The sequence below is a fragment of the Schistocerca gregaria genome, chromosome 6, assembly GCF_023897955.1.
Source record: "Schistocerca gregaria isolate iqSchGreg1 chromosome 6, iqSchGreg1.2, whole genome shotgun sequence".
Lineage (NCBI taxonomy): Eukaryota > Metazoa > Arthropoda > Insecta > Orthoptera > Acrididae > Schistocerca > Schistocerca gregaria.
In genome coordinates, this window is record NC_064925.1 from 245,915,700 (window position 1) to 247,069,132 (window position 1,153,433).

Here is a 1,153,433-nt window from a genome sequence, read left to right on the forward strand (position 1 = left end):
AGGGGTAAAATATCCCAGAAGTAAAATAGTTCTCCATTTGGATCTCTGGGTGGGGGCTACTCAAGAGGACATGGTTATCAGGAGAAAGAAGACTGGCGTTCTACAGATCACAGAGTGGAATGTCAGATCGCTTATTAGGCAGGTAGGCTAGAATATTTAAAAGGGCAAATGGACAGGTTAATGTTAGATGCAGTGGGAATTGGTGAAGTTCGGTGGCAGGAGGAACAAGACTTCTGGCCAGATGAATACAGTGTCATAAATGCAAAAGCAAATAAGTGTAATGCACGAGTAGGTTTAATAATGGATAAAAAATAGGAGGATGGATAAGCTACTATGAACAGCATAGTGAACACATTACTATATCCAAGATAGACATGAAGCCCACACCTACCACAGTAGCACAAGTTTATGTTCCAACTAGCTCTGCAAATGGTGAAAAGACTGAAAAAATGTATGCTGCGATAAACGAACTTATTCATATACTTAGGGAGAAGAAAATTTAATAGTCACAGGGCACTGGAATTCGATAGTAGGAAAAGGAAGAGAAGGAAAGGTATTAGGTGAATATGGACTGGGTATAAGAAACGAAAGAGGTAACCTTCTTGTAGAATTTTGCACAGAGCATAACTTAATTATAGCTAACACTCGGTTTAAGAATTATGAAAGAATGATGTATACGTGGAAGACACCTGCAGATACTGGAAGATCTCAGATAGATTATACAATGGTATGACAGACACTTAGGAACCATGTTTTAACTTGCAAGAGATTTCCAGGGGCAGATGTTGTCTCTGACCACAATTTATTGGTTATGAACTGTAGATTCAAACTGAAGAAACTGCAAAAAGGTAGGAATTTAAGGAGATGGGACCTGGGTAAACTGAAAGAACCAGTGGTTGTAGAGAGTTACAGGGAGAGTATTAGGGAAATCTTGACAAGAACAGGAGAATGGAATACAGTAGAAGAAGAATGGGTACATCTACTACATCTACATCTACATGACTACTCTGCAATTCACATTTAAGTGCTTGGCAGAGGGTTCATCGAACCACAATCATACTATCTCTCTACTATTCCACTCCCTAACAACGCGCGGGAAAAACGAACACCTAAACCTTTCTGTTCGAGCTCTGATTTCTCTTATTTTATTTTGAACGATCATTCCTACCTATGTAGGTTGAGCTCAACAAAATATTTTCGCATTCTGAAAAGAAAGTTGGTGACTGAAATTTCGTAAAAAGATCTCGCCGCGACGAAAAACGTCTTTGCTGTAATGACTTCCATCTCAATTCACGTATCATATCTGCCACGCTCTCTCCCCTATTACGTGATAATACAAAACGAGCTGCCCTTTTTTGCACCCTTTCCATGTCCTCCGTCAATCCCACCTGGTAAGGATCCCACACCGCGCAGCAATATTCTAACAGAGGACGAACGAGTGTAGTGTAAGCTGTCTCTTTAGTGGACTTGTTGCGTCTTCTAAGTGTCCTGCCAATGAAACGCAATCTTTGGCTCGCCTTCCTCACAATATTATCTATGTGGTATTCCCAAATGAAGGTGTTTGTAATTTTAACACCCAGGTTCTTAGTTGAATTGACAGCCTTGAGAATTGTACTATTTATCGAGTAATCGAATTCCAACGGATTTCTTTTGGAACTCATGTGGATCACCTCACACTTTTCGTTATTTAGCGTCAACTGCCACCTGCCACCCCATACAGCAATCTTTTCTAAATCGCTTTGCAACTGATACTGGTCTTCGGATGACCTTACTAGACGTTAAATTACAGCATCATCTGCGAACAACCTAAGAGAACTGCTCAGATTGTAACCCAGGTCATTTATATAGATCAGGAACAGCAGAGGTCCCAGGACGCTTCCCTGGGGAACACCTGATATCACTTCAGTTTTACTCGATGATTTGCCGTCTATTACTACGAACTGCGATCATCCTGACAGTAAATCACGAATCCAGTTGCACAACTGAGACGATACCCCATAGGCCTGCAGCTTGATTAGAAGTCGCTTGTGAGGAACGGTGTCAAAAGCTTTCCGGAAATCTAGAAATACGGAATCAATTTGAGATCCCCTGTCGATAGCAGCCATTACTTCGTGCGAATAAAGAGCTAGCTGCGTTGTACAAGAGCGATGTTTTCTGAAACCATGTTGATTACGTATAAATAGATCGTTCCCTTCGAGGTGATTCATAATGTTTGAATACAGTATATGCTCCAAAACCCTACTGCAAACCGACGTCAATGATATAGGTCTGCAGTTAGATGGATTACTCCTACTACCCTTCTTAAACACTGGTGGGACCTGCGCAATTTTCCAATCTGTAGGTACAGATCTATTGGTGAGCGAGCGGTTGTATATGAGTGCTAAGTAGGGAGCTATAGTATCAGCGTAATCTGAAAGGAACCTAATCGGTATACAATCTGGACCTGAAGACTTGCCCTTATCAAGCGATTTGAGTTGCTTCACAACCCCTAAGGTATCTACTTCTAAGAAACTCATGCTAGCAGCTGTTCGTGTTTCAAATTCTGGAATATTCCATTCGTCTTCCCTGGTGAAGGAATTTCGGAAAACTGCGTTCAATAACTCCTCTTTAGCGGCACAGTCGTCGGTAACAGTACCATCGGCACTGCACAGTGAAGGTATTGACTGCATCTTGCCGCTTGTGTACTTTACATACTACCAGAATTTCTTCGGAATCCAGTGTCCCTGCCTCCCAGAGTACGCCCCCTCGATAGTATTTATGCAAGCAGTGAAAATAAATAAATCCTACTAACCCTGTACTCAGGTTGCGTAACACAACAGTCATCTCTCGGCCCTGCGCAGGGCCATGAAGAACTACAATCCGTGACGTAGTCCTCCCAGGCTCGGTATTGTGAAATACATTTTTAACATAACTGCACGTGCTAAGGCCAGTACATTACGCGTGCTGCATCTTGAACAATGTCATACGCGGTAAACCATTCGAATGTAATATTTCGCTGACGACAAAATTTTGAGCAGTTGTCATATATGGCCATTTTTTTCCCCAAACGGTGAGGCAAATGCTCACTTCTGTTTTCGGTTACGCTTCATTCTCTTTTGCTTTCTAGTGCAGTCACGTAACATTTGTGTTACCTTATTCCTCAATTCTTCTCCCATCTCTTCTCTTACGTTCATTTCTGCCATGGTCCACAATCTAAAGTTACCAGCCTGTAATATATCTCCACTATTCTACTAGTCATAATAAATATAAATACTATTTTTTAATATATTTCAGTGTCAGTTCTATCTGTAATTGGGAATACAGCGTTAAACTTTTTCGTTCATCAGTGAACCATTACTCGAGTCGATCTGAAATGATTAATGAATAACATTCGCACATTCTGTGCTATTCATAACTGTTTCGTTGTGGAACCTATTAAAGGCATCTCGCATCGAAATGCGTGCCAAATTTCGCGCGTCTGTAAATTTTAGCCAATCTTCGGGATTTCGCGTTCTTCTGAACTTCGCATGCTTTTTCCGTTGCCTCTGCAACAGCGTTCGGACCTGTTTTGTGTACCACGGGGGATCCGTTCCATCTCTAACCAATTTATGAGGTATGAATCTCTCAATTTCTGTTGCTACTATATCTTTGAATTTGAGCCACATCTCGTCTACATTTGCATAGTCAGTTCGGAAGGAATGGAAATTGTCTTTTAGGAAGGCTGCTAGTGACACTTTATCCGCTTTTTTAAATAAAATTATTTTGCGTTTGTTTCTGATGGATTTGGAAGAAATGGTATTGAACCTAGCTACAACGACCTTGCGATCACTAATCCCTGTACCAGGCATGATGCTCTCTATCAGCTCTGGATTGTTTGTGGCTAAGAGGTCAAGTGGGTTTTCGCAACCATTTACAATTCGCGTGGGTTCGTGGACTAACTGCTCGAAATAATTTTCGGAGAAAGCATTTAGGACCATCTCGGAAGATGTTTTCTGCCTACCACCGGTTTTGAACAAGTATTTTTGCCAACATATCGAGGGAAGGTTGAAGTCCCCACTAACTATGACCATATGAGTGGGGTATTTAGGTTCGAGAGATGAAATCGTGTAGACAGTAGAGGACCAAGTAGGTAAAAAGACGAGGATTAGTAGAAATCTTTGGGTAACTGAAGAGATATTGAATTTAACTGATGAAAAGAGTAAATATAAAAATGCACTAAAAGAAGCAGGCAAAAAGGAGTACAAGCTTTTCATAAATGAGATTGGCAAAAGTGCAAAATAGCAAATCATTGACAGCTAGAAGACAAATGTAAGGAAGTAAAGGCATATATCACTAGAGATAAGATAGATACTGCCTACAGGAAAATTAAAGGGACCTTTAGAGAAGAGAAAACCACCCATATGAACATCAAGAGCTCAAATGAAAACTAGTTCTAAGTAAATAAGGGAAAGCAGAAAGATGGAAGGAATATATAGAAGATCTATGTACATGAGGTCAATGTTATGGAAATTGGAGAGGACTTAGAGGAATATGAGAAGGGAGATATGGTATTGCATGAAGAATTTGACTAGGCACTAAAAGACTTAAGTCAAAACAAGGCCCTGGGAGTAAACAAGATTCCATTAGAACTAGTTTAGCCTTGAGTGAGCCAGCCATTACTAAACACTACCATCTGGAGAGCAAGACTTCAAGAAGAATATAATAATTCCAGTTCCAAAAAAATCAGGTATTGACCGATGTGAAAATTACCGAACTATCAGTTTAATACGACACTGATGCAAACACTAACACGATTTCCTTACAGACGAATGGAAAAACTGGTAGAAGCTGACCTCAGGGAAGATCAATTTGGGTTCTATAGAAATGCTGGTACTTGCAAGGCAATACTGGCCCTACAACGTATCTTAGAAGACAAATTAAGGAAAGGCAAACCTACGTTTCTAGCATTTGCACACATAGAGAAAGCTTTTAACAATGTTGACTGGAACATTTTTTCCTATTTCCGAGATCTTCCTAAACGCTTTCTCCGAAAATTATTTCGAGCAGTTAGTCCACAAACCCACGCGAATTGTAAATGGTTGCGAAAACACACTTGACCTCTTAGCCACAATCAATCCAGAGCTGATAGAGAGCAGGGGTCAAATACAGGAAACCAAATTCTACTGACAATTTGTACAGAAATCAGATGACAGTTATAAGAGTCGAGGTGCATGAAAGGGAAGCATTGGTTGAGAAGGGAGTGAGACAGGGTTGTGGCCTATTGAAAATGTTATTCAGACTGTATATTGAGCAAGCAGTAAAGGAAACAAAAGAAAAATTTGGAATAGGAATTAAAATCTATGGAGAAGAAATAAAAACTTTGAGGTTTGCTAACAACATTTTAATTCTGTCAGAGACAGCAAAGGACTTGGAAGAGCACTTGAGCAGATTGGACAGTGTCTTGAAAGGAGGATATAAGATGAACATCAACAAAAGCATAACAAAGATAATGGATGGTAGTCGAATTAAATCAGGCGATGCTGAAGGAATTAGATTATAAAATGAGACACTTAAAGTGGTAGATGAGTCTCTTCTTTGTGGAGTAAAATAACTAATGATGGTCGAAGTAGAGAGGATGTAAAATGTAGACTGGCTGTGGGAAGGAAAGCATTTCTGAAGAAGAGAAATTTGTTGACATCGAGTATAAATTCAAGTGCCAGGAAGTTTTCTCTGGAAGAATTTGTACGGATTATAGTCATGTATGGAAATAGAAAAGAAGAGAATAAAAGCTTTTGAAATATGTTTGCTACAGAAGAATGCTGAAGATAAGAGGGGTATATCACATAACTAATGAGGAGGTACTGAATAGAATTGGTGAGAAGAGAAATTTGTGACACAACTTGACTAGAATAAGGGATTTGTTGGTAGGACACATTTGGAGGCATCAAGAGATCACCAATTTATTACTGGGGGGAAGCATGGAGGGTAAAAATCGTAGAGGAAGACTAAGAGATAAATACACTAAGCAGATTCAGGATGATTTAGGTTGCAATAGTTGCAGTAGTTGCAGTAGTTGCTAGACCTCCCCCCATGAACCATGGACCTTGCCGTTGGTGGGGAGGCTTGCGTGCCTCAGCGATACAGATGGCCGTACCGTAGGTGCAACCACAACGGAGGGGTATCTGTTGAGAGGCCAGACAAACGTGTGGTTCCTGAAGAGGGGCAGCAGCCTTTTCAGTAGTTGCAGGGGCAACAGTCTGGATGATTGACTGATCTGGCCTTGCAACATTAACCAAAACGGCTTTGCTGTGCTGGTACTGCGAACGGCTGAAAGCAAGGGGAAACTACAGCCGTAATTTTTCCCGAGGACATGCACCTTTACTGTATGATTAGCATGGAAAGCTGCATCAAACCAGTCTCAGGACTGAAGACAACAACAACAACATAGTTGCTAGGAGATGAAGAAGCTTGCACAGGGTAGAGTAACATGGAAAGCTTCATCAAACCAGTCTCAGGACTGAAGACCATAACAACAACAACATGTGTAGTTCATACATGTATATCTTGTAGGCATTTGTTTCAATAACTGGGAATATTGGTCAAAGATTGTAATGCATTTATTCACTCATGAACTTTGTAGTCAACAATCAACTACAATTTGAGAGCAATAGAAATAGTCACCAATATAATATAATAATGATCTGCACTTTCTTGTGACAAATCTTGCTTTAGTTCAGAAAGGAATGCAATAGGTGTTTTGATAACCTTATCACTCAAGTACAATATCAGAAAAAAGGAAAAAGTGTTTTCAAATGTAGTGTATATTATAGTTTCTTGAACAGAAATACTTAGTTGTATGCTGGATGTCTCTCCAAAAGGTCGCCAGGCGCATTTTCTATAATCTTCCGCCAGATATTTACAATTACTGTTGTGCAATCTGTAGCTGGACTCAACCTAAAAAAAATACTGCCAATCGTGTCTTTAATGTAACACTAAATTACGATGGAAAGCATCCATTTGTTTCCTGTTATGAAGAAAATTATTTTTAAGTTGTAACTTTATTTTCTCATTCAGTAGAGTAGTTCCAAATTAGACTAGTGCAATATTGATTGCTACCACCATGCAGCAGCACTTCTCAATCAGTGTTAGAGTATGGGTTATTCTTTGTGTTTTGCTATTCCTATTCATGCATACCTCCAAAAGGAATATAGCACTAGACTAATTTGGGATCGCTCTGTCAAATGTGCTCATAAAATTCCTCTTTAAAAATCATATTGTTTGCAATAAGAAACAAAGCGACGTTGTCTGTCGACAGCAGGATTAGCACGAAGGAGAGGATGAGCATTATTTCTGCGAGCTGATTCCAACAACATACTGCAAAAACAAAATTGTAAATATCTTCCGAAATATCAGAGAAAACGCGCCTGCCTTAAGAGACACTATACAGAGGATCAGGTGTTTAAAACTCTTTTTGGAAATATCTGGAAATCTAGAAATCGCATTAAAATGGTTGTAATAGAAGTTATTTGTCTTGAAGGGGGACATCCAATGGCAAAAGTCACAACCATCATTGCCCCTGCCCCTGTGGTGTGAGAGGGGGTCAATTTTCATACCCCAAACAGGCACCCATAATTTTTTGTTGTGGATTCAGAGCCTCCAGAAATAATGAGATAACCACTGTATTTTACTTTTTTCATTGCATGATAGATAGATAAAAATCAAAATTGTTGGAAATGATAATATCTCCAGAAATACACATCAGACTGAGATCTCAGGAGGTTATTCTGAACTCCTTAATGAGAAACCATTTATGTATAACAAAAACACTTGAATCTCCAGAACATAATATACTACGTTTTTCCATATTACTGGTGTAATTTTTTCGCAGATGTTGCTGAAATTTAGAGCACTTCATTGTTTAGCAATGAAATAAAAACTACTTTTAGCGTTATAGCTACAGTCATACTCCAAACAGTGGAACTACTTCCTTGAAACTACAAGTGTTACAACTTCAGAGAGAGTTGGACAAGTGACAGTGATGCATGATTAGTCTGTGCTTCACCAAAGGTAATTTCAGTCGTAAATAGTGTATTGCAGAAAAAGTCATCATTTCAAAAAATTGTTCAAATGGCTCTGAGCACTATGGGACTTAACATCTTAGGTCAGAAGTCCCCTAGAACTTAGAACTACTTAAACCTAACTAACCTAAGGACATCACACACACACATACCTGAGGCAGGATTCGAACCTGCGACCGTAGCAGCCTCGCGGTTCCGGACTGTAGCGCCAGAACCGCATGGCCACCGCGGCCGGCAATCATTTCAAATATTTGCTTGTTGTTTAACAGATTTTAACACATTTTGCTTCCTATAAGTTCCAGTACCATCGTTCACACAACAGAAACAATGCTAAATACAACAGTTAAGTATTTTTTCCTGAAGTATCCGAATCTCCTTTGGTGGGCAGGTGGGTGGGGGGGACAGGCACAGGCAGAAGTTTATTTTTAATGCTTCACTATATATATATATATATATATATATATATATATATATATATATATATATATATAGGTTGTCTCACCTAATGGTGCCACCTCAGATATCTCTGGAACAACAATAGATATTCAAAACCGGTTTTCAACAGCATGAACATATGGCAGGGCTTAGGAAACCAAGTAGTATGCGAATTTTTCAACACAGACAAGTGTATTTTTAAATGGACTTCCCATATTATTTCGTATGCAATCAATAGCATGAAAAGTAGCAATAATAATGGCCTTGGTTGCATCGCAATACGTCAATTACATTCCGAGAAATTGCGAAGCAAAGCTGACGCTTGAAATAAGTGCAGTGCACAGCTAGCACACGTCCTGAGACTGAAGCATGCACCTCACGCTGCCTGTATCAGCGGCGCACACAATGGGAAGGTATGTGCAACACTCAAAAAAAAAAAAAAAAGCAAGTAACATCTCCAGCCCAAAGTTACGTCATACTTCATTCGGATTGTAAATGTATGTTTATTCTAGCAAAATGACAACTAGAGCTACAATTAGAATTAACACACTTGAATCCACTTTGCTAAACACATTTAGTACAGAAACTGTATTGTTGTGCATTATATCCAGCATAGAAAATACACCCACACCTTGACCAATGAAACTGTGTCATATTAACATATGTTCGAAGTGCCCTGTGTTTGCATCAATACACTTTTGCAAACAGTTAACTAGAGAGTGTTGCACAGATTGTAGAGTTTCTACAGATATTGCTGCACGTGCCACAGTAATGGGATGTTGCATATCCTCTACTGTCATTGGGGGTCCTTGATACACTCTGTCTGTCACTGCGCCCCAGAGAAAGAAGTCAAATGGCATCAAATCGGGGACTGTGCTGGCCGTTGCACAGTACCTTCCTTGGAAATGTCGCATCTAGAACATCTCTGGCAACATTTCGTTGTGTGTGGGACATCCATCACGTTGGAACCCCATTGAAAGACGAGTTTCCAATCCTAGATCCTCCATGAGAACCGCTAGTGTGTGTTGAAGAAATGATGCATATCGCTGTCCATTAAATGTTCCACAGTAAAAATAGGGACCTGCAATGCATTTAGCTATGATACTGCACCAAACATTGACACACCACTGTCGTTGATGAGCAATTCGGCGAATCCAGTGGGGTTTTTGCACCGACCAATAATGTATGTTCTGCAGATTCACATTACTATGATTTGTAAATGGAGCCTCATCCGTAAACAACCTACTGCTTAGCAATACTGGATTACCTTGCAAATGCTGAAGTGCAGAAAGACAGAATGAAATACGAGATTCAAAGTCATTCCCGTACAGTGAGATATGGAACGTATGAAACCAATGCCGATGCAAGATTCTGCACACACTACTGTGGCTTATTCCTACACCTCGTGCAATTTCTCGTACACCCACCTGAGGATTGTGCGCTACAGCGGCCAGTACTGCAATTTCGTTTCCGTTGTCAGTCGCTGGCGTTGTACGTTGACTTTTTGTGCGACCCCAGCATCCTTTTTACGTGAGTGTCTTGCAGATGTTGCCAATGGGTCGACGTGATGGACACCGCCGATCTGGGTAGCGTGCAGCATACATTGTCACATCTGAGGTTGCATTTCTGTGACATTCGCCACTAATTAAAATAATATCTAGTTTTTCTTCATTACTGAAGACCTCCATATCGACTAGATGATGGTAAATGTAACAAGCCACAAGGAAACAGGTTTTAATGTGGAAGTGTATGTGAATTACGTTACAGTATGAGAGCAGTTCAGCAGACCAGATTAGGAGACACTTGTACACTAAAGGTAGAGCGTGCCGTGGTGATATTCGTACGTTTATGGCTGGATACAAGCGCCAGTGCAAGCAACCCCTGCTCTGAGCACAGTACTACATGCAATACATTATGTCAGAAATGTGACGCCTTTGCTATCCTTTACAAGCCACATATTTCAGAACTTATGAGGTTTAGAAACGTGAAACCATGTGTGTTACTACTGACTGTACCTCTAGTTGTCATTTTGCAACAATATTGAAATATGTTTTTGTGGTTTATAAGTGTAATGAAAGACCATTTCTTAGTCTTCCTTAACAGTACTGAAAAATATTTATAAATTGGAACCTATGTATCTATTTGTCTACATATCTATTCTCAGTTTCTTAGTATAATCTTCTAATTAGGTAACGAAATTCAGAATCTAATATGATATCAAGGTCATCTTTCACTTTATAACTTCTATGCAACTCCCACAGCAAAATTCTATCCAAATGTGTGTCTGTTCATCTATCATACAAGGTGTTTATGACTAATTAGGTTTTTAGGCATAATATTGTTTATCAATTTTCTGCTTTAATTTCAATGACCTTGGATAAATTATATTGATCAATAAATCAGTATGATACTTTAGTGCTCCAACTTTGGTATCTTTACTAAATAGCCTGGTTATTACATCCAATAATCATTCAATCTATGCTTACAATGCATACAATAGAAATATAATTAACAGAACAATAGTTCAGATATTAAGAATAAACTGTGGTTTTTGTATGCAACAGCGTTCATACTATACTCTTTGCCTATATAAAATACATAATACAAAATGGTATTGAGAAAGCAATAAATTCACTGCCGCAAATGAATGTTTGTAAAACGCTCTTGGGCCTCTGCATTACAGAACACCTTCATTTCCAGCACACCACGGTAATTATCTTTGGCAAACAGCAGCAGTCCTAAACACTGTAAATGTGATCTTCTACCAGCATGCTGGATGAATTGGTTTATTATTATAAAACAGGAACTACTATCTCAGACATTGATACGTTTTAGTTTAAATAAATTTTCTGTGATTCAGTTCTTTAATAGCTTACTTTCTTAACAAGATTATGGGAACAAAAACTCTCCATGTGCAATTTAAGGCTTCTCTATCATTCGTCCAACAGATAACTGATATGATCCAACATCCATAGTATGTGTGACGATGTATGATAAGAATTGGATGATGACGTTCTATCTTCATCTCCTTAACAATTCGAGATGGAAAAAGGGAATTTTGGTAAGTATTTTGGCTGCAAGAAATGAGTCTACTCACATATCACGGAACCACCACTTTCAGTGATGTTAAAAAGAATGCCTTTTGCACACAAATCTTTAACCATGTCCATCCAGTCCTTTGTAAGGTCAACTTTTGTTTTTTGTCTGATGAGGCCCATGTCTTTGTCGCCATCCAGAATCGACTCAGAACGCTTTTCATGATTGACAAGGTAGTGGATGAACGTGAAAAGTCACTACTTTTGTTTTGACTCCATGTAAGTCACAGAATACTTCCAAATTTTTAATCTATGGATCCAGAATCCTAGGGACATAATGACAGAGGATAGAAACTACGTCATTTCAATACTTCTTCCCTATTATTTCAGAATAGACATAAAATACTACTTTACTTTCTGAGAGTCAATGTGTGTTAAAGAAATCTAGAGAAATGTAAGAATACAGAATCTAAGAGTAATAGTATTGAATAAAAAGTTCTTGGGTTTCAGGCTGCATCAAGTGATTAAAATTACATGAGCTTTGCACCACACTCCTTGGGCATTGTCAAGTGGTATGACTGCCAGTGGGCTGCAGATACCCCCTTATATACACTAGTTGCCGCCTTTGATGTCACTGGTGCCTGCAGCATCACCATGGGCATACATTGTCACAGCGTTGGATGTGCCCAATTCAACCACGCGATCACTGGATACACTCCATGTTAATATGCAGGCCACCATCTGCATTTGGGGTATTACCGGTTATCCTTGTTTCAATGACTTCTTTAATTATACAGTCCCAGGAACTGTTATAGCGAACCATGGCGGATGTTTCGTCAAATTTTATCCAGTGTCCGTTTCCTAAAGCATGCTCAGGAAACGTGCTCTGCTAAAGCATATTTGTGAAGGTAGCGAATGCGATAAAACGTCTCACGCTCTGTCCTGTATTATTTCATACTGTGTACCGTTTGTCTAACATGAGACTGGCCACCCTTGCGAGGTGTGTTCTAGACCTCTAGTATTTTGAGACATGCTGTATCTTTAACTGGTCTTAGTAACTGAGATCTTTGTCGAAACCCTGAAGTTCGATTTGATCTTGTGTCTTTTTAGTAGATGGTTAATTTTGCCTGACGAGAAGCACAGAATGACAAGAAAGAAAGTTTCTTTTTCTGCTCTTCGTCAGTTGTCTTATTGTAAGTCTTGCTTGAAATAACTTCATTTATTCAATGAACGTTATAGCTGTTGTTCCTGAAGACTTTGGGTAGTTGCCTCAGCTCATGAGAAAGGTTATCAGTGTCTGATATCACTGTTACACAATGCGTGAAACGAGCCATATTTTCACGAAAGCAAAGTTGCCAGCACCCAACATGACCAGGACTGAGTGCAGTGGCCTATGAGTACTACGAAATGATGAAAACATTGTGGTCCTTCCTGCTGACAAGGGGAATGCACCGTTATTATGGAATACGCAGACTATGCACTACTGAACGACAATATTTATTGGAAAGTCCCACACGACCCAATATCAATGAGAAGAAGACAAGCACCTAAACTTCTTAAGTGCTCTTCGGTGGAAGACAGTGTGGTCAACAATCTTCTTCCACAGCCATCTAGTCCACTTTAGTCCACTTACTGATCATGCTTTACTGAAGCCACACAAGGACGGGACGCCATTCCGCCTCAACAAATCATCCACTGGTTCAGCGACATAAAAGCTGGCGAAGGAATTGGTCAGTCTCTTCGCTCCAAAAGCGAGACGCTGCAAACATCATATTAAAAATCCAGCACACTTAATCAGCCAAATAACCGTTCTTCACCTAGTGAGGGTGACATATGGTCCTGTGGTGTCACCTTCCGAATGAGCCATTCAAAAACTCTTTGAACCTGATATCCCCATTCTTTGCAAGTGATGTAGTCAAACTATTCAGCCACCCTCTTACGTCTTCTTACCTTGTGTACAACGGCCAGTATTACGATCAGATGGACAGCGTTGCAGTGGGTAGCTGATTAGCCCCAGCTTTTCCAAACCTCTTCATGACTGATTTTCAGAATATTGCCTTAGACATGGTTCCATTAAAGCCTAGTTGTTTCTTTCGACACTTTGACGACATGTTCGTCATTTGACCCCATTGATGTGAGAAAGTTGAAGAGTTCTTGGAACCCATCAGTGGCATTAACAATAATATCCAGTTTATCTTGGGGGTAGACAAAGATGCCTTTCCTCGACGTCCAGGTCCACCGCAAAAAAAAAAAAAAAAAATGGGTGCCTTAGCCACAGCGTCTATAGAACACACCTCCACCCCGATCTGTACTTGCACACCATGAGACATCATCACCTAGCACAGGAGCGCATTGTTTTGCAAAAACATTGGTGCATCGAGCAAGACAGATATCAGAAGCTGATGACTTACCCCATGAGCTGAGTCACCTACGCAAAGTCTTTGGACACAACGACTATAGTGTTCATCAAATAAATGAAGCAATTTCAAGCAAGATTTATAATAAGTGCACCGACGAGAAACGGGAGAAAAAACTTCCTTTCTTGCCATTCTGTGGCTGTGCGTCAAGCAAGATAAACCATCTGTTGAAAATACACAAGAGCAAATCGATATTCAGGTTTCTGACAGAAATCTGTCAATAACCGCGACCTTTTAAGGAAGAAGTAGGTCTCAGAATATCTAAGTTCTACAAGATACTTTGCAGGTGTGTGGACTTAGAAAACTATATGTGCTCCTTTAGTTTCAGTTTACACTCCTATTCCTTAATTATCCTCGATTTCGCACTAAAATCTTATATGTTCCTTATTAGAACAACTTCTGATTGATTTTTCTCTTCCATTGTTAAATTTGAAGACTCCTCACATTTCTCCTTAACTTGTCTTTATTACATGGTTTCGTTACCAGTGTTAACCTAGTCCTCCTTCCTTTACTTCCACACATTTATTTATTTTAGTATTCGAAGTCCTTATATTTTCGTTCTGATCCTCATAAATAATACTCTAATTTAGCTTTACCCAAAGTTGTCGATTATTCACATTTATCTGCATTTTCCCGTTTGTAATGTCAAATAGGACATCATAAGTGACTAACCAATCCATCCCTAAGAGAACTGGTACATTAAGCATAATACCACCAACACGGCTTGTAAAACGATTCCTGAAATAGTGAAGTTCAAAAGAACTTCATGCCCTCCCAAGGACTTCTATTCTTTTCCCACATTTCCTTGGAAAAAAAAAACTTGTCTGACCGCCTGTATCTAAAATAAAACCGATAGTTTGATCTTTTATTAATGTGAATATTTTCCAAACTTATTCTTCTTTCTCGTACAACAATTGTTCATTAAAAGGTTGTTATCCTTGATATCCTATAGGATCCTCTTCGTGCACCATTAACTTCTCTCCAGTTGGATGTCTTAGTTTAAGGTTTAACCTTTGCTCTATGAAAATAACCCAACTGATCTAATAATTTCAGTGTGGTTGGAGCAGAGTCAACCTTTTACCAACTAATGTCTCTCTCACATTATCTTTTAAATGTATGATGAGAACTTCTATCAAGTGTCCTTCATTTACTGGTTCATCAAGGCAAAAGGTTGGTTGAGGTGATATTCTACAAAATTTCGATACCCATCCCAATCCTCACTGTGTCTCTGTCTAACATTAGGCTTTAAAAGCATGACTAAACTAATCAGTAGTGGAGAACCGATTTAAATACAACATAGCATACTGCAAGGCATCTTCTTGCCGGTGACTAATGATAAACATTATGCTTTTAGTGTTATCCAATACAAAAGGAATGTTTCTTGGAACGACTGCAAAAAATAACAGGATGTACTGAACCCCTAAGTTTAAAATGAGGAAAATGTTCACCACTTTTCTTCATGCCTAATATTACTTCTTCTATCAAACTCCATCTACCATCTGTAGTGATTCGAGAATTTCAACGTAAATTCTGGAACCACTCGACCTTCTGCCGCATCGAACACGTGATGTTTTAAAGATCAGTGTGAGGAAGAGAGCCTATTAACGGCGCAACACATGTCTTTGTGTGCAGGATGGACATTGGCCATGGGAGGACAGGAGTTGCGTCAGACGAGCGACGCCGCCAAGTGTTTGCCGCTTGTGTCATAGACCCTTCATGGAGGTTGCAAAGAGTAACTACGTATTATTCCTTGGTGGTGTTATAGACAATTGAAACGAGATGTGTCTAGAGACACTTACTTAATCTGCTACATTTACATCCATGTCCATACTCCGCAGCCACCTGACGGTGCGTGGCGGGGGGTACCTTGAGTACCTCTATCGGTTCTCTCTTCTATTCCAGTCTCTTATTGTTCGTGGGAAGAAAGATTGTCGGTATGCCTCTGTGTGGGCTCTAATCTCTCTGATTTTATCCTCTGGGCGAACAAGTGTACTGTAACATTCTTCCATTGTTTTTGGACTGCATTTCCTTAGGATTCTTCCAATGAATCTCAGTCTAGCATCTGCTTTACCGACGATTAATTTTATATGGTCATTCCATTTTAAATTACACCTAATGCCTACTCCCAGATAATTTTTGGAATTAACTGCTTACAGCTGCTGACCTGCTATAATGTAGCTAAATGATAAAGGATCTTTGTTTTGTAGCACATTACACTTGTCTACATTGAGATTCAATTGCCATTCACTGCAACATGTGTCAATTCGTTGCAGATCCTCTTGCATTTCAGTATAATTTTCCATTGTTACAACCTCTCGATACACCACAGCATCATCTGCAAAAAGCCTCAGTGAACTTCTGATGTCATCCACAAGGTCAATAATGTATACTGTGAGTAGCAACGGTCCTATGACACTTCTCTGCGGCACACCTGAAATCACTCTTACTTCGGAAGACTTCTCTCCATTGGGAATGAGATACTGCGTTCTGTTATCTAGGAACTCTTCAATCCAATCACACAATTGGTCTGATAGTCCATATGCTCTTACTTTGTTCATTAAACGACTGTGGGGAACTGTATCGAATGCCTTGCGGAAGTCAAGAAACATGGCATCTACCTGGGAACCCATGTCTATGGCCCTTTGAGTCTTGTGGACGAATAGCGCGAGCTGCGTTTCACACGATCGTCTTTTTCGAAACCCATGCTGATTCCTACAGAGTAGATTTCTAGTCTCCAGAAAAGTCATTATACTCGAACATAATATGTTTTCCAAAATTAGACAACTGATCGACGTTAGAGATATAGGTCTATAGTTCTGCACATCTGTTCGACGTCTCATCTTGAAAATGGGGGTGACCTGTGCCCTTTCCCAATCTTTTGGAATGCTACACTCTTCTAGAGACCTACAATACATGGCTGCAAGAAGGGGGGCAAGTTCCTTTGTGTACTCTGTGTAAAATCGAACTGGTATCCCATCTTGGTGTTGGACTTGCTAGAAGCAAGACTTGTTTTTGAATTTTGGTGGCTATTAAATCCACCACATTGTAATTAAAGTTAATAGTACCTAGCGGCTTTCGACGTAGGTGACTTGCAAGAGTTTGTATAATTATATGAAATTGTGGAAATGAAAATATACCTGAGCTGAACTAAAAGTATGAGTGTACCGAGTCATTTCTAGTGAGAGAGAGAGACAGCATTTTTTTAGTTCCTCTAACCAGCATTATTACTTCGGAGAAGAAGTTGTGGAGATTGACACAGCTGCTTATCCAGAGAAGAGGATCGGCTAAACGTTTCAAGTTTCTTACCTGCAGTAAGAAAAGTGCGAAATTCGCAATTCAGGTTTGCACCGGTTCTCTTGTCACCAAAACTGTTTGAACATGGCAACTTATGTGATCAGAACTCGAAGGAAGAGGAATTTTGAAACAAAAGCAAGATAAAAAGATATTATGAGTTACCATAGCAACCAGTAGTAGTAAGACAGGGAAATTGTTTTGCAGAGTGGGATTCTGCATGGACAGTGAAAACAGGTGGAAATTAATAAATACCATACAAGAAAAGATGCGAGGAAAATCTCAACAGTTTAGACTAAGAAGAGTTACGACGAGATCTATTCGACGATGGAGATCCAGTGTGGAGAGTAAGCAGCCCTCACACACATTGTGGGGGAATGGATCCCGTAACCACCAACTAACGCCAATGGCGCCAGCTGCTGCTCATTGGTGCTGACTACAAATCCGTTCAACAGCATCAACGCTGAAACCAACCTTCGACACTGCCGGCGCCCATGCCGTTCAATGGCGCTGATTCCACACCGGCTCACCGATGCAGCATAAAACTCTATGCTGGATGAATGAAAGACAATAATTATTTAAGTGTGAAGTTAAGGACATGATTCAATACTAGACTGTCAGTATAGTTATTATATTCAGAAGTGAATTTATTTTAATGGTCACTAGATCTAAAAGTAAGGGGTATATGGATAATACTCAAAAAACTGGGGAAACATCAGAACCAGCCATGGCCATGACACCAATGCAACGTAAAACTCTACACTGGGTAAGTGAAAGACAATGATTATTTAAGTGTGAAGTTAAGGACACAGTTCAATACTAGACTGTTAGTATAGTTGTTATACTCAGAAGTGAATTTATTTTAATGGTCATTAGATCTAAAAGTAAGGGGAATGTAGATAATACTCAAAAAAACTCGGGAAACATCAGAACCAGCCATGGCCATGACAGTGAGAAAAGAAATGCCAGGCTGGACTGAGGTCGCAAATTTAATTAAAGCACTAAGTCTTAAATTAGACTCATTGAGTACTGAAGTATATGCTAGATTAGATGAACAGAAGGCGGATTCAGCTGCTATAAGAAAGGAACTAAGTGCTACTTTAAGTGAAAAACTAGAAGCACAGAGTGACGTTTTAAAGGCTAAGTTCAATGTCTTAAATGATAAAGTGGAGAGTTTGCAATTAGATTTAAAAAATGAATTAAGTAATTCCCTGACTATCCATGTAAACCAAATGTTCACTGACTTTAGTCAGACACATAGTAACCAATTTCAGGACTTAGATAAAGAAAATTAGAATTTGATATTGAAGATAAATATACTAATGTAGAATCTTAACTTGGCGAAAAGTTAGGATCATTTCAAAGCATATGCAGTGTTACGTTCGATGCTGTAAAGCATAGGTTGGGCACAGTTGTTATGCTGCTACTTTGCCCTATAGTTACAGACAGTCATGATATGCATCTTTGGCAAAGTTATCTTGCCTATACATCAATGTACATATTTGCCAAGACTACATCCAGTATATACATTTTTTCAATCGACAATTTGTAGAGTCAAAATTTATTTTAAGTACATAGCCTTTATGTACAGCTCTTTGTTTCATAAGCCCATCAACCATATGAGATCATAAAAAGGAACAAGAAAGCTATGTGCCACCATCACTCTGTGCATAGACTTCTTTATGGCAAACAGATTTTATCCTCTTCAGGTGTTGGCATTATGTGGATCCACTATTGTGCCCTACTTTAATTAACCACTCATCATTTGAGGCTGGAAGTAATAGTAGCTTTCTCACATGTTTACTTCAGTGGTTCCAGTTGGGTACTGTTTATCTAGAAAAATATCTACAATTAAAGGGTAACTTCTGCTGCATGACCACGATTATTACAAATACAAATACCTATTTGTAAATTACTCAAGGAATTTTGAGTACTTTTCTCAACAAGAATCCTAAAATCACCCATCCGCAATTACAGCAATCACAGTATTAATCACAGTATTATCTCAGAGATGCCATTACAGACACTAAAATCGCAATTATTCATCCTCATGGTATGCTGACCACCTAGATACACATATATGCATATATCCCAAACATCCTAATTCCTGGAGCACACAAACAGTATCACTAGTTAATATGAATGGAACCAATGATTATAAAGGAACCTAAGTGCCAATTATCAATGTCTGGTCTAACTACAGCACTTAATACACATTGTTGTAAGCTATTAATCAATTCTTAATATCCCTGAAATCAACAATTGCCAACATACACTTTCTGCTTATCATGACATAGTAAAAATGATCAGAATTCAATGAACTGTAGCGCAACTACTGATAATTAATGTTAACCTTCGACATAGAAAAATCTGTCAAATACGTTCTTAACTAATTATCCAAAAACTATTTCTCTGAATAGACTCAACTGAACAGTTGAATAATGACCATCAGTATGACAGCTCACCAGTTAGTCCTCCACTGCTTGGTGCTCAGGTGGTTTGTTCAAGGTCTGGTACACCAATGACCATTTGCTCCATGTTAAAACCATATAGGAACCATTCAACAAACAAACCTACATGCTACCTTTACTTTTAACAATAACTTCCTTAGATTCCACAGCTGGGTGCTGTTGCATCTATTACGAACTACAGTGCTTTTAAAGATCTACCATCTTTACTGCAGATTGTTACTGCTGGCAGTGAAAGCAAGTTGCACCATCATTGGCCACTTGCTATGACAATATTAGTGGCGAATCTCACAGCATCAGTACTACACCATTTTTTTAAAAACAAATGCATATAAGCAAAGCTTTGTATTAACATAATTTTGTATCTTCAACTTATCTCTGTCTACTAATTCAGTTGCTAATATTACAAGTTAAGATGATGTAACTCTTCATGATAACAATTAAAACTTTATTATTACTTTCTGACCTGTTACAGATCGCATTCAGGAGGGGTCAGGTTCTACCACAATTGGCTGTCCCTATGTAGGTTTTCCATGGCTTTCCCAAGTTGCTAAAGTGGATGCTGGGGTAATTCCATTCATAAAACCATGGCCAGTGTTCTGCCATATCCCCACCTAATACTATCCTATTTATATATGTTTCACATATGTATATATTTTTTCTGTATGTACCTGACATATCTGACACTGTTATGTTGAATGGTCTAAGGATGAATACATAATTAAATAAGTAAATTACCAATAACTTCTGTTCCTCTCATTCATAGGAAGACAACACCTACTTAATGTTCTAATGCAATGTGGATGAAGAGCATACATATTAAATACAAGAAAATAGCGTTTTTAGATCCAATCAGGAGTCTAATGAAGAAAATATTGAAGTTGAATCCTGCAGACCTGTTACACTTCTTCCCAGCCCAATCAAAGTATTAGGAAAAGTAGTAAGGCACAGTCTTCAATACTGGTCTGAAAACTAAGGCTGTCTACAAGAAACACAAATTGAATTTCGATAGGGACTGAATACCAGCAAAACCCTGATGCTTCTAAGTGCAGATGCACCGAAGTACTTTAACAGAAACAACTATATTGTGGCTTTCTTTACAGGTCTGCAGAGTGGCTGCAGTAACATGTCTCTACCAAAAATAGCTAGTAAACTAAGTGCCTAGGGCATCAGGATTAACCCAACTCTTTTCTGTCCAAAAGGCAAATATTTATAAAAGTAGCTCATTGTTTTTGGACCAAGGAAAATCACAATGTTTGAATATGTTTTTGCTGCTGTCTAACATCCATATAATTGATCTATGTGAACTGGTGGATGGTAAAATTAGATTACTCCAATACGCTGATGATACTGTATACATATTTATACAGAAAGTGTGATATTAGATGCCTGTTTGGTGGTTTACGATACAGTCATGGTCAAGCTACAGTCGTGGCTGATAAGTAATGGGGTAATAATACTGCTGAATAAAACTACGATGTTAACCTTCCCTAGGTATCTATTCTCTAATATAAAGGATGTATTCACGAGCCCAAACACCCTTCCAATTAAAATGTAGTTAAATACCTGGAATGAACTTTGCTAGTAAACTAACCAGTAAGAGCTGTAACAGATAAATGCAAACGATCGTTAAGTATAATAATAGGCGTCACAGGACTAAAGCAGAGGGTACATTCATTTGTATTTGCATATTTTTGAACCAGTAGTTCGACTGACTTTTACTGAGGTAGTATCTGCTATGACTCAGCAAACCTCAATATCTTCTCGAAATTTGACAGAACATAGTACAAAATGCAGTGGATATGTATAGGGATGACGAGCTCCACATCAACAAATACCCCGTCACTGGGAAAAATTAAAACCGCTGTTTCACTTGAAGAGATTGTTCATAGCAGCCTAATTTATATTTAGGCAGATCAGAAGGTCAACACTTTAAGAGAAGAAACAGAAACTTAGGATTGACCCCTCCTTTGACCATTAATCACCAAAAGAAAATGATAAGCGCTGATGAAATGTTATATCATGAGAACCTGTTTCATTTGTCTATAGAGATACTGACATATAAGGATGACACAATAGAGTACATTAACTTCACAGAACATATAAATAGTGTACACAATTATGTATGAGTATTGGCAGCACTGACAACCACACATACAGGCAGTCCATAAAGCTCATCTGGTAGAGTTTGTACGTATATAGACATAAGAAAGCGAAGTAATGGGACTGCTTTCAGCTGCCTAAAAATATTATGACTGCTTAACTGACTACCATATTAACAACCCTTACATCCAGGGTGAAGAACGCAGATGAAAGAATCACAATATGTCTAGATTCATATTTAGCTACTGATGTGAAGCCATAACAACCATCTGGAGTACAAAATTCTGAAGCAGTTCCTCTGGTTACAAGACATGCACAAATCCTTTACGACTATGTAGATGAAACGGACACGACTGTCTTAATGGCAGTGAATTCACAGATAGACCTACTGAAGATAGTAAAAAACTGGACCATAACGAAGACAAAAGAATTCTGTATTCTGACCTAACCACTCTACTCAAGAGCAGCAAAGACAATTGAAAGAAGAAAAAAATATCGTTACTATCTAGAGGCAGGCATGTATCTGAAATAATATACAAAATACTGGTTCATGAGGAGGAGTATTTCACGAGGATTAAATATAATAATTACTTGGGTTAAGTTTAAGCATAGCTGTTTTGGGCTACACTTACACAGAACTGATAGAAAAGACACCCTCCAGTTATTAATTGTGAGAAGTGGAAGGTATTGATCACATTGTAAAAAGGTGCACTCTGTACTAAACGAAACAGACAACCTTTTCAATCAGCTTTACAGTGTAGGTGTTGAGAGTCCCCTAACGATCATCACTCTTTGAGCGATGGAAGATTTAAGAATCTTCAAAGTAATTGCACAATTTCTCGGTGATGTGATGTCTCAATATAGCGCCAGGTGGGCCAGCTTCAGAAGAAACCCTTTGTAAAGCACAGACTTACTGCAAAGTCTACATGAATCAACACATGAAGTAGAGGTCTCCTGAAGACAAGAATCCAGCAATATTGAGAATGGAACATGTATAGCTAAACTACTTGTGCTGTTTTCACAACTGTTCAGCTGTCCTTATTTGGAGCTTCAGAATATATGTAAATTATAGAAAAGTTTATTCATATTGAAACATATTAAAGGTTAGTTGAAATGTTGTTCCAGGAGAGATAATTTTGTATTTGTTGATGGCTGTGTGGGTCACAACACAAAAGCTGAATAAATTTACAAAACTATTGTTGTAACATTGAATTATAATGTAACAAACATGTGTGTACAGTTTATCACGAGGAAGACAAATAAAGTATTCAAGGGTAGTTCAGATCGATTGTAATCAAAATCTCCACTGGGAAGGGATAAGGATCTCACGAATCAGTTTTGAGGCTGAAAAAATTGCAGTAACCTGCACAGAGAGCGAAATCTACAGCAGGGCTATTTCAGGGTAGTGCAGAAACTATTGTAGAGAATCCTTCGTTTAAAATAGGCTTTATCTTCTATGACTTACTGCAAGTTTGTTTCTATCATTTGCAGCTACAGTGACACAACCCCATAAGTGTATGTTACAACTGCCTCCAACTACATAAGTAATTAAATGGAAATTGCTTAAATAAGTGGGCCAAAACGCTGCTACAGATTCGAAATGGTGGTGGAGGCATGAGGGGGGACTGTATGCAGAGATGATGCAGAAATCAACTGCAGTAGTCGTTACTGTGATTAATATTGTCTGTGGAGCTGTAAATCGCAAGTTTAAATGTACCTTTTGGCGAGAAATCCTTCAGTCATCGAAGTTATCTGCTGAGTTTTTACAAATTTTCATACACAATTTTTTTCATTTTTGAGATGATTGTAGGCCTGTGGGAAACAAGTAATAGCCAGTGTCAATATTCATTGTATTTCCTAGCATATATCTGAACTTCTGGGGCTTCAAATTGGGCTCCAAAGGTTTTAAATTGCTGAATAATTAAGTTGTTACTTTGATAACTATCAATTGCAAGCTTGTTCATTTATCCATGTATACCATTTGTGACCTGTGAACAAGATTTTGTCACTGATGAAATGGAGCTGCGTATGGTGGATATGTGTAAGCCAGGATCCTGAGAATTTGCATTTATTTCAGCATTGTGTGGGATTGTAATCGACCAGTCTGTGCCAAGGTAATTCAGTAGGTTAGGGAAATTGCTTTGTTGGATGTACACTCAATTATGATGTACTTCTTGGGGTATAACAAAAGTTTATTTGGTGTTGAGGTGTGGTGTGCCTGTTCTGTTCCTCTTGTTGACTGACGTTAGCTAGAGCTCACTTCGACAATGGAGATTTGTTGAGTTACTATCTTTCTATTCACAATTTTCAATTCTTTATTGTTGCTTTGGGCTTTCATTAATATCATGGCATCCTGTTTCACATATGGAAACCTGTAGATTCTTGTTTGCATTTATCGGTTGTCGTCTGGACGCCTGCAGTAGGCTTGATTCATGCTCATGGCCGTTTTTTACAGAAGTGTTTTTCACATATGCTATGAGCTGTATCTTTCTTACAGTTTGTACCTCTTTAGCTTCATAAAAGAGTGTATGTTCTCTTTACAGGTAACATACTCGCACAGAAGTTCCTACCACCTACCACAATACACACATTAATACAATGAAAGACACCTGGCCAGTGTAGATATTCATGTCGTTCGTGAGCTTTTACTCACAAGTCACAGTTGCCATTACCATCTATCATCACACTTTACTTATGGTAAAGTAAAGAAGAAAGCGCAACCTACAGTCTAGAAGCCCTGTGATGATTAACGGTTGTGCACAATATTTACACTTCTCCAGGAAAATCTACAGTAGTGGAAGTCAGTATAAAGGCGTGGATATTTGTAGGAAAATTAATATTATTATTTGTAATACTTGCACGCAGTGTATATGCAGTAGTATGACACCCAATATACTAACAGATGCAGTCAAATGGTATTGCATTTGACGCCGGTATTACACTATAAAACTACACATTAACGATTCAAGTGATAGAGTGCGGTACTCAGTATAAAGGTAGTCAGCCCTGATAAGTGTTAGTGTGTGTGTACATGCCTTCTGTGCTGATAGGAAACAGATGCCATTAGTCACAGTGCCTATTCTGTACATAAGCCATGACTGTGACATAGTAACATGGAAAACAGTTATCATTTGATAAAAAAGGAAAAATCGGTGCATATCTACCCAAGATGTGGAAAGAACAGAAAATATGTGCAAAGTGGAAAATTATCTGAGGCGTTGAAATGGCTACTTTTGATTAAAGTGAGAAGCACAACCGTTATTATTCTCAACTTGTTACTGATTTAAGTTTCCAATAACTGCCAGACGTTTATGACAAATTTTGCCAAATGAAAACACTTTGCATTGAAGAAACGACAAACAGGTTCGATTGGAGTTTGCTGCATGATAAATGTTATGTACTAGAGAATCGGATAAAGCGTGCTTCATTTGATGAGAATAATATTAATGGTTCAGATGGATTTCAGTATAGTTGCCATGGTCTGAGGACAGAGCAACATGTAAGAATCAGAAGAAATGTTGGTAGTGAAAGTGTTATGATTTGGGTAGCGTTCTGCACTAGAGGTAAATCATACATTTCTTGGTTGAACACTAGAATGAAATCTAATATGAACACTGAGACGCTAGAGACAGAATAGATTAGAATGTGTGAGGACCTACGGGGCGAAATGTTAAAGTTCCAACAATATAACACATTTGTGCAGATATCGATGTCTTTTCCTGACCTTCAAGTAACATGAATTTGAACTCCGTGGAAAACCTTTGGGGAATACTTGCAAGGCGTGTTTATGTCAATGGATGAATGTCAATTTGAGGCCGTATGTGAGCTAAAACAGAGATGTGAGAAGAATGGGTGACAATTTCACTGCAAGAACTGTAAACCCTATGAAAATCGATGCTGAAAAGAGTGTTTGAGGTAATGAGGAAGGACAGGGGTTGGACAAAGCACTAAGAATGAATGACACAACAGGATATATCAATTTTCATCCAGGAAATGCGAACGTCTTATTTTGTCGCTCGTTTTATGAAAGAGACTATGAAATTCCTCAATGATTATTCATGTCTTAGACGTATCTACTACTTTCGTAATAAATTCGATACATGTATGCTTCAGATATTGTACATAACCCTGCCCTTACACTAATTTCACTACTGTTCCTATACGTGTCCGGCATTTTGACAAACCAAGTTTATCTTAGAGCCACAGTCTAATATGTGGTAGAGCCTACATACCTAGATCACGTGACTGAGTGAAAAAAGGATTTTATTTAGAAATGTTTTGTAGTTTAATGTTGACTCATCCAATTCATTTATGTAACTTGGTTGTATTCGAAGAAGAAGAAGAAGATACAGCTTTTCCCCCTTTCATTTCGATTGTCGGTTTGACTATACATCGATAAGTCGATCGAGGCCTAAAGTGTTTGTTACTGTCAGTTCGTCAGAGCTTATTACGTTATTAGTTTATGTTTGATCGAAGTTGACGGTGTGTGGTATTAGCGGGTAATTAGTTACAATCTCCCGTCATCATATTTTGTTGGTAAGTTTTAAACAAGAGTTTAAGCGTGGTATTCATTAAATATATTTTTACCCTAATGTACACTTGTAAGTTGTTGACATCTGATGGTAGGAGTAAACATGTTAACAGTCTGAAACATAGGCATTAAATTGCGACTGTAATTGAAAGTTGTGGAGGAGATGAAAATATATTTAACAGCTGAAATAACGATAGGTGGGTTCTGCAGATCGTGGCGTCGATTATGCATGGGACGTATTGAAGGAATGTGAGAAGGCGTTGTTGTAAACTCATAAAAAATTGAACATTTGTTTTTAAAAGTAGGAAACCTTTCATCCAGGATGTATTTTGTCATGTTAGCTATAGTTGTGCAGAATATTTTTGGTGCGGCATTTAATGTTGAAGTTAGGTCCAATGCATTGTGCAGTCCGGTATCTCACGTTGGAAGGTGACAATTGTGTTGTAGTAACAGGTCGACCTCTATTGCAACTATATGTACTTGAAGTGTGGTCTTAATTTTTCAGTCAGTTTTGGTTGTGTTGCGCACATGTTGTGCTTTTATTGGCTACAGAAATCGTCCTGCAGAAAATATTTTTCGGTACTGTTACATCAAAATGTTAGCAAGACAACGAAGTATTAATTTTGAAGCATATATCCAAAATGGTGGTTGCTTGTATGTGAGAAACAAAATAATTTTAATGACTCCTCGGATATGTTTGTAATTATTGTGTGTTAAGATGTGTTTATAAAGAATGTTAACTGCTTTCCCTACTTGAAATACCACAAATTTAATGTTATAATTTATTTTACTAGCCTGAGTTCACATTTCAACTGTTGAGATTATTATTATTTATTTTTTTATTGAAGGGCTATGTAACATTTTTGATTCCTTCCCCTTGAAAGTATTATTGGAAAAATTTGGAATGTGTATCGAGATGGGCTAATGCGTTATACTGCAAGCTCCCAGTCACCTCCCTCTTGAAATGTTGGTAGTGGTGACAGTCAGTTCTGTAATGTCACTAAAGGTGTACATTGAGTTGAAAGGTGTTAACTTGGTTGTGCTGGTGAAACCAATGTATTTCTCTGTTGAATAGAGGTTCTGGTAACAGATTGACCTGTATGACAGGCTAATGTTTGAATGCAGTTTTCATCATAACAGCAAAAACTGGAAGGTAAATTTCGAAAATTTTTATTAAATGATGGACCAGAGACAGAATATTTTGATTCATATTATGTAGGCCAACATACATTGGGCATAAACTATGAAAAGAGCAAGGGAGGTTCACTAAGTGACTTTTATCGAAATGATGTATCACACACTGAATGTCATCTTAGTTTGTTTGTGAAGCTGGTGTAAAATTTTGTTTCTGAGGGGCTGTCAGAAGCTACATGCTTATTTTCAGTAGAAGCTACTTAACAGGATGATAGATGTGCACTCTATTCTTGGGTTTAGCTAAGATATATTTGTTCTTTACATTAATTATTTACAATAGGAAGAAGCAGCATTGTTCAGTTCACGTAAATGCTCTAAGAAAGCCTCAAAGCACATGATTATAAAGAGAATTCAAATTGTACAAAGATTGCGTGATTAGGTTTCATTGAAGACTTGTTATGTTCTATGTAGTAATGCCAGGCTTAGTGTTAAAGGGAATTCATTGGCCTTTAATTATTTTAAATGAAATAGGCTTCATCTTTGCTGCATAACAGAAATTGTTGTATATAGAGAATCACAATGGGTGATTTTGTGTAAAACTAAGCCTGAGATTTTTTAAAATTTTACTTTTAATTAAAGTTGTCATCGTTTTCTGAATCTATTAAAGTAAAATGTTACGTCTCTGGAACATTATTGAAGTTATAGCATTGTTGAGATATTATAGTTAAACTGTCAGAGGAGGTTAGAGATCAGTAAGTTTGCTTTTTATATTTCAGTTTAGGTTGTTGCTATTGTTATTGTGTCAACTGTTAAGTTTTAGTAGCTGAACCTTTTGAACAGTCTTCAGTTTTTAAAGAAAAGTAATATATTAAGTAAGCAGCCAATTTACAAGAGTGGCAGTGTATTTAGTATCCCACCTGCAATGAAGAAACATAAAGTTTGGCCTGTAACTCAGAAATTGTAGCAGTAGTGTTTGTTTTGTATTAGGGGGGAGTAAACCCAATAAAAAAAATCTAGTGACCTATAAAGCAGTGTTTAATGTACAAACTATCGTCTATAAATATTGGAAGTAATTGTCTCACAATTATCCAACTGTTTAACAGTTCATGCCATTTTAAGTAATGTGGGGTTGTATAACTTTTGCCTTAATGAATTGTACTTATATTGATTTATTATTTATTCAGAGGATGAGAAAAACAGTGTCAGCTGCAAATATGGGAAAACTTTGAGGGAAGTTACAGAAAGATGCCAGCAAATAACACTCCAGTAAAGAGGACAGAATAAAAGCAGATGGGAAAACATGAAGATAAAGGTATCCTGTGGAATGTTTTTAATTGAACATAAGGCTACTGTGCCATAAAAGGGAGCAAAACAGATTTTATTAGTAAAGAAGAAAACTTCATCTAGTAAATTTACTTGTGATAATCTGCTTAAAATGCAAAACATTTTCACAGTTGATGATATGAGAAGGCAATCGAGCAATACGAAGAATGTAAAGTCTATTGCAGGCCCAGTGACTTGGAAGTGGGTTAGTTTCCAGAAACATTGCCTGAATTTGACAGTAAAGGAAGTTTTTTAAATCTGGATTTGAAATAGTTTTTCAAGTTACATCCAGTGTAAATTCTCTCATCTTTAAGGTTCTGAGGTTTGTGATGAGCAGTAATGTGTTGAAGATCTGCAGGCCCATGATCAGTTACAGTGCCAGCACCAGTTGTGAAAAAGGTTGTGCCAAGAACATTTATTTTGTTGGATTTTCAGACTGTGATAAGCAAATCTGCCAAATACACATACCCTGGAAATGCAGAGAAAACTGTTGAACAGAATTGTGTGTATGATATTTGTAGGAAATGAGAAGTTAATAAGAAGGCTGTATCCTACATAGAGTTTGAACAAGTTCTTGCTGTTCTTACCAATCTATGTATTGTACACATTAGAAACTTTTTATATAATGAAGTTTCAGGAAATTTAGACTTTTTTGAAAGAGGGTTGAGAAGTCATCTGCATTTAGTTTCTTTAGTGGTGGTTTCTTAAAATTAAAATAGTTTGGTACACAGGGCTTCAAACCAATACTGTACTGAAATGTATCATATTTATAGGTAACAAAACTTTTAATTAGGTTATTTAATTAGGAAGGGAGGTCTAGACATGTTATGGGTAAAACTTTATAAAGGGCTGTCGGGGAAATCTAAGATGGCTGAATAGCCGAATTGTGAATCAGTGTTTCATGTGATTTGTGTGTGTGTTTTAAATTAAATCATGAGGTTGGGGAGGTTGATGGGTGAAGATAAGTGATATCATTTTATTGTTGAAAGTAACAACACATTCACTCATGATCATACATGCATAGGTGTTGCCAGCATCTGCATATCTGTGGCCCATTGTAAATTTTAGCCAATGTTACATGCTGATTCGTCTGTAAATGAATACAGTAAAATTGATTTTAGTTTATAAAAACTGACACTGGGTGACACGAGTGACACCTATGAAAATTCCTTGTCCCACCTGTGACAATCTTAGATTGAAATTTTTATAAGTAAATAGTAATAATGTAACATATATTCATATTTCATCACATAGAGATTTAAAAATTAGGTTGTTTTGAAGACTCAGCATTTTGCAAACCATTTCTTTTTAGCCAGACATGTTTCAACATCTGTGTCATATTCTGTAGGTCAAATTTTTATTTCTTAAAATTACATCAATAAAGGAACTGAATTTTACTGTACATTGGTTTTTGTGCCCCCCCACCCCCCCTTTTTTAATAGCATGTCTTGCGCAAAATTTTTCGTCCTATTGTGTGTCTCTGGCTGATGTCTCGATCAACTGCTACTCGGTGCACCGTTTCCACACAGTTCTTCCCAGAATTTTTGCTCAGTACTTCATCTCACATGCACTTTCACAAAATGTGGTGAAATGTGATCTGAGTACACCCTTCTGACTCCATACCCAGTGAGAGGTGTTATAATAATGCAGTTCATTTAGCGATGTAATTTTAAGAAACAAAAATTTGACCCACAGAAGATGACACACAGATTTCAAAACATGAATGGTTAAATACAAAAAAAGAAAAAGAAAACGTTTGCACGAAACTGATTTCCAAAACAATCCAATTTGTAAATCGCAAACACGGAAAAACATAAAGGACCTTCAGACCTTAGTAAAATGAGTCTCACTTAGAGATTTGTTTTAACAGAGTGGATTCAGTGTTTTAAAAACACGTACATAATTCACAGAGCTCATGTATAATGCTGGTCGACGTTCACTGCTGCTCTAGAGATGGCAGTGCTCCCTAGGGCCAGTGCATTAGGTGTAGTCCATATCAATTCATGCAGGTTAGGAAAAAATCATACATTCATAGCTTTCTTTGTTATTGGATGTAGCAATTGTTAAAATGAAGAACTAAGTAAGGAATACATATTTTTTGCTTTCTGCAGAAAAGTTTCTGCTCAGAGGTACAGCCCTCCACAGATGACACTGTGCATATCCTTTTGAAGACGCGAATTTTTGAAAAATTTTAGAATGCTGTATCTCTGGAACTATTCTAGATATTTTTTTTTTTTTTTTTTTTTTTATTTGAAAGATAATTGCTTTATGATTACAAAGAAATCTTCCATTTGGACTTGTCTGTCAAAGTTCTTTTCCTCTAAGGTTCTAAGCTTTTTATTATTTAAGGAAAAATATTTATTTTTCAAAAATGCCAATACATAAAATTTTGATTTTTTGTCAGTTAGTACCATATAGTTCTACATTCCCTGAAAAGGACAGCTTCAACTTTAAGTCAAACAGGTTTTATAAACAATGGAAATTTTTGCCGTACATAGAACCTGTTTTATTTCCACATTATCACATAATAGGCTCTTAAAATCAAAACCTAGCCTTATTTGTTGTTGTTGTTGTTGTTGTCTTCAGTCCTGAGACTGGTTTGATGCAGCTCTCCATGCTACTCTATCCTGTGCAAGCTTCTTCATCTCCCAGTACCTACTGCAACCTACATCCTTCTGAATCTGTTTAGTGTACTCATCTCTCGGTCTCCCTCTACGATTTTTACCCTCCACACTGCCCTCCAATGCTAAATTTGTGATCCCTTGATGCCTCAAAACATGTCCTACCAACCGATCCCTTCTTCTAGTCAAGTTGTGCCACAAACTTCTCTTCTCCCCAATCCTATTCAATACCTCCTCATTAGTTACGTGATCTATCCACCTTATCTTCAGTATTCTTCTGTAGCACCACATTTCGAAAGCTTCTATTCTCTTCTTGTCCAAACTAGTTATCGTCCATGTTTCACTTCCATACATGGCTACACTCCAAACAAATATTTTCAGAAATGACTTCCTGACACTTAAATCTATATTCGATGTTAACAAATTTCTCTTCTTCAGAAACGCTTTCCTTGCCATTGCCAGTCTACATTTTATATCCTCTCTACTTCGACCATCGTCAGTTATTTTACTTCCTAAATAGCAAAACTCCTTTACTACTTTAAGTGTCTCATTTCCTAATCTAATTCCCTCAGCATCACCCGACTTAATTCGACTACATTCCATTATCCTCGTTTTGCTTTTGTTGATGTTCATCTTATATCCTCCTTTCAAGACACTGTCCATTCCGTTCAACTGCTCTTCCAAGTCCTTTGCTGTCTCTGACAGAATTACAATGTCATCGGCGAATCTCAAAGTTTTTGCTTCGTCTCCATGGATTTTAATACCTACTCCAAATTTTTCTTTTGTTTCCTTTACTGCTTGCTCAATATACAGATTGAATAACATCGGGGAGAGACTACAACCCTGTCTCACTCCTTTCCCAACCACTGCTTCCCTTTCATGCCCCTCGACTCTTATGACTGCCATCTGGTTTCTGTACAAATTGTAAATAGCCTTTCGCTCCCTGTATTTTACCCCTGCCGCCTTTAGAATTTGAAAAAGAGTATTCCAGTCAACATTGTCAAAAGCTTTCTCTAAGTCTACAAATGCTAGAAACGTAGGTTTGCCTTTTCTTAATCTTTCTTCTAAGATAAGTCGTAAGGTCAGTATTGCCTCACGTGTTCCAACATTTCGACGGAATCCAAACTGATCCTCCCCGAGGTCCGCATCTACCAGTTTTTCCATTCGTCTGTAAAGAATTCGCGTTAGTATTTTGCAGCTGTGATTTATTAAACTGATAGTTCGGTAATTTTCACATCTGTCAGCACCTGCTTTCTTTGGGATTGGAATTATTATATTCTTCTTGAAGTCTGAGGGTATTTCGCCTGTCTCATACATCTTGCTCACCAGCTGGTAGAGTTTTGTCATGACTGGCTCTCCCAAGGCCGTCAGTAGTTCTAATGGAATGTTGTCTACTCCCGGGGCCTTGTTTCGACTCAGGTCTTTCACTGCTCTATCAAACTCTTCACGCAGTATCGTATCACCCATTTCGTCTTCATCTACATCCTCTTCCATTTCCATAATATTGTCCTCAAGTACATCACCCTTGTATAAACCTTCTATATACTCCTTCCACCTTTCTGCCTTCCCTTCTTTGCTTAGAACTGGGTTTCCATCTGAGCTCTTGATATTCATACACGTGGTTCTCTTCTCTCCAAAGGTCTCTTTAATTTTCCTGTAGGCAGTATCTATCTTACCGCTAGTGAGATAAGCTTCTACATCCTTACATTTGTCCTCTAGCCATCCCTGTTTAGCCATTTTGCACTTCCTGTCGATCTCATTTTTGAGACGTTTGTATTCCTTTTTGCCTGCTTCATTTACTGCATTTTTATATTTTCTCCTTTCATCAATTAAATTCAATATTTCTTCTGTTACCCAAAGATTTCTAGCAGCCCTCGTCTTTTTACCTACTTTATTCTGTGCTCCCTTCACTACTTCATCCCTCAGAGCTACCCATTCTTCTTCTACTAGCCTTATTTAACATTATTTTAGTTTTGAAAGATGAGTAAGAGACTCATTTTTCAAGTATTTTAATTGGTTCCAAAATGCATGTGAAAGGTCCAAAGACTTAAAGGTTTCAACTTGTACAACTTCTGTGCAGTCTGTTTTTCACTGAAATTAGCCAGTCAATGGCTAAAAATGTGTTGCACTGCTTCAGTATCTTCCTTTGATATAGAGTGATGCCTTCCTGTTGAACGAATAGAAACTGGAGCACTTACAGCCTTCAAATCATTTGCTGTTTTTCAACTGGAAACAGCTGTCCATGTGGTAGCATAAAGTTCACTACAATTTCATTTAACTCATAACTGGTGTCAATAATCTCTGTAATCCACCAGTCACTGTCATCCACACACACCACAAACATCCTCCTTTTCAGGTCGTGAATCTGAATATTATCATGCTGTTTCTGAGGTGTTGGCCGAATGAACGAAATTTCTCCTTTTTTGTTCTTTAAAGTGCATGAGATATGAGTTCGCCCATCACTTTAAATCCAAAAATGTCTTCTGAATTCCTTAGACAGGAGTAGTTTGTTTGGACCGTTCTCCTTTTTTCTGCTCATGGAATTCATCGATTTCTTCTTTTGACAAAAGAATGAGGGCTGTGGATGTGCAAGATTTCACGACCTTGTAAAATCCTCAGCATTCTGAATCACAGCTTTATTTCATCTGGAAAGACCGTTTTGTAGCATGGTGCTTCGGCAAGCCGCCTACGCCATCACAAGGCCCATTCCAGAGACCAGTAGCACTGTGTACACAGTCTGTTGGCACAAGTGACTTACTCAATTCAAACAGCTGGTAATGATTTTTAAAATGACAAGGAATGCTATCAGAAATAATGATGATCTTCTCTGTCCCTGTTTGCAGTTGAAGAATTTTGGGCATTGCTTGCAAAGCATGTGCTGATTCCTGTCCTGTGTCATCACTTATAACTCCAACACTTGTGGTCTTGTTTTGAAAAGATGTCACTCCAGCAAAAATTGGATCCTGGTCATTATTCCAATCCTTGTACTTCTTGTGGGAGAATTGCAGACCAGTTCTCAGCAAAATTACAGTGAAGCACTAAACATAGGCCTAGTTCTTCAGCCTGTACAATCCCCTTCACTGCTACAACGTGTTGTTGTTGCAGTTCTTTAGAAGCTGGTGTGTTACTGCTATCATTGACCGTTTACTAAGTTCATCAATGAAAGGGTCAGAAGCAACAGTTTTCTTAATTGGTTTATTTTCCTCCTGTGTTGCACACGTAATTTCTGCAGAGTTATCTGCTATGTCTTCCAGGCCAAGTGTCTGTAAAGACAGTCCTCCCTTTCCAGGGCAGTCATCACATTCTTGAAACAAGCAAGTGTCTCACTTTACATCACAGACTACCAATGACTTCAAATGTCCAGCCAAGGTGTCATATGTCACATGCTCCAGTAAGTTCTTCAAAGTTACCACATGAAAGTTCAAAATTCGTGCAGTACACACATAGACAGACATCTCTAGGTAGGTGTAGAACTACCCACTTAAGTTGTAGTGCATAATCCTCCAATATGTGGAGTTGTATAGTTGCTCTTATAAATTGCAAAAGTTTCTTTAATACTGAGAGTCGTGTATCTCTTCACTTTCACAACTTTTAGATCTTCAACTGTCACAGTTATAGTGTCTTTCTTGTTGGCACTCTGGTGAGAACAGTCCCATTTATCTTCCAGATAAAATGACTGCACTATTTGAACTTGAGCTGCTTTTACAGGATGACCGTAATAGGGATCTGGTTTTTCAAAGACTCCATTGACAGACCTCACATTTCTTGATTTGTCATGCACTTTGATACAGATAGAACATAGTTCAAAATTGTTTTCTTTTAAAACGTCTATGGAGTAATAGTTATAATTTACACCTTTTCACTATAGGATGCACAATATTCAACAGCCGAATTGATATTTGCGAAAAATTCCTGGCAGGAGGTGCAAGAGCGCTTTGGTCTATTTTCTTCCGAAGATGGAATTTCTATGTTGAAGAGTGTGGTCAGCTTTGCTGTAGTGTATTCATCCATAACTTAAAAAATAATTTCTCTGTGCTTTCTTGATGCATAGAGCTTATGACTCGACTTCAATGAACATGGTTTCTTAACAGGACTAACACCTGTCTCTGTAGTTGACTGATTCAGGATATTTAATTCTTCCTCTATTGGTGCAAAATCTACATCATCTACACCATGGGAGGCTTCACCTTGTTCAGATACTATCATTGTTGTTGTTATGTCAAAACATTTAGAACACAAAAAGTTGTCACTGGAAATATCTTCACTTTGAAACAGTCATCAAATAAAACAATTATTCCCAACCTGAAGGAAGTCTGTTTTTTGTTTGTCTTATGTATCACTCTTCAGATAGCTTCTGTGATGTAGGATAAGACCTCCCAGTTGCTGTGGTAAGTTAAAGCACTGAAAGTTTCCTTAAAACATGTTTAATTGGTATCCAAACTTTGTCACTAGTAAATTTCTTGAATCATGTTCTTGGGCCAGTAGGGCGGTAAAAATGCACAAAAACATCATTGTTTTCCAAACTTATCTTTCAACCTCTGTCCATCATACACACATGCCACTATGCCATTCAGCATTAAAGACGGAGATGTAATTTTACATAGCATCAAACTAAGTTTTCTGCAATGCCAAGGAATTTGTAGAAATGGCTTGTTCCTTTTATTGCTATACAGTTTTCAAAGCTAGATTGAAGTGTTGTTTTCATATGCAGAACCACTTCTTCTTTCTTGATCAGAAAATAGGTAATGCCTTTAATATTATCCTTGCAAGAGACATACATGTCCTGTACTGCGAGAATTTGGTCTGTGGTTGGTCTTTGTAGGCTAGCTTTACTTACTTCACATTTTGTTGTACCTCCTACTCCATGACATGTATTTTTACCTTGGCAGGATGCAAAAATGTGCCATTCAGCCTCCAACCCATAGTCTACTTTGTGGTTGCACAGATTTGAAAAATTATTTTTGTTCTTATACTGACTACCACTTCCATCTGAAAAGTATATCAGCTTCTCAACTTTGGAAAAAATTTCTTTTATGTAATTTATTACATATTTTTTGAAACACATGTACAGCCAAAGTGTTGTCCTCCAAGTAGTCACTTAGAATGCAAATTGAAGAAATGGAAACTTCGACTTTCTCATTTTTAAAGTAGAGAATAAATGGGTGCACTGTTGCTTGGTCATTGACCCAGTGGTACCCTTGTATTTCATCCTGAATCACAAATGTAAAATTTTCTGCAAAATCAAGTAGCACTATGCATTCAGTTTCATGAAGTTGTCCTTTTTTTCTTTCAAAAACTTACTTTGGATTTTAGAAACATAGTGGTGACTTTTGAGTTTTTGTGAGTTATCCATTAAGTATTCAAAGTACTCTTACTGAGATTTAACCACTGTTGTCATTTCTGCCCTGTCAGTTGTGACCCACTGTTTGAAGGTAATATTGTCTGGCATTTCCTCCTTGTATTCATGAAACAATTCAATAAGGGTTTCCTTACCAACTCATCACACAGTCATAACTGTTAGTATCACAGACCATTAAATCTGGTAACTCTTTAGTTAAGATCATGGAGTTTTGCACCAACAATCATCAGTTTGACATTTTGATCATATAAACAAACAAATATGAAGTGTGTCCCTGAAGATCCAGCCAAAATACACCAGTTAGGGAGGAGGTCACAACATTTTGACATTCCAATTTTACATTCAGGATGAGAATTTTTGGAAGCTACATAAAGTTCATTTAAATTTGACAGCACTAGTCGTTTCTATTTATAACAATTCTTTTGCTATCTTTGCAACCTGGGCACAATCTACTGTTTTCATTATCTTCAAAAAAACTGCTGGATCTTTTTAATTTTTTCTTCATTTATACCTTCATTTCCTAAAACTGGAAGAATGTCCTGCTCTTTCACTAATTTTCGGGTTAGTTTAACCAAATGATGAGAAATGTTGAATTCGTGAACTATTTTTTCTCTTGACCATGAGTCAGGGAGCAAACTTAAAATTTTAACACTTTCCTCTTTAGATGTCACTGGACATTTAATTTTTTAATTTTTGTATTAAGCTCAAATATTAAGTGTCAGATGATGCTCGTGGTAGGTTTTCTTCTTCCTTAGAAATAATGTTTGTATCTGTATTATTAAAGCATAATCCCAAGTCTTTTCTAATTTTGTCTGAAATTTGTTATACCTTATTTTCAATAGCTGCTTTTTTCCTCTGCTACTTAATTTTATTATTTTTGAAACAGGAGATAAGTCTAACTTGGAGCAAGCAAAATCCAATATGCTAACAGCTTCCTCATTAGGAATATAAATGTCATTAACAAGGTTACATGATTCTGGTTCTGGATTCACAGCAAATATGTCTGAGTAACAATTTGGGCACAGGGAATTTCCAGGAATAACATTAAGTTTCACTTGGGAAGCTGTTTTACTCACATGACAAGGACAAATGTTCAAGTTTTATTTCCCTCAAACCTTTAGTAATAGGCTTTTGATTAACTTTAAGTGGATCACAGCATTTTCTTCCAAAAATGTGGTTGTACTTCAGAATATTTTTCTTCTCATGATACTCACACACTGACGTTACAAAAGAACTCACTTGAAATTTAAACAAAGTTTGTCTAACTTCATCAAAGTCATTGACATTTTTCAAGTTTCTTGAAACTGAACCATAAACTGTTTTGTGGCACACTTCAATTGCTGCCTGTCCAACATAGCATTGTTCATCCATGTTATTGCATTCCAGTTAATCTCTCAAAATTAATTACAAATTATACACAGAACAAAGCACATAACACATTCTACACTGTCGATGAAGTGTGTACATTCACTCTAACAGAAGTTTCAGAACGGATTGGCTACAGCAATGTCACACCCAACAATAGTGTACTTCTTTATTGACAATAAACCTAAACATAAATGGCCATTTTTATTACCATGGAACAATAGTGAAAGCTCCTATTGTTTAATATTGCATTATTAAAAATAAATAAATGGATATTGGGTGATCGTGTTAACTAAATATATGCCAAAATTAAATTTTATTAAAATGAAACAATAAACCATTTAAATAGGCAACAGCCATAAGATCAGTTGTAATGTGAATTATTTCATCATTTTCAAAAATTCATATCTTTGTTCACAGTCAGATATCAATGTTGAAATTTCTGCAGTATGTTGCTATCATATAGGCGTACAAACAGCACAAAAATCGTATTTTTAAATTCAGTTCCACCTGAGATAACTAACCCCAAAGTCTACAAAAATAAAAATTTTCAAATTTCAGAAATTAATAAAAAAAACTTAAGGAAAAATTTGTAAGTGTTCTTGCTCTATATGAGACTAGTAGTGTATGGTATCTAACTATAGAAAAAAGACACTCACTCCTTGTTTGTTATTTTTTTGCCTAAAAAAGCAGATTTTTGAAAATTTGGATACCAAACTTTGAAGGTCATTTTGACTGGTTATTTTTGAATTTAGGGTATTTTGTGTAATAGAAAATGTTGTAGAGGACACTTTTCTATAAACGATCATGTCAGTTGCAATGTTGTACTTAACCCAGTGCAAAGATGTTCAAATTTTTGCTAATGTCTCCAGACTGAAAAATTGTCGTGCACCTACAAATAAAAATGCCACCATCCAGTAAAGGTGCAAGATAAATTATTTTAAAAACTGTTTTGAACTTCTCAAATATAGGGTAATCACATATAAAAAAAATTAAACATTTAAAAATGGTCAAGCAACCATCACTGGCCCTTTTCATATGGATTGACCGTTTTGTCAGTTCAGAAGTAGACTGAGAGTGTTTCGTTTATGCGTCTTCACGTCCGTCCCTCTTATGCTGTCTCAATACTGTCCACCACCGTGGCATCTGTTTGCCACTGGCACCTTGTACACTAGCCTGCTTGAGAGTCTGTATGCAGAAGTTGCCGAAATACTGCTGTCCTACCTCCGCGACTTTCACCTCGGCATATATGCATTGCCGTTCGTCTGCCATGCATGACCACCCATCCTATCCCTCCTTCTTCAATGACTCCTTTTTTCTGCTACCTCTTGGAGTTCATTTTCGGCTCTTGCTCTGGCGGCTTACCTTTACACTACCAGAAACTTTCCCATTATGAACCTTTCACCACCTTGGCTTCATGTGCCGGCCTGTGTTCACCTTGGCCTTCATTCCCTTCCAAAGGACACTACTTCAGCCTCACTCTTATCATCTTCAGTTTCACGACCTTTGCATGGACCTTCGTCTTTACGTTCACTGATGGCTCTTGAACTGACTGTGGTGTCAGATGTGCCTTGGTCGTTGGCACCTGTTTTTCGGCATCTGCTTCCAGAAGACTGCTCATTATTTACAGCAGAGCTCTTCGCCCTGTATCAGGCCACACAGAACATCCAATGACATAGGCATTACAATTGTCATCTGTTCAGACTCTCACAGTACCCTTCAAAGCATTTATGTGCTGTACACTGCCCATCCCTTAGTGCAACGGGTCCAGGAAAACTCCCACTCGCTAACTCTTGATGGAGCCCTGTAATGTTTATGTGGATTCCCAGTCATTTCGGTCTGACAGCAAAACAAGGCTGCTGACACTTGTGCCAAGACTGCTGTCCTTGTACCTCAGCCTGCTAGTTCTTACTGTCCCTCTGACGATATCTATGTTGCTATCTATCAGCAGGAGATATCACTATGGCATCACAACTGGTCCCCCCTTCGTGGGAACAAGCTTCGGGCTATTAAGCCTCTCCCAGTGGCTTGGATGACCACCTCTTGGCTCTCTCACCACGAGATCATTTTAACTAGGTTGCCTATTGGGCACTGTCTTTAGCCATCACCATTTATTAAGTGGTGCTCCCCCATCACTTTGTGCATACTATGCTTAACTTCTGGTTGTCCACCATTTACCAACGGAATGCCCTTTTGTTAACTGTGTATGTTCCTGTTTGTGTTTGTCATCTTAGAGGTCAGCCATTTTAGCGAACAATGTATGAGCTGTTAACCACATTTTACTTTTAATCCGTCATAGCAATATGGCGAAGGCCATTTAATTTTTAGTTCTGGGCTTCCTTTTCTCTATGGCATATTTTGTAGACCTTCTCCAGACCCTGTTTTTAGCTGTCTTCTCTTCCATCGATTGATCTGTAGTTGTTTTTAGCTCCTCTTTTTGTCTTCATGTTCTATCGGTTTTGACATGGGCATGTATGACACTAGTTGTTTTTGCGCACTAAAACAAAAGAAATGCCAGCAATGACATTGGGCCACTTATAAGTGGGGTAGTGTTTGCAGGGTAGTCCCACATCCAAAATCGCTGTGTACAGTCACAGATGGTGCAGTATGGCACAGAGAAGACATCTACAAACAGTCTGCTGTGGATGGCCATAGGAGGAATGGGAGCAGGATATTCGCAAACTGATGTGGCCCAATGGCTTAATGTGAATTGTTCTTCTGTTTCTGGGATGAGATAACCAAAACTGTATCCCGGACAGGGCTGACTACATGTGACATGAGAACGAATGGGCCATTGTTGGCTTGTAAGGGCACGGCAGTACCGCCTTACTACCGCACTGCAACAGGCATCTTACCTTGCAGCATTCCTTGGACATGCCCCTGTATCGAGGCAAATGGTGTACAAAAGGCTTCAGCAGAGTGGCCTTTATTGTTGGAGACCTGCTGTCTGTTCACCTCTGGTGTGTCTTCTCAGAAGGGAACGTCTAGATTTGAGTCTTCAACATGCCTCCTGGATGGTCGAATGGTAGGCCAATGTTCTTTTCACAGATGAGTCCCTATTTGGTCTGGAGAGTGATACTCGGCGGATTCGAATCTGGAGGGCTTGTGGAACACGATTTCAGACCCAAACATTGTGAAGAGAGACGTGTATCGAGAAGAATCTGTAATGGTTTGGGTAGGGATTATGTTGACCACTCGAACACTTCTTAATGAAATTGTATGAGTGAATCAGCAAGATTTAGCTGCTGTCAGGTACTCTGAGGAGAATTTGAGATTTCATGCACAGTTGTTGCAAGGTGTTGCGGGCCCAGACTTCATATTGATGGACTATAATGCTCAACCTCATAGAGCACGAGTGGTTGATGTTTTCTGGGAAACCGAAGATATTTGCACATATGGGGTGACCTGCTCGCTCTCGAGATTTGAATCCCCTAGAGCATGTCTGGTATGCACTAGGGAGATGGGTTGCATCACATCAGCATCCAACTACTATCAAACACGTGTGAGCAGCTCTGCATGAAGAATGGATGTTATTTTTGCCTCAAAATGAGATTGATGACACCATTCAAAGCATGTCCCATTATTTTCAGGCCTGTACTGGTGCCAGAAGTGGTCACATCACATACTTAACACATTAACCCGTTGTCAGAACGTGTGTGCAAATCTGTTAAGTTGGGGAAAAAACTAAGAACATTATTGTCTACTGTTATGCATGTTGCAGTTGATTATGTTCTGTTGTATTCTTTACATGGTTTCTACTTTACTGTAACCTGTTTGTACTTTTTTGTGGCAAAACAAATTCAATCTTGCAAAGTTTCGATTTGTTGCTTTAATTTTGGACACTGGTGTGTATGATCTAGTTCAACATAATCTAATTTTTTCGAGTGCATTATCCAAAGAACCATTGCTTCAGTTAAGACACATAGGTTCTTTTTGTTTTGAGCTTGTTTGTGATGGTTTCTGTTGATGTAATAACTGGGATGCTGTACTGCTTGTGTCCTGTTCTTTCTGATTTTTGAAGTTGTATTGTTGTTCAATCAAAATAGTAAAGTCATAACAAATAATTATACAGTTGCACTTCCATATATCTTCATTGCTGTTTCTTATCTTTCAGATGGGTGACTACAGTTATGGCGGATGAGGAGAAGGTCCTCAGATCTTTGAAAGCTACAAACAGTGCTTTTCTTAGGTTCATTAACAGCACTGAACGCAAAGTTGATGTTGTGTGGATGAACTACCAGGGTCAACATGTGAAGTTCAAAACCCTATTACCAGGCACGTTCTTTGATGCAAACACTTATGAGTCACATCCATGGCTTTTCATTGATGCAGATACTCGTGACAGACTAGTTGTAAAATCAAAAGATGTGTATTTACCAGAACCATGGTTCAAACAGTATGAAAGGATACCCATTCCTATAGCTGCACTGCCCATGAGGATTGAAAGAACCAAAGTATACATTACAATACCTGTCTTTCCTCTGCGACAGAGGGCTCTTCAGATTGTAAGAGATATGCTTCAGAGGCCAGAAGATGCCTTCAAGCTTGAAATTCCAACAACACTGCAGAAGCAGCTGGCAAGAATGGTTAGGGAGTGTTCACAAACACGCTTGAATTGCAACCCACCATAATATTTATATAAGATGCTATGTCTTTTTATATGTTTTTGTGCAGATTAAGTTATCCTTCAGTTAAGTTGTAATTTGCATAGGAGCTAATTGTCTGTGATCGTTAGGGTACTGATGAAGTTAGCCAAAATGACAGCAAATTATGACAGCAGGGATGAGGAGGGAGGTGCACATAATATGTGGTGCTCTACATGCAAGTCATATGGACTTGTTTTCATGGTAAAAATAAATAATTTTTATCTCTTAAGTGACTACTCCAGATAATGGAGTTATACTTCCGAATTTGCTAGCAATAGTGGGAAAAAATAATTTTTTCAACACATTTTGATGGAAGCAGCAGAATATATTATTGTTTTCTTTTTGAATCTTTTTGTGCTTTCATTATTCATCCGTATAGAGAAATGTTAATCAAGAAGTTTGACATTTGTATTTGTTTAATGTGCACAGTTAAAGAATGTAACATAAAGGAAAATAATGTGACTTTATTTGTCAAGTTAGATGTGAATTATGAAACAGTGTCATATATTTTGTGTGTTGATAGTTGAATGAAAATTGTTGAAATTAATAATAAACAATGAACAATAGTTTTGAAAACCTGTTTTATTTTGTCTCAAGATACCACACTTCTGAGAATTTGCTTCTGTTCAATGGTGATTTATTTATTGCTTGTTGTATTTTATTTGAATTGTGTTGACTGGAGCAAAATTAAATATCTATAAACTCTATCCCGTGCTATATTGCAATTTAACTTAGATACAAAACAGAAAATTTTGATACTTTAGGTTTCTACAATGCTCACACATTGAAAATTTGCCCAAAATGGTTGTAAATATTTGTTGGAGTATTTCTCAGCTCAACTGTTATATTGGAACCAGTCAAAGGAGTGTGCATACAACATGTTCAAAAAGCGTAAACATACCTTTGCCAGTGACCTGATATTAATTACAAGAAAGAATACATCATGTAAGACATGCCCTGATGAATGAAAATATTATGACCATCTGCTTAATAATGTTTTAGTTCACTTTTGAAACACAATGCAGCAGTGATTCTGCAGAACATGGATATGACAATTCCTTGTTAGGTTTCTGGATGTATGTGGCACCAGGTGTTTGTACACAGGACACCAGATTTCCATGCATTACAGACCACTGTTTTGTGGAACCAGACTGGTGCATGATAATGTGTCCCAGAAATGTTCCATCAGGTTCAGATCGGGTGAATTTGGTCACAGCGATTGTGGTGCTTTTGGCTCCTACCACAGGTCCCATGAAAGGCCAAATGAATATTCCCTTATTAGCATAATACTGTCCCCATTGGCCTATGTCTGTGGCATAGTGCACGTTTTGAACAGCAGTCAACTCTGGCAGCCCAGACCTGAGCTGCTGGACATTACGGTCATGTGTGCATGAGGGTGAGTGCTTGCTTATGTGTATGAAAGGTGTACGTGTCTCTCTATTTCTCTCCTACTGATGAAGGCCGTGGCCGAAAGCTTTATGTAAGTGTCTTTTTAATTATGCCTGCCTGTGACTTAACACATCTTTTTTATGGTAAGTAACAGTCTCTTTTCATACATTGTTGCCCTTATTTTAAGTCGACTTACATCAGTGGATTTCTCCATTTGTGGCCCATATTGTCACTAGAATGATTCCAATTCCTCTCTGCTCTGCTTGGTTACTTTCCTGACCATGTTGCATGCCCACATCTGCACCAGGAGGCATTCCATCTCATTGTGGCAGTAGTAATAATGTTTTGCTGATCAGTGTCAGTTCAAACGTCATATTGGTTTCGGTATAGACCATTTCTTGTGAAGTACATTGTGGCCCATTGGATAGCTTGAGTAATGTAACAACGAACATTTCAGTAAAATTCTTCTGGGTATGTGATCATGTCATATGTGATATAATGGCTGGATGCCCTAGTGTATTTTGTTGGTGCTTGGTAACTCATACATTAACAATGAGAGTACACCGAAATGACAATGTTAACAGTCAGCAGAGTAAACTTCCCAAGCTTCAAATAACTTTAAAGGCAAATGGCTGCTGCCCAAATACCACAAAGAAAACTGTATCAACAAGGAATGAGATCCAGGGCATACAGGAAGGACCACCACAGCAAATTTTCTGCCATGTGTAAGAGATGTTTGCGAGTGTGGACAAGATTCTAGAACACTGGTGAATAAAACCTCTGTACTACTGCACTAATAAAAGAAGACTTACTGGGTTCCAATAAAGATGCTCCACACAAGGTTCATATGCCATTAGTATATCAACTTACCTGTAATTGTGGACTGTTCTGTATTGGTGGGATGTATGCATCATATACATACAGGTTAAGGAGCATGAGAGATACATATGACTTGGTCCTAATTCTACATTGACAGTGGCAGAACATGAAGAGAAGTGTGGCAGATCCATAAAATTTAAAAAAGTCTGTATATTAGCTGGGCAGCCACTACTAGCAGAAAAGTTAGAGTCTTTAGAGATACTGAAGTGGCTGACCAACATGAAATGTGCAGAGGGCTTCCCTGCCCTTGCTGCTTTGGTTACCAGATATGAGCCAGCCACTAGGAGGGTTGTCATAGTGCAAACACCTCAATAAAGGCTACAGGGAGTGCTGACAGGTATGTTGCCACTGGCCACTATGTAACTAGCACTGGAATTTTCCACTGGATTCACTGACAACAATCAACATTTATACCAAATATCCTCAGCAATAAGTATCTGATATATCTATCACTGTCATACATAGTATGTTAGGACCCCCAGACATTCTCAAACAATATCTAAAAAGCAGTTGCTTTTAAGCAAATGTAGTCAGTCTGAAAGTTTCATGCAGTAGCAAGTTACATGTTGGCAGTTTTATCAGTCACATGCAAACAGGCTCAACTCTTCTGCCAGAAGGAGCCACTGGCTCCAAACTTTTGTAAACGTTAAACCCTTCTATGCATGCGCGTGCACATGTGCCACTGCCTATTTTTACCTATCCGTTTACACTAATTTGTTATTGTGTAAGATTTATGACAATATCAAGCTGCAATCAATACAGGTGCTTACAATATTTTGCAAACCAAGCAAAGAAAATACTGGAATGTCTCTCGAAGGTAGTCTGTGTAACAAAAGATCACTGATTTGACTGAATCCCATTTTTACTTTCAAAATTATTGTTGGGTGGGCGAAAGACAACTGTCCCATAAAATATTTAAAAGTCCAACATGGAACCTACTTTGTTAATGAGAACTGTCCGTCACAGAAAACGCTGGACACTTGTTATTTTGAAGCACCAGTTGATTCTGCCAAATGTGTGCACCTGCGCATCTCCAACATGCCCTGCCCCAGAATTTCACTGTGTCATTATGTTTGAGTGAGTTAGAGGAGCATACATGTTTCATGATCTGTTGGAGGAGCACAAAATGGTGCTCATAATAAATCAGTGTATGTCCATTGTTGAGTATTATGTAAAACACAGTTCATGGAAAGCATTGAATGGTTTGTGCACGTGCATGAGGCTAGAAATGTTTTGATAAAACTTCCAGTAATCTCTGCACTGTAAAACTTAGAGGTAAAATGGCACAAAACGGGCTCTGTAGTGAATAAAAGCTGATACCTATCCAAAAAGTGTTTGGACACATGAAAACATTTGTCGAGTGCAGGGAAGCATGGAACAAAGTTCGACACATTCTCAGTACTGTTTCCTGTGCAAGTGGGAATTGAGAGATGGTTGTTTCCAAACACTATTAAAATGGACCTGCATCTCTATCCTTACAAATTTACTACTACTACACGCGATTTAAAGTGTACAGATGAACCTTTACGTGTGGAGTTTTGCTACTGGTTTGCGAATGAAGGGGAATTGATACATTTAGAACTTCAGTTTTTCACTTCTCCAGATGAGGCACAGTTCTGCCCCTGAGGGTATGTGAACTCTCAGAGGATGCACCATTATGCATCTGAAAATTCTCATCAGTACTTCGAAGACCATAGCACAACCTCAAGATTGGTTTTTGGTGCACAACGTCTGGTGTCCACATCATAACACGATTCCTTCACTAAACTGTTTATACTAGATGGTATATCCAGAAACTGTTTAATCCGTATGTGGATGAACTCTCGGAAGATGAATGACAGCATGGATACTTTCAGCAAGGTGGAGCTACAGCACGCTCTGCCTTGATGAACTCGCTCAAAATTTCATTGAGGAGAGGATGCTCAACAGAGGTAATGCAATCTTGTGGCCATCTCGATTGCCTGATCCCTCCCCCTGTTATTTCTACCTGTGGAGAAAATTGATCAGGTGTACTCCTATACCCTTCACTCATACTAAAAGACAGAGCTCCTCATAATTTGATAAATCTGTCATAGCACTGAACCAACAACATTGGGGACCGTTTCCAGTGTCTAGTGTGATGTTGACTAACAAGGGTCAATCCTGCATCAGTCTTACTCTATTTTTTTCTTCTTTGGGACAGATTTATTTTGCCCATCCTATGTAAGATCTTCACATTCTACCAACTATTGCATTGTTGTGCTCATTTAGCTTCATAATTAGAACTGAGTGAAGTTGCACAGCAGGAAAAACCATGGACTAATATTTGAGCAGAGTGGGTTATACTCTCAATATGGCATATTTTGTGTTTTCCTTAAATCACTGCATTTGAATGCCAGAATTGCTCCTTGAATTGCACTGTGTGTAATTCTTGTCTTGCAACACTGGAACTAATGCCCTGTCTTTAATTTTCATCATGTGAACACAGTATTAAACATGCAATTCCACCTTCCTCCTCCATCCTCCTCTGTCCCTTTGGAAAGAGATTTGAAATGGATTGTGAACTGTTACTTACGTCTGGTCCTAGTACTGAGGAAGCTCCATAACTACTTTTGGTGTGTATGTAGGAGATACATTCTACTGTTAATGGCGATACAGCAAATTTGTTATACAATTCATGCAGTTGCATCTTTATTTCCTTCAATTACTTGTAGAACTTAAAAGTATTTTCTTAGACGATTGTACACAGGTGAGTAAAAAAAACCTAAGATCCTTGCAACACTTTATTAGCTTTTTTTTCCCCTGTGACAGTGACATAGAGGTGCTCATCTACCTATAGTGGTGTACAGATCAAGAGAGGCATTGGGCATCACAATATGGTTTACTGTCAAAATCTTGAAAGTATATATTCTTAGAAGAGTTGAGGAATATATTGCTTTTATGTATGTCTCGAAAAGAAAAAGGAGGTAAAATTAGAGATTCTAGCTCACATGGAGGCTTATCAGAAACCATTCTTCTTGCATATCATTTGAAAGGGGAAATGGAATTTGGGGGGAGGGGGGGATGAATTGTCTGTAATGCAGCACATAGATGTTTACAATTTGATTGGTGTGAGCAAGATTGCTATGTCTGCTATTATTGTGACTTGTGTAGTGTGTCTTCTCTACCGAACAAATACTTCCTTATACACGGAATATTCATATTATTTTGTATTTTCATCATCTAATATCAGTTTGTTTATTGGAGGGAGAAGGAAGGGAGGTCTACATCTACATGGTTATTGTGCAACTCACACTTAAATGCCTGGCAGAGGGTTCATCGAACCATTTTCATACCACTTCTCTACCAATCCACTCTCAAATCCAGCTTTAGCCAGCTTTCTGTTCCTATAACGATTTCAGCTTCAATGCTTTCTATCAGCGATTGAATCTTTGGTACTTTTCCAACACAGCTACGACAATTTACAACTACAATACCGCCTGTCACTTGGTCGACTCTCTTCGTTTCTGTGCCCTGTACTCTTTGAGACTGGAGCCCTTTTTGATCTTTCCTGAGACTGTCTAACCTAAAAAAACTGCCCAGTCCACACCACACAGCCCCTGGTACCCGTGTAGCCGCCTTCTGTCTGTAGTGAACACCTGACCTATTTAGCGAAGCCCGAAACCCCACCCACCCTGTGGTGCAAGTTGAGGAATCTGCAGCCTACACGGCCGCGAATCCTTCTGAGCCTCTGATTCAGACCCTCCACTCGACTCTGTACCAAAGGTCTACAATCGGTCCTGTCGATGATGCTGCAGATGATGAGTCCTGCCTTCATCTCGCTAGAAAGAGTGGCAGTCTTCACCAGTTCAGACAGCCACCAAAAACCAGAGAGAATCTCCTCCGATCCATAGCAACACACGTAATTAGTGCCGACATGAGCCACCAGCTGCAGTTGGGTGCACCCTGTGCCCTTCATGGCATCCGGAAGGTCCCTTTCCACTTCTTGGATGACTACCTCCAGTATGCAAACAGAGTGCACATTGGCTTTCTTCCAGCAGCTGCCTTATCTCTAAGGGGCTCCATCACCTGCCTAACATTGATAAAATTGATGGTGTGGAAGAATGCAGTTGAGAATTTAAAGCAGACAGGTAGCGTCAGTGTTGAATTATTTTAGAGATTACATTAAATCAGTGTTATGGAAGATTTGTGCAAGTTTGACCAGCCAAACAACTGTTTTTTCTTAGCATTAAAGTTTACCTTGCACTATATTTGTTTCACAACATTTTTATGTGGGCACAGTCATTGGCCCCACTCAACACCTATGTTGTATCATATCCTCAGAAACCGAAAACTCAATCCCAAATTTATTAACTTTACTCTAGGGCTCTCTGAATTCCCTAAAAATCCACATCAAGAGCACCCAAACAGTAGTTTGTGGTGGACGGGGGTGGACCTGTGGGTATGGAGTATTTTTAATATTTTGGAAGATGAATAGTGAGTTGTAAGTAGCCATAAAAAAGTTCCAGCTCCACCCCTGTTAAAAACGTTCATAATACCAAATTTTAAATCATTTTCTTGAAAGAAAAACGTCTGACTGCGTTACATTTTTTTCTTTCCGTAAGAACTTAATAATTTGGGGGCAGGGGCTCTGTTGTATTCATATATGCTCTGCAAACCATCACAAAGTGCTTTGAAGAGGCTACTTTCCTTTATACCACATTCAGCATTTACATGTTGAATGTGGGAACTGCTTAAATGCCTTTTTGCATGTTGTAATTAGCCTTATCTTTGTGGTTTCTATGGTGGTGGTATGTGTAAGACTGTAGTATATTCCTAAATTTCTCAATAGTACTTATTCTTGGCACTATGCATGTAGACTTTGACAGGGTAATTGTTGCATGTCTTCAAGAGTCTGCCTGTTCAGGTTTTCCAGCATTTCTGTGATGCTTCCTATCATTCAAACAAATCTGTGGCCATGCTGTCATCATTTGTATGTGTTCTGTGTGCACTGTTAGCTCTATTTGATATGGGTCACACACACTTGAGCAATGTTCTCAGATGAGTCTGGCAAGTGTTTTGTAAACAGTGTCCTCTGTAGAGAAACTACATTTTCCGCATGACCTACCAATAAAGTGAAGTCTGCTATCTGCTTTACCTGTGATTCAGCCTGTGTTATTATTTTGGACCATATCCCCACAAATCGCCACACCCTGGTAATTGGATTGTTGTAATTGATTTTGTTGTCGTAGGATACTACATTTTTGTGTACTTAATGCTTTGTGTACTTTATCTGGAAAGATCAGCAGACCCCTATGGAATAATGGCATCCAGTGAATTTCATTCTCTTGACATGTTAAAGATGGCCTATGTCTTCATAAGCGAGCTGTAGATTGCATTCCATGTGAACTATCAGCAACACATCCGACTAAAACAGTCAAGCAAATCAGCTGTTGCTGAAACTACCTCGAATGTAATTGTGAAATGAGGAGACCAGTATTGTGGAGCAAATGACTAGCTTTTGGGACAGCAACATTAAGGAGCCTATTGAAATAAAGATATCAGCAAACCTAATAAACAGGGATGTAGAATTTAACTTAAATAATATGTACGGTCCATCACTTAAGTTATTAACCATCATATCAATCAGAGTTGGAAAACGCTATGGGAAATTGTTTTTTTTTTAATTGAGTATCAGTGCATGTTCTGTAAAACAAAAGAGCAAGGCACAATGGGTGCCGAGAATCGAATTCAGCTATAGATAGCGGGCATGAGACTAACAATAGCTAACAGTGTGATTGGTCTCCAGACAGCAGGTACACATAATAGCAAGGCTCACAGCTCCTGCTAACGACAGCTTTGTTGGTCATGGAAACACTATGCAGAAAATGGAAACAACAACTGAACTGAATACCTGGGATCACTCTTATTACGTGCACAGTTTTTTTCAGGCAGTACTTCACTACATATAACTGCCTTTGAGTCTGAGGTTACTATTAATATCATCTTTCAGGTCATTAATGGTACGATGTGTATAGCAAGGATCTGAACACACTTCCCTGGGGACATACCTAAAGTAACTTCAGCTTTTGAATACTCTCCATGTGAGATAGTATGCCGTGCCTTTCCTAGCAGGAAATCTCAATCCATTCACAAATTTCATTTGGCACCCTATATGATCATACTTTTGTTAATGAGTCTTGGTGTGGTAGTGAGCCGAAGGTGCATACACCTGTTTGGCTTGATCCCTGCCTTTCAGGATAACTTTTGAGAAAAGTGGGTGTTGAGCTCCACAAAGTATTCATTTCAGAAACTCAGCATACAGAAAAAGGCAAAATTCCAACCAAGAAAATGCTAATATTTTTGTGGGTACCATTTTAGGTGGGTGTCCAGGAGAGGAGAATGACTGCAGTATGAGTGAGGACTAGAGAAAATAGTTGCCTGCTCTCTGTCAGTTTGATTGCCATGCCCCCCATTACTGAAGAGAACAGTATGCAGAACATGATGTAAGATTAGGTTCAGTTGAACCAATGGTTTTAATAAGGTATGTAGTCATTTGGCTTCTTGAATTATAACTCAATAAGACATAACACTCTAGCTCATATATTGTGTAGAGGAAGAAAGTTTTAGTGTGTTGCACTCCCTATTTGCTACACACACATTCATATATTTTTGTGTTTTGGTGACCAGCGCTGTATCACAGCAGATGACGGGCAAGTGCTGTATATAGCATATTGCCCATTTTTAAAGTTACTCTTGGTGTAAAAACATATGGCTTTTAATGTGGTTTACAGTGGTTCATTATTTGTTTGTACTTTAAGTGACCACAAAAGTATTAAGCTTTTGCTCTTTGTGGTTATGTCATCTGTTGCTCAAGAGTGCAATCATCTTGAAGGGCATTAAAGATCTACTTGTGATATTAATATATGATTTTTTTTTATCACACTACCTACAAGTGATTTAGACTTTGGTTTATTTTGATAACTTTTAGTATATTTTGATGACTTTTGGAATAACTATTTGCAATAAGAGGAGAATGAGGGCAGCACTGAACATTGTTGCTAATTGGGACAGCATAGTGGTGAAGATGGGACTCTTGTTCAAGATGATGAGTGATCAAATCCTGTCCGGCCCTCCAGATGAAGTATTTGTGTGATTTCTCTAAATCACTCGACAGATGCCGGTATGGTTCCTTTGAAACAAAGAAGACCAGTCTCCTTCCTCAATCTGAGCTTGTGCTCCATCCCTATGATCCTCATCTGTGGGATGTAAAATTTTTACCTTAATTGAAACTCACTGACAGATTAAACTGTATGCCCAGAACTTTGCCTCTCATGGGAAATGTTCTTACAGACTTTATATGGGGCCAGATCAGGAGCAGATTTCACAGCCTCAGTTTTGCCAGTACCTATCTCCTCTTCTCCAAATATCAGAGAAGCTCACACACACACACACACACACACACACACACACACACACACACACACACACACACGCCTGGACTGAAATTTCTAGAAGAAAGAACCTTGCAAAGAAATTACTGTGGCACATTATAGGTCATTGTCCTGAGAATGGAATTTTCACTCTACAATGGAGTGTGCACTGGTTTTGAAAGGCCAAAAGATTAGAACTATGTACTAGCACTGGCACTCAAAACCTTGACTGTTGTGGACAATAATCCTGCTGAAGCAGTTCTCCAGGCAAAGCTCAATGACCTACCCTCTCCCCCCACCCCCCCTCCAGCTTCAGTTTTATTATTAAATCTTTACTGCTTTCTAAACTTGAAGCTGTGGAATGGAAAAAGTTGCTTAGGAGACTGTAGCTATGGAGGCTGTTCCTTTGCAGACAATTTCTGAGGACATGTTTGCTACGGAGACAGTTGCTATCGAAACAATTCCTATGGATATTTTTGGATACATTTGCTATGGAGATTGTTCCTATAGAGACATTTATTTTCGAGATAGTTGCTTGGGAGAAGGTATCTATGGAAGTGGTTCTGTGATGAAGCAGGTTGGCTCCCATTATCCTACTTTGTATGCACTCCTATTCATGTATTAACTTTCAGTAAGATTTTTCTTTCAAAATTCCAATTTTAAAGTTCCTACATTAAACACACAGTATGCAAATAATCAAAATTGTAGAAAGAAATTCCCCTCACAAAACTTTACTATTATTATTCAGTTTGTTGTTCTGATTATAATGAACTATTTAGTTTCATCAGAAATGATGGCAATCAAAAGTTATTAGAATTAAGTTTTGGGCATCTAGTCCTAGGCAAAATCTTACGTGCTCATACATAGATTCAGACGGAGAGGCTAATTCCAAATTAAAAGACTATTTTTCCTGTTTTCAGTAGCATATATGCATTATCCCAGGCTTCATTAGTTCAAAATTAAAGATTTCACATGGTTTGAATTTTCAGCGTGAATTATAGCCAAACTACTGTACATTTCAGGGATAAGTTAATGTATTTTTGATTGCCTGGTTTTTCTGAATTCAGTGACACCCATATTGATGAGCAAGAGCTCCTAATTAAAATTAGTAAATTTTTAATTTACAAGATGTATCCCATGGTCGTGGACCTAGAATTTCCACTGCATAGGCATAAATTGTAGTTGAAGTCATAAACGATGATGGTCGAGTTTAGGCTTGTTCTGCTCTCCTACATCAGCATTCCCCGACAGCCAGTGAGCATTCAGTAGTGTTCGAAGCAGTCTGCTGTGAATTTCATAGATAATAAAAATGTTAAATGTGATTATAATGTGTTATTTAGTGAATTTTTGTTCCATTTGTTGCGAGTTGTGATGTTCGATGGTGGTGGTTGGCGAAAAATTCTGCGCAAGCAACTGAGAGACAATTTGTAGGATACACACTTTGATCAAGCTCAAAGCACTTGCATGAGCATACTGCAACTGACACTTGAAACTGACAATAACACAGTCCTTATCCACACCTTGACCTGCACGAATTGCCACCATTTGTGAATCAGACTATAGTTGTGCATATTTTAATAGATGGTGCTCATGATGAATATGATAAATAATATGCAAACAAAATTGAATGACAGACTCTATAGCCAATAAAAGATGACATTTTTAACTTATAGAATGTATAAACTGCTGTAAATTAACAATGTTCGTTAACATCATGGAGCTGATCGTTACAAGGCCAGCAATTGTGCTATTTCAGTCAGCCTGTTCTAAGTCTTTGTTTAGTATTGTTCTAGCTTCGGTATTAGCTTGGAACCAGTTTCGTATCAAGTCCAGCCTCGGGGCCCATTTGTGCTTTTTCTATCTTTGGTTTAATTAAAACTGAGCAGGCATATTTAATCGATATGAGCAGTGTCTAATAAAATATACAATTCTGGTTCAGTTTGAAGACAGTGGTAATTGTTTTGTGACATATGAGGTCTGTTCAAAAAATTCCAGAAATTTCTCCACACATTTTTTCTGTGCTTATCTTTCACTTATTGTGCATGGTCTCCTTTGAAATCCTCTTCTCCACAATTGATAAACCTGTCCCTATGCATTTCCACTTCTGGAAGCAGCCTTAGTATGCCTCTTGCTGGATCACCTGAGTTGTCGCATGCAAATTTTCTTTTATCACGTCTATCGTGGCAAATCTTCATTCTTTTAATGGGTTTTTCAACTTTGGAATAAAAGAAATGTCTGCAGGGGCCAGGTCTACATCTATGTCTACATGATTACTCTGCTATACACAATAAAGTGCCTGGCAGAGGGTTCAATGAACCACTTTCAATCTGTCTCTATACCGTTCCACTCTTGAACGGCATGCGGGAAAAATGAGCACTTAAATTTTTCTGTGTGAGTCCTGGTTCTATTATTTCATCATGATGATCATTTCTTCCTGTGTAGGTGGGTGCCAAAAGAATGTTTTCGCATTTGGAGGAGAAAATTGCTGATTGAAATTTCATGGAAAATCCTGTCGCAATGAAAAATGCCTTTGTTTTATTGATTGCCATTCCAATTCACATATCATGTCTGTGGCACTATCTCCCCTATTTCATGGTAATACAAAATGAGCCGCCCTTCTTTGTACTTTTTCGATGTCATCCGTCAGTCCCACCTGATGCGGATCCCACACTGTACAGCAATACTACAGAATAGGGCAGCCAAGTGTGGTGTAAGCAGTCTCTTCAGTGGACCTGTTGCACCTTCTAAGTGTTCTGCCAATGAATCACAGTCTTTGGTTTGCTCTACCCACAACATCATCTATGTGATCACCCCAATTTAGGTTATTTGTAATTGCAATCTGTAAGCATTTAGTTGAATTTACAGCCTTCAGATTTGTGTGACATTGCTTAATCGAAATTTAGTCGATTTCTTTTACTACTTATGTGAATAACTTCATACTTTTCTTTATTCAGGGTCAATTGCCACTTTTCACACCATACAGATATCTTATCTAAATCATTTTGGTCATTTGATGACTTTACAAGACTGTAAATGACAGAATCATTTGCAACAATCTAAGAAGGCTACTCAGATTGTCTCCTATATCATTAATATAGATCAGGGACAATAGAGGCCTATAACACTTCCTTGGGGAACGCCAGATATTATGTCTGTTTTACTCAAAGGCTTTCCATCTATTACTATGAACTGTGACATTTCTGACAGGAAATCACAAATCCAGTCGCATAACTGAGACGGTATTCCATAGGCACACAGTTTGGTTAGAAGACGCTTATAAGGAATGGTGTCTAAAGCCTTCTGGAAATCCAAAAATATGGAATCAATTTGACATCCCCTGTCGATAGCACTCATAATTTCGTGTTTATAAAGAGCTAGTTGTGTTTCGCAAGAACAATATTTTCTGAATCCGTGCTGACTATGGGTCAATAAATCTTTTTTTTTTCAAGGTACTTCATAATGTTCGAATACAGTATGTGTTCCAAAACACTACTGCAGATCGACATTAGTGATTTGGGCCTGTAATAAACGGATTACTCCTACTTCCTTTTTGGGTATTGGTGTGACTTGAGCAATTTTCCAGTCTTTAGGTACGGATCTTTTTGGGAGTGAGCATTTGTATATAACTGCTAAATATGGAGCTATTGTATCAGCATATATGGAAAGAACCTTGACTGGTATACAATCTGGACCAGAACCCTTGCCTTTATTAAGTGATTTAAGCTGCTTTGTGACACCGAGGATATCTACTTCTATGTTTCTCATCTTGGCAGTTGTTCTTGACTCGAATTCAGGAATATTTACTTCGTCTTCTTTGGTGAAGGAGTTTCGGGAAACCATGTTTAATAACTCTGCTTTAGTAGCACTGTCATCAGTAACTTCATCGCTGTTATTGTGCAGTTAAGGTATTGATTGCATCTTGTCACTGTGTGCTTTATGTATGATCAGAATCTCTTTGGGTTTTCTGCCATATTTCAAGACAGAGTTTTGTTATGGAAATTATTAAAAGCATCTCACATGGAAGTACACGCTGTATTTTGAACTTCTGTAAAACTTTGCAAGTATTGGTGATTTTGTGTTCTTTTAAATTTGGCATGCTTTTTTCGCTGCTTCTGCAACAGCGATCTGACCCATTTTGTATACCATGGGGGATCAGTACCATCACTTCTTAGTTTATGTGGTATATGTCTCTCAATTACTGTCAATACTATCTCTTTGAAATCATTCCACAACTTTTCTACGCTTACATGATCAGATCGGAAGGAGTGCAGCTGTCTCTTAAAAAGGCGTTAAGTGCATTTTTATCAGCTTTTTAAATAGATATACTTTACATTTCTTTTTGATGGTTGTAAGAGTTACAGTATTCAGCCTAGCAGCTACTGCCTTGTGGTCGCTAATACCTGGATTCATCATGGTAGTCACTATTTGTCCAGGATTATTTGTGGCTAAGAGGTCAAGTATGCTTTCACAACCATTTACACTTTGAGTGGGCTCATGAACCAATTGTTCAAAATAATTTTCTGAGAAAGCATTCAGTACAATTTCGGATGACGTTTTATGCGTGCTGCTGGCTTTAAACATATAATTTTTCCAGTATATCGAGGGTAGATTGAAGTCTCCACTGACTATAACTGTATGAGTGGGGTACCTATTTGAAATGAGACTCAAGTTTTCTTTCAACTGTTCAGCAACTATATCTTCTGAATTGTGGGGTTGGTAAAACAATCCAATTAATAGTTTAGTCCGATTGTCAGGTATAACATCTAACCATACTATTTCGCAGGAACTGTTTACTTCCGTTTCACTATAAGGCGAACTACTTCTGACAGCAATAAATACTCCACCACCGACTGTATTTAATATATCCTTTCTGAACACTGTTAGATCATTTGAAAAAATTTCAGCTGAACTTCTTTCTGGCTTTAGCCATCTTTCTGTACCTATAACTATTTGAGCTTCAGTGCTTTGTATTAGGGCGTGGAGCTCTGGTTTTTTCCCACCACAGCTACAACAATTTACAACTACAATACTGTCATTTCTACAACTAAATTCAACTAACTTACTGTTTTACATGTCCCATTTTAGACGGATGCTCTTTCTGTGGTTCCCTGAGACCCACTAACCTATAAAACCGCCCAGTCCCTTCCCTCAGTCCCCGCTACCCTAATAGCCGCTTACTGTGTGTAGTGGACTCCTGACCTATTAAGCAGAACCCAGAAACCCACCACCCAATGGCTCAAGCCAAGGAATCTGCAGCCTACACGGTCACAGCACCACCTGAGCCTCTGATTCAGACCCTCCACTCGGCTCTGCACCAAAAGAACACAGTTGTTTCTATCAACGGTGCTGCAGATGGTGAGCTTCACCTTAATTTCACAAGCAAGACTAGCAGTCTTTACCATTTCCGCTAGCTGCCCGAAACCAGAGAGAGTCTCTTCCAATCCAAAGCAATACATGTCATTGGTACCTACATGAGCCACCTGCAGTTGGTAGCATCCTGTACTCTTCATGGCATCTGGAAGCAACCTTTCTACATCCAAAATAACTCTGTCCGGTATGCACAAGGAGTGCACACTGGCTTCCTTCCCCTCCTTGGCAGCCATATTCCTAAGGGGCCCCACTATGTGCCTAATGTTGGAGCTCCCAACTACCAGCAAACCCACCGTCTGTGAATGCTCAGACCTTGCGGTTTAATGAAAATAATAATAATAATAATAATAATAATAATAATAATAAAAGAAATATATTTATTATGTAACAATGTGAATGGATGAAAATGGGGAAGAAATGGCTTTAAATATTTATGTTATTTACTCTTTCAGTACGAACTTTGTTGTAGAACCCCTTAGTTACGTGTGCTAATAAAAATTAATTTAGACAGCATTAAGCACATTTAAAATTACGTGAACCTTAGCAACCCTCTCATGCTGATAAATTCAAACTAACTGATTAATAACATTTATTTGAAACTTATTTAAATTAAATTTTTTCACGTATTTCAGCCTTGGCACACATTTTATAGATGCAGTGGATTTTTAAATATTTACTGAATTCTTTCCCGGCATTAGCTATGGAACACAAGACTGTCTCTGTTAGCATAAAATGGTTAAATATTGCCAAGCCGACCTGAACGTTTAATTATCATTGACAAAACTTACTTCACTATATGTTTAAGTTATTTGCTTTAGAAATTGAAAGAACCAACAGATTAACAACTTCAACGTTAATTATCCGCCTTTGAATGCACAAATGTAAAACCAGTAATAAATTCAGTCAGCCTCAGGATCGCTGTAAAAGAAAAATATTTCGTAATTCACTGCTAATTTTACCTGCTCCCGATTTACGGGTTTGGTTAATTTTATAGCGGAACAATTTTTTAAATGTGCCACCGCTGCAAATCGTTCAGTCGTGGCACAGCCCAGCAACACCAATGATAATCACTAAAAGTTCTGAAAATTCTTTAAAGAAACATTATAAATGACATGGGCAAGCTAATTTACATTAGTAATACACAATTTTGATAAATTATAATGTATTTAGACCATAACAATAATTAAAATTACACACCTTTATAATTTCTCCTCTAATGGCGGCTAAAGGTAGATACAGACAAACAAAGTCTACTCATTCATATAATGCTATGTCACAGGTTCCTCTCTCTCTCAGTTCTAGAGGAAGACGAGAAAGAATACACATTATGTAGCGCTATTTATATTATTGCTGATTGTGAATGTCACTTTGTAATCTTACAACATTATTTTCCTCTGTGGCTATATTTTATATTTTTTCATCGCAGATATTAACATAATTCGTAATTACATTATGAGTATAGAAATATTACAATCGTAAATACATCAAGAATATTATTACAGAAAATATTACAATAATAACCAACGACCTTTACACAAAATTAAATAACATTTTTTGTTAAACAATTACAGTACATACGAATTGCTTCATAGCGGTGTACATAGTACAATTAAATGTCATTTCATTTTATTAATGGTGTGTGTGCTGCCAGAGAATGTTACAGTGGGCCAAGAAGCTTCCTCTGGAACAGGGTGGATGACTGCATCCGGTTAAGAGACATCGTCAGCCACAGATAACGCCTGAAACCTGTTTATGAAATGAACTGGGAAGGCTTTACGATCGGCTCCTTGGAAAGTTTTTCGCTGCCTGCCAGACTTTGGAATGATCCCCCACTGGACCACGGGTGAGGGGTCAACCTCAGTGCAGGCAGTACCCGTGGTGGCCACAGCAATGGACCAATCGGGGGACAGTTGGGTCGTCCTTGACGTCCCTTGCATCCCTGTGTCCGACCCCCCACAATGATGCCCCTTTGCAGCAGCTTCATGCAGTGCGATGGAAGCCAACGCAGCCTGGAGCTGTGCGCAAAGTGTCACCAACTCGGCTCGCATCTGTACTCAGCAATCAGGTCTGGAGAGTACGGAGGATGAGGCAACACAGTGATTTCTTATTTGTGCAGTAGTCATTCACTAACAGGGCAATCATGTTGTTGACGTTATCATTTCATTGACATTCCTGACATGCGCTTCATTGATAGACATTGAAGGGCATCCTGAATGAGGGTCATCTTTAACTTCTGTGCAGCCATTATTAAGCCATGTGAACCATTTGCAACATCTATTACAGCTTAAGCACTCATCACCATAGGCTTTTTGCATGATTTGGTGGTCTCTGTAAAGGTTTTCTTGAGTTTCATGCAAAATTAACACAGACTCATTGCTCCTCAAACTCTGCCATCTCAAAGTTCGCAAACTTTGTGACATAATGATCTACTCAATACAGCATTGAACAATAACTAACACACATACAACAATGAAACTTATGGCAGTTACACATTATACATGGGGTGTGCAGGGATGCCAACTGCATTTCGCTCCAAGACATTTTAGGTGTGAGATTATGAATGTTCCAGAATTTTTTGAACAGACCTTCATATTTACTTAATTAAGAGTGAAGCAACCTCAGAGCACCACACAAGTGCTGCATGAGATCTAATCTTCACCAACAGGATCTAGGTGAAGCAATTAAAGACTGGTGAAATTACATTTCAGACTTCCAAATGAGACTTCTCGCTCTTTTTTAGTTGAAGATCCCACATCTTATTTCAGAAGGTCACTTAGTGAAAGTGTGTGGCTGCTGAAGAAGACCATTACAACAGAAGTAATGTTACAGTTCCTGTAGACATTGTTACTATGGACAAGGTCACTTTTGAGATGGCTGGTGTCAGGGCAGTTGCGATGGAGATGGTTGTTGTGGAGATAGGTATGCACTGTGCCTAGATATCCTTATTGATTTATGTTATATGGACATGAAGCTGTTGCCTAAGGCAAGTTTCTGTACCTAATTTTTGTCTCCTAAGGCTGGAGACATCATTAGAGGCTGTAAAGACTTGGAATGTTGTATAAAACTCAAATGACTATCTGTATCTTTATACCCTCTGTTGGTGTCCCCATCATAGGAAGACAAAATGTTAGGCACAAAAACGTGCCTATGGCCTAATGTCCATGCAACAAAAGATCAGCCAGAATGCAAATACCAGATATGAGAACCTGCAATGACCTGGATGGCTCTGTCAGTAAGAATGTCTCCTGAGAAAGGCAAGAGTCTGGGTTTGAGACCTAATTTGGTACAGTTTTTATCTGTCAGGAAGCTTCAAAAATAGTGCGCACTCCACTGCAGAGTGGAAAGATTTATTCTTAAGCTTCCCCCTTTTTTGGAAGTCAGTGACAAAACCAATCTACACTCCTGGAAATGGAAAACAGAACACATTGACACCAGTGTGTCAGACCCACCATACTTGCTCTGGACATTGCGAGAGGGCTGTACAAGCAATGATCACACGCACGGCACAGCGGACACACCAGGAACCGCAGTGTTGGCCGTCGAATGGCGCTAGCTGCGTAGCATTTGTGCACCGCCGCCGTCAGTGTCAGCCAGTTTGCCGTGGCATACGGAGCTCCATCGCAGTCTTTAACACTGGTAGCATGCCGCGACAGCGTGGACGTGAACCGTATGTGCAGTTGACGGACTTTGAGCGAGGGCGTATAGTGGGCATGCGGGAGGCTGGGTGGACGTACCGCCGAATTGCTCAACACGTGGGGCATGAGGTCTCCACAGTACATCGATGTTGTCGCCAGTGGTCGGCGGAAGGTGCACGTGCCCGTCGACCTGGGACCGGACCGCAGCGACGCACGGATGCACGCCAAGACCGTAGGATCCTACACAGTGCCGTAGGGGACCGCACCGCCACTTCCCAGCAAATTAGGGACACTGTTGCTCCTGGGGTATCGGCGAGGACCATTCGCAACCGTCTCCATGAAGTTGGGCTACGGTCCCGCACACCGTTAGGCCGTCTTCCACTCACGCCCCAACATCGTGCAGCCCGCCTCCAGTGGTGTCGCAACAGGCGTGAATGGAGGGACGAATGGAGACGTGTCGTCTTCAGCGATGAGAATCGCTTCTGCCTTGGTGCCAATGATGGTCGTATGCGTGTTTGGCGCCATGCAGGTGAGCGCCACAATCAGGACTGCATACGACCGAGGCACACAGGGCCAACACCCGGCATCATGGTGTGGGGAGCGATCTCCTACACTGGCCGTACACCTCTGGTGATCGTCGAGGGGACACTGAATAGTGCACGGTAGATCCAAACCGTCATCGAACCCATCGTTCTACCATTTCTAGACCGGCAAGGGAACTTGCTGTTCCAACAGGACAATGCACGTCCGCATGTATCCCGTGCCACCCAACGTGCTCTAGAAGGTGTAAGTCAACTACTCTGGCCAGCAAGATCTCCGAATCTGTCCCCCATTGAACATGTTTGGGACTGGATGAAGCGTCGTCTCACGCGGTCTGCACGTCCAGCACGAACGCTGGTCCAACTGAGGCGCCAGGTGGAAATGGCATGGCAAGCCATTCCACAGGGCTACATGTAGCATCTCTACGATCGTCTCCATGGGAGAATAGCAGCCTGCATTGCTGCGAAAGGTGGATATACACTGTACTAGTGCCGACATTGTGCATGCTCTGTTGCCTGTGTCTATGTGCCTGTGGATCTATCAGTGTGATCATGTGATGTATCTGACCCCAGGAATGTGTCAATAAAGTTTCCCCTTCCTGGGACAATGAATTCACGGTGTTCTTATTTCAATTTCCAGGAGTGTATTTGCTAGTCTTCAACTAGGAACTACAAAACAGCATTTTGTGGACAGTACTTTATCCATTTTGCCATCATAGCACATCTCACAGACTGCTACATCACTATTTACAAGGGTGATTTGAAAAGTTCTTGGAATCCCACAAGAGGTCAGCACCAGCACGAGTTGTTCACTTGATATTCATGGGACTGTTGCCTGTAAACATGTGCAATGTCAGTGCTCTTGGAAAAGAGCTGTGGCAGTGACGTGGCTCTGATGTTGTTCCCACAGTATTTTGCCAAGATGTAAAAAATCAAGATTTGAGAAGTGATTAGGTAATTCCCAAGAATAATTGCCTATCAAAGTCGTGGGGTCCAAATGATACATATCAAACGTGCGATTCAAAATCTATCATGTAATTGGAGGTGGGCATTATGATCAATTATTTATGATCGTCATTCTCTTAGTTGCTCTAAGTTACATACCTCCATGGATTATTTGTGAGTTGCTAGGGAAACCGAGGTGATTCATGTCGGTAGGGATTGGGATAACTGGTGTTCTTGACGTTACTTCGGTGGATTCTCTCATGTGGAAAAATCTAATTCCATGCCTATCCAGTGTAGAAACTTGTTTCACGTTTTGTCACAAATATGGAGTACTACTGGACGAAGAAAGGAGGGACCGCATAGACTGGTGGTGTGAAGTGTGTAAAACTGTAAGAAGAGTTTCGATGCTGAAATACCATTACAATTTTACTGAGGACAGTGCGGAAAGCAAATGAGTATCAGGAACAATACGTGGTTTGACTCTTCCAAATTATCCATCCAGACCAGCGTAATTCTTCTATCTTGCTGGATTCGAGACTGCACCTTGCAAGTAACAGCATCAGAAATGGACTTAACTGCTACTACCGTGTGTGACTATTTTGGGCTTTGCAGAGAAGTGTGTTATGTGGTAGAGACGAATGACAGTGTCCCTATTGGTGGGCCAAGTAAAGTTGTTGAAGTGGACGAATCTCACATAGAAAGAAGGAAGAAGCAGAGAGGACGACCTTCAAAGACTGAAATTGATCATATCTGGGTATTCGGTGGAATAGAATGAGAGTCCTGATGTGTTTCATTGTCACAGTATTCTCCACAGACAAGGTCACTTTAGTGCGTCTGATAAAGCACTTCATACTGCCTGTCAGTAAAGTCATTACAGATGGGTTTCAGTCCTGCAAGACACTCAAAGCAGAAGGATTCGATCACAAGTTCATCAACGACTCTGTAGAGTGGTTAACACAATGGTTCAAAACAAATAAGCTAAAAACAAATTCTGAAAAAACTGTGCCTGTCAGTTTTCACACTCCATAGAAACTCCACCTAACAACACTAATTTTTGTCATTGATGGAAAAACTCTCTCATTTGTGAATGTGAGAAAATTTTTAGGTAAACATATTCAGGATAACCAGAACTGGAAAATACACCTGAATAATGTATAAAAAGGTTAAAAACCCTTAATATGCTATAAGAATCCTCTCACAAAATGAAAGCTGTGCATCAGTGGTCACAATGCCACACTACTGATGTATGTATTATCTTTTGGGGGAATTCCATAAGTAGGAGAAAAACATTATGACTATTAAAAAAGATTGTTAGAATAGTAACAGAGACTCCTGTAGACCAATATTTAAAAGTCTCAGTATACACCCCCCTTCCTTGCTTGTATATCTATGAACTACTAATCTTCATAAAAGAAAGCATATAAAAGGAAGAAAATATCTTCAAGAATAATTGTGATTTCCACTCCTGTAATACAGGGCACTGTGTTGTATAACCACACGCCACCTTATCGGAAACAGATACAAAATTTATCTAAGGTTAAGGTGAAACTAAAAGATACCTCCTTGACCAATGCTTCTTTTTTGCTTCTCAGTTTTTGGAGCACCAATAAATTATAGTGTAATTGATCTCATAATTATTCTTAACCATACTATTCTTTCAATCATCTTATTGTATTTATAATTATGTTACCAGTATTCAACACATATTGAATATTGTTTTCTAAATCACAATTTGTGTAAATCTGTGTGTACTATATTAAACCTGACTTATCCTATATCAATTGTAAAAACTATGTATTTAATTATAATTTACAGGTTGAATAAAGAAAAACAAATACAAATATGAATAAGTCTGATACCCCCAAAATATAGTGCCAATGAGAGATAGCAGGTGGGATGGATCATTTGATTGTAGGGCACAGAAGGCATTTTTCACACTTTTTGGTTTATTCCCTCCCTCCTCATGAGAAGACTGAATATTTCAGAGATCTCTTGTTGGAAATTTAGTGTTTTATCACATTGTGTGGTGTGTGTGAGCAGGTGTTTGTCATGTTTTCACAGAAGAGCAATAAAATCACAGCTTTTCAGTGTGCTGTAGCACTGATCCCACTCATCAGATAATCAAACCTGGTTAGTGTATATTGTAGGAAATTTTGTCTACTTTAGTTTTTCATAGTGTAATCAACTTCTAAAAATGTATAGTTTTCAATATATAAGTTAAAGCTAAAAAAAAGAGTGATAATTTTGAAGTTTTTGCTCTTTTTGTAAAGCTGACCTCCTACAAGGTAGCAAATTTAAAATTTGTATTCAAAATCTCAAGAAACATATAGAGCAGTCAAGGAAAAACTTCCACAATTTTGTTATGAAAACCAGTGTTGTGAAGACTGATTTACCAGACTGCATGGGAACTCTTATAGCTTGAATCACAGGTGTGAAGTAATGGAGATTTTGAAAAGAGGCTTTGAAAAAAAGGTACAAAATAAGAAAAAAACGAAATTGTCTACTGTATTGGATCACATATTCTGCTCTGACAGACACTGACCGAGCAGAAGAACCTATTTTCCAGTGAACATCTCTCTATTAGGCTCTACTTTCTAAACAGAAATGTTTCAGACCTTTGCCTTCCTGCTTTTTCCTTGATGTTGTTGTGGTCTTCGGTCTGAAGACTTGTTTGATGCAGCTCTCCCCACTGATCTATACTTGCAAGCCTCTTCATCTCTGAGTAACTATTGCAACCTTCATTCTTTTGAATCTGCTTACTGTGTTCATCTCTTGGCCTCCCTCTACAATTTTTATCCTCCACAATCCCTCCTCCAATATTAAATTTGTGATCCTTGATGTCTCAGAATGTGTCCTATTAACTGATCCCACTCTAGTTATACCATAAATTCCTTTTCTCCCCAAGTTTATTTAGTACCTCTTCAGTAGTTGGTTACATGATCTGTCCACCTAATCTTCAGCACTCTTCTGTAACACTACATTTCAAAAGCTTCTGTTCTCTTCTTGTTCGAACTGTTTACCATCAATGTCTCTCCTCCATACAAAGCTACACTCCAAGCAAATAACTTCAGAAAGACTTCATGTCAATAAAATTTATATCCAATGTTAACAAATTTATTTTCTTCAGAAATGCTTTTCTTGCCATTTTCAATCTAATTTTTCTGTCCTCTCTGCTCCAGTCATCATCAGTTGTTTTATTGCTGAAATAGCAGAACTCATCTACTGATTTCAGTGCCTCATTTCGTAACCTAATAGCTTCAACATCAGTTTTATTACATTGCCTTACCCGGTTTTGTTTCTTATATCCTACTTTCAAGACACTGTCCATTCCATTCAATTGCTATTGCTAGTCCTTTGCTATCTTTCACAGAATTACAACGTCATCAGCAAACCTCAAAGATTATATTTCTTCTACTTGAACTTTAATTCGTTCTCCAAATTTTTGTTTGGTTACCTTTACTGCTTGCTCAATATACAAATTAAACAACATTGGGGATAGGCTACAACCCTTTCTCACTATCTTCTCAACCACTGCTTCTTATTCAGGCATCTTTCATAGCATCCATATGGTTTCTGTATGAGTTGCATATAAACTTTTGCTCCCTGTATTTTACCCCTAATACCTTCAGAATTTTGAAGAGTGTGTTGCAGCTGGCATTGTCAAAAGCTTTCTCCAAATCTACAAAAGCTATAAACATAGGTTTGCCTTTCCTGAACCTATCTTCTAAGATAAATTGTAGGGTCAGTATTGTTTTGAATATTCCTACATTTCTGTGGAATCCAAACTGATCTTGAGGTCGGCGTCTACCACCTGTTTTATTCTTCTGTCAGTAATTTAGTATTTTGCAACCATGATTTATTAAACTGACAGATATTTGTAGCCGTCAGAACTTGCTTTCTTTGGAATTGGAATTATTACATTATTATTGAAGTTTGAGTGGTATTTCACCTTTCTCATATGTACTGTGTAGCAGGTGGAATGGTTATGTCGAGGCTGGTAGCAAAGCAAGGTGGAGCCCATTCCCATTTTGTTTTGTTATTTATCTTCTTGAGTGATATATTGTTTTTAGCTTTCTGAACTATAATGTGCCATAAGAGAAAGCTGTTGTACTGTAATTCTGAGTAAAGACCAGGCCCACATTAGTCAGAATAAATTCTTGATCAATATGAACCATTCCAAGTAACTACTTTTGTTAAAGTCCAGTTCAATTACCTAACAGTAATTATTTCCCATTCCAGTGAAATTGTTGAAATGAAACAGATCTAACTATTATACTACTGATAAAGTTAGGAAAATAACCCATAAAAACCCTTAAAGTATTCATGTAGCTAATTTCTAAAACTTGATAAGAACATTGGCACTTTTATGTGTGGTCTTGTTTATTTAGCTAGTTTTGCAGTTTTTGTTACCAAGAAGGCTTATTTCAGTCAAAACTCTTATTGTAATATAAAGTTCAGCCCAAAATCAATTTTTTTGCACTATTCAATTAATTTGGGATGTAAAATTCTAATTGTAAATCATCAAAATTATGTATATAACACGTGAAACTTTAGAAGCCATTTTTGCAAAACTATACAAACACTGGGCCTGAAACAATTTAAAAGTCAGCTTGTTCCTAGATTTCGAGCATGGAACCCATGTCAGTCAAAAGAGTAATAGTGTAATGGTCCATTGATGTGCTGTTGTGACTAAGAAGATGGACAGTAAAGTAGGACAATTAACAATGATTACTGATTTAACTTGTACTCCCCCAGTAATTGAGTGGTCAGGCGACAGAATGTCAATCCTAAGGGCCCGGGTTCGATTCCCGGCTGGGTCGGAGATTTACTCCACTCAGGGACTGGTTGTGTTGTCCTAATCATCATCATTTCATCCCTATCAATGCACAAGTTGCTGAAGTGGCATCAAATCGAAAGACTTGCACCCGGCGAATGGTCTACCCGAAGGGAGGCCCTAGTCACATGACACTTACATTTTACTGATTTAACTTTAATATTAAAGTGTCACACATATTGTTCATCTGAGTGTGGCTGTTGTTATTTGTTTAGGTTATACTCCACAATGATTATTATTGTGTAATTAGATGGTGCAGTATGTGCATACCTCATAAGTGAGACTTAATTACATAATTATTTCACAGTGACTGCTGCCACCAAGGAACTACAAGCTGATTTATGACCAGATGTGTCTCAGGCTCTCCCATGGATATCAGTAGTTCTTATGGAACGTCATTTACACCAGGGGCCTTGTTTCGACTTAGGTCTTTTGGAGCCCTGTCAAATCCTGCTTACAGAGTCATTGCTCCTAACCATCTTCATCTGTGCACTATTTTCTTTCTATAATATTGCCTTCAAGCACATTTTCCTTGTATAACCTTTCGAGATACTCTTTCCGCCTTTCAGACTTCCTGTCTTTGCTTAGTCCTAGTTTTCTATCCGAGCTTTTGATATGCATCAACTGCTTCTCCTTTTTTCAAGAGGCCTCTTTTAATTTTCCTGTAGACAGTATCTATCCTTTCCCTGGTATAATATACTTCTAAATCCTTACATTTGTCCTCTAGCCACTACACTCTCTGTCAGTCTCACATTTTAGACATTTTTATTCTTGTTCACCTGCTTCATTTGCTGCATTTTTATATTATTCCCCTTCATTAATAATTCAGTATTTCATCTCTCAAAGCTACCCATTGCCATTCTGCTGTATTCCTTTGCCCATTTCAGTCAACCATTGCCTAATGCTGCCTCTGAAACTTTCAACAACCTCTGGTTCTTTCAACTTATCCAGGTTCCATCTCAATAATTTCCTACCAATTTTCAGTTTCTTCAGTTTTAATCTACTCTTCATAACCAATAAATATTGTTTTGGCCAGGGTCCACATATGATCCTAGAAATGTCTTATCATTTAAAATCTGGGTCTGAAATATCTGACATACCATTATATACTCAATCTGGAACCTTCTGGTGTCTCCTGGTCTCTTCCACATATGCAGTCTTCTTTCACAATTCTGAAACCAAGTGTTAGGGATGACTAAATTATGGTCTGTGAAAAATTCTACTGGCGACTTCCTCTTTAACTTCTTTACCTCAGTCCATATTCTCCGCTTTTCCTCTTCCTACTACTGAGCTCTAGTGCCCCACCACAAGTAAAATTTCCTTTCCTGTAACTATCTGAATAATTTCTTATACCTCATCACATAGTTTTTTAAATCTCTTCATCATCTGTGGAGCTAGTTGTTGCTTTGTGTCTCTCTTAGCTACTGTATAATAATTAATTCACTGAGGTGTTCATAGTAACTTACCTGCATTCCTATTTTCTTATGCATTATGAGACCAGCTCCTGTGTTTACCACTGTTTGATTTATAACACTGTACTCCCTTGATCCGATGTCCTGTTCATACTGCCACCAAACTTCAATAATCTCCATTATATCTAACTTCAACCTATCCATTTCCCTTTTTAAAATTTATAATCTACTTGCCCAATTAACATTCTACATGCTGACCTGTAGAGTGCATGTTTTATTTTTTCTTGTAACAACAGCCTCCAGAGTAGTACCCTCCTGGAGATCTGAGTGGGGGACTACTTTACCTCCAAAATATTTTATCCAGAGGAGTCCATCATCATTTAAACGTGCAGTAGAGCTACATGTCCTCAAGAAAAGTAACAACTGTAGTTTCTCTTGCTTTCAGCCATACTTTTTCTGTATTTAGTATGATATAATATAATGATAATATAATGAAGATGTTCTAGTCTTTTGATACATTTTAGCTTTCAAATGAACTTTTTCATCTAACTTCTTTTTTCTAACTGAACAATTTTTTGTCAAATTTTGTAGTAATTATTCATTTTAATGTAACAAATTGTGTGAAATTAATAAAGGCTTCCAACATAGCTTAATGTTACTTTATGTTGTTTTAAGCAACAATATGAATTAGGATAGATTACTACTCATGACATTGCGGAGGAGTTGAGCAGGTGACAGGCACATTTAAAATAGGCTATTGGATATGCTATTAGACTAAGTCCTTCATCAGATGTAGACAACAAATCAGACCCCCCCCCCCCCCCCCACACACACACACAGACCCACACCCACATGTGAATGTGTGTATGTGTATGTGTATGTGTATGTGTATGTTTGAGCATCTGTCAAAGGACTTATTGTGATAGATTATCCAAGAGTCTATTTTCAGGTATCAGCAGTCTACTTGCCTGCTGCTCAGTGTCTCCTCTATGTGATGAATAGTAATCTAATAGCCAGTTGTAAAAGAAACTATAAATTATTCAGTGAAACTCTATGATAGCAATAATATCTTATGATTTGTTTTTATTTATTTTTTTGTATAATCACTATTCACATATGAAGTATTAAACATAGATCTCATTATAGGCCGAACTGTTGACTATCAGTTTTTGAGATATTTGATGATTTGTATTGTAAATTGGTTTATAGTGTTTGGGCTCTTTATCATGTAGATCTATTAAAAAATGAAAAATCAGGAATGGAATAATAATAATAATAATAATAATAATAATAATAATAATAACAACAATAATGACAAACGAAAGTGTTGGCATGTTGATGGACATACAAACAAACACAAACATAAACACAAAATTCAAAAGTCTCCTTGCCTTTACAAATGTCTGCTTGTGTCTATGTATGTGCAGATGGATATGTGTGTGTTTGCGAGTGTATACCTGTCCTTTTTTCCCCCTAAGGTAAGTCTTTCCGCTCCCTGGATTGGAATGACTCCTTACCCTCTCCCTTAAAACCCACATCCATTCGTCTTTCCTTCTCCTTCCCTCTTTCCTGATGAAGCAACCATTGGTTGTGAAAGCTTGAACTTTGTGCATATGTTTGTGTTTGTTTGTATGTCTATCAACATGCCAACGCTTTTGTTTGGTAAGTTACATCATCTTTGCAATTAGATATATTTTTCCCACGTGGAATGTTTCCCTCTATTATATATAGCGCCAGCAGACAGGTACAATGAACAAAACACACAAACACACACACACACAGAATTACTAGCTTTCGCAACCGATGGATGCTTCTTCAGGAAGGAGAGGGAAAGATGAACACACACACACACACACATATCCATCCGCACATACACAGACACTCCCGCTTGGTAAGTCTTGGAATCTTTGTTTTTAATATATTTTTCCCATGTGGAAGTTTCTCTCTCTCTCACACGAATATGTGTGTGTATGTTTGTTCATCTGATGAAGGACTTTAGTTGAAACTGGATTTCCCAACTGTCTTCTTTTAAATGTGTATGTCTGCTACTCAGTGCTGACATTGTTATTATCAGATATTTTCTTTAGACTCTTTGCAGTTAGACGGTGGCACCACGGAGCTGGGTTCAGAGGATGTGTGGTAAAGAAAAACAACAGTCCCAATTTCTTCTGAAAACGAGTTTGTAAATCATGACAAATAATTAGTAGCATTAACTTCAAAGCATAAATGTGTGATAGCTTTTTCACTATCCTGCTGTGAGCAGTACGCATAATTTTCCAAAAACTGGAAGTATGGCTACTCTCTCTCTCTCTCTCTGTTACACACACACAGAAGGGGGGAGGGGGGAAGAGAGAGAGAGAGAGAGAGAGAGAGAGAGAGAGAGAGAGAGAGAGAGAGAGATCACCATCACCTTTATGACACTGTGACAAATGACAGACACGCACATAAAAAGCAAAGTTTAAGTGTACTGAGGCACAAATGCATTTGTAATGTTGCATTGAGGCTGGTGTGAGTAATGGGAAGGAGCCAAGGGAAAATAAGTAGGTCTAGTGGTTAGAAGTGCTTGGATTGTGGTTGAAGTGCGGACATGGAAAGGACCCTGTGATGTAGTGCAAATGAAAAGAGCTTTGGAAGCTAGCCTTGTTGTGCTTAGCGGTGTGCACTGAAACTGGGTGGATGAGACAATGGCTACACTGTAGCTCTGCTGACACTAAAATCATTATGTAATTCCTTGCTGTTGTTTTCCAACATGGCGACCAAATTAGTCACGGGGTGATATGGCTCTGCATGTGGACACAGTTTCTCTATGTTAAAATTTGTTTTGACTATCTAGCTGTAACCAAATTTTATACAACCAAATGTTATACGTGCTGCAGTCTCAATCATCCGACCAAAGTCCGCAATGAGACTAATAAAGTGTGCAAAAAGTGTACAGCTCACAGGCATAAAAAAGAATGTAAAAACGAAGAAGTCAGTGCAGGCTGCAACCCCTTCAAGAAAAGAAATAGGCAAGGCTCTAATAAAGGCAGTGTACCAGGCTGCCCAACATACCAATTTCTGAATAAGCTGTTGGAAAGGATTTAGTTTGACAAAAATAAGAAATTGACAAATACAATAGTAAAATGAGAGGTAGACAATTATTACATCACTCCACATGTAATACTGAAACAAGATATTTGGAGGACATAGGAAACAAAAGAGACTCACAGCACAGGTACAAATAACCCTCAATGACAGTGAAGGCAAGTGAGCTTCACAACACAGGTGCATATCACCATAAATGAGGGTGAAGGAAGGTGGGCTGACATAATGAGAATTAACATAATACAGACATTTTCAATCCACTCAATGATATAAAGGTAATCAAAAAGTTTCCATCTTAAGGCCATATAATCCAGAATTAGTATGCCAATCAGGCAAAATCACCATGAGCATTAAGGCAACCATCCCACTGATGCACTAGACTGAAGATACTTGTTTGGTAAAACACCATGTCCTGCTGCGTGAAGATGACCAAAACTGCCTGCTGCACATTCATGTCTAACATGAATTGTTGACACTTGAAGGTCTTTTATAAGGAACAAAGTAGTGATAATTGCATAGGGAGAGATCAGGACTGTAGGGTTGGTGCTCAAGTGTCTCCCACTTCTGTGTTGTCTGTACGGGATGAATTTGTCCTCTCTGATTGGCTGGTGTCTTGTGTCAAATCATGGCCAGCATGGAACTTGGTGCACTGTCCCCCAATGGTGATTTTTGATAGATGTGCTGCCCCATACACAATCTTCATTCTCTTCAGGATGTCCTTCAGCAGCCAAGAAAAGGATAACAGCAGTCAAATGGAAATGTTATGATCTCCCCTTAGATGACAATGGCAATCTCAATTAATTATGGGGTGGCAAGGCAACTGAATCGGGAACTCTTGCAGTGAGCCACCATTCAGACAAATCAGCTGCTATGGATTAAAGAAGAATAAGAAGAGATACTAAATACAAACTCAGGAGAAATGCATCACAGCACACACATAAACAGAAACAAAGTTACACTACAAATAAACATTGAGGACAGAAACAAGTATTCCAACACACAGAGCTGTACAACAGTTACAGACCTACATCAAACTGAAAACACTCAAGTGTGGAAACTGCTGAAATTAACAATAAAAAGCAGATTACAAACTGCCCAGAAGACATCATATGGTGCTAATTGTGGGCAACTGCAGGATGATGACTCATCAGACAATGACACACAATATATTTACACAGTCACAAATTATACTGCAGCAAGACTTGCTGTTGCTGCTTACACAAAGGAGAATCAAAGTCAGAACACCCCATATGACAACACAAAGTGTCGGGGTTAGATTAAGCTAGTAAGCTCTGTCTCAGTTGCATTTTCAGATGTGGAGACATAAGTGAATACTACAAACCCAAGTGATGTAAGTGTAAGTGATATCTCCACAACATCTAACTCCCACCACACATGAACCATCAATCAAGAATAACTGCAAGGAGAGAAACACTGCCTCACCACTGGATGTTGCTGTGTCAGGCTCTGCATCACTGACATTGTTGTGGCTGGCAGAAGAGCCAACACCGTGTTACTAGAGGAGGCCGAAAAGCACACGTTTTAGCTCAGGCAGGCTGGCGTGAGGTCTAGAACAGGACAAGGAAATTAGACTTCAGAAAAACGGATGTAGCTAGTGGAATACTTAACTTTAATCCATTAATGATTAATGTCGCTCGTGACAGTACATGATTCATAATATCAATAGTAAGTGATAATGGCACCTTGCTAGGTCGTAGCAAATAACGTAGCTGAAGGCTATGCTAACTATCGTCACAGCAAATGAGAGCGTATTTTGTCAGTGAACCATCGCTAGCAAAGTTGGCTGTACGACTGGGCGACTGCTAGGAAGTCTCTCTAGACCTGCCGTGTGGCGGCGCTCGGTCTGCAATCACTGATAGTAGCGACATGCGGGTCCGACGTATACTACCGGACCGCGGCCGATTTAAAGGCTACCACCTAGCAAGTGTGGTGTCTGGCGGTGACACCACAGACATCAAATGATGCAGAGAGGCTGCCACAATCAGTGAGCTGTTACAGGACTGCTTCTAATTCTGAAGAAACAAACAGCATGGAGAAATTGACTCCCATCATCAATGGTGACCAACACAGAATCACTATCTATCTGTCACCATCTAAACTATGAGACTATACTCAAAGACATTAGACTAAATAGATTTGAAAACAAAGATTTTGTTCAAACTGCACAGTGGCTAGTTACATCACTAATACACCCACTAGAGAATAATACCTGTTATCCAATGATGCAAGAGACTGATTGTATGATTTTAAGATCAGAAAGCCTACCAACTGATCCTAGAGAACTTCATGATATTCTAATTAAAGTGTGAGCGAGAAGATCTGAAACATTGAACCTTGACCAAATCTAGAAGAACTTACTAAGAAGATGTGCTGGGACACACTTCGATCACACTAAGTCCACACTGCAGTCTTACAGTTTCATTGAATGGCAGTCATTAAGATATTGTGACTTAATGCCATGAAGATCGACTTTGTATGCAGCAAATAGGCAGAGTGGTGGAAGAGCTTAGTGCAGACTTGATGTCTCTAAGAACCTTAGACAAGGGAGGCAAAACTAACATTCCTCTCCCCTACTTCTGCCCCCCCCCCTCCTCCATGTCATAGTGATCTGTGGAGGTAACCAAAGCATGGTAGCTATCTATCATGGCAGTAAATACAGAAATAAATGTGACAGCAATTGTACAACTGTCCATTAGACATGTTCCGACAGTAAAAATTGGTGCCAAACCAAGACCTGGGTGACAGCAACATTTTATGCCCAGCACTGCTGTAAAAGGGACCGTTACACTTAACAAATACAAGACATGGCAGTTTATGCAGCTGACAGACCATTAATTATCTACATCTACATCTACATGACTACTCTGCAATTCACATTTAAGTGCTTGGCAGAGGGTTCATCGAACCACAATCATACTATCTCTCTACTATTCCACTCCCGAACAGCGAGCGGGAAAAACGAACACCTAAACCTTTCTTTTCAAGCTCTGATTTCTCTTATTTTATTTTGATGATCATTCCTACCTACGTAGGTTGGGCTCAACAAAATATTTTCGCATTCGGAAGAGAAAGTTGGTGACTGAAATTTCGTAAAAAGGTCTCGCCGCGACGAAAAAGTCTATGCTGTAATGACTTCCATCCCAACTCGTGTATCATATCTGCCACACTCTCTCCCCTATAACGCGATAATACAAAACGAGCTGCTCTTTTTTGCACCCTTTCGATGTCCTCCGTCAATCCCACCTGGTAAGGATCCCACACCGCGCAGCAATATTCTAACAGAGGACGAACGAGTGTAGTGTAAGCTGTCTCTTTAGTGGACTTGTTGCATCTTCTAAGTGTCCTGCCAATGAAACGCAACCTTTGGCTTGCCTTCCCGACAATATTATCTATGTGGTCCTTCCAACTGAAGTTGTTCGTAATTTTAACACCCAGGTACTTAGTTGAATTGACAGCCTTGAGAATTGTACTATTTATCGAGTAATCGAATTCCAACGGATTTCTTTTGGAACTCATGTGGATCATCTCACACTTTTCGTTATTTAGCGTCAACTGCCACCTGCCACACCATACAGCAATCTTTTCTAAATCGCTTTGCAGCTGATACTGGTCTTCGGATGACCTTACTAGACGGTAAATTACAGCATCATCTGTGAACAGTCTAAGAGAAATGCTCAGATTGTCACCCAGGTCATTTATATAGATCAGGAACAGTAGAGGTCCCAGGACGCTTCCCTGGGGAACACCTGATATCACTTCAGTTTTACTCGATGATTTGCCGTCTATTACTACGAACTGCGACCTTCCCGACAGGAAATCACGAATCCAGTCGCACAACTGAGACGATACCCCATAGCTCCGCAGCTTGATTAGAAGTCGCTTGTGAGGAACGGTGTCAAAAGCTTTCCGGAAATCTAGAAATACGGAATCAACTTGAGATCCCCTGTCGATAGCGGCCATTACTTCGTGCGAATAAAGAGCTAGCTGCGTTGCACAAGAGCAATGTTTTCTGAAGCCATGCTGATTACGTGTCAATAGATCGTTCCCTTCGAGGTGATTCATAATGTTTGAATACAGTATATGCTCCAAAACCCTACTGCAAACCGACGTCAATGATATAGGTCTGTAGTTAAATGGATTACTCCTACTACCCTTCTTGAACACTGGTGCAACCTGCGCAATTTTCCAATCTGTAGGTACAGATCTATCGGTGAGCGAGCGGTTGTATATGAGTGCTAAGTAGGGAGCTATAGTATCAGCGTAATCTGAAAGGAACCTAATCGGTATACAATCTGGACCTGAAGACTTGCTCGTATCAAGTGATTTGAGTTGCTTCGCAACCCCTAAGGTATCTACTTCTAAGAAACTCATGCTAGCAGATGTTCGTGTTTCAAATTCTGGAATATTCCATTCGTCTTCCCTGGTGAAGGAATTTCGGAAAACTGCGTTCAATAACTCCGCTTTAGCAGCACAGTCGTCGATAACAGTACCATCGGCACTGCGCAGCGAAGGTATTGACTGCGTCTTGCCGCTTGTGTACTTTACATACGACCAGAATTTCTTCGGATTTTCTACCAAATTTCGAGACAATGTTTCGTTGTGGAACCTATTAAAGGCATCTCGCATCGAAGTACGTGCTAAATTTCGCGCGTCTGTAAATTTTAGCCCATCTCCGGGATTTCGCATTCTTCTGAACTTCGCATACTTTTTACGTTGCCTCTGCAACAGCGTTCGGACCTTTTTTGTGTACCACGGGGGATCCGTTCCATCTCTTACCAATTTATGAAGTATGAATATCTCAATTGCTGTTGCTACTATATCTTTGAATTTGAGCCACATCTCGTCTACATTCGCATAGTCAGTTCGGAAGGAATGGAAATTGTCTTTTAGGAAGGCTTTTAGTGGCACTTTATCCGCTTTTTTAAATAAAATTATTTTGCGTTTGTTTCTGATGGATTTGGAAGAAATGGTATTGAGCCTAGCTACAATGACCTTGTTATCACTAATCCCTGTATCAGTCATGATGCTCTCTATCAGCTCTGGATTGTTTGTGGCCAAGAGGTCAAGTGTGTTTTCGCAACCATTTACAATTCGCGTGGGTTCGTGGACTAACTGCTCGAAATAATTTTCGGAGAACGCATTTAGGACAATCTCGGAAGACGTTTTCTGCCTACCACCGGTTTTGAACAAGTATTTTTGCCAACATACCGAGGGTAGGTTGAAGTCCCCACCAACTATAACCGTATGAGTGGGGTATTTATTTGTTACGAGACTCAAACTTTCTCTGAACTGTTCCGCAACTGTATCATCGGAGTCTGGGGGTCAGTAGAAGGAGCCAATTATTAACTTAATTCGGCTGTTAAGTATAACCTCCACCCACACCAATTCGCACGGAGTATCTACTTCGACTTCACTACAAGATAAACCACTACTGACAGACACAAACACTCCACCACCAATTCTGCCTAATCTATCTTTCCTGAACACCGTCTGAGACTTCGTAAAAATTTCTGCAGAACTTATTTCAGGCTTTAGCCAGCTTTCTGTACCTATAACGATATCAGCTTCTGTGCTTGAAGCTCAGGGACTTTTCCAGCGCAACTACAACAATTTACAACTATAATTCCGACTGTTCCTTGATCCAAGCACGTCCTGTAATTGCCAAGCACCCTAAGACATTGCAGCCCATCCCGCACTTTCCCGAGGCCTTCTAACCTAAAAAACCGCCCAGTCCACGCCACACAGCCTCCGCTACCCGTGTAGCTGCCAGCTGAGTGTAGTGAACTCCTGACCTATTCAGCGGAACCCGAAACCCCACCACCCTATGGCGCAAGTCAAGGAATCTGCAGCCAATACGGTCGCAAAACCGTCTGAGCCTCTGATTCAGACCCTCCACCTGGCTCTGCACCAAAGGTCCGCAGTCGGTTCTGTCAACGATGCTGCAGATGGTGAGCTCTGCCTTCATCTCGTAAGCAAGACCAGCAGCCTTCACCAAATCAGATAGCCGCTGGAATCCAGAGAGAATTTCCTCAGATCCAAAGCGACACACGTCATTAGTGCCGACATGTGCCACCACCTGCAGCTGGCTGCACCCTGTGCTCTTCATGGCATCCGGAAGGACCCTTTCCACATCAGGAATGACTCCTCCCGGAATGCACACGGAGTGCACACTGGATTTCTTCCCCTCCTTAGCCGCCGTATCCCTAAGGGGCCCCATTACGCGCCTAACATTGGAGCTCCCAACTACCAGTAAGCCCACCCTCTGCGATTACCCGGACCTTGAAGGCTGAGAATGATCCTCTGAAACAGGGCAGGCAGCTGCATCTGGCTCAGCCAGAGACAGTGCCTGAAACCGGTTTGTCAGACGCACCGGGGAGGCTTTCTGATCAGCCTCCGGGGACGCCTTTCGCTGCCTACCATGCCTTGGAACGACCTCCCAATCAACCACAGGCGAGGGCTCAGCCCCACTGCGGGCAAAAATAAATAAGCACATGCTCCATGCTGTGACATGCACAACTGATGTAAGGTGACAAATAATAAGTGAAATGTTAAACAAAGCACATGCTCCACGCTGTGACATGCACAACTGATGTAAGGTGACAAATAATAAGTGAACTGTTAAACAAAGAGGTCAACCACCCACATGTCCCACATGTCTGGCCACACAAGTTACACTGATTTCGCAGTGGTAAGTGAGAGGGCCTTAAGATCGATAGTCAATTGAAAAGTTTTGGAAGAACTTACACAGAGTGACCAACCGTACTTACAGGGACTGTAATTAATAGACTTACAGGCTTTGACAATAAGAATAAGCTTCTTCTGAATAATGGCCAGTCAGCCACAGCAACCCCTCCCCTGTCCCCGGCCACACTCTTTGGCTTACGTGGATGGCTCCATGTTGTGTTTACTTGCTGGTGTGTCCTTGTTACATTGCATGCAATGTTTTTGATCACCCAATTTTTTTATTCACTAACATTCCACCCAAGGACAGTATGGTTTTAACTATGAGGGTTAGACCTTCCATATTTTATGCCACATTGTTAACTGTGTTTTAATGTCTATATGCACCTATGTGGCTGTAAGTGGCTGTAAGTGCCTTAATAAAATTAATTCAGAATGCAACTCTTGTGGAGTGCTTGCCAAAAAATGTGCTGATAGCCTGACCACAGAATTGTTTGAAATCAACAGATGATGCATGATGTTTGCACATCTTAGAGAATTGCAGATACTTTCAGTGCTATATAACAATCTCCTTGACTGTTTAAAGACAGAATAGCAGAGTGACTTGCTGTACATTGTAAGGTTGTGAAGAAAACCAGTAACAGATTCCTACAGTGCTCTGTCTGTAGGCCAATTTTTTGGAGTATTATCTTTGAACAAATACAACTGGTAGAGGAATGTGAACACTCCAGTGGAGTCATTGCTTGTGCAGATCATTTGTTCATGATAGTAGCAGCTGACTGAACAGCACACACAGATAAACAACTGGTGTAAAAGCAATAAATTCATAGCAGACAATGTAACAGCCTACATATTGCTGAAAGGCAAACTACAAAGGAACCCTAAGATCAAACTAGACAAGACTTTCATAACACACATCACAGCAACACAATACATTGTCATGTATACTAATAAATTGCTTAACTTCCATAACAACATACAGCTATTTCTGATAAGACCAAATGACTATTATGCAAACCAACCAGATGTTGTTGTTGTGGCCTCCAGTCCTGAGACTGGTTTGATACAGCTCTCCATGCTACTCTATCCTGTGCAAGCTTCATCTCCCAGTACCTACTGCAACTTACATCTTTCTGAATCTGTTTAGTGTATTCATCTCTTGGTCTCCCTCTACGACTTTTACCCTCCAGGCTGCCCTCCAATGCTAAATTTGTGATCCCTTTATACCTCGGAACATGTCCTACCAACCGATCCCTTCTTCTAGTCAAGTTGTGCCACAAACTCCTCCCCAATTCTATTCAATACCTCCTCGTTAGTTATGTGATCTACCTGTCTAATCTTCAGCATTCTTCTGTAGCAACACATTTCGAAAGCTTCTATTCTCTTCTTGTCCAAACTATTTATCGTCCATGTTTCACTTCCATACATGGCTACACGCCATACAAATACTTTCGGAAACGACTTCCTGACACTTAAATCTATACTCAATGTTAACAAATTTCTCTTCTTCAGAAACGCTTTCCTTGCCATTGCCAGTGTACATTTTATATCCTCTCTACTTTGACCATTATCAGTTATTTTGTTCCCCAAATAGCTAAACTCATTTACTACTTTAAGTGTCTCATTTCCTAATCTAATTCCCTCAGCATCACCCAACTTAATTCGACTACATTCCATTATCCTTGTTTTGCTTTTGTTGATGTTCATCTTATACCCGACTTTCAAGATACTGTCCATTCCGTGCAACTGCTCTTCCAAGTCCTTTGCTGTGTCTGACAGAATTACAATGTCATTGGTGAACCTCAAAGTTTTTATTTCTTCTCCATGGATTTTGATACCTACTCCGAACTTTTCTTTTGTTTCCTTTACTGCTTGGTCAATATACCAACCAGTATAAACACTGAAAACTGTAGATTACCACTTGCATGTATCTCTTTGTGAGCTTTGAGTTGACCACATGCCTTGTGGCCAATACATGGGCACACTGCCCGAGCTTCGTTACTAGCAAAACAGCTGTTTGGCAAAGGCAAAGAAGTGTGCTGCTGAGGCTATTGGCAGCTTTGCAGTCCAAATCATCTGAAGATCTGTGTGTGACCTTGGTAATATACTCATTAGACTGCACTAGCCCACTCGGCTAGCCTTGTGGTCCCTGGTATGAATCCACCCAGCAGATTAATATCTAGGTCTGATGTGGCAGCCAGCCTGTGGATGGTTTTTAAGGCAGTTTTCCATCTGCCTCAGCGAATGTGGGCTGGTTCCCCTTATTCCACCTCAGTTACACTACGTTGGTGATTGCTGTGCCAACACTGTCTCCACATATGCGTGCACCATAATTACTCTACCATGCAAACATCAAGGTTACACTCGTCTGGAATGAGACATTCATGGGGGGGAGGGGGGGGGTCCAATGGGGGCTGAACCGCACAATAACCCTAGGTCCGGTGGGGTGATTGGACTGCTGTAGTCTGTTATGGGGTTGTGTACCACTGAGGGCTATGGTGAGGATGAAGCCTCTCTCTCTGGTCCGAGCACCGCGGGTTTTGAATGCACACCAGATGGCATGGGACTCGATGACCACTAGAGGTCTCTGCAGCAGTCGTGCCATACACCGTGGCTGTACATGCTCCTGGACCCGAGTCTAACGTGAGGGCACCACTGTAGAGCACGTGGTCCCAGCAGCCAATAGTGACATTCCCTGTCATGTATTTAGGTGGCTGCCTCTCACTCAATGAGGCAGTCTGGTATTCGTGTTGGTTCAGTTGATATCTCCCTTACAGACATTGTGCTGAGGTTGCGTGTGGTGCTTACGTTACGTTTACGAGTGGACGTTGTTTTTGATTTCTTGAGGTTATCTCTTGTGACCCCATTGCTTAATACTTTGTTGTTGATCTTGTTAGTCTTGCTCAGTTGTCTGTCATCATGCTTGTCCTATTCCCCTTCGTCCGTCTTGTTTGTTCGCAGACCGCTCCCATTCGGTCACACCACATTTTCTTTAGTGGTAACCCCGCTACCATTCCTGTCACGGTTACAACACCTCTCCATTGTTTCTAGGTCCTCAGTTCAGTACATACATACATACATACATACATACATACATACATAGGCTGCACCATCAGATGTCAGGCCGTAGCTTATTGGCTCAACTTTGGAAGACTGGACAAGGTAACTACCATAACAGGGGAGGAAATAAGAGACAAATATCACTTAAAGAAATGGCGGAGATGGGAATGGGATAGCAGTGATAAGCCCCAGATAGTTTATTCTTTATTCCTCAACATCAGGAAATGGCTAGGAACGAGACATATCGGGCAAATAGAGGCATCATCCACTTCCCATCTGGACATACACCATACCCAGTGAATTTACACTGCATGAAAGGGAAGGATGTACTTGTGGGGAGAGAGGTTCCACAGAGCACCTTATGATACACTTCACACTTCTCACACAGGCCAGATGACTAGAGCATACATACAAGGACTTGTACCATGTGATTAGAGATGAAACAGCATTGAAAGTAATCAGTTGTATGGCAGATTCAATATCAAAGGCCCCACACCTTCAGTATATACAAGAAGGCCAAACAGAGTTGACATAAGACCAAGGGAAATACTAAGGCTCATTCTAGGTATAATGGGGATCAGTGAAGTGAAATGGAAAGAAGACAAGTTTGGGGTAATATCAATAGCAGCAGAAAAGGGTATAATGGGAGTAGGATTCATTATGAATAGGAAGGTAAGGAGAGGGTGAGTTACTGTGAACAGTTCAGTGATAGGCTTGTTCTCATTAGAATTGACAACAAACCAATATGACAACAATAGTTCAGTTATACATGCCAATATCGCAAGCAGAAGATGAAGAGATAGAGAACTTATCTGAGGATACTGAATGGGTAATTCAGTATGTCAAGGGCAATGAAAATCTAACAGTCATGAGCGATTAGAATGCTTTTGTAGGAGAAGGAGTAGAAGAAAGGGTTACAGGAGAATATGGGCCTTTTGATAGGAATTAGAGAGAAGAAAGAATGCTTGGGTTCTGAAATAAATTTTAGCTAGTAATAATGAATACAATGTTCAAGAATCACAAGAGGAAGAGGTATGCTTGGAATAGGCTGGCTGGAAGATATGGGAAGTTTCCAGTTAGATTACATCATGGCCAGGCAGAGATTCTGAAGTCAGGTATTGGATTGTAAGTCATATCCAGGAGCAGATATAGAGACAGATCACAGTTTAGTAAAGATAAACAGCAGGCTCAAGTTTATGATACTAGTCAGGAGGAATCAACAAAAAATGAAGTGCAATGTGGAAGTGCTAAGGAATCAAGAGGTAAGCTTGAAGTACTCTTAGGATACAGATATTGCAATATTGAATAGCACAGTAGGCAGTTAAGTTGAAGAGGGACAGACATCTCTAATAAGGAAGGGTAATCACAGAAGTTGGAAAGGAAAACTTAGGCACAATGAAGGTATTTGCAGATTAACCATCGGTAACAGAAAAAATACTTCAGTTGATTGATGAAAGAAGGAAGTACAAAAATGTTCAGAGGAATTCAGGGATACAGAAATACAAGTCACTTAGGGTTGAAATAAACAAGCAGTGCAGTGGAGCTTAGGCAAAATAGCTGTATGAAAAATGTGAACAAATAAAAAAAGAAATGATTGTCAAAAGGACTGGCTCAGCATATAAAAAAGCCAAAATAACCTTTGGTGAAATTAAAAGTAAAGATGGTAACATTAAGAGTGCTATGAAAATTCTACTGTTAAATGCACATGAGAGAGTGGGTAGTCGGAAAGAGGGCATTGGAGGCCTCTGTGAGGGAGAGGACTTGTCTGATGATGTTATAGGAAAAGAAACAGGAGTTGACAAGGAAGATATAGGGGATCCAGTCCCAGAATCAGAATTTAAAAGACCTTATGACAACTTAAGATCAAAAATGGCAGAAGAGGTACATTAAATTCCATTGGAATTTCTAAAATCATTTGGGTAAATGGCAACAAAATGACTATTCATGTTGGTGTATAGAATGTATGGGACTCTTGATGTACCATAAGACAACTGAAAAAACAAAGTCCACACAATTCCAGAGATAGCAAGATCCGACAAGTTTGAGAGTTATTGCACCATTAGCTTAACAGCTAACAAGAATAATATACAAAAAAATGGAAAGGAAAACTGAGGATCTGTTAGATGACTATCAGTTTGGCTTTAGGAAAAGTAAAGGCACCAGAGGGCAGTTCTGACATTCTGGGTGATAACGGAAGCAAGACTGAAGAAAAATCAGGACACTTTCATAGGATTGCCTGACCTGGAAAAAGTATTTGACTATGTAAAACGGTGCATGTTTGAAATTCTGAGAAAAATGGGAGTAAGTTGTAGGGAAAGATGGATAATATACAATATGTACAAAACAACCAGGGAAAAATAAGACTGGAAGACCAAGAACAAAGTGCTTGGGTTAAAAATCGCTGGAGAGGGGTGTAGTCTTCTGCCCTTACTCTTCAAAGAACCAATGCTAAAAATAAAAAAATAAAAAAAAAATAAAAAATAAAAACGGTTCAAGAGTGCGATTAAAATCTGAGTTGAAAGGGTATCAGTGATAAGATACACTGATGACATTGCTATCCCCAATAAAAGTGAAGAACACTTAACAGGATCTGTTGAATGGAATGTACAGTCTAATGAGTGCATGATATGGATTGAGAGTAAATCAAAGAGACAAAAGTAATGGGAAGTAGGAAAACCGAAAACAGTGAGAAACGTAACATCAGAATTACTGACTGAAAAGTAGATGAAATTAAATAATTCTTCTACCTGGGCAGCAGTGTGACTCCTGATGGATGGAGTAAGGAGAGAATAACAAGTAGACTAGCACTGGCAAAAAGTGCATCCTGACCAAGAGATGTCTGCTAGAATCAAATGTAGAGGAAGAAATTTCTGAGAATGTGTGTTTGGAGCACAACATTCTATAGTAGTGAAACATGGACTGTGGGAAAACCAGACCAGAAGCAATTCAAGGCATTGGGGATGTGATGTTACAGAAGAATTCTGAAAATTAGATGGACTGATATGATAAGAAATTGGGAGGTTCTCTACAGAATCAGGGAAGAAAGGAACATATGGAAACCATTGACAAGAAGAAGGGACAATGATAGGACATGTGTTAAAACATCGGGTTATTGCCTCCAGCCTAATAGAGGGAGCTGTAATGGGAGCTGTATGGAGAAGGCAGAATTTGAAATACATTTGAGGATGTAGGTTGTAATTTCTACTCTGAGATGAAAAGGTTGGCACAGGAGAGGAACTAATGATGGGACTCCTTAAACCCATCACAAGACTGATGATATATACACTCCTGGAAATGGAAAAAAGAACACATTGACACCGGTGTGTCAGACCCACCATACTTGCTCCGGACACTGCGAGAGGGCTGTACAAGCAATGATCACACGCACGGCACAGCGGACACACCAGGAACCGCGGTGTTGGCCGTCGAATGGCGCTAGCTGCGTAGCATTTGTGCACCGCCGCCGTCAGTGTCAGCCAGTTTGCCGTGGCATACGGAGCTCCATCGCAGTCTTTAACACTGGTAGCATGCCGCGTCAGCGTGGACGTGAACCGTATGTGCAGTTGACGGACTTTGAGCGAGGGCGTATAGTGGGCATGCGGGAGGCCGGGTGGACGTACCGCCGAATTGCTCAACACGTGGGGCGTGAGGTCTCCACATCGATGTTGTCACCAGTGGTCGACGGAAGGTGCACGTGCCCGTCGACCTGGGACCGGACCGTAGTGACGCACGGATGCACGCCAAGACCGTAGGATCCTACTCAGTGCCGTAGGGGACCGCACCGCCACTTCCCAGCAAATTAGGGACACTGTTGCTCCTGGGGTATCGGCGAGGACCATTCGCAACCGTCTCCATGAAGCTGGGCTACGGTCCCGCACACCGTTAGGCCGTCTTCCGCTCATGCCCCAACATCGTGCAGCCCGCTTCCAGTGGTGTCGCGACAGGCACGGTACATCCAAACCGTCATCGAACCCATCGTTCTACCATTCCTAGACCGGCAAGGGAACTTGCTGTTCCAACAGGACAATGCACATCCGCATGTATTCCGTGCCACCCAACGTGCTCTAGGAGGTGTAAGTCAACTGCCCTGGCCAGCAAGATCACCGGATCTGTCCCCCATTGAGCATGTTTGGGACTGGATGAAGCATCGTCTCACGCGGTCTGCACGTCCGGCACGAACGCTGGTCCAACTGAGGCGCCAGGTGGAAATGGCATGGCAAGCCATTCCACAGGACTACATCCAGCATCTCTACTATCGTCCCCATGGGAGAATAGCAGCCTGCATTGCTGCGAAAGGTGGATATACACTGTACTAGTGCCGACATTGTGCATGCTCTGTTGTCTGTCTATGTGCCTGTGGTTCTGTCAGTGTGATCATGTGATGTATCTGACCCCAGGAATGTGTCAATAAAGTTTCCCCTTCCTGGAACAATGAATTCACGGTGTTCTTATTTCAATTTCCAGGAGTGTAGACATAGATGGTGAAACTGACCGAAGCAATAACACAGATGATGATGATGACAGCTGCCTTGACTAAATCACCTAGTATGTAAGCCAAGACAGGTTAAAGCTGTAAAGTAGATATACTCTTAGGCACATAGTGTACTAACAGTATGAACCAGTGGTTGGTGCATGGCTTGACATCTTTCTAAGATATTCCCCATAACTCCCCTGCCACCTCGCCCCCTTTCTGGTGAATTTAGGTGGCAGGAATCAATAGCTTATCGTTAATCTTTCCATTCATCTTTAAACTTCCTTCAGTTTCAATAAATTACCAAAGTTCTTATTTAACATTCACCATTTCCATTAATTAATTACTTAAATTTTCCTTTGCAACTTATCATTGTTACTTAGATTTTTATTGCTGAAAACAGTGTTTGCTTGGAATAATGAACAATTTATAATACCACATGGAAAATTTTTAAAATGTATGAGCTCTTTTTAAAATAATGGGCAACAGATCTCTAAATATTCAATACATAAAAATGTGGTCTTCATTCTAAAGACTAATTTGATGCAGCTCTTTGTACCAATCTATTCAGCACAAACCTCTTCTTCTCCTAATTACTACTGCAACCTATACACATTTGAACCTGCTTACTTTATTAATCCATTAGTCTCTCTCTACAATTTTTACTCCCCACAACTTCCTCCATTACCAAACTGATGACTCCTTCATGCCTCAGGATCTGTTCTATCAATCTATCCATTCTTTTACTCAAGTTGTACCATTAATTTCCTTTTTCCAGAGTTTGATTCAGTAACTTCTCATAATCCACCCATCTAATCTTCAGCATTATTCTGTAGCACCAGATTTCAAAAGCTTCTGTTCTCATTTTGTCAGCAGAGTTTATCATCCATGCTTCATTTCCATACAAGGAAACACTCCAGACAAACACCTTCAGAAAAGACTTCCTAGCACTTACATTTATATTTACTGTTAACAAATTTTGTCTTTCAGAAACACTTTTCTTGCTATTGCATTTTATATCCTCTCTACTTCAGCCATTGTCAGGTATTTTGCTTCCCAAATAGCAAAACTCACCTAATACTTTTATTGTATCCTTTCCTAATCTAATTCCTCCAGCATCACCTGATTAAATTAACTACATTCCATTTGCACTTGTTCTACCTTTGTTGATGTTCATCTTATAAACCCATTTTGAGACACTATCCATTCTGTTCAACAGCTCTTTGACGTCCATTGCTGTCTGATAGAAATACAATGTCACCGGCAAATGAGAATGCTTTTATTTGTCCTCTCTGATTTTTAATTGCTTCTCCACATTCTTTCTTGGTTTCTTTTGCTGTTTGCTCAATGTTTTCCTTTCATATCCTTCAACTTGTAGAAATGCAGTCTGGTTTCTGTACAAGCTTAGATAACCTGTTGCTCCCCATATTTTATCTCTGCTAGCTTCACAATTTCAAATAATGTATTCCAGTCAACATTGTCAAAAGCTATAAGGAAAGGCATTCTATAAACACAGCATGCCTTTCCTTAACCCATCTTCTAAAACAAGACACAGAGTCAGTATTGTCTCCATGTTCCTCCGTTTCTCCAGCACCCAAACTGATATTCCTTAAGATCAGCTTCTCCCAGTTTTCCCGTTTTTATGTAAGTAATTCATGTCAGTATTTTGCAAGATGGAGTTATTAACTGATATTGCAGACACCAATTAGCAACTGCCTTCTTTTGAATTGGACTCATGACATTCTTCTTGAAGTCAGAGGATATTTTGTCTATCTCAAGTATCTTGTACCACAGTGGAATAGTTTTGCCCTCTCACGAGAATGTTGCTAATTCTGAGGGATTGTCGTCGTCTTCAGGGGCCTTATTTTGACTTAGGTCATTCAGCGCTCTGTCAAATTCTTTTCATTTTCACCTGCTTCCTATTTTCTTTCTACAATATTGGCCTCAACTTTATATCCCGTGTATAGCCCTTCTACATATTCCTTCCAACTTTCAATTTTCCATTCTTTGCTTAATACGGGCTTTCCACCTAAGCTCATAAAGCTGCTTCTCTTTTCTCTAAGGGTTTCTTTAATTTTCCCATAGATGTCATCTATCTTTCTCATGCCTCTACAGCCAAGCATTTCATATTGAGCCTTACCTGTTTTGTCATTTTGCACTTGCAGTCAGTCTCAAGCTTTAGGTATCCACATTTCCTTTTGCCTGATTCATTTTATGCATTTTTATATTTTTTCCTTCATCACTTAAATTCAGTATGTCCTGTGTTATCTAAAGATTTATGTTTTTTTATGTATTTGATCTTCTGCTGCCTTGACTATTTTTTTTTCTAAAACCTACAACACATGTGTTTACACTTATGTGGTACCAGCCTAGAAGAAGCTATTTGTGGGCCAGCTTGTGAACTTCATATTACATCACAAGGGTAAGCCACTTGTTCAGATTCATTGCTTAATCGTACATAACCATTACCTATGCCAAAATACATTATTCATTCCTTTATAATCTTAATGCAATATCATTACTGCATTTCATTCATGTGGTATTTGCTTATGCAATAAGGCCATTTTTTTATATATGGTCCTAAAATTTTCTGGTGGCTCCATAAAAACTTAAGTGCATATTAATTTTCAAAACCACCAACAGTATTTTGACTCTGATGGCTACTCCCCCTTACACACCAAAAGTTTCCTTACCTTACAACTGACTTCCAGATTAAATAGCGGCTATTAAAATGTGCTAAATGTTGTGCAACAGATTTTCTTAGCTTTCTGTAGCTTTTTCATGTTCTCTCATCCCTGTGAAATTTTATCTATTTCAATAATGAATATGTACCGGTACTGTTCTTATCACTTGGTTGGTCCCAACCCAATGACACCAACCCCCAGAGCTATTTATTTTTTATAAGATCTTGGAATCAGGATTATCCTTCCTTAAGACACTCCTGCCCTCACCCATATGCCAATTATGCCAACAATTGAAGCTGAGAAATACTCTGAGGCAGCAGGATGCTTGTCCTGTTCCCAACACCAACTCTCATAAGCTATGCCTATGTAATTAGTCCAGATGGAAGACATGTCCTGTGCATTCATCCATCAAGAGAGAAAGGTATCTCTTACTGAACACTGCTGAAACAACACATCAAAAAAATTACATTATCTATGAATTCCACTGTATATCAGTCTGTGTTGATGTGACTAACAATCAGTTATCCAAAGGCAATGTGACTGATCAAAAGCAAACTCGATGTCACAAGCCACTGCTGTCAATTTCCAAAATTTTGCTTTCAAAAGCATTCTCAGAGCATTGCCAAATTAATCAGATCATTTGTAGTTACTTATTTTGCCTGATATTATAATGGTGGGGGGAAAAAAACACCTGTACTTATTTAGTTCAAACACTGGACTCACTATAACTAAAGCACATGGAAAATTTCTTTCAAATTTTTATTTTCAAATGTTATTGCATAAATGGAAATACTACATTTTGTCATTTTACGTACAGTATATACATTAGTTAGTACAAAATGAGATGCATGATTTATGTTTACTTTGTAGCACTCCATTAAATTATTCACATTTGATAATTTGTCTTCCAGGGTCTTGCATATAATGAGTGATCATAGTTTTTCAAAATCATTATATAGTTTATAAAGTTCAGAGTATTTTTGAACAAGCATATTCAGAACCTTTGCACCTAATCATATTGTGTCTAGCAATGGTTGGATAATCTTTTCAGCCATTATGCCTCAATTATCCCATTTAAAAGAGTAGAATTTTAATTTTTGAACACATGACTCATATTTGTACAATCTTGAAATAGTGTGTGTTCATCTGAGCTTCCTACATATAGAATGGAGACATACACTGAAAATTTGTTAACTGAAATTCAATGAACATCTGGTATAAGGAAGCGAAAGGGGTGGAAATGGAAGCTTGCTCATTGCATACAAAAGTATTTCTGCAATATGCTCACAATCTGATGTGTATCTGTGGACAAAAAGCTAATATTCTGAGCAATGGATACTTTTGTATTGGACTGCATTGATACACTCCTGTTAACTATTGAAGTGTAACATAATGCAGTGCAGTACATATTTATGTGCATGTTTGAATTTCTTCATTTGTTCTGATACAGAATTAAACATATAATCAGATGAACATGATGATTTTTTTTATAAATTCAGTAAATGTGTTAAATGTGACATCACAGTTGCTTACAACAATTAAAATTCAGCCATTATATTATCTGTATTGATAACAGTACAGATTTTTGCAGATAATTCTGACAATTTTAAGCATTCTGAAAGCTAAATAATGTACAGTCAATATCAGCAAACTGTATCGTAAGTTACTTCTTCCTTTAGCACTGCACTGCTCTCACTGCCACTATCAAACTGCACATAATAATAATCTTCTTTGAGTTTCTCTGCACCTCTGTGTTTCAGAAAATAAAAGTCTAGTTTTCTGACATCTCTAGAGGAGGAATTCTTTGGCTCACATATTTCTGCATATATATTTTCTTCATCAATAGTATTCTCACCATTTTTAAAACTGTTTACTATTGCATCTGCAACATGAGAGTAAGGGAGGTCATCAGGCGAAAGTGACAGTCCAGATGATACCTCTTTGTTCCTTAAATTTGCATTTGGAGGTGGCAAGGGAGGGCTCTGAATTCTTTGCTGTAGATGAGATGTAGATGCAGTACGACTTTGGCCAGATATTGCAGATGATACCTCAGGCTGATACATTGGTGGGTAGTTTTTGTTGTTGATATATTGCTGAACCTTTGGAGATACGTGGTTATGGTGACAGCGATTTTCACTCGGTGGACCACTGTCGGGTGGTATTCGTGACTCGTTTCTCGGTGGCACAGCAGGAGGCAAGTTACGCCCTTCTTCTACCTTTACATTTGCATTTCCATTATATGGCATGTAAGTAAATGATGCAGACTTCTTAGTTGCTTGTCTTGTTTTTATTTTCTCTGCCTTCTCCTTGGATGCTGGTAATGGTACTTGCAGTAAGGTCTCATTTGATGGAAATATATGATGTGTCACTTTAATTTGACGTCTCCAGCGATCACCATGTTCACGACAAAATGCAAGCACACCCTGGAGTAGAGGTGATTTGAACATTCGCATCTCTGTCTCGTGGTGCAGTAAAGGTCGTGACAGCAGAAACTGGGAGTCTGCATCGATTTCGAGGAACTTTGGCTGCATCTGGGATGTAAACTGTCCATGACAAGAGAGATCAGCATCTGGTGGCAGTGTACATGCGAGGATAACATCTTCCTGCTGGCAGCTTTCAAGCCAAAGATTGCCTGGAACATAAAAAATGGAACAATAACAAAATGATAGATTAAATAGTAACTACTGTTGACAAATGCTTATAACTGTCTCATGTCTAAAACCACTGATCGTGAAAAATTCCTGGCAAGAGTGGTTAACATTAGATATTTTATTCATTTATTTATTCCTTCCTTTCATGTTGTAAGATGGAGTTTCACTCTGCACAGTGACACTAGTTTGTCTCATCTACAGTGAAAGTGTGCTGGGCATGGGAGACTTAGGGAACTTGGGCGGTGTGTCATTACATAAGGGACATGCCCAGCTACTACTGTACCAGTGCCTTGCTACATTGAGATTATTAGAAATAAAATACCGTGACCCATAAGTAGGCTGCTGCTTACATTTTACTTCATCTAGGAACTGTATACTGTGGAATCACAAGGGCTGAAGATAAGCTGCCGAAACTGGAATATGGTATACATATCAGGAGAAATGTAATTTCAAATGTATAAAGGACTGAAGAAGGCCAAATTGAGTGCCAGTCAGGATATCTCTTAGTTCAAAGAGACATACCAAGGAGGGTGTGGAGGATTAGGATGTATTATTGATAAAAGATTGAAATGAAGATGCTGTATCTGAAGATCTAGCAAAAATAGTTCTAAAGATAACTATTAGAAAACGTACAAGTTTAATGCCTAATATCATTCCACACAGAGTAACAGGCTGAAAGTCTATAGACAGTGTTTAAAAAATGAAAACCGAACATGTCTGCTTGTGTCTGTGTATGTGCGGATGTGTGTGTGTGTGTGTGTGTGTGTGTGTGTGTGTGTGTGTGTACACCTGTCCTTTTTTTTCCCCTAAGGGAAGTCTTTCCGCTCCCGGGTTTGGAATGACTCCTTACCCTCTCCCTTAAAACCCACATCCTTTCGTCTTTCCCTCTCCTTCCTGAAGAAGCAACCATCGGTTGCGAAAGCTAGTAATTCTGTGTGTGTGTTTGTGTGTTTTGTTCATGTGCCTGTCTGCCGGCGCTTTCCCGCTTGGTAAGTCTTGGAATCTTTGTTTTTAATATATTTTTCCCATGTGGAAGTTTCTTTCTATTTTATTTACAGAACTGAGTTAATGAGATAACTAGTAATTAAACAGAAGTCCATATAATTAAGCACAAACAAAGAAGACAATCAAAACTGAAAATGAAGAAGTTGATGGCTTAAATATTAGAAATAATACTGTAACCAACATTTTGTTGGACACAAAATTTCAACAGAAACTTGATAAACAGAAGAAAATAAGAGCCTATTATTAGTCCAGTACTATAGAATTTGCAGAACTAACAATTTAGGAACATTTACAACAAGGATGTAAGTGATAGCTGAGATCCAACTAAAGCCTAATGTCTAACAAGAACCTACTACCAAGTGAGGTGGTACAATGGTTAGCACAATGGACTCACATTTGGGAGGATGACAGTTCAATCCTCTGTCTGACCAATCTGATTTAGGTTTTCTGTGATTTCCCTAAATCACTTCAGGCAAATGCTGGGGTGATTCCTTTGAAACGGCATGGCTGACTTCCTTCTCCATCCTTCCCTAATCCAACAGGACCAATGAACTTGCTGTTTGGTTCCCCTCCCCCAAACTAACCAACTAACCAAATTCAGAGGCTCAATTTTCACTGTGAAACCTATGAATATTCTATTATTCTAATGCCCCATTTATGAATGGAATGATTGTGATTTATTAGTCTTATTACATACTGTATACAGATCATTGAATCTGTTGGGCAGGAGACATGTCAAGTTTACAATAAGTATAATAATTTACAAAATGTCTTTTTACACTGTTTTAAGAATGTTATCCATTATAGATGAACAAACAGTTTGCAAGTATATCTAATAAAAATACATATAACACTACAATATATGTTACATAGTAACAGTTTACAGATTAATAGTCTCTGTTCAAAGTGTAAAACTGTCTTCCATGGGTTCTTCAATAATAAAATAACATTTTTCTCTAAAATGTTATGATGTAATCTTTTCAAAGAGCCAAAGGCCGAAGAATTTCATATGGCTTTCTTCTGTCACAAATCGATTATTGTGGACTGTTTTTATATGACACAATGCTTATGATTTAGAGGCAAAGTCTATCTCTTGAATAAACATTTAGTTTTACTCTGTTTTTATGGAACCAAGATTCAAGTTTACCTTGCACATTTTGTACACTATCTGTAATTTTTTTTCTATAGTGTCATTTTCTATCAGGACTGAGGTGTCATCTATGAACAGGACTGAATGAGCATTGATACTTAATGATAAATCATTGACATACAACAAAAACATGCATGAATGCAGTAATGAACCCTGTGGCACCCCTTAGGAAATAGTTTTTCATTTGGAGTAGTAGTTAACTGAATTTAGTTTTACAATAACTCATTTTTCTATGAGGTAGCAATTGAATCACTGTAATGCAGTATCCTTGATCCCAAAGTTCTTAAGTTTGTGGAGTTTTAATGAGTGGTTAACTGAATTGAAGGATTTTGTGAGATCACAGAATATTCCTGAAATCTTTTTATTCTAGTCCAATGAAGACCAGTTTTCTGAAACAATGGAAAGCTCCTTCTGCATTCCCTTTACTGTAATTTACACAATATAGACAGTTGTAGGAAGCAAGGATTACACTCTATTTATTCAATGACACTGTTTTGAACAACATAAAGACTATGATATGGGTCTTCAAAGATTTCTTAAAATTCATATACAGCGTGTTTATAAATGAATATCAGGGTTTTAATGCTTTATAATATTTATTATATTAAACTTACAGTTATAAATGATATGTCAAATGAAATAGCAAATCAAACAGTTTTTACCAAGCACCTTATAAATGTTCAATGTGAGCACCATTGGTCACATGGCACACATCAAGTCTATAGCCGAGTTCTTTGCAAACATTGATAAGTGTGTCTTCAGTGATTGTAGCAAAATCTGCTTCAATCCAGTTTCTTAATTCAGGGAGGTCAGCTGGTAGCGGAGCCACATACACAGAATCCTTGAAGAAGCCTCAAAGGAATACATGGCATTGGGTCGGGTTAATGTGGAGGTCATGCAAAGCAAGCCCTGTCATTGGGCCCCTTGTGGCCTATCCAGCACTTGGCTATAGACTTGATGTGCACCGTGCGACAAATGGTGCTCACATTGAACATTTATAAGGTTCTTGGTAAAACTGTTTTAGTTGCTCTTTCATTTGACATATCATTTATAACTGTAAGTTTAACGTAATAAATATTATAAACCATTAAAACCCCGATATTCATTTATAAACACCCTGTAGTTTACAAGATGCAATGAAAAACTGTTGAGATTATGAGAATGAATGTGTTTCTGAAATGTTGTCAAAGACATCTGACACACAAAAAGCAAGAAACACTTGGGAATGCTGGAATAATGGTAGAGAGATGCGGAGAAAGAAAAATTTGCAGAATCATTCTGACACAATATACATATTAAGACAAGACCTGATATTTGGAAAAACTGTATAAAGCTATTCATTTACAAGGAGAGGAAAGCTCTTTAGGCTTTTGTTATTGGTATAAAAGCAGACACCCAACTTACTTTGTACATTACAAGCTTTACCTTCACTATCAGCACTTTGTGGACACGTTATTCCCATTAATTGCAGAAATATAAGTTTTTGTTGTCCACAATCTGAAATTTGGTTTGAACACTGTAGTGCTTTTTTAGGCACGGTTCTAATGGGTATGGTATGTCTTCGTTTCCCTCTCATTTTGAACTGATTTATGCAGCCAGATACAAGGGGACCTTTAGATCAGTATATACTCTGAACCATGGTACAGCTTCACATTTTTCACAGAGGTAAAAGGAGCAATAACTGACAGAAAAAATCCCAAGACCAATGGAAGATTGGATTCTGAGCCTTAGGATTTGCAATTTGAGACACTTACTCACTTGGCACTGAGCCACAATCTCTATATATAAAAGGCAAGGTCCTGACTGGCTGACTCATCATTGCCCAGCCCAAATTGCTACAGATACAAAGCTGAAACTTGGGAAGGTGTGGAGTTTATTCTGTAGGCATAGTTTAAGAAAGGATTTTTCAAAATTCCAACCCTAAGGAGATGAAATAGGGGATGAAGGGCTTTTTGGAGAATGTCGTTATTAGGGCAATTTTGAAGCTAGATCTACAAAAATTGGTATTTGGTTTCTCAGTCAGAAATAAAGAAATATGTTTTTCAGCATTCTTTAAAATTTTGCCCTATGGGGATGTAATAGTGTGTGGAAGCTTTTTTTTGGAAACATATCATTATTAAATAACTACTGAAGTATTTTTAAAGCAACATCAATGTTGTTGTTGTTGTGGTCTTCAGTCCTGAGACTGGTTTGATGAAGCTCTCCATGCTATACTATCCTGTGCAAGCTTCTTCATCTCCCAGTACCTACTGCAGCTTACATCCTTCTGAATCTGCTTAGTGTATTCATCTCTTGGTCTCCCTCTACGATTTTTACCCTCCACGCTGCCCTCTAATACTAAATTGGTGATCCCTTGGTGCCTCAGAACATGTCCTACCAACCGACCCCCTCTTCTAGTCAAGTTGTGCCACAAACTCCTCTTCTCCGCAATCCTATTCAGTACCTCCTCATTAGTTATGTGATCCACCCATCTAATCTTCAGCATTCTTCTGTAGCACCACATTTTGAAAGCTTCTATTCTCTTCTTGTCCAAACTATTTATTGTCCATGTTTCACTTCCATAGATGGCTACACTCCATACAAATACTTTCAGAAACGACTTCCTGACACTTAAATCTATACTCGATGTTAACAAATTTCTCTTCTTGAGAAACGCTTTCCTTGCCATTGCCAGTCTACATTTTATATCCTCTCTATTTCGACCATCATCAGTTATTTTGCTCCCCAAATAGCAAAACTCCTTTACTACTTTAAGTGTCTCATTTCCTAATCTAATTCCCTCAGCATCACCCAACTTAATTCGACTACACTCCATTATCCTTGTTTTTCTTTTGTTGATGTTCATCTTATACCCTCCTTTCAAGATACTGTTCATTCCGTTCAACTGCTCTTCCAAGTCCTTTGCTGTATCTGACAGAATTACAATGTCATGGGTGAACCTCAAAGTTTTTATTTCTTCTCCATGGATTTTAATACCTACTCCGAACTTACTTTTGTTTCCTATACTGCTTGCTCAATATACAGATTGAATAACATCGGGGAAAGGCTACAATCCTGTCTCACCCCCTTCCCAACCACTGCTTTTCTTTCATGTCCCTCAACTCTTGTAACTGCCATCTGGTTTCTGTACAGATTGTAAATAGCCTTTTGCTCCCTGTATTTTACCCCTGCCACCTTCAGAATTTGAAAGAGAGTATTCCAGTCAACATTGTCAAAAGCTTTCTCCAAGTCTACAAATGCTAAAAATGTAGGTTTGCCTTTTATTAATCTAGCTTCTAAGATAAGTCGTAGGGTCAGTATTGCCGCATGTGTTCCCATATTTCTACGGAATCCAAACTGATCTTCCCCAAGGTTGGCTCTTCTACCAGTTTTTCCATTCGTCTGTAAAGAATTCACATTAGTAATTTGCAGCCATGACTTGTTAAACTGATAGTTCGGTACTTTTCACATCTGTCAATGCCTGATTTCTTTGGGATTGGAATGATTATATTCTTCTTGAAGTCTGAGGGCATTTCGCCTGTTTCATACATCTTGCTCACCAAATGGTACAGTTTTGTCAGGACTGGCTCTCCCAAGGCTGTCAGTAGTTCTAATGGAATGCTGTCTACTCCCGGGGCCTTGTTTCGACTTAGGTCTTTCAGTGCTGTATCAAACTCTTCACGCAGTACCATATCTCCCATTTCATCTTCATCTACATCCTCTTCCCTTTGTATAACATTGCTCTCAAGTACATCACGCTTGTATAGTCCCTCTATATAATCCTTCCACCTTTCTGCTTTCCCTTCTTTGCTTAGAACTGGGTTTCCATCTGAGCTCTTGAAATTCTTACAAGTGGTTCTCTTTTCTCCAAAGGTCTCTTTTATTTTCCTGTAGGCAGTATCTATCTTACCCATAGTGAGATAAGCCTCTAAATCCTTTCATTTGTCCTCTAGCCATCCCTGCTTAGCCATTTTGCACTTCCTGTAGATCTCATTTTTCTGACATTTGTATTCCTTTTTGCCTGCTTCATTTACTGCATTTTTATATTTTCTCCTTTCATCAATTAAATTCAATATTTCTTCTGTCACCCAAGGATTTCAACTAGCCCTCATCTTTTTACCTACTTGATCCTCTGCTGCCTTCACTACTTCATCCCTCAAAGCTACCCATTCTTCTTCTACTGTATTTCTTTCCCCCATTTTTCTCAGTTGTCCCTGAAACTCTGTACAACCTCTGGTTTAGCCAGTTTATCTAGGTCCCATCTCCTTAAATTCGCACCTTTTTGCAGTTTCTTCAGTTTTAATCTACAATTCATAACCAATAGACTGTGGTCAGAGTCCATATCGGCCCCAGGAAATGTCTTACAGTTTAGAACCTGGTTCCTGAATCTCTGTCTTACCATTATATAATCTATCTGGAACCTGTCAGTATCTCCAGACTTCTTCCATGTATACAACCTTCTTTTATGATTCTTGAACCAAGTGTTACTATGATTTAGTTGTGCTCTGTGCAAAATTCTAACAGGCAGCTTCCTCTTTCATTTCCTACCCCCAATCCATATTCACCTACTACGTTTCCTTCTCTTCCTTTTCCTGTTATCGAATTCCAGCCACCCATGACTATTAAATTTTTGTCTCCCTTCACTATCTGAATAATTCAATAAACATTAGTATTTGACTCCTCAGTTACAAATAAAAAAATATGTGTTTCATTGTTTCTGGAAATTGAATCCCTAAGGGGGTGAAATAGGGACTAAATTTTTCATGAAAATTTTTTATTTTGAGAAGTTTTTAAGGTTAAATCTATGAAAATTTAAATTTGGCTTCTGAAATAGAAATAAAAAATTACATGTTTCACTGTTTTTGGAAATTCAATCCCTATGGAGGTAAAGAGGGTAGATGAAAGTTTTTATGGAAATATTTTATTGTGCAAGAGTTTTTGAAGCTAGAGCTATGAAAATTTGTATTTGGCTTCTCTGTTAGAAACAAAACATACCCATTTAGGAAATTCAGACCCTAAGGGGGTGAAATAGATGGTGAGATATTTTATGAAAATATTTTATTGCAAAAGCATGTTTAAAGGTAAATCTTTGAAAATTGGTGTTTGGCTTCTCAGAGATGAAGAAATACGTGTTTCAGTGTTTCTGGAAATTCAACCCCTAAGGGGGGTGAAATAGGGTCAGACTGATTCACTGATTCATCATTGCCCAGCCCAAACCACTAAAGATACAAACTTGAAGTTTGGAGAGGGTATGGATCTTACACTGTAGGAATCATTTAAGAAGGGGTTGTCTGAAATTCCATTCTCAAGTGACAGAAATAAGGGATGAAAGACTTTTTGAAAGTGGGACACTATTAAGAGAATTTTGAAGGTAGACCTATGAAAACTAGTATTTTTTATTTTCTGAATGTGAAACCAAATACATGTTTCAGCATTTTTGGAAATTTGATCACTAAGGGTGAAAATAGTGCGTGAAAAATATTTTTGAAAATATATCATTATTAAAGAACTACTAAAGTATTTTTAAAGCAAGGTCTACGGACTTTGGTATTTGACTTCTTGGTTACAAATAAAAGATTTGTGTTCAGTTTTCTCAATGTTGAATCCCTAAGGGGGTGCAATATGTTATTAATAGATTTTATTATGAAAGAGTTTTTAAGACTAAATCTATGAAAATTTGATTTCAGATTCTCAGTTATGGGGAAAAATGTTTCACTGTTTTTGGAAATTCAACCCCTATGGTGCTAAAGGGGGTGGATGAAAGTTTTTATGGAAATATTTCACTGTGCAAGAGTTTTTGAAGCTAGAGCTATGAAAATTTGTATTTGGCTTCTCTGTTAGAAACAAAACATACCCATTTTGTAAATTCAAACCCTAAGGGGGTGAAATAAATGGTGAGATATTTTATGAAAATATTTTATTGCAAAAGCATTGCACGGTAAATCTTTGAAAATTGGTGTTTGGTTTCTCAGTCAGGGATGAAATTTAAACCCTGAGGGAATGAAATAGGGTCAAACTCATCACCACCCTGCCCTACTGCTAGGACAGAAACTTGAAGTTTGGAGAGGACATGGATCTTATTTTGTAGGCACTGTTTAAGAAGGGATTGTCTGAACTTCCACTCCTACGGGGATGAAATAGGGGAAGAAAGGCTTTTTGAAAGTACATTGCTATTAAGGGAATTTTGAAGCTAGAACTATGAAAACTGGTATTTAGTTTCCCAGTCAAAAAATAAAAAAAATATATATGTCTCAGCATTTTGAATTTTTGGGAATTCAATCACTAAGGAGGTAAAATGGTGGGTGAATTTTTTTTTTTCCGCTAAAGAACTACTAAAGGATTTGTAAGGCTACATCAGTGACACTTGGTGTTCAACTTCACAGTTAGAAATATATAAAAAAAAATTACTTTTTACAGTGTTTCTGTAAATTCAGCCCCTAAGGGAGTGCAATAGGGGATGAAAATTTTTAAGAAAATATTTTGATATAATAAAAATTTTAAAACTAAATTTATGAAAATTGCTATTTCACTTCCAAGGCCTGATTGACAAAAACTTTGGACTCCAGCTAGCAGAATCACTTTTTGGTCACAAGTACATTTGGAAAAGACAGTGCTCATTTGGCCTTAATTATCATAAAAAGCTTAGAAGATGTTGCAATATTTGAACATAAAAATTTGATTAAATAAAAACAAAAAATCTCTGCAAGCCACACAGTCCATGTGAGCAAAGCAGCAAGTGCTAAGCTAGTGTTAAAATATGCTAAACACGAGAACACTGGCATACACAGTAAAAAGTAATCCATTGGATGTATTGCTTAAAAATGAAATTTGTCTCCATCTGCAATTGAACAATGAGCCATCTTTTTTATAGGCTGGATCATTGTATCTGCTATCTGACAAGGAAGATCTTCTTGTCTTTGTCTTTGTTAGGTTTGTCTCCCATATCCAATGCTGGCATTAAGTAGTCACATTCACAACGTACAAATTAATATTCAGAAACTATGAATTAGATGGTGTTTTAACCCATACATATTATAAAAATGGATGTCTGTATGTGTGTACATGCCACACATTCTCCTAAACCACTTGACTGATTTCAACTAAACTTTTTACACATATCCCTTAATGCCACATAACAATAGCTGTGGGGTAAGAGCTACCTAACTATAATAGTTCAGGAAATGTGACATCATAAACAATTAGATGTGTTAAATCTGCTGCATCATGCGTGACATTTAAATTTATTACTTCTTCCCTACTCGCTCTATTTGTAACATATTTTACTTACAGTATCCACATATGCTGCTGAATACACCTACACAAATATATCTTTGTAATACATGCATTTCACGATATATGACATCATAAACACTGAGATGCATGAAAAAATGCCACATCATGCATGAAGTTCTAATACATTTATTGTTTATTACTATGACACTCCTGCAGTGTGTCAACTTAACGAAATGCCTGGCATCTGGCAGTGCTTTTAACAGCTTTCAACTGGAAAGCACAAATGGATGTAGCAAAAGCAATAGCTGTCTACAGAGCTGTGAAGAGGCATTGCCACAGAGATATTTACAAAATCATGTTGTAGATTTGTGAAGCAGCTGCATCCAGTGTACAGAAACTGTCTGGGATCTTTCTACAACTGTTTCATACTTTCAAAAGCATTTTCATGGAAAGATGGAAATGAATTTTTGCAATATTGCACTATGAACATGGTTAATTTCTTGTTTTTGTCTCTAATAGAAAATTGGCAAAATGAATACCCAGGCAATGCAAGTTTTGTCAGCTAGTAACTTAATAAGAATCATATATTATTTTGTACCTTGACTCTTTTTTTAAAGTATAACCTGCAAATTGACTGATTAATTATACATGTCATGTGCAATAATTTCTTCAGTGTGCATGGTTCTCTGTAAATTGAATTGTCATTTGCATACTGTAGTACAATTTCAGTTTGATATATTATTAAAATAATTTTTTGGTGCTTATGTTAAAATTTCTAAAGAAAGAATAAGTTGCAAGTGATGATTTATGTCTTTGCTGCATGAAAGTTCTAACAAAAGACCCACTTTCCCAAAAAATTAAAAATAAATTAAAAATCAGGTCACTATGAACAATATCATTGATTACACCATATAGGCTGCATATTGTGGTCAGCATATTATAGGAAGGTCTTCTGGCTTAACACCATTTCTGTGTATTTGCTTCATCACTACTACAACTACATTGTAAATGTCTTTGTGAGTTAACAGGATATTTAGTGTCAGTACCTGTAAAACCAGCAGGTAAAGGTGATGGCAATGGTCCTGCCACAAGGCACACTCTGATTGGGAACTGTCCATCCCTGAGCAGGTGTGAGAGCTGAGACACGATGTGCGTCTCATCCAAACCAGACACTGCATACAGCTGACCAGTTGTTGTCAATGGGATGAACACCACCTGCAGGAAACATTCAACCATGTCAAGAGTATGGGTACAAAATGACATTTATTAACTATTTGGAAAAAATATTTGCTGTAATACAAAAACATTACACATGCTTCCAGTCACAAATTGCTGAGATTTTTTTTTTTTTTCACGCAGTTTCCTCTGCCTTTATTTCATTCATTAAATAACCAAACATAGGCTAAGTTGTACATTTGATTTATAGTATTCCTTTTTTTAGGGTGGCTGTCATGGTAAATTTAAAATTTAAAAAGGAGCTTGGCTGCTGTACTTGCAATATTCTTAAAATATGCCCCCAAAGCTAGTTTTAGTTTTCAGCAATTATTCACTAGAATGAAATCCTTATAAAAACAGAGACAAAAATGGTGGTAGGTTTGATTTTGTGATTGTAAGAATTTACTGGTAATTTTCCTCCACTGTGAAACATTTTAGATCATTGTAATGTTACAAACGTTAAAATTTCTTTTCCTGAAGTCATTTCATGCTTTCCGTTTTCTCATATTTGTGTCAACCTATATTATGTTAGAATCTAAATCTATGTTAGAGAAAAACTCTTGTTTCTCTTGTTGCCTTTATAAACCTTTTGCTTTCTCTTTCTCTTTCTTTGTTCTCTTTGGCGAGTTGAAAAAGATAATTTAGTAGTACAAGAGGGAGAAAGTTAAACAGCGCTAGTATAACAAAAAAGAAGACACAAACAGTGCCATGAAAAAAATAGAAATAGATTGTAAAACAGGATGTGAAAATGAATCTAAAAAACCTTTGGAAATAGCAAATATAAATTGAGTGTTAAAAAGTGAGAGAGGAGGTTCACAGGGAGATATAGGAAATAAAGATATTAAAATGAGAGTATGCAATAAACAGTAGAATTGATTTCCATTTGCACTGGGGACTGATAGTGGGTGGAGGAATCAAAATTACCCATGTGGTGACAAAAGCATTAGTGCTCTGCAACCAGTCTTGGAGCATGTTTAATGCTTCAGGTAAGTTGCAGTTGTCTGAGGTGATTCAGCCTGGTTGTTAGACTGTCAGTGATCATTATTATTTGTGTATTTATGACCACAATTCTGAATTAACACTAGCATATCTGTTGTGGTTGGCAGGAGAGCCAACCAGGGTTAGTAAAGGAGGCCGAAATGCACGCGTCTCAGCTCACGCAGGCTGGCGTGAGGTCTGGAACATGACAAGGGAATTAGAATTGAGAAAAACGGACATAGCTGGTGGAATACTTAACTTTAATCCATTAACGGAGAACGTCACTCTTTATGGTACATGATTCACAATATCGATAGTACAGATATTGGCGCCTTGCTAGGTCATAGCAAATAACGTAGCTGAAGGCTATGCTAACTATCGTCTCGGCAAATGAGAGCATAGAAGTCAGTGAACCATCGCTAGCAAAGTCGGCTGTACAACTGGGGCGAGTGCTAGGAAGTCTCTCTGGACCTGCTGTGTGGCGGTGCTTGGTCTGCAATCACTGATAGTAGCGACACGCGGGTCCGACGTATACTACCGGACCGCGGCCGATTTAAAGGCTACCACCTACCAAGTGTGGTGTCTGGCGGTACACCACATATCTGAAGGGGAAAATTTGTTCTTCCAGTTATCACTGAAGTTTCTGAGAAATATTTTCGTGACATTTTTGTTTTATTTACCATAGAATATCCAGATCTATTTGTGCATCTTAGCAGGGATTAATCTCAGAAGCTCAATGACTTCAGCGCTCATGAACAGTGGACTGATTTCTACAATGAACCACAAAAACTTGGATAATAATTAATCTGTCTTTAACAGAACTGAGCTGTTTGGCAATAGTTCCAATGAAGTGACACCTTTTCAATTTCCTGAAACCTGTTACTAAAGTTTTATCTAGCAATTTTAACTAACCTGGTTCTTATCATCAAGGCACTGGGCATATTTGTCTCCTTTGCTGCTGGCTCGTCCAATGAGAGGCAGTGAAAGGCGTTTATTGCTGTGCACTTGGACATTGTTTACATCTTCAAAAACAGCCAACAGTTTAATGGCGTGACCAGCTCGTACGCTTGTCTTCAGATATTGCATCTTCTTGTTTACTGATTCCTGCTGGATCTCTGCAAACAATATTACAATGCATTAAGTCATTAAAAGCATTTACAGTTTATCATGCAAAGTTGCACATTTATATGTATTTAAGAATATATCAATCACAACTTGGAGACAATATTTATGGTAAACACAATGCAAAAAAGAAAAGTTTGCAACAATATACCAAAAAGTAGCCCAATAATTTTATATCCACAATTTTTCTGTTAACAGTTTTGTATTTTGTTTCATTCAAAATGGTTTTATAGTAAACTTAAAATCTGTCCTAAGAAATACGGCTCAATATTCATGCTTATTTTATGCAGCTTACTCATTGTATAAATAAAATTAAACCTTCAGAACATGGGCTTTAATTTGCTGTAACACACCATATGTTATTTGTTAATAACAAAATGGGTCAGCAGTGATTTAAATGTTTCTTCACCATTTGTGCATCCTGCCAAAATTGTTACTATGTAAGGTGTGAGTGCTTTGTTGGGAGAAGAGTTCTAACTCTGAACAAGTTTTTTTAACATTTGTATTGCAAGTTATTATGTGCTGTGAACTTTTTGTATTGGAAGGGTTGCTACAGGAGTGTTCATAATTCCTTAAGTAACTCAAAGGGTTAAACAGTTCTTCATATCTAATTGAATTCTGAGTAAGCAACCATGGAACCAAATGAATCATTATTTACTACAAAAATCATATGCAGTCATAAAACTAAAGCAAACAGATTATTGGCAGTAAAAATGACCAAGTTCCAACCATATTTAGTTGAATTTTTTTCCCCAACATAATACACAGTTTATTCTGATCTGTTAAAATTATAGAAGAAGTAAATTTGAACTAAGGGCACAAGGTAGTATATATTGTTGGAATATATGCAGTAAACCAATTGGAGGGAAGGAAGGGGGGGGGGGGGGGGGGGGGGAGAGCAGTTAAAATTTGCATCTCCCTAACTATGAGATACAAACTAAATTTCAGAATTACTTAAAAAAATTATTGCTATGAAGAGGAATGATTCTGTATTGAAGCAACCTGCATTGCCCTCCTGTATTTCTGGAGCTTACCTTTTGTATCGTTGAGTCTGTACGCAGTCAGCTCAGTTCTGGTGACAAAAGTTGTGATCTGTGCAGCCACTAGCTGCTGTATGTTTGTGTAACATCGTGCAGTAGGTTGGCCTTTGGAATTTACTCTTGAGAACCAGCCTGGAATATAAATGTTTTTATTAGGTGGTTAATTATACCAAAGATGTTTTATTCTTGATTTTTATTCTTACAAGCATGAAATACATATATAACGGAGCAGGCATCAGAGTTAAAATAAATAAACAAGTTCTAAATTAGCTTTTTTATGCATATAAATAGGGAATAATGTATGAAAACATTGCTTGTCTTGTGGTCATGTCAGTATTAAGCCCTTCTAAATATGACCCTAGTGGCTAAACATTGTGTAAGTGTTTCCAGACAGTTGTTATTGAAAATACCTAACCCTAGCAGATTTTTTAGGTAACAAAGAAAAATCCATATGTGCCTTATTTATTGTAGCACGGAAATTAAAATAAATGTTCAAGTAAGCCTATGCAGTCTGTGGCTATCAATGTGGTAATGTGATCATCTTTCCTTTCTCTTTCCCTTCTTTCTATTTCAACATGACATGACACTTTGACAGGTCTCTCATAAATCTTTCCAAAATGTGGAGAACAGCTTCCAGGCTTTTATAAGCAGACTGCCACTAATTAAAGTGCCAGCAGATGACTGCAAGTGCAAACACAGCCAGTACAACTACAACTTTTTTTTCATGAACTGCTAAGCTGACTGGATAAACAAAACAGAGCCAATGGAACTTTTCTAGATTTATCTAAGGCCTTTGAGTCTGTGACTCATTCAGCACTTTTATTCAAACTGATGTAAGAGAAGTGACACTAAATTTCTTAAGTTGCTATTTATGCAATAGAAGACAGTGTGAGAAAACTATGTTGTAAGAATCCCTGGAAGATCCTAACAGTAAACTCAAACAATGGAAACGGGGAGTAACAATATTATGAAAAGGACAGTTGTTACCCGCCATATAACACACACGACCACAGCCTCTGGCAGCTGAAGGCAGAGTCTAGTTTCAGCTGCCAGAGAATGTGGTCATGTGTGTGTGTGTGTGTGTGTGTGTGTGTGTGTGTGTGTGTGTGTGTGTGTGTGTTGTCTATTTTAAACAAAGGTCTTGTTGGCCGTAAGCTCACTTTCTGACAGTCTTTTTGGTGGGCCTATCTGCAACTCAGTATCTCCGCTATATGGTGAGTAACAACAACAGATTGCTGCCCTTCCTGTCTGCCAAATGATTTATGTATAAAGAGAACAATAGTGGCCCTATCAGACTTCCCTGCGGCACTCCGAAGATACCCTTGTCTCTGAGGAACATTCGTTGTCAAGGACAACGTTTTGGGTTCTATTACTTAAGAAGTCTTTGAGCCACTCACATAACTGTGAACTTATTCCATATGCTCATACCTTCATTAACAGCCTGCAATGGGGCACCATGTCAAATGCTTTCTGGAAATCTAGAACTATGGAATCTATTTGTTGCCCTTCATCCACAGTTCACAGAGTATCGTGTGAGAAAATGTCAAATATAGTTTTGCACAAGCAATGCTTTTTAAAACCATGCTGATTCATGGACATAAGCTTCTCAGTCTCAAGGAAGTTTATTGTATTTGAACTGAGAATATGTTCAAGGATTCTGCAACAAACTGAAGTTATGGATATTGGTCTGTAATTATGTGGGTCTGTTCTTTTACCTTCTTATTTGCTGGGGTCAGGTGTACTTTCTTCCCATTGCTTGGGACTTTTAGCTGGATGAGAGATTCACAATAAATGCAAGTTAGATAAGGGGCCAGTACCATAGAGTGCTCTCTGTAAAAACGAATTGGGATTCCATCTGGATCTGGTGATTTATTTTTGTTCAAATCTTTCAGTTGTTTTTCTGGATGCTTATTACTATGTTGTCCATAAAGGAGTCTGTCTGATGGTCAAATAGTGGGATGTGTGTATGATTCTCCTTTTTGAATGATTTCTTGAACATGAAATTTAAAACTTTGGCTTTCGTTTTGCTATCTTCAACTGTCACACCAGACTCGTCAACAAGGGACTGAATGGAAGCCTTAGACACACTTAGTGATTTTACATAGGACCAGAATTTTCTTGGGTTCTCTGACAGATCTTTTACTAAGGTGTGATGGTGCTAGTTGTACACTTCATGCATCAATCTTTCAACAGACACACGAATGTCCACTAACCTTTGCTTGTCATCATTTGTGCATTCTCTTTCGAACTGAGAATGTAACAGCCTCTGCTTCCTCAGCATTTTCCAAATTTTGTTTGCAAACTACAGTGGATATTTTGATCCCTTATCCACTCACCATGCACATAACTCTCCAGACCACGATTTACAGTCTGCTTAAAATTATGAGCAGTACCAACCACATGTAATATGAGTACTTCAAGATGTATTAGAAGATATTTAATATGAGAATATCCATTTGTTTCCATAATTATAAAAACACATAAAGCAGCAATAACTAGGGAAGACATAAAATAAGTGACAGAGAAGCTAAGTATGTCATTACTACATAAATACTGCACAAAATGAGAACCTGCAGACTGAAGAACTGGGTCACTTATACTAAAATACTATAAATATCCTTGAACAGCCTCCAAAATTTTATCAGTGGAGTTTGTGTTCCCTTGTATAGATGCAGTAAAAGTTTGGTCTTGATGGAGTCAATTAGTTGTTATGTTGTAATGTGACAACCACTTGTGTTTGATGCCAACATGCAATTGCAACTCACAGATGACAGGTAACAGCACTAACAGTGGAGGGTACATAAAGCCTCTTGGGGGGGGGGGGTGAAAACAGTGCACTTGTTATCATAATGTGGAAATGGAGCAATTTATTTGATGTCCAAAAAGACACGGCCATTGGCATTCGGGTCAAGGGTGGAAGCATTTCAGAAATGGCTAAGTTTGTAAACTGTTCACAGGTTGCTGTGGTTAAAGAATGGCACAATGGCACTATCCGAAACCGGTCCCAAGGCAACTGTTGTGCACCATGGGCCATAGATGACAGGGGCGAACAATGACTGAGGACATGTGTATGCACAAATTCACATGCAACTGATGAGCCCTGATGAACAAAGGGGCTACCAACAGTGTCTCCTCAACAGCACTTCAAAGAATGTTTCTGCATATGGGCCACAGCAGCAGGTGCCAGGTTCATGCATCCATGCTGATCATCACTAATCAACAACAAAGGCTGGAATTTGCGCACCAGTTTTGCAACTGGACAGCTACAGAGTGGTGACTGGTGACCTATTCAAATCAATCACATTTAATTGGACGGATGACCATTGGCATGTAGGATGTGAAACAAATGAAAGCAAATATGCTGGAACTATTGTTGGAAGGGTCTACAATGGAGGTCGTTTCCTGGGTGATTTCCTCATTCTGGAAGTCACAGTGGATCAACACAAACATGCATCTACATTGGGGACCATGTCAACCCTTACATGCTGTTTGTGTTTCTTTGGCATCATGGCATCTACCAGCAGAACAATTCGATGTGTCACACAGCTAGTAGTGTACATGTATGGTTTAAAGAGCACCAGAATGGCCTTTGAACTCCCCAGATTTAATCCTAATCAAGAATCTGTGGGACCAGTTTGATCAGGCTGTTTGCACTGTGGATCCTCAGCTGAGTAAGACACTGCAGCTGCCCATGGTAGTTTAGTCAGCATGGCTCAAAATCCCTGTCAGCACTTTCCAAAACCTCACTGACACTCTTCTTGCATGTCTCGCAGTGATCTATGCTGTGAAAGGTGGTTATTCAGGCTTTTGACTGGTGGTCACATTATGTGACTCGACAGTGCATAAATAATCATTAGTTGCAGTATACTTTAAGCAGGTAACAAATTCGAAGGTGTTTTCCTTTAAATTAAACCACAGGTAAATACAAAAATGCAGGTGTTTGTTATTTGTTTAATGCAGCTGAGCGTTGTGCCACACCCCATCTATGGCTAAGTTTCACACATTATCGTTGTTCTTAAGAGTTGTTTTTTTTCTTGATTAATGGAAGACAGCATAAAATCGTTGAAAGTTCATTTCATCTGTTTTTTGAGCAAGTCAGAAACACAATAACGATACACATACTTTTTCAATAATATGATCGATGAACAAATTATTAGTCACACCATTAAAAGATCACACTGGTTGTTTAGGAGCACAGGAGACAGTGTAGAAGAGGTACCACATGGTTACCTGACTCTCCATTACTTATATTAGTCACAACAGTGAAGTGATGTGTATGTGCCAATTGGTTGCATGAAATCAGTGCAGAAAGGTGGGTCAGGGACAACTTGTAAGACTATAGCAGAAAAAAAAATTGTGAATGAAGTTGCTTGATTTGTTTTCATTTCAAGGTGACTGTCCAATGCGTATGCACCACTTACAGATATCTGATATGGAGTAAGATCAGAGATCACAAGAGGTTCCTGACCAATAGAAATTGTTCTGCAATTTCTAATTACTGCTCGCAGCAAATGCAGATGCCTCTCAGCCAGTTTCTGAGCAAAGATTATGAAGGAAACTACATATAACTTACATTTTGTAGGTGATTACCTCCCAGAAAGCCATTACTGACAGTGGCTGCAGAGCTGTAATTATTCGAGCAGCCCAACAACACAGTAACTAGCTAATTAGAGACATGCAGTACAGTCACACAAATTGTAGTTTTGCCTCTTCTCAAATTATGCAAGGCACCTAGTGTAGCAACAGTTGAATGAAATGTTTAATCTGCAGTATGGAGGGGTGTTGTTTGGGCTGGAGGTTGTTCTGTGTTGTTTCAGTTACGCTTTTGTACAAAGACTTGGGACTATTCGTTCAGCAAACTGTGACCATGATCTAAGATATTTATTTCGACATTTTTGGCAATCAGGTGCAGCACTTTTACCAGCATCTTCACAATGAGCATGCTGTGGACACTTCTGTCATCCTGGAGGACAACAGCTTTATCCACCGGGCCGCACATATTGCGCACACATGGGGGTTATACAAAAATCTGGGAACACTGTGAGAAATGCTTGCTTGAATGTAAATGCAGATGTTAGTTGAGCCTGGAGGTTGTAGTGTTGTATTTGACCATAAACAGAACCTTTGCTATATCTTCAATAAATACATTGTGAGTATCAGTCATGTTCAGAACAGTGCTTTCTGTAGTTGTGAGTACAGTATGTTGGAGCTAAGTGAATTTGGACTCAGGCAAATTGTTGGTGCTCGTATTGTCAGTGCTTCCATAACCGAGGGAACCAAACTGTTTCGAAAGGCACTTTATCAATGATTTATACTATATACAGGAAATTGGGGGAAGATCAGTTTGGATTCTGTAGCAATGTTGGAACACGAGGCAATACTGACCCTATGACTTATCTTAGAAAATAGATTAAGGAAAGCCAAACCTACGTCTCTAGCATTTGTAGACTTAGAGAAAGATTTAGACAATGTTGACTGGGTTACTCTCTTTCAAATTCTGAAGGTGGCAGGGGTACAATACAGGGAGCAAAAGGCTATTTACAATTTGTACAGAAACCAGATGGCAGTTATAAGAGTCGTGGGACATGAAAGGGAAGCAGTGGTTGGGAAGAGAGTGAGACAGGGTTGTAGCCTATCCCCGATGTTAGTCAGTCCGTATATTGAGCAAGCAGTAAAGGAAACAAAAGAAAAATTTGGAGTAGAAATTAAAATCCATGGAGAAGAAATAAAAACTTTGAGGTTTGCCGTTGACATTGTAATTCTGTCAGATACAGCAAAGGGTCTGGAAGAGCAGCTGAACAGAATGGACAGTGTCTTGAAAGGAGAATATAAGATGAACATCAACAAAAGCAAAACGAGGATAATGGAATGTAGTCGAATTAAATTGGATGATGCTGCGGGAATTAGATTAGGAAACGAGATGCTTAAAGTAGTAAATGAGTTTTGCTATATGGGGAGCAAAATAACTGATGATGGTCGAAGTAGAGAAGATATAAAATGTAGACTGGCAATGGCAAGGAAAGTGTTCCTGAAGAAGAGAAATTTGTTAACATCGAGTTTAGATTTAAGTGTCAGGAAGTCGTTTCTGAAAGTATTTGTATGGAGTGTAGCCATCTATGGAAGTGAAACATGGACAATAAATAGTTTGGACAAGAAGAGAATAGAAGCTTTCAAAATGTGGTGCTACAGAAGAATGCTGAAGATTAGATGGGTGGATCACATAACTAATGAGGAGGTACTGAATAGGATTGCGGAGAAGAGGAGTTTGTGGCACAACTTGACTAGAAGAGGGGGTCGGTTGGTAGGACATGTTCTGAGGCACCAAGGGATCACCAATTTAGTATTAGAGGGCAGCGTGGAGGGTAAAAATCGTAGAGGGAGACCAAGAGATGAATACACTAAGCAGATTCAGAAGGATGTAGGTTGCAGTAGGTACTGGGAGATGAAGAACCTTGCACAGGATAGAGTAGCATGGAGAGCTGCATCAAACCAGTCTCTGGACTGAAGTCTACAACAACAGGAAATTGGAGAAACACCATCAGCTAAGTCAAAACATGAACAGAAGCTTTGGTTGAGCAATTGTTGCAGACAGTCATTGAAGAGGACCGTGACAAAAAATAAGGGCAGAACAGCTGCAAAAGTCACTGCAATCTGACTGTCACATTTGTGAATCCAGTCAGCAACAAAACAACATGAAGGGAGCTTCTGTAAGCAGGCAGTCGCAGGCTTGCTGAAATTACAAAACCATTCATTACTGATGCAAATGTCTGTAACAGGAAAACCTGGTACCGAAGCCATAAAACCTGAATCATGGAAAAATGAAAGAAAGTAATTCGGTCAGATGAGTCTTGCTTCACCCTGCGTCCAACCTCTGTGTGAATTTTTTGTCCCAAGAGCGAAACAGGGCAGGGATTCAGTGATGATTTAGGCAGCCATATCACAGTATTTCATGGCCCCAACGTTACCCTCAGAGGTCGCACTACAGCCAAGGATTATGTGACCATTTCCGCTGATCAGATCCATCCCATGCTACAATGTTGGTTCCCCAGTGGCGACGCTGTGTTCTAAGATGACAGGGGCCCTGTTCACACAGATTGCATCGCCCAGAACTGGTTTTGTGAGGACGTGGATGAATTGTCGAATTCTGGTGGCCATCAAAGTCTGGAAACCTCAATATTATTGAGCCTTTGTGGACTGCTTTGGAGAGCAGTGTGCGCAGCCTCTTATCCACATGCAACGCCATCACACGAACTTGCCTCTATTTTGCAAGAAGAATGGTATAAGAGTATCTTGAAAACCATACAGGACCTGTACTTATTCAATCCTAGACGATTGGAAGCTGTTTTAAATGCCAACCAACTTTCGTAAATCACGTTAGACGTGGTAACGTGTTATGTTTTTGGAGTTTCCATATTTTTATCTGCTTCCTGTACATTTCTGGTCGATAAAAAAACAAGGAAGTCTATCACACCTCGGAAGGTCCGCTACAGCACCCGATCTTTGTCCTGCTGATGATATCTAGGATTGTTTAGGACAGTGAGTACAACGTAGCACTCAATATCTTCGCAGTTTGGTAGCTATGTGCGATCTACAATAAGTAGATCACCTGGATATGGCACAAAGTGTGGACTGTCTCTCGACGAAATGAGGCCGTTACCACGGCGGGGGGCTATGTTAAATGACAGTGGGTGGTGTCTTGTGAGGGTGGTTAACTTTTTTGTGCGGTGTGCTTACTGTACGAAGTACAGCTCCAGTTGCGCAGCAGGACTTACTGACTCGAGGAAACACACCTGCGATGGTAATGCTTCAACATTAGCTTTCAATATGCTTAATAAAATTACATGCAAGCGAACGTCGAAATTCAGACTGAAGTTATAGGTGTAGATTACAGTGCGACGGGCTGTGCTTACTAGGAGTATCAAACAGCGCGGATTGTTTGCGTTCGGTTTGGAAGTGGAGTTCCCGACTGCCCGGTGGAACAGGCAACAACAGATGTGCGCTGGCTGCCCGTCGGGCCATTATGCAAATAAGGGGGGGGGGCGAGTCACGTGTGCGCCTTGTCCTTGACTTGACGGGATCCCCGCCCACGCGCCGTGTGTACACACGTGCGCCATATGGCGGCCGGGACACTGGAATCACCAGGGCATCCACTACTGCCACTCCCATTTTCCGAAAGAGCTGAGACCAGTCGTTATTTCCGGAACTTACAAACGGAATCTTTCTCAGCAGCCACTACTTTGCACAGCCATATAGTGAACTCGTTCTTCATGCTTATTCGAAACTATCTGTACACATACATAACACTACATCCGCAGACGACGCAGTCGTGTACTTGGAGGTCACGACGTTAGAAAATTGTTGTGAAATGTAGGGGAACTTGTATATGATGCGTTCCTTGCAAAGACTCAGTCTAAAAAGTTCGAGACTGGGTTAACCCTTTGAGACGTAGTGGTTTCTGCCTAAAACCAAAATTTTATTATTTATTTTTTTGAAGCACCAGTGCCTTTCGCGGGACACCACTGATGCTATTGCATGACAGTAACTGCAAGCGGTACGCTGAAGTACTTCTACGAAAGCAGTGAAATGCAGCAGTCTGTGCGTAGACTGTGCTATGTAGTTTCAGGAACTTGTGTCCGCAAATTTTTTTCACATTGTTTACTTACCGTGTGGTTTTTGCAGAGTGATCAGATTGAGGAGATTACTGAAGTGAAAGTAAGTACAGGGTGATTATAATTAAACTTTCAAATCGCCATAGAAATAACACCACTGGTCAGAATGAAGTCAAATTGCAACGGAATATTATTGGAGAAGGGGAAAACATACGACAGAAGAAAAATAAATAGTTACAAAATGTAGAAATCATAATTTAATAGTGGTCGACTACAAATGACAAATGAACCATAGAACAATGCCTAAGGTATACGTTTGACGTTAAACAAACTGTACTACTCACGGCAGGGTCATATCACATCGGATGGCAAAAATCGGTTTTCAATTGTCCTGAGGCCAAAAACCGCATAAAAAGCATAAATAAAAATCAAATCGGATTAGTAATTTCCGTGTGACTGGCGCAAAACATACTTCAAATGGCTCTGAGCAGTGTGAGACTCAACTGCGTAGGTCATCAGTCCCCTAGAACTAAGAACTACTTAAACCTAACTAACCTAAGGACATCACACACATCCAAGCCCGAGGCAGGATTCGAACCTGCAACCGTAGCGATCACGCGGTTCCAGACTGTAGCGCCTAGAACCGCTCGGCCACTCGGACAGGCCGCAAAACATGTTCAGTATGCTGTCCACCGTTTCCTGCAATAAGTTGAAATCGATTAACAGCATGTTCACAACTGATCGAAGTGTTTCCGGGGTCACGATCAGAATGTGTTGCGCAATGCCTGCATTAAATGCAGCTAAGTTTGCGGTCGGAACACTGAACACAACATCTTTCAGATAGCCCCACAGGCGGAAGTCACACGGATTAAGATCCGGTGATCGGGACGGCCAGGCTGTAGGGAAATGGCGGCTGATAATTCTAGCATTTCCCAAATGGCGCTTCAGCAGCTGCTTCACTGGATTTGCAATGTGCGGAGGTGCGCCATCTTGCATAAAAATGATCCCATTCACACATCCACGCTGTTGGAGAGCTAGAATGACGTAGTTGCGCGAAGACGCTCATAGCGCTTACCAGTGACGGTACAGGTAACAGGACCTGAAGCACCTGTCTCTTCGAAAGAATATGGCCCTATGATAAATGATGTCGTAAACTCGCACCACACAGTGATCTTTTCAGGATGAAGTGGCACTGGTTGATTTGCGTGTGGGTTTCCCGTTGCCCATATTCGACAATTCTGTGCATTGACATATCCAGTCAGATGGAAGTGGGCTTCGTCTGTCGACAAAATCTTCCGCGGCCAATCATTGTCCACTTCCATGCGAGCAAGAAATTCTAAAGCATAGGTTTCTCTTGCTGCCAGGTCAACAGGAAGCAACTCGTGGACATGGGTAATTTTGAATGGACAGCAATGAAGGATGTCGCGGTGTACTCACAAGTAAGATGGTTTACATCGTACAAGTTAGCAGCTGTGCGTAACTTCTCTCGAAGAGTTCGGACCAAATGTTGACGTAAGCTGTGAAACTCCCGTGGAAATGTTCCGAACTTATTTTCACAGCACATGATGGATCGGTTGTTTAATTTTTGACAATTTCTCATTGTCGCTGCTTTGGATGACAAAGGTTAATTTTGCTAAAAATTTCCAAATTATATTTTCTTTCATAAAAAGTAAAGAAAATTCGAGATGGTGATTTTAATGCTTCGGATGTTTCACGTAGTACCCCCCCCCCCCCCCCCCCCAAAAAAAAAAATATTGAGAAGAACGCACAGAACTTTAGTACAACCATGTGAAGCTGTCACAGAAGTTGTTCTTTGTGATGTTGTTCAACTTATGCGTCACATTGACTGCATGTAGTTTATGTCGTCAGAGCGTTGATCTTTCATGTGAATTTCTGCACTCCCTCGTTTAGTAGTAGGTTCGTATTGCTAACACAGTCTCGCAATTCGCGGCAAGCGTCCACGCGTCAGTCTCCCCCCCCCCCCCCTCCCCCCCTTTGCAAAGACTTTTCTCTTTTTTCAAAACATTCTACTGATTATTTTGAACACCTAATTTAGACATGTTTCTCCATGACTCAAGGTACAACTTCGCTGACACATTACGGCCGCACGTCCTCTACTTTTAACACTGTCCGGTCACAACTGACTGTGAAGTACATCTGTTATTAACAGTTCTAAATTCAAACAGCCATCGTAGGTACTGCTCTGACGTCGTTTATACGTCAGGAATAAAATCAGTCTCGGGAACTTTTTAGACGGACGGTATAGAACTGATCCTGAAATAAAGGTAATGTTATGAACAGACATATATATACAGGTGCATCTGCCACCAGTCACAGGAAAGTGGTAAGTCGGGTATCTGGGGCTATTTATCCAGAACAATTAAAGCTGAAGTGTCCTCGTAAATCTAGCTCAAGAGTTGTCTGATATCAAGTTGATATTTATCTACATCTATATCCATACTCTGCAAACGAATGTCAAGTGAATGGCAGGATTTGTTCGTATTCGCCATGTTGTTGACATAGAGCTTCACTGAGCACACAATGACTAACTCCTCTAGCAGGAAACTTGAGGAGATGCACGCAGCCACCGGTTAAGAAGTAATATGGGTATTGAGAATGTGTGGAACCCGATTTATGCAATATACGAGTAAACCGCCTAACTATAAAACAGCTTCGAACGTCCGATTACTTTACAAACAAGTTAATGTGTTAAACATTTGAAGTTAAGCATGTAAAACTTTCAAAGTGTGAAAGGGTTCAGTAAATGTTTGAAATTATTTTTAAAGTTTGTTGTGAGCCGCCAGATTCTCTAATTATCAGACACTGAGAGAGTAACTTGCACTCTGTTTTAAGCAGGCGCTGGTTTTCCACGCAGCTCAATCTTTACAACGCCATATCTCCTGAACTACGTGTCGTACAATAATATAATTTTGCAGATACGTTCAGTGGTGCATGAGGACACTGTCTGAAAAATGTGTTACGAATATACTTAATAGTAAAGAAGAAATATATTAAAACATCACACCTGATGCTGAAGGTATACTGCATGAACAGCGAACATGTAATAAGCGATAAACTTTTCTCTTTCAATATTTTGCTGAGAATATATCAGCGAGAAAATGTTTCGTAAAGGTTTGAAATCATGTGCAAAGTCTGTTGCAAGTCAGTAAGTGCTCTCATCAAATACTGGATGAGTCTGATATGGGTATTTGCGGCCAGTAAGTTACACTGACTCGAGATACGTACAGAGTTTCTAAGTATAAAACTTGTATTATTGAGTTAAACGTTTGTCGTAAGATTATATCTCTTAATGAGCAGATTATGACAGCATTTTAAATTTTGAAATTCTGTCAGTAATTATATGGTGGTTTTTTTTTTTTTTTTTTTTTTTTTTTTTTTTTTTTTTTTTTTGTCCCTGGAAGCCATAAGCTAGGCACTCTGCAACTAGGCCCGTGTGTCATGCACAATGACTGTTGAGTGTGTACCGTCCCCAGTGAAATATTACAAATAGGTTGGAAATGACAGTGAAAGAAAAAAACATTTTAATATTAGATTATACGTGAATAGTAACTGCTCAGCCAGATACAATTTTCTCTCATGCGTATTATTATCATCTAAAATTCTGTGAATCATTTTCGAGTGCAGAGAATAAAAAGATGCACTCGAAGCAGGAATGGACCAGACAGCTGAAAAAGGAGCTATCATTTGTCTTATTTTAGCCGCCCTCTCTTCTTCTCTTGTCTTCGTTGCGAGTAGACGGACATCTTGGCGAGTGCCGTTGAATGAGCCCTATCTCATGTCCGCTTCCTCGAAATAACTGCATTTTTAGTAATTTACAGCGCAACAATTGCGGCGGCCGTTGCAGCCAACGACGCCACTACGTGGCAATCTAAACATATAAAATTAGTGGAAGCGAAAAACTCCATAAACAATTATAATAACTTTTTTTTACAGCCGCCAGACGTTGCAGCGGAGCACATAGTTTTAAGATTTCTATTTTCAGTTGAATAGCCGAGATCCAGAGCCACGACCCAGACTACAATGCAAACTCTAAAAGTGGTAAGAAATAATTCTCCCGTGCGTGTGTGGGCAAAATGCAAATAATAATTAAAGATCTCATGCTTTATTAAAAATAAAAAATAATAAATCACGTTGTCATGCCGGAAAAATATTAGCACTCCCTTTCACATGTTCCCAATCCACTCAAGATTTATTGTTGCAACAGTGCACATGGAGTACATGAAATGATTACAATTGCAGATCGAGAGCACAAGCGGTTCTGTGGTACTAGGTTTCGACCCATGGTGAACCACACTTTGGCATCCAGTCAATCGTACAGATGACGAATGCTGTCGTGGGATACGCACGCCCTCCCTGCTCGATCTATTCACGTAGTTCTTTGAGAGTTGTCGGTTGACGAGTCACCTCTCGTCCCACCACGTGCTAGATTGGAGACAAGTCCGGAGACCGTGCTGGCCGCGGAAGTTGCTGTACCTCTTGCAGAGCAAGTCGAGTTTCTCGGGCAGTGTCTGGGGGAGAATTATCCTGTTGGAACAACACATCACCTTCCTGTTGCAAGAGTGGCAAAAGAACGGGTCTATCGACATTCTAAACATGATTCGCGCTGGTTAGCGTCCCCTTTAGAAACATCAAAGATGAACGAGAATAGTAGCTTATCGCACCCCTAGCCTCGGATGGGGCAAGTATGTCTTGGACAAATGCACTCTACGAGACAGCGCTCGCCAGTTCTATGTTGTACGTGCAAACGACCATCCAGGCAGAATCTACTTTCATCGCTGAAGACCACGGTGCGCCATTCCATCTTCCAACAGATGATCTGATGGCACCAGTCAAGCCGTGCACGTCGTTTCTGTGGCGTCAGTGGAAGACGGGCTGAGTTGTGCTATGTCCCACTACTAATAACCAGTTTGCGACAATTGGTTTTGACACATCTGGGCTCACAAGACCTCTCATATGTGCTTACAATCCGACGATCCTGGCGGGTTTATGTGCTGCGTGAACGTCCGGAACCTCTCCTACTGGTGTGAGAATGTTCACAACTTGTTGCACAACTGACGCAGCGCGTCCAACAGGTGTGGCAATTCCCCGAAAGGAACATCCCACCGCTGGCCGCGGTGGTCTAGCTGTTCTAGGCGCTCAGTCCGCAACCGCGCGACTGCCACGGTCGTAGGTTCGAATCCTGCCTCGGGCATGGATGTGTGTGATGTCCTTAGGTTAGTTAGGTTTAAGTAGTTCTAGGTTCTAGGGGACTGACGACCACAGATGTTAAGTCCCATAGTGCTCAGAGCCATTTGAACCATTTTTGTACATCCCACCTCTCGGAAAGCTACAATTTGACCCCTTTCAAACTCGTCCAGTTGACCGCAGGCATGGCTGCCTGCTTGCTTTACACGTTTGCACCAAACTGCGCCTTCTGGCTGTGAGCATTCCGAGCATGCCTCTCCGCTATCTGTTGGCAGACGACGTTGTAACTATTATCAGTACATCTACTATCCCCAGGGGACATACGCCTTCATCGGATGAAAGTCGACATTGTTCTTCCAGGTGTACTAATTTTTCTCTGGCAGTTAAGATATGTGAGTTTTGGCGTAGTGTGGTTAGAAGCTACTCTCCACTGTACCACGTATTAGGCTTTCTTCCCATTACATTCTCGCATGGTACACAAGAAGAACAACTGCTTAAATACATCTGTAGGCACTGTAATTAGTCTAAATATATCTTCGTCGTCCCTACGGGAACGATACATATGGGGCTGTAGCATAGTCCTAGGTTCTTCACTCAACTTTGATTCTTCGAACTTTGCAAGTAGGCTTTCATGATATACTTGGTTTCTATCTTCAATCATCTATCCATTCCGATTTTTCACCATTTCCATGACGCTTTCCCATGGGCGAAACAAAACGGTGACCATACATTCTGCCCTTCTCTCTATACGCTCTCTATTCCCTGTTAGTCCTATTTCGTGTGGGTCCCAAAGACTTGAGCCACGAATGCTTTTGTAAGACATCTCCTTTGTAGAGTGACTACGTTTTCCCAGAATCCTACCAATGGAGTCGAAAACCTGCATTACTTGCAATTGAGTCTAAAGAGGTGTACTTCACCCACGGAGGCGTCCACACACGACCCTTCATTGACCTATTGTAACATATGATTTCTGAGCCACAAGGTGAAAGTTTTCAGAGTTGTTATCGGATTCATATTTTATTGGCCTGAGATTTTTTCGAATCTGGCCAGACACACTGTCGCATCGTGGGAGTGCGATCCCCAGAGCAGATATCAGAAATGGAGCGAATTCGAGTGCAGTGTCACGAGTTGCATGCTTCGCAAATCAAGGAAACATTGTTGCGTCAGTGCTATATCATCTTCCTTCTTTCCCACTGAAGTTATGCGAGTATGGGAGTCTGAGGACTGTGGTGCTGCAGTCACTTCATGCTTATCGACTCACTCTGTCACTAGAGCGTTCAGAAGTGTAAAGCGACTTAGATCTGAAGTTGAGTACACAATCTTCCTGTTTTAAAGCAGCACTGATAAGGCGAAATGATCAATTAATGGGATCAGACAGCCTTTAACGACGCCATGTTTTCTGAGACTGCGTAGTACGCAAAACGAGAATTAAGCGATGCATTGTATACACTTCCAGATTTGTTACACTGGAGGTGGAGTGATCTCTCGAAAGAATTCGATACCATAGTCCACACTTCAAGCGAAAAACTTACAAATTCCGCCCAGTGACCAAAAAGCGTACCATTTCTGTATTTTTTAGGTTGTGGCAATTTGCCTTCATGTACTAACAGCGATTTGGGAAGGTTATCACTCATTTCTGTATTTGCATCCTTGTGTCACGTTTTCTTGTACTGTCGTCAAAGACTCAGTAACGTCTCGAAGGAGTGTACATGTAAAGGCACACACACACACACACACACACACACACACACACACACACACACACACACACACACAGAACAAATTTCACTGTTAACCGATCACTGATTGTACTGATGTATAATAATCGTCATGCCCGATAGTTATGTATGTAGTGGCATGCCCGATCCTGCAGTTATAATTGCGAACTCTTGTATTCACACTCCTTTCTGCGTGGGTCAGGTCCACTTGTACCCTATAACAGACTCACGTGACGAGTTTTCGGTTAAACGGCCAGTGGCCGAAACTCGCGATTCGAGTTCCCGAGCACGAGCAGACGGCGAGGTCGGAGATGACGTCAATACGAGGGGCGTTTGAAAAGTCCGTGCAAAAATAACAACTACTTACGTGTTTGGGGTAAACCTTTTTTATTTTTCGACATAGTATCCTTTTAGACTTACACACTTCGTCCAACGCTGTTCTAATTTTTTGATCCCTTCCGAATAATAGGAATTGTCCAAGTCTGCAAAATAGCTATTAGTTGTTGCATTCACCTCCTCCTTTGAATAAAATCTTTGTCCCGCCAGCCATTTCTTCAAATTGGGGAACAAATAGTAGTCCGAGGGAGCCAAGTATGGAGAATAGGGGGGATGTGAAACGAATTGGAATCCTATTTCCATTAATTTTACGACCACAACTGCTGAATTGTGTGCCGGTGCATTGTCGTGATGGAAAAGGACTTTTTTGCGGTCCAATCACCAGCGTTTTTCGTGCAGCTCTGTTTCCAGACGGTCCAATAATGATGAATAATATTCACCAGTAATAGTTTTACCCTTTTCCAGATAGTCGATGAGAATTATCCCTTGCGAGTCCCAAAAGACAGTCGCCATAACCTTTCCGGCCGAAGGAACTGTCTTCGCCTTTTTTGGTGGTGATTTTCCCTTCGTAACCCATTGTTTATATTGTTGTTTAGTGTCAAGAGTATAGTAATGTATCCATGTCCTACGGATTCTTCCTGAACAGCTGCAAACAATCCTTGCAACACTTCACACGATTCCGTTTTTGGTCAAGCGTGAGCAATCACGGAACCCATCTTGTGGATAGCTTTCTCATGTCCAAATGTTTATGCAAAATATTGTGTACCCGTTTATTCGAGATGCCCACAGCACTAGCAATCTCACGCACCGTAACTCTTCCGCCATCCATCGCCATATCATGGATTTTATTAATGATTTCTGGAGTCGTAACCTCCACAGGGCGTCCAGAACGTTCAGCATCAGTTGTGCCCATATGGTCACTCCGAAAATTTTGAAACCACTTATAAACTGTTCTAATCGAACGTGCAGAGTCACCGTAATGTTTATCAAGCTTATCTTTAGTCTCCTGAGGCGTTTTACCTTTTATAAGTAATGTTTAATCACCACACGAAATGCTTTTTCGTCCATTTTTTGACAATCACTCGACTTCCTTGATTCACACGAATGCCAAACACAAAGAAATAGACCAATATGGCTGAAACTTGATGTGCATCTTCGACAATTTATGGTCGAAGGTGTGCGTTCTTTCCAGAGATGCTACTAAATAAACATGACCTCGATACGCACCGGTGGTACCATCTGTCGGACTTTGCAGGGACTTTTCGAACGGCCCTCGTAGCACTCGCCGGCGAGTTTAAAGCGAATATATGGAACTAGAATTAACTCTCCTCCAGAGATCAAAGGGTTAGTGGCTTGGCTTTGTCTGGAAACCTGGAGCTGATGGGTTGGTTTTAATCTGCGTAAAGTACGCTGTGGGGTAGATACACATGCTGAAGGCTCTGGCCAACGTCTGCTGTGCTCTGCACTGACGAGGCAAAACAAGATGGCTCTGAGCACTATGGGACTTAACTGCTGAGGTCATCAGTCCCCTAGAACTTAGAACTACTTAAACCTAACTAATCTAAGGACGTCACACACATCCATGCGCGAGGCAGGATTCGAGACTGCGACCGTAGCGGTCGCGCGGTTCCAGACTGTAGCGGCTAGAACCGCTCGGCCACACCGGCCGGCTGAGGCAAAACATTATGACCACTGCCCAACGCGAGGTTGAATGCCTCCTGGTAGTGTTGCGGGCACGTGACGCAGTAAGGAAAGAATGTAAACTGAAGAAAGACTCTTGGGCAGTCATTGTAGCGAAATTATGAGCCGCAGATGCGGGAATCCACTGAAATAAGCGGCTTTGACAAAGGGCACATAGTTGTAGCGGTGCGGCTGGAATCGAGAATCTCTGAAACGGCGAAGCTGGTAGCCTATTGGCGTACTAGTGTCGTCAGCTCCTATGGACAGTGTTTGAAGGATGGTGAAATAACGAGTAGGCCCTATGGTATTGGACTACCCTGCCTCATCACAAACACATCGGAGGATCCCCCACTATGTAATCCAGGATAGGCAGCGATCTGTGGCAAGTCTGACGACAGAGTACAATACTGGCGCCACATTACACGATCCCTACACGTTTCTGTGTTGACGCAGTGACGTCATTAGTTATGACTGCAGCGTGCACAGCACCACTGAGTTTTCACCGTGGATCAATAGAGAGGTGTCACCTGTCGAGCATTTTTTATTGATGGTTGGGTCCTTACATGCCGTCATCCAGGCAAATGGCTGTACGAATCATGCATCGCGCCACAGATGCAGGTCGGTGAGGACAGAATTATGCTATCGGGTGCATTGAGTTGGGCTCCCATGGAATCTGTGGTGTTAATCGAGGCATCATGACAGCAGTGAACTCTTTTTATTGTGGATCACCTGTATCGCTTTGTGCTTGAAGTCTTCCCCTACGGCGATGACATCTCCCTACACGGTAAGTGTCCGTGTTGCAAGGTCAGAAACGTGATACAGTGGTTCGAGGGGCATTATACTGAACTCACATTGATGTCTTGGTCAGCAAATGCGCCTGACCTGTACCCACTGGAACACATATCGGGCGCCAGCTGCATGACCGTAAACCACCATCCCGTAATTTGCGAGAATTGCTTGATCTGTACGTAGACATCTCGTGCCATATACTTCTGGAATCCTATCAAGTACTTGAAGAACCCATACCAAGCAAAATCGCTGCTGTATTATGTCTGCATAGCGGACTAACACGCAATTAAATAGGTGGTCATAATGTTTTGGCTGAGCGGTGTATTAAGGTTTAGTGAATTGGTCAATGTTTTGGCTCAGCAGTGTATTAAGGTTTAGTGAATCGGTCATAATGTTTTGGCTCAGCGGTGTATTAAGATTTGGTGACTTTCTATGACGTCGAGTAGTTTTCCAACACGATTTAGGTTGGAGATTCGCTTGAGACCAGTCATAGCAGGAGGCAGTCCCTTCCAGATACTTTTTTTTCAGTGGGAAGCGAGGATAGCCGAGAATGCCCAAAGCTCGAATGTTTAAACAGTTCTGAAGTTTCCAGAATGAGATTTTCACTCTGCAGTGGTGTGCGGCACTGATATGAAACTTCCTCGCAGATTAAAACTGTGTGCCGGACCGAGACTCGAACTCGGGACCTCTGCCTTTCTCGGGCAAGTTCTCTACTAGCAGAGCACTTGCCCGCGAAATACAAAGGTCCCGAGTTCGAGTCTCGGTTCAGCACACAGTTTTAATCTGCCAGGAAGTTTCAGTTCTGAAGTTGTTTGGAGGTCGGAATATGCAGAAATTGGCCAGCAGCCGTCCTGGCCGTAGGAGGCGAGTTGAGGGCCTGCTGGGGTGAATGTTGCGCTTGACAGTGTTGCACGTTTCTGATGTCGTAGATTAGTGATCCACAGACTTATTCTCGCAGAATGGAAAGCTTATGTTAGATTGCAGCTGTGTTCATCAGGTGAACAAAAATATGGAAGTTCCATAAACACATTCCCATGCCTCATGCGGTGTAGGAAATCCGTTGGGCATTCAAATAAGCTTCCAGTCGTCTCGGAATGGATAACCAGGGCCATGAATGGTTTCCAAGGGAACCTTGTACCGCTCTTCCTGCATAATAGTGCCAAATTCACGTAACGTTGATGAAAGTTGACAGCGATCACGCACCCTTCTCTCCAAACTGACGACAAGCGCCCAGTAATATTGAAATCTGATGATGTGGTGGCCAGGGGAGATGTGAACAATTCACCCTTGTGCTCACAAAACCAGTCCTGGACGATGCGAACCTCGTCATCGGGGACGCTGTCGTCTTGGAACAAAACATTACCATTGGGAAACAAACAATGTACCGTGGGATGGACCTGATCTGCCGAAATGTTCACATGATCCTTGGCAGTAACGTGATCTAGCAGAGTAGTCGTGGGGCCCATAGAAGACCACGTAAGGCTGCCCAAACCATCACCGAATCCTAGCAGTGTTTGTTTCTAAGAATGTAAACTCTGCCAGAAGTTGGAAAGAGTATGAAGCAGTCCGGAACCGCGCTGCTGCTACGTCGCAGGTTCGAATCCTATCTCGGGCATGAATGTGTGGGATGTCCTTAGGTTAGTTAGGTTTAAGTAGTTCTAAGTCTAGAGGACTAATGACCTCAGATGTTAAGTCCCATAGTGCTTAGAGTCATTTGAACCATTTTTGAGTATGAAACAAGACTCATACGACTAAGTGACATTCTTCCATTGCTTCATAGTCCAGGTTCTACGGCTTCCGCATCACGTATTCTTGGGAGCGGGAGGGGCATTTGCATCACTAATGAGTGGTTTTGGAATTCCAGCTAGCCCGGCAGTTCCCTGCCTATGAAGCTCCCTTCGTGTTGTTGTGATGGAGGCAGGGTTCGAGAAAGCGTCTATCTGCAGTGACTTTTGCAGCTGTCATCCCCTTATTTTTCGTCACATTCCTGTTTAGTCCGCGATATGATACAGCGGATGAAGTTTTTCCGATTTCCTTGTATGCGGAGTAAATCTTCGATTCAGTGCCTCCTGAAACAACAAAAACTTCAGCGCCCTTTGTTACAAAAGTACCCACCATACAAGCACCGAGAATTTGCCCAACTTTGAATTCACTTGGCTCCGACATAATATGCTCACAGCTGACCTGACTGAGACTGATACTTGCTGCTTATCGAGGGCATTGCGCACGTACCGCTCTTGGTCAAATACAATACCACAACTTTCAGGCTTGGCTAGCAACTGCATTTATGTTCAAACATGCATTTCTAGCAGTGTTCTCAAATTTTTGTCCTACTCCTGTACATGCAAGCTTGGAATTCAGATCAGTTCTTTCGGTATTTGTAGGCATGTGATGCGGCTTAGTGCATACGCGCCGCGCGGGATGAGACGAGCGGTCTGTGGCGCTGCAGTCATGGACTGTGCGGCTAGTCCCGGCGGAGGTTCGAGTCGTCCCTCGGGCATGGGTGTGTGTGTTTGTCCTTAGGGTAATTTAGGTTAAGTAGTGTGTAGGCTTAGGGACTGGTGACCTCAGCAGTTCACACACATTTGAACATTCTTTTTTTTTGGCATTCGCGATTGATAGGCAAACACCTCGTATTAGTTAGGCAGACACCTCGCATTAGATCGTAGAGTTTTTAATCTAACTGGAATTATTGTTTGGTGGAAGAAAGATCTGGCGAGGTTTCATTAACGCAATCGAACTTCATTTGTTTCTTTGGAAACCTGAAATGTTTCAAATTTGTGCTGACTCTCGACCAACATTACTTTGAGGTATTACCAAGGCTTCGTCTTTGTGAAGATCTGTATGGAAGTTGTGGAGGTGTGTATTGTCTATTAGTGGTGCACATTTTTGAGTCAGCGATTGAGGCGTTGTTGTAGTAAGAAGTTGGGGTCATATTTGGGAGGAAGCCTGTTCAAATCCCCGTTCTGCTATCCAGATAGGTTTTCCGTGATTTCCCTATAAATTATTTAAGACGAATGCCGTGGTGGCTCCTTTGAAAGGACAGCGTCAATTTCCTTCTTTATGCAGTCTCAATCCTAGCTTGTGCTCTGTCTCTCATGACCTCGTAATCGGCGGGACGATAAATAATAATCTGTCTTCTTTCATTTTCCAGTCCAGTGGTCGGATCCCGGAAGCTATCTAGATGCATCTAACCTCTACATCTACATCCATACTCCGCAAGCCACCTGACGGTGTGTGGCGGAGGGAACCCTGAGTACCTCTATCGGTTCTCCCTTCTATTCCAGTCTCGTATTGTTCGTGGAAAGAAAGATTGTCGGTATGCCTCCGTGTGAGCTATGATCTCTCTGACTTTATCCTCATGGTCTCTTCGCGAGATATACGTAGGAGGGAGCAATTTACTGCTTGACTCTTCGGTGAAGGTACGTTCTATAAACTTCAACAAAAGCCCATAGCGAGCTACTGAGCGTCTCTCCTGCAGAGCCTTCCGCTGGAGTTTATCTATAATCTCCATAACGCTTTCGCGATTACTAAATGATCCTGTAACGAAGCGCGCTGCTCTCCGTTGGATCTTCTCTCTCTCTTCTATGAACCCTATCTGGTACGGATCCCACACTGCTGAGCAATATTCAAGCAGTGGGCAAACAAATGTACTGTAACCTACTTCCTTTGTTTTCGGATTGAATTTCCTTAGGATTCTTCCAATGAGTCTCAGTCTGGCATCTGCTTTACCCTTTCAAATCACTCCTAAATGCCTACACGCAATTTATGGAGTTAACTGCTTCCATTTGTGAGCTGCTATATTGTAGCTAAATGGTAAAGGATCTTTCTTCCTATGTAGTCGCAGCACATTACACTTGTCTACATTGAGATTCAATTGCCATTCCCTGCACCATGCGTCAATTCGTTGCAGATCCTCCTGCATTTCAGTACAATTTTCCATTGTTACAACCTCTCGATATACTACAGCATCATCCGCAAAAAGCCTCAGTGAACTTCCGATGTCATCCACAAGGTCATTTATGTATATTGTGAATAGCAACGGTCCTACGACATTCCTTTGCGGCACACCTGAAATCAGTCTTACTTCGGAAGACTTCTCTCCATTGAGAATGACATGCTGCGTTCTGTTATCTAGGAACTCCTCAATCCAATCACACAATTAGTCTGATAATCCATATGCTCTTACTTTGTTCATTAAACGACTGGGGGAACTGTATCGCATGCCTTGCGGAAGTCAAGAAACACGGCATCTACCTGTGAACCCGTGTCTGTGGCCTTCTGAGTCTCGTGGACGAATAGCGTGAGATGGGTTTCACACGATCGTCTTTTTCAAAACCCATGCTGATTCCTACAGAGTAAATTTCTAGTCTCCAGAAAAGTCATTGTACTCGAACATAATACGTGTCCCAAAATTCTACACATGATCGACGTAAGAGATGGCATGTATAGCGAGTGAGGATTGCCATTTCGCGTCGACAGCTGAATGACTAACCGGCCTGGTCAAATGCGGAGGAGCCGCCCTGTGTAAACAGTGGACAGACGACGCTCTTCTGGGAAGCTGTGAGTCACGAACCTGCCTGGCGGAGTTCCCATTAGCACTCATTATGGTTGCGGTTGCCGCGGGCGCACGTAGTTCGAGGAAATTTGTTTTTTGGAGCCAGCAGCATCTCTGTCCAGTGACGCAATATCTCGACGCGGCAGCCAAACATTATTGACGTCCCATATTTTGGACCTGTCAAATATACTCAAGTCAGGACTAACTGGTTAGCATTTTTCTCTTTAAGCTCTCGTATAATTTATTTTATTTACTAATCCTGGCAACTTAATGGCTATAAAGCTGTCTCTTACAGCCACCCAAACATTCTTCATATTTTAAATTACATTCAGTGCGACATACACAAAAAGAGAGGTGTGGCGCCGTTAGCTGGGAGACCCCCCCCCCCCGTACACAACGGCACTCCTCCTTGTGGTGTGTGGTTTTAAGTCTGACTGCAATGGGTGTACGTACAGTGCAGTGTTATGTTTGTGTTGAAACCCAGTGGTTCCACATAGCCCATTCGTCTCGAATAACACCAAAGGAACCGTACCCATCCAACGGAAGGATCACCATCAACAGTGCCCCATGAGGCAATGTGGAGAGGTTTGGAATTTAATCCAGGACGTTAGCGCAAAGACTATGTAGATCAGGCGTCTTTTGCCACTACTCTCCTCCCATTGCTGGACATTGGTGGTGAAACTGTCTTCCAGCGACCTCGGTTGAGGAAATGGGTCGACATACATAATGAAAGCCGGCCGCGGTGGTCTCGCGGTTCTAGGCGAGCAGTCCGGAACCGTGCGACTGCTACGGTCGCAGGTTCGAATCCTGCCTCGGGCATGGATGAGTGTGATGTCCTTAGGTTAGTTAGGTTTAAGTAGTTCTAAGTTCTAGGGGACTAATGACCACAGCAGTTGAGTCCCATAGTGCTCAGAGCCATTTGAACCATTTTTTACATAATGCAAGAGGTGTTACGTCTACGGATCCTCCCGTCGGAGGTTCGAGTCCTCCCTTGGGCATGGATGTGTGTGTTGTCCTTAGCGTAAGTTGGTTTAAGTTAGATTAGGTAGTGCGTAAGCCCAGGGACCGATGACCTCAGCAGTTTGGTCCCATAGTCCTTACCACAAATTTCCAAATTTTGTTACATGTAATGTTGATACCAACATGTAGAAATAATAAAAACACTAATAGCTGTAGCAGGCAGAAACAATATATTTGTGGAATTCCAACACTGTATTGTTAAAAGAATCGCAACTGTTTCAATTTATTACTTATTTTCCAGTCTCAGTTACACTGACAATTTGGGTTAGTGATGAGTAGTTTCGAACTTTCCCGTACTTCATCGAACCATTACCTCCATGGCTATTGTGAGCTTGTCGTAAATTCAACTTCGAACATTCTGTGTCCTTAATGTAAGCGTCCATTTTACTCTAAGTCATACCGCTAACAGATGACTTAGTGTGAACGGCACTTAAGGACGCAGACTGTTCGAAGCTGAACAGTTATGAATAGCACAGAATGTGCGAATGTTATTCATGAATCATTTCAGATCGACTCGAGTAATGGTTCACTGATGAACGAAAAAGTTTAACGCTGTATTTCCAAATACAGATAGAACTGATACTGAAATATATAAAAAATAGTATTTATATTTATTATGACTAGTAGAATAGTGGAGATATATTACAGGCTGGTAAGTTTAGATTGTGGACCGTGACAGTAATGAACGTAAGAGAAGAGATGGGTGAAGAATTGAGGAATATGGTAACACAAATGTTACGTGACTGCGCTAGAAAGCAAAAGAGAACGAAGGGTAACTGAAAACAGAAGTGAGAATTTGCCTCAACGTTTGGGGGAAAAAAATGGCCATATATGACAACTGCTTAAAATTTTGTCGTCAGCGAAATATTACATTCGAATGGTTTACCGCGTATGACATTGTTCAAGATGCAGCATGCGTAATGTACTGGCCTTAAAAAAATGGTTCAAATGGCTCTGAGCACTATGCGACTTAACATCTGAGGTCATCAGTCGCCTAGAACTTAGAACTAATTAAACCTAACTAACCTAAGGACACCACACACATCCATGCCCGAGGCAGGATTCGAACCTGCGACCGTAGCAGTGCAGTATTTCACAACACTGAGCCTGGGAGAACTACGTCACGGATTGTAGTTCTTCATGGCCCTGCGCAGGGCCGAGAGATGATTGTTGTGTTACGTAACCTGAGTACAGGGTTAGTAGGATTTATTTATTTTCACTGCTTGCATAAATACTATCGAGGGGGCGTACTCTGGGAGGCAGGGATAATGGATTCCGAAGAATTTCTGGTCGTATGTAAAGTACACAAGCGGCAAGACGCAGTCAATACCTTCGCTGCGCAGTGCCGATGGTACTATTACCGACGACTGTGCCGCTAAAGCGGAGTTATTGAACGCAGTTTTCCGAAATTCCTTCACCAAGGAAGACGAATGGAATATTCCAGAATTTGGAACACGAACAGCTGCTAGCATGAGTTTCTTAGAAGTAGATACCTTAGGGGTTGCGAAGCAACTCAAATCGCTTGATACGGGCAAGTCTTTAGGTCCAGATTGTATACCGATTAGGTTCCTTTCAGATTACGCTGATACTATAGCTCCCTACTTACCACTCATATACAACCGCTAGCTCACCGATAAATCTGTACCTACAGATTGGAAAATTGCGCAGGTCGCACCAGTGTTTAAGAAGGGTAGTAGGAGTAATCCATCTAACTACAGACCTATATCATTTACGTCGGTTTGCAGTAGGGTTTTGGAGCATATACTGTATTCAAACATTATGAATCACCTCGAAGGAAACGATCTATTGATACATAATCAGCATGGTTTCAGAAAACATTGCTCTTGTGCAACGCAGCTAGTTCTTTATTCGCACGAAGTAATGGCCGCTATCGACAGGGGATCTCAAGTTGATTCCGTATTTCTAGATTTACCGGGAAGCTTTTGACACCGTTCCTCACAAGCGACTTCTAATCAAGCTGCGGGCCTATGGGGTATCGTCTCAGGTGTGCGACTGGATTCCTGATTTCCTGTCGGGAAGGTCGCAGTTCGTAGTAATAGACGGCAAATCATCGAGTAAAGCTGAAGTGATATCAGGTGCTCCCCAGGGAAGCGTCCTGGGACCTCTGCTGTTCCTGATCTATATAAATGACCTGGGTTACAATCTGAGCAGTTCTCTTAGGTTGTTCGCAGATGATGCTGTAATTTACCGTCTAGTAAGGTCATCCGAAGACCAGTATCAGTTGCAAAGCGATTTAGAAAAGATTGCTGTATGGTGTGGCAGGTGGCAGTTGACGCTAAATAACGAAAAGTGTGAGTTGATCCACATGAGTTCCAAAAGAAATCCGTTGGAATTCGATTACTCGATAAATAGTACAATTCTCAAGGCTGTCAATTCAACTAAGTATCTGGGTGTTAAAATTACGAACAACTTCAGTTGGAAAGACCACATAGATAATATTGTGGAGAAGGCGAGCCAAAGGTTGCGTTTCATTGGCAGGACACTTAAAAGATGCAACAAGTCCACTAAAGAGACAGCTTACACTACACTCCTCTGTTAGAATATTGCTGCGCGGTGTGGGATCCTTACCAGGTGGGATTGACGGCGGACATCGAAAGGATGCAAAAAATGACAACTCGTTTTGTATTATCACGTAATAGGAGAGAGAGTGTGGCAGATATGATACGCGAATTGGCATGGAAGTCATTACAGCAAAGACGTTTTTCGTCGCGGCGAGATCTTTTTACGAAATTTCAGTCACCAACTTTCTCTTCCGAATGCGAAAATTTTTTGTTGAGCCCAACCTACATAGGTAGGAATGATCATCAAAATGAAATAAGAGAAATCAGAGATCGAACAGAAAGGTTTAGGTGTTCGTTTTTCCCGCGCGCTGTTAGGGAGTGGAATGGTAGAGAGATAGTATTATTGTGGTTTGATGAACCCTCTGCCAAGCACTTAAATGTGAATTGCAGAGTAGTCATGTAGATGTAGATGTGTGAGGGATATGAGGCGGTTTTCCACACTAATTTAGACAAATGACGCGTCTCCATCTCCGCGTCAGAAACACAATACACATGTCGGTGTCTGACGTCAGGAATGGGTGTCCAGCATTTCTGCTGTCCTTCCTAAAACGTATAGCTTACTGATTATGTCCAAATGGTATAGCCACCTCTGTATTGTCTGAGCGAAGACCAGTAGGTATAGGTAGGCACGTGGGTAGACTGAGCGCTGGTGGTTTTGTCAGAGGAGGGGGTGTGGATAGGGGGAGGGGTGGGATAGACGACTTGCCTCCATTGCGACGCAAGTGGAGCGCGCAGCGAACGAATTTCCTGAGTGAGCGCACACTGTAGAAATCCGACACACTTCTTCCGCTTACGCAAGGCGCCAACACAGATCGCCGTTCTAGAATGACTTTCCTCTCGCTCTTTATAGTGCCCACAGAAAATTGTACGTATACATTATTCCTGTTAAGTTTCACTTAATGCCTTCGTAGTTTGACCAGAGTAAAGTAGACGTTTGGACCTCAGACTTATTTTATATTATTATTGTTATTGTAATTGTAGCTGGCGTCTGGCTCCTTGTCTGGGCGACCATGGCATCAGACTGCTACAGGGAGGAACATGTTATTATTATAAAGAATGGTCTTCAAAAAACAAGCTACACGTAATTATGACAGGCCAAGTAACTTTCACTGAATGGTGCACTATGCTTCAAAGTGACATGTGTGTGACAGTAGTCTTCATATCGCCGCCAAGTCTCTGTAAATAACGATCGAATCTTCCTACCTATCGTCCAATTGTCTGATGGTAGAAATCCGCTCTTTTGTCACGGAGCCATTCGAAAAATAAAATGTGAAACGTGGAGCAGGGGCCGCCATGTTCGATGCCCCAGAACATTAGAAGACTACTGTTTCCAATTGTTTCTTGTTCTTCGTTTCTCTCGTGTGCACGCGATAGTTGTTTTAAATAGAAACTGTTACAATGCTTCCGTGAATAACACAGCGTCAGGAAGGCATTTTCAAACGAATTTCTGATCTTAAACGCTTATGTGATCCAGTAATCCGAGCATTTCATCTCGTTAACGCAACTTTGTTTTGTTATACCTTTAGAATAACCAAGAAGAGAAGCATTTGTTTTGAAAAGGCTGCTTTCGTAATCCAGCATTTTCCTTAGTATCGATTTACGAAACTAATGTTTGGTATACGTTCTCTTCCTGAAAATGCTGAGAACATATTTTGCTGTTCCCAATCTTTCCTCATGACACAGCGTTCGCTGAGAGAGGAAATCAAATGGCACAAATAAAACCACTACAACAAAGGCATAAGCGCAATTAAAATTCATGTATATAAAAGAAAATCTCGCTTGAACGAGCCCACTTACAAGTGAAATGTGATTCCCTCACAATTTAGTTACAATCAGAATTATCAGTACGCCCGTAAATGACGTTTGATCAAAACATTTGTACCAGAAGCTAATGTTTGGGGCAACTAACAAGGCGGACGTTCGCTTCAAGTCTGTGACGTCATGACACCTCTCCTTGTTACACTTCCGTGGTGTGAACGTTCTTACGCTTGGTAAATCTGCGATTGCCGCGAATCAGTTCCTCGGTTGGTTGGACACGGTCGTCTCCGCTCGATGTCGACGGCCTTCCTTCGCTATCAGCTTCATCGCGGCCTTGGTCAAATTGTTGGCACCGTTTCATTGCGGCTGGACTCCAAATCGCGTTTCGTGCATATACCGCCACAATTTCGCGATGAATCTGCGAGAAATTTACACGTTTTGCTACCAAGCGTCGTACTGTCTCCCGCACTTCATAGTACGTTCCCAGTTGCCGAGCCATTTCTATGGACGCTGGGGGTGATGCGCATGTTAATCGTGCCACAGCACAACTGTGTCTGCAGGACAGTGCAAAGTTCTTTTTGTGCAATGATCTTAGCGTTGGATGACATGTGTCACTTCACCCTGAAGCCCCCTCCTGCTATTATTACTATCATTCCAACAGTTACCAACATTTGCGTCCACACTGTTTGTAATATGAAAAAATTAAGAACTGACTCATTTAACTCCAACAATCTAGTGTAATATAAATTTTTTATTTCAGTTTGTTTTATCCTTGTTTTCATGTCATCTTCAGGATGGCGGTTACATGACTTTCAGGATTAAATCGAACAATATTGTATGAATTTGTGACATTATATTAATTTGTTTTGTTATACATATGCATTTCTGATTGATTTACGTGGGTGGATTGGGAGTTGTCAAGTGCCACTAAAACAAAACAACGTTTTTATCATTCCATGTTATTTCGGGATTGCAATAGGATGATGTTGACTTCCTCACTCGATATTTCGGCTGACAAACAGTCATCATTACGAAACATTTACAACTGGATGAACTTATGTGCGTCGCTATGTCTATATAGAAATATAGCGACGCGTATAGGCAATCTCCAGACGTAAAATACGCTTGAATTTGGCTGTCTGGTTGTCGGCGGGAATATCACGACAAGAAGTCAGCATCATTCGGTTGCAATCCAGAAACTTCATGGGATAACATCCAGGCTGACCATATCGGCTCTCGTCGTTAACCAGACGGGCGGATTCGATCAGCAGTGGGAGCGTCATCCCGAATCCCTGAAGCGCCGTGCAGCTATCCGGGCAACAGCCGTTGCGCTGGGAATCTTCAAGACCACCATTATTAATACCATAATAGTAATAATAGTAATAATAATAATTATTATTATTGCAGGATTGGTAAAGAACAGTTCGCACTATTCAACAACTGTGCGAATCCGTGATCATTTTTAACCTTTAACTACACTCCTGGAAATTGAAATAAGAACACCGTGAATTCATTGACCCAGGAAGGGGAAACTTTATTGACACATTCCTGGGGTCAGATACATCACATGATTACACTGACAGAACCACAGGCACATAGACACAGGCAACAGAGCATGCACAATGTCGGCACTAGTACAGTGTATATCCACCTTTCGCAGCAATGCAGGCTGCTATTCTCCCATGGAGACGATCGTAGAGATGCTGGATGTAGTCCTGTGGAACGGCTTGCCATGCCATTTCCACCTGGCGCCTCAGTTGGACCAGCGTTCGTGCTGGACGTGCAGACCGCGTGAGACGACGCTTCATCCAGTCCCAAACATGCTCAATGGGGGACAGATCCGGAGAACTTGCTGGCCAGGGTAGTTGACTTACACCTTCTAGAGCACGTTGGGTGGCACGGGATACATGCGGACGTGCATTGTCCTGTTGGAACAGCAAGTTCCCTTGCCGGTCTAGGAATGGTAGAACGATGGGTTCGATGACGGTTTGGATGTACCGTGCACTATTCAGTGTCCCCTCGACGATCACCAGAGGTGTACGGCCATTGTAGGAGATCGCTCCCCACACCATGATGCCGGGTGTTGGCCCTGTGTGCCTCGGTCGTATGCAGTCCTGATTCTGGCGCTCACCTGCACGGCGCCAAACACGCATATGACCATCATTGGCACCAAGGCAGAAGCGACTCTCATCGCTGAAGACGACACGTCTCCATTCGTCCCTCCATTCACGCCTGTCGCGGCACCACTTGAGGCGGGCTGCACGATGTTGGGGCGTGAGCGGAAGACGGCCTAACGGTGTGCGGGACCGTAGCCCAGCTTCATGGAGACGGTTGCGAATGGTCCTCGCCGATATCCCAGGAGCAACAGTGTCCCTAATTTGCTGGAAAGTGGCGGTGCGATCCCCTACGGCACTGCGTAGGATCCTACGGTCTTGGCGTGCATCCGTGCGTCGCTGCGGTCCGGTCCCAGGTCGACGGGCACGTGCACCTACCGCCGACCACTGGCGACAACATCGATGTACTGTGGAGACCTCACGCCCCACGTGTTGAGCAATTCGGCGGTACGTCCACCCGGCCTCCCGCATGCCCACTATACGCCCTCGCTCAAAGTCCGTCAACTGCACATACGGTTCACGTCCACGCTGTCGCGACATGCTACCAGTGTTAAAGACTGCGATGGAGCTCCGTATGCCACGGCAAACTGGCTGACACTGACGGCGGCGGTGCACAAATGCTGCGCAGCTAGCGCCATTCGACGGCCAACACCGCGGTTCCTGGTGTGTCCGCTGTGCCGTGCGTGTGATCATTGCTTGGACAGCCCTCTCGCAGTGTCCGGAGCAAGTATGGTGGGTCTGACACACCGGTGTCAATGTGTTCTTTTTTCCATTTCCAGGAGTGTACATTCATGGGGTAATTTATTACCCCGTGGGTAATTTATTACCCCTTGCGTCACTCTTTTGATTGCATTTGCGTTCTTATTGCAACGCTGCCACGCCGCTTTTATGTAATCATAGCACCGTCCGTGTTTATGCATTCCGAGCGGTTCTAGGCGCTTCAGTGTGGAACCGCGCGACCACTACGGTCGCAGGTTCTAATCCTGCCTCGGGCATGGATGTGTGTGACGTCCTTAGGTTAGTTAGGTTTAAGTAGTTCTAAGTTCTAGGGGACTGATGACCTCACATGTTAAGTCCCATAGTGCTCAGAGCCATCTGAACCATTTGTTTATGCACTATGCAGGCGCTTGCTAACAACGACCATTGTTTCCAAAAGTACATACCGTTGGAGTGGAGCACATCTGAACAATGATCAAATTTGGAGTTATTTTTACCTAGTGAAAACTCTAACTCACCGGATGCACCAGATTTTCAAGATGCAGCCGAGTTTAGAGACAATGAAACAAAAGATGTGATCATGAAGCTGACAGTGAAATTGAGTATGATGAGGAGGCAAAAGAAGAGAGAAGAAAACCAAGAAAGAGTAAGACAGTCTGGATACTTTTGTGGAAAAGAAACATTGCAAGTAAGAGTAGCAAGATGGCGCATCGAGATGTGATAAAACAACTCGGCTTGGCATTCTAATGTTTCAAATGGGTCTAAGCACAATGGGACTGAAAATCTTAGGTCATCAGTCCCATAGACTTGGAACTACTTAAACCTAGCCAACCTAAGGACGTCACACACATCCATGCGCGAGGCGGGATTCGAACCTGCGATCGTAGCAGCAGCGCAGTTACGGACTGAATCGCCTTGAACCGCTCGGCTTGGCATTGATCAAAGTAAATATCAAAGAGAGGAAAATGAATTCCAGAAATTTTCTATGGACTTGCAGTCTGCGATGGACGAAGTTCTTAGCAAAAATTGTGAATATGATAACAGAACTGACGAGCCTCCAGTGCCAGACCAATCCCGGCCGAGTCTTACATGCCCACGCCGTAAAGACACAAGAACTACCATAACAGGTTCTAAATTTAAAAATACGGGTGCACAATGCATTCCTTTGACAAAAAAGTGTGTTTTGACTGTGACGAACGAAAATAAGTGCTTAGATCATTCGTTTATGCACCTACTGTCATTTTCAAACTGAAAGTCATTTTTTTCTTTATAATGTCCTTAATTGATCATTATTTGATCTCAAAATATGTTTCTGAACATTGTTGAAGTAGGTTTTCTTTGCTTTTTAAGTTAATTCTTTCTTTTACTGATTCTTTAACGACAGTTGAGAGAAACATAGACGTTAATAAATTTCAGACGGTTTTTATTTTTGGTATCGAAAATTATTCCACGACGTTACTAACGTAAGTCTAAACAGCGAGTTTAGGTAAGAATGAGATGTTTTCACTCTGCAGCGGAGTGTGCGCTGATATGAACCTTCCTGGCAGATTAAAACTGTGTGTCGGACCGAGACTCGAACTCGGGAGCTTTGCCTTTCGCGGGCAAGCGCTCTACCGAGTTTAGATAAGGGTTAACACCTGATAATTCCTATCTTTAGCACTTGTTAATGACACCGGTGTGTACAGTGACACACTTGTATCGAAGAACCCTTTAGAACGTTATGGTATGATATTCAGCTTTATTGTAATTGTTATCTGCTGTTTGATCTTGTTTTACTAGGCTTTTTTCATTTTTTAAAGATGAATAATGATGGTTTTGGCTGAAATCATTATTACACTGAACAGAGGTTGGCCTTTTATTCGTTTATTTTTCCGAAAGACTTTTCGTGTGACTAATCTGACCAAGTTAGTGGGAAAACATTATCTCCCCCGACTCCCTCTCTCCCGGAGGCGTGAGTGTTTTTAAGACGAGGCGCCCAGAGCTTTGCGTGTTGGTACTCCGCTATGCAATGGAGAGTGGGCCCAGGAGCTGGACCCATTCTCAAGGACGCCGCATCTCAAGTAGGGTGGGAACACGCCACCGTACCACACTCGCTAACGAGAAATTCTAATTAGCCCTCGGAATTTAGCGCCAGAGGTCAATTTCTTCGGACGTAACGAAGCGAGTCCGTGGTAGCCCCTAAAAACAAAGGCAGCGCCCGAACCGGGGCCCAGTTCCGTCGCATGCAAATACAGCAGACCACAGCCGCGCTCCCATTACCGACAGGAAGAGAGAGCAAGAGCCACTGCATATAATAAGTCTATTCCGCACGTTGCGGACGCCATGTGAACCACAGTTCGATTACTAAACTCTCGGGAACCACGGGATGATAACTCTTTTGGCTTAAACAATGACGAATTTCATCACTGTTATTTAACATCTGTACCAGTGACCAGCCACTCTCGGCAAACACAAGGAGTTTCCGTCATACCGATGATCTACCATTAGCGAGTCAAGCGAAATATTTTGCTGTCGAAGCTCACCTGACAGACATGTTGAGAGGGTTGAGTGCCAACTCTAACAATCAACTTTGGTCCAAACTCAGCTGGGTATGTTACATCTTAAGCACATTCAGCCACGTCACGTACTTAACATTACATGGTAAGGGGTACAGTTAGCAAATATGCCCCTTCCAAAATATCTGCGTATTCTGACGTACATACAGCACCACGAGAATAAATGAATGAAGGCGGAAGCCAGAAAGAATATCCTTCACAAGATCACTGGTAGCACGTAGGGTTCTCGACGACAAAACCTGATAATGACGGCACTGGCAACAAGTTGGTTGGTCGGTTGGTTGGTTGATTTGCGTGGTCATCGGTACCAGCCGATTAAGAGAGGATGCTGGAGGAAATCAGCCTTGCCCTTTCAACGGAACCATCTTGGCTTGTACCTCAAGCGAGTTAGGAAAATCACAGAAAACCTAAATCAGCATGGTCGGACGCGAGTTTGAAACCTCATTATGGTGCTGCAGAGTACGCGTGACCAGTCTGTTACAAATGTACCCATGCAGCAAACATAGAAGACAAGGCACTAAACGGAACGTGTAGGCTTATTACAGGTTGTTTGAGACGTATGCAATTTGTGCAACTCTACCTGTTAGCAGGCATAGTGCCACCGGATATTCGTCGCGAAGCAGCTGCCAACGCAGAGAGAACGAATCAGGCTCATTAGGAAAACCATCTGTTACATGGGCACGTTCCAGCAGCTAATGTCCAGATATGATACTTCCCTGTGGGTACCCCCAACTGTGACTGCGGAGAATCACAAACTGTGGAACACTCACTAGATTGTCAACTACGCCCTGTATCCTGTACTTAACATTTGCTTGCGACTCTGAGCGCAGTTAATGTTGCAAAATTTCTGTCAGCGGTAGTGCAGCTCGATAATTCTTTTCCTCATTTGCTTTTAATGGTAATTAACATGTACTGTAATTCTTTCTATTGCGAAAAAAACAAATATAATAACTGGGCTTCTGTACAGAAAACTCTATTCGCCTTCGTAATGTCATTGTGATAATGGAATGTAGTCGAATTAAGTCGGGTGATGCTGTGGGAATTAGATTAGGAAATGAGACACTTAAAGTAGTAGAGAACTTTTGCTATTTGGGGAGCAAAATAACTGATGATGGTCGAAGTAGATAGGATATAAAATGTAGACTGGCAATGGAAAGGAAAGCGTTTCTGAAGAAGAGAAATTTGTTAACATCGAATATTGATTTAAGTGTCAGGAAGTCATTTCTGAAAGTATTTGTATGGAGTGTAGCCATGTATGGAAGTGAAACATGGACGATAAATAGTTTAGACAAGAAGAGAATAGAAGCTTTCGAAATGTGGTGCTACAGAAGAATGCTGAAGATTAGATGGGTAGATCACATAACTAATGAGGAGGTATTGAATAGAATTGGGGAGAAGAGGAGTTTGTGGCACAACTTGACTAGAAGAAGGGATCGGTTGGTAGAACATGTTCTGAGGCATCAAGGGATCACCAATTTCGTACTGAAGGGCAGCGTGGAGGGTAAAAATCGTAGAGGGAGACCAAGAGATGAATACACTAAGCAGATTCAGAAGGATGTAGGCTGCAGTAGGTACTGGGAGATGAAGAGGCTTGCACAGGATAGAGTAGCATGGAGAGCTTCATCAAACCAGTCTCAGGACTGAAGACCATAACAACAACAATATCATTGTCGAAGCCGTTAACACCCCCTGCCCCCCCCCCCCCCCCACCGCCTCACTCCCAATTACCCCATTAGTCAAGTCAGCAGCACAGCACTGAACAAAGCATTATTCTGAGTTAATTTAAATAAAGACAGTTTATCTATTAAGTAACATTTGTCTGTATGCGTAGACGCTGATGATGAGCTAACGTGCTCGAAACACGTTACAATATTTTAAATTAAACGTAAAATAAATAAAGGTGAGTGGTAGCAGAAAAATAAAAATAATTATTCCACACAGTCACGGTTTCTGAACTTCGCCAGCAAGGCCACAATTAATTCAAAAATACTTCACACTGAAACTCTTTATTGTACACTTTCTTTTCTTTGATCACTTTTTCGTCATTTTTCTATCAGTTAGGCTATTTAAGATGATAATTACCCATCGATTAAATTTTTTAATACTAGTTTACTGTTATTCTTTAGCTTAACATTGCTACACATACTGAGGTTAAGGGCAGTTTTAGGCAACTTGCAGAGTTTGTGAGAGTTCGCGTGAACCTTTAGGGAACCTACCTCTGTTTTGCTACGCGTGTTCGTAAATTTCACTGGAACACAAACTAATCTTCAAGACGTTTCATTATTCTGTAAATAACTGTTGATGGTATTTTCAACCATGACTTACGAAACTGTTGATTGAAACACTCACACATGCCTTCCTTGGTATATTATTAGATTATTGACTTACGAAACTGTTGATTGAAACACTCACACATGCCTTTCTTGGTATATTATTAGATTATTATTGAAGTCTGACTGTATTTCGCTCGTTTCATATATCCGGCACACCGGGAGGAAAAGATTTGTCGTGGTTACGAAGACATTACAGTTGAACAAATCTTTGGCAAGAAGGTCACTAACATTAGATTAGTCTGAACAAAGAATTTCTTCTTCTTCTTCTTCTTCTTCTTCTTCTTCTTCTTCTTCTTCTTCTTCTTGTCATGGGTCGTTGTGGTTGTGGTTGTGCAATCGTTCCCACCGAATTGACGGGAGTAATGATGAGGATTGGGAAGATCTCTTTCTTTCACTGTGAGGAACAGATTTGTATTTCCCAGAGACCATATCTTTCCTCAGTTTTTTCTAGTGTATTTCTGTTCTCCCTGATACTAGGCAGGCAACTTTCATTCTATTTAGGGGATACTTATGAGTTGCACAATTTCGTTTAATAATGGGATTTATGCCTCAGCAAATTTATTTTGTGGTATAATTTTTATGCGTTCTTCTTAATAGCTTCTTTGAGGGTATGTTTCCGTAACGTCTCGAACAAATCTCTAATCTTTTTCTGTTGCATATGCTCCGAGTATCCATCTGAAGACATTATTTTGTATATGCTAATGTTTATTGAGCTATGCCCCTTACTGAACAGTCATACAGTTTTGCAGATCATTGTAGTCTTAATTTGGTTCAAGTGGCTCTAAGCACTATGGCACTTAGTATCAGAGGCCATCAGTCCCCTAGAACTACTTAAACCTAAGGACATGAGACACATCCATGCCCGATGCAGAATTCGAATCTGCAACCGTAGCAGGCGCGCGGTTCAGGAGCGAAGCGCCTAGAACCGCTCGGCCACAGCTGCCGGCTTAATTTCGTCATCGTCTTTAGATCTGTCCTTTGGTAAACGTAGGTATAAATTTAGCCATTTGCAGACACTTAGACCGTTATTCATCATGATGTGGCATGAGAAAGAGTTGTCGTTTCGACATGATTCATAGTTATTTAAAGTTGTTGATCCATAGAATGTTTCTGTACTTAATTCTGGTGTTTACACGTAGTACGACCTGGAGTGAATCGGTTAAGGATTCATAGAGGGAACCATTCCTAAAATCTCCAGAAGTGCTTTAGGAAATTTTCAGATGTAGAAGTAATTTCTAGCGTAACGTAAAGAAGTGTTATAGGCCAATTACTGTTCACAGTAAATATAAATGATCTAGTAGATAACGTTGGAAGTTTCAGAAGTCTGCTCGAAGACTTGCACAAAGAGAAGTCGCAACGTTAGAAAATTATGGAAAAATGCACGAATATCTCCAGAGACCGACGCTTCGTGTAGGAGTTGGCAGTTGACCCTCAACGTGAACAAATATTAAGTATTGTACGATTACGCGATCGCGCAACAAACACTGGAAAGAGTAGCGTCTATTAAATAATTGGGGGTACGCGTACACAGCGTTTTACAGTGGAACGACCACATAAAATTAATGGTAGGAAAGGCGGCTGCCAGACTAAGAGCATTAGGAGAAATCTTATGTAACGTACAAAACGCTTGTTCGACCGATGCTGGAGTATTGGTTCAAATGGCTCTGAGCACTATGGGACTTAACCACTGTGGTCATCAGTCCCCTAGAACTTAGAACTACTTAAACCTAACTAACCTAAGGACATCACACACATCCATGTCCGAGGCAGGATTCGAACCTGCGACCGTAGCGGTCACGCGGTTCCAGACTGAAGCGCCTAGAACCACACGACCACACCGGCTAGAGCTTGAGCATTGTTCGTCGGTCTGGGAACCTTTCCATATAGGACTGATAGAGAAAATAGAGAAGATCCAGAGAAGAGTAAGCACATGGAGATTCTCATCCAACTCCCGTGGCAGACATTAAAAGAGATTCGTTTGTAACATCACAGCTTCATTCCAACGCCTCCAGCGTAGAAAGTATATTTTCCTTACGATATATTTTTAATATGTTGTACTCTGCGATTTCTACAGACTTACGTGGTATGTTGCTTTTAAGTACTAGCAGGTGCCACCATGTTAGATGCCCTACAACATTAGAAGACTACTGTCTACGACGGCTTATTGTTTTTAATTTCTGTCGCGTAACCCAACATTTATTTCAAATAGAAAATGTTACAGTGCTTTCGTGACTAACACGTCAGGTAAGCATTTTCAGGCGTTTTTCTGGTCTTAAACGCATATTTGATTCAGTGAGGCGACGCGTTTCGCCTCGTTAATGTAACTTCCTTTTTGTTACACGTTTCGAATAACCAAGAAGAGAAGTGATGATGATGAAGTCTCATACTCCTTGACAGGGTGTACGGGACGATGCGGGAGACCTGCACCTCCGTACTAGGCAAGGTCCCAGTGGAGGTGGTTTGCAGTTGCCTTCCTCCGGCCGTAATGGGGATGATGAAGACGACACAACACCACCTAGTTATCTCGAGGCAGGGGAAAAAATGCCTGAATCCGCCGGGAATCGAACCCAGGACCCCGTGTTCGAGAAGCGAGAGCGCTACCGCGAGACCACAAGCTGCGGACAAGGAGAGAAGTATGTGATACGAAAAAGACTGCTTTCGTAATTCAACATTTCCCTTAATACAGACTTGGTTCAAATGGCTCTGAGCACTATGGGACTTAACTGTTGAGGTCATCGTCCCCTAGAACTTACAGACTAATGGAACTGTTATTCGGTTATGTCCACATTCCGAAAAGGAACATATTTTGCTATGTTTAGTCAGTTCCCAAATTTTCTATTTCACAGCTTTCATCCAGATAGATTTTCGAGTTGGATTGATACAAAATCTACGGTACGGTACAAGTGAACAGCACAAAAAAAACCATGAATATCAAAGAAAATATTGCTGGAACGAGTTCACTTGCGAATGAAATGTGATTCCTATACACATTCGACTGTGTCCGCCCCGGTAGCTGAGTGGTCAACGAGACAGAATGTCAATCCTAAGGGACCGGGTTCGACTCCTGGCTGCGTCGGAGATTTTCTCCGCTCAGCGACTGGGTGTTATGTTGTGTTGTCCTTATCATCGTCATTTTATCCCCATGGACGCGGAAACCGAAAGACTTACACCCGGCGAACGGTCTACCCGACGGGAGGCCTAGCCACACGACTTTCGTCTGTAACCAGAATGGTTAGTACACCAATAAATGCCGCAAGCTGTCATTTTTTATCAAAACACTCCAGCAGAAGCTAGTGTCTGAGACAACTAACTAGTCGGACGCCGCCTTCAAGTTTTTTACATCAGCACAACTCCCCTTATTACACCTCCACAGCAGAGATTTGAATTGTTACTCTCTAGATTTTCAGTTGTCTTCTCTGCGGAGTCGCAGACAGTTTCAGAGGTTACTTCTGCTTCATCACTCAAAGCATTTTCGGAAAGCTCTGATTTATTCATTTAGTAGCCATCTTATGAAATCATAGTTTAATGAAATGTTACTGTGGCATATGAAGTACATATTAGAATGTATAGAGTGCATGATCGATGCTAATATCTTCAGAGCTCAAAAATAATTAAAGAACAACGAACGAAATTCTCTCTTTCGTAATTTAACAAAAACTACGAATCCTTTAGGAATTCGCGTCTATGGGGCTGTCGAACAGTGACGAAAGGTCAGCGATAAAATAATTATAAATTGTTGATGGTGTACAACGACCAGACACAAGTAACCCAAAACCAATTTGTGGCTGGTTGCTGTACACCATTGACAATTTATTTCATATGACATTCACAATCTCCTACCATGTCTTTATTCGGCAAAACTGCGATAAAGTAATTGTTTTCATATCTCGTACATGGAGTCCAAAAAGACAAAATATTAATTACTACGAATTTATGACTAATTGAACAGTATAAAATCTTTTTATCGAGACATCAGACATTTCCATCACGGTGTGGTTACTGCTAAAATTCCCAGAACGTATGTTCGTAGTCTGTCTCCTGCCCGTAGCTCACGAAAAGCCATGAAGGCAAGATTAGAGAGATTCGAGCCTGCACAGTGGCTTGCCAGCAATCTTTCTTCCTGCGCACCATTTGCGGCTGGAACACGAACGGAAAGGAAAGGAGTGGCAGTGGTAAACAAAGTGCCCTCCGCCATACAAGGTAAGGAGATCTGCGGAGTATAGATGTAGATTTAGAAATTACATTGTTGTGGGCTACAACAGGGACATTGGTTTGATGTAGCTCTCCACGTTACTCTGTCCTGTGCAAGGCTTTTTATCTTTGAATAACTACTGCAACCTACATCCTTTTGTACCTGCCTCCTTTATCCATCTCCTGGGCTCTCCCTACAAATATTACAGCCATCTCCTTACACGGTCTTCTAATGCTTAACTGCTGATCCCTTTACCTCTCAGAATGCATCCTATCAACCAATCCATTCCTTTAGTCTCGGCGTACCATCAATGCCAATCAGAACCTGCTTGTTGGTTATATGATCTCCCAATCTAATCTTCAGCATTCTTCTGTAGCGCTACATTTCAAAAGCTTCTCTTCTTTTCTTGTCTGAACTGTTTATCGTCCACGTTTCATTTCAATGCAGGGCTACACTCCAGAAAAATACAGTACCTTCAGAAAAAAAGCTTCCCAACACTCAAACCTACATTCGATGTTAAATTTCTTTCTTCAGAAACGCTTAGCTTGTCATTGCCAGTCTGCATTTTATATTCTCTTTAGTTTTGCCATCATCATTTATTTTGCTGCCCAAATTGCAAAACTCATCTCCTACTTTTAGTGTCACATATCTTAATCTAATTCCCTCAGCATCACCTAATTTAATTCAACTACATTCCATTACCCTTGTTTTGCTTTTGCTGATTTTCATCTTACATCTTCCTTTCAAGACACCGTCAATTCTCTTCAACTGCGCTTCCAGTTCCTTTGTTGACTTACAGTATTATAATGTCATCGGCAAACTTAATAGTTTATATTTTTTTCCCCTGAACTTTAATTCCATCTGGAAATTTTCCTATGGTTTCCTTTACTGCTTGCCCAGTGTACAGTTTGAATAAAGTAGGGCACAGGCTACAACCCTGTCTCACTCCCTTCTCAACCACCGCTCTCCTTTCGTGCTCCTCGACTCTTACACACGCCGTCTGGTTTATCTACAAGTTGTACAGTGGAGCACCAAAGAAACTGGTACAGACATGCGTACTCAAATACAAAGATATGTAAACAGGCAGAAAAGGCACTGCGGTCGACGACGCCTATATAACACACCAAGTGTCTGGCGCAGTTGTTACATTGGTTACTGCTGCTACAGTGGCAGGTCATAAAGATTTAAGTGAGTTTAAGCGTGGTGTCATAGTCGGCGCACGAGCGACGGGACACGCATTTCCGAGGTATCGATGAAGTAGGGATTTTGCAGTACGATCATTTCACGAGTGTACCGTGAATATCAAGAATCCGGTAAAACATCAAACCCCCGACATCGTTGCGGCCAAAAAATGATCATGCAAGAATAGAACCAATGACGACAGAAGAGAATCGTTCAACGTGACAGAAGTGCAACCCTTCCGCAAATTGCTGCCGATTTCAATACTGCGCCATCAACAACTATCAGCGTGCGAACCACTCAACGAAACATCATCGATATAGGCTTTCGAAGCCCGTCAACACCGACATTGGACTGTTGATGGCTGGAAACATGTTGCCTGGTCGGACGAGTCTCGTTTCAAATTGTATCGAGCGGATGGACGTGTACCGGTATGGAGACAACGTCATGAATCCATGGATCCTGCATGTGAGCAGGGGACTGTTCAAGCTGGTGGAGGCTCTGTAAAGGTGTGAGGCGTGTGCATTTGGAGTGATATGGAACCCGTAATACGTCTAGATACAACTCTTGACAGGTGACACGTACGTTAGCATCCTGTCTGATCACCTGCATCCATTCGTGTCCATTGTGTATTTCGACGGACTTGGCCAATTTCAGCAGGATAATGCGACATCTACACGTCCAGAATTGCAACAAAGTCGCTCCAGGAACACTCTTCTGAGTTCAAGCTCTTCCGCTGGCCACTAAACTCCCTATACATGAACATTATTAAGTATATCTGGAGTGCCTTGCAACGTGCTTTTCTCCGCCCCTTCGTACTCTTTCGGATTTATGGACAGGAGTGGAGGTTTCATGGTTTCGATTCCCTCCAGCACTACTTCAGACATTAGTCGAGTCCATGCCACGTCTTGTTGCGGCACTTGTGCATGGTCGCGGGGGCCCTACACGATATTACGCAGGTGTACCAGTTTCTTTGGCTCTTCAGTGTATATAACCTGTTGCTCCAAAAGCAAATGAGTATAGCCAGATCGAGATTTGAATTCTGCACGAATGCTGTGCACCTTGTTGGACGTCCGTCACGATTACTACTTGCGTTTCTCCGTGAACAGATTACTGTTAATGGCCAGCCCACTTCCTCTCTGCGCGGTCCAGGACCGTGAGAGCGCCGTCGCGCCCCGGCCGTCTGGCCCGCGGCTCTGCCAGAACTGGCGGATCGTGCTCGTCGGGTCGACATGATCGTGCACGCGGCTCAGGGCTCGCTTCCTTACTGGCGGGGTTCCGCTATGCCGCGTGGCGCAGACTCGGGCAGAACATTTCTCCACCACGAACGCAGGACAAATTTCCTACCGAAATAACATATAGCGGTTGCAAAATGCTATGTAAATATCGCGAGAAATGCGTGCTTGAACATAAATGTAGGTGTCAGCCAAGCCTTCAGGTTGCTCTGTCGTATGTGACGACGAACGGAGACTGCGCGATGTCCTCAATAAGTTGCGGGTGTCAGCTGTGGTCAGAACGGTGCTCTGTGTAGTTGTGAGTGCATTATGTCGGAGCTAAGTAAATTAGATCGCGGGCAAATTATTGTTGCTCGTAGGGCAGGTGCGTCCGTAACGCGCGGAGGCGTAGTGTTTGGAGTTTCGAGAGGCACCCTGTCCAAGACCTATACCGCCTAAGGGGAAAGCGGTAAAAATGTCGCTAAGCCACAACGGTGACGAGTGTATGTTGGTTGTCACTGAAGAGGATTGTGACGAAAAATAAGAGGACGGAAGCTGCCAAAGTGACTGCAAAATTGAATGTTGCTCTTGAGAACCCTGTCAAATGGTTCAAATGGCTCTGAGCACTATGGGACTTAACATCTGAGGTCATCAGTCCGCTAGAACTTTGAACTACTTAAACCTAACTAACCTAAGTACATAACACACATCCATGCCCGAGGCAGGATTCGAACCTGCGACCGTAGCGGTCACACGGTTCCAGACTGAAGTGCCTAGAACCGCTAGGCCACACCGGCCGGATGGGGTGTCATGGAGGTATATGCTTCATATCAGCCTCCTCCAGTAATCTTCATTAGCTGGCTCAGCTTATGTTTCAGGCATGGCAACATATGCAAGACAACACCATTCATAAGTGCTGCAAATGCCTGTAACAGAGAAACATGATGCCGAGGGCATAAAACCTGGGCTATGGATGAATGGTAGAATGTCATTTGGTCGCATGATTATTGTTTCACCTTGTTTCCAATTAGTGGCCGAGGTTACATCGCAAGAGTTATAGTTGGCAGGGGTTCGGTGATGCTTTGGGCAGCCATATTCTGGTATTCCATGGGCGCCATGGTTATGCCGCAAGGTCGCATTACTACCAGGGATTATATGATCATTTTTACTGATGAGGTCCATCTCATGGTAGAACTTTTTTTCTTCAATAGTGGTGTTGCATTCCAAGAAGACACGGCCCATGTTCACACAGATCGCATCGTCCATGACTGATTTTGTGAGCACGAGAATGAGCTGTCGCATCTCCTCTGGCCAGGACAGTCACCAGATTTCAATGTTATTGAGCGTTTGTGGTCTACAATGGAGAAAAGCGTATGTGGTCACTAAGCACATCCATCATTAATACCTCAACTTGCTATTATTTTGCGCCAACACGCTGTAACACTCCATTGCAAACCACACATTACCTGCATTTATCCATTCCGAGACGACTGGGAGCTCTTTCGAATGCTAATGTTGTGTTTGTGGTGTTCCAATATTTTTATGCACCCCCAGTAGGTATATCCGCCTCCATAGCCGAGGTTACCGACGCACTGAAGTGTGGTGGTGCTCGACCCGATGGTAAATGATTCGAATCGTGTTGGTTGAAGAAATTTCCGTCATCAGTATTTGGGTGGCAAGGGCAGGAGAGGTGGTGGCGTGAAGTTCAAGATCATCAGGCTCTGTTTCTACGTTCTGCCTGAAATTCCAGACTTCTCCGAGGTGATTGTTTGACCCAGTGTAGCCTGCCGCTGTGACCGATCGGTTCTAGGCGCTTCGTCCGCAGCTCGTGGTCGAGCGGTAGCGTTTCTCGCTTCCGACGCCCGGGTTCCCGGGTTAGATTCCCGGCGGGGTCAGGGTTTTTCTCTGCCTCGTGACGACTGGGTGTTGTGTGATGTCCTTAGGTTAATTAGTTTTAAGTAGTTCTAAGTTCTAGGGGGCTGATGACCATAGATGTTAAGTCCAATAGTGCTCAGAGCCATTTGAACCATTTCTAGGCGCTTCAGTCTGGAACCGCGCTGCTGCTACAGTCGCAGGTTCGAATCCTGCCTCGGGCATGGATGTGTGTGATGTCCTTAGGTTAGTCAGGTTTAAGTACTTCTAAGACTAGGGGACTGATGACCTCAGATGTTAAGTCCCATAGTGCTTAGAGCCATTTTTTTTGGTTGAAGAAATTTCCGTCATCAGTATTTGGGTGGCAAGGCCAGGGGAGGTGGTGGCGTGAATTTCAAGATCACGATGTTACGGGATTGCAGCTGGACAGCGTTGACATGTTGCCAGGATATTTCGGTTGAACTGGTGCACGTCATAGGCAATACTGGAGGCAGAATCCTAAAGAGATATTAAGTTAAGTTATCTTCCGGCTGTCTACAAAAGCCTGCTGTGATCTTCTCAGCTCGCTATAGGATGATCTGCATTTGCGGAAGTCACTGACGATCATTTCAGCGTGGCAAAGCTTACATTGGTCAAAGGACACGCAAGACAGGTGAAAAGTACTGCGAACATGATCGTCCCACTCGCCTTTCACAGCACAGTAAACAACCCACAGCTGAGTATTGTACCTCGATGGGACATTCTTTGAATTTCTGCCACGAAAATATTGGCCACCACGAGATCCTTGTTTTTTTTCCCCTATCATTCCGTTTGGTAAGAAGGTCCGATTTTTCAGAATTTTGTGAATTTCATTTAACTTTGTGGCCAGATGTCCTTCTGACGCCACAGTCGTTAGGTAACATAATGGGAGGGGGGAATGGGGTGTGCGGAATGTCACTTACGCCACCTGTCTGGAAATCGTATGAAATCTGTTCTGTGTTGTAATTTTTTAACAATTTGTGTATAATACTCTCTGAGGGGAACATAAGGACCAGTCCAGCATTTACCTCAATTTGCGTGGGAAACCATCTAAAAACACATTCCGGATGACCAGCGCACCAGTCCTCGGCCGGATTCCGTCCAGCCTGCACGCAATTTCCTGTCCCGCCGGCTGGCGCGCTGCGCTTTACGCTTTGCATCTGGAATTCAGTTATTAAGGAATATGTGAAAATACAGAACTTACTGGCAGGTTAAAGTAAGCGGCGGAATTAAAGCCGTGAGGACGAGTCGTGAGTCGTGATTGGGTAGTTCAGTCGGTAGAGCATCTGCTGGCGAAAGGCAAAGGTTCCGAGTTAGAGTCTCGGTACGCATACAGTTTAAATCTCCCAGGAAGTTTCAGTTCGGTGCACACTCCGCTGCAGATCGAAAATGTTACCCTGTGGGAGTACATCTGGTGTAAAATACGAGGGTAATCCCAAAAGCAAGGTCTCCTATTTTTTTATAAGTACATAGACCTGTTTATTTCTACTTTGGTTTACATCAGTTTACAGCTTGAACATTTAGCTATTTTTCGACATAATTACCATTTCTGTCGATGCATTATTGTAGACTCTGTGGCAGTTTTCGTATGCCCATGTCATGTCGGCTCGCCGCCATGCTGTTCAAAAAGTTATGAACCTCTTCTTTCACCTCGTCGTCGGAGCTGAATCGCTTTCCGGCCAAATGTTCTTTTAACCTAGGTAACAGGTGATAGTCGCTGGGCGCCAAGTCAGGACTACAGGGTGAGTAGGTGATTATGTTCCACTGAAACTGTTGCAGGAGAGCAACAGTTTGCCGAGCGATGTGTGGGCGAGCGTTGCCATGGAGAATGTGTACGCCCTTGCTCAACATTCCTCTTCTCCGGTTCTGAATTGCCCGTTTGAGTTTTTTCAGAGTCTCACAGTACCTGTCAGCGTTAATTGTGGTCCCAGTGTGCATTAAGTCGGCCAACAATACCCCTTTCGCCAGACGCTACAGTCTGGAACCGCGTGACCGCTACGGTCGCAGGTTCGAATCCTGCCTCGGGCTTCGATGTGTGTGATGTCCTTAGGTTAATTAGATTTAGGTAGTTCTAAGTTCTAGGGGACTGAACCATTTTGAATACCCCTTTCAGACCCCCAAAAACGGTTGTTATGGCTTTACCGGCATACTGTTTGTTTGAATTACCGCTGCTTTGGCGAAGAAGGATGCCGCCACTGGCATGATTGTTGCTTGGTCTCAGGTGTGAGTCCAGGAAGTTGTCCTGTTCGGCTGCAAGGCGATGAAGAAATGAGCGGGAAGCATCAGCTCGTTGCCGCATGTGGTCCTCAGTCTGCATGCGTGGCACCCATCTTGCGCACACCTTCCGGTACTTCAATGTTTCCTTTAAAATTCTGTAAGTGGCGCTTCGGATAACCTTAGGAACCAACGTGCAGAGATCATCCAAGGTCATCCGCCGATCTTCACGCATGCTTTGCTCAACCTTAACACTGTCTCCTCAGAAATTAACGGTCTCGCGCTCCTTTGTTCGTCGTGAAATTCGGTCCAACCAGCTGCAAATTCTCGATACCACTTACGAACATTTTTGACATCCATGCACTACTCACCATACACTTCCGTCAATTGGCGGTGGATTTCAATCGGCGCAGTGCCCTTTGCGTTCAAAAACCGAATAACTGCGCGATTCGCACTTGGCGGTGCCATCCAACGGAAGCTCCATTCTCAACGGCTGCCAAGCCAAGACTGAGCGCCTCAACGCTGCGTGCGCATGTTTACACATAGCGCGTGAAGCACTCTTCCTTCATAACAGCGTAATCAACTGCCACACAAACAGAGTTCTGTACTTATAAAAAAAAATAGGAGACCTTACTTTTGGGATTACCCTCGTATTATTAACCGTTATGGCAGCTTTCGACTTGATAAGATGTGGGATCCGGTAATTGTAGTAATTTATTCCGCGGTTCCACGTCTATCGAAAATTAATTTCATTATTTCGACCACTGCATTTTAACTCCGAGAGCTCGCATCTTGAGAAAGGGCGTGCACGCAGTATCTCCGTTATGCATGTACCGGCGGCAACCCGTGCGCATGCGCTACTGCATCACGTTTTGGTATAAACCTAACGACGTGTATCAGCAGTTGCCAGTGTAAAACTAATCCGAAGACGGCTGCCTGGTTTAAGCCGAAATGTCGTGGCAGGATATTGATGCCATTCGGTTGAAACCTCGGAACTTCGTTGAAGGACTGTCCACAGTGTCTCTTGGGAGTGAGACCTGCTGACGGTAATCCGTCCATCGGATGGGGCCGTTAAGCAGGACGCCTCCCTTCGGCGGTATTCGAGAAGCGCAGGCAGCATCGGGTTTCACCACTTCCCTTCTCTCATCATCATACAACACAACCGTAACACATCATTTTTCCTCATTCCTCTTCAAAATGGCTCAAATGGCTCTGAGCACTATGGGACTTAACATCTGAGGTCATCAGTCCCCTAGAACTTAGAACTACTTAAACCTAACTAACCTAAGGGCATCACACACATCCATGCCCGAGGCAGGATTCGAACCTGCGACCCTAGCGGTCGCGCGGTTCCAGACTGGAGCGCCTAGAACCTCTCGGCCACAACGGCTGGCTCATTCCTCTTCCTTTCCCTTCAGTTGTACTGCCTGAAAAAGCTCCGAAAACTTTCCGTAAGTTTTACGAACTTCCAGCATGCTGCAGTATTTGTGGGGCAGCAACTTGTGAGAAGCAGTACAACGGAAAAAGGTACAGATATGCTCTGTAACTGCTCAACCGCACTTTGCTATGCGCATATGTTTGTTATCCTCTCACATGATCTGTCTTCTTCCATTCTGACCACTTGCCCTGCCCACCGCAGTCTTCTTATTTTAATGGTAGTGACACTGTCAGGTTCTTTAAAAAAGTGTTGGAGTTCTGCATTCGTACGTATGCGCCAGCCTTCTTGATTATATATTGAGCCACATATTTTACGTAGCACTTTTTTCTCCCAAATGGTAAGAATCCTTTCCTCATTTACAGTCATGATTCACCTTTCGTCACCATACGTAACAACTGGTCTTATAATTGTTTTGTAAATGAGGATTTTGGATTTTTGTGATAGAAGGGAACTGCTAAGCATGGGCAATGCAGCAAAGTAGCATCTGTTACCTGCTACTATTCTGGCTTTCACCTGTAAGAGGATTTTTGATGGCAAGGCTGGAGGCAGACGGCGGAGGGGACGCCCCAGAAAGAGATGGGTAGATGGAGTAGAAGAAGACATGAAAAAGCTGGGTGTCAGAGGATGGAGACGGAAAGCCATGGATCGGATAGAATGGCAGCATATTGTGATGCAGTCCAAGGCCCTTCAAGGGCTGTAAAGCCGAGGAGTAAGTAATATGTTTATTATCTTGACAGTTTTCTTCTATTTTGGGAAATACGATTTTGACTATCGCGATGGTTAGAAAACAGGTCCCGACTCGAAACTAGTCAAATACGTAAATAAAAGTGAAATATCCAATACTGAGTGATTCTCCTTTTGTTCTCTCATTTTCCTTCTCGATTAAATACTTTTATCCGTCCAGTTATGTTTTGAAACATTATACTGCACTTTACATGCTTCCATTACAATCACGCACACTCTAGATATACATATACAACACAGCTCCCACATATCATCACCGGAGAGGGCCAATGTGCGCCGAGGAAGAACACGTTTTCCGAAAGGCGGCTGAACCCACCCCATGGGATTTCCAAGCCAACAGTACCATACGATATTAGATATTTCAGTGTTAATGAAAACTCTTTTCCGCACTCAGCCACTCACAAATTTTGCTTGATACCGCATACGATCGCACTTCTGATAATAAGCGTGGATGTGATACTGAGTCAAATGCTTTTCGGAACTCGAGAAATACGTCATCTAACTGACGGCGCTGATCCAAGCTCGTGTGAGAAAAATGAGAATTGAGTTTCACGTGATATGCGTTTTCGGAATCCATGCTGGTTGGCATGGAGGGAGCCATTCTGTTCAAGGTACCTCATTACGTTTGAGCTTTGAATGTGTTCTAAGATTCTACGAGAAACGGATTCAATAACATTCTACTTGACAGTGGTGTTGTGAAAAACTTCTGCAACAATTCTTGTTGACAGTGTGAGCTTTGCTCTCTTCTAACTATTGGGCGATGGTTTTTATTCGAGGGATCTACGGTAGATTATCGTTAAAGGAGGGGCTAACTCAGCCGCCGTCTTCGATAAGGTCTACGTCGCCGAGACCTACGGTGTAAATAGACAGTCGCAGTAATACACGAGAACCTCGTTATTCTGAATGCGCAGGTAGTTTGTATCACATCGGACTACAGATTCACGTAAAGATACAAGTTTACACTCACTTGGCGACAGATCGCCTTGAACCTTGCCGAGATGGCCGCCGCCAGATAGGTCCGCTGCTCGAGCGTATTTCATCCCGAGTTCCATTTATTACTTGGCCAGCGCACGCGGTCGCCGGCCATTAGGAGGACCGCAGGTGACAGGCAGGGAGCAGAGTCTGACGCGACACGCAGGTTTCCGGTCGTAGATCGCTCACAGGCCCTGCCCACCTGCCCACGCGAAATCCTCCACTGGCTTGCTGCTCTTATATGGATGGCAATAAACAGCAACCGCCACAGAGGCGGTATTACAAGTCTTCGCCACTATCGGAAGCTACTCCCGTGCCAGGTCTCACTAGAGATAACATCCTCGTTCATTCCATTCGTTCGATGGAAGCCCACAACACCTTATTATACCTCTGAACTACTTACACGGTCTAGTCACATTAATGTGACCAACTGTCAATAGCCTGAGTAACCAACTTTTATAGCGCCGACCGCTGCGAGACGGGCAAGAAAAAAGTGAACGAGGCTCTGGAAGATACCGACAGGGATGTGGAGCCATTCCGACTCCAGTGACATGGTCAGCTGGGCACGGGTTCTGGGTTCAGGACCCATGGCGCAAAAATCCCGATCGAGGTGAACCCATAGATACTCGACTGGGTTTAAATGCGGGGAGATGGTGGTCAGGCAAGTACGGTAAACTTATCCTGGTGGTCTTCGATCCACGCTTTGTACACCGTGAGCTGTGTAACGCATTGCTTTGTCCTGCTGGCAGATACCATCACGCCGAGGAGAAAAAGAAACACAAAAAACCTGTATTTTGGGGTGGATTTTGCCTTTCAGAAGGATGAGATCACCCAGGGAAAGCGACGAAAACATTCCCCAGACCGTAACGCTCCCTCCCATGGCCTGGTACCTTCCGACAATCAAACGGCCATCTGCCCGACCGAGCCACCTGTTGCCACACAGTGGACAGTCAGTTGCGGTACTCGTGGTCAAATTCCAGCCTTTGTCGCCGATTGACAGCAGTCAGCATGGGCGCATGACTCAAGGGCCTGCTGTGGCGATCCAAACGCAGTAACCTTCGCTGAATGGTCGTTAAGGAGACACTGTTGGTTGCCCTTTGGTTCATATGGGTGGTCAGTTGCACGTCTCTTCGTCCGTACACATCACCACATCCGTCGTTCACCCCTACATCTACGGCCCGGTGAGCACCACATTTGCCTCGGCGCCGGACTTTGATAGTGCCATTTTGTCATGCATAGTGTACTTTAACCACGGCGGAAAGTGAAAGGTTTATAAACTTAGCCGTTTCAGAAATACTTCCACCACTGGCCCGATAGCAAATGACCATGCTCTCTTGGACGTCAGATAAATCGTCCCGGTTTCGTATTACTACAACTGCATTGTTTTCCGCGTTTTACACTACTGGCAATTAAAATTGCTGCACCACTAAGATGACGTGCTACAGACGCGAAATTTAATAGGTAGGAAGAAGATGCTATGATATGCAAATGATTAGCTTTTCGGAGCATTTACACAAGACTGGAGCCGGTGGCAACACCTACAACGTGCTGACATGAGGAAAGTTTCCAACCGATTTCTCAAATAGCAGTTGACCGACGTTGCCTGGTGAAACGTTGTTGTGATGCCTCGTCTAAGGAGGAAAAACGCGTATCATAACGTTTCCAGCTTTGGTAAGGGTCGGACTGTAGCCTATCACGATTGCCGTTTATTGTGTCCCGACATTGCTGCTCGCGTTGGTCGAGATCCAATGACTGTTAGCAGAATATGGAATCGGTGGGTTCAGGAGGGTAATACGGATCGCTGTGCTGGATCCCAACGGCCTCGTATCACCAGCAGTCGAGATGACAGGCATCCTATCAGCAAGACTGTAACGGATCGTGCAGCTACGTCTCGATCCCTGAGTCAACAGATGGGGACGTCTGCAAGACAACAGCCATCTGCACGAACAGTTCGACGACGTTTGCAGCAGCATGGCTGCGGTTACCCTTGACGCTGTATCACAGACAGGAGCGGCTGCGATGGTGTACTCAACGACGAACCTGGGTGCACGAATGGCAAAACGTCATTTTTTCGGATGAATCCAGGTTCTGTTAACAGTATCATGATGGTCGCATCCGTATTTGGCGACATCACGATGAACGCACATTGGAAGCGTGTGTTCGTCATCGCCATACTGGCGTATCACCCTGCGTCATGGTATGGGTTGCCATTGGTTACAGTCTCGATCTCCTCTTGTTCGCATTGAACGGTGGATGATACATTTCAGATGTGTTACGACCCGTAGCTCTACCCTTGATTCGATCCCTTCGAAACCCTACATTTCAGCAGGATAATGCACGATCGCATGTTGCAGGTCCTGTACGGGCCATTGTGTATACAGAAAATGTTCGACTGCTGCCTTGGCCAGCACATTCTCCAGATCTCTCACCAATTGAAAACGTCTGGTCAATGGTGGCAGAGCTATTGGCTCGTCACAATACGCCAGTCACTACTCTAGATGAACTGTGCTATCGTGCTGAAGCTGCATGGGCAGCTGTACCTGTACACGCCATCCAAGCTCTGTTTGACTCAATGCCCATGAGTATCAAGGCCGTTATTACGGCCAGAGGTGGTTGTTCTGGGTTCTGATTTCTCAAGATCTATGCACCCAAATTGCGTGAAAATGTAATCACATGTCAGTTCTAGAATAATATATTTGTCCAATGGTTACCCGTTTATCATCTGCATTTCTTCTGGGCGTAGCAATTTTAATGGCCAGTAGTGTGTATACCGTCCATTGCTAGTGCTGCCAGATACTGTCTGTCAGTGATTATCGCACGTTGACGTCGAACATAGGTGGTCGTCAAGTTAAAGTGTCTGGGTCATGTGACTCATCATGTTCTGACGAGGTATTATTTCATCGATAAAAGTACGGGGATTCAGCTGTAGCCAACCCAGAACTAAAGACACTTTTCGGACGGATAAATAATGTAGTGATAATCAAGCAAGGAAGAATAAGATGAGCTGGTCTTGTACAGACTGGGCCAGAAATCGTCAATGGCAAATCCTCAGACTTTTTTTGCCTATCGTAAAGGTGGTCAGTTGTGTACCTGACTAGTTTGTAGTGTCCATGCGTCAGTTTACACTTGCAGTTTCAGGTTATGTTGTTTGATGTTATTTGTAAAGTTATGAATAGAAAGCACAACTTGTATTTGTTTTGCAAATACTATAGAAACATACCATAATTATAGTGATTTGTTTGTGGAGCGTTTTCCAAACATCCAATCTAAATCTCTACAATGAATTCAGAAATTAAATTTAATAATTGCAGACAATGGGTTGGTAGCGAAGATTCCTCGTCCACGAAGGCAAAAACCTGTTACTATGGAAGAGAATCTTAATATTGTTACCGATTGTTTTGTGGAATCGGAAAGAAAAGTGTCAAAGGAGTATGGAATAGCAAGAACAAGCACACAAAGAATTCACAAAATGCTGAAGTTGGGGCTATATAGGCCTATTTTACTTTAAGATCTAAATGAAGATGATCCGGTCAGGCTCACAGAAGTCTGCGCGTTGTACACAATGCGACAAGAACACGATCCCAAGTTTTAGAAAAGTATCTTTCGAGCGACGGAACAACTTCTAAGCAAATGGCAGAGTGAACAGACACAACCGTGTCTACTGGGATTCTAGAACTCTCCTGGCGTGAGTGTATGAACAGGGATGTTTGCCGATGGTCTCTTCAGGTCTTATTTTTTAACAGTATTGTCAATATTGTAAATGACCTATATATGCTTCAAGAAGGTTGTTAAAAATGGTAAATAATCCACTTTTTGAACATCTGCAACCGGCCAAGGAAAAGTTTTGGCAATACGATGGAGCACCCCCGTATTATGGAGTTAGTGTGAGAGACGTTCTGCATAAAACTTAAATGAATGGATTGGCAGACAAGTTTCTACTGAACAGCCACTATGATACTCAGATATCACACCCACGAATTTTTCAGTCCGGGGTATTAAAGAAAAATGAGGTTTGTTCCGTCAAGATTCGTGCTATTGAGCATTTGAAGGAACAATTTTAGTCAGAATTTGGACATATACCGTCACGGAAGATTTGCGACAAAATCTGTAAATCAGTGTTTAAAAAAATGTAATGTTTGTTTAGTGCAGTGTGGAAACCACACTGAACATCTTACGTAGCTTCACTGAACTCTACACGTATTTCTACGTTAAAATAAATTTACGTTTCCATTTATTCAGTATTATTGCGTCAAATGCATTTTTGACAACTGACTTATGGTACAACCTGCACAGAACATGCGAGGAAGTCTGATTACTAAAAAGTGTTTGTAGGAAAGCCCGTGTTGAGAAGAAGAGGACGAAAAGGTGGCTAGAAGACATGGAAGAGCACCTCACAGGACTGGGAATCAGGAACTGAAAAGGGAAAGCAATGGACAGAGACGAAGGGAACCAGATAACAAAGGAGGCCAAGATTCTATAAGGACTGTATCGCCGACCGATGAGTAAGTAAGCCATAACCAAAATTCATAGAGAATATGTCCTCCAAAATAGGTCGCATCCTCTCTGAACATAAAGTCAAGGTTAATTTTCTGTCATCATCAATGATATCCAAGCTCGTGGGATCTATGAAGGATGAGTCGTTTCTATGGAAGGCAGTGTGGATTTCGTATACCAAGCGTACTTGACGTACAGTTCACGAAAGATTCGTGAATCATTGTTGCTATGCCCGTCTGCTAAATCCTGATAATTCTACCGTTGACAAGCATTGTATTCAGACAGGTCAAGCTGTGGACTACGGAACGCCCAGATTTTAACATCTGTCTTCTGAGATTTGATGTTGAAGGAAATGGTTGAAATACGTTCGACTAGTGATTTAATTAATCATGATGATGCATTCAATCCTGCTAAAACGTGGAATCCGGTAGTAGCCAAATCTCACAGACGACCCATACACAACATCCTTTAGCGTACATCTCTGCTGTCCATGTGGTACATCTTCCATAACAGTGGACTGAACTTATTTTATGAATCATTGAGAACTTCAATTAGGGTGACAGAACGCTGACTTCGGCCAACCTCTACAATAAAAGGGGGCAGTGTCGTAACCAGCGTGCCATTTCATTGGGCCCTGAGCTGTGATGCGGACCCAAAGCAGAGGATGAGAAAGAGTACTTTTAGTGATAATCTGAAAGTTAATATATGCAATAAAAACTCTAAATCTAGTTATTTCCAGACCAGGAAAAAGCAAAAAAAAAATAGACAGGCGCCAGATCCTGTTCTATAAGAGGCAGTCAAATAGTTTCCGTTCCAAGGCCGTACAGTCCAGAATAAGTGCGCCAATCAGGCACACTCGCCGTGAGCACTGAGGCAGTCATCCCACCAACGCACTAAGCTGAAGATACCCGACAGGTAAAACATCATGTCTTGTTGCGTGAAGAAGTCCGTAACTGCCTGCCGCACATCATCGTCAAACAAGAATTTGGATGGTTCAAATGACTCTGATCACTATGGGACTTAACATCTATGGTCATCAGTCCCCTAGAACTTAGAACTACTTAAACCTAACCGACCTAAGGACAGCACACAACACCGTCATCACGAGGCAGGTAAAATCTCTGACCCCGCCGGGAATAGAACCCGGGAACCCGGGCGTGGGAAGCGAGAACGCTACCGCACGACCACGAGCTGCGGACCAAGAATTTGGACCCTTCAAGGTCTTTATGAGGGACCGAAGACATGATAATCGCATGGGGAGAGATGAGAACTGTAGAGTGCGGGCTCGACTGTCTCTCACTTGAATTGGCGTAAATTCCGTGATACGCAATTTGCGATACGGGGACGTGCGTTATCACGACGCAGCAGCACCCTTTGGTGCATCATTCCACAACGGTGCTTTTCTACATATATGCTGCCTCACACAAATTTTTCGTTCTTCGATGGATGTCTACCGGTGTTTGTCCTTCAGCAGCCGACAAAAAATAACTGCACATTCGCCCTCTTTGGATGCATTTGGTAATGACATCGCCATAGTTCACGTTTCCGCATGTATCGCACGCACATCGGAAAGACATGAATGCCGTACTGATTCCTTGCCTGCGTGTTGGGGCTTATATACCAGCGTCAGAGTCGCGCAACGTTGAACATACGCTGCAGCAATGCCCTAAAACGGAAAGTATTTGATCCTCCCCTATATAATGTGATATTTTGAAGTAAAGTGCTTAATACTCTTAACGTACTATCAGAGTGAGCCGTCTTTTTCACAATATCTCGTTTGCACTGTAGCGTCAGCATGAATACGAGAAACAAGCCGGCAACAGAGGTTCGTTGTGGCTTACCGCAGCCGCAGGCGTATTTCCGTGGGATTTCGTGCCACTGAAATCAAATTCCGCATTCCTCAGGGTGCTGCGGTTTTACCAGCTCGACCTTTGTTTTCAGCGCTTCGATCATTTTTATCGACCTTCAAGCTGCAGATTCACGTTTCACAACTTCCAACAAGTTCGACCTTCAAGTAAATCTACGTAAGGTATATTCTGAGTTTCATCTGTATATACTAAGCGGCAGAGCAATCTGATTCTTCGTGCAACAAGCCACTGCGATTCACTTCGGGGAATTCAGCCATAACGCAATTTTATCTGCCGATAATATTTAGATGCTACAATGTTTAGCTGTCTTTGGAGCCACCCGTAAAGACTGACGATAAAGTGCTATAGTCAACCTGCCGTGCGGTTCTAGGCGCTATAGTCTGGAGCCGAGCGACCACTACGGTCGCACATTCGAATCCTGCCTCGGGCATGGATGTGTGTGATGTCCTTAGGTTAGTTAGGTTTAAGTAGTTCTAAGTTCTAGGCGACTAATGACCTCAGACGTTAAGTCGCATAGTGCTCAGAGCCATTTGCGCCATTTGAGCCATTTTGCTACCGTCATCCTTATATGTCGGAAGCAAAAGCAAAATATGTATGAATACATGGCATATTACAGAGGAACAAATACCACACGGGCGGCAGATATATATGCTACGGTAGTGTCCTCACTGAATTATAAGGTGCGGTCGGTGGATGGTGTCAGAAAATAAAGGAAACAAGAATTAAAAAGCAAATACTTCTACCGCAATTAGCTACAAAACACTTCTGGCATGCTTTGTAATTAGAAGCTGTCAGCAAACGCTCCTCCCGAAATCGCTCGAAGCACTGTGGTAAGGCGTCGTTGGATGTCCGCCTCATGAGACCTGTGCTGCCACTACGATCGTGGTGTTCACCACCCTCTCAAAAAAGCCGGCTGACAAAATCCAAGATAAAAACAACGTTTATCGCCTTTTTCAACAGCAAGGGCTTCACCCATCATGATTTCCACCCGAAGGAGGTGTGGAGAACACCACGAACACCGTGTGACTGACTGTCACTTGATCTCCAGGTAGTACAGGTGACACAAGGCTTACGTAGTGATGTATACTTCCAATAACGCGTAACCGCGATGCTTCGAGCGATTCTACAAGAAGCGTTTGCTGACGGTTTTCAACGGCTTTACAAAGGACGCCAGAAGTGTGTTGTACTTAATGGTGAAGAGTCTGAATGCCAGTAAAGGTATTATCTCTGGCTTGCTTCATTTCGCGAGACCATTCGCCGAACTTCTCCGATGGAGCTTGTTGGGTCAAAAATGCTAGTCAATACGGGAACAGTATCGTTGTCTGTGAGATCTAACTACAGCCTGTTCTGGACTCATCAAGCATTAAATCATCATCACGATTTATTGAATCATTCGACAAACGTGTGTCACTGGCTTTCCTGAAACTGAATTCCAGACGGATGAATCCGATATTAAAATCTGGACGTTCACATAGTTGGCAGCGTGGCCTGCCTCAGTACAGTGCTTCTCCACCCCAGGCTGTAGCTGGTGGGCGTGGTGGCGATTGAGCCGTGCTGCGGCTGGCGTTGGCGCTGTTTGTAGGTTTGCGACCTCTGTTAGAGGCCAGACGGTATCATTTAGTTGGCATGGTTGCGGTTGTTTAGTCTTCTTCTCATCTTGACTGGCGCCACTCGGTTTCGCAAGCGTTGCCTGTCCGCTAGTGGCAGCAGCGGCGGTTATCGATATGTAGTAACCGTTGTCCTATCTTTGAGGCGACGTCGTTGATTTTCCGGGTCGTGTGAGTGTGCCAGTTCGGTTGGGGCCTCTGACGGAGCCAGATCCGCGCAGTGCCGGAGCACACCGGGACCGCTGGCTGCACGCATGGACTGCCGGATGGAAGGGTTGTGGTCACAGGGGTGCACAACCTCTTCGTAAACCGGATCCAGCAAGTTTTAAGATGTGTGCATTTCAATCCACGTAGAGAAACCTCCATCATTGTGATATCTCGGGAGTCTCCAGTGACTTGGATTCGTGTTGCTGCTCATAGTGTCGCCGAGGCGAAGTGCAGCGAGTGGAGTGCTTGGGGAAGGAGGATCTGATTAGTTTTCCTCGACTTCTTATTACTATTTACTGTGTTCAACTTGTTACAATTTGTTACGTGCAACCAGTGGTAATTTTTCTCGCCTAGTGGCCGCTAACGCCCCAGTTACCAGCCCCGGGCGTTAGTGTATGTAACGGCAGTGTACGTTTCCTCGCCTTGCCGCTGCTGTCCGGTAAAGCGTGAAGTTTTGGCAGCTTTCTTGATTGTAGACCGCTTGTGATTCTTCTACTCTAGCAGTAGTGATTCCTTTCTCGTTCTGGGCGCTCTAAACACAGTATTCTTGGGACGTAGTACAGTCCACCGGTTCCGGCTTTAGTGTATTGTTCCATCGTTGCATTTGGTTTATCGGACGTCAGGTAGCTTCAGCAGGATTACCATTAGTCATTTGTAACACTGTCACTAGTCTGAGTTACCATCTTCTGAAGTGAATGCAACTCTTAGCTGCCTATCTCATCGCTCGCGAAAGTGTTCTTGTAAGACATGTGTGTTCTAAAAGGAGGTCTGATGGCCAGTAGTACAGTGTAACGCTCCTTCAGCCCACCCCTTCTGCGGCTATAATCTGTATCAGTACCCTTTAAGGAACTTACAGGGTCTTTCAAAAATGACCGGTATATTTGAAACGGCAATACAAACTAAACGAGCAGCGATAGAAATACACCGTTTGTTGCAATATGCTTGGGACAACAGTACATTTTCAGGCAGACAATCTTTCGAAATTACAGTAGTTACAATTGTCAACAACAGATGGCGCTGCGGTCTGGGAAACACTATAGTACGATATTTTTCACATATCCACCACGCGTAGCAATAATATGGCGTAGTCTCTGAATGAAATTACCCAAAACCTTTGACAACGAGTCTGGCGGAATGGCTTCACATGCAGATGAGATGTACTGCTTCAGCTATTCAATTGTTTCTGGATTCTGGCGGTACACCTGGTCTTTCAAGTGTCCTCACAGAAAGAAGTCACAGGGGTTCATGTCTGGCGAATAGGGAGGCCAATCCACGCCGCCTCCTGTATGTTTCGGATAGCCCTAAGCAATCACACGATCATCGAGATATTCATTCAGGAAATTAAAGGCGTCGGCCGTGCGATGTGGCCGGGCACCATCTTGCATAAACCACGAGGTGTTCGCAGTGCCGTCTAAGGCAGTTTGTACCGCCACAAATTCACGAAGAATGTCCAGATAGCGTGATGAAGTAATCGTTTCGGATCTGAAAAATGGGCCAATGATTCCTTTGGAAGAAATGGCGGCCCAGACCAGTACTTTTTGAGGATGCAGGGACGATGGGACTGCAACATGGGGCTTTTCGGTTCCTAATATGTGCCAGTTCTGTTTATTGACGAAGCCGTCCAGGTAAAAATAAGCTTCGTCAGTAAACCAAATGCTGCCCACATGCATATCGCCGTCGTCAATCTTGTGCACTATATCGTTAGCGAATGTCTTTCCTGCAGCAATGGTAGTGGCGCTGAGGGGTTGCCGCATTTGAATTTTGTATGGATAGAGGTGTAAACTCTGGCGCATGAGACGATACGTGGACGTTGGCGTCATTTGGACCGGAGCTGCAACACGGCTGTTGGATCACCTACTGCAGTAGCTGTGCGTTGCCCTCTGTGGTTGCCGTACGCGGTCGCCCTACCTTCCAGCACGTTCATCCGTCACGTTCCCAGTCCGTTGAAATTTTTCAAACAGATCCTTTATTGTATCGCTTTTCGGTCCTTTGGTTACATTAAACCTCCGTTGAAAACTTCGTCTTGTTGCAACAACACTGTGTTCTAGGCGGTGGAATTCCAACACCAGAAAAATCCTCTGTTCTGGTCGCCTTCTGGAATAAATCTAGCAGTGTAGTGTTCAGTGGATGTTTAGAGTTGTGTTACAAAGTTTACCATCATCTTATTTCACCCGTTTGGTAATCAGTTGCTTTTTTTAATTAACCTTTGCTATTGTATTTGCTGTTTTACAGCAGGTTAATAAATTTTTTATGTTATTGCCATTATTGGCGTGTAAGGCCCTCAGCCGTGATTGTGGTCGCTTGCCTTAAAATTCTAGTTGGGTATTTGTATTTTCGCAGTAAGCCTTTAAAACCTTATTTACTGCCATTCTTGGCATCCGATGCCTTCTGCTATGTCTGTGGCGACTTGTCTTTAATATTTCAGTGCCTGTAATTTGTAAGTTGCAGCGAGTTTTCAACAATTCTTAATTTATTGCCATTCCTGGCGTGTAAGGCCTTCTGCCCAGACCACAGTGGCTTGCTTTTAAAACGTTGTCTGCTGTATCTGTATTTAATGGTGATTTGCTAAATTGCAACTCACGAAAAAAACTATTATTTACACAGTTGTTTAGCCCTTCATTAACAACGTGTGGCATCTTTATTTATTGTTGAATCTGGAATTAATGGTTTAAAATGAATTGTGTGTAACTGTAAAAAGCAACCGTAACTGATTACGGCCCCGTCCACAATAGTCACCGAATCCTGCCTTCCCTTGACTACCAGGTTTCATCGATGTTCCACGCAACTTTCTTGAACTGATCGTAAAGCCCGTCCGATCTGTGAAAATCTACATTGACATGGAATCTTCTACTCGTTCGCTTTCCATAGTATCAAGACGATCTTCACAGAACCAGACACCGTGGCTATTTTGGTGTTGGTTGAAAAAAAAACCTTGAAATTAGAGAGGGTACGACGTATTTTAGATGGCAGATTCCCTATAACCGTTAGGAAGTCCATGGACTTGAACATTCTCTCTTCAGCTTCTAGAGGTGAGGCACTCACACACGGCTTGAATTGGAAAACCTTGGGGATCTTCTGTGATGGACACCCGTTACGTTCAGTCCATCAGTCCACATGACTCGCTCCGAAATGTTAGCGAAAGATAAAGTTGGTTATGGCTAAATTCCTGCAGTTTTGTGCATCTAGAAATACACCGTCAATACGTGCAGATTCATAACAAACGACTACATTCACTCGTAAATGTGCCAGACTATTTCATGTTCATGATCTGTTAGCTGCTTCGATTCCTAACACTGTTGAGCAGAACTTACAGACGGAAGTAACTTTCGGATGATGTGTCACTGTTAAGTAACATAGCTCGCTGAAACGTGGACCATATATAGAAACACATAGTACAGGAAGCGAACTGATAGAAATATGCAGTGAGATGGACAGAAATGACACTTATTCATATAAAATACTTATACCAAAGTCAACGCGATTCAAGATGGTCCTCTGGATATTAAAAGAGAAGGGACATAGTTCTTAGTAGGCTGAGAGATCACCACAGATGGCATTACAGGCTCTGCAATGTGCTCCCATACTGGCTACGAGGGGCGTTTGAAAAGCTTGTGCAAAAATATAAACCACTTATGTGTTTGGGGTAAATCTTTTTTTATTTTTCGACATAGTCTCCTTTTACACTTACACACTTCATCCAACGCTGTTCTAATGTGTCGATCCCTTCCGAATAATAGGAATTGTCCAAGTCTGAAAATAGCTATTAGTTGCTGCAATCATCTCCTTGTGTAAATAAAATCTTTGTCCCACGAGCCATCTATTTAAATTGGGAAACAAATAGTAGTCCGAGGGAGGCAGGTCTGGAGAATAGGGGGGATGTGAAACGAGTTGGAATCCTATTTCCATTAATTCTGTTACCACAACTGCTGAGGTGTGTGCTGCTGCATTGTCGTCATGAAAAAGGACTTTTTTGCGGTCTAACCGCCGGAGTTTTTCTTGCAGCTCGGTTTTAAAACGGTCCAATAACGATGAATAATATGCATCTGTAATAGTTTTACCCTTTTCCAGATAGTCGATGAGGATTCTCCCTTGCGGACCGCAAAAGACAGTCGCCATAATCTTTCCGGCCGAAGGAATGGTTCAAATGGCTCTGGGCACTATGCGACTTAAAATCTGTGGTCATCAGTCCCCTAGAACTTAGAACTACTTAAATCTAACTAACCTAAGGACATCACACACATCCATGCCTGAGGCAGGATTCGAACCTGCGACCGTAGCGGTCACGCGGTTCCAGACTGAAGCGACTAGAAGCGCACGGCCACACCGGCCGGCGAATGAATGGTCTTCGCCTTTTTTGGTGCAGATTCGCCATCGGTAACCCATTGTTTAGATTGTTCTTTGGTCTCCGGAGTACAGCAATGTATCCATGTTTCATCCACAATGAGGAAACGACGATTCCTCCTGTCTAACTGCAAACCATCCTTGCAACACTTCACACAATCCCGTTCTTGGTCAAGCGTGAGCAGTCACGAAACCCATCTTGCGGATAGCTTTCTCATGTCCAAATGTTTATGCAAAATATTAAGTACATGTTCATTTGAGATACGCACAGCACTAGCAATCTCACGCACCTTAACTCTTCTATTATCCATCACCATACCATGGATTTTATCAATAATTTCTGGAGTCGAAACCTCCACAGGGCGTCCAGAACGTTCAGCATCACTTACGCCCATATGGCCACTCCGAAAATTTTGAAACCACTTATAAACTGTTGTAATCGAAGATGAAGAGTCATTGTACTGTTTATCAAGCTTCTCTTTAGTCACCTGATGCGTTTTGCTTTTCATAAAGTAATGTTTAATCACCACACGAAATTCTTTTTCGTCCATTTTTGACAATCACTCGACTTACTTGATACACTCGAATGCCAAACACAAAGAAATACACCAATATGGCTGAAACTTGGTGTGCGTTCTTTCCAAAGATGCCACTAACTAAACATGACCTCGATACGCGCTGGTGGTGCCATCTCTCGGACTTTGCACGGACTTTCAAACGCCCCTCGTGCAAGGTTGGTAATGAGTTCTTGTGGTAGTGCGTTCTACTCCTTCACAAGCGCGCTTCACAACTGCTGATCGTCGTTGGTGAATGTGCACTTGCTGCAGTAGCTCTCTCCAATGCATCCCACATGTGCTCGGTGGGATTTATGCCGGGAGCAACGGGCATGCCAGTCCATTCACCCAATATCCTTTCGTACCCAGAGTTTTTCCACTTGCGAAGTTCGATGCGGTCTGACATTGTCACCCATAAAAATGAAGTCAGTGCCGAATGCACCCCGGACAAAGATACTATGGGGAAGCAGTAGATATCACAATAACGTTGACCAATGAGTGTGTTGTGTTCAAAGATTTGGCGGTCAGTACGCCAATGCAACATTATGCCTCTCGACACCATAATACCAGGAGCACGTTCCTGGGTGCGTATAGCACCATAATATGACGAGGGGTGGCCATTTTCCAGATGGTGTCCACACATGCCACTGAATGTCCCCGCAAAATCTTATCATTTTACGACACATAACCCAAGAGATCTGTTATCATACACACTGAACACCCGGACGTAGCTCCCTCTGATTTTCATTTCTATTCAAATGAACCGCTGGCTATGAACACAACATTTTAGTTCAGACAACAATCTGCAGACTATCGTAGAGAACTGACAGAAAGCATAGGCGGCTGCCTTCTATGAAGAATTTATTGGAAAGTTGGAACAACGCTACGACAGATGTCCACGCCAGAGTGGCGACTGTGTAGAGAAATAGCTGGAAGGTATAGCTAACTGTTGCAAACAAAACATTTTTGACTTTCAGTGTGGTTTTCATTTCGCGACGACTGGAACTTACTTTCCAAATAACCCTGGTATAAAACAGTAAACGAATAGAGATAAAATAATCAAAAACGTGTAGACGAGTTTCCGCACACACGCAAACAACACAAACGCATTGTCCCTGTTGTGTTGAGAAATGACTAACAATGAGTGAAGAGTTGTGGCGGATTAACCACGCCTCCCCAGCGAAGTCAGCGCTGTCTCCAAGATCGGGTGAGTAAGGCAGTGCTGTAAGAGAATGTTTAAAAACACGATGTCGGACATATAGGTCTAAAATTTGAAAAAAATCCTCGGCAGTCATAAAATACTCCACCCCGGACATTTATGCAACTCCGGACAGCGCTAAAAAACCAGAAGTGTGACGGCTAACTCCCGGACGTGTGGTAAGCAGAATTGTAAAAGCGCCGTTGGCTACGACAAGTTAAACGTAGACCATATTAACTTTCCTTATAGCGTTGGTCAGTTAAGATCGTGCCGACATTACGTGTACATTAGGTTTGTTACACAGCTACTGTGAGTTACCTCATATCCATCGTTTTGTTTATGTATGCGATCAGTGTCTTACTAGATTCGCTTAGAAATTGGAAGCGTTGAACCATATAGAAACTAAGCGATTGTATGTAAAGGATTTGGCAACCTACGTAACATTTTTCTTCTACTTAGTTGTCCTCCTGTCTGTTGCTTAAAAGTGAACAGTATTTACACCAAAACTGAAAATGTCGATGTTTGATTCAGGTTACATTCGAAAATTATTAATTTATGACATGAAACAGAGGGATGCTGCCGAACGATTCTACTGTCGCCAACATACATCGCGCGTAAGGACCATGAAGATAAGATACGAGAAATTAGGGCCCATACGGAAGCGTGTAGACAGTGTTTTGCCCTCGCCCTGCTTGCGAGTGGAACAGGAGGAAGTGGTACAAGGTACCCTCCGCCACGCACTGTACGGTTGCGGAGTATTTAAGAAAATGTAGATGTTGTATTAAAAGTAAAAAAAAAAGATTTACCATATAATGATGGAAAATGCAGTTTCCTCCCACGTTCCAAAAAAAGTAGAATTAAAAAAAAACAGCAAAACACATATGTATCAAACATCGCATCAATACTTCGTCGAACTTCTATAAAACATGTTTTTCTTATTCATAACAACTTTCGCATTTATCAATAATAACAGTAAACTCTTGCCTTTGAGCATGACGAGGTACTAAGTTGTTGTTGTTGTTGTGGTCTTCAGTCCTGAGACTGGTTTGCTGCAGCCATCCATGCTACTCTATCCTGTGCAAGCTTCTTCATCTCCCAGTACCTACTGCAACCTACATCCTTCTGAATCTGCTAAGTGTATTCATCCCTTGGTCTCCCTCTACGAATTTTACCCTCCACGCTGCCCTCCAATACTAAATTGGTGATCCCTTGATGCCTCAAAACATGTCCTACCAACAGATCCCTTCTTCTAGTCAAGTTGTGCCACAAACTTTTCTTCTCCCCAATCCTATTCAGTACTTCCTCATTAGTTATGTGATCTACCCAACTAATCTTCAGCACTCTTCTGTAGCACCACATTTCGAAAGCTTCTATTCTCTTCTTGTCCAAACTATTTATCGTCCTTGTTTCACTTCCATACTTGGCTACACTCCATACAAATACTTTCATAAACGACTTCCTGACACTTAAATTTATACTCGTTGTTAACAAATTTCTCTTTTTCAGAAATGCTTGCCTTGCCATTGCCAGTCTACATTTTATATCCTCTCTACTTCGACCATCATCAGTTATTTTGCTCCTCAAATAGCAAAACTCCTTTACTATTTTAAGTGTCTCATTTCCTAATCTAATACCTTCAGCATCACCCGACTTAATTCGACTACATTCCATTATCCTTGTTTTGCTTTTGTTGATATTCATCTTATACCCTACTTTCAAAACACTGTCAATTCCTTTCAACTGCTCTTCCAAGCCCTTTGCTGTGTCTGACAGAATTACGTCATCGGCGAACCTCAAAGTTTTTATTTCTTCTCCATGGATTTTAATATCTACTCCGATTTTTTCTTTTGTGTCCTTCACTGCTTTCTCAATATACAGAATGAATAACATCGGGGAGAGGCTATAACCCTGTCTCACTCCCTTCCCAACCACTGCTTCCCTTTCATGTCCCCCGACTCTACGAAGTATTGAGTACAAAATAACAATAACTATACAGCACCTGCCCGCGAAAGTCAAAGGTCCGGCACACAGTTTTAATCTACCAGGAAGTTTCAATAACTACATAGATTATTGAATATTTGTGCATGAAAACTGTTCTTGCATCGAAGGTTATTGCTTTGGTTGCATACAAGCGCGGAAGTTATCTATTGACCTATTTTTTTTATTTATCGATTGTCGTTTTTTATTTGTTACACTGTTGCTATTTGAGTTTGTGTATTGTCGTTTTATCATATGGAGGTAGGGAGTGGAGTTGTAGACGCTAGCTGTAGAGAAATCGGAACATTCCAACATATTCTTCTGTTTGAGTTCAATATAGCGGTGGCAGAAGCGGAGGTAGCCAGAAACATTTGCAGAGTGTATGTGAATAATGGCATTGGGCAGAAAATGGTTTTTTCTCGTTTTAAGGAGGGTCGTTTTGTCATTCGTGACTCTCCACGTTCATGAAGACTTTCGAGTTTAATGAAAAAATGGCTCTGAGGACTATGGGACTCAACATCTTAGGTCATAAGTCCCCTAGAACTTAGAACTACTTAAACCTAACTAACCTAAGGACATCACACACACCCATGCCCGAGGCAGGATTCGAACCTGCGACCGTAGCAGTCCCGCGGTTCCAGACTGCAGCGCCAGAACCGCACGGCCACCGCGGCCGGCGAATTTAATGAAGATCGTTTAAATGCATTAATCCACAATGATCCACGTCAATGTATTCTAGACCAGGCAAATGTAGTGAAATGTGATCATTTCATCATAGTGCACCATTTGCATGCAATGTGGAAGGTTTCAAAATCTGGTATAACCTATGGGTAACGCATGTTCTAAGCCAAAATCAGAAAAATTAGCGGGTAGCCTTATATGTATCTCTGCCTGCTCGTAGTCCATTGGCTCGTGAACAACACCGACAATTCCTAATCCGTATCGTTACTGGTGACGAGAAATGCTGTCTTTACGCTAACATAAGGAAAAGGAGGGAATGGTTGAGCCCAAACAAAGCAGAAACTTCCCGTACAATGACCTGCGCGCAACCACAAACAACAATGTTGTGCATCTGGTGGAACAGCGACGGTGCGTTGTACTGCGAATTGCTTCCCAGAGTCGTAACCATCACTGCTGACATTTATTGTCAACAACTGAGATGTCTTGCAGACGCAGTGAAAGAACAACGGCCTGGGGGACTGCGTTCTGCTACACTGACAAAACACACTATACAGGACTTGAGAAGTCATTCCGCATACACTTTATTCATCTGACCTTCGCCCTGAGATTTTCACCTTTTCTGCTCTCTATCCAACAACCTTCAAGGAACTTCCTTCTCGGATGAATATGCACTCCGAACATGGCCAGACAAGCTCTTCGCCTCAAAACCACGTGATTTCTACAGTCGCGGGTCGAAAAGTTCCCCAGCGTCGGCAGTCTGTTGCAACTAGTGGAGGAGTACAGATTATTGATAACTAACGTCTCTATTATGTGCATTTGTTGTGTTTATTGAACTTACGCTCGAACTTATGCACGAACCCAATACAAAAAAAAAATGGAATTTATATTCTGTAATAATATGAAACAGACAATGGACTACCACCGAATGATGGGCGGTTCTAATTATGTGCAAAACAAACATTCAAAGAAATAAAAAACAAAGTGAAGTCGCTAGGCCCAAATGGCTCTAAGCACTATGGGACTTAACATCTGAGGTCATCAGTACCCTAGACTTAGAACTACTTAATCCTAACTAACCTAAGGACATCACACACATCCATGCCCGAGGCAGGATTTGAACCTGCGACCATAGCAGCAACACGGTTCCGGACTGAAGCGCCTAGAACCGCTCGGTCACTGCGGCCGGCGAAGTCACTTGGTCACAGTTTCTCTTTTCCGCGGGAAATTTCACAAATAACGCTCATACTTGTATTACTGTGGATTTTTTGAGGCAACTACAATGAAAATTATATCAGATGTAGTTGGGAGCTTAAGGAAGACGCACGTATTTTTTTTCTCTGTGTACTGTAACATAAAATTGGCGAGAGGTAGAAACAGGGTCTCGGGTACTATGACTGTTGAGCACCAGAGGTCGCACATCAACATCGAAACTTTACGCGGAGAAAACCGACAGAAACACACTGTGCGTTGAGTGAAGATTGTGGCGATTTACAGTGGACCGTAGTACAGATTCACATTAGGTTAATCGTTTTCGTGGTGGTCGTATGAGCATACACAATAATCCAGGATCCAGAAGGCCAAAACCGTCAACAGATGAACGAAGTGTGAAGCTTGTGGGTGATACTCTTGCAGAAGACCACAGTGCGAGTTGCGAGGAACCCTCTGAAGCCACAGAATTCCCTAGCACCAGTATTCTGTATTCTGTCAAATGATTTGAAGAAACGAAAAATTTCTGCGCGAGATGGCTCTCACAAGGGTGACTGCTGAAGGCAAGGACAAACGCTTGGACATTGCAACCTTGCTGAAACAACATTTCGACTATGACTGTCAAGGATTCTTGTATAGAATTATCGCTATTGATGAAACGTGGATTAGAGACTTTGAACCGGAGTTGAAATCACAATCCTACGAGTGGAGAGCTTCAGATTCTGAAAGTCTAAAAACATTTTGACGTGCTCAATCAAATGATAAGTTCTGCTTATGATCACAAAGGAATCATCATGCCAGATAATGTGCCATGTGGAACAAGTGTCACAGCTGCGTATTATCGTTAACTTCATGAAAAACTTGCACAGAAAGATGCACAATACCCGACCCAAGTTGATCGAGGCTGGACGACTCATTCTCCCCGACAATGCTCGCCCGTATATCGGCAATATTGTAGCCCAAAAACTGCCCAAATAAGAATGGGAAGTGCTGCCGCATGGGAAGTATTGCCGCATCCTGCCTACAGCCCGGTTATGAGTCTACAAGACTTCGACTTGTTCCGGTTGAAGAAACCTATGTGTGGACGTCGTTATTTTTCTCTGGAAGAGCTTTCAACCACCGTTACCCGAGCCATTCGACAGATGAACAGAAGTGGTATCCCGAGAGGTCCTTGGTTCAAGTCTTCCCTCGAGTGAAAAGTTTAATTTTTTTTATTTTCAGACAATTATTATCTGTCCGTCCGTCCGATGCGAGGTAGCTGCGCCGTAGTATGGGTTCGGAAAATATTCACTGACCTCGTTATTTAAGTCGCGGCTATATTTGCTGGATTCATATTGCCCACAGAATACATCTCGCCTATTTAATGCACTCTCGTCCAAAGTAGCGAACAGTCAACTGCCAGCCAGGGAGCCTCGTTAGCAGTAATACTCTCTCTAACGTGAGCTGTAGTCGACTGACATCGTGTGTTTCGATGTTTGTTTAGGTGTAGCGTCCCCATACTACGGGGCAGATACCTCGCATCGGACGGATGGAAAGATAATAATTGTCTGAAAATAACAATTAAACTTTTCTCTCGAGGGAAGACTTGAACCAAGCACCTCTCGCTTCGCAGCTGCTCACTCTAACCACGGGACCACGGCACTCCTGAGCTCGAGATCACCTTGATGTTGCCTATGTTGCGCATGGATTACTCAGTTTGTACATTTTGCTTATTTTTTTCATAGTTCCACAAAATATCTTCCTGTTTTCTCGATTGATCTGTGAACAGTTTTTCAAGGCCTATCCACTGTGCCACCTTATAACTAAATCTGAGGGGGGTGCGATGGGGAGGTTCCCTTGTCAGATATGCTCAATAATGTTCATGCCTGAGGAGTTTGGTAGTCACCGGAAGTGTTTAATCTCAGAAGAATGTTCCTGGAGCCACTCTGTAGCAATTCTGGACGTGTGGGGTGTCGCATTGTTCTGCTAGAATTGCTCAAGTCCGTCGGAATGCACAATAGTCACGAATGGATGCAGGTGATCAGACAGGATGCTTACGTACGTGTCACCTGTCAGAGTCGTATCCAAACAGATCAGGGGTGCCATATCATTCCAACTGTACACGCCCCACACCATTACAGAGTTTCGACCAGCTTGAACAATCCCTTGCTGACATGCAAGGTCCGCGGATTCATGAGGTTGTCTGCACTCCCGTATATGTCCATCCGCTCGATACAATTTGAAACGAGACTCGTCCGACTAGGCATGTTTCCGTCAACAACAGTCCAATGTCCGTGTTGACGGGCCCAGGCGAGGCGTAAAGCTTTGTGCCGTGCAGTCATCAAAGGTACACGAGTGGCCCTTCAGCTCTGAAGCCCATATCAATGATGTTTCGTTGAATGGTTCGCACGCTGACACTTGTTGATGGTGCAGCACTGAAATCTGCAGCAATTTTACGGAAGAGTTGTACTTTTGTCACGTTGAAAGATTCTCTTCGGTTGCCGTAGGTCCCGTTCCTGCAAGATCTTTTTCCGACTGCAGTGATGTCGGAGATACGATGTTTTATCGGATTCCTGATATTCACGGTACTCTCGTGAAATGGTCGCACGGGGAAATCCCAACTTCATCGCTAACTCTGATATGCTGCGTTCCATCGCTCGTGCGCCGACTGTAACACCACGTTCAGCCTCACTTATGTTTCGATTGTTGCAGCAGTAACCGATATAACAAGAACGCCAGACACTTGTCTTATAGAGGAGTCGCCAACCGCCGTGCCATATTCTGCCTGTTACATATTTATATGTTTGAATACGCATGTCTATACCAGTTTCGCCGGCCGGGGTGACCGAGCGGTTCTAGGAGCTTCAATCTGGAACCGCGCGGCCGCTACGGTAGCAGGTTGGAATCCTGCCTCGCGCATGGTTGTGTGTGATGTCCTTAGGTTAAGAAACTTTCTGGCAGATTAAAACTGTGTGCCGGACCGAGACTCGAACTCGGGACCCTTGGCTTTCGAGGGCAAGTGCTCTACCAGCTGAGCTACCAGAGCACGACTCACGCCCCGGCCTCCAGCTTTATTTCTGCCAGTACCTCGTCTCCAACCTTCCAAACTTAGAGAAGCTCTCATGCATACCTTGCAGAACTAGCACTGCTGAAAGAAAGGATATTGCGGAGACATGGCTTAGCCACAGCCTGGAGGATGTTTCCAGTATGAGAGTTTCACTCTGCAGTGGAAGGTAGGAGACGAGGTACTGGCAGAAGTAAAGCTGTGAGGACGGGGCGTGAGTCGTGCTTGGGTAACTCCGATGATAGAGCACTTACCCGCGGTAGGCAAAGGTCCCGAATTCGAGTCTCGGTCCGGCACACAATTTTAATCTGCCAGGAAGTTTCCTATCAGCGCACAGTCCGCTGCAGAGTGAAAATCTCATTCTGGTCCTTGTGTTAGTTAGGTTTAAGTAGTTCTAAGTTTTAGGGGACTGATGACCTCAGATGTTAAGTCCCATAGTGCTCAGAGCCTTTATACCAGTTTCTTTGGCGTTTCCGTGTATGTCATTTATGTACTGTACCAAAACCACTGAACCGTCGTTTTCGTAGAGAGCAAGCCTATGTAGTCTGCTAATGCGTTTCTATGCCGTGCTGTTTACCGTAGATTCGTATTGCAAACTGGCAACATTTCGTCGAAACGAGCGTGGCAGCGCGCCGCGAGGACGGCGAGCAGCGCGGTGTTGCTGTGCAGCGGAGGCGCCGCCGCGGAGGGCCGCGCTGCAGGACCGGCCGCTGCATGTGCATCCCGGCCGTGCAGCGGCCAGCTCAGCCCCAGCAGCCGCCGGCCGCTGGCTGGCTGGCTGGCTGGCTGGCGGGCGGTCACTCACCCCGGAGCAGCCCGCGCCGAGGTCACGGCGCGCTCTGTCCGGGCCCCAGCCCTCAGGCGCGCACTCCTCAAGTGTCACACCACACAGCATCACACGCCACTCTGTTGGCCGCACATTTTACGCCGATGGCCAAAAACATCATGACCACCTGCTCAATAGCGTTTAAGTCACCCGTGGAACGGATCGGCGTTGCACGGTTTCGTCAAGTCCTTAGCAGGTTTCCGGAGGCAAACTATCTCATCAAAAGTTTTCAGACACCCATTAGTACATCTACAATTACATGGATACTCCGCAAATTACATTTAAGTGTCTCGCAGAGGGTTCATCCAACCACCTTCACAATTCTCTATTATTCCAATCTCGTACAGCGCGCGGAAAGAACGAACACCTATATCTTTCCGTACGAGCTCTGATTTCCCTTATTTTATCGTGGTGATTGTTCCTCCCTATGTCCGTCGGTGTTACAAAATATTTTGGTATTAGGAGGAGAAACCGAGCGGTCTTAGGCGCTGCAGTCATGGGCTGCGCGGCTGGTCCCGGCGGAGGTTCGAGTCCTCCCTCGGGCATCGGTGTGTGTGTGTTTGTCCTTAGGATAATTTAGGTTAAGTAGTGTGTAAGCTTAGGGACTGATGACATTAGCAGTTGTCCCATAAGATTTCACACACATTTGAACATTCGGAGCAGAAATTTGGTGATTGGAATTTCGTGGGGAGATTCCGTCGTAACGAAAAACGCCTTTCTTTTAATGATCTCCAGTCCAAAATCCTGTATCATTTCAGTGACACACTCTCTCATAAGAGGTACATTCAAGTTCTAAGGCCTCGGATTTGTTTTCTACTTAAACAACTCACACGAAATCGATGAAACTGGCGGTACTTCTCGACGTAATCGCCCTGCAGACGTACACTTTTTTCACAAAGCTGACGCCATGATTCCATGGCAGCGCGAAGGCTTCTTTAGGAGTCTGTTTTGACCACTGGAAAATCGCTGAGGCAATAGCAGCACGGCTGATGAATGTGCGGCCACGGAGAGTGTCTTTCATTGTTGGAAAAAGCCAAAAGTCACTAGGAGCCAGGTCACGTGAGTAGGGAGCATGAGGAATCACTTCAAAGTTGTTATTACGGAGAAACTGTTGCGTAAGGTTAGCTCGATGTGCGGGTGCGTTGTCTTGGTGAAACAGCACACGCGCAACCCTTCCCGGACGTTTTTGTTGCAGTGCAGGAAGGAATTTGTTCATCAAAACATTTTCGTAGGATGCACCTGTTACCGTAGTGCCTTTTGGAACGCAATAGGTAAGGATTACGCCCTCGCTGTCCCAGAACATGGACACCATAATTTTTTCAGCTTTGGCGGTTACCCGAAATTTTTTTGGTGGCGGTGAATCTGTGTGCTTCCATTGAACTGACTGGCGCTTTGTTTCTGGATTGAAAAATGGCATCCACGTCTCATCCATTGTCACAACCGACGAAAAGAAAGTCCCATTCGTGCTGTCGTTGCGCGTCAACATTGCTTGGCAACATGCCACACGGGCAGCCATGTGGTCGTCCGTCAGCATTCGTGGCACCCACCTGGATGACACTTTTCTCATTTTCAGGTCGTCATGCAGGATTGTGTGCACAGAACCCACAGAAATGCCAACTCTGGAGGCGATCTGTTCAACAGTCATTCGGCGAGCCCCCAAAACAATTCTCTCCACTTTCTCAATCATGTTGTCAGACCGGCTTGTGCGAGCCCGAGGTTGTTTCGGTTTGTTGTCACACGATGTTCTGCCTTCATTAAACTGCCGCACCCACGAACGCACTTTCGACACATCCATAACTCCATCACCACATGTCTTCTTCAACTGTCGATGAATTTCAATTGGTTTCACACCACGCAAATTCAGAAAACGAATGATTGCACGCTGTTCAAGTAAGGAAAACGTCGCCATTTTAAGTATTTAAAACAGTTCTAATTCTCGGCGCTGGCGGTAAAATTCCATCTGGCGTATGGTGCTGCCATCTCTGGGACGTATTGACAATGAACACGGCCTCATTTTAAAACATGTGCATGTTTCTCTCTTTCCAGTCCGAAGAAAAAAAATCGGAGGCCTTAGAACTTGAGTGAACCTCGTATTTCGCGATAATACAAAACGTGCTCCTCTTCTGTGAACTTTTTCGATGTACTCCGTCAGTCCTATCTGGTAAGGATCCCACAAAGCGCAATAGTAGACGACGGACAACCGTAGTGCAGGCAACCTCTTTCGTAGATCTGTTACGTTTTCTAAGTGTCCTGCCAATAACACGAACGCTTTGGTTAGCCTTCCCCACATTTTCTAAGTCTTCCTTCCAATTTAAGTTGTTCGTAATTGTAATACCTAAGTATTTAGTTGAATTTACGGCTGATGTATCGTGTAGCCGAAGTTTAACCAGTGCCTTTAAGTACTCATGTCGATGACCTCACGCTTTTTGTTATTTAGTGTCAACTGCCACTCACGATGTCTAATGACTACTGAGGTCACTGATATGGCATACCTGGCAGTATGTGGGAGCACCATGCACCTAACATGAAAGACTTATGTTTTTGGAGGTGTCCGCATATTTTTGATCACATAGGATATGTTAAATGTTACAGGACTTAAGTTAGCCTCGCAATTCTTTATAGAAAATATGGAGAAAGGAGGAGTTGTCACATTTATCAGAAACTGTTTTCTTTTCCCAAGAGCCGGCTGGAGTGGCCGTGCGGTTCTAGGCGCTACAGTCTGGAACCGAGCGACCGCTACGGTCGCAGGTTCAAATGGTGCCTCGGGCATGGATGTGTGTGATGTCCTTAGGGTAGTTAGGTTTAATTAGTTCTAAGTTCTAGGCGACTGATGACGTCAGAAGTCAAGTCGCATAGTACTCAGAGCTATTTTTTTCCCAGGAATATTGATACTAATACATTTTGCCCAGACCCAAGCACTTAGAAGCTTGTGCAATAATAGTAGTTTTTCATACTAAATTCTTTATAATGGAAAGCATAGACAGAGCATCTTCAAAAGAATTTTATAATCGGGGGCTGTTTTATTAACCTCCACAGTAAAGGAGAGTAATAAATCAGTCAAAAAGTGAGAAGTTTAGGAGATTGCTGAAAGACATAACTTGATACATCTGACTCAAATGGAAAATACAAAGCATTCATTAATAATGTTACTTCCTCATGATGAAAATTGTTCTCTCCTAAAGGTAACTCAAATCAAACAGAATTCTAAAAGTAAACCATGGATTACACGTGGAATAAAGATATCATTTGGGACAAACCGTTATAAGCATCTGGCATTGAAGTCCGCGCTAAATTTCGGGCTTCTGTAAAAGATCGCCGGTCTTGGGGATTTTGCGTCTGTTTAAATTTGGCAATATATACATAACATACATACGAAAGCAGTTTGTAGGTGGTTGACTACATACGGAAGTTTGGGTCTGTTTTGAAGTCTGCTCGGATAATTACATGGGGTAGGTCCACTCTTCGCCTTTATGACGGGACCGCTCCTGTCGTAGTATTGGCGGACGTCGCGTACAGCCCTCTCCCAGGCTGACGTGCCGCTCGATGTTACGCCGGAACACTAGCAGTGTTGTTGTCCACAAAGCACAGCGTCACAGATGCAGCTTTATGATACGGTGCACTGTCATGCTGGTACAACTGTTCCTATACCGGCAACGTGCGACGCAGCCCTATGGGATTCGCGCACAGGATTGCCTCGCTGAGATGTCTATGGCTGGTCTTCGTGTTTTGCGTCGCGGTTGGAGCAGCTCTCCACCTTGGCTCCTCCGGAGACCCAAACTTATTTTAGATTTGCCTAATTTTACGAAAGATCGCACACCAGATTTTACATTCCAATGTCTGTTTTTTAACATTTTAGATGTGCATCACGGTTTCACTGTCGTGTACACTGATGGCTCCAAACAGGAGAATTTCCTTGGCTGTTCTGTAGTGTTCCCTGATCAAGTTATCCGGATTCGCCTCCCTGCTGAATATACCGTTTTCGCAGCGGAGCTCCACGCGATCCTGAAGGCACTGGAGCAGATGAATCGTGTTCGGGGCGATCGATTTCTTCTCTGCTCCGATTCTCTTAGTGCCTTACAATCACTGCAGAACCTGTACCCGACTGGTCCAGCTGATACATAACCAACTGTACTTGCTCCAACGGCGGGGTACGGAAGTATCCTTCTGCTGGGTGCCTGGTCATGTCGGCATATGGGGCAATGAACAGGCCGATCAGGCTGCCAAGGAGGCCTGCAGAGAGCAGGATGTGGTCCAGTGTCCTATTCCTTTGCAGTCAGTCATCGCTGCACTCCACAGGAAGTGCATGGAGTTGTGGGAGGACGAACGGCTGGCGGTGACGGCCAATAAACTGCGGTTGATAAAGTCAACCACTCGGCCGTGGCGTTCCTCCTGCCGGTTGCTCAGGCGGGAGGAGGTGGCCCTCACACGTCTTCGGATCGGGCACTGTCCTTTCACACATAGCTCTTTATTACGGCGGGAGGATCCACCGTTTTGTGATTCTTGTGGTGTGCACATCTCTGTCCGGCACATTTTAACAGACTGCATTTTATACCGTGATGCACGGGCAGAAGCACAAGTTGAGGGGGATCTGCCTTCTGTTTTAGCTAATGATGAGACGTGTGTGTCTAGGGTTTTTAAGTTTTGTGATGTGTCTGGACTCTGGCCTAAAATTTTAGGCTGGAGGTTTTAGTGTATTGCAGAGTGGCTGACTCCTCCCCTTTTTTCCTTGCGGTCAGCCAGCCACTTCCATCTGCTACATTATTTTAGCTTCCTCTATCATTTTCTTCCGGTGTTGTCCATGTTTTACTGCTGACGCTCTGCTCCATCCCACGCTTCGGTGTGGGTGAGCACATGTTTTTCAACGATTGTTTCCCATGTTTTCTGTTCCGTTTTATATTCCTGTTCTGGGATTTTTCTTGACACCCGCCTCACTAAGTCACTGAACGGGCGCTGAAGACCTTGCTGTCGTGCGCCCAAAACCCCTCTACTACTACTACTACTGTTCCTATACTGTACGCAATACACGGTGCTACAAAATCCTTCCGCATTTAGTGTTCTCTTACGAGCAATAAAGCGACAGCACCCTTACCACGATAACACCTTCATACTTTAACATCACCTGCTCCATTCTTTACCGTTAGCACTATACGTTATGACAGGTAGCGTTTTCCCGGCTTTCACCAAGCCAGAACCATTCCATCGGGTTACCACAGCGTACAGCGTGGTTCATCATTCCAAATCACTCCAACCATCCCCTGTCCAACGTCGCTCTGCACACCACCTCTATCATCGCTTAGCACTGCAGGAATGTGTGGCCTATGGGGAGCTGCTCGACCATTGCACCCCATTCCTTTAATCTTCATACACACGATCACTGTGCTAGCTGGACCGCTGGCAGAACTTTGCGACTCACGAGTGATTCCTTCCAGTGATTTCGTGCGATTGTTATAAGTATGCTTCGCAATGGTCGACGGTCCGTGACCATCAGTACGTGAGGCCTTCATTTGGCTGCGGTCGATCCTTCACTATCACATCAGCCAACAGTCGACCTGGCCTGCTTTAGAAGAGTTGCATTGTCCTTGGTGGATTTGTTACCTACGTCCCCATCTACATTGGGAAAAATGACCATTACAACAAAATAAGAGAAATCAGATCTCCCAGGGAAACAATTAAGTGTTCGTTTTCCTCGTGCGTTCTTCGAGAGCTTAAAAGTGGTTCTGCAAACCACTCTGCAAGACACTCAATTGTGAAACTGCAGACTAATCACATACAGGAAGAATACACCCGACGACATCTGAAGTCACGTGCTCTCCTGACTAACCCAGTCTGCCGTTACTACTTCCCTACCGAGTACACATTACTTCCCGCCTCCTTTCATACAGGCGAATCCACCTCTCGTGACGTCTAGTGGTCAATACGCAGGAGGTGCCCGGATTCTTTGGATTAGGTAGTGTATATGGCACCAGATCTCTACGCAGACGCTACATAATTCGCACAAATTGCAGCCCGGTGATATGTAACTACGGATGTGTTACATTGCTTTCAGATCAAGCTAAGTTGGTGGACGAGACATCAACGTGAGATCGCTATCTTCTCCCCAAACCACTGTAGTACTACTCTGGCCTTGTGACAGGACAGTTGCCAGAAGCCATCGCCTTCAAGGAATAAATCAAGGATGAAGACAGATGGTCTGCAATAACGTTCATGCCGTCCACAACTGTCATGGTGCCTTCGATTACTATCACGTGTCCCATGGAAGCCTAGGGGAAGTTCTCCTACAGAGTAGTAATGTCCTCAATGCCTTGCGCCTGCGGCGCCGTCCATATTTCGAGCAGCAATTCGCTCTGATGATTGCATATGCGGACACGACCATCGACTTCGGTAACAACAAACAAAACTCTTCCTTTCATCTGACATGTTTCCATTCATTTACTGTTCAATTTTCATGATTCCGAGCCCACTGTCAACATAATTGTCGACGTCTTCAGATCAAAATGGGAATGCAGAGGTTGGATAAAAATATGGAAACACCGCTAGAAAAGCATGATTGAACTTAAGCGCAGATCTTAGCCAAGCTTTCAGGTCACGCAGTCGGTGAGATTTTCACCCTGCAGCAGAGTGTGCGCTGATATGAAACTTTCTGGCAGATTAAACCTGTGTGCCGGACCGAGACTCGAACTCGGGACCTTTGCCTTTCGCGGGCAAGTGCTCTACCAACTGAGCTACCCAAGCACGACTCACGCCCCGTCCTCACAGCTTTAGTTCTGCCAGAACCTCGTCTCCTACCTTCCAAACTTAGAGAAGCTCTCATGCATACCTTGCAGAACTAGCACTGCTGAAAGAAAGGATATTGCGGAGACATGGCTTAGCCACAGCCTGGGGGATGTTTCCAGAATGAGATTTTCAGTCTGCAGCGGAGTGTGCGCTGATATGAAACTTTCTGGTAGATTAAAATTGTGTGCCGGACCGAGACTCGAACTCGGGACCTTAGACTTACGCGGGCAAGGGCTTGGGTATCTCAGTCGGTGGAGCAATTGCCCGCGAAAGGCATAAGTCCCGACTTCGAGTCTAGGTCCGGCACACAGTTTTAATCTGCCAGGAAGTTTCATATCAGCGCACACTCCGCTGCAGAGTGAAAATCTCATTCTGGAAACATCTCCCAGGCTGTGGTTAAGCCATGTCTCCACAATATCCTTTCTTCCAGAAGTGCAAGTTCTTCAATGTTCGCAGAAGAACTTCTGTGACGTTTGGAAGGTAGGAGAAGAGGTACTGACAGAACTGAGGCTGTGAGGACGGGTCGTGAGTCGTGCTTGGGTAGCTCAGTCGGTGGAGCACTTGCCTGCGAAAGGCAGACGTCCCGAGTTCGAGTCTCGGTTCGGCACCCAATTTTAATCTGCAAGGAAGATTCATATCAGCGCACACTCCGCTGCAGAGTGAAAATCTCGCTCTAGTAAAGGCCCTGTAACACTCCCTTGAGGTACGCCCGAAATCAGATATCAGTTCTGTTCCGTCAAGAACGATATCTTGAGTTACGTCTGCAAGAATGTCTAATCACAAATCTGGTCCGATACTTGGTAAGATCATATTTTACTCGCTGAACGACAGTGCGGAACTGTATAGAATTCCTTCCGGAAGTCAAGAGATGTGGAGTCTCTATGCGGTCACTTGCAACCACACTCTTGTGGTCTGTGTTTAACTCTGTCTCATGGATTTGCGTGGACCTGGATATATCAGACCTCACGATAAAGAACCAGGGCTGGAACAAACTCCCGTCTTGGCTTATCGCAGACTCACTGTGATTTTAACTTTGAAAGAGTCAAGAAATTTGTACTTCCGACATTCTTACTTCAGTTTTAAGACTAGATCAAAGCTTTATCGCTGTATAATACAGATGGATGCAAGCAAAGGAATATATTCCGTGATAGCGCCTTCAATGTTCAACCCCATCCCCCCCCAGAACTATTAACAAAATTGAACCATTTTTAACTATGGACACCTTGTATACACCAAATTTCAAGAAGTTTGGATAATACTTAGATGTTGCACACGTCGATCAGTTTCGCAAAAGTAGGAAACATTTACGATTTTTCTGTCTTCATGTTTCATCAGGAAAACGAGGAATGAACAACTTAAAATAATATTAAAATTAGACACTAAAGTTAATAGGAATAACGATAGGCAAAACATGTTAACACCTTAACCAACTTTGAACGATGTAGTCCCTTTTTCGTTCGGCTGATAATTGGAGCATTTCTGAAATGCCTCTGCAGCAGCCGCTTTAGTAGCAGTGTAATGTGCGCAGGAGCGCCACCTTGCCTAAAAATGAAATGATGCTACCCACACATTCGTACTGTTGAAGGGTTAGAATCACACTGGTGTGCAAAAGGCTCTCATGCTTGACTTGTCTCAACAAGAATGGTTTTTTTGTTGTTGGTCCCAAACGGATTAGTTAAACCTTTTTATCAGAGCATTTCCTCTTTCTGCTGTACCACTGACCACCTTAAGAGCGTTCACATGGTTTCTTAGTGAGTCACTGCAGTATTCTGTCATGTCATGGACCCCAAATAATTCAAAAAACGTCTTTTTTTATTAGTAACGAGGTGGCTCAGGTTTTCTCCTTCAAAAACTAGGTTTTTATCTTCTAATTGTTTCATTTCCTTTTCCTTTGCAGGTTTGGTTTCTAAATTTTTAGTCATATTTTCCTTGACAGCCTGAGTAATATGTTCTTCCAAAGAAGCCGATCATATTTTTGTTTCTGACAGATGATAAAAGTGTTTCTTAGCGACTGTGAGAACAATTTTTTGTGACGTCTGCTTCTGAGTATGTGATGGGAAGATGCAGCATATCCAAATCATTATTTTGAGCCCATCGACTCACAGCCAACCACTTCGTGCCAAAAGCGAACATACGAGGCTGACAGAATCTGTAACTCGGTCATTCCTGTCAATTCTCGTTGAGGAATGTTCAGTTGTTTAATGAACAGAACAACTTTAGGTGAATATATTGAATTTGGCATCTACTTTGCTCGATGCAGAGCCCATGAGATCCTGAAAGTTAAGTTTTTAGAGGAGCCTCCTTGGTCCACAGAATTTGAAAGTCCAGAAAAATCTGGATGTGAAGACCACTTGATAGTATGCCACAACACTCTTCAAACACTTCTTTCAGTATTAGTTCACGGGCGCGATAACAGCAAGCCAACTACAACAGTTCCTTTTCGATTCTGGTACATGGCCCTTGGATCAGCCCTGTATTAGATGCTGTAGCATCAGAAGATATACCCATGACATTGTCACGTAGTCCACTGTTCATCAGTGTCTTTCAGAGCAACAGGTGCACCAAGCAAATGCTCCAAATCTTTGTCAGTCACTAGACCTACAACTCTACCTTCCAAAGTTTTGACACGTCCGTGGGCAACTGAGGGTTACAATTTACTACCTCCGTTTTCTTTGTTACTTTACTTCTACTGATTTCCAGAACTCGGTGAATTGTAGCTGGAGATACGGAAATTTTTGAAACAAGTTGCCTTGGACTTGCTATAAATGAAGAAATTGCTTGTCGAATAGAGAGCTTTTCTCGATCCCATGCAGACGTGAGTGTCTAGTCAAGAGGTGTAACTGTAGGAGTTGAATTTTATCGTTGCTTGCGGCGAAAAATCGGTCTCTTTCACTAGATGTGATGACGATGAGTCTTCCAGTTAAAATGTCTTACTGAGTTCAGCGATTGCTTTGTATTGTTTACTCTTCTACGAATTTTTTTCGTCTTCTGAACACTTAGTTCTTAATTTCGAGATCTTCTCTTTGTGAACTAAGAAATTCTTTACTTTTTCATGATATGCTAGTCACGTTCAACACATTTTGCCGTGAAATATGAAATAAATCGATTTGATCACCTTTCCAAATTAGCCGTTACACAATTGCTTTAACCATGTTTTCGATGTCTCTGTAGGCAATTTTTGGTAGGTCCATTCTTTGTATAAATTCTGTATACCTGCACTGATATTTGCTTTCCTCCACACTTCCTGTAGTTTAGTACTGGCAGGTTTAGCAGCGCCTGAAAGTGTTTCATTCATTTCCTTTTAACAGTAAATAAAAACTAAAAGTACTTGTTCCATTGAAGAGAGTCGAGCTCCTAAAGACTCACCACTAGGCACCTTTTCTAGCAGCCAAACTCCTCTTTTGGTACCCATTTTAATGGTCAATTACCTGCAAAAGATGAAAGAAATACATGAGAATCCAATTAGTGCAAAGCACTTCAATACTAGAAATTTCATTAGTTTGAGATACAGTAAAAGCGAGCAATGCGCACAGCCCCTAAATATTATTCAACCTTCTTGAAATCTGGCATATACAAGGTGGTTCAACTGCCCCTACCGCTAGGTTTTATGCCCCTACAACATCTTGAAATTCCACATGCAAGATTTTATTATTCTCTCGTTCACTATATGGAAACTATTAGTCCTATAGAAAAAATGAACAGGGCCTTTTTAAAGGGAATTTAATGTAGTTAAATTTTATATTGGATTGCGTTTTCGCTAGAGGCCGTAGTTTTCGACTTATTAAAAAAAAAGATGCAAAAGCGAAATTCAAATAATTCAAATTGAATAGCTAGAAAGATGTGGCCTCCAGAGAAAAGGTATCCCAGCACAAAATACACCTACATTCAATTTTCTGCAAGAAGATCTTGTTCATTTTTTTGTGCGCGACGAAACGAGCGAGAGAATAAGAAAATCAGCAGTAGGGACAGCTGAATCACCCAGCGTACCTTTTACATCACTAAAGCTCGGGGTGGACGCGAAGTCCTATGGAAATAACATCTTTGGAAAAATGAAACATGCTAATGTCCCCCGTCGCATAATATTGCAACCACTGGCCTGCGTTCCTGACGCGGTACATACACTACTGGCCATTGAAATTGCTACACCAAGAAGAAATGCAGATGATAAACGGGTATTCATTGGACAAATATATTATACTAGAGCTGACATGTGATTACATTTTCACGCAATTTGGGTGCATAGATCCTGAGAGATCAGTACCCAGAACAACCACCTCTGGCCGTAATAACGGCCTTGATACGCCTTGGCAATGAGTCAAACAAAGCTTGGATGGTGTGTACAGGTACAGCTGCCCATGCAGCCTCAACACGATACCACAGTTCATCAAGAGTAGTGACTAGCTTATTGTGACGCGCCAGTTGCTCAGCCACCATTGACCAGACGTTTTCAATTGGTGAGAGATCTGGAGAATGTGCTGGCAAGGGCAGCAGTCGAACATTTTCTGTATCCAGAAAGGCCCGTACAGGACCTGCAACATGCGGTCGTGCATTATCCTGCTGAAATGTTGGGTTTCGCAGGGATCGAATGAAGGGTGGAGCCATGGGTCGTAACACATGTGAAATTTAACGTCCACTGTTCGAAGTGCCATCAATGCGAACAAGAGGTGACCGAGACGTATAACCATTGGCACCCCATACCATCACGCAGGGTGATACGCCAAACATGGATGCGACCATAATGATGCTGTAAACAGACTCTGGATTCATCCGAAAAAATGACGTTTTGCCATCCGTGCACCCAGGTTCGTCGTTGAGTACACCATCGGAGGCGCTCCTGTCTGTATTGCAGCGTCAAGGGTAACCGCAGCCATGGTCTCCGAGCTGATAGTCCATGCTGCTGCAAACGTCGTCGAACTGTTCGTGCAGATGGCTGTTGTCTTGCAAACGTCCCCATCTGTTGACTCAGGGATCGAGACGTGGCTGCACGATCCGTTACAGCCATGCGGATAAGATGCCTGTCATCTCGACTGCTAGTGATACGAGACCGTTGGGATCCAGTACGGCATTCCGTATTACCCTCCTGAATCCACCGATTCCATATTCTGCTAACAGTTATTGGATATCGACCAACGCGAGCAGCAATGTCGCGATACGATAAACTACAATCGCGATAGGCTACAATCCGACCTTTATCAAAGTCGGAAACGTGATGTTACGCATTTCTCCTCCTTACACGAGGCATCACAACAACGTTTCACCAGGCAACACCGGTCAACTGCTATTTGAGAAATCGGTTGGAAACTTTCCTCATGTCAGCACGTTGTAGGTGTCGCTACAGGCGCCAACCTTGTGTGAATGCTCTGAAAAGCTAATCATTTGCATATCACAGCATCTTCTTCCTGTCGGTTAAATTTCGCATCTGTAGCACGTCATCTTCGTGGTGTAGCAATTTTAATGGCCAGTAGTGTATTTGGAGCAGCCATTGGTCTGGATGACTGCCTATCCTGACACGACCACTGACCAGGTGTAGCAAGAAACACGATTTATCTTACCAAGGGACACATCTCTACTGATCTACGGTCCAGTCTCTACGATCCTCTGCCCACTACAATCATAACGTAAAAGTCGTCTGTTGTGGAGCCGCATACTGAACAAAATGCTCTGAACAATGTACTCGGAAACACATCTGCCTGTACCAGTAGTGTATTCTATTGTTATATCTGCCACAAATCACCGCCTGTCCTTGTTTAAGAAGCGCACAAACGTGCGACCTCAACGTGCTTTGATACTAAGTGAACGTCCAATGTCTCGATGCTTCCTCGTGGTTCAACCGACCTTCACGAACTTTCAGTAGACGCCCGGGACAATAGCACATGAACAGCCGACCTGCTTCGTCGAATCCGTGATGCTCATCCAGAAAGTGAACGTCCAATGTCTCGATGCTTCCTCGTGGTTCAACCGACCTTCACGAACTTTCAGTAGACGCCCGGGACAATAGCACATGAACAGCCGACCTGCTTCGTCGAATCCGTGATGCTCATCCAGAAAGTGAACGTCCAATGTCTCGATGCTTCCTCGTGGTTCAACCGACCTTCACGAACTTTCAGTAGACGCCCGGGACAATAGCACATGAACAGCCGACCTGCTTCGTCGAATCCGTGATGCTCATCCAGAAAGTGAACGTCCAATGTCTCGATGCTTCCTCGTGGTTCAACCGACCTTCACGAACTTTCAGTAGACGCCCGGGACAATAGCACATGAACAGCCGACCTGCTTCGTCGAATCCGTGATGCTCATCCAGAAAGTGAACGTCCAATGTCTCGATGCTTCCTCGTGGTTCAACCGACCTTCACGAACTTTCAGTAGACGCCCGGGACAATAGCACATGAACAGCCGACCTGCTTCGTCGAATCCGTGATGCTCATCCAGAAAGTGAACGTCCAATGTCTCGATGCTTCCTCGTGGTTCAACCGACCTTCACGAACTTTCAGTAGACGCCCGGGACAATAGCACATGAACAGCCGACCTGCTTCGTCGAATCCGTGATGCTCATCCAGAAAGTGAACGTCCAATGTCTCGATGCTTCCTCGTGGTTCAACCGACCTTCACGAACTTTCAGTAGACGCCCGGGACAATAGCACATGAACAGCCGACCTGCTTCGTCGAATCCGTGATGCTCATCCAGAAAGTGAACGTCCAATGTCTCGATGCTTCCTCGTGGTTCAACCGACCTTCACGAACTTTCAGTAGACGCCCGGGACAATAGCACATGAACAGCCGACCTGCTTCGTCGAATCCGTGATGCTCATCCAGAAAGTGAACGTCCAATGTCTCGATGCTTCCTCGTGGTTCAACCGACCTTCACGAACTTTCAGTAGACGCCCGGGACAATAGCACATGAATAGCCGACCTGCTTCGTCGAATCCGCGATGCTCATCCGGAAGTGTCTACCATAACAATCAACCGTTTGTCGTAGTTTCTTATGTCAATGGGCTTTCCACATTTGGAGTCTCTGCTAGAATATTTTCCCATTAGTCTCTGGCCACGTGCACGCACCCCCACCAGTTTCGTTAGGAAATTCTCACACGCCATCCATACAGCCCCGACCTCTCGCCATGTGAATATTCGTGGCAGTCGATTCGCTTTGGACGACAAAGTGCACGCCAAGGTACACTCATGGTTCTACAGGAGAGCGCGAACATTTTTCCGTGAAGGCACTGACCGTCCTTTCTCACAGTCTGGTAATAAATAGTAAAATATTAAACAGTTCACTTACTTTTTTTCATCCGTCTCGTTTTCATTTGACTGCCCGTTATACAAGCGAGAAAAGATTCACAAGCGGTGGTATCGTAAATTACCACAATACGCACGCCTGAACAGATGCAAATCTTGGAGCAATCATTGAGGTGATGCATCAGGATCGCTTCGGTATCAGTATATGGCTTAGAATTGTCAGTGACAGACTGATATGGCCATACAGTTTACCAAAAAGGTCAATAGGTGCTGTGTATCACCGATTTCTGTGTTATCACCGCCAGACACCACACTTGCTAGGTGGTAGCCTTTAAATCGTCCGCGGTCCGGTAGTATACGTGGGGCCCGCGTGTCGCCACTGTCAGTGATTGCAGACCGAGCGCCGCCACACGGCGGGTCTAAAGACACTTCCTAGCACTCGCCCCAGTTGTACAGCCGACTTTGCTAGCGATGGTTCACTGACAAAATTTGCTCTCATTTGCCGAGACGATAGTTAGCATAGCCTTCAGCTACGTCATTTGCTACGACTTAGCAAGGCGCCATATTCAGTTACTATTGATATTATGAATTATGTATCGTCAAGAGCGACGTTTACCATGAATGGATTAAAGTTGAGTATTCCACCAGCTACGTCCGTTTATCTAAATTCTAATTTCCTTGTCCTGTACCAGACCACACGCCAGCCGGAGTGGGCTAAAACGCGTGCCTTTCGGCCTCCTCTAGTAACACGGTGTTGGCTCTCCTGCCAACCACAATTTCTAAAATAACGAGTTACCAAAGCTACTGGAGAACGTTACCCTTGGAAAAAGACAACGACTGTGGTTTATGAACTACGGGGCATCGCCCTGTTTTCTATGAACCGTGCGACAGTACCTTACCGCCAGGGTGGTGAATTCGTCGAGGAGGTTTGGTAGCATTGCCTCTCCAATCATCTGAGCTGAATCCGTTGGATTTCTGGCTGTGGAGGCATTCAACGGCCTTGGTGTACGCTCAAGCCACCGGCAATGCGCTAACATTAGAACGAGCGACCAGAGCATGTGACACAATCCGAATGGAACCAGGTGACATCAGTGATAAAATCCGCTACAGCTGTAAAATTACTTATTTTCAAAAAGGAAAGCACAACCCGGTTTCAGGACCTACGTCCATCGTCAGATGCTTATTAAAACGTGAGTCCGTAAATGATGCATAACTGAGTCTAAAATTTGTGAAAACAGTGCAAGCCGGCCGCGGTGGTCTAGCGGTTAAGGCGCTCAGTCCGGAACAGCGCGACTGCTGCGGTCGCAGGTTCGAATCCTGCCTCGGGCATGGATGTGTGTGATGTCCTTAGGTTAGTTAGGTTTAAGTAGTTCTAAGTTCTAGGGGACTGATGACTACAGCAGTTAAGTCCCATAGTGCTCAGAGCCATTTGAACCAAAACAGTGCAAGAGTGGATCCAAGGATGCTTTATTTTAACAAATTTTAACGTCAGTTAACATCAGTTATGGATTCACATTTTAATATGCGCCTGAAGATGGACACAAGGCCTGAAACCGCGTTGTTCAAAATGGCTCAAATGGCTCTGAGCACTATGGGACTTAGCATCTATGGTCATCAGTCCCCTAGAACTTAGAACTACTTAAACCTACCTCACCTAAGGATAGCACACAACACCCAGTCATCACGAGACAGTGAAAATCCCTTACCCCACCGGGAATCGAACCCGGGAACCCGGGCGTGGGAAACGAGAACGCTACCGCACGACCACGAGCTGCGGACAAATCGCGTTGTACTTCCCTTTCTAGAAATAAATAATTTTACAAATGTAGTGGATCTTATCATTGATGATGAATAACAATGTGCATGTACAGTCAAGAGAAACGGAAGCAGGTGTATTTGAAAGAGTGCATAATTCACTGCGCAGAAGGGTTGAAAGATGCAAGCTACCCAAATGTATCCGGCCGGAGTGACCGAGCTGTTCTAGGCGATACAGTCTGGAGCCGCGCGACCGCTACGGTCGCACGTTCGAATCCTGCCTCGGGCATGGATGTGTGTGGTGTTCTTAGGTTAGTTAGGTTTAATTGGTTCTAAGTTCAAGGGGACTGATGACATCAGAAGTTAAGTGCCATAGTGCTCAGAGCCATGTGTGTGTACCCAAATGTAGCACTGTCTATAGCGCTTATTTCAGCTTAACAGATGGGAATGAGAGGACAGATTGACCCACATCTCAACAAGTTTAGATTTTGGGAATACGATGATAGGAACCTTTCTTATAGTTTTGACCAAAAGCGTCTCTTGAAGGAAGATATGACACTTTTTTTGAACACTCTGTATTTAATGAGTGTCACAGTTTCCTGAAATTGGGCAGCAATCGTGTAATCAAAAACTATTTACGTGCCACAATTTACAAACTGGCAGTTCTCGCACCAAGCGTCGGTCGTCAGCAGTTCCACCTGCATTTCGCAGCCGCTTTGTCAAGGAGCTTCCGACATTATCCACCAGATGTGTGAGTGTGTGTTTGCGCACGCACGAGCGCCCAGCGCGGCGTGCGCTTTGGGCCCGAGCGGCACGGCGAGGTGCGGCGCTGCGCGGCGGAGTTCCTTGAACCTGGTCGTGGGTCGTGAGCACTGAGGCGGCCGCGCCGCCGAGCGCGGAATGCAGCGACCGCTGACGCCCCGGGGCCGCGGCTGGCTCTTCTCGAACAGCCTCCCAAATCCTCGAGGCGAGCAGCTGCCGCCTCGGTCGAGTACGGCACGCTCCTCTACTGTCCCGCGACATTTGCAACCAGACGTGGACTCCTGATTTCCAGTCTTTGTTAGATTAAAAATGAGCGTTTGGCATTGATGTCCGGGAGACCCCTCGCGGGGCGGTTCGGCCGCCGCTCCACAAGTTCCTTAACGCCACTACGGCGACTTGCGAGTGAATGAGGATGAAATGATGATGAAACACACACAACACCCGGTCATCTCGGGGCAGAGAAAATCCCTGACCCCGCCGGGAATCGAACCCGGGACCCCGTGCGCGGGAAGCGAGAACGCTACCGCAAGACCACAAGCCGCGGACTTTGTTGGACTACTTACTTACTTCAAAGCGAGAGCGCCCAAATCGAATTCGAGCCTCGTATGGTATCATTTCACTCAAGCTACTCCCCACACGTCTGTGTTGCTACCTTTACCTAAATGGCACCATGGGTGAGTCGTGGGACTACGCACATGCGCATGGGATCGGTATGATTAAGTCACGTGTTACACAGGTACACACACTGAAGTTCATAACCCTAGTACAGAGCGGGTAAAACAAAACCTTTGTTAAGAACACGGGAACTGTCCATCACAGAAAACATCGGAAAACGCGATTTCGATCCGCCAGTCGCTTTCTGTCTGCACATGCTTATCTTCATTCCGCTATTCCGATACTTCGCTTTGTCATTACGTTTGTCAGAATGAAAGGAGCAAACGTGTTTAGTGACCAGTTGAATGCTACACCAAATGGTGCTCACGATAAAATAGCCCGAGTTCATTCTCGAGTTTTACGCGAAGAAGCATTGTTTGTGGAAGACGTGTCAGGAACAGTTTCTGCCGATGATTCAGAAAAAAAACAGAATCTACAGCTACATCTATATCCGTACTCCGCAAGCCACCTGACGGTGTGTGGCGGAGGGTACCTTGAGTACCTCTATCGGTTCTCCCTTCTATTCCAATCTCGTATTGTTCGTGGAAAGGAGGATTGTCGGTATGCTTCTGTGTGGGCTCTAATCTATCCGATTTTATCCTCGTGTTCTCTTCGCGAGATATACGTACGAGGGAGCAATATACTGCTTGACTCTTCGGTGAAGGTATGTTCTCGAAACTTTAACAAAAGCCTGTACCGAGCTACTGAGCGTCTCTCCTGCAGAGTCTTCCACTGGAGTTTATCTATCATCTCCGTAACGCTTTCGCGATTACTAAATGATCCTGTTACGAAGCGCGCTGCTCTCCGTTGGATCTTCTCTATCTCTTCTATCAACCCTATCTGGTACGGATCCCACACTGCTGAGCAGTATTCAAGCACTGGGCGAACAAACGTACTGTAACCTACTTCCTTGGTTTTCGGATTGCATTTCCTTAGGATTCTTCCAATGGATCTCAGTCTGGCATCTGTTTTTCCGACGGTCAACTTTATATGATCATTCCATTTTAAACCACTCCTAATGCGTACTCCCAGATAATTAATGGAATTAACTGCTTCCAGTTGCTGACCTGCTATATTGTAGCTAAATGGCGCCCCACGATAAGAACTCACGTATTACAAAGAAAAAGATTCCGTCCTTTTAATCGCGAAACTTAAAGCCTGTTCCTTCAACAAATGTATATCACGATCAACAGCGTTGAGAGCTGTGAGTGTTTCTCACAGCCGGCGTGGATATCTCCTTTGCTGTCTTCTGCGTGTTAGTCTTGTCTCGCAGTTATTGTTCTCGTATCAACAGTTCTTCGCGGTGGTACGCAGGCCTTATAGCAAATGGTAAATTAGAATATTGCCCAGTTTTCCTTGTTTTGGAGGTGATTACATTTATTTTTATCTGAAAATAGTCCGTTATGTGGTCCGTACGTAGGTTCCTTCCAAACGGCATGTGACGTGATCGTTTTAATAAACCTGTCAAGAGTGTATTCAACGGACAGAACATGTGAGGGAGAGGGGGCTCAGTTCTTGTCCAGATCACCAACTTTACATCCTAAATAAATTGCAAAATACTTCTTTGCAAGAAAATTAAGTTTCCATTTCTGCGATAGAAAATTAAGTCTCCACAGTTATAACGGAAAGAATTTGTGGTGTTTACAGTGGTAGGTGGCAGTTTTTCTTCTGAATTTACACCAGACACAAATTACAAACATTCACGACCTTACAAAAACAAGTCACTTCTGATATTATCATAACTCTCGACGATGAGGTGGAATTTCCAATAAAGATAACGTAGCCGAGCGGTTCTAGGGTCTACAGTCTCGAACAGCGCGACCGATACGGTCGCAGGTTAGAATCCTGCCTCGGGCATGGATGTGTGTGATATCCTTAGGTTAGTTAGGTTTAATTAGTTCTAAGTCTAGGGGACTGATGACCTCAGAAGTTAAGTCCCATAGTGCTCAGAGCCATTTGAACCAAAGATAAGGTAAGTCCACGTGTTCAACGATAGCCCGCAGGCAGTGGTGCAATAGCAGTTTCGTTTCCTGGAGTTAGAGCTCTGAGCTGCGAGTCATGTCTGCTAATTCTTTGTGCATATCTTTCAACAGTTAAAACTGCAGAATATCTAAGCTGTGAAGCTGCAGAATATCTAAGTTCAACAACAGAAGCCAACCAATGTGTGGCGTTTTCAAGGCTTTCACGTCACGCGAAAACTGAATCCGATAACCGAAAACTGATTTTATTTTAGAACTCAGCACCCACGACTTTCCAAAGTACACCGGTAAAATTCTTTGTAGCAGACGAGTGCTAACAAGAAATTTTCTAACAGTGTGCATTCTGTTGCAGAGCCAACGATTCGTTCTGGAAATAATCCGTTAAACTGTGGACACGTCATCGTACGCGACATACTTTCTATCGGAGATGCTCTGCAGGGAACGCTGGGGAGTCTCTGCTGCTAAGAAAGCGAGAGAAATGACTCAGAGCATTATAACTTTGAAGCGTGTCTGCTTGCCTCTCTCAGTAAGTATACTGCCGCCAAAAGGTAACGACATGGTATCGAGTACCAATACTGAGCACAGTCGTAACAACGTAACACGTCGTATACTTTGTAGGCTGAAAGATTCATTCTCTGTTTTCAAATGATAATATGTTCCAACAGTACCTTGAAGAAAACGAGCTATCATCACATAACCATATCATTGTTATGAAACAACCATCTTTGTTCACACGAACATTTGATTCCATATATCTAGATTTCCGGGAGGCTTTTGACATCTTTCCTCACAAGTGGCTTTAAATTAAATTGCGTGGCTATGGAATATCACCTCAGTTGTGGACTGGATTCATTATAGCCTGTCAGAAAGATCACAGTTGATAGTAATTGATTCAATGAAACCGAAGATACGTAGTTGGGTTCCCTCAAGGGTGACTTACAGGTCATCTGCTATTGCTAACCTATATAAACGATTTAGGAGACAATTATTATACTGTTCTTTACCGAATTGTGGAGAAAGTTCAGCGTCAGTGTTTGCTAGTTCTCACACCCAGACACTGTATTTCACAGTTTCTATCTGGAAGAAAAATCCCACGGATGTAAAATGAGGATGATGTTCCTGGTGACGCTAATATCTTTCGGCGTCCGACGTTACGTACTTATAACCGAGGTCGTGGGACGAATCAGAATAAGTTATATAAGGAAATATTTCTACACGTACACTAGATCTGGTGTTAATGGTGTACTGGTGCAGCCTCGCGTTTAACTGCTTTACGACTCCAATACAGACATGGGATTAGTTTTTGCTTAGGAGCTCAAAATTCTATGAAATAACATTTCAGCGAAATATACGTTACACCTTCTTAAGTTAAATCCATGGATCAAATACAAAAAACTGAACACAGAATTTTTATTGATGTTTTATACAAATTTTATTATATACAAAAGCAAAGGAAAAAGCCGTCGATGAAACCAACGAATTACTTAACAACTCGTAAGGTTTTTTTCAGTGACGTTCTTGAATGTATTTTGGAACAGTCCTCTTCCCCCAGTAATTTATCATTATCTGCCCATCCCATCTTCCCTGTTAGCGGCCCTCCTCATTAGTCTCTGCTAAATTTTCAGGAAAATGGTCTGAGTGGTTGTATAAATAGTACACCTTAAGATTCGTGTTATCCCCCCTCCCCCTCCCCAACCTTTAAACATCTTGTTTAACAGTTCAACATAGTTTTCCGTTTCGTATTTTTCCTACAAAATTTCCGATAATTGCAAGAAATGAAGTCCAGGCTTTTCGCTCAGCCTCATTCACCGAAAGTACGAAGGCAGAATCGTTAATTAGTTGTCTTATTTGTGCACCTCCTGGTATTTCTGCCTTAATTTTTTCCGTGCTCAACTGATGATTTTTTTTTTCCTTTTATACGCAAATCATAATTTGTTCTTATCAAGAGCCTTTACAAACTGCATCATAAGGCCCTGCTGGATATGCAGTGGAAAAAAGGCGATTTCCTCTCGTTCATCAAACGGGTCGTTAATGACATTCTTTTCCCCAGCGTCCTTATTCTCTTAGGCCACTCTTTTCTAACCCTGTCATGTGTTTCGCCTCTGCTAGCCTAGTGGCACAAGAATGTAAAAGCTTCATAACCTAGTATGGAAAATGCACGGAGAAAACCAGTAGGTCAACGTACTTAACAAGAGCGGGTGTTCATTATCAGAACATGCGGGTGACACGGTTTCCCGTCCACAAACTGCCCGCATTATCACGGTTTCGACACTTTCATGGCGATGCCTTTCAGCTGAAGGACGCGTTTGATACTTTCAAAGAGACATTCAACTACTGAATTCTCTAAAACAGACCAATATTACACTTTACAGGTACTAGTTAGTGCACTTGCTATCTGGTGCAACGATTACACCCTTCTTGTGAGTCGGAGACATGGACAGAGGATGATATGGTGGCCGGTAGGTTCTGAATTACCTCACAAGGCCGTAGAAGAGTGACAGGGGTGAGTTGTCACGGTTCTTCTACTTCCTAAAGCCATCTACCGAGCATCTCATCTCTTGGAATCCAGCAAAGAATTTCCTAGGACACCTGCTACCACTCTGCCTGGATCCGTGTACATCCCACATCCATTTCGTACGCAGGCCTACTACGATCACAATTACGTCCCCCTCTCCAATCCGCTCACTGACCCATCTGTTTGTTTTTCGTACTCTCCTCGTAGTTTCTGGCACATTTCTCTCCAATGCATGCTGAGCAACCATAAGTTTTAAAATGGTTTTCACGTTAAAAGTACTTGTAGTTGTAACTAGTAATACACACTGATTATTAACTTTTCTTTTCGTAAATCGAAATTTTGTTTTGAAAATTCTATTTATCTTACTAAAACTACTGTAGAGCATACCTTATTCTGTTTATTTCTTTTGCTGTGCACCCAAGCGTTGTTTTACATTGTAATAAGCACAGAAACTGCTCAGTCGGTTCTATCGCACCATTGTTAATTTGACCAGTTTTCTTCAAAGGAATACCATGCAACAATTCAGATGCAAAGAAGTCAGCAAGGAAAACATCAGAAGAGAGACGATGATGAGAAGATTTTGTTTATGAAAAGATCTCTTCTGCAATTAAATGTTTTCCTAGAATTGCGGCAAAACTTTTTGGAACTGCAAGTCTGCATACACCACTTCATATTACCGTCAGGTTGCCAATAATGCTGTTCTACCAAAATATTAATGACTAAGTAATTAATACCGTGCATTTTAGAGAACTTCATATTCACCGACTGAACAAAAAATACATGTCCATCCAGCATAATCAACACAGGTAATACTATGCAGTAATCACTGAAATATAAGCTGTGAAATTTTATTATATTGATAAGTACTGATGAAAGATTATATTGCACTCATCATTTGATAGTGTAATGGCGTCAGTCTCAAATTACCAAAATTAATGAGCCTTACTGTGTAAAATTTGTAACTGACACCAAATGACTGTCACTGCAATGACGCTTTTATGACGAGGATAGTTTACAATAAGTCCCACTGTTCACATGTTGGGGCTGTCGTCATATGACTATCGATGCCTTACATTTTTTTATTAGTGACTATAACAGAATACCCACAAATTATAATTTAGTATCGACGACTTTGTACTATCTGTGTTTAATACGTTGTATTGTATGGGATCTAAAAAATTGTATCATTTTACACGTGGTTGAGAAAATATGACGTCATACACACAGAGACGCGTGAAAAACTGTCGCTTCATGCATGACGTTTAAATCTATTACTTCCTTGCTACTAAGTTGATTCACAACACATTACGCAGACAGTATCTACATATGCCGTTGAACGTGCCTGCAAAATTATTTCACTGTATGACAAATAGTTCAGTGGACACGATGTCATAAACATTGGGCTGCGTGAAAGCGGAACTGCATGGGCACATCTAGTGAGATACAGGAGAAATGTGTTTACAAATGTGTGCGAAATATGTTAAATATACTAGAAGTAAACGTGCCATGTGCGTATATGGGCAAAGCCACGGATAAAGAATTCCCTCCTAAAACCCTGGATCGATTCAATAGAACTTGGGACACACGTTATTACTATGTGGAAAGAAATAACGTTGGGTAAGAACCTCCAGCCTCCTATTCTGGTTGGGTTATAACTTTGTGAGAGAATGGGGAGAGGAAGGGATGGGCAGACAGAGAGAGAGAGTGAGGGGGGGGGGGGAGGGAGCAGATATGGGGAGGGGGAGGAGGAGATGGACAGAAGGAGGGGAATGGAAAATGGGCAGACAAAGGAAACAGAGACAGAGGGGGGATGAAGGAAAGAGGGGGAGGAAAAGACGGATTGAGAAAGGTAGCAGGGGATATCGAAAGAGAAAGGGAAGATGAGGTGGACATCGAGAGAGGTGAGGAGGAGATGGAATGAGAAAGTGGGAGATGGGCAGAGAGCGGGGTGCAGGAGACGAACAGAGGGGGAGGAGCAGATGGACTAATAGAACTGGAATAAACACATACCTGGGCAACGCCGGGCACTCCGCTAGCTGATTCAATATTTACAAGCTACTAACACACTGTTGTTTCACGCCCTATCGAATGGTCGTAACAGCTCATGTACCAAATATTAGCGTGTAACGTCGAAGGAACCAAACAAAGATTAGCTTGAAGCAACTGAAGAAAATCAGATGGTATCAAAATAAGAATCGTCACAGAGAAATTTCAACTTCCCTGTCACTGTTATGACTCTAGTATCCAGATCACAGGACGGCGACGCTGAATGTCTTGTAAAGAGTCACTATTTCCCTCGGCGGTCCCACGAAGACGGGAACTCTCACTTATTAACAAAATTATCACATTTAATTACGAAATTAGAAAATACGTTGAAAAAAGGCAAACCTAAAAATATAACATTTATAGATTTAGAGAAAGCTTTTGAAAATGCTGAATGGAATACACTCTTTGAATATAACATTTATAGATTTAGAGAAAGTTTTTGGAAACACTGAATGGAATACACTCTTGAAATTCGAGGGTATCAGAAGTAAAATACAACGAGCGAAAGGTTATCCACAACTTGTATAAAAGAACGCTGTGAAACAGGGTTGTAGCCTATCCCCAGCGTTATTCAGTCAGTGTTACTGAGCAAGCAATTATGGCAATCAAGGTGTAATTTGTAAAAGGAACTCAAATTCAAGGAGAAGAAATTAAAGATATTAAGATTCCCTTATGACACTTTAATTCTGTCAGAGACGGTGAAGGACTTGAAAGAGCAATCGAACGGAATTAATATTGTCTTTAAAACAAGTTATAAGATTAACAGCAACAAAGAAAAACAAAAGCAATAGATTGTAGCCAAATTAAATTAGGCAATGCTGAGACAATTACAGGAGTTGGACAAAAATATGGAAACATTAGAAACTCAAAACATTACGGTGTAGAAAACCCGTTGGCATTCGAGACAATGTCCAGTCGTCTCTGAATGGATAAATACAAGACCTCTACGGTTTTCATTCTTCCTGTAAAATAGTGGCAAGTTGAGGCAACGATGGCGGGGGTGAATAACAATCGCTCACCTTATATCCAAAGTAGACCACAAACGCTCAATAATAATGAGACCTGGAGACTGTGTTGGCCAGGGGAGATGCGACAATTCATCCTCGTGCTTACAAAACCAGTCCTGAGCGATGCCAGCTGTGTAAAGAGGAGGCCTCTCGTCTCGGAACACAGCATCGCCGCTGGAGAACAAACACTGTACCATGGGACAGACCTGATCAGCCACAATGGTCACATAATCCTTAGCAGTAACGCAACCTTGCACAGTAATCACGGGAGCCATGAAATACCACGATGTGGCTGCCTAAATCATCACCGACGCCCCGCTCACTCTTGGGACGTTAACTCGGTCAGACGTTGGAAACAGTGGGAAAGGAGATCCATCCCAATGACTTTCTCCCGTTGCTCCGTAGTTCAGTTTTTATGGCTCCGGCACCATTGTTTTACTTTTACGGGTATTTACGTCACTGATGAGTGGTCTAGGAACAAGGTCGGCCGGCAGTTCCCTGCTTATGGATCTCCCTTCGTGTTGTTTTTCTGTACGACAGGGCTTGCGAGTACGACGTTCGGTTCTGGAGTGACTTTTGCAGCCGTCGTCTTCTTATTTTCGTCACAATCCTCTTCACTGTCTGTGTGTAACGATTCTCAACACACACTTTGGTCCTTGTTGTGACTTAGCGGATGACGTTCTTCAGCTTTCCCTACATGCGGTATAAATCTTCGATGCGGCGTATCTTGAAACACTAAACACTTGGACTCCGTTTGTTACGGAAGCACCCACCATGGGATCATCAACAATTTGCCCACATTCGAATTCGCTTAGTTCCGGCGTAATGCTCTCACAGCTACACAGAATACTTTTTCGACCACGACTGAAACGTTGAACGTGTTCAGGGTGTTGCACGGTCGGCAACGCCTGTGTAAGACTACAAGTGTCTGGCGCAGTTGTTAGATCGGTTACTGCTGCTACAACAGCAGGTTATTGAAATACGAGTGAGGCTGAATGTGGTGTTACAGTCGGCGAACGAGCGATGGGACGCAGCATCTCAGAGTTAGCAATGAAATTGGGATTTCCCCGTACGACCATTTCAAGAGAGTACCGTGAATATCAGGAATCCGGTAAAACATCGTATCTCCGACATAGCTGCGGCAGGAAAAAGATCCTATAAGAACGGGACCAACGGCGACTGAAAAGAATCGTTCAACGTGACAGAAGTGTAACTCTTCCGCAAAACTGCTGCAGATTTCAATGCTGGGCCGTCAACAAGTGCCGGTGGGCGAACCAATCAGCGAAACATCATCCATGTGGGCTTTCGGCGCCGAAGGCCCACTGGTGTACCCTTAATGGCTGCACGACACAGAACTTCAGGCACCGCCTGGGCCCACCAACAACGACACTGGACTTTGATGACTGGAAACATGTTGCCTTGTCGGAAGAGTCTCGTTTCAAATTGTATCGAGTGGATGGCAGTGTACGGATATGGCGACAAACGAATCCTTGGACCCTGCGTGTCAGCAGGGGACTGTTCAAGGTGGTGGAGGCTCTGTGAAGGTGTGGGGCGTGTGCAGTTGGATTGATGTGGGACGCCTGAAACGTCTAGATACGACTCTATCAGGTGACACGTAAACATCCTGTCTGATCACCTGCATCCGTTTATATATACTGTGTATTCCGACTGACTTGGGCAATTACAGCAGCACAATGCGACACCCGACGGGTCCAGAATTGCTACAGAATGGCTCTAGGAACACTCTTTTGAGATTAAACATTTCCGCTGGCTACCAAACTCCCCAGACATGAACATTATTTAGCATATCTTGGATGCCTTGCAACGTGCTGTTCAGAAGAGATCTCCACCCCCTCGTACTCTTACGGATTTATGGACAGCCTGCAGCATTCATGGTGTCAGTGCCCTCCAGCACTTCAGACATTAGTCGGGTCCATTCCACGTCGTGCTGCGGCACTTCTGCGTGCTCTCGGGGGCCCTACACGATATTAGGCAGGTGTACAAGTTTTTTTGGCTCTTCAGTGCAAAATGCATTGTGGCAATAGCAAGAAAATTATTTTTGGAAAGTAGGATTTTGGTAACAACTAACATAAATGCCAGTGTCAAGAAGTCTGTGCTGGAGACATTTCTCTGGAATGTAGCATTGTACAAAAGTAAAACATGGACGGTAAGCATTTCAGACAACAAGGCACGAGAATAGATCGAATAGGAGAACGGTGAATATTAGATCGGTATTTCGGATAACTAATGAAGACTTTAAAATTAATTTCATCCATTATAAATGACTGGTGAAAGCATTTGACTGTAAAAGCAACGGGTTTGTTTGTGAAGTAACTTTTTCCGCTACCTGACGTGATTTTCTTTTTACACTTGTGCTCATAAATAAATGCTGATAAATGGTGAACCAACGATCTGGTGGGCGGTTTGAGGGTTTAAATCACCTCAGGGTTGACCATGCCGTGCATTTGACCTGGGGTCGTCGCAAGGTGGCGCTGGCAGCAGTCCACATATACAGAGGTGCGTTCGTGCATGTCAGAGTGCAGTGCAGTGAGTAAGTGTGCAGACGTTTTCAGACGTGCTAATGGTGACTGTGTGTTGTAAATGGCTCAAAGAACACATACTGATGACGATCTGAGGGGCTGAATACTAGGGCGACTGGAGGCTGGTCAAACACAGCAAGTGGTAGCACGAGCCCTCCGTGTGCCATAAAGTGTGGTCTCAAGATTATGGCAATGATTCCAGCAGACAGGAAACGTGTCCAGGGGCTACAGTACGGAGCGTCCACAGTGTTCAACACCACAAGAAGACCGATATCTCACCATCAGTGCCCGCAGACGGACACAGAGTACTACAGGTAGCCTTGCTCGGGACCTTACCGCAACCACTAGAACAGTTGTCTCCAGACACACAATGTCTACAGACGACTGAACAGACGTGGTTTATTCGCCCGGAACCTTGCAAGGTGCATTCCACTGACCCCTGGTCACAGGAGAACCCGTAAAGCCTGATGTCAGGAACACAGTACATGGTCACTGTAAGAGTGGTCCCAGGTTATGTTCACGGACGAGTCCAGGTACAGTCTGAACAGTGATTCTCGCCGGGTTTTCATCTGGCGTGAACCAGGAAGCAGATACCAACCCCTTAATGTCCTTGAAAGGGACCTGTATGGAGGTCGTGGTTTGATGGTGTGGGGTGGGATTACGATTGGAGCACGTGCACCCCTGCTTGTCTATGACAAAGGAACTGTAACAGGTCAGGTGTATAGGGACGTCATTTTGCACCACTATGTCCACCTTCCTCCTGATTGATGATAACGCACGGCCCTACCGAGCTGGCATCGTGGAGGAGTACCTTGAAACAGAGGATATCAGGCGAATGGAGAGGCCTGCTTGTTTTCCAGACCTAAACCCGACCGAGCACCTCTGAGATGCTGTTGGTCGACGTATCGCTGCACGCCTTCAAACCCCTACGACACTTCAGGAGCTCCTACAGGCACTGCTCCAAGAATGGGAGTCTATATCCCAGCAGCTGCTCGAACAACTGACCCAGAGTATGCCAACCTGTTGTGCGGCCTGTGTACATGTGCATGGTGATCATATCCCATATTGATATCGGGGTGCAAGCGCAGGAAACAGTGGCGTTTTGTAGCACACGCGTTTCGGGACGGTTTTCTCAACTTATCACCAACGCAGTGGACTTACAGATCTGAGTCGTGTGTGTTCCCTATGTGCCTATGCTATTAAAGCCAGTTTTGTGTAGTGCCACGTTGTGTAGCACCACATTCTGCAGTAATCCTTAATTTTTGAGCATGAGTATTTGTGTTCTTCACGCACTTGAAAATGGGAATCATTTCCCGAAACGCGTCATGCTAAACAATGAAAAGAACATCTTGACAGTCATCAGAAAAATTTATTTTATAAACAAACCCAAAATGAGGTGATATTGAATCGAATTGGGGAGAAAAGATATTTTGGGACAAACTGGAGAAAAGAAGGGATCGGGTTGGTGAGACATAGCCCGAGACATCAAGAAATCATCAGTTTGGTAAGGAAAAGGGCCGAGCGGTCTTAGGCGCTGCAGTCATGGACTGTGCGGCTGGTCCTGGCAGAGGTTCGAGTCCTCCCTCGGGCATGGGTGTGTGTGTTTGTCCTTATAATAATTTAGGTTAAGTAGTGTGTAAGATTAGGGACTGATGACCTTAGAAGTTAAGTCCCATAAGATTTCACAGACATTTTTTGAAGGAACTTGAAATGCAGAGGATAAAATTGTGAAGGGAGGTAAAGGCTTGAATACAATAAGCAGGTTCAAGTGGCTGTAGGTTGCAATACTTACACAGAGATGAATCTTGTCTTACACAGGATAGTCTAGCTGCATCAAACCAGTCTTCTGACTGAAGACCACTACAACAATAACGAGAATAACGGAAATGCACCATGACGTCTCAACTTCCTAGTTCAATGCATCACTTGCTAGAGCACACTCGATGAGGGAAGCAGACTGCGGGCGGCGAGCAGAAGATAAGCGGAGTAATTGCCGGTGTGGGAGGACTGTTTAGGCGTGGAGCGCGTTTCCCAGGGCACGCGAGCAGCAGTTCGCCTTCCGACTCTTGCCTCACGATTGGTATCGTCCGCCGGTATCTGGAGCCCGCGACTCCGCGTTTACGCAACGCGCACGGCGTGGAACCTGTTCTGGGAGTAGCACGGAACTCTGCCGGCGCGCCCTCTGCAGGCCGCACTCCATGTGCTCACTGGGCGACAACACGCTGCACTGGTGCCGCGCACGGCTGGGGTCTCCGAAGCACAGACTGAAGACCAACTGCAAATGGTTCATTCGTTTACAGAGTTCTATATTTTCCAAAGCGTGGCATGTACAAATATAATCGACGCATGAATAGAACCGTGAACTCACCGACTTTGCATTGCGCACACCGTTTACGGAGAAAATGCGAGAAAGAGAGATAAAAATCGGCGTGAGGTAAAATCTCACTTACTCTCACCCAATCTCACTCAAGAAAACCTGCACAGTCAGACTAACATCACGGAAGATAGCGTTAAAAGTGTTCAAATGTTTTTAAACTAACGTTTCTTCTACGACCGTTTTCCATAGGTTCTCATTTGTTGATGCTTGGAAAAGCTTAATTTATACCACGTACTCTATAACAATTAAAAAATAAATACGAAGTTTAACTCCATAGAATATGGCGGCTGCTAAGTTCTGCTTGAGACTTGAAAAAGATGTCGCCCCTCACGGGTCGCGTTCTTCTCCACGAGGCAACAGTCTGACACGCCAGATTCTTCATTTTACGCTCTGCAGTGTAGTGGAACGTAAGAAGTCCACCCTCTGACGCCACCAGCTCCGCGTCCACGTGCGTTTTCACGTCCCGTAAGCGGACGGTTTCAGTATAACCGACCTCATTGGCGGCAAGATGGGCACCGGGATACAAAGTTAAAATAAAAAAAAATACACTAAATCATGAAAGCAGCAAACCCAGTACAACGTGATATACACAAAGAGAGCGACTGAACGAGGTCGCGCAGTGATCAGCATACTGGACTCGCATTCGGGAGGACGACGGTTCAAACCCGCGTTACATCTACATCTACCGGGTGATCAAAAAGTCACTGTAAATTTGAAAACTTAATAAACCACGGAATAATGTAGATAGAGAGGTAAAAATTGACAGACATGCTCGGAATAACATGGGGTTTTATTAGCCCAAAAAAACAAAGTTCACAAAATGTCAGACAGATGGCGCTGGACAGCAAAACGTCAGTGACTGCTACCGTGATGGGTGACAGGTACGCCGACATGTTACAGAATCGCATCATCCCCAGCCTGGATGATGTTTATGCATGATGGCGCTTCATCTCATATTGCTGGACGCGTGAAAGATCTCTTGCGCGCGTCGTTTGGTGGTGATCGTGTGCTCAGCCTCCAATTTGGTCATGCTTGGCCTCCCAGGTCCCCAGACCTCAGTCCGTGCCATTATTGGCTTTGGGGTTACCTGATGTCGCAAGTGTATCGTGATCGACCGACATCTCTAGGGATACTGAAAGACAACATCCAACGCCAATGCCTCACCATAACTCCGGACATGCTTCACAGTGCTGTTCACAGCATGATTTCTCGACTACAGCTATTGTTGAGGAATGATGGTGGACATATTGAGCATTTCCGGTAAAGAACATCATCTTTGCTTTGTCTTACTTTGTTATGCTAATTATTGCTATTCTGATCTGATGAAGCGCCCTCTCTCGTACATTTTTCGAACTTCTGTATTTTTTTGGTTCTAATAAAACCTCATGTCATTCCAAGCATGTGTGTCAATTTGTACCTCTCTATCTACATTATTCTGTGATTTATGCAGTTTTCAAATTTATACTGACTTTTTGATCACCCGGTATATAAGCACTCCGCGAGCCACCATATTCACCATATGATGCTTGGCGGAGGGGGCCCTGTACCACCACTTTTCATTTCCATTCGCTCTATTAGACTCGCAAACAGAGCTAGGGAAAAACGGCTGTCTATATGCCTCCGTATGAACCCCAATTTCTCGTATCTTATTTTTGTGATCCTTACGCTCAATGTATGTTGAGGCAGTAGAATCGTTCGGCAGTCAGCACAAATGCTGTTTCTCTAAATTTTCTCAATAGTGTTTCTCGGAAACGACGTCCCCTTCCCTCCGGAGATTCCCATTTGAGTTCCCGAAGCATCTCCGTAACACTTGTTCGAACCCACTGGTAACAAATCTAGCCCGCCTCTGAATTTCTTCGATGTCTTCCTTCAATCCGATCTGGTACGGATCCTAAACACTCGAGCAGTAGTCAAGAATAGGTCGCACCAACGTCTACACGCGGTTTCCTTTACACGTGAACCACTGTTTCCTAAAATTCTCTCAATAAAGCTAAGTCAACCATTCGCCTTCTCTACAACAGTTCTCACGTTACGCCCACATATTTAAAGGACTTGACTGTGTTAAGCACTACTAATACTGTATCCTACCATTACAGGTTTGATATTCCTATTCATCCGGATTGTTGTTGTTGTTGTGGTCTTCAGTCCTGAGACTGGTTTGATGAAGCTCTCCACGCTACTCTATCCTGTGCAAGCTTCCTCATCTCCCAGTACCTACTGCAACCTACATCCTTCTGAATCTGCTTAGTGTAGTCATCTCTTGGTCTCCCTCTACGATTTTTACCCTCCACGCTGCCCTCCAATAATAAATTGGTGATCCGTTGATGCCTCAGAACATGTCCTACCAACAGATCCCTTTTTCTAGTCAAATTGTGCCACAAACTCCTCTTCTCTCTAATTCTATTCAATACCTCCTCATTAGTTATGTGATCTACCCATCTAATCTTCAGCATTCTTCTGTAGCACCACATTTCGAAATCTTCTATTTTCTTCTTGTCTAAACTATTTATCGTCCACGTTTCACTTTCATACATGACTATACTCCATACAAATACTTTCAGAAACGACTTGCTGACACTTAAACCTATACTCGATGTTAACAAATTTCGCCTCTTCAGAAGCGCTTTCCTTGCCATTGCCAGTCTACATTTTATATCCTCTCTACTTCGAAAATCATCAGTTATTTTGCTCCCCAAATAGAAAAACTCATTTACTACTTTAAGCGTCTCATTTCCTGATCTAATTCCTTCAGCATCACCCGACTTACTTCGACTGCATTCCATTATCCTCGTTTTGCTTTTGTTGATGTTCATCTTATATCCTCCTAAGACATTATCCATTCCGTTCAACTGCTCTTCCAAGTCCTTTGCCGTCTCTGACAGAATTACAATGTCATCGGCGAACCTCAAAGTTTTTACTTCTTCTCCATGGATTTGAATATCTACTCCAAATTTTTCTTTTGTTTCCTTTACTGCTTGCTCAATATACAGATTGAATAACATCAAGGAGAGGCTACAATCCTGTCTCACTCCTTTCCCAACCACTGCTTCCCTTTCATGCCCCTCGACTCTAATGACTGCCATCTGGTTTCTGTACAAATTGTAAATAGCCTTTCGCTCCCTGTATTTTACCCCTGCCACCTTCAGAATTTGAAAGAGAGTATTCCAGTCAACACTGTCAAAAGCTTTCTCTAAGTCTACAAATGCTAGAAACGTAGGTATGCCTTTTCTTAATCTTTCTTCTAAGATAAGTCGTAAGGTCAGTATTGCCTCACGTGTTCCAACATTTCTACGGAATCCAAACTGATCTTCCCCGAGGTCGGCCCAGTTTTTCCATTCGTCTGTAAAGAATTCGTGTTAGTATTTTGCAGCCGTGGCTTATTAAACGGATAGTTCCGTAATTTTCACATCTGTCAACACCTGCTTTCTTTGGGATTGGAATTATTATATTCTTCTTGAAGTCTGAGGGTATTTCACCTGTCTCATACATCTTGCCCACTAGATGGTAGAGTTTTGTTAGGCCTGGCTCTCCTAAGGCTGTCATTAGTTCTACTGGGATGTTGTCTACTCCTTATCCTACCATTACAAGTTTGATATTCCTACTCATTCGCATTAACTTATATTTTTCTACATTTAGGGCTAGCTGCCACTCATCACACCAACTGGAAATTTTGTCTTAAGTCGTCCTGATTTAGGTTTTCCGCGATTTCTCTCAATCGCTTCAGACAAATGCCAGCATGGTTCTTTTGAAAGGGCAAGGCTGATTTCCTTCGTCGTCCTTCCCTGATCCGAGCTTGTGCTCCGTCTCTAATGACCTCGTTGTCAACAGGGTGTTAAGAAACTAAACTCATCCTGCTCTCCTCCGCAGGGAGAGATCTTGTATATTGTGCGTGTAAGAGAAAGAGAGGAAAAGGGAGAGAGAGGAGTGGGAGAAGGATGAAGTACGTTGGTCAAGAAAAAATTGGTGAAACTCTCGCCCCTCCCCCCCCCCTCTCTATCTCTCTCTCTCTCTCTCTCTCTCTCTCTCTCTCTCTCACTCACACACACACACACAGTTACTATTACCAGACAGGGAGTTCATCGCAGTCATAACATTACGGCGGCGTAACACGCATTACCATAATAACGGCAGCCGCCCGTCCGCCTAATAAACACGAGCGATCGGCAGTAAATTCGCCATCGGCACCGGCCGCCGCCCCTCCCCTGACACGTCTACACAGCCGCTGTGGCGTCGTTTGTCTGGCTTTTTTCCCCGCTAAAGGCAACGCCGCGGTGGGAGGAGATGTGGGCGTCTGGCAAGGGCGGTGCAGTTGCGACAGCTGCCCAGCAGTTTCCCTTAAACGGGGTAAGCAGAAAGCCGCCTCAACAGGCTGTCCGTCATCCGAACCGTGTCGCCGCCACAGATGAAGCATGACACTACACGGGCCAAAACGTCGCTTTCGAGGTATCCTTGCCCCAGCCACCAAAACCGCGAGTTCGTATTTTATCGCCCTGTCTAGTGCATAACCGTTCAATAATGTAAATCAAAATTTTCTTATATAGTGTGCCGAAAAAAGAGACTTGCTCGTTTCACAAAACACGGTATCAGTTTCAAACCCGTCGGCTTGGTACACGTAAGAACCAGAGTGTGGTTTTTAGGCAATACTCCATTTCTTTTTAGTCATCTGCCTTCTGACTGGTATGACGCAGCTTACCACCATTTCCTCTCTTGTGTTAACTTATCACCTTACTAGCGTCACAACAGCAGTGGGATCCTACGTCCTCAATTATTTGATGTATTCCAATCTCTGTATTCCCGAACGGTTTTTGCCTCCACAGCTCTCTCTAGTATCATGTAACTTATTCCCTGATCTTTTAACAATGTCCTATATCCTGTCCCTTCTTTTTGTCGTCGTTTCTTTCCTCGCCGATTCTGTGAAGAATCTCCTCTTTCCTGATCTTATCAGTCAACGTAATTTTCAACATCTTCTGTAGCACCACATCTCAAGCAGTTCGATTCTATTCTTCTCCACTTTTCCCACAGTAGGTGATTCATTTCCATACAATGTTGTGCATCCAACGTACATTCTTAGAAACTTTTTCCTCAAATTAAGGCCTACGTTTCATATTGAGAGGAAGGTCCTCTTTGCCTGTAGTAGACCACTTTTTATGTCCTTGCTTCGTTCGTCATATGTTCTTTTTTGTTCTAAGACAGCAGAATCCTTCACTTGGTCAACTTCGTGGCTCTCAGTTTCGACGTTCAGTTTTAGTCTCATTTCTGCTACTCCACATTACTTTCGTCTTTCTAGCTTTCCGTACCTCAATCTGCAGAAACGAAACCCTTCTAGGATCACTTTATCGTCCCTCTGGTAAGACGCCTGTTTCTTAGGAACGGGTAAACGTATCAAGTTGAAATTTATGTCACACACTGAGGTCTTAGAGCCATTTGAAACATTCGAAAGGATATGAATGATAAGGTCCACTGATGACATTGCTATCGTCAGTGAAAATGAAGAAGAATTAGAGGACCTACTAAACTGAAAGAGCAGTATAATGAAACTGGACGACTGCGCCCAGGATTCGCGCTCTCAGAGTTCCGTACAAACTTAATCAAATGGTCCATATGGCTATGAGCACTATGGGACTTACCATCTGAGGTCATCAGTCCCCTAGAACTTAGAGATACTTAAACCTAAGCAACCTAAGGACATCACACACATCCATGCCCGAGGCAGGATTCGAACCTGCGACCGTAGCGGTCGCGCGGTTTCAGACTGTAGCGCCTAGTACCTCTCGGCCACTCCGGCCGGCTACGCCGCTTATACGCCACTGATAAAATCAGTCTCAGAACTTTTTGGACGGACGCTTTTGCCATTGCTCTTATCTCTTTCTGTTCGGCGACACACGCAACAGTATCATTACGCGCCGGTCAAAGCCAGCGCCCAGTATCAGTAGATTTAAAAAAATGTGTGAAATCTTATAGGACCTACCTGCTAAGGTCATCAGTCTCTAAGCTTACACACTACTTGACCTAAATTATCCTAAGGACAAACACACGCACGCATGCCCGAGGGAGGACTCAAACCTGCGGTTCTAGGCGCTCAGTCAGGAACCGCGCGACTGCTACGGTCGCACGATCGAATCCTGCCTCGGGCGTGGATGTGTGTGATGTCTTTAGGTTAGTTAGGTTTAATTAGTTGTAAGTGCTAGGCGACAGATGACCAGAGATGTTAAGTCGCATAGTGCTCAGGGCCATTTGAAGCTTTTTTTTTTTTTTTTTTTTTTTTTTTTTTTTGGACTCAAACCTCCGCTGGGCCCAGCCGCATAGTCGGTAGATTCTTCTGACATGTTAAGCGCTGTTATTGAGGACTTTCCACAATGGAGAGAAGTCATCCGAAGTAAGAGTGATTTCAGGTGTGCCGCAGGGGAGTGTCATAGGACCGTTGCTATTCACAATATACATAAATCACCTTGTGGATGATATTGGAAGTTCACTGAGGCCTTTTGCGGATGATGCTGTGGTATATCGAGAGGTTGCAACAACGGAAAATTGTACTGAAATGCAGGAGGATCTGCAGCGAATGGACGCACGGTGCAGGGAGTGACAATTGAATCTCAATGTAGACAAGTGTAATGTGCTGCGAATACATAGAAATATAGATCCCTTATCATTTAGCTGCAGTATAGCAGGTAAGCAACTGGAAGCAGTTAATTCCATAAATTATCTGGGAGTACGCATTGGGAGTGATTTAAAATGGAATGATCATATAAAGTTGATCGTCGGTAAAGCAGATGCCAGACTGAGATCCACTGGAAGAATTCTAAGGAAATGCAATCCGAAAACAAAGGAAGTAGGTTACAGTACGCTTGTTCGCCCACTGCTTGAATACTGCTCGCAGTGTGGGATCCGTACCAGATAGGGTTGATAGAAGAGATAGAGAAGATGCAACGGAGAGCAGCGCGCTTCGTTACAGGATCCTTTAGTAATCGCGAAAGCGTTGCGGAGATGATAGATAAACTCCAGTGGAAGACTGCAGGAGAGACGCTCAGTAGCTCGGTACGGGCTTTTGTTAAAGTTCCGAGAACATACCTTCAGCGAAGAGTCAAGCAGTATATTGCTCCCTCGTACGTATATCTCGCGAAGAGACCATGAGGATAAAATCAGAGAGATTAGAGCCCACACAGAAGCATACCGACAATCCTTCTTTCCACGAACAATACGGGACTGGAATAGAAGGAAGGACCGATAGAGGTACTCAGGGTACCCTCCGCCACACACCGTCAGGTGGCTTGCGGAGTATGGATGTAGATGTAGATGTAGAAGAGCGCACGAGGACTCGGAAGCAACTCTGCACAGGGTACGGACGGACGCGTTCTCCGGAGCGCCTTACGCAACGGCCGCCGGGCGACAAAGGCGCTGGCTGCCGCCCACGCAGTCGCTGGGCCGGGGCCGCTGCTTTGCATTTCCGGTACTCGACTCGGCCGCGGTGCGGCTCGCGGGCCGGTTGCGCCACGCATTAGCTGCTCCCGATCTTCATTTTTATTGCCTTCCGCGTGCCATTGTGTCGGTGGCCGCGCTCCACGTTTTTCCTTGGGAATTGCGAAAGCCGCGGCGCACACGCGGGCGAACGGCCTCTCGCGTTACGACAGTAGCGCCGGCACTCGCGTCCCACTCACACTAGCCGAGGGAACGCGTAACGGCTCCTCTCTCTGTACGTCTCTTAAAGCACGCCACGATTATGACAGCCCGGTTGTCGCCGTTCCTCAAACCCTCCAATAAGCTGACAAATACACTACTGGCCATTAAAATTACTACACCACGAAGATGACGTGCTACAGACGCGAAATTTAACCGACAGCAATAATATGCTGTGATATGCAAATGATTAGCTTTCAGAGCATTCACACGAGATTGGCGCCGGTGGCGACACCTGCAACGTGCTAACATGAGGACACTTTCCAACCGATTTCTCATACACAAACAGCAGTTGACCGGCGTTGCCTGGTGAAACGTTGTGATGCCTCGTGTAAGGAGGAGAAATGCGTACCATCACGTTCCCGACTTTGATAAAAGTCGGATTGTAGCCTATCGCGATTGCGGTTTATCGTATCGCGACATTGCTGCTCGCGTTGGTCGAGATCCACTGACTGTTAGCAGAATATGCAATCGGTGGGTTCAGGAGGGTAATACGGAACGCCGTGCTGGATCCCAACGACCTCGTATCACTAGCAGTCAAGATGACAGGCATCTTATCCGCATGGCTGTAACGGATCGTGCAGCCACGTCTCGAACCATGAGTCAACAGATGGGGACGTTTGCAAGACACCAACCATCTGCACGAACAGTTCGACGACGTTTGCAGCAGCATGGACTATCATCTCGGAGACCATGGCTGTGCATCACAGACAGGAACGTCTGCGATGGTGTACTCAACGACGAATCTGGGTGCACGAATGGCAAAACGTCATTTTTTCGGATGAATCCAGGTTCTGTTTACAGCGTCATGATGGTCGCATCCGTATTTGGCGACTTCGCCGTGAACGCACATTGGAAGCGTGTATTCGTCATCGCTATACTAGCGTATCACCCGGCGTGATGGTATGGGGTGCCATTGGTTACACGTCTCGGTCACCTCTTGTTCGCATTGACGGCACTTTCAACAGAGCACGTTACATTTCACATGTGTGTCTACCCTTCAAAAATGGTTCAAATGGCTCTGAGCACTATGGGACTTAACTTCTGATGTTATCAGTCCCCTAGAACTTAGAACTACTTAAACCTAACTAACCTAAGGACATCACGCACATCCATGCCCGAGGCACGATTAGAACCTGCGACCGCAGCGGTCTCGCGGTTCCAGACTGTACCGCCTAGAACCGTACGGTCACCCGGGCCGGCCGGAGTTAAGAGTTGAGCATATAAACAGGCTGATTTTGCTACATGAGGCCAAACTGCTGGAAACTATTCCTGAGAGGATAAGGAGCAGAAGAAAAGTCTATATTATCTGATGGCCGTAAATGCGTCACAAGGGAGGTAAACCGACTTGAATGTCTGTCTTTGACAGTCACGTCAATATCAGCAGCAGGCAGGTGGCCCGGCCGTGTGGAACATTCTCCACGACAGCTGTCACTATCCGTGTCACTTAAAGCGCAAACAGGGTTTTTTACCTACGGATATCGCGCTGCGTAGTTAGTTCGTCGCACAGGCCACGACGGTGCTGGGATTTCTGCCGTCCACCTTATTCACAGATGAGGCTGCCTTTGTGAAGGGCGATACTGTCAACCTTCACAACACCAACCTGCAAGCAATGGATAATTCCCACAGTATGTTGTAAGCGAATCAGCACCGGTGCAGCCTCACTGTGTGAGCAGGAATTATCTGTGACCACCTCATGAGACCAGTAGTCCTTTTACAATGCCTCACAGGCGAGATGCATCTGCACTTCCGGCGAGTGACCCTCCCTACCCTGCTGTAAGACATGATTTTGCTGGTGTGAAGGGTATTGTGAGTATTGCATAACAGTATGCTACTCCACTTCACCGCCCTTTTGAATGTGGAGCTAAAACACTAGTACAGACAGAACATTTCCACTTGTCTGGTCTATTCCCATAGATGTTCTACATCAAAGAGACCTACACTATTAATGATCCTTTATCTCCACCTTCAAGTGGATGTACCTCCCTTGGAAGGCATTCCTAGCCATATCTCCCTATTAGCTTCTTTGCTCTTTATTCTCTCAGGGACCCTTTCCTTTAGTTTGTCTCAATTACCAAAATCACCCTATATATCTTCAGGGTGTCCCATGAGGAATGGTTAGTATTCAGGTATATGACAGGAATGACTACTCGCAGCGAAAAGGTCTAGTGTACACGGGCTCTACAATGCATACCTAAAGAGCTATAAGCACTTGTTCATCTTCGCTGCTACTAAACGGATCTCTTCTGCTCACAGTATTTAAGATATGCGCCTTAGAGCCCATGTTTAGTAGCCAGTCTTTTTTTTTGTTTTGTTCCGTACTATCTCCTCACATAACACGGAAAGCAAAGAGCTTGTAGCAGAAATTTGTTTAACAGTACCGGAGATGAAGGCGTGCTCATAGCTCTTACGATATGCGTTTTAGATCCCATGTTTGCTACATTTTTGCTTCGAATAATCGTTGCTGTCATACGCCTGAATATCACCCATTCCTCCTGGGACATCCTACATACGCTATGTGATCAAAACTATCCGGACACCCCCAAAAACATACGTTTTTCATATTAGGTGCATTGTGCTGCCACCTACTGCCACGTACTCCATATCAGCGACCTCAGTAGTCATCAGACATCGTGAGAGAGCAGAATGGGGCGCTCCACGGAACTCACGGACTTTGAACGTGGTCAGGTGATTGGGTGTTACTTGTGTCATACGTCTGTACACGACATTTCCACACTCCTAAACATCCCTAGGTCCACTGTTTCCGATGTGATAGTGAAATGGAAACGCGGAGGGACACGTACAGCACAAAAGCGTACAGGGAGATCTCGTCTGTTGACTGACAGAGGCCGGCGACAGTTGAAGAGGCAGACATCTATCCAGACCATCACACAGCAATTCCAAACTGCATCAGAAGCCACTGCACGTATTATGACAGTTACGCGGGACGTGAGAAAACTTGGATTTCAAGGTCCAGAGGCTGCTATAAGCCACACATCATGCCGGTAAATGCCAAGCGACGCGTCGCTTGGTATAAGGAGCGTAAACATTGGACAACTGAACAGTGGGAAAACGTTGTGTGGAGTGACGAATCACGGTACACAATGTGGCGATCCGATGGCAGGGTGTGGGTATTGGCGCATGACAGGTGAACGTCATCTGCCAGCGTACGACAGTAAAATACGGAGGCGATGGTGTTATTGTAAGAGTCGTGTTTTACATGGGGGGGGGGGCGGGGGGGGGAGGGGAGGGGGGATTGCACATCTTGTTTTGCATGGTACTATTACATCACAGGCCTATACTGATGTTTTAAGCACCTTCTTGCTTCCCACTGTTGAAGAGCAATTCGGGGATGGCGATTGCATCTTTCAACACGACCGAGCACCTTTCCATAATGCACGGCCTGTGGCGGAGTGGTTACACGACAGTAACATCCCTGTAATGGACTGGCCTGCACAGAGTCCTGACGTGAATCCTATAGAACACCTTTGGGACGTTTTGCAACGCCAACTTTGTGCCAGGCCCGACCGACCGGCATCGTGCCTCTCCTCAGTGCAGCACTCTGTGAAGAATGGGTTGCCATTCCCCAAGAAATCTTCCAGCACCTGATTGAACGTATGCCTGCGAGAGTGGAAGCTGTCATCAAGGCTAAGGGTGGGCCAACACCAGCATTACCTATGGGGGGCGCCACGAACATGTAAGTCATTTTTAGCCAGGTGTCCGGATACTTTCGATCACATAGTGTACACTCCTCATAAGCACTAAACCTCAAATTCTTTAGATCATGTTTTATATATTTTAATTATTGTCTGCCTCAACAGTTTTTCTGATATGACTATTCCAACTATCCTTTACACACGTCTCATTAAACTTTTCCTCCATGTACTTGGGGTTTCCCACAAAGACGGTGTCCCAAGTATTTACGGTCCAAGTTGTACAAACGACAGACAATCCTAAAATAAATATTCAAGATAAAGTACATATTGACGAAAATTATGGTGTGTAGAACAGCGGAGCTTAGTTTCTACAGGACTACGTGAGATGTTTGATGTAGTAAACCGCAGTTGAAAGTGAAATGGAATTGACTGGCCTCTGGGGTCACTGGAAGAGTGCGTCCCGAACATACTTGGGCCCTCTGGAATTCAGCGTTTCCGTTTGGCCATATCAATAGCTTCTACTCGTCCACGGCGTATCTTCTGGCATTTGTTTTCAGGAAAGGTTCATCGTCAGGCCGAGAGCGCTTCCCGAGTAACACGATAGCGGCTGAGATTCCGCCCGAGAACTGTCCCGAACCCGCAACTGCGCCGAGCTCTTACAGCCGCCACACACGTTGGTCTTAGGGCCTAAAGGGATTGCTAAAACCCACTTCACTTCAAGAGGGAAAAGAGGTACGGGTGGTGGGGATGAGACTTGCTATTTAACATTTTCTTTGGACGTATCCTTGTTAAAAAAACATCTTTATTTTGGCGGTAGGCCTGCGACAATGCTTGTGGAGGAATGATTTCCCTCCACTTACTTATGATGGAAAGGACGCCCGAAATTGCAACTGTCATTGGTGTGCTCTAGTCCAAACAAAGCCTCCTCAAATCCGTAATAATAGAACGCAATAGCAGATTAAAAACAGTTGCTGACGTACGTTCTTATATTGCGGAAAACTATTCATCATATGAAAAGAACTGTGGATAAAAATAGGATGCATACTAAGGGAACAAGAAATAAAAATCGATCCTCACCATGGTTAACTTGCTCGGCAGTACACTTTCTCCCTCAAAGCCACGGACGGCTTTATCCTTTCGCATATGCCTATATACTCCTCAAGCCACAAGACGCTGCATGGCGGAGGGTACCTCTATTACTGTTAATGTATTCCCTTTCCTGATCCAGTCGCAAATGGGGCCGAGGGAGAAACGGCTGCTCATATGCTTCCGCACGAGTCCCGATTTCTGTTATCTCGTATTCTCGGTACTTAGCCGAAATATACGTTGGCGGCAGAACCGTTCTCTTAATCTTCTCGATAGAGTTCTGCGAAAAGAACATCGTTTTCCCTCCAGAGAATCTCATTTGAGTTCACGGAGCATTTCCGCAATACTCGCGGGCTGATCGAACTTACGGGTAAAAAATCTATCTTTCATATCATTTATGCACCTAGATGACAACAGCTGTCCTCTCACACTTCCCTGGGCCACCCCTGATGATACCCTGGTCACTGATGAACGCTCATCGCCCTGAAAAACATACTGGGTTCTATTACTTAAGAAGTCTTGGAGCCATTCGCGTATCTGGCTGCAACCTATTGCGCTTCAGTCTGGTACCGCGCTGCTGCTACGGTCGCAAGTTCGAATCCTGCCTCGGGCATGGATTTATGTGATGTCCTTAGGTTAGTTAGGTTTAAGTAGTTCCAAGTTCTAGGGGACTGACGACCTCAGATGTTAAGTCCCATAGTGCTCAGAGCTATTTGAACCATTTTTTACAATCTATTGCGTATGCTCGGGTCTCCGTTAACGGGCTACCTTCCTCCTTCTCCACCCGAGACGATGCTGTGTCTGTGACGACCCCGACGTCGACTGCTTCCGCACAGGCCTCTGAGACCAGCGGCGTGGGCGTCCGCTCGCATCCACATCCACATCCATCGCCACCAGCTCCGCCCACGCCCGGACTGCTCGCTATTGAGGCCGGCGCGTAGTGGTACACGCTGTTACGACACGCTTTTTCACGAACCGGCACGGTTCTGCGCGGCTGCGAGGTGACAAGCGTAAATAGCCACTCGGTAATTGCAGCAGTTTGCTCGCTGCTATCCCATTGTGTGGTAGTTTGGCGCGAAATACACGCGCCGCTTCGCTCCAACGTTGTACCACCTTTTTGTTCACCGTATGATTGCTAAAACCGCAACCACTGATGGAAAATAATAGCAAAATAACTGTGCCCTCCCAGAGGTGGACGCAGTACGAACACATCACGTCAAATTAAACTAAAGCAAAACCTCGTGTCGGATCCGTACTACACGGTTTGTTTTTAAATAATGTCTTCAAATCAGATTCATTGGGAATATCTGAAGGAAATATATTTGATCCACAAAACAAGTGGCTTACAAAGCTATCCCGCGAAGACCGACTTAAGAATAGTGTTCATAAGCCTGGAATACTTACCAATGCTGCACATTTCATAACTAGGCTTAAATGTTCAAAAATATAAAATTTCGCTCTATATTGTGTTTATTAATATTTCCCTAAGAGGCATGAAACGTAGACGCTTGGGTTTGCAAATTAATTCCCAGTAAGGCATAGAAAGGCGTACACGATAACTTTGTAAATAAAAGTATACAGGATGAGTCAGGAGGAAAGGTACATGCTTTGAGGGGTGATAGTATTAGTGATGTTGAACAAAAAACATCATATGGACGTATGCCCTATTCCGAATGGTTACCGAGATAGAACACATTTAATATCACTTTTGTACGTTTTTCTCGAATAACTCGAAAACCGCACCCTCCAGCGAAAACGTGTCGCAGTACAAAATTAAACTATATTAAATTTCCTAGAAAAAGGTCCTATTCATTTTTTTCTCTAGAACTAATGGTTTGTGCGAAGGGAACGCGAGAATGTTGAAAAACTCGTTTGGCGCGCATGCGCTGTAGCTTACGTAGTTTTTGTAGACCAATTTGAGGGAGTATATTGAGGTAGCAAATTGAGACGAGCAGTTTGACACGGGACACTTGTGATCTATCAAGTCGGGAAACTACCTCAACTTGGCCTACAAAAACTACGTAAGCTATAGCGCATGCGCGTCGAGCGAGTTTTTCAACATTCTCGCGCTCTCTTCGCACAGACCATTAGTTCTAGAGAAAAAAAAAAATAAATATGACCTTTTTTGTAGGAAATTTAATATAGTTTAATTTTGTACTGCGACACCTTTTCATTGAAGGTGCGGTTTTCGAGTTATTCAAGAAAAACGTACAAAAGTGATATTAAATGTGTTCTATCTCGGTAACCATTTGGAATAGGGCTTACGTCCATATGAAGTTTTTTTGTTCAGAATCACTAATACTATCACCTCCCAAAGCACGTGCCTTTCCTTCTGACTCACCTGTATGCTTTTATTATTTTACAGTTGATGATGTACGGGTGCTGGGAATCACTAATTTTCTCGGCATCTCGCACACGTTATAAACATACAATTTTTTCAATTACATGGTTGCTTTAAACCCCGTATAGAAAAACAAACTTAATTTACATTCAAAACGGCCCTCTCATCGCACAGGCTGATAGCGAACAACGCGTAACACATTTGAAAAATATTGGCAAGTGCATCTGGTGATGTACAATGAAATGTATTCTGGTGGAGTCTTCTCGAGATGTTATTTATTTCACTCTCCCTCTCTATCAAATTGTAACAGTTTTGAAGCTTTTTTTATCAAATTATTTACCTGACCATAAAGACATACATTGCAGTATGGCACTAGTGGAATCACTTTAGTAATGCACGATGGCAATTCTTCTTCATCTTGAAAAATCTCGTCCTATAATTGTGGATTGTCCTCGCCACGAGTTGATTAACAGTATAAATTTTTTTCTCCTGTACGTATGGTTAAATCATCTCAGTCAAGAAATAAGGCTTATGTAAGTTTTCAGATTCCGATACAGTAATGACTGCAGTCCTATATTTTGCTGCGTACTCATCCACCGTTTTCTGCATTCTCGATCCTTTCCTGAAAATATTAGTAAATGCAATATTCTGAGCATTATTTCGGGTTTATTTGTGGTGTAAGTAACGCAAAAATGGAAATTGAAGAAAAGCTTCCGGTTAGGGACTCGACGCCAGGACCCTCCGCTGCGGCAGCCGCTGCCTTGAAGCTCACATAAGTGGTTCATGCCTCACCCAATCCGCACCAAAAATGCTATTCTTCCCAAATCCCTGTTGATCTGGACCTTCCATTCCTGTAACTCTCCTTCCTGGCCAGTTTCTACATATACCATAAATCTGGAGGAAGTCGGTGTTGACGAATAGGAGCGATTCCTTTTCTCGCTCGCAGGTAAAGCCAGTAGCAGACTTCGGTTTATCGATACAGTACAAGGAAAGCATAACGTCAACAATGATGACTATTTACAAAATACCCTTAAGATTCGGTGTAGAATATTGCTCAAACGTGTGGAACCCGTCCCAAACAGGACTAACAGAGAATAATGAACGTAATACAACGGACAGCACGAACGGTTAAAGGTTTGTTTGATTCACGGGAGAGCGTCACGGAAACGCTGAAAAAAACCTGAATTGGCTGACTCTTGTACATAGACGCAAAGTACCCCGCAAAGTCCTACTTACAAAAAATCAAGAACGAATATTATGTGAAGAGTTTGGAAATATTCTACTGCCCTCTCCCCCCCCCCCCCCCCCCCCCATGTATCACTCCCATACTGACCATGAAGACAAAATTAGGGTAATTTCAGTACGCACAAAGGCATTTGAGTATTCATTTTTCCGTACAACATACGCAATTGGAATGAAGAAAACTCTAAGATGTGGTACCAAACTATACTATGTACTTTAAATCCTTTGCAGCATATTTATGCACATGAAGATGGACGAGGGGCGTTCAGTAAGTAATGGAACACATTTTTACCGCAGCAAAACTTCGGTTGAAAAAATGCAGAATTTGATGTCAGACATCTTGGATAGTTAAATGAAGTTCCGACAGATGGCGGCACTAAATGTAGCTTTCAAATAGCGTCTGTAACGGAGGAGCATCCCAAGCAGAGAGCTGCGTTCCAAGTAGAGACCTGTTACTGAATTTCTTTCGGCTGGAAATCAGGCCATCGCAGGTATTCATAGGCCTTGTAGAAATCTACGGAGACCTGGTGGTGAACAAAAGCACGGTGAGTCGTGGAGCGAGGCGTCTGTAATCATGGCAACAAGGTCGCGCAAACCTGTCCGATCTCCCGCGTGCCCTCAGGAAATTGAAAAAAAAAAAAAAGAAAAACGACTTTAACGTCTTTGTCGCCAAAAAATGTAAACAAATTTCTGCTTCTCTATGCATGGCCTTACGCAAGTCTGCTCATCCGACAGGAGCTCACAAGACTTCGTTGGACTGTTCTTGGTCATCCACCCTACAGTCCGGATATCGCACCTTCTGACTTCCATGTGTTTGGCTTAATCAAGGATGAACTCTGCGGGAAGCAGTACGTGGATGATTAGGAGGTTATTGATGCAGCAAAACGTCGGCTCCCACCACGAGGGTATACAGGCCCTCTCTGTAGTGGTGGTAATTTCCTATGGGACCAAACTGCCGAGGTCATCGGTCCCTGGGCTTACACACTACTTAATCTTAAACTAACTTACACTAAGGACAACACACACACCCATGCCCGAGGGAGGACTCGAATCTCCGACGGGGGGAGACGCGCAAACCGTGGCAAGGCGCTTTAGACGCGCGGCTACCCAGCGCGGCATGCTCTCGCTGTAAGGTGGCGTAAGGCCGGTCTATTGAACAGTCATTATGTTGAAAAATAGGATTCTGTAGCCAAAAGAGTGGGGAATAATATGGTGTATTGCAATCCTGAATGAAACGAATCTGCCGTAAATAAATAAATAAATAAATATGTTGCATTACTTATAGAACGCCCTCATAGTTAGCCCCCGCCGAGAGGTCGAATTTACCAGTCTTCTCACAAGTGTGTTATTGGGGTATTCACACAGGGGGACGGTCGGAAAACTAACGTCGGGTGGAACGCATAACGAGTCCGCTGCAATGTACTGTTACAAAACGCAGCCATTGCAGGGTGCTGTTTCCAAGCGTTCCTCTCAGGGGGCAGTGTGTCTCGTTTCTTGCGCGGTCTTGCGTTGCCGCGGGAAGAAAACTCAGCCATCTGCAGAAGTGTCGCACGCTCTTTCACAACGAATAACGTCCGTGAAGCTCATTTCCTTCTGTCGTAACCTCAAACAATAAGCACCGTCCCAGAATGGTGTTTAATTTTCTGGGACGAGCCATTCAACAAACTGCAAATCGCATTTCTCAAGAGGCCTATTTACAGTCTCTGTTTTCTGGTTTATATTGCACCGGATCCCACTGTAACAGTATGAGCAGTTTTTTTTTAATTATTATTATTCATGTAAGGGGGTAGTATAGAGGACTGCATACAAACAAAAAATTAATTATCTAACTAATTTTTGACGGTGACAGTTACAACTTTACGGTGTTCCATCGTATTTATCGGGACAGTTGGTGTCTCTCTTCAAGCCTCTGCCACGTGAGATTTCTCAGTTCTTTCGTGGCTCTCCACTGCGGGTCACGAAAATCTGTCACAATTCCTGTTGCCCTTTTTTGTGTACGTTTATTGTTCCCTTTTACGTATATCTGATACAGGTCCCATAAACCTGAGCAACATTTAAGATTAATCAAAGGAACGGTTTGTAGCTCGTCTCCTTTGTAGATCAATTACTGTTCCCGGTATCCTCCGAGTGAACCGAAGTTTGCCATCAGCTTTACCTACGACTAAACTTATATGATAACTCCATTTCATATCCTCACAATGTGTGACATCTAATATTTACGTGAGTAGAGTGATTTTAATTGGACTCACTGACAGTGCAGCTATAGGATAGTTCGTTTTTGTATCTTGTGAAGAGCACAATTTTATATACGTGAACATTTAAAGCAAAAAGCTAATCTTTCTAGTACCTTACAATCCTATAAGGATCTGAGAGGATATCTGTGCAGCTTTTTTGCGGAAAGTATTGCATTATAGATAATGGTATCATCTGGAGAAAGTGTGACATTACTCTTAATACATTAAAATGAATGAATGTATTTGTGCCTGTTCCACATCTTCTCCTAAACCACTGGATCGATTTCAACCAAACTTGGTACGCATATCTCTTACTGTTAGGCAACAATCGCTGTTTAGGAGGGGGGGGGGGGGGGAGTAAGAACCACCTCTTCAGGATGTATTACGTCATAACCACTGAAATGCATGAAAAACTGCCGCATTATGCAGGACGTTTAAGTTTGTTACTTGTTTACTATTAACTCTATTCGCAACGTATTTCGCACACAATATCCGCATGTGTTGCTGAATGTACCTACACAAATACATAATTTGACAATATGCATTTCAAGAGATACGACGTCATAAACACTCACTGAGATGCATCCAGAAACGGCGCACTAGGGATGAAGTTAAATCCATTTATCCTTTACTACTGACAGGCTCCTATAGTTGAGTCAACTTACGAAAATCCCTGACGCTTGCCAGCACTTTTGACAGCTTTCAACTGCGAAGCGCAAACAGCTTTAGACGAAAACAATAGCCGTCTACAGAGCTACGAAGAGCCGTTGCCATAGAGACGTTTACAAAATCGTCTTGTAGACACGCGAAGTAGCTGTGCCTGGCGTACAGAAACTGTAAGCTAAAAACTCAGTTCACTTTATGTTTTAGTTTCTAACGGAAAATTGATAAAATGAATACCCGTGCAATGTCGGGTTTGTCAGCTAGTATTATCTAAGAAGACTATGCACGAACAGACCGCGGAAAGCCCCGCGGTACCAACCGACCGCCGTGTCATACTCAGGAGACTGTCATGGGGATATGAAAGGGCGTGGGTCGGCACGCAGCTCAGCTTTCTTGACATGGAGCCCCTACTGCTCGATCTGATAGTTCTTACAGAGACGTCACGAAGCTGAGTGTACCCCAGCAGTTCAATAGCGCATAGCTGCCCAGATAGTCACCCATCCAAGTGCTAACCACTCCCGACGGTGGTCAACTAAAGTGATCTGCCAGGTCGTCAACAAGATGCTTCAGTGAACTGAACAAGTTTTCTGTCTCCTTCAGTTATGTACAGTGTCTATGCAATGAACCATAGCAGGCAGAACTTTCTCCCTAGGGTACGTGACGTTATGATGAATGTCTGTGAGTAGCTGTTTGTATCTATATATACGATATATACAGGATCCATTGATCGTGACCGGACCAAATATCTCACGAAATAAGCGTCAAACGAAAAAAATACAAAGAACGCAACTTGTCTAGCTTGAAGGGGGAAACCAGATGGCCCTATGGTTGGCCCGCTAGCTAGCGCTGCCATAGGTCAAACGGATGTCAACTGCGGTATTTAATAGCATAATTCATGACGGGTGGATTGATTGTCTAAGCACCATGGCCCACACGTTCACCGGATCTGACGTCCCCGGATTTCTTTCTGTGGGGAAAGTTGAAGGATATTTGCTATCGTGATCCTCCGACAACGCCTGACAACATGCGTCAGCACATTGTCAATGCATGTGCGAACATTACGGAAGGCGAGCTACTCGCTGTTGAGAGGAATGTCGTTACACGTATTGTCAAATGCATTGAAGTTGAGGGACATAATTTTGAGCATTTATTGCATTAATATGGTATTTAAAGGTAGTCAAGCTGCAACAGCATGTATTCTCAGAAATTATAAGTTCACAAAGGTACATGTATTACATTGGAACAACCGAAATAAAATGTTCAAACGTACCTACTTTCTGTATTTTAATTTTAAAAACTGCCTGTTACCAACTGTTCGTCTAAAATTGTGAACCATATGTTTGCGGCTATTATAGCACCATCTATCACAAAGCGAAGAAACTGGTCCAACTAAAACATTCATATTACTTTACGTACTGTACGAATATGTAATAAAAATGGGAGTTTCTATTAAAAAAAAAAACAAACGTTGTTGATATCCGTTTGAGCTATGGCATCGCCATCTAGCGGGCAAGCCATAGCTCCATCTGGTTTCCCCATTGAAGCTACACGAGTTTCGTTCTTTGTAGTTTTTTCATTTGATGCTTATTTCGTGAGAAATTTGGCCCGGTCACTATAAATGGACCATCCTGTATAATATAACTCCTTAATCGAACTTGTACTGTAACTCAGTATGGGGCTGGACACCTTCGGCTACATAAATTAAACAGCAGGCACGTGTGTCAAGGTGACAGTTGGTGTGGAAGTTTCCTCGCTACCAAATGGAGACTCTGGCTGTTTTATTATGCCAAGAGGCGAGCCACGTGATGACGCAATCTCCTCTATACGCGTATCGATGTCGTCAGAAAACCATTATGGCGACTACTCTAGCTATCTAAGTGGCCTGCAGGTGTTTAATGTGTTCTCCTTTGCTGTCTTAGGGGTCGCTTTCTTCAGCATGAGCTACCGCCGACAAATAATCATCTACGATCGTTTGTTTTCCAATCCCATGAGGTATTCCGCGGCTGATGCTGTTACATGTAGAGATGTCGCAACACTAGGAAACTGTAGCGAAATGCACGAAGACCTCCTGTGGTCCGATGCTTGTTGCAAGAATTGGCTGCTGATCCTCAACGTAAGCAAATGCGTGCAACGCCCCTTATTTTATGATCACGTGATTACCTAAGAAGTACTGGAAGCATTTACATCCATTTGAGAGTAAGAGTAAGGAGCAATTTACCATTGGAACGACCACGGTTAGTAAAGAAACGACGAGCTTATCAACTATCTGACCAGATTTGCGATTGGATTCAACACTTTCTTGGAGACAGAACTCACCACGTCGCTCATGACGGAACAAAATCGACAGATGTAAAAGTAATTTTCGAAGTACTCCAAAGAAGTCTGATAGGATCGATACTCTTTACAATGTATATAAATGACGTGGTACAAAGCGTCGAAAGATCTTTAAGACTGTTCGCCTATGAAGCAATTGTCTACAAGGAAGTAGCTACGCAACAAGACAGTATCGCTTTGCAGAATGACCTGCAGAGGTTTCGTGAATGGTACAGAGTCTGGCAGTTGACCCTCAACGTAAACAGATGTAACATATTGCGCATACATAGGAAAAGAAAGCCATTACAGTACAACCTCACTATTGATGACAAACTGCTGAAAAGAGTACGTACCGTAAAATATTGAAGAGCGGCATTAGGTGCACTGACCACATAAAACAAATGAAAGGAAAATATGCCAGTAGGTGATTCATAGGAAGAATCTCGAGAAAATGCAACTCATCCACGAAGAAAGTGGCTTACAAGGCACTTGTTTAACTGATTCTGGAGCCTTAGCAGGTACAACAGGTAGGGGAGAGAGGGAGAGGGAGAGAGAGAGAGAGAGAGAGAGAGAGAGAGAGAGAGAGAGAGAGAGAGAGAGAGAGAGAGAGAGAGAGAGAGAGAGAGAATCCAAAGAAGAGCGGCGCATTTCGTCACAGAATCGTTCAGTCGGCGCGAGAGCGTTACCGAGATGCTGAACAAAGTCCAGTAGCAGACGTTGCAAGAGAGGCGTTGTTTATCACTGAATGGTTTACTACTGAAATTTCGAAAGAGCACTTTCCGGGAGGATTCGGACAACATATTACTTGAAACGTCCTGGCAGATTAAAACTGTGTACCCGACCGAGACTCGAACTCGGGACCCTTGCCTTTCGCGGGAAAGAGCTCTACCATCTGAGCTACCGAATCACGACTCACGACCGGTCCTCACAGCTTTACTTCTGCCAGTATCTCGTCTCCTGCCTTCCAAACTTTACAGAAGCTCCCCTGCGAACCTTGCAGAACTAGCACTCCTGAAAGAAAGGCTACTGCGGAGATATGGCTTAGCCACAGCCTGGGGGATGTTTCCAGAATGAGATTTTCACTCTCCAACCAAAGGCAAAGGTCCCGAGTTCGACTTTCGGTCGGGCACACAGTTTTAATCTGCCAGGAAGTTTCTTATCAGCTCACACTCCGCTGCAGAGTAAAAATCTCATTCTGGAAACATATTACTTCCTCCCACATTCATCTCCCGAAATGACCACGACCAGGAAATTCGAAAGATTAGAGCTAATACAATTCACCAACAGTCGTTCTTCCTACGCGCCATTCGCGATTGGAACTGGATAAGGGGGATTAGTTAGAGGTACCAGAGGTACCCTCCGTCACACACCGTTAGGTGACTTGTGAAGTATGATGTAGCTGTAGATGCAGATAAAACAAATCATAAGAAAGGTAAATGCCAGAGTGGAATCCCACGCAAGATTCCTCAGGAAGTGTAGTGCATCTATGGAGGAGACAGCTTTCAAGACCCTCATTCTACCAATTCTTAAATATTGTACTTCAGTCTGGGACCCTTACCAGGTACGACTGATAGAGGAAATAGACACAGATCTAAGAAGAGCAACGCGTTTCGTCACAGATTCGATTAGTAAGCACGAGAGCATGACGGAGAAGCTCACAGAACTCCGGTGACAGACGCAGAAGCGTTGTACGTCATCGTGTGGTTTATTGGTACAACTAGTTGACGAACCCGGCATTTCCCAGGAATTAATTTTTTCAATTTTTTATTAGAAACGAAAAAAAATGTATTTGTAGTATAATATCGACAAAATTTCGTTCTTATCTGTCAGTGAAAACACATTTGAAATTATGAAACAGTTGTGCAGAGAAATATGCACAATGTATAAACGTGTATGTACTGTCTCCAAATTAAGAAACATAGTATGCAAAAAATAAATTCTTGTTACGTTTACGAGTATTTAACTAAGAGCTTTATTACAAATAATATTCTTAGTTACATGTCCAGAACTAAGGTGAATAAATTGAGCAAGCGAAATAAAGTTGACACTGAGAAAAAAACGGACATGTCAAATCCATTCGGCATCCATTAGGCTTCCTCTGTGACTTGTTAACTGTAATGGCAAATGTAAGTTTCGCTGGAAACTAAAATCTCTTGAAATGCGAAGGGAGATCTGTCGGATTAAGACGTATTCGTGGGATTTACACAGTTTCGTTCTCTGCCTTTTCTGTTAGGACGAAAGCCTCAAGTTTATTACCCTCCTAATACACAGCCTTGTGCCGCTGCAAAGTTTTGTGGGATCACCGTTTCGTAGTAAAGTAATCGCCGAGCCCACTTTCAGTAAAGGTCGATGTGGTGGCTATTGTTATCGCGTACAGCCGTTTCCACTTCGCCGTAGAAAGCTGTCGCTTCCAAGTGTCACGGATTTCCTTAAGATGACTCGACTGTAGGAGCGTCTTACTCGTAGTAATAAAGAATAAATGTATTCAAACTTCATGAATGATGCGGCATTTTTCGCGCACCTCAGTTTTTACATCGTATCTCTTGAGCTACAATGATATATCTACGTATATACATTCAGAGGCATGTGGGGACACTGTTTGCGAAATACGTTGCGAATGGAGTTACTGGCAAAGAAGTAACAAATTTACACGTCATGCACAACACCGCAGTTTTCCACGCTACTCAGTGTTTATGACGTCATATTTACGGATCTATGTGTCATACAATGATATAATTTTGCAGATACATTGAGCGGCATATGTGGATACTGGCTGAGAAATTTATTTCTATTGGAGTTACTGGCAAAGTAGTAATAAATTTAAACGTCATGCACAATACGGCAGTTTTCCACGCATTCGAATGTTTGTGACGTCGTATCTTCTGAAGTATGGGTGGTACGATGTTATAGTTTTACCGGCGCATTTAGCGACATATTTGTATACTGTCCGAGAAATTTATTGGGAATAGAGTGAGCAGCACATAGGTAATAAAATTAAATGTCATGCATGATACGGCAGTATTCCACATCTCTCACTGTTTATGACGTCATATCTCCTAAGCTATGAGAGGTAGATGGCTCTTATTTCCACAGCGATTGTTGCCTGACAGTAATGGATGTGTGTATCAAGTTTGGTTGAAATCGGTCAAGTGGTTTAGGGGGAGACATGGAACATAAACACAAACATGCCTCCGTTTTTATAATACGTATGAATTTAGAGGGCGTACGTTGCCGGAAGTCAGCCGACATACACTACTGGCCATTAAAATTGCTACACCATGAAGATGACGTGCTACAGACGCGAATTTTAACCGACAGGAAGAAGATGCTGTGATACGCAAATGATTAGCTTTTCAGAGCATTCACACGAGGTTGGCGCCGGTGGCGACACCTACAACGTGCTGATATGAGGAAAGTTTCCAACCGATTACTCATACACGAACAGCAGTTTACCGGCGTTGCCTGGTGAAACGTTGTTGTGATGCCTTGAGTAAGGAGGAGAAATGAGTACCATCACGTTTCCGACTTTGATAAAGGTCAGATTGTAGCCTATCGCGATTGCGGTATATCGTATCGCGACATTGCTGCTCGCGTTGGTCGAGATCCAATGACTGTTAACAGAATATGCAATCCGTGAGTTCAGGAGGGTAATACGGAACGGCGTGCTGGATCCCAACGGCCTCGTATCACAAGCAGTCGAGATGACAGGCATCTTATCCGCATGGCTGTAACGGATCGTGCAGCCACGTCTCGATCCCTGAGTCAACATATGGGGACGTTTGCAAGACGGCAACCATCTGCACGTACAGTTCGACGACGTTTCCAGCAGCATGGTCTAACGGCTGTGAGACCATGGCTGCGGTTACCCTTGACGTCGCATCACAGACAGGAGCGCCTACGACGGTGTACTCAACGACGAACCTGGGTTCACGAATGGCAAAACGCCATTTTTTCGAATGAATCCAGGTTCAGTTTACAGCATCATGATGGTCGCACCCGTATTTGGCGACATCGCGGTGCACACACATTGTAAGCGTATATTCATCATCGCCACACTGGCGTATCACCCGGCGTGATGATATGGGGTGCCATTGGTTACATGTCTCGTTCACTTCTTGTTCGCATTAACGGCACTTTGAACAGTGGACGTTACATTTCACTTGTGTTACGACCCGTGGCTCTACATTGCAAAAATGGTTCAAATGGCTCTGAGCACTATGGGACGTATCTGCTGAGGTTATCAGTCCCCTAGAACTTAGAACTACTTAATCCTAACTAACCTAAGGACATCACACACAACCATGCCCGATGCAGGATTCGAACCTGTGACCATAGCGGTCGCGCGGTTCCAGACTGTAGCGCCCAGAACCGCTCGGCCACACCAGCCGGCTACCCATCTAATCTTCAGCATTCTTCTGTAGCACCACATTTCAAAAGCTTCTGTTCTCTTCTTGTCCAAACTATTTATCGTCCACGTTTCACTTCCATACATGGCTACACTCCATACAAATACTTTCAGAAACGACTTCCTGACACTTAAATCTATACTCGATGTTAACAAATTTCTCTTCTTCAGAAACGCTTTCCTTGCCATTGCCAGTCTACATTTTATATCCTCTCTACTTCGACCATCATCAGTTATTTTGCTTCCCACATAGCAAAACTCATTTACTGTAAGCGTCTCATATCCTAATCTAATTCCCGCAGCATCATCCGATTTTATTCGACTACATTCCATTACCCTCGTTTTGCTTTTGTTGATGTTTATCTTATATCCTCCTTTCAAGACACTGTCCATTCCGTTCAGCTGTTCTTCTAGGTCCTTTGCTGTCTCTGACAGAATTACAATGTCATCGGCAAACCTTAATGCTTTTATTTTTTCTCCATGGATTTTAATTCCTACTCCGAATTTTTCTTTTGTTTCCTTTACTGCTTGATCAATATAGAGGTTGAATAACATTGGGGATAGGCTACAACCCTGTTTCACTCCCTTCCCAACCACTGCTTCTCTTTCATGCCCCTCGACTCATATAACTGTCATCTGGTTTCAGCATAATTTCAGCTAATTCACTAAATTCTTTATCCTGAGTTTGTGAATGGATCACGATTTTATTGAGCCTGATCATTTCCTTTGAAGGAACCGCTCACAGAATGCTAACTGGGCAGTGTTGGTTTTCCCTTTACATATGCGTGATTTAACCGCCTTTCGTAATGACGAGAATAGAAACAGTGCCTTTTGGAACTGCAGGAATGTACAACCCAGGCGATTCCACTTACCAGACCTGGTGCCCGTAAATTCTTCTCCAGTAATTTTTATAACTTGCGGCATTGCACACGAGAATACGTTGCGTCAGTAAACCCATACGGATACTGGGCTTTTAATTGCATTTCTCCTCATTCGTGTATCAATCCAGTGTCATCTTGTGCAGTTCAATTGTTCAACTTACGGTAGTAATAAATAGCGAAAATTTAATCAAATAGTTTATTTTTTATAGGTGGTATAGACCCACATGTTTATCGGCTGATGACTTCAACGTTATCAGCACCAATTCAGATAATTCAACCTTCCTAGAGAACTAACAAATGGCAAAAAGGATGCCTGGATTCCCTCTCTCCCTCCTCTCTCGCTCACGTATAGCTCCCCCAGAAGAACAGAATAGGGCAAAAGCCAGCGTTCCAGCATACACACCAGACAGGGGCCGACAGATAAAACAGAAGCTGGCACCCGACCTTGCTTCAGCCACGGCATACCGTCTTTCTTAAACGTCTTGTCAGGGATAGCAAGCTATGAAGTCAGACGACGATACCTCGATTTACAGAGCAATAGAAGATTTAAGGTTCGTGACCTTGGCCACACTCTTGGTTCGCAATCCAGGGATTAGATCGGGTATAAGCGTACATCACAACAGACGTGTATCGATACGGAGTGCTTGGGAAAGAGAAAATATACAGTTATTATGTCCTATTAGAATGCAATAGCAATTTTAATACACTCCTGGAAATGGAAAAAAGAACACATTGACGCCGGTGTGTCAGACCCACCATACTTGCTCCGGACACTGCGAGAGGGCTGTACAAGCAATGATCACACGCACGGCACAGCGGACACACCAGGAACCGCGGTGTTGGCCGTCGAATGGCACTAGCTGCGCAGCATTTGTGCACCGCCGCCGTCAGTGTCAGCCAGTTTGCCGTGGCATACGGAGCTCCATCGCAGTCTTTAACACTGGTAGCATGCCGCGACAGCGTGGACGTGAACCGTATGTGCAGTTGACGGACTTTGAGCGAGGGCGTATAGTGGCCATGTGGGAGGCCGGGTGGATGTACCACCGAATTGCTCAACACGTGGGGCGTGAGGTCTCCACAGTACATCGATGTTGTCGCCAGTGGTCGGCGGAAGGTGCACGTGCCCGTCGACCTGGGACCGGACCGCAGCGACGCACGGATGCACGCCAAGACCGTAGGATCCTACGCAGTGCCGTAGGGGACCGCACCGCCACTTCCCAGCAAATTAGGGACACTGTTGCTCCTGGGGTATCGGCGAGGACCATTCGCAACCGTCTCCATGAAGCTGGGCTACGGTCCCGCACACCGTTAGGCCGTCTTCCGCTCACGCCCCAACATCGTGCAGCCCGCCTCCAGTGGTGTCGCGACAGGCGTGAATGGAGGGACGAATGGAGACGTGTCGTCTTCAGCGATGAGAGTCGCTTCTGCCTTGGTGCCAATGATAGTCGTATGCGTGTTTGGCGCCGTGCAGGTGAGCGCCACAATCAGGACTGCATACGACCGAGGCACACAGGGCCAACACCCGGCATCATGGTGTGGGGAGCGATCTCCTACACTGGCCTTACACCTCTGGTGATCGTCGAGGGGACACTGAATAGTGCACGGTACATCCAAACCGTCTTCGAACCCATCGTTCTACCATTCCTAGACCGGCAAGGGAACTTGCTGTTCCAACAGGACAATGCACGTCCGCATGTATCCCGTGCCACCCAACGTGCTCTAGAAGGTGTAAGTCAACTACTGTGGCCAGCAAGATCTCCGGATCTGTTCCCCTTTGAGCATGTTTGGGACTGGATGAAGCGTCGTCTTACGCGGTCTGCACGTCCAGCACGAACGCTGGTCGAACTGAGGCGCCAGGTGGAAATGGCATGGCAAGCCGTTCCACAGGGCTACATCCAGCATCTCTACGATCGTCTCCATGGGAGAATAGCAACCTGCATTGCTGCGAAAGGTGGATATACACTGTACTAGTGCCGACATTGTGCATGCTCTGTTGCCTGTGTCTATGTGCCTGTGGTACTGTCAGTGTGATCATGTGATGTATCTGACCCCAGGAATGTGTCAATAAAGTTTCCCCTTTCCTGGGACAATGAATTCACGGTGTTCTTACTTCAATTTCCAGGAGTGTAGTAGTACAAGGTTACACGGTCATTCAGGTTAACTTTAGACCAGCCTAGAAAAAGAGTTATGCTTTTCCTATACCTAATGTTTTCGGTAACTTTACACCTTGCCAAAAGAAAGAAGTAAGAAGGATGTTAGTTCGGTATTACTGGTTTACTTTGAAATATGGAGCTTTTTGGCTCTAAATGGCTCTGAGCACTATGGGACTTAACTTCTGTGGTCATCAGTCCCCTAGAACTTAGAACCACTTAAACCTAACCAACCTAAGGACATCACACACATCCATGCCCGAGGCAGGATTCGAACCTGCGACCGTAGCAGTCGCGCGGTTCCGGACTGTGCGCCTTAACCGCGAGACCACCGCGGCCGGCATGGAGCTTTTTGTATCGACCTACTACTGTTCAGTTGAAATCACTACTGCAAACTCTTCACAGCCAACGCGATCAAAGAATAAACACAAGCCTAAGAGCTTATTCGAAAGTAGAAAGACAGTTTAAAAACTGTTACTTTTAGCACAAGTACATTCAGTAGATGGGTCACCAGCCATTTGAAACAAAAGTACTACGTGTTACAAAGGTACCTTGACTCGTAAGAAGTTACCCTGGTTGGCTGTATTTACAGTAGAAATAGTGCTTGAGTCACTGGTTTATTAATCTGCGAGGAGGCCCAGCGAATTTCTCACCAAAGATTCGCAGAGAACTCGAACAGCCACGTGTTGCACGGCGCTGCTCGCCGAAGCGTTATTAACGGAGGCGGCTTCTTTGTGTAGCGAAGCTGATCAGCGCCGCCAATGAACCTACAAGGACACACTTGTTTGTGCTGCAGCAAAAATTATTACAGCGCTCTGATAACATCTATATTATTTGGAAGGCAGCCATTTGTGAAAAGAAATCGCCCGCCAGCTGAACTCGAGCTGAATATTACTAATTCATTCGCTGAGATTCAACTGGCGGAGCGAGCGCAAGATTTCATCAGCGTTGTCAGTCATGTCAAAGCATAACTTGCTGAAAGGCAGCTTTCCACTCAGTGAATGGACCAAGTCTTTTTTCTGAAAAAAAGCGCGCTTTTTATATTGCCTTGGCAGAGAGGTCATTAACAACAAAGTCTTGCCTCAGATTTCAGGGAACATTGAGTGTGGCCTCCATTAATGCGCTAAAAGAGATCTCGTGGTTCAGGGACCGATATCGGGACGCTTCTTCAAAACTAAAATCCAGGTATCTACAAATGCCTTGATTAACTGGGGTGGAGTGATAACACCTGGAACACGCCAGATCAGAACTGACTTCGTAACTTGAGAGGTGGAGATTTCTATCATAACTGTATGCCTGAAACACAATGGCAGTTAACTGAACTGAAATATGGTATACTGACTAAAATGGAAGGTGTTAGAACATGAAGCATTGCTCCACTATTTATCAAATTTTGTGGAGATGATCATCACATGCCAGGCGTGGGACAGCGTGTCCTACCCAATGTTTCAAAACTCTGCGCATAAAAACAGGATTTTTCCGGGGCTCATATCTCGAGTGCACTCACATCTCGAGTCCTGTTGGCGATAGAAAGGTAGGCTCAAGTGTTTCGGATAGTCCTTGGTCTAACACACCATTTGTATACTCAGCAGAGGGATCATCTTACTGCAACCATCCTACAGTACATCCTCCAGCTTAGGAAATTGGAACAAATCGGTTGGATCTTTTTCGTATTAGATGTGGCCTATGGCGCACCTTAAAGGGCGTACGTAGGCACTATTTAGTCCAAGGGCGGTACCCGAGGAAATCCGAAAAACGTGGTTTTTGGGTGCCAAGACCGAGCCGCAGATTCCACGGCGGCTTGCACAGCAAATGGCTGAAATTTTTACAACATTTTCCTAAGATCCCGATCCCGAATAAAATTGAAAATTTTCTTGATATCTTTAACCATTTCCGAAATACAGAAGTTCAGAGTTGCCCTACTTGTACACATATAATCCGGTGTTCGGCAAAACGTAGTCTACAAAACGATGTAGTACAGAGAAATGTGCTGTCATTAGAAGGGTTCAGGGAAGCTCATATTGCTCCATCACTGAAGCAAAATTTTAGTGCAGGTAAAATTCTGTCTGAGATTAATGACTGAACTTTCACTGCATTGAGAATTAATGTCTAGCTATCATCGACAATAGTATGAGGTGTGACTCCAATGAGCACTAATGCTGTCCTCTACCCTCTCTGGCAAGGAAGCAAACAACCTCCATATGTCATCTTGAATATGTTGCCATGCCTGAAACATAAGCTGAGTCCGCTAATGAAGATTACTGGAGGAGGCTGATACGAAGTATATACCCCAATGACATCCCAGCCGGCTGCTGCGACCGAGCAGTTGTAGGCGCTTCAGTCCGGAACCGCGCTGCTGCTACGGTGGCAGGTTAGAATCCCGCCTCGGGCATGGATGCGTGTGATGTTTAAGTAGTTCTAAGTTCTAGGGGACTGATGACCTGGAGACGTTAAGTCCCATAGTGCTCAGAGCCATTTGAACCATGACGATAAGCGGCACATGCACTTTCTCTGAGCATGGTGTGTGATGATCTCCATGTGAAAAGTTACCTTAACTGTAGACATACCCGAAGGACATTATGTACTCAAATCATTTTCAACTGCACAAATGATATTTTTCTGTTCTGACAACAAGCTCGCATAAGGTTGAAATTTTAAGTATCGTACAAGTATGGAAAAAACTGAAATATCATTTTGATAGCGCTCTGTCAAGATGCTCATATTGTAGCACTTATCAATTAATAATTTCTGAAATTTGAATACAGATTTTCTGAATGTACACGGAGAGGGAGAAGAGTCAGAAATTAGTCGACTTATTTGGTTGATTTATAGCTCTTCGAGCTCCTCGTCCAGGCCTTGAAGGACCAAGGGAGGACGTCGACCGACTACCGTGTCATCTTTTACCTTGCGGCATCATGCGGATGCGAAATGGAGGGGCAAGCGGACAGCACACCTCTCTCCTGGCCGTTTTGCCACTTCTTCCCACTGAAGTGCACCCCCTACCAGTCCTCCCGCCAAGGAAAGCCCTTGGCAGTACCGGGAATCGAGCTCCCGTCCTCCGCATGCCACCCATCTACACTGACCACTCGGCTACGGAGGCAAACTACCTTGATTCTTCTCAGTTTTTCTCGCCTGGGTTCGCAGCGTACGTAAAGTCAAAATATGTTACCTCTCACACTTGGTACAAGATTAGCTGCAATTTATTTAACTCGTGATGACTACATTGATTCACAACGAACTCTTTTCAGCGAATTGCCATTTTCAAGTATACCTTTTGAAATGTTATAACTTTTATAATTACATTTATGTATTTTCTATGCAATATTACATTATGTTGTACTTGCGTTTAGGTTGTAATGATGTCGATTGTGCATCAAGGAGCGACTTTTCCGACTGGTAATGTGTCGCAATTATAAGTCATGTAGTTTTTTTGTATTGGATTTTCTCACGATTTTATATTAGTAATCTTGATAGTTGTTTGACAGTTTTCGCTCCTGCGATGCTCCAAGTGTAGAGTAAATTATATGCGAGAAGTTTAGGGATGGTGCTTGATATTCAAAGACTGGAAATTTGTAGTTATGTGAAGTAGAGAGCCTTTTGTATAGGCTTAGGGTTATCTATTGTTGTTTATGTGGCATGTCCTTTTTATCCTTCATCTTTTTCTGTTATTTCAAAAAAGTTTTCTAAGTAGCTCTTAAGTTGCAGGTCTCATTGTTCTTTAAGGATGTCATTCGGCTACTTTTTCGTATGTTTGTAAATTGTAATTCTTCATTGTTCATAGAATGACCTTTACGTGTTCTGTAAACATATTTTGAGAAGGAACAAGAAACCCTGCAAGAAGCCAATCAAATTTTTACTTACACCTAAAAAGCCGAAACTATAAAAAAGAACAAATCGAAAAAGGGGCAGAACAAATCCAAACTGTACATAAAATGAAGTTCATGCTATGGACGTTTTAGAAGAACTGGAAATTTACACACATTCGAGAAAAAATCGGAACAATTTTCTTAACGAAAACAGATCCGAAAACATAGAAACTATTCGGAAAACTTTATTGAAAACGATAAAGCATAAAAATGATACGGCACATAAAAACCCTTAAGCTCCGCATACCTACAGACTTACAATTTTTGGAACTCCAACACCTTACCTGAACTTCCACGGTATAATTTACTCTATAAACATAAAACAAGCAAAAGCTGTCAAACAACAGCCAATAAGTACTGTACACTAAAAGACCAATACAAAATAAACTACATGATTTATAGTAACGACATATTACCAGGCAGAAAGCTCGCTCCAAGATGCACTATGGACGTCACTGCGCCTAGACGTAAGTATAACATAATGTAATATTACATAAAAAATGGCAGTTAAACTGAAACTAGCTGCTTCTGAATCGGTATAATCATCACGAGGCGAATAAAATTATTTGGAGCTAAACTTGTAACAACTGGAGAAAAATGTTATATTTTTCTCAGTGCGTAAGTACTAAATTTCATCAAGGTTGTGGTGATTGTGTATGGGTTCCTTTGTATGAAGGAGGGCCCCATGAACGCAAAAATAGCTGTGGTCGCGGCAACCTAACATATCCGTAAAATTTTCCTCAGACCTCACATGTAAAAGCGATCCACTTTTTTTCAGAACGTCCACGTGGGGTGTGAACAGGACATGATCTCAACCACGACAGTACGCTGTTTTCCGTCTGGTACTCGGTAGTGAAACAGGTCTCCAGCAGGATCACTCAGTCGAACGCGAGGCTGTCTTCTGGAGCAACCAGTAAGTGACGTTTGCACCAGGTAGTTAGCGTCTGAAACAGTGATGGCTCACACACCCAGAGGACGAGCAGTAAGAGCCTCTAACAGAAGACATGACTTTATCACTTCATCAATTCATAATTAACGCCATCGGATGGTGAATCGTAGACCTTCAGTTTGCAACTGCACGCTGAGAAAGAACCTCGTGAAGTGTGTTTAGCACGTCGTCATGTGCCAATGTCATTTCTTGTTGCTCTGTTCTGCCTCCCTCTCGCCTTTTCTTTAAATACCAGATGATACTCATTTTGCAATTATTTAATTTCTTTAAAATTGATATCCTCCTTAACAAGTGAACCCTTATGTACTATACTAAGGTCTGCTTAAAACTACTTCAGGACTGATCATTATGCGCACGTGGAAGGACGGAGCAAAGTTGCCACATCCCGCACGGAACACATGCATAGTCCCAAATTTCATTCTGCATATACCGGTACATCTACATCTGTACTCCGAAAGCCACCTTACGGTGTGGGTATCAGTGTCACTTCCCCTTTTCCTGTTCCACCCGTGTATGATTCGCGGGAAGAACGACTGCTGGTAAGCCTCCACGAGAGCTCGAATCTCTGACTTTATATTCAAAGTCTTTGCACGGAATGTACGTAACGCGAAGGAATATACTGACTTGCTTCGAATATGGGCTCATCATTGGATGTCAGCTGCGTAATACTCTACTAGCTATTAAAATTGCTACACCACGAAGAATGTCCACCTTGATGCAAAACACCTTTTTATTCGTTTATTTCTTTATTATCCCCAAACTAGTTTCGTCGAAAAATATCACCATCATCAGTGGGGCTTTTTAATCTTATTTATTGTACACTACTGGCCATTAAAATTGCTACATCAAGAAGAAATGCAGATGATAAACGGGTATTCAATGGACAAATATATTATACTAGAACTGATATGTGATTACATTTTCACGCAATTTGGGTGCATAGATCCTGAGAGATCACTACCCAGAACAACCACCTCTGGCCATAATAACGGCCTTGATACGCCTGGGCATTGATTCAAACAGATCTTGGATGGCGTGTACAGGTACAGCTGCCCATTCAGCTTCAACACGATACCACAGTTCATCAAGAGTAGTGACTAGCTTTTTGTGACGAGCCAGTTGCTCGGCCACCATTGAGCAGACGTTTTCAATTGGTGAGAGATCTGGAGAATGTGCTGGCAAGGGTAGCAGTCGGACATTTTCTGTATCCAGAAAGGCCCGTACAGGACCTGCAACATGTGATCGTGTATTATCCTGCTGAAATGTAGAGTTTTTGCAGGGATCGATTGAAGGGTACAGCCACGGGTCTTAACACATCTGAAATGTAACGTCCACTGTTCAAAGTGCCGTCAATGCGAACAAGAAGTGAACGAGACGTGTAACCAATGGAACCCCATACCATCACGCAAGGTGATGACGCCAGTATGGCGATGACGAATACACGCGTCCAATGCGCGTTCATCGCGATGTCGCCAAACACGGATGCGACCACCATGATGCTGTAAACAGGACCTGGATTCATCCGAAAAAATAACGTTTTGCCATTCGTACACCCAGGTTCGTTGTTGAGTACACCATCGCAGGCGTTCCTGTCTGTGATGCAGCGTCAAGGGTAACCGCAGCCATGGCCCTGTTTGCGACATGCTTTTTTTTCTGTCGCCGTTTTTTACTTAGCGAACACCATGTTCGCGAACAGCAAGATGGCGTAATATTTTGGATCAGAAACTAAGTGCGAAAGTTTTGTTTTTCTGTGTGTAAAAGCAGACACCTACCATCCAACGAACATGACATTATGTTCTCTAAGTAAAAAGCGGCGACAGAAAAAAACCCATAGAAAATATGTCGCAAACAGCGGCAATAATTGCTTGTAACTTGCTGTAACATACAATAAATAAGATTAAAAAATAAAGAAATAAACGAATAACAAGGTGTTTTGCATCAAGGCGGACTCAATTTCTGTTATTGCTGTTTTTCTATGCAAACACGGATCAAATGGAAGAGTTCCAAGATAAAATCTTTGTCTGACATTTACTTTGCCTGTTATTGAATTTAATTGTGAGCAAAATTCTGAATGCCAGAAATGTTATGTAACTGTCACAAAGGATTCGGTGGCTCACGATAACAATGAGAGACCAAGTTTGTTTTTATTGCACAACAGTATAAACAATTAATCGCGCACTTTCGTCTTCTTTGTGTCTCCAAACGACTCATCGAGAGCGATAATCAGAATGCAAACCTTTTTTTGTCTAGATGGTCATAAGACACCACAGGAGTAAGAAATAGACTTAATGTGGAATCTATGCTGGAAATGTATCAGAATGTTGTCGTTTCCAGGAAGTGGGCTAAGTCACTGGAATAAGCGAAGCACGAAGTGCTTGGAGAAAATTCAGTTGGATGGAGGGTCTTCCGCGAAGAAGGGAAGTATTCGCTGGCCATCAGACGACAGTGGTGACGACAATGGAGAAAGTGAGAGCTGGCTGGGTGTGACGGAAGAGCAGCAGACCGAGACGTCCACGGGACGCGGAAAGGACACCACGCGGTCCGAAGAGCGCAGGTAGGCGGCTCCGAGAGGCGATGCGTACGAGGGGTCTTCGCGCGACCCTAGTGTTGTGCTTGGGTAGCTCAGTTGGTAGAGCACTTGCCCGCGAAAGGCAAAGGTCCCGAGTTCGAGTCTCCGTCCGGCACACAGTTTTAATCTGCCAGGAAGTTTCATAACTGCCGGCACGGTAGCTCAGCGTGTTCGGTCAGAGGGTTAGCTGCCCTCTGTAAAAAAAAAAAAAAAAAAAAAACTGAGTTAATCGATCAACAACGAACTTAAATGGATGTCTTACGACGTCCGCCCCGAACAGATACAACGAACAAATGTGAACAAAATGAGATTAAAAAAAAAGTCAGAAATTGCGGCGCTAGGGGTAGGCAACCGGAGCAATAGGAAAATGCAGTTATGAGGTGAGCAGCTAGGTGCGCCACCGTTACAGATCACCTCTTGAGGTCCTCAAATGCGTAAAGGACGTCGGGGTGATATTTTACAGATATCAAGTTAAAACCAGAAAATAATGCGTTTTTGTTTGTATTTACAATGAAGGAACACTCTAAGTACAACTAAATAACAGATATTAATTACATAAGATCATCGAGAATGAATACCGCGGACACACATGGAAACAACGAACTCAACAATAACCAAAACATCCGAAAATTCTGGAACAGCCATCCTTTATTCATTCAGCGTAGAAGGAGAAGAATAAGAAACAGGAAAAGGAGGAGGAGCAGGGCAGAAATTATCAGTGCAGTGTTGGAGATTTCACAACGCTAGAAGATAGTAGAAAAATGCATTAAGACCTGTAGAGCGTTGACGCTTGACCTAGGGGTTGACCTTCAACATGAACAACAGTAACGCATTGCGCCTATGTGATGGAAAGCCCCTTACTTGTACGATTACACGATTGCACAACAATGACTGGAAGCAATCATAGGCACTGAACACATGGGAGCATGCGTACGAAAATTTTTAAAATGGAACGACCACATAAAAGTAATCGCTGGAAAGGTAGTTTGCAGACTGAGATTCATGAAATTTATTCGCAAACTGCGAATTCGGTATCACGGCAACTATACAATTTACTGGAAAAAATGAAAATTTGTGCTGGACTGGGGCTCGAGCGTCGATTCACCGCTTACGGAGCCGTCGCCTTAACCGTTCGGGTGTCCGAGCACGCTTCACGGACACGCCCATCCTTCCATTTGTCTCTGTGTCTGCTATCCTTAGTGCTCGGACAATTACGGGGATGAGTCAGCTGAAAACCTCAAATATTTTTTTACATATTATTTATTGTGCAGAATTGGTACAAATCTGTATCACTTTTCAACATAATCTCCCCCACGCTCAATGCAAGTCCTCCAGCACTTACAAAGTGCATAAATTCACTTAGAAAAAAATTCTTTTGATAGTCCGCGGAACCATTCATGCGATGTGTGGCGTACCTCTTGATCAAAACGGAACTTATTTCCTCCCATTGCGTCTTTGAGTGGTCCAAACATATGGAAATCACTTGGAGCAAGGTCTGGTGAGTATGGTGGATGAGGAAGACACTCAAAATGCAGGTCTGTGATTGTTGCAACTGTTGTACGGGCAGTGTGGAGCCTTGCATTGTCATGTTGCAAAAGGACACCTGCTGACAGCAATCCACGTCGCTTTGATTTGATTGCAGGCCGCAGATGATTTTTTAGGAGATCTGTGTATGATGTACTGGTGAAAGTGGTCCCTCTAGGCATGTAATGCTCCAAAATGACGCCTTTTTCGTCCCTGCTGATGGTTCTGTTCGAAACTTCTTTGGTTTTGGTGATGAGGAATGGTGCCATTCCTTGCTCGCTCTCTTCGTTTCCGGTTGGTGGAAGTGAACCCAGCTTTCGTCCCCAGTAACGATTCTTGCAAGGAAGCCATCACCTTCTCGTTCAAAGCGCCGAAGAAGTTCTTCACAAGCATCAACACGTCGTTCTCTCATTTCAGAAGTCAGCTGCCGTGCCACCCATCTTGCAGACACTTTGTGAAACTGGAGCACATCATGCACAATGTGGTGAGCTGACCCATGACTAATCTGTAAACATTCTGCAATGTCATTCAGTGTCACTGGGCAGTTTTCCTTCACTATGGCTTCAACTGCTGCAATGTTCTGTGGAGTGACCTGGACGAGGAGCATCTTCCACTGAAGTCACACCATTTGCGAACTTCCTACTCCATTCGTAGACTTGCTGCTGTGACAAACATGCATCAGTGTACTTCATTCGTCGATGAGTTTCAATAGGTTTCACACCTTCACTACGCAAAAACCGAATAACAGAGCACTGTTCTTCCCTGGTGCAAGTCGCACAAGAGGGGCGGCCATCTTTATACTGATACTGCGACGGTATGTGTGCATCTGCACTATGCTGCCATCTACAGGCCAATCTGCACGCTGTTTGTACACGCTTACCAACTTACAGGTCACCGGCGCGCAAGGTTTTCATTTGACTCACCCTCGTATGCGATTCCCGCACAGGGAGAGACTTAGTTTTCTCGTCAGATTGTCCTCGCTATTTTCATGCACGTCCGAAGGAACACTGTAACGAAGTTTACAGACACTGTCAATACAGACACTGCACTAATGTACAGACTGAGATACACTGGAAGAGTCCTCAGAATGCGTGGCCCTGCTGCAAGAAGATAGCTTATGAAAACACCGTTCGACTTAAATATTGGTTACTCTGGGACGTGTACCAGATACGATTGTTGTCAGAAGTAGAGATGATCTCGAGAAGATCGGCACTGTTTCAAATGGTTCAAATGGCTCTGAGCGCTATGGGACTTAACATCTATGGTCATCAGTCCCCTAGAACTTAGAACTACTTAAACCTAACTAACCTAAGGACATCACACAACACCCAGTCATTTCGAGGCAGAGAAAATCCCTGACACCGCCGGGAATCGAACCCGGGAACCCGGGCGCGGGAAGCGAGAACGCTACCGCAAGACCACGAGCCGCGCACATCGGCACTGTTTCTCCCAGCTTCACCTAGCAAGCGTGGAAGCTTCACGGAGAACCCAATGGCAGACGTCACAAGAGATGCGTGCGCATCACCGTGTTGTTAACCGTTAAAAGTTCATGAACGAACATTCCTGATGGGAATCAGCCAATATATTGCTTCCTCCTATGTATATCTCGCGAAAAAACCATGAAGGTAAATTAGAAAGATTCGAGACCTAACAGAGACTTTCCAGCAATCGTCATTCCCGCGCACCATTCGCGACTGGTACAGAAAAGGGGGAAATGACTGTGGTACGAAAAGTAAGGCTGCTCTTGCAGAGTGTAGGTGTAGTGTCAGAACAACGTAATAGTTATCCCCCCTCCCCTCTCCCCCCCCCCCTTCTCTCCTCCGCCAACCTCTCCATCTCAGCGTAGCATTTGCGCCCAACGCCCTCAATTATTTCTTGAATGTATTACACTTTTTCTTTTCCTACAATTTCTACCTTTTACAGTTCCCTCTAATACTACAGAAATTAATCCGTGACATTTTAACATATGTCCTATCATGCTATCTCTTCTTCTTGTTACTGTTTTCCATATGTTTCCCTCCTCGTCGATTCTGCGGAGAACCTCCTCATTCCTCACCTTATTTGTCCACCTAATTTTCAACATTCTTCTGTACATTACACCTCAAACGCTTCGATTCTCTTATTTCCAGTTTTCCACAGTCCGTGATTCAGGGACGTACAATGCTTCCTTCCTCAAATTAAGGCCGATGTTTGATACCAGCAGACTTCTCTTGGCCTGTGGTAGTCTGCTTTTTATGTTCTCCTTGCGTCGTCAGTCATGGGTTAATTTGCTGCCTAGGTGGCAGAATTCCTTTACTTCGTCTACTTTGTACTCCCAAATTCTGGTGTACGTTAATCGCTAATGTTACTTCTGTTCCTCCTCTTTACTTTATCCGTTCTTAGGTTTAATCTTAGTCCGTACTGTCTTCATTAGCAATTGTTATCAATCATATCCTTTCACTCCGAAAATCAGTCCTGAACCTTTCTTTTATTTCTGTCATTGTTTCATCGATGTATACCGCGTGTACCGGTATGAAATGAGCGTTAAGATACAAATGTGCCGATAGGGAACACTTGTTGTGAACGAGCCTTATTTTTTTTTGTTTGGTTGGTATGACATCTGTCAAAGATATTTAGTATACATCAAGTCGTGGAACAAACATCATCATATGTTTTCATCGTGTTAACAATGTCGAATTTTTTACCAGAAAGTGATGGTTTGCGGAAAGCATTAATTTTTTGTTTTCATTTAAAAAAAAAAGTGCTCCAGAGTCGCATCGAATGCTTGTCGAGGCATATGGTGATCATGCTCTATCAAAAACAACATGAAAAAGACGGTTGCAACGGTTCAGAAATAATGACTTTGATGTAAGAAATAAAGAACGTGGAAGACCACTATAAAAGTTCGAAGACGCCAAATTGCAAGCAATATTGGATGAAGAAGATACTTTGAGTCAGAAGCAAATGGCAGAAATGCTAAATGTTGCACAAGAAACAATTTCTGACCGTTTGAAAGCTATGGGAAAGGTCTAAAAGTGTGGAAAATGGGTGCCCCATGAATTGAATGAAAGACAGATGGAAAACCGAAAAACCATTTGTCAAATGTTGATAAGAGATAAAAGAAAATCAATTTTGAATCGAATTGTTACTGGCCATGAAAAGTGGATTTATTTTAAGAATCCTAAACGGGAAAATCATGGGTTAATGCGGGACAACCATCAAATCGACTGCAAAACCAGTTCGATTTGGCAAGAAGACAATGCTCTGTGTTTGGCGGGATCAGAAAGGTGTGGTGTATCATGAGCTTCTAAAACCAGGTGAAACAGTGAATACTAATCGCTACAGACAACAGATGTTCAATTTGAACATTGATCGAAAAAATACCAGAATGGGCCAGAAGACACGGCAAAGTAATTTTTTTACACGACTGTGCACTTGCACACAAAGCAAAACTGGTTCGGGATACGATCAAAACACTTGGCTGGGAGCTGCTACACCACCAGCCTTATTCGCCAGACTTGGCCCCTTCAGACTACCATTTGTTTTCATCAATGGGACACGCATTGGCTGAGGAAGAAGTCGAAAATTGGGTGTCTGATGGGTTTGCTTCAAAAGACGAACATTTCTATTGGCGTGGTGTCAAAAATGGTTCAAATGGCTCGGAGCACTATGGGACTCAATTGCTGTGGTCATTAGTCCGCTAGAACTTAGAACTACTTAAACCTGCCCGAGGCAGGATTCGAACCTGCGACCGTAGCAGTCGCACGGTTCCGGACTGCGCGCCTAGAACCGCGAGACCACCGCGGCCGGTGTCCACAAATTACCAGAAAGGTGGTCAAAATGCATAGAAAGCAATAGTGAGTACCTTGAATAAAATGTTTTTACTTTCAATTCAAAATTAGTGGTTAATTTTCACAAAAAACGCTCATTTCATACCGGTACACCTGGTATATTGAACAGTAAAGGTGAAATACTACTCCCGTCTTGTACTCTTCCCAACCCGAGTGCTTCCTTCTTCGCCTTCCATTGTCATTGTTCCCTTTATGTTCTCGTACATATTGTATACTACTCGTCTTTCTCTAAGCGCACACCTATTTTCCTGAGAATTTCGAACAACTTGCACCATTTTACACGGTCGGACGCTTTTCAAGTCAACAAATTCTCCGGACGTGCCTAGAATTTTGCATAATTCTTGCTTCCACTAACAAACCCAAAGCCGGAACTACCTCTCTGGTATCTTCACCCCTTGAAAACCCAAACTCTCCAACAGATTTATCCGCTAGACAGAATGGTGGAAGGGTAACTACAGCTAGTGATGCTGGCAGAGGCCTCGCAAGTTGAGGCGTCTGAAGAGCGCAGTAGGTTATCGGGTGGACGACGTGGTGCAGACTCCATATGTTACGAGAGCTGGCGGCGTGTCCAGCGGACGCGACCTTGCGGCCGAGAGTGAAAGCGGGTCCCCGTGGGCGGCAGAAATGGCGTCCCTGCAGCTTCAGCCTGAACCTGAACCTCGGCCAGGCAGGGCCACCTCCCGACTGGTGGATCTGCTGCAGCAGACTTACCGCCCACTCCTGCACGCGTCTGCGCTGCTTGCCGCTATGCTCTTATCATCACTATCATTTTGCTGTCGGAGCTCTTTCCTTGGCCGCACGTGCTTCCTAATATGTTGTTATTGTTGTTGTTGTTGTTGTCGTCTTCAGTCCTGAGACTGGTTTGATGCAGCTCTCCATGCTACTCTATCCTGTGCAAGCTTCTTCATCATCCTTCTGAATCTGCTTAGTGTACTCATCTCTCGGTCTCCCTCTACGATTTATACCCTCCACGTTGCCCTCCAATGCTAAATTTGTGATCCCTTGATGCCTCAAAACATGTCCTACCAACCGATCCCTTCTTCTAGTCAAGTTGTGCCACAAACTTCTCTTCTCCCCAATCTTATTCAATACCTCCTCATTAGTTAAATGCTCTATCCACCTTATCTTCAGTATTCTTCAGTAGCACCACATTTCGAAAGCTTCTATTCTCTTCTTGTCCAAACTAGTCATCGTCCACGTTTCACTTCCATACATGGCTACACTCCAAACAAATACTTTCAGAAACGACTTCCTGACACTTAAATCAATATTCGATGTTAACAAATTTCTCTTCTTCAGAAACGCTTTCCTTGCCATTGCCAGTCTACATTTTATATCCTCTCTACTTCGACCATTATCAGTTATTTCACTTCCTAAATAGCAAAACTTCTTTACTACTTTAAGTGTCTCATTTCTTAATCTAATTCCCTCAGCATCACCCGATTTAATTTGACTACATTCCATTATCCTCGTTTTGCTTTTGTTGATGTTCATCTTATATCCTCCTTTCAAGACACTATCCATTCCGTTCAACTGCTCTTCCAAGTCCTTTGCCGTCTCTGACAGAATTACAATGTCATCGGAGAACCTCAAAGTTTTTACTTCTTATCCATGGATTTGAATACCTACTCCAAATTTTTCTTTTGTTTCCTTTACTGCTTGCTCAATATACAGATTGAATAACATCAAGGAGAGGCTACAACCCTGTCTCACTCCTTTCCCAACCACTGCTTCCCTTTCATGCCCCTCGACTCTAATGACTGCCATCTGGTTTCTGTACAAATTGTAAATAGCCTTTCGCTCCCTGTATTTTACCCCTGCCACCTTCAGAATTTGAAAGAGAGTATTCCAGTTAACATTGTCAAAAGCTTTCTCTAAGTCCACAAATGCTAGAAACATAGGTTAGCCTTTTCTTAATCTTTCTTCTAAGATAAGTCGTAAGGTCAGTATTGCCTCACGTGTTCCAACATTTCTACGGAATCCAAACAGCTTCCCCCAGGGCGGATTCTACCAGTTTTACCATTCGTCTGTAAAGAATTCGTTTGCAGCTGTGACTTATTAAACTGAAAGTTCGGTAATTTTCACATCTGTCAGCACCTGCTTTCTTTGGGATTGGAATTATTATATTCTTCTTGAAGTCTGAGGGTATTTCGCCTGTCTCATACATCTTGCTCACCAGATGGTAGAGTTTTGTAATGACTGGCTCTCCCAAGGCCGTCAGTAGTTCTAATGGAATGTTGTCTACTTCGGGGGCCTTGTTTCGACTCAGGTCTTTCAGTGCTCTGTCAAACTCTTCACGTATTATCCTGTCTCCCATTTCCTCTTCATCTACATCCTCTTCCATTTCCATAATATTGTCCTCAAGTACATCGCCCTAAACAATTTTTCTTGTTTCGCTACTCATACACGTTAGAAGTTTCTCCATATTCAGTGGGTTTTATTTGTTACGTTATTATTACATGTTGGTATTAGAAAGTCTGTTTAGTATTTGTAGCGGGGCTACAATTATGGCCTTCCAGTAAGTCATTTTTTTTTTTTTATAGATTTCTGATTTCTGTGCTCATACAGGGCGTTAGAGTGAAGCTTCAGCCGGCCGGAGTGGGCGAGCGGCTCTAGGCGCTACAGTCTGGAGCCGCGCGACCGCTGCGGTCGTAGGTTCGAATCCTGCCTAGGGCATGAATGTGTGTGATGTCCTTAGGTTAGTTAGATTTCAGTAGTTCTAAGTTCTAGGGGACTGATGACCTCAGAAGTTAAATCCCATAGTGCTCAGAGCCATTTGAACCATTTGTGGAGCTTTATAGCACACACTGTCTCACAAACTCCGATGCACAAAACAGCTTCAAACAACTGATTCCTTTATAAATGAGTTAATGCAGGCTAGCTCATACCGAGCAACGGTCGCCCGCTCAGTACACACAGTACGCAGAATAGTTGCGGATTATCAGTCTCGGCTGAGCGAACAAATCTATTGACTCGGTGCAGTGACAGCTCCTGCTAAGAATGTGAATTCTTACCAAATGCATCCGCAATTTGCGGGTACGTATTGACATCAACTGTTTGTGAGAAGAAAAATTGTGCCGGACTGAGACTCAGTACTGGATTTTCCGCTTAACGCGAGCAGTCGCCTTAACCTCTTCGGATATCCGTGCTCGTGTCGAGGAACTACCCATTCTTCCATATCTCCCGTTGTCCACAACCCTTTTGCTCGAACTTTTTGTGAGCCCTGCAGAGATGGAGACAAATGTTTTGTTATCGTTAGGAAATTAGTGTTTACTGTCCCGTCGAGAACGAGGTCGTTAGAGACGGAGCTGGCTCGTACTAGGGAAGGAAATCGGCCGTGTCCATTCAAAGGAACCATCCCGGCATTTGCCTGAAGCGATTTAGAGTAAATTCGGGAAAACTTAAATCAGTATGGCTGAACGCGGGTTCGAACCGTCGTTCTCCCGAATGCGGCTATACATATATTGTCAGTGTTTACAGTATTTATATAGTGTCTGTATCTTTACATCAGAATGTCGTGCACACATGTATGCATTACGGTAAGAGGGCAACAATTCACTGACTCTTCTCTGTGCCTTGTTGAAAGTTCCGACGTTATTATCGAGAGACTGAACGAATGACTCAAAAAGCTCATTTTTAGCGTTAGCTGCGGAAGTTTGCAATGTCGTGAAAAGCCTCGCCGCAACGAAAAACGCGTTTGTTTTAAAGATTGCCATCCCAACTCGCTTCTCGTGCCCCTGTCACTATCTCCCGTATTTCGCGATAATACGAAACGATCTGCCCTAGTTTGAACTTCTTCGATGTCCTCCGTCAACCTATCGGGTAAAGACTCCATGCAGCACGGCAATACTCTAACCGAGGACGAGAAAACGTAGAGTAGGCCTATGTAGGCAGTCTCTTTAGTTGATCTGTTACACTTTCTAACGGTTCTGCCGAGAAAACGTAGCCTTTGTTTTGCCTTTTGCCTGTAATCACATTTAATAATGGATTTAGTGGCAGACAGAGTACTTGAGAAGCTGAGAGTGATTTTGGGGAAGCATACTGTGGAAGGTCTTCACAACGTGGGCATCAGAAGAGTGAAAAAAGCCGAGGTTTCAGCAAAACATGTGACCAAAGAGGCAAGGAAAAGGAGAAGGCAGCTGTTACTTGATAGAACTGGTGATGAAGATGACCTAGAATGTGGAGCAGGGTGTTTTTAATAACATCATGTAACAATAAATGTAAGGAATTTCATATGAAAACTTTAACCGTCCTTTTCTCAGTTTATACATTTTTCGCTACAAATGCCCCATTTTCTCAGGAAATATTCATCCTGTTGCACTGAAACTTTTACAGGGTCCTGCACAACTATCCAGTAAGCCATGGATCTACAATTAAGAATATGCGTTCAGCTCAGCTATTTTTATGTATATTTATGTTAAATTTTTTGCAGAAATACAGGCATTGAGTAAAAAATTGGTAAAACCTTTTGTTTTGATGCAAATCCTTCCATCGTAGATCAGTAGAATAAAGAGACACTAGTTATTATAATGCAGAAATTTTAAATCCGTATCTACAACAATCTCTGAGATAATGGGTCTTTAACATTGGTGAATTAACATGGGCGAGATCGGGGCCCAGGTCTCTCCTTAAAACAAACCAGATTTTCATCCATCGGTACCCTTATGCGACTGGCGCGAAATCTGAGTAGACATATTCTTGCTGCGAACTTTTTATGTGGCACAACTCATTCTTGGTGTTGTTATTTTTTCCGTCAGTGTAAAATATTTTTTGGAAAATTCAATAGTAAAATTCATATTACTGATACAATTGTACGATGAAATTGGTTAAACATTTATTCTTGTTAACAAACAATTGCCTCGTTACACCATGACCCTAGTGCAACCTACCAATTTATTCCATTTCATATCATTCGTAATCCTTGAAGGCAGTTTGCACTTGCCTGTTGTGAAGTTAAGTTGACTGGGCATCACGTATTCAGTTGGACAAGTTTCTTCTGACTTATAGTAATGAAACTTAGCATTTGATAGTTTTCAAACCACATTTGTACTTTCTGTATTATTGTTCCTCTTAATAGTGAAAACGTAACATGGCGCATATTTCTGTTGGTATCAGTTATGCCTCTATATTTTTATAGTCTTTGATAATAAGTTAACTCGAAACGCATAAGGTATGTGGAATAATAAAGTTGTGGTCGAGACATCTCAAAGACGAGACTTGAACCAAGGACCTCTCGCTCCGCAGTTGCTCACGCTAGCCACGGGACCAGGGCACTCCTGCGCTCACGTCATCCTTGATATTGCTTATGTTGCCCATGCACTGCTCAGTTTGTATATTTTGTTTATTTTTCATAGTTCCACACAACTTCTTCCTGTTTTCTCGATTGATCTTTGTTCAGTTTTTCAAGGCCTATCCACTGTGCCAACTTATAACTAAATCTGAGGGGGGTGCGATGGGGAGTTTCCCTTGTCAGGTGACATCCAGTGAGTTGTCGTCGTTCGAATTCACTGAATTCTGCTGCCCGACCCACCCTGATGTTAATTGCTTCTCCAGTGACAAAACAACAGTCCTGCCGCCACCCTCCCTTTTTTATATTGGCGGGTGAGCCTCTCTTGACATCTAGCGATCAATTCAGCATTAAACAGTGGTATGCGGATATTTTTGAACAGGTACTGTACCTTTCCCATATAAGTGCCTGCATCTACAGCTGCGCCTTTCTGCTCTAGGCATTCCTGTTTCGCCATTTTGCACTTTGTGTGTTTAGATAACTTTATAGTGGTTACGTCGAGATCTCTTTACAGGGAAACTATGGAACAGTAGCTTAAGTAATTTTTCTGATCGAGCACGTATTACGTAGCTCGATTGCAAAACGAAAGTTGGCTACCTTCTTTCCTAAGATCACACCTAAGATCGCACACCACATGCGAAGATTAGTAAAATTATTAGTTATACAGGTTCTTTTCCGCCTCAGCAGGCGAATTGTGGACACTGAATAGTACTCATAGCTCAAAAAATTATCTTCCTAATGTAATTACGTGAGCTGAATTAAATATTCCCTGTATCAGTTAATTTCGGTTACTAAGCCGACCATGGATCACTGTTAACTCCAAGATCAGCAAGTAAAGCTCTCTCTGGCTGGCGAACTAATATTCTCAGGTATGAGAAGTTATTTGTGGAATTTGTGCTCGCTTTAGTCACCTCCTGAACAAGGAACTAACCACTTTTCATAAATATACTTTATCACTCTTCATCCGGCCTCAGCTACACTATGTCGGCGATTGCTGCGCAAACAAATTCTCCACGTTCGTGTACACCACCATTACTCTGCCACGCAAACATAGGGGCTACACTCGTCTGGTGTGAGACGTTCCCTGGGGGGTCCACCGGTGGCCGAACCGCACAATAACCCTGAAAGAGTAGTTCGATGCGGGACGGCGGAGGGGTGAAGTGGACTGCGGTAGTCGTCGTGGGGTTGTGGACCACTGCGGCTGCGGCGCGGACGGAGCCTCTCCGTCGTTTTTAGGCCCCCGGTTAACATACAATACAATACAATTTAACATACATATGTCTGCTGTCGTGGCTATCACAGAACCGCTATCATGCAGCTGAACATACATCACTTCATTTTTCTTCTTGAAACAGGTTTTACATATATTTAACATAGCCCACAACATCTTTTTGCGCGCGGCCGTCGGCGTCTACATCCGGCAACGTCAACATTGCGTACAAGATTGCGATTCCCTTATGCTGTGTCGTACTAACAAGACATAGCCAGGGCAAAAGCATTACAGGCGCAAAGACGCGAGCTGATGCGAGTCCCGTTGAGACTCGCCGCTTGCGCGAGATCTCCCAGCGCAACGGGCGGCGCTGAGGATCAAGATATCGACTTCACCTCGGCCAGTTGCAGGCGTAGTACAATCCGCCTATGACCGAATAACAACAGACAGAAGCCTACTCGGAAGATAGAAGAGCAGCTCTCACCCAGTCGCACGTACATTATCGTCCAGGGCTGACTTAGACAGAGTAAGACGTTTAGTGAAGTGTTTGTATTGCTATGTAATGTGAAGTTTACCTACGATTATTTGCACTTAGCCATGGAGGGCTGTTTTGTGTTAGATTACACGCAGTGTTGCAGACTTCATTAATCATCTAGTCACAAGGATAAATAAACCCTTTAACTCATTAGTGTGACTTTGTTACTGATTTATTGGTTCAAATGGCTCTGAGCACTATGGGACTCTACTGCTGTGGTCATCAGTCCCCTAGAACTTAGAACTACTTAAACCTAACTAACTTAAGGACATCACACACATCCATGCCCGAGGCAGGATTCGAACCTGCGACCGTAGCAGTCGCACGGTTCCGGACTGCGCGCCTAGAACCGCGAGACCACCAGGCCGGCAAATACTGATTTATTGGAGTGTTGTAGAACCTTCATTCTCCTATCCTGTTACCTGGAACCTAGGACATAGCTGTGTAATAGTGGCACAAAGAAATTGTCTTAGCGGTGTCCCGGACGCCGTTTACGAACTTGCAAATTCGGCCTACCGTAACAGGTAGAATACATAGAAAGATAGGTCCCTTATCATTTAGCTACAAAATAGTAGGTCAGCAACTGGAAGCAGTTAATTCCATAAATTATCTGGGAGTACTCATTAGGAGTGATTTAAAATTGAATGATCATATAAAGTTGATCGTCGGTAAAGCAGATTCCAGACTGAGATTCATTGGAAGAGTCCTAAGGAAATGCAATCCGACAACAAAGGAAGTAGGTTACAGTACGCTTGTTCGCCCAATGCTTGAATACTGCTCAGCAGTGTGGGATCCGAACCAGGTAGGGTTGATAGAAGAGATAGAGAAGATCCAACGGAGAGCAGCGCGCTTCGTTACAGGATCATTTAGTAGTTGCGAAAGCGTTACGGAGATGATAGATAAACTCCAGTGGAAGACTCTGCAGGAGAGACGCTCAGTAGCTCGGTACGGGCTTTTGTTAAATTTTCGAGAACATACCTTCACCGAAGAGTCAAGCAGTATATTGCTCCCTCCTACGTATATCTCGCGAAGAGACCATGAGGATAAAATCAGAGAGATTAGAGCCCACACAGAAGCATACCGACAATCCTTCTTTCAACGTACAATACGAGACTGGAATAGAAGGGAGAAACAATAGAGGTACTCAGGGTACCCTCCGCCACACACCGTCAGGTGGCTTGCGGAGTATGGATGTAGATGTAGATGTAGAGTGGCAACTCGGCCTGCACAGCAGTAGCGAAGAGCCGTTTACAAAACAGGCGACGAGGGTTTTCAAAACCTTCGATTACTGCTTAGCTGCTGTGCACCCATGAAACATAGGAAAGAAACAAATAGACACATTTGTAGTTTTCAAGAAAAATTAGCAATTCTTAAGTTAAATAAACTTACCATATGGTGAGGCTGAGGTAAGAGATACAGAAAAAAACCTTATAACGGTATATCTCATTTTTTCTTATTACATTTCGCTTGATCGTTTTCTGCATTTTAACGTTTTCTTTCTTTTTTTGTTTTCATCGGTTAAATTCAAATTAAAGCGCATGGACACGAAATGCGACTGTTCGGTTTCCTGTGTCCACGGTACGTGGAACACATCGAGCGAATAAACGAGCGACCAGAAGACTCTCTTGCATGTCGCTGTCTTGTTTGGGTGGAAGTTTTAATGAGCGGCGGTCTGTACGGGGGCGCACGTGGTCGCGACGATTTAGCAGCGGGCGGCATTTATCGCGTGCTAATTCGCGTGACAGGTCGGCCGTCGGATGCCGAGAAACGGCGGAATAATTCACTGGAACCGGAGGGCGAAACTGGTGGCGCGGCGCAGCCTTTCCGGGGCCTATCTGGCGGCTGGATCTGGCGCTGGCCGGACAGTAAATTCGCGGAAATTCGGGCGGACCGTGCGAGCGCTTCTGGGAGTGGGGGCATTACACGGGGGCAGGGAACCCGACCGGATCGTCCGATTCCGCCGCCGTCGACAGCGCAGAGTTATGGCTGGCTGCCGAGACATAAAGAAGGCCGGCCGCGGGGGAAAAAACGGCGAGATGGCTGTCCGGGGGAGGGGGGGGGGCACGAAACACTCCGGCCGGCCGCCGTGTTGGCAGCGTGTACTTCTGTCACTCGCCTCATTTATGCTTCTGGATCGAATAATTCCTGAAAATGAACAGCTGGTGATGTTGCTTGTTGAGCCGTAGCCCGCTGTGCTCTGGCAGCTTAGGCACTCCGTAGGGGGTGACAATTAATTACGTGAGCTCAGAAGAGCAGGAGAAGGAGGGGAGGGGGGAGGAAGGGGGGAGAGTGGTCCGGCAAAAGCTCACCGTCCAATTTAAAGGGATGGGAGGAGGGCATTGAATATCTCACGTGAACTTTTTAATTCCAGGAAAATGCAGTGACGGAAAAAAGTCGCAGCACTAAGAAGGAATTGGCCAACTTAAACGAAAATTGGCAACCGTGTTTCTGCATCTGAAGGATGACATCTAATCGCGCCAGAGTGATACGACATACTATGAGGATGTAAATTAAGTTTGTTTTACGCACACGCTGTGACGGTGTCTGTCGGTAAACTGAAGAGCGAGCGCGCGAGTCCCCACTCTGCCTACCCTGTCACGTGACAGGCCGCTTCTACAGGCTGTTTCACAACGTAGCGGCGCGCGCTTTAAATCTGTGACGACGCCGTGTACAGATACGTCCCGTCTGCGTTTATTTTTAGACAAATGCGTTAAGAGCATAAGCAAAACAAAAGACGATAGCTTCTTCCGAAACAAAACATTATAAAGTAGATAATATTAACATAAGAACAGAAGTCAGGGTTCTACTACAAACATAGAACCGAATGCCTATTCATATGAATGTATGTTCCCCTATTCGCAAGACGAACCAGATATAGTGCAATCAGTCTGTAGTATTTAAGGCTTGTTCTTACTTTGTGTTTCTACTAAAAGGTAGAAGTTTACTTTGAAGGGCTGCATTAAAACTTAACAATTCTGGCAACACGAAGAGTGTTTAAAAAGTAACCAGAAATATATAATTACGTGTGTTGTATTAGTTCGATTCGCACTGTTTTTTTTGTCATTGTCTTCGTAAGCAGGTCTGAAAAGTATTTCCAGGTAAATCCCATTTCACGCAATGTCTTGTGAAACATCTTTCTGCAACAAAACTGTATTTTTTGTTTCACGCCAGTGAGTAATTTCCGTAATGTGGCATTTTTTTTTTGTTTATGTAAAAGTCCTCCACCGTTTGTCGAATGACCGATTTTGTGAAACTGCCTATAACGATGGGTTTACTCCCTAAATTATTAGTTTTTCTTCACGGTGATTCCAGTAAACCATGCGCCTAGTTTTCGCGTTCCTTCCTTAAGCGTCCTATTTTGGCGAGGCTGACGTTTGCATAAACTGCAGCCCTTTGATTGGGACTGGCAATATTAGTTAACAGTTCTTTTTGTGTAGCCTCCTTCTCACAAGCTGTAATTACGTTAGAGACGATCGAACGCTCGTTCTGCGCAAATATCTCCTTCGTATTCTGCAGATTTTCTTGCAATGCAGGGCGATTATCGATCACTTCCGGATACTGAAGTGTATCAGTGAGTACACAAAGTCAACTGACAGATTTGAAACTAAGATCCCACGAACAGAAACGGCGTATATCACTGCACGCCGAACTACACTGCTAGATACGTAACGGGCAACTGATTTTGGGTTGCCCTGTAGGTCAGTGGCAGGGTTCTTCCGGGAAAGGCCACTTTCCCCATCAAAAGCGCTACTCGCTCTTGAGTTTACAGACAGACTATACCTTTGAGAGTGGACGTGGTGAGTTGACGGTGGCCAAAAGTGTCTTTAAGGCCACAAAGAAGTCATTATCAACACCCCACAGAGTTTGAACAAGGTCTGTAATACGGCTGCGAGAAGCTGGATGTTCCTGCTGCGATATTGCAGAAAGTCTTGCCTGGAATGTAGCCACTGTACATGATTGTTGGCGGTGGTTGTCACGAGAATGTACGGTCGCAAGAATGACTGGTCTCGGGATGGCAATGTGGCACTATTGAAAACGTATGGCCCTGGCGCATCGTAATGCACCGGCGGCAGTCATCTCAGCAGCAGCTGACACCATACTGAGAACGCCAACTGTTACGAATCGGTTACTTCAGCTGCGAGCCAGGCGCCCTGCAGCGTGGATTCCATACGGCCGCCGTTTGCGACTTCAGTGGTGTCCAGCGAGAGCTATTTTGAGGGCAGCGAGGAGGTCTGTTGTATTTTCCGATGAAATCTGGTTCTGCTTCAATGCCAGTGATGACCGTGTGTCGGTTACAAGCAGGCCAGTTGAGAACCTGTAACCACGCATGGAACTCCATCCCACAAACTGACGTTCGGCACCTTTGTAACACAATGCACGCACGTTTGCATGTTTGCATTCAAAATTCTGGCGGTTACAATAGTTACCCATTGAAGTACAGACCCATATCACTGACCTCAAGTTGCAGTAGGATTTTGGAACATATACTGTACTCGAACATTATGAATCACCTTGAAGAAAATGACTTATTGGTACATAACCAACACAGATTCAAGAAATATCGTTCTTGTGCAACACAGCTAGCTCTTTATTCCCATGAAGTTATGAGTGCTGAGGGATCTCAGATTCAATATCCCTAGATTTCCAGAAGGCTTTGATAACGTTCCTCAGAAGCGACTATTATTCAAATTGAGTCCATATGGAGTATCGTCTCAGTTGTGTGACTGGATTCGTGATTTCCTCTGAGAGAGGTCACAGTTCGTAGTGATGGACGGTAAATCTTCGAGTACAACAGAAGTGATATCTGGCGTTCCGCAAGGTAGTGTTACAGGCACTCTGCTGTTCCTGATTTATATAAATGATCTAGGTGATAATCTGAGCAGTCCCCTTACATTGTTTGCAGATGACGCTGTAATTTACCATCTGGTAAAATCATCAGACAATAAATTCCGATTACAAAATGATCTGGAGAGAATTTCTGTATGGTGCGAAAAGCTCCTAAACAAACAAAAGTGCGAGGTCATCCACATGGGTACTAAAAGAAATCCGATAAATTTTGGGTATACGATAAATCGCACAAATCTAAGGGCTGCCAATTCGACTAAATACCTAGGAATTATAATGACGAGCAACTTAAATTGGAAAGACCACACAGATAATATTCTGGGGAAGGCGAAACAAAGACTGCGCTTTGCTGCCAGAACACTTAGAAGATGCGACAAACCCACTAAAGAGACAGCCTACATTACACTTGTCCGTCCTCTGCTGGAATATTGATGCGTGGTATGGGATCCTTACCAGGTAGGATTGGAGGAGGACATCGAGAAAGTGCAAAGAAGGGCAGCTCGTTTCGTGTTATAGCGCAATAGGGTGAGAGTGTCGCTGATTTGATACTCGAGTTGGGGTGGCAGTCATTGAAACAAAGGCGGTTTTCTTTGCGGCGACATCTATTTACGAAACTTCAATCACCAACTTCCTCTTACGGATGCGTAAATATATTGTTGACACCCGCCTACGTAGGGAGAAATGATCATCATAATAAGAGAAATCAAGGCTCGAACGGAAAGATTTAGCTGTTCCTTTTTCCCACGCGCCATTCGAGAGTGGAATGGTAGAGAAGTAGTATGAAAATTGTTCGACGGACCCTCTGCCAGGCACTTAAGAGTGAATTGCAGAGTAGCCATGTGGATGCGATGTAGATGTATTAATGTAGCAGTATTTCACATTTGAAATGGCCCATCTCGCGCCTACATCAGACTGTGATCTTGTAATGTTAATCACTTAAACATGTTACCTAGACGAAAATATTTCTGAAATTTCATTACCCTACATTAACTATGCCTTTGTGTTGCGACTTATTTTTCCGTCAGTGTATACTGAAGATCAGGCGGCGCTTATGTATTCCTATGTCTGATGTTAAGGGTAAAATTTTTAATAAAACGAATAAGCGTTGTAAGGGATGGAATGGTTCATAGCAGTGCACCCGCACGCCCTGCTGCAGTCAGGGCGGAATGAGGGAGGCCGTACAAGCCTTGTCCGCAGCGGAAATTCCCCTGTGGCTACGTCTGCGACGGCGCGGCCCCCCAGAACTATAATGGGGACCGTGCTGGCGCCAGTCGATAGCCGGCCAGCACTTCTTCCTGGAACGGCCGTCCACGTGGGAGGCCTCACCTGTTTACTTCGTCCCACGCACCACCTCTCCTCACTGTTAGCAGTTGTTAGCGGACTTAAGTGATTGACTGCTGCTGTTCAGAGCTGTAACTCATTTAGTGGACGGCATATCTCCCACAATGTATGACTTACTACTGTTGTAGTATTGAGTGCAAAGAATAGTTTGATGTAGCTCTGCACACTATTCTGTCTCTGTATAGCTATTGCAAACTATAACCTTCCGAACTTGCTTAACCGACCGGTGTGACCAAGCGGTTCTGGACAGTCCAGTCCGGAACCGCGCGACCGCTACGGCCGCAGGTTCGAATCCTGCCTCGGGCATGGATGTGTGTGATGTCCTTAGGTTAGTTAGGTTTAAGTAGTTCTAAGTTCTAGGGGACTGATGACCTCAGATGTTAAGTCCCACAGTGCTCAGAGCCATTTGAACTTGCTTACATATTCATACCTTGGTCTCCCTCTACATTTCTTATCATCCCACAATCCCCTCCAATAATAAATTGAGAATTCCTTGATGCTTCGGAATGTGTCCGATCAACAGATTCCATCTTTTAGTCATATTGTGCCATAAATTTCTTTTTTGCTCAATTCGGTTCAGTAACTCTTCACAAGGAACTCGTTCTACCATCTAATCTACAGCATTCTTTTGTAGCGCCGCATCTGAAAAGCTCAGCTGAACAACATCGTGCATAGGCTACGACCCTGTCTCACTCCCTTCTCAACCACTGCCTCCCTCTCATCTCCTTTGTTTCTTATGACTGTAATCTGGTTTCTAAGTATGGTTCAAATCGCTCTGAGCACTATGGGACTTGACATCTGTGCTCATCAGTCCCCTAGAACTTAGAACTACTTAAACCTAACTAACCTAAGGACATCACACACATCCATGCCTGAGGCAGGATTCGAACCTGCGAACGTAGCGGTCACGCGGCTCCAGACTGAGGCGCCTAGAACCGCACGGCCACACAGGCCGGCCCAAGAATGGATTAAGGATAGCTGGCCGGGATGGCCGAGCGGTTCTGGGCGCTACAGCTTGGAACCGCGCGACCACTACGGTCGAAGGTTCGAATCCTGCCTCAGGCATGGATGTTTGTGATGTCCTTAGGTTTAAGTAGTTCTAAGTTCTAGGGGAATGATGACCTTATATGTTAAGTCCCGTAGTGCTCAGAGCCATTTGATTAAGGATAAATAAAGCATCCGTGCTGGATATTATTGATCTATGAGGCTATTAATCATTTAAGGATAGTTGAGGATCCACAAAGACTTTGTAAGAACTTCATTTTACAGGGATGGTCGGTTTCGGGACTATTCTCAGATGCCTACACGTTTTTTTATTACAATATATTAGTTTCTAATTTCTCAACTAACTTTCGGAGAACAAAGTAGCATGAAAACTACGAATGTATCGAAAAGTGCAGTGAATCTAGTAGTTACGCGCTACAAGTGTCAAGTCATCGACGTGAGTACTAAAAGGAATCCACTAAATCTAACGGTTCTGAATTCAACTAAGTACTTGGGGATTACAGTTACGAATAACTTAAATTGGAACAACCTAATAGACAACTGTGTAAGGAAAGCAAACCGAAGGCAGCGATTTATTGGTACAACACTAAGAAAATGCAACATGTATACTAAAGTGACTGCCTACACTACGCTTGCCCATCCTCATCTGGAGTACTGCTGCACTATCCGATAGGGTTTGCGGAGGGCATCGAACAAGTTCAAACAGGGGCAACTCATTTTGTATTACTAGGAGATTTTCGTTGCGGAAGTATCTCCTCATGAAATTTCAATCACCAATCCTCTCTTCCGAATAAGAAAATATTTTGTTGGTGCCCACCTTCACAGGTAGAAGGTATCATCGTAATGAAATCAGGTCTCTGACGGAAATAAATAAGTGTTCGTTTTTCCCGTGCGCCGTTCGAGAGTGGAACGGTAGAGAAACAGCTTGAAGGTGGGTTGATAAATCCTCTGCCAGGCACTAGCGAGCTGCAGAATAATCACGTAGATGGGGATGTAGATGTACACGTTTATTACAGGGTGCTCTTCAGTTGCTTCGCCACATGCATGGGCCTGCGACCTGACCGCTCTCAAAGTACATTCCAACGAGGCAGAGACGTCCAGTCTCAGGCTGACCGTAGTTGCTGTCAAGAACAAAGGAGCTACGGTTCTTGTGTTCACAGGTGGAACCGGCAAACCACAGGACATTGAATAAGGCGAGCCTGAAAGGGAAGGACACCTCGACTGATAAAAAACTCAAACAAAAAGAATGGCTTCTCGGACGTTGGCGGAAATGATTGAAAGAAACGACGACCACCCCACCTACATGCTTGCACAGCCACAGTCTACAGACCTTGGTCGCAATGGTAGCGCAATGTGAAGTACTAATACTGATGAGAGCGCACCTCTATTTCATACTGCGTAAATTGTGACATTGTCAAAAGTGTTAGAGTTTACTGGTAATATACTTCTTAAATTAAGTCCATGACACGCATACTTCTCAAACTTTCAGACGCATGCTTTTCAACTGACGCATTGTTAGGAATTGTAAAGGTTCTAAATCGATGTAATAAGCACCTATGGAAACAAATAATAATAATAACAATAAATATATCAAGCAGGATTCAGACCGAACAGGCCGGCCGGTGTGGCCGTGCGGTTCTAGGCGCTTCAGTCTGGAACCACGTGACCGCTGCGGTCGCAGGTTCGAGTCCTGCCTCGGGCATGGATGTGTGTGATGTCCTTAGGTTAGTTACGTTTAAGTAGTTCTAAGTTCTAGGGGACTGATAACCACAGATCTTAAGTCCCATAGTGCTCAGAGCCATTTGAACCATTTAGACCGAACACGTCACGCCCAGAACAAGTTTTTAACCTCAAAACCGCACTCAAAATGCATGCCATCACACGAAAGTACAAATCTACTTTGAGAAAACTGAATTTTTATGTTCAAAGACAGAAACAGCGAATCTGAAAACAACATACGATAAAACCAACAGGGCCCCGTACTTTAAATAGGCCATAAATCGGAGAATATGTCGAACCAACAGGCTTTGAAAAAAATTCAAACAAAATCGCCTTCAAAAACTAAAAAACCGTAATGGTTAGTACAAAACCTTTACGACACAGTCATAAAACCAACAGTCCTCTACGCAAGCGAAACAAAGACACTTAACAGAAAACACAACTCGAAGAAATATAAAAAAAGGAGACAGAGAGAAAGATCGTTAGGAAAATATTACGAGCAAGACAGCCCAATACGGCTACAGCCTACAATCATTCAAAACAACAGAAAAGTTTTCAAACATCGAAATTGACATTATGGAAAGGCGAAAGAAATTCTTTGAGCTTCTCAACAGATTAGCAGAAAAACTATTGACAAGAAGGCTGATAGAATATGTAACATCACTTAAGAACTCAACACTCTGACTGAACGGAATTCGAAAGGACCTCAAAAACGCAAACACAAAACCAACCGACATTTTAGAAAGATACGCCTTCAGACACAAAACAGATAAATGGTAAGTTACATCAGAACAACCAAAACAAAAATAATACAGACCACAGTGGTCGGGAGAACGTAAACAATCTTTGTCAGAAATAATGAAACCCTAATGCAACAACAAGAGGAGCCTAACGATAAGTTGACTGAGTCGTTTGCATAGCGTATTCCATTTATTGAGAGAGTTCGCTAATAATAATAATGATAAAATCTTTTATACCTATGCCTTATTCTATTGAAACAATGACGGAAATAAAAGAAAGGTTGAAGAGTGGGATTAAAAAAGATGGTTCAAATGGCTCTGAGCACTATGGGACTTAACTACTGTGGTCATCAGTCCCCTATAACTTAGAACTACTTAAACCTAACTAACCTAAGGACATCACACACATCCATGCCCGAGGCAGGATTCGAACCTGCGACCGTAGCGGTCGCGAGGTTCCAGACTGCAGCGCCTAGAACAGCTAGGCCACACCGGCCGGCCAGGGTCGTCAGAAACATGTCGTCCACTCCTGTGCTACCTAGGGATATTTAATGAGAACCACTCCATATACCCCGTGGATGATTTGTATAACATAGAAAAAATTGGTAATTGCATGCATTTGAAAACATATCAGTGTCACTAGAACGCTATCTGTCGTACATTTGGGGGTGGTGTAGGATTTGGATTACTATCTAGTGAACAAGAAGGCCAGCCCTCTTTCCTTTGCGTCGGCAGGGGATGATAATTTCTACCAGGACGGAGATTCGCACCGGCTACACTTGGGCCACGGGCTGCGTTTTCAAACCTTATATTTTCTCGTCTTCATCACAAAAAGTAAGTCACACGACTAGATTTGAACTTCCCATCGTTGACGATGTCATTACGGACGGATGATAAGCTCGTATTTGGTTAGAAAGGGAAGGGAAATGAACTGTGTCCTTTTCAAAGAATCTCTGTGTCCTTTTCAAAGAATCTGTCCTGGAATCGGAGAACGGTGGCGAACCTAAATCTGGAATACTGAACCGGCATTTCAACTGCAATCTTCCCAAGTGCGGTCACCGCAAATACGCTGAGCTCCACTCTGCAACCAGAAAATAGGATTTTGCTAAACCTGCCGCACGTAGTGCATTCCCTTGCTGCGGTTACTTGCTGGAGCTATTACTGCAGCTTTCGAAATATGTGAGGGAGCTGGCGAGCGACGTGCCGAAGCCGCCGTTTCGCTGTAAATTCACGGAAAATCGACGAGTCAGGTATTTACTGTGTAAGCATTGCTGTTGCGTGTCCGGCGCTAGCAGCTCGCGGACCCTTCTCGCTCCGGAGAATGAGCTCGCTGCGCTCACCGGCCTGGCGGGACACTTTTTATGCTCCTCATCTGCATAATAACCGCTCCCCTCCGGTATTTCCTTAACAGGTCAGAAATTCCAAAGAAGGCCGCTGTTAACTCGCTACTGGAAACAGAGTTACCTACTATGCGTCGCCACGCACTGCAGTCCCTCGAAAATGTTCGGTCTGGCACTACTTGAGATTGAGATTTCATTCGCTACGGGTTGTGCGGTATTTCTTCATCAAAACAATTTTGCGTATTTTTCCCGTTTCTGCGATACGCAGATAATAACAAAAATCCTGCGCCGATATGAATTTACATCATTATTCCACAAACTTCGCGACATTATGGACGTTCTTATAAATGTACCCCCTACGATCACAGTTTGTTGATTAGGTGTTGATATTTGGAAGATAGCTAATGAGCAAATTAGTATCTCCGTCACGATGTATAATAAGAAACTGCCTCCCCGCAGCTCGTGGTCTAGTAGATAGTGTTGCTGCCTCTGGATCAGGGGGTCTCGGGTTCGATTCACGGTCAGATCGTTTCTGCTCGCGGGGACTGGGTGTTCGTGTTGTCACCACCATTCAGGAAAATGACGAGACTGGACAGTGAACAAGATTAGGAATTTGTACGCGCGCTCATAACCTCGCAGTTGAGCGCTCCACAAACCAAAAATCATTGTCATCATCAACCTATGCAATCTCTCGGTATCAAGTGCCCACTTCCACGCACTTACTCACTCGATAACCGTGGCACAGTGAAAACTCTGAAGCTACGGAGAGTCGATAGTGAAATGGTTTGTAGTAGAATCGTTAATCAAAGGATATTTTAATGTAACGATAGCGGAGTGGGTTGTTGAAATTCACAAGAATCCGATGGGAAAGACTACTGTTGGCTGTTTCTATTAGATGGAAATGAGCTTTTGGCGTCATTCGACGCCACATTGGGCGACCTGCGCGCCGGATGGGGATGAAATGATGATGAAGATAACACAACACCCAGTCCCTGAGCGGAGAAAATCTCCCACCCAGCCGGGAATCGAACCCGGGCCTGCAGGACGGCAATCCGTCACGCTGACCACTCAGCTATTGGGGAAGGGGGGTGGACTTTCTATTAGATTCTTCCGCTAGATAATAATCGCAGCGTTTAGTAACTTCTCCAATACGGGGAAAAAAATTGGCAAAATGCGATTTAGGTTCTTTCTAATATTTGTTTCATTATCGTTGATATTTGGTGTTCTAAAAACGCAAATTGCACCATGTTACGTAAGTTGTACAGATGATGTTTAAAAATGTTCACGGACTTACAAAGCACGCGGTACAGTGTTCCCCGCGTAAATACATTACTTATACGTGTGTAAGTTAAAATCTCTTAGAAAATTCCAGAAGATTCTGTTCATTTTGCATTTTCCGATGTTAAGATACTGGTGGTACTAGTGTAAAAGTGTTGCTTAACTTCCATGGTCTCTTCTATATTACTGACGTGCTGTTCCCAGTACAACTCACGGCGAAAGAGTGGGTGATTTGAATCAGATTCAGATATCCGATCGCACGGATTGGTTGAGAAGTCTGTGATGTCTGTCCTGTAGAGGTGACAGGGAATTTTTCGTTATGGAAATCAATCCTTAGCATTGACGTATCCTCAACTGTATTTCCAGGTGGTAAAGCACGATCTCGAGGACGGGGCAGGTTGCACATTATAGTACTGATAGACTCTCTGCTATCGTGGTTCTTACAATTCTTTTTTTAATGTGGCATATAGGCTCGCTGTACGTTGGGGAATGTGGCCGGATGCATTGAAAACAGTGATAAACAAGTGTCTGCTTTATGTTGCATCCTTTCCGAGGAGGTCTACATTTTGTTGATAACTTGATACGTTGGTATCCATAGATAGTTCACGGAAGTTGTGTTCCATTACTTGCTTACAGTTAATCTCGCTAGTTCGGCACCTGAGGTGGGACTGAACAGCACACTGCTGAAGTTCAAGGGCGAAGAGCCAAGATCACGTTCAGCCGCAGTGTCAATAGCGTGTGCCATCAGCCAATGAAAGCATTTCCCGTGTTACACTAATTTCCACCCGCGCGAAGGTATTTTTAGCGCAATCTAGGACATGTGTCAATAATGACCCAACGACCTACCTCAGAAGACAGGTAAATCTACGTTTACGGCATTTGTAGATTTAGAGATAGCTTTTAACAATATTCACTGTACTAGATTGTTTGAAATTTTGATAGCAGCGGGGAAAAAATACAGGTACCGATTGATTATTTACAACTTGTACAGAAACGATACTGTAATTCTATCGGCAGAATGAAAGGAAAGGAAAGCAGTAGTTGAGATGCGATTGAAACAAGATGTTACTCAATCTGTACAACGAATAATCAGTAAAGGAAAAAAAGGGAGAAATTTGGAAAGGCGATTAATGTTAAGGAAGAAGAAATTAAAACTTTCAGATTTGCTCGTGACATTGTAATTCTGTCACAGACAGCATGGAAGAACTCTCAAACGAAATGGGTACTGTCTTTAAAAACGTTTATAAAATGAACATGTACAAAAGAACAACAGGGGTAATGGAATGTACTCGAATTAAAGTAGGCGATCGTGAAGGAGCTATTTTAAGAAATTTGACGCTCAAAGTAGTATATAACTTGAACTACTTGAGCAGCAAAATAAAAGACCACAGCCGAAGTAGAGAGGATGTAACGTGCAGACTGCCAATAGCAAGAAAAAAAAAGGATTTATTAACATTAAATATAATTTTAAGTGTTAGTTAATCTTTTCTGAATGTGTTTATTTGGAGCGTAGTCTTGTACGCTACAGAAGAATGTTAGGTCGCGTAACTAGTGACGAAGTACTGAATCGATTTGGCGAAGAAAGAAATTTATGTCAAAACACGGCTAAAAGATCGCATAGGTTGATTGGACACATGGCTAGTTCATACGGATGTAGTGTGCAGTACTTAGGCAGAGGTGAACAGACTTGTACAGGATACACTAAAGTGAAGACTTACTTCAAACCGGGCTTCGGACTGAAGACCACAACAACAAAATCAACATAGTCACAAGGGTAATAGGTAGAGTAATTTCTGAAGCATTTATAGAGTAATTTTGAGAGTATTTCTCTTGAGTAATCAGCGGTCTCCATGTAATATTTTAAAATTAAAAACCGCAATAAAATATGTATTGCGTAATGGTAGCTGATTTCGGTCAAAATGAGATTATCTTGAGACCACATTACATCATGATGGCAGACGGTGGTGACGAATGCCAACTACATAACTGGCCAGTAGTGTAGTTAAAATTGCTACACCAAGAAGAAATGGAGATGATAAACGGGTATTCATTGGACAAATATATTATACTAGAACTGACATGTGATTACATTTTCACGCAATTTGGGTGCATAGGTCCTGAGAAATCAGTACCCAGAACAACCACCTCTGGCAGTAATAACGGCCGTGATACGCCTGGGCATTGAGTCAAACAGAGCTTGGATGGCGTGTACAGGTACAGCTGCCCATGCAGCTTCAACACGATACCACAGTTTATCGAGAGTAGTGACTGGCGTATTGTGACGAGCCAGTTGCTCAGCCACCATTGACCGCACGTTTTCAATTGGTGAGAGATCTGGAGAATGTGCTGGCCAGGGTAGCAGTCGAACATTTTCTGTACACAGAAAGGCCCGTACAGAACCTGCAACATGAGGTAGTGCATTATCCTGCTGAAATGAAGGGTTTCGCAGGGAGCGATTGAAGGGTAGAGCCCCGGGTCGTAACTCATTTGAAATGTAACGTCCACTGTTCAAAGTGCCGTCAGTGCGAACTAGAGGCGTGTAACCAATGACACCCCATACCATCACGCCGGGTGATACGCCAGTATGGCGGTGACGAATACACGCTCGCAATGTGCGTTCACCGCGATGTCGCCAAACACGGATGCGACTATCATGATGCTCTAAACAGAACCTGGATTCATCCGAAAAAAAATGACGTTTTGCCATTCGTGCACCCAGGTTCGTCGTTGAGTACACCATTGCAGGCGCTCATGTCTGTGATGCAGCGTCAAGGGTAACCGCAGCCACGGTCTCCGAGCTGATAGTCCATGTTGCTGCAAACGTCGTCGAAATGTTTGTGCAGATGGTTGTTGCCTTGCAAACGTCCCCATCTGTTGGCTCAGGGATGGAGACGTGGCTGCACGATCCGTTACAGCCATGCGGATAAGATGCCTGTCATCTCGACTGCTAGTGATGGAGGCCGTTGGGATCCAGCACGGCGTTCCGTATTATCCTCCTTAACCCACGGATTCCATATTCTGCTAACAGTCATTGGATCTCGACCAACGCGAGCAGCAATGTCGCGATAGGATAAACCGCAATCGCGATTGGCTACAATCCGACCTTTATCAAAGTCGGAAACGTGATGGTACGCATTTCCACTCCTTACACGAGGCATCACAACAACGTTTCACCAGGCATCGCCGGTCAACTGCTGTTTGTTTATGAGAAATCGGTTGGAAACTTTCCTCATGTCAGCATGTTGTAGGTTTCGGCACCGGCGCCAGCCTTGTGTGAATGCTCTGAAAAGCTAATCATTTGCATATCACAGCATTTTCTTCCTGTCGGTTAAATTTCGCGTGTGTAGCACGTCATCTTCGTGGTGTAGCAAATTTAATGGCCCCCATGAACCATGGACCTTGCCGTTGATGGGGAGGCTTGCGTGCCTCAACGATACAGATAGCCGTACCGTAGGTACAAACACAACGGAGGGGTATCTGTTGAGAGGCCAGACAAACGTGTGGTTCCTGAAGAGGGGCAGCAGCCTTTTCAGTAGTTGCAGGGGCAACAGTCTGGATTATTGACTGATCTGGGCTTGTAACACTAACCAAAACGGCCTTGCTGTGCTGGTACTGTGAACGGCTGAAAGCAAGGGGAAACTACAGCCGTAATTTTTCCCGAGGGCGTGCAGCATTACTGTATTCAGAAGGATGTAGGTTGCAGTAGGTACTGGGAGATGAAGAAGCTGGCACAAGATAGAGTAGCATGGAGAGCTGCATCAAACCAGTCTCAGGACTGAAGACCACAACAACAACAGTGTAGTTCATCGCCACCGCCTGTCATCATGGTGTAATATGGTCTCAAGATGATCGCATTTTGACCGAAACCGGATACCATTGTCGATAAATATTTTATTGACATCAAGACTGTTTTTAACCCCCTTACTTACAGTCATGTGCGAGAGTCGTTGTCCGGTATTCGGTCCAAATGTGATTATCACGAGCCTGGCCAGTGGCACGTCAGTCGAATGAAATGCATTCTCTGCCCCGACCTGCGGTATGTCGGTCGGGTGGAACCGTTGGAACGTATAGCGTAGGTTTAGACGTTAATTCAGTTTTAAAATAATAGACACTCTTAGAAGTCTATGCGGATAAGAGAAATTCTACCCACACCCGTACCGTATCAGAAAGCCCCTAATCCACAAACGCAATCGCATCTGCAAGTCTTTCACCTGCACCCGCGATTGTTAAAGTTTTGTGAAGCTCTTGGGGCATGCCTGAAATTATTTGTAAATCGGTCGATGAACCTCCGTCCGAGTCGACATCCTGCGGCCCGCCTGCGGCAGACAGTGCACGTGTAGCAAAAGGCGAGATGGGTATGCACTGCCTGGAGCGTGACGACGCTGCCGAGATCTGTTAAGCGGCGTCACGCAGCCGGTCGCTGACAGCCGATAATGGATGGCCGGAGAGGGACGGCTGGGCGGGCGTCCCGTCCAGTCCTGTAGGCGCGCCACCCCGCCGTACCGTGTCCGATTTCTGCCAGAGAAACTCTCGGAGGAGCACTTTCATTCAGGGACCTCGCGTCTCATCTTACACGCCGGGCGACCACCTACCGCCTCCTATTCGAGCTTTCTGTGCCCGCCTCGTTTCACGTGTCACCAATGCAGAGAAAATACAACACCAACTATCCGTGCACACAACGCTACTAGAATTCCCACATTTTTACGGCCATCGAGTTCGACAGCTGCAAATCATTCTTATGTGCTTGCCTGGGAAAACGTGGTCTTTCATGGAAGGGAGATACCAGACCGGAGGAAACCTCAGGGGGTTTAATCCGTCAAGGAAGGAGGTACATTTCGAAATTCTCGTTCGACAGATTACTTCCGTTTCTCAGGCTTGGGCCCTTACCAGGTAGGACTGATAGTGGAAAAAAAGATCCGAAGAAGAGCAACGCATTTCGTCACAAATTGCTTTAGTAAAAAAAAAAAAAAAAAAAAAAAAAAAAAAAAAAAAAAATGTGGAATCTTATGGGACTTAACTGCTAAGGTTATCAGTCACTAAGCTTACACAGTACTTTAGCTAAATTATCCTAAGGACAAACACACACACCCATACCCGAGGGAGGACACTAACCTCCGCCAGGACCAGCCGCACAGTCCAAGACTGCAGCGCCCTAGACCGCTCGGCTAATCCCGCGCGGCTTGCTTTAGTAAGCCTGAAAGCGTCACGGACATGCGCATTCGTCTCCTAGACTTACACTCCATTCTAAAAATCACGTAGCAGCACACTAATATAGACGGGAGTACAGGGCAGCGTTGCGGCCTTCTGCAGGATTTAATATCGCAAAGTTTAATATCAGTTGTACTCCAGAAGCATAGTGTAATTGACTTCATGACATAACTAAGTTTACGAAAGCATTTCTGCTTTTTAAATAAAAGTAACCACACAGCTGCAAAGGTGTTCGTTACTCAACACTAAGTTATTTAGCTGTGAATATTCGTTAAATGAATTTTTGTCCGGTAGCGGGCACTGCAAGAGAGGTGTCGTGCACTACGATGTGGTCTACTGTCACATTCCGACAGCATCGGCCTTAGCTCAGTCAACTAACGTATTGCTAGATACGATGTATCTCACGAAAAGACAATGAAGATTGTGCCGGACGAAAATACACTCGCCGGTGCAGCGGTGGTTTCTTTAGTTTGCTTAGGTTGGAGATGGATTGGAACTGTTGTTGTCGTGTTCAGTCCAGAGACTGGTTTGATGCAGCTCTCCATTCTACTCTTACCTGTGCAAGCTTTCTTCATCTCCCAGTACTTACTGCAACCTACATCCTTCTGAATCTGCTTAGTGTATTCATCTCTTGCTCTCTCTCTACAATTTTTACCCTCCACGCTGCACTCCAGTACTAAATTGGTGATCCCTTAATGCCTCAGAACATGTCCTACCAACTGATCCCTTCTTCTAGTCAAGTTGTGCCACAAATTTCTCTTCTTCCCAATTATATTCAGTACCTCCTCAGTACCTCTTCAGCATTCTTCTGTAAGAACCACATTTCGAAAGTCATTATTTTCATCATGGCAGCAACAGCAGCAACCGTTACAAATTGTCTCGAATGAAAAACAGCCCATAGTTGCACTAAATTATGTTTATTTTAAATTTTGATTATTGTTTCTGCTATATAGCCTTCTTCAGAAGCCATAGACACTAATAAATGAAAATGTCTTAGTCCAGCGGCTGCGTCAAGACCAATTAAATAACTTCAACAGACATAACTCTATTTCTAACATAAATAAAATTACATATGTAATCTGTTCACCGCTAAAGCAGTATCAGAATACTTGAGGGCAGCTCATGCATTTGTGTGCAGATGCATTTTGGACATGAAGCGTATATTTTTGTGTTATACGAATGTGGAAAAAAGGCAAAAAAATGTTTCGTTTAGCTTATGCATTGTACGAACGTACTCCTCACTTAGACATTGCCACGTAGCTGAAATATACTAATTGTGTAAGACGTATCGACCATCGCCTAGTTATTCTAGTCAGGTAAAGGAACAATGGAATGACGTAATGGTTGACATATGTGGTTGCAGTTTTAAAACTTTCTCCACTAGGATCATGTTCAAGTGAAATAGGACCCAGACATAATTCAATAACCCAAATCTTATTTATGTAAATGGAGTAAACTCCTTATAAATCTTCGTTAGTTTTAGACGAAGTTCAGCTGCTGGTGTCTACAACATGCAATTTTGTCACTCGAAATATTCCATTTAATCCTGCTCTTTCACTTGTTAAAAAACATAGGGACAGAGTTAACGTTTCCTCAACTACCAGTCCATAGTTTCTTACTATCGATAGCTCTGACTTCGTTCATCTATGGTGGCTTTTGTTTAGGTGTGTGTTATCTTTTCTGTTAGACTCGCAGAACCGAGCTCTCGTGTTTTCTGCACTTCGTCTGGTCGTTGCAGTTAAGCCTTGAAAATGGCGGAGTGTGCATCCGCCGAAATATCGGCAGTTGTCGAAAATTCAACCTGGCTGAATGCCCGTAAGTACTTTGAACATAGTTTACGCCAGGAGAAGCTCAGGTCTCACATTCTATCTGGTCCTCGTGCCTTCTGGAGTGTAAACACTGCTGCAGCACTCTAAAAGTGGTTTTAGAACGCCTAGGTTGGAACGGTGCAAAATATAGCATACAGTTCAAATGGCTCTCAGCAATATGGAACTTAACATCTGAGGTCATCAGTCCCCTAGAACTTAGAACTAATTAAACCTAACGACATCACACACATCCATGCCCGAGGCAGGATTCGAGCCTACGACCGTAGCAGCAGTGCGGTTCCGGACTGAAGCGCCTGTGTGTGTGTGTGTGTGTGTGTGTGTGTGTGTGTGTGTGTGTGTGTGTGTGTGGTTGTATTTGATAGTCAGGAGCCCGCTGTGGCGCAGTTAACAAGTGGTCCCACATTACGTCAGACACGTACCCCGGGGCAGGCAGCCACGCAAACGAGACATTTAGTTAGCAATTCAGGAGGCCGGCGACGCAGCGCGCAGCTGCAATAGCGCCCCGGCTGGCCTCTGATCCCTCACATTCCTAGCGAGAGAAACGTGCCGGGTCCCGATCGCCGCCCCTGTCAATTTGCAGCGCCGTCTCTATAACGCGGAAGCACAGCTCCAATCAGCACTCGCTGCTCCCTGATAGGGGGCGTGGCCGAAGCGCCGCGCTCGCTGATCGGAAGCGGACCTTCGAACTTCTGGCACTTTCTCCGCCGTTTCACCCGAGCGCGCGTCAGCACTCAGAAATTCGGTCGCGACAACTCATACCTGCAGTGATGAAGTGTGACATCGTCACGATGGAGGTACATGCCATTACGATGCTTGAAGTTGTAATGTTTATACCAGTCTCTGGCAGGGAGGGATTTTGATTTGATAAACACGTCTAGTCAGTAATGATCATCTCAAGATCACCCTACAAGGCACAGAAAGAATACGAACATAATTTTAAGCGAAAACACCGCACCACAGTTACCAATATTAGAAACAATATCTACGAACAAAATGAAAAGAAAGGCAACCTGTAAACCAGGTTCATTACGATATAACGATGCTTCCAATTTTAAAGTCTTTTCACGTTGTAGGTAGACATTACTGCTGATAATTTCTTATTGTGTTACATGGTTTTCATATACACTATCTGATCAACATTATCCGGACACCCCTATGAAATAAGGAATTGCTATTTATGCCATGTATGGAAGTGAAATGCGGACGATAAATAGTTTAGACAAGAAGAGAATAGAAACTTTCGAAATAGGGTGCTACAGAAGAATCCTGAAGATTAGATGGGTAGATCACATAACTAATGAGGAGGTATTGAACAGGACTGGGGAGAAGAGAAATTTGTGGCACAGCTTGACTAGAAGAAGGGATCGGTTGGTCGGACATATTCTGAGGCATCAAGGGATGACCAATTTAGTATTGGAGGTCAGCGTGGAAGGTAAAAATCGTAGAGGGAGACCAAGAGATGAATTCACTTAACAGATTCAGAAGGGTGTAGATTGTAGTAGGTACTGGGAGATGAAGAATCTTGCCCAGGATAGAGTAGCATGGAGAGCTGCATCAAACCAGTCTCTGGACTGAAGACCACAACAACAACAATGACACGAGAGGCGCAGCTGCCTTTATACACTGAAGCGCTAAAGAAACTGGTATAAGCATGCGTATTCAGACACAGAGATACGTAAACAGGCAGAATACGGCGCTGCGGTCGGCAACACCGAATATGACAACAAGTGTCTGACGCAGTTTTTAGATCTGTTACTGCTGTTACACTGGCAGGGTATCAAGAGTTACACGAGTTAGAGAACGTGATGTTACAGCCGGCGCACAAGCGATGGGACACAGCATTTCCGAGGTAGCGATGAAGTGGGGATTTTCCCGTACGACCATTTCACGAGTGTACCGTGAATATCACGAATGCGGTATCCAGTTAAACATCAAAGCTCCGACATCTCAGCGGCCGGAAAAAGTACCCTTGATGTCTGCACGACACAAAACTTTACGCCTAGCCTGGGCCCGTCAACACCGACATTGGACTGTTGATGACTGGAAACATGTTGCCTAGTCGGACGTGTTTCGTTTCAAATTGTATCGAGCGGATGGACGTGTACGGGTATAGAGATAACCTCATGAATCCATGGACCCTGCCTGTCAGCAGGGGACTATTCAAGCTGGTGGAGGCTCCGTAATGGTGCGGCGTGTGTGCAGTTGGAGTGATAGGGGACCCCTGACACGTCTAGATACGACTCTGACAGGTACGACGTACGTAAGCATCCTGTCTGATTACATGTATCCATTCACGTCCACTGTGCATTCCTACGGACTTGGATAATTTCAGCAGGACAATGCTACACCCCCACACGTCCAGAATAGCTACAGAGTGACTCTAGGAACGCTCTTCTGAGTTTAAACACTTCCGCTGGCCACCACACTCTCCAGACATGAACATTACTGAGCATACTTGGGATGCAGTGGAACGTGCTGTTTAGAAGGGATCTCCACCCCCTCGTACGGATTTATGGGCAGCCCTGCAGGATTCATGGTGTCCGTTCCCCCCCTCCCCTCCCCCTCCCCAGCACTACTTCAGATATTAGTCGAGTCCGTGCCACGTCGTGTTGCAGCACTTCAGCGTGTTCGAGGGGATCCGAAACGATATTAGGCAGGTATACCAGTTTATTTGGCTCTTCTGTGCAAAAGGAGGCGGGGAGTATCGTGCTGTCGGTAGAGAAGCAGTAGCAATGAATCGCCCAGGAGAGCGCATTGGACTGGCCATTGGATGTCATCTCAGTAAGAAGTACTTCAGGGACATTTCAAGCGTTCTAGAGCTGCCGAAGTCGACTTTTGGGGATGATAGTGTGAAGTGGAAACACGAAGGAACAACCACATCGACACCTAGAGCAGGCACGCGTCGTGTAATGTCAGCGGCAGGAATCTCTCGTGGGCTTCAGTGTAGTATCAGCAGTCAAACAAGCACAATGACTGTTCGTTAAAAGGAATGAGGTACGATGATCGAGCAGCTACTCATGACCCGTACATTTCGGTACTCAGTGCTAAGCGACTCTGAAGTGATGTAAAATGAGTGACGCCACTGAACAGTGGGTGATCGGAAACGAGTGATTTGGAGAGGTGATTCACGCTGTACCCTGTGGCAATCAGATGGAACGGTGAGAGTTTGGGAATGTCTGGAGAACGTCACCGGCCATCATGTGTAGTGTTAACTGTGAACTACGAAGGAGGTGGTGTTGCGGTATGGAGGTGTTCCTCGAGGTTAAGGATGGTGCCAGCACCACTCTAAACGCCGAAGGATTTGAACACATTTTACAGTACTGTGCCGAGCGGTTCTAGGCGCTTAAGTACGGAACCGCGCTGCTGCTACGGTCGCAGGTTCGAATCCTGCCACGGGCACGGATGTGCGTGATGTCCTTAGGTTAGTCAGGTTTAAGTAGTTCCAAGTGTAGGGGACTGATTACCTCAGATGTTTAGTCCCATAGTGCTTAGAGCCATTTGAACAGCACTGTGTCCTGCGTACTATAGAGGATCAGTTCGGAGACGATGACTGTACCATCATAAAAATGGACCGAGTCATAAAGTAGCATCTCTGAAGCATTGGTTTCAAAGACAATTAAAATTCCTAAAATCGACCGACCTGCCCAGAGTCCCCATGTGAACCTAGTGGAACACCTTTGGAAAGAATGAGAACGTCAGAACGTCCACTAATACGTATGTGGATACAATTTGATCAGAGAGAGTACTTGCGAGAGCTTAGACCGAATTTCGGTACACAGTAAGTGAGGCGGAATCCGTCAGGGTGGTCATGTCCGTAAAAAATCGTGTCAGATGCGAGCACCATACGCAGCGACAGCAATTTCACACTACTCATTAAGAGGTATAATCCCACGTTAAAAGCTGAAATTAGTATTCGATTTGAGGCAGCGTAAATAACGCCACGCAAATTACCCAGGCTGTTTGCATTTAGTATTTGAGAATAGGAGCACTTAGTAACTTTTGACACACTTTACACACAATTTCAGACCTTTATAAAACTTTTTCTTGCTGACACGCCTCATGATGTCCTCAAAGAAAAAATGTTCATCGCTTACTACAATTTCTCTGTCCATGCAGTACAGCTTCAGCATCACGCACAACGTTTCAATTTTTTTACTTCTTTACAACTAACTCTATCGGCAGCTCATTTTGCAGACAATATCTACAGGTACAACTGAATGTGGCTGCAAAATTACATCATTGTACGACACATAATGCAGGAGATACGACGTCGTAAACATTGAGCTTGGTGAAACCCTACCTGTTTTGAAAATGGGAATTCCGTTTTGTAAAGAATCTAAGCTGAGGGTCACTTCTCATTAAATGCCGAAAACAATTTTCGGATCGGTTTCGTTATGACCGCCTTAAAATAGCTCGCCTGGAGAACAGGTTGTTCTAACATGTACAAATGTCGCAGTATCTGGACAAGTCACAACTGGAAAACGTCCACCACAGCCAAACAAGGTGAGTGTTTATAGTCAGAAGTCTCCATAATTATGCGAAGTCTTGTCTTCCTAAGATATAAGCTGTGTACCTTTCAGACCTCCTGAATTTCAAATGATCGCAGAGAGGAAAGTTGTATCGTAGCCGGACACTAAACTAGGCAGGTCACTACGAAACCTGTGGAACGAAGACCGACTCTAAGTCGATAGCCAAAAACGCAATAGAAAGCGACCGTTACGACTACGACAAACGTGAGACCGAATCAATACGATGAACGAAAACCAGAATAATCTTGCACAACATCAAGCTCCAACAAGGTTGCAACATCAAAATAAAAAAAGAGAAATTCTGGCCATCATGTAGAGGCACCGACATTCTTTCCGCGTACCGTCCGTGAATGGATTAGGCGGTGAGGGGGACGGGGTGGGGGGAGGGGAGCTGACAGGAGGGGATAATACTGGTACCCTCCACCGCACGCAGTGGCTTTCACAGTACTCATGTACATGTAACCGGTTAGAGTTTTATTCCGGAACACGCTTCTAAACGAGAATGGCTCACACGCTATTTTACACACACGTTTCAAAACTGCTAAATACATAGTTTCCATTAAAAATGCTTGAACCAAGATGGAATAAGAGAAATATTGAGTTATGTAATAAAATATATGACAGTGGTGAATGGCCTGAGGACTTTCTGACAGCAGTAATGATTCTATTACCGAAAAACCAAGGAACCAAGAAATGCAGTGAGCACAGGACAGTCAGCCTCATTTCACATGCAGCCAAAGTGATGTTAAGAATAATTAACAAGAGCCTTGAAAAAGTAATGGAGGAGAATTTTGGCGAGGAGCAGTTTGGTTTTTGACGGAATACAGGCACCAGAGATGCAATAGGGCTCCTACGAATCTTGGGAGAAAACATTATTGAAAAAGGAAGAGACCTATTTATGTGCTTCATCGGTCTAGAAAAGGCATTTGACCATGTGGTTTGGAACAAGCTGGCGACTATAATGAGGGAAAAGAGAGTGGACTGGAAAGCAGAAGACTTGTGAACTCATTATATCTTAATCTAAAAGCCTCAGTTAAAGTGAGAGCAGAAAGTACAAAATAAAGAGGTACTGAGAAGAGTGGGAAAGAAAAGAGTGTTACTACATGTAATAAAAAGAAGAAAATGGAATTGGATCTACATCTACATGACTACTCTGCAATTCACATTTAAGTGCTTGGCAGAGGGTTCATCGAACCACAATAATACTATCTGTCTACCATTCCACTCCCGAACAGCGCGCGGGAAAAACGAACACCTAAACCTTTCTGTTCGAGCTCTGATTTCTCTTATTTTATTTTATTTTGATCATCATTCCTACCTATGTAGGTTGGGCTCAACAAAAAATTTTCGCATTCGGAAGAGAAAGTTGGTGACTGAAATTTCGTAAATAGATCTCGCCGCGACGAAAAACTTCTTTGCTTTAATGACTTCCATCCCAACTCGTGTATCATATCTGCCACACTCTCTCCCCTATTACGTGATAATACAAAACGAGCTGCCCTTTATTGCACCCTTTCGATGTCCTCCGTCAATCCCAGCTGGTAAGGATCCCACACCGCACAGCAATATTCTAACAGAGGACGAACGAGTGTAGTGTCAGCTGTCTCTTTAGTGGACTTGTTGCATCTTCTAAGTGTCCTACCAATGAAACGCAACTTTTGGTTCGCCTTCCCCACAATATTATCTATGTGGTCTTTCCAACTGAAGTTGTTCGTAATTTTTGGCATATTTTAAGAAAGAATGATGGATTGATAAAAACACTTTTAGAAGGTTATGTAGAAGCGAAAAGGAAGCGAGGAAAGAAGAGATTTCACATACTGGATGACGTGATGGACGGTACAACATACAGCAGCCTTAAGAAAGAAGCAATGGATCGTAGAAAATGGACAGGCAAAGGGCCTCCTAATACAGCAGAAAACTGATGTTGATGATGATGATGATGATGAGCCGGCCGGTGTGGTCGAGCGGTCCGAGGCGCTACAGTCTGCAACCGCGCGACCGCTGCGGTCACAGGTTCGAATCCTGCCTCGGGCATGGATGTGTGTGATGTCCTTAGGTTAGTTAGGTATAAGTAGTTCTAAGTTCCAGGGGACTGATGACCTCAGATGTTAAGTCCCATGGTGCTCAGAGCCATTTGAACCATTTTGATGATGATGAAGTACATAGTCTGACAAAATTAATGAAGTGCCGAGAAAGTGAGGAGGAAACGAAATAAAACGAAACGGGTTGAGAGGGTACGTGATATTCTGGAATCAGCTTCAGATGTCGGTTCTCGACATTTGCTCAATAGTGTTCTTCGAAAAGTACGTCGCCTTCCCTCCAGCGATTGCCATCTGATTTCCCGAAGCATCTCCGTAATAACTTCTGTGTTTTTCCAACCTACCGTTAACAGCACCCCTCCTCGCAATTCCTTCGATGTCTTCCTTTCATCAGACCTGATGGGGATCGCAAACACTCGGACAGTACTCAAGAATGGGTCACACCAGTGTTCTATATGCGGTCTCATCCACAGACGAACCACATTTTCGTATAGTTTTTCCAGTAAACTGAAGTCGACCATTCGCCTTCCCCACCACAATCCTAAAATGGTTCAAATGGCTCTGAGCACTATGCGACTTAACTTCTGAGGGCATCAGTCGCCTAGAACTTAGAACTAATTAAACCTAACTAACCTAAGGGCATCACACACATCCATGCCCGAGGCAGGATTCGAACCTGTGACCGTAGCGGTCTCGCAGTTCCAAACTGTAGCGCCTAGAACCGCACGCCCACGCTGGCCGGCCCACAATCCTAACATGATCGCTCCATTTCACATAACTTTGCAACTTTATGCTGAGATTTTCAGTCGATCTGAATGTGCCAAGTAACACACTACTAATGCAGTATTCGAACATTACGCGATAATTTTTCCTGCTCATCTGCATTTACTTCCGTTTTTCTACGTTTAGAGCTAGCTGCCATTCATCATACCAAACAGAAATTTTATGCAAGTCATCTTGTATCCTCCTATGGTCACTCAGCCACGACACTTTCCCCTACACAGCACAATCAGCAAACAACCGTTAATTGCTGTTCATCCTGTCCGGCAGCTCATTTATGTACCGGGTGATCAAAAAGTCAGTATAAATTTGAAAACTGAATAAATCACGAGATAATGTAGATAGAGAGGTACAAATTGACACACATGCTTGGAATTACATGAGGTTTTATTAGAACCAAAAAAATACAAACGTTCAAAAATGTCCGGCAGATGGCGCTTCTTATGATCAGAATAGCAACAATTTGCATAACAAAGTAAGACAAAGCAAAGATGATGTTCATTACAGTTAATGCTCAATGTGTCCACCATTATTCCTCAACAATAGCTGTAGTCGAGGAATAATGTTGTGAACAGCACTGTAAAGCACGTCCGGAATTATGGTGAGGCATTGCCGTCGGATGTTGTCTTTCAGCATCCCTAGAGATGTCGGTCGACCACGATACACTGGCGACTTCAGGTAACCCCAAAGCCAATAATCGCACGGACTGAGGTCAGGGGACCTGGGAGGCCAAGCATGACGAAAGTGGCAGCTCAGCACACGATCATCACCAAACGACGCGCACAAGACATCTTTCACGCGTCTAGCAATATGGGGTGGAGCACCATTCTGCATAAACACCGTACCTTCCAGCAGTCTCATCTAAAAGCAGTAAATTCAACTAAATACCTAAGTATTACACTTACGAAAAACTTAAATCGGAAGGAATACACAGAAAATGTTGTGGGGAAGGCTAAACAAAGACTGCGTTTTATTGGCAGGACTCTCAGAAAATGTAACAGATCTACTAAGGAGACTGTCTACACTACGCTTGCCCGTCCTCTTTTAGAATACTGTTGCGTGGTGTGGGATCCTTACCATATAAGACTGACAGATTACATCGAAAAAGCTCCAAGAAAGGCAGAACGTTTTGTATTATCACGAAATATAGGAGAGAGTCTCACAGAAATGATACAGGATTTGGGCTGGACGTCATTAAAAGAAAGGCGTTTTTCGTTGCGCCTAAACCTTCTCACGAAATTCCAATCACCAACTTTCTCCCCCGAATGCGAGAATATTTTGTTGACACCAACCTACATTGGGGGGAACGAATACCACTATAAAATAAGGGAAATCAGAGCTTTTACGGAAAGATATAGGGATTCATTCTTTCCGCGCGCTATAGGCGATTGGAATAATAGAGAATTGTAAAGGTGGTTCGATGGACCCTCTGCGAGGCACTTAAATGTGATTTGCAGAGTATCCATGTAGATGTAGATGCTTTCGTTGTCCTGATCACAAGCAATCGCATGTCCTGTTTGGTATGATTCAACACATGCCAAATGGGTGGACATAGCTCTCAATGGGACCTGCAGAATCATAACAGGTTGTACAATTGAAAACAAGTTTGTAAACCGGTTTCTGTAAACAGGTTACTTGAAATCCACTTCAATCGAATGGCCGTACCACCTCGCAGGAATAGCACCACCTACTGTTCGAAGAGAAACATCTGCGAATGAGGAAAGAAAGAAAGTGGAGCACAAGGGAACATATCCTCTGTATGGCCACGAACCGTGCCCGCAACGACTGAAGTCAGGGAAGAGTTCCTTAGAATACTGACGGCTCTTGAAGCCGCTGCTGAAGAAAATAGGTATGGAGGGCTACAATCTTCCTTCCCTGTGGCTGAAAAGAGTTTCAGAAACTTCACCTTCTGTCTATGGTGAGAAATGTACGACTTGCAAGACCTTGAATAGACTGGGACCTGGAGATGGGAGAAAAAAGAATTTGATAAGATGGGACTTCACTGATTAACACGATATTCATTATGACTGTGGAGAAGGTCAGGTAGTACATCATATGCTTCAATTCTGACTGTGTTCAGCCTCCTACGGAGAAGATGAACTTTATCAACTAACAGAAAATGGATTAAATGTGGCAATGGTAATATGATAATAACTTTGTATAACATGTATGTTTCTGATACGATAATAAATAAATGATCCCAGTTATCCAGTCGGGTACCTACGGTTCCACGTGGAATCAGAACCCCGCGTCGTTCTTGGCGACTCGTCACATCATTGAAAACTAAACGCTCTGTTAAAGGCACACTGAAAACTTCCGTGTTTCGACCGGAATTCCATCCCCCAACTACTCGGTTTCCAGATACGCGCTGAGCTGCTAGACCACAGATAACGCGAAATACAGATATCTTAACCGGAATCTGCTATTTATCGTATTTACTAAACATGCTAATCGCCTCATTTGAAAGCCGATTGCATTACCTACGCTTTAATAACCGGAAAATAATTTGTTTGCAAATTACACCCATAAGACACTGTGTTTCGTATCACAATTCTTTCAATTCACTATCGTGAAATAATCGTCTATTTTTTTGTTTTCCTTTTCCATTTACTTTTTCCTGAGAAGAGCCAAAACACCGGCATAATCAAGCGAATTTTGCCCTGCACACTCTAACAACACATAAACGCTATATTGACAATTTTTATTTATGGAACATCTGACAGCAACAGAATAAAACACAATTTTAGTGCCATATGCGTTTCGCCTTTATTTTCTGCAAGGCATCATCAGTGGCCTGGAATATGTACATGTTAGCTATTTAATTTACATTTTTGTCACTGTGCCTATAGGTTATAAATAGTTCTGGTTATTCAAGCGTAGGTAATGCAATCTGCTTTCAAAAGAGGCATTTAGCATGTTTAGTAAATACGATAAATAGCAGATTCCGGTGAAGATACCTGTATTTCGTGTTGTATGTGGTTTTTTAATCACAGCCGCTGGAATCCGCTGTAACCCGGACAGCCGGCAGCTTTCTGTGCTACGTAGTGAGCAGCTGCGCCATGTAGTCGTGCAAAAATGTGATTCGAAAGTTTTGATTAACAGCTCTACAGAATGTGAGAAAACCGGAATGCATAATGAAGTCCCGCGTCCGCACCGGCAACGTTCACGCGATCTGGATTTTCAGTGTGAAAAAGCCGTCTGACCTTGCATGAGCACTGGATGACCCGTATTACTGAGCGACTAAAACGCTCCCACTTGCAGGTTTCCCATCCAACGGCTTCCGGGGGAGCAAAAGAGTAGATTTTCAGTACTTCATATAATTACTCACCTAGTTTAAAAAACTGTCAAAACCTACTCATTAAGAAGTATAATCACTGCATATCCCTTGCGGCAGTATAACTCACACGCGTTCGTTACCGAGACTATATTTATCCAGTATTTGAGAATGAGTCTACTTACCTATTCCCAAAAAACTTATACATGCACTACTGGCCATTAAAATTGCTACACCAAGAAGAAATGCAGATGATAAACGGGTATTCATTGGACAAATATATTATACTAGCACTGACATGTGATTTCATTTTCACGCAATTTAGGTGCATAGATCCTGAGAAATCTGTACCCAGAACAACCACCCCTGGCCGTAATAACGGCCTTGACACGACTGAGCAATGAGTCAAACAGAGCTTGGATAGCGTGTACATGTGCAGCTTCCCATGCAGCTTCAACACGATACCACAGTTCATCAAGAGTAGTGACTGGCGTATTGTGAGAGCCAGTTGCTTGGCCACCATTGACCACACGTTTTCAATTGGTTAGAGATCTGGAGAATGTGCTGGCCAGGGCAGCAGTCGAACACTTTCTGTATCCAGGATGGGCCGCAGCCATGGTCATGCATTATCCTGCTGAAATGCAGGGTTGCGCAGGCATCGAATGAAGCGTAGTGCCACGGGTGGTAATACATCTGAAATGTAACGTCCACTGTCCAAAGTGCCATCAATGCAAACAAGAGGTGACCGAGACATGTAACCAATGGCACCCCATATCCTCACGCCGGGTGATACGCCAGTATCGCGATGACGAATACACGCTTCCAATGTGTGTTCACTGCGATGTTGCCAAGCACGGATACGGCCATCATGATGCTGTAAACAGAACCGGGATTCATCCGAAAAAATGACGTTTTGCCATTCGTGCACCCAGGTTCGTCGTTGAGTACACCATCGCAGGGACTCCTTTCTGTGATGCAGCGTCAAGGGTAACCGCAGCCATGGTCTCCGAGCTGATAGTCCATCCTGCTGCAAACGTCGTCGAACTGTTCGTGCAGATGGTTGTTGTCTTGCAAACGTTCCCATCTGTTGACTCAGGGGTCGAGACGTGGCTGCACGATCCGTTACAGTCATGCATCTCGACCAACGCGAGCAGCAATGTCGCGATACGAGGAACTGCTATCGCGATAGGCTATAACCCGACCTTTATCAAAGTCGTAAACGTGATGGTACGCATTTCTCCTCCTTACACGAGGCATCACAACAACGTTTCACCAGGCAACGCCGGTCAACTGCTGTTTGTGTGTGAGAAATCGGTTGGAAACTTTCCTCATGTCAGCACGTTGTACGTGTCGCCACCGGCGCCAACCTTGTTTGAATGCTCTGAAAAGCTAATCATTTGCATATCACAGCATCTTCTGCCTGTCAGTTAAATTTCGCGTCTGTAGCACGTCATCTTCGTGGTGTAGCAATTTTAATGGCTAGTAGTGTATTTTCAAACCTATTCGCAACTTTTTCTCACTAAAAACTCGAACAAAATAATGAAAGTAGAAATGTTTATGGTTTACTATGGTCACACAGTTTAACTTCAGCATTACGCATGACGTTTTCATTTACTACTCCGTACTACTAACTCTATTCGCGTTACACCAGGAGACAGTATCCACATATACCACTGAATGTACTTCGTGTTGCGCCAGAATATTTTTATTGGAGGGTCACGGTTTCTCTGTTCGCCTTCTCTTATTATGTATTACAATTAAGCTTAATTTTTTTTTGTAGAATGCGTTTATTGTGTTGTATGATTATGTTGCAGTAATGTTTGTATGTAATCGATAGTTATTGACGTACAGTCAGTAATCGGGGCACCCTTCACAGGGTGAAATTGCCTTTTCCTTGCCAAGTAGCCAGGGCGACGCCAAAGAGCAGTGAATGAGCGACCAATGCTACACTACAATTTGGAACTGAATGGGATCAGGCGGTGTGACTGATGTTCGTAACTTCGTTGTTAATGGTCGATATCTTGACGACGGAGCTGAAGTCATGTGGACAATTATGGGAGTTCAGGCGTAGAAAACATTAAGCTTGGGTTAATTTTATTCAGGATCTGACATTAAAATGTCGAATGCCGATGGTTTTGAATGAGGGAGGCAATATTAAATTTGTCGTTAAATTTCATGGTATTGTAGCACAGGCGGTTACATAATTCTTGTTGTCTATGGTGGGAGATCTGCTCGGAGGGCTGTAAGACAACTAAGTGACGTACAGTTTATCATTTGGATCACTGATATAGTGAATAGCTGCAATGAGTACCAGCTGAGGTCTCAGCGGCATTGGACACTGCTATAAAGGTACTGTTTCTGAAAGTTGCTTCTAAATAAAAAACAATAAATGTTTAAAAAAGCAAAAAAAAAGGAGAGAAAAGTGGAAGCCAAAAGCAATTTTGAGTTTTGATTTTTATTTATTTCTGTATTAAAAGGGAACTATCGACTTCACTGTCACTACTCACTTAGTAAGTCATGACATGACATGTTCATAATCCTAATTATAGTACTTGAACCAGTAATTCAAGAAGTTAGCGTCCTTATATTGAATTATGTGAGAGTTGGTTTCTGTTATCGAACTGATACAAAGCTAATTCGTCTAAAATATATTGGTAAGGCTTTGAGAAGAAACGAGAACAGAATTTATAACTATTAAAAAGAAATAAGAGCAACTCAATGATATTAAAGCCTAATGATTAACACCTGAAAGTGTTATAATAGATTGATGGCTTACATTTTGTTAAATAACTTGATCTTTAAGGGAAAAGTATTCATGAGGTTATGTCACTTCAGCATGTATGTATGTATTGAACTGGAGACCTATAAACGACGGAGAGGCGTCGTCCCCGCTGTAGCCCTCAGTGGTACACAACCCCACAACACGTTGCAGCAAACCACTCACCCCCACCACCGCCCCACAACGAATCAGGATTATATTGCACTTCGGCCCCCAGTGGATTCCCCTTCTCCCCCCCCCACACACACACCCCAACACTCACTGGGAACTTCTCATTCCAGACGAGTGTACCCCCAATGTATGTGTGGTAGAGTAATTATGGTATACGCGAACGTGGAGACAGTGTTTGCGCAGCACTCGCCGACATAGAGTAACTAAGGAGGAAGAAGGGGAACCAGCCCGAATTCTCCGAGGCAGATGGAAAATCGCCTTAAGAACCATCCACAGGCTGGCCGGCACACCGGACCTCGACACTAATCCGCCGGGCGGATTCGTGCGGGGGACCGGCATGCCTTCTCGCTCGGGAAGCAGCGCGTTAGACCGAACGGCTTGCCGGGCGAGCTGCTTCAGTATGTTCGTAATATCTCGGAATAAACTGTTGCGAGATAGTTACCTCTGGTGTTGTCAGGACTTTGTGAAATAATAAAACCAGTCAATCGATATACCAACGCGATTTAAGTATCATAAACGCAAAAGGGTAAACTTGGAACTCACATTAAAGAAAATATTTACTTACGATCTTAACGTATTTACGTCAATAAGCTGTAGTTACTTCAACAGTAATATTTCGATTGAGTGTTACGCCATTGCGTGTGATTTGATTTACAGAGCGTAAGTGCGAGAAATAACGTCTAGCGAAAACAACAAATTATAGTTTGTCATGACTGTTTTAGAACATGAATTATTGAAAGGTTATAACTAACTAATTAATTCCAAATTTTGTCTTGAATTCATAGAGCACACTGGCTTAATGAAAACAGAACTCTAATAGCCGGCCGCGGTGGCCTCGCGGTTCTAGGCGTGCGGTCCGGAACCGTGCGACTGCTACGGTCGCAGATTCGAATCCTGCCTCGGGCATGGATGTGTGTGATGTCCTTAGGTTAGTTAGGTTTAAGTAGTTCTAAGTTCTAGGGGACTAATGACCACAGCAGTTGAGTCCCATAGTGCTCAAAGCCATTTGAACTATAATAGATTAGACACAGATTACTATCCTGATTTAGACAAATGTCAAGTGAGTTCCTGTCTATTCGTCCTAAACAATTTATGTCTTTAAGACTTAGACGTAACTATTAAAGTACTGACAAGCGTTTCTAGTCCGTAATTATCTGGCTGTGTTTGCACTTTCTAAATACAATTATAGTCCTTATATAGACGTTCACACTGTATTCGTAATTGTATACTGCTCTGAACAATTGGTACTTACCGTTTTTATGAAAGTTCTGAGTACCGAATTTTGGATGCTTTTGAGATATTCTTAACGAAGTCAGTAGAGCCGCGCACGGGACAGTTCATTATATGGGCCGAGCTAAACAAAAACAAAAGCAGTCCGTAGCAGTGTCAGGAAGAGTGGTGTACAGGCCTTACACCTGGCAAGCTGTCGTAAACACTGCTGAGCAGAGTTGTGTGACTTGGTGAGTGAATTAAAAATTATCCTTAGCTAGACACACTACTGGAGATTTTAAGAATTCTGTCAGTGTAGATACTATGAATTCCTGATTTGCATCATTACAACCCGAAAACTTATATGACTGTACGCCACATGGTGCAAGAGTTATGACTTCGTAAACGTTTGTAAAGTATTAGACGTCTGACGCTATTGTATACATGTGAGGTCAATTGTTTAAGGAATCCGACGTATGGGCAGGAGAGGGGGGGGGGGAGGGGGGGGCTTACTGGTGAAATAACGAAAAGTATTCTTCATTTGCGTGGTCATAGTATTAGTAGTTTTTTTTACAATTATTAAATTTATTTAAAATCGGCCTTTGCTGCTGCTAAAAATGCGTTTTTACATTACCTTTCGCGTTTCGTTTTGTCTGGTTCACAGATCGTAGGTTGTTGTTGTTGTCTTCAGTCCTGAGACTGGTTTGATGCAGCTCTCCATGCTACTCTATCCTGTGCAAGCTTCTTCATCTCTCAGTACCTACTGCAGCCTACATCCTTCTGAATCTGCTTAGTGTATCCATCTCTTGGTCTCCCTCTACGATTTTTACCCTCCACGCTCCCCTCCAATACTAAATTGGTGATCGCTCGATGTCTCAGAACATGTCCTACCAACCGATCCCTTCTTCTAGTCAAGTTGTGCCACAAGCTCCTCTTGTCCCCAATCCTATTCAGTACTTCCTCATTAGTTATGTGATCTACCCATCTAATCCTAAGGATTCTTCTGTAGCACCACATTTCGAAAGCTTCTATTCTCTTCTTGTCTAAACTATTTATCGTCCACGTTTCACATCGCACCTACATCGTAAGTGGCGTGAAATAAAACACATATACAATTTTCGTTTTTTTTCAGTGCTAAAAAAAGTTGGCTCAAACGGCTCTAAGCACTATGCGACTTAACATCTGAGGTCACCAGTCCCCTAGACTTAGAACTACTTAAATCTAACTAACCTAAGGACATTACACATATCCATGCCCGAGGCAGGATTCGAACCTGCGACCGTAGCAGCACCGCGGTTCCGGAGTGAAGCGCCTAAAAATAGTTCGTTACAAAAGTTATTGGGGTGTGATTTTTTTTAGTAAAGGCAGTTTCTGTCCGATATCCGCTTGCATGTGCAAGTGTCGTCCACGAGCACATTTTCCAGGTATTCGTGCGTGAAGCACTAGGTGAAGTGAAAAACAAAACGAAAGATTTAGTTGACAACTCTACACACGGAATACACACAAACACACATTTAGCCAGCAGCACAGGAGTTCCATGACTGCACGTTGCTTCTGACGAGCGTCAAGTGCAAGCCCCTACCACGCCGTAACGGAGAAGCGAGGCAACTGTCCCCCAATTGAAGCAGGTGATAGCCGCCATTTGCAGGGATGAATCTTGGTACTGGGGTTGTGGTTTGACGTATATGAGACGCAACAAGAGCAAATTGAAGCACAAATTAAACGCATGCTTGTTTAAAAAAGTACTGGGTATTCGAGTCTATTTTAAAAGTATACTTAAATAAATGAAGTTTCCTAATTTCCGAAATACGTCTGCATAGAGGCGCGAAATTTAAGAATGTAAGGCTCTTTCCTGACAAGGTGGAGCGAGTTTACATCGAGTTATATTGCATTAGATAATTACATGAAACCTTTAAAGTAGCAGACAGTACGATTATTATTTAATTCACGTAATTTTCTTGTCAGGCCCTGTTTTCTTTTTGTCGACTACTGGGTACATTTTGTACACTTGCTTTTGTTTAGCACAGTATTGCCTACACTCGAATTTTGCTATGATTAATTGTAATAACCCATATCACTTTAAATACGGTAGGAATTTCATTCGCACATTAGGTTTTAACGCTGATAGCAGCCGGCTGCTGTGGCCGAGCGGTTCTAGGCGCTTCACTCCGGAACCGCGCTGCTGCTGCTGCTACTGTCACAGGTTCGAATCCTGCCTTGGGCATGGATATGTGTGATATCCTTAGGTTAGTTAGGTTTTAGTAGTTCTAAGTTCAGGGGACTGATGACCTCAGAAGTTAAGTCCCATAGTGCTCAGAGCCAGAGCCACTGATAGCACCTCTAAAATTGGTTGAGTTTTGTAACATTTGATCAAATATCTGACCATTTAGGAATTATAATCACCACCTGACAACACACGTTAGGTATCTAAACGCAATTATTCGACCTACCTCTGATTGATACTTAATATATATTTGGTTGCCTTGGTAACCTGTAAGAGGAACGTTCAAAATTATACACACTGACAGTATTTCCACACTATTTAACCTAGGCCTGTACTGCACGATTTCCAGGACACTATACCTTTTTCAAGTGAGTTGGAAATCCAAATACTGTCGGTGTAGCATCGTACTTGAGTTGACGTCTATTTACATAATTTTCCATGTAACAATTCTCTTCAAAATGAAGAGAGCACAGCAAACGATTTGCTGTTGATTGGAATTTCTCTCCCCGAGTAGCAACTATCCATTTCCGATTTAGAAAATCGTTAGTAAGGGGAAACCTAAACAAAAACAAACGCTCATGATGTATTATTTCTCCTTGAAAATACTATATACAAGTAATAGAAAGCAACAAACAACCAGAAATGACTCACCTGTGAAATGTAACATTGTTTCCGTCTTCGTCTTTGCTTCCATTATACTGTTACAATTAAAAGTAGCACACGAACGAACCCTGTTTACGCACTGTTTCCCTGCGAATGGCGGCTTCTGTCACGTTCAATATGGGGACGCGACACTAGCGCCAATGCGCGGTCTAATTTTTATTTAGTAAGTCTATGGTCAAGTGTAGCAGCCATCTTGAAGACATGCTGTGACGGCGCCACTCACGGGAACAGGTTGAACTAATTTTGAAAACAAGCGGGAAGGATGTATTTACACACTAAAACTTTCGCACATGCAGAATGAAAACTGTATTTTTTTAAAAAATAATGTGCATTTCTTTTGGAGTGACTATCGTAATAATACCTTCAATATTAATTGCAGTTAGTGATCCTAAACATGACTGTTCACGTAGTGGAAACCCTCATTATCCAAGTTACGATCTCACGAACGAATAGGTATTAGGGAGACCGGAAGTATGGTGGTATGCTGATGCGGCGAGCAGGCGGTGTCAAGATCAAGACCGACGAGGAAGGCCGCGGCTACGGTCGGCGCGGCCGTGGGAGAGAATAAGTGGCGGCTGGCTGGAGCGGCGAGCAGCGGGGAGAGAGAAATACCAGCAAAACTGGAAGAGCTGGAAAGCGCGCCGCCCGCCACGTGCCCGGGGCGCTGGCTCGTTTCGTAACGGAGGCTGCGCGGCCCACACCTAATGAAGCGCGCACACCTCTAGAAAGCCGGCAGGCTGGCCGGCCACTTCCGCCACACAGCTCGCCGCCAGCCAGTAGTGAGCGGCCGATCTGCGGCAGGCTTCACCGACAGTTACTGTCTCCTTTAAACTGTGCCGCCCAGATCTCACAAAATACACTACTGGCCATTAAAATTGCTACACCAAGAAGAAATGCAGATGATAAACAGGTATTCTTTGGATAAATATATTATACTAGAACTGACATGTGATTACATTTCCACGCAACTTGGGTGCATAGATCCTGAGACATCAGTACCCAGACAAACAACTCTGGCCGTAATAACGGCCTTGCCTGGGTATTGAGTCAAACAGTGCTTGGATGGCGTGTAGAGGTACAGCTGCCCAAGCAGCTTCAACACGATACCACAGTTCATCAAGAGTAGCGACTGGCGTATTTGACGAGCCAGTTGCTCGGCCACCATTGACCAGACGTTTTCAATTGGTGAGAGATCTGGAGAATGTGCTGGCCAGGGCAGCAGTCGAACATTTTCTGTATCCAGAAAGGACCGTACAGAACCTGCAATATGAGGTAGTGCATTATCCTGCTGAAATGTAGGGTTTCGCAGGGATCGAATGAAGGGTAGTGCCACGCGTCGTAAAACATCTGAAATGTAACGTCCACTGTTCAAAGTGCAGTCAATGCGAACAAGAGGTGACCGAGACGTGTAACCAATGGCACCCCATACCATCACGCCGGAAGATACGCCAGTATGGCGATGACGAGTACACGCTACCATTGTCCGTCCACCGCGATGTCGCCAAACACGGATTCGACCATCGTGATGCTGTAAACAGAACCTGGATTCATCCGAAAAAATGACGTTTTGACATTCGTGTATCCAGGTTCGTCGTTGAGTACACCATTGCAGCCGCTCCTTTCTGTGATGCAGCGTCAAGGGTAACCGCAGCCATGGTCTCCGAGCTGATAGTCCATGCTGCTGCAAACGTCGTCGAAATGTTCGTGCACATGGTTGTTGTCTTGCAAACATCCCCATCTGTTGACTCAGGGATCGAGACGTGGCTGTACGATCCGTTACAGCCATGCGGATAAGATGCCTGTCATCTCGACTGCTAGTGATACGAGGCCGTTGGCGTCCAGTACGGCGTTCCGTATTACCCTCCTGAACCCACCGATTCCATATTCTGCTAACAGTCATTGGATCTCGACCAACGCGAGCAGCAATGTCGCGATAGGATAAACCGCAATCGCGATAGGCTACAATCCGACATTTATCTAAGTGGGAAACGTGATGGTACCCATTTCTCCTCCTTACACGAGACATCACAACAACGTTTCACCTGGTAACGCCGGTCAACTACTGTTTGTGTATGAGAAATCGGTTAGTAACTTTCCTCATGTCAGCACGTTGTTGGTGTCACCACCAGCGCCAAACTTGTGTGATTGCTCTGAAAAGCTAATAATTTGCATATCACAGCATCTTCTTCCTGTCGGTTAAATTTCGTGTCTGTAGCACGTCATCTACGTGGTGTAGCAATTTTAATGGACAGTAGTGAATCTGCAGCCCTAAGTGCCTAAGGACAGAGGACGTGCACAGGACTGTCGCTGCAGTCAACCGCCCTTACGCCCATATCCTGTGCCCACAAACCTGCCTGGTCAATCTGTCTATCCGTTAGTGAAAATTTTATCAAAATCTCTGGAGTAGTTCCTGAGATTAGCCCGAACACAGACAGAAAAACACGACGGGGGTATTTAAATTCATATCGACATCTACATATAAACACCGCAAGACACGATGGTACGTGGCAAAGGATACTAAGTATCACTATTTGTCATTACCTTCGTTGTTCCACCCGGAAATCGAACGAGGGAGAAATGACTCGGTATATGCCTTCACGCGGCCCCTTATTTCTCTTATCGCACCTTCCTGGTCCTTAAGCAAAACGCACATTGCCGGGAGTGCGACCATTCTGCAGTCAGCTTCAAATACGGGTTCTCTAAATTTTTTCAGTAGCCTTCCGGGCAAATGTTTTCCCTGCATGGATTTCCACTTGAGATGCCGAAGTATCTCCGTATGAGACGTCCCCTTAGAAAAATTATGAATTACTGTTCTGGTAAACTTCTACGTTATTTGATTTTCAAACAGCTGAGCAAAACTCAACGTACGCAAGCAGTTTTCTCTTTACTTATTCTGATCATCACTAAACTGACACAAAATTTTTTACCGCAACCCAATCTTACTTTCAATAATCCCTACAAAAGAATGGCCCTGAGTAACAATAATCTATACCTTTCATGAATCAGTTACCTCACAAAAATCTTCGTTACTCGAACTACTGCAATACAGCGAGCGCCAATACTGCCAGCTAAATAAAAGATTCTAACTACTGAAGGCACTAACTACTGATAGACATAATTAGCAAATAAAAGATTTTGATAGAGAACAAACAATGCATTTACCTTAATGATGTTCAAAAGTCATCATATATATCTATCAATTCATGACAACCATCTTTACAAATTTCCTTTTTCTGGCGGACACACGTCCAAAAAAACCGCTCTGAGTACTATGGGATTTAACTTCTAAGGTCATCAGTCCCCTAGAACTTAGAACTACTTAAACCTAACTAACTTAAGGACATCACACACTTCCATGCCCGAGGCAAGATTCGAACCTGCGACCGTAGCGGTGACGCGGTTCCACACTCCAGCGCCTAGAACCGCTCGGCCACCCCAGTCGGCGACACAGGTCCAGATCGTCCGGTTATAGTAACCTCTCTAAACTCTGGCATCTCTCTCTCTCTCTCTCCACATCCACCATTGCTGGAGGCTCGCCTCCAACAGCCCAACGCTACGTGCTGTTCACATCCAACTGCCAACACTACAGAAGCGAATATTCTAACAAAGAGTCCAACCAGCCACAGACTCCACACAGCACAGTCAGTGATTTTCATACAGAGCACTACGTGGCGTTACCAACATAAAGCCGGCCGTGGTGGTCGTGCGGTTCTAGGCGCTTCAGTCCGGAACCGCGCGACCGCTACGGTCGCAGGTTCGAATCCTGCCTCGGGCATGGATGTGTGTGATGTCCTTAGGTTAGTTAGGTTTAAGTAGTTCTAAGTTTTAGGGGACTGATGACCTCAGATGTTAAGTCCCGTAGTGCTCAGAGACATTTGAACCATTTTGAACCAACATAAAAAGGTAAACAGCCTACTTACACGTGATATTCGTGTATTAATCGAACCAAATGCTAACAAATCTAGCTACCCGCTTTGAATTGCTTTGATGTCTTTCTTTTATTTAACCTAGTGCAGTACTCAAGAATGAATCGCACTAGCCTTCTGTACGCAGTCTCCCTACAGATGAACCATACTCCCCCCTCTGCTCCCCTTTCAAGTAAAAGCTACCAGTAAATCGAAATCGGGCATTTACCTCCCGTACCACAATTATTTGATGCTCGTATCATTTCATGTCTCTTTGCGACGTTACGTCCAGATTATAGGATATGGATTTCACCTTTTTGCAAACTCACTGGTTTTCCTTTTAACTCAAACATGTTTCAGCACCTCTGTGCCATCATCAGTTGATTTTCGTTTATTTAAAACTGTAAAAAGTGGAAGTATTTTAGGTTATAACTGATTTATCGAAGTTTTAACAACGTTTCATTCGTTTTGCTCCTTACCATGATTTTATGATTTTACATTATATAATGTAAAATCACAGTAAGAAGCAAACGAACAGTAATTTTCTTTAGGCCTCACTTTGTTAAATCAGTTATAACCTAAAATACTTTCACTTTTTAGACTTTTTAAATAAACAAAAACCTACTGATGATGGCTTAGACGTGCTGAAATATGTTTGATTAAAAAGAAAAAAAACAGTGTCTTTACAAAAAGGCGGAACCCATATCCTATAATTTAACTGCAAACGAGGAAAGAAAGGACAAAAGCTCCAGATTCAAAAGATGAATATAACGTCCAGGTATTTAATCGACGTGAGTGTGTCAAGTAGCACAATTCCGATTCAAATGGCTCTGAGCACTATGGGACTTAACATCTGAGGTCATCAGTCCCCTAGAACTTAGAACAACTTAAACCTAACTAACCTACGGGCATCACACACACCCATGCCCGAGGCAGGATTCGAACCTGCGACCGTAGCGTTCGCGCGGTTCCGGACTGAAGCGCCTAGAACCACACGCCCACCACGGCCGGCCACAATTCCGATGCTGTATTCGAACATTAGGGGATTGTTTAACCTACCACTTATCACACCAACTAGAAATTTTGTGGAAGGCATCTTGTATCCTCCTATAGCCACTCGGCATCGACACCTTTCCATACTCTGCAGCGTCATGAGCAAACAGCTGCAGATTGCTGCTCACCCTGTCTGTCACATCATTTCGTATATAGAAAACAGCGGTTCCACGACACTCCCCTGGGACACTCCTAACGATACCCTTGTCTCTGACGAACACTCGCCGACGAGGACAACGTACTGGGCTCTATTACGTAAGTCTGCTCACATATCTGGGAACATATTCCGCATGTTCACAGCCTCGTTAACAGAGCGGCACGGTGTCAAAAGCTTTTCAGAACTTTAGGAATATGGAATCTGCCTGTTGGTCCTCATCCACGATTCGGTATGTGAAAAAAGGGGGAGCTGAGTTTAGCATGACCGATACTTTGTAAAACCGTACTGATTTGTCGGAAGAAGCTTTTCTGTATCAAGGAAATTTGTTATATTCGAACTGAGAATATATTCAATAATATTGCAGTTAACCGAAGTTAAAGATATTTGTATTATATAGTGCCTCGGTAGCTTAGTGGTAAAGTGACAGATTATAAGCGCAAATGTTTCGGTCCGATACCCTATGAATTCTAGTACAAGACACAGCCAGGTTAAAAAGCACTACAGGCGCAGATGTGCGAGATGGTGTCAGTGCCATAGAGACTCGCCACTTGCGCGAGTTCCACCATGGCGCTGAGGATGAAGATATCGACTTCGTCTCGGCCAGTTGCATGCCGAGCACAATCCTCCAATGCGCAGTCGACAACGGACAGAAGCCTATGCGGAAGACAGAAGAGCAGCTCTCACCCACCTGGTTACAGGTCATCGTCCAGAGCTGACAGACAGGGAACGTCGTTTAATGAACTCTTAGAAGAGAACAGACAGTTGCTAAACTGCATTTGCTACGCATTGTGCAGTTCGCTTGCTCTCAGCCATTGAGGGCCTTTTTTGTGTCATAATACATGCAGTGTTGCAAACATCATTATTCAACAAGTAACAAAGATAAGTAAAACTTTTCAACTCATTTGTGTCGCTTTGTTACTAATTTGTTGGAGTATTGTAGAACCTTCGTTCTCCTATCCTGTTACCTGACCCTGGGGCATAGCTGCGTAACAGTGGCAGGGAGAAATTGTCTTAGCGGTGTACTGCACCACAAGCCGTTTCACGAACTCACAGACTCGGCCTACCGTAACAACAACGGCAATTTGACCTTCAGGGCAGAAGCGACGAGGGTTTACAAATCTTTTATTAGTCACTAGTCACTTATAAATTCTTTCACCTTTGTTGTTGTGAAAAACGCCGTGTTCTATCTTTGTTCGGAGTCCACGTTAAACTATAGCCCACTTATACATGGGTGAGTAAGTCAGAGCAAAGATCGGAGGAAGACAACGGCATGGCTCCTCCAACTGGCCGGCCGTTGTGGCCGAGCGGTTCTAGGCGCTTCAGTCTGGAACGGTTCTAGGCGCTTCAGTCTGGAACCGCGCGACCGCTACGGTCGCACGTTCGAAACCTACCACGGAGATGGAAGTGTGTGATGTCCTTAGGTTAGTTAGGTTTAAGTAGTTCTAAGTTCTAGGGGACTGATGACCTCAGATGTTAAGTCCCATAGTGTTCAGAGCCATTTGACCCTCTAACAGGAACATTCCTAGTAAAGCACTAAGCAGTTTAAAACATTATTCGGATTCATGAGTCCATTACTTTAGATAGAAGACGTATACAGTCCGTCCAAAAAATTCGGACTGATTTTATGCCTGGCGTCTAAAAGACGTCAACGTAGCAACTGTGGTGATAGCTAGAATCAACATCTGTAAACACAGATCCACATTCGACCAGTCGCTTGTGAGCAGGCAGGGTTCAGAAGTGGAAGTGCGACCGTAATGCGTCAACGTTGTTACTGAGTGACAAATTTCAATGTAGCCACATCTCTAAATCAAGTGTGTAAGACATTCTCTAGCAGGTTTCGAGAAATAGGAAACTGCGTGCAAAGTTTGACCCGCGCACCTTGACTCCCGAACAAAAAACAAAGACGCGTGGACGCCTGTCGCAACTTAATTGAAATGAAAAACGCGGACAGTTATCTTCTGAAAAAAATAAAATAAAATAAAATAAAATAAAACTACGGGTGATGAAATTCGATATTATCAGTACGAATCTGCACAACTAGATAGTGTCTCTGGTTTATTTATTTATTTAGCGTACGGCAATTCACATCATTTTATGTTTCTTACAAATGTTTAAACAAAGATATACTTAAAAAACAATTAAATATTCAATATAAGAATTATACAACATACAGATAATGGTCAGTACCATTAAATACAAACATCAAGATTATGTATAAAGTCTTTTGCGTGTCTGTTGCCATCAGAATATCACTGAACTTGTCACTGTATGCTCTTCTGTCGCACTCCTGGGCGATGTGGCGGATGATCTGTCTGTTGGCTCCACAGCCACAGTTGGGAGTTGGTGATTTTCCTCATCTGTAAAGAGTATCTGCACATCTTCCATGATTTGTACGCATTCTGTTAAGGGATGACCATATTTTACGCAGTAGTTCATATCCTGGCTGTCTCTCAGTGATGCAGGGGGAGCATGACAATGCTCAGAGCACAAAAAAGTAAATGGTTTAGCTGCGGTTGTTCAGTCGAGTTTCCACTTCACAGCCTCATCACCATTAGTCGAATTGGGCAGCTAAGGAATGATGGCTGATACGTCCCTTATGTGTTACTGAGCTGAAGTCCAGTGACCAGTCAACGGTCGAAGTCACTGAGCTGTTCTGAGCGACCTATCCTGCTGTTACTGCTTCTCTGCTGACGACACAATATTCCCAGCCTCCTTTGACGACACAATATTCCCAGTCTCCTTTCACACTGGCGAGGCCGTCTCTCGTGATAACTAGCGCCCAGTTCCGCCTTACGTAGGGGTGTTCGTATGCGTTTGATCAGATAATGTCCACACTGTGCATGCCCAAGAGTACTTCATACCTGCCCCATTAATGTATGAAGCGAAGGAAACTGCTGAATGTCTTTATTGGCCTCATCTCGGCGTCCTGAGTTGCTTTCATTTCCGTCTGAATCTTCTTCACTGAGAGCCGTTCTAGTCGGAAATATACGCCAACACATACTAGGATGAGCCCAGATACTAAAGCGAAGGGTCAAAAGACCTCTCTTCGTACAGTTGAGTAGTTTTGAAGAAAGTCAGGCAGCAATAGGTGATGTTAAGACATCAGAGAAAGTGTTTTAGCAGCGAATTTATGGAATTTCAGTTTACGTAGACTGGCGAGATATGCTTAACCATCTGAGTATGCCATGAGAGTTCTTTTCTTTTGCTTTCAAAGGGAAAATGAAACTTATTCTGGTATCACAGATGCCACTAGTAGAGTCATTATTCGCAGCATTAGCTAGCGTTTTCGCTAATTTACTTCCAAGCGAATTATCACAATTAACGTGAGTTGCCTAGCAACTTGCCAGAGCCGGCCGGTGTGGCCGTTCGGTTCTAGGCGCTTCAGTCTGGAACCGCGTGACCGCTACGGTCGCAGGTTCGAATCCTGTCTCGGGCATGCGTGTGTGTGATGTCCTTAGGTTAGTTAAGTTTAAGTAGTTCTAAGTTCTAGGGGATTGATGACCATAGATGTTAAGTCACATAGTGCTCAGAGCCATTTGAGCCAACTTGTCAGAGTAAAATCTCTTTGACCCCTGGAACGCATTAGAGAAAGTGCCGCATGGAAGACGCGCAATGTAGCGTTAGCAGTTGCAGGATAACTAATTGTGCTTCTGGGTATTCTGCCGAGTTGTTGTTTTCGTTTTATGCACAATATTTAGATGGCCGACCTTGCTCTCTTCTTCAGTCCTGTGAGTTTTGCCGTTATGTGTAGTCCCTGCCTGGACTCAAACCAGACAACTATTGTTGGCCTCGCGCCGCTTTGTATAGCTGAGTTCGATCTCCGACTGCTTACTGTTGCAATAAGGATGTCCAGAAAACCTAATGAAAGAGACGAAGGTTCCAGTTGAAATAAGGCTTGGGTTCGGGCACAGTTTATCAAGATATCACTGGCAGTCACACTCGCCAGAGCTGGGAAACGCTGAGAGAATTTGCGTTTCACACTAGCGCTGGCTCTGAAATACAAAAGAGCATCAAAGGGCGTAGTCGGGGTCGGAAATCAAACTCATCTATACATAGTGGCGCGAAACGTGAAACCAACAATAGTTAACAGTCTTGTAGGACTCCAGGAGGAGCGTGCACATAATACCAACCGTACCTGAAGTAGATGGCTGGGTCGGTCCTCAAAACATTGTGCGTAAAACTCAGCAGAACACCCGCAAACACGTCATTACTCGATAACACAGATTAAACGTGAGAGCTCACATGCAGTGTGACTATATTGCACATTAGCAATTTGGGCGTGATCTGAACACCAGACAGCATTACTTAACAAATAATGATTGTGAATGTCGTAGTACAGCAGAAATCCTGCGTGGAATAGTTGTGACAAGTTCTTGCTAGGTTTCGGGAGGTACATGGTACGAGACGTCTACGCACAGGTGATGCAGTTCTCGTAAATTACCGGCTGGTGGTTTGTAGGTACTGAGCTCATGCCCGATATCGTCACAGTTGTGTGCAATTGGGTTCAGATCAGGCCAAGAGATCAGGCCAAAAGATCAATGCGAGTTCACTATTATGGTCCTCGAACCACTGCAGCACGATTATAACCGTAACAAGGACAATTATCCTACTCGAAGATGCCATCACCATCGTGGAAGACATCATGCATGAAGGGATTCAGCTGGACAGCAGTAATGTCGTGGCGGAATGGTGCATGTTTCGAGCAACCGTCCGTCTACCGATCCATCGTAACAAGAAACGTGATCCATCCGATGAGGTGACACGTTTCCATTGATCCACCGCCCAGTCTCGATGGTCCCGTGACCATTGTAATCGTAACCAATGCAGACATATAGGGGTAGTCTTGTCAGAAGCACCGTGTTCAACAGTGTGCGCTGAGCGCTCTGCTCCGATACATTTGTGTCTGCGCCTGTAAAGTACTCCTTCGTCAGATGTGACACACATCTCCGTCTGTCCCGCTTTACAGAGCGGGCGAGCCTCCCACCTCGACGTTCTCTTATGAGGCGTGGACGCCCAACGCCTTGTCGCCTACTCGCGGTTTCCCTGTCCTCCGATCATTTCCCACAGATACGATAGTAGCACGCGAGCAGCCCATCAGCACCACCTTTTCCGAGATTATCGTTCCCAGACACCGGGTCGTAACAATAATTGTCAAGGTCGCTTTCCAAAGTGGATTTCTCGATTTGCATCCCCCGCGACCCCGTACCGCATGTACAGGATGGTCCATTGATAGTGACCGGGCCAAATATCTCACGAAATAAGCATCAAATGAAAAAACTACAAAGAACGAAACTCGTCTAGCTGGAATGGGGAAAGCAGATGGCGCTATGGTTAGCCCGCTAGATGGGGCTGCCATAGGTCAAATGGATATCAACTGCGTTTTTTTTTTAAATAGGAACCCAATTTTTATTACATATTCGTGTAGTACGTAAAGAAATAAGAATGGTTTAGTTGGACCACTTCTTGATAGATGGGGCTGTAATAGTCACAAACATATAAGTACGTGGTATCACGTAACATTCCGCCAGTGCGGACGGTATTTGCTTCGCGATACATCACCAGTGTTAAAAGGGACCGTTTACCAATTGCGGAAAAGGTCAATATCGTGTTGATATATGGCTATTGTGGTCGAAAATGCCCAACGGGCGTGTGCTATGTATGCTGCTCGGTATCCTGGACGATATCATCCAAATGTCCGGACCGTTCGCAGGATAGTTACGTTATTTAAGGCAACAGGAAGTGTTCAGCCACAGGTGAAACGTCAACCACGACCTGCAACAGATGATGATGCCCAAGTAGGTGTTTTAGCTGCTGTCGAGGCTAATCCGCACATCAGTAGCAGACAAATTGCGCGAGAATCGGGAATCTCAAAAACGTTGGTGTTGAGAATGCTACAAAAACATCGATTGCACGCGTGCTATATTTCTATGCAACAGGAATTGCATGGGCACAAGAGAAATTACGGGACGATTAATTTTTTTTGCACGCGTTCTTTTTAGCGACGAAGCGTCATTCACCAGCGGTAACGTAAACCGACATATGCACTATTGGGCAACGGAAAACCCACGATGGCTGCGACAAGTGGAACATCAGCTACCTTGGCGGGTTAATTTATGGTGCGGCATTATGGGAGGCCCCATTTTATCGATGGCAATCTAAATGGTGCAATGTATGCTGATTTCGTACGTAATGTTCTACCGATGTTAGTACAAGATGTTTCATTGCATGACAGATTGGCGATATACTTCGAACATGATGGATGTCCGGCACATAGTTCACGTGAGGTTGAAGCGGTTTTGAATAGCTTATTTCATGACAGGTGGATTGGTCGTCGTAGCACGATACCATGGACCGCACGTTCACCGGATCTGATGTCCCCGGATTTCTTTCTGTGGGGAAAGCTGAAGGATATTTGCTATCGTCATCCACTGACAACGCCTGACAACATGCGTCAGCGCATTGTCAGTGCATGTGCGAACGTTACGGAAGGCGAACTACTCGCTGTTGAGAGGAATGTCGTTATACGTATTGCCAAATGCATTGAGCTTGACGGACATCATTTTGAGCATTTACTGCATTAATGTGGTATTTGTAGGTAATCACTCTGTAACAGCATGCGTTCTCAGAAATGAGAAGTTCACAAAGGTACATGTATCACATTGGAACAACCAAAATAAAATGTTCAAACGTACCTACGTTCTATATTTTAATTTAAAAAAACCTACCTGTTACCAACTGTTCGTCTAAAATTGTAAGCCATATGTTTGTGACTATTACAGCGCCATCTATAACAAAGCGAAAAAAAGTGGTCCAACTAAAACATTCATATTTCTTTACGTACTACAATTGAAAAACCCCGTTGATATCCCTTTGAACTATGGCAGCGCCATCTAGCGGGCCAACCATAGCGCCATCTGGTTTCACCCTTCAAGCTAGACAAGTTTCGTTCTTTGCACTTTTTTTGTTTGAGGCTTATTTCGTGAGATATTTTGCCCGGTCACGATCAACAGGCCACCCTGTATATACGAGGATCGTTTCAAAAGTCTCACACATGTCGCAGGCGCAACTGTTACGGTGGCATGATCAAGTTGAAACTCATGACAGTTGTGAACGAGACTTTAGGCGTGACGGTCGTGAATGTAATTTGTTGCTTCGTGTGGATGTGTCGTGAGTAATTCAGTTTTAAAATTGAAGATGAAATCGAATCAGTTCACGTAGTAAGAAGCGTTCCTACATCAGAATGGAGTCCCTAAGTGGAAAGAACCCAACGGAAATTTAAAACACTTTGAGAAAGGTGTGTAGAAATAGTGTAGTAGATCGTAGCACATCATGGTGGTCTGCTCGTTTCGGCGAGGGTCGGGTAAGCACTGAGGAAATTGTATATGATGCTAGGTCTGTCACTTCAGTTTACAGAATCATAACTGAAAAGATGAGAGACTTTGCTGCCTAATGGATTTCGCATGACCTGAGTGAAGAACACACAGCATGTCGCAAAAGACTCGCAGAAGAATTGCTTCAGCGTTATCGAACAGTTGGAGAACAGTTTCTGAAATGACTGTTGCACTTGTTGAAACCTCGATACGAGATTTTGAGCCAGAACTGAAGCCTCAGTCGTCACAGTCGAAAAGTTCCGAGTATCCACATCCAAAAAAATTCCGCCGCCAACGGTGGATGGTGAAACTGATAATGGTTTTTGCATATGACACGAATGGAGTAAACAGAGTGCTCCAGGCGGCGTCTGGAACAGGCGCGTACTACAAAGCGTTAATGCAACATATTTTGCGACCGAAAATTCGTCAAAGAAAGCCTGACATGCTTGCAGTTCGTGTCCTTATTTCGCACGACAGTGCAGGACCGCATATTGCCCTACCAGTAGGAGAAACGCTCGACAAACAAGGATGGGAAATACTTCCCGACCCACCGTAGAGTCCTGATGTGAGCGCACCGAACTATGAAACTGAAGAAACAAGTCCGTGGAGAAAGTTTTGATACAGTTGTTGAAGCTTCCAGTGAGGTGACCCGACCAATCAGACAGCTCAAGAATGAAGGTGTCCTGTCCGGAATACAGAAGTTACCAAAAGGTTGCAAGGCTGTCACAAGCGAGACTGGAGATTATATTGAAAACCTGTAAAGGTGTTCTGTAAAATAAATTATTTTATTCAGTTCTATCTTACAATGTGCTGAACTTTTGAAATGACTAGGCTCCCAGGTAGATGCCACTTTCCTTGCATTCCGGTAGGCGTTCGATACAGTTCCGGACAGTCGCCTGATAAACAAAGTAAGAGCCTACGGAATATAAGAGCAGCTGTGTGGCTGGACTGAAGAGTTTCTAGCAAACAGAACACAGCATGTTGTTCTCAATGGAGAGACGTCTACAGACGTGCAAGTAACCTCTGGAGTGCCGCAGGGAAGTGTTATGGGACCATTGCTTTTCACAATATATATAAATGACCTAGTAGATAGTGTCGGAAGTTCCATGCGGCTTTTCGCGGATGATGCTGTAGTATACAGAGAAGTTGCAGCATTAGAAAATTGTAGCGAAATGCAGGAAGATCTGCAGCGGATAGGCACTTGGTGCAGGGAGTGGCAACTGACCCTTAACATAGACAAATGTAATGTATTGCGAATACATAGAAAGAAGGATCCTTTATTGTATGATTATATGATAGCGGAACAAACACTGGTAGCAGTTACTTCTGTAAAATATCTGAGAGTATGCGTACGGAACGATTTGAAGTGGAATGATAATATAAAATTAATTGTTGGTAAGGCGGGTGCCAGGTTGAGATTCATTGGGAGAGTCCTTAGAAAATTTAGTCCATCAACAAAGGAGGTGGCTTACAAAACACTCGTTCGACCTATACTTGAGTATTGCTCATCAGTGTGGGATCCGTACGAGGTCGGGTTGACGGAGTAGATAGAGAAGATCCAAAGAAGAGCGCCGCGTTTCGTCACAGGGTTATTTGGTAACCGTGATAGCGTTATGGAGATGTTTAGCAAACTCAAGTGGCAGACTCTGCAAGAGAGGCGCTCTGCATCGCGGTGTAGCTTGCTGTCCAGGTTTCGAGAGCGTGCGTTTCTGGATGAGGTATCGAATATATTGCTTCCCCCTACTTATACCTCCCGAGGAGATCACGAATGTAAAATTAGAGAGATTTGAGCGCGCACGGAGGCTTTCCGGCAGTCGTTCTTCCCGCGAACCATAAGCGACTAGAACAGGAAAGGGAGGTAATGACAGTGGCACGTAAAGTGCCCTCCGCCACACACCGTTGGGTGGTTTGCGGAGTATAAATGTAGATGTAGATACTTTCCTTGCCACGTCTCGTGCCCGCAACGTCACCAGGCGCAACCAGTCTACCGATGGACAGTGGTCGTAACGTTTCGTCTCGTGAGTGTAGGTGCACGCCCTCCCACCTGAAAGACAAGTTGCCCTTCTGTGAACTGCGGAGTTGGTGTCCGCCCCGGAGGCCGTAGGGCAGCCGGCAGAGTGCGGTCGCGGTTCTTGAACCTCTCCGCCGATGGACCGTGTCGGAGCGGCCGCTTCCGCCATCTCCGGCCGGTGGCCACCGACTGATTCGCCAGCGCCGTTACCGCCGCCATCTAACTCAGATCGTGCCGGTTCTGCAACCCTCGAGCGTGGAGAACGGCTCTCCAGAGAATGCGGATGTTCCTTTCCAGGAACGATCAAAACTCGGAGAGCGATTCTGATAATGTGTCTTACATGCGAACATTTTAGTTAATGCTTTAGGATGACTGTTACGAAGATCAACTGAGACTTCAAGTTTGCTGCAACCAGTGGTAATTTATTGACGTTGAAATTCGCTCGTTACAGTTAGGAGGCAGTCGAACTTTATTTTGTGGCAAAATATCGTCAGGTTTACATCGCGAACAACTACGAGACTAATAACGGGCAAATACTGCTTGAGGCCACGACGGATAGATTATGCCTGTACGTGTTGGTCGCGCAGTATTTGTTTTGTGACGTCAACTTAGGCGCAGAGGCGTGATTCTCACAAATTATCTTCGTGTGGAGTTGTAACTTGTAGCGTGGCAACGAGTTTAGCTAGTCATCGATTCACGTGTCTTTGTGGAGAACTTATAGCATATCACTAGGAATCTAGTGAGACAATAAAAGTATTCCCCGGAATATAACTGAAAACCGGCGTTAAATTGAAAATTACAAAATAATGAAAGAGGTCATGTCATAGTGTTGTTGTGGTCTACAGTCCGAAGATTGGTTTGAAACAGTTCTCCATACTTCTCCGAATAACTAATGCACCCTACATCCTTCTTAATCTGCTTACTGTATTCATCTAGTGGTCTCCCTCAATCATTTTTACCCTCCACACTTCCCTCCAGTACTAATTTGATGATCCCTTGATGTCTCAGAATGTGTCCTATCAACCGATCCGTGTGCCTCAAATATCTTTTCTCCCCAATTACTTGCACGATCTACCTATCTAATCTTCAGCATTCTTCTGTAATACCACGTTTCAAAAGCTTCTATTCTCTTCTTATCTAAACTATTTATCGTTCATGTTTCACTTCCATACATGGCTACACTCCATACAAATACTTTCAAAAACGACTTCCTGACACTTAAATCTATACTCGATGTTAACAAATTTCTCTTCTTCAGAAGCGCGTTTCTTGCTATTGCCAGTCTACATTTTATATCCTCTCTACTTCGACCATCGTCAGTTACTTTGCTGCCCAAAAGAGCAAAACTCATCTACTACTTTGAGTGACTCAGTTCCTGATCTAATTCCCTCAGTATCGCATGATTTAATTTGACTACATTCCATTATCCTCGTTTTGCTTTTGTCAATGTTCATCTTATGAACTGTCCTTTCAATGCACTGTCCATTCCGTTCAACTGCTCTTCCAGATCCTTTGCTGTCTCTGAAGAATTACAATGTCATCGGCAAACCTCAAAGTTTTTACTTCTTCTCCCTGGGCTTTAATTCCTGCTCTAAATTTTTCTTTTGATTCCTTTACTACTTGCTCAATATACAGATTGAACAGTATCGGGGATAGGTTACAACCACGTCTCACTCCCTTCTAACCACTGCTTCCCTTTCATGTCCCTAGACTCGTAACTGCCGTCCGGTTTCGGTACAAGATGTAAATAGCCTTTCGACCCCTGTATTTTACCCCTGCCATCTTTAGAATTTGAAAGAGAGTGTACTAGTCAACATTGTCAAAAGCTGTAACTCTAGAAATACCGAAAAAGTAGGTTTGCCTTTCCTTAACCTATCTCCTATGAGAAGTCGTAGGGTGATCTTCGGAATCTTCTGGTGTTCACTATTGCTAGTAGTGTTCTAGCAGTAGTGGACACCAGAAGTTTCTAAGGAAGATCACAGCAGGGGGTCGAAACGTCGATCATTTTAGAAGAAACATAACCTAGAAGATTTTAACTTCAGTGACAACGGCCACGAAAGCACGCAGATTTACATAAAGCGAGAAACTTAACACCAGGATTGATGGTCACGAAGTAGATCAATTTAAGGAATTCTGCTACCTAGGCAGTAAAATAACCAATGACGGACGGAGCAAGGAGGACATCAAAAGCCGACTCGCTATGGCAAAACGGGCACTACTGGCCAAGATAAGTCTACTAATATCAAATATCGGCCTTAATTAGAGGAAGAAATTTCTGATAATGTACTTCTGGAATGCAGCATCCTATGGTAGTGAAGCATGGACTGTGGGAAAACCAGAACAGAAGAAACTCGAGGGATTTGAGATGTCGCGCCACAGACGAATGTTGAAAATTAGGTAGACTGATAAGGTAAGGAATGAAGAGGTTCTGCGCAGAATCTGAGAGGAAAGGAATATGGGGAAAACACTGACAAGGAGACGGGACTGAATGATAGGACATCTGTTAAGACATCAGGGCATGACTTCCATGGTACTAGAGGGAGCTGCAGAGGGCAAAAATGGGTTCAAATGGCTCTGAGAAATATGAGGTCATCAGTCCCCTAGAACTAAGAACTACTTAAACCTAACTAAGCTAAGGACATCACACACATCCGTGCCCGTGGCAGGATTCGAACCTGCGACCGTAGCAGACGAGCGGTACCGGACTGAAGCGCCTAGAACCGCTCGGCCACCGCCGCCGGCTGTAGACGGCAAAAACTGTAGAGGTAGACATAGACTGGAATACATACAGCAAATAATTGAGGACGTAGTTTGCAAGTGCTACTCTGAGATGAAGCGGTTAGCACAGGAGAATTCGTGGCGGGTCGCATCAAACCAGTCAGAAGACTAAAAAAAAAAAAGCAACAACTGTGAGGCAATGGTTTGACGACAACAACAATCCTGAAATGAACTGTTCTGCGGAGAATCACGACCTCATCCGAATGGAACACCTTTGGGATGAGTTTGAATATCGAACATTGTCCAACGTCACTGATTTCTAGCGTTTGGGCTGTTGAGCAAGAATGGGTTGCCATTCCTGAACGCATTCAGACACCTCATTGAAAGTATTCGCAGCAGAATGGAAGCTGCTATACGGGCGAAGGGTGGATATATCACATATTAGTGTCCACTATTATATGTATAGATTCTTTTGGTCATATTGCACGGTTGTAGTATTTTAGCTACAGCGATGGTGCGCCAGGTCGACGATCGCAGCAATCACTGTGCTGTGAGCGCTCGGGTGTGGTGGCTGGGTGGGCGCCAGTGATCCCACGTCAGCCCATTCTTGAGCAAGCCAGAGCCGCGGCCAGCTGTGGGCGGCGTCGCCTGCCGTGTCGACGCCCTCGCGCCGGGAGATTCATGGCCGGCGGCCGGCGTCGATCGTAAACGCTCGCCTCCTATCAGGTGTCAGGCGACGGCAGCGGCGACCAGAGACGTCCACGTGTCCAGTGGTCAGGGGACCGCGGCGGAGGAGTGCCGGCAGCTCTGCGTGGGCGGCGGAAGCGGCTGCACGTGGCGACGTCCCAGACCTGTCTGCGCCCACTCCCTCACGCTCGCTACCATCTACATAGTCCGCACCGTACTGCCCGTGGCATAGGGTGCTTCTACGACTGCCGGACATTTGCCACGCCGGACATTTGCCAGGCCGGACATTTGCCACACTTGCCCCTTCGCCAGGTAGCGATCCCTCAGGTAAGGTTCAAATGGCTCTGAGCACTATGGGACTTAACTTCTGTGGTCATCAGTCCCCTAGAACTAAGAACTACTTAAACCTAACTAACCTAAGGACATCACACACATCCATGCCCGAGGCAGGATTCGAACCTGCGACCGTAGCGGTCTCGCGGTTCCACACTGCAACGCCTAGATATGCACGGCCACTTCGGTCCGCCCTCAGGTAAGGGACGCCCTCCCTGGTACTCCTTCTGTCCGCTTTCAAACCGCCGTCTCCACATCTTACTCGATACAACCAGTACGTAAGTGATCTTCTTCTTCGACATCTTGGCCAAATACAGAGCTTCTTTTCCGAAATCCAAATATTTATATCTTTTGGGAAACGAAAGCAATTCCGACGATTATGTCAGTATGGAATTAGTTCTGCCAAGTATAAATATAGATCCCTCTGTCTGTACGGTAGCTTCCTTTCACGCTTACTGATTGCGGTAGAAACAGTCCATCGCCATGGGAGCAACAAGAAAGGAACGCTGTAAACAGAATGCGAATTTACGCTAAACATTTCTTTTTGATCGCTGCATTTGTGCCTACTTTAATTACTACAACTGCATTCCCAAAAGACAATATGGAAAGAAGAAATGGGTATGTGAATGTCTGAAAAGAAGGACGACATACTCCATATTAATTTACTCAAAATCCGATATCGCTTGCGGCAAAACATTAGTTAATAAAGTGTAGCAGGACAATGTTCAAAACATGACTGAAAGTACATTCATGAACAGTGATAAGAACATCTATGATTGACATGTCATATAAAGTCGACGTACAATTTTAAAATGTTAGAAATAAGGAAATGAAGTAATACAGAATGCTATGCTTGTATCGTAAGTTGTTGTTCTACATTATTTACCTCTGGTATTTACAGGGTCACAGAGAAAGCATCCTAAGTTTTGGAGGGAAAAGCCGTAATTGTAATGATCTCCACTACAACAGAAACAAGAAGCACAACTTAAGGAAAAATAATGTAATGTGTGTTCCAGCTCACAAGCGACACTGATGCAGGTAGTTCCTGTGACTTAGTATGGACAGAGTTTATATTCGACAACCAGAATAAATCAATAACTGGTTCCTTTTACCAACCCTGCTCTCAGATGAAACAGTTGCCGAACATTTCAAACAAAACTCGAATCTCATCGCAAGTACCTACCCTACTCATATAATTACAGTTGGCAGTGACTTCAATCTACCTTCCGTATGTTGACAAAAATACATTTTCAGACCATACTGTACATAGAAAACAACTTCCATAATTGTTCTAAATGCTTTTTATAAATTATTTTGAACAGTTAGTTCACGAGTCCATTCAAATTGTAAATGGTTACGAAAACACACTTGACCTCTTAGCCACAAATAATCCTGAGCATCACGACGGATACAGGGATTAGTGAACACACAGTCGTAGCGAGGCTCAATTCCGTAACAAAGAAATTCACCAAAACTAAAAGCGAAATATATATTTTTTTAACAGCAACTAAAAATTCGGTTGAAGTCTTTCTAAGGGACAGTCTCCAATCCTTCCCAACTATGTAAGTGAAGACCATATGTGGCTTAAGTTCAAAGAAATAGTGTCAACAGCACTCGAGAGATTCATACCAAATAAATTAATAACAGACGGAACTGATTCCCCACGACAGAAAGCTGCTGCAGGAGCACCGAAAAAGACACGTATAATTTAGACGAGCGCAAAATCTTCAAGATTGGCGAAGTTTTACTGTGGCTCGAAACTGGTGCGGATTTGAAATGCGAGATGCATTTCACACAGCTTCTACTACCACTATTATGCTAATCCAAACCAGGGGCCGATACAGGGCCCCATTGCGTGGGGGGGGGGGTCACAGTCGATTAACGTCTTTGTCTCACTCCCCCGCCCCCTTCCACCCCAGACATAGGATGTTAAAGGAAGAACGGGACTCGAAGCAAAAAAAAAGTCTTGTAAACACGGACTCTAAACTACATACCTTAAGAGCTATGAGCACTTCTTCAGCAGAAGAGGTATGTTTCACAATGGGGAAGATGAAGTGCTCATAGCTGTTAAGCTGTGCATTTTAGAGTCCATGTCTTCTAATCTTATTTGCTTCGAATGATCGTTCCTGTCATTTGGATAGGACGATATGCACAAGTTAGTAGAGATCCTGTTAAAAGCTCTCTGTTCGAAACATACAACACCTACCACCGCCATACCTTAGTAAAATATCTGATAGACAACCCACGAAAATTCTGGTACTATGTAAAATTGCTAAGTGGGTCTATGGCTTCCATCGAGTCAGTTGTTTGCCAGTCTGGTGTAGCAGTTAAAGAGACCAAAACTAAAACTGAGATTTAAAATTTCACTTTCAAAACACCGTTCACGAAGGAGAACCTACAAACATACCATAATTTGACCGTCGAACAGGCTCCCTTGTGGACGACATTGTAATAAGCATCCCTGGAGTAGACAAACAACTCAAAAGAGTTGAAAACAAGTCACCAGGTCCAGATGGAATCCCAATTCGGGTTTTCAGGGAGTAATCACGACACCCTGGCTCCCTAGCTTGCATTTATCGCGAATCTCTCGCCTATCGCAAAGCCCCAAGTGACTGGAGAAAAGCGCATGTGACTCCCGCGTATAAGAAGCGCAAAAGAACGGACCCACAAAATTTAAGTCCAGCATCCCTAACATCGGTTTGCTGCGGAATCCTCGAACATATTCTCAGTTCGAACATTTTCTTGAGAAAGAGTAGCTTACGTCGACAAATCAGCTTGGTTTTAGAAAGCATCGCCCGTGCGAAACTCAGCTTGCCCTTTTCTCACATGATATACTGCAAACTGTGGATGACGGGCAACATGCAGATTCCATATTTCTAAATTTCCGGAAATCGTTAGACGCGGTGCCCCACTGCAGGCTCTTAAAGAAGGTACGAGCCTATGGAATCGGTCCACAGAGGAATGTTTCACAATAGGGAAGACGAAGTGCTCACAGCTGTTAAGCTGTGCATTTTAGAGTCCATGTCTTCTAATCTTATTTGCTTCGAATGATCGTTCCTGTCATTTGGATAGGACTGTCATTTGGATAGTGACTGGAAGACTTCTTAAGTTATAGAACACGACAGCAAGTGGTCATCAGCGATAAGGGTATCGTCTGGAGTGCCCCAGGGACATGTGATAGGACCGCCATCATTCTCTCTCTATATAAATTATATGGCAGGCAGGAATCTGCCGTTTTTTGTTGCTGATGCTGTAGTGCATGGGAAGGTGTCGTAGTTGAGTGACTCTAGAAGGACACAAGATGACTTAGACAAAATTTCTAATCGCTGTAATGAATGGTAGCTAGCTCGAAAAGTATTAAAATGTAAGTTAATGCGGATGAGGAGAAAAAACAAACCTGTGATGTTCCGATACAGCATTAGTAGTGTCCCACATGGTACAGTCCCGTCGTTTAAATATCTGGGTACAACGTTGCAAAGCGATATGAAATGGAACGAGCATGTGAGGATTGTGTTAGAGAAGGTGAGTGGTTGACTACGGTTTCTAGGGAGAATTTTACTAAAGTGTGGTTCATCTGCAAAGGAAACCGCATATAGGACGCTAGTGCGACCTATTCTTGAGTATTGCTCGAGTGTTTGGGATCCGTATCAGGTAGGATTAAAGGAAAACATCTCAGCAATTCAGAGGCGGGCTCCTAGATTTGTTACTGGTGGGTTCGAACAACACGCAAGTATTATGGGCATGGTTCGGGAACTCAAATGCGAATCACTGGAGGGAAGGTGACATTCTTTTCGAGGAACATTACTGAGAAAATTTAGGGAACCGGCGGTTGAAGCTGACCGCAGAACGATTGTACTGTCTCCAATATAGATTTCGCCTAAGGACCACCAAGACAAGGTACAAGAAATTAGGGCTCATACGGCAACATACAAACAGTGTTTTTCCCTCGCTCCGTTTGCGAGTGTAACATAGAGGAAATGACCAGTAGTCGTGCGTTGGATTGGGGAGTATTTACGTAGATGTAGACGCAGATCCCTGAATGGTGACCATTCTGTGACACCCTGCATAACCTACCGTCACTGTAATTTTTTATGTGCCACTGATACGTACGATTTTAATAATAATAATAATAAAATCAATAAAATATTTTACATGTTCAGTGTAATAATAATCAGTTGTTTAATTAACAAAGAGTGTATTAGGTCTAAAACTTTGCTTCCGTCGATTTTTCCTTAAGGTTCGAGGCTTTATTGAGACAAAGCTACAATAAGATTTACGATTCAAAGTATTGTCCATCGCTGGCCACTACTTTTGTCCCATCTATCGGACATCTTACGAATCTCGCGGCGGAGGAACTGGGCGTCTTTTGTGGGGATCCATAAATCGATCCAATTTTCCACCTGTTCATATGGCCGTAAGTGATGGTCGGCTAGGACGTGTGCTACTGATAGAGAAAGGTGCTAGTCAGAGGAAGCAATGTTGGAGAGTACGGCGGGTGGGCTAGGACTTCCCATTTTAACGTTTCTAAGTATTTTTCCACGGGTTTTGAGAAATGAAGTCGAGCATTGTCATGCTCCACCGTTTCAAGCCTACCGCTATAATGGGTTCGCTTGTCATTCAGTACTCGGCACAGTTGCATCAACTGCTTTCAACAACGATCCCTGTGATCGTTTTAGTCAGTTTCAGTAACTTTGACAACCCTCCCTCTTCCATTGCCTTGCCGGCCTTTCATGTCAAAATCACGGATCTTGAAGCGTTGAAACCATTCTCTACACGTTCTTTCATCAATAGGTGCCTCACCAGCATTTTATAAGCCTCGGCCGCAGATTTCTTCATATTAATGCAAAAAATTATAACTTCCCGCAAGTGACGACAACTGGGCTAGTAAGTTGACATATTCAATTGAGAATAACTTCGTGGTGCAATCAGCAATAAGCTAATACTTTCGTGGCATTATGTTTAAAAGTGCGTAAGCTTATTTCATGACGCTTAGGACTAACTACCCGCAACACCACTTAATGCTACTGTATCTATTGGAAAATAGCGAAAACAGAGTTGTAGAAATAAATAAAATATTTTAATGCAGTAACAATACTTTGCTTCCATCAGCTCTTTTTGTAATAGTTATTTTCGAATGTACTGCTACGTTCTTTTGTATAAATTCCAAAACTCCTGTCGTATTACTGAAGAGCCAAAGAAACTAGTGCACCTGCCTAATATCGTGTAGGGCCCCAGAGAGCACGCAGAAGTGCCTAAACACGACGTGGTATGGACACGACTAATGTCTGAAGTAGTGCTGCAGGGAACTGACCCCATCAATCCTGCAGGTCTGTCCATAAATCCGTAAGACTACGAGGAGGGCGGGGGAGGGGGGGGGGGGGCGGAGATCTCTTCTGAACAGCGCGTTGTAAGGGATCCCAGACAAGCTCAATAATGTTCACGTCTGGGGTGGCTAGCGGAAGTATTTAAACTAAAAAAAAGTGTTCTTGGAGCCACTCTGTAGCAGTTCTGGAAGTGTGGAGTGTTGCATTGTCCTCCTGTAATTGCCCAAGTCCGTCGGAATGCTCAATGGACACTAATGGATGGAGGTGATCAGACAGGATGCTTAAGTACCTGTCACCTATCAGGTTCGTATCTAGACGTGTCAGGGGCCCCCTGTCACTCCAACTGCACGCGCCCCACACCATTACAGAGCCTCCACCAGGTTGAACAGTCCCCTGCTGAAATGCAGATCCCCTGGAGTCTTGAAGTTGTCTCGATACCCGTACACGTCAATCCGCTCGATACAATCTGAAAGGAGACTCGTCCGACCAGGCAACATGTTTCCAGTCATCAACAATCCAATGCTAGTGTTGACGGGCCCAGGCGAGGCGTGAAGTTTTGTGTCGTTTAGTCATCGAGGGCACGCGAGTGGGCTTTCGGCTCCGACAGCCCATATCGATGATATTTCGTTGAATGGTTCGCACGGTGACACTTGTTGATGGCCCAATATTGATTTCTGCGGCAATTTGCGGAAGGGTTGTACTTCTGTCACGTTCAACGATTCTCTTCAGTCGTCGTTGGTCCCGTACTTACAGGTCTTTTTCTGGCCGCAGCGATGTCGGAGATTTGATATTTTAGCGGATACGGGATTCCGGATATTCATGGTGCACTCGTGAAATGGTCGTACGGGAAAATCCCCACTTCATTGCCACTTCGGACATGCTGTGTCCCATCGCTCGTGCGCCGACTATTACACCACTTTCAAACTCACTTAAATCTTGGTAACCTGCCATTGTAGCAGCAGTAGCCGATCTAACAATAGCGCCAGACACTTTCTATCTTTTAGAGGTGTTGCCGACCGCAGCGCCGTATTATGCCTGTTTACATATCCCTATATTTGAATACGTATCCCTACATCAGATTCTTTGGCGCTTCTATGTATATTCACGGAATATGTAAACATATCTGACACGAGGAGGGTCCTCTTAAAAGAAACGGTGCATTGATACACTTCGTAGTAAGCTGTCACTTGAAAATGGCCCAACAGGCCGAAACCACTACCGTATTTAAATACATTTAATAACTGTGCAGGCGGAAACTATTGTCCTGCAGGCATGTGGACGTAAAAAAAGACAAAATACATGAAGTTTACCAGGAAAGACGATGAAATGACAAACTGAATCTATTACCAGCAGTAGGCTACAGTTTTGAACATGTAGGTAAACGTAAGCAAAAGTTCTCTTTCACAAAGCCAATCGCGCTCTACTTATTCCCGTGTCATCTTCTACCAACTGCATCAATGGATGCATTATGGAGGGGCATGTGGTCAATACACCGCTCTCTCGGTTGCTGTCCGGTTTCTTGACTATAGAACAGCTACTACTCGGTCGAGCAGCTCCTCAGTTGGCCTCATGAAGCAAAATGCGCCCGTTCCAGTCCTCTCGCCACGCAAAATTAATCTGGCCATACCGGGAATTGAAACCGGGAACCCTCGCATCACAGTCAGCCGCTCTGAACACTTTTTTTAAAAAAAAGCTCATTTTGTCCATTATTGGTCGTGTATTTGTTCGAGGCGGACGTCCCATGATGCTTGTTCATCGATGATCCACTTTATTATTATTTTTTTTCATTTTTTTCATTTTTATGATCGAACATGCTGAGTTAGCATGATGGTTACCACTCAGCTTCGGAGACGGACGTTGAACATCTACACAACCTATAATATCCAGCCCCTTATATTGAGGATACACGCCAAGCGAACTGAAGCAGAATCCTACATCTTAAGCAGTGATCGATGCTTCCAGGATATTAAACAGACTGATTAAACTATACGTGTACAACGTCGTGACTAGTTGAGTCGCAATTTACGAATATGGAAAGTAGACACTACCGAGTATACAAGAGCAGCTGTTCAGAATATTTGGCAGCAGTGCGCTGCGCGAGATCTGTGGAGAGGTTCGGGGTAAGAATGATGCATGAAGATTTAGAGTGAATGCTGAATTGGACGGCCTTAAACAAAGAGCTGACGTTGGGAGAACAGTAAAAAGTATGAGAATAGCCTAGTTCGTACATGTTCTTAGGGAGGGGCGCTGGAACAAAGACAAAAAAATGAACAGACTTTATCTGGAAGAAAACAAAAGAGGTGGGTAGACAATGCGGAGAAGGATATAAAAACTCCTACAGTTAGAAGATGCCGAAGAACCGCAGTGCAGGGATCAGAATGGGGTAATCCTGTCGAAGTGGCGAAAATATACGAAACACTGTAATACCACGAGAAGAAGAAATACATGTAGGAGTATATCAAGTGTTGCTCAGCTCTTGTTGGAACTTAAACGATCGGAATTTTAACAGTAAGTTGCTACGTGAAAACGCTTCTCTTGAAGAGTCTCCAACGGTACTTTGTAACCGTCTCCGTAACACTCTTGCGCTTAACATACGATTCAGTGCACAGACGAACATCTGCAATGGCAGATGTTAGGAGAAACGTCTTGTTTACAGCAGACGGTTATATTTGATTACTCCTACACACTGCAGCTAGCATGAGGACCACGAACGTAAAATTAGAAGAATTCAAGCACTTGGAGAAGTGAGCCGACTGCCTATTACCCTCTGATTGCAGGTGTTTTGTTGCAATACGACAATGCTCGTCTTCATACTGCCTGATCAACCGTAGGAACATTAAAGGATATCGAATTTGAATGTCTCTAACGCACTACTCGCAAAACCTTGTCCAGAACAACTTTCATGTGTCAGGGGGCTCAAAGAAGCGTTGGCTGGCAAGCGTTTCAGAAGCGACGAAGAGGTCAAAACAACCGTGCACGCGTGGCTGTATTCACAACCAAAAGAATTCTTCTCACGGTGCGAAGTATCCATGCAATTCCGAAGCGTCATTAGGACTGGTGGTGGTGGTGGTTTGTGTTTAACGTCCGCCGGCCGCGGTGGTCTCGCGGTTCTAGGCGCTCAGTCCGGAACTGCGCGACTGCTACGGTCACAGGTTCGAATCCTGCCTCGGGCATGGATGTGTGTGATGTCCTTAGGTTAGTTAGGTTTAAGTAGTTCTAAGTTCTAGGCGACTGATGACCACAGATGTTAAGTCCCATAGTGCTCAGAGCCATTTGAACAATTTTTTGTTTTGTTTAACGTCCCGTCAACAACGAGGTCATTAGAGACGGAGCGCAAGCTCGGGTTAGGGAAGGATTTGGAAGGAAATCGGCCGTGCCCTTTCAAAGGAACCATCCCTGCATTTGCCTAAAACGATTTAGGGAAATCACGGAAAACTTAAATCAGGATGGCTGGAGACGGAATTGAACCGTCGTCCTCCCGAATGCGAGTCCAGTGTGCTAACCACTGCGCCACCTCGCTCGGTCATTAGGACTACTTGGAAAACTGATGCCCTCTAATTTTTCTTATTACAGCTTTGAGTAATAATAAATAAATAATAAATAAGGTTGAAAGGTATTTAAATTAGGAGAAATAATTGAAAAAAAATACCAATAACATGATGAAACGTAGTTTGTCTGGTATGTTTAACACTTGGCGTATCTTTGAATATAAAAATCAAGAGAAATCACAGGCGTTTGGAACGTTAGCCACTACGAGCATCTTTGCGTGCCTGAACACATGAATGACACACTCTTTGGCTACCAGAGGTTGTATTATTTAGCGGAGGGGCGATCGGAAGAGTCAGCAACAGTTGTCGGTCAGAGAGCGAGAGAGAGATTGCGTCATGGCGTAAGTGCCGCAGAGAAAGGAAATTTGCGATGCTCTCTGATATGATTGAATATAGAAAATGATTTTGACATGATTTTATAGAGAGACAATTGGTTTGGCAGAAGGTAACAAGCGTCAATATTCATTTGCTGCAGCGCTAATTGCGAAGTATTGTAGTGCGAAAATTTCACTGTGTCTAACAGTATCTACGTTTTAGTACCCAGGATGAATCATCAGTCAAGTGTTCAGTATTCTAATGAGTTTACGCCCACCATTGCCAGTTAAAAGTATTTCATAAAGAAAGTAAACGGTAATTTTACATACTCTAAATATTTGTGCGTAAAAGAAAATTTCGCGATTAATGATAATGATATAAAAGGTTATCGTTCATGTTCGATCCAGTTATTTTGGTGTCATTAAAAGGATTAAATATAACTGCAGAGTACTTCCCTATTCATTTACAGATATTTCTCGAAGCTTATCCCCATTATTAGATGAAGAAATAGAATTGGCAAATCCTGTACTGTCACATTTTTTACTATTGCGTGGTCAGTGAACCATGTTGTTGTTGTTGTCGTTGTGGTCTTCAGTCCTGAGACTGGTCTGATACAGCTCTCCATGCTAATCTATCCAGTGCAAACCTCTTCATCTCCGAATAACTACTGCAAGCTACATCCTTCTGAATCTGCTTAGTGTATTCATCTATTGGTCTCCCTCTACGATTTTTACCCTCCAATACTAAATTGGTGATCCCTTGATGCCTCAGAACATGTCCTACCAACCGATCCCTTCTTCTAGTCAAGTTGTGCCACAAATTTCTCTTCTCCCCAGTCCTATTCAATACCTCCTCATTGGTTATGTGATCTACCCATCTAATCTTCAGCATTCTTCTGTAGCACCACATTTCCAAAGCTTCTATTCTCTTCTTGTCCAAACTATTTATCGTCCATATTTCACTTCCATACATGGCTACACTCTATACAAATACTTTCAGAAACGACATCCTGACATTTAAATCTATACTCGATGTTAACAACTTTCTCTTCTTCAGAAACGCTTTCCTTGCCATTGCCAGTCTACATTTTATATCCTCTCTACTCCGACCATCATCAGTTATTTTGCTTCCCAAATAGCAAACCCCCTTTACTACTTTAAGTGTCTCATTTCCTAATCTAATTCCCTCAGCATCACCCGACTTAATTCGACTACATTCCATTATCCTTTTGTTGATCTTCATCTTCTATTCTCCTTTCAAGACACTGTCCATTCCGTTTTATTGCTCTTCCAAGTCCTTTGCTGTCTCTGACAGAATTACATTGTCATCGGCGAACCTCAAAGTTTTTATTTCTTCTCCATGGATTTTAAAACCTACTCCGAATTTTCTTTTGTTGCCTTTACTGCCTGCTTGATATACAGATTGAATAACATCGGGGAGAGGCTACAACCTTGTCTCACTCCCTTCCCAACCACTGCTTCCCTTTCATGCCCCTCGACTCTTATAACTGCCATCTGCTTTCTGTACAATTTGTAAATGGCCTTTCGCTCCCTTTACAATTTGTAAGAGAGTATTCGAGTCAACATTGTCAAAAGCTTTCTCTAAGTTTACAAATGCTAGAAACATAAGTTTGCCTTTCCTTAATCTAATTTCTAAGATAAGTCGTAGGGTCAGTATTGCCTCACGTGTTGCAACATTTCTACGGAATCCAAACTGATTTTCCCCGAGGTGGGCTTCTACCAGTTTTTCCATTCGTCTGTAAAGAATTCGTGTTAGTATTTTGCAATCGTGGCTTATTAAACTGATAGTTCGGTAATTTTCACATCTGTTAACACCTGATTTTTTGGGACTGGGATTATTATACTCTTGTTGAAGTCTGAGGGTATTTCGCCTGTCTCATACATCTTGCTCACCAGATGATAGAGTTTTGTCAGGACTGGCTCTCCCAAGGCTGTCAGTAGTTATAATGGAATGCTGTCTACTCCCGGGGCCTTGTTTCGACTTAGGTCTTTCAGTGCTCTGTCAAACTCTTCAGTCAGTATCATATCTCCCATTTCATCTTCATCTACATCCTCTTCCGGTTCCATAATATTGTCCTCAAGAACATCGCCCTTGTATAGACCCTCTATATACTCCTTCCACCTTTCTGCTTTCCCTTTTTTACTTTGAACTGGGTTTCCATCTGAGCTCTTGATATTCATACATGTGGTTCTCTTTTCTCCAAAGGTGTCTTTAATTTTCCTGTAGGCAGCATCTATCTTACCCCTTGTGAGATTAGCCTCTACATCCTTACATTTATCCTCTAGCCATCCCTGCTTAGCCATTTTGCTCTTCCTGTCGATCTCATTTTTGAGACGTTTGTATTCTTATTTGCCTGCTTCATTTACTGCATTTTTGTATTTTCTCCTTTCATCAATTAAATTCATTATCTCTTCTGCTACCCAAGGATTTCTATTAGCCCTCGTCTTTTTACCTACTTGATCCTCTGCTGTCTTCACTACTTCATCCCTCAAAGCTACCCATTCTTCTTGTACTGTATTTTTTCGCCCCATTGCTGTCAATTGTTCCCTTATGCTCTCCTTGAAACTCTGTACAACCTCTGGTTCTTTCAGTTTATTCAGGTCCCATCTCCTTGAATTCCCACCTTTTTGCAGTTTCTTCAGTTTTAATCTACAGTTCATAGCCAATAGTCCACATATGCCCCTGGAAATGTCTTACAATTTAAAACCTGGTTCCTAAATCTCTGTCTTACCATTATATAATCTATCTGATATCTTCTAGTATCTCCAGGATTCTTTCATGTATACAACCTCCTTTTATGATTATTGAACCAAGTATTAGCCTTGATTATTTTATTTATTTATTTATTTATTTATTTATGCATTTATTTTACCTGTGCAAAATTCTACCAGGCGGGTTCCTCTTTCATTTCTTCCCACAAATCCATATTCACCTACTACGTTTCCTTCTCTCCCTTTTCCAATACCGAATCCCAGTCACCCATGACTGTTATATTTTCGTCTCCCTTCACTATCTGAATAATTTGTTTTATTTCATCATACTTTTCTTCAATTTCTTCGTCATCTGCAGAGCTAGTTGGCATATAAACTTGTACTACTGTGGTAGGCGTGGGCTTCGTGTCTATCTTGGCCACAATAATGCGTTCATTATGCTGTTTGTAGTAGCTTACCCGCACTCCTATATTTTTATTCATTATTAAACCTACTCCTGCAGTACCCCTATTTGCTTTGTATTTATAACCCTGTATTCACCTGACCAAAAGTCTTGTTCCTCCTGCCACCGAACTTCACTAATTCCCACTATATCTAACTTTAACCTATCCATTTCCCTTTTTAAATTTTCTAACCCACCTGCCCGTTTGAGGGATCTGACATTCCACCCTCCGATCCGTAGAACGCCAGTTTTCTTTCTCCTGATAACAACGGCCTCCTGAGTAGTCCCCGCCCGGATATCCGAATGGGGGACTATTTTACCTACGGAATATTTTACCCAAGAGGACGCCATCATTTAACCATACAGTAAAGCTGGATGCCCTCGGGAAAAATTACGGCCGTAGTTTCTCCTTGCTTTCAGCCGTTCGCAGTACCAGCACAGCAAGGCTGTTTTGGTTAGTGTTACAAGCCCAGATCTGTCAATCATCCAGACTGTTGCCCCTGCAACTACTGAAAAGGCTGCTGCCCCTCTTCAGGAACCACACGTTTGTCTGGCCTCTCAACAGATACCCCTCCGTTGTGGTTGCACCTACGGTACGGCAATTTGTATCGCTGAGGCACGCAAGCCTCCCCACCGGCGGCAAGGTACATGGTTCATGCGGGTGAACCATATTTTCAGGAAAGGAACAGAAGTTAAAAAAATAAAATCCAGCCTGAAAAATAAGATAAAAAGGCACGCGGGGATTTATTTCAGCTCATCATTCTTGAAGTGGGTCTGAGCAGTGTCAAGTTATCTGCTATGAAGCAACAGTGTGTTGTAGGACCTAAATGAACCTTTTGAGACCAAATTAAAAACAGTTTTCATGTACAAAATTTCATATAAATTCAGTGGATGCGTTTTATAAAAGGGCACATTTTCAGTACGCAACAGTTAGCCACTGTGTGTGATTGTTTCATTACAAAGCCTTTGTGAGTGTTATTGATAACCATTCTATATTTTCAATTTCATTTACAGACCGTCAAATGCGTTTCAGATGAATTAAAAGTAGGGTAGCAAAGGCGAGTTTAGATCAGACACTGAAATCGGAATTTAAAATTACACGTGCTGCGCTGTTGGGCGGCCGGTATGGTTGGTAATGAACACCCTTCGTACGGCGCGATCGCAGTGTACACGCTTTTATTCTTCCAAGATGACCAGTTTCACCAGTCTTGTGCTGCCATCATCTGAACTTATAGAACTAGTCAAAGCGTAAAAGGCATTCCGCATGTCTTGATAAAGATCCAGCGTATTTTCTCAACTGTGCGCATTTTATCAACTCTGTGCGTTTTATCAACTCGATTTTTATCAAGACATGTATACGTGGGGAGTGTCTTTTATGCTTTGACTAGTTCCATAAGCAGACAATGGCAGCATGAGGCTGTTGACGCGGGTCATCTTGCGTCAATAAAAGTATCTACACTGCGATCGCGGTGTACGAACAATGATCTTTCCCAGACATTAAAAGTACTTGCTTTTACATTGCTAGCGAGAGGTTTTGTCACCTAAACACACACACAGACACGGACTCACACAGTTTCCAGTTAACTGGTTTCAACCTCTTAATTAGTTTCAAATTTTTCAGTCGAATCATCCTCGTACCTTGCAGGACGTCCCTCGGAAATGGGAGGAATCGCAAGACAAGGATCCCAATGAAGATGCAGCACACGTGCTTAGCGTGAAGAAGTAACAGAATAAAACACTGAGCCTGTGGAGAACTGCGAACGGCTGCAGTACTAGAGAATGATGGCCGCGGCGCCAGAGGTATGTCCCTGGTAATGAGAGCGCAAGAAAAAGGAAGTAGGTTACCGCAGGAACAAGGCAACAAATCTGTCCCGCGCCTTGCAATTTTACGAAATAATTAATCAATCAATAAAAGATGAAATTACTTGGTCTGCCTCGATTAAAAATACAGCAGACAAGGCAGCCTTGGCAGAAGGCGGCCTTCGACTTGAGCCGCTATTTTTGTATTGTACAGAACGTCATGTGTGGCAGAAGACGCCGGACAACTGGAGACGACAGGCAGAGGGGGCGAAATCCGGTGGTAGAAGCACGTCATAATACCCAATATCGTAACATAAAGAAGGAGGTTTATCGGTCTTCCAAGTATGCCGCACTGTATAGTGCGCATATAACGCGTAGCATGGGAAACAGCAGGTGTTAAAACATTTTTATCTGCACTGTTTTTCGCAATGTATCCCTGTTATAAGGTTATAAGAGGAATATCAACTCCGTCAGAAGATGAAGTAACTTCAGGCGTGTTCAAGGGAAGTATGTTGAAGGCACGTTGTTCGTATTCTATATTAATGACGTGGTAGATGACACTAATATCAACCTCAGACTTCTAACGAATGATGTAGTTATCTGTAATGAAGCACTATGTGAAATAAGCTGCACAGATATCCAGTCAGATATTGATAAGATTTCAAATGGTATAAGGATTGACAACTTGTTTTAAATGTACAGAATGTAAAATTGTGTACCTCACAAACACAGTAATTTAATAATACACCATTACTTCAACGTCAATGAGTTATAAGTGGAATCAATCGACTCGTACATAGACCTGAATGTAAAAATGGCCGTACTATTGGTTTCGTTCAGACAACGCATATCTTTAGGGATAAAAATACGATATTAGTTGCAGGACAAATTCCAGTCATGATCATATGTATATGTACCTAGGTAACTGTTATACGTGTCGTCGTCGTCGTCGTCCCCCCCCCCCCCCCCCCCCCACCTCTTAGATGACTGGTCAGCGACTCTGCCATGCAGTGAGCCCGGTTTCCATGGCCAGCCGGTCGGAGAGTTTCTCCATTCGGGAACTGGGTGTTGTGTTGACCTCATCATCATTCCATCGCCATCGCCACGCAAGTCGCCTAATACGGCGTCAACTGGAAACGCTTGCAACTCGGTGGCCAAACTTCCCCATCACCGTGCAGTGAATGGCGGAGGATACCACGCGCCACTGCTGGTCATTCCCTTCCCGGTTCCACTTGAAAATACAGCTAGGAAAGAAAAGACTGTCTAAAAGTCTCTGTACGAGCCTGAATCAGTCTCGTCTTATCTTCGCGGTCATTACGCGAAATATAAGTTGGCAGCAGTAGAATCGTTCTGCAGTGGACATTGGTTCTCTACATTTCCACAACAGCGCTTTGCGAAAAGCGAGCCTTCTTCCTTTCAGGAATTCCCATTTGAGTTCACGAAGCAACTCCGAAATACTTGCATGCTGATTGAACCTACTGGTAACACGTCTAGCAGTACGCCTCAGAATTGCTACGATGTCTTCCTTTAATCCTAGCTGGTGCGGATCCCAAACACTCGAACAATACTCAAGAATGGGTCGCGGTAGCGTTCTCCATGCAGTCTCCTTTATGGATGAGCTCCACTTTCCCAAAGTTCTCCCAATAAAACGAGTCGAGCATTCGCCTTTCCTGCTATCAATCTGACGTGTTCACTCCATTTCATATCGCTTTGCAATGTTACACCTAATAAAGAATGAAAAATCTGCCTCGATTGCACAAACTACCTGGTGTTTACCTAGGTCTCAGCGGTGGAGAGCCGGTGACCATCGTACGTTTTCTGGAGCAGGGCAGCACACACAGGGTTGAGATAAGTTATATTTATTGACTTGGTACATGTGTACCGTGTATTTGTAAAAAAAATTATGGCGTCTTTCCGCTGTAGGTGTTGATTTTACCCGTTGCCTATGCCTATTTAGGCAAGCTATTTTATAATTGTCCTGAAGAAGGCGTGGTTACCCACGCTGAAACCTAGGTAAACACGAGGTAGTTTGTGCAGTCGAGGCGGATTTTTCATAATTATTTCAATACTTACGATTGCTGACTCGCTGCAATGCTGAAAGTTCTTACACCTAAATATTTAACCGATGTGACTGTACCACGCTGCACGCTAGTAATGCTGTAATCGAAAGTTACAGGATTGTTCTTTCTAAACATCCACATTAACTTACATTTTTCTACATTTAGAACAAACTGTCTTTAATGAAAACGACTAATAATCTTGCCTAAGTCGTCTTGTGTAGTTCTACAGTCACCAACGACGATACCTTCCCGTGAACCACAGCAGCAGCAGCAGCGCCGTAGATTGCTGCTTATACTGTCCGGTAGGTCACTGATGTAAGTGAAGTGTAAAGAATAAATGAGATCCTATCACACTTCCCCGGGACACTCCTGACGATTGCGTTGTCTCCGATGAACACTCGCCGTCGAAGACAACGTACTAAGTTATCTTACTTAAAAAGGCTTCGTGCCACTAACATAGCTGGGAACCTAATCGTATGGTCGGGCCTTGGTCCACAGTGTGAGTTGTTTGTCATATGGCCATTGTGTCAGAGCATGATTTTCGAAAACATTTAAGTACTGGAGATGCTCAGCTTATTCGAAACACACTGTATAATGTAACCGAAAAAAATGGGACTTGTCAAAGTTGCAAACTTTTTTTTCTAGCGTCACTATTAGCTATGCGATCTGGTGGCTATTATTTGGCGAATTTTTGGGATACCTTTTGTACGGCGGAGATGAAGTGCCGTCTGTGCGACCTTGCAGGAACGTCGGAACGCAGCTGGCGGCGTGGGTTCCCCCGTCGGCTAACAGATGGCACGATCGTCCCAAAACCACCCAAAATGAACGGCCGCGAGGCCGGCTGCGGAGTTATTAGGCGTTTTAGGCGCAGCTACATTGTCTACGGCGCGGCGGCGAGAGTTATCGCCCGTCGTGACCGCGGGGCGTGGGCCGGCCAACAGTTGAGTGTCTGAAATACGAGCCGCCGGTGGAATGGAAATGAGGAGGTGTGTGCGAGGGGGAGAGGCGGCGCGGGGGCGCGACAGCCAGCCCTGCCCACTGGCTGGCCGCAGCGAGCCGTAACCATAACCACCCGTACTGGCCGCCACCTGCTGCCGGGGATCCACTGCAGTGCTGACCGACATAAGGCACTCAAATCCGGAAAGGAGAATAAGGGTTTAACGACCAGCCGACGACGACGTCACGGAGAACAAGCTCGGACTGAAGACGTTCGATGCTAATTTATCTGACTTGAATTTTATAATTTTCCCGGCGAATTGACTATTCAAACAAATTTCGGGCTTGCAGCCGGTCGTCGTTCAATACTTCGCGCGATATTTCAACTGGGCACCTGCCAGTCGTATTCTGGTGAGCCGTCGCAGATTGGCGAAAACGTTTTTTTTTTTTCCTTTATTGAATTTCGATTCGCCCTGAAGAGGGCGGGCTGGCAGCAGCTTAGTATGCTGCTCTACAGCCTACAGACTTTTTAAAAACGTAAGAAGAAAAGAAACAATAAAAGCAGCCGATAAAACGGTGACTTAACTTTTAAGACGGCGGAAAATTGTGGAAACTTATAACATAAAACAAAGGGGTTGGCAACGCCAATAAAATACACAGGAATCAGACAAGTAACATAGTAGACACACAATTAAAAAAAACTCGCCCCAGTTGTACAGCCGACTTTGCTAGCGATGGTTCACTGACTTCTACGCTCTCCTTTGCCGAGACGATAGTTATCATAGCCTTCAGCTACGTTATTTGCTACGACCTAGCAAGGCGCCATTATCAGTTACTATTGATATGGTGAACTATGTACCGTCCAGACCGACGTTGGTCATTAATGGATTAAAGTTAAGTATTCCACCAGCTACGTCCGTTTTTTTCTAAATTCTAATTTCCTTGTCCTGTTCCAGACCAACGCCAGCCTGCGTGAGCTAAAACGCGTGTCTTTCGGCCTCCTCTAGTAACACGGTGTTGGCTCTCCTGCCATCCACAACACGTATTTCTACGGATTCTTTAATAATGGAGTCCCAGAAAGACGTTGCAGTGGACAAAATCATTGTTTTCTCATACTCCATTGAATGTCCAGTAGAAATACAATGTTCAGCAATAGCGGACTTGCTTGGCTGCAAAAGGCGAGTGTAACGTTGATGTTCAGTGCAGCGTTCTTTCACGGTGCGTGTGGTTTGACCTATGTACGCCATACCACATTGCCACGGTACCTTGTAAATTTATCTGTTCACCTGGCGCCACCACTGTACAACAGAAGTAAGTGGTCGCTTTTTCGTAGCACCGTGATTGCCTCCTATTGCGACGCATAAATTTGAAATCTGGTTCAAAGATACGACTTTCCACTGCAATGATTTTAAAAGCGTGCCGCCCTGCGATGTCACGCTCGGGCTCGGCGACACTTCAAACAGCAAAGCGTCGGCACGTGCGACAAGGAAAGGCTAGAGCTAACAAGTTCATGTGGCATGTCATGTTGGTTAACGATGTAACATTTGCACCGAAGTTCAGCACAGTTCTCCAGACGTGTCACACGATGGATAGTTCGTCACAGCGCTCTTACCCACATTTAAGCCCTTCTTTCTACGTCTCTGAGAAGAGGTCAGTACCGCGACACCTAGAGTTAAAATCACGGGATTTTCTTATGGGTGACACAGGAAAACATTTGAGACACACTGCCGCTAAGAATCGACACGTGAAGTCCTCAGGAGGTGGCACGGAGGTCGCCATTGAGAGCACCGCTTTCCTTGGGGCGTTGATTATCACACATTTCCCGGGGTTCGATTCCCGGCGGGGTCAGGGATTTTCTCTGCCTCGTGATGGCTGGGTGTTGTGTGATGTCCTTAGGTTAGTTAGGTTTAAGTAGTTCTAAGTTCTAGGGGATTTATGACATAAGATGTTAAGTCCCATAGTGCTCAGAGCCATTTGAACCATACATTTCGTGATCGAAAACAACCGTTAGCAGTGTGATGAGCAATAGCGAGATCTTTTAGCCAACTTTTGACACTGCTGATGCCCTCGAACGTTTCAACTCTTCTCTAAGGAAATTTTGCGGCTAAATCCCCGACGAACGTGATTGCATTCCTTTGGACTGCAGTGCGACAGCAGCTTTTGTCCTCGTTTGCAGATTGGAACCACTAGCGACCGTTGAAAACCATTCGACGAAATCTGAACGTATATACTTATATGGATATATAACTGTATAGTTCTGGTAACACCGGCCACGACCTTCTTCTTCTGTGCGGATGCACACATATTCCCCGAACTCTTGCGGGACTTGGTAAGAATGCCCACGAGTAATGAGTGTGTTGGGGTGGGACGCTACGAATGTAGGTGAGATTGTAGGTCTCGCTGGAGGAGTGCGCGAGATAGTCCCTGCAGTCTCTCTATCCTCTGTGCCCTCGGTGGCTCAGATGGATAGAGCGTCTGCCATGTAAGCAGGAGATCCCGGGTTCGAGTCCCGGTCGGGGCACACATTTTCACCTGTCCCCGTTGATATATATCAACGCCCGTTAGCAGCTGAAGGTATTAATGTAATTCTAATAAATATGAACGTGGCTGAAGCAGCAAAGGACATTTATGCCTTTTCAATCCTCCTGTTTCCCGCCATCCAGTGGTGTAACCACGCGGGAATGCAGAGGTAACAAGTAATATGCCCTCAATTCGGCAACACTCTCGGTGCCACCTACACAACTTTGTTGAGCACGTTAGAAATATATCTTCCGAAATTTCGTCACCAAACCGCCCTGGCGGCTGTTCTAGCGCCTGACGGTTAGGCAACCCTTTCGACATCCCTTGGGTGGGGTACGAAATCATCCTGTAAACGTTCCGTTTTTGTTTCTGCTATCGTATACTTTGCACCAGAGTGAATTTCTACTATTAATTATTGTACACCCGATGTACGCAGGGAGAAACCGAAGACCACTAACAGACTTGGAGGGTTTGTGAAGCGTATCACGAACAAACCGATGACAGGAATCCATGACCGGGAACGCAGTCCATCGACGCTACAGATCTCCTGCTATCAGCCCACCCATTCGGCAGCAAGCATGGGTTGTAACGCTGACGCCTCTGACTCTAGTGTGCTTGGCGGTCTCTGTAGTGTTGTAGCACGTGGAGAAGTTTTCATGTCCATTGTGAGGAGTTCCACTTGCTATCCGTCAGTGTACGAACTCAACTTTCCCGTCACAACGGTGGTCTAGCTGTGCGCTTTTACCATTACAAGTTTATTCTTAAGTACCTCTCGTATTTTAGATGATGATTGCATGCTGTATGACTACTAAAAGATGTACAGAAGTAGGACACACATCAGAAGACAGAGCAACTGTACAAGTTTTCACTCACTTTATAGGGGCCCAACATGGGTACCGTTTATGGTGCAGGAAATGTTAATACGTGCAGAAGTGCGCAATTGTGTTATTCTTTGAAATTGCTGCTGGTGCTGCCTGGGAAGGCACAACGACAGCTGCCAGCTTTGCTTTGGAACTCTGTTTACTGGGTTGCCTACCTCCAAGTGTGATCTAATTTGAAGCGACATTACCGAACGGATGAACCGTCTGTTTCTAGAGCGCTTATACCATAGCTTATTTGTGCGTCCAGCCCAGCCAGTATAACGACATGCAGACATTTTGTTACCTTACATGGAGATGTACAAAACCGACTAGCAACGAATATTTTGGTAGCAGACCAAAAGCTAAGGCATTGAAATTTAAGCTAGTTTTATGGGAAAGCGATTGAAAAATAAAACTTCCCAGCATGCAACATGAACAAGCCTACTTCAGATGGGACAAAATCACACATGCAGTGTGCAGAAAAAAATCTTCAGCCTTAGAAAACAGTTTGAATCAATCTTTTGCAGATTGTAAGTTACTGAAAAACAAATTTCCTTTGTTCTCTTGCATTTATACATACAATCGGTATCTACTCAAATGGAAACAGACGTAGATGACATCCAATATGATTCAGATTTGAAGACCAAATTGAGTGAAGTTGGCGAACCTGAATTTTATAAATATTTCCTTGCCAGGTTTGAAAATACTCAAAATTTTGCATATGAACTGATTTCTATCTTTGGAACTACTTATGTCCACGGCTATTTTCAATTATGGAAGGAGATAAAAAATTCAAAATTTTAGGCATTCGCTTTGTCTTTTCTCACACGCAAATGTACACACACACACACACACACACACACACACACACACACACACACACACAGAAAGAAAAAGAGAGAGCAATAGCAGACGCTCTTGTTACCACCAGATCAAAACAAAAGACGAAAGCATCCCGCAATACCGAAACAAAATGGAAGCTGGCAGTGAATCTATAGAACATAAAAAAGCGAATCGCGTTTGGTCTTAATAAGTCTTATTACAGTCATAAAATGCGGTGTACTTGTATAAAAGCGACAGCGGAAAAAACGAGTCCGTAAAACAAAGAAAACTTCTGAATGTCTTGCAGCTTTCATGCAGTTGTCTTCTGGATGTCCACTTATGAATAAATAATCCTGTATGGGTTCGACGCCCTGTGACGACGGTGAATGATGTTTCTGGGCATGGATTCTTCAAGACACCATGCTCTCGAAGACTCAAACGTTTTCTTCAGGCAACTATTAACAGCATCAATATACACCAAAAGATGCACCACGAAGGAATCATGAGAAGGGAACGGAAATCGGTGGATGTGATGTATATGTACAGATTAACCAACGATCGCAATTTCAGAAAAATTAAATGATTTATTCAAGGGAACCAGCTTCACAAGTCGAGAAATTCAATAGCGCGCTGGTCCGTTTCTGTCCGTTACGCAAACAGTTATTCGGCTTAGCAGGATTGATAGGGTTCTTGGATGCCCTCTGCGGGATATGGCGCCAAATTCTGTCAACTGGCGCGTTAGACCTTTAAAATCCTGAGACGAATGGAGGGCCCTGCCCATAACGTTCCATGCGTTCTCAATTCAGGAGAGATACGACAACGTTGCTGGGCAAGATAAGGTTTGGCAAGCTCGAAGACAAGCAGTAGGAACTCCGCCGCGTGTGGGCGGGTGTTATCTCCCTGAAATGTAAGGCCAGGATGGTTTGCCATTAAGGGCAACAAAATAGAGCATAGAATACCAACGAAGTACCGCTGTGCTGTGAGGGTGGCGCGGAAGACAACTAAAGGGGTCCTTTTATGAAAAGATCATCGCTCCTGGTTTTTGGGCAGAATGGCGGGCGACAGTCAGGTTGTATGCACTGCTGTGCAGGGAGTCTCTAGGCACACCTTGACGGGTCATCGGATTTCAAAAATGGTTCAAATGGCTCTGAGCACTATGGGACTTAACATCTGTGGTCATCAGTCGTCTATAATTTAGAACTACTTAAACCTAACTAACCTAAGGACATCACACACATCCATGCCCGAGGCAGGATTCGAACCTGCGACCGTAGCAGTCGCGCAGTTCTGGACTGAGCGCCTAGAACCGCTAGACCACCGCGGCGGGCCATCGGATTTCATTTCGAAGCAGGACTCATCACTGAAGAAAATTCAAAGACATAGTATCGGCAGCAATTGAGAGATTTATACCAAATAAATTAACAAACGACGGAGTTAAATCCTTCTTGGTACACAAAGCGGGTTCGAGCACTCTTGCAGAAACAACGAAACAAACATGCCATATTTAAACAGACGCAAGATCCCAAGACTGGCGATCTTTTACAGAAGCTCGAAATTTAGTGCGGACTTCAATGCAAGATGCCTATTACAGGTTCCACAACGAAACTTTGTCTCGAAACCTGGTAGAAATCCAAAGAGATTCTGGTCACATGTGAAGTATGTTAGCGGCAAAAAACAATCAATGCCTTCTCTGCGGGATAGCAATGGAGATACTATCGAAGACAGTGCTGCCAAAGCAGAGTTACTAAACACAGTCTTCCGAAATGCCTTCACAAAAGGAGACGAAGTAAATATTCCAGAATTCGAATCAAGGACAGGGGCCAACATGAGCTACTCAGAAGTAAATATCCTCGGAGTAGTGAAGCAACTTAAATCACTTAACAAAAGCAAGTCTTCTAGTCCAGACTGTATGCAATAGCTCCATACTTAACAATCATATACAACCGTTCGCTCGACGAAAGAACCGTAACCAAAGACTGGAAAGTTGCACAGGTCACACCAATATTCAAGAAAGGTAGCATGAGTAATCCACTAAATTACAGGCCTATATCGTTAACGTCGATATGCAGCAGGATTTTAGAACATATATTGTGTACGAACATAATGAATTACCTCGGAGAGAACGGTCTATTGACACACAGTCAACATGGGTCTAGAAAACATCGTTCCTGTGAAACACAATTAGCTCTTTATTCACACGAAGTGTTGAGTGCGATTGACAAGAGATTTCAGACCGTTTCCGTATTTCTGGATTTCCGGAAGGCTTTAGACACTGTACCACACAAGCGGCTCGTAGTGAAACTGCGTGCTTATAGAATATCGTCTCAGTTATGTGACTGGATTGGTGATTTCCTGTCAGAGAGGTCACAGTTCGTAGTAACTGACGGAAAGTCATCGAGTAAAACAGAAGTGATTTCTGGCGTTCTCCAATGAAGTGTTATAGACCCTTTGCTGTTCCTTATCTATATAAACGATTTGGGAGACAATCTGAGCAGCCGCCTTCGGTTTTTTGCAGATGACGCTGTCGTTTAGCGACTAATAAAGTCATCAGAAGATCAAAACAAAATTGCAAAACGATTTAGAAAACATATCTGGATGGCGCGAAAAGTGGCAGTTGACCCTGAATAAAGAAAAGTGTGAGGTCATCCACATGAGTGCTGAAAGGAACTCATTAAACTTCGGTTACACGATAAATCACTGTAATCCAAAACGCGTAAGTTCAACTAAATACCTAGATATTACAATTACGAACAACTTAAATTGGAAGGAACACATAGAAAATGTTGTGTGGAAGTCTAACCAGAGACTGCGTTTTATTGGCAGGACACTTAGAAAGTGTAACAGATTTAGTAAGGAGACTGCCTACCTAGGCTTGTCCGTCCTCTTTTAGAATACTGCTGCGCGGTGTGGGGTCCTTACCAGATAGGGCTGACGCAGTACATCGAAAAAGTTTAAAGAAAGGCAGCACGTTTTGTATTATCGCGAAATATGGGAGAGAGTGTCACAGAAATTGTGATGTCACCGCCAGACACCACACTTGCTAGGTGGTAGCCTTTAAATCGGCCGCGGTCCGTTAGTATACGTCGCACCCGCATGTCGCCACTATCAGTGATTGCAGACCGAGCGCCGCCACACGGCAAGTAGTTCGTACGGAAAGATACGAGATTGAAATAATAGATAATTGTAAAGGTGGTTCGATGAACCCTCTGCGAGGCACTTAAATGTGATTTGCAGAGTAGCCATGTAGATGTAGATGTACTCCAGTCTGTTGGTTTCCACGTCGAAGTATGGAGTTTTCTTCAAGAGGACGTGCAACAACTTTATCAACCAATGCTAGCCGAATAATTGCTTGCATAGAGGACAGAGATGAACCAACGCGTTATTGAGTTGCTCGTTTTGTGAATCTCTTTCTCTCGAGTGAATCGTGCAATTTTTGTGAAATTCTGATCATTTGTTTGTGTGTACATGTACAGAACATACATCGATTTCCGTCTCATTTGGATATTTTTTTCCATCTTAGAGCGTGTTTGTTAAAATGCGTGATGAGCACGGTACTGTCTTGGAGATTTCACTACTGGCCATTAAAATTGCTACACCACGAAGATGACGTGCTACAGACGCGAAATTTAACCGACAGAAAGAATATGCTGTGATATGCAAATGATTAGCTTTTCAAAGCATTCACAAAAGCTTGGCGCCGGTGGCGACACCTACAATTCGCTGACATGAGGAAAGTTTTGCAACCGATTTCTCGTACACAAATAGCAGTTGACCAGCCTTGCCTGGTGAAATGTTGTTGTGATGACTCTCGTAAGGAGGAGAAATGCTTGCCATCACGTTCCCGACTTTGATAAAGGTCCGGTTGTAGCCCATCGCGATTGCGGTTTATCGCATCGCGACATTGATGCTCGCGTTGGTCGAGATCCAATGACTTTTAGCAGAATAAAGAATCGGCGGGTTCAGGAGGGTAATACGGAACGCCGTGCTGGATCCCAACGGCCTCGCATCACTAACAGTCGAGATGACAGGCATCTTATCCGCATGGCTGTAACGGATCGTGCAGCCACGTCTCGATCCCTGAGTCAACAGATGCAAGACAACAACCATCTGCACGAACAGCTCGACGACGTTTCTAGCAGCATGGACTATCAGCTTGGAGACCATGGCTGCTGCTGCACAGAGACCGGAGCGCCTGTGATGGTGTACTCGACGACGAACCTGGGTGTACGAATGGCAAAACGTCATTTTTTTCGGATGAATCCAGGTTCTGTTTACAGCATCATGATGGACGCATCCGTGTTTGGCAACAAAGCGGTGAATGCACGCTTTGCAAGCGTGTATTCGTCATCGCCATACTGGTTTATCACCAAGCGTGATGGTATGGGGTGCCACTGGTTACACGTCTCGGTCACCTCTTGTTCGCATTTACGGCACTTTGAACAGTGGACGTTACATTTCAGATGTGGTACGACTCGTGGCTGTACTCTTGAATCGATCCCTACGAAACCCTACATTTCAGCAGGATAATGCACGACCGCATGTTGCGGCTGCTGTACGGGCCTTTGTGGATACAGAGAATGTTCGACTGCTGCCGTGGCCAGCATATCTCCATATCTCTCACCAATTGAAAACGTGTGGTCAATGGTGGCCGAGCAACTGGCTCGTCACAATACGCCAACCACTACTCTTGATGAACTGTGGTATCGTGTTGAAGCTCCATGTGCAGCTGTACCTCTACACGCCATCCAAGCTGTGTCTGACTCAATGCCCAGGCGTATCAAGGCCGTTATTACGGCCATAGGTTGTTGTTATGGGTACTGATCTCTCAGGGTCTATGCAGCCAAATTGCGTGAAAATGTAATGACATGTCAGTTCTAGTATATCATATTTGTCCAGCTGTGGTTATCAGTCCCCTAGAACTTGAACTACTTAAACCTAACTAACCTAAGGACATCACACACACCCATGCTCGAGGCAGGATTCGAACCTGCGACCGTAGCAGTCGTGCGGTTCCGGACCTTCTTGGTGTAGCGACTTTAATGGCCAGTAGTGGTTTTGTTCATAACCGGTTTCGACCAGTGATCATCTTCAGAGAGGAAGAGGCAACACGAGGAGACAGTGGCGCCTTTAGAGAGGAAGCGTGCGGCGTACCTGTGTAGGAGGCGGGCAGCACGAGCGCGGGCCCCTGCACCTTGGGCGCGCGGGCGGCGGCGGCGAGGCTGCGCGCCTGCACCTTGGCGCTGCGGTACTGGCGGAAGAGCAGCAGCGGCTGCGGCTGCGGGCCGGGCAGCCAGGAGACGCGCACGACGCGCGGCAGCGAGTACTTGTCGAGGAAGTGGCGCGGCGTGAGGCGCTCGCTGGCGCGCAGCTCGAGGCTGGCCGACAGCGGCAGGCGCGCCGCCGCGGCCGCGGGCGCCGGGTGCTGGTGCGTGTACGTCGGCATCGTCGTCGACCGCCGCCCGCCCGACGACCCCGAGCTGCGCCCGCTGCGCCCCGAGATCGACGACATCCTGCCCGGTTCCACGTCCGCTGCTCACACACACATTGCCGTCCGCGCCGGACCTTCTGTCACCCTCGCCGGCTTCACGGTACGTCTCCGGCTGGCCGACGAGCGGCAGCGTTCTCGCGACTGCACACCGCGCGCTCTAGTCCGAAACCCGTCTCCGACAGTTCACCAGTCCCGGCCAGACTCACCATCTCATTCGCCACGCACTGCACCCTCACATCTCGACAATTGCTCTCGCGGGGAGAGAGTCGAGACTTATTTCCCACAGTACGCACGCGCGCTGCGATGTCTCCGCTCTTCCGGTCCCTCCGGTCGGTGTCGGGATGAGGCAGGGCGGCGTCGTGTCCTGCGGGAAGAAAGCAGGCGCTTAGTGTCATGTAGGAGGCGTAGCGACGCCAAAGCGGGCGCACAATGGCCGGCGGCTTCCTGCTGGCGAGCCGCGCTGCTCCCGACAAGGCAGCGCAGCGCGTGACGATATGTCGCCACCGCGGCACGGAGGCGCTGGCCGCTGCACGCGATATCAGGCGCACAGCTCGGTCGCTCGACGGCGGCGGGCACAGCTTAGCCCAAAAATGTTGTCATTTCAATAGATTCTTCCGTCGCTTGTTGGTAGAACAATTTCATATACAAACGTCAAACGTCTACACTTAAGAGATCTCGATACAGGGAAGATGGCTCAAAATGGTTCAAATGGCTCTGAGCACTATAGGACTTAACATCTGACAAGAGAACCTCCCCATCGCACCCCCCCCCCCCCCCTCAGATTCTACATCTACATCCATACTCCGCAAGCCACCTGACGGTGTGTGGCGGAGGGTACCTTGAGTACCTCTATCGGTTCTCCTTTCCATTCCAGTCTCGTATTGTTCGTAGAAAGGAGGATTGTCGGTATGCTTCTGTGTGGGCTCTAATCTCTCTGATTTTATCCTCATGGTCTCTTCGCGAGATATACGTACGAGGGAGCAATATACTGCTTGACTCTTCGGCGAAGGTGTCTTCTCGAAACTTCAACAAAAGCCCATACCGAGCTACTGAGCGTCTCTCCTGCACAGTCTTCTACTCGAGTTTATCTATCATCTCCGTAATGCTTTCGCGATTACTAAATGATCCTGTAACGAAGCGCGCTGCAATCCGTTGGATCTTCTCTATCTCTTCTATCAACTCTATCTGGTACGGACCCCACACTGCCGAGCAGTATACAAGCAGTGGGCGAACAAGCGTACTGTAACCTACTTCCTTTGTTTTCGGATTGCATTTCCTTAGAATTCTTCCAATGAATATCAGCCTGGCATCTGCTTTATCAACTGTCAACTTTATATGATCATTCCATTTTAAATCACTCGTAATGCGTACTCCCAGATAATTTATGGAATTAACTGTTTCCAGTTGCTGACGTGCTATATTGCAGCTAAATGATAAGGGATCTATATTTCTATGTATTCCCAGCACATTACACTTGTCTACATTGAAATTCAATCGTCATTCCCTGCTCCATGCGTCCATTCGCTGCACATCCTCCTGCATTTCAGTACAATTTTCCGTTGTTACAACCTCTCGATATACCACAGCATCATCCGGAAAAGGCCTCAGTCAACTTCCGATCTCATCCACAAGGTCATTTATGTATATTGTGAATAGCAACGGTCCTATGACACACCCCTGCTTCACACCTGAAATCACTCTTACTTCGAAGACTTCACTCCATTGAGAATCACATGCTGCGTTCTGTTATCTAGGAACTCGTCAATCCAATCACACAGTTGGTCTGATAGTGCATATGCTCTTACTTTATTCATTAAACGACTGTGGGGAACTGTATCCACCGCCTTGCGGAAGTCAAGAAACACGGCATCTACCTGTGAACCCGTGTCTATGGCCCTGTGAGTCTCGTAGACGAATAGCGCGAGCTCGGTTTCACACGACCGTCTTTTTCAAAACCGACGTTGATTCCTACAGAGTAGATTTCTGGTATCCAGAAAAGTTATTATACTCTAACATAATACGTGTTCCAAAATTCTACAACTGATCGACGTTAGAGATAGAGGTCTATAGTTCTGCACATCTGTTCGGCGTCCCTTCTTGAAAACGGTGATGATCTGAGCTCTTTTCCAATCCTTTGTAACGCTACGCTCTTCTAGAGACCTACGGTACACCGCTGCAAGAAGGGGGGCAAGTTCCTTCACGTACTCTGTATAAAATCGAACTGGTATCCCATCAGGTCCAGCGCCGTTTCCTATTTTAAGCGATTTTAATTGTTTCTCTATCCCTCTGTCGTCTATTTCGATATCTACCATTCTGTCATCTGTGCGACAATCTAGAGAAGGAACAACAGTGCAGTTTTCCTCTGTGAAACAGCTTTGGAAAAATATATTTAGTATTTCGACCTTTAGTCTGTCATCCTCTGTTTCAGTACCATTTTGGTCACAGAGTGTCTGGACATTTTGTTTTGATCCACCTACCGCTTTGACATAAGACAAAAAAATGTCTTAGGATTTTCTGCCAAGTCAGTACATAGAACTTTACTTTCAGTTATAAGTTGGCACAGTGGATAGGCCTTGAAAAACTGAACACAGATCAATCGAGAAAACAGGAAGAAGTTGTGTGGAACTATGAAAAAAAAGCAAAATATACGAACTGAGTAGTCCATGCGCAAGATAGGCAACATTAAGGATATTGTCAGCTCAGGGGCACCGTGGTCCCGTGGTTGGCGTGAGCAGCTCCGGAACGAAAGGTCCTTGATTCTAATCTTCGCTCGAGTGAAAACTTTACTTTCTTTATTTTCGCAAAGTTATGATCCGTCCGTTCATTCATTGACGCCTCTGTAATAAGTTTAGTGTCTGTGTTTTGCGGCCGCACCGCAAAACCGTGCGATTAGTAGACGAAAGGACGTGCCTCTCCAATGGGCACCGAAAACATTTGATCGCAAAGTCATAGGTCAACCTATTTCTCCACATGTAAACAACACATCTGATATATTCTATACGACACTGGTGACGGCATGTGCGTCACATGACAGGAATATGTTGTCGACCAACCTAACTTGTACACTTGGCGAATGGGTAAAAAGATTCTTCTACCTTGCCCAATTTAGGTTTTCTTGTGGATGTGATAATCACTCCGAAGAAAGTGATGAAAACATAAGAGTTTGTCACATAAACTGCAACAAGTGAATGCAACAGTTTCACAGTCGCACAGTTTTCCCTGTGCTGTGTCAAAACATATGTTTTTAACGTTTTCAAATTTTTCCGTGTGTAGGCCCTCAAATCCTCCATATGCCCAAGCAAATCTGAACATGTCCTGGAATTTCAGAGAGCGAAGTTGATTATTTTCGAGTGCCTGAACTTTGATAACTGTCTGAAAATAAAAAAGTAAAACTTTTCACTCGAGGGAAGACGTGAACTAAGGACCTTTCGTTCCGCAGCTGCTCACGGTAACCACGGGACCAAGGCGCTCCTGAGCTCACAGTATCCTTGATGTTGCCTATCTTCGGCATGGACTCAATTTGTATATCTTGCTTATTTTTTTCATAGTTCCAGACAACTTCCTCCTATTTTCTCGATTGATCTGTGTTCAGTTTTTCAAGGCCTATCCACCGTGCCAACTTATAGCTAAATCTGAGGTGGGTGCGATGGGGAGGTTCCCTTGTGAGGTCATTAGTCCCCTAGACTTAGAACTACCTAAACCTAACTAACCTAAGGACATCACACACATACATGCCCGAGGCAGGATTCGACCCTACGACGTAGGAGCAGCAGCTGCTGAAGCGCCTAGAACCGCTTGGCCACAGCGGCCGGCCTATTGGGAAGAACTTCTGTCAAAGACAAAATGTTCGTTCGGCCTGAGGCGTCCGTTTGTGTTGGTTATGTACCTGAGGTCGATGAGACTGGCGACACACTATCAAATTTTCGGAAAAACATCACTCACGCGATTCCGAAGATGGCAACAGCAGATATGTGCGAGAACTATCCTATAACCAGCTTAACAGCTCATGAATCCGAGCTCGTGACAAGAATAATATACGGATGAATGGAAAAGAAAATTGAGGATCTATTGGACGACGATCAATTTGGCTTTACGAGAAGGGAAGGTACCAGAGAGACATTTCTGGCGTTGCGCTTCGTAGTAGAAACAAGGCTCGAGAAAAATCATGACACGCTTATATGGCATATCGAACTGGAAAAAACGTTCGACAATGTAAATGGAGAAGTGAGCTACAGGGAAAGAAAAGTAATGTACATACAATAAGTACAAGAACCAAGAGGAAACAAGAGATTGGAAGACAAAGAACGAAGTGCTCACATTAAAAGGGGTGCAAAACACGGATCCAGACTTTCACCCCTACAATTCAATCTATACATCAAAGAAGCAATGAGGGTAATACAAGGAAGATTCAAGAGTTGGATAAAAACTCAAGGTCAAAGGGTTTCTGTTGTGGTTGGCAGGAGAGCCAACACAGGGTTGCTAAAGGATGCCTAAATGCACGCGTCTCAGCTCACGCAGGCTGGCGTGAGGTCTGGAACATGACAAGGGAATTAGAATTGAAAAAAAAGAAACGTAGCTGGTGGAATACTTAACTTTAATCCATTAATGGTGAACGTCGCTCTTGATGGTACATGATTAATAGAAACTGATCATTGCGCCTTACTAGGTCGTAGCAAATAACGTAGCTGAAGGCTATGCTAACTATCGTCTCGGCAAATGAAAGCGTAATTTGTCAGTGAACCATCGCTAGCAAAGTCGGCTGTACAACTGGGGCGAGTGCTAGGAAGTCTCTCTAGACCTGCCGTGTGGCGGCGCTCGGTCTGCAATCATTGATCGTGGCGATACGCGGGTCCGACGTATACTACCGGACCGCGGCCGATTTAAAGGCCACCACCTAGCAAGTGTGGTGTCTGGCGGTGACACCACAGTTTCAACAAGATTCGTTGATAACATTGGTATCGTCAGTCAAGGTGAGGAACAAGAGTCTCCGCCTCGTAAATGCGGGATCAGCGCAAGAAATTGCTAACCTAAGGGGACGGGGTTCGATTTCCGCCCGAGTGGGAGACTTTCCCCGCTCGGACACTCGGTGTTGTGTTGTTCTTACATTCGCATCGTCGCAACTCACTCGAAAGTCATGTCAAACACGCTCTCGTATCGCCTCCCCACTCAGACAGCTGAATGGGCACGAACCGAAAGCCAGTAAACTGAAATAATAATATAATCAATAAGGTTACCGAATCTGTTAAATGGAATGAACAGTCTAATGAATATAGAACATGGACTGAGAGAAAACAGGAAAAAGATCAAAGTAATGACAAGTAGAAGAAGTGAGAAAAGTGAGTAGTTTAACATCAAAACTGGTGATCACGAAATATACGAAATTAAGGAGTGCTGCTACCTTGGAAGCAAAATAATCCATGACGGACGAAGCAAGGAGGGCGTAAAAAGTAGACTATCACAGTCAAAGAGGGTATTCCTAGAGAAAACTGCTATTATCAAATATCGGACTTAATGTAAGAAAGACATTTCTGAGACTGTATGTTTAGAACGAAGCATTGCATGTAACTGAATTGTGGACCACGGGAAAAACTGAACATAAGAGAATAGAAGAATTTCAGACATGGTGCTATAGAAGGATGTTGAAAATTGAGTGGACTCATAAGGAATGGGAAGGTTCTCCACGAAATCGACGAGGAAACAAACATATGGGAAACACTGACAAGAGGGACAGGATGATAGAACATACGTTAAGGCATCAGGGAATAATCTCCGTAGTACTAAAGAAGTTATAGAGGGGAAAATCTGTAAGGGAAGACAGATTTGAATACATCCAACAAGTAACTGAGGAGGTGGGTTGCAAGTGACGAGCTTAACGCAGGAGAGGAATTCGTGGCGGGCCCCATATTAGTCAGAACACTGACGACCCAAAACAAAATACCCGTTTGAGGTGAAAGATTGTCATCACTCTCTTGTGTGTTACCTACGACCCAGTCATCTGCTCCATGCAAAAGTGGTAAGGCCCATCAAAATTAAAATTCCTGATTCGCTTCTAAAAACCTTCCTCCCCTGAGACACACTCATTCTTAAGGTCTTCTTGTTGAAAATCACTATCAGTTTAGTGGGGTAGGTAGTATGTAGCACACCTGGTTAGTAAACGCTGCTGGTTCGGTGAAATTCAGTCGTCTCAGGGCCGTCGAGTACTACAGGAAGCGCAGAGTCGCTGGTAAGCATCATCGGACATTTTGCCTCTAACGTCGCCTACCGCCCCTCGACGTTCGATGTAAAGGCTTTGAAGCACCTTGTATGAGAGTATAAACAAAATAAAAAGAGTTTTCTTAAAAAGCAAGGAATAAGGTTCAGTGTCTCATTAGAGGCCTATAGCGAAGAGAAAGAACACAGTTCAGTGAATCTATATCAGTAAACGCCTAAAACGATTAATCACTAGCCAGTTGCAGGTTGTCTATCTAAAGGCTTCAATGGGCAACAAAGATTCGATTTTCAGTACTTCATATAGTTATTGACCAAATTTAAAAATTTTAAATGCTCTCATGATGTACTCATTAATTTAATCTTACGTTGAAAGTTTAACACAGCAAATCAGTTATTACTGCTAGAAACACTGTACACGTCTTGAGGTAGCGCAACTCACAACGCGCATATTACCCGGACTAAATTCGTCTATTATTTGATAACGACAGCACTTCGCGAAGACGAAAATGTACACATGCACTGAAGAGCCACAGAAACTGGCACACCTGCCTAATACCGTGTAGGGCCCCTGTGAGCACGCAGAAGTGCCGCAACACAACGTGACATGGACACGGCTAATGTCGGAAGTAGTAATGGAGGGAATTGACTCCATGAATCCTGCAAGGCTGTTCATAAATCCGTAAGAGTAGGAGGGGGTGGAAATTTCTTCTCAACAGCACGTTGTAACGCATCCCAGATATTCTCAATAATGTTCATGTCTGGGGAGTCTGGCGGCCAGCGGAAGTGTTTAAATTTAGAAGAGTGTTCCTGGAGACACTCTGTAGCAATTCTGGACGTGTGGTGTGTCGCAATGCCCTGCTTAAATTGCCTAAGTCCGTCGGATTGTACAATGGACATGAATGGATGAAGTCCTTCTTGTCAGTGTTTTCCATATGTTTGCTTCATCACCGATTTCGTGGACAACCTTCCCATTCCTTATCAGTCGACCCAATTTTCAACATTCTTCTATAGCATCACGCCTGAAACTGTTCTTATGTTCCGATTTCCCCGTAGTCCACAATTCACACACATGCAATGTTGTGCTCTAAACATACAGTCTCAGAAATTTCTTTCTCAGATTAACTACAATATTTGATAATAGCGCCGGCCGGTGTGACTGTGCGGTTCTAGGCGCTTCAGTCTGGAACGGCGCGACCACTACGGTCGCAGGTTCGAGTCCTGCCTCGGACATGAAAGTGTGTGATGTCTTTAGGTTAGGTAGGTGTCAGTAGTTCTAAGTTCTAGGGGACTGATGCCCCATAGTGCTCAGAGCCATCTGAACCAATTCTGATAATAGCAGTTTTCTCTGGGAATGCCCTCTTTGGATGTGATAATCCGCTTTTTACGTCCTCCTTCCTTCGTACGTCATGGATTATTTTGCATCCGAGGTAGCAGCATTCCTTAATTTCGTCTATTTCGTGATCACCAGTTTTGATGTTAAGTTTCTCGCTTTTCTCATTCCTTCTACTTGTCATTAGTTTGATCTTTTTCCGGTTCGCTTTCGGTCCATGTTCTGTATTCATTAACCTGTTCATTCCATTTAACATATTTTGTAATCTTACTGACTACATTATTTCAGTTTATTGGCTTTCGCTTCGTACCCATACAGCTTTCTGAGTGGGAAGACGATACAACAGCGTGTTTGAGGCGACTTTCGAGTCAGTTGCGACGCTGCGAATGTAAGGACAACGCAACACCGAGAGCTCGAGAGGGCAAAGTCTTCGACCTGGGAGGCAATCGAGCCCGCTCCCCTTCGGTTATCAATTTCTTGCGCTGATCTCGCATCTAGACAAGATTTTCACGTACATGACAGTTATCAAGAGTTGTATCTATACGTATTGGTACCCTATATCACTGAAACTGCACACGGCCCGCACTATTACAGAGCTTCCACAAACTTGGACAGTTCCCTGCTAACCAGCAGGGTCGCTGGATTCATGCGGTTGTATCCATAGCGGTACACGTCCATCCGCTCGATGAAACGAGACTCCTACGACTAGGCAACATGTTTCTAGTCATCAACAGTCCAATGTCTTTGTTCACGGTCCCAGGCGAAGCGTAAAGCTGTATGTCGTGCAGTCATCAAGCCGATACCGATGATGTTTCTTTAAATGGTTCGCACGCTGACACTTGCTGATGGCCCAGTACTGATATCTGCAGCAATTCGCGGAAGGGTTGCCTTTCTGACACGTTAAACGATTCTGTTCAGTTGTCATTTGTGGCGTTCTGGCAGGATCTTTTCCCGGCCGCAGCGATGTCGCAGATTAGATGTTTTACCGGATTCCTGATATTCGTGGTACACTCGTGAAATGGTCGTACGAGAAAATCCCAACTTGATCGCTATCTCGGAGGTACTGCGTCCCATCGCCCGTGCACCGACTATAACACCACGTTCAAAGTGACTTCAATCTTGATAACTTGCGATTGTAGCAGCAGTAACCGATTAAACAATTGTGCAAGGCACTTGTTGTCGTATATAGGCGTTGCCGACCGCTCCGCCTGGTTACATATCTCTGTATTCGAATACGCATTCCTATAACTGTTTCTTTGGCGCTTCAGTGCAATTTCAAACCATTTATTCACGAGAGTTCGGTTCTTTAAAGAACTGGTGGTGGAGAGTGTTTACCGGTTCTTTGTAAATTTGACTCAATATTGTAATGACTGACCTGACATCACATACGCTTTCAACGCGTCAAGTTTCGTTTGCTCTTCCCTTCCTGGTGCTTCACTCTCTTTGTCACGCAGTGTATCAGACGTGTTTCGCGTTTTTCTTTGTGCCGGCAGGCACCTCAGTATGTGGCCGGCCAGTGGAGGGGACGTCCTTGCCTTGTCGATGGCACGTGGGGAGCATGGACTGGGCAGCAGTGAGCAGCTGGCGCCTTGCCCTCTATGTGCAGCACGTCGCTCGGCTGCGGCACCGTTACGCTGCCGCGGCTGATGACTCCTTTATGGTCATTCCCGAAGACACTCGTAACTGCACGACTGCTCGCCGCCACGTCGAGCGGCTCGTAACCCAGCCACTGCTACTGCCCCTCTAGCACCTGCTGTGTCTTAACAGCTAGGACGTTCACTTGGGTTCCCAAATCCGGGTTTCGTACCCGTAAACCTTACATACGTAATTCGCAAGCCAGAGCTCAGTGTAACTCCGGACTGAGCCGCAGCGTCAATTCACAGACTTCGTTGTTCAGGTGTATCGGAATTTTACCTCTGCCACCCCTGCGCATCATGGGATCTGCTGCTACCGTATTGAATCGTTCAGAAGGATGTACCATACACTTCAATTTTTTTTAGTTTATTGCATCTAAGTACGAGGGGCGTTCAGTAAGTAATGCGACACATGAAACTTCCTGGCAGATTAAAACTTTGTGCTGGACCGAGACTCGAACTCGGGAGTGTAGAAAACCCATTCTGGAATGCAACACATCTTTCTCCGAGAGCAGATTGGTTTCATTCTGGGTTCCAATACCCAATATTATTCCCCACTCTTTTGGCTACAAAACCTGTTTTTTAACGTAATGCGGCGGCCATACGCCATCTCATTGGGAGGGGCTGTATGCCCACATGGTACCGCTCTACTGATCTACATCGGAGCGAACGGCTTGCTGCATCAGTAACCTTTCCATAGAAACTGAAGTGCTATGTGTCTAGGGCCTCCCGCCGAGTAGACCAGTCGCCTGGTGCAAGACTTTCGAGTTCACGCCACTTCGGCGACTTGCGTGTCAATGAGGATGAAATGATGATGATAAGGACAACACAACACCCAGTCCTTCTACATCTACATCTACATCCATACTCCACAAGCCACCTGACGGTTTGAAGTGGACGGTACCTAGAGTACCTCTATTGCTTCTCCCCTCTATTCCAGTCTCGTATTGTTCGTGGAAAGAAAGATTGTCGGTATGCCTCTGTGTGGGCTCTAATCTCTCTGATTTTATCCTCATGGTCTCTTCGCGAGATATACGTAGGAGGGAGCAATATACTGCTTGACTCCTCGGTGAAGGTATGTTCTCGACACTTCAACAAAAGCCTGTACCGAGCTACTGAGCGTCTCTCTTGCACAGACTTCCACTGGAGTTTATCTATCATCTCTGAAACGCTTTCGCGATTACTAAATGATCCCGTAAAGAAATCTCCCACTGGAGTTTATCTGTCATCCTCCTCCTTGCCGGCAGTTGTGGCCGAGCGGTCCTAGGCGCTACAGTCTGGAACCGCGCGACCGCTACAGTTCGAATCCTGCCTCGGGTATGGATGTGTGTGATGTCGTCAGCTTAGTTAGGTTTAAGCAGTTCTAAGTTCTAGGGGACTGATGACCTCAGTAGTTAAGTCCCACAGTGCACAGAGCCATTTAAACCCAATCCTTGAGCGGAAAAAATCTTCGACTCAGTCCGGAATCGAACCCGGGTCGTAAGGTATGACATTTCGTCGCGCTGACCACTCAGCTACCAGGGGCGGACACCTCCCCATCATCCACGTACTGCTTCTCGTGGAGTGCGTCCCTCATTGGGCCAAACAGATGAAAGACGGAAGGTGCGACGTCCGGGCTGTGAGTGGGTCGAGGAAAAATAGTCCAATGAAGTTTCGTCAGGAATGAGATTTTCACTCTGCAGCGGAGTGTGCGCTGATATGAAACTTCCTGGCAGATTAAAACTGTGTGCCCGACCGAGACTCGAACTCGGGACCTTTGCCTTTCGCGGGCAAGTGCTCTACCAACTGAGCTACCGAAGCACGACTCAAACCCGGTACTCACAGCTTTACATCCGCCAGTACCTCGTCTCCTACCTTCCAAACTTTACAGAAGCTCTCCTGCGAACCTTGCAGAACTAGCACTCCTGAAAGAAAGGATATTGCGGGAACATGGCTTAGCCACAGCCTGGGGGATGTTTCCAGAATGAGATTTTCACTCTGCAGCGGCGTGTGCACTGATATGAAACTTCCTGGCAGATTAAAACTGTGTGCCGGACCGAGACTCGAACTCAGCACACAGTTTTAATCTGCCAGGAAGTTTCATATCAGTGCACACGCCGCTGCAGAGTGAAAATCTCATTCTGGAAACATCCCCCAGGCTGTGGCTAAGCCATGTTCCCGCAATATCCTTTCTTTCAGGAGTGCTAGTTCTGCAAGGTTCGCAGGAGAGCTTCTGTAAAGTTTGGAAGGTAGGAGACGAGGTACTGGCAGAAGTAAAGCAGTGAGTACCGGACGTGAGTCGTGCTACGGTAGCTCAGTTGGTAGAGCACTTAACCGCGAAAGGCAAAGGTCCCGAGTTCGAGTCTCGGTCGGGCACACGGTTTTAATCTGCCAGGAAGTTTCAAGTTTCATCAGCTTCTTTCGGGTGTGCAGACTTGTGTGAGTCCTTACATGGTCATTTAGGAGGGGAAGTTCGTTTGAATTTTTGTGTCAACGAACACGCTGAAGTTACTTCAATTTCTCGAGGGCAGTACAAAATACACTTCAGAGGTGATCGTTGGCACCACGAGGGAGGACATCAAACAGAAAAACCCCTTCCGATTCACAGACCAGCGTCGCCATGACTGAGGGCGCGGCTTTGAAGTTTTTCTTCGCAGGAGAGGCAGTATGTCGCCATTCTGTGGACTGCCATTTTGTTTCCGGTTCATCGCCTGTGACGATGTTCGACACAGAACTATGACGACCAGCCTCTTAAAGCGCAAGCAATTCCGCACCGTCGGTCCTTGTTTGCTCTTTATGGTCTTCTTTCAGGTGGCGAGAAACCCAATGGGCACACATCTTGGAGTACTGTAGCCGGTACACGAGTGTGTCAGCACTACTAACAGGGACGTCCAGTGGATCAGCGAGGTGTTTCACTGTGATCCGTCGATCACCGCGAGTGAGAGTGTCCGCACGTTCCAACACTGCAGGAGTCACAGCTGTGTGCGGCCGGCCGGCGCGGGGGATCGGACAGGTTTGTGCGAACTTGTCGCGATGATGAGAGACGCCCCGCCCAACGACTCGCCCCGCTTTTGATCACTGCCAAGTCTCCGTAGTCATTATGAAAGTGCCTATGAATGTCTGTGATAGTCTGGTTTTCAGCCAAAAGAAGCTCTATGATAGGCCCCTGCTTGGAACGCATCTCCATTAAATGAAATGGTAATTAAATGGACAATCTAACTGGAAAGAGGCGTTGATATACTTCATTGGGGACATGTTGAAAATGTGTGCCTTGACCGGGGCTCGAACCCCGGATTTCCTGCTTACATGGCAGACGCTCTATCAATCTGAGCAAGTGAGAGCACATAGGATAGTGCGCCTGCAGGGACTTGTCCCTTGCACGCTCCCCGTGAGACCCACATTCACAACATGTCCACACCACTACATTCGTAGTGCGCCTAACAGATGTTTGCCCTCCATTACAGACGCCATTCTGAAGGTTACCGATCGGAGCTTCATGAAACTATAGGGAATGAAGCGGGTATATTCCATGATATCCCACAACAGATTCCACATTTTCTTAATCAAAATTGGCCGAGAAAAAAACTGTGTTTCATTACTCACACATTTTAATATTCAATTACGTTACATTTTTTAAATACTTAAAATGTTTTCATGAAATTGAGCTTAACTGTAACATGTGCAGACGTACTACCTATAGCCACATACGAAAATCTGTAACAGACCACTTACGCTACCCAAACACGCTATCCGGACCGGCCCAAACTTCTATATGTCACACACCTATCTACTTCTTCTCATTTATGCATTTCACGAATAAATTTCATTATTTGAAACTGTAGGTCGTCATTAAATATAAATATACTTAATACTTAGTCACAAACGGACATCTAGCCCTTGTCCAGAGGTTGCACAAAATTGCTGGAACACCACGAGGAACGCATACCTGAACATAAATTCAAATGTTAGCCAAGCCTTCAGATTGCACTGTTGTACTTGATCTCTAACAGCAGCTGTCCACTGCCCTCAATACGTTGCAAGTGTCACTCGTGGTCAGAACAGCGTTCTGTGTAGCTGCGGTTGCGTAATGTCGGAGCTAAATGAATTCGAACGTGGGAAAATTGTTGGTAACGTATGGCGGATGCTTCTGAAAACGAAAGTGTGTACCGAGTGATATTAACAAACGACCACTAAAAAGGAATGTGACAGAGAATAAGGGGACTAGAGTTGCAAAAGTCACTGAACAACTAAATGCCGTACTCTCGAATCCTGCCAGCATCAAAACAACACGATGGAAGCTCCATAAGCAGCGAAATGCAGTGCGAACTGGAGACCTGAAACCACTCGTCACTGATGCAAATGCCCGCAACAGGGAACGTAGTGCCGAAGACATAAAACCTGGACTGTGGTCGGATGAGTCTTATATTACACTGTTTCCAACTTCTGGCCGAGTTTACATCCCAAGAGTGACACATTGTGGGGATTCTGTGACGATCTGGGCGGCAGGATCGTGGTATTCCATGTTTCCAATGGTTGCTCTGCAAGGTCGCATTTCTGTCAAGGACTATGTGACCATTCTGGCTTAGCGGGTCCAGCCCTCAGTACAACGCTTGTTGCCCAACGTGATGCTGTGTTTCAAGACGACAGGGCCGTTGTCCACACGGCTTGTATCATCCAGAACTCGTTTTGTGAGCACGAGGATCAATTGTCGCATCTCACCTGGCCACTAATGTCATATGATCTTTGTGTTCGACTTTCGAGAGATGGATGCATGATCGTTACCTACCCCCATCATCGTTATCTGTACTTGTCACTATTTTGCGGGAAGAGTGGTGCAAGATCCCTTAAAAACCATATAGGACCTGTATTTATCCATTCCAAGGCGACTGGAAGCAATTTGAATGCCAAGGGGCTTCCTACACCGTATTAGGCATGGTAATATGTTTATGATGTTTCCATATTCATACCCACTCCCTGTACGTATCTAATGGTATGTAGGGTTGCTATCAGAGATTCCTCACAACCTGCGCTGCATTCTTCTCTGATGTGTTTGATAGGATGCTTAGGCGTGCCGCAGTCGCATCCTGGTGAGGACAGCATTTTCCATTTAAAAAGTGAATCTGCGCATGTTCCATGTCTCATTCTAAGTCAGCTGAGAGTTGACTGTATCTTGCGGGGTTGGTCAAACCCAGCGACTATCTCAGTAATACAATTAGCATGTTGCTGGAGGATATTGGAGACATTCTTTCCTACTAAAACTGGCCATAAATTTTGGTTACAGGAGCGCTGGTTAACCGTGTCAGTGGACAGTACTTCACCGCAGCCTATACCGAGACCAGCATAAAAGCCACAGAGCTGTCGCTGGTGATAGCCAAGTGGTTCCAGAAAGGTTTTGCACGAGATTATTTATTGTCCTCAGCCTAGCGGCAGTTTTTGTGATGTGACATTTAACAGACGGCATTCTGTCTAGTGCGACACCCAAACATATTGTCTCTTTATGGTGGTTAAGACGTGTGTCACCACTACACTTCCAGAGACCTGTTGGATTGTCTTTTAGTAAGATGAAAGCAAGTTTTTATGTTTTAGTATCTTTACATCAAAGCATCCATTTTCGGAAATATTCTCGCAGTACAGAAAATCAGAATTCAGGACTTCTTCCATAGTTTCAAATCTAGTCGGCAAAACAATGTGGGTTTGTATAACACTTTATCAAGCACTGACAGAAAAATATGCGCTATCTAGCTGGTTTCACTCTCAGTAAGCTTGTAGCTGAAATGAATTACAAAAATGGAACTAACTTTATATTCTTCATAAAGCGTACTCAATCTACTAGCGGCAAAGGCTCTTGTACATAGTCAGTGGAAGGTGACAAAACTTTCATTCGTACTCAATCTACTAGTGGCAAAGGCTCTTGTACATAGTCAGTGGAAGGTGACAAAACTTTCATTAAGTCTGCACAGTAGCAGCAAAGTGTATTTAGCCATTCGGTTATGTTGTAGCCATTTCAAGTTGCAGCACAATAATATTCTACCAGTGGTCACTTCACCCTTTTTTTTGTGCGTAACCATCTATTCTTGAACTATTTCCTCCTCCTCATGAGTTCAGTGACATCGTATTTCTTTCATACGGCAAAATCACAGTGTTACTGATAACAGCACTTCAGCGCGCCGACGATAACGGAACAGTTGATTTTCACCTTTTAAAACACGATTAATGTCAGAGAAATGACGCTAGGAAAGTCGACGTTTATCGAGCTAGCAGAATCGGTTCAAGTAACTCGACAGAGGAACAGATTTCCGAAAGTCGCATTTCGTCTTCTCCAAGTCAAGTGGTACGTTAACGCAGTGAGTGAGTAGTCTCCTTGTATATAAGGAATATTCAGAGCCCTCGTACTTCGCTGTGTGTTGCATACATGTGCTCGCAAGAACCGCATTTGTGTACAAACTGGTTCTACGCACTAAAAACTATGCAAAATAACCGTCAACGTTGTTTAAATGGTATGTCTAAGAAATATGGAAGGAAAAATTCAGTAGGAAAAATGGACAAGCGGAGGAGAGACCAAAACCGTAACTTGTACTAAGACCTATTTGTCCGCAACGAAAGTGATTAACAGTAACAGAAAGTGAAATGCCGATTTGCTTAGCATAACAATTGAGAATCATACTGCATTAAATTACTCGAAAGAGTACTTTTTTCTCTTAAATATAAAGCGAGATTACACAGAATGACAGAAGCAAGGTCGCTATCAGATGTGGGTTTGTGCAGGCGAAGAAAAACTTTGTTCAACGTAAGATCATTAAATGGTATCAAACACTGTCAAGCAGCTAAGGGAGAGATTTGTGTACGTCCAGATATCAGAATTTCGCCTAAGTACAACTTGAACCATTGGAAATGGAAGAAGAAAAAGTTACTACAGAGAAATGTTAAAAATTAATTAGACAGGTAAACTGCGGAAAGAAGAGGTACTAAAAAGAGTAAGTGACGGAAAGCTTAAATAGACAATCCATACCAGGAGGAGAAACATGTTTGTAGCACCTGCAGCAACATACAGGATCAGATAACATAACGCTATAAAAGGTAACGAAGGCAAAAAATTATAATGACTGAGATACACTGTTTTTGGTAATCAGTTTTCTAACTGATGTGAATCAGCCCCACCGCAAGTTACTCACTTGTGCCAGCCCCTTCATCTCAGAGCGGCACCTGCACCTTACATTCTCAGTTACTTGTTTGTTGCATGTATTCCAATCTCTGTCTTCCACTTGCAGTTTTTATCCTCAACAGCTTCCGCTGGTACCACAGAAGTTATTCCCTGACGTCTTAACACAGGTCGCATGATCCGCTCTCTTGTTGTCGTCAGTGCTTATCGTATGTTCCTTTCTTCGTTGATTCTGTGGAGAAGCTCCGCACTCCTTATCAGTCCATCTAATTTTCAACATCCTTTTGTAGCACCACGTTTCAAACGCTTCGATTCTCTTCTGTTCCGGTTTTCGCACAGACCGTGATTCACTACCATGCAATGCTGTGATCCAAACGTACATTCTCAGAAACTTCTTCCCCAATTAAACACTATAACGTAAAGAAGATGTTGTTTGTAGAATGTATGTAGATACAAAACGGTTGGTTCGAGGTAGAAAGAAGGGCTAAATGGCGTCAAAAAAGTCGAAACAATGATGAAAAAACTGGTATAAAATTCACCAGTCTCTGGGACGCGTAGGTGTCCCGAACTGGAAACTGCAACTGTTCCCTCTCGATTACTGATGCAGACTGAATGAAGCGGTGCGGCAGTAAAACTTTACACTTCTACATGGCACTGATTAAAATTGCTGCTCTCTTATTCTGATCGATTTTTTGCTAGATCTTTATAGGCGTTCTGCCCATTTTCCTCCTTCGTAGTTAGTTGCTGCTTCCGCCCATATTCAAACGTGATAATCCCGTTCCTCTAATGACCTCGGTTTCAACCGATCATACAGCCACTACAAACTCTCAAAAGGAAACGACCAAGTCTCTGCGCGTGGGCGCTGGCCGTTCGCCCGATGTCGCCAGGCAGCTTCATCTCGACCACTGCACTTATTCCTTCCTCTCGTGATCATTTGCTGCGGAAAAATGTCCTTTTAATACCTTGAGTCTGATCACAGAGCCATATCCATACGTACTATACAGAGGATGTATTTATGTGTCATCTCCTCCTAAACCACAGGAGCAATTTCAACCAAGCTTGGTATACATATCCCTTACAGTCGGGCAACAATCGTTGTGGCGGTAAGAACCACCCACCTACCGCAGTTCAGCAGATATGACATCATAAACAACGAGATGCGTGAAAAACTACCGCAGTTTTCTTGACGTTGACATTTATTGCTTCTTTGTTACTAACTGTAATCGCAAAATATTTTGCTGGGAGTATCCATACGTGCCGCTGAATGTACCTACACAAATACATTTCTGTACAATACGTAGTTACATAGTTCCAAGAGAAATGACGTCATAAATATTGAGATGCCGGCAACTACCACATCTTTTCTAATAAGACTCTCCAACAGTCGAGTCAACTGAGGGAAATCCCTTGCACCTGGCAGCGATGTTGACAGCTAGAACTGAGAAGCGCAAATGGCTATAAGCGAAAACTTGGTGCCGCGCGGAATGGCAACGCGGTTTGAGACGCCATGTCACGGGTTGCGCGGCCCTTCCCGCCGGAGGTTCGAGTCCTCCCTCGGGCATGGTGTGTGTGTGTGTGTGTGTGTGTGTGTGTGTGTGTGTGTGTGTATGTTTGTGTGTGCGTGTGTGTTGTTCTTAGCATAAGTCTAGGGATCGATGACCTTAGCAGTTTGGTACCTTTGGAATGAACACACATTTGAACATTTGGAAACTGTGGCCATATACCGAGCTATGAAGAGGTGTTGCCATAGAGACGTTTACAAAATCGCTTTGTAGACGCGGGAAGCAGCAGCGCCTTGAGTACAGAAACTCTCCGGGATCATGTATCTTAATTTGCATACTGTACTTATACATCTGGACATTGAGCATATTTTTGTACGACTCTTTTATAATTTTACAGCTATTTTTCAACGAAGCCATGAAAATGAAATTTTTTCGACGCTTCACTATGAAAACCGTTCATTTTTTGTTTTCGTTTCTAATAGGAAATTGGCAAAATGAATGTATGAGCAATGCCGGGTTTGTCAGCTAGTACTCTGTGAGACATTATCTACGGAGAAGAGCAGTGCGAATGTTCACACGCGTGTTTGGCTGCTGAGAGACTTTAACAGGAAATAATAAAATTCTCTCGCGCTTCCAGCCGCGTTATGAGGATGTTTAACCACTTGACCGCGGCTGGAACCTTGAGAAAATTTTATTAGTTCACACCGCCATTAGACCAGATATAGTGTAGCAGATATGTTGAAAAATCTTGAGTGAAAGACATGAAAAGAAAGAGGGCGTGCAACTCGCGAGAACCGACTACGAAATTTTCAGGCAATAACTACGAATATTCTTCACCCCATCGTGCTTGTATCCCATAGAGATCGTGTAGGTAGAACCACGCAAATAAAATTTCACAGGTAAGACAAAGAAGTCATTTTGTCCACGCTCCATATGTGAATGGAACATTGAGAAATGCAAATATATGCAAAATAAAAAGTACCCTCTGCCACAAATTCGCAATTATTGGCACTATATAGATAGCAAACCTATCAGACATTGGGACGCTCTCATTGGATAGTAAGGAGACTATACAGGATGTAAGTGGTATAAGAACATATATTGTTATTATTGGTGCCTTAATATGTACCCACTTCAATATGTTGTTTTTTTCTCTGGGTCTAACAGTCTTTCCATAAGCACGTCACATTATTTACTACCTGTTGTTTTCTGCACGGTCGTAGCAGCACTACGCCTGTCGGTGTAGGCTAACCTTTTTGCGTCCATGTGTGTCCTGAGCTGCTGCCCAGAGAAAAATAAATACACTCCTGGAAATGGAAAAAAGAACACATTGACACCGGTGTGTCAGACCCACCATACTTGCTCCGGACACTGCGAGAGGGCTGTACAAGCAATGATCACACGCACGGCACAGCGGACACACCAGGAACCGCGGTGTTGGCCGTCGAATGGCACTAGCTGCGCAGCATTTGTGCACCGGCGCCGTCAGTGTCAGCCAGTTTGCCGTGGCATACGGAGCTCCATCGCAGTTTTTAACACTGGTAGCATGCCGCGACAGCGTGGACGTGAACCGTATGTGCAGCTGACGGACTTTGAGCGAGGGTGTATAGTGGGCATGCGGGAGGCCGGGTGGACGTACCGCCGAATTGCTCAACACGTGGGGCGTGAGGTCTCCACAGTACATCGATGTTGTCGCCAGTGGTCGGCGGAAGGTGCACGTGCCCGTCGACCTGGGACCGGACCGCAGCGACGCACGGATGCACGCCAAGACCGTAGGATCCTACGCAGTGCCGTAGGGGACCGCACCGCCACTTCCCAGCAAATTAGGGACACTGTTGCTCCTGGGGTATCGGCGAGGACCATTCGCAACCGTCTCCATGAAGCTGGGCTACGGTCCCGCACACCGTTAGGCCGTCTTCCGCTCACGCCCCAACATCATGCAGCCCGCCTCCAGTGGTGTCGCGACAGGCCTGAATGGAGGGACGAATGGAGACGTGTCGTCTTCAGCGATGAGAGTCGCTTCTGCCTTGGTGCCAATGATGGTCGTATGCGTGTTTGGCGCCGTGCAGGTGAGCGCCACAATCAGGACTGCATACGACCGAGGCACACAGGGCCAACAGCCGGCATCATGGTGTGGGGAGCGATCTCCTACACTGGCCGTACACCTCTGGTGATCGTCGAGGGGACACTGAATAGTGCACGGTACATCCAAACCGTCATCGAACCCATCGTTCTACCATTCATAGACTGGCAAGGGAACTTGCTGTTCCAACAGGACAATGCACGTCCGCATGTATCCCGTGCCACCCAACGTGCTCTAGAAGGTGTAAGTCAACTACCCTGGCCAGCAAGATCTCCGGATCTGTCCCCCATTGAGCATGTTTGGGACTGGATGAAGCGTCGTCTCACGCGGTCTGCACGTCCAGCACGAACGCTGGTCCAACTGACGCGCCAGGTGGAAATGGCATGGCAAGCCGTTCCACAGGACTACATCCAGCATCTCTACGATCGTCTCCATGGGAGAATAGCAGCCTGCATTGCTGCGAAAGGTGGATATACACTGTACTAGTGCCGACATTATGCATGCTCTGTTGCCTGTGTGTATGTGCCTGTGGTTCTGTCAGTGTGATCATGTGATGTATCTGACCCCAGGAATGTGTCAATAAAGTTTCCCCTTCCTGGGACAATGAATTCACGGTGTTCTTATTTCAATTTCCAGGAGTGTATTAGTGGCTTGCCATACTACATGTATTTGGAGATAGTAATCAACCTAAATCATGCTCCTCCCAATATCTATAATTATTAGTCTGCAAATGATGTAAACACCGATTTAGTGTTGTTTAGTGCACTTTCGTTATATGGGCACTAATACCTAGATGCCCTGTACAAAGGAGTAATGTTCATCAAAGCCTGCAGTACGATTAGGGCATTGAGACATAGACAATAAGCTTATGGAAGTTGCTGTCGCTGTCGGGGAAGACATCAATGATTACTGGTACAGGTGACATGCGAGTCCAAGTCCATCCCCCCAACGGCATAATACTGCCTCTACAGGCCTGCATCAGTGGCGCGTGCATGTTTCGAGTAGCCGTTTGCCTGGATGATGATACAGTTGTACACGGCCACAGACCTGGTGTAAAGGGAAACGTTATTCCTCCAGCCAAGTCACGTGTTTCCACTGATCCAGCCTCAAATCTCTATGAGCTCGCGCCCACTGTAATCGTTATTGACAATGCTGTTCGATCAATATGGAAACACATACGTGTTTGCTGCGAAGCCCCGCATTCAACAACCTGTCTTGATAGGAGTGCTCTCAAATACTTATGCCTGATCCAGCTCTGTGCTTTGTCATCAAATCTGCCACGGATCGACGAATATCCCGCTTTACAGTGGACAAGCATCGCACCTTCAAGTTCTGCGGTAAGGCGTGAAGGTCCAACACCTTGGCGCCTACTCGCGGTTTTAACGTCCTTCAACCACAGATGCTCACGACAGTAGAATGCGAACAGCATTGCCGTTACCGAGACGCTCGTTGCCAGGCAATGGGCCAACACAATCTCCTCTTTGTCAAAATCGCTTGTGTCAGTGGGTTTCCCCATTCGTCTCTCCTCGGCTTACACGCTTTCTTTTCGTAACAGGTGGTGCACAACCACCAAGTATCATTCAAAATCGTAGTGGGCAGTAGTCATAATGCTTCACTAAGAATTGACTCCACGATCTCTGCTCCGAGGCCATGAATATTTCTTCATTCACTCTGTTCTGTGAACTTCCGGATCGAGCGTGCGCTTTAGCGATCTCTTCTCTGGAGGTGACTTCAGCATCCTGTTAAATTAAACGTGAAAGACTAAAGAAATATTTTGGTAGACGCTTAAGTTTCTACTTCGGCACTACAGCTAAAATACGCACATGTATCATATACATTGTACAGACAGATTACTGTGTCTGCCTTTCAAAAGCCTGAGTATCCACACTTAGCAGCGTGAACAACTGTGAGACGTCCAGAGCGAGAGAGAGAGAAAGAGAGAGAGAGAGAGAGAGAGAGAGAGAGAGTGTGTTAATAAGGTACCGGCGGGGATATGGAGCCATGCCGACAATAGTGTCGTGGCCAGCTGTGCTAAGGTTCTCGCTTGAGAGTCCGTGACTGGAACAGCCCTATCGAGGTATTCCCACAGATTCTCGATTGGGCTTAAATCCGGGCTGTCTGGCTGCCAGGGGAGTACGGTAGCCAACATTCATCCTGGCTCTCTTCGACCACGTACGTACACTGCGAGATGTGACACTTTGCACTATCCTGCTGAAGGTTGCCATCCCGGCGAGGGAAGACAAATTGCACGTAGGGATGGACACAATCCCAAGAATAGATGCATACTTGGTTTGATCCATTGTGCCTTCCAAAATGACGAGATCCTTCAAAGAATGCCACGGAAACATTCCCCAGACCGCAACGTTCCCTCGTGCGTCCTGAACCGTTACGACGGTTGTTGCATGGTGTTTACTTTCAGACGTTTCACGCCTTTCACGCTAACGGCCATCTTTGCGATGGAGCATAAAACGCGATTCATCTGAAAAGCTGACCTGTCGCCACTCAGTGGACGCCCAGTTAAGGTAATGGCGTGCAAATTCCAGTCTTCGCCGCCGATGAGTAGCAGCCAGCATGGGTGTATGAATAGGCGCCTGGCGCGGAGGCCCATACACACCAGCATTCGCTGAATGGTCTTGAAGAGGCATTGTTGGTCTGAAACTTCCTGGTAGATTAAAACAGTGTGCCGGACCGAGACTCGAACTCGGGACTGGCACAATTGAAGCTGTGAGGACGGGTGCGCGACTCGTGCTTGGGTAGCTCCGATCGTAAAGCACTTGCCCGTGAAAGGCAAAGATCCCGAGTTCAAGTCTCGGTCCAGCACACAGTTTTAATCTTCCAGGAAGTTTCATATCAGCGCACACTACGCTGCAGAGTGAAAATCTCATTCTGGAAATATTGTTGGTAGTTCTTTGCTTCATCGTCTGTTCGGCTGTATACATACACTCGGCCAGCGTTCACCTCTGTGATTTATTGCCCGTGTGCATCATAACTGCCTCGGCGCCGGTATTGGATAGCGTCATTACGCAATACATGGCATATTTCAACCAAGGCGGCACTCGAACAGTTTACGTACTTAGCCGTTTCCGAAATGCTTCCACCATTGGTCCTAAAGCCAGTGATCATGCCCTTCTGGACCCCCCCCCCCCTCCCCCCTCTCGATAGGCTATATATGGCCTCCGTTGTTTGATCTGAGACACCTGTGGTCTATGAGTGGTTACTGCGCGTTGCCATCGAACATGGGCGGTGGTCACATTAATGTGATTGGAATGTGTATTTTGTCTTCTTTCTTTTATACATTCACGACATAAATCGTACACATCACTCAAGAAGATAAACGAAAAATTATTTAAAAAATATTTTCTTCAATATAACAGCCTGGTGAACGAAACGTGAAAGACTGAAGACATATCTCTTAGTGGCTGCCTATATTTCTACATCAGTACTGCAGCTTAATCGTACACATGGAACGACATGATTATCTCCTTTTAGAGATTAAAATATACCATTATTCTTGCCGTATACAGTACACATCAATCATGTGGCACGCAGTGTAATGCAATACACTCAGATGAAATGAACTTTGAACGCTTGCGATTTGATCAAACGCCTGTTGAGATTCAGCTAACCCCATTATTGCTGTGTACCGTATACGGTGCGAATAATTGCATCTTACGCAATAAAACAAGGTATATACGACTGTTCCTGTTTATGACTGAACGGTGTAGAAGCTTCGCCAACTTGAAGAGGCATTGTTGGTCTGAAACTTCCTGGTAGATTAAAACAGTGTGCCGGACCGAGACTCGAACTCGGGACTGGCACAATTGAAGCTGTGAGGACGGGTGCGCGACTCGTGCTTGGGTAGCTCCGATCGTAAAGCACTTGCCCGTGAAAGGCAAAGATCCCGAGTTCAAGTCTCGGTCCAGCACACAGTTTTAATCTTCCAGGAAGTTTCATATCAGCGCACACTACGCTGCAGAGTGAAAATCTCATTCTGGAAATATTGTTGGTAGTTCTTTGCTTCATCGTCTGTTCGGCTGTATACATACACTCGGCCAGCGTTCACCTCTGTGATTTATTGCCCGTGTGCATCATAACTGCCTCGGCGCCGGTATTGGATAGCGTCATTACGCAATACATGGCATATTTCAACCAAGGCGGCACTCGAACAGTTTACGTACTTAGCCGTTTCCGAAATGCTTCCACCATTGGTCCTAAAGCCAGTGATCATGCCCTTCTGGACCCCCCCCCCCCTCCCCCCTCTCGATAGGCTATATATGGCCTCCGTTGTTTGATCTGAGACACCTGTGGTCTATGAGTGGTTACTGCGCGTTGCCATCGAACATGGGCGGTGGTCACATTAATGTGATTGGAATGTGTATTTTGTCTTCTTTCTTTTATACATTCACGACATAAATCGTACACATCACTCAAGAAGATAAACGAAAAATTATTTTAAAAATATTTTCTTCAATATAACAGCCTGGTGAACGAAACGTGAATGACTGAAGTTATATCTCTTAGTGGCTGCCTATATTTCTACATCAGTACTGCAGCTTAATCGTACACATGGAACGACATGATTATCTCCTTTTAGAGATTAAAATATACCATTATTCTTGCCGTATACAGTACACATCAATCATGTGGCACGCAGTGTAATGCAATACACTCAGATGAAATGAACTTTGAACGCTTGCGATTTGATCAAACGCCTGTTGAGATTCAGCTAACCCCATTATTGCTGTGTACCGTATACGGTGCGAATAATTGCATCTTACGCAATAAAACAAGGTATATACGACTGTTCCTGTTTATGACTGAACGGTGTAGAAGCTTCGCCAACTACGGAGTTTACGTCCTTAATGTTATTTCACCTATGATGGATCTTGGGCGTTGTTCAATGGACACAGCTGCCAGCCACAAGTACCTTTAAAAACGCAAAAACTTTTTAAAATGTATTTTTGGCTGGTTGTTGTCTTCCTCGAACAATTTTAACCTAGATCTGATATTGAAAAGCTCATTTACAACTGACTGTATGTAAAGAATTTTGTAAACATTCTAGATTCAACAGCTCCAATGTTGTGTTTTAGCTTGGTTATCATCATTACAGATTACAACGTGTAGTAGTTTTTAAGTGATCTACGTTCATTTGACTCGATAACTAGGTTTTTTAATGTCTAGTCTACATTCCAATGCGCTGGTGACAATGCAGGTTCTCGAAACTAAGTTTGTATTAATGAATATTTGTTATTACCGTCTAGCAATATATACATTAAAAATTCGAAATATTCTCGCAAACTCAGTGTCCTACCATACTACACATGAAAAACAAACTTTGTCTTCTCAACATGTGTATGTACAATAGTTTTTCTTTCTCTTAATGCATGCTTTTCTTCTGTTACAGAGATACAACAATGAATACGCCATTACCGTATTAATGTGCTCTCTTTTCAAATGGAAGCGACATAATTAAAATCCAAATGACAGTTGAAAACGTATAGCTCGAAACAGATTTCGTAACTAACTGTGAATGAAGAGTATGTGTCACATCTAAGTTTAGATTAATCTGAAAAATAAATGATGAATTACTGGTGCCGGAAAAAAGCTTAAGGCGATTACTTTCAGTCGTTTGAGGTTTAATGGCGCCATATAAGAAATGGATTGCTGTTTAACTGGCTGCAGTGAGTCCACGAAGTAATTTTCAGTGTTCAAGTCCGATCTTTGTTCGGAGGTGCCGCACTACATCTCTGTCAAATCAAATTAACACATTTCACGACAGGAAAAAAAGAGAACACATAGCGACATAATGCGTTAGGAAAAATCATCGCTGAGAAGAAATAGAAATAATACATGTCGAATCAAACAACGTCTATTTCCATTCCGAAGTCCGCTCACGTGGTCTCGCGGTAGCGTTCTCGCTTCCCGAGCACGGGGTTCCGGGTTCGGTTCCCGTCAGAGTCAGGGATTTTCCCTGCCACGAGATGACTGGGTGTTGTGTCGTCTTTATCATAATGCATCCCCATTACGGTCGGAGGAAGGCAATGGCAAACCACCTCCACTAGGACCTTGCCTAGTATGGCGGTGCGGGTCTCCCGCATCTTTCCCCTACGCTCTGTCACGGAGTATGGGACTTCATCATCCATTCCGAATTTCATCAAGAATCGAAATAGCCAGAAGAGGTCAGTTACGCCATTGAATTAGTTTCATAATTAAAAAAAAAAAACGATCCATTTACTGCTTTTATCGATGTTACAACACACAAACAGCCATTTCAGTAAATAAAATGCCGCCTACAATATTTAAAGTCGTAACTCCCCCTGAAAATAGTCAATTTTTTTAGTGAATGTTAACTACGAGTCGATGCACTGTTTTTTAACTGTACCAAAAGATCTGCCAAATGCCGGCCGAAGTGACCGAGCGGTTCTAGGAGCTACAGTTTGGAACCACGCGACCGCTACGGTCGCAGGTTCGAATCCTGCCTCGTGCATCGATGTTTGTGATGTCCTTAGGTTAGTTAGGTTTAAGTAGTTCTAAGTTCTAGGAGACTGATGACCACAGCAGTTAAGTCCCATAGTGCTCAGAGCCATTTGAACCATTTTTTGATCAGCCAAATCCATGTACTTAAGATGGTATTCTCCTTGAAATACTTCTTTCCCGTAACAAAGATAAGTACTGTGGAACGTAACGTGGTAACGCTGCATAATGCTCATCAACATGCTTACCGCATTGCGAACAGTTGTGTATACAACGAGGGGAGAGCTACGAAACCACTCTTAATGCCGCTGGTAGAACATCGAAAGAGCACTTCAGTCTGATGAAACATTACCTAACTGTCATAAGACAACTACCAGTTTTTCGAGTTGCGATGAAGAAGTACTGCAAACGCGAATCTTTGCACTTTGCTATAATATTTAATCTCTGGTTTTGTTTCAAGTGACCAGCTAGCAATTACAATTAGAAGCGACCAATGAACTGACACTACAAGTCTTTTAAACTTGGCCATGCAAAAAAATTTAATGTCTGTTACTATACAGGCCTTGGTAGATAACGTGCAGTTGAATCGGAATGACAGAATTTCGGAAGGGTAATATGAAGTAAACCAAAGGCCTTTGATGAAAGCTTCGCATTCAAAATTCTCTGAACTTCTTTTAATGGCGTTACTGATGAAAATTGCGTCAGACTTCTGTCGTGTAATTACATTGAATGACGGTATGTAAGTGGGATATGAAGGAAACACGATGTGCTTGGTGAAACTGTTCGTCGTCAGTGAAGTACTATAGTAAACTTCATCAGTACAGTACGATACTAAATTTCACTCCCTCCCCCCCTCCCTCTCTCTCTGTCTCCCTAGCGTGTCTACGATCCAAAACGTTGTACACGGTGCCACATGCAGTGTGATTCCTTGGCTCAAATGGCTCTAAGCACTATGGAACTTAACATCTGAGGTCATCAGTCCCCTAGAACTTAGAACTACTTAAACCTAACTAACCTAAGAGACATCACACACGTCCATGCCCGAGGCAGGATTCGCACGTGCGACCGTAGCAGCCGCATGGCTCCGGACGTGATTCCTTGGACGATACATGCGAAACATCAAAGGAAAATGTGCCTCTAGAAGCGTAACACACCGGCATTTGAGCGGCAGAACCTTGTTATTACCTAGTAGCCCGGAGACAATGGAGAAATAACGTATAAAACAACAACAAAGCGCTGCTTTGCAATAAAACGTATTCTGACGAAAACGAAGTAACGAACGTACGAAATAAAGCACGACAAACTTGTACAGAACGCGCGCGCAAAACTCAGCATGACATAAAGCCATTTGCGGTCATTGTTTCTACACGCCGAATGGTGGCAAATGAACGACATCGGGCGAAAGACATTTACACATTTACTTCCACGGGGGTTGTCTGTTTGACGCTGTACCATGTATGCATCAAGAAGTATAAAGCATAACCAGCTAAGTTACAGGTTATGACACAAGCACAGTGGTTTTGTAAAAAAGTAAAATAAAACAAGTTTGAAAAGAACCTGGACAGACGACGAAACGTGAATGGTAAGAGATATCACGTCACTCACCTGACAGAGATCCTACAATCCCGTGCATCAACAGGTATCGAAGAAAGGAGCACAGTCTTTACACTTCTCGCTTGCCGGCTGTGGAGACACTGCGCACAAAGAAGAGTATGCGTGCCACTGGACAGTCTGATCTTGACTGAGCCATGGGCGCGCAGCAGCTGTCAGAGCGTGTAGGGCGCCGTTGGTGGGGGATCGGCAGGTGGAGGGGGAAGTTAGACAGCGACTGAGGGGGGAGGAGCGGCGGAGGGGGTTAGCTCCACATTCCACACGGACGTCTACCGCGAGGGCGCCCCACATCACGAAGCCCGGTCATTGGCGATGCAGGAAGAAGTCTATAGAACAACGCGGAATAATGTCCAATGGCAGAGTTAAATGACAGGGAGAATTAACATCTGTAAGTCAAATGGCTCTGAGCGCTATGGGAGTTAACTTGTGAGGTCATCAGGCCCCTAGAACTTGGAACTACTTAAATCTAACTAACCTGAGGACATCACACACACCTATGCCCGAGGCAGGATTCAAAACTGCGATCGTAGCGGTCGCTCGATAAGTTAAAAAAGGCCGAAAAAAAAACTGTGCACGAGAAAAGAAGGGGAGAAAGGGATTCATGACCAGGTGAGACGAAGCGAAACTGACAATATATAATGGTATGCTTGGGTCCGTTCAGTCATAGGTAAATCATGTGGCAGACTTGGGTTGGTTGGTATATTAATTTTACTGCCTATGGGGAAACTGCAGTCACTCTACAGAGGGGATTGTTTGCAAAACATTCATGCGATACATCTTAGAATATTACTCAAATAAGTTGAGGTCTGCGCGGATAGGAAACATATTGTCAGCATCTGCAAGTCATTTATCTACATCAGCAAGTCTTTTATCTATGAATATTAAAATCTATTAACCACTTCAACACGTTGAGTTCGCTGAAGCCCTGACGTTAGGCTTATGTCTGATCTGAACGAAACTGGGGAGAAAAGAAATTTTGGGGTAACTTGACTAAAAAGATGGACAATCTGAGACATCAAGGAAACGTCTGTTTCGTATTGGATGGAAAAGGGGTGGGGGGCAGAATTTTAGAGGGAGACCAAAGAGACGAATACAGTACGCAGGTTCAAATGAACGTGGCTTGTACTAGCTATTCTGGAATGAAGAGGTGGACAGAACAGCACAGAGACCTGCATCGAGCCAGCCTTCGGACTTAAGACTATAACAATGACAACAACAACAATAAGAATCCGTCATATTATTAATATGTTCCTGACGTTACAAATTTCTGTTGTAAATGTTGACGCGAATTTTGAGAAAATTTCTGCAGCATATTTTCTCAATGTTGGGAAGCGAAATGAAGTCGTGTTACAAGTTTTCGCACACGTCTTGCATATCGCGTAATGTTAGTCATATAGTACGTTTATCAAATGTACATTAATGGCCACAACGTGAAGTCGTGATAACATGCTACACATGTAAACATAATAAGGGTTGTGGTATGTACTTGCAAAAATATTGGAGGGGAACTTTGATAGAGACACTGATTTCAGACGTAAAGGCATTTATGTCTTATTTGATACACGAACAGAAAAAGTAAGACCATGAAGCGAAGAGTCCGATGGGTGCTATCGCAGCTTTCAGGAATCACGTAAGCGACCTCTGTTAATGCAAACGAAACAGTAATGGTCTTGGTTTATCTGCGGTTGTTGATGTCGTTGTTGTTGTTTGCTTTTCCACTTCACGATCATATCACCACGGTTGAGTTGGGCAGCTTTAATAGGATTGAAATGTCCCTGATTTGTTACTCAGGAGCCGGCCGGTGTGACAGAGAGGTTCTAGGCGCTTCAGTCTGGAACCACGCGACCGCTACGGTCGCAGGTTCGAATCCTACCTCGGGCATGGATGTGTGTGATGTTCTTAGGTTAGTTAGGTTTAAGTAGTCCCAAGTCTAGGGGACTGATGACCTCAGATGTTAAGTCACATAGTGCTCAGAGCCATTTGAACCAATTTTGTTACTCAGCAGACATCCAGCGACTAGTCCACGTTCAAAGTACCTGAATTTTCCAGCCCTATCTGTTCTGCTGTCGCTGCTACTTTACTTGCAACACAGTACTCTCTCCCCCCCCCCCCCCCCCCCCCCCAACCTCACACTAGCGGGTTCACGTCTCGTGATACTTAGTTGTCAATTCCGGATTGCATAGCTGCGGTCGGATGCTTTCCATCAGATAGTGTAGAGAGAAAGGCGGCACGAATGGTCCTTAACATCACGCCCCATACGCGTATAGAATGGAAAGAAACCTCTATCACGCACTTTCAAGTCATTTACAGTGAATGATTGAAGATAAATACGTAGATTGTTTCATACAAGGTGAATCATCTGCCCCAAGCGCCGTCATTTTATACAATGTTTAGATGGCCTTCATAAACCACACGCGAGATTTTCATATTTTCTCGCTCGCTATGAGCGAACTATTAGTCCCACAGAGAAATTGAGCAGGACCTCTTCGTAGATTTTTTTTCCTGGAATACATTCTCTCTGGAGGCCGCAGTTTTCGAGTTATTCAACAATAACTTACAAATGTGACCTTCAAACTCACCCCCGCTCCCACACTCTAAGCCTAGCGATCACGACTTCTAGTACGTTGTCCACAGCACTCCCTGCTACCGTTGTGCAAATGTTTACCGCTGCACAAATTATTTACCACACTCGACCTTTTGAGGTTTTCATTGACCGGCCTTATTACGCCACCGACTTAGCCGAGCGCTTATAAATTGTAAAATTAAACTTTGCGTAAATTTTACTTAACAATTTTGTGAATTTTTAACAGTATGAAATAGACAATAACCTCGTTGTATTCCTCAGACTATCTGACTACGAAACCACTGTGCTTTGGACCGAATCATCAACGTAATTTGTTTTAGCGTAACGTTTACAAAAGTCGTTTTCTTTCATTATCCTCACCGTCATGTTTAAATTAATAATGTTAATTAAATAGCGGAATATGCTGGTGGTGTAACAGCGCAATTAATAGAGACCAAAGAATTTCGAATTTCGGAAACAGTTCGTGTAGACGGAAATTTTTGTACAGTGGTAGGAGGGAGTGCCATGAACAGCATACTACAAATTCTGACTGGTGAGGGATGTGTGGAGTAGATGTGCGTTTGAAGGCAGCTTTTGTAAGATTTTCTTGAATAAGTCGAAAACTGTGGTCTCCAGCGAAAACGTGCCACTGTACAAAATTTAACTACAGTTAAATTTCCTCCACAAAGCTATGTTAATTTTTTCTGTAGGATTCGCGCATAGCGAGCGGGAGCATACGAAAATCTCGCTCTTCGCTTATGAAGGCCAGCTCTAATATTGCGGGTTGCACAAAACGACAGCGGTAGGGGCAGCTGAATCACGATGTATAGCACCACAAGCTCTACATATATTGGATAATTAATGAGGGCCGGCCGGGGTGCCCGAGCGGTTCTAGGCGCTTAAGTCCGGAACCGCGCAACTGCTGTTCTCGCAGGTTCGAATCCTGCTTCGGGCATGGATGTGTGTGATGTCCTTAGGTTAGTTAGGTTTAAGTAGTTCTAAGTTCTAGGGGACTGATGACCTAGGATGTTAAGCCCCATAGTGCTCAGAGCCATTTGAATCATTTGAATTAATGAGGAAGTACGGAAACGAATAGCGAAGAAAAATTTATAAAATAACGTGAATAAGAGAGGAGAGAAGGAATCGGCTGATGGGACACAACCTGATTAGTCAGTGAATCGGTAATTTAGTAATGAAGGGAAATGAGAGGGGGGGAGGGTTGTGGAGGGAGACCAAGGCTTGAATAACGTGGATATAGTAGTTATACAGGAATGAAAAGATTTATACAGGATAGCCAAGCGTTTAGATAAAGGATTCACAAACTCTTTATCTTACGGAACACTTTCAGGATTCTGGTACATTGATGGGACACCTTGTTTATTCTGAAGGTTAAAAAAAATTTAAATGAGAAAAAAATTTTATTCAGTGATTATTTCAATCGAAATTTTTTTTAAACAACTGTCATTTTATTAATAGTTTTTCGCGGAGCATTTATTCAGTTTCCGCTAAACACCAGTGATTCACGGAACACGGTTTGGTAAACCCTGGTTTGGAGCTTCATCAAACCTGTTTTCGGACTACTGACTACAACATACCTTTCCAATCATATCTCCACTACACTGCAATGTTCTCTCGTATAGCGTTGTATTCAGAACAAGGAAACAGCTGCATACAGAAATCAACATATGACGCATGTATGTCCTTGGCGCTCGAATGTCGTACGCAGAATTAAAAAAAAAAAAAATCGCTGGTGGGCTAATGGACGTAATGACCCCTCCTCTCTACGAAACCTCCCGATTTAATCGGCGACCGCACACAAACATCGGTGAGCAGGAACACTTAAGCAGCTGACGGACTGGCTGGAAGCATGCGCGGATGATTTCACCCGGCGAGCGGATTCCGCGGCGGCCGGCAGTGGTGGGGGCAGCCCAAGTGGCCGGCTGGTGGCTGCCCTTGATCCACGTAACAGGCGGATCATCTCCGCGCCAGCCCGCCGCTGCGGCACAGACTGGCCACCCACATAATCCGCGACTTGCAAAACGGGACAGAGCGCCGCTCACCATAAACGGGCAGCGACGTTTGATGGATTATCCGCAACACCTACATCTACTGCATCTTCGCCAAAGGAGGCGAAGTAAATATACCAGAATTTGAAACAACAACGGCTTCCTACATGAGTAATTTTGATGTATAAGGGGCAATTAGGAAGTTTCCGTTTGAGGGAGTTGCTGCAGGATATATGTAACGCAGCGCTACTCCGATGAGGGTGTATAAGCACTGACATGCACGCAAGGGGTTAGCGTGGCATTCGCGTCCTTCCCACGTGCGTGCGGTAAACGTGAAAATGTGATCTATGGCGACGTTACTAACGATTGCGTCCACACAGCGCCAACATGCTGTTATTCTTTTCTTCGCTGTCGAACGAAAAACATCGGTAGACATCCATTGGGGAATCAGGAATGTATATGGGGCAAAACGTCTTTCAAAAACCGTCGCTGTAGATGGTACCGCTGCTCGATGCAGAAGTTACAATTCAAGTGTACCCGCCCTACAGTCCTGATCTCGCCCCATGCCATTGGTCCGCTAAAAAAAGGCCTCGAAGAGTCTATGATTCCAACTGGACACCAGGCAGTTACGGACATCTTCACGCAGCAGGACACGTGTTTTACAAAACGGGTATCTTCTACCCTGTGCGTCGGCGGATGATGGCCTCAGTGTTCACACCAACTTTGCCTAACTGGCATACCGATCCAGCGCTGTACGCCCATCGAACAGAAACATTTTGATGGCACCTTATCGTTACTCTCGATATAGCGAAGCAACAATTTAAATCGCTCAATTAACGTAAGCCTTCTGGACCAAGTTCGGTACCAATTGGATTTCTTTCGGAGAATACTGATGAAAAACTCCATTTTTAGAAATAATGTGAAGTCACTTGCTCGACGAAAGATTTGTGCCTAAAGACTAGAAAGTTGAAAAGGTCATACGAATGCACAAGAGAGAAAAAAAACAAGTAATCCGCTGAATTATAGACCCAGAGATTTGCACTGGGTTTTTAGAACGTATAATGTGTTCCACTATTATGAAAGTGATCCCCACTAGCTCATTTCCTCCTGCCCCTCTCCCCATTCCCGCTTCTCCTCTCTCTGTCCATCTGCCCCTCTCTCTGTCCATCTCCTCCTTCCCCTCTCTCCAGCCATCTCCTCCCTTCCTCTGCCCAGCTGCTCTTTCCCCCTTTAATTCCATCTCATCCTCTCCTCGTCCACCTTCTTCTCTCCCTCCCTTTCTCCACTTCCTCCTCCCCCACTCCTTATCCATCTCCTGCTCCCACCTTTCGCTGTTCATCTACTCCTTCCTCCCATGTCTGTACATCTTTTCCTTTTTCCTGTCTCTGTCCATCTCCTCCTCTTCACTCTCTCCGTTCGTTTCCCCACCCCTCTCCTGCTGTTCATCTTCTGCTCTCCACTCTCTGTATCCATCTCCTTCCTCTCCCTCTCTGTCTGCCTATCTCCTTCTCCTCCTCACTCCACGTTATTACCCCCCCCCCCCCCAATAGGAGGCTGATGTTTCTTACCTCACAATATTTCTCTCCAGATTGTAACCAACATGGGTATCAGATTTGATTGAAATCCTTCCAGACGTGCAGGATGAGCTTACTGTCCTTGACTTTTCCCACATATGCACATTTAAAATATATTCCATATGTATTTAAAATATTTCACACATATTTCATCTGTATCGAATTACGCCCTGCATTTTTATTTCCACTTAAGTCAATGTTTATGGAGCCGTATCTCCTAAGCTATGTGTCGTACAATTACATAATTTTGAAAATACATCGAGTGGTACTGTAAGTAGGCTCTTTAGGTTTTTACGTTGCTAACGCCACTGGCTGTGCTGTGTAAAGTCTGTGGCTGGTTTGTATTGTTGGAATATTCACTATTGTAGTGTTGGGCAGCTGGATGTGAACAGCGCATAGCGTTGCGCAGTTGGAGGTGAGCCGCCAGCAATGTTGGATGTGGGGAGAGAGATAGCAGAGTTTTGAGAGCGGACGGTCTGGACGTGCGTCCGTCAGAAAAAGGAAATTTGTAAGACTGGATGTCATGTACTGATAACTGATATATGACTTTTGAACACTATTAAGGTAAATACATTGTTTGTTCTCCATCAAAATGTTTCAATTGCTAACTATGCCTATCAGTAGATAGTGCCTTCAGTAGTTAGAATCTTTTATTTAGCTGGCAGTATTGGTGCTTGCTGTATTGCAGTAGTTCGAGTAACGAAGATTTTTGCGAGGTAAGTGATTCATGAATGGTATAGGTTATTGTTAGTCAGGGCCATTCTTTTGTAGGGGTTATTGAAAGTCAGACTGCGTTGCGCTAAAAATATTGTGTTTCAGTTTAGTGTTGATCAGAATAAGTAAAGAGAGAAATGTCGGAGTACGTTCAGTTTTGCTCAGCTCTTTGAAAACCAAATAACGTAGAGGATTACCAGCACAGTCATTCTTAATTTTTCTAAGGGGATGTTTCGGTATATGTGTCTACTGTCTGCGAACTATCTTGCGAATAGAATTAGTAGTACAGAAGTAATGAATTAAAACGTCATGCTTCATGCGGCGATTTTACTGCATGAACAACGAAAATGTAATAAGCGATAAACTTTTTCTTTTGTCATTTTGTGGGTGTTGCCAGAGAGAAAAATTTCGTAAACGCTTCAAATTATGTGTAATGTTTGTTGCAAGTCTTCAAGTGCTTTAATTCTCAAATACTGGGTGAATAAAGTAAGGGTAGTCACGCATCATGGGCTACACTGCTTTTTCGCCCCCACCTCCATCCCTTTGATAGCTAGGTGGTTCCTACCCCTGCAGTGAGTTTTCTCAGATAGTAAGTGATATGTGTACCAAGTTTTGTTGAAATCGTTCAGGTGGTTTAAGAGCAGGTGTGGACCATACACACATAGTGTATCCATTTTTATAACATACAGGGCGAACATTAATAAAACCGACAAACTTCAGGGACGGAAATGGAGGAAGAAGAGGTCCTAGGAAATGCATCTTTGCCACATTAGGTGGTGCTGACGAATGAAAGTTCCTCAGACCCGCGTGTTCGTTGTGTGTTGCAGGCAGCGTCCTGTAATCAGCAGAATGGTCCGGTTTTCATGCTGGGGACAAAGGGAGATGGTGTTTGTGTACAGTAGAGAAGACGAGAACGCTCGAGACGCAGCACGGTTACACCAAAACAAGTATCCTCACAGACACCAGCCCCATCATACAACCTTTCAAGCCCTCTTTGGGTTTGTGTGATCACGAACCCTTTCAGACAGACGCACGTGCAGCGAGGCAGTGGACCATGCGTTCATCAGATTTGGAGGACTGGTTTCTGTAGGGCACTGAGACGAACTCTAGTATAAACTACAGGCAAGTGACCCACCAACATGATGTAAACCGAAGTACGATTATGCGTGTCCTGCACGACAACTGCTATCCTCCCTATCACCTGCCACGAGTGCAAGGATAAAAAGCAACGGATTTCCCCCTACGGGAAAGATTTTGTCGATGGTTTCTGCATCAGACCATGACAATTATGTGATTTCTGTCATCAGTCCTCTTTACAAACGAAGCAACCTTCACGAGAACTGGCATCATCAATCTGCACAATCGTCATCTGTGGGTTACAGACAGCCATTGGAGAATGGTTGGGCCGCCTCATCAACATTGGTCAGCATTCACGTGTGGGCAGCGATTCTTGGCGACCACATATTTTTACCGGTTATTATTCCACAACGCCTCTACGTAGGAGCGTTCCTGAAATGCTGAGGAATACTATGCCTAGGCTGCTTTAAAATGTGCCTTCGGCAATACGACAATTTACGTGGTTTCCGCGTGACGGAGCACCACCCCACTTCCGCATTACAATTCTGACGTAGGATAGGACACGGAGGCCCTGTAGCATGGCCTGCTAGATCACCGGGCTTAAACCCCCTAGATTTTTACCTCAGGGGGTATCAGAAAAGCACTGTGTATGCTGAACCAGTTCGTGATCTGCAGACCCTTCAACAGCGTGTTCACGGCGCCTATGATGCAATTCGGTGGGAGGCCGGATCATACGGAAGAATCCGGTAGTCCATGATACGAGCTGTGAAAGCGTGCATTGCATCCCATGGACGCACTTTGCACATGTGCTGTGACGTGGATGCGATGCAGCTCTATACTTTGCTCTGTAACCATTTGTTGTCGTTGCACGCTCAACGTCTACTTCTGGGCATGTGTTCATAGGACCTTTCTCCTTCGTTTCCAATCAGGAATTCGCTCCTGCTGTTTCTCGGTTTTATTAATGTCCACTCTGTATATGGATGTGAACCAACGTTTTCAGTGCAGCTGACGCTGGCATAGCGAGAAAGACCAACATGACGATTGCATTTTATCATTTTACAGGCAGAATTCACATCTGTGAAGCTTGAAAATGCCCAAAGTGGACAAAATTAACTACAGTGAAAAATCATGAAAAGTGTTTCTTCAAACACCGAAACAGTCTGAGCTGGGAAATGATTTCCCTGAAGGTCTCTGAAAATGGATCTACGAACACTGTGTTGAGCAAATTAGTATGAGTTGTAGAAAGTTCATTAGATGTAGTGAACCTGAACCACGGAGACAAAATTTCGGAGATCGTTCAGAGTGTTTTGGTACAACGGCCCTGTGGTCTCTGGTGGCTCGTTATAGAGTAACTGTATTTCGTTTTACTTCTTACCCTCATTTACGAGGACGTAATGTTTTAACTATCCCTTTTGTGTCATCTCGTTGCTATTGTCGAGTCTTGTACCAGGGGAAGCAAGGAGAGGACGTTGTTTGGTGGCCAGTATCCTCTTTCTACAACACAACTGCACACATGTATTAACAGAGTTTTTTTATTAACATAAACTGAGAGCTACTTATCTTTAAGCGAGTTGTGGTGGTAAAAGCTCTTCTGTAATAGTCTACATCTACATCCATACTCCGCAAGCCACCTGACGGTGTGTGGCGGAGGGTACTTTGAGTACCTCTATCGGTTCTCCCTTCCATACCAGTCTCGTATTGTTCGTGGAAAGAAAGATTGTCGGTATTCCTCTGTGTGGGCTCTAATCTCCCTGATTTTATCCTCATGGTCTTTTCGCGAGATATACGTTGGAGGGAGCAACATACTGCTTGACTCCTCGGTGAAGGTATGTTCTCGAAACTTCAACAAAATGGTTCAAATGGCTCTGAGCACTATGGGACTTAACATCTATGGCCATCAGTCCCCTAGAACTTAGAACTACTTAAACCTAACTAACCTAAGGACAGTACACAACACCCAGCCATCACGAGGCAGAGAAAATCCCTGACCCCGCCGGGATAGAACCCGGGAACCCGGGCGTGGGAAGCGAGAACGCTACCGCACGACCACGAGATGCGGGCACTTCAACAAAAGCCCGTACCGAGCTACTGAGCGTCTCTCCTGCAGAGTCTTCCACTGGAGTTTATCTGTCATCTCCGTAACGCTTTCGCGATTACTAAATGATCCTGTAAAGAAGCGCCCTGCTCTCCGTTGGCTCTTCTCTATCTCTTCTATCAACCCTATCTGGTACGGATCCCACACTGGTGGGCAGTATTCCAGCAGTGGGGGAACAAGTGTATTGTAACCTACTTCCTTTGTTTCGGATTGCATTTCCTTAGATCCTTCCAATGAATCTCAGTCTGGCAGCTGCTTTACCCACGATAAACTTGATGCGATCATTCCATTTTAAATCACTCCTAATGCCTCCTCCCAGATAATTTATGGAATTAACTGCTTCAAGTTGCTGACCTGCTATATTGTAGCTAAATGATAAAGGATCTTTCTTTCTACGTATTTGCAGCACATTACACTTGTCTACATTGAGATTCAATTGCCATTCCCTGCACCATGGTACTCTCACTGTTGGTGAAGGTACAAGTCCCACTATAAACACTAGACTCTCGTAAATGGTGATGTGAACTGACACACACCAAATAGAATAGTAACTTAGCTAGTAACTGAGCTGACTCAGTCTGCGACTGGCCTGACTGTGTATGACTGAATCTGGGCCCTCCTGTCTCCAGCGGCTATCTAAATACCGGTGGTCGAGAGGGCGTTGGCGGCGCATTGCTTGCAAGTCTGTCTTTGGCCTCTATCCTGATACACGCACTTGCTCTGGCGCCTACTATAGATCTTCTCGCAACCTCTTTGCCGACCAGTGTGCTGGCGACAGATTATGCCAGCACTGTCACCTCCAAAAAATCAAGCTATGATCACAAAAGCTGGTAATGGTGTGGTTCTTCTCTACGTATTCAACCTTGAATGTGACACATTTTTCCAATGTGGGATCGCTTGGTGGAGACCTTCGTTATAGAAGGCTGTATACCGACTGACCAGGAAACATTCCTCCCTGAAAATCATCTCGTCGTCGTTCTGGAAACACGATGGGTTCTTTATCTAAGGGAAGAACGATAAGTGACTTGTTGCCATACCAGGAGAATACAGAGGGCCACAGAGAATTTGGTAATCAAAGGGAGCAACATATCTGGCTGCACTTGGTGCAGAAAGAACAGAGATATAGTATTGGATCAAAACCACCCACTTGCACAGCTTCTTGTGTTGCTTAGTATTCACACCCTCCTGTAACATTGTCATGGGATATAGGAGGGATGCTCCTGTGATGGCTTCTGTCTTAAGAGCACACGCTCTTAGCACAAAATCATGTAACCCATGAAAAGCACTCTATATCGCTTTGTTCGATGTGGTTGATGTTGGCCGACTGTCTTTTCGGAAACTGTCCTATAACGAATATATAATCAGAACATAAAGACTCATTACGTCAGAATAATTAGTGAACAATGAGAAATGTAATGCATACCAGTACCAGTGATTGTGAGTAGTTAATTAACGTAATTTCCACTTTCATTCGAAACTGCATGCTTTTAATAAATAGGAGGACTTTGGCAGCACATTGGGTTGAGGTGACAGTGCTCAGTCGAACAACAGATTCACATAGGCAGACAGAGGGTCCAACCTCGCGGAAGTTCTCAGAAGGACGTGCTGGGAGGGGTGAAAATCATTGTCATGGAATTCGCTGGATTTCCTTTAACAGTCCCGCGGCTGGATGCTGGATGCACCACAACCACACAGATACGATCTCCTGTGGCATAAGACCTCCAGCAGTGACCGTTTTACAACTCAGGAGTGGAAAGAGCAAAGTCCAGGAAGACAATATTGTGCACAAAACGTAGTAAGCTGTGTTTCTTTGCAATGCATGGGAAGCTATAAATAACATCTAGAAAACAGAATCAGAAGCCGCATTTTTGGGCGCCTTTGAAAGCATGGGACGTCGCCGAAATTGACTTCACAAAAAATAAATGTTTATGCAACAAAAAATCGTCATGACTGCTAATTTAAATAAAATTACGGTTAGAGAGACCAAGTCGACTGTGTTGCCATAAACCCACTTGAGTGGCAACAGAGAGAGAGAGAGGGAGAGAGAAAGAGGCTATGATACCTATTTCAACACTGAACGGTAGGACACGCGTTACTGGTTAACTGTCTAAAGAAAAATAAACGGAAGGGGGCCAGGATGATCTAAGGAATACATTTACCGATTGGCACTCAGAATATAAACTGATCAGCCAGAACATTATGTCCACCGACCTACTATCGATATGAACCCGTGCAGGCGACAGCAGCGTCACCTGGCGAGGAATGACTGTTGGTCAGAAATACTCACGGTGCATGCAGTATCAGTGATCGTGCAGTCCGTGTGTAGGATGGGGAAGGCGCACGATCTGTTGACCGAGGGCACATTGTGATGGCTCAGAGACTCGGCACGAGCATTTCGGAGACTGCACGACTTATCGGGTGTCCGAGGAGCGCTGTGGTGAATGTCTTCGACACGTGGCAAAACCAATGTGAAACCAGGTCCAGACGTCATAGTGGCCATTCGTCATTATAGATGTCGGCTGGGCAGACTGGCAAAACATGGTAGGTGGCGAACTGTGGCAGAACTACTATAGATGTCGGCTGGGCAGACTGGCAAAACATGGTAGGTGGCGAACTGTGGCAGAACTACATCAGACTTTAATGCTGATCAACGTTGAAGCATGTATGTGTGCACCGACCACTCCTAACGATGGGCCTCCCCAGCCGATGACCCATGCATGTGCCAATGTTAACACCAACGACATCGGTAACTAAGACTGAAATGGGCACGTGACCATCGGCACTGGACGCTGGCGCAGCGGCAGTGTGTTGCGTGGTCTGACGAATCCCGACATATTCTTCATCATACCGGTCAGAGGTCGCGAATCTGTCGTCTTCCACGGAACAGCTGTGGGGTGGAGACGAAGCTGGCGGCGGCTCCATTATACTCTGGGGCACATTCACGTGGGCATCCATGAGTCCAGTGGAACTCGTGCTGGGTACCATGATGGCCTAGCAGTACCGTACCCTGGTTTCAGACCACGAACACCCTTTCATGATGATCGTAGTAGTGGCATTTTTCAACAAGATAATGCGCCGCACACAAGACCAGAAGTATGACAAAGTGCCGAAGGTGGACGTACCGGCTATTGGGTAGGTGGCCATAATACTCTGGCTGATCAATGTACACTGCTGGAAATGGAAAAAAGAACACATTGACACCGGTGTGTCAGACCCACCATACTTGCTCCGGACACTGCGAGAGGGCTGTACAAGCAATGATCACACGCACGGCACAGCGGACACACCAGGAACCGCGGTGTTGGCCGTCGAATGGCGCTAGCTGAGCAGCATTTGTGCACCGCCGCCGTCAGTGCCAGCCAGTTAGCCGTGGCATACGGAGCTCCATCGCAGTCTTTAACACTGGTAGCATGCCGCGACAGCGTGGACGTGAACCGTATGTGCAGTTGACGGACTTTGAGCGAGGGTGTATAGTGGGCATGCGGGAGGCCGGGTGGACGTACCGCCGAATTGCTCAACATGTGGGGCGTGAGGTCTCCACAGTAAATCGATGTTGTCGCCAGGGGTCGGCGGAAGGTGCACGTGCCCGTCGACCTGGGATTGGACCGCAGCGACGCACGGATGCACGCCAAGACCGTAGGATCCTACGCAGTGCCGTAGGGGACCGCACCGCCACTTCCCAGCAAATTAGGGACACTGTTGCTCCTGAGGTATCGGCGAGGACCATTCGCAACCGTCTCCATGAAGCTGGGCTACGGTCCCGCACACCGTTAGGCCGTCTTCCGCTCACGCCCCAACATCGAGCAGCCCGCCTCCAGTGGTGTCGCGACAGGCGTGAATGGAGGGACGAATGGAGACGTGTCGTCTTCAGCGATGAGAGTCGCTTCTGCCTTGGTGCCAATGATGGTCGTATGCGTGTTTCGCGCCGTGCAGGTGAGCGCCACAATCAGGACTGCATACGACCGAGGCACACAGGGCCAACACCCGGCATCATGGTGTGGGGAGCGATCTCCTACACTGGCCGTACACCTCTGGTGATCGTCGAGGGGACACTGAATAGTGCACCGTACATCCAAACCGTCATCGAACCCATCGTTCTACCATTCCTAGACCGGCAAGGGAACTTGCTGTTCCAACAGGACAATGCACGTCCGCATGTATCCCGTGCCACCCAACGTGCTCTAGAAGGTGTAACTCAACTACCCTGGCCAGCAAGATCTCCGGATCTGTCCCCCATTGAGCATGTTTGGAACTGGATGAAGCGTCGTCTCACGCGGTCTGCACGTCCAGCACGAACGCTGGTCCAACTGAGGCGACAGGTGCAAATGGCATGGCAAGCCGTTCCACAGGACAACATCCAGCATCTCTACGATCGTCTCCAAGGGAGAATAGCAGCCTGCATTGCTGCGAAAGGTGGATATACACTGTACTAGTGCCGACATTGTGCATGCTCTGTTGCCTGTGTCTATGTGCCTGTGGTTCTGTCAGTGTGATCATGTGCACAATATTGTCTTCCTGGACTTTGCTCTTTCCACTCCTGAGTTGTATCTGACCCCAGGAATGTGTCAATAAAGTTTCCCCTTCCTGGGACAATGAATTCACGGTGTTCTTATTTCAATTTCCAGGAGTGTATATAGGCCAGTCAATTTAAACGGATTAAAGAATGCAAAACGCACAAATATGAGTTGTCCTTTTAGTAAGCATTCAGTACAATTACTTCTTCACTGGGAGCCTTCACTGTCAGCTCTTACCTACGCCGTCCTGCGGCGCCAGAAGGCATATGAGCTGAGGGATTTAGAAAGATTTTGAGCTGATTCGATCTTAGCAACTGGCAAGCGTCAGTGGTGTGCTGCCCACGAATGATTCTGCAGCTACTTCAGCTTCGACCGACAGTTTCATATGGTGAGATTGAGCTACGACCATGAGATGATCGTCAGTGATAGTATAGTCCGTTTTTTGGAATTTTCATAATCGCAAGCATCACTATGAAGCCATGTTTTCTGATTCAACAGACCAGTTTGCTTCCATCTCCAGCCACAGGAACAATGCAGTCCTTGCTCTAGTACCAACTGTCGTTTACGCTAACATCAACACAGTCATGGTGCAGTTGGTTCAGTTTATATGTGATTACTAGAGTCTTGCTCCAGACCTTTTTATCAGATGTGTCAAGCTTGTACTTGTATATTATTATTGCTTGTAATGTCTGTTCTTTCGGAAATGTCTGAAAGAATAGACACCGTAATAAACTGAATTAATTGAGATTCTTGTTTCATTTATAGTTTAAATGGGTGTGTATACCAGCAAAGCATTGCGGATGACCACCGAGTGATCTTACACTTTTTCCACTACTGTCTGCCACGTCATTCTTTGTCATTCAGACTTGTTTGATAAGGGTTTTACAGAAGCCATGGCGAACCACCTCCCAAGGGCCCAGGCACAGAGGGGGCGCAAATACTGACGGCTTTTTCGTTACAGTATCATTTCGTCCCACAAGTGACACCATACTGGTAATATGGTGTTTGAAGTAGACTTTCGGTTTCTGCCGATTTCTGCCCGCTGAGGACTGCAGTCAAATTATTTAAGCTTGAGTGCTTGAAAGTGTTTAGCAGGATAATAAGTGAAATGAGAAAATAGATCTCACATGTAACACACCTTTTTATCTTCCTTTAACCTTCTGCTAGGAATGCTAAACTGGCAGCTCTGTAGCTTAGTTTTAAAAATATGCAGCACATTGTTTTGCCAAATATAGCAGGAATATCGGTACGGCTGAGCTAGTTTACGAAACAGAGGCTCTCAAATACCAGTAGAAACATTTTGAATCAAATGAATCGCACTGGCTGCAAAATAATTTTCAGTAAAACTGACGACCAATTTGGTGTCAACTAAAGACGCATTCCCAGGTTATCTGTACAAAATTAACAAGGAAATTATTTTTAAAATGAATTTTCAACAGTAGTCTGAAGAATGAAGGGAGACTGAAAACCAGTATATAACAATACTTGAAGAGCACTTGCAGAGTTTCTTTTTAACAAGCCACAACTGGAACGTAATTGTCTTAGTCACATCCCATCACTCACGTCGATTTGTGAACAAGTAGAGCGCTAAAAGCGATAGTCCATAGTTAAAATGTTGGGGATAGCAGAACTTACAAAAATAAAAGCAAGCTAAAGCGAAACAAAGCTAAAGACTAGTAACGCACCTAGACAATTACAGCCTTGCCAACATTTTTATGACTGCTTCGAGCACAGTATGATCGAGAACTTAAGCAATTCTTCTACTACGATAGTTCTTTGGGCCAGATACGTAGATGACATCATTTTGCTATACAAGGGTTCATTTCATGACTGTGATACTTTTTTACGTGAGCTGAACATAATGCATGACAGGACCCAGTTCACTATGTAACAAAGCAATAATAGGATCCTTCCCTTTATGGATCTGTCTGTCAGAATTGGTCGTTATTCGATGAATTTTGATATTTTTGGGAAGAAAGCCACTTCTGACGTCTTTACACACAAACTACCTGACGACTCATTGCGGTTCAAAAAGACAGCATTCAGGGCACTGTTCCACAGACCGTACTGTCCCTTTATCCCGTGACGCTCATGATCAGGAATTTAAAATAATACAGTTCATCGCGTATTCAAATGGATATCACGCTAATTGTGTTGATAAAATTAACAAAAATATAGGAAAGAATTTGAACGCGAAGGGTAATGCTGCTCAAGCCCCACTAACATCGGGAGCTTTCACCCTCCTAACTTCAGCAAGTAGCAGGTCATTGTATGATAATAAATTCCACAGGGTACCATTCTATGGTCATAGTTCCAGCAGAATCAGCAAGTGTTTGACTTCTAAGGATATAACTCTGGCTTCTTACATCCCAAAGAATAATGGCCAAAATTCAGGCATAGGAAGGCTGCAAAATGGGATAAAGGGTGTCCCATTATCTTGACCACCCTCAATAACTGTTTGTCCAGATGTAAATTACAAAATGTTTCAAGCAAATGTTCTTTAGCCGTCAGGGGGACATCAATGAGCATGATTTCCTTCGTTGTAGCTTTGTTTTTTTTAAGGATATGAACAGCGGTATGACTTTTTTAAATGGCACTCTGTATTTTTTATTTGGAAATTCATTTCCTCTCCTAAAGACCCATTCAAAAATGTATCACAGTGTGCCCTTCACCGAAACACAGCGTTATTGATTACATAACACAACACTGACTTTGAGCCCGGGATCACAAACTCGTCCACTTGCTGGAGTTGTCAGAAAACAAATGAAAACCAAGTAAAAACATAACACAACACTGACTTTGACTCTCCTGTGCCATTGCCCAGGAGTAGAACATCCAAAGGCGCTCAGAGTGGTGACCCTGGACACCGATACACTGGTGCACTCGCTGAATGAAAGAATTATTTAGTGCTTCCAGTGTTGCCTGCTGAAGATAATTACGAGCAAGCACGATACGTTCCTGCATGTCCTCTGGAATTGTTGGAATATCGCGATAGACAACGTCTTTAATGCATCCTCAAAGAAAAAAGTCCTGAGGATTTAAACCAGGAGACCTAGCAGGCCAAGTAACTGTTCGTCCTCGACCAATCCATCTGGCAGGATACCTTCGGTTCAGAACACGACGTGCACGCAAGGCATTATGTAATGGACATCGATAGTGTTGATACCACATAAGCATTCTGGTTCTTAGCGACACTTCATCCAGAAGAAGAGGAAGAATTCGTCTGAGGAAGTTGGCATATGCTGTGCAGTTTAGACTACCATTGATGAAATAAGGGCCAATAATTGTAGTACCAAGCATCCCACACCAGACTTTAACTCTCCATTGACGCTGATGCTCCACCTGTCTAAGCCATCGTGGATGTTGCTGGACGAATAACGCATGTTCCTTGTATTTACCTGTCCTTTGAGAAGGAACGTGTAAATAAAACATTGGAGAAGAAGTTCGGGTTGGCGAGGATTTGCTGCTGTGCCCACTGACGGAACTGTACACGATTCTGGAAATCATTCCCTTGCAAATCTTGATGTAGGTATACATGGTAAGGATGGAACCGGTGACGTGTAAGAATACGATGTACACTGGTTTTAGGAATGCCAGTCTCGTGTTCATGCTGTCGTGTGCTCACATGTGGATTCATAGCAACGAAAGCGAGAACAGTAACCTCGGCAGCTTCGTCTGTGCGAGTGCTACGACGATTGCGTTCTCGTGGGTTGAAACTTCCCGTTTCCTGAAGCATTGCAACAAGACGAGAAAACGTCCGTCGGGAAGGTGAGTTCTTGTCAGGATATCGGCCTGTGTACAGTTCCGCTGCCTGCGTAGCATTTCGCCTATCTTCAACAACATCAAAAATAATAACAACAATAAAAGAAACGTTATGTCGATGCAGTTTGTAGGAAGGTCAGCCTTTACTGTATGCCTACTCTACACAACAGTATTTAAAAGGATTAAACTAGCCGGCCAGACTGGCCGAGCGGTTCTAGACGCTTCAGTCTGGAACCGCGCGACCGCTACGGTCGCAGGTTCGAATCCTGACTCGGAGATGGATGTGTGTGATGTCCTTAGGTTATTTAGGTTTACGTAGTTCTAAGTTCTAGGGGACTGATGACCTCAGATGTTAAGTCCCATAGTGGTCAGAGTCATTTTTTATTTGGACTAAACTACTGTACTAAGCGTACACGTACGTAAGAAAGCAGTATTGCAATTACTGTTCTGCTAACTTACATTCCCCAAAGGTGAGTAGCATTTCTACCTTCTCTTCGTTGGTGTACATTCTACTAACACAACTCTTCAACTGACAATGGTTGGCGGAATGACGGGTGTGCATTATACTTATGTTTACATTTGTCCTCTGTCAACGTCAGCACGTGGATGTTTTCCAATATCCAGACTAACTACACTAAGAGCTGGGAGCGCCTACGTCACTGTTGTGTTACGTAATTAGTAACGTTGTGTTTCAGTGAATGGTACAATGTGTTTCGTTTTTGAATAGGTCTGTAGGAGAGGAAATAAACTAACGAATAAAAAATACAGAGTGCTATTTAAAAAAGTCATACCGCTGTTCACATATTTGTAAAAAAAAAAAAAACAAAGCTACAATGAAGGCAGTCATGCTGACTGATGACTCCCTGACGACTAAAGAACATTTGCTTAAAACATTTTGTAATTTGCAGCTGGACAAACAGTTATTTAGGGTGGTCAAGAGAAATGGGACACCCTGTATAGTATCATTTACGATGACTGTAATGCTACATACAAACGTTAGACGGGGAGACAATTCGGATAGAGAACACGCCAAACGATTCCAGCTCAAAGTCGGCCATAAGCTCGTATTTGCATGTAACTGGTCACCTTATCACCGACATCCGACAGAATATGGAAGTACTACATTTCGAAAGCAAAGACAATACTCTCAATTGATTATCTAAACAGACAAGCATTACTTCTATAGCCCACTCTATTACCATCACAACTCTTTCTTTCGCTCATACAATGAAGGCTTTCACGACCGGATGGTACTGTTGTTGATAATTCTTCCTGGTTATATGGCCGTGGTCCATGCAATACTTCTATTCCTAACGTTTCGTCCAATACTACGTTGGACATTTTCAGAGGTATGGCTGGTCCTGCTGAGTCCTGCCGACTTTCGCTTCTCAGATTAGCCTTTTGTGTTTTTCCTCTAAAACTGTATTGTTTTTGTGAAAGTTGTAATTTCTATTATCAGTCAGGAATCATTTTTTCATTTTAACTATCCATTTTCAGTATTTTTACAAAACTGTATTTGTGAAACAGGGAATTTGTATTACCACTCAGGCGTTATTAATATTTTACGTTTTAACCGTCCACTTTTAGTATTTATATAAACGGGGTTCAATCTTGCTGTTACATACACCATGTAAACAAAAGTATATGGACACCACCAGAAATGTACGTCTTTCATGTCAGGTGCGTTGTGCTGCCACCTACGTCCAGGTACTCCACATCAGCGATCTGAGTAGTCATTAGACGTCGTGAGAGAGCAGAATGGGGCGCTCCGCGGAACTCACGGACTTCGAACGTGATCAGGTGATTGGGTGTCACTTGTGTCATACGTCTGTGTGATTTTTCCACACTCCTAAACATCCGTAGGTCCACTGTTTCCGACGTGATAGTGAAGTGGGAAAGTGAAGCACAAAAGCGTCCAGGCCGACCTCGTCTGTTGACTGACAGGAACCACCGACAGCTCAAGAGGCTCTCAATGTGTAATAGGTAGACATCTATTAAGACCATCACACAGGATTCCGAACTGCATTAGGATCCACTGCAAGTACTTTGCAGACGGGAGGTGAGAAAACTTGGATTTCATGGTCGAGCGGCTGCTTATAAGCCACCCACCACGCCGGTAAGTGCCAAACGATGCCTCGCTTGGTGTAAGGAGCGTATACACTGGAAGATTGAACAGTGGAGAAACGTTGTGTGGAGTGACGAATCACGGTACACAATATGGCGATCCGATGGCAAGGTGTGGGTATGGCGAATTCCCGGTGAACGTCATCTGCCAGCATATATACTGCCTACCATTAAATTCAGAGGCGATGGTGTTATGGTGTGGTCGTGTTTTTCATGGAGGGGGCTTGCACCCCATGTTGTTTTGCGTGGGATTTTCACAGCATAGGCCAACATTGGCGATTTACGCACCTTCTTGCTTCCCAATTCGGGGATGGCGATTGCATCTTTCAACACGATCGAGCACCAGTTCACAATGCACGGGCTATGGCACAATGGTTACACGAAAATAACATCCCTGTAATGGACTGGCTTGCACAGAGTCCTTACCTGAATCCTAAAGAAAGCCTTTGAAATGTTTAGGAACGCGGACTTCGTGCCAGGCCCCACCGACCGACATCGATACCTCTCCTCAGTACATCGCTTCGTGAGGAATGGGCTGCCATTCTCCAAGAAACTTTCCAGCACATGAGTGAACGTATGCCTGCGAGAGTGGGAGCTGTCATCAAGGCTAAGGGTGGGCCAACACCGCTGGAGGGCGCCACAAACGTGTGTATCTCAAGTAACTAGTTTAGCACACGTACATCTGCCCCCATACTTCATGCATTCTACAGCGGCAGTTTTGTATCCGTTGCCTCTGTCGCCATCTTCAAACATTTCCACATTGCAGAGCGGCCAGCACTGCTTCGCCAGCTACCGCTCAACCACCTTCCAGCTCGTAACATGGTACGGATCTTCTCGTTTATCGGTTTCGTACATCGACATTGTCTAGGTGCGTTACTATGGTTTTGTTTATCCCGTTTGGCGTTATCAGTTTTTATTTTTATAGGTTCTGCTATCCCCTTCATTTTAACTATGGACTACTGCTATTAGCGCGCTGTTTGTTTACATCTTGACGTGAATGAGGGGGAGTGGCTCTACGACAATTAGCTTTCGCCATGGCTTGTTAAAACTATTTTTTTCTGAGTAGTCTTCAAGTATTGCTAACGGGGGTATTCGGAAATTCCCGTTACAAATTTATAAGACTTATAAAGTGGATCGACTACATAACATTTGCCCGCCCAGGTAGCCGTGCGGTCTAACGCGCTGCTCCCCGAGCGGGAGGGCGTGCCGGTCCGCAGCACGAATCCGCCAGGCGATTAGTGTCGAGGTCCGGCCTGTGGATGGTTTCTAACGCAGTTTTCCATTTGCCTCGGCGAACGCGGGCTGGTTCTTCTTATTCCGCCTCAGTTACACTATGTGGGCGATTGATGCACACTGTCTCCTCATATGTGTACACCATAATTACTCTACCACGCAAACATTTGGGGTTACACTCGTCTGGTATGAGACGGTGCGCGGGTGGGGGCTCCACTGGGGACCAAACCGCACAATAACCCTAGGTTCGGTGTTGGGCGTTCTCCCTTCCCACGCCCGGGTTCCCGGGTTCGATTCCCGGCGGGGTCAGGGATTTTCTCTGCCTCGTGATGGCTGGGTGTTGTGTGATGTCCTTAGGTTAGCTAGGTTTAAGTAGTCCTAAATTCTAGGGGACTGATGACCATAGCTGTTAAGTCCCATAGTGCTCAGAGCCAATTTTTTTCCGGTGTTGGCAGGCGGTTGTGGGGTTGTGAACCGCTGAGGGCTACTGCGGGATGAAGCCTCTCTGTCGTTTCTACGTCCGAGGTTCAATACACTATACACAATACAATACACACATAACATTTTGAATAGGAACCCGCGTCTGGGAGCATACCGCTTCCGTTCTACGACGGCTTCAGTTCAGATGTGCAATGCGTCCACGTCTGATGAAGGATTTGTAGGTTGGTGTGGGGAGTAAAGGGACCAAATTGCGGGGTCATAAGTCCCTTTTTCCACATTCAAACAGGTTTCGGGTTAAATACATTCCCAAAAGGAGTCAGAGAAAGTAAAAAGCGTAAAACTAACTGGGCACTACACTGAAGAAGAAAACTAAGGAACTAGTGAAAAGAGGAAAACGTACACTAAAAGGAAAAAGTAGTGGAATGTATTAATGTAATATAACAGATGGCTTGGGCTGGTGATGACAAAATTAAAAAGGATGAGCCAGTCACTCTGCAACACACTAAAATCTTCAACCTCAAAAACGAGGCTAGAAGAACACAGATTGGGGAAAGACGAACAGCAAGGCGAACAAACAGCAAAGAAACAGTGAGGAAGCACTAAAATGAAGGGAGGATGGAGGTCTAGTCACTGTTAAATTGTGTGATAAAAACCTCCTTCACGAATAAAACGTAAAACGATATCAGCCGTTGAAGCATTGTCTTCCAACACTGTTGACTGTGCCGTGGGAAGGTTAAAAGTGCGCCGGAGAGCGGAGAGCGGCTAAAATTAGGCAGTCCAGTATGATATGGACGACAGCCAAGTGGGACCCACAGCGACACGGAGGAGGTGACCATGAGTCAGCCAAGTATGGCCGACGCGGAGCCGGCAAAGGACAACGGAGTCCCTGTAAGTGGCTTGCATGGATGACTGCCACACATTCGTTGTCTCCTTGACAACACATAATTCATTCGGTGTATTGAATTTGCGCCATTCAGCATCCCAGATCCCGAAACCTATATGGCGTAAGAATGATTGGAGATCAGTTTCCAGTGGGCTGATCTATAGATTTCGTTTACTGGTAGCCTGTTTGGCCAGCCTGTCAGCAAGGTCATTGCCCAGGATCCCGACATGTCCTGGGGTCCAAATGAATTTCACTGTTGATGAGGGCATAGAAAGACTCCTGGATAGTCCTTACTGAAGGATGGTGAGGGAAGCACTGGACGGGAGCTTGTAGGCTGCTTAAGAAATCACAGATGATGAAGGAGTCGCCTGCGCAGGGGCGGAAATGCTCAACAGCGTGAGAGATGGTTACCAGTTCCACAGTGAAAACACTGCAGCCCGCCATGAAGAAGCGTGTTCAGTATGTTCAATGTGAGCGTAAGCGAAGCCAATATGACGGTCGATCATTGAGCCATCGGTGCGGGCTTGTTCTGAGCCCTGGAAATCGCCGTGAATAGAAAATTAATTTCCCGTGCAGGGCCTCAGGTAGAGCTGACCCTTTGGGGCCTTGCGATAGGTCCAGACGAAGCTGTGGCCTAGGCATGGACCATGGAGATGTATGTGAGTGGACCTGCAGGAAAGGGATCGAGACTGTAACTGGAATCCACGATATGGGTCGCCGTAGCAGGAGATGGGTCGCCGTGTTAGGTGAAAGGAGACGGTAATTTGGATGGCGAAGCAAACAATGAATGTGTGCGGTGTAATTCTCAAGCAGTTGCTGTCGCCTGATTCGCAATGGAGAAACGACAGCTTCTACAAGGTGGCTTTCACTGGGCTCGTTCGGAAAGCTCCCATTGCGAGGCGAACTCCACAGTGATGAATAGGGTCCAGCAGACGCAGTGTGGAGGGCGATGTTGAACCATACAACAGGCTCCCATAGTCAATACGGGACTGTACGGGGGATTTGTACAATGTAGGACGATCAGTCTGTGTGATTCCGGCCTTCGAATAATATTAAGATGCCGCCAGCACTTGTCCTTAAGCTGACAAAGATGGCGAAGCCAAGTTAAGTGGGTGTCGGAGAGCAGTCCCCAAAAACGTTAAATCTCCACTGCATCAAGTAGTTGGTCATCCAGGTAAAGTTCTGGATGAGGGTGGACAGTACGACGACGATGACTGAAGTGCATGACGCAAGTCTTGGCGGCTGAAAACTAAAAGCTGTGAGCGAGGGCTCATGACTGCGCCTTTTTTATGGCTCCGTGCAGTCGACGTACAGCCGCACCAACAGAAGAGGAGCAGAACGTCAGCATATAGGAGGGGAGTCGTCTGACTGGTTTGATTGGTTTGATGCGGCCCACCACCAATTCCTCTTCTGTGCTAACCTCTTCATGAGTAGCACTTGCAACCCATGTCCTCCATTATAAGCTGGATGTATTCCAATCTCTGTCTTCCTCTACAGTTTTTGCCCTCTACAGCTCCCTCTAGTACCATGGAAGTCATTCCCTCATGTCTTAACAGATGTCCTATCATCCTGTCCCTTCGCTTTATCAGTGTTTTCCGCATATTCCTTTCCTATCCGATTCTGCGTAGAACCTTCCCATTCCTTACCTTATCAGTCCACGTAATTTTCAACATTCGTCTGTAGCATCACATCTCAAATGCTTCGATTCTCTTCTGTTCCGGTTTTCCCACAGTCCATGTTTCACTACCATACAATGCTGTACTTCAGACGTACATTCTCAGATATTTATTCTTCAAATTAAGGCCGATATTTGATATTAGTAGACTTCTCTTGGCCAGGAGTACTCTTTTTGCCATTGCTAGTCTGCTTTTGATGTCCTCCTTGCTCCCTCAGTCATTGATTATTTCACTGCCTAGGTAGCAGAATTCCGTAACTTCACCTACTACTTCGTGACCATCAGTCCTGATGTTAAGTTTCTCCCTTTTCTCATTTCTACTACTTCTCATTACCTTCGTCTTTCTCCGATTTACTCTCAATCCATATTCTGTACTCATTAGACTGTTCATTCCGTTCAGCAGATCATGTAATTCTTCTTCACTTTCACTCAGAATAGCAATATCATCAGCGAATCGTATCATTGATACCCTTTTACCTTGAATTTTAATTCCACTACTTAACCTTTATTTTATTTCCATCACTGCTCCCTCGATGTACATATTGAAAAGTAGGGGCGAAAGGCTACGTCCTTGTTTTGCACCCTTTTTAATACGAGCACTTCGTTCTTGGTCATCCACTCTTATTATTTCCTCTTGGATGTTGTACATATTGCATACGACCAGTCTCTCCCTATAGCTTACCCCAACTTTTTTCTGAATTTCGAATATTTTGCACCATTTTATATTGTCGAACGCTTTTTCCAGGTCGACAAATCGTATGAACGTGTCTTGATTTTTCTTTAGTTCGTGCTTCCATTATTAACCGCAATGTCAGAATTGCCTCTCTCGTGACTTTACCTTACCTAAAGCCAAACTGATCGTCATCTGGCACATCCTCAATTTTCTTTTCCATTCTTCTGTATATTATTCTTGTAAGCAACTTGGATGCATGAGCTGTTAAGCTGATGGTGGGATGATTCTCGCACTTTTCAGCGCTTTCGCATCTTCTGAATTGTATGGATGATGCTTTTCCGAAAGTCAGACGGTATGTCGCCAGACTCATACATTCTACACACCACCGTGAACTATCGTTTCGTTGCCACTTCCCCCAATGATTTTAGAAATTCTGATGGAATGTTATCTGTCCCTTCTGCCTTATTTGACCTTAAGGCCTCCTCCTTTTACGGCAATTAAAAAGAGTGGGACAATCAGGAAAGAGTCCTACGGGGCCTCATTGTCTTGGTTATGCGACGAACTGTGGGAAGCACCCACCCGAACTCTGAAAATGTGGAGCGCCAAAAAGCTCCGTAAAAAAATCGGGAGCGGGCACCGGAGAGTGGCGAGTATGTGTTGTGCCAAGTGTTACTATAGGTTTTCGTCAGGTTGAAACAGACAGCAATAAGAACCTATCGCCGAGAAAAGACCGATCGGATGTCAGACTCCATATGGATCAAGTCGTCGATTGTGGAGTGCCCTTGGCGAAAACCGCCCTGGGACGGAGACCTCGAGACTCAAGGAGCCAGTACAACCGCCGGCTCACCACACGTTCGAGCAACTTGCACAGAACGTTGGTGAGGCTGATAGGACGATAGCTGTCCACATCTAGCGGGTCGTTAACAGGTTTCAGCACTGGAACAATGACACTTTCTCACCATTGCGACGGGAATACACCATCGCTCCAGATGCGCTTAAAGACGGCAAAGAGGTGGCGCTAGTGATCCTCTGACAGATCCATAATCATTTGGGAATGGATGCGGTATCGTCCAGGGGAAGTGTCAGGGCAATTGGCAAGGGCACTGTGAAATTCCTACTTGCTGAAGGGAGCATTAAATGGGTCAGGGTGGCGTGGAGCAAAAGATAGGTGTTGTCGTTCCATCCACTGTTCTAGCTGACGAAATGTGGGGCAGTAATTCTCAGATGGAGAGGAGCGAGGACAATGATCAACAAGACGCTCTGCATTATGCCTAGATCGGTATACATAGCTCCATGTATGGAAATTCAAGTTATACCTGCACAATAATATCGCCAATAAATAACTGGGGAGGTTGTGTGAAAGTTAAACTGTGAGATGAAGTGCTGGTCACAGGAGAGGAATTCGTGGCGGCCCGCATCGAAGTAGTCAGAAGAGTGAAGAGACAAAAAAATTAGAAAATGGGAGGCGCCTGTTTCCTTGCACACCACTATATGATTACGATGATGAGGTCCCACACTCCGAGAAACGTAGGGGACGATGCGAAAGACCCGCACCGCCGTACTAGGCAAGGTCCTAGCGGAGGTGGTTTGCCATTGCCTTCCTCCGACCATAATGAGGATGAATGATGATGATGAATACTATACAATAACATCCAGTCATCTCGAGGCAGGAAAATTCCCTGACCCCGCCGGGAATCGAATCTGGGAACACGTGCGCTGGAAGCGAGAACGCTACCACAAGCCCACGAGCTGCGGACCTCTCTCTCTGTGATAGGAGTGACAAAATCTGTCTCATGCAATGAAAGTCTAGAAAACTACGGAGATCTGAACCGTGTCGTGTAGGGGTGTACAAAGTAATCTCCGGTCCAAAATAATCTGTGAGAAGTGATCGTCCACCTTCTTGGATGCGCTCCTGGCAGTGACAGTATAAAGACCAAAGCAGATATTTGACCTTCGTTAAATCAGAGGAAAGATCAACGACAATTATTTCTGGAAGAAGTAAGCTGGCAGGCAGGAACGATCAGGAATGTTGATATCGACGCTTAAGCTGCGAACAGAACGAGTTCCAAGAAATGTAAACACACATTAACATTCCAGCGGCTTGGTGTGGGTCGGCTAGGGGACGAGGAAGAAGTAAAAACCCTTTGGCTGTCGACCTCTCCTCTGGAGAGCTCATCCAACTCGGCAGCTATTTAGCCCGGCGTGCGTCGGCAAACACACACAAACCCACACAGGAGCGTTTTTGAGCGCCAGCGCCCTCCGGCAGCCCGGCTGTCCCTGCGTGTCGTGGACTCGTTTGGCTGGTGACCGGCTGTCAAGAGAGCGCGGCCGGTGCTCAAGGTCGTTGCTACCGGGCGGCCTGTGGACGCCGGACACGGCGCGCCGTGACTCAGCTGGGCGGCGGCGCGCGCGTGCTCGCAGAGGTATGGCGCGGTGCCGCGATACTTAGTCACCGCGCACGCGGGACGCATATCGCCAGATTTTCTGCGGACAGGGCCCCCTAACGGTACCCGTCTCACTTACACTGCGTACGGAATTTTGGTCAAGGCTCCCGTACGCACGCTATGAGGCTAGTCCATTCCGTGGACGTTATTGCTAACAAAGCACTGCCCCAGACATGCTGCTTTATGACAGGGTGAATTGTCACTCTGACACAAACGATTATCGTCCCCGAACCCTTCCTCTACTGTTCGCAGTAGTACTACAATCTAACCATGAAAAAGTCCTCCATACCGTAACACCATTTTCTGTGTACTTTACTGTCGACACTACACATAAAAATGAAACGAAATGATCGTATGGCATTGTTGGCCGGGAGGTCCCATTCGGGTTCGGCCGCTAAGTGCAAGTCTCATCTCAGTCGGCGCCACATTGGGCGACCTGAGACCGATGAAATGATGATAAGCCACAACAGTCAACTCGGACAGCTTTAGATGGTTACTCAGTTAACGTCGTCGACTAGTCCACATTCGAAAAGACTTGGCTATCGTCGCTGACTGATTCTGCTATAACTGCTTCTCTAATGTCAACAGAATACTCAACGCCTCTTTTTTTATTGGCGGGTATGCCTGTCGTGACGTCTAGTAATCAACACTGGATACATTTCGTGAGATACAGTAGCATGCTGTTTTTAACATTATCAGCACGTGCTTAAGAGCATGTTGGTCCATCTTTGCAGCGCAATACAGAAGCTATTCAGCGTGGCGTAGATTTGACAAGGCCTTAACAAGTTGCTAAATAGCCTCCCCAGTGCGTTCTGTGAGGCACAGTTCAAGCTAACTCGGTGGCCAAGACACGGACGCGAGCTTAATGCGACGCTTCTCAAACCAGGTTGTAGCACCATTCTGTACTCGTGGCGCGGACTGTTATCGATCGGAAGTATGCCATCACCGCGAGGATAGGCATCAAGTTGAACGAATTCTCGAGGTCCGCAATAAAGTTACGAGCCGGCTGCTATGCCCGAGCTGTTCTAGGCGCTTCAGCCCTGAACCGCGCTGCAGCAACGGTCACAGTTTGGAATCCTGCCTCGGGCTTGGATGTGTGTGATGTCCTTAGGTTTAAGTAGTTCTAAGTCTAGGGGACTGATGACCTCAGATGTTAAGTCCCATAGTGCTCAGAGCCATTTGAACCATTTTTTAGAGACCTTGATTAAAATTAACGTGGGCTAAAATTACTCATGTACAGAGAAAATGATGAAATTTCAGTCTCAGTCTCGTCTCCGTCACACATGGACAATCGGGAGACAAGGTCTCTTTTTTTTAAATTTATAATTTAACTTCACTTTGACGATGACTTATTAATGTGAAAAATGCTGCATCGTATCATGGTCACCATAAAGCTGGCTGCGTAAATCACATCAAAGATCGGAGGAAGTCAATGGCATGCCACATCCAGTGGTACCATGCCTTACTTGCATAAGGTGTACTATAAAGTACTGCAGCACTGTATAAATCTGTTGCCAGCACGCATACTTAGGAATGAGAGAACATCAAAAACTTCGCAATCATTAACGACGATGTCTCAGTAATTTGACTTTACGAGGCAAAATAACTCGTTTTTGATGGCTTCTCAGTTGTATCGACGCCCACCAGCGGACGCAGGTGGCAGCAACCATCCGCATGTACTTTAGCTTTAGATCTGAAGCTGATCTAATACGGCGAAAATTCGGTAATTACAGTCAAATGAAAAAGTGATTTAGACTTTTTAACTTGTTTGTAAAATAATCAAGTATTGGCAATGTTCGTCGCTCACTGAAGAACATGACATTCCGACACTCCTAACCCTTTACAGTTAGTGTGGTAATGGCTGCACTCTTTGCCACTAGTAAAGATATTTCACATGGGCAGTACGGACACTCAGTAGGCACAGGGCTCACTGCAACGATATGAGACGCGAGACGTTCCACTAAGAATCGAGCGCCGCACTGTTGTCCATGCGACACTCGTGTTCCCGCAAGAGCGATACCTATCTTGTCACACACAACTTCCAAAATGTGATTCTTGAGTTTCTCCCGGCGTATTTGATAGTCAAAATATCCACGGGTGTACTGCCGGTCTATAGTGTCCAACGGGCACAATATTTCGGCGATCAAACATGTCGCCATCGTCAGGTGAACTGACGGACTGAGCTCCTGTGAACGCGCCGGCACGGAGATCCGTACGCTATGGCTGCTCAGGGGGAACTAGGTTCGGTCGCGGCGGCGGCCGATTTAAATACCCTCCACCCGTGACGCGCTCCCTCCGCCGTCCGCGCCCCGCGCCACGGTAGCGCGGTGGAACAGATTGCGACGGCGTCTGAGATGACGTCGGTGTGATGGCTCTGTCCGACGTGGTCGTCACAACTATGCGTTTGCTCGATTTACTCTTGATTAACCCTATCGCTGGTTCCCAAGGAATTGGAACATCTGAGAACTGTATTTCGAAAAAATGGGTACTCAGAGTGGCAGATCCAACGTGCCCTCCGTCCAACCACTGCATCACAACCTGTTGAGATGGATGAAGTCACGAGGGAGGAGGTAGGCACTGAATTTATTCCATACACAGGCGCACTCTCGGGGAAAATCGCCCGCATTCTGAAGAAACACTGGGTCGGAACTGTGTTTTGTCCTCCGAATAAAACTCGTGCACTGGTTGGGAGCCCCAAAGATGACCTCGGTTTGAGGAAGGTCGGCGTGTACCAGATTCCGTGTCAATGTGGCAAGTCGTATATTGGTCAGACGATGCGTACCGTCGAGGATCGATGCCGTGAACACCAGAGGCATACTCGACTGATGTATCCGAGCAAGTCGGCGGTCGCTGAACATTGTTTGTCGGAAAACGCTATGGACTATGACCGCACGAGGATTCTGGTACAGACGTCGAGATACTGGGACAGCGATTAGAGAGGCCATCGAAATTCGCACCAATGACGACCTCATAAACCGTGACTGTGGCTATGATCTTAGCAAGGCTTGGGAACCAGCGATTGGGTTAATCAAGAGTAAATCGAGCAAACGCATAGTTGTGACGACCACGGCGGACAGAGCCATCACACCGACGCCATCTCAGACGCCGTCGAAATCTGTTCCACCGCGCTACCGTGGCGCGAGGCGCGGACGGCAGAGGGAGCGCGCCGCGGGTGGAGGGTATTTAAATCGCCGCTGCCGCGACCGAACCCACAACATACCACTACCCGCACAAGCGGCCGCTAACTCTGCAACAGCATCACAGGCTGCCACATCCAACACCAACACATCACCTGGGGGAATAATGGAAACATTATTTCCTCAACACACGACCACTCATATCCTTGCCAAGGTGCTGACGGTCGTCACTACACTCATTACACAGCTCATGAACGCCGAACCCGGCCAGTACTGGGCTATCATACGCACTGCCATCTCGACACTTTTCACTCCCCTACATGGATAACATTCCACACCCGCCCCGTAACGCAAACCCACGCACACTATCACAGATCCTGTTCTGGAATGCAGACTCGATCTACAACAAAAGGGCAGAATTTGCCGCGTTCTTAGAGCGCAAGGGAATCCTTGTGGCACTATTGAGCGTGACTAAGCTCAAACCGCATAAACAATTAAACTTTCCTGGCTACTGCGTCTATCGTACCGACCGACCGGGCGACGCAGTGGCAGGTGGAACTGCAATCGTCATACACAAAGACATTGAGCACACAAACATAGAGCTCCCTGAACTGGAAAAAATCGAGGCCACGGCCGTCAGGGTCAAGTTCAATGGAGCCTACACTACACTGATATCCGTATACAACACTCCTGAAAACATTTCAACACGCGATATCAGCACGCTACTCAACATATCACCGCGAGTAATAGTCGCTGGAGATCTGAACGCTAAACACCCAGAATGGAACTCACGCATACGAAATCCCAACGGCAAAAAACTGTACGAACATTCACTAGGCAGAAACTACATCACACTAGCGCCGACTGAACCGACGCACATTCCCTATCAGAGGGGACACAGGCCAGATGTGTTAGACATGGCCCTCATCAAGGGCATTACATCGACACTCAACGTTACCGTTGTAAACGATCTGCCCTCAAATCACCAACCTGTAATACTATACATAGAGGAAACACTGCAGCACATGGAACAACGCAAGATGCTGGACTATAGGCGTGCGAATTGGACCTTGTTCAAGGAAACGCTCGATAGCCACATCCCACCCATACACGAAATTAACGAAACAGCGCAAATCGACGAGGCAGTAGAAACCCTCACTAACGCCGTCCAGGACGCAGTGGCGGGCACCATACCGGAACGCACGCCACAACAACACAGTGCTGCGCTGCCCCAGGAAATCCTGGGCCTCATCTCGATGAGGAATCGCCTGAGGAGACAATGGCAGCGTAACAGGCGACAGTACTTCAAACGGCACATTAACAGGCTACAGGGTATCATACACAACAAAATCCAAACACACAGAACACAACAGTGGGACAACAAACTCGAAGGGCTGGACACCTCACGTCCTGGCGTGTGGCAACTAGCCCGACACTTCACCAGAGAGAAAATGTACACCCCAACGCTACAAGGGCCAGACGGATCTGCATACTCAGCGGAGGAGAAAGCAGAACTGATGGCCCGCACACTCGCAGCGTCATTCACTCCGAACCTGGTACCATCAGATCCAGTGTTCACACTTGCTACTGACCAGGAGGTTACACGCATTTTAGCCCAACCATCGCGCGATGACATTCGACATGCTAGCACAGCCGAAGTCTCCTGGGCTATAATGCATACCGCTGCTAGGAAAGCCCCTGGCCATGATGGCATTCAAAACCGTGTTCTCCAGGAGTTCACGGATAAAGCTGTAGAATACCTCACACATATCACGAATGCCATACTAAAACACCAACACTTCCCCGCCTTTTGGAAGACGGCCAAGGTCCTGATGCTCAGGAAGCCGGGGAAAGACCAATCCCTCCCACAAAATTACCGACCCATCAGTCTGCTGAGCGCACTCAGTAAGATCGTTGAGAAGGTAATACTAAAACGACTCACTAGGCACTGCATAACAAACGACACCCTGAGACCGGAGCAATTCGGCTTCAGGAATCACCACTCAACAACACAACAACTCCTCCGTGTCGTTGAATACATCACACATGGATACAACATGAACAAAGCAACTGGCGCGGTGTTCCTGGACATCGAGAAGGCTTTCGATCGTCTGTGGCACAACGGCCTAATATGCAAACTTAGCGACGCAGGATTCCCAGACGGGCTGGTGCGTCTCATACACTCATACCTCACAGACAGGAGTTTCAACACTGACGTGCAGGGAAAACAATCAACACGACACGGTATAAACGCGGGAATACCCCAAGGAAGCATCCTAGGGCCCCTACTGTTTAACCTGTACATAAACGATCTCCCAACCACACACAACACAACGATGGCAATCTACGCGGATGACACCGCCATCCTCGCGCAAGATTGGAAACCATCAAACATTACGTCACGATTACAGACTGCACTCAGAGCGGCTGAGCCTTGGCTGGAGAAATGGCGTGTTAAAGTAAACGTCGACAAGTTCGAAGCCGTTCTGTTCACAAGAAGACCGAAACATCTGCGCAAACATCGGCACTGTAGACCAATAACACTACATGCACGCCCAATACGTTTCTGCGAGAAAGTCAAATACCTTGGTGTCTGGCTGGACCGGAAACTACTCTGGGGGGACCACATACAACACATGACCAACAGAGCAAGCGCGAGGCTCAGACAACTCTACCCTATGCTCAACAGGCGTAGTACACTGAACAGACGGGTGTCGAGGTCCCTATACATGACACTTATTAGACCCCTGATGACGTATGCATCCCCTGTCTGGGGATACGCTGCGCCCACACGTCTGCGCCGTCTGCAGATCATACAAAACAAAGTACTCAAAATCATAAGCAATGCTCCACGATACACACGCATCGCGGATCTTCACCGGGAATACCGCCTTGAGACTCTCACGGAGGTAATCCATAAACTCGCCACGAGACTATACAGAAACTCTAGACACTCGCAGAACCCGTTTATTCTGAATCTGGGGAACTACGACCACAACCATAGATGGAAACATAACAGACCAAAAAAGATACTTGCTAGGACCTAACATCTATGGCCAAGTGCACGCAAACACAACGGTACAGGTGAGCCCCTGCCTATCAGCCACGACTACTGGATAACCAGCTGCAACACACCTGCCGAAGAACCGGCAACACGCAGGGAAGCCGTACCGTACACAACATGCAGACAAGCTACACCCACCCCTCACACAGTGAGATGATTTTTGGCCAATCACCCACTAATATATAACGAACCTTGATTGTTTCAGGACTGTTTCAGGAATGCAGCAGCAGCAGCAGACCAGGACACATCGCCATCGCGTCACGGTATGATGCATGATACCCACACTAACAAACCCAACCTTGCATGAACTGTCGCAGCTAGTAAGCCACTACTGCTCTTACTACCCATCCCACTGTCGCAGAGGTTTTTTTCCCACGGCACGAGCCTTGGCACTTTTTTTCCTCTGCTCTTCAAATCGCTACCCTCATTCGCGTTTCGCCCACAATCTATCACCTGATGGACCGTGTTAATGCGTAATCTTACCCAGACGCACGGATAACATCACAGCCCAGCATCCTGTGATCCACTAATTAGATAACTAACAAGTTGACGGAGGTGACAGTAGAACTTTTGGTTTGGTCACCAGGTTGGTGCGGGCGTGGAGGGGCCCCATCTCTGAAATGACCGAACCCAGTTCCCCCTGAGCAGCCATAGCGTACGGATCTCCGTGCCGGCGCGTTCACAGGAGCTCAGTCCGTCAGTTCACCTGATGATGGCGACATGTTTGATCGCCGAAATATTGTGCCCGTTGGACACTATAGACCGGCAGTACACCCGTGGATATTTTGAACTTCCAAAATGTCACGTGTTTACCTGACGCTGGAAAGAGCTAAGGCTGTCCTTCCAGCGTTAAAAGCGGTTTCGGTATGTTCGCTACATCTGGTATGCAGCATTGTATGACCTAAAATGTATCAAACGTAACCTGGCCAGCGACTACATTTTTCACTGCAACCTTTTCAAAATGTACTCCGTCTTTCTCTTAATTTCTCAGTATTGCAAAAACTGTGGGCAACAGCGTAGAGAAAACCAGTTTATTGTCAAGCTGTATCAGACTATAAGATGCAAAAAAAAAATAATTTTTTTTATTGAATAGTTTTCAAAAAATCTAATGAAAATCTCTGCTTAGTGGAGAATACGCACGAATCACGAAACAGTGGTCTTTAATTTTTTACACAAAACTGAAGGTGTGACTGTGAAACTAGCTTCAAAGGCGGATGTAGCTTCATCTACGTAAAACAATTTTTTGAGGCGTAATAGATGACTTGAAATTTCGTCCTCTCCTGTACCGTAGGATACAGCAGAGTGCCGCCTGGGGTGGCCGAGCGGTTCTAGGCGCTACAGTCTGGAATCGCACGACCGTTACGGTCGCAGGTTCGAATCCTGCCTCTGGCATGGATGTGTGTGACGTCCTTAGGTTAGTTAGGTTTAAGTAGTTCTAAGTTCTAGGCCACTGATGACCTAAGATGTTAAGTCCCCTAGCGCTCAGAGCCATTTCAACCATTTGATACAGCAGAGCAACCGGCACTCCGTGTTGCTCTGGGCGATGCTACAGAGAAATGAATCAGCGTTGCATCGCTGTCATTCTACAGTGAAACAGAAAAGTTGTTTCAGGTACGTTTCTGAACGCTCTTTCGCTGCCGGTTGCTTCTGCATTGTACTGCAGGTTGCATTGCGTATCATCTCGTGTATTTTTTCGCCTCAGCGAGAACCGCGCCGTACAGTCAGATACACGAGACAGATGCAATTTGAGACACATAGACGCCCGAGTCGCGTCCTATAGAAATGATGAATAAATAACGGTCAAAACGATGCAGAACGTAGCTCGAACGCTATAGCGAGATCGTAAACAAGAGAGAACCTAGACCACATGAGGGGACAGGAGCGGTGTGAGGGAACAAGCCCCATTCCCGCTCGCAGGACTGGCACCCTACGTTCGTGATCTGCGCCCCTGCGAAGCCAAATCTGACGCACGGTCTAAGTTTAGGAATTCCTTCTGGCGAGAGTCAACGTGGTGATGGGCCAGGACCAGCCTCTTCGCTAATTCCAAAATAGAAAAAGAAAACAACAAGCAACGCACAGCACAAAGCAAACCGGTGGGCACAAAGCTTTCGCTAAAGGCTTACTTGCTTACTGATGACGTCATTGTCGTAAACGAGGTAGTTCAGACTCGACTTCCAGAGGGATCTTACGCAACATGCCCCTTCCTCCGTCTTAAAGTGCCACGTTAAAATGTTCGCATAGCAAACGAGGACTGTTATGTGCGGTGCAAGAAAGGTTAGAGAGTTTATGAATAGAATAGAATAGGAACGTTCACAATTGCAGTATTAGTGATAGACGGTAAATCATCGAGTAGAACAGAAGTGATATCTGGCCTTCCGCAAGGTAGTGTCATAGGCCCTCTGCTGTTGCTGATTTATATAAATGATCTAGGTGATAATCTGAACAGCCCCCTTAGATTGTTTGCAGATGACACTGTAATTTACCGTCTAGTAAAATCATCCGACGATTAATTCCAATTACAAAATGATCTAGAGAGAATTTCTGTATGGTGCGGAAAGTGGCAATCGGCGCCAAACAAAGAAAAGTGCGATGTCATCCACATGGGTACTAAAAGAAATCCGATAAATTTTGGGTATACGATAAATACCTAGGAATTACAATTACGAGCAAATTACATTGGAAAAGCTACATAGATAATATTGTGAGGAGGGCGAAACAAAGACTGCGCTTTCTTGGCAGAACACTTAGAAGCTGCGACAAACCCACTAAAGAGACAGCCTACATTACACTTGTCCGTCCTCTGCTGGAATATTGCTGCGCGGTGTGGGATCCTTAACAGGTAGGATCTACGGACGACATTGAAAAAGTGCAAAGAAGGACAGCTCGTTTCATGTCATCGCGCAATAGGGGTGAGAGTGTCACTGATAAGATACGCGAGTTCGGGTGGCACTCACTGAAACAAAGGAGGTTTTCTTTGAGGGGAGATCTATTTCAATCACCAATTTTCTGTTCCGAATATGAAAATATTTTGTTGACACCCGCCTAGGTAGGGATAAATGATCATCACAATAAAATAAGAGAAATCAGAGCTCGAACGGAAAGATTTAGGTGTTCCTTTTTCCCACGCGCCATTCGAGAGTGGAATGGTAAAGAAGTAGTATGAAAATGTTTCGTTGAACCCTCTGCCAGGGACTTAAGTGTGAATTGCAGAGTAACCATGTAGATGTAAATTTCGGTAACGACTAGCTTTTAGGTGCACAAAATATGAGTGAATCAGATATTCTTCAAGAAATCTACTGAAGAGCATGAATCAAAGTAAGAAACATTGCACACGAGAGAGTATACTTCACAGAGTAAACACCTATATTTCCAATTATTGATTCTACAATTAACGCTTTTGTTGGAACAACATGCAATAACATCCGTTCCCATCACACCAAAATACTTTCTGTCGCACTCCATCGTTCAGCCGAATTCTCGAAGTTCTTCTTAGAAGCAGTAACCCGACTCTGAAATAAGCTCCCCCATTATATTAGGGAACTGAATATCATCTCCAGTTTGAATAGACAGTTAATGACATATCTACTGAAGCAAAAATAAAGACCGCAACTGTCCCTGTACCCCAGATCTTCCTTAAATTTACCTTATCAGAACTCGCTACATCAGAAAGCCTCTGTTTTGACAACTAAAAAATCTTTTTTATATCTGCCACTATCAGTATTATTGCTATTATTATTACTACTCTCGAATTAATGGCAGCAGCAGCACTAGTAGAAGTACTGACAGTATTAACTTTATTAGTTCCTAGTTAGCATTATTTACTTACGCTGTCTCTAGAAACGCTCATTCTCATACTATCTGTCACATTAAAATTATTGTTCTTTCCTAGGTTATTATTACATGGAGATGGTACTGTATGTGTGAAACCCTGGTCTCATGCAAGATAGGGCCAAATGGCTCTCATCAAATCAGGTTAAATAAATAAGGTCTTACTGATTGTATGACTTGTCCACAAGTACCTAACGGGACCAAAGTGGTAAGTTAATTTTTGAGGGGCTTGGTACAGAATAAATGAATATACCTACAAAATGAGATCGAGCGAGGTGGCGCAGTAGTAGGCTAACACACTGAATTCTTTTGCTGGAAGACAGTGATTCAGATCTCCGTTCAGAAAACAGAATTACGGAAAAAAATTTGCACTGACAACGAATATTTGAGTTGACGCCGTCACACATCAACAAATCACCACAGATTCACACATTGGATCAGTTCACTGATTTCACAGTGAGTATTTGTTGCAATCGTATTTCATGCATCTGAAAACCTTTTAACACGCAAATCTCAAATCTCATCGGCCGGCTGCGGTGGCCGAGCTGTTCTAGGCGCTACAGTCTGGAACCGCGCGACCGCTACGGTCGCAAGTTCGAATCCTGCCTCGGGCATGGACGTGTGTGATGTCCTTAGATTAGTTAGGTTTAAGTAGTTCTAAGTTCTAGGGGACTGATGACCTCAGAAGCTAAGACCCATAGTGCTCAGAGCCATTTTTCAAACCTCATATGAGGTTGAGATTCGGTTCTGCTTATGCACTGATCCGTCCCCGTATACGCCACTGTCTGCTGATCCATGCCCTTTTACTCTGGCGAGAGGACCCACTAGTTTGTAGAGCTTGTGGACTATGTATTTAAGTATATTACGTTTTTCACTGGGTGTCTTTTATATTCTGAGGAAAGGGCAGCAGTAGATTTAAATGCAAAAATTTTCCCTATTTTAGCTGAAGACGAAAGTATCGTGTTGCGTGTTATAAAATTTTTTGAGTGGTTCAGACCATAGCTACACCTTGTAAGTTGAGTATTTTAGTTTGGTGCAAAGAGGCTGTCCCATCAACATAGATCTGCTGTAGAATTTTAATAACTTCGTCTTTGAGCTCTGTCTTTACTTCTGATACGATGTTTTAAGAACTGACGTGTGTGTGTGTGTGTGTGTGTGCGTTTTCGCTTAATTTTATGGAAAATAGTTATTTTTATTGTAACGCTATTTTTAACGCTGTTAATTCGTTGTAACCATAGTCGCCTCATCAGACGCTACGGATCTCGATTGTGTGCTGTCAAACATTTTTCTTCTTGCCCTATTAAATTGCCGGCGAACTGCTGTATGTTAACAACTTACTGTCACGATATTTCGGTGCTGCATCTTCTGGCCATCTTCAAAGCTACACTTACATGATCTCTCATTATGATAATCGCTCTCGTTTATCTTCTAAAGTACCTATCAATATGCTTACGCAAACCATAACAAAATGAACTTAGGTTTAATTGTAGCCAAAGGACGTCTTGTATTCATAGAAGAATATTCTTCTACCGTTGGACCACAGCTTTCAAGTGATCTGCATAATGATTTCTACACAAGGGAAAATATTTTAGTGAGTTAGTAGTTACGAATTTTATATAAGGGGCGAAGAAAAAATTTCTGTTAGAAGGTAGTGCGGTCCAGATTCGGTTTGTCAATCACGCAAAACAGCTGTGATAATCATCCCACTGAAGCACTAGGTTGTAGATACCCGTTTGGTAGCACTCTATATCCGGCCACCTAAGTCCGTAACTAGCTGTTGCGCCTCATCGTCCGACACGGATTGTCCACCCTTCAAGGCCTTTTTTAAGGGACTGAAAGCGAGATAGTCACGTGCGGAGAGTTGAGGACTACAGGGCGAGTCCTTCAGTGCCTCCCACTTGTCCGTGTGGATGAGACCGGTCTCTCATATTGACCGGAGACTTGTGTCGTACTGCGACCAGCACAGATTTTACCGCACCATTCCACAACGGTGGTTTTCGACAGACATTTTGATCCGTTCACGTTCTTCATCCTCCAGTAGACGTCTACCGGTGTTTGTCCTTCTGCAGCCAAGAAAAGAATAACAGCACGTTGGCCCTGTTTCGACGCATTTGGTAATAACGTCACCTTAGTTCAAGTTTCCGCATTTACCGCACGCACGTCAAAAAGCCGCAACTGCCACACTAATAATTTTCCTATATGTCGGTGGTTATATACCTGCATAGCAGTCGCTCTACGTTGCATATACGCTTCAACAACGCAGTGAAACGGAAACTTTTTGATCGCCCGTTATACTTGTTATACAACTCATCGGTCATCTGCTAGTAATTGTTGTCAAACATAACAACATCTAGAAGCACATCAATGTTCTTTCAACACACTTGTAAACAAAAACGCGTCCTTTATATTAAATACACGGGAAACAAAATGGTTCAAATGGCTCTGAGCACTATGGAACTTAACATCTTAGGCCATCAGTCCTCTAGAACTTAGAACTACTTAAACCTAACTAACTTAAGGACATCACACACATCCATGCCTGAGGCAGGATTCGAACCTGCGACCGTAGCAGTCCCGCGGTTCCGGACTGAAGCGCCTAGAACCGTTCGGCCACCGCGGCCGGCTACAAGGGAAACAGTAGATATGATGGCAAACTGTTAAATTTTATACTAACTTGTAATGTGCTAGCTGTAGTACGTTAATGGTACTTGTGTTTTCGTGTTATTGTTATTATTATTCTAAACAATAACGTTCGTGGTAAAATAGTTAGGTAACAGTTTGGCCAAAAGAACGCTTTAGTATAGGTAAAATGATCATCGTCCAAATTCGTCGGTCACAGGCGTCGCTCTCAACAATGAAACATGATGTGTGGTGCAGCCAAGCATCGTTTCAGTGTTAGATAGAACTGTGTTTGCTTGTTCTTACCTGCACTTTTTAATAATACGTGCTCTTCATGAAAATTTTGTGAAGATCGTGATTTTTAGGGAATCTGAGGGTTAAAACAAGAAGCTGGAAAGTGAATTGTAGGTGAGCGTACGTAAGCAGCCAGCCTCCATCTGTTATCACTCATTACAAACCTATACTACATAGCCTACTGTAAACAGATATACTGCTAGAGGCTATGGCACCAGATGTCTAATCAGAAGTGTATAGCTTTATTTACAAGTTCAGTTGTACCAAGTACACTTTGGTAACGAAATCGGTTAACACTAGTGATCAGAATTGATACACAATTTGCGATGGTAGTTTTACATGCTAAACTGTAGGAGATGATATCGCAGGATTAGAAAAAAGAAATTGTGATATACGTATGGTGTACTTCATTCTGGCTGGCCTCTACGATGTCTAGTTGGTATCGCTGCCTAGTAAAACGGGTTTCAGGTGTTCGAGTCCTTTGCACTTGTGTGCACGGGTGCACAGTCTGTGTGTGTGTGTGTGTGTGTGTGTGTGTGTGTGTGTGTGTGTGTGTGTGTATGTTACATACCTGAAGAATCAATGTACAGCAACGCGCAAATGTTTGTGTACAGCGTACATACAACTTAATGGTTCAAATGGCTCTGAGCACTATCGGACTTAACTGCTGAGGTCATTAGTCCCCTAGAACTTAGAACTACTTAAACGTCTTAAACCTATCTAACCTAAGGACCGCAGCGATCGCATACAACTTACAAACATCCTCTAAATACATAGGATATGGGTCGGACCTCAATAGCTTGACGCTGACAAAGAGTAACCGATAATGTACACTCCTGGAAGTGGAAAAAAGAACACATTGACACCGGTGTGTCAGACCCACCATACTTGCTCCGGACACTGCGAGAGGGCTCTACAAGCAATGATCACACGCACGGCACAGCGGACATACCAGGAACCGCGGTGTTGGCCGTCGAATGGCGCTAGCTGCGCAGCATTTGTGCACCGCCGCCGTCAGTGTCAGCCAGTTTGCCGTGGCATACGGAGCTCCATCGCAGTCTTTAACACTGGTAGCATGCCGCGACAGCGTGGACGTGAACCGTATGTGCAGTTGACGGACTTTGAGCGAGGGCGTATAGTGGGCATGCGGGAGGCCGGGTGGACGTACCGCCGAATTGCTCAACACGTGGGGCGTGAGGTCTCCACAGTACATCGATGTTGTCGCCAGTGGTCGGCGGAAGGTGCACGTGCCCGTCGACCTGGGACCGGACCGCAGCGACGCACGGATGCACGCCAAGACCGTAGGATCCTACGCAGTGCCGTAGGGGACCCCATTGAGCATGTTTGGGACTGGATGAAGCGTCGTCTCACGCGGTCTGCACGTCCAGCACGAACGCTGGTCCAACTGAGGCGCCAGGTGGAAATGGCATGGCAAGCCGTTCCACAGGACTACATCCAGCATCTCTACGATCGTCTCCATGGGAGAATAGCAGCCTGCATTGCTGCGAAAGGTGGATATACACTGTACTAGTGCCGACATTGTGCATGCTCTGTTGCCTGTGTCTATGTGCCTGTGGTTCTGTCAGTGTGATCATGTGATGTATCTGACCCCAGGAATGCGTCACTAAAGTTTCCCCTTCCTGGGACAATGAATTCACGGTGTTCTTATTTCAATTTCCAGGAGTGTATGAATGCATATCTACATCTACAGCTATGCTCTGCAAGCCACATTGTAGCGTGTGGCGGACGGTACTTCTCCGTTTCCTTTTGCAGTCGAGAGAGCTAGGGTAAGGTCCGATTCCAACCGCCTGCTTTGAACAATGGCGTTATATTACACGTAAAGATGAATGCCTACCTTAGTGAGAAAGACAACCACAGATAACATTTAATAACAGGCCGATTAGATTCTTCGAGATGGCAAAGATAAGACAGACCATTTATTCATAAATAAACGTAAAAAACACGCATAGTATTTTAGTCAGAAAATAAAATTAAATTAACGGGTCAACAGCGGGAATGAGGTGTTCTGGGCTGGGCACACTTAAACAAGGGTTAATAAATATTATTCCACATCAACCAAAAAATCGAAAAATGGGACACTCGGATTTATCTATAATTATGAGAGTCGAAAAATTTGCCTGACCTATATAGCTCAAACGAAGTCAGCGATACCAGACTCCTCTCTACCATGCCCCTCCGCACAAAAACAAAACAATGTAACTGAGAAATGATACACACGAACATTCTAGAATAAACCGAATATAAAAATACAAAAATTGCACAATTGGAACCGAATTTTTCGCTTGACCTCAACAATTTAAGCTGTGCTCTCAAGCTCCACTAAAATAACACACTTGTAAAACAGACGTATCTGGAATAAACAGCGTAGTTTAGAAGCATCATATTTTAACTACAACAATAACAGATAACTCTTAACGGGCCGCTTACATCCCTTCGATCGTAAACTCATGACGTCACACATTTGTCAAGGATCAAAGCGGACGGGTGTAATCGGACCTTTCTCTTTACCCTAGCCGAGGGTGGTGCACGGTAATAACGTTTGCTGGTAGGCCTCCGTGTGAGATCGAATCTCTTCAATTGTTCGTTCATGGTCTTTTCGCGAGGTATACTCGTAGATTGGAGCAAGCAATGTGTTGTTTGATTCGTCTATCAAGGTATGCTCACAAAATTTGAATAGCAACCTGGACCTTGCTGCAGAGCGCCTCTCTTAAGAATAAGATCTGCCACTGGAGTTGGATGGGCTTTTTCGTGACGCTTTCACACTTTCCAAACTACCCTGTGAGGCAATGCTCTGTTCTTCTTAGGATCTCTTCTATTTACTCTATCAGTCTTATTTGGTAAAAGTCGCTTACTGACTACCAATACTCAAGCATAGGAGGGTTTTGCAAGGTACCTCCTTCGTGGGTGAGACACTTTCAATGAATCTCAGTCTGGCGTCTGTCTTTCCTACAATTTAAGTTTTTCGTCGTCGCTACACTTTAAATTGTTCCGTATGGACATTCCCAAATATTTAATGGATGTGATTTTTTTCCAATCAGCAAGCGTCTAACTGCAAAATAAATGGATTTCGCTACAGTCTTCTTGCGTTAAGGTCTCTGTGTATGCATCAGCATGGGCTGCAAACACCCTCATTGAGTTTTCGAATAGAAATCATGATAAAAATGATCATTTGTCTATCGATACATTGATACCCGTATCTGCAATAACTGCTTGGAATAACGTATGAACTGTATTTATGACACGGGCGTGGAAATATAGATAAATAAATGTGTATTTGATCACAATTTCTCACTCATTGTACAGAGTATGTGCGCATATCGCAAGAAGTCACACTGGGCTACACCTGCTTTGAAAAATATTCACTGGATCTGCGGTACACCCACGAATCCATCGATAAGTAAATGATCATTTCATCATGATTCCTAGGTTAGACCCGACCATCTTCCGCAGTAAATATATAAATATTCTTTATTCTTCATCTCGTTGTATGTGTATGAGCTCATAGTGTTTTTCCAGTATCTTGAATGTCCGTTAAGGAGTGGATATATATATATATATATATATATATATATATATATATATATATATATATATATAGAGAGAGAGAGAGAGAGAGAGAGAGAGAGAGAGAGAGATCAAGAACAGATGATAGGCTGACATTTATGTACACAAGTACAACAAGAGACACGTAATTTGCAAATTATGTTAAGAAAATATCATTCAAAGATCCTCGGAAGGGAGATCTGGAAGTTTCGCCTCATGAGCAGTGAAGTGTTCCACATCATTTAGCGTGCGAAACGCAAAGTATAAAACCTACAGAACCAAAAGATCTCGACCTGAATATGCGGCGATTTTTAATAAACGTAGCGGAATTGCGCCGTTTAGCTAATTAGCATATGAGGGGAAACGTGAATTTTAGCAAGGCAAACTGTGATTAACAATGGGTTCTTATAAAAATTTGAATGCCAACTGTTTTCGAATCTACAAGAACAGGTGAATAAAAACAGTATTTTCCAAAATTATTCACTAAAGATGCCCGTAATATAAATTGCGAAATCCGTCTGGAATATTGTATTGCAGTAAGAAAAAAGTTTCAGCTTAAGAAAAGAAATACCGCCGTGATTATCATTATTATTGCTGTTTTTTCGGAATAAAAATGGTTCGTTTTATTTACAAATTGTTTGGTGGAAGATTAGCAAAAAGAATATTACAGACTCATACAGTACTTCTGGTCTGCCTCTCAGCCGGTTGTGCGATCGTGCGAACGCCGCTGCTCGACTACGGGAGCTGTAGCATGGTGCACAAGGTCGTAAGAATTTGGAACTGGTTTCTCGAAAACGTTTTACAAGCGCATAGTACAAGAGCAGCGTTCATTGTATTTAAGCAGTTAATACACTGGTGCGATAGATCAGCTGGATCGCTGACCCATCGTCAGAGTACGCCACTGCGACGCAGCGAAAGCCATTTCGTAAGCGTGTGTTGAGGAAGTGAGCAGCCGGCTCGTCATCGTGAGCTGTCGGCAGCTGTGGAGCACACGGCACGTGCGAGCAGAAAGTGAAAGCCGGCCGCAGGTACCTACCAGCTGCACACCGCGCGCCGCGCTTCATTTCCGACAGCGCCCACAGTGACGTCACCACCAGCAGGTCTGACGGGGGCAGTGAATAGGCCGTAACACTGATATACGTCCGCAAAGTACACCCTACACTCGAACGTCAGGGCCGTGTGTGTGAATAGGCAGTTCGTTATCATCTCCGCGTTGACCGCAGCACGTGTCGTAAAACATGTTTTACATGATTGTGATTCAGAAGGCATGTAATGTAGAAAGAAGTACACTGGAGAAACACGACATTTAAACTCCAAACATTAAAAAATGAAAAAAAAGTTCTCTTCGTAATGGAACTGGGAAGCACTTACATTTTTTATCTTAATAGAGACATTAGCACAATGAGACACTTTTTTAGCATTTAAAGAAAATAAAAACTGAGAAAATGCGAGTAGGACTCGCGCTCTGAGGTGTCCGTACAAACTTAAGTATACACGCACACTGGCCGAGTAGTTCTAGGCGCTTCGGTCTTGAACTGCGCAACCGCTACGGTCGCACGTTCGAATCCTGCCTCGGGCATGGATGTGAGTGATGTCTTTAGTTAATTAGGTTTAACTAGTTCTAAGTTCTAAGGGACTGATGACCATAGTGCTCAGAGTCATTTGAACCATTTTTGAACAGGAAAATGAATCCCGTAATGTTTGAATACTCCATTAGTAGTGTAGCGCTTGACATAGTCACGTCGATTAAATATTTGGGCGTAACATTGTGGAGCGATATGAAGTGGGACAAGCATGTATTGGCAGTTGTGGGGAAGGCGGATAGTCGTCTTCGGTTCATTGGTAGAATGTTGGGAAAATGTGGTTCATCTGTAAAGGAGACCGCTTATAAAACACTAATACCACCTATTCTTGAGTACTGCTCGAGCGTTTGGGATCCCTATCTGGTCGGTTTAAGAGAGGACATAGAAGCAATTCAGAGGCGGGCTGCTAGATTTGTTACTGGCAGGTCTGATCATCACGCGACTGTTACGGAAATGCTTCAGGAACTCGGGTAGGAGTCTCTGGAGGAAAGAAGGCGTTCTTTTCGTGAATCGCTACTGAGGAAATTTAGAGAACCAGCATTTGACGCTGACTGCAGAACAATTTTACTGCCGCCAACTTATATTTCGAGGAAAGACCACAAAGATAAGATAAGAGAGATTATGGCTCGTACAGAGACATATAGGCAGTCATTTTTCCCTCGTTCTGTTTGGCATTGGAGCAGAGAGAGAAGATGCTAGTTGTGGTACGAAGTACCCTCCGCCACACACCGTATGGTGGATTGCGGAGTATGTATGTAGATGTAGATGTAGGCGACTGATGACCTCAGATATTAATTCCTATAGTGCTCAGAGCCATTTGAACCATGCACGTACACTAAGGTGTCAAAAGTCATTAGATAACGATATGCACATATAAAAATGGCGTCAGTATACAAGATATAATTGGCATTGACAGAGCTGTTATTTGTACTCAGATGACTCATCTGAAAACATTTCCGACGTGAATACGGCCGCACGACAGAAATTAGCACACTTCGAACGCGGAATGGTAGTTGGAGCTAGACGCATGGACCATTTCATTTAGGGATAGGAATTCAATGTTCCGAGATCCACAGTGACAAGAGGGTGCCGAGAACACAAAATTTCCGGTATTACCTCTCATCACGGACAATACAGTGGCCGTGGGCCTTCACTTAACGATCGAGAGCAGCGGCGTCTGCGTAGACTTGTCACTGCTAGGAAACATGCAACTTTGCGTGATATAACAATAGAAATCAATGTGATACGAACGACGAAAGTATCCGTTAAGACAGAGCGGCAAAATTTGGCGTTAGTGGGCTACGGCAGCAGAGGATCGACGCATGCGCATTTGCCTGCAGCGCCACACCTGAGCTCATGATCATATGGGTTGGACCCTAACGACAGGACAATCGTAGCCTGGCTAGATAAGCCCCATTTCGGTTAGCGGTGGTAGAGATCGAGTGTAGCACAGGCTGCACGAAGCCATGGACCCAAGTTGTCAACAATTCACTGTGCAAGCTGCTGACGGCTCCATAATCGTGTAGGCTGTTCAAATGGTTCAAATGGCTCTGAGCACTATGGGACTTAACATCTCAGGTCATCAGTCCCCTAGAACTTAGAACTACTTAAACCTAACTACCCTAACGACATCACACACATGGTTGCACGAGGTAGGATTCTAACCTGCTAGCATAGCGATAGCGCGGTTCCAGACTGTAGCGCCTAGAAGCGCTCGGCCTCAAGGCAGGCTTGAAGGCTGTGTTTACGTGTAATGGACTGGGTTCTCTGGTCCAACTGAACTGATCATTGACTGGAATGGTTATGTTCAGCTTTTTGGAGACCATTTGCACTTCACGTTCCCAAACAAGTAATTTTTATGGATGACCTTGCGCCATGTCACCCGGCCACAACTGTTGGAGAATGGACTGAAGAAAATTGTAGGCAATTTGAGCGAATGATCTGGCCACGCACCGAACACTTACGGGCCATAATCGAGAGGTCAGTTCAAAACCCTGCAACGGCAACACTTTCGCAATTATGGACGGCTAAAGAGGCAGCATAAGCTAGTATTTCTCAATGGAGCTTCAACGACTTGTAGAGTCAATGTCACGCCGAACTGCCACACTACACCGGGCTAAAGGGGGTCCGACACGATATTAGGAGGGATCACATGACTTTCACCACCCCAGTGTTTATAGCTCATCTATAGGTTTTGATGAGTGAGTTTGCGGGCATCAAAATATGTGTCATATATGGTCTGTTCTTTTGATTGCTTTGATTTAGAAGCTCAAATGTTTTACAGCGCCAAGGGACTGCAGATCTTAGTGATTGACACAAAATTTCGATACCTCTACCCGTTCCTGAGAAAAGGTGGTCTTAACAGACGGACAGACATCCGGAAACTGATTGATCCTAAAGACTTCTGTTTGTACCGCCTGAACTCTAAAAATCACAGCTACAGATAAGGTAACCTAAGCTAGCTCCCAACACCCACATAGTCACAAAGACGCTTCTTTTCATTCTATGGTGCATCACCTCATATCGCTTCCATTGTCTGAATCTTCCCATCAAGTCAAACTTATCGTTAGCAGTTATGGATATAGCTCTGCCCCGATTTACAGTATTGCTATATTCTACGAAACAAAAAAGAAAGAAAATGCGTAAGGTTACACGACCTTAGTACGCTGGTCAAAAGGAACAAATAAAAACCGGTGCTGTATATTGGCAAAATTCCAGATAACCGCGCAAAAAGGTAGTCTCACAGCTAAAGACCAGTGTGTTGCCGGCCGCTGTGGTAGAGCGGTTCTAGGCGCATCAATCTGGAACCGTGTGACCGCTACGGTCGCACGTTCTAATCCTGCCTCGGGCATGGATGTGTGTGATGTCCTTAGGTTAGTTGGGTTTAAGTAGTTCTAAGTTCTAGGGGCTGATGACCTCAGATGTTAAGTCCCATAGAGCTGAGAGCCATTTGAACCATTTTTGAGCCTGTGTGTTACAATAACAACCGAATATCAAATTTTTTATTCAATTGTAAACACAAACCGCAACCTATAGCACACTGTGGTGTGTATAAAATCACATGCGAGCACTGTGGATAATTATATGTCGGTAATCAGGCAGAGCTGTGGCAATTAGATTAACTGAATATGAGAGAAGCTGGAGATTAAGAAAGATGGATTTAGCTTTTGTGACTATATTTAACAAAAACCACCGACTATATAGTGCGTGAAGTTTTACATTCTATTAGGAAATGCAGAAAGATGACCCTGCTGGAAATACTTGAAATGAATAAAAATATGTCAGAGAATGCTAGCTCAACATTAAGTGACCAATCTACAATTTCAAATGGTTCAAATGGCTCTGAGCACTATGGGACTTAACGTCGGAGGTCATCAGCCCCTAGAACATAGAACTACTTAAACCTAACTAACCTAAGACATCACACTCATCCATGCCAGAGGCAGGATTCGAACCTGCGACCGTAGACTACAATTTCGTTTTTCCTCTCTGTTAAATAAAGTTTTAGTTATACAAATATTAGAGTACAACTGTAAATTCAATTTCATTTTTCACCTGCTGTTCAGTGTAACGATACCTACATAAAAACTTCATTTTTAATTAAATTGCTGTGTGACATAAAAATGTAATACTTTCCTTTGTAAACGTTCCGCAGATCATCATTTTTGTATCTTCTGGATAAGTATGTGTGGGAAGTTTCAACTACCATGCCATGTACATATCTAGCTGAAACTTTTGCTATTATACAGGCAATAAAATACGCAAGGTCCCTGAAAATACCCAAGGCTGTAAAAATGACTACAAAACGTTTTGAAACCAATTAATCGCAAGAACTGTAACGAAAGAACAAGTAAATCTACGTAGTAGACCGCTATGGGAGAAGCAAAGAAGACTGCTCCTATTACAGAAGTTGTATAGATTAAATCTCATTCCAGAATTAAATACAGTGACAACGCAGACCGATTAGCGAGAGATGCAGTTAGTAGTGGAAGACATAGGAACGTTTAACTCCCATACATAAATTAATACCTGAAAGTAAAACAAGAAGCGATTCTTTCTGAACGAAAGTAAAAAAACAACAGGTAGACTATATGCAACTATACAGCCATTCATACCAAGACAGCCTTGTTTGTAGTTCTTGACACTCAAGGGAAATGCACTGTTGATTCACATTGATGTGACCACCGCGTATGTTCGATGTCAAGGTGCGACCGAGCGAGGCACAGTGGTTAGTACACTGGACTCGCATTCGGGAGGACGACGGTTCAATCCCGCGTCGGGCCATCCTGCTTCAGGTTTCCCGTGATTGCCCTAAATCGCTTCAGGCAAATGCCGGGACGGTTCCTTTGAAAGGGCACAGCCGACTTCCTTCCCCATCCTTCCCTAAACCGATGAGACCGATAACCTCGCATTTTGGTCTCCTCCCCCAAACCAACCCAACCCAACTCAACGTGCGAAAACCTCTCACAGAGGACAGGCGGCAGCACTAGCAGTGGATGGTATATAAAAAGCATGTCGGCGGGACGCGGAAAACAGTGCAGTCGTTATGGTAATGTGGAAACGGAGCGATCTGTCTTACGTCCAGAGGTGCAAGAACATAGTCTTTCGGGCCATGATGGAAGCATTTCCGAAACGCCTAAGTCTGTAAACTGTTCGCGAGCCACCTCGATTACAGTATATCGTGCATGGTTAAGTTGCACTATCCGAAATCGGCACCGAGGCACCTGTGGTGCGCTATTGGCCATAGATGACAGGGATGTCCATCGGATGCAGAGATTTATACGGGAGAATAGACGGGAAACTTTTGAGCAACTGACAGCTCAGAAGAACCAAGAGGCTACCAAGAATGTCTACTCAACGTCAGTTCAGCGGACGTTGCTGCTATGGGCCTCCGCAGAAGACGCCTGGTTTATGCACCCATGCTGCTTGGCGCCTTGCCACGGTTCGCGCGGCTGCCCCCGTCGGAGGTTCGAGTCCTCCCTCGGGCTTGGTGTGTGTGCTGTCCTTAGCGTAAGTTAGTTTAAGTAGTGTGTAAGCCTAGGGACCGATGACCTCAGCAGTTTGGTCCTATAGGAACGTACCACAAATTTCCAAATTTCCAAGCTGATCGCTGTTCATCGTCGACGAAGACTGGAATTTGCATGCCATACCGTGGCGGCAGGTGGTCCTTGCAGATGAATCAGGTTTTTTTTGCTTTTTCGGAGAGGCGGCGTTGGCATTTATTGCGTGAAACGCCAGAAAGCAAAGAGACTGCAACAGTCGGAAGGATCAAGGCCGGTTGAGGAAGTGTTATCGTCTGGGGATTTTTTTTATATATTTTTTTTCCCTATTCCCTGAAGGCTCTCGTCATTCTGGAAGACATAGTGGGTTAGCACAAGTATGCATCTATGCTTGGGGTCCATGCCACCATACATGCAGTTTGTCTTTCCTCAGAACCATGATATCTGCAGCACCACAGTTCAAGCTTTGAAGAGCAGAGGACGGATTTTATCGTCGTCCTCTGGCCACCAAACTCTCCGGATTTAAACGCAATCGAGAAACCTAGCGCAGCTGACCACTGGAGTCGGAATGGCTTCACTTCCCTGCCGGTACCCTCCAAAGCCTCACTGACTCTTCCTACAAGTCTCGCAGAGGACCGCGGTGCAAAATATGGTTATTCAGGTTTTTCACAGTTGGCCACATTAATGTGACTGGATAACGCAATTGCGTCCATTGCCAGAAAGCGTCTCAATCATGGATCTTTCCTCGCCCACTCATATACACTCGACGTATTGGAGACACTCTACTCTCAATGCGACAAAGTAACAATTGTTGATATAAATTACATCCTGTTTCAATGAAAGCTCTACGAGAAAGGCAGGGTCAAAATTCTAAAAGAGCGCTCGAGAGACATTGTCTGTGTCAGCCACTTTGCAATATCCCAGTATTTGAAATACAGTTAAGAGCACTTATGATGCCCTTGCCAGTTTTACAGCACAAGACGGCATCAAAATCTAAAAGGAATGTTGATCACTGAAATTAATTCACGAACTGAATTAACTTATTTTTTATATATATAAAAACGAGTAGTCACTTTAAGTAGTTTAAGTGAAGACATATAACATTTCCAGTATGAAGACAAATTTACGAATCTAAAACATATGGATGATGATGAAGGTAAAATGTTATCGTGCTCTATTTGTCAGTCCTTAGTTATAAAGTATGTATACTAGAAACCAATTATAATTTAATTAAAAATGTAATATCTGTGTACGTGGCTCGTCATTTGATCGGTGTTTGTGAAATTCTCTTGTCACCTGACGACTGGCTAAGGACCTGAAAGCTGGCTCGTGATCAGATAAATACACGGACGGAAAAGAATCGCAACATCAAGAAGATGTGCGAGATAAACGAAAGTTGGCAGGCGTGGTCCTACGTCTACAAGATGATGTCCATTCAGGTTTCGCGCCAGTCGCATAAGAGTGGCGTCACTATGAGGACGCAAATCGGGTTAAAATAGATGCTGTACGCAAAATTTTGTATATGGCTGCACGTTCAGCGACCGTGAATAGAATTGAAAGAAAAACAGCAGGTTGCCGAAATATTCTTTTCCTTCTAAGGTAGTCCTATGTTTTTCAATTATCAAGTGTTTCTTGGCTGCATTTCAGATCAATATTGCTTTCTACAAGTTGTCATTCAGTCCTATCCCTATCTACATTTTCATAATGATGTTTTCATGTTTTATCTTACTGTTATAGGCTATGATGTAGACAAAATGTTATGTTGTATGCTACTATCAAACAAACATTGCTTTCCATTATGTACCAATTACTGTTTATTTATAATGATTTCTGCCTATATTTCAATGTGAAGTAACCTAATTGTATCTACGCCTGCTGGATGGGGCGCTCGTTGCGGTGCCATGTTCACCTGGCCGCATTTGTTAACGCGGGCACCTCAGTCCGTTTTGCAACCTGCACCACGCAAGTAAAGAGCAGCCCATAGTGGCTCGCCATCACAGTTTTCTTTATCTTAAATATCTTTGTGACTAATGCCCTTTTGGCATGTTTATTTTATAAATGACATATAAGTACTGCCAGTCTCCACGATGATTCCGTACTTATACGCCATTATACGTTTTAGTCCTAATTATGTGACCACATTATAGAATATAGACCATTCTTTGATTTAAATTCTGAGGAAGACACTCATAGCAGTGTTAAAACCAGGTTAATTTGTTAAAAATAGTGACCGAGGGCTGTTTTTTCTTTCAATTCTAACATGCTGTACTGTTGTGGGCGTCAGTTAATTTTAAGGTTGGCCGTACTGAATTGATTTTAGTCAAGACTACCTATAAGGCTACGAAGATGCCATCACTGAAATACCACTGGGTTTGAACGAGGTCGAGTAATAGGGCACGAGGAGCTGTGTGTCCCTCCTGCTGAAAAAAAAAAGAACTGGCAGGAATATATTATGCTTGCAGCGGTGGTCACGAGAACGTATTGTCGCTAGAAGATGGGCTCCGGATAGCTACTTGGCACTAACGAGAGGGAACACCACCGGGTATGGCTCCGGCGCATCGTACTGCACCTGCACCAGCACATTGGACCTACCTCAGGTGTTAAGGTCAGGAATGCGACATCGAACGACGGCAGAAGCTATCCCACGTAGCCGGACTGCAAATTTGTACGTCAATCTGGTGACGCGACCTGTTGTTCTGCCATTCATGAACAGCATTCCAGGCGGTGTTTCCCTACAGGATAACGGTGCCCACATACTGTTGTTGGAACCCAAAATGCTCTACAGAGTGTCGACATGTTGACTTGGCCTCCGCCATCATCAGATCTATCTACAATTGAGTTAACCTTTGCTGTACTGACAGACCAAGTACAACAGGCATGGAACTCCATTCCACACAATGAACACCCAGCGTCAGCAAGACACATTGCAGGAGCGTCTGCATGCTTGCATTCAACGTTCTGGTGATTACACAAGTTATTAATGTACCAGCATTTCACATTTGCAATTGCTCGCGCTTATATTAAGCTGTCATCCTGCAATGTTAATCACTTAAATTTGTTACATGGACAAGTATATTTCCGACATTTATTTACTCTATGTTAATTATTTTTTGGTGCTGTGATTTTTTCCGTCAGTGTATAATTTTGCAGAAAGTTTATCATTAAAAGGAAGGAAGTTTAGAATTTAAAGTTCTGTGTTCGGATTGGGAAGGCATTCGGCCTCGGCTCCAAGTCTGCACGGATGGAGATATTTGCGGGTATAACCGTGTCTTCTGTAATTGCACAATTACTTTTATATACAGGATGGTCCACTGATCGTGACCGGGCCAAATATCTTACGAAATAAGCGCCAAACGAAAAAAACTACAAAGAACGAAACTTGTCTAGCTTGAAGGGGGAAACCAGATGGCGCTATGGTTGGCCCGCTAGTTGGCGCTGCCATAGGTTAAACGGACATCAACTGCGTTTTTAAAAATAAGAACCCCCATTTTCTATTACATATTCGTGTAGTACGTAAAGAAATATAAATGTTTTAGTTGGACCACTTTTTCGCTTCACAAAGCGAAAAAGTGGTCCAACTAAAACATTTATATTTCTTTACGTACTACACGAATATGTAATAGAAAATGGCGCTGTAATAGTCATAAACTTATGGCTCACAATTTTAGACGAACAGTTAGTAACAGGTAGGTTTTTTTAAATTAAAATACAGAACGTACGTACGTTTGAACATTTTATTTCAGTTGTTCCACTATGATACATGTACCTTCGTGAACTTATCATTTCTGAGAAATCATGCTGTTACAGCGTGATTACCTGTAAATACCACATTAATGCAATAACTGCTCAAAATGATGTCTGTCAATCTCAATGCATTTGGCAAAACGTGTAACGACATTCCTCTCAACAGCGAGTAGTTCGCCTTCCGTAATGTTCGCACATGCATTAACAACGCGCTGACGTATGTTGTCAGGCGTTGTAGGTGGATCACGATAGCAAATATTCTTCAAATTTCCCCACAGAAAGAAATCCGGGGACGTCAGCTCCGGTGAACGTACCGGCCATGGTATGGTTCTTCGACGACCAGTCCACCTGTCATGAAATATGCTATTCAATACCACTTCAACCGCACGCGAGCTATGTGCCGGACATCTATCATGTTGGAAGTACATCACCATTCTGTCATGCAGCGAAACATCCTGTAGTAACATCGGTAGAACACTACGTAGGAAATCAGCATACATTGGACCATTTAGATTGCCATCGATAAAATGGGGGCCAATTATCCTTCCTCCCATAATGCCGCACCATACATCAACCCCCCAAGGTAGCTGATGTTCCACCTGTCGGAGCCATCGTGGATTTTCCGTTGCGCAATAGTGCATATTATGCCGGTTTACGTTACCGCTGTTGGCGAATGACGCTTCGTCGCTAAATAGAACGCCTGAAAAAAATCTGTCATCGTCCCGTAATTTCTCTCGTGCCCAATGGCAGAACTGTACACGACGTTCAAATTCGTAGCCATGCAATTCCTGGTGCATAGAAATATCGTACGGGTGCAATCGATGTTGATGTAGCATTCCCAATACCGACGTTTTTGAGATTCCCGATTCTCGCTTAATTTGTCTGCTACTGATGTGCGGATTAGCCGCGACAGAAGCTAAAACACCTACTTGGGCATCATCATTTGTTGCAGGTCGTGGTTGAAGTTTCACATGTGGCTGAACACATCGTGTTTCCTTAAATAATATAACTATTCGGCGAACGGTCCGGACACTAGGATGATGTCGTCCAGGATACCGAGCAGCATACATAGCACACGCCCGTTGGGCATTTTGATCACAATAGCCATATATCAACACGATATCGACCTTTTCCGCAATTGGTAAACGCTCCATTTTAACACGGGTAATGTATCACGAAGCAAATACCGTCGGCACTGACGGAATGTTACGTGATACCACGTACTTACACGTTTGTGACTATTACAGCGCCATCTATCACGAAGCGAAAAAAGTGATCCAACTAAAACATTCATATTCTTTACGTACTATATGAATATGTAATAAAAACGGGGGTACCTATTAAAAAAAAAAACGTAGTTGATATCCGTTTGATTATGACAGTGCCATCTAGAGGGCGAACCATAGCGCCATCTGGTTTCCCCTGCAAGCTAGACGAGTTTCGTTCTTTGTAGTTTTTCCGTTTGACGCTTATTTCGTGCGATATTTGGCCCGGTCGCTATCAATGGACCACCCTGTACATGATGTAATCGAAATGATTCAATACGACTTTCTCAAATCATCACTTATAATATGCGAAGTGTCTGTCTAGTGAAGTAGTCCCATACAAAATCTGTTACATTATCTAGTCACATTAATGTGACCATCTGTTAAAAGGCTGAATAATCACAAGATGCGAGACGTGGATAATGAGAGTCAGTGACGTTCTGAAAGGTACCGTCATGGATGTGGACCCATGCCGACACCAGTGTCGTGGGCACCTGCACTAAGTTTCCCGGTTGATGGTCGATGGAGACGGTCCCACAGATTCTCGATTGAGTCAATCTTGGGAGTTTGGTGGCCAGAACAGTATGGTAAACTAATACTGGTGCTCTTCGAACGACGCACCTACATTGCGAGCTGTGTGACATATTGCGTTGTCTTGCTGGTAGATGCCATCGCGGCAAAGTTAAACAAAATGCGTGTAAGGGTGGACCTGGTCCCCCAAGGATAGATGTATAATTGTGTTGATCAGTTGTGAACTACTGTCACGAGATCACCCAGGGAATGCTACGAAATCATCCCCCAGACCATAACTCAGTGGACATCCAGTTAAGTTAATGACGTGCAAATTCCAGCTTTCATCGTCAATGGACGGAACTCAGTGGGTGCATGAACCAGACGCCTGCTGCGGAGAGCCATACGCAGCAATGTTCGCTGAACTGCCATTGAAGAAACTCTATCGGTAGTCCTTTGGTTCATCAGGGTGGTCAGTTGCTGAACAGTTGCACGCCTATTCGCCCGTACACATTTGCACAACCATTGTTCACACTGTCTTCTATGGCCCGTAGTGCACCGCATTTGCCGGCTTTGGATACCGCAATTTTGCAATGCACGGTATCCTTTAACAACGACGGCACGGGAACAGGAAACTTAGCCGTTTTGGAAATGTTCCATTCTGCCCCGAAAGCCAATGCTCATCCCCTTTTGGATGTCAGATAAATTGCTTCGTTTCCTTATTACGACAACGGCTGCACTGTTTTCCACGTCTCTGGCGACACGCTAATATATACCCTCCGCAACTAGTGCTGACACTTCGCGTCTGTGAACTGTTTTTGCTAGTTGACGTCGTACATATACTGTGCTCTCATTAAAGTGACTGGTCCATGTATGTTGTATGTTAACCGGGGACCTAGAAACGACGGAGGCTCCACCCTCACCGCAGCCGTAGTGGTTCACAACCCGACGACGTCTACCGCAGTCCACTTCACCCCTCCACCGCCCCACGACCCACCAGGGAACATCTCACACCAGACGAGTGTAGCCCCTACGTTTGCGTGGTAGAGTAATGGTGGTGAATGCGTACATGGGGAACTTGTTTGCCCAGCAATAGCCAGCATAGTGTAGCTGAGGCGGAATAAGGGGAACCAGCTCGCATTCGCCGAGTTAGATGGAAAACCGCCTAAAAACCATCCACATACGGGCCGGCTCGCCGGACCTCAATACAAGTCCGCCGGGCGGAATCGTGCCGGAGGATCAGGCGCTCCTTCCCACTCCGGAAAGCCGTGCGTTAGACCGCGGGCGGGCTTTTCATGTGTATTACGATGAGTGGTGTTCACTTCTGTCATCCACCAGATGTCAACATAAATTAGCGTACACACAAAACAGAAAATTGGACATGTATACTGAATTTTTTATGGGAATAAACATGAGTAAATGTGTTCAATATATGTGGACTAAAATAAGTATATAACTCATATCCAAAGCTAAAGCATGAGTTGTTGTTGTTGTTGTCTTCAGTCCTGAGACTGGTTTGATGCAGCTCTCCATGCTACTCTGTCCTGTGCAAGCTTTTTCATCTCCCAGTACCTACTGCAACCTACAACCTTCTGAATCTGCTTAGTGTATTCATCTCTTGGTCTGCCTCTACGATTTTTACCCTCCCCGCTGCCCTCCAATGCTAAATTTGTGATCCCTTCATGCCTCAAAACATGTCCTACCAACCGATCCCTTCTTCTAGTCAAGTTGTGCCACAAACTTCTCTTCTCCCCAATCCTATTCAATACCTCCTCATTAGTTACGTGATCTATCCACATTATCTTCAGCATTCTTCTCTAGCACCACAATTCGAAAGATTCTATTCTCTTCTTGTCCAAACTAGTTATCGTCCATGTTTCACTTCCATACATGGCTACACTCCATACACATACTTTCAGAAACGACTTCATGATACATAAATCTATATTCGATATTAACAAATTTCTCTTCTTCAGAAACGCTTTCCTTGCCATTGCCAGTCTACATTTTATATCCTCTCTACTTCGACCATCATCAGTTATTTTGCTCCCCAAATAGCAAAATTCCTTTACTACTTTAAGTGTCTCATTTCCTAATCTAATTCCCTCAGCATCACCCGATTTAATTCGACTACATTCCATTATCCGCGTTTTCATTTTGTTGATGTTCATCTTATATCCTCCTTTCAAGACACTGTCCATTCCGTTCAACTGCTCTTCCAGGTCCTTTGCTGTCTCTGACAGAATTACAATGTCATCGGCGAACCTCAAAGTTTTTACTTCTTCTCCATGGATTTTAATACCTACTCCAAATTTTTCTTTTGTTTCCTTCCCTGCTTGCTCAATATAGAGATTGAATAACATCGGGGAGAAGCTACAACCCTGTCTCACTCCCTTCCCAACCACTGCTTCCCTTTCATGCCCCTCGACTCTTATGACTGCCATCTGGTTTCTTTACAAATTGTAAATAGCCTTTCGCTCCCTGTATTTTACCCCTGCCACCTTTAGAATTTGAAAGAGAGTATTCCAGTCAACATTTTCAAAAGCTTTCTCTATGTCTACAAATGCTAGAAACGTAGGTTTGCCTTTCCTTAATCTAGGTTCTAAGATAAATCGTAAGGTCAGTATTGCCTCACGTGTTCCGATATTTCTACGGAGTCCAAACTGATTTTCCCCGAGGTCGGGTTCTACTATTTTTCCATTCGTCTGGAAAGAATTGGCGTTAGTATTTTGCAGCCGTGACTTATTAAACTGATAGTTCGGTAATTTTCACATCTGTCAATACCTGCTTTCTTTGGGATTGGTGTGTAAGACGGGTAAAAAAACAGACCCACAAAATTAGAGGCCAATATTATTAATATCTGTTAGGTATGGAGTAGTGTGTAAGTCTAGGGACCGATGACCTAAACAGTTTAGTTGCTTAAGAATTCACACACATTTGAATATTTGAGTTATGGAGGTTTCAAAATCGTCTGTTTCACTACCGCAGCTGTTAGTAGGATGGATAAACATGTGACCGTTTTCACTGTCTGGGAGAGGTAGCTGGCTGAAATTGCATTGCAATTACATATAGTGTATGGGTATAGAGTTGGTGAGACGAATTTGTAAAGGAACGGCAGCAAACAAGGATTGGTGATCAGAAGGGGGAACAGTGAGTTTATTGGAATCTTGTGCGGTTAGTGCGGAGGTGTTCACTGTGAATAAGGACGAGGCGCAAAGGGCGGGGGAGAAATGTTCAAATGTGTGTGAAATACTTGGGGTCTTTAACTACTGGTTCAACTGGCTCTGAGCACTATGGGACTTAACTTCTGAGGTCATCAGTCCCCTAGAACTTAGAACTACTTAAACCTAACTAACCTAAGGACATCACACACATCCATGCCCGAGGCAGGATTCGAACCTGCGACCGTAGCGGTCGTGCGGTTCCAGACTGTAGCGCCTAGGACCGCTCGGCCACTCCGGCCGGCGGACTTTCACTGCTAAGGTCATCAGTCCCTAAGCTTACACACTATTTAAGCTAAATTATCCTAAGGACAAACACACACACCCATGCCCGAGGGAGGACTATAACCTCCGCCGGGACCAGCCGTATAGTCCATGACCGCGCCCTAGACCGCTCGGCTAATCCCGTGCGGCAGGGGGGGGGGGGGGGGGGTGGAGATTCCGTATGTGGGAAGGTAAATGGATTTGGCGTTCAAGGACTGAGGGGAAACAAAGTGGCGCGACTCGCCCAGCATTCAGGGCAAAATCCTTGTACAGGGGCGACGTTACTTTTCGCGGCCTGTACTGACCATTCACAGAGCGTGCCGCGGCGCCACCAGCGCTCCCGAACGCCTCTCCCTGTCGCCTGCAATTACTGCGCTGGCCGGAAGCGCGAAACGGGTCCTGCGCGGAGCAGCACTTTCTCACGCCGCTACACGTCCAGCCCTATCTGGCGCGGCTACACTTCCGCCCGTCCATCACGGGCTGCGTCTCCGCTGACGTTTTTACCTCCGTCAGGCTTCCGGTCGCTCGGCTCTACATTTCCCTCTCGGCACCTTCCCGTGCTACGTTCGCAGAGAAAGTCGCAAATTCCGTTGTTGACATCGCACAGGAAGGTATAGATTTCCTCACCACCTCTCCCCTCCCTCCCCTCTCCCCCGACTTCACCCCACTTTCCGCCTATATGGCCGTTTAACACTAAACGGAAAGACAGGCGACACCGATGAAACGGAGGTGTTTCAGACTTGACGCAACGTCGAAACGCGTCACTTCGCTAAGCCCAGAACTGAACTGTGAAAGTGAGCTTATACGATACCCTCCACTGCACACGAAGTCGGAAAATATGTAGGGACTCCAGAAGTAAAGTTAGACATGCCGTCCCACCCTAAGAAAATTGCCCAACAAGATTTCCACATTGCCAGAAGAGAATCCTGTAAGTAGGCTGTTTAGGTTTTTATGTTGGTAACGCCACGCAGCGCTCTGTATGAAAATCACTGACTGTGCTGTGCGCAGCAATCTGTGGCTGGTTGGCATTGTTGGAGTATTCGCTACTGTTGTGTTGGGCAATTGCATGGGAACAGCACGCAACGTTGTGCAGTTGGAGGTGAGCCGCCAGCAGAGGTGGATGTGGGGATTTTACCACGACCTCACAAACCTGGATGATGCTATTGGGGAAGGAAGGTCGTTGACATCGACCACAGAGGACATTTTCCAGACAATCGACGAAGAATATCCGGTGGGAAATAAATCAACTATTCCACCGATAAGGAAACTGACACAGCGGTCTACAATGGCCCCGTGACCAAGGAATGGGTTTCTACCGTCGAGGAACTGAGTGACTGGTAGAACGTTCCCACCGTAGTTTACAGACACTTGGCGGCTACGTTGAAAACTATAGTTATGTGTCAGTGTCACTTTCAAGTGTAGCGCAGCATTCGACAAAACTTACTTGGCGTGCCACAATAATGTGTAATTTATTTTCTTGAAGTCCGTTCATACGAAGAGCGCAGTGGTTAAAACACTGGAATCGCAGTCGCGAGCACGATAGTTCAAACCCACGTCCGGCCATCCTGATTTAGGTTTTCCGTGATTTCCCTAAATCACGTCTGGCAAATGGCGGGATGGTTCCTTTGAAAGGGCACGGCCGACTTCCTTCCCTAATCAGAAGGGACCGACGATCTTGCTGTTAGGTCCCCTTCCCCCAAATCAACCAAACAATCGTACTAACAGAATTAAGAGATTAGCAAAGATAAATTATACTAATGGACAAAGCAACTTCGTGATGGATGTCCTCTACAGAGTTTTTATGCTGGAAGTGAAACATGAAAAGTGGCGTCCATGCCTTTCAAAACGTCAATGTTGACAGCAAAAACACAGACTTAAAAACAACATTTTATAAGCCAGTCTGCCTTGCCCATTGTGTTTTTATTTTTTATGATTGAATAAAACAGTCTTGGGTGCGGAAATATTGCGTTAATGACGCGTTAGGGCATCATCAGAATATCTGCAAAATGAATGGAGGGAAAATGATAGTTACAATATGGTCCTACCAACTGAGATAAAATTTAAGGAAATTTTTACGAACTGTGGATTGAAAAACATTCGTGGAAATATTTTGCTTTGGAATAAGCATACCCCCAAATCGAGCTAACCGGGCCATGTGTGTAGACAATGAACACGATTTGGGTCGCAAATCTTAAACAGAAAGAATTCACGTAACGGTAAGTCTAATAAAGTGTTAAAATACAAAACAATACCTCTGATACAGCCATGATGTCAGTAAAGGATACATCTTCGACTGACAGCTGTGGCTGTTGACAAGGGGGGAAAGATTCCTGACGAATGTAATCTTACGAATAAGCAAGAAATGTAAGATAGGCTAGATGAGGAAATTGAGTGCTATTATAAAAGTAACCATTGTGGGCTATGCAGTTACTTTTCTTATTAGCCAAATGTCTCTCACAGTACTAGACACTATATCCATCCTTGGAGTAAATGATTATTAGGATCAAGTGTCTATTATTTTTACTGTTTACGGAGCCGGCTAGCAGCACCTAAGTACCGGTTACACAGAATGAATATGACAATACAGCAAATTCCCATTATTCGGGAGCAAATTATCCGGAGTGCGGAATATCCGTGCGTAATAAAGTGACTTTAGAAAAACAAAAAAAAACAAAAAGGAGCCTGAAGTAGTGTATTATAAGCAAAACGAACATTTTCCGTTCGGAATACACTACGTGCGTGTACACGACTCACGTTTTACCGCCGGGAGACAACACAGACTCCAAATTTGTGAGGTTACAGTTGTTGATCTTGATGGAAACGAGAGCAAATACAACCTCCTGTAGGTATGACAACGCGCGGTTAAGCATTTCTGGTGCGGTTGTACGTTACCTTGATTTCGAGCGCGGCAATCGTTACTGAGGAGTCTTCAGATGTGGTCGGTCGAGAAGTCCCGGTCGAAGAAAGCCAAGCAGTGTAATGAATTTTACGGTTGTGTCCCGCAAGAATATTGAAATATCGTCAGTAGGGACTGACTTATTGAAACTCTATTCGAATATCGTGGGATGACTTTATTCTATGATTCAATATTATCTTTCGATAAAGGGTATGATAAACCACTAGTGGCCTCCCAATTCATTGTGTTAATGAACTTCACCCACTGAACCATTAAATAACACTAGTGATGAAAGGATCCACTATCGATACGCAAAGCTTCGCTTTCTGGACCAAATCGGCCAATCGGGACCCACTGACCACCGCGCCATCCACTGCCAACGGCATCATTTGGAAGCGGTACGAAGCGGCATGTGGTCAGCATACCGCCCTCCCTGTCCTGCATTGGCACCACGAGGCATTGATTGCACCCCGTTCCAGTCCTCGCGCCGAGGAAAATTATCCCTGGCACTATTGGGAATCGAACCTGGGTCTTCTGCACAGCAGCCAGATACGTTGTCCTCTGCGCTACGGAGGTGGACACCACCGCCACCGAGTACGGTAATCATCAACGAAGTCAGGCGACGCGGTAACAGTTCCTACTTTCAGACATCGTTCAAATATTTTCCCGTTGTTTCCAATGTTATTTTCAGATAAGTGTGGGGCCCTACTTTTGTAATTACCCGACCACGATATCATTGCACTTGGCCTACCGTGGCCGTTATCGGAAACATGCGATGACATTATAGTAAACGTGTACAGGGGCAACTACGGAAAACGCATCGTATTGCGAATGACTCCAAGTCAGTTATGCATCGGTTATCGAGTGAAATATCACGATAAAAACTCGCTAAACCGACTGAAGCTCCCTCAGCTCCAGGTGCAGTATTGTTGTGGTCGATTAGTACAACGTCCGTGGCCGATTTCCTATATGTATATTTGCCTATCCGATTCCTAACGCGCGGGAAGTCGATAATTACCAACTCATTTATAGCCGACAGGAGAAGAAAATGATTTTCCAGAATGAGATTTTAACTCTGCAAAGGAGTGTGCGCTGATATGAAACTTCCTGGCAGATTAAAACTGTGTGCCCGACCGAGACTCGAACTTGGGAACTTTGCCTTTCGCGGGCAATTGCTCTACCATCTCTTTTTTTTTTTTTTTTTTTTTTAAATCTCATTTTGTTCGCTTGTGTTCGTTTCATTTGCTCGGGGCGGACGTCGTAAGACATCCGGTTAAGTTCGTTGTTGATCGATTAACTCAGTTTTTTTATTACAGAGGGAAGCTAACCCTCTGACCGAACACGCTGAGCTACCGTGCCGTCTACCATCTGAGCTACCGAAGCACGACTCACGCCCGGTCCTCACAGCTTTACTTCTGCCAGTATCTCGTCTCCTACCTTCCAAACTTTACTGGCAGTGACTCCAAAAGGCAAAGGTCCCGAGTTCGAATCTCGGTCGGGCACACAGTTTTAATCTGCCCGGAAGTTTCAAAATGATTTTCGTTTTCGTCTCGATCGCTTTCCTTCGGAATTCTTGCTCTGTATTGATACGAAATGAAGGTAAATATACCAAGAAGAATGCAACATTGATCGTACTTTCCTAGCCGCCGACAGATCTCGATATTACCCATAGCTTCTAAAATGGATCATTGACAACGCATGTTATCATATATCGCGATTATTGTTGTTTCTGAACTTACGGTCGGTTTAGAAGTGTTGGCAAGCTGATAGATAAACGCAAACGTGTTGTTGTAACGATCTAAATGGAATGAGAGTATATACAAGAGTTAAACAAGAGCAAATCTGTAGCAAAACCTTCTTAGGATCATGGGACTGGTAAACAAACAGTGACTTAAAACAAAAATAAAGAAATGTTAATAGAGGAAACAGTGAGAATTGAAGGGAAATTTAGCCCTTCATCACAGTGGCTCACTCGATTGAAACATCGCTACGGCATTTTAGATGTCGCTGTTCAGGGAGAAATACTTAGTGAAGTCAACGACGCAGCTGATACATTTGGGATGAGTAATCCAGTTATACCGCAGAGAAAAGTTTTCTCCTGGAACACATTTACGACACTATTGGAGCTAGACTGCACTGGAAAGGCACGCCTTCTCGAACATTGGTCTCTCGTACAGAAATCAATGATAATTTTGTATTGTCCGTTTTTCTCGGTTATCCGTCGTGTCTCGGGTCAGTATTAACCCAGCTAACCGTGAGCTTGGTGAACTAAAGTATGATAAAGTATACGGATTTCGTAACTGATCAAAATTGGTGATCTTGAGATGGCGATGAAAGGTTGCTGAGGCGATTGCATTGTAACGCTGCCGATGGCTTTTATGTTGAGATTGCAGCGATTCAGTGAAGGCCGTGTTCTGTGGTCCAATGACCAATTTTGAGTGAAAACTTGAACAGAACGATATTTTGGAACGTAAAAGGTAGTGAGATATGGATGAGGAACTGTTGTGAGTGTGATGATTGATGCGAGAGCTGGGGTGATACAATAAGATCAGACTATGTTTGTGATGAGGAGTGTGTGTGAATCCCCGAGCGACCAAACTGCTGAGGTCATCGCTCTGTGGTGAGGAGTGTGTGCAGAATGGTAGGAGATGCTTGGTATGTTGGTGTGGGCTTAGGATTAGGTAATAGTATCTAGACGGAAGGAAGTGAAATGACAGTGGTTCGAGAGTCTGTAGCGGTGGCGTTACAATGAAAAACGGAACGGGCAGCTAGCGCAGTAGCACAAACTAAGGGTTATTTTGGAGAAAGCGTGGTTTCGAAATGGATTATACTAGTATCTTCGATGGTGGGAACGATACGCAAGGACTTGTTTGGATTCAATGGCGCTTCGATAGGGCAGATGGGACTGAGCCACAATTTGTGTGTAATATGTTAAAATACCTGGGAGAATGAAGCGAAATCAGAAAATAGGTAGAGTCCAGCATGTATACAATGGCGAGACGTTTGTGGGGTCATGATTCCCTTCATATCACCCCTACTCCCCCTGCCTCCATCTTTACTGAAAACATTTATATTTGTACCTGCATAAATTTCCAAATTCCTTAGCTAACTTTCCAAAAAAGTAGTCTAAAATAGGATGGGATTCCATAAAATTACAAGCTATGCTTAACACAGGACACTTAAATGTCGCTTGCAACAATAAACATGATACGGTTCATGGGTCCACAGACAGAGCCGCCAAACCACAGTAAGTTGAAAGCAACATTGAAAGGGACAGACTCTGCGTCTGTAATAAGTAACAAGAAGACAGCCAGACTTTCCCCAAAGGAGCAGAAACGACTGTTAGTGCTAAGCGCAATATTGATAATAGGTTCATATTGTGTAAATTAAAAAGTGGTAATAGCTGTGACAATTTGTTGCTACCATAGTTCTTGTATCAACTAAGAGGGTCACTCCAAAAGAAATGCCCACTATTTTTTTAAAATCCATCTTTTATTCTACATGTTTGAAAGTTTTACAGTGTGTAGATACATCCTTTAGGAACAATATTTTCATTTCTCCACATAATTTCCATCCCTCTCAACTGCCTTACGCCATCTTGGAACCAGCGCCTGTATACCAACACAGAAAAATTCTGCACCAACCTGTTGTAGCCACTGTTTGGCAGCGTGCACAAGGGAGTCATCATCTTCAAACCTTGTTCCACGAAGAGAGTCTCTGAGTTTCCCAAAGAGATGATAGTCACACGGTCCCAGGTCAGGACTGTAAGGCGGGTGTTTCAAAGTTGTCCATCCGAGTTTTATGATCACTTCCATGGTTTTTTGACTGTCATGTGGCCGTGCATTGTCGTGTAACAGCAAAACGTCCTGCATTTGCCGATGTGGTAGAACACAACTCAGTGGAGCTTGAAGTTTCTTCAGTGTCGTCACATATGCATCAGAATTTAAGGCGTTTCCACTTGGCTTGATGTCCACATGCAAGAGTCCTTCGGAATAAAAAAACACCGTAGTCATAACTTTTCCAGTAGAAGGTGTGGTTTTGAATTTTTTTTCTTGGGTGAATTTGTATGATGCCACTCCATTGATTGCCTCTTCGTCTCTGGTGAAAAATGATGGAGCCATGTTTCATCACCTGTCACAATTCTTCCAAGAAATTCATCTCCACCATTCTCGTACTGTTCCAAAAGCTTGCTGCATACCGTTTTTCTTGTTTCTTTGTGAGCCACTGTCAACATCCTGGGAACCCATCTGGTACACACCTTTTTTAACGCCAACACTTCCAGTATTCTGCAAATACTTCCTTACCCTATCCCAGCGTAGCGTTACAATTCGTTTACTGTGGTGCGTCTGTCAGCAGTCACCAGTTCGTTAACTCGCTGCACATTGTCTGGAGTGTGTGCAGTACGAGGCCTGCCGCTTTCATCACGTAACCTGCTTGCCCACCGACTAACTGTATTGCGATCGACAGCAGCATCTACATATACCTTTTTCAACCTCTTGCGGATGTTTCCCACTCTGTCGTTTTCACAGCACAGGGATTCTATGACAGCACGTTGCTTCTGACAAACGTCAAGTGTAGCAGCCATCTTCAACACATGCTGTGACGGCACCACTCACGGGAACAGGTTGAACTAAGTTTGAAAACAAGCGGGAAGGATGTATCTACACACTGTAAATCTTTCACGCATGCAGAACGAAAACTGTATTTTTACAAAAATAGTGTGCTTTTCTTTTGGAGTGACCCTCGTATATTACATGTGAAGTTCTCAAACTTTCGGGCGAACGTTTTTAAAATGATGTATTTTTCTTACTTGCAATTTCTTGCAACCTGCCTGGTCAGTCCAAGAAGTTTCGATTACTACATTAATTCCACCCCCCCCCCCCCCCTCGTACTTGAGAACATCGAACAGAACGATCATAAAACCATGTGAAACTCTCTGAGAAGTCCTTTGGAATGTTGTTCCACTCGCGCGTCACACTGGCTTTAACGCCGTTTATGTAGTGAAAGCTTTGCGATAACCCAACATGTGAATTACTCCACTTTATTGTTTTTTGGTACGTTAGTACCTCTCTCCTCTCTGTAGATAATTTGTTCCAGAAAATAACAGTCCGCGTTTTGCGTTTCAATCATGTCGCTGCAGTCGTTCTAGCGCCGCTGTTTTTGTTCAGGAGTCAAGGTGTGCGGACAAACTTTGCACACACTTTTCCCTTCTTCAAAATATTCAGGAGAATGTCTTGAACACTTGATTCAGATACGTTGCTCCATTGCAGTTTGTGAAACAATGACGTCGACACGCTAGGGTCGCACGTCCACTGCCTGCTCACAGCTGACTCGTGAATGCACGTTTGCTGTTTCACACTTGTTGGTTCAAGCCGCCACCGCAGTTGCTGTGCTGATGTTACTTATACGTCAGGAATGAAATCAGTCTCAGAATTTTTTAGGACAGTGTATGCTAAACCGGGCGTTTCCCTTTCGTCGAGAGGACACATCAGACATACGATTTCTAGAGTGACCATGAGCACGAGAAGTGGTACTCGCGTAAATTGTACAATAGCACGCAAAACACGCTGTATCTGTTCTCGCTCTTTCCTACATGTAATTTCTTTCTGCCTATCTTACACTTTCCATACTGTGATCGTTTGAAAATGAATGTTGGACAGAGATACACTGAACGGTTATCAAGACTCGAGTATTGTTTTCGATAATGTTGCCAAAACGGTTAGGCCGTGTTCCTTTTCAAAAATGATTTGTATTTCATACAAAACTTACGTTCACAACTTTCTCTTAAGCAAACTGGTGATGATCATGTGAATTCTAAGGTTTCCTTGGCGTGGTGGATGTGGGGGTTGACTGTCACTTAGTGATGGGGTTATTACGCGGTGACACGGATGCTGTCAGAGCAGCGAGTGAAATTTGATCCGCCTCAACGAGCGTCGGTCACTTTCAATCCGGTTGCTGAAAAGGCGAACACACCTCACGGCGAGATTCCCCAGTATGGACGAGAAAGCTGCCCAAACCGTGTACCGGCTAGGAGCTTCTCGGAATACACGGACGCGCTTCGAATATTCTGTCGTGGTTCAGTTGCAATCATTCCTTTAGAACAAAGTTTAATTTACTGCTGCTGTCACTCTTACCTTTCCTGACGGCTACTGGAAGCCTATATGATTCATGTCACCTTCAGCATCCATAAGTCATAGCAGCGTACAGCAGCAGCTTGGGCAACTTGATAATGTTAAGTGTTAACTAAACTACTGGCCATTAAAATTGCTACACCATGAAGATGACGTGCTACAGACGCGAAATTTAACCGACAGGAAGAAGATGTTGTGATATGCAAATGATTAGCTTTTCAGAGCACTCACACAAGGTTGGCGCCGGTGGCGACCCCTACAACGTGCTGACATGAGAAAAGTTTCCAACCGATTTCTCATACACAAACAGCAGTTGACCGGCGTTGCCTGGTGAAACGTTGTTGTGATGCCTCGTGTAAGGAGGAGAAATGCGTACCATCACGTTTCCCACTTAGATAAAGGTCGGATTGTAGCCTATCGCGATTGCGTTTTATCGTATCGCGACATTGCTGCTCGCTTTGCTCGAGATCCAATGACTGTTAGCAGAATATGCAATCGGTGGGTTCAGGAGGGTAATACGGAATGCCGTGCTGGATCCCAACAGTTTCGTATCACTAGCAGTCGAGATGACAGGCATCTTATCCGCATGGCTGTAACGGATTGTGCAGCCACGTCTCGATCCCTGAGTCAACAGATGGGGACTTTTGCAAGACAACAACCATCTGCACGAACAGTTCGACGACGTTTGCAGCAGCATGGACTATCAGCTCGGAGACCATGGCTACGGTTACCCTTGACGCTGCATTACATACAGGAGCGCCTGCAACGGTGTACTCAGCGTCGGACCTGGGTGCACGAATGGCAAAACGTCATTTTTTTCGGATGAATCCAGGTTCTGTTTACAGCATCATGATGGTCGCATCCGTGTTTGGCGACATCGCGGTGAACGCACATTGGACGCGTGTATTCGTCATCGGCATACTGGCGTATCACCCGGCGTGATGGTATGGGGTGCCATTGGTTACACGTCTCGGTCACCTCTTGTTCGCATTGACGGCACTTTGAACAGTGGACGTTACATTTCAGATGTGTTACGACCCGTGGCTCTACCCTTCATTCGATCCCTGCGAAACTCTACATTTCAGCAGTATAATGCACGATCGCATGTTGCATGTTTTGTAACGGGCCTTTCTGGATACAGAAAATGTTCGACTGCTGCCCTTTCCAGCACATTCTCCAGATCCCTCACCAATGGAAAACGTCTGGTCAATGGTGGCCAAGCAACTGGCTCGTCACAATACGCCAGTCACTACTCTTGATGAGCTGTGGTATCGTGTTGAAGCTGCATGGGCAGCTGTACCTGTACGCGCCATCCAAGCTCTGTTTGACTCAATGCCCAGGCGTATCAAGGCCGTTATTACCGCCAGGGGTGGTTGTTCTGGGTTCTGATTTCTCAGGATCTGTGCAGCCAAATTGCGTGCAAATGTAATCACATGCCAGTTCTAGTACAATATATTTGTCCTATGAATACCCGTTTATCATCTGCATTTCTTCTTGGTGTAGCAATTATAATAGCCAGTAGTGTACTTTCTATAAATTAATTTTTCGTATCCATATATTGCTAGAATGATCTTCCTTTGAATTGTGTCTTCTTGTATAACATTCTATTTCGCTAATTTTAAAAGTTATTGATGGAGTTTCATCTTGCTAGTACTGCGGCAAGATGGCTTCGATCATAGGGTAGGATAAAAATGTAAAAAACTGAATAAATTTTTATTCTTTGTAGTTATAAAACGGAACACTGGTTAACTGAACATTGCTATATCTTGTTGACTAATATATAATGATAGCGTTATTATGTTGAACATTAAGGTAACTCATAATTTATGTTATTGATTAACAAAAAAATCACGCACAAATTATTCTCCTCGCATTTCTCAAGCCTTTATATAAGGAATTTGCAGTATTGTAGTGGAGAATCGACGTAGATCCCACCACACCCATCGCACTGCGTTATACTTTCATGAGAGGTTTTTCTCTGTGACACTAAACGTTCCGGTTGCATCTTCCATCTCTATCGCGAACACATGTCTGATAAATAACTATCTTCTAATTGCTAACTAATTCGTCCGAACAGGCCTCGGAAGGCCCAAAGGTACCGACCGACCACCGTGTCATCCTCAGCCGATAAGGATCATTGGATGCGGATACGGAGCGACACGCCGCTCTCCCGGCCGTTGTCGTTTCTCGTGACGGGAGCCGCTACTTCTCAGTCACGCAGCTCCTCAATTGGCTTCACAAGGACTGAGTGCAGCGCGCGCTCGCTGACAGTGCTCTGCAGCCTGGACGGTCACCCATTCAGATAGTAGCCAGGCCCGGTGGCGCTTAACTTCGCTGATCTGGTACCTGTCTTATAAGTGAGCTTGTTAAAACACTTGAACTTCGCGTACTGATAATTTTGCGTTTTTCCGCTTATACTGAATGTCTTGAAAATTATAACACGCCATGCAGTAACACGCTACTTATCTAACAGCCACTGTAATAGCGGCAGCTGCTTCACTGTGCTACTTTTTATTGCACTACCGTGTGAAGCGTTAGTGGAATCCGTATGTTGGTGCTACATGGAAGTATGAACATAAACTTAGAGTCATCTATACCCAATAGTGGACTTGCCCTGCTCTCTCTTGCCGCACTTATTATGTAAACGTTACGGAAACAGCAAAACTCTAGAAGACGTAAAGGCACGTTTTAAGCAGTCATTGGGTCGTAACAATAGTGCTGTATAGCAGAACCACATCCTAGCTAGTGGCGCTACAGATCCATTACGTCATTTGTACATGGTAAAGGCTTGTTCGAGCGTAGAACCAAATTGGGTGCCTTTGTGTGTGTGTGTGTGTGTGTGTGTGTGTGTGTGTGTGTGTGTGTGTGTGTGTTTGAGAGAGAGAGAGAGAGAGAGAGAGAGAGAGAGAGGGAGAGAGAGAGAGAGGGGGGGGGGGGAGTACACAGCTACACAGGTGAGAAGGACAGTGATCTGTCACTTTTCATATTCATGCAACTACTACGCCTAACAAACTCTGTAACTTATTTTTCATACCCTAGTCTTTGTCTACTGTTGCTATTTTCCCCCCTGCTGCTCCTTCTAGCGCCAAGTAAATTTATCCATGGTAAAGTACTTCATGACGCCTGAACAGATGACCACGAATCTGTCCCTTCTGGCAACAGGCTTCTTCCCTCACTTCTTTTTCCACGCTTTATCTGTCCGCTTAATTTTTATTATTTTTTGATGGTACTACATTTCAAATGTACAGCTCTGTAGATTCGTTTCATAAGGCAGTTCATTTTAATCAATTACGGCCTATGTGGTTCACTGTGTAATTGCGGTTGTGCATGTTAACCTTCACAAGAGGAGTAAACAACGGAATTAAGTGTAATTCCAGGCCTCTGCGACGTAAAATGAATTAGTATTTGAAACATTATATTGTATTTAATGTTTCCTGATCCTCATGTATTATGTTCGTTCCTCACTTTACCACGTGTGTGCGTGAATATGGGTGAATGAATGTCTTCTCGTATCCTTCTGTGTTTAATTTGTGGTGGGAGCGGAGTTGGTTGTCGTCTGCTGGGAGCAGGAGATGTGTGCTTCTCATTACGAGGGGAACATAGGATGATCATCTTAGGATCCCCGTGTAGAACCCAGCTTGCTCCGTTCGTCCACGAGGCCCAGAGGGCAACAGATATCGGTGCCCAGCTTGATGCGGTGTTCCTTGTCTTCAAAGTTCCGCACTGTCACCTAAAGAACAAATGATGAGCGTATGGAATATCAGATTTACTTTGTGATTGGACTGGAGACCAAGACAACGTAGCATGTCGTTCTTACCAGAGAGAGATCTTCAGATTTAACGATAGGTCTGGGCACAACCAAAGGGGTTGTTATTGGATCATTCCTGTGCACAATACACTACCTAATCAACAGCACCAGCAGAACTATTCGCTGACTTTAATTCTGGGTGTATCCACCCTTCGTCTTCATGGCAGCTTCAACTCTGCTGGGGACACTTTGAATAAGGCGTCTGAATGTCTGTGGAGAAATGGGGGCTCATTCTTCCTCGAGTGCCAAAAGCAGAGAAGAGAGTGATGTTGCACGTTGGGGTCTGCAGCGCAGTCGACTTTCTGATACCAAAAGTGTTCCATTGTGTTCAGGCCACTCTGTTTGTCCACAAACCATTGCCTCACAGACGCTGCATTAAGGTAGGGAGCATCGTCAAGCTGATAGAATCGTCGTCTCAAAACTGTCCCTTAACTGGACGTAGTATGTTGTTGTTGTTGTGGTCTTCAGTCCTGAGACTGATTTGATGCTGCTCTCCATGCTACTCTATCCTGTGCAAGCTTCTTCATTTTCCAGTTCCTACCGCAACCTACATCCTTGTGAGTCTGCTAAGTGTATTCATCTCTTGGTCTCCCTCTACGATTTTTATCCTCCACGCTGTCCTCCAATACTAAATTGGTGATCCCTTGATGCCTCAGAACATGTCCTAACAAGCGATCCTAACTTCTAGTCAAGTTGTGCCACAAACTTCTCTTCTCCCCAATCCTATTCAATACTTCCTCATTAGTTACGTGATCTACCCATCTAATCTTCAGCATTCTTCTGTAGCACCACATTTTAAAAGCTTCTATTCTCTTCTTGTCCAAACTATTTATCGCCCATGTTTCACTTCCATACATGGCTATACTCCATACAAATACTTTCAAAAAATACTTCCTGACACTTAAATCTATACTCGATGTTAACAAATTTCTCTTCTTCAGAAATGCTTTCCTTGCCATTGCCAGTCTACATTTTATATCCTCTCTACTTCGAGCGTCATCAGTTGGAGGTAGTATAAAATACCGTAAAATTTGTACAGATCCTTGTGCATTTAGCGTTTTCTTAAGCACAATAAAGACATCACACACTAACCGCGAAAAACATTCTCATACCGTAACACCACCTCCTCTGTACTTCACTGTTAACACTACACATAATGACAGGTAACATCGTCCGAACGTTCGCCAAATCCAAACCGTTCCATCTGATTGCCAGATGGTATAGCGTGATTAATGACTCCGAAACACTCGTTTCCACCGAGCCACTGACCCGTAACGTCGCTCTTCACGCCCCCTCAAATGTCACCTACCACTGACTATAGAAATGCGGGCATATAATGAGCTGTTCAACCACTGAACAGTCAGCGTGCTAGCTGGAGTTCTGGTAGCAATCCAGAAGAGATTCCTCGTGCTGATTTTATGCTGTTTTTTAACATCCACCCTCCGCAATGCTCGACGGTCACTATTCATTAGTGCATGAGGTCTGCCGGGGGTTGTTTAGCTGTGTTCGTTCCTTCGCTCTTTCGCTTCACAGTCGCGTTACCTACAGTCGATTTGGGGAGTTTTAGAATGGTTGAAACGTCCCCTATGGGTTTGTTACTTACGTGGTATCGAATGACTAGTCCATGTTCGAAGTCACTAAGCTGTACTAACCGGGATAGTGTATACATAAGTGAGCTGGAGGATAAGGTCGGCAGTTCCATGACACTGAAAGAGCATAATGCTGTGCTGTATAGAGCAGTCGCAAAGCCAGGAAACTGTAGAGAAATACTGGAAGACCTGTAGGTGAACGATGCTTGGTGCGGGAATGGGGAGGTGGCCAACAACGTAAACAAACGTAACGTGGGAAAGGGATGTCTTTATATCACTGTATGCGCTATAATCCTTTTACAGAGGGTTAGCTGCCCTCTGTAAAAAAAAAAAAAAAAACTTAGTTAATCGATCAACAACGAACTTAAACGGATGCCTTACGACGTCCGCCCCGAGCACATGGAACGAAAAAAAAAAACCTCAGCTATAGAGGCAGGCTAATGACCGCACTTTGTCAATGGGCTGCATCATTTTGTGTGTGTGTGTGTGTGTGTGTTTGTGTGTGTGTGTGTGTGTGTGTGTCAGTGTGTCTGTCACCAATCACCCTCTATCCGGGTCTGTATCAAGCCCTCATGGATTCCATATCTCCACCTTTTCTTTTGTCTTCCTAGTTATCTTCCGTAGAGAGTAAAATTTATGGATTTCAAGGGCTATCACTGTTTCTTCATCCGAGCAACATGCCCTGCCCATAGTATCACTGACTTCTCATCAGGCCTACGATGTTTGTCTATTGTAGATTTCATCCAGCTCAGAATTATGTCGGGTCCTCCATTCCCCAGAGCTCTCATCTTTTTCCGGACCATAGATCTTCCTCAATACTTTTAGCTCGAAAAGGGTAAGATTACTTAAGCTTTTTTTTCTGCACCCTCCAAGTGTCACAACCATAAAACCCTACGGGTAGGATCAGTGTTTTGTGGAGATGGAGTATGAAGTTCCTTGAAAGACTGCGCAATTTAAAAAGCTGGATCAGACCGAAGTACGATTAGTTTGCGGCTCGGATCCTCGCTGTTATTTTTGCCTCACACGATGTGTCCTCTGTGCAGATCATCCCCGAAATATTTATAACTACGAACCCTTTTGTTTGATCTGGTTCCAACTACCTGAGGCTGGAGAGGGTCTCTCGAATAGGCACACCAGACCCTCAGTCTACGATTCATTCACAAGGAGACCGATTCTGCTCGCTGCCGTCTCCACGCTGTGCCTAACCCGCGACAGTTTTTCCCTATATCTGCATAACAGGGCCACACCGTGGGAAAATGCGAGATGTGTGATTTTCTCACTCTCTACCTCGAAGTTCTTGTGGAAAGCTTCCCCCACTATCTTTTCAAGCGTGAGGATGAACGATATCGGTGACACACCATCTCCCTGTCTCAACCCTGTATTCATGAAAAAGGTCTCCGTGACAAGCACGGACAAGGTTGACGAGTTTCTTGGGTATTCCAAACTCAGTTATACAACTGAACAGGCTCTCCCGGTGAATGTTCAAATGTGTTTGAAATCTTATGGGACTTAACTGCGAAGATCATCAGTCCCTAAGCTTACACAGTACTTAACCTAAATTATCCTAAGGACAAACACACACACCTATGCCCGAGGGAGGACTCGAACCTTCGCCGGGACCAGCTGCACAGGCCATGACTTCAGCGCCTAAGACCGCTCGGCTAATTCCGCGCGGCCCCGGTGGATGGAGTCGATCACATAAACTTAATTTTTTGAGGTAATAATTCCAATTTATGACTAACCTTTGTATCTGACTTTCTTTACTTCTCGAATCCTTTGCCTTATTCTGCCTCCCTTACACTACTGATCCAGTTTTATGGCCTCTAATGGTCTCGACGTCGGAGGGAAGGGAACTGTATCTTTCCTTGCAGGGAAGGTATCGCGAGGATTTGAGAGACGGCTGAATAGGTAAGGAGGTGACGCTAAAGGCGGCGGCAGACTTATTGGGTGCGAAGCGAGCTGATCTGTCAGCGGCCCCGCTGGGCAGCTTTCGCTGCTGCAGCCGCCGCCGCCGCCGGCGCCGTCGCCAGATGAGGTATCGGGGGCAAGGTGAGCCGAGGCGCCGTTCCAGCCAGTCTCCGGGCACGCACCGCGCTTGCGTCACTCACGCATTGTTCTCCAGCAGAGTCCGGCCACCTCTGATACATCGGCTGGCAATGGCTGCAAACAAATGCGAATAGCTGCACTACTGGCCATTAAAATTGCTACAACACGAAGATGACGTGCTACAAAGGCGAAATTTAGCTGACAGGAAGAAGATGCTTTGATATGCAAATGATCAGTTTTTCAGAGCATTCACACAAGGTTGGCGCCGGTGGCGACACCTAGAACGTGCTGACACGAGGAAAGTTTCCAACCGATTTCTCAGACACAAACAGCAGTTGACCGGCGTTGCCTGGTGAAACGTTGTTGTGATGCCTCGTGTAAGGAGAGAAATGCGTAACATCATGTTTTCCACTTTGATAAAGATCGGATTGTAGCCTATCGCGATTGCGGTTTATCGTATCGCGACATTGCTGCTCGCGTTGGTCGAAACGGTTGGTTCAGGAGGGTCATACGGAACGCAGTGCTGGATCCCAACGGCCTCGTATCACTAGCAGTCGAGATGACAGGCATCTTATCGGCATGGCTGTAACGGATCGTGTAGCCACGTCTCGATCCCTGAGTCAACAGATGCGGACGTTTGCAAGACGACAACCATCCAACCATCTGCACGAACAGTTCGACGACGTTTGCAGCAAGATGGACTACCAGCTCGGAGACCATGGCTGCGATTACCCTTGACGCTGCATCACAGACAGGAGCGCCTGCGATAGTGTACGCGACGACGAACCTGGGTGCACGAATGGCAGAACGTCATTTTTTCGGATGAATCTAGGTTCTCTTTACAGCAACATGATGGTCGCATCCGTGTTTGGCGACATCGCGGTGAACGCACATTGGATGTCGTCATCGCCACCCGGCGTGATGGTATGGGGTGCCTATGGTTACACGTCTCGGTCACCTCTTGTTCGCATTGACGGCACTTTGAACAGTGGACGTTACATTTCAGATGTGTTACGACCCGTGGCTCTACCCTTCATTCGATCCCTGCGAAACTCTACATTTCAACAGGATAATGCACGATCGCATGTTGCATGTTTTGTAACGGGCCTTTCTGGACACAGAAAATGTTCGACTGCTGCCCTTTCCAGCACATTCTCCAGATCCCTCACCAATGGAAAACGTCTGGTCAATGGTGGCCAAGCAACTGGCTCGTCACAATACGCCAGTCACTACTCTTGATGAGCTGTGGTATCGTGTTGAAGCTGCATGGGCAGCTGTACCTGTACACGCCATCCAATCTGTGTCTGACTCAATGCCCAGGCACATCAAGGCCGTTATTACGGCCAGAGGTGGTTGTTCTGCGTAGTGATTTCTCAGGATCTATGCACCCAAACTGCGTGAAAATGTAATCACATGTCAGTTCTAGTATAATATATTTGTCCAATGAATACCCGTTTACCATCTGCATTTCTTCTTGCTGTAGCAATTTTAATGGCCAGTAATGTACACCGTTGGATGCCACCGTAGTAGAAAGTTTATCTGTTCAGACTCTTTCAGTATCTTTCAGTCAGTACAAAATATGCATCTGATGGAAAAAATGACTTATGCTATTCTAAATGCCTTGCATCAGATCCAGATACAAGGCAAGTGGTCGTTGAAGAATGTCATCACGAAGCCCCTAAAAATGCTGTAATGTTTATTTATCTATAGACAACCAATTTACGTCGAGCTGCTATCTTTTAGTTACGGATAGCATTACATCACCTTTAAGTATGGGTCCGAGAGGCGTCGAGTACATAATTATTTTCAGTTGCAGACTGTCATTTGCACATGCGTCCATTGTCTTATACATTTATCTGTTTATCACTAAGTGCACAAAGTGGCAGTCCATTGCCTTGTTCCGCATACTGTCTCACCGAAGTCGTGTCATAAACTCTATATCGTTGCTGTACAGCAGTGGTTCCCAACATTTTTGATAGCTGATACACGAGCATTTCATTGTATTTCGGTCACGAAAGTAAATTGCTTTTTAAAAGATAGTTACTATTATCATTATTTTATAAGAAACTTTTGTTGATTATGTAATTTACCAATAATTACATTTTCAAAAATTCTAGCATTTACGCATGACACAATGGGGTGGAGGTTACAGCGAGAGAAACGAATGTGTGAACATCATGTTCCTCACACAGTCCACCCTCAAGACACATACTTTGTGCCTTGCATTATGATGGCTCAAATGGTTCAATAGGCTCTGAGCACTATGGGACTTAACATCTGAGGTCATCAGTCCCCTAGAACTTAGAACTACTTAAACCTAACTAACCTAAGGACATCACACACAACCATGCCCGAGGCAGGATTCGAACCTGTGACCGTAGCGGTCGCGCGGTTCCAGACTGAAGCGCCTAGAACCGCTCGGCCACTCCGGCCGGCTTGCATTATGACAGTAAAACTGAGAACTTGTCACATATGTGTAAATATCTCACAAAAATGCCTTTCCGCAATGGAGCATAAGTTGCTCCATGACTCAGTTCGTAATGGAGAAACGCACTAATCGACAGTGCAATACAACAGTAGCCCTGTAATGACTGCTTTATTGCTCTACGAGCTGCACAGTTTATTGTTATTATTATTATTACCATTATTTTATACTTACTGGTGGTAGTGGTCAGACACCAAGCATCGGTAGCTTGAAATTTCCGTTTCCTGCCAGTTCAGAGGGAAGAAGTAAGGTAGGTTAAGGTTTAAAATCCCGAAGCAATCGGGGTTTTTATAGAAGAAGCAAAAGCTCGTATTGTCGCAATATTGGGAAGAAATAGGTCGTGCCCATTCAAAGGAACTACCTTGGCATTTCCCGGGAGGGATTTAGGGGAATCGTGCAAAACCAAAATCGGGATGGCCGGACACGGACTTGAGCCGTCGTCATCCCCAACGCGAGTCCAGTGTGCCGCCCACTGCGTCACATCGCTCGGTGCCAGAGCAGACGTGGGGAGTTCAGGAATCTAATGGTTTACAAACAATACGTATGGTGTACACATTTTAACTTGGCTGATTTTCAGCAGCGGTGCTGGGGATGTATGAAGCAAGCGTTGCTAGGGAGAGTGGTGGTGAAGATGAAGCATGTTCTCTAATAAGTGTCTTCCCTCACAGTGGACAGTTAGCTCTCTTTTCTGGGAAGGAGTTGTAGTTAGCACTCACGATGTACTGACAACTGCTTCATCATTGTGTATAAAAGGTTGTCAGCAATAAGTTATACCAATTGTCTCATTGAGTGATTACTTTGTGATTTAATAAAACACACGCAAAAACTAATCAGCATTTACCTTTCATCATTATAAAAATACAAGTGTTCAAGGAAAATTCTTTTTCATTACAAAGTTTAGTCAGGCGCCAATGTTGATGGTGGTAGAGGCAGGGGGGAGAGATACTAGTTAGAACCTGGTTGCACACAGACTGAATGGTCCCAGAAAGGTTGCAAACCACTGCCGTAGCGCTCCCCACATAGTCTCTCCTTCAGCGGGCCAGAGAGATGGAAGTCAGAAGGTACGAGATCCAGCCTGTAGGGCAGATGAGGAAGAACAGACCACAGGATTCTGTAATCTCGGGGATGCACACTTGTGTGTTGTTTTGTGTAATCGCGGAGAAGGAGAAGATCGTTCATTTTTTGTGGCCTTGATGTAATAATGCAGTATCCTAGGGCTTAGATACTACTGCAGTACAGCCACGTTCGTCAGGTTACATTTCCCAACAGATACCAGCTCCACGTAAATAACAACATCTTTACGGGCTGGATTGCGGAAGACTCCACTCAGACTGGCGGCACCAGAATCACTGCACCATTTTTCCATTTTTTTTTTTAGCTCTTGAAATTTCCATTTCCTGCCAGTTTAGAAGGAAGAAGGAAGGAAGGTTAAGGCTTAAAATCCCGACGAAATCGAGGTCTTTGGAGAAGCGGACGATTGAGAGAGTGCATTACAGCACACGGTGAAGTCTCACAATAGACTTCAGCGAGCGATTATGATGCAGATTCGCCCACTTTTCCTGTATTTAAGAGGAAGCACGGATCCAAGTTACGAGTTCCGACTGCGGAGCCAGGTCCGATTTCGCTGCTCTTCCACGAGTATCACCGAATTCAGTAAGCAGCACTGACCATTCAGCACTTCATATACAAGAGTCTGTTTTTGGGCTTGGCAGCTAAGTGACTGCTTAACTCTCTGTTAAGTATGAACTCAGTGACTAAATGGTCCATTAAACTCTCTTAGTTTGGACTAGAAACAGAAGCGATCATTTTCCTTTGGACTGTGTGTAATTATACTCCATCTCTTCACAAGTCCAGCTGTATAAACTGTGATTTGAATAAAATTTAGGCTTTAGTCAAGCTAATTTTGGCAGTTATGCACCTTTGGAGAAACGGACGATTGAGAGAGTGCATTACAACACAAGGTGACTGCCGTCACAAAAAATTGCATATTCAATGTCCTTAGAGTCTCACAATAGACTTCAGACTTAATCATTTGACCACGAGAGAGAGAGTACATCGAACAGAATACCTCTTCAGAGTCCCAGGAGACTGTAGCCACGCCTTTACCAGCTGGGCGTACACTTTAGAACTTCTTCTTTGTGGAGTCACTCCATCGACTGTCGTTTCGTTTAAGGCTCAAAGTGGTGAATCCATGTTTCATTGCCTGCGGCAGTGTTTGATAAGAAATCGTCACCATCGGCTTCATAACGAGCAAGCAATTCAGTCCAACTATTCCTTCTGTCCCCTTTATGCTCTTTAGTTAGGATCTGAGAAACACAGTATACACAAACCTTACAAAACACTAAATGGTAGACAAGTGGATAAGCAGTACCCGCAGAGATGTTAAGCTGGGTACTGAGTAGCATATTTGTTATTCGCGGATCACCTCGGACAAGAGTGAGGGCACGTTGCAACATTGCAGGCCTCACAGCTGTGTGAGTCCGGCTGCGCGCGGGAAATCAGACACATTTTCTTCTCTTTGTTCCTTTTACGCTTCGCCTAGGGACTTACCGCGCTTTTATCTAGTGAAAGACATTCTGCAAATGCCTGTGAATATCTGAGACGGCCTCGTTTTCCGTCAAAAGAACTTTAATAACTCCTCTTTGTTTGGAACGTATCTTTGTTACAGACGCCATTTTGAAGACTGGTTATAGCGCTGCCATCTACCGGGTGTTACTAGAAAGATATGAAATGACGCGGGAATACAGAAGGATATCGGAAACCAAACTACAATTTTTTTTTAGCGAAAATCGAACGAGAAAGTAATGTGCAAATGACCACCCCTCGTAGTAGAAGCGAGTTTGGATCTCACGAAAATGCCTAGACTACTAACATCCACCCGAGTCTTAGCCTGATAGATTAGATTAGATTAATACTTGTTCCATAGATCATGAATACGACACTTCGTAATGATGTGGAACGTGTCAGGTTAATAAAAGATGTCTGTACAAGAAATTACATTACACAAAATATTGCATGACACTAATGATTAAGTTTTTTTTTTTTTTTACTTAGTTTATATCTAAAAATTCAGCCAATGAGTAGAAGGAGTTATCATCTAGAAATTCTTTTAATTTATTTTTAAATGTTAGTTGGCTATCTGTCAGGCTTTTGATGCTGTTTGGTAGGTGCCCAAAGACTTTTGTGGCAGCATAATTTACCCCTTTCTGTGCCAAAGTCAGATTTAACCCTGCATAGTGAAGATCATCCTTTCTCCTGGTGTTATAGGTATGCACACTGCTATTACTTTAGAATTGGGTTGGATTATTATCAACAAATTTCATAAGGGAATATATATACTGTGAGGTTACTGTGAGGATCCCTAGATCCTTAAATAGATGTCTGCAGGATGACCGTGGGTGGGCTCCAGCAATTATTCTGATTACACGTTTTTGTGCAATGAATACTTTTCTACTCAACGATGAATTACCCCAGAATATGATGCCATACGAAAGCAGTGAATGAAAGTAGGCATAGTAAGCTAATTTACTGAGATTCTTATCACCAAAATTTGCAATAACCCTAATAGCATACGTAGCTGAACTCAGACGTTTCAGCAGACCATCAATGTGTTGCTTCCAGTTTAACCTCTCATCAATGGACACACCTAAAAATTTTGAAAATTCTACCTTAGCTACAGACTTCTGTTCAAATTCTATATTTATTACTGGAGTTGTGCCATTTACTGTACGGAACTGTATATACTGTGTTTTATCAAAATTTAAAGAGAGTCCGTTTGCTGAGAACCACTTAATAATTTTGTGAAAAACATCATTTACAATTACATCACTTAGTTCTTGGTTTTTGGATGTTATTACTATACTTGTATCATCAGCAAAAAGAACTAACTTTGCATCTTCATCAATGTGGAATGGTAAGTCATTAATGTATATCAAGAACAGCTTATAATTCTTTGTACTGACACTAGACTTCGAGAGTCTCACCATTACTGCGGAAGCGTCAGAAAAGATGTCATAACACTAATTCATGAACATGTGACTTATCTCTCTTGTACACCAGTGAAGAACGTATCATTGATGTTTCAATTGCGTCGTGTAGAATTGCTGAACCCCTAAGTTGGTGCCCGCATCTCGTGGTCATGCGGTAGCGTTCTCGCTTCCCACGCCCGGGTTCCCGGGTTCGATTCCCGGCGGGGTCAGGGATTTTCTCTGCCTCGTGATGGCTGCGTGTGTGTGATGTCCTTAGGTTAGTTAGGTTTAAGTAGTTCTAAGTTTTAGGGGACTGATGACCATAGATGTTAAATCCCATAGTGCTCAGAGCCATTTGATTTGAACCTAAGTTGCCGGTACTTGAAAAAAGACCGATATTAAACTGAACAGCCAAATGTCATGGAAAGAGTTGTTCCATTTGAAGATGTGCCGTCTGTTGCACCAGAATGTTGCGGATTGATGCTTCTAGATACTATACTTGAGCAGCGTGTTGTTGTTTGCTGATAAACTGAATGGAGAGCAGCGCTTTTATTGGGGGAAGTTGCCTCTCCCGCATGAACGTTACTGCTGCCGTGCAGGATGACTAAGAAACAATTCCCTTCTAGCAGTACGGTGCTGCATATAGTGATTTATATGCATTCTGCTCGTATGCGTTTCGTGCTTACTACCGTGAATCCCGTTTTCCTATTGAATCGAAATCCCAAGAGTACTTTATGTATGATCAATGCGTGGAAAATTTGACCTTATGCTTCTAAGTGAGAAAAAGTTTAGAAATGGTTTGAAATCATGCTTAAAGTTTGCTGGAAGTTGCTATGTGATCTCGTTACTCGGTGAATATAATCTGGGCAACGAGTGCGGTCACTGAAGCAGATGAGCTGTTTCAAGTGCTAAATTCCTAGTCTGTTCCGACCCCCCGACTGCCCTTCATTCTCTACAGCGCGTGTACCCACAAATAAAGTAGTACCGAGTATTTTGTATCCTGTCCAATTTGTTGCCTCGGATTTTAGGGAGAGGGTTTTAATGTGCTGCTGGGTGACTGGCTCACCCAGGTTTTAGGTACGTTGTCCGCCAGTCACGATTACCTCCCTGTTTCCCTTCAGTTTCTGTTCTCTTTTCCTTGTGTTTCCTTTCCTTTTTTAGTGTGTTCCCTCTACTCTTGTTTTGCCTCTGTATGTGGGGATTTGGAACTGCGTCAGGTCTGCGTCTTTTAGCCATTCCCCTTGATCGCTGTTCGTCTTAGTACCTTCACTGCATGTGTTCCTGTTTTTATGTGCTTGGGCGCTGATGACCACGCTGTTTAGCGCCCGTAAACCTCAAACACACACAACACACACACAGTACCGAGTAGCCAGGACACCTCCCTCCACCTACAACGGCTGGGGAATGAGGTGTCTTTCTGCTGAGTGCTAGGACACATGAGTATCAAGGAGAACCGAAAGGGCGGAGGTAGCAACCAAGGAAGCGCCTCGTGATCCTCAGATACTTCAATGTACCATCCACCTACTTGCTATCGCCTCGCTGTTGAGATACAGTCATGCATCGACACAGAATTGAAAAATTACCTTAGGCAACGGTAGGTCATCATAAGTAAGCGTAGTGTGCCATTTCTCTGGCGCGTTGCGTATCCGGCACTATCGATAGCGACTTGTGTTTCTGTTTCCGTCTGGTTCGGCCTGCGCCGGCGCTGAGGCGGCTGCTGACCTCTGGAGCGTTTTTCGCGGGGGGCCGCGCGCGCGCTCGGCTCAGCATTTGGATTCGCACCGAGCTGGTGGTATTTTGCCTTCCGCCTCGGCACGGAGGTGTGGTCTCGTTGTTGGCGGGCCTCGTTGATTTGGGCATTGGGCAGTGTGGCGTGTTGATGATGTGGTGTAGTGGCCAACTGATGGATCCCCACACGCGATCTCTCGAGGTTCTCCGCCTCTGAAAAGGGTGCCACGATATCGCTTGGGTTTCCGCACACAGGAGTTGTAAGGACTGCAGGGCAGGCTTTCTGTGTGTTTGCTCTGTCCGGTCTACGTGGCGGGGTTCGTTTCACCATACTTCACCTTACTTCAGCTGTTGTTTATATTTTCTGCGTGATTCCGTTTTAGCCGGTGTCTGGCTGTCGAGTTTTCTGCTGGTGTGTACCCGGTCGTCGCCCCCGCTTTCCCGCCCGGGGGCCAGCCGTATCTGTTGGTGGGAATTATTCAGCAGTGTGTGTTTTGCGTGGACCCGGTGTGCTCACGCGCCCTGATTCTGAATTGAAATTACTGTGGTCAGGCTGACTCGGTTGCTGGAGTGTGTGTTATTGGTTTTCTGGCTTGCTGGGGTCTGCGCGCGCGCCTGTTCCGTTTGTGATGTGGCAGCAGTCTGATATTTTTATGTGTGCTTGTTAAGTTGCTAGCAATTGCTTTTAGCCTTGTGCTTACTTATTTTTGTTTAAATTGCTGGGCATTGTCATGTGTCTGTTCTTTTACCTTTATTTACTTGTAGTGTCAATTAAGCCTAAGCTAGCCATTGATTTTTGCCTTGTGTGTGCTTCATCCTATTTAAATTCTTGGACATTGGCATTTGCTTGTTCTTTTACTCTTATTTATTTGTTGTGCCAGTTAGCCCTAAGATGATGTCAGACCTTGGTATCTGTCAACCTTATTTTGGCTACTAGCGCTCAGGTGCAGTATTGCCGGGCCTATCCCGGATTTGTCATTAATTGAGAGAATTTTATACTGTATTTTTAGTAGTAGGTTTGGCAAGTGCACTTGCGTATGGTATTTGTGCCCCCCCCCCCTTTCTTCCTCCTTCGTGTAAACTGATTTTGGCAAGATTGCCATGTAAGTTTGCCCGCTGCTGTAGTCGTAACATGTTTTGACCGGCAAGCGGCCCAAGTTGGCGAGAGTTTGAGTGTGTTTTGCGCCGTTGATGTTGGGCTTTGCCGTACATATATTTAGTCTTGTACGTGTTGTTGTGTTAAGAATTTTAGGGCATTTTTAGTTGAGATACCTGTTGGAAATTTTATCACTCTTTTAAAGAAGGTATAGGAAGGAGTAACTTCCACTGAAAATTTAATTGTAAGTAATACATTTGTGCTTCCTATTTAAAAATTTAACTGTATTAGGTGAAAGTATGTAGTTTAATGCACAATGATTATTTGCTGATGTATCAAATAGTAAACAGTTTTGAAGTTCCTCTGTTTATCTGTGGTATATAACATTTTTACTACCTCATATGGTAAGGAACTTGCTTGGTTTGTGTCACTGTAATTTGTAAGCCACAGTGTAATTTATTACAAGTAATTAATTGTTTTGGGGAAATAAACCTTGAAATTTATGTCCCCTTTTCATTAACGGAATCCCATCCAAATCGTCCGCTCACGTAGACTACGGTAATTTTCCTAGTAGCCTTGGTGAGTTAAGGTCGTGCCCACATAACCTGTACATTAGGTGTGTTCTATACCTATCGGGCATTAGCCCAAAGCGACCATTTTGTTTACGTATTCGATCAGTGCTTGGCCAAGAAATTGGAAGCAGTGAACCGTGTAGAAACTGAGTGACGATATATAAAATGTCGCCCTACCTGCGAACGTTTCTGTCCTAAATAGGTATTTTCCTGTGTGTTACTTAAAATCAAATCATACTTAAAGCAAAATTGAAATGGTAAACTTTTAATTCAGATTTTATTCGAAAGTCATTGATTTTTAAGGTGAACAGATGGACGTGTAGTAAAAATAAAAATAAAAAACCAGTACGAATTAATCGTATAGCGCTAAAAACGCAATTTACTGATAAAGGTGAAATTAAAAAGAGAAAGAAAACATATAGAAATATAATAAAACTTCGCTTCAGTATTTGTCGAAATTGTATAAAACATGGTTCTGTTATTCATAAACAACTTCCGCATTTGTCAGTAATGACAGGAAACTCTTGCCTTTGAACATGATGAAGAACGTTATTGAGTACAAAATAACAACAATAATTACACAAATTTCTTTATGTTTGTGCACGTAAACTGCGCTTGTATGAAAAGTAATTGCTTTACTTACATAAAAGGACAGAAGCTGCCCCGATGAGCCGGCCGGAGTGGCCGTGCGGTTCTAGGCGCTACAGTTTGGAACTGCAAGACCGCTACGGTCGCAGGTTCGAATCCTGCCTCGGGCATGGATGTGTGTGTTGTTCTTAGGTTAGTTAGAACTACTTAAACCTAAGTTCTAGGGGACTGATGACCACAGTAGTTGAGCCCCATAGTGCTCAGAGCCATTTTGCGCGATGAATTAATTTTTATTACTTATAAAATGCAGTTTTTATTCTGTAAACATATAAAATTCACACGTACTAACACTGAATCATGTGCGGTTCTAATTATTTGCAAAGCAAACAACCAAAGAAATAGAGAGAAGTCGTCGCCTCCCAGTTCCTATCTTTCACTTTCCCTACCACTGCTAGCAATTCTATCGGTAGTCCTACTATTTACCTCATCATTTACGTGCTGTACAAAACTACCAAACGCAACTGTTCGTCGGTGAGGAAAAGAGTGGCTGGAAGTGACGGATGAGACGCTGCGTCTCGTAAAGTCCACATCCCGGCGGTGGGGCACCTCCTTCCAGCCTCGCAGGCGGCATGAGATCCTCTTTACTCTTCTTCGTACCGGCCACAGCCCAACGATGCATAGATTCTTGCTTCGGCGAGAGGACGCTCCAATGTATAGTGCTTCTGGCGCAGAGATCACCGTTTGCCACATTTTACTGTACAGTGTTTTATTTGCCGACAGATTTGTCCTCTATTTTAACTGACAGTTATACGAATGTGATACGACTTTAAAAGATTTTGTGAATTGTCCGACTTGTTCCCCAAAATTTTACGGCTTTTTTTAAGGGAATATCCATGTTTTTCGTAAGTGATCAGCCAGTCACATATTCCTGAGAATCTATTTTACTTTTCCTCTTGTCTCTCTTAGATTTACTTATGAGTTTTAGATCGTCTGGACAATTTTAACTCTATATTGCAAGATTAGAGCTAGTCTGATTGTACGGGTGATCATGGGTGAAATTGGGGCAGAGTGAATGCCATTTTACCTGGGGTGAGAGTGAATGCCATTTTATCTCTGCTTTTTTTCTCTTTTCTCTCATTTTCTGCGTTATAATCACACTCGTTCCTACTACTCTGATATGGACGCTAATAACCGCGCCGTTCAGCGCCCCTACTCACAAACACGCACGCTTTAAGCAAAAGCAAGGTTTTCACGCATCTCAATGTTTCTGAAAACACGCCTCCTGAACTATGAGTCGTGCAATGATACGACTTTGAAGGTACACTTGGTGTGAGAGATATATCGCTTGCAAAATGTGTTGCGAATAGAGTTAGTAATGAAAAAGTAATAAATTGAAACGTCATGTCTCATGTTCAGGTTTTACTGCGCGGCATTCTAAGCAGAAGCTAGTTTTTCACGCATGTAAATGTCTATGATCTATCTCTTGAATTACACGTCCTATAATGATATAATTTTGCAGTTACTGTGATATATATGGATATTGCCTGCAAACGATGTTGCGAGTGGAGTCGGTAACAAAGAAACAATAAATTAAAACGTCATGTCTGATGCTAAAGCCGGCCGGTGTGGCCGTGCGGTTCTCGGCGCTTCAGTCTGGAACCGCGTGTCCGCTACTGTCGCAGGTTCGAATCCTGCTTCGGGCATGGATGTGTGTGATGTTATTAGGTTAGTTAGGTTTAAGTAGTTCCAGGTTCTAGGGACCTGATGACCTCAGATGTTAAGCCCCATATTGCTCAGAGCCATTTGAGCCATTTTTTTTATGCTAAAGTGTTACCCATGAACAGCGAAAATGTAGTAAGCCGTTAACTTTTCCCTTTTAATCATTTTGTGGGGACCTCAGTGCGCAAAAAGTTCAGAAAGAGTTTCGATTTATATCTAAAGATTGTTGAAAGTCGCTAAGTGCTCACATTCTAAAATACCGGATGCATATAGTCTGGGTATTTGCGCGCCGTCGTTACGCTACCTCAAGACGAACACACAGTTTATAACTGTGATACTTGTCATATTGTGTTAAACTTTTATCATAATATTATTCCTCTTAATGAGTACATTATAACAGCATTTTAAACTCTTGAGAGCGCCCAATAATTACGCGAAATATTGGAATATTTTTTGTTACCCCTGGAAGATCTTACACAGGTAGCCTGCAGCTCGTACTGATATATGGTTTTTCGTAATGTTGTGAAGCTGAACAAACTGCGACCCGTCACTGTTGTATGATAATTTGTTTAATTCTACCAGTTTCAGGCTGGTTTGTCCAACTTCAGACGGGGGTTTAGGTTAGGCCGGAACGTGTCGGTTTGATTGGGAGATGGAGAATCTGACGAATGTGAAAGAAAAACAGCTTGGTTGTGGTGATAGACTGATCTGTAGCTTAGACCGAGGTCTACGTTAGGTTGGAACGCGACAATTTGTTTACGAATTTGCGAAGCCAGCGAATATGAAAAAAAAAACAACCTATGTGAAGTTCCTTGGGTTTGAACAGATAATATAACTATCATCGCATTTACTATCTCCACACTAATTTTATTCTGCACAATGACACAAACTCGGCTTCTGCAGCCAATGACTGAAATCACATCCAATGCTTATCCGCGATTTTTGGCCACTCATTGTAGATAATTATGAGAAAATTTAAAAGAGTCAGGAAATAGTGTCCGAACCACGTATGTGAGCTTAGTGACTACGAGAATACTTTAATTGCGGCTCGTACAGAAGCGAAAGAGCTCGCTTTATCCGTGCGTGATACGAGAAGTTTGTGCGATCAGGAGTGATACAATAGAGACTGGAATCCACGCTGAGCTGCCACGCGGAAATGCGTATTTAATGAGGGTCGGACATAGCGTTTGGCGCCCGCTACGGTTCTCCCGTTTCTTTTGCGCACCCAGACAGCGCAGCTGCCGTTAGCTAAGCACGACTGGCGGGCATCCGGAAGGCTAATTGCCCGCGCAGCCGCGGACCCCGGCGCTGGACGTGGGAGCGTGGCCTGCGTCCCGGACCACTCCACTGCCCCTACCTCTCCGACAGCTGCTGTGACGTCACTAGCTGAGCATGGGACGGGGCAAACACCTCGCGATGGCTAGCGCCAATCACAACAGGAGGCGTCGGGCGGATATCAGCTGACGAATAAAATCCTTGGTGGCGTGTGTTTCCCGCGATGTCTGTCGCTTTGCGTACCATGACCGTTTTGCATTGCGCTCACTAAGATTACACCGAGCCTCAAATGGGTTTTCCCGTAAATATATTTTCCAATACGGCTTCTGGATGCTCATGTAAGCGCCCCAATATCGAGTCTTTTAGCGTGACCCTTATCCGGAACACACACACACACACACACACACACACACACACACACCAAAATTTATCCGTATTATATGGAATGTTTTGAAGAGCGTGACTACACTGTACATTTATGAAATAATTTATGCTGCCTAAGGTCACTTACTACTGTTTAATCAACACGAAGCGTTTCGGCAGCATGCTGCTATCATCAGGAGCATTCCAGCTACACTACTGGCCATTAAAATAGGTACACCCCGAAGATGACGTGCTACAGACGCTAAATTTAACCGACAGGAAGAAGATGCTGTGATATGCTAATGATAAGGTCTTCAGAGCATTCACCCAAGGTTGGCGCCGGTGGCGGCACCTACAACGTGCTGACATGAAGAAAGTTTCCAACCGATTTCTCATAGACAAACAGCAGTTGACCGGCGTTGTCTGTTGAAACGTTGTTGTGATGCCTCGTGTCAGGAGGAGAAATGCGTACCATCACGTTTCCGACTTAATAAAGGTCGGATCGCAGCCTATCGCAATTGGGGTTTAGCGTATCGCGACAATGCTGCTCGCGTTGGTCGAAATCCAATGACTGTTAGCAGAATATAGAATCGGTCCTTTCAGGAGGGTAATACGGAACGCAGTGCTGGATCCCAACGGCCTCGTATCACTAGCAGTCGAGATGACGTCTTATCCGCATGGCTGTAATGGATCGTGCAGCCACGTCTCGATCCCTGAGTCAACAGATGGGGACGCTTGCAAGGCAACAACCATCTGCACGAACAGTTCGACGGCGTTTGCAGCAGCATGGACTATCAGCTCTGAGACCATCTCTGCGCTTACCCCTGTCGCTGCATCACAGACAGGAGCGCCTGCGATGGTGTATTCAACGACGAACCTGGGTGCACGAAAGGCAAAACGACATTTTTTCGGATGAATCGAGGTTCTGTTTACAGCATCATTATGGTCGCATCCATGTTTGGCGACATCGCGGTGAACGCACATTGGAAGCGTGTATTCGTCACCGCCATACTGGCGTATCACCCGACGTGATGGTATGGGGTGCCATTGGTTACACGTCTCAGTCAGCTCTTATTCGGATTGACGGCACTTTGAACAGTGGACGTTACATTTCAGATATGTTACGACCCGTGACTCTACCCTTCATTCGATCCCAGCGAAACGCTACATTGCAGCAGGATAATGCACGACCGCATTTTGCAGGTCCTGTATGGGTCTTTCTGGTTACAGAAAATGTTCGACTGCTGCCCTGGCCAGTAGATTCTCCAGATCTCTCACCAACTGAAAATGTCTGGTCAATGGTGGGCGAGTAACTGGCTCGTCACAATACGCCAGTGACTACTCTTGATGAACTGTGGTATCGTGTTGAAGCTGCATGGGCAGCTGTACCTGTACACGCCATCCAAACTCTGTTTGACTCAATGCCCAGGCGTATCAACGCCGTTATTAGGGCCAGAGGTGGTTGTTTTGGGTACTGATTTCGCAGGATCCATGCACCCAAATGGGTTCAAATGGCTCTGAGCACTATGGGACTTAAATATGAGGTCATCAGTCCCCTAGAACTTAGAACTACTTAAACCTATCTAACCTAAGGACGATACACACATCCATGTCCGAGGCAGGATTCGAACCTACGACCGAAGTGGTCACACGGCTCCAGAATGGAGCGCCTAGAACCGATGCACCCAAATTGCGTGAAAATGTAATCACGTGTCAGTTCTAGTATAATATATTTGTCCAATGAATACCCGTTTATCACCTGCATTTCTTCTTGGTGTAGCAATTTTAATGGCCAGTAGTGTACATGTACATTTTAATTAGTAAACCTAGGAAGATGAATTAGTACACCTGGAAAGACGACGTTGATTTTGATCCGAAGACGGCATCTGACACCTGGCGGATAGTAAATGCCCTGATACTGGTTTCGATGTCGTCCGCCAACAATAGAGTAGTTTGGTACAAACGTGTGAAGCAAGAAGGTAACCATGCCACAGAGATACACCGGTGATCCCTACATCCAACTGAGCTAGTTTGAAAGTTGTGGTCTTCCGAGTGAGGGATGGTCCTTTCGGAGAACTGACGCATAACTTGGACATGCTGCGTCAGCTGAGCGACGATGCTGATATCAGCGGTCTCGTGACCATTTTCCCATCCATAGACGAAGTTCTGGAAGTCAACGCAGCACAGACGTCCGCCAGGATCTTCCTATTGTAAGGGCAGCAGTGGCAGGTCGTACAACTATTACAGAACAGAGAAGGATGCTTGTGAGCCCAGGAGTGTCAACACGAACTGTAGCGAATCAGTTATTAGCAGTGGGACTACGAGCACCCACGCATCTAGCCCGTCTTCCACTCACGCCACAGCAATGTCGTGGACGGCTCGACTCATGCCTTCAGAGGATCACTTGGAAGGTGGATTGGCGGGCTGTAGTCTTCAGCAATGAAAGTAGATCCTGCTATACACAAGTGATGATCGTTTCCGAGTACAACGTAGACCTGGTGAGCGCTGTCTCGTACAGTGCATTCGTCCGAGACACACTGGCCTCATCCAGTGTCGTATGGTCCAGGGTGCAGTAAGCTACAACACTCGTGTTTCTGGAGGGGACGCTAAAGAGCGCTCGGTAGGAGCAGCATGTTGTTCCGTTTTTTTGCCGTTCTCGCAACAGGAAGGCGATGTTTCAACAGGATAATGCTCGCCTGCACACTACCTGTCGAACTCAACGTGCTCTGCAAAGCATGCAGCACATAACTTCTCTGGCCAGCACGATCTCCAGACTTATCTCTATCGAGCACCTGTGGGATATGATAGGACGAGACGTGACTCGTCAACGAACAACTCTTACAGACAGAACTGCGTGAACAGTCGAGCAGGCGTGGAATAACCTACCATAAAGCTCTATTCGCCGTCTGTACGGTCGACTGGATGCTAGAATCAGCACCTGCATGACGGCCCATGGAGGCTACACCACCAAGTTCGAACATGCGTATTTTATCATGGTCGATACCTGGTACCTCTTGTAAGTAGGCTGTTTAGGTTTTTCTGTTGGTAACGCCACGTAGCGCTCTGTATGAAAATCACTGACTGCGCTGTGTACAGTCTGTGGATGGTTTGCATTGTCGGAATATTCTAGTGTTGGGCAGTTCGATGTGAACAGAGCAAAGCGCTGCGCAGTTGGAGGTGAGCCGCCAGCAGTGGTGGATGTGGGGAGAGAGATGGCAGAGTTTTGAGAGCGCATGATCTGGACGTATGTCCATCAGAGACAGTAAATTTTTGTAAGACTGGATGTCATGAACATTATGACTTTTGAATATTATTAAGGTAAACACTTTGTTTGTTCTTTATCAAAATCTTTCATTTGCTAACTATGCCTATCAGTAGTTAGTGCCTTCATTAGTTAGAATCTTTAATTAGCTGGCAGTATTGGCGCTCGCTGTATTGCAGTAGTTCGAGTAATGAAGATTTTTGTGAGGTAAGTGATTTGTGAAACATATAGGTTAATGTTAGTCAGGTTCACATGATCCGGAGACATTTGGGCAGTTCATACGAAGAAGAATATAATCAGAAGAAGGAAGGGCGTAGTGAGACGACTGTATCCAAGGAGCAGATCTCTCTAGTGTTTCTGGACACACCCTCCTATAGAGAGCGGTCGGAACACGTAATGCACCCAGGCACGTCGACGAACATTATCGTTTTGTTGCTCCAGGTGTTATGGTGTGGGGAGGCATAATGTTGCATGAGCACACTGACCTCCAAATCTATGAACACGGGACACTCACTACTCAGCGTTATTATGACACTGTACTCCTTCCCCATGTGCGTCTTTACAGGTGTGCATTCGACCCTGAATTCATTTTTATGGATAACAATACGTGACCACATCGAACAGCGCCAGTGGCGCAGCTCTTGGAACGAAAAGATATTTGACGAATGGATCGGCCTGCCTGTTCGCTCGACTTAACTCTTATCGAGGACGTGTGGGATGCGGTGAAAAGGCATATTTCAGCACGACCACATGCACCAACGACCATCTAGCAGTTATCAACTGCAATGGTGGAGGAATGGAACACCTTACGACCAGAACTCATTAACAACCTTGTGGCCAGTATGAGAACACGTTACAGAGCTTGCATTCCCGACCGTCATCAAGCACCCTATTAAGAACCACGTCCCGCCTTTTGTAATGTCCAGTGGGCAACCCTTAACTGCGGTGAATTCAATGTCATTATTGCCTTTGAATAAAAGGGTCATTTCTGTTCATGTCACTACGTATTTCTTTCAGTCACCTTCTCTGCTATACTGTGACATACCGGTGATCAAAAAGTCAGTATAAATTTGAAAACTTAATAAATCACGGAATAATTTAGGTACAGAGGTAAAAATTGCAACACATGCTTGGAATGACATGGGGTTTTATTGGAACAAAAAAAAAAACAAAGTTCACAAAATGTCCGACAGATGGCGCTGGCCAGCAAAACTGCTACCGTGACGGGTGAGAGGTACGCCGATATGTTACAGAATCGCATCATCCCCAGCCTGGCTGATAAACACCTGCTGGAAGTACGATGAGTATGCAGGATGGCGCTCCACCCCATATTGGTAGACGCGTGAAAGGTCTCTTGCGCGCGTCGTTTGGTGATGGTCGTGTGCTCAGACACCACTTTCGTCATGCTTGCCCTCCCAGGTCTCCAGACCTCAGACCGTGCGATTATTGGCTTTGGGGTTACCTGAAGTCGTAAGTGTATCGTGATCGACCGGCATCTCTAGGGATGCTGAAAGACAACATCCGACGCCAATGCCTCACCATAACTCCGGACATGCTTTACAGCGCTGTTCGCAACATTATTCCTCGGCTACAGCTATTGTTGAGGAATGATGTTGGACATGTTGAGCATTTCCTGTAAAGAACATCATCTTTGCTTTGTCTTACTTTGTTATGCTAATTATTGCTACCTTGATCAGATGAAGCGCCACCTGTCGGACATTTTTTGAACCTTTGTAGCAGCTCGTGGTCTCGCGGTAGCGTTCTCGCTTCCCGAGCACGGGGTCCCGGGTTCGATTCCCGGCGGGGTCAGGGATTTTTCACCTGCCTCGTGATGACTGGGTGTTTGTGTCGTCTTCATCATCATCATCAATCATCCCCATTACGGTCGGAGGAAGGCAATGGCAAACCACCTCCACTAGGACCTTGCCTAGTATGGCGGCGCGGGTCTCCCGCGTCGCTCCCCTACGCTCGGTAAACGGAGTATGGGACTCATCATCATCATCAATAAAACCCCATGTCATTCCAAGCATGTGTGTCAATTTGTACCTCTCTATCTACATTATTCCGTGATCTATTCAGTTTTCAAAGACTTTTTGATCACCCGGTATACTGTCACTTCCGTCCTTAAGTTTTGCACACCACTATATTTTAGTAGGGCGGTAAAGAGCTCGACATTATGCGCCCAAAAGCTGGCAAATAATGTGTCCCCTCCTACTTCTTGCTATGAAACACTGTATGTTACCTTCTCATCGGCAATGAACAATTGGCGAAGCATTAAGAAGAACGCTGCTAAGCTTTGTTTGAAAACTAGGAAGTACTTTGGAGATGGGAAAACAGCTAAAGTGTTAAACCAGATTGTCTAGATGGGCATTTGAAGCATGTCTCTTAACTATTTCGTGACATCACTCGGTAACTTGTTAAGAAAAAGCAGAGGTACCTAAAGTATGCAGTACCCGATCAGAGAATGTTGTAGGCTTGCCAGTGGACAGCGAATGCCGTACGTTTATTGAGTGATTCTGAAGTAAAGGGTACAGAAGACATACGTCAAACCCGGAAAATCTTTCTGAACATTCAAAAATCAGCACTTCAGTATTTTCCTAATTTTTTTGTCGAACTTTGTCTGCCGACGTAATTCCGCAAGCGAAATAAACGTCTCCAACGACCTCTGCTGCCTTCAGTCCCGCTATCTTTTTGTTTCACGCGACACTCCTCTTTCATCTTTATAAATGAAACACTAGACCTCAAGGTCTGGTGTGGCTTCACTTCTCTATCTTCTTTTACTCATAAGCAGCGGAAAGGTGCATCAAGTCTGCAAAATTCGACTTCTTTTTATAAACATTACACTTTAGATAACTATTGGCAAACGATTGACGAGCATGTCTATCGCGGAGCATTTCAAAAGGCGACATGGATTTCAGGCATTCACTTTACACTTTTGACATTGAGCGTACTGATTGCATGTTTTTATTTTTATTTCGAGAACTGTGTCTCGACAGTTCGTGGAAGCTAAACGTTTCAAAACTTTACTGCTCAACCTGGTTACCCCGTTAGCTACTTCCACGGTATAAAATTATATTCTTTTGTTTTATAGCCGCCGCCTTCCTTTTTGAAATGCTTCTCGTACGGACTACAGGCCACAACACGTAACTGACAGCTCAGTGTAAGTACCGTAAAGGACAAGGCGGGAACCAGTAGCGTAGCGACTGTTGAAAGACTATAAAACTGTGTTGCCACACTGAACACGCGCCTTTGTACGCCCAGCTCCGTGGTTTGAATTCCACAGCAACTGAGCGGCACTGAACTACTGGTCGGGTGATTTCGGGGTGGTGGCGCCATTTGGCTTGCGATGAGTCCAGTTATTTCTTGGTCATGCTGTTGCGAAGTTATAGCCCCCGCGTTGGTAGCGTGTTCAATTTTCCTTCGCTCTTAACTTTATTGTTTGTTGGCAATGACTGACAGAATCGGCATGTCACTGTTACTTTGGAGCCCGGATTTCCATGCAAATGCATGTTGCATGCACGTTCGCATATTCTGGCCATTTGGGGAGTAAATGCATATTTCTAAGGTTTCACCGATTTAACTGCATGAAATTGGATGTGCAAATGATATCATTTTTTGACCTCAGAGGAGCTATTGGAATAACTTACATAATACCTACTTATATTGATGTTTTTCTTATGAATAACGTCACAATTGTGCCACATGAGTAATTTCGGTAAATTTGTTACAGTCTGTAAATTTCATGGTTCCTTCAAGCACCCTGGTTCTGCTCGGTAGATGTCGGTAGAAATCAGTATACTCCGTGCCAATAAATTTAAATACAAAAGGTTGTATTGTTGTTGACCGACGCTACCTTGTATATGATGCAGGCTAGGAAAGCAATTAAAATTTTTATCCTAGCCTAAAGAAGATACATGTTTTGGCCATGCGCTTCATCGTGTAGCGGAAACAGTAAATTTAAAATATGAGAATCTGAGCACACTGATGTCCTCCCGTAACAATGTAAATAAATGCACTACATCCAAACATTTGATCATTGTGACAGCATTAATTAAGTGATATGCTGATCTTTTTTCCCTTTTACAGGGTATTCTTGAAAGCATCTGCACGTGTCGAAGCTCTGAAAGATACACAGGCGGATTTAGCTTTGCCACTGTTATCAGATCAAATTCTAATTTCGAGCTGACAAAAAATATTGCGTGGCGGAAATATAAAAGACTTTCAACTTTATCTGCCTTTTTCTGAAATTTCTTCACTTAAGTATGCATCGTCACTTCGTGTGATGCAGAAAGTTTGTTTCCTTTGTACAGAAATGTTTTGGCTGATATACGCAAGAGCCTATTGTCTTACGGCCTCATAGCGCTCGGTTGGTGATACGAGACGCGTGGGATTAGCCGAGCGGTCTGAGGCGCAGCAGTCATGGACTGTGCGGCTGGTCCCCGCGGAGGTTCGAGTCCTCCCTCGGGCATGAGTGTGTGTGTGTGTGTGTGTGTGTGTGTGTGTGTGTGTGTGCGTGTGTGTGTGTGTGTCTTTGTTCTTAGGACAATTTAGGTTAAGTAGTGTGTAAGCTTAGGGACTGATGACCTTAGCAGTTAAGTCCCATAAGATTTCACGCACTTTGGACATTTCTTTTTGTGTGTGATAGGATACTGCAAGAATGCGTGCGTGTTTAAGGATTTCATAGTGCATGAAAATCTGGGTTCTAGTCGTTATTTCGTCTGAGGTGTAGAGCAACAAACATTATTTGGAAATAGTTGAGAAATTGGGTCAAAAGTACCCCATCGCGCGGTTATTGCACTGAAGAATTGGTACGATATAGGTAACTAGGTTTTCATCCAGTCTTTGCTCATATGATAATTTAATTAATGAATATATCTAGAGTAAACTAATATACCAGCATATCGGAAAAAATCATCAATCAGCTGACGAAAATTTGCTTTAATTTAATCATCTGAGAACCTATGTTATTTGTGTTCTCCAAGGAGCATCAAGGAATTTTGATCATTGTTTGCTTATTGCGTTTCCCTGACGCTCTTCTGTTACTGACGACGTCAAACATGCCTCACGTAGAATGCTATGTACTTTTTTTCTAAATTAACTGGTAGGTCACATACACATAAACAACCATTTCAGTGAAAATTACATGTACCGCAACATTTACCAGTCCAAACGCACTAAGCCACACAAACAAATTCGTACGCAAAATACTCAGAAAAATAATTACTTCTAGCGATAGTTACTAAGAAGATTTGGCAGTAAACAGCTGTCACTGTACATCTGGATCAAGCCGTGTGTAAGGAGTGTAAGACCCATTCTGAGCTTTTCATCAGAAATATTTGTAATCGATCTCGATCAGTAATGTTGTTGTTGTGGCATTCTGTCCGAAGACTGCTTTGATGCTGCTCTCCACACTACTCCGTCCTGTGCAAAAAAATGGTTCAAATGGCTCTGGGCACTATGGGACTTAACATCTATGGTCATCAGCCCCCTAGAACTTAGAACTACTTAAACCTAACTAACCTAAGGACATCAAACAACACCCAGCCATCACGAGGCAGAGAAAATCCCTGACCCCGCCGTGAATCGAACCCGGGAACCCGGGCGTGGGAAGCGAGAACGCTACCCCACGACCACGATATGCGGGCGTCCTGTGCAACCCTCTTCGCCTCTGGTAACTAACGCAGCCTACAGCCTTTCGAATTTGCTTACTGCATTACAGCCGTACTCTCCGTCTCCAATTTTTCCCTCCACACCTCCTTCCACTACCAAACTGGCGAGTCCTTGATGCCTCAAGATGTGTAGTATCAATCGCTCCCCTCTTTTAGTCAAGTTCTACATCTATATGGAACTCTACAAATCACATTTAAGTGCCTGGCAGAGGGTTCATCGAACCACCTTCACAATAATACTCTATTATTACAATTTCGTACAGCGCGCGGAAAAAAACGAACACTTGTATCTTTCCATGCGAGCTCTGATTTCCCTTATTTTATTACGATATTAATACATTTTTTCTCCAGTTCGACTGAGTACGTCCTGATTATTTACTCGAACTATGCATCTGATAAAACAATTTTCTTTAACGTCACATTTGAAAAAATTCTAATCTCTTCTTGTCTGAACTGCTTAGCATCAACTTTCCACTTCTGTACAAGGCCAATGGCCAGCCAAAAATCCTCAAAACCCTCTCAAGAGACTTCCTTACACTTAAAGTCATATTAGACGTTAACAAGTTCCTCTCCACCAGAAATGCTTTTCTTGTTACTGCCAGTCTGCATTTTATATTCTATCTACTTCGCTTATCACTAATTATTTTGCTGCTCAAATAGCAAACCCCCACTACTACCTTTAGTGTCTAGTTTCCTCAAATTTCCTCAGCGTCGCTTGATTTACTTCTACCACATTCCATTACCTTGATCTTAATTTTGTTGGTATTCATTTCATAACTTCTTTTCCAGACTCTATTCATTCAACAACTTTCCCACGTCCTTTGCTGTGTCTGGCAGAATTTCAATGACATCAGCAAAGATTAAAACTTCTTATTTCTTCTCCATGAACTTGAATTCCCTCTCCAGATTTCTACTTTGTTTCCTTCACAGCTTGCTCAATGAACAGACTGAATAATATTGATGTCAGACTAGAATTCCGTCTCACTCCATTATCAAACGGTGGTTCCCTCTCATGTCCTTCGAGTGTTACAACTGCAGTCTAGTATTGGTACAAATCAACTGTAAATAAACGATTCACTCCGTGCATTTTATCCCTGATACCTTCAGAATTTTAAAGAGTGAATTCCAATCAACATTGTCTAAAGCTAACTCTAAGTCTTCAAATGCTATAAACGTACGTTTTACTTCCTTCAACCTGCCTTTTAAGTCGTAAGGACAGCATTGCTGTTTGTTTTTCTGCATTTCTCCGGAACCAAAATTGATGCTCTCTGAGGTCGACTTCTACCAGTCTCTGGTTATTAATTAAGAAAAAAGCCTTGTTTAAGTCGACCAAGATGCTGATTTTTATGCCGACTACGTCACAGTTAATTTAAATTAAGTTGATATAAAGTATGAAATCAAGAAGAACTAAATAAAAAATGGGAGGAAAGAGGTCTATGTAAGAATGTGATCATAAGAAGGGAAAGGTTGGTGCGACGGCTGCTTCTGTATCGAAGAATAGTCCACTTCAGCTGGAATGAGCCATGCAGGGGAAAAATTATAGGGCAGACAAAGATTAGAATTCGCAAAATAGATGATACAGGATGCTGGGTGTTGTAGCTGTGAATAGAGGAAATTATCTGCACCTGGCAGGAGAGCAGCAAACCAGCCGAAAGATTTATGAGTCATAAAATGATACGGTAGTGGTTTGGTAGCCAAATGAGTAAATGCCACACTACAAATGAAAGTTTCCGAGATTTTTAATTGTCATTTACAGCTTCGTTCAGCTCTGGAAATGAAACTTTGAATGCGCGAAAAACTGGAAGTTGAATCCTGTTGGGAGCCCGGGTCAAACTGTATAGTCCCCTAACCGGGTGAGTCGGTCCAGAGGACCGAGGAAAGCCAACAGAAAACTACCTCCTACAGGATAATACCTAAAAGAGCAGCGTGGTGCATAAACCGGTTGTCAAACTGAAGATTGCTTCTTTGTTATAAGATCTACATCTTGATCTGCGCTCCATAGGTCATCTTACTGTCTGTGGCGGAGAATACTTTTCATTACCCCTTTCCTCTTCCAATCTCGAATGTTGTGTGTGAAGTACGACTGTCGGTGACCTTTAATTCCTCTCATTTTCTCGTCGTGGTCATCTCGTGACGTGTGTGCAGGAAGAAGTAATGCGTGGACTGACTCTTCTTGGAATGTGCGTAACAGTAAAACTCTCCTTGATTTACAACGCCTCTCATGTAGCGCCTCCCACTGGAATCTGATGCGCATGTCTCCAATGGTCTCACGCTTATTGAACAAACCAGTAACGAAGCATGCCGCTCTTCTTTGAATCTTCGCTATTAATCCAACTTGATAAGGGTGCCAGATAAGCGCTCAAGAATCGGTGGAACGAATGTTTTGTAAGCCACTTCTTAGCTCAAACACATTTTCTTAGAATACTTTCAAAGAGTTTCAGCTTGGCCTCTGCTTTTTCTGCTCCTATAGTGTGATTTAAATTACTTGGCAACTCACGTCAAGGTCCAAAGTCGCGGCGTTGTGACGATTGGTACCGTCTGTAGGCAGCCACCACAATGCTCCGCTCTCTGCTGCAACAGAAAATCTCTTTGAAGTGTTTACCAACTAAACTAAGCAAAAAATCTGATTTTAACGTGTAGTATAGATCTCTCTAGTGTCTGTAAGCATGTCAAAGAAGTGTTCTTAGTTTTAATTCTTAATGATTGCCTTGACTTCGCCAACGTGAACACGAATCCCCTGGGAAAATATATGCTCTGCACCAGAGACGGCGAAGAATTTGTCACACGAGCAGTGTTCTTGTTCACGTACCACAGATCTCTCTCCTGGCTGCACACTTCACCCATTACCACACCACGCTGCCTGAGTGTGAAGCGGAGGAAGAAGGGGAAACTACGATAGTGTCGAGTTTAGGAGGCAGTGCAATTGTACTACATACAAATTTATTTCATATTTATCAAAAACACAGATCACAAACAAAAGAATTTTTCAGTATAGTTTAATTATTTTTGGTGTGCTGGAGATATAATTTTTATCTTGTGCAAACTGTAGGCATAGGGACGTATGCAGACAAGTCCATAGATTTTCACACTCAGGCTGCCAAGTAAGCGTGACTTATTTAGTTCCGTAATCGAAAAAAGTCTTTCACACAGTAATGTTCATCGAAATATTTTATTGCGCTTGCAACTTCATTATATAGACATGGAAACTCTTCCCAAAGGAAACATCTAAGCCTCCCGGACAACTTTAACGCAAAATGGTTTGTCTTTTAAGCTTGAATTACATGCACATCAATCAGTTCCACTGCATACACACACAGGTGCTCTTTCGACTGAAGGGAAAATGGTCGCAAAAACAGCAATGTCCTTGAAAGGTTTAGAAAACTATGCTTGTAATTTTTTCAGGGCCATAATGAATTCTTCAGACCACCCTTTTTCTTTAACGCCAATGACATTAGCGGAACGCACCGTGATTTTTGTCAGAATTTGTCCCTCCTACAACGTGCTTTTTTTAAAAAATGCAGACCCATCAATTCACAAATAAGTTATCACTTAGCAATGTGGGCAGTGTGCTGTTGGTGAGGTCTGCAACCCATTCCGGAAGATCTAATTTTCGTTCCTGCTCTCCTCTTTCCCAGGCTTGCCCCTTCATTTCAGCAACGTACCTTGCAGTAAAGCATGGTGTAACGGGTAAAAGAGTAGATACTTTTATACGTGGCATTTTAATAAGTACACACATCAATGTATTGGTTGTTTTTCCTCTGCATCGAACAGTATTCCCAAAAACACATCACAAACTTTGTGAACTCGTGTTTTCAGAACAGTCGTACTGCACTATTAAGTGGACTACGCCTGTTAGTATAGACTAACCGTTTTGCAGCCACCTGACCTCTGCCTAGGGGAAAATAACCTTTAATGGCTTGCTCTAGTCGCATGTACTTCCATGTACTAACCAACCTACAAACATAAAAGTTGTAATGGCTAAATTATTAATCTGAAAATGATGTAAATCCTGATCGAATGTTGTTGGGTAAACCGTCCTCAGTCACCAATAGAAGTATCTGCAGTTTCACACAATACACCCTGTATACAACGTCTCCACACTCTTCTTTCAATTTCACCGAAATCTGTTGCAAATGACAGTGGAATAATGCCATCGACTTCAGAACATTTACTTTTCGTACCTCCAATTTCATCACGTTGTCCGTATCTGCAAGCTTAGCCCTAAGTGCTTCGTGATGTACGGAACAATGAATTCTGTCTGTCCATGGCTCAATTTTTTGCCTTTCATTGTCAACCATTTTTAAATTTTTTCTGCAAGTTGTGATGTCGTTCCATAGCAAATTTGTGGTACCCCTCAGTTATGCGACTATATCTATTATGTGATAGTGAAAATTCGTGCTCTTCTCTTCTGCAACAGGTCTACTAAAGAGACTGCTTGTCCGCCCTATTCTGGAGTACTGCTGTGCGGTGTGGGATCCGCATGAGGTGGGACTGACGGATGACATCGAAAAAGTACAAATAAGGGCAGCTCGTTTTGTATTATGGCGAAATAGGGGAGATAGTGTCACAGACATGATACGTGAAATGGAGTAGCAATCATTAAAACAAAGGCGTTTTCCGTTGCAACGGGATCTTCTCACGAAATTTCAGTTTTCTCCCCCGACTGCGAAAACATTCTGTTGTCACCCACCTACATAGGGAGATGTGATCATCACGATAAAATAAAAGAAATCAGGGCTCGCACAGAAAAGTTTACGTCTCCGTTTCTCCCGCGTGCCGTTCGAGAGTGGTACGGTAGAGAGACAGCTTGAAGGTGGTTCATTGAACCCTCTGCCAGGCACTGTATTGTGAATAGCAGAGTAATCACGACGTAAATGTGGCGTATGTCAGTTTGTGGGATGGAGTGGCATGGCAGTTGCACTTGGTCGGTTAACACAGGGACGGTTACCGTTGGTTGTGGATGACGCTGGTATTGTCCAGCACGTATGTCCCACCTGTGCTCGACTGCAACCGGATATGGTAATCGAGCACATGTCGACACTCTGTAATCATGTTGGGTTACAACAGCGTCATGTGGGCGAGCGTTTTACATCTGGAAAACACCTCCTGAAATGTTGTTCATGAATGGCAGCACAACGGGTCGAATCACCAGATTGAAGCACAAATTTACAGACGGGGTGCGTGGGATGATTGCGAGAATGCTCCTGCTGTCGTATGAAATCGTATCCCAGACGATAGGCTTTCATCAGAAAACAGAACAGACCTCGACGCTGCCCTCCACCAATGAGCTCTTGCTTGACATTACTGAACTTGCAAATGGCGGTGGTGTGGGGTCAGTGGAATGTACGCTACAGGGCGTCTGGCTCGGAGCTATCCTTGAAGTAACCGATTCGTAACAATTTGTTGTGTCACTGCGGTGGCAACTGCTGCTCAGGTTGCTGCAGCAGATGCTTCACGATACGCCAGAGCCAACAAGATCTTCGCTGACGGTGGCGCCACTTGGTCGTCCGCAGCCCGGTCTTCTTGCGACCGTACATTCTCGTGACCACCGCTTCAAAACAATCATGTACAATGTCTACATTGCTCCCAAGTCTTTCTGTGATATCGCAGAAGGAACATTCAGCTTCTCGTAGCCTATTACACGGCCCCGTTCAAGATTAGTGAGGTGATGTTCAGGGCGTCTTTGTCGCTTTAAAAGGTTTACTGACTAACATCAACTCACCACGTCCAATCTCAAAGGTAACTAACGCTCACGACCGTTACAGCATGTACACTACTGGCCATTGAAATTGCTACACCAAGAAAAAATGCAGATGATAAACAGGTATTCATTGGACAAATATATTATACTATAACTGACATGTGGTCAAATTTTCACGCAATTTGGATGCATAGATCCTGAGAAATCAGCACCGTGTGGGTACTGAGAAATCAGCGTGCAGTACCCAGAACAACCACCACTGACCGTAACAACGGCCTTGATATGCCTGGGCATTGAGTCATACAGAGCTTGAATGGCGTGTACAGGTACAGCTGCCCATGCAGCCTCAACACGATACCACAGTTCATCAAGAGTAGTCACTGGCGTATTGTGACGAGCTAGATGCTCGGTCACCATTGACCAGACGTTTTCAATTGGCAAGCGATCTGGAGAATGTGCTGGCCAGGGCAGCAGTCGAACATTTTCTGTATCCAGAAAGGCTCGTACAGGAACTGCAACATGAGGTCGTGCATTATCCTGTTGAAATGTAGGGTTTCGCAGGGATCGAATGAAGGTTAGCGCCACGGGTCGTAACACATCTTAAATGTAACGTCCGCTGTTCAAAGTGCCGTCAATGCGAACAAGAGGTGAATGAGACGTGTAACCAATGGCACCCCATACCATCACGCCGGATGATACGCCAGTACGGCAATGGAAGAATACACGCTTCCAATGTGCGTTCACCGCGATGTCGCCTAACACGGATGCGACCATCATGATGCTGTAAACAGAACCTGGATTCATCCGAAAAAATGTCGTTTTGCCATTCGTGCACCCAGGTTCGTCGTTGAGTACACCATCGTAGGTGCTCCTGTCTGTGATGCAGCGTCAAGGGTAACCGCAGCCATGGTCTCCGAGCTGATAGTCCATGCTGTCGCAAACGTCGTCGAACTGTTCGTGCAGATGGTTGTCGTCTTGTAATTGTCCCCATATGTTGACTCATGGATCGAGACCTGGCTGCACGATCCGTTACAGCCATGCGGATAAGATGCCTGTCATCTCGACTGCTAGTGATACGAGGCCGTTGGGATCCACCACGGCGTTCCGTATTACCCTCCTGAACGCACCGATTCCATATTCTGTTAACAGTCATTGGATCTCGACGAACGCGAGCAGCAATGTGGCAATACGATAAACCGCAATCGCGACAGGCTACAATCCGACCTTTATCAAAGTCGGAAACGCGATGGTACGCATTTCTCCTCCTTACACGAAGCATCACAACTTTTCACCGGGCAACGCCGGCCAACTGCTGTTTGTGTATGAGAAATCGGTTGGAAACTTTCCTCATGTCAGCACGTTGTTAAGTGTCGCCACCGGCGCCACCCTTGTGTGAATGCTCTGAATAGCTAATCATTTGCATATCACAGCATCTTCTTCCTGTCGGTTAAATTTCGCGTCTGTAGCACGTCATCTTCGTGGTGTAGAATTTTAATGGCCAGAAGTGTACTTAAAGTAAACCAGATCTTCATCCGCACACTGGCGCTGCCGTTGCCGCTCTGGCGTGAAATCTGAATAGACATCATCTTACATGTGTAGAAACACGCCTACCAAATTTTGTTCATGTCGCAGATCACTTTATGGTGCTGCGATTTTTTTCCGTGAGTGTATGAAGGTTTCCCTTAGGGTATGAAGGGCAGTGTAACAAATAGAACATTTTTGTTCTACGTCGTTCTCTTCTTATCTCGTACGTAAAAATAAACACTGTTTATAACAAAATTAAAACTGTCAAAGTTTATGTCAGGTTTTATTCGAAAACTGTTGATTTTTAATGTGAAACAGAGGGCGACATAGAACACATAAAAAGAAAACAGTACAAACGTATCATAAAGTGCTATAAAACGCTATTTCCTCAAAACTGGGTACAATAAAAAAACAGCAAAACAAAAATATATCAAACATCGCTTCAGAACTTGTTTCTGTTATTCATAAACAACTTTCGCATTTATCAATAAAAAGAGGAAACTCTTGCCGTTGGCCTGATGAGAAACGTCCTATTGGCTACAAAATATACAGATATTTTTATATTTGCGCAAGTAAACTATACTTGCATTAAAAGTAATATGTTTGGTTACATAAAAGTTCACAAGCTACGCAATCAACTAATTTTTATTACTTATAAACTACAATTTATACTCTGTTAGGATATAAAATACACAAGGGACTAACAGTGAGTGATGTGCAGTTCTAATTACGAGCAGAACAAAGAAACAAACATGCTAAGAGAAGTCGAGGTCTCGCAATTTCTCCCTCACACATTTATTTATGTTTGTTTCTTTAACTATGCCACCAATTGTGACATTTCCTACTGAGCGAGGTGTCGCAGTGGTTAGCACACTGGATTCGCATTTGGGAGGCCATCCTGATTTATAATTATTTTTAGCCATAATGGCTATGTTTGTGCACCGTGACTGTGTGGGATAATTATTTACTTCAAGTTTCTGCTACCAATCACTTTTTATTTTATGCTTAAGCTAACATAATGCAACGCGTTTCGAACATGATATGTTTATCTTCAGGCGTTTCGACATACATACATACATATAGAGAAACGTTACTTAAAAATAAACTGTCTTAAACTAGTTTTTGTATGTATGTATAAACGCCTGAACGTAAACAGAACATGTCCGGAACGCGTTGCATTATGTTAGATTAAGCAGAAAATAAAAAGTGACTGGTAACAGAAATCGTAAGTAGGCTGTTCAGGTTTTTATTTTGGTAATTCCACGTAGCACTCTGTATGTAAATGACTGACTGTGCTGTGTGCAGTCTGTGGCTGGTTTGTATTGTTGGAATATTTGCTATTGTAGTGTTGGGCTGCTGGATGTGAACAGCGCGTATCGTTGCGCAGTTGGAGGAGAGCCGCCAGCAGTGGTGGATGTGGGAAAAGAGATGGCAGAGTTTTGAGAGCGGATGATCTGGACGTGTGTCCATCAGAAAGAGAAAATTTGTAAGACTGGATGTCAAGAACTGATATATATATTATGACTTTTGAACACTATTAAGGTAAATACATTGTTTGTTCCTTATCAAAATCTTTCATTTGCTAACTGTACCTATCAGTAGTTAGTGCCTTCAGTAGTTAGAATCTTTTATTTAGCTGGCAGTATTGGCGCTCGCTGTATTGCAGTAGTTCGAGTTGAAATGGCTCTGAGCACTATGGGACTTAACTTCTAAGGTCATCAGTTCGGATTCGAACCTGTGACCGTAGCGTTCGCGCGGTTCCAGACAGTAGCGCCTAGAACCGTAGTTCGAGTAATGAAGATTTTTGTTAGGTAAGGGATTCTTAAAAGGTATAGGTTATTGTTAGTTAGGACCATTCTTTTGTAGGGATTATTGAAAGTCAGATTGCGTTGCGCTAAAAGAAATATTGTGAGTCAGTTAGTGTTGATCAGAATAAGTAAAGAGAGAAATGTCTGAGTACGTTCAGTTTTGATCAGCTGTGTGAAAATCAAATAACGTAAGAAGTTTATCAGTAGTCATTTATAATTTTTCTAAGGGGACGTTTCAAAACATCCTGATTTAGATTTTCCGTGATTTTCCTAAATCGCTTCAAGCAAATGTCGGGATGGTTCCTTAAAGGGCAAGGCCGACTTCCTTCCCCAGCATTCCTTAAGCCGATGGGACCGGTAACCTCGCTGTTTGGTACCCTCCACCAAGTCAACCAATCAACCATTTACTTACGCACTGAACCGTAGTTTTGATAGAGTGCAACTCTACCGCCGTTGACTACAAGTGTGTGAAAACTTGCTGCAAAATTATACACTGCGAGAGATGCTAGGAAGGTTGAGCGCAGGGCGAGGTTTCCCGATGGCGTGATGTGGGACACGGCACCCCACGCATTGCTGGCGTAGGTATTTGTACCGCTGGACAGACGGACAGCTGCGGGCCGTTTGCGCCACGCTCCTCGGAAACAAATCGCTGCTGTCTCAGCGGCCAGGTGTTAGCTGCAACGCCGCAATGCATGCGCGCAGATTGCCATCTGGATAAATTCGAATCAGAGCGTGCAGCTAGTCTGTGTTTCATAAGGCACGTCTTAAATGTTCAGTGGATGCTATAACAACACAGTGAAAGCGGAAGACACAAGCAAAATAGCTGATGAAATCACAGTGAAGAGCAAACATCGGCTAAGGATGCTTTTTGCCGCGCGGAGTGGCCGTGTGGTTTGAGGCGTCATGTCACGGACTGCGCGGCTCCTCCCGCTGGAGGTTCGAGTCCTCCCTCGGGCAAGAGTGTGTGTGTTGTTCTTAGCATAAGTTATTTTAAGTAGTGTGTAAGTCTAGGGACAGATGACTTAAGCATGTTGGTCCCTCAGGAAATCACACAAATTTGATGCGTTTTGATAGCCCATATTTTACCACAATATTTGGCGCAATAGCGTTGCTGTCATCTTTGTTGCAATGTGGCCGCAATAGACGGTAATTTTGTGGTACGGCTGGACAATATTGCTGCCGTTGCTGATGTACTGCCGAGGGTTTGCCTATGTTGTTCACCAAGGGTGGAGAATTTCGCATTGCAGCGCAGGGCAACGTCTGTCTGTTTCCTAGTCTGTATATGGTTCTCCCTCACTCTCACCTTTTCTCCTTACTTCATTATTACCATCTTCCTATCAGGGATTAGACTGTTGGCTGTCTCGAACTCAGAAACAAATCATTTCCGTCTTTTTCGAGGTCTTCCAATATCTCGTTTCCCATTCGGCTTGTAGTTCAGGATCTTTTGGATATTTTTGAATTTTTTACATTCACGTCGAAAATATTTAATTCTTTTCTAATATCTTAATTTGTGATCGTGTCTTTTCTTGTGCAGCCTTTCATGTTCCTTATATTTTTCGGGATTTCGTTTCCGTAGGATAGCACAGGAATCGTCATTCCTCTATAGAATTTGATGTGGTCTCTTTTTGAACTTTATGGCCCAGGTTCTGCTAATAGTGCCACAGAAAATTTGAAGTTTTTGTACTTCATTAACAATATCAGAGTCAAAATCAAAACTTGTAGCACAGCCTAAATATGAGATTTGAGAGTCTTGTTCTAAAACGGAACTATCCAAAACAATTTTTGATCAGACTGGATATTTTCCGCGACAGATTCTTTTGCATACTTCGTTCAGCTGGTATACAGATCTTTGGAGATCATCTTCATTCTTTTGAAAAATAACGATGTCAACTACAGATAAAAGTACATGCAGGTATTCCTTATTCGTTATTTTGATTCCATTGTTTACTCTTATTTCCGTTTACGAAGAATGAAGTCACTGTAAATATTAAAATGGGTAGATGATAGTCAACATCCTTGTCTGACACTCTGGTTCATAATTATTTCTTCTAATCGATTCCTACCTGTGATTATGACAATCCGCGTGTTTTTGTAAAGACTTTTCACTACCTCTATTAGGTAACGATATCCACATTCAGATATAATCTAGCATAGGCTGTCACGGCTCACAATGGACAAGTGTATTTTGTAAATGCTATTCATGTAGGACCAGAGCTATGGGACGTCAGAATCAGTGTGTAATGGATCTCAGGATAGCAGCCTAGCCAATCCCACCCCCGCCTCTGCAGGAGGCAGACAGGCCGTTGGCGGACTGAAGAGAAGCCCCGTCCCCCTTTCCAGGACATCCAGGCTGCTTGTGATGAAAGACAAGGTACCGTACCTACTCCAGTCGCAACAATTATACTAAGTAGAATCAATGAAAACATAAAATTTCTGTCTTTTTAGTTCAATATTCGACGTTTTTAATTCTATAATTTACAAATTATTTCACTTTCTATCGCAAAAAGTGGGACAGCATTTTAAAAAATAACTTTTTATTTTTTAATGACGTATTAAACGTAGGTATGGTTTAACTTCGTAAACTGTATGTTACATGCGAAAGAAATCCACCAACAAGCACCTAAAATATTGGAAATTTGGCCTGAAAAGTAGTTTAAACTTGATAAACGTTGCACATTCTTTTATGTGCTGAACTGAAAAGGAACTTTCTGTGCGATAGGTAAGATAAATATTCTCTTAATAAAGTCATACTTAATTCCTACAGTTGCTCAGTTTATGTACTGACAGTTTTACCCTTGGATAAAACATTATACTGAACTTTTTCTGTCCTGTAATCTTTCAAAATAGAATACGAATCATTGAATTCGATGTATGAGTTTGGATGGTTAAAGTTGACCATCCACAGAATCGGTCTCCAGAAGATGTTGACCTAAGATAAGTCGTTATCAACTTGACTCTGGAATGGTTCAAATGGCTCTGAACACTATGGGACTTAACATCTGAGGTCATCAGTCCCCTAGACTTAGAACTACTGAAAACTAACTAACCTAAGGACTTCATATACATCGATGCCCGAGGCTGGATTAGAACCTGCAGCAGCGGGGTTCTGGACTGAAACGCTTAGAACCGCTCGGCCACCTTGATTCTCTAAATACTCCTTTAACCACATGTAGCGAGCTGAGCTAATATTGTATTTTTTTTATTAACGTAGGCCTTGGTTGAAATTTGAGGCCTTTTAGATTTCGGTCTTGGTATTAAAGTCTACTCTTCAACCACATTTATTGTAACGAGGACACTGGTACTCAAGTCAGTGGCAGCTTGTGACCACGACATTCATAGTTATCTTTCAAACGACTGGTCTGCAGATTCGTATTTAATGCAACATATTTGTTTTTGTAAATCTTCAGGCTTTCCCGACGAGATCTTGGCATGTGGAATAATCGGGTCTACTGCCGGATGTTTGTGTGGCTCTGGCACAATATTTCCGCCACATAACTCGTTGCCTTCTTCAGGTGCTACCTGAGACTGCCAGGTATTTATGCCCAGAGGGCTCTGGGTGCTCTCTTTGCCGTCCGCGCCCGCCTGGCGCTGCTTGTAATGTGTTGTCTCTTCCCCGGTGTTCCCTCGGACGTCCGCGCCCGACTTGGGCGCCATCTGTGGCAGCGCTCAGGTCTGTCCTGTGTCGGGCGTCCCGTTCGCGGTCCGCGGCCGCCAGAACGACACAAACATCCGGCAGTAGACCCGATTATTCCACATATCTTTGCTTTTATTATTCACCTATTTCAGTTTTCTCTACTACACGGTTCAGTTAAATTAATGTGACAACAGACTATGTTCGACGTCAACATGCAACAACCACTTGCAGACGAAAGGTGGGAACACGAGCAGTGGAGGGTACATAAAGCGTGTCGAGGGGACGCGGAAAACAGAGCAGCCATTGTCATAATAAGGAAGCGGAGCGATTTATCTGGTCTCCAAAAGGGCATGATCATTGGTTTTCGGGCCAAGGGTGGAAGCATTTCCAAAACGGTTAAGTTGGTAAAGTATTCATGTGCCAACGTGGTTAAAGTATACAGCGCACAGTAAAATGGCGCTCTCCAAAACCGGCGCCAAGGCAATTGTTGTGCTCGCCGGCTGTAGATCAGAGGGGTGAATGACTGCTGCGGAGACTTATAATGGGGAATAGGCTTGCTTGAGCAACTGACCGCCCAGACGAAGCAAAGGGTTACCAGTGCAGTGTCTCCTAAACGACGGTTCAGTCTACATTTCCGTGTATGAGTCTCTGCAGCGGTTTCTTGCACTCATTCTGACTGCTGTTCACAGGCGATGTACACTACAAATGTTAAAATGTGTGTGAAATCTTATGGAACTTAACTGCTAAGGTCATCAGTCCCTAAGCTTACACACTACGTAACTAAAGTACCCTAAGGACAAACACACATACCCATTGCCCGAGGGTGGACTCGAACCTCCGCCAGGACCAGCCACAGAGTCCATGACTGCAGCACCTTACACCTCAGACCGCTCGGCTAATCCCGCGCGGCGATGTACGCTAGAATTTGAACCCAAGTACCGCAACTGGACATTCAATGAATAGGGGCAGGTGGCCTGTTCAGACTAACCGCGTTTTTTGCTCCATCGGACATACGGCCGTTGGCGTTTACGTAGTCAAACGTCTGAAAGCAAAGACCCTGTAACAATCATTGGAGTGTTATTGTCTGGGGAATATTTTCGTGATATTTCGAGGGTGGTCTCGTCGTTCTGGAAGGCACAATGGACCAACACAAGTATGCATCTGTCCCTACGTGCAGTTCCATTTTCCTCGGCACGACGGCATCTACCAGCAGGATAATGCTACGTGTCACACTGCTTGCAGTGTACGAGCGTGCTTCGAAGAGCATCAGGATGAGTTTACCGTACTCTCATGGCCACCAAACTCACCAGATTAAACCCAGTCCAGAACCGTGGAACCACCTCGCTCGGGCTATTTGCACCGTGTATTCTCAACCGCGAAACTAGGCGCAGCTGGATACGGCACTGGAGTTGGAATGGCTCCACATCCCTGTCGGTGACTTCCAGAACCTCACCGGCTCTGTTGTCCGCGGCTCGTGATCTTGCGGTAGTGTTCTCGCTTCCCGCGCACGGGGTCCCGGGTTCGATTCCCGGCGGGGTCAGGGATTTACTCTGACTCGAGATGACTGGATGTTGTGTGTCTTTCATCATCATTTCATCCTCATTCACTCGCAAGTCACCGTAGTGGCGTTAAATAACTTGTGGAGCGGCGGCCGAACCGCCCTGCGAGGGGTCTCCGGGCCACCAATGCCATACGCTCATTATTATTATTACCGGCTCTCTTTCTGGATGTTCGCGCTGCACAAAGCGGTTTTCAGGATTGTGACAGGTGGTGACATTAATGTGACAGGACCCTGTAATTACACTACTGGCCATTAAAACTACTACACCACGAAGATGACGTGCTACAGAGGCGAAATTTAATCGACAGGAAGAACAAGCTGTGATATGCAAATGATTAGCTTTTCAGAGCATTCACACAAGGTTGGCGCCGGTGGCGACACCTACAAACGGGTTACATGAGGAAAGTTTCCAACCGATTTCTCATACACAAACAGCAGTTGACCGGCGTTGCCTGGTGAAACGTTGTTGTGATGCCTCGTGTAAGGAGGAGAAATGCGTACCATCACGTTTCCGACTTTTATAAAGGTCGGATTGTAGCCTATCGCGATTGCGGTTTATCGTATCGCGCTGCTCGCGTTTGTCGAGATCCAATGACTGTTAGCGGAATATGGAATCGGTGGGTTCTGGTGGGTAATACGGAACGCCGTGCTGGATCCCAATGCCCTCGTATCACTAGCAGTCGAGATGACAGGCATCTCATCCGCATGGCTGTAACGGATCGTGCAGCCACGTCTCGATCCCTGAGTCGACAGATGGGGACGTTTCCAAGACAACAACCATCTGCACGAACAGTTCGAGGACGTTTGCAGCAGCATGGACTATAAGCTCGGAGACAGTGGCTGCGGTTACCCTTGACTCTGCATCTCATACAGGAGAGCCCGCGATGGTGTACTCAACGACGAGCCTGGGTGCACGAATGGCAAAACGACATTTTTTCGGATGAATCCAGGTTCAGTTTACAGCATCATGATGGTCGCATCCGTGTTAGGCGACATCGCGGTGAACGCACATTGGAAGCGTGTATTCGTCATCGCCATACTGGCGTATCACCCGGCGTGATAGTATGGGGTGCTATTGGTTATACGTCTCGGTCACCTCTTGTTCGCATTGACGGCACTTTGAACAGTGGACGTTACATTTCAGATGTGTTACGACCCGTGGCGCTAACCTTCATTCGATCCCTGCGAGACCCTACATATGAGCAGGATAGTGCACGACCGCATGTTGCAGGTTCTGTACGGGACTTTCTGGACACAAAAAATGTTCGCCTGCTGCCCTGGCCAGCACATTCTCCAGATCTCTCACCAATTGAAAACGTCTGGTCAATGGTGCCCGAGCAACTGGCTCGTCACAATACGCTAGTCACTACTCTTGATGAACTGTGGTATCGTGTTGAAGCTGCATGGACAGCAGTACCTGTACACGCCATCCAAGCTCTGTTTGACTCAATGCCCAGGTGTATCTAGGCCGCTATTACGGCCGGAGGTGGTGGTTCTGGATACTGATTTCTCAGGATCTATACACCCAAACTGCGTGAAAATGTAAATACATGTCAGTTCTAGTATAATATATTTGTCCAATGAATAGCCGTTTATCATCTGCATTTCTTCTTGGTGTAGCAATTTTAATGGCCGGTAGTGTATGGCACACCTTCTTTACATATACCCTGTTGCGCTTCTCTGGCATGTATCTCAGCTTGGTGCCTCAAGGGGCGCTTGTCACTTGAGTCGGAAACTGGCCCTGGCTGTGAGAACATTATTCTTACACTACCCAGATAGAAAAACTCATCTACCGCTTTTAGTGCCTCATTTCTTAATTTTATTCTCCCCAGAATCACCCGATTTGATTCACCATTGAGAGTATTGTAACCACTTGGCTCGGACCACAGTGAGGGCAGATACTGAAGGACCGTCGTCATGTTGCAACAAGACCAGAAACGTATTTATCATGTAACAGAGGACGGGCCTGTGATAGAATGGGAACGCTGTTAATTTTATTCCCACCACTGTGCAACAGCCGTCACAACTTAATCGTTCCTGTCGTCGGTACTGGTGTGCCAACACGATTCGGAATGTATTCTTGTGGGCCAGCCCGAAAACCAGTTCGGGGGCCACCTTATGATTTCTTAATAGGTGACCAGAACGACACCTCCCACACACGGGTGCCGGCGGTCCACAGTAGCAACTCGCGCGCGGCGCGCTGGGAAATGACAGGAACACGTGCGACAAGACCCGACGCTGGGGCATTATTCTCTGTACGTGTCCGTGTAATCGTAGGCCGGCACGCTCGATTGCATCTGGATTTGCGTAATCCTTACATTCTCGTGGAACGACTTCTTTTTCTCACTTGACATATTTACACAAACAGCGACTTTCCGTCCGACTTTCGTACAACGTTTCCAGTGCCCTTCCATCATCAGCTGAGACAGCTATGCCAGCTTTACACACATTCAGCGTTGGGCAAGACACGGCTCTATCGTCAAAATGAACACGCGATCGTCAGACAGCAAATGACCTGTTCCGAATGTCAGAATTCATTACGCGATGTATTGACCGCGAGGTGTGACAGGTTACCTAAGATACAGGATTTGAACTCAGGAGCAGGAGGGATCGTATAATGCCTTACTTCCTTTCTTTTTTTTACTTTTTCACGTTTCTTTATGGCGTCGGCATTGTTACAGTTTTGACAGTGTCTTTCCTCTAATTAGTCGAGAACCTCTGCAGTAATAGCATTCAAATCTGACAGCCGGTGGAGACGTATTTGGGACTGGTTTGTTTACGATATTACGCGATATATAATTATGGGAATATGGTTCCGTCTTGAGTAAATGCAAGTTATTCTTCTTTAACATCTAAACATTTATTTCGGCCAAGTTTCGACGTTGTCATAAGGTTCATTTCTTTTCCACATGTCACACAAACCCACAGATGACGGTGAAACTTCACGGAAAAAATATTTAAGTTTAAAAAACAAAAATTTGGTTTGTTCAAGACGGGACCATATTTCCCTAATTATATACGGTGTGTGCAGAATGTACGTTTCGAGCGCAGCATTGCTGTTGCTGTTGTGGTCCTCAGTCCAGAGTCTGATTTTATGCAATTCTCCATGCTACTCTAATTTCTGCAAGCCTGTACATTTCCGAATAACTGTCCGCCCCCGGTAGCTGAGTCAGTCGGCTTTCGGCCGTGGTCGCGTGCGGACCGGCTCCGCGCGCCGGACAGCGCACCGTAGTTTGTTTACTTCCGCGTCGCGGTATTTCGTGTTGTGTAGCGTCCATTTCTATTGCACCTCATGGCGCACTGTTACCGCCGAGCGACAGTTAAAGTAACATTCCAAGCCGAACATGCTAGACCACGCGCTTTTGAAATTGAGCAATTCATTCGCGAAGAGCTACGTCTGGACCCTCAGGAAGTGATAGGTATTCATTTCTCTATCACTAGCAGCATCGTCTATATTAAGATGACGACGGAGGAAGCGTGTGCTAACGTAGTTCGACAACACGCACGCGGACTCAAGTTCAAACATTCTGACGGGCATATTGGAGAGGTGACGGTCGACCACGCTGGTTTCGGACTTCGAACAATCAGGGTTTTTGAGCTCCCTTTCGAAGTGCCGCAAGATGTGGTCGTCGAAGCTTTCCGACCCTATGGCAATGTTGTGGGGCACATCGCGGAGAAATGGCAGACATTCACGACATACAACGCGTTGAATGGTGTCCGCCAAATCAAAATCGAACTCTCCAAACATGTACCATCCTATATGCTGATAGGTGGCGTGCGAGCCATCGTTATGTATGATGGCCAGCCGCGGACGTGTGCCGGTTGCGGACAGGAGGGCCATGTTCGGTCAGAATGTCTCCGCCGACGTTTGCTCCAGGTCCCGACCAGTGACTCAGCTCCCAAAGTGACGGCCGCTTCTTTACCAGATAGCTACGCCACAGCCGTACGCAGCCCCAATGCGTCACTTCAGGAAGCACCTCTTCTCCACCCGGCACTCCCCACTGGAAATGACGGTGCTGCCATGGCCTCACCGGCACCATCTCCTCTGACGGCTACGACACCACCAACTCTCCAGAGCACGATGGACATCGACGCGAATGCGGTGCCTACCTCTGCCTTTCTTCAGACTGCCGCGACCTCGGACATCGAACATCCACATTCTGATTCAGAACAGCACCTCCGAAAGCAACGGTCGCCCAGAAAACGGAAGAAGAGGAGTCAAACGCCATCTGACGACATACTTCTTCATGTGGCATCACAGGCAGTGGAGCTGATACACGACAGTGATCTCCCTTCGAGCGTTCTGACGGCAGGAGAGGCTGCTCCTGATGTCCCATCTGAAGAACGATCTCACACGAATATGACGGATTCCAAGGAGGGTGCCTCCCTGGACCCCACTACAGCAGCGTCGCTACAACTCGCCCTCGAGGAGTGTGACAGTCGCTCACCGTCTGTTCCAGTCTCCTGGGCTGATGATATCGACGAAGGAGCAGTTCGAGATGGTGGTCCTCCCATCAGGCAGTGCCCCATGGAGGTGCCTGACCCACCTTCCAGCCAGTGATTACGACAACGGTGACTACGTCAGATGTTACACGCCAGCCAGACATCTCTGCCGGAACATCTGTGCCAATGGTGGGAGCACGCCCCCAACATTACCGCATAGTGACGATGAATCTGGCCACCATTCGGGCCCCCCATAAACTGGCAATGTTCCGTGAAACCATTTATGCTGCTGATGTCGACATTGCCCTCCTCCAAGAAGTGTTTGTCGCCGATTTCCATGCCCCCACTGGCTACGTGGCACACATCTCCCATGCTTCTGACAACGGTAGTGGAGTTGCCATCCTCCTCCGTTCTGGACTCCCTGCTGAAGATGTAGTGTACCTTGCTAATGCTAGGGGTATGGCTCTCACGCTGTTCGGCGTCCGTATCCTCAATGTATATGCGCCGTCCGGCTCCAGTCGACGTCGTGATCGACACACTTTCTTTGCTGACGAGGTAACGCCGCTGTTTGAGGGTCCCCTAGATGATATGGTCCTCGGTGGCGATTTCAACTCCACGCAAAGGCCTGAAGATCAATTACCGCATCATTCCCCTTGTGCGGCCCTCTCCGTCATCATCGACAGACTCCAGCTTGTTGACACATGGACAAAGGTGCATGGCACCCGTGCAGGTTTCACATATTATACGGCGCATTCATCTAGTCGTCTCGATCGTATATACCTCACACGTTCCCTTGCTGCCGACACTCAACATGCCGAAGTATGGCCTCTGGCTTTCTCTGACCATGACGCCTACATCTGCGATGTCGTCCTCGCCCGCCAACAAGTGTGGCACAGCCGCGGCTTGTGGAAATTCAACGTTTCCCACCTGACTGTCCCTGACTGCCGACGAATCGTTGAGGATGTGTGGGCCCTCTGTCATCGTCGTCGCCCCGCCTACGCATCCACCTTATCGTGGTGGGTATCATGCGCGAAACCAGCTCTGCGCAGGGCGCTGATAGGATATGGCAAAGACTTCAAAGCCTGGCAAGCGAGCACCATGGACTTTTATTATGCAGTCCTTCGTGACTGCACTTCGATGGCCTTCTCTCCTGATCGTCAGATGATGGTGCATCGTGCTAAAGCGCAGATCACTTCCCTCACGCGACGGCGCTTAGAAGGGACTCTTGTCAGATCCTGCACCCGTGACCATATGCCTCATGAAACGCCATCGATGTACCACCTTCTCAGGGAACGCCGACGTCGTAGTCGAACCCTCATCCACGATCTCACAGATGCGGAAGGACGACGACACACTACGCAATGCGACATTGGTCACGCTTTCTATTCTCATTTCCGTCAACTGTTCGCTGCCGTCCCTCATCCCCCGACCTTAATTGAGGAGGTGGCAGCAATGACTGTCAACACCATGCCAGAGGATGTGGCTCAAGAACTTCAGGAACAAGTGACCTCTGATGAAGTCCTAGATGCTATCAAGGTGGGGGCTGCCAACAAGTCCCCTGGACCTGACGGCCTCCCCCTCGACTTTTACAAGTATTTTAGCTACCTTTTGTTACCTGCTTGGACGTCCATCTGTCGTGAATTGATGTCACCCACAACGATGATCCCAGCCACCTTCCTTGATGGGGTCATCATCCTGGTCCCTAAGCCACATGGGCGATCACGGATCTGTGATTACCGGCCCATCACTCTACTCAACAGTGACATGAAAATTTTCACCCGTTTGTTGGCCTCACGCCTCAAGAAGGCAGCAAGATCCGTCACCTCCCTTGATCAGACTTCGTTGGGCGGTGACAACAACATCCATACGGCCCTTTGCCGTTATAGGGACATGATTGCGCTCGCGCGCTCGCGACATTTACCTGGCGCATTGGCATCGCTTGACTTCCGTCAAGCTTTCGACCGTGTCGACCATACTTTTCTGAAATCGGTCCTCCAACACATGGGTTTTCCGGTTCGTACAATCACCGTGGTAATGCGGCTCTTGAGCGGCGCAACTTCAAGAATACTCTGTAATGGTCGCCTCACTGCGCCTCTAGCGATCGAGCGCTCTGTCCGACAGGGATGCCCACTTTCCACGATACTGTATGCTTTGGCATTAGAGCCCCTCCTACAGGGGCTTCGCCAACGCCTGGTGGGCCTGACATTGCATGGGCACCGCTTCTGTTGTACAGCCTATGCTGACGATCTAGTCCTCTACCTCCGCAATGAAGACGATGTTCGCGCTGCTCTGACTTGGGTGACGACTTATGGGGAGGCATCGGGCAGTTCTCTTAACATTTCCAAATCGAAGGTTCTGCTCATTGGTGAGGGTCTACCAGAAAGATCTGTCGCTCCTCTAAGTGTGGCCACCAGCGTCCGCTGTTTGGGCATTGATTTTATGAATGACCTCCGTCGCTCAGCGGCAACCAATGGTCGACGTCTCCTACAAACGATCAGGGCTGGCCTTGTGGACCACCGGCTTCGATCCCTCGACATTATACAGCGCGCGCAATACGTGAATGTTTATCACGCCTCACGCATCCCCCATGTGGCACAAGTGTTCCCGGTTCCGATTACCCTCGCACGTCGTATGTTGATGGCGATGGGATCCTTTGTCTGTGCCGGGATGTTATTTAAAGTTCAATATTCCTCCCTTGCCCTCCCGCGGGAGCGTGGTGGAGTGGGCTTATTCCATGTGCCAGACAGAGTTACCGCACTTTTTGTTAGCTCCCAACTGAAAGTCTGGCGTCGCTGCCCGACGAGCCTGACCGGACTGCTTTTGCGTGAATACGCACCAGTCTCCATGTCAGCCCCGGTCATGTTATCCGACATTCCACCCCCCTTTTATCACTTTCGGTACTTCTTCTTTGAAATCAGTTACATTCTGCACTCATTACCCCTTCTCCGTATACTCCAGACAAAGACTGTATACGACACCTTACAAATGTGTCAAACCCCCAACCCCATTGAACACAAGTTTCCCCAGATCATATGGCGCCGTGTGTGGAAAGCAGTGCATGCTGGTTACCTCGACACCAGCGTTCAGTCCACCTGGTATATCACCGTCAATGGCAAACAGGTCAACCAGTCTCGTTTGCACCGCATCCGCCTTGCTGACACACCACTCTGTGTTCACTGTGGTGTAGAGGACACGGACGCTCATCGGTTCTCATGTGGTCCGTCTGCTGACGTCTGGAGGCTCGCGCAGCGTATCCTGGCTTTCCTCACCCGACAGCCGCCTGCTCAGATTATTTTCCTGACGCTTCTATTCCCGGATGTGATTCATTACCCCACAACAAAAACTAATGCCGTGAATTGGATACGCGGTCATACAGTCCGCTACCTTTTTGGGCCCGATGAGAAATCAGAACTAGGTTATTGGACGTACCTTAACGATCGACATTGTGCACTTGTTCGCAACCCCAGATACAAGCAGTTCTTTTCCAATTTTCTACGGAGCGCCTTTCATGACCCGCCTTCCAGCTGGAACGTCCAAGCCATGAGATGCTGATGCTTTTTTGCCGATATGATGTTCTGAACGTACTACACACGGAATCCCCACTAAAATTTCGAGAAGACACGTTTGGATGTTCCGCCAATCAGACGGCGCAAGCGACTCCTAGAATTCTGGTGCAACGACTGCCATAATACAAAAAAATGAATAAATAAAAACATACATACAAAAAAAAACAAAGAAAAATAAAGAAAACAAAAATGCAATACAATAAACTAAAAACAAAAAAAAAACAAAAAAAAAGTTCCTGTTCACAACAAATTTCATTTTTTTTCTTTTTTTTTTATCGCTACTCTCTATGTCTCTTCCCCCCTACTTTCTTCCTTTCCTACACCTTTGCAGTAATAGGTTAGTTGTTTTGGAATAGGTGTAGATAGGTGCCAACGCCTGAAGACGTGCATTTAATTTTATTTTTTTGTTAGAATACAAGTGGCGGTGGCAAATAGAAATTTTTTTGTAGTTTTTCCTTTCCTAAAAAAAAAAAAAAAAAAGATGGTAGAGCGCTCGCTTAGCATGTGAGAGGTACCGGGATCGATACCCGGCGCCTCCAGAACTTTTTTTTTTAACCCGTGCTCAAAAAAAAAAAAAAAAAAAAAAAAAAGTGGTCAGCGTGACAGACTGTAAATCCTTAGGGCCCGGGTTCGATTCCCGCCTGGGTTGGAGATTTTCTCCGCTCAGGGACTGGGTGTTGTGTTGTCCTAATCATCATCATTTCATCCCCATTGACGCACAGGTTGCCGAAGTGGCGTCAAATCGAAAGACCTGCACCAGGCGAACGGTCTACCCGGCGGGAGGCCCTAGCCACACGACATTTCATTTTTTTCCGAGTAACTACTGCAATCTATATCCTTCTGAATCTGCTTAGTGTATTCATCTCTTGGCCTCCCTCTACGATTTTTACCTTCCACGCTTCCCTTCCGTACTAAACTGGTGGTTCCTTGATGACTCAGAACGTATCCTACCAACCGACTACTTCTCCTAGTCAATTTGTCCCACAAATTCCTCTTCTCCCCAATTCTATTTAGTACCTCCTCATCTCTTAAGTGATCTACCCATCTAATCTTCAGCTTTCTTCTGTAGCACCACATTTCGAAAGCTTCTACACTATTCTTGTCTAAACTATTTATCGTCCATGATTCACTTCCATATATGGCTACACTCCATACAAATACTTTCCAAAAAGACTTTCTGTGGTGTATGTACTGTAAGACCTTCGGTACACACACCATCAGATTATTTGACTTGTCTCTCTAACGAAGAAGGCGAGTGTCAGCAATATGTCTCTTGGTCTTATTGTGAAGTGTTTATCTTCTGCCATTAGGTCAGACGATAGAAATGCCACTTGCACGCTTACAGTAGCAGACTGACGATGACCAACTTTAAACAGAACTTGATAAATTTTCACACACATTTATTAAAATAATAACAAGCACAGACATTATGTAAATGGATTCTGGATGCTGTTTACAACTGACAATCTGAAGTTCCTTTGGTCTTGGTACGTTAATCTTATTCTAACATATCTCTTATACTTAACAAAGTGTCTATACATTTCTCTTCATGGCTATGTACAGGAATTTGATAATCTCATAAGGCACAGACTGAAATTGACTATAGACTGGAACAGACAAATGCAGACTGGTACAGACTAATGCAGACTGACTAATCGGAGGTCTGTACACTCGTTTAATACCTCGCGCATTCAGGTATCACTGCGTGAGTGTGATCTGCGAAGAGAAAAGGTTCTACGTTAGCAGCAATCTCATTGGCTGCGTTACATATTAATACGCGGATCGGCGGAAGCAGAATTTGGTCCGTCTCTAAGGCAGCACCATCTCGAAGTGCGGAGACGGGCGAGCGCTGCGCCTGCGCTGTTGTGCTTAGCGGGGCGCGCTCTAGTGGGAAAGTTGTGTACACGCTGACTACGCGGAACTATGTACACAACAACCTATACTCTCCTACAGAAAAGCTTTCCTTCCATAGTCAATCTACATGTTATATCCTGTCTACTTCGACCATCATCATTTATTTTCCTCCCCAAATAGCAAAACTCTACTACTATTTTAAGTGTCTCATTTCCTAATCTGATTCCCTCAGCACCACCTGATTTAATTCGACTACATTCCATTATCCTCGCCTTTCTTTTGTTAATGTTCATCTTTTATCCTCCTTTTAAGACACTGTACATTTCGTTCACTGCTCTTTCAAGTGCTTTGCTGTCTCTGACAGAATTACAATGTTAACAGCAAACCTCGAAGTTTTTATTTCTTCTCCATGGATTTTAATACCTACTCCGAATTTTTCTTTTGTTTTCTTACTGCTTGCTCAATATACAGATTGAATAACGTCGGGGATAGGCTACAACCCTGTCTCACTCCCTTCCTAACCACTGCTTCCCTTTCATGCCCCTTGACTCTTACAACTGCCACTGTAAGGATGCAAATCAGGTTTCTTTTAAATGCACTCTGGTTTCTGTACAAATTCTAAATAGCCTTTCGCTCCCTGTATTTTACCTCTGCCACCTTCAGAATTTGAAAGAGAGTATTCCAGTCGACATTGTCAAAAGCTTTCTCTAAGTCTACAAATGCTAGAAACGTAGGTTTGCCTTCCCTTAATCTATTTTCTAAGATAAGTCGTAGGGTCAGTATTGCGTCACGTGTTCCAATATTTCTACGGAATCCAAACTGATCTTCCCTGAGGACGGCTTCTACCAGTTTTTCCAATCGTCTGCAAAGAATTGTTGTTAGTATTTTGCAACCGTGGCTTATTAAACTGATAGTTCGGTAATTTTCACATCTGTCAGCACCTGCTTTCTTTGGGTTTGGAATTATTATATTCTTCTTGAAGCCTGAGGATATTTCACCAGTCTCATACAACTTGTTCACCAGATGGCAGAGTATTCTCATAGCTGGGCCTACCAAGGCCGTCAGTAGTTCCAATGGAATGTTGTCAACTCCTGGGCCTTGTGTCGATTTGTCTTTCAGTGCTCTGTCAGATTCTTCATGCTGTATGGGTATGGTAACTCCTTTTCATCTTCATCTAAGTGCTCTTCAATTTCCATAACATTACCCTCAAGTACATCGTCCTTGTATAAACCCTCTATATACTCCTTTCACCTTTCCGCTTTTACTTCTTTGCTTAGGACGGGTTTTCCACCTGAGCTCTTGATATTCATACATGTACTTCTCTTTTCTCCATAGGTCTCTTTAATTTTCCTGTAGGCAGTGTTTATCTAGTGATATGTGCCTCTACATCCTTACATTTGACCTCTAGCCATCCCTGTTTAGCCATATTGCACTTCCTGTTGATCCCATTTTTGAGACGTTTTTCGCCTGCTTATTTACTGCATTTTTATATTTTCTCCTTTCATCAATTAAATTTAATATTTCTTCTGTTACCAGAAGATTTCTACTAGCCCTCCTCTTTTTACCTACTTGATCCTTTGCTGCCTGCATTATTTCATCTCTCAAAGCTACCCATTCTTCTTCTATTGTATTTCTTTTCCGTGGTCTTGTCAATCGTTCCCTAATGCTCTCTCTGAAACACTCTACAGTCTCTGTTTGTTTCGGTTTATCCAGCACCTTAAATTACTACCTTTTTAGAGTTTCTTCAGCTTTAATCTGTAGTTCATAAATAATAAATTGTGGTCGGAGTCCACATCTGCACCTGAAACCCTGGTTACAAAACTGTCAAGGCTTTCGTGGCCACTTATTGACAAAAAGATGGGTAGACGTGGGTTTCGTGTCTATCTTGGCCACAATAATACGTTCACTATGCTGTTTGTAGTATCTTACCCTCACTCCTATTTTTTTATTCATTATTAAACCTACTCCTGCATTACCCCTATTTGATTTTGTATTTATAAACCTATATTCACCTGACCAGAAGTCTTGTTCCTCCTACCACCGCAGTTCACTAATGCCCGCTATATTTAACTTTAACCATTCCCTTTTTAAATTTTCTAACATACCTGCCCGTTTAAGGGATCTGACATTCCACGCTCCAATCCATAGAACGCAAGTTTTGTTTCTCCTGATAACGACGTCCTCCTGAGTAGTCCCAGCCCGGAGATCCGAACGGGGAACTATCTTACCTCCGGAATATTTTACCCAACAGGACACCATCATTATTTAACTACACAGTGAAGCTGCATGCTCTCGGGAAAAATTACGGCTGTAGTTTCCCCTTGCTTTGAGCCGTTCGCAGTACCAGCACAGCAAGGCTGTTTTGGTTGCTGTTACATGGCCAGATCAGTTAATCATCCAGACTGTTGCCCCTGCCGCTACTGAAATGACTGCTGCCCCTCTTCCGCAACCGCGCGTTTGTCTGGTCTCTCAACAGGTACCCCTCAGTTGTGGTTATATTCACGCTACGGCTATCTGTACCGCTTGTGGCACGCAAGCCTCCCCGCCAATGGCGAGGTCCATGCATGAGGGCAAGCGCAGCATTGTATGGAAAGTGAAGAATGGGAACAGAGGAGAATAGAAGAGTTTAAGATATGGTGCTACAGAAGAATGTTGAATATTGCGTATACTCATTGAACGAGGATTGAGGAAGTTCTTAGCAGAATCGGCAAAGAAAAGAACATATGGAAAATACTGACAAGATGGAAGGACAAGAAGATAGGACATGACATGTGTTAAGACATTGTGGAATAACCACCATGCTACTAGAGGGAACTGTAGGGGGTAAAAACTGCAAAGGGAGCTCGAGATTGGAATACATTCAACAAGTAATTGAGGATATAGGGCGCAAGTGCTACGCTGGTGTTTAAAGAAAGAGGTCACATACTCTTGCAGGAGGTAATATGGAAGAAACGTTCCCACACCGATATGTCCGCAAACCAAAACCCATTGAGATATGGTCCGTTGAATATCCGCAGTTCACAGACTGCATTTTATTTACAGATGAGACAGGATTCGCAAGAGATGGGCGGTCGCTGTGGCCGAGCGATTCTAGCCGCCTCAGTAAAGAACCGCGCTGCTGCTACGGTCGCAGGTTCGAATCCTGCCTCGGGCATGGATGTGTGTGATGTCCTAAGGTCGGTTAGGTTTAAGTAGTTCTAAGTCTAGGGGACTGATGACCTCAGACGTTAAGTCCCATAGTGCTTAGAGCGAGAGCAAGAGATGGCACAGTAAATTGCAATACCCTCGTGTAGGCAGATGCAAATCCTCGAGCAATCATGGAGCTTTAGTATGAATGTATGGGCAGCAGTCGTCGATGACAGACTCGTAGGACCATACACTTTACCATACGCATTAACATTTGCTGTGTATCGCCGATTTTTGCGCGATGAGTTACCGGTGCTATTTGAGAACGTTAGCCTCTCATAAACACAACGACTGTGGTTTATGGACGACACACACAAGTGATTATGAGACAGCACCTCACTACAACGTTTCTTGGGCGATGGATTGGTCGAGGTAATAAGGTAGCATAGCGTTCCTGTTCACCAGACCTGTATCCATTGGACGAGAACTTTTAAAGGCGCCATTGGACGAGAACTTTTAAAGGCGCTAGTACATGCCCAACCCATCGACAGTGTGCAGACGTTACAGGAGTGAATGACCAAAACATGCAGCGCAATCAGAATGGAAATGGATATGAAAAATGCTGGACTCACTGCGAGCAAGGGATGGAGGATGTGTCCGGATGGGTGGTAACCACAAGCAGCAGTGTCTATAATGCCCACTTCTACCTGACAGACAGATGGGAATGAGAGGACAGGGTTACCCATATCTCAACAAGCACTGGTCTCCGGGCATCGCATTCTTCTACTTTTGATCAGTACTACAACATGCAGGAATATGTGCCACCCTTTTAAACATCCTGTATCCGAAAGCAAACACGAGAAAATGAATATTTATATGTTCAAATGTGTGTGAATTCTTAAGGGATCAAACTGCTTAGGTCGTCGGTCGCTAGACTTACACACTACTTAAACTAACTTATGCTAAGAACAACACACACGCCCATGCGCGAGGGAGGACTCGAACGTCCAGCGGGAAGGGCCGCGTCATACGTGACATGACGCCTCAAACCGCGCGGCCAAATGAATATTATGCGTGTTTCACTGGTTGGTCGCGTCATCGTGTTTCGAGCGACTAAGTACATTCATGGGTTGATGCATTCTATGCAATGACATTGGCACTTTATACTCCTACATGTGAGAAGTACACGCTGGTGAGATATACTTAAGGGCGAAAGTAGCTTTCGCTGGCTCGAGTGGCCGAGCGGTTCTAGGCGCTACAGTCTGGAACCGCGCGACCGCTACGGTCGCAGGTTCTAATACTGCCTCGGGCATGGATGTGTGTGATGTCCTTAGGTTAGTTAGGTTTTAGTAGTTATTAGTTCTAGGGGACTGATGACCTCAGAAGTTAAGTCCCATAGTGCTCAGTGCCATTTGAACCATTTTTTTGAAAGTAGCTTTCGCATTATGTGTCAATGTTAAGTAAAATAGCTCGATGAAACTTGGACCATACGAAGAAAGAACTGCTATAGTATAGTATAGTAAAGGTAACTGAAAGAAATAGGCAAGCAGGTCAACAGAAACGATATGTTTATTCAAACACAATAATTGCACTGGAGTCACCGCTATTCATGATGCTTCCCTAGACATACAAAAGGTGAGACATGGTTCTTAATACGGTGTGTGATAACCACGGACAGCAGTGCACGACCTGCAAGGTGCTCCCACACCGACCACAAGGTTGGTAAGCAGTTCTTGTGTTATCGTGTTCTAGTCCTCCAGTAGCGTGGTTGACAACTGCTGGACAGTCACTGGAACATGTGGAGTGCTGTAGCACGTCTCCCCAACGCGATTTAAGTCGGGGAAACGGGCAGGTCAGTCCACTCGCCAAATATCCTCTCGTTTCAACAGCTTCTCCATCTACGCAACTCGACGCATTCGCGCAATGTCAGCCGTCAAACTGAAGTCAGAGCCTAAGGCATCCCTGAAAAGACGCTCGTGGGGAAGAAGTACAGTGTCGCCAATGTACCGTGTTCAAAGATTTCGTCAGTGCGCCCATGAAACATCATGTCTCCACACATCATAAAACTGGAACCAGAAAAACGATCGTGTCTGACAATGTTCGTGGTGTGAAATCATGCCGAACACGGTCGCTGTGGTGGTTATATGTTGTGGTGTGGGGAGGCACATGTTGGATGGGCGTACTGACCTGCAAATCTTTGAACAAGGTACACTCGCCGCTCAGCGTTGTTGTCACTCCATACTCCTTCCCCATGTGCATTTTTTCAGGGCTCCATTCTGCTCTGACCTCATTTTTATGCGGGACAATGCGCGTCCGCATCGAAATGAGCATATGGAGCAGCTCTTGGAGCGAGAGGATATTCGACGAACGGATTACCCTGCCCATTTCCCGGACTTGAATCAAGCACGTGAGGAATGCATTGCACAGACGTACTTTAGCACGTCAACGTACATCAACGGCTATCAAGAAGCTGTCAAGCGCGATGCTGGAGGAGAAGAACACCCTTCCACAAGAACTCATTATCCAACATAGAGGCCAACATGGAAGCACTTGGCAGAGTATGCACTGCCATCCGTGTGATCACACACCTTATTAACAACCATGTCTCGCTTTTCGTAATGTCCAGAGGATCATCGTAAATCGTTGTTATTGTCTTTGAATAAAAGTGTCATTGAAGCTCGTCTCATTGCGTATTTCTTTCAGTTAGTCTGTTAGTTCTATGTATGGTCTAAGTTTCATCGAGCTATGTTACCTTGCAGTGATACATCATGCGAAAGTTACTTTCGTCCTTAAGTTTTACACAAGAGTGTATTTAATGTCAGAGAATGATGTTCATTTAATTTTCTTGATCCCGCTTTTTGCTTCTTGATGGCCGCGGTGGTCTAGCGGTTCTAGGCGCGCAGTCCGGAACCGCGCGACTGCTACGGTCGCAGGTTCGAATCCTGCCTCGGGCATGGATGTGTGTGATGTCCTTAGGTTAGTTAGGTTTAAGTAGTTCTAAGTTCTAGGGGACTGATAACCACAGTAGTTAAGTCCCATAGTGCTCAGAGCCATTTGAACCATTTTGCTTCTTTGAGTAGTGGTACATAGCGTGTACACCAGTACCGCTTTATTGATTTTCAGTTATGCACTAAATGTAATTCCATTTCTTTCACTTCAGATGGATGATCGCAGGAAATGGAAAACTGTAAACACAGAAGATGAGAAGCGCAACTACAGGAGGTTAAATAATGAATTAATAAGGGAGACAGAAAAAGCAAAGGAGAAATGGCTGACAGAAAAGTGTGACAAGATAGAGAAGTTAGAGAAAGATGGAAAATATGATTTGATGTACAAAGAAGCAATGGATTTGACATTCAGGGAAAAGAGAAACAACAATGGGCTAAAGGAAGTAAAGGCAGCAGACGGCAAAATGGTGAGTGAACCCCCAGAAATAATGAGAAGATGGGAAGAATATATAGAATGGCTATAAGCTGCAGAAAGCCGACCAAGTGAAGAAGACCTTGGGATAGAAGAAGAAATAAAGTTGCAGATGATGACAAAGGAAATGCAATACTAACTAGTGAGATTAAAGAATCTATGAAGGAGAAAAAATGGAAAGGCAATGGGAATTGATGAGATTCCTGTGGAACTGTTAAAGTCATTGGAGAAATAAGGGAAAAGGGAATTGATTGAACTGTGTAATCAAATATACATGACTGGAAAATGTCCAAAGGACTTTACAGAAAGTATCTTAATACCTATAGAAAAGAAAAACAACAGCAAAAAGTGCGAGGAACATAGTACAGTGAGCCTGATATCGGATGCAGCCAAAGTCTTGCTGAGGACGCTCAACAGAAGGCTATATGGAAAGCTGAATTGCGTAATAGGAGATGAACAATTTGGTTTCAGGAGAGGAGTGGCAACTAGAGATACCATTGAGCTACTGAATGTGATAGGGGAGAGGTACATGGAGAAGAAAAGGAAAGTGTATGTTGTTTTCATTGATCTTGAGAAGGCTTTTGACTGATGGAAATCCTAAGGAAACATGGAGTTGACTGGAGGGATAGACGGCTAATTAGGAATTTATATTTGAACCAGAGAGCAAGAATAGGAGGTGTCATGAGTGAAGAAATTGAACTGGGAAGAGGTGTAAGACAAGGTTGTTGTTTACTACCAACACTGTTCAATATAAATCTGGAGGAAATTATTTGTGAAAGTTTTGGTGCAAGGAGAGGAGTTTTATAGGGGGTCGGAGAGTGGAGTTTATAACATTTGCAGACGACATGGTTGTGGTGGCAGAGAGTGCAACGGACATGGAACAAATGTTAGATGATCTAAACACAAAATTAGAAGAATATGGAATGAAGATTAACAAGAAGAAAACGAAAAGTACGGTAATTGGAGCAAAGGGGAGAAAATGCCGTATAAAAATAGGGGGAGAGGAAATAGAGCAAGTGAATAACTTCAAGTGTAATAATGGATGATATGTATTCATCAACAGAGATTAGGAAAAGAATTGCAATGGCAAAAGAAGGATTCAAGAGGAAACAGAAATTACTTTGTTGACTACTAACCACAGATCTGAGGAAAGGACTTGCCAAATGTTACATCTAGAGTGTTGCACTATATGGTGCGGAGACCTGGACATTGAGGAAGGAAGATGAAAGAAGATTGGAGGCACTAGAGATGTGGATATGGAGAAGAATGGAAAAAGTGAAATGGGAAGACCGAGTATGGAATGAAGAAGTATTAAGAAGAGTTGGAGAAGAAAGAAACATGCTGAAAGTCATCAGAAAGAGAAAACTGAACGGGATTGGGTATTGTTTGAGGAGGGACTGTTTATTGAAGGAAGGAATAGAAGGAATGGTGGAGGGAAAAAGGGGAAGAGGAGAAAGAAGATATCAAATGCTGGACAGTATCAAAGGAGGCAAATATTCAGAAACGAAAAGACTGGCTATGGACAAACAAAAGGGGAAGAGGCTTAACCCATGACAAGACCTGCCGTAAGGCAGAATACCATACTACAACTCACTTCAGAATCCAACACTTGGAGTTACTCACACTTGACGACCACATTCAAGTTCATCCCGTGCGACATAACGACGATAGCTAATCACCTGCTTACACAGGTATTTAACCTGCACTATTTAAGTTTAAGCCGACTATCGTTCGTACTACAAGGCCTATGTTTCGCAGCTGGCGGACGCCTTTCAGAGCATCGGGCGCCGAGGCCGGAGTGTGTGGCGAGCCCGCGACACCGTTAGCGGTCTTTTTCTGCCCAGAAAACGGCGCTCATCCCAGCCCATTCTTCAGCGGCACGACGGCCGCCGCGGCGGTCACGTTTCGCATTCAGCGGTGCCCTCGGAATTAGCGTGCATGACTGGCTGGCTCCGGGCCCCGGCCGCCTGATTTTGACGCGGTCGCTGCGCAAAGCGAAGGCCAAGTCCAAACACCTTGATACACCTGCCACTCCGCTGACGGGCCGCGTGTCATTTGACGCAGGGGCAGAGGCGTGATTTTCCGGGCGGCCGTGTCGCCGCCAGACGAGCGACGAGCCGAAATAATAGTCTAGCGATGTGGTAATGGCATTGCCTTTCGTGACAAGCAATATCTCGCGCTTCAGAAGAGACGCTGGCGCTCGCGAGTCAAACCACAACAAGCTGTCAGAACTGTAAATGGTGACCGCAGGGAATGAAGCTTTCGTCAGAACGTCTGCAAAATAAGTGAAGGCAGGTTCCAGGTACGCAGACAAAAAAAAAAAAAAAAAAATCCCAACAAGCTCTTGCGATTTACTCGTTTTTCTACCAAGTCATTGCCACTCGGCAGAGTTTCGCGCGATGCTGGTACTTACAACAGACGAAACATAAACAACTATACGATCTTCGGCTCCTTCTGCAAATTTACACTCTTCGACATAAAAACTGGCCCGCGGCGGACCGTCGCAGAGTTTCAGTACGCGCCGATCGAGACATGGCACAAATAACCTGGCCATCTCGATTATTCTCGAAATCCGGCTGTCTTCACAATTTGGCAACACTGTAGGCTGCGGCAGTTCCTGGAGGAAACCTTGTCTTCTGTTCGAACTGTTGTGCAACATCTGTGCCCGTAGTCAAGGTCCACGTATGGCTTCATGGGGAATTTAATGCTGATCAAAAGTGATAGGTAAGGTAGTCAGATTTAGTCGTTTATGGACGTTTAGTCGTTCATCGACTAATAAAGTCATCAGAAGATCAAAACAAACTGCAAAATGATTTAGAAAATACATCTGAACGGTGCGAAAAGTGGCAGTTGACCCTAAATAACGAATAGTGTGAAGTCATCCACATGAGTGCTAAAAGGAACTCGTTAAACTTCGGTTACACGATAAATCAGTCTAATGTAAAAGCCGTAAATTCAACTAAATACCTAGGTATTACAATTTCGAACAATCTTAAATTAGATGGAACACATAGAAAATGTTGTGGGGAAGGCTAACGGAACACTGCGGTTTATCGGCCGGACACTTAGAAAATGTAACAGACCTACTAAGGAGACTGCCTACACTAGGCTTGTCCGTCCTCTATTAGAATACTGCTCCACGGTGTGGGATCCTTACTAGATAGGACTGACGGAGAACATCGAAAAAATTCAAAGAAAGGCAGTACGTTTTGTATTATAGCGAAATATGGGAGAGAGTGTCACAGAAATGATACAGGATTTGGGCTGGACATCATTAAAAGAAAGGCGTTTTTTGTTGCGACGGAATCTTCTCATGAAATTCCAATTACCAACTTTCTGTCACAGATATCTTCGGTTTTGATCTGTTGGAGTTGGAGGAATTCGTTGGTACTTCTAAACCAGGGCATTGTGGTTTTGGGGGTTGAACCAAGAAAGTGGAAAATCTTCTAGGAGCAACATATTTCCGTTCATTTGTTTCAGGTGACGGTGAAATCGTACACGATTTTTGCGGATAGAGTCCGTAATTTTTTTCATTTTGCCATATAGTTCCTTGCTGGATCTTTATTGGTTGATGCCATTCTTGTAATTGAATTCCATGAGCACCCTAATGATTCTGCGTTTTTCTTTCTCCAGCTCTTCGAGAAGGCTTTTATTTGCATTTAGGCAAAGCGTCACTATTGTCCTCAAAACTGTTTCATAGTCATATCTTAGTGTTTTGTGAAAGGTGTTTTTTGTTGTACATCGTGCAACGATGTTTGGTAAACTATTTCAGACTTACATATCCGTTCCTTAAGCGGTTCTTTGTACAGTCCTATTTTTCACGACGATGCCTTCCATTTCCTTAAGTTTTTTTTTTTACTCTGGTGACGCCTCCACCTCCTCGAGGTTAGTGATTACTTCATTCTTTTTCTTGTCTTTAAAATGATATCTGTAGGATCCTCAGAGTGTGTAAATTGTTCGACGGGCAATATCGCCAGCTGAACATAGACAGTCTACCATGATTCCCTTGGATTTAATTCCAGTTCTCATCGAACTATTGTTTTCTTATAAAAATCGTGCACAACTGTGGCTTTCCTGTGACATTTGGCATCCATAAAGGCTCATCTCTGTCTCCGCTTGTCTGTGTTACTGTAATGGGTATCGCAACGTGAGACTTACAGAGGTGCGTACCGTGGACAATACTATACGGTGATGACGCGATGCTCGGTGCCGATATCAGGGAGGATTGTGAAACTTAAGTCCAAACAGCTGTGACCGTCTACAAGGATTTGGCCTCCTTTTACATATCCACAAGACTAAGTACCTGGAAACAATTCCATTTCCTGGAACTATGTAGATTAATGGAACTCCTCTTACCACGGTGCGATTTCTAGCTTCTGGACCACAGAGGTCGGTTATGTGAATGAGAATGTGAGAGCACGGATCAGTGCGATCTGGATGCGATTCAGAGTCGTCTCCGGTATTCTTTGTGATAAGAAGTCGCCTGTCCTCAAATAAAATCAAAGATACAGGTTGTCCATGAACTCCCTTTACAACTTCAAAATTTTATTACAACGGCAGTTGTTGAAATATTTTAGCAAAATTTCTTTTATTGTAATCACTGTTTACTAAAGTTTTGGTCTGTACTAAATTTTTTTGTTTCAGATGCTCTGTTGATGGAAGGTACTGAACCTCTATAAAATGGAAACTCCTCAAGAGAAGGCACAATGTGTATCCTGGTTTACTGAGACAAAATCGGATGGTCAGACTCAACGAAACTTCAGAACGAAGTATGGCAGAGGTCCACCATCGCAACCTTCAATCCGTGCATGGCACAAAAAATTTATGGACACAGGGATAGTGTTGTATAAGGGAGGAGCGGGCAACCAAGAACATCCGAGGAAAAATCGATCGCGTTTTAAACGTCTACACTCGTTCACCTACGAAGTCCATCCGCACTGCTGCCACACAGTTGCAACTCCCATGTTCAACTGTGTATTAGGTCCTCCACAAGAACTTACGGTTGTACGCTTACAAAGTGCAACTGTTACAGTCACTTGAGGCAAATGACAAGCCAAAACGGACAGAGTTTGCACTCGACATGCTGGAACGCGTTTCGGAGCCTGAAGCATTCCTCAAGCGAGTTTGTTTCAGTGACGAGGCATCTTTTCATGTTTCTGGGACTTAGACAGACATAATGTCAAAATCTGGGGATCTGAACACACCCATGTGACAAGGGAACTTCATCGGGATTGTCCAAAAGTGAATATGTGGTGTGGAATCTTGTGCGACCGAATAATTGGTCTATTTTTCTTGAATGAGTCAACATTTACTGCAGATGTTTACCTCGACCTTAATATGTAGCACCACAACTGATTGACTTACAACCAACTATCATTTTCCAGCAAGATGGTGCACCACCACATTGGGGACTGCATGTTCGTCGGTTCCTCAATGAAACATTTCCAGGCAGATGGATTGGGAGGGATGGACTAATTTCTTGGCCACCGCGTTCGCCAGATATCACTCCATTGGACTTTTTTTATGGGGGTATGTAAAAGATATTGTGAATCAAACACAGATACGGGACGTTGCTGACATCAAGCAAAGGATTCGTAATGCCATTGCCACCATTGATGACGCTATGCTACAGCGAACATGGCAAGAAATCGAGTACCGCCTTGATGTGCTTCGCGCAACTAAAGGCGCCCATATACAGGTCTATTAAACACTGCCAAAAACATTTCTAAACACTGATTACAATAAAAGGGCCCGCCCGGTTGGCCATGCGGTCTAACGCACGGCTTTCTGGGTGGGAATGAGCGCCTGGTCCCCGCCACGAATCCACCCGGCGGATTTGTGTCGATGACCGGTGAACCGGCCAGTCTGTGGATGGTTTTTAGGCGGTTTTCCATCTGCCTCGGCGAATGCGAGCTGGTTCTCCTTATTCCGCCTCAGTTACACTATGTCGGCAATTGCTGCACAAACACGTTCTCGACGTACGCGTACACCACGGTTAATCTACCACGCACTCGTCTGGTGTGGACGTTCCCTGAGTGATCCACCGGGGGCCGAACCGCACAGTAACCCTGGGTTCGGTGTGGGGTGGCGGAGGGGTGAAATGGACTGCGGTAGTCGTCGTGGGGTTGTGGACCACTGCGGCTGCGGCGGGGACGGAGCCTCTCCGTCGTTTCTAGGTCCCCGGTTAACATACAATGCAATACATACAATACAATAAAAGAAATGTTGTCAAAATGTTTCAACAACTGCCGTTGTAATGAAATTTTGACGTTGTAAAGGGACTTTATGAACACCCTGTACTGAGTGTTGGCGCACACCCTGAAGTGCTGAGCACTCGTTCCATGTCATGAAAATACGGATTCTAAGGAGATCATTTGGCATTTCCCTGCTTGACCACATCAAATATTTAACCATCCGACGACTAGCTGCAGTAGATCCAATCAATGAAACGGTGCAACAATGGAAGCTTTGGTGGGATGGGCCCGCTATACGGGAGCCACCTACTTCACTCATCAGCTCGGCCTGTCATCTCATTGTCGAAGGCCAGAGATAACGTGGAAGACCTAGACACTACAAGCTCAGATCTAAGACCAAGAAGCGTAAAGTTTTAGACAGCAAGAAATGGCATGCGCTGATCCAAAAAGCGGACCCCACTCCAAAGGACGGCGCTAAGAAGAAGAAAAAGAGCTGAGACAAGTTGAAAGGGGAAGCGGTATTATATATATCTGATGGTGGGTGGGAGACAAAATATGACACACCCTTCTTCCCCCTCCCCTGCCGGCAAAAGAAAAAGTCAAAAGCCCGGACAGGAGCTTGTCCGCATACGCCCAGACCAAGGGCCTTCGCTGATAGCGGTACGTGAGAACGAAGCGGCTCTGCTGCAGGTGATGTAGTGCGACCTTGCGGCGATACCGTAGCGGCACAGTAGAGACAACCCGAAGCCGGCAGTGGGCGGGTCATTCATTAGGCCTGCCGACCGGGCCGTGTGACAGCGATTTTGGCGGCGGCGTCCGGCCCGTGTGGGCGGCCGGAGCCACTGGAGTGGAGTGGGGAGGGCAGGTATCGGCGTGTCCGTCCATTTGGGGGCGCAGCGGCAGCCGACCGCGGTCCTTCACCCTGGCGCGCCGGCGCGGCCAGACGGCGGCCAAGGACACGCCGGCGGGCAGCAAGGCCGCGCTGGCCGCACGCCAGCCCCGGGAAGAACGCCCAGGGGACTGCCGCCTTCCACGACACGAGCTGTAATTAGAACTCTCCTCTGGATTAGAGACATTCAGGGAAGCAACCAGCTATAATTTGCGTGTTTATGATTTTGCGACGCAATGAAAAGTCCAGTAGATTACGGGAGTATACCTGGGGAGGGGATATCTTTCGGCCATCTTCCGGGTGAGCTGATAAACTGAAACTACACCTTTTAAAAAGGGCTCTGAGCACTATGGGACTTAACATCTGAAGTCATCAGTCCCCTGGAACTTAGAACTACTTAAACCTAACTAACCTAAGGACATCACACACATCCACGCCCGAGGCAGGATTCGAACCTGCGACCGTAGCGGTCGCGCGGTGCCAGACTGTAGCGCCTAGAACCTCTTGGCCACAAGGGCCGGCACTACACCTTTCACTTTCCTTTGTTGTTATGAGGGCGTGCTGAAACGCAATGCCTCCGATTTTTGATTCTGTTCTCAGTATCACTTGAGGTATTACATCTCATGCCTATTATTCTGTCGACTTTCTTGCTTCGCTGACAAAGTTTGCAGCCCTCTGCTGCTAGAGGGCTCCGAATTGTAGCGCATAACGTGGCAATATGTGACGTGACTATATCGGTGCATGAGAAACAGTGCGCTGTAATCGAGTTTCTAACCTGGCCGAGCGGTTCTAGGCGCTACAGTCTGGAACCGCGCGACCGCAACGGTCGCGGGTTCGAATCCTGCCTCGTGCATGGATGTGTGTGATGTCCTTAGGTTAGTTACGTTTAAGTAGTTCTAAGTTCTAGGGGACTGATGACTTCAGCAGTTAAGTCCCATAGTGCTCAGAGGCATTTTTCGAGTTTCTAACCGCAGAAAACGTGTGTCCAATTGAAATCTTTAGAACAATGAAGGCTGTGCATAATGAAGATTGTATCGACAGCAATAATATGCGACGTTGGGTTGTTTGTGCTCGTAATGAAGGAATTCTAATCTCGACGTGTGTAACAGAGCTCAGAATGGGCGATGGCATACGGCGTCTGTTTCTAAAGCTTAAGAAGCACCTTCGAGGACTTCGCTTTGATAGTGATGAAGCTCAACAAAGTCCGTCAACGAATTCAAACATTCTACAGTGGTGGTATCAACAAAATGGTCTCTCGTTATGAGCAATGACGTCGTCACCAGGGCGGCTATGTTGAGAAATAAATATACAGACATGAATAATAAAGATGTATAATGTTAATAAAGTTTGTTCTATTTTTTAAAAAAACTTTCAGAGTTTTCACATTACAAATTCGAAGGCATTACTTTTCAGCACTCCCTCGTATATCAGTTCCCCACGAAGGGGCCGGATGGCTGTGGGTATAACCGCACTAAAATACATACAAAGCAGATGGCAATAAATGGGGTTTTTAAGTAATGCGTTGGTGGGGTAACCTATGATTTTTAATACTTTTTAGATACTACGCTTAAAATATAATTACAGATAATAATGGTGATGCTGGCGGTCGTGGAGTTTGTACTATTTGGGGGCTGTGACTGATTAGGTATCTGTCTGTTCCCACACTCAAGTTCCTGATCGCTCAAATAATTACTCAGCAGTGATTCAGGTGACGTGCCCAACAACAAGGGCCTAATATTCAAATCTCCGAATATGTGCCCTTGATTTAACTGAAACTATGTTTTGGCCCTGGATATATATCTGAATGTGTACTGAAATAAATTCTTCCCTACACCGAATTTAAAGCTCAAATTCCTAAGACTTTGTATAAATTCCAGAGAATAAATGTTCCGCTCTGTTAATATTTCTTTAATCAACAATGTACAGGGTTTCTTTTACAATCGACTGCGACAAATAAGATGTGTAATGTGAAAATGTGCTGTTCCGTATTCTTTTCGCAGCCAGTTTTAACTACATAACAGGGTACTTAATCTATTAGAAGACTTATTTCTCCCATATAATCCTGCCTGATTCAGGAGTACCGGTACGCACTTATTGGGTGTCACGCAAGAGTAAAACGTTAAATAAAGTTTGGTCTGAACCAGCATTTTTTTTCAGTGTTATGCAGCAGAGCAGGGATCACAAGTGCAACACAAAATTAACTCTCCTCTAAAAGCAACGACACGCGGAGACCAGAAATTCAACTCAGCTACGTACTGTACGTTTACCCCAAGGACATAAAGAAACTGGTGTCCATGTAGATGAAGATAGTGACGCGCTCAACTTCTTAGCGCTCTCGATATGCTGTAGACTTCGTCCATCTGATTCTGCACATTTGCACAGTTATTTTCAGTTCGCAGCTGTAGTTGTGCTACATCCCCAGTTGCAACACCATACACACGCTTCTTGAGGCGGCCCCAAAGGCAGAAGTCCAGGGTTCAGATCCGGAAATCTGGTGGGCTAAGCAACTGCTCCTGCACAACGTGTCCACTTAACGGAATAATCAACACTAGAATACTCTCTTGCCTCCCGACTGAAATCTGCAGGGGTTCCGTGGACAAAATAACATCAGCAGACATTGCAGGCGAGCACGACACGCCAAAAACCTTTATTGGTCCATGATATAATGCCTACCACAAACAATATTATGAATCGTAACTCGGAAATAAAACAAGTTCAGACAAAACTTTAACATTTTACTCTTATTTTCATCCGTACATTACACCAACGAAATATGTGCAGTTACTTTTGATACTTTTTCAAAAAATCGTACATACAACAATCTGCTGTTTTGTTGTCTTCTCCGCAATCGGTTTTAAGAGAAAACGGGAAAGCTTTGTTTACGGCTTATCGGCTTTTGATTATATTGCTGCCACGGAATCATCCGAAACTTCGTAATCCTAACCGTTTCCAGAAAAAAAACTGTGTGAAATACTACATTGAGCTACTATCCCCACTCATCCAGCAGCTGAAGAGGTCTCTCTGATACCCCATATCCCAATAATCACAAGCGATTTTAACATTAATTTTAAGCAAATTCAATTAGCAATCAAGGTTTAGTTGACACTAACAATAAACAAGGTTCGATAGGCAGACAGGTGGGGAGAGGAAACAAGCATAGAGCGGAGGAGGGAGATGTTCAAAGAGAAGGGGGGCGGGGAGAGGAGGAGGAGGAGGAGAGAGAAGGAGCAGATGGAGAGAGAGAGGGGAAGGTGATGGACAGAGATGGGGGAGGAGGTGGAGATGGACAGAGAGAGGGAGGATGAGGGGGAGAGAGAGAGAGAGAGAGAGAGAGAGAGAGAGAGAGAGAGAGAGAGAGAGAGAGAGGGGGGGGGGGGAGAGGGAGAGGGAGAGGAGGAGATGGTGAGAGAGGGGGAAGAAAATGATGGACAAAGAGGAGGGAGGAGGTGGAGATGAACAGAGAGGGGGCGGGAGATATCCGATTGTTATACATTTTATTTTATTTAATTGTTAAATTACGAAGTATTGCCGGGTTTGTTAATAAGCTCAGAAACTTGAAGAGAGTAATCTAGTCTTTTTTGGAACCCGAACTGACCTCCCCTCACCTCGGCTTCTACATAGTAGTCGTTCCATCATTCTGCACGTAATTCGTGTCAGTACTTTGCAATAGTGACGTAAACTCATGCTTCTGTAATATTCACAGGTGCTAGGATATGGCCAGGAAACCAAGTGAAACTGGACTGAGGCGGCAGAAGAGAACTCTGCAGGGTTTTCTCTCTTATATATCATATTTACCGACACTCTCTCGCGCGGGGGTAGTCCTGTGTGAATGGAAACGAGAATCGTTCACTCCTGTTCACAGAAAGCGTAGAAACGTGATGTAGACAATTACAGATCAACACCGCTAAAATCCTTCTCTAGTAGAAATGCTGTAGTATCCATACAATGTTAATATCTCTGAGCTCTTTTTTTTTTTCATTTTAGCTGTTTAAACGAAGATAACTATGTCCCCGATGTAGATCCACTTTCGGAAATTCTGCGATAGCCATTTGCCTCTTACTCCACGCCTCCGTTTTCTTTCTATCTTCAAAGATAGGTTCCATCGAGCAGGATACATATAATCGTACTTGGGCTTACACCATGTTGGCGGGCCACTTGCTTAGACCTTGTGCAAGGGTTCATCTCGACCTTCCGTAGCACCCGGCCTTCCAGATCTGGTGCACCCACAGTTCGCCGACTCCCTGCACGTTCGTTTGTGTGAAAGGACCCATGATAGCACAAACGCCCAAAAAGAGGTTGAAATGTTGTGTGATGAAGGTGGTGTCTGTGAAGGTACTTGTTCTGCTATAGCCGTGCTGCCTCTCGACCGTTGACGTCTGCTTGGCCGTACGCAAACAACCCCGCTTGCTGCTTACAGTATGCTACGTCAATCACACAGTCTGCAACACACGACACGCGGTCAGAGGAACTGTCATTCGTCAGCGCCATCTACCATAGCAAAGGTGCATTTCGGGTTACATGTTCATAGGACCTATTTTCCTCTGTTTCCAGTCAGGAAACGGCCCCTGCATTTCGTATGTTTCAATATTCTCCCTTTATACACATACCAGAGCGAGCAATGCTTTGGACATCTTTCAAGTAGATTTTTTTGAGTTTTTTTGAGAATTGCTTCGTACCGCTTAAGGAAATTAATGTCTTATTTGTTGTTGCGGTCTTCAGCTCAAGAACGGTTTGAACAGATTTCTAGGCTGTGTCCTTTGGAGACGTCTTCATCTGTGCATAACTGCTACAAGTCACTCCCCTTCTAACCCACTTATTGCAATCAAGACTTAGTCTTCCTCTACAAGTATTACCCTCCCCCCCCCCTCTCCGCCACCCTCCCCCACTACTACGTCCCCGACACCCCCCACCCCCATTTCCTTCCATAGAAAAATTCACTATTCCTTAATGTCTCAGTATGTGTACTATCAACCAATTTCTTATTTTACCCCAATTATGCCACACGCTTCTTTCCTGCCAATTCAATTCAGTACCTTCTCATTATTTATCCGATATACCCATCCAGTCTTCAGAATCCTTCTATAAAAGTTTCCTTGAAGTCTCAGAATGTGTCCTATCAACCGATTTCCTCTTATAGTCAAGCTGATCAATAAATTTCTTTTCTACTCAGTTATATTCAGTACCTCCCCATTAGTTATTACATATACTCACGCAATCTTCAGCATTTTAGAACCTTCTATTCCCTTCTTGTGCGAAAATTGTTGATGTACAAAGTTTCACTCCACTACCTTCAGAAAAGTGTTTCAAACACTTACATTCATATCTAGTTTTAAGAATTTTTTTTTCCCTACAAATACTTCTCTTGCTATTGCAAGTCTGCAGTTGACGTCATCTCCAATTCGGCAACTATCAGTTACTTTCCTGCCCAAGAAACAAACCTGATGTACTGGTACAACTTTTAGTGTCTCATTTCCTAATACGGGGTGTTCAAAAAGTCTATCCGCAGTACCGTATGATTGTTAGCCGCTTGTGCCGTATGCCGCAGTGAATACACCGAAATGAAACTCAGTGAAATACAAGTTATTAATTTATTGAGTATTAAGTTTTGCTTACAAGTTTTCGCATTAAATGTTGAAAGTATCCCCCCTGTGGTTGAATACACAATTCAATTCGTCTAATCATGTTTCCAAACAGAAGCGGTAACATTTCTTCCGTAACAGAAGCAGTGAAAGTGGATATTGCAGTTTTCAATTTATCGATGGATTTTTGTCGGTTTTTAGAGATAGTTGCTTTTGCTGCACCCCAGAAGAAAAAGTCAGGTGGTGTTAGGTCAGGCGATCGTGGAGGATAAAGTCTCTGTGAAATTATGCGATCACCAAAAACATCAGCAGTTAGTGACATTGAAACGCAAGCTGTATGGGCGGTTGCACCATCTTGTTGAAAATAGCCGTTCAGTATTTCACTTAACACACGTTCTCCTATGAATGGGTACAGAATATCGCCGGCTGCGGTGGTCTCGCGGTTCTAGGCGCGCAGTCCGGAACCGTGCGACTGCTACGGTCGCAGATTCAAATCCTGCCTCGGGCATGGATGTGTGTGATGTCCTTAGGTTAGTTAGGTGTAAGTAGTTCTAAGTTCTAGGGGACTAATGACCACAGCAGTTGAGTGCCATAGTGCTCAGAGCCATTTGGTACAAAATATCACCGCAGTATCGTGGTGCGTTTATTGTTTCGTTGAAAAATATGAGACCCACAATCCGACGTCTAAAAACTGCAATCCAGACAACTATTTTCACAGAATGAACTGGTTCCTCAGGAATACACAATGAATTTACAGTACTCCACATACGAGAATTTTGCGAATTCATGCACCCGGATAAACGAAACCACGCCTCATCAGTGAAAAACGTTTCATTAAAAATATCCCTTCCATTTTGTTGAACGAAATTAATGAACCATTGACAATAATGCAGTCTCTTGCCATTATCAGTATTTTTCAGATCTTGCACGACTGTCACTTTGGATGGGAAAAGTTCTAATTTTTTCGTTGCAGCCGTGTGGGTCGTTCCTGCACTAACATCGATTTCTTGGGCGAGTTTTCTTACTGACTTGTTCGGAACCATGGACATTTTATCGGAAATATCGAGTTGTTTTTCCTCAGACAAAACGCTAGGACGACCATTTCTCGGTGCATCTGTCACTGAACCCGTACCTCGCAATTTGTTACTCAAATCTCTCACAGTATCGCGATGTGGGAGTGTTGTTTCTGGGAAAACTGAATTAAATGTTTGATGAACTGAAACTGTGTATTTGCCGCTAGCTTGGAACACTTGTTCGACTAAAAACACACGTTCTTCAATGGTTAACATTTTAACAGTGACAAAAACAAAACAAACGAACAAAGGAACTTAAACGTTCACGTCAACACGTAACGACACACACCAACGATACTACTGACGCTGGCTGAGATAAACGAAACAGTGGAATGTTGGGAGAGTCCACTTGAAGGGATGTAACCCAGGCAGGCGAACAATCATACGGCACGCGCAGCTAACAATTATACGGCACTGCGGAGAGACTTTTTGAACACCCCGTAAAACGCCTTGTGTCTCGCCTAATGTAATCCGACTACACTGCATTTACCATCGTTTTGGTTTTTTTGATATTCATCTTACGACCTCTTAACAAGACCTTGTCCGTAAGTCTGATAAAACCTCTGGGAGAGGAGCAAAGCCGGCGCGCCGACCGCCTAGCGGCAGACAACCCGCAACGCCCCCTGTTCTCGCTCTAGCCAGCGCCGCACCTCCGGTCTACCTAGCCTCTGCGCGGCCTTTTACGGGAGCCCCACACCGCCGCTGCTGCCTCACGGGTCAGTCGCACGCACGTGCCACGACGCTGTCACCGGTGGACCACCTCGGCCTGTCTCACTGCCTCACGTCACCCCAACAGCGCCACTTTCCACTCTGAGGTTCCGTACGAAATAATCTGCACGCCATGTAGTCGAGGCTTTCATGGCCGTTATATCCGTCCTTGCTGATTTTTGTTTTACAGGCATTAGGCTGTGGGCCAGGGCATATTTAACTTTTGACCTTCCAATGATGGACAGGCTATAAAGGCATATACAGCAGTTTCAAACTCAAAAAGAACTCAGCGAGTCTCAGCTGTTTATACAGGGTGTTACAAAAAGGTACGGCCAAACTTTCAGGAAACATTCCTCACATACAAAGAAAGAAAATACATTATGTGGACATGTGTCCGGAAACGCTTACTTTCCATGTTTGAGCTCATTTTATTACTTCTCTTCAAATCACGTTAATCATGGAACGGAAACACACAGCAACAGAACATACCAGCGTGACTTCAAACACTTTCTTACAGTAAATGTCCAAAATGTCCACCGTTAGCGAGGATAGATGCATCCACCCTCCGTCGCATGGAATCCCTGATGCGCTGATGCAGCCCTCCACAGCCGTCCACAATACGAGCACGAAGAGTCTCTACATTTGGTACCGGAGTTGCGTAGACAAGAGCTTTCAAATGCCCCCATAAATGAAAGTCAAGAGGGTTGTGGTCAGGAGATCGTGGAGGCTATGGAATTGATCCGCCTCTACCAATCCGTCGGTCACCGAATCTGTTGTTCAGAAGCGTACGAACACTTCGACTGAAATGTGCAGGAGCTCCATCGTTCATGAACCACATGTTGTGTCGTACTTGTAAAGGCACATGTTCTAGCAGCACGGGTAGAGTATCCCGTATGAAATCATGGTAACGTGCTCCGCTGAGCGTAGGTGGAAGAACATGGGGCCCAATCAAGACATCACCAACAATGCCTGCCGATACGTTCACAGAAAATCTGTGTTGATGACGTGATTGCACAATTGCGTGCGGATTCTCGTCAGCCCACACATGTTGACTGAAAATTTACAATTTGATCACGTTGGAATGAAGCCTCGTCCGTAAAGAGAACATTTGCACTGAAATGAGGATTGGCACATTGTTGGTGTATCCGTGGAGGCCAATCAGCTGCTGATAGTGGCTGCACACGCTGTACATGGTAAGGGAACAACTGGTTCTCCCATAGCACTCTCCATACAGTGACGTGGTCAACGTTAGCTTGTACAGCAGCAACTTCTCTGACGCTGACATTGGGGTTATCGTCAACTGCACTAAGAATTGCCTCGTCCATTGCAGGTGTCGTCGTTCTAGGTCTTCCCCAGTCGCGAGTCATAGGCTGGAATGTTCCGTGCTCCCTAAGACGCCGATCAATTGCTTCGAACGTCTTCCTGTCGGGACACCTCGATACAAACGTACCGCGCCATGGCTATTGCCCCGTGCTAATCCATACATCAAATGGGCATCTGCCAACTCTGCATTTGTAAACAATGCACTGACTGTAAAACCACGTTCGTGATGAACACTAACCTGTTGATGCTACGTACTGATGTGCTTGATGCTAGTACTGTAGAGCAATGAGTCGCATGTCAACACAAGCTCCGAAGTCAATATTAGCTTCCTTCAATTGGGCCAACTGGCGGTGAATCGAGGAAGTACAGTACATACTGACGAAACTAAAATGAGCTCCAACATGGAAATTAAGTGTTTCCGGGTCCATGTCCACATAACATCTTTTCTTTATTTGTGTGTGAGGAAGGTTTCCTGAAAGTTTGGCCATACGTTTTTGTAATACCCTGTATACTGACGAGAAACGAAATCGCCACACCGAGAAGGAGACGTGCGACATACACCAAAGCTGGTTGACGTGTTTCTGCATCTTAAAGATGATATGGACTATCAGACCAATTGTTGATTGGATTGAAGAGTTCCTAGATAACAGAAAGCAGCATGTCATTCTCAATGGAGAGAAGTCTTCCGAAGTAAGAGTGATTTCAGGTGCGCCGCAGGGGAATCTCGTAGCACCGTTGCTATTCACAATATACATAAATGACCTTGTGGATAACATCGGAAGATCACTGAGGCTTTTTGTGGATGATGCTGTAGTATATCGAGAGATTGCAACAATGGCAAATTGTATTGAAATGTAGGAGGATCTGCAACGAATTGACGCATGGTGCAGGGAATGGCAATTGAATCTCAATGTAGACAAGTTTAATGTGCTGCGAATACATAGAAAGTAAGATCCTTTATCATTTAGCTACAATATAGCTGGTCAGCAACCAGAAGCAGTTAATTCCATAAATTATCTGGGAGTAGGCATTAGGAGTGATTTAAAATGGAATGATCATATAAAGTTGATCGTTGGTAAAGCGGATGCCAGACTGAGTTTTACTGGAAGAATCCTAAGCAAATGCAATCCGAAAACAAAGGAAGTAGGTTACAGTACACTTGTTCGCCCACTGCTTGAATACTGCTCACAGGTGTGGGATCCCTACCAGATAGGGTTGATAGAAGGGATAGAGAAGACCCAACGGAGAGCAGCACGCTTCGTTACAGGATCATTTAGTAATCGCGAAAGCGTTGCGAAGATGACAGATAATCTCCAGATGAAGACTCTGCAAGAGAGACGCTCAGTAGCTCGGTATGGGCTTTTGTTGAAGTTTCGAGAACATATCTTCACTGAGGAGTCAAGCACTGTATTGCTCCCTCCTACGTATATCTCGCGAAGAGACCATGAGGATAAAATCAGAGAGATTAGAGCCCACACAGAGGCATACCGACAATGATTCCTTCCACGAACAATACGAGACTGTAACAGAAGGGAGAACCGATAGAGGTACTCAAAGTACCCTCCGCCACACACCATCAGGTGGCTTGCGGAGTATGGATGTAGATGTAGATGTAGATATCTATTCAAAATTCGTGCCAGTCGCATAAGAGTAGCACTAATAGCGCCACTATAAGGATGCAAATCAGGTTTCTTTCAAATACACTCTGTAACGATCGTACGTTTGAGATACGGCCTGGTGAGTTGATGTTAATCAAGAATGCGACAGAGAAGCCATCATCAACGTCTCACTGAGTTTGAAAGGGATCGTGTAATAGGGCTGCGAAAAGCAGGACGTTCCTTCTGATATACTGCAGAAAGACTTGCCAGGAATGTAACCACTGTACATGATTGCTGGCAGCGGAGGTCACGAGAATGTACTTTCGTAAGAAGGCTGGGTCTCAGATGTCCACGTGGCACTATAGTGGCGGAAGACCATCGTGTTCGGCGTACGGCTCTGTGACATCAGTATGTCTGCAACGGCAGTCTGTACAGCAGTTTGCACCAGAGTGACATAACGAACTGTTACAAACAGATTACTTCAAGGTCAGTTCCGAGCCATACGCCCTGTAACGTGCATTCCACTAACCTCAAACCACCGCCAATTGGAGATTTTAGTGGTGTCAAGCGAGAGCTTACTGCAGAGCAGTTTGGAGGTCTGTTGCGTTTTTTGATGAAAGCTGTTTCTGCCACGGTGCCAATGATGGCCTTGTGTTGGTTAGGAGAAGGACGCTTGAGGGCCTGCAACTAACCTGTCTGCATGCTAGATGCATTGATCCTACACATGGAGTTATGGTGTGGGGTGCGATTTCTTGTGGCAGCAGGAGCATTCTCCTAGTTATCCTACACACCCTGACTGCAAATCTGTACGGCAATTTGGTAATTCGACCTGCTGTGCTGCCACTCAGGACCATTCCAAGGGGTGTTTTCCAATTGGATAACGGTCCCCTATATACTGCTTTTGTAACCTAACATGGTCTACAGAGTGTCGACATATTGCCTTGGCCTGCTCTATCACCACATGTCTCTAGTCGAACACATATGGTAGATCCACAACCAGCATTAACCGACCCGGTACCGACCGACCAAGTGCAAAGGGCATCGAACTCCATCCAACAAACTAACAACTCGCACCTCTACAACAAAATGGTTCAAATGGCTCTGAGCACTATGGGACTTAACTTCTGAGGTCATCAGTCCCCTAGAACTTAGAACTGCTTAAATCTAACTAACCTAAGGATATCACACACATCCATGCCCGAGGCATGATTCGAACCTGCGATCGTAACAGTCGCGCGATTCCAAGCTGTAGCGCCTAGAACCGCTCGGCCACTTCTGCCGTCTATTCAGGGTCAATTGCCCTGTACAACACAATGCATGCGCGTCTGCATGCTTGTATTCAGGATTATGACGGTTACTTTGGATATTTATGGCGCGCAGGATTAGCCGAGAGGTCTCGGGCGCTGCAGTCATGGGCTGTGCGGCTGGTCTCGGCGGACGTTCGAGTCCTATCTCGGGCATGGGTGTGTGTGTGTGTGTGTGTGTGTGTGTGTGTGTGTGTGTGCTTGTCCTTAGGATAATGTAGGTTAAGTAGTTTGTAAGCTTAGGGACTGATGACCTTACCAGTTAAGTCCCATAAGATTTCACACAAATTTGAATTTGATATTTATGTACCGGCATTACACATCTGCAATGGCTTACCTCGCGCTTAGATTAACCTCAGATCTTGCAATGTTAATCACTTATATACATTACCTAGACAAATGTATTCCTGATATTTCGTTACACTACATTAGTAATTTTTTGGTGGTACGATATTCTTTTCCGGCAGTATACGTATCAAGCAATAGTCGGCTCCTGGCGTCATCAGACCGCTGCCTAAGATCGCGGAGTCGCACCCAAGTGTGTTATGGAGCTTGCAATGGAGAAGAGTCGGCGCTGTTTGCCGTATTTAGTGCAAAGTTGTACAACTTGTCTAATTTCAGTCCTTCTTCTTTTCCGTCAAATGTTTTTTCTGGTTTTGAATTTTTATGGTTTCTCTGTACATCCTAGCATAACAGTGACTGGATCCTGATAAAACCCTAGTACCGTCACGAAAAACAGTTGCATAGATACGTAAAGATTATGGTTGATCAGCTTGTATAAGTGTGAAAATGCTATCTGAGTCTTTATAGCCTCCGAGACAATCTAGAGCATTGGAAGACGAAGCTTTAGCCACAAGATAATGTACTGAACCATGGCCTTATGCCAATGAAACAAAACTCGACGAGTCTTCCACATATAACCCGCTTTCTCAGATGTTTCCGTGACTATATGACTGCAGCTGATTATGAGCCTCAATTTATCATGGCCAGCAACACAGGTAAACCACTTATTTTTAAATCGTGAGATGGTCACTGCTGCAGTAGCCGCGTGTTCTCTCTTTGCTGCAGGAAGATGAAAAAAGTCTCTGAATTCGTTCGATGTTTGCCCTATTTGATAAACATTCCAAACAGTTGGGCAATATTCTAGGACTGGTTGCATTACCATCTTGAATCCGATTTCTTTTACAAACGCGCTGCAATTTCCCACAATTCTTCCGTTAACCTTCCCTAACATTGGTTTCATGTAATCGTACCATATCATATAGGTTTGTCAGTATTGCACTTAAATACTTTCAAACGAGCTAATCTTGTTATCAGATACTACAGGGTTCTTTCTCCTTGTTGCAGGAATTAACTTACATTTATCCACATCAAAAGAGAGCTGCCGCTCATAACAGCAAGAGCAAATTTTGTGAAAGTCTTTCTGCAATTTCTTACGATCGTCCAACGACACACTACTGTACACCACAGCATCGTCAGCTAATATCTTACAGAGCCTCCCAGATGCGTCTTGCGAAATAACCACAACGATAAAATTCGCTCCATTTGATAATGGAACAGGGAACGGGGGATCAGTTAGTGGTACCAGAAGTACTCTTCGCCACATACCGTCAGATGTCTTGCGGAGCATTGATGTAAATGCAGTTGTGATAAAGCGAAGCACAAATCGTGGGAAACTTGTACGGAACTACTTACACAAAAGTTTGATACGGGAAGTATTTTGACAAAACCTCCAGCAAAGTCTGCAGTGTAAAAGTTATTGACTTCACGAATTTTCTAAGAAAATGGAGATAGTTATCGTGGTTGATGCTGATAGAGGCTTTTGCCTCAACCTCACTATTGAGACGAAGAATTAAGTGAAACATCATGAGTGGGTACTGTTTTAGTGTACGTAACACATAACGGTAGGTCACAAACATTTAACAACATGTTGCAGAAACAGTTACGGTCACCGTGGGGGGTGGAAGTAGTATGTTCCTGAATTGCTCAAACAACAGAAAATAAACAAAAATTGTGAGACTATAGCCCATATAGCACGTTCAACTTCCTTTCCTTCCCCTAACGACAGTTATCGGTTACAAGGGCAATAGTAGCTAAAGTCACTACCTTTCACGGTCTTCGGTGTGATTTCTTGGGCGTCCTGTCCTTTGCGTAACAGTTTGTTGTCACGGATCTGAGTTCCTGTGTCCTTGCTTCACGGCTTCTGCGATCCGCGTCCAATTGTTATTGTTACGCTGATTCAGTCCGTTCCCATGGCTTTCCACTGCTGCCGTCGATTGTGGGTCGTGCATTCACAATTATGCACAGAAGGACCAGTTTCCCGTTCGCGGAAATTCAGTACAAGCCGGGTAATCAGGGAGAAAGGACATCGTCGCTGTAAGCAACATCGCAACCGCGGGCCTTAATACCACCCCTCCACTTAGTGACGCTGGACACCTTGTCCTGGGAAGTACTAATTGTACGAAGTCTTATACCGTCCTCTAGAACGTCTCAACCTGCGGCTAATCTACATGAACAAACCTGCATCGACACTACACTGGTCATTCTGCAGTATACTGTGGAGTATACTTCGCATCGATACTAGCCATTTCATTTCGTATCTCATTCGCGTGTGCACTATCGATAGAAAGTATCCGGATACCCCTACGTAATGCGGATGCGACCACTAGATGTCACGAGAGGCGGCTTGCCAGTATAAAAAGTGGGAGGGCGTATTTGCGTAGAAGCAGTAACAACAGAATGAGTCGGGCAGGAGAGCTCAGTGAGTTCGACGAGCGCTACAGTCACTGGATGTCACTTGAATAACATATCCATAAAGAAAATTTCAACCCTTCTAAAGCAGCACAAGTCAGCCGTGGGTGATGTGGTTGTGTGGAGAAAACGCGAAGGAACAACCACAACAAAACGAAGGCCAGGTGGACCCGACGTACTGAGGACAGTGACCGTTGAACTTTGGGAAGGTTGTTTGTAAAAACGGCATGAAATCAGCGGAAGAAATCGCTCGTGAGTTCCAAAGTGCTATCAACAGTCCAGCCAGCACAATGACCGTAGAGAGATAAAAAGAATGGGGTACAAAGATCGAGCAACTCCTTATAAGCAGTCGCTATCTAAACTTTTTGACTACAAAATCATAAAGGGTCCATTAACTAAAAATATATTTAGGTGACCCAAATAACACTTTCCCTAAAGGCATGTAATTGCGCCAACCACCAAGGGGTTGGGTTGGGTTACTTTGGGGGAGGAGACCAGACAGAGAGGTCATCGGTCTCATTGGATTAGGGAAGGATGGGGAACGAAGTCGGCCGTGCCCTTTAAAAGGAACCGTCCCGGCATTTGAATGGAGCGATTTAGGGAAATCACGGAAAACCTAAATCAGGATGGCCGGACGCGGGATTGAATCGTCCTCCTCCCGAATGCAAGTCCAACCACCAAGGGTGCAGGGTTAGTTGTCACATCTCTAGGAGTGAGTTAGCGTAGCATAGTATGGATAGGGATGATGAGGCAGAACACAACAGTTTTCCAGGAAAAACAGTTTATTTTGTCTTAATTTTTCAAAGAATAAATTCTTCAAAAAACAATTTACTCGTGAAGGAATAATACTTGAAGAAAAATAAATTCTGCTTGAATGTGTAAGCACCAGTATGAACGTAAATGCAAAAATAAATAAAGAATTCTTAGAGTAAAATAAAATTTGCTTATTACTCGTATTATGGCTACCTATAGTTGCTCAGATTGAATTAGCTCAATGTTTTAGATCACCCACGAATATAGAAGTTGGGCGCTCGTTTACTGCAGTAGTTGGGTTCAGTTTCTCCACAATTTTACTTTTCCATTTTGGACTATGGTAGTCACGAGAATATCGTTGCCATTCGTTTCCATAACACTTCCAGGCGGACAGGGCAATTCAGCAAAACAAAGTCATTTACAAGGCATTCGATGAGATGAGGAGGCCCTTCAGATTGTGCTTGATTCGTTGTTTGTCTTGTTTAGCTTCACTTGCAAGAAATAGAAGCTGTTTGCCAACTAGCCTCTTATGCTAACGAACCCCGGTCTCCCCTACGTATAACTGTGGTGACGACACCCATTCAAGCAAAAGAATTTCATTTAAGAAATTCATCACGGCTGTATCCTCTTGGTTTAAGAAAAATATTCATGTAAGAAATTTAAATTTGGGGTATCTCTTGCGGTTGTCGAAGGAGCTCCAAGGCGACAGCTAAGGCCACGCGGCTACGTCAAGATTTGTGGTTATGATCTTGCATTCGCTAAGGCTTTCGCAACCTCATCAGGTTTCAGAACGCATCTGCAGTAAATGCTTTTTACTTTCAGATAAATGTTTCACTTTCATCAAGGTCACTGAAACATGCCAGTGCTTTTACCTCCTTATCGTAACTTCTTACCGAAGCTCGTAACTTCTTACCGAAGCTCGTTAATAAAATTGGTAACTGTACGTGGTAATTTTCGCAATTTCACTTCGTTTTTGTGGCCGCTGGATACCTGAGCTACAGCTCAGCGTGGCTAACAGGTGTGTCCTGGTCTCGATGCGCTGGCTTCAGCGCCGCGAAGGCATAAAGTCTAATCATCTCTAATGGGGAGCACGGTAGCCCAGCGCTACTCGCCAGAGCAAGATTGCTAATGGCTCCGCTTAGGAAGCCGTATCAGTGGTAGCCTCAGACGAAATAATAACAATCAAAAAAGTGCATTGCCATTAACATGCGGCGAAACAAGTTTGCGAGCATTAGGAACAAGTTTTTTTCTGCGGTGCAACACAGCAACAGATGTATTAGAGGAAACCGAGAAGCTCTTGAGATCAGCGAGAACAAGCCGTTTCTCCGAGTTTAGGAACTACCCAGCACGCAAACAGTATCACGGAAGAGTAGCTGTGATCATGAAGGATATAAAAATGTCCCTCTCACAAAAGTGTTTTTATTTCGACTCGTATGATATCGTTTCGCGAATGTAACACATACGCCGGCCGCGGTGGCCGTGCGGTTCTAGGCCGCGGTGGCCGTGCGGTTCTAGGCGCTCAGTCCGGAATCGCGTGACTGCTACTGTCGCAGGTTCGAATCCTGCCTCGGGCATGGATGTGTGTGACGTCCTTAGGTTAGTTAGGTTTAAGTAGTTCTAAGTTCTAGGGGACTGATGACACAGATGTTAAGTCCCATAGTGCTCAGAGCCTTTTGAACCATTTGTAACTCATACAGGGACTGGACAACAATACGGAAACCCGCAAGAAATACATGCTCGAACATAAACACAGCTGTTATCCAAACCTGCAGCTGCGCTGTCGTATTTGACCACGAACGGCACTTTTCCAATGTCCTCAATATATTGCAAGAGTGAGTCGTGGTCAGAACAGTGTCCTATGCAATTGCAATGGCTTTATGTCGGAGCTAAGTGATTTCTCAGTAAGCGAATTGTTGGCGCTCGTATGGTGGATGCTTCTGTAACCAAGGGAAAATTGGGACTTAACATCTGAGGTGATCAGTCCCGTAGAACTTAGAACTACTTAAACCTAACTAACCTAAGGACATCACACACATCCATGCCCGAGGCAGGATTCGAACCTGCGAACGTTGCGGTCGCGCGATTGCAGACTGAAGCGCCTAGAGCCGCCCGGCTACACCGGCCGGCGTAACCAAGGGCGCCGAACTGTTTGGGGTTTAAATAGGCACCGTATCGGAGATTTACGCGGTATACATGGAAAGCGGAAAAGCATTTCCCGCTAAGTCTCAACGCGGTCGGATGTGTGTGTCGAGTGATCGTGACGAATGGTCATTGAAGTGGATTACAACGGAAAATGAGAGGAAGAGAGCCGCAAAAGTCACTCCATAACTGAGTGTCGCTCTCGCGAGTCCTGTCAGCACCAAAACCACACGAAGGGAGCTCCATATGTATGGAACTGCATGGGAGCTAGAATTCCAATACCAATGACAATGACAATATGATGCCAATGCCCGTAACAGGAAAAAGTGGTGCCGTAGCCAGAAAACCTGGACTACGGAGCAATGGCTCAATGTCATTTGGTCGGGTGAATCTTGTTTCACACGCTTCCCACTTTCTGGTCGAGGTAATGGGTCAAGAGGGACATATGGTGGAGATTAGGTGATGATCTTGGCGCGATACTGCAATATTCGATGGGCCACACTGTTACTCTAAAAGGTCGCATTACTGCCAAACATTATGTAACTATTTTGGTTGATCTGATCATTCCCATGGTACAGTGTTTGTCCCCCAGTGGTGGTGCTGTGTTCCAAGACGACAGGACTCCTGTTCACAAAGCTAAAAACGTGCAGGACTGGTTTTGTGAGCACGAGGATGAATTGTCGATCTCTGTGGTCTACTTTGGAGAGAAGTGTATATGAACCCTATATACCTCCATCAACGTTACATAAAAACACTAAAGGACCTGTATTTATCAGTTCCGACACTAGTGGGTGCTTATTTGAACGCCAACGGGTTTCCTGCACCATATTAGGCGTGTTTACGAGATATGTTTTTGGTGTTTGCATATTGTTGTCCACCACCTGTACGAGTGTACAGTAAATTGTAAAATGTAGAGTGCTAAGCAGTATTGTATTTATTGTTGAGGTGGCCCTTGGGTCGAACATGAGGCCAATTAGATGCTGGTTTAATCGCAAAGTTGACATTTATAGAGATATATTTCATACTGAAGTCAGTGGCGGCACTTAACGATACATTCGCAAACGGTTCGTTTGCAGACCCATGTTTACTGAAAAATTTTTGCTTTTGTCACCGAGTACTTTCACTTGTGTCAGTTTTCACTAACTATAATACACCCTGCGCATGTAGTGGCCGTGGAAGACTAGCGGGTAGAGCGCTAACCTGCGGCCCATTAGCTCCCGGGCAGAAGCGGAGATTTTTCCTCGTTCCAGTCCCTCTACGACGACTCCGTATCACCTGCTCAAGAGGTTGAGCGGAACAGACTTCACTTCACCTTTTTAGTTGGATAAATCAATGAAAAGATAATAAATACTAAAGATTTACTTTAGTGTTCATTATAATTAACAACAGAATTTATTAATATTTTTCCCGTTCGGGAAAGCTCGAGCATGCAAAAGTAAAAAGTGGCACCAGTAGGTGTACAGAGAGTGAGATTACAGAACCTAATAACGAAAAGCGTGTTGTGCAGAACTAACCGAGCGCCAAGCCGCTGGCCAGCGCAGCACGTGTGAATGTGTGCCACAGGAAGCGAGGCCCACTGACTGACTTGCCGAACTCTACCAGCATATTAAGAGGCACAATGGCGACGGTATTAGTAGACTGGAGTCATTTATATAGAGCGCTGTAGTTAATTTCAGTTCCCCCCTCCACCCTCCTACTTACCCTCCCCACTTCCCCACCCCCTCAGCACATACACACACAAACACACACACATACACGCGCGCGCGCAAGTGACGTCCAATTACGACGAAAAACTTCGATTTGTAGCTCGTTAGAAACAAGATGTTTTTTGAATGGTGAGATTTTATTTGCCCATTCAATAGAACGGTCCCATACTTTTCAAGTGCGATATTCGGTTCAAAGTTACTTATTAAAAAAGCTAGAAATATACGAAGAAACAACAGGTACTTGAGAATCTGCAACAGGGTACACAGGGGTTGGACAAAAATATGGAAACACAAAACCACAGCATACTACTTTCCCTAACATGGTATACGAAAACCTGTGGCAATGAATATATACAGTTCCTGCTTGGTTTTCAACCAAATCTTGTACCACTCTTCTCGCAAAAACAGTGGCAAGTTCAGGAAACAATGACGGACGTGGGTAGCAAACAGGCAACCTTCTCTCCAAAGTACGTTACAAAGGCTCGATTATATTGAAATCTGGTGACTGTGGTGGCCACAGCCGATGCGTCAATTCATCCTCGAACTCACAAAACCAGTTCTGGATGATGCGAGCTGTGTGAACAGGGAACCTGTCCGTCTTGTAATATAGCGTCACTACTGGGGAGCAAAATGTGGTATCGATAGTAAGAATGCCACATAGTTTCGAAGGTTGGCACTACTACGAGACACCGTCGGCAGCGCCCTCTAGCTGGTGCTGTGCAGCTCTACGAGCTCCGCTAGAGATTCTCCCCATTTTATCAGGTGCAGCCAGCCAGGACACTTCGCTTCAACTTCGCACCACGTTGCAAGTTATGTAATATGTTTGCATATGTTATCCGCTAGTGAAGGTGATTTATACTGATACCGCAGTACCGACGTATATTACCTTTTCCCGTTCCTTACTCACGCGCCGCCTCCCAGGAGGGATACAAAACAAAACATTGTACCTTGGAACGGACCTGATCAGCCAAAGCGATCACATAAGCCTTGGCGGTGATGCGACCATGCAGGGCAAGCAAGGACCTACGGAATACCCGATATGGCTGCCCAAATCATCACCGAACCCCCGCCGTCTTTCGCTGTTCGGACGCAATCCGATCAATTGACATTCTTCCATTGCCCCTTAATGCAAGTTTTGTGGCTTCGGCACCACATTTCCCCGTTACCGTCATTTGCATCACTGATGAGTGGTTTTCGAATTTCAGCTCACTCTGCAAATCGCCGCCTATGAAACTCCCTCCGTGTTGTTCGGTGAGAGTGAGACACTCAGTTTTGAAGTGACTTTTGCAACTGTCGTCCTCTTATTTTCCGTCACAATCCTCTTCAATGACCACCCGCCACGATTACTCAACATACACTACTGGCCATTAAAATTTCTGCACCAAGAAGAAATGCAGATGATAAACGGGTATTCATTGGACAAATACACTCCTGGAAATGGAAAAAAGAACACATTGACACCGGTGTGTCAGACTCACCATACTTGCTCCGGACACTGCGAGAGGGCTGTACAAGCAATGATCACACGCACGGCACAGCGGACACACCAGGAACCGCGGTGTTGGCCGTCGAATGGCGCTAGCTGCGCAGCATTTGTGCACCGCCGCCGTCAGTGTCAGCCAGTTTGCCGTGGCATACGGAGCTCCATCGCAGTCTTTAACACTGGTAGCATGCCGCGACAGCGTGGACGTGAACCGTATGTGCAGTTGACGGACTTTGAGCGAGGGCGTATAGTGGGCATGCGGGAGGCCGGGTGGACGTACCGCCGAATTGCTCAACACGTGGGGCGTGAGGTCTCCACAGTACATCGATGTTGTCGCCAGTGGTCGGCGGAAGTTGCACGTGCCCGTCGACCTGGGACCGGACTGGAGCGACGCACGGATGCACGCCAAGACCGTAGGATCCTACGCAGTGCCGTAGGGGACCGCACCACCACTTCCCAGCAAATTAGAGACACTGTTGCTCCTGGGGTATCGGCAAGGACCATTCGCAACCGTCTCCATGAAGCTGGACTACGGTTCCGCACACCGTTAGGCCGTCTTCCGCTCACGCCCCAACATCGTGCAGCCCGCCGCCAGTGGTGTCGCGACAGGCGTGAATGGAGGGACGAATGGAGACGTATCGTCTTCAGCGATGAGAGTCGCTTCTGCCTTGGTGCCAATGATGGTCGTATGCGTGTTTGGAGCCGTGCAGGTGAGCGCCACAATCAGGACTGCATACGACCGAGGCACACAGGGCCAACACCCGGCATCATGGTGTGGGGAGCGATCTCCTACACTGGCCGTACACCTCTGGTGATCGTCGAGGGGACACTGAATAGTGCACGGTACATCAAACCGTCATCGAACCCATCGTTCTACCATTCCTAGACCGGCAAGGGAACTTGCTGTTCCAACAGGACAATGCACGTCCGCATGTATCCCGTGCCACCCAACGTGCTCTAGAAGGTGTAAGTCAACTACCCTGGACAGCAAGATCTCCGGATCTGTCCCCCATTGAGCATGTTTGGGACTGGATGAAGCGTCGTCTCACGCGGTCTGCACGTCCAGCACGAACGCTGGTCCAACTGAGGCACCAGGTGGAAATGGCATGGCAAGCCGTTCCACAGGACTACATCCAGCATCTCTACGATCGTCTCCATGGGAGAATAGCAGCCTGCTTTGCTGCGGAAGGTGGATATACACTGTACTAGTGCCGATATTGTGCATGCTCTGTTGCCTGTGTCTATGTGCCTGTGGTTCTGTCAGTGTGATCATGTGATGTATCTGACCCCAGGAATGTGTCAATAAAGTTTCCCTTTCCTGGGACAATGAATTCACGGTGTTCTTATTTCAATTTCCAGGAGTGTATATTATACTTGAACTGACATGTGCTCAAAGCCATTTGAACCATTTTTTGAGCGAATGAATCGGACGTACAAGTAACGGCGAACCTACTACATCGCTCCTTTACGTGATAACTGCCAATCTATTTTGTTGTACATCTTCATCTTTTCAAGACGCAGTAACTGATTCATTGTATTACGTGCATGCATTCACAGAAACTACATTTCTTCAGCTGATATTTGGAACGTACATGTTTCGTGCATCTTCCGACTGAACCGACAGGCGGAAGCTTCTGCTTTCGGGTACGTCCTTTTAAAACCGAGGATCGCGCCACTGTGCAAGCTGCCACAGACACACAACGACGAAGATAACACAAACACATTTAAACCCTAGTCTTTTCTACCGTACGTGGGAAGCCTGCCGAGCAAAATAGGCCAGATCCTCAGCAAAAGGCAAGTTAAAGTGATTTTTTCGAACTCCATCGAAGACAGCGGCATTCTTCGGTTCCGTCAAAGACCGCAAGGCTGGTGTACAAAATACTCTGCAAATGTGGCGTTTCATATGAAGACAGGAGACGCGCACAGTCCATGAGAGACGCACGGAACACCGAAGGTACAGTCGATTTGTAACACCTCGGTTCAGTTTACAGTGATAAAAGCTATAGAAAGAATAATTTAAAATTAAGAATAGAATTTTTAGAGGGGAAAATAGTGTAGAATCAGAGTTAGGTAATTGCAGATCAAAATTATAGTATATCAGCAAGTAGTTTAACGTCTAAGTACAGCAAAGCCACGGAAGCTCCGTCATGGAGAAGGCAGTGACATTAAACTCTAGTGATGAAAAACCTATAAAAAGGCCTGATCGTCATTATTGCCGCCTTTTTCCCTTGATTGTTTCGTTAAAGGGCGGAGAACACGTGTCAGTAAGGGAGACAATAATTAGATTGGACTTTATCGAGTTAAGATTCACGATAAACTGTTAGATTATTAGGGAGATTAAAAGTGATGTAGTGTACGATCTATGACTGTTGGTAAAACGGAGTATTAAGTGGATTTTAGGACTTTAGTGCTAGATTGGAACTTGACGGACATATAGACGACAGAAACTCAAATTATCTGCTGATATGAGTGAATTCAGAGGTACCGGCATTCAGATACTAACTTGTGGACTTTTGAAAGTGTCGTGTGTCGGTAGTTGCGAAGCTGGACGTAGAGCGCGAGCATATCGGCATTTGCGGACTGTTTAGATTCCTCCAGGCTAGAAAGCTTTTAAATAGACCATCATCCATCACCATCATAATCCTTGAATATAGAGTGAAATACAAGAGTGAAGGTTTTACGGAACCAAAGCTATTCAGCAGTAAGTCAGCACCATCTAGCGGAAAGCGTAGGCATTAAGTAACACGCTGACTGAAGTGAACGTTTACGTGTTTAACGGACTGCTTAATATGAACTTTTGTGACTCTTTGACGTTCCCCACTCCCCACGAAAGGTGGCGCAGGCTGTCTTAATCATAAAAGGGGAGAGTTTCAGCTGGGCAAATTACAAAATAAAAACGATATTTACAAGCCTCTCAGTAATAGCAAAACACAAGGCCCACACCTCATCGAAGAGTCGTCGCTGTCACGTCGGGAAGTAAAGCCGGAAAACCTACCGACGATAAGCATCTACGAGAAGATGTCGACATGGAGTACCTAAAAAGGTACAAGAGAGTTGGGGCACCTTGACCTTTTTGCTGCATGGTGTAACCAGTGGCGCCAGAAAATCAAGACCCAGGCAATCATAGTAGGTCATACCACTCGCTCCTTCGGCTCCTGGATTTCTCCCTTATTGTCTGTGCCCGTCCTGTCCACCTCACCCCCACCCTCACCTACCTTGGCCTCACATTTGACCGTCACCTCAACTGGATCCCTAATCTCCACTCCATCCAATCCAAAGACCACAACCGCCTCCGACTCTTTAAACTCCTCTCTCGCCGGACATGGGGGTTGCACCCCTCTACCATCCTCCACACCTACAAATCCTTAATCCGTCCCATCCTCTGTTATGCCAGTCCTGCTTGGATATCTGCCCCCCCCCCCCCTCCAAATTCTATAAGTCCCTCCAGGCCCTTGATCGTCATGCACTCCGCCTCGCCTTCTGTATATGCCTCCCGTCCCTCATGTGGATCCTCTATGACATTCCTTTCTCCCACCTGCACCTATTCCTCGAACATACCCGCATCCTCTACACCTCCCACTGCCTTGACCCCCTCACCCCTGGTTGCTTTACTCCTCTCCCATCCCCACATCCTGCCATGTCTTCACTGTTGTGTCCCCCCATCCTCCATCTCTACACCCTTCATCTCCTTTCCCAAGGTGGCTTCCATCAACTCCCCTTCCCGGATGGTGCCCTCTCTCCCTCCATTTATCCCTCCTATCAACTCTGATCCTCACTCTCCCTCCTTTCCTGTGTCCTTTTCCCAGGCTGCCTCTACCCCCCCCCTCCCTTCCATTCTCTTTTTTCCCTACCTCCCCTCTTTCTGCCCCCTTCTCTCCCCCGAGTCCTTTTGCATTTCCCTCCTCTGCCTCTTCTCATTCACTCTCGCGTCTGCCCTGCCCCTCTCCCCCCTTATGAGTCATCTCCCTCCTTGGTTCCCCCCTTTCGTTTTTTCTTCTCCTCTGTCCTTGTTTTTCCCCCTCCTCCAGCTCCCCCCCCCCCCCCCCCCATCTGCCTTTGGCTCGGGAGTTGTCATCTTTGTGCCGCCATTTTCGTGTAGTATTTTACAGTGAGTGTTCCATGTTGTGTCTTTTGGGAAGCGTTGCGAACGGCCATCATACTGTCGCTGGGTGTGATTTTTTATCTCTTGTGAACAGAAACCAGACTGTTGCCATGTTTTTTAATTGTGTGTCTACTATGTTACTTGTCTGCTTCCTGTGTCTTTTATTAACATTGCCAACCCCTTTGCTTTATGTTTTAACTTTCCGCATTTTTCCGCCATTTTATACTTTAAGTCACCGTTTTATCGCCTGTTTTTCTTGTTTCTTTTCTTCTTCCGTTTCTTTTTTTTTATTATTAAATTCTGTAGGCTGTAGAGCAGCGTACTAAGCTGCTGCCAGCCCGCCCCCTTCGGGGGGGGGATTGAAAATTAATAAAGGAAAAAAAAGAGTTGGGGATGATTCAGGGTCTTACAGCCTAATCAATCGGATTTGATGGAGCACTGCATCGACACTCGTCACCATGCACTGCATAGCGGTGCGGAAATTGTAGTGTCGACTCGTACTCGGTCATGAGGGAAGCAATGGCAATTCGTCTGGCGAAGAATTTAATTAGCAGATAAACCTGTTTCAGCTTGGACTGCTTGGAATCCAGATCTTTCTTTAATCAACTCGCAAAGACGTCGCTGTACTGCAGCTTCTATTGATGCATCAAGAGCATCGTTACGCCAGCGCGGATCGATCGTCTAAACACAGATTCTTTGCCGCCGAACAACATTTCTACTGTAACTCTTCAGGCTTTCCCGGCGAGATCTTGACATGTGGAATAATGGGGTCTACTGCCGGGTGTTTGTGTCGTTCTGGTACAATATTTCGGCCACGTAACTCGTTGCCTTCTTCAGGTGCTACCTGAGACTGCCGTATTGGAGGCTCGGGCTCTGTCAGATATGGAAAGTCTAGCCACAGAGATAGAACTTCTCCAGCTGGTGGTGCTGGTGGTTAGTGTTTAACGTCCCGTCGACAACGAGGTCATTAGAGACGGAGCGCAAGCTCGGGTTAGGGAAGGATTGGGAAGGAAATCGGCCGTGCCCTTTCAAAGGAACCATCCCAGCATTTACCTGAAACGATTTAGGGAAATCACGGCAAACCTAAATCAGGATAGCCGGAGACGGGATTGAACCGTCGTCTCCAGCTGGTGTTAAGCGGGAATGGATACTCCTCCACAGACATCCAAAGGGCACTTCGTGCTACCAGCCAACCACAGGGTACAGAAGAGGAGCCAGAGGAGGCGAAGAAGGTGGCATACCTGCCATATGCTGCACCTATTTCTGCAAAGATCAGCAGAATTTTTTCAAAATATGATATAAAGGGTATCTTCTGTCCACCCTCCAAATTTGGGACAATGCTGGTGAGCGTGAAGGACGACCTGGGGCTACGTAAACCGTGCCAGTGTGGAAAGTCATACATTGGCCAGACAACCAGGACGGTGGACGTCAGGTGCAAACACCAGTGGCACACGAGACTCGGACAAGCAACCAAATCTGCCATAGCGGAACACTGTCTGGAGCTCAGTCACACGATGGACTACAACAATACCAAAATTGTGACACAGACGCAAAGATTTTGGGACAGTGTCATAAAGGAGGCCATCGAGATCAAGGTCACAGACAACCTAATAAACGAGACAGCGGTTACTAGCTCAGCTCGGCGTGGGGTCCAGCTCTGGAGCTCATCAGGGCCCAACGAAAGGAACCAAGAAACTCCTCAAGAAGCAGTAACACAGCAGGAGCAGCGCCAGGCGGGCGCGGACCGCGAACGGAACGCCCGCCGCAGGACGGGCCTCAGAGATCTGCCACAGATGGCAACCAAGTCGGGCGCGGACGTCCGAGGGAGCACTGGTTAAGAGACAACACATTACAAGCAGCGCCAGGCGGGCGCGGACGGCAAAGAGAGCACCCAGCGCCTTCTGGGCATAAATACTGGACAAGATCCTCCAATATGGCAGTCTCAGGTAGTACCTGAAGAAGACAACGAGTTATGTGGCGGAAATATTGTGCCAGAGTGACACAGACATCCGTCAGTAGACCCGATTATTCCACATGTCATCATTTCTACTCCTTGGGTGTCTGTGGCCGCACGTGCAGTGGTACGGTCCTCGAGTTTAACAGGGTGGACGCGAGTGTTGTAACTTCAGTCTGCCGACTCACTCGGAAGATGGCCGAAAGGTATATGGCCCAAATATCAGGTGGAGAAACAGACTTCATGTGGTTGCACTCTAGACATCTAATGGATCAGTCACTTTCTTGTTCTAATCCAGGTATCGCGTACTTGTGAGAGATATTAATTTTGCCCGTAGCTGTTGCTGGTTAGCGATTCTTTCCTTGACTTGTCGGAGTTAGCGGTATCGCATTAGGTCGCGTAGCGCCTTGTACAGGGCCGGCTGTCGTGGCTGCGGAGGGTGGGTTCCAGGAGGCGGCGTCTGGGTGGCGGGCAGCAGCGGCGTGCGCTCGTGCGCGGCCTGTTTGCTCGCGGTTCGGGTTTCGCGCCGCAACCCGAGACACCGCCAGCCATCACGCCCACACACTGCTCGCGTGCTACACCGGCGGCGGTCGAAGGCGGCATTTCTGTGCCAGCAGGTAATACCCTAGTAGCATTTGGAAAAGGAACCTTCCTTTTGGAGTGTTCAAATGGTTCGTATGGCTCTGAGCACTATGGGACTTAACATCTGAGGTCATCAGTCCTCTAGAACTTAGAACTACTTAAACCTAACTAACCTAAGGACAGCACACACATCCAACCTGCGATCGCAGCGGTCGCGCGGTTCCAGACTGTAGCGCCTAGCACCGCTCGGCCACCTCGGCCGGCTTTTGGAGTGTATTTTATTTTCTAAACCTCGCGTTTAGTAGTATTCGGCAGACAGCAGAAGTAATTCGCTGCTCTAAGCAGTGCAGCAAAATACGATAGCAGTGAGTTGGTAGCTGGTTCCTACCAACTCAGTCGTTACCAAGGGACCAAATGGCCCCGTAGTGAACCATGGTTGAGGCGAAGTGGGCGAGCCTTGAGAGCTAATCTGCTTGACAGTCAATACGTAGGGAAACCACAAGTGTTCTGGCAGAATTTTCTTACTAATACCAGTTATTGAAGACCACTGATGACATAGCAAATACGAGGATGAGCCTACGGGTCATCAGGGATTTAATACTCATACCGTAATATCAGTATGCAGAAAACCAGTCAATTCAATGGACATTTGACTAATTGTGAAAGCAACGAAGATGTACAAAGAGTTACGAAGTTTTACGATGTAAGCAAGAGATTGCGGTCGTCCGAAAATCTCACAACCCGGCGGTAGGATGTATTTGGAGCCTGTTCTTATGTAGTAGTCGGTCTTGCCATGCTTTCGAATTTTCTTAACTTTTTTAAAGGACTCATTTCAAAATATTAAAGCGTTGTTGTTTTAGATTTTTTGCTGATAAACGCATAATATTGGCATTCCAGGACTTGATTCAAATAAATTATCTATCAGCATGTCCACTTATTGCGTTTTCTGAAGAAACCAGTGCGTTACATGAACTGCTTCGAGGCACAACATCTACAAAGAGACTCCCAGAAAATAGGCAGGAGGAAATCCTACGCGTCGATTCATTAAGATAATCCACGAAAGGGTCAGCTTAACTAGCGCAGTCTTGGGTGGGAAGGCATGTCCATTTATACTGTACGCCACCTATACCACTTTCTACACAATCGTGGCTAAACTTAGAAACGTTCATATCGCTTTAGAACAGCGAAGATATTTTGCAAACCCGTAAAAATTATCACGTAGAAACACTCGCAGGTAATTCTGAGAGTAACTATGTAATGTCTGCACAGACCAATACTGTTAAATGACGATCAGTTCGGCTTTAGCAAACTTAAAGGCACCCTAGACAGTCCTGATGTTGCGCTTGATAAGGGAAGAAGACTGAAGAAGAATCAAGACCCGTTTATAAGATTTTTCGACCTGGAAAAAGCGTTTAGCAATGTAAAATGCTGCAAGCTGTTCGAAATTCTGAGAAAAATAGGAGTAAGCTGGCAGGGAACGACCATGATATATGGTACGTACAAGAACCAAGACGGAATATTACGGCCGGAAGACCAAGAGCGAGGTGCGCGGATTTTAAGGGGGTAAGACAACGTTGCAGCCTTTCGGTCCTACTGTTCAATCCATACACCCAAGAAACAATGAAGAAAATAAAAGAAAGGTTCAAGGGCGGGACTAAAATTCAAAGTGCAAGGATATCAATGAAAGTCAAGAATTACAGGATGTATTGAATGGAATGAACCGACCGTCTAATCAGTGCAGATCATGTTTTGCGAACAAACGGAATAAAGACGATAGTAATGAGAATTAGGGTAGCAGAAATGTAAATAGCGTGAAACTTACATCAAAACTGCCGTTCACAAAGTATGCTAAGTTACGGAATTCTATTACATTGGAAGCAAAATACACCATGTCTGGCAGCGCAAAGAGAATACAAAAAGTAGACCGGCACAGTAAAAGAGGACTTTCCTGACTAAGGGAAATCTACTGGTATCAAAAATTGGCCTCAATTTGAGGAAGAAATTTCTAAGAATGTACATTTGTGGTGGTGGTGGTGGTGGTGGTTAGTGTTTAACGTCCCGTCGACAACCAGGTCATTAGAGACGGAGCGCAAGCTCGGGTTAGAGAAGAATTGGGAAGGAAATCGGCCGTGCCCTTTCAAAGGAACCATCCCGGCATTTGTCTGAAGCGATTTAGGGAAATCACGGAAAACCTAAATCAGGATGGCCGGAGACGGGATTGAACCGCCATCCTCCCGAATGCGAGTCCAGTGTGCTAACCACTGCGCCACCTCGCTCAGTGTACATTTGTGGCACAGAATTGTATGGTATTGAGTCATGGACCGTAGGAAAACCAGAAGAGAATCGAAGCGTCTGATATTTGATGCTACAGAATAACGTTGAAAATTAGGTGCACTGATAAGGTAAGAAATGGCGATGTTCTCCGCACAGCCACTGCACTTTACATGGTGGAGGTATCTCCCTGTTCTGTCCCACTCAAATATAAGCCGAGCTTTATTGTGCCTCCGGGAGATTACGTAGTCCGACAGATTTCACAAAAACTTGAAAAAGTTAATTCATCATCTGAAGCAAAAAAGAATAGCATTTAAATCATTCTTGTGCTCTTACTTATTATTAATGTGCTATAGTAAAAATCTTGATTAGGCGGTCTGATAAAATTTTGAATTTTCCAAGTGGCTCTGCTAGCAAGTCTGCCAACAGTCGCTATACCTACAATGACGAAAACAAATTTCATCAGAATTCTCAAATACACATAAACTGAAACCAAACAATAAAATTAAGTGTAAAAACAGTAGGTTGTGAATAGAAATGTACAAGTTAACACATATGTTTCTCTGCTCTAATAGGTAGCACCCACTGTCTTCCTCTCAATGTTTCTTCCTATTTCACACCATGCTGCCACACGACAGCACTACAAAGGCGGCTGGACCAATTATGAGTTCCGAATCGCTTTCCATTCTGTACAGCTGCAAAACTGCGAGTGTTCGTTGTTCCCAGGTTGACTCTTATGCAGAATGAATCACATAAGGTTAAACCCTCATTTTCTTTCACGAATAGTTCAGAATACTGGAACGAGTTTCTCGGTAATGTTAGTATGCAGACGGGGAAGTATTTTTGTTGCCTGTTTAATGCCCTTAGCCCATCTAACAACCGATATGAAAGCAAATCTTTTTTAATGGATAGATACTCTTTAATGACATTCTGAAGCTCTTGATAAAAGGTCTACAGCATTGTAACGCTTGTTGATGCTGGCCTTCAAACTTCTCGCAAAAATACCCGAGAAATGTGCTAAAGCTGAAGTGTAAGGCAATCGGAATCGCCTATTGCCGTGTAAACACCACCAAGCGCCGCTCTCATGCCAAGCCCCGTCGGTATATGCAGCCTACATTACTATCATAAAATGTATTTCATCATGGTTCCACTTCATACGAATCAGGTACAAGGTCAGCCTATAAAGAAGTACATCCTTACGCTGAGAAAAACATATTTTCTTTATTATACCGGCTGATACAAGAGTTAAAAGGATTAATCATGCAACAAAAATATGAGCCATCCACGTACTAACATTTGTCGAAACCATCACCGAACGAAAGAGGTTTTACGGCCCTCTCGACACACCCTGTATGTCGTGCTAAACGACAGTGTGAATGATGGGGACATTCCTACGCAGTCAACACTGGAAACATGGATGCTACCTGGAAACTTTCCAAGCTCCATAACGCTCGCCCGTGAGCTCTCGACAGCTACATTATAGCAGCACGCAGGAACATGTGGATGCCTCGCGCAGTTCACGCAGCCAGTGGCCCGAACCACAATCGGGACTTTATTGCCCCGTTCCATAAGGACCTAAATCATGAACTTTATGACTTAACCTGAGTAACCTTTCTCCCTCGCCGACATCGCTAATGCACTCTGGTGCGACAGCATCTAAGGCGGAGTTACTGGTTCCGTCAATGCTTTTTCCAGTGCCGCTCACACTATTAGTTAGTGAACTGTTTTCCTGCAAATTCCTGCACCTTCTGCATTTCCACGATCACGTGATCTGGCGGGACAAACCTATTCTCATCACTTATCTTGTATCAGGCGCATATGAGAAACGCGAAAATAGCGCTGCAACATATCCTTCACACCAGCAAAATCTTGATCGGACCTATTCTCTCCAATGTCAGTGGAACCTAACTAACCGCCTCTTGAACGTCACACACACTGCCTTCCCTTCCTCGTCGCTATGGTTGCCTTCTCACGGATCTTCTGCCACCTCATCAAATATCCAGTCTTCCTCACACGAAATGAACGCTTCCGAATATCTGCACTTTCCACAAACTTGACTTCAGCTATTCCGTTAATACTTCTTTAGTTTTAAATCCTAGTAGACTGCCACGTTCTACTAATATCTCACCAACCCTACACCAAAACGCGCTCTTTATGCTCTCTTAAAATAATTTTAACCAATCTTCTCCCACACGATGAAATACGTCTCACTATTTATTCATCTTCACTTCTGCTCTTCCTTCGTTATCCCACTACACATCACGATTATCCCCTTCCCTGTCAGTCTTTCCATACTTCTTCTTGTCACTACAGTCTGACCCAACAACGACATTCATCTCCACAGTAACAGTCCATGCGACCCCTTTGCTTATAATCACACTCTGTGACCTGCTGTTCTTCTCACTCTTAACTATCCTTTCCCAGTGCAGCGCTTTCAATTGTCATTGCAATCAAAGTGCTTCTTTTCATAATCTCAACTCTTCTGTCTCGTCTTTTCATCATTTTAATTCAAAAACGGAAAATTCATTTTAATATCATAAATGAGAGCTACCTTGAAAATAATTATAAAAAACCTAAGTATGTGATTCTCATTTTTACTAGACTCATGCTCATAAATTAAGGACAATTGCAGAATGTGGTGCCACACAACGTGGCACTACACAAAAGTGGCGCTAATAGCATAGGCACACAGGGAACACACACAACACAGATCTGTAAGTTCATGGTATTGGTGATAAGTTGAGAAAACTGTCCCGAAACACATGTGCTACAAAACGCCACTGTTTCTTGTGCATGTACGCCGACACCAATATGGGATATGATCACCATACACGTACACAGGCCGCACAATGGTTTGGCATACTCTGGATCAGGTGGTTGAGCAGCTGCTGGGGTATAGCCTTCCACTCTTGCACCAATGCCTGCCGGAGCTCCTGAAGTGTCGTGCGGGTTTGAACACGTGCAGCGATACGTCGACCGAAAGCATGCCAGACGTGCTCGATGGATTTTAGGTCTACAGAACAGGCAGGCCACTCCATTCGCCTGATATCTTCTGTATCAAGGTACTCAAAAATGGTTCAAATGGCTCTGGGCACTATGGGACTTAACTTCTGAGGTCATCAGTCCCCCAGAACTTAGAATTACTAAACCTAACTAACCTAAGGGCATCACACACATCCATGCTCGAGGCAGGATTCAAACCTGCGACCGTAGCGGTTACGCGGTTCCAGACTGAAGCGGGTTTCTTGATTTTCGAAAGGAGTTCGATACAGGAGCGGCGCGATTCGTGTTTAGCAACTCGGCCCATGAGGATGCGTACAGTCCGTGTGTAGAAGTAATTACAGCGTCTGTGCGAACCCAGCGAGCGTAATGAAAGGGAAAACAGAAGCGGCGGCGTTCACAGCCACCGCACACAGGCGCTAATAGTCAAATATCACGCGACGTTGCAGTGCGGAAAAACATAACAACTGCTGGCTGTTTCACGCGAAGCTGGCTGCTTCTCTCGTTCCATCACGGCATTCTTTACCTGTAGCGGAGTATTCGCTGAAAAGTACGCTTATGGATGACTCAAGCGATGGGGCGGCCCTGCACTCAAATCGTCTTTTAAAATGGCAGATAGTTTCCATACAAATGCAAAACAACCTAATGTAGGTCTCGATATTGCACACAGATTTAATCTGTCAGCAGCTGGTTCGTCCCATTATTACAGTTCTAAAATAAAACTGTATGACTGACAGATTGCACTGACAGAGGGAAGGGGGGAGGGAGGGGGGGGGGGGGGGAGGGAGCGCTAGAATGTAATGTTTTAGTGTGCAGCGAGCAATGATAGAAAAGTCTCTAACACGAATTAATATGAAGTTACAAAATGAGAAGGTGATTGCTCCACTCGTTGTACTTTACAGACGAAAACCAGAATGCATATTTTCAATTAAATTCTTTTGATTAGTAATCCGCGTACTTTTCCATCACTAGAACAACTACACACAGGGTGTTTCTTTTAACTTGAGGAAACTAAATATCTTATAATTGCAAAAAACAGGCACACTTAATACTTGTCTATTATAGCGCCACCCAACACGAATGGGAAACAATGTTTTGGTAAGCCGTAAGTATTTTTTTTTTTATTTGGCAATATAATGCAATATAAATGCGGGGTTCCTATTTGAAAATACAAAGCTGACCCCCCTTACGGAGGAGGAGGGGTGGCTAGCAGGTGGCCAGCTACAGCAAAGACAGGTGGCACCTTTGCTAATATTAATCTTTCACCTAGTACATTTTTTGCCTACGATGCGTCGTATTAGAGATATTTATTTGTCTCACGTTAAAACAAACAGCCTGTATAAAAAAGGACATTACGACCATCTTCAGCCCGACGAAGTTGCTCGGTTCCGAGAAAGATCTATCCTCTGAACTGTCCTGTCTCGGTTATCACGCGGGAACAGACGTCGCTAACAGATTTTATTAAAATTCACGATATTTATCTGGACTTCGCAGTAATACCAGAGACCTGTATGGGCAGGAGGTTTATGTTTGTGCTTCGTTATGACGCCAGTTGTGATGAAACAAACAAAATAAGACAGTAAATACGAAAGACCATCAGCAGAACTCAACAGCTGAGTCCGCCTTCAGAGGGCCGCTGAAAAGAGGATGGAAATGACCGTTTTTATTCTTTTTGTAGTGTTACAAAATGACGGGAATAATAACCAAAGTAATTTTATTCAAAATGAAATTGCCGTGGTGGCCCACACATTTTCGCTGCTGAGCCAAACATTACGGCCAGCTGGTTAACAGCGTTGTTGGTCGACTTCTGGAACGCAGCGCAGCAGTGATTCTGCGTGGCATGAGTCCGGCACTAGTGTGTCTCAGAATGTGTCGTCTTGCTCGGTATGGTAGAAATTCTAGTTCTCATAACCTCTTTTTTCCTTTTGTTTATCATTGCAGTACGTCAGGCTAAACTGAGAGCTGACACATGTGGCAATCGTAATAGCTCTAATCGGCTGGGCAGCGAGTCGAACTGAAAATTCGGGTTTGTCATTCTGTGTTGTTTCGACTCTGCGCCAAAGTTCAACCATCGTAGTGACCGGCAAATAGTGTAATGCCATTCTCTCGTCAATCCATCACCAGATGCTTCCAGTGGGTGAGACAGATGGAGGAGCAAATGGCCAGGGCAACAGTCGAACACCCTCTGTATCAAGGTACAGGGGTTGGGCAGATAATGGAAACACCAAAAACACAACACAGTACCGTGCATAATGCGGTCTGGGATAACCCTCAGCATTCAGCAGAGCTACCACTCGTTCGGAACAGTCAAACCAGGTCCTGTATGGTTTTCAGGGCTATATTGTACCATTCTTCCTGCAATAGAGGAAAGTTCAGGTAAAGACGGTGGGGGTGTGTAGCAACCACGGAGCCTTCCCTCAAAAGTAGACCACAAAGGCTCAGTAACAGTGAAAGCTGGTGACTGTAGTGGCCAGGGGAGATGCGACAATTCATCCACGTATCCACAAAATCAGCTCTAGACGCTGCGAACTGTACGGATAGGCACGCTGTCGCCGTGGATCACACCATCACCATTCGAGAACAAACATTGTACCATGGGATGGATCTGATCAGCCCAAATGACCACATAATCGTTGGCAGTAATGGGAGTTTGCAGATTATTCTTGAAGTCCATGGAATACCACGATATGACTGTCCATATTAGCATCGAACTCCAGCCAGTTTCACTCTTCGGAAGTAACCACGGTCATAAGTTAGAACTGAGTACAATAATACTCATCCGACCAAATGATTTTCTTCCATTGCTCCACGGCCCTGCTTTCATGGCTTCGGTGTGACGTCTTTCTGTTACAGGCCCCTCCGTCAGTGATGAGTGGTTTTGCAATTTCATCTCGCCCTGCAATTCCCTGTTCCGTATTGTTCTGGCACCGACGGTGTTCGAGAGTGTGACATTCAGTTCTGCAGTCATTCTTGCAGCTGTCATCTTCGTATTTTTCGTCAGAATCCTCTTCAACGACCGTCTGTCACGATCACACAACACACACTCTCGTCCGGGTTGAGTTAATGGATGATGATGCGGTATAAATGTTCGATACGATGACTGTTGAAACACCAAACACTTCGGCCACTGTGGTCACGGAATAACGCACCATAACAACGTCACCAAGTTGCCCACGCTAGAATTCAGTTAGTTGCGACATAATGCCCTCACAGATACACACAACGCTATAGTTTTGACCACGACTGACAACGTACTTAGACTTTTCACCGATATCGTTTGTGATCAAATGCAGCTGCACAGCCTGCAGGCTTGGCTAGCGTATGCTTTTATGTTACAGCGAATATTTCTCGCGATGTTCTCACTTTTTTTGTCCAACCGCCGTAGGTCCGGATAGCAAGGGCTACATGCGATTTTGCTTTGTCTTGAAGAAAGATAACGTGACGGAGGTCTCGAAGATAAGAGCACAGGGAACGGCCTTAAGGGAGACAGAGGGTAAGTGGGCTTCAAAAATTCGATTTTTAGATTTTAGCATATTTAAAATGCCTGGTCTTTCCTGCGTGAAACACTTTTTGTTTTATATACATATGACAATGTATTCGAGAGATATCGTGGTTTTCCTGACGCTCTGTACAATCTGGCATCTAAATGCCACGCGTTCCTTTTTGCGCTATACAGAGATAATGCACAGCATTCTTTTACTCCATGTATATTATTTCATGCTTCTATCATTTTATCGCTTCAATGTTTCCTACCCTGTATCTACTATCGGTATACTTGTCTGTTGGCATTGACAAGTCTACGCAAACATCGCTGCTCTCTATCGTTAAGTGCAGGCCGTCGGCCACTGCGTTGTCCTGGTCAGAGGTAATGCCTGAAACAAACTTGCTCTCCTCGGCTTGGCCATAAGAAGAAATGTAGGGAATTTAGAAAAAAGCTTTATGGGCTATCTTTTTCCATAGGCTTTCCACAAATGAAAATCCAGTGCACGGTCTTTGCCCGAATGATCCTGACACTTGGCACAAGTACACGAGAAGTGCCATATGTGACCCCAAACATTTTTTATCTGCATCAGTAATGAATGAAATTAAACCCATATTTAGATACCTTTGTAAAGATACATTGTTGAAGAAATGTCTTCATGGGAAAACCTAAAATTTAAATGAATGTGTGAATTCTGTCATTTGTAACAGGTTACCGAAAACTGTATTTGTTCAGCTTACAACCCTCAAATTTGGTGTTTATGATGCCATTTTATGCTTCAATAATGGTGTAATTAGAAAACTGGATGTTTTGGAATTATTGGGCATAAAATCTAGTGGAAATACTGCAAACTCCTTGGTGCAAATAGATAAAGAGGGAATCCGCAAAGCAGATATTGCTGATTTAAAATGCACAACAGAAGCCAGACAGAAAAGAAGACGGACCAAGAGAAGAAAAGAAGATCAGTATGATTCAGATGATGCTCAGTAAGGTGCAGGAAAATATCAGTGGTAAGTAATTCTCATCAATAACTACGCCCGAATTGCAGTACAAAACTTTAAATGGATTTTTCTCATAACTAAATTTTTTTACTCTTAGGTACCATTATTTGATAAACTAAAGGGGTTAGAAATTTGAAATTTGGTCAGTTTGTACTGCAGATCGTAATAAGTTATTACAAGTAATCTGAGAACCACCAAATGATCAGAAACTGTTTAATAATAATTAATGTACAAAAAAGTTAAATTTGACTAGTGAAAGAATAATTTTTTTCCTTCAAAACCAGAAGAGGTATTATGTTCATTTTACTTATAAATTGAGGCATATATGTTGTATATATGCAGTAAAAATTTCATTGTTTTATCACTTATAGACCTTTCGAAAAGTGTACCTATTCAAAGGGTAAAACAGCATTGGCAGAACAGGGATAAAAATTGCCTTCCGTCTCCCCTTAACATGTTAGAAATGTGACGACTGTTTTTCCAGTTACCAGCTATGTGATTCTAATTAATCGTACTGTGTACTCAATGACATTCAAGGTGACAATGACGAACACCGTCTAGCAAGTATTGTTCTCTTCATAGCTCCCACACAGGGACACCTCCACCGTGGGGCTGTACGCAAAAGCAGGACACAATGCGGTGCCACTGCTGTGTGTAGTGCTGCCGCCTGACTACAAGGGAGCCTCAACAGCGGTCGACATGCTTATAGTCCTTGACGATCGAGACGTCGCATTGCATACTTGGATTGTTACAAACAAGCCCATTTGGTGACTGAACTGACACGATGTGGCTGCACGGCCCAGAAACAGAATTTCTGTCCTCTCAGGCGTTAGTCGCACGGGTCACTGACATCCTGCATGGCGTTAAATATGGCCCCTTAGCACAAAGATTCTATAATCGTTTGAAAGTAATGGGATCCCAACCAGCGCGACGAGAAATATCACGGTACGATAAACCACCATCTCAATAGGCCATGTTCCTCTCGCTGTCGACTCCAACACGTGTAGGTGGACGTGTTTCCTTCTTACACCATGTATGTATGTATGTATTAAACCGGGAACTTAGAAAGGACGGAGAGGCTTCGTCCTGCTGTAACCCTAAGTGGTTCACAACCCCACAACAGGCCACAGCAGTCCACCCACCCTACCGTAGCCCCACACCGAATCCAGGGTTTTACTTCTTACGCCACACATAAGAACATCTTCTTACAAACAAACAACATTCAAATGCAACGAGAAACCCGGGGCGTAACTTCTTTATACAGAATATATCTGGGATTTCTCCTTCCTACTTTTTGCGGTTGCCTGAAATGCTAATCTCTTGCATGTCCAAGCATGTAATGCATTTCGCGCCAGTCTGAAGCTTGTTGCATGCCGCCTTCGTGGTGTCGCTGTTTTAATGGCAAGCAGTGTATCGCTCTTTTGTAGCATTAAAACTGAGACCTCTTTATTGCAGACTTGCCCTAACATTTACATTATTAGCTGTACTCCTCTAAGCAAACGGCTGAGCGAAGTGGCCCACTTGCACTGAGTTGGAACGGCCTTCATACCGCCGAGCGTCCATCGAATTTTTGCTTATCTGAAGTTTCCCCCCAAATCGATTAAGTCTAAGGCTACAGTCCTGCACAGAAACAAATAATCTTGGTCGCAGTGTTGTAATTATTATTTATTTACCAATGAGACGTTTCCATCTGATCAAGGTATCTTCACATTGACTGATAGTTGATAATGTTAGGCACAAGGGATACCGAGCATACAAAACTCCCAGCAAATAACCGCATAACTCGTCTCGTCAAATATTTGTAAACATTACGCGGTGTTTCCGAATATTTGACAAAGGCAATTACTTGCTGGGAGTTATTGATCCACGGTATCCCATGTTCCTAACACCATCTAATGTGAAAATGTCTAGATCAAGCGAAACGCCTCGTAGTAAATATACAAAAACTAAAACCCTGCAACCACGATTATTTGTTTCTTCATCGTATATTACACTTTGCTGTACCATCCCAGCTATGAGATGGAAAACGTTTTAAAGTCGAAGGCCTTCATGTTTTCCTTGAAAAAGAGGCGACCAGCATCACTCTGAGTCCTTGATAAACACAAACTTGTGCTCCGTCTCAAATGATATGTAGTCGACGGGGCGCTAAAACACAATCTTATTTTATCCTAAGGACCATAATGTGGCTACAGTTTTAATAACGAAATGGTGTAGAATCAGATGATTCTGACGTACAATAAAACAGAGTGAGCGAATTAAAACTAGAAATCGAGAAGTAATGGCTTTCCTTCCACGCCGCTGCCCATTAGCATGAAACACCAAGGCTGTCCCAGGCAGCACCGTCAAACCTTTCGCAAGAACGTAATGTACAGCCGCTCTATCGACAAAGTAGACGAAGACAAAGAATCTATGCTGTGGGAAAGAGGTCACTCCACAACCGGCAAAAGCATTTTCCTCAGAAAACACCACAATGCCGCTGTGCTAAACGGCACTGTTACCGACTTTCCCACACATTTAAACACAGGCGCGGGACGCTGTCCTGCCTGTGATGTCGGTCACTATTACAGGGCGGAAAGTGTTGTTGACCGCAGTTTTGACCTGAAGGAAAGTCAAGTCACGAAAGAAAAAACATGAAACACAAGGTTATCACAAGCAAACTGTCTTAAACCGATCGGGAAAAACCAGCCATTGTAAAGAACAAGTTCCTGTTGTTTTTGTACGACATGCTGTCGCTTTTAGGATAAAGTGCCCGATATAAGAGTTCTCTCCCACTTTTCTTCCTCTTGCCCACTTTTATCTCTCTTTCTTTAAAAATTTTAGTGTATTTCAATTGTTATTGAGCCTTACAGTTCCTCAGGTCTCTATGTGGCAACATTTCTGTATAGTATGAGGCCAATATTACGCGCCGCGCGGGATTAGCCGAGCGGTCTTGGGCGCTGCAGTCATGGCCTGTGCGGCTGGTCCCGGCGGAGGTTCGAGTCCTCCCTCGGACATGGGTGTATGTGTTTGTCCTTAGGATAATTTAGGTTAAGTAGTGTGTAAGCTTAGGGACTGATGGCCTTGGTAGTTAAGTCCCATAAGATTTCGCACACATTTGAACCAATATTAAGCACAAGAGTATCTACGACGCAATACGCACTATTACATCAAAGGCATCAATCGAAAATTATTTAGCTACCAGGAAAACATGAATGAGCATTGTTTTTTTGTACCTTTGTTCGTTATGAAGATACGAACACATGTACGTGTTTTTTAAATAGCAACGTATACGTTTTATTCAGTAATCCATTCCTCTCTCCATGACCTTCTCAAAACGTATTCACGTAAACACAACATTCTACTCAATAACACAACACTCAACTCAATAAGAAACATAAGGGGCATCTTTAATATCATTTTGTAATAGGATAATCCACTGTGGGCACAAAAGGAGTGCTCAAAGTGATGACCATGGATTGTAACAATATGGTCCACTTGATCGATGAAAGAATCAGTCACTGCTTTCAATGTTGAGGTGAATTACAAGCAAGCACGATACGTTCGTTCCTGCTCATTCTCAGACCAATCAGTTGTTCCTTCATGAGCGGTCCATCTGGCAGAGTACTTTCGATTTAGTACACAGTAAAGCAAGGCATTATGTGCTGAACATCCATCGTGCTGGTACCACGTAAGCATTCTAGTTTCTGGCAGCGTTTCATCCAGGAGACGAGGAAGATTTCTCGTGAGGAACTTGGCATAGCAACTGCTATTTGCCACTGATGTAATACACTGAGGTGACAAAATTCATGGGATACCTCCTAATATCGTTTCAGACCTTGTTTCTCCCGGCGTAATATGGCAGCTCAACGTGGCATGGACTCAATAAGTTGTTGGAAGTACCCTGCAGAAATATTTAGCAATGTTGCCCTACAGCAGTCCATAGCCGCGAAAGTGTAGCCATTGCAGGATTTTGTTCACGGACTATCCTCTCGATTACGTTGCGTAAATGTTCGATGGGTGGTCAAATCATTCGCTCGAAGTGTCCAGAATGTTTTTCAAGCTAATCACAAACAATTTTTTGGCCTGGTGAGATGGCACATTGTTATCCATAAAAATTCCGTCAATGTTTTGGAACATGAAGTCCATTAATTGCTGCAAATGATCTCTAGGTAGTTGAACATAACCGTTTTCAGTCAATGATCGGTTCAGTTGGCCCAGAGAACCCAGTCCATTCCACGTAAACTTAGGCCACATCCTTATTTTACCTGCCACAGTGCCTTGAGCACTTGGATCCATGGCTTCGTGGGGTCTGCGCCACATTCGAAACCTACCATCAGCTCTTACCTACTGAAATCGAGACTCATCTGACCACGCCACGGTTTTCCAGCCGAGTCCAGGAGAAGTTCTGAGGGCGTTGTCATGGGTTATCAAAGGCTCTTGCGTCAGCAGATTGCTGCCATAGTCCATTAACGCCACGTTTCACCGCACTATTCTAACGGATACGTTCGTGGTAAGTCCCACTTTGATTTCGGCTGTTATTTCACGCAGTGTCGCCCGTCTCTTAGCACCGACAACTCTATGCAAACGCCGTTGTTCTCGGTCGTTAAGCCAAGGCCTTCGGCCACTTCGCTTTCCGTAGTGAGAGGTGACGCCTGAGGTTTGGTATTCTCGGCACCTCCTTGACACTGTGGATCTCGGAATACTGAATTCCCTAACAAATTCGTAAATGGAATCTCCCATGCGTTTAGATCCAACTATCATTCTGGTTCCAAGTCTGTTAATTCCCGTCGTGCGGCCACAATCACGTCGGAAACCTCTTCACTTGAATCACCTGAGTAGAAATGACAGATCTGGGAATGCGCTGCCCTTTTATACCTTGTGTAAGGCGTACTACCGCTACCTGTATATGTCCGTACCGCTATCCCACTACTTCTGTCACCTCATTGCAATGGCCAATAATTCTAGAACCGAACTCCCCTTGCAGATATTAATACTTCATTGCCGACGTTGCACCTCTATAAAACACTGTTGGTTTTCTTTGGAGCAATAATGCACGTTATTTGTGTTTTCCTGTCCTTTGTTTGAGAAGGAACGTTCATCGATGAAAAAAAAAAGAAAAAAAAAACATTGGGGAAGAAGTATTGATCGGAGAAAATATGCTGCTGTGTTCACTGACGGAACCGTAAACGATTCTGGAAATCATTTCCGTGCAGTTCTCAGTGCAAGTGTACGTGATAAGGATGGATCTGTTGATGTGTTAGAATGCGGCGTTCACTGGTTTTGGACAGGCCAGTCTCCTATTCAATCTGTCGTGTGCTCACATGTGGATTCATTACAACTGAAGCGAGAGCATTGACTTTTGCAGCTTCGTCTCTGTGAGTTCTACGAATATTGCGTTGCTTTGAGTTGAAACTTCCCGTTTTCTGAAGTGTCACGACAAGACGAGAAAACATCCGTCGGGAAGTTGAGCTTTAGTCAGGATATCGCTCCCTGTAGGGTTCCTCTACCTGAGTAAGTATTACGCCTACATTCAACTACACTGTAGGAAATATCATGATGATACAGTATTTAATCAGGCACTGCCTTTACTGTCACATCATATCATTTAAAAGCACTTCGGTACTGTATTAAGTATACTCCTGTTGTAAATAAGAAAACATTATTCTAATTACTGTTCTGTTAACTTACACTCTCCCCAGATGAGTAGCATTTCTACCTTCTCTTCATCGGTGTACATTCACTCACACAAGCCTTCAACGAAGGACCATTTAAGTTGAAACGGCCCCTTAGAAAAATTTATTCAAGACTGTGCTTAAACTGACACACAATATTTTTAGCGCAACGCAATCTGACTTCCAAAAATCCCTACGAAAGAATGGCCCTGACTAGCATTAACCTATACGTTTCACAAATCACTTACCTCACAAAAATCTTCGTTACTCAAGCTACTGCAATACAGCGAGCGCCACTACTGCCAGCTAAATAAAAGATTCAAACTACTGAAGGCACTAACTACTGATAGGTATAGTTAGCAAATGAAAGATTTTAATAGAGAACAAACGATGTATTTACCTTAGTAGTCATAATATATATATCACTTCATGACACCAATTCTTACAAATTTCAAAACTCCGGCATCTCTCTCCCCACGTCCACCACTGCTGGCGGCTCACCTCCAACTGCGCAACGCTACGCGCTGTAAGCATCCAGCTGCCGCTGTCCGACACTACAATGGCAGACAACAATGCAAACTAGCCACAGACTGCGCACAGCACAGCCAGTGATTTTTCATACAGAGCGCTATGTGGCGTTACCAATAAGAAAACCTAAAAAGCCTACTTACATAGCCCCCACGCTCCCCACAAAAAAATTTTTACAAATTGTTTTGGGCAGTGGCCAATAATGATTTGATAAAATTTTTCATAATTACTATAACAAAGATATCAAATGCACACACTTATTGATACAATGTTGGTCAAAAGTTAAAATTTTCTCACAGTCCATATAGACAGTCCTGATCATTCATCACAGTAAAATTTTAGTGTTTTTCTCAAAGACTGAGCAATAAAAGAAAATGCACAAGGAAGTAGTGGATTTCCATACAGTCTTGAAGAAGTAGTGTTGTCCTTCCAACGGAAAGACAGTGCTGACTCTTGACATGCAGACAGGTAATGGGCCACAGCAGAGTCAGTCGACGTTGAAGACTATCAGTAGGTAGGTCATCACAGAGTAGACCCCTTGTAGTCCTGGTAGAGATTACGGTATTGGTGGGCCACCAGAGGTGCAGACCCACTGCAGTCCTTGTAGAAATAATGGTATTGGTGGGTCATCAAAGGTGTAGACCCACTTTAGTCCTTGTAGAAATAATGGTATTGGTGGGTCATCAAAGGTGTAGACCCACTGTAGTCCTTGTAGAGATGGCCAGCAGCCATCTGTTTGACTGTGCAGGCGCACAATCACCATTGAAGAGTCTTTCGGATAATGTAGCAAGTCCATAACCACCACTTGTGCACTCACAAAAATTGTTTTTGAAATGTCCTTACAACCAGCAATGCTGTTATCCAGTCCCTTACTGAATTATTAACACACGTGCAAACACTATCAGTCCCTACTTCTCACATATTGTCCATATACTATGACCAACAGAAACGTGTGCAGTGAAATGTAATTTACAAGTTACTTAATTTGATGAACTGGTGTCAATTACAATTTTATAACATAAGAATACAATAACAAAGGTACAAAATACATCATTAAAAAAACATAACAATACAGACAACATTAGCAGTAGTAGAGGCTTTACAAAAGAATCGAAATAGCAAATACATCAGTGTTACAAAATTACGACATAATTACATACATAAAAGATCAGAATAACTTTTGAAACATCAACTTCACACATGAGCATTAAAACAGAACAGATAAATAATGTCTTAACATCTTTACAAAGTAAATAACATATTATCAGAAAAATTCTACAATGTAACTCTCATCAGATAAACACATAAAGACAGGAAGAACACAAATGCCCGAGGGTACACAAACACATAATGGGATAACACAAGGAAAGGGCAGGGTTCGTTTCACTGCAGTATTTTGCAAACAAAACTTTCTTTACTTCTCGGAGATCTCCCTTCGTTCCTCATTATTTCCAAAAAGTCCTATCTATACCTGCTTTTGTACTTTTCTCATATAACCTCTCAGTGCATTTCTTCAAATCCATCGCAACTCATTCTCTTTATAGGCTACCCCCTCTTAAGATAACTTAAATCTACTGAGCTCAGATGCTTAACTAAGGGACGAGGCAGTGCAGCAGCAAAAACAATTAATACAAACAGCAATGTCCCAAAAAAAATGGAAATTGGTAGAGCAATTGCAATATTACAACTAATGTAAAGCGCTGTGCAGCAAACAAGAAAAACAAATCCCTAGTAAAACTGGCTTAACAGAGTAATACAAAGTCAAATTCAGTAACATTAGGCCTGGCACACAGCAGCAGGAAATGCAATAGCTTATAACTAAACATGACAAAGCTAAAGCAGAAAAAATATTACAGTAAAGACAACAATGCAGAAAAGGGAAATGTCTATTCACATATTAATATCTATGTCATTAAAGTGGTGCACCACAAGAAGTTATCCTACCATAAAAATTACCAAGTACTTGAAAAGAAAATTATGTATGCAGTTCCTGTGAAGGGAAGTCTTTTTGTGCTCCTTCGTTTTTTTAAGTACATCGTAACGTTATTATTTACTGGATCTTTATAGTCATAATATATATATCAGTTCATGACACCAATTCTTACAAATTTCAAAACTCCGGCATCTCTCTCCCCACGTCCACCACTGCTGGCGGCTCACCTCCAACTGCGCAACGCTACGCGCTGTAAGCATCCAGCTGCCGCTGTCCGACACTACAATGGCAGACAACAATGCAAACTAGCCACAGACTGCGCACAGCACAGCCAGTGATTTTTCATACAGAGCGCTATGTGGCGTTACCAATAAGAAAACCTAAATAGCCTACTTACAAAGTGTATGACCAGTGTGCATTTTCTTTGTGTTTCCATTTATTTACTGTCAACTCCATCAAGGGGACGAGTTACACTACTCTGGGTAACTGCACTGTGTGCTGTAAAGAAGAGTAAAATTTAATTTCGAGTTATATATTTAGTAACGTCATGTTTATCAGAGTGGTACACTGTGATACATTTTTGTATGGCTCTTCAGGAGAGGAAGCGGATTACTGAATAAAAAGCTCTTTATATCATAGTATCGAACAAAATTCCAAAGAAGTCAGTCATCCTGGTCAATGTCCCACTTCTAGGTAAACAACATTTGCTTTAGACTTTTTTTTCTTATTTTGGTTCTGCACAAAATGTTATTTGTGATGGCCAGTATAAATGGGACAGCCTGTATAACTGAATATCCACCTCCTTACCTGCACAAAATGTCAAACATGCGAACATTCAAACAGTAGCTATTTCACTTAATGAGTAAAGAGAGAGAGAGAGAGAGAGAGAGAGAGAGAGAGAGAGAGAGAGAGAGAGAGAGAGACCAGAGTGTATGGACGAATGTCCAAAATCTCCTCCCAAACCCATAGATCGATTTCAACAAAATCTGGCACAGAAACAGCATCTGGACAGAAACAGAAGGTCTCATGAGTATCAGCACTCTGGGATTTATAACCTCCTAGCTCAAATAGTAGCTAAGATATGGGCTAAAACGTGTTTTCCCCAGCCCCTGACGAATAGGGTGCTCTACATAACAGCCACTTCATGTAGGAATAGTATAGGCCTGCCAAATTAACCTGCTTTGCAGGGCAGCCTACATGTCAGGGGAAAAAAGTGGTTTTTCGGGCCCCAACATGTAGGCTACCCAGCATGAAATGTGTATTGTATTGGAGTAGTATTGGCCTACTTTATCGACCTGCTTTGCATGGCGTCCTGTACGTCAAGTGCAATTTCGCACCAGCTGCATCAGAGTGGCACTGGTACAACCACCACATTTGAGGTTTGCTTTAATTACATGCTGTAAGAGTTGTGGGTGTTAGTTACCTTTGCGACTGGACATAGTGAATTGATGTTAGTCAAGAACTCATTTAAGTCGACAAAGATGCCATTGTTAACACCTCACTGAGTTTGTACAATGTCGTGTAATACGCTTATGAGACGCTGGATGTTCCATCTGAAGTATTGTAGAAAGAATTGGCAGGGATGAAACCACTGTACATGATTGATGACAGCTGTGGTCATGGGAATGTATGGTCACAAAAAGACCAGGCTCCTCACGACCATGTAGCCCTACCAAGGGGGAAGACCATCGTGTTTGGCATATGGCTCTGGAGTATCGTTCTGCGTCTGCATCAGCAATCTGAACAGCATTTGGCACCATAGTGACATAACGAACTGTTACGAATTGGTTACTTCAAGAACAGCTCCAAGCCAGATGCCCTGTAGCCTGCATTCCACTGACCCAAAACCACAACCGTTTGCGACTTCAGTGGTTTCAAGTGGTAGCTCATTGGAGGGTAGCTTGGAGGTCTGTTGTGTTTTCTGATGATGGCTGGTTCCACACCTGTGCCACGTGATGGATGCGTGTTGTTTAGAAGGTGGCCAGTTGAGGGCCTGCAACCAACCTGTCTGCGTGCCAGACACACTGGACCTACACGTGGAGTCATGTTCTGGGTTGCGATTTCGTATGAAAGCAGGAGCACACTCGTGGTTATCCCAAATACCTTAACTGCAAATTAGTACATGAATCTGGTGATTTGACCTGTAGCATTCCAGGAGGTGTTTTCCAACAGGATAACGCTCTCTTACATAGCACTGTTGTAGCCGAATATGCTCTACAGAGTGTCGACATGTTGCCTTGACCTGCTCGATCGCCAGATCAGCCTCCAGTCGAACACTTATGGGACAATATCGGAAAACACCAGTGTCATTCACAAACAGCATTAACAGTATTTACTGATCAAGTGTACCAGGCAGGGAAGTCTGTTCCACAAACTGACATCCACCAATGATTCAACACAATGAATGCTTGCATCAAACTATTGGTCATTATGCACGTACCAGGTATCAATGTAACAGCATTCAAAATTTGAAATGGCTTATCTTACACTTACGTCAGTCAATGATCTTGCAACGTTCTTAGACTGTTCATTAATTAAATATGTTAGCTAAACAAACCCATTCCCGAAATTTCATTACTCTGCATTCTTTTTTGGTGTTGCCACCTTTTTCTCTCAGTCTAAATGGTTTTCTGGCCCTTGACGTATAGCCTGCCCTGTATGCCAGGCGTGTTGTGGGAGGAGAATCGGCCTGCGTTATTGAACTGTATTGCAGGGACTGCACACGCCGACAAGAATGCCTGTGGACACGTTGAGATTTGTAGAGGAGGGGATGGACAGAATGAGGCAGAGGAGGAAATGGAGGGAGAGAGAGAGAGAGAGAGAGAGAGAGAGAGAGAGAGAGAGAGAGAGGCAGATGCGTGAGGGAGCTGTAAGGTGTAGAAGGGTAGTGGGCTGGTGGAAAATAAAGAGAAAGGATGGAGAATGGAAGGTGGAGAATAAGATAGAATAAGAGTGGGAGAGGAGGATGTGAGTGTGGGGAGAGTTCAAATGGCTCTGAGCACTATGGGACTTAACATCTATGGTCATCAGTCCCCTAGAGCTTAGAACTACTTAAACCTAACTAGCCTAAGGACATCACACAACACCTAGTCATCACGAGGCAGAGAAAATCCCTGACCCCGCCGGGAATCGAACCTGGGAACCCAGGCGTGGGAAGCGAGAACGCTACCACTCGACCACGAGCTGCGGACGTGGGGAGAGTAAGAAATGGTCAGATGGAGGGGTGGACGAAATAGACAAAGAGTGGGAGAAGAAGAGATGAAGAGAAAGATAGAGATCTCCTCCTCAGAACCACAATTTCGTGCGAACACACTTTGCTGCTCTCTGGTTTGGACATATGTCTGGGACACAAGCTCCTATAACGTGTGCATGTTGTAGATTGTTGAACAGATTAATATCTTTAAATATCACTTTAGCCATAAATCGTAGGGTTAAGATCGGGTGAACAGAGAGACCACGTTACTGGACTTTGTCGACCAAAGTTTGTAAAGAGACAGATAGATTGGGGAAGGGGGATACACAGATAGAAGTGGGAGTATGAGGTGGACAGACCTGAGCATCAAGAGGTGGACATGGAGAGGGGGGGGGGGGGGGGGGAAGAGGTGTGTTCAATATGTGTTGAATGCGTATGCGGGCGAAGGCACGAGAAAAGGCTGGTTTAAGCTAAAAAATGAAGAGCATGCCCCCCCCCCCCTCTCTCTCTCTCTCTCTCTCTCTCTCTCTCTCTCTCTCTCTCTCTCTCACACACACACACACACACACACACACACACACACACGCACACACAAATATCTACAAACCAAAGGGCCTGGACCATTGAAAAATATACTAAATAACTTAAGTTCAGCAACGTGTATCGTATGCGCCATTTAGAAAACAAAGGAATGTAAGTTTTTTTATCGGTGTACTGCAAGTGCCAACAGTACTTTGGGAAGTTTGAAAGGGTTGAAGTATGAATTCATGGAACATCCGTCCTCTTCTAAGTACTTGGAACCCACTGACATACACCTGTTGCCCACAACTGTGGCAGAAATAGACGTTGAGTCTAATGTAGAGATTATATCAGCCATAGATGGTTTCTATGGAAGAGCTTTCACCATCTCATTTCATGGATGGAGTTCACTTATTGCAAAATTTTTGAGAAAGCAGTGATCCAAGAGAGAATTACATCGAGCAATTAGTGCAGTTTTGATCTTTAAAACAATGTATCCCATATTCTTACCGCAAATGCTACCTGCAAAACCTAGAAGTAAAGTCCTATAACGTATGTGCAGAATCACATAATTGTTGAGATATGGAAAATTCTCTCCTGTCTGTTCATACTGCATCAGGAGTATGTGACCACCAACATTTTTGTCGAAAGTGTATTAGAGTTGAAATAGTGTTGTATCTGACATCCTGTTTCCACCTCTAGTTATTTTTCGTACCATTGTCGAACCACAAAGTTCTTTGTTGCTGCAAACATGAAGGCATCATTTGTGACCTACTGGATATTATTGTAACGAGTGGAGCGCAAAAGTGCTTGAATAAAGGAGGAAACGAAAAGTTAACATTTGTAAGTTGAAGAACAGTAATCGCAAGGTACTGAGGGATAGTGAATGTCCTTATATTTAGAGAGAAATGGTACTGTTCCTGGAAAACTGTCACATGGTGAGGATGAAATGTATCCGCCAATTGCCTAGCTGTCTTGTTTCGCGTGATACCAATTTCCACCATTCTGATAAAAAGAAGAATAACAGAAACAGCTACAAGAGCCAAGTGCATAGTGCCCTTACATATCCCATCTTCCGCTTGCAATTTAGATGCACTTCCCTGTAGAGGCAAAGAATGAGCAATTTAATCGTTAATAAAGTGAATTAAAATTCGCTTTTTAGTTTATCTTAAGGGCAAGCGCGACTTCAGAGTGTAGAATCCCACATGCCACAGTGGAGTCTTAACGAAACGGCTCGTCCCGTTTTCAAATACTGTAGGGGGGTGCGGATTTTCAGAAGACATGCACCTCTTATGCCTTCGGTGGCGAATCTGGCGCAATGCTCTCTCGTACCACTTTCAAGGCATTCTTTTATCTTTTGTGCTGGGAAACTTGTCGGTTACAAATTCGAGAAGAATTTGAGAATTATTTAAGCATAGGTTGGTTGTGACAAAGCGGCGCTTACCCTTAAGGTAAACTACAAAGCGAATACTAACTCGGTTTATTAACGATTAAATTGCTCATTCATTGCCTCTTTTCTTTGTAGAATCACTTGTTCTGTTACACTTTAAATAGTTTGAAGTCAGGAGCGCAACTTTTGTTTTGTCGAAGCTATTATCAAGCCATGTAGGCGCCGTAAAGGCGGTTGTAAAGCCGTGGGATGCAACTTGTGTTTCGCTGAGGTGGTTAGAAGGCTGGGTTTTGAAGTTTCTAAATATAAGAACGCTGGGACAAGCTGACACCATGCCGGCAGTTTACTAGCAAGTTCTCTCTCTCTCTCTCTCTCTCTCTCTCTCTCTCTCTCTTCTTGTGTGGGAACGCCAGGTGATGCTTTCAAAATTTTCTTAGGAGTGGGTTTCAAGGAGTTGATCATCCCGCAACTACATTAGCTGATCACTAATTATGAGTTTTGATTGGCTGAGGTAACGCTAATGGGAGGAGATATCGCACCTGGACTGGTACAGATGGTCTGGTTTTGCTATCTGACATTGATGGAGACACTCCAACTCCGGCACTGGCAGCAGATTCTGATGGGCGCAGAGTTTGTCTTTAGACTCTGCAGGCGTCATATAATATGATCAATGCGCAACGCGTTTCTGTTTTTTCGGGGAACATAAATCTTGAGAGTGATCCTTAGAGATAATGATTTACATTTTGTCTTACCAGTTACCTGCGGTCCACTCACATGTGCTTCAGGTGTAATAAAGTAATTCTTCCCTATGTTTCTTAATGGTTTTCTTGTCTTTTTCATTTGTAAACACCCGTTATATTTGAAACTTCCTGGCAAATTAAAACTGTGTGCCGGACCGAGACTCGAACTCGGGACCTTTGCCTTTCGCGGGCAAGTGTGTTCATGAGAGCAAATAAACCGGGCAGTCTGGTCATGTGTCTGTTCCGTTGTTAGACGGTTCCTGACCCTTCCATTTTACAGTTTGTGCAAGAGTGGCATTCATGGTTCATTTACCAGAGTCTCCTTGTGTTATTTACTGTGCACAATTTTTATATTCCGTATCTGGGAACATGGTGAGCCTTCTGATTTTCGGAATGTCCAGAGGGGAACCGGCATTGAACCGATTAGTCAAGGCTAGACTCACGACCGGCCTCTTGCACAATGTGGTCGACCCTGCCAGGATTCGCTTGACTAGAGTCTTCCGACGAAGGCCGAAGCTTGCAGAGCGAGTGGAACAATGTTGTAAGTGCTACTCGTAATGAGAAAAAAAAGTTTCTCGTAATACGCTAACCCAAAAATTTGTGTGTGCTTCGCGGTTCTAGGCGCGCAGTCCGGAACCGTGCGACTGCTACGGTCGCAGGTTCAAATCCTGCCTCGGGCATAGATGTGTGTAACGTCCTTAGGTTAGTTAGGTTTAAGTAGTTCTAAGTTCTAGGGGACTGATGACCACAGCAGTTGAGTCCCATAATGCTCAGAGCCATTTGAACCATTTTTTGTGTGTGCTAAATCTTTTTATACAGTATAAAATATGGTATGTAATTCTTAAATAGTAGTGTAACACTTACCCGGAACTGGAACATCAGTTCAATAAACATTTTACGACTGAAAATAAGAAATTCCTCGGTACAGGGCGTAGTTTCCTAAAATGTCACAGGGGTTTTGCCTTACATGGGATCTTTTCACGTATATTACCCATACGATTGGATTCGAGTCATCACTAAGGCAAACGAATTCCTTGTCCGGAAAATGGAACTACTGGATTAGAGGGATCTAGACCAACGGTTGCAAAGAGGTTCATTTGAAACAACTGTACATATCTGACAATTAATTTCTTCTGATGACTCTGCTACACTAGGGGAAGAAAAAGTGATAACAGCCTGGAACCGTCGGTTTGTCGAGCATTGCAAAGAAGCTGAGAGCTACTGGGAAAATAAATCTGTCAGCAGCTAACATTCCAACTTTCCTTATCTTCTGTAACAAATTTTTACCAGTCAAAAGCGCCTTTCAAAAAGAATTACTTGATATGCGTCAGTATATCCTAGCTACAAAGCGAGATTTATATCAACAGTTTTTCAAGTACATAGCGGATTTGTCCGTCGCTCTGTAAAACCACTGAATGAGGCATGAAAATGTATTGCTCGACGTACATATTTAGTGTAATTGCAACAGAATGACGTTAAATTTTTCAATTTATTCTGCTGTTGCTAGTATACACTTATTTTGCAATAAAATGATATGTTTTGATTTATTTTGTTTTATTTTCTCAAAATATACTTTCTATTTCTGTAACAAGTAGCACAGAAAACCAGAGTTTTTCAGCAGTGCCACTACATACATCAGAAGCTGTTTTTCCAGGAAAATTAAAATAATTCCCCTTTTACAATGGCAACATATGGAACGGTGTAGTAACTGTTACAAAAATATGCAGAATGGCATTTAAACCTCATATACACAGTTTGCACGAAGAAAGTCCACATAGGTAAGCAGAAAACAGATTTTTTGTTATCCCATAAGATTTACGTTTTTGTTAGACACAAAGTTCTTCGGGTGAAAAAGGGGGTGGTGCCACATGAAAAACCAAATTCATTGTCCTTTTGCAAGGGTAACGATTTCACTAACTATGTCAATTTGTCATGCAAAAATTGATGATGAACAGAAGCTTTTAATGGGTCCGGTAAACTGGTGACCCCTATGAGTCTGTCACATACACTGATACTAAAGAGAACCTGGACGATTCATCAAATGATTCACTGAATGACCTTTTATATATATGATCAGAAAAGGCAAACTCGATATAAAGCAGTAACTGCGATAAAAGTTAACAAAATGTTGTCTCTCAAATTATGTAAGTTGTTCATCACTTGTTTTATACACTATCTAATACACTATCTACTCTCCCCTACACTGGACACTGCTTATGTATGAATTTGTAATTCTTAATTTCATTAATTGGAAATAGTGTACATGTGTTTATCTTAAGTGTAATAATCACTATTTTCATACCTGACGAACCATAGCTTCCGCTTACTGTAAGTACTTGTATCACTTTCCGGAATAACAATTATCAATCATTTTCTACATCTCATGCTGATCGCTACTAACGGTAGCATATCTTTTCGAGCATGCAGCTATTACTTCACTACGAAGTTCGATGTTGAAGAAAAATAAAATTTGCCTATCTGTAAAAATCAATATTGACACAGTCGCGAATTAGAAATTGCGAGCCTATTATCCCGGCAATGGAGTATGAATCTACAAATCGTTATTCTCGAACAATTTCTTTTACCAATGAAACACATCTTCTTAGTCGGAAATAGAGATTCATAAACCTTATGCATTCTTCCATGATCACTCGAGGATTAGCATCTGCCCACATGCAGATATGGTAAATTACTACCCAGCTCTGTGCTAATCGCACTTCAATAGTAAAAAAAGCCAGCTCTAAACTGTGGATCTTCAGCATTCCATAGTCCTTACCACAAGCCGGCCACGGTGGTCTCGCGGTTAAGGCGCTCAGTCCGGAACCGCGTGACTGCTACGGTCGCAGGTTCGAATCCTGCCTCGGGCATGGATGTGTGTGATGTCCTTAGGTTAGGTAGGTTTAAGTAGTTCTAAGTTCTAGGGGACTGATGACCACAGATGTTAAGTCCCATAGTGCTCAGAGCCATTTGAACCTTACCACAAATTTCCAATTTTCACCGTGCACGCAGACCAGTGGCCTGTTATTTACGCGAGTTACATGACCTGTGCGTAGACATCTAATCCCACATACTTTCACAAACCTACCAACAAACTGTCAGATCCCCGATATGAAGACTCAGTGTTGTATTTCATTCCAAAAAAGGACAAACAAGTTATTAAGCAGGTGGTAATAATATTTTGGCTCATTAGTATAAATGCATGGTCTATGTCTTCAGCAACTCCAATTCTTCGTAGTTTGTTGTAAGGTAACATATTGAAGTTTAAATTTTCTTTACTAAGGGATAATGAGTTTTGTTTGCAATCTGCGTTTTTGTGCGAATAAGAAATGCAGATAGTTTTCTCTGCATCCGAAGGACATCATAGTTTAAGTTTATTTGTTAATGCAATGTAGGAAAAGAGGGATGGAAAGTTAGTTATTAATTTGTTTTTTTTTTCTTTTTCTTCACGCCGTTTAATGTACACTCTTGAAAAGAAGGACACACAGCGACAGACAATATGAGTGCAACATCCTGCGATGAAAAATGAGAACTATTTAGAAAATCAGTGCCATCTGTGAGTGAGTCATAAAGGCTTGAAACATATCCGTGAGATTTAATTAAGCATTCGTGCCACAGTTAAAAAATTCAATATACTTGATTTTACAGCAGTGTTATATATAATATTTTTCAACATTATCTCCGTTCTATTCGACGGCCTGACGCCAGCCTTACTGGGAAGGTCCTTATGCCCACGTGGTACCACTCCACTGGTCAACGACGGAGCTAATGCCTTGCTACATCATTAACCTCAGCATCATCCACGTGATTCTTCTCGTGAACTGCATTGTTCATTGGGCCATCTAGATTTAAGTCGGAAGGTGGGAGACCCAAGCTGTAAGATGGATGAGGAAGAACAGTCTAATGAAATTTTGTGAGTTCCTCTCGGGTACGCTGACGTCAGCATTACCAACAGAGACGTCCAGTTGTGCAGCGAGGTGTTTGATTGTGATCCGCCAATCTCCTCGACTGACAATGTCCGCATGTTGCAACAGCTGTGTGGGGCCGGCCGGCACGCGGGAGATTGGATAGATTTAAGCGACTGTTTTGCGATGATGTCAGACGCCTCACCCAACGACTCACCGTGCTTTTTCTTCACAGCCAGCATCGCGTAGACATTCTGCAAGCGCCTGTGAATACCTGCGATGCTCTGGATTTCTGAAACTCAGTGACAGCTTTCTGCTTGGAACGAACCTCCGTTACAGGAACATTCTGAAAGCTACGTATAGCGCTGTCATCTATCAGAACTTCTTGAAACTATAGGAACTGAAGCGGGAATATTCCACGATGTGGCACAGCAAATTCCACTTTTCTCAAACCAAACTGGCTGAGAAAAAAAGTGTTGCATTACTTATTGAACTTATTAAAGAAAAAAGGAATATATCGCACAGCTTGAGTAAAAGAACTGATCGGTTGCGGGGGCACATCGTGAGGCATGAAGGGTTCGCCAGCTTCCTTTGTGGAGGGAAGTGCGAAGGGTAAAACTGAGTCAGACCAACTCCTGCTTACAGTAAGCAGGTTCATGTAGATGTAGCGCAGAGATGAACAGGCTTTCCCACTATAGACTAGTGAGGTGAGTTGTCACAAACCAGTCTATGGACAGAAGAACACCACAAGAACATAGAGAATACCGTAAGTCACAGTTTCAGATAATCCAATACTGCTCTGATTATCAATTGACGCGAACCTATGCAAAATTGAGAAATGTATTTGCTATTGTAGTGTTGGGCAGTTCGATGTGAACATAGCGTTGCGCAGTTGGAGGTGAGCCGCCAGCAGTGGTGGATGTGGGGAGAGAGATGGCAGAATTTTGAGAGCGGACGATCTGGACGTGTGTCCATCAGAAAGAGTAAATTTGTAATACTGTATATCATGAACTGATATGTATATGATGACTATTGAACATTATTAACGTAAATACATTGTTTGTTTTCTATCAAAATCTTTCATTTGCTAACTATGCCAATAAGTAGTTAGTGCCTTCAGTAGTTAGAATCTTTTATTTAGCTGGCAGTATTGGCGCTCGCTGTATTGCAGTAGTTCGAGTAACGAAGATTTTTGTGATGTACGTGATTCATGAAAGGTTATTGTTAGTCATGGCCATTCTTTTGTAGGGATTACTGAAAGTCAGATTGAGTTGCGCCAAAAATATTGTGTGTCAGTTTAGTGTTGATCAGAATAAGAAAAGAGCGAAATGTCTGAGCACGTTCAGTTCTGCTCAGCTGTTTGAAAATCAAATAACGTAGAGGTTTACCAGCACAGTCATTCTTAAAATTTTGCTAAGGGGATGTTTCACATTGAGTACTGAGACTTCCCAGGAGCAAGTCTCGGTCCGGCACACAGTTTTAACCTGCCAGGAAGTCTCATATCAGCGCACACTCCGCTGCAGCGTGTTCAAAGGTTCAGATGTGTGTGAAATCTTATGGGACTTAACTGCTAAGGTCATCAGTCCCTACGCTTACACACTACTTAACCTAAATTATCCTAAGGACAAACACACACACACCCATGCCCGAGGGAGGACTCGAACCTTCGCCGGGACCAGCCGCACAGTCCATGACTGCAGCGCCTCAGACCGCTCGGCTAATCCCTCGCGGCGCTGCAGCGTGAAAATTTCATTCTCGACATCGGGTATTGTAGTCAACAACATTGCCACTTCAGAAACATCGATTAATTTTTGGGTGGGTGATCAAATGGGTACGACTGGTTTCTTTGGCTCTGGGACTCCAAGTCGCCGAAGTGGCGTTCAATAGAGTCTCGCACTCGGCCGTTGCGCCATAGAGCGTCATTGTTATTGGGTACAGTACTATAGCTGGGGGCGTGGTGAGGAAGAGGCTGCGTGGTACGAAGCGGAGCGCGTCGGAGGTGGCGGGGGCGGCGGCGGATTTCCGGCAGCTCCGGCTCGGCAGAACAAAGCGGCCAGCCGAGGTGAGGTTCGCACAGCGCTCCTCTCGTGGTCTCTCTCTCTCTCTCTCTCTCTCTCTCTCTCTCTCTCTCTCGCTCCCGGGCCCGCACGCCACAGCACGCCTCAGCTAGACCTGCCGTTATATCTGCCGACTACGGCTTCCGGCCTCCGCCGACCGTCCCGGGTACAGGGGAAATCTTCCAATCTGCAGGGGAACAGTCCATGACATATACCCTCCCTACAGTTACTTGACAAAATTTGTCTATGAGGGGCGTGCAATAAGTAACGCAATATATCTTTTTTTAAGGCTGGTTTCACTCAAGATTTCAGTACACCATATTATGCCCCACTCTTTTGGCTACAAAACTGTATTATACAACATAATCTCCGTCCAACGTGACGGCCTTTCGCCATCTTCCTGGTAGGGCCTGTTTGGTCGCTTGGAACCATTCTACTGGTGGACGTCAAAGCCAACGTCTTGCTGCATCAATAGCCTCCCGATCGTCCAAGTACTGTTTCCGTGGAGTGCATTGTTCATTGGGCCAAACAGATGGAGGTCGGGAGGTGCGAGGTTAGGGCTGTAGGGTGGATGTGGAAGAACAGTCCAACGAAATTTTATGAGCTCCCATTGGGTGCGCAGACTTGCTTGACGTCGTGTGTTGTTATGGAGAGAGAGAGAGAGAGAGAGAGAGAGAGAGAGAGAGAGAGAGAGAGAGAGAGAGAGAAGTTGGTTTGCATTTTTGTGGCGACGAACACGCTCTTCAGTTTCCTGAGGGTAGCACTTCAGAGTCGATCGTTGCACCACGAGGGAAGACATCAAACAGAATAACCCCTTCAGAGTCCCAGAAGAACGTCGCCCTGACGCTGCCGGCTGAGAGTGCGGCTTTGAAGTTTTTCTTCGGAGGAGAGGTTTTTAGCACCACTCCGTTGATTCCGGAAGGTAGGAGACGAGGTACTGGCAGAAGTAAAGCTGTGAGTACCGGGCGTGAGTCGTGCTTCGGTAGCTCAGATGGTAGAGCACTTTCCGGCGAAAGGCAAATGTCCCGAGTTCGGGTCTCGGTCGGGTACACAGTTTTAATCAGCCAGGAAGTTTCACTCCGTTGATTGCCGTTTTGTTTCAGGTTCGAAGTGATTAACTAGTTTCTTCGGCTGTGACGATGTTCGAAAAAAATTGTCACGCACAGCCTCGTAACAAGCAAGCAATTCCGCGCTGATGGTCCTTCGATGGTCTTTATGGTTTTTTAAGCGGTGCGGAAGCCAGCGCACACCTTTGAGTATCTCCAACTGGCGGATGCGTGTGTCAGCACTACTAACGGAGACGTTCATTTGTGCAGCGATGTGTTTGATTATGATCCGTCGATGACCTCGAAGGAGAGTGTCCGCACGTTCCAACACTGTAGGAGTCACAGCTGTGTGCGGTCTGCGACACACGCGAGATCACCTCGCCCAACGACTAATCGTGTTTTTGTTCACTATCAGGTCTATGAAGGCATTCTGAAAGCGCCTATGAATAGCTGTGATCCTTTGGTTTTCCATCGGGGCAGTATCCGAATCTGAAGTTTGGAAAGTAGGAGATAGGAGATGAGCTACTGGCGGAAGTAAAACTATTAGGCGGATCATGTGTTGTTCTCGGGTAGCTCAGTTGATACAACACTTTTCCACGAAAGGGAAAAGTCTCGGTTTCGAGCCCCAGTCTGGCACAGTTTTAATCTGTCAGTAAGTTTCATATCAGAGCACACCCCGCTACAGAGTGAAACATGAATTCTGGAATTTTTCATTTTTTTAGTCTGTAATTTATACTGTAGACAGTGAACAAAATTTGGAACACGGGTTGAGTTGGTCATGGGCATTCGATTGGTTGCGTATGTAGGTTGATGTACGATTTTCTATTTTAATATTCTGTAAAACATCAGATTTTGTAACATAGGTGTAATTTTTTTGCGGGGGGGGGGGGGGGGAGGGGGGTTCTGTCTCACATATAGAAGCTCAAAATTCTTTTGAGTCGACAGCTGTATCGCTGAGCTGCCTGATGTATCCATGTATTACAACGTTACTCATTGAAGAGAGTTCTGTGACAGTTAAGAGCGACTGGTAATAAGATCTTAGTACCGTGTTTTATCTGTAATAGAGAGTCTTATATGTATGAAAATGCGTTTATGCTGCGTTTATATTTTTCACTGTGCCTAATGATGAAATACTCGTACTTTTATGGTACGTAATACTTTCCGGACAACACAGATAGGTATCCATTAAATTTTTATTAGTATGTGAAATAACTCGAAATTACAAATCTTTGCTTCCTTATAGGATGATGTTGTGTTTTTAGATTAAATAAAACCCACTGTTCCCAGAATGATATTTTCACTCTGCAGCGGAGTGTGCGATGGTATGAAACTTCCTGACAGATTAAAACTGTGTGCCGGACCGAGACTCGAACTCGGGACGTTTTCCTTTCGCGGTCAAGTGCTCTACCAACTGAGCTACCCGAGCACGACTCGCGCCCCGTCCTCACAGCTGCGAGCAGGAGAGCTTCTGTGAAGTTTGGAAGGTAGGAGACGAGGTACTGGCAGAAGTTAAGCTGTGAGGACGGGGCGTGAGTCGTGCTTGGGTAGCTCAGTTGGTAGAGCACTTGCCCGCGAAAGGCAAAGGTCTCGAGTTCGAGTCTCGGTCCGGCACACAGTTTTAATCTGCCAGGAAGTTTCAAAACCCACTCTTGTAGAATTGGTTCGTCACAATCTCCATATTGACAAATATCGTTACATCGTAGATGAACTTCTGAGTAAATGGTATGCATATAGTAGGGTAAAGTTCATCAGATAATGCTTTAGATTAAGATTTAAGCAAAAAGATCCGGTTATGTATGAAATGGGCATTATGTAATCCTGTTTTCGCCGAGGACATCGTATTTATCAGACTACTGACATGTTCCGCAACATGTCGCGGATATGATGCCACAGACACAAAAAGAAGGTTACTGAAGCACAGTATCGAGAAGCGCTTCATATAACTTACGAGAATGCAACCGGGTGATGTATTCGACAACCGCCGATATTTTGAGATATGTACAGCCTGAAACGAGAGATAAATTAGCTACAAACTGTGGCGTGCTCCACTTTATTCAACTACAGATATTCGGATTTATCTTATGACGTGTTCGATACGCTGCTACCACTGGCGATGATGTGGCGTAGACGTATAGGGAAATTCTGCGTACCCTCTGAAGTGTCGGAACATCGATGCTGTCGATGACATGCTGAATGGCCGTTTTCAGGTCAGCAATGGTTTTGGGGTTTTTTCTGTACATTTTTCATATAGTGCCACAAAAAGGAGTCGCATGTGTTCAGATCCGGAGAATATGGCGGCCAATAGAGGCTTATGCCAGTGGCCTCTATGTACCACAGAGCCAGAACGCGGTCCCCAAAGTGTTCTTCCAGAGCATGAAGCACTCTCCTGCTTCAATAGGGTCGAGATCGGTCTTACTTAAACCACATCTTGTGAAATCAGGGTCACTTGGGATAGTGGGAGTGAAATCATTCTCCAAAACCTTCACGTATCGTTCCGTAGTCATCACGCCATCAAGAAATATCGCTCTGATTATTCCGAGACTTGACACTGCACATCACACAATGACCGGTTTAGGGTGAGGATACTTCTTGATCGCAAAAAGGCGCACTGTCAGTCCGCCAAAAGCGTCAATTTTGCTTGTTGACGAACCCATCTAAATGAAAGTGGGCTTCGTCGCTAAACCAAACCGTACTCACATCAAAGTCTTTTTCGTCATTTCTGTGGACAATAGTGTTGGTGAAATACAACCGCTGTTCCGTGGCCCCGGGGCTTCATGGTTGACAGGTTTGAATTTTGCATGGGAAGAGATGCGCAACCTTCACGCGCGTGCTCTATATACAGCGGCGTCGACATGCGGGTCTTGTCAGTCGTACCTAGCCACCAGCGAGGTTCAACCACCTGATGATGTCGGACAGTTGCTCCGAGGAAATATTGTGGGATTTGCACAACGCATTCCGGCGGCGCACCCGTGAAGACTGTTTACAACATTCCGCCGGGAAAGCCTGAAGAGTCACAACGAAAGTATCGTGTACAATCGCTCCAGCTTAGCGCCTAACAGTGCACGATCTCCCGAGTGAAATGGCAGACCGCCGAGCGGCTGAATTTTTGGACCTACCGAGACACGAACGGCGCATCTCATTAACAGTGGTGTGGTCGGTACTGGAAGGCGAGAGCGCATAGAAAGTAAAGAGGAGCGCCTTTAGAACGCTACGACTAAATGAGACTATTTTCGTCTGCGGTGGTACAAACGTAAATGAAACCCTACGCTTCGTTTTAGAGTGGAGACCGTCACTGTAGAAGAAGAGCTGTGCGGTTAGCCACAGTCGGCGACCCGAGCGGCGCATAGCCTGCGCTCTTTACGACTGGCTGCTGCCCGACACGAGAGAGCAAAATGAGCGCAGTTGGCCCCTGTCTAGAGGGGGGAGCTGGAGGCAGATGGCGGTGCGCCGGCTGCCGCTGCGCTCCGGACTCGCGACGCCCCCGCAATTCTAAATCAGTCACGGCCGGAATGGATTTGCCGGCCGCATCGGCAGCGCGATTGAAAAGCCATCGCGGCGAACGAGGTGTCACAGGCGGGCGGGCGTGGGCGGCTGGAGACGCCGGTGATTGCCTGCGCTGCCCCAGAGTCCTTGGACGTTCCCCGACGGGGCTGCGGGTTCCGTGACTCACCGGTGCGGAAAGTGTCGTCCTGTCGTCCCGACACAACCGGTCGGGGTAGCGGACGCAAATCCCATTACGCGGCAAGGACGCCCGCTAGTGCCACGGTCTCCGCTCGACCCCCATACCTTTCAGCTGCTTCCACTTCAGCCGTCTCGAATCAAGCAAGTTAATCAAAGAGACACATGCTCAAAGAAATTTCGAGTATGCAGCTAGTCATCGTTAGCCACACTCCACGATATATTGAATCGGTACCTGCTAGTCACTTTTAGGTGAGCTGCCGAAGACGGCGAAGAACCTCAGTTTATTATTACGCTGTGAAAATTCTACGCTTGCGTCGAGCTCGTGTTGACAGATCACGCAAAAAGAGATCAGAAACGCAGCAAGTACGAGTCTAATTTTGAATGTTGCGTACATTAGAAATCGAGGCGGCACTGTTACGGCAGTGTATTCTGGCCCTTCCTTCCCACCGTAGTTCTGCGAGTGTGAAAATGATGGAGCTTCCGTCGCTTCTTGTTCGTTGAACTGTGCAGAGTTGTAAGGCAAGTCGTGATGTAGTACGGATGTTGAGCGCACTATCTTGCTGCTGTCATGTGAAACTGACAGGGTGAAATGATCGACTGTCGGATTACGATGGCCTCCGGCTTTCCAGGCGGGAAAGGAGTTGCGGTTCCCGGCACGAATCCGCCCGGCGGATTTGTGTAGAGGTCCGGTGAGCCAGCCAGTCTGTGGATGGTTTTTAAGCGGTTTTCCACCTGCCTGGGCAAATGCGGGCTGGTTCCCCTTATTCTGCCTCAGCATTTTATGTCGGCGATTGCTGTGCAAACAAGTTCTCCACGTACGCGTACACCACCATTACACTACCACGCAAACATAGGGGTTAAACTCGTCTGGTGTGAGACGTTCCCTAGGGGGTCCATCGGGGGCCGAACCGCGCAATAACCCTGTGTTCGGTGTGGGGCGGCGGAGGGGTGAGGGGTGAAGCCGGCCGGAGTGGCCGAGCGGTTCTAGGCGCTACAGTCTGGAACCGCGTGACTGCTACGGTCGCAGGTTCGAATCCTGCCTCGGGCATGGATGTGTGTGATGTCCTTAGGTTAGTTAGGTTTAAGTAGTTCTAAGTTCTAGGGGACTGATGACCACAGATGTTAAGTCCCATAGTGCTCAGAGCCATTTTTTTGGTGAGGGGTGAAGTGGGCTGCGGTAGTCGTCGTGGGGTTGTGGACCACTGCGGCTGGGGCGGGGACGGAGCCTCTGCGTCGTTTCTAGGTCCCCGGTTAACATTACATAACATAAGATGGCCTCTAACGAAGCTGTGTTTTGTTAGGCTGTGGAGGGTGCCAGATAGGAATAAAGTAATACACTGTATTCAACTGCAAATGCGCTTCATTACAGGAAAAGCGATGTCTGGGAAAAGTTCGATTCGATGACTTCAAACGAAAAATATACAAAGCTTATGAAAACACAGTAGTTGTTTCCTTGTTTATTCCGCCTCCATCCGCGCGCGCGTGTGTGTGTGTGTGTGTGTGTGTGTGTGTGTGTGTGTGTGTGTGTGCGCGTGTGTACAACCTCTAGGGATTGATCAATGAGAGAATACAGAACAAAACAGCTCTCATGAACTTAAGTCATGATGAAGGTGGAATAAACTAGAATACAACTACTTTGTTTTCATTAGACGAGGTTTGTATGATTTTCATCTGAAGGTTGAACTACAGCATCGAATCGAACTGTTCCCAGACATCACTTTTCCTGTAATGAAGAGCATTTGCAATTGAATACAGGGTATTACTTTATTTTTATCTGGCACCCTCTACAGCCTGACTACCGCAAATATTGCGGAAATGGAACTGAACATACAATGGATTGGTTGTCAGGGAATCGTATTGTTACTAATAATATTTAAAAAGCGTATTTTGTGCAAACATTAACTTTTTATGTGGAACGATTCTCACTGACATTACCACACTAAAACTAGGGTAAAATAGAATGTCAAATGGAAATGAACAACGAGTTGCCATTCCTCCACGGACTTTCGGACACATAATTCAAAGTGTCGACAGCTGATTTCAAGCCGACATAAAGGCGAAGGGTGGACACGCCCTATAGTAAGGTCTAATAAGAAATGTCCAGATATTTTTCATCAGACAGTGAATGTTGGCGAGTTAACGTTTCATGTCAGCGCACACCCAAGCTACGCTCGGATCGAGCCTTTCTTTAACACACGCTTTCTCCCATTGTTGCGATCTGATAACATCTTTCCACGACCGTCGTTGACCTGCAGCTGACTATCTCTGAATTTAGCGATAGAGGGCATTGACACTGTCTGTCCCACAGGAATAGGTCGGAAGTCAATTATCAGCGTAACTTTGCTTGGCTGTGATCTCGGAAGACAGTGTAAGGCAAATGCAATAAACTGTATTGAGACGCAGCTGCCACAGTGAATATTTCTTTCTCCACGTCTTATATAAAACTAGAAAACGACATTGTATTGGCCACAAAAGAAGCTTATTTTCTTATCCAATTAATATACTCCATCCTTGAAAATCCTGTCCTGCTGCGCCTCTATAACCAAGTCCCAGCTTCCTTACATCTCCACACACACGCACACACACACACACACACACACACACACACACACACACCATGTCCTTTCTCGGGGTAGTTTCAAGGAAATTTTCCTACGATGACGGCGTTCACTTTGCTGCTCTCGAATTGCTTCGTGACCAAGGAGAGGATTTCTATCGTCGAAGAATTCAACGATTGGTAAAACGTTCCGTTCAAATGGTTCAATTGGCTCTGACCACTATGGGACTTAACATCTGAAGTCAGCAGTCCCCTAGAACTTAGAAATACTTAAACCTAACTAACCTAGGGACATCACACAAATCCATGCCCGAGGCAGGATTCGAACCCTCGACCGTAGCAGTCACGCGGCTCCGAACTGAAGCGCCTAGAACCGTTCGGCCACCGCGGCCGGCTAAAACGTTCCGTTTGTGAAACTTCCTGGCAGATTAAAACTGTTTGCCGGACCGAGGCTCGAACTCGGGACATTTGTCTTTCGCGGGCAAGTGCTCTAACTTTCCTCCAGGAGTGCTAGTTCTGCTACGTTCGCAGAAGAGCTTCTGTGAAGTTTGAAAGGTAGGAGACGAGGTACTGGCAGAACTGAAGCTGTGAGGACGTGTCATGAGTCGTGCTTGGGTAGCTCAGATGGTAAAGCACTATTAAAGGTTCTGAGTTCGAGACTCGGCCCGACACACAGTTTTAATCTGCCAGGAAGTTTTAAAATCAGCGCACACTCCGCTGCAGAGTGAAAATCTCATTCTGGTTCCGTTCTTTGTTTACAGAGACTCGGGGACTGTGTGTCATCATGTATCTGTTTCATTTTGAAGATCATGATTCAATAAAAGTTACTTGGCCAGTTTCAATAGCAAGTAACAGTTTTTGAAGAACCCCGTATATTGATGTAAGCAGCCTAGTAGAGAGTACCTATTTCCCTTTATGGGCAGGCTTATATGGGGTGCATCTTATATACACTGTTTTGAAGCAAATAATCCGTACTGGTTGTAGAATACTTTTTATTAAAAGTGATGATCGCTTTCGCGTCAGTAGAAGACTCATCCACAGGTGATAAGGATTCCTTTTTAATAAGTCATAGCCTAAATGTAACTGCCTTACAGCCGCTCCACATCATTCACGTCAAGCTGTAAAGAAACAGCGCGCTAAAAACGGTTGTCCATATTTCAAACGAAGGGGAAAACAGAAATTACAAAGACAAAATCTGGATACAGCCAAACGGGCCGAACAAAGCCTTACTGCTTGTGGCACGGTTCGTTTTAAATATGAGCTGGGTCATACAGCACGCTGTTTGCTTACAGCTTGACGTGAATGATGTGTAACGGCTCTAAGGTAGTTACATTTCGGCGACTCGTTATTATAACAGGTCAAGTAACTTTTATTGAATGATGATTTTCACATCAAAATGACACAGGTACATGACACGATTTTTCAACATAGCCGCCAAGCCTCTACAAACAACGGTCGGAACGTTCTACCAATCGTTGAATTCCTAGACGATAGGAATCCGCTCCTTGGTCACGCAATTCGAGAACGGCTGTGTGAAAGCCCTCATCGTAGGAAAATCTCTTTCCTCCCAGATGTTCCTCGGCAACATCGTCTGTGGTCCATGTCGACTGCTCTGCGTGCTGATCACCACCACCCACGCCTGTCAAACTATGGGCAGCATTTCATTGCGGTTGCTCTCCACAAAGCGTTTCGTCCATATCCCGCCAGAATTTCACCGTGAACGTATGTGATATTTAGACGTTTTGTTCACAAGAATCCCACTACCCCGGATACTTAGGAGTGGGTTTCCTAATGCTACGGCATTTCATTCCCACACTGTGGTGCACCTGTTACCCGTATTGCAGGACATACACTCCCTTCTGACAAAGTGCCACTCTCCTTGCGAAAAAATCTTAGAATAGCAAGACTTGTGTAACTTTCTGTTTGAAATCCCTACGTGCTAGCTGAACAGTACCACATGTATAACACAATATGCAAAACTTTAAAGATGTGTTGCCGGTATGACGCTTAGTGTAAGTAAATTAAAAGGACGAACACTAATATTCCCGTTGGGTAGTGTTGCCAACACTGTGGGCAACAGTCTGTTAGAACGGGAGGGTCTAAAAGTCTACAGAGATAGCGGCCGGACTGAATATCTCATTTCTCTCGATTAGAGAAAACAGCAAGAACAGAAAGTCAGAGAATCCTAAGATCCTTCAGTTCTGCCTGCAGCAACACATCCAAATCTATCAGATGGTTTTAATTAAAATGAAGGCCCTGTGTGGGTTGCAATTATCGTACGGATACGAAACTTGGCAGAGATACTAATGCGTTAATGCGGAACCGATTTACGCTGAAAAAAGTTAGATTTTGGCCGCCAGGTGCAAATTCGGCTCTGTGATTTCGAAAGAGACGCACATAAATTTTTCCTTGTGTAATGGTTTAGAAACGGGACACGGGCAGAAAAGATCAAACTAATGATAAAGGCCGCTTACACAGTTTGTTCAATATGAGCACTGGAGACGTTGACAAGATGCTGTGCAGTGCCAGATTTGCACCTGGTGGCCAAAATTGGAACTCATATTTTTCCAGCGTAAATCGATTCCGCATTAACGCATTAGCAAATCTACCAAGTTTCGCTGCCACACGATAATTACAGCCCATCCTGGACCTCCGTGAGTAGGTACACTCAATTCTGGAGCACGACTATTGTTTTGTTGACTTGGCTCGGCACGGGCACGGAGGTATCAGGCAGATCACGCAGGACGCGCTGGAGCAGACAGTGGCTACGTCACAGACTGGGGCGACGCTGGACACTGGACACTGGTCGTGAAACCGATACTCACCTCACCTCAGCGTCCCTCCCCTTCCAGCGACCCAGCGACCTGGTTGCGCAGACCGTGAACTCGACGCAACGCCTGCAACACAAACACACGCACCACTCTCAACACTTTCCCTGTTGCTGCACGGCAGCCGTGCTCATCTTGCTACCAAAAAAATTTCCTTAACCATTTCATACGTCATTATTTTTGTAATCATAACTGTAAAAGCAGCGGTCCACAAACTATATTCAATAAAAATTAAAAAGCAATCTTTATGGCATGAAACATTTATTTAAGAAAAGTGACCAGTTTCAATCCGTTTTACATCATTATCAAGCCACACTTATTTATTTTTATTTTACGCATCTAGTTCCGTAGGACCAAATTGAGGAGCAACCTCCAAAGTCATGGAACGTGTCAATACATGAAATTACAGCATAAAAGTGATAACAAATAAAATAAAATATGTATGTACCCAAAGAAAGACAAGCCATAAGTTCATGTAAACGCAGCCAACAATTTAACACAGTAATCAGCTTAATTTTGCAAGGAGCTCCTCGACAGAATAGAAGGAATGACCCATGAGGAAACTCTTCAGTTTCGATTTGAAAGCGCATGGATTACTGCTACGAGTTTTTGAATTCTTGTGGTAGCTTATTGAAAATGGATGCAGCGGTATACTGCACACCTTTCTGTACAAGGGTCAAGGAAGTGCGATCTAAACGCAGATTGGATTCGCCCAGTATTAACTGAGTGGAATCTGCTAATTCTTGGGAATAAGCTGATATTTTTAGTAAGAAACTACAATAAAGAATATATGTATTTAGAAGCCAGTGTAAGAATATCCACACTAGTGAACAGAGGTCGACAAGAGGTTCGCAAACTTGTATGACTTATTGCGCGAACGGTCCGTCCGTTTCTGAGCCAAAAATATCCTTGGGGATTGGGAAGAGTTATCCCAAAATATAATACAATCCGTCACAAGCGAATAAAATAAGCAAAGTAGACTACTATTCGTGTCGGAACTATGGCAGCATTACGTGGGCTTTCCACGACAATTTACTATCTATCTCAACACACAGAAAATTAAACTGTTCAGTTTCACTAATCATATGCCCACTCTGTGAAATTAGAACGTCGGGTTTTGTTGAATTGTGTGTTAGAAAATGAAAAAAAAAACTGAATCTTACTGTGATTTAGCTTTAGTTCATTATCTACAAGCTATGAACTTATCTCTTGAACTGCACTATTTGAAAGAGTATCAGTGTTGCACACAACATCCTGTACTACCAAACTAGTGTCATCAGCAAACAGAAATGTTTTAGACCCTCCCGTAAAACTAGACGGCAAACCATTTATATAAATAAGGAACAGGAGTGGTCCCAGCACTGATCCCTGGAGCAATCCCCCCCCTTCCCCACAATTTGACAGTGCCACACTCAGATCCCACATCATTGTCATTCTCAGCATTGTGGATAATGACCTTTTGTTGTCTGTTGTTAAAGTAAGAGGTGAACCAATTGTGAGCTACTCCCCCGTGTTCCATAATGGTCCAACGTCTGGAGCAATATTTTGTCATCAACACAAACGCCGTAGTTAAATCTAAAAAAAATGCCTAGCGTTCAAAACCTTTTGATTAATCCCTCCAGCACCTCACAAACAAAAGGGAACAGAATAGTTTCAGTTGTTAAGCCACTTCTAAAACAGAACTGTACTTTTGATAGCAAATTATGTGAAATAAAATGATCAATTATCCTTACATACACAGCTTTTTCAATAACTTTAGCAAACACTGATGGCATAGAAATAGGTCTAAAATTGTCTATATTATCCGTTCCTCCTTTTTATAAAGCGGCTTTACTACTGAGTACTTTTATCGTTCAGGAAACTGACTATTCTTAAAGGAAAATTTATAAATATGGCTAAGTACAGCACTAACATGTATAGCACAGTACTTTAATAGTCTGCTAGGTACTATATCATAACCTCGAGAGTCCTTAGTCTTTAGTGATTTAAGTATTGATTTAGTCTCCTCCTTGTCAGTATCATAGAGGAGTATTTCAGACATCAGTCTCGGAAACGCTATTCTTAAGTCAGTTACGTGATTCCTTGTAGAAATTAAGTTTTTAATTACTTCACCAGCGATGCTCAGAAAGTGATTGTTAAATATTGTATGTATATATGATTATCAGTAATAGAAACATTTTTACTTGGAACTGACTTTATGCCGTCAACCTTTTGCTGCTGACTAGACACTACCCTCATGACTGGGCCTACATTTTTAATTTTATCCTATGAATTAGCTATTCTATTTACGTACTGTACACTCTTTGCCTTCCAAAAAACGTTTTTAAGTGCCTTACAGTTCTGTCTGTAATGGACTACTGTAGCTCGATTGTGACTACTTCAAACATTTTAATGTAATTCCTATTTTGTTCTACACGATATCCTTATCCCGCCTGACAGACAACCAGGCTGCCTTTCACTGATAGTACCCTGTTTAGAACGCTCTATTGGAAAGCAACTATCGAAGAATATGAGAAACGTGTTAAGGAAAGCAGTATATTTGTCATCTATGTTATCGCCACTATAAACACCCAGCCACTCTTGTTCCTAAACGAGGTTTAAAAAACTCTCTATGGCATTGGATTAGCTTTTCTACATGGTTTGTAACTGTATATAACATTTGTTTGAGTACAAAAACCTTTTAGTGTCATAACGGGTGCACCATGGTCTGAAATGCCATTCAGTCTTTTACTAACAGAATGCCCATCGAGTAATGAAGAATGCAGAAACAGTAAATTTGAGACCTAGAGACATGTCTCAACAAGAATTGCAACTTAAATTGAAAGTAAATGCAGTAATTAATTGATGATATACCCAAAGGTGGCAGGCGGAGAAGGCTTTCGATAGCGTTCCTCACAGGCGTCTTCTAACCAAACTGCGTGCCTACGGAGTAACGTCTCAGTTGTGCGACTGGATTCGTGATTTTCCGTCAGAAAGGTCATAGTTCGGAGTAATAGACGGAAAGTCTTCGAGTAAAACAGAAGTAATATCCGGCGTTCCCCAGGCAAGTGTTATAGGCCCTCTATTGTTCCTGATCTATATTAACAACATAGGAGACAATCTGAGTAGCTGTCTTAGATTGTTTGCAGATGATGCTGTGATTTACCGTCTTGTAAAGTCCTCAGATGATCAAAACGACTTGCAAAATGATTTAGATAAAATACATGTAAGGTGCGAAAAGTGGCAATTGACCCTGAATAAAGAAAAGTGTGAAGTTATTCACATGAGTACTAAAAGAAATCAGTTAAATTTCGATTACGCGATAAGTCACACAAATCTGTGGGCTGTAAATTCAACTAAATACTTAGGGATTACAATATAAATAACCTAAACTGGAACGATCACATAAATAACATTGTGGGTAGAGCAAACCAAAGAGATTCATTGGCAGAACACTTAGAAAGTGCAACACGTCTACTAAAGAGACTGTTTACACCTCGCTTGTCTGCCCTATTCTGGAGTATTTGAGATCCGCATAAGGTGGGACTGACGGATGACATCGAAAAAGTACAAAGAAGGGCGGCTCATATTGTGTTATCGCAAAATAGGGGAGACAGTGTCACAGACATGATACGTGAACTGGAGTGACGATCATTAAAACAAAAGCGTTTTTCGTTACGACGGGATCTTCTCATGAAATTTCAATCACCAGTTTTCGCCTCCGATTGCGAAAACATTTTGTTGCCACCCACCTACATAGGGAGAAATCATCATCACGATAAAATAAGAGAAATCAGGGCTCACACAGAAAAATTCTAAGTGCTCGTTTTTCCCGCGTGCCGTTCGAGAGTGGAACGGTAGAGAGACAGCTTGAAGGTGGTTCATTGAACCCTCTGCCAGGCACTTTATTGTGAATAGCAGAGTAATCACGTAGATGTAGACACGAGTAGTAACTGTATGTACAAGACATGGATGTCGACTGGCGGATAGCGTGGGGAAGCCATAGGTTAAGAAGAAGAGGCTCCGCCCCCGCCACCCGCCTCAGGTCAGTAGTACTCTGTCACGTACAATGTAAACAGAAGAGTGACAAAACTGCTACACATACGTGACTGTAGTATGGACCGACCTGCACGGAATCGAGGTGTGAACACAAAAGAACACCTTTGGGATGAGTTAAAACGTCGACTTCACCCTAATTCAAGCTTCTTGGTCAGAGTATAAACTCCGTATGAGATGTATGGGCTGCCGGAGTAGCCGTGCGGTTCTAGGCGCTACACTCTGGAACCGAGGGACCGCTACGGTCGCAGGTTCGAATCCTGCCTCGGGCATGGATGTGATGTCCTTAGGTTAGTTAGGTTTAATTAGTTCTAAGTTCTAGGCGACTGATGACCTCAGAAGTTAGGTCGCATAGTGCTCAGACCCATTTGAACCATTTGAGATGAATGAGGTGATCTGGTATTCCTATATTTTTTAGTACTTCCCATAATTTGGCATAACCAGTAAAGTATACATACATGTCTTTCTGGAATTCTCTTGCCTTTTCCATAATCCACTGAATGCTGGAAATTTGATCACTGGATCCTTTCCCTGTACGAAACCCAGCCGGTAGTTCTCGCTCTAGATACTGGCGAAGTCTATTTTGTAAGATTTTCAGCATGAATTTGCTAGCATGTGAGAGAAGTGTTCGGTGATCTGAGAATTCTTTAGAAATTCCCTTCTTTACGATCGGGATGAAGACTGATTTTTCCAATCTTCTGGCCACTGTTGCGTGCCCCATATTTCCTGACATGTTGAATGCATCAGCTTCCCTGCATTCTTTCCAATGACTTTGAACAATTCTGCTGGAATTCCATCATGTCCACTAGTTTTGTTTCCAGCCATATTTCCAAAAGCCCCTTTAACTTCACTCTCCAAAATATCTGGCCATAGTTCTAAAATAACATTAACTTCATCACCATCCGCGTTGTCAGTATGCAGTTCTTTCCTGTACAGATTTCCTACATATTCTGCCCACCTTTCCTTAACGTCCTCTGCTTGTGTTGAATCTTTCCCATTTATATCTTTTATCATTCCAATTTTCTCCTGGAATTTTCCTTTGATGTGTCTAATTTTCTTGTAAGGATCCCTTGTTTTCCTCATTATGTTATCTTCAACTTCTTTGCACAGTTCGTTTAGGGAGACACTTTTATCTCTTCTAGCTAATTTCTGAAACTCCATATTTAAACAATGCTGATCTAACCCCTTTGACTTTTGCTTTACTTCGTTCTTCTGCAACTAGCAGTACCTCAGCCGATAGCCATATGTCCTTCTTGTTATTCTTTTTCTTGTAAATGTGTTTTCCTGTTGCGTCCTTGACAATATTGGCTACTTCTGTCCACAGTTCTTGTGGCTTTTTGTTTTCTAGCTCTAATGTATTAAATCTGTTTCGAACTTCTGCAGCGTAATCAAAGGGTATGGTCTTAAGGTCGTATTTGCAAGATGGAACAGCTTTTGCTACTTTCCTCAGTTTCAGCCGTCATTTTGCAATTAAGAGCTCTTGATCTGATACGCAATCAGCTCCACGTTTTGTTGCAGTTGACTGACACGCACTCTTCCGTCTCTGATTAAAAAATATGTAATCTATTTGATTCCAAGTATATAGGCGTCATTTGGGTAGGCTGGAACAGTGTGTTAGTAATAAGCAACGAATTATCTTAGCAGAATTCGAGAAGTCTCTGTCCTGTTTCATTTGTTCTACCAAGAACAAATTTTCGAGTTACACCCTCTAAAATTTGATTCCCACTTTCGCGTTCCAATCTCCAACTAAAAAGACGGCATCCTTTTCTGGTGTCGATATCGGTAATTCTTGTAAATATTCATAGAACTGATTAATAACTTCCTTTTCAGCATCCGTGGTTGGCATCCGAACTTGAATGTCTGTGATATTAAGGGGTTGAACTTGAAATCTGAGCCGGCCGGTGTGGCCGTGCGGTTCTAGGCGCTACAGTCTGCAGCCGAGCGACCGCTACGTTCGTTGGTTCGAATCCTGCCTCGGGCATGGATGCGTGTGATGTCCTTAGGTTAGTTAGGTTTAAGTAGTTCTAAGTTCTAGGGGACTGATGACCTCAGAAGTTAAGTCGCATAGTGCTGAGAGTCATTTCAACTATAAAATTGAAAAATTCGGTCGAATTTGAAAAAAAGAAGTACACGAACAGGATTCGAACACAGTACCTCCACCGCGGTAGCCATGAACCTTTACCGCTGCGCTACTCGAAATATCTCTCATGTTACGGATATTCAAAGCGCGCAATGAACTTCAAAATCGATTTTTTCAAAAAGCAAAGCCCGTCGCTAAAAAGCGGATAGACAGGTACTCAGGGCAAGTGCCTCTATAACATATTTGAAGCAAATCAAAATCCGTGATTTACACTATGGAGGGTCCCCTTGTTAGATGGAACTCAGTCCGAAGTACATTAGTTGCGTTTTCACTTCAATCTCTTCAGGAGGAGCCTGTCGATTTCATGAGAATTGACGGCGGACTGCCCTCATTTGAGCTGGTGGAAATTTTGCCGGCGCAGTCCCTAAACGCCATCGCAGCTGCGCGCTCCCCTCGTCGGCCGTCGCAACCGTACCGCCTGTGCGGTGCGGTGCGGTCGGCTGCCCCCAGGGCAATTACCGCGCCGTTACACGCTGCTCCCACGGCCGGCCGGCTCCTAGATGAGCGAAGATATGCAGACACGCGCTCTGTCGCAAGGAAGTGCCCGCGCTGCCTTTGAAGCGTGCAACGCACATTCTAATATGGGAACACAGCGGCGGCTGGACTGTGTTTCGCAAATTTCGGTCACTGAATTCCACCGCGCATAATCTGCTCTGGGAAAGAACGGGCGGCCGCGTGTGAATGTGTAAGGCTATGTCCGCCGGTGCGTGGTTGTGTGGTCTGCGTCCTGTTAGGCAACGGTCTGGGAAGGGCCCAACGAAGTCTTTGTTGACGCTCCAAGTTTTCCTTTCACGCTGAGAAATATCTCAAACTGCTTCCGTAGGTGAAACAAGAAGTTGCCGCGTCCTCAAAGTCCCACAAGGTAACAACGAAATGACCACGGTAGTGAGACATCATAGTTACGGAAGATCAATTTACGACAGTAGTTTGAAAAGTTCTCGGAATGAAATAAAATTAACTACTTTCCTCAGTGAAAAAATTCAAATGGCACCAAGCACTATGGGACTTAACATCTGACGTCAGCAGTCCCATAGAACTTAGAACTACTTAAACCTAACTAACCTAAGGACATCACACACATCCATGCCCGAGGCAGGATTCGAAACTGCGACCGTAGCAGGCGCGCGGTTCCGGACTGAATCGCCTAGGTCCGTTCGGTCACAGCGGCCGGGTTTCCTCAGTGAAACTTTTTTTATTTTTCAGGTAGTTAACAAAGGAGACATTGTCCGGATATTCATTTTGCCACTTTTGTATTAGAAATGATAACAAAAAATGAGCTGTGTTTGTAGCGCAATATCGAAGACATTTCATTTCCATGTATTCGTGAAAACAGATTATGAAACTGCCGGACAAAGAAATATGTATAATGTACAAATGTGTAAGCACAGCTGCTTCGAGTGTCTACAACGCGATTTTGTTAACATTTCTACGGCAAGGCCTCTTCATAGCTCTAAGACAGCTATTGTTTTCACCTACAGCGGCTTGCGCTTCGCACTTGAAAGCTGTCAAAAGGGCTTCCGTGTGCCAGGGACTTCCATAAGCTGACTCGAAAGTAGGAGTGTCTTAGTAGTAAAAAATAAATATATCTCTTGAACTATGTGTCGTACAGCGATATATTTGTGTAAGTGTATTCAGCGCCAAGTGTGGATACTATCTGCGAAATAATGTATTTTGCGAATAGAGTTAGTAGCACACAAGTAATTAATTTAAAGGTCATGCATAATGCGGCAGTTTTTTCACGTACCTCTGTGTTTCTGACGTTATATCTCCTGAATTATGATTGGTAAATGGTTCTTAGCCCCACAGCGATTGCTGTCTCGCAGTAAAGGATATATGTATCAAGTTTGGTTGAATCAGTCATGTGGTTTAGGAGGAGATGTGAAACTTATGGAAGAGGCATAATAGATGACTTGAAATTTCTTTCTCTCCTGTACCGTAGGATACAGCAGAGTGCCGCCTGGGGTGGCCGAGCGGTTCTAGGCGCTACAGTCTGGAACCGCGCGACCGCAACGGTCGCAGGTTCGAATCCTGCCTCGGGCATTGATGTCTCTTATGTCCTTACGTTAGTTAGGTTTAAGTGCTTCTAAGTTCTAGGGGACTGATGACCTCAGAAGTTAAGTCCCATAGTGCTCAGAGCCATTTGAAACATTGTTCAATCCTATGACACACTGGTCACATACGTAAACAAAGCCATGGATATGAGGTAAGCCAGATAGCTATGCAGTACACCTTAAGTACAGGTAACGCTGGTACGACGTTAACTGACCACAGCTATGAAAACTATCATAATTTGCGCTTACTTATGATAGTCTACGTTAGCCTACGGTAGTTTTACAATTCAAATGTTCCATTGTATGTGAATTCGTAAGAGACCAAACGGCTTAGGTCATCGGTCCCTAGACTTACACACCACTTAAGCTAACTTATGCTAAAAACAACTCAGTCACTCATGGCCGAGGGAGGACTCGAACCGCCGGCTGGAGTGGCCGCGCAGTCCGTGACATGGCGCCTCAAACCGCGCGGATAATTTTACTACTCATAAAGGATAACCTATCATTACGAAGGAACATCGTTGCACTAGCGCTGCCATATCATGGTGAATCCGCCAATTTTTTAACCTACCTCGTATGTTTATTGTAATAGAACAAACTCAAATACGTGATAAGCTGAACGTAATTTTTGGCCCGTACCACTATGGTCGATCTTGGCTCAAATGGCTCTAAGCACTATGGGACTTAACATCTGAGGTCATCAGTCTCCTAGACTTAGAACTACATAAACCTAACTAATCAAAGGACATCACACACATCCATGTCCGTGGCAGGATTTGAACCTGCGACCGTAGCAGCAGCGCGGTTCCGGACTGAAGCGCCTACAACCGCTTCGCCACTGCGGCCGGCATGGTCGATTTTCTTCGATATGTAATCGAAATCGCGATGTAAACTCTTTGCCTGTAGTTAACATGGGAACTTCCCCACCGCACCCCCTCAGACTTAATGGTAAGACAGCTCAGTAGATATCCCGTCAAAAACTGAACACCGATCAAGCATGATAACGGGAAGAAGATGTGCTAAAGTACGAAAAAAAGCAAAACAGAAAAAGTGAACTGTCCAAGAAGAAGAAGAATTGAAATAAAGTGCACCCGAAACCTCAATGTCGTCGTGGTCATAGTGTTGGACTGTAAAGCGGTGGAGCCGTGTTCAGAACTCACAGGTTCTTTTTTTCACAACATGAACTGTCCGTCCAGTCACTGATATGTTCGCTCTCTTTCTGTAGTCTTGGCAGTTGTCATGCTACACGCTGGTTATAGAATATGAGTCACATGGTAAAAATACGTGAGCGTCACAAGTACATGTGAGAGCAGGCGAGATACCACATAGACGTCTCACAGAAATGAAAACAACAAATAAACGGGTGTGAACTGTGTTACAACAAAGGAATTCAAGAGTCAAGACTTCCAAAACGGAATGCAACTTCAAAAACGTAAAAAACATATATTTTGACAGAACACAGAGAAACTGTGTGGTTGTGAAATCTTTGCGTTCATTTGTTGCAGCTTATGTGAGTAACTGTTATGTTTTCATCATTTTCTTGAGAGTGATCACATTCACATTCATACGGACACCTACATCGGACAAGGAAGTATGTCTCACTCACTTACCACACTTACCAGTCGAACAAATTAGGTGCGTCGATAAGAGATTCCTATCATATGTGACACTTACTGTCACTAATGCAGTGTACGACACACCAGACGTGTTTTCCGGTGGAAGATCCGGTTGACTTGCCTCCTTGTCATCAAACCTTTGCTGTTCCGGTTCGAAAGTCACTTCCTTTCGGCTGCTAATAGACTTGTTGTGCAGAATCAACTGTCATTATAGGTCTCTACCTTACACTCGCTGTTGTAAACGGACGTTACACCACAACACAGACACAAATTTGAATAAAACGAACAGCGAAAAAAAAAAAAAGGTTGATGTGGATAAGATTTGAACACGGCTCGGCCGCTTGGCGGTCCAACACTGCAACCACTGTTTTTCTTTTAAACCAAGACGCCATTTCTCTTTCCGACTGCTCTATATTACACTTCTTGAGCTTGGGCCATTCACTGTTCCCATTCTGCTTTTTTTTTCACAGTTCAGTACGCCTTCACCGCCCGCTGTGACCGAGCGGTTCTAGGCGCTTCAGTCCGGAACCGCGCTGTTGCTACGGTGACAGGTTCGAATCCTGCCTCAGGCATGGACGTGTGTGATGTCCTTAGGTTAGTTAGGTTTAAGTAGTTCTAAGTATAGGGGACTGATGACCTCAGATGTTATGTCCCATAGTGCTTAGAACCATTTGAAAAATTTTTGAGTAACCTTCTTCCTGTTTTCACGCTTGATCTGTGTTGAGTTTTTGACGGGCTGTCCACCGGGCCCTCTTACCACTAAATATGAGGCTGTTGCGATGGCGACCTTCCCCTGTAAGCAACGGCCTGCTTCGCGTCTCTCCAGAGGGCATCCACGCGCTGACTTAACGGGCCACCCACCAGCTCGCATTCAGTCGTTTACCACCCATAGCTGGCGGATGGTCATCCACGGGTAGGTGCTCGTGGCCATGTGGGACGTGGGCGCTATCAGCAGTTGCTGGAACTGAATGTTATTTCGGTAGAGTGGCTGGCGCTATTTCATCAACTTGCATACCAGGGAAGCACGTCGCTCGGATTTGGTCGATGGCAATCCTGGAACAATCTGCAACTGATAACTACAGAATTCAAGGGCAAAGTGGAATTACTGAATCGTAGACATTGGCACCCGTTGGAGGTGCTAGGTGAGCACAGTAGTATGTAGACTGTGCGAACATTTGGAGTTATCCGCTGGGTAGTAGGGATCATTATATTATGTGTTTTACGTTTGAGTTAATTCGACTTTATTTAAGAAGTTTGCCACTGGCTAACAGGCTTCTGTCTGTTCAGAGTCATTCTCTTTTAGGAGGTTTAAGCCCGGTTTTTAATTTATCAATGCCTGTGCTACATTTGTGTGACTTAATTTTGAACTCAGATTTAATTTAACTGTTTGTTGTTTTAGTGAAAGCTCTGGGTATTATTGTTTAAATTTTATTTGTACATTCTTTTATGTAACCACCTTGACTCATTTCCAGTTTACTAAAGAGTTTAAATAACATTTCCTTGATTTAGCTAAGAATTTGTATTGCGATTGCGCATTCTTTCATTTCATTTGCTGGAATTACAGGCCTCAGTTGATGGTTTGACCACTGATATATTTTGTTTTTCTTCTTTGAAACATGTGTTAAACCTTCTAGGTTTTTTTTAGTAAGGCCTGGATTTCATATGGTAAAACAAAAAGCACTGCGTCTTCTGGCCACGAGTGGCCTACCGGGACCATCAGACCGCCGTGTCATCCTCAAGAGGATGCGGATAGGAGGGGCGTGGGGTCACCACACGTCTCTCCCGGTCGTTATGATGGTATTGTTGACCGAAGCGCCACTATTCGGTCGAGTAGCTCCTCAACTGGCATCACGAGGCTGAGTGCACCCCGAAAAATGGCGACAGCGCACGGCGGCCTGGACTGTCACCCATCCAAGTGCCGACCACGCCCGACAGCGCTTACCTTGGGTGATATCACGGGAACCGGTGTATCCACTGCGGCAAGGCCGTTGCCGGATCTCATATGGTGCCATTTGAAATTGTTTTGATAGAAGGTCCACTCTATCTAGTGCTTTCAAACACCAGCTGACAGTTTCACAATATTCAGTTTCAATTTTTTTGCTTGTTTTCTTAGATTTCATTGTTAAAGTTCTTTCAAATATCAACTGAAAGTTTTTCAATTTTCCTTGGTTCCTTACATTTAACAGCACTTGTTTAAGTTCATGCGTTCAAAAGGAAAAATAACAATACAAATTTTTATTAAGTAGTTCTATGGATGACGTGTTGTGCTTTTGTGGCATGGCACCTTACCACTCCCAGTCCTTCCCTAGCTACAGCATTGTAATACGGATTTCAAACAGAAACAAAAGTAATAAACGATACGTCTCAAGAAACTGTACTAGAATTGCTAATGTTAACAGATTATAAGACAAGTTCAACAGCAGAGTCGATGTTATCGATCGTCGCTGGATGATTGTGACGATTTATAAAGTAACTTATGATTTACGTGGGAGGTCTCTTTAAATGTGGATAAATGCATTAGAGTGCCTACAACATAAAGAAAGAATTTTGCAAAAACAGACATAATGTCTTATGGGATAACAGCAATCAGTGATTTTACAATGTTACTTAAAAACCGTCTTGATTGCAAATTTTTTATTAATATGACCGGTTTCGGTTCATTCAGAACCATCTTCAGAACTGTAAAAATAATGATACTAATTTACTATTCCACGGAAGCAAATCTTTTTCATCCTATCTAATCAACATCAAATGTACCAGAGCGTACCTTATATTTCAGTTAAAGGAGTAACCCGTCCAAATCCAGCAATTTTCACGTGCTACGTCACATAAAATTGGTTGGCAGAGTGCACGTCATTTATATTAATTATAACACTATTACCGACAGGTGGCGTCTGGTACATTTGTTACATTCCATTTGCACATACTGTATTCAATAGATCTTTTTTTATTAATTAAAAATACTTAATTAAAATATGTAGATGTCAAGGTTAAAATCTGTACTTGTCAGCATTAATAAAAAACAGTAAAATTATCATTTTTATACGATCTAAAAAAACATAGGGCGATTTATATATCTATGGTGATGGTGTGAACTTGTTTCCCTCTACGGTCTGCTTCCGTATTTCCCGCCATTTCGGTGTTGTGCCGCGGTCCGCTCAGTCGTCTGATGACCATCGCCGCGGGCAAGAGGGCCGCGCAGGAGGGCCCCGTCAACGACGCCAGGCACTGCACGCGTCTTCCGGCTTCTCCACCGCGAACCATCTCACATCCCTCGGCCTGGATCTCCACACGCAACAGTTGTCATCTTAGTAGGTCGTCATAAATGCTAAAATAGGCGTTATGATTGAATTCGCTTTGTTCGTTGAGGATTAAATCCGGATCTTTATTTTTGTGGGTGTACATTTCAATTTCTTCCAAAATGTTAAGAAACCGTCCCTTATGAGCTCTATGCAGGATGTCTAAATTGTGTTCAATGTTCGTGACTGAGTGCTTTGTCGCAGCCATATGCGCCCCAAAAGCTGTTTTGTTTTGAGAGTAGGTGTGCTCCCTGAATCTGGTTTCAAAGTTCCTACCAGTCTGCCCTATATATTGTTTACAGCAGTCATTACATTCGATCTTATATACACCTGAATCCTGAAATTTATTCCTACTATTACATATTCTATGCCAGAGCTTCAATTTTAACGCGTTATTTGTTCGGAACCCTATTTTAACGTCGGATTTACGAAAGCATCTTTCAATTTTATCTGTAATTCTTCCATTGTAAGTGAGAGCTACATATTTTTTCTTGTTGTTCCTCCTAACTGCTACTTGACTTCCTTTTATTTGTTCCATTTGCCTCTTCTTTATCTTCCTATAAATATTCATCACCTGCTTACACGTATATCCATTCGCTACGGCCCCTTGTTATAAAACACTTAATTCCTTTTATACTTCCTGTTGGCTTAGTGGTAATCTTAGTAGCCTGTATACCATCGAAGTAAAATATGCCCATTTGTATTGCGGTGGGTGACAAAAGCGCTCATTGATAACGAGATCTGTACACGTAGGTTTTCTGAGTATACTAAATTCATGCTTGCCATCTTTCTTTATTAGTGTTAAATCTAAATAATCTATACGGTTGTTTTCTTCAAATTCCATGGTGAATATATTTTTCAGGTGTTGAGAGCTCATTTTCTGTGCTAAGTTTTCGGTATCATTATTATCTCCATTGTATAATAAAATGGAGTCGTCAACATATCTCCTGTAATATACAATTTTCTCAGCGATATTAGGATTTTCATCAAAGAATTTGTTTTCTAAGTGATTTACAAATATGTCAGCCAGCGTCCCAGCTAAACTGTTCCCCACTGCCAGCCCGTCTTTCTGTTGACAAATTTTACCATTGAAAGTGAAGTAATTGAACGACAAGACTTGTTCCAACATTTCCACTAGCTCAATCACTTCCCCCAGTGCCAATTTACCATGAATGAGGACATTGACCTTAATGATCTCAATCGTTTCTTTTACGGGAATGTTTGTGTACAGATTGGTGATATCCAATGAAGCTAATGACGCATTCTGAGGTATAAGTACGTCTTTAATTTGCTTGGCAAATTCGTAACTGTTGCTGATTCATTACTTTCAGTTTAAACTTTTCCTCCTCTGTGAATAGAAACACACTGTTATCTATTTGTTTCCTTATTTCTGTTTGAAATTTCTTGGTTGGATCTTTCTTGACTTCTACTATTCCGTTTTCCATAAAGAACTTTTCAGTTTTCTCTATATAGTCTGTATCATGTATTATAACCATAGTGCTGCCCTTATCTGCCTTTGTGACGATAGCCTTCTGTGATTCTAACTTCTTATTCAAGCCCTTAAGAGTTAGTAGTTTGTTTCTGTTCTTGTGAGCAGACTACATTTCATCTATAATCGACTTCTTTACTTTAACTGCCGTGTTGGTCTGTTCGTATCTATTCATTTTTGCAATATCGCATGCAATTTTCACTTCTGCGACAGTCTTTTTTATTGTATTTGAGTTAATTGCGGGATTTAGGTTATATTGTAGTCCTTTATTTAAAAGGTTCTGCTCATCCTTTGTTAATTCTATCTCAGTTAAGTTAACGACTCTTTCACAAAAAGTATGCAACTTTTTATACGCCGTTTCGTTATCAATATTAAAATCTACACCTAGGTTAAGAAGTTTCTTCTGGTGTCTGTTTAGAGTTAATTCTCGCTCCCTTTCAATTCTATTTTCAATCTCTCTGCTTACGTATGTGAACTGTAATGGAGATAAAATGTCACCTATAATCAAGTGAAGATTAAAAGCTTCTCTATTTAACTTGTCTTTCATTTTATATGCTTCTCGAATTTGAGTTTTAACCCATAATACTTCACTTTTACGTTTTACTATTTGTGCTATGTTTGACATATTCCTGATTTTTACTTTTGCGTAATAAGGAGTAATCCCTGCGTCTAAGCATGGATATATAAATCGCCCTATGTTTTTTAGATCGTATAAAAATGATAATTTTACTGTTTTTTATTAATGCTGACAAGTACAGATTTTAACCTTGACATCTACATATTTTAATTAAGTATTTTTAATTAATAAAAAAAGATCTATTGAATACAATATGTGCAAATGGAATGTAACAAATGTACCAGACGCCACCTGTCGGTAATAGTGTTATAATTAATATAAATGACGTGCACTCTGCCAACCAATTTTATGTGACGTAGCATATGAAAATTGCTGGATTTGGACGGGTTACTCCTGTAACTGAAATATCTGGTACGCTCTGGTACATTTGATGTTGATTAGATAGGATGAAAAAGATTTGCTTCCGTGAAATAGTAAATTAGTATCATTATTTTTACAGATCTGAAGATGGTTCTGAATGAACCGAAACCGGTCATATGAATAAAAAAATTTGCAATCAAGACGGTTTTTAAGTAACATTATAAAGAAAGAACCCGATAGTTTCCGGTCACAATATTAGTGGAAAGCTTCCGAAATACGGCTGAATGTTTGCGAAAATACTAAGAACAACATGAAATGGAACGAACCTGTAATATCAATGGTATGGAAGGCGAGCAGAAAACACAGTTATTAGCAAGATTCTGGAAAAGAACAATGAGTCTATAAAGGAAACCACATAAAAGACGCTAGAGCGACCAACTCTACAATGCTGCTCCAGGATCTACCGTGGTTACCAAGAACTCAAGACAGCAGATATTGAACGAATCCGAAGGCTCGGCATGAAGATCGTAAGAAACTATCAGCCTCGATTGCGGTAATGAAAACTACTTTACCTAGGTTTCAGCCCAAATAATTGAGCCTTCTTCAGAAGATATGCCTGAATCTATAATTTGTCTAAGAGGGCATGGTACAGAAACAAAACTAAAACTGCCTGAAGAGGCGTAGTCACATTTTAAAAATGCGGTACATTGAACATGCCCTCTTAGACAAATTATAGATTCAGGTATATCTTCTGAAGAAGGCTCAATTATTTGGGAGCCGGCCGCGGTGGTCTCGCGGTTCTAGGCGCTCAATCGGGAACCGCGTGTGTGCTACGGTCGCAGGTTCGAATCCTGCCTCGGGCATGGATGTGTGTGATGTCCTTAGGTTAGTTAGGTTTAATTAGTTCTAAGTTCTAGGCGACTGGTGACCACAGATGTTAAGTCGCATAGTGCTCAGAGCCATTTGAACCATTCTTTTAATTATTTGGGCTAAAACCTAGGTACAGGTTGGTTTCACTACCGCAATCGAGACTGATAGTTTCTTGTATATTAGATTTTCACGGCTGCTGACTTGGCTACAATGTTGAAAGTACAAAAATCGATATACACTCCTGGAAATTGAAATAAGAACACCGTGAATTCATTGTCCCAGGAAGGGGAAACTTTATTGACACATTCCTGGGGTCAGATACATCACATGATCACACTGACAGAACCACAGGCACATAGACACAGGCAACAGAGCATGCACAATGTCGCCACTAGTGCAGTGTATATCCACCTATCGCAGCAATGCAGGCTGCTATTCTCCCATGGAGACGATCGTAGAGATGCTGGATGTAGTCCTGTGGAACGGCTTGCCATGCCATTTCCACCTGGCGCCTCAGTTGGACCAGCGTTCGTGCTGGACGTGCAGACCGCGTGAGACGACGCTTCATCCGGTCCCAAACATGCTCAATGGGGGACAGATCCGGACATCTTGCTGGCCAGGGTAGTTGACTTACACCTTCTAGAGCACGTTGGGTGGCACGGGATACATGCCGACGTGCATTGTCCTGTTGGAACAGCAAGTTCCCTTGCCGGTCTAGGAATGGTAGAACGATGGGTTCGATGACGGTTTGGATGTACCGTGCACTATTCAGTGTCCCCTCGACGATCACCAGAGGTGTACGGCCAGTGTAGGAGATCGCTCCCCACACCATGATCCGGGTGTTGGCCCTGTGTGCCTCGGTCGTATGCAGTCGTGATTGTGGCGTTAACCTGCACGGCGCCAAACACGCATACGACCATCATTGGCACCAAGGCAGAAGCGACTCTCATCGCTGAAGACGACACGTCTCCATTCGTCCCTCCATTCACGCCTGTCGCGACACCACTGGAGGCGGGCTGCACGATGTTGGGGCGTGAGCGGAAGACGGCCTAACGGTGTGCGGGACCGTAGCCCAGCTTCATGGAGACGGTTGCGAATAGTCCTCGCCGATACCCCAGGAGCAACAGTGTCCCTAATTTGCTGGGAAGTGGCGGTGCGGTCCCCTACGGCACTGTGTAGTATCCTACGGTCTTGGCGTGCATCCGTGCGTCGCTGCGGTCCGGGCCCAGGTCGACGGGCACGTGCACCTTCCGCCGACCACTGGCGACAACATCGATGTACTGTGGAGACCTCACGTCCCACGTGTTGAGCAATTCGGCGGTACGTCCACCCGGCCTCCCGCATGCCCACTATACGTCCTCGCTCAAAGTCCGTCAACTGCACATACGGTTCACGTCCACGCTGTCGCGGCATGCTACCAGTGTTAAAGACTGCGATGGAGCTCCGTATGCCACGGCAAACTGGCTGACACTGACGGCGGCGGTGCACAAATGCTGCGCAGCTAGCGCCATTCGACGGCCAACACCGCGGTTCCTGGTGTGTCCGCTGTGTCGTGCGTGTGATGATTGCTTGTACAGCCCTCTCGCAGTGTCCGGAGCAAGTATGGTGGGTCTGACACACCGGTGTCAATGTGTTCTTTTTTCCATTTCCAGGAGTGTACATTAAATGTGTTCGCAATTACGAATATGGAGAACCATCAGCTGTAGAATGAAGTGACGGCAATGGAAATTTGTGCCGAATCCGGACTCGAACCCAGATTTCCCGCTTATCGCGAGCGGTAGCCTTATCATATGGCTATCTGTGCACGACTCACGGCCACACCTTTACGCATTTACAGCCTGTACTCGTTCATCCATTACGTATATTCCCGTACAAGGGAGCCATTTTACTAGAAAGGAGCTTGCCCGGTTTCGGCGTGATAAATACGACATTGCATTGCCTGTGTTATTCTGAATTAGGATGCAACCTTCGGACAAGCATGCACGTATTTCATGACGGCTATAGTCGCCGCAGTATCTGTGCCTTCGGACATCCAAGCAAATCCAACGGAGCTTTGCATCGTTATTCAGAATAAGAAAGGCACTGCAATATTGTCTTCAGCTGCAGAATGTATTGGTGACAATTTGTGCCACAACGGGACTCTAGCCCGTATTACCCGCTGTGCGCGAGGGGTCGCCGTAACAGCATCGGACGTCCGAACAGGCGTCTTATGCCTGCCCAAACCTCCACATATCACACTGTATCCACATTCCGACTCCCATAAATGCTGTGATTTCCGCACCGGGAGATACTTACGGTTATTGTCGCGGCCTTGTCTGGGTATGAAATATTATACTGTAGTGCCTGTGTTTGTAGGATGCTCCCGCGATGTCCTTCAGACATTCATGCATGTCTGAATGACACTGCAGAGTATATAGCAAAAACACAGGCACTGCGATGTAGTAACAAGGAATTATTGAATAGCTGTCGTTCCTGCAAATCGTGATAAGTATACACTTCTGGAAAAAAATTCATACACCCGGAAAGAGGACGTCGATTTCGATCCGATGACGGAATAGAGAAGAAATTAAAACTTTGAGATTCGCCGATGACGTTGTAATTCTGTCAGAGACAGCAAAGGACCTGGAAGAGCAGCTGAACGGAATGGACAGTGTCTTGAAAGGAGGATATAAGATGAACATCAACAATAGCAAAACGAGGATAATGGAGTGTAGTCGAATTAAATCGGATGATGGTGAGGGTATTAGATTAAGAAATGAGACGCTTAAAGTAGTAAATGAGTTTTGCTATTGGGGAGCAAAATAACTGAGGATGGTCGAAGTAGAGAGGATATAAAATGTAGCCTGGCAATGACAGGGAAAGCGTTTCTGAAGAAGAGAAATTTATTAACATCGAGTATAGATTTAAGTGTCAGCCAGTCTTTTCTGAAAGTATCTGTATGGAGTGTAGCCACGTATAGAAGTGAAACGTGGACGATAAATACACTCCTGGAGATTGAAATAAGAACACCGTGAATTCATTGTCCCAGGAAGAGGAAACTTTATTGACACATCCCTGGGGACAGATACATCACATGATCACACTGACAGAACCTCAGGCACATAGACACAGGCAACAGAGCATGCACAATGTCGCCACTAGTACAGTGTATATCCACCTTTCGCAGCAATGCAGGCTGCTATTCTCCCATGGAGACGATCGTAGAGATGCTGGATGTAGTCCTGTGGAACGGCTTGCCATGCCATTTCCACCTGGCGCCTCAGTTGGACCAGCGTTCGTGCTGGACGTGCAGACCGCGTGAGACGACGCTTCATCCAGTCCCAAACATGCTCAATGGGGGACAGATCCGGAGATCTTGCTGGCCAGGGTAGTTGACTTACAACTTCTAGAGCACGTTGGGTGGCACGGGATACATGCGGACGTGCATTGTCCTGTTGGAACAGCAAGTTCCCTTGCCGGTCTAGGAATGGTAGAACGATGGGTTCGATGACGGTTTGGATGTACCGTGCACTATTCAGTGTCCCCTCGACGATCACCAGAGGCGTACGGCCAGTATAGGAGATCGCTCCCCACACCATGATGCCGGGTGTTGGCCCTGTGTGCCTCGGTCGTATGCAGTCCTGATTGTGGCGCTCACCTGCACGGAGCCAAACACGCATACGACCATCATTGGCACCAAGGCAGAAGCGACTCTCATCGCTGAAGACGACACGTCTCCATTCGTCCCTCCATTCACGTCTGTCGCGACACAACTGGAGGCGGGCTGCACGATGTTGGGGCGTGAGCGGAAGACGGCCTAACGGTGTGCGGGACCGTAGCCCAGCTTCATGGAGACGGTTGCGAATGGTCCTCGCCGATACCCCAGGAGCAACAGTGTCCCTAATTTGCTGGGAAGTGGCGGTGCGGTCCCCTACGGCACTGCGTAGGATCCTACGGTCTTGGCGTGCATCCGTGCGTCGCTGCGGTCCGGTCCCAGGTCGACGGGCACGTGCACCTTCCGCCGACCACTGGCGACAACATCGGTGTACTGTGGAGACCTCACGCCCCACGTGTTGAGCAATTCGGCGGTACGTCCACCCGGCCTCCCGCATGCCCACTATACGCCCTCGCTCAAAGTCCGTCAACTGGTCATACGGTTCACGTCCACGCTGTCGCGGCATGCTACCAGTGTTAAAGACTGCGATGGAGCTCCGTATGCCACGGCAAACTGGCTGACACTGACGGCGGCGGTGCACAAATGCTGCGCAGCTAGCGCCATTCGACGGCCAACACCGCGGTTCCTGGTGTGTTCGCTGTGCCGTGCGTGTGATCATTGCTTGTACAGCCCTCTCGCAGTGTCCGGAGCAAGTATGGTGGGTCTGACACACCGGTGTCAATGTGTTCTTTTTTCCATTTCCAGGAGTGTAGTTTAGACAAAAAGAGAATAGAAGCTTTCGAAATGTGATGCTACTGTAGAATGCTGAAGATTAGATGAGTAGATCACATAACTAATGAGGAGGTATTGAACAGAACTGGAGAAAAGAGGAATTTGTGGCACAACTTGCCTAGAAGAAGTGATCGATTTGTAGGACGTGTTCTGAGGCATCAAGGGATCACCAATTTAGTATTGGTGGGTAGTGTGGAGGGTAAAAATTGTAGAAGGAGACCAAGAGATGAATACACTAAACAATTCAGAAGGATGTAGGTTGCAGTAGGTACTGGGACATGAAGAAGCTCGCATAGGATAGAGCAGCATGGAGAGCTGCATCAAACCAGTCTCTGGATTGAAGACCACAAAAACGACAACGACGGCGTATGCCACCTGGAGGATAGTAGACGTAGTCGTAAAGGTTTCAACCTCGTCTAACGGCGTAGTGCCATAGCTACCATAGTCCCACCTGTGTCTACCCTTTAATAGGGAACGCTCAGGGCCAGAAGGCTCAATGTGGTCCAGACGTGTGAAGTAAGCAGACAACCTTACCATGGAGACGCAGTCGTGCTCCTTACAGCTAAGTGAGCGAGTTTGAAAGGAGTCGAATCGTTGCTTTCCTAGTAGGGGGATGGTCCTTTCGCAAAATTGCCACACAAGTTGGACGCAGTTGTGTAACGATGCTGGTGTCAGTGGTTACGTGAACATTCTCACGCCCGCAGACGAGGTTCTGGACGTCCACGCAGCAGACTCCCGCTAGAATCGTTGCACTGTACGGGGCAGCAGTGGCAGATCGGACAGCTAACGCAGCAGCTACTATGCCACTGTATCGACGTGCACAGATCCACAGGTACCGTCAGAGGATCGCTTGGAAGACGGAATGGCGTGCCGTGCTCTTCAACGATGAAAGCAGATTCTGCCCGCTCGCAAGTAATAGTCGTTTGCGCGTACGACCTAGGCTTCTTGAGTGATGTCCCGTACAGTGCATACATTCAACACACACTGACCCCCTTACGGTCTGGGGTGCGACAAGCTACATCTCTCGTTCACCTTTGGCATTTCTGGAGGGGACACTACCCAGCGCTCGGTACTCGTGAAATGTTTTTAGACCCATTTTTTTGCCGTTCTTGCAACAGGAAGATGATCTGTTTTTCCAACAGGATAACGCTGTCCCACACAGTGTCTGCGAAACTCAACACCCTCTGCTAGATGTGAAGCAGTTCTCATGGTCAGCACGATTTCCTGACATTTCTCCAGTCGAGCACGTGTGGGATATGATAGGACGAGAAGTGACTCGTGCGATTCGCCAAATAACAACTCTTACAGAAATGCGAAACAGTTCGAACAGGCGCAGAGTAACGTACCCCACAACAGTATTCGTCATCTGTGAGATTGACTGGATGCCAAAGTCAGGGCTTGCATTGCCTCCCGTAGAGGCCACACCACGTGCTAATGCGGGTGTTTCAGCATCAGTCGCTACCTGTTATGTCAGAACAGCTTTTGCTATTCATCTGTAAATGTAATCACTAAAGGTGACGTTTCATGTACTCTGTATTCACTGTTGCAACAATGAACCTTGAGTGAAATGGAAGCGAGAAGAAAAAGTTGCGCACTCGGACCTCGCAGCGCGATTCCTCACATACTACCAACACAAAAATCTCTTACACAAAATTTCGTCCTGTGCTTATGTGCGGCAACAAATGGATGTGAAAGACTGGCAGTCTGGCAGCGCCGTAATCACATGTACTGTAACTACCTATATCAGCGAAAAGCAGTAGTGCTGTGTAGATGGTGCAGTAGAGAGCGTTTTGGGTTGACATGCAGGACATCAAGGATTCGATTCTATGTTGAAGCGTATTTTTTTTTTATTTGCCAACTCATTCTGGCATACAATACTGTAGTATACACTGTTTGTTAATCGATGTGTATCCGATATTTACATAGCACATGGTTCAATTATTGAACTATGTGAAAAAAACTTAAATCAGTTACAAACTACTGCGCGCACACGCTTTATTAAACATGTAACCGTCACAACAGATATTCAGGCTACGACACTTCCGATATAACTGCCATCGTTCGTGACGATGTGGAGCAGACGAATAGCGAAATTCTGCATGATCCGCTGAAATGTCGGAACATCGATGCTGTCGACGACCTCCTGAATGGCTGTTTTCAGCTCAATAATTGTTTAGAGGTTATTGCTACACACTCTCTCTTTAATATAGCCCAGCAAAAAGGAGTCGCGTGTGTTCAGATGCGGAGAATATGGCGGTCAATCGAGGCCCATGCCGGTGGCCTCAGGGTGCCTCAGAACCAGAATGCGATCCCAAAAGTGCCCCTCCACGACATCCCTCTCCTGCTTTGATAGGGTCGCATGAACCACGTCTTGTCGAAATCAGGGTCACTTTGGGGATGAAACCATCTTCCAAAACTTTCACGTACCGTTTGGTAGTCACCGTGCCATCAAGGAATATCGCACCGATTATTCCGCGACTGGACATTGCAAAACACACAGTCACCCGCTGAGGATGAGATATCTTGGTCGCGAAAAGCGTGTTCTAAGTCACCCAAATGTGCCAATTTTATTTATTGACGAACCCATCCAAATCGAAGTGGGCTTCGTCGTTAAACCAAACCACGCATGCGCACACTATTTACTATCATGTCCCGCGGCCAACCGCGCAGTCTAACGCAAACAGTTTCGGAGTTACGACGGTTTTATTTTATACGGTTCAGTAAGTGCCACCATGTACATGCTTGGAAGTTATTTGCAAAGCACGTTGGTAGGCCGACTGGTGACGTAAGGCCATAACGAAATGCAATGCGTCTGAAGGTAGCCACAATAATAACAGTTGTTACTTATCTATGGAATTATTGGGGTGGGGTACACAGAAAACAGGTTTTGAATCTAGCAGATGCAGTGGTGTAAAGTAATTCGCGACCACGACGTGCATAAGGCTTCTTTAAAAGACGACCAGTGAAAACGACTGTCCTACCATTTCCGTGTTCGTAGTATGTAAGTGCAAATGTTTTGTAGAAGACCCACTGTTCAAAAATGGCTCTGAGCACTATGGGACTCAACTGCTGTGGTCATCAGTCCCCTAGAACTTAGAACTACTTAAACCTAACTAACCTAAGGACAACACACACATCCATGCCCGAGGCAGGATTCGAACCTGCGACCGTAGCAGTCGCACGGTTCCGGACTGCGCGCCTAGAACCGCGAGACCACCGCGGCCGGCGAAGACCCACTGTAATCGCTGTATGACGATTAAGGCAACAGATGCCGTGCCATGCAAATTATATTTAGCAAATAAAAGCAGATACGCCTCGACCCAGAAGTGAACCCTTGAATTCCTGCATCCTAACCCAAAAAGCTTTCCACTGCACCAACAGCACAGCGCTACTCCGCTCTCCTGACACAGGTAGCTATCGTACATGTGATTACAATGTTGCCAGATTGCCTATGTTTAACGACCATTTACTGCCGGAAATTTGTGCAGGACGAAATTTTGTGACAGACATTTTGCTAGTATGTGAGGAAGTCCGAGAGTGCGAATTTTTATTCACTCTGTCTATATAGCGTTTAAGCGTATAAGTGCAGATATTTCTATTCATGACGGAACAATGTACTGAACAACATTACATCAATATTTTCTTCATTTGTTGACTAATGATTAAAATTATGTTTATACACCAGTCAGTACCTCCAACTACCCGTGGCACGAGGAACGACTGTGCAAACTGCATCAGCTAGTAAATTATGTGAGTTGTTTGCACGAAGGCTATTAGACGCAAGGAAAGCAAGTAATGTACTGAATTGGGTTCGTACTAAGATACCAATTATGACAATGTCTGCACCTATACCATTACCACCATGTACGAGGTGCGATAATAAAGTAATGAGGCTGATTTTCTTTGCAAGATGTTGCAACCGTACATGCTTCCGTAGGTACAATATCTTTGACCTTGGTCTATAAGCTGCTAATACTCCAAGCGGCACATCGATGCAACTGATCAGTCGTGAGTTGTACTGTAATGAGTTAACATGTGTTTGCGTCTCTCGTCATGGAAATGGAACTGCATAATATTGCGCAACGGTACGTTATTTCTTTTTGCGTTAAATTTGGTCGAAATGCGATGACAACTTACAGTAAGCTTCAGAAGGCTTTTGGAGAGGAGGTTACGTCAAGAGCTCGTTTTTCGTTCACATTAAATGTTTAGTGAAGGCAGAACGAATGTTGAAGATGAAGACCGCAGTGGACGACCATCAACCTCACGGACGGATGTCAGCTTGGCCAGGGTGCGTGAACTCGTACGATCTGATCGAAGATTATCCGTGAAAATGATTGCAGAAGAACTGAACATCAATTGAGAAACGGTTCGTCTAATAATAACTGAGGATCTTGGTATGAGAAAGATCTGTGCAAAAATGGTCCCGAAAAATCTCACACCACAACAGCGAGAAATACGTAAAAATGTGGCAGCCGATCTGTTGGAGCAAACGGAAATCAATCCAGAATTGTTAAGCCGTGTTATCACTGGTGATGAAAGTTGCTTTTTTCAGTACGATTCAGAGACAAACCGCCAAAGTCCACAATGATGCCCAAAGGTACCACCCAGACCAAAAAAAGCTAGCATTTCAAAGTGAAAAGTATGCTCATGTGCTTCTTTGATTCCAAGGGAATTGTTCATAAAGAGTGGGTGCCTTCTGGACAAACAGTTAACCAATATTACTACAAAGAAATTTTAGAAAGACTTCGTAAAAGATTCTTTCGTACCCGTGCCAACATTGCTGATAATTGGATTCTGCATCACGATATTGCGCCATCCCATACTGCTCTAGCAGTACAGCAATTTTCAACCTCAATACAAATTTCAGAACTACCACAGCCACCTTATTCACCAGATATCGCTCCGTGCGACTTTTTTCTATTTCCGAGAGTCAAAACTGCAGTCAAGGAACGCCATTTTCGAACCACACAAGATGTCCAAAAAGCTGTGACGAGGGTCTTGGAGGATATAACAGAAGAACAGTTCCAGAAATGTTACCATCAATGGCAGAAGCCCTCAAAAAAGTGTGTGCAATCAGAAGGGAACTGCTTTGAAGAAAACAACACTAAACTTGACTAAAATGGTAAGCAACATTTTTTTCACATCAGTCTCACTACTTTATTGTCGCACCTCGTATATATTATATACCCGGGCTTGCGCTGACTGCTACCGCCAAGCATGCAGCGCTACCGAAATGCTATTGGTTCAAATGGTTCTGAGCACTATGCGACTTAACTTCTGAGGTTATCAGTCTCCTAGAACTTAGAACTAATTAAACCTAACTAACCTAAGGACACCACACACATCAATGACCGAGGCAGGATTCGAACCTGCGACCGTAGCGGTCACGCGGTTCCAGACTGAAGCGCCGAGAACCGCACGGTCAGTCCAGCCGAAATGCTATTGGACTGGTGTTTATTCTTTGCGTTTTATTGCCCCTGTTAATACATATCGACAAAACGAGTATCGCACTAGATTAATCTGGAATCGCTCTATGGAGTGGGCACCTAAAATTCAGCTTTAAAAATTATTTTCTTTTTAATGGGATCCAGAGGTTTGGGAGGATATCCCAACCATACACAGACACACTCTGCTTGATACAAACAGGTTGATTTAGCTGCCCTACCGATGCCGTTTTATGCAGCCCCACACGACAGAACAATGTTGTTGGCAAATTTGCTATAGAGATGTGAAGCAGAATAGCTAGTGAAGTACATGAAGATATCTTAGACCTCTTGTAGAAACTTTTTTTGTGAAACTAGCAAATTTTCGATAGTTTGCAGAATAAAGTATGCGAAGACATCTTAGACCTACAGTACAAATTTTGTTTATGAAACTACTTCAGCACACTAACGCGCCGAGTCATATATCAATATTTTCATTGGGTTATATACTGGAAACTAGTTATTTGCGCGCTTCCCGTTTTGATATCTCCTATTTATTTCGATTTTTATGATGGAGAAACACACTTTATTAGGCAACGTTTCAGATCCATTTACGAAAACCTGTATGACTACACCGCTAATTACACAAAGAAAGTTTGGATGCACTTGGATAAGTATGTCAGAAGTAATGTACATCTTGGTCGAAAAATACGTGTAACTCACGACCAACCCTCACTTGTATATTTTACAGTATGATTCCATTTGCTAACAGTCGCCCAAGGCTCTGAGAAGGAACTTATATCGCTTTCGTGGCTGTCGTCTGTTTGGATCCTGTTCTGATACAAAGTACAGGTGGCATGAAACGACCAGACGGCTCAGCTGAATCACCCCTGTCTAACAGACAACAGTTCACATGAGCTAGTATAGATCCTTGTGCCAGGCTACTTTGTTGACTATGGAACATACTTGATTTCCCACTGAGGTGTACTTGGAGAAGTCGGTCACTGGACATCTCATTGGCTAGAGTAAGAAAGGATTTGCAAGGAATAAGCTGGTACACCTTGAGTAGTAGTCTTTCTTTCCAAATTATATCACACACTGAACTTACATCAATTCATGCATTGGATGTTTAGAGATCCAGTATTCGGTGAACACTACGCCACAATTCTGCCGCTGCCATTGCATTTCGAGCATAGTGGCACCTAAGAGACGAGGGTGTACACAAAGGCATGCAGACAATTATTTTTGTTCCCCTCCGCTGTGCACTGTACGATGGCTTCCAGAGTATATATGTAGATTTAGATGATCACAATTCCTTTGCGATTTGTGAGAGATTCTTCGACATGACTCCGCTACGGTAGTTGTTGGAGGCTCTGCTCTATCGACAGCCATGTAGGTTTCGTTTAGCATTTCAACATCTACAACCCTATGCGTCGTTTTACACCTGTGACTCAATAGTCGCTGCCTCTTTTGAAGTTTCTCTACAAAGACTGTGTACAATCGTGGGCCCCTCTATACACGATCTGTTCTACTATGTACATATTTGTTCAGAACTTGGTCAATTATTCCTTTAAATGTAAGATACAGTTCTTCTAATTAACCCTGCACAGAATTAACTGTTTCGAGTTTCTTCTTGAGATGTGACACTACTGCGTCTTTTATATAATCTAATGAACGTATAAATTTCCCTATATGTGACAGAAATATTTGACTGTTTTTAATTAATAACTCAGACACATGTTGAAATACATCAAAAATGTGTCTATATGTGAAACGAGATTGGCAAGGTTATCCAAACTTTTGGTTGATACTACGTGATAATATACACTATTGGCCATTAAAATTACTACACCAAGAAGAAATGCAGATCATAAACTGGTATTCATTGGACAAATATATTAAACTAGAACTGGCATGTGATTACATTTTCACTCAATTTGGGTGCATAGATCCTGATAAATCAGGACACAGAACAACCACCTCTGGCCGTAATAACGGCCTTGATACGTGTGATCATTGAGTCAGACAAAGCTTGGTTGGCGTGTACAGATACAGCTGAACATGCAGCTTCAACACAATACCACAGTTCATCAAGAGTAGTGACTGACGTATTGTGACGACCTAGTTGCTCGGCCACCATTGACCAGACGTTTCCAATTGGTGAGAGATCTGGAGAATGTGCTGCACACGGCAGCAGTCGAACATTTTCTGTATCCAGAAAGGCCCGTACAGGACCTGCAACATGCGGTCGTGCATTATCCTGCTGAAATGTAGGGTTTCACAGGGATCGAATGAAGGGTAGAGCCACGGGTCGTAACACATCTGAAATGTAACGTCCACTGTTGAAAGCGCCGTCAATGCGAACAAGAGGTGACCGAGACGTGTACCCAATGCCACCCCATACCATCACGCCGGGTGATGCGCCAGTATGGCGATGACGAATTCACGCTTGCAATCTGCGTTCACCGCGATGTCGCCAAACACGGATGCGACTATCATGATGCTGTAAACAGAACCTGGATTCATCCGAAAAAATGACGTTTTGCCAATCGTGCACCCAGGTTCGTCGTTGAGTACACCATCGCGGGCTCTCCTGTCTGTGATGCAGCGTCCAGGGTAACCGCAGCCACGGTCTCCGAGCTGATAGTCCATGCTGCTGCAGACGTCGTCGAACTGTTCGTGCAGATGGTTGTTGTCTTGCAAACGTCCCCATCTTTTGAATCAGGAATCGAGACGTGGCTGCACGATCCGTTACAGCCATGCGGATAAGATGCCTGTCATCTCGACTGCTAGTGATACGAGGCCGTTGGGATCCAGCACGGTGTTCCGTATTGCCGTATTATCCTCCTGAAGCCACCGATTCCATATTCTGCTAACAGTCATTGGATCTCGACCAACGCGAGCGACAATGTCGCGGTACGATAAACCGCAATTGCGATAGGCTACAATCCGTCCTTTATCAAAGTCCGAAAGGTGGTGGTACGCATTTCTCCTCCTTACGCGAGGCCTCACAATATTGTTTCACCAGGCAGCGCCTGTCAGTTGCTGTTTGTGTATGAGAAATCGGTCGGAAACTTTCCTCATATCAGCACGTTGTAGGTGTCGCCACGGGCGCCAACCTTCTGTGAATGCTCTGAAAAGCTAATCATTTGCATATCACAGCATCTGCTTCCTGGCGGTTAAATTTCGCGTCTGTAGCACGTCATCTTCGTGGTGTAGAAATTTTTATGGCCAGTAGTGTGGATATAGATTCCTGCATTAGACCCAAAAAAAAATTAATTAATAAACTCCAGAACAAATATGCAGCATTATAGTAAGTAATTTAATACGGAAGAGAGTCGTACATTTCACAACATTCAAAATAACTTTGGTGCACAGAGATAACTTCTGCAATACCCTCTTCCGTAGCTGAGTTGGCTGATGCACGCATGTGCGGTGGCGCTCGACTTGGATGTATGCTAGTTCGATCCTGGCGGTGGATGAAGAGTTCCTTGGTACTATCTGGCCGGAAAGGGAAGAATACGTGGCTGGTAACCAGACAATGCTCAGGATTAAATTCGAAATCTCTCCGCAGTGTCCCATGAAGAGATGGCATGTGACCATGTTGATGGCGATCCTTCCGTTCGATGAGGACTTTAAGCTCGGCACCCACTTCGTGCTATAATCGGAAGGGGAATGCCATGTCCCGGCACTGGCTTTCACCTTCTCCCTTCCTTCCATCCGTAACATCACAAATCCACCACTACATCGCAAAAGTATTCGTTATAGTCATTCACACGACACAGATAAACACTTAAGAGTAAATAACAGGTCCGAGGAAGTCCACGGCGAATCACCTCCACTAGGACGTTACCTGGAACGGCTATGCATGTTTCCTGCGTCTGCTCCCCTAAGCTCATTCCCTGAGTATGGCACTAGTTTGACTTGATGCACACACCGCACCAAACAGATTTCAAAATATACTACCACCGGGACATTCTAGTATGAAAAGAGTAAACAGATCAATACTTGACATTTTAAATCACCGAAGATGTGGAAGTCTCTCTTTGCTTCAAGCCTTGGAAAAAGCGATCGATTGTTTTCATTTGTATCAAAATAGGGTTTTATGTCAATAGTAATGTTTTTCAAAAATCCTTTATTATTACTTCATTTTTATTATATCTGTATTCCATAGCGCAATGTAAGAGACAAAAATCTTCTTTTCTGTTTTTCTTGTTCTTTTCTGATTTTAAGTTCATTAAAGAGAAAGTGGGTATTCCATTTTAGGCTATCAGTTATTCTAAAATTATCTTTCTTTTGAATTTTAGTATCACTCCAAAACTGGATATTTAAATGATCAAAGCACGTTGTAGCGTAATTCGTTTCATTCAGACTTTACAGAAAGATGCCAGTTGCTATTATTTCTACCTACACACGATTTACGTACATTTAAATTTATTTTAAAGATTTCTTAAGTCATACCTCAACCAGATGTGTGGACGTTATTATCACAGTACACAAAACAACTGTACCACATAAGACCCGGTGAGGAATATTTCTTTTCATTGTACAAAGTCAGCTTCCCGTTGGATGGGCAAAAGAAACTGCTTCGATTCCAGGACGACTTCCTAGAAGAAACTCGTCGATCTGAAATCGATACTAAAGAATGGCTGAACTGGTGACCGCAAGGAGGGCCTGCAGAGGAAGAAGACGGCGATAGTAATAGTTAATAAAAAGGGCGTACTGGCTAAGGCGAGTACTCGCGAGGAGCGTGGTATAAGGGTTCGAATCTCCGTCTGGCACAAAATTTCATGTCCCTCGACACGTGAAATTTACTTGGTTTGTCGCCGATACTGAGAATACTGTCTTCTTTGAAACATCTTTCTCTTTCTGGCGCTTTATACAGACTTAAACATTGTGGACTGGATACTTATAGTGCTACGTTTACACAAGACGCTGGCGAAATATGCAGGCGTTTACAAGTCACTGTCGGATGGAAAGTAACGTCGCTAATTGTCAACGATAAAAGCTTAAATCTTTCAGATGCCATCTGGATGTAAGATAGGAGTGGTATAATGCCGTCTTTAAAGTCGGAATAAGGAGATCCTACGTCTTCATAGCTGTGTTTATTGCCCCTGGTTTCCTGAGACGTATGACGGCTGGCGGTAGTCGTTTAATACGCGAGTGGTACCGTATGTTCATTAGTATTCAACGAGGCCGGTTAAAGTGCTACTCGGATTCCCCCAGCACGACTGCCGGACGCCGCCGTCAGTAAAACATCCGCGCGGGGTAATGAGCAATCCTGCATTCACAGACCAGAGCGGTGACGCCATGGCCTTGTGCATCTTTGATCGCATCTGCTGACAGCACGCAATGTTAATGATGCGTCCATTTATCAAGGAGGGCTTCCCATTGCATGCATGAATACGGGATCTAACGCAACCGGTACAGAAAGGAGTGCACTCGGCGCCTAGCGAGAGTCTATAAACTACAAACTTGCTTCCACCTCTCTCCCTCATCACACGTATTCTGACGCACGTCCACCTAGAAACGTCTCGCTGTACTCTGACAAGTATCGGAGGAAGGAAAGAAACAAGATGACGGAGTAGCGTCCCGTCGCCGTCGAGGTATTAGAGAAGAAGCTCAGGCTCAGTCCACACAGATATTTATTTTGTATTTACTGACTTATCAGTGGCAACGACCTTGCCGCTGTGGATACACCGGTTCCCATCAGATCACCGAAGTTAAGCGCTGTCGGGCGTGGCCGGCACTTGGATGGGTGACCATCCAGGCCGCCCTGCACTGTTGCCATTTTTCGGGGTGCACTCAGCCTCGTGATGCCAATTGACCAGCTACTCGACTGAATAGTAGCGGCTCCGGTCAAGAATACCATCATAACGACCGGAAGAGCGGTGTGCTGACCACACGTCTCTCCTATTCGCATCCTCTTCTGAGGATGACACGGCGGTCGGATGGTCGCGATAGGCCACTTGTGGCCTGAACATGGAGTGCTACGTATCTATCAGGTTTCATAGATCCATGCGAGCCAAAGCTACTTAATCATTCAGCGAGTCTGTACATAGTTAACAGAATGCTGATTAGAAAATTTATAAACGAAAGAATGAAAGAAGTAATAAAACACGAAAAAAACATAGAGAATACGAATAAATAACTCAGTGCAGAGAAAATTTCTTCTGTTGCGATGAACTCCTGAACACAGTAGAAGGAGTATGACACTAGAAAATCTTTCGACTCTGGGGTTAATTACTCAGTTTTTATCAGTTCTACTGGACTAAAGCCTGCTGAGTAGTGCCCACCATTCTGTACAATGCTCAAGGAAGTGTTATACCAGAGTGCATCATTTTTCCGTGTAGTCTTCATTTCATGAATGTTGCAGTTTCTTCTAAATGAGTTTATGTTAACAACAACATATCACGTGATTAAATACACACTATCTGGTCGAAAGTATCGGGACACATATTAGTGGACGTTAATATGGGGTGCAACCACCCTTGGCCGTTATAATGCTTAACTCTGCTGGGAGTGCTTTCAAAGAAGTGTCTGAATGTACGTGTGGAGGAATTGCAGCCCATTTTTCCTCGAGAGACGAAAGGAGAGAAGGTAGTGATGTTAAACGTTGGCGTCGGGAGTCAAGCCGACGTCCTAACTCATCTCAAAGCTGTTTCGCTGTTTTCAGGTTGCGACTCTGAGCAGGACAGACTACTTGAGGAATATCGTTGCCCACATGCAAACCACTGCCTCACAGAAGCTGATCTACGGCAAGGTGCATTGTCATGCTGATACAGTCCATCATTGTGATCGACGTGTTTCTTCTTGTATCCAGTACACAATACTGTAACATGGTTTCATATCATTCAGCATTTAATGTTTTCTTAAGCGCAGTACCAGGACCACGGCCCAGCCTTGAAAACTACGCCTATACTGTCCCGCCACCTCCTCCGTACCTCACACCGAGCGAGGTGGCGCTCTGGTTAGCACGCTGGACTCGCATTCGGGAGGCCGACGGTCCAAATCCCCCTCCGGTCGTCCACATTTAGGCTTACCGTCATCTCCGTATGTACCGCCAGAGCGCCAGACAAACTCTGGTGCGATCCTTTTGCAAAAGACACGACCGATTTCTTTCCCCATGCTTTTGTAACCCGAGCTAGCGCTCCGTCTCCAAAGACCGCGTCGTTAAATTCTAATCTTCCTTCAAAAATGGTTCAATTGGCTCTAAGCACTGTTGAACTTAACATCTGAGGTCATCAGTCCTCTAGACTTAGAACTACTTAAACCTAACTAACCTAAGGACAGCACACACATCCATGCCCGAGGCAGGATTCGAACCTGCGACCGTAGCAGCAGCGCCATTCCGGACTGAAGCGCCCAGAACCGCTCGGCCACAGCGGCCGGCTTAATCTTCCTTCCTTCCTTCCTTCCTTTTTTCCGTATTGCACTGAAGACACTAAGAATGATACCAGGTAACGTTCTCCCAGAGCAAACCCTTCCATCAGGTTATCACAGGGTATAGCGTGAGCCATCATTCTAAGTCACGCTTTTCCAGTCATTCATTATCCAGTAACGTCGCTCTTTACACCACATCATCCGTCGCTTGGCGTTGACTACAGAAATATGTATCGTATGAGGAAGTGCTAATGTAATACATTAATTAATATTATTTTACTGTACTATCAACGGGTGACATCTTCTCTACCTGCGTATTGTTAGCTCAGACTGTGCCTTCGTAATGAGTCAAAAGTTTCAGTATCCAGATTTTTAAAAGTTCAGATACCTCATTCAGTACTTCGAGAATTGCCCTATTTTCACAATCTATTCACCACTTAATTTTCTCCGTATTAGAAGGGGACCTGCGTACGTCATCATGCCTCCAAAGAAGACAACGAAGCCAACGTCAAGATAATCAGATAAGTAAAACTTCAGATTTCCCTATTTGGATGTATCATTCGATGCAACTCACTTCAAAACAAACGTCACTTCAAAACAAAACGTCGGGTCTGACGACAAATCACTGAGCACACAGCAGAGGATGGGCACATTACAATATCTACAAGAAGACATCCTGTCAGTGAGTAATAGTCAGTGCCGTACAAAATGCCAATAAAAGTTGTTGCCTCTTTGTCAAAATACGCCTGTAATTTTACGAGGAACTTCGTCAACACTGAAACGCGGATCTCATGTTGTTGTTGTTGTCTTCAGTCCTGGGACTGGTTTGATGCAGCTCTCCATGCTACTCTATCCTGTGCAAGCTTCTTCATCTCCCAGTACCTACTGCAACCTACATCCTTTTGAATCTGCTTAGTGTACTCATCTCTCGGTCTCCCTCTACGATTTTTACCCTCCACGCTGCCCTCCAACGCTAAATTTGTGATCCCTTGATGCCTCAAAACATGTCCTACCAACCGATCCCTTCTTCTAGTCAAGTTGTGCCACAAACTTCTCTTCTCCCCAATCCTATTCAATACCTCCTCATTAGTTACGTGATCTATCCACCTTATCTTCAGTATTCTTCTGTAGCACCACATTTCGAAAGCTTCTATTCTCTTCTTGTCCAAACTAGTAATCGTCCATGTTTCACTTCCATACATGGCTACATTCCAAACAAATACTTTCAGAAACGACTTCCTGATACATAAATCTATATTCGATGTTAACAAATTTCTCTTCTTCAGAAACGCTTTCCTTGCCATTGCCAGTCTACATTTTATATCCTCTCTACTTCGACCGTCATCAGTTATTTTACTTCCTAAATAGCAAAACTCCTTTACTACTTTAAGTGTCTCATTTCCTAATCTAATTCCCTCAGCATCACCCGATTTAATTTGACTACATTCCATTATCCTCGTTTTGCTTTTGTTGATGTTCATCTTATATCCTCCTTTCAAGACACTGTCCATTCCGTTCAACTGCTCTTCCAAGTCCTTTGCCGTCTCTGACAGAATTACAATGTCATCGGCGAACCTCAAAGTTTTTACTTCGTCTCCATGAATTTTAATACCTACTCCAAATTTTTCTTTTGTTTCCTTTACTGCTTGCTCAATATACAGATTGAATAACATCGGGGAGAGGCTACAACCCTGTCTCACTCCTTTCCCAACCACTGCTTCCCTTTCATGCCCCTCGACTTTTATGACTGCCATCTGGTTTCTGTACAAATTGTAAATAGCCTTTCGCTCCCTGTATTTTACCCCTGCCACCTTTAGAATTTGAAAAAGAGTATTCCAGTCAACTTTGTCAAAAGCTTTCTCTAAGTCTACAAATGCTAGAAACGTAGGTTTGCCTTTTCTTAATCTTTCTTCTAAGATAAGTCGTAAGGTCAGTATTGCCTCACGTGTTCCAACATTTCGACGGAATCCAAACTGATCCTCCCCGAGGTCCGCATCTACCAGTTTTTCCATTCGTCTGTAAAGAATTCGCGTTAGTATTTTGCAGCTGTGACTTATTAAACTGATAGTTCGGTAATTTTCACATCTGTCAGCACCTGCTTTCTTTGGGATTGGAATTATTATATTCTTCTTGAAGTCTGAGGGTATTTCGCCTGTCTCATACATCTTGCTCACCAGCTGGAAGAGTTTTGTCATGACTGGCTCTCCCAAGGCCGTCAGTAGTTCTAATGGAATGTTGTCTACTCCGGGGGCCTTGTTTCGACTCAGGTCTTTCAGTGCTCTGTCAAACTCTTCACGCAGTATCGTATCTCCCATTTCGTCTTCATCTACATCCTCTTCCATTTCCATAATATAGTCCTCAAGTACATCACCCTTGTATAAACCTTCTATATACTCCTTCCACCTTTCTGCCTTCCCTTCTTTGCTTAGAACTGGGTTGCCATCTGAGCTCTTGATATTCATACACGTGGTTCTCTTCTCTCCAAAGGTCTCTTTAATTTTCCTGTAGGCAGTATCTATCTTACCCCTAGAGAGATAAGCTTCTACATCCTTACATTTGTCCTCTAGCCATCCCTGTTTAGCCATTTTGCACTTCCTGTCGATCTCATTTTTGAGACGTCTGTATTCCTTTTTGCCTGCTTCATTTACTGCATTTTTATATTTTCTCCTTTCATCAATTAAATTCAATATTTCTTCTGTTACCCAAGGATTTCTAGCAGCCCTCGTCTTTTTACCTACTTTATCCTCTGCTGCCTTCACTACTTCATCCCTCAGAGCTACCCATTCTTCTTCTACTGTATTTCTTTCCCCTATTCCTGTCAATTGTCCCCTTATGCTCTCCCTGAAACTCTGTACAACCTCTGGTTCTTTCAGTTTATCCAGGTCCCATCTCCTTAATTTCCCACATTTTTGCAGTTTCTTCAGTTTTAATCTACAGGTCATAACCAATAGATTGTGGTCCGAGTCCACATCTGCCCCTGGAAATGTCTTACAACTTAAAACCTGGTTCCTAAATCTCTGTCTTACCATTATATAATCTATTTGATACCTTTTAGTATCTCCAGGGTTCTTCCACGTATACAACCTTCTTTCATGATTCTGAAACCAAGTGTTAGCTATGATTAAGTTGTGCTCTGTGCAAAATTCTACTAGGCGGCTTCCTCTTTCATTTCTTAGCCCCAATCCATATTCACCTACTATGTTTCCTTCTCTCCCTTTTCCTACACTCGAATTCCAGTCACCCATTACTATTAAATTTTCGTCTCCCTTCACTATCTGAACAATTTCTTTTATTTCATCGTACTTTTCTTCAATTTCTTCATCATCTGCAGAGCTAGTTGGCATATAAACTTGTACTACTGTAGTAGGTGTGGGCTTCGTATCTATCTTGGCCATAACAATGCGTTCACTATGCTGTTTGTAGTAGCTTACCCGCATTCCTATTTTCCTATTCATTATTAAACCTACTCCTGCATTACCCCTATTTGATTTTGTGTTTATAACCCTGTAGTCACCTGACCAGAAGTCTTGTTCCTCCTGCCACCGAACTTCACTAATTCCCACTATATCTAACTTTAACCTATCCAGTTCCCTTATTAAATTTTCTAACCTACCTGCCCGATTAAGGGATCTGACATTCCACGCTCCGATCCGTAGAACGCCAGTTTTCTTTCTCCTGATAACGACATCCTCCTGAGTAGTCCCCGCCCGGAGATCCGAATGGGGGACTATTTTACCTCCGGAATATTTTACCCAAGAGGATGCCATCATCATTTAATCATACAGTAAAGCTGCATGTCCTCGGGAAAAATTACGGCTGTAGTTTCCCCTTGCTTTCAGCCGTTCGCAGTACCAGCACAGCAAGGCCGTTTTGGTTAATGTTGCAAGGCCAGATCAGTCAATCATCCAGACTGTTGCCCCTGCAACTACTGAAAAGGCTGCTGCCCCTCTTCAGGAACCACACGTTTGTCTGGCCTCTCAACAGATACCCCTCCGTTGTGGTTGCACCTACGGTACGGCCATCTGTATCGCTGAGGCACGCAAGCCTCCCCACCAACGGCAAGGTCCATGGTTCATGGGGGGGGGGGGGGGGGGCGGATCTCATATCTCCAAGGAAATCAGGGCCTCATGGACATAGCAGGTAGGACACAAGAAGCGAACGTGCAAAAGTATAGGAAGCAGTTCTCGCCAAATGTACCTCTGGTTGGCTGATTGATTGATTCGGGGGATGGGACCAAACAGCGAGGTCATCGGTCCCATCGGCTTAGCGCAGGATGGGGAAGTCGACCGTGCCCTTTCAAAGGAACCATCTCGCCATTTGCTTGAAGCGATTTAAGGAAATCACGTAAAATATAAATCAGGACGCGGGTCTGAACCGTCGTCCTCCCGAATGCGAGCCCAGTGTACTAACCACTGCACCACCTCGCTCGGTGTGTACGTCTGCATCACAGCATTTGGGGAAATGATTAATCGACTGTGGGAAAACCAGAAAACAACAGTGTCGACGTCTTTGAGATGTGGTGTTACCGGTGCCTGCTGAAAATAAAGTGGACTGACTGGGATTGAGAAGCCGTTCGCAGACAAAGTAAACAGGGAGACCTTCATCCCAGATTCCAAAAAAGTAAAAAACCTAGGTAACAAACAAAAGCTGAAGAAAGCAAAATGAGCGTAAGGAGAGCATTGAGAGAAGCGTTCAATGAATTTGAAAGTAAAATTTTGTAAACAGATCTGAGGTTTTTGTCTTATGTTAGCGGGTCGGAATCCAACATTCATTCACTTAATGACAATACTGGCAACGAAACAGAAGATAAGAGAGAACCCCGACTGATTTCGGGATTCCGAAACTCTTTCACAGCAGAAGATCGTGATAGGGTTCCTACTTCCTGTCATCGTGCGAACTCCGAAGTGGCAGTAGTTGAGAAAGCCGGCTGCTGTGACCGAGCGGTTCGAGGCGTTTCAGTCCGGAACTGCGCTGCTGCTACGGTTGCAGGTTCGAATCCTGCCTCGGGCATGGATGTGTGTGATGTCCTTAGGTTAGTTAGGTCTAAGTAGTTCTAAGTCTAGGGGACTGATGACCTCAGATGAGAAGTCCCATAGTGCTTCGAGCCATTTGAACAATTTGAGTAGTTGAGGTAACTAGTCGCTGTTTAGAAAAACAACTAGAAACGCTTTGTAGCGGAAAGGTATCGGGACCAGGTGAGATACGTCTAAGAATCTACAGAGATGATGCAAAAGAAGTTGCTTCCCTTCTAGCAGCAGTTTATGGTAGATCGCTGGAGCAACGAAAGGTACCTAGTGACTGGAAAAAAAGGACAAGTCATTCCCATGTTCAAGATGGAACGTAGGACAGATACATATAATTATAGGCCTATATCGTTGAAGTCAATCTGTTGTACGATTAGGGAAGATATTTTATACTCTTGAACCATGACGTTCTTGGATAGCAAAAATCTCCTCTATAAAAACGAACATGGAATCCGCAAACAGATGATGCGAAACTCAGGTCTCCTCCTGTTCCTCCATGAGATCCATAGTGCTGAAGATATTGGCGCTCAGGTTGACGCTGTGTTCCTCGACTTCGGTGAGGCATTTGACACTGTCCCGCACTGCTGATTAGTAAAAAAATACAAACTTACTGAGCATTGGACCAGATTTGCGACTGGATACAAGGCTTCCTTACAGACAGAATTCAACAGGTCGTTCTTAACGGAACAAAATCGACAGATGTAAAGCTAATTTCCGGAATATCCTAAGGAAGTGTGTTAGGACCGTTACTGCTTACAATATACGCTGAAGAGCCAAAGAAACTGGTACACCCGCCTAATATCATGTAGGACCCCTCCCTCAAAAACGCAGAAGTGCCGCAACACGATGTCGAATGGACTCGACTAATGTCTGAAGTAGTGCTGGAGGGGATTGACACCATGAATCCTGTAGGACTGTCCATAAATCCGTAAGAATACGACAGGACGGAGAACTACTCTCAATATCACATTGCAAGGCATCCCAGATTTGCTCAGTAATGTTCATGTCTGCTGAGTTTGGTGGCCAGTGGAAGTGTTTAAACTGAGAAGAGTGTTCCTGAAGCCACTCTATAGCAATTCTTGACGTGTAGGGTGCCGCATTGTCCTCCTGGAATTGGCCGGCCGCGGTGGTCTCGCGGTTCTAGGCGCGCAGTCAGGAACCGTGCGACTGCTACGGTCGCAGGTTCGAATCCTGCCTCGGGCATGAATGTGTGTGATGTCCTTAGGTTAGTTAGGTTTAAGTAGTTCAAAGTTCTAGGGGACTGATGACCACAGCTGTTACGTCACTTAGTGCTCAGAGCCATTTGAACCAATCTTCTGGAATTCCCTAAGTCCGACAGAATGCACAGTGAACATGAATAGATGCAGGTGATCAGACAGGATGCTTACATACGTACGTATCACTTGTCAGAGTCGTATCTAGATATATCAGGGGTCCAATGTCACTCCAACTCCACACGCCTCACACCATTACAGAGCCTTCAACCAGCTTGAACAGTCTCCTGCTGACATGCACGGTCCATAGATTCATGAATCTGTATCTATACGAGTACACGTCCATCCGCTAGACACAGTTTGAAACGAGACTCGTCCGACCAGGCAACATGTTTCCAGTCATCAACAGTCCAATGTCGGTGTTGACGAGCCCAGGCGAGGCGTAAAGCTTTGTGTCGTGCAGTCATCAAGGGTACATGCATGGGCCTTCGGCTCCGAAAGCCCATATCGATGATGTTCCGTTGAACAGTTCGCACGCTGACACTTGTTGATGGCCCTTCACTGAAATCTGCAACAATTTGCGAACGGATTGCACTTCTGTCACGTTGAACGATTCTCTTCAGTCGTCGTTGATCCCATTCTTGCAGGATCTTTTGCCGGCCGCAGAGATGTCGGAGATTTGATGTTTTAAGGATTCCTGATATTCACGATAGAGTCTTGAAACGGTTGTACAGAAAAATCTCCACTTCATCGCTACCTCAGAGATGCTGTGTCCCATCGCTAGTGCGCCTACTATAATACCACGTTCAAACTCACTTAAATCTGGATAACCTGCCATTATAGCAGCAATAACCGTTCCAACAACTGCGCCAGACACTAGTTGTCTTATATAGGCATTGCCGACCGCAAACCGCTCAAAAGAACGTTGTTGAACCACGTATCAGCATTATCCTTAATTTATGCAGAAGAGCTGCAAAAGCTAGTATCAAGATTTAGTCAAGCATGCCACCTATTCTCGACGAGTGTTAACAGTAGTAAGACAGTAATTATGATTCAGGGTGCTATCACAAAGCCGAATATCATACTAGATGGCACTACTCTGCAAGTCGTAGATAACTGCTGCTATCTTGGATCTACTTTAGAATCAAATATGTGTGTTGACAAGGAAATTGATGGTCGCATTGGGAGAGCTGCGACAACTTTTCGCAAACTCTCTATGAGTGTTTGGAAAAACAAAAAAGTCTCTTTGACCACCAAATGTGTTGTATATCAAACTTGCGTCCTCAGCATCCTTTTGAATGCATCGGAAATATGGACTACCTATGCCAAACAAGAACGTCGCCTTAATGCTTTCCACATGCGGTGCCTGAGATCCATCCTCGGAGTAACGTGGAAGCACCGAGTGACCAACGAAACTGCTAAAACTAAGTGCAACAGTATTGCAGCTATCTAGAAGCAGAGACGACTCGGCTGGCTAGGACACGTCCACCGTATGCATCCTGACAGAGTACCACGTGAGGTGATGCTTGGAGAGATCTCTATAGCCAAAAGAGCTGTAGGACGTCCTGTATTGAGGTTCAATGACTCCTGTAAACGATATATGGAGAGCTTTGGAATCGACACAAACAGATGGCAGGCACGGGCTAGCATGAGACCAGAGTGGCGTGATGATATATCATCTGAAATGTCGAAGCATGATGAAGGCTTGTTAGACAGATTAAGGCAGAAAAAGCTTCGCAATGCTACCACTGCTCCTGCCTCAGCAGCCAGATACACTTGTGACAACTGCGGCAAGAGATGCCGTGCTGCCATTGGCTTGACAAGTCATATGAAAAAATGCAACCCATTAACACAAAGACCCTGCAACAATCATCTATCAAAATGTCGTGGCCAATATACACACACACATTGATGCCAAATTATTAGAAACAGTAAAAAAACTGGAATGACCACATACAACAAATAGTAGAAAGATCATATGCTGTACTGAAATTGATATGAAGAAAAACGAGAAAATTAGAGAAGTTAGAGCTAATACAGAGACTTACGGATAATCATTCCTCCAGCGCATCATTACTGTGTAGAATAGGGTATGGGGGATCAGTTAGTGGTACCAGAAGTAACCTCCGATACACAGCGTTAGGTGGCTTGCGGAGCATGATACAGATGTAGAATTGGCGAGGAAAGTAATATGTGAAATACAATGAGTAGACAAATGTGCGGCTTGATAGAACATGAGTTAAGGCGCCAGGGAGGACGTCGCAGTAGGCCGCATAGAACTGATAAGAAGAGCGATAAGCGTAACGATAACTGCCGCTTTTGCAGCGGAGGCCGGAGGCCCGAGTCAGTGGCACCGTCAGCTGCTCCACGGAGCGCCACGCCACGCCCCACTTGCTCTCCGGAGCGTGGAGCGCGCCGCAGTGACTGGCAGCCGTCTCGGCCTCGGTCCGCGCATGCGTCGTTCGACTGCCTCGCCGCGAACGCTCTGAGGAGTCCCCGGCATACGTAAACAGGCGCCACCGGGTCCTGCAGCAGCGGCCGAGGGCGTGACGCCGGCATACCGAAGCTTGGCGCCGCATCGTGCCAGCTGTCTGGGGACACGTGCCAGAACGCCTCACCCAAGGCCACCAGAGTGGCTGTGACACTGATAACAGGCTAGCCAGTAATTTCGTCGCCAGCGATTCTTCAATGTGCTCAGCCCTACTGCAACGAACACAGCATCACCATTGCTGAACAAACGTTGGGCCCGATCAGCCAAAATACTCACATAATACTTGGCAGTAATGTGACTTTGCACAGTAACCGAGGAGCCCAAGGGAAACAACGATATGTATGCCCAAACCGTCACCGAACCCCCACCATGTTTCACTCTAGGGACATTAACTCGGCCGGAAGATGGGAACGGTGTGCAACAAGACTCATCCGACAAAATGACTTTCTTCCATTGCATCAAAAAATGGTTCAAATGGCTCTAAGCACTATGGGACTTAATTTCTAAGGTCATAAGTCCCCTAGAACTTAGAACTACTTAAACCCAACAAACGTAAGGGTATCACACACATCCATGCCCGAGGGAAGATTCGAACCTGCGACCGTAACGGTCGTGCAGTTCCAGACTGTAGCGCCTAGAACCGCTCGGCCATCCAGGCCGGCTCATTGCATCACAGTTCAGGTTTTGTGGCTTCGGCACCATGTTTTCCTGTTACGCGTATTTGCGTCACTGATGAGTGGATTTGGAAATACTGCTGGCACTTCAGTTCCCTGCATGTGGACCTCCCATCGTGTTGTTTTGGTGCTGACAGGATTCGCGAGTGCCACATGCACTTCTGCAATGACTTGTGAAGCTTTTGTCCTCTTATTTTTCGTCACAATCGTCTTGAATGACCGTCACCATCAACCAACATGCACTATCGTCCTCCTATTTTAGTTCTCAGTTTGTAAACAAATTCCATCAAAGAAATCTCTCTGAACCGTGAATTTACTTTCAAAATCTTTTCTTCAGAATTTACTTTATTTACTAGCGATTCATCAAGAACATTGTGAGCGTGGAAGTAGTTGCCAGGGAGTAACTGATGAAATCAAAATGAAATTGCTTTTTACAAATGTGAATTTTATTCCAAAAAGCTTTTTTTAAGAAACTGATTTAAAATTATAAGCAGAAAGCACCCTCTAAATATCAAGTTACAATTTATTCAGAGGCAGAAAGAAACAAATTTTTGAATATATGAGCTTTCGGGCTCAGAACCTTGCCGTTCTCTTTTGACACGACCGTAGTCACGACCGCTCACAACAACCTCTGCAACACTACACTGGTGCAAATCTGCAACACACCAGATTACCTTAAAGTAAAAGTTTTAACAATTCACACAAGCACACAAACTATGCACCCCGTACGTGGGATGGAAATGGTACAAAACACTAACAACTAAAATATCAACTTTGCCACCGAAGGTGCAACTTGATTTTAACTTCTAAGAAAAGTCTTAAGGTGGAAGGGTGGCAACTTTATATACTAATATGACCATTTAAATAAAAGCCCATGAAATGCAATCTTACATAAAATTATACAAGGTTGGCCAAACATGCTCCACAGTACACATATACCGCGTCTCAAGATGATAGGCAACATAAAAAAACATATTTCAGGAATTAGACCGTTACACTTCCATCAATACATTCGTTAACACACCGAATCCGACAGACATGACAGAGGCAGCTATTAACGTACGGCAGATTGATAGGGAGATTACCGAACAACCCGAACCGCAGGTTGCTCTAACCCGCCCCTACTCCACAAGGGAACAACGGACCAGCCAATTCATAAATCACCACCTTCCCGCGGGTGGGCAAACGGAGGAGAATGGTGGGACGACCCCAAAACAAAGCGGCTGGCGACCTCACCAAGAAAACAAGTAGAATATAACAAGTAAATGAAACAACATATCACCAGTCACTTAACTTCTAATAAACTGCGATTTCTGGCGACTGGCGCGGCACCCTCAAAACGCTCTCCCGAACGGAGGGCGACTACTTCAACGGACGCAGGAAGGCGCGCCGATCTCCCGCCTCATGGCGTCGCAGCTCGCACCGGCCAGACCGATGTCGTGGGTTGACTCCTGTTGCTCTCGTGTCGGCCGCGAAGCCACTACCCCTCGCTATACGGCGTGGCCCACTGGGCTCACATGCGCCGACGCTCAAGACGGCAAGTCATCTCGTGTCTCAGTGCGCGACCGACCAACCGATCGATCCAACCGCCAATGACCGTTGCCCGAGCAACTCGAGCAGACTGGAGGCCTAACGCGCAGTCCCAGATGCAGGAACTAAGCCCCCGACGGGGCGACCACTCGTTGAGTTCTCTCACTGCGCCTCAAATTCGGACTAGAGACGAGACTAGCAAGCTGGGGACGAGAGACTGACCCCAGACTGACTCCAGACTCGCCCAGCCGCACCCCAGACAGACGAGCTCATAGCGACCATTAAATGCACGTGAACAGGCAAACTTTCCCCTTTCCCACCAGAGGGAGACACCAACGCTGCAATTGCCACAGCGGCGCCACCGCCAGAAACGGAGGGTGACTGCTTCACACTACGCGCTGCGGCGCGCTCTTCAAAACAGCATTTTTACCACGGCTCACTCTCAAAAGATGTTGTTGTTGTTGTGGTCTTCAACCCTGAGACTGGTTTGATGAAGCTCTCCATGCTACTCTATCCTGAGCAAGCTTCATCTCCCAGTACGTACCGCAGCCTACATCCCTCTGAATCTGCTTAGTGTATTCATCTCTTGGTCTCCCTCTACGATTTTTACCCTCCACGCTGCCCTCCAATACTAAATTGGTGATCCCTTGATGCCTCAGAACATGTCCTACGAACCGAACCCTTCTTCTAGTCAAGTTGTGCCACAGACTCCTCACCAATCCTATTCAGTACCTCCACATTAGTTATCTGATCTACCCATCTAATCTGCAGCATTCTTCTGTAGCACCACATTTCGAAAGCTTCTATTCTCTTCTTGTCCAAACTAATTATCGTCCATGTTTCACTTCCATACATGGCTACACTCCATACATATACTTTCAGTAACGACTTCCTGACACTTAAATCTATACTCGATGTTAACAAATTTCTCTTCTTCAGAAACGCTTTCCTTCCCATTGCCAGTCTACATTTTATATCTCTCTCCTTCGACCATCATCAGTTATTTTGCTTCCCAAATAGCAGAACTCCTTTACTACTTTAACTGTCTCATTTCCTAATCTAATACCCTTAGCATCACCCGACTTAATTCGACTACATTCCATTATCCTCGTTTTGCTTTTGTTGATGTTCATCTTATATCCTCCTTTCATCTGCCCTTCCAAGTCCTTTGATGTCTCTGACAGAATTACAATCTCATCGGCGAACCTCAAAGTTTTTATATCTTCTCCATGGTTTTTAATACCTACTCCTTATTTTTCTTTTGTTTCCTTTACTGCTTGCTTAATATACAGATTGAACATCGGGGAGAGGCTACAACCCTGTCTCACTCCCTTCCCAACCACTGCTTCCCTTGTTTCTGTACAACTTGTAAATAGCCTTTCGGTCCCTGTATTTTACCCCTGCCACCTTCAGAATTTGAAAGAGATTATTCCAGTCAAAATTGTCAAACGTTTTCTCTAAGTCTACAAATGCTAGAAACGTAGGTTTGCCTTTTCTTAATCTAGCTTCTTAAATAAGTCGTAGGGTCAGTATTGCCTCACGTGTTCCCATGTTTCTACTGAATCCAAACTGATCTTCCCCGAGGTCGGCTTCTACCAGTCTTTCCATTCGCCTGTAAAGAATTCGCGTTAGTATTTTGCAGCCGTGACTTATTAAACTGATAGTTCGGTAATTTTCACATCTGTCAACGCCTGCTTTCTTTGGGATTGGAATTATTATATTCTTCTTGAAGTTTGAGGGTATTTCGCCTGTCTCATACATTTTGCTCACCAGATGGTAGAGTTTTGTCAGGACTGGCTCTCCCGAGGCTTTCAGTAGTTCTGATAGAATATTGTCTACTCCCGGGGCCTTGTTTCGACTTGCGTCTTTCAGTGCTCTATCAAACTCTTCACGCAGTATCATTTATTAGCAGCATTTCAGTCCCGATGCAGCATATATGTTAAATGCCATAATATTTTAATGAATACCAACAGTTTTTTAAATTTAGTATTTTAGCCTTATTTCGTCTCCGAACTGCGCGAAAAACAATAATGTAAGCTGTTCATGTCAAAGTCTAATCTGAGGACTGATGAGGTTAAAGAACGATCTCCCATGTCTAAAGCAGTGCCGTTATAAAAAAAAAGATAGTTTTTCACACACATTTTCTGAACTATGTGTCGTACAATGATATACTTTTTCAGGTACATTCAGTGGCGTAGGTGAATACTGTCTCCGAAATGCGTTGAGAGTAGAGTTGGGAGTACAGAAGTAACACTCAGTCAAAATGTCGTACCTGACGCTGAAATTTCACTGCAACAATGGCGAGAATGTAGTAAGCGATAAACTTTTTTTCCTTTCATTATGTCCTGCGAGTACGAGGCTTCACCCAGATAAAGTTTCAAAAATTTTGAAATTATGTTAAAGTGTTCTTATTCTAAAATACTAGATAACTATGGTCTGGGTAATCTGCGCTCGGTCAGTTATGCTTTCTCGAGACATGAACATAGTTTTTAATTTTCACACTTGTCCTATTGTGTTAAAGTTGTAACGTAAGGCCGGCCGGTGTGGCCGTGCGGTTCTAAGCGCTTCAGTTTGGAACCGCGTGACCGCTACGGTCGCAGGTTCGCATCCTGCCTGGACGTGGATGTGTGTGATGTTCTTAGGTTAGTTATGTTTAAGTAGTTCTAAGTTCTAGGGGACTGATGACCTCAGAAATTAAGTCCCATACTGCTCAGAGCCATTTGAACCATTTTGTAACGTAAGACTGTAGTAGAATATCACAACATTCTCAATATTTAGATTCAGTCAATATTATATGAAATACTGAAAATCTAATTTTTGTTGCCCCTGGAAACTGTTAGATAGGTAACCTGCAACTGCAAATGGGTGACCGTTTTAGCCGTTTAATTTTTGTTTTGATAGCTGTGGTATCGTTATCGATACCATTTTCACAGGCTCTTTGGTTGCTGTGTACCAACGATCACAGCTTTCATTAATTCACCAGTAAACTACCACAGAGCAAAGTCCGCAAAAAAAAAATGTACGACATGAGTGGCGTGAGCAGGCAAGACAATAATATTATCCTGTTACTATAAAAATAGAGTTCAAATAGAAGTAAAAAAATGCTGCTACTACCGAAAACAGAATAATCGATTTCAGGATTATAAGACATCTACGATAAGCACCTTTGGTTTCAGTTCAGTTAACTGCGGCTCTGTTAAGCTGCACGAAATATTTTGCATTTAGCAGTGCTGCAAAGTCTTAATTTCTGGAAAGACAGATTTTTTCCAGCTTTTTTGAGAACCGTGTCGTAATGCTTTCGGAAACTGATGTCAGGACACTGACCTTCACATCCTACAAGTTTAAAGGGAATCTGAGAGGGCCAGAGCGTAAGCTTTCCTTGCGGGTGTAACTGAAAGATATTTCATTGGCAGGATTCTCCTCCTGGAATGCATCACAAATAGATACTTCCTGCTGGCCGCGGTGGCCGAGCGGTTCTAGGCGCTTCAGTCCCGAACCACGCGGCTGCTGCGATCGCAGGTTCGAATCCTGCCTCGGGCATGGATGTATGTAATGTCCTTAGGTTAGTTAGGTTTAAGTAGTTTTAAGTCTAGGGCACTAATGACCTCAAATGTTCAGTCCTATAGTGCTTACAAGAGAACCTTCCCATCGCAACCCCCTCAGATTTAGTTATAAGTTGACACAGTGGATAGGCCTTGAAAAACTGAACGCAGATCAATCGAGAAAACAGGAAGAAGTTGTGTGGAACTATGAAAAAAATAAGCAAAATATACAAACTGAGTAGTCCATGCGCAAGATAGGCAACATCAAGGATCATGTGAACTCAGGAGCGCCGTGGTCCCGTGGTTAGCTTGAGCAGCTGCGGAACGAGAGGTTCTGGTTCAAGTCTTCCCTCATGTGAAAAGTTTACTTTCTTTATTTTCGCGAAGTTATGATCTGTCCGTTCGTTCATTGACGTCTCTGTTCACTGTAATAAGTTTAGTGTCTTTGTTTTGTGACCGCGCCGCAAAACCGTGCGATTAGTAGACGAAAGGATGTGCCTCTCCAACGGGAACCGCAGACATTTGATCGCAAGGTCATAGGTCAACCGATTCCTCCACAGGAAAACACGTCTGATATATTCTATACGACACTGGTGACGGCATGTGCGTCACATGACAGGAATATGATGTCGACCCACCTAACTTGTACACTTGGAGAATGGGTAAAAAGATTCTTCTACCTTGAGCGATTTAGGTTTTCTTGTGGATGTGATGAGCCTCGTTAGCAGTAACACTCTCTCTTCCGTGCACCGTAGTAGGCTGATGTCGTGTGTTTCGATGTTTGTTTAGGTGTAGCGTCCCCATAATACGGCGCAGTTACCTCGCATCGGTCGGACGGACGGACAGATAATAATTGTCTGAAAAAATTCACTCGAGGGAAAACTTGAACCACGAACCTCTCGTTCCGCAGGTGCTCACGCTAACCACGGGACCACGGCGCTCCTGAGCTCACACTGTCCTTGATGTTGCCTATCTTACTCATGGACTACTCAGTTTGTATATTTTGCTTATTTTTTTCATAGTTCCACACAACTTCTTCCTGTTTTCTCGATTGATCTGCGTTCAGTTTTTCAAGGCCTATCCACTGTGCCAACTTATAACTAAACCTGAGGGGGTGTGATGGGGAGGTTCCCTTGTTAGAGCCATTTTAACCATTTAGATACTTCCTTTTCTCCCAGAGTTCTACGGTCCGACCATGCCATGTATTCTCTACGACTTTGCACTGGGGTGTTTTAGTTTCAGGAAGCAGGGCCTGTGCCACATCTTTTTTTACATCAATAGCATCCGGAAACCCGTTGGTCTAGATAGCAATGAACCGGGCGTAAGTGAACAGGTTTGCGACGCAGCCACCGTGGGTTGCACGAGCGATCCGCACTGGAGTGTCTGCACCGTTTCTAGGAAAGCAAATGCCAGGAACAGAAGCAACCAGACCACTGCATGCGTGGTACTTGACGCTGCGTTCGCCGAACAGAATCTACCTGTAAGTGGCGAGTGCGAAGAGGAATTGAAAAAGGGTCACATCTGTTGTGTCAACTCACTAAGAGAGCAGCTAACCGAGTCAAAATTCTTCAGAAACTCCAGAATGCTCTTTTTAAGTTACCATGATGAAATCCTAACGGTAATAAATCCAACCACGCTACGGTGAAATCGGAAATAAGAGCACGTAATGATGTGACGTGCTATTTTACAATCGTTCCATGGAATATCTTCCGACTAGTTGCACTTGAGGAGCCAGCTGTTGACAATTAACAGCGAAGGGCAGAAGCAGTCTACACGGTATTCCAAACCTTACTGGGCCAAAATTAGAAAGATGACAGAGAAAATTAAACTGAATACTTTGAGATAAGTAATTAATAGTCGGAACTGAGTACTTACGGCAAGGTTCCGGTTATCATGTTTGCAGATTATCCGTACATAGTCGGCGATTTTTGAAACGAAAAGTGCCTGAAGTGTTATAATTGCAATGAACATTTTTTCGCTTAGAATTACGGATTTGATTCGTGTTTTACCTGCCCTAATTGTCCATCGGACATCCTTGAAATATTTCTCCCTTGTTCTTCATTTCAGATGTGGTTAATAAAAGGAATCAGTCCTTATGAATGTGCCCGCGGCCAACTGCCTTTCGATATATTATCCTAGCCTTTCCCTAGAAGCTAAAGGCCGATAATTACCAACTCATCTTAACCTTATTGTCAGTGAAAGTTATTTGGGTTTACTTCTGGGACGGTTCGCCTTAAAACTTTTGCTCTCTCTTGGTACAAAATGCGACCATACAGTTAAGCCTAGACTATGGCTGTGTACTGGATCCCAGCGCGCCTGGGCTTCATCTCGCTGAATTAGATTCTCTATTCTGACCTGTCTACAGGCTACGAGTTCGACGCCGCAATTTTCCCTTTTGGGGAGGCAGGAGTGAACCCTCGAGCATTAGACGCCAAATGCTGTCACATACATTTTTCGTTCAAGGATGGCAGTCATCACAAGCTCGAAAAGTACAAATAGAAACTGCGTATTTAATGGTGTTGTTGAAGCTCAGTTGCCTGGTTATATCTGTACACATATACACTCCTGGAAATGGAAAAAAGAACACATTGACACCGGTGTGTCAGACCCACCATACTTGCTCCGGACACTGCGAGAGGGCTGTACAAGCAATGATCACACGCACTGCACAGCGGACACACCAGGAACCGCGGTGTTGGCCGTCGAATGGCGCTAGCTGCGCAGCATTTGTGCACCGCCGCCGTCAGTGTCAGCCAGTTTGCCGTGGCATACGGAGCTCCATCGCAGTCTTTAACACTGGTAGCATGCCGCGACAGCGTGGACGTGAACCGTATGTGCAGTTGACGGACTTTGAGCCAGGGCGTATAGTGGGCATGCGGGAGGCCGGGTGGACGTACCGCCGAATTGCTCAACACGTGGGGCGTGAGGTCTCCACAGTACATCGATGTTGTCGCCAGTGGTCGGCGGAAGGTGCACGTGCCCGTCGACCTGGGACCGGACCGCAGCGACGCACGGATGCACGCCAAGACCGTAGGATCCTACGCAGTGCCGTAGGGGACTGCACCGCCACTTCCCAGCAAATTAGGGACACTGTTGCTCCTGGGGTATCGGCGAGGACCATTCGCAACCGTCTCCATGAAGCTGGGCTACGGTCCCGCACACCGTTAGGCCGTCTTCCGCTCACGCCCCAACATCGTGCAGCACGCCTCCAGTAGTGTCGCGACAGGCGAGAATGGAGGGACGAATGGAGACGTGTCGTCTTCAGCGATGAGAGTCGCTTCTGCCTTGGTGCCAATGATGGTCGTATGCGTGTTTGGCGCCGTGCAGGTGAGCGCCACAATCAGGACTGCATACGACCGAGGCACACAGGGCCAACACCCGGCATCATGGTGTGGGGAGCGATCTCCTACACTGGCCGTACACCTCTGGTGATCGTCGAGGGGACACTGAATAGTGCACGGTTCATCCAAACCGTCATCGAACCCATCGTTCTACCATTGCTAGACCGGCAAGGGAACTTGCTGTTCCAACAGGACAATGCACGTCCGCATGTATCCCGTGCCACCCAACGTGCTCTAGAAGGTGTAAGTCAACTACCCTGGCCAGCAAGATGTCCGGATCTGTCCCCCATTGAGCATGTTTGGGTCTGGATGAAGCGTCGTCTCACGCGGTCTGCACGTCCAGCACGAACGCTGGTCCAACTGAGGCGCCAGGTGGAAATGGCATGGCAAGCCGTTCCACAGGACTACATCCAGCATCTCTACGATCGTCTCCATGGGAGAATAGCAGCCTGCATTGCTGCGAAAGGTGGATATACACTGTACAAGTGCCGACATTGTGCATGCTCTGTTGCCTGTGTCTATGTGCCTATGGTTCTGTCAGTGTGATCATGTGACGTATCTGACCCCAGGAATGTGTCAATAAAGTTTCCCCTTCCTGGGACAATGAATTCACGGTGTTCTTATTTCAATTTCCAGGAGTGTAGATGAATTCAAAATTCCCCAAAAAAGAGTATACTGGATGTGCTTTTCTGTGCCCTCAGATCCCAGTCAGTAAAGGCTTCTAATTCCCTTGTATCTTTACGGCGCGGCGGAGACAGTGGCAATTTTGAAGCACTCAGGTTTTTATCTTCAAATGAGTTCTTCAAAATATTAAACGCGACCGACACCCAGAGTGTGATTCTGAGTCAGAATCTGATGTAAACCATATCTAGTTTTTGTGTCTCAAATCTGAGTGTGAAAGATACGAATTTGTAAGACGTTGAAGACTATGGGATACCGCCTCCCTCAATCAGCTTCGCCCACTTTGTTTAGTATAGACACTTGCCTTGATAAATTGCTTGATCATTTACTCGACAGTAAAGGGGAAAATACGAAAGTTGGAACTTTAATAGCGGGAACTATTTGTTAACAGCTCGTACAAAATACACTCCTGGAAATTGAAATAAGAACACCGTGAGTTCATTGTCCCAGGAAGGGGAAACTTTATTGACACATTCCTGGGGTCAGATACATCACATGATCACACTGACAGAACCACAGGCACATAGACACAGGCAACAGAGCATGCACAATGTCGGCACTAGTACAGTGTATATCCACCTTTCGCAGCAATGCAGGCTGCTTTTCTCCCATGGAGACGATCGTAGAGATGCTGGATGTAGTCCTGTGGAACGGCTTGCCATGCTATTTCCACCTGGCGCCTCAGTTGGACCGGCGTTCGTGCTGGACGTGCAGACCGCGTGAGACGACGCTTCATCCAGACCCAAACATGCTCAATGGGGGACAGATCCGGACATCTTTCTGGCCAGGGTAGTTGACTTACACCTTCTAGAGCACGTTGGGTGGCACGGGATACATGCGGACGTGCATTGTCCTGTTGGAACAGCAAGTTCCCTTGCCGGTCTAGGAATGGTAGAACGATGGGTTCGATGACGGTTTGGATGTACCGTGCACTATTCAGTGTCCCCTCGACGATCACCAGAGGTTTACGGCCAGTGTAGGAGATCGCTTCCCACACCATGATGCCGGGTGTTGGCCCTGTGTGCGCGGTCGTATGCAGTCCTGATTGTGGCGCTCACCTGCACGGCGCCAAACACGCATACGACCATCATTGGCCTAACGGTGTGCGGGACCGTAGCCCAGCTTCATGGAGACGGTTACGAATGGTCCTCGCCGATACCCCAGGAGCAACAGTGTCCCTAATTTGCTGGGAAGTGGCGGTGCGGTCCCCTACGGCACTGCGTAGGATCCTACGGTCTTGGCATGCATCCGTGCGTCGCTGCGGTCCGGTCCCAGGTCGACGGGCACGTGCACCTTCCGCCGACCACTGGCGACAACATCGATGTACTGTGGAGACCTCACGCCCCACGTGTTGAGCAATTCGGCGGTACGTCCATCCGGCCTCCCGCATGCCCACTATACGCCCTCGCTCAAAGTCCATCAACTGCACATACGGTTCACGTCCACGCTGTCGCGGCATGCTACCAGTGTTAAAGACTGCGATGGAGCTCCGTATGCCACGGCAAACTGGCTGACACTGACGGCGGCGGTGCGCAAATGCTGCGCAGCTAGCGCCATTCGACGGCCAACACCGCGGTTCCTGGTGTGTCCGCTGAGCCGTGCGTGTGCTCATTGCTTGTACAGCCCTCTCGCAGTGTCCGGAGCATGTATGGTGGGTCTGACACACCGGTGTAATGTGTTCTTTTTCCATTTCCAGGAGTGTAGATACGTATTTCAAAGTTTTACCGACCTTCAGCGTAGTCACCAATAGTATAACGCGTTGCCAGCGATGTGGAAGTCGTAGCAGTGCCAGTTGTGTTGACAGTTAGAGCGGCGCGGTCTATTGCCCAATGAATTTGTAGCAGTTCTGAAGCGAATGCCGTGAAGTGTTTCCTTCAGTTTAGAAATCGAGTTGATCTCGCGAGGGCTTAAGTCAGGGGAATGGAGTAGGTGGTATACCATTTAGCAGCCCCACCAGTCGAACAAATCAGTAACAGCTTGCATTGTACGTGCTTGTGCATTGTGCTGTACAATGATGGTCAGGTCCTGCAGAAAGTGTCATCACTTCTGTCTCTATGCAGTTCATTTTTGGAACACAATCTAAGACCAGCTTAAGCTGACAGTAACAATCCGACTAATGAGCACCTGCCTCAATGCACGTATATGACAATGGTGCATACAAGTTTTACTGCTCTCTCTTCAACATTCTGGTTGTACGAGGTGGATAAAGTACAGCTAGCCCACAATATGTTTCATATACCTTAATATAAGAAACCTAACTCACTTCATCCCATCCCCAACAAGGACAGATGCTGTTAGTTGGATCAAACATCGGAACTGGGAAGAAGTGAAAGAACTATCTAAGGAACAGGAAACCAAACAAGGTGGCGCAGTGGTTACCATACTGGACTCGCATTCTGGAGGACGACGGTTCAAAACAAGGACCAGCCATCCTGGATTAGGTTTTCCGTGATTTCCCTAAATCACTTAAGGCAATTACCGGGATGGTTCCTTTTAAAGGGCAAGGCCGACTTCCTTTCCTAATGATGACCTTGTTGTTTGGTCTCTCCCCCAAACCAACTACCTAGGCAACTAGGCCCTCAATCAATGGCCGTCGCGTCAATCGACTGTTCAGCCTGACCATTGCAAAAGGGTCAACTTGCGCCTTCGGTATCGCCCGTAGGCGTTAAGCCGTTGACCCGTGACGTAGTACTGTATCCAATCTTACAGCACAGCCATACTTAATCATTCCTAGTAATGGACGAGTACAGTGGTTGCAATTTTACATAAACTTCGAATTGTTTATGTATATATTTTATTTTCAAATATAAAATTCTTGCCTAATGCGTTATTTGATTTGAAAGATTGAGGCAGCGTTTCTGTGTTGTAATGATGTTAACCTATTGATGCTCTCTTTTGTTTCGATACCGCTCTTCGCTGACTGCTTTGATTTTTGGCTTCTTATAATGGTATTGTATTTTGGCTTTTTGCACTGCTATCGGTTTTTTTTAATTGTATCGGCGTCTTGAATTGTGACATGAGGGTAACTGATATTTACCGAGTTCAATAATTCTCGCCATTTTTGTGCTATGTGTACTAACATCGCCTTTTTGCTTTTTTCGCAGCCATCGGTTTTTGGCTTTTGTTACTAATATCAACGTTATAACTTGAGCTGTATACGTCAATCGATGTTTTCGAAACCTGTTAAAGTTGGTTCGTATTTTGCGTCTTTTAAACCAACCATTGCATCGACTTTCTCTGGCTGTTTCGTTTTTTTTATATTTTGCTATTATCGCGATTTTGCGGATTTAATTTTAGTTCGTCCGCACTCAAACACCCACGCCCGCTGTTGTACTGTTTCCTTCAATATTTATTATTAAGAATATATACGATTTTCTACTTGGCGTTATATTTCGGCGCCATGGAAACAGATGGTAGAGCACTTGCCCGCGAAAGACAAAGGTCCCGAGCTCGAGTCTCGGTCGACACGCAGTTTTAATGTGCCAGGAAGTTTCAGGTAATGTCATTGATCATTAATTTGAATCGTATTTGTGTTGCATTTTGGGGCTTGATATGACGCAATTAGTCAATACAAATAAAACAGCTTCTGAATCAGTCACTTGTTTATTTTGCCCTACACGTTTCGATGATTCACACCATCATCTTCAGGTGGAAAATTGTTTATTGACGTGTCTCGTGTTGGTCAGGAGTACAGACGTCTTATCACAGTTGCAAACCAAGGACAGTGTAGGTTATTTTGCGTCTTTTGCTAACGATAAAAATTGTTTATTTAGAAAAGGCATAGAATTTCTGACAGTGAATTGTACTTACAGGGACGGTAGTGTTGTAAAAAGTCTGTGTATTGTTGCCTGGTATGTGTCCCCTTCACTGCACATTACATTTACACTGTCACTCCAAAGATGTACATCTTACAGACAAGGGTATGTTTTTTTTTTTTTTTTTTTTACACTGGATACAGAGATAAAAGTTAAATACGTTGTATATAAACACGTTTTTCTTCTTTAAAAATGTTACTGGGCTGAACGAGAACATTGACAGGTGTTCAACTCAGTTATTTTATTAGGTAGTTATATATTCATTTTATTTTATTTGTATATATGAACGTGCTGCAGCATTGGATGCAAAAGTAATTGTTAAATGGTTATGTACATAAATACATTTTCATTTTGTTTTTAAAAAACGCGAATCGGATGCACTTGAATATACAAGGTGGTCTATCTGAAGTTTTGGATGAGATTATCTCGAAAACTATACATCGAGTGAAAATAGTGGGTAAGACAAGTTCGTAAGCTCAGAGGGGGACATCAAATGATACAACACGTGACCCCCAGCCTCCGCCCCCTTGGGTGGGGCGGGGGAAACTTTCAAATCTTAAATGGAAACCCACATTTTTAACTGCAGATTCGGATTTCCATAAAAAAAAGTAATCAAGTTCCGTCTAAAACATTTTTTAACCCATTGACAGATGGCGCTGAAATCGAGAATCATTAAAATTGGGGAAGAACTCCGACTTATTTAGAATGATCCAACAAGGAAGCATGAAATCGATACAAAATGTGCACCAATTCTTTCATTACGCCAAATTAAGCTTTTTTTACCCAATGTATCCTACTCGCCACAGTTTTTGATAGAGGGAGGCGGAATGGTATTAAAATCTCGTTAGGGAACTCTTCACAGCTGCATTACTCACCCGACTGTGACGCTACCGTGGCCAAACTGCGAACTATGGCTCAGTATAAAGGTCGGCGCAATGCGATCAGACGTCACTTCACTTTGAGATTGTGAACTGTAAACATCAACTGACGAAAGTAAATTATTCTTTAGCGAAACATGGCTCACTATCTCCCTACAGAGATTGTTGATATGATGTTAATTTTAGGTGAATGCCATAACAATTACGCTGCAGCTGCGCAATTGTACGAGGATCGTTTCCCAAACAGACGATATCCACGCGAAAACATTATTCGAAATTGCACTCAACGAGCTCGAAATGGATACATGCACCGTCCACCTCGTCATCGTGAATACAATGAAAATGACGCTCGCACCCTTACCGTTCTCGCCTGTGTTCAACTGGATCCCGAAATGAGTAGTCGTGCGATTCAGAGACAAACTGGAGTATTGAAGAAAACTGTTTTGAGGATTTTGAAGGCACATACGTATCATATCACACTGACGCAGGCATTAACGCCGAAAGATATGCAAATACATGTGCATTTCTGCTACTGGGCCTTGGAAATGATAAAGGGTGACAATGATTTTTTTAGATACGTCGTGTTCACCTATGAAGCCACATTAAAAACAATGGCGAGTTAAATCGACATGACTGTCGTTATTGGTCCCCTGTCAATCCACACTGGCACAGACCCGTTGACAATCAACTCAAATGATCGTTAATTGTCTGGTGTGGAATTTTAAACGGTCACTTGATAGGACCATATTTTTTTTGACCCAAATGTTGCTGGGGAATCTAATTTACAACTTCTCCGCGATGATTTGTTAGAGTTAATGGAAGATGTTGATTTAGAAACTAGACAACGAATGTGGTTCCAACAGGACGGAGCAGCTCCCCATTATGCTAAAAATGTGCAAAACGTTTTAAATTTACGGTACCCTGGTCGGTGGATAGGACGCGTCGGACCAAGTCAGTTCACCAGACCTAACATCTGATTTTTTCTTGTGAGGTTATTTAAAAAATATTGTTTATGAAAGACAGCCCACAACCCGAAACGATATTCGAAGAGCGTGTGCAGCGATACGACGGGATGTGCTGCTCAAAACTGTGGGGAACTTTCGAATACGATTAACTTTATGCACTGAAGCAAATGGGGATAATTTTGAACAATTTCTTCTTTTCTAATTTCATTACTTAAGCACCACAAATTGTGAGAGGCAAGGGGACTCACACTAATGAAGCACCCCATGGGAACATCATTCTACTACGTCCATGTCGTTGTTCCTGCGTAACGCTAAAAGTAAGATACAGTACATTTTGTACAAAAATAGCTTAATTTGGCGTAACGAAAGAATTGGTGCACATTTTTATCGATTTGATGCGTCTTTCTCGGATAATTATAAATAAATCAGAGTTCTTCCCAAATTTTACTTTTTTTTCCATTTCAGCGCCATCTGTCAATGGTTTAAAAATGTTTCAGACAAAACTTAATTACTTTCTTATGGAGAATCTGAATCTGCAGTAAAAAAGGGGAGTTTCTGTTGTGGTTGGCAGGAGAGCCAACACCGTCTTACTAAAGGAGGCCGAAATGCACGCGTTTTATCTCACGCAGGCTGGCGTGAGGTCTGGAACATGACAAGGGAATTAGAATTGAGAAAAACGGACGTAGCTCGTGGAATACTTAACTTTAATCCGTTAATGACGAACGTCGCTCTTGACGATACATGGTTTACAATATCAATAGTACTGATAATGGCGCCTTGCTAGGTCGTAGCAAATAACGTAGCTGAAGGCTATGCTAACTGTCGTCTCGGCAAATGAGAGCGTAGAAGTCAGTGAACCATTGCTAACAAAGTCGGCTGTACAACTGGGTGAGTGCTAGGAAGTCTCTTTAGACCTGCCGTGTGGCGGCGCTCGGTCTGCAATCGTTGATAGTGGCGACACGCGGGTCCGACGTATACTAACGGACCGCGGCCGATTTAAAGGCTACCACCTAGCAAGTGTGGGGTCTGGCGGTGACACCACAGTTTCCATTTAAGATTTAAAAGTTGCCCCCCACCTCACCCAAGGGGCAAGGGCTGGAGGTCACGTTTAGTATCATTTGATGTCCCCCTTTGAGGTTACGAACTTGTTTTACCCACTATTTTTACCCGATGTATAGCTTTCGAGATAATCTCATCCGAAACTTCAAATGGACCACCCTGTAGATATGTGCACACTTCAATTATTATATTAACTTCTTATAAATAAAAAGAATATGTATTGTAGGTTGAAGTAATTGAGGGCGGAATGGGATAGGTTACATCACTTGTGCATTGCAACAGTAAATTATGACAATGTTTTAAGTATTTTGTCGAAGCTTTTGAAAAAGTTGGTTGAGTCTGTTTCATTATTATCGTTGGGTAGATGTTACCCAAGTTTATTTCTGTGAATATGGATTTCTAGTTCTCCATATAGAGACATTTGTGTCCTTTGTTCACTATACGTAATATTTCAAGACTGCTTTCTACTTTGTCAAATTGATAACTTTATTTTCATACCAAGGGAAGTGTAGGTTATTTTGCGTGTTTTGCTAATGATAAGACATCCGTACTCTTCACCAACAGTCCAGTCACGTAAAACACTGTTCACCACCTGAAGATAATGGTGTGAACCAACGAAACGCGCAATGGCAAAATAAACAAGTGTCAGGCCCGTTTTATTTGTATTTATCAACAGTCGCAGCCCCCATAGTGCCGTCCCTTAGGGACAAAATATTCCCACGTAACTGGTGAATCTCAACGGATGGTATCGAAGGCTGTGGCAGTCCGTGACTCGGGTCTCGTCAACACAGTGGTTCCCGGCACGTCAGCTGCGACCCTCCTACGCGTAATTACAACGAACAGGCCCTCGTGCGCATTGCGGGCAGCTGCAGAACGCCTGCCGGCCCGGCGTGGTATTCGGCGCCGCCGGCAGCTGGCAGCTGCAGCTGCGCGCGGCCTTGAACCCGGCGTCCGCAGGCGCAGGCAGGAGCCGCGCCAAGCCGGCTGGCCCCTGTCCGCGTCACGCCGCGCATGCGCAGCACCACCACGCAAATACACTGGCCTGCCGCAAGTTGTTGAACAACAAAAACAGGGCGACGCGGCTAGACGCACAGCAAACGACACAGAAACTAGATACCTCACTACCGTAACTTAGTTGTTCTCGATTCTCCCTGGCAGATTTAAACTGCGTTCCGGGCCGTCTCTCGAACCTGCTATCTTTGCCTTTCACGTGCAAGTGTCCTACCGAGTGAGCTACGTTTTTAAATGAATATTTTACTATGGCCAAATACAATAAATTATAGAGTTGTGCAAATGTGGATGCAAAATTATGTATTACTATGTCAAATGAAATGTGTGTGAAATCTTATGGGGCCTAACTGCTAATGTCATCAATCCCTAAGCTTACACACTACTTAACCTAAATTATCCTAAACACACACACACACACACACACACACACACACACACACACATACCCATGCCCGAGGGAGGACTCGAACTTCCGCCGGGACCAACCGCACAGTCCACGACTGCAGCTCTTAAGACCGCTCGGCTAACCCCGCGCGGCTATGTATTACTAACTCATCTTTCGAACTATTACACTAAGAAAGGAATTAACTGAAACAAAAAATAAAAAAGAAACAGGAAAGAAATGAAGCAATGCCGATGTTTATTTGTATCTGCAGGAATATGATTTTTTTTTTAAAGTACATCATTTCTGAATTCTTTTTTCAGAACATTTCCTCCCTGTTGTGTTGTTTCAACTGCTTCTGCATGTAATTCAGACAAATTAAATAGCATATTTGTATCAGGTGCCACAGAACATTTAGTTTTTTCTCCTGCAATAAGGATTTCAAGTGCATTACAAAGAAGCGAACGTTAGATACTTATGTTGATGTTATATTTATTCAAATTTGTTTATGATTAAAGTGCTTTCTCAAAATTTATGTTAAGTAAACTGTAAACATAATGGAATTAGACTTGAGATGCAAAGCCTGTCATTTCCTTCACTTTCACTGGAAAAATAGTAAAAAATAATAATTCAAAATTACATTAAGCAATTGTTAGTCTTTATATATGTAGTGTGTAACAGGTACAACTGCACGCATTTTTCTGTGTGGTACCTTAATATGTACACCTATCAGTGTGGTAGCTGCTTTTTCTTCTCTCTGTGTCGAACAGTCTTCCCGAAAATACTTCACGTAATTTACTACCTAAAATTTTCAGCACGGTCGTAACTGCACCACTACCGCTTTCAGTTTAAACTTATCATTTTCTGTACACGTATCAACAGTTTAATAGCGCACCTGCTGACCAGGAGGAAATAATTATTTATGGGTTGCTCTTGCCAAATGTATTTGGAGATACTACCCAACCCAAAAACACATAACTTGTAATAAGTATAATCATTAGTCTGCAAATGAGTTAAATACTGGTGTAATGCACCATCCTCAATCACAAATACAAATATCTAAAGTTATACGCGTTACAACCTGTATGTGGTTTCAAAAAATGGTTCAAATCGCTGTGAGCACTATGGGACTTAACTTCTGAAGTCATCAGTCCCCTAGATCGTAGAACTACTGAAACCTAACTAACCTAAGGACATCACAAACATCCATGCCCGAGGCAGGATTCGAACCTGCGACCGTGTCGGTCGCGTGGTTCCAGACTGTAGGGCCTAGAACCGCTCGGCCACTCCGGCCAGCGGGTTTCAAAACATTTGGTATTTATATTTACTTTCCTTGTAATTTTACATGATTTTCCCATCTGTCTTGTTCCACCACGTAATTGTGTTGCTGGTTTTAATGCGAACCTTCATCGTCGTCTTCACTACTTAGCTGTCTCCAGAATGACACGCAGTTAACTGTGCACTGATGATCTATATATGGCTCTTAGATGAGATTGGAGACTTTAATCTCGCAAAAGTCGTTAAATTTCTATATACCAGTGCCATCATCGAGTTTGGTGCCATAACATGCCGAATTACTGACAAGCCAGGCAAAGGCACTGTGTTCAGAGTCAAAGAAAAATTTCAAATCCATCCGCAAAACTTGGTCGACGTTTATCGTATTCATGGCAGTTCACGTCTTGATGGTCAGTTTTTTCGTAGCCCAGTTCCAGATGATGATAATTTTCTTACATATTGCCACTATCCCTTCAACATTACACACTTCACTCAAACTTCAGGGAGTTACTTTTTTGCCGGCTGGAGTGGCCGTGCGGTTCTAGGCGCTACAGTCTGGAACCGAGCAGGTTCGAATCCTGCCTCGGGCATGGATGTGTGTGATGTCCTTAGCTTAGTTAGGTTTAAGTAGTTCTAAGTTCTAGGCGACTAATGACCTCAGAAGTTAAGTCTCATAGTGCTCAGAGCCATTTGAACCAGTTAGTTTTTTTTAAATTATTTCTTAGCTAGAGGTGGGTATATGTCAATAATGACGTCTGTAAGACGTCTGTTAAAAGGAGATATCAGTATCGATGATGAACACCTGACTAAATCCAAGTACCGTTCGACAGACACCAATACGTGTATTGCGCAACGGTACAATCTATCAGTACTTCAGAGGTGTTCTGGTGTGGCTCAATTAATAAACAATCTCTATAGATTACTACCACCCATTTTCTATCCTTATAAATCAGAATAAAAATTAAATCACAGATACAGTTAGACATGGTCTGATAACGCCACACCACCTGAAAAGAATAAGATAAGGACTCGGCAGACACAGCTTCGTCACTCAGCAGCGTGACTCACCTTACGTTTATGATACTGACCCTAACGTACAACTGTGATTCCTCACAGGCATCTTACTGAGACAGTAAAAGTTAAAACTACACACCAACAATAATCACTTAATGTTTATTGACTATTACTTTAGGAAAAGTATAAGATGGGAGTTCGTCTGATCAAGGCATAGAAATAGGAAAATTCAAATAAACTTCTGGTTTATTAAAATAATTACAAACCTTCGCATTAATTAATACAATGCGTAGCATCTGCTGCACTTAATACAGTTACATTTCGTTCGACGCCTGACTCGGAAATAACAAGAAAATAAAGAAACACTTCTCAGTTGTATGGTGAATAAACAATGACTCATGATCACAATTTATTTATTACGGTGACCGGTTTCGACAACTACTGTGGTCATCTTCAGACCAATGAGTAATGACCTCCTTCTGCTGAAGAATCTGATTCTTCAGCACAAGGTGGTCATTTTCCTTCTGCTGAAGAATCTGATACTTCAGCAGAAGGAGGTCATTACTCATTGGTCTGAAGATGACCACAGTAGTTGTCGAAACCGGTCACCGTAATAAATAAGTTGTGATCAAGACTGTTTTAATAGTAAAAAAAATGACTTAATAATTCGTAATCGCGGATTAAATATTGGACGTGAAGGTAACCAAATATGGAATATTGAGCTCAGCCTAATCGCCATTCATCAAGAAACCTAATCAGTCACATTACCAATAGATAAACGAAACGCCAAGCCGTGAGAAAAGGAATCGCTAAACAGGATCGCCAGGCAGGATGCACAGAGAGGAGCAACGTGTGCTTGCCAGTATCAGTTCCAAAAACTTAGCTTATTCTCTCAAAACTAATACTGCAGCCTCTTTCAATACCAATATTATGCACTCCTTCCCTTCAACTGAGTGGCAACAGAATTATCAGATCGCAGAGTACATGTTACAAACAACTTCCGACCGGCTCAGCAGTGGCTGCTCGCACCAACTCTTAACAACACTCAGTTCACGCGCAAAACTTCTCAGCGCCGACTGACTTGTAATAACACGCACTTAGGACTGCAGACATTTGGTAGCAGGCTGACCAGCTCACTACAGTTGCTTCTGATGGCTATGGGTGCACAGGAGCGCCATGAATTCATTGTCGGAAGACTCTTGCTGACCTGTCTAACCACGACTCACGATCCGGCCTCGCAACTCTACTTCCGGCAGTGCCTTCTCTCCTACCTTTCATACGTCACACAAGTTCTCTCACATACCTTATGGGACTAGCGCTGCTGGCAGAAAGGATATTGCAGGAAAATCTCCCACGAACATACCTACCAGCGTACACTCCGCTGCAAAGTGAAAATCAATCTGGAGAGCTCTTCTCGTCTTCATAGCGAAGATTTCACAGTTTACGCTAGCCCATGCTGTACAAATCTCTCTATCTCTGAATAACCATTGCAACCTACAACCACTTGAACCTGCTTACTCTAGTCTTGGTCTCTCTCTACAGTTTTACTATTTTCCTTCACCCCCCCCCCCCCTTTCCTCCCACGACTTCTCTCTCCACTACCAAACTAACTATTCCATGATGGTTGCGGACATGTCTTATCAGTCTATCATTTTCATTGCTCACTTGCTGCTCTCACCTATAGCGCTTCTGCAATGTGCTGCGTCTTGCTAGGACTTTCAAAAAATTTTGTGCGCCCTGACCTACACAACACACAGAAAGTAGCAAACAGAATGATATGTTACATAGCGATGCAGACGAATATAAATTACCCGATTGAGACAAATCGGAAGCTCAGTTCTTTGAATTCTGTTTGCGTTCTAAAAGCACTCAATGCTATTTTTACTCTTCTTCTCGTAACTATTTTCCTACTCATCCGGCCGTTATCTTCAAGTTCCTAGTCGGTTTGAAGAATGGCAGCTTGCTCTAAATGTTGAAACAAATAAGTAAATACTGATGGATAGGAGAAACAATCCTATAATGTTCGAAAACAACATTAATAGTGTGCTACTTCACACAGTCACGTCGATTAAATATTTAGGTATAATGTTGCAAAACGATATGGAACGAGCACGGCAGGACGGTAGTACGGACTCCAAATAATCGAGTTCGATCTGTTAGGAGAAATTTACGAAAGTGTAACTCACCTATAAAGATGATCGCGTATAGACAAGTTGCGCGGCCCTTTCGTGAGTACTGCTCGAGTATTTGTGTTGCTAGCCAGGTCGGATTAGAGGAAGACATCGAAGCAATACAGAGGCATGATGCTAGATTTGTTAGCTGCAGTTTCGACTTAAAAGCGAGTATCACGGAGATTCTGCGTGAACTCAAATGGGAATCCTTTGAGGGAAAACGAAAATGTTGTAGAGAAACGCTGTTGAGACATTTGAAGCTGACTGTGGAACAATTCTACCGCCGCCAACGCACATTTCGCGCAAATACCACGAAGAGAAGAATACTACATAGACAGTCGTCTCCTCTCGCTCTTTTTGCAAGTAGAAGAGGAAAGGAAATTACTAGTAGTGGTGCAAGGTACCCTCCACCATACACCACATAGAGCCTTGTGAAGTATGTACGTGGATGCCTGCGGCATAAAGACTAATCAACTCGCACTATGATATCAAAGTTAATTTGTATTATATTTTTTTAATTTATTAATTATACAGAACTAGCAGCCCGCAGCACAGCTTCTTTAAACAACTGAACTCTCACGTATGAAACAGATTCAAACGTCTGATTACTTAACAAATAAGTTAATGTGCTGAGTATCTGATGTGAGCATGTAAGCGAGAAAATGTTCAAAATTATGTTTAGTTTGTTGGCTGTCAGTAACTGCTCTCACTATGAAGCACAGGATGAGTGCTGCCTGGGTACTTTGCGCTCCGTTCCAAGCAAACCTTAATTCTCCACTCATCTGAGTTTATGACGACGTATCTCCAGAATTACGTGCCGCGTAATGATTCAGTTTTGCAGGTACATTCAGTGCCATATTTGGACACCGTCCGCAACTGTGTTACGTATAGAATCGGTAGTAAAGGAATAATAAATTAAAACTTCATGTCTGATGCTGAAGTTTTGCTCCATGAACAGCGAAAATGTACGAGGAGGGGGAGGGGAGTGTCACCTAGAAAAAGTTTCAGAAAGATTTTGATATTATGTGTAAAGTTTGTTAGGAGTCACTCAGTGCTGTCGTACTCAAGTACTGGATGATATAATCTGGGTAATTTTCGAGCCGTGACTTACGCTGCGTCAAAACGTTTAGTTTCTAAATTTAGTCAATAACTAGATGAAATACTGAGATTCACACAAGTTGGATAGTCAACCTGCAACTGGGATTATACACCATTAACAGGGTTAGCGGGTTAGTAATGCAGATTTTAGTCTTCTTATAACCGATTCCACAACTACTTTCAAACTTTTTCAGGTAATGATAGTAATACGAGAAAAAAAACACGCCACCTGCTTTTTTTATGGATAATTACATTATTTGTAGCAAAGCTCCCATAATGTTATAACGGGAGTGTTAATTTCCTTCTTTTTTATTGACAGGACTTTATTAATACTGATAATTTACACGTCTTTGTACGCCAATTGGCACATGTTTCTCGACACGAGCGCCACCTGTCCTGGATTCAGAGTAACTACGCTCGCCGATTACACTCAGTCGGTTGTGAGCTCTGCAAGATCCATGAACTATTTTGTATTTACGTGACAAACCCTAATTCTAGGGCTATCTTTTATTTTTGACAAATTGGTCTATGCCGACAATTGTAAAAACGGCGATGGTACATTAGTCCTTACTAATGTAAAAATGTAAGTACCAGTCGTCGTTATCATATTTCTGTAATGCAAGAGTTCTCTAATTTGTGTTAAAATTTATTCTTGGCTTAAGTTTCATACTTTCCTTATGTAAGCTACGATGTTCATTGTCCTTAGGCTACCTTCTGAAGAAGACAAATTTATATCTGTCGAAACCTAGGTAAAGAATTAAGAATTCCTTTATCCACTGTTCATTGTATTTACTTTCCTGTTTTTTCATTTAACGACAGCCCTGGATGCCCACTACCAAGTCCTGAGTTCTCGACCTGCACACTGCCGCCACGAGGTATATTTAACAGCATTCGTCCCCCTTCCCTGCCAGGCTATACATTAACATCGGTTGCAGAAGTCCCTCGTAAACTTCCCTTAACTTTATAATGCTCAACCCAGAAACGTAGTGCAGCTGGCCACGGCTCTGGAAATGGCATGGCTTCACATCCCTGTCGCTGCCTTCCAGAACCCCATCGACTCTCTTCCTACACGTCTCGCAGCACTGCACTTTGCAAAAGGTCGTCAATCAAGCTTTCGATAGGTGGTCACATTAAAGTTACTAGACAGTGTATTATTACTCTTGCACCGTAAATTTGTTATAACGTGAAAAAGCACCGTAATCTTCAGTAACTCTAAGGCAAATTTTCATTACCATGTAATTCGCAACACGGGTTATAAAAAGGTAATTCGTAAATTATTTTCTTCTTATTGTCAAACTACGAGCCACTACAAGGTCTGAGGAAAGAGCAGCGGAATTGATGCAGATTTCGATTTCCCATAAATACCGAGTTAAGAACGTTCTGCGTTCGCAGAAGCAGTGGCTTCCACCTCTCTGCGTGTACCAAAGTGCACCACGCAAGACGCGGCAATTACCGGCCGCGCTGGAAGCGACGCACATCTGTCGCGGCCGAAATGCGTGCCAACCACAGGTGGCCTACCACTACGCACGACAAGGCCGCCTGCATCGTTACCGTGCAATTTACAAACAAATGAACGGCGGATGAACCCAGCAGCTGTTGTGGCCACTCCCGTCCCTGCCACTGTCTGCCTACGGCCACGTACAGGATGTTCAAAACTGTCTCTCAGTTGCGTCGCCTCCTTCTTCTGCTGCACTGCACTTGCCCGTTCCAACTTCATACGTCGTCGCATCTTCTACGCGGTCTCACTACGTTCTTCCTATCTTTTGTATTGTAGGGGCGTTTGAAGAAAAAGTGATCCGTATTCTTGAAGGAGATGATACAAACCAAAGTCAAACCGCTGATCATTAAAATTGCATCATCTTGAAGACGCTATGCAACAAACGTCTAACTGGCATGGAGTGTACTATATGTTTCGATATGCAAGTGAATATCATTTCAGTGCTATCGGAGAAAGTATACACGAGGGGCGTTCAGTAAGTAACGTCACACATTTGTTTTTCTCGGCCAGTATGGGTCGCAAAAATGTGCAATTTTTTGTGACATCGTGGAATATCTCCGCATCAGCCTCTAAGGTTTCATGATGTTTCGATACGTGGCAACTTTATACGTAGCCTTTAAAATGGCGTCTGTACCTGAGGTGCGTTCCACGCAGAGGGCTACTATTGAGTTTCTTTTGGCGAAAAACCAGAGGATCGTAATTATTCATAGGAATAGGGTTCAAATGGCTCTGAGCACTACGGGACTTAACATCTGAAGTCATCAGTCCCCTAAACTTAGAACTACATAAACCTAACTAACCTAAGGACATCACACATATCCATGCCCGAGGCAGGATTCGAACCAGCGACCGCAGCAGCAGCGAGGTTCCGGGCTCAGGCGCCTACAACCGCTCGGGCACAGGGACCGGGCAAATCGAAAAATATGGCCCCTACAGGAAAGTGTATCCCAGTACAAAACTTAACTGCATTAAGTTTCCTACAAAAAGGTCGTGATTATTTTTTCTGCAGGACTACATATTGTGCATAAAAAGACAGAAAGACCAATTATTGTATAAGTAAAAGACTACGAACAATCACTGAACGTTTTCACATACGTTAAATATCGAGGATTATACGTACAGAGCGATTTATAGCGGAACGACCACAAAAAACTAGTTGTGCGTTCAGCAGATGCCAAACTGATATTCATTGGAAAAATCCTCATAAACTGTAATCCACTTACGATGGTCATTCGACCAACACTTGTATATTGCACATAAGACTGAAGTCCAGACCTGATTGGTCTGTTAGACGGAACAGAGAAGTGTCAAAGGACAATGTGTTTCGGTACTCGTTCATTTAGTAAGTCTGAAAGCGTCACAAAAATGTTCATCCAACTCGAGTAGCAAACGCTTCATTGGAAGTTTTCTGCAGTATGGTGTGGTTTACTGTTAAATTTCCGAACGCGTACATTCTTAGAAGTGTCAACGAACATGTTGCTCCGTCCTACGAGCATGGTGGTTATAATTAAATTGCAGCTACTTACGGAGGTCCTTTCTGGGCTGTAATTGTCGTATGGCAGTGAAACTTGGTACATACTGTAATGTGTTAATGTGGAACCGATTTAGAAACATTAGTTCCAATACTGGTCACCAGGTGCAAAACTAACATCGTACAGCATCTCGTCCATGTCTCCGGTGCTCAGAGAACAAACAGTGTAAGCGGCGGTTAATAATAAAATCAACTACATACCTTTCTCGTTTATTTGACCTTTTCTACACACGTCCAATTCCTAATTTATTAAATACGGAAAATAATTCTATATTTCTTTCTTTCATTAACACCGACAAATTTGCACCTGGTGGACAACGCTGGAACTAATTTGTTTCCAGCGCAGATCGTTTCCGCATTAACGCAATAGAATACGTAACAAGTTTCGCTGCTATACGATAATTACAGTCCACAGTGAGCCAACCGGTTCTAGGCGCTTCACTCCGGAACCGCGTTGCTGCTATAGTCGCAGGTTCGAATCCTGCCTCGGGCATGGACGTGTGTGATGTCGTTGTTGTTGTTGTCGTCTTCAGTCCTCAGACTGGTTTGATGCACCTCTCCATGCTACTCTATCCTGTGCAATCTTCTTCATCTCCCAGTGCTTACTGCAACCTACATCCTTCTGAATCTGCTTAGTGTATTCATCTCTTGGTCTCCCTCTACGATTTTTACCCTCCACGCTGCCCTCCAACGCTAAATTTAGTGATCCCTTGATGCCTCAGAACATGTCGTACCAACCGGTCCCTTCTTCTTGTCAAGTTGTGCCACAAACTCCTCTTCTGCCCAATTCGATTCAATACCTCCTCATTAGTTATGTGATCTACCCATCTAATCTTCAGCATTCTTCTGTAGCACCACATTTCGAAAGCTTCTATTCTCTTCTGCCCAAACTATTTATCGTCCATGTTTCACTTCCATACATGGCTACACACCATACAAATACTTTCAGAAACGACTTCCTGACACGTAAATCTATACTCGATGTTAACAAATTTCTCTTCTTCAGAAACGCTTTCCTTGCCATTGCCAGTCTACATTTTATATCTTCTCTACTTCGACCATCATCAGTTATTTTGCTCCTCAAGTAGCAAAACTCCATTACTACTTTAAGTGTCACATTTACTAATATAATTCCCGCAGCATTCGACTACGTTTCATTATCCTCGTTTTGCTTTTGTTGATGTTCATCTTATACCCTCCTTTCAAGACACTGTCCATTCCGTTCAACTGCTCTTCCAAGTCCTTTGCTGTCTCTGACAGAAGTACAATGTCATCGGCGAACCTCAACGTTTTTATTTCTTCTCCATGGACTTTAATACCCACTCCGAATTTTTCTTTTGTTTCCTTTACTGCTTGCTCAATAAACAGATTGAATATTATCATTGACAGGCTACAACCCTGTCTCACTCCCTTCCCAACCACTGCTTGCCTTTCATGCCCCTCGACTCTTATAACTGCCATCTGGCTTCTGTACAAATTGTGAATAGCCTTTCGCTCCCTGTATTTTACCCCTGCCACCTTTAGAATTTGAAAGAATTTGATGTCCTTAGGTTAGTTAGGTTTAAGTAGTTCTAAGTCTATGGGACTGATGACCTCAGATTTTAAGTCCCATAGTGCTTAGAGCCATTTGAACCATCTGTGAGTACTCTTCTTTAATTATTCGTTAACCACCCTGGCATATTTCGCGAAAAGACCAGGAAGGAAAAGCTAGAGAGGTCCAGCTCACACGGAGGCTTACCAAGATTCGTTCTTCTCGTGAACTATTCTCGACTGAAACAGAAAAAGGGGAAGTGGCATGGTACACAAAGTGTCCTCTTCCACAATGTAAGGTATGTGAAGAGTACAGACGCAGATGTACTGTAGGACAGTTCCTGTGGTGCTGGCACTAACCGCCAGGTTGACGACTGCACTGCATACTTGCGCACGTGTCGCTCGCACTTGCTGCCCGCAGTCCGTGTGGAGGCGCGGCTCCTCGCCGTCTCCATGGCGACAGGCGTCTGGCCGCTCGTGTTAATTACTAGTGACGTCATGGGCGGCGCTGCGTTCAGCGGCCCCTGCCTGAGTCGCCCACAGCGAGTGGCCTTGTGCAGCTGGGGGCGCTTTATAGCTTTCCTCCGTCTGCGGGGCGCGCCTGCACTGCCGTAATGCCGCGTCTGTCCTCGGCTGCGATTTATGTGGCTCGCTAGCCGTCTGGCTGTCTTACACCGAGCAATGAAACACTACTTGTCACCCTAGTCTTCGTGGCAACTGTTCTCGACAAACTCACCACTAGTGGCAATATCTCCAGATCGCATATCATTATAAAGTCTCTACAAAGCAAGTAGTTCCCTTGCCCTCTGACGTAGTAAGTTTGAATTTGTTGTAATTAATGCCAAATCTCTAATAGAACATATTTAATCAAAGGAGTTATGCTTTTTAAGGCCATCATTCCTCACAATCTTTAAATTTACGGTCTTTTTCTGTCTTTTATTCCTATCATCAGTTACCTACACAAAAACAGAAACATAAACACAATGTGCTCAAGACTGTGATATTTATTTACTGTTACATTTATTACAGCCTGTAAGTAGGCTCTTTAGAGGTTTTTATGTTGGTACCGCCACGTAGTGCTCTGTATGAAAATCGCTGACTGCGCTGTGTGCAATCTGTGGCTGGTTCGACTCATTGTTGGAGTATTCGCTTGTGTATTGTTGGGGAGTTAGATGTGAACAGCTCGTAGCGTTGGGCATAGAGATGGGTCGAACTCGTTCATTCCCGTGAACTACTTCATTCATTTCACTCTTTGCCGTGAAGCGTTCAAATGAAGTAGTTCGTTCATGAAGTACGGAAGCCTGGTGAAGTTGCCCAGTTCGCCGCTCAGCCGCGGCTACGCCCGCTTCGCCTCGCTCGTACAATAAAGCTTCGTAATACTTCATAATTTTACCAACAGATGGCCGAACTATGCAAAAACGTCCACACAACGTTTTACGCCATTATAGCGTCTGAGTTAACTTAAATAGAGCGTGGCCGAAGAGTACAAAGGAAATATAAACAGAGAAACCTGTCACATATAAAGAAGGTATTACATTTAGTCTTGCTCGACATTTCCTCATGAAGCGCCCCAAAAAAGTCTTTATCTACCAAATGAAACATTATTTGTTGTATTCATGGACTGAAAACTAGGGCTACGAACGAAATGCAGTTCAATTTTATGTTCCTTTTAAAATTTAATCCAAAATAGAATGAGTATGTTTACTACTGTCACAAAGTCTATATACCTACGTTAAGTATTTATTCAGAAGTTTTCAAGGAGATTTTATTTTTGTTGAGAATAAGAACCCTCCAGATTCAAAACGTAAACTGTCACCTGTAGTCATTGGTACGATTTCAGGTAAAACCCCTCTTTCAGTGTTATTAACAAATCTTTTATTTTCATGTTGGCTGTGCGTGCTCACACAGCCAGCCTCTTCGTTTGTATCTTTATTATTCATTTTTCTGAAAGCGCTGCCAACGGTAGGCTATCCGTAAACGTGAAGTTTAATTGCACCAATAGTCACGGGTAATGATGTCAGCACTGCAGGAAACAACAGACGCTGCTTTTCCCTCGCCCCTCACCTCTCAAACCCCTCGTAAACCTATCGTTCCCCACAAACACCGCGCGATTCGTCGACAGGCAGAAGAGGGAGGACTGAAGTGAAGGGAGTATGAGTGACGTAGCGCCGATGTAGTGGGAGAGGGAGAGGGAGAGGGAAGAGAGTGAGTGAACTAGAAAAAAGTGTGGAGTGTGCTATCTGTGAAGAGTTTGAAGTACCAGTTCATTGAAATTGAGTGGTTAGTTCACACTTCACTGGAGTGAAGCGTTCATTTGAACGACTCATTCACGAGCTCCCCATTACTAGTTGGGCGATTGGAATGGCTCTGAGCACTATGGGACTTAACATCCATGGTCATCAGTCCCCTAGAACTTAGAACTACTTAAACCTAACTAACCTAAGGACAGCACACAACACCCAGCCATCACGAGGCAGAGAAAATCCCTGACCCCGCCGGGAATCGAACCCGGGCGTGGGAAGCGAGAACGCTACCGCATGACCACTAGATGCGGGCTGGGCGATTGGAGGTGAGCCGCCAGCAGTGGTGGATGTGGAGAGAAAGATGCCAGAGTTTTGAAAGGATGATCTGTACGTGTGTCCTCCAGAAAATGGAAATCTATAAAGATGGATGTCATGAATTGATAGATATATATATGATGACTTTTGAACATTATTAACGTAAATACATTGTTTGTTCTCTATCAAAATCTTTCATTTTCTAACAATACCTATCAGTACATAGTGCCTTCAGTAGTTGGAATCTTTTATTTAGCTGGCAGTATTGGCGCTCGCTGTATCGCAGTAGTTCGAGTAACCAAGATTTTTGTGAGGCAAGAGATTCATGAAAGGTATAGGTTATTGTTAGTCAGGGCCATTCTTTTGTAGGGATTATTGAAAGTCACATTGCGTTGCGATTAAAAATAGTGTACGTCAGTTTAGTGATGATCTGAATAAGTAAAGAGAAAACTGAGTACGTTGAGTTTGGCTCAGCTGTTTGAAAATCAAGTAACGTAAGAGTTTTTCCAGCACAGTCATCCATAATTTTTTTAAGGAGACGTTTCAACCCGTTGCTTGTAATCTAAAACGGACTGCGTTTTATGCAATGTGTTTAACGTTTTACATCTTACAAATAGTTCTAAAATTCTGTCAGTTTACATCTAAATATCCCTATAAAAGAAAAACGAAAGAAATAAAATATCTATATAATACTAACGTAAGCGATGACGGACTTCGATGCACGTACAGAAATGAAACATTAAAATTGTCACACTGACTTCAATGCACAGAGACTTCGATGCATGGTAGAACGATGAACTCTTGGACCTCGTCGTTATAGTAGCCTTTCCCTATATGGTGTTTCTTGTTGGGAAGGAACAACTTATTAACTTTTAGGTAGACAGCTATGAGTTTTCTGAAAACATTTAAGGGTTACCACTCTTTGCTACGGCTCATACGAGTTTTGAAGTCGGTGTAGCCCGAATTGCGAACTTGACAATATGGGAGTGAATTAGACTACTTTTTTGAAGACACTAGAAACTAAAAAGGGGGTTGATAATGCAAAATGTCTATACCATAGGAATACAAAGTTTGTTATCTGAGTGTCTTGAAAAAAAAAGAAAAAGAAGAAGAAAAGACCAGACCTCCTCATACTTCGGTGGGGGATTACCCCTAGTGTTAGTAACAAACAAGGACTACTCATGTCGTTAAAAAAAACTATTTCTACTGTCACCGTCATGTGTTCTAAAGCAAACTATGAATTTAAGTGTCCCATTCTCCAGACTGTTTGTATTTTGTAAATACACGAAACCGCTGCGGCGCATTACAATTACTGCTGCATTTGAAGTGCTAACATTCAACCAGTGTCATCCGCTACACTGCCTGCGGCTGTTTACATTGGCAGTAGCCACAGGAGATAGCCAGGCTGAAGGTAGTGAGGCAGCTGATAGTGATCTCAGGTAAGTAGTCATTCACTTCTCTCCTACTTTATCACTTTAATTGTCACCTCGACTGCTTGCGTTGCGTGTCCTAAATTTATCTTGCTGATGTCCCTGACGCTTGCATCCGTTATACAAATGGCATGCTCTTCATAATCTCCCGCAATTCTGCGCCTTTCACATTTATGTTGAACCAGTATACCTGTATAGTTCTGATCTGTGTATATGATTGAACAGTCCCACTGTAAAACATAGCGTTTTGGGGAGAGCGGGAGAGAGAGGGTGGGAGGGGGGGGGGGGAGAGAGAGAGGGTGAGAGAGAGAGAGAGAGAGAGAGAGAGAGAGAGAGAGAGAGAGAGGGAGAGAGAGAGAGAGAGAGAGAGAGAGAGAGAGAGAGAGAGGGCCTTATGGCATTTTTGGCTGAGAGACAACTAGTGGTAAGTTCAACGGCCTAACCAGAAAACGTTTTACTCCTCCAAATACAAAGACCCCTTTCCTGGAGGGTATATGAGCTGTGTCTTATGGGTATTTGTTGAGTGTAGGAGAGTGTGATGGGATGTGTGTGTTGTGTGATAATATATTTGTGCTGTGCGATGATGAGAGAAGGAAGAGCGTGAAACCTGGTGCTGGCAAACAGTCCGCTCCTCTGAACAGCACCAAGGGGACCGCGAGGATCGATGTCCACATCCGATGGATGTATCGCCATCAACAGGGTCACATGTCTTATCTTCGTGAGACACTGTGGGTAGGTTTCGAATTTAATCCAAGATATTGGCCCAAAGTCCAATTATCAGGAACTTTACGCCACGCCTCCCCATCCCTTGTCGGACAAACACCGCGGTCAAACCACCACGATACAAACTAGCTATTTCCCAGTCGAAAGGCACAGCACAGGCATGCGTTCGCGAGATCGGCTACGGAGGTGGGTACGTTTTGGGGAAGCAGTCATCCGCAGTCTCATACTCTCCCCTGTTGGCGCAAGGTTCTGGATAGCTGTTGACGATACGGGCCGTGCTCAGTCAGCGCTTGACCACGCCTCGACTGGATGCAATACGAAGTAGTTTAGCTTTTCCGGGATGTTGGAGAAGATGTTGTAGGCCCGTCGTCTGTAATGAAGCACAGTCACTTCTCCAGGTATCCACTCGCCAGCGTAGTAGACGGATGATTTATAAAAGAGAGAGTGCTTGATAAATCGGGCAAGTCAATAACGCGCTGGTCCACCTCTGGCCCTTAAGTAAGCAGTTATTCGGCTTAGGACTGATTTACAGAATTGTTGGATGTCCTCTTGAGAGATATCACGGCAAAATCTGTACAAGTGGCGCTTTAGATAATCAATATCCCGAGCTGGTTGGAGGGCCTCGCCCATAATGCTCCTAATGTTCTTAACACTTTGCCGTCCGCACATCTCGTACAAATATGTCCGCTTGGCGGCGGCAGCGCTAATTCGGATTACTTGGCTTGTCGCCGGACGTTTTTGACATTATCGGGAGATTCTAAATTGTTAAGTTTTACTAATCTCATCGTTAGTTCTCATAAGCTCTCAGCCCTGTTCCCCTACTTTCATGAAAGTATGGAAAATCCTCTATTTTGCCGTTTCGTTCCACAAACTCGAGTTTTCTTTTCAAGTAACTTCTCTGCACTGTGATAATAATTATCCATTTAGAGGTAATGCCACTTTCCATAAGAAGGTGTCAATAGTTCCATCACTGTTTTTGCTAAAGGCTGTCCAGCGTTAGAATATATCTTGAATGAAAAAATGTACCCCGTACACAGCATCCGAATGAGTATGCCATATTTCGTAATATTCGACCGATTGTAAACATTAAATTTTAACCGTCCACGCCACGGTATCATTCCTTCATCAATTGAGATGTTTTGTCTTAGGTTAAAAGTTTCTTTAAACTTTTTGGAAAAATAATCAATTACGAATTGCACTTTGAAAAGGCAGTCGGCATTATCGGATTTATTGTTGTCGTCGGAAAAAACGTAAACATGATAATATTTGTCTGAATAGGTTGCGGGACATCGTTTTGCGAAATATCGGTGTGTCTGTCAACGGATTCGTCGACCAATAATCATCGATCCTTGATTTCTTTACAGTTTCCATAAGGATAGCAAGCCCAAACCGTTTTCTAAGTTCGGGTCCCGTAACGTTCACAGATTGACATTTTTGTTGTCCAGTTTCCTTGTATTGAAATTTTGACTGTAGTACTTGTTCGTTTCTTTGCTGATATACTCCAATAGATCGTTCCCAATATATAATTCTACGGTATCCTCGACGCTCTGCGTATCTTTCGAAAATATGTTTGGACTTGGAGACCCGTCAAATTTATTATTAGTCCTCGGTAAATCAAAGTTTGACCACTGTGCACTGTCTTTTTCGTCTGATTCACACGATTCAGTCGGCAACCGTAGCCTTCCCCGAATTCTTCCTGGACGTATTTCACTATACTCCGAAGATTCTGCTTCACTTTAATTTTTTATATCTAATGTCTTCTTCCCAATCGGCCAAGTCGTCCGGAACGTCAGATTAGGCTTCAGCGCATTCATCATAAATAATCGCAAGGGCACAATTACTTATAAAAACAAAACAAAAACTTGTTGACGTGTGTAACGTATTGTTTCCTAAACAAAACACCAACAGAATGGCCGGCCAGAGTGACCGAGCGGTTATAGGCGCTACAGTCTGGAACCGCGCGACCGCTACGGTCGCAGGTTCGAATCCTGCCTTGGGCATGGATGTGTGTGATGTCCTTAGGTTAGTTAGGTTTAATTAGTTCTAACAAGGGAACCTCCCCGTCGCACCCCCCTCAGATTTAGTTGTAAGTTGGCACAGTGGAGAGGCCTTGAAAAACTGAACACAGATCAATCGAGAAAACAGGAAGAAGTTGTGTGGAACTATGAGAAAAATAAGCAAAATATACAAACTGAGTAGTCTATGGGTAAGATAGACAACATCAAGGAGAATGTGGGCGCAGGAGCGCCGTGGTCCTGTGGTTAGAGTAAGCAGCTGCGGAACGAGAGGCCCTTGGTTCAAGTATTCCCTCCAGTGAAAAGTTTAATTTTTTATTTTCAGACAATTATCAAAGTTCAGGCACTCACATAAAACCAACTTCACTCTCCAAAATTCCAGGACACGTTCAGATGTGCTTGGACATTTGCAGGATTTGACGGTCTACATTCGGAAAAATTTGAAAACGTTAAAAACATATGTTTTGACAGAGCATGACTGTGAAACTATTGCATTCATTTGTTGCAGGTTATGTGAAAAACTGTTATGTTTTCATCACTTTTTTGGGAGTGATTATCACATCCACAAGAAGATCTAAATCTGGCAAGGTACGGTAGAAGAATCTTTGTACCCATTCGCCAAGTGTACAAGATAGGTGGGTCGATAACATATTAATATCATGTGACGCACTTGCGTCACGAGTGCCGTATAGAATATATCAGACGTGTTTTCCTGTGGAGGAATCGGTTGACCTATGACCTTGCGACCAAATGTTTACGTTTCCCATTGCAGAGGCACGTCCTTTCGTCTACTAATCGCACGGTTTTGCGGTGCGGTTACAAAACACAGACACTAAACTTATTACAGTGAACAGAGACGTCAATGAACGAACGGACACATCATAACTTTGCGAAAATAAAGAAAGTAAACATTTCGCTCGAGGGAAGACTCGAACCATGGACCTCTCGTTCCGTAGCTGCTCACGCTAACCACGGGACCATGGCGCTCCTGAGCTGAGACAGTCCTTGATGTTGCCCATGTTGCGCATGGACTACACAGTTTGTATATTTTGCTTATTTTTTTCATAGTTCCACACAACTTCTTCCTGTTTTCTCGATTGATCAGTGTTCAGTTTTTCAAGGCCTATCCACTGTGCCAACTTACAACTAAATCTGAGTGGGGTGCGACGGGGAGGTTCCCTTGTAAGTTCTAGGGAACTGGTGACCTCAGAAGTTAAGTCCCATAGTGCGCACAGCCATTTGAACCAACAGAATGCAAAAGATACTAAACTGCTGTCGCCGGCCACTGAGCGATACTACGCAGACGACACCACTGTGGTGTCGCCGGCCGGCGAGTGCTATTTTGCGCACGACACCACTGTGGTGTCGCCGGGCGGCATAGTGTTAATTGGCGAGAGATCCGGAGATCTTGCTGGTCAAAATAGGCTTTGGAAAGCGCCAAAAGAAGCAGTAGAAGCTCTCGCCGTGTGCAGGATGCATTCTCTTGCTGAACTGTAAGTCCACGACGGTTTGCCATCGAGAGCAACAAAACGGGGCGTTGAACATCGCCGACGTACTGCTTTGCTGTAAGGGCACGGCGGATGACAACCAAAGCGACCCCGTTTTGAAATGAAATGGCATACCAGACCATCACTCCTGTTGTCGGACCTTATGGTGGGCGACAGTCGGGTTTGTTGTTCCACCGCTGTCCAGGGCGCCTTCAGACACGTGTTCGCTGGTCATCGGTGTTCAGTTCGAAGCGAGACTCGTCACTGAAGACAGTTCTACTCCAGCCAAACCGATTCCAGGCTGAATGTGTCCGACACCACTGTAAACGCACTTCTTAGTGCACAAAGGTAGCCGGCACCAGGGGCGTCATGAATGAAACGCCCTGCTAAACAGGACAGATAGTTTAAATGGTGGAAAGGGGCCAAAATAAGGGGCTGTCAGTTACACTCGAACTTACAACTTTATTATTTCATCAAACATTACAAGAGCCCCCCCCCCCCCAAAAAAAGAAAAAAAATTGACACACGGCTTTAATCTCTGGGACTTAATTACAAGCTGAAAGCCAATTTAATTTAAAAACGCCTGAAGGCCAATAACTTCAAACGCAAGTATAATTAGAAATTTAAAAGGCAAGCCTTGTCTTACAGCAGTCTATATTTAGCAGTCTAGGCGCTACAGGCTGGAACCGAGCGACCGCTACGGTCGAAGGTTCGAATCCTGCCTCGGGCATGGACGTGTGTGATGTCCTTAGGTTAGTTAGGTGTAATTAGTTCTAAGTTCTAGGCGACTGATGACTTCAGAAGTTAAGTCGTGTAGTGCTTAGAGCCATTTGAACCAATTTTTTTGAAGGACCAATGACTCTGCGGTTCTAGGCGCTACAATCTGGAGCCGCGTGACCGACCCGGTCGCAGGTTCGAATCCTGCCTAGGGCATGGATGTGTGTGATGTACTTAGGTTGGTTAGGTTTAAGTAGTTCTAAGTTCTAGGAGACTGATGACCCCATCAGTTAAGTCCCATAGTGCTCAGAGCCATTTGAACCCAAACAATCTGCGATTTTTAGACCAAATAATTTGAATTCAAAATCGGCTGAAAACCCAACACTAAAGGCTAAACAACATTAATTAAAAAAAGCCTTACGTAAAACAGTTCTTAATTAGGCAAAACTCAATCAAACAGAAATTTAAAAGGCAAAGCCTTATCTTAAAACAGGTCTTTAGTTAGGCTGAAGGCCCAAAGAATCAGATACTTCAAGAGCAAACAAGTTAAATTCACATCAGCTGAATGTCAACACTTAAAAGTCCATAACATTGTTTTTTTAAATACCAAAGGCCTTAAGTGAAACAGTTCTTTAATTTAGGCTGAAGGCCTTAATAGCAAAACAGCTCAAACTCAAAATCGGCTGAGTGCCCAACATTTCAAATTCAACAACATTAAAACCTTTAAAACACCAAAGGTCTTACGTGAAACAGTTCTTTAAATTAGACTGAAGGCCTAAAGATCATCCGCCTTAAGGGTAAATAAACCTAAATTAAAAAAATATATATATCGGCTGGAAGCCATACAAGTACAAACAACAAGAACAAACAAGAAAAGGAAGTACACCCACGGGCGCTCAGAAGTTCCGAGGGTCGATCTGGAATTCAAACACTAACGCTGGCTTAGGTGGGACAGTCATCCGGCCCATCAGTTCTCAATCCGAAGGCAACCCAACCGACAGGCAGTCAGCGGACCAAGCGACAGCACAACTTCCGCTCCACGCGGCCAGCACTCAACAGGGAGTTCAATGGAACAACGCAGAAGTTATAAGCGACCACAACGAGTTACACATTCAGCTGTCCAACTACACGCCGTGCTGGACAGCCACAACACGACGAGGAAAACACACTGCCTGATTTTACGTCAACGCCCAGGGCAGGTAACCGGAACGTTGAAGGCCACAAGGCGGAAGATTCCGCTGGTGCACTTCAATTCAAAAATAATCAAGTTAAACTCCACAGGAGGCCGGTTGGAATTTCGCCAAATTGAAAACACACGTTTCTGCTCGCGGGGATGTCCCAACAGCCCACAACGAAATTCAAACGACAGAATGTGAACAGTTGGGGCTGGCTGGTAGATTAAGTCAAACCACAACTTTCGTGTCCGGGATCGGTGAGCCACGGACCTCGTGGCAATGGGAACCGCCACTCACACTCCGACCTCGGGTGGACGCCCCCAGCGGCCCGGCCAGACACGTACTACGGAGACTTCCTCGCTGCTCCACACCAATCAACCAAAGGCCCGGGCCCGGCAACGGTAAAGGGCCAAATATCCGTCGGACGATGAGACGACCAACCGAAGGACCAGCCAACGGTCGTCCCGCTCCAGTCTCCCTCCATTGGACAGTGCACGTGTGTCGCGAGCGGTCGGCGAGCACTGGCCGTCGGCTCCTCAGCGCCGCTCCGTCCCCCGCTTCAATGCTGCTGCATACCGACTGCCCTGCTGATCTGTCTTCAACCCCCGGCCATACACACGACGACCTGGGAATGCTATCGGTCGCTCCAGAGATGGTACGACAGTGCACGTATCAATACGCGCTGCTGCTACTGCCCATGCCCGCATCTCGTGGTCGTGCGGTACTGTTCTCGCTTCCCACGCCCGGGTTCCCGGGTTCGATTCCCGGCGGGGTCAGGGATTTTCTCTGCCTCGTGATGGCTGGGTGTTGTGTGATGTCCTTAGGTTAGTTAGGTTTAAGTAGTTCTAAGTTCTAGGGGACTGATGAACTAAGATGTTAAGTCCCATAGTGCTCAGAGCCATTTCTGACATAAACCAGACGCAATACTCCAAGGATACATCAGCGCATCCGAGATACAGGACGAGGGTATGTATCGTTGCCCACGGAGGGCATACTGAATATCTGCTGTGAGAAAGATATACATGTGGTGTGCTAGTACGTACACTTCCTTTGTTTCCATGATTAACGAATTGGAGAAAATGTGTCGCAACATGGAAACTATAACCCTCAGACAGTCGCGAGCCAAGTCTGTGATTAACTTGTGGTTCCTGGTGAGGAAATCAGTGACAAACCGCTCCCAATGCGGGAAATCGGGAATTCTGTCGCTAGTAAGCCCTGCACACGCTGTAAGTGATAATGGTAGTAACAATTGTCGTGGAGAATATTCCAGACGGTCGTCTGGTTTACCCTGTGCTGGCGGGCCAACTTCCGCAGGGTTAACTACATTTTGCTCCAACTCTGTTGTCCGCACATTTCGGGTACGTCGTTCATGATTTCCTGCTTCCTGAAATGGACCTATCTCAGACAAACGGCGAAACACTGTTGCAAACATCGAATGCTATGGCTGATACAACCTTGCTAACCGACGCTCGTTGCCCTCTGCCTTTCCGTAAGTAAACACCATGTCTGCAAGCTCTCGATTCGAATGCGGAACCATTGTGTACAACGCTGTATCACATCTACTACAAGGTGAGTCAGCAAGAGAAGTGAATCGGCCACAACATTACTAATTACTATGGCAGGAGAGGGCGCTGGTACATGACGTATGAGGAACAGTACCGCCCTCTAAGAGGAAACCACGCATACTGTAACTGTGGCTGCGTGGTAGAGTGTGTATTAGACCGCAGTCTCTGTAAAGTATCATTTAAAAATGGTCTCTAGCATGGAAACCAGGCATTTCCGGACATACGTTCATTAGACCTTTTTGTTCCGTATCCTCATCTATCAATCCATAGTTTTTACACGATGGAAAAAATCACCCTTTATATTAGATGTTCAGCTTATATCGTGCAGCCGACGGGGAGGGCCGAGCGGTTCTAGGCGCTACAGTCTGGAACCGCGTGACTGCTATGGTCGCAGGTCCGAATCCTGCATCGGGCCTGGATGTGTGTTATTTATGTCCCTAGGTTGGTTAGGTTTAAGTAGTTCTAAGTTCTAGGGGACTGATGACCTCAGACGTTAAGTCCCATAGCGCTCGAGAGTCATATATATCGTGCACTGAAATCTCCGTACTTATGACATTTGACATTACTAATGTTTGATGTCTACATGGTGTTACAAAAAGGTACGGCCAAACTTCCAGGAAACATTCCTCACACATAAATAAAGAAAATATGTTATGTGGACATGTGTCCGAAAACGCTTAATTTCCATGTTAGAGCTCATTTTAGTTTCGTCAGTATGTACTGTACTTCCTCGATTCACCGCCAGTTGGCCCAATTGAAGGAAGGTAATGTTGACTTCGGTGCTTGTGTTGACATGCGACTCATCGCTCTACAGTACTAGCATCAAGCACATCAATACGTAGCATCAACAGGTTAGTGTTCATCACGAATGTGGTTTTGCAGTCAGTGCAATGTTTACAAATGCGGAGTTGGCAGATGCCCATTTGATGTATGGATTAGCCGTAGCGCGGTACGTTCGTATCGAGGCAGATTTCCAGAACGAAGGTGTCCCGACAGGAAGACGTTCGAAGCAATTGATCGGCGTCTTAGGGAGCACGGGGCATTCCAGCCTATGACTCTCGACTGGGGAAGACCTATAACGACGAGGACACCTGCAATGGACGAGGCAATTCTTCGTGCAGTAGACGATAACCCCAATGTCAGCGTCAGAGAAATTGCTGCTGTACAAGGTAACGTTGACTACGTCACTGTATGGAGAGTGCTACGGGAGAACCAGTTGTTTCCTTACCATGTACAGCGTGTGCAGGCACTATCAGCAACTGACTGGCCTCCACGGGTACACTTCAGCGAATGGTTCATCCAAAAATGTGTCAATCCTCATTTCAGTGCAAATGTTCTGTTGCTGTGTGTTCCATTCCATGATTAACGTGATTTGAAGAGAAGTAATAAAATGAGCTCTAACATGGAAAGTAAGCGTTTCCGGACACATGTCCATATAACATATTTTCTTTCTTTGTGTGTGAGGAATGTTTCCTGAAAGTTTGGCCGTACCTTTTTGTAACACCCTGTATACGTGCACCGAAGTCTCTTTGTGTTTGGTAGTCAACTTTATGACTGTTTCCATCGTACGTACTGAAAGCAATAAAACTAATATTGATTAGGACAGCTATTTTTTTTTTCTCAGTTACTTCTTGGTGTGAAAAAAGGAGGAGGTAGTAGTTGGCCCGTCACTCTGTTCAGAAAAGCAGAGGAAGTTTGAAATTTTCAGTCGTTGTATTTCTTAAATTGTATTTTGCACCAGTGAATCATGCTTTATTTAATTATCAAAGATTAGAGAAAACGTATAGTTATATAAACACTATCAGTTTGCAAGGTGTTCTCAAACAAGGGAAGCAGCATAAAGAAAATGTTTTGAGTTGCTGCTTTTATCGTGCATTGAAGTCTCCATCTTTAAGACAGGTGACAAGTCGACAATACAAAAAATTATCAAGTAAATCGCACATGGGTGAAGAAGCACAGTGGAACACAGACAATGAAAAAGTAGATACTCTGGCTAAGGAAGCTGTATTCATTGAAATGTGACAATGTGCCACCGAAGATCTTCTTCATGCCATAAGGATAATAACCAGAGCCAGATGGAATGAAAATCTCCAACGGTCTTACTAAATCAAAGGGAGACACTATGCCGCTGTGGTATCTAATTTCCTTACCAAGTCCTTGGTACCAAAATTACAGATATAGCAGGAACTTTATTGGAACTATATACATACAGGGTGGTCTACTGATCGTGACCGGGCCAAATATCTCACGAAATAAGCGACAAACGAAAAAACTACAAAGAACGAAGCTTGTCTAGCTTGAAGGGAAAACCAGATGGCGCTATGGTTGGCCCGCTAGATGGCGTTGCCATAGGTCAAACGGATATCAACTTCGTTTTTTTAAAAAAATAGGAACTCTCAGTTTTTTATTATATATTATTGTAGTACGTAAAGAAATATGAAAGTTTTAGTTGCACCACTTTTTCCTCTTTGTGATAGATGGCACTGTAATAGTCACAAACACAGGGCTCACAATTTTAGATGAATAGTTGGTAACTGGTAAGTTTTTAAATTAAAATACAGAACGTAGGTACGTTTGAACATTTTATTTCGGTTGTTCCAATGTGATACATATACCTTTGTGAACAAACGGCATGAACGCGAGCCGGCCATGGCTTATTGATTCAATTTCATTTTCAGTACTCGTCTACGTGTCTAGTTCACTCCTGGATGCCCACACCGTTTGGCAACTCCAGAACATATTTTACGCTGTGGTAACCATTAAAAATTTTCGAAAAACATGTAGCCATGTAGACATGTGCCGTAACAAGAGAGTACTGAGTAGGAGGAGATACGATAATGAAAATACTTACTTTTTAACATATTAATCTACTAAAGGAAACGGCAATAATAATCGCATACCTCACTGGGCAAACCTGAAAACAGAAATCTACTCCGGAAAAACGAAACTACCAGTGCATACATGCGAATAAAATTAACTATAATGACTGCAAAAAACTCTATACAGGCCACACGAGCAGAATTTTGAAAATCAGATACCGAGATCATACCAGAAACAGGGCCACGAACCAATATCCGGTCTTCAACGAAATCCAAACAGTAAACCCATTGTAAACTAGATTAAAACTGCGATGCAGACTCTCCACGGTACATCAAAGAGACCAATAATACTTTTTAGAAGAAATATAAATATACACACGCAAATATTCAGACTAAATTCTTAAGGAACAAACAGACTTAAAATACAAAAATTATATTGACAATTTTACTGGAATTATAGAACACGATAACAGATAAAGCAGATTTACAGGCGAAGACAACATCATCGAACATTAGTAAAGAATTTACTAATACCACACACAACACCGTAGATGAACAAGCCAATTATTTATGATGTATAACATCGTTGACTTAGATGTCAACTGAAGCTGTCAACAAATAGGCCTTCGCGCACATTGCTCAGCAACAAATTCCACTACTCAGATATTATGTATCTACAACTTCTTCTGCGCTACATCTACGAAACGCAGCAGTACAAGGCATTAGACAGGGACAACGTTAACGATATGTTACGGCAGTAAGTACTATGGCAGATATATCCATAATTGTAATTAGTTACAAATACACAAAGATACAAGCACTAACAAAAAAAAATGGTTCAAATGGCTCTGAGCACCATGGGACTTAACGTTCAAATGGCTCTGAGCACTATGGGACTCAACTGCTGTGGTCATTAGTCCCCTAGAACTTAGAACTACTTAAACCTAACTAACCTAAGGACATCACACACATCCATGCCCGCGGCAGGATTCGAACCTGCGACCGTAGCAGTCGCGCGGTTCCGGACTGCGCGCCTAGAACCGCGAGACCACCGCAGTAGCGTTCTCGCTTCCCGCGCACGGGTTCTCGGGTTTGATTCCCGGCGGGGTCAGGGATTTTCTGTGCCTCGTGATGACTGGGTGTTGTGTGATGTCCTTAGGTTAGTTAGGTTTAAGTAGTTCTAGGGGACTGATGACCATAGATCTTAAGTCCGATAGTGCTCAGAGCCATTTCTGAACATCACACACATCCATACCCGAGCCAGGATTCGAACCTGCGACCGTAGCAGCAGTGAGGTTTCGGACTGAAGCGCCTAGAACCGCTCGGCCACAACGGCCGGCATGCAGTAACAGTTCCATATGTTAGCAGATATCTTGATTATGACCTTGGAGCCAAAATAACCTTATAGCACCAGAAAATAACATCATAAGAAAAATTCTTGGAATATAGCAGCGTTTTGGATTACTAGACATATAATGTACTTGCAAGAAATCTATAACGCTACAGGCCCAGGAGAATTCAAAATGATAATATTTAAAAGTTCCTCTTTTTATCGTGCATTGAAGTCTCCGTGAAGGAGAAGGTATTGTCAAACACTTCCAGCGCCATCTACGTGCAGTCGCGTCCTCAAAAGAAAGGAGCGAATGTGAGGCAGCTGTGGCGGCGGGCCCATTTTTATGGTGTCAGCGATTCGCTGGGACCTCTTTCAGCGTAATTGGCGCTTTAGCATCATCGCACAGCCACTCACCCCGCAGTGGAGTCGCCGGCGGGGCGTCGCTGACTGACGGTTTGTGGCGTCGCAACTAGTGCGAGCGCACAGTTTTCTATCAAATATTTACTGTGAAATGTAGACAGACTGTAAAGTAGCCATCAGATTAGCATATGTGCTGTAGCGGGCAGATTACCGGTGTCCGTTCGTCTGACGTCACGACCATATGGCATGTCTGTACCGTGAGAATGTAAGACCTGTGCGCTAACTAGCCGCGTGTATAACGTGGAACTTTCATCTTTAATAACTTCTAACTGAGGAACCTGAGGAAATTAAAAGTTAATATACTAGTTTCTGTTATGAATAAAAATAAGTCATCCAAATTTGAGCTTTGAAACCTGCATATTTTGGAAATTAGAAAAATCTTACAGAAAACGCAAATTTCTACAATTTTCGAGTCTAAATAAATACCATTATGTATAGATCACCTTCAGTGACCATCCAACTATGAAACAAAATCACCTTCCGTGCTTTTGTATTTATTTTGAGAATTTTACTTTTAGAAATTCACCTATAACTTTGTTAAAACCATAAATGTTTTGAATTTTTGTGAACAGTTATTTTATATGAGTAGGTGAGAGTGAATGAGTGTGCCTGAGTGAATGAAAGAGGGACATTCGCCATTCTTTGCAAGTGTATAAAATCTAGGTTGGAACTCGCAAGTGTTCAGACGATGTAACCGTGGGAACAGAGTCGCCAGTGGTTCCCCATCTTAGTGAATGTCGGATGTCCAAGAGTGTATGGTATTGTACAAGCAGCCAGAACGTTCGCGAGTATTTAAATAATTTCTGGAAATAAAGTAAAGTCTAGTTTTCCTTTCGGTTTGTTAAATTATACAGTAAATTTTGTGTAACAAGAAATCATGACGTAAATGATTCAGAAGTCATGACTGGTGCGTGCTAGATTTTGGCGCGAGGCGCACCCAAAGAGTTAATTCTGATTGGCTGTGTGATGTGTGAGCCAATGAGATGCGAGGACGGTTAGCAGACTAGGAGAGTGAGTCGCGAGTGGATGAGGAGTCGCGAAGGAACTGTGATCGAGAAGAGACATGCTTGATGTGTCCTCGCGAATAATGTGTAAAATGAAGTCATAAAACGGCTTCATCGGTTCGGTACTGTGCGATTTGAGACTGGAAGAGTCCAGTAACGCGTAGTGTGAGTTTGAGCGAGTTGTGACTTTTCGTTCCGCGAAAGACGCGAGTAACTTTAATAATTAAAAGCGTGGCGGTACTTCGTAAACTTTTACTAAGTGCTTATGGCGAGCATTAACGTTAAAAAACGAACTATTATTGAACATCGACTGCAAACGTGTATGTTAGAAAATCGTCTGTGTTGCAGTTAAGTAAATTCCGTAACTTTGAAAGCTAATTCTGGCGGGGTTTGAGTGTGGATAGAATTGTGAACTGAACTTTCTTCAAACGTAGATTAGCGGGCTGATGATCAGGCTTAAAGACAATAAAGAGCTTAAATAGAATTATCAACTTCGCGTTCTCGTTTGAGTAAACAATTACTACCATTCCAATAACTCAATTTATTTAGGAAGATTGCTCATAGATTGTATTTCAGCAAACATGTATCGCGGCCTCCGGTGAGCGGCTATTAAATTGCAGTTTCTTCAACACTGCTTTTCTGCAATTTTTCCAGTAGCTGCTATCAGGAGAGGCGAGTGCAGCAACTACCTAAGAAACGAGGTAGGTGGATTTTCTTTCAGGGAAAGGAAACTGCGCGATAAGAGCCTGACCTGTCGCAAGTGGTGCATCGGCCGGGAAATAAAAATAGTAAATTCCAGTGAATTTCAAAAAAAAGCAGTAGTGACAATTACCGGACAATACAGAAGTGCTCGCTATGTGTAGGAACTGTGTAGCGTACAAATTGATATCGCCACGTGAATAGGAAGGACAGTGAAAGTGTCCGTGAACTGTAATGTGTTGTACGGAACGGAAGAATTTTTCGGTGACTACGCGCCGATTGGAATAGCAGTCTACGACGGCGTCTGGCAGACGACGAGCTACGGAGACTAGGCAGAGGCGACGACAGCAGTGGCAGTTGGTAGCGCTGATTCGAGCGGGGGCCCGGAAACTGGTACAGCATTGCAGTGTATGGTGAACGGACCCGCAGTTTCATCTAGCAGCAACGCAGCACGCCGAAGCACAAAGTTAAGTACAGTGCTTTTGAAAACTTTGTGTGTTTGTGGAGTCAAACTGAGAAAAATGGCTGAGTTTCAACCAAGTGACAAAAAGGCGGAACTAAGTTGTGATAGTGGGATGGAGACAGGGGAAAATGACCCCATGAATTTTAGTTTAGACGTGTCTCAACCCAATTTCAGTAGTAGTTTGACTGATTCATCCTATGTTAATTATAGTTTGGAGTCAGATCCAAATATGTCAGTGCCCAGTGAGTTACAGTTACCCATGCCGGTAGTTAATGTTAATAGGGACATTGTATCAGCAAATGAGGGGGCGAAGGATAATGTCGCCAGTATGCTGATGAATCTATTAACTAAGATGAACGTGTTGGATTCCAATATGTCAAGTAAGATGGATTCCAGTATATCAAAATTGGAAACTAATATGTCAAGTAAAATGGATTCAAAAATGTCTAAATTAGGATCTGATTTAAGTAATGAGATGACTAAAATGGGCGCTGATTTAGATTCCAAAATATCCGATCTCAGAGACTGTTGGAAGCAAGATTTAGCAGTGCTCAGTAGTAAAGTAAATGTTGAAATACAGCAGGTTAAACTAGAATGTACAGAAAATATTGTTCAAGTGCAAAGTGAATTGACGACACGAATCGAACAGGTTACTGAGGATCAACAGCAATTTAAATCCCATGTTGATGCAGAATTAGATAAAGTATGTGAGCACATAAAAGTGGTAGAGAATTCCAATGAAATTAATCATGCCGCCTTAGAATGTAAAGTAAATGATACCAAAATTCGGTGTGAGAAACTTGGAGAGCAAGTTGTAAATAAGGTCAATAATTTAGAGACTCACATAAGCCATTTCAGTGAAAGTGTGAATGAGCAACTTTGTGGGCATGAATGCAGACTAACCAAAGTAGAACAGTGTGTTTCTAACCATAGTGGTAGTATAATTTCCAGTGGAATAATTGAATCTACCGAGGTTGCGTATGTTACCCACAGACAGTTTTTAAAATTTGACCCAAGTAAGAACATGCACCCCAGAGAATTTTGGAACGATTTTGAAGACGTTTTGCCGAAAGTATGGAGCGATAAACAAAAGATAGGCTTTATCACTTCAAATTTGATGGGAGAGGCCAGAGTATGGGGGAATTTAGCCTCTGAAAAATACGCGAAATTGTCAGAATTTAAATTAGCGTTCTTTGAGGAATACTGGGGAAAGAGAAAGCAGATGGATGTTCTTAATCGGTTCTGGTCGGGAGAGAAGTATGACCCCAAGAGAGAGGGCATCAAACGATTTGTTCAAAGGTGGGTAACAACTCTGTCCTACCTTAGTAATAAGTTAGAAACAGAACTGATCATATTAGGGGTAGAAAATAAGCTACCGTGGAACTGGAAAACTAAGATCATATCTGCGCCCCGAGATAACATTGACAAGTTCGTACAGTATTTAGAAAGGGTTGAATCCGTCCAAAAAGAAGAAGAAAACATGAGGAGGGAGCATCGCCCGCCTGCTAGGCAGAATGACAATCGCGCGGATGTAAACATTAATAGGATGGGTGTTCAGAGAGGCGGCGGATACCGTGGCAGTTCACGTGGTAGAGGAAGAACATATGTTAACAGGTTCAATGAACGCGAGCAGTATGACAGCGGCCGACAGATGTCAGGAGGTGAGGCGGTCAGCTGGAGGCATAGTGATGACGCACCGCGCTCGGAAAACCATTAATTGTCTACGAGTGTGCTGGCGATCGTAGGCAACAGCGTTTAAAGTTAAATCCGCTGGCAAAACCATTCATAAGAAAGCAGCCTGAACGACCACCTAACATAAATGTTGTTGCTACAAAATTTAGGGAGGATAACGTAAAACAGACAGAGATAGTAGCTTTAAGTCAAGTGGAGGTTAATGAACCAATTAACTGTAAGAATAATCATAAGAAGCCACTTATTGAAGAACTAAGTACTAGTTATAAGGGTAATAATCAGAAAGACATTATGCACAGTAAAACTAATGAAGAGCTGTCGGATAGGGGTGAGAACAGTAATAATGGCAGGGTTGTGACTGTGCTTGATAAGATAATTGATGTTGTAGATAGTTACGAAGAAGAGGATAGATTAGAGGAGGAGGTAGAGGTTAATGACGACGCCTTGGATAGGGTCGTAGAAAAGGAGGTTAATGAGAAAGAGGGGGAAACATTGGAAAAATGTTTTGACTTAGCAATAGTGGATAGGCTAATAGGAGCTGCCACTAGAATTGAGGGTGATAATAAGCATGAAATAAACCCTGTAAGTGTGAATGTGATTGCCACCCAAAAGACAGGCTTCGAAAGGAGAGAAATTGTGCAAGATTTATTGGAGGAAGCAGAACCCAAAATAAATAAAGAGTACTTAGGGCAACCGATAGTAGAGCTAAGAGTATTAAATGAACCAGTTAAATGTTTGATAGATACTGGATCGGAAGTCTGTGCAGTATCCCAGAACTTGGTAAATGAACTCCCTAACAGTAAACAGATTGTTAAGATGCCAGTAAGTGGCTTGAACATTGTAGTAGCAACCGGTAAGACTAAGAAGACAGTAAAACAGGAGTAAAACAGGAAGTGTTTCTACCCATAGCATTTAAGGAAGTAGAAATAAGACAGAACTTCTTAGTTATTAATGGACTGAGTGTAGACATATTGGTGGGGGCTGACTTTTTGAATAAATATGAAGGATGGGTGAATTTTTCTACCAATGATGTTGTGGTAAAAATTAAGGGTAAACTAATTACTATACCTTTCATCGGTAAGCAGCTATGTGAGGATCCTGAGCAGAATGATTTTCCTATATGTATTTGTAAAACAGAGAAATTCTTGGAGGGCTATAATGAGTACGGTGGCAAAAAAGTAGAGGATCCGTCTGAGCTTGTGAGTGTCAGAAATAGGATCGAGGAGAAATTACTAGAATTAATTGATATTGATGAAGCCACAGGATATGCACCAGTAGAGCTAATGTGTGACATTAGGCCGAATAATATTTTATTCGACCTGGTCGAGTTTCCAAATCTCACAGACATAGCCATCGAAGAGAAGGAGAGACTGGCACGTATTAATATAAGAAAGAAGGCCCTGGAAAGAAAGAGAAGGCATGACGCAAGAGCTGATCCCACTAGTTTTCAGGTAGGGGATCTAGTGCTAGTGAAAACTAGGGAAAGATCTAAGAAACTTACGTCAGAAACAAAGAAGTTTACCGATGAGTACGTGGGCCCATTTAGAATCGTAGAGAAGCCTCACCCAAATGCTTATAGACTGGAGTTTGTGAAATCACATAAGGTGTTAGGGCTTAGGAACATTGTGGATTTGAAAAGATATGTTCAAAAGAGAGACGTGGCCAGGAGTGAGTAGATACCTCAGAGAGCTTTGCACTCTTTGCAGAGCTAAGTGCGTGACGAGCACTAGGTCTCGAGTCGTTTGACAATATTTCTTCCACTTTCTTTTCCGTATTGTCAACCTACCTCTTCTTTCATTCAGAACTAAAATTCTATCGTCTTTCCTTCTTCTCTATCGTAGTTTTTAAGTGATAAAGTGTTTAAGTAATGAGTAGGAAAGAACCTCAGTGCAGTATAGGTTAAGCGTAAGGAATGAGTGTAAGAGAAAATCAAAAAGGATTAAGATACCTCAGATAAGTAATAAGTCTCAGTAAAGTAAATGTTTGGCCTAAGGTGTGAGTAATGCCCTTAGAAAGGTAAAATAACTAAGAAATGTAAGAGCCTCAGAAAAATTGGTGACGAACATTGAAGCTGTTTGTTAAGTAACAGAACGATATGTTAAGACGTAGCATTAAGCTAATGTTTAGGAAAGGAAATGGAGCAGTACAGCAAAACTGTCTGTTCAATGAAGTCAGAGCCTCAGGAGGTGATTTAGTGGTAAAATGAGTAAAGGTACAGTGCAACAAGGTTGACTGTCAAAGGGGTAAAGGAAGTTAAGTTAAAGGGACAGTGCAGCAGGACTGACTGTCAAATGAAGAGAAATATGTGAGAAAAGGAGAAAGAATGAGCATAGTGTTTGGCTAGCTCGATATTAGGAAAAAGTGAGGCTACGAAGGTGAGTAAATAAAAAGCTTAATGTTGGTAACCAGAGGTGGCGTTTGTTGGTAAACAGAGGAGATGTTTGTAAACAAAAGGAAGTGAGGCTACGAATGTAAACAGAGCTGAGGCGACGTTGGTAACTCAGGAGGTGGATGTATGTTAGAAAGTATGGGTAACGAGGTTTCGCAGATTAGTAGGAAACGCTTTAACAAATACTAACCTGAGTGTGTGAAGTATGAGTATGAGAGTTGTAAATTAAACCCGAATGTGACTAGAGAAAACCTGATGTTGACAAGAAATTGAAGTAACTCCAGATATGTGAGATGAGGAAAGTACCCATGACATCGATTCCATTTTTGACCAGAGACACACAAAGCTCCCCAAGTTTGTCGTAGAGATTAGTATAAGGATTGTAGTGTTGATAAATGAATAAGTAAATATGTATTTTTCAGTGTTTAATTTATGATACAGGACTACAGGAGATTGCCTGGAGACAGAATTGTAATATTGATAATTTTGTGTATATTTTATATTGTTGTGTATTGTACAGGAACTGGAGAGTCACCAGTGCTGGCGGAGATTTATTATGTATTTGTGAACTATTTGTAGGAATTGTTTTTCTTAGTATTTCTTATGTAACCATAACTTGTTTGATTATGAGATGAAGAAGTAATTAAAGAGTAAATGTGCCACTTCGGTACTGCATTAGGAAAGTCAATTCACTTTTCACTTAAAAAAAAAAAAAATTTTGAAAATTGTACATACTGTAAAGTAAATTTTATCAAAAATAGGAGACTTTAGAGTCAAGCAGATAGCGCCATTTATCGCTGCTGTAGGTTAAGACGTAGCAGTTAGAAAGGGAACTGAGGCCAGCTGATGTTTCAGGTGCGCCGAAGTAAACAGAGGTGGTAGCACGAGACTTGAAATGGACCTCCCAAGCAGGACCCGGTCGAACTACGAGTGCTATCAAAATCTTAAGTGTAAGTGGTAAAAAAGTGACGATCACAATAGCGATAGTAGTGTTAGTGTGCGTGTGACGTACATCAAGATAGTATTTAGGTTTGTTTTCTTTTTCAGGAATTTGTAAATAGAATTTTGTAATCTGAAAAATTTTTTTTTGAATGATGATAAAAGTGCATGTTTAGATATAAGATGTTTTGTAGGTCGTCAGCCCTAGGTATAAGTAGATGATTGATGTACAGGAACTATAAATGTTAAATAGCTGTTTGAGTAAATCTTTAATAGAAATTTTTTTAGAAAACTAAAAGTTTGTCATGAATGAAAAAATTTAGTTTCCTCAGGAGGTGTGTGGCGTCGCAACTAGTGCGAGCGCACAGTTTTCTATCAAATATTTACTGTGAAATGTAGACAGACTGTAAAGTAGCCATCAGATTAGCATATGTGCTGTAGCGGGCAGATTACCGGTGTCCGTTCGTCTGACGTCACGACCATATGGCATGTCTGTACCGTGAGAATGTAAGACCTGTGCGCTAACTAGCCGCGTGTATAACGTGGAACTTTCATCTTTAATAACTTCTAACTGAGGAACCTGAGGAAATTAAAAGTTAATATACTAGTTTCTGTTATGAATAAAAATAAGTCATCCAAATTTGAGCTTTGAAACCTGCATATTTTGGAAATTAGAAAAATCTTACAGAAAACGCAAATTTCTACAATTTTCGAGTCTAAATAAATACCATTATGTATAGATCACCTTCAGTGACCATCCAACTATGAAACAAAATCACCTTCCGTGCTTTTGTATTTATTTTGAGAATTTTACTTTTAGAAATTCACCTATAACTTTGTTAAAACCATAAATGTTTTGAATTTTTGTGAACAGTTATTTTATATGAGTAGGTGAGAGTGAATGAGTGTGCCTGAGTGAATGAAAGAGGGACATTCGCCATTCTTTGCAAGTGTATAAAATCTAGGTTGGAACTCGCAAGTGTTCAGACGATGTAACCGTGGGAACAGAGTCGCCAGTGGTTCCCCATCTTAGTGAATGTCGGATGTCCAAGAGTGTATGGTATTGTACAAGCAGCCAGAACGTTCGCGAGTATTTAAATAATTTCTGGAAATAAAGTAAAGTCTAGTTTTCCTTTCGGTTTGTTAAATTATACAGTAAATTTTGTGTAACAAGAAATCATGACGTAAATGATTCAGAAGTCATGACTGGTGCGTGCTAGATTTTGGCGCGAGGCGCACCCAAAGAGTTAATTCTGATTGGCTGTGTGATGTGTGAGCCAATGAGATGCGAGGACGGTTAGCAGACTAGGAGAGTGAGTCGCGAGTGGATGAGGAGTCGCGAAGGAACTGTGATCGAGAAGAGACATGCTTGATGTGTCCTCGCGAATAATGTGTAAAATGAAGTCATAAAACGGCTTCATCGGTTCGGTACTGTGCGATTTGAGACTGGAAGAGTCCAGTAACGCGTAGTGTGAGTTTGAGCGAGTTGTGACTTTTCGTTCCGCGAAAGACGCGAGTAACTTTAATAATTAAAAGCGTGGCGGTACTTCGTAAACTTTTACTAAGTGCTTATGGCGAGCATTAACGTTAAAAAACGAACTATTATTGAACATCGACTGCAAACGTGTATGTTAGAAAATCGTCTGTGTTGCAGTTAAGTAAATTCCGTAACTTTGAAAGCTAATTCTGGCGGGGTTTGAGTGTGGATAGAATTGTGAACTGAACTTTCTTCAAACGTAGATTAGCGGGCTGATGATCAGGCTTAAAGACAATAAAGAGCTTAAATAGAATTATCAACTTCGCGTTCTCGTTTGAGTAAACAATTACTACCATTCCAATAACTCAATTTATTTAGGAAGATTGCTCATAGATTGTATTTCAGCAAACATGTATCGCGGCCTCCGGTGAGCGGCTATTAAATTGCAGTTTCTTCAACACTGCTTTTCTGCAATTTTTCCAGTAGCTGCTATCAGGAGAGGCGAGTGCAGCAACTACCTAAGAAACGAGGTAGGTGGATTTTCTTTCAGGGAAAGGAAACTGCGCGATAAGAGCCTGACCCGTCGCAGGTTCTGAGAAGGCGGCCGTGAATAAGAGGTGGCGCGACTGTCAGCGCCTTTGTGCACGACAAGTTCACGGCCAGCCGCGGGCCAGCGCGCTTCTGTTGCCCGCTGATGGCTGCCCACAGACACACGACCGCGGCAGCCGCTTTATGGCGCGAGACTTATTGATTACATGCCGCCCCTTTGACTCTGCTGCCTGACGCCGCTGAGAGCCTGTCTGCGGTTATGCTGCGAGCTTTCGGAACAAAAGGGCTGCGTTTCGCTGCGCAAGGCACAGCTTTGTGCAAGACTTCGCGGGAGAGAAAAGAGCGTACAGCCGTGCAAAGGCACGTAATAACTTCGTTTTTCGCTCTATAGTGAAAATCATAGGATAGTATGTTTCCATAGAAACCCACATTCTACTAAACACAATGAATATCTACTGTTTTGGTCACCGAGACATCTTCCGGCACCTGCACTGAGTCGTGGGGTAGCAATATGCACATATACAGATGGCGGTAGCATTGCGTACGCAAGGTATAAGAGGGCAGTGCTTTGATAGTCCTCAGATAAAAGGTTTCCGGCGTAATTGTAACCACAGGACGGGAATTAACAGACTTTTCGAATTGTTCAAATGGCTCTAAGTACCATGGTACTTAACATCTGACGTCAGCAGTCCCCTAGATTTAGAACTACTTAAACCTAACATAACCTAAGGACATCACACACATTCGTGCTCGATGCAGGATTCGAACCTGCGACCGTAGCAGCAGCGCGGGTCCGAACTGAAGCGTCTAGAACCGCTCAGCCACAGCGGCCGGCTAACAGACTTTGATAGCGGAACGGTAGTTGGAGTCGAAAATCTTTAGGGATTTCAATATTCCGTGTTCCAAAGTGTCACGAATTTGCCGAAAATACCAAATTTCAGGCATTATCTTTCACCACGGACAACCCAGAGGCCGACGGCCTTCACTTAACAACCAAGAGCAGCGACGATTGCGTATAGTTGCCAGTGCTAACAGACGTGCAACACTGCATGAAATAACCGCAGAAATCAATGTGGGACATACGAAAAACGTATCCCTTAAAACAGTATGGCGACATTTGGCGTTAATGGGCTATGTTAACAGGCGACCAACGCGAGTACCTTTGCTAATACCACGACATCGCCTGCAGCTCATTCCTGAGCTCGCGGGCCGTGGCCTGGTCAGATGAGCCCCAATTTCAGTTGGTAAGAGTTGATGGTAGCGTTCGGGTGTGGCGCCGACCCAACGAAGCCATGGAACCACGTTCTCAAAAAGGCACTGTGCAAGCTGGTGGTTGCTCCATAGTGGTGTGGAGCTAAGTTTACATGGAAGGGACTGGGTCCTCTGGTTCAACTGAACCGATAATTGACTGGAAATGGTTGCGTTCGGATACTTGGAGACCGTTTGCAGCCATTCAGTGACTTCATGTTCCCAAACAACGAAGGAATTCTTGTGGATGACAATGCGTCACGTTACCGGACAACAGCTGTTCGCGATGGTCTGAAGAACATCCTGGACAATTCGAGACAATGATTTGGCCACCCAAATCGACGAACATGAATCCGAACAAATATTTATGGTACATAATCGAGAGACCAATTCATGCACAAAATCGCGCACCGACAACACTTTCACAATTATGAACGGCAGCCGGACGGTGTCGCCGAGCGGTTCTACGCGCTTCAGTCTGGAACCGCCCAACCGCTACGGTTGCAGGTTCGAATTTTCCCTGGGGCATGGATGTGTGTGATGTCTTTAGGTTAGTTAGGTTTAAATAGTTCTACGTTCTAGGGGACTGATGACCTCAGATGTTAAGTCCCATAGAACTCAGAGCCATTTGAACCATTTTTTATGAATGGCTGCAGAAGCAGCGTGGCTCAGTATTTCTGGACGGGACTTTCAACAACTTTTTGAGTCCATGCCGCGTCGAGTTGCGGACGAGTCCTGCGCAGGAGAGCTTCTGTAAAGTTTGGAAGGTAGGGGACGAGATACTGGCAGAAGTGGACCTGTGAGGACGGGGCGTGGGTAGCTCAGATGGTAGAGCACTTGCCCGCGAAAGGCAGAGGTCCCGAGTTCGAGTCTCTGTCCGGAACACAGTTTTAATCTGCCAGGAAGTTTCTGCTCAACTTGATCGAATCTCGACAGCAGGCGCGTGTCAGTTGGTGTAAGACTATGCTCAAAAAGTCTCACTGAGGGAATGCAAAATACGTGTACATCACCGTAACAAATGCAAAACATGAAGCAGCATGCTGTGTATGTGCTGCAGATGAATGGCCCACGAAAAGTGATTCGTTCGAGAAATACGTCCAAGAATTTGATAGCTCGTCTTTTTGGTTCCAGTGGACGACGATTCTTGTTATGCAATAAAATGAAACACATGTAGCTGTCGCTTTAAGGTTATTTTATTGTATAGCAACTAATTTCGGTGACTCAATACACGATCTTCAGACCTAAGCTGATGTTGAGAGGGTGAATATACAGTATTGCATCAGTGACCACCATCTATGAACTGGTTTCCGTAGAATACTGTGACCGCGATGTTGTGTCTGTAACGATCACCTAAGATCGGCATCAGCTAAGGCCTGAAGATGATGTACTGAGTCGCCGAAACTGGTTGCGTGTATAGCGTGGTGAAACATCTGAAAGCAAACACCCTGCAAAAATCGTCGGAAGGGACCAGGCCGGAGGAGGGAACGTTATGCTCTGAGGAATGTTTTCGGGTATTCCCCGGGTGATCTCGTCATTCTGGAAGGTATAATGGATCAACGCAAGTACGCATCCGTCCTTGGAGACCATATACATCCCTACATGCAATTTAATTCTTCTCGGCGTGATCGCTTCTACAAGCAGGACAATGCATTTCACACAGCTCACAGGGTACGTACGTGGTGCGAAGAGCATCCAGGTGAATTTAAAGCACTTCTCTGGCCACCAAACTTCTCGGATATAAACCCAATCGAGAATCTGTGGTACCACCTCAATCGGACTGCCGGCACCCTGGTTCCCCAACTGAGAAACCTAGTGCAGCCGGCCACGTCACTGGAATCGTCATGGTTTCACATCCTTTTCGGTACCCTCAAAAATTCACTGACTCTCTTCCAAGTATATATCCCAGCAGTCCGCTCTTTTGACAGATGGTGACATTAATGTGACTGGACAGTGTTCCTCGGTGTAAGAGATTATTACATTACTGGCCATTAAAATTGCTACACCAAGAAGATATGCAGATGATAAACGGATATCCATTGGACAAATGTATTACACTAGAACAGACATGTGAATATATTTTCACGCAATTTGGGTGCATAGATCCTGAGAAATCAGTACCCAGAAGAACCACTTCTGGCCTTAATAACGATCCTGATACGCCTGGGCATTGAGTCAAACAGAGCTCGGATGGCGTTTACAGGTACAGCTGCCCATGCAGCTTCAACACGATACCACAGTTCATCAAGAGTAGTCACTGGCGTATTGTGAGGAGCCAGTTGCTCGGCCACCATTGACCAGACGTTTTCAATTGGTGAGAGATCTGGAGAATGTGCTGGCCAGGGCAGCAGTCGAACGTTTTCTGTATCCAGAAAGGCCCGTACAGGACCTGCAACATGCGGTCGTGCATTATCCTGCTGAAATGTAGGGTTTCGCAGGGATCGAATGAAGGGTAGAGCCACGGGTCGTAACACATCTCAAATGTAACGTCCTCTGTTCAACGTGCCGTCAATGCGAGCAAGAGGTGAGCTAACGTATAACCAATGGCACCCCATACCATCAGGCCGGGTGATACGCCAGTATGGCGATGACGAATACACGCTTCCAATGTGCGTTCACCGACAAACACGGATGCAACCATCACGATGCTGTAAACAGATCCTCGATTCATCCGAAAAAATGACGTTTTGCCATTCGTGCACCCAGGTTCGTCGTCGAATACACCATTGCAGGCGCTCCAGTCTGTGATGCAGCGTCAAGGGTAACCGCAGCCACGATCTCCGAGCTGATAGTCCATGCTGCTGCAAACGTCGTCGAACTGTTCGTGCAGATGATTGTTGTCTTGCAAACGTCCCCATCTGTTGACTCAGGGATCGAGACGCGGCTGCACGATCCTTTACGGCCATGCGGATAAGATGCGTGTCATCTCGACTGCTAGTGATACGAGGCCGATGAGGTCTGTCACGGCGTTCCGTATTACCCTCCTGAACCCACCGATTCCATATTCTGCTAACAGTCATTGAATCTCGACCAACGCGAGCAGCAATGTCGCGATAAGCTTCAATTCGACCTTTATCAAAGTCGGAAACGTGATGGTACGCATTTCTCCTCCTTACACGAGGCATCACAACAACGTTTCACCAGCCAACCCCGGTGAACTGCTGTTTGTGTATGAGAAATCGGTTGGAAACTTTCCGCATGTCAGCACGTTGTAGGTGTCGCCACCGGCGCCAGTCTTGTGTCAATTCTCTGAAAAGCTAATCATTTGCATGTCCTGTCGGTTAAATTTCGCGTCTGTAGCACGTCATATTCGTGGTGTAGCAATTTTATTGGCCAGTAGTGTAGTATATAAAATGGAACGATAGCATGGATGGGAAGAAACCCTGACAAATGTTACAGTGGGAAGTGCCCTCAGCGACGCATCTTACAGTGATTTGCAGAGTACGGATATAGATGCAGATCTCAGTTCTCGGTTCTCGGACTGGCCAGCACCGGCTCAGAGGTCTTGCGATGTCGGGCTGGCTGCACGAGAGGCCGCCGAAGTGGTCCCCATAAGGAGAGCGCGCGGCGGGTTGCGTGAGTAGCGCAGGGCGTGGCCGGGGCACGCAGCAGGCGGCAGTGTGCACGCACGCACGCGCGCCCACCGGTCCCCAGTCGCAGACGGCGGCCTTCCTTTTTGAGGCGGGCAGGCGGGCAGGTGCATACTGTCCACCTCGTAGCGCCCACGCTGCCCGCGCCCCGCCGGCAACTATGCGCTTACTACCGCAGGCTACTGACCCTGCCACGGCGCGCGGCTCGGTCCATTACTCAGCGCGCAAAATGGCGATAGAGAACACACTTTCAGAGGTGGCATCCGGGAGCCGCATTGGTCTACATCTACATCAACATTCCGCAACCCACATAACGATGTGTGGCGCAGGGTGCTTTGGTACCATTAACTAATCCCCCGTTCCCTGTTCCAATCGCGAATATCGTGTAGGAGGAATGATTATCGATAGGCCTCTGTATTACCTCTAATTTCTCGAATTTTCTCATCGTGATTATATTGCGAGATGCATGTGGGAGGAAGTAATACGTCGTTCTACACTTCTCGGAATACAACACTCCGTCTTCAAGCCACAAGTAGCTCATCGGGACCATCCGACCGCCGTGTCATCCTCAAGAGGATGTGGATAGGAGGGGCGTGTGGTCAGTACACCGGTCTCCCGGTCTTTATGATGGTTTTCTTTGAGCGGAGCCGCTACTATTCGGTCGAGTAGTTCCTCAGTTGGCATCACGAGGCTGAGAGCACCCATAGAAATGGCAACAGTGCACGGCGGCCCGGACGGTCACCCATCCAAGAACCGGCCACGCCCGACAGCGCTTAACGTCGGTGATCTGACGGGAACAGGTGTATCCACTGTAGCAAGGCCGTTGCCTTCTCGGAATATACTGTCTCTAAATTCGAATACCAAACCTCTCCGTGATGTACCGTCTGCCACTGAAGTTTCTTGAGCATCTCTGCAGCGCTCTCGCGCCCACTAAACAATTCCGTGTATCTCTTGCAACAGTCCTACCCGATGTGGGTCCTAGATTGATGAACAACAGTCAAGACTTTATTGAACTATCGACCTGTTAAGTCAGTTCTTTCGTCGATGAGGTACTGTTCCTTCAGATTCCTCCCATCAATCTCAGTCAGGCATCTGCTTTCCCTACCATTTGTTTTGTGTTACCATCCCATCAGTGTCGTTCTCGATGGTTACTCCTCGATTTTTTAACAGTAGACACTATTTCCTGCAATTTGTCATCAATATTGTGGTCATTCAGTAGAGGATTTCATTCATATGTATGCGCAATACGTTACATTTATTTCCGTTCAGGTTCAACTGCCAGAGTTTGCACCACTCATCAATTCTCTGAAGATCATTATGCAAATCGCAAGTGTCTTTCGACGTAGCTCCTTTCTTATGGACAATTTCATCATCTGTTAACAGTCTTGAAGAACTTCCGACGCCGGCCGCGGTGGTCTCGCGGTTCTAGGCGCGCAGTCCGGAACCGTGCGACTGCTACGGTCGCAGGTTCGAATCCTGCCTCGGGCATGGATGTGTGTGATGTCCTTAGGTTAGTTAGGTTTAAGTAGTTCTAAGTTCTAGGGAACTAATGACCACAGCAGTTGAGTCCCACAGTGCTCAGAGCCATTTGAACCATTTGAACTTCCGACGCTTGCTATTAGATCATTTATAAAAGGTCATTCTTATTAACGTTTAAATACCTCCGAAGCGGTTAGATGACACTGAGACAAGTAATATAATACAAAACACGGGAAATACCCCGGAAGTGGATGACAAATGAACATGCGAAATCACCAGATGACGTACCTCGGTGCACGTGCAGGGGCTGAGTCTATCGGTAAGTCGCACCTGATCATCTCGACTCACGTCAAGCATTCACGTCGGTGTGGCTCTGGCCCCGGGTGCGCGACTTCAGTGCTTGGAGTTCCGAGTTCGAGTCTTGCGCGTGAGAGGCAGTATTTTTTTCATTTCGCCTTATAGTTAGGTTTTATTGTTTTATTTACAATAAAAATCTATTGTATTCGTCACAAGCAAATGGGTATAAACCTCTGAAATGCATCGTTACCACTACGTCACCTATGTTTTCTTTACTGAATGGCATCTGTAAACAAAAGAAGAAGGGACACAAGGGATGAAACACAAAATACGCAGCTTTTACTTGGTTATAGCGAGGACAATACTTTTGTAACTTCTACGGTCATAACAGAACACATTTAACTAAAGGTGTTTGAAATTTGCACCGTTTGCTCGAATGTAACTAGTGCATTGCTCAATCATGCCTTCACGCCCACGTCCAACCGCTTGCGTGTGCGGCGAGTTACGTCATCTACAGACGTCACATGTAAGACATTTCTCGACATTTGCGACCCCGTGAGTCTTACATTAAACTACCCGTCTCACCACCATCTAAATCGCCTCGGAGTGTTTTAAACGTTAATAAGAATCACCCTGTATACATTGCAAATAGTAACTGTCCAATCACAGTTCCTTGAGGTAATTGGGAAATTACGAGCACTCGATTTTCTTCCGTTAATGATGGCTGATTCGTAGACTATTAAAGCCTGTGTCGCATTGCACATCTACGCTATCTGATCAAAACCATCTGGACACTATTAGTGTACATTAATATGGGGTGTGTCCGCCTTTCGCCTTTATGACGGCTTCAGATCTGCTGGGAACACTTTCAGTGAGGTGTCTGAATGTCTGTGCAATCTATTCTTCCTCAACAGCCAAAATCAGAGTTAGAAGTGATATTGGAAGCTGGGAACTGGACCGAAGTCGACTTTCTAACACATCCCAAAGGTGTTACACTGGGATCAATTCGCGACTCTGAGAAAGCGAGTCCATTTCAGGAATGTTACTGTCCAGAAACGACTGCCTCACAACTGCTACTTTATGACAAGATACATTGTCCTGCTGAAACGAACAATCATCGTCTCCGAACTATTCCTGTACTGTACGCAGTAAACTATGCTGTAAAACGTATTCATATCCGCGACATGTCCGCGACGGTATCTAACGGTTACTGCTGCTGAGTTGCTCTCCTAGAAACCAACTCTTATGAGCGTCTTTACCAGTGGTTATTCCTTCTTTACGTACCTTGACTATGAATAGCAGTGTTTAAGAAGAATAGCTCGTTATAGTCATAGGGTCTGCATTCATGCCCCACAACTACTTCGCTGCGAATAATACCCTGTGGGTGTGATCCTACAGACAAACTGTCTATGCAGTCGCTAGCGCATTCTAAAATCTGTAACTGATCTAGACGAGAGAGAAGTATGTTGAATAATGTTTATTCAAGAAAGGACATCAGAGATAAATGGGAAATGGTCCTGCGATATTCAGTTAAAATACAGACATAAATACCGTTATCAAATGCAGTAAAGTTACATTGAGAGCGTTGCGAGAATGGTAGCAAAATCCCAAAATTAAACTGTAATCAAAGTTACATGAAAACTAAGTCCGTTTTATAATCACAATTCATCAGCTCAAAACAGATCATAGTTCAACATGATGATTTACAAATTAACACATGCAGTACAGAGAATAGTAACTCATACTCCGTCTATCATTAGTTCCGTAATACAAGCGGAACGCATTGAGACGTCTCGAAATGTAAAGTCCCTTCAGAAGTTAAAGTACAGTAGCGGCCGTTCGCCACCCAGAATCTGCCACACAACCGAATAAAGCACAATATCCGCCCTGTTCAAGAACAAACGTAAAGGTATCCAGAATCGCTGCCTTGAGCTTTACATTCGAACAGTCCCAGTCTCCACTTGACTTCCATTGTGTTCCACTCCTACTGCTTTTCCACTGGCATAAGGCCATCCCAACCAAAAATACATCGCTCTTAAGCTCTACAGACGTAATTTGAAACAATATGGCCAGTTTCCTACATTAAACTAGTACACTGCAACAATATTCAAATAAAAGAAATGTTCCCAACATTTGCCCACATTTAGACCATGCACAACGAGTATAACTAACTGTTTGTTCATTTGTAAATAAGTCAGCATTCTTGCATAAGTGCGCTCACGATAAAAAACGACAGATTGTTGTTAATTATTGTTTAAACAATTGTTTAGGCCTGCTTGTCAGAAGCGTCTTTTGGCGCTCTTTTACAGAGGCGGTATCAATTAACAAATGTGACCGATCACTTCTTAAATTACCATGATTTTGTATCACTAATTTTAATTAATATTAACATAAGGTTACTGGTAAAATAGAAAGCGTTCATGAAATATATACACAGGTATTTCATGAAATATATACACAGGTATGACAAAAGGAGGGGTATTCATGCTGTGTTTATTTGTAGTGTAACCATGAAGGACACAATGTTCTGACAAACTTTCTATGATGAAAAGATACAAGAAACATAATTAAATAAGAATTAATATTGATACAGATATGCAGCTTTCAAAGATGACAGCTGTAGCACAATGCTCTGATCTGAGATATCGCCTGTTGAAGTCGCATGAAGCGTTTGAAAGTTGTCAATTCAGAGGTTCAATGTGAAAGTGTTTATTCGCTATGAAATATTAACTTCTGTGGGTTTAAAGTTATTATAACACTATTGTACACTGGATGCACCTCATTTTTCTGAGATCGCGGATGTATTCATATTTGCTTTGATACTTGACTGTAAATTATTATGGATTCTCAAAGAGTAGTAGGAAACCTTCTCTCAGCTTGTCTGACACTACATTTTTAGGCGGATCTTTTGCGCGAAGGCCTCGCTAGCAGTAGACGTCCAAATCCCCAGCTTTGGGATCCACCCAATTCGGGTGACACTGCTCGTCTCTGCACCTGGCAGCAGTTGCTGCGCCTTCCCAGCCGTGACACTTTGGCTGCGGCGGCCCTGAGCCCCAGGATCCCACAAACAAATCCACCCTACCTCCTACCAACTCAAGGTCGCCAAATTGCTGGCCTAGATAGCCGTAACGACACATGTCTCTACGCATTAAGTTTTTTCTTAAGTGTAATAACAGGACTACGGTCTAGCACCAAAATTAACCCCTATCCGCAACGCCACCTTGTAACGTTCTACTCACATCGTTAACACTTAACTAAAATTTCGTTTGCCTGAGGTTCATTGATGATTGAACACGACAGTTTCAAGCTTCGGAAAATTTATTTACATTAGTTGACAACCGAACTGCAGACACCACACGTAAACAAAACACTGACTGACTGACCGACCTCTCGCAGCATTACTGCGTCGCTTTATATAGAATTTTAATAATAAATTTCAAAATAACACATTGTTAATTTTGTATAATTTTGATGTTACAATTAAAATTTACAAAACATAAGGAAAATGATGTTACAGCCGAATAAGGTATAAAATACAATATCGAATGACATAATTTTTTTAGTGTTATCTGTGGTTTTCCATACGACAATGAATCTGAACTTTAATTACAGTAATGTCTCTTGTATTATTTTAGTTGTGTAATTAATTACAGTTTGAATTTCGTTACTAACATTCAAAATGGCTAAAATGGTTCTAAGCACTATGGGACTTAACATCTGAGGTCATCAGTCCCCTAGACTTAGAACTACTTAAATCTAACTAATCTAAGGACATCTCCCACATCCATGCCCCAAGCAGGATTCGAACCTGCGACCGCAGCAGCAGCGCGGTTCCGGTCTGAAGCGCGTAGAGCCGCTCGGCCACCGCGGCCGGCCTTACTAACATTCATTGACAGTACAGAACTCGTGCTTTATCCGATTACACACGTAAAATTCACAAATAAGGCCTCAAATTCTGGAAAAATGAAAAGTTGTGTGATGTAACCACTGGAGAGTTAATTAGTAATGTAATTACAAAGAATATTAATTACAGAGAAGGACATAAAAATAGATAACATATGAAATACATCGCTTGGTAATAACTTTTAAGCTGTTTCTCAAGATAGTGAGGTTTTGTGTTACTGGATTTTTAGATTACCATTTTGTTAATTAGAAGCATTCATTTTTCATGCTAACATCTATACAATCTCTAGTTATTTATTGCTAAATACTTATTACTTCAATTTCTCAATTAGATATTTAATTTTTGCATTTGTACAATATATTTGTTAACGACAACAATCTATTGACAATGATGACAATGTGCGTCCTTCCATAATATGCTATATGTTTTTACAAAGAATATTTGGTGTATTCGCAAATTGGATTAATTCATACCTATAAAGGTACACATACAAGGGCTTAGAAAGCACTCAGTCGTTCGATAAAGCACTTAATCGTCCGATAACGAGCCGGATACATATAAAAAAGGTGGTGTCAGACACTTCATAATAATCTTGGGGGAGGCTGTATCGTTATAACCTCCTTCATACTTCATTGTTGGCGCTACACATGATGGTAGGCGTTCGAAGAACCTAAGCATTTCCAGCGGATTGCAGCAGGGTACAGAGTGACTCATAAGTCCAAATCACTCGTTTCCAGTCATCCATTTTCCAACGCTCGTTACTCCACCTACAACATTGCTTAGAACTGATTATGGAAAAAGTGGTGCCTTATAACGAGCTGCCCGACCATCGTACCCTTCCACTGACTTCTTGCGATTTTTTACAACCATCCTCTGCGGTGTTCGATGGTCCCTGTCCATCAGCGCATCAAATATACCTAGTCTTTTTTCAACTGTGGTTGTTCCTTCGCGTTTTCAGACCACAGTCATGTCACAAAACAGTCAACTTGGACAGCTTTGGAAGACTTCCTGGCAGATTAAAACTGCGTACCGGACCGAGACTCGAACTCGGGACCTTTGCCTTTCGCAGGCAAGTGCTCTACCAACTGAGCTACCCAAGTACGACTCATGACCCGTCCTCGCAATTTTACTTCCGCCAGTACCTCGTCTCCTACCTTCCAAACTTCACAGAAGTTCTCCTGCGAACCAGCGCACACTCCGCTGTTGTTCTCGTGACGCCCAGCGACTAGTCCACATTCTAACTCACTAACGTCTCTCCCCCCCCCTCCCCCTCCCAATTCTGTTGCTATTACCTCTCTAGTGACAACACAGTACTACTCGCATCCTTTTATATTGGTGGGACCACCTCTCATGACATCTAGTAGTCAATACTGCTTTACACAGGGTTAGCCATACACTTTTGACGGCATGTGTAGATAAGCACACCGGAAAATTATTAGTTGCCCCAAGGAGACGCCTTTTGGAACACCGCATTTAACCCGGGAAACAGCTTCAATTCGGCGACGAAGAGAGTGTACAAATTTCTTAAAGTGTGTCACATCCACTTGAATGCATCATTGATGATTAAATCCTGTAGAGATACAAAAATGTGGGGACGTTGCTTGCTAGGTTTCTCGTGTTGTTCCAAATAGTCGCAGACAGTTTGTATGGGGTTATGATCCAATGGTTTACCAGGCCTCTCGAGGTCCGATACGATGTCTGAGTTTTCGTCACGCTAGGAGCGTATGGACGTAACCTTGTGACCACGGCAATTACAAAGTATGTTATATTCTGGGTATTCGTAGCTGTTGGAGCTCCTAAATTGGCATCACAAGGACGAAGTTCCAGTCCTTCCACCAAAGAAAAGTCCCTGGGAGGACCAGGCATCGAACCAGCGTCCGCCGCGTGGCAGTCAGCAGCACTGACCACTCAGCTACGGAAGCGGAGATCAAATGTTCAAATGTGTGTGAAAGCTTATGGGACTTAACTGCTGACTGCTACGGTCGCAGGTTCGAATCCTGCCTCGGGCATGGATGTGTGTGATGTCCTTAGGTTAGTTAGGTTTAAGTAGTTCTAAGTTCTAGGGGACTGATGATCACAACGTTAAGTTCAATAGTGCTCAGAGCCATTTTTGACATAACTGCTGAGGTCATCAGTCCCTAAACTTACACGCTACTTAACCTAAAGTATCCTAAGGACAAACACACACACCCATGCCCGAGGGAGGACTCGAACCTCCGCCGGGACCAGCGGCACAGTCCATGACTGCAGCGACATAGACCGCTCGGCTAATCTCGCGCGGCGAGGCGGAGATCGAGCGAAATATGGTGTACGGTTGAGTGCCGGTCGTAGACAATAGTGCTGAAAATTAGAGAAAAACCCTGCCTTGGGGAGTGTTTCTCGAACCATAAATTGGACCCACTCATTCGGGTGACCGTGGTCGTGTTTCAGTGTGTTCATTTCAACACTCTCAGTGACCAATTGTTGCCCTTTCTACTACATTTTGCAGTGAACAGCCCCTTCTTCCAAGATGACAATAGCAATGTTTTAATGTAAGAAAAACTCAGCTGGCAGCTGGTAAAATTGTTTTGTTGACACAATCGGTTTCGCAGCCTAAAGCAGCAGCATTAGGTGCAACATACATGGTAAATAGTCTCTATGCTCGTCGTCCGATATGAGGAGTCTAGGAATCCTACGTACTCGCTTGGCTAGACAAACAATTCAAACAAACCGTATTAATGAGTTTCAGTACAAAATGAAAAGAGACAACACTTAAGTTTGCGATTACACAGACGTGTCGCAAGTAAAGGACGACATACGAAATAATCAAGTTTCTTCAGTATAGACAATCCTTAGACGCTGCTATAAAAGTCACTAGGCTTGAAGCTTCTATTGAACTGGGCCGTGACCAGTCGGCCGTTGCGCTTATGTCCTCTTCGCATAAGAGCCACTGCTGTAGCGTTGTCGTCCTGGAGAGGGGTCGAGGTTGTTAGCAATTTGCGTTTGGTACATGTTAGGCCGTATGTTGCTGCGTTTGAACTGTAGGTAACGTCTTGAATTAGTCTTCAACTTTGGACGGATATCGCGGTCGCCAATATCGAGAAATTGAATTGTACATAAACCGCTGCTTCCCGAGCGCACGCGCGAGCAAAAAAGCCAGATAAATATGTTTATAAATATCTCGTATCTCATAAATGCTTTCAGGTATCGAAGCACGATTTTGGCTTATGATAGCACACAACGAGGAGATTATTTTGGCATATGATTTACATGCATAACTTCCATATGTACGATGATATTAAGGAACTACAGATTTTTCCTTCATTGAAATAATGGTGAATGAAATTAGAAGAAGAGTGCAGAAGAACTACAATACAACAAATGCAAGTATTGTTTATTATTTGATATATTTATTTATTTTATATGCATCTTCAAAATAAACATTTAATACTAAAGACATTTGAGTTCTTCAATTCAGTATCGGCCTCTTTTTATAGCTGCATATTGTCACTAAGCTGAACCTTCTGGTGAATCAAAACACTTGTTAGATATTTTTTAAGAAAATCTTCAATAATATTTTACACCTCCTTGGAGCAGGCGACAGAAGCTGGTTAGTCCCATTTCCTCCTCCTCGGAGAGACGACTTGAGGTAACGTTTTCCGTCCTCCAGTAATTATGCACTACGTATGTAGTAGCCGACGCAGTTCTATCTACGGTCTCCAGTTTAGGCCGTTTAAACACACGAAATCTGGAACTCAATATATCAAATGCACACTCTACAGTTCGACTAGCACTAGGAAGGCTGGAGTTAACAGCCTTATACTTGTCATTAACAGTAACTCTGCACTAAGGTTTTTAATAACGGAAATGCCTCATTACCTACAAAAACGCTCATGAGTTCCGAATCAGAATTAGAGTCTAAGTCTAACCTCAAACACCGATTCGCGGTGTACATTGCAGGGCGTTCTGCACTTCGTGAGCGGTGGGCCACTAGTGATAAAGGAAACCTCCCATCGCACCCTCTCAGATTTAGTGGTATAATGGCCCAATGCGTAGCGCCTCAAAAACCGAAGCCTGATCAAGCATTAAAACAGGAAGTGAGTGTACTGAACTGTGAAAAAAAAAGAAAACTCGAAACAGTGGACAGTCGAAGCTCGAGATGTGCAACGTCGAGAGGATTTAAGTGGCCGCGTCGTCGTGGTTATGTGGTCACTGTGTCAGACTGCAAGGAGGCAGCTCCATGTTCAAATCTCCCTAGTGCTCCATATTTACATTCAAGAAATTACGAACTGTCTGTCCGGCCCATTGACTTGTCTATTCTTTGTATTCAAATTTGTGTCTTTGTCGTAGTGTAACGTCCTTTTGCAACAACGAGGTGTAAGGAAGGGATCTCCAGAAGTACCTGCCTCCATCGTTGTAACATAGTTCACACCTGTTTATTTTTTGTTTTCATTTCTGTGAGAAATCTATGCGGCATCTAGCCTGCTCTCACTATTCATCCCATCTACTTGCCACTGTAATATATTCTTACCACATTACTCATATTCTTGAACTAATGTATAGCATGAGGATTGGCAAGACTACAGAAAGAGAACACACACTACAATGACCAGACGAAAAGTTCTTCATTTTGTGAAAAAAAAAGCGGCATGAGGGAGATTTGAACATAGATCTCCCGCGTTACAGTCCAACATCATGGCCACACAACCGCGACATCATTATTCTCACAGTTCGTTCGATGTTGCACATATTCATCTTGAACCGTTCACTGTATCTATTTCTCTTCTTTTTTCACAATTCAGTATACCATCTGGCTGTTTTTGACGCTCGATATGTGTTCAGTTTTTCTCGGTCTGCCCACTGGGCCATTTTACCACTACATCAGAGGGGGGTTTCCCTTGCGAGAGCTGTGCCGTGCCTGTTTTGCGGGCAGAACGCGCTGACGTGCGGGAACTCTGCTGCTCTGCCGGGCCTCCGCTCCGTCTCTATTGTGTGCAGTGTGCGGCGAGCCTCAAATGGCGCACACCGCCGCGCTCACAACCTTCCGGCCAGGATTATTAGCATATTGACGATATTACTCCCTCTTAGCGCTGTACAAAAATTTGAGACTAAGTTAATTTCTTGCACTAAATTTCCTTCGCCGACTGGACCACTTGAGAATGGGAGGGACGGCACGAACTGGCAGTGCAGCGGCGGCCGGCCTTCCAGAGGCACGTGGGCCAGAGGAGCCCGGCAGCGCTCGGCTAGCCGGCCGGTCCGTCCCTCCGCCCTTGGCGCGCGCGGGCCGGGCTGTTTGCATCCAGAGTGACGAGATGCCTCGAACGATACCGACGCCCCGCCGCCCGCTGCCCCACGCCCCTACTCTCTGCTCGCTGGCTGCGACGTATCTCCCTCCACAATCTGTCATGCAAAATGTACGACATTCCCTTTGTTTGCGCGGCCTTCCAGTTCAACACGACCGCACGCAGAGTCGGACTAACTGTATTCCGCTCTCGCTATCTCAATAACCGCGGAATGTGGCACAAACATATTCCGTGGCCCGGTGCAAGGTGAGGTGAAAAGATTAAGGACTTTCATAAAGAACACGCAACACTCTCTCGTTCCCGTGTCACTGCACGCGCAGCACCACTGATCCTATTTGCGTGCAGTGGTTAAGACGCCGGACGCTTGCTGTAGGTGAACGGGTTTGGATCTCTCCTCTCACGAACCTGATTTAGGCTTTCGCAGCTTTTCCAGAATCACTTCATGCAAATGCGTTAATACAACTTGGGCTTCTCTCTCACTGTCCATTTCAGAAATGTCCTCCGTATGTCGTCATCTTACCTCTCACCGCAAGAAACAGCCGGAAACGTAACTGCTTTTACGTCAGAGGTACAACATTGTAACGGAAATACGTAAAATGCGATATTACTTGTAAGTCTCCCTCGCTCCATATCTCTATCTCTCTCTCTCTCTCTCTCTCTCTCTCTCTCTCTCTCTCTCTCTCTCTCTCTCTCACACACACACACACACACACACACACACACACACACACAGAGCCGGCCGCGGTGGTCTCGCGGTTCTAGGCGCGCAGTCCGGAACCGTGCGACTGCTACGGTCGCAGGTTCGAATCCTGCCTCGGGCATGGATGTGTGTGATGTCCTTAGGTTAGTTAGGTTTAAGTAGTTCTAAGTTCTAGGGGACTGATGACCACAGCAGTTGAGTCCCATAGTGCTCAGAGCCATTTGAACACACACACATATTACGACCATTTCCCACCGCGAAACTCAACGGCACCAAAGCATGAAACAGAGGCGAATAGGGCAGTCATTGTGGTGATTATGGATCTACACGTACATGAGTACTCGGCACTTCACAATTAAGTGCCAGCAGAGCATTCATTGGACCACATTAAAGCTATTTCTCTAGCGTTCTACTCTCTAAGAGCGTGCGGGAAAACGAACACTTAAACCCTTCCTTGCGATCTTGATTTCTAATACGTTTCCTTTAGTTTACGTCGATGGTCACAAACTTTTTGTTAACAGATTACCGGTTTCGGTCTTTAATGACCATCATCATCAGATATCCATAGTGCTACGTGGTGCTATCGCTGCCTCATAACCTTACTGCTGCATAGGGCGTCTCCAAATGCAGTCAGTTTTTTTGAAACATTTAACTTAATAATCTCTGTTAATTGACATTGTTTGCAAATATAATCTGGGCTTTTTATCGCTTGTATATGCTGTCGACGTTTTGACAGTTAAACTAACAACTAATCCAACGATGCTAGAAACTTGTTACATATACGGGTCACTATTTTTTCCCAACGATGTCGCAGCTTGTGAAAGCTTGATTTCTGTTATTTTATTAAAATCATCATCTCTTCGTATGTAGCTGGGCGCCAAGAATATATTTTCGCTTTCGGGGAAGAAAGTTGGTGATCCTGCCGCACCGAAAAGTGCGTTTGTTGTAATGATTGCCACACCAATGCGCTTGTCATATCCGTGGCACTCTTCCCCCTATTTCTTTGCCCTTTTTCGATGTCCTCCGTTAATCCTATCTAATACGGATCCCACGCCTCGCACGAGTATTCCAGAATGGACAGACAAGCCTATTGTAATTTAGGTTATTCGTAACTGTAAACCTTAAGTATTTAGTTGAACTGATAGCCTATAGATTTGGGTGATCTATTACACATTTTCATCACTTAGATTCAATTGCCATTTTTCGTACCATATAGATATTTTGTCTACATCATTTTGATATTACTCATATTGCCATCTGTTCCTGATTCGAATTCTGGAACATTTACTTCGTCTTCTTTGGTGAAGGACTCTCGGTTCAAAAGTGGCTACAAGCACTATGGGACTTAACATGTGAGGTCATCAGTCCTATAGACTTAGAACTACTTAAACCTAACTAACCTAAGGACATCACACACATCCATGTTCGAGGCAGGATTCGAACTTGCGACCGTAGCAGTCGCACGGTTCCGGACTGCGCGCCTAGAACCGCGAGACCATCGCGGCCGGCGACAGATTTTCGCTGTGGAAACTATGAAACTATCTCTCACTGAATATCCCGCTAAATTTCGATCTTCTGTAATACTTGGCCAATCTTGGGGATATTGCGTTCTGTTAAGTTTGGCACGCTTAATTCGCTACTTCTACAACAGTATTCGGACATGTTTTGTGTACCTTGGGGGATCAGTACCAGCTCTTATTAATTTACTTGGTATGTATCTCTCAACTGCCGTAGGTAATACTTTTTTTTGAATCTCAACAACATATGGTCTACGCTTACATAGATTGGAAGAAGTGAAGACTGTCTCACACAAAGGCGTCAAGCGAATTTTTCCTGCTTCCTTAAAATATATTTTGGCAGCGGACAGCAAATGACGAAATCCACTGGCTTAAGTGGCTTTCAGAAAGGTCACATTCTTATGACTCGGCACCTTGGAAAGAGTATCTGCGATTTAGCAAGTTGCTTGACTGTTTGTGAGCTACTGTCGTTAGCATGTATGGAAAGTGGTAAAAGGCCGGTGAAACCACAAGCTCTCGTCAGCTTTCGTGACCAGAGCCGCTACTTCTGAATCAAGTAGCTCCTCATTTGGCCTCACAAGAGCTGAGTGCACCTGCTTGACAGCAGTACTCGGTAGACACCGACGATCACCCATAAATCCTAGCCAAGCCCAATAGCGCTTAATTTCCGTGATCCGACGGGAACCGTTGTTACCATTGTGGCAAGGCCACTAGCGTGTTATTAAAAGGTATCCCAATATAATTCCAGTTTAACATTTTTCATTTATTTGCAAACATTTCACTAAAGCTTGTTCTCACAGCTTGCTTGCAAATCGTATCATTACTACACAGTGACACGTTGCACTGTTGCCTAGATAGGTAGCTGCATTTCTCTGGAAAGATAGAAAAATTCTCGTTTGCAAAAGCAGCTTAAAGTAAATGATATAGCAAGCAACCGCACAGTGATTTCTTGGAGGATCACTCAGTGCAGCTCTTCATATGCTTACGGGTAAATAAGACAGAGCAGAGATAAGTTAGTCGTTGCAGATAAGAAATAATTATAGGGCTTACACGAACTTCGTGAAATAAAGTTAGCAAATTGCATTCATTCGCAAATTTTTTACGTATTCAGTAGGTACATTTTCTAACACGGCTCAGTTTCAATACGTGAGAAGTGTGTTGTGATCATTCGATGGAGAAGCCATTCTGCGTGCTGTTGATAGGTATTCTTTGTATTGAGTTTTATTTACTGATAGCCAGATTTACTTTAGAGTAACTGGCACCCTAGGTACTGAAAGTAGTTTAAATGGTTAATATTCATGTTCAAAATTAGAGCAGTACACAAGCGCGGCACTGTAATCGAAATCCGGAGCACTTCGAAAATCTGGGGCACTTGTTTTCACGCTGCTGCAGTCCAATCCACGGACGATGGCGGCTCGCCCGAGGCACAGACGGGGCCTGCATTGCTGACGATTCCAAACGACAGGTGCGGTGCGCGCATGCGCGTGCTTTCCGCTTGAAGAAAAAGTATATCCTACAAATCCACCTCCATCAGCGATGACAACTCGCAACAAATGGAATACAAATTCACCAAACACCCCGCTACGATCACCTTTAATGCTCACATTGGCTACAGCATTAACAGCAGAGCGCTCACAATGCTAATGAACGCTCAATGGTTTTCGGAGTATTCGTGACGTAAGTGCGCAGAATAAGCCTAAACTCGACCGCCAACGTTCGTGACTCCAACTACAGTAGCACACTGTCACACTACATTCTTTTACAAACATGAACGAAAATTTACAGTGATGGTAATAAGAAATATTCTTAAGTACGAGGTTTTGTCACACACAGTTCCCAAGTTCCAGCACATAGATTTCAACGTGTGGCCCTATCGCGCGAATGACATTTCTTGTTACACCACACCGACGGTCGTGTCCGCATATGACGTCATCTAGATGAACGACTGCTCGAAAAATGCACCACAACACGGACGATCGGTGGGTTGCCGTATTATGTTATAGTGGACATTCATCCGGGCTTCCATGGGATCTATAATAGCAGCAGTCGAAAGCAAAATGGCAGCTGAGGAGCATGTGAACATTTGTGCAGACGACATGCATCCTTTCATGCCTGATCTCTTCCATTAGCATAAAGATCCGTGTCACATCTACATCTACGACATTATTTTCCTATTCGCAATAAAGCGCCTGGCAGAGGGTTCAGTGAACAACCTTCAAACTGTCTCTCTACCGTTCCACTCTCGAACGGCGCGCGGGAGAAACGAGCATTTAAATTTTTCTGTGCGAGCCCTGATTTCTCTTATTTTATCGTGATGATCATTTCTCCCTGTGTAGGTGGGTGCCAACAGAATGGTGACTGAAATTTATGAGAAGATCCCATCGCAACGAAAAACGCCTTTGTTTTAATGATTGCCACTACAGTTCAAGTATCATGTCTGTGACACTATCTTCCCTATTTCGCGATAATACAAAACGAGCCGTCCTTCTTTGAGGTTTTTCGATGTCATCCGTCAGTCCCACAGGATCCCACACCGCACAGCAATACTCCAGAATAAGGAAGACAATTGTGGTGTAAGCAGTCTCTTTAGTAGGCCTTATGCACCTTCTAAGTGTTCTGCCAATGAATTAGAGTCTTTGGTTTGCTCTACCCACGACATTATCTATGTGACTGTTCCAATTCAGGTTATTTGTAATTGTAATCCCTAAGCATTTAGTTGAATTTACAGCCTTCAGATTTGTGTGATTTACCACGTAATCGAAATTTAGCGGATTTCTTTTAGTACTCATGTAAATAACTTCACACTTTTCTTTATTCAGGGTCAATTGCCACTTTTCGCACTATACAGATATCTTATCTAAATCAGTTTGCAATTCGTTTTGGTCACCTGATAACTTTACAAGACGGTAAATGACAGCATAATCTGCAATCAAACAATCTAACAGGGCTAATCAGATTGTCTCCTATATCGTTAATATAAATCAGATACCATAGATGGCCTATAACGCTTCTTTGGGGAACGCCAGATATTACTTCCGTTCTACTCGATGACTTTCCGTCTATTACTACGAACTGTGACCTTTCTGATAATAAATCACGAATCCACTCGCGTAACTGAGGCGATATTCCATAGGCATCCAGTTTGGTTAGAAGACGCTTGTGAGGAACGGTGTAGAAAGCCTTCTGGAAACCTAATAATATGGAATCAATATGACATCCTCTGTCGATGGCACTTATTACTTCATGAGTATAAAGCGCTGTTTTTTGAATCCGTGCTGACTATGTGTCATGAAATACGTTTTCTTCGAGTTAAGTCATAATGTCCGAACACAGTATATGTTCCAAAACCGTACAGCAAATCGACGTCAGCGATATGCGCCTGTAATTCAGCGAATTACTCCTATTTCCATTGGTGTGACCTGAGCAATTTTCCAGTCTTTAGGTACGGAACCTTCTGTGAGCGAGTGATTGTATATAATTGCTAAATATGGAACTAGTGTATCAGCATACTCTGAAAGGAACCTGGCTCGTATACAGTATGGACCGGAGCCCTTCCCTTTATTAAATGATTTAAGGTGCTTTGCTACACCGAGGATATCTACTTCTGTGTTTCTCGTCTTGGCAGTTGTTCTTGCGCCATTGGACAATTCCTATCCTCCCCTGACCTAATTACCAAGTTGGTTTTATCCACCGACCCAGGGGCACGTACTGTTAGCAAATAAACAGATTGTAATAATACTCAGCAGGTATATTCTTTGAGCTAAAAAATTCTTTTTTTGAATGGAACAATGACATTAACAAATTAAAAGTAAAGTAAATTAGAATGCCAGTGTTGTCTGTTGCAGGACTGTAGTGCGTATCGTTTACGTGATATCCTATTTTAAAAAGCTTCCACACCGACACTCGTTTGTGCCATTCAACTTGCGTAGTTGCTAGCTACGACGTTGTCTTTGTTTGTTTACAATGTGATTGTGTGTTCCTTAACTGCATTGCGACTTACTGTCAATTAGTACGTGACAGTCCAAGCAGAAGGTCGTGAGTGGAGGAAGGCAAGCCGGCTGCTGTGGCCGAGCTGTTCTAGGCGCTTTAGTCCGGAACCGCGCGACTGCTACGGTCGCAGGTTCGAATCCTGCCTCGGGCATGGACGTGTGTGATGTCCTTAGGTTAATTAGGTTTAAGTAGTTCTAAGTTCTAGGGGACTGATGACTTCAGATGCTAAGTCCCATACTGCTCAGAGCCATTTGAACCATTTGGAGGAAGGCATTTATCGACACAGAAAAAGCCGAAATGTTCATGATGTATGGAGAGCGTAGGATTAATGCAGTTGTATGGAGTATGCGACAAGACATCCCAATAGACGTCAACTGCCTCGGCAATTATTTATCAATCCCTTCAGCCAGTTAGGTGAAAGTGGTATATATATATATAGAGAGAGAGAGAGAGAGAGAGAGAGAGAGAGAGAGAGAGAGAGAGAGAGCTGTATGAAAACGATTATGTCTATTGCATTAACTTCTGTACATGGCAATAGACGACAGTCCAGATGTATCATTTACCTTGTTTAGTGATGAAACCACATTTACCAATCATGGCCAGGTAAATCGCAGAAACATGCACTCTTGGTCTGCTGGCAATTCCCGTTGGCCTCGTCAGGTGGAATGTCGGCGTCCATGAAATGTAAACGTGTGCTTTAATATAGCGAACCATCCGCTCATAGACCCTGTTTTCGTGGACACAACACAGAACGCACACAACAATGGCAGCCTCCTAATAGACGCTTGACGACGTTCCTCTGCAGACTAGGAGGAACCTGTGGCACCAACACGATGACTGTCCAGCACATAGTGCACGAAGTACTACAGCATGCCTTCACGACTTGTTCCCAAATCACTGTATTGGACGCAGAGTACCTGTACCTTGGCCGGTCCATTCCCATGATTTGACGCCCATTGACTTCCTTGCCTGGGGAAAGTTGAAAAAAGCTGTCTACAATGACGTACCAACTACACCCGATGATATGCAACGGCGTATTGCTGCATCCTGTTCGGAAATCTCTGCTTAAATGCTAGCACGTGTGCAGCAGTCATTCCAAACGAGACTGGAAGCGTGTATCCTCGCTGCCGGTGATCAATTCGAACACAATCTTGATAGTCGATTGCCTCGTTACTGGTCAGAATCCACATAAGTAGTGTATAAGCTTGTGTTCAGTGTGCGTTACCACAGGTATTGTGCAAGTGTCGGTTTGGGGACTTCTTAAAAACACAAAATCTCGTTAACGACTCGCACTAGAATCGTGCAACAAACACCACTGACATTCTAATTTACCCTGCTTTTAGTTTGTTGATGCCAACAGGCATTGTTCCATATAAAAAGTACATGTTTGGACAAAAGAATACACTTTATTATTACAATATGTTGCTTAGCTAACACTACTAACCCAATATTATCAATCTAGTATGTGAAAACCGCAAATCAACAGCACTTTCCATTTCTGCAATACCTGCGGTGCAAGTTTTACAAGTTTTAGGGGATTCACTCTATATATCAAGAACCAATAAGTTGATGAAAGGGTGGACGAGTAGGGGGAAGTTGAGTAACAGACGTATCAGTCGAGAGAGAGAGAGACTATAGACTACAGTTAGAGAGAGGCTATAGACTACTTTTTGTGAAACTGTAACACTCGGAAGAAACGGTATGCGTCACTCCAAAGCCGCACGATGTATAGAACAGTGGAACAATAATAAGTGATTAAGATTTAGCAGAGGCGGAGTGCGCACTGACGCACCAGCCGTCCTGTTTTATGTGCCCGAGTAGATCACTGTTAGTCAACGGCCAGCGCAGAGCCGTCAAAATTAGGGGGGATGCGCATGCCACCGCCTCGTTGGCGTGTAAGGGAGCATATCAACTTTGGAGTTGGAAGAATCAGAACGACTGGTCTCTGGAAAATGGGCTCGTCTTACCGAGATATTGCAGGTTGTACGTAGCAATGCATGTGGAACCAGTGAATACAAGAGTGTTGCACATAGAGACGAGGAAATATCGGGCGGCACAACGTGACCACAGCGCTGGATGACTATCTTGTCCAAGTGGCCATAACCGATATAGCAGCTTACTCCATAGCATTCACTCGAATGGGAGTACTAGACTGATACTGGTAGTACCGAGTACACAAAGTAAAAAGGGATAGTGCACTGGCGGAGCTCTCATTTGTACTCAGGTGATTCATGTGAAAAGATTTCCGACGTGATTGTGTCCGAACGACGAGAGCGGACAGGAGCTCGACGCATGGGGCACTGTTTCGGAAAGAGTTAGGGAATTCAGTATTCCGAGATCCACAGTGTCAAGAGCGTGCTGACAATACCAAATTTCAGACATTACCTCTCACCACAGACAACACAGCGGTCAACTCTCACCACAGACAACACAGCGGTCAACGGCTTCCACTTAACAACCGAGAGCAGAGCAGCGTCGTTTGCGTAGGTGTGTCAGCGCTATCAGAGAAGCAACAATGCGTGAAATCGAATGTATGCGTTAGGACAGTACGGCGAAATGTTGCGCTAATGGACTGTGGCAGCGGACGACCGACGCGAGTGCTCTTGCTAACTGCACGACATCGCCTGCAACGCCTCTGCTGCGCTCGTGACCGTATCGGTTGGACTGTAGGCAACTGGAAAACCGTAGCCTAATCAGATGAATCCCGATTACAGTTGGTAAGAGCTGACGGTAGCATTCGAGAGTGGCGCAGACCCCACGAAGTCATGGAGCCAAGTTATCAACAAGGCACTGTGCAAGCTGGAGGTGGCTCCATAATGGTATGGGCTGTGTTTACATGGAATGGACTGTGTCCTCTAGTCTCAATGAACCGATTATTGACTAGAAATGGTCATGTTCCGCTACTTGAAGACCATTTGCAGCCATTCATGGATTTCGTGTTCCCAACCAATGACAGAATTTTTATGGACGACAACGTTCCATGTTACCAGGCCACAGTTGTTCGCGATGGGCTTGTAGAGCACTCAGGACAATTCGAAAGAATAATTTGGCCATCCAGATCAGCCGACATGAGTTCCATCGAACATTTATGGGACATAATCGAGAGGTGTACAAAATCCTACACCAGCAACTTTCGCAACTATGAATGACTATAGAGGCAGATGGCTCGGTATTTCGGGGAAGGGGGTGAGGGCTTCCAACGACGTATTCAGTGCGTGCTACGACGAATTGCTGCACCACGCTCTGCAAAGGACGTCCGACGCGTTATTAGGCTTTTGTCACCCCAGTCTACAACGGGCGCTAGACATATCTGCGTCGACGGCCTGGGGTGTTCTGTTGGCGACAGGACTTGTGGCACGCATACAACTGCGACGTCTTCCATTGACCAAAAACTGCCAACGCCTCAGACCGCTACGGGAACTTCCGCTCCATCACTGGCGTGCTGAGTGACAAAATTTAGCGTTTTCGGGCGAGTTCGCTACATCTTATCCTGCACTGATGACGGCGTACACGCTATGCGCTACCGTAGAGACAGCTATCAGGCAGGCTGAGCTCTTAAACGGCATAACAGACACAAGCTAAGAGTGATGATCTGCGGCGCCTTGGCTATAACACGCGATCTCGTCTCCTACGCTCAGACAGATGTCTTAAGAGTCCGAGATACTGTGCATCCCGTAGCCGGCTCCATAAGACGACGGGTGCCACCGCTCCTTTGACCTGTACGTTCGCCTGACATGTCAACCCATGGAAAATATCTGGGATATAATCAATTAGCAACTTTTTCTGCTCAGATCCTGCTGCAACCACCGTCGGTGTTTTGTGGACACGCCTACAAACAGCTGACTGTGTGTTGTACAGCGGCACCTCCAAGCACTCTAATTTGATGCCACGACGTGTAGAGGATCTGAATGCAGCAAGTTGCGGCTTCACACTGCACTGAATTATCACGGTCAAAGTGCAACTGCAGGTCTGTAATTTTAATCGCTCGTATGTGCCAAAGTCCTAATAAGTGGAAATAATTTCACTGAAATCACAAGTCTCACTTTCGCGTTGCAGTTTTCACATATATAGGAACCGTGAAGTGGAAGACTTTTTGAGGGACATATATATCCATACCGCAAGGAGAAAATAACTGGATCGCTACATCGCAAAAGCGCCTTAGTAATTCCATCGCAGTTTCGAGAAAACTAACAATAACGTAATCACAATAACGTAATTACACTTCAATCACTCTTTCTCTCTGCCTGAAAAAATATAGGTAATGTGCAATATTGATGTGAATATCAATGTTCGTTTCACATTGTGAAAAGAAATTGTGCACATATAAAAGTTTTAACTTCGGTGACTGAAGTCCTTTTAGTACATTTCGGGATTTCCTGTAGTAGTTACTGTATTTTTTCCTTAATAAATGCGTTCAGCAATGGCTGTAATAATAACTAACAGTTACTAATGTACCACAAAAATTGCAATAGCGCTGTATGTAAAATGCACCGTATTACTGATAAAAAAATTTGATTTTCTTGTCTCTTGGAACACTTTCATGGTAAGTTTCAGCTGGAACACAAGTCGTCTTTTAAAACCGCTGCCCGTCTTGGAATCTAGCATACCTATGTCAACAGATTCTTTTACAATAATTTTTTGGCGAGTTCGTGTATCGTATAGAACCTGTCATGCTTCCCAAGTTCTCCTTTAACAATGCTAAAATTCATCTCACAAGGACAGGGAAACAGTGTTCGATTTTCTCAAACCGGTTACAGTCAACCAGTGTCCATCAAACACCCGATGCAACATGATTTTCTTCTGTCCTCCATAGCAGTCGGAATGTAAGTGTAATTCAGTGATTGATGGGGGAACGCTCTGCAGAAATTTATACAAGAAAGTGCATACTTCGTTCAACTTGATACACATACTGTACACACACACACACACACACACACACACACATACGTACATACACACAATATGCAACAGTTTTTGAATGTCATGAATAAAACATTTGAGCTGTCAAATATCGCAAATAAAATGTATCCTGGACGGAACATTTTGCACGTAATCAACTAATAGCAGGTACATGGAGCTTGTCTGTCCTTTCAGCTACTTCTGTGAGCTTTTTTAGTATAAAAGTTTTGTGCCCTTCTTTCGTAAACCATTAGCTTTCCAATGCCACATCGCGTTGCATGTTGCCTGATACCTGCTCTTGTTTCTACTGGAAAGGCTCCCTTGACAGACTAGAAGATCTTCAGTCACTGAAAGAAGTCCGTACTGCACATTATATGCGTTCTGCAGCGTCTATCCTCCCGTGACCACGCCTTCTAGCACTGCAAGATGCGGCTACCTGTCTGCAACACGTCAAAGTGCTTAACTCCATTTTCGATGCTTCCTGACTGAGGCCCTTTTAGCAGGCGGTGATTCAATTATTGGCGTGATTAAGGTTTCGTATTTGTACAGGAACACACACTCGCACGCACGCACAAACACTAGGTTTTCTTTTCCGTCACGCACGCATGCAGAAGAGGGCTGGCCAGCATGACGGATGCAGAGAGGGGAAAGAGCAGCCGTGATAAATACGGCATGTTTACGGACAAAAAGGCGAGCGCATCTGCCGGCCAGGTGCTGCGGATAGCTTCTTTTATTTTTCGCGGCCTTGTGGTGCACCGCCCAGAATGCAAGCTGTTGCGGCTGCAAGCGATACGGAATTCCTAGACGGCGCTCCGCCGATTGCCAACAAGCAATGGCGCAGCCTTTACTTCAGTCCATAGCTCACAGCAATCATCAGCGACCTTGCAGAACGCATTAGTAATAAAAGGGGAACGGTTCGGGCGCTTCCAACATCGGTGAGGGTACAGCAAGAATGGGTGCGAACTACCGAACTAGCAGGTATTCTCTTACATCCGACATCGACTGCGACCGCTGTGTCATTCTAAATGAATTGCTTTACACGAAAACTATTTTGTTAAGTACACTCCTGGAGAACACATTGACACCGGTGTGTCAGACCCACCATACTTGCTCCGGACACTGCGAAAGGGCTGTACAAGCAATGGTCACACGCACGGCACAGCGGACACACCAAGAACAGCGGTGTTGGCCGTCGAATGGCGCTAGCTACGCAGCATTTGTGAACCGCCGCCGTCAGTGTCAGCCAGTTTGCCGTGGCATACGGAGCTCCATCGCAGTCTTTAACACTGGTAGCATGCCGCCACAGCGTGGACGTGAACCGTATGAGCAGTTGACGGACTTTGAGCGAGGGCGTATAGTGGGCATGCGGGAGGCCGGGTGGACGTACCGCCGAATTGCTCAACACGTGGGGCGTGAGGTCTCCACAGTACATCGATGTTGTCCCCAGTGGTCGGCGGAAGGTGCACGTGCCCGTCGACCTGGGACCGGACCGCAGCGACGCACGGATGCACGGGTGCACGCCAAGACCGTAGGATCCTACGCAGTGCCGTAGGGGACCGCACCGCCACTTCCCAGCAAATTAGGGACACTGTTGCTCCTGGGGTATCGGCGAGGACCATTCGCAACCGTCTCCATGAAGCTGGGCTACGGTCCCGCACACCGTTAGGCCGTCTTCCGCTAACGCCCCAACATCGTGCAGCCCGCCTCCAGTGGTGTCGCGACAGGCGTGAATGGAGGGACGAATGGAGACGTGTCGTCTTCAGCGATGAGAGTCGCTCCTGCCTTGGTGCCAATGATGGTCGTATGCGTGTTTGGCGCCGTGCAGGTGAGCGCCACAATCAGGACTGCATACGACCGAGGCACACAGGGCCAACACCCGGCATCATGGTTGTGGGGAGCGATCTCCTACACTGGCCGTACACCTCTGGTGATCGTCGAGGGGACACTGAATAGTGCACGGTACATCCAAACCGTCATCGAACCCATCGTTCTACCATTCCTAGACCGGCAAGGGAACTTGCTGTTCCAACAGGAGAATGCACGTCCGCATGTATCCCGTGCCACCCAACGTGCTCTAGAAGGTGTAAGTCAACTACCCTGGCCAGAAAGATCTCCGGATCTGTCCCCCATTGAGCATGTTTGGGACTGGATGAAGCGTCGTCTCACGCGGTCTGCACGTCCAGCACGAACGCTGGTCCAACTGAGGCGCCAGGTGGAAATGGCATGGCATGCCGTTCCACAGGACTACATCCAGCATCTCTACGATAGCAGCCTGCATTGCTGCGAAAGGTGGATATACACTGTACTAGTGCCGACATTGTGCATGCTCTGTTGCCTGTGTCTATGTGCCTGTGGTTCTGTCAGTGTGATCATGTGATGCATCTGACCCCAGAAATGTGTCAATAAAGTTTCCCCTTCCTGGGACAATGAATTCACGGTGTTCTTATTTCAATTTCCAGGAGTGTATTTGAAACTGTTTTGAAATTTTTTAAAGAAATGGCAGACTTTACAATTTATTACTGATAAAGCCTTTTAAAATACGATAACCTTAGCAGAGTGTGTTATTTCACCAGCACCTCGAGGCCCCTACTTCCACGATAACGTTTTTAGAATAACATGTGTACTCGAGTTGTTGCTTGAGAATCGCCCTAACTGACGGTTCATCCTTATTCTGGGCTTCCTGTGCATCTTCAAATAGGCCATCAATCGGCAATGGAGCAGCTTCGATAGTGGCATATCCGTGCATGAAAACTGCGTGATCTCGTACAGCATCGGGCATTATTGCAGAATATTGTGCACCGCCGCACGGTAGAAAAATGACCTTCCATTAACAACGCGCAAATCTGCTTACACAAATACATATGAACTCGTTAACTATACCATTAAGATAGTAGGACAGTTATTTATAAATTTGGAGCCACACAGAGGAAATTTTGTATCCAACGATAACGGATAACATCGGCAGTAAGTTAGTTTTAAGTCTATATACGTCATTACACAGGATAAAAATATCATAAACATTCCAGTTAGTTTTATCCTGACAGCCATTCAGGGATGGCTGGAGGACAAATGTATGGATGTACAGGCATATATCACTAGGGGTAAGATAGATACTGCCTACACGAAAATTAAAGAGACCTTTGGAAAAAAGAGAACCACTTGTATGAATATCAAGAGCTCAGATGGAAAACCAGTTCTAAGCAAAGAAGGGAAAGCAGAAAGGTGGAAGGAGTATATAGAGGGTCTATACAAGGGCGATGTACTTGAGGGCAACGTTACGGAAATGGAAGAGGACGTACGTGAAGATGAAATGGGAGATACGATACTGCGTGAAGAATATGACAGACCACTGAAAGACCTAAGTCGAAACAAGCCCCCGGGAGTAGACAACATTCCATTAGAACTACAAATAGCCTTGGGAGAGACAGCTATGACAAAATTCTACCATCTGGTGAGCAAGTTGTATGAGACAGGCGAAATACTCTCAGACTTCAAGAAGAATATAATAATTCCAATCCCAAAGAAAGCAGATATTCACACATGTGAAAATTACCGAACTATTAGTTTAATAAGTCACGGCTGCAAATTTCTTACACGAATTCTTTACAGATGAATAGAAAAACTGGTAGAAGGCGACCTCGGGGAAGATTAGTTCGTATTCCGCAGAAATGTTTGAACACGTGAGACAATACTGATCCTACGACTTATCTTAAACGATAAATTAAGGAAAAGCAAACCTACGTTTATAGCATTTGTGGACTTAGAGAAAGCTTTTGACAATGTTGACTGCAATACACTCTTTTCAAATTCTGAAGGTGGCATGGGTAAAACACAGGGAGCAAAAGGCTATGTATAATTTGTATAGAAACCAAATGGCAGTTTTAAGACTCGAGGGGCATGAACGGGAAGCAGTAGTTGGGAAGGAAATGAGACAGGTTTGTAGCCTATCCCCGATGTTATTCAATATGTATATTGAGCAAGCAGTAAAGAAAACAAAAGAAAAATTTGGAGTAGGAATTAAAATCCATGCAGAAGAAATAAAAACTTTGAGGTTCGCCGATGACATTATAATTTTGTCAGAGACAACAAAAGACCTGGAAGAGCAGTTGAACGGAATGAACAGTGTCTTGAAAGCAGTAGATGAGTTGTGCTATTTGGGGAGCAAAATAACTGATGATGGTCGAAGTAGAGAGGATATAAAATGTAGACTTGCAATGGCAAGAAAAGCGTTTCTGAAGAAGAGAAATTTGTTAACATCGAGTTTGGATTTAAGTGTCAGGAAGACATTTCTGAAAGTATTTGTATGGAGTGTAGCCATGTATGGAAATGAAACATGGACGATAAATAGTTTAGACAAGAAGAGAATAGAAGTTTTCGAAATGTGGTGCTACAGAACAGTGCTAAGATTAGATGGGTAGATCACTAACCAATGAGGAGGTACCTAAGAGAATCGGGGGGAAGAGGAATTTGTGGCACAACTTGACTATAATAAGGGATAGGTTAGCAGGACACGGATCATCAATTTAGTGATGGAGGGAAGCGTGGAAGGTAAATATCGTAGAGGGAGATGAATACACTAAGCAGATTCGGAAGGATTTTGGTAGCAGTAGTTACTTGGAGATGAAGAAGCTTGCACAGGATAGAGTAGCATGGAGAGCCGCATCAAACCAGTCTCTAGACTGGAGACCGCAATAACAACATGCAGGATCACTGTCATATACCGAACAGACCATAGAAACAGTACGTGAAAAATGTGTCGTCTTCCGATTCACTGTATACCGGCAACTGCAGCATCGGACAAGTATGCACCAGGGCGATCTACAGAGGACTTCGCAGGATCAAGCATCTTTTTCTGTTTCTGTTCCGTCCAGATTTTGAAGCGAGTTGGCCCACTGTGCGGCGGTCATAGCCTGCCTCCGCGGCATTGTCTTCCCCACAGTGCCAGGCACGTAATTCGCCCACTATTCCGGGTATGGTCCACGTCCTGGAAAAAGTACTACGCAAGACGAGTGGTCGGGTCACTGTGCAGTGTCTGCAGTACTGGAGACTCTGCGCACAGATGGAGATGCGCAACGTGGCTCTCGGTGCTCGGTACAGCGCACGGCGCTAGTCGAGCTGGGAGCAGGGGGGAGGAGAAGCGCGAGAACAGGTCCCGCCCCGCGGTCATCGACTCCGTACGCCGCCAGCTGCGCCCTGCCAACACCCGCCCATCCTCCCACTACCGCCCGCACTCTCAGCCACCAACACTGTCCCTCAAACTAACGTGTCCGTTGTAGCTCTCGCTGTCCGCCGTCCGAAGCCTAGTTATTCATATCGACTCTAAAAAGATTATAATGTTGATTACAGGCGTTCGGTAGCACCTTTATCAGCGCCCTTAAGTAATAGAACCCAGTACGTTGTCCTCGATGGTGAGTGTTCATCAGAGGTGAGGGTATCATCTGGAGTGCCCCAGGGAAGTGTGGTAGGTTCAAATGGTTCAAATGGCTCTGAGCACTATGGGACTCAACTGCTGTGGTCATCAGTCCCCTAGAACTTAGAACTACTTAAGCCTAACAAACCTAAGGACATCACACACATCCATGCCCGAGGCAGGATTCGAACCTGCGACAGTAGAAGTCGCACGGTTCCGGACTGCGCGCCTAGAACCGCAAGACCACCGCGGCCGGCAGTGTGGTAGGTCTGCTGTTGTTTTCTATCTACATAAATGATCTTTTGCATAGGATGGATAGCAATGTGCGGCTGTTTGCTGATGATGCTGTGTTGTACAGGAAGGTGTCGTCGTTGAGTGATTGTAGGAGGATACAAGATGACTTGGACAGGATTTGAGATTGGTGTAAAGAATGACAGGTAACTATAAGTATAGATACATGCAAATTAATGCAGACGAATAGGAAAAAGAATCCTGTAATGATTGAATACTCCATTAGTAGTGTAGAGCTTGACACAGTCACGTGGATTAAATATTTCGGCGTAACATTCCAGAGCGATATGAAGTGGGACAAGCATGTAATGGCAGTTGTCGGGAAGGCGGATTATCGTCTTCGGTTCATTGGTAGAATGTTGGGAAGATGTGGTTCATCTGTAAAGGAGACCGCTTATAAAACACTAATACGACCTATTCTCGAGTACTGCTCGAACGTTTGGGATCCCTATCGGGTCGGATTGGGGGAGGGCATAGAGGCAATTCAGAGGCGGGCTGCTAGATTTGTTACTGGTAGGTTTGATCATCACGCGAGTGTTACGGAAATGCTTCAGGAACTCGGGTGGGAGTCTCTAGAGGAAAGGAGGCGTTCTTTTTCTCAATCGATACTGAGGAAATTTAGAGAACCAGCATTTGAGGCTGACTGCAGTACAATTTTACTGCGCCAACTTACATTTCGCGGAAAAGACCACAAATATAAGATAAGAGAGATTAGGGCTCGTACAGAGGCATATAGGCAGTAATTTTTCCCTCGTTCCGTTTGGGAGTGGAACAGGGAGAGAAGATGCTAGTTGTGGTACGAGGTACCCTCCGCCACGCACCGTAAGGTGGATTGCGGAGTATGTATGTAGATGTAGATGAATATCAACGCTGATACGGATTCACGAGGTCAGCAGACTCTCCCCCCCCCCCCCCCCCCCCAAAGGCTTTTATATTTTCACACATTCGTACACTGATGAAATAATTATTACGCCTGACCACAGTGAAACAGTGCTGCTTGCTGCTTCGTGGCTTTGCAAGCAAATGATGCGGTAAGGAGAGTAGACTATCTGATGTGAAGTATCCAGACACGTGTTAGTGGACGTCAGTACTAGGTCTGCCCACCCTAGGCGTCTGTGACGGTTTCAACCGCTGGGAACATTTTCAGTGAGATCCAGAATGAGATTTTCACTCTGCAGCTGAGTGTGCACTGATATGAAACTTGCTGGCAGATTAAAACTGTGTCCCGGACCGAGACTCGAACTCGGGACCTTTGCCTTTCGCGGGCAAGTGCTCTACCATCTGAGCTACCCATGCACGATTCACGCCCCGTCCTCGCAGCTTTACTTCTTCCAGTACCTCGTCTCCTACCTCCCGAACTTTAAAGAAGCTCTCCTGCGAATCTCAGATGGTAGAGCACTTGCCCGAGAAAGGCAAAGGTCCCGAGTTCGAGTCTCGGTCCGGCACACAGTTTTAATCTGCCAGGAAGTTTCAGTGAGATGCCTGAACGTCCGTGGGCGAATGGCAGCACACTCTTCCTCAGGAGCCGAAACAAGAGAAGGTCGTGATGTTGGGCGCTGGGGTACGGAGAGAAGTCGACGTTGTAACTCATCCCATTGGGCTCATGTCGGGACTTTCAGCACTACACTTCATTTCAGGAATGTTACTGACCACAAACCATTGCCTCACAGATACTGTTTTTATGAGAGAGTGCATTCTCGTGCTAACACAAGCATCGTCTGTCAACAGTCCCTTTACTCTGCGTAATATACGATGTTGTAAAATGTGCACATATTGCCGGCCTGTGTGCCCGAGCGTTTCTAGGCGCTACAGTCTGGAATCGCGCGACCGCTACGGTCGCAGGTTCGAATCCTGCCTCAGGCATGGATGTGTGTGATGTCCTTAGGTTAGTTAGGTTTAAGTAGTTCTAAGTTCTAGGGGACTGATGACCTTAGATATTAAGTTCCATAGAGCTCAGAGCCATTTGAACCATCTTTTTTTGTGCACATATCCTTCTGCATTCAGGGGCAATAAGGGGACCACACTATAACCACGAAAAACGCGCCTCTACCATAACATAACATCTCCTGTACGTCAGCGTTGCCACTACACACCGTGGCAGGTAACGTTATCTATACATTTGGCAACCCCCAAATCGCACGTCGGATTAGCACAAGGTACAGTGTTATTCATCAGTCCAAATCACTCGTTGCCAGTGGTCCAGTGGCTTCGAGCTTTACATTACTTCAAGCGTCGCGTAGTATTGACTGCTGACATGTGTGGCTTATGAGTTGCCCGACCTTAGTACCCCATTATTTTCAACTCCCAACACACAGTCATTGTGCTAGATGGACTGCTATAGCACTATGGAAATCACGAATGATTCCTTCCTCAGATTCCATGCGATTTTTTTTACAGAGAATCTCCACTATGCTCGACGGTTCCTGTGCCTTAGTACATGATGTGTGCTTGGCCTTGATTTAATTGTGGTTGTTCCTCCGCGTTTCCAATTCACAATCGAATCACCAATAGTTGAGTAGGGGCATCTTTAGAAATGTTGAAATGTCCCTGATGAGTAACTCAGGTAAAATGGAAATGGGCGTTTGGCGTCATTGGTTGGGAGGCCTCATACGGGGCAGGTCCGGCCGCCTTGGTGCAAGTCTTGTCACATTCGACGCCACATTGGGCGACCTCTGCACCGGATGGGGATGAAATGATGGTGGAGACAACACAACACCCAGTCACTGAGCAGAGAAAATCCCCGACCCAGCCGGGAACCGAACCCGGACCCGTAGGACGACAATCCGTCACGCTGACCACTCAGCTATCATTTTTTTTCTTTTTTTTTATACTCCGACCGGGACTCGAACCCGGGATCTCCGTGCTCTACCATTTTTTTTACCTCTTTCTTTGTACCTTTCTTAACGATTAACCACCTCCTTTTATTGTAAAATTTATTTCCAATGTCAGGCTTACCACCTTTGCTGACATACATTTTGCTGTACTACAGCATAAATAGTGTCCACAATGCCCATATGTTGACAAATAGTGGCTAATTAGAAAATTAATTAATTAAGGAAATGAATAAAACTGAAAATGCCCAAATGAAAGACATGAAGGCATTGCGGATAGTACAAATACAAAAGAAACATGCTCCTGTAGCAATGAAATGAAATTCGTGTCGGGGGCGACACCTGCTCACGACCCGACGTTCGATAGAGCAAGAGAGCCATCTATCGACTCGTTCTCCAGACGTTCGTGTAAAACTGGGTCGTCTTCTCGAAATTAACTAAGGGTCCGTAAGTGTGATCGATGTGTTATCGGGGCGGACAGTAACTCAGGTATCACACAATGACTAATCCACGTTCGAAGCGACTGACCTCTCCTGACCGATCCATTTTGCTGTCACTGCTTCTCTACTAAACGCCACCCTCCCCGCTTTCTTTTATACTAGCGGCTCCGCCTCTCGCTACAACTACGGCTCAATTCCACATTTCATCGGGGTGTCTGGATACTTTTGATCAGACAGTGTATCGAAGCAGAGCAGAGACGAGTAGGGTAATCATTACGCCGCCGACAGAGCCGAAAATGGAAAAAAATCGATTGTCACATGCAACTTTCACAAAGGTAAGATTTTTATTGCCCAGCGCCTGGGAATCAACATCTTGGAATTTGCCAAGGTGGTCGGCAGCTCACTCGCTGCTCTCGTCAGCATCTGTGGAAAGTGGCTGAAGGACGATTACGCGAGGAGTACGGTTAGCCGACAAGGTATTGGACGCTCACTACTCGTCACAGAACGTGGAGGTCGGAGGCTTGCCCGTTCTGTAAAGCAGAACAGGTGGCGACCTGTGGCAGATTTGACGGCAGAGTGAGACGCTGGTGGAGGCACAAGTTCAGGGCACTTTGCAGATAGTGGGGCTCTGCCTCAGATAAATCCTACCTGTTCTCATATTAATGCAACGACATCGACAGTCACCGTTGCAGTAGGCACAGGATCATCCAGATCCGACTGTGGGTGTAAACGCGAAGACTTATCGGATAGCTCACGTTTCTTGCTCCACCAGGGTGATGACAGCGCCCAGATTACCTTGCGACTGGATTCGTGATTTCCTGTCAGGAAGGTCGCAGTTCGTAGTAATACACGGCAAATCATCGAGTAAAACTGAAGTGATATCAGGTGTTCCCCAGGGAAGCATCCTGGGACCTCTACTGTTCCTGATCTATATAAATGACCTGGGTGACAATCTGAGCAGTTCTCTTAGACTGTTCGCAGATGATGCTGTAATTTACCGTCTAGTAAGGTCATCCGAAGACCAGTATCAGTTGCAAAGCGATTAAGAAAAGATTGCTGTATGGTGTGTCAGGTGGCAGTTGACGCTAAATAACGAAAAGTGTGAGATTATCCACATGAGTTCCAAAAGAAATCCGTTGGAATTCGATTACTCGATAAATAGTACAATTCTCAAGGCTGTCAATTCAACTAAGTACATGGGTGTTAAAATTACGAACAACTTCAGTTGGAAGGACCACATAGATAATATTGTCGGGAAGGCGAGCCAAAGGTTGCGTTTCATTGGCAGGACACTTAGAAGATGCAACAAGTCCACTAAAGAGACAGCTTACACTACACTCGTTCGTCCTCTGTTAGAATATTGCTGCGCGGTGTGGGATCCTTACCAGGTGGGATTGACGGAGGACATCGAAAGGGTGCAAAAAAGGGCAGCTCGTTTTGTATTATCACGTAATAGGGGAGAGAGTGTGGCAGATATGATACACGAGTTGGGATGGAAGTCATTACAGCAAAAACGTTTTTCGTCGCGGCGAGACCTTTTTACGAAATTCCAGTCACCAACTTTGTCTTCCGAAGGCGAAAATATGTTGTTGAGCCCAACCTACATAGGTAGGAATGATCATCAAAATAAAATAAGAGAAATCAGAGCTCGAACAGTAAGGTTTAGGTGTTCGTTTTTCCCGCGCGCTGTTCGGGAGTGGAATAGTAGAGAGATAGTATGATTGTGGTTCGATGAACCCTCTGCCAAGCACTTAAATGTGAATTGCAGAGTTGTCATGTAGATGTAGTTGTAGATGCAGACGAACTGATACTCGCAACACGCACCGCCGCAAGGAGTCAGGCCGCTGTGGCTGGGGACAGTATTATATTATGGAGTATATTCACCTAGCGCTCCATGGGACCTGATGTAGTAATCTAAAGTATCGTGACATTTCTAGACTACGTTATTACGGAGCACATGAATCCCTTTAATGCTTTGTGTCTTCCACGACGGCTATGATATCTTGTAGCAAATAACTGTCCAAGGACAGACTCGCGCTACCGTGATCTGAGGAACGTGATAGTGAATTCATGCTGATGTCTTGGCCTCAAAATTCGCCTACTTTTAACATGATGGAACCCACCTGGGACTCTTTTGGCAGTCACCTTCGTGCCCACGAACAACCAGCCCGTAATTTACGCGAATAGCGTGACCTGTGCATGGACATCGGTGGCACATACCTCCAGAAACCTTGAGCGTAAACCTATCAAGTATATGGAGAGCCCATGCCACTCAGAATCTAATTGATCTAATCATCAGCATTTGGCATTTTGTGTTTTTTCTTTCACAGTAGTCTGCTCACCGATGCCATTGCAGATCGATATATTTCAAGCGAAAGTTCGTATCCCTTGTAATTCTTTGTGACGCCAACAGGTGTGGCACCGCAATGACCACAGGTAGAACTCTACATCAATGTGGTGCAAGGCCCCCAGCATTACCTCCAGCTTGTGTACGGAACTCGTGCCTTACTGTAATGTAGTTTGATGCTCTTTGCTTTTGTTCATTCATATTTTTGTGTTTTTAGAAACTGCTGTCGAAAATTTTAACTAATCAGAAAAAGGAAGGGAGAAATAGAACAGGAAACCGGCAAGCGAGTTAAGACTTAAAAAAGGCGACAACGAGAATGCAGCGAAGTATGCACAACAACAAACGAGGTTAGCGTCAGTTATTACTACTTTTGACCACATGTCACTGAAAAAATATCGTTACTGCTGTTAAACCATCTCAGTCGTATATGAATTGGGCAGACCAAAATCTCATCATTTTGACAGTGCCTCAAAAAAATGGTTCAAATGGCTCTGAGCACTATGGGACTTAACATCGATGGTCACCAGTCCCCTAGAACTTAGAATTACTTAAACCTAACTAACCTAAGGACATCACACAACACCCAGTCATCACGAGGCAGAGAAAAACCCTGACTCCGCCGGGAATCGAATCCGGGAACCCGGGCGCGGGAAGAGAAAACGCTACCGCACGACCACGAACTGCGGACTAACAGTGCCTCAAAAAAATAAACAAACATCTCGAGGTTTCCTAACATCTAGGCTGCAAGGCTGTTGATCTCAAAAGGAGTCGTTTATTATAAGGAAAGAGACTTGTTCAGTAACTTTTCTCTGTGAGAGTAGCAGTTTTCTGAGAAACTAGGAGTCACAGCCCACTATCAGAATGTTCTTGTTGAATTTCTGTAGTATTCTTGAATTAAAGAAAGAAAGTTATATTAGCGCTATCCTTGAATTTTTTAGGGAAGAAAGAAGGATTTTAATAACATAAATCTAAATGCTTAAAACTTATTTAAAGAAGGAACCTAAATCACACTGCACAGCTAAACACTGCCAGATATTTTTTCTCTGGAATTCCGTTTGATTTTCTTACCTAATAACTGTTAGTGTATGTAAAGTATTCGTTATTCTTAGTGGTTAACCGAATAATGAATTAATAATTCGCTTTTAATTCTTACCGTCAAGCAGCTTTCTCGTCTTCCTGAAAAAGAAAAAAATTGGCACTCAGATCAATTAGCTCTTACACTCCACATATAACAATTTCCAAATTTCACAGCAAACTAGGAGGAATAAGGTAGAATAAAAAGTGAGGGCCTCGGAATAGGCGAGGAACTCGACAAATTACAAGTAAACGTTAACACAAGATACTTCTCACTTGCTTGCACGAGTCTAGCCCATCGAGAAGCACCCGTGGCCTGAGCGAATGCAAAGGAATCTCCAGCCAGGCACAGCCACACACATCCGCAGGTAAGCGAGTTCGAGAGTCACGCGTAAAACCGAACAACCACACGAAACTGCGTAATAAAATAACGGGAAGCCTGAATTTCCTGAAGGCAGTCGATAGTGACAGAAATAAGCAGCATTCCACTCATTTACATTCATCATTACCCACTGTCCACAGACCTGTGTTCACAATCCTAGCGATTAGTGAAATGCTGATAACGGTGAGGTAATACTTTCATTTTATACTGTATAAAGAATGACGTCAGAATTGCGAGAGTTGCTATTATAGTAATATATCAGTATGACATAAATAAATATCAAATTTTGCGATGAATACTTTTCAAATGGCGTGTTTCTCTGAATTAAAAGTTCATCCAACTTATGCTAAAGCGACGGACTGAGCACAGATCTCAAGAAATTATTATTGTTGTTGTTGCTGTTATGGCCTTCAGCCCGAGACTGGTTTGATGCAGCTCTCCATGCTACTCTATCTTTTGCGAGCCTCTTCATCTGCTAATAACTACTGCAGCCTACGTCTCTCTGAATCTGCTTACTGTATTCATCTTTTAGTCTCCCTCTACGATTTTTACGACTCACATTTCGTACCAGTACTAAACTGGTGATCTCTTGATGTCTCAGAACGTGTCATATCAACCTATCCCTTTTTTCGTCGCGTTTTACCACAAATTCTTTGTCTCTCCAATTATATTCAGTACCTCCTTAGTAGTTGTGTGGTCGTCCCGTCTAATCTTCAGCATTCTTCCGTTACACCACATTTCGAAAGCTTCTATTCTCTTTTTATCTAAACTGTTTATTGTCCATTTTTCACTTGCATACATGGCTACATTCCAGACAAATACCATCAGAAAACCCTTCCTAACACTTAAAACTATATTCGATGTTACCAAATTTCAGTTCTTCATAAATGCTTTTCTTTCCATTATCAGTCTACACTTTACATCCCCTCTACTTCGGCCATCTTCAGTTACTTTTCTGCTCAAATACTGAAACTCATCTACTGCTTTAAGTGTCTCGTTTCCTAATTAATTCCCTTAACACCACCTGATTTAATTCGACTACATTCCATTATCCTTGTTTTGCTTTTGTTGATGTTCACCTTATATCCTCCATTCCGTTCATCATCTCTTCCAAGTGCTTTGTTGTCTCTGACAGAATTACAATGTCATCGGCAAACCTCAAAGTTTTCATTTCTTCTCCATGGACGTTAATTCTTACTCCGAATTTTTCTTTTGTTCCCTTTACTGCTTGTTCAATATACAGATGAAATAATTCCGGGTATAGGATACAACCCGGTCTCACTCCCTTCTCAATCACTGCTTCCCTTTCGTGCCCCTCGGCTCTTATAACTGCCATCTGGTTTCTGTACAAATTGTAAATATCCTATGGCTCCCTGTATTTTACCCGTGCCACCATTACAATTTGAAAGAGAGTATTCCAGTCAACAATGTCAACAGCTTCCACAAAGTGTACAAATGCTATAGACTAAACGTAGGTTTGCCTTTCCTTAACCTATCTTCTGTGAGACATCATAGTTTAAGTATTGCCTCGCAAGTTCCTACATTTCTCCGGAATCCAAACTGATCTTCCCCGAGATCTGCTTCTACCAGCTTTCCCATTTTTCAATAAATAATTTGCATTAATATTTTGCAACCGTGACTTGTTAAACTGACCGTTCCGTAATTTTCACACCTGTCAGCAACTGCTTTCTTTGGAGCTGGAATTACTGCATTCTTCTTGAAGTCTGAGGATATTTCACTAGTCCCATACATCTAGGGCACCAGATGGACGAATTTTGTCATTGCTGACTCTCCAAGGCTATCACTGGTCAACTTCCGGGCCCTTCTTTCGGCTTATGGTAGATCTTTCAGAGCTTTGTCAAATTCTTCTCGTAATATCATACCTATCATCTCATCTTCATCTACGCCCACTTCTCTTTCTATAAATTATTATTAATAATAAAAAGATGTTACCATTCATATGGCACCAAGTAATTTTAAATTTTCTTTTTCTGCAGACTAGAGATGGCTACCTGACTTACTTTGGATGAAAGAAAATAGCAGCTTGGATGGAAGTGTTCGGGTCAGCCGCAACCGTAAGAAAAAATTTCAGCAGTGTTTTCATAGGGATCGTATCCGTCGTATGCATGAGAAATTTATGAGCACTGGGTCTGTCATCAATGATTGTAAAGCAAACAGTGAACTTCCAAGAAGTATGCGAGTGGAGTATAACATCATAAACGATAGGAACAATAGAAGCTTTTGAAATGTGGTGCTACAGAAAAATGTTGAAGGTTAGATGGGTAGTCATGTAACTAATGAGGAGACACTGAGGAGAATTGGAGAGAAAAGAAATTTGTGGCACAATATGCCTAGAAGAAGGGGTCAGTTGATAAGGCACATTCTGAGACATCAAGGAATCACCAATTTGATACTGGAGGGAAGTGTGGGAAGCAGTTTCAGAAGGATGTAGTTTGCAGCAGTTATTCGGAAATTAAGAGGTTGGCGCAGGATAGAGTAGCATTGAGAGCTGTACCTAACCAGCCTTCGGACTGAGAACCACAACAACAACAAACGCTCAAGGTGCGACGATTAGGAACCAAGGGAAGTCAAGTACGAGATTAGCACTGGAAACCGCAGTCACGCGGACAAGTGTCGTAAGAATTCTCAATCTGGCAATGAAGCCGCACGACATTCAGGTGATACGGGCTCTGTCTCACGTCGGTAAAATTGCTCGTGTAAGACCTGCAGAAGTGTTATTAGAAAGTATGCACACAGACCTTCATGTTGTGTTGTTTATGTTAGATGAAGGTGTACTTGACGTCAGCGGCACCGGTTCTACATCTACATCGATTCTCCGCGTGACAGAGGGCTCCCTGTACCACTGCTAGTCATTTCCGTTTTTTTTTTTCCTTTGCTGTTCCACTTGCAAACAGAACGAGGGAAAAACGACTGTCTATATGTCTATATGTCTCCGTACGAGCCCTAATTTCTCGTATCTTATCTTCGTGGTCCTGACACACAATGTATGTCGGAGGTAACAGAATCATTCTGCAGTCAACTTCAAATGCCTGTTCTCTAAATTTTCTTAATGAGTGTTCCTCGAAAAGTACGACGCCTTCCCTCCAGCGATTCTCATTTGAGTTCCCGAAGCACCTCCGTAATACTTGCGTGTTGTTCGAACCTACCAGTAACAAATCTAGTGGCCCGGCTCTGAATTGCTTCGATGTCTTCCTTTCACTGACCTGGTACGGATCCCAAGCAGTCGAGCAGTACTCAAAAATTAGTCCTGCATGCTGTCTCCTTTGCAGATGAACCACGCTTTCCTAGAATTCTCCCAATAAACTAAAGTCGACCATTCGCCTTTCTACAACAATCCTTACGTGCTCGTTCCATTTCATTTCGCTTTGCAACGTTACGCTCACATATTTAAACGACGTGGCCGTGTCAAGCAGGACACAACTAATGCTATATCCCAGAATTAAGGTTTCTTTACCTACTCAGCAACATTAAGTTACATTTTTCTACATTTAGACCTAGGTGCTGTTTATCAGACCAACTATAAATTTTATCCAGGTCATCTTGCATCCTCCTACAGTCACTTAATTTCCACACCTTACCGTACACCAGGGCCGGCCAAACGCTGCATAATGTGCAGACGTGCAGAAGAGTGCACATGTGCGCACGTGTGCGACAGGGAGCGACAGCGACATCTGTTATTAGACATGTATCCTAAATGAACGGCGGGGCTCCACTTCCCTGTTTATGTGGTACAAGCAAGAGGAAAATTGCTCATTAAACCGATTGTTTCAATGTATACTTACATTTAGGTGTTTTTTCTTTTTCTTTTTTTTTTTTTAAATGTGTGAAGGGCTACGCTCAGCTGAAGTCGATATAACATTCATCTAATTGTCGGTTGTTATGCAGATTTCAGACGGAACTGATGAAAGATATAGCAATTATGGTACTGAACTAACAGATGATCATCGAGAGGTCTGCGGTTATCATTCTGGTCAGAGGTCAGCGAGACAGAAATTATGTGGGTGTAACTGAGGGCACCGAGAATTACTTATAGGAAACCTTGCATTAGTTTAATGTTATTTGAAATCATGAATAAGGTTCGTTGGAAGTCGCTAAGTGCACTCTTTCTTAAATACTAGTGCAAAAACATAACGCGTATTTACGTGCCGTCAGTCAGGCTACCTTAATAAAAACCCACGGTTGTTAACTGTATTACATGTCTTACTGGGTTAAACTGTTAACATAAAAGTAGATGTCTCAATGAGTAGACTGTGACAGTATTTTAAATGTTTAATACGCGAAATACCTTCCCATGGTTGGCTTGCAAGCTGTGGAAAGAGCATTATAATTCGCCGGTACAGAGTATCCCAGCAAGTGGATAAAGCGAAATCTGTGCATAGAAACATGCACTACATGAACGCTGACGGCTGCGGCGTGCACGCTGTGACCCGGAAGTTGCACACGTGCAGGAGCACCGCACACGTGCAGAATTTCTGGCCGGCCCTGCTGTACACCGTAGTGTCGTCAGTACACAACCGCAGACTGCTGCCCACCTTGTCCGCCAAGTCATTTATGTATATAGCGAATAATAGCGGTCCTGTCACATTTCCCTGAGGCTCACCTGACGATATTCTTGTCTCTGATGAACATGGGCCATCGAGGACAACATACTGTCTTCTATAACTTAAGAAGTCTTCGAGCCACTTACATATTCGTGATCATATTCAATATGCTCGTAACTTCTTTAACAGCCTGCAATGGGGCACCATGTCAAACTCTTTCCATAAACCTTGAAATACGGAATCTGCCTGTTGCCCTTCATCCATAACTCGCATTATATCACACGAAAAAAGCAAGCTGAGTTTCGCACATGCGATTATTTTTAAAACCACACTGATTCGCGGACATAAGCTTCTCGGTCTCAAGAAAATTATTTTATTCGAACTGAGAATGTGTTCAAGGATTTTGCAGAAAACCGATCATTGCGTCATCTGGATTACAGACAATCCTCATGAACTATGACAGCACACTCGATCTTCTCCGAAAGTTAGTGTATGGTGCAATGTTTCGAAGTTTGGAGAACTTAGTCAGTCTTTCTCAACGATGTGACTGTAACGGAAGGTTTTCACCTAGATATGTAGGAGAATTTTGTTTCTCGTAATCTTCCCCTCCGTATTGTAACATAAGGTTACTGCCATTAACACGGTGCACCACATTATTATTCCGATGTTATCTTGATGAAACATTTGGCAAACGCCGGATTGCAGAGGTCGACCTTTGGCGTGTGAACCTACGGAAATGTGATGGCCTGTCCGGTGAAATGACTTTTGACATGCACTGATAACCAAGAACACGTCGAAGAAGCGCACTGGCTTCATTTGGACTTGTGTACGTAAGAGTGTGTTTTTATATTATAATAAATACTTAAATAACAGCAAACAATAAAATAAAATACAAAAAATTTAAAATCGATCTAATCTTTTTGGACAACACTCTATTATAAAGTTTTATACATTTTATTGTTTTTATTATTAAAAGCCTAGGGAACTGAGATACGTTAAAAGTGAAGGGGTGAGCACCAGCTTATAACTCTGTGAGCGGGGGGAGGGGGGGAGGAGAAATATTACAACACCCTCCCCAATTTCAGAGGCAAAAATCTGGATCCGCACCTGGCGTTTAGTGAAACGAACTTAGTCTTCCAGTATGAGCAACATTGTTATGACGATGTTTTTTACAAACAAATATTACCGTTAGCATTTCAACTTTTGGTAAGCTGATGAGAAGTTCTTTCCATCTTCAGTTACTTTGCTGTGTGGCTGCTGTCACTCCATTTCGTTTCTGTTCCTTTCCGGATGTGCCGCATGGCTGATGAATGAATGGACAGTCATTGTGTTCTAAAGACACGGAACAAAGGAATCTCTCAGTTTCACGCTCAGCAGATGAGCGGGAAAGCGCTATTGCAGTACATCACAACGTCCTAGCAGGTGTTGTTTTACCGTAATAGTACTGAATGTGTTGAGCTGCAAGAAGACAAGTTAAATTGTAATTCCCACAGTGTGAACCAGGAGTAATTCGTAAAGATTAATTATATTCTTCGTCTAGATATGAGGTTATTGTTTGATGGGAAGTTAGGAGAGCTTTAAAGGTGGGCAGTTAGAAGCAAAAATTAAGCCCAGGTTGTACAGAGACTTTTACCTCTCCACAGTTCTATATATAATGCAGAGTGGTTCATGGCAAGACGCGACACACACACACACACACACACACACACACACACACACACACACACACACACACGGAAGAGAGAGAGGAGAAAGTTGGAGTCGCTGCAAAATAACATACTGCGCAAGCGATGACCGATAAGGTACTCCCCACCACCCTCACCAGACCTTAGGAAGCACGTAACACTGCATTACTGTTGTGGACTTCAATCGGAAGAATGGTTTGATGCAGGTCTCCAACTAGTACACTACTGTAACTTGCATCCACTTTAATCTGCTTGCTACATTTATTACCCCCACACTTCCGCTACTCAGTTCGAATCAGTACCTGCTAATTAGTACGCAGATTTTCTTGTCTCCAGTCTGCTGACAGGTTAGAAGCGGCCCCCCGCGAATTCATTTCACCTCAGAGTAGCACTTGCAACCTACGTCCTCAACTGGATATATTCAAGTCTCTGTCTTCCCCTCCAGTTCCCTTTAGTACCATGGAGGTTATGCGCTTTCATGCAGTCCCTTCTTCTCGTTAATGTTTTCCGTATATACCTTTCTTCGCCGTTTATGCGGAGAACCTCCTAATTCCTTATCAGTCCACACCTGATTTTCAATATTCTTCTGTAGCTCCACATCTTAAATGCTTCGATTCTCTTCTGTTCCGGTTTTACCACGGTCCATGCTCCACTACCATACAATGCTGTGCTCCAAACGAACATTCTCAGAAGCTTCTTCTTCAGATTAAGGCCAATGTTTGATACCAGTATAGTTCTGTTCACCAGAAGTGCCTTCTTTATTTGTGCTAGCCTGGTTTTTATGTCCTCCTTGCTTCGTTCGTCATGGGCTATTTTGCTGTACAGGTAGCAGAATTCCTTAGCTTCGTCTACTTCGTGACCATCCAGTTTGATGTTATTGTATTGTATTGAACCGGGGACTTGGAAACGACGGAGAGGCTCCGTTCCCGCTGTAGCCCTCAGTGGTTCACAACCCCACAACAGGCTACAGCAGTCTACTCACATCACCGCCGACTCACACCGGACCCAGGATTATTGTGCGGTATGCCCCCTCCCCCCTTCCCGCTAAAGTATTTTTTTAACTAATTTAGGTTTTTTTTCTCATGTAGTTCAATAATTGTCACCTTGTATATTTAAGTGCTAGGAACACTTTTATGAGTGCATTTGTCTGGAGTGTAGTCTTGTATCGAAGTGAAACGGGGACGATAAACAGTTTAGACAAGAAGAGAACAAAAGCTTCTGAAATGCGATCTACAGAGAATGCTAAAGATTAGAGGAGTAGACCATTTAACTAATGAGCGAGCACTGAATAGAAATGTGGAGAAAAGAAATTTATGGTACAACTTGACTAAAAGAAGAGACCAGTTGATAGGAGGACACCCTATCGGAGATAAAGTGATCACCAGAACACTATTGGACAGAAGTGTGGGAGGTAAAAATTATAGAGGGAGACCAAGAGATGAATGCTGTAAGCAATTTCAAAAGGATTTAGATTGCAGTAATAATTTCGGAGACGATGACGCTTGCACAGGACAGAGTAGCATGGAGAGCTGCATCAAACCAGTCTCAGGACTGAAGACTACGACAACAACAATACAGTTGTTTCCATTGCCTTCTTTATTGTTATGCTCTCGAGTATTGCTGATTCTTCCGCCTTTTAAAGGCAGTTTCCCTTTGATTGGTCGTCAGCGAAAAAATGCAGTCAGTCTACAATGGAGATCGCTTACGAAACACTAGAATCTTGATCAAGTGTGTGGGACACATACCAGACAGGACTAACATGGGACACTGAACGTCTATAAAGAAGGGTAGAAACCTGAATTATAAGACACTTGAAAACATAAGCGAATCGTCTCAGGAAAAGCTAAGTACACTCCTGGAAATGGAAAAAAGAACACATTGACACCGGTGTGTCAGACCCACCATACTTGCTCCGGACACTGCGAGAGGGCTGTACAAGCAATGATCACACGCACGGCACAGCGGACACACCAGGAACCGCGGTGTTGGCCGTCGAATGGCGCTAGCTGCGCAGCATTTGTGCACCGCCGCCGTCAGTGTCAGCCAGTTTGCCGTGGCATACGGAGCTCCATCGCAGTCTTTAACACTGGTAGCATGCCGCGACAGCGTGGACGTGAACCGTATGTGCAGTTGACGGACTTTGAGCGAGGGCGTACAGTGGGCATGCGGGAGGCCGGGTGGACGTACCGCCGAATTGCTCAACACGTGGGGCGTGAGGTCTCCACAGTACATCGATGTTGTCGCCAGTGGTCGGCGGAAGGTGCACGTGTCCGTCGACCTGGGACCGGACCGCAGCGACGCACAGATGCACGCCAAGACCGTAGGATCCTACGCAGTGCCGTAGGGGATCGCACCGCCACTTCCCAGCAAATTAGGGACACTGTTGCTCCTGGGGTATCGGCGAGGACCATTCGCAACCGTCTCCATGAAGCTGGGCTACGGTCCCGCACACCGTTAGGCCGTCTTCCGCTCACGCCCCAACATCGTGCACCCCGCCTCCAGTGGTGTCGCGACAGGCGTGAATGGAGGGACGAATGGAGGCGTGTCGTCTTCAGCGATGAGAGTCGCCGCTTCTGCCTTGGTGCCAATGATGGTCGTATTAGTGTTTGGCGCCGTGCAGGTGAGCGCCACAATCAGGACTGCATACGACCGAGGCACACAGGGCCAACACCCGGCATCATGGTGTGGGGAGCGATCTCCTACACTGGCCGTACACCTCTGGTGATCGTCGAGGGGACACTGAAAAGTGCACGGTACATCCAAACCTCATCGAACCCATCGTTTTTACCATTCCTAGACCGGCAAGGGAACTTGCTGATCCAACAATACAATGCACGTCCGCATGTATCCCGTGCCACCCAACGTGCTCTAGAAGGTGTAAGTCAACTACCCTGGCCAGCAAGATCTCCAGATCTGTCCCCCATTGAGCATGTTTGGGACTGGATGAAGCGTCGTCTCACGCGGTCTGCACGTCCAGCACGAACGCTGGTCCAACTGAGGCGCCAGGTGGAAATGGCATGGCAAGCCGTTCCACAGGACTACATCCAGCATCTCTACGATCGTCTCCATGGGAGAATAGCAGCCTTCATTGCTGCGAAAGGTGGATATACGCTGTACTAGTGCCGACATTGTGCATGCTCTGTTGCCTGTGTCTATGTGCCTGTGGTTCTGTCAGTGTGATCATGTGATGTATCTGACCCCAGGAATGTGTCAATAAAGTTTCCCCTTCCTGGGACAATGAATTCACGGTGTTCTTATTTCAATTTCCAGGAGTGTAGATAGTTTCAAGAACCAGTGTTAAGGTGGGAACATACTACAAATCCCTGTGCCTCTGTTGAGTAGGGATCGCGAAGATAAGATTAGATTAACGAAAGCAAAGAGACGTTTAAGCAATTACTATTCCAGCACTCTCTGCACCAATGAAACTGGAAGAAACCATAGCACGTGGTACAGTGTGAGGTAATCTCTTTCATGCATTACAAAGTGGTTTTTGCAGAATAGATGTAGATGCATGTCTAGTTCAGTGGCAGGGGATACGGGGGTAGGGAATTCCCCAGTATTTCATACGCTCTCCCTTTCTTCTCAAGAACGGTGTTGCCTCTCAGAAGAACTCGAGATACAAAAATTCATCGGAATCTTCAGCCAGTCACAGTTTACGCAACGTTGCAGCCACATTAAAACCATCTCAGTTGCCTAAATGTATTCAGGTACATTTTCACAGCGTGCTGTGAGATTACTCAGTTTTAATCTGGACGAACGCGGTAATGCGACTACTTTGATGGACATGCTTTTCATCGTCTCAGACACTGGAGAGAAATCGGAATCCCGTGGTGATTCTCGGAGCAAGCGATAGAAATGAAAATGCAGCGTGCGTTAGGAACCCCCCCCAGGCAGAACCATCATTGAAAATTCAGCACTTTCTAGTCGGTGCGGTTTTCAGCCATCTCTTTCGTAACTGAGTATGAGGCATTTACTTTGATGTCCTGAGTTAACTGGTATTTTCTTCCTCCTCTGTTCCTCTTCCCAGCCATGATACCTTATACTGCATCCTTTCTTTTGCAGTCTCCTCTCATCCACTGTCCTAGCTGATTTCTTTGTCTCTTCTCCCTCACCTTCTGTAACACAACCTCATTTTATTTCTCATCTTCCATTCTTTTATACAAATCGACATCTCAAAAGTCTCCAAGCATGCCTCGTCTCTCTATCGCAATGTTCATGTTTCGGCACCACACAGGACAACATTCCATATTTCACTAATTTTTTCCTTATATGTTTTTTAACAGACCACAGAAGACATTTCTTTTTCTGTAAAGCGCTTTGATTGCAGTAACTGCTCTGTTTTTATTCCTTCATTACATCCACATTACTGTTTATTTTGTATCCTAGGCGTCTGAAGCCAACGCTTGTAGCTTTCTTCAAATTTATATTCATTACACGTTCCTCACAGCTGGTGTTCAGTCCTTTTACCTTATTGTAAATAACGTTTTTATTCTCATATACTAATACCATGTCACCAGCAAAGCTTATACATTTCACTATCCTTCCTCACATTGTCACAGCACCATTTTGTCGGAAACTGTTGTCATCAAAATCATCGAAACAGACATTAAACAGAGTAGATGGAATAGAGATGCCTTGTTTAACCGCTCTCCTAATATTAATTTCTTCAGTCATTTCGTCTCATATTCTTACTTTCATTCTTTGCCTTACATGTTATTGCTTATTAGCCTACTTTTGAAAGTATCCAGTCTGGCCATCTTGACGCTTTGCTCCACTTCCTGCAGCGTATTCGCAGCTGTTTCTCTTTATTTTTTTAACAATTGTAGTAATTTTAGTAAATCAGCTAACTGATATAAACGTTAGTTTTTACAACGCAAGTATTATAAGGTGAGAAGGCGCTAGAAACTTAAGCAGTATACTGCTTTGAAGCCGACGTCGCCGTTTTAAATGCTCCAAAACATTATCAGACTACTATTTACGAGTGCTTCTTGTTCTTAAAGCCCGTCGTGTTCACGCAACAGTTGTTTTAAATGCAGAACGTGTAAGTAGGCTGTTTAGGTTTTTTTAATGGTAACACCACGCAGCGCTCTGTATGTAAATCACTGGCTGTGCTGTGTGCAGTCTGTGGCTAGTTTGCATTGTTGTCTGCCATTGTAGTGTTGTACAGTTGGCTGTTAACAGCGCGTAGCGTTGCGTAGTTGGATGTGAGCCGCCAGCAGTGGTGGATGTGGGGAGAGAAATGGCGGAGTTTTGAAATTTGTAAGACTGGATGTCATGAACTGCTATATACATTATGACTTTTAAACGTTATTGAGGTAAATATATTGTTTGTTCTCTATCAAAATATTTCATTTGCTAACTATGCCTATCAGTTAGTGCCTTCAGTAGTTTGAATCTTTTATTTAGCTGGCAGTACTGGCGCTCGCTGTATTGCAGTAGTTCGAGTAACGAAGATTTTTGCGAGGTAAGTGATTTGTGAAAGGTATAGGTTAATGTTAGTCAGGGCCATTCTTTCGTAGGGATTATTGATAGTCAGATTGCGTTGCGCTAAAAAAATATTGTGAGTCAGTTTAAGCACAGCCATGTACAATTTTTCTAAGGGGACGTTTCAAATGTTACAATGCACAGTGTCAGGAAGGCATTTTCAGACGTTTTTCTTTCTGAGATGTATATTTGATCCAATAATATGACGCATTTGGGTTCGTTAAAGTAACTTTCTTTGCTTTACACCTTACAGATAATCAAGAAGGGAAGTATGTGATATGAAAAGGCTTCTTTAGTAATGCAGCATTTTCCTTCGTACGGACTGACGAAACTGGTGTTTGGTCCTGCTGAACACATACTTTCTCACGTTTGGTCGGTTTCCAATCTTTCCTTCTCACAGCGTTCACCCAGAGAATCCTCGAGCTGGACTGAAAGGAAATATAAAGTCAAATTACACAAATAAAACCACTACACTAAAAATAAACTGTGCAACCAAAGTACCTTTGTATAGAAGATTACATATCTTAACGAGTCCACTTACGAAGGAAACTGATTCCTTTATACTTTAGACTATAATTGGAATGATTCACCTGTAAATGGCATTAGTGGTCAAAACAATTACAGCTTACAACTTAATGTTTAGGGCAACTTACATGGCGGACACTGGCTTCAAGTTTGTGACGTTATGACAATTGCTGATCGGAGAATGACAATTCTCCTTAGCTTACCGTTTGGTTTTCTGCGCTTTGTGAAGTAACATTTGTGACGTGTGGCATATTGTAAACTTTGTGGTTGTTTAGACGACGAAGTTCTTTTATTTGGTGTGTGTGATTCTGGAAATTTATTTTTCGCTAGAAGAAGCTCAATTGCAATCGATGTACTTTCATTGTATCTGGACCAAGAGAGAAGTGTAAGAACATAGATTATATGGGATATTAATCTGTGTTGAGTCGCATATTTATCCGGAATCTGGAAATAGTTTCTCTGTGGCAAAGCATAGTCACCGCAGGAAAAGTGTCTGTTAATGGTAGAACTGAATATTTATCAGCGGGTCTATATTCTGCTAACTGCTAGCAATTGCAGACTTTGGCGGTAAAGATTTCCTTACTTTTTTGTGGCATAAAGTCAGATCATTAGAGGCAGAAACCTCTTTGTCTTTCTTTCCTTCCAGTTAATTCCGACATTCTTCAGTATAAGGACATCTAGAAGTATAATCCACCGAATTCTATCAAAGGCTTAATCCACTGAACTCTACCAAAGACTTTTTCGAAATGTTATGAATGAGTCATGCGTTTTTAAGCTATGATGCGACAGGCCGTATTTGAAGGTTAAAAACAACTTTTGCAATACCGTACACAGTGTACTGAATGGTAATTCCAGTCGTTGTTAAAATCGCTCATGTTTTCCCGGAAGACAAAATCGCTCATGCTTTCCCGGAAGACAAATTTGTGGACCGTACGGAGACTGGCACGTTGATGGCCACACAGAGCAGGAAACATTGAGCGCCTGGAGGAGCGCAACCCGCAAAACATCTGTACATCGACCTTGGTTCGCTGGAATGTGCGACGATTCGAAGGCGGTTTCAAATGCTGGACAAAGCTACCCGGATGAAAAGAAAAAGAACAGTTCTATAAGCTATGGTGTAATACCTCGGTTGAAACCCCTGAAATACCGTAAATGAGTATTTGAGTTTAAAGCATTGCCTGTTAACAGATTCTCAGGACACTCACGAAACAAAAAAGGAAAGCTCCCTGATCCTTAATTGGTTATGAGCAGTGAAGAATATTAGGGAGTTTGCGTTTCAGTAAACGCACGCCGACTTCCTCGGTACAGCAAAAAAGTGAGTAAATAACAGTCTTTAATGTTCATTTGGAAGGAAAAGTGCAAATGAACGAGCATGCCCTGTAACAGCATTAATATCGCAGGCCGGGGTTTCCTAGAATTACGGACGTGCGGTAATGGAAAGACTCGGCGGACAGCGTCCTCCATAAAATCGGGTTTTAATGCGCCCGCTCTTGACTTCTCGGCTCATTTAGGCTGAAATACGTCCCGTACCGGGTACAAAGTGCTTATAACGCGCTCGCCCATTCAGGTAGAAATTTCTGCGCCACAAGCAGACAACGATACGGACATGACAGCGCGCAAACACGCTCCTCAGATGTTTTCTCCAAATGGGGTTCCCATTAAAAGTAGTCAGAGATTAACTATATGTGTCCTTGAAGTCGCCAGACACCAGTGGTCAGGTTCTGTATCCCTCATACGAAATAAGTGGGCGTCCCGCTTATGCAACACCTTGCTGAGGTGTCTCTTCGCATTTACTCACAGCGTCATACATCGAATCACTTAATTCCTTCTCGGTTATCATCTTGACCTTACTGGCAGATACTCGGGCCATTTCCTTAGTATCAACAAATCTATTACTGTCAAAAGGGACAACTCTCCATGATTTCGTTTTCAGTTGCTGTGTTAATAGACATGCATGAAAATGCTTCAGAACCAATATAAACCTTTACTCTTGATCTACAGATTCAAAATTTGTGATAAGATGACAGATATTCGCAATAACGTTCCACAAAAATACGGGAGGTATTTATTTTATTATAAATCTAGCTATAGAGTACAAAGTTCATTAACAGGGGATTAATTTCAGTCAACGATGAACATCTTCAGACCTACGTAAAACCAGTGTACTAAATGACTCTTGTCATTGCATATACAGTGTGATCCAGCTACCCCTACCGATAGGTTTCCTGCAACCTGCAACACCTTCAAAAACCATGAGTGAGATTTTCATATTTCCTCGCTCACTACGTGCAAACTCTTAGTCCCACACAAAAAGTGGACAGGACCTTTTGGTAGGAAATTTGATTTAGTTAATTTTGTATTTGAATATGTTTTCGCTGGAAGCCATGGTTCTCGAGTTATTCAAGAAAAACGCGTTGGATCACTTTTGTACGTTTTTCTTGAACAATTCGAAAACTACGGCCTCTATTGGAAAGGTTTCCCAGTACATTAAATTTTCTTAATTTCTGTAGGAGCAACTGAAATGTCCTCTTAGAAAAATTTATCAGTTACTGTACTGGTTAACCCCTTAACGTTATTTGATTTTCAAACAGCTGAGCAAAACTGAACGTACTCAGACATTTCTCTTTACTTATTCTGATCAACACTAAACTGACACACAATATTTTTATTTAGCGCAACGCAATCTGTCTTTCAATAATCCCTACAAAAGAATGGCTCTGACTAACAATATCCTATACCTTTCATGAATCACTTACCTCACAAAAATCTTCGTTACTCGAAGTAATGCAATACAGCGATCGCCAATGCTGACAGCTAAATAAAAGATTCTAACTACTGAAAGCACTAACTACTTATCGGCATAGTTAGCAAATGAAAGATTTTGATAGAGAACAAACAATGTATTTACCTTAATAGTGTTCAAAAATTATATATATATATATATATATATATATATATATATATATATATATATATATATATATATGTTCATGACCTCCAGTTTTACTCTTTCTGATGGACACACGTCCAGATCATCCGCTCTCAAAAAACTCCGCCATCTCACTCCCCACATTCACCATTGCTGGCGGCTCACCTCCAACTGCGCAACGCAATGCGCTGTTCACATCCAGCTGCCCAACACTACAATAGCGAATATTCCATCAATGCCAACCAGACACAGACTCCCCACAGCACAGCCAGTGATTTTCATACAGAGCGCTACGTGACGTTACCAACATAAAAACCTAAACATCCTACTAACACAACAGTTCGCACACAGCGACTGAGAAATTATAAAAAATCTTGCTCGTGGTATCTAGAGGCACACAGGTTGCAAAAAACCCATGGGCAGGAGCAGCCGAATCTATAGATGGTACGGTTACATTAATCAGCTACATCACGAGATCAAAGAGTTCCTTTTTTATTTTATTATTATCATGATCAATATGCTGTACACGTTAACACTTTTTAAAGACATGAAATATACTTCAACATGTATGGTGTAATGATCGTGATATTAAAAAAAATTCTTTTGATTTTGTGATGAAGCTTGTATGGCTATATACGCAATGACACGAATTATGTAGTACACTAGATTTACTCAAGTCTGAGGATGGTCACTGGTGAATGAAATTAATAATCTGATTAATAAACTTTTTTGGTCCTTTACTGGATTTATAATAAAATAAGGATTAAGACAACTTACAAGAGAAAAACAGTGGAAACAGCGATGGTAAAACTACTTCAGAAACGTCATTACCTTCGGCAGCTTTGTCAATTCAAGCGAGAGGAGAGATTATTTACCTATTAAAAAGTCTTTATGGGGATTATATGTATATACAAAAATTGTAAAGATTAAAATATGCAATACACACGCAGATTTTAAAGAAAACTCTGGAATTTTTGACAGAAACGGCAGATCATTCCCGGATTTCAATGTAATGAAAGTCAGTTACAAACAAAATGTCTTGCACATTAAGAACCACAAGGTATGTTTGGGAAATAATTTTTTTCCGCTCTACAGTTGTTCGAAGAAATGATCTGTCGAACGCTGTGTCCCCATGGGCTTGTTTGGGGCTTTCTACTCTCTCATTATTGCCCAGTACAGTCTGGCGCCCTAGTGCCATGTAAAGGAGGCATTTTGACTCAAGTCTTTTCAATGCTTTAAGCGGAATGTTACACTTTCCACTGCTCATTTCCTTACGAACCACGACAGAGGCGAGGAGTTGCATAGTAATTTTATTATAACATTCTTACTTGAAACTTCCTGGCAGATTAAAACTGTGTGCCCGACCGAGACTCGAACTCGGGACCTTTGCCTTTCGCGGGCAAGTGCTCTACCATCAGAGCTACCGAAGCACGACTCACGCCCGGTACTCTCAGCTTTACTTCTGCCAGTACCTCGTCTCCTACCTTCCAAACTTTACAGAAGCTCCCCTGCGAACCTTGCAGAACTAGCAATCCTGAAAGAAAGGATATTGCGGAGACATGGCTTAGCCACAGCCTGGGGGATGTTTCCAGAATGAGATTTTCACTCTGCAGCGGAGTGTGCGCTGATATGAAACTTCCTGGCAGATTAAAACTATGTGCCCGACCGAGACTCTAACTCGGGACTTTTGCCTTTCATATCAGCGCACTCTCCGCTGCAGAGTGAAAATCTTATTCTGGAAACATCGCCCAGGCTAAGCCATGTCTCCGCAATATCCTTTCTTTCAAGAGTGCTAGTTCTGCAAGGTTCGCAGGAGAGCTTCTGTAAAGTTTGGAAGGTAGGAGACGAGGTACTGGCAGAAGTAAAGCTGTTAGTACCGGGCGTGAGTCGTGCTTCGGTAGCTCAGATGGTAGAGCACTTGCCAGCGAAAGGCAAAGGTCCCGAGTTCGAGTCTCGGTCGGGCACACAGTTTTAATCTGCCAGGAAGTTTCATATCAGTGCACACTCCGCTGCAGAGTGAAAATCTCATTCTGGAAATTCTTGCTTGAGTCCTCCTAGCTTCGTTCTAATGCGTCTAAGTGTTTTAAGAACAATGAAAACGAAACAAACAACGCAGGACCTGAAAACACGTACGCCAACAATTAAGAAACTTACAAAACTCTTCGTTGTCCAAGTTGCCCCGTCAGCACCAAGCTTTCTGGTGCAAATATTTCCAAATGATATTATTAACCCTAAGTGCAACAAGATATTTACATTTAATAGCGTTTGTGAAAGACTCTAAAGGCAGCTAGTCCCACGAAAGTTGGTGCCCAATGATTCACGAACTGGACAGGAACTAAAATTTAAGACAGCAAAGCAAAAGCAGCAATGCTTAACCCCGTCTTTAAATGTTCCTTTATAAAGGAAAACCCAGAGGTATTGCCCCAATTTAATTATCGTGCAACTGAAAATGAGAGTGAAATAGATATTTGTAGCAGTGGCGTTGAGAAAAGCTGAAATCGTTAAAATTGAACAACTCTCCAGGGCTCGACGGAATACCTATCAGTTTCTATACTGATTTTGCGGTTGAGTTCGCCCCTCTTTTAACTATAATCTTTGTAGAGCACTCGAGCAAAAAACCGTACCCAGTAGCTGCAATATAGCAAAGGTCACACCCAAGGATAGTAGAAGTGATACAGTAAACTATCATCAACATCCTTGGCATTCATTTGTTGTAGAGTGTTATAACATATTCTAAGTTCAACCGTAACGAGATATCTCGAACAGAATGGCCTCTTCCCTAATAATCAACATGGATTCCGAAAACATTGATAACGTGGAACCCAATTCGCAGTTTTCTCACATAATACACTGAAAACTACGGGCAAGGCAGTCAGGTAGATACACTATTCCTCGATTTTCCAAACGCACTAAACTCAGTATAACCTCAATGCCTATTAACAAAAGTATGATCCTGTTGTATACTCTCTTGACACTCTTGGAACCCACAGCATACCAACAGGACACGGCAGTGTGCGGTGTGCCGTGTGAGATGGGGCGGCGACTGACAGAAGTGTTCGACTTGAATGTAAGATGAAGACCCATTGTCCAATGCGTTTTATACCATATTATTTTATGGATTCTCTAATTGTGTTGACAAACTTTTTAACGTTTGCATCCCATGAGCTATATTTTACAACCTGATGATAAAAGAAAATCATTTCTCGAAATGCAGCGTTGGATGCTACCAGTTATTACAGTACACTATTGTTTTATTCCCCAAACGTGTTTAATAATAATCGTGGCACCTTCGGTGGGTTTTTCTCTCATTCTTCTCAAAGCAGGACATACAAAATTTTATGTAGACTTGGAACCCATTTATATCGATATTTCTTTCGTTTAGATCACATACTTTAATAGGACTTCGACATTTTTTCCGCATTATTTGTGCCCTGTCAAACGAAAGCACCACAAGTCTACGCTAACACAGCATGTCCTCTGCAACACAGGTATGTTGACGCAACTTCGGTATTATATTTTTGCATAGAATATAACCTCAAAACTATACATACAGGGAAAAAAGCTGGTTTTTGCCCCTTTCGACGTTTACCACTGTCATAGTTCATGGGTTCTGAGCTTTACTTCCTGAGTATTGGGTTGTTAAATTGTTGTGAAATATATTTTTTCTTGGAAGACGGTGGACGCTTTTATTGCATTATTTTCTGCAGTCAAAGGAACTGAGCCTGAATTCCATTATGAACATTATTTTAAATTTATAAAATGTGACAATACCATGTGTTCAGTCGTATGCAATGTAAGTAAATTATAAATCAATCCACCGTTTACTGTGATGAACAATCAGTCACAAACAGTCGATTTTTTACACACAGTCAGGTTGTTAATATCCAGTCACATTTTTGTGACCACCAGTCAAAAGCCTGAATAACCACATTTTGAAACGCGAGAAGTTCAGGAAAGTGACTCAATGAGGTTCTGGAAGGTACCGATGGAGATGTAGAGCTATGCCAATGCCAATACTCTGGTCAGCTCCGCTAGGTTTGTCAGTTGAGGATCCATGGTCCGAACAGCCCGATCGAGGTGATTCCAGCGGTTCTCAATTAGTTTTAAATCCAGAGAGTTTCGTAGCGAGAGGAATACGGTGAGCTCATCCTAGCGCTCTTCAAAGCACGCACGTATACTGCGAGCTGTGTAGCACGTTGCACTGTCCTGCTGGTAGATGACATCGTGTCGAGGAGAAACAAACAGTAGGTAAGGATGGACATGGTCCCCAGTGATAGATGCATACTTGTGTTGATCCAGTGTGACTTCCAGAATGACGACATCACCCAAGGACTGGTACGAAAACATTCCGCAGACCATAACGCTCCCAGCATGGATGCAGGGTGTTGGTTTCCAGATGTTTCACGCCGTACACGCCAAGGTATTTGTGTGAAATTCCAGCCTTCGTCGACGATCAGCAGCAGTCCGCAGGCGCCTGCTCCAGAGGCCCATACGCAGCAACATAGAGGAGATATTGTTGGTAGCCCCTGGGTTAAACCGGGTGGTCGATTGCTCAACAGCTGCACGTCTATTCGCCCGTACACATCTTCGCAGCCGTCGTTTCCCGCTGTTATCTATGGCCCGTGGTGAATCACAGTTGCTTTGGCGCTGGCTTTAACAGCACCATTTTGCCACATTTTGCCATGCACCGTACACTTAGATCACGGCAGCGCGCGAAAAGTTTACAAACTTAGCCGTTTCGGAAATGCTTGCCGTTTCGGAAATGCTTCAGTCCTCGGCACGAATACCAACGATCATGTACCTTTGGATTCCGCATTACGAGACTGGCTGGTTTTCGCGACCCCCCCCCCCCCCCATCCCCTGCACGTTTATATGTTTATATACCCTCCATTTCCAGTAAAGTCACTTGCCGTCCGTGAGTGGTTATTGCACGCTGACGTCGAACATGGCTGTAGTCATATTACTGTGAATGGACTATATATTCCGCTAATTGTTACTGAAATAACATTTCTGAAAGACAGCCGTGTGGTTTATATCCTCAGATAGGACTTTTATCATTTCTGGCTCGTAGAACCATAGCTTTATATCCACGTATCACATCTCAGTTGAACGAAGATACAGTAGCTGACGTATGCTGTCATAGGGTGGAGTGAGATGCTGCTCTTCGGCTACAGCACTCGCGGGAAAATATGAAAACTGAATCGACTTGTTTTCTGACTGATTGCTGTAATAAAATAGAGGGACTATGCTGTGGGCTGAGCGCTGAAGAAGTCTTGTGTGCGATTATTATTATTATTATTATTATTATTATTATTATTATTATTAGGTAACTGAATAACTAGAGCGGACCAAATCACTGTGTGTGTCGGCAGCATCGTAGCAAACGTTTCAGCTGGAAACTACGCGTTACACAGTTACTTCGGTTGTTAATTTCCAGAGATTATTGCCTTTAGGTAAGTGTAATTTGGCTCTAAAAACGTTAATAATATTTACTACTCAGTTCGAAAGTGAGAAAGAATCCTACTTTGACCTACGCAACATAGGAAGCTGAGTCAAATGAAAACCTTAAATTTCTAATAAAAAATCGAAATTTCGCGCCGTTATCCTGTTAAGTTGGTAAGCATGCTATAGACAGCGTGCAGAAAGGCCTGTAGGTAGCAGCATAGTGCAGATGCACACATACCGTCGCAGTATCAGTATAAAGATGGCCGCCCCACTTGCGACTCGCATCAGGGAAGAACAGCGTTCTGTTATTCGGTTTTTGCGTAGTGAAGGTGTGAAACCTATTGAAATTCATCGACGAATGAAGGTTCAGTACGGTGATACATGTTTGTCACATCAGCAAGTCTACGAATGAAGTAGGAAGTTCGCAAATGGTGTGACTTCAGCGGAAGATGCTCCTCGTCCAGGTCAGGCACAACGAGCTGTGACTCGGCAGAACATTACAACAGCCATAGTAAAGTAAAACCGCCGAGTGACACTAAATGACATTGCAGCATGTTTACAGATTAGTCATGGGTCAGCACACCACATTGTGCATAATGTGCTCCAGTTTCACAAAGTGTGTGGAAGATGGATGCCACGGCAGCTGACTCCTGAAATGAAAGAACGACATGTTGATGCTTGTGAAGAACTTCTTCGGCGCTTTCAACGAGAAGGTGCTGGCTTCCTTGCAAGAATCGTTACTGGGGACGAAACCTGGGTTCACTTCCACCATCCAGAAACGAAGAGAGCGAGCAAGGAATGGCGCCATTCCTCATCACCAAAACCAAAGAAGTTTCGAACATAACGATCAGCAGGGAAGGTTATGCTGACTCTCTTTTGGGACGAAAAAGGTGTCATTTACGAGCATTACATGCCTAAAGGGACCACTGTCACAAGTGCATCATACACAGATCTCTTTAAAAATCATCTGCGGCCTGCAATCAAATCAAAGCGACGTGGATTGCTGTCAGCAGGTGTCCTTTTGCAACATGACAATGCGAGGCCCCACACTCCCCGTACAACAGTTGCAACAATCACAGACCTGCATTTTGAGTGTCTTCCTCATACACCATACTCACCACACCTTGCCCCAAGTGATTTCCATATGTTTGGACCACTCAAAGATGCAATGGGAGGAAAGAAGTTCCGTTCTAATGAAGAGGTACGCCACTTGGTGCATGAGTGGTTGCGCGGACGATCAGCAGAATTTTTTTCTAAAGGAATTTATGCACTTTGTAAGAGCTGGAGGACTTGTTTTGAGCGTGGGGGAGATTATGTTGAAAAGTGATACAACTTTGTACCACTTCTGCACAGTAAAAAATATTTTTAAAAAATATTTAAGGTTTTCATTTGACCCACCCTCGTAATAGTTGAGCTTGCTGTTTTATCTGAATAAATGTGCAGGACAAGGAATCCTTATAAACTACAGAATTCATTATTTCGGTAAGAAAGAGGCTCAGTTAGTTTCATAGTAGTCCCGATAAAGCCTTATAGAAAAAGACACGCTCTACCTCTGTGATGGAACGACGATATCACTTGAAGACGCCACGTCGGTGGAAACATTAGAAATTCTGTATTTCCCTACGACGCGGAAAGGTACAGCTGGGTCCCATACGAGTCCTGCTACTCAAGTTCAAATGAACATAGTTGCATGCTGTCTGCAGTAGCACTGAGAAAGGAATCCAACTTATTACTCTCTTAGTCACTTCGATCAGGATCAACGTAGACTCCAGTGTCTTAGTTGTTTGCTGTCGTTGAGATATTCAGTCAGAAGACTCTCCACCCAAAACTATCTATTGTAGGCCTCTTCATCTACTAATAGCTACTGCAACCTCCACCCATTTGAAACTGTTTACTATATTCACCTCTCAGTTCCTCTCTACAATTTTTACCCCACATACTTCCCTCCAGAACCACAGTGATGATTCCTTGATGTCTCAGAATGCGTCCTAACAACTGGACCCTTCTTTTAGTCAAGATGTGCCATTAATTTGTTTTCTCCCCAGTTATATTCAGTACCTCCTTATCAGGTACGCGATCTAAGAATCTAATTTCAGAGTTCTTCTTTACTACCACGTTTCAAAAGCTTCTATTATCTTCTTGTCTGGACTGCTTGTTGTACACGTTTCACTTCCGTCCAAGGCTACACACCAGATAAATACCTTCAGAAAAGACATCCTAACACTTAGATTCTCATAAGATGTTAACAAATTCCTCTTTTCGTGTATCATTCCCTTTTACAGCCAGTCTGCATTTTATACACCATATCGGCCGTCATCAGTTATTTTGCTGCGCAAACAGCAAACCTAATCTACTACTTTTAGTTTCTCTCTATTCAAACAATTCCTTCAGCATCACCGGATTTAATTTAATTACATTTCATTACACTCGTCTTACCTTTGTTGATGTTCGTCTTATATTCTCTTTCCAAACACTGTCCAACCCGACCCACTGCTCTTCCAAATCCTTTGCAGTCTGTGACGGAATTACTACGTCATTAGTAAACCTCAAACTATTTCTCCTCCTTGAACTTTAATTCTTACTCCCAATTTTTCTATAGTTTGCTTTACTGCTTGCGCAGTGTACAGACTGAATAACATCGTGGGCAGGCTACAGCCCTGTCTCCCTTCCTTCTCAGTTATCGGTTCCCTTTCTTGCCCTTCGACTTTCATAATTGCAATAGATTGTAAGTAACCTCTCATTCCCTTTTCTATCTTCAGAGTGTCAAACTGGCGTAGAGCGCACAACACAGAACACAAAAATATCAGAACAGTAGAGCCCTTAGTGGCCTGGCAGTAAACTTCGAATTGAGAAAAAATGGCGCAATAATCTGTATTGTCGCTTTGTGAAATACGGGTACTAGAAGATAACATTTTTCATTTATAGTCTATGAGTGGGTCTGGTAGTCTGGCGGTAAAGTGTAAAATACAATATTGCAATTTCGATCGTGTGGCATTTAACACGTGGAAATTATATTAATGGTTACGAACATATTGAGCGTATTGCACTCTTTGGATTACAACGTAAATATGTTGTTCACACTGAGCTTAATTTTTATTCTCATTCGTAATATTGGTTGGGGTAAATTATTCCATATTTGTTTTTATTTCATATGAAACAGAAGTTCATTTCGTTGCATTGTATTCTGTAGATTCATGTCTGTTTCTTACTGCTTAGGATTTCGTGTATGAACTGCTCAACTGAAATGGATTGTAAGTATATTTCTCGTAATATAGGTTATTTTTGTTCCCATTCGTTTTTTGTACTCTCGTATTTAATGGGGGCCACAAAAATCATTATTGACTTCTGCTAAAATGTATCTTTTGTAGTACCTATTAATAACGTGTAAAACCATTTGCGTAACTATTGTCGCATTTTTAGCATTTGCAAGGACGAATGCTCTAGTCACCAAGACTACAAAGCATACTCATCTGTGTCTACATCCATACTCTGCAAGCCACTGTGAAATGCAATGGCACTCAGTGGCGAAGAGCAACATCATTCACACCAGAATATTCATTTCATGACCAATACTGCCAAAACCTGCTGCCATGCTACAGAAAACGGATGTAAACAAAACAGGTTTGTAAGCAGTAACAAATACACAGAAGTCCACAGAACACCATGTGACGAAACCAGATTCTGTTTCATATAAAACAAACCAAATCTGCAATAATTTACCCCACCCAATATTACGGATGCGAGCAGAGGTCAATCATAATGCGAGCAACATATTTACACTACTGGCCATTAAAACTGCTACACCAAGAAGAAATGCAGATGATAAACGGGTATTCATTGGACAAATATACTATACTAGAACTGATTACATTTTCACGCAATTTGGTTGCATACAGCCTGAGAAATCAGTACCCAAAACAACGACCTATGGCCGTAATAACGGCCTTGATACGCCTGGGCATTGAGTCAAACAGAGCTTGGATGGCGTGTACAGGTACAGCTGCCCATGCAGCTGCATCACGATAGCACAGTTCAAGAGTAGTGACTGGCGTATTGTGAGGAGCCAGTTGGTCGGCCACCATAGACCAGACGTTGTCAATTGGTGAGAGATCTGGAGAAGGTGCTGGCCAGGAAAGTAACCGAACATTTTCTGTATCCAGAAAGGCCCGTACAGGACCTGCAACATGCGATCGTGCATTATCCTGCTGAAATGTAGGGTTTCGAAGGGATCGAATCAAGGGTAGAGTCACGGGTCGTAACACATCTGAAATGTATCATCCACCGTTCAAAGTGCCGTCAATGTGAACAAGAGGTGACGTGTAACCAATGACACCCCATACTATCACGCCGGGTGACACGCCAGTATGGCGATGACGAATACATGCTTCCAATGTGCGTTCACCGCGATGTCGCCAAACACGGATGCGACCAACATGATGCTGTAAACAGAACCTGGATTCATCCGAAAAAATGACGTTTTGCCATTCGTGCACCCAGGTTCGCCGTTGAGTACACCATCGCACGCGCTCCTGTCTGTGATGCAGCGTCGAGGGTAACCGCAGACACGGTCTCCGAGCTGATAGTCCATGCTGCTGCAAACGTCGTCGAACTGTTCGTGCAGATGGTTGTTGTCTTGCAAACGTCCCCATATGTTGACTCATGGTTCGAGACGTGGCTGCACGATCCGTTACAGCCATGCGGATAAGATGCCTGTCATCTCGACTGCTAGTGATACGAGGCCGTTGGGATGGAGCACGGCGTTCTGTATCACCCTCCTGAACCCACCGATTCCATATTCTGCTGACAGTCACTGGATCTCGACCAACGCGAGCAGCAATGTCGCTATACGATAAACCGCAATCGGGATAGGCTACAATGCGACCTTTATCAAAGTCGGAAACGTGATGGTACGCATTTTTCCTCCTTACACGAGGCATCACAACAACGTTTCACCAGGCAACGCCGGTCAACTGCTGTTCGTGAATGAGAAATCGGTTGGAAACTTTCCTAATGTCAGCACGTTGTAGGTGTCGCCACCGGCGGCAACCTTGTGTGAATGCTCTGAGAAGCTAATCATTTGCATATCACAGCATCTTCTTCCTTTCGGTTAAATTTCGCGTCTGTAGCACGTCATCTTCGTGGTGTAGCAATTTTAATGGCCAGTCGTGTACAATGCAATTGAAAGAATACAATAAACACAAGAAGTCGTAATCAGATGCGCAATGTGATGAAAACTACTGCTGTTAACTACGGAAGGATAACACACATGGAAGACTAAAACTCATCCAATAAGAAAGTGGAATGACGGACTGATAAAAGTGCAGCGCTCCAAGTGCCTGGCAACGAACTAAGGTTGTGTTACCGGAAGCCCCTATATGAGTTTCACCCGACGTGTACATTGTGCTTGTTAAAGTATCACAAAAAGAATGGAGCTTCTTAAGGAATCTGCTTAGGGAGGATAGACTGTTTGCAAGTGGTTGGGTGTGGTCCACGGAGCGTGTAAGTGTTACACAGAGGGGCAGCCGCGCTGGGCGCTCGTCCGCATTTCAGATGTGCTGGGCGCGAACGGCAGCCAACCCAGCCGGTCGAGATGCTATCTCCCTGTCGGCTGGGCGCCGTGCCTCGCTGCACGCCGGGCTTACTGCCGCCTGTGTCGGCGCATACCGAGCTGCCGCAACTCTCAAGCCCGCGGCCTCAGCACGTACAGAGGCATGTACAAGGGGCATTCAAATGAAACCCGTTCACTAGTGTAAAGTAACGGAAACGATGTCATTAAGTCAAAAATGTAGTTATACACAGTAGACACACTGAAAAATAGTCGACTAAACTGTTGGCACATTTATCCTATTGCGATATTAGCCACTCGATTCTATCCTTGAAGCTAGTAGGCTCCTGTCGGATCCAGGCCTGGACCCAGTCACACACTTCGTCATCCGTTGAGAACTGATGTCTGCGAAGAGCTTGTTTTAGAGATCCCAACACATGAAAGTCACACAGTGAAAGGTCGCGACTTTATTGTGGATGTTCCAGTGTTTCCCACGGAAACTGCTGCAGTGTCGTCTCCACCGCATTGGCCGTGTATGGGCGGGCATTATCATGGAGGAGGATAATGCCATTAGACAACATGCCTCGTCGTTTGGACTTGATGACTCGTCTAAGGTTTTGTAAAGTGGCTTGATAACGCCGGGGATTGACGGTAGTTCCCCTTTCCAGTAACTCAACAAGCAGTGGGCCCTTGTGGTCAAAGAAGAAGGACATCATGACCTTACAAGAACTGGTGTGCACAGCCTTTGATGTCTTTGGAGGTGGTGAAGTAGCAGACGCTTGCTTTCTGGTTCAAAATGGTGGCACCATGTTATGTCACCTGTGACAATACGCGACAAAGAGCCGTATTCCTCCTCATGATAACGCTGAAGATGACTCAAAGACAGCGTCATTCGAGTATTCCGCTGTTCGGCCGTTAGTTTGTGGGGAACCCACTGCGCCAGCCAGTGTGGCCGAGCGGTTCTAGGCGCTACGGTCGCAGGTTAGAATCCTGCCTCGGGCATGGATGTGTGTGATGTCCTTAGGTTAGTTAGGTTTAAGTAGTTCTAAGTTCTAGGGGACTGATGACCATAGATGTTAAGTCCCATAGTGCTCAGAGCCATTTGAACCATTTTGAACCATTTCCGGTGTGATGATACGAAAACCCTGTCCAGGACGAGCATCGTCTTCCAGTGACTCGCGCCCCTCAAGGAATCGTTTGCTCCATTCAAAAACACTTGAACGACTCACACTGTACTCACCGTACACAGCTCTCATCCGTCGATACATTTCACGGCCTCCAATTCTCTCCGCCGCCAAAAAAATCGAATAACTCCTCGTTGTTCCTGCTTGTGCACTAAACCAGGGACTTAGAAACGACGGAGAAGCTTCGCCCCACGGTAGCCCTCAGTGGTTCACAACCCCACAACAAGTCACAGGAGTTCACCCACCCCACCGCCGCCCCACACCGAACCCAGGGTTTTTGTGCGGTTCGGCCCCCAGTGGACATGCCAGACATCTTGAGTGAAGAAATGGGCTTACTTCCAGCAGAACACATATCGACTTTGCGTGGAGTACCACGACCTGCCAGCACGGCGACCACTGTAGCAGTTTCCTTTGACAGGCCAACACAGACACGCGCGACGGCAGTGGTGCTCCCAGAGACAACACCGGACACCACGTTCTGGTCCTCTGTACACCATCACGATGGACATATCCTTACGTGCAGTCTCAGAGAAGAAGCAACGTTGCCAGATTGCACTGGTCATCGTCACAAGGGCACAGCATCTGACCTGACTGTTACGCACTGTACGCAAGACGATCATCTTTCGTACTCATAGCTGACAGTTTAGACAGCAGGCATTACGTTCGATGGCGCTGTCCTATCTTCGAGGCATCCGTCACTTTATCAGGCGTTATATTACGTTCGACTGTGGTGTCCTGTCTTCGAGATATCCGCCACTTTATCTTTCAACAAGATAACACAAGATCACCCGCTGCGTGTGCTGTCCTAAACTAGCTCGAAACAGAGGGTTTTCGACTGTAGCACTGACAAGAATTTTCCCCAGACGTGTCATTCACTGCAAACATCTGGTCATCGGTTCCTGATAGATGGTCATGCCATTACTCACCAATCACTGCAGTTGATGAAATCTGGCATACCCACATCTGTCTCTGTTCAACTTGATGCCCAGCTGTGTTAAAGTTGGTGTTGCTGCCAGAGATCTATAACTCCAAGTCATCGATTAGTTTACTCATGTACTGTTCCTACTATATTTTATATGCACGGCTAGAAAAATTCCACGCAGTTGGTTCCATTGCCTTCATGCCCTCGATCATTGCTTATTCACCGTGTTTAGGGGCAGGTTTCCAAGCAAGGGCAAGATGTCCGTGAGCTCGTCATCTTGTTTGCCCTCTTTGACAAGGCCGTTGACAGAGTGAGGATGACTTCTTGTACCAGACGTCTTCGGCTGCCATTGCTGATTATTTTTATTCAAAATTACCTTTTACCCGCGACTGCGCTCTCGTATCAGTATCTTTTTTTTAATGATGAATGATGGTGAGTAAGTAAGCTACTGCCCGTGCAGTAACGTCAGCTGCCCTCAGATTTGTGCCTGTTTGCGTAAGTGTTGCTCGTGCTGTGCCCCCCACTCCCCCAGTGAACGATGCGACGGCTTGTGCAGCGTCGCTGCCAGGCAGTGCGTGTGCGTGCAGATGGGCATGCTCAGGAAAGCTCATCTGTGCATCGCGCTATTGAAGTAGCTACACATTTTACAACGTGTACATTATGCGAAAAATAGTGTCGAAGCATGGATTAAACACACTGAAGATTATATAACCATTGTATTCATTACTTTGAATCGTATCCTGTAGCACATATCAACGAACAAAAGTATTTCACAAATGTGAAAAAGTTCAAAGCTACCTCCACGCCAATTTTCATCGAAAGCAACTGAGCAGGTCAGTCATGAGAAATTAACAGACACAATTAGTTTTGCATTTATTATACTAGTATGGATGAAACTGTCAAATGCGATATCCTGTTTTTCCGTGATTCGACTGTAATGAACTAAAACCTATACGATGCCCCAAGTTACGCTCAAGTTATCTGCGGTAATCTCATGAAAATTCGTCTACCAGTTCTGGAGAAGCATGTTCAAACAGGAAAACAGACAGACACGACAATTTTAGTGATTTATTATTAGTGTAGATTTCGGAGATTCTCCAGGTATATTTTATATTTTGGTACAAAGGATCCATGGTGTCCTGTGACTCATTACAAAGTAAATACATTTTTCTTGAGGAGGGCATACGGGAAAAGTAGTGACTAGATGGTTGCACGAGTAGTCATCAGTTTATTGTCGAGGGTGGGAGGCTAGTTGTCAAATTGTTAGTGAAGTAGAGCTGAGTTTGGGAGGACTAGTAGTCAGTTGCAGAGGGGTGTTGACTTTTGGAGAAGGGAGAGTAATCATCACAGGCGTCTGGGCATAATAGTCAGTGGCCCGTTTTGCGAAAGTTTTACCTGTTTCTTGGCTCTAGCGGTCGGTTTGGGAGAGATGATCACTTTGGAGGAGAAGTTTGGGATAAATAATAGTGAATTTCTGGAACAAGGTGGGGGAGTAGTGTTTCCTTTCGGATGGGAGTATTTGTCGGTTATAGAAGGGGATAGTGTTTATGGGAATAGCAGCTTTGTTGAGAGAGGGGGGTAGGGGGTGGGAGAGGGAGAGAGAGAGAGAGAGAGAGAGAGAGAGAGAGAGAGAGAGAGAGAGAGAGAGAGAGAGAGAGAGAGAGAGAGAGGGAGGGAGAGAGAGAGGGAGAGAGAGAGACGGGGGGGGGGATGGCTGCCCGTTAGTACTGACGAAGGGAAGGTGCTGGTGATACGTACATCGACTAAATGGGCCTCTATTATTGCATGGAAACTTTGGTTGGGATAATAGTGACTGGGTTACTGTAGGTTGTACAGGGCTGGGGTGGAAATGATGGACAGAGAGACAGTGACGTTGAATGCATCATTCCTAGGGCCAACAAATACGAGCTTGAGAAACTAAGGTTGATAAAGATGGATTTTCTGCACAGCCAATTAAATGGCTGCAAGGTGTGGTGGGCGCTGCACGAGTCCCGTAACCTTCTCGGCTGGCACTTTCTCCCGCCCGCGATGCGCGGGCGAATGCGCCCACGCGACACTCGGGTACGAATGAAGCCGTGCTCTGTGCAGAGAACAATGGCTGTCGTAAACAGTCGGTGCGCCGTGAAAGATCAACGAGATGTCCTCTTGTTACCGCCTACCGCGGTGCGCACTTCAAGCGACTGTTCTTCTACTTACTACCCCAACAGACAGGCAGAGTCACACCCAATGGAGATACAGTGAAATAGATTTAAGAGTAACATCTTGTCGCATTCGACTGTTGATTCGTGTTTCACATGAACATTGGCCGCTAACATATGTAGGCTGGATCAAATATCTTGAATACCGAAAAGAGGGACAAAGCATGCACAAAGCTTTGAAATTTCTCTTTCACTGCGACGGTTTACGTTTTCATTCCAAACGTTCTGTTTCCTATAACGTTACTGATACACTCTATGATCTGTTTAGTTACACTGAACGTCTGCGCCCTCAAGGACTCCGAGCTACTAACTGTACCTCTTTTTCCTATGGGATGTACATGCAAAAAGGTATTGTTAAGTCGGTATGTCACTGAACAAAGCACAGCATCTAGGTTGTACACACGCTTAAAAATAACCCGCCCATCTGCACTTAACGCTACCCTAGAACTATGTAATGTGCTTCGTATTCAAAATCAAGCTGCATTCACAAAGAGTTTTAAAAAATTTGTTATCATTATCGTAACTTTCTTCTCGACATTTCCACGTCTCTTCTTTCAGTCCCAACAGCGAACTAATATTTTTGCCTCTGTGTGAACATTTCAACTGAGAATGATATTTATATATCCATTCACCAAATATCAGAAGCCTTATAACATAAAATATTTGAGGTACTATTTGTGGTCTTTCCGAGGCTTTTGTTTGCGGTAATGTATCGTCGTCAAGTTCGGGCATTTTCGCCTGAGACTGCTTCTTAGGTGGTTAAATCTTTGCTGACGCGGTCAGTTCAAATTTGAGCACAAAAAAAGGCAGCAGTACAAGTCAAGACGGCGGCATTCTACAGAACTGAAGCCACAGCATCTAGGTTGTATACAAGCTTGAAAATAAGCCATCCGTCTGCACTTAACCCTACCCGAGAACTAGTAATGTCCGTCGTATTCAAAATCAAGCTGCATTCACGAAGAGATAAAAAAAAATTTAGTTATCATTATCGTAACTTTCTTCTCGACATTTCCACGTCTCTTCTTTCAGTCCCAACAGCGAACTAATATTTTTGCCTCTGTGTGAACATTTCAACTGAGAATGATATTTATATATCCATTCACCAAATATCAGAAGCCTTATAACATAAAATATTTGAGGTACTATTTGTGGTCTTTCCGAGGCTTTTGTTTGCGGTAATGTATCGTCGTCAAGTTCGGGCATTTTCGCCTGGGACTGCTTCTTAGGTGGTTAAATCTTTGCTGACGCGGTCAGTTCAAATTTGAGCACAAAAAAAGGCAGCAGTACAAGTCAAGACGGCGGCATTCTACAGAACTGAAGCCACAGCATCTAGGTTGTACACAAGCTTGAAAATAAGCCATCCGTCTGCACTTAACCCTACCCGAGAACTAGTAATGTCCGTCGTATTCAGAATCAAGCTGCATTCACGAAGAGATAAAAAAATTTAGTTATCATTATCGTAACTTTCTTCTCGACATTCCCACGTCTCTTCTTTCAGTCCAACAGCGAACTAATGTTTTTGCCTCCTTGTGAACATTTCGACTGAGAATGATATTCATATATCCATTCGCCAAATATCAGAAGCCTTATAAAATAAAATATTTCAGATACTATTTGTGGTCTTTCCAAGGCTTTTGACTGCGGTAGTGTTGGAGAATTTTCGCCTGCGATTGCTTGTTAGGTGGTTAAATCTTTGCTGCCGCGGTCAGTCCAAATTTGAGCAGAAAAAAAAGACAGCAGTATAGGTCAAGATGGTGGCATTCTACAGAACTGAAGCACTGATTTGCTGTAACTACTTCACACAGTATTGGAATGAACATGACTGTTAGTAAATTTGTGAGTGTACTTTAAATAATAAAAACTACTTGAAATTTTTTAGTCTGCATCTACATTAATAAGTGATGGTGTGTTGCGAAGGGTGCTTTTGGTATCAATAACTGATTTTCCTCCTCTGTTCCAATCGCGAATAGTGCGTGGGAAGAACGATTGTCACTAAGTCTCTGTATTATCTCTAATTTCTCTAATTTTCTCATTATGGTTTATTTTGTGAGACGTATCTGGGAGGAAGTAATATGTCGCCTGACTCTTCCCGAAAAGAACTCGTTCAAATTTTCAGTAGTACACTTCTCTGTGATAAAGTTGCCTCTTGTAGCGTCTGCCCCTGGAGTTTGTTGAGCACCTCTCTAACGCTGTCGCGTGGACTCAACGAACCTGCGACGAAACACCCCGAGCTTCGTTGGAACATCTCTGTCCTACCTAGTAAGTATCCCGTACTGATGAACAATATTCAAGAATCGGTAGAACAATTGCCTTCTAAGCCACTTCTTAATTGTTGTAGAGTAGTGGATTTATTTTCCTATGTACTTGCGATGTGTTACATTTATTTACGTTCAGGATCAACTGACAGTCCCTGCGTCATTTATCAATCCCCCGTAGATCCTTCTACAAATCGTTACTTTCTTATGGCGTTGCTGACTTCTTGTAGACAACCGCATCATCTGCGAATATCCTTAAGGCCTTCCGACGCGTTCCACTAGATCAGTATACAGTAACGGTCCTATCATACAACGGTCCTATCACACTTCCTTGGTGTACTCCCGAAATTACCTTAACGACTGTTGACATTTTCCCGTTAAGAGCGATCTATTTAGCTCTACGTGCAACGAAATCTTGAATCTACACTACTGGCCATTAAAATTGATACACCAAGAAGAAATGCAGATAATAAACGGGTATTCATTGGACAAATATATTATACTAGAACTGACATGTGATTACATTTTCACGCAATTTGTGTGCATAGATCCTGAGAAATCAGTACCCAGAACAACCATCTCCGGCCGTAACAACGGCCTTGATACGCCTGGGCATTGAGTCAAACAGAGCTTGGATGGGGTGTACAGGTACAGCTGTCCATGCAACTTCAACACGATACCACAGTTCATCAAGAGTAGTGACTAACGTACTGTGACGAGCCAGTCACTCGGCCGCCATTGACCAGCCGTTTTCAGTTGGTAAGAGATCTGGAGAAAGTGCTGGCCAGGGCAGCAGTCGAACATTTTCTGTATCCAGAAAGGCCCATACAGGACCTGAAACATGCGGTTGTGCATTATCCTGCTGAAATGTAGGGTTTCGCAGGGATCGAATGAAGGGTAGAGCCACGGGTAGTAACACATCTGAAATGTAAAGTCCACTGTTCAAAGTGCCGTCAATGCAAACAAGAGGTGACCGAGACGTGTAACCAATGGCACCCCATGCCATCACGCCGGGTGATACGCCAGTATGGCAATGACGAATGCACACTTCCAATGTGCGTTCACCGCGATGTTGCCAAACACGGATTGCGACCATCATGATGCTGTAAACAGAACCTGGATTCATCCGAAAAAATCAGGTTTTGCCATTCCTCATGTCAGCACGTTGTAGGTGTCGCCACCGGCGCCAACGTTGTGTGAATCCTCTGAAAAGCTAATCATTCGCATATCACAGCATCTTCTTCCTGTCCGTTAAATTTCGCGTCTGTAGCGCGTCAACTTCGTGGTGTAGCAATTTTAATGGCCAGTACTGTAGTTGAAAATCTGTTCTGGTACTCTATTGGCTCGTTTTATTTTCTGTGCTAAACGGCAGTGCGTGACAGTGTCGAATGCCCTCCTGAAATAAAGGTAAACGGCATCAACATGGGCGCTCATGTCTACAGCGCTGTGGATCTCATGGAGGAACAGAACGAGCTAAGGTTCGAAAGATCTCTGTTTGAGGAACCCACGATGATTTTTACAGAGGAGATTTTCCTTCTTCAAAAACGTCGTAATACATGAACATACATCATTTTCCATCAGACTGATGTTAACGATACAGGCCTGTCCTACGACGCTTCTTGAAAACGGGAATGGCCTTCGCCTCTTTCCAGTCGCTAGGTACTCTCCGTTGCTCCAGCGACCAACACTAAACTACTGCTAGAAGGGGGGGCAAGTTCTTTCACATAATCTCTGTACAACCTTACAGATATCCCATCTCGTCCTCATGCCTTTCCACTACAAAGCGATTGTAGTTGTTTTTCTAGTCTGCAACCAGTCACCTCAATTACTGCCATTTCGGAGTTCGCACGATCATTGAAAGGCGAGACCGTATCATGATCTACCGCGGTGAAACAATTTCGGAGACCGAATTCAGTATTTCGACCATCTCTCTGCCTTTTTCCGTTTCAGCGCCTATTTTACGTAATACGGGATTTCTTAAGAGTTTTAAGACAAATCGATTGACACAATTTTACTTTCAGTCTTTGAACTCTTCTCTCATTGCTTGTTTTTCGTTTCGTTGAACTTTCTTTTGCAGCTAGATTTCGACTTTTCTTGTGTCTGCGATAAAGCTCTTCTTTGTCTACATAGCAGTTTTTAACATGCCATTAAACAACGGAGGGGGGGGGGGTCTTTTCTATCCCTTGAGACCTTGCTCGGAAGGTCGGAATAGTAGTAATTTGTTAATTCACATTATGCTATGTTTGAGAGCTAATATTTTGAGTGACTAACAAAACAACTATAGCAGTTAATAGCATCTACGGCGCTAAAAACTGACGCCCTACACACACTGGTCACTCGCGTACTCGTACCAACTAAAAAAAATCCAATACAGATCATTTGTCCCTTATTCCAAATACTCTGTTTGGAATCCACTGCCGCTCGTACAGTTTTTATCCTAAAGGTTTCGGATTGTCTGTGTAGGCTTTTTTATACTAGTGTTAGCGTGTGAAGTCGATGAGTCAGCAGTGTAACAGCAATAATCGTGTTGCACTATTACTTCAGATTCCATTTCATTAGTCGTGATGAGCTGCAAGTGGATTTTTATGCTCGCGACAATTTAATATCAAAAATATTAACGTAAGTCGTATTCAAAAATTTCCGAAGTAAACTGAAAATATTACATCTTGCGTAGATAATATTCTGCTCCATTAAGTTCAAAATAGTTCGCTTGGGAGGAAATTCACCAATGCCATTGTCCCAGACACTTTTTCAATTCATCCCGTAAGTCTGTTTTTGTTAGGGAGTTTACTGCACTGTGCGAGTCCGCTTTAATCTCTTCCCCTGGGTCAAATATTCGCTTCTTCAACTTGATCTGAATATTGGGGGAGGGGAAGAAGTCACACAATGGTAAATTAGGCGACAAGGCGAGTGGGAAACAACTGATATCACGTTAGCCAAGAATTTCTTAACAATGTAGCCCGCTTACGGTCCTGCATCGTGACGATGGAATTCCCAGTCGTTGGTACGCCATTTCCGCGGAGTTTGTGCCCTCATGTCCTCCTCAAACATCTCATATGAACAATCCCGTTAATATACAAAAAAATGCACACTTGTCGTGTTTTTGAAAGCCGAGGTGAAGGAGAACACTTCAGCTGCGATTTTTGCCTAGTTTTACCGTCAAAGCAATAAGCCCAACTTTCGTCACCAATTACAGCCTTTTCAAGAATGCTTTGATCTTTTAGGTCAGTTCTGTAACGTCCCTCCAGACTTTTATATGATGTCTTCAGGCATTCATGGCACAAATTTCACGAAAATCCTTCTCATGTTCAGTTCTCCTGCCAGGTACTTTCAAATGTACCACAAAGCAGCCCTTAGGTGTTGCACTGATCTTGCATAATCCGTCTACGATCTTGCTGAATCAGACCCCTCACTTAATGAACCTTTCCTGGTCTGATGCCACTTGACGCCAAGAATTGTCGTCATCAGCAGTCGATGGTCACTCGTTTTTGAAATGGCCACACTAGTCGTCAATTTGTGTCTGAGTTAAAGTGTTGTCTCTAAAAGTTTTTTGCAACATTTTCTGCCTTTCTGTAGCATTTTTCCGTAGTTCGATAAAAAATCTTTTTAGGCATTTACTCTTTCAGGTGAGCTATTTCCGCGCAAAATTGAAACTTAGTTTTTACTTATTCAAGAAGCTACTTACTTTTGTATCGGTCGGTGACACAAGTTGCTGTTCACATGAGAAGGTCCCTACTTCACACACACACACAACTAGGAAGCACAAACAAAAGAGGAGGACTCACTAACTATCGCGATGTATCCAGCAACGCAGTTTTTACGATTTGCCGTTCAGTATTTACAAGAAACAGTAGCGACCGCTTTCACGTCTGCCTATCGTCGACTGACACACATGACTGGTTGAAACACGGAGCCACACTGCTGGCTATCAGGCGACTACGATAACGGGTCATTAAGCCCGCACTAACGGAACCGCTCGTCGCACGCCAAAAGTTCTGCCCTGAATTACTTCTGAGCCCGAGCTTCTTACTTGTTCATTTCTTCGCGATAGATCCCATGAAAACTACAATCAACAGAGACATGATTAATACAAGAAGCATTGATATTTAGATGTCCAAGATTTGTGTTACCATACATGATGCGATGTCTCAGCTAAGTGATTTATTGTAATCTGTGACAAAGAGAAGCGCTGGTGGCTGTTCAGTCTCAGCGTGAGGTAACAAAGGCCACAGAAATGTCCCAATGTTTGAGTTTACCGTTGGGAGGTCTTGCTTTCAACCCACAGGAAATTTGCAAAGCAGCTCAGAGAAGAACGTCTTGAACACAGTTCGCCGAAATATGCGCCATGAAGGTTTAACAACTACTTTAGTCTGCAGAATATCAAGCAGAACTGCGGGAATCTTCTTCGTGCATGTGATATCTACGGTTGTAGGCTGATGGTTCGTGAGCCATTAACAAAACGGCGTCCTGTCTGAAAGCTGTTGAGCGCAAGAACAGCTTGTGTTGAGTTACTCCAAATGGAGTTAGATATTGCACTCAGACAATTGCGAATTAGGGTCACTTATAAAACGGAAATGAGTGTTGTTTGAAGTTGTGGTCTTCAGTCCCAAGGCTGGTGTGATGCAGCTCTCCATGCTAGTTTACCCTGTGACATGTTTGCTTAATTACAACAACCTACGTTTCCTGAAACCTGCTTACAATGTTTTAAGCCTTGTTCTCCCTCTACAGTTTTTAGCCTCACACTTCCTTCCATCAACGAACTGACAATTCCTTGACACTTCACAATATGTCTTATCAACCGATCCATTCTGTTATTCATGTTGTGGCGTACACTTTACATTTCCTTCAGTGCTTCCCCATTAGTTACTCGACCTACCCATCTAATCTCCACTATTCTTCTGTAGCACCAGATTTCAAAATCTTATGTTCTCTTCTTGCCTCAAGTGCTTATCGTCAGGCCTCCTAACACTCAAATTGATATTATGCGTTAAGAAGACCCACTTTTTCAGAATTGCTTTTCTAGATAATGATAGACTGTGATTTAAATTATCTCTATTTTGGCCTTCTTCAGTTATTTTCCTAATGTGATTCCCTCAGAATTCGATTACACCCCATTACTTTTATAACTCTTGTCAAGACACTTCCCACTCCGTTAAACTGCTCTTTTAGGTACTATGGTGTTTCTAACAGAATTATAATGTCACCGGAGACTCCGTCCGGACAGGCCTCGGAAGACACATCCGGACCGACCAACAGCCGTTCATCCTCAGTCGACAGTCGTCACTGGATGAGCATGTGTCAGCACACGGCTCCCTGGCCGTTGCCATTTTTCGTTGCCGGAGCAGCTACTTCTCAATCAGATAGCTCCCCAATTGGCCTCAGTGCACTCCATTTGCCAACAGCTCTGCCGGCCGGGGTGGCCGAGCGGTTCTAGGCGCTACAGTCTGGAACGGCGCGACCGCTACGGTCGCAGGTTCGAATTCTGCCTCGGGCATGGATGTGTGTGATGTCCTTAGGTTAGTTAGGTTTAAGTAGTTCTAACTTCTAGGGGACTTATGACCTTAGAACTTAAGTCCCATAGTTCTCAGAGAGATTTGAACCATTTGAACCAATAGCTCTAGGCAGACCCAGCGGTCCCCCATCCCAGAGCTAGCCAAGGCCGACAGCGCTTGACTTCGGTGCTGTGACGAGAAATGGTGTCACTACTGCGTCAAGGCCGTTGGCGACACCAGAAAAATTTATTTCTTCTTCTCCCGGAATGTTAATTCCCTTTCCAGACTTCCCCTTCGTTCCATTTACTGCTGCTCAGATTAAAAACTTCTCACTCTCTTCTCAACCAGTGCTTCCCTCTGATGTCCTTCCATTCTGCCGTCTGGTTTCTGTAAAAGTTGCAAATACCGTTACGCTCCCTGTATTTTATCCCTAAAATCTGCAGAATTTCAAAGAATGTAATACAGTGTACAAATGCTATAAATGTAGGTTTGTCTTGTTTCAACATACCTTTTAGGGTAAGTCGTAGGGTCAGTACTGTCTGGCGTGTGCCTACAATTTTCCGGGTCCGAAACTGATCTTCCCCGAGGTCGGCTTCTGCTAGCTTCTCCATTCTTCTGTAAATAATTCGTATCAATATTTTGGCACCATGATTTATTAAACTGGTTCGGTAGTATTCACAACTGTCGCTACCTGCCTTCATTGGTATTGGAATAATTACATTCTTCCTGATGTCTGAGACTATTTCGCCTATGTGAGACAGCTTGTAGACCTGGTGGAATAATTTCGTCATGGCTGGCCCCGTAACTATGATAGTGGAACGTTGTGCACATAGTTAAAGAGTTTTTTCATCTTCCAACCTTTATGGAAATGAAGACATCTGGACAGAGATTGGTAGGTTAAAAAGCTGTGTAACTGGGTACACAACGTTCCAGTATCGTGGTCGTGAGCTGTGATATGGACAGTATCCATTGCTAATGAACGTACGAACATCTAGGCTAAAACTGATAAACGGATCAGATCAACCGAAGAGTAAGTTTAGAGGTTCGAGTAGTCCGCTACCTGCTGTTATGTTCGGTACTGCCGCAGCAGGGCGCGAGCAATCCGAGTCCGGCTGGAGCAACAGGAATGGGAAGTCACAGACTTGATTACACCCTGGTAGGGCATCCGGTGAACTGGCAAGTGAATCGGAACTTTAGACTTGTGAGCTCTCTCCACTATCTACAGTGCTGTCATAGGAGGCGACGAGGAAACGGATGGTGTCATCTGGCGGAAAGCACCCGGCGGACGTTGACACTGATCTTAAGTGTCGTACAGAAAGCAGGTCCGCCGAAGTTTATATCGATTCGAGGTTTCATCTTGCAACAGGGCTTTATTTGAGAATATAATAGGTAATGAAAGTTTTAATGGATTTTGATGTTTTTTATTGGCAGTATTTGTTCATAACACATCTGAAAGAGCACAGTTATAAATATGTGTATGCTCGAATGGAGAATAACACTCCGCAAATTTATTTTAATTAAATACATGTTAATATTTTACATCCACATAAAATATTAACCACTGTTTCCAATATCCATATATGATGAATACATCGACTTTATAGATAAGATCGTTGTAACAACTGTGCAAAAGTGATGTGGTCACACATAATAAAAAGATAAATATTTACAACTTATTTTAACGAAATTACAGTCGGTAATATTTACAAAAACGATGAACACAAATTGAAAATACTTAAGAGTAAAGTTGCTTATGGCTAAATGTACCACTAACGATTTTTCTTTAAAATAAGTGACAGTCTTCCTTGTATATGTATTTTAAAAACATAGACTTTATATACGTGGTTCAGTCACAATGTGACCACTACCTATGTTCGACGTCAACGTGCAAATAACCACTCACGGACGGCTGATGGCCTAACTACTAGTGGAGGGTAAATAAAGTGTGTCAGATGGACGCTGAGAACAGTGCAGTCGTTGTCGTAACGCGTAAACGGGCATGGCCATTGGCTTTCGGGACAATGATGGAAGTATCTCTGAAACGGCTAACTCTGTAAAATATTCTGTGCCGCCGTGGTTAAAATATGCCGTGCACGGCAAAATGGCGCTGTCCAAACCGGCGCCGAGGCAGCTGTGTTGCAGCATGGTTCATAGACGACAGGGTTGAACGACGGCTGAGGAGATGCGTACGGGCGAGTAGTCGTGCAACTATTGACAAACGGATCCAGATGAACTCAGGGGCTACCAACTGTGTCTCCTCAATGACAGTTCAGCGAAGATTGTTGCAAATGGGCCTCCGTAGCAGGAACCTGGTTTATGCACCCGTGCTGACTGCTATTCACCAGCGACGAAGGCTGAAATTTGCGCGCCAGTACCGTACCTGGACGTCCACTGAGTGGCAACAGCTCCTCTTTTCAGATGAATCACGTTTTACGGTTATCTGACTTGTATAGCAGTACAAGAATCGTCGTAAGGCGCCAGGGCGGAGGACTGAGTGTTACGGTCTGGCAAAAATTTTCGTGGCATTCCCTGGGCGATCTCGTCACTCTGGAAGGTACAATGGATCAACAGAAGCAAACATCTCATGCATCTATTCTTATGGGCTATGTCCATCCTGAAAGCGGTTTGTTTTTCCTCCGCATAATGACATCTACGAGCACGACAATGCAACGTGTCACACAGCACGCATTGTACATGCACGGTCTGCATAGCACCAGGGTGAATTTATCGAGTCCTCTAATTACCAAATTCCCTGGGTGTAAACCCAATCAAGAAGCTGTGGGACCAACTTCACCTGGCCGTCCGAGACATGAATCCTCATCCGAGATGGTTCAAATGGCTCTGAGCACTATGGGACTTAACATCTGAGGTCGTCAGTCCCCTAGCCTTAGAACTACTTAAACCTAAATAACCTAAGGACATCGTAGACATCCATGCCCGAGGCATGCGACCGTAGCATCATCCGAGAAACCTCGCGCAGCTGGCCACGGCACTGGGGTGTACGTGACTTCACATCCCTGTCGGTGCCTTCCAGAACCTCTCACTGAGTCTCTCCCTGCACTTCTCGCTGTGTAAAGTGTGGCTATGCAGAAGTTTTACAGTTGGTCACATTAATGTGACTAGGTAGTGTATAAAATCTGTGTAACAACTACTCGAAAGTGATGTGCCACCGATAATAACAGAAGAAATATTTCCAACTTATGTTATGCAGTTTGCATGCAGTCATATTTACAACAATGATGAAAGCTAATTATAAACACATAACAGGAAGACCCTTACTGCTAAATGTACCCTTAACGAATTTTTTGTGAATAGTACTCTTCGTAGGACATGTACGTTAAAAATATCGACATTTATATGTAAGAGCTTTGCAAGATTGGCACAAAAGTAGTGTGGCCCCATAATAACGAAAAAATGTTTCCAATTTATTTATGCCTATTACGTAACTAGCATAATTACAAAATAGGACCAGTCACATATATGGTATAACGTGCCGCCAACGATTCTTCTATAAAGCAAGTTATAATCCTCCTCTTATATCTTGGATATGACTTGTTCTTATGTTTAATTCATAAGTAATAAGATTGCATTCGATATTCGAAGTCTGCGTTTTAAATACTTGAAAATCGCCTAAGGTCGAAATTGTATTATCGTACCTCAAATACAGAAAATGTCATCTGAAAGTTTCACAAAATCATTTGAAAAAATCATCGTAGTTGCGGGCCACAATGATGACTATAATATTATTAATTTGTAACTGGGAATGACTTTTAAAAATATTTCAAATTAGAGCTCGGATATGTGACGGGTTTTGAAAGAGCGAAAGACGAAATACAACCTATATATAGCTTGCGTGGGTGGTTTAGGCCATAGGTGGAGGAACATCTAATCCGTACAATCACTTAAAACTGCGACACAAAGATTATTATAACGAATTTTACATAATTATTTGGAAACATACCGAAAATTTCTAACAGGAGCAAGGGTGTTTTTAAGATGGCTCTGAGCACTATGGGACTCAACTCCTGTGGTCATTAGTCCCTTAGAACTTAGAACTACTTAAACCTAACTAACCTAAGGACATCACACACATCCATACCCGAGGCAGGATTCGAGCCTGCGACCGTAGCAGTCGCACGGTTCCGTACTGCGCGCCTAGAACCGCGAGACCACCGCGGCCGGCGGTGTTTTTAAGAGGGGACTTCAAAAAGTATGTCACACATGTCGTGATACGCTAAGAGCATTGCAGAACATGAATATCGCCTATCAGGAGAAGTACAAGTTCTGGGTTTTGTGCAAGCACAGTTCTAGTGCGGTACGGATACCAGGGGCATAACAGCGTGGTAGTGAAGCGGCGAGCCATATGGAAAAGTATTCTCGAGTTGGAGTTGCCGAGACAGTACGATTCTTGTGAGCAATTCATCTACATTTCACCGCAAAATTTTGGCGACTTATGCACCAAATGTAGTGTCGCGTCGTAGTGAAATGGTGTTGAAGATCGGCCAGACTTGGGTGATACTAATCGGAAAGCAAGGCCATCGACACCAACCACAGTCGACAATGGCCAGGCGACCGATTATCTGATTCGCAACAATCTCTGACTTTCCGGCGATGAGGACTTTCGCACGACAGTTCTCGAATGGCTCCTCGACCGAGGAACTGATTTCTATCTTCGGGGAACTGAATGATCGGTAGAACATTCCAACCGTTGTTTACAGAGATTTAGTGGCTACATTGGAAAATAGTGTCGTGTATTAGTTATTAGTGTCACTTTCAAGTGCAGTGCAACATTCAATAAAAGAAACTTGGCCAGCCATAATAAGGTGTAATTTACTGTTTGAAGTCTCCTGGTATGTATACGTTTAATCTGGCTTCTCTCCCCCTATAGTATAGTTTATTTACCGATATGTAAAACTTTTTAGTGTCTACAATGATTTTTAGTAACGAAGGACTAGCTGACAGCCAGCCGTTGTGGCCGAGCGGTTCTAGGCGCTTCAGTCCGGAACCGCGCTGCTGCAACGGTCGCAGCTTCAAATCCTGCCTAGGGCATGGATGTGTGTAATGTCATTAGGTTAGTTAGGCTTAGGTAGTTCTAAGTCTAAGGGACTGATGATCTCAGATGTTAAGTCCCATAGTGCTCAGAGCCATTTGACAATGTAGTAACTGATAGAAAATGCATAAACAGCAGCAGAGCTAATTTACATCTACTAGTTCTGAACTAAAAACCGCGTAGCTAAATTTGAAAATAAAACAATTTGATGCCTGCTTCACGGTGATTAGTAAATTAACACGCTGTTCGAAGTCAAATGCGGCCAAAGTGATCATCGTCAAAGTGAAAATGTTATGAATATCTTTAGCCTATATGAAAGGATGAATAGGTTCCTCACCCTGCATGAAGAAGCTACGCTACTTCTAGGCAATAAAATTCCCTCGCTCTCTATTTGGCCAGAACATTCTGGAAGCTCTGACTGAAATGACGCGAAAGTCGCAGCTCCGGAAAAACTGCTCCCTCACCAGCACTACTCCATGCCTTTCGAAAAAGTTGTTGATAGTTCAAAAATTTGGAGACGAGTGTCTGCTCCTTTTAGTTCTTTCCTGCCGTTGTGCCTCTGACAATTCTTCTGTGAACGGCAAAGCTGTTACCAATACAGTTTAGTTGCGGAGGATACGGTACAGGAATGAATGGTAGTGTATTCCGCGGACGTGATGCCTGTTTAAAATACAGCGGCTGGACAAAAAATGCAAACACGGCGAGAAATGTATGCTGGAATATAATTGCGAATGCTAGCCAAGACCGCAGGATGCGTTGTTTGTATTCCATCACGGGTGTCATCTGTGCAATGTCCTCAATACATTCCAAGTGTCAGTGGTGGTCAGAACAGTGTTCTGTGTATCTGTGAGTGCATTATGTTGGAGATGAGTGACTTCGAACGTGGGCACACTGTTGGCGCTCGTATGGTGGGTACTTCCGTAACCTAGGTTGACGGAGTATTCGCTGTTTCAAGAGGATTTATCCCGCATTCAGGGAGAGCAAAATAGCATCATCCGCTGAGTCACAGCGCGGACGAAAGTGTGTGTTGAGTGATCGTGACAGACGGTCATTGACGAGGATTGAGACGAAAAATACGAGGACGACAGCCACGAAAGCCACTGTAGTACTGAATGTTGCACTCGCGAACTCTGTCAGCAGGGAAACAACACGGAAGTAACTCCATCAGCAAGGAATTGCACAGCGAGCTATATTTCCAACCCCAATCGTTAGTGATGCAACCCAGGAACATGGAAACGTGGTGCCTAAGCCATAAAACCAGGACTATGGTGCAAAGGAAGAAAGTCATTTTGTTCAACGAGTCTTGTTTGAAACTGTTTCCAACTTCTGGCTCAGTATACATCCCAGTAGTCAAACATGGCGGGGGTTCGGTGATGATTTGCGCAGACATACCGTTGTTTTCCATGGACCTCATGAGTACTCTGCAAGGCTGCACTACTGCCAAGAATTATGTGACCATTTTGGCTGATCGGCTCCATACCACGCTACAATGTTTGTTCCCCAATGCCGATGCTGTGTTCCAAGACAACAGGGCCATTGTTCGCACGGCTTGCATCGTTCAGAACTGTGGGAACGAGGATGAATCGTCGCATCTCCCCTGCCCACCACAGTCACCAGATCTCAATATTATTGAGTCTCTGTAGTTTACTTTGGAGAGACGTGTGTCTGTGTGATCGCTATCCACATTAATCATCGTCATCCAAATTCGCCATTACTTTTCAGGAACAATGGTATAAGATATCCTTGAAAACTGTACAGGTCCCGTATTTATCCATTCAGAGACGACTGAAAAATGTTTTGAGTGCCAGCGGTTTTCCTACACCATATTAGGTATGGTAATGTGTTGTGTTTTTGGTGTATCCGTATTTTTGTCCACCCTCTTCATCCCGACCTCGCCTGGAGGCCGTATTGCTCGGCCAGCATCTCTTCAGGACTAGAGCTTGCTCTTCGCGAGTGGTGGCACTCAACAGCGCGTTGACCACGCTGCGCAGATGCGATGCGTGCCGGTCGTTCGCGGTGACTGCGCCGTATTAGGGAAGGGTAATTATGGTTTCTAGGCCAGTTTCTCAGCTATTACCACAACCGCAAAAGTTGTCCTTCCAAACCACGAGTCATACAGCGAAGTACTACGTCAGCGTATGGCAGTATATTTGAATTTGCAACGTATCCAGAGCATCAGACCATAATGAGGTAAAAAGTTTACAGTTCACATTGAGCGACGTGTCATCCGATTTCGAAGAAATTTCTTTTGGACGCTAAGGAATTAGATACTTTCCAAGCTCATATGTTTAGAGAATCCTTCATAGAGCTACGTGTCTATGAGGCAGGAAAAGAGCGCAGGTCACAACTGTTTATTACAAAAAGGGAAAATAAAGAAGGCACAGCAATGAAACGCTGATATAGCTAATGACCATCGCTTGCTGGATCCTAGAGCATATTTTAAGCTCGAATATTACAACGTTCCTGGGACAAGAGAAGCTACTTTCAGTGAGTCAGCACGATTTCACGAAAATCCAATAGTGGAAAAAAACAGTTCACTCAATTCCAACAGGATATATAACAGGAGATGCAGGTGAACAGACAGAATTCGCCTTCTTAGAGTTTCGAAAGGTATTCGGTATATTTCATCGCATTGTTGACTGATAAGCAACATACAGCTTTGAGGAGTAACTTCTCATATATACCAACCGATCAAAATCACCCGGATACCTATTAGTGTATATTAACATGGGGTGTGTCCAACCCTCGCCTTTGTGACGGCTTGAACTCTACTGGGGACATTTTTAATGAGGAGTCTGAATGCCCTTGGAGGAATGAGAGTCCATTCTTAATCACGAAACGGGAGGAGATAGTGGTCTTCTAGGTTGAGGTCTATAGCGAAATCGACGCTCTGACTCTTCCCAGACGTGTTCCACTGGATTCAGGTTAGGAATCTCGGCAGGCCGGTTCCTCACAGGAATGTCACTCTCCACAAACCATTGGCGCACACTTCCAGCTCTATGATGACAGGTATTGTCATGATGATACAAACAATCGTCTTCGGGCTGTTCCTCAACAGTTCACAGTACACAATGCTGTAAATTATGATAGTATCCTTCAGCATTTAGCGTTTTCTTGAGGGCAGTAAGGCGAACACATCCTAACGACGAGAAACACTCCCGTATCGTAACACCGCGTCCTTCATGCTTCATTGTTGTCACCACACGCGATGGCAGCCGTTTGTCAAACCCATACCCTTCCGTCGGATTGCCACAGCGTGTTGCGTGATTCCATCATAACAAATTCACTCCTTTACAGTAATCCACTGCCCAGTGGCGTCGCTTTTCAGATCACCGCAAGTGTCGCTCAGCATTGATTACAAAACTGTGTGACTTGTCAGAAGCTGCACGATTATCGGACCCCCTTTCTTTTTAACTCTCTACACACAGTTGTTGTGCTAGCTGGACTGCTTGCAGCACTTTGAAACTCACGAGTGATTCCCTACACTGATTTCACACGATTTTTAACAACTACCCTCCGCGACGCTGCCTGTCCGTCAGAACATAAGGTCTATCTGGTCTCGGTTCTTTCGCGTTTTCACATCAGAAACACGTCACCAACAGTCGATTTGGGCAGCTTTCAAAAGGCTTTCTGCAGGACCTGACCATCATTTTACAGGACAATGCTCAAGCACGTACAATGCAAGCTGTTACTGATTTGTTTGACTCATGGGGATGCTGACAAGGGAACCTCCACATCGCACCCCCCTCAGATTTAGTTATAAGTTGGCACAGTGGATAGGCCTTGAAAAACTGAACACAGATCAATCGAGAAAACAGGAAGAAGTTGTGTGGAACTATGAAAAAAGCAGAATATACAAACTGAGTAGTCCATGCGCAAGATGAGTAACATCAAGAATATTCTGAACCCAGGAGCGCCGTGGTCCCGTGGTTAGCGTGAGCAGCTGCGGAACGAGAGGTCCTTGGTTCAAGTCTTCCTTCGAGTTAAAAGTTTAATTTTTTATTTTCAGACAATTATTATCTGTCCGTCCGTCCGATGCGAGGTAACTGCGAGGTACTATGGGGACGCTACTCCTAAACAAACATCGAAACACACGACATCAGTCGACTAGAGCGCACGGAAGAGAGAGTATTACTGCTAACGAGGCTCCCTGGCTGGCAGTTGACTGTTCGCTATTTTGGACAAGAGTGCATTAAATACGTGAGATGTATTCGGTGGGCAATATGAATCCAGCAAATATAGCTCGCGACTTCAATAACAAAGTCAATGAATATTTTCCGAACTGTAAGTTTGCGGTGCGGTCGCAAAACACAGACACTAAACTTATTACAGTGAACAGAGACGTCAATGAACGAACGGACAGATCATAACTTTGCGAAAATCGAGAAAGTAAACTTTTCACTCGAGGGAAGACTTGAACCAAGGACCTCTCGTTCCGCAGCTGCTCACGCTAACCACGGGGCCACGGCACTCCTGAGCTTACACTATCCTTGATGTTGCCTATCTTGCACATGGACTACTCAGTTTGTATATTTTGCTTTCTTCTTGTTTTCTCGATTGATCTGTGTTCAGTTTTTCAAGGCCTATCCACTGTGCCAACTTATAACTAAATCTGAGGGGGGTGCAATGGGGAGGTTCCCTTGTAAGTGCTATACAACCTACTTCACTCCCCTGACTTAAACCCGCGTAAGTTCAACTCGAGTTCGAAACTGAAGAAAAAACTTCACGGCATTCGCTTCAGGGCTGCTACAAATTCGTCAGGGAATAGACCGCGCCGCTCGAACTGTCAACACAACTGGCACTGCTAAGAGTATCTTACGACTTCCACATCTCTGGCAACGGGTTATACACAATGGCAACGGGTTATACACAATGCTGGTGACTACTTTGAAGGTCAGTAAAACATTGTAACACGTATCTATTTTATACGAGCTGTAAATAAATAGTTGCCACTATTAAGGTCCAACCCGCGTAGTTTCGGCCGGTGTGGAGGCTACATTTCCACAAAACTTGTAGTCATCAATGTTGTGAGTTCTGAAGCTAGCCGAGCGGACTAAGGCGCTGCAGTCATAGTGTTGTGTACATAGTTCCGCGTAGTCAGCGCGTACACAACTTTCCAACTAGAGCGCGCTCCGCTAAGCACAACAGAGCAGGCGCAGCGCTTGTCCGTCTCCGCACCAAGAGATGGCGCTGTCTTAGATACGGACCAAATTCTGCTTCCGAGGATCCGCGTATTAATATGTCTCGCAGCCAATGAGATTGATGCTAACGTAGAACCTTTTCTCCTCGCGGATCACACTCACGCAGTGATATCTGAACGCTCGAGGTATTATAACGAGTCTACAGACCTCCGATTAGTCAGTCTGCATCAGTCTGCATTAGTCTGTAGTCAAGTTTCAGTCTGCACCTAATAAGATTATCATATTCCTGTACATAGCCATGAAGATAAATGAATAGACACTTTGTCAAGTATCAGAGATATGTGAGAATAAGATTAACGTGCCAAGACCAAGGGAACTTCAGATTGTCAATTGTAAATAGCATCCAGAACCAAGTTAAGCAATTTTTATGCTTGTTATTTATTAAATGTGTGTGAAAATTAATCAAGTTTTGTTTAAAGTTGGTCACCGTCAATCTGCTACTCTAAGCGTGCAAGTGGCATTTCTATCGTCTGACCTTACGGCAGAAGATAAACACGCCACGATAAGACCACGAGACATATTGCTGACACTCGCCTACTTCGTTAGAGCGACAAGTTAAATAATCTGATGGTGTGTGTACCGAAGGTCTTAGAGTACGCACACCACACGTGGACTGTGCGGGTGGTCCCAGCGGAGGTTCGAGTCCTCCCTTGGGCATGGGTGTGTGTGTTAGTCCTTAGGATAATTTAGGTTGAGTAGTGTGACCTTAGCAGTTAAGTCCCATAAGATTTCACACGCATTTGAACATTTTTCTAAAGCTAAAACCACAAACGTGGTCTACGAAGGAGGACACAGTGCGATCGGTGTCGCCGTATCGTGACTAGAGCACAGCTAAGGAGAGCGAACAGCTGCGGGGCGTTGCGCGTCCGGCCGTTAGGGGACGCCGGATGCGGAGTTCCCCGGCTAATTGTGGGCCGCAGCCCGTCCTCGCCCGGGGCGCTACGTTATTTCTGCGTCCCACCGCGCCTGCTCTCTCACCTCTGTTTTCATTCATATCACGCGAAAGGAACCTGCGCAGAGAGACAGAAGCAAGAATATCCGATCCAAATTTCTGGAAACAGAGGCGTGTGACATTCGGAATCAAATATTTATTTTTCGGGAAACAGAAATAGTGATTGCCGGCTGGAGTGGCCCAGCGGTTCTAGGCGCTACAGTCTTGAACCGCGCGACCGCTACGGTCACAGGTTCGAATCCTGCCTCGGGCATGGATGTGTGTGATGTCCTTAGGTTAATTAGGTTTAACTAGTTCTAAGTTCTAGGGGACTAATGACCTCAACAGTTAAGTCCCATAGTGCTCAGCGCCATTTGAACCATTTTTTTTAGAAATAGTGATTGCTAAAAATACACATTTCTCTATCCTACTGACGGCAGAAAGCTCCGTAAAAGTTTTGAGTTACCGTGCCTCGCATATATACCTGAGCGCTATACTCGTGCGTCATTCATACGAGACATAGTTATATAGGGGTGACATTGCCCAAGTTAGTTACTTACATGCTCCATCGATCACTTTAACGATTCTCTTATCGAAATAACGTGGAACGATTGAGTTCACAAGACATGTATACGTGATTTATTTAATTTTTAACATTTCCTCTCCTCTCTATTTGGTGATCATCATTTTTCAAATGCTCAGCGCCCTTGACCACCTTACATAGTATCACACGTAGTTTGAGTGCAGACTTTCTCGGTCCTTTCAATTTCAGTACTTTCAACATTGCATCCCAGTCAGTAATCGTGATAATCTAATATATAAGAAACTATCAGCCTCGATTGCGGAAATGAAACCAACCTTTAACTAGGTTTCAGCCCAAATAATTGAGCCTTCTTCAGAAGATATACCTAAATCTGTAATTTGTCTAAGAGGGCATGGTCTAGAAACAAAACTAAAACTGCCTGAAGAGGCGTAGTCACATTTTAAAAATGCGGTACACAAATACTAAGTCAACACCAAGACTTGACTTCAGCTCTGGCGTGCGCCTCGTCTCTATGGACGCCGTGCGGTGGCCCTCAGAAGCTCATGTGAGACGAGGCGCACGCCAGACCTTAAGTCAAGTCTTGGTGTTGACTTAGTACTTGTGTACCGCATTTTTAAAATGTGACTACGCCTCTTCAGGCAGTTTTAGTTTTGTTTCTGTACCATGCCCTCTTAGACAAATTACAGATTCAGGCATATCTTCTGAAGAAGGCTCAATTATTTGGGCAGAAACATAGGTAAAGGTTGGTTTCATTACCGCAGGCGAGGCTGATAGTTTCTTATATATTACTTTAAATTTCACATGGAAAAATCTGCAACTGAAGAAAACGTAAGACAAAAAGATGAGTGGAGTGAACCATTATATAGAATCAATGAATCATTGGATATGTGCTACCAAACTGCTTCAGTAGAAGTCTACAGCTGGTCAGTTGTCACTGAAATACGAATACAAATAATCTGTTTTGTCGAGTGAATATAAGCTATATGACGCTATGTCTGTTATCTTGATTGGCCAGGAACGAATGTTTGTTTACATCCACATACATAATTCGCAAGCCACTGTAAAGTTCAAGGCGGAGGGTTCTTCCAGTCAGTATTAGCTATTTTCTACCCAGTTCTAAAGGGTGATCCGCAGGGAAAAGTACACGTTAATATGTTCGCTCCATTGCCGCATCTAATCGGATCAGGTAGTATGTCATTAATTTTAGTTGGCCAGTCAAGGTTCTAGTGCTATTTTTCGCTGGATTAATGAGTCTTCTGAACTCTGAAGACCAGATGAGGAGGTGTTGGTGTGCTGTTATTTGTTACTGATTTTGGTCTTGAGTATGTGCGGCTTTTTTGTTCATCAGACTGCTTAAGCGTGTGAACATTTATGTTACATGCCACGTTAGTGAGGGGCAAGGCATGGCGCATCGTCGGGGCGAAGACGGCCGCGGATATCTGGCCTCTTCTGGAGGCGGGTCGAAGGCCGTCGCAGCTCCGGGGCGCGCCAGTTTTGTTAACAGAGTAAACTCCGAAGTACGGCTTTCCGGATTGGGAAGGAGCGCCTGGCCCCCGGCGCAAATCCGCCCTGCGGACTTGTGTCGAGGTCCGATAAGCCGGCCAGTCTGTGGATGGTTTTCAGGCGGTTTTCCATCTGCCTCAGCCGGCCGCAGTGGCCGAGCGGTTGTAGGCGCTTCGGTCCGAAACCGCGCAACTGCTACGGTTGCAGGTTCGAATCCTGCCTCGGGCACGGATGTGTGTGATGTCCTTAGGTTAGTTACGTTTAAGTAGGGGACTGATGACCTCAGATGTTAAGTCCCATAGTGCTCAGAGCCTTTTGAACCAATTTACTACCTCGGGGAATGCGGGCTGGTTCCTCTTATTCCGCATCAGCTACACTATGTCGGCGATTGCTGCGCAGACAAGTTCTCCACGTACGCGTACACCACCATTACTCTACCACGCAAACATAGGGGTTACACTCGTCTGGTGTGAGACGTTCCCTGGGGGGATCCACCGGGGACAGAACCACACAACAACCCTGAAACAATGGTTCGGTGTGGAGCCGCAGAGGAGTGAAGTGGGCTGCGGTAGTCGTCGTGGGGTTGTGGACCACTGCGGCTGCGGCTAAGACGAAACCTCTCCGTCGTTTCTCGGCCCCAGGTTGACATACAATACAATACAATACATACCGAAACTGTCTCAAAGATCTCACTTTATTAATTTTGTTGCCTTGGTAGTTTTAAATATATGAAACGGAGGTTGTTACTACGTACGGAACTTTTGATATTGTTCAGAAATTGTTTAAATGGTTCAAACGGCTCTAATTACTATGGGACTTAACAGCTGAGGTCATCAGTCCCCTAGACGTAAACCTAGCTAACGTAAGGACATCACACATAGCCATGTCCGAGCAGGAGTCGAACCTGCGACCGGTAGCATCCCCGTGGTTCCTGACTGAAGCGCTTAGAGCCGCTCGACCACAGCCGCCGGCAGAAATTGTTTAGTTTGGTTTCTCTTCTACACAACAAATAGTTACAGAAGTTCAAGTCTCTGTCTTCTAATGGAAATATAAATCATTCCCGGGGAGTCAAGGTATTTTTATTATTATTATTTTTATTACGAAGTTGCTATGAGACTGTGAAGGGAGACAGAAAATTATTGAGCCTCCTCTCCTGTTTAAATTGTTGAACCACAGCTATCTCGACAACAGCGAAGTTTAAGCTTGAGATTTTGAAGTGATGTAAACCCTCTGATCCAGTCGGAAAAGAACGGTTTTGGTTTTAGCAGAGAGAGAGAGAGAGAGAGAGAGAGAGAGAGAGAGAGAGAGAGAGAGAGAGAGTTTACGGAAAACGGGTCACGAAGAGTTTTTCCCGTTTCGCCACCCTCCCATGCATTACCGATGCATCTTTCCCCTCACCCGTGAATAAAAAAATGCACCTACACCGGGGCTCAACGGCACCTTAGCCGCACATCGAAGTCCGTGGCGTCATACAAGTAGCACAGGACTGAACACCAACGCATCATCGCAAGGTGTGTATTGGGGCAGTGCAGGAGTTCTGCCTTGGAACGCATTTCCCGTTTAGAAAAATCATCGTGTGTAGTAGATAAACAAATGAAAGTATATGCAGTACCTTGACCCGTGTCAGAAAGTTAAAACAAGGTCCTTGACCATAGCTCCCCATAATTTGCAGCTCTCGTAAAAGGCGACATGGAACGGGTCATGAGAGTGTGGATTTCCTGTCTCCTCTGGAGCAGTACAGACGCGTGGACAGGAAGCTGGCCAGAGTACAGAAGGAAGGCAGGAAGTGCGGAAGTGAGCGAGCGAACAGGTGAGCAGCCCTCGGACAGGTACAAGTGTGCGGGACGTTGCGCAACGCCGACTTTCTCAGCTCTCGCTGGACGCAGCTGTCGCCTCAAAACATCCGGTCTGCGCCATCTCAGCGCTGCAGAACTAGGCGCGCTCTCATTTCTGCCAGCTTGGAACACTGTCCATTTACAGGCTGATGCAAAACCTTAATCATATCCGTTATTTGGCAGAAAGAAAATACTCTACATGACATAAGAGTGGAACATCCAGATGACACGGTCGAACGTCAGTATAGCTTCGTACACATATAGGCCTTGGGCGTCTATGTAAATGATTAGAGTTGCAATTCTCTGTGACGGGCAGAGCGGCCACCAGAATGCGTTAGTACTGTTCGCATTTAGTGTTGCTATCTGACCTGCTAAAGGCACGTGAACAGCATCAGTCGTTGGGTGATCACAATGAAAGGCACGGAAGTGCCGCATAGTCGCCCGAGACAGCGTTATCAGAACGTGAGAGAGTTTGAAAGGAGGTTCACTGTGAGCATCCGTTTGACGGGCTGATGGAACGGTGCAACGTCTTGATTTGTGGGGCATTCGGGTGTGACAGAAGCCCTTTGTTGGACTGCATGCGAACGTGAGCGCAAGCATACTCGTCAAGGTTTCGGCCAACCAGGCCTGACGACCGCAACTGAGAATCGCTGTGCTGTGTACTAAGCACAGCGTAACTCCTTCACATCTCCGCCTGTCATCCGAGAACAAGAAATGGACTCCCTGAAACACTGTGTCATCCCGCACCGTTAATACCGAGCGGGATAGCAAAGTGGTTAGAATACTTTTTTTTTGACAATATAGTTGTGTGGACATAACAGCGATTGGTTTACCTATAATCTATTATTCAAAATGACAGTCACAATCGCATTATTTATTTTGCCGCCAACCTGTTTCAACCCGCGATGGGGTCATCTTCAGGGCAATTTACGGTTGGTAACCGAGCACTGGCAGGGTGATGACTCCAGCGAGCGACCAAATGGTGTCAATTGCCCTGAAGATGACCCCATCGAGGGTTGAAACCGATTGGCAGCAAAATAAATAATGCGATTGTGACTGTCATTTTGAATAAATGAGTTAGCACACTGACCCGCATTCGGGAGGACGACCGTTCAAACTCGCGTCTAGTCGCCCTGAATTAGGTTTTCCGTGTTCCCCTAAATAGCTTAAGGCAAATGCTGGGATGGTTCCTTCGAAAGGTCATGACCATTCCTCTCCATTCTTCTCTAATCTGAGCTTGCGCTCCTTCTCTTATGACCTCCATACTCTCATGACCCGTCCCAAGTCGCCTTTTACGGGAGCTGCAAATTATGGCGAGCTATACTCACTGACCTTGTTTTAACTTTCTGATACGGATGAAGGCACTCCATGTACTTTCATTTGTTTATGTACAGTACAGGATGATTTTTCTAAACGGGAAATGCGTTCCTAGGCAGAACTCCTCCACTGCCCCAATACACACCTTGCGATGATGCGTTGGTATTCACTCCTGTGCTACGTTTATGACCTAGTTATCGACGCGACGTTGAAGACTAATCTCCTCCTCCTTTCGCACCATTTATTGGAAACAAACAGAAGCCGGATTAGGGAATTACTGTCGCAATTCATAGGCTGCTGTTTATACCACAGTACAAGCGACTGCGTTTGGGATCGTAATCGTACCACGACCGGGAAGAGTGGATTGTTCAGAGATGAATCGCTGTTTTCTACTTCTCTGGATAACCCCCGTCGGCGATTAGGGTGAGGAACTGGACAAAGGTCTCATTCACGCAATGTCTTGGAAAGGCACATCAAGCTACTCCTTTCATCATGGTGCGGGAATGATCGGGTATGACATCAGATCCCGGCTGATGACGATACAGGGAACTCTGCTGCCACAGTGGTACCCCACGGATGTCCTATGTCCTCGTCTCTTACGTCTAATGTGACACTATTATTACGCATTTTTTCAAGAGGAGAATGCTCCTCCCCACATGGCAACTTTTCCTACGAACTGCCTGCATGATGACGCCCTTGAATTATCATTTCCTTTGCTCCTTCCTTTCTGAATGCTTAATGTTGTGGTTGGCAGGAGAGCCAACACCGTGTTACTAGAGGAGGCCGAAAGGCACGCGATTTAGCTCACACAGACTGGCGTGAGGTCTGGAACAGGACAAGGAAATTAGAATTGAGAAACAACGGACGTAGCTGGTGGAATACTTAACTTTAATCCATTAATGACGAACGTCGGTCTTTACGGTACATTATTCAATATCAATAACAACTGATAATGGCGCCTTGCTAGGTCGTAGCAAATAACGTAGCTGAAGGTTATGCTAACTATCGTCTCGGCAAATGAGAGCGTGTTTTGTCTGAACCATCGCTAGCAAAGTCGGTTGTACAACTAGGCGAGTGCTAGGAAGTCTCTCTAGACCTGCCGTGTGGTGGCGCTCGGTCTGCAATCACTGATAGTGGCGACACGCGGATCCGACGTATACTACCTGACCGCGGCCGATTTAAAGGCAAGCGGTAACACCACACTTAATTTTTTTATGAGGCAATTTCTCAGTCAGAGAAAAGGAAAATATGTAACATGGACATGTACACAGAAGCATAACAGCTACACAATTTAATTAAAAGATACGAAAATCTGTGCTGAATGCTCTGAAAAGCGTATCATTAGTATATCACAGCATCTTCTTCCTGTCGGTTAAATTTCGCGTCTCTAGCACGTAATCTTCGTGGTTTAGCAATTTTAATGGCCAGTAGAGTATGTGAACGATATAAGGCGGAAACTTGACATAGCCCGTGTTGTATGCTGTCTCTATGGGATATGACAATAACTGCGTTGCGTCCGTCTGGAGGACACAGCAGAACAACTTCTTCACTATTTTGAAACAATCCAGAGATTTAACATATTAATGTTACAAAGTAGGGTGAAGGATGAGCAATGAGGACGTTTCTCGGTAAGGCCAACAGAGTGCTGAAAGAGAGACGAGAGTGAGGCCTTTGTGACAGAAGCATTCAGAATGATGCCAGAGACGGAAGGTCGCCACTTTTTATGGACGAGCTAGGGGCCGGCAGTAGCAACCAGCGACAGGGCGATGGCGAAGTCTGCTAAGGAGACACCCGGCGCCTGCTTCCAGTTGACGTGACCACTGAGGAGACTCCACTAGAATTACGGCCTGATTCAGCTCCTAACACCTAGGCTACAAGGATTACATACGTTCTATCTAAGATTAGGGTTTTCCGTGCTTTCCCTGAAGCGCTACGAGCAAATGCCGGGATGGTTCCTTTGAAAGGGCACGGCCAATTTCCTTCGCCGTCCTTCACACGATCCGGGCTTGTTCTCCGTCTCTAATGACCTCGACGTCGATGGGACGTTAAACCTAATCTGCCTTTCTTCTTCCTTCTGTGCAAGTCTCGCAAGTAAAGAATCTTATTAACTGAATCGCCTCATACTAAAAGGGCCTCGGTCAGGGAATATCCAAAATGGAGTTAAGCAACAGTGATGTGTTGCTGAAGGACAGCCGCATCTTTTAATGTTAAAAGGCACTCAATCAGATGCTTCGTTGTGGTATGAAAGACGCTACAGAAATCGTGTTACGTTCTGTAGGGACTTCAGTCAGTGGTCGAAGCTCTTCTAGCATGTCAAGGGCTCTGTTCCACCAGATGCATGAGAAGCTATCCGGCAACACATTCAAGGATTTCCGCTAAAAGAAAGCCATTATGCTGGCAAGAGTATAAAATATTTATTTGCTAAATTTCTACCGTTGTAGAAGTTGTTTAAGAAGAAAAATCCCCAGTTAAAAGTGACCTTATGCAACATATTTGACGAAAAACTTCAACTTGTATTTAGGATGCCCTCGGATAGAATGCTGCTACACATCTCAACAGCCAGGTGAAAATGAGAAGCCTTCACCTAAACGAAGCTGCAAAGCCATGGGGCACTGGAGAGGTAATAATTCACAAGAGAAAGACCGAAAAATTTTTTACTAAGCTTAAATATGAAGCTAAAAGGAGAGAAGAGCCCATTTGCTATTACTTTTGACTACATGCAAAATGCCCAAATTCCACAGATTCCTATCCAGTACACATTTTATCTGCAACAGTTGACTGCTGATGTATTTAACATTCGCAACATTAAAAAATAATGCGCATATGTATCATAAAACTAATGTAAACCTAGGACCCACAAAGTATGCACTTTCTTCTACAACTATCTGCAGTCCGTTGCTTGATCACTTACATAATTACACTTAGATCCCGGGAACTGTGGAAGACAGAACAAAAGTTTTTTGAATCGAGAATCTCACTGGCATTGACTAACTGTAACTGGATTGAGAAAATTTAGCACCATTTCCCTGGCTGGAGACATTCTTTTCTCCCAAGTGACAGGGATTTCAGCATGATCAGAAGAGAACTTAGAAAGCATGACAAGTTCTACAAAATACACGAACTAGCAAAGATTGTAGTAAATTTCAACAAAGATCAAAAATTTATTGTGACAGAAATGTGTAATTAATGGCTATTATTAAAGCTACTGTTCAAAGTATTTATTAAGGAAAAAAATTATCTAACATAGGAAATCGCGAAACGGGCTAAAAGGACGTCAGTCATCGAAGTAAACTTTTTTATGTGCACAATTTTTTTTTAATTTTTTTTTTTTTTTTTTTTTTTTTTTTGCAGTGGGTATGATCCCTGTTGTTGACATCAACATTATGCATTAAAGATATTTTATCACGATAAAACATACGATCGTTTAACTGTAATTACGTTTTTACTGTTTCCCTCGAAATTACATTCGAGTGACTGAGGCCCTTTTCAGCATGTACCGATTCAACTAATTTTAACACTGTAATGACGGTTCAGAATATCATTTACAATAGCTACTATGTTTCCTGAAAATATATGAGTCATAAAAGACATTTGAAATTGTGAGTTACTATTTCACTATGTCGTCATAAATTATTGCCTCTGCCCCTGTTGCAAATTTCTTATAGAGTATTCAACGGGCTATTAGTGGAGCATGTTTCTTTTGATGTTTGTAAGGCCGCTGATAACCTCGCCGCTGAGCGCGCCTTTAACTCCAACCACACACACACAATAGAGCATGTCTGGAGCAGTCTAGCATCATCTTGTCGAACTCAGAGCTGCGAAGGCATCACAAGTTAGTGGACTTTCAGAATATGAAGAAAAGCGACCAGCATAATTTCAAACAACAGACTTAACTGACTCAGTTACATTTCGTTTAATTAAGTCTCTCACTACTGTAACTTGTTGTTGGAGCACTGATAGTTAATTACTATTTTTGATTGGTATCTCACAAGTGAAATTAGTTGAATTATTTTTCATCTTGTTAACCAATCTGTCGGGCTCGATTTGTTCCACACAACCGACAGTGACCTTGCTGCGTTGTTGGGTTGAGAGCTGAGGTTAATATAGATCAGTGGTACAAATGTAACAAGTTTCACGTTGCAATGAGTCAGTTTCATCCGCTACCGTCAACACTGAGGAAGAGAATGGGGGCCTAAAAAGTAATGATAGCAGAAGGCCCACCTGTTGCCAGAGGCGTGAGAGTTTTTTGTATGGCATTTACGATCCTTGACATAGTGGTAGCAGACACCGCCGGCTGTCTTACGTAGGATACGCATGTATATTGTTAGTAACTTTCGGTTTTGCATACGTTATATTCTACAAGCTGATGCAATACCGAAATTAAAACGAAGTCCTATAATTCAACACAGATATATTTCTGAATCTCTTCAGTACCGAAACCAAAACAAAAGAGAAAAATTATTGCGACCTGTGACCTAAATAAAAAGACAGTGCACTGCTAAGTGGAAAGCTGCGCCGTTTCTTATCTATTCCCATGTCCAAAGACGCTCTCAAAGCATAGTTTCACATAATAACATTTATTGCCTCGACCAATGGCTATAGCCATGCCTGATTGACCACGTCTTGCACACAAAAAAATTGAAAATTATACGTTTCCCTTACGCTTCCTATGCTGTTTCTTGCAATGTTTGCAGGAAGTAGTTTACAGCCCCACACCTAGGATAGGTAACACAGGGTGTAGGAAAATCAGAAATCCTGCAACTGTAGGATTTTCTAACTGCAAATGGGTCAAATGGCTCTGAGCACTATGGGACTTAACATCTATGGTCATCAGTCCCCTAGAACTTAGAACTACTTAAACCTAACTCACCTAAGGACATCACACAACACCCAGTCATCACGAGGCAGGGAAAATCCCTGACCTCGCCGGGAATCGAACCCGGGAACCCGGGAGCGGGAAGCGAGAACGCTACCGCACGACCACGAGCTGCGGACTTTCTAACTGCATAGGGAACATCACAGCTGAGTGTATCTTGACTCTTGACTCTTCTCGTGTATCAGTGAACTGTACCAGTATAGAAACGAGAGTGAGTATATACCTGTAGATGGGAATTCAATACATTGTCGCCACATACACAACCGTTGGGCATGACGATTTTTATATATCGATACAATGACTGATCGGTTAGCGGTGATATTGTTATGTTTACATATGCATTAATATAGATGTGTAATGCACACATGAAACTTTTTCGAAGTTTGGCGTACATTTATTTCATTATTTAATTTATATTCAAAGAATGCCTAACAATTATGTTGACATACACGCAATTTCGACGACATAAATTTACAGCTGTCACTGAAAAAGTTGCAGGAATGACTGGTAAGCTATATATAACTCGTCATTACCTCAAAAACGCCAAGTGAAAACACAAATGGCACGGTTTTTGGTCAGAGGCATATAACAGTAACCTTGCTCTGCGCCCTGTTTTCGTTTAACGGAGCACATATGTTTACTCACTTTCAAGCTGGAATACACAAAAACACAGCCATTTTGTTTGCGTTGGAGGAATTGTATGTTTCTAGTCTGAAGCTTGGAATATAAACGTAACTCTTTCTCTTATGGGACATAGCTGCACTTTTACTACTTAATTTTTGACTTACACTCTCAGCAGTCTCGAAAAACATAGCTTCATTAGAGGTCATCTGATGTCGAGAGTATGCCATTTTCGCCCTGTGAGCGCCACTTTACAACAGCAATTTTGTGCACTCAAATTTCGTGCTACGTTACGGCAAGTTACAATAAGAGGGAACGAGTCGAAGAGAATGAACCGACAGATGCGCCACAGTCCTCACATTTCTCTTAGTCACGGAACTAGTAACGGAAGGGAAGAAGTTGTCTTGAACTCGCTTCGTTTCTGATCTCTAGTGTCTGCTAAAACTGGATTCATAGTATGATTGGCTCGCACACATACAGAACTTACGCAACATTGTTTTTCCAAACATTAGTACAAACAAATCCCCTCACTTGTAGCACGCTTGTCAGCCCAGCAATGATAACGTGCAGTAACCTCGTATATTTACGATACTTTGAGGATTAAAACTGAATTCTGACAGTCGCACTAGGCCGACGCAAAGTCTGATGATGGCCGAAAACCACTTAACAAAATAATTAATACTGTAGTGTTATGATGACGACGAACGAATAGTCGCCAAAGTGAATGACTGGTGGCCAATGCTAAATAGAAACATACAAATCTCTTCCTTGAGGATACAGCAGGTTTGTTAACGAAGTCGATAAGGAGCTGGCTGCATCGTCAGGGTCTACAACGATCAAAATAGAAGTCGTTGGAAAAAAAATATATATTGTACTTAGATGGTGGTACAGGAGCCTTCATAGTTACGAAAGAGAGAGCTATTGCGGCATCACATAGGCCATACCTTACTAAGCGCCTTGTTAGAGGTTGCTTCCTATCAGCTGAAGGCTATATTACTTTCCTACTTGACGTCCCGAGCAAGAGTGGCCGATCGCACGCTAGATACTTGTCACAAGCCGGGGAGCGGCGATAGTCGCGACTCGCGGGTCCAGCGATATCTATTACGGACCGCGGTCGATAACTGCAACCCCTAACAAGTGTGGTATCGAACGTTGATACCACATGTAGAACAATGGTCGTCAAACTGTGTCCCCGATTAAGTATTCTCACGGGCCGCGGTTCTCAATCGCATTTCATAATAATATTCATCAACTAATTAACAGTTGAAAAAAGTCAACTAACTTTAAGGGTTTCTTAAAAATGTAGGTTTCTAGCTTAATAACAAACGAAAATACTTACAGTGACTGTACTACACATATCAAAAAACGTTTTACATCACCTCGGTTCCGAGAGTTACGGAACCTGTACAGAAAACTGGAATAGAGATCAACATAAACTTCATTTTCGCCATTTCTTCTGCTCATGAAAACCACACATTGCATGTTGTACCACCATACAGCGAGACCTTCAGAGGTAGTGGTCCGGATTGCTGTACGTACCGGTACCTCCAATACTCAGTAGCACGTCCTCTTGCATTGATGCATGCCTGTATTCGTCGTGGCATACTATCCACAAGTTCATCAAGACACCGTTGGTCCAGACTGTTCAACTCCTCAACGGCGATTCTGCGTAGATCCCTCAGAGTGGTTGGTGGGTCACGTCGTCCATAAACAGCCCTTTTCAATGTATCCCAGGCATGTTCGATAGGGTTTATGTCTGGAGAACATGCTGGCCACTCTAGTCGAGCGATGTCGTTATCTTGAAGGAAGTCATTCACAAGATGTGCGCGATAGGGACGCGAATTGCAGTCCATGAAGATGAATTCCTTACCAATATGCTGCCGATATGGTTGCACTATCGGTCGGAGGTTGGCATTCACGTATCGTACAGCCGTTACTGCGCCTTCCATGACCACCAGTGGCGTACGTCGGCCCGGCATAATGCCACCGCAAAACAGCAGGGAACCTCCACCTTGCTGCACTCACTGGACAGAGTGTCTACTGCGTTCCGCCGGACCGGGTTGCCTCCAAACACGTCTCCGACGATTGTCTGGTTGAAGGCATAGGCGACACTCATCGGTGAAGAGAACGTGATGCCAATCCTGAGCGGTTCATTCGGCATGCTGTTGGGACCATCTGTACCGCGCTCCATGGTACAGTGGTTGCAAAGATGGACCTCGCCGTGGACGTAGGAAGTGAAGTTGCGCATCTTGCACTCTATTGCGCACAGTTTGAGTCGTAACACGACGTCCTGTGGCTGCAAAAAAAGCATTATTCAACACGGTGGCGTTGGTGTCAGGGTTCCTCCTAGCCATAATTCGTGGGTAGCGGGCATCCACTGCAGTAGTAGGCCTTGGGCGCCCTGAGCGAGGCATGTCTTCAACAGTTCCTGTCTCTCTGCATCTCCTCCATGTCCGAACAACATCGCTTTGGTTCACTCAGAGATGCCTGGACACTTCCCTTGTTGAGAGCCCTTCCTGGCACAAAGTAACAATGCGGACGCGATCGAACTGCGGTATTGACCGTCTAGGCATGATTGAACTACAGAAAACACGAGCCGTGTACCTCCTTCCTGGTGGAATGACTTGGAATTGATGGGCTGTCGGATTCCCTCCGTCTAACAGGCGCTGATATGGATGGTTGTTTACATCTTTGAACAGTCAAAGGAACTGTATGTGTGGTACAATATCCACAGTCAACGTCTATCTTCAGGAGTTCTGGGAACCGGGGTGATGCAAAACTTTTGTTGATATGTGTATTTTAGATGTACTTAATTTTATTTGACGTTGATGAATTCGGCCGTGATCTAAACAACATTTTCTGCTTTTCTCGGGGGTAGAGGGGTGAGTAGCGTCGCCACTTTGGGTTACAGGAAGTGAGAGGGGTAATGTTTTACAGTCTGTCTTCCAGTTCTGACAACTCTAGAGGGTGCGCGACTCGTACCGATCAGCTGCTGTGGTATAAATTTTCGCTCGGGGGTTACATGAATTTGCGTATGCGCATTACTAAGATGGTCATCTTAAAGCGCATTTCGTATTTGTAGCAACATATATGTCATTATATTAAGGCTGTTGTAATGCAGCGCAGTGAGTGGAAGAATCATGGCACTAAAACATTTAGTAGTTTTTTGATCATGTCTCATGTTGTATAATGTATTTCAATATAAGTACAATTACTGTTATTAATCATCTGCTCACACAGACAACACACCAACACTTCGTCGGGCAATTACGGTGTCACAGCTTTAAGGTCGTTGAGGGTGGCAGCAGTCTGAAACAGAGAACAGTCGATACGAAATGTTCCAACTTTTAACGATAAGCACTTGTGGGCTGACGGCCAATTTATCGAGTCCTCACTACAGCTAACCTATTGGAGTCTCACAGAACAATAATTTAAGTTGGTTAGCAACTAGTAATGATATCGGTACGGATGTGTACCGAGATGTAACCTCACACTGTCAGTATTTGCCACCGAGCATAAAGGTTCGACGATCACTTCTGTGAAAGATACACCGTGTACTTTCATTTATAATGAATTAGTTCTAACAGCAAGTGACGGAAGACTCAATGAACATGATGCCTGTAGAGCTCTCACAGAGTTAGGGTGCCACTGAACCACTGCCACATGAGCTGTGGAGGCAGCTGCCGTTAGCAACGCGTGCCAGCGGATGTCGGAGAAGTAACTGTGAGGTGAGGTCCGGCGAGCTGTGGCCGCAGGCGAGGCGCGTGGCGCGTGGCGCGAGCGCGGACGCGTGTCGGCGGCGGCTGCCGGGGCTCGGTGGCCGTGCGTGGAGTCGGGTGACGCCCCAAGTGGGCCAAGGCTCCGCAGGCAACTGGGGCAGTCCACTGGGCCGGCCGGCGGTCGCCCGCGGCCCACACCTGGCTACTGGCTACTGGCAGCTGGCAGCTGCCAGCAAGCAGCTGGCGCCGCTCGCGACTTGGCTGCCTCGCCGAGACAGTGCGACACAGTCCTCCGGCACTGTTATGACGAACTGACCATCAGATGTCACGTGAGGCGGACCCGACATCGTAAAATGAGGCACTCAGTATCGAGCTGTCAGTGGAGAAGCAGTAACAGAAGAAAGGGTAGGTCAGGAGAGCTCACTGACTTCGAATCCAACAGGGTAGTGGTTCCCAACAGGTGGTCCGCGGACCCCCGGGGGTCCGCGAGCTATGGCAGTGGGGTCCGCAAGATGCTAAGAGAACAAAAAATATATTAATTATATTTCGTATGATAACAGATTTTTTTTATTTTGGCCGCTTCCTGCATGAGCAGAGCTTTAGCGAACGCTAACTTCTGCGTCTAGCGTCTTCCTAGAGCCAACTGACACTAGCACAAAACTAGAATTAGGTAGAGGCAAATAGTTCTGCTGTATACCGTTAGACTGCGTGCGCTGCCTCTTAGTGTTTTCTTATTTTCCGCACATGTCTACTCAATGCAACCTCAACTGTAGTACACTTGAAAGACCAATACGCTCAGTTTCAATTTTTTCCTGTCATTTTCAGTTCACACTCAATTTTTATTCTTTTAAGCAGTTTCTTGTACTAAATACCCAGATTTGAAGACAAAGGTTTTGAGCAGTAATCAGAAATTTAACAATAACAATGATGGCTAAATTGAAAAAGTTTTAAACTCAATATTTTTTCGATAATGAATATGTTAATGTTTTTTCTAAGTACCAAAAACAGAAAACGTATAAATAGACTCTTAATTTGGCTTTTTTAGGTACTTGATACTGTGATACGACAAGGTACCAATCATGCTCGATGAGGGGGTCCTCGAAAAAATTTTGTTGGGAACCCGTGCAACAGGCGCAATTCAACGCTTCTAAAGCTGCCAAAGTCAAATTTGGTGATCTGACTGTGCAGTGGAAATGGGAAGGAAGGACCACGCCTAAACCAAGTCCACGTAGACGTCACGTACCGACGGACAAAGACCGTTGAATATTGTGCACGGTAGCTGTAAAAATTCGCATGAAATCAGCGGAGGGAATCACTAGTGAGTTCCAAAGTGCCGCAGTCCATCTAGCACAATGTGCTTATGGAGAATTGGGTACAATGGTTCAGTACCTACTCATAAGCCACATACGCTGGCGACGCTTAAGGAGAGGTTTACTATCTTTTGGTTCAAAAAATCGCTTTTTTTAATTGCATTTTTTGGATCCATAGAAGTGTTTAGAATCCACCCCTGAAACAGTTTTTCCGAATACGGAACGGAAATGTTTGTTGTTCGTAGTTGAACAAAAAAAAAAAAAAAATACAATTGCCTCAAACCGGCGTTTTCACGCACCAGTTTTTTTTTCTTTCGGAGGACGAGTTTTTGTACCGGTGCTTGGGAGGAAACATACAAAATTGAAATGAAAGCTTCAACGCGTGTGTTTTGAAGTTAGCCCCTCAAGCATTTGCGAAGACTGTGGAGATTGCGACTTTCCTGGCAGTGAGCAGCTTCAACGAAGAGTATTCAGCAATTGTGAAGACCATGACAACGATGGACATCATCCTGGGACTCTATTCGACGCAGTTCGCCAAGCGTTCGGACGACCACCGGATTCAAGCGGCAGAAAACCGCTTGTCACTGCCGTACGAGCGGCTCTGGAGCAGCGTAGGATGGCCCAGATCGAGCAGAACGCCCTCTGAGAGGAAGAGGAAAGACTAGTTTATGGACCCGGAATAGTTTATGGAGCCGGAATAGCATACTGAACGTAAGTTTCAAAACAATGCATTTATATGTAGTCAAACGACTTTCTTTTTATCGCTCGGTGTGATAACATCAAATCTACTGAACCGATTGGCATGATTCTTTTTTTCAGACGAAGTTAACTAAATTGTATAGGTGTTTTACCACTTTTATTCCGATCCATCAACTATAAATATTTTTACTTGGCCGACGAAGTCGACAAATCGATGAAAAAACCCTATTTTTCTTCAAATGGCCGCCATTTTGTTTCCTGTGGTCCAAGTAACTTAAGCGAGGTACAGCTCCTAAAGAATCTTATATACTTCGCTAACGTCAACTCAATTTTGATTTCAGACGAGCCTGATCACTAGTGACATACCGCACATGTAAGACTACATAGAAATTTTTTTTCGTTCCGACGGCACATCCGCGTTTGTGCTTTGACATTTCCGGTCGAAAAAATTCCAGTTTGTAGAGGAAATATCAATAAACATTTTGACAAAATTTGACATTCGTATCTGTAATACATCCCGAGAAAATATTCTCAAAGAACATGTTTTTTTTTTTGGGCCAAAGATAGTAAACCTACCCTTACGGGGGTGAACAGAGTGACGCCACTGGACAGTAAACGGCTGCAAACGAGTGATTTGGAGTGGTGAATTACAATGCGCTCCCTGTGGCAGTCAGATGGAAGGGTTTGGGTTTGGCGAACTCCTGGAGAACCTTACCTGCGATCATGAGAAGGGCCAACAGTGAAGTGTGTAGCATACGGTGTTACGATAAACGAGAGTTTTTCACGATTAGATTGTGGTCCCCATATTGTGCTCAAGAAAATGCTAAATGCGGAGAAATGTGAACACATTTTACAGCATTTTGTATAGTGTGTAGTAGAGGAATACTTCAGAGGCGATGATTGATTGTACCAGCATCACAGTGCACCCTGAAATAAAGCAGCATTTGTAAGACAATGGTTTGTGGACAACAACGTTGCTCAAATTGACTGGCCTGACCAGAGTCCCGACCTGAACGTAACGGAACAGCTTTTGGATGAGTTAGGACGTCTGTTTCACTCTAGACCCCGGCGTCGAAGACCACTGCCTTCTCTGGCTTCAGCTCTCCACACAAAATGGGCTGCTATTCATTCACAGACATTCACGCACCTCAGTAAAAGTTTCCCCAGGAGAGTTCACGATGTCATAGAGACGAAGAGTCGGCACTCCCGATATTAATGTCCAGTCATAGGTATGCGTATATTTTTCATAAGATAATGTGGTACAACTACGTTAGGTGGGCATATGATCCGATTTAAAACACGATCGGATTTAAAATTCAGCAAGCTCTCGACTATCCGGAAGCGCATTATATGGGTCGCGGGTTATATGTGCGTAGTTAGGCGTTTGTGCATTTACAGCTTCATTTGGCAAATTTGAATCTCTGAAGATAGTTTTGCAGCCAACTTATTCAGCTACAAGAAGCACTTCTTAGAGCAATTGAGAAGGCAGTAGTGGGAAGATGACGTAAGGTGGCGTGATCAACTGGAGACAGATGGTTTATTCGGTATGTTTATCGTGAGAAAGACTGCCTAAATTGTGGTCCTTCTCCGTGATCGGCTGCTGTGCTCGGAAGTAGCGCGCCAAAATGATAAATTTCTGTTATTAATATTAGAAAAACTAGACAGTGCATTTACTTGCATTTCATATAAAAGTATCTCTCAAAAGCAGGCTATCATTCCATTATTTCAAAAGTGTTAATCACCAGCATAATAATAAACAATTGCTAAACGAAAAGGCAGACGAAGCACTTCGGGAGATTCGGGTCGCGCCTAAATTGCATGGCTGGTGAGGTGGTTCGGCTGTCAGTGTAGGACTCGATCTGCAGTCTCTGAGCACAGGCGTGTTGTCTTCCTCTACCGGAATTGGTTAAGAACTTAATTAGGAATTACGCAAACACGCAGTTCGTTAATTTGTTTATTCTCTGTGAAAGTGTGAAGAATGGAAATTATTTGTGATTCATAAAGTGGACCATAATTGTGCAGTTCCTTGTATTCTATTAATAAAAGCTGAGAGGCATCCCGCTTTTTATATATTACCAGTTCCTCGCAAACAGTTTATTACAGTCAAAAGACAGCAAATTCACTATCTACGTGGTGTTTTCTGCAAAGGGACAACGAGTATAGAAGACTGCAGGGTGGTGAACATTATCCAGAAATTGTGCATTCTGCTCAGGGGCGATGGAAGCAACCAGGTAACTCACGTGCAGTGTGCTTCAAAAATGGTTCAAATGGCTCTGAGCACCATGGGACTTAACATCTGAGGTCATCAGTTCTCTAGAACGTAGAACTACTTAAATCAAACTAACCTAAGGACATCACACACATCCATGCCCGAGGCAGGATTCGAACCTGCGACCGTAGCGGTCACGCGGTTCCAGACTGAAGCGCCTAGAACCGCTCTGCCACAGCGGCCGACATGCAGTGTGGTCTTAGTACCAGTGAGTCCAGTGACCTGTCATCTTCCTTAGAAAAGAGGGGGTATGAAGGAAGAAAATTTTCGAGGGTTGGGATTTATTATACAAACACAAATCCCTCTCGCATTCTCTCTCTTTCACTTGCTGTAAACTTACACAGAAGTTATAAGAGGCGAGAGACATTAAAACGAAGCAGTGGCTGGGAAGGAAGTGAGATAGGGTTGCAGCATTACGTAATCTCTACATTGAGAAAGTGGTAAAGGAAACTAAGAAAAATTTGGGAAAAGGAATTAAAATTAGAAGTAACATAAGCTTTACGGTCTGCCGATGACATTAGAGTTTTGTTAAAGACAGCAAAGGACTTGAAACGTTCCCTTAGAAAAATTACAAATGACTGTGCTTAAACTGACACGCAATATTTTTAGCGCAACGCAATCTGACTTTCAATAATCCCTACAAAAGAATAGCCCTGACTAACATTAACCTATACGCTTCACAAATCACTTACCTCACAAAAATCTTCGTTACTCGAACTACTGCAATACAGCGAGCGCCACTACTGCCAGCTAAATAAAAGATTCAAACTACTGAAGGCACTAACTATTGATAGGCATAGTTAGTAATTGAAAGATTTTGATAGAGAACAAGCAATGTATTTACCTTAATAGTGTTCAAAAGTCATAATATATATAGCAGTTCATGACATCCAGTCTTACAAATTTTCTATCTCTGATGCACACACGTCCAGATCATCCGCTCTCAAAACTCCGCCATCTCTCTCCCCACATCGACCACTGTTGGCGGCTCACCTCCAACTGCGCAACGCTGCGCGCTGTTAACAGCCAACTGCCCAACACTACAATAGCATATACTCCAACAATGCAAACCAACCACAGCCTTCACACAGCACAGTCAGTGATTTTCATATAGAGTGCTACGTGGCGTTACCAACATAAAAACCTAAACAGCCTACTTACAGACTTGGAAGGGCAGCTTCAGCGTAATGGACAGTGTCTTGAAAAGAAATTATAAGATGACTTTCAAGAAAAGTAAAAGAAGTGTAACGGATACCCGAAATAAACGAGGCACTGCTGAAAGAATTGCATTAGGTAATAAGACATTAAAAGTAGTAGGTGAATTGTATTGTTTGGGCAGCAAACAAATAATAATGGCCAAAGTAGTGAAGATGCTGACCGCCAACAGCAATAAGAACTCCGTCCCATGAGGCCTTGCAAGGCCCAATAGAACAGACCGACCGCCGTGGCATCCTCAACCGATATACGTCTCTGAATGCGAATACGGAGGTGCAAGTGGTCAGCACACCGCTCTCCCGACCATTATCAATTTTAGTGAGTGGAGCCGCTACTTCTCAATCACGTAGCTCCTCCACTGACCTCAAAGGTGCTGAGTGCATCCTGCTTGCCAACCCCGCTCGGCAACCCGGACGGTCACCCATCCAAGTGCTAGCCAATCCCAAAAGCGATGAACTTTGATTATCTTACGGGAACCGGTGTTACACAACAACAATAGCAAAATTAGCATTTCTGAAAATAATGCTAACACATAATATAAACCTAAGTTTAATTAAGTCTTTTGTGGAGGTATTTTTTCTGGTATACAGCCTTTTACAGAAGTGAAATGTAGACGTAGGTATACACGGAATATTAATCAACGGAATAACGACATTGGCTGCTAGCGGGCACTGAAATTAATCAATGGCGAAAGTTGAAAATTGGTGCCGAACTGGGACGCGAAACCGGATTGCTCCATTTCTCGCGAATAGTTGCTTGACCGCATTTTTTTTATTTCACTAGGCAGTTGCGTTAACCACTGAAAAAAACAATAAAATTACGTTAAAAAGAAATACTTCTCCAACTATGCTTCAAATTTCAATGAGTATCATTCACAAATTAAAGCAAATCCAGGTTCACATACAACATTTAAGTGAAGCTAAATTTCGGTAACAATCGCTGCATTGTCATACCACAAATAATATTTTTGTATTGCTTATTCTTGCATTACATAAAGGAAGAAACACACACCACAATGTAGAACACCGTATTTCCCCCCCCCCCCCCCCCCCCCCCCCCCCCCCGCTGTTGTGTCATCCGGGCATCCGGGTATGTCTTCCACCGACGCTGACAAACCAGGGACTCCTAATATACGAATCGGCAAACAAATGGTAATGAGAGGGGAGCTATTAATATCAATGGGGACTACCCTGGGAAGAAGGTAGAGCTGGCAGAGGCTGCAAGTAAGATGCGGCTGGACGTTTTAGCTGTTAGTGACATTCGGGTAAGGGGTGAGAAAGAAGAGGAAGTGGGAGAATACAAGGTCTACCTGTCAGGAGTCAAAGCAGGAATAGCCCAATGGGGAGTAGGGCTTTACACCAGGAAAGAAATGGAACCCAGCGCAGTTGCAGTAAGGTATGTAAACGAACGACTGATGTGGATAGATTTGACAGTGTCTAGCAAGAAAATTAGGATTGCGTCAGTATATTCGCATTGTGAAGGGACCGATCAAGATACGATCTGCAGTGAAATTGGGATTGTGAGGCCGAAAGTGCAGGAGGTCAGGTCCATATGTAGGAGAATAAGAGTGGAGAAACTTCAGGATAAGGAAATCAGGCACAAGTACATAACAGCAATCTCAGAAAGGCACCAGTTAGTTTAATGTAGTCAATTACAGTCATTGGAAAAGGAATGGACAAGGTTCAGGGACACAGTACTAGAAGTGGCTAAAGAATGTCTTGGAACAGTAGTGTGTAAAAGCAGGAAGAAGCAAACAGCTTGGTGGAATGACACAGTCAAGGCAGCTTGTAAAAGGAAAAAGAAGGCGTATCAAAAATGGCTACATACTAGAACTCAAGTAGACAGAGAAAGTTATGTTGAAGAAAGAAACAAAGCCAAACAGATAATTGCAGCATCCAAGAAGAAATCTTGGGAAGACTTTGGAAACAGGTTGGAGACAATGGGTCAAGCTGCTGGAAAACCATTCTGAAGTGTAATTAGCAGTCTTCGAAAGGGAGGTAAGAAAGAAATGACAAATATTTTGGACAGGTGAGGAAAACTGCTGGTGAATTCTGTGGACGCCTTGGGCAGATCGAGGGAATATTTTGAAGAGTTGCTCAATGTAGGTGAAAATACGATCAGCAATGTTTCAGATTTCGAGGTAGAATGGGATAGGAATGATGATGCAAATAGGATCACATTTGAGGAAGTGGAGAAAATGGTCAATAGATTGCAGTGCAATAAAGCAGCTGGGGTGGATGAAATTAAGTCAGAACTCATCAAATACAGTGGAACGTCAGGTCTTAAATGGCTACACAGGATAATTGAAATGCCCCGGGAGTCGGGACAGGTTCCATCAGACTGGACAAAAGCAGTAATCACACCAATCTTTAAACATGGAAACAGAAAAGATTGTAACAACTACAGAGGTATCTCTTTAATCAGCGTTGTGGGTAAAATCTTCTCAGGTATTGTTGAAAGGAAAGTGCGAGTATTAGTTGAGGACGAATTGGATGAAAATCAGTGTGGGTTTAGGCCTCTTAGAGATTGTCAGGACCAGATCTTTAGCTTACGGCAAATAATGGAGAAGAGTTATGAGTGGAACAGGGAACAGTATCTATCCTTTATAGATCTAGAAAAGGCATATGACCGGGTTCCTAGGATGAAGTTATTGTCTGTTCTACGAGATTATGGAATAAGAGGCAAACTTTTGCGAGCAATTAAAGGTCTTTACATGGATAATCAGGCAGCAGTTAGAGTTGACGGTAAATTGAGTTCATGGTTCAGACTAGTTTCAGGGGTAAAACAAGGCTGCGACCTGTCTGCACTGTTGTTCATATTATTTATGGATCATATGTTGAAAACAATAGACTGGCTGGGTGAGATCGAGATATGTGAACACAAAATAAGCAGTCTTGCTTATGCGGATGACTTAGTTGTGATGGCAGATTCTATTGAAAGTTTGCAAAGTAATATTTCAGAGCTAGATCAGAAATGTAAGGACTATGGTATGAAGATTAGCATCTACAAAACGAAAGTAATGCCAGTGGGAAAGAAATATAAACGGATTGAGTGCTAAATAGAAGGAACAAAGTTAGAACAGGTGGACAGTTTGAAGTACTTAGGATGCATATTCTCGCAGGATGGCAACATAGTGAAAGAACTGGAACCGAGGTGTAGCAAAGCTAATGCAGTGAGCGCTCAGCTACGATCTACTCTGTTCTACAAGAAGGAAGTTAGTACCATTACTAAGTTATCTGTGCACCGTTCAATCTTTCGACCAACTTTGTTGTATGGGAGCGAAAGCTGGGTGGATTCAGGTTACCTTATCAACAAGGTTGAGGTTACGGATATGAAAGTAGCTAGGATGATTGCAGGTACTAGCAGATAGGAACAATGGCAGGAGGGTGTCCACAATGAGGAAATCAAAGAAAAACTGGGAATGAACTCTATAGATGTAGCAGTCAGGGCGAACAGGCTTAGATGGTAGGGTCATGTTACACGCATGGGAGAAGCAAGGTTACCCAAGAGATTCATGGGTTCAGCAGTAGAGGGTAGGAGGAGTCGGGGCAGACCAAGGAGAAGGTACCTGGATTCGGTTAAGAATGATTTTGAAGTAATAGGTTTAACATCAGAAGAGGCACCAATGTTAGTACTGAATAGGGGATCATGGAGGAATTTTATAAGGGGGCTATGCTCCAGACTGAACGCTGAAAGGCATAATCAGTTTTAAATGATGATGATGATGATGAACAATGTCCAATACTGACTCGTTGATACGTTAGTCATGGGATACTACGCTTCTACAATTTGTGAAGTTGTTATATTTCTGGCTATTGGAGCCAAATGATTCATTCCCAGATTTCTCATCTTGGTTGAGAGAACATGCATTAGCCGAAGCACGATGTGAGGAAGTGGAGTGATGTACGAACAACTGACAGTACTGCGAGTACAATTCTGCGAAAAAATTGCGTCAGCTCTATAATCTTGTAATAAGAGTGACTTCTTGTGGTATGAAAAGGAGGGATTAGCCTCAGGCCAGCACACCAAACGACAAAATCTCATTCATTATTTATTAGTCGAGTACAATTAAGATTCCATTTGTAGTCTTAGGGGAAAAGCTTTAGCTATTAAGTTATCCCACATACGCTCAAGATTTCAATTTTAATATCAGTTTTGGAGAACATCTGAATCATGAAATACAGCCTAATCTCTTCGTGTGGCATCGGCTTCCCACCCAATCACTGCCCAGGGAAGTGATTCGTGCTGCCCACCTCAGTCTTGGTCAAGGGGCCGCACAGTATAAGTATGAGAAGATGGGCCGAACAGTACAGTCTAATGGATTTCAGTGCGCAAGGAAAATCGTCCGTCTACGAACAAATCAGAGAGTAACAGAGCTTATAATGTTTTTTTTTTAATTGGTGAAACATGTAAAATTATTTTCACAATATTCATTAGCGTACAAGAATTATTTCTGAATAATATGGATGATAAGATGCCACGTGTTACTTTTGTAGACTTACATTTTTAAAGACGCAACCTTTGCTGTCGTTTTACGATTTTCTTTGAATGCGAAATTAAAAAACTCGTTGGTGTTGCGATGAACTTCTGGATTTTCATTTCAATAGCTCAGGGAGCCTTAGCCAGTTGATTAGTGGTTTCATACCACCATCACAGCAAGAATAGCGGATTCACAACCTACTTGCTACCTCTGTCCACGGATGAGAACAACATCTGAAGACGCCAAGTGGGTGGACATTTTCAGAATATCAGTGTTTGCTTTTATGCAGCAAGATACAAATAGGCCCCTCATACGTCTTGCTACTGCAGTACAAATAGAGACACTTAAGTGCAATCTGTGGTAACACAGACAAGGAATCCGCAAAGCGCATGCGCTCTGAATACTAACGTACATCACATTCCGTTGCAAGAGGATATTTTAATAAACACGCGCTGTGTTGCAGAGTATACCGTACATGACCTTCCCTGCTGACATTATGCATACGCGTTTCGTGGAATATCGCCGTGAACTGTACAATTTTATATTTCTGAAAATTTACAGCTTCATTTTGAAGTCTTATGAAGAACTGACTTTATCTGCATCTACATCTACGTGATTACTCTGCTATTCACAATTAAGCGTCTGGCAGAGGGTTCAATGAACAACCTTCAAGCTGTCTCCATGGTTCCACTCTCGAACGGCGCGCGGGAAAAACGAGCACTTAAATTTTTCTGTGCGATCCCTGATTTCTCTTATTTTCTCGTGTGATCATTTCTCCCTATGTAGGTGGGTGCCAACAGAATGTTTTCGCAATCGGAGAAGAAGATTGGTGATTGAAATTTCATGAGAAGATCCCGTCGCAACTAACAACGCCTTTGTTTTAATGATTGCCATCTAATTCAAGTATCATGTCTGTGGCACTATCTCCCCTACTTCGCGAGAACACAAAACGAGCAGCCCTTCTTTGAACTTTTTCGATGTCATCCGTCAGTCCCACCTGATGCGGATCCCACACCGCACAGCAGTACTCCAGAATAGGGCGGACAATTGTGGTGTAAGCAGTCTCTTTAGTAGATCTGTTGCACCTTCTAAGTGTTCTGCCAGTGAGTCGCAGTCTTTGATTTTCTCTACTCACAACATTATCTATGTGATCGTTACAGTTTAGGTTACTTGTAATTGTAATGCCTAAGTATTTAGTCGAATTCACAGCCTTAATATTTGTGTGACTTACCACGTAATCAAAATTTATCGGATTTCTTTTAGTACTCATGTGAATAACTTCACACTTTATTTTATTCAGGGACATCTGCCACTTTTCGCACCATACAAATATCTTACCTAAATGATTTTGCAATTTGTTTTGATCATCTGATCGCACAACTGAGGCGATATTCCATAGGCACGCAGTTTCGTTAGAAGACGCTTATGAGGAACGGTGTCGAAAGAGTTCTGGAATCTAAAAATATGGAACCAATTTGGCTTCCCCTGTCGATATCACTCATTACTTCATGAGTGTAAAGAACTAGCTGTGTTTCACAAGAACGATGTTTCCTGAATCCGTGTGACTATGTGTCAATAAATCGTTTTCTTTGAGGTAATTCATAATGTTTGAACACAGTTTATGTTCCAAAGCCCTACTGCAAATCGATGTAAGTGATATGAGCCTGCAATTCACCAGATTACTCCTATTTCCCTTTTTGGGTATTGGTGTGACTTGAGCAATTTTCCAATCTTTAGGTACTTATCTTAGAAGAAAGATTAAGGAAAGCAAACCTACGTTTCTAGCATTTGTAGACTTAGAGAAAGCTTTTGACAATGTTGACTGGAATACTCTCTTTCAAATTCTAAAGGTGGCAGGGGTAAAATACAGGGAGCGAGAGGCTATTTACTATTTGTACAGAAACCAGATGGCAGTTATAAGAGTCGAGGGACATGAAAGGGAAGCAGTTGTTGGGAAGGGAGTAAGACAGGGTTGTAGCCTCTCTCCGATGTTATTCAATCTGTATATTGAGCAAGCAGTAAAGGAAACAAAGGAAAAATTCGGAGTAGGTATTAAAATCCATGGAGAAGAAATAAAAACTTTGACGTTCGCCGATGACTTTGTAATTCTGTCAGAGACATCAAAGGACCTGGAAGAGCAGTTGAATGGAATGGATAGCGTCTTGAAAGGAGGATATAAGATGGACATCAACAAAAGCAAAACGAGGATAATGGAATGTAGTCGAATTAAGACGGGTGATGCTGAGAGAATTAGATTAGGAAATGAGACACTTAAAGTAGTAAAGAAGTTTTGCTATTTGGGGAGCAAAATAACTGATGATGGTCGAAGTAGAGAGGATATAAAATGTAGACTGGCAATGGCAAGGAAAGCTTTTCTGAAGCAGAGAAATTTGTTAACATCGAGTATAGATTTAAGTGTCAGGAAGTCATTTCTGAAAGTATTTGTCTGGAGTGTAGCCATGTATGGAAGTGAAACATGGACGATACATAGTTTGGACAAGAAGAGAATAGAAGCTTTCGAAATGTGGTGCTACAGAAGAATGCTGAAGATTAGATGGGTAGATCACATAACTAACGAGGAAGTATTGAATAGGATTGGGGAGAAGAGAAGTTTGTGGCACAACTTGACCAGAAGAAGGGATCGGTTGGTAGGACATGTTCTGAGGCATCAAGGGATGACCAATTTAATATTGGAGGGCAGCGTGGTGGGTAAAAATCGTAGAGGGAGACCAAGATATGAATACACTAACCAGATCCAGAAGGATGTAGGTTGCAGTAGGTACTGGCAGATGAAGAAGCTTGCACAGGATAGAGTAGCATGGAGAGCTGCATCAAACAAATCTCAGGACTAAAGACCACAACAACAACAACAACAACAGGTACGGAACTTCCGGTGAGCGAGCTATTGTATACAATTGCTAAATATGGAGCTATCGCATCAGCATATTCTGAAAGGAACCTAGTGCTCCTTTTTAATGATTGTATTTCAGTATAGATAACTGATCAGGGGTGAGAAGTGTATTAGGACCATGCGAAAGGTGAACAAAATCGTTGACCCGTTGGGCGTATGGTTTCCTTGTCAGACCACTTGATTTCCTGACCCTACGTGCGAAGTTAAGCGCTAGGCAAAATATAAATAAATTTTTTCACTATTGTATACGACAAAATACTAGTCAGTTGAGATCCAAAACACGCTTAGATACAAAAGTCATTTCATAACAGTGATATTGCGTAGCAATGTTTGGTGGTGTGCTGTGACGTGCGAAAGCGCTCCAAAGCCGAAAGCTCCGCTGGCTACTGGTGCGCCACGGACAGAGGCCGCTGGTGAGCCTCGCGAGGGCAACGCATAGCCCCGGCGTTGCCTCAGTCAACCTTGCGCCGCGCCTGAATCACCGGCACTTCCTGGTATGCAGAATTCCCCGAGCCTTTGACCAACTGCTTGTTCTACATGACTGCAGCTGCTACTGGAAACTAAATGTACCGTTGCTTCCTAATACACTGTCATTCAGTAGCCCGTCTAATGGGACTCAGTCGTCCTGCGACATTCACGCCGGCAGGTGGCAGCTAGGACGCAAGGTAATGGAGCAGCCGTAAGTTTAAGATCCAGCTGTTTCCTTGTTTTGTTTACAAAAGCTGGCTTTCACCGGCAGATCCACAACTCTTGTGTATAAACAGGGTGTTTCAAAATAAAGTTTAAAAAATTTGGGTACACTCCCTTACACTAAAACAAGGAAGAAATGGCCAGTAAACACGGCCTCTAAAATGCATACCTTAAGAACTCTGAGCACTTGTTCAGAAGCACAGATGTCCTTCATTGTAGCGACAATGAAGAAGTGCGATTAACTTTCAAGATAAGCATTTTAGAGCTCATTTTCACTGGACAATCTTTTCTTGTTTTACTCCGTAATACCTCCCCAAAGGTATGGAAGCAAAGAGCGTGCAGTAGAAGAGCTGCGGTTCGCAGTATAGAGGATGAGCAAGTGCTCATAGCTCTTAAGATATGCGTTTTAGAGCCCATGTTTACTGGACTTTTTTCTTGTGCTGGGGTAAGGAAACTGTCCCCTAATTAATGGTTCAAATGGCTCTGAGCACTATGGGACTTAACATCTGAGGTCATCAGTCCCCTAGAACTTAGGACTATTTAAACCTGGCTAATCTAAGGACAGCACACACATCCATGCCCGGGGCAGGATTCGAACCTGCGACCGTAGTGGTCGTGCGGTTCCAGACTGAAGCGCGTAGAACCGCTCGGCCAAACCGGCCGGTCCCAAATTAATAAAACGTCATTTTGAAACAACCTACACGTATCTTGTAGTTGCTGGTTGTCTAAGGCTCCAGGTCCAAAATAGAATAAACTTCCTGGCAGATTAAAACTTTCGCGGGCAAGTGCTATCCAAGCACGACTCACGCTCCGTCCTCAGAGCTATACTTCTGCCAGCACCGCGTCTCCTACTTTTCACTGCAGAATGAAAATTTCATTCTGGAAACATCCTCCAGGCTGCGGTTAAGCCATGTCTCCGCAATATCCTTTCTTTCAGGAGTGCTAGTTCTGCAAGGTTCGCAGGAGAGCTTCTGTAGAGTTTGGAAGGTAGGAGACGAGATACTGGCAGAAGTAAAGCTGTGAGGACGGGGCGTGCGTCGTGCTTGGGTAGCTCCGATGGTAGAGCACTTGCCCGCGAAAGACAAAGGTTCTGAGTTCGAGTCTCGGTCCGACACACAGTTTTAATCTGCCAGGAAGTTTCTTATCAGCGCACACTCCGCTGCAGAGTGAAAATCTCACTGTGGAATCAAATAAAAGTTCTGAGAAATGCTTGTTCACTATGGTTCTGTACAAAAACAAAGACATCTTGTACTTGGCTTAGGTATTGTTGCCAACTTTACACCACTCGAAAAAAAAGAACTGAATCAACCAAAACACACGGTCCGATATCAATCGTGCGCACAAGTCGTGGCTATGCAACTGATTACAGTTGCAACTCTCTATGACAGCTAGAACGGCTACAAGATTGCCTCAGTCTAGTTACTAGTCCTGCAGTCTGCGTCTGCCATCCGAGAACAAGCAATACACTCCCTGCAATATTGTGTCTTATCCCGCACCATTGGTCGGGAGTCTAGTAGCAACAGGGTTGGTGAATTATCGCCTCCTGCATAGGCTGCTGCTAAGATTACAACACAGTCCGATGTGTCTGATGTGGCGTCGTGGCCGGGAAGCGTGGACTGCTGACCAATGACGTCGCATTATATTTTGAGATGAATGGCGGTTCTGCACTACCCCAGACGACCAGTTTCGGCGAGTACGGCAGCGACTTGGGGACAGGTCTCATTCTTCTTATGTTTTGGAGAGACGCAGCGGTGTTAACCTTGAGAGCCAACAGATATGATTTCAAATCACGGCTGGTGATGACTGACGGAACTCTGACGGCAGACGCGACAGTATCGGAGCGCCATTTTTCAACAAGAACATGTTTGTCCACACATGGCACGTGTCCCTATGAACTGTCAGCGTGATGTTCAGCTACTCAAGTGGCCGCAAGATTTAATGAATTCATATAATTTAAATAAGTGACTGATGGTCTCTATGATGAACTATACATAGTAGTGACTGACCACAATGAGAGTGAAGTGTGTATATTTTACACTAATGTCAGCAATTTTGCATTCACAGCATGATAGTGCATCCATGTAAATATGAAGAATTTTGCAGTTACGTCTATTAGTAAATGATCATTGTAAAGCGATTTCACTCTTTTTATTGCCCCATAATTTTAGGTACTTGCATCATACATATGTACTTATAAATTGTTTGGATCGAGGGATCAATTACATGCTACGTATTCCCCATTTGAATTTTATCTCTATGGGAGTCACAATGCAGTTAACTATAGGGCAAATGCAATTGGCAATATACAAGTCTCTTGGTGACTTTGTTATCTTTTCAAAACCCGTGTAATTTACCCCTCCCTTTCTAACACCCTCCTTCCTCTTACTCCTCCTCTCCACTCCCCCCCCCCCTCCCTTCATTCTTCTTCCTCGTTGCTATCTATGTTTACCTCACTTCATCCCCACTTCATCCCTATTCTTCCACCCCCTCCTTTCTTCTCCCCCTACCCACATGGATTAAAACGATTCGTTCCTTCCTTTCTTCCCTTCGTTTCATGTACACATGAAAAATTAATTTGATTAATGTTACTGTTAATTAACATTAACGCTAATCCATAAATTATATATAATTTAACTATGTTCCAAATGTTGTCCAGGACTGACTGCGCACGGTAGTCAATTTTTACAATGAGGGTACGGCCGTTTACATTTTATAAGTAAAGTCAACAACTTTGTATCTGCACTACGGTATTACACCAATGTATGACATATCGATCTACTGAAGAACAATGTAAAGCAATTTTAGTCATTTCATCACTGTACTTTCTGCATTTGCGGCCTCTCAAATGCTTATGTAACTATTTTTAACGGAAGATGGATTATGAGCTTTGTATTTACTATATATGAGCATGCTGAATTTTGTCTCCATAAGCAATTCCATCTATCGGTTAGTAACGTAACTCTAATTAGTACTTATTTCTAAAAGGAAATCCCTCTATCGGTTTATGTTGTAACTCCACTTAATTCTTTAACAATGTAATTAATTACTTGTAGGATAACTGTTACAGACAGTTTATTAGTCTTATGGTTACTTCGTTAATGTTTTTAAATTTTTTAGAATTCTGTGCACGAGTCTGTAGGTAATTGTCAGACATACCGCTACACTAGCACTCTCTCATCAGTTAGAAAGAATCACAAGCTAGTAGTCAACATAAGACCGAATGAAAATGGTTCTGAGCACTATGGGACTTAACATCTGAGGTCATCAGTCCCCTAGAACTTAGAATTACTTAAACCTAACTGACCTAAGGACATCACACACATCCATGCCCGAGGCAGGATTCGAACCTGCGACCGTAGCGGTCGCGCGGCACCGGACTGTAGCGTCTGGAATCCCTCGGCCACTCCGGCCGGCGCATGGCTCTTGGGTCCCTTATGTACAGGTCCAGGTGTTGTGACCGCAGAAAATTTTTATTTTTAGTCTTTCTTTTACGACCATAATAAGAGTCTAGGCTCCATAGGCAAAGAGCCAGCTGACATTAAGAAATAGTCCACCAGGACGTAGGGACAAGATAAGCGGCGGAGGCTGCCAAGTATGGCTTGTTGATCAATTAACTTAGTGTTTGACTTCCTGCCAGAGGAAGCAGCATGAATCAGACATGCGCAATGGAAGACGCAAACACCAGAGTGATAATACAGCAAGAGAGGGTGTCAGTCACGTGCGGAAAAGATTCATGTGGAACCAAATCAAGTTGTGTGCAGCTAGAAACGAAAGTGTCGTGTGGAACCGAAGGCATTCTTGCGCAAGCCGACCAATTAGAAACGAGAGTGTCGTGTGGAACCATGGGCATTCTTGTGCAATCCAATCACTTAGAAATGAAAGGATCGTGTGAAAGAAATTAACTCGTGTGCACCCAAGTACATGAGAAATGAAATAAAAGGCCAGGCAGCGGAATAGCTAGGGGCAGAGATTCAGATGCAGATTCAGAGCCAGTGTCAGCAGTTTGGAGATTCCGCAGCGTGATGCCAGCGGGGCCGAGTAGGCCCATAGCAGCCGATATAGCTGACAAAGATTTCAACTACGAGAAGATGGTGATGGTCTCTGGTGGACACTCAAGAACTGCAGGTCAAGTAGGATGTTTAGGGTTTCATTGGAGTAGTGTTGAACAGAGGCTGTCAGTCTTTGTCTCAATTACTTAGAGAGATTTCAGTGCTAACCAAGAACAAGTGATTGCTTTGTACTTGTTTCTTATATGTACCGGTAATTAGCTTTGAAGTAGCAAGTCCGAATAAAGAGACTAAATCTTACTAAGGGGTTTATGGGCCAACAACTCACGTAAGTATATGTGAGAACAAACTTCATAGAAACTAATCAATCTTTTCTGCCTATTGCAATTCTGTAACCTATTTTCAGGAAACTTATTTGCTTCAAACCAAGGAGATCCCCCTCTCAGCTCTGATATAAAGGTTAACAGCAATTTATAACTAACCCAGTGTCGTTAATGTCCCGATTGCGCTACGCATTTCGCACTTACTTCATTCAGTTATAGTGAGGCTGTGCCGGGACGCGACACAGGTCTGTTGTAGTGTCCACCTCACCAAAAATGATACTGAAATCTGTGCATGACAGTCTCATCAGACTCCGCGTGAGGTGTAAGAGTGCGCTTGCATTGCTTACATCACCAGTAGTTTTTTGCGTTTGCTTTGAGTCCCAACTAGCGTTTTTATGTCATGTCTTTTGAATTTTGTGCTCTGAGCGTTGTCATCCGGTTATTGTGATTGTACTTTTCCCTGACACATCACGACAGTTCAAGAAAACTCGGGCGGTTTTTAACTTTCGCAGATTTAGTTTCGTATCTTCTTGAATTTTAGAAACAAAAGTCACTTTTGCAATTCAACAGTAGCAGCAACATACACAATCGTTTTTAAAACGATTTGTCTTCGTCATATTGAATTTTTAATACACAGACTTTCACATTGTTCAAGCCACGTCATGCCTGAGTTCAAACTCGAGCTTTCTAAGACATTCATAATCTTCTTTATCAGTGGCAAGGGCGTATTTCTGGAAAGAAATGGCATTGGAGGAGACAGCATCTGACCACCCTCCACTCCCCCCCCCCCCCCCCCCCCACACACACACACAGAGAGGGAGAGGGAGAGAGAGAGAGAGAGAGAGAGAGAGAGAGAGAGAGAGAGAGAGAGAGAGAGAAAGGGAGGGAGTGAGAGAGATAAATAATGTTCTTTTCAAACCGAATCCGCTGAGAAGGCTTCTGCCACTGCTCTCCCAGAAAATAAAAAATAAATTGAGATGGCTCCGCGTTGCTGAAGCTTCTGGAGGTGTTTTGGGGGTGCAGTTCATCTGTAAACAAAATCACATACTGGACCGCAGAGAAAGCGTCCAGCGTTCGGAATCCTTATTTAAAATTTGTGGCAAGAGCTTACGGGACCAAATTGCTTAGGTCATCGCTCCCTAAGCTTAAAAAACACTATTTAACCAAACTGAAACTAACTTACTCTACGGACAACACACACACACACACACATACACATGCCCGAGGGAGGACTCGAACATCCGACGGGGGGAGCCGCGCCGGCCGTGACAAGACGCCACAGACCATGCGGTTACTCCGCTAGGCCGGATCCTTATTAAACACACGGGAGCGAAAGCATCTAGAGAAATCAGACACGTAATGTTATTATAGTGATAGGTTATCTTAGATTGCTATACTCACGCGGAAATGTATTAGAGATCCTCAGGGAACTTGAATGGGAATATATGGAAAAAAATGGCAGACGCTGTTCTCACATTAACCTGTTGGGTAAATTGGAGAACAATATTAGAGGAAGACTACTTCCACCACTGTTTATCTTGTGTGGGTATCTTGAGAGAAAGATAAGAGTGATTACGACGCTTACAGAGGCATATAGGCATTTATTTTTCCCCGCTCAGTAAGTGAGTAGAAAAAGACAGAAAACTCCACCACGCACCGTACAGTGATTGGCGGATACCAAAGGAACGGTTGGTCTAGCAGACGTGTGTCCGGTACTCTGCTGCGGACCACCTGCGCGGCGTGGAGCTGGTGGCTGACCAGTGGCTCTGCAGGTGCACCCGGGGCGCACGCGAGGAAGCAGAAACCCGGCGGCTCTCGCAACTCTTCGTGACTCACCCACCACTCCGCTGCCGGCCCTTTCGCCAGACGCGGCCATTCAGCCACGTCGCGGACCGTTTCCTAACCGACAGCGTTTAATTGCCGAACGTCTGGCTCCGATCATCGATTTCTGACGCTTTCCGACCGGACTTCAGTGCCGTTTGCCCCTTGTTCCAGATCAGCAGACCGTGACTTCATCAGCCCTTAGTTTTGAAAGGCGGCCGTGATGCGTCGGAAATATCGATTACATGATGACATCGACCCACATCTATTGACATATCGATCACATGTATACATTTCCGATGCTACACTGTTAATACTGGAATTCTGTACAAATTATACCCACACTGACATATCTACATCTACATGGATACTCTGCAATCACATATAAGTGCCTGGCAGAGGGTTCATCGAACCACCTTCAAAATTATCTAGTATTCCAATCTCGTATAGCGCGTGGAAAGAATGAACACCAATATCTTTCCGTACGAGCTCTGATTTCCCTTATTTTATCGTGGTTATCGTTCCGACCTATGTAGGTCGGTGTCAACAAAATATTTTCGCAATCGGAGGAGAAAGTTGGTGATTGGAATTTCGTGAGAAGATTCCGTCGCAACGAAAAATTCTTTTAATGATGTCCAGCCCAAATCCTGTATCATTTCTGTGACACTCTTTCCCATATTTCGCGATAATACAAAGCGTGCTGCCTTTCTTTGAACTTTTTCGATGTACTCCGTCAGTCCTACCTGGTAAGGATCCCACACCGCGCAGAAGTATTCTAAAAGAGGACCCACAAGCGTAGTGTAGGCAGTCTCCTTAGTAGGTCTGTTACATTTTCTAAGTGTACTGCCAATAAAACGCAGCCTTGGGACAGCCTTCCCCACAACATTTTCTGTGTGTTCTTTCCAATTTAAGTTGTTCGTAATTGTAATACCTAGGTATTTCGTTGAATTTGGGGCTTTTAGATTAGACTGATTTATCGTGTAACCGAAGTTTAACGAGTTCCTTTTAGCACGGACGTGGATGACCTCACACTTTTCGTTATTTAGGATCAACTGCCACTTTTCGCACCATTCAGATATTTTTGCTAAATCGTTTTGCAGTTTGTTTTGATCTTCTGATGACTTTATTAGTCGATAAACGACAGCGTCATCTGCAAGCAACCGAAGACGGCTACTCAGATTGTCTTCCAAATCGTTTATATAGATGAGGAGCAGCAAAGGGCCTATAACACTACCTTGGGGAACGCCTGAAATCACTTCTGTTTTACTCGATGACTTTCCGGCAATTACTACGAACTGTGACCTCTCTGACAGGAAATCGCAAATCCAGTCACATAACTGAGACGATATTCCATAAGCACGCATTTATACTACGAGCCGCTTGTGTGGTACAGTGTCAAAAGCCTTCCGGAAATCCAGGAATACGGAATCGATCTGAGATCGATATTATACTGCCGAATGTCGATGCTTTACCCAGAAAATAGAGAGTTATTGCATTTTGGACGTTCTTGTACTAGATATTAGAATGATGCGAACGGTAGGCGCAGCCTCTCCGGTAACTACTGACTTGACAAGGCGAAAACATATAGCCACTTTCCTCTTTAAAGTTGCACGTTGTTAAATCGCCGCGCATGCACAAAAGTGATTGTAGAAACTGTTTCGCTTGAGGTTGCGACGGCTGAATTTGTTGACGATGATAAGCAGGTAAGCGTGACACTGTTGGCAAAAAAGAGACAAAACGTGCAAGCAGAATCGTAAGAGCTGGGTAAGACGATGGCTTGCGAGCTGCGACATAAGGGAAACGATACTGACCGGTGTGGAATGCATCTACCTAACGCAAAGAAGAAGAAGAAGAGGCAAAGTACAAGCAATAATTTCCCACTTACGATAAATGAGGGATGACCAAAAATTCTTCGTTTGAGGGCGTTCCTGCTGCATATGTGCAACTTAGCGCGACTCCGATGCGGGTAGTGTTATAAGCACAGACTGTAGATAAGGGATTAGAGCGCCTTTGTGTCTTTTCGACGTGCTTGCGGCAAATGCAGAGGTGCGAACTACGCCGTCTTTATTACCAAATGCGTCCAAGCAGGATCAACATGCTGTTATTATTTTCATGGCTGATTCGAGCCCTGTGTACGTGTATGCATGATGTACTGTTTCCCCTGGCTGGACATGAGTGTGAAATGTATAGATGACACGTTTTTACGATAAAGTACAGTATCAGTAACTTGCGAGTTTTACCAAGGAACAATATATTATGCTACAATGTATGGCTATTCCATGGAATTAAGTTTCTGTGTTTGAACTCTGACCTCTTTTGTCAGTACTATTCTTCTTCTTGGCTTATGATCTGGACGCGAACCGTAAGGAGAGTTTAACGAAGGTTCATCTTGCTGTATCAGCAAATGTAAGTTATTAACAAAACTGAAAATAGCGGTGTTTGTGACTTAAAAATTGTGTCCGTATTGAAATCATTTGTAATCCTAAACCTTGCTTGTCTAGAGTAGACATGGGCCTTAACAGAAATTCTTCATTGTTAGGCGCCATCTTAAAAAATAATTAAGAACTTTCTTCTAGCTCATCATAGAGACGTGCCGCTGGTAAGAAAACTAAATCTTTCTTTCAGATTCTATGAGCCTGGCGGTCGCTGCAAATAATTTAATAAGATTCACTTTCAGATTTTCTCAAAGTTGCGAGATAACATCCCAGGCAGGATGGATTCTAGTTCTGTTATAAGATTTCATTTGCAAAAGCTGCGCTTGTTATCTTGTATTGGGAATCAAAACGAAACCACGATTTTGTGTTACGGAATTTATTGTTGTACAGTGAACGGACTGGTGAAATATTCTCTGGTGCTATAAGCACACGACTTTAAACTTGACGTCGACTAGGCATATATTGAGGAATATCTGTGGTGTTTTAATAGTTAAACAAATGAGTATTTACAATCCCGTAACCCCTGAGAACTGAGCTAGTTTACTGAATGCTTATACGCGTCGGGCTAAATTAAACAACATATTACACGGTTAATAATATATAATATATAACCCGCCAGGTTAGCCGAGAGCGCTAATGCGCTGCTTCCTGGACTCGGGTAGGCGCGCCGGCCCCGGATTGAATCCGCCCGGCGGCTTAACGACGGTGGCCCATGTGCCGGCCAGCCTGGATGTGGTTTTTAGGCGGTTTTCCACATCCCACTAGGTGAATACCGGGATGGTCCCCACGTCCCGCCTCAGTTACTCGGCGCGCAGACATCTGACCCCATTCGAGCTATTCCATGGATTACACTAGACACGGACAGTTGGGGTACACTCATTCTGTCCTGGGGGGTACGGGGTGGTGGCAGGAACGGCATCCGGCCACCCCTTAAATTAACCTTGCCAAATCCGATTAGCCATGCCGACCCTGCGTCATTGTGGGACAAAGGCACAAGCAAAAGAAAAGAAGTTATTTCTCTTTTACACTGAGCCATTGCATTAATGTGTGTTTCTTTTTTATAAAAGTCAAATAGTCATGGCTCATATTCATTCTATTACATTACACTGATAGTAAAGAAACAGAATCACCATGATTTTTATTTTATTACATCATAATGAGTGCAAGCACTGATATATATGGGCCAATCAAAAAGTTTCCGTTTGAGGGCGTGTCTGCAGCAGACATGCAACGTAGCGCGATTCTGAGACAGGGAATAATATAAGCACTGTCATGTAAACAAGGGATTAGGGTAGCGTTAGTGTCTTTCCGAAGTGTGTGTGATAAATGCAGAACAGTGGACTGTGCCATCGTTATTAGCAGATCCATCCAAAGAGGACCAATGTGCAGTTTTCTTGTCTGCCGAAGGACAAACACAGGTAGACATCCACTGGAGGAGGAGAAGGAGGAGATTAGTGTTTAATGTCCGTCAACTACGAGGTCATTAGAGACAGAAAACCATCTCAGATTAGGGAAGGATGGGGAAGGAAATCGGCCGTGCCCTTTCAAAGGAACTATCCTGGCATTTGCCTGAAGCGATGTAGGAAAATCACAGAAAACATAATTCAGGATAACCAGACGCGTGTTTGAACCGTCGTCCTCCAGAATGCGAGTCCAGTGTGTCTATAGGGAATGTAAAATACTTACGGGGCAGCATGTTTCTGGAAAACCACCGTTGTGGAACGGTTCGCCGAGTATCTTGCTGGTCATGATTCGACACAAGGAACCAGCTGAAATTAAGCCAGTGGGAGGCACCGGAGCACTCGCCCTCAAGTCCTGATTTCTTTCCAAGCTACTACCACGTATTCGGTCCCTTGAAAAATGTCTCGAGGGCTCGGGGATTCCAGTCGGACGTGGATGTACAGAAGGCAGTTACGCACTTTTTCACACAGCAGATCACGGTGTTTTACCAAATAGTTTACCAATAGTTCAGCATGGTGCGCCGGTGGAATGGTCATCTCGGTGCTCACGGCGATTTTGTCTGTTTCGCATACCGATTCTGGACTGTACGGCCTTCGAAAGGAAACTTTTTGGTCGCTCCTTATACAAGAAATACTTTGTAAAATATAGAACTTTGAAAACGTATGAATCGTTTATGGTAGTCCTGTATAGTATCAAATTAAAAGATTAGTGGTGAACAACTTGAGCACATGAAGAATGTGTTTAATGAAGGCGAAACGTCCGAGGAAATTGCGACGGTTGTATATGACCGTTATGTGTGGAGCTACTATGTCAACATACTCTGTACGGAACCTAACTGCCATTCAGTCTGCACCAGACGCGTTGCCTCAATCTGGAACAGAGGCCTTGCCTTCATTAAGTGATTTGAGCTGCTTTGCTACACCGAGAATATCTATTTCTAAGTTACTCATATTGGCAGTTATTCTTGATTATAATTCTGCAACATTTACTTCTTCTTCTTTGGCAAAGGAATTTCGGAAAACTGTATTTAGTAACTCCGCTTTAGTAGCACTGTCATCAGTAACATTACCATTGCTATTGCACAGTGAATATATTGACTTCTTTCGGTCATATTTTATGACGGAGTTACGTTGTGGTGACTATTAAAAGCATCTGCATTGAAGGTCGCACTAAATTTCGAACTTTTGTGAAACTTCCCCCATCTTGGGTATTATGCGTTCTTTTACATTTGGTAAGCATTTTCCGTTTCTTCTCCAACAGAGTCCTCCCTCGGCCATGGATGTATGTGTTGTCCTTAGCGTGTTAGTTTAAGTTAGATTAAGGGGTGTGTAAGCTTAGGGACCGATGATCTCAGCAGTTAGGTCCCATAAGGCCTTACCAAACATTTCCCGAAAATTTTCCAGCAGTGTTCTGGCCTCTTTTGTCTCCATGAAGGGCCAGTTCCGTCCCTTATTAATTTATTTGGTATTTCGTTTCCTTCTCCCGTTCTGGGTGTTCACTATTTATATCACGCAGTGTGACCACACGTGTTATGAAAATGTGTGTGTGTGTGTGTGTGTGTGTGTGTGTGTGTGTGTGTGTGTGTTCCACAGCTCCTCCTAAACCAATGCACCGATTTCAACCAAATTTGGTGCACTTATCCCTGACTGTCAGACAACAATCGCTGTCAGTGTAAGAACTACCTACCTATCATAGATCAGGATATATGACGTCATAAACAATGAGATGGGTGAAAACTGCCGCATCATGCATGATTTTTAAATTTATTACTTCTGTACTAGTAATTCTATCCGCAATAATTTCGTAGATAGTGTCTACATATGCCGCTAAATGTACCTATACTGTTAGATCATGCTGCCACACATAGTTTAGAAAATATGACGCCGTAAACATCAGATGCGTGAAAAACTGCCGCATTACGCAGGACGTTTAAATTTATTACTTCCTTCTTACCAACGCTACTCACAACATACCGGATGGTTACATTAAACTTTCCCTATTTATCACGTTTTAACACGGAAACTAATTACCGTGCGAGAACCAAACTTGGTAGCATTAATATTCAGAGTATGAGGTGCATGACTTCCATGCGTCACAGCGCCACAGTCCAGCTCCAACTGTGGCCACCAGGTGCCGTGATCAGTCGTCGTGATTCACAGTCTCACCTCACACATCTGGCGAGTCGCAGTGCACTCGTTGACGTGTCAACATGAGCTTAGACAAAGGGAGCAGAGCATTATTGGTGAAGCCCTGTTATCAAAACAACAGTAATACTGCCGTTGAACTTGGAGAATATAGCCGGCTGAAAGGATTACCGAAGGGTCCTCTTTCTTCACCTAATGGGCGGAGCATGATGAAGTAGTTCGAATCAATAGGAGAGCTGGGAAGAGACCGACGACCGGTTGCACCGTGATGAAATCTCTGTTACAACGGCAGACAACGCCGCGCGCAATTCTCGATTGTCAGGCAGTGCGAGTGCTGTGTCAAGACAGTTGAACATCCCGTGGTCCATTGTCCAGAAGGTATTTCGAACCATTCTCAAATGGTATCCGTACAAGATCCACATCGTAGAGCACCTCAGTTGACGAGGACCATCCTATGGACAGACGAAGCTCAATTTTTTTTCTGACGGGTGACGTGAACACGCAAAATTGCCGAGTGTAGGAATCTTCACCTCCGGTCACTGAGCATGAAGTTCCTCTGTATGGTGAACGTGTCACCGTATGCTGTGGCTTCACAGTTACGTTCATCACTGGCCCATTCTTTCTCGAACAGGTTTTCGCTCGAATCGCATCCTTCTACAGTCAATGGCGAGAACTTCCCGTACACCACAGCATCGTCAACAAACAGCAGGAGACTGCTTGCTCACTCTATCCATTAAATCATTTACGTACACTCTAAGACAAAAAACGACGCATCGCGAAGGAATTATCCAAATGGAACGCAAATCGGTAGATTGATGTACACGTACAGATGTACAAATGGTCACAACTTCAGAAAAAATGGATTATTTATTCAGAAGAAAGAGCTTCACAAACTGAGCAACTCAGTAACGTGTTGGTCTACCTCTGGCTCTTATGCAAGCAGTTATTCGGCTTGGCATCGATTGACAGGCAATTGGACATTCTCCTGAGAGATATCGTCCCATATTCTGAAACGTCGCCTTAGAAAAAATTAAAAATGACAGTGCTGGAAAACCTCTTACGTTATTTGATTTTCAAGCAGCTGAGCAAAAATGAACGTACTCAGACATTTCTCTCTTTACTTATTCTGATCATCACTAAACTGACACACAATATTTTTAGCGCAACGCAGTCTGACTTTCAATAATCCTTACAAAAAGTGGCCCTGACTGACAATAACCTATACCTTTCACAAATCACTTACTTCATAAAAATCTTCGTTACTCGAACTACTGCAATAAAGCGAGCGCCAATACCGTCAGTTAAATAAAAGATTCTGACTACTGAAGGCACTAACTACTGATAGGCATAGTTAGCAAATGAAAGATTTTGATAGAGAACAAACAATGTATTTACCTTAATAATGTTCAAAAGTCATCATACACACACACACAAACACACACACACACACACACACACACACATTACAAATTTCCTTTTCCTGGCGGACACACGTCCATATCGTCCTCTCAAAATTCTGCCATCTCTCTCTCCACTGCTGGCGACTAAACTCCAACTGCGTAACGCTACGCGCTGTTCATATCCATCTGCCCAACACTACACTAGCGAATATTCCAACAATGCCAACCAGCCACAGACTGCACACAGCACAGTCGATGATATTCATACAGAGCTCTACGTGGCATTACCAGCATAAAAACCTAAACAGCCTACTTCCAATTCTGTCCAACGGGCGCATAAGATAGTTAAAATTGCGATATGGTTGGAGGGTCCTGCCCATAATACCCCAAATGTTCTGAACTGTAGAGAGATCCGGCGCCTTTGTTGGCAAAGGTAGGGGTTGGCAAGGTTTAAGACAGGCAGTAGAAACTCTCGCCGTGTGCGGACGGGCATTACCTTGCTGAAATGTAAGCCGAGAATGGCTTACCATCAAGGGCAACAAAACGGGGCGTAGAATATCATCAACGCACCGCTGTGTTGTAAGGGTGCCACTGATTACAAACAAAGGGATCCTGCTATGAAAAAAATGGGGTCCCACACGATCACTCCTTTTTTGTGGTGTGGTTTTAGGGCGCAAAGCTTCTACGGTCATTAGCTACCGGTTCACTCCTTGTTGTCAAGTCGTATGGCGGGCTACAGTCAGGTTGATATCCCACCGCTCTCCGGGGCTCTCCAGACACGACTTCGGCTTGGACTCTCATTGACTGGAGTAGAATTATCTTTACTGAGTCCCGCTTGGAACTGAGCCCCTATGACCAGCGAAGATAGGGGTCGCTCCCGATGGCGGTCGGATACCAACGAGACTATCGCCCGCTGTATGACCTGACAGCTAAGACTGATGGTCTGGGTTCCCATTTCATTAAATAGCAGCACCCCTTTGGTTGTCATCCTTGGAGCACAGAAGCATATCGACGACCTGCTGCACCCGTTCTGTTTCCCTTCATGGTAAACCATCCTGTGCTTACATTTCAAAAAGGTAATGCCCGCCTGCACACGCTTGGATAATGTCCACCTGCTTGTCTTCTTGCTTGCCAAACCATACCTTGCCCAGAAAGGGCGCCGCATCTCTGCCCAGTTGAGAACATTTGGAGCATTATAGGCGGAGCCCTCCAATCATCACGACTTTGATGACCTACCGACAGAATTTGGCACGCTCGTTCTCAAGAGAACATCAAACAAATCTACACTCCTGGAAATGGAAAAAAGAACACATTGACACCGTTGTGTCAGACCCACCATACTTACTCCGGACACTGTGAGAGGGCTGTACAAGCAATGATCACACGCACGGCACAGCGGACACACCAGGAACCGCGGTGTTGGCCGTCGAATGGCGCTAGCTGCGCAGCATTTGTGCACCGCCACCGTCAGTGTCAGCCAGTTTGCCGTGGCATACGGAGCTCCATCGCAGTCTTTAACACTGGTAGCATGCCGCGAGAGCGTGGACGTGAACCGTATGTGCAGTTAACGGACTTTGAGCGAAGGCGTATAGTGGGCATGCGGGAGACCGGGTGGACGTACCGCCGAATTGCTCAACACGTGGGGCGTGAGGTCTCCACAGTACATCGATGTTGTCGACAGTGGTCGGCGGAAGGTGCACGTGCCTGTCGACCTGGGACCGGACCGCAGCGACGCACGGATGCACGCCAAAACCGTAGGATCCTACGCAGTGCTGTAGGGGACCGCACCGCCACTTCCCAGCAAATTAGGGACACTGTTGCTCCTGGGATATCGGCGAGGACCATTCGCAACCGTCTCCATGAAACTGGGCTACGGTCCCGCACACCGTTAGGCCGTCTTCCGCTCACGCCCCAACATCGTGCTGCCCGCCTCCAGTGGTGTCGCGACAGGCGTGAATGGAGGGACGAATGGAGACGTGTCGTCTTCAGCGATGAGAGTCGCTTCTGCCTTGGTGCCAATGATGGTCGTATGCGTGTTTGGCGCCGTGCAGGTGAGCGCCACAATCAGGACTGCATACGACCGAGGCACACAGGGCCAACACCCGGCATCATGGTGTGGGGAGCGATCTCCTACACTGGCCGTACACCTCTGGTGATCGTCGAGGGGACACTGAATAGTGCACGGTACATCCAAACCGTCATCGAACCCATCGTTCTACCATTCCTAGACCGGCAAGGGAACTTGCTGTTCCAACAGGACAATGCACGTCAGCATGTATCCCGTGCCACCCAACGTGCTCTATAAGTTGTAAGTCAACTACCCTGGCCAGCAGGATCTCCGGATCTGTCCCCCATTGAGCATGTTTGGAACTGGATGAAGCGTCGTCTCACGCGATCTGCACGTCCAGCACGAACGCTGGTTCAACTGAGGCGCCAGGTGGAAATGGCATGCCAAGCCGTTCTACAGGACTACAACCAGCATCTCTACGATCGTCTCCATGGGAGAATAGCAGCCTGCATTGCTGCGAAAGGTGGATATACAGTGTACTAGTGCCGACATTGTGCATGCTCTGTTGCCTGTGTCTATGTGCCTGTGGTTCTGTCAGTGTGATCATGTGATGTATCTGACCCCAGGAATGTGTCAATAAAGTTTCCCCTTCCTGGGACAATGAATTCACTGTGTTCTTATTTCAATTTCCAGGAGTGTATCAATCAATGCCAAGCGGAAAATTGTTTGCATCAGGGCCAAAGGTGAACCAACCCGTCAATGACTAGCTCAATTTGAGACACTCTTTGTCTTTTTTCTGAAACTGTAATCATTTGTTTGTCCGAACTTGTGCAAATGAGATGTGGTGCTGCAGAAGGATGTTGAAAATTAGGTGGACTGGAAAGGTGATGTATGAGGAGGTTCTCCGCAGAATCGGTGTGGAAAGGAACAAATGGAAAACACTGACAGTAAGAAGAGACAGGATGAGAAGACCGTACGGCGTGTGGCGGAGGGTGCCTTGTAACACTACCAGTGATTTCCTTTTCCAGATATGTGAGTAGTTCGAAGACTTTTGAAGTGCCTTGTCCTAGATGCCGAGTGTTCCCCATAGACGTGGGTATCGTCAAGACTGCCTCAGGAAGTGTGACAAAACCGCTCTTATTCTCCGTATACCCTCTTGTGCATCACATCTCGGGATTTCCGGCTCACTTTGATAATTCCTTAGTAGTGTATCTTTTTCTCGTCTTAGAGGGTATGGTTGCAGAATTGCATGAAGTTCTTCATCTGCTTCTTGATCACCAGTCACGATGTTAAGTTTTCATTTCTCTCAAAATTTCTGTCACAATAATCACCGTATGGCACTGATGGCCGGGAGACCCCTCGCGGGGCGGTTCGGCCGCCGCTCCACAACTTCCTTAACGCCACTACGGCGACTTGCGAGTGAATGAGGAGGAAAGACACACAACACCCAGTCATCTCGGGGCAGAGAAAATCCCTGACTCCGCCGCGAACCGAACCCGGGACCCCGTGCGCGGTAAGCGAGAACGCTATCGCAAGACCACGAGCCACGGGCATTTCTGATATCTTGCACTATTTTACACTGTCGAACGCCTTTTCCAGGCCTACAAATCCTATGAATGTGTCTTGATTTTTCATCAGTCTCGCTTCCATTATCAGCCTCAACGTCAGAACTGCCTCTCTTGTGCCTTTACCTTTCCTAAGCCAAACTCATCATCACGTAGCAGATCTGCAATTACATTTTCCATTCGTCTGTGTACTACCCTTGTCAGCAGCTGGAATGCATGAGCTTTTTAGCAGATTAGGCAATAATTCTCGCACTTCTCGGCTCTTGCAATTTTCGGGATTGTGTAGTTGATATTTTTCCAAAAGTCTGATAGTACATCGCCAGTCTCATACATTATGAGTGTAGTCGTTTTGTTGCCACCTCCCCAATGATTTTAGAAAATGCGATGTAATATTTTCTATGCCTCCTGCCTTATTTGGTTTTAAGTCTTCACGAGCTCTTTTAAATTCTGATTCTAATACTAGATTCCCAATCTCTTCCCTATCGTTTCTTCTACTATCGCGACATAAAACAAGTCCTCCTCCTCACAGAGACCCTCAGCGTACTCTATACCCTCTGCATTTAAAAGTGGAGTTCCCTCACTGTACACCCACTGTGATACAAAGGGTTTTCGGTTGTTGACCTGGCAAGGTCGTACTCCAGATCTCTGTCTGTTCATGGGTTGCCGAGACCCTGGCAAGACACCATTCACCATCAACTACAATTAATAAGCTCTCGCACGCACCTCGCGCAGCAGGGAGTGACGTACCCGTATCTGTCATCCAAGCTCAGTTCTGCTCGAAGTCCTGTCGGGTTAAAGCCGACGTTGCTGCCAGATATGCCAGCATCTGCAGCTATACTAATAATAAAACTGTAAAACCATCATGTCTGTCCGTCTGTTTGAACACGCTAATCTGCTAATCTCCAAAACTAGTAGACGAATTTTCATGGGATTTTCACAGCTTACCACTTCGGCTGGTTACCTTAGTGAGACGATAATCGCGGCGCAGAGCACCAGATAACCAATAGATGATGCTGTCAGTTTCGTATTACACCGAAGAGCCGATAAATGACGCCGTTATATATTTATTTTTATTTTTACATCGGTGATAGAAGTACACTACTGGACATTAAACTTCCTACACCAAGAAGAAATGCAAATGATAAACGGGTATTCATTGGACAAATGTATTACACTAGAACTGACATGTGATTACAAAAAAAGTGTCTCTGAGCACTAAGGGACTTAACTGCTGAGGTCATCAGTCCGCTAGAACTTAGAACTAGTAAAACCTAACAAACCTAAGGACATCACACACATCCATGACCCATGCAGGATTTGAACCTGAGACCGTAGCGGTCACGCGTTTCCGGAATGTAGCGCCTACAACCGCCCGGCCACCCCGGCTGGCATGTGATTACATTTGCATGCAATTTGGGTGCATAGATTCTGAGAAATCAGTACCCAGAACAACCACCTCTGGCCGTAATAACGGCCTTAATACGCCTGCGCATTGAGTCAAACAGAGCTTGGATAGCGTGTACAGGTACAGCTGCCCATGCAGCTTCAACACGATACCACAGTTCATCAAGAGTAGTGACTGACGTATTGTGACGAGCCAGTTGCTCGGCCACCATTGACCAGACGTTTTCAGTCGGTGAGAGATCTGGAGAATGTGCTGGCCAGGGCAGCAGTCGAACATTTTCTGTATCCAGAAAGGCCCGAACAGGACCTGCAATATACGGTCGTGAATTATCCTTCTGAAATGTAGGATTTCGCAGGGATCGAATGAAGGGTAGAGCCACGGGTCGTAACACATCTTAAATGTAACGTCCACTGCTGAAAGTGCCGTCAGTGCGAACAAGAGGTGACCGAGACGTGTAACCAATGGCACCCCATGTCATCACGCCGGGTGATACGCCAGTGTGGCGATGATGAATATATGCTTACAATGTGAGTTCACCGCGATGTCGCCAAATACGGATGCGACCATCATGATGCTGTAAACTGAACCTGGATTCATTCGAAAAAATGGCGTTTCGCCATTCGTGAACCCAGGTTCGTCGTTGAGTACACCGTCGTAGGCGCTCCTGTCTGTGATGCAACGTCAAGGCTAACCGCAGTCATGGTCTCAGAGCTGTTAGACCATGCTGCTGGAAACGTCGTCGAACTGTTCGTGCAGATGGTTGTTGTCTCGCAAATGTCCCCATCTGTTGACTCAGGGATCGAGACGTGACTGCACGATCCGTTGTAGCCATGCAGATAAGATGCCTGTCATCTCGACTGCTAGTGAAACGAGGCCGTTGGGATCCAGCACGGCGTTTCATATTGTCCTCCTGAAACCTCAGATTCTATACTCTGCTAACAGTCATTGGATCTCGACCAACGCGAGTAGCAATGTCGCGATACGATAAAACGCAATCGCGATAGGCTACAATCCGGCCTTTATCAAAGTCGGAAACGTGATGGTACGCATTTCTCCTCCTTACACGAGGCATCACAACGTTTCACCAGGCAACGCCGGTCAACTGCTGTTTGTGTGTGAGAAATCGGTTGGAAACTTTCCTGATGTCAGCACGTTGTATGTGTCGCCACCGGCGTCAACCTTGTGTGAATGCTCTGAAAAGCGAATCATTTGCATATCACAGCATCTTCTTCCTGTCGGTTATATTTCGCGTCTGTAGCTCGTTATCTTCGTGATGTAGCAATTTTAATGGCCAGTAATGTAGTTTCGGAAGTTTGTGTCAACGGCAGAATTAAACGCCACAGTCTTACCTTCATGAATACAAACTGACGTTGAATTTATTTGTCTAAGACATATGGAATTAGTGATTTCGCTTTAGGTGTTAAAAACCTAACGAAACTGCTTTGTTTCATTCGATAGGTTTCATTTCTGTTTGATTTCATGACTAGGGAAGACGAGTTTACTGACAAAGTGATCCTGTAAGGGTTTCGTTTCTGCCGATTGAGTTACGGAACACTAAATAGCGACGGCATGCAAGGGCGCTTCTTTAACTTTTGTGGCGTACCACAGGTGTGTAGTCAACTAAATTTCACAGTATGTATGGCCCTAAATAATCTACAGACTTGATCATGCACACTTCCTACTGTACTGAATAAGCACAGAAAATAAAACCTCGTCGCTCGCTACTGTTCCTGGTGCCGCAGTGCGATTTTGGCGATGGCGTTGCTGAGGACGCGGCCGTCTCGCGGAACTGTGCCACGCGCCTCTCTGGGTCGCCCTGCGGCGTCGCGGCGTACGGGCCAACCTGTTCTACTATGTGTGTGTGAGTGTGTGTGTGTGTGTGTGTGTGTGTGTGTGTGTGTGTGTGTGTGTCTGTCGCGGACGCGCAAAAACCCCCGCTGCCGGGACGCTGCTGTCTTTTTTAACACTTCGGGATCTTCCTTTTCCTGGACGGCGCCAAAGATTGGACATTTCCGTGTAACAGTCATAATCGCGCACAGCACTCCACATTTCACACCCGTCACTCTAAACAAGATGCTGCGACCGGGAGACCAGGCACGCAGCGTGGGTAATTGACCCAGTTTATGCCCGGAAGCGTCAGTGAAACAGTGGTATCTGAAATAACGTTTATTTCTCACGTTGAGTGTTGTGTTGGCAGAAGAGCCAGCACCGTATTACTATTGGAGGCCGAAATGCAAGCGTTTTGCCGGCCGCGGTGGTCTAGCGGTTCTAGGCGCTCAGTCCGGAACCGCGCGACTGCTACGGTCGCAGGTTCGAATCCCGCCTCGGGCATGGATGTGTGTGATGTCCTTAGGTTAGTTAGGTTTAAGTAGTTATTAGTACTAGGGGACTGATGACCACAGATGTTAAGTCCCATAGTGCTCAGAGCCATTTGAACCATTTTTTTGCACGCGTTTTAGCTCACGCAGGCTGGCGTGAGGAAGGAAGAACTATACTGACGTGAGGTCTGGAACATGACAAGGAATTAGAATTCAGAAAGCGGACGTAATTAGTTTCATACTTAACTTTAATCCATTAATGATGAACGTCGCTCTTGACGGTACATGATTCACAATATTATCTGTTCAGAATACATTCTTGCTAGGTCGTAGCAAATGGCGTAGCTGAAGGCTATGCTAAACTGTCGTCTCTGCAAATAAGAGCGTATGTAGACAGCGAACCATCGCTAGCAAAGTCGGCTGTCCAACTGGGGCAAGTGCTAGGGAGTCTGCCTAGACTAGACCTGCCGTGTGGCGGCGCTCGGTCTGAAATCACTGATAGTGGCGACACGCGGGTCCGACGTATACTAACGGACAGCTGCCGATTTAAAGGCTACCACCTAGCAAGTGTGGTGTCTGGCGGTGACACCACATTGAGTTTACAGCGTTATAGTCGCAAGCGTGTTCAGTGCTGCGGTCGGTGTCCGGGCGTAAGCGCGTGCTGCGAAGTAGTGATGGCACTTCGGCGGCGAGACGCGACGTCGCCCCACAGGTCGGCGAGCCTCGGGCGACTATTGTACCGACGGTTGCGGGTGTGGTGAGAAGCCGTGCCGCGGTGCAGTGCGGCTCCAACGTCAGCGCTCTCGAAGACAACGCGTAGCGCGCTCAGGTGAGGACAGCCGGCTGTGGTTCAGGATGTCGACTGTCGTCAAGATTAGGCGCCGGTCATCCACCATGGATCGACCAAGACTACAGCAGACACAGAGTTGAGCGGAAATGGCACGCCCGGACATTGTGGAGATGTCATCCTCAATGAGTCGTAGAGTAAGGCTTGCCGCACACCTGGCTTCTCCACATCCGCAATGTCCCACTATGTGGCATCGGCAGACCATGACTGATATGCGTCAGGCTGGCTGTGTCTCAGTGTTGAAACCAGCAAACATGTAGCAGGTCGACCATTATGGTTGAAATGGATCTGAGCACTATGGGACTTAACATCTATGGTCATCAGTCCCCTAGAACTCAGAACTACTTAAACCTAACTAACACAACACAACACCCAGTCATCACGAGGCAGAGAAAATTCCTGACCCCGCCGGGGATCGAACCCGGGAACCCGGGCGTGGGAAGCGAGAACGCTACCGCACGACCACGAGCTGCGGACGACCATTATGGATCAGCTTGTAGTGGTTTTACTGAAACAACAGCCTTTCTCTCCGGTTCTAGCAATACGCACAGAATGGCTTTTGTCTGTGTGTGTGTGTGTGTGTATGTGTGTGTGTGTGTTGTGCCTTGGCTAGGGTTCTACCTCCGGAGGAGGTTGGTCCCTCAAGTGTGCGGGATAGGTTAGCTTGTTAGGGACACCAGTTATTTGAAAAATGGGGCACCTTGTTTTGCGTTTGGGAGCCTTTGGGCACGGTTTTTCGGTCCTTGAGACCCACAATCTTGGTATTTAGATATTTTCTCTGTTGTTGCTGCTTGTACGTTGTATGTTCTCTTATTGCAGGTTTTTGAGTTGCTTCGTTGTTCTTTAATCGTACTGTAGGATGGATAATGGAACACGTATTTTATGCCACTGGGCAGGTTCAATTGTTGCCAATTCTCGGAGTTGTTGTCGAGTAGGTCTGAGCCGTTCTATTTTGTCAAAGAGTCTTCTTGCGGTGGTGTTGATCTGGCTGTCTACTGTCGGCATTTGAGTTCTGCATGGATCTGATTTGTACTGGTCCACCATAGGGCGTTAAGTATGAGTTTGAAGCATCTATTTTGTACAGTCTGTTATGATTTTCTGTTGGATTTGATGGTTATGCCCCACGACGAGCAGCCGTAGAGCATCATTTGTTGGACAGGACAGAATGGCAGCTTGACTGAATGTGTCTTTGAGCACCACAAGCTTTGTTATTTAATACGCCGCGCCTGCAAGTGGGACTCGGTGGCTCTGTGTGTGTACGAACGGTTTTGCCCTCGTTTATCAGTCCTGTCAGTGCTACTTGCCTTGCTGTGGTTATTCGAAAATTATTGTGCGTCTTGGAACTTGGTTCTTTCTGCATATGTTTAACGTTGCAGTGGCGCTCTGGCGGTCAGTTTACGAAGTGTTACTTCACATTCGCGCGTTATGTAGCATTGCGACATTACTGTTTCTGCTTTTATCGCTCGGATGTTGTGTGGCAACAATGTTCGCCTCTTGCCATGGCGTCTGTTACATGAGTGGTACGTCTTGCCGACATTCTGATTGGTGCACTGGCCCACAGCTAGCCTTCTCTGACCTGAGCTCGCCCGACGGAACTTCAAAATATTCGAGTATGTACAATAAAATTATTCTGCTGTACAAAAATGGAAGAGATGGAGCGGAAGCTGGTGTTAGGGTAGGGAATCGACTGTCTCACTTTCAGAGAACCGTATCAGCATTTATCTTGAACGATTTATGGAAACCATGGGAAACCTAAATATGGATGTTTGGACTAGGATTTGAACTTCTATCTGCCACTAAGAGTCATACCAAGAAGCACAAGGCATGGAATAGACGACGTCTCATCATAATTCCAGAGATCCTTGGGAAAGTCATTCACGACAGAACTATTCTGCCTGGTGTACAAGTTATATAAGACACGCGGAATACCCTCAGACTTAAAGAAGAATGGATTATTCCAATTCCAAAGAAAGCACGCACCGACAGGTGCGAATATTAGCGAACAATCAGTTTAATAAGTCATGGTTCCAAAGTAATGACGGGGATTATTTGCAAAAAACAGAAAAATTGATACAAGCCGACGTCGAGGAAGATCAGATTGGGTTCTGGAGAAATAATGTAGCAACACACGATGCAAGCCTCACCCTATATTTATTGTAGAAGTTAGCTTGAAGAAAAACAAACTTACGTTTACAACATTTGTAGATTTAAGGAAAAGTTCTGACATTGTTGACTGCACTAAATTATTTGAAAGTTTAAAAGCATCAGATGTAACATACAGGAGCATTACAAAATTAACAGTTTGGACAAGTATCAGACTGCGTTATGAAAGTCGAAGGATATGAAAGGGAAACCGTAGTTGAGAAAAAAGTGAGACAGCATTGTAACCTGTCCCCGATGTTACTGAATCCGTGCATTCGACAAACACTAAGGAAAATGACAACATTTTAAAAGAGAATTAAAATTTAGGGCGAAAAAAGAAAGGAGTTCAAGGTTCTCCGATAACACTGTAATGTAACGGATAACTTAGACAATTTTAAACCTATTTCTATGCCGTCAGTGTTTGCTAAAGATATTGAAAAGGCTCTGTGTATAAAGTTAATTGATCATTTTATTTCACATAATTTGCTGTCAAATGTACAGTTCGGTTTAAGAAGTGGTTTAGCAACTGAAAATGCTATATTCCCTTTTCTCTGTGAGGTGCTAGATGGATTAAACAAAAGGTTTCGAACGGTAGGCATCTTTTTGATTTAACTAAGGCTTTTGTTACTGTTGATCACAAAATATTACTCCAAAATTGACCCATTATGGAATACGGGGCGCAGCTCAAAACTGATTCACCAACAGTGTTTACCATGGCTGTGATACAGGGCCTGAGTGTGGCTTGGTCGAAGGGGGGAGGGGGGACAGGGTTTACAGTTGGGCTACTCTTGTTCCTTATTTATACACTACTGGTCATTAAAATTGCTACACCAAGAAGAAATGCAGATTAAAACGGCTATTCATTGGACAAATATATTATACTAGAACTGACATCTGATTACATTTTCACGCAATTTTGGTGCATAGATCCTGAGAAATCAGTACCCAGAACAACCACCTCTGGCCGTAATAACGGCCTTGATACGTCTGGGCATTGAGTCAAACAGAGCTTGGATGACGTGTACAGGTACAGCTGCCCATGCAGCTTCAACACGATGCCACAGTTCATCAAGACTAGTGACTGGTGTATTGTGACGAGCCAGTTGCTCGGCCACCATTGACCAGACGTTTTCAATTGGTGAGAGATCTGGAGAATGTGCTGGCCAGGACAGCAGTCGAACATTTTCTGTATCCTGAAAGGCCCGTACGGAACCTGCAACATGCGGTCGTGCATTATCCTACTAAAATGTAGGGTTTCGCAGAGATGTAATGAACGGTAGAGACACAGATCGTAACACATCTGAAATGTAACGTCCACTGTTCAAAGTGCCGTCAATGCGAACAAGAGGTGACCGAGACGTGTAACCAATGGCACCCCATACTGTGTTTACTTAAACTTATGGCTTGTTTTTTTTTTTGGGTTCACAAGCTTTTTGTTTTATCTGTTTGTACATTTATGTTGCAATTTCATGTACTCACACATTCCACGACCTTGAAGATTTGCTCCTCAATTTGGTCTTACGGAACTAGACAGGTAGAATAAAAGTAAAACAGGAAAGGCCTTAGAAGAGGAGATGCACGGAAATGGTAGTGTCTTGTAGAGAGATTTTAAGGTGAAAAGCAAAAAAAGTAAAACAAAGGAAATGGCGTGTAGCCTAATTAAATCAAGTGATGGTGAGGTAATTAGTTTAACACGTCAACCACTAAACTTGGTAGATGATTTTTGTTAGTTGGGGGGTCAAATAACAGTTGATAGCTGAAGTAAAGAGAATGTAAAATACAGACTGGCAATAACAAGAAAAGTATTCCAGGAATTTGTTAACATTTAATATAAATTTAAATTTTAGGAAGTATTTTGTCTAGGCATTTGTCTGAAGATTAGACGTATATGGAAATACAACGTGAACGGTAAGCAGTTAGAAAAGAGGAGAATAGAAGCTTTTGAAATATGGGGCTGTAGAAGAATGCTGAAGGTTACATGGGTAGATAGAATTACAGATGTGAAGGTAATCAATCTAACTGGGGAAAAAAGAATTTTATGGCAGAAGCTGAGTAAAAGAAGGGGCTGGCTGATAGGACGCAACTGGAGGCAGTAATGAGTTGTCAGTGTGGCAAGGGAGGGAAACAAAGGCTTGAATACAGTACGCAGTTTCAAGCAGAAATTAAGAGGGTTGCACACGCTGGACTAGTATTAAGAGCTGCATCTTGTTATGATTACAGGTCTCTACAGCTTCTCTCAGTGCTGTTATTTGTCTTGTCTTTTACAAAGCGCTAGGTGAATCAAAACAAAATGTCCCGACCAAAATGGTGCTGAAACAGAGGATGACAGATTAAAGGCCTAAATACTAAATGTCTTTTTCCAAAGCTGTTTCACAGAGGAAGACTGCACTGTAGTTCCTTCTCTAGATTGTCGCACCGATGACAAAATGGTAGATATCGAAATAGACGACAGAGGCATAGAGAAACAATTAAAATCTCCTTTGTTATCTCATGTAAATTATCCAGCCTTCTCTTTTGAGCCAGTATGCTGCCGCTCTGTGTCTGATGTTTATGACAGTGGGACATGTTGAAAGTACAACATAGTGCTTTCACGTACGTGGTGCCAAATGCCCCTGACATTCTGAGCAATACACTCTTTGTACACGCCTCACAATGGTTTTGTACGTCGTGAGTCAGTCGATGTGCTTATGCACTTTCTGCGGAACGTGTAATGCAAAGAGGACTGTATGATACATTTGTAGTGTCTGCAATGGTAGTCTGAACTGCGTTGAGTTTAGCGTGGCAAGTTTGTAAATTAGCCTTTTCAATCGTAAGTCTTACGTACTCGTTAATGTCAGTCGCCGGCTGGCTGTTGTATGGAACTGTTGGTGTCTGCACCTCTCGTAGCCTTGCCTTGTGAAGCGAACAAGGCAGGCCATCAGTCTGTGGAAGGCGTCAGCTATGCCCATGGCTAATGCAACTGCGTATTTTTCTTGCGTGTCCTACAGCGCTTCCAGCGTTTCCAGCGCGCGGTTAGCTGCATCGTCTATTGAGAATTTGAGTCTAAAGCCGTACTGATGTGGATTACAGCCGAAGAGCCTCCTGTGTGACTGTAATCGATTATACAGGAGCCCCTCCTGTACCTTGACCAAAGTGTACCAGGGGCAGATAGGTTTGTGAGTCTTCGGGTCTATTGGGTCTTGATCCTCTGATGTTTTGATGATTACTACGTTCGCAGTTTTCCACATCGTGGACTGGAGATCATAACGACAACAAGAGCACAGAATTTGGCATGAGGATCCTAGGTGCTACATTTTTTAATCTATTAACGATGCATGCCGTGCCCAATATTCGTCGTCTCTGTGACGCTATCTTTGAACAAGACTACGCAAAAGCGCATTTAGTCCTTACTGTCCTCACGTACCTCGATATACGGCGAGTTCTACTGTTGCTTTGGCCAGCACCCTCTCCAAGGTTCTCACCCACGGGCTGCCGAGAGCCTGGCATGCCTCCCCGCCGGACACAGCGAGTGTCCAGCTCGAGCATTGAGTTGAAACATCGTGTCAGCCGTGACGTGATCTCGGTAATATTTTGAGGGAAAAATGTTTGTTTTAAAATGGTCTGTCCTTCTTGCTGTTTCTTTAATGAAAACATAAATGACTAATTGTAATATTATTAACTGTTGCTTGCACCAAAATTCGACTCGTGAGCTTCCACGTAGTCAGAACGAATAATAAATTAAATAAAACATGAAAAACACTGTTCATACGGCTTCCCAAGGCGCGGTTGGACTTTACAATATTAGGTTTGCCACTGTCCAAGGCATCCGTCACATTTAACGCTAAATGAAAGCACTCACAAGCTTATTAAAATTGCAGGCACAGGGTGTGTACGCGGACAAGGAAAAAAATTCCAGGATTTCCCGGTTAACAATACACTTTGTCCTGGCTGAAAACACAGTTTTTCCGTGTTAAGTGACAGGGGTGTGCCACACCCCTACACACCGCTGCTGGGTTAAAGAGCCGCCAGCCACACAAACGTGTCAAGCTCTCGTCAGGAGAGCGCGGTAGGCCAGTAGCCTCCTGGGAGGAGACCAGCAGGCAGCGTCCATCAGTTGCGGCTTCCCGTGTCGTGCAGCCGCGACATGACCGCAGCGGCGCGTCTGTTAACGCGCGGCCGACCGCAGACGTAACCAGAAACCACGCCCCTCCGCTGCTAACTTTCCCGACCACAGCGCCGCGATCGCAGATAAATACGTGCAAGCTTCTCGGCGCCGAGATATCGCCAATGTACAGATCGTTTCTTAGGAAGAGGAGCAGCATGATTACTGCTACGGCTCACAACCTACACTCCTGGAAATGGAAAAAAGAACACATTGACACCGGTGTGTCAGACCCACCATACTTGCTCCGGACACTGCGAGAGGGCTGTACAAGCAATGATCACACGCACGGCACAGCGGACACACCAGGAACCGCGGTGTTGGCCGTCGAATGGCGCTAGCTGCGCAGCATTTGTGCACCGCCGCCGTCAGTGTCAGCCAGTTTGCCGTGGCATACGGAGCTCCATCGCAGTCTTTAACACTGGTAGCATGCCGCGACAGCGTGGACGTGAACCGTATGTGCAGCTGACGGACTTTGAGCGAGGGCGTATAGTGGGCATGCGGGAGGCCGGGTGGACGTACCGCCGGAATTGCTCAACACGTGGGGCGTGAGGTCTCCACAGTACATCGATGTTGTCGCCAGTGGTCGGCGGAAGGTGCACGTGCCCGTCGACCTGGGACCGAACCGCAGCGATGCACGGATGCACGCCAAGACAGTAGGATCCTACGCAGTGCCGTAGGGGACCGCACCGCCACTTCCCAGCAAATTAGGGACACTGTTGCTCCTGGGGTATCGGCGAGGACCATTCGCAACCATCTCCATAAAGCTGGGCTACGGTCCCGTACACCGTTAGGCCGTCTTCCGCTCAGGCCCCAACATCGTGCAGCCCGCCTCCAGTGGTGTCGCGACAGGCGTGAATGGAGGGACGAATGGAGACGTTTCGTCTTCAGCGATGAGAGTCGCTTCTGCCTTGGTGCCAATGATGGTCGTATGCGTGTTTGGCGCCGTGCAGGTGAGCGCCACAATCAGGACTGCATACGACCGAGGCACACAGGGCCAACACCCGGCATCATGGTGTGGGGAGCGATCTCCTACACTGGCCGTACACCTCTGGTGATCGTCGAGGGGACACTGAATAGTGCACGGTACATCCAAACCGTCATCGAACCCATCGTTCTACCATTCCTAGACCGGCAAGGGAACTTGCTGTTCCAACAGGACAATGCACGTCCGCATGTATCCCGTGCCATCCAACGTGCTCTAGAAGGTGTAAGTTAACTACCCTGGCCAGCAAGATCTCCGGATCTGTCCCCCATTGAGCATGTTTGGGACTGGATGATGCGTCGTCTCACGCGGTCTGCACGTCCAGCACGAACGCTGGTCCAACTGAGGCGCCAGGTGGAGACGGCATGGCAAGCCGTTCCACAGGACTACATCCAGCATCTCTACGATCGTCTCCATGGGAGAATAGCAGCCTGCATTGCTGCGAAAGGTGGATATACACTGTACTAGTGCCGACATTGTGCATGCTCTGTTGCCTGTGTCTATGTGCCTGTGGGTCTGTCAGTGTGATCATGTGATGTATCTGACCCCAGGAATGTGTCAATAAAGTTTCCCCTTCCTGGGACAATGAATTCACGGTGTTCTTATTTCAATTTCCAGGAGTGTATATACCCACATTCCTGTCACTTATGTCTTTTTTCACCGCTGGCAAGGATTTATATAGACGAATAAAGCCAGTCTGCATCCCGTTTTAATGTCCACATGACCTGCGTGGCGGACGCGAACTCAGCAACGATCCACTAATTCCTGCGCCCGATATCCGAAACTTGTCCTTCAAGTAGCGCAACACACCCGTAGCCAAGCTCCGCGTTGTGGGAACGACCGAGCGCCGTGTCGTCCTCTGACAATGGGGTCATTGTGTGCGGTACAGGATGTGGGGGGGGGGGGGGGGGCATGTGGTCAGCACACTGCTCTCCCGACCTCTGTCAGCTTTCTCGACCCCAGAGCCGGTCCTTCTCACTCAAGTAGCTCCTCAATAGCTGTGGAGGCTGAGCGCAGGCCGTTCCAGCCGTTCCACCAAGGATCGCTAGCGATACAGGGAGTCGAACGCGAGCCCTTGTAAGGTACCCCTTCTCTTCGAGTCTTATTTTATTTCCTTATTTTCCAGTTTTGAACTAGATATCCTGTAGAATTAAGTCAGTAAAGCGGTACTGCACAACGCACGTAGTCGACAATAAGATTTCAGTTCCCACGTTGGCTGAAGGAGCTGGTGGACCACATGGCTTTGCCAATTGACGGTTGTGTGAGGCGCTATGGCGAAACATGAAAATACCCATCAAACCAGCAGCGAGATACGTAAGGAAAGGGGTGCCATTGGTTACACGTCTCGGTCACCTCTTGTTCACATTGACGGCACTCTGAACTGTTACGACCCGTGGCTCTACCCTTCATTCAATCCCTGCGAAACCCTACATTTCAGCAGGATAATGCACGACCGCATGTTACAGGTCGTGTACGGGCCTTTCTCGATACAGAAAATGTTCGACTGTTTTTCTGGCGCGAAGCAAGTAATCTTGCCTAACAAATATTTGATAATAAAAATCGCTTTTTCCAAAACAGGTATTAAGGAAAACCTATAGTCTAAATTGCGGTCCTTCTCCGCAAATGACTGATGCGTTCGGAAGCTGCGCGCCAAACTGATAAACTTCTGTTATTAATACTAGAAAAACTGAACAGAGTATTTACTTGCATTTCATGTAAAAGCGTGTCTCAAATGCAGGCTACAATCCATTATTTCAAAAGTGTTAATAACCAGCAGAATAGTAAACAGTTGCTAAACGAAAAGGCAGACAAAGCACTTCGAATATATTCGGATCGCGCCTAACTTGGATGGTGGGCGAAGTGGTTGGGCTGTAAGATCAGAGCTGGTTCGCCAGACGAGGACAGACACGTTGTCTGCCTTAGTCGGTATCGGTTAAAGACTTAATCAGCAATATCTGGTTATTTGGATATGTAATTGAGCAGAATCTGTTAGTAATTATGCAAAGATGCAGTTCATTGTTATGATTGTTTTTATGGAAGTGCGAAGATTGGAAATTATTTGTGATTCCTAAAGTGGAAAATAATTGTCCAGTTTCTCGTATTAAGCTAGTAAAAAACAAGTGGCATCCTGTATAAACAAACTAACTGGAAATTTAATAATTTATTAAATATCAGTTCCTCGTCAAGAGTTTATCGCACCCTCAACATAACTGATTCACGACCTACGTCTTGTTTTCTGCGCAGGGGAGAACAATAATACATGACTGCAGGTTGGTGAACATTAATAATTAGAGCTTATGCATTCCACTCAGGATGGTGGAAAGCAAATAGGCCCTTCGCGCGTAGCTCAATCTTACTACAGATGAGGCCATTGACACGTCATCTGTGGTACCACAGAGGAGGTACGAAGGTGAAAAATTTTCAAGGAATGAGGTTTATCATACGTGCGGATGTATCATCCTACCTCTCCCAATCTTTCTGCCTCTCTCTTTTGCAACTTGCCGTACATGGTATCCCTCTTGGGGTATTTTTGAAGTCGAAGTCCTTTGGAATTTTGAGGCTTCTTTTTATTCGCGAGTAGTGTGAATTGTAACCGACCAACGAACTATGTAAGGACTTTGATTCGTGTGAATTGTATATGTCCAGAGAACTGCGTAAGAACTGTAGTCTTTTAACTGTGTTTGTACTGTTTTTGAAGTTTAGCTCAACTTTAATAACTGATGCCGCAAAATTATATTTTCCGTTACAGTGAAAGGGTATCGGTAATTTAGAAATAGGAAGTGCAGAAGTGCTAGGAGAATAAAAGTTAACGTTGTCTTTTCGGTCCATGGCATTACCTTAAAATTCGTAACTCCAAGATTCCTCATGCCACGAGACCGCACAGCGCGCAGAGCAGCGGCGGCAGCAAGCAGCACAGGGCGCGTTTGAAGTTTCAGCTTCAGCACAACAAGACAGCGAATTTGCAGCCAGCGGTGCAGTCCACAGCTACGAGAATCAGCAGCAGTACGCCGAGGAAGCATTGTAGTGTAAGTGTTGCGCTTACATATATATAGTAGTCCAAGATTTGTAACTGGAACATTTGTGTCAATAAAATATCTGGGGAAAAGGAAGTAAGTCATGGTACAGCACCAGCTGACACTTTGCCAAATCAGGATGGTCACTAGAGAAAGTGCTAAAATTAATTTTGCAAGAACAAAAAGAAAATAAGGATGCACTAAAAGAAAATAAAGAAGCTTTAAGAAAAACACAAAATAAAATAATTAAGGGGTTAAAAGAAGTAAATGTATGAACAACTCAAATCATCGCTAAGTTCAATGCTTTGAAATAACTTTATCTCGAAGATAAAACTGAGGGATGTGGCAAGAAAATATATTATGAAACGACAGAATGGGATAAAAAATTAGAAGTTTGTACGAGAAATGAATCAAAAGTTTGACCATGAAATTTAGAAGTTAAACATGGATTTTAAGGATCAACATGGGGTAATACAAACAACGATTAATGACTTCAGTAATGTAAGACAAGAACAACCCAAAGTTACCAAAGCATACATGAAAAATGACCACGAAAAACGTAGTTGTAACATTTCAAATGTATAATCCTCATGTAAAGGCAACACATGTGCGTATCAGGATAAAGTGAGAGAAATAGAGCAAAAAGTACATCCCGAGATGCAAGAGAAAATAGAAAGTGAAGTTAAACATAAAGTCGAAATTTGGTTTGATCAAGAAAGAAACAAAGTGTCGTCACATATCACACTAATGCGTATAAATTCCATCATTTCTCTAGTAAGGGAACTATATATCCAGTAGACTTCATTACGCAGTTTGACGGCATCATTCCTAAAACCATTACAGAACAACAAAAATCAAATTCGTGGCCAGCGGGTTAGAATGAGAAGTGAAATCATGGGGAAGAGCGATCAGCAACAAATGTAAAACTATAAAGAATTTGCTCAAGCATTTGTAAATCAAGGTAGGTCTCGCAGCACACAAAATAGAACGATAAGCGAGATATTTGTGGACAGGAGGTTTGATGGAGAAGAAAACGTTATACAAAAAATGGATAGGAGTAAGGTACGGTACTAGAAGGTCCCGTACCGACGTTCAATGGCGTCAAGATATCAATAAACACATAATTGATAGCCAGCTTCAATCAGAGGCCGCTAGCAGAAAATGGTCAAATGTACACTGCATTCGTCTATGGGAGACAAAGTTATCAGTTCAGTTCTAAAAAGCATCATATGGGGTAAGATTACGTGGTTAAATGTAAAAAAGTTGTGAATGAAGTGCCTCTTTCTACCGCGGAAATACCGTCACAACAATTATTAGAGGAAATCTTTATCAGTGACATAATAAAATTATGAATACTAACCTGAGGGGGCAATAACGTTCATTGTGTTTTTTCTAGGTCATTGATGATTGCAAGGTGCCCGAGTTAACCAGAAGCATACTTCATGTTCTTTTCTTGCTGTTAGTTCTTGCCCTTCTTTTATTCAGAACTATATCCGTCTTCTTTAACATTCTTCACTATCAGGGTTATAATGAGAAAATTTTCTTACTCTGAATGTGACAACAAAGAAAAAAAGCTATGACACAAACAAAGTTACCCAGAAGAATTAACAGCTGCATAACACATGTGCAAAACAGACATATGAAGGAATTTATGAGGATATGCCATAATACGAAGTACAGGATTACAAACACACCATCAAAAGAACACAGTATCGTGTTACAAGAAGACACCAGGAGCATATTAGTATAGTTAACGAAAAATATAAAGTATGCAGTGGAACACATTTTAAATATTTACAACAACAATAAATAAGCCTTTATGTCTGAAAATATGTTAAGAATAAGAAAGCAAGAGCGCTGTTATATATGTCACAGATGAAATAACGCATAAAGCTGAGGACTGCAGAAGAAGAGGATCATGCTAAACCAGATAAATGAATATGAAAATGTGCAATAGCAGAAATTATGGCGGCAAAAACAATGGAAATAACAAAATTTTTTCTTGAGATGATGTACAGATTGTGCCAACATAGACAAATCGTTACTCTTTAGTATAAATTGAAACGGCGATGTGGTTTTCGCTGTAATGGGCTATGATACAGTGATAGGCTAAGAATAGTCCTGCCAAAGAGGTCCATGGCAAATGGAGAGTTATGGTTATTAGGCGACAGAAAACTCGGCCAATTACTTAAATAGTGAGAGAACGGAGAAGTGTGATTACTAGGCGACAGGAAAGTCGGTCAATCATTTGTGAAGAGTGAAGGAGGAAAGGCAAAAGGCAACGTAAGTCATCGAGTTAGTAGACTTTATGGCCAAAGTGATTTCCACCTCCTACTTTATGAACTACAAGGGAGTCGACGTATTGTCGACGTAGGACACAAAACTGACATGGAATCTCATAAAAGACAAAAGTAGTAAATAAGGTTTAAATAGAAGGCCACGTAATATGAAGTATAGAAAATAATGACACACACTAGTTTTAAATAGGAAAGGAATGTGGAATAACGGTCTAGCTAAGAATAAAGTAATTAGCAACGACATATTATAAAGTCACAAAATGCTCGTATATGAAAGTCAGTAGAAAACTCACAGTAATTATACGAATACAGATCAACTAATACGGTTAGTAGCAACAATGACACTCATACTGTGGAATGATGCAACGATTTGATAAATGAGTGTTTTGCATTATTTTCCAAGCAAGATTCTAGAAGGTTTTTCTCAATTAATCTGTGAATCGCAGTTATAAGCTTCCGTAGGTAAGATTTAAAGAGCACAGCAGGTGTCGCCCACTAGCGGCGTGAGTCATTACCGGAGCGAGTCAGTAGTAACAGATGGCGCGAGGAAGCACAGAGCTCTTAAAGAGCGCGATGGGCAATGCCCCCCCCCCCCCCCCCCCCCCAGCTGTATGTAGCTACAGCTGTGACCAAAACAAAAATAAACACCTAAGCTGTATGTAGCTACAGCTGTGACCAAAACAAAAACATTAATGAACCACTGTTGTAGTATAATGTAAACGGTCGTATTGTTTATAACACCCAAAAGCAAAACGAAACATTACTTTTATGTATTTATTTTGTAATAGTCTATGAAAACATGTTTATTTAAAATTTGTTTAAAATTATTTGGAAACTAATTTAAGGCATTTTGTATTTTCATGGAATTGTACTGGAGCTGTATGCTTAGGTACGAGATGGGAGAATGAACTGAAAATTGTTGGACTCAATAACAGCTGGGAAAGTCTGGAGTTTCACAATGCAAGACATCATGGACAACAGAATCTTGAATTAAGTTGCTGTTGTGGACTGTTTGCGTATGTTCTGGCAAAAGGTGGAAGTGGGAAGTTCTTCTGTCTCTCTCCATGTATTTGTGAAATGTATAGATGTTGTGTTTGATTTGTAGCCACGTGAAGTAGACGTCTTTATGACGCCTTCAAATATAATTAAGTGCAGAACAGCATCGTGAGGAAAAGAGTAAAGTGTAAAGTATGTTTCATCGAATTGAAATGATGGCAATGCGCCGATTATAGTTTCATAGCGTGTAACTTTTATGACAAACGATAGGTTAATTTAAAAGAAAGGCTACGAGATAAAAGTGAACAACAATATAAATTTTTCACAAGAAATAATTTGTTGAATTTAATGGAGGGCGTTGCACCAATAGTAGCTTAACGGTAGTATATAATTTCTGTTTGACTGAAACTTGGCTAGGAGATAGCGCACTGCTATAGAGTAGTCTAAATGATAGATCGTAAGTCTAAAAAAACGAGTATCGACTACATAAAAGTGCAGAATAATGCTGCTTTGAAAATCTTTACTATTTAAGGAATAATGTCATTAGTATAGAAAATTTAACTAAAGATTAATGATTCTGAGATACAAGGTTATACACTAATTTATTACGGGGGAAAATTAGCTCTTTCTAATCACAAAATAATTTAGTCCATGTTTATATAAATTAATTTATAATTTGAGAATGAAAAAATACAAAGCAGATTCAAGTTTTGAAAAACAATAACAAATCACAAGTGTAGTGGAATGATATGGCTCTTGAGAGATGATAACTGAAAAATTTATGAGATTTGAGTAAAAATTTGCTTATTTCCAAAACTGATTATTGTCCCATTTTTGGAACTCTCAGAAGGATGGGGATGTGTAATATTTCTGGCGTTACAGCCATCGTACTCGGCTACAAGAAGCTTTTCTTAGAGCAGTTGACAACGCTGCAAAGGCAACATGACGTAATGTGGTGTGAGGTACCTATGACAGGTGATTTGTTCGGTACGGGTATCGTCAGAAAGACCGCCTAAATTGTGCTCCTTCTCCGCAGTTAGCTGGTGCGTTCTAATGTTGCGCGTCAAATTGATAAACTTCTGTTATTAATATTAGAAAACCTAAACAGCATATTTACTTGCATTTCTGGTAAAAGCGTCTCTCAATGGCAGGTTACAATCCATTATTTCAAAAATGTTAATAGCCAGCAAAATAGTAAACAACTGCTAAACGAAAAGGCAGACGAAGCATTTCGGAGAACTTCGGCTCGCGCTTAACTTGGATGGCGGACGATGTGTTAGATCAGAGCCGGTTCGCCAGTCTCGGAAGACAGACATGTTGTCAGCCGCTGTCAGTGTCAGTTAATACTTTATTATCAATCTGTGGTTTTAAAATATGAGAGCTGGTTCGGTTGTCTCGGAAGACAGACATGTTGTCTCCCTTAGTCGGTATCGATTAGAGAGTTAATCAGAAATTTCTGGTTATTTGCATACGTAACTGAGAAAATTTTGATAGTAATTACGCAAAGATGTAGTTCATTGTTTTAATTATTTTTTGCAGAAGTGTGAACATTGGAAAATTTTTTTAATTCATAAAGTGAAAAATAATTGTGCGGTTTCTCGTATTGTACTAATATAAGAGCGTGTGGCATCCCGTACAAACAAACTAATTGGAAATTAAACTATTTGTAAAATATTAGTTCCTCGATAACAGTTTATTAGAGCCTTAAGATAACAGCTTCACGACGTACGTCCTGCTTTTGCACAGGAGACAACAGCTCTAGAGGACTGGAGGTTAGTGAACATTAATTAGAACTTGTGTATTCCTCTGAGGGTGGTGGAAGCAAATAGGCACCTCGGGTGTATTGCAACCTTGTTGTAAATGAAATCAGTGACACGTTATCTGTGGTAACGTAGAAGAGGTATGAAGGAGAGAAATTTTCGAGGGAAGTGCTTTATACAACACGCACGTATACAGGGTGGTCCATTGACAGTGACCGGGCCAAATATCTCACGAAATAAGCATCAAACGAAAAAACTACAAAGAATGAAACTCGCCTAGCTTGAAGGGGGAAACCAGATGGCGCTATGGTTGGCCCGCTAGATGGCGCTGCCATAGGTCAAACGGATATCAACTGCGTTTTTTAAAAATAGAAACCCACATTTTATATTACATATTCGTATAGTAAGTAAAGAAATATGAATGTTTTAGTTGGGCCACTTTTTCGTTTTGTGATAGGGAAACAATAGGTCTCAATTTCTCCCTCCGTCAGTTAATGTGGAAGTATTAGGAAAAAGGAAAGGACTTGATAGTAGCATTCGTGGATTTGGAAAAAGTGAATAACAGTATACCAAGGGATAAAATATGGAATGCTTGAGAAAAGATAATGTTCCTGATTCATTAATTTAAAAAGTCCAGATGATGTACGATGGTTGTGAGAGCAGTGTACAAGCAGGAGGTGGAAGGTCAAAATGGTTTGAGACAAAGAGAGGTGTTCAGCAAGGCAGTTCGTTCTCCCCTTTACTCTTCATTACACTTATGGACACAATCATGAAAGAAATCAAAGAAGAAGAAAATAAAGCTCTTAATGCTTTTGTTTTTGCTGATGATGTCACCATTTGGAGAGAGACGGAATAGGAGATTTAGAGGAGACTAGATTATTGGAACACGAAATTTAAAAAATTCAAATTAACTGTGAATAGGCACAAGACAGTGGCAATGAAGATGAGCAGGACACCCACACCTTGTAACATCATACTGGAGGGCAGGAGAAGCTTGAATATGTGAAAAGCTTCAATTATCTAGGTAGCATCATATCACGCGACGAAAGTTCCAAACTAGAAGTCTTAAACAGAATAACAAAAGAATCAAGCTTTTTCCGCCAAGTACGAAATCTAATATGGGATAAGGAAGTCCCCCAAGAGACAAACAGGCCATGTATAAAACTTATCTCCTGCCAATCTGTATGTGTAGTCTAGAGGCTTGTGTCATAAATAAGAGAGAGGAGAGACACATACAAACATGTGAAATGAAGTTTCTTAGGTCAGCTCTACAAAAAACTAGGAGAGGCAGAGTCAACAATGATTACTTAAGGAGAGACCTGCAGGTGACATTGACTACAGAGGAGAGGATGAGCGTTTTGAGATTGAAGTGGTTTCGTCATGTGAAGCGAATGCACCCGACTCGAGCGGGAGATGAAGTTACCAGGAAGAAGACCACTTGGGCGGCCTAGAAAGAGATGGACAAACCAGGTTAAGGAAGATCTCAAGAGGAGAGAAGTAACATGGGATGTAGTGGAGAAGGAAAAGCTATACCAGGACAGCAACCAATGGAGGAATATCGTTCACCAAGTTCCTACCCGGCCCGCTGGAAGGAAATCCTGACGATGATATCCATGAGAGATATGGGTCTGGGTATCTACTAATGAGGGTTCGATTAAATGTCGGAAAATAATCATAAGTAAATTTCTAGAGTATAGGCGGAAGCCAAGACCAAATTTAAAAACCGCTGTCCATGGCTTTCGGTATTAGGACATGTGCGAGACAAGGCAACATCATTTCACAATTCCTTTTTAATTTCTTTTTAATCTGGTCCTGGAGAACGTAATTGGGGAAATGGAAAGGTGAGGTAAAGGGGTGAAGGTAAATGAAAGAACGAAGTTATTGGCATATGCAGACAGCACTGCAGGTGCAGTCGAATCAAAGGAAGAGGCGGAAGGAACTTTAGGGGATTTAGCAAAGAATTCCAATAAGATTGGATTGCGGATTAATACGGAGAACACTGTAATGATAGAAGTATCCAGAGAAATCCTATAACACCTAATTGTAGGTGGGAATATGGAATATAGCCGGAGTGAAAAATTTTAAATACCATGACACATAGTTCAAAAGGCATTGCAATTTAAAACAGTGCATTAATCAACGTATTGTCAATTATTCTAAAGCTTATTTGAGTCTGAAACAGATCATTTCGTCAAAAAATCTATCAGTTAAGAGCAAACTTAAATCCTATACTGTAGTGAAAGTATCACTGTTGTTATATGGGACAGAAATCTCAAGCACTACAAAAAAGAAGAGAACTTTTTAATCTTTGAACGGCAAATTGTGAGAAAGACGTTTGGATCAATTTGCGAAGAAAACAACTGGAGATGTTGAAAGGACCAAGAACTGTACCTGATATAACCAAATATCGTTCAGAAAATGAAAGCGCGGAAAATATGTAGGGCTGTGTACATTGCTTTGGAAGCTAACTTTTTTAGTCCAAAGCTGTGCTTACGGGAAAAATTTGATGGTTCCCCTCCAATACGAAGAACAAGAAGCGGTGGGAGGAAGAACTGTAGAAGGAACTTCAGCAGCTGAGTATGCATGAGAATTTGATCCAAAATACACAAGATCGGCATGTACAGAGAAACATTGTAAGGTCGGCGAATGCTCTTCAAATTCTTTGGTTACCAATGTGTATGGGCGTCACAGTTAACTTTTGTTACACAGTGCGACAGTAGCGCTCCAAGTACACAAAAACCTTCACTTCTGAATACGGTATCGGATGAGTGCGAATAGTATCGTTTATATTGATTTGTAACGTAGTTTTTGTAATACGGAGCGTACGCAGAGCCATAAAAATTTACAATAAATAAAAATTGACACCACATTTGTCTTTCTTTAATTTCCTAGGAAGTGTAAAACGGTACATTTTTGCACAGTTTATTTATGATTACTTTGTAACCTACAAATATTTACTGAATAATGTCGTTATCTTTTAAGAACAAAAAATTGATTACTAAGCAGCAGAAGACTCGACGTTTTGCAGACACAAAAAACTAATAGCGTTTTGTTCGCGACACTTCCAGTCGAATCAGTGAATATGGAAAGTGTGAAATTTGTATGGAATGCAATACTTACATTATTTAACGTACTAAAGAAGTCACCACAACCGTAACTGAAGGGAACACCACACAGACGCTATAATAAAACGTCCAAAGAAATAAATCTGCTTCCCTACGAAGAAGAAACCAATTCCACAACTGTTGCTTTATCAGAGCCACAAACGTCAAGGATCACCAGCACATTCGCTTTTGAAGCAAAAGTCCTCACACATACGAAAAAATCCGTTTATTAGAAGGTCGAGTGAAGTGTAAGAATGTGAGAGTGATTAGACTCCACACAAAATTGTTAAGCGTCAAGGAAAGTGACTATCATAATTAGAGCAGACAAGAACAGAAATATATGCCTCCAACCATGAAAAATGAGTTTATATTGTCTTGCTTACAGCGGAAAAAGCTATGGTTAAACAAATATCCGAAAGTACTTCTTCATGAATAAGCTGTGGTTTATGTCACTGTGTCAGTCAAATTCGGCTTTTTTACACTTAGTTCACGATAATTCATGTCTCTCGACAATTTACAAATGCTTGGCAAGCAAAAATATAATAATTATTTCGTTAATTATGAAGAGAAATAATTGAAAACCAACATTAATCTGACGGATAGTTTTGTCACCGCTAGGGGTGCCGGTGTCTTTCCAGCTGTTAGACGGTAACAACTTTCAGAGCAGTGAGTGTTGCGACTGTGTGTTAGACCAGGGAGCGTTTCGATCAGCAGCGAATACTGATATTGTGGGGCGACGACACCAGCCACATAATCATCGATCTTATTGATAACTAGTACTTTATACTACGAACCAGCAATAGGCAAGCTACAGTAATGGTACGATACAACATCCTTAATTAATTTAATGTTGCTTGCTACAAATAAACGTTGCATTTCAAGACAGCCGTGTCTGTAATGCGCATTCACGCATTCATGATATTTCCATGGCAAAATTTACACAGCTGGTGAGTACGAATCGCACAAAACCCCTTTAGTTGTCAGTAGTGGAAGGCAAACAATAAAACTTTTCCCATCTCACAAACACTGATGAACCAAAACATTATCACCACTTGCTTAATGGCTTCTTTGTCCGCCTTTGGAATGGAGTACATTACCGATTCTGCGTAACAACGATCCGAAAGTTCGTTGGTAGGTTTCTGGAGGTATGTGGTATTAGGGGTCTACGTATAGGTTAAGTAATTCGCGAAAGTAACGGACCGCTGATTTGCGTACGCGGTTATAATGCCCGATAGCGACACAGAAGGGGTCCATAGGATTTACATCAGGCTGATTTGTTCGCCGAGACATCAACGCGAGTTCACTATAATGCTCCTAACAACACTTCAGCACGAGTCTGGCTCCAAGACAAAGACAATTATACAGCTGAAAGATGACAGCGCCGTGGGGGAAGACATCAAGCATGACGGGCTGCAGGTGGTCCGCAGCTTTCAGCGTGTCTTCGATTACCACCACAGGTCATACGCAAGCGCAGGAGAATGTCTCGTACAGCAAAACACTGCTCCTTCCAGTCCTCGTCCGTGGCGCGTTGCAAGTTTCGAGCCGCCGTTCACCTCGATGACGGCGTTTGTGGAGACGACCATCGACCTAGTGTACCAAAATGTGACTCACTCAAGGATCCGACACGTTTACATTGAATAAAGGTCGAATCCCTATGGTCGCGTTCCCACTGCAATCGCAATAGACAATGTCAAAAAAAATGGTTCAAATGGCTCTGGGCACTATGGGACTTAACATCTGTGGTCATCAGTCCCCTAGAACTTAGAACTACTTAAACCTAACTAACCTAAGGACAGCACACACATCCATGCCCCAGGCAGGATTCGAACCTGCGACCGCAGCAGTCACGCGGTTCCGGACTGAGCGAGACAATGTCGTTGGGTCAATAAGTGAACTCGCAGGGGTGGTCTGTGCGTAGCTCCATGTTTAAAACTGTACGATGAACGGTGCGCTGTGAAACATTTGTGCGAGAACCAGCACTGTGCTCTTTCGGCAGAGATGCCACAGATCTAGTTTACAGAGCAGACAAGCCTCGGAAACCCACGTTCTGTGAAGAGTCGTCGACGTCCAACCACTTAGCGCCTAGAGGTAGCTTCACTGTCCTATCTCTTACCGTAGATTCTCACGACAGTAGCATGTGAACACTTGACCATATTCGCCGTTTTCGAGATACTCGTTCACAGGCTCTGCGTAATAATAATCTGCCCTTTGCCAAAGTCGCTTATACCAGTGGATTTCCCCATTTGCAACCCATATCTTCGCTAGGGTGATCCCCGTCCGTGTCTTACATTCTTTTGTTAGGCGTCACGTCCCCGCAACCGCATCAGGCGGCATCCAAAATCAGGGTGAGCTGTGGTGATACCTTCTGGCTCATCAGTGCACTCTAACCCTGCCATGGCCGCGCCGCTAACCGCTCTGCACCTCAGTTAAGCTGCCTAGTTTACTTAACTCACGGCCGAATTACAATGAAGCACGCTTGTCTCTGTAAGTATTTTTGTTTCTTAATGAGCTAACGTTAGTTGACGTATTTGGATACGGTTGCCAGTTGTTAGATGCACATTATTACAAAATACAGCTGTGGGCCGCGGGCCGCATGAATAATTGATTCAGCCCGCAGTTTGACAACCACTGTTTCAGACTGTGGCGTAATCTTGTGGCAAACCAGTGCATTTGTTGAACTTGCCGTGTCTCTGTTCCTTATTCCTGTGTGTGTCGGGCACGCTCTCGCCAGGCCCATTAACCTCTCACAAGCGGAGGCCACGACGTTTGGAACGCGGATTTACTGCAAACTTCGTACACTCGTAGTACTCCACGAGGACAACAAAATGTGTACGCAGTAGCGCGTACTTCTCAAGCGTTACTGAGAAAATCGCAAGATAATTTCGGTCGTCAAATATATATATACCTGTGCGTGGCCGTTTTTACCATGAGGCGGCGGTGGCCGAGTGGTTAGCGTTCAAGCTCTGTAATCGCTGCGTTGCTGGATCGAGTCCCACTAGTAGGTTTTTTTTTATTTCTAACACAGTCATTTTCTCTGCTATCTATATTAAAATTGATGTAATGGGAAAAATACGTGTAATCGGATGAACTTTTATTAAATTAACAATGTTATTTGGCAGTCTACAAATTTTTGCTATGACAAATAATATAATATTCATAACTATCGACCAGAAACGACCAAACGCATAAAGTGATACTGAAAATGTATGCTTGTCCGTGTCTTCAAAATTGTTCGTATTGAATCGAAAGAGAACGAGAAATTGCTTCTCGTGAAGACGCTATTAAAATACACTCGATACTGCATGAAAAATGATCAGCGCTGATATTTAAGGTAATGCTCCGTTATGCATGGTTTGCTTCCAAATTATCGGCTGAAAGAGACGTTTTTGAAAATGCTAACGAGATTTGTTTTTCCACGGAAAACCTCAAAAGACCTTGCGTGTGCGGAAACATAGCGTTTACTCAATGCAGCTGGTGCCGTTTAACTTTGTTACTCAAGTTTTTACGAAAAATATCATCCCGCAACTTGTAATGCCGAAAGCGACGATTAATTGTACATCTTTCGAAAGCCGTCTGTGCCGGACAAAACTTGGAGGTAACAAGTCGTTTCGGGCTCCTTCCAGGTATCAGGGATTTCTCAAATCACGGACAAGCATACATGTTCAGTATCACTTTATGCGTTTGGTCGTTTAATAGTCGGTAGTTATGAATATTATATTACTTGTGATGATAAAAATATGTAGACTGCCAAATAACATCGTTAATTTAATAAAAGTTCATCCGATTACATGTATTTTTCCCATTACATAAATTGTAATATAGATAGTAAAGAAAATGACTGTGTTAGAATTAAATAAAAAAAAACTTACGAGCGGGACTCGATCCAGCAACGCAGCGATTCCAAAGCTTGAACACTAACCACTCGGCTGCCGGCGTTTCATGATAAAAATGGTGTCCGCAGCTCGTGATCGTGCGGTAGCGTTCTCGCTTCCCACACCCGGGGTCCCGGATTCGATTCCCGGCGGGGTCAGTGATTTTCTCTGCCTCGTGATGGCTGGGTGTTGTGTGATGTCCCTAGGTTAGTTAGGTTTAAGTAGTTCTAAGTTCTAGGGGACTGATGACCGTAGATGTTAAGTCCCATAGTGCTCAGAGCCATTCGAACCATTTTGAACCATAAAAATGACCACTCACAGGTATATATTTGACGACCGAAATTATCTTGCGATTTTCTCAGTAACGCTTGAGAAGTACGCGCTACTGCTCGCACATTTTGTTGTCCTCATGGAGTACTACGAGTGTACGAAGTGTGCAGTAAATCCGCGTTCCAAACGTCGTGGCCTCCCCTTGTCAATATCCGATTTGTTTCCAAGCTGTTGCGGTGGCTTAGCCTCCCGACGTTGTAATATTCCAGGGTGGAACCGATAAACATTGCTAGAACAGGTTGTCTTAGTACTTATTCCAAATCTGCCTCAGTAAATATGCGATCTGTAGTCGATGTCACTGCCTGGAAACCTATCAGATAATTTTCAATTACTTTAATTGTCTTACAGAAATGTTTGCACCTGCGAAATGTGGAACTCGTCGCAGCTTCATCCTGTTCGCGTAATGACTGTAACGGGTATTATGCAGACATCATTTCCACGTTTCTCAACATGTTCGAGGGCGCACTTTGCTGTGTGATGACTTTCCAAGTTCTGCGAAGCATGCAGCGGTTGCCTCACGTCAGCCGCTACAATCTCGCGCTCTTTCCGAACACACTTCCATCAGCAGACTGCCGCGTCAGGTTACAACAGGGAAAACGCGCCAAATGTCGACAGTGGTTTTTGTTGACCTCGAGATTCCTCGAAAGTTAGATGACAGCCGGCAATTTGGAAAAAAATCTCCGCTATTTGCAATCTAATGATTCCATTTATAAGTGACTACAAGTCGCTAAGAACTATGAAACGCACCTCAATTTTTAAGCAGCTTTTTAAAAAAAAATACCATTTTCACGATTTTTATTATTATATTGCATAGCCAGGTTAAAAAAGTTCTTCGTTTATAAAATCAGACTGACGTTTAAAAGCCCTGAAAATTGTCATCTGAACTTTCTTCTTCTTCTTCTTCTTCTTCCTCGTAATCTTTGTCCTCTTCATATATAACATGGTCTTCACTGCAATCGAGAGCCTTACTTATACCGCACATTTTGGAAGATCTAACAATAATGTCTTCTCTCACTCTAGATCACGACTGTTTTTATCACCTGACACATCTGTTCCATTGTAGGTCGTTTTGAAGCTCCCTTCGGCTTTAATGCATGTGGGGTTTCATCCATCATTCATTGTCTCATAAATGGTTTATTTATCGAGATATCAAGAGGTTGTAATTGTGAAATAAGTCCTCCCGGAGTCTCAGTTTTTCTTTCACAGAGTTTTTCAAAGTGACTGCTAAATTAATCTAGCATGAAAAGCAATAAAGCACCTTTCCTCCTCTCCTACGCACTGTTAATCCATAATTTCATACCAGCTCCGTCCATCCATCACCTGTCATGTACATGAACAACGACACCTGGCTGTACTTCAGAAGGCTTAGGCACTGCTTTGTGCTTGAAAATCACCGCTGGATTATGATTAGTACTGTCAGCACAAAATTGAAGTGCAACACTGTAGTGCACTTTTTCAAGTCTACTTGTTTTTCATAGTTACCGTTTTAGCACCTTTCATGACAACAGTTTATTACCCGGCACATGAAATGTCAGAGGAGTTTCGTCCAAATTCGCTATTTGGCTTAGTTCGACACCGGTTTTCTTTCGATGCTGAATAATAAAGTGACAGAAAGATAATATTTCCTCTTCATACTCTTAGGGTATTTTCTGAGATTTTTTGGTTTTGTTTCGCATGCTAACCTAACCTGTCCACGACGCCCCACAAACTTGTAGCACCAACCAGCTCCGCCCTTAAAGTCTGTCAAGTTCTCCTGTAGCGCTAGCTTATGAACGTGTATTTGAATCATTTTTGCATTAATTACAGTGTCATTTTGACGGTGTCCTTTAATTCATTTCAATATGTCATCTTCTAGTTTTGACCATTTTGCATTCAGTCCTCTATTTGTACATTTAATCTTGCTCATTTTTTTCAGTTCTTCTTTAGTGGCTCGCCAATCGCGAATGGTTTTTTACTGTTGGTGGCGGGCCGAAATGCCGCTCAGCTGCTTTGTTTCGATGTTCTTCTGTATATGCTATACTTCCAGTTAATAGCCCGCATCATATGGATACCTTCTTTTTTTCCATTACGAAACTAACTACTAACAAAAATATCGTACTGTTATCGATGTCTTTCAATTCAAGTTCGTTGGCACCGTAGACTGCAGCCTCGTATCATCGGCTAGAATAATCAATGGTTCCCAACCTTTCTTAGTCCACCACCCCTGAGTGCAATCAGTTATTATCTAGTATCCCATCCAAGCCCCTAACAGCCCTCCCACCCTCCCCCCCCCCCCCCACCGCTACGCTACATCACTCCCACCCCTCAACCACTACCCCCCGCCTTCATCAACTTAAACGCCTACCTTAACTTCAGAATGGAAAGCAATTTTCTTTGAAAATCTTTGTCTTTAAAATGATGACATTTAGTTTCTCTCTCTCTCTCTCTCTCTCTCTCTCTCTCTCTCTCTCTGTGAGTGTGTGTGTGTGTGTGTGTGTGTGTGTGTGTCTGGGTGGGTGTCTGTATGCTATAATGGACGCTATCCACAGTGGGGGCAGACACTTGTTAATAAACGTGTTTTCCCTGCATTACTACTGTCCCTAGCGGCATTTGCTTTACTAACACTATGCATCCCCATTTAAAAATCACCTCGTTAAAATGTGTGCGCTATAGTTACTGTCTGTAAATCGCTTGGCTGCTCGGCTCCTTACTTCTGAAGTGGGTGCCCGCATCTCGCGATCATGCGGTAGCGTTCTCGCTTCCCACGCCCGGGTTCCCGGGTTCGATTCCCGGCGGGGTCACGGATTTTCTCTGCCTCGTGATGGCTGGGTGTTGTGTGATGTCCTTAGGTTAGTTAGGTTTAAGTAGTTCTAAGTTCTAGGGGACTCATGACCATAGATGTTAAGTCCCATAGTGCTCAGAGCCATTTGAACCATATCTGAAGTGGCAGACATTGCACGACTTCAGGCTCTTAACGCTTTGTGTCTGACCACCCTAATAACAACAATTGTGATAATAATTCTGTGTACAGTCTGTAGTGTTTTCCTGCCAGTTAGTTTGTATATATATTTCAAAGTAAGTAACGAAGCAATTTCTGGCCTATTGCAGGAACTATCTACAAATTTCAGAAGACATTTTCATGAGATATTTAGAGTTTATTACGGATGTCTTACTTTTTACTTTCGTTGATGTATAGTTGGAAGTACAAAGTACTTTTGTAATCGATGGTCTATGTGAGGTGCCAGTGACCTCCACTGGATAGTGTCAAGCGCTAATGCTAGTAATTAAGGAAAAAATAATTAATGATTGATAACTTATACAGGGTGTTACAAAAAGGTACGGCCAAACTTTCAGAAAACATTCCTCACACACAAATAAAGAAAAGATGTTATGTGGAGATGTGTCCGGAAACGCTTAATTTCCGTGTTAGAGCTCATTTTAGTTTCATCAGTATGTACTGTACTTCCTCGATGCACCGCCAGTTGGCCCAATTGAAGGAAGGTAATGTTGACTTCGGTGCTTGTGTTGACATGCGACTCATTGCTCTACAGTACTAGCATCAAGCACATCAGTACGTAGCATCAACAGGTTAGTGTTAATCACGAACGTGGTTTTGCATTCAGTGCAATGTTTACAAATGCGGGGTTAGCAGATGCCCATTTGATGTATGGATTAGCACGGGGCAATAGCCGTGGCGCCGGCCGCGGTGGTCTAGCGGTTCTAGGCGCTCAGTCGGGAACCACGCGACTGCTGCTACGGTCGCAGGTTCGAATCCTGCCTCGGGCATGGATGTGTGTGCTGTCCTTAGGTTAGTTAGGTTTAAGTAGTTCTAAGTTCTAGGGGACTGATGACCACAGATGTTAAGTCCCATAGTGCTCAGAGCCATTTTTTTGAACAGCCGTGGCGTTTGTATCAAGACAGATTTCCAGAACGAAGGTGTCCTGACAGGAAGACGTTCGAAGCAATTGATCGGCGTCTTAGGGAGCACGGAACATTCCAGCCTATGACTCGCGACTGGGGAAGACCTAGAACGATGAGGACACCTGCAATGGACGAGGCAATTCTTCGTGCAGTTGACGATAACCCTAATTTCAGCGTCAGAGAAGTTGCTACTGTACAAGGTAACGTTGACCACGTCACTGCATGGAGAGTGCTACGGGAGAACCAACTGTTTCCGTACCATGTACAGCGTGTGCAGGCACTATCAGCAGCTGATTGGCCTCCACGGGTACACTTCTGCGAATGGTTCATCCAACAATGTGTCAATCCTCATTTCAGTGCAAATGTTCTCTTTACGGATGAGGCTTCATTGCAACGTGATCAAATTGTAAATTTTCACAATCAACATGTGTGGGATGACGAGAATCAGCATGCAATTTTGCAATCACGTCATCAACACAGATTTTCTGTGAATGTTTGGGCAGGCATTGTTGGTGCTGTCTTCATTTGGCCTCATGTTCTTCCACCTACGCTCAATGGAGCACGTGCTGGTATTGTGGACGGCTGTGATACAATACGCCATTCTCCAGGGCTGCATCAGCGTATGAGCTATTCCATGCATGTATCCTCCCTAACGGAGGACATTTTGAAAATTTCCTGTAACAAAGTGTTTGAAGTCACGCCGGTACGTTCTGTTGCTGTGTGTTTCCATTCCATGATTAATGTGGTTTGAAGAGAAGTAATAAAATGAGCTCTAGCATGGACAGTAAGCGTTTCCGGACACATGTCCACATAACATACACTCCTGGAAATGGAAAAAAGAACACATTGACACCGGTGTGTCAGGCCCACCATACTTGCTCCGGACACTGCTAGAGGGCTGTACAAGCAATGATCACACGCACGGCACAGCGGACACACTAGGAAACGCGGTGTTGGCCGTCGAATGGCGCCAGCTGCGCAGCATTTGTGCACCGCCGCCGTCAGTGTCAGCCAGTTTGCCGTGGCATACGGAGCTCCATCGCAGTCTTTAACACTGGTAGCATGCCGCCACAGCGTGGACATGAACCGTATGTGCAGTTGACGGACTTTGAACGAGGGCGTATAGTGGGCATGCGGGAGGCCGGGTGGACGTACCGCCGAATTGCTCAACACGTGGGGCGTGAGGTCTCCACAGTACATCGATGTTGTCGCCAGTGGTCGGCGGAAGGTGCACGTGCCCGTCGACCTGGGACCGGACCGCAGCGACGCACGGATGCACGCCAAGACCGTAGGATCCCACGCAGTGCCGTAGGGGACCGCACCGCCACTTCCCAGCAAATTAGGGACACTGTTGTTCCTGGGGTATCGGCGAGGACCATTCGCAACCGTCTCCATGAAGCTGGGCTACGGTCCTGCACACCGTTAGGCCGTCTTCCGCTCACGCCCCAACATCTTGCAGCCCGCCTCCAGTGGTGTCGCGACTGCGTGAATGGAGGCACGAATGGAGACGTGTCGTCTTCAGCGATGAGAGTCGCTTCTGCCTTGGTGCCAATGATGGTCGTATGCGTGTTTGGCGCCGTGCAGATGAGCGCCACAATCAGGACTGCATACGACCGAGGCACACAGGGCCAACACCCGGCATCATGGTGTGAGGAGCGATCTCCTACACTGGCTGTACACCTCTGGTGATCGTCGAGGGTACACTGAATAGTGCACGGTACATCCAAACCGTCATCGAACCCATCGTTCTACCATTCCTAGACCGGCAAGGGAACTTGCTGTTCCAACAGGACAATGCACGTCCGCATGTATCCCGTGCCACCCAACATGCTCTAGAAGGTGTAAGTCAACTACCCTGGCCAGCAAGATCTCCGGATCTGTCCCCCATTGAGCATGTTTGGGACTGGATGAAGCGTCGTCTCACGCGGTCTGCACGTCCAGCACGAACGCTGGTCCAACTGAGGCGCCAGGTGGAAATGGCATGGCAAGCCGTTCCACAGGACTACATCCAGCATCTCTACGATCGTCTCCATGGGAGAATAGCAGCCTGCATTGCTGCGAAAGGTGGATATACACTGTACTAGTGCCGACATTGTGCATGCTCTGTTGCGTGTCTATGTGCCTGTGGTTCTGTCAGTGTGATCATGTGATGTGTCTGACCCCAGGAATGTGTCAATAAAGTTTCCCCTTCCTGGGACAGTGAATTCACGGTGTTCTTATTTCAATTTCCAGGAGTGTATTTTCTTTCTTTGTGTGTGAGGAATGTTTCCTGAAAGTTTGGCCGTACCTTTTTGTAACACCCTGTATAATCAATATTAAAGTCTTGCAAAATTTTGATAATGATAATGATGTTTCAAAAGAAATTCAGTTACATGAATGAAATACAGTCACGCTCTTTTGAGCTTTTACCACTCATAAAATCCCATTTTATCCCTCAGGGAGTAATCACCCCCAGGGTGGGAACCACTAGGCTAGATAGTGTTGTGGGTTTGTGATGGCGCGGTGGGAGGGAGACAGTGTTGGTAAGTTTGTGAACCCCCGCAGCTCATGTTCGCCGCATATGTGCACTGCTGCTGCTGCTTGGTGAATCCATTGTAGCCAGACACAGACAGGTTTCCCACAGCATCGAACATAAGGCCATTTTTAAGACTTGCGGGAATTTTAAATCAAACACTCGACATCCTCTATTAATTTCGAGTTAGAGATGCACCTGAATTTTGGAGGCATATTTTGAAGAAATCCCTAAAATGAGGTAGCTTCATTCGTAACCAGTATCTCTATAATTCTGGATTGCTTTTCATGTGTACTACTTGACAGTTAAAAGGAATGAACAGTCTGCAGCGATCATAATATAGAATGAGAGTAAAACAAAGAAGAAAGTATTAGGGAATATAATAAATGAGATTAACGCTAGGCCTAAGGATGTAGAGCTCTTTGAAAATTAAAAAAATTAAAACATTCCTTTTGACTTACAATGCTTTCTGGTTGCTTTATCGTAATTTACATCCGATGTTCGCCAGAAACTCCGTTATCGAGTTACAAGCCGATTTGTGGAAAACTGTCTCCGAAAACTATTCACAGCGGGAAAAAATAGTCGACTAGTAATTTCAACGATATCCTAACAGGCTTTATGGAAATTATGAACGTGCACGAACTTGAGATCGATCCAACCCGTTCAAACTTCGGCACAAAAGCAGACGAAAAAGCATATCAGGCGAGCAGAGCCCGCAGAACCACCACGGACGGCCGCTTTTAGATCTGGAAGGATTGCTGTAGGGTCAAGGGACCGCAGTTTAGAGATATGTTTAGCTTGATTACAAAAAAGTAACTCAAAACTTTTAACATGTTTTCTCGAAACAGTATTTTTCAAATTGGCGGGAAACATTGCTTACGAACAACACATACGATTTTGATAGGAATTTGATGCCGGAATTCTAAATTAAATTCTTATCAGCATATATAGACTTTTTGCGATATCTTCCAAACTCTATTTTTGGTGCACGCTTTTGTCTCGATTTTGTGGTCGAAGAAAATGACATTTGTTTCAACATGTTGGCATACTGTTAGAAAATAATATTTTTCAGTTATCCTATGTGTGCTGATAGAAAATACAAGTATATTGTAAATAAGCTATACAAAATTCCTCCAATAGGAAGGCTTCGAGAATTCCCACCTATGATCAACGTTCCGGCTGTAAGGGATCCTATTATATGATGCGGCGGTTACAAGGAGCGTCCAATATGGAAACAAAAACATTTATTAAAGACAACAGCGTAAGGAACAAAACCGTATCATCATATTTAGCATTACTTTTTATATGACTTAAAAGAAAATCACGAAAATCACCTGTCTTTTATGCGTTCAAAGAGGGCTGCCCCTTCAGCATCAAAATTTCAGAACACATAGATGAAAAAGTGAAGGCATTTGCTGCCTTGAATGCAAAATGGCGCATTATCGATCAAGTAAGAAGTAATAAGAAACGTATTAGCACAGACAGAGAGGGCATTGCTCTTCAAAAGAGTATTGAACAAAGGCCTTAATTTAAGGAAGAAATGTCTGGCGCACAGAATTGCACATGAAAGTGAACCTTGGACCGTGGGAAAACCTAGACACATGAGGATCGAAGCGTTTGAGGTGTGGTGTGCATAAGTAGGCCTACGCTGAAAATTAAGTGGGCCGGCGGATGTGGCCGAGCGGTTCTAGGCGCTTCAGTCAGGAACAGCACGACCGCTACGGTTGCAGGTTCGAATCCTACCGCGGGCATGGATGTGTGTGATGTCCTTAGGTTAGTTAAGTTTAAGTGGTTCTGTGTTGTTGGGGACTGATGACTTTAGATGTTAAGTCCCATAGTGCTCAGAGACATTTGAACCATTTTAATTAAGTGGACTGATAAAAGAAATGGGGAGATTCCCCGCACAATCGGCGACGAAAGGAATATGTGGAAAACTCTGGCAAGAAGAAGAGTGTCAGAATGTGTGTGGAGACATTAGGGAATGACTTCCCTTGCACTTGAAAATGCTGTAAAGGGTAAAACCTGTCGTGGTAGACGGGCACTGGAATAATAGGACAAATAATCGTGGGCTTTGTTTGTTAAGTTCTACTGTGAGATGAAGAGCTTGCCACAAGAAAGAAAGTCAAAAGGCTGATAACCAAAAAAACATTTACAGTTATTAAATAGCAAACAGTATAATCATTTCCTTCAACTGACTGTACGTCGTTAATTTAAGTTTGGTGGTGTGGAGATTACATCGCATTCTCCGTCTGGTAGATCCAGATGCAGTTACAGGAAGACAAATTAAGAGACTGGTCGCAATGCTGGCGAACAGGAAGTCAACTCGTTACGGTCCGGACAGAGAGCAAATGTGACAATAACACACTGACTGCTTATTAATGAGCAGAGCTAACCGACTGAGAGAACGTACAGACGGCCAAGAAGATGGATGCAAGAAAGCTAAAGAGGTAGCAGAAGTGAAAATACCGAGAGTGTGTGGAAGGTAGGGATAGAAGTTTAATAAAATTGTAAGTGAGTTGTTTTGTTGTTGGTGGCTGTAAAGTTTCCTGTCGTGTCTGGTTGGCGTTCACCAGACTTCAGTTGTGTCAGTGTCGTGTTCGAAAACTGGGAACAAAATAGCCGGGTCGATACAAGATCCTGCCAAAAGCGAGGTCCGTGCTGTGATCTAACAAGGGAGAAAGGTTTTTGGTAGCAGCGTGAGGAGGGTCGTTGATACTTGGGTACCTCAACACACGTCTGAAAATAAACCACACATCTGAGAATAATAGGCAGTCACGTTAAATATTACCAGACATACATAATCGAAGGGAAATTCTATAATGATCGCATTTGAAGAAACATAGCAGTCATTTGTTGCATCAAGAAGGAAGACCCTGTGGCATTTTTTTGCTCTATTACACAGTATCAATGGTGATTGCATGTGAAGAAACATAGCAATCATTTGCTGCATCAAGAAGGAAGACCACGTGGCAATTTTTGGCTCTATTACACAGTATCAATGCTGATTGGGGACATGAAACGTTACAACTTCTTCAGGCTGTACAAAATGCACAGTATGAGTGTTGTAGCGGGTAATTTATTAACAGTACGATAACGTCCGTCCGCACGGAGGGTATCTTTGGGTGACATCTTGTGCCACTTCCTCTTCTTTACAAAATTGGGTGAGTATCTGATTGTAAAAAGATAATCTGGTTATGAAACGCTCTCGAAGTGGTAATAAACGGTTTAAGATATCATAATTTTTTTAAGCTTTGAAATATAAAAGTTCGAAACTATAATATCTTTTGAGATCGGTGTTGACTGATTGCAAAGGTAACAAAACACCTCTTTTAAACACACACCGAGATAACACTAACACATAGCGCTTCAGAAATTTTTTTGTACTTATTATCTTTACGTTTGGGTTAGCCAATGAGGAATGGTTATGTCCCACTATTGGGAGTGTCCTATACAAAGAAAAAAGACATACTAAATTTTCAGTTAATTAATAAACATTTGTAAAGGTCTTCAATATCACCTCATCTACAGAAGTCTACGAAACACTAAGCCAGCAGCTGGTTGTAAAGTAGCGAATCGTACATCGAGGAGACTATGAATAATTGTTTCCTTTTTTCATCGGAACAACTCTTTATGGTACAGATAAAGAGCTTAGCTGAGCACAACAAGCTGACTGCTTATTAATGAGAAGAGCAAACTGTATGACAGAAACCATCTTGGAGCTCTACATTCGTAATGAATAAACAGCATAAAATGCATTCAAACGTTTTTTCTGAACCATTAAAAATATAATTGCTAATGGACGAGTGAAGAAACCATCTGTAACGTTTTATTAAATGGCAGTTATTAACGATTTTGCCAAATGCGTGAAGAGAAAAAATTGATCGAAAGAATCAAATAAACACTCACTTGCTGTAAGGTGGAGTCTACTGGTCCTAACCTTGCCCAAACATTGTCACCAGATCCAGACTCGTTTCGATTGTGCACGTCCAAAGACGGATAACTTAAAAATGACTCTCCTTCTGTAATCCATTGGTCTCCATCATCTGTGGCGTTTCTGATACGTAGGTATTAAATTCATGTGTTTTGCTAGTGGCGAAACACGTCGAAGATGCAGATGTTTTCATGGAGACTACTAATGACAGTGCGAGATTGAAATCTCAAGCGTGATGCAGCGGTGGAACGGTACCAGGCGCAGACACCGTGGAAAAGTTGCGAAACGTACAAATGACTGTTTTCATATTGCTCCATATTGGCTTCCCTCTCACACTGCTGGCGAAACGTTGTGGCGTCATCAGGATAAGGGTAGCGGTGAGCGGGAAGAGAGAGCAGTACATGCGCATTATTAATGCAAGCGAATTCCCAAATAACTCTGTTGACAGAAATAGAATGCAGCTGTTTGTTAGTTACTTTTGTTGTTGGCGATTTCCTAGTCCAAAAGCTGAAATCATTGTGCCACGGCTGAACGCCGAAATGATTGATATAAAAGTGTGGACGTCGTTTATCATGGATTTCTGAAACAGAGAACAACAGCGCAAATATGTCATGCAATAAAAGAGCTGATCCTGTTAATGTGAATAACGCAAGGATTTGTTCAGATGATTTCCTCTCCGAAGATTATGAACGGGACTTTAAAAAAATGAGCTTCTGGAGTTGTCATTGAAACGGCAAAGACCTACGTTGTGTTGTCACATGTTTTTCCAACAGAAGAAACTGAACTGGACTTCCTACGTTCATCACAAGTGAGTTCTATATTAACATGAATGTCAATATGATAGCTGATTATGATTGCACTACTTGCGGGGAACAAGAACTAGATCTGTTGCAGTTTCTTAGTGATGAAACAGAAAACACTGATGACTGCGAATCCCAAGATCCACTGAAATATCTTGTAGTTTACATAGCATTTAAATGGAAGCACATTGACAGTTCCTTCGTCTCGGTCCCAGATAAATTTCTTCCGCATTCAGTTTACATCGCGGGCAGTGACTGGATCTTCTTATTCTCCAGTGGCCACTTCTCCTTCAACTGACTGGGTCAAAAAAGTGAGGGAGTTTGAAAGATTATTTTGCAGTTTTCGTGGACGACATGAAGGTTAAAAAATGGCTCTGAGCACTATGGGACTCAACTGCTGTGGTCATTAGTCCCCTAGAACTTAGAACTACTTAAACCTAACTAACCTAAGGACATCACACACATCCATGCCCGAGGTAGGATTCGAACCTGCGACCGTAGCAGTCGCACGGTTCCTGACTGCGCGCCTAGAACCGCGAGACCACCGCAGCCGGCCATGGTTACGTTGACGTAGAGATGCAAAAGTTAATTAATATAATAACCCAAAAGTTTTCCGAAATGCATCACAAAGTGGTTGCTCTCTATGTACTTTTATTAGAATAAGGCACCTGAAGACATAAACTAAAACAGAAAACACAAAAAAAACCTGCCACAGAGAAAAATCTTCAGTGGGTTGCGTCGTCATCTTCCCGAGCTGCAGTGAGTATTTATGAACGCAGTATTATCTACCTCTTAATATTACATCTTTGAATATGGCTACATAACATAACAGTATTTTTCTTGTAATTTTAGATTTAAGCGATGCCTAATTATGTGCATCAGCACTTAACAACACACAGTTAATTAGTAAGGCTACCACACATTTTTTTTAAAACTATACGAGACACCTAAAATGGTACTCTAGTATCATCCTCGGGGACGAAGACGACCTGGACATCCATTAAAACGACTTATGGATCCTGTTTAGCTGGAATCGAAACAGGTCAACAATGGTTTTTTGTGATTGGAATATTATGATGATGACGATGACTTTTACCATCGATATTCATGTAAGAAAATTGCATTTCAAAGACAATAGAAAGCCATTGTTATTTATATAAAACTAGTACAAAGTAGTTAAAAGAAAGAATACTATCACATTTAAAAAAAAAATTTAACGTTTCTGACAAATCTTTGGTGCACAGAACAAGTCTCTTGCAGCCATCCATGACTGCTTATTTCCATATTTTACACTAGAGTGAATATTTTCACAAATATTTCTGAGACTCAACAATCTGCCATACATTTCCGTGCATGGGAAAGTGAAATTACATTGTAGCAATAAAGAATTTGCAATCGTAGATTCCAAAAGATTGGTATTTTCACATGAGCAGTACTTTTCATTTTTGAAAAAATACGTTCTGTGGGTGCACTTGAGTATGAAAGGTAAAGGATAAATTCTGTAACCTTTGGGAGGATTGTTATTGTAATGTTTTTCCCCTCGAATACTTCGAAAATTTTCACCCACATATGGTGTACTGTTACACTGTTAGCATTGCACATATATTTTTACTATAATTATTTTAGCCATACAAAATTCATCAAAGAAGAGTGAACAGTCAAGGAATTCATTGCCTATGCCTTGTGTTGTTGAAATGCTGGCCTCCACGTCTGGCCATTTTGGTTTTGATTTGAAAGTAGACCAACGGAAGTCGGTATCATGTGGAAATATCTGATCCCACGAAACTGCATAGTCATATGCTAAAATGTAGAACATATTTACAAATGAAAAAATCTATCTTGAGCTGGTCGGTCACACTCACACAATTTCAGTTACATGGATTTAATTTGGTGACTCAAAAAATTATTATTTCTCCTATTTTTTACCTTTTTTAGCTCATAACAATCTAATGTTTCTGCAACACAAATGTTCTGTCTTTCAATTTCTAGAATGCTTGTCTGAAAGACATTAAGCTGACTGTGCACAAACCACAACCATAATTCTAATTCATCATTATTGAAAAATGAATACAAAGCATCAGGGCATCCTGATTCTGAGAGGAAAACATGATTTTAAAGTAGGACACAATTTCACAGTCCTTTCAAGCGCAGGTAATAATGTTAACCAACTTGTGCTGCTGTAACCCAGTACTTACTGATATTTAATTATTTATTATAATTTACAGATTTACTTTAGTCGTTACACCCTAACACTGAATATATAGAAATACTTACAAATTTTACACTCAGTGTTTTCTACATCTATTGGTAACTTTCCTACTACTCTTTTTAAGCTGTTTTGATTTATATGTGCCATGAACCCAATCCCTACAAGACATTTTTTGAGACTATGTTCTAATTTGCTGAAAACGTTTCCTTTACCTCCTCTCTTAACCCCACCAAACATACTATGAGCTGAGAGACACACATATTTTGACTCTAAATTATGGGCCTGTAAAAGATTCTGTACACGCTGTAATAAGACAGCTGATGTTTCATTTTCGACAGAATAGAAATCTAACAATGTTATATGTAGCCCACTTTCAGGTTTGAAATACCTGACAATGAGAGGAAGTAATTTAGGGGATTTATGATTGCTGATATCAATAGAAATGCTTGTAAAATTCACTTCATTAAGGTCTTCAGTAAGAAGCTCTTTGCACCATGAAGCCAATACACTATTAACAATACATTCTGCTTTTGTACTTACACAACTAATCTTGATATCATACAGTTTCTTATTCATTTTCGATATGCAGTCAATGAACTATAGCTGTGACTGTAGACACACAACGTGGCAGACAAATGTTCCTTCTGCTGCAGCCAATTTTAATCCTTCATTGCCTGAGACAGGAGGCATTTGTAAAAGTTACTAGTTAATAACAAAAAGTATAAGCCCTCAATATTACAATAGTCTGTTAACAAACCTAATGTTGTAATCGGGAAAAAAATGCTCAATTCCGACGACGTTATAGCAGCTGTTGAACCCATGATTAAGCCTCACAGCTAATTTTGGTACTTTCCAGAAAAGGATACTTTTCCTTGAGTTTAGATGAAAACATGCACTTGCGTTTAATTTGAAGAAATGTCTTATTGCAGTGGGGGGGGGGGGGGAGAAATATCCTGTGAATGATGTATGTGAATACAATACTGAAATGATTATTCAGAAAACTGAAGAAGAGCACACGGGCTTTTTAAAACATTCACCACTGAGCTGAGGTCGGCACAAGAATGCACAGAAAATAAATAAGAATTGTCGATCTCCAAATAAAGAGACAAAATATGTGGTTCAATTTAAACCTTCGGCAAACAGTAGTTTTACTTCTCAGCGAAGCCATGCGTTGTTGCTGTTTGAAAGTAAATATTAACATGGTTCAATGCAATCGAGATATAGAAGGCGTCGAAGGAGTAGAAGGATGAGAGGCAATTGTTGGCCATTGTAGTGTTGTGTGGAAGCACACAGGTACTTCAACGAAATCTAACAAAAATAAATAAAGCGATAGCATAGAAAATAAGGTAATTTTACAACGTATTTTCAAAATTACAGATCCCAACATTTTCAAACAATTATACGTAACTTAAATATAAATCAGTATTATTAATTTATGCCATAAAATGTATTTGCGAAATTTGAATATAGAGGTCTTTTTTGCGTCCCGGCAAAAATTACGTGGACGCCGGATACCTGGGCCACAAAAGCGGACGGTCCCGTTTTTTACGGATCTCACGGTAAATAAATGTCGTGTGACTACGCCACTTCGGCGACTTGCGCGTCGATGGGGATGAAATGATGATGATGATGATGACAACACAACGCCCAGTCCCTCAGCGGAGAAAATCTCCATCTCAGCCTGGAATCGAACCCGGGCCCTTAGGATTGGCATTCTGTCTCGCTGACCCCTCAGCTATCGTGGGGCGGACATCTTACGGTAGACTTATTCAAGATGCTGGTATTAAACGATTGCGGTACAACAGCATTTTCGATGAGGCCTTGCTGTTAGCCAATATCAGTGCGAACCCCTTCCCCCCAACTCCACCCCACAGTGGTTTAGTGAGTGTATTCTAGTTGCCTTGACGTTGGGCGTTCAGAGCACCTGCTATATGTTGTTGCCTTTTGCGAAAATAAGCCACTACAACCTCCGATTCTGAAGTGAAGTTTTTTAGTTTAGCTTCATCATAAAATATCTGTGGGCAACAAAGGAACGTGTCGTTCTGTCCTAGAAGATGTTTCAAACATGTCGTAGATTCATTAGAAGCAGCTATAAGAAATCAGGTTCAATATCTAATCCGACATAGAAGGAAAGTTATGTCAAAAGTCATGTCACATTTTTTCAGATATTTATCCCACAGGAGCACTAAGCTGTCACCCTGGCTGGGGTGGCCGAACGGTTCTAGGTGCTACAGTCTGGAATCGCGCGACCGCTACGGTCGCAGGTTCGAACATCATGGATGTGTGTGATGTCCTTAGGTTAGTTAGGTTTAAGTAGTTCTAAGTTCTAGGGGACTGATGACCTCAGAAGTTAAGTCCCATAGTGCTCAGAGCCAGTTTTGAACTAAGCTGTCGCGAATTTGCAGACATCCGAAATGTTAAAAAGGTTTTATAATTGATGATCAAGTGAAGCGTCTCATAAAACTGTCGGTCAGTACATTCACTTACGACTGGTAAAGAACACTTACATAATGTCTTATAATTGTTTTTGTTAATGTGAGGCTTCCCCCACGGCGATGGCATCTTCCAGTAGGGTAATTGACCCTTTTCCATCGCCAGAATAGTGCCGCAGTGGTTTGAGGAGCGTGCTATGGAACTCGCGTTGGTATTTTGGCCACCAAATTCTCTTGATATGAAGCCTCTGAAATGGTATTGAGCTCCAGCTCCTCGCACACAAACCACCGTCCCGTAATTTACGAGAATTACGTGACCTGCGCGTACTCGTCTTAATGTCACATACCTCCGAAAAACTACAAAGTACTTGACGAATACATTCCACACATAATCGTTGCTGTATTGCGTTTCAAAATTGGACCAACATGTTACGAACCAAGTGGTTATAACGTTTTGACTATCAGTGAATGTGTGTGTGGTTTACGGGTATGTCTACGTGATGTCTCTTTCCTCTTGCGCAATCGTAGACGCGCGGAACTAAAAGGGCTTCTACAAAAATTTCTAGAAACAACGCACGTGTTGCCTCATTGTGCAAGCGGTCTGTTAGGGATTCCTTTCGGTGCTTTGGAGCTTGTGCTCAGGTTATTGTGATGAAAAGGCGGCAGACAAATAAAACACAAAGGCGACTGCAGGTTAGGAAATATCCAAATAACTGAGGTACGAGAAATACAAAGTGACGACAATGTTTTGTTTGCGAATTTCAGGAAGACGTCACAGCAAGATTTTCGATTTTCTGCTTGGGAAACTGCAGCGATAACGCAGGCAATAACATTTCGCTTGTTAGCAACCGAGGACTTGTAAACCAGTTCGAGCTAATATTTATATCTCATTTCAAAACAAAGCATTTCAGTGATAACTGCTGAATCTGAGAAATACCTAAGTAGATTCTTAGAGGCTATGCGAACGTTAATTAACTTTCAATGCTTCATTTGTATTTTATTTTACAAAAAAGTTCTTTATACAACTTTGATTGTCAATGATTATATGTAGATTAACTTCCTCGGACTCAACAAATTTGACAATTTCATAGAAGCCAGAATCATAGAAAAGAGGTTGTGATTCCCAGCTTTGTATCTTTTGCATCATCAAATTCTTCGATTCAGTTTATAGTAGTTTGTTGAAGAGGTACACGTACACCATCACTTCTTTTATTCAGATCTCAGACTCCTTAGTTGTTGTTATTAAGTCGACAAAGCATGAATATTCGCCCACGGTCCTCATAAAAACTTTTCATAAACTTCGAGTCTTACGGTATGTTATTCTTTACAATAACATAATGGAATACCATTTATCTAATACTTGACCCTTAGGGCATCACATCTCAAATTTTTATTGAAATAATCTTTAGAAGCAGCATTTCACATGACTTCTTTTTGTGTGTAATTGTCTTTAAATTCAAGCGTGCTTCCTTTAAAGTAAGACATTATTGCACATAAATCGCCACGCAGTATTACCTCAACACACTACACAACAAAATACATATAGGCACCAGGTGCTTATCGTGTGCAAAAACAGCGTAAGAGATTCCCACCGTAGTCGGGAACCACCGAGGTTTTACGCACGACCATTTCGAAGAAATTATGCATGTACAAATACACATACGTAGTCGCGCTATTGGAAAAGTAAGCACACGTGCAGAGCTCAACAGGAAAAGGACATCGTGTGGACGCACCTGTAAGAGACGTACAGTGCATCACAACAGTATTCGACCACCATCATTGTTCTTGAAATGTGAACTTCTATTCCAACATTTGAGGCCACGAGAAGCAACTGCCGGTCCATTCTGTAGTGTGAATATTGTAAAACAATGTACCACAGCCCGCATCTCGTGGTCGTGCGGTAGCGTTCTTGCTTCCCACGCCCGGGTTCCCGGGTTCGATTCCCGGCGGGGTCAGGGATTTTCTCTGCCTCGTGATGGCTGGGTGTTGTGTGGTGTCCTTAGGTTAGTTGGTTTAAGTAGTTCTAAGTTCTAGGGGACTGATGACCATAGATATTAAGTCCCATAGTGCTCAGAGCCATTTGAACCATTTGAATGTACCACAACCAGGTCGCTCTATAATTAACTACGTGCAATGTGTATTTGCATTATAAGACACCACAACATGCCGTCACTTTATTATTCGGGTACATGTCGTATCGGCGGTGGTGCTAGCAGTAAACCGAGCAGGCTCATTCTGTGCTGAGTTTCCGTGTTGTTGACAAGCATGGTGCACAGCACGCTGGGGCGGAAAGGAAACAATATGTCATCTGAAAAGAGTCAACTTGTTATTTTCCATCACGCTAAAGTACTTTTCGAAAGTCAGATTGCCGTATTGTTACAAATGAGTAAGAGTACTGTAGGTGACATTATACAAAGATTCAACAGAGAAGATAGAATTGAAGATAAACCACAAACAGGGCGACCAAAGAAGCTGAGCAGAAGAGAGGAAGCCGGAGTAATAGAAAAATAAAAAAATCCAAGGTCGTCGTCAACGAAAATTGCTGTCCCAGTGCAGCAGGAATATGGTAAGGACGTGCACCCTGACACAGTCCGATGAATTATCAGACGAAAGGGGTATAGTGATCGAGTAAGCAGGAAGAAGCCTATGATAAATAAGAGCAATAGAAAGAAACGACTGGACTTCGCGAAGCAGCACGTAAATAAAAGTGTCAGTTGGTAGGACGAAGTAATTTTTATAGTTGAATGTCAAGTGCGGGTGTTCTCCTCAAACGGAAGACCTATGACTTGGAGAAAACCACGTGAAGAATTTCAATCGAAGCATGTGAAACCCACAGTTAAACACGGTGGTAGAGGTGTCGTGATTTGGGTTTCCGTATCTTCATCTGGGATAGGCGAATTAGCATTCACTGAAGGTACAATGGACAAGCATAAGTATCTGAACATCCTAAAAGAGAAGTTACCGCAAAGTGATACAAGTTTTGGGCTTTCGAGGACAAAAAATGGTTCAAATGCCTCTGAGCACTACGGGACTTAACATCTGAGGTCATCAATCCCATAAAGCTTAGGACTACTTTAACTAACCTAAGGACATAACACACATCCACGCCCGAGGCAGGATTCGAACCTGCGACCGTGGCGGTCGCGCGGTTCCAGACTGAAGCGCCTAGAACCGCTCGGCCACACCGGCCGGCTTTCGAGGACATCCAAATTGTATCAAGACAATGATCCAAAGCATAAAGCGGATATTGTGAGACTACGGACGCTGTATAATTGCTCCAAAGTTCTGAATACCCCTTCTCAGAGTCCAGGCTTGAACCAAATAGAAAATCTTTGGAGTGAATTGAAGCGAAAAGTACGACAGACGCCAGTGACCTCAAAACAAGCTTTAAAGGAACAAATACTGGAAGAATGGCCAAAAATGGTTCAAATGGCTCTGAGCGCTATGGGACTTCACAGCTCAGGTCATCAGTCCCCTAGAACTTAGAACTACTTAAACCTAACTAACATAAGTGCATCACACACATCAATGCTCGAGGCAGGATTCGAACCTGCGACCGTAGCGGTCGTGCGGTTCCAGACAGTAGCGCCTAGAACCGCTCGGCCACTTCGGCCGGCAAGAATGGCCATAAATAAGTCTTGATTATACGCGAAAGCTCGTTCACAGCATGCCTAAACGCTTGGAGCAAGTGATTAAGCAAAAAGGCCTGAATAAAAGGTATTAAAATGGACAAGGTTGTGATTGTTATACTTACCGCCCGAAAACTTTTGTGGCTGTGATAGAGGGCATGTTTTTTCATGTATTATTGTTTATGTTGTTCGAGTTAAGTTTGCAAATAAAAAAATGCTGATCTGTTGTTTATTACATAGTACTATATCATTTTGTGCCGGGACTGCTCCTGTAATATGTGATGCCTGCATATAATGAAGTAAAAATAAAACATAACACTGGTGGCCGGATACTATTGTGAGTCACTGTATGTTTGGAGGAGGGTATAGGAGAGACACAGACGCACGGTGGCAACACTGAGTGGCGCGCATACGCTCACAGGGGCCAACCTCTGAGCTGCAACGGCGCGCGCATCGGCCCACTGTCATTTCTGAGACAGAAAAACGGCGGCGCTTGTTACTTCATTAAGGCGCTCAGGCGGGCTCAGTGTCGTACCTGTCCGGCTGTCCCAGGTTCCTAGCTGCGCCGTGCACGCCCACGACTTTTTGTCTTCTTTACTTTCGTGCCGAGCTCCTTAATAACGACCAACGAGAAGAGGAGGAAGGCATCATCATCATCATCATCATCATTTAAGACTGATTATTACTCTCAGCATTCAGTCTGGAGCATAGTCCCCCTTATAAAATTCCTCCATGATCCCCCATTCAGTGCTAACATTGGTGCCTCTTCTAATGTTAAGCCTATTACTTCAAAATCATTCCTAACCGAATCCAGGTACCTTCTCCTTGGTCTGCCCCGACTCCTCCTACCCTCTACTGCTGAACCCATCAGTCTCTTGGGTAACCTTGCTTCTCCCATGCATGTAACATGACCCCACCATATAAGCCCATTCGCCCTGACTGCCACATCTACAGAGTTCATTCCCAGTTTTTCTTTGATTTCCTCATTCTGGACACCCTCCTGTCATTGTTCCCATCTACTAGTACCTGCAATCATCCTAGTTACTTTCATATCCGTAACCTCAACCTTATTGATAAGGTAACCTGAATCCACCCAGCTTTCGCTCGTATACAACAAAGTTGGTCAAAAGATTGAACGGTGGACAGATAACTCAGTCTTGGTACTGACTTCCGTCTTGCAGAAGAGAGTAGATCGTAGCTGAGCGCTCACTGCATTAGCTTTGCTACACCTCGCTTCCAGTTCTTTCACTATGTTGCCATCCTGTGAGAATGTGCATCGTAAGTACTTGAAACCGTCCACCTGTTCTAACTTTGTTCCTCCTATTTGGCACTCAATCCGTTTATATCTCTTTCCAACTGACATTACTTTTGTTTTGGAGATGCTAATCTTCATACCATAGTCCTTAGATTTCTGATCTAGCTCTGAAATATTACTTTGCGAACTTTCAATCGAATCTGCCATCTCAACTAAGTCATCCGCATATACGAGACTGCTTCTTTTGTGTTCACATATCTTAATCTCACCCAGCCAGTCTATTGTTTTCAAAAAATGGTTCAAATGGCTCTGACCACTATGGGACTTACCTTCTGAGGTCATCAGTCCCCTAGAACTTAGAACTACTTAAACGTAACTAACTTAGGGACATCACACACATCCATGCCCGAGGCAGGATTCGAACCTGCGACTGTAGCGCCCGCGCGGTTCCAGACTGTAGGGCCTAGAACCTCTCGGCCAACCCGGCCGGCTATTGTTTTCAACATATGATCCATAAATAATATGAACAACAGTGGAGACAGGTTGCAGCCTTGTCTTACCCCTGAAACTACTCTGAACCATTAACTCAATTTACCGTCAACTCTAAGTGCTGCCTGACTACCCATGTAAAGACCTTTAATTGCTTGCAAAAGTTTGCCTCCTATTCCCTAATCTCGTAGAACAGACAATAACTTCCTCCTAGGAACCCGGTCATATGCCTTTCCTAGATCTATAAAGCATAGATACAATTCCCTGTTCCACTCGTAACACTTCTCCATTATTTGCCGTGGTCCTGACAACCTCTAAGGGGCCTAAACGCACACTGATTTTCATCCATTTTGTCCTCAACTAATACTCGCACTTTCCTTTCAATAACACATGAGCGGATTTTACCCACAACGCTGATTAAAGAGATACCTCTGTAGTTGTTACAATCTTTTCTGTTTCCATGTTTAAAGATTGGTGTGATTACTGTCCAGTCTGACGGAACCTGACATTCCACTGTATTTGATGAGGAGGAAGGCAGCTACAACAAAAACGAACAGGGATGGGTCTGGGTGTGTAGATTGATGGGAAGCAACATAAGTGTCTACCACTAGCGGCTGTTCTGTGTAGGAAGTTTGCCGTGATTCTAGCGGTACCTTCCCAAGTACGCGGTCGAATGCTCTGCATGTGTCCGCACTTCGCGAGGCGGGCTGCCTAGCCTTAACGGCGGACAAGAAGCGGTATTTCTTACGTGACTACTGCATCACACAGTTTATCTGATCTAAAGTATCCGGAGAGGCCTTTGTAATGCGGACTTAAGCACTAGATGTCACGAGAGGCGGACCCGCCAGTATAAAAGGATGCGCGCAGTGCTGTGTTGTCAGTAGAGAAGGAGTAACGGCAGGTGTCGCTCACGAGAGCGACCAGTCACTAAATTTCAAAAGTTAGCAAGTTGCATTTTAAGGTGTACTTCAAACAAATACTGCAGTACAGTCGATATTAGAGCAACATTTAACTGTGACGTACGTCTGTTCTCTATGGATTCTGCACGGTTTGACAGAAGCTCAAATACAAACTCTTGTGAAGTGGTTCAAATGGCTCTGAGTACTAAGGGAGTTAACAACTGAGGTCATCAGTCCCCTAGACTTAGAACTACTCAAACCTAACTAACCTAAGGACATCACACACATCCATGCCCGAGGCAGGATTCGAACCTGCGACTGTAGCGGTCGCGCGTTTCCAGACTGAAATGCCTAGAACCGCTCGGCCACACCGGCCGTCACTGAATTTCACCTATGTAATATATCTATCAGGGACATTTCAACCCGCCTGATGCTGCTCAAGTCGACTGTTGGTGATTTCATTTTCTAGTGTAAACGAGAAGGAACACTCACAGTTAAACTGAGACCAGGTAGACCTCATGTAGTGACGCACAGCGACTGTCGAGCATTGTGAAGGGTGGATGTAAAAAATAAAAAAAAAATAAAAGTCACATGAAATCAATGGAAGAAATCACTCGTGAGTTCCAAAGTGCCACCAGCAATGACTGATCACATAACGGGGCACAATGATCGAGCAGCCCCTCGTAAGCCACACATTTCTGTAATCAGCGCTAAGCGACTCTCGAGATGGTGTAAATAGTGACGCCACTGATCAGTGGATGATTGGAAACAACTGATTTGGAGAGGTGTAACTCGGCATAACCTGTGGTAGCCCGATGGAAGGATTTGGGTTGGGCGAGTGCTTGGAGAAAGTTGCCTGCTACTATGTGTAACGCTAACACTGAAGTACGGAGGAAGTAGTGTCGGGGTATTGGGGTATTTTTCGTGGCTATGGCGGGGCGTTTAAGAAAACGCTAAATGTGGGAGATGTGAGCACGTTTTATACCTTTACAGCATTGTGTACTACGCATAGTAGAGAAACAGTTCGGAGACTACATCTACATCTACATGAATACTCTGCAAATCACATTTCAGTGCCTGGCAGAGGGTTCATCGAACCACCTTCACAATTCTGTATTATTCCAATCTCCAATAGCGCACGGAAAAAATGCACACCTCTATCTTTCCGTAAAGGCTCTGATTTCCATTATTTTACTGTGATGATCGTTCCTCCCTATGTAGGTCGATGTCAACAAAATATTTTCGCATTCAGAGGAGAAAATTGGTGATTGAAATTTCGTGAGAAGATTCCGTCGCAACGAAAAACGCCTTTCTCTTAATGATGTCTAGCCCAAATCCTGTATCATTTCTGAGACACTCTCTCCGATATTTCGCGATAATACAAAACGTGCTGCCTTTCTTTGAACTTTTTCGATGTACTCCGTCAGTCGAATCTGGTAAGGATCCCACACCGCGTAGCAGTATTCTAAAAGACGACGGACAAGCGTAGTGTAGGCAGTCTCCTTAGTAGGTCTGATAAATTTTCTAAGTGTCCGCCAATAGAACGCAGTCTTTGGTTAGCCTTCCCCAGAACATTTTCTGTGTTTTCCATCCAATGTAAGTTGTTCGTAATTGTCATACCTAGGTATTTAGTTGAATTTACGTCTTTTACATTAGACTGATTTATCGCGTAACCGAAGTCTAACGAGTTCCTTTCAGCACTCATGTGGATGACCTCACACTTTTCGTTATTTAGGGTCAACTGCCACTTTTGGCACCATTCAGATATCTTTTCTAAATCGTTTTGCAGTTTGCTTTGATCTTCTGATGACTTTATTAGTCGATAAACGACAGCGTCATCTGCAAACAATCGAAGACGGCTGCTCACATTGTCACCCAAATCGTTTACATAGATAAGGAGCAGGAAAATGCCTATAACACTAACTTGGAGAACGCCAGAAGTCACTTCACTTTTACTTCATGACTTTCCGTCAGTTACTACGAACTATGACCTCTCTGACAGGAAATCACAAATCCAGTCACATAACTGAGACGACATCCCGTAAGCACGCAATTTCACTACGAGCCGCTTGTGTGGTACACTGTCAAAAGCCTTCTGGAAATCCAGACATACATAATCGATCTGAAATCCCTTGTCAATAGCATTCAGTAATTCGTGTGAATAAAGAGCTAGTTGCGTTTCACATGAACGATGTTTTCTAAACGCATGTTGACTGTGTGTCAATACACCTCTTCGAGGTATTCACAATGTTCGAACACAATATATGTTCCAAAATCCTGCAGCATATCGACGTTAACGATATGGGCCTGTAATTTAGTGGATTACTCCTACTACTTTTCTTGAATATTGGTGTGTGGGTACTGGTACGACTGATTGTTCAAATGGCTCTGAGCACTATGGAACTCAACATCTGAGGTCATCAGTCCCCTGGAGCTTAGAACTACTTCAAGCTAACTAACCTAAGGACATCGCACACATCCATGCCCGAGGCAGGATTCGAAACAGCGACCGTAGCGGTCGCGCGGTTGCAGACTGTAGCGCCTAGAACCTCTCGGCCACTCCGACCGGCCCGACTGTTTGTATAACGTGACAGTGCACCCTCTCATAAAGCATCATCTGTTAGGTAACGGTTTGTGAACAATAACATTCCTGAAATGAGCCGACCTGTCCTGTGTCCCGACCTGAACATAATCACACATCTTAGGAATTAAGCCCCATCGTCCAACATCTCTACCTTTTCCGGTTTAGGCCCTTCAGGAAAAATGCGGTGCCATACCTCTACACACATTCAGCCGCGTCATTGAAAGTGTCTCAAGCAGATTTCAAGCCACAATAAAGACCAAGGCTCGACACACCGTCTATGCGGTCTATGACCACCGGTCAGATCGTCGATGGCCGTTCCCAATCTTTGGCTGTGCGCGCACTGTTACTTTACGGCAAGAAGGGCTGTCAGAATGCGAATATGCCTCTCGAACTGGCGTACACCTCAGAGACATAATCAGAACAAAGAATAGCTGTCGTAACACAAACATTGAACATCTGCCTCGTAGTGGTCGCTCGCGGCTAACTACACCTGCTGAGGGCCGTTGGCTGAAAATTGTGTCTCGCAGGTACTGCGAGGAAAATGAAACATAACTACATTCTGCCAATTTGGACGCAGTTGGGAGTGCTGTGTCGACGCAGACAGTACGTAACATCTCCACACGATCGATTTCGTCCCTATGAGTCCGTTACGATGGAACACGCAGCACCGTGGCATGCGTAAGGTAGGCTAGGGAATACCTGGAGTGGTATATACACTCCTGGAAATTGAAATAAGAACACCGTGAATTCATTGTCCCAGGAAGGGGAAACTTTATTGACACATTCCTGGGGTCAGATACATCACATGATCACACTGACAGAACCACAAGCACATAGACACAGGCAACAGAGCATGCACAATGTCGGCACTAGTACAGTGTATATCCACCTTTCGCAGCAATGCAGGCGGCTATTCTCCCACGGAGAGGATCGTAGAGATGCTGGATGTAGTCCTGTGGAACGGCTTGCCATGCCATTTCCACCTGGCGATGACGGTTTGGATGTACCGTGCACTATTCAGTGTCCCCTCGACGATCACCAGAGGTGTACGGCCAGTGTAGGAGATCGCTCCCCACACCATGATGCCGGGTGTTGGCCCTGTGTGCCTCGGTCGTATGCAGTCCTGATTGTGGCGCTCACCTGCACGGCGCCAAACACGCATACGACCATCATTGGCACCAAGGCAGAAGCGACTCTCATCGCTGAAGACGACACGTCTCCATTCGTCCCTCCATTCACGCCTGTCGCGACACCACTGGAGGCGGGCTGCACGATGTTGGGGCGTGAGCGGAAGACGGCCTAACGGTGTGCGGGACCGTAGCCCAGCTTCATGGAGACGGTTGCGAATGGTCCTCGCCGATACCCCAGGAGCAACAGTGTCCCTAATTTGCTGGGAAGTGGCGGTGCGGTCCCCTACGGCACTGCGTGGGATCCTACGGTCTTGGCGTGCATCCGTGCGTCGCTGCGGTCCGGTCCCAGGTCGACGGGCACGTGCACCTTCCGCCGACCACTGGCGACAACATCGATGTACTGCGGAGATCTCACGCCCCACGTGTTGAGCAAATCGGCGGTACGTCCACCCGGCCTCCCGCATGCCCACTATATGCCCTCGCTCAAAGTCCGTCAACTGCACATACGGTTCACGTCCACGCTGTCGCGGCATGCTACCAGTGTTAAAGACTGCGATGGAGCTCCGTATGCCACGGCAAACTGGCTGACACTGAAGGCGGCGGTGCACAAATGCTGCGCAGCTAGCGCCATTCGACGGCCAACACCGCGGTTCCTGGTGTGTCCGCTGTGCCGAGCGTGTGATCATTGCTTGTACAGCCCTCTCGCAGTGTCCGGAGCAAGTATGGTGGGTCTGACACACCGGTGTCTATGTGTTCTTTTTTCCATTTCCAGTAGTGTATATCAGTGGCATCGCGTTCTGACCACCGGCGAGTGCAGGATTTGTCTGACACCTGCTGATTGTCATAGTTGAGTGTACACCCGCCTCGACAAGGTTCCGCTGCACGTGTCAGGCATGCAGTCCCCCCGGGTACGCCTGGAAGATGAGTCAGTCATGTCTTGGGCCAGTTTCATGTGCGGCACCTGACACTTCCCTTAACAATCGAGAGTAATTTGAGGGCTGTGCTTTATCGAGACAGGAACCTCCAACCTGTTGTCCAGTGCTACAGCCAGCATTTCTGCGATGGGTTCATATTCTGAGACGACGATGCACCAGCACACTGCTCCCACCCTGCGAACTTCTGCCTCCAGGACGCAGGGATCGACCAAATGTAATGCCTTGCCGTATCTGCTGACCTCCACTCTGTTGAGCATCACTGTAGTTGCAGCGCGTCATCGCAGGAAGCCTCCACATACACTGGACGGGAAAGTGGGAAAAGCTTGGACTGTACCTCGGAGGATCCAGGCATGTACAAGTAGAGCCGTACTGACTCCTGGCACCTTGCGCCTTGTCGCCGCGCGCCTGTGCTTGCCCCGCATGCGAGCAGTCACGAGTGTACGCGCGTGTTTCTTTCTCAACAAGTGCTCAGTGCTTAAGAATGATTCCATTCACACCTAGAGAGAACCACGCAAGCTACTCCTGTGATCAATCTGCAGCTGCAAGTTAAATGCATCTACGTGGCTGGCCAGTGGGCAGTGGGTTCGTTTGTCAGAGCCAGCCAGGTGTGCTAACGATGTGGACCAGCGATATTGCTGTATAAGCATGCCCTCTAATGGCAGACTGAGGACCACGTAACATTACAGAGTGCTCCATTTATCTGATGACCTCACGCTCGGCGCAGTACATGGTTGGCAGCGAGCGCTCCGTTGCCCGGCGAATCAGATGCCTTGTCACCCGTCTTCTACAGTAGTACTAAATTCAAAATGTATGCAAATAAATTTTGTACTCACCCATGTCATTTAAGGAGATGTTGCAACTGCCGGCCACTTACCCTTTAGCGCTCCCCACAAATCGTATGGTGTTATATCGGGACTTTGAGCGGGCCAGATGTTATTACTAATGATTGTGTTATGGAACACATTGTGAACTGCGTGGAAAGAAACATTAGCTGTATGAGCCTTGGCCGAATCCTATTGAAAAAATCCCGAACCTTCCTTCTTTTTCAGACAATTCATTAAAAAACGGCCGCAAAATGTTTTGCACTTGTCTTTCACTGTTAACTGCGTCATTAAAAAACTGTGCCTATAATTCAGTCACCACTAACTACGCACCTCATTCCTATTTTCTGATCGTCAAGGAGTTCCTCATGAAGTAGAATGAATCTATCGGCGCTCCACTGTCGACATTTTTGGGAATTAACGTACCCGTGTAAATGGAATTAAGACCCGTATGAAAACAGAATGAGGTAATGAACCACTTCACCGTCATTCACTTGATTCAAAACTCTTTCGCAAAACCTAACTCTGTGCGTGGGATCACCACGTTTCACTTCCTGCACTGCTGTTACTTTACGATCTTAACCCAAGTAACGTAGCAGCTCTTTATGCTGAGGTGCAAGAAATTGTCGTTTGCTATGAAAGACGTCTGAGAGACTTTTAAGGGAAATTTTCCAGGCAGTATGCAATGTCATCGAGATGAGCTTATATGCACACTGAAAGTGATCGTTTACGTTTCACTAAATTTATTCACTGATTTATGAATTGCAAATTTTTAAACATAGCTGCTTAGTTCAGTGACCGTTTATAAATTAAAATTGAAACAAATGAGCCCTCGGTCACAATTTTTAGTCTTATTAACGAAGTTTAAACACTTCTAAGAGTGCCTTCATCGGAATTTAAACGTTTAAAGTGGCCTACAACATAATTACAAATTTATAGGAAAAGAAATTTTTTTTAAAAAAATGTAAGTACTGACTAACAATACAAGACAGAGACAGTATTTACATGTCACATATAAAATAGACAACAGGCCAGAAGTGCTTTAGTCACATTTTTTTTTAAAAAAGAATGCATAGAGGCGAGCCACTATGGGCTGCTCATACCTGTACAGCCACAGGTTGCAAAACTGTGCACTTACAATACACAGGTGAGTAACGCGGATAGACACAAGACTGTTGCTGCTGCCTCCTGCGCCTGCGGACGGTCACCTATGGGCACAAATCAGACGCATGCATGGCTTTGCGTCGGTGCATGCGCATTCTTGTTTCTACGTGCTATGACCGTATACAATCTGTGCGAAGTGAAAGATGTAAATATGCAAAGGCACCTTTGTGGTAGGACAACAAGGTACTGAATGTTTCCCAGAAGCAGATTTTTATTTCACTGGCATGAAAGGTTGTTCACTTTCGAACAGACTGCTTTTATTACGTTTATTGGCTCGTTTTTACTTCACAGTGTCATACTGCCTATTATTATATTCCCTGCTCTCCTTGAGTTTTAGCCCACACACATTCGCACATTTACATGCACTGCAAAACTTTTTGAGCAGTTAATTTTAATGCAGAAGCACATTCAAAATCACGCAATTTTATTGTAATGACCGGTTCCAGCTGAGTTAAGTGATCTTCAGAGCTAAAAGTAAAATAACGAAAAACAAAACCACAATTACTAGTTTCTATACAAGTAATTTAAAGGTAATACACGAAATGAATTTTAAGTATCTCTACCAGCTTACCTCACTGATGATAGCCACCACGGGTGCCATTAAACTGCTTATACATTACGAAAATCAAAGTATGTCGGAGCGGTGGCGTTACAGACGCAGTGAAAATGGTGATGTCCAATCATTTATATATTGAAATGTATATCTGTATTCATAGTACACATGTTTCAAAGGCTAAAATTTGAATAAGATGCCTTAAATTACAGCAAAGTAAGCCGGCCGGAGTGCCCGAGCGGCTCTAAGCGCTACAGTCTGGAACCGCGCGACCGCTACGGTTGCAGGTTCGAATCCTGCCTCGCGCATGGATGTGTGTGATGTCCTTAGGTTAATTAGGTTTAAGTAGTTCTAAGTTCTAGGGGACTGATGACCTCAGAAGTTAAGTCCCATAGTGCTCAGAGCCATTTTATTTATTTATTTTTACAGCAAAGTAAACAATGGAATTACTGTTTTACAGTAAGGCACTTTAGTTGGCAGAGTTTACTAACACGTTTATATCCACAAAGTAGTTTTGATAACTACCGAACTAGGTAATACACACATCAAAAAAAGTTTTGCATCATCCCGGTTCCCAGAACTCCTGAAGATAGACCTTGACTTTGGATATTGTACACAGACACAGTGCCTTTGACTGTTCGGAGACGTCACTAAACCCGACCAATGATGTAAACAACCATGCTTGAGCAGCGCCTATTAGACGGAGGGGGTCCGACAGCGGATCACATCCAGTCATTCCACCAGGAAGGCGGTACACCGTGTTGTCTGTAGTTCAACCATACCCAGACGGTCAATATCGCGGTTCGATCACGACCGCATTCTTACTTTGTGACAGGAAGGGCTCTCAACATGGGAAGTGTCCAGGCGTCTCGGAGTGAACCACAGCGATGTTGTTCGGACTTGGAGGAGATACAGAGAGACATGCCTCGCTCAGGCCACCAAGGGCTACTACCGCAGTGGATGACCGGTACCTAAAAATTATGGCTCCGAGGAACGCTGACACCAACGCCACCATGTTGAATATTGCTTTTCGTGCAGCTAAAGGACGTCATGTTAGGACTCAAACTGTGTGGAATAGGCTGCATGATGCACAACTTCACTTTCGACGTCCACGGCGAGGTCCATCTTTGCAACCACGAAACTATGCAGCGTGGTACAGACGGGCCCAACAATACGCGAGAGCATTAGGGAACGATTGACAAGAATGGGGGCAAGAAATACAGTAGAAGAAGAATGGGTAGCATTGAGAGATGAAATAGTGAAGGCAGCAGAGAATCTAGTAGGTAAAAGAACGAGGGCTAGTAGAAGTCTCACCTGGGTAACAGAAGAAATATTGAATTTACATTATAAAATGGGGAAATATAAAAATGCAGTAAATGAAGCAGGCAAAAGAATACAAACGTCTAAAAAATGAGATCGACAGGAAGTGCAAAATGGCTAAGCAGGGTTGGCTAGAGGACAAATGTAAGGATGTAGAGGCTTATCTCACTAGGGGTAAGATAGATACTGCCTACAGGAAAATTAAAGAGACCTTTGGAGAGAAGAGAACCACGTGTATGTATATCAAGAGCTCAGATGGCAACCCAGTTCTAAGCACAGAAGGGAAGGCAGAAAGGTGGAAGGAGTATATAGAAGGTTTATACAAGGGCGATGTACTTGAGGACAATATTATGGAAATGGAAGAGGATGTAGATGAAGACGAAATGGGAGGTAAGATACTGCGTGAAGAGTTTGACCGAGCACTGAAAGACCTGAGTCGAAACAAGGCCCCGGGAGTAGACAACACACAGCCTTGGGAGAGCCAGTCCTGACAAAACTCTACCAGCTGGTGAGCAAGATGTATGAGACTGGTGAAACAACCTCAGACTTCAAGAAGAATATAATAATTCCAATCCCAAAGAAAGCAGGTGCTGACAGATGTGAAAATTACCGAACTATCAGTTTAATAAGTCACAGCTGCAAAATACTAACACGAATTCTTTACAGACGAATGGAAAAACTGGTAGATGCAGACCTCGGGGAGGATCAGTTTGCATTCCGTAGAAATGTTGGAACACGTGAGGCAATACTGACCTTACGACTTATCTTAGCAGAAAGATTACGAAAAGGCAAACCTACGTTTCTAGCATTTGTAGACTTAGAGAAAGCTTTTGACAATGTTGACTGGAATACTCTCTTTCCAATTCTAAAGTTGGCAGGGGTAAAATACAGAGAGCGAAAGGCTATTTACAATTTGTACAGAAACCAGATGGCAGTTATAAGGTTCGAGGGACATGAAAGGGAAGCAGTGGTTGGGAAAGGTGTGAGACAGGGTTGTAGCCTCTCCCCGATGTTATTCAATCTGTATATTGAGCAAGCAGTAAAGGAAACAAAAGAAAAATTTGGAGTAGGTATTAAAATTCATGGAGAAGAAGTAAAAACTTTGAGGTTCGCTGATGTCATTGTAATTCTGTCAGAGACGGCAAAGGACTTGGAAGAGCAGTTGAACGGAATGGACAGTGTCTTGAAAAGAGGATATAAGATGAACATCAACAAAAGCAAAACGAGGATAATGGAATGTAGTCAAATTAAATCGGGTGATGCTGAGGGAATTAGATTAGGAAATGAGACACTTAAAGTAGTAAATGAGTTTTGCTATTTGGGGAGCAAAATAACTTATGATGGTCGAAGTAGAGAAGATATAAAATGTGGACTAGCAATGGCAAGGAAAGCGTTTCTGAAGAAGAGAAATTTGTTAATATAGAGTACAGATGTAAATGTCAGGAAGTCGTTTCTGAAAGTATTTGTATGGAGCGTAGCCATGTATGGAAGTGAAACATGGACGATAACTAGTTTGGACAAAAAGAGAATAGAAGCTTTTGAAACGTGGTGCTACAGAAGAATGCTGAAGATTAGATGGGTAGATCACATAACTAATGAGGAGGTATTGAATAGGATTGGGGAGAAGAGAAGTTTGTGGCACAACTTGACGAGAAGAAGGGATCGGTTGGTAGGGCATGTTCTGAGGCATGAAGAAATCACCAATTTAGTATTGGAGTGAAGCGTGGAGGGTAAAAATTGTAGAGGGAGACCAAGAGATGAATACACTAAGCAGATTCAGAAGGATGTAGGTTGCAGTAGGTACTGGGAGATGAAGAAGCTTGCACAGGATAGTGTAGCATGGAGAGCTGCATCAAACCAGTCTCTGGACTGAAGACCACAACAACATAACAAAAACAAGTCAGAACATTATGACCTCTGCCTACCGAGACGTTGGATGCCGCCTGGTACCGTTGCGGGGATGCGACGCGCTGACAAAACTATGTAAGTGGGGCAACCCGGACGGGGTATCACCCCAGCGAAAATATGGACTGCACATGGAAGAATCCATTGAGAGAAGCGACTTTGATAAAGGGCAAATTGTTATTACGCAGAGCCTGTGAACGAATATCTTGAAAAAAAAGTGAAGCTGGTCGAATGTTCACGTAGAACGACAGTGAAACTATCACCAGTCTCTTCACAAAGCATAGGATTATAAGAGGCTTGCCTGATCTGTAATGTGGGATAGACGGTGATCTGGGGCATCTCCGCCATAAGAGCACAATGCTGGTGCACACACAATTGTTTCGGAGCACACCGTTCATCGTACATTGTTGAACATGGAGCTCCACAGCACACCACATATTGAACCAGCGATATCCTGAGTTACGATTGCAGCGGGCACATGACCATCGGGATTGGACCGTAAAACCAATGGAAGCGTGTCGGCTGTTCGGGTTTTCTGCTGGACTAGGCCGATGGTCCTCTCCACAAACGCCGTCATCGAGGTGAACGGCGGCTCGAAACTATCAGTAGTATAATTGTCCGTCTATCGTAGCCAGAACCATGCTACTGTGGTTTGAGGGACATTACAGTGAACTCACGCTGATATCTCAGTGACCGAATTCCCTCAAGTAAATCCTACAGAACCCTTCTTAGTAGCGATCGGGCGCCATCATCGCATACGCAGACCAGTGGTCCGTTATTTACGCGAATTACATGACCTAAGCGTAGACATCTAATGCCACAAACCTCCACAAACCTGCCAACAAACTGTCGGATCCCTGATACGCAAAATCACTGATGTATTTCTTTCCAAAGACGGACAAACAGGCTATTAAACAGGTGGACACAGTGTTCTGGATCATGAGTGTACCTTCCCCCGTAGCGCTGCCAGCTGCCATCTGTGAGTGGTTATTCCACATTGACTTCGAACATAGGAGATGGTCACATTAATGCCACTGGACCGTGTAATTCATTATGTTGTTGTTGTTGTTGTTGTCTCTTTATCACTGCATAACTGCTGCATACTACAACCATTTAACTTCTTTGCTGTACGAGGGGTAGCCATAAAGTTTTTTGTTGTTGGTGTTGTGTTCTTCAGTACGAAGATTGATTTGATGCAGCTCTCCATGTTACTCTATCCTGTGCAAGCCTCTTCATACCCGAACAATTACTGCAACCTACATTCCTGCTTACTGTATTCATATCTTGGTCTCCCTCTATGATTTTTACCCCTCACATTTCTGTCCACTACTATATTGGTGATCGCCTGATATCACAGAATATATCCTATCAACCTATCCATTCTTTATTAAAGTTATACTATAAACTTCTTTTTCCTCTAATTCTATTCATTCGTCATTAGTTATGTAACCTACCTACCTAATCATCAGAGTTCTTCTGTAGTATTTCTTCTCCTCTTGTCTAAACCGTTATCGTCCATGTTTCACTTCCATGCATGGCTTTACTCCATACAAATACTTTCAGAAAAAACTTTCTAACATTTAAATCAATACTGGGCGTTTCTTCAGAAACGCTTTTATTTCCATTGGCGGTCTACATTTTGTATCATCTCTACTTCGGCCATCAGTTATTTGACGGCTGAAATTGAAAAAATCACCATGTTTTTAGTGTCTCGTTTTGTAGTTTAATTTTCTCTGCATTGCGTGATTTAATTAAATTACATTCCATTACCCTTGTTTTGCTTTTCTTAATGTTCCTTCTATATATTCCTTTCAGGATACTGTACATCCTGTTCAACTGTTCTTCTATGTCTTTTGCTGTCTCCTTTCAAGACACTGTCCATTCCGTTCAACTTGTCTTCTATATCCTTTGTTGTCTCTGATCGAGCTACAACGCTATCAACAAACCCCATAGATTTCTTTTCTTCTCACTGAACTTCAATTCCTTCTCTAAATTTTTCTTTGGTTTCTGTTACTGCTTGCTCAATGTACAGATTGAATAACATTTGGGATAAGCTACAGCCCTGTCTCACTCCCTTCGCAAACACTGTTCCCTTCAATGCCCTTCGACACAGTACCATAGCACTCTGCTAGTGGAGCTGAAACAAAATGTCATAACCCATCGATAAAGTGGATTACCGTGCGGTAATGTTGCAGCTGGTCAAGCAAATACAAACGGCTACAGAAGTCATCTTTTGCTGTCCATCCGGTAACAGTCTGCAGTTGCGAGAAAAATAAATAGAGGGATACTGGAATGTAGTTAAATTAAATCAGGCGATGCTGAGGGAATTAGATTAGGAAATGAGACACTAAAAGTAGTATGTGAATTTTGCTGTCTGTCCAACAGAATAAATGACGATGGTCAAAGTAGAGAGGGTATGGCTGGTTCAAATGGCTCTGAGCACTACGGGACTTAACATCTTAGGTCATCAGTCCCTTAGAACTTAGAACTACTTAAACCTAACTAAGGACATCACACACATCCATGCCCAAGGCAGGATTTGAATCTGCGGCGACCGTAGCAGTCCCGCGGTTTCGGACTGCAGCGCCTAGAACCACACGGCCACCGCGGGTGGCTTAGAGAGGATATAAAATGCAGACTGGCTATAGCTGAAAAAGAGAAATTTGTTAACATCTACACATTTTATAAATTAAAGTCTTCTCCCGCGTTTTTGTGCCTGTGTGCTATAGTAGGGATTCTGATACACTTTCCATTAACAGACAGACTAATTCATGAGGAAGGTTTGTCCATACCATCACACATACACAAATCGTCTGACCATACATACGTTCTATGGGGGAGGGGGGAGGGAGGACCACACTACGAAGAAATTATCCGAATGGGACGGAAACCGGTAGACGTGATGCGCATGGACAGATAAACAAATAATTTGAGTTTCTGAAAAACTGGACGATTTATTCAAGAGAAAACAGAGCAAGCCAATAAAGCGTAAATCTCCCTCTGGTCCTTATGCAGACAGTTACTCGCCTTGGCATTGATTGATTGCGTTGCTGAATGTTCTCCTGAGGGATATCGTGCCAAATTCTGTCCAGCTGGTGGGTTAGATCTTCAAAGCACAAGATGGTTGGAGGGCCCTGTCCATAATGCTCGAAACGTTCTCAATTGGCGACAGATCTGGCGACCTTGCTGATGAAAATTGGGTTTCGCAAGTATGAAGACAAGTAGTAGAAACTCTCGCCGTTTGCGAGCAGGCATTATCTTGCTGAAATATAAGCCCAGAATGGCTTGTCATGAGGGACAACAAACGTACTGCTGTGCTGTATGAGTACCATGGGTGACAACCGAAGTGGTCCTGCTACGAAGTGGAATGGCATTCTAGACCATCACCCCTGGCTGTCGGGTCGTATGGCGGGCGACAGTCAGGATGATATGCCACTGCTGTCCGGGGGGTCTCCATATACGTCTTCGTTGGTCATCGGGGCTCAGTTGGAAGTGTGACTCATCACTGAAGCCAATTCTACTCATGTCAATGAGATTCCACACCCAATGTTCCCGACACCACTGCAAACCGGCTTGTCGAGGTGCATAGGAGAATGGTAGCCGGCGCAAGGCGCTCCGTGAGCTCATCTCCGTTTCTGTAACCCACCTACACTACTGCCACACCACGAACGTGACGTGATACAGAAGCGAAATTTAACCACAGGAAGAAGATGCTGTTATATGCAAATGATTAGCATACACACAAAGTTGGCACCGGTGGCGACACCTACAACTTGCTGATGAGGAAAGTTTCCAACCGATTTCTCATACACAAACAGCAGTTGACTGGCGTTGCCTGGTGAAACGTTGTTGTGATTCCTCCTGTAAGGAGGAGAAATGCGTACCATCACGTTTCCGACTTTGATAAAGGTCGAATTGTAGCCATCGCGACTGCGGTTTATCGTATCGTGACATTGTTGCTCGCGTTGGTCGAGATCCAATTACTGTTAGCAGAATATGGAATCGGTGGGTTCAGGAACGCCGTGCTGGATCCCAATAGCAGTCGAGATGACAGGCATCTTATCCGCATGGCTGTAATCGATCGTGCAGCCACGTCTCGATCCCTGAGTCAACAGATGGGGACGTTTGCAAGACAACAACCATCTGCACGAACAGTTTGACGACGTTTGCAGCAGCATGGACTATCAGCTCGGAGACCGTGGCTGCGGTTACTCTAGACGCTGCATCACAGACCGGAGTGCCTGCGATGGTGTACTCAACGACGAACCTGGGTGCGCGAATGGCAAAACGTCATTTTTTCGGATGAATCCAGGTTCTGTTTACAGCATCATGGTGGCCGCATCCGTGTTTGGCGACATCGCGATGAACGCACATTGGACGCGTGTATTCGTCATCGCCATACTGACGTATCACCCGGCGTGATGGTATGGGGTGCCATTGGTTACAGTCTCGATCACCTCTTGGTCGCATTGACGGCACTTTGAACGGTGGATGACACATTTCAGATGTGTTACGACCCGTGGCTGTACCCTTGATTCGATCCCTTCGAAACCCTACATGTCAGCAGGCTAATGCACGATCGCATGTTGCAGGTCCTGTACGGGCCTTTCTGTATACAGAAAATGTTCGACTGCTGCCTGGTCCTGCACATTCTCCAGGTCTCTCGCCAATTGACAACGTCTGGTCAGTAGTTGCCGAGCAACTGGCTCGTCACAATACGGCAGACACTACTCTTGATGAACTGTGCTATCTTGATGCAGCTGCATGGGCAGCTGTACCTGTACACGCCATCCAAGCTCTGTCTGACTCAATGCCCAGGCGTATCAAGGCCGTTATTACGGCCAGAGGTGGTTGTTATGGGTACTAATTTCTCGGGATTTATAACCCAAATTTCGTGAAAATGTAATCACAAGTCAGTTCTCGTATATTTGTCCAATGAATACCTGTTTATCATCTGCATTTCTTTTGGGTGTAGCAATTTTAATGGCCAGTATGGTACACGGGGATTCGTGTCTTTAAGGAATCTGGGGTGACGTTAGTGGTAATGAAAGAACTCGACCGCTGAAAGATGTTTGGGTGTCATAACTGATGGGTCACGGTCGCAATTGTTGTACCTGTTCGCTCGAAGAGAAACTGCAGGCGGCATTCTGGAATGAGCTTAATAGAGCGAGGCTGAGCGTTAACTGCGAGTGCTGTGTAGAGGAGGACCCTCCTCCGGATTGGTTTCGCTCCCGGCGTGACGCGAGCGCCTCCGCTCCTCTCTCCATAAATCTCGCGCTCCGCGATCTGGGGGACGTTACGGTACGATTATTTTCAGACTCTTCAGACCGCATCTGCACGAAAGCGTCGTACAGTTTGTATAATGAGCCGCGTTGGTGTGGCGCACAATTAGCGCGCTATTGCATCGGTTACAGTGTTGCAATTACGCAACACGGCCGTCAGTCCTGGTTGACCGAAATGTGCCCATTAGAGGCCTTGTACAACGCTGCCCTCCTCTCAGGTCTGAGCTCGTCCCGCACTGACGAAGCGCAGAAAATATTTTTGACTATTTCATGAACCACTTCACAAGAGCCGGTCGATGTGGCCGTGCGGTTCTAGGCGCTTCAGTCTGGAACCGCGTGACCGCTGCGGTCGCAGGTTCGAATCCTGCCTCGGGCATGGATGTGTGTGATGTTCTTAGATTAGTTAGGATTAAGTAGTTCTAAGTTCTAGGGGACTGATGACCACAGATGTTAAGTCCCATAGTGCTCAGAGCCATTTGATCCACTTCAAACCGTGCAGAATCCATAGAGAACAGACGTACGTCACAGTTAAATGTTGCTCTAATATCGACTGTACTGCAGTCTTTGTTTGAAGTACACCTTACAATGCAACTTGCCAATGACCTTATTTCCACCACAGATCGCAACACGCAATTCACACAAACTATCGGAATACTTGATACACAGAAATACTCGGAGTACACACTGGACTCGCATTCGGAAGGACGACGGTTCAATCCCGCGTCCGGCCATCCTGATTTAGGTTTTCCGTGATTTCCCTAAATCACTCTAGGAAAATGCCGGAATGGTTCTTTTAAAAGGGCACGGCTGACTTCCTTCCCCATCCTTCCCTATCTGATGAGACCGATGACCTTGCGGTTTGGTCTCTTCCCCCAAACAACCAAGCCAAACCCAACTCGGAGTACACGATACATTCGTACTACCAGATTAACCGTTACACAAAAATACTTCAGAAATCGCAAAACTTTGGTTTTTCTGTGTTGTGACTGAATAAATTATAAAAAATTATTTCACTTAGGTACAAACAATTAAAATGTACAATAGGAAAATATTTCAACGTCTGAAAAGTTGCGTTATTTTAATTTTCAAAGATATTTTTTAAATGAATCAACTATTTTATTATTACTATTAAATAAATATTAGATTGCAATTTGAAAAACTTCTGAAATGTAGAATGAAAGCGGGCCCCTGTGGCCGAGCGGTTGTAGGCGCTTCAGTCCGGAACCGCGCTGCTGCTACGGTCGCAGGTTCGAATACTGCCTCGGGAATGGATGTGTGTGATGTCGTTAGATTAGTTAGGTTTAAGTAGTTCTAAGTCTAGGGGGCTGATGACCTCAGATGTTAAGTCCCATAGTGCTCAGAGCCATTTGAACCATTTTTTGTAGAATGAAATTTTCACTCTACAGCGGAGTGTGCGCTGGTATGAAAGTTCTTGGCGGATTTAAAACTATGCCGGACCGAGATCCGAATTCGGGACCTTAGATCAACTTCAGAGGCAATGGGTTTTTGACATACAGCTTGCACCAACTAGTGACACTCCTTTCGACTAGATGGAGCATGAATTTGGAGATACGAGTAGATCACATAGCACTGCATTGCCGACAGCACATAGGTAACTAAGGATGAAAAATACGACGTCATATTTTTTGGCTCTTAGATCACATTGCTCGGCCACTCTACATTTTAAAATGTAAACCCAAACGGCACCACTACACCACACTGAGCAACAACAAAGATGGCGAACTTCAAGTAGTCGTGACAATAAGTTAAGTACTGAAAATTACCAAATTTTTATTATTCGCGAACATTGTTCTGTAAGTAACCCATCTTCCCCTTGTATTTGTTTTACGTGGTTGAACAACTTCTTGCTAGCAATCAAGAAGCAGTATATTTGCCAGTTCCGCAATAGAATTAATCTTGAACCTTTCAGTTACAGACCTGACCTCTTCAATAACGTTGCCCACAGTACGATATTTTTTGGATCAAGAACTGATTTTTGTCGAACTTCACGAAATTCATCGGTAGAGAAGCACGATCAACACGAAATTCTGCAGTATAATTAGAAACATTCTTCTCCGAAGGTGACTGACGGTCGAAGGCTGAATGAAGCGATTCGAGGCACAGTTATGAGTCAGGTCTTTAGGAAAATCGAAAAAAACTATCTACGTAAAACCTTCGGGTGAACGGCAAAACATCGATAGGTGTCAGGATGAGCTGAGGAATACTCCAGGGAAATGTGTTACAGTCTTTATTGTACACTATCTGATCAGAAGTATTCGGACACATATTGGTGGACGCTAGTAGGGAATGCTTTAAATGAGGTGTCTGATGTTTGTGGAGGAAGCGCAATCCATTCTCCCTCAAGAGCCGAAACCAGACAACGTAGTGATGCAGGAAGCTGAAGTGTGGTGTGGAGGCGACTTTCTGACTAATGTCAAAGGTATTCCGTTAGGTTCACGTAAGGACTCTGGGAAGAGATCTTATCATTTGAGGAATATTATCGTCCACAAACATTTGCCTCTCAGATGCTGATTTATGACAGAGTGCATTGTCGTGCTGGTACTGTTGGGGATTGCAGACGGATAGCGTAGGTTATTTTCAATCAGAAAGACTTCCGACAATTAGTAATAAAATTATATTTGTTAAATATGGAGAAATACTAAACTTAAATGGTGCTTTTTCTTGTGAAATGTCCAGCGCAAATACACGCAGTAAACTTTATAATAACAGCAATTAATATACGATCACAAAGTATAGCTTTAGACCAAACACCTTTATTTGTTTGGTCTGCAGCTATTACAGCCCTTCTTCTTCTTTCAGTTCCAGTTTTAGCAGGAGCTATTACTACATTATTAACAGACCGAAACCTAAATACATCATTCTTTGACCCTGCACGAGGGGGGTCCCGATTCTATATCCAGGCATATTCTGAGTCTTTGGGCACCCAGAAGTTTACATTCTAATTTTACCAGGATTTGGTATTATTTCACACATTGTATGCCAAGAAAGAGGAAAAATTGAATCATTTGGAACGTTAGGTATAATCTACGCCATGTTATCAATTGGATTAATTGGATTTATTGTATGAGCATACCATATATTTACAATATGAATGGATGTTGATACACGAGCATATTTCACATCAGCAACAATAATTATTGATGTACCTATAGGAATTAAGGTATTCATATGATTAGCTACATTATATGGAACTAAATTCAAGTTTAATCCACCATTATTATGAGCTCTAGGGTTTATTTTCCTATTTACAATTGGTGGAATTACAAGTCCTCTAAAATATCACTGTGCCTCCGAGCGATGTCTCGTAGAGTCCAGAGCTCGTCTACGATGCCTACGGAGCTTAAGTCTCGGAGCTGACGGACGAACACTGCAGCCTGTAGACTCGGCAGTAAATGGAGAGAATGGTCTGCCGTAGCTCAGTGCTCCGCCACTGAACAAGACATCGACCAGCCGCTATCCACACACGTGATGCCCATGGGTTGGCAGCTGCGGCCCCTGGCGGACCACGATATAGTATGTACTGCGAATCCATACAGCTGCTGTGCTACGAGTGTTTCGACGGCGGCTTATCGATAGTGGTGAGGTACTCTCTGGAGACGTGGGTACCGTCACCACAAGTGCAAACACCGTCTACAGCACGGAGTGCAAAATGCTGTAAAATGCGATGTCTCGTAGAGTCCAGAGCTCGTCTACGATGCCTACGGAGCTTAAGTCTCGGAGCTGACGGACGAACACTGCAGCCTGTAGACTCGGCAGTAAATGGAGAGAATGGTCTGCCGTAGCTCAGTGCTCCGCCACTGAACAAGACATCGACCAGCCGCTATCCACACACGTGATGCCCATGGGTTGGCAGCTGCGGCCCCTGGCGGACCACGATATAGTATGTACTGCGAATCCATACAGCTGCTGTGCTACGAGTGTTTCGACGGCGGCTTATCGATAGTGGTGAGGTACTCTCTGGAGACGTGGGTACCGTCACCACAAGTGCAAACACCGTCTACAGCACGGAGTGCAAAATGCTGTAAAATGCGATGTCTCGTAGAGTCCAGAGCTCGTCTACGTTGCCTACGGAGCTTAAGTCTCGGAGCTGACGGACGAACACTGCAGCCTGTAGACTCGGCAGTAAATGGAGAGAATGGTCTGCCGTAGCTCAGTGCTCCGCCACTGAACAAGACATCGACCAGCCGCTATCCACACACGTGATGCCCATGGGTTGGCAGCTGCGGCCCCTGGCGGACCACGATATAGTATGTACTGCGAATCCATACAGCTGCTGTGCTACGAGTGTTTCGACGGCGGCTTATCGATAGTGGTGAGGTACTCTCTGGAGACGTGGGTACCGTCACCACAAGTGCAAACACCGTCTACAGCACGGAGTGCAAAATGCTGTAAAATGCGATGTCTCGTAGAGTCCAGAGCTCGTCTACGTTGCCTACGGAGCTTAAGTCTCGGAGCTGACGGACGAACACTGCAGCCTGTAGACTCGGCAGTAAATGGAGAGAATGGTCTGCCGTAGCTCAGTGCTCCGCCACTGAACAAGACATCGACCAGCCGCTATCCACACACGTGATGCCCATGGGTTGGCAGCTGCGGCCCCTGGCGGACCACGATATAGTATGTACTGCGAATCCATACAGCTGCTGTGCTACGAGTGTTTCGACGGCGGCTTATCGATAGTGGTGAGGTACTCTCTGGAGACGTGGGTACCGTCACCACAAGTGCAAACACCGTCTACAGCACGGAGTGCAAAATGCTGTAAAATGCGATGTCTCGTAGAGTCCAGAGCTCGTCTACGTTGCCTACGGAGCTTAAGTCTCGGAGCTGACGGACGAACACTGCAGCCTGTAGACTCGGCAGTAAATGGAGAGAATGGTCTGCCGTAGCTCAGTGCTCCGCCACTGAACAAGACATCGACCAGCCGCTATCCACACACGTGATGCCCATGGGTTGGCAGCTGCGGCCCCTGGCGGACCACGATATAGTATGTACTGCGAATCCATACAGCTGCTGTGCTACGAGTGTTTCGACGGCGGCTTATCGATAGTGGTGAGGTACTCTCTGGAGACGTGGGTACCGTCACCACAAGTGCAAACACCGTCTACAGCACGGAGTGCAAAATGCTGTAAAATGTGTTCATATCATTCTGCATTTTCTTAAGTGCATTAAGAGGAGCGAATCCCAACCACTAAAAACAGCCCTCCCCCCCAACCGTAACAGTACCACCTCCCCAACGCGCTGTTGGAGCTGCACATAATGGCAGCCAATGTCCTCCAAGCATTCGCCAAACCCAAAACCCAGTCATTCTTAACACCACGCCACTGACTACAGAAATGAGTGGTTTATGAGCGGCTGTTCAGCCCCTAAACGCCACTCTTTAATTCCCCACGCACAGCCACTACGCTAGACTGCTGGTAACACTTCGAATCTCACGAGTGGTTCTCTGCGCTGATTTCGTGCGAGTGTTTGCAAACCATCCTTCGCAATGCTGAACGACCCCTGCCCGTCAGTATATGAGGTCTGCTGGTCTCGATTTAGCTGTGTTTGTTTCTTCACGTTCCCACTTCACAATCACATCGCCAATAGTCAACTATAGCGGCTTTACAAGGATTGAAATATCCGTGAAGAATTTTTTGCTCGGGTGACATCAAATGACTAGTCCACGTTCGAATTCAGAGTTCTCCTGACCGATCCACTCTGCTGTTACTGCCTCGCTACTGACAACACCCCCTGCCTCCTTTATCCTGGCGCGTTTGCCTCTCGTGACATCCAGTGGCCAATTTCGCATTACATTGCGACGTCCAGACGTTTTTGATAAGGCAGTGTAATGACAGTCGATAACGTTCGAAGATCCACGACGCTGTTTGCAAACGATTCATTTGTTAATAGGAAGGCAGAAGCGCCAACAGACTGTAGCGAAAAGCAGGAAGACCTTTAGAGGATCAGTGGTTATTGCAGGGACTGTCAGTTGACTCTCGCCGTAAATAAATGTAGCGTAGTGGGCATCAATAGGCGACTACTGTGAGATTACACTACTGGAGACAAATCTCTGGAGTATGGTAAAACCTAGGGGTAACCATTCAGAGTGACCTAAATTGGGATGACAGCAAATGCATGTCTAACATTCACTGGAAGAATCTTAAGAAAATGTAATTCATCCGCGAAAGAAGTGGTCTACTTTCCCGAGGTGGCTGCCATCAACTACCCCTCCCGGACGATGCCATCTCTCCCTCCATTTATCTCTCCTATCAACTATTATCCTCACCTACCCCTCCCTCCCTCTGCCCTTTTTCCCGGGCTCCCTCCCCCCCCCCCCCCCACTTCCATCCAGTTTTTTCTTACCTACCCATCCCTTGACTCCATTCTCTCCCCCAAAGTCCTTTTTCTTTCCCCTCCACTGTCTTCCCCACTCCTTCCTCGCGTCCGCCCTGCCCCCCTTTTTCTGTGCCTTCTTCCTCCATCGGATCCCCCTTCCCCCCTCCCCCCCCCCAACCAAAAGCATATGTCTTCGTACTCTAGAGTGCAGTGTTTTCTGCGAGTGTCGTGTTGTGCGTTCCCTTTTTTTAAAGTGTTGTGAGCAGAAACCAGACTGTCGCCGTGTTTTTTAATTCTGCCTATTTCCTAAATCTTTTTAATCAGCATCACTGACCTCTTTGTTTTTTTTTTGTTTTCTTCACAACATTTTCGCGCTGTACCAGTTTTAAACAGTCACAGTTTTGTCGCCTCTTTTTATTGTTATGTCTCCTCATTATGTTTTTAACTTCATCTGTAGGCTGCAGAACGGCGTAATACGCTGCAGCCAGGCCCCCCTACCTCTGGGGGGGGGGGGGGGAGGAGAGATCGATATACAATAAAGGAAAAAAAACAAAAAGAAATAGCCTACACAACATTCGTTCGATCGATTCTTGCAAAAATGGTTAACAGAAGAAATAGAGAATATCTGACGAAGAGCAGCGCGTTTCGCCCCGAGATTGTTTTGTAAACGCGAGAGTGTCATAGAGACGCTACAGGAGAGGTCTTATGTATCGCAGGGAGTTTCGCTGCTGAAATTCCGAGCGCGTGCTTACCTTCTTGGAGAGTCGCGCAACATATTATTTACTCCCACATACGCCTCGCGGAATGTCCCGAACGACAAAATGAGGGAAATCACAACTGTTACAAAGGTTTACGGACAATCACCCTCCGCAATCGCCATTCGTGAGTGGAACCGGGAAGGAAGTAGTGTAAGGAGTACGCTCCGCCACACACCACAATATGACTTGCAGCTCTAGAAATTTCAATTTATTTAAGATGCTGATTCTTTACACGCTCTCTGTAAACAAACTACTTGGACTTTCTGCACTGTCTGTTCTTACAATAACAAGAGACAAATTATAGAATATCTTTCAAATCATTTTGTATGTAGGATACATTTCTTAGTATGTACCCATCGCATTTGTTTTACAACAAATATGTCAGTGTAATAAATGTAAGGAATAGTTACTAATGGTACATAATAACTTATTACTCTTAATATATTTTAGTCTTAATATAGTGTATTACAAGTTCCAACATCAGTCTCACTGCTTACAATTCACCGACTGAATTTACTAGGAAAGCTTTAACTGTATGCGGAACGGCTTTGTTCGACAAGTTTTCAAGCTATATGGCAGCTTGAAACTTCCTGGCAGATTAAGTGAGTGCCGGACCGAGACTCGAACTTGGGACCTTTGCCTTTCGCGGGCAACTGCTCTACCAACTGGTACTGGCGGAAGTAAAGCCGTGAGGAAGGGGCGTGAGTCGTGCTTGGGTAGCTCAGCTGGTAGAGCACTTGCCCGCGAAAGGCAAAGGTCTCGAGTTCGAGTCTCGGTCCGGCGCACAGTTTTAATCTGCAAAGGAAGTTTCATATCAGCGCACACTCCGCTGCAGAGTGAAAATCTCATTCTATATGGCAGCTTGTTGCACCATATCTGATTACTAATGAGTGGTGTATGCGTTGTTATTCTTGATTTTGTTCTGTGCGTGAAGTAGTTACCTTTACTTCTGGTATATTATTACTCTGTTCATCACTGTACTTGCCTATTTTGTTTTGACTTCTACTCCATCCTTTTCCTGGCCTTCATCCCTCATCCTCGTAGGGTCGGCGTGTTAATTACTTATGTGTTCAGGAATCGTGTAACTGAGATGGGCGGGAGTACCAGCTCACTATTCACCTAGTCGGTTCCGCGAAATCGTCTAAAAACCACATCCAGGCTGGGCGGGACACCGATCCTCGTCATAAATCGATCGATGGATTCGATTCCGGGCCAAGGCGTCTCCCCGATTCCCGAAAGCGGCATGCTAACGCTCACGGCTGTCCGGGTGGATCTGCTTGTTTTGTTCCTGCTATGTCGTCCGAACAAGACATAGCCAGGGCAAAAGCACCACAGGCGCAAAGACGCGAGCTGGTGTCTGTGCCATTGAGACTCGCCTCTTGCGCGAGTTCCAACAGCGCCAAGGGCGGCGCTGAGGATGAAGATATCGACTTCGCCTCGGCCAATTGACGGCCGAGCACAATCCGCCGATGATCGGTCGATAATGGTCAGAAGCCTGCTCAGAAGATAGAAGGGCAACTTTCGCCCACTCGCATGCAGATCATCGTCCAGGGCTAACTTAGAAAGGGAACGTCTTTTATGTAACTCTTAGAAGTGAACAGACAATTGTAAATTGTATTTTCTATATACTGTGAAGTTTATCAACGATTATTTGCACTTAGCAATTGAGAGCCTTATTTGTCTTATATTACAAGCAGTGTTCCAGACTTAATCATTCAACAAGATAAGTAAACCTTTTTAATTCATTTGTGCGACTTTGTTACTAATTTGTTGAAGTGTTGTATAACCTTCGTTCTCCTATCCTGTTACCTGATCCTGGGGCATAGTTGTGTAACAGTGGTACGGATAAATTGTCTCAGCGGTGTACTGCACCAGAAGCCGTTTCACGAACTCACAAACTCGGCCTACCGTGACAACAGTGGCAACTCGGCCGCCACAGCAGTAGTGACCAGGCCTTTACAAAACTGACGACGAGGGTTCACAAAAGTTTCGACTATACATAAAAAGTATAATACGTTTACACAAATACTAGGAATACAGGGTTTCCCATACACCTCGACCATACCAAATGTCTTTTTCTCCAGAAGCAAAAACAATATACACTCCTGGAAATTGAAATAAGAACACCGTGAATTCATTGTCCCAGGAAGGGGAAACTTTATTGACACATTCCTGGGGTCAGATACATCACATGATCACACTGACAGAACCACAGGCACATAGACACAGGCAACAGAGCATGCACAATGTCGGCACTAGTACAGTGTATATCCACCTTTAGCAGCAATGCAGGCTGCTATTCTCCCATGGAGACGATCGTAGAGATGCTGGATGTAGTCCTGTGGAACGGCTTGCCATGCCATTTCCACCTGGCGCCTCAGTTGGACCAGCGTTCGTGCTGGACGTGCGGACCGCGTGAGACGACGCTTCATCCAGTCCCAAACATGCTCAATGGGGGACAGATCCGGAGATCTTGCTGGCCAGGGTAGTTGACTTACACCTTCCAGAGCACGTTGGGTGGCACGGGATACATGCGGACGTGCATTGTCCTGTTGGAACAGCAAGTTCCCTTGCCGGTCTAGGAATGGTAGAACGATGGGTTCGATGACGGTTTGGATGTACCGTGCACTATTCAGTGTCCCCTCGACGATCACCAGAGGTGTACGGCCAGTGTAGGAGATCGCTCTCCACACCATGATGCCGGGTGTTGGCCCTGTGTGCCTCGGTCGTATGCAGTCCTGATTGTGGCGCTCACCTGCACGGCGCCAAACACGCATACGACCATCATTGGCACCAAGGCAGAAGCGACTCTCATCGCTGAAGACGACACGTCTCCATTCGTCCCTCCATTCACGCCTGTCGCGACACCACTGGAGGCGGGCTGCACGATGTTGGGGCCTGAGCGGAAGACGGCCTAACGGTGTGCGGGACCGTAGCCCAGCTTCATGGAGACGGTTGCGAATGGTCCTCGCCGATACCCCAGGAGCAACAGTGTCCCTAATTTGCTGGGAAGTGGCGGTGCGGTCCCCTACGGCACTGCGTAGGATCCTACGGTCTTGGCGTGCATCCGTGCGTCGCTGCGGTCCGGTCCCAGGTCGACGGGCACGTGCACCTTCCGCCGACCACTGGCGACAACATCGATGTACTGTGGAGACCTCACGCCCCACGTGTTGAGCAATTCGGCGGTACGTCCACCCGGCCTCCCGCATGCCCACTATACGCCCTCGCTCAAAGTCCGTCAACTGCTCATACGGTTCACGTCCACGCTGTCGCGGCATGCTACCAGTGTTAAAGACTGCGATGGAGCTCCGTATGCCACGGCAAACTGGCTGACACTGACGGCGGCGGGCCGGCCGTGGTGGTCTCGCGGTTCTAGGCGCGCAGTCCGGAACCGTGCGACTGCTACGGTCGCAGGTTCGAATAATGCCTCGGGCATGGATGTGTGTGATGTCCTTAGGTTAGTTAGGTTTAAGTAGTTCTAAGTTCTAGGGGACTAATGACCACAGCAGTTGAGTCCCATAGTGCTCAGAGCCATTTGAACCATTTTTTGATGGCGGCGGTGTACAAATGCTGCGCAGCTAGCGCCATTCGACGGCCAACACCGCGGTTCCTGGTGTGTCCGCTGTGCCGTGCGTGTGATCATTGCTTGTACAGCCCTCTCGCAGTGTCCGGAGCAAGTATGGTGGGTCTGACACACCGGTGTCAATGTGTTCTTTTTTCCATTTCCAGGAGTGTATATATCATGCAAATGGTGTTAAGTTTCCACATGGAAATTGACCATCATGACTTCCGTTCATGTAGCTTTGTTCATTACGAAAATATAAACAGCAGTACGTCTTTTTAAGTAGAATCCTGGATTTTTTTATTCGGTAGTCCACGTTCTCTCTTCAGGGCCTGTTTAGAAACATATCACAGTGTACCATTCACCTAGACATGACGTTACTGCCGGCCGCGGTGGCCGTGTGGTTCTGGTGCTGCAGTCCGGAACCGCCAGACTGCTACGGTCGCAGGTTCGAATCCCGCCTCGGGCATGGGTGTGTGTGATGTCCTTAGGTTAGTTAGGTTTAAGTAGTTCTTGTTCTAGGGGACTTATGACCTAAGATGTTGAGTCCCATAGTGCTCAGAGCCATTTAAACCATGACGTTACTGAAAACGTAACACCAAACTAGCTTTGACTCTCCTGTACTATCACACAGTGTGAAGAGCTAGTAAGGGTGTTACAGGATAGTTTCTGCTGAGAAATTACCGTTAAAAAAGTGTTCGATACTTTGCGCCGTCCCCGAATTAATTAGCGCTGAAGCTACGCAATCAGGCCATTGCGCGCGGAAATTCAATCAGCACACCAGAGACGGTGTCGCCAAACGTTTTGTACTTTCGGTTTTCTAAAACCGAACAAGAGAGCGCGATGCAAGAAGTGGACATGGGACGGTAGTAAAATCTAACCCGAGCCAAAGACTGAGCAGTCTCGTGCGGTGTCAACTACGCTGCGAGAACACCAGACACTAATTGTATCTGGGGAGGAGATTGAATTTCCGTGTGTATGGCCTGATTGCCTAACTTCAGTACTAATTATCCCGGACCGGCCGGAGTGGCCGAGCGGTTCTAGGCGCTACGGTCTGGAACCGCGCGACCGCTACGGTCGCAGGTTCGAATCCTGCCTCGGGGATGGATGTGTCTGATGTCCTTAGGTTAGTTATGTTTAAGTAGTTCTAAGTTCTAGGGGACTGATGACCTCAACAGTTAAGTCCCATAGTGCTCAGAGCCATTTGAACCAATTAAGCCGGCCGAGGTGGCTGAGCGGTTCTAGGCACTACAGTCTGGAACCCCTACGGTCGCGGGTTCGAATCCTACCTCGGGCATGGGTGCGTGTGATGTCCTTAGATTAGTTAGGTTTAAGTAGTTCTAAGTTCTCGGTGACTGATGACCTCAGAAGTTAAGTCCCATAGTGCTCAGGGCCATTTTTTTAACCAATTGACCAGGAAACGGCACAAGGTATCAAATTTTTTCCTTGCAAATTATTTTTCTTCAGAACCTCCCCGTAACACTCTTTCAAGCTTGTCATATTGAGTCTGACCACCCTGAGTATCGTTTAAAGGTACGTCAGTAATGTACTACATGTACCCGTGTTGCAAATAAGAAAACATTATTGCAGTTACTATTCTCGTAACTAACACCCTTCATGAGTAGCACTTCTATCTGCTCTTCACTGGTGTACATTTTGCTCAAACCACCCTTCAATTGAGAAGGTTAACTGAGTGAGCGGTGTGCGTGTTCACATGTACATCTAGATCTACGTGATTGAAAATAAAGTGCCTGGCAGAGGGTTCAATGAACCACCTTCATGCTGTCTCTCTACCGTTTCATTCTCGAACGGCACGCGGGAAAAACGAGCACTTAAATTTTTCCGTGCGAGCCCTGATTTCTCTTATTTTACCGTGATGATCATTTCTCCCTATGTAGGTGGGTGCCAACAGAATGTTTTCGCAATCGGGGGAGAAAACTGGTGATTGATATTTCATGAGAAGATCCCATCGCAACTAAAAACGCCTTTGTTTTAATGATTGCCAATCCAATTCACGTATCATGTCTGTGACACTACCTCCCCTATTTCGCGATAATACAAAACGAGCTGCCCTTCTTTGTACTTTTTCGCTGTCATCCGTCAGTCCTACCTGATGCAGATCCCACACCGCACAGAATAGGGCAACAAGCGTAGTGTAAGCAGTCTCTTTGGTAGACCTGTTGCAGCTTCTAAGTGTTCTGCCAATGAATCGCTGTCTTTGGTATGCTCTACCCACAATATTATCTAAGTGATCGTTCCAATTTAGGTTATTTATAATTGTAATCCCTAAGTATTTAGTTGAATTTACAGCCCTCAGATTTGTGTGACTTATCGTGTTCCTTTCGTTTACATTGTTGAGTGTCAGTTCCAGCAAGTGGATGAGTTACGTTATCCTCGTTGCCTGCGCTCTGCGTTAATACAGAAAAGTCGAGGTCAGTTTTGTGTTGTGTTTTTAGTAACGTCCTGTTCACGTTAATGGTACACGGCGATAAATTCCCAAGCATGTCTTGGAGAGGGAAAGTGGATTACCGAACAAAAACACTGGACAAGCGCGAGTGGAATTCGCACTCTGAGGGTTCCGTGCAAACTATCATGTACGTAGGTAATGATAATAGTTTTGTGTGGCTCAATGTGGTTCAGTGAACTGATACATGTGTTTCTGTTGGGCACCAATTCAGCGACTAGCATGTTCCTAATCTACCCCAGTTATCTGACCAGGGAAAGGGGACATAGAGTTTAACGTGGAATCCGAACCATGGAAACTCCTCATATCCTCGAGAAGTGAAAGCTAGGTTAAAAAAACGACTGAACAATCCCTTGTCCGACTGAGATTCGATTCGGCCACTTCTCCTTTTCCTGGGACGCGCTATAGCGCTGGACCACCAAGGCGCGACATACATGTACATAGATAGTTCATCTATAGATTTTGATGACTGAGTTTGCGCTTATCAAAATATGTAACATTTATGGTCGTACCTCTTGAATGCATTTGTATGCTTAAATCATTTACACCGCCTTGGGATCGTAGATCTTAGTATCTGATATAAATTTCAACTTGATACTTCAACGTGTTCTGCAATTATACATGAACAATTTTCGGAATTTTTTACTTTGCCTGCACTGTGAAACCTCGCTTCTTGTCAAATTTCATGACCCTATGTCAACGGAAAGTACACTACAGGTTTTGATGAGTAAGTTTGCAAATATCGATAAATGTATCATAGCTGACCGTATCTTTTGATTGCATTGACGTAGATGCTTAACTGTTTCATACCGCAAAGGGGTCGCAGACCTTAGTATGTGGCGTAAATTTCAGAGTGACACTCTGCCTGTTTCTGAGTAGAAAGGACCCTAACAGTCGGACAGATAACCATACAGCCAGCAGAGTGATCCCTTAAAGGTTCCGTTTTGACCTACTGAAGTAAGGAACCCGAAAATACAGGGTGCTATTAAAAAAAAGACGCACTCCTGTTCATACCTCAGTGTCGAACGAAGTTAGAAGAAAGGCAATCTTGCTGATCTTTGACCCTTCACGGTTAAACAACATTTCCTTGATACTTTTTCTGTAATTTATTTGGGGACACCCTATATATCGTCAGATATTTATATTAGGCAAGGCTACACAACAAGACTTCAGTCTATGTATTAACGTAATTACTCTTTTGTACAATTTCAGCATTCTGTACATATTTTGATGGTGTTGAAACAGCAACCAGCCACAAATGTATTTTAAGTTCCTTTATTCAAAAGGTACCGTTACCGATTTCGAATCATTACAACTCATCGTCAGAGGGCTTTCATGCTTTCATTAAAACATGTAGTGCGTTTTTTTACTGATTAGTTGTCCTAAAATAAATATAAATAATACATAATTATAAGCACGTCACACAGATCGTTGCGTTACAGATTTACATTGGGATGTGACTCACGTGAAATGTCTGTTTGGAGTACTGGTGTAAAAGGCGTTTCAGTTGCATAAGTGAATATATGCTATTTTTCCAAACATGGGGCATCTTTATAATGTTACGATATATCATAGCATTGTTTGTAAAAACTTTGTATCTATCAAATCATGTGGTGCATGGTAGAAGTCTGTTCTGTGACAAATCTGAAGTACTCAGTGTTACAAATTTACGTGTGTAACGATAGGAATGTGGTGAAATGTATTCAGTGAAAAATCTGAAGCGCTGAATTATACAAGTTTGTGTGTGCAATGATGGGAATACGGCGAAAACTACGAACGTCATCTCCTGGACGAAAACTATGAAAACAAGTACTCCAAACCGACATTTTGTATGAGTCACATCCCAATGCAAACCTGTAACGAAACCATCTGCGTGACGTGCTTATAATTATGTATTATATATGTGTTAGGACAACTAATCAGTAAAAAACGCACCACATGCTCTAATGAAAGCAAGAAAGTCGTCTGGCGATGAATTGTAATGATTCGAAACCGGTAACGGTACCTTTCGAATAAAGGGACTTGAAATAAATTTGTGGCTCGTTGCTGTCTGAATACCTCCAACATTTGTCTTCAAATAACAGCCACGGTCTCCAGCCACGTCATCATATGACAAAATTGCATTCTGTTCATATGTACGTATGCCGCACAATCCCATAGTTCAACACCATCGTAAAAATGAATAATTGTTATGCTGTCGCATTGCAGTTTTGAAATCGGCTACTGAGAGTTAGTGGCACAACCTGGTCTATGCCGAACGTACGTAAAGTGCTTCCAAATTCAGTACCAGTGCTCTTTCCGGGCACACGCCAGTAAAGAATAATTGTCTCATTGTGAACTGCCTACAGTACCGAGCCAGTTTCGTTCTGCAGAAACTAAAGTGTTGGTGTGGGCTCCGAAGTGAGGACAAAAGGCACTGTGCTCTCGTCTTTGACCAACGGAGCAGGTGCGTTTACAGTTAGGCATCCGGCCGAGCACGCATCTCGCGCTCTCATCTCTCTCTCTCTCTCTCTCTCTCTCTCTACCTCTCCCTCTCTGACTCTCTCTTGTCGTCGTGAGGGCAACGCGGTTGTGGGCGTCCTGTCAGACGTCGCTTTTGTGCATGTGGTCCTGTGCCAGAGTGGAGAGCAGAGATCGGAGACCATGGCACAGGCGGAAAGAGAGCCGATAACTGTAGTGGGCAAGAGAGACGGGAAAAGCGCTCGGACCGACCGGCTATTCGGCCGGAAGACGCCCCGTAACGGCAGCTGTCGAAAGCGAAGGTCACGGGTTCGAATACCTGGCGGGGCGTCGCCCCTGCAGCAGCGGCCGGTCCTCTCGCTGCTGCGGGAACCCCGGTCTGCCTTCTTCGGGAGCTGGGGAGCAGCAGCAGACATGCTGCAGGCTGCAGCCGCACCAGCTGCATGGCGTGTGAGCTGAGCTGTTGTCGTGAATAGCAAGACGAGGGTACGCTTTTAAGTTTATGTGAACGGCCCTAGATGGCGCTATTTAGAACATTAATCCTGAATATGAGAAAATCGCAGTGGCCTGTATCTGGTTAAATTGTGTACAGAGCGACGCCACTGGGTAGTTTATTACTGGAACGTGTGATTTTGAGTGATGAATCACACTGCACCCTGTGGCAAACCGATGGATGTTGTGCCGACTGTGAAGTACGGAGTAGGTGCGGTTACCCAGTTGGGGACCTTTTCGTGGTTAGAATTGGCTCAAATGGCTCTGAGCACTATGAGACTTAACTTCTGAGGTCATCAGTCCCCTAGAACTTAGAACTACTTAAACCTAACTAACCTAAGAACATCACACACATCCTTGCCCGAGGCAGGATTCGAACCTGCGACAGTAGCAGCAGCGCGGTTCCGGACTGAAGCGCCTAGAACCGTTTGGCCACAACGGCCGACGTGGTTAGAGTGCGGTCCACTTATTGCTCTTAACAAAAAGCCTCTCATAAAGCAGCCTCTGACACGCAGTGGCCGAGGGACAATAATATCGTCGCAACCTGAGCCCAATGAAAAACCTTTGGGTTGAGTTAGAACGCCGATTTCGCCCTGACCCCAGCGTCGAACATCAGTAGCTTCTCTGATTTCGGCTCTTGAATAAGAACGAGCTACCATTCCTCCATACACATTCAGACACATCGAAAGTATTCCCAGCAGAATTCAAATCGTCATAAAGGCGAATCACTATTAATAGGTGTCCACATACTTTTTGATCAGCTAGTCTGCGTTTCGCTTCCTAACATGAGAGGCGGTCAAAAAGGTTCCGCTCAAAAACCGTGCAGTCTGAATCCGAATGCCAATCACGCAAAATCGCCTTGCGCACTGATGGAGTCATATCACCGACACATCAGGCTGAAGATACCCGTTTGGTAAAATACCGTGTCGTTCTGTGTGAAGAAGTCCGAAACTACCTGCAGCACCTCGTCATCCGACAGGAATCATCACCCCTTCAAAGCCTTTTCTGGGGGATCGAAGGCGTAATAATAGCATGGGACAAGACATAAGGACAATAGGGCACGTGCTCGATTGCCTCCCAGTTGAGTTCTCGTAACTTCTGCATTACGACATTTGCGACATAGGAACGCGTTATCATGAAGCAGCAGCAGCCTTGGTGCGCCATTCGACAGACATGCTGCTCCATTCTTCGTTCTCGGATGGATATCCTGTGGGCCGCGCGGGATTAGCCGAGCGGTCTTAGGCGCTGCAGTCATGGACTGTGAGGCTGATCTCGGCGGAGGTTCGAGTCCTCCCTCGGGCTTGTGTGTGTGTGTTTGTACTTAGGATAATTTAGGTTAAGTAGTGTGTAAGCTTACGGACTGATGACCTTGGCAGTTAAGTCCCATAAGATTTCTCATAAATTTGAACATTTTTGAATATCCAGCGGTATTTGTCCTTCAGCAGCCAAGTGGACACACTTGCTAATAACGTCACCATGGTTCGAGTTTCCGCACTTACCGCACGCACGTCGAAAAGAATGCCACACCGACCCATTGCCTACTCGGTGCTTATATACCCGCATCGGAGTCGCGCTACGTTGCGTATACGCTGCAGGAACAATTTGATCTCCCTTATATTTACATTCGTTTACATAAATATATATAAATATATATTTATTCCCACGATAAGTCTACATATCATATAGTCTTTACTTCGGTCAGTTATTTTGCAGCCCAAAGAGCAAAACTCACCTTCTACCTTCAGTGTCATAATATAATTCCCTCGTCGCCTAATTTAATTCGACTACACCCCATTACCCATGTTTTACGTGTGTTGATATCCTTATTACAACTTCTATATCATCAGTAAATCATAAATGTGGTATTTCATGTCTTGTTTCCAAATTTGTCCTAACTTCCCTTACTGCTAGATCAGTACACGGATTGAATAGTGCGGAAAGGCTATAATACCGTGTCACTTCATTCTCAACTACTGCTTCCCTTTCAAGTCCTTTCGCTACTAACACATTCCTATCTGTCAGAGGTTAACTTTTGTTACCTATATTTCATCCCTGATTACGTCAGAACTCAAAAGAATGTGTTACAGTTAACACTGTCGAAACCTGTCTTGAAGAGCAGTCACAGAACCAGTATTGCTTCGCATTTTCCTCCGTTTCTCCAGAGCCCGAACTGATCTTTCCCCAGGTCGGCTTTTACTAGTCGTTCCATACTTCTGCAGAAAATTTGTGTTGGTATTTTACTGTCATGGACTCACTTTTACAGAATCCGTCGCACAATTTCCTTCGTAACCCATCTCTTTCGCTCTGATAACTCACTGCTGATCGGCGTTTAATAACACCGGGAGGAAACTGAGTGATCAGAAAGCGGGAGGCGGCTGGGAAGAGGTGACAGTGAGAGCCCAAGGGCGCAAAGGGGGGAGGGAAGGAGTTGTATGAAACGCACCATTTGCACGCCGTCAGTTCTTAAAATAGCATCCAACAATAGGTGGCACATCCGTGGGAACGCTTAATGTGCTGAACCTGAGGATTAACAATGCTTGGACATTACGGCTAATTATGGTGCAGATATATGCCACGTTAAGATGCAAATCAGCAGTAATTGATATTCCGCGCGTATTTAAATAATAACACGCTGAGGGAGCGCGAATATGCGCTCGTGACATTAGCGAGCAGTGACGTCACAGTGTCAGCCGGACCGAGTCAGCAACAGGTGTATATGGCGCGTGCGTGCGTGCGTTTGTCTGTTTGTGACGACAGTTGGAACAGCCACTTTGGAACCGAATGTCGCATTCGCGATCCCTGTTAGCATCAAAACGACACGAAGGTAGCTTGCAGAGCGGAATGTAATTCCAAAACCACTCATCAGTGATGAAACTGCCCGTAACAGGAAAGTGTGGTACCGAAGTGATATAATACCTGGACTATGGAGCAATGAAAGAAGGTAATTTTGGCGGATGAGTCTTGTTTCATACTGTTTCCAACTTCTGGATGAATATACGTCGCCGGCCGCGGTGGTCTCGCGGTTCTAGGCGCGCAGTCCGGAACCGTGCGACTGCTACGGTCGCAGGTTCGAATCCTGCCTCGGGCATGGATGTGTGTGATGTCCTTAGGTTAGTTAGGTTTAAGTAGTTCTAAGTTCTAGGGGACTAATGACCACAGCATTTGAGTCCCATAGTGCTCAGAGCCATTTGAACCATTTGAATATACGTCCCAAGGTATGGCGAGGGTTTGGTGATGATTTGGGCAGACAAGATATCCTCAAATTTTAAAGTGTCCTTTTGCAAAGACGTAATCGGTTTCTCTTTTCACATATAAAGTATCTATCATTACTTCGTAACTGTTGTGCAAGTTCGAAGGCGACCAGCATCTAGGCTATACCTATGCGTACCACTAAATCTTTCTCCATTTCAATTTCAGTCATTATTTTTCTTTCCTCCCCATCAGTATTCCGAATGGATTGGCTCGGCCCATCAATGCTTCCTTCTACATCTACATCTACATCCATACTCCGCAAGCCACCTGACGGTGTGTGGCGGAGGGTACTCTGAGTACCTCTATCGGTTCTCCCTTTTATTCCAGTCTCGTACTGTACGTGGAAAGGAGGATTGTCGGTATGCTTCTGTGTGGGCTCTAATCTCTCTGATTTTATCCTCATGGTCTCTTCGTGAGATATACGTACGAGGGAGCAATATACAGTTTGACTCTTCGGTGAAGGTATGTTCTCGAAACTGCAACAAAAGCCCGTACCGAGCTCTCCTGCAGAGTCTTCCACTGGAGTTTATCTATCATCTCCGTAACGCTTTCGCGATTACTAAATGATCCTGTAACGAAGCGCGCTGCTCGCCGTTGGATCTTCTCTATCTCTTCTATCAACCCTATCTGGTGCGGATCCCACACTGCTGAGCAGTAATCAAGCAGTGGGCGAACAAGCGTACTGTAACCTACTTCCTTCGTTGTCGGATTGCATTTCCTTGGGATTCTTCCAATGAATCTCAGTCTGGCATCCGCTTCCCGACGATCAACTTTATATGATCATTCCATTTTAAATCACTCCTAATGCGTACTCCCAGATAATTTATGGAATTAACTGCTTCCAGTTGCTGACCTGCTATTTTCTAGCTAAATGATAAGGGACCTATCTTTCTATGTATTCGCATCACATTACACTTGTCTACATTGAGATTCAATTGCCATTCCGTGCGCCATGCGTCAATTCGCTGCAGATCCTCCTGCATTTCAGTACAATTTTCCATTGTTGCAACCTCTCGATACACCACAGCATCATCTGCAAAAAGCCTCAGTGAACTTCCGATGTCATCCACCAGGTCATTTATGTATATTGTGAATAGCAACGGTCCTATGACAATCCCCTGCGGCACACCTGAAATCATTCTTACTTCGGAAGACTTCTCTCCATTGAGAATGGCATGCTGCGTTCTGTTATCTAGGAACTCCTCAATCCAATCACACAATTGATCTGATAGTCCGTATGCTCTTACTTTGTTCATTAAACGACTGTGGGGAACTGTGTCAAACGCCTTGCGGAAGTCAAGAAACACGGCATCTACCTGTGAACCCGTGTCGAAGGCCGTCTGAGTCTCGTGGACGAATAGCGCGAGCTGGGTTTCACACGACCTTTTTCGAAACCCGTGCTGATTCCTACAGAGTAGATTTCTAGTCTCCAGAAAAGACATTATACTCGAACATAAGACGTGTTCCAAAATTCTACAACTGATCGACGTTAAAGATATGGGTCTATAGTTCTGCACATCTGTTCGACGTCCCTTCTTGAAAACGGGGATGACCTGTGCCCTTTTCCAATCCTTTGGAACGCTTCGCTCTTCTAGAGACCTACGGTACACCGCTGCAAGAAGGGGGGCAAGTTCCTTCGCGTACTCTGTGTAAAATCGAACTGGTATCCCATCAGGACCAGCGGCCTTTCCTCTTTTGAGCGATTTTAATTGTTTCTCTATCCCTCTGTCGTCTATTTCGATATCTACCATTTTGTCAACTGTGCGACAATCTAGAGAAGGAAGCACAGTGCAGTTTTCCTCTGTGAAACAGGTTTGGAAGAAGACATTTAGTATTTCGGCCTTTAGTCTGTCATCCCCTGTTTCAGCACCATTTTGGTCATAGAGTGTCTGGACATTTTGTTTTGATCCACCTACCGCTTTGACATAGGACCAAAATTTCTTAGGATTTTCTGCCAACTCAGTACATAGAACTTTACTTTCGAATTCATTGAAAGCCTCTCGCATAGCCCTCCTCACACTACATTTCGCTTCGCGTAATTTTTGTTTGTCTGCAAGGCTTTGGCTATGTTTATGTTTGCTGTGAAGTTCCCTTTACTTCCGCAGCAGTTTTCTAACTCGGTTGTTGTACCACGGTGGCTCTTTCCCATCTCTTACGATCTTGCTTGGCACATACTCATCTAACGCATATTGTACGATGGTTTTGAACTTTGTCCACTGATCCTCAACACTATCTGTACTTGAGACAAAACTTTTGTGTTGAGCCGTCAGGTACTCTGTAATGTGCTTTTTGTCAGTTTTGCTACACAGAAAAATCTTCCTACCTTTTTTAATATTTCTATTTGCGGCTGAAATCATCGATACAGTAACCACTTTATGATCGCTGATTCCCTGTTCTGCATTAACTGATTCAAATAGTTCGGGTTTGTTTGTCACCAGAAGGTCTAATATGTTATCGGTTCTCTGCTTAACTGCTCAAGGTAGTTTTCAGATAAAGCACTTAAAAATATTTCACTGGATTCTTTGTCCCTGCCACCCGTTATGAACGTTTGAGTCTCCCAGCCTATATCCGGCAAATTAAAATCTCCACCCAGAACTATAACATGGTGGGGAAATCTACTCGAAATATTTTCCAAATTATTCTTCAGGTGCTGAGCCACAACAGCTGCTGAGCCCGGGGGCCTGTAGAGACATCCAATTACCATGTCTGAGCCTGCTTTAACCGTGATCTTCACCCAAATCATTTCACAATTCGAATCTCCGTCAATTTCCTTCGATACTATTGCACTTCTTATCGCTATAAACACGCCTCCCCCTTCACTGTCCAGCCTGTCTCTGCGGTATACATTCCAATCTGAGTTTAGGATTTCATTACTGTTTACATGTGGTTTCAGCCAACTTTCTGTCCCTAGTACTATATGGGCGTTGTGGCCGTTTCTTAATGAGAGCAGTTCTGGGACCTTTCTATAGACGCTCCTGCAGTTTACTATTAGCACATTAATATTGTTATTCCCTGTTGCATTTTGCCTACTCCTGCCTTGCCGCATCTGAGGAGGCGTCTTGTCGGGCCTAGGGATGGAATTCTCTAACCTAAAAAAAAACCCATGTGCACTCCACATGTACTCCGCTACCCTGGTAGCCGCTTCCGGCGTGTAGTGCCTGACCTATTCACCTTCTTGTCCCAACCTCTTGACCTCAGAGTAGAACTTAAACCCAACGTCCTCAGTTATTTGTTGGATATGTTGCAGTCTCTGTCTCCCACTATCTACGGTTCCCTCTCTCTAGTAGCATGGAAGTTACTCCATGATGTCTTAACGCACGTGCTGTCACCTTGCCCGTTCTTGTCAGCGTTTTCCACGTACTGCTTTCCTCGTCGATTTCTTATTTTACCTTTCCTCCTAATTTTCGACATCTCAGAAGCTCCAATTCTTTTCTTTTCCCGTTTTCACACAGTCACAGCGCTGTCTTGGGCGTCTCGTCGCGGTCTGTGCGGCTTCCCTCGTCGGAGGTTCGAGTCCTCCCTCGGGCATAGGTGTGTGTGTTGTCCATAGTGTAAGTTAGTTTTAGATTAAATAGTGTTTAGGCTTAGGGACCGATGACCTCAGCAGTTTGGTCCCATAAGATCTTACCACAAATTTCCAAATTTCCCACAGTCCGTGATTCACCCTCATAGAGTCCTGTGCACCAAACGCACATTATCAGAAATTTCTTCCCCAAATTACGTTCGATGTTTGATACTAGCATAGTTCTTTTGGCTACGAATGATCTCTTTGCCCAGGCTGGCCTTAGGGTTACCAGACACTCCGTTTATGGCGGATTCTGTCTTTTCTTCGCCCAAATTTTCTTCCACCGTTAATTTTTTCTCGGAAGTGAAAAATTCTCCGTTTTTGTATTTTACTCAATTACTAATTGCTTATTATGTAATAAATGTAATCTTAAAACTTATCTTCCTGAAAAATGATGCTGCTATAGTTTTCTTTGTTACGAGTTAGCTAAAAATTATAGCTAAAACACTAGAAAGGTCTGACTTAAGGGTACTAGAGATATACAAACAAATTAGACTTCTCCATTCTAAACTTCAGCAGAGCAGGAACGACAATTGTTTTGGCAACAAAGCAAAAGAACTAACTGGATCGTCTATTCCATTACAGAAAAAAGTAACTGCAGACCTTCATAGCTTTTATGGCAATATGCTTTCGTATCTACAAAAAAGTTATGATATGACAGATGACAGCCTCTTTGCACCCCTTGTAGCACTTACCCTGCAGAAAGGAACTGAGTTCAAAGATTCTGAAAAGGCCGTTGAACTGTCTCACCTAAGCAAAAATATTTGCATGGGTGACCGTATAAGGAGTTCAGCAGTGATCGAAATTACCTTAGCAGCGGTGTGAACAAAGGTGGTGATTATGTTGCAAACTGGCTTAAACTCTTTTCTTCAGTATTTGAGTAATGTGTATCAAATGGTACGATTTTTGTTAAATTCCTTGCTCCAACGCCTGTGTGGAGCGAATCATATCATTCATGAAGAATAAATGATGTGACAAAGATGTGGTGTTAAATAGATATTCAGCAGATTTCGCAAGGCAGAACTGCTAATGACTGAACTATGAAAGCATGCGCTGTTCAGATATGTTTAAATGTGCAAACAGTTATATCCAGTTATTAAAAAATTCCAAAGATTCAGTCAAATATAATTACAATCAATCTCAATCTGACAGATTAGCCCCTGAAAATGATAAATACGTACTTTCTGTCTTCTTTAGATGTGTACTCCTGCAATATTAATATTTGGCGCAGTCAGTTAAATATAAGGATGTAATTTTTGTGTGATATAATATACATGTGTGTGTATTTTAGGTTTGAAAACATAGTTATAAACAAATAACCAGCGGTCGCTCCTTTATTATTTTGCAAAATCTGGCAACCCTAGCTAGACTGCTTCCTGTTTCGTCCTTGCTTGTCCGTCATGCGTTATTTCGTTTCCAAGGTAGCAGAATTCTTTCACTTTGTCTTCTTCAAAAGAGGAGTAGAGATTTACCTGTTACCATCGGCATAGCTTCTTTCTCACCATATCACAGCTGTCTTTTCCTTTTTTTTTTTTTTTTTTGTCCAACAGGGCACCAGTGTCTCTGTCACACCGTCAACTCGGTCCCAGCTTTCAATGTAACGCAATGTTAACAGATGGATATCACTTTAATGCCACATATTCATAGCTGTATTTTTATTATTACTATTATTATTATTATTTATGGCTCACGTACTACACATATTGCAATGTTAACTTACTGAGGACGCCTAATTAGCTGCAATAGATGACTTGAAAGTCCTAATATTGTCAGGTGAAATAAGTAAATACTTTTTGCATGGGAAAAAGATGCGTCGTGACTCGCACTCCGTTCTGAAGTACCAGGTGAACCATTTCTAGTCTTGGTGCAAAGCAAAGGCATTCCATTTCCAGTACATGCTTATCTGTAAGAGCAGCGTGTTGTGAAATACAACCTCCAGATGATGACAGCCTTACTTCTTTACTTTATTTTCGCACCGTGTTATTCAGTTTCAGGCCCAACGCCCATGGCACCTGGGTAGCACTAACCAGTGAGGTCCGTCGGAGGTCATCGGTCTCATCGGATTAGGGAAGGACGGGTGTTACGTCTGCCACAGCCGGCCCCTGCCAGGCAGACTACACTCAAGACACCCCTGTGTACCATATAACATAGACAAGCACTTGCAGGCGCAACCAAGAGGAAAACAATTCTTCAAAACAAACAGAACTTGCTGGAGACTAATGCGAACCTTTCTCTGCAGAGGTCGCCTCACAGATACAGGAAAAGTTGGAGTACTCCGCCGGCCTCCGCCGGCCAGCGCAGAAGCAGTACAGCCAGTTCCTTGCCGAGCTAGGAGCAGCTGCGACTGACCTCACTGACGCTCTTGATGAATGGTCGTCTACAAGTTATTTGTTTTTGTGTGTATATAGTAACTGTTCGAGAAGTATAGTTCAGTTTCAATAAACGACATTCTACTGAGTGTTCTACAATACATTCTCCAACGGGGAAAGAAATCGGCCGTGCCCTTTCAAAGGAACCAGCCCAGCATTTGCCTGGAGCGATTTAGGGAAATCACGGAAAACCTAAATCAGGATGGCCGGACTTGGAATTGAACCCACCTCGCTCGCTACCCTTGAGTAGAGTTTGTGCAGCTACTGTTCTTGCCACGAACCCAGTATTGGAACCAGAACCACACGTTTACCCTTTATTTAATCGCAATAATAATGGCTCCAATTACTACAGTTCCACTTAGCCATCTCGATGAATGTTACCGCCGAGATTGATTGTATGAGCTACTAAATGTGTAAACAAAGTCAGTCAAAGTTTCAGGGGTACTTCAGTTCAGCACAGAATATTTTCCTGTATTTGGGATGATTTAAACATTATTGAATCAGTCCTAAAGTGCCTTAGAATTACACAATAACACCGTAGAACCTTTCTAAAAGGGTAAACTACGTTCTTAGATCGACACCTGTTAAGAAAAACATATTCTCTTGTATGCTCACTAAGCAATCAATATACAGGAGTTGAGGAAAGTATTTGGGATGATTTAAAAATTATTGAATCAGTCCTAAAGTGCCTTAGAACTACACAATAACACCGTAGAACCTTTCTAAAAGGGTAAACTACGTTCTTAGATCGACACCTGTTAAGAAAAACATATTCTCTTGTATGCTCGCTAAGCAATCAATATACAGGAGTTGAGGAAAGTATGAAAACACGGCGAGAAATGCCTGGTAGAACAAAAATACAGATGCTAGCCAGCCTCCAGGTTGCGCCGTTGTATTTGATCACACGCAGCACCTGGGCGATATCGTCAATTCGTTGCAAGTGTCAGTCATGGTTGTGAGCTAGCCGAACGTGGGCAGATTGTCGGTGTTTGTATGGTGGTGGTTTCCTTAACCGAGATAGCCGAAGTTTGATGGTGTTTCAAGATGCACCGCATCGAAGGTTTATACCATATATCATCCGCTAAGTCACAACGCGAATTGGAAGTGTGTGATGAGTGATCGTGAGCAACGGTCTTTGAAGAGGATTGTGACAAAAGTCAGTGCAGAAATGAATGTCGCAATCGTCAACCCTTTCATCACCAAAGCAACAACGTAATTGTATGTCCAGTGTGTCTAACACGCAGGCAGATCGGTTGCAGGCCCTCAACACGCCTCCCCCTAACCAACACACGGTCAACACGGCCCCGAGGCAGAACCAGCTTTCATCAGAAAACGTAACAGACCTCCACCCTGCCTTCCAACGAGCTCTCGCTTGAAACTACTGAAGTCGCAAATGGCGGTGGTTTGGAATCACTACAATGCACGCTACAGGGCGTCTTGCTCGGAGCTGTCCTCGAAGGAACCGATTTGTAACAGCTCGGTGTGTCACTGTGGAGCCAACTGCTGCTTCAGATGCAGTATGATGCGCGAGAGCCATACGCTTAACACGATGATTTTTCCTCCCGCTGGTACCACGTGGCCGTCCGCAGCCCGGTCTTCTTGCGGCTGTACGTTCTGTAACTGCCCCTTAGAAAAATTAATGAATTACTGTGCTGATACACCTCTTACGTCAGCTGATTTTCAAACAGCTGAGCAGAACTGAACGTACTCAGACATTTATCTCTACTTATTCTGATCAACACTAAGCTGACACACAATATTTTTTTAGCGCAACGCAATCTGACTTTCAATAATCCCTACAAAAGAATGGCCCTGACCAACAATAACCTATACCTTTCATGAATCCCTTACCTCACAAAAATCTCCGTTACTCAAACTACTGCAATACAGCGTGCGCCAATACTGCCAGCTGAATAAAAGATTCTTTCCCTTTCTCGTTCCCTCCCTCTGCGTGTGTGTGTGTGTGTGTGTGTGTGTGTGTGTGTGTGTGTGTGTGTGTCTAATGATGTAACGTAAGGGTGATATGAAAACTCCAACTCGATGGAATATTTTGTTGACGCCTTAAACGCCGGGCGTTGTCACTGTGAATAGGTTTCAGTTTTTATCTTGTCAACCTGGCTTCAAACCAAATAGGTGAACCGAAAGGAATGTGTTCGTGATCTCCCTTCTGTAAGAAGATAAGATTTAAGCTAGTATAAAGGCCAGAAGTGTTTGTGGCTTTGGAGATTTACCAAGCGGCACCTATGCTTTAGCAAACAAAATATTAATATAAAATCTAAAATAGACGAATTTAGATTTACTTAATGCGGTTCATCTAATGCAAAAAGAAAGCAAGATGATGATTCAACGCCCCCTCGGTGAAGGGGTCATTAGACACGGAAAACAGGCTGCATTTTCTATCACATCTAAGCTAGTGTCAGTTATTTTGTTGCCCAATAACAAAACTTATCTACTACTTTAGTGTCTCATTTCCTAATCTAACATCCCCAGCATTCACTGATTTAAATCGACTCCATTCCACTACCAAAACTGAATAAAGAAATCAAATAACTTTTTCTTATTTTTTGGAACATTCGCAAAAATAAAAAAATATGAAGTTCTGTATAGTAAATGATGAATGGCAAAAAAGAGAAACACAATAAAACTTATTCTTTTGACGTTGGTACTAAGTTGAAAAACTGTTCGAGAAGGATCGAGCTATTGCGCCTTGCCTGCTACGCTGTGTGGAACAGCATTAAGCCGGTACTTTAAATGAAAGAAACAGTAATGTCTGCATTCTGGAACACCTTTACATCTCTAGTTCTTTACGAAATCGAGGTCAGCGCAATGCGGAGTGCGCGGAGTTGTGGCTTATTAATTTCACGTTGCTACTTACCGCACAAGCAGAGCAGGCATTCATCTCGTAAATAGTAGCGTGCAAGCTGCACTTTAAAGATTCTTCTACTCAATCGCCATAATGGGAGACCGCTATACGGGATAAACCGTCGAGACTGGAACCGGGCGCCTTGCCCAACTGTTCGGATTGCGGCCGCCATGAACACTCACCACAACACAGCGAAGAGCTGTTTTTTTTTTCAGTTTGTTTATGTAGTGAAGCTAATCGTGACAGCTGCAAAAGTTTTGCATTGGTTGACGCACGGTTGGCTACATTATATACTGCGAAGGTAGGGGATAAATTTGTTTTAGGGGAATAATCTCAATGCTGTTTGCATTGAGTGGGAAGTATTGTTGTTGAGCGAGCTTCCAAATCTGTTATTCTCTCTGAAAATAATGGGAGTGTTGGAACAAAAACCTGTTAACATCATTTTGGCCAAGTATTACTTCCGGGATGTATAATGTTCACTAATTCATTCGACACACACACACACACGTGCAGATATTTTTATTGATAACTGATTTGCAGACTAATAATTATAGCTACTGCAAGTTGTATGTCTTGAAGTTGGTTAGTACCTCCAAGTACATGTAGCAAGAGCAAGCCATTAATGCTTATTTTCCCCTCGGCAGCGGGTCAGCTATTGACATGTGGACGCGTAGACGCAAAACGATTAACCTATACTGACGACCGTGCACCGTGCAGAAAACATCAGGTAGGAGATTATGTGACTTGTCTGCGGAAAACTGTTAGGCGCAGAAGAAAAGAAAAACAACTAACAAACTGAAGTGGGTACATAGTAAGGTAGCAACGTCTCTCATAAGAGATGTCTGGCTCAGTTTCTTTGGTATTTCGGCAGATATCTGAAGTTTTGTTTTTCCAGCGTATAGATGGAGTCGACCCAAACAAATACTGGTTAGAACATTCTCATGCGAAGCCCAGAATCAATGGAAAGTGTCGTTTTGCTTACAGTTACAAACAAAATTATTTTTGAACCGGATTTTTACGTGACCATTCGATAGAGCTCACCTCATATCACTCTGTTGAGATATTCGGTTTGTCGATATGTATAAACAGGTACAGTAAAACACGAAGAATAAACAACAATGCAGCAGCGACTCAGTGGCTCTGGATGCTTGGTGTTAGCAGTCAACGTTACCAGGGCGCTGCTAGGGTATAGGTTATACTCTGCAGTTTATTGTCCTTGTCAATACACATCGATAAAATAAATATCGCACTAGACTAATCAGAGACCAGTCTATTGAATGGACACGTACACTTCCGCTTTAAAAATCGTTTTGTTTGTAATTGAAATCAAACCTACGCCTTTGGTCTGCAGTGGCCGTCCCAAGGAGGATCTGAGGAGCAAGATTTGTTTGGGATGTCTGCAGCTACACACTGCAATATCGATACCACATATATCTGCCGAAATACCAGCGAAAATGCGCTTGACGACTCTTGGAGAGACACTTGTACGCTGGCGCCACACACCACGTGGCATAGAGATCACGAGAGTATCGACAGAGACCAACGACAGACTCGCTGGAAACGCACCGCCAACGCCCTCTCGGCCGCCAGTATTTAAGACAGCCGTCGCGGACAGTAGGGACAATTAGCTAGTTCAGTTAGTTCGAGACTGTATGCCGTATGAGTTCCAGCATGTCACCGAGATGGAGCTGCAGTCACTGCCTCCAGCACAGAGACAGGCAGCACATAAAGAACATAGTAGTGTTCATAGCGGACTTTCTGTTTCACCAGCAGTGAGGTTAAAGTGGACTATACAAGAGAGCTTGTACCACAGCACATGGAATCTTAGTTTAAAAAGCTCTTTCTTTATGAATAAAGAAGCCAGTTAATAACTGCGTGCAGTTTGTGTCATAGAACGAGGATACCAGCCACCAACCAACATCCTGTGCTTGCTAACTAAAGCACAGCTCTACAGAGACAAAGACACGACATAAAAGCGGCTAACTAGGATTGAACAACACCCTATATGTATGTATACAGGGCGAACATTAATAGAACCGACAGACTGCAGGAATGGGCTCTGACTGTAAACGGAAGAAAAAAGGTCCCATGAAGATGTATCAGGAGAAGCATCGCTGCCACGGTAGAGGGCTCTGACATATGAAAGTTCCTCTGACAACATGCCATGTCTGTGGCCCACAGATGACGATTATGCAGAATGATGACGTCAGTTGTGATAAAGTTTGCTTTGTCAGTAAAGAGGACTGATGACAGAAATCCCATAACTGTGATGGACTGGTTGTAAGTGGTCCATAATTAAAGAATTTGTCGCTAGCGCACTCGAGCTGATGTAATTTCGATGTATTGCTCACGCGCTGCCTGCGATATGTAAGCTAAAAGAGAATCTGAGACCAAAGAGCAGTATTGACTGCAGTAGGAGTAAGTTGTTCCTAGCGAGCAGTCGTGTGTGGTGTATCGTGTTGGCTGGGCCGGTCGTGTGCAGCGATGGTAGAGCCTGAGCCTTGTAGGATAAGGTAAAAGCAGCCTCGCGCATATGTAGTATTGTTACATCAAGTCCCATGTAAATGTTTTAAAAAAATCTGTTAATAATAATCTTTCTCATAAAAAGTAACTTTTGACATTCATCTCAATTTAAAGAATTCACTAATTTCTCCAATCCTTGGCCACCCCGATTATTGAAAAGAAAAATCAGTTCTTTCCTTTTATATAAGCAAATCTATCGGCCAGCATTGCACTTAGCTGCGCCAGGAAAATTTCTTATAGGAGCAGATATATACGCGTTATCCGGCGATATAATTAAGGTAAGATTTTTCAGTTTATTCAGAATGATGTATCAGGGCCATGACGCAGCATTGCTGACGTCCAAAATTTACCAGGTTAAATTGACTGTCAATTATTTAAAGGTTATAAATGACCACATTTTTTTATTATGAGATTAGTCACATTTTATTATTGATACGTTACGCAATTTTCCTGTTGGTAGGTTACACTGAATGTGAACGACATAATTATATTTTTTTACTGTTGAGAGGTTTAAGAATTTTTCTGTTTTGAGGTTACACTAAATGAGAATATTATTCATATTATTTTATTTTGTGGTGAGGTTACACTATTTTATTTTGTGGGGAGGTTACATGGTGAAAAAGCCATCGACAAAATCTTTCCCGCAGACGGGAATCCACTGCTGATAATCCTTCCACTCGTTGCAGGGAGAGTAGCAATTATCATTCAGTATACACATTACGTTGGTTTACACCGTGTTGGCGGGCCACTTGTCAGGAGCTTGTACTAGGGTTCGTATTCATACCTGGTGTACACACAGTCCGCCGCCTCCCTGCATGTTTGTCAGTCTGAAAAGCTCAAAAAGGGGTTGAAATGTTATGTGATGTGGTTGGTGTCTGTGAGGCTACATGTTTTGGTAACCCGTGCTGCCTCTCGACCGTGTCCATTTGCTTGGGCATACACAAACACCATCTCCGCTTGTTTCCGACGAGAATGCCGGACCATTCTGCTGCTTACCGTACGATGCTTAAACCACACAGCCTACAACACATAAGAAACACACCTCACGTGGTAAGAAGAACTTCCATCCTTCAGCGCCATCTGCAGGGGCAACGATGAATTTCTGGACACACATTTATAGGACATTTTCGTCCACTTCCAGTCAGGAAACCATCGCTCAAGTTTACCGGTTTTATTAACGTTCACCCTATTTAGGTGGAAAAAATCGCAACACCAAAAAAAAATACTTATAATTGACGTAGAGCAATGACATTTGGGGAATATAAATTCTAGGTTACATTTTTAAGGGATTAACATTGCAAGATCACAGGTTAAAGTAAGCAAGTCATGTGCTATTGCAAATGGAAAATGCTAGTACTTTAATAACCGCTGTAGCCGCGAGAATGTTGAATGCAAGCATGGATGGATTTAATCGTACAGCTGCCGGATGTCAATTTGTTGGGTAGAGTTAAATACTGTTGCACTTGGTCAATAATGATAATGAGCGTGTGGCATTGGTAGCCAGGAGACCCCTCGCGGGGCGGTTCGGCCGCCGCTCCAAAAGTTCTTTAACGCCGCTATGGCGACTTGCGAGTAAATGAGGTTAGAATGACGATGAAAGACACACAACAACCAGTCATCTCGAGGCAGAGAAAATCCCTGACCCCCCCGGGAATCGAACCCGGGACCCCGTGAGCGGAAAGCGAGAACGCTACCGCAAGACCACGAGCCGCGACAACTTAGCAATGAATATACACTACTGGCTATTAGAATTGCTACACCAAGAAAAAATGCAGATGATAAACTGGTATTCATTGCACAAATATAATATACTAGAAATGACTTGTGATTAAATTTTCATGCAATTTGGGTGCATAGATCCTGAGAAATCAGTACCCAGAACAACCACATCTGGCCGTAATAACGTCCTTGATACGCCTGGACATTGAGTCAAACAGAGCTTGGATGGCGTGTACAGGTACACCTGCCCATGCAGCTTCAACACGATATCACTGTTCATCAAGAGTAGTGACTGGCGTAGTGCGACGAGCCAGTTGCTCGGCCACCATTGACCAGACGTTTTCAATTGGTGAGAGTTCCGAAGAATGTGCTGGCCAGGGCAGCAGTCGAACATTGTCTGTGTCCAGAAAGGCCCGTACATGACCTGCAACATGCGGTCGTGCATTATCCTGCTGAAATGTAGGGTTTCGCAGGGATCGAATGAAGGGTAGAGCCACGGGTCGTAACACATCTGAAATGTAACGTCCACTGTTCAAAGTGCCGTCACTGCGAACAAGAGGTGACGGAGACGTGTAACCAATGCCACCCCATACCATCACACTGGGTGATACTCAAGTATGGCTATGACGAATACATACTTCCAGTGTGCGTTAACCGGGATGTCGCCAAACACGGATGCGACCATCATGTTGCGGTAAACAGAACCTGGATTCATCCAAAAAAAATGACGTTTTGCCATTCGTGCACCCAGGTTCGTCGTTGAGTACACCATCGCAGGCGCTCCTATCTGTGATGCAGCGTCAAGGGTAACCACCAGCCATGGTCTCCGAGCTGATAGTCCATGCTGCTGCAACGTTGTCGAACTGTTCGTGCAAATGGTTGTTTTGCAAACGTCCCCATCTGTTGACTCAGGGATGGAGATGTGGCTGCACGATCCGTTACAGCCATGCGGATAAGATGCCTGTCATCTCGACTGCTAGTGATACGAGGCCGTTGGGATCCAGTACGGCGTTCCGTATTACCCTCCTGAACCCACCGATTCCATATTCTGCTAACAGTCATTGGATCTCGACCAACGCGAGCAGCAATGTCGCGATACGATAAACCGCAATCGCGATAGGCTCCAATCCGACCTTTATCACATTCGGAAACGCGATGGTACTCATTTCTCCTAGTTACACGAGGCATCGCAACACCGTTTCACCAGGCAACGCCGGTCAACTGCTGTTTGTGTATGAGAAATCGGGTGGAAACTTTCCTCATGTCAGCACGTTGTAGGTGTCGCCACTGGCTCCAACCTCGTGTGAATGCTCTGAAAAGCTAATCATTTGCATATCACAGCATCTTCTTCTTGTCAGTTAAATTTCGCGTCTGTAGAACGTCATCTTCGTGCAGTAGCAATTTTAATGGCCAGTAGTGTACAAGGACGATTAATGCTGTTTGTGGACGACGCTGGAGTTGTGTCCGATGACGTCTCATATGTGCTCGATTGGAGACAGATCTGGTGAACAAGCAGGCCGATGCAATATGTCGACACTCTGTAGAGCATGGTGGGTTACAATAGCGGTACGTTGGTGAACGTTATCCTGTTGGAAAACACCCCCTGAAATGCTGTTTATGAATGGCATCACGACACGTAAAATCACCAGACTGACCAACAAATTTACAGTCAGGGTGCATGAGACAACCACAAGATCGATCCCAATGGCACACGAAACGCATCCCAGACTATAAACCCAGGTACAGATCCGCATGTCTAGCACGCATACAGGTTAGTTGCAGGCGCTCAACCGGCCTCCTTCTAACCAATAAACGGCCATCTTTGGCACCGAGGCAGAAACAGACTTTCATCAGAAAATGCAACGAACCTCCACTGTGCCCTCCAGTGAGCTCTCGCTTGACGCCACTGAAGTCGTAAATGGTCGTGGTTCAGGGTCAATGGAATGCTCACAGCAAGACGTCTGCCCCGGAGCTGTCCTTGAAGTAATCATTTGCAGCATTTCTCCAGTGTAGTGCCAACTGCAGCTCACTTTGAATAGACACCACCTTTCAGAAGTAGAAACATACCTACCTATATACTGTACTTCCTCGATTCATCCACCGCCAGTTGGCCCAATTGAAGGAGGTAATGTTGACTTCGGTGCTTGTGTTGACATGCGTCTCATTGCTCTACAGTACTAGCATCAAGCACATCAGTATGTAACATCAACAGGTTAGTGTTCATCACGAGCGTGGTTTTGCAGTCAATGCAATGTTTACAAATGCGGAGTTGGCAAATGCCCATTTGATGTATGGATTAGCACGGGGCAATAGCCGTGGCGCGGTACGTTTGTATCAAGACAGATTTCCAGGTGTCCCGAAAGGAAGACGTTCGAAGCAATTGATCGGCATCTTAGGGAGCACGGGGCATTCCAGCCTATGACTCGCGACTGGGGAAGTCCTAGAACGACGAGTACACCTGCAATGGACGAGGCAATTCTTAGTGCAGTTGACGATAACCCTAGTGTCAGCGTCAGAGAAGTTGCTGCTGTACAAGGTAACGTTGGCCACGTCACTGTATAGAGAGTGCTACGGGAGAACCAGTTGGTTCCGCACCATGTACAAAGTGTGCAGGCACTATCAGCAGCTGATTGGCCTCCCCGGGTACACTTCTGCGAATGGTCCATCCAACAATATGTCAATCCTCATTTCAGTGCAAATGTTCTCTTTACGGATGAGGCTTCATTCCAACGTGATCAAATAATAAATTTTCACAATCAACATGTGTGGGCTGACGAGAATCCGCACGCAATTGTACAATCACGTCATCAACACAGATTTTGTGTGAACGTATGGGCAGGCATTGTTGGCGATGTTTTGATTCGGCCCCATGTTCTTCCACCTACGCTGAATGGAGCACGTTATCATGATTTCATACGGGATACTCTACCTGTGCTGCTAGAACACGTGCCTTTACAAGTACGACACAACATGTGGTTCATGCACGATGGAGCTCCTGCACACGTCAGTCGAAGTGTTCGTACGCTTCTCAACAATAGATTCGGTGACCGATGGATTGGTAGAGGCGGACCAATTCCATGGCCTCCACGCTCTCCTGACCTCAAACCTCTTGACTTTCATTTATGGGGGCATTTGAAAGCTCTTGTCTACGCAACCCCGGTACCAAATGTAGAGGCTCTTCGTGCTCGTATTGTAGACAGCTGTGATACAATACGCCATTCTCCAGGGCTGCATCAGCGCATCAGGGATTCCATGCGACGGAGGGTGGATGCATGTATCCTCGCTATCAGAGGAAATTTTGAACATTTCCTGTAACAAACTGTTTGAAGTCGCGCTGGTACGTTCTGTTGCTGTGTGTTTCCATTCCATGATTAATGTGATTTGGAGAGAAGTAATAAAATGAGCTCTAACATGGAAAGTAATCGTTTCCGGACACATGTCTACATAAAATATTTTCTTTCTTTGTGTGTGAGGAATGTTCCCTGAAAGTTTGGCCGTACCTTTTTGCAGCACCCTGTATGTGTGTGTGTGTGTGTGTGTGTGTGTGTGTGTGTGTGTGTGTGTGTGTGTGTGCGTGTGTGACATGGATTCGAGTAGGTAGGTTTGCGGAGGTATGTGGCACCTACGTACAGGACACAGAAATCCAGTAAATTACGGACCGGAGGTTTGCGAACGCAGAGATGCCGCCAGTTAGCATGCCAGATGTGTTCCACTGGGTTCAGATTAAATGAATTCGGTGGCCAACACATCAACGTGAGATCACTATCATACTCCTGAAACCACTGCAGCACGACTCTACCCTTATGATACGGGTAGCTATCCTGCCCTAAGATGCTGTCACTGTCGGGGATGATGTTAAGCATGAAGGGATGCAGATGCTCCACAGGAACGTCCAACCAGTTCATAGTTGTCATGGTGGCTTCGATTACTGACGTCGGTCCCAAAGACGACCAGGTGAATGTCCTCCGTAGAAAAATACTGTCCCCATCGACCCACGGGTGTAGCGCGGAATAATCTTCGAGCAGCCGTTCGCCTGGATGACGGTGTATCCGGAAATGACCATCGTCCTGACGTAAAATGGAATGTGGTATCTGATCAGGTGACACGTTTCCATTAATGCATGACCCATTCTCGGTGATCCTCTGCCAACTGCAGTTGTTAATTGGCAGTGTCGTTGGGTCAACATGGGAACACGTACAGATCTGGTGCTGTGGAGTCCCATGTCGAGCAAAATGTGCTGAACAACTTGCTCCGAAACATTAGTGCTGGCACCCAGAATTGTACTCTATCGTCAGATTTGCCACAGATTACGTCCTATTTTGCCTTACAGAGCCGGCAAATCTTCGACCTCCACATTCTGTGAATGAGGCATGAATGGCCAACACCCTGCTGTCTACTCGCAGTTTGGCCGCCCTTCAACCACCTTCCATAGGTGCTCACGACACTAGCACGCGAAAAGCCGACACCTCCGCCAGTTCTGAGATGTACTCTCCCAGACGCCGTACCATAACAATCTGCCCTTTGTCAAAGTCGCTTATGTTAATGGATTACCGCATTAACCGTCCATATCGTCGCTCGAATGATTCTCTATCCATCTTTCCTTACCGCGTTACGCACCCGCAAAGCCACCAGGTGACATTCAGTCTAATGATGGGCAGTAGTTATAATACCGGGTGGTTGTACTTACAAGTACATTTGCTCACGGAGGTCCAGTGTGGGCTGTAATTATTGTGAGGAAGCGAAACTTGCTAGATTTCTAATGCTTTAATACGTAACCGATTTATACTGAAAATAAATTAGTTTTAATTTCGGCCACCAGATTAAATCCGGCGCTGTGTATGAACAAAGACTTATATAAATGTCTGCTCATGTAATGGGTTAGGAAAGGCACGTGGGCAGAAAAAGTCAAACAACTGAGAACGGCATAATGTTGATTTTATTGTTGACAACGGTCACTTACATAATTTGTTCAATATGAGCACCAGGGTTGTCGACAAGATGTTCTAGCCGTAAAACGACGTGATCTACAGTTGCTCCCAGCAGTTCCGGTGGAATCTGAACAACATGTTCCTGTACACTGCCCACAGAACGCATTCTTTTAGATATCTCGAGACCAAAAATCACATGGATTTTATAAGGCGATCTTGCAAGCCATACATCCTGAAAACCTCTGGAGACGACACGTTCGTGGAAGGTTGCACTAAGCAGTTCACCGGCCCAGCAGTGTGAGGTGGCTGCCCCAACTTCCATGAAAATAGTGGTTTCCACACAGTTGCACTTCTTCCAAAGCAGTAACTACATGCTGTACAAGGAGGTCTCGATAACGTGCCGAGTTAAAAATGCTATTGAATCCATTCCGCACAATAAAATACTGCGAACGCAATGGGACTCTTCGTACACAACACACGGTTTAACAATACCACAAATTTGGCATTTCTGTGTAGTCACTGCAGCCCTTAGTGTAAAACGTGCCTCCACAGAACGTTGCCCAACCACATGTCATCACCTTTGATCCGTGTCAGAAACCGAAGTGCAAATTCAGAACTGGGCTGCGGTTCATGACGTTTCAGCTGATGCGCCGCCTGCATCATGTATTGGTACCAGAGTAAAATAGACAGCATACCTTTCCGCACTGTTAACCATGGGACGGACACTAGCCAGGGCACATGCTGCGTGGTCAGTTACAGCAGCAACAACCTCGTCAATAACTTCCACAGGGATAGGGCTCCATTCTCTTGCAAGTATCATGCCATGGTCACCTGTGTTTTCGAATTTCATCATCATCATCCTCTTTAAACCATTTAATAACATCGGGTCTCTTCTCAGATCTTTCAGCCGGCGATATTGTGTCAATGCAGCAATGAAATTGCTGCCAATTACATGAAACAGATTCACTAACAACGGAGAGTTCAGTTTTGAAGCTACAGAATGACACTGAAACTGGGATTCGTGTGAGGTCGTTTTGAATGTCTTATTTGGAAATTAATACGACCAGATTATCGATTCTTGAGAAATGACTTAGGCCTCCCGGTACCTAACAGTCCAAAGTTCAAATAAGCACCTAATCCACAGTACAGCACAGACAGCCTCTGTAATAGACCAAAATTTCTTCATTCCAAAGCAACATTTGAAGCTAGAAAATAGAAAAATGGTAAAAGCAGCACCAACTCTGGAGGCAGGGTTGCTAAGGAACAATCTGCTCATGCCGTGTTGCAGTAGCAACGGAAGATTTTTGAACAAATGCACTATTCCGGTGCATTTTGTGGTTGCTTCTGCTTCAATTCATAAGGCAAACAGTCCGTCAACTTTCCGTAATAATAGCGGAGCAGTATTTCGCTATTTTCCAAATAATTGTCATGATGAACAATGCTAGCATACGACCTGAATATCCTAGTGTTTTGAATATCCTCGCGAAACACTAAAAGTAATTGGACACCTATTATAGGACATTAACATTTAATGGCATGAAATCTGCTGCGGACACTATGAATGAGGTGCCTGAATATCAGTAGAGGAATGGCAGCCCATTCTTTTTCAAGAGCCGAAACCAGAAACCAGTCCATTTCACGAGTGTTATTGCACACAGTCCATCCACACAGAGGCTGCTTTATGACAGGGACCATTGTCTGCTGATACAGCCATCGACTACGAACTGTTCCTCTACTGTACGCAACACGCAGTGCTGTAAAATGTGATCATAGCTTTTTACATTTACATCTACACCCATACTCTACAAGCCATCTTGCGACGTGTGGCAAAGGGTACCTTATGTACCACTGTCACCCACCCCCTTTCGTGTACCAGTAGCGAATGGTTCGCGGGAAGAACGGTAAGCGGTCAGCCTCCATGTGATCTCGGATCTCTCTATCTTCGTTGAGTTTTAGTGAGGTATACGCTACTGGTCATTAAAATTGCTACACCACGAAGATGACGTCCTACAGAAGTGAAATTTAACCGACAGGAAGAAGATGCTGTGATATGCAAATGATTAGATTTTCGGAGCTTTCACACAACGTTGGCGCCGGTGACGACACCTACAACGTGCTGACATGAGGAAAGTTTCCAACCGATTTCTCATACACAAACAGCAGTTGACCGGAGTTGCCTGGTGAAACGTTGTAATGCCTCGTGTAACGAGGAGAAATGCGTACCATAACGTTTCCGACATTGATAAAGGTCGGATTGTAGCTTGTCGTGATTGCGGTTTATCGTATCACGACATTTCTGCTCGCGTTGGTCGAGATCCAATGACTGTTAGCAGAATATGGAATCGGTGGGTTCAGGAACGCCGTGCAGGATCCCAATAGCAGTCAAGATGACAGGCATCTTATCCGCATGGCTGTAATCGATCGTGCAGCCACGTCTCGATCCTGAGTCAACAGATGGGGACGTTTGCAAGACAACAACCATCTGCACGAGCAGTTCGACGACGTTTGCAGCAGCATGGACTGTCAGCTCGGAGGCCATGGCTGCGGTTACCCTTGACGCTGCATCACCGACAGGAGCGCCTGCGATGGTGTACTCAACGACGAACCTGGATGCACGAATGGCAAAACGTCAATTTTTCGGATGAATCCAGGTTCTGTTTACAGCATCATAATGATCGCATCCGTTTTAGGCGACATCGCTGTGAACACACATTGGCACCCGGTATGATGGTATGGGGTGCTATTGGTTATACGTCTCGGTCACCTCTTGTTCGCATTGACGGCACTTTGAACAGTGGACGTTACATTTCAGATGTGTTACGAACCGTGGCACTACCCTTCATTCGATCACTGCGAAATCCTACATTACAGCAGGATAATGCACGACCGCATGCTGCAAGTCCTGTACGGGTCTTTCTGGATACAGAAAATGTTCGACTGCTGCCCTGGCCAGCACATTCTCCAGATCTCTCACCAATTGAAAACGTCTGGTCAATGGTGGCCGAGCAACTGGCTCGTCACAATACGCCAGTCACTACTCTTGATGAACTGTGGTATCGTGTTGAAGCTGCATGGGCAGCTGTATCTGTACACGTCATCCACGCTCTGTTTGACTCAATGTCCAGGCGTATCAAGGACGTTATTAAGGATAGAGGTGGTTGTTCTGGGTACTGATTTCTCAGTATGTATACATCCAAATTGCGTGAAAATGTAACCGCATTTCAGTTCTAGTATAATATATTTGTGAATACCCGTTTATCATCGGCATTTCTTCTTGGTGTAGCAATTTTAATGGCCAGTAGTGTACATAGGCGGGAGCAATACGCTGTGACGAAAGTCATGGGATATCGATGTGCACATATACAGATGGTAGCAGTGTCACAAATACAAGGTATAGAAGGGCAGTGCATTGTCCGAGCTGTCATTTGTACTCGTATGATTCTTGTGAAAAGGTTTCCCATCTGATTACGGTCGCAGGACGGGAATTATTGAATTTGGAAGGGGCATTCTATTTTGAAAGTCGTTGTGGAAATTAATATTCTGAGATTCACAGTGTCAAGAGTGTGCAGACAACAGCAAATTTAGGAACTATATGCCATCATGTAGAATTCAGTGGCCGACGACCTTTCACTTAGCGACTGAGAGCAGCGGTGTTTTCGTAGAGTTGTCGGTGCTAACAGACAAGCAACATTGCGTGAAATAATCGCATAAATGAATGTGGGGCGTACGACGAACGCGTCCGTTAGGGCAGTGCGGTGAAATCTGGTGTTAATGGGCTATGGCAACAAACGACCGCGCAAGTGCCATTGCTAAAAGAACAACATCGCCGGCAGCGCCTCCACTGGTATCGTGACCATATTGGTTGGACCCTAAACGACCGGAAAACCGTGACCTGGTGAAATGAATTTCTACTTCAGCTGATAAGAGCTGATGGTTGGTTGGTTTGTGGGGGTTAAAGGGACCAGACTGCTACGGTCATCGGTCCCTTTTTCCAAATACTAAAAACACCCACAGAGAATAAAAACGATCAACAGACAATAAGACAGACGACACAGAACAAGAGAAACGTAGACAAAGACCAGACAAGACGAACTAAAATCACACAGTGTGACGGTGGTTGGCCGACCATACAAACAAAAAGGGAAAAGCCAACCACCGGAGAAAAAAAATCAGACAAATCGTAGGCCATAGGCCAGAATCAACACAAAAACACACACTTACATTAAGCGATAAAATCCCCCTGCCCGAATAAAACGCAGAACTATGTCCGCTATGGAAGAGTCGTCAGATAAAAGCGCAGAGAGCATATCAGGCAGCGCAAAAGTCTGCCTGCGCACAGTTAAAAGGGCGCACTCCAACAGAATATGGACCACCGTCAAGGACGCCCCACAACGACAAAGACGGGGATTCTTACGACACAGTAAATAACTGTGCGTGAGTCGGGTGTGGCCAATGCGGAGCCGACAAAGGACGACTGATTCCCTGCGGTTGGCTCGCATGGATGACCGCCACACAGTAGTCGTCTCCTTCATACGGCGGAGTTCGTTTGGCACGGGCAGGTTGCGCCAATCAGTGTCCCATAAATCGAAAGCTTTGCGGCGTAATAGTGCCCGCAAATCAGTCGCCGGGAGGACAATCTCCAGAGATGGTGCACTAGTGGCCTCTTTCGCCAGGCGGTCAACAGTTTCATTTCCGGGTATCCCAACATGGCCCGGGGTCCAAACAAAGACCACAGATCTGCCGCAACGGGCAAGAGTATGCAGGGACTCCTGGATAGCCATCACCAGACGAGAACGAGGGAAACACTGGTCGAGAGCTCGTAAACCGCTCAGGGAATCGCTACAGATAACGAAGGACTCACCTGAGCAGGAGCGGATATACTCTAGGGCACGAAAGATGGCGACCAGCTCAGCAGCGTAAACACTGCAGCCAGCCGGCAACGAACGTTGTTCAGAATGGTCCCCTAGAGTTAGTGCATAACCGACACGACCAGCAACCATCGAACCGTCGGTATAGACAACGCCAGAGCCCTGATACGTGGTCAGGATGGAGTAAAAGCGGCGTCGGAAGGCCACTGGAGGGACTGAGTCCTTCGGGCCATGTGCCAAGTCGAGCCGAAGGCAAGGGCGAGGCACACACCACGGGGGTGTACGCAGAGGGGCCCGGAAAGGAGGTGGTACAGGGAAACACCCAAGCCCGTAGAGAAGTTGTTTGACGCGTAGTGCGATCGGACAACCCGACCGGGGCCGACGTTCTGGCAGACGGAAGACTAACTGCGGGAACAGGACACGATAATCTGGATGCCCGGGCGAGCTAAAAACATGGGTAGAATAAGCAGCCAGTAATTGTTGGCGTCGTAACAGCAGTGGAGGGACACCTGCCTCCACAAGTATGCTGTCCACAGGGCTGGTCCGGAAGGCACCAGTGGCAAGGCGTATCCCGCTGTGGAGGATTGGGTCCAGCAGCCGCAACGCAGATGGGCATGCTGAGCCATAAGCCAGACTCCCATAGTCCAGACGGGACTGGATCAACGCCTGGTAAAGCCGTAGGAGAGTAGATCGGTCGGCGCCCCACCTGGTGTGGCTCAGGCATCGCAGAGCATTTAGATGCCGCCAACACGCCTGTTTAAGCTGCCGAATATGAGGCAGCCAAGTCAACTGGGCATCAAAAACCACCCCCAAAAACTTATGTGATTCCACCACTGAAAGAAGCTCGCCGTCAAGATAAAGCCGCGGCTCCGGGTGAACAGTGTGTCGCAGGCAGATATGCATAACGCAGGTCTTGGCTGCGGAAAACTGAAAACCATGCGCTACAGCCCAAGACTGCGCCTTGCGGATGCGCCCTGTAGCTGACGTTCAGCAGCTGCAATACCAATAGAGCTGTAGTAAAGGCAGAAGTCGTCAGCATACAGGGAAGCGGAGACAGTATTTCCCACTGCCGCAGCGAGCCCGTTAATGGCTATTAAAAACAGACAGACACTTAGAACCCTGTGGCACACCGTTCTCCTGGACTTGGGAGGAACTATATGAGGCCGCGACGTGCACGCGGAAGGTACGATACGACAGAAAATTTCGGATATAGATCGGCAGAGGGCCCCGAAGGCCCCATCCATGAAGCGTAGAAAGGATGTGATAACGCCATGTCGTATCGTAAGCCTTCCGCATGTCGAAAAAGACAGCGACCAGATGCTGACGGCGGGCAAAGGCAGTACGGATGGCCGACTCCAGGCTCACCAGATTGTCGGCGGCGGAGCGGCCTTTACGGAACCCACCCTGAGACGGAGCCAGAAGGCCCCGAGACTCCAGTACCCAATTCAAGCGCCGGCTCACCATCCGTTCAAGCAACTTGCAAAAAACGTTGGTGAGGCTAATGGGACGGTAGCTGTCCACCTCCAAAGGGTTCTTCCCCGGTTTCAGAATGGGGACAACAAGACTTTCCCGCCATTGCGACGGAAACTCACCCTCGACCCAAATGCGGTTGTAATGGTCGAGGAGGCGTCGCTGGCAGTCCACTGAAAGCTGTTTCAGCATCTGAGAGTGGATGCTATCTGGGCCAGGAGCGGTATCAGGACAAGCGGCGAGGGCACTGCGGAATTCCCACTCACTGAATGGAACATGGTGGGTGCGAAAGGAAAGACTCCGACGCTCTATCCGCTCTTTACCCCAAGGGGTAGTTGGCAGAAGCGGAATTCAGAGCAAAGTGCTCTGCCAAGCGGTTTGCAATGACGTCGGAGTCAGTACAAACTGCTCCATTCAGTGAGAGCGCAGGGACGCTGACAGGGGTCCGATAGCCATAGAGGCGGCGAATCTTGGCCCAGACCTGCGATGGAGTGACATGGAGGCCAATGGTGGACACATACCGCTCACAGCACTCCTGCTTGCGTTGGCGGATAATGCGGCGGGCTCGCGCACGCAGCCGTTTGAAGGCGATAAGGTGTTCGATTGAGGGATGTCGCTGGTAACGCTGGAGCGCCCGCCGGCGAGCTTTAATCGCTTCAGCGATCTCAGGCGACCACCAAGGCACAGTCCGCCGCCGAGGGGACCCAGAAGAACGGGGAATGGCAGATTCGGCGGCAGTAACGATGCCGGTGGTGACCGATTGAACCACTGCATCAATGTCATCGTTAGAGAGAGGCTCAATAGCGGCAGTGGAGGAGAACAAGTCCCAGTCAGCCTTATTCAGAGCCCATCTGCTAGGGCGCCCAGAAGACTGACGCTGTGGTAGTGACAGAAAGATCGGAAAGTGGTCACTACCACAAAGGTCGTCATGCGCTCTCCATTGGACAGACGGTAAGAGGCTAGGGCTACAGATCGAAAGGTCAATGGCGGAGTATGTGCCATGCGCCACACTGAAGTGTGTGAAGGCACCATCATTTAAGATCGATAGATCGAGCTGCGCCAATAAATGCTCAACGATGGCGCCTTGACCTGTTGCCACTGACCCACCCCACAGATGGTTATGGGCGTTAAAGTCGCCCAGTAACAAGAAAGGTGGCGGCAACTGGGCTATCAGAGCAGCCAGGACATGCTGCGCGACATCACCATCCGGTGGAAGGTAAAGACTGCAGACGGTAACAGCCTGTGGCGTCCACACCCGAACAGTGACAGCCTCTAAAGGTGTTTGGAGAGGTGCAGACTCGCTGTGAAGAGAGTTCAGGACATATATGCAGACGCCACCAGACACCCTTTCATAAGCTGCCCGGTTCTTATAATAACCCCGGTAGCCACAGAGGGCGGGTGTTCGCATTGCCGGAAACCAAGTTTCCTGCAGAGCAATGCAGAGGAAAGGGTGAAGGCTGATACGTTGGCGGGGCTCAGCTAGATGGTAAAAGAAACCGCTGCAGTTCCACTGGAGGATGGTGTTGTCCATGGCTGAGAAAGGCGTGACGGGACTGGGAAGGGAGATTACGCCGCTGGGTCACCTGCTGCCTCCGATTTAGCACCTGTGATAGTGCTTTCCATGGCGTCTGATGGACCGGCGAGAGCCAGGTCCTCAGCGGACGCCAGAATCTCCACCGCATCCTCAGACGCAGAGCTGGAAGGTTGCGGTGGGATGGCTGCCACCGCGAGTTCCTTGGGCTGAGAGCTCTTCTTGGGTTTCTCACGCCGTTCCTTGGGTCGCACCGACTGGGAGGGCTGCACCGATTCAGTCTCCGGGACGGAGGAGGATCGTGAAGCCCTACGACCAGCTGATTGCGGGCACTTACGCCACTGTCGGTCGTCAGCCTTCTCGCTGGCGGAAACCTGGGAAGGGAGTGACCCAAGGGACCCCTTGCGAGCGTGAGAAGCCGAAGAAGTTGGACACTTCTCTGGCTTCGAAGTGGGGACTGACTTCCCCGTTGGGTGGGATGGTGTTGCTCCTGAGGTAGGTGGCGCAGGAGCAACCCGGTGGGTAGAGCCCCCCACTGGCGAGGGGGCAGGAGGAGTTGTACTACTCGTCGATCCGGTCACAATTTGAGAAACAGATGGGGCTAGCACAGGTGTTGTATCAGCAGCGTAGGAAGATGTCATTCTCACAGGATGGAGTCGGTCGTATTTCCTTTTGGCCTCAGTATAGGTTAGTTGGTCCAGGGTCTTGTATTCCATGATTTTACGCTCTTTCTGGAAAATTCGGCAGTCTGGCGAGCAAGGTGAATGGTGCTCCCCGCAGTTGACACAGATGGGAGGCGGGGCACATGGAGTATTGGGATGTGATGGGCGTCCGCAATCTCGACATGTGAGGCTGGAAGTGCAGCGAGAAGACATATGGCCGAACTTCCAGCACTTAAAGCACCGCATCGGGGGAGGGATATAGGGCTTAACGTCACATCGGTAGACCATCACCTTGACCTTTTCCGGTAAGGTATCCCCTTCGAAGGCCAAGATGAAGGCACCGGTAGCAATCTGATTTTCCTTCGTACCCCGAACGACGCGCCGGACGAAATGTACACCCCAGCGCTCTTAATTGGCTCGCAGCTCTTCATCAGACTGCAAAAGAAGATCCCTATGGTAAATAACTCCCTGGACCATATTTAAACTCTTATGGGGTGTGATCGTAACGGCAACATCCCCCAACTTGTCACAAGCGTTTAACCGTCGTGACTGGGCAGAGGATGCCGTTTGTATCAGGACTGACCCAGAGCGCATTTTTGACAAGCCCTCCACCTCCCCAAACTTGTCCTCTAAATGCTCGACGAAGAACTGAGGCTTTATGGAGAGAAAAGACTCCCCATCAGCCCTCGTACAAACTAAGAAGCGGGGCGAATAGCTGCTACTGCCATTCTGAGACTTACGTTCCTCCCACGGTGTGGCCAGGGAGGTGAACGTTTTCGGATCGTACTTCTGAGCGTTAAACTGAGCCCGAGAACGCTTAGAGACTGCTGGCGGCTGGCCACCAGCGAGAGACGATGTACCACGCTTCATTGCTGGTCATCCGCCCTGATGCCACCTACTCCGACCAAGGGCCCTCCCCACGGGCGCCACCCAGCCACGGCAAGAGCCACCTGGCAGGATGGCCGTTGCCGGGAGTCCCGATACCCCAGGAGGATAGGCATCTACTCCTTGGCATACGTGGGGAGTTAACGGCGCAGGCATCAGTAGAGCGATCCCTGTGTTGTCAGGGGGCTACAACCAACAGGGTACATGGCGGCCCCACCACAACGGACTGGCTACCGTGCTGGATGTTAGGTAACATGTGGTCCATGGTCGCCGTCGGTGCAGAAAGAGGCACTGCACAGTGCAAGGTGTAATCTACACGCAGAAACAGTCATGCCCAAGAGATGGAGAGCGGACAGGACTGCAGTTCAACGGTGTATAAGCTGGCGAAAGGTCTGATCGCAAGATGGACACAATGCACCAAGTAAGGCGCCCTTCCCCAATCGGCTCGCTCTTCGGAAAATTTTGAGAGATGGAGGTCAAACCCAACAGGGGACCATCATATAAGGCCGAAAATTTGAGACTCCTTGTAGTCGCCTCTTACGACAGGCAGGAATACCGCGGGCCTATTCTAACCCCCGAACCCGCAGGGGGAGATAGGAGCTGATGATAGAGTTCGAGTGTGGTGCAGACCCCACCAAGTGATGGGCATGAGCTGTTACAAGACACTGTGCAAGATGGTGGTGGCTTTATAATGGTTTGAGCTGCATTTACGTGGAATGGATTGGGCTTCTGGTCCAAATGAATAGATCATTGACTGCAAATAGTTATGTTCGGCTATCTGGAGACAATTTGCAGCCATTCATGGACTTCATATTCCCAAACAAGTATGCGCCGTGTCACCAGGCCTTAACTGTTCGCGATTGGTGTGAAGAACATGCTGGAGCGAGCGAGTGATTTGGCCACCCAGATCGCCCGACATGAATACCATCAAACACATATGAAACATAATCGAGAGGTCAGATCGTGCTCAAAATCCTGCGCCAGCAACACTTTCGCAATTATGGAGGGCTATAAAGGCAGCGTAGCTCAGTATTTCTGCAGGGGTCTTCCAACGACTTGTTGAGTCCATGCGACGTCTAGTTGCTGCACTACACTGGGCAAAAGGAAGTTCGACAAGATATTACAAGGCATTCCATGACTTTTTGTCGTTCGTGCGATGATTTATAGGATGTACTATAGTGCGACTTTCCTGTGTGAAACAGTTCTGGAAAAAGACGTTTAGTGTTTCGACCTTTTCTGTGTCGTTCTCTGTTTCAGTGCCATTGCGGTCACAGAGTGTTTAGACAGATGGGTTCGATACATTTAGTGATTTGACATAAGAATAAAACTTCTTGGGATTTTCTGTCAAGTCGGCAGACAGAATTTTGCTTTGGATTTCGTTGAACGCTTCACGCATGGCTCTCCTTACGTTGATTTTGACTTCATTTAGTTGTTCTTTGTATGTGAGGCAATGGCTAAGTTTAAATTTGCAGTGAAGCTCCTTTTGCAGTCGTAGAAGCTTTCGAACTTGGCTGTCGATCCACAGCGGATATTTTCCATCCCACCCGATCGGCACACACCTACCTAAAGCGTGTTGCACAGTGCTCTTTTACTTCTTCCACTGATACTCAACATTCATAGTGCTGGAGAACTGGTAGAAGCCGACCTCGGGGAAGATCAGTTTGGATTCCGTCGAAATGTTGGAACACGTGAGGCAATACTGACCCTACTACTTATCTTAGAAGAAAGATTAAGGAAAGGCAAACCTAAGTTTCTAGCATTTGTAGACTTAGAGAAAGCTTTTGACAATGTTGACATGAATACTCTCTTTCAAATTCTGAAGGATGCTGGTGTAAAATACAGGGAGCGAAAGGCTATTTACAAGTTGTACAGAAACCAGATGGCAGTTATAAGATTCGAGGGACACGAAGGGAAGCAGTGGTTGGGAAGGGACTGAGACATGGTTGTAGCCTCTCCCCAATGTTATTCAATCTGTATATTGAGCAAGCAGTGGAGGAAACAAAAGAACAGTGGAGGAAACAAAAGAAAAATTCGGAGTAGGTATTAAAATCCAGGGAGAAGAAATAAAACTTTGAGGTTCGCCGATGACATTGTACTTCTGTCGGAGACAGCAAAGCACTTGGAAGAGCAGTTGAACGGAATGGACAGTGTCTTGAAAGGAGGATATAAGATGAACATCAACAAAAGCAAAACGAGGATAATGGAATGTAGTCGAATTAAGTTGGGTGATGCTGAGGGAATTAGATTAGGAAAAGAGACACTTAAAGTAGTAAAGGAGTCTTGCTATTTGAGGAACAAAATAACTGATGATGGTCGAAGTAGAGAGGATATAAAATGTAGACTGACAATGGCAAGGAAAGCGTTCTGAAAAAGAGAAATTTGTTAACATACAGTACAGATGTAAGTGTCAGGAAGTCGTTTCTGAAAGTATTTGTATGGAGCGTAGCCATGTATGTAAGTGAAACATGGACGATAAATAATCTGGACAAGAAGAGAATAGAAGCTTTTGAAATGTAGTGCTACAGAAGAATGCTGAAGATTAGATACGTAAATCACATAACTAATGAGGAGGTATTGAATAGGATTGGGGAGAAGAGAAGCTTGTGGCACAACTTGACAAGAAGAAGCGATCGGTTGGTAGGACATGTTCTGAGGCATCAAGGGATCACCAATTTAGTATTGGAGGGCAGCGTGGAAGGTAAAAATCCTAGAGGGAGTCCAAGAGATGAATACACTAGGCAGATTCAGTAGGATGTAGGTTACAGCAGTTACTGGGAAATGAAGAAGCTTGCTCAGGATAGAGTAACATGGAGAGCTGCATCAAACCAGTCTCAGGACTGAAGACCACAACAACAACAAGACGTTTTGTGTACTGTGATTCTAAAGATGAAGCTTGACCTTCGAAACGCGTAAATTCTGGTCGTTTTACATTGTAAAAAAGGTGGTTAGATCGATATTTTAGCTTTGATTTTTTACAACTCCGACCTTACCCATTATGGACAAATGCAGAATCCTTACTAGCAAGTCCCGCGCCAGCGTACACTCAAAAGCAAGCCACCGTGATCCTCACTGTTGAGTTCAGAGTCGCTTACCCACGCATTGTCTCACTGCACACTGGTTTCATTTGCTCGTCATGCAGCAACAGGCCTCACACGATGTCATCTCGGCCAATATCATAACATGAGGCGGGTTCCTTTCCAACTCTTGTACGTAACGGGGATTTTCCTTCTATCAGGAAGCCACATTCCTCTAGTCTGAAATGCATTATATCGCACATTCATCCAAAAATACACTAATGAGCGCGACATGGCCCGTAGAAGCTGTGCCACAAAACAACGGCAAGCAACAACTCGCTGTTCCTTGCTGTTGTCAGGGAATTCCTTTCACGGGCATCAATCCTAATCCTTTCACTTCCAAATCTCTTTTTAGAGTGCCCATGCAATGTTGACGCTGGGACTCAAAGCTCAGTTTTTCTTTTGTCAATGGATTTCGTTCCTCAACATGGGTACGAAGAATCTCTTGAAACCCTATACAACCAGGATGTGGTAATTTTCGGGGTTACACATCTTTATACCAATTAGAATCCACCTCCAGAAGCGGTATAAAACACTTCAAATTCCACGGATATAGCATGTTGTCCACACAGTGGTTTGCTCGAGTCATTTTGACGACGACGAAGGTGATGATAATGATGATGATGGTGTGTTATGGCCATTAGGTCAGTCCATCAATAGTTCAATATTCCACAGTCCTTTTCGTAGCTGTGAGTGAGGAATTTATTTTGACGTTGTCAACTAACAGGTATCTTCTTCTTCCTCTGGCGCTCTTCCCAGTCACTAGTCCTTTACTGCATTCTTTATTATGCAGTCTCTCCTAATCCATTGTCCTAGCCGTTCCTTTTCTTCCTCTTAACTGTTTCCAGTATACGTCTTTATTCGTCCACGCTTTATAACACGGCCTCATACGTTTTATCTGTCCATTTACACTCTCCATTTTTCCCCAGATCCGCATCTCCTTAATCTCTAAGCGTTTCTCCTGTCTCTGGCGCAGTGTTCACGTTTCGGCACCATACAGGGCAACACTCCATGCAAAACGCTTCACTAATCTCTTCCTGCTAGGTCGCCAAACTGAAAAAGATCTCCATCTTGTCGTCCCCAGAACGTGTTCTGTCACAAGATTGGTTCGCCCGTGAAGAAAAACATTTTTGAGTGTACAAAAATAAGTGATTGCAATTCAGACATAACAACATTGTATAATTCGTGTCGTCTGGAACTAGTGATGAATGCCTGCGTCCGATATATCTATGACGTTCGACTTTTTGATCACATTTCACCAGCATATGCAAAATTGTCCTGGCTGCGTGCAGACAAACGCAGAGATTTCCATACACTCCGTCTCATCTACTGCCTTATAAGTGTACACTGTCCCTCATATCTCTCCTCGTCCTTAACGCTTATGCCGGAACAACATGACAGAAATACACGATCCCATCATAGTAAAATACTCTCTGTTCCACTGCATCGCTCAGTCACCTTCTCCAAGTCCTTTACAGTAGCGGGAACCCGACTCTGGATTAACCTCCCTCGTTATGTTAGAGAACTTAAAAACATGTCCGGATTCAAAAAACAGTTAATGACGTATCTACTTAAGCAAAAGTAATGCCTTCCTCTGTACATGAATGCACTTCACCTCATTACTTCCCTCTTTCCCCCTTCTTAAATCTCCCTTCCCCAAAACTCGCAATACTAATGAACATCTACTTTACACACCAAGATATTAATGTACATCTGCACAAATCTTCATTACTATTGCCAATTTTTCTCATGTTTATCATTATTATTTTTTTACTGTTATTATTATTGCTTTCATCATAATTTATATGTATAGCACCAGTTGTAAAAATACTGCCAGCATTTACTTTATTAGATCTTAGTCATTACTCTTGATTCATATTGTCACTAGAGTAATCTATTTTTTTATTTAAACTATTGTCATGATGTAACTCTGATGTGTGAAACGCTGCATGTGTGGAACACTGGTCCGATGTAAGAGAGGGCCTGATGGCCCTAATCTGATCAGGTTAAATAAATAAATAAATCTTGGGAAGCAAGAAGACGAATTACGATGACCCAAGTGCCAGAACATTAAAATAATAATAATAGTTTATTTACTGGTGCCATAAAGTGTTGCTCCTTCTGTATAACATTTATTTTGCGACAGCTAGCCTTGGTTTTATTTCTAGATTACATTTCATATTATGATGGTTAATGCATCCTAAGACCCTGAAGTTATCAGCTTGTTTCAACCCAGCACAGATTTTCATTATCTTCCATCGTTTCCTTGTAAAAATCAATGCTTTAGTCTTCTTCATATTCATCTTCCTTTCATAATAATCACAGCTGGTGTTCAGTTCTTTAAACATATTTTTAATTGTCATTTCATTCCCACCTACCAACACCCTATCATCAGCAAACCTTATGCTTCCTCCTATTACCACACGACACTTTTGTTGAGCGAGTCATAACGAAGGCAAACTATTGTTGTTGTTGTGGTCTTCGGTCCTGAGACTGGTTTGATGCAGCTCTCCATACTACTCTATCCTGTGCAAGCTTCTTCATTTCCCAGTACTTACTGCAACCTACAGTTTCTAAATCTGCTTAGTGTATTCATCTCTCGGTCACCCTCTACGATTTTTATCCTCCACGCTGCCCTCCAATGCTAAATTTGTGATCCCCTGATGCCTCAGAACATGTCCTACCAACCGGTCCGTTCTTCTTGTCAAGTTGTGCTACAAACTCCTCTTAACCGGCCGCGGTGGTCTCGCGGTTCTAGGCGCGCAGTCCGAAAACGTGAGACTGCTACGGTCGCAGGTTCGAATCCTGCCTCGGGCGTGGATGTGTGTGATGTCTTAGGTTAGTTAGGTTTAAGTAGTTCTAAGTTCTAGAGGACTAATGACCACAGCAGTTGAGTCCCATAGTGCTCAGAGCCATTTGAACCATTTTTGAAATTCCTCTACTCCCCAATTCTATTCAATATCTCCTCATTAGTTATGTGATCTACCCATCTAATCTTCAGCATTCTTCTGTAGCACCACGTTTCAAAAGCTTCTATTCTCTTCTTGTCCAAACTATTTATCGTCCATATTTCACTTCCATACATGGCTACACTCCATACAAATACTTTCAGAAACGACTTCCTGACACTTAAATCTATATTCGATGTTAACAAATATCTCTTCTTCAGAAACACTTTACTTGCCATTGACAGTCTACATTTTATATCTTCTCTACTTCGACCATCATCAGTTATTTTGCTCCTCAAGTAGCAAAACTCCTTTACCACTTTAAGTGTCTCATTTCCTAAGCTAATTCCCTCAAAATCACCCGACTTAAATTAACTACATTCCATTATCATCGCTTTGCTTTTGTTGATGTTCATCTTATATCCTCCTGTCCATTCCGTTCAACAGCTCTTCCAAGTCCTTTGCTGTCTGCGACAGAATTACAATGTCATCGGCGAACCTCAAAGTTTTTATTTATTCTCTATGGATTTTAATACCTACTCCGAATTTTTCTTTTGTTTCCTTTACTGCTTGCTCAATATACAGATTGAATAACATCGGGGAGAGGCTACAACCATGTCTCACTCCCTTCCCAACCACTGCTTCCCTTTCGTGGCCCTCGAATCTTATAACTGCCATCTGGTTTCTGTACAAATTGTAAATAGCCTTTCGTTCCCTGTGTTTTACCCCTGTCACCTTTAGAATTTGAAAGAGAGTATTCCAGTCAACATTCCGTAGAAATTTTGGAACACGTAAGGCAATATTGACCTTACGACTTATTTTAGGAAAAAAAACTATGTACTACACGAAATTTTCATTTTCCAGTCGTGGAGAAAAAGAAATAGACGAATAACAAGTTACGGAGCACAGGACCGAAGCTCAGTTGCTAACGTGAGCCTGGGTGCGCAGGGCGGGCAGCTGGCTGGCGAGGGCTGCCCTGCTCAAGGCTGTGGGTTCGGTCCCCGGCGGGGTCGCTGACTTCAGCCGCCAAACTAAAAGTAATGAAGCACGAGCCCTAGCGCGACGGCAGCGCAGCTACACCGGCGCCGTCGTCCCTGCACGTGATGTTCAGGAATCGTTGAAGCGTCTTCCACAAGCTCCACCTTGTCCAGTGCCAAATAATATCGGCACTTGTGCAAATCTTGTATTGCAAGATCGTCTCAGATCTATTTGAGAAGCTTTCAACAAAGACTAACAGAGAACGTGTTAATTGTTCTCCTGTGTATATGACGTTCCGTAGAGGATCTGATAGTTCCAACACCACAATATAATCGGAAAGGTCTGGTAGAATGGTTTTACAGAGTCTGAGACATCCAATCATCAATGATACGCTCAAATATTTGGTGCTGTCTACGTCGATGCTAGTGCTATATCGACACCGCCAATGCCGTACTGAATAGGACCAAAAGTCGCGTTTTGTGGAGGATTTGCACCGCGTTTTGTGGAGGATTTGCACCGTATCTTCTGAATCTTAAGCCTTTGGAAGTCATTGCCGTCTCGAACAACAGTGTTAAGATTATGAGTGTGAGGTGAACAGATCTGCTACATACTGAAAACAACCGTGTCTTTTTTAGCGTGACAGAGTAGAATGGCGCACTTTGAGAAAAAAATGGAGCAATGAGTGAAAAGAACAAAAGAACGATGTTCGCTTATCTACATTGGTGCTTCTTATTCCAGAGGAATTATGATATTAACTCTTCCTGATGCTGGAGAGATTGTCTAAGGTTTGAGATGTTTTTCCTTGTCTTCATGCGATCGCTGGGTTGATTCTCCATTTACTTGCTATTTATAAGAACACGTAATTAAATTTACTTTTCTACGCAGACTAAATGTTTCATAAATGACTGAGTATGCTCATATCTTCTCCCATGAAAAGGTAGGTAAGTGAAACGTCATTCCTTAAACACTGGCAAGAATATGTTGACACAGTCTTTCCATAGGAGTTGTGAAATTCGCTTCCAATACTAGCCGATGCTGGCGCTTCCGTGTAAGATTTAGGTGTTTGTCCTCGATCGTCTAGGTAACTTCTGGGTTGGTTCTTAAAACTTAGTTGTTATGTATGAAAATACTTAACAGAAATTACATTTTAGCTAAGTCTGAATATTTCACAAATGGCTGAATATACAGTTCTCTTATCCTGTAAATCTATAATTCTAGTGAAACATCTTGTATGGAATACTTCCTGTAACGCTTTCAGTGTTGACACAGCATTAGCGAAGGAAAAGAAGAGCCACTTCAAGCCAACGCAGAACTAAAAAATACGTTACTTGTGTATCTATGCTGCCGTGGCAACTGAACTTATAAAGCTATAAGAGGTGACTGTTGTGACAATAATACTGCATCATCTATTACAAGATCCATACCACACTACATTTATGTTCCTCCACATAACAACCATATGTGGACGAACCAGGCGGAATATAACTTTTTGTTTGTAAGTGCATCAGTGTTGCACAATAAAAATACTGGTGCCAGCGAAGCGCAGTAATTATTGAATATTCGGATAAAGATTGAACATTTTTCTTAATTACCTACAAAACGCAAAACAGACCTACGTTTTGCAAGATAATACACAAGGTGATGCTCTGACTTATGATCTTATTTGGAATCACAAGGAAAGTTTCTTAACCGTAGCACGCACTCTGTAACAGTAAGAAGCCACACATGCATAGCCAGCAACATCTTCGTCAGTTATGTAGAAAAATTTACAATCTAAGCGTCTTTTCAGCTCAATTGTTTTACTCCTAAAACAAAGAATACACATCGAAATACGAAACAGTGAAGGAAGACAGTACGTTACGAGGGTTTCCCATCTGAAATCAGCACTCTCTTTAGTTTTACTATGCTGGTCTCAACAACAATGTAACCTTTGATTAAGACAAAAAATTATGTAGCGGAGTCCATGGCTACCACAAACACCAAATATTTAACAAGGGTATGTGGTTGGTTCTACAAACGATGTAACTCTATCATGTTCGTACTTACCCCAAGCTGCAGCAAAGCCTGGCTGTGGAGGTCACGAAACTGCGGCGTCAAAAGTTCCTTGTTTACATCAGACGCTGCACTGTCAGGCTACGCTTGGCCGCTGGAAGCAAAGATATTACACCACACGGTTCCGACGTGCCACGGCGGCCAGTCGGGAGTGCAGCCGGCTGTCTTTCGCTAGCGCTGCCCTTGTTTTTTCCTTGTTTTTACTCCTCCCGCTCAGTCGGTGTTGGCTCAGTTCTCCTCCTTCCCACCACCGACAGTCTACGCGCAGCGCTGGCGATTACTGCGCATGCGCGCTGCATAATGACGTCAGCCTGGCGTCACGCACGAAGGCTGTGCATTGGTCGTTCTCGGGCGCCTTCGCTGCAGAGCATGTCCAGCGCTGCAACAGCTGCCTATGCAAAATCGTTCGCCACAGAAAGACGCTGATCAGGAAACTAAATTTCGATTTGCTTGTACGCAGAATTGTATCTCGTTCATTCCTGGTTATTTTACAGAATAATCAACATCAGTACATTGGAAACCACTCTGAAGTGCACGGCAGATGGTTCTTCCAGAAGTATAGCATATTACGACTTTGTCTCAGTCCATCTCCAAATAAAGTGGGGGAAGAATGTTCAAATGTCTCTGTGCGCACAGTAGTTACTCTGCTTGTCTTCATGGTCCGTTAGTGTGATACATGGCCCGGCACTTAAAACTTGAACACATGAAAGTGCCTCGGAACAAACTTGAAATTTGCCTGAAGTGTACTACATGCTTGGACATGCAAATGATTAGCAATTCAGCCTATCTGCAAGAGAGGTTACGAGGAACGCCATCTCCATTCTGTATTACGCAGCGGGTTTCTCTTCCAGAATTAGTATTTTAAAGTTGTTTGTTTGAGAAAAGATCGTTTGATGCCTCAACCAAGACGGAAAAACGTGTTTCAGTATTTGTCGAAATTCGAATCTGCCGTAATCGTGATCTAACGATACTGTAATTTATCAATCCGTGAGATAGGTCGAGATCCCACGACAATCTTGCGAATATGAAATCGATGGTTCTAGGGAGGCCATACTGAACGCCACGAAGGATCTTAGGCTCAGTCCACGCAGAAGTGGCGTCGCTCGGGCGTCTCATGTGAACATGGCGCTGTTTCAAGCCATTCCCTAGTTGCAAATGAAGCAGTTCACACAGAGGTGGCGCGACGGAGTCACGTCGCTTCGCTATCCGCGCTCCGTCCGTTTGCAGCCACCGAGTGTCGTACCGAAGTGACGTGCTGCTGTTTTCATAAATTTCTGCGTCAAAATGCGAAATTATTTAGAGTTCGATGTAAATCTTTATGAAATAATAGGAAAGTATTCGCAAATATACGATCATAAATGTGCAGACTACTGCAATCGCAGCATACAAGACAAAGCTATGGCAGAACTAAACCTAACAGTTTAGCCAATAAATCTCGTTATTGATAATATTGTACAGGGTGGTGCATAAGAGAATGGTTCGCCTGAACAACGTTGTAACTAACGAAAAGCAGATTTTACAGGAGAACAAAACAACTGCTTTTTGTTAACCTTATTCTGTTTGCTTGATGTAGGCAGTGCATGTGAGATAAAATGCCATTCTGCGTATTTTAACTGTTACTAAAGAACTGCTTACATCATCTTTGAAAAAATTAGCGCTTTTTTATTTTCTTGGACGAACAACGTTGTATCTGTGTAGTTACGATGCTGTTCCACTAAAAAACTGTGTATGTTTTTCTGTTATCATATCGTAATATAAATTACATCGTCAGTCTATAAAAACTGTGAGTACAAATTTGCACAAGCAGCAGGAAATTTTATAACATTTTTGGAAAGAATAACAACACACATCGGACCACATAATATGTACTGCAATACAAATCTGCACGAGCAGCAACAGAACACGTGGAAAAATTTAACAGTATTCCTGTTGCAAATATATTAAACATGCGCAGTCAGCATTCCATTTTCTGTCCTCGGCCAATGGCTTTTGCAAGACAAAAGAGCAACTCCGCCGTTCGCTTGAAACTCACTCACAGAATATCCGTTTTTCAACTGGGATATACAGTCACATGTCAAATAAGGTTTTCTTCTTGGCACCTTTTACTGACAGAATTTAATCTTACTAGACAGGCAAAACGGTAATGTTATCTAGCGGCAAATATGTTTTCCCAGTAGCCGACCATTGTGGTCAAGCGGTTCTAGGCGCTTCAGTCCGGAACCACGCTGCTGCTACGATCGCAGGTTCGAATCCTACCTCGGGCATGGATGTGTGTGATGTCCTTAGGTTCATCTACATCTACATCTACATCCGTACTCCGCAAGCCACCTGACGGTGTGTGGCGGAGGGTTAGGTTTAAGTAGTTCTAAATTTAGGGGACTGATGACCTCAGATGTGCTTAGAGCCATTTGAACCATTTTTGTTTTCCGAGCACCTCATGGCTTCTGTGCAATGCTTTGACAAATTTAGTTGCTCGACGTTATGACATTTGCCTTCCACTTGCTGTGGAACGGATGTCAGATGAAACGCGTAGCAAGACATACTTATTCTGAATGAGCCTCTGTGCAACATGTGGTCAGGTGTGCTAATATCCCTGGAATATTCTGGTTCCACCATGCGCAGCAGGAATACATTGGCCTTGGCATTGGCATTAACCGGAATCCAGTTTTCTGCATGAAACGACATTTTGTTCCTCTCTGCAATAGCAAAATCTCTGTCACACCGCCGGCCGCGGTGGCCTAGCGGTTCTAGGCGCTACAGTCTGGAACCGCGCGACCGCTACGGTCGCAGTTTCGAATCTTGCCTCGGGCATGGATGTGTGTGATGTCCTTAGGTTAGTTAGGTTTAAGTAGTTCTAAGTTCTAGGGGACTGATGACCTCAGAAGGCCGGCCGTGGTGGTCTAGCGGTTCTAGGCGCTCAGTCCGGAACCGCGCGACTGCTACGGTCGCAGATTCGAATCCTGCCTCGGGCATGGATGTGTGTGATGTCCTTAAGTTAGTTAGGTTTAAGTAGTTCTAAGTTCTAGGGGACTGATGACCTCAGATGTTAAGTCCCATAGTGCTCAGAGCCATTTTTGACCTCAGAAGTTAAGTACCATGGTGCTCAGAGCCATTTGAACCATTCTGTCACACAGTCTCAAAACCTCTGTATGCAAGCACAGGGAACATAGCATCAGGATGAAGACATTGGCGATGAAACACAGCAGTTAGCTTGAAAGCTTCCCGTCTCCTCTATATCTCTTTTGTTACGCTACCTTCCCTTCTACAATATCCTATGAAACCTTCCCTTAGGATTTCTATATCTTGCTTAATAATAACAAATGAAATCTTCCCTTTGAAATTAATTCTCTTTCTCAATCTTCGCATACAAATTTAAATGGTGTTTATTAAAAGCGATTTTTTGATTATTTCGACGAAACATAGAATGTGTCGTCGTCGTGGCCCTCAGTCGTTACCTGCAATAACCCAAAACTGTTCCTTACCTTTTTTACTCTTACTGGATCGCCATCTGACTGCTACAGCAAACTGCGACATGAATATACTTACTCTGTTTTACTATGCTCTATTAGCTGCTGGTGGGCTGTCTTAAGTGGCTGTATTTATTACCAAAGCTGACGTTATCCTTTAATTAATTTGACTGAAGTTACGCAATTCATAGTTAAACTTTTTCTTGACAACAATAACATTTTGCAAAGTTTTACTTTGATGGTTTTTTTGGGATGGATTATAATCAGTAATGCAATATTGCTGGCAAAAATAAATTATATTCTGAATGAAATGATTTTAGAAACCTTCAAATGGGACTTACTTTGCGCAAACATACCTTCAGTAGTCTTGAGTTTCTCAAAAAAATAATTCAATAATATTAATTCCTCTTATGATAATAGTTAGCTGATGTCTCTGCCCAGCCGTTTCTAATCTCTTGTAAATCATAGCTGGTGGCTGGCAGGCACACCGCTCCTCTCATCCTCTCGCTTCAGACCTGCTACCGACTCGCTTCACATCTGGCTTACTACTGACTTCCTACGAACACTAAAGTGCGGCCTCTCCCGCCAACAATGCTTTCTGGTGCACACAGTCCCTGCTACCATTACAAAATGTATCAGTGTGCGGTCTTTCCCGCTCTTTTCTTAAAATGTATCCATACGTGGTCTCTCCCGCCCTTTTTAAAATTATATCAGTGTGCGGTCTCTCCTGCCAACAATACTCTGGTCAAGACATTCCCTGCTACCACAACTGTTTCCAACATGACAAATATTAATTATTCCTACTTAATCCTATTAATGAAATATAAACATCTTCCATAAATTGTGGTTTGACAATAGGCAATAGAAATATACACGTCTTACAAGCTTTAAAATGCCGGACACATAGCGGCTGTTGTCTTAATTACAGGCTATTTGTTCACGCTGAGTATCCAGTGGTACTGAGTACTGTCATGCTTGATGCGGGGTCCGTACGACAGGGGCAAACACTATCTGGGAACATTCATTCTCCTTGAAGTCTCGACACATGTGCAAATGCCGTCGGTGCGTAGTTGAGAAATCTTACCAAAATGATGGAACTGCCCAGACTGCATAACACACTCCTTAAGAACCCACTTTAAATTCCAATTGCCCACCGGAAGCACTATCTTAAAAATTAACACGAAATCCTAAGTGGGAGCTGCTATATAATCCTACTGAATGACTGTTTTTACGCAGTTGACAAATAACAATTTATAATGAAATTACAAGTTACTTCAAATGAAATGATGTATTATTATAGTAAAAGCACTGACAGACATGACTCAGTGACAAGACTGTTAGAAAAAGTGGTTGTATTAAAGGTATGAAGCATTTGGGGCCCAAGGATACCGTGTCCTGGCTGCACATTTAATCATTAATACGAATGCAACCCACCAAATGTTTTAGTTACTCCTGTGATTAACTGAATAAAAAATGAAAACGATACTGTCACTGGAACCAGAATTAACGGTACTGTGGCAAAGGTACATCCCCTTTGGAAACATCAATGTCGACCTATTGCCGGTGCCGATACATACTCTCTTCTGCTGTGGTGGTGACTCAGCTGTGCATGGTTGTAGTGAATAACTAGAATCTCGCTCTTTGGGACTTGGACGCCATGAACTCCCAACGACAGTCAGAACTCAGGGTCCTCGACATCTAAAACCAGCGACCTTTCTCCTTTCACATCCAAACCAAGAGTGTCTATTTTCACATGCTCACTCACGACTGTGCTGTTTGCGCTGTTGCGGTCGCAAGCGCGAATCGGACAATATTGTCTTCCGCCAATGGCGTGGAAACTGCCTCGTTTCTACATCTACATCTAAACCTACATGGATACTCTGCAAATCACATTTAAGTGCGTGGTAGAGGTTTCATAGAATCACCTCCACAATTCTCTATTATTCCAATCTAGTATAGCGTGCGGGAAGAACGAACAGCTATATCCTTCCGTGCTTGCTATGATTTCCCTTCTTTTACCATGGTGATCGTTTCTCCCTATGTAGGTCGGCAGCAGAAAAATATTTTTGCATTCGCAGGAGAAAGTTGGTGATCGGAAATTCGCGAGAAGATTCCTCCGCAACGAACAACGCCTTTGTTTTAATGATGTCCATCCCAAATCCTGTATCATTTCAGTGACACTGTCTCCCCTATTTCACGATAATACAAAACTTGTTGCTCTTCTTCGAACTTTTTCGATATACCCCGTCAATACTATCTGGTAAGGATCCCACACCGCGCAGCAGTATTCTAAAAGAGGACGGACCAGCGCAGTGTAGGGTGTCTCATTAGTAGATCTGTTACATTTTCTAAGTGTCCTGCCAATAAAACGCAGTCTCTGGTTAGCCCTCCCCACAACATTTTCTATGAGTCCTTACAATTTAAGTTGTTCGTAACTGTGATTCCTAGGTATTTAGTTAAATTTAGGGCCTTTAGATTCGACTGATTTATCGTGTAACCGGAGTTTAATGGATTGCTTTTAGCATTCATGTGGATGACGTCATACTTTTCGTTATTTAGGATCAACTGCCCATTTTCGTACCATAAATATACCTTTTCTAAATCTTTTTACATTTTTTTATCTTATGATTACTTTACTAGTCGGTAAACTACAGCGTCATCTCCAAGCAACCTTAGACGGGTGCTCAGATTGTCTCCCAGTCCACCCTGAGGAACGCCGGAAATCACTTCTGTTGTACTCGATGACTTTCCGTCAGTTACTACGAACTGTGACCTTTCTGACAGGAAATCACATATCCAGTCACATAACTGAGACGCAATCTCACTACAAGCCGCTTGTGTGGTGCGGTGTCAAAAGTCTTCCGGAAATCCAGAAATACGGAATCCATTTGAAATTCCTTGTGAATAGCACCCAAAATTTCATGCGAGTAAAGAGCTATTTGCGTTTGACAAGAACGATGTTCTCTAAATCCTTGTTGGCTGTGTGTCAATAAACCGTTTTCTTCGAGGTAATTTATAATTTTCGAACACAATATATGTTCCAAAAACCTGCTGCATATCGACGTTAATGATACTGGCCTCCAATTCGGTGGATAACTCCTAGCCCGCATCTTGTGGTCGTGCGGTAGCGTTCTCGCTTGCCGCGCCCGGATTCCCGGATTCGATTCCCGGCGGGGTCAGGGATTTTCTCTGCCTCGTGATGGCTGGGTGTTGTGTGCTGTCCTTAGGTTAGTTAGGTTTAAGTAGTTCTAAGTTCTAGGGGACTGATGACCATAGATGTTAAGTCCCATAGTGCTCAGAGCCATTTGAACCATTTTTTTGATTACTCCTATTATGTTTCTTGGATATTGGTGTGGCCTGTGCAACTTTCTAGTCTTTGGGTACGGATATTTCGTCGAGCGAACGGTTGTATATGATTGTTAAGTATGGAGCTATTGCATCGGCATACTCTGAAAGGAACCTAATTGGTATATAGTCTCGACCAGAAGACTTGCTTTTATTGACTTAAGTTGCTTCACTACTCCGAGAATGTCTATTTCTATGTTACTCATGTTGGCAGCTGTTCTTGATTAGATATCTGGAATATTTACTTCGTCTTCTTTGGTGAAGGAATTTCTGAATGCTGTGTTTAGTAACTCTGCTTTGGCAGCACTGTCTTGAATATCATCTCCATTGCTATCGCGCATTGAAGGCATTGATTGTGTCTTGCCGCTAGCATACTTTACATACGACCAGAATCTCTTTGGATTTTCTGCCAGGTTTCGAGACAAAGTTTGATAAATTCCCACCACAGAATGTCCCAGTCACAGGTCAATCAGCACACATCTTCGCCAGTTTCCACTAGAAATTCCCATCCGACGTTAGTAGGCGATGGGCGAATTGGAGCATTATTTATAAGCTTCTGAATTTCCAGAAGACTAAACAACGTGACGAGAATTCCGCGAGGCTCCTCCTTCGCCCACGATAGGCCCAGACTTCCCAGGACTTGTAGTTTCCCACCGTGTATTGTTAGTTGGCATCCAGCACCTGAGACTACTGCCCTCGGCCTTCTGCGGAGCTGAACTGTGACGAATACCGCGAACCCCGTCTTAGCTCGATTGACAAGAGAGTTCTGTGAGCCTTCTCAGGTGGCTCCCTGACATGTGTAAGCTGAAACAAAGCCTCTGTCGCTATCAGAGTGTGCAAACTGAGCAGTTCTCACGCATTCTTAGAATGGAACTACAAGCCTCGAACGACAGCCGCTGCAGTTTTCGTTTCTCCAGCATTAAACAATGTCAGGAGACTTCTAGCATGATGAAACTAAAGTGTGCTGCTTATCGCCAGCCATGACAAGGTCCAAGATGCTACTCCAGGCGGGTGTAAAAATGAATGTGCGCAACGTAAAATAATAAACGCTAAAATGATGATTTGATCCTGTCTAACTGCCCCCTAAAGCAGATCTTAGGATCTCTTAAAGCTCTTTTTTACATATAAATTACAGTTTAAACATAAATGAATGATAAAGGCAACTAATACTACCGAATGATAAACGTTGTTGTTCAATATATATATATGAGGTTAAAATCAACCCTTCAAGTACAACTGTCTATATTTTCTAACTAAAATTATTAATCAATTGCCCAACTCTACCCTTATCATGACTGTGCCGTCTAATATAAAAAATGTTCAAATGTGTGTGATATCTTATGGGACTTAACTGCTAAGGTCATCAGTCCCTAAGCTTACACACTACTTAACCTAAATTATCCTAAGGACAAACACACACACACACACACACACCCCGAGGGAGGACTCGAACCTCCGCCGGGACCAGCCGCACAGTCCATGACGGCAGCGCCATAGACCGCTCGGCTAATCCTGCGCGGCGGTCTAATATCACTAACGCAAAATTATGTCAGTCAACACTAGAAGACACCGCTTTCAAAGATGATCTACGGTGGTGTGGAACCTCAGTGGAAATAAACCAACGTGATGACAGCTGACCGCAGCGGCTCTAGGCGCTACAGTCTGGAATCGGGCGACCGCTACGGTCGCAGGTTCGAATCCTGCCTCGGGCATGGATGTGTGTGATGTCCTTAGGATAGTTAGGTTTAAGTAGTTGTAAGTTCTAGGCGACTGATGACCTCAGAAGTTAAGTCGCATTGTGCTCAGAGCCATTTGAACCATTTGATGACAGCTGTTTAGCTTTATAGCCCTAATAAGCCGAAGCAATTTGCGATATCACCGTATGTACTGCGTCCGGTGCATCAAAGTGGTGGTTCTCGTACTCGTCTGCGACGATGGAAGAACTCCAGCCACAAATAAACTCTTTCAAACACTAGGACGGCAGAAGGCGGTCCTCTGATTAATATACTCTAAATCTGTCTTCTCCTCTCTGTGTTCTACAGACGAGAAACGCGAACTCCCAGCCACAAGGACGGAGTTCAGATAACGTCTCAACGTAAGGATAGGCAGAGGAAGTGCTCTCAATCAGTGAACGCTGTACACTCAACGACGACTTCCAACCCGGAGGTGAAGTCCAGAATCGTATAGGTTCGCAACAGTATAGTGCCTAACTGTTAGAACTATAAACTCTCCTGTGAGCAAAGACAGCAAGTCCGTCTGTACCATCTAAGTTGATACCGAGCAACCATCACACATGGTAGCTCACAACGGAAGACCTCGTCTCTCCACCGCAGGCTTCCCAGCAAGGCTCGCCTCCCCACCCTCGTAATTCCGTAAACGAATCATATTCCCGAAAGCACGGGATATTCTCCCTCTCTACAGATTCTTCTGAACGACGACCAAGCATATTTTAGTCTTTTGTCGTCCAGCGCGGAAAGTTTGCGAGGAAACGCCTATTCTTGTACAGTGGTATGCTTCTGAGTAAAAATTCTTGGAAATAATCCAGCCTGCATGGTTTCCAAGGTGCTGCTTCTTCATTTCTCTCACCTTCGTACAAGATTTTCAGAGTTCCCGGTTATCCCTCCGCTCCTGCTACGATAGCGGCCGGCCGTCACCCTATTGTGCTCCAGAGCACAGGTGCCACGACGTCCGTCTAGCTACTTCCTGTGTTTAAGCAGGACCAACTCCTGTGCGGGCTTTCCACCCAGAGTTTGAGTTCTGCCTGCCGTTTCATGTCTATTGGCGTTGCAACCTTTACTAGTATAGGCAATCATTCATTACGCCTTTCTGTTAATAAAGACACTCCGTCACCTTTCATGCAATAAGCGTTAACAATTATTTACAAGGTATACGTGAGAATGTCAGTCTCCTTTGGATATTCATATATACGATGTACAACCTATCAGATGATACGTAATTGAGGTTGTAGTTCACGGCAAAGAATGTGGATGAGTGCTTGTAAGGTGCAAAATTATAGCCACCTTTCAAAGGGGCATATCAATTTAGCATGTAAGTGGAAGGAGGCAAGCCAGTTTTGTGATCTTTCACACAGATATGGCCAAGTCACACAGAAGTGGAGTGACCTGGTCACCTGGTGGTGGCAAGGCAGGTACGTCGCATGAGTGGGACATAAACAGCGCACACTGAAGTGGCACTGTAGAAATTTTTTTGATAAGCAACGCATGTCCAGAAATGTGCTGTACCAGTTGTTGGGGGTGGTGGGGTGGCTACTGTGCAAGATGGCTGGTAGCAGAGAGTTGAGGCAGCATTACAGTGAAACTCAGCTGTCAAAAATAACACTTTACTCACTCAAACGTCTATGCTATACCAGTAGAGAGTAGCGACCTCGATCCCCACAGTATGCGACGTGGCCGTGTAACCATCATGGTGAAGCCATCCTCCAGCTGGTTGGCTGCAACATTTACCACCTAGTATTAATTGAAAACAGTCTTGGTTGCAATTTTAGTTTTTTTATTTATTAATTACGCCTTTCACCTTATTTAGGCCTCTTCAGGCTGATCTGCATAGAAAACAGAGATCGCGTTGTACAGACTTGGATAACCTAAAAGCCTGTATAAGCAGTTCAAATAGTGAAAGAGCAAATACCTTAATTTGGTATTTCTTAGGACGATCCTTTAGACAGTGTAGCTAAAGGGCGTCGTTGAGTACATCAGGCCAACATCGCCTTCGTTAACCTCAGTAAATACTAGAAATATAAAACAGTAAAAACGGATAAGAGAACTGACCAATGATCGAAAACTCAGAATGCAATCATATTGCCGAAGCCTTATGATAAGGCCTTACCTTTCTAGATGGACGTGAGTCCAAGATCTGCATAACGCTTACACGTTCACAGGAGCAAATAATAGAATAAGATGGGGCTTATGTAGTTAGCATAATGCTCCACAGCGTCGTGTGCTAGTACTGACGCGTAATACAGAATCACTTCATTAGATGGCGCTGCCACGCAGCTGCTGGTAAGAATGAGAGATCGTAAACCGCATATACGCTGCCACTAAAAACTTCATGAATATAATGCACATAAAACATTAATAAGATGGAAATACTAGAAGCAACACCTGTGCATTAATTTATCCAAAAATTATGACGGAGTAAAATTACAGAAGCAGGCTGTAAATTTAAAATATAATACGAGGGTGTATAATACAACACACAGATGCGGTGCCTAAAACGGTATTATGTATCATATGTCACTAGAACGAGAACATTACTAACACAGGACCATAATTTCAGATGAAGAGGCCCACCTATAACACGCAATACTGCGTCATAAGGAGCAAGAACTTCTAATTAGAAAATTATTTTTATAAAAATAGCAAAGTAAAATTATTAAGCTTGAAAGATACACACCAGCGTGGGAGGAAGACGTAATACTGGTGAACTTTTTTCCCATTTCTGTTTTATACTTGCATTAAAATGTGTAAGATACGCCACATTTGAAGCGACAAACTCGCAATATCATCTTCTAGTCAAAAAACTCTAAGGGCTTGGCTAACAAGACGACATAGGGCCAGAGAGGAAAGAGCTCCTATTTAGACAGAAATGCGAGAGCTCCAGTATTACATTAATAACACGTATTTCATAACTTCTGAAAAGGCCTAATTAGGACCAAATGTTTGGTCGTTAAGGAGGGGCAAATCTTTGTCCTCCATATGCCTAAATATTTCAATTTCTTCCAAAATGTTTAACTTCTTACCCTTTTGCATAAAAGGCACAATCTTAAGATTTTGTGCTTACGTGTACGCGTTATGCAGGTCTTGGAGTCACTCACGTCCATCTAGAAAGGTAAGGATTTATCATAAGGCTTCTGCAATATAATTGCATTGTGAGTGTTCGATCATTGGTCAATTCTCTTATCCGTTTTTACTGTTTTATATTTCTAGTATTTACTGAGGTTAACGAAGCCGATGATGGCCTGATGTACTCGACGGCGCCCTTTAGCTAAACTGTCTAAAGGATCGTCCTAAGAAATACCAAATTAAGGTATTTGCTCTTTCAGTATTTTATCTGTTTATACATGCTTTTAGGTTGTCCAAGTCTGCACAACGCGAACGCGATCTTGAAATAGATGTATTTGTTCTCTGTTTTCTATGTAGATCAGCCTGAAGATGCCTAAATAAGGTGAAACACGTAGTTGATAAATAAAAAAACTAAAACTGCAACTAAGACTGTTTTCAACTAATACTATTAAGCACTGGTTTGCTGATTCAAGCCACAGATGGACTGGAAGACTTTACCATCTAGTTTACTGACGACTGAGCTCAGTGTGCAGTACATAACCTGGTTACATGAATCGCACCACAAGCACCCTGCGTCAGCAGCATTTGAAAAGGGTCAGGACTCCTGCAGCGATAGCCAACCCTGCCCCCGATAGCGTCTGGTGTAGTAGTGCCCACACCACAATGGCTGAAGGCAGCTGCCATGGCCGGCATACGAGCCACTTTCCCCCCAGGCAGGAATCCTATTCGCTGCTGGAATGGGCCAGAGTCGGCCCTGCTGCGCTGTGGCACAGAGTACGGAAGGTGGACTCGATACAGGAGGCAGGGACTGCGAGGGAGACTCCAAGTCGTGCAGTCTGGAACTACGCGACCTCTACAGTCGCAGGTTCGAATCCTGCCTCCGGCATGGGTGTGTGTGATAGTGCTCAGAGCCATTTGAACCATTTTTAGAAACAGCAGGAACAAGCTCCTCGGGGAGACAAATCTTCATTTTATTAACGCAGTGAGTGAGATAGCATAGAACTCCTTTGTTGATTTGCTAGCCTGGTACTTGTTCCCTGTGAGAAGTCTTTGCTTCACATCACGAATCCTCAGGTTGTGATTCTGCTTTTCCTTTAGGTTGCTGAATGAGAGAAGTTTGTAGGTGAATACCTTCATTATCTTCTAAATCTTCGAAATCATTGGTATACCGTTCAAATGTATACTGTAAAACACCAGCCATGTGATTCTCTGATCTTACGTGTTTTACGGAGAGCCAGAAGGCGGAAAAGAATATGGTCAAACGCGCTATTCACCAATTTTTAGCGTCCAAGCAAGCACTCAGCTCAACACCTGATTGTCAGTTTCTAGTAAGAGTGCCGGATGTTCTAGACAAAATTCGAAATTTGCTAAGACAAACAAGACTGACAATGCCTGCAATTCATAGGCCGAATACTTCAACTCGGTAATAGACTCGGCCTTAGAAGCATATGCGACTGTACGCCTGTCACCGGTGTTGCTCCTGATGGTGGGTTACAATGCCGGAATTTAAGGCTTCCGTTTGAAATATAAAAGACAGCTTTAAATCTGGGATGAACAAGAAAGGAGCATCACTCAGGGCAATTTCAAGATCATTAAATGCGGCCTGTTGACCCTCCGTCCACCGGAAATCCTCTTCCTTTTTGTGTAACTGGTTTAGGGGTGCCGCCCACTGAGTGAAGCTTTCTCAAAAAAAATTATCATTCCAATTAACGAAAAATAGCCCTCCATATTTGAAGGGGGGGGGGGGGGGGAGGAATTCTGGATGCCTTGGTACGCTCTTGATCGACATTCACTCCTCCGGCAGAATCTAAACGTCCTAGCAATGAAATTACCTTAGATGGCTTAACGGTCAGAGCTGAGACATACAGATGAAGCAATGCCTGTGTCACATGCTCCAAATCTTGTGAAATGTTCAACAATACACAACATTATCCAAATAGCTAAAATGAAATTCAACAACCGTGAAAGTACGTCGGCACCTGTGGACAACCCAAATGGAACGTGATTCACCCTGAATAAATTCCCATCAGCACAGAAAGCAGTAACGAACATCGAATCCACAGTCAAATGAATCTGACAGTAGGCACTTTAAGGCCGAGAACAGCCCCCACTAAGCATGTAAAACAATTATGTAAACCAGCGAGGGGAAGAGTTTGTAGAATGACTTTGTGAATAAGGACACGATAATCAGCTACTGGCCTGTAGCCTGCTCTATTGCCCTTAGGTACAACAAAGATAGTTTGTGAATACCTAATAACCCCATTGCCAAGCATTTTATCAGTTATCTGAAAAAGCTACCCCAACTTACTTTGAAGGGGATAGCCGGTAAAGATCCTGACGAACGGCTACGTCATTGGTTAGCTGTCTTTAGTACTAAATCCTATACGTCACTCCTAGCTTGGCCATTCATTCTTCAAGAAACTAAACACCTTCAGCAATTGTTCGGCCTTACCTTGCTCCAAATGGCCAATCTGAAATCCACCAGTGGAACTGGTAACGTTATCAATGTTTTAGGTGCAATTCTTGTTGTGTAACCGATGTATTTCATCCGGCGGAAATTTAAACAAACAAGAGCAAGTCTCATCCTCTGAATGAAGTCACAATCTAGCAGAAGGTTAGTAAATAATCCTTTAGCAACGGTCAGATTCACTGGCCATGACAGCTATTGAATTTTTACACTTGCCTGCAAACCGTCTATTAAGGGTCTTACTTGTCCACTAATGATACAACACATCTGACTGGCTGATTGCCACCAAGTAAACTCACAAATATCGTGGCACTTTAAACACCACCATAATCCAAAACTGAAAGAGTACTCCTTCAATCCACCAATGTACACACGGGCACGTGGCTAAGCGCCATGCATACAAACGAAAGGTGCAGTTTGGTGACTGCTTTAACCCTATAACGCCCTTTGGCAGAAACCCATAGCCAACATTCCACATAACACCTTCACTTTATGTTTTTTTCTTTCTTTTTTTCTTTCTAGAAATATCCCCCCCCCCCCCCAATCTATGCATAGCACAATACTAACACCTCTTCCTCTTTCTGAGATCAGCATCTCACTCATTATGGAGGGATGCTGACTCCGTTTTTCAGAATAGCAAATGGGAAGTTGCGGTACAAAAAATGGCCCAGAGGTCACCAGTGTGTGTGCGTGTGTGTGTGTGTATGTGTGTATGTAGTGAGCGAAGGTTATGAAACAATGTGTGTATGGTGCGTGCAGTGACTCATAGTGAGATATGAGTGAACGGTGTGGCTTTGCATTATTTAATAAGTTATTTGTAAAAAAAAGTATTGTATACCAGGAGTAAATCTAAAGATTATGTCTAACTAGAAGTCTGTATATATATGTGTATACGAATTAGCTTATTTTAAATTGGTCTTAACTTTTAAATACTTTGACATGTCCTATATCCTTGTAAAAAGAGATCTACAGATGAATAAAGCTACTACTACTACTATATTTGTGCTGGGCCACATTTCGTTTACGTCAGCTGTCCTGAAATTCCCTTCGACGAACGGACACTCGTGGAAAAAATACCCCAACTTCCCGCAATTACAACAGTTTATACTGGTTGGGTCCACGCTTTTATTTGATTCTTGCATCCACTGGATTCTAAAGCTGGCCTTACTAGTCTGATCCTTTTCATCGCACTTTTCATCACCAAAACGGGTACTCTCTATCGTCGCCACAACTTTATCAAGCTCCGCAAAAGGTTCTAGGTTCGTCAGAGAACAATATACATGAACGGTCACCAGGCCACACCCCTTCCAAGAGACTGTTCACAGATTCTGTCTCAGTGACCTGTAATCTTAGCGCTATTATGGCGATTCGGATTTGCTCAATATACAGGGTATTCGGATATTTTCGCTACGAATTTCTAGGACTTGTAGAGGAGAGTGAGCACGCAACATTTAAAAGAGGAACCTGTGTCCGGAAACGTACCGTTTCCGTTCTACGACGGTTTCAGTTCAGGTGTTTAACTCATCCACTTCTGCTTGAGGAATTGAATTCGGCGTGATGCAGTATCTTGTTGACCACAAGAGTACGTAAACATTACAGAAACGATTCAAAGACACACGTGTAATGTGTGGACGGGCACTGTCCTGTTGAAAAATGGCAGGTAACTGTCGGTTGTCTAGTAACACATGAGGGCACAGGATGTCAGCGATGTGCCTTCCTTCACTACCATCCGTGATGCCAGAAGTAACAAGGCTGTCCCTCTCCAAAATACTGGAAGAAAGTGACTTCTCCCCAGGTCGCCGCCATACACGCACCCTGTGGCGATACAGTGTAGTGCAGAACCGTGATTCGTCGCAGAAGACGATGCGACGCCATTCATCAGCGATCCACACTCCCCAGCTATGTCTCCAGTCCAAATACAACCGTTTGTTTTGTGATGTTAAGGGCAGGCTATTAGGCTATGCGTGGGACGATAATTCGCTAGCCCAGCTGCTGTTAGTCTCCCACCGATAATGCTGGATGACATAAACTCTTGCAGAGACTTCATTTCTCGTTCATAGATGACGCGCGGAGATGTCAAGGGGTTACAGTGACCTGGGTGCACAATACGGCGATACTTTTGGTGCCCGGTTGGCCGAGCGGTCTAACGCACGGCTTTCTGGGCGCGAAGGAGGGCCGGTCCCCGGCACGAATCCGCCCGGCGGATTTTTATCGAGGTCCGGTGAGCCGGCCAGTCTGTGGGTGGTTTTTAGGCAGTTTCCCATCTGCCTCAGCAAATGCCGACTGGTACCCCTTATTCCGCCCCAGCTACACTATGTCGGCGATTGCTGCGCAAACAAGTTCTCCACGTACGCGTACACTACCATTACTCTACCACGCAAACATAGGGGTTACACTCGTCTGGTGTGGGACGTTCCCTGGTGAGTCCACCGGGGGCCAAACCACACAATAACTCTGGGTTCGGTGTGGGGCGGCGGAGGGGTGAAGTGGACTGCGGTAGTCGCCGTGGGGTTGTGGACCACTGCGGCTGCGGCGGGGACGGAGTCTCTCCGTCGTTTCTAGGTCCCCGGTTAATATAACATAACACAACAACGCCTAGTAAGTACTTGCTTTGTTTATGCGTTATACTATTTATCAGACGTGGTATATCTGAGAAACAGATGTCAAGTTAATTCAATAAGCGTCTGCGCTCTTTGGAACACTTAATACTACGAAATACACATCTTTGAAGGTTTGACTAATATAGTACCTAATTTATTGGTTTCTTTCGCACAACGGCGCGATATAGCCGTAAAGCAGAAGTTAAATGAAGTAGTATGAAACGTCCTCTTTGAAAAATTGTACAAGACTGTGCTTAAACTGACACACAATATTTTTTTAGCGCAATGCAATCTGGCTTTCAGTAATCCCTACAAGAGAATGGCCCTGACTAACATTAACCTATATGTTTCACAAATCACTTACCTCACAAAAATCTTCGTTACTCGAACTACTGCAATACAGCGAGCGCCACTACTGCCAGCTAAATAAAAGAATCAAACTACGGAAGTCACTAACTACTGATAGGCACAGTTAGCAAATGAAAGATTTTAATAGAGAGCAAACAATATACACTCCTGGAAATTGAAATAAGAACACCGTGAATTCATTGTCCCAGGAAGGGGAAAATTTATTGACACATTCCTGGGGTCAGATACATCACATGATCACACTGACAGAACCACAGGCACATAGACACAGGCAACAGAGCATGCACAATGTCGGCACTAGTACAGTGTATATCCACCTTTCGCAGCAATGCATGCTGCTATTCTCCCATGGAGACGATCGTAGAGATGCTGGATGTAGTCCTGTGGAACGGCTTGCCATGCCATTTCCACCTGGCGCCTCAGTTGGACCAGCGTTCGTGCTGGACGTGCAGACCGCGTGAGACGACGCTTCATCCAGTCCCAAACATGATCAATGGGGGACAGATCCGGAGATCTTGCTGGCCAGGGTAGTTGACTTACACCTTCTAGAGCACGTTGGGTGGCACGGGATACATGCGGACGTGCATTGTCCTGTTGGAACAGCAAGTTCCCTTGCCGGTCTAGGAATGGTAGAACGATGACGGTTTGGATGTACCGTGCACTATTCAGTGTCCCCTCGACGATCACCAGAGGTGTACGGCCAGTGTAGGAGATCGCTCCCCACACCATGATGCCGGGTGTTGGCCCTGTGTGCCTCGGTCGTATGCAGTCCTGATTGTGGCGCTCACCTGCACGGCGCCAAACACGCATACGACCATCATTTGCACTAAGGCAGAAGCGACTCTCATCGCTGAAGACAACACGTCTCCATTCGTCCCTCCATTCACGCCTGTCGCGACACCACTGGAGGCGGGCTGCACGATGTTGGGGCGTGAGCGGAAGACGGCCTAACGGTGTGCGGGACCGTAGCCCAGCTTCATGGAGACGGTTGCGAATGGTCCTCGCCGATACCCCAGGAGCAACAGTGTCCCTAATTTGCTGGGAAGTGGCGGTGCGGTCCCCTACGGCACTGCGTAGGATCCTACGGTCTTGGCGTGCATCCGTGGGTCGCTGCGGTCCGGTCCCAGGTCGACGGGCACGTGCACCTTCCGCCGACCACTGGCGACAACATCGATGTACTGTGGAGACCTCGCGCCCCACGTGTTGAGCAATTCGGCGGTACGTCCACCCGGCCTCCCGCATGCCCACTATACGCCCTCGCTCAAAGTCCGTAAACTGCACATACGATTCACGTCCACGCTGTCGCGGCATGCTACCAGTGTTAAAGACTGCGATGGAGCTCCGTATGCCATGGTAAACTGGCTGACCGCTCAACAGAAAGCTTTTTGTGTTATTGAGTACGGCAGAAGTGAATCGACGACAGTTGTTCAGCGTGCATTTCGAACGACGTATGGTGTTAAATCTCCTGTTAGGTGGTGTATTAAATGTTGGTATAAACAGTTTACAGAGAATTGGTGTTTGTGCAAAGGGAAAAGTTCTGGACGGCCGAGAACGAGTGATGAAAATGTAGCACGCATCCAGCAAGCATTTGTTCGCAGCCCTGGAAAATCGACTCGCAGAGCTAGCAGAGAGCTGCAAATTCCACAATAAACTGTATGTAGAGTCCTACGAAAAAGGTTAGTTATGAAACCTTATCGTCTGAAATTGGTTCAAGCACTGTCTGCAGCTGATAAGATTAAAAGAATCGATTTCTGTGATTTTATCCTTGCTCAAATGGAAACAGATGAATCTTTCGTTTCAAAGATTGTGTTTAGTGATGAAGCAACTTTCCACACTAACGGGAAAGTCAACCATCACAATGTCTGTATATGGGGCACTGAGAATCCGCGGGAAACAAATTATGAACGTGACTCGTCTAAGGTGAACGTTATCTGTGCCTTTTTCAGCCAATAAAGTTTTTGGTCCCTTTTTCTTCGAAGGTGCTACTGTAACTGGACTACAGTATCTGGAGATGTTAGAGAATTGGCTGTTCCCTCAGCTCGAACAGGAAGCACAAGAATTCATATTTCAGCAAGATGGAGCGCCACCACATTGGCACGTATCTGTCTGTAACTGCCTGAACGTCAACTAACCGAGGCGATGGATCGGCCGTCAGGCAGCCCGTGACAGAGCACTTCATCACTGGCCTCCAAGAAGCCCTGAACTTACCACCTGCGATTTTTTCTTATGGGGTTATGTTAAGGATATGGTATTTCGGCCACCTCTCCCAGCCACCATTGATGATTTGAAACGAGAAATAACAGCAGCTATCCAAAATGTTACGCCTGATATGCTACAGAGAGTGTGGAACGAGTTGGAGTATCGGGTTGATATTGCTCGAGTGTCTGGAGGGGGCCACATTGAACATCTCTGAACTTGTTTTTGAGTCAAAAAAAAAACCTTTTTAAATACTCTTTGTAATGATGTATAACAGAAGGTTATGTTATGTTTCTTTCATTAAATACACATTTTTAAAGTTGTGGTATTCTTTTTGAATCACCCTGTATATATATCAGTTCATGACACCAATTCTTACAAGTTTCAAACCTCCGCCATCTCTCTCCGCACGTCCACCACTGCTGGCGGCTCACCTCCAACTGCGCAACGCTACGCGCTGTTAGCATCCAGCTGCCGCTGCCCAACACTACAATGGCGAGTATTACAACAATGCCAACCAGCCACAGACTGCACACGGCACAGCCAGTGATTTTCATACAGAGCGCTACGTGGCGGCGGCGTTACCAATAAAAAAACCTAAACAGCCTACTTACATTAGGTCATGTGATCAATTCCCAAGGTGTTCATCCGACGCAGTTGCACTTGCAGGCTATTCGTGACCTCAAAACTCCAAGAAATCTCTCTGAATTGCAGTAGGTACTGGGGAATCTAGCCTACTACATCCGACTCATTCCTCGTGCACCTCATTTCGCGGAGCCGCTGCCCAACACTACAATGGCAGACAACAATGCAAACCAGCCACAGACTGCACACAGCACAGCCACAGAGCGCTACGTGGCGTTACCAATAAAAAAACCTAAACAGCCTACTTACAAGTAGAATTAACTGTCTGATCAGCCTGTCAGTATTCAGATCACCCAAGGTTTTTGAAATGGCTCGTCATAATTGTTGTCGCTTTGTATTAGTCGTCGTTCGTGTCCAGGTGCACGGCTCTCGGAACACACTGCGCCACGGACGCACACCAGAGTGGTCGGGGCTGCATGATGTGCACGGGGTCGTCTGATAGAACGGCTCGCTAAGGTCGTATTAGGCTTAGGTGCTCCAAAGTGGACGGAGGAACTGTGACACTGCAAACAAATCAGTGACCCACAAATATACAGGGTCGTCCATTGATAGTGACCGGGCCAAATATCTCACGAAATAAGCGTCAAACTACAAAGAACGAAACTTGTCTAGCTTCAAGGGGGAAGCCAGATGGCGCTATGGTTGGCCCGCTAGATGGCGCTGCCATAGGTCAAATGGATATCAACTGCGTTTTTTAAAAATAGGAATTCCCATTTTTATTGCATATTCCTGTAGTACTTAAAGAAATACGAATGTTTTAGTTGGACCACTTTTCTCGCTTTGTGATACATGGCGCTGTAGTAGTCTCCAAACGTATAAGTACGTGGTATCAAGTAACATTCCGCCAGTGCGGACGTTTTTTGCTTCGTGATACATTATCCGTGTTAAAATGGACCGTTTACCAATTGCGGAAAAGGTTGATATCGTGTTGATGTATGACTATTGCGATCAAAATGCCCAACGGGCATGTGCTATGTATGCTGCTCGATATCCTGGACGACATCATCCAAGTGTCCGGACAGGTAGCCGGATAGCTACGTTACTTAAGGAAACAGGAAGCGTCCAGCCACATGTGAAACGTCAACCACGACCTGCAACAAATGATAATGCCCAAGTAGGTGTTTTACCTGCTGTCGCCGCTAATCCGCACATCAGTAGCAGACGAAATGCTGGAGAACGGGAATCTCAAAAACGTCGGCGTTGAGAATGCTACATCAACATCGATTGCACCCGTACCATATTTCTATGCACCAGAAATTGCATGGCGACCACTTTGAACGTCATGTGCAGTTCTGCCTCTGGGCAAAAGAGAAATTAGGGGAAGATGACAGATTTTTGCACGAGTTCTATTTAGCGACGAAGCATCATTCACCAACAGCGGTAATGTAAACCTGCATAATATGCACTACTGGGCAATGGAAAATCCGCGAAGGTTTGCGACAAGTGGAACGTCAGCGACCTTGGCGGGTTAATGTATGGTGCGGCATTATGGCAGGAAGGATAATTGGCCCCAATTTTATCGATAGCAATCTCAATGGTGCAATGTATGCTGATTTCCTACGCAATGATTTACCGATGTTACTGCAAGATGTTTCACTGAATGACAGAATCGCGATGTACTTACAACATGATGGGTGTCCGGCACATAGCTCGCGTGCTGTTGAAGCGGTATTGAATAGCATATTTCATGGCAAGTGGATTGGTCGTCGAAGCACCATACCATGGCCGCACGTTCACCGGATCTGACGTCCCCGGATTTCCTTCTGTGGGGAAAGTTGAAGGATATTTGCTATCGTGATCCACCGACAACGCCTGACAACATGCGTCAGCGCATTGTCAATGCAAGTGCGAACATTACGGAAGGCTAACTACTCGCTGTTGAGGGGAATGCCGTTACACGTATTGCCAAATGCACTGAGGTTGACTGACACCATTTTGAGCATTTATTGCATTAATGTGGTATTTACAGGTAATCACGCTGTAACAGCATGCGTTCTCAGAAATGATAAGTTTACAAAGGTACATATATCACATTGGAACAACCGAAATAAAATGTTCAAACGTACCTAAGTCCTGTATTGTAATGTAAAAAACCTACCTGTTACCAAATGTTCGTCTAAAATTGTGAGCCATATGTTTGTGACTATTACAGCGCCATCTATCACAAAGCGAAAAAAGTGGTCCAACTAATACATTCATATTTCTTTACGTACTACACGAATATGTAATAAAAAAAATGGGGGTTCCTATTTAAGAAAACGCAGTTGATATCCGTTTGACCTATGACAGCGCCATCTAGCGGGCCAACAATAGCGCCATCTGGTTTCCCCCTTCAAGCTAGAGAAGTGTCGTTCTTTGTAGTTTTTTCGTTTGACGCTTATTTCGTGAGATATTTGCCCCGGTCACGATCAATGGACCACCCTGTACACTTTTTTGCGCTGCGGTACTTAACTAAAGTTGAAACTTCTGAAATTTTCCCAGGGTTTTTCTTATGATAATTTTCGTTGTCCAGCCGCATCCCGTCGACATTTTGCAACAACATTTCGGTCCAGAGACGTCTCGTCATCTTCAGGTGACTAGACAATTACTGAAGAGCCCAGGTACGTTCACGATATTTATGCCGAATCTCGCACATGTGATATGTGCTGGCGTCTTTCGGCGCGTGCGTCAGGTGATGACACAAGCGGGACAGCGGAGTCATGTGTGCTGACCTCGATGATGGAAGTGAGAGACGATCTAATCGCTAATTATCGAATGACTCCATCGATTCGTCTGTGACTGGATAATTTTAATTACAGGATTTTAACTTTAATCCAGTTGAAAGCCGTTATCGCGATTTATAAGGTTATCAGCAAGATTCTCTGATTACTGGAGCTGGAAACTGGAGCTAAAATTTTTATTTTATTGTATTCCATTGAGTGTCCCGTGGAAATAAAATGTTCTGCTACTGCTGATTTTAACGATTGCCGAAGACAGGTGTATCTTCTGTGTTCTGTACAACGCTTCTGGTTAATTCGTGTAGTCTGGCCCATAAAAGAAGCACCAGTCTCACAGGGAATTTTGTTAGCATCCGCTTTTTTTCAGTTGCAAGTCGTCTTTAACGGATCCAGTCAGGGCCTAGCTCTTCACTGGTGGACGGAAGATAATCTTGATTTTGTTTTTTCTAAGCAATCTGTCTATTTTAGAAGAAACATTCCCGGCATATGGAGGGAACTCAGTTGATTTATAGTCGTCATCAGTGTCCTGAGTACGTTGCTTCTTGTTATTATACCTCTGCATGGTCTTTCTTATTTCGCGTAAAGTGTAGTCTGTTCTCTTTAAAAACCTTCTCCAAGTGTTCTCATTCTGCGCGGAGGTTTTCATCGTCCGATATTACGCGCGCCCGATGTATTAAGGGACTAAGAACACCGGCGGTTTGTGCGGAGTGAGGCGGCCGCTGTGAGCGAGCGGTTCTAGGCGATTCAGTCCGGAACCGCGTTGCTGCTACGGTTGCAGGTTCGAATCCTGCCTCGGGCATGGATGTGTGTGATGTCCTTAGGTTAGTTAGGGTTAAGAAGTTCTAAGTTTAGGGAACTGATGATCTCAGATGTTAACTCCCATAGCGCTCAGAGCCGTTTTTGCGGAGTGATGGCAGCCAGACACATGGAGATATAGATCTGTGTGCGTAGGTTTCCTGTGCACAGAATGTCCCAGTAGCCCATCATTCTTACGGCGTCTAGGAAGGGAAAAGTCCCATCTTTCTCAGTCTCCATCGTAAACTTGATGTTCTCATGTAATGAGTTTAAGTGGCAAAGGAATTTCTCCAGTTCTTGTCTGCCATGAGGCCACACAACGAAAGTATCACCTACGTAACGCCATAAAACCGTGAGCTTTAAAACAGCACTCAAGTGCTTTTTCCTGAAAGTCCTCCTTAAAAAGATTAGGCACCACAGGGGACAAAGGGCTCCCCATGGCGACGATGTCTGTTTGCTCAAAGAATTTGTTATTGGTTCAAATGGCTCTGAGCACTATGGGACTCAACTGCTGTGGTCTGTGGTCATTAGTCCCCTAGAACTTAGAACTACTTAAACCTAACTAACCTAAGGACATCACACACATCCATGCCCGAGGCAGGATTCGAACCTGCGAGCGTAGCAGTCGCACGGTTCCGGACTGCGCGCCTAGAACCGCGAGACCACCGCGGCCGGCAATTCGTTATTAAATAAGAAGTAGGTTAAAGAAAGAGTGTGCTCAAACAAGGCCGTCAGGTCAGACTCAAAAAGTTACCAATAAGATGTAACGAGTCCATTAAAGGTACTTTGGTAAAAAGTGAAACCACGTCAAAGCTGAATAGTAAATTCGTGCTGCTATGCTCGGCTGTCTTCAAGCGACTGACAAAGCCCAGAGAATTATATATATGGTGTCAACACTTACCCACATAAGGCCTTATGGCAGACGTTTTGCAGTAGAATAGGTCGAGGTACCACTATTACTCACTATTAATCGTAGTGGGACGCCATCCTTTCGAGTCTTGGGGAGACCATATAGTCTTGGCGGTACTGAATTGCATGGTCTCAGTCTCTTGATAACTTGTTCAGGCAGAGAACTGTTGCTCAGAAGAGTAGCAGTTTCTCTTGATATAGACTCGTTGGGTGCTTTTCGTTACTTCGGTACGTAGAATCACTTAGCTCTCGTTGTAGGCTTCTCTTGTCAAAAGGACCGTGGCATGGTCCCTATGTGCTAGGAGTACGACTGTGCTAGTATCTTCTCGGAGCTGCGGAGAGTAGGTCTTTCGGCTGGCCAGATGTTACTTCATTGTGGCGCGCATTTAAACAGCGTTCGGCAAGATTCTCGTCGAACTTGGTCTGAAGAGTCCACAGAGACAGGTCTGATGGCTCCCCCAATAGAACTGATGAAATCCATTAAAGGAGGTGAGGTAGGTGGTTCAAATGGCTCTGAGCACTATGAGACTTAACATCTGAGGTCATCAGTCCCCTAGAACGTAGAACTACTTAAACCTAACTAACCTAAGGACATCACACACAACCATGCCCTAGGCAGGATTTGAACCTGCGACCGTGGTGGTCGCGCGGTTCCAGATTGAAGCCCCTAGAACCGCTCGGTCACTGCGACCTGCGGTGAGGTAGGCCTAGGAGCGAAATTCAAACATTTCGCAAGCACGATATTGTCGAATCGTCAAAAGTTTTCCCTGTGCGGTTCACCACGCACCATCCAGAAATAGCTTCTCTCGGCTTTCGTGTTGCGAGTCGGCTCAGCTTTGCACTTTGTCTGCTTTTTATATTGCCCCTGTGGGCCCAATCTGCCTTGGCTCAGGATAGACGATCAATCCAGTCCCAGCTGAGGGAGGAGCGTCTTACTTCAATCTTCAGATGTAAATAAAATAAAATAAAACCTAGAGATGACCGGATGTGTCTTGGCGGGAATATCGTGGCAGAATGTCGGCGGGGTCCGGCTGCACACCCCCGGCAAAATTTCAGAAGTTATATCAGATACCACCACGTGGAGTAAATCGTTCAGGATACCCACAGATTGGATAAATTCCATGCGAAAGGAGCCTGGTTCTTAATTTTTTATTGAAATGTAGAGGCAATCAATTTGATTCCAACTTTCGCCAAACGTGGTTCATTTTATTAATATTTGGCTGCCAACAATATAAAACGCAATTGTAGTCTGGCCTTAGTCATAGAACGAATTCGTTTTGAACGTGGTGACTTAGAAGTTGTTTTCAGAGAGTTATTTTATTTACATGTGAAGATTGCAGCACGATGCTCTTCCCTCAGCTGGGACTGGAATGATGGTGTACACCGCTGCACTCCCTCTGCGGTACAGTCTGAAAAAAAATTGTTGATTAGCTTTATACATTGCCTGTACGGGTGTAGTCGCCGACCACCGTGGTAGGTGCAGCAGCTGAAACAGTGTGTGGTGGCGCCGTCCATGGAGCAACTCCCCCGGTGCGGGGCTGGACGCGGTAGGATGAGAGGAAGAGCAGCAAAGCTTGTTCCCGCGTGTGATGTGTGCGTAGCTTATCTATCTGCTGTTTGAAAGTGCGCACGAAGCGCACCGCTTCTCCGTTTTATTGAGGATGAAAACATGCACTGGTGATGTAATGAATGCCTCCGGTTTCACAAAAGTACTCAAATTCTGCCGACACAAAGTGACGTCCGTTGTCAGTCACTAGCGAGTCTGAAAGACCTTCAATGCAAAGTATGGACTGCAAAAACTGTATGCAACGTGTCGAAGTTGAATTCATAGGGACGTCAAATGAAAACTTGCTTGATACATCGACGACAATCAGCCAACGAATGTGCCAGTGGCGTCCAGTAAAGTCCCAATCAACGCGCTGCCAAGGTGCTTCTGGTTCAAATGGTTCATATGGCGCTGAGCACTATGGAACTTAACTACTGAGGTCATCAGTCCCCTAGAAGTTAGAACTACTTAAACCTAACTGACCTAAGGACATCACACACATCCATGCCCGAGGCAGGATTGGAACCTGCTGCCGTAGCGGTCGTGCGGTTCCAGACTGTAGCGCCTAGAACCACTCGGCCACGGTGCTTCTGGTTTTCGCACTCCAAAGAAACGTTGAGGAGGGGCTGCCTTGTGATCCGCACAAGCATGGCACTTTGCCATCATCTGTTCTATTTGAGTGACCATGTCAAACCGAGTGCAGTGTCAGCGAGCTAATTGTTTCGTGCGGACCACGCCCCAGTGACCCTGGTGGAGCGAGCAGAGTACATGTCTCTGGAGAGCCTTTGGGACCACCACACACGATTGTTCTGATTTAGTGCATATCAAAAAACACCTTGAAGCACTGGCAAGTCATGCCAACATGCAAAATATCGGCGGATCACTGGGCTAATGATTTGTTTCAGTGAGCGAGCCAACCCGTGCGGACGTGGCGCGAGTCGGGATCCTCTGCCGTTGCCTGGGCGACCGTCCGGTCGTGTAAGGGCAATAGGTCCACAGTATACGTACAGCTCCTGTTCATCGATGCTACAACATGATGCTTCCGATGTGTAACGATTTGTATCCGATCCTACGGGAAGATGCGAGAGCGTGTCTGCTTTAGCACGCGTAGATGTGGGCCTGTAAATTATCTCGTATTGATAACGTGAGAGAGACCATCGTGGAAATTTTGGCGCAGTGCGGTATGGAATAGCCCTGGCCATGTTGTAAAGTCACACCATCGGTTTGTGTCCAGTGACTAAGTAGAATTTCCTTCCATACAGATAATGGTGAAATTTAGTAACTCCTTAAATGATTGCAATAGTCTCCTTCTCTATCTGCGAATAAGTGGTCTGAGCCTTGCTGACAAGTTTGGAGGCGAAAGCTACTGGTATGTCTGCACAACCAATTCTGCGTGAAAGTACCACGCCAATACCATACGAGGATGTATAAGTGGCCAAGACAACTGGTTTGCCAAGATCGAAATGGACCAGACAACGATCGCTGAGCTTAATGTGTTTAATTTCCGGAATACGTCACATTCGTCGGACCATACGAAGGCTACATTCTTGCGTCGAAGATGATGTAAGGGCTCCGCGAAATGAGGTGCACGAGGAATGAAGCGGATGTAGTAGGCTAGATTCCCCAGTACCTACTGCAATTCAGAGAGATTTCTTGGAGTTTTGAGGTCACGAATAGCCTGCAAGTGCGACTGCGTCGGATGAACACCTTGGGAATTGATCGAATGACCTAATGTAAGTAGGCTGTTTAGGTTTTTTTATTGGTAACGCCGCCGCCACGTAGCGCTCTGTATGCAAATCACTGGCTGTGCCGTGTGCAGTCTGTGGCTGGTTGGCATTGTTGTAATACTCGCCATTGTAGTGTTGGGCAGCGGCAGCTGGATGCTAACAGCGCGTAGCGTTGCGCAGTTGGAGGTGAGCCGCCAGCAGTGGTGGACGTAGGGAGAGAGATGGCGGAGTTTTGAAATTTGAAAGAGTTGGTGTCATGAACTGATATATATATTATGACTATAAAGGTAAATACATTGATTGTTCTCTATTAAAATCTTTCATTTGCTAACTGTGCCTATCATTAGTTAGTGACTTCCATAGTTTGAAACTTTTAGTTAGCTGGCAGTAGTAGCGCTCGCTGTATTGCAGTAGCTTGAGTAACGAAGATTTTTGTGAGATAAGTGATTTGTGAAACGTATAGGTTAATGCTAGTCAGGGCCATTCTTTCGTAGGGATTTTTGGAAGTCAGACTGCGTTGCGCTAAAGATATTGTGTGTCAGTTTAAGCACAGTCGTGTATAAATTTTTCTAAGGGGACGTTTCACTAAGTACTCAATTTCAGTCTGGTAGACAACACGCTTGCTTTGGTACATTTGAGGCCTGCCTTTGGCAACTCTTTGAACAGGATACCCAAGTTACTAGGGTGCTCTTCTGCTGTGTGGCCTGATACCACAATGTCATCCAAGTAGTTTGTACATGAAGACACAGATGCAGATAACTGCTCCAGATAGCGTTGAAAGATCGCTGGTGCAGACGCGCTACCGAAAGGCAAGAGAAAAAATTTGTAGAGTCCCATGGGTGTGCTAATCACAAACAATTCCTATGACTGTTCATCTAATGGAATCTGTAGGTAGGCATCGCGCAAATCGATCCTGGAGAAGAAGCGAACCGCCGTAAGTGGACCATAAGCTCATCAGGTCGTGGCAGTGGGAATGAATCAACTACTGTCTGAGGATTCGGTGTCACCTTAAAGTCTGCGCAGATTCTCAATTTCCCTGAAGGTTTCTTCAGGAAAACTAACGGTGATGGCCACAAACTGGCTGTTGTGCCTGCAACGACGCCTTTTTCCCGCCACTGCGCGAGTTCCTTTGCAACATGTTCACGGAGCGCGTGTGGTACCGCGCCAGCTCCGATAGAGCGGGGGCTGTGGATTGTCTTTCATTATTACATGAGCGACAAAACAGTTAGCTCCGCCTATGTCCTCAGAAAATAAATCTTAGAGTTCGTCACAAAATTGAGCAAACTGTCTCTACAGTCAAACGAAATAACTGCTAGCACATTGTCTAAAATACGCAGTCCAAAGAAGTCAAACAAATCAAGACCAGAAACATTAGCATTGTCGCGTAAAAGCAAAACCTGGAATGACAGTCTTTTGCAAATCTTTATAGACGGAAGGGAGGCTAAAATGTAATACTGGAGTAGGCTGTCAATTATACGCTCTGAGTAGTTGTTGACTACTGTAACTTGGGTTTGCCAAGCAGATCGTAAGTATTGTGATTTAGCAATGGCACTGAAGCACCCGTGTCTATCTGAAACGGAACATTTTGGCCAGCAATAACAAGGTCCACAAAAAGTTTGTTGGAGTAGTTGCACCTGAAGAAACTACTGATTCTTTGTGTTGCACAGTTTCACTGTTACGAGGTGCGCTAGCATCACAGCTCGGCTCAGAATGAACAACAAGCACTTGAAAGTTCGAGTTATGAGGGCGTTTGTTCTGAGAGGAAGCCATTGTCACCTGCAAACAGCTCGAATGTGCCCGTTCTTACCACATGCAAAACAAGTGGCGTAACGCGCAGGGCACCTGTCAAGTTTGTGAGATTTGAAACAGCGCGGGCAAGATTTCACGCCGGTAGATTTCCGGCCAGGTCGTTTACGTGGCGAGCTGTGGCGTGCCCGAATGGACTGCTGTGTTTTTGCCTTGGAAGCGGGCTCTTTACGTTGCCGCTCAATGTTATCTGTTGGGGCTACGGCATAAATGTTCCCTGCTTGAAAACTGTCAACAGCACTGTCACACGAATCTTGAAAGTCATTAACCTGCCAAACCTGTTACAACGTGGGGTCAGCGTATTGTAAGATTTGTTCACAGATTCTACTATTTGCCACGTTTTAAGCATCAGCGTCACGTACCGTCAAGTCACTATCATATTTTCCGCATTCACACTATCTTGTGAGCCCCTGCGAATCTGTCATCCATTGCCTGTACGTTTGACCTGGTTGTTTCTTGAGCCTAAAGAAATTAAATCTGGTTCAAACAATTCAAATGGCTCTGAGCACTATGGGACTTAATATCTGTGGTCATCAGTCCCCTAGAACTTAGAACTACTTAAACCTAACTAACCTAAGGACATCACACACATCCATGCCGCAGGATTCGAACCTGCGACCGTAGCGGTCACGCGGTTCCAGACTCAAGCGCCTAGAACCGCACGGCCATACCGGCCGGCTTAATCTGGTATTCGCCACTGAAACATGGTACTTAGGTAAAGGTAGGATAACGGTGTGGACGGGGCCTTACTCAGTTACCGTTGGTTGCTCAGTTTTTTGTTTTAAATCACGTACGCTTTATTTGGAACCAATTGCAAATAAGGTTGACAAAAAGGAACAATTATCAAATTTGACTGTTAAGACACAAAGTCTAAATAAAAAAATTCTTAAGCAAGTTACACTCACGGCTGAGCGCCTTATTGACCAGTAATTCAAATTATTTGTCGGCTGAAGGCCTCAGTAGTAACAACATAAAATTAAAATATTTTTTTTTAAAGACGATCATCAAAATTTCACTATTAAGAGACAATATCTAATTAAAAATTCTTAGGGCAAATTGCAATCACGGCTGAAGGCCTATTTGACCACAAATTCAAATTATTTGTCTGTTGAAGGCCCCAAGAGTAATAATTGAAAAACAATTCGGTGGCTGAAGGCGTGGATGGCAATTCTTAAGAACAGTTAAACTTCTCCAAAGAGGTACTAAATGTTTTTAAAAAAAATCAAAATTTCACTATTAAGAGACAATATCTTATTAAAAAATTTTAAGACAAAGTGCATTCATGACTGAAGACCTTATCGACCAGAAATTCAGATTACTTGTTGGCTGAAGGCACCAATAGTAACAACTAAAAATTAAAGTATTTTTTTAAACAATCATCAGAATCTGATCAACCAACAGAGAAACGGTCCTCAGATAGTGCTTCAAGGACCGGCCTGGGAAAGTCAACTTCGTAACCGATGAGACAGGCAGGCAAGAGTTGTATTCACTTAACCGGGTGGCAACTCAGACTAGTGAAAGTTTAAACGCAGACCTACACTCTTGCAAAATCTACCTTAGGTGTGATAAACAATACAACGATGCAATAACCCAGGCAAGGCGCAACCGGCGGACAGTACTGCGTCTTCAGAATCCGGAGTTTAGAACATCCAGAAGCAGACGGAACCACTACGACCAAAGCAATCCAACAGAAACAACATATCAGAACCACAATCAAGGAGGCTGTCTAACTACACGCCTCTTCTGACAGCAGTGGCAAGGTGAGGAAAGGTACACTGCTGCGAAAGTACGCTAACCTCCAGGGCTGGTAACTGGGGCGTTAGCGGCCACTAGGAAGAAAAATACCGCTGGTTGAACTTTAGCAAAAAACACAAGGAATTCAATGATTAATAATAAGAAGCAGAGGACAGCTAACTAATTCCGCCAACTCCAAACACTCCACGCGTTGCTCTTCAGTGACCGTGCGAGCAGCAACAAGCGAAGGAACGGCGTGATCTCAAAATAGTGGATATTTCACTACTGGGTTAACGTTCACTCAGCTCAAAGGTCGTGGGTCCGGTGGACAACGAGGTTGTGGCCCTCGCGACTACAGCCCCTCGACCTGGCAGTGTCTACGTGCCGCCAGCGGTCCCTGCACCCCACAGCTACTCCGTCCCAACCGAACCCCCCAACACACTCTCACCTGGAAAACATTTGACGTCATTTCAAAGATAGTACCACGGTACTAAGTATAAATAACCGCTACTGCTGCTGCCAGTCGCGGACAGATAATGCTAGCAAACGTAGTGGCGCCAGTTAACAGGAGAAGAAAACGAGACGCCACTATCCCTATCACGCGATGCCAACCTACCAAGGGCACCAACGCGACCCTCAACACGGCTTAGCCACATTGATCTTATCGTCGCAATACTTGTTCAGTGCTTGAATAAGCTCCTCGTGGCTAACTAGATCTTGCGCCGTCGTAGGGTATAACGTTGCACAAATGCGGTAAACGGTGACACCAACATTGGACAGAAAAAACGACTGTTTCACAGGACCTTGAATTTGCTGAGCGACCAGATGTGCTTCAAATTGTGCAAATATTGCAATCAGTCTGCGTTTTGTTCTTCAAACTGTCGAAACGGAGGCAGCAGCGAAAGTTGTGTCGCTTGTGGCGGTGCAGCGGGTGACGGCGTCTGATTCCGTATTTCAGTTGCTGCCACCTGCGTTTGGATGGACCGCTTCATCAGTTCCGTCAGCTGCTTCATTGACTGAAGAAACTGTAAAACAATAAACTGGTAGCCAAGATCGCAGGAATTCTTTTTATTCCATGATTACCGGTATCCGCGAAACTAAAGCCGCCATTATCGGATCTTAGGGCACATACAGGTTACAACATCAACGCAAACAACCTGTATGTGTCCTACGATCCGGTGATGGCAGCTTTAGTTTCGCCGAAACCGGTAATCATGGAATAAATTCCTCCGATCTTCGCTACCAGTTTATTGTTTTACAAGCATCTAGATCGCTCCCACATGAGCACAATGTGCTCCCTACAAAATGAAGAAACTGTTTCAGATCGAGCGGTGGTGCCGCAGGCGTTTGCGGTTGTGGCGCCGCTTAAGTGTGAGCCAGGGAAGTGAGGGGTTTGGAAGGTGGGTTTGACATGGTAAACAAATGCTGATGCAAACACACAAGAAACCCTAAAGCGAACTTATGAACCATTGCAGCATAGCAATTAAATAGCAAAAACGAAGAGCACCAATCGGTAACAGAAATTTTCCACAAGCACGAAAAGTTAACCAACAAGCAAGCAACGAATAGCGAAGTAACACAGTGAAAGATGCAGCGCAGTGAGTTCGGAATTCTCGTCGTCAGATGATGTGTACGGATTGTCTAGTAGAACGGCTCGAACACGTCGTATTAGCTAAAGGTGTTCCGAGGTGGACGAAGGAACTGTGACAGTGCAAACAAATTAGCGACTCTCAAATCTACACTTGATTGAGGTTCTAGGCGCTTCAGTCTGGAACCGCGCTGCTGCTACAGTCGCAGGTTCGAATCCTGCCATGGGCATGGATGTGTGTGATGTCCTTAGGTTAGCTAGGTTTAAGTAGTCCTAAGTCGGGGGGACTGAAGACCTCAGCTGTTCCATAGTGCTTAGAGCCATTGAACTTGACTGAGCTGCGATAATTGACTTAAGTTGTACAGCAATTCGTTGGATGTTTTTGCGGACAGATACAAATAAGCACTGGCCTATCAAGGCGTGTGTTACTTAATACAATGTCAACAAGATTATGTCTGTCCTGGGCGCCAGACAGTCAATCACTGTAATAAAGGATTTACGCGGTTCCACTTGTAGACTAAGTCTCGCAGGCTGATCTCCTCCTAAAGAAGAATTTTAGCCTTGTCACTCAAAAGTTAAATTGGAACATTTATTAAGAGACAGCTGATTTCTCGTCAAGCCATTCATTCCACGGAACTCCGAACTGGAACTGTCGTACGCCAACGCCGAACATGAACCCGTCGCTGCCTGTGGCCGCCACTTATCGTAGCGCGGGAAGTCCATCTCATTGGCGATGGCGCGGAGGATGCTCATTCGGCCTCGCTTGTGGCTGGCGGCGAACTACAAAGCGCCGCCCGTGGCGCCAAAGTGCCAGCTCCGGTTGAGTCCACTGGCGAGGACACAACACCGCACTGTGTTCGGGGACGACGTGAACTCAGTGAACCTGCAATTCCTCCGAGCTCGACGCTTTCCCCCGTGGAGATGGCATCTTCCACCAGGATATTGACCGTGTCACAAGGCCAGGGTAGAGCTACAGTAGTTCTAGGAACACGACTACAATTCACTTTGATGTCTTGGACACCAAATCCGTTTGATCTGAAAGCGATGGAACACATCTGGGGCGTTCTCTGGAGCCAGCTCTGGGCTCACATGCAACGAGCCCGTAATTTAAGAGACTGCCGTGATCTGTACATAGACATTTGGTGTCACATACTTCCAGAAACCCACCAAGCAGTTGTCGAACCCGTACATACAGAATGGCAGCTGTACTGCATTCAAAAGGTCGATCAAAATGGGATAGCATGGTTATTTCTAAAACTTTACGTTCTTATCACTTTTAAGTGGGATATCATGTTACACATCCAGTATCAGGTTGCATACTTGGTCTCCTTGTTCCCCAATCCGTCTCTCCCGGGGAACCACTGGGAACTAATCAAAACCACCCAGGGGAAACAACCAGGCGATTGTGTTACTTATGACCAAGATCGTGATGTAACCCATCATGTGACATGAAAATGGCGGTACCCCTCTTAGCCAATGAGGGTGATGCATACCCTCCACCTTCACCTTACCATCTTTTATAACTGGGTCATTCGAGTGGGAGGGATTACACAGGACCTGTACAGAATAGGGAGATGATGTTTCTATTTGTAAATAACAAATTACGTGGTGCCTGCAGAGACTACACCCAGGCAGATATGAAAGTACTCTCATTTCTCCACATGTTTCACCTACTTTCCTGGAATATAACAGGGGAAACTTTGGACCTGGGTAGCTTAGGGTGATGAGATTGTGCCTATTTGTTTACAAAAAATTACTTAACTCCAGATCCATTTGTTAATAGCAGTTTAGTATTATATGGCACTTCCAGAGACCTCATGTAGGCAGATACGTAAGTACCCCCAGTTTTAAATATTTTTCGTATTTCCTCAATTTGACGTATTTTTTACCATTTTTGTATTTTCCACAATTGTATGTGTTTTTTGTAGTTATGAAAGATTGCTCCAGACGTCACATCGACTACATGATGCTCACAGGCAATCACATTGCATAAATACATATTAGTGGTAGTGAGGCACCCATCCCCACTCCATCTTTTATAACTGGGACGCTCTGGAGCTGGACACCATAGGGATTGACGGAGGCTGTTTGTTAATAACAAATTACGTCTCTCTATGTTTATTTATTAACAATAATTTAATTTTTCGAGGCATCAGCAGAGGCCTCAGCCAGACAGATATGTAATTATTCTGAGTTTTGTGTATTTTTTCCGTATTTTCCACAATTTTACTCACTGTATTCTGTTACACTAGTTACGTGTGTCAACGTCGCGTCGTGTCGTGTCATGACGTCGAGCTATGACGCCACGACGCAGCGTCACGACGTCACATCGTGTCGAGTCGACGTCACATAGCTTTGGTCCCAATTTACGTATCGTTGCCAAGCCACCACTCCATTACTAGCGTGTGACGTCACAGTGACAGAAACGAACACATTCGTAGAAATAGTGCCGTCATAGAGAATTCTATAAACAAGACTTGCGTGGAAATATCAAAGACTGGTACAAATACACACGCTCTCCCCCCCCCCCCCCCCCCCCCCCCCCCCCGCCCCCGTATTCGCTGGTACGGTGTGGAACTCCTCGTACGATCATGGCCGCCAGGACATGAACGGGAGAGGTCCACATGTCTTCCTCACACTACGCCAGACCAAGTCCCCAGGAATGGTAGAGAAGTTACCATAATGTATGTGTAATCACTATCGACCAAGTAGCTGGCATAAACGACTCTCTGTCGTCCAGAGAGGGGGCCTCCCGACACACCAAAGCCTTCCTTAATTCGCTGACGCCTTTGCAGATAAACGCTGCAAACAGTTTAAGCGCCAAACACTCCCTCTTCCCCGCCCCCCCCCCTTTCCACCATCCATTTTCCTCATCCGGACCACGACGTAGGCAAATCTATCGTAACTCGTAGACACCTACAAGCTCACAAAAGGAAATCTGTGGACTCATTTGAGGATAAATGTTGCTAAAAGTTTAAAAGCCAGCACATATCTCCCCCCCCCCCCCCCACACACACTTTCTCTCTGGACCAATCAGAAACGTACTCTCCCTCCTCTTTCGAACCATCACGCTATCGAAACTAGCGTGGGTGACTCCTTTTCCAGTAAGGCAACACTTTCAGGTGCAATGGAGACTAGTAATGAAATAAACCCTACTAGTATGTGCAACATTACTAGAAGCCTCGTATATTAATCACAGGAAAAACGGAATATGATATATAATTTCGATCGACAGAATTCCAAAGACACGCCCTGGACACTTAGCACACTACTGAGTTCGCTAAGGAAACTTAACTGTGCACCTGTCGATGTGAGCAGGACTGGTGCAACAGACATCTCCTTTACTACCTGTGACCCATATCTGGTATACTGGGGTAAAAAACTTAGCGAGCAAATACAATTCTAGAACCACGGCGACGGTGCACAACATTTGGCAGACAAGTAACTCTCTCAATATTACAGCGTGGTATCACTGTGACACTAGTACGTAGATGTGGAAACAATCCGAAGTATAAATGACCTTAACACGCGCAAACGAGAATGAGAAATGGTCAGAGTGCAGCAAAAAATACTCTTTTTATATGCAAAGTGACTGACTAGCAGAGGTCTCAATACACATCCAGCTTCACCATTTAAAAAATGCTCTCTCAGAGGTCGAGCATCATATACCGATAAGTATATCCTCGAAAGACCGGTTATGAAGATGATTAAAAATGTATGCAACACACGCACAGTGACCACTAAAAAAGTGAGTTGTACTTACCTGCTAACAGTGAATTAGCACCATATTTATGACGAAATGTTCCAACCCACAGACCCAGGAAACACGAAAGTCGACATTGCCTCTGCGAACCTACAGACATATTTGGGAATGCAGCGACGCTCACCACCTCCCTCGCTCGTCTCAGAAGAAGAGCCACCTCATTGGCTCCAAGCAATTACAGGAATAATCAAATGAAAACTGATAAATGGGCGGGATCCTCGACCTGTGAGCGACTAGGAGTAACTGTCAAGAATTCGTTTCCAGTGGCTTTCATCTGATATCTCTCGCACCGCCTCGGTCACAACGTGGCATCTGAGGAGCGATATCCGAACATCGCCCACACGCTAGCTGGGACGCCTGTTATCTCGAGAGGCCAGCTTCATAAAGCTACCAGAATGTCGCCTGTCGAATGCGAAGCAGGCAGCAGTGACTCTCAGAATAGAAACGTTCTAATATTATTTTTATTACACGCCTGTGAGCTGCTGCATACAGTCTTATGAACAAGAAAAGCATTTTTTTTAGTACAACAGTATTCAATACTTGGACTGGTTACAATAATATCAGCAGGTGTTCCATGTTAAGATTCTACTATGAATCAACCTCTCACATATCGTTAGAGCTCCGATAGTATCCCATCATGGACAAAGTCTTTGATGACGAATCGCAAATCAGGTTCTACAGGGGCCTAATAGTTCTAGGAGGAATGGTGGCAGAGTTTACTAGCGCAGAGATTTTGTTAAGTCGACTGTACTAGATTAAAAACTTTCTGGGAAAAATATGCAGTGTCATGTTTGCCATCGTGATGGGACTCATTAAAAGATATGTTCTGACACTGTACGTAGTGGTAAATTACGATTGATGTATCACAAGACAGACTCATACACTGTTTCCCATGAAGAAAAAAGAGCTATGATCAACCATACACTACATAAGGCTGCTGGTCACACTTGGCAGCAGAGAAACTTTTGTGACTGTAACTCATTCCGTACTAAGCAGAAGACTTCTCCAAAAGAGTGTGTGGCTGTCTTGTGATACATCTATCGTAATTTATCACTACATACGTTGTCAGAACACATTTTTAATGAGTCCCATCACGATGGTAAACATGACACAAGTTACTGCATATTTTTCTCAGAAAGCTTTTATCCTAGTGCAATCGGCTTAACAAAATCTCTGTGCGGGTACACGCTGCCGTTACTCCTCCTAAAACTATTTGGTTCCGATGGTGCGAAAGGCTATTTACAATTTGTACAGAAACCAGATGGCAGTCGTAAGAGTCGAGGGGCATGAAAGGGAAGCAGTGGTTGGGAAAGGAGTGAGACAGGGTTGTAGCCTCTACCCGATGTTATTCAATCTGTATATTGAGCAAGCAGTAAAGGAAACAAAAGGAAATTCGGAGTAGGTATTAAAATTCATGGAGAAGAAGTAAAAACTTTGAGGTTCGCCGACGACATTGTAATTCTGCCAGAGACAGCAAAGGACCTGGAAGAGCAGTTGAACGGAATGGAAAGTGTCTTGAAAGAAGGATATAAGATGAACATCAGCAAAAGTAAAACGAGGATAATGGAATGTAGTCAAATTAAATCGGGTGATGCTGAGGAATTAGATTAGGAAATGAGACACTTAAAGTAGTAAAGGAGTTTTGCTATTTAAGAAGTAAAATAACTGATGATGGTCGAAGTAGAGAGGACATAAAATGTAGACTGGCAATGGCAAGGAAAGCGTTTCTGAAGAAGAGAAATTTGTTAACATCGAATATATATTTATGTATCAGGAAGTCGTTTCTGAAAGTATTTGTTTGGAGTGTAGCCATGTATGGAAGTGAAACATGGACGATAACTAGTTTGGACAAGAAGAGAATAGAAGCTTTCGAAATGTGGTGCTACAGAAGAATGCTGAAGATAAGGTGGATAGATCACGTAACTAATGAGGAGGTATTGAATAGGATTGGGGAGAAGAGAAGTTTGTGGCACAACTTGACCAGAAGAAGGGATCGGTTGGTAGGACATGTCCTGAGGCATCAAGGGATCACAAATTTAGCAATGGAGGGCAGCGTGGAGGGTAAAAATCGTAGAGGGAGACCAAGAGATGAATACACTAAGCAGATTCAGAAGGATGTAGGTTGCAGTTGGTACTGGGAGATGAAGAAGCTTGCACAGGACAGAGTAGCATGGAGAGCTGCATCAAACCAGTCTCAGGACTGAAGACAACAACAACGACAACAGACCTGATGTGTGATTCCTCGTCGACGACTTTGTCGTAGACTGAGTGCTGTCGGAGCTCTCACGATGTATGAGAGGAGGATTCCTGGTAGACTCATAACGTCCAACACCTGCTGATATTGTTGTAACCAGTGCAAGTATTGAATGCTGTTGTACTAAGAAACTGCTTTTCTTGTTCATAAGACTGTGTGCAGCAGCTCGCAGACGTGTAATAGAAATAATATTGGAACGTTTCTATTCTGAGAGTCTCTGCTGCCTGCTTCGCATTCGACAGGCGACATTCTGGTAGCTTTATGAAGCTGGCCTCTCGAGCTAGCTCCCAGCTAGCGTGTGGGCGATGTTCAGATATCGCTCCGCAGATGCCACTTTGTGACAGAGGCGGTGTAAGATATCAGATGAAAGTCACTAGAAAAGAATTCATGACAGTTACTCCTAGTCGCTCACAGGTCGGGGATCCCGCCCATTTATCAGTATGTATATGATTTTACTTGTGATTACTTGGAGCCAATGAGGTGGCTTGGGTACCCCAACAAGTCGACGCTCGCAGAGCACTGTTTGTCCGAAAATCACGAAATGGACGACCAACATACCAGGGTCTTGGCTCAGCGTCTAAATACTTGGTCAGCGTCGTTAGAGAGGCTATCTAAATTTGTACCAGGGACTGACGCATCTAACGAGATTTTGGCTACAACCTCAGCAAGGCATGGGAACCAGCATTGACTCTAATTAAAATGACGCTCAGCAAAGGAAACGAACGGGCGACCAGGGCGGACGAGGCAATTACACCGACGCCACCACAGATACTTACGCCAGCGTCTCAGCGACCGCGGAGAGAATACCTCGCGGGGGGGGGATTTAAGACTGCCGCCCGACCTCAGGACCTCAGTTCATCAACGTACCTGACGATGGTAACATGTCTGATCGCCGAAATATGTCCGTTGGACATTAGGGATCGGCAGTACACCTGTGGACTGTTCGAGCAAGAAATACGCCAGGAGAAACTGAAGAATCACAAGAATCATACTGCCCGTTGATAGTCTCGATAACCCAGCATCTGTTCACAGGACTGCTGAACTGAAGGAACAGCAACGCTAGGTAACTGAAAATAATAAATAAAATAAGAAAACACCTCTCCCGTCCCAATGATGTGAAAAAATTTTAATTGTAAATTTGTTCACACAGTTAACCGTTATTATCGCAATAAGCAACGAATACGCGAAGAAACTGGCAAAAATTAAACAAAGGTGCTGATGAATCTTCCGGGCTTTATGGCAGTGGTTAAAGAAACATTTTGGTTCCTGACGTCTCATCCAGAGCTGAGCTGGACGGCTTCGAGATGCTCCTGGCGGCGCTGAGTCTTGCCGACTGGTCTGTTCCAGTGATTTCATTTCGAGACCACTCATAAAGGCATTAGTACAAACTCAAATTTACGTTACAATAGCTTTACATATACTTACTGACACTGTAAATCATCTCCGCAATATGATCACTATAATAAAAACCTCCTACAGTCCCATAGCCCTCATCTCCGAACCGGCTATTGCTTTGAACGCTGTGAGTGCTACAATGCATCACATTCGTAGAAGTACTTTAGTGTACCACTACCTGTCTCTTACTATAGCATCGGTGTTTTCATGCGAAAGGCGCCAGTGCTTCAAAACCTCATTAATAAAATGCCGGTTTGAGACAAAAACCACTTGTGCTCAAAGATTCAAAAAATGGCTCTGAGATCTATGGGACTTAACATCTTAGGCCATCAGTCCCCTAGAACTTAGAACTACTTAAACCTTACTAATCTAAGGACATCACACACATCCATGCCCGAGGCAGGATTCGAACCTGCGACCGTAGCAGTCGCGCGGTTCCGGACTGAAGCGCCTAGAACCGCTCGGCCACCGCGTGTGCTCAAAGCGTTAAAGGAGAAAGGACTTACCATTTACAAGGACGCGCCAATCTAAATCGAATCTAAAGTTATTATGTTAATCTTTGTTAATTAATGTCCTCATGGTTTTAGACACCTAGCTTCGGTAGCACCCTTAGATAGTTCGAGTCATTCTTGAAAACTAGTTGAATGAACATAGCGAGTTCCCTTCGGCATGATACCTTTCGCTACGAACACTGCGCCTCCCAGCTTCCCGCTCCTCCAGGTAGAACTCCAACCTCTTCCTTCGTGCCGATAACTCTCTACCACCTCTCACCGCAGTCTGCACTCGCCATTCATGCTTGTGACCGACAGCGCCAGACTAACACGGACTGCCCGAATTCTCCCCCTGCCCCCATACTCGGACACTCTTTTTTCCCCCCTTACTCTTCCCATTGGTCACTCGGCCCCGTGCTCCTTCCAGTCACAGATATGGCAACACTTTGAAAACCACAAGGCGCCATCTGTCTGGCGTTCGCAAACAGACTCGGAATGCCTAGAGGCGCTACAGTTTCATAATTACTCGATATTTAGGGTTCGCTGTGTCCGGCGATCCCAATCCTTTTGCACCTGATCAAGTAGGTAGGTCGGCCTTCCAGCTTGACCGCGTCCTGCACAATACACATTACTTCCATTGGGGAACATTAGCGAGAGAGATGTCGTTCTTCCTGCGGCCGAAATGCAGCCGCAGACTACATCCAATTTCCTCCTTTGACGTTTAACCCAAGAATAATAGACTCCAGTTTAGACAGTTCGATAAGGACACCCGTAAATGTACCACCACAAGCAGAGTATGACACTCTCCATGATGGTGTCCATACAAAAACATTCAGTTCTTTTTGAATTATTATTTTCCTCTGTAGCAAGCAACACACAAACACCAGTTATTTTTGTTGGCGAATAACGCAACCAGCCACAAATACTTTTAAAATGCTTCACTTCAGTGCCAAGGTCGGTTCGTGTATTCATGTCCATCTTCATATGGCTAATGTTTCCAATTATAGTGACATTTTCATCAGCAGCATGACGTCCGTAGCATATTTGAATGGTTGGCACCACTTTACTTATCGTTTCCATAGTAAAAACATGATAGGCTGTCTGAATTTATTTAGATATAAGGTGAAACAGATATATACACTTACATATGTTCCAGCCGACTCTGCTTTCTTTTGCTATGATCTTTATCCTTTCCCAGGACAATGTATAAGCTGTTGCAGTGCAAACATCACACATAGTCTCCATAAATCACTGTGGCACACAAAAAATTCATATTATTCTTCACGCAAACTTGAGCTTCACACATGTTCCTTACATTCCTTGTTTCTGTTTATAAAGCAAAGAGCATCTGTTAAGAAAATATACCATTCATTTCATAAGAGAAAAGAGCCATTTTCAGCTTAAAATAGGAAGATCAAGGACGGAGTGCTCGGATTAAAAAGGATGTAAGACAGAGATTCTGTCTTTTGCCCCTAATTATCGGCCTATACATCAAGAAGCAATGACGGAAATAAAAGAACGATTCGAAAGTGGGATTAAAATTCAGGGTGAAAATATATCAATGATAAGATTCGCTGGTGACATTGCTGTCCTCCGTGAGTGTGAAGAGTAACTACAGGAATTGTTGAATGGTTTGTACGGCCTAATGAGTATAGAATACAGATTGAGAGTAAACTGAAAAAAATGGTTCAAATGGCTCTGAGCACTATGGGGCTTAACATCAGAGATCATCAGTCCCCTATAACTTAGAACTAATTAAAACTAAATAACCTAAGGACATCACACATATCCATGCCCGAGGCAGGATTCGAACCTTGTAAGTAGGCTGTTTAGGTTTTCTTATTGATAACGCCACATAGCGCTCTGTATGAAAAATCACTGGCTGTGCTGTGCGCAGTCTGTGGCTAGTTTGCATTGTTGTCTGCCATTGTGGTGTTGGGCAGCGGCAGCTGGATGTTAACAGCGCATAGCGTTGAGCAGTTGGAGGTGAGCCGCCAGCAGTGGTGGACGTGGGGAGAGAGCGGGCGGAGTTTTGAAATTTGTAAGAATTGGTGTCATGAACTGCTATATATATTATGACTAGTGAGGTAAATACATTGCTTGTTCTCTATTAAAATCTTTCATTTGCTAACTGTGCCTATCAGTAGTTAGTGCCTTCAGTAGTTTGAATCTTTTATTTAGCTGGCAGTAGTGGCGCTCGCTGTATTGCAGTAGCTTGAGTAACGAAGATTTTTGTGAGGTAAGTGATCTGTGAAACGTATAGGTTAATGTTAGTCAGGGCCATTCTTTCGTAGGAATTTTTGGAAGTCAGATTGCGTTGCGCCAAAAATATTGTGATTCAGTTTAAGCACAGTCGTGTATAAATTTTTCTAATGGGACGTTTCAACCTGCGACCGTAGCAGTCGCGCGGTTCCCGACTGAAGAGCCTAGAACCGCTCGGCCACCGCGGCCGGCTAGTAAACTGAAGAAAGAAGCAAATAATGAGGAGTAGCACAAATAAGAATTTCGAGAAACTTAACATCAAAATCAGTGTTCATGAAGTAGGTGAAGTTAAGGAATTCTGTTACATTGGCAGCAAAATAATTCATGACGGAAGAAGCATGGAGGACATAAAAAGCAGTGTAGCAAAGAGCTTTTCTGACCAAAAGAAGTCTACTAGATCAAAGACAGGCCTTAATTTGAGGAAGAAATTTCTGAGAATGTGTGTTTGGAGCATATCATTGTATGACAGTGAATCGTGGACTGGCTGAAGCCAGGAACAGATGGGAATCGAACAATATGAGACGTGGTGCAACAGAAGAATGTTGACAATTGGGTGGATTCATAAGATAGGAAATGGAGGAGGTTCTCTGTAGAATCGGCATATGGAAAGCATTGACGAGAAGAAGGGACATGATGATAACACATGTGTTAAGACATCAGGGAATAACTTCTATGGTACTACATGAAGCTGTAGAGTATAAACACTGTAGAGGAGGACGGAGAAAACATCTCACAAATAATTGAGGACGTAGGGTGCAGATGCTACTCTGAGATGAAAAGCTCGACACAGGAAAGCAATTCGCGGAGGGCCAGGTCAAACCAGCTGGAAGACTGATGACAAAGAAAATTGCAACACAAAGAATAAGTTGAGCTACTTAAACGAAAGATGGTAGGCGTGTTTCTTCATCTGAAAGATGATGTCTATTCAAATTTGCGTCAGTCGCATAAAAGGGGCGCCAGTAGAGCCAATGAGAGGAAGCAAATCAGGTTTCCTTTAAATTCACGCTGTAACGGTCGTGTGCGTTAGTTACCTTTCAGATTGGACGTTGGTAAGTTGGTGTCAGTCAAGACTACATATAAGGCGTCAAAGACGTCATTATTAACACCTCAGTGAGTTTCAACGAGGTCGTGTAGTAGGGCTACGAGAAGCTGGATGTTTCTTCCGCGATAACGCAGAAAGTGTTGGCAGGAATGTAGCTGTTGTACATGCTTGGTGGCAGTGGTGTTCACGTAAGAATACCTGGCTCCGGACGGCCACGTGGCACTACTTAGAGGAAGAACATCGTGTTCGGCATATGTCTCTGGTGCATCGTACTGCAGCAGCAATTTGAGCAGCAGTTGGCACCACAGTGACACAATCAACTGTTACAAATCGGTTACTTCAAGGACAGCTCGGAGCAACACGCCCTTTAGCGTGCATTCCACTGGCCCAAAACTACCGCCATCTGCGACTTCAGCGGTGTCAAACGAGAGTTCATTGGAGGGCAAGATGGACGTCTGTTACGTTTTCTGATGAAAGTTGGTTCTGATTCGGTGCCAGTGATGTCCGTGTGTTGGTTGTAAGAAGGCCAGTTCAGGGCCTGCAACGAACCTATCTGAGTGTTTGATGCACTGGACCTACACCTCGAGTTGTGGCCTTCTGTGCGACTTCGTATGACAGCAGGAGCACACTCGTGGCTACCCAACGCATCCAGACTGCAAGTCTGTACGTCAACCTGGTGATTCGACCTGTTGCGCTGCCATTCATGAACAACGTTCTAAATGGTGTTTTCCAACAGGATATCGCTCGACCACATATCGCTGTTGTAACCCGCCATGCTCCATAGAGTGTCGAGATGTTTCCTTGGCCTTCTTGATTACTAGATCTGTCTCGAATCGAGTACATACGGGACATCATCGGACGACAACTCCCGCATCATGCACAAACAGCATGAACCGTCCCTGTATTGACCGGCCAAGGGCAACAGGAATGGAACTCTGTCCTACAGACTGACATTCGACACATTTAATTCAGCGTTCTGACGGTTACAGCGATTATTAATGTGCCAGCATTTCACGTTGGCAATGGCTTATCTCGCGCTTGCATTAACCTGTGGTCCGCCCCCGGTAGCTGTACGGTCAGCGTGACAGATTGTCAATCCTCTGGGCCCGGGTTCGATTCCCGGCTGGGTCGGGGAAGTTTCTCCGCCCATGGACTGGGTGTTGTGCGTCCTCTTCATCATCATCCTATCATCCTCATCGACTGCAGGTCCCCGAAGTGGCGTCAAATTGAAAGACCGGCACCCGGCGAACGGTCTGCCCGACGGGGGCCCTAGCCATACGATTAAATAAATAAAATTAACCTGTGATCTTGCAATGTTAATCTCTCAAATATGTTAACTAGAAAAATGTATTCCTAAATTTCATTACTCTACGTTCATTATTTTTTGGTGTTGCGCTCTTTTTCCGTCAATCTATATATAAGTTTTAATTAAAGCATAGTTACTAATTTGTTCAAATGGCTCTAAGCACTGTGGGACTTAACATCTGTCATTAGCCCCTAGACTTAGAACTGCTTAAACCTAACTAACCTAAGGACATCACACACATGCATGTCCGAGGCAGGATGCGAACCTGCAACCGTAGTAGCAGCGCGGTTCCAGACTGAAGCGCCTAGAACCGCTCGGTCACAACGGCCGGTCTACTAATTTGTCACTCTTTTTTTTCACTGTCATGTGTTACTAAAGCGAGTGATTGATCATCACTTCCAGCTTCAAACGGTGCAATGCCGATGCTCGCCGGTGAACTCACGCCTCTTAAAAATAATGCGGATCTTGCAGCGCGTTCTAGTGAACGCGCCTTTACGTGATGAAGTAAGCTACATTGCGGGCCCCTACCACGCAGACTGCACGCTCCGCGTTGTTGTAATGCAAGCGGCCTGCTAGTTACAATATAAGGCGAGAGCTTGAAACGAGCCAAGTCCAGACGCACTAAGTACCCATCATTACGCTGAACAATTACGTGCGTAATCTGTGCTGAATAGGGAAGTGAGACTAAACGAGGACGTAAGGGGGGACGAGTTTTATGTCATCCGAACGTGTTATTTCACTTTGCGGAGCTTTCCAAGCGCGAAAGGCACAATTAGAAACTTGAGATTTTTCCAGCGTGGAAGGGAACGTGGCCAATGTGATGCATGATCGACTTTGCATCACAAGCATGACTTGAGATTACGTCGCTTGCAGTTGAAGTCCGTATTTGGTGTTTTTCGTGTTATAATTTATGTACTTGGAATATATGGTGCTTCTCAGAACACGCATATTGAAGGGCTTACCAAAACGCGTCATTTTTGGTATGATCTGTTACAATAAATTGATTGGCAACGACACATTGGTGGTTTTTCGTATTTGGTGCTTTTTCGCGCGTGTGAAGAAAGTATGCCGTGTCAGAGCATCTTCACGCAGATCATTTATTAAAAACGTGCCTATTTGGTACGACTTTTTAAACCAAATTGTTTCTAAAAGTTTTGGGGCTTTTCCTCTTGATTTCAAAGAAGAATGGATTGTAATATTCGATATTGTGTAAAAAAAAAAGAGCTCTCTCCGGTAATGGGTGAGAGTGTTAGATTTTGCGAAGTTGCTGTGGACCATGGACGAATAAATTATTGTTTACGCCACTGGCTGATTGGTTCAAATGGCTCTGAGCACTATGGGACTTAACACCTGAGGTCATCAGTCCCCTAGAACGTGGAACTACTTGAACCTAACTAACCTAAGGACATCACACACATCCATGCCGGAGGCAGGATTCGCAGACGTAAGCGCCTAGAACCGCCCTGCCACTCCAGCCGGCTACTGGGTGATTCCCTCGCAGTTCCGGTGTATACTATAGACAGGACAACAAGGCTAGTATATGAACAAGCAAAAAAATCAGTATTTTAGTAGACGCAGTGAAAGGGGAGCAATGTTTGTGTAATGTTAAAAGTAGCAATTACCACAATAAACATTGTCGACCTGAGGCGCTTTACCGCGTACTTCAGAAAGAAAAATAATTTAGGGAGAAGGTAATGACTCCAAACGATTTAAAGAGCAAATTTTTTAATATGCATGACACGTTTAAGTTTGAAATGTGTAACCGAAAATTGCCACTGGATAGCCCTGCGACCGCAAATCTAGTTGAGGAGCGCGTTACGTTCGGTGTGATGTACTAGCTCGTTTCTGAGCGTGCACCAAGCCAACTGGAAATCACATTTAGTGTACTTCCCATTTAGAAACACGTCCCATGTGAGAACGGCGTAACTCTGCCATCACCAACAGTCATTTAACATCACCTGCTAAACAAAGGTTTCCCCTAAACTTTTTCTGGCGGTACGCAACCACACTACCTGTACATGTCTGTCACCTACCCAATGGACATTAGGCCGTCGGATCGGTCTGTTCTTGTTCCATAGATTCCACCAAAGAACTTCCTTGGCAGATCTCTGGAGTTCTGCAGGAGTTGTAGTACTGGTATCAGCCGCACATGAGTCACTTCTGCCGGCCGCCGTGACCGAGCGGTTCTAGGCGCTTCAGTCCGGAACCGCGCTGCTGCTACAGTCGCAGGTTCGAATCCTGTCTCGAGCATTGATGTGTGTGATGTCCTTAGGTTAGTTAGGTTTAAGTAGTTCTAAGTCTAGGGGACTGATGACCTCAGATGTTAAGTCCCATAATGCTTAGAGCCATTTGAACCATTTGTCACTCCGCCACTGACGTCACTCGCTGCAGTGAAGTGGTGTGTGTGTGTGCCAGTCGGCTGAATGGAATCAGCACAATAAGATGGGTCGACCTGGAGCTGAGACAGAATGCCAGAGAGGACCTGTGGCAGTGGTCGTCATCTTTATTTGTTCCAGAGCCGATAGTGATATTGTGTGGCGGCACCTGGGACCGCATATGTACCAGTCTTATTGTTAACTAGTAACCTATATAGTGCGTTATGAGTCCTCAGTAGACTAGCTACAGAATGAGCGTGATAAGTTAGCAATCGGTCCCCAAGTACTGATTGTTAAAAGTCGGCACCATTCAAAACACTTCGTGTCGACTGTTTTGTTGCAGCTCTCTACCAACGTCAGTGACTCCAAAGTTGTGACTCTGTAAAGGTCTGACGAAGTGCTGTGTTGTCCGCGTGGGTTTATGATTAACTGATAAATAACAGTAATTATATGTAAACGCAATGTGTAATACGAGGCACAATCACTAAAGTCTATAAATGTTTTGAATGCCTTTTTTCTTCTACTCGTTTCGTTGCATTACAACAACTTTAATTTAATTTTCTGTTCCTTGCTGCAATTGTAAGATGATGTGACGATATTACAAAACTTTCAAGGATGATGGACAACAGTAAACGTGTCAATGTGAGGTTATAAGCGAAAATCGTTCAAATAACTCTGAGAGATGAATACATACCGTGTGTTTCAGAAATAAGTACAGAATTATTGTAGGATGATAGGCTGGATACAGACAATGATTTTAAGTGTACCACCATGGGTCGCTGACGTTATTTACGACTGAAGGCGACCTCAAAGAGTCATCGGTCCGACTGGTGGTGAGATAACTACTGTGCGTATTCGTAAATTTGTATGTCTAGCGTCATTTGTTTCCATTGGTATCGTGTCGGAACGAGGGAACACTATACTATTTCTCTTTGTCCTCGTTCGGTTCTGCGTACCTGAAGTGAGCTTCGTTTGTGTGCTTCGCTTCCACCTCAACGTAATTCGTAGTCAAGTGTACCAAAGGGAAGGTAGTGTGTTATGGAACAATGGTGTGCACTTGCGAGTGTGTAAAGATTGTTTATTCTGCTTATCATGTGTAGGACATTGAACTTTCACGTGGAATGCACTTCCAGACGTATCGGCCTCTGGTGCTGTAGCAACTATGGAAGGAGCATGGCATTTGTACGCAGAACGTTATCCAAACAGACGAATATCAGATCAGAGAACATTTGCTGCTGTGGATCGTTGTCTCGTGAAAGGAGCACATTAGAGGGATATTCCCATGCTCGAGGTCGACCGCGGACTGTACGCAATCCTGGTTTCGAGGAACGAGTACTACAGATGTTCGACAGCAATCCTCCAGACAGCGTACGTTCCGCTGCTCATACTCTAAATGCTAGTTCTAGCAGTGTTTGGAGAACTCTGCGTGATGACTATCTTCGTCCTTATAACTTGTGTAAGGTACAGGACCTTCTAAAAATTGATTTTCCAATTCGGAACGACTTTGCTGTATGGTTCTTGCAGGAAAGAATGCTAATTCCCGACTTGACAAACATTGTTCTTTGGACTGATGAATGGACTTTCATCTATGAAGGAATGTTCAACAGTCGCTACTACCATATACGGTCTCGTGAAAATCCTCGAAGTACGGCTGTCCATCATTTTCAGGAAAGATTTTCAGTTAATGTTTGGGCTGTAATCATTGACAACCAAGTAGTAGGGGCCTTACATTCTTCCACAGCGTCTAACTGGTCGCGTTTACATCGCATTTCTCCAGCACGTACTTCCCTGGAAGATTTGCCGCTTCAAATCAGAAGACGAATGTTCTTTCAGCATGATGAAGCACCTCCCCATTTCACAAATCGAGTGACAAGGTTGTTCGACAGGCAATACCCTGGACGCTGGAGTGGCCGTAATGGACCTGATCACAGGCATGCAAGATGTCCAGATCTCACACCACTTGATTTTTGTCTTTGGAGCCACATGAAGCCTCGTACGTATCAGACTCCTGTAAGCACTGTGGAAGAACTCGTATCTCGAATTGCTGTTGCTGCAGGACACGTCCGAGATTAAGTTAATAAAACGGTACCCAACGTCCACCGTTCCGTGGTTCGACAGCTTGAGTTATGCCACCAAGTCAATGGCGTACACTTTGAGTATGTTGTGGTTGGCAGGAGAGCCAACCGTGTTTTTCTAAAGGAGGCCGAAATGCACGCGTTTTATCTCACGCAGTCTGGCATGAGGTCTGGAACATGACAAGGGAATTAGAATTGAGAAAAACGGACGTAGCTGGTGGAATACTTAACTTTAATTCATTAATGACGAACGTCGCTCTTCATGGTACATGATTCACAATATCAATGGTACTGATAATGGCGCCTTGCTAGGTCGTAGCAAATAACGTAGCTGAAGGCTATGCTAACTATCGTCTCGGCAAATGAGAGCGTAGAAGTCAGTGAACCATTGCTTGCAAAGTCGGCTGTACAACTGGGGCGAGTGATAGGAAGTCTCTCTAGACCTGCCGTGTGGCGGCGCTCGGTCTGCAATCACTGACAGTGGCGACACGCGGGTCCGACGTATACTAACGGACCGCGGCCGATTTAAAGGCTACCACCTAGCAAGTGTGGTGTCTGGCGGTGACACCACATAGTATATACTGCATTAATCAGAATTTAAAGTGATGTTTCGTCCAGGCAAAGCGAATGCGCTTTGGCGCTGTGTAGCGCACTAATTATGAGTCAGAGACTCCATGATCGCATACTTAAAATGATTGCATCCACTCAGCCTATCATCCCACAAAAGTTCTGTACTTATTTCTGACGCACCCGCTATACCGGTGCTCTTGGTGCTTATATTGGAGGATGGCCAACTTTCAGAGGTGGTAGTATGGACCAAAATGAGAAAAAAATGTCTAAGAAACATAGGCAGGCGCATAGCGTAAGAGCTATGAGCACTTGCTAATCGTCGCTACCGTGAAATATCTCTCTTCTAATGAACAAGTGACGATAGCTCTTAAGGCATACACGCATACTATACCTCCCGTAAGTAAAATTGACACGTTTACCTCTCTCCATCATCCTTGAAAGTTTGTTGTCACATCTTCATGGAATCACTCTGTATGGGCCGCATTCGAAGATGACCTTCAGTATAATGTGTAGCCGCGAATCCCTGCCACTTCCGTTTGAAATTTATACCGTAGCAGCTGATGGGTACCAGTCGCACACCCCTTTTTCAATACTGGAAGACTGCTCTCACAACCTCTAACCCCGCAGTGGCTGCTCTACTTTCCCCTATGACCCTGAAGTAAGTGGCCGAATTCACCGACGTCAGTTAAAATTAAGCACATCTTAAAATACACTGAGGTGACAAAAGTCATGGGATAGCAATACGTTTATGGCGGCAGTACCGCGTACACATGATATAAAAAGGCAGTGCATTGGCTGAGCTGTCATTTGTACTGAGGTGATCCGTGTGAAAAGTTTTATGGCAGCACGAAGAACTGACAGACTTTGAATGTGGAATGGTAGCTGGAGCTAGACGCACAGGACATTCCATTTTGGGAGCTGTTAGGGAGTTCAGTATTCTGAGATCCATTGTGTCAACACCGTGGCGAGAATATCAAATTTCAGGCATTGCTTCTCAGCACGGACAACGCAGTGACTGACGACATTCACTTAACGACCGAGAGCAGCGGCGTTTATGTAGCGTTGTCAGTGCTAAGAGACAAGCAACACCGCGGGAAATAACAGCAAAAATCAATGTGAGACGCACGACGAACGTATGGCGTTACGACAGTGCAGCGAAATTCGTCGTTAATGGGCTATGGCAACAGACGACCGAAGCGATTACCTTTGCTAACAGGACATCGGGGAAACCATGGCCTCGTCAAATGAGACCCGATTTTAGTTGGTAAGAGCTGATGGTAGGTAGGGTTTGACTGTGGAGCAGAGCCCACGAAGCCATGGACTCAAGATATCAAAAAGGAACTTTGCAAGCTGGTGGTGGTTCCATAATGTGGAATGGACTGAGTTGTCTGGACATACGGCTACCTGGAGACTATTTGCAGTCATTCATGGACTTCATGTTCCCAAAAAACGATTGAATTTTTATTCATGAGAATGTGGAATGTCACCGGTCACAATTGTTCGCGACTGGTTTGGAGAACATTCTGGACTGCTAGAGCGAATGGTTTGGCCATCCAGATCGCCCGACATGAATCCCATCGACCATTTGTGGAGCATAAGCGAGAGGTCAGTTGGTGCACAAAATCCTGCAACAGGAAAATTTTCGCAATTACGTATGGCTATAGAGGCAGCATGCCTTAACATTTCTGGAAGGGATTTCCAACAACTTGTCAAATTGCTGTGCCACGCCGGGCAAAAGAAGGTTCGACCCGATATTAGCAGGTATTCCACGACTTGCTGCCTGCGTACTCGCAAGTATTTTTGTCACTGAGCAGGAAAACTGCAGTCTTAGGAGGTCCTGTGACTGTCGCGAGTTAATACGCGACAACAATTATTGCAGTAAGCTACATTGCAGTACAGCCTGCAGTATTGGAGCCGGAGGCTGTGAAGGAGACATGTTGTGTCCTAGCAATGAGTCATGTGCACCTGTTGCTATTGCAGCGTGTGAACGCGAAAGGATGTTACTTAACAGGAGCTTATACTCATGCCACCTATGAATATAAATAAACTATAGTAAATGTTATTCAACCTTTTTAAAATCGGGACACTAGTTTTTGTTATTCAGGAGAATATTGTATAAAAATTTCAACTCTGTAACCACCATAGTTACGAAGATAGAGAAAATTACTTAAAAAGTAAAAACCCGACACTTAGGGAATTAAATTCAGTTACAAACTATAACAGTTTACCTTTTGTTGTCATTTGAAAACACAACCAGAACTCTCAAAGGGCAGAACTATTTAATTAAGATTTAATTTAAAAAACTTAAACTATTTTACATTTTCATAATATAAAAATCAGACAAAATTATTATTTGTATCTAATGTTGTTGTGGGAGTAAATGAGAGTGAGTGAGAGTGTGTATGTGGGACATACGTTAAATTTCAAGATTAAATTTATGTAATACTTTATGTAATCATAGCATAGGAAAGATGTTTGTGCCCACTTCGCTGATGATGTATGTCTAAGTATAGTTGCTTTTGTAAGGAGGCAGCCAGAATAACAGTTGAAAGTAAAATCATATTCTAAATTTATTCCAAGATTAATTTTCTTTTCTTTTGGCTTTTATTAAATCTTATATTATTATTTGCATGTTGGAATGACGTAAATGCATCTACGACAGGACACGACAGTTTTGGCGCGAGAATGACCTCGAACAATTCTTCTGATTGGCCAGCCAAAATGATCGACCAATTATATATATATATATATATATATATATATATATATATATATATATATATATATATGCTTGTCATCTATTGGACGTACAGGTAACGTTGAACGTTTCAGTCTTCATTATGTGTGAATTGAAGAAGTAATTGGTTTCTCGCGTCCATATTGTTTTGCCGCGAAAGCAGTTGCATTTACGGACAGTTTGGTGAAAATTGGAAGCTTTGTTGGAAAGATAACTGCGTGTGAACTTTTCGTCTGTGTGTAAATTCCGCGTGGCACGTTTTGTGTTCGTATGTGGAATATTTGACGAGCAGTTTCTTTTAAAGAAATCCACGGTAAAGGACCGAATGTGAAACTCACTATTGGTAGTGGAACTATCACTGTAAGATCGTGTAATTATTTGGGTCGGACTTACGTAAAATTCTGGCTGCTCTGCGTGTGACCTGGATTGCACGAACTGTGAACTGATAACAGTAGTTTTGTTTGTTAAGTACATGCGGACTTGATGACTTTTTTTCATTTGAGTTAAAGGAAATAAAAAGACTTGTATTAGAGTTTCGACATAAGTCATGAAGCAACCACCTCATGCCCGAAAATTATTACAAGATATTTACAAGATAGCTGGGTACTAGAGTTAAGCGGACTTTGCAACGTAAGTATAGGCGTCGTATTATCAACACTGCTTTTTCCACGCTCTAATAGTACCTACGTTTGCAGAGAAGCAGGATGGTGAACTGACGCCGTACTGAGGTAGGTGGAACTTTTGCATTGAACAATACGACGAACGAAAAAAACTTTTTAATAGCTCCGCCCCGCCACAGTCCTTAACGTGAGTTGACGTTCCAGGATTCCGCTGTTAGTAGCTAGATCTGCATTACTATAAAATATGGCCGAGAACTGCGGGCCGCACAGGTGTTTCATTCGGGCCGCAGTTTGGCGACCACTGGTCTATCAAGTTTGGACGCATTGTGAATGAAGTTTGGCTTGTGTATCATTGCACAGCCAAAAGTGTGTATAAGGAAGGGTGCACCACGTGCAGCCATGAAACACGGCGTCAGAACATTGGTCATAACAAGATCCTCGACGGCAGGTATGAGAGACGGATATTACGCCATGACAGTGTCAACAGTTTTCAAAAGCAACAGGAATATCTGCTGTCGGTGAATCCAGGTTCATTTCAAGTTTCCGAGCGAACACTGCAAAGACAACTGCATGAAATACACATTTGGAGCCGGGTACAGGCCATTTCTGACTGGCACACGAAGTTACACATCTTCAATGGGCCACACAACACAAAAACCGAATAGCAGATGGCTGAATGCGTGGCCCGACAACTCTCCATTTTGCCTGTTTTCTAATTATAAAAGTCGTCGATAGTACGATCGGTCCAGTATGGCAGTGTATGGAGTGTGTAGCTCAGGTACCAGATGGTTCTGTGATGTTTTCGGTGTGTTTTCCGTACCAAGACTCGGGCCCTCTGTGTACATAAACCAGAGTTATACACTGAAGAGCCAAAGAAAGTAGTACACCTGCCTTATAACGTGCAGGGCCCCTGAGAGCACCCAGAAGTGCCTCAACGCGACGTGGCATGGATTCGACTAATGTGTGAAGTAATGCTGGAGGGAACTGACACCACGAATCCTGCAGGGCTGTCCATAAATCCGTAAGACTACGAGGGGGTGGAGATCTCTTCTGAACAGCACGTTGCAAGGGATCCCAGACATGTTCAATAATGTTCACATCTGGGGAGTTTCGTGGCCAGCGGAAGTGTTGAAACTCAGAAGTGTGTTCCTGGAGCCACTCCGTAGCAATTCTGGACGTGTTAAGTGTCGCATTGTCCTACTGGAATTGACCAAGTCCGCCGGAATTCACAATGGACGTGAATGGATGCAGGTGAGCATACAGGATGCTTACGTACGTGTCACCTGTCAGAGTCGTATCTAGACACATATCTCTCCAACTACACACGCTCCACACCATTACAGAGCCTCCACTAGCTTGAACAGTCCCCTGTCGACATGCAGGGTCCATGGATTCATGAGGTTGTGTCAAAGCCCGTACACATCCATTCACTCTGAAACGAGACAGGTCCGACCAGTTAACATGTTTCCAGTCATCAACAGTCCAATGTCCCAGGCGAGGCGTAAAGCTTTTTGTCCTGCAGTCATCAAGGGTACACGAGTCGACCTTAGGCTCCTTAGGCTCCGAAAGGCCATGTCGATAATGTTTCGTTGAATGGTTCGCGCGCTGACATTTGCTGGTGGCCCAGCACTGAAATCTGCAGCAATTTGCGGAAGAGTTGCACTTCTGTCACGTTGAACGATTCTCTTCAGTCGTCGTAGATCCCGTTTTTGCAGGATCTTTTTTCCGGTCGCGGCGATGTCGGAGATGTGATGTTTTACCGGATTCCTGATATTCACGGTACCCTCGTGAAATGGTCGTATGGGAAAAATCCCCACTTCATCGCTACCTCGAAGATGCTGCGTCCCATCGTTAGTGCGCCGACTATAGCACCACGCTCAGACTCACTTCACTCTTGATAACCCGCCATTCTAGCAGCAGTAACCGATCTAACAACTGCGCCAGACACTTGTTGTCTTACATAAGCGTTGCCGACCGCAGCGCCGTATTCTGTTTACATATCTCTGTATTTGAATACGCACGCCTATACCAGTTTATTTGCCGCCTCTGTGTATGAATGCGTCGTGTCTGTTCTTTCGGACATGTTCGAAAGAACAGACACCATGCATTCATATAACTGATTCACCTCGATGGGCAGTGAATCCACTACCTTCAATGCGGATGCAGAATTACTTTCGACCTCCTGCAGGAATTTCAAAAGAAGAGAGCACAGCGAACATGGACAACGACTGCGGATAGTTGGTGGTGGGTGGGAGTTTGGTTTGGTCGAGAGATGCGCCGAGATAGTCGACACAGTTTCGATAAACACTGTGTCCAAGTCGCGCAGTGGTTAACGCAACTGCTTAGTAAGCAGGAGATTCCAGGTTCGAATCCCGGTCAGACACACATTTTCAATCGTTGTTGTTGATTCGGCATAAAGGCCTGATGCAGCTAACATCAATAGGCCCTTCCCTTTCCTCCCCCCCCCCCCCCCCCGCCCTCCTCCACCTTCAATTTACATAACATAAACCCGAGCGTTGAGCGTTTACTTCAACATTCTCGGTAACCAAATGTCGCCTTTTCCTGTATATGTCCATGATGAGTATGCTGTGGACACTGCTACCTTCCAACATAACAGCCATGTTCACAGAGCTATACACACACGTGCCTAACTTGACGATCACTCTGGAACTATACAGAACCTCTAGTGAGTTTCTAAATCCCACAAAGTAAATATTTTGAACAGTGGTTGAAACGTAGCAATCAACATTCCGTTAATTTGGTATCTCTACGGGATCTAACCGTCAATGAAAGATTTCATCTGAAATGGGAATACGTGAAAAAAGCCTGTGGACTGTCTCCCTCCCAGAAATGAAGCCATTACTAAGGCTAGAGGCTACGTTACACGATATTAGTGTGAAGTCTCCGGACATGACTAACTTTTTGTCTGGTGTGCGAGACCGCTACGGTCGCAGGTTCGAATCCTGCCTCGGGCATGGATGTGTGTGCGTCCTTAGGTTAGTTAGGTTTAAGTAGTTCTACGTTCTAGGCGTCTGATGACCTCAGAAGTTAAGTCGCATAGTGCTCAGAGCCATTTGAACTTTTTTTGTATGATGTGCTTATGTATTTCAGTATGCTAACACAACGGTATACGACAAAGTTTCAAGGTTTCCAGAGAACATCATATTCAGAACATACGGTGAAAATTTCGACCATTTGCCATGAACAGAAACTGTAGAAGTTGCCATCCCTACAATTGGATTTTTGATTCCCAAAAATCATGGTGTTTCGAGGGTATCTTTATAAAGATTTTCGTAAACGGTGAAATGACGTTAGTAGATGAATGTCTAAATGCAGTTAACATTTGAGTCATTTGCTTCGGTTATTTATTTAGATAATTGCGGCCCACGGCGCAAAAACCGCTGAAAACCGGTTCTTGCCGTTTCCGGTATAAGTACAGTAAATTCGAGCCACTGAATCTCAGTAACGGATAATAATACGAAAAAAAATGTTCGAAGTTCCCCGAAAATACCATCTTAAGAATATATGGTATATATTTCGACGATCTGCCTTGAATAGAATTTGTAAAAGTGGTCATCCTCGCAACTGGTACTTTTCGGGCCCAGAAGTCACTGACTTTCGTGTTTTTCTCCGGAAACGATGACAAACAAATGGTGCTTATACCGCATAAGATAAACCCTATTGTGGTGTCACCGCCAGACACCACACTTGCTAGGTGGTAGCCTTTAAATCAGACGCGGTCCGGTAGTATACGCCGGACCCGCGTGTCGCCACTATCAGTGATTGCAGACCGAGCGCCGCCACACGGCAGGTCCTAGAGAGACTTCCTAGCACTCGCCCCAGTTGTACAGCCGACTTTGCTAGCGATGGTTCACTGACAAAATACGCTCTCATTCGCCGAGACGATAGTTAGCATAGCCTTCAGCTACGTTATTTGCTACGACCTAGCAAGGCGCCAGCATCCGTACTATTGATATTGTGAACCGTGTACCATAAAGAGCGACGTTCGTCATTAATGCATTAAAGTTAAGTATTCCACCAGCTACGTCTGTTTTTCTCAATTCTAATTCCCTTGTCATGTTCCAGACCTCACGCCAGCCTGCGTGAGCTGAAACGCGTGCATTTCGGCCTCCTTTAGTAACCCTGTGTTGGCTCTCCTGCCAACCACAACACCTATACTGCAGTTGATTTGCTCTGTTTGCCTCGTAGAAGGAAGATTGTAATGTTCAAATTTTGACACCTGTACTGCAACATAGCTACAGAATTCCCTTTCTTCCGACAGGCCAGCCAGTGTGGCCGAGCGGTTCTAGGCTCTTCAGTCTGGAACCGCGCGACCGCTACAGTCGCAGGTTCGAATCCTGCCTCGGGCATGGATGTGTGTGATGTCCTTAGGTTAGTTAGGGTTAAGTAGTTCTAACTTCTAGGGGAATGATGACCTCAACAGTTAAGTCCCATAGTGCTCAGAGCCGTTTGAACCATATTTTTCTTCTGAAAGGTCTACAAATGGTCGCTAGGCCAAGGGATATCCAAACCCCTTAAGCCCTTATCTCTGTGATCAACATAACCCAAGATCTGACCTGAAGAATCGCATTTCCGCGGTCGGCTTTTTGGGATAGTGCACGGACCGACAAGTCGCAGTATTGTCTTGTTTCGCGAACGCTCTTAGCGCTGAAGTTGGAATTTTGTCAAAAGCTTGTTAAAAATCTATAAATACCAGGGAAACTTGTGTTTCAACCTCACGGCCCCATTCTGTAATTTCCTTCGCGAGTTGCCAGTGGCCCCTTGTGGCTTACTATCTGATCAAAAGTATCCGGACACCCCTATTAAAACTAAATTGACCACTAGACATCGCGGGAGGCCCACATGACAGTGTAAAAGGAGGCGAGGAGTGTTGTGTTGTCAGTAGAGGCAGCAACAGAAGAAGAGTTCAGTGGCTTAGAATGTGGACTAGTCACTTGATGTTACCTGAGTAACAAATGAATCAGGGGTATTTCAATCCTTGTAAGGTTTTGAGGTTGGAACAACAACTGTGTAAGCTGTAAATATATTTTGCTTAATGTTGCAATCTTACCACAGAAATACGCGCATTTACACAGTTTGCATGAGACAGTGTTACGGCAGTTGCCAAACGAACGCACCAAGTCCTCAGAAAGTGAAATAATCCTAAACACAACAATGTTATATATTAACTAGAATTTTCTTTACAATATTACTCTTACGACTTCGTCATGTGTCATGGCAGGGGTAAAATACAGGGAGCGAAAGGCTATTTACAATTTGTACAGAAAGCAGATGGCAGTTATAAGAGTCGAGGGGCTTGAAAGGGAAGCAGTGGTTGGGAAGGGAATGAGACAGGGTTGTAGCCTCTCCCCAGTGTTATTCAATCTGTATATTGAGCAAGCAGTAAAGGAAACAAAAGAAAAATTTGGAGTAGGTATTAAAATCCAGGGAGAAGAAATAAAAACTTTGAGGTTCGCCGATGACATTGTAATTCTGTCAGAGACGGCAAAGGACTTGGAAGAGCAGTTGAAAGGAATGGACAGTGTCTTGAAAGGAGGGTATAATATGAATATCAACAAAAGCAAAACAAGGGTAATGGAATGTAGTCGAATTAAGTCGGGTGATGCTTTGGGAATTCGATTGGGAAATGAGACCCTTAAATTGGTAACCGAGTTTTGCTATTTGGAGAGCAAAATAACTGATGATGGTCGAAGTAGAGAGGATATAAAATGTAGACTGGCAATGGCAAGGAAAGCGTTTCTGAAGAAGAGAAATTTGTTAACATCGGGTATAGATTTAAGTGCCAGGAAGTTGTTTCTGAAAGTATTTGTATGGAGTGTAGCCATGTATGGAAGTGAAACATTAACAATAAATAGTTTGGACAAGAAGAGAATAGAAGCTTTTGAAATGTGGTGCTACAGATGAATGTTGAAGATTAGATGGGTAGATCACGTAAGTAATGAGGAGGTATTGAATAGGATTGGGGAGAAGAGGAGATTGTGGCACAACTTGACTAGAAGAAGAGATCGGTGGGTAGGACATGTCCTGAGGCATCAAGGGATCACAAATTTAGCATTGGAGGGCAGTGTGGGGGGTAAAAATCGTAGAGGGAGACCAAGAGATGAATACACTAAGCATATTCAGAAAGATGTAGGTTGCAGTAGGTACTGGGAGATGAAGGAGCTTGCACAGGATAGATTAGTATGGAGAGCTGCATCAAACCAGTCTCTGGACTGAATACCACAACAACAACAACGTCATGGTGTTGGCCAGTACTATGATAAATCATATGATTCTGTTTCAAAGTTCGGTACTATTTAGGATGACAATCACGTCTATGGAGGATGGTTAGTTTTGTGACAAACTGAGCACAAGATTACCCAAGATCGCTCGAGTTTGCAGTGGACGCAAGCTGGTGAACGAACAAGTTTACACCTCTGCTCTTGGTATTTACCTTAGCTGCGATGAGCTGTCATCTGCATTGCTCCCCTCGCCCACTGAAATTCCTATAAAAGCTAATTATGCCTTTGCTGATTTTTCAGCAGAAACTCTCCTATGTTTCTCGTTATGCGAGAAAGCATGTACTCGTCCCTGGTCTTGGAATATGGAGATATCCACACGCATGGCTGTAGCAGTGTGTATATTAAAATGCCATCTCAGTCCTCGCAAGGAAATTAACTAACAGGCTGGTTCGTTTCTCCGCAGTTGGAGCTCAACGACGCTACAGCTAATATCTAGCTGAATATCAGCCGCAGTGTACGCAGTGTTACTCAAATTTCTTCTCTGCGTTGTACAGAGCGTTATGCGCCCCATTCTGCACTTGGCGCCAGTTCAGAGAGAGACCTTGAAAATTTTGCTCTTGTCCTTTTCGTAGCTGAACTGTCTCCCCACCTGGGTTCTTTCGTTCTCCGCGTCACGGCTTTTTTCGACCTCTAGGAGCGTTCCTCTTATTTTGTGGAAGCTCTCTCCGCCAATCGCAAGGGCCCTACCATAGAACTGCGTCGAAATGTTGGCACTTTACTCCTTCCTAGTTCGTTTCTGCCAGTCGGACGTTTTGTACCCGCTCCAGACACCCAAAACTTACAAGCGTACATCACAAGTGTCCCATTCGCTGTTCACGTGATCAACTGCATCACTGGTTTTGTTCGTATCCATCAGGAATTCCGAAATGCAGTTTTCTAAAACTTTTTTTTCTGTCCTACTTCCCGCGGCCTGTTACTTGCTCTCCAGTATGCGTCACCTGTCAGCTCGCTGACTTCCGCCACGGAACGCCCCCTAAGAGCTTTTCGTGGTGCCTCCCATGGTGCGGTCTCTGCTTCTGTCTGGGCTTTCTTCCACACAAAACGTTTCCTCTCGCTGACTGTTTCACCTTCTTCTCATTATCATGCATTATATAGGAGCGGTGTGTTAATACCGTCGATTGAGTGTCATCCCTTTTGCATTTCATACTTATAGGCAAATCTGCTCATTACCGGTGAAGTAAGTTATGTTTCATATTCACCTTCCCATTACGATGCATAAAACTCCCATGTAAGATGCGAAATTGACCTTCATTTATTCTGACACATTACATCCTTCTAAAGCTGACCAAGTTGACGGATGGTTGTCAAGTAGAAACAGAAAGGAATAATCACATCTAAACCAAGATCAAAGCAGACCTCGTGTTCTTACGGGCAGGGACTATCGAGTATTATGGGGAGTGGTTGTAAAACTCGCATGAAATCAGCACACAGAATCTATCGAGTGTTCCAAAGTGCCACCAACAGTCCATCTAGCACAATGATTCTGTGAAGTGAATTAAAAAGAATGAGGTGCAATGGCCGAGCAGCTTATCAGAATTTTTGGACAACATGGTTGTGGAGATGAAGCAACGATTAGTATGATCAATCACTTATTCAAAAAACAGTCTTAATCGCATTCATTACTATTATACCAACCAGTTTCAGCCCGACGTAAGGGTCATCTTCTGGGCGTTTACACCATTGGTGACTGCTGATGGTGTCACCCCTGTCTAGATAATGGCCGTTATGTATCTATACCATTTCGATCCCGCTAAGCCTGTGCCTTTGGCCCCAGACGCTTGTTCGTACGGAATCGGAGCTGTGCTCTCGCACAAATTTGGTTCACAGGACAGGCCGATTACTTTCGCTTCCAAGTTATTGGCCAAGACTCAATGTAACTGTTCCCAAATCGAGAAGGAAACGCTCGCTGTTGTCTATAGCGTGACAAAATTTCACCATTATCTGTTTGGTCGGAAGTTTTACGTAGTGACGGACCAAAGTCAACTTCAGTCTTTGTTTCATCCGTCAAAACCTATTCCGCTACGCACGGCACAGAAGCCGTGGCAACGAGTGCATGCATATTGGCTTTGCTGGTCCCTTTTGGAAACTCGTTGGCTTATTGTTGTGGACTCATTTAGTAAATATCCATCGAGTAGCACCATTCAGCTTCATCTGTTTTTTGCTTGGTTGGTCTGCCTTAAGCGTTGGTTACAGACAACGGACCACAGTTTACGGTTCAAGGCTTTGCATAGTTTTGTACAGCTATTGATATCACTCACCTTACAAGTGCTCCGTTTCATCCTCAGTCGAACGGAGAAGCTGAACGATTTGTGTGTACAGATGAACAGACTACATGACACACACACACGGAAGCAAGGGCCGCTGCTCTTCCCCGCAACCCAATGTTAATCAATCTGTATATTGAGCAAGCAGTAAAGGAAACAAAAGAAAAATTCGGAGTAGGTATTAAAATCCATGGAGAAGAAATAAAAACTTCGAGGTTCGCCGATGACATTGTAATTCTGTCAGAGACAGCGAAGGACGTGGAAGAGCAGTTGAACGGAATGGATAGTGTCTTGAAAGGAGGATATAAGATAAACATCAACAAAAGCAAAATGAGGACAATGGAATGTAGTCAAATTAGATCGGACGATGCTGCTGGAATTAGATTAGGAAATGAGACACTTAAGGTAGTAAACGAGTTTTGCTATTTGGGGACCAAAATAACTGATGATGCTCGAAGTTGAGACGATATAAAAAGTAGACTGCCAATGGCAAGGAAAGCGTTTCTGAAGAAGAGAAATTTTTTAACATCGAGTATATTTAAGTGCCAGGAAGTCGTTTCTGAAAGTATCTGTATGGAGTGTAGCCATGTATGGAAGTGAAACATGGACGATAAATAGTTTAGACAAGAATAGAAGCTTTCGAAATGTGGTGCTACAGAAGAATGCCGAAGATTAGATGGGTAGATCACATAACGAATTAGGAGGTATTGAATAGAATTAGAGAGAAGACAAATTTGTGGCACAGCTTGACTAGAAGAAGGGATCGGTTGGTAGGGCATATTCTGAGGTATCAAGGGATCACAAATTCAGCATTGGAGGGCAGCGTAGAAGAGGGTAAAAATCATAGATGGAGACCAAGAGATGAACAAACAGATTTAGAAGGATGTAGGTTGCAGTACGTACTGGAAGATGAAGACGTTTGCACAGAATAGAGCTGCATCAAACCAGTCTCTGGACTGAAGACCACAACAACAGCATCCTGATACCACTCCGTTGCCGGCAAAGCATCTACATGGCCGTCGCCACCAAACGCTGCTGCAGTTCCTGCACCAACCGCACCACACGGCGCTCCGCATCGCTTTGCGCGTAATGATTCTTTTTCTTTTTCAGTGTTTTCGGTTGCCCCAGGCGCTGGGAGAGAAGAACGATTCTTCGAAATTTGGGTGCTTGTTTGTATTTGATTCAAGGTACTGGTGGGTTGCTGCGCCGCCATCAGGACCTGATTCGTGCTTGTGGATTGCAAGATTCTTCTGCAGATTTTCCGTCCCCGGTTCGCATCTTACTGGGACCTCGGGGCGGGCGCGGCCGCTCCGCGGAACCGGTGGGGCTTGTGATGGATCTTTATTTACGTGACCATTACGGCACTCCAACCCCAGTTATCGGTACCAGTTATATCGTAGTACTTTTTTGCGAAGTAACAGACATATTTTTGTGACAATATTCACATTTGGTTTTATTAATGTATAGGTATTCCGATGTATCGATATATTACAGTGATATGGTTCTTGCGTGTATTCATTTCTGTGAGACTGTCATACTCTATGACTTACTTGTAACCGTTTTGCCGCGAATGCGCACAGAGCACTCTCTTTCACTTTGCAGAAGTTAAGTTGTTATTTCACTTTGTAAAAGAACATCAAGTCTTGTGTTTGGTTAATTTGGAAATTAAATTCATGAAGATTGATACAAAACTGTTTTCTTGATTATGTGACAATTAAGAAGAAGTATATGTGAATTTACAAGAAGTTTAATAAAAATGTGGACCGTGAATACCAAGTCAAAAATTATTTCTACCAACCATTGTTCTGATCTGGGATTGTTTGATCATTAAGAATTTCCTGAAAAACGCTTTTGTTGGGTCTTCAAATATTGCTAAAATACAGATCAGGACCTTCTAGCAGTCAAAATGGAATCACCCTAGAATCAACAAGATGAGCCATAACAACTTCGACGAAATCTACGTGGGAATCCATTCAGGATAAGTGCCAAAATTAATTACTTTTTTACAGTGACTTCATTATTTCCAGTCTGACGATACCATCCACAGTCAATAACTTTTTTGTTGCCCAATAAAGAGAACGTATGCTGCGTGAGCAACATTATTAATCTGATTTCTAACCTACTTTGCAAGTGGTGGTATTGTTAGGAGCTGGACCCCATCGCCTTCGCCACCAGAGCAGCAACTTCCTAGCGCTCGTCCCGGCGCTCGCCGTGGACTCGGCGTCGTCCTCTCCGATTTTTGTCGAACTGAGGGAGACGGTAGGAGACGTTCCGGGGGTTTTCCGACCGACGTTCCCCTCGGAGCGCACAACGGATGTCGGGGTGCGGCCAAGCGCTTGGCGTCGGTCTCAGATCCAGGCTCTTCGCACTACAGTTTCCTGCCTGCCCCCTCCCCATCTTTGTTGTAAGGTGGCGCCCTACGCGACAACAGTGCGGCTTTTGGGGACGGGGGATATGCAGTCCTAAAGCATCGACTGCGCTCCGAACTGTGCAGCGCTGCGAAAGGACATCGAAAAGGCACTGTTCTGCAAGGTTCGCAGAAGAGCTTCTGTCAAGTTTGGGAGGTAGGAGACGAGGTACTGGCAGAATTGAAGCTGTGAGGACAGGTCGTCAGTTATGCTTGGGTAGCTCAGTTGGTAGAGCACTTGCCCGCGAAAGGCAAAGGTCCCGAGTTCGAGTCTCGGTCCGGCACACAGTTTTAATCTGTCAGCAAGTTTCATCATTATCCATTTTTAACTTCCAGAAGTTGAGTACTTCACTTATTAGATGAAATTCGTGAGCTAAACAGTTGATACTACTAAAAATTATTCTACACGTAACTGTTCACTTGCAGGTCTCTGGTACTGCACTGGTAAACTTAAGTTACGAGAGTGTAGTGAGAGAGCATTCACTGCTCTCCCGTTTTCACTTAAGCGATGCACCATGACTATCTACAAAATCATATTTGTTATATGAGATGGTAATATACAAAGAATTTTCTTAACTGTGGAGGTTGCAAGCTGAGACACATTCACTTGCTGAAGTTTCCAAGCTACCTGCTCATCCTGAACAAAAGGGCCAGATGCTCCAGGCGGGTGCACGCAACACATTTACGGGAGTTCCCAACAGGGAGCAGACAGTGCTGCATTGTTGTTGTTGTGTTCTTCAGTCCTGAGACTTGTGTGATGCAGCTCTCCATGCTACTCTATCCTGTGCAAGCTTCTTCATCTCCCAGTACCTACTGCAACCTACATCCTTCTGAATCTGCTTCGTGTATTCATCTCTTGGCCCCCTCTACGATTTTTATCATCCACGCTGCCCTCCAATGCTAAATTTGTGATCCCTTGATGCCTCAGAACATGTCCTACCAACCGGTCCCTTCTTCTTGTCAAGTTGTGCCACGAACTCCTCTTCTCCCCAATTCTATTCAATACCTCCTCAGCAGTTATGTGATCTACCCATCTAATCTTCAGCACTCTTCTGTAGCACCACATTTCGAAAGCTTCTATTCTCTTCTCCCCAAACTATTTATCGTCCAAGTTTCACTTCCATACATGGCTACATTCCATACAAATACTTTCAGAAACAACTTGCTGACACTTAAGTCTATACTCAATGTTAAGAAATTTCTTATCCTCTCTACTTACCATAGTTATGTAGCTCCCCTAATAGCAAAACTCCTTTACCACTTTAAGTGTCTCATTTCCTAATCTAATTCCCTCAACAATACCTACTTAATTCGACTACATTCCATTATCCTCATTTTGCTTTTGTTGATGTTCATATTATTTCTTCCTTTCAAGACACTGTCCATTCAGTTCAACTGCTCTTCCAGGTCCTTTGCTGTCTCTGACAGAATTACAATGTCATCGGCGAACCTCAAAGTTTTTATTACTTCTCCATGGATTTTAATACCTACTCCGAATTTTTCTTTTGTTTCCTTTACTGCTTACTCAATGTACAGATTGAGTAACATCGGGCAGAGGCTACAATCCTGTCTCACTCCCTTCCCAACCACTGCTTCCCTTTCATGCCTCTCGACTTTTATAACTGCCATCTGGTTTCTGTACAAATTGTAAATAGCCTTTTGCTCCCTGTATTTTACCCCTGCCACCTTCAGAATTTGAAGGAGAGTATTCCAGTCAACATTGTCAAAAGCTTTCTCTAAGTCTACAAATGCTAGAAAGGTAGTTTGCCTTTCCTTAATCTATCTTCTAAGATAAGTCATAAGGTCAGTATTGCCTCACAAGTTCTAACATTTCTACAGAATCCAAACGGATCTTTCCCGAGGTCGGGGGTGCTTCTACCAGTTCTTCCATTCGTCTGTAAAGAATTCACATTAGTATTTTGCAGCTGTGACTTATTAAACTGATAGTTCGGTAATTTTCACATCTGTCAACACCTGCTTTATTTGGGATTGGAAGTATTATATTCTTCTTGGAAGTCTGGGGGTATTTCGCCTGTTTCATACATCTTGCTCACCAAATGGTAGAGTTTTGTCAGGACTGGCTCTCCCAAGGCCGTCAGTAGTTCTAATGGAATGTTGTCTACTCCCGGGGCCTTTTTTAGACTCAGGTCTTTCAGTGCTCGGTCAAACTCTTCACGCAGTATCGTATTTCCCATTTATCTTCATCTACATCCTCTTCCATTTCCATAATATTGTCCTCAAGTACATCGCCCTTGTATAGACTCTCTATATACTCCTTCCACCTTTCCACTTTCCCTTCTTTGCTTAGAACTGGATTTCCATCTGAGCTCTTGATATTCATATAAGTGGTTCTCTTTTCTCCAAAGGTCTCTTAAATTTTTCTGTAGGCAGTATCTATCTTACCCTAGTAAGATAAGCCTCTACATCCTTACATTTGTCCTCTAGCCATGCCTACTTAGCCATTTTGCACTTCCTGTTCATCTCATTTTTGAAGCATTTATATTCCTTTTTGCCTTCTTCATTTACTGCATTTTTATATTTTCTCCTTTCATCAATTAAATTCAATATTTCTTCTGTTACACAGGCATTCCTACTAGCCCTCGTCTTTTTACCTACTTGATCCTCTGCTGCCTTCACTACTTCATCCCTCACAGCTACCCATTCTTCTACTGTGTTTCTTTCCCCCATTCCTGTCAATTGCTCCCTTATGCTCTCCCTGAAACTCTGTACAGCCTCTGGTTCTTTCAGCTTATCCAGATCCCATGTCCTTAAATTCCCACCTTTTTGCAGTTTCTTCAGTTTTAATCTACAGTTCATAACCAATAGATTGTGGTCAGAGTCCACATCTGCTCCTGGAAATGTCTTACAATTTAAAACCTGGTTCCTAAATCTCTATCTTACCATTATATAATCTATCTGATACCTTCTAGTATCTACAGGATTCTTCCATGTATACAACTTTCTTTTATGATTCTTGAACCAAGTGCTAGCTACAATTAAGTTATGCTCTGTGCAAAATTCTACCAGACAGCTTCCTCTTTCATTTCTTACCCCCAATCCATATTCACCTACTATGTTTCCTTCTCTCCCTTTTCCTACTGCCGAATTCCAGTCACCCATTACTATTAAATTTTCGTCTCCCTTCACTATCTGAACAATTTCTTTTATTTCATCGTACATTTCTTCAATTTCTTCATCATCTGCAGAGCTAGTTGGCATATAAACTTGTACTACTGTAGTAGGTGTGGACTTCGTATCTATCTTGGCCACAATAATGCGTTCACTATGCTGTTTGTAGTAGCTTACCCGCATTCCTATTTTCCTATTCATTATTAAACCTACTCCTGCATTACCCCTATTTGATTTTGTGTTTATAACCCTGTAGTCACCTGACCAGAAGTCTTGTTCCTCCTGCCACCGAACTTCACTAATTCCCACTATATCTAACTTTAACCTATCCATTTCCCTTTTTAAATTTTCTAATCTACCTGCCCGATTAAGGGATCTGACATTCCACTCTCCTATCAGTAGAACACCAGTTTTCTTTCTCCCAATAACGACGTCCTCTGGAGTAGTCCCCACCCAGAGATCCGAATAGGGGACTATTTTATCTCCGGAATATTTTACCCAAGAGGACGCCATCATCATTTAACCATACATAGTTTGACTTTTTCAGTCATAAAATGTAGTGCTAGATGTCACAAGGATTGGCAATAGTGACATAACTCAACATACTTCCACTGTAAAACGAATATACAGAAAGTGAAAGGCACAAAATTCTCAGCGACGTCGGACAGCCTACAGAAAAACATTTACTGCTTCCTAAGCCAAGGTCTTAAGCAAAAACTTTGCTGTAAACAACAACTAGGCAATGAGCTTTCATTGTGAACAATGACACAAATGGGAGGGAGCATATCACTGTTTCATTGCTTACGGCGGGGACACAACTATAGGCCTCTTAATCTATTCAGATGCATTTTTATCACAGTAACTACACAACACACTGCACTATACGGACAAGAAAGCTGCTGCCCAATGAAACCAAGCTTCTGCACTTAGCAAGGTTAAGTTACCTTCCTTGACAATCACGAGACTGCTGATCTGGGGGCTGCCATGCTCCTTCTGATTTCCTTTTGCTGTAGCTGATACAAGTCCTCAGTGGATCACCTCTTCCAAAGTAACTAATTCAGTTCTACAAGTTGCACAGGACAGATGGATCAAGATGGGCACAGAGGAGCTCCCTCTCCAAACTTAAGACAATCTAGTCATCAAGAAGCTTGTCATGATCACCATACTGGCCTACAAACCTTCAATTTCCGTCAGCAGCTCTACATTGCTGACTGTATGTGCCACACAATTTATCTAGCTTGCACACAACCTTGTATGTAGTTGGATGAATCCTACCTGACAAAAAATCCAACCATATTTTGTGTCAGTTAGTGTTGGATGATTTAATTTCTCCAGTACTTCCTTGCCTAAGATAGCAAAGAAAACATCTGCTCCCTGACTCATACCTATTTAGGCAGGCACGTAGAAATCTGGGGCAGCATGTGCCAGATCACTTTGATTTTTCCACTGTCTTGTGTCATGTATCTAGATGAAAACTCCCTGCTAACACTGTCCACAACAGAGCAAATGGTTTTAATGTGACAACCATTGTGAGAGAAATGGAAAAGCAATTGTTTATGCTCATTACAGGAAATAATCATTCACCGAGTTTCAGCTTCAGTTTCGCAACCATGCCCTTATATGAACAAACACCTGGCTCGCACTGTCTAGTGACATTTTGCGAGATGCTTTTTTTTTATCTTTGCTGTCTTTAATGTTAACATCTGTTGCCAAGATATCACAGCTGTTATCCAGTCTTGTTTCAGTAGCCTGATGAACAAGGAGCAGCTTCTAAAGTCATCAGTCTGATTAAAATTTGTGTTGATTAACTTTTTTAAAGTAATATGCTAAGCTATGCATTGCATGTCTTACAAGTAGGAGCCTTTCTCTTGCTAGAAAATTATCAAGGACAGATACAAATAACCGTCGACTGTCGATGCCTAGTGTTTTTAACTCTTGCATGTCGTGATAGCATGAGGTTCACAACAAAATTTACATGTCTCCTGAGCATCAGACATTGCCACATGAGCCCTCCTCACATCTCATTTTATTTACATTAATGGCTTCTCATTCCAGATTTTGGAGGTGCTGTCCCTGTATCTGATCATCTCAAGGGTTTAGCATTTTTACCTTCCATTTACGACAATCTGTGGGTTCACAAATAGCCAAAATGGCTTCTAAAAGAATCACTTAATGAAGTGGAACATCAGGTTGAAGAAAGTTTAATGCCTTCACATGGCTACATACATTTGCTGTCTATAATACCTCGCTGTGCCATGGCCAACATTGTATCTTTGTATGTCTGGCTGCAATTATTTTGGGATTATCATCTCACTGCATGAGAAGCCAACACACACACATCCATCATCCATCCATACATATACAGACACAAGCAGACATATTTAAAGGCAAAGGCTCCCGGGATTGGAATGACTCCTTACCCTCTCCCTTAAAACCCACATCCTTTCATCTTTCCTTCTCCTTCCCTCTTTCCTGACGAAGCAACCGTCAGTTGCGAAAGCTCGAAATTTTTGTGTGTGTGTTATTTTATTGTGCCTGTCTACCGGCGCTTTCCCGCTTGGTAAGTCTTGGAATCTGTTTTCTATAGAAAGGTCCTTTGCTTCACATGGCAAAGTAGAATTGAGATAGTGGAATTTATGGCCATCATGAATTGAATTATTGCACGCAATCAAACTAAAACCTCTATTGCTGTAGGATGACCTCGAAAGATAGTCTTCTTCAACAGTCAGTGACAGTAGCTTCAAAGAACTGACATCGCTAATAGTTCCATTGGTTCTCAAAGATAAGCATTCCTATTCATTAAACCATTTACAGTAGATTCAGTGAAATACCAGGGATCCTCAGATTCAATCTCATCCCTACTGTGATCCACAGATTCATCTTCAGTTTCCAGCCTTTCTGAATCTGTATCCATCTACTCAATTCTACTTCGAGCATTTCAATGCCAGGACTGCCTGTAACCTCTACAAAACTCTCTACATACACAACAGCAGACATTACAAAATCTCTCCGTGTAACAGTGTCCTCTCACAAGAACCCATCTTGGAAATAGCAGAAGGTAACTGGAAGCTGCATTTACTGGATTTGCAACTGGTGTCACAGGGCAATACAGAATGGCACAACAAGCATGGCACAGCATTTTAATCTTTAGTAGCGAAATTTAGGCAAGAACAGGTGATGTCACAGATGGTTGCAGTCTGTGTCCACATCTGTATTCCTGATATTTAGAGTTCAACATGACATACAAACAATCAGCAAAAACAAGTAGCTCTGGACACAGGTGTTATTCCAGGCCTCAGAACGGTTGGCAGCACTTGAAATGAATCCAAGAACATGCTTAGTTCAATCTCTTTTTTCTTTACAAGTTCACCAGAGCAAACAAGCACATGCACACACACAACTGTTCCACATGTTTACTTTATCCAGCCTGAAGGACCAAAAAACCTATGTTCAACTGTTCACTTGCAGGTGCCTGGTTCTAGCATTGGTACACCTGGTGAAGTAGTGAGGGATCAATGAGAGGACTCACTGCCATCCCCTCATTTTCACTTAAATAATACACAGCAACTTGGCACAAAAATCTCATCTATTATATCAATTAGAAATATAAAAAATGTTTCACAAACTGAGGAGCATGCCAGGCTTAGACACACCTATTCGCTGCGGAATCTAAAAGCTACCTGCTCACCCCGAACCGTAGTCCAGATGCTCCACAGCTACCAGAGTTTGACAGAGTAGATTGTACAGAACAGGATGCAAAGTACAACGAATATTTTTCATTTTTGTGTGAGCAAAGAACATGAGATAGGACATTCTGTCTTCACACAAGGGTGGTTTGAAAAGTTCTCGAAACGGAACAGAAAAAAAGTACTTATGTCACTGAAACTTTTTTGATTTTTCTAGTCTCCTTGTAGATTAATGCAACTGGTCCAACGATGTTTCAGTGCCTTGATTCCATCTCTACAATGAGTTTCTTCCAGGCCTTCAAAATAGCTGTCAACTTCAGCTATCAAGTCTTTGTTTGAAGTGAATCATCATCCACCAAGAAAAATTTCCAGTTTTAGGAAGAGATGGAAGTCTGACAGAGCCAGATCAGGTGAATAAGGTGGGTTTGGCAACAATTCACACCTTAGTTCGTGTAATTTTGCCATGGCGATGGCACGTGTGTGGGTGCACATTGTCTTGATGGAAGATAACTTTCTTCCTCACTAAACCTGGCTTTTCTTCACGTATCTTTTGTTACAATATGTCCAGGATATTAGCATAGTATTCTCCAGTAGGGAGATAATCTACAAACAAAATCCCCTAATATCTGAGCTATCCAAGCACGACTCATGACCCGTCCTCGCAGCTTTACTCCTGCCAGTACCTCGTCTCTTACCCTCCAAAACACTACACAAGTTCTCCTGTGAACCTTGCAGGACTAGCAATCCTGAAAGAAAGGATATTGCAGAGACATGGCATTTAAGTACTGTTGCACATTACACATTTTCAGGTAAACAAACGAGTGTTGTGAAGAGCTGAATGACAAACCAATTACTGAAACAATTCAAATTTCTGAATGGTAGATAGCCAGCAGTTTTGTGCGTGGACTCATGACAATCTCTTCAATTTAAGGATTAAGTAAAACACCCATTTTCTGTAATTTAGATGTTTTCTGAAGAGAACAAACAATTAGAACAAGGTTGGAATTAGCAAGAGACAATTGTACATCCAATAATGAATAATGATTCATTAATGATGTAACTGCTCCAGTATATGTAATTGTTCAGAAGACAAAATGCAATGTGTGGTGTAATCTGAATTGGTACACAACAAAGTACTGTAGGAGATCAAATGAATATCCTTCTTAAGGAACAGTTAAAGAGTTACTGCTTAATGTCTTACTTCTTGCAGATGAGGTACACCAATAGGTAAGAATGATTCACAGAAACTGTGAATTTTTACATATACATCCCAAGTTTCCCTACAAGCTTACCACTTGATAAATTTACATTATCGATCTTGTAATTGCTGCCAATTCAGAAGCAAATGAATGAATTACACACACAGATTTTGTAACAAAAGTACATCCATGACAAAGGATCTGTATAATGATACATGTACCTGTCTAATGATAACAAGTAGCAGTTTTGGCTTTTATGCGCAAGGTCATGCCTATTCACCCACCATTGGAACAATTTTTTCTATGTATTTTATGTACTATATTTCCTCTCTCTCTTTGCTAGAACAGGTTTTTTCTCTGAATAGTGAATCATTTATCCATTCTTCTAGTTAGCTTAGTACACATTTCCCAGGTGGTTAATTTGCCTTATGAAAACTTTTCTAAAGCATCACTGTTGTGCCATCATTACTATCTTCCATTACACAAATTAGAAACATCTATAAATAAGGAAACATCACAACTTGTGACATTTTCAAGGATTTTTATGAGCATATTAAAACAATGCATTTACGTAATATATTCCAAAACAAATTTATTGCAAATTATTACCAACAGACAAAACAATTTTATTCATAAAAAAGTGTTCCTAATTACAGGCGATGGGATGTGTAAGACTGATATTCAGTAAAGATCAAACTAAAATTTTTGTGATCATATGAGATACTTAACAACGCATTTTAAGTTTTCATATATCAGGATTTACGATAACATCAGTGAGTTATTGCTGCAGTAATAATGCAAATACCACAGCACATAAAAATGTAGTTAAAAGTTCAGTTTATCACAATACTACATCTGTATACCAAAACAATAAAATAAATAAAATCACAGCAGTTCAAGTTATGTTCGATAAAATACAGAACATTGTGCATCACTTAAAATAACTTATGCATTACAGAGCTAAGCTACTGCATAAATTTACTGTGTGGTACAACAACAACAACCAGACATTTGATGTGGAAGTGTATTCAAAAGAGATCAGGACATCCATTGGCCCAGTGCCCATGTCTCCCTGAAAAGGAACCAGATAAAGTGATTAGTACCAAGTCTTTGAGATCAAAGAGCACGGGTGCTGCTTCTCTGTTAAACGCGCGCACACGCGCGCACGCGCACGCGCACGCGCACACACACACACACACACACACACACACACACACACACACACACACACACACACACACAAACACAAACACACAAACACACAGCACTTTAAAAAATATCCAACATTTTTTATTGTTGAAACTAACACTGGTATCAGGGTACATATGCGTTCTTTCTTTGTAGGCATATGTAATGTGCATCCCTGAATTTTTTATGGCTGAGGAAACAACCAATCACTGGCTAGCAGTTGACAAGTGAACATATGTAAGTGATAGTCATCAGATTTTGTGTTGTGGGCAAAATAACAGAAGTGGAAAAACATCTAAATCTGAATGACTCTCAAGTTGAAACAATCTGCGAAACAATCTGCAAGATGCAACAAGTGTTTGGGGATAAAATGAAGGATACCGCACACTAAAGGAGTGGTACAATCACTTCAAAGATGGCAACTCATCAGTGAAGCATCAAGCTAGTGCAGATAGGCCCTCAACATTCGCAAATGAAGTTGTCACTGACCACATATAGACATTGGTGATGCACGATAGACAAATCACAATCAGAAAACTTGCAAATGGGGTCACAAAAGAAGTTGTCACTGATCACGTAAGGACAGTGGTGATGCAGGATAAACAAATCATGATCAGACAACTTGAAGGTGAGGTTAAAATTAGTGGTGAATACATACATTTCACTTTAATGGAGCATTTCGACTTCAGGAGGACCACAGCTAACAACTGAGCACAAGCAACTTCGTTTGGAGATTGCACAGGACATGCTGTATAATGTGAACAGTAATCCCACATTGATCAATGGTGATAAGCCCTGGGTTTATGTGTATGCCCCAGAAGCAAATTCCCAGTTATCGCAATGTAAGCATCCATCACCAGTAACACACAAGAAAGTGAGACAGAACTGCAGCATCGTTATAAAGTCATGCAGAATTTTTTTTTTTTTAAAAAAAAAACCAGTGGTGGTATCCATCACGAGTATGCCCCAGAAGGTACTATTGCCAATAAGGAGTACTACCAAGAGGTTATGTGTTGCCTTTTTGAACAGTGAGATGCAAACAGCCAGACACGTGTGCAATACACATTTGGCATTCACCACAATAAAGCACTCTGTTCTCAATTAATTCATATTTTTTTGCTAAACACAACACAGCATTGGCTTGCAGAGGATTTCTGCCAATGCTCCCAGCAATGGTAGCAGCACTGGGAGAGATGGGTAAAAGCTGAAAGGGACTAACATGAAGGTGGCTGATTACTGTCAAGCAATTCTATCTGAATAAAAATTGATTTTACAAGTAACACACACACACAAACAATAAATATTACATTATCTTGAATCCAGAGCTCAATGACTATCTGAAATCTGAACTTCATATAGGTGCGCTTTCCTCTCCAAGGAGGCATTTTTCTCATTTCCTCTTACAACACAAAAAAACACTTTAGCAACCATATTGCAGAAATGATCAAATGGATTGTTACAGAATTTCAGTAAATTACTTATGTGTCAATTTTACTTCATTAGTGGTGGCAATCTTTGAATTCAAAACAACAAGTTCCAAATTTCTACTACATATCGAGGTCGAAATTTAGTCTGACTGAAGTTATCTGGATGCAAGTAACACACCTCGATGAACTCAAGTTAATTATTGTAAAAATATTATGAAAAGGAAAGTTGCTACTCAGCATACAGCGGAGATGTTGAGTCATACTGTCAGACAGTCTTTTTGTTGCGTGTATCTGCAACTCAACACCTCCGCTATATGGCGAATAGTATCTATGTTTTTCATAATATTGTTCCATTCCTTCCTGGATTTTCCAAGTTAGTTACCAGATGCTTTTATTGGGCACTAAACAGTGTCATCAGAGTTTTAGGATAATTCACAGGAAGTGTACATAAGCAGTGCAGAAAAACCGAAATCATGCAATATTAGATAGACGTGATTTTAATTTAATGAGTATAGACTGGGATGTCTATGAATTATCTGCAGATGATATGGGCGGAGTCTTGTGAAGCAGTTTTGAAAATGTTTTCTGATAACTGTCTTAAGAAGCTAGTGCGACAACACACACACAACAAAAACTTTTAGACATTGTCACTATAAGCAAGTCTGACTGTGGCGACAGTGTCAGTACTGAGACAGGGATTGTGATCATGATGTCATCATGACAATGGCTCCTAAAGTAAATAAATCCTTCAAGAAGGTTAGAAGCGTTTTGCTAGAAAGAGCAGTAAGCAGTTGTCAGCATCTCACTTAGAAAATGGATATCATTTACAGTTCCAATATAGAGGAATTACAAGGATTGTTTAAACTGACTGTAAATCATGCTCTGGAGAAGTGTATGCTGACTGCTGAGTAGGTGGATTAAACTGGAAAAGACCCACTGGGTTTCAATACTAAAATTTGGAAAATTCTCAGGAAATGAAATTGTTGCACTGTCAGTTCAAAACAGCGTGCACACATAGTGCAAAGCACAAGTTAGCAGGAAGTCATATGTTTGTAAAAGAGCAATGTGGGAACCATGCACCAACTATACTGTCTTATCTTAACAAAAGATCTTGCTGAGAACCTGAGTAAATTCTGACCCTACATAAAATTTCTCACTTAAAAAAAAAAAATACAAATGGTTCAAATGGCTCTGAGCACTATGGGACTTAACATCTGGGGTCATCAGTCCCCTAGAACTTAGAACTACTTAAACCTAACTAACCTAAGGACATCACACACACCCATGCCCGAGGCAGGATTCGAACCTGCGACCGTAGCGGTCATGCGGTTCCAGACTGAAGCGCCAGAACCGCACGGCCACACCGGCCAGCCTTCTCACTTAGAAAATGGACATCATTTACAGTTCCAATATGAAGGATATAAGTTACTTGTTGACCGGTCTGTTGTGGCAGTACATGACAGCAAAAGGAAAGCTGAAGTTTTCAAATTCCCACTTAAGGAATCATTCATGCAGGAGGCTCACATAAACATACCACTGTTTGATTATCACACAGACTCCTGTACGGAGAACATAGCAACAGGCATCCCTAGTAGAGAAGAACTGAAAGTCACCACATCCAGATGGAATGTCACTTTGGTTTTACGATGAGTACTCTAGGGCATTGGCCCATTACTTAGCTTGCATTTATTGTGAATCTCTTGCCCAGTGCAAAGTCCCTAGCAGCTGGAAAAAGGTGCAGGTGACTCCTTTATATAAGAAGGGTAAAAGAACAGGCCTGTAAAATTACAGACCAATATCCTTAACATTGGTTTGCTGCATAATTCTTAAACACATTCTGAATCAGAATATAATAAATTTCCTTGATATGGTACAGCTTCTGTCCACAAATACGGAGGGATTTACAAAGCATTGCTCATACAAAACTCAACTTGCCCTTTCCTCACAGGATAAGCCTGCAAACCATGAAGACCTAGATTTCCAGGAAGTGTTTGACAGGGTGTCCCAATACAGACTGTTAATGAAGGTCTACGACTAAAAATTATTTTCTCAGATACACAAGTGGCTCAAAGATTTCTTATGTAATAGAACCTAATACTTTGTCCTCGATGACAAGTGTTTGTAAGATACAAGGGTATTGTCAGAAATGCCCCAGTGTGATAGGATCACTTTTATTCTCTATGCACATAAATGATCTGATTCACTAGGTGAAAAGCAATCTGTGGCTGTTTGCTGATGACACTGTGGTGTACAGGAAGGTGTCGCCATAGATTGAGTGTAGGAGTATACAAGAGGCAAATGAGTAGGAAAAGCAAGCCCATAGGGTTTGAAAAACAGCATTGGTAGTGTTCTGCTTGACGCCATCACATCAATTAAATATTTAGGTGTCATATTGCAAAATGATATGAAATGAAATGAGAACATAAGGACCGTAATAGGCAAGGCAAATGGTCAACTTCAGTTTACTGGGAGAATTTTTGGAAAGTCAGTTCATATGTAAAGGAGACCAAGTACAGAATACTAGTGTGACCCATTGTTGGGTACTGCTCATGTGTTTGGAATTCCCACCAGGTTAGATTAAAGGGAGGATTCTGAGATGCGCTATTAGATTTGCTACCAGTTGGTTTGCTTCATGTTCTCAAATGAGAATCCCTGGAGTGAACACGAGGTGCTTTTTACGAAACACTATTGAGAAAATTTAGAGTACTGGCATTTGAAGCTGCCTGCTGGACGACCCTATTGTTGCCACTGTACAAAATGTGTAACAACCAAGAACAAAGAGAAATTGGGGCACAAATGGATGCATACAGGCAGTCGTTTTTTCCCTCACTTTACTTGTGAGTAGAACAGAACGGAAATGTCTAGTAGTGGCACAAGGTACCCTCTGCCGTATGTCATATTGTGGCTTGCAGAGTATGTGTGTAGGTGCAGAAATAGCATTATCACTGCCTCACATGAGATATTTCTTTTTATTCTAGAGTTAACCTGAATGTGTTCTGCATTAACATAATTGTCCACACGTATTCAGTGTCACACTGGGGATACTTTACTGGGATACAATATTAGGGAATTAAATGTGAATTATTTATTATCAATCTATCAAAGAAGAGACCCCAAACTATTATCAGTCATTATAAAGAGAACGAGACTTCCAAAAATTTAATTATGCTTACATGGTTTGTGGTGTAAGTGTAGTATCACAAGGCCTGTATTGTGTAAAATGTGAGGTGTCTTCATTTATTGTTAGTGAGATTACAATATCAGAAGCAATTTGAGGTAACATAAATCTTGTCAGGCTGCAAATGAGGCTGATCATTGAAATGTGGTGTCAGAAGACAAATCTGTTGTACAACCGTATCTGGCAAAGATGTGCACTTTGGGAGTAAATATAGCTTTTGAAAAGGACACGTGGTTTAACTTGACTTAAGGAGTTTTAACTGCATGTCTAAGAAGCAATGATATCATCCTAAAATTGTTGGAAACACCTGTATCACCTGTATAAGGAAATGTAAACTCATAACGCCCAAGTACAAATGCAAATACCAGACACCTATCGTTTGCTATAAAATAGCAAGTTATGAAACACATATGTAAAGTTAATGTGGTTGGTTTCTTGCAGGGGGCTAAGGGATGAAACTGCAAGTTTACCAGTCCCTTGTTTGTAGATCAAATTCACAGACAGTCCGTCATGTAGGTCAGAAGCAACTGGTGTACCCTCAGGATTCAGCTGTGGCACAAGGCAACCTGCAACACTCCCAGCCCCACCCATCCAAACCACAGCTGTCACAAAATGTGCACAGAATAATATATATACATGCCTTTGAAGTAGACAAAGTGAAGTCAATGCAAATACGAGGAGGTTAGAAACTATAGAAAACAGAGAAAGATGTGAAAGGTATCTCGCAGCATATGATAAAGCCAACATGGAGCAGCATGCCTCATTCTGAGACGGACAAAAGGATCAATTCTATACAACAATGGTCTTCTGCATGGGGCACGGTTTGCTGCATGGATCAGTAGGCCACTGTTCCCTGCTCAAGATGCAATGGATTCCAAGATTCATCTGCATTCACAAACCAGTGCCCAGTGACCACTGCCCACATCGGCCATGTAGTGTCTTCTCTGAGTAAAACTTCAACTAGTCCATACTTCAGGATGCCTTTATGATTCAGAATACAGAGGGAAACACATGAGTATGTATTATTACTGAGACTATACAAGGTCTTGGATAGCAAGCACTACTATGCAGTAAGAGTAGCATTGGTCACTAATGTGCATACTGCTGATTGCTCATAGTCATTGCATACCAGAAACTGCTGAGAGTTTTGTTTTCGATGAAATGGATGGCTCTAGCAACAGCCACCAGTTCTGTCATGAAGACTTCGCAGGCTTCTTGCACAGAGTGTTGTGCGTGGTGGTCAGCAAGTGTGAAAGCATTTCACATCTTTTCCACCACCAGTATAAACAGTTTCAGCATGTAGATATTTCCAGAGGGCTGGTATGAAGCTACAACAATACAGTTCGCATATTTAAGGACCTTATGATCAGTTTAACCAGACCTGGTGCATGAGTATAGACCAGGTGCAAGCACAGAATCATTCAGTGGACAGAAATTCGAGAGGAATGTCCGTAAGTTCCAAATGAGTTTAAATTAGGAAATCCACGTTGGGTTTTCGACAGAGGGTCATCACTAGGGTTTTTTAAAACAGTATAATGCCACACTGTGACAACAGAATAATGAACCTTAATCCATTTTAAATTGATATAGTACATAAGGGTTTACACATTCATAAACCTTTATCTAAAGCCTTTTTAATCATATTAATGTAAATAAATGACTTTTACATACCACAATGGAAACAGTTTCCATATCCACCATAAAAGCTTCCCGTCACACCTTCAGCGTACGAAGAATCACTTGAATCACTCGTTATTAGCGATGAATCCTCACTCTCATCTTCTGAATCATTTGAGGAGTCTGATCTGCAGCAAAAGCACGCAAAGGAAGAGCTTCGATATACATTATTTTATAAAAATGTTGCTCACAAACCACTATCTTGAAATAATGATATTACAGTTATTGAACAGATACTCATCAAAACCCTATTTAATAATTTTTCGCTGTATTATCTGTACGCCTCCTACCTCATTCCCATCAGAAGCTTGAGCCTGACTTGGAGCTGATAATTTATTTGCCCTTTCTGTTGTAATTAAGTCATGGGGATATGTGAGAGACAGGTGTTAGCAGCAAAAAGCCCATACTACTGTAGTTAAACAATCCTCAACATATTACATGACAATTTCTATTTGGATTTTCCACTACTAAGAGGTCATATTACAAGCAAGTGGCAAGAAGATGGATTGGACAGATAATACTGTATAATCTGCAGGTTTTTTTTTTTTTTTTCCTCTTTTTCATGAAGACAAACTCCATCTATCTCTCTTTATTAGAGTCTGAGGTTTTCACTATCTTTGACTATAAAGGGTGTTTGGTAGGTGAAATCCACATTAACAGTGAACGGAAGACAAAAAAACCAATAGAAAAGTCAAAACTCATAGATTCTACTTTCTTTCACCTCCAAGTTATTTGCAAAAGGATTTCAAAATGTTAGACAAGAAGAGGAAATCATAATGCTTAGTCTGTTACAACAGAAACACTTGTCTGGATGTGTGTGCTCCAATTCCCACATGAGGAACTGCAGTTTTATCACTCACTAAGGTAAGACATGACTCATACATAATACACATTCAACAATGTCTTCAACACGACTGCAAGAGTTCGATTTCAATTCTAGATATACTGATGAAATTAATGTCTGGAAAAAAGAAGTTGGTTGTGCCATCAATTTGCCACCAGGCAACATTCCTTCTGCAAGAAAGTATCAGTAAAGAGGGCGCCAAGCATACTTTCTAGTGTTTCAATCTGCTGCAGCTATTTTCCTATTGTGACTGATCTCACAAATGATCTCAACATATCAGAGCAAACCTTCGTAACATTACTTAATACTGAATTTACTACTGTTAAGAAACAGAATGTGTGTGAACAAGTTCTGTTGGTGAATGAGTTGCCATACATACACTATGTGAACAAAAGTATCCACACATCCACAAAAACATTAGTTTTTCATATTGGGTGCATTGCGCTGCTACCTACTGCCAGGTACTCCTACTCATTGACCTCAGTTGTCATTAGACATCGTGAGAGAGCAGAATGGGGCACTCCGAGGGACTCATGGACTTCGAACGTGGTCAGGTGACTGGGTGCCACTTGTGTCATACATCTGTACACATTCCTCAGCATCCCTAGGTCCACTGTTTCCGATGTGATAGTAAAGTGGAAACATGACAGAACATGTACAGCAGAAAAGTGTACAGGCTGACCTTGTTGTTGACTGCCAGAGACCGCCAACAGTTGAAGGGGGTCATAGTGTGTAATGGGCAGACATCTATCCAGACCATCACACAGCAATTCCAAACTGCAACAGGATCCACTGCAAGTACTATGACAGCAAGGCAGCTGTTCATAAGCCACATATTGCGCCAGTAAATGCCAAACAACACCTTGCTTGGTGTAAGGAGCATAAACATTGGACGACTGAACAGTGGAAAAACTATTGTTTGGAGTGATGAATCACGGTACACAATGTGGCGATACAATGGCAGGGTGTAGATATGGCGAACACCTGGTGAACATCATCTGCCAGTGTGTGTAGTGCTAACAGTAAAATTCGGAGGCAGTGGTGTTATAGTGTGGTCGTGTTTTTCATGGAGCGGGCTCACACTACTTTTAGTTCTGTGTGGCATATCACAGCACAGGCCTATATTGATGTTTTCAGCACCTTCTTGCTTCTCACTGTTGAAGAGCAATTCGGGGATGGCGATTGCATCTTTCAACACGACTGAGCACTTGTTCATAATGCATAGCCTGTGGCGGAGTAGTTACATGACAATAACAACTCTGTAAGGGACTGGCCTGCAGAGAGTCCTGACCTGAATCCTACAGAACACCTTTGGGATGTTTTGAAATGCTGACTTCGTGCCAGGCCTAACTGACCGACATCAATACCTCTCCTCAGTGCAGCACTCCATGAAGAATGGGCTACCATTCCCAAGAAACCTTCAAGAACCTGACTGAACGTTTGCCTGCGAGAGTGGAAGCTGCCATCAAGGCTAAGGGTGGGCCAACACCATATTGAACTCCAGCATTACCGATGCAGGATGCCATGAAATTGTAAGTCATTTTCAGCCAGGTGTCCGGATACTTTTGATCACATAAAGTAAATCAGGGACATTCCAAACTTCTGAATTTTTCGACAGACCAGCTTGTGGACAGCATACCCACGGGTGAATACTGACAGGTACCAGATTTTCATGTCAACTATGTGATACCAATCTGAACACTTCCAAAAAGTCACCTTCTCACTTGCTTTGCAGTTACAGGTTTGACAGAAGTTTCCTCAGCCTGCTATCATTAAACCAGCACTATATAACAATGAGTGTTTGATAAGATGAAAGTTAATATCCGGGGTCACAGTTGTTTCATTATGAACTCATTAACATAATAATTACAGAAAGTCCCTGTAAACTCATCAACAACCATCAAGATCTGAAGCACCGAGTAGCTCTGTAAACTCAATTTACGAATTACATAATCCAACCAACCCAGTCGCTTTTAATGATATGTGCAGGAACAAACTAACTAACTCGGTGAACCAAGTGTTGTTTAGATTAAATTAGATCATACTTTTTATTCCATAGATCCACTGTGAGCACATCCTCAAGGGTACAAGAGAAATGCATAACACACATTTACAAAAAAAATACATGCTAATGTCTGCTCAACAGATACTAAGTAAAATAGTAACAGGAGGCTTGTCACAATAAATGTACAGCACTCTGGAGCAAATATGATATTTCTTAGGCTACTGTAGACACACATTATCAAAACAGAAAATCAACTGGCAGGTTATTCGTATTGGTCGCATTACTGCACTGAAGATGTTCGGCTGACACATTTTACATAATACTCATGTTAATTGAGATTATTAATAGTATATAAATCAGCTGGTTCTGTTAAGAAATTAATCAATGGAGTAGATAGAGTGGATGGTCACCAATAAATCCTTCACATTTCTCTTAATGCTTGCAGGACCAAATTAACTAACTTTAGATCTCTATGAAGATTATTCTTAGTTCTAGTATTTATTTTATGACTTTAACTGTTGGCTTGAAAAAGACAATGTTTTTTATGAGACTTATTATTAATGAATAAATATACTGAGAAGCAGCAGTTAGTATCCCCAGTTCCTTGGACAGGCCTCTGCTGGACATTCTTGAGTTCACATCACAAAGAATTTGTATTACACCCTTCTGGAGTTAGAAAATTTTAGCTTGGCTAAATGTTTTACGCAAAAAGATCCTATATGGCATTATGGAATGAAAGTAAATGAAATATGCTAGCTTTTTTAACTTTTATGTCATGTATGCCTGACAACACTTGCATTACAAATAAATATTTGTTTAGTTTTCTGTGATATTCTCCTCCAAACAACACAGGGCTTTTCTAAATCAACTCCTGCACATAGCAACACAGAGCACCTGGCAAAATAGAGAGAAGCTGGCAACTGTGCAAGTTTTAAAATTACTGCCAGCAGAGTTCATGAGAGAAAATTCTTATCCTGCAAAGGCCAGATACAAGATGGACCAACAGCAACAGATGGCATCCTCCACATAGCTAAGCCCCAGTTAAAATCAACTGATTCTATGAGCAACATACCAGGAACTGTGTGCCAACCGCATGAGAGTACTGAAACTTATGGCCTCACATAAAATGCAGTAGCAAATTGAATTTGAATGCAGAGAATTTCAACACACATCTAAATAGAATAAGCACATGACTTAATTAGGCAGTGTTCCAGTCATGACTAAAGACAGGAAATTTATGAATCAAAATATGAAGCATCCTTGGTAATATTACCTAGTCATTGGCTGTGAGTATATATGATGCGTGATCAAAAAGGAAGGGGACTTTTTGTTTTTCTTAAGGCATCTTTATTTATTCATCAACCTCCATTTCGTCCCCTTCAAGGTAATCCCCCTCAGTTATAATACACTTTTGCCAGCACTTTTTCCAACCTTTGAAGCACTTCTGGAACTCATTTTTCATTAAGGTGTTCAGCTCCTTCAGTGATTCTCCTTTCATCTCATTAACAGTGGCAAAACAACATCCTTTCATGGTTCTTTTCAGCCCCGGGAATAGAAAGTAGTCTCAGAGAGTAATGTCTGCGAATACGAAGGCTGAGGCAACATAACGGGTTTATTTTTTGCCAAAAAATCATGAACAAGCATTGAAGTGTGAGTGGGATTGTTATCATGATGGGATTTCCACCAGCAGATTAGCCACAATTCTGGTAATTTTCTATGGATTGCTTCATGCAAATTGTGCTCAACTTCCAGGTAGTATTCCTTATTGACCAAGCGACAATAAGACAGGATTTCCTGATACACTATCCCGTTATTATTGAAGAAATAGAAGAAGAACCTTCACATGTGATTGAACTTGTCAAACATCAGGCGGTTTCCACTAGGATGACTGGGCCTTTGTTTAGGCATCATACTCATATACCCACATTTTGTCACCTGTTATAACTTTCTTTAGCAGTTCTGGGTCACCGTCGACTTCATTCCGCAATGCCTGCACTACATCATTTCTTTGAGGGGGGGGGGACATCACAAGCAACCTCTCTGATGGGGATTCTGTGATTTCCGAAACCATTTTCTTTACTTCTTACACATTGTCATCAGTAATTGATGTGCTAGGGCATTCAGGGCGGATGTCATCTTAAATATCCTCTCGACCTCCTTGAAACATTTCTACTGCTCATAAATTTTGATCTTACTCATTGTAGATTTGCCAAAAGCAACAGTCAACATCTGAAATGTGATACTACTCCTTATTCTGTTTTTCAAGCAAAATTTGATGAAAAGTTAAATTCTCTGAGCCATCTCTTTATTTATTTTTAAGTAAAAATTCACGAAGCACTCAAAAACATATGAACCCTTTTTTACTGTAAACAATAAACCAAATATTCAAACCGCTGAAACTGCAATCATCATCAGGAATGTGTACCAACAACAAATTAAACACCTTTGTGATCACATACTGTATGAACAACTCATGCACTATGAAATATATAATCAAAGATCAATATCACTCTGTGGCATCATACAGCTGACTCCTTTGTGTGTTGCACTGTCCAACAGACTACTAGGAGTTGTCAGCTTTTCTTAGGTTCTCCCACAATTAATTTTTATATATACTGGGAACGGAATGAGATGCCAACATTATAACTCCAAATCAGCTGCAAAAAGAAGAGATGAAAGTATGACATTACAGGACGGATAACAGACTATTATGAGGGTACGACATTTTCTCGATATTCTGTATCCAAAGTTTGGAAATAAATCACAGTGTTGAGTGGAATTGAAATCTCAAACTTTTAATTATTATATAAGATTTATCGGGGCCTATTTCTGTTTTGTGCATTTTATTAGATGCACGAGGTATTCCACCTGGTCTCCATGCCACTCTAAGAAAGTTGAAGATGTACATGGAGCCTTAACAGGCAAAATAGTCAGAGGCGGCAAGGAGTCTTCTGTGCCAGCCACACTATCAAGGCATATCAATGACTGGAAGTGTATATCAATAATGTATATATGTATGTATTGAAAAAATGATAGTTATTTGTTACCTAGAAGGTCTCCTGAAACAAGATCTATGTGTGTTCTATTTAAAGGCGCAATAAAAGCCTTGAAAGATCGGTGTTGATAAGTCCTGGTTCTTGGTAAAAATTATGTTATTCTACAGATAAGAAGAATATTTAACAAGCCAATGAAAGACCATCTCACACTGCTACTCTGTGCCAACACAAGCAGTGATTTGAAAATTAAACCGCTGCTTGTTTACCATTCAAAAACTCCACAAGCATTTAAAAAGTGTAGTTAAGTCCAGCAAAGCAGGTTAAATGTAAGGTGGAGGTCCAACAACAAGATTCAGGTGATTCGTATTCTTTTTGTGACTGGATCAATGAAGTCAACAACATGGGAACTGTGAGTCCGCCTTTATGCAAAACACTTTGTTATTTGTTTACTAATATATTCGCCATCATCAATGGATTCTTTAAATCTTATGTATTGTATGTTATGAGATGTATTTAAGAATTATCGTCGCTGTCTGAAATGTATTTCCTGTGCTTGTTCTGTTGCTGTTTTTCTAAGTGTACATCATGTCATCTGTGATGTTCTGGATCATAAACAATGTTTTGTTTTTCTGTGTACAGAATCAACTACATGCCGTACAACAAACTTGCAGATTACATGATGTACACTGAGAAAAACGGCAACAGAAAAAGCACAGAAAATATGCTGCAAACAGAGACAACAATTCTTAAAAATATGCCATAACATACGATAAGTAAGATTTAAATATTTGTCACTCAAACTCATTTGGGAAATAAATAAGTAAACAAATGAAGTGTTTTGCATGAAGGCGGACTCACAATTCCCATATTGTTGATTTTGCATGTGAACACAGACCAAATGAAAGAGTTCCGAGATCAAGTTATTGTTATCAATTAATTGTTTGGTCCGTCGGTGAAAAAATATTTGCTTGAGATGAATCTGCCTCTCCATGCCTTGCTTGTTGTGGACAACGATCCTGCCCATTCTCCAAGGCTATAAGACCACTTCCTTGAAGAATTTTAATTCATCAAGATCCAATTTCTGCCTCCCTACACCACTCTTTTAATTCGCACTATGGACCAGTAGATCATTTATAACTTAAAGACATTCTCCTAAAGCACTCTTTGAGCTTTCCTTTGAGATGACTCAAACTATCAATCTCGCTCTTAAATAGTTTTGGAAATATCACTTCAACATCTTTGCCTGCATCAAGATAACAGAAACGGCTTAGAAAGGGGTTACCAAGAGAACTCTCAGTTTTGCATAGAGGATGCGTTCACCAGTGTGTGTTGTCAAATGTGACTCTGAGGCATTTAAGTCAGTATTGTCAAACAGGGTGATTACGGACGGTTTTGTCATTATTTTGATTGTAACTTTCGTATATTGTTAGATTAAATTGATTGTTATGGGTGTGGTAGGGTGAATGTGTAACAAATAAAATATCCCAGAACCAGAGAGTGTATGTGTAGGAATAGTTATCTGAGGCAGTCAAATGAAGTGTCTGAAGTCACCCCATGGAGTGGGATGATTTCAGACACACGTGTTTTTTTTTAAATCTCTGTCCGAAGTTACAGTATATAGAGGGCGAATTCGGACAGTTACTGCCTTTTTTTTTTTTAATTCTACATGGTTTTTATTTGATTTTGGTGACATTTAACACATTTTAAAGCAGCCCTTTGTTACGAATAAGTGATATGGAACTATATAATGATAACTTTTTATTGTGCAAGAATTTAAATAAACAGTCTCTTTGTTCACTTCTGCATGAGCTCATTTAATATTTTCGCTTAAGTGAACGGAAAGATCTTCTGACTGTCGTTTGAGGAATTAATGCATCCATTCTTCTCGTGGCAAATTATTACAAAATTTCTTCTCTTCTCGGCTAGATTTATCAACGTAACCTTTAACTAAATATCTAATATCCAATTTATTGAAGGGGAATCCCCAATGTGCAGCCCTCAAGATACCTTGCTTCAACATTTCTTCTTCTTCTTCTTCTTCTTCTTCTTCATTTAGCACTGGCTGCCCTCCCATTTTTTTCGGACGTGCTTCCTGCACTTTATTTTGTAGTGTCGATTTAGGTATACCATACAGATCACATACTTTTCTGTATGATAATTTACCACTCTGAATATCACAAACAGCTTTATCTAAAAGTTCTGGGTCATAATTACACCATACTGTATCACCTCTCTTGCTCTTATACGTTCTTGGCATAGTTCGAAATCACCCCACATAGTACACAATTTCACAAAAACCATCGTTATTTTATAACCTTGCACGAAAAACTCAAAACTTGTACAGAAATTGTCTCAATGCTGTTAGCTACTGACCGCGTCGACAATTAAGGTTACAATAATTTCCCGCATGGCGCAACAATAGAAAGTTTCCACTTAACGATAATGTATGGATTTTTAACACTTATGCGACTGTTCGTCAATTATTCACCTAGGGAAACAATTGACGCAAAATAAAAGTTGTGGAAAGCGATAAATGCAATCTTCCGCTTAAAATAACTGGCGCACAGGCGTTAAAATAAGTAACTCTTTGTTTCTATGCAGTAACAATGAGCAAATAAGCCAGACTGTCCTGAATTCACCCTGGTGTCCAAAATCACCCCATTTGACGGTACCTGTGGAGCCTGTAATCAATGAGACTGCGTCTTTGGCCAAGAGCATGGGACTAGTATTGGGTAGCAATGATAATGAGCTTGTGGAAGATCACAGCCAAGAAACAATCACCAGAAGAGCTTATGAAGTAGCAGCATGTTTCACAGCAGGGTGATGTGGAGAAGAATTCGGAGGAGGAGGACATGGTAACAGCAAAGCAGCAATCTTCTGGCACAATAAGAGAAAAACTGAAAGCATCAGATTCGGTTGCTTCGTACACTGAAATCATCACCCCAATAAAGCAGTGGCTACACTTCCTACAAATTTATTCGACAATAATGCTGTGTCTCATTTTTGCCAAGTGTGGAAGCATTGGCAAAAACAAATGACTTATCGGTAGCTTCCTAGTAAAGAAGAATTAGTTATGTATTGTGAATAATAAAGTACATAATACTGTTGTATAATTTCTTTAATGAATGGCAAGAATAAGATAAAACTTTTAGTGTTTTTTCTGCATGGAATGCATTATCATATTTTACACTAATTTATAAGGGACAAATTGTTTCGCTGAACAAATGTTTTGCACTACGCGTAAGATTCTGGAACAAATTATGCTCACTATGCAAGGTTCCACTTACATACGTAAAAGGCATCAAAATACTTGTCAGGGACTTGTTTATTAAATAATAATAGTTTATCATCTAATTATAATTGCCGATTCAACTGGAGCTGGTAACTGTCTGGGAAGTAGAAACGTTTAACTATTTCATACATCATAATCGATATTTTTGGAAAGCCAGAAATTGTCATTCACTACATAAATAATGAAACATTGCACCAGTTACGTATTTTTTCATGTTTTGCATGACATGTTTCAAAAATTTATTCTTTTTGTGAATAACAAATATGTACGTAAGTATTTTTTGTGGTGTCTGCATGTGTGTAGTTCTGTATCTCTTGCACTGTATTTGTCTTTTGGGGTTATCAGGTACCGTTCCTCCTCAAATATACTGAAAACCACACACACATGAACTAACAATCACTCTGTTTGTTTGTGAAACATCACAAAAAATACTTAAGCAAATATTTGTACCTGACAACGAGGATGAACTATCCATATACATGTTGCTAAGCATGAAAAAAATATGTTAACTGGCGCAGCGTTTAAATCAAAGAAATTTGCCATAAAGTCAGAAAATGTTTCAACTAGCACTACAAAATTGGCAAAATGACAAAACACCATATTTAGATATGGTTCGAATAACGCAAACCAAGGCGATCTTAACAATCACGAAGCTGCGCACGCGCAGTAGAGATAGTTTGAAAATGGTTGTGATTGGTCATGATACTTTTATTTGAATGAACCTAGTTACTTTTAATCAGCCACCAAGCCAAGTAGCACCTGGTAGCGAAAGGTGGTAAAGCACGAATCGTTTCAACTTTTACCTGTTTACCGGTTCAGATCTGCTGAGTAGAGCTCCTTAGCATCACGAAACTTTACCACATAACATTTGTAAACACTACTTGGCAGCCAGCACCATGCCAGTGTTATTTAATGTCAATTACGCCAGTCCGTTTCTCCATGAACATTTTTTCATAAAGCGTATATAGAAGGACAATTATACATGTTAACATAAAATCATGTGCTTAGAATGCTGAACATAGGAAATTTGACAGGAATGATAAAAATTGCATAAACGACGAAATGTTAATTCCGGGAACGTAAAAGTGGGATTATAGTGTATTGCACTTCTTGCAACAGCCTAACTACTTTTCTCAAGAAAAATTCTTGGGATCATTTTCCAAATCCAAGTACCATTCCCTGAAAGTGACCTACACCTCAATGAAGATCTGAAATGTGACACAACTTTTTTTTATGAAATGGCACTACCCACTTTCTGACTTCTGTGACAACAAAATATGTTTGCAACATTTTCTAGTCAATAAGTGCAATAAGTGGTGGGACATCCCATTGTGGGAGACGATATTGTGATATCTACAGATGGGAGAACCTTTTGTACCAATCACATCTACAAGGTGTGATGGCGAGTGTATGTCTCCACCCAATGAGTGGGTGCCACTTGCTCTTTGGCACAACAGTTTGAACATATTTAGAAGACAAGACAAAAAAGAATGAAAGGTCACAGCTACAATGGGTGCCTTGACAAATGAATGTTGGACTGGCTTATGTAGAAACAACTTCTTGGTCTTTATCTCATCCAAGCAACATCAATTTTAAAAATGATCTGTCAACTCGCTTTATATATGAGATTGTTTTTGTAGAAGAAAGTGTGAATACGGAAAGTTTCAAGTTCAGTTGCTTACATCATTCAAGTAACTTGGAAGATAATTCCCATGCTCTCTTGCAGCACCCATCCACACACAAGAAGACTATGTCCAGTGAAGGCTGCTGTAACGTGTTTCCATGGAACTGACAAGGAGGGCCACATCAGCAAATGTCAAGAAAGGTGACCAAGAGAAATTTCCTAAATCTACTAACATCTGACATCAAAGGATTACAGATTGCATGTAGGAAATGTACCACTGATGCCACACCAAAAAACAATCAACATTGCATTTCAGCCCAGAACCAAACCTCGGTCCATACAATACCAAGTAATAAGCAGTGTCAGAGATACTGCATTGACGATCAATAGCTGCATTCAATTTTGAATGGAAAATGAACGTGGATTTCCCACTTGTCACGAGTCGTCAGCTTAACCACTTCGGCTATTTGAGCATGCTTCCAAGAGTGGACAAAATCTACATTTGTCCTGATGTCCACTCTCCCTTTGTGCTTGCACCATATTACCATGATTCCCACACAGGTTGAGACGCTGCCTCACCATGGCAAGAAATACTGCAGTGCAATGCCTGGGTCACTGTACTGATGTTCTGTAACCAGTATTTCATGTGACTGAAGGGCAATATGACAACTGAAAAACATAGTCTCAACCTGCGCGTGAATCATGGTAATATAACAATACGAGAGAAGGAAAGTTGCTACTCACCATATAGCGGAGATGCTGAGCCGCGATAGGCACAATAAAAAGATTCACACAATCATAGCTTTCGGTCATTAAGGCCTTTGTCAGCAGTACACACACACACACACACACACACACACACACACACACACACACACACACACACGCTGAGCCGCGATAGGCACAATAAAAAGATTCACACAATCATAGCTTTCGGTCATTAAGGCCTTTGTCAGCAGTACACACACACACACACACACACACACACACACACACACACACACACACACACAAGTGCAACTTGCACACTCATCTGCAGTCTCAGAGAGCTGAAGCTACACTGCGAGCAGCAGCACCAGTGCATGATGGGAGTGGTGACTGGGAGGGGATAAGGAAGAGGCTGGGGCGGGGAGGGGGAGGGATAGTATGGTGGGAGTGGCGGACAGTGAAGTGTTGCAGTTTAGACGCAGGGTAAGAAAGGAGTGGGGAGGGGTAAGTAGCGGAAAGGATAGAAATAAAAATTAAAATAAAAGAAAATGTCTGGGTATGGCGGTGAAATGACAGCTGTGTAATGATGGAATGGAAACAGGGAGGGGGCTGGATGGGTGAGCACAGTGACTAACGAAGGTTGAGGCCAGGACGGTTACGGGAATGTAGGATGTATTGCAGGGAAAATTCCCACCTGCGCAATTCAGAAAAGCTGGTGTTGGTGGGAAGTATCCATATGGCACAGGCTGTGAAGCAGTCACTGAGATAAGGGGTATCATGTTCGGCAGCGTGTTCAGCTATAGGGTGGTTCACTTGTTTTTTTGGAGGCCGTTCATGAGGACAGACAGCCTGTTGGTTGTTACGCCTACGTAGAATGCAGCACAGTGGTTGCAGCTTAGCTTGTGGATCACATGGCTGGTTTCACAGGTAGCCCTGCCTTTGATGTGATAGGTAATGTTAGTGGCCCGACTGGAGTAGGTGGTGGTAGAAGGACGTATGGGACAGGTCTTGCATCTAGGTCTATTACAGGGGTATGAGCCATGAGGATGGACGAGTATATTGTGTAGGTTAAGTGGACGGCGGAATACCATGGCAGGAGGGGTGGGAAGGATAGTGGGTAGGATATTTCTCATTTCAGGGCACAACGAGAGGTAATCAAAATCCTGGAGGAGAATGTAATTCAGTTGCTCCAATCCCAGATCGTACCGAGTTACGAGGGGAAAGCTCCTCTGTGGCCGGACTGTGGGACTTTGGGAGGTGGTGGGAGACTGGAAAGATAAGGCATGAGAGATTTGTTTTTGTACAAAGATGGGAGGATAATTATGGCCAGTGAAACCCTTGGTATATTTAGAGAGGGACTGCTCGTCACTGCAGATGCGACGACCACGGGTGGCTAGGCTGTACGGAAGGGACTTCTTGGTATGAAATGGGAGGCAACTGTCGAAGTGGAGATGTTGCTGGTGGTTAGTAGGTTTGATATGGAAGGAGGTCAACATCTAGGAAGGTGGCTTGTTGGGTTGAGTAGGACCAGGTGAAGCAAATGGAGAAGTTTTTGAGGTTCTGGGGGAATGTGAATAAGGTGTCCTCACCTTCAATCCACATAGCAAAGATGTCATCAATGATTCTGAATTTTTAGGAAGGATTCCTCTAGATGGCCCATGAATAGATTAGCATAAGATGGTGCCTTGCAGGTGCCCTTAGCCCTACTGCGGGTTTGTTTGTAGGTAATGCCTTCAAAGGTGAGGATATAGTTTGGTCATGGAGATTGGGAAGGAGGCATTTGGTTTTGGAATCCATAGGGCATCTGGAAAGGTAGTGTTCGATAACAGTAAGGCCATGGGCATTAGGAATGTCAGTGTACAGGAAGGTGGCATCAATAGTGACGAGCAGGGCACCGTGTGGTAAAGGGAGAGAAACTGTGGATAGTCGGTCGAGGAAATGGTTGGTATCTCTTATATAGGAGGATAGGTTCTGGGTAATAGGTTGAAGGTGTTGGTCTGCGAGAGCAGAGATTCTCTCTGTGGAGGCACAGTAACCAGCCACAATGGGGCATCCTGGGTGGTCAGGTATATGGACTCTAGAAAGCATGTAGAAGGTGGGAGTGCAAGGAGTGGTAGGGGTAAGTAGAGAGACGGACTCTGGGGAGAGGTTCTGGGGTGGGCCTAAGGATTTGAGTAGTGGCTGGAGATCCTGCTGGATTGCTGGAATGGGATCACTGTGGCATGGTTTGTAGGTGGAAGTATCTAACAGCTGGCAGAGTCCTTCTGTCACGTAATCCTTGCGGTTCAAAAATACGGTGGTGGAGCCTTTGTCTGCAGGTATTTAGTATGCATGTTGAGGGGTTTGGGGAATGATGGTGACGCAAGGTTCGAGAATAAGAAATTCTGAATAGTTAACAGAGGTTGGTTTGGAGGCAGTGGGGGAGGATCACGGTTGGATGGAGGAGTCAACTGAGTTAGGTAAGTTTCAATGTTGGTCTTTGGTTGAGTCTGATTGGTCGGGTTGATGGCGAAAAAAGAGTTTCCACTGTAGGAACCGGGAGAAGGAAAGAAGGTCTTTAACTAGTTCTTCATGGTTGATTTTGGGAGTGGAGCAAAAGGTGAGGCCTTTGGAAAGGACTGATATTTCTGTGGGACTAAGGCTTCTGGAGGAAAGGTTCATGACTGTGTTGCAGGTCTGTTTAGGATTTGAGTTGTGTGTGGTAGTGGAAGGGAGTTTCGGAGGGTGGGGGTACATGTAGTAGGTCTGCAAGACAAGGTTTGTCAGCTATGAGGGGGTGTGGGGGAGGTTTGAAGCAATACCTCCACTTCGACAGCTGCCACCAGTTTCATACCAAGAAGTCCCTTCCGTACAGCCTAGCTACCCATGGTCGCCGCATCTGCATGTAGACATATAGAATTCATTTTTTACAACCCCCCCCCTGCCCCCCTCCTCCACCTATCATAAGAGAGGTGAATAACTGCGCAGTCACAATTTAATTTTCCAGCTACCTCCATCCTTTCTTTTACTGTGTCATTTTAAAGCCCCACGATCTTTTTTTGCAGTAGGCCTATATGATAACATTTTAGAACAAGTGTTATTAATCTGAACTTTTGTACAATGACCAATGGCTCCCCCATTCATTTTAATACAGCACAAAGGTCCTTTCCGGCCATCAACTTTGTGGTCTGTAACCCTAGGCTTTTCCCATTTTTTCAACGGAAAGTTCACAACATTTATGACAGTGATCACCACCTGATCATTTTATCCCTACCACACTGATACTCAGCTGGATATCCTTAGCATTGGATTCCTAAGAATGTCAAGAGAAACACATTCAGTATTTCCTTAATACTTATTAAGCCTTACCATAGGGCTACTGAAGAAAGCCTCGGACACACAACCATAAATCTCTTACTCTCAGCAGAAGAAACTATATCATGTTCTCCAAGGTGGCCCCCCTCCACTCCCACTCAGGGAGCTCGCCACTCTTTGGCGAGTTCGTGCTTGCCTACCATAGGGCTCCAGCCTTTGCAGCATTTTTCCCTTCTGTGCTGCATGTCTATCCTCCTGCTATTCTTCTTCCCCTCCCTTAGGGAACACGTCTGGGATGTTATTGCGAATGTTCTGCACTGTCTGTTGCTGAAGTAAGAACAGTCTCAACTTTATTTTTCGCTCCCTTTTCTTGTCTTCATTTCCCTTCTCCTCTTGTTCCTCTGCTTTGGCATTTGAGGTTCCTCTTTTTCTTCTTCCTCCTTGTGCGCTCCTGAAGGTCGGCCCACGCATCTGACGCATAACAGGTGACTGGGTAAGGTGTAATTCCCAGGTTGACAAGTAGGGTTTGCACATACCCCCTGGTACAGGTCAGGCCCAGAGAGGGGAGATTGCCTGAGCTGCAACCTTCCCAAATTGTCGACTGGTCCCTCTGTCAGATGTCTGGGAGGTGTGAACAATCACCTAAGGTGGGTGCGCCCCCTTGTGAAAGGAGCCTCCAGTTGGAAGGAATGTGCCATCAGAGACGCTGGCAATCATGGGGGATTTTCTCACAACGAGTCAATCATCTTTCCAATCAATGTCTACGAAACGTAAACGTAATGGGGCTAATAATTCTAATACCCTTCCCGCTGCACCATGGTTCCTTGTGGTCTCAGGTACTGAAGACGGTCAGTCCTTCATCACGGTAAATCTGTTTATTATTCAGAAAGGTGCTGATGCAATTGCTGACACTGTGAAGTCCTGCTCTTGTTTACAGAATGGCACTTTGCTTTTGGAGACTGCTTCTGATTCTCAAGCGCAACAACTGCTTGCCACCTCGCCTCTCCATGGCTAACCTGTTCGTGTTCAGGACCATTGAACTCTGAATTGTTCCCATGGTGTTATTTACACTAGGCTGCTCGATGGTTTAACCAAGGCCGAAATCCAGTATTACCTCTCTGATCAGGGTGTCATTGCTGTCCATTGTGTAATGAAAAAGCTAGATTCCTCCTTAGTGCCCACCCACTCTCTTTTCCTCGCCTTTGATAGAGTGATGTTGCTGTCAAAAATCAAAGCAGGCTGTGCAACTATCACAGTCCAGCCGTACATTCCGAACCCAACGGGCTGCTACCAGTGTCATCATTTCAACCACACTAGAATGTCTTGTTGACACACAGCCAAATGTGTAACCTGTGGTACGGATGCACACGAGGGCGATTGTGCATCTCCTTCTCCCAGCTGAGTCAACTGCAATGGCGGACATGCCGCCGCCTCTCTGGGTTGTGCCGTGTATCTTGATGAGCAGACTATCCAAGAGAGTCATGTAAAGGAAAATGTGACTTATCCAGTAGCTTGCAAGTTACTGGCTAGTCGAAAACTCTGTGTTCTCCTGTCTGTCACCTATGGTTCTGTTCTTGTTACCCCTTGCTCCAGGAAAGACATGGCTACGAAGACATGCAAACTCAAATTCAGCTCTGAGGCTGTGAAATCGCCCAGCGTCAAGGTAGCATCACCGCCCCCTGTCCTGCTGTGCAACAAACTGTCAAACTCTTGCCCCACGTGGCAAAGCCACCAGCTACACAACCAGTAGGCAGGAAAGGTCAGAAGGAGTACTCCTGTGAAGACTTCCTCCGTGCCTCCAGCCAAACAACATCTGAATCTTCCTCTAACCAGAAAGGCGTGAAAAAGTCCACCAAACGCAAACGGTCTTCTCCTTCGCCAGCTCAAAGATACTGTCACCTTAGTGCGGCCGGCCTCCGTGCAGCCGATGCGAACCACCAACTGTTTTTCAGCATTGGACTCTATGGACCGACTGCACAAGCTAGCTGATGCTTCTGTGGACCCCATGGAGTGGGATCCTCTCCGGCTTCTGTGCCCTGTAGTAGCAACTCTACACCGGCTGTCATTTGGCAGCCACTGAGTTGACACACCTACATCTCTTCCTCCTCATGACTTTCCTCCAATGGAACATTTGCTACCTTCGGTCCCACAAAGAGGATTCTAGCGTCGCAGCATGTCCTTGTACTCTGCTTTCAGGAAACGAAGTTGCGCCCTCACAACTGTCTTGAGCCTTCAAATTACATACCAATTCATTTTGACCTTCCCCCTGAGGTTGGCATTCCATCTCACTGGGGCATCATGCTGCTCATACGGGATGATCTTCATAGTCAGCCCATCTCCCTGACTACCCATCTTCAAGTTGTTGCAATTTGACTTTCCCTCCCCCGCCTGACTTTTTCACTCTGTACCATTTATAACTCCGTCATTCGATGTCACCCGACTTCCTTCAGCTTATTGGGCAGCTACCTCCCCATTTTTGTTACTTGGTGACTTTAATGTGCATCATCCTCTTTGGGGTTCTCCCAGGACCTGTTGGAGAGGTGCCCTCTTGGCTGATCATCTTAACCAACTTAAACCTGTTCTGCCTTAACACTGGAGCACTCACTTTCCTTTCTGACTCCTCGCACAGCTATTCTCATTTTTACTTATCCTTTTCCACTGCCCAGCTTACCCATTGTCTTTGAGTGGTCGGTCCTTTCTGACACCTATTCGAAAGGCCATCTCCCGTGTGCTGTCCACTTGTCCTTTTTAACCTTTTTTGCTCTCTTAGGAAGAAATTAAGTTATTTACTTTTGTTTTCGAGTTTCTGTATTCTTGTTCATTCATTTAACTTTTTGGAATGCGATTGTTAATTTCTTATGCTTCTATTTTTGTTCCAGACTCTAATTTTGCTGTAGCAACAAAACTGTTTCTTTAATACTCTTTGCTAAGTTGAAAATAAACTTTTCGAGATAGTGATTTGCAAATTCCGTAGTGACTGGCTTGAAAAGTAAAGTCTCTGTGTAGGGGATAAAGTTAGTGAAACTGAACTATTATGCTCTATTAATTTTGAGACAAAAACTTTTAAGGTGCTTTTCAACCACTCACTTTCAAGCAAACATAAATGTAACTTTGAAACTAAATGTGGACCACATCAGTTACATTTATAACATTAAGACCAGACACGATCTCCAAGTTGAGCACATGCACCAACAATCAGCGTGTTAAGTACCAAAGAGAAAGAAATCAGATGATTTCCAATTACTCTATGGATTCATCAAATGATATTTGTAATGTCTTTTAGATAATGTTTCCTGATAATGTTGCTGAACATTTTTTGCTTTCATGTGAAAAACATGGGATGCCTAATAAGAAGTGTGTTCATCATATTACACATTAAGTTTCGATGAAACTACGAAAGATCGGAGAATAAGTTTTGCATAACACAACACAACACCTAAGAACTTTCTATCGACAAATCAGGTGGGAAATGTTACATCAGAAATTATGTGAAGCACTTTCTGAAGCCAACTTGTCCATATATAATTGCCTTATGCTGTAAACAGATGGACCTAGTGGCTTTTAGTCATGTCCAGGAGACCTACGGCAGACAAATTCTAATCAACATTGCAACATTCATGCAACATTCATGCTGTCCATAAGCTTCCAAAGTTCAGGTCAATCTTTACCATTATTTTGAAGGTTTGCCTGTTCGCTGGGAAGAATATCCAAAAGAATTTTTAAACAATGGGACAGTATTCAATATTACTTAAATCTTTAGCATATACCTCTCAAAAAGAATTCTGCTACTGTTCCATGCAAAACCTACACTCTCATTGCGAATGCTTTAAAAACTCTTAAATGAAAGCACAAATTCATTTCACAGTGTCACCTGCAGAAGTATTCAGCAAGTTCACACAACATTTTAAAAGTCAAACACCTTTGATTCACAAGTTGCATACTGGAATAGGAAACACATTTCAAATGTTTTTAGCTCATGTTTTGAATATTTCTGCTTTGAGAAAAACTTAATTTCTGAAGTTCGTCATCATGAATTCTGTACACTAGATAATCTGCTTCCTCTTGAACAATTAGTTGTTAGTGGGCAAGTGACTGAAGAGTTTAATAAACTGGAAGAAGGCGACAAGTTGTAGTTTCTAAATAACGCGCCAAAAACATTACAAAGCAACTTATAAACATGTGATGGAAAAGACATGCTTATCAAGTGCACCACTGAAACATATTATGTTTTTAAACCCCAAAGAAAGAATATAGACTAAAATCTGCTGTAATTTGTTAAAGATTGCAAAAATGATGCCATTTCCTGTACTGAAAGATTACTTATTAGACAAGTGGAAGATTCTATGGTTTGAAAAAGATGACCCAGCCTTAGATAAGAAAGGTATTGACAATTACTTGCAGCAGCACATCTCAAAACAAGGAAAAAATAACACCCACAGTGTTAGAGTATATCCAAATGTTTGGAATCTGTCAAGACATGTCTTACACTGTCCAATGGAAATGCGGACAGAGGTAAGATATTCAGTTTCGAAGCACCCATTAGAAGAAGAAAAGTAGCAATGACAGAGTTTTTTAAATAGTATTTTGGCCGTGATTGATGCTTTGGGACAATATCGGCATTTTCTTCCTGTTCACAATGACCCACAGCTCATCAGGTATAGACAGCAGGCATATGCAAACTGTACTGCTTCTATGGAAGAATGTGAAAGAAACACGAATTAGAAGAAATGCAAAAAGAGGAAGAAAGCCAAATGTGATACAATATTGCAGAGCCTGTGTAATTCTGATTCTGATGCAAAGTTCCTTTGGACAGGACATGCATGCATTTATTCCATTCTACAGCTGATGGTTGTCATTATTCTCAGTTGAGAAAGCATTTAATGCAAAACCAAAGGCATCCTGAAGAGACGATTTGAAATGTGAAAAACAGTAAAAAATCAAATGACTATGAGATAGCTGCTCTGAACGAAAAGAAATAAGACTCAGCTGTCTATATGGAGGCACAAGAAGAAGCTCCCTCTCAAGCCTCATCTGAACTGAAGAAAGCACTAAACCAAAAAAGATTTAAAAGGTACCAAAGTGAACTAGAATATGACAGGGCGTGGAAATCAAGCAAGTAGAAGAAAGGGAGGTGGAAACCATTGACAAAAATCTTGAGGAAAGAAAATCTAATAGGATTACTACTTTGTTTGTTGCTAAGATTCTTAATAAACAATAATCTAAAAAATATTTTGTTCATCTCTTTCCAGTACTGAAATGTACAATGTTATTACCTATAAATGTGATGAATGTTTTGTTTTTGAATTATGATTACCAATCTCGAATTACCAATGTAATTGCATATATTAATGAAGCTCTATGAAGGAAGAAAACAACTGTACTCCATATGGGACCACAAAAGAAATTTATAATGGTCTTAAGAGCCCTTTTAGGTAGAGTATTATCAAAAATAACAACAATTAGTTTGTGACACCTTTGTATTGAAATGTAAGGGGCAGTAAAATTAAAAAAGTGACAGATGGAAAAAAGTAAGTAAACTATTTGTTATTTCAAAAGTTATCCCCACAACTGTTAACACTTTTATACCTTTCTGAGACCAAGCGGCCAATGCCTTCATGGAAAAATTTTAACAGCTGCCCATGGAAGCATTACTACACCCAGGCATGCACCTCTTCATCTAAAGCAAATTAATGACCACAAATGTCTTTCTTCAGGACTCGAAAAATATGGAAAATGCATGGGGAGAGGTCATGACAGTATAGAAAATGTGTAAGGGCTTCCCAGTGAAACTTCTGCAGCGTACTCTAACAACTTTGGCATCATGTGGACAGAAATTTGTAGCTATAGATTTGCTTCAGACAAACTAGTGCATGCCTGTATATTATCACGGTTCTGTTGGCAAAAGTAAACATTCTCCCATGAAGGCACTGACAGTTTTGTGTCACAGTGCGATAAATCTATCAAAAGTTATGGCCATTACTTTTGAAATAATAAAGAGTTTACTTACTTTTTCCATTTGTCTCATTCTAATTTGACTGTCATCTATAAATTGTTACCTTTCAAACAACTTTTTAAAATATTATGTCGCCTTTTTTAAGTGCCACCACGGCTTCTCATCTTGTGACTAGGCATGTCACCCTAGTTTTAGCAGCTCAACAACCCTGTGACTGAACAGGGTAGAAGGTTTTCATGAGTACAGATACGTTCTGCATTTTGTTTATCAAGACCCTCTCACTGTACATTTCTTCGAGGTATTTAAGAAGGATCCATTGTCACTTCTGGTACAGACTCACACTCCCCCTCCCTTGCTTGACTTTTCTGTATTTGTCTTGATTCATTTCAAACTGGGGCAATGTATTGCAGTTACATTCTTCAGCATAAAAGTTAGTTGATCTCTCTTGAGATACTGCCGAGACTACACAACCACCAATGTAGTCCAATTTAACTCTCTTTAGTGGGATTGGTTCACCACAGTGCTACACTCTCCAACTGGTTGCTCTCCCCTTGGGTGCAACCCTGCCTAAGGAATGGTCCCCTTGCGTGGAGGTCCTTACTCAGAGTCCTCGTATTATCAACAAGGTAAATATGAACTGCTCAGCATTTTTGGGAAACTATGTGTTCCCTGCACAGTCATGAGGCTACTACTATATGGATACCTGACGACCCCCAACACAGACTGGTTACCATGCTGGGTGTTTGGCAACCTTCCTGAAACAACACTCACAACTAAAAAATTTCGAAAACAAAGTGGAGGTCAAATGTGGTAATGTGAGACATCCGTAAATAATATTAAAATGGTGTATAACCTTACACACACACACACACACACACACACACACACACACACACACACACAAATTTCAAGCTTTCGCAACCCAAGGTTTCTTCATCAGGAAAGAGGGAAGGAGAGGGAAAGACGAAATGATGTGGGTTTTAAGGGAAAGGGTAAGTAGTCATTCCAATCCCGGGAGCGGAAAGACTTACCTTAGGGGGAAAAAAAGGACAGGTATACACTCGCACACACAAGATCTTTTATCTTTTTACGACACATTGAAATTCAACACCCGTTAGCATCAACCTTTAACAACATCAAATTAATATGCGAATATTTTGTATGAACATATACGTCTATCCCTTAGACTGACTAGAAGGCTTATAAAACGCACACTCATCACCAGCCACACATCTATAACACTAGGGTCCAAAAAGTAAATGAATGTCAAGGAAAACTGCGTCTACCCATGGGAAGAATATAAATTTAATATTAAAGTTGTTCACTTAGTATTTGTATAAATGAATTCACTTAGTATCTGATAAAAATCTAAATAACAGTAAGTTAAACTGAAGGTGAATACTTACAAATGTACAGTAACTATTTCAGCTGGGGGTGATAGTGATTCGACAACAGCAGGTAATGGCTGGCGTCGCCTTGGTCTTGGAATGCTTTCAGTTTCAGTTGTAGTGCGTCGAGCAGACCGCACACGCCGCCTTTCTCCACTTCCATTTCCAATTCCATTTCTGCTTCCACTTGCACCATCATTTCTATTTTTATTCTTGTCACACAAAGCTAAAATTGAAGTAAATGAGTTCATTCTCACAGCTAGGAAACGTGAGTTTAAACATTTTTTTCTTCTGTAGATTCTGCAATAACATTTCCATGCCACTTCTTTTGACAGACAGAAATTGAGGGGGGGAAGAAGAAGGGAAAAAAAACACAGAGTTTTACTGAATGTTGGTGGTTGGCAGAAAAATGTTTTGTGTAACCACAACAAACTTATATTTCATTTATATGAAAAGCCAGTGCTTCCACTCCACATCAATCTCTTTTCGTGCGGAAGGTCGGAAATACAGGAACTGGCACAAAGATGGAAAACACCATGACAAATGAATGCTTGAACATAAACACAGATGCCAGCCCAGCCTGCAGGTTGTGCTGATGTATTTGACCACAAACAGCACATGTATAGTGTTCTTAGTATGTTGCAAGTATCAGCCATGGTCAGAACAGTGTTCTGTGAAGTTGTGAGTGCTTATGTCAAAGCTAAGCTACTTCAAATATGGGCTAATTGTTGGTGCTTGTTCAGCAGGTGCTTTCATAACCAAAGCAACCAAAGTGTTTGGTGTCTCAATAGGAAACACATCAAACATTTATACCACATACAGGAAAAGGGAAAAATCATCATACACAAACTCACAATGCGGACAAGAGAGAGAGAGAGAGAGAGAGAGAGAGAGAGAGAGAGAGAGAGAGAGAGTAGAATGATTGTGACAGATGACCACTGAAGAGGATTGTTATGAAAAATATAAGAAGAACAACTGCAAAAGTCACTGCGAAACTTCATTTTGTGCTTGTGAAACCTGACAGCACCAAAACAATACAAAGGTAACTCTAAAAAAGGAAATTTCAGGGTGAACCAGAATTCCCAAATCATTCTATAGTTAATGCCTGTAACAAGAAAACATAGTGCTGAAGCCATCATACCTGGACTATGGAGCAATGGAAGAAAGTCATTTGGTCAGATAAGTTTTATTTCACACAGTTTCCAATTTCTGGCTGAGTTTATGTCCCGGGAGTGAAACACGGTGGGGGTTTGGTGATGATCTGGGTAGCCCTTATGGCATTCCAAGGACATCGTGGTTACTCTGAAAGGTCACATTAGTTTCAAAGCGTTTTGGCTGGTCAGATCCACCCCTTGGTACAGTGTTTGCTCCCCAGTGGTTGTGTTCCAAGATGGCAGGGCTCCTGTTTAACCAGCTTGCATCATCCAGGACTGGTTTTTTGAGCATGAAGATGGAAGTGTTACATCTCATCTGGCCACCACAGTCACCAGATCTCAAATTCTTGAGCCTTTGGGGTCTATTTTGGAAAGATGTTTCCATGGTCACTATACACCTCCATCAACTACACCTGAACTTGCAACTATTTTGCAGAAAGAATGGTGTAACACTCTCTCAAAAATAATATTGGACCTGTATTTACCCATTCCGAGATGATTGGAAGATGTTTCAAATGTCAAAGGTTTTCCTATGTCATATTAGGCACAGTAATGTGGTGTTTCTGGTGTTTCCAATTTTTGTACAACCTCTGCATATTGGACAGTGCAGAAGTTTGTAAAAATGATACAAACACCCATCTAAAATGGTGTATGGTGTTCTTTAGTGTCTGAAAGGTCCTGAATTACCAAAGGCATTGATGAATATTAATCACGAATGGCAGACAAGAAGATCTGATATAGTCACTGAATAATAACAGACACAGGGGAGATGACTTCAAATTCTTTTGAGAGATTGTAGGGGGGTAAGGGTCTGCACGAGAAGTCTGAGTGCTATGTGGGGGAACTATGTTCAATTTTTGGTACTTGCAAAGATTTTTCCATGGTGGGAGGACTGGAACATGGTGCACTCAGCTTTGTGAAAACAGTTGAGGAGCCACTTGAATGAAAAGCATTGACTCCAATGTGTGAGAAATTGACAATTATTCAATACCTCCATCTGAAGGCCACCAATGACAGAGGATGTCACTGTGGTTAGTTGGTATTGAATGGCCCCCCATCAGGGTCAATGTGCAGGTCTGGCTGAATAGGACATGAATTCTTTTCCCCCAGAGACCATAAATGCTGAGTAATGTCAAGTCTTTGATTGCTGAATATAGAGATGACAATTTACTCAATCATCTTGCTCATCCTCCTGACCTTTAACATTTAAGGTTGGGGATTATATTCAACAAAATAGTCCCATGCTCGAAACAGAGACTGCATCACTGAGAAGGATTTTGTACAGTTTCCACTACTTTATATAAATTGTCTTATGTCCATACATGAGTATGACGGGATACCCTCATCCATTTTTTTCTTTATTTTCACAGTCTTACTTTTTTAATATTATACTGTATAATATTTATCATCTTATTTTTGATGGGCAAAGCCAATATGTACCAAATACATGAAAGAGCAACAAAACAGTGGTTACAAAAGTCAAATGTTTTGCTCGCTCACCTTGAAATAGTTACTGTTGAGTTGTATTTATGGATTGACTCAGTGAAGGAATATTGACACATTTCACACTTCCACTGTTTCACAAGAGAAAACTTTATTAATATTACAGTGGTTTTAGAGATGTTTGAAATCTTTGTATGTTATGTCTAAATACAAACAGCAACAACACAGTGTAGTGATGACAATTATGACAGTCAGAATGAAACCCAAACAAATAAAGTAAAAACAATGTGCTCATTTCATAATGAATGGATACAGAGCAAACAGTTCAAAATCTGTTAGCTAAAGATGATGATGAAAGGATAGCGAAATGTACAATGTGTCCTACATACTTTCCAATAAAAGGTGAGGATGCTGGGGCTGTGAGAAAGTATTTATTACGAGGGACACAAACTCTCTCTTGCAACAACTTCCAAAAGTAAATAGATTGCAATTTTTTTAGTGTAAAGCACTCGTCTATTGACAATAAAGTTTGAGCACTCAAAGTGCCACTTTATTAAGTACTAACTAGGGTATTAAGCTAGAAAGTACAATTTTCAAAGACTCTAATTTAAGTCCAAAACTTCATTGTGGGTGTACAAAATATGAGATGCTAGTACAAAATGTGCTGGTCCCACATTTCGCAAAATTCTTAGGAAATGAACTAGAAGATGGCACATTTTTCTTTGTTACCAATAAAGGTAATATTGTATGTTTTCCTGTGTCAATAAAATATTTTTCTAAGTACACTGGGTAAATGAGAAACTGCTAAGCATCTATATCAATAGCAATGAAATAACTGATTCTATTTGTGGAAAACATTAAGTTTATTTTAGATTAACATAATTTGGAAGTATCTAATACATCAAGTTTTGGTGCAGACAATACAGCAGTGACCTTTGGAGCACATTATCCAAAGTTTCAAAATTTTAAATCTTTCAATAGTAATATAACTGAAGCTAATTTTAACTGCCTCCGTTATTCATAGTATTGTTGAACATATGCAAAATTATTGAATTTGATGTCTAGAGTCTAGTATTGAAAGTCTACATCAAGTTCTCATTTTCTAGTAAGTAAACCTGGAATTTATGTTTTCTGTTCCTGTGAGAACCTGACAAAAATATGTGAACTGAATAGTAAAACAAAAATAAATTATCTAATGGACTGCTCAGAGTTTTGTATCAGCAAGTTCTACACAAGAAGAAACTTCTGAAGGCCATTACATCAGACAACAAGTATGTCTATAAGCTCCAGTCCCAATCGAAATGATTTAAGCCAGTGTATAAGGTAAACAACACTAATTTTTAAATATTTTTGTTTCAGGTATGGTGTTTGTAGTCTAGTTTTTGTCGGAGGATAAAAACTGATTTGCTTGAAGGGCCCTGAATTCTGACTAGCCAAATGGCAATCCATTGTTTTTGTTATCAGAGTAACCAGAGGACCCCAATTAAAACTACATTACGTTCTGGAGTATTTCAGATCTACCTCCTTGCTTCGCATTTGGAAGAAGGAAAGCATGGCTGAACAGGCTCATTGGTGTTCACCATGTGTAAAATGTCCTACTCACATGGATAGTAAAAAAGTGTACAGTAGGTAAGTACAGTTAATTCTTGAGAATTTGAATCTCAATCAAAATAGCAGACTAGTCCCATGAAAAATCCTCAATAAATCAAGATCATCCTGATCCACTTCCATGCTATTTTGTATAATATAGAGCAATTTATGGAATTCACAAATTGACACCATGATCTTTTGTTGGTCTCTTTAATTATTTATTATCTTTTGATCACAGACCCAAAAGGCTACTTGGTTCCCGCCTGATGTCCTTGTCTTGGACATTCAGAATGTTGCCCACTTGTGTCCTATTGCCAGCAGCGGTTGCCATTCCATCATAGAAAACACTGGCTCTTAGTACATTCTGAGGCCATTGGTATAGATGTCTCAGTGGCATGGGGGATCATGCTTAATGTCCTGGACACAGTCATTATGTTCAAATGTAGCTACCTGTAAGTACAGAGCCCAATTTTTTCTGATGACCACTCATTTCAGCAGTTTCTTTTCAGGGTCTCTTATGTCTGGAAAGTGTAGCCAGATAGGGGAAGGAGTCACGCGAGTCAAAATCAGTGTCCATTAACCCACTGTGAAATACCTACAAGAGGTGTACTGAAGCAACAGTCAACTGTCAAATGACATTATGCACTTTGTGATTTTTAGTAACACATGGATAACAGCAACTAAGCAGCTAATGCCAGGGAGCTGGTGATGAATGGGAAAGGGGAGGTGTGACGTGACAAACAGAACTATTCTCAACATTTACATTCTATAAATCAATGTTAGAAATGAAAAATCAGTCTAACAGCAAGAACTATGAAATGGCTTCCTTAGAACTTACCATGAAGGCAGAGTGAGATAATGGACCTACCTCCCCACTTAGTAATTAACAAAAAATTATGCTATTTCAGAAGCACTATGTAAACACGAAGCAATATTATAATCTCAGAAGATTTGCTTAATTTAATGTATAGATGAAAACATTAAGAGTGAACAAACTGCACAACTTCTTGAAAAATATGGAAATTAACAGCTACATAAGTATTGTTCCTGATCACTTCTTGTCTTGGAAGTTAATGTACCTTTGCACAAGTAAAAAATGGTTGCTTGAGAGGTAACATACCTTCAGTGCACAAGGAGAAAATGGAAGGTATAAAATTTAAAGCAGACTCTCTGTTCAAATAACAAAAGTACAAACTTTAACATTAAACTATGTCACTCTCAGTCCCTCTAAAACAATAAAGCCATATATGCTCTTGTGGCCTGTGTGTTCACAGCTGAAAGTTTAAACATGAATTATGTTGAGAAACATGTCTATTGCAAAATATATCTTCACAGAACTAAGAGAAAGCCAAGACCACACAAAAAGTTGAACATATAATAATAATTCAAAGTATGTACCTTGTCTTTCATCTTTTAACTCCTGTCTCCTCTTCTTCATATCATCCGAAAGGTTTTCCACCATCTTGTTTATAAAATTATCAAGTGAAAGTGACCTGAACTCTGCAGAAACTGGCTTCCTGCAGACAGGGCAATCCTTTTTCTTTTTTTTCCACTCACTTATGCAAAACTTACAGAATGTGTGATTGCACGTTAAAGTTGTAGCCTAAGGAAAAAAAATTCCATATAAAGTATCACCAAATGGCAGGCTCTCTTTACTGTATTAAATTTAAAATTATCTCTCCACCCAAAGACATAAGAAAACTTTGTTTGATCATAGCAAGTAGTTATTTTAAACCTTTAATGACTCTGTTACAGTTTATTACATTCATTTACTGGCTGTGCTCTGTAGGTTATATGAAGAACCTTCAGCAAAAGTGAAACGAGTCAAGGTGACTCAGCTATTACAAATAGCATTAATAACTAACTGCCATTTAATTGCCACATACTATTTATGCTTACTCAAACTAACAAAGATTAATGTAACAAAATAAACAGCAAAATCAAAACAGTAGAGATTGAAAAATGTGCTGCTTTAAATGTATTTACTGGCTGATGTTTATCCCTTACTGCTAGATTAATGGTAATGAGCACAATGATACTCATCTTAGAATAAGATTTATCTGTGTGCAGCAAGAACAGAATCCCATTAACAATGGCAGTTCCTACTTGACACACACCTCATAAAATTTTCAATTCCTGAATTATAAAAAGTCAATTTGCAGTAGTGATTTTTTTCATTTTGTACTTTAATTTATAGGGATTCACAATTTCATCCTATATGTCAGATAGAAGCTGAAGCTTCTGGGAGAACTTCATTCCAGATTCCCTATTCTGAAGCTCTGGAAATGGACACATTCTCAATATGGCAATCATTTTTTTTCTACCTTTTACTGTGATTAAATAAATCATTTTATCCCAATACAATTATAATTAGCAATTAAAACAATTAAAGAGTAAATCAGCATAGCGAACACATTATTGTGGCCAAGATAGACACAAAGCCCATGCCTACTACAGTAGTACAAGTTTATATGCCAACTAGCTCTGCAGATGATGAAGAAATTGATGAAACGTATGATGAGATAAAAGAAATTATTCAGGTAGTTAAGGGAGACGAAATTTAATAGTCATGGGTGACTGGAATTCGTCAGTAGGAAAAGGGAGAGAAGGAAACATAGTAGGTGATTATGGATTGGGGCTAAGAAATAAAAGAGGAAGCCGTCTGGTAGAATTTTGCACAGAGCATAACTTAATCATAGCTAACACTTGGTTCAAGAATCATAAAAGAAGGTTGTATACATGGAAGAATCCTGGAGATACTAAAAGGTATCAAATAGATTATATAATGGTAAGGCAGAGATTTAGGAATCAGGTTTTAAATTGTAGGACATTTCCAGGGGCAGATGTGGACTCTGACCACAATCTATTGATTATGACCTGTAGTTTAAAACTGAAGAAACTGCAAAAAGGTGGGAATTTAAGGACATGGGATCTGGATAAGCTGAAAGAACCAGAGGTTGTACAGAGTTTCAAGGAGAGCATAAGGGAACAATTGACAGGAATGGGGGAAAGAAACACAGTAGAAGAAGAATGGGTAGCTCTGAGGGATGAAGTCGTGAAGGCAGCAGAGGATAAAGTAGGTAAAAAGACGAGGGCTGCTAGAAATCCTTGGGTAACAGAAGAAATATTGAATTTAATTGATGAAAGGAGAAAATATAAAAATGCAGTAAATGAAGAAGGCAAAAAGGAATACAAATATCTCAAAAATGAGATCGACAGGAAGTGCAAAATGGCTAAGCAGGGATGGCTAGAGGACAAATGTAAGGATGTAGAAGCTTATCTCTCTAGGGGTAAGATAGATACTGCCTACAGGAAAATTTAAGAGACCTTTGGAGAGAAGAGAACCACGTGTATGAATATCAAGAGCTCAGATGGCAACCCAGTTCTAAGCAAAGAAGGGAAGGCAGAAAGGTGAAAAGAGTATATAGAAGGTTTATACAACGGCGATGTACTTGAGGACAATATTATGGAAATGGAAGAGGATGTAGATGAAGACGAAATGGGAGATAAGATACTGCGTGAAGAGTTTGACAGAGCACTGAAAGACCTGAGTCGAAACAAGGCCCCGGAGTAGACAACATTCCATTAGTACTACTGACGGCCTTGGGAGAGCCAGTCATGACAAAACTCTACCACCTGGTGAGCAAGATGTATGAGAGAGGCGAAATACCCTCAGACTTCAAGAAGAATATAATAATTCCAATCCCAAAGAAAGCAGGTGCTGACAGATGTGAAAATTACCGAACTATCAGTTCAATTTGTCACAGCTGCAAAATACTAATGCGAATTCTTAACAGACGAATGGTGGATGCGGACCTCGGGAAGGATCAGTTTGGATTCCGTAGGAATGTTGGAACACGTGAGGCGATACTGACCTTACGACTTCTCTTAGACGAAAGATTACGAAAAGGCAAACCTACATTTCTAGCATTTGTAGACTTAGAGAAAGCTTTTGACAATGTTGACTGGAATACTCTCTTTCAAATTCTGAAGGTGGCAGGGGTAAAATACAGGGAGCAAAAGGCTATTTACAATTTGTACAGAAACCAGATGGCAGTTATAAGAGTCGAGGGGGCATGAAAGGGAAGCAGTGGTTGGGAAAGGAGTGAGACAGGGTTGTAGCCTCTCCCCGATGTTATTCAATGTGTATATTGAGCAAGCAGTAAAGGAAACAAACGAAAAATTTGGAGTAGGTATTAAAATTCATGGAGAAGAAGTAAAAACTTTGAGGTTCGCCGATGACATTGTAATTCTGTCAGAGACGTCAAAGGACTTGGAAGAGCAGTTGAACGGAATGGACAATGTCTTCAAAGGAGGATATAAAGTGAACATCAACAAAAGCAAAACGAGGATAATGGAATGCATTCAAATTAAATCGGGTGATGCTGAGGGAATTAGATTAGGAAATGAGACACTTAAAGTAAGAAAGGAGTTTTGCTATTTAGGAAGTAAAATAACTGATGATGGTCAAAGTAGAGAGGATGTAAAATGTAGACTGGCAATGGCAAGGAAAGCGTTTCTGAAGAAGACAAATTTGTTAACATCGAATATAGATTTATGTATCAGGAAGTCTTTTCTGAAAGTATTTGTATGGAGTGTAGCCTTGTATGGAAGTGAAATATGGACGATAAATAGTTTGGACAAGAAGAGAATAGAAGCTTTCGAAATGTGGGGCTACAGAAGAATGCTGAAGATTAGATGGGTAGATCACATAATTAATGAGGAAGTATTGAATAGGATTGGGGAGAAGAGGAGCTTGTGGCACAACTTGACCAGAAGAAGGGATCGGTTGGTAGGACATGTTTTGAGGCATCAAGGGATCACAAATTTAGCATTGGAGGGCAGCGTGGAGGGTAAAAGTCGTAGAGGGAGACCAAGAGATGAATACACTAAGCAGATTCAGAAGGATGTAGGTTGCTGTATGTACTGGGAGATCAAGAAGCTTGCACAGGATAGAGTAGCATGGAGAGCTGCATCAAACCAGTCTCAGGACTGAAGACAACAACAACAACAACGAGTAAATGTACTGGAAAGTTTGTAAGGACACCCCAGTCTTTGAAGAGGCATCTCCGAGGTCTTTGGTTACACGCTTAACACACTGTTACTGCTCAGTTTAACCAGATAAATACTTCCTTTACTTTAGCCCCGATGATAATTCCAAAAGACAACAGAGAGCAAATGTATGCAAAATCAGGCAGGATCCTGGCATTTTGCTTTTGAGAAAACACAGCTACACTCATCTCAACATTTTTTAAACAAATCAAGCATTTCAATCTGACATGTTTATCTCTTTGTTGGCTCCATTTCTGCCCATAACCTCCAAAGAATTTTACACAGAATTTCTTTTAGCACCTGACCTACACTTATTTCTGATACCAGAAGGTCATTTTATTTATTTCAAAATGTATACTAACACTTTTCACGAGATCAAGACTTGTTCTGTTTGTGTGAACCAGCTGTAGATCCATTTGGCTATTGCCTAGGCTGTGTCTAGTTTCTGAGATTGAGTATTAATATGCTTGTGTCATCAGTAAACACTACCTTTTTGAACAATCTGTAAAAACACTGGAAGCACATTAATGTAAGTTAGAAACAGGATAAGATCCAACATTATCCTTGTAGGACTTGATTTTTTTATGTTGGCCATTTAGAGTTTAGTATTATTCTTGTGGTGTGGTTCACTGCTTTCCATTCTCCACATAAAACGGAGCCATTAATCTCACAATGTACTGGCATACCAACTAGAATATCATGATTGGTGAACTAAGAGGCTTGGCAAGGTCACATAATATATCAATAATTTAGCTACTGATGCTTGATCTATTATGTCATCATTGTGGTTCTCTTTCTATAGACAATATTTTACCAAATCCTATACTGACAAGCAATTAAAAAGTTGTGTTTTTAAAAAGTGTGTATGCTATAGGAGGTCACTTTCTCGCTTTTTTTTCCTTTTTCTTTATCTTTAAAGAAGAGAACTTGAAAGAATTAAATGAATCTGTAAGTGATTTGTTTGTATTCATTTTTATAGCTGAATGTCATTACCAGATATTTAAGTCACTGAAGGGATAGATCATAGACCACTGACTGATAACAAAGATGTTTCAACAGCTGTCTGATCAATCCAAAAATAGAATTTTAATTACTTGGCTGCTTGGTTAGTTGACAAGGGTGGGGTCAAAACAACAATGTCATTGGTCCCATGATAGAATGTGGCAGAGACTAAGGAAGGAACAACACAAACAGCAAAGTCCAGTCAACAGGAAGGGAAAACGGGCAAACAAAAAGGTAAAAGAAACATCAGGCCAGCAGAAAGAGGAAAGAACAGGAGGGAGTGGGGGGAAACAGGGTGAGCACGGGTGTCAGAGCAACAGCACCACCACTGTCCCATCCCGATCCCCACACCGTACCATGATCACGACACAATGAGGACAATACCAAGGGAAGAAGACAAGACAAAACAAAACTGTACAAAAGACCAGATGAAACAGAGGGAAAAGGCGAAGAGAACCTGGCTGGTGAGGGCACAAAGCCATGGCCTCCATAACCAATGCCAACACTAACTGAGGGACTAAAATTCCAGAGAAATTGAACCTTAAAGGACAAATCACTTTGGCAAAGAAAAATGAGGAAGGATGTAACCATGCAAGGGCCGTCTGCTAACAACCTGGGCAAGGAAGGAAGGAGGGTATACTTAGGGTGTTAGGCCAACAGGTGGGGACAGTACAGCAACATATGGATCATCATGAGGGGAGAACCGCAACTATAGGAAGGGGAGGGGGGCGGGGCTCTCACTGCAGAATAAGATACCATGGGTCAGCCTTTTATGGCCGATATGAAGACGGCAGAGGATGATAGATTCCCACTGCAGGAGGTGGAGGGATGAACGCCTCACGGTGGGAGTCTTATCAATTGCGTGACGTTTACGGTGGGAGTCTTATCAATTGCGTGACGTTTACGGTGGGAGTCTTATCAATTGCGTGACGTTTATTAGATAAGAGGTTAATCTTCCAAGAATTGGGCCATGATTGAGCAAAACGGGATTTGACGTAAAGCCCCAAAAGGGTCGCGGGGAACAGGGGTATGCGGAAGGGGCAACTGATCCATAAACTTGATAAACATAGTCCAGATGAGAAAACTAATGTGAACAATCCGCATCCCATGACGGCAACAGACACTGAGTTTACGAAAACAGCCAAACCTTCAGATGACGGATATGGGGCAACCAGGTAAGCTTGTTGTCAAAAAGAAGACCCAGGAAACAGAAATGATGATGATGATTATTATTATTATTATTATATTTCATTTGTGGGGTGCTCAACTGCTTGGTTATCAACACCCATACAAATTTACAAGCCTTTCACTGTCCACTCTCGCCACTTTTCCCGGGCAATGACAAAATGATGAGGACAACACAATCACACAGTCCTATGGTGGAGAAAATCCCCAACCCGGCCGAGTATCGAAACCGGGACCCCTCAATCCAGAGGAAGCAACTAGACCATCAGCTCTGGATAAGAAATGGAACTGGGAAACCATCATCAGGTGCTGCGCATCGAGGAAGAGCTCCGGATCAGGACTGACCACAGTTGTTGTTGTTGTTGTTGTGGTATTCAGTCCTGAGAATGGTTTGATGCAGCTCTCCATGCTACTCTATCCTGTGCAAGCTTCTTCATCTCCCAGTACCTACTGCAACCTACATCCTTCTGAATCTGCTTAGTGTATTCATTTTTTGGTCTCCCTCTACAATTTTTACCCTCCACACTGCCCTCCAATACTAAATTGGTGATCCCTTGATGCCTCAGAACATGTCCTACCAACCGATCCCTTCTTCTGGTCATGTTGTGCCACAAACTTCTCTTCTCCCCAATCTGATTCAGTACTTCTTCCTCTACCCATCTAATCTTCAGCATTCTTCTGTAGCACCACATTTCGAAAGCTTCTATTCTCTTATTGTCCAAACTATGTATCGTCCATGTTTCACTTCCATACATGGCTACACTCCATACAAATACTTTCAGAAACGACTTCGCGACACTTAAATCTACACTCCATGTTAACAAATTTCTCTTCTTCAGAAACGCTTTCCTTGCCATTGCCAGTCTACATTTTATATCCTCTCTACTTCGACCATCATCAGTTATTATGCTCCCCAAATAGCAAAACTCCTTTCTTACTTTAAGTGTCTCATTTCCTAATCGAATTCCCTCAGCATCACCCGATTTAATTTGACTGCATTCCATTATCCTCGTTTTGCTTTTGTTGATGTTCATCTTATATCCTCCTTTCAAGACACTGTCCATTCCATTCAACTGCTCTTCCAAGTCCTTTGCTGTCTCTGACAGAATTACAATGTCATAGGCAAACCTCAAAGTTTTTATTTCTTCTCCATGGATTTTAATGCCTACCCCGAATTTTTCTTTTGTTTCCTTTACTGCTTCCTCAATATACACATTGAATAACATCGGGGAGAGGCTACAACCCTGTCATACTCCCTTCCCAACCACTGCTTCCCTTTCATGCCCCTCGACTCTTATAACTGCCATCTGATTTCTGTACAAATCGTAAATAGCCTTTCGCTCCCTGTATTTTACCCCTGCCACCTTTAGAATTTGAAATACGAGTATTCCAGTCAACATTGTCAAAAGCTTTCTCTAAGTCTACAAATGCTAGAAATGTAGGTTTGCCTTTCCTTAATCTTTCTTCTACGATAAGTCGTAAGGTCAGTATTGCCTCACGTGTACCAATATTTCTAAGGAATCCAAACTGATCTTCCCCGGGGTCGGCTTCTACTGGTTTTTCCATTCGCCTGTAAAGAATTCGCGTTAGTATTTTGCAGCTGTGGCTTATTGAACTGATTGTTAGGTATTTTTCACGTCTGTCAACACCTGCTTTCTTTGGGATTGGAATTATTATATTCTTCTTGAAGTCTGAGGGTATTTCGCCTGTTTCATACATCTTGCTCACCAGATGGTAGAGTTTTGTCAGAACTGGCTCTCCCAAGGCTGTCAGTAGTTCTAATGGAATGTTGTCTACTCAGGTTTCGACTGAGGTCTTTCAGTGCTCTGTCAAACTCTTCACGCAGTATCGTATCTCCTATTTCGTCTTAATCTACATCCTCTTCCATTTCCATAATATTGTCCTCAAGTACATCGCCCTTGTATAGACTCTCTATATACTCCTTCCACCTTTCTGCTTTCCCTTCTTTGCTTAGAACTGCGTTTCCATCAGAGCTCTTGATATTCACATAAGTGGTTCTCTTCTCTCCAAAGGTCTCTCTAATTTTCCTGTAGACAATATCTATCTTACCCCTAGTGACATAAGACTCTTCATCCTCACATTTGTCCTATAGCCATCCCTGCTTAGCCATTTTGCACTTCCTGTCGATCTCATTTTTGAGACGTTTGTATTCCGTTTTGCCTGCTTCATTTATTGCATTTTTATATTTTCTCCTTTCATCAATTAAATTTAATATTTCTTCTGTTACCCAAGGATTTCTACTAGCCCTCGTCTTTTTGCCTACTTGATCCTCTGCTGCCTTCACTACTTTATTCCTCAAAGCTACCCATTCTTCTCCTACTGTATTTCTTTCCCCCATTCCTGTCAATTGTTCCCTTATGCTCTCTCTGAAACTCTGTACAACCTCTGGTTCTTTCAGTTTATCCAGGTCCAATCACCTTAAATTCCCACCTTTTTGCAGTTTCTTCAGTTTTAATCTACAGTTCATAACCAATAGATTGTGGTCAGAGTCCACATCTGCCCCCTGGCAATGTCTTACAATTTAAAACCTGGTTCCTAAATCTCTATCTTACCATTATATAATCTATCTGATACCTTCTAGTATCTCCACGATTCTTCCATTTATACAACCTTCTTTCATGATTTTTAAACCAAGTGTTAGCTATGATTAAATTGTGATCTGTGCAAAATTCTACCAGGTGGCTTCCTCCTTCATTTCTTAGCCCCAATCCATATTCACCTACTACGTTTCCTTCTCTCCCTTTTCCTAGTCTCGAATTCCAGTCACCCATAACTATTAAATTTTCATCTTCCTTCACGATCTGAATAATTTCTTTTATCTCATCATACATTTCTTTAATTTCTTCGTCATCTGCAGAGCTAGTTGGCATATAAACTTGTACTACTGTAGTAGGTGTGGGCTTCGTATCTATCTTGGCCACAATAATGCGTTTACTATGCTGTTTGTAGTAGCTTACCGACATTCCAACTTTCCTATTCATCATTAAACCTACTCCTGCATTACACCTATTTGATTTTGTGTTTATAACCCTGTAGTCACCTGACCAGAAGTCTTGTTCCTCCTGCCACCGAACTTCGCTAATTCCCACTATATCTAACTTGAACCTATCCATTTCCCTTTTTAAATTTTCTAACCTACCTGCCCGATTAAGTGATCTGACATTCCACGCTCCGATCCGTAGAACGCCAGTTTTCTTTCTCCTGATAACGACATCCTCTTGAGTAGTCCCCGCCCGGAGATCCGAATGGGGGACTATTTTACCTCCGGAATATTTTACCCAAGAGGACGCCATCATCATTTAATCATACAGTAAAGCTGCATGTCCTCGGGAAAAGTTACGGCTGTAGTTTCCCCTTGCTTTCAGCCGTTCGCAGTACCGGCACAGCAAGGCCGTTTTGGTTAATGTTGCAAGGCCAGATCAGTCAGTCATCCAGACTGTTGCCCCTGCAACTACTGAAAAGGCTGCTGCCCCTCTTCAGGAACCACACGTTTGTCTGGCCTCTCAACAGATACAGCTCCGTTGTGGTTGTACCTACGGTACAGCTATCTGTATCGCTGAGCAACCCAAGCCTCCCCACCAACAGCAAGGTCCATGGTTCATTTGGGGGGGGGGGGGGGGGCACAGTATGGCAACAGAAATTCATCACCCTCAATTTGAGGGGAGAAAACTGGAAACAGTGCGAGTGTGCACACCAGATGGCACCCTGGATCTGTCGCTCTGCAGGGGCCACAATGTGGAAGTTAGCCCAATCATCCATATACACAGACCAGAGGAGACCAATGGTCCGATGGACGCCACAAGTAAAAAAGAAAACACACGCAGATTGAAGAAAACTGCAACACGATGACTGTATTTTGTAAGTGAGATATATTGGAAAAATCTGGGAATTTTTTTGCCTGTTGATGTATACAAGCCGATTTTCCCCTCCCAGTGGAGAGAGCATATTCTGGTTCCTGTACTTACACCTTACAAGGATCCATTGTACCTTAATAGTTACCACCCCATCAGTCTGACCAACATCCAGTGCAAGTTATGTGAACCAATGGTGGCTCAGTTGGGTCCTCAGATCTTGGGATCTTTTATCTTCTTACCAATGTGGCTTTTGTGAGGGATGGTCTCTGATTGATTCAAACTGCAGTTTCCAATCAAAGTATATAATCAATCAGAGACTGTCTGTCCCGAAAGCCACACTGGTAAGAAGATATAAGATCCCAAGATTTTACTTGCCAATGGAGCCAATGAGCCATTGTTGGTTCAAGTAACTTGCAGGAGATATAGGTCAGACTGACTGGCTAGTAACTATTAAGGTACAATGGATCCTTGGCAGGCTGAAGGACAGGAACCAGAATATGCTCTGTCCATTGAGAGGGGAAAATTGGGGTGTACACATGAACAAAAAAAAAATTCCAAGTTTTTCCCAGATATGGTTAAAAAATACAGTTTTCCCTGAGAGAAAACACACTTTTTCCGTGTTAAGTGACAGTAGCTTTCCCGAAGATTTTCCTTTGGAACTGTAAAAGTTATCAATCCTTTCAATGGTCTATGTTGTATACACCGGCATAGAACTTACTGGCACTTTAGAAAGGGGGGGGGGAGTTTTGGATAGACCTTTGATGTGCAGCAAAATGTACGCTGTATTTTTTTAATTACGAATTGCCCTACCATATGGACTGGCAACAAGTGCTGGTGACCTAGAGAGGGGGCGGAGGTGGAAGGGAGAGGGAAGGGAATGGAGGCAAGATATCCACACTGTAGTTGCTAGGGTGGGAGTTGTTCTTCCCCAAATGGCTCACAGTACAGAATAAAAAATTATAAGTGGTGGTCAAACCCCCAAAGGGGGACCAAACATTTAAGATGAAAAGAAGAGGACAGAGAGGAAGGAATGAGGACTGGGAGGGAGGGGCACTGGGAAGGAAATGCAGCCTGGGAAGGAAGAATTGGGCACAACAGCTCGGGGGCCAGTGAACAACAAGTGCAAACTCATGAAAGAACCATTAGCCCCCTGGAGGGAATTGTGATACATAGCAACAGAGACTATTACAGGCAAAATAAATGCCACTTTTTAGTGACACAGTAGATTGTTTTTAATTGCTATTTTTTTAATTATGTCAGTCATGTGAATATTGTAGTAAGTTTAAGACATCTCAATTTAGTTGTTTATTAACAAGTGCAATGACCGTTACATATGTGAGGAAACTGCTAGCCAGTGCCTTCAATGTGTTGTAGGGGGAGGGGGAGAGAGGGGGGAGAGAGGGGGACAGAGAGAGGGGGCCAGAGAGAGGGGGGCAGAGAGGGGGGGGCAGAGAGGGGGGGCAGAGAGGGGGGGAGAGAGGGGGAGAGAGGGGGAGAGAGGGAGAGAGAGGGAGAGAGAGGGAGAGAGAGGGAGAGAGAGGGAGAGAGAGGGAGAGAGAGGGAGAGAGAGGGAGAGAGAGGGAGAGAGAGGGAGAGAGAGGGAGAGAGAGGGAGAGAGAGGGAGAGAGAGGGAGAGAGAGGGAGAGAGAGGGAGAGAGAGGGAGAGAGAGGGAGTAATTTTTCAACAACACAGTTTGCTTTGTAAATCTCTTCCCAGTGTTCACTGCAAAAGTTTTCTCCAAACATCATGCCTCAATCACTAACAATTTTAATTTGAACCTCAATTTTTACGATGTGAACCTGGCTGCATTTAATTTACACTGGCACAGCAGTTGGGTTGGGGCACGAGGCTGTTCTGGTGATGGGAGCGAGGAGAGGATGGCAGAGAGCAAGAGACTATTTATGACAAAGGGAAGGGGACGGGGGAGGGGGAAGGGGGAGGCGAAAGGGGGAGGGGAAGGGGGAGGGGGAAGGGGGAGGGGAAGGGGGAGGCGAAGGGGAAGGGGGAAGGGGAAGGGGGGGAAGGGGGAGGCGAAGGCGAAGCCGAAGGCGAAGGGGAAGACGAAGGCGAAGGCGAAGGGGAAGACGAAGGCAAAGGGGAAGGGGAAGGCGAAGGGGAAGGCGAAAGGGAAGGCGAAGGAAATTGGCCACATCATCTTCAAATCAATCATCCCAGTATTTGACTTTAACAATTTAGGGAAACCATTGGAAACTGAAATTTGGTTGGTTGGATGGGCAATATAACAACCTCCTCATTGGTAATGCAGCATACTAATCACTGTGTCATCAGATCCTTTGTCCATGAAGTAATTTATTGGAAGCTGAAATTTGGTTGGTCGGATGGGCAATATAACAACCTCCTCATTGGTAATGCAGCGTACTAATCACTGCTTCATCAGATCCCTTGTCAGTGAAATAACTTAGTTCCATGTATAAGCTGTTTCATAAGGGTTGTGACAGTCAGAATATAAATTAAGCAACTAATTCAGGCCCTTAAGAACACACCCTGTTAATCATTTGCTATGTCATTAATTGCCTAAGATGACACGGGATGGGGTATGGAGCAGGGTGTAGTAAGCACATTGCTTTCCCAAATATTGTCAACTTTGCAAACCCTTGAGCCACTACTCATTAAATCAAGTCCTCAACTGGCCTCATGATCCTGGGTACATCCCTTTTTTCATCTTACCAAGGAGAAATCCTTAGCAGTACAGGGAACTGAACCCAGATCCTCAACATAGCACTCCGATATCCTATGGAGGCGAACTGTCAATATGAAAAAATTCTTTAAAATGTTTCTTAAAACTAAGAGCTGATATTATGTAATCTTTGGCATGATTTGTGACAATTTCAATTCCATTACAACATTTTAATCAGGGTTAACTATGAAACATACTGACTCATACAAGTTGTATCAACCAGTACAGTAAAGTGACTAAAAAAAGATCTGAACGAAAATTAATACTTACAGCCACAAACAACTCATTGCATATACTACATTGTAGTTCTGTTTCCATCAGTTCTCCAAAATTGTGCAAAATTTCTTCTCGTGCCTGGAGTGTATTAACAGAAGCTGACTGCACAGCTTCACTTAATTCCTTTTCTAACATTTCTCTTTTCTGATCAACAATGATTAAATTCTGTTTCACTTTCTCTAATTCCTCAGTTAGTTTCCCAACATCTTCTTTTGCTTCCGATTTCTCTGGAAAGATAAGCAGCAAACTATCTTCAGTAAATCATATCAAACTTTTTAACAACTGTCACAAACTCAGCAAGGTACTTATTGAAATATTTCCACATTATTGTGTATTATCACTGATTATTGTCGATGTCCCTACACTTGCTACCAATCTTGGTTTCTTTCACTGTTATGTGTATTCTAGCATGCAATACATTTATGTGTGCAGCCCGTAACTTTGCAACATCCTTAATATATCTGCAACTACTATTATAACAAAATCTACATTTTCAAAGAATTCTTACTTTCACTGGGCACACACAAACATGACCTAGGGATCAGATCACCTGACAGAACAGCAGGAATAGGTTGAAGGGAGTGGGAACTGGTCAAAGGAGTTGGGGGAGCCGGAACCCTAAGATGAGAGGGGCAGGACCAATTCCTCAAGGGGGCAGCCATAGTCACGGGGTGCGGGGAGGAGGGGGTTGGGGTGGTGGAAGGTGCAGGGTTGAGGGGGCGGAGAAGACAGGAATGGTCGACGGTGAGGTGGGACCTTGATAAGATGTGTTGTTATGCCCACATAAAAACTATGCACATTGATTACAGCCCTATTAGTAGACAATATGACTGCTTTTACAAGTGGATCAGATAGGAAATGACTGTGATAACTGTGCAACATGTGGCGGCGAAGTGTTTTGGCAAGTGGGTCCAGAGCGGAAATATTCATGGGATACAAGATTGTCAGCAAGATCATGTGTCAGATGAGTGGGCTGTGGAACAACACTACTGAATTTTCATCAAACCATCTAATGCAATACTCTAAAACCTTTGGATAAGACTCAAACACCACTATATGATAGTAGTTGCACAAATCCATGAATGCTGGTTAAAAAACTGACAGAGCAGCACTCTTAGTTTTACACGCATAAACTTGCTAGCCCCCCACCTCCACTCTATAAACCGTGGACCTTGCTGCTGGTGTGGAGGCTTGCACGCCTCAGTGATATAGATAGTCGTACTGTATGTGCAACCACAATGGAGGAGTGTCTGTTGGGAGGCCAGGCAAATGTGTGGTTCCTGGAGAGGGGCAGTAGCCTTTTCAGTAGTTGCAGGGGCAACAGTCTGGATGATTGACTGATCTGGTCTTGTAACATTAACCAAAATGGCCTTGTTGTGCTGGTACTGCAAACAGCTGAAAGCAAGGGGAAACTACAGCCACAATTTTTCCCACGGGCATGCAGATTTACTGTATGGTTAAATAATGATGGGTAACATATTCCAGAGGAAAAATATGTCCTCCATTCGGATCTCCAGGCAGAGACTAGTCAGGAGGACATTGTTATCAGAAGAAACAAAACTGGCATTCTACGGATCGGAGTGTGGAATGTCAGGCCCCTTAATCGGGCAGGTAGGTTAGAAAATTTGGAATGGGAAACGGATAGGTTAAAGTTAGATATAGTGGGAATTAGTAAAGTTCGGTGGAAGGAGGAACAAGACAAGGGTAGCGGAGTACATGTGGGGTGCACATGGGGTTTTTTTAGTTTAGAGAATTCCCTCCCTAGGCCCGACAAGACACCTCCTGAGACGCAGCAAGGTAGGAGTAGGCAAAATACAACAGGGAATAACAATATTAAAGTGCTAATAGTAAACTGCAGGAGCATCTGTAGAAAGGTCCCAGAACTGCTCTCATTAATAGACGGTCACAGCGCCCATATAGTACTAGGGACAGAAAGTTGGCTGAAACCAGAAGTGTTTATAGCGATAAGAAGTGCAATAGTATCGAAGGAAATTGATGGAGATCCGAAATGTGAAATAATTTGGGTGAAGGTCACGGTTAAAGCAGCACTCAGCCCATGGTAATTAGATGTCTCTATGGGCCCCCTGGCTCAGCAGCTGTTGTGGCTGAGCACCTGAAGGATAATTTGGAAAATATTTCGAGTGGATTTCCCCACCATGTTATAGTTCTGGGTGGAGATTTTAATTTGCCGGATATAGACAGGGAGACTCAAACGTTCATAACTGGTAGCAGGGACAAAGAATCCAGTGAAATATTTTTAAGTGCTTTATACGAAAACTACCTTGAGCAGTTAAACAGAGAACCGACTCGTGGTGATAACATATTAGACCTTCTGGTGGCAGACAGACTCAAACTATTTGAAACAGTTAACGCAGAACAGGGAAGCAGCGATCATAAAGTGGTTACTGTATCGATGATTTCAACCACAAATAGAAATATTAAAAAAGGTAGGAAGATTTTTTTGTTTAGCAAAAGTGACAAAAAGCAGATTACAGAGTACCTGACGGCTCAACACAAAAGTTCTGTCTCAAGTACAGATAGTGTTGAGGATCAGTGGACAAAGTTCAAAACATCGTACAATTTGCGTTAAATGAGTATGTGCCAAGCAAGGTCGTAAGATATGGAAAAGAGCCACCGTGGTACAACAACCGAGTTATAAATCTGCTGCGGAAGCAAAGGGAACTTCACAGCAAACATAAACATAGCCAAAGCCTTGCAGACAAACAAAAATTACATGAAGCAAAATGTGGTGTGAGGAGGGCTATGCGAGAGGCGTTCAATGAATTTGAAAGTAAAGTTCTATGTACTGACTTGTCAGAAGATCCTAAGAAATTTTGGTCTTATGTCAAAGCGGTAGGCGGATCAAAACAAAATGTCCAGACATTCTGTGACCAAAATGGTACTTAAACAGAGGCTGACAGACTAAAGGCCGAAATACCAAATGTCTTTTTCCAAAGCTGTTTCACAGAGGAAGACTGCACTATAGTTCCTTCTCTAGATTGTCGCACAGATGACAAAATGGTAGATATCAAAATAGACGACAGAGGGATAGAGAAACAATTAAAATCGCTCAAAAGAGGAAAGGCCGCTGGACCTGATGGGATACCCGTTCGATTTTACACAGAGTACACGAAGGAACGTGGCCCCCCTTCTTGCAGCGGTGTACCATAGGCCTCTAGAAGAGCGTAGCGTTCAAAAGGATTGGAAAAGGGCACAGGTCATCCCCGTTTTCAAGAAGGGACGTTGAAAAGATATGCAGAACTATAGACCTATATCTCTAATGTCGATCAGTTGTAGAATTTTGGAACACGTATTATGTTCGAGTATAATGACTTTTCTGGAGACTAAAAATCTACTCTGTAGGAATCAGCATGGGTTTCGAAAAAGACGGTCGTGTGAAACCCAGCTCGCGCTATTCGTCCACGAGACACACAGGCCCATTGACACTGGTTCACAGGTAGATGCCGTGTTTCTTGACATCCGCAAGGCGTTCGATACAGCTCCCCACAGTCGTTTAATGAACAAAGTAAGGGCATATGGACTATCAGACCAATTGTGCGATTGGATTGAAGAGTTCCTAGATAACAGAACGCAGCATATCATTCTCAATGGAGAAAAGTCTTCCGAAGTAAGAATGATTTCAGGTGGGCCGCAGGGGAGTGTCATAGGACCGTTGCTATTCACAATATACATAAATGACCTGGTGGATGACATCGGAAGCTCACTGAGGCTTTTTGCAGATGATGCTGTGGTGTATCGAGAGATTGTAACAATGGAAAATTGTACTGAAACGCAGGAGGATCTGCAGCGAATTGACACATGGTGCAGGGAATGGCAATTGAATCTCAATGTAGCGAAGTGTCATGTGATGCGAATACATAGAAAGATAGGTTCCTTATCATTTAGGTACAAAATAGCAGGTCAGCAACTGGAAGCAGTTAATTCCATAAATTATCTGGGAGGACGCATTAGGAGTGATTTAAAATGGAATAATCATATAAAGTTGATAGTCGGTAAAGCAGATGCCAGGGTGAGATTCACTGGAAGAATCCTAAGCAAATGCAATCCGAAAACAAAGACAGTAGGTTACAGTACGCTTGTTCGCCCACTGCTTGAATACTGCTCAACAGTGTGGGATCCGTACCAGATAGGGTTGATAGAAGAGATAGAGAAGATCCAACGGAGAGCAGCGCGCTTCGTTACAGGATCATTTAGTAATCGCGAAAGCGTTACGGAGATGATACATAAACTCCAGTGGAAGACTCAGCAGGAGAGACCCTCAGTAGCTCGGTACATGCTTTTGTTAAAGTTTCGAGAACACACCTTCACCGAAGAGTCAAGCAGTATATTGCTCCCTCCTACGTACATCTTGCGAAGAGACCATGAGGATAAAAACAAGAGAAATTAGAGCCCACACAGAAGCATACCGACAATCCTTCTTTCCACGAACAATACGAGAGTGGAATAGAAGGGAGAACCAATAGAGGTACTCAGGGTACCCTCTGCCACACACCGTCATGTGGCTTGCGGAGAATGGATGTAGATGTAAAAGACTTTTGGTCAGGTGAATACAGGGTTATAAATACAAAATCAAATAGGGTTAATGCAGGAGTAGGTTTAATAATGAATTAAAAAAATATAGGAGCACGAGTAAGCTACGACAAACAGTATAGTGAACGCATTAATGTAGCCAAGATAAGACACAAAGCCCGTGCCTACCACAGCAGTAGAAAGTTATGTCAACTAGCTCCGCAGATGACGAAGTTGTTGTTGTTGTGGTATTCAGTCCTGAGACTGGTTTGTTGCAGCTCTCCATGATACTCTACCCTGTGCAAGCTTCTTCATCTCCCAGTACTTACTGCAACCTACATCCTTCCGAATCCGTTTAGTGTATTCATCTTTTGGTCTCCCTCTACGATTTTTACCCTCCAATACTAAATTGGTGATCCGTTGATGGCTCAGAACATGTCCTACAACTTGTCAAGTTGTGCCACACAATTCCCTTCTCCCCAATCCTATTCAAAACCTCCTAATTAGTTATGTGATCTACCCATCTAATCTTCAGCATTCTTCTGTAGCACCACATTTCGAAAGCTCCTATTGTCTTCTTGTCCAAACTAATTATTATCCATGTTTCACTTCCATACATGGCTACGACGAAGAGATTCAAGAAATATATGATCAGATAAAACAAATTATTCAGATAGTGAAGGGAGATGAAAATTTAATGGTCATGGGGGACTGGAATTCAATAGTAGGAAAAGGAAAAGTAGTAGGTGAACATGGAATGGGGGGGGGTAAGGAATGAAGGAGGAAGTCCCCTGGTAGAATTTTGCACAGAGCATAACTTAATCATAGATAACACTTGGTTCAAGAATCATGAAAGAAGGTTGCACGTGGAACCTCGTCCTGGAGACACTAAGGTTTCAGATAGATTATACAGGGTGATTCAAAAAGAATACCACAACTTTAGGAGTTTAAAACTCTGCAACGACAAAAGGCAGAGCTAAGCACTATCTGTCAGCGAATTAAGGGAGCTATAAAGTTTCATTTAGTTGTAAATTTGTTCGCTTGAGGCGCTGTTGACTAGGCGTCAGCGTCAGTTGATGCTAAGATGGCGACCGCTCAACAGAAAGCTTTTTGTGTTATTGAGTACGGCAGAAGTGAATCGACAACAGTTGTTCAGCGTGCATTTCAAACGAAGTATGGTGTTAAACCTCCTGATAGGTGGTGTGTTAAACGTTGGTATAAACAATTTACAGAGAATGGGTGTTTGTGCAAAGGGAAAAGTTCTGGATGGCCGAGAATGAGTGATGAAAATGTAGCACGCATCCAGCAAGCATTTGTTCGCAGCCCAGGAAAATCGACTCTCAGAGCTAGCAGAGAAATGCAAATTCCACAATCAACTGTATGGAGAGTCCTACGAAAAAGGTTAGTTATGAAACCTTATCATCTGAAATTGGTTCAAGCACTGTCTGCAGCTGATAAGATTAAAAGAATCGATTTCTGTGATTGTATCCTTGCTCAAATGGAAACAGATGAATCTTTCGTTTCAAAGATTGTGTTTAGTGATGGAGCAACTTTCCACACTAACGGGAAAGTCAACCGTCACAATGTCTGTATATGGGGCACTGAGAATCCGCGGGAAACAACTCAGTATGAACGTGACTCGCCTAAGGTGAATGTTTTCTGTGCCATTTCAGCCAATAAAGTTTTTGGTCCCTTTTTCATCGAAGGTGCTACTGTAACTGGACTACAGTATCTGGAGATGTTAGAGAATTGGCTGTTCCCTCAGCTCGAACAAGAAGCACAACAATTCATATTTCAGCAGGATGGAGCGCCACCACATTGGCGCTTATCTGTCTGTAACTACCTGAACGTCAACTACCCGAGACGATGGATCGGCCGCCAGGCAGCCCGTGACAGAGCACTTCATCACTGGCCTCCAAGAAGCCCTGATCTTACCCCCTGCGATTTTTTTTTATGGGAGTATGTTAAGGATATGGTGTTTCAGCCCTCTATCCCAGCCACCACTGATGATTTGAAACGAGAAATAACAGCAGCTATCCGAACTGTTACGCCTGTTATGCTACAGAGAGTGTGGAACGAGTTGGAGTATCGGGTTGATATTGCTCGAGTGTCTGGAGGGGGCCATACTGAACATCTCTGAACTTGTTTTTGAGTGAAAAAAACCTTTTTAAATACTCTTTGTAATGATGTATAACAGAAGGTTATATTATGTTTCTTTCATTAAATACACATTTTTAAAGTTGTGGTATTCTTTTTGAATCACCCTGTATAATGGTAAGACACAGATTTAGGAACCAGGTTTTAAACTGTACGACATTTCCAGGGGGCTGATGTGGATTCTGCCCATTGTAGACTCAAACTGAAGAAACTGCAAAAAGATGGGAATTTAAGGAGATGGGATGTGGATAAACAGAAAGAAATAGAGGTTATAGAGAGTTTCAGAGAGAGCATTAGGGAACGACTGACAAGAACAGGGGAAAGAAATACAGTAGAAGACGAATTGCTAGTTTTGAGAGATGAAATAGTCAAGGCAGCAGAGGATAAAGTAGGTAAAAAATTAGGGCTAGTAGAAATCATTGAATGGAAGAGATTTGAATTTAATTAACGAAAGGAGAAAATGTAAAAATGCAGTCAATGAAGCACGCAAAAGGGAATAAAAACGTCTCAAAAATGAGATCAACAGGAAATTCAAAATGGCTAAGCAGGTATGGTTAGAGGACAAATGTAAGGATGTAGTCTTATCTCACTAGGGGGTAAGATATATACTGCCTACTGAAAAATTAAAGAGACCTTTGGAGAAAAGAGAACCACTTGTGTGAATATCAAGAGCTCCGATGGAAAACCAGATCTAAGCAAAGAAGGGAAAGCAGAAAGGTGGAAGGAGTACATAGATAGTCTACACAAGGGTCATGTAGTTGAGGGCAATATTATGGAAACGGAAGAGGAGGTAGATGAAGATTAAACGGGAGAGCCAGTCATGACAAAACTCTTATCATTTGATGAGCAAAATGTATGAGACAGGCGAAATAACCTCAGACCTTATGAAGAATATAATAATCCCAAACCCAAAGAAAGAAGGTGTTGACAGGTGTGAAAATTACCGAACTATCAGTTTAATAAGTCAAGACTGTAAAATACTAACACAGATTCTTTACAGATGAATGGAAAAACTGGTAGAAGCCGACCTTGGGGAAGATCAATTTGGATTCCGTAGAAATGTTGGAACGCGGAGACAATACTGACCCTATGATTTATCTTAGAAGATATATTAAGGAAAGGCAAACCTACGTTTATATCATTTGTAGACTTACAGAAAGCTTTTGACAACATTGACTGGAATACTCTCTTTCAAATTCTGAAGGTGGCAGGGGTAAAATACAGGGAGCAAAAGGCTATTTACATTTTGTATATAACCAGATGGCAGTTATACAAGTCGAGGGGCACCGAAGGGAAGCAGTGGTTGGGAAGGGAGTGGGACAGGGTTGTAGACTATCCTTGATGTTATCCAATCTGTACAGTGAGCAAGCACTAAAGGGAGGAAAAAAAAGAAAAAAAAATTGTAGTAGGAATTAAAATCCATGGAGAAGAAATAAAAACTTTGAGGTTTGCCGAAGACATTGTAATTCTGTCAGAGACAGCAAAGGACCTGGAAGAGCAGCTGAATGTAATGGGTGCTGTCTTGAAAGGAGGATATAAGATCAACATCAACAAAAGCAAAACAAGGAGAATGGAATGTAGTCAAATTAAATCGGGTGATGCTGAGGGAATTAGATTAGGAAATGAGACACTTAAAGCAGTAGATGATGTTTTTCTGAGGATTGTCGAAGTAGGAATGATACAAAACGTAAAGTGGCAATGACAAGAAAAGTTTCTGACGAAGAGAAATTTGTTAACATCAAGTATAGATTTAAGTCTCAGGAAACCTTTTCTTAAAGTATTTGGATGGAGTGTAGGCACATATGGATGTGAAATGTGGACAATAAATAGTTTAGAAAAGAAGAGGATAGAAGCTTTCGAAATGTGGTGCTAAAGAAGAATGCTGAAGATTAGTTGGGTAGTTCAGGTACTGAATAGAATTGGGGAGGAGAATAATAATTTGTGGCAGAACTTTACTAGAAGAAGCGATCGGTTGGTAGGACATGTTCTGAGGCATCAAGGGATCACCAATTTAGTATTGGCGGGAAGTGTGGAGGGTAAAAATCGTAGGAGAGACCAAAAGGTGAATACACTAAGCAGATACTGAAGGATGTAGTTTGCAGTAGGTACTGGGAGATGAAGAAGCTTGCACAGGATAGGGTAGCATGGAGAGCTGCATCAAACCAGTCTCTGGATTGAAGACCACAACAACACAAAACTTAATGGACAGGGGAGTGATCAACCTCAGTAGTTTCAAAGCATGATACAGTGCAAATAGTTATGTTTCATCAAAATTTATTAAAATCAGTATATTTCAGTGAAATTTATTACTTATGTGCTAAAGTATCTGAATGTAGAGGTGCTAGGCATGTACCGTTTTTAATATATCTTCAATTATATGTGAAATCATCACATAAAGATGATAAAAGAGAGAAAATTATGACTGTCAACAAAGACTTGTTTCATAATTACATATTGCTAGATACAACATTCTGCTAATCTGCCCAATACACACATTTATGCACTAGTGTGTTACCAAGGAGTAGATAAGATATGTGTCTGTGATATTTTACATCACTGAAAAGTGAACACTGAGAAATGGATCTCTGCCATAGGAACTGTTCAAGCTTTTAGAAGATCAAAATGACACACGAAGTTATATAGGCCTAAGTCATAATTTGTCCAATATGAAACTATATTTCTATAGTATATAATCAATGCTGGAGGTATCAGACCCGATATGTCAAATTCATTTCCTCTGCTACCTCAGGTGACAGTTGGAATGTCCAACACCAAAATACAAAGAAATTGGAAGTACTTTTGTTGTTAAATGTTTTCCATACAGATTTTGTTAGGATTAGTTTAAATGCTCCTCCTTGCTGCATTTTGCAATAATGGGAGTTGGGAACTGAGTGGAAGTGGTTTGAGTATTGTCAAGAAATAATGATCGGATTTCAAAGAGTTTGTTACAGATATCAGGGGATAAAATTCTAATTTGTATAGCTCTTGGCTTCAGATGCTTCGGACGGTGGTTTAGGACACCTTACGTCATAACATTATTTTAACAATAGGAATGGGGTAGCTTTTGTTAAATTTATGAAAATAAAAGTTGCTACGCACTATATAGTGGAGATGCTGAGTCGCAGATAGGCACAACAAAAAGACTGTCATATATAAAGCTTTTGGCCAGTAAAGCCTTCATCAAAAATAGACGACACACACACACACACACACACACACACACACACACACACACGGCTCACACACCATGCACACAAATGAAACTCGCACACGAAACTGCAGTCTCAGGCAACTGAAACCACATTATGACAGTCTTTTTGTTTTGCCTGCCTGTGACTCAGCATTTCTGCTATATGGTGAGTAGCTGCTTTCCTTTTCATGATACATTACATTATGAATTTTCCATAGTTTGATTTTTGTTAAATTTATATTGTCATACAATCAAAGAAATTATTCCTCTACCAAGAAGACAGCTCTTTGCAGTTTGGACATCTGAAAGATTTGACTATTTACTGCCTGGTTATAGACATTGGTACACATGTATCACCCAGCACTGCTATCTCTAATTAAAAGCAAAATGTTGGTGCACAGGCACACAGACTTACCATGCCTGCACTCAACTTACAAGATTCTGATTTAGAAGTATGAGGGCATGCTCAAAAGCAATGTTTCTAATTTTTGTATTTGAAAACTCAAAGCTTTTTAAATAAAACAAACTTTATTAACATTGTACATCTTTATTCTTCACATCTACATATTTATTTCTTAACATCACTTTGTCAACAAACACTTTTCTCCCCATGAGAGACCAGTTTGTTGATACTGTCACTTTAGAATGTTTGACTTTGTTGACAGTGCCATAACCTCACCTCTGCTTGCAAAGCTTCATCACTATCAAACTAAAGTCCTCAACAGTTCCCTTTACATTTAGGAAACATATGATAATTGGCACCAAGTCCAGGCTGTACGGAGGACAAAGACAATAGTGAATCCACGGAGTCAGACTGCTGCCAACATCACAACACTCGTGTATGGTCTGGCATTTGTCATGCTGATGGAAACGGTGCTCCAGGTGTGGACGAAATCTTTGAATTCATGCTTTCGGTTTTGTGAGGGTTCCTCACACACTGGCATAGTTATGTTGTAAATAGTCATGTGACATGCTACAATTCAGAACCCTCTAGTGGCAGAAGTTTGCAACTTGTATCAGAAAGCAGAAAAGTCAACCACATAATATGTTTGATATGTAATATCTCAACTGAAACTGAGAACAGAACAAAAAATTCAGACACATTAATTTTCAGCACATATTCATATTTAATGTCAAACAGATATAAAATGTTATTCTATATCTGCATCAGAATAATGATGTGACTGATGCTAGTCATGTTGAGGACAATTACCACAGCAACAACCAATCAAATAATGAACTTCACCATATCTTCTGTTCTGTTCCCCATAACATTGCTCTGCTACTTCAGGTGACAGCTGTCACTGTCAGTTGCAGATGATGCTCATGGCCAGTAACTTAACAGGGATTAATTTTTGTTGTTTGCATTATTTATCTGTACAGACTGTTAATTTTCCTAACAGAATTTGCTAAACTAATTGCAAATTTGTGCAGAAAAGTAATAAGATGATTAGCACCCTGCTAAGCAAACCAATTACTGCACACTGGTTGGCAGCAAGTGAATATATCCAGATTATTCTGCCAAGTAGTTGCTGCAGCACCTCGTATCATGCTAGACTAGCAGCCAATATGTTATTTTGATCAAGGCAGAGTTGTACTGTATGGACAACTTGTGGGAATGGAGGAGAAAATGAAATAAATAATTAAAAAAAATATAATAATAATGAAAAAGATTCCACTAGGATGAGAACCAGTAAATTCTTTTTATGAAGACTGATGTATTCAATAAGAAAACCACTTGTATGAACATCAAGAGCTCAGATGGAAACCCAGTTCTAAGCAAAGAGGGGAAAGCAGAAAGGTGGAAGGGGTATATAGAGGTTCTATACAAGGGCGATGTACTTGACGACAATATTATGGAAATGGAAGAGAATGTAGATGAAGATGAAATGGGAGATATGATATTGCGTGAAGAGTTTGACAGACACTGAAAGACCTGAGTCGAAACAAGGCCCCCGGAGTAGACAACATTCCATTGGACTACTGACTGCCTTGGGAGAGCCAGTCCTGACAAAACTCTACCATCTGGTGAGCAAGATGAATGAGAGAGGCGAAATACCCGCAGACTTCAAGAAGAATATAATAATTCCAATTCCAAAGAAAGCAGGTGTTGACAGATGTGAAAATTACCAAACAATCAGTTTAATAAGCCACAGCTGCAAAATACTAACGCGAATTCTTTCAAGACGAAATGGAAAATCTAGTAGAAGCCGACCTCGGGGAAGATCACTTTGGAGGCAATACTGACCTTACGACTTATCTTAGAAGATAGATTAAGGAAAGGCAAATCTACGTTTCTAGCATTTGTAGACTTAGAGAAAGCTTTTGACAATGTTGACTGGAATACTCTCTTTCAAATTCTGAAGGTGGCAGGGGTAAAATACAGGGAGCGAAAGACTATTTACAATTTGTACAGAAACCAGATGGCAGTTATACAAGTCGAGGGGGCACCGAAGGGAAGCAGTGGTTGGGAAGGGAGTGAGACAGGGTTGTAGACTATCCTTGATGTTATTCAATCTGTACATTGAGCAAGCAGAAAAGGGGGGGGGGGGGGGAAGAAAAAAATTGTAGTAGGAATTAAAATCCATGGAGAAGAAATAAAAACTTTGAGGTTCACCCATGACATTGTAATTCTGTCAGAGACAGCAAAGGACTTGGAAGAGCAGTTGAACTGAATGGACAGTGTCTTCAAGGAAGAAATAATATGAACATCAACAACATCAACAAAAGCAAAATGAGGATAATGTAATGTAGTCGAATTAAGTCGGGTGACGCTGAGGGAATTAGATTAGGAAATGAGACACTTAAAGTAGTACATGAGTTTTGTTATTTGGGGAGCAAAATAAGTGATGAGGGTCGAAGTAGAGGGGATATAAAATGTAGACTGGCAATGGCAAGGAAAGCGTTTCTGAAGAAGAGAAATTTGTTAACATCGAATATAGATTTAAGTGTCAGGAAGTCGTTTCTGAAAGTATTTGTATAGAGTGTAGCCATGTATGGAAGTGAAACATGGACGATAAATTGTTTGGACAAGAAGAGAATAGAAGCTTTCGAAATGTGGTGCTACAGAAGAATGCTGAAGATTAGATGGGTAGACCACATAACTAATGAGGAAGTATTGAATAGGGTTGGGGAGAAGAGAAGTTTGTGGCACAACTTGACCAGAAGAAGGGATCGGTTGGTAGGACATGTTCTGAGACATCGAGGGATCACCAATTTAGTATTGGAGGGCAGTGTGGAGGGTAAAAATTGTAGAGGGAGACCAAGAGATGAATACACTAAGCAGATTCAGAAGGATGTAGGTTGCAGTAGGTACTGGGAGATGAAGAAGCTTGCAAAGGATAGAGCAGCATGGAGAGCTGCATCAAACCAGTCTCAGGACTGAAGACCACAACAACAACAACAACAATATGTATTCAATAAAAATAAGAGGTACTTCACTCCCACTCCACATAACGATAGCTGTAGGAAACACAGAATTATCAGTTAAGATTGAAAGAAATGCCTCCCACAGGTGTGATTAGTAAAATCCTAATGGTTAACTGCCAAAGCATTCACAACAAAGAGCCAGAGTTGGAAGACTGAGGAAAAGCAGTGAAGCTCACATAATACTAGGATAGCAAGCTGGTTGAAACATTAAATTGATAGCAGTGAGATTTTTGGGGAAAATTTAACTGTACCTCAAAAGGATGGGCAAATGGGGAAAGGCAGTCACGCATTTGTCACAGTAGACAAGAAACCAAGGTAGAAATTGAAGCTGCATGCGAGACTGTTTGGGCAAGACTCAGTATCAGGGATGGGCATAAAATGATAATTTGATGCTTTATTGCATACCAGACTCATCTCCTGATGTAACCGAAAACTTTAAAAGAAAACCTCAGTTATCTTGTATGTAAGAAACCTAATCATACTGTAATCATCAGTGGAGACTATAATTAACCAACAATTAATTGGGAAAATTACAGTTTTGTTAGTTGTGAGCTTGATAAAATATCCTACGAAACTTTATTAAAAGCCTTCTCTGAAAACAACCTAGAACAGTTATTTAGGAACCCCACTCATGATGGAAATATATTGGTTCTAATGTCAACAAACAGACCTGAGTATTTAGAGGAACTCTGGCTCAAATTTGAAAGAATAGTTGAACATACACTGGATAGATATGTAGCCAACAGAACAGTTCATAATGGGAGGTAATCTCCATGGTGTACAGTCACTTAAAGGAACTTCTAAAGAAACACAGATTGCTGCATAATAGTTGTAAAACAAAGCATATGGCTACAGATAGAGAGATGCTGAATGAAATGCGTTTGGCTGTCAAGACTGCATTGCATTATACATTCAATGACTACCATAGTGGAATACTTTCAAGTGATCTTTCACAGAACCCAAAGAAATTCTGGTTGGAAGACAAGACTGTTAGAGGCACCAAAGTTAGTGTCCAGATCCTAGTGAATGAGACTGGGACTTAAACTTAGGGTAGCAAAGCAAACACTGAAATGTGGAACTCCATTTTTAAATGTTCCTTTAAAAAGGAAATCCCAGGAGAACTGCCCCAATTTAAACCTCAACCCACTGAAAAATGAATAAAATAAGTATTAGTGCCAGTGGTGTTGAAAAACAGCTGAAATTGTTAAAATTGAACAAAGCTCCAGGGCCCGATGGAATCCCTTTCAGATTCTGTACTAAATTTTTGGCTGACTTAGCCCATTGCCCAAGTATAACCTGTCATAGATACCTCAAACAAAAGCTGTGCCCAGTTCTTCAAAAAAGGCACAGATCACACCCGACTACAAGAAGTGATGGAGCGAACTACCATCTAACATCCTTGACATCGATTTGTTGTAGAATCTTGGAACATATTCTGAGCTCAAACATAATAGTGTATCTTGAACAGAATGGCCTCCTCAATGCCAACCAGCATGGATTTCTAAAACATCAATCATATGAAATCCAACTCGCACTTTTCTCACAACACACTAAAATCTTTAGAGCAAGACAGTTCGATAGATGCTGTACTCTTTGATTTGAGAAAAGCACGTGACTCAGTACTACACCTACACTTATAGTCAATGGTACAATGATATGGAGTATGAAGTTAAATTTGTGACTGGATTGAGGACTTTTTGGTAGGAAGGATGCAACATGTTGTCTTGGATAGAGAAGTAACTTCGTGTGTGCCCCACGGGTGTGTTGGGACCCTTGCTCTTCATATTGCATATTAATGACTTTGCAGGCAATATTAACAGTGAAATCAAGTTTCTTGTAGATGATCAATTGTATGTAATGAAGTACAATATGAAAGATGTTGTATAGATATACAGTCAGATCTTGCTCAGATTTTAAAGTGGTGGAGAGATTGGCAACATGCTTCAAATGTTCACAAATGTAAAATTTTCACTTCACAAAATGAAAAAAACGAAATATCCTATGACCACAACATCACTGAGTCAGTGTTGGAATCAGCCAACTCATGCATCACACACATACCTGGATGTAGCACTTTAAAGGGATATGAAATGGAATGATCACACAGGTTCAGTCACGGGTAAATCACGTGGTCAACTTCGGTTTACTGGTATAATAATGGGTAAGTGCAATCAATCTACGAAAGAAATTGCTTACAAATCAATCCTGCAACCAGATCTAGAATGTTGCTCAAGTGTGTGGGACCCATATCAGATAGATCTAACAGGGGATATTGAATGTTTACAGAGAAGGGCAGCATGAAAGGGCACAGGTTTGTTTAATCTGTGGGAGACTGTCACAGAAATACTGAAGGAAATGAACTGGAAGACTTTTGAAGATATATGTAAACTATACCAAGAAAGTCTATTGACAAAGTTTCAAGAACCAGCTTTAAATGATTACTCTAGAAATACATTACAACCTCTTATTTATTGCTCATATATGGACTATGAAAAATGATTAGAATAATTACTGCATGCACAGATGCATTCAATCACTCATTATTCTTGCACTCCACACGTGAATGGAACAGGAAGGAACCTTAATAATTGGTATACTGCACCTCATAGTGGTTTACAGAGAATAGATGTATATGTAGAACTGTGAAAATGGTAATATTATGGAAGACGATATGATTTTGTGGATGGATATCTCGGTTAGGAGAACATGCAGAACATCTGTGAGTATTATACTGTATATACCACAAAAGTACAGGGTTTCTTCATTCTGGAAATACAATGCTGCTTCAAAGACTAGGTTTTTTTACAAAATTCTGCCATTTTTAAAATAAGCCACATCTAACAAAATGGATTATGTAATTCATCAGAAGCTGAATATTCCTACTAACAAGATGAGGTGTCGGAGGCATCCCACTACAACAAAAATTTATAGAGAGAAGTCTCATCATAAAATACATCTTTGAACATTGCTGGTAACATCGAAGAATTCTTTGCCGAGGCAAGTCACATTTCTTCACCGACCTCTGAAAGTGATTACAGAAACTGTGTATACTGAATACACTTTATGTCCAAAAGATTGTCAAAAATGCGTAAACTGTTATACAATATGTAATAGTTTAGAATCAATTCTACACTTATTTCTTGGAATTTTAGAAGAAAGAATTTAAGAAAGAATTGTAAGAATGGGTGTGTTTAGTTCCAGGAAATGGACAGAGTAACACAAATGTAGATAATTAAGTCAGGAGACACTAACATAGGAGGTTAGAGGATTAATGAAATTTTCTCTTTTTATTTCTTAACTAAGACTGTACCTTATCTAAAGACTTTCCTGTTAATTCACCCCATAAAGGAATCTGTAAATCAAAGGTGTCAAATTTGGAGCACTTAAATATTATTTGTGTGGCCCATGCTGCCAATACAACAGTATTGCCTTATGCACAGGCACACAAAATCCAACTAGCAATTAATATTTTGCCAGTTGACTCCCAGAAAGGCCCAGAGACGATAAAACAAGATTCCTCAAAATGTGCTCCATTTATGCCCACAGAACAACATTCTTTGATTTGGAGCAAGAAGAAGATGATGAAGAAGAAGAAGAAGAAGAAGATGATGATGAAGGTTCAACTTCACTGTTGCACACTCAAGTGCATACAATAGATCAATCTCAGCCAAAGACTTTGTCAGTACAGTCTGTCATCATAACATTGCTCCCTATATATTAAACGTATTTGCTAAGTCGTCAGCCATGTGTCTCCAACCTGTACCCATACATCCACTATGTATATCCCCCTACAGGTGAGACATTTTGCTTGAAAGTCACTTGCCTGGTGTTGGCTGATTAATGTGATATTGCCTGTATTATTCTCAATTACAATGCAACTACAGCCATTATGAAATACTTTAAATGTACTCACAACTGCAAATATGGACAACCATCATGCATTTCCAATCTAACAGGCACTGGAGTAACTGCAGCCGCTAATGAAATACATTAAATGTATTCATAATTGCGAACATGGACAACCATCAGGTGTAGAAAGGAATAATGACAATGAAAATTTGTGCCTAGATTTCCCACTTATTGCAAGCAGACACCTAACCATTTGGTTATCCATGCACAACTCATGGCCACACCCAAACTTCCACATGTTGTCAGCCATGCATCTACAATCTGTATTCATATATCCATTATGTATATTCTCGTACAGGTGAGACATTTTACTTAAAAATTGCTTGCATGGTGTTGGCGGATATAGGCTGTAGACGCAGGGTTGACGACATATGGAAGTTTGAATCTGGGCGTGAGTCATGCACAGATAGCCAAATGGTAAAGCAACCACTCGCTATACACAGAAAATCCGGGTTCGAGTCCCAGTCCGGCACAACGTTTCACTGTCACCATTCCATTCTAGAGCTGATGATTGTCCTTACTCGCAATTGTGAATATATTTAATGTATATTGAACAATTATTATGCATGTCAAAATGCATTCTGCATTGTAATTCAGATTAACACAGGCACTGCAATATCATATTTATCAACTGACACCAGGCAGGTGACTTTCAGGTAAGTTGTCCCACCCACACCGGAATAAGCATAATGAGTGCACCAGTACAGATTGTAGAAGCATGGTTGATGACATATGGAAGTTTGGATGTGGCCCTGAGTCATGTATGGATAGACAAATGGTAAGGCGACCGCTCTTGAGAAGTGGGAAATCCCAGTTTGAGTCCTGGTCATTCTCAAGATTACATTCTACAGCTGATGGTTGTCCACGCGAATACATTTAATGTATTTCATTATGGCTGTGGTCGCTGCAATGCCTGTTCCTTTGGACATGTATGCACGTCCAAATGAACTTTGCATTGTAATTCAGAATAACATAGGCACTTCAATATCTTATTTTGCTCCCTAGGTCTCCTCAAAATATCTTTACTAGTCAGTAGTCCTTCATGACTATGATGTCACAATGTTTTCCACACGTCAGCAGCATCATTCAAACAGTTGTGATATATATTTTCTACTTCTGCTGCATGGTGAGTAGTGGTATTCTATGGCCCACTCAACTTACCCATGATCTTAATCCATTTCTGTACCCCTCCTCCCCTTACTCACAACCCGGCACAATTTTTCATTTGTTTTTTACTACCATATGGCTTGGATAGAAACGTGATGAATACAAACTGTTAAAATAAATGAACAAACATTCAGATTGTTAAAACACTAGAATGTTTTTATAAAAGGTAACATATTTCTTGAACATAAAAAAATGGTAACTTGACAAATTGATAACTGTTTTCTACAATGAAAAAATAACCTCTTTCCACTCAAACAAACAAATCATTTTGTACAAGGCTAAAAGTTTATCGATGTAGCTGTATCACATGAAGTGGGATGAGAAGGAAGTAAAGGCGAAGGCTTCTTTAGGAGTCTGTTTTGACCACTGGAAAATCGCTGAGGCAATAGCAGCACAGCCAGTGAATGTGCGGCCACGGAGAGAGTCTTTCAATGTTGGAAAAAGCCAAAAGTCACTAGGAGCCAGGTCAGGTGAGCAGGGAGCATGAGGAATCACTTCAAAGTTGTTATCACGTACGTTAGCTCGATGTGCGGGTGCGTTATGTTGGTGAAACAGCACACGCGCAGCCCTTCCCGGACGTTTTTGTTGCAGTGCAGGAAGGAATTTGTTCTTCAAAACATATTCGTAGGATGCACCTGTTACTGTAGTGCCCTTTGGAACGCAATGGGTAAGGATTATGCCCTCGCTGTCCTACAACATGGACACCATCATTTTTTCAGCACAGGCACTTACCCGAAATTTTTTTGGTGGCGGTGAATCTGTATGCTTCCATTGAGCTGACTGGTGCTTTGTTTCTGGATTGAAAAATGGCACCCACATCTCATCCATTGTCGCAACCGACGAAAAGAAAGTCCCATTCATGCTGTCGTTGCACGTCAACATTGCTTGGCAACGTGCCACACGGGCAGCCATGTGGTCGTCCGTCAGCATTCGTGGCACCCATATGGATGACAATTTTCGCATTTTCAGGTCATCATGCAGGATTGTGTGCACAGAACCCACAGAAATGCCAACTCTGGAGGCAATCTGTTCAACAGTCATTCGGCGATCCCCCAAAACAATTCTCTACACTTTCTCGATCATGTCGTCAGACCGACTTGTGCGAGCCCGAGGTTGTTTCGGTTTGTTGTCACACGATGTTCTGCCTTCATTAAACTGTCACACCCACAAACACACTTTCGACACATCCACAACTCCATCATCACATGTCTTCTTCAACTGTCGATGAATTTCAATTGGTTTCACACCACACAAATTCAGAAAACTAATGATTGCACGCTGTTTAAGTAAGGAAAACGTCGCCATTTTAAGTATTTAAAACAGTTCTCCTTCTCGCCGCTGGTGGTAAAATTCCATCTGCCGTACGGGGCTGCCATCTCTGGGACGTATTGACAATGAATGCGGCCTCGTTTTAAAATAATGCACATGTTTCTATCTCTTTCCAGTCCAGAAAAAAAAAATCGGAGGCCTTAGAACTTGAATGCGCCTCGTACAGAAATGTTCAAGCTTTTGAACCAGTGACTCCCTCCTCCTGACAGAAGGGTTGAAGTTGAAGGAAAGGTAGGGGAGATTTGCTGGTTGGGATGAGAGGGCAATCAGTCTTTCCTTCTCAACCTGTCAGGCAAGTCGCCACTGACCTGGACTTCTGGATGTCTTTTCCAAACTCTTCCAATTTCCTAATCCCCGCCAGTCCTTTTTTATTGTCCTTCTTCCTTCCCCTTCAATCCTTCTGCCCAAAGAACAAGTCACTGGCTATGAAAGCTTGCGCATTTTCTTAACCTTTAAATATGTTTTCTCCTGCTGCCACATTATGAGTGGATTTTTTATCTATCCAATTCAGTATAGCAGTATTTGTACGAGTCCATCGCAGGTTTCTAAACAAACATATGGTGCAGCACTGCTAGTTAGACACACAAACTTTGAAGAAGATTACTGAAATGGGGAGTGATCACAATCTACTGTACTCTGTAGTTTATGTGGGTACCGTGAACCTGGTGGTGCTCTACTGGCAAATGCCTTCAGCTCTAAAATCTTACCTATATATAGTCTTCTTACCTGGATATAAAAGCTATCATTACTGGGTGCTTCCTGATATCTACACCAGTATTAATATCTGCTCTGTTTCAGAAAATGTCCTGTGAAAGAGCAGCTTTGTACATTAGGGATGTCAGATGTGCACATTTGTAAATGTTTACTTTGATTGACATCTAAACATTGAATGCCAATAATAATCGTCCCCAAAACATCAATGTTAAATAGCAAATTTATAGAATGCCAAAAAAACATCTAATATCATACTTATGACTCAATAAATATAGATTAGGTAGGAAATAATTCATATTAATGGATGACAACAGAGCATAACAAAAGAAGAGAACTGCTTCAGTATATCTGCACCTTCCACTGCAACTTATACAAAGGACTGGAAGAAACATAGGGGCCATCAGTGACAGCAGACTCCTCTGACATATCAGTAGTATATCTAAGCAGAAGTAAGGAACACAATTAAATAGAAGACGCAGCACAAAGTAGAAGGGCATGATGGCCTCTTGACTGAGGCACCTTCACAATACGTGTGTAGCATGGCAACATACCAACAAATTGGAGCAAGGTGAAAATACAGTGGAACCTCATACAGTGAGCATAATTCGTTCCAGAATATTACTCGTAGCGTGAAACACTCGTTAAGCAAAACAATTTACCCTATATAAATTAATGTAAAATACGATAATGCGTTCTATGCAGAAAAAGCACTAAATGTTTTACCTCATTCATGCCATTTATTCAAAGAAAATTATACATACAATATTATGTACTTTATTATTCACAATATATAACTAATTCTTTTTTACTAGGAAGCTATCTATAGTCATTTGTTTCTGCCGGCACTTTAACACTTGGCAAAAATGCCACATGGCATTATTGTCACATTGGTAGCGCGTGTAGCCACTGCTTTATTGTGGTGATAATTTTCAATGTCGATAAAACTGATTTCCATGCTTTCAGCATTTCTCTTATTGTACAAAAAGATTGCCACTTTGCTGTTACTGCCGCCTCCTCCCCCTCCTTCTCCACAATTTCCTGCTGTGAAACACACTGCAACTCCATAAGATCTCAAGTGATCATTTCTTTGGTGTGAACTTCCACAAGCTCATTAGTATCATTGTTACCCACTTCTAGCCCGAAGCCCCTGGCTGAAGAGACAATAAGCTCCAACTCAAACACCTCAGAGTCATATTCAACAATGCATTCTGGCCAAAGCTTCTTCCAGGCAGAAGAGAGAGCTTCCTACATCTGTTAGATCGTTTGATGCAGTCAACGATGTTGAAGTGATATTTCCAAAACACTCCAAGAGTGAGCTTGGTAACTTCAGTCAACTCAAAGCCTTGCTCAAAGAGTGCTTTAGTGTAGATCTTTTTGAAGTTAGACGTAATCTGCTGGTTCATAGGCCAGAGTAACAGAGGGGTGCCGGGAGACAGAAATTAGACTTTGGTGAATTGAAATTCTACAAGGAGATGGTCTTATAGGCCTGGTGAAAGGGCAGGAACGTTTTCCATAACAAGTAAGACAAGGAGTGGCCGATTCATCTCAAGCAAATATTTTTTCATCAAAGGACCAAACACTTCATTGATACAACCACAAAAAAGATCATGTGTCATCTGAGCCTTATTGTTGGACCTCCACATCACATTTAACCAGTTTTTCTGGACTTTACACTCTTGAGGGCTCACAGAGTTTATGAATGGTAAACAAGTAGTGGTTTAATTTACAAATCGCCACTTGTACTGGCATAGAATAGCAGTGTGAGACGGTGTTTCAATAGCTTGTAACCAGGAAATGCATTCTCCTCTGCCGTTATAAAGGTACACTTTGGCATTTTTTTTCCAGAATAGACCCGTCTCAACACGATTAAAACCTTGTTACAGCAGAGAACCCTCAGAATCTACAAGTATCTTGAAGTTGGTGATGTAGTTCTCTGTTGCCATTGTGTCAAAGCTGACTGCTTCGCCATGCCTCACAATGCTGTGGATGCCATAAACACTTCTTTGGCCACTGATGAACCTGGTGTCTTCTTAACAAGATCAGCAAAAATCATTCTCACTCTCTCACCAATGATGTTCTCATTAATAGTGTTGCCTTGCAATTGCTTTTCATTTATCCATATAAGGAACAACCTTTTGACGTCATCCAGAATATGAAACCATTGTTTAGATACTCTTGTCGGTCTCTTTGAAGCATCTATCTCCTTAATCTTGTCTTTATTCTTGATGATAGTACAAACAGCTGATGTAGACCAGTCGTATGAGCATGCTAAATCGTCAATGCTCACACCACATTTGCATTTTTAAATTATTTTACTTTTCATTTCTAAGGTCATTTTCTTTCCCTTATTGCGGCTTTATCTTTGGGGACATTTATAAAAAGGCTATTAAAACTTGCACAAAAAAAAAAAAACCTATGTGAACACAAGTTTAGAAAAATGTTTGATCTCAAGTTGCACAAGATGGTAGCAGAAAGAGAGGTATACCCAGACTAAAGTAAGAACTAAAGACATTGTTCATATACCGCTGCTGACACAGAAAAGTGTTCATATTGTTGAATATTTCCCCCACTGCACGTGAATAGCTGGTGACAATGTCACTAAATTATCACTCATTATGTGAAACATTGCTTGTTAAGTGAGTCAATTTTTTTTACAATTTGTTTTGCTTGTTATGTGAATTGCGTATTATGGGAGGTATTTGTTAAGCAAGGTTCCACTGCGATATCAAAGTAATCATTGCAGACATCACCAACAGCGATTCCACAGTCATAAGGTAAGGTGTGAAGTGCCAGTTTTGAGTTTGATACATAGGGACTGTACTTAATTGAAGATGACTATGTCACTGTTCTCCTGGTTTCTGCCTCTTAGTGTGTGGTGTTAAAAAGGAATTTGCATCAAATTCTGATGATTAGCAAATGTTTATCTGAATCATCTGATAATAGCAGATATAATAAAGAAATACTGTACCTTTTATCTCATTTTCAATTGCAGCCTTGTCATGATGCAAGTTTTCCAATGCTTCTTTAAGGCGACGTTTTGCTGCCTCCTCCCGCTCATCAACATCGCGCAACAGACTTTCCATGAATATCTGATTGTTTTCCTCCCGTTTTTTCCCTTCTTCTTCCTGAATTTAACCACAAACATTCAAACATAAAATGGAGAAAGTCACCTTCTTCAGCAGTTACATTCTACATAATTATAGTTAAACACTTAAAACTCAATTTAATGGTGTTTAAAAAATATGTCAGTAGTGACATGCCCTCCCAAAATTATTCTTTGCGTTCTTGTTTTTACGCAGTTGTTTACACAGTTTACACTGTTGTATCATTGTTGTTGGGTACTCTTTAGTTAAGGACATAGTAAGAATAATGATTCAGGCATTGTACTGTGACTGCTCGCAGATATTTTAGATACTGTCTGACTTCTGCAAGAGTTCTTCGGCAGATGTTTAAAATGGAATGTAATTTCACATAATCCTGTGGCTCCTTCCTGCTGTGTCTTTTTGAGCATGTGTTTCTTCTGTTATTGAAGTTTTGTACACTACAGAACACTCAGCCATATTTTCATAGTTTTGTAGTACTTCACAGTATTTCATTCAAGAGCAGAAATTAATCCAATACACACAGTATTACACATTTCTTAGAACTGGAGAAATTAGTTAACATACACGGAAGGACAAAAAAAACTGGAATCATGATGATACACATTGTATGCTTATGGGACTAGGTTTTGCTGATAAGAGGGCTATTGTAGGACCTCTCCCGAGTCATTCTGCCAGGTGGTGACACCAGACAGAGACTAGTGTGGTTTCTCTTGCAGTTCTGTCAGTGTGCATACAGTGCAGACATGACAAGAGAAAATGGCTACTGCTTGCGAACAACACGTGGGTGTGAAATTTTGTTTTTTACTTGGCAAGAATGCAGTGAAAACTGTTGTGATGATGCAAACAGCTTACAAAGAACATTCTCTTAATAAAATTCAATGTGTACGAATGGTTTTCTTGGTTTAAAAATGGAGAAATGGCCACTGAAATCAGCCTCATTCCAGTTGCCCTTCAATTGTTCAAAATGAGGACAACATTGGCAAAATCCGTGATATGATCAACCAAGATCGATGCAGAACAATTGACCAGCTCAAGGACTTATCTGCTCTGTCCTGGAGCTCAATTCAGAGTATTTTGACCACTGATTTGGGAATGCGAAGAGTGACAGCAAAGCTGAGACTTCTCACACATGGTCAAAGGGATCACCGTGTTCTGGCCTGTCATGAAAGGAACAATAGATTCAAAGACAATCCAATTTTTTTTTTCAACAAAATCATCACAGGTGAAGAGTCATGGTGTTATGGGTATGATCCAGAAAGGAAACAACAGTCAAGTCAATGAGTCAATTGGCTCACCTCATCCAAAAGAAGCTTGGCAGGTGACATCGAACATGAAGACAATATTGATCTTTTTGACATCACAGGGATCATACACTCAGTATTTTTCCCTCAAAACCATACAGTAAATCAATAATTCTATTTGGAGATTATGAAAACACTTCACAGAACTTTGGCGCGTATATGCCCAGCTTTGTGAAATTCCGTCATGTGATTTCTGTGCCATGAAAGTTTTCTGCACACACAGCTTGCAGTGCTTGTCAGTTTTTGGCCTTGATGGACTACCATCTTGATCACTGCATCCTATTCACCAGATTTAGCACCCTTGGACTTCTTCCTGTTCCTGAGGACTTGAAAGGGAAGCAATTTGCCGAAGTCAAACATGTAAAATGCAATGTCATGAAGGTGCTAGCAGGTATCAAAGAGGACTAATTTAAAAGGAACGTCCAACACTGGAACGAAAATTTGAACAAGTGCATTAATGCTCATGGAGAGTACTTTGAAAGATACTAAGGTTGTATTTGAAAAACAATCAAGTACATGCTTCCTACAAAGAAATTCTGGTTATTTTTGGATCCCCCACCCCTCATATTAATGTATTTGTTGGCTGACAACAGACCCATAGCCACAGGGTCAAAACAAACAATGTACAAGAACCACAGTTTTGATCCAAAGCCATGGGTCCTCAATGATGCAAAAACAACTATAGCCTGACAGTAGCAGATTTTGTAACAAGATTCTTCACTTTCTATCTTTGCACCTTTATGTACTTGGAAAGAGATGTGTGACTCAAACATGTCAGTAATTCTGGATACTAACATACTCTCCTGCTGATTTTATTCATTATTACAGAAATACTGTACCTTCGTAATTTTACTTTCTGATTCTGTAGATTTCTATCCCCATCTGTGTGATGAGTCACAATATTACTTATAATTATTCCATTCTGTAGCACTGTGGAGATAACTGGTTCTGAAGAATACCCATGGAGGTAGTAGTTGCCAGATTTCCAAGTAAAGCATCAGATTAAATGAAAACTGTTTTATAAGTATTGAGTCCATTGCTTATTTTAGTCTGCTCTGAATAGCAGTTATATCAATAAATTAAACTGCTAAGTAATATAGCTACAGCCCTAAGAATGTGTCACTGTTATCATAACTTTCTTCAGCAAATGAATGAGTATGAGCTTTCACTACAAAATTGGTTTTAAGACACACTGCTACTATCAGCATCAATGGTTATCAAGTAACAAACAAAGCACCTTAGGGCCGCAGAGAGATGGAGAACTCACTAATCGTAATGTGCGAGTAGTCACTTCCTCCAGGTGACGAGCATTCTCGCCTTCTTGTTTTTCTTTCTCAGCCAGACGTGCTTTCATCGACTTCAACTTTCTCTTCAAAGTCAGTACCTCCTGTGAGAAATTATAAAATGAAAGAATAAATTCATAAAGAAGACTTGGTATAAGTCAGCTACCATAATACTAAATATTTTTCTCATCAAATTTATCTAAGATGTAACTTGAACATGCTACAATCTATGTACATGATATTATTAGAACAGTTATAAATTGTGTATGTCATTATTACGGCCAAACCTTGCCTGTTGAATGACTTAAGGATCATATGAACCAAAATTAATTTATTAAGAAGAAACCTCATATGTGATCATCTAATTCAACATTTGTTATTGGACACAGTGTTACATTTTGTGACTGTAATTACAAGAAACACAAATTCTTTCAAAGTCTTATTCAGGTCACCTATTATTTTTTCCCCTTTAAGTATCAGGTAATTGCTGCTGATAGCATCACTTTTTATATATTTGCATTTTGTTTCACATACTTTTCTTACTTAATGTTTACTAAGAATTTATAACAACTGAAAAAGAATGTGTGGTACTTATAATAAAAAAAATTATTACTGAACAGTGCCATCTCTAAGGCAACTATCATTTTCATAGTTATATCTCTCTTCCTAGAACTATGGCTAAATGTTGCGTAAAGAAGGAATGGCTACAATGCAAAAAGTGATACACACACAGATTCATATTGTTGGCCACAGCAGGATAATTATGTTATCCAGCAGCAAAAACAACATTACAGAATGTATCTTTGATTCCTTCAATACACTCAGTTTACAAAACCACACCACAGTGTCATTCACAGGAGCGTTGGAGAGCAGATTTGGGGTGGAGGGATGCCCTCTACTGCTGACCACCACCAAGCAGGTATTCCGGCTGCACTGGTGAATTTATAATCTATCATAAATATACACCCAATGGCTCAGTCTACCATATTTCACAAATGACTGGTGCTGTGGATCACTCAGGTTATGATGGGTATGCATAATATGACACGAAACCGCAGTATAAATCCAATTTCCATAATTTAATAAGAGACCAATACATCCCCCTGCTGAATGTTATTTATATTATTTTGGACAGGTCACCCCAAATGGGGGGGGGGGGGGGGGGAGGAAGAAGAAGAAGATATTCTTCCTCATTACAGCACTCAAACTCGACTTATACCATTTTGCTCAAATACAGTTGTCATTATTTCCTACAAGAGTATCACTATCTCGTTTTTCCTATTTCTGGACCTAGTCTCCTTTTGCCAGAAGAGCGAATTTTTTGTGAAAACAATTTATACTGAAGGAGACACTGTAAGCAAACAGTTCAACATATGATGGTTGTTTAACATGAAAAGTTTCACATGCCTTAGTGGCTGAAAAATAGTTCGTCAAACTAGTTGAAGATAGATAAAGCCTTCCATCTCAAGCAGTGATGTTACAGTGTTTGTGAGAAATTTTTATACTTTGTAGGTCAAACTGACCTAGTACAAATATGAAAATTACTATCGTTTTTGTCAATGGGATCTGTAGTGTGTTTCACTGTAACAAACTACGGAGTGACTATCCATTATCAAATCAATTATGAAAAGAAAGTTAAATACGCACCAAGAAAAGAATAGCCATTTACTGTGCATGCAAAGTGATATCTTTCACACATTTCTGGGCCATCATTGCATTTGGCTTACAACTGCAGAGGTTATAAATAAATTAAGTAATACCACGAAAATTGTGTTGACTTTCTTGTAATATTTCTGGTTTCTACATACATCCAAAATGATGTCACTGGTGGATATATGAGTAATGAATGAATAACTACATCAACAATTCTGAAAGGATGGATTGCTACTCACCAGACACGTTGAATTGCAGACAAGCACAATGAAAAGACTGTTACACACTTAGCTTTTGGCCAAAGACTTCTTTAGAAAAGAAAGGAAAATACACACACACACACACACACACACACACACACACACACACACACACACACACACACACACACAGAGAGAGAGAGAGAGAGAGAGAGAGAGAGAGAGAGAAGCAGGTACCCTCAGGCATACAGCTGCTATCTCTGGTCACTTTAGTCAAATAACTGTTGATATTCCAACCTGGCATTTCCATTGTTTTAATATCTGATTTTTTTTTTTTTTTGCACAAGGTGTACAACTTTGCTTCTGCCATTTGCTACTAGGTGGTGACAATGGTAAGTAGCAGTCAAAAGAAACAGATCGCAGATGTCAAGCAGTTAGCTTGGACCTTGTTCAACATAACCTCATTCAAACATTAGTCAATTTGTGTCTGCATCATAAAAATGTTAAATGTCAGTTTACGAGCCTAATTCTCACCATTTGCAGGCGACGTTACTGGTTTGTTTCAGTATGAAGAAACCAGCAGCTGAGTCCCATCGACTGCTCTCAAGTACGTATGGTAAAGAAGCTATCAGTGAAAGAATATGTTGTGAGTGGTTTTTCTAATGCTTCAAAAACTGTGATGTTACCTTCATAGACCGGTGTAATGGTGGAAAAGAGAATGTTTACGAAGATGCAGAACTGGAGACATTGCTGAGAAAAGACTCACGTCAAACTCAAGAAGAATTGGCACGATTAGTGGGAGTGACACAGAAATCCATTTCAAAACGTTTCAAGGCTATGGGCATGATTCAGAAAGAAGGAACTTGGGTCCCATGTGAGTTGAAACCAAGAGACTTTGAACGACGTTTGTGAACAGTTGCTTCAGAGGCAAAAATGGAAGGGATTTCTGCATCGTATTGTGACCCAGGACGAAAAATGGGTTTATTACGATAACTCTGAACACAAAATCATGGGGATATCCCGCCCATGCTCCCACACTGATGGCCAAACCGAATATTCACAGCTCCAAGATCAAGCTCTGCATTTGGTGGGACCAGCTTGGCATTGTGTACTATGAGGTGTTAAAACCAAATGAAAAAATCACAGGTGCTTGTCATCGAACGCAATTAATGCATTTGAGCAAAGCATTAAAAGACAAATGGCCGCAATACAGCGAGAGGCACAATAAAGTGATTTTGCAGCAGGACAACGCTTGACACCATGTTGCAAAAGAGTTCAAAACGTACTTCGAAATGTTAAAATGGGAAGTCCTGCCCCACCCGCCGTATTCTCCAGACATTGCGCCCTCTATCACCTGTTTAGATCAATGGTGCATGGCCTGACTGACCAACACTTCCGATACTATGAAGAAGTCACAAATTGGACCAATTCATGGATCGTTTCAAAAGATGAACAATTTTTTCAACACAAGATTCGTACACTGCCCAAAAGATGGGAGAAAGTAGTGGCCAGCGATGAAAAATACTTTGAATGATACGCGTGTAACCAATTTCTCTCATTAAAGCGTCAAATGTTGAGGAAAAAATGGTGGAAGCAAAGTTGTAAACCTTGTACCAATTACACTGTGGGCATATTACTGCTAGCACATAGCTGAAGTTTTTAATGCCAACTTCTGTCTGTCTATAAAAATCAGCTCTAGAAGCTGTTGTGTGCTGTAGTGAAAACTTTTCAATACAATATCATACTGCATATAAACATTTCTACAGCTCATAACACTTCCTCCTGTAGTGTGGAAAAATTGGTCCATGACACACACACACACACACACACACACACACACACACACACGTACATAAGTATGTTTTCCTCATTTCAGAAAAAAACTCTTGACCATGCCTAATGCAATGCAAACTGGCAACACTGGCATGCTTTGTGCGGATGGGTATACGTAAATAACGAACAGACTGATAGGTAAGGAAATTTTTAAATACATTACTGTGAAGAGAACAGTTGATTTGTCAGTGTTTTTCCTCTTCCAAAGAACAATTAAGTAAATGACAGTTATATAGTACTTTGCAATACTGTGAAAATTCGAGTCATTTAGTTAATTTCCTATAATGCAATTAAAACTTTAATACATTTATTGTACCCATCCACATCCTCATGGAAATGAAACTATCATGTAGCACCAAAGTTAGTGTCCAGTCCCCAGTGAATGAGACAGAAACTGTAATTGACGGTAACAACACAAGAGCTAAAATGATTAACTCTTGTTTTCAAAGGTTTATTTACAAAGGAAAACTCAGGAGAATAGCCCCAATTTATCCTCGTACCAGTGAAAAGATAAATGAAATAAGTATTAGTGTCAGTCGTATTGAGAATCAGCTGAACTTATTAAAACTGAACGCAGCTCCAGGGCCCAATGGAATCCCTTTAAGATTTTGTACGGAATTTGTAGCTGAGTTAGCTCTTCTTCTAACTAATCTATTGCCCAACCCTCAGAAAAAATCATACTTGTTTCTTTGAAAAAGCACAGATTACTCCCATCTACAAGAGAAGAATAGTAGGAATTATCCACGAAACTACCCTCTAATATCCTTGACACTGATTTGTATTCTTGGCATTTATTTCTTGTATAATCTTAGAATATACTCTGAGCTCAAACGTAATGAGGTATTTTGAACAGAATGACCTCCTCCATGCCAACCAAAACAGATTCCAAAAACATAGATCATGAAAAACCCACCTTGCACTTTTCTCACATGACATACTTAAAGCTTTGCATCAAGGCAGTCAGGGAGATGCAGTATTTCTTAATTTCCAAAAAGCATTTGACTTAGTATCACACCTAAGCTTATTGTCAAAAGTATGATCGTATGGGGTATCAAGTGAAATTTGTGACTGAATTGAGCACTGTTTGGTAAGGAGGACACAGTATGTTATCTTAGTAGTTACTGGAACAGGGTACCCTTTGCCACGCACTGTACGGTGGCTTGCGGAGTAACTCTGAAGATGTAGATGTAGATATCTTGGATGGAGAGTCATAGTTGGATGTAGAAGTCACTTTGGGTGTGCCCAGCGAAGTATGTTTGGACCCTTGTTGGTCATATTGTTTATTAATGATCTTGCACAACGCACACAATATTAACAGTAATTTCAGACTTCTGCAGATGACTTAGTTATCTATAATGAAGAGAGCTGCATAAATATTCAGTCAAAGATCAATAAGATTTCAAAGTGGTGCAAAGACTGGCAAGTTGCTTTGAATGTTCAGAAACGTAAAATTTTGCACTTCACAAAATGAAAATAACTTAGTATCCTATGATTATAATATCAATGAGTCACTGTTGGAATCAGCCCGCTCATACAAAAAACTGGCTGTAACACTTTGTAGGAATATGAAATGGAATGATCAGATAGGCTCAGTTGTGGGTAAAGCAGGTGGCAGACTTTGGGTTATTGGTGGAAGACTGGGAAAATGCAATCAGTCTATAAAGGAGACAGCATACATATCATATCACTCATGTGACCTGTTTTAGAATATTGATCAAGTTTGTGGGACCCATACCAAATAGGACTAACAGGGGATATTGAATGTATACAGAGAAAGGCACCACAAATGGTCACAGGTTGTTTGATCTGTTGGAGAGTGTCACAGAGGTACTGAAAGAACTGAACTGGCAGATTCTTGATGACAGAGGTAAACTATCCTGAGAGAGTTTATGAACAGTTCCGAGAACCAACTTTTTAAGACGAATGTAGGAATATACTACAATCCCCTACGTTTCACTCACATAGGGACTGCGGGGTTAAAATTTTACAAATTACTGCATGCCTAGAGGCATTCAAACAATCATTGTTCCCACCCTCCATTGGAACGAGAAGAAACCCTAATAACTGGTACAATGGGACATACCCTCTGCCATACACTTCCCAGTGGTTTGCATGGTATAGATCCAGATGTAGATCATAACCAACAATTTAATGAGTGAGATTATACAAAGATCAGAGGAAAAAAGGAACAGAAAACTTCAATACAGAAAATTTATAACAACATTAAGCGACTAATGAAAGCTAAATAAACTTGCATTTGGAAATGTCAGTACTGTTGGCAGAGACAAACATAAAAGCAGTGGGGGAGGAGGAAGTGGGAGAGGTCTCAGAACAGTGCGCTCTCTCTCTCTGACGCTTTGCCTGCGACCCCCCCCCCCCCCTCCCCCTGCCCTTGTTCCCACAACAGTTGAGTCCCTCTCATCTTTGGACCTTAGTGATCTGCCTTTCCTGTTTAACCTGCCTCAATCTATCCCTCTGTCCTTCCCCAGGAAGGAACTATCAGAAACAAAAGCTAGGATACGTTGTGTAATTTTCTTTGTTTCTAACAGCAGTAGAGTGCACACAAAATAACTTTCCCCAACCTGCACAGATGGCACAGTGGGAGAAGAAAACGGGCAACAGTAGTGGCGGTGGCTGCACTGCGTGTTGCCAATGTATGTATGTATGTATGTATGGGAGGTGCACTTCAACAGCTAGAACTACTCACAAGCAGAACTTTCAAATTAAAGCTAGCAAGTGAGCAAATCACCGTACTACAGCTCGTGTCATGTTGGGAGGCAGCTCTATTTTCAGCCGTTCTGCGCATCCCCCACCATTAACTGCAAATAGTCAATAAGGTTCATTCTCTTTCCGAGCGGATAGCCGTGAGTTACAAACCTGCACTGTTGCCATATTTTGTGACAATGCAGTTTCATTTACAGAGTGACCATATTATTCATTCAGATGCTGATGTTACTTTCTTGTAGCAGTACAGCTGTGAATGTGTATCAGTAAAAGCTTTAGTGACATTTCCAAATGGAAATGTCATGTGATGGCAATAAAAGTGAAGTTCCTCACAAGCAACTTTAATTAAATTGTGTGCCAATGGAGCATTCTCTTAGTCGTGCAACTAGTTTCATGATTTCCCGTCAGACATCTGAGCAACCCTCTTAGACTGCTTTCAGATGGTGTGATTTAACATCTTAAGTCATCAGAGATTAAAACAAATTACAAAACAACTTAGACAAGAGATCTGTATGGTGAGGAAAGTGGCAACCGACTCTAAATAATGGAAAGTCTGAAGTCATCCGCACAATTATTAAAAGGAGTCCACTAAATTCAGTTTACAGGATAAAACACATGATTCTAAAGGCTGTAAATTCAACTAAACACTTAGGGATTACAATTACAAACAACTTAAAATGCAACTATCACATGGATAATGTTGGGTGGAAAGCAAACCAAAGACTGTGATTTATTGGTAGAATATGCAACAGGTCCTCTAAAGAGACTAGTTACACTATGCTTTTCAGCCTTCTTCTGGAGTATTGCTGTCAGTTATGGAATCCACAGCAGATAGAAGTGATCGAAAAAGTTCAAAGAAGGACAGCTTGTTTTGCATTTTCGTGAAATAGGGGAGAGACTGCCATGGGTATGATAAGCGAACTGGGGTGGCAATCATTAAAACAATGTTGTTTTAAGGTTGTGGCATGATTTTCTCATGAAATTTCCGTCGCCAACTTTCTCCTCAGAGTGTGAAAATACTCTGTTGGCGCGCACCTACATAGGGAGGAATGTTCATCATAATAAAATAAGAAAAATTTAAGTTAGCAAGGAAAGATAAAAGCGTTTAGATTTCCTGCGCACTGTTCAAGAGGGGAATGGTAGAGAAACACATTTAAAAAATTATATGGATTAGAAGCAGTCATCAAACAAATGTAAGGATTTTGGTTTGAATTTGAAGTTTACTTTGTTGCGTATTACATTTTTACTTATAATACAGTCCAAATCGCAATAAATGGCAATTATTGCAACTATATTTGATGGTCTTGTCATTAGACAATTGTCATTCTGAGGAAAATTGCTCTTGACCTCTCCACAAAGCTGTATCAACCGTTCTCGCCTTCTGACATCACACATGAAATTGCTGTGAAGCAGTGGACACAACCTCAAGCCTCAAGATTAATCTCATGTAGATGAATGATCGAAATCGGTTTTAAAGTGTATTAATCCCTCATAAATTTGAACGTTTAATACGATGTGCTGAAGGCAAATGAACATGATTGTTGTCCGCCGCAACACAGTTTGGCAACATGGACTTCGTTTGCCCACACTCTGCCGCCATGCATGCGAAAAACCTTATCCCCTCCACGCCTACCTATCGCTCTGCGTCTATGTGCGGAAGCGCTGCCTCAGGTGAAGCAGGTGCTATAACAAGGTTATGTCAATGTCACCAATAATTGAAGAGGTCAGTTGTCTGCAACCACAGTATCAAATAAACTAGTAGAACCATAAACAAGTGAGATGGCAGATTCTAATGGGCAAAACGTATAAAGATCAGTGAGGGGCTGCAAACTGAAGTGTCACCCTTCAGAACAAAGGGGTGCTAATTCTGTGGCATGCATTGTGATGCATCATCTAGCCAGTTGCAAAGGAAGCCTTACGTAGTACAAATTTTTGTTTATACTTACAGTTATGTTTCATTATGGTTGTAAAGCAGCTAATGCAATAAAGATGACACTGTCACAGTGGGTAGTTACAGCAAAGATGGGTACTGTCTCGAACACTGGCCTTCTCCTGAGTATTCACTGTAACTGTGACTTTGCACCATAAGCTGTGTCTGTCTGTTGCTTATCATGACTTGGTATTGTTTGACCGATGTTCTACGGACTTGCATTGGACTTATTGTTCAGGACTTGAGTTGGCCTGCCCTCAAAATTATTTCTCTCAATTAAAGATGACAAAAACACTATTACTTACCTATTTACTTATTCAATTATTTGTGTAACTCAGTAAAACAGACAGGGACTGCACCTCAGAAGCGAGAATGAGGTGTGTCACATTCTACATTTTACTACAAAACAACAAATCTCAAAACTGTGGAATTAAGCAACACAAAAAACATGACTATAATCTCTTCACCAACCGCTACTGTAGTCAAACAGTGAGCCAGCTAAATAACAGGCAGTTTTTCTCTGTCTAAGCCCTTTGCTGCTTTTGATAACACAGAGGAGGAGCGGGACATCTATTTATGGCACCTTCAGCAGCATTTTCACTTTTCTGGTGATGGCCATTTCTGTATTATAGAGGCCATTTCTCCTCTCTTGGTCATTCTTAAACACACTGTGTGTGCTGGACGTGCTTATTGGAGACTATCCAAGTAAAGTGCAGGTAACAGACTTTCATCTCGAGTTTTGCCAATGGCACATACTGCCACTTAAATCAAACAAAGCCTGGATCTCTTATTTATACAGTCTTATAATCTTTGTAAGTTAGTTTATTCTAACCAAAATATCACATGTTGGAGGAACTCTTGGCCGGTACTCAGGTTTTTGAAGTTGTGCAAATTGCTAGCTGATGAACTTCACCTTCCTGACTATGTGAACACATCACCACGACAAACAGCCAACGTCGTGCCCCTCTTCAAAATCCGTAGAAGCACCAATGAGTATCAATGACAAACTCAATTCCCTAATGTTGCAAGGAAACTAACTATTGTTTCATCACACTGTTATTGACTTGATTTACAGTGTTTCCCTTGTTGGCAGCACAGTAAAGTGAGCCCCAGCCTTGACTACCTTTCTGCTTTTTCAACGCATATTTAATGCAATTGTACTGAACATATCAAGGAGTGTGCGTATAGCCTCAAGGTAAGCCATCTCATTGTGCAGTGCCACACTGCATTAATAGGAACTAAGTCTGCTAGTAACACATTGAGGGTAATTAGTTTCACAACATGACTAACCTGCATATTAAATGTTGTTCTGTTCTGTTACAAACTGCATCACTTTACCTAATAAACTGGACTACATACATCTGTTCAAGTTCTCCATTTTTTCCACTACCCCACAAGCATTTGTTAAGTCAAAGTGGTCAATACGTGCTCTTCAATTTATAATTTTGGAACAGGGCTTCGTATAAAAGTCACACTTCCATTGTCTGAGCTGTAACTCAGTCACAGCTAAATCTAGGAAATGTGCTTACATCTATTCCAGTTACAGACCACAACATCAGAAAAATACACTTTCCCAGTGTAACATCCAGCTAACGTACGTAAATATGGTATCAGGTTTGCAACAAGATTCCCCATGTGAAATTCCCTGATTTTCAGACAAGTCTTAGCATTTTTCCCTGCCAATTTTTGAGATATCAAGGGTAAGTAAAGACGTAAGTTAACAATGTGTCTTTGCAGCTACAATACAATAAACAATGGTGCAACCAAGGAAATATCTAAAACAACTTAAAAGCAGATGACATTTCCTGATGGGAGCAGAAGTCTGAAGTACTAACATTAACATCTTTTGTAATTAAGTGTTTTTAGATGGAGAAAGCATGCAAATGGTATGTGTGTTTAATTAAGATCACTGATGTTATTTTATTTCAATAAAACTAAACACATTTGGTGATAAACATACGCATTTCCTTGGAGTTGCAAGACAGATTTAAAATACCTTCACTGATTTCAGAAATAACCTCAGAAAAAAAAGGCCTCTTGAAAGACGTGTATAAGGTGGGGAAGAATTGTGTAAACCAACGCTGTAGGCAATGCCAACAAAAGGTTGGTTCTACTATGTTGGTTATTACCCACTGTGTTATATCTATTATTTTTCTTTTGAGAAATATTTGGGTATATAGCATACAAACCGCAAGCGACTGCCACAATTTTCTTTTCCTTATCGTCCACACTTTCTATCAAATAAACTACTTTTTAAGTGGCAAAAAGTACTAAAAGAAATAAAATGTCTACAAAATGTCACACTGTACAATGTACTTGTGGTGAGACAGTCGCAATTCGTGAAATCCATCGCCCATGGCCTCTGGCCTGCTGAGGAGCACCGCAGTACCATGAAAATCCGCTGAATTACGCCACACACAAAAAGATCCGACCTGTGGGTAGATCAGTGAGACCAGATCTGATGGGCAGTGCTTGCACAATATTGGGAATTGAATGACTTCAGACTGAAAGGCCCAATCCATTACAAATACCAGCACAAACTGACTGCGGTTTTGGCCCGTCACGGAAATCCACTCATGTGGTCAGCTATACACGAGCCACACACAGCATGTTGATGAAATGAGACCATGGTGATCAATCCATGCTATAGATAACCTGTTCAAATACTCTGAGACTCAATAATAATGAGGATAGGTAGCAACTCACTGTGAAGATGATTGCTGAGCCGCAGATAGGCAACGTAGAAAAGAAGATCACACACTTATAACTAAATTTTCAGCCACAGCTTTTGTCAGAAAACTAGAGCACACATTCACACAATTACTCAGACGCAACTCATGCACACATGACTGCCATCTCTGGCAGCTGCGTCCACAGTTCTGAGAATCAGATCCAAACAAACCACTCCTCATGCCTCCCTCTCCCTTGTCAGGAGCTGCTAGGCTAGCAGCAAGAAGTGGTGAGAGCACTGACTACAAGCTGAGGGGAGTCGAAGGAAGTGGAGAAGCAGTAGTAATGAGGGAGCAGGAAAGCAGCGTATGTACTCAGTTGCTCCAAGTCAGTGACAATGCATGACACCTCAGTAAACAAACTATTTCATCTACTGGGACAAAAATGAGCTTTTTCTAGTGTTTTCAAATTTCCCTGAAGTGTTTGAACTTCCCCGATTTCCGGAACCTGTGGCAACCATGGGCATACACAGAAAATAATAAGCCAAACGATGAAACTTTAATTATTTTGCCCTCAAGTAAGGCGGTCAATTTCATATTGAGAACAATAACTTTTCAAGGCCCTACATGATCTGTGCTACAAGTCTGCATGTCTATACTACTAGAAATGATGATCAAATGAAGCTACCAGGTACACATTAACTACAATACTGCCCACATTGTTGCAGTAAGTAAAGAAATACATTTTTCAACAACTTGCAAGATACTACAACTCATTAAAATTTCTAATATTTATTTTATGGGTGTAAGACCATGGGCAAAGACATTATTATCCATTTTGGAGCAGAGCCTTATGCCTATAAACCCATAAAACAAATATCAGCAATAATGAAAATATCGGCCATGAAAGCTTGCATTCTATGAAACATTACAATCTCTCACGTCTTCTTGTCACAGAGCCAGTACCAAGCGTCACACTACAAAAAAAATGAATCTGTAACTTCTGCACGCCCCATCGGATAATGGGCTTGGTAAGGCTCTAACACTATTTTATGGAAATAAACAATTATTTCTAAAGTGACTGGTTGCAGTTTTTTTATTTACATTTAAAGAATTACACTGTGTCAGAAAAAAAGTATTTTCTACAAATCATTCCAGCAGCAAAAGGAATCCATGGCATGCAATTTTATTCTGATGTGATGTAACTCAGATTCAGGACAGTAAATAAAATTCATCTATCAAACATCCCATTATTCAAGATTATCAGTTTTAGAATATAGTCTTCCATCTTTCCCCTTGGACAGTTACACCCAGATGGCAGAGTGTTGGTTACCAACCTCTAATAACAAGGACCATGGTACATGTAACTTTAAAGTACATTGCTGCTTGTTGTCATGATCTGAAAATGGCCTGTGTCAATTATTCTTGAAAGTGCACTCTGCAAGTTCAGGGTGTTTCATTTACCTGATGACCGACTGTGCAGACAGGCAGCGAGCGCTCCGCTGCTCGGAGACCAGATGCTGTGTCACCCATCTACTATTGTGGTACGAAATGACTTCATTTAAAATGTAAGCAAATAAATTTTGTACTTCTCCATGTCATGCAAGGAGATGTTGGAACTCCCTGATGTTATTTTCCATGCATTTCTGACATCTACTTGAGAAATTATTAATCACATGTTGTAATTCTCTCTGAGATATTGAATTAATTGATTCATGGATATTATCCTTGAGTTCCTCTAACATGTGAGGATTTGTTGTGTACACTTTGTCCTTTAGTGTACCCCGCAAATAAAAATTGCATGGAGTTAAATCAGGACTTCTTGCGGGTCAGATAATATTACAAATTACTCTTTCATCGAACACATCGTGAATTGCGTGCAGTATTGGCCGTATAAGCCCTTGCCAACTACTGTTGAAAAAATGTGAAGCTTTTTTCTCTTTCACTCAGTTCATTAAAAAATGTTCACAAAATGTTTTGCACATGTCTTTCACTTGTAACTGCGTCATTAAAAAGAATTAGGCCTATTATTCTGTCACCACTAACTGCACAATGCCCCTATTTTCTGATCATCAGGTCTATCTGCACTCCAACGTCGACAGTTTTGGAAGTTAACATACTCATGTAAATGGAACCAAGCTTCATCTGAAAACAGAATGAGGTAATGATCCATTTCATCATCATGCATTTGTTTTAAAACCTATTTGCAAAACTCTATTCTGTGCACAGGATCACCTGGTCAAAGGTCCTGTACTACTGTTTTTGTGCAGACTCTTTATGTCCATCTTTTCAGAGACGGTTGCAGAACTTGACTGTTCGATACAGGAAGTCAAATCAACCAACTTTCAGCCATCTAGTTTCCAAACTTATTTTATTTGGGTACCAGTTTCGGCAATTTAGTACGCCTTTTTCTTTGTACAGAGGTGTAAGATTTTTGTGTTTGCTGAGAAAGATGTCTAAGAGATATTTAGGGGAGTTTCCCATGTGGTATACAATGTCATAGAGACATTCTTCTGTAAGCACTGTACATCATTGTTTATGCTTCTTGTCTAGAAAACTTCCCATTTCACGAAATGTATACACTAATTTGTGAACTGCATCACAACTCAGAACTCAAACACCTGGAAACTTATGTACGCACAATCTCTGAACAGTACGAGGGGATTCTGTATGCACATATGAATTATCAATAAACACTCGCTGTGAAATTGAATAATTTGCTCTTGCTACTGCTGTGTTGCAAACTTCACTGTTATACTTGTGATGCTTGTTTCACTGCTTGAATGACACTGGCTGACAAGACGCGTATGTCTGTGTGGCGTTCAGGCAAAAAAAAGAGGGGGGGGGGGGGCATATTGTGGTCCCATGGGACCCATTCAACCAGCAGGCGCAGAGTCCGTGACCAGCCTGCAATGACCCGGGCAGGCGGTCTCATCAGATAAATGGAACATGCTGCGTTATTGGTGTGGTGAATCTAATAAAACATGACCCAGACATGTATCTGAAGCAGTTTTCCATAACCCTGTAAGACTGAAATGAACAACAAAATCTGTTCCTACATGTGCAGCTAAAGGCATTGAACTGGGTGGAGACATTTTTGAATATGTACTGTGAAATTGTATGTACCCTGTACAACTTCCTTAACACTGAGCTTTGTTTTTTCCAGTTTAAAATTAATTTACATGTGCTATAGTATTAATAAAAGCAGATTGTCTGACATGTTCATACAGTTTCAATTAACATTATTACCATCATTTTTCCGAAATTAAATTCTCTACAACTTCTGTTGAAAGCTTTGTGCAATTGCCAGGAATCTAAAAAAACAAATTGGGACAAGTAATTAATAAATTAAAAAATTACGAAATTATGTCTTTGTTTCTCTGGATGTTCTGGAAAACTACTGTAGATATGTGTCTGGGACATGTTTTATTAAATTCACCAGATCAATAACAACGTAAATGGAAATCGTGCTTTACTTTAACCTCATACAGTTTTGCGATGGCTTCACATTAGCGAAGCTGCTAAATTTTAGGCAAAATCCTTCATTAGCCATAGCTCTGTAACTAGACATTTGCGGACCTATGTATATATGAACCATTTTCTTTAGCTTTGTTCGTAGAATAACATATTAAAATATTTGCATATCTTCGTGAATCACCCTGGATAATGCAAAGCTCTCATAACCTATCCTGTCTCGTATCATTATAATGGTCCAATGTCGGCTTGTGATTAATCTTCTTAAAGTGATAAGTATATAATAATAGTGTGTGTGGCACATATGAATTTTAGTTACTGTCTAATGACAGGGACAATTCTGACAATTCTGACCTGTATAATTATATATTTAATTTACTAGTGTTTTGGTGAGGATCCAGATTGTGGAGCAGCCACTGAAATCAACTATGCTGTGCTCGGCAACGAGTTTTGTAATTGGATGGTCAAACATGCCTATGATCACAGAGTGCCACTGACCACTGGACAGTGCCTTTCACATGACTAAGGACTAGTATTCAGTACACTGTGATATAGATTATTCATCAATACATATGGACCAGCCATGTACAGAAAGAATGTATGGAGAAGGGAGGGGGACTTATGATGTGCGAGGAATTGTAGCTATCAAATGGTAATATTAGTGGTGACTGGCATCTTTGATACTGATAGAAGTTACTACAGACGTGGAGGTTAATATCTTGTAAGAGCTTATTTATCAAAGAGGACAATATGAAATTAATAGAAGATGAGGTGTGGAGGAATAAGGACAGGCTGAAGATATCTGAAGGAAGAGATGGATTGAGGTAAGAGGTTTCAAAATGAATCTAGAGATTGAGCAGACATAGAAGGTAATACTTAGCTTCTGGAAAGAATACTTACGAGTCTTATATGTACAGATGACAAATAACTAGTAACACACATTCTGTGAATTAATAGCAGTGGTCCATCTAGTGAAGCCTCTATCTGCAGGGATGACGACCAGTTTTTTTTCTATTTTGAGACGGCCACTGGCTGTGCTTTCATGTGTTGTGAAATTTGTGTTATCACAGAGAAGAAGAGGCATCAGAGGGGTGACTAATTGCTGGAGGGTTATCAGCAGACAGTTGGATGGGTGTTAAGAAGGATCACTATGAGACAGGGAGCATGAACTGAATGATGTGAGCTTTGGTGTATTCTTGCATAAAAAAAGGAAAGAAGGAAGGGAGGAAAGAAGGAAGGAAGGAAGGAAGGAAAGAAAGAAAGATTAGGTCCTAATGTTCCATTGATGACGAGGTTGTTACAGACAGAATAAAAGCTCAGGGGATGGATGTTGTCTGTGTCATTTTCAAATAACTCATTCCACTATTCACCTTTGTTTTGGGAACCTGTGGAAAACTAAAATCTCGATGGCTACACAAGGATTCAGACCTCCATCCTCCTGGACATCACTTCAATCCCTTAACCAACTCACTTGGTGCGTGTGGTTTTGGTTGACAAAATGTTTACTGCAATGCACCACACAGTAATTACAACAACACTCACCTCAGTAGTGTCAAGGTGTGAGGACAATGCATATTTACACAGGAAAAAAAGAGTCAGTTTTAAGAAGGGTTGCAGGAAACCCTGTCAAAATTATATGGGAGTTAATCTACTTTGCTCGCACAGACCCGGTCATATTACAGCTAAAACACAGTTCTTGATGTGATTCATTTCATTTTCCAACAAGTTTGATGAGGCTGTTTAACAATGCTGTTTCCAAATAATCTACAATACAATCTTGTTTCCTCAGTGATGTGTCACGCTGCCAAGGTATTTGAGCAGATCACGGAAAACATTATCGAAGATGATAAGAGGAGAACAGAGAGGAACAATATGGGTTTAGACTATGCTGGCAGTAGACCTCATTTTCAATGTAAGATAGCTCTAAGACAAACACTAGACATATCGTAAGGAATTAGTGATAGTGTTCCCAGACAATGAGAAGACATATCATAGTGTGAAAAATACAAGATCTGGGATACTCTCTTGAAAAGGGGAACTGAAGGCCGACTATTAGAAGAATAAAGAAACTGTACAAAAAAAGAGTAAGTTGTGTAAAAGTAGGAGGAGAGAATCCAGGCCGGTTAGAATGGAAAAATGGGCTGACGCTATGGAGTACACAATCCCTCCCAATTTTCATCATCGTTATAGATGAGATAATGAAAGGAGTAGCAGTGTGAATATGAGAGGAAAATATGAAAGCAATGGCATTTGCATGTGATTTAATGGTGTGGGGGAAATGGAGGCGCAGCAGCCTAAGAAAGACTAATCATGGGGAGGAGGGGGCGGTGACGACAGTATGATAGTATGGATTGAAATTTAATGCACTACTTAGGTGTAAAATGATTGTGACAGTGGGTACTACGAGAGAGGACAATAGCAACAGATATATGTATTAGGGGCAAGTACTAAAGAAAGTGAAAAGCCAAGTACCTGAGAGTGTAACAGAAGACAGCAGGAGAAATGATAAAAAGATTAGTGAAAGCGGAAGGCAAACACGTGGATTTGTGCAGAGTATAAGAAGTCTGGTCCCTAGCAAGGATGCAACACCAAAATGCAAACAAATGTTATACTGAGCATATTATGCTTCAGTACTCACATTTATATAGGAAATGTGGGTAATGAAGAAAAGGCAGGTGAGCAGGATTCAGGCTTGTGAGATGAAATTTTTAGGACTAATAAGGATGGATAGAGCAAGGCATGAGACAATCAGAAAAATAGTGAATGATATGCCAATGCTAAACATAAACAGTCTACAACAGACAATATTAAGATGATATGGACATGTTAAAAGAATGGGAGTTGACAGGATGCCAATACATCATGAAATGGCAACAGAGAGGTCTGGGACAGAGTAGAGGGGGAAGAATGGCAAGAGTACATCAAAAGAGTCTGAGGCTTATGATGCAAGCAGACCCAGCATCGATCTGGGAGCTACAGAAGTTGATAATGATGATACAATGTCATATGTCAATATATTTCCACTTTTTCTAAACACTCATCACACTTTTTTGTACATTTGAATAAATGTTCTTTTTTAACTTTACTGCCTCTTATCGGTTAACTCTTCTAATTATGATAATGACAACTCAACATGTAAATCCACTGTCAAATAATTTTAGTAAGTTTTTTGTGATAATATATATTTGTTCTATCCTTTCAAATTCATTTTTGTCCTACAATCATGAACCACCACATTATGTTCAACAGACTGAAAGACAAATTATCATTATGCCAGGAGAATGAATTAAAGTATGAAAAGTCTTGAGAAAGCCAAAGGAGTGCAATGGTTTCTATGAACTGAGGATTTATCTCACATTAATTTTATTTGGTACAATTTTGATGTACAGGGTAATTATAATTAAAGTTCCAGTTTCAAAATGCTACAAAAACTTATGCCCACTATGTCAAATTTGAATGAAATATTATCAAAGAAGGGAAAAACATTACGGACACAAAAAAATTTAACAAAACTTCTTCCCCTAGATGGTGCTGCAAACGACCTAATGTAATATGTGTTCAGCTACAAATGACAGATGAATCACAACATGCCGGCTATGGTGCGAGTTGCACATTAAACCAACCATACTGCACAATGTGCTTCAAGGCACAAGTTTGGCATTCAGTAGCTGTGGCACTATTGCTGTCCACAGATTTCTGTGATATATTGAAACTGAGAAACAGATCAGTGTCTCAGGGCTCATGTCCAGAATGCATTGTGTAATGCATTCCTTCAATTCAGCTAGGTTTGTAATCGGAGCACCTTACACAGCAAGAACCCACATGGATTGCGGAGTTATTGAACGCAGTTTTCCGAAATTCCTTCACCAGGGAAGACGAATGGAATATTCCAGAATTTGAAACACGAACATCTGCTAGCATGAGTTTCTTAGAAGTAGATACCTTAGGAGTTGCGAAGCAACTCAAATCGCTTGATACGGGCAAGTCTTCAGGTCCAGATTGTATACCGATTAGGCTCCTTTCAGATTACGCTGATACTATAGCTCCCTACTTAGCACTCATATACAACCGCTCGCTCACCGATAGATCTGTACCTACAGATTGGAAAATTGCGCAGGTCGCACCAGTGTTCAAGAAGGGTAGTAGGAGTAATCCATTTAACTACAGACCTATATCATTGACGTTGGTTTGCAGTAGGGTTTTGGAGCATATACTGTATTCAAACATTATGAATCACCTCGAAGGGAACGATCTACTGACACGTAATCAGCATGGCTTCAGAAAACATCGCTCTTGTGCAACGCAGCTAGCTCTTTATTCGCACTAAGTAATGGCCGCTATCGACAGGGGATCTCAAGTTGATTCCGTATTTCTAGATTTCCGGAAAGCTTTGACACCGTTCCTCATAAGCGACTTCTAATCAAGCTGTGGAGCTATGGGGTATCGTCTCAGTTGTGCGACTGGATTCGTGATTTCCTGTCAGGACGGTCGCAGTTCGTAGTAATAGACGGAAAATCATCGAGTAAAACTGAAGTGATATCAGGTGTTCCCCAGGGAAGCGTCCTGGGACCTCTGCTGTTCCTGATCTATATAAATGACCTGGGTGACAATCTGAGCAGTTCTCTTAGACTGTTCGCAGATGATGCTGTAATTTACCGTCTAGTAAGGTCATCCGAAGACCAGTATCAGCTGCAAAGAGATTTAGAAAAGATTGCTGTATGGTGTGTCAGGTGGCAGTTGACGCTAAATAACGAAAAGTGTGAGATGATCCACATGAGTTCCAAAAGAAATCCGATGGAATTCGATTACTCGATAAATAGTACAATTCTCAAGGCTGTCAATTCAACTAAGTACCTGGGTGTTAAAATTACGAACAACTTCAGTTGGAAGGACCACATAGATAATATTGTCGGGAAGGCGAGCCAAAGGTTGCGTTTCATTGGCAGGACACTTAGAAGATGCAACAAGTCCACTAAAGAGAGAGCTTACACTACACTCGTTCGTCCTCTGTTAGAATATTGCTGCGCGGTGTGGGATCCTTACCAGGTGGGATTGACAGAGGACATCGAAAGGGTGCAAAAAAGGGCAGCTCGTTTTGTATTATCGCGTTATAGGGGAGAGAGTGTGGCAGATATGATACACGAGTTGGGATGGAAGTCATTACAGCATAGACGTTTTTCGTCGCGGCGAGACCTTTTTACGAAATTTCAGTCACCAACTTTCTCTTCCGAATGCAAAAATATTTTGTTGAGCCCAACCTACATAGGTAGGAATGATCATCAAAATAAAATAAGAGAAATCAGAGCTCGAACAGAAAGGTTTAGGTGTTCGTTTTTCCCGCTCGCTGTTCAGGAGTGGAATAGTAGAGAGATAGTATGATTGTGGTTTGATGAACCCTCTGCCAAGCACTTAAATGTGAATTGCAGAGTAGTCATGTAGATGTCATGTAGATGTAGATGGATTGAGATCAGGTGATATGAACAGCCAAACTGTAGGGTGATAATTCCAGCACTTCCAAAATTCCTCTGCAGCAGCTGCGCCATTACCTGTGTAATGTGTGAAGTAGTCCCGTCTCACACAAAAATGATATCCTACACACACACACGCACACACACACACACACACACACACACACACACACACACACACACACACACACACACACACACACACACACAGTTGAAGGGTTAAAATGATGGTGATCAGCAGACACTCATAGCATTCAGCAGTGACTATACAGCTAAAAGGGCCTGCAGGACCTAACTCCCTTCGGTTATTTTCCGTTGCCCATGTTCTGCAATTCTGTGTATAAAAATGTCTATGGAGATGGAAAGGAGCTTCGCCTGTACTCAAAGTATTCCATGGCCCTTCATTGTTCCCTTCCATGCAAGCAAGAAATTCTAGAGCAAAAGTTTGTTGTAAGGTTGTAAATGCACATGGTAGTCAATGGGAGTTGGATATGCACCCTTATTGCTGATTTAAGACTGCAAGATTGTGTGGGTTTGTCTTTACAGAAAATATAAGACCGAGAACCGAATTGTGAAAGATTAGGTTTAAGCAATAAAAGAACAGGAAAAATTGTATTACGCTCTGTTTGGATTGGTGTGGTGACTTATGTTGGAGATATTCTGGAGGTGCCAGATGGCAGCTCATGATGACAGAGCAGGCAGGACTCAGTGTCTGCAGAGCAGTGCAGCGTGCCATGGAGCTCCGTCCGTGGTGAAGTTCTGTGATTGTGGGACTTTGTAACTAATGAAACCTATAGATGACATAGGACTGATATTGACTATGAAGTATAACGAATGTCTGTTCTCGTTATTGGGTGTAAGACATTTCTTGTCGACTGGAAGTTAAACTAATTTGTACTCGGAATAATAAACCCTAGTTTGTGAAACCACCAGTACCTGTTACTAAGTAATAATAATCATTTCACAGGAGAAGTCTGGCAGAAGGCGGAGTCCAACCGAAACTAATAAGAAGACTGCATCAAGAAGGAGAGAACTTTTGCACTGTCTCATTGGCATGTCAGTGTGAAGCAACTCGAATATGGGTAATTTTTTATGGATAGCAACACAGGATGTTTCATAGACTGTTATGTGCCATATTCAAACGCGTCCAAATTTAGGGCAATCCCATGCACTGCATGTTTGCACATACTGCTCAACAGCTCCTGCAATGTTGTGGCCACATCTTCCATTAACATCAGATCAATGTTTTTCTCCCACTACATTGAACTTCAGAAGAACACGTATTTTTTAATTTCATAATTATTTTCTCCAGACCCTTGGCAGAAATCTGACGGGGGCTATTTTCATACCCCGGAATGACAAACTTCTGCAGAACTACTGGTGCACAGTCACTGTTCTTGTGAAAGAGCTTTACCAGCAGAGCATTGAGACAGTCATGCCTAGTGCCTCAGACACACACTGAGGAACAGCAGCATAACCTGAGTCTTATTTCACATAATCTGCTGCTTGCAGTGCCATTTAGTGGTAAAAATTTAGTTAAGTTTGTTTTGTTTCCCTAACAATTCCCCCATCTTCAATAATATCTTGTTTAAATTTCATTTCTACAATATTCAGAATTCTTACAGAGCACCAAAATACACAGTTCATAAGCTGCTTTGAATATCATGTGTCCTTCCTTCTATTTCATGTTCTATAACATCAGTTTCTCAACAGCTTTCCATAGCAGAAAATACACGTTTTCTTTTTGAGGAATTTCACGTAGTCTGCATTATAAATTTGAAGACAGAGGGATGTCTCCAAGATCTATACAATCCATTTTATGCACTGAGGAGAAGGCTGCCATTACTAGGAATAATGACACATACTGTTTTGAAGTACTTACACATAAAATAAAGATTAAAGTTTTCATGAACCTTTAAGCAGTCCCTAACACTACAGGAATATTTTTGAAACAATCTAAATGATGCTAGATCATACATTCCAGAGAAATATAAAATTATTTGAAGATATTAATTACCTGGTTTGAAATTTTCTTCAAATTCTGAAGCTGTTTGTCACGTTCAAGAAGAGCTGCTTGGATGTTTGCCCGCTCACTTTTAAGTTTCTCTGTTAATTTTTGTGCCTGAGCCAGTAGCTGCTTTAGATCTCCCTGTTCGTTTAATACCCTACACCAGTTAGAAAAAAGATTTATCAAAATACAAACACTCAAATTTATCCACTTCACTATCAAATATTTCATCTGGTGACACATGTAGATACATTGGTATCATTAAGTCTGGTAATTAATGAAGTTAAACTACTAATTTCAACATCTTTCAAATACACATTATTAACACAGTGTTGTTTGCTAGCTAAGGTCAACTAGGTAGGCTATACTGAGGAAGCTGTTGGTACTGACAGATCATTCATCTTCCATTGCTACAGTTACTTCCATCAGCAACAACAAAGTGAATCTTCTGACAAGGAATACTTACTACTCCATCCACCCCAAATAAAAGTTGAAAACATTTTCAGAGCAGTATAGGGAATGTCAATTTGAGCAAGATTTATCACAACTACCTGTAAGATATCAATGCAACATTGTGGAGATATTGTCCTAAAATCATGATAAAGTTGGTAGAAGTATATCAACGTGTTCGTATTTACCCTGCTATCACCTACTGAGGTATAGCGCATCGCTGAAGTTAATTTCTTAAGCTCAGTAAATAAACCTGTGAAACATTAGATCCTTGTCAGATGCTAGTTATGTTAGTTAAGAATTTTCTGTAATATTTTTTGGATAAAGTTTTACAATTAGTTACACACACACACACACACACACACACACACACACACACACACACACACACACACACACACACACACACACACACACACAACTGCAGTGAAACCACACTGTGAGCAGCAGCAGCAGCACAAGATAGTACAGTGAGGGTGGTGGACAGTGTAGTGCTGCAGGTTAGACAGTGGGCAGGGAAGAGGAGGGGGGGGGGGGGAGGCAGAAGCGAAAAAGGAGAGAAGTAAAAAGACTGAGTGAGATGGTGGAATGACAGCTGCATAGTGCTGGAATGGGAACGGGGAAGGGGCTGCATGGGTGAGGACAGTGACTAACAAATGTTGAGGCCAGGTGGGTTACGGGAACCTTAGATGTACTGCAGGGAAAGTTCCCACTTGCGCAATTCAGAAGAGCCGGTGTTAGGGGAAGGATCCATATGGCACAGGCTGTGAAGCAGTCACTGAAATTAAGGATGTCATGTTTGGCAGCTAGTTCAGCAACAGGGTGGTCCACTTGTTTCTTCTTTTCAAAATATACTGAAAGTCTCCCTGATGCCTTCACAGATGGTAATTATCCTCCCAACCTTTTGTACAAAAACACTTCTCCTGTGCCTTATCATTCCAGTCTTCCATCACCTCCCAGAGTCCCACCATCTGGCCACAGGGGAGCAGTCCCCATATAACTCAGTACCACCCAGGATTGGAGCAATTGAATTACGTTCTCCGTCAGGTTTTTGACTAACCTTCGTGGTGCCCTGAAATGAGGTATGTCCTGCCCACTGTCCTTCCAACCCCTCCCACAGTGGTATTCTGCCACCCACCGAACCTACACAATACACTCATCCATCCATACACAACCCCTGCTCCCAAACCCTTACCTCATGGCTCATACCCCTTAATAGACCTAGATGCAAGACCTGTCCCATACATCTTCCCACCACTACCTACTCCAGTCCGATTACGAAAATGACCTATTCCATCAAAGGCAGGGTTACCTGTGAAACCAGTCATGTGATCCACAAGCTAAGCTGCACCACTCTGCTGCATTGTATGTGGGCATGATAACCAACAAGCTGTCTGTCCACATGAATGGCCACCAACAAACTGTGGCCAAGAAACAAGTGGATCACACAGCTGCTGAACGCACTGTCAAACATGACATCCTTCATTTCAGTGACTGCTTACAGCCTGTGCCATACGGATCCTTCCCATCTACACTAGCTTCTCTGAATTGCACATGTGGGAACTGTCACCACAATACATCCTATGTTCCTGTAACTCTCCTGGCTTCAACCTTCGTTAATCACTATCATCATCCATGCAGCCCCTTCCCTGTTCCCATTCCAACACTACGCAGCTGTCATTCCACTATCACACTCAGTCTTTTTACTTCTCTACTTTTCCACTACTTCCTCCTCCCTCCCCCCCTACCCTGCCCTTCATCTAACCTGCAGCACTTCACTGTCCACCACCCTCAACATACTATCTATCCCCCTCCCCCCCACCAGTTGCCACTCCCATCATGCACTAGTGCTGCTGCCCAGTGTGGTTTCAGTTGCCTGAGACTTCAGTTGTGTGTGTGTGTGTGTGTGTGTGTGTGTGTGTGTGTGTGTGTGTGTGTGTGTGTGTGTGTGTGTGTGTGTACACACATGTACTGTTGACAAAGGCCTACATGGTCGAAAGTTTTATTTGTGACCGTCTTTTTGTTGCGCCTATCTGCGACTCGGCACCTTTGCTATATGGTGAGTAGCAACTTTCCTTTTCATAATACTGTTACATTCCATCCTGGATTTTCCATTGTTTAATTTATGATATTTAAGTATACAGATATTAATCCTGTCCATGACAGAGGAAATTTAACCTTACACATCTTTGCTCCAGTAAGATAGCATCTTTCTCAGGGAAGTCCCATTGTATGGACAGGGGTGGTCTTGGTGCCTGTAGCTCTTCAGGCAGGAGTGCCAGTCAGTCCAGATTGGTTTGCCACGTGGAGTAGCCCACATGTGTGAAGGTTTTCTAGTATCTTGGAAAAATTTCCTAATTTGCAAAACTGATGGTATTTCATTACTCTGGAAAGGATATTTAATTCAACAGTTACCATAAAATACCGAACGGCAATGGCGAACTCAAACCAGGAAATGTTTTGTGAATGACTGTGGCTGTGGAAAGAGTGAATAGATACATAGGGCATATTACTTGTTACTAAGGTATAACAAAACCAGTGTTTATTACAACAGTGTTAACATAATTTAACCTATCATTTTAATGCTAGTATTTTGGTGAGAATTCTGAACAGAGTTTTAGCAGATATAGTGAGAGAGGACACTTGAGAGTAGGCTCACAGTCAGGAGCTTTTATGGTCTGGCACATGTACCTTGCCTGTAAGTTCGCCCTCATAAGCTGTCGGACTCGACAAATTCAATGCATATGAATTTCAGGCAGCCAAAGGGGACTGGCTTACAGCATATAATCAAAATTAAAGACCATTTTCACTGACGTGCGGGTAACATGAACTACAAATAACTTTCCTTGCAGCAAGGGGAAGAGTGACAGAAAGCTAATACCTTCAATTTTCTAACTTCTCACAATTTGTATAATTTCAGATATGAAATACATCAATTCTGTGACAACAAATGAACTGAACATTTTATGATGCATCATTGTGCGAGTTCATGTCATTTTCACACTGCCACGATTTTATTTTATTAGTGTAAAATACACTACACTAAACTACATTACAACACAATACACAATAACATCACTGACACACTACTCAGTGACTTAATCCAATCTTTCGTCAATGACAGCCGACTAGTTTTCAGGTACGTGTTATATGCTACTCCTCCAGAACTGATGTGGTTTCGAGTTGAAGAAATCTGTTAACCAGATACTAAGAGAAGCTTCTCTTGAAACAATTTTCTCTTAATGTTCGAGAGAGGCCAGAAAAGAAAATAATCAGAAGAGGCAAATCTCATGAATATGGATGGTCAGGAAGTGGTTCCTAACCAAGTTCAGCAGTTACATCTGTAATGATAATGGCCATAAGCCGACTTGCTTTATTGCAGAGTTGTAACAGGTTTACCATGTGTTTTGAATTCAATAGCAAAAGCAAGTCATCTTAGCTATTCACTACATGCTACAGATTTTATCGTTTCATTTCTTGTAGCAATTCATGATGGAGAATGCCAGTTTGATTCCACCGACACATAACAATGATTTTTTGAGGGTGTAAAACAGTCTTTGCACAGAGGGTCTCCCCCCCCCCCCCCCCATCACAAATGGGTTGACCATTCTCTCCTCCTCGTTAGGTTCACATACGGGCATATTTATTTCACTTTTAACAGAATTCCCAAGAAATGGCTTGTCCTATAACAAGCTCAACATAATTAAAAATACATGTGGTACCCAAATAACCAATTTTTGCTCCTTACCCAATGAATTCAAAAAGTGCACAATGATTGATTGACCATAGTCCACAATGTGAGGCAATACGCACACTGTATGACAAGGATTATTGTGAACATACTGATTACGATGCCTTCCATGCTGCAGCATCACATTCAGAGCTGGCTACAAGGACCACGGCCCATCATCAGGAGAAAGCACTTTAAAAGGAAGAACTTATTAAGAGTGCTTTTCATCAAAAACTGATTCATTACACAATTTGAATTTTGTTTCTCAGAAATAAGAAAACCATTAATACTTCCCTCGCATACACACCACAAATTCTTCTTATGGCTTATGCAGATCTAGAACCCTGATTAAACTAAAAAGGGAAAATGTGATGGTAGAGTTCATTTTCTCTACTGGATACTCCACGCCAATTAGCCCTGAAAATAGCCATAACAACAAGTTATCTACATACACACTCCTGTGCACATCAAACTCAAAACAGGAGAAAAACAATTTAATAATGAGCCACAATGCAGTGGAGCCAACCAAATGAAAAATGGCACAGACTTGTGCACCGACCCAATAGACAGGTGATTACAAATGATTCACTTGGCTTTGATGTCTTAGAACTACAAATATATAATGTCTACCCATTTTTACTAATAACCAATCAAAAGAGCGTACTTTAAAATTTTGTTTTTGTCATTGCAGGCTCCATTTCGACTAGCCAGGTGGCAAGGTGATAACAGTTTGCAAAATGGTGGCTAGTCAACAAAAAGCATTTTGTGTGTTGCAATATGAGAAGACAGAAACTGTCACTATCGTGCAGCGTGTGTTCGGAAGACAGTACAACATACAGCCACCAACCCACCAAAGCATTCTGCGATGGTATCGACAGCTCAAGGGCACAGGCTGCCTCTACAAATGAAAAAGCTCCAGGAGACCACCTGTCATGGAGGAAATAGTGGAGTGTGTCCGAGATGTGTTCCTTTGTAGCCCACAGAAATCACATGTCATGCACGTCACGAACTGGGCATTCCTCAGCCAAATGTGTGGCAGGTTCTGCTGATGCAGTTACCTCAGAAACCATATTACATACAGCTGTTGCAATGTTTACAACCAAACAACTGCACAATCGGACATGAATTTTGTGAACATTTCCAGGAAGCAATTAAAATGACTAGTTTCCCTGCTGACTTGTATTCAGTGACGAGGTGATAGTCCACCTAAACGGTAAAGTGAATCATTCACAACATCCGCATATGGGGCACGGAAAATCCCAGTGTTCGGTGGAGATTGAAAGATATTCTCCAAAGGTGAATGTCTTCTGTGCTGGGTCATGGAGCAACAATTACAGGCCCTACTTTTTTCTTGGGAAAACTGTGATGGTTATGACATACCTACAGAAGACTGGTTGTTTCCGAGATTGTCAGCTGATAACCCACCCTTCATATTCCAACAAGATGGAGCTCCGTCTCATTAGCATAGAGAAGTGTGTTGCTATCTAGATGAGGAACTTCCAAACACATAGGTTGGGCGATGTGCTCAGGATGATTTGGTGCTCTTTAGGTGGCTCCCAAGGTCTCCTGGCCTTACAGTTTGTGCTTTTTTATTCTTTGGCAATATGTGAAAGACAATGCATATGTACAACCTTTTCCAACCATGCTGACTGAACTCCAGGATCACATCACTACTGCACTAACACTGACAGGGATATGCTCGAACAAGTGTGGGCTGAGCATGACTACCACACTGTGTCGTCATGTCGTGTAACACAAGGAGAACATTTGTAATTATGTGTAAAAATTGAAAATGTGCTTTTTCATACAATGTCTTTATCAATATTTTGTATGCAATGTCATGGAAATTTTTTTGTCCATCCCACAATAAACTGAGAGTAGGATTAATTTAAGATAAGAAAAAAAGAAAAAAGCGAAACTGCTATTTACTGTTGTTCAGATTCATTTTTGTTGTTTTTCACTTCCTGTTCACTATCCGTTTGTTTCTTGACTTCAAGCTCGTTATCAATCAAACTATTCTGTTTATCTAGGAATTCAGCCGAGGTTTTATCCTTTTCCTGTTCAAATTCCAATTTTCCAGCAATTATTTTTTCAGTATCTTCATCACCATTTGGGATAGAGGTTGGAGTGTTTTCTGTGATGGACCTGTTGGTAAAAATATAATTTCAAATGTATTAGAATTTCTAGACTAAGTCTACATAGTCTCAACACAAACAATACATTTTTATATGTCAGTTATGGCAAAGACATCACTTTTCCCACGCAGTGATTCAATAGACAGAATTGGATTATTTGTTAAATTACTGTACAGGAAAATATTATCATCAGTGCAACTAGGATCCAAAAATAATTTAGAAAATCTCTGAATGAAGTCAAGAAAACTACACAAATTTTGGCATCTCTAACAGGTAATAATAATATTAATGTACGGAAAGCTCTGGTTGAAAATAGCGAATTATTTATGAATTGAGAGAGGCAGAAATGCTTAGGGGGAAAAAAGGACAGGTTAAGGGAAGTCTTTCCGCTCCCGGGATTGGAATGATTCCTTACCATCTCCCTTAAAACCCACATCCTTTCATTTTTCCCTCTCCTTCCCTCTTTCCTGACGAAGCAACTGCCAGTTGCGAAAGCTCGTAATTCTGTGTGTGTGTTTGTGTGTTTTGTTCATGTGCCTGTCTGCCGGCGCTTTCCCGCTTGGTAAGTCTTGGAATCTTTGTTTTTAATATATTTTTCCCATGTGGAAGTTTCTTTCTATTTTATATATATATATATATATATATATATATATATATATATATATATATATATATATATATAAACACACACACACACCTTTCTCCCTATGTTCTTGTGGTCTTCAGTACTGGGACTGGTTTGATGCAGCTCTCCATGCTACTCTATCCTGTGCAAGCTTCTTCATCTCTCAGTACCTACTGCAGCCTACACCCTTCTGAATCTGCTTAGTGTATTCAGCTCTTGGTCTCCCTCTATGATTTTTACCCTCCATGCTACCCTGCAATACTAAATTGGTGATCCCTTGATGTCTCAGAACATGTCCTACCAACTGATCCCTTCTTCTAGTCAAGTTGTGCCACAAGCTCCTCTTCTCTCCAATTCTATTCAATACCACCTCATTAGTTATGTGATCTACCCATCTAATCTTCAGAATTCTTCTGTAGCACCACATTTCGAAAGCTTCTATTCTCTTCTCGTCTAAACTATTTATCGTAACCCCCTATATTTTGCTCATTTGACTGCCAGCTCTTTCCTGGCCTAAGTGGGTGTACTGAAGTGAGCTGGGGGTATAGGCTTGGATGAAGTGAGGAATGGAGAGAAGCGGGAGGCCGGGAGGGAGAGGAGGCGTCTAGCAGTTCATGGAAGAGTGGGAAGCTGTCTGTGTACTAGCTAGGGGTGTACGTAGAGGGGGCAGACAGCTGAGCACACGATTTCACAGATTAGGGTGTGAGATGGCAGCACAAGACTAGCTCAAACATATTGGGTGGGAGTAATGCGAACTGGATGATGTGAAGGATAGCTCTCATATGCACAGATCAGAAAAGCTGGTTGTTGTGGGGAGGATCCAGATCACATGGGATGTGAAGCAGCCACTGAAATCTCACATATAGTGCTCTGCTGCATGTTGTGCCAGTGGGTGGTACATCTTGTTTTTGGCAACAGTTTGACGGTGGCCATTTATTCTGGTTGACAGTTAGTTGGTTGTCATACCAATGTAAAATGCTGTTCGGTGGTTGCAGCAGAGCTGGTACATAACATGGCCTCTGAGGGGCTAAGATAAGCCTGTGACGGGACTGGAGTAGGAGGTGCTTGGTGGGTGGATAGGGCAGATCTTGCATCTGGATCTTTGACACGGGTATGATTCCTGTGGCAGGACATTGGGGGGGGGGGGGGGGGGGTGAGAGTGGCACAGAGATGGGCTAGATAGAATGTTGTCGGGTGGGTGGTGGAACACCACTCTGTGAGGGGATGAAAATATCATCTTGGGTAGCATGTCCCTCATTTCAGGGCGTCATGATACATAATCAAAGCCCTGACAAAGGATGTGGTTCAGTCGTTCCAGTCCTGGATGATATTGGTTGACAAGAGGGGCACTTATTTGTGATTGGTCTTGGGATGGATGTGAGAATCAGGTGTGTGTCGAGACATGCCATGGGAGATCTGTTTGTGTATTAGTTCTGGGGGATACTGCTTGTCTGCAAAGGCCTTTGTGCGGCCTTCAGCATACTGGGTGAGGGAGTTCTCATTGCTGCTTATGTGACTGTCATGGATGGCCAGGCTGTATGGGATTTTTTTGGTGTGGAAGGGTTGGCAGCTGTAAAAGTGCAGGTACTGTTGGGGATTGGTGGGTTAAATGTGGACTGAGGTGTGGATGGAGCCATCTGAAAGGAAATGATTGACATCTAGGAAGGTGGAACAATGGGAGGACCAAGTGAGGTGGATGGCAGAGAAGGTATTGAGATGTGGAGGAATGAGGATAAGGTGTCCTGGCCATGGATCCAGATTATAAAAATGTCATCAATAAACTTGAACCAGGCCAGGGATTTACCATTTTGCAAAGCTAGCTGGTCCATGAACAGGTTGGCATGGGAGGGTGCCATGTGGGTTCCCATGACTGTGCCATAAATTTGTTTGTATACCTTCCCTTCAAAGGTGAAGTAGTTATGGGTTAGGATGTAGTTGGCTGGATGTACTAGGAATGAAGTGCTGGGTTTGGAGTCTGCAGGGCATTAGGAAAGCTAGTGTTAAATTGTGGCAAGGCCATAAGCATGAGAGATGTTGGTATATAAAGAGGTTGCATTTATAGTGACAAGTAGGGACCCGGAAGGAAAGAGTGTGAGGATGGTGGAGAACCAGTGCATGAATCAGTTGGCATCTTTAATGTGGGAGGCTAGGTTACGGAAAAACTGAGTGCAGATGTTGGTCAACGAGGGCCAAGATTCTTTCAGTAGGGGCACTGTAACCAGCTACAATGAGGCACCCAGTATTGTTAAGTTTGTAGATTTTGGGGAACATTTAGAAGGTGGGTGTGTGGGCTGTTGCGGAGAGCAGGGAGATGGATTCAAGGGAGAGGTTCTGGGAAGGGCCTAAGGATTTCAGCAGGAAGTGGAGGTAATGTTGGACTTCTGGGATTGGGTCACTTTGGCAGAGCCTGTTCGTGGATGTCTTGGACTGCTGGCAGAGACCGTCCACCAGGTAGTCACTCCAATTCATCACAACAGTGGTGGAACCTTTGTCTCATAGGAGGATGACCAAGTCAAGTCAGGCCAGGCCAGGCCAGGCCAGGCCCCTGTGAACGCAGCCATGCCACATACCAGCTTCTCTGCAACTGCTGCACAGCATTTTACATTCGTATGACAACCACCAAACTGTCAACGAGAATGAATGGCCACTGTCAAACAACTATTGCCAACAAGAAGGTGGGGCACCCACTGGCACAAAATGCAGCAGAGCACAATATGCGAGATTTCAATGCTGTTTCACAACCCATGCCATCTGGATCCTCCCCAACACCCACAGCTTTTCTTAGCTGCACAGATGGGAGCTATCCTTACAGCACATTCTTCACTTGTGTAACCTCCCTGTTCTGTGTCAGATAGTTGTGTGCTGCCATCTCACGCCCTAATCTGTGAAATTTCATGCTCAGCCATCTGCCACCTTTACCCGCAACCCTATCTAGCCCACGGATGGCTCCTCACTTCCCCAAAAAGCTGCTAGATTGCCCCCCCCCCCCCAACCCTCCCCCCTCTCTCTCCATCCCTCACCCCACCTCACCAGCATCCCCGCGTCACCTCACCTTAGTACCCTCACTGTTGGCCTATTCTGGCAGTCAAATGAGCACAATGTAGGAATACTTGTGTGTGTGTGTGTGTGTGTGTGTGTGTGTGTGTGTGTGTGTGTGTGTGTCCTACAGGTTGAGAAACGAATTTCATTTTGAAAGCTAGCAAATCAAAGTTCTGTACCTTTTTTTGTGCATCTGTCGATGGCGCAGCGCTTCTGCCTTTCGGTGAGTCGTTTGTTTATTTCTAAACAATAGGTAACAATACTATTTGTACTAGAGCAGTAAAATACACACTTTCCATATTGAATCACAGAAATGTGTTTATTGATACATAAAATATGATGCTACAGTTGCCTACCCCCCTGCCCCCCCTTAATGGTGGGGTCAAGTGGATATAAAAGAAGTTGAGAGGTATGGCTGAAGATACTGGGCAGTAAGACAGAAACAGATAGGAGAAAATAAGGGGTGGAAGGGAGATTAGAGACCAGGAGATGGGGGGCCATCGAGTTGCAGTGGGCAGGAGGACATAATTTGCTTGATATTAAAATTTTACACATCACTGACATTCGTTTCTATGTCCTTAAAACTTTGCATGTTTTCTTCACTTAATCTAGATCACATCCTTGAAAAGTCACTTTTCACTAGTCTGTCTGATCCTGTCAAGTACCATTTGGGCCACTAAGAGGTCAGTGTGCTTAGGTCACCTTGTAACTTGCTGATGCAGGACTAACCGTGAGGGCTGCAGCAATAGTTACTCCATAACTACTATGATCTCCCATCATAAAGGGAGATTGGTTAGAGCACTGCTTGCTTTACTAGACACGACCTTACTGGATGTGGTACACCCTTTTCGTTTCTCTGTCTGATGAACTGACATACCCAGCCAGTTACAGTAGGACGAATGGTTTATGGTGGATTCTTGGAACACAGTATGATTAAGTATTTTTCACATTAACTAATTATTTTCAGGGTGAAAAAAATCAGTAAGTGGAAAAAAAAGAAAGAAAAAAAGAAAGAAAAAAAAGAAAGAAAAAAAAACTAGGACCCACTGATGATCGAAGCTCAGTGCTGTAGATTGGCAGACTGCCAGTTATCCTGTTACACTTCTAATCTTAAAGTAACATCCGCACGACATTCTAGGTTTCCAACTGCTGCTCTTGTATCAAGCACCCTCATGGCACTAACTGATTCAAGATGTCCAAGAAGGTTTCCCACATTCAGTATAAAAAACTGGCTGTAAATCTACTACAATAATCATCAATGCATTTGGTGGGTATTAACAGTACAGTTATGTAAATTTTTCACAATTTGAAATCAAAATACTGATGCATCTACTTACTCATCCGAATCCAATTTTGCCCTTTTCACGTCAAGAACCTCTCTGTTCTGATGATTATACAGGAATGAAAATGTGTACTTCCATTTACTGTCGCACCCAAACTGAATGTCATCACCAGCTTTCAGCATTACTGTTGAACCTTTTGTCATTTTCAACCCATTAACGTAAGTTCCCATGGTACTCTGTAACAGTCAATACATCAGTCAACTGGAGATTCAGATTTACTAACGCAAATGAAGAAAATTTGCATCAAAACGTTACCATGACACCAAAACTGTGACCAACATTGAGATGTCTATCACAGTACTTCAGTATGGTTTTCTAGCATTTTCTAATCACAATTGATCTTCAACTCAGTTGCAGTTCTATAGTCTGTCCAAAATTACTTTAGGATTGACAGCAAGGACAGAAGTGGTAGTTGGGGAAGCCCACGTGGCAGGCCCTGGCAACTTTCTGCCAATACCACCCTAATTGCAGCTGCAGCAAACCTGTCGTGGCACACAACACCAACTCCTCACTTGTAGTGTGCTTTAGTTGCAGTCAGTTTGCTGTCCTATGTGATCATTGTCTCCTACGACTTTCTTTGTGTTTGTTTTTACGGTTGTATGGGCTGTTCTTTGATTTGTCATTATTGTTATTTGCTTTTACCATTATTGTTTGTCACTAATATTTGTTGTGTGGTACTCAATGATGTCAGCAGGAAGTTCAACGAAAGTTGTTAGTGGAAAAGTCTGATATCATTCTCTTGATCAGAGGAGAGCAGTTGGGGGAAATGGTTTGCACCTTATGTACCTACTTTGAGAATGAGAAACTTAATAGTGGCCCGCTGCTCTCCGTTAACAAAGTAATCGAAAAAACTGCTGCAGTTCTGAATATAAACAAACATTGTTTTGAACATAGGAAGGAAGTGTCTGACAAAGAAAAGGAAGCTGAGGAACCATGAAACGTAACACCCCTTGAAAAAACATAATATGGGTAAGTGGATTACCAATATCAATTTGTTTGCACAGGATGTAAGTCACCACGTTTACGATTATCACAGGAAGGAACATCCAACACTCAGTAAAGTTACTGGTCACACCTAAAGTATCAGAACCTTCTCAAGGCATTCGTTCACACTTGTCCTCAGTTGCATACAACCTAGGCTTTCACTATGACTTTTTTGTGGCCATAAATTGTTGATGGACAGGGAGTATATGATGGTGTGGCGATGCCGATTCTTAAGGGACGTATGTAGCACAAATATCGATGAAGTGGTGTGGTTTGACAAAATGTGGGTCAATTCTGGTCACATTGTCAGGGCTGGGCAGATGACACAGCTAAAGGAATAGTGTAAATGGCTTCTGGTCAGGGGGCCACACTATTCTTCTTCATGCAGGCAGTTTGCAATGTTTTCTCCCAAACAGTCTCTTGCTTTTTAAATCAAAGAACACAGGAGATTACAAAGAAAAGCAGATTCACTAATACCAAATATTGAAAAACCAGCAACAATTGTTCTGCGTAATGCTTCTTACCATTTAACTGTTGCTGACAAGGCACCTACTATGCAAATGAAAGGAGGAAATGGCTGACTGGCTTCAGCATCATAATGTCAACATAAATGATGACCTTCAGAAGATGGAGCTTATGGAAAAAATCTCTCTCTAAGCCACAGTTCCCACTCAACAAAATCGAAAAAATTGGCAAGAAAACATTGGCATACAGCTGTTAGGGTACCACATTATCACTGCCGTTTCAACCCAATTGAGTTAACATGGGAACAAATTAAAGGTTAACGTTGCCAGATAATAAATTTATCCTCTCTGCAGTCAAAGCACTCACATTAGAAGCTGTTAGGAATGCCACCACTGTAGATTGAAAGAAAGAGCATCATGGAAAGAGTGTGGTAGCCTGAAGCTCTTTTGGACAATCAGTGGAGGAAATGATAATTTCATATAATGGCGAAAGTGACAGTGACAATGATATTGACACCTCAAAACTGTCATAGTGACAAGAATGGTATTTGTGAAGTTTTTTCATTATTCTTGTAGAAATGGAGCACAGGTGGATTCAGCTAAATATTTTGAATGTAAAGTTTACACCTGTAAGTACCTACATAACAAAACTATATAATTGTTAAGTTTTGAAATTTTAATAAGAAGGCCTTCAAAGCAACTAAGTCCAAGGCAAGTTCATCTCAGGAATTCAGTCTGTATTGCACAAAATAAATATTATTGTTTAGGATATAAATGCCGCAACAGAGACCCTATTATTTGGATAACTTTTGCTTTCAAAACAATAATGGTTGGCCTATTTAAGATGTGTTTTCCCATTGTGATAAACATACTTATTTTTATCAGAAAAATTAAAACAGTTTCATTATAAACCTATAGCAACTTGTTTCTCAAATTGAATCTGTACGGACGCCCAATTAGTAGCTGTGTGAGCAGATAATTTGCATCATGTTTAACTTCTTATCTCACATTAGATATCTCCGACAAAGTTCTGGTTTTGCACAGATGAAAATATGATGCATTCTTAATATTTCATTCATATAATGTATACACCTTATTTCAATAAGAAAAATTCTGTAATGGCAGGAGAAAATCACTTTATCATCATAAACTGTCCCTGTATCGTATTAATAATTTGTTACCACAGATAAAACTACAATCAAAACATAGTGTAACTCTTCCAGAACACATTGATTCAACATTTATAAAGCGAATAATTTGCCGGTTTGAGCAAGTTAAATGAAATGAAAGATTATGCTTGTCTTTCGTGTGCAATGTGGCAACTCTGTTCTGTGCCTCCATGTGCTCCTGCTGAAGAGACAATCCTAAAGTAATTTTGGACATATCACAGTCTTTCATATGTAAGTATATACACAATATGAATCAAATACTATAAAAAGTACTAAATATTCAGGTATCAAAAACATTTCTAAACACTCACTCACTCACTCACTCACTCACTCACTCACTCACTCACTCACTCACTCACTCACTCACTCACTCACTCCTACATTTTCCGGAAATACTCTCATGAAATAGATCCTTTACGGATGTGGAACTATCATGTTACACATTAGCAGGAACAATCAGCCACCACTGGTTACTTCTGTATAAGTTAGACTAACAATAAATTAGTAACTAGCACTAATCCACTCACGCTGATAACCACGCTAATTACTAGATTCATATATATATACAACACTTGAAACAAAGCATGTACCTGAGTTTAGATAACTTTTTTTTTAATATTTGAGAATTTTCAGCTGCCTACTGGATGTCCAACACCAAACTGTTGCAGGCTTTTGCACCTAGGTGTATAACTCCATTTGGAACCCACCTTAGTTTGTCATCAATCTGGATGCCTAAGAACATGAACATATGGAGCCTCATCCATTGTAGGCCAACACCTATTGATCTCTACTTCTGATACTTTTAAGCCATTTTGATTTGTCTGGGATTACATAATATTTGTTTTTGTGCGATTAAGGATTAACTTGTTGGCTATGAACCAGTTGGAAGCTTGTCCCATTATCCTACTGTCTGTGTCGAGCATGGCTGTGTTTGCGTCATTTTTCAATATTCTTGTGTCACTACTAGACATTACAGTTTTCTGAAGAGTCCTACCAGTAAAATCGTTAATGAAGACCAGAAATGTGAGTGAACTATGCACCAAACCTTGCAACACACCATATTTAATCTTATTCCTTTTGTATCATTTGTTGCCGAACCTTATTGATATTGTTGTTAACTCTAATTTTCACATAAAGAGAAATAACAACCATGTTTGTAAACCATTCTTGCCCTTTCCGGGTGGCTCCCTGCTGCTGGCATTTGGCAGCATGAGGATGTGGCATTTTACGGGAGGAAGAAATCATCTATATAAAATGATTATTAGACTTTGGTGCCCACACCATTTATTGTAGTGGTGAAGAATGTGACACACAGGACTGATCCCTGGATACTCCATTCACTCGCATAATGCATTTGCTGTGACTCCCTCCAATATGAAAGTGTAGGAAGCTCTTTATCAAGATCAACAGGTGGCTCCAGAAACCCCACCCACTGAGTGTGTGAAGGATGTGAAGGAACCAGATGCTGTCAACCTTTACGCTTATCATTGCAATTACGTGTCAGCAATCTAACTGCAGAGTCCAAATACACTAGGTGGTCACTGTTCAATCTAAATACGCAGAAGTATTGGTTGGCTGGCTCGTTGGCTGATTAAAGGGACCAAACTACTAGGTCATCAGTCCCTTTTGACTAGAACAGTAAGGTTTACATGACTGTACAACAGAGGTAACCTACCATGTAAAACCCAGGGGAAGAAAATCCCAAGGTCTATGAAAGGTATGAAGGCAAGATAAGGGACAAAAAGAAGAAAGGGAGGCAGAGGAAGAAAGGAGGTATAGTGTCCCATCTAGACAGCAAAATGGTAAAGGTGACCTTCATGAATAAAATGTAAAACTAAGTCAATCGTTAAGGCACCATTTCTTAACAGTAGGGGCAGCGAGTCATGGAGATTAAGAGTCCACCACAGGGCAGCTAGGCTGGGACAGTCCAGCAAAGTGTGGACCGCTGTCAAACAGGAACTACAATGACAGGGAGTGGGTCCTTGCGACAGAGGAGATGAACATGAGTCATGGTCAATGTGAAGCCAGCAAAGGACAATAGAGTCCTTGCGAGAGGCCTCCATGGAGGACTTTCACCGATTCGTAGTGGGTTTCATTGCCCGTAGTTCATTTGCTGAAGTCAGAGTGAGGCATTCTGTATTCCAGGCACCTGAAGCTTGATGGCATAATACCAATTGGAGGTTTGAGATAAATGTGACTGGTTCATTGTGAAAAATCCCCCAGGATTGCCAGTGTCTCCGATGGCATGCTCCTTCCAAGAGGGTGCCCTCTAGGGGGTTCACCCATCTACGATGATTGTCCACACCTCAGGTCACACCTCGTGAATTTCAGACAGAGGGACCAGTCGGCATCTGGAAAGGTATCAGCTCAAGCAATCATGCCTCCCTGGGCCTGGCCTATACCAGAGGTTACATGAGAACCATACCTGTCAACCCGGGGCTGCAACAAAATTACGAGGTTACCCAGTCACCTGTTATGCATCAAATGCATGGGTCGGCATGGGAAACACACTCTCACTTGGTGTCCTATCTTTATATGGAGGATTCCGAGGAAACAGCCCTGGAATTAGTAGTAATTAAATCAACTGTTCTTCTGTGATATATTGTTGACATCTTCATAGTATGGCCCTATGGAGAGTATAAATTGACAGAGTTTTTGTGCCATCACAACTTCATAAGAATATTAACTATCGGATTTTCTAGTTAAATGGACAAATGATGGTTCTGTGGGTCATTTAGTTTACCATAAGCCCACACAGATTTATATTTACAGTCTCAGAGTTACTGTCCATCACAAACCACAGTGTGGTTGGTTGGTTTAAAGGGGGGGGGGGGGGGGGGGGACCAAACTTCTAGGTCATCGGTTCCTTGTTCCTATTAAAACAATTCCACAAAAGGGAGACTAAGACAAACGAGACTTACAACACAAAGCTGAGAGAAAGGACAAACCTCAAGAATGACAAAGGGCAACAAACACTACATGGACAAAGTAGGACAAGAAAACCACAGAGACGCAAGAAACAGGTAGAAGGAACTAAAACAAGAGAGCAGAAGACCATGGCTAGCTGATCATGGGAATAAAAAGGGGAAGCCAGCCACTCTGCAACACATTAAAACCTCCAGCCTAAAAGCACTAGGGGGGAGGACACAGAGGGACAAAAGACATGCGCTTAAACTTACATAGAATGATAAAACCCACCCTCAACATATAAAATGTAAAACTAAATCAGCCGACGAGGTGTTGTCTGCTAAAATGAACGGCAATGAGTCTGGTAAATGAAGATTTCATTGCAGGGCAGCCAAAGTAGGACTGCACAACAGAATATGGGACACTGTCAAATGGGCGGTGCACCGACACTGAGGTGGGTCTCCATGGCGCAGGATATAGCTGTGGGTTGCCTAACCATGGCCAATGCGGAGCCGGCATAGAACAACAAAGGCCCTGTGAGAGACATCCTGAAAGCCATGGGTTAACACAATCAGCCAGATGCAGTATTACTTGGTTTATGAGAATGTTTGTCTCAGTGCCACACTAATGCTTATTAATGAATATTATGCTTATTAATGATAATATGGGGTATTCATCATAATTTGGATCTGGATTGAGGATTTCTTGGTGTAAGGAGGAAGTAGCATCTTATCTTTAATGAAGAGTGATCAACAATGTACAAGTAACTACAAGCGTGCCCCTGAGAACTGTGTTGGGAACCCTACCGTTAATTTCATGCATTAGACATCTGGCAGACGATATTAATAACTACGCGAACTTTAAATAGGTACTTCAGTTATCTGTAATAAATACTGTTTGAAAAGAACTCCACAAATATTTCTTCAGATTTTGATAAGATTTCAAAGTGATACATTTTAAATGTTGAGAAAAATTACAGTCTGCTTAAGAAAAATTCAGTATCCTATGACTGCAACATTTAAATGAGCCACAATTAGAATAAGTCCACCAATGCAAATGCAAATACATGAGTCAGACAACTTGTAGAGATATGAAATGGAATGATCACATCTGCTCAACCATATGCAATACTTTGGTTCATTGGTTGAATATCATGAAAATACTAAGAGTCTACAAAGGAGATGATACAGTTCACTCACAGTATTGTGAAACTATGGGAACTGAATACGAAGAATCATAAGTTGGTTGTCTGTGGCGAATCAGAATGCTTGTTCATAATTTTCAATGGTTTGTACATTAAGTTATTTTGTTCTGTTGGGTTGGAATCCAAACACATCTTGGCATTTTTTCAGAAAAATCAGAAATAAAACAAAAAAGTAAGTTATAGCAATGATGAACATATAACTCGGGCTACACTACACATCTATCTATTATGGCAATTGTATTTTGCGTTGCAATTAGGTGGCTTTGAGAACTCGCAAGCAAATTTTCAAATTTCACCCTTATCTAGGCTTTGGGCTAAATTTCAAGGCAGTGTGTCAGCATATCTAGTTTTTTCCATTCCCCAAATAAATAAGAAAATCAGTAGCAATCCTTAAAATTCAAAATAAGCAAATCAGTAAACGTTATTCTGACACACTATTTCGATAACATTCATAACTTCTGCTGAAAGAAATCATTAGACTCAATAATTACCATTGGCTACTGTCCTGTTAGCTGCAATAGGCAGCAGATAAGCTTCTGTGTTGCACATTTTAGCGATTTTGATCGAGATAAACACACGCTGCAGTGTTCTACAGCACGCCAGTGTAGAAATGTGCACAGAATCAGCCACATGAAAAATCCATTCCATATGCATGTGTATTTACGTATAAAAGCCGACTTAAGAATTTTCCATTGTGTGAGACCTCATGTACAATACCGTGTGCCAGTTTGAAGTTCTAGATTCGCTTATTTTACTATTCACGCAGTTTCTGCATAATTTTCCACTATTTTTATCAGTCCCATTCGTATCGTGAAATTTCAAACATTCATGAGTGCCGTGATAAACTCATGCTGTTATTGTTAATTGTAGGCTTAAACTTAATTGTCCTCTTTTAAAATTTTTGAGAACAGTAGGCCTATCCTCCTCCAAAACAACCATTCCCTAATTTCATCACAGAATTATGTGAGAAATTCAGTATTTTGAGAATTTTAGGATGCTTACAAAACTATATTTTGTAGAGGTATGAATGTTTTGGATACATGATTTATTTTGTACAAAATCAGTGTTTGTGGTCCACAATTATGCCAAAGAACTCGTCACCCTAGAACTTCATTGTGTATCAATGCAAAGAAACTTGTGTTTTTGAGAATTTTTGGAAACTACCATTATTCTTTGCATAACCTACAACCAATTTGCAACAAATTGGTGTTCGTGACTTAGTTACTGTAGCAGATTTTCTAGCTAACATATTGTGTTATGCACAGTTTTCACTTAAAGAGGATTAACCCTATATATTATCTGCATTTATTGTAAATTAACTATATTTTTGAGTTTGTCAACAACTACAATTAACCTCAAAAGGTTTTAGGAAACTAGTAGCTTTTACCAAAGGTTTTTGTGCGCGTTAATAGAAATCTCATTATGTGCATTTCCTTCAATTCTTAGAGAGAATTAGCAGCTTTTTAGCTAAACAGATTGAAAGATAATGAGTAAGCGTAATTTAAAGTTATTTGTTCACAGCATTATGATACATTGCACCATCCAAAATGCAGCCCCACTGTGAATGCTTTTCCCAAACAGAAAATGAGTTGGGTGACGTTCACAAGCAGTTGGAAACCACTCTGACTACTGTCAAATGGTTGGCAGCTTCTGCGAATCAGCGTGGTAGAAGAGCTCCCGAAAGTCGTGTAACTGTGATACCTGTACCAGAAGTATCTTAAGTACTATCCTCTTACGTGGATCCTGTCTCCTTTGCAGAAGGTATAGGCCATTACTTGTCCACTTGACTGCAAGTGGTATGTCAATGGTAGACCTAGACATCCTGTACAGGGTGCACAGAGACCAGGGAGGACTCAGGGCATTGTACTGATCTCCCAAACCAACAACTCTGAGGGGCTGTCTTTCGCTGAAACTGTAACTGGGCTGATAGGGCTCACTTCACCTGTTTTCTCCAGTGTCAGGATGTAGCAAACGCAAAACGGTACGGACTATTAATCATCAGCAGTTTAAATGTAACGTAAGATACCCCTTATGCAACAAGGGACAGGAAAGGTCATCATGTGCACCCAGTGTATGTGCCAGGGAGCCTTATTAAACCTGCTGAAGAGGCTACTCCAGCAGACCTCAAGGGAACAGGGTGCAACCATCTGCAGATCATGGCACACGTTGGAACAAATGGTGCCTGTCCTTTGGGTTCCGTGGTCATTCATGGGTCATTCCAGCAAGTAGTAGAGAAGGATAGTAAGACCAGCCTTGGGCACTGAGTTTCAACGAAGCCCACAATTTGCAGCACTGTTCCCAGAACTGATTAAGGCCCTTTTATTCAGAGTCGAGCGGAAGGATTGAACCGGAGACTTCAAAAGTTCTGCAATAAGCTAGGCTGCAACATGGACTTGTGCCATAAGGTTGAGAACTGTAGGGTACCCCTAAATCGGTCAGGTGTGCACTAAACATCAGAGGTTGCTACTCAGATAGCTGACCACGTGTGGAGTGCACACAAGGATTGTTTTGATTAAGTGACTCTCCATCGAATCCACATAACTATAGCTGTAGGAAACCTAGAAGTATCAGTGTAAGATCCAAAAAAATGCCTCACACAGGTGAGAGTATTAAAATCCTAGTAAACTGCCAAAGCATTTGCAACAAAGTGCAAGAGTTTGAAATGCTCTTGACAAGCAGCGAAGCTCATGAAATACGAAGTACAAAGCTGGCTGAAACCTGAAATTGATAGCAGTCTGATTTTTTTTTTTTAAATTTAAGTGTATATTGAAAGGATAGGCAAATGGGAAATTGAGGTGGTGTGATAGTTACAGTATACAAAAAACCCAAACCCACCAATGAAACTGAAACTTCATGCGAGATCGATTGGGCAAGACTCAGTATCGGCTCAGTTTGGGATTAAAATGATAATTGGATCCTTCTGTCGCAAACCTGAGTCATCTGCTGATCTAACTAAAAACTACTGAGAAAACCTCAGTCTCTGGTACGTAAGCTCCCTAAGCATGCTGTAATCATCAGTGGAGACTTTAATCATGCAACAATTAAATTGGGACAATTACAGTTTTGTTAGTAGTGGGTGTGGTAAGACATCCTGTGAAACTTCACTAACTGCCTTGAACAGATTGTTAAATACACCACTCATGATGGAAATACACTCCTGGAAATTGAAATAAGAACACCGTGAATTCATTGTCCCAGTAAGGGGAAACTTTATTGACACATTCCTGGGGTCAGATCACATTGACAGAACCACAGGCACATAGACACAGGCAACAGAGCATGCACAATGTCGGCACTAGTACAGTGTATATCCTCCTTTCGCAGCAATGTAGGCTGCTATTCTCCCATGGAGACGATCGTAGAGATGCTGGATGTAGTCCTGTGGAACAGCTTACCATGCCATTTCCACCTGGTGCCTCAGTTAGACCAGGGTTCGTGCTGGACGTGCAGACCGCGTGAGACGACGCTTCATCCAGACCCAAACATGCTCAATAGGGGACAGATCCGGAGATCTTGCTGGCCAGGGTAGTTGACTTACACCTTCTAGAGCACGTTGGGTGGCACGGGATACATGCCGACGTGCATTGTCCTGTTGGAACAGCAAGTTCCCTTGCCGGTCTAGGAATGGTAGAACGATGGGTTCGATGACGGTTTGGATGTACCGTGCACTATTCAGTGTCCCCTCGACGATCACCAGAAGTGTACGGCCAGTGTAGGAGATCGCTCCCCACACCATGATGCCGGGTGTTGGCCCTGTGTGCCTCAGTCGTATGCAGTCCTGATTGTGGCGCTCACCTGCACGGCGCCAAACACGCATACGACCATCATTGGCACCAAGGCAGAAGCGACTCTCATCACTGAAGACGACACATCTCCATTCATCCCTTCATTCACGCCTGTCGCAACACCATTGGAGGCGGGCTGCACGATGTTGGGGCGTGAGCGGAAGACGGCCTAACGGTGTGCGGGACCGTAGCCCAGCTTCATGGAGACGGTTGCGAATGGTCCTCGCCTATACCCCAGGAGCAACAGTGTCCCTAATTTGCTGGGAAGTGGCGGTGCGGTCCCCTATGGCACTGCGTAGGATCCTACGGTCTTGGCGTGCATCCGTGCGTCGCTGCGGCCCGGTCCCAGGTCGACGGGCACGTGAACCTTCCGCCGACCACTGGCGACAACATCAATGTACTGTGGAGACCTCACGCCCCACCTGTTGAGCAATTCGGCAGTATGTCCACCCGGCCTCCCGCATGCCCACTATACGCCCTCGCTCAAAGTCCGTCAACTGCACATACGGTTCACGTCCACGCTGTCGCGGCATGCTACCAGTGTTAAAGACTGCGATGGAGCTCCGTATGCCACGGCAAACTGGCTGACACTGACGGCGGTGGTACACAAATGCTGCGCAACTAGCGCCATTCGACGGCCAACACTGCGGTTCCTGATGTGTCCGCTGTGCCGTGCATGTGATCATTGCTTGAACAGCCCTCTCGCAGTGTCCGGAGCAAGTATGGTGGGTCTGACACACCGGCGTCAATGTGTTCTTTTTTCCATTTCCAGGAGTGTATATTGGATCTAATAAGCAACAAATAGGCATGACCTCTTTTGAGAATGTCCACACACAAACTGGTATCAGTGACCATGATGCGGTTGTGACAACAATGATTACCGAAGTAAAAATGACAACTACAACAAGCAGAAGGAACTATACATTCAATAAAGAAGACACTTCGAGTTGCAGACAGGCACGGTCAAAAGACACTTGTGCCTGTCTGCAACTTTACGTGCCTTCTTTACAGTAAGAAGCAATCCACATTTTCCTTCACTGTTGATATTCCTACCTGGAGTTTCCATTATACATTCAAACAACTAGATAAAAATATCAATAGTATAATATCTCAATGAGGAACTTTAAACTTTCAGCACAGGGCAGGAGCATTAAAGGAACTATGGCTGAAGTTTAAAACAATAGTTGTCCATGCACTACATAGATATGTGCCCAGTGGAACAGTTCACAGTGGAGGGAACTTCCGTGGTATACTAAAGAAGCAGAGATTACTGCATAATAGGTATAAAATAAAGCATAGGGCTGTAGATAGATGGTGAATGAAATGCCTTTGGCTGTCAAGAGAGCAATGTGTGTTGCCTTCAGCGACTATGGTAGCAGGATATTGTAAAGTAATGTTTCACAGAACCAAAAGGAAATCCAGTTTTATGTAAAGACACCGAAGTTAAGTGTCCAGTTCCCAGTGTATGAGAGAGGAACTGAAAAAAAAAAAGGATGATGAAAGAAATACGTATTAGCAGCAGTGGTGTTGAGAAACAGCTGAAATCAAAACTGAACAGAGCTCCAGGGTCTGATGGTATCCCTGTCAGATTCTATACTGCATTTGCGGCTGGGTTGGTCTCTCTTCTAACTATAATCTAGAGTAGCCCTGCCCAGTTCTTGGAAAAAGGCACATGTCATGCCCGACTACAAGAAGTTAGAATTCATCCACAAAACTACCATCTAATATCCTTGACATAGATTTGTTGTAGAATCTAAGAACATTTTCTGAGCTCAAACATAATGAGGTATCTTGAACAGAATGACCTCCTCAGTTCCAACCAGCATAGATTTCAAAAACATCAATCATGTGAAACCCAACTCACATTTTTCTCACAACATACTGAAAGTTTTGGATCACGGCAATTAGATAGATGCTGTATTTCCTGATTTCCAAAACACATTTGATTCAGTACACTTATAGTCAAATGGGTATCGAGTGAAATTTGTGACTGGATTGAAGACTTTTCGGTAGTGAGGAGGCAACATGTTATACATAAATGAACTCACAGACAATATTAACAGTAAAATAAGGCTTTTTGGAGATAATGCAGTCATCTATAATGAAGTACTATCTGAAAGAAGCTGCATAAATATACAGTCAGTTCTTGATCAGATTTCAAAGTGGTGCAGAGATCGGTAGCTTGCTTGAAATGTTCAGAAATGTAAAATTTTGTACTTCGCAAAATGAAAAAATTAGTATCGTATGATAACACTCTAGATTAGTCACTGTTGGAATTGGCCACCTCACACACGCACGTAAGTGTAACATTTTGTACAGATACGAAAAGGAATGATCACATACTTTCAGTTGTAGATAAAGCAGGTGGTAGACTTCAGTTTATTGGTATAAGACTGGGGAAGTGCACTCAACGTACAAAGGAGACTGCTTACAAATCACTCTTGCGAACAGTTCTACAATATTGCTCAAGTGTGTGGGAGCAGTACCAGATAGTACTAACATGGGATATTTAACGTAGACAGAGGAGGGCAGCACAAATGGTCACAGGTTTGTTTGATCCATGGGAGCATGTCACACAGGTACTGAATGAAACTGAACTGGAAGACTCTTGAAGACGGACGTAAACTACCATTAGAGAATCTATTAACGAAGTTTCAAAAACCGGCTTTTAAATTTACTCTACGAATAAACTACAATCCCCTACATATCACTCACATACGGATTGTGAAGAAAAGATTATTATAATTACTGTACACACATAAGCATTCAAACCATCATTCTTCCCTCACCCCTCACGGTGGTTTGCAGAGTATACATGTAGATGCAGATACACTACACTCTATTGACTACAACCAACTTCAATGAACTGCCAAAATTGGCATACTATATGGCCAATAACACCTAAGTGCACTTTAACCATGGACACTGCTTTCCAAACACTCCATTTTAGGACTAACAGGAGTTGCTGAACACATGCAAAGGGATGAAGCACGAGTGGTCACAGGTCTGACCCACAGAAGAGTATCCTCAAGATGCTGATAAACTCACACAAGCACACACATGCGCGCGCGCATCCCCTCCCCCCCCCCCCCCCCCCCCCCCACACACACACACACATGCTAACAGAAAAAGCAGGACAAATGTGTAAGTAATTTAGCAAAAATGACTAGGTGGGGATAGTTGTGGGAGCTGATAGAGCAGCCACTGTGGACACAAGTGCGGGTTTGGTAACCTCAGGTTAACTCTGCTGTGAACGTGGAGCTGTGCAAACTCTAAGACCAATGTGAGATTATACGTTGTTGCTGCTCTAGTGGGTGATGTAGGATGACTGGATCATACTTTTCATAGCCAACTGTTGAATATGTGAGGTAAAAAGCAAGTAAACAGATCTATTAGCAGAAAGCATAAAAGGGTCCACTAGCACACAGTGGCATATCTCCTGGGACCACCTGAGAATCATTTTAGATTAAATTCAGAAAGACAAATAGCCAGACACTTGCCACTGACATCAATTTGGATTAGAGTTTTGGAACATCTACTGTGTTCGAACATTATGAATTACCTCTCAGAAAATGATCTATTGACACTCATTCAGAAAGGGTTCAGAAAAATCATTCTTGTAAAACAAAACTACCTCTTTAATCATACTAATTTATAAGTGCTATTGACACTGCATCTCAAATTGATTCCATATTTCTAACTTCCCAGATGGCTTCTGACACTGTCCCTCACAAGCGTCTTCTAATCAAACTAAGCGTCTATTGAAGTATAAGCTCTGTTGTGCTGTTCGTTTCTTTTTTTTTTTTCTTTTTGGGGCGCAAAAACAACTAGGGTCATATGCGCCCATGTCAAAACTGTATAACAGTTAAAAACGACTACAAGTCAAACTCAATTGATGGAAGAGAAGACATCTGAGAACAAGGACATGGAGAAAGGTCTATAAAATATGCCATAAAGAAATGGAGGTCTGGTATTAAAAATTAAGTGGCCTTTGCTACAAAGGATAAAACGTATGCATAGTTCGCTAAAACAGCCGATAACTCACATGGCAAACACAAACGGGAACTTAGACGGTAAAAAAAGGGGGGGGGGGAGAGAGAGAGAGAGAGAGAGAGAGAGAGAGAGAGAGAGAGAGAGAGAGAGAGAGAGAGAGAGAGCATTTCATCAGGAAATAGTTGACAGTAAAAATTTGGCACAAAGTGGTGGGGGAGCGCCACTTAACAAATGGTGATGGCTACAAAGACAGTGCCCAATATGCAACATAGTTAAAATGATCTCTTCGCGGCGAGAGGGCCAAGAGGAAGTCGTCCAAGCTGCTGGGATAGGCTTACTAACCCGGAGCTTTTTCCCATGAAGGCAGGACCAATGATGATGCCAAAGTGACACCGCCACCTGACAGATGGCAACACAGAGATGAAGTGAGGGAGCCTAAGAACTAGCAGGCTGAGGTACAAGAACTGCAACCTTGGCAGCAGCGGCCTCGTTTCCTGTCAGACTGTTGTGACCAGGAACCCACTTAAACATAACAATGTCTCTACCAAAGTTGAGCGAGTGACAGCTTTACTGGGCCCACTGCACTAAGGGATGGGTGGTGTGCAGCACAGAGTCTTTGAAGGCACTGAGTGTGTCCGAGTAGATGATGCAATTGAAAAGCCTGTGTCACCGGATATACTGCATGGCCTGATCAGGGTGAAGAGCTCTGCTGTAAATACTGTGCAGTGTTCTGGAAGCCGATACCTGGTGCAAATGACAAAGGCACACCCGACAAAATGGTCTGTCGAAGAGCTATCAGTGTACAGAAAGGTACTAGTGTGAAGTTCAATGCGAAGATCATGAAACTGAAGGCGATAGAGCAAGTCTAGAGTATTGGCCTTAGGATGCAAATGAAGGGCAAGGTGGTGGCCAAACGGATGCCACGATGGTGGATAGAGTCGAGACGGCGTACGAGGTATGGGCGTGCAGATGCATAAACAAAGCACCCGTTGTCTAGCTGGGAAGGGACAAAGGACCAGTACAAATGGAGGAGGGTGGTTTGATCTGCACCCCAGGAAGTACCATTGAAGACATGTAAGACAGTGAGGGATCGCACACAGTGGGCTACCAGGTAAGACACATGGGAGGACCAAGAAAGTTTCCTATTGAGCATGAGTCCCAGGAATTTCGTAGTTTCGGCGAACAGAAGGGCAACAGGCCAAAGATGTAAAGACGGTGGAAGAAACAAAATGTGCCACCAGAAATTCATACAAATGGTTTTGTCAGTGGAAACACGAAAGCCTCTGTCGATGCTTCTCGAGTAAAGACAATCAAGACATCACTGAAGACACCACTCAATGAGACAGGTCCATGGAGAACTGCAATGGATGGCAAAATCGTCAATAAAACAGGAGCCGGATATGCCTGGTGGAAGACAGGTCATTATAGGGTTAATGGCGACAGCAAAGAGGACGACACTGTCCTCAGGACAGAAGCCTGAGGCACACTGCTTTCCTGGATAAAGGTGTCCGACAAGGCAGAATCCACATGTACCTTGAAATCTCGACCTTTTATTAATTCCTGAAAGAAATGGGGCAGGCAGTCGCGGAAGCCCCACGTGTAGAGAGTATGGAGGATACCAGTCCTCCAGCAGGAGTCATAGGCTTTCTCCAAATCGAACAACATGGCCACAGTCTGGGATATCCAGAGAAAATCATTCATGGCATGGGTAGACAAAGTGACGAGATGGTCAACTGCAGAGATTTGAAAGACTTGAGCCACTATGCCACTCGAGCACGAATCATATGCTCCATCACCTTGCAAACACAGCTGGTGACAAATGGGGCAGTAAATAGATGGAAGGTGTTTGTCCACATTGGGCTTAGACATGGGAACGACAGTGGCTTCATGCCAGCATTTGGGTAACATGCCCTCTGTCCAGATGCAATTGTACATATTAAGCAGTAAAGTGCTTGCCTGGGCAGGGGATTGGGATGATTTGAAAGCATGATCTAGCTCCCTCACAGTAAAGGTGGCATTGTAGCACTCATGATTCTGATAAGAGAGGGCTATCACCCGAACCTCCTCCACTTGTTTCCGATGGAGGAAGGCAGGGAGATAGTGGGAGGAGCTCAAAATCTCCGCAAAATGGTGGCCAAAGCTGCCAGAGATAGCAATAGGGTCCTTGATGACATTGTCTGATTCTGTCACTCCCGAAATTGGTGTCTGATTCAGTCACGCCGGAAATTGGGGAATGGGGCTTGGTACCAGAGAGCCGTCGGAGGTTGGCCCACATTGTGGAAGAGGGAGTGAAACTGTTGAAAGAACTAGTGAATGAAATCCAGCTAGCTTTTTTGCTATTCTGAAGAATACAGTGACGCTGTGCACACATCTGTTTATAATGAATGCAATTTGCCATCATAGAATGATGCTTAACAATGCAAAGAACATGTCTCTGTGTGTGAATTGCATCATGGCACGTCTCAGTCCACCACGGGACCAGGACACAGTTTGGTAAAGAGGAAATGTGAGGAATGGAATGTTCTGTGGCCATAAGGATAACGTTCATAAGATATTCTACTTGGTCATCACAACTGGGGAAATGTTCATCGAAGGCCACCAGGGAGGAGTAAAGCCTCCAGTCAGCCTTACGAACAGGGTGTATACGTGGACAAGGAAAAAAAATTCCCAGATTATTCCCAAATATCCTGTTTAAAAAACATACTTTTTCCGGGGGGGAAAATACACTTTTTCCATACTAAGTGACATTCAGTTTTCTGTAGATTTTTTCTTTGGAACTGTAAAACTGATCACTCCTTTGAATGATTAACATTTTATACACTAGCGTAGAACTTCCCAGGAAAAAAATGGGGAGAGAGAAGTTTTGGGGAGACTTTTGATTAAAAAAAAAGGAGAGATGTTTTGGAAAGACCTCTGATGTGCAGCAACATACACACTGCATATTTTCGTATTACGAAAGTATAAATTCGAATTGCACCAAACACAGCATGTTAGCTTGAAATCGAGATTGCGATGTCCTTTTATAAGCCAGTCATATCTCATGCAACGTGATGTCGCCAGTCGATGACAGCAGATATTCAGAGCATAGGACACACGATGTAGTCAGCCAATAGCAAGATCACTGCTATGTAGTGTGACTACACAAAGAGGAAAAGTTAATGGTTTACATTAACATACATAATATAGCTACAAGAAAAGCTAAGCTTTCACATATAATATTGGTCTCGATGATTAATAAGCTACAAGAGAAGCTATGCTTTCACATGTAATACTGATCTAGTTTGTGTGTGTTGTACTTTAAGATACATCACACAAATGTGCCAGTAAATTTAAAATAAAATCATAAGTGCCTCGTCTTCTACGTGGCTGGTCCTCAAAGTGTTCAGTTTTAAACGCTCTGTGATTTAAGAAATTCATCCAACTTCTTCACAGTTAACATAATTCATCTTCTGTAAAAAGAAATTTACTTTGAAAGTAATGCTTTTCGAACCACTGTTCGCAGTACCATCCCGAGAAATAGGTTCAATTTACCAGTTGCCAGAGAGCGCCAGAAAACACGCCTTATTGCGCGTGCGCAGCTGCAGTGGTGTAGGAAGCCTGCATGTCCATATGTGTAAAGCACTAAGAGAGCTTACATTACGCCACAAAAAACAGGACATCAGAGGATACTCCAAGAGCATCGCAATTTTGTAAACCATACTGAAATGCATAATTTGGCTTGAAGTGCACACTGCTTTTTTCGAGATTCACAGTGAAGTAGGTCCCATCTGATATTAAGCTTTTCAGTGTGGTTTTTGGTGTGTCAATTTTCTTGGGAGTACCGATACTGTACTATGTCATATTTGGTTTTTTATTATGGCATAATGCCATACATGGCAGAAGATGAAAACGTGTTCTTGAAATTCAGTGAACAGTTGGAACTAGCCAATACTGTGGAACGAAAAACTTCGTTCTAATAAATTGATTGCCTCAGTGGAAAGATTAATAAAGCCAAATTTCTTTAGCAAACTGACAAAAATAACTTCATTGTTCTGCAAAGCGATTAATGCTTGGCTGCTAACAATTTGGAAATAAAATAAAATCAGAAATCTGAAACTAATAACATATTTTTGCCTTCCGTAATTATGTCAATGTATTATAATTCAACTGATAGCTCCCGGCCGCAGAAATCCATTTTGTTTTCATTTGAAGTGGGAGCTGTAAACGAAGATGAAATAGCTAAATCACTTGACGCAAACAGGGGTCAGGTGGAGACTACAACTCAGAAAACTCTGTGCATACGCGAATCTGGCAGCTAGGGTGCGCGAGAAAAATGTTTCTCGTTAGCATTTGGCTGCTTGCTGCTTACTGCCGATACAGTCAACAGCCACACTTCAAGTAGCGGGAAGCAGGAGAAGGTATTGCTCATACACGAGTCAACTGGGCATGCACAAGAGCCCGCTGGCAAATGGTCAAATGAACCTAATGTAAACCGTTGTGACGTCACACTCATAGAGAGCAGATTATTGCTACGAAGTATTACATAGTCTTTGCCCTAAGGCCTTTGACATACTTTTGCTGTTTGCAGACGCTTGTGCGTGCATGGTGTTTTGTTGTTGCAAATAACGCATTTCCAAGCTTTATTTTTTCCTCTCGTTCATATTTTATTGCTGCAGTGTCATTCCCCAGCAGCAGGACACAGTAACATTCTTTGCAAAAGAATCAATTTTTACCAGTCAAAAACACAAAAATTTAACTGAAAGCTAAAACAATGAAAAATTCAAGAGTTTTTCCCCGGTTTTCTCCCGGATGAAAAAATTCCCGGGTTTTTCCCGGATCGTATACACCCTGAAGAAGCTACCAAATGGGTGCGCATGTAGGTGGGGTAGGAGTCAGCAAACAGATAGCACATGGGAAATGGTTGCTTGAGTATGTGTCAGAGAGAAAAGACCACTCCAAACTATGGGCAAGTGGGACTGTGCACAAGGATAGGTTCAAATGGAAATACGTGCGCGAGGAGTCCGAAAGGAACATGGGTGCTCCTAGTTATGACCGAAGAGGTTAAGTTGATTGAGAAGGTCAGCCAAGAGGGCATCTCTCTTGCAAGTTCTTGGAGAACCCCAAAGAGAATAGTGCACATTAAAGTCACCGAGCAGTAGAAAGGAGTGAAGTACCCGCCCAATAAGCTGGAGGAAGCCTGCCCTGGTGACATTGAAAGATGGAAGGATGTAAACGGTACAAAGGGAAAAGGCCAAGTGAGGAAGGAAAAGGATAACTGCAACAGCTTGAAGACAGGTAGTCAGGCAAATGAAAATTATCCCGTATGAGCAGCATGACTCCCCCATGAGATGGATTGCTGACCTCTTGGCAAGGTAAAAAAGGACTGGGAAGAAATGCAAAAGCTCAACACAGTCGTGAGGACGCAATTTTGTTTTCTGAAGGCAGAGAACAAGTGGACACTGCGATTCGAAGAGCAGCCGTAAATCCTCTTTGTTGGATCGAAGGAAGCTAACGTCCCATTGGAGGAGACTCGTGACGATGAAAAAATGAAGGTATGTCACTTCAGTGGCTGCCAAGTGCAATACTGCAAAGGCTCGCTGCTACAGGGCACGGAGGCAGGAGGATCCTGCTCCATGAAGTCTACATAAGTGTTGGCTTTCTTCTGCTGTTGGCCTGCAGAGTCCAGTGCAGACAAACAGTTGGTGGTGCGCACCGTCGACACGGAGGTCAGTTGGGCACGGGTTTCATGTGGCGACACCATTTAAGAGGATCTTCGAGTTGCCAAAGGGGGGAAGACATCTTTGAGCCCTTCCAGTTAGCAGAGGAAGACTCAGGTGTTGGTCAGTTAGAGGGATGTACGAAGTCCTCATAGGCGTATCCCTTTTGTCCTTTCCTGCCTGCCATTTGTGTAGCTAGTGACTCCCCCCACCCATGGGGCAAGAGTATGGTGGCTTGTTGCACAGCTGGATGAGGAGGCAGCAATGTTATCATGACACTAGGTGATTTCACAACCTCAGTGCTGAATCTGAGGTCGCATGTCTGCATGGCCACGTCCTTCATGGAGCCAGATGTAGCAAGAACAGTACCGTGAGTGCCAGATGGTAGAACACAGGGTTTATGACTAACCAGTAACTTGCGAGCTAGCAGGTAAGGTACTTTTTCCTTTACCCGGATCTCCTGGACAACCTGCTCTTCGAGATATATGGGACAATCTTGAGAGGAGGAGGCATGGTCGACATTGCAGTTAATACAGTGGGAAGTAGGAGGAAGACAATAGCTCTTGTGCGCATCCCTACCACAGGTTACAAACTTGGCTGGGTGTCATCGAGACATTCATATGTGGTTGAAACGATGACACTGGTAGCAGCACAACAGGTTTAGAATGAATGTTTGGACTGTGATAACTTCACAGCCCGATTTGATCATAGACAGAAGCACCACTCTGTCAAAGGTGAGAAAAAGAGAGCGTGTGGACACTGAGCAGGCATCTACCTTTTTCATCACCTGACGACAATGACACCCTGATCAGAGTGGTATATTTGGATTTCCACCTAGCTAAGACAGTCGAACGATCTAGTGTAAATAACACCATAAAAAGAATTCGGAGGTCTGTGGGCCTCGACACGAACAAGATAGCCGTGGAGAAGTGAAACGGCAAGCAGTTGTTGTGCTCGAGAATCAGAACTAGTCTCCAAAGCACAGTGCCATTCCGCAACCGAAAGCAGGATCTCACAGGGCCGGCAATTGCATCAACACCTTTCTGGATTAGAAACGGATTTACCATTGTAAAGGACTGACTGTCTTCAGTACGTGGAACCACAAGGAACTGTGGTGAAGCTGGGAGGGTCTTTGAATCTGGAGGTTCATTCCATTTACATTTGGTAGACGTAGTCTGCAAAGATAATGATTGGCTCATTGCACGAAAATCCCCCTTGATTGCCAGCATCTCCAATGGAGTGCTCCTTCCAACTGGGGGCCCCCTTCACAAGGGGGCACTTACCAGCCTCCACTCAGGGACCCAGGGTCGCCAATCCCATATCGAGCAACTGAATACTGAGCTTCTGGGGCCGGGGAGGAGGGGGTGTAAACAGTCAAACAGCTGCACATCCATCCTGGATCGCTTAACAGCACTTATCACTCCCCCCAAGGTACAGCTTGCCTCCTACGATGACCTGAAGTCTACAACATGGATAAGTCAGCAGCATGATGGATCATTCATGTGATGTGATCTACCCATTCCTGGACACTGTCTTAGTGTTCGAACACAGGCAGCTGGCTGAACAGCATCCAGTTAGCCCTGCTGACCATCTGTTTCAGTGCATTCTGTTGAAGCAATCCTCTGTCCAGTAGGTTAATGTGGAGTGGGAAGTGTGCACTGGGTCAACAATACTTCCCACTAAACAGAGTTTGCAACGACTGGAGAGCTGAGAAATAGGTCAATGACTGAGAATGACTCAGCAGCAGCAGCAGCAGCAGCACAGAAATGATTGGAAGTACCAATGTTCAGGCTGCACAGCTCTTGGCACGTCATGAGGCTCTCCAAAACCCAACCCTGAGAGAAAGTGGAGGTTGAGCACCACGAGACATGATCATCATTGAAGTCCCCCAAGAGGAGAAATGGGTGGGGGAGTTGTTCCATAACAGTCTACTGCATCAGAGGGAGGTAAATACAAGGAGCAAGAATTTCAACTGCAACTGCTTGTAGGTCAGTAGCTAAGGGGAGAGCAGATGAATGGTGTGTGTTGTTTACAAACACAGTAGTTCCTCCCTTGGCCCTTTCCCCAGCCAGGTCATTCTTGCAACAGACTGTATAGCCCCATAGGACGAGGGCATCAGATGCTTTAAAATGCGTTTCCTGCTAACACAAGCATACTGGACATTCGTGTGTGTGGAGCTTCAGTTCCTCTACATGTGTCCTTAACCCATTATATTCCACTGAAGGATGGGAGCCATTTATCGTGGGGGTTGCACTTTCATTCTGTCTTTCCACCTGGGAGGGGAACCTACTGCTTGTGGTGCTCAGCTTTGGGGCGAGATTCCTGCCCCAGTCCATCATCAAGATCCATTAGCTCTGATGAAGAATCAAGATATTTGTCTGAGAGTTAGACATTGTTGGACGGTTGACTTCCCAGTTCTGTCAATGGCTGATGCTTTTTCTGGGATATTTTACCCTGAGTGGGCTTTGGGGCCACAACTGTGGCTGTGATAGTATCAGCAATGTATGATGGAGCAGCCTGAAACTTTGCAGTAGCAGGGAGCTCCACAACAGTGGCAACCACATCCTTCTCCAAAGTCCTAGGTGGAGGTATGGGCAGCAGGAAAAGTGCACTGCCAGATGCAGGTAGGAGTGTGACTCTGTCAACATCTGTTTGTGTAGCAGCATCAGTTTTAGAGACTGGCTGTTTAAGAAAAAGACACAAAAGACGTAGCAAATGTAGGAGGTTGCATGGCATTGTAGATCGTTTTGGCCTCTCCGTACAATTAGAGGTTTTTATTTCCTATATCTTCCTTTCTTCAAGAAAGACACTGCAGTCCCTTCTCCAGGCACTGTGATCCCAGAGCAGTTGGCACACTTCACAAGAGATGAACAACCAACTCCTTCATGGGCAGGCTTCCCACAGTTGCCACAAGTGGCTTCCCCCTTACATCCGAAGTGCTGGCACTTAAAACAGTGCCTAGAGCTTGGGAAATAAGGCTACACTCTGAGGTGAAGTAAACCTGCCTCGACATGCTCTGGAAGTTTCGTGCTGTTGAACGTAAGTATGAGTGCCCGATTCCACTAGATTGCCATCCACCCTTTTCATTATATTTTGTACATCAACAATGCCTTCTTGGGCCCACTCATTTTTAGTTCTTCTCTGGGAAGGTTAACTACATCCCTGGAAGTCAAAACACCTTTGCTGTACCTCAAGGTCTTGAGCAGTTCTGTCTGTCTTGCATAATCCCCAGTTCTGTCTCTCTTGCATACTCTCCAAGACATCTAGCTTTTTGGAGGTTAACTGCTTGATGGGAATTAGAAGTTTCCACTAACAATGTTCCATTTCGCAAGTGTATGACTGACTTTAAAGACCCACAGATTCCCCCTAAGCCCTTTCGGATACAGGACAATACGAAACCTTTTCAAAACTACCCTCTTTCCGCTTGACTATGAAGCCAGCACAATGTGCTCTGTCACTAAAAATACCACCACTCTGAATAAGTTTAGAATCAAGAGGACTTGCTACATGGGCCCTCTTGTTTAACTGGGTGTTGGTACCCACCTGCGGTCTACCCTTCCCACTGGAATAAGGAAGAGAAAACATCGAAGGATCCATCTCAGTCCCAAGAGCAGCTAGGAAAATAGAAGTCACATAGACAGAGCCCCACATGCCTAGGTAAGCCTTATACAACTGAAGTATGGCAGGTTCCCCAGAAATTGCCCGCTAAAGACTGTTGCACCTCCAAAACCATGCATCTCATCGGCACGAAGCTCACATTAAGATTTAGGGGTTTTTATAGAGGTTTTTACCAACCTCGCAATCCAGGCAGTCAAGTCAGTCAAGACGGGGTTGCCAAACCCATACTCAGCAAATGAATGCTGAGCCCCAAAGCTCTGGAGTATTCTGGGACAGCACGGCACCATTAACAGATAAGATTAACGGATGACACTGAAAAGTTCAAAGAGCAGCAGCTCATTTTTTATTTCTATGACACGCGTGTTGGAGTGGCAATCATTAAAGCAAAAGGCATTTTTCGTTTTGGTGAGCTATTTTCACAAAATTTGAATCACAAATGTTCTCTTTCAAATGCAAAAATATTTAGTTGAGGACTATTTGCATAGAGAGAAAGACCAATCTAATAAACTAAGAGAAAGCAGAGTTTGTGCAGAAAGATTTAAGTGTTCATTTTCCCATTGTGCTGTTTTGGAGTGGGATGGTAGAGAAATAGTATGGTGGTTCAATGAATCCTTTGCAAGGCAATTAAGTGTGACTTGTGTAGAAGTCATGTAGATGTTATCACAGAAGAGCAGATTGAAGTGGGGAGCTAACTTATTTCACAAGAATAACAGGGAGATAAAAGTATAATAAATGAGTTGTTAAGCCCGTTTGGAAGATCTCAGGTGTTTGAAAGAAACTGATGTCTTTTGTCATTCTCAGCATAACTGGTAGGACAGTAAATGCTTACAAACTAGCTGTAAACTGATGAAGAATCAACACAGATTAAGGGTTGTCACATTCATTCAAAAATTAATGTAAATCCAAGAATATAGAAATAAGTAAATTCTGTACAAACCAGATTACAGAAGCATGTCTTTTGATTTAATATTGGACAAGATAATTTTTGTAATTCTTGACAGTTTCCCAGGGGCCACAATATTTCATCATCTTTCAGGTTGGCATCCAGGACAGCAATACTTAATCTGTGTCCAACCACATCTGTTTATACACTCATATGCTAAAATCAAATGACTGAAAGCAAAGTGTGGAGCAACATTCACATGCTTCACAAATAAGACAGCACAACAATGTCAATCACACACAAAATTTATGCACCTCTAATAAAACTAGCACATGTCAAGGCAAGCAAATCCACAGGCCTACAAGTTTGATGGTTAATTATTAAAATGGATGGCATGTGCTATAATATTAGGACGCAGAGACTCAGAAAAAAAATTTCGCTTGAAGTGTAGACATGAAAAGAATGGTCTCCATAAACGGTTGAGATGGAAGCCTTTGTCTCAGCTGACCAGAATGTCCGCTAGTTTTATTACCGTAGCTTCCTTGACCACTGAATTACAACAGACTGAAGCTGTGGCCAGTATCCTGAATTTCCCATAACCCACTGAATGGCAAGTAGAAACATACAAGGTTCAGCCAACACAAGACTGTTGGGCTTTATTTGGGAGATTCAAGATACTGTGTGCACAGCCTCATTCTACTGGAATTAAGTGTCAAGGTTTTATTTACAACTTGTGCTGGTTGCCTTATCTTTGATCCATGTGCACTTCACAGTGTATCTCTGAATCACATGCTTCAACCATTTCAGCATATAAAGACACACCTGCAACTGTGAATTCAGTCAAGGACTCACACTAAAGACGAAGGTACAGTTAACACCTGAGATCTACAAAATTGAAGTTCCATATTTCTGTCCAGAATGCCAGAATGGATGCCTGAAAGTTACTGTTACAATACCCATGTCATCACCAGAACAGGAAACTACTATGATAAAGCATGAAGACAAGGAATTTATCTACACAAGCCAACAGCCACATATGATTCTGTGTCAAAAGCTACCTTCCTTAGCTGAGGATGGTAGTACACAGATGGATAATATATTCACAGGACAAGCAGAGGTTAAGCAAATGCATGCCCACCCTCCCCTCTGTCTCCATTGCAAATGGATTGTCAGATTGTAAAGAACATTTTGTCACATTACATAACTTAGTAATACGTGCAGTCCCAAAACAGTCAAAACAATGAGGGTGAGAAATGACCAAACAATGAAAGATTTGAAGGCCAGCTTAAAAAATGTTGAGTAGGATGATGTGTATAATGAGGCTGATACCAGCTCATATTAATGAATAAGTTTGTAACCATTTTTGGAAGTAATTCTTCCCAAAAATTAATTATCCTAAGTTAAATTTTGAAGTAAAGTCTCAAAAGAACGTAAACACCTTTGGATTAAAGGAGACCACTCACCAGATGCGTTATGCTGTGGATAGGCCATTCAATAATAAAGAAAATTTGCTAGCTCTGAGAGTAATTCTTTTTCAAGCTAGAGTAAAAAAAAGATAACCTCTCCCTTCTGGCAACTCCAAGAGATAGTAAGTTTCCTTTCTTTATGTGTTGTTTTCATGCAGTGATCACCCTAAGTTAGATGCAATACTACGAAGTCTTCAGATAGACATCATATCATTACATACATTAAAATATCTTCAAACACATAAGAGGAACCCACCGACCAGCCACAGCAAGTAAAAATCCAAAAGCAGACCTACTTTCACATTGTAATCAGTACTATAACATTTTAAACAAAGTTGTAGCAAATCACATACATGTTATCCAAAATTGAAAAGGAGGTGTGTAAAATTAAATCAATAAGAAGTATTTTTAAAAGGGAAACAGGGAAAGAAGCCTTACAAGATGACATCTACAAACGCATTCAACTCAAAGTAAACACTGCGCCGTAACACAAGATGACATCTACAAACTCAACCAACTCAAACTAAACTCGGCGCCATAATGACATTACACACCACAACACCCTTATGTCACAGGTCAAACAGATAGGTGGGATCGGACACCTTCATTGACCCCTGATATGTTATGTCACATAATTAGTTCATGGTAGTTTTCCTAGACATATTGAAGTATATCATTTTGGCTCCCTATAAGAAAAGTGACTCCACAAATGTCACTAACTACTAGTCAGTATAACTTCTTACATCACTTATCAAAATTTTTATGTTGGTTACCACCTGGGTAGTAATGAGATGCTTAATCACAGCTTATGTATGTGAAGCATTGCCAAGAAAGCTATTTATACTTTTGCTAAGCAAATAAGAAAAACTATATGATTACATATAATCAATGGGAATCTGCTGTGATAAATCACAGGCATTTGATTGGGTCAATGATTATATTCTATTATACACAAGAATATTTCATAGGATACATGTTTCAACAACTGGGGTTTAGTTCCTATTTCAAAATGAGGTTGCTCAAACGTATACTATAGGATACTTCAATAACACAAACAGGGATGACATACGCTAGTATCTCTGTGGGAGAAATCACAATGAGCATCCCATACAGCTCGATCAAGGACCCATTGCTGTTGATGTTCAACCATTTTACTTGAATTAAGAGGCAAAATTGCAGATGATACAAGCATTATTTCCAAATGTATCAAGAAATATCCATACAGAAAACTGTAGCTTGTATGAAGTTTTTGTTGAAGTCTGTACAGTGCAATAGCATTGAACTTTGGAAATAGACATAGCTTCTCCACATTTGCACTGTCAAAACTAACATGTACTATGAATGTAGTTTACCAATAAAAAATAATAAACAATGTATAAGTTTCTAGGACCTTGGACTGCACACTAATGATATTTTAGATAGGAAAAAAACTGTAGAACAAGCCTGATAAAACTATTCGATTCAGTTCCCTTTGCCATCAGAACTGCAGACATTGGGGACATAATAAACAATAAGTTTTTGATATCATTTCATTCACCGAACTCCTACATTATAATACTTAGGCTAACTTCTCTTGGGCAGTAAGTATTCATTGTACGAAAGAAACCAACTAGAATTATTTGTAAAAATAACACATTTATATCTTTCTGACACTGTTTAAACAATTAGGAATATCAATCACAGCCAAACAATACATAACCACAGAAGAAATAAGTTGTGATTATCAATACCAGTTTGAGAGTAACAGAGAGGTTAACCAACGCAAGATGAAAAAATGATCTGCACTTCCCTTTGACGAATCTAACTATGCCACAAAAATGACTGACATAGTTATAACACACACTGATAACCTACCCATTGTAGTAAAATGGGTGACAACGCAGTTGCGATTTCAAGTGTATATCATACATTACCCGTGGAATACAGAAAAGTTGTCCAACTTTATTATACGGAGATGTTACCAAATGCAATGAAAGAAACGCGTATATAAGGCTAACAATATTTCAATGTTGGACAACTGTATCGGTGTGTCCATAGCACCGCCGTTGAAGATACAGTTATGTTAAGAATCCAAACTAACATAGTGGAGGAATGTGGCGAATCCTCCCAATCACTATGAGTAAACGTAAAAATTCTCAGGTAACAAACCGTATTGAACGAATAACATTTGCACAGCTCATACCTCATCTGTGACACTCCACTGTTCGCCTGAGTACCGAAATGTACAATGTCGCCTTGACAGTGTTGGATCGGCGATCACGAAAGACGACTGTAATGATCTTCCAATAACAAACTGCAACAGTTAAAACGATTTGATATAGAACAGTCGCAAGTTAAACACTGTGCACATATTAAATCAACAGCTCTATATTTCTCACTTCTTCGGTTGTAATATCTATCTTCGAAAAATTCTTATCATCAACGGAATTGTTTAATAAACTGGGCATCGTGCCACACACTGGACGTTTCGCCATCCTACACAACACCCCACACAATACACAGAGCAACAACTATTCAACACTGGTCAAACTCCTTAACCGTAACCGTATCTGACAGCCCCCAAAGATGTTTTCTATGTTGATGTTGCAACGAAAACAAAACAAAATTCTAGCATCCTTGGACAAAACATTAAATCCCCCGAATGACATACCGGATGGTTATAATTAAACTTTCCATGTTTAAAACTTTATAACACGGAAACTAATTAGCGTATGAGAACCAAATTTCGTAGCATTAATGTCCGGGGCATGTGGAGTACGATTTCCATGGGGCGGAGCGCCACCGACCAGTTCCAACTATGGCCCCCAGGTGCCGTAATCAGTCATCGTGATTCATAATCACACATACACGACCAGTCGCAGTGCACTTGCTGACTGAGTAACATAAGCTTAGACAAAAGGAGCATGGCATTATTGGTGAAGCTCTATTACCAAAACAACAGTACTGCTGTAGCTACACTTCGAGAATATCGCCAGATGAAAGGATTATGGAAGGGTCTTCTTTCTCCACCTGCTGCTTGGAGCATGACGAAGAAGTTCGAATCAACTGGAGAACAGGGAGTCCCTCCAGGAAGAGGAAAACAACCGGTTGCACCAGTGATGATTGGTGAAATCTCTGTTGCTATGGCAGACAACGCTATACTCAATTCGCGATTGTCAGGCAGTGCGCGTGTTGTGTCACAACAGTTGAATAGCCCATGGTCCTCTGTGCAGAAGGTGGTCTGAACCATTGTCAGAAGTTATCTGTACAAGATCCACATCGTACAGCAGCTTGCACCACAGAACGGACAACGACGTGTTGACTTTGTTCTCCACTTTCTCGCAAAGAATGAAGATGACGAGAGCTGGCCCCAGACCATCCTGTGGGCAAACAGAAATCATTTTCCTCCGAAACTTGAGGTGAACACACAGAATTGCCGAGTGTGGGGAGCTTCACCTTCAGTAACTGTGCATGAAATTCTTCTGTATGGTGAACACACCACCACATGGTATGGCTTCACGGCTATGTTCATCATTGGCCCGTTCCTTTTTGAACAGGTTGGCGCTCAAGGACCAAAGACGTTCAGTGTTACTAGCCAGTGCTTTTTCAATGTGCTTCAACAGCACATCATACCCGCCCTACAGGAAAGAGACACATTGAACTCAACAGTTTTCACGCAACATGAGGCATCACTGTACATCCCTCGTGAATTTCACCTGCTTCTTCGAAACACATTTGGAAACGATGGAATTATCAGCCAATCACATAATCTTACTCCCTGTGATTTCTGGTTGTGGGCTACCTGAAGGACAGGGTTTACCAGGAGAACATCCCCAAATCTGCTGATCTGAAATGCAGCATATCAAGAGAGGTAGCCAACATACCTACGGACATGCTTTGTTCTGCTGTGCGGAACGCAAAACTATGCTGTAAGAGTCTTCTGGACACCGATGGGTGCCCTATTGAACCCCTTTTGTATCAGTAATGAAATTGGTATGTAATGGTTCAAATGGCTCTGAGCACTATGACACTTAATGTCTGAGGTCATCAGTCCCCTAGAACTTAGAACTACTTAAACCTAACTAACCTAAGGACATCACACACATCCATGCCTGAGGCAGGATTTGAACCTGTGACCGTAGCAGTCGCGCGGGTCCAGACTGTAGCACTTAGAACTGCTCAGCCACTCTGGCCGGCTTATGTAATGGTATGATGTACTGTAGCAGCACATTGAAAGTGTTTCAGTTGAATTGATTCTGCTTTATTTTTCTTCCCCATGACCTTGACATTAATGCTACCAAGTTTGGTAATCCTACAGTAATTAGTTTCCGTGTTATAATGTGTTAACTAGGGAAAGTGTAATTATAGCCACGTGGTGGATTTAGCATCTATTACAGGCCATGAAAACTTGCACATGCAACCCCCAACCATTACCACTGGAGGCCACAACAGCCACATTTACGTTGCAGTGAATGGGACACAAGCTAACGAGCATTCGTAGATATGGATCAAAAATAATAATTTGAAATCAAATTACCCAAAGACAGAAACTGTTTATTTCACCACAAAACAATATGTGCACTGTATAGCTGAAATCAGGTTTATGAAAAGAAAAACTGAACGCTTCACACAGCGTCAAATCCCATGCATACTAGTACGTGAAAATAACATTTTATATGTAAATTAAAAGAGAAACCATTGTACAATATTGAAGAATTGTTTTCTGGTGGTAGAGGAGAGTGTCTACCTGAGTGATAACTTAGTGTCATGACAACAAAAACAACCTTCCTCTTTAACTACACTAAGGTCCAGTATACCAAGACAGAAAAAAATGGAGGCATCATTAACACCCCACCTTGCTCAGTGGAAGGATATGAATCAGATGTTCCAGCAAATGGTTTTATAGCTGTGTTATTAGTGCATTGTACATCTGTTGAAGTGGAATATTTACATTAACCTCTAAGTGGTGTAGCATATCTGTTTCTTTTGCTCTTGATCTAAGGTATTTGTGTCTTTTAGCAGACGTGTGTGTGCTTTATAATGTAACCTCTTTCTCTTGAAATCTCACCAGTAGTTCATGGGCACAGTCTGTGGTTCAAGAAAGAAACTTTGTACTGTAATTTTGCACTTAGTGATAACAGAAATGCTTTAGTGTATGCTGTGGGATACATGCATTTCATATTGTGTATACATGAAAAATTGCTGCACCTTCTAATTCGTAATTTTTGCAACTAAGAGTCTGAACTGTTTTACATAGCTGTAATGATTGAGAAACTGTGGGGTTGAAAACTGAACTGTATGGAGGTGTACAGAACAAAATTTACTATGTGCATAAGGTAGCACATATGAAGTGTGTATTTACAACGTAGAAAGATCCACTGCTTTGACAGTGAATGTGACATCAGCAAAATAGATGCTTTTAATGGTGTTCAGCCAAGGGTTAACCAGATTTATCCTAGGGATTAGTGTATGCACTGCTACCCTCATAAGTTTAATCTTGTCCTGTAAAACGCTACATCTATAAGCAAATCTTCTCTGATCTCTCTGGTTTCCCACCTTTTTTCTCCAGTGGTCACAAAGAACAAGTGTGCTAGACAGTGTTATGAAAATTAGATTACCATGAACAGCAGTTACAAGGTGAGTTGTTAACATTCAGACAGTTAACAATGTTAAAGAGGTCAAAGAAAGTCTGATCAAGTGTTTAAAAGAAATTATCCTCTCTGATAATGAAGGTGACAAAATCAGAAGGGAAAGTTGCAGCCTCCTATCAGATCTGAAAGACCCTGAGTTCTTATTTTGGCCAGAATTTTTTCATAGTATCATGCCACATGCAGACATAATCTTTATGAAACTACATCAGAATCTTGAAGCAAAAACCGCTAGAAAATATTTATTTGAGTTTGAAGATATAATAACAGGAATAAGAGATATTACCATTGACGAATTTTCATCTTGTGAAGAAAAAAATAAGAAAAAAAGAAAATCAGAAAACAAAAACAGCAGTAGGAAAGAGGTTTGTGATTCCACAATAATTCATATGAATGAAAGATTTTTATTCACAAATGATCAGAATTGATAGATATAAGCTCAATTTCTTTATTTTTGACAAATTTTCATGAGAGAGAACTTGACGTTACTGTTGGAATGTACCTATGGCTACTGAAGGCTCAACTGAGCATGGAACAAGCAGTAGTCTACAGCAGAACAGACTTCCAACTTGCAGTTGGCGTTGATTCAGTGTTGCAACTTCTACTGGACAACAACTCGGATCTAGACACATTTATGTAGTTCAGTGAAGTAATAAGAATAATTATAACAACTTCCCTTACAAGAGTTGAATCTGAATGTTGTTTCTCATCAATGAAAAGGATAAAAACCTTTCTTCAAAGCACATTGTCAGGGATAGGCTTTCAGCACTGGCAATGCTTGCAACGCCTCCACTACCTGAAAACAAACTTATGCACCTAAGTCCATAACAGTAGCGGGAGAAAGGGGACTTACCCCAATTCCAAGAAGGCGGCCGTGACGTCACAGACACACCATCTGTGGCGTCATCCAAGATGTCGGCCATGACGTCACAGACACACCCCCAGTGACGTCAATCAAGATGGAGGATTTTGATGGGAAGTTTGAAGTGTGGCAAACGCATCTAGCAACGTTATCATTCTTATACTCAACTCACATTGCTATCTAAAATAATACCTAAGTCTAACTCTAGTAAATACCATAGACCCCCCAGAAATACTTAATGTGCGCTTTTGTACTGGTTATCGTATTCTCTCAGCAGTATTTGAATGGACGTAATTTCTAACATATAGAGTAACGTTAGAGATCTGAGAAATTAGTGTATATTTTTCTTCTTACAAGCTCAATCAGCACATCATCCACTGTCTGTTATTTGCTATAACTCAGCGAATATATAGCGGAACGTCTGATATGGTCTTGAGACAGAATGCATTGCAAAAAATAATCAATTATCTAGGCGGATGAGATGTGATGGAGTCGCAAATAGCGCTAGCCTACCACATTCCTGAGCCAAATCACTTTCAAAGTTGAGTGATTTTATCCAGCTGCATCCTTGACTGATAATACATATTCCTATGACCATCATCACGGTACTTGTCCAGAAAAAGCGACCTCATTCAGAGGTAATGTCGTACATCAATTCGTAATGAGGGTATAGGTTTTAACATGGATACTTGTGTGCACCTGTAGAACCAAGACTGATTGTGACAATAACATGCTCTTGTTGCTGGGATAGGTTTTTTTTTTCCTTAACATGTCACCGATTATGTGTCTCTTTCTAGGATACCGTGATAGGACTCGAAAAAAGAACTTAAGAGACATGCATGTCCATCGCTGATTTTCGATCGGTATTATTTCGTTTGGTAGGCGATCAGTTATTGACGAAGTAATATACTTACTATTGTAGGTGGCTGCGGGATATGTTCGCATTTGAGCATCAAGTTTGTAAAGTATGTGTGGTTGTGGAAACGAGATGAGTATGCCCTGTTGTAGGGAAGGTAAGGATTTGACTTGGAGTACTGTGGTAGCAGTGGGGGGAGTATGTCCAGTTATAAGGACGGTACAGCTATTTCCAGAGCCACTGCCGACAAGAGGGTGTATTTCCGATACTTCACTCATTCTCGGATGCTGTTCAATTGAGGGCGCCATCGTAACATTTAATTGTAAGTATAATGATAAACAGATATGCCACCATTTTTCCGGTATGATTCCATGTATGCAAAGTCCGTGGTGGTAATGATTGATGTCTCCTGTTAACAGCAGCATCCATGAGAATGGAGAGGCCTGTTGGATTGTAGGAATGTATATGAGTTAACTTTGCCCTTGTCTAAATGGGCAGATAGCGAACTAATACTTAGTATGTGTCAGGTGGCTTTCGTGATCAAGTGGAACTTTGAGAAGATGGTCTGATTGTGATGGAATGTTATTCGCTCCTGTGTAAATTGTTCAGTTGACTGTTTGTGCACATTTCGGGTCTTTATTTAGTTGAGAGAAGATCGAATGTGGTGTGTGGGATATACTTTTGCCTGTTCTCTAGACATGGGAAAGACCTTAGTTGGTCTGCAAATTATATGGATGATTTGGAGTATGTTAGATCAGCGGGATTGGTATTTACAGGTGGAAATATGGTTTTTCATGTGTTTCCTTCCAGTTAATCAGCGGTCTAGAGGACGCTCCATGTAGCTTAAGTTTCGTGTTCGTAGAGAAATGATTTCGAGTCTATATGTCGGGAATTATGTGGCGTTAGCGATTGGGAGTCTACTGCTGTGTACTTGATATCGCGAAGTATAGGGAAAATAGTATAATATTATGGCGAAAATACGTATGTTCTCGAAGTTCTCGAGTCTGGAGATGTGCATAGAAAAACGAGCGGCAAGGAAGCATAGACAGTAACGCGTTTGTGCCGAGGGGAGGAAAAGATCGCGAATTTGTAGAACAGTTGTGAGAGTGACTTCGGGTCGCTGAGGTAAAAGAGGTGATTTTCAATGGTGGGGAATGTGAGCTGTATGTTTACTAGATCGACACAGTACTCATTGATATATTCCCTGATTGGAGACCTATTTGAGCTCCAATATTATTGAGAGTATCGTATGTATTTGTTGACCTGTAGACAAATTAATTGACGGTGCAAAATGGTGATCAGTCTAAAATAGTTTATTACTGCTGAATGTAGCGTCTGTAGAAAGAAAGAACAGGTTGGGGGGGGGGGGGGGTATAGATTGAGGGAACTGTCGGTGCAATTTAGCAATCTTTGCAAAATAACGACAGGAAGCCCCAGAAAGAAAAGGTGGATGGTGCTTCGATACCGACAGCGTTAATAATTTGACTGGTAAATCCGATAGGAGCCAATGATACTGCTCGCCTGATTGTTGTGGGATATAGGCGCGGTGAGAACATTTGTGTATGTTGAGAAGAGGAAGGCTATCATGTTATGTTCAGAAGGAAGACTGGATTGGCCGATATTTTCGTAAACAGGTTCTGTTGGGATGGCCATTTTGATGTATTTGATAATGTGGAGAGAACTTTGCGGGTTTAACAGTCAGTGCAATTTAGCTACCTATGTAAAATAACTGCTGGAAGTCTGAGAAAGAATAGGTGTATGGTGCTTCGAAACTGGCGGCCTCAGTAATTCGGTGAGTATATTGGATTAGAGCAAATGATAATGTTGGATTCATTGACATTCTTTGTGCTGGGATATGGGAGCCTCTTCATAGCTATGCGAACATTTTCGTACGCTGAGAGCAGGATTGGTATAACGTGATGGGGTTAGGCCTCCAAGGAAGACTGCATTGACGTTATTGTGCGTTATTTTCGTAACGAGGCTTTGTTAGGGCATGAATTTACATGCATAAAATCTGAGAGAAAACAAAAACTAGCGCAAAAGAGCACATTAAGTATTACTGGGGGGGGGGGGGGGGGGCTATGGTATTTACTAGAGTTAGACTTGGTTATTATTTTAGATAGCAATGTGAGTTCAGTATAAGAATGATAATGTTGCTAAATGCGTTTGCAGTGGTACGTAGCTACCCGTGGTGAAGCATCAGTCAAATGCACTTATGGTCCATTAGAATCACTAAGGGGAAAGCAGGTTCTGCTATTGTGGAACGGAATCCTGCAGCGTCTTCTCTGGACCACAGTTAGAGTGAGGCTAGCAAGGTAGGCCCTATGTGCGTGGACCTGATTGCAGTGCACGCTATGTAAATAAGCCTCGCCCCTGTCCAGTCGCGTCATCAATGGTGGCTGCATACAACTTTCGCCTGCTTTCGGGGGCAGCTCGCAGCTGCACTCCCGTCAGATCACGTCAACACTTGTGTCTAGGTGAACACGTATTTGGATAGGAATTTTCAGAAATGAAGTACGAATGAGATGCTGCCACTTGCCGGACACAGGCGGGGGCCTGTGTGTGGTTTGACAGTTGATGACCGCTTCGACCGTACATGCAATCGCGTTATCATTGGTGTCTAGCAGATAGAAATTACTCATGTGTTACGTATGAATGGGGGTGTTGCCACCTCATGCTTGTGGAAGCCGAGCAGGGGCTGCGGTGGTTTGACACCTGACGAATGTGTCTTATCGCTACCTCCTGTGTACTGGACAGGGGCGGTGGAGTGTGCTTGCGCGTGTTGATTGCATATTTCGCGAGCCACTCTGTAGGTCCTGCTATGCGCTATTTGGACAGTTTACGAGTACTGAGCGTGTCTACACATCAGTGTGAAGGATTATTTAGGAGCAGTTTGCTATTGTGTACTGTAATTATGAGTTGGTTATGTGTCTGTGGGCTGTGCATCATGACCCTAGGCACATCAGGATGGATGTTTTGTATCATTGTGATAGATATAATCTATCCTTAAATAAGTTGTTTGAAAATAAATAGAGTGTACTCCATCCTTACTCTCCCCAGCATCTCAGAGCAGGATGAGTCGTTTTCCCACCATTTTCCCACATCATCTTGGTTTACATCACGAAAAGGACGACACCGTCCTCTGCTGATGGTACTGAGTGCTAGACCTCATGGAGAAACCACTGTTTGCCGCCATCATGGATAACTGTACATGCGTCATCAGCTGGTGTCACGGAGGCGTCCACTGGCGGCGACGAAATGTACTAAGACAGTTGTGGTCTGGAGCTTGTGGTGAACCCACTAGGTGGCGCCACCTTAGATTACGGTACTTGCGTCGTCACCTGACGTCACTACAGCATCCTCTAGTGGCATCGATATGAACTAAGTCAGTTGGGCTCTGGACTCAGTGGCAAATACATTGGGTGGTGGTGCTGCCTCTAATTCTTTAAATAAAGGCTTGTGTATGATTTCGACAGTTGACGATTAGCAACTAGAGTCTTTTAGATGGATTATTATTTTGACAGTTTACGAGTTGTTTGGCTATCTGGACTTAAATGCATTCCATTATTTATGAGTAGTTCCCATGTCTGTAGGCTGTGCAATGCATTATTTTTGATGGTTTACAATTAGCAAGTGTGTGTGTAGAGTGTTATAGATGAGTTATGTAGGAATAGTTTGCAGGTCTGTATGACGTGGGGCATGTCAGAGCATGTGTTCTGTGATACATATACTCCATCCCTAAATAAATAAATAAAGTACACTTCTTCCTCTCTCCATCAGCCTAGTGTGGGCTGAGCCCTTTTACCAGAAACCCCTAGGAAGAGGTTGCGCCTTGGAGGCTTAGGTTAGTGGTGGTGAGCTTTATTTGCAACAATTTTCTTAGGTTGGAAGCAAAAGTGGAAGTGACCTTTACTGTCAGAATTCAAACTCGGCGCCAGTTCCTAGAAAGAGGTGGTGGTCTGGACCTTGAAAAGTAGTTGAAACTAGGTAGTTAAAAGTATAGCGAACCCCTTTTCTTACCTGCTTGAAATTGGTTAAATCATAAAGACAAGTACTTTTTTCCTGTCATTTTCCTTGGTTAGTAGAGATAACAGGGGTGTCATGCATTATCCTGTTGGAATTTGAACTTGGCGCCATATCTTTGGGGTTAGGTTAGTGGCTGTAGCCCAATTGACCTTCTTCCCGCCAAAATTTAAACTTCTCGCCAAAATTCGCAATCTTGATTGACGTCACTGGGGGTGTGTCTATGACGTCACGGTCGCCATCTTGGAATTGGGGTAGTGTCCCCCTTGTCCCACTACTTATAACCTGTCATCAATGGTTGTAAATGAAGCTTGAGGCAAGTCTGTTGGTACAAACTCTTTAAATATACATGGAGTCACTCCTGAGAGTCATGCGCCGCATTTTCTCTTGTATTTCGACAGATGTTTTCTATTTCTTTTGTGCGTTGTGTAGTTGTATTAGTGCAAGGAAATACTGCTTAACACACATTTCGTGCAACGCCCAGAGTCGATGGAAAGCGTCGGTTTGTTTTCAGTTAAGAACAAAATAATTTTTAAAGAGGAGTTTTACATGGTCATTCGATAGAGATTCCCCAAATTAGTTTAGTGCAATACCTTTTTATTCGACAAATTATCAGGGATAGTAAAATACGAAGAAGCACCTTGGTTGCAGTCAAGGATGTTGTTTTCTAGTGTTGCCAGAATATGGTCCCATCAGTACATGCACACACCACATGGTGACCATATTACTTATCTAAAGAGAAAATTGAACACAATGTGTGAAGAAAACCAGTACTGTAAGAAAATCAAGTTTCTTCCGAAAAACAATATTGTCGCCTCAAGGAGCAAAACACTAATTTAAATGAAGGCACTGCAAAAGAAGAACTATATGGATGAAGAAATTGTTTCAGTACTTAAAAGTGTATCAGGAATATGTTTAAGATTAATCCACTGACAAATAGGCTCCAAAAATTTCTCATCATTGAAACTGATAATGTAAGGGTTCATGGGCATATCTTTTTCTACACTGCAGTGTGGATAGAGATGTTATTAAGGGCGTCCAATGGCAAGTACTTTAGCACTCGCGCAAAAAAGGATTGAGACAAGAGTCCGTAAAATACCCAGTAAAGAAAGGTAAAATAGCAAGTAACACATATATAACAAAAGGTGGAAAGCTATGCAGACCCACACCAAGGCAGGGGACGAAGCATAGTATCAGTAGTAAAACATGAACGACACAGGAAGAAAGTGGTAGAAGGAGCTAAAACGATATAGCAGTTGGATGTAGCTGGCGAACCGCATGGAAAACAAGGAGGTGCCAGCCACTCAGCAACATACTAAGACTTCCAGCCTAAAAGTTTAGGCCAGAGTCCAGACACATCGCAAAACTTTAAAACCTGAATTACTCTCGTCTCATCATCATTTAAATATAAAACACATTCTGTTAAAATGTGGTGAGCAGAGATGTGCACACCACATGCATCACAAAACGGGGGATCCTCCCACCGTAATAGAAAGCTATTTGTGAGAGGACAGTGCCCGATCCGCCGGCCGGAGTGGCCGAGCGGTTCCAGGCGCTACAGTCTGGAACCGCGGACCGCTACGGTCACAGGTTCGAATCCTGCCTTGGGCATGGATATGTATGATGTCTTTAGGATAGTTAGGTTTGAGTAGTTCTTAAGTTCTAGGAGACTAATGACCTTAGAAGTTAAGTCCCATACTGCTCAGAGCCATTTGAACCAAAGTGCTCGATACGAAGACGCGTGAGGGTCACTTCTTCCCGCCTGAGCAGCTGGCAGGAGGAATGCCATGGCCAGGTTGTTAACCTCACCAACCGAAGCTTATTGGCCGTCACTGCCAGCCATTCCTCCTCCCACAACTACATGCATTTCCTGTGTAGAACAAAAACGACAAACTGCAAGGGACTAGGACACTGTGCCACATGCTGTCCTATGCACGCCTCCTTGGCAGCCCGATCGGCCTGTTTTTTGCCCCATATCCCTACATGACTGGGCGCCCAGCAGAATGACACCTGCTTACCCCGCCAGTGGAGCAAGTACAGTTGGTCAAATATGAGCCGAACCAACTCCTCTGCTGGGTACAGGTTCTAAAACGATTGTAAGGCACTAAGGGAGGCGGAACAGATGAGAAAACGTTTGCCCAGAAGACGACGCATCTGCTCCAGTGCCTTCACGATCGCGTGGAACTCCGCTGCAAAAACGGTACACTCGGCATGAAGGCAAATCCTGGGAACACTGTAGAGCAGCCTAGGGAATGCCCTTGTTTGGAGCCATCAGTGTAGACGACCGTGGTACATATCTAAAATGATAAAAAACAGAGATTGGTATGTAAAATCTGATTTACTATTCTTCTTAAAATTATTCAAATATAAAATAAGTCTGGGTCTCTGGAGCAGCCAAGGTGGAAATCTGCTCCAACCTCGACGTAAAACACTAAGGACAGCCACGTCCATCTCTAAAAGACAATCCTGTGCACGAATCCCATAGGACCTCATTGCACGTTGTCGGGTATGAAAAAGCCGTGACAGTGGAAGCCGGACAACAGTATGGTATGCAGATGTGTATGGTGTGGACAAAGTTTTATACGCCTGGCGCACCGTAAGTAGCCCCCGCCGCATATGAAGTGGCGGTTCACCAGCCTCTGCACACAGGCTTGGTATGGGGCTAGTTCTGAACGCCCCAGCGGCCAACCGAATGCCTTCATGATGCACCACGTCCAACATTTTCAAACAAGAAGGTCTCGCAGACCCCAACATTGTGCATCCATAATCGAGTCGAGATCGCACAAGTGCCCTATAAAACCGAAACAGACAAGTCTTGTCTGCTCCCCAACTAGTGTGACTAAGACATTTTAAAATACTGAGAGCCTTAAACGACCGTTTCTTCATGTCCTTAAGGTGTGGCAACCATGTAAGTTTGCTGTCAAATATAAGGCCAAGAAACTTGTAAAATTAAGAACAGTGTCCCTTATCCTCAACTCAGGAAAGTTTAAAATGGAATGAGAACGGTTTAAAAGAACACACACAGACTTCTCGGTCGAAAGCTTAAAACCACTCTTCTGCGCCCATTCATCCAAGCGTCGAGGAGTTAACTGCAACTGACGTGTTGTTGTGGTAAGGCTGGAAGAAGAGAAAAACACAGAGAAGTCATTCACAAACGAAGAAAACTGGACAAGACTTTGCATTGCCGACGTAATACTATTAATAGCTATGGCAAAGACAATCACACTTAAAACACTACCTTGACAGACACCGTTCTCCAGCTCGAAGCGATCAGACAGGACGTTACCGTGGCGAGAGAAAGGACCGAATAAAAATGGGAAGACAACCACGAAAACTCCAGTCGTGAGGCTGCTCGAGGATAAGATGCCTCCAATTAGTATCGGAGGCCTTCTCGATGTTAAAAAATATACCTAAAAGGTGATGCTGGTACAGGAAAGCCTCTTGTATAGCCGCCTCTGGGAAGGCCGGGTTAACAAAGGTGGAGCGATACCTCCTGAACCCACTCTGAAAGTGACTAAGGTGTTGCCTGGATTCTAACATACAGACCAGGTGGCGATTGACCGTCCGCTCCAAGGTCTTTCCCAGGAAGCTAGTGAGGGTAACACTGTGGTAACTACTCAGGTTCGTACTGTCCTTCCCAGGTTTTGAAAGAGGAATCAAAATGGCCTCACACCACAGGTCAGGATAGTGACCTATCGCCCAAATGGCATTAAAATGGATTCTGTCATGACCACGGGATGTGTTATGAGCTGCAGATAATGCAGAATCCTGCTCCGACATTGAGAATGAGCAGTTGTAATCTTCACCAAAGGCAGACCGTAAATCCAAACTACCCCTTTCAGCAACCGCTCTATAGTGCTGGAAAGCTGCATCCTGACTGGCAGTTGCAGTAACTGTGATGCAATAGGCCACCATCATCTGGGAAATGACTTGCGGATTGGTTTGGAGAGTTCCGTTCCCCATTACAGCAGCCATGGGCCACCTCCCGCCTCTCCCAGAAATTCGCCTGATGCTCTCCCTTACAACTCTTTGTGGAACGAGTAATGGTGTTCAGGAACTGTTGCTACCACCTCTTTTTTGCTCTCTTGAATAATCCGGCGACACTTTGTCCTCGCCACATGGAAGGCTGCAAGATTCTCCGCAGTTGACCGACACTTGAACCTATGCAAAGCCACACGCCTAGTCCTGACTGCAGAATGGTATTCGTCACTCCACCAAGGGACAAAGTGTCTCTTCTGTTATCCTGTGGACTGTGGAATAGATGCTGCAGCAGTGTGGTGGATCATTTTGGTAACATGATCCACCTATTCCTTAACATTGGCACAGTGTTCAAACTGGGCTAACTGTCTGCAAAGTGTCCAGTCCGCTCTACGGAGCACCCATGACAGTGGCTTCCTGTCGGTTTCCACCTCATCTGGCAAATGGACCCAGATAGGGAAGTGATCACTGTCATTCAAGTCAGCGACCACTTTACACTGAGCCATGTGAGCAAGGGCTGGAGAGCAAAGCAACAGATCGATGGTAGCGAATGACCCAGCTGCAGTGCAAATGTGTGTGCTCTGTCCCGTATTTAGCAGATATGCAAACGATGACATGAGAAGTCTCTCAACTGCTCTCTCCCGGGGACAGGTAGTTGCAGAGACCCAGAGTACATTGTGTACATTAAAATCACCACAGAATATGAAGGGGTGAGGTAGATGTGTAAGAAGGTCGTCGAGAGCCTGTTCGTCAAGCGCATCATGTGGCAGCAAGTAAAGACAACATATTGTCAATGGATGACGCAAGTGTACTGATATGACAGCTGCTTGTAAATTCGTTGTAAGGGAAAGAGGCGAGGAGTAGTAGTCGGTATGGACGAAAATACAAACTCCTCCTCTAGCTCTCTCTCCACTCAGGTCATCCTTCTTGTGGAGGACATAGCCCCAAAGATCAGGGATGTATAATTGATGAAAAAGAGTCCCCTGGAGACACAGACACAGTGGTCTACCCTGAGATAGCAGATAAACTTCCTCCACATGCATCCTGAACCCTTGCAAATTTCGCTGAAGTATGGGAACCATCTATCATGGGGGTAGCACCTTCATCGTGTCTCTCTGTCGGGTGGGGAGACTGGACAGGTGGAGGGGTAGTTGTGAGTCGAGATGATTGCCCCACACATCCCTCATACTCCATCAGCTCTGGGGAAAAGTCAGATGAAGCATCATGTAGAATCAGATCGACATGGTCGGGTGGTTTACCGCTGGACTTCAGTTGCTGTTGCTGCGTTGCAGTTGATTTTTTGCGGCTTTGTGATCTTTGTTTGAGCCGGAGGAGGAGCAGTAAGGGCCCTGCTGGGCTTCTGAGCAGGATCAGGTGGTGCCAGGGGTCCCTCAAGTTGGCCACTGTACCTTTGTCTGCTGTTGTAGGGCGGGTACAGGCGTTGGAAGATTGGCTGCCTTGCAAGTGTACTGACATGTGTAGGTGTTTGTGCGCCACCTCTGTTTGTATAGAGGCATCAGATTTCGGAGTAAGATTCTGAAGAGTGGTAGTTGTTTTTATTTCCTTTATCTTGCATTCCTCTAGAAAGATTGTGCTATCCCTACTCCAAACAGGATATTGTCCAGAACAATTGATACATTTAGCTGGAAACTAGCAACCAACTCCTTCATGAGCAGCCTTACCGGTGTTACCACATGTGGCTTCTCCTTAACACCCGATGGTTGTATGCCCCAAATGCTGGCATTTAAAACAGCACATTGGGCTTGGCCATACGTTTAGGTGGAGAAAGCCTGCCTTGACGTGCTCTGGGAATTTGGGGGTGTTGAAGGTGAGAATGAAGGAGTCAGACTTCACCAGATTTCCATCCACCCTTTTCACAATGTTCTGAACATCTACAATTCCCCCTGGAGCCCACTCACTCTTCAGATCTTCGAGTGGTACATCAACAAGATCCCTACATGATTATATTGTATTGTATTGTATGTGAACCGGCGGCCTAGAAACGACAGAGAGGCTCCAGCCCCACTGCAGCTGCAGTGGTCCACAACCCCATAATGACTACCGCAATCCACTTCACCTCTCTGCCACCCCACACTGAACCACTCTTTCAGAGTTATTGTGTAGTTCAGCCCCTGGTGGACCCCAGCAGGGAATGTCTCACACCAGACGAGTGTAACCCCTATGTTTGCCTAGTAGTACGCATACATGGAGAATTTGTTTGCGCAGCAATCGCTGACATAGTGTAGCTGAGACAGAATAAGAGGAACCAGCCTGCATTCGCTGAGGCATACAGAAAACCGCCTAAAAACCATCCACAGACTGGCCGGCTCACGGGACCTCGACACAAGTCTGCCGAGTGGAGTCATGCCAGGGACCAGGCACTCCTTCCCAATTTGGAAACCCGTCCATTAGACTGCATGGCTAACCAGGCGGGCTCCCTACATGATACAACACCTTTGCTGAAGTTCAGAGTGCTGTGGAGCTCCGTATCGATGGCATATTCGCCCAGGCGCTAAGGACTCTAGGTTAACAGTTTGTCGGGAACCAGATGTTTCAACCGACAGCGTCCCATTTCACAACTCCTTTACAGATTTTAAAGCCCTGGCAATTCCTTCTAAGCCCTTCTGGATGTAAAAAGGCGAGACCTTCTCGAAACTACCTTCTTTCCTTTTTATTATTAAAACACATTCTAATTACTAGCCTGTATTCTGTTACTCTTTACTGCTGTGTGCTGCCTTGCTCTCGCGTCTGGAGGGCTGGGCTACCCGAGTGCTCTTATTAGTTGAGGTGTTAGTACGTTCCAGTGACCCACCTTTTCCACTGGGAGGAGGAAATGAAGAATTTATGAGAATCCATTTTGGTCTCAAGAGCAGCTAGGCAAATAAGGGTCCACTCAGACAGAGGCCCACATGCTGGAGTAAGCCTTACACAACTAAGGTGCAGAAAGGTTCCGCAGAGATTGCCTACTAATGACTGTTCCACCTCAACAGCCACGCATCTCCTCAGTGTGCAGCACACCTTGAGATTCAGGTTTTTTGTATAGAGGTTTATTCCATCCTCACGATCCGGGCAGTCAAGCCAATATCCCCATTCCCTGAGACACACAACACTCCACTGTCACGCCGCACTGTGGTCACTGAAGCACGCCCAGAGTTTATGGTGACAGGAGACTGGCGGCACTGACCAGTCCCCAGCTCAGGAACCCTGGGGTCGCCAAGCCCATCGTCAGCAAACAAACGCTGAGTCCCTGAGGGGGCATTGTGGCCTGCAACAGGTTTAGGAGATGGAAGTGTGTACCATCTTCCTCAGACAGCTAACCTATGTAGACTCTATGTATCTCAGTGGTATGGAAATTGTGGACTTCAGTGTTTGGAAAACAGCCAACATTGCTCCAATTCTGCTTGAACTGGTCTGCATACATTTTCACGTCGTCTGCTGGAACTTATATTAATTAACTTTATCAGTTACAAATTTTGGATATTGTTCAAAAGTTGGGGAATTAGTAATGACAGTTTGTCTAGCTTTCACACACTGCTGCACATGATATTTCAGCATTCTTCTAACAGCAGCAGCTTTTTCCATGAAATTTACAAAAGAAATCCCAATTTAATACAAGAGCATAATCCTCTTCTCCGAAAATTGTATTGGCTACTGTGTTTTGCTGTTTGAAATGTTCAGAGAATATTAAGATTAGAAAAATTTATTTTTTAGGTTCTAAGGTATTTTCTGATTAAAAGCATGCCCCGGCAGTTTATCATGTAAATAATCAGATATAATAGCGAATGAAGCTGTCCTTGTAATGGTGTTGTCTATTTCTGTTTAAATAATGGTGTGTTCAGTACTCCACTGAACACTCTGCAATTTATCCTCGTTATCAGTAGTGAAATCCTTGGTGAAATTATCTGGAGAAGTTTAATTATGTTACCTGAAAAATTTTAAGCTCTTATCGTTTCACAGATAACTCAGTTTATTTTTGGTGAAACAGTAGATAAGAAAACATTTTAATTTGTTGTCCAATGTTCTGAAAAAAAGTGTACACCTTCTAGTGTCGCTTTAGCTGCTTTCCCTGACTTGTCATTATTCCATTGATATTAGCTGATAAGTTCATCTGAACAAGAATCCCAATGAGTTCAGGAATTCTTCGCGCTTTTTTAAGTTTCCAGATTTCTGGAATGTGCCAAATATATAAGGTTTTTTGATGTGTCACTTTACAATGTGTCTGCTTTTCTTTGGAAAATTAACGATAATCTCGACTGTGCTGGATAGTAGAAGACAAAAGCTATCATGATAAGTGCAAATGCAAACATTTGCTGGGATTTTGGAATAAGGTAATAGACATCATCTAAAAGAAACAAGACTGAGAAATCAATTATAACATCTGGATGTTCCATATGAAATAATTCTTACACTTAAAAATTGTTATGCCAGGATACTTATTTGTTGTTTCTCCTTACAAAAAGTTGTTCTACTAAGTATTATATTTTCTACTGGAGGACTATTGTGATGTATCAACATGTTTCTGACACTCACTGCCACACACTTTGTAATTTCATCCACTTCACTCTCATGATAACTTTTTACTTTTTTCATTATTATTATCTTTCCTTTCTCAGACATTATGTCTGGTTAAAAATGGAAAGTGACACAGACCTTGATCAAGCGTGACTTCATTTTAACTGTACAGTATATGTTAATTTGCATTTAGGAACTTTCGGGTAATTGAGCATGTATAAATAATTACAGATTTCTGTACCTGTATATATACATTTGGATGTAGCTGTATTGCGTTGATGTACTGGTGGATATTGTGTGGTATGACGCCTGTAGTTGATAGTATAATTGGTATAATGTCAACTTCATCCTGATGTCACATGTCCTTGACTTCCTCAGCCAGTTGGATGTATTTTTCAATTTTTTCTCTTGTTTTCTTCTGTATATTTGTTGTATTGGGTATGGATATTTCCATTAGTTGTGTTAATTTCTTCTTTTTATTGGTGAATATGATGTCAGGTTTGTTATGTGGTGTTGTTTTATCTGTTATAATGGCTCTGTTCCAGTATAATTTGTATTCATCATTCTCCAGTACATTTTGTGGTGCATACTTGTATGTGGGAATGTGTTGTTTTATAAGTTTATGTTGTAAGGCAAGCTGTTGATGTATTATTTTTGCTACATTGTCATGTCTTCTGGAGTATTTTGTATTTGCTAGTGTTGTACATCCGCTTGTGATGTGATCTACTGTTTCTATTTGTTGTTTGCAAAGTCTGGATTTATCTGTTGTGGTATTGGGATCTTTAATAATATGCTTGCTGTAATATCTGGTGTTTATTGTTTGATCCTATATTCCAATCATGAATCCTTCCATCTCACAGTATATAATGCCTTTTCTTGGCCGTGTGTAGGATGCATCTTGATCCATGTGTGGCTGTGTTAGATGATATGGGTGCTTGCCATGTAGTGTTTTCTTTTTCCAATTTACTTTCTTCATATCTGTTGATGTTATGTGATCTAAAGGGTTGTAGAAGTGTTTATGGAATTGCAATGGTGTAGCCGATGTATTTATATAAGTGATTGCTTTGTGTATTTTGCTAGTTTCTGCTCATTCTATAAAGAATTTTCTTAAATTGTCTACCTCTCCATAATGTAGGTTTTTTATGTCGATAAATCCCCTTCCTCCTTCCTTTCTGCTTAATGTGAATCTTTCTGTTGCTGAATGTATGTGATGTATTCTATATTTGTGGCATTGTGATCATGTAAGTTTATTGAGTGCTTCTAGGTCTGTGTTACTCCATTCACTACTCCAAATGAGTAGGTCAATATTGGTATAGCATAAGTATTTATAGCTTTTGTCTTGTTTCTTGCTGTCAATTCTGTCTTCAGTATTTTTGTTAGCCTTTGTCTGTATTTTTTTAGTTCTTCTTTAATATTTGTATTATCTTTTCCTATTTTTGTCTGTAATCTAGATATTTATAGGCACCTGTTTTTCCATCGCTTCTGTTCAGTCGCTGTGGTTATCCAATATGTAATCTTCTTATTTAGTGTGTTTTCCCTTGACTATGCTATTTTTTTTACATTTGTTTGTTCCAAAAGCCATATTTATATCACTGCTGAATACTCCTGTTTTCCTTAGTAATTGGTTGAGTTGTTGATTTGTTGCTGCCAGTAGTTTTGGATCATCCATGTACAGCAAATGTGTGATTTTGTGTAAGTATGTTCCAGTAATATTGTATCCATAATTTGTATTATGTAGCTGGATAGTGGGTTCAGAGCAAGGCAGAACCAGAAAGGACTTAATGAGTCTCCTTGGTATATTCCACACTTAATGTGTATTGGCTGTGATGTGATATTATTTGAATTTGGATATTAAGTGTGGTTTTCCAATTTTTCATTACTATGTTTAGGAACTGTGTCAATTTAGGATCTACTTTGTATATTTCCAATATGCGTAGTAATCATGAGTGGGGTACACTATCAACAGCTTTTTGGTAATCAATATATTGGTAGTGTAGTGACCTTTCTTTAGTTTTAGCTTGATATGTCACCTCTGCATCTATTATCAGTTGCTCTTTACACCCTAGTGCTCCTTTTTAACAGCCTTTTTGTTCTTCACTTCGAACTTTGTTCTGTGTTGTATGTGTCATTAATTTCTGTGTAATGACTGAAGTTAATATTTTGTATATTGTTGGTAGGCATGTTATTGGGTGATATTTAGCTGGATTTGCTGTGTCTGCTTGATCTTTAGGTTTCAGATAAGTTATTCCATGTGTAAATGTATCAGAGAATGTGTATGGGTCTGCAAAGTAACTGTTAAATAATTTAGTTATATGTGAATGTGTTGAGGTGAACTTCTTTAGCCAGAAATTTGCTATTTTATCTTTTCCAGGGGCTTTCCAATTGTGAGTAGAATTAATTATTATTATTATTAGTAGTAGTAGTATTATTATCATTACTATCTCAAACATTAGAGAAAAATCAAGCATCTGTACCTGTCACAATATTTCTTGTAGTTCTGATGTTTTAAAATATTTTTCACTGGAACTTCATCTATAATAGCCAATTAAAAGAGCATAATAATTTTTATTTCATTAAATATGAAATTATAGGTGTAGAGCAAACTTTTCCACTTAATGTATTATAGATGTGTCAGTGAATGTGTTCACTGAACTGTTTTGTTCTCATGTTTCTAAAATGTAAAACAAAAAGCCATACATCGTTGAGTTTGATCCTGGCTGAAAAGAAGGGACAAAGGCAATGGATTATATTCGATGTTTATGAAAGAACTGAGGCCCGAAGATCCACATGAAATTCGGAGCTTCGTCGTGATGGACATGGCCTATTTCGAGAAGCTGCTGTCTATGACAGAAGATAGAATTAACAAGTGTTACACAGTCTTCAGGGACGCTATCTCACATTCTCGAAAGTAGGAATTAAATCATATGTTTATATGTTTTATGATCGTACCAGCCTAGATCACGAATAAAATACTGGTAAATGCCCTGTTATATTGCAAGCTGGTTGTAACATTACGTTTGCTCGCTACTGGGGAATCTTTTAAGAGCCAGGCCTTTAGTCACAGAATAGCACAGGCCACCATTCAAAAATCGTTGTGGATATATGCACTGCAATTGGCAACATTTTAGAGGGCCAATACTTAAAGGTGCATTTGTGATATTTTTCCAAGTTTGGAATATATATATGCCATTCAGAGTTTTGCAGGACTTGTCTGCGGCAGTAGGCCGAACTGCACAGACTTCCTCCCCTATCACCGCCATTTTCTCTTTTCTGACATACTGAAATACAGTAAGAGATGCAATAAAATCAAACATGAACGTTCGTAAACGTAAGATGTACGATACAAATCGAAAATCGCCGTATAACGTTAAATGCATATTGCTCAGGAAGCAACGATATCCGATGTACCTAAGTATGATACAGTGGGTCATACATACACCTTTCCTCTCTGTATGCCTGAATTAAGACGCTGAGCACCTCTTTGCTCTATTTCATTTCTAGAATACGAAGCAGTCAAAAGAAAAAGTTCTTACACAAACTACTTGTGTAAAAGAGAGTGTTCTGCCACAAATTTTTTTTCTGTATTTATGAAACCTACATTACTTATTGAAACAAAATTCGGAAAATCCCGAATACAAAATCCGAAATTAGCTGCTAGTTACCTGACACTAAGCAAATAACAAGCAGAAAGCACTGTGGTACCCCCTTCTGCTCGTGCGCGAGTTATCATTGCTTAGTGCACATGCGTGGATTGACGGTAGTTTAAGTGGGTATTCCACGACGACCCGCAGTGAACGGTATTGAGCTAGTGCGACAACCATCAGGCGGTAGAACGAGTGAAACTACGAAAATTAGCAGACATATTGTCTGTGCGCCAGAATGGAGAGCAGTTCTAAACTGCCGTCAATGTGTGCATGTGCAGTAGGCGATAACTCGCGCATGCGTGAAAGGGTGTACCACAGTGGTTTCTGATTGTTGTTTGGTCATTGCTATGCGGCTAGTGGCTAATTTCAGGTTTTTCGTATTGGGTATTTTTCGTGTTGGGGAATTCCTCATTTTTTTCAGTAAGCAGGTTTCATAAATTCAGAAGAGAAACTTTTTTTCAGTAGACTCTTTTATACTGCTTGTGAAAGGATTTTTTCTGTTGATAGTTTCGTATTCTAGAAATGAAGTGGAGTGAAGAGTCGTTAAGAGTCGTAAATCAGGCATACGGTGAGGAAAGGTTTATGTATGACCTACTGAATCATAATAAGATACTTCGGAAATCTTTCTTTTGTGTAATATGCATATAACGTTATACAGTGATTTACGATTTGTGTCGCAATGCCATAGTTTACGAAAGTTCATGTGTGATTTGATTGCATCTCTTGCTCGATTTCAGCATGCCAGGAAAGAGAAACTGGCAGTGAATGGGGGAAAGTCCTTGCAGTTTGGCCCAGTGCGACAGACGAGGACTGCAAAACTCTGAGTAGCATATAAATACAGTTCAAACTTTGAAAAATTACACAAGTACACCTTTAAATATTGGTCCTTTAAAGTGTTTCAAATTGCAGTGCATACATCCAACAACTTTTAAAATGGTGAGATATGCTGTTATGTGGCTAAAAGCCTGACTCTTAAAAGATTCCCTTGTCACCAGGAAACGTAATGTTACATCCAGCCTGCATCATAACATGGCGTTTTCTGGTATTTTATTCGTGATCTAGGCATATAAACAAATGATTTAATTCTTACTTTCGAGAAGGCGAGATAGTCTCCCTCATGACTGTGTCACACTTCTTAATTCCATCTTCTATCATAGACAGCAGCTCCTCGCAACAGGCCATGTCCATCCTAACGAAGTTCAAGAATTCTTGCGGATCTTCGGGCCTCATTTGTTTCATAAGCAATATAATCCCCTGTCTTCGTAGCTTTCAGCCAGGGTCGAACTAAACGTCTGGCTTTTCGTTTTCGCCCTCGTTCTGCCCTAATCCGAAGGTTTGTTGTCACTGCCAGGCCAGTTGCTCCAAAAACAAGTGGGTGCTCCATGTGCAAAAGGTAAATTTAAATACACATGTACCTGTGTAACAGTGTCGTAATACAAAACTAACTGTCGAGTCTGTAATACAGAACAGTAGTAACGTACAAATTAGAATAACAAATACTTCATAAATAACGATAGAAAATTCTTATTAAATAGGAGCCTTGAGCTCACATACATAATTTCAAGGAATGACGTTTCAATATCTCACACAGTCCTCTTGTGTTTCGGGCGGTGGAACGAATGACATATCAAGAGAGAAGACGGTTCTAATTGCGTTTCGCGCGATATCACCGTCTACTGCGCATGTCCGCCAGGTATATCCCCTGTGGATCGTGTAATCGGTCTACATGAACCAGCATGTAGTTACAGATATGCACTGTTGGGGCGCTGGTGCGTACACTTGCATCGTGTAATAGGTACCTTAGAACTACTCTCTATTCTGGCGCGCGGACAATGTGTCTGCTAATTTTCGGAGTTTCGCCCATTCTACCGGTAGATGGCCGTTCCGCTAGACCACTACTGTTTGCGGCAGGTCGTCGTTTAATACCAACACCGACTGAAAGGAAGGCCTCTGCGCTTGTTGGTAACGTCACGTCAGCTAGGCACGGCGAACGCCAGTTCTGTTATTTTTGGACATAATGTTTGGTATTGTTTTGGATTCTGCAGTTTTATTTAGATGAAAGATTTTCTTACTATCGTAAAGCTACAAATGAAGATCACAGTTCTGTATTACTGAATCCTGTCGAAACAAAAGTAGATCAATATGAGAAGATGCTTTGCCCCATCGCAATCTTCGGAAATTTTACATTCAAGTACCTATATTTACTTGATCCATTTTGTTATCGAAACTTACCCCAACCCCCTTACAATTAACTCGTTTCTTTTATTTATTTATTTATTTTCGTTTGACATTGCCACTGGAAATGTGAACTAATTTACATGTCAAAATGTCCAACTGTTGCCAGTCATTAGATTACAGTCGTTTTCAACGAAAGGAATTCTAAGCAGGCAACAAAATAGCTTCATACATCGAAAATACTGCTGAGCTGAAACTTTTTTAAACATGCACCTTAGAAAAGATAAACATTCCCCTCTTGCAACTGAAAGGATAAACTTTATAAGATAAAAAAAAAATTTATTTGATAAAACAAGTATCTCTCTTTTGCCTCTTCTTCTGTCCCCCACCCCCTCCCCAAACGTGAACAATCGCAAGATATTTCATTAACATTCAGTGCTCCTCACCCCATAGTCAAGCAAGATACCTAAAGAAGAGCACCAATATGTTCACAGTTTCTTGTAAAAGCAGCCCAGTACAAACGTAACTTCCTCAGATTTACAAATAAGGTAAAGAAGCACGAATTCTGTTGCTGCTAGACCATGAAGTTGTTTTTATATGTCAATCCTTAATACAGGTGGAAATTGAAGTTCAGGAGAACACTGTTTCTTAAGAAGTGTAATGAATTGCACAATTAATTGATTGCAGAAATCTCTGAGAACAATGTGTGCTGGTCAACTACCGCCAATAGTTTCACATTTTCCTGTGTCAGAGAGGGAGACACCACCATTATGAGTATGCCTGCAACAGACCTGGCGTTCGCCGTGCCTCGCTGACGTGACGTCACCAACAAGCGCCGAGGCCTTCCTTTGAGACGATGTTGGTAATACCCACCGGACCGGTACTGGTTCAAAAATGGCTCTGAGCGCTATGGGACTTAACTTCTAAGGTCATCAGTCCCCTAGAACTTAGAGCTACTTAAACCGAACTAACCGAAGGACATCACACAAATCCATTCCAGAGGCAGGATTCGAACCTGCGACCGTAGCGGTAGCTCGGTTCCAGACTGTAGCGCCTAGAACCGCTCGGCCACCCTGGCTGGCAGCGGTACCGGTCTAGCACGACGGCCATTTAGCAGTAGAACGGGTGAAACTACGAAAATTAGCACATGCATTATCCGTGCAATGTTTTCTTCTTGCTGTTTACTTACTGCTTGGTGGCTAGGAGTTCTTTTCAGATTTTCGTGTTGGGGATTTACTGCATTTTTTTTCTGTAAGTGGGTTTCATAGATCACTTCATACTCTAGAAATGAAATGGAGCAAAGAGGCGTTAAGCGTCTTAATTCAGGCGTACAAGGAGGAATGGTGTACATGTGACTCGCTGTATCATAATACGATACATCGGCAATCGTTTCTCTCTGAGTAATAAGCATATAACGCCACACGGTGATTTTCGAATTGTATCGTAATGCCTTAGCTTACTAAAGTTTATGTTTGATTTGATTACATCTCTTGTTTATTTCAGCGTACCAGAAAAGAGAATCTGGCAGTGATAGGCGACAAAGTCCATGCAGTTTCGCACAGTGCGATAGACGAGGACTGAAAAACTCTGAGCACTTGTACAAGGTGTCCCATTTATCTTGACCACCCTAAATAACTGTTTGTCCAGATGCAAAATACAAAATGTTTCAAGCAAATAATTTTCAACCGACAGGGGGACATCAATCAACATGATTGCCTTAGTTGTAGCTTTGTTTTTTACAAAGATATGAGCAGCAGTATGACTTTTTTAAATGGCACCATGTATTTTTTATTCGGTAACTGATATCGTCAAAAAATAGTTCAAATGGCTCTGGGCACTATGGGACTTAAGTTCCGAGGTCATCAGTCTCCTAGAACTTAGAACTACTTA

General features: G+C 43.5%; 3 protein-coding genes, 1 non-coding gene and 1 pseudogene across 10 annotated transcripts; 3 read left to right on the top strand and 2 right to left on the bottom strand.

The window, feature by feature from the left end:
- The first annotated feature begins 25,954 nt into the window (after positions 1 to 25,954).
- Positions 25,955 to 43,340, top strand: LOC126278102 (von Hippel-Lindau disease tumor suppressor). The gene is made up of 2 exons (XM_049977954.1): positions 25,955 to 26,321; positions 42,233 to 43,340. Exon 2 carries the CDS (start codon positions 42,249 to 42,251, stop codon positions 42,747 to 42,749), a length of 501 nt encoding a protein of 166 aa, XP_049833911.1. The 5' UTR covers positions 25,955 to 26,321; positions 42,233 to 42,248; the 3' UTR covers positions 42,750 to 43,340.
- Positions 43,341 to 89,904: 46,564 nt separating this feature from the next.
- LOC126278363 (uncharacterized) lies at positions 89,905 to 920,023 on the bottom strand. Of its 6 annotated transcripts, none has more exons than XM_049978426.1 (9): positions 919,861 to 920,023; positions 704,286 to 704,308; positions 569,061 to 569,132; positions 467,008 to 467,078; positions 337,126 to 337,826; positions 105,527 to 105,664; positions 104,283 to 104,485; positions 102,224 to 102,392; positions 89,905 to 91,791 (listed from the first exon to the last, which is right to left on the bottom strand). In XM_049978426.1, the coding sequence occupies exons 5-9, from the start codon at positions 337,481 to 337,483 to the stop codon at positions 90,803 to 90,805; spliced, it is 1,857 nt and encodes a 618-aa protein (XP_049834383.1). In that variant the 5' UTR covers positions 337,484 to 337,826; positions 467,008 to 467,078; positions 569,061 to 569,132; positions 704,286 to 704,308; positions 919,861 to 920,023; the 3' UTR covers positions 89,905 to 90,802. The 6 variants fall into 6 exon arrangements, with proteins under 6 accessions (XP_049834383.1, XP_049834382.1, XP_049834387.1 ...); XM_049978425.1 differs by having other exon boundaries at positions 467,008 to 467,081; XM_049978430.1 differs by lacking the exon at positions 919,861 to 920,023 and adding an exon at positions 741,008 to 741,022 and having other exon boundaries at positions 467,008 to 467,081.
- Trnat-ugu (transfer RNA threonine (anticodon UGU)) lies at positions 330,219 to 330,293 on the top strand. The gene has a single exon. It is a non-coding gene; the product is annotated as a tRNA-Thr (tRNA).
- Positions 601,022 to 601,139, top strand: LOC126279244 (5S ribosomal RNA; annotated as a pseudogene).
- Positions 920,024 to 993,019: 72,996 nt separating the features above from the next.
- LOC126278563 (E3 ubiquitin-protein ligase rnf8-like) lies at positions 993,020 to 1,128,522 on the bottom strand. Of its 2 annotated transcripts, none has more exons than XM_049978757.1 (12): positions 1,128,245 to 1,128,522; positions 1,128,049 to 1,128,159; positions 1,099,692 to 1,099,873; positions 1,094,485 to 1,094,700; positions 1,088,385 to 1,088,532; positions 1,066,371 to 1,066,520; positions 1,063,697 to 1,063,853; positions 1,040,298 to 1,040,530; positions 1,027,613 to 1,027,817; positions 1,022,046 to 1,022,253; positions 999,918 to 1,000,051; positions 993,020 to 993,525 (listed from the first exon to the last, which is right to left on the bottom strand). In XM_049978757.1, the coding sequence occupies exons 1-12, from the start codon at positions 1,128,338 to 1,128,340 to the stop codon at positions 993,482 to 993,484; spliced, it is 1,884 nt and encodes a 627-aa protein (XP_049834714.1). In that variant the 5' UTR covers positions 1,128,341 to 1,128,522; the 3' UTR covers positions 993,020 to 993,481. The 2 variants fall into 2 exon arrangements, with proteins under 2 accessions (XP_049834714.1, XP_049834715.1); XM_049978758.1 differs by having other exon boundaries at positions 1,066,401 to 1,066,520; positions 1,128,245 to 1,128,510.
- Between the last annotated feature and the right edge of the window lie 24,911 nt (positions 1,128,523 to 1,153,433).

What these genes read in the sequence shown, in the direction of transcription:
- LOC126278102 (XM_049977954.1), top strand. Translation starts at nt 42,249, where the DNA reads ATGGCGGATGAGGAGAAGGTCCTCAGATCTTTGAAAGCTACAAACAGT.
- LOC126278363 (XM_049978428.1), bottom strand. Translation starts at nt 337,483, where the DNA reads ATGTCGTCGATCTCGGGGCGCAGCGGGCGCAGCTCGGGGTCGTCGGGC. An exon ending in GCCTTGATGATAAGAACCAG is followed by an intron (nt 102,393 to 104,282) that starts GTTAGTTAAAAT and finishes TGTTTCCTGCAG; the next exon opens with GTGGTGTTCATCCCATTGAC. An exon ending in TTTACCTGCTGGTTTTACAG is followed by an intron (nt 91,792 to 102,223) that starts GTACTGACACTA and finishes TTTATGTTCCAG; the next exon opens with GCAATCTTTGGCTTGAAAGC.
- LOC126278563 (XM_049978757.1), bottom strand. Translation starts at nt 1,128,340, where the DNA reads ATGGCGAAACGTCCAGTGTGTGGCACGATGCCCAGTTTATTAAACAAT. An exon ending in TAGATATTACAACCGAAGAA is followed by an intron (nt 1,128,160 to 1,128,244) that starts GTGAGAAATATA and finishes TAACTGTTGCAG; the next exon opens with TTTGTTATTGGAAGATCATT. An exon ending in GCAAAATTGGATTCGGATGA is followed by an intron (nt 1,094,701 to 1,099,691) that starts GTAAGTAGATGC and finishes TTTTACCAACAG; the next exon opens with GTCCATCACAGAAAACACTC.